Below are 812,005 nucleotides of genomic sequence, written 5' to 3'. Positions count from 1 at the left end.
CTATCTATCGCCCTCACTCTCTCCATCGCCCTCACTCTGTCTATCTATCGCCCTCACTCTGTCTATCGCCCTCACTCTATCTATCGGCCTCACTCTATCAATCTATCGCCCTCACTCTATCTATCGCCCTCACTCTGTCTATCGCCCTCACTCTATCTATCTATCGCCTTCACTCTATCTATCTATCGCCTTCACTCTATCTATCGCCCTCACTCTATCTATCTATCGCCCTCTATCTATCGCCCTCACTCTCTCCATCGCCCTCACTCTGTCTATCTATCGCCCTCACTCTGTCTATCTATCGCCCTCACTCTATCTATCGCCCTCACTCTATCTATCTATCGCCCTCTATCTATCGCCCTCACTCTCTCCATCGCCCTCACTCTGTCTATCTATCGCCCTCACTCTGTCTATCGCCCTCACTCTATCTATCGGCCTCACTCTATCAATCTATCGCCCTCACTCTATCTATCGCCCTCACTCTGTCTATCTTTCGCCCTGTATCTATCGCCCTCACTCTATCTATTGCCCCTCACTCTATCAAGCTATCGCCCTCACTTCCTCTTTCTATCGCCCTCACTCTATCGCCCTCACTCTTATCTTTCTATTGCTCTCACTCTATCAATCTATCGGCCTCACTCTATCGCCCTCACTCTATCTATCGCCCTCACTCTATCTATCGCCCTCTATCTATCTATCGCCCTCACTTCCTCTTTCTATCGCCCTCACTCTATCTATCTATCGCCCTCACTCTATCTATCTATCGCCCTCACTCTATCTATCGCCCTCACTCTATCTATCGCCCTCACTCTATCTATCGCCCTCACTCTATCTATCGCCCTCACTCTATCTATCGCCCGCCCTCACTCTATCTATCTATCGCCCTCACTCTCTCTATCGCCCTCACTCTCTCTATCGCCCTCACTCTATCTATCTATTGCCCCTCACTCTATCAATCTATCGCCCTCACTCTATCAATCTATCGCCCTCACTTCCTCTTCTTATCGCCCTCACTCTATCTATCGCCCTCACTCTATCGCCCTCTATCTATTGCCCCTCACTCTATCTATCTATTGCCCCTCACTCTATCAAGCTATCGCCCTCACTCTATCTATAGCCCTCACTGTATCTATCGCCCTCTATCTATCTATCGCCCTCACGTCCTCTTTCTATCGCCCTCACTTCCTCTTTCTATCGCCCTCACTCTATCTATCTATCGGCCTCACTCTATCTATCTATCGCCCTCACTCTATCAAGCTATCGCCCTCACTTCCTCTTTCTATCGCCCTCACTCTATCTATCACCCTCTATCTATCTATTGCCCTCACTTCCTCTTTCTATCGCCCTCACTCTATCTATCTATCGGCCTCACTCTATCTATCTATCGCCCTCACTCTATCTATCTATTGCCCCTCACTCTATCAATCTATCGCCCTCACTCTATCAATCTATCGCCCTCACTCTATCAATCTATCGCCCTCACTCTATCAATCTATCGCCCTCACTTTATCAATCTATCGCCCTCACTTTATCAATCTATCGCCCTCACTCTATCAATCTATCGCCCTCACTCTATCAATCTATCGCCCTCACTCTATCGCCCTCACTTCCTCTTTCTATCGCCCTCACTCTATCTATCTATCGGCCTCACTCTATCTATCTATCGGCCTCACTCTATCCATCTATCGGCCTCACTCTATCTATCTATTGCCCCTCACTCTATCAATCTATTGCCCCTCACTCTATCAATCTATTGCCCCTCACTCTATCAATCTATCGCCCTCACTTCCTCTTTCTATCGCCCTCACTCTTATCGCCCTCACTCTATCTATCGCCCTCACTCTATCTATCGCCCTCACTCTATCTATCGCCCTCACTCTATCTATCGCCCTCACTCTATCTATCTATCGCCCTCACTCTATCTATCTATCGGCCTCACTCTATCGGCCTCACTCTATCTATCTATCGGCCTCACTCTATCTATCTATCGGCCTCACTCTATCTATCTATCGGCCTCACTCTATCTATCTATCGGCCTCACTCTATCTATCGCCCTCACTCTATCTATCTATTGCCCCTCACTCTATCAAGCTATCGCCCTCACTCTATCGCCCTCACTTCCTCTTTCTATCGCCCTCACTCTTATCGCCCTCACTCTATCTATCGCCCTCACTCTATCTATCGCCCTCACTCTATCTATCGCCCTCTATCTATCGCCCTCACTCTGTCTATCTTTCGCCCTGTATCTATCGCCCTCACTCTATCAATCTATCGCCCTCACTCTATCTATCTATCGCCCTCACTCTATCTATCGCCCTCACTCTATCTATCGCCCTCACTCTATCTATCTATCGGCCTCACTCTATCCATCTATCGGCCTCACTCTATCCATCTATCGGCCTCACTCTATCTATCTATTGCCCCTCACTCTATCAATCTATTGCCCCTCACTCTATAAATCTATCGCCCTCACTTCCTCACTCTTATCGCCCTCACTCTTATCGCCCTCACTCTATCGCCCTCACTCTATCTATCGCCCTCACTCTGTCTATCTTTCGCCCTGTATCTATCGCCCTCACTCTATCTATCTATCGCCCTCACTCTATCTATCTATCGCCCTCACTCTATCTATCGCCCTCACTCTATCTATCGCCCTCACTCTATCTATCGCCCTCACTCTATCTATCGCCCTCACTCTATCTATCGCCCTCACTCTATCTATCGCCCTCACTCTATCTATCGCCCTCACTCTATCTATCGCCCTCACTCTATCTATCGCCCTCACTCTATCTATCGCTCGCCCTCACTCTATCTATCTATCGCCCTCACTCTGTCTATCTATCGCCCTCACTCTGTCTATCGCCCTCACTCTGTCTATCTATCGCCCTCACTCTGTCTATCTTTCGCCCTGTATCTTTCGCCCTCACTCTATCTATCGCCCTCACTCTGTCTATCTTTCGCCCTGTATCTTTCGCCCTCACTCTCTCTATCGCCCTCACTCTGTCTATCTTTCGCCCTGTATCTTTCGCCCTCACTCTATCTATCGCCCTCACTCTGTCTATCTTTCGCCCTGTATCTTTCGCCCTCACTCTATCTATCGCCCTCACTCTATCTATCGCCCTCACTCTATCTATCTATCGCCCTCACTCTATCTATCTATCGCCCTCACTCTATCTATCTATCGCCCTCACTCTATCTATCTATCGGCCTCACTCTATCTATCTATCGGCCTCACTCTGTCTATCTTTCGCCCTGTATCTATCGCCCTCACTCTATCTATTGCCCCTCACTCTATCAAGCTATCGCCCTCACTTCCTCTTTCTATTGCCCTCACTCTATCAATCTATCGCCCTCACTCTATCAATCTATCGCCCTCACTCTATCAATCTATCGCCCTCACTTCCTCTTTCTATTGCCCTCACTTCCTCTTTCTATTGCCCTCACTCTATCAATCTATCGCCCTCACTCTATCAATCTATCGCCCTCACTTCCTCTTTCTATCGCCCTCACTTCCTCTTTCTATCGCCCTCACTGTATCTATCGCCCTCACTGTATCTATCGGCCTCACTCTATCTATCAATCGGCCGCACTCTATCTATTGGCCTCACTCTATTATTTTATTTATTTTATAGCATTTGTAGGGCGCACAGCTACCCACAAAGGGTTTCCCGGCGCTGAAAAAGCGAGTCACGAGCACAGCTAGAGAGAGAGAAAATCCAAGGGTACTTATTTGTCAAACAACCAGGTCTTTACACTTTTTCGTTTTCCTCTTTGCGTTTTTGGATGGGCAATGTGTTCCACAGGGTTGGACCCAGATATGAAAAGGATCTCCCGCCCATTCTAGCCCGTTTGTACCTGGGAACCGCAAAGGTCGCTGATGTAGCTGAACGAAGATTGCTATTGGGAAAGTGGGGCTTGGCAAGATCTTGGAGATACTTGGGAGCGGTCCCAGCTTTAATTTTAAACAGATAGCTCAGGGTTTTGAAACGAATCCGGTTTTCAACCCTGAGCCAGTGTAGATCCCTAAGATGTTTAGTGATCCTGGCGTGTCTAAGTATTCTACAAAGCAGTCTGGCCGCGGCGTTTTGTACCAGTTGTATCTATCTATAGTCTATCTATCTATCGGTCTCACTCTATCTATCTGTCGGTCTTACTCTATCTATCTATCGGCCTCACTCTATCTATCGGCCTCACTCTATCTATCGGCCTCACTCTATCGCCCTCACTCTATCTATCGGCCTCACTCTATCGCCCTCATTCTATCTATATATCTATCTATCACACTCACTCTGTCGCCCTCACTCTATCTATCGCCCTCACTCTATCTATCGCCCTCTATCTATCTATTGCCCTCACTCTGTCTATCTTTCGCCCTGTATCTATCGCCCTCACTCTATCAAGCTATCGCCCTCACTCTATCAATCTATCGCCCTCACTTCCTCTTTCTATCGCCCTCACTCTATCAATCTATCGCCCTCACTTCCTCTTTCTATCGCCCTCACTTCCTCTTTCTATCGCCCTCACTCTATCTATTGCCCTCTATCTATCTATCGCCCTCACTTCCTCTTTCTATCGCCCTCACTTCCTCTTTCTATCGCCCTCACTCTATCTATCGGCCGCACTCTATTATTTTATTTATTTTATAGCATTTGTAGGGCGCACAGCTACCCACAAAGGGTTTCCCGGCGCCGAAAAAGCGGGTCACGAGCACAGCTAGAGAGAGAGAAAATCCGAGGGTACTTATTTGTCAAACAACCAGGTCTTTACACTTTTTCGTTTCCCTCTTTGCGTTTTTGGATGGGCAATGTGTTCCACAGGGTTGGACCCAGATATGAAAACAATCTCCCGCCCATTCTAGCCCGTTTGTACCTGGGAACCGCAAAGGTCGCTGATGTAGCTGAACGAAGATTGCTATTGGGAAAGTGGGGCTTGGCAAGATCTTGGAGATACTTGGGAGCGGTCCCAGCTTTAATTTTAAACAGATAGCTCAGGGTTTTGAAACGAATCCGGTTTTCAACCGTGAGCCAGTGTAGATCCCTAAGATGTTTAGTGATCCTGGCGTGTCTGGGTATTCTACAAAGCAGTCTGGCCGCGGGGTTTTGTACCAGTTGTATCTATCTATAGTCTATCTATCGGTCTCACTCTATCTATCGGTCTCACTCTATCTATCTATCGGCCTCACTCTATCTATCGGCCTCACTCTATCTATCGGCCTCACTCTATCTATCGGCCTCACTTCCTCTTTCTATCGCCCTCACTTCCTCTTTCTATCGCCCTCACTCTATCTATCGCCCTCACTCTATCTATCTATTGCCCCTCACTCTATCAAGCTATCGCCCTCACTCTATCTATCTATCGGCCTCACTCTATCTATCTATCGGCCTCACTCTATCTATCGGCCTCACTCTGTCTATCTTTCGCCCTGTATCTATCGCCCTCACTCTATCTATCGCCCTCACTCTATCTATCGCCCTTACTCTATCAAGCTATCGCCCTCACTCTATCAAGCTATCGCCCTCACTCTATCAAGCTATCGCCCTCACTCTATCAAGCTATCGCCCTCACTCTATCAATCTATCGCCCTCACTCTATCAATCTATCGCCCTCACTCTATCAATCTATCGCCCTCACTCTATCAATCTATCGCCCTCACTCTATTTATCTATCGCCCTCACTCTATCTATCTATCGCCCTCACTCTATCTATCTATCGCCCTCACTCTATCTATCGGCCTCACTCTATCTATCTATCGCCCTCACTCTGTCTATCTTTCGCCCTGTATGTATCGCCCTCACTCTATCTATTGCCCCTTACTCTATCAATCTATCGCCCTCACTTCCTCTTTCTATCGCTCTCACTCTATCTATCGCCCTCACTCTATCTATCGCCCTCACTCTATCTATCGCCCTCACTCTATCTATCTATTGCCCCTCACTCTATCAAGCTATCGCCCTCACTCTATAGCTCAGGGTTTTGAAACGAATCCGGTTTTCAACCCTGAGCCAGTGTAGATCCCTAAGATGTTTAGTGATCCTGGCGTGTCTGGGTATTCTACAAAGCAGTCTGGCCGCGGCGTTTTGTACCAGTTGTATCTATCTATAGTCTATCTATCTATCGGTCTCACTCTATCTGTCTATCGGTCTCACTCTATCTATCGGTCTCACTCTATCTATCTGTCGGTCTTACTCTATCTATCTATCGGCCTCACTCTATCTATCGGCCTCACTCTATCTATCGGCCTCACTCTATCTATCGGCCTCACTCTATCGCCCTCACTCTATCTATCGGCCTCACTCTATCGCCCTCATTCTATCTATATATCTATCTATCACACTCACTCTGTCGCCCTCACTCTATCTATCGCTCTCTCTATTGCCCTAACTCTATCGCCCTCTATCTATATCCCTCACTCTATCTATCGCCTTCACTGTCTATCTATCGCCCTCTATCTATCGCCCCTCACTCTCTCGCCCTCACTCTCTCGCCCTCACTCTATCGCCCTCACTCTATCGCCCTCATCACCACAACATCACTCAAGAGCACCACAACATCACTCAAGAGCACCACAACATCACTCAGGAGCACCACAACATCACTCAGGAGCACCACAACATCACTCAGGAGCACCACAACATCACTCAGGAGCGCCACAACATCACTCAGGAGCGCCACAACATCACTCAGGAGCGCCACAACATCACTCAGGAGCGCCACAACATCACTCAGGAGCGCCACAACATCACTCAGGAGCGCCACAACATCACTCAGGAGCGCCACAACATCACTCAGGAGCGCCACAACATCACTCAGGAGCGCCACAACATCACTCAGGAGCGCCACAACATCACTCAGGAGCGCCACAACATCACTCAGGAGCGCCACAACATCACTCAGGAGCGCCACAACATCACTCAGGAGCGCCACAACATCACTCAGGAGCGCCACAACATCACTCAGGAGCGCCACAACATCACTCAGGAGCGCCACAACATCACTCAGGAGCGCCACAACATCACTCAGGAGCGCCACAACATCACTCAGGAGCGCCACAACATCACTCTTTGCCGCCACAACATCACTCTTTGCCGCCACAACATCACTCTTTGCCGCCACAACATCACTCTTTGCCGCCACAACATCACTCTTTGCCGCCACCACATCACTCTTTGCCGCCACCACATCACTCTTAGCCACCACATCACTCTTAGCCACCACATCACTCTTAGCCACCACATCACTCTTAGCCACCACATCACTCTTAGCCACCACATCACTCTTAGCCACCACATCACTCTTAGCCACCACATCACTCTTAGCCACCACATCACTCTTAGCCACCACATCACTCTTAGCCACCACATCACTCAGCGCCGCCACATCACTCAGCGCCGCCACAGTAGATCTGTGCAACCATTCAACAACAACTGGTTCAAATATGTTCTCTCAATGTTTCAAGCTTTATTACAAATGTCACAAAAATATGTTAATATTTCACTTCTGTTCTTGGATTTTTCTCACAATTAAATACACTGAACATAATCTTCACAAAAGTTATTTACAAAAGTTTAAGCTATTGCCATTATAAATTACAATAACTTTTATTTAGGTATTAATTATTAAAAGAAATTAAAAGCCATTGTTATTTGTAATATCAATACCTCTAAGCCACGTAAGTACTGGGGTGGTTACACCAACACATATTGCATTACAAATGCTATGGGTGTCACATTTGCGAAAGTTATAACTATTGGCATTGTTAATGACAAAACTATTAATTAAGCTATGTTCAAAACCAACACATAAATAAAAAATTTGTCATTTACAATACCAATGGCTCAAACTTTCCTAATGCAAGACCTCTTGCATTGCAAATGCTTGTTTAAGGAGAATTGGTGGCCCATTGGGGAACTTTCGCTTTTGGCATTGGGAGTGGGCCATGTGACAAATAGCTTCCATCAGCACTTCCTTCCTGTTCCTTCCTTATGCAAAGCAATGATGGATCCCTTTATAACGGGTTTCTTTGAAGAGATATGAGGCAGCCTGCATATGCTGCACTCTGTTTCTCAGATTCTCAATTTTCTGTTGATTGCAACGTTTCCCATAATCGTCTGTACCTTGGGAGTATCCGCCCTCTAAAAAAACTTGCTATGAATTTAATAACCTGCAAGGATTTCAGAACTCCCATTTTAAGGTTCACTATCTACTTCCATAACATGATTGCAAGTATATATGTTCTCAGTTTCTACTAAATGGATGGCAGTTTCACTTTGCAGTGTGTTTGTACTGTACTGAAGGTTAATCACTTGTGTACTTTCCAGAATTCTCACCCGCCCCCTGCCATGGAAGTCATTCCGGTCCATCAAAAATGATCATCTGTGAAGAGGGCTTCCACAGACATTACTTTTGTTAGATTGCTGGTATGAAGGAAACTCTGATCATAGTGAATTGTTCAATATATTGTTTTAATATGCAAGACTTTAGCACACTGAGTGTCCTTCAAACATGATTTATTCAATCATGGGGTGTCTGATACGCACATTAGAATATTTGTCAACAGCCGTGCAGTCCTTTGTAAAATAGCAAAAGGTCATCCCCACATACACATGGTACCTTCAATTGCATTTTGCTTTAGTTTGGAAATTTGGCTAAAATATCCCAGGAGGCATCAGAGGAAACAATTGTTGTCCCCTCCCTGGTGTTAAGTGTTATCAAAGGCATTATAGGTATAACAAGCTCTCTCCATCAAGGCCACAACCAGGTCACCTGGACATGGAAGCAAGGCTGCAAAGAAAAAATAGAGAAAGCTGAACACCCATGTGTTATACTCCGTTACAATCCTAGTTTTTACTGATGGCAAGGCTTTTTTTTGTATTTAAAATAAAACCAAAGTTATTTGTTGGATTTAACAGTGCTCATTTTGGCCCCTGGTAGAACTGGAGACATTGTAGAAGTTTGGTCTAACACAGTCTCCCTGTTTCATATGTGGGGCTAGAATGCTGTTTACCCTTCTGGTTCTCTTTGCTGGGCCTTGCTGTAGTAAACATGGTGACGTGACCACAGATCACACTTAGCTTAGTACTTGGGCACAGAATTCTATTTTCAGAAATCGTGGCGATGTCTGCATGGTGAGTCTTCTTACTGTGCTTAATGTTTGTGGACAGCAGGGCACATTAGTCTATGTATATTAAATTACAACAGGGCGTCTTGTTGATACTATGCAGGCGCTTTTATTGTGGCGATTGGTGCCCAGCTGGATAGACATGGACCGCTGACCACTGGTCTCACCAGATGTGTAATACCTTGTCTCTTTCTCCAAGAGAATTATACCTTAATGGGTGGATGGAGGCACAACTTCGGCTCCATCAAGATGTACTCTTATTTCTCTTCACTGCACAACTTTTATTCACAGGTAGATTACTGGCTGATAAGTACTTACTTGCTCCACTGGGTGATGGACATCAAATGTAGGCCGTGCAGCTTGTCAGATCACTCTCCCGTGGTTTTGGAATGCACCATCCTAGTGATAATTCCCTACTCTGCTGGCTGTGGCTTTTCATCACTGGCATTGCAGGACAGAGTAGTTTTTCTATATATATTTTGGTTCTGTCAAGCTATATGCTACAGTATGGTACACTTTCAAGGTCTGTATGTGCATTAGAGCAATGTCAAAGCTGGATGGGATCCTGAGAGATTTGTGGCCAATTAACAAAATAAGAAAGGGATGTTGCTAATCTAGAAAGATAGCAATCAGATAAGTCTGATGATAAGCTAATGGGCAAGGTTGTTGCTGCCTGACTACAGGGAATGGGTGGCACATGAAGTCAAATACCTGAGGAAGTACACAGTAGCACATAGATACTGGGAGGGTGAATGTCTTGATAGGACATTGGCTGTGGTTCTGAGGGGTTCAAATCACAGGCCCCCCTCAGCACCTTTGATTCTAACTCTGAAGGGATCCCAGCTCTCGGTTATGGAGGACAGACCTCAGGAATTTGTATCCTACTCTGCCTAATTATATACCTTCAAACTGGACAGGATTCAGATGGATATCGCTGAATACTTGGCGGACATTTCTCTGGGTTGGGTGGGGGATAACAGTGCCCTTTGGTTGCTCTTTTAACTTACCCAAACCATCAAAATGATTGAAAGTTTCCCAGGGGGAAAGAACCAGGGTCTGACTAGCTAACTGCAAATTTTACTGGAATTTTAAAGATATCTTGGCCCAACACTTGCTTTATATATATATATATATATATATATATATATATATATATATATATATATAGTTGTTCTCCGCTTGTGAACAAGGGCTTCTGAGCCCGAAACGCGTCATTGCTGCCCATTTTGTAAAATAAAATTCCACTTTACCTAATCTAATCCTGAATGAATGAATGAATGAAATATTATTTATAACGCGCAACTATGCCCAGTGGGCGCCCTGTGGTCCGTCTCCTACTTCGCCGATCTGCGCGATTGGAAGTAGCCTCAAAGTTGTTCTGTGTGTGTATATATATATATATATATATATATATATATATATATATATATTACCTACTGGCGGTCACCAGTAGGTATATATAGTTAGGATTTTTTCTCTATGGGACTTTTGAAAATTCTATGTCTAATAACTTTGGCGTTTGTGGGCGGAATCGGCTGAAATTTTCAGGAAAATGGCACATTTTGTTTCTGAGCAGCCCCTGAAAATTTGGGGGGGTTTCGTCAAGGGGGGGGTCCAAGAAAAAAGGGGGGTCCCAAAACGCGTTTTTAACATTGAGTTTTCCATAGGGCGTTTGGCCTCACTTTTAGCTCGAACGGCTGAATGGATTTGCGCGAAACTTGGCAAAATTGTAGGGACTGTTAGCCCGATGTGCCTTTGCTGGGTCTCAATATATGTGCTCCAGTGGAGTATGAGAAATTAACGTTTTAAAAAACAGATATATCTGTGACAGCGTCCCGGGTAGCGCTCCGGTTCGCGAACTTTTCGCGTAACGGAGCTTTGCGAAGCGAAGCTGATTGGCTCTCCGGTGTCTGTCAACACTCTAAACAGTCCGCCATCTTGTCTCTCGGTAGGATTGAGAGACAAGAAGAGGAGAAAAACGAAGGGGGAATTTAATGAAAGGGGGCAAGGTAGACCCTTCTTGACCCCCTAGGAATGATTTTGGGGTTTTTAAAGGGTCCCGTGGGGCAAATAAAAAAATGTGATTTTTAGCGGTCGAAGCGCTTTCCGGTTCGCGAACCGGGTAGCGAATCGGGACGCGAAACGGGAATTCGCCATTTTGTGTTTCGTTTTAATTAAATTACAAGATGGAGGAAAAACAATGTGAGAAATGGGTATAAGGGGGTACGGGAGACGTATCCTGACCCCCTATGTTTTCTGAGGGTGGCTGAGGATGCTCATATATGTTGATACTTGTCTTCCAGCGGCTGACTTCTGTTAACGTTCGATTCGAAGGAAATCAGGAAGTGTTGACCGCCATTTTGACACTGCGAGTAAGTATATTGTTAAAAATAATTGTTATAAATTAATCTGTATTGATAAACATTGTCTGCGCCATCTTGCTTTTTTTTCCAATGCCACACTTTTGTCGTGCACCGGCAGCCATTTTAGATGCCTTGACCAGACCCACTCTCTGCACGCCGCCGATCCTCAGCATGGCTCCCCACCCTCGCAAGCATCTCCCTCACGCACTGGTCACCCCCGCTCTCTGTCTTATGCATGGGCTATAAACCTCCCCCCATCTGCGCTGCTCTTCCCTGAGAATCACACCCTGTGCCCGCCCGCCACCTCCCTTTCACCCTATTTACTACCGCACCCTCTGACACTCCTCTTCCTTTGTGTCTGATTGTCCAGGCCGGTCCCAGGCTATCACCTAGCCCTGCGGATGTAGTTTATTGCTCAACTGTAAAGAATCACCCGTCTTCAAAGGAGTTACAGTAGATCAAGGCCCCCACCTCATGAGATCCGTCACAACACACGCGTTCCTACTATCTGATAACGATCCTGTATTGTGATTGGGGAGGGGATTCTCACTGTGAGGGTGTGTGGGACCGAGCCTGAAGCGGAAGATTCCAGGGATGCCTTTTTGTACATCAAAGTCTTCACAATTATGTGTCACATTAAAAATATATAGCACTCCAACAAAGTAGTAGGATTATAACACTTTAATAACTTATAAATATATACAAAGCACCAAAAACAGTAAACACGCAAAAAAAAAAAAAAATGTAAACAAAAGCAACAATGGTCAGTAGCGGTCTGTTGTGCGAATAGTCCGAAGGCAGCACAACGCGCCGAGATCTGGACGGCACCCAGGTGATGTCCTTTACTTGCAGCACTAGTCTTGGCATCCTACAATGCTGCACCGAAAAACGGCGTGGGGTGCCCGGGGGGGGGGGGGGCCCTGGGAGGGGGGGGCCCTGGGGGGGGGGGCGGCGGGGCGGAAGGCGGCGTGAACGGGCCTCCCCAGGTGGAGGCTCGTCTGCTGTAGTGGGGTGCCCTTTTACCGTTTCAGTCACCAATCAGCAGTTTTCCGCCCGCTTTTGCTGCACTGTGCCTCATCCGCCATTCAGCTGTTTACCGCCCGCTCTTGCGGCTACAGCGTCTCGTCACCATCCAGTAGAATTGCGCCCACTCTTGCGGTGCAGCGATAGGTGGCTGCCACAGGACTCTTAAAATGGCGGTCGGCTCTTCGGATTTGGGCCTGGTCCACTAAAATGGCCCTGGGACACATTTGAACTCGGACATTTGCCTGCTAGGGCTTGGGCCCCATTCTCGAAAGCGTCCCCTCAGCCTTGAAGATTCTACAAAAGTCATTGGGGCCCCCGACTCCCGCAGGCTTCCGGTGGGGAGCGGCTGCCATGATTGCTTGCGGAATGGCCACGACGGAGCTACAAAATGGTGGTGCTCTCATGCTGACGCCAGCTTCAGTCTGAAACATCCAGAAACACTGTAGACTATCAATTCGATGAGTTCCGGTGGAGCCCTAACGCAACCCGGTAGGGAAGAGCTTGCCCTCCCCTTTTTTGAGTGATGGTTCTTGTTGCCTGTCCCCTCTGTTGTCATCTAACGGAACCTTTTTGGATTGCCGAGTGAGAAAAAAAAAGGTGGGGCTTTCATCGTTTGGGAAAAAAAAATGTTTCAATCCAATGAAAAGTGTTATTTGTAGGTCATATGATCAAGCATTTCATCATTAGGAAACCAAAAGTAAAATGAACCAATGAAAAGTTTTATAAACAAGTCACATGACCTGTTATGCGGCTTTGGGCTATAAAAAGCCTACAAAATCCGTTGGCCTGTGAGGCGGCGTCAGTAGCGGACCGATGTGCGAATAGGCCGAAGGCAGCACAACGCGTCGAGATCCGGATGGCACCGAGGTGGTGTCCAGCAAGTTGCCGCACTGGTGTGGCTATCCTACAATGCTGCGCCGAAAGACTGCGTGGGGTGCCCGGGGGGGTTGGGGGGGGCGTGAACTGGCCTCTCCCCCTTCCCTAGGTGGAGGCACCTCATGTGCAGTGCGGCGCCCTTTGCCGTTTCACTCGCCGCTCAGCAGAGTTGCGCACGCTCTTGCGCTACAGCGACTCACCCGCCATCCAGCTGAATTTCTCCCACTCTTGCGGTACAGCGACTCACCCGCCATCCAGCTGAGTTTCGGCCACTCTTGCGGTACAGTGACTCGAACGCGCCGAGATCCGGGTGGCACCGAGGTGGTGTCCAGCAAGTTGCCGCACTGGTGTGGCTATCCTACAATGCCGTGCCGAAAGACGGCGCGAGGGGCCCGGGGGGGGGGGGCGGCTTAAACGGACCTCTCCCGCCTCCCCAGGTGGAGGCACCTCATCTGCAGTGGGGCGCCTCTTAGCGTTTCACCTGCCATCCAGCTGAGTTCTGCCCGCTCTTGCGGCACAGTGCCTCACCCCCCATCCAGCTGAGTTCCGCCCGCTCTTGCGGTACAGTGACTCACCCGCCATCTAGCTGAATTGCGGTTACTCTTGTGGTGTAGCGATAGCTGGCTGCAACAGGACTCTCAAAATGGTGGCCAGCTCTTTGGATTTGGGCCTGGTCCACTAAAATGGCCCTGGGACACCTTGGAACTCGGACGCTTGCCTGCTAGGACATGGGCCCCATTCACGAAAGCGTCCCCTCTTTTGACTGATTGTTCTTGTTGCCTATTTCTTCTGTTGTCATTTAACAGAACCTTTTTGGACTGCCGAAAGGTGTTCGGTCCGACCGCTGGTTGGTGGAGACATTTTGACTATATCCTGGACCTGCCCGGCCTCGCACAAAATGGCGCCGGTATAAATGGGGCTCGTAACTCCTTGTTGTGTACTGGTTGCCCAACCTTGATATCACGAGATACGTATGCAGTTTTGAAGCACATGGCGGGCGGGGATGAGAATTGATTGAACATTTGGACATCCCTATTGATATTAAGTTCTGATGTGTTATTGATTACTGTACTATTGAAAGTTCTAATTAACGTCACCTATGATACTTGCCCGCAAATGTATATCTAGATAATTTTATTGTAACTGACCCTGTCGTATTTTAATTATAAAATGTACGTCCACCGAATCCGCAACTGTTAGACACCTTAGTTCTTGCAACCTAATGGCCCGCTCATTACGTTCTTCTACAGTGTAAATGTCCCCTCATCATATACGATTCCAGTTTGCTCCGTGGCCGGCCCACGTGGTTATAGGCCCGTATTTGTATACTGACATTTTCACAATAAAGGTTTTTCAAACAAAACATGGTAGTAGTACCTTTTTTGGTATAGTTTTGAATAATAGCCACTGTTTTCGAATGAGTAAAAGGCAAGTGAAATAAAGAAGCCCGATTACATGACGATTAAAAGGTATAATACGCACGAACGCAGTAAAGATAAATGGTCAAGGGCTGTTGTGTTTTCCACTCCTGCAACATAAAGTGATCGATAAGAATCCGATATTCATGCCTATCAGCGACTAAGACAGCAAGCCGAGCCTCTTTTGCTCAATGGCTCCCTCATGGGACGAAGAAACGCCCTTTTTCTCGAAAAAGGAATATTTTACTTGCAGGACAGTTGTAAATTTCCCGGGAAAATACATTAGCCTGGAACATTGTTAGTGATAAACTGTAAATGCATCTGGGTCCTTTGCTTTACAAGTCAGAGTGAGAAAAAAAAGGTGGGGCTTTCATCATTTGGGAAAAAAATGTTCGAAAGCAATGAAAAGTGTTATTTTTAGGTCATATTACCAAGCCTTTCATCATTAGAATAACAAAAGTAAAATGAACCAATGAAAAGTTTTATTAACAAGTCACATGACCTGTTATGCTTACGTTACGCGCTGCGCGCCGCGCTCTGGATCGTTTCCGGGAAGCTGCACCTCGCGCACCGGAGCACTTCCGGGTGCGCTAACGCGGCGCGTCATATGACGCATTACGCGACAACGCAGGTACAGAATATAGTCAAAATGTCTCCACCAACCAGCGGTCGGAACACAACCCCTTTCAGCAGACCAAAAAGTTCTGTTAAATGACAAGAGAAGGGACAGGCAACAAGAACTATCAATCAAAGAGGGGAGGGCAAGTTCTTCTCTACCGGGTCACGTTGAGGCTCCACCGGAACTGATCGAATTGGTAGTCTACAGTGTTTCTGGATGTTTCAGACTGAAGCTGGCGTTAGCATGAGAGCACCACCATCTCGTGGCTACGTTGTGGCCATTCCGCGAGCAATCATGGCAGCTGCTCCCCACCGGAAGCCTGCGGGAGTCGGGGGCCCCAATGATTTTTGTAGAATCTTCAAGGCTGAGGGGACGCTTTCGAGAATGGGGCCCATGCCCTAGCAGTCAAGCGTCTGAGTTCCACGGTTGCCCAGAGCCATCTTTGCAGGCCAGGCCCAAGTCTGTGGAACCTACCGCCATTTTGTGAGCTCCGTAGCAGCCGCCTGTCGCTGTACCGCAAGATTGGGTGCAATTCCGTTGGATGGCGGGTGAGTCGTTGTAATAGCAAGAGCAGGCGCAATTCAGCTGGCCGAACGAGGCACTGTGTCGCAAGAGCAGGCGCAAGTCAGCTGGTCGAGTGAAGCGCTGGGGTGTAGCTGAGAAACCTCCACCTGGGGTGGTGGGGGAGGCTCGTTCGCGCCGCCTCTCCCTTCTACTGCACCCCACGCCGTCTCCTGGCGCAGGTATATGTGATGGTCGGACCAGGGCACCGCAGGACGTGTCTTCAGGTCAAACGGATTGTGGGACAAGGTGTGGAGCAGGCTCAATTATCTCGGGGGCCTCCGTCAAGCGGTTCAGGGAGGCACTGCATCACATTGTTTTCCAATGCAGTCAGGTCCACAAACAGCCCCCACTTACTTTGAGAATAGTGAAGCTGCAGCAGGTGCAAATAAGCTTCAGACAGTGTTACAAGTGCTGCTCCGAACCCTCAACTATGGCACCCAACATCCAGGACTTATGCCATTTGTGCAAGGCAGTGACATCGAAGCATCTCAGGGACCAAGCAACATACCATATCCAGAGTCCTTCCCACAACCTCTGCCTTCCTTCTTACCTAGTTATTGTTCTTTCACTCCCACTCCAGGCTTTTAGTCTGTGGATGGAAAACCATGAACCTACACTCACGTATGAAAATCTTACTATTGATGCTTGACTGAGGCCAAGGAGATCAGAGTGCATGAGTCTCATGCTCGATCGATTGAGCTAGCCGGATCAGGCAACAAAAAGGTGGTGGTGGGGGTGGCGGCACCAGCAAGGCATCCTCACACACAACTTGTCAGACATCAGCTCTGGATGTACTGGGGACGAGTCTTGGCGCATGGTGTCGTCCCCGGGCAATTTGCACAACGGTCCTCCACCCCTAGGCCGCCAGCTATGCTACCTCGACAGGAACAGTGATGGATGTTGCAGCAGGCTGCCATGTAAATAGTTATTTAATAAAACGTTTTACCCTGTTACTTTGCTGGTGTGTTGTATATATTTATAATATTTGCATAGGGTTTGTCGTTATTTTGGGTTGGGTGGGCGGCGGAGCCGAGCTGTCTTGCAGCCATCAGGGTGTCGAGCTCAGTTCCTCTCACTAGTTTCGTATTTGTCATGAGGGGTTGTTCATAATGTTTCTATTTTAGCAAGGTCAAAAAGAGATCCCATTAGTGGCCTACTGATTTTGCTTGATTCCTTTTGTTTTTTAACGATTTTTCACTATCTGCAAAGACTAAACAGAGTATTGCGACTCTGTGCTTGTTTGTAAATAGAGAATGAACCAAAGAGAACCAATTCCAAAACAATAAATGCTAGGATAACAATCAATCAAAAGGAGAGGGAAGCAGGCACGACGGATTACAACGGGGGCAACGGCCTGTGTTACCTACCCTTCACTATCTGCAAAGAGAGAATATTCCTAAAAGAAAAGAGGAGGGGGGGGGCAGCGTTCAAAGCACATCAGCGTGCATAAATACGAAAATGTTTTAACCTACCACGTACTTGACATTTTACAGCTTTTGATATTTGCTATTAAAAAACCATTGAAATTCACTGAAAAAACCATAGGTTATAGACCATATATAGTTAGGAATTAGCATTTACAAAACCTTGAAAATTCACTGAAAAAACCATAGGTTATAGACCATATATAGTTAGGGATTAGCATTTACAAAACCTTAATTTACCCACACAAAACCATTGAAATTCGCATATATAGTTAGTTGCACTAACTATATATCGCGCACCCGCAATCCACTGCTGATGATGTCACATATTACATCATTCATGACATGGTCAGTGACATCACTGATGACATCACTGATGACATCTCAAATGACATCACTGATGACATCTCAAATGATATCACTGATGACATCACTGATGACATCTCATTTGACATTACTGATCACATCACTGATGATATCATTTATGTGATAATACAATGAACATCTTCAGACTCTAATATAACCTTAGATACATTCAGTATAAACAGACACTCACAGACTGTCACTTATCCATGGAGTTACTCATACGCCTAGTCAGTCATGAAAAGAATCAATCACACCTCCATTTTCTAAACTATACAATTATACACACCTTACTTATTCAAACATATACTAACACATATTTACTCTCTTATACAATCCCTGATACATGTTCACAATGATCCTTACAGACACTCACACATTCATTGGCTCTTATGCACAGTTATTTAAATATGTCAACTTTCACATGTACTGTGTTTACAAATCCATTCACTCACCAATACACTCATGCAGACAGTCAACCGCCCATACAGCTGTTTCCACATGCACTTTTGAACCCATACATATAGTGAATCAACTACTCACACATCTATGCACAGAGTCACACACCTCCCAGCCACCCACACACACACTCAGTCTCCCATACAAATACTTGGGCAACCAATCAAAAACCCATATAGTTACTCATATAGCTACTGATCAACACATGCAGCAGTTTACAGAAGAACAGACATAATGATGCACAAATTAAGACAGTTTAGTCACTAACCCATGCACTCAGTGAGACACATCTAATCACTCACTCATACAGTCAGTCATGGACCTACTAAATCCTTCATCCAGACACTTATACATCCACTCATTCTTCAATATGTAAGACATATTTTAACTTTACAGAAACATACAGTCACTGGATGTTGTGATCAGTGATGTCATCAGTGATGTCACTGACCATGTCATGAATGATGTAATATGTGACATCATCAGCAGTGGATTGCAGGTGCGCGATATATAGTTAGTGCAACTAACTATATATGCGAATTTCAATGGTTTTGTGCGAGTAAATTAAGGTTTTGTAAATGCTAATCCCTAACTATATATGGTCTATAACCTATGGTTTTTTCAGTGAATTTTCAAGGTTTTGTAAATGCTAATTCCTAACTATATATGGTCTATAACCTATGTTTTTTTCAGTGAATATATATATATATATATATATGGAACCAACAGTCCTGTTCCGCCAATGGAGGGCAAAATTACTCCAGGTGCAGACCTTAATCCAATCTCACTTTTTGCAGCGTAAATCGTTTTCAAAGAAGATCAAACTCCTCAAATAGGTAGCAGAGTAGAGTGCTTTATTCAGAAAAATAAAGGACAAATGTCCAACCGACGACACGTTTCACTCCCCAAGGGAGCTTGCTCACATCATATATATATATTGAATACCAGTCCAAACTTCTTAATCAAGAAAGGCGCTGACTCCGTGAATTCTTATCCAAAGAAGATTTTTATTCTCAGTTGCTGATTAGACGCGTTGCGGCGGTTAGCTCCCGCCTTGTTCACTACATCTGCACAAACACCTATGTCAGTATATATACACATACATACAAGCTAGTTGCTTGGCAGGTTTCAACTAGAATTTGTTGCCATTGTGATTCTGTCATGACACTCCTGACAGACATAGAAGAGTTATTTACATTTTTCACGAGTCATGGCTAACTTTGTTTCTTTCATTGTTGCTTACAATGCTACTGTATTTGGCACATCTGTTGCTAGGACATTTATACATACAAAATGATAATTTTAAGGCAAATTAAATACAATTATATACATAACTGGAATTAAAGACTTTGAAATAATAACAGAACAATTCAATGTCATTGTGTGTAACTAAACGTTATGTTTAAACCGGGTATTTGCGCAGAAACAGCTGATACTCGGGAGTTCAGTGTCAATATTGGGCTATTAATTGACTATCCCACTATATTCCTTATTTGTACAATATCCCACACACACAATCCACCTTTATTATGTGGGTCACCTGTCACTGCCCGTCGGTGGTGTCTGCGCAGTCGTTGGTTAGGTAAAGTTTAGGCTTAGTGTCCCTCGTGATTTGTTACCTCGACTGTATCAAGCCTCATCTCCCAGTGGACAGAAGGCTGCGCTATTGGTGTGTGGTTTTTGTAACATATGTGTTACCGTCTGTGTCATGCGTCTCGTGGTGCTCTGACTCTGCGTCCTTTCTTAAAAAGAATAAACAAGGTTTTAAATGTGAGTTGTATGTAACAAGCTAAAGCTTAGCCATGCTATATTAGGAAAGTGCTCATATGTACAAGTGATTTTGGTTCATTTAGCTAGTGAATTACAGATGTTTCTAGGAGTGGTACATGGGTTCGGGACAGTGCAGGCTGGACTACAGGTGTACATTGAGCGCCTTATCAGCGTTCAACCCATTAGGTATCTTGGAGTTGAGCAAAATTATGCATCTTGACTCTAACCGTCGCAATGCCAATTGACGGTTGCCTCCCCTGATGTTCTTGGGTACGTTATCAATCACGAAATATGACATATCTTGAGTGTTTCCTGCGTGGTGTTGGTTTATGTTGTCTGGCTACCGGGTAAGCCTAATCATCATTGGTTACCGCCCGGAGGTGCTGAAGGATTCTTACGTGTACTTGGTGGATTGTGCTTCCCATGTACCGTTTACCGCAGCTACATACCAACACGTATACAGCGTGCTCTGTCTTGCAAGTGTACATGTTCCTGATTAGGTATGGTTTCTGTCTGAAAGGTAATGTTACACTGCTAGTGTTGCTTCCATGTTTACATGCTTTGCACTTTGTGCATTTCTTAAACCCCTTTTGAGTCTGTAGCCAATTGTTCGGTTTACTAATGGCAGGGGCATTGCACACAAGCTGACTCCGCATCGATTTTGTCTTCCTAAAGGTTATCAAGGGTGTTCTACCACACAGTGGCCCTATTGTTGGATCATTACTTACCAAAGGCCAATGCCTAGTTAAGATTTTTCGAAGGTTAGCATGGTACGTATTAAAACCTGTGATAAGTCTTGGGGGTTGGCGTACGACATTTTCTTTTTCGGAGACTGATTTTTTAGGAAAAAGAAGATCTTTCCGGTCTTTGTTTTTGCATTTACTTTCCGCTATCTCAAAGGTTTTTTGACTATATCCTCTCTTTCTTAATCTAGAGAATAAATTCTCCTTTGCTTCTGTCAAGCCCTTTTCGGTGCTGCCGTTGCGGGTCATTCTGAGACATTCCACGTATGGAATAGACTCCTTGAGTGCCTTAGGGTGGAAACTCTGGGCATGAAGCAATGCATTTCCTGCCGTCGGTTTGCGGTATGTGCGTGTTTATATTTTGTTTTTATCTATATACAGTTCAAGATCTAGAAATTGTATTGTGGTCATGCTTGTGTTGCAGGTGAACTTCAGATTCAATGCGTTCTCATTAATTTCAGAAGCAATCTTTTTCGCACTCTCACAGGACCCTTGCCACAGGATGAAAATATCATCTATGACCGTTTATAGAGGATCACATTGTTGGTCATAGCTTCTGACTGTGTGACCCTAACACTTGCTCCTCCCACCAGCCCATATGCAAATTCGCATATCTAGGGCCGAACCCTGCGTTTGCTTACAGTGGAGTCTGTCAAACATGAATGTGTTGTTTGTTAAGCACCATTCAGTCATTTCTAGTAACATGCCCGTGTGTTTGTATAGTGATATTGGTCTTTTCCCCAGGTAGTGTTGTAATGCCCTGAGCCCATCTTTGTGACGTATGCTCGTATACAGTGATTGTACATCTGTCATAAACACATAGTCCTGTTTCCATTCCAAATCATATATTTTACACAGAAAGTCTCCACTGTCTTTTATAAATGCTGGCAAGTCCTGTAAAAAATGATCAACAAAAATGCTCGTGTTTTCAAATAAACTCCCAATCGCCGATATGATGGGTCTTCCTGGGGGTTCTTTGTCATTCTTATGGACTTTTGGTATTAAATACAGTTGTGGGGTCACCGGGTAGTCCTTTTTTAGGAACTGAAATTCTTGTTTGTTCAGTAGTCCCATTCCTTTCCATCGGTATAACTCATTGTGGTATTTTTGTTGTATTCCCACGATGTGAGTGGGGCTGATTCTAGTGTAGCATTCAAGATCTTGGAGTTGCGAATTTGCTTCTTTGTTATACATTGATAGTGGTCATAGGACGATGTTGCCCCCCCTTATCTGACCATCTCGCCACAATGTCAGATCTTGCCTTGATTTTTTCCATGAGATTGTTGTATTCCAATCTACGATTATGATCTTGTGCCATGAAATCCTTGGTGCTTAAAAGTGACAGTTCTTTAAGGTCTTTAATAACATTATCAGAGAAGAAATCAAGGCCATCTTTCAGTAGGACCGGCATAAAGACCGATTTCGGTTTGAAATTCGTTCTCACTGTCTGGTATATATCCAGGTCTGAAAATACTGCTGCTGCGCTTGGTGATATAAGGTCTGTTTCATCCTCCTGTTCCAAAGCAATCAAATCCCGAAGTGTATCCATGTTAGCTATGCTTAATGTTTCACCTTGATCTGGTGTCGTTGTTTTATCAAGGGCCTTTCTGCTGGAATTCATGAAATATTTTTGAAGTTTTAGTTTGCGTACATATTGAAACAAATCAATTCTAGTCTGTGCGTAGTCAAAATTTGTATTTAATCAATTCTAGTCTGTGCGTAGTCAAAATTTGTGTGTGTGTGTATATATATATATATATATGTCAAGGAAAGCTTTATTCGGCTGCTATATAAAACAGTCATAAAAGCACAGAACTTAAAAACGCACCATATTATTTACAAGAAAGAACACAATACAAATAATTTATACAATACTATACCATAATATCAATACTTTTCCTGATGTAAAATGCAGCTTTTAAGAACTGGGCTATCCTCCATGCTATATGCTCATTCTCTAACATTTGAAGCTGGAGCATTGCTTCAGGGCACTGCCTACGCCCATGTTTTCTTAAAAAGGGTATGATCCAAACTTTCCTATGATCGTGTTAACATTTACAGAATAGGACTAAATGCATAGTAGGTTGGGCAGAGATGGTATCACAAGGGCACGGGGAAAGGGTACAACACCAATTGTTCATTTTTGGGAATGTCATCAACCTGTGGATAACACCCAATCTTAACCTAGTAAAAAAGAATCTATCAAAATTCCAGGTACTAAAGATAAATAGGGCTCCATTCCTAAGGTGGTACGTAACAGCTGATGACTTCTTACGGTTGATTTAGAGGCAGATTCTCCATGTAGTCTTTTGGCTTCTAAGAACTGGATACCCTTGTTCTTTAACGTCTTTCTTGAGATAACCATCATTGAGGATGGGGTGGTAAAATATTCGGGGTCACCCAGTTCACTCATAAAGTCAAGTACACATTTAATCATAGGGATTCTATGGGGCCTATCCAACTGTAAAATATATTTTAAGGTCGCCCTGTTCAGCTCTGTCTAATCCTTACAACAGGCTCTATGCCACAGGAGGGTTGGCTCTAATTTTACCAGATCTGCTATATGGCGGAGGGCCAGCTCCTCGTGGCAAATGAAGGTGGAAGTGCTTGGAGGGACATCGAAAGAATGTACCTTATTAAGGCATTTTATATCTTTTGCAGAGAATTAATGTTGGCAAAGCCCCACACCCTGGCTCTATAGATTGCCATGGATACCACTTGACTTTATATTTATATGTAACAGCTCTGTGGGCCGTTTTCTACCTAACTTCTTTGCAAAGTTTTGAAAGTGCTGTAGTTGATCTAGCAAAGGTTTTTTTTTATCCGATATGGCAGGGGCCCAAGTATCTTGATAGTTAAAAAATACACCTAGGTAAGAAAAGTGTTTGGTGGTCGCTAACTTTTTCCCATCAATGAACATTTTGTGTGTCTTCTGCGTCCATTGCTAACACCTCATGACATACGTCTTACTTATATTGGTTTGAAGACCAAGATCGCCCATAAATATACACAAAATGTCCAGGGCTCTCTGGAGGCTGTTTTGAGTACGAGCCATCAAAACAGCATCGTCCGCATAGAGGAGTGCGGGAATTGATCGTCCGCCCACTTGAGGAAAATCTATGCCCTGGGAAAGCAGTGCATCTTCTAGTCCATTTATGTAAAGATTAAAAAGGAAGAGGCCCAGCACATAACCTTGTCTGACCCCTCTCCTAATTGGGAAGTCTTCTGTGCATTCTCCCTTCTGGCCGAAACGAACGCTTGCTGACGCGTCACTATACAATTGGCGTAGGAGCATGATAATTTGTAAGTCAACCCCCATGCTTGCAAGGGCCTCCCATAGCTTATTATGCTTTACTGAGTCAAAGGCTGCGGTGAGGTCGACAAAGGCCAAATAGAGGCAGCTTTTTTTCACTCTAGTGTACTTGCCTATCAGTAATGTAAGGTTTAAGGACTGCTCAATAGCGCCAGACCCTCATGGAACCCATACTGTAGATCTGATAAAATCTTCTTTTCCTCGGCCCAATCTGCTAAGCCTACCAATATGACCCTTCCTAGTACCTTGATCATTGAATCTAGGAGGGAGATTGGTCTATAGCATCCTGGGTCTTCGCGATTACCCTTTTTCAATGTAATTTCCATTGAAATCAATGGAAACTCTATGACGAGTTACCCTTGTCATTAGCGCTGAAGGGGTTAAAGATTGGTATAATTATTGATTTTGGCCATGTGGGGTAGGAGTAGACCATATGCTGGTGTTAAAGACCTGAGTTAATATGGGCCCCCACAGGGTAATATTATGTTTATTCCTGTCAACGGGTGCCCCAAAGCCCTGGTCACCTCCTCCAAGGTAATTTCTAGGTCAATATGTTCCCAGTTATTTGAGGTCCGAACTTCTGGGTAGCTACCCAAGTTCCCCTGATCGTTGTATAGGTTGGAGAAATGGGTAATCCATTCTTTTTCCATGATGGGTATCTCCACTAAGCACTAAGGGACCTGCGCTAGAGGCTAAGAAAGGGGTTCTCAGAACCTTCCAAAAAGCAGTACTATATTTCTGCTCTGCTGCATTATGTAGGGAGTCCCATGCCTCATTAGGGAGGGTTTGTTTTCTTTCTCTTATAGCCCTCCTGTATTCTAATCTGACTTGTGTAATGTTGGGCATCGATCTTGGCTTACAGTGCAGTACCTTCTTTAGGTTAGAATATGCTCTAGTACACCTAGTGTTAAACCATCTATAGAGTTTTGGTTTATTATTGAACTGTACTGTCATTAGATTCCTTGCTGCCCTAGTAATTTCTACAGAGCAGTTCACTATGGATGTGTCCGGGGCGTCCTCACTTAAGCAAGTATCTATCTCTACCCTGCATTTCTCTAGGACATTTCTAGTTAACAGATCTGGATCGACCTTAGACCACTTTACTGAGTTAATTTATACCGTTCCCTGCAAGCGGGAGTTTACATCATGCTTATTCTGAATATACGCGTGTGTATTGAGTTTTCGAAGAAGGGGAAAGTGATCGCTTGAAGTGATATCACCCACCACACTAGAAAGTATCATGTGAGCATGTGTAGATGAGATCAGTATAAAATCAATTGTGGCTGCATGGCCTCTCCCATTGAATGAAGGCAAAAAAACAACTGGGAGGTTTGAGATCTCATTAGCAAACGCCAGATCTAATTGAGAAATGAGGTCATTAATTATATCCCCCGTCTTGGAAAGAATGAAGTTTGTGCAGCTATCCACGTCATTATAAATGCCACACAATCTACTGTCTGCATTATTGCATAACCCACAGTTAAAATCACCCAGCAGCAGAGTCAATCTGTCTCTGCTTTTCCCATCCGAGATTTTAGTTACTGTGGCCAGAAAACCTTTTACTACTCTTTCCAGATAATTTTGCTTGGTGTTATTATACAAATTGATCAAGAGTATACAGTGAGTTGCAGTAGGGACTAGCTCAACCACGTGAAAATAGTTTCCCAACCTAATGAAGCGTGAGCTTAGTTAGCGGCAGCTTATTTGAAATATTTGTCGAGATCCCTCCTTTAGACCTACCTCCCAGACCTTTCACTGCCGGGGTATTTAGGGCCATATGTGTCAATCGAATATTGGTTCGCAAACGCTGCGAATTGCAAAAAAGCAGCATTTGCGACTCAAAATTCGGAAAACGGTATGAATGGGGGAACTGGACTGCTTAAAATTCCCCGCATCAAGAAAGCCAGAATGGGTGGCTGCTCCTTCCGTGTAATGGCCGCCAAAGAATGGAACTCTCTCCCCATGAGCATCAGACTAGCGGATTCAGAGACCACCTTCAGAAAACTTCTGAAAACCCATCTGTTTTCCCGTTAACTTCCTCTCCTGGCCCTGACTTTTCTCCACAGCGCGGGGACACGCCGGGATGGCGTCACCATGCGCTTTACAAGCCCCTTTTATTATATTATTATTATGAGGATAATCGCAACACAAATTTAAGGAATCGCAAAATTTGCGATTCCTTAACTTTGCGTAAGCATTTAAGAAATTGCAAATTGCGATTCCTTAAATGCTATGCAGCAACCACTGAAGTTTTGCGATTTCTCCTTAAGAAATCGCAAATTACCACCATCTTCAAGTTGGTGGTAATTCGTGATTTCTTTCACAAATACACTTTTTGCCATTTGTGAATGTGCCATGTGGCGCACATACATGCCCCTAGGGCATGTATGTGCGCCATATGCGCACACTTGTAAATTTCAGGGGTGCATCAGGGTGTCCTTATGACACCCTTGAAATTATTCTCAATTTGCGATTCTTAAATTGTGAATCGCAAATTGAGAATAACTTCCAATTCATTCCTATGGGTCTCCTGGCCCATAGAAATGAATGGCAAACTATTCCTTAATTGCAAATTCGCTAATCACAATTAAGGAATATTAAGAAATCGCAAAAAAAATGTGATTTGTTTTTAAATTTTTATTTTTTAACATACACCCCTTTTTGCAATTCTCAAATAGCAATTTCAAAAAAATCGCTATTTGAGAATCGCAAATGAGGTGTATTGGTTCTATAGCCCAGGTCTCCTGCAGGCATAGGATTTCTATATTCCCCACGAAGGCCTCCGAAACTGGGTTCTGAACCTTAGAGCAGAACCCAGTGATGTTCCAAGACACCACTGTGCAGATTGTAGGGTCTGATATTGCCAGGGATATATTGCTGGACGGCCCTGCTACATTAGGGGGGGGTCCAAGGTAGATGATTTGGGTTTCCCCGGTAGATCCAGCTCCTGCACACAGAGCCCCACACACACACAGAGCCCAACACACACACAGAGCCCAACACACACACAGAGCCCAACACACACACAGAGCCCAACACACAAACAGAGAGCAAAAGAAATGGTAACGGCTTAAAGGAGCGCACAGCACAAATCAAGGTATATGTAATACAAACAAAACAATATCCAAATATCAATGATGGTGCTCAGGAAGAGGTGGGGGACTGGTTACCACAGTCACCAAGACAAACCAAGGTTCCAAACATTAACTGTGTTCTTCCGAGCACTCAATTATTATCCACAAAAGTCCTTATATAGTTTTCACTATTTCTTTTTATTTTTTCCAATCTTCATTCAGATCAAGTCCAATTTCCAACCAATAGTTGCTCGCAGCCAACGCGCGTTTCGTCAAATCCGTATAGGAAAATTTGACTTCTTCAGGGCTGTAACCCAAATATTAACAATCAGTCTTAATTCGCGCAGCTTAAGTTACAGAACATAAACATTTCATAAATTCTCAACACATTAAATTAGAACTATCACATTGGTTTTTCCATCTCAAAACATGGTCTAATATACAATTAAATATTAACACATTGATTTCTCCAAGAAGGAACATATCTGCCAAAGACATGAATCTCAATGTAAAACAAAGCAAACCAATGTATTGCAAACATTACCTACTCCATGAAATACGAGTCATGTATATACAATTTGTAGGTCTAAGGTTTGTGGCTCCCGATAACACCCATAGCTGACAGATCACAAGTATATAGCTCACCTAGTTGGTGGTAGATGTCTACATTCAACTCATCTTCACGTAGCAATCTATGATTTCATCTTATTCAGTATACTCTTTCTTATGTCCTCACCTATAATTTAGATTAATATTTCAAGTTTTGTAACCAATATCTTGTGTACTAAGTGCACAGTTTGGTCATGAATTGTAAATTCAATTAAAAGAGGACCGATGATTCCACTCACCAAATAGTATTCGGATAGACATTGTGATTGACGGCTTCACATTATCAACTGAAGATTACCATTTGATCTGATGAACAAGAATCCTTATAGATACTTATTCAAAGATGGCGGGACTGTAACTCGTTTAGAAGTTTTTGCCAGTCTGTAATGCTATGAGGACATTACAAGATGGCGCCCGCACTAAGCGACTATATATTGACACTACAAGATGGCGCCCGTGCTGAACGCCAAAGTCGGAATACACTTGACATACTAACGGTGAGCACGAAGCTTCCTATTTGTACAATTAGGTTAGAAAGTAGGGTAGACTCGATACTTATGAATGTACCCACTCTTCTTTTAATAGACACGGACTCGTGTGGGATACATATGGAGATGCAAAGTTACAAAGAATACTTATAACGTGATATATACTACGCGCCTGACATTGATTTTTAAGGTGAGATTTACACAAGTTGACTCATGACTAAAGTTGGATAATTGTTGAAACCGTCTTATGCCCCTATAAACAATAAGATTGAAACAGTTGTTAATTTACTTTAGGTATTGACGAGAACGATTTACGGAGATTTGGATTGGAATGTACAAGTTTGGATAGATCCATATACTTTTTGAGCACCAATACTATAAATCCGAATACTATTTGGTGAGTGGAATCATCGGTCGTCTTTTAATTGAATTTACAATTCATGACCAAACTGTGCACTTAGTACACAAGATATTGGTTACAAAACTTGAAATATTAATCTAAATTATAGGTGAGGACATAAGAAAGAGTATACTGAATAAGATGAAATCATAGATTGCTACGTGAAGATGAGTTGAATGTAGACATCTACCACCAACTAGGTGAGCTATATACTTGTGATCTGTCAGCTATGGGTGTTATCGGGAGCCACAAACCTTAGACCTACAAATTGTATATACATGACTCGTATTTCATGGAGTAGGTAATGTTTGCAATACATTGGTTTGCTTTGTTTTACATTGAGATTCATGTCTTTGGCAGATATGTTCCTTCTTGGAGAAATCAATGTGTTAATATTTAATTGTATATTAGACCATGTTTTGAGATGGAAAAACCAATGTGATAGTTCTAATTTAATGTGTTGAGAATTTATGAAATGTTTATGTTCTGTAACTTAAGCTGCGCGAATTAAGACTGATTGTTAATATTTGGGTTGCAGCCCTGAAGAAGTCAAATTTTCCTATACGGATTTGACGAAACGCGCGTTGGCTGCGAGCAACTATTGGTTGGAAATTGGACTTGATCTGAATGAAGATTGGAAAAAATAAAAAGAAATAGTGAAAACTATATAAGGACTTTTGTGGATAATAATTTAGTGCTCGGAAGAACACAGTTAACACAAACAGAGAGAGACACACACACACACACAGAGCCACACACACACGCACTCAGAGCCACACATACACACACACAGAGCCACACAGAGACAGAGCCACACACACACACAGAGCAGCACACACACAGACAAAGCCACACACACAGACCGAGCCCCCCACACACACACAGACAGACACACACACACACAGACAGAGCCACACACAGACAGAGCCACACACACACACACACATACACACACCCACACACACACACACACGCACACACTCTCACACACACACACACTCTCATACACAGAGCCTCACACACAGAGCCACACACACACACACACACACACAGACAGAGCCACACACACACAGCCACACTCACAGATAAGGGAAAATGATATGTCTGCATGATCTCTGGTCAATATATTGTGGGCTACAAGGTGACTCACTTGTTAGCACTAAAATGTTGGTGGGGGGTACCAAGAAAAAGTTTTGCTTGGTATTTTTAATTTGAGTCGATGGGTTGAAATAAATCCCTTTCAATTCTCAGCAAAAGTTTGCAGCTTTCATCTCCCTCTCTGCACCTCTCTAACAAGAGCAACAGTATTGCCTATAATTCCTGTACACTTGCCACTGACTATAGAATAAGAACAACATGTTTCCATCCTGAGAACATCAACCTTCGCGAATTTGATTCGTATAAACAAACAATCTTGTTTACAGTGTCCAGAGTATTATCGCCCTGGAAAATAGTTTCACAGAAATGAGAGACCACCAAATGTTTTCCAAAGCACTGTGCAACTTAGTAAGCATCTTCACTAATGAAGAAGGCGCCGAAGGCGGGCCTAAGGCAAGCCCGTCTGCGCCCGTCCGCGACCATACGCGGCCCAGGGCCCGTCCCCCTGGCCATACCACCTCAGACCAGCGTGGGATGGCAACCTATACGAGGCAGGCGTTACTACATCTGCGCAAGGTGCTACCTCCGGAATGCGAACACACGCTGCACGTGGAGCAATGGCCCCTGAAGTGTGAGGGTTGCGGCTATACTATCCTCATAGACCAAGAGACGAGTAAGGAAGGTAATGAACTTTCTGCCTTACTACTGAACTGTCGATCATTGAAACGTCATAGCTTGAACATTTATGACATGCTGATAGATGACAACCCTGACTTGGTCTTCTTGACAGAAACCTGGTTGGATGAGCAATCCCTCCCTGATATTATAGAGGCCCTTCCCTCCGGCTATAACATTCTCCAAATCAATAGAGGGATTCAAAGGGGGGGGATAGCTATTGTCCATAAAAGCGAGCTGTCATGTTCTCTTGAACCGACGGCCATCAATAACTGTGAAGCTGGACTTTTTTCTATTTCGGTTGGCCCTAATTGCACCATTAAGGGCTACCTTATCTATCGCCCTCCTGGTGTGGCGACTGCATTCATTGAGAGCCTCTTGGAGGCTCTAACGCAATCTGCTTTACTCCATAATAAGTTCATGATTGTAGGAGACCTCAACGTGCATTTGGATGATGTCAACTGCAGAGAGGCTGTATCCCTGATTAATGCACTTAGAGCTCTTATGTTTGTTTTAGCAGATAACAGAGCCACCCATCAAGCGGGACATCTACTGGATCCAATTTTTGCAAATTGGGAAGATATAAGCGTATCTGTCCCGATTAAGATCCTGTGGTCGGATCATTATTTGATCCCTTTTAAACTTAGAAGATTGCCCAACAGGGGGCCTATACAGAAACCCCCCGCTATTAGGCGCAGGGACTGGAGGAAATTCAGTCATGATGCCTTCAGTCAAGCCCTAGGACAGGAACCCCCAAAGCTCAGCGACAACTTGGTTGAGGCGTGCAGGATGTATGATGAATGGGTTGAGGGTGCACTGGATAAAGTTGCCCCCTGGACTCAAAAAGCCATGGCACGGAGCACGAAATCCGCTCCGTGGTTTACCGCTGAGCTGCGCGCCGCCAAAACCAAATGTAAGACCCTGGAGCGTAGATGGAGAGTGGAATATGTCCCCTCACTACGTGAAGTCTATAGGAGCGAACTAAGGTCCTATCACAGTCAGATTAGGAAATCTAAAAGAGATTACTATAATAAAAGGATTGACTGTGCAGAGAACACATCTAAAGAGCTCTTTATGATTCTGAAGGAACTCTCCGCTCCTCTAGCGAGTTCAGGGGAAGTCCCCCCCTCGACAGAGTCATGCAATGAGATTGCAGACTTCTTTATAGGGAAGGTAGAAAAAATCTATGCATCTTTTCAGACTAATTCTGAACCCACAAATTTGCCAGACCCTAACTGCGAAAATCAGGTTACGGAAAAACTTAGGAAATTTGTGGTCCCCCAAGCAGAGGAGTTTATCAACATCTTATCGGACATTCACTCTGGCTCCCCCTTAGATGCGGTCCCAGCGGGGATTCTTCGCAGTCATCTTCCCCAGGTAGCGGAGCACATAGGTAACATGGCTTCTCTTTCCTTCCATGAATGTCTAGTTCCGGACATCTGGAAACTGGCCCAAGTTGTCCCGATAAAAAAGAAAGCCCATATTAGCACAACGCAATTAGACAACCTTAGACCAATCTCCCTCCTTCCCTACTGTGCGAAGGTAGTAGAGAAATTGGTTAACCGACAGCTGGTGAGCTTTGTGGAGGAAAATAAGCTCCTCCACTCGTTTCAGTCGGGATTCAGAGCCAAACACTCGACTGAGACCGCCCTCCTCCTATCGACAGAACTGCTGCGGTGTAGGGCAGATGAGGGTCACACGGCCGCACTGGTCCTACTGGACTTAAGTGCGGCGTTTGACACCGTATCGCACTCCGTATTACTGGACCGTCTGAGTGAAAAGGGAATAACCGGACCTGCCCATGAGTGGTTGGTTTCCTTCCTTAAGAACAGGAGATTTCAAGTGCATTGTCCACCATGTAAATCCAGTATAAGATGTCTTAGACAAGGGGTTCCACAGGGCTCGATTTTGAGCCCCACGTTATTCAATCTGTACATGGAACCCCTTGCCAAACTGGTGGAGTCATATGGTGTTGCCATAGTCTCCTATGCAGACGATACACAACTGGTGATCAACCTGTCCCGTGATCCAGTTGTGGATGCTGAGAATTTCTCGGCCTGCTTGGTGGCACTTGACGGGTGGATGAAGCAGAACTATCTCCGCCTCAATGGTAATAAGACGGAAGTTCTTATCGTTGGTCCCTGTCCTTCCATCTGGACATCTGCCTGGTGGCCCATAGAACTGGGCTCTGTCCCTGCCCCGGTGGACACAGTCAAAAACCTTGGCATTCTTCTTGATTCTAATCTAGCCTACACTAATCATGTTGGTAATGTTGCCGGTAAATGCTATGGCATCTTGAAGGTACTGAGGAAAATCCTGGACCTACTGCCCCCCAGCTCCAGAAAAACAATGGTACATGCCTTGGTTACCTCCCACTTAGACTATGGGAACTCCCTCCTATGTGGACTCAGTAAAAAAGGCCTTACACAGTTACAACGCGTCCAGAACGCAGCTGCCAGGCTGGTCCTGAACCTCCCTAGGAGAGCCTCTGGGAAACATGCATTGCGTTCCCTGCACTGGCTCCCAATAAAGGAACAAATTAAATTTAAAACTATGTGCATTACCCACCGCATAGCTCACAAAAAAGCACCTCCATATCTCCAGGACTTGCTTCCAATCTATCGTCCTTCACGCCCTCTTAGGTCGATGGGCAGCATGCTATTAGTGGTTCCACGGATCCACAGAGCAAGGATGGGAGGACGGTCCTTTAGACACCTCGCCAGTAAAGACTGGAATGATCTACCCATCGAATTGAGGATGGAACCGTCTGAAACTAGGTTCAGACAGAGGCTGAAAACCCATCTCTTCCCCAAGACGTAATCAGTATAGTTTCCCCTGTCCCTAGTGCTCATCCTCTGTGAGCTAAGCTGAAGAGATGTTTAGTGGGATTGTCAGCGCGGGGACGCACTGTTCTTTGTGCAACCAGGCGCTTAAGAAATGTCATTAAGTTAAGTTAAATGTATGTACATCATAAAGCTCACTACACAACTGTACGGCAAAGAAGACGTTCGGCATTTGGACACCTGCTGTCTGTTCACTAGGACACTACATACAGCTTCTCTGTCCCAGAGTGCACCATCAATCACTGCTCTCCACCCCAGAGCCTGCGATGACATCTGACAGTGACAGCTCGCTGGAGAGGCCGCATATACACCACACAATCCCGCAAATATTAAACCAGGCACAGTTTTGAGACTTAACGAGATCACTGCCCTAAGTTCAGGCAGGATCGGACCGAACCTGGGACACAGAGGGCAGTACGCCCTCTTCTCACCAACACTTCTGAGAAGCGAGCTGATACCGTAATAAGATGTTTAAGCTGTCCACAAAAAGCCCATATGGTCCTGCAACTCTGCCGTGCATGTTCCCGATCACAGGCCGGGCCGCATAAGGGTCAAATGCACCGGGAGATCGGCCATACCCCTTAATCGGTACTTACTGGTTAGGCGCCGGAGCAGTCAGCGGAATCTCCACCTCTTCCTCCTCGTACTCCGGCCCGTCTAGAGAGTCAGGCTCCTCCGCAGCTCCGGAGGCTCTAGGCACGCACTAACATTTGGAACAACCGGCGGCCATGTTAGGTAAGGGAAACTAATCGGAGTACGGGGTTTTGACATCTCGCTAAAACAGGCTACAGCTGCATCAGTCGAAAAGATCTTGCATGGTTCCGGTGCTTTGAGGACAATGAGTTTTCAAATAGAAATAAAAAGACTGTCCACGAAGTATCTTAAACGTCACAGATAAAAGCGATCTCATGCCACGCCACGTCTATCACTGAATGCTCCTTAACGAGTGAAGACATACTTACCAGGGTGGCTTCATGTCCTGATTTCGGCCGGTCCGTTACGTAAAGTGTTCGATAACACCTATTATTGTATGAACCAAAAACTCCCAGTTGTTATTTTGAAAAAAACTAGGAAGGGTGGGTGCGAGTAGTCACCAGCCCCGCCCGTTAGGTCCAGCACCTCTTTGTCCCCGAAGTCATCCTCCTCCCAGGGCCTTCTCTCGGCCGGGTCCTGGTCCTCCTCATCCTGTGGCTCCCGATGCACAGGCGGCGGCGGTTGGGCCTGCTCTCGGTGTCAAGGAAGCCGCCGCTAGAGGAAATTGAACGGGGACTCAGTGGGGGGCCGCTCTTCCATGGCCGAGGCGGTGGTTGGAGGGACTCTGAGGCCGGTCCGGTGACTGGAGCTTGTTTCTGCTGCCGAGGCCGGTGGGGGAGTGGTGCCGTGCACGACCGGCTCACAGTGCGAAAAGGGAGGGGGAGCAATCACGCCCCAGTGACTAAAACAAAACCACGGCAGAGACCAGCAGGGGGCACCGGGACACCACCATGTTTCTCCGAGGCGAGGCAGAAATGCCTCGGAGAAACCAGCGTCATTTTTGGATTTGGGGGCGTGGTTTTCTTTCTCTCCTCTTCCCATTGGCTGGAAGGTAAAATTCCAGCCAATGGGAAGAGGAGAGAAAGAAAACAGAAAGAAAGTAAACCCCATCTCCCCCGAATCCCGTCTTCAACGGAGTGACACCCCTCTCCTCCAATGGCAGGCCTCCGTTTAGGAAGCCAGCCAATGGAGAAGAGGGGCGGGTTCAAGCCCCCATACTGTAGACATAAAGTCTCGGAGCGAGACTGCGCAAGCGCAGCCTTCGAATCCGAGACCTAAAAACCTCTTTGTACACACACATCATACTGTGAAAGCACTTTGAAACCATTTAAATGGCGAGACTGTAATAAGCAAAAGTTATCAACATAATATTAACAAAATAGAAAGATGTCCCTCTGTCATTTTGACAATTCCAGCTGTGTTTTCAAATCTGCCACATGGTGCCAGTGTAGGGTGTATTCTGCTTTCACGTTATGGAGCTGTTCCTAATTTCTTTTGATTAAAGATTATCCCCAGTACAATGTGGCAGTCAAAAAATTATGCAAGTGTTTCGCTAGTAGACACTTTAACATTACTCGGGAATAAGAAGACATAAGACCTCAATGCGACTAATTACATACAGAACACTAATGGAAATGTTTGTTTTTTATTTTTGAATGCATGTATTAAAGTTTACTTAGCTAATTTACAGCATTGTGTGTTTTTCACTGGCTGTTTATTTGATTTGTGTTACATTAGCCACACTGAAGTGGTAGGTTTGAACCTCTGACTGAGGAGACAACAAATATCTGTTAAAACATACTAATTATTAAATATTGTTCTTATACTTCAGATATCCTAATAAAACTAGTACCCTTGAATCGCAGACCCAATTATTGGACAGCTATCAAGGCGTGAAGAGTCTGAGGGTGGTGGCTAAAGGGAATGGAGGTAGATGTTGCATTGACATAGTTCCATTATATTATGGTATGAAAAGGAGTTTATAGTAGTTTGCTAAGTAAGTTCAAAGGGTATACTCATCATTCTTTTCAGTTAGGTACAGGAGTATTGTGTTCCAACTGGTCTTTGTTTCTTAGCAATCACAAGGCTTTTGACTTCCACCGACATATTCAATTCTCACCTTCATTGTGTTAGGGTTGGTGGGGTATCTGATGTTGACATCTGGGTCAGCTGTCTCTTTACCAAGATGAGGGCTAGATCCCCAAAGGTGCATTCATATTTGTTTTTCTCATATTACGGTCTTAAGCCAAGAAGTAGGCGTTCAGCCTTTTTGTTTTTTTAACATTTGCCGCTTTAAAAAAAAAATTTTATGACTTATTCCCAGAGTTGGCTTATTTTGATGTATGTCCAAAAGGTTGGCATTGTTCATGTAACATCTTGGACATTCATGAGGGATCATGTGATAAATTTTGCGTGGATGGCTAGGAGTCAAGTTTGTACAATGTAGTATATTATGTTGTATTCTGGGTCAGATATGTTCAAGTTTAAATCCGACAACCAGGTATCTCTTAGACTTTGTAAGCTTTGTCATCTGTAGTAGTGCAGAATATAGCCTGGTCACTGCTTTTCTGGCATTTCCCAATAAAAACATTGTTTCCAGTGCAACCTGGTCTAGAGGAGCGTCCGTGCTGGAGTCAAGTTTTCTTCCTCGTAAGGTTCAAAGTTATGAATTCACGGATGGAGTGCTCATGTAGTGACTTGAATGTGTGTAGGTCTGTCCCAAAATATAAGTTGCCTAATGTATAGGTGCCCAAGCAGGCACATCTGCGTTTTTCACTGTTTTCATCTGTGTTTTCACACTAAAAAGGTTATACAGGGGCATTGGAGATCTTTGTTATTTGTCTTGTGCAGAATACAATGCCAGAAACAGTTTACAACCATTGAAAGCATGATATCTTTTTGCTCTCTGGATTATTCGAGGAAACTCTAGTCCATAGTGGCTTCTCTGCTAACCTCTCCTACATGTGAAGGCCCTCAGGGGAGGGCTCGGTAGACCGCTGTACAATCCATTACAGTTGTGCAGCTAGATAGTAACTTTCTAAGTTAGTTGCGCCTAAGCCTCCTTCTGTGAGGGGCAGTTGTAGCATGGCAAGAACTAATTTATGTCTTCCCATACCAAGTCCTTCAGTACAGTATCTGCATCTGTGAACAATTACCTAGGAAGATTCAACAGTATGGTTTCAAACCGATACAGAAAGCAGGGTATTAGAGTCATCTTGGCAGTGGCTAATCTCTCCATCACTGAAAGGGGTAATTTCATCCAGAACGCCATGAATGTGTTAGAATCGGAAAGAAAGTTTGGCTGATTCCTGCTGGTAAACTATGACCCCCAGATATTTAAAGGTTTCTTATTTCAATGTTAGTGGAAGGTGAGGAATTGGTGTAGGCTAATTCATTTAGTGATTTGAGTGGGGATAAACAAGATTTCTTTCTGTTTATGCGTAATCCAGATATGCTGTCAAATGTCTTGTGGGCCTTCAATGCATTACCTAAATCATTCCTCACATCTCTGAAGTAGACCAAAATATCATTAGCATGTAGGGAGATAGTGGGGATTGAATTCCCTATGCAAATACCTGGTTTGACCCCATATTACCAAATGCCAGTGGAGGTGGGGGTGATGTGAGAGGGAGATTCAGGAAGAATCTGGCTGCAGCGTTCTGTATGGTCTGTAGTCTTTTAAGGAGCTTGGTGGAGATGCCGGCATGAAGAGCGTTGCCATAGTTAAGGTGGCTAGTGACGAGGGCCTGAGTGATGGCCTTTCTGCCGTTGACAGGAATCCTTCTGAAGATTCTGCGGATCATGCGGAGTGTGTGGAAACAGGAGGAGGCGACTGTGTTAACTTGTCGTTTCATGGATAGTTGGCTGTCGAGGATGATCCCTAGGATGTGCACCTTTCAGTTGGTGTGAAAGTGGGTCCAAGTTCAGCTGGCCACCAGCTGTGGTCCCAGGCAGAGGAGGTGTTTTTGAAGATGAGTACTTCTGTCTTGTCGGAGATGAGTCTAAGGTAGTTGTCTCCCATCCAGTTGGCTATGTTGGTCATGGCGTTGGAAAAGTTGGTTCTGGTGTTGGGGGGTCCCCTGTGAGCGAGAAGATGAGTTCAGCATCGTCTGTGTAGGAGATTATGTTGAGGCTGTGGGATCTGACGATGTCTGTGAGGAGGTCATGTAGATGTTAAACAGGGTGCGGCTGAGAGAGGATCCTTGGAGTACACTGCATATGATGTTCTTGGGTGCTGAGGTTAAGGGTGGCAATCTGATGCTCTGTGTGCATACTGTAAGGAAGGAGGCAATCCATTTGAGGCTGGCTTGCTGTATGCCGATGTTGTGCAGTCTGTTGATGAGGGTGCTGTGTGAGACCGTGTCAAAGGGTACAGAGAGGTCGAGGAGGATCAGAGCCACAGTAATCAGTGGTTGAGGAGAGTTCTGATGTCATCTGTGGCAGCAATAAGCACAGTCACCGTGCTGTGTTTGTCCCGGAATCCTTGTGTGGCATCCAGTAGGTGGTTTTGTTCCAGAAATTCGCTTGCTGTTGGTTGATGACTTTCTCCAGTACTTTGCGGGTACGGGAGCAGGGAGATCTGTTGATTTTTGTTTTAGGAGGTATCTGACATCCGCATGTTTCCATTTGTCCGCAAAGGTTGCTGTGGAGATGGAGGTGTTGAGGATGCTGGTGAGTGATTTTTGTGGAAATAGTCTGAGAGGGTGTCGCGGAGCTCTTGTGAGGGACGGATGGTGTTCTCTGTGGTGGTTGGGTGGGAGAATTCTTTGATTATTTTGAATAGTTCCTTAGAGTGGTTGGCCGCGGTGTCGATGCAGGTGGTGATGGCTGCTTTCTTGGCTTCTTTGATGTGAAGGTGATAGTTGCCGAGGACTTCTTGTAGGTGGCTCTGTCGGCGGAGTTCTTCATGATGCGTCATCATTTCTCCAGTTGGTAGAAGTTGCGCTTGGTGGTCCCGAGCTCTGTGGTGTACCAGCTGGCTTGTCTGATGGTTTTGTTGTCTTTAGTAGGTTTCAAAGGGGCAACACTATCAGCAAGGATAGTGATCGAGGTGGAGAAGTTCTGGACGGACTGGTCGAGGTCTGTTGAGGCTTCTGGTTGAGTGGTGGTAAGGGCCCGAGTCCACTGAGGTCCGGTTACCTTGCTCCAGCTGCAACCGGAGGAGGTGTGGCGCTTAATGATGGTGTGCTGGGCGTTGGAGATTGTGAAGTGTTCGATGGTGCCGTCCGTTCAGGTGAGTTCTGTGATGTGGCTGAATTCAATTCTGTCGCTGGAGGTGAAAATGGGGTTGATTGCGTGTCTGGCCTTGTCCGTGGGTTCCGTGACCAGTTGAATGGGACCAATGTTGTTCAGGTTCTCTAGGAGGGCGGAGTTGGCGTTGTTGGGGCCGTCACCTTGGAAACTGAGGTCATTGAGTATCAAGTAGTGGTGGGAGTTGATGGCTAGGGGGGGCGATGAGGTTGGAGATGGCATTGCAGAAAGTTGGTCCCGGGGTCTGTGCGCAAGGGTGCCCCTTATCGTGGTCTTTTCCACTGTCTGTAGTTGGAATTTGAGGTGTTCCATGGAAGACGTGGGGTCATTGTTGACTAAGGTGCATCTGATTGTTTCCTTGAAGATGAGAGCTATTCCTCCACCTTGTTTTTGGTGCGTTCTACGTGTATCATTTTGTTGCCTACCGGAGTGGCAGTGGTGATATCGGGATATGAAGAGGGGTTGAGCCACGTTTCGATAATGAGTCAAAGTCCATGGAGAGGGTGGTGATGGTGTCCCGGATTTCCATGGCATGTTTGCAGAGGGAGCGGGCATTGAGCAGGATACATTGGAGTGGTTCTGGGTCCTTTGTGGTCTTCTTGGCGGGGTGGCGTGGGAGCCATTGTTGGGTGTGGTGCAGGAGAAATAGCAATGTCAGCAGATGAAGGGTCCTTTGGTTGAACAAGGTGTAGCGGAGAAGCATCTGATGTTTCGTTATACCGGGTCTACGTCCAGGAGTTCCTTGGTGGTGTATCGGAGGGTGGCGGGAGGACCAGGGGTTCTAGCGCTGGGTGTGGTCCAGGCGTAGACGGACACAGATGGGCTTGCATTTGGTGTGCCAAGGGCGCGCCCGCTGCGTGACCACGCAAAGGCCTGCATTTGTAGTCCTGGGAGGTTTGAGGAGCTTAACAGGGAGGCAGGAGGGGGGGAACGAGTGCAGCGGGAACGGGAATAAAGGCAGAAGAGGGCAATGACTGCAGGGAGTCACCCAGCGCATATAGGGCAAAATGGAGGCGTAAGAAAAATAATGGAAATAAAGCTAAGCTAAAATACTAAATCAGAGAGATGAAGTTAAACGCTTGCAAAATACAATATGGGCACAAAAGGAAGAGTTGAGGTCAGCGGACGTCGGAAGACGTCCAGTAGGTGGCCGTCACCTGAGAACGAACCAGTGTCTTCTGGTGGTGAAGTGCAGAGTGAAGATGTTGTTAAGGCTGGCTGGAGAGTGGCGCACTGGACTAGGAGGTCTAGGGCTGCTCCCTGATTGGTCTGGGTGCATAAAGTCTATTAGCAAGGGCGTGATTCTTTTAGCTAATACCTTGCTTAGCTGGTTACAGTCTGTATTCATCCAATTCTGGCAAGAAAAATCACCCATTTTGGCGATGAGGGTAGCTGCGAAATTTGGGCCCGCGCTCGTCCGGCACCCTTGGAAACCTACCAAACGCAGACATTTCTGAAAACTAGACACCCAGATGGTCTCAGTGTGGTCTGTTTTGTTTATACCCTCCTACCTTTTCTTACCTACAGTAACCCTTAGACCTCAGACCTTTGCCTAAAACATGAACTTTTCCTCACATCTCTGTCATAGAAAGTTCCAGGATACATTTCTTTGACAGAAAGTTCTGTTAACTGCAGTGATTCACAAATGTACTACCACACAGTGATCCAACCATTGTCACAATAAAATCTGTACCTTACTTGTGGGGGTGGGCCCAGCGCCAGTGACATAATAGGTCCCAAAATGCAACACAGATGGATCAAATTATTCCTCTCTAAACCGAATCTTTGAAAAATGTATTTTTATTTAAAGAATTTTATATAGCGCTGGCAAGTCGCGAGGATATTCGAGCGCTTTACAAACATTTGATTGTCAAACATTGTCACAGGCAGTATTGGATAAAAATAGGTTACAGAGTAGAGTCTTTTTTGAAGTCCCATCAGTTACAGGTTACAAGTTACAGAATAGAGGGGCATATTATCAACAAAAGGCGATACATTATCGCCGCTTTTATCGGCAGAAAACTGCTGATAAAACGGCGATAATGGGCTTGATAATATGCCCTTGAGAATTCCCATAGAAGCCCATGTTCTGGTGTGAACATGGGCTTCTATGGGAATGGGATAAAAGCGGCGATAATGTATCGCCTTTTGTTGATAATATGCCCCAGAGTCTTTATAAAGTCAGATCACAAGAATTCCTGGAGAGGGACAAACAATAATGTGAAACCCGAAGAGGAGCTTTCAGTTGGGATTCAGGTTGCAGTCTGTCAAGCTCGCCATCATTTAGTGACGCCCACTCCCTGTAAAAGTGATAAGAAAAATCCTGTAATTGTGGCTGTTGAGAAATGAAGTATGTAAGATGAGGTGAAGGGGTAAGATGAACAGAAAGGAGTGCTTGAGGCAGAAGTTCTGATGTTCTGTCCCAAGGCCCTTCCTCGTCCTAAGTGAAGGTGCCACAGCAGAACACCCTTAACATCTCTTCTGTTAAAATGGACAGGCCCGGCCCGTGCAGGGCGTTATACCGGGGCGGTGACGTCAGGCGGGGGAGGTGCAGGGTGGGGGTTTTTAAAATGCGGGATGTGGCCGATTACAGGTAAGTAACGAAAAAATGAATAAAACGAATTTCGTTGCCCGCGCTGCATCGCCAAATGTGATGCAGCGTAGGCAACGGTTTTTTTTCCCGTTACTTACCTGTAATGGTCCATATTCCGCATTTTAAACCCCCCACCCTGCCCCTCCCCCGCCTGACGTCACCACCCCGGTATAACGCCCAGCATGGGCCGGGCATGAAAATGGACACCCTAGGCGACGTGCTTAAGTAGATACAGGACTCGACCAGCTGGGAGTTTTGAGTGGCTCATAGGACCACTGCTCTTAACTTGTAGCAGCATGGGTGTCACCAGTGATAAGGGAGGGACGAAATGTTTAATTGAGGTTCAGCTATGTCGAAATGCAAAGGCTGGAGTTAGAAGAAGGCCCTGCTTATTGAACAACCCCAACATGGATGCCAGTACCTCCATAGCTTACTTACACAAAGGACTCTGTTCTCCACAATCTGTGAAACTGAAACGTAAAAATTGAACATAAGAAATGCAATAGACAAAAAGAGGTCACACTACATGCATTTTTCACCGCATTTATTACAGAGGGGCTGTGCAGGACCGCTGCATTACTGGGGCACTTATGCAATCCTAACACTAGGCACGTTAGTCCAGTTGAAGTGAACTAAGACTATAACTTCCAGAATGTATCAAATAATGCCCAGGAATAAAAATATGTGTGCTGCCAAAATCTTCTACCCGGCATCTCTTCTACGTTTAAGTTTTGTGGCTGACATTGCTGTATGTTCTGAAATAACCAAGTCTCAAACGTCTAAACTATTTGTATGCTATTTTTATGTGTATCTGTTTGGTTGCTGAAACTTCACTTGGGACACACTGCATTCGCCTGCCAAAAAGACAAGTCTCAATTAAATGCTTTGTGATGTAATTTGACCACAACCTTCGTTGTAAGCTTGCAGGAGCATTTAATGCCTGGCCAGCCCAGCTCTTACACAAGTGAGGGGCTGACACACTAGAAGCATTATCCAGGTCGTTAATATCTTGAAAAGGGACAAAGACATCATTTTTGTGCTCCATCCTGGCTGTCCATCATTGAAGAATTGTGTCAATCTTTACCTTTACGATGTCACTATTTTAAATATACTGCACATGGAAGGTAGCTATATCTTTGCAGTCCACTTGCTTGTGCTTTACTTTGTTGCCTAAGTGAACATTCCAGATGTAAATCGCACTTCCATTAGGTTCTTTTTTGTTGTTGTATTTTGATACCATATTCAATTGCTCACACCTAGGAATGAAAACTGCATAAGGCTGCTACGGTTTTTGTGCCCTCTTTAAAATATTGCATTGCAAAAAGAAACATGACACATTTGAAAGAACTGCTTTTGCAAGTAAAGTAGTAGCTTCTGAGCATGTTTTCTTTCAATGGCTAACAGTTGAGACGGGGAATCCATGCAAGGCACACCACCCTTTACTCCTCCTTGTGTCTAGTTTTAAAACATTTCTAATTGTAGTAGACTTCCTCAGGTGGTGGCTGAGTGTTGGCCCAAATACCGCAGCTACCACCATCACCAAATCAGGTAATTACAAAAAAAAAGGAAATGTTTCAGTCTCTTCGCTGGGCTTTTGGGCATGTTGTGTCACAGACAATAGACCAAGCCGCACAAGTGTGGTAGTATCTTTATCAGGAATGTGGGAATGCTGGGTGGTGGTAAATGTTTGAATCCCCATAGATTCTAGAACATTCTTTGACAGAAATGTGAGGAAAATGTGTGATTTTAGGCAAAGTTGGCATTTTTCAGGGAATTGTAAGTACCAAATCAACATGGCATTTACACAAGGCACAGCATCCTGGTCTTTATTGGGTGTCTAGCTTTCAAAAATGTCCAATGTCTGGGTATGGTAAGTTTTCCTGGTTGACTAATAAACCCATGCCTGAATACTGCAGACGCTCAGTATGGCAAGTGAGAGGAAATTGGGATTTATCCCCACTCTGCTGCCTCACTTGAAAAAACTAGGCCCAAAAGAAACGTAATTTCCTCGGCTTGCCATGGAGATAGGGATGTTTTATTCCACAGGAGGTCAAAAAGATGGTTGCACCTGTTTTGGCATGGGGCACAACCTGATATGTGGGTGTGCCAACTTCACCTCTTCTTTTTATTGGCCTTTTTAGGTTTCGCCTGGCGTCCGCTGCGCAGCAGCGTTCGCACAGGCGAAATCTTATGTTGGAACAGTATGTGGCTTTGTCCCTCCTCTCTCTTCCATTGGCTAGCTCCATAAATGGAGGCTAGCCATTGGAAGAGAGATCTGTCCGTCATTGTCCCAGGCGATTCGTGGGCGATCCGGCGATTTTTTTCCCTCTCCGCCCCTTGTAGAACGTCATTGCGGCGGTGGGCGGTGGTTTATTTATTAATTTTTTTTGGTTTGTCTTGGTCATTTTTCCGAAGATGGCGGCCGGCGGGGGTCCTGTTCTGATGAACGCCCGCGCTCAGCTCGGGATGTCCTCGATTCCGGTGAGTGGGGAACACTAGCACGTGTTCTTGTTGACTTCGTCTCATGGCTGTGCTTTTGCATGTTTGTAACGCGAAAAGATATTTTCTTCCTCTTGTGCATTTCCCAGTGACTCTTTGCTTTGTTTGCCTTTTTGATGTGTGCATAAGGCTCTCCATCTCTTTTCTGCGTTCCCCGCCTCTCTCCACCCTCTTGTTGTTATTATTTTTGGCTGTGTCGATGCTCTTTGTGTCGCATCATTACCGTGGACCAGGCTCAAAGGTGCAGCCCATTGTTTTCATATACTGGTTGCGGCGCCCATTTCACGAGCGCTGCACTCTTTCTTTTCAGCCCACCCATCCTCTCTGGTTCGTTTTCGCTTGCCAGTTTGCCGTAGCGTGCCCCACCCTCCCTGTGCTGCTAGTTGCTTCTCGCACGTGCTGTCCCCATTGCTTCATCCACTCCCGCCGTCAGTGTCGTCCTTCCCTCCATACCGTCTCCCTCAGCGGGTCCAAGCAGTTTGAAGTACAAAAGACCTGAAAGAGTCTGAGAAAGACAATTTGGAAGAAAGTGGCACAGCAAAGATTCAGTGGGAGGAAATGAGAAAGAGAATGAGACATAGGAGGAGAAACTGAATTGCCGAAGTGCTCAGAGACAGAAAAGATTATAAGAAGAGTGGTGAGGTAGGAAAAGTGACTTCGCAGCAGAATAGGAGAAGAAGGCAGCGAAACAGGAATGAGCACAGGCAAATGGAAATCTCTGCAATGGGGTGAACATTTCATGAAACGGCCTACCAGAAGGGGGGGTAATTGGGCTTGTGTGAATCAGCCCAGACATGGATAATCACATCATGGACCCCACGGATGCTGGAGTTCATGGACGGTTTTTCTGCGGCTATGTTTCTGCACAACGCAACTCCGCAAGGGGACTCTGCAGGACCTGTGCCCACTCATCTGAACGTGAGAGGCAGGCAGCACACACTGTATAAGTGAAACTCTGTCTCAAGGCATCCATCTGGAAACCCGTCATCCCAGGCCACTCCAACCCTCAGATCCTGCCGTTCCTCCACTCTTGTGCCAGGTCTTCCCAGCTCCTTCGCCCACACCCAGAAGTTCTGTCACAATTACGACTCCTCTCCTCCCTCGTACACACAAACCCAGCAGTTTCACCACAGTTCAGCCTCCTCTCTCAAGGCCACCGAGTACAATCAACTATAGACAAACAGGCGGTTTTTCGTTTTAATGTATGTCCAGATTTGTGTCGCAATGTATGGTGGTGCAGTGTATGACTGGGCGTTCGAGACCAAGTGAGTTGGGAAGGAAGCATGTATTGTATTGCACAGTCTTGAATACACTACCTCCTACAGGGACGCCTGCTGACTCTCCTCTTGACACTCTTCTGCAGGAGTAAATGCACAAGCCAGTTTTCATCGTAGTGCAAAATGGTAACTGAAATAGTTTCAAGGTGCCTATACCATTACTTTATGGTGTGGAAGTAATGCAAGTGAACAGAATCCGAAAGAAGCACAGCCTTTCCTCCAAACAGCACGTGCCCATGCTTCCGACCAGCTCACAAAACATTTCCTTCTATGGGACTTGCAGACCGTAGATCACAGATCGGCCTCCGTCAGTCCTTGGCTTCTCGGCTGAGACTGGCCAACAACAAAGTTTAGATGAAAGTTAGTCGGGATACAGGTTTTATTCTGCAATCTGTACTGAAACAAACAGCTCATTTAATTTGTGACATAATGGACCAACAAATGATGCAAACTTTTGCATATGTGGGACTAATTCAAGTTAACAATCAGTGAAGGTCACTTTAACACTTCTCCAATCTTGTCAGCCATGTTACCCTATCTGTACAGCTTTCCCTTGGGTGCCCTTTACTCCTGCAGAGCTTCTTTCTTGCTTTTACTGCTGAATAATAAATGGAAATATTAAGCAACATTAAAATGTAAAGATACAGCCATTTTATTTGTGTCGCAGTAAGCTTACCTCTTAGTGAGGAGGCTCTTCTTGCCACCTTTGAGCTATGTTTGGGCTGAATAGAGCAGAGGATCCGCTGAACTGCACGTCATTGAGACAGTCTTTCACTTGGACTTCTTTTCCATTTTTAATGATGCGGGTGAACTCTATTTTGGTGGTGTTTCCTTTCTGTGAGACACATGACATTCATGGTTGATGGATGATATGCCAGATCTCCTAGGAGCTATCCCTTTGTCTGTTGTGACTTTTAGATACAGGTTCATACTAGTTAACCATGTGCCGATAGTGGGCAAGGAGAACTTGGAGAAGTCCTGGCACAGGCTGAAGAAGAGAAGGAAGGAGATGGTTGGAAAAAGGTAGGAGCTTGGTGTGTGCATCTAAAAGGACATTTGTTGATCGGGTAGATAGGATGCAAACCATTGGAGTACGGTTCCAGTGAATTTTCTGAGCTTCAAAAGGATGTTGATCATGTTTTGAGGGTTTCGGATGTTGGAAAAAATTGTGAAATTCCTGACTTTTACATTTCGGAAAATATGCAACGCTCTTAGCATTTTGCATTACCCATTTTTACGTACCTTTTTTTTAAGTGAGCCCATGCGTTTTGTAAAAAAAGAAAAGTCTTACAAGATACAATTGGAGACTGGTCCAAGCAGAAAGTGTTCCACCAAGAGATACTTTTTGATCGAACCAGTCCTCTCCAGGTGCGTTATGAGTCTTCTTTAAGACACATGCATACACAATGAAAAATAAATCACAAGAGATACTGGTAAACCACATTGTACCCAGAAAATAATTGCATGACAGTTTTAATACATTTTGTAACATTTTGTGAAAATAAATTACATAACTCTGTGCATGCCCTCTCCCCGTAGGTGTCTGACCCCTCACCACTTGGTGCATGCACTCTCCCTGTGGGTTTCTGACCCCTCACCTCTCTGTGCGTGCCCTCTCCCTGTGGGTGTCTGTCCCCTCACCATGGTCTTCCTCACGTGGACGTCTCACATGCTACCTATTTATATTTCCTTCTTCCCGTCAATGCCTGACCCTTCACCACGGCCTGCGTGCCCTATCGTCGTGAAGTCTGACCTCTCACTATGCTCTGCATGCCCCCCATCTGTGGATGTCTGACGCAGGTCTCTACCCCCGCCTCTCTGGATAAGTTATCCTCGAGGTTCTCCGACTCCCCGCACCCTTCACTTCCCGGCCACTGCTCGTGCTCTCGTCAGTCACTCTCTGCCGGCCTGTGCATACCATTCTTGTGGTATGCCTCTGCTCTTTGGTAGCCTCACTGGACCCCTCTATGCCCGAGCTTCTATTCCTATAAATGTCAGGATCTCTCTATCTCACTACCTCACAACCTCACTCTCCCTCACTACCTCACTACCTCACTCTCTCTCACTACCTCACTCTTTCTCTCTCACTACCTCTATCTACCTCACTACCTCACTCTCTCTCACTACCTCACAACCTCACTCTCCCTCACTACCTCACTCTCTCTCTCTCACTACCTCATTCTCTCTCTATCTCGTTCGGCCTACCTCACTCTCTCTATCTCACTAACTCACTCTCTCTCTCTATCTCTCACTTCCTCACTCTCTCTCTCTCACTACCTCACTCTCTCTATCACTACCCCACTCTCTCTATCTCACTACCTCACTTTCTCTATCTCACTACCTCTCTCTCACTATCTCACTACCTCTCTATCTCAATACCTCACTACCTCACTATCTCTCTCTATCGCTCACTACCTCACTCTCTCACTACATCACTCTCTTTCTCTCTCTCTCTCACTACCTCACTCTCTCTCTCTATCTCACTACCTCACTCTCTCTCTCACTACCTCACAACCTCACTCTCCCTCACTACCTCACTATCTCTGTCTCTCACTACCTCACTCTCTATCTACCTCACTCTCTCTCTCTCCCTACCTCACAACCTCACTCTCCCTCACTACCTCACTCTCTCACACTACCTCACTCTCTCTGTCTCTCACTACCTCACTACCTCACTCTCTATCTACCTCACTCTGCATCTCTCACTACCTCACAACCTCACTCTCCCTCACTACCTCACTCTCTCTCTATCTCACTACCTCACTACCTCACTCTCTCTCACTACCTTACTACCTCACTCTCTTTATCTCACTACCTCACTCTCTCTCGATCAGCCTACCTCACTCTCTCTATCTCACTACCTCACTACCTCCCTCTCTCTCACCCTCACTACCTCAATCTCTATCTCACTACCTCAATGCCTCACTCTCTCTCTATCTATCACTCTCTCTCACACACTCTCTCTCACACACTCTCTCTCACATACTCACTCTCACACACTCTCTCACACTCTCTCACACACTCTCTCCCACTCTCTCTCACACACTCTCTCTCACACACTCTCTCTCACACTCTCTCACACACTCTCACACACTCTCTCACACACACTCTCTCACACACACTCTCTCACACACTCTCTCACACACTCTCTCTCACACACACTCTCGCACACACTCTCTCTCACACACTCTCTCACACACTCTCTTACACTCTCTCACTTACACACTCTCTTTCACTCTCTCACACTCTCTCACACTCTCTCTCTCACACTCTCTCTCTCACTCTCTCTCTCACACTCTCTCACTCACTCTCTCACTACCTTTCTCTCTCTCTCTCTCTCTCCCTCACTACCTCATTCTCTCTCTCTACCTCACTACCTCATTCTCTCTCTCTACCTCATTACCTCACTCTCTCTCTCTACCTCACTCACACACTCTCTCTTACACACACTCTTACACACACTCTCTTACACACTCTCTCTCACACTCTCTTACACACTCTCTCTTACACACTCTCACACTCTCTCACACTCTCTCTCACACTCTCTCCCACTCTCTCTCACACACACTCTCTCTCTCACACTCACTCTCTCACACACACTCACTTTTTCTCACACGCACTCTCTCTCACACTCTCTCTCTTACACACTCTTTCACACTCTCTCTCTCTCACACACTCTCTCTCTCACACTCTCTCTCTCACACTCTCTCTCTCACACACTCTCTCACTCTCTCTCTCCCTCCCTCCGAGCAGGGAGAGAGAAAAGAAAGATGGGGGCTGCGGGAGGAGGAAGTGCTGCATGGCAGCCACAGAAAGAGCCCCCGCTCCCCGAAAACAGCACCACATACCCCCCTGTCCCTCCCGAAAATCACCCATCTGCAACACCAAAAGCGACCCAAAGGACATTGTCACCAAAAACCCCGGTCATAGCGTGGAAAAATACAACTCCGCCACACTGATTCCATCAAGCTCAGAGAGGGGAAAAGCATGTTTTGGAGATTTTCTTGCTCAACTAGTTTTCTTCGCAAACTTGCTGCGAAGTAAACAACACACGGGGGAACAATACAGAGAGCAGATTTGCTTTCAGCGTGAGGCGATGTTTTAGTCTAGCTTCCCTGCATTTGTTAGCCCGCATTATTTTTCACGCCTCACACTGCTGCATGCCACCCACTGCTGCATGCCACACACTGATGCACGCCTCACACTGCTGCACGCCTCACACTGCTGCACGCCTCACACTGCTGCACGCCACACACTGCTGCACGCCACACACTGCTGCACGCCACACACTGCTGCACGCCACACACTGCTGCACGCTTCACACTGCTGAACGCCACACAATACCACCACATCACTCAGGGACACCACCATATCACTCTAGGACACCACCACATCACTCTAGGACACCAGTCAAGATGATTGGATTCGAGTAGTTGAGATACCTGCAGAATACGTGAGAACCAGAAGTCAAACTTATCTAGACAGTCAGAGTGATAGTGAGGATGAGTTGAGGCAGGCTAAAGTAATGAAGATTATAAAACGCATTGTGAAATATTAATTGTCACGGAGCATTTCATGATCACTCTCAGCACCATTGTTTCCCCTGTTGTGATTGTCACTTTTTTTTTGTGGTGCCCTCCTTACCCAGCTCTCCTTATAGGCCTGCTGACAGGCATTTCCACACCTGCAACGGCGTCACCATCTAATTAGGTGCTGTAGTGCAGGCGGCGAAATCCCATCTCAAGCACCAACGCAGGCCAAGGTCCGCCTACTCACTTTATTCACCTGTAATTGGCCAAAACTCTCACGTCTCCATGTCAAGCAAGCAGTTCCACTGCTGCCTGCTTGTATTTGCAGTCCTGCATTCATAGTGGGGAAACAAAAGTACAGGTAGCAGGATGCAAAGTTCAAATCTGCAAACGTGACCCTGGGGAGCCAGAGAGCTCCGTTCTGGCTGCATGTGTCCACCCCAGGTGCGGTGATGTATATGATGTGTATTCTTCCGGGACACCTCTGTGTTGTGCAGAATTCATGGTAAGGCGGATAGCAGATACTCGAGCCTCAGCCAAGCGTAAATACAGCCCTCATCTGGCTCCCCCCCTCCCCCACACCCCGTCATCCCGTGGGCACTATTATTAAGACCAGGCATGGCAATGCACAGGTTAAAAAAAACATGAACTACATCCCAGAGCTCCCAGAACTCCTGTTTCACAGGTCTATTCCTGAGTAGTTTATCAGCCCGTTTTTTAGGTCGAGCAGACGTACTCTCAATGCGTGAGCATTGAGAGTGTCTGCTACAGTTAGGTCGAGCAGACGTACTCTCAATGCGTGAGCATTGAGAGTGTCTGCTACAGACCTAATGTGGCCCGTATTTAGGAGAGTGGACACGACTCAGACGCTCGCTTTTGCAGTCTCAGTTTTGACCGCGGGAGCGCGCGTCTGAGCCGCGCTTACGCAGAGTAACTCACAGCCCCTGCTCACACACAGACACAGCCAGCCCCCACCCCTCTGCATGCACGCACACACACACAGGCGCGCGCGCACACACACACACACACGCTGCCGCCCCCCACCCCCACCCCCTGCATACACACAGACACGCAAGCACGGAGCCCCACTCACCGGGACACAGCCAGCCCCCACCCCTCTGCATGCACGCACACACAGGCGCGCACACACACACACACACACACACATACACACGCTGCAGCCCCACTCACCGGGACTTCTACTCCGCAGGACTCTTCCGACGTCAACGGGCACAGGGACACCGGCACTCCGCTCCATGGCTTCCCAGGCGGACGCCGGCTGCACGCAGGGCTCTCCTCTCTCTGCACCGGAGCCATGCACCAGCCACTGCAGCCTGCCTCCTGGGAAGCTCCGGTCGCGTGTACGGCCCCGCCCCCGTCCCAACAAAGGTTGCCTGGCTTCCTGTTGAAGCCGGGCTGTGGCGGTGAGTTTGCTTGTTTTGTTTTGCTGTTGAACATTTTATGAAGCTGGGGACGTAATCTACAATTATGTAAAGTAACTGTCAGTTTTATATTTGATTTTATGGTTCTTGTGAAATTCTAACCCGTTCATTTTCTAACTCTGCATGCTGAATTACAATTAGATTTTAGCATGCCCAGAATTTTGGACTGCAGCCATGTATCGCCTTTAACGTACAATTATGTATTTTAATGCATTTCGAGGCGCCCCTGTGAGTGTTTGTGATGTTAAAGGACTGCACCAAATGCTGCATTTTTTTATTCGTACAGTGTTTGACACCCCATTATTCCTGCCGTAAGGTTTTGGGCTAACCGGACTGTGATGTTGAGGTTCAGTTTCACGTGTGTGGACTGCAAACGTGTTTATATTATAGTCGCCAGGCTTCAGAATGGGTTACAAATGTTTCTCTTGGCCATCATACAAGGTCGACACAGTGCGTTAGTCACTTTCATTTACATGATAAAGCGTTGTCTGAAGTTCTTGAATGAAACATTAATACCTCTTTGGTAGGGTACTCATTTTGAAAAAAGGAATTATTTCTATTTATGTGATCTTCGACATTTATTATTGGGAACTTTTTACGGGTAAACTGGATATGTACAAATGCCATTAATTACAAATAAATGTAAATATGTTCTCTCAATGTTTCAAGCTTTATTACAAATGTCACAAAAAGATGTTAATATTTCACTTCTGTTCTTGGATTTTCGTCACAATAAAATACACTGAACATAATCTTCACAAAAGTTATTTACAAAAGTTTAAGCTATTGCCATTATAAATTACAATAACTTTTATTTAGGTATTAATCATTTTAAAAAAATAAAAGCTATTGTTATTTGTAATATCAATACATCTAAGTCATGTAAATACAACACATACTGCATTACAAATGCTATAGGTGTCACATTTGCGAAAGTTATAACTATTGGCATTGTAAATGATAAAGCTATTAATTTAGCTATTTTCAAAACCAGCACATGAATAAAAAAATTGTCATTTACAATACCAATAGCTCAAACTTTCCCAATGCGAGACCTATTGCATTGCAAATGCTTGTTTTTATTTAGATTCCGGAATTTGTGGTCCTGTTTGTAGCGCATCTTGAGAGCTCTGAGCTCTTACGGCAACGAGCTTACTCATGCATGCAATAACTCATTCACAAAACCTTGACCATCCAATGCAAAGCTGGCAGAAATGACATCGGATTTCAAAGACGATTCATGAATGAAGGAGCCGCCGCAGCTTCTTGCCCTTAAAACACACCTGTTACTTATCATGACGCTGGGTTCGAACTCCAGCAGGCTGCTCTCATGGGCCCGTGAACTGTGACAGGGTCTCAGCGTCGTTCCCCTGGTCACCTGCCCGTCCTCCCAGTTCAGTTTTGTTTCTCCGGCTCCTTTTAGCATGGGAGGCGCAGATAGAAGAAACTACTCCCCCGCCCGTGACGGCAGAGGCGCGAGAGAGTGAGTGAGAGAGACTGCACGCATAAAGAGACGGAGAGCAAAACCCACCCGAGAGCAGTAACTAGGACCCACTGACGCGAAGCAGACTCACTGCACTAACACCCGAGAAGACTGGCACCCAGCGCCCGGGTAAAGAGCCCAACCTGCGACCCCCGGTGTGAACATACATCATCGACCCGGGGAACGAGTGCCACAGACAGTGTCTAAACCAGCTATCACATTGAGCCCTGCTGTCACTGGCACACCTGGCAGGACTGCCAATGAGGCCCTCCTGGACACCAAACACCTCATTGCGTTGTTTACCCCTTTCTGTTCCGGCGCTCTGAAATAGCGATTGTAGAGACTTGTAGCGCTTTAAAATAAATCCTAAATAAACATGACGCAGCAAACCCCCCTTATTTGATGTGAGTCTCACCCTTGGTAGCAAAATCTCGCCATTGCCCTATTCACTGTATGTAGAAGAGTCACGCACAAGGGAATAACTGATTTTATTTTAACACTTTTCGAACAAAATCCCCAAACTCTCGCCCAGTGCCCCCGATATCTGTGAATAGTAGTTTTAACAAGGAAAATAAACTTAATTTAAGGGCCCACCCAGCCGAGGGGCGGACACCCACTCTTACTTTTAACTCTCGAACGATGATCAGATCAATGAGTGTGATCCGAAGTACCATGGACTATGTACATCAGGCTGCCTCAGTCTCCACACACACCACGAGCGGAGCAAGCAGTAGGCACTAGGCACTGGGCTGGGCAGTAGGAGGACACAAGCACGCCACGAGGTCTCGTCTGCGCAGTGACTGCTGCACTGCAACGACACGAGCGAGGCACGTTACAAACGAAATGGCCAATCACTGTCTGCATGGCTTCACATAAGCCACAGTGATTGGCCATACGTTTTTAACCAACTGCGGCAGTGACACCACCTAAGCGTGGCACCCGCCACCCAATACTTGTTATGCCTGCCCTCAGGCTCAGGCTGCGCGGTGTTTCAGCCAATCCAGGCACTGCATTAGCAGCGCAAGGATTGGCTAGAGCAGCGGTACTCTCTGCCTCTCCCCGGGGGCTGCTGCTCTGGTTCCATGGCTATCCTAAGGGGAGTAGTAGTGGCTGACTGTGCGCATGTTCGAGCTAGTAATAAAAATGACTAGCCCTACCTCGAGCATGCGCACTACTGCTGCTGCCTGCTCTTAGTGCCGTGCTGGGCTGTCAGTGACACAGTCTGTCACTCAAACCCTTTGCTGGCGTGGCCCCACCCCCTTCAGCTCTGATTGCCTTTAGCGTGAGCTAATGAACGTTTTCAAGTTGCAGGAATTGGCGGGTCGCAGAGTGAATGGGGGCATTTGGCATTAGTGGGGCAACGCCCTAACGCCCCCAATGGACGCACGAACACTGCTGTCTCAGCTCCAGAGTCTGAGGAAGGACAGATAGGTAAAAGGGCGGAAGCTCGAGCAGAAGAAAATCAAGGGTTCGAAGAGCTTGAGCAGGACCAGATAGGAGTAGAAAAATGTGTTCAGGAAGAAGAAGGTGAATCAAATCAAAGTCAAATTCAGCAAATACCTGAACAAGGCCAGATTAGTAACCAGGCAGAAGAAACGGAATAAGACCTGGACCTAGTCAGATAGAGAGGGATACAGAAGACAGCATTGAAATAGATATGCCACAACTGATTGAAAATAAAAGAGCATGGGAAGAAGGCCAGAGTACAGTGCCAGCTAAAAGACTCAGAAAAGGAGACAGGTGGCCTAGGTTTGTCAAAAGACTGAGACTTTGTCTTAAGACAATAAATGAAGAACCAAAACAAGTAAATGAAATAACTAGTCAAGCTGAACAGTCTGTAATACAACCAAGAAGGAGAAGTCCACGACTGAAAACGCTGAATAATAAATTCAGAGGCCCTGAATGGACTTACATCGTTCTTGAAGATTTTGAAAACGTAGAAATAAGTGACAAAAGTGAGGATAAATTGATTACTGATCAGACTGACGGAGAAGTGAGACCCACTTGAAAATTTCACAGGGTAAAAGACTGTGTAAAAGCTACAAAGAGGGGTTAAATCTCCTTAGGAAAAAATGGCTGATCGTACTGTTAATGGAAGACTGAAAAGAAACTGTTTGAAAACATGCTGTAGAATATGCACATGTAGTATAGCGATAGTACTCATAGTATGGTTAGGACTGACAATAGCTATTCCTTACATAATGAGTAGAGACATGAAGAATGATACTAATGAGCTACAAACGATAGATACACCTAGAAGAATGGATACAAAAGAGAAGGCACTTAACATTAAACAATCGAAAGTAGATTTAGAAGCATCAGATGAGGAAGGACTACATTATACTGGAATTAAAAATAGAACTCACTTAAATGTATTTGCAAACCTATTAGTACACTATGTAGAAGGTATGGAAATAGAAGATTGCTATGTCTGTATGAAGTTACCTACTTCGGTAGCTGAAGGTGTAACTTACCGCCATGTACCACTAAAATATGGAATTTCATGTAGTATTTTAGCTAGCTTATTCTATAAGAAAGGACCTTTGCAGTATTACTATTCTAATTGAGATGTGATATTTTCTGAACTTCCTATACGTAGTAACCTAAATCCTGTACATACTAAGAGTGATGTAACATGTTATATGGGTGAATATTTTCTAACAATAGGTACAATAGATATAGCTGAAGCACATAAGAATAATTTCACATGCTTATTACATGAAAAAGAGAAAATATTTTTGAATATGGTTGAGAAAAGGAGAGAGAATTTCCAAAGAAAAGCAAATGATAAGAATAATAAAATTTGTAAATGTGCTGAAAATGTAGGGTTCACCTCAAATGGCAAGACTCATGCTGCTATGTTGCTGGATTTTTAAAAGAAAGTGAAACTCTGTCTCCATAGAGAAAGAACAAGTTATTATAACAATATATTCATTGGTTCCAGTGAATGTGAACACAATTATAACGTAATTGGGGGTTGGGGTTTCAAAGATGGAAATGAACCTGTGTTTCCTGGAATCTATTTTATATGCCGAAACAAGGCTTATTACAAATTGCCAGATCATTGGTATGGGAGCTGTTATTTTGGAATAGTCTTGCCAAAGATATATCATGTAAATGAAATCACTGGAAACAATGAAGAGACTAATGGATTAATACGTAATAAAAGAGCTAGTTTTGGTGAAATAGTAGGTGATATATTTAGTGCATTGCTACCTACAGTGGGTGTGGATCTGAATACACACAGAATTTGCAAATTGTCAACAGTAGTGGATCGGTTATCAACTGACACTGCTGGAGGGTTCTTGATGGTCAATACCAAATTGGTTGCGATCAGATCAATGGTTTTAAAAAATCGACTTGCTCTTGATACATTATTAGCAAAAGAGGGCGGAATCTGTAGAATGTTGAAAGCGCAACATTGTTGCACTTACATACCTGACAAAAGTGTTGAAATCAAAGGGTATGTAAGAAATATTACGCATTTAGAAAAAGAGCTAAAACCACTGGAGGTTGATAGTGCATGGAAGATACTTACTGATGGTCTCTCCTCTATAGGTAGTTGGCTTTCTAATGTAGGAAAAAGTTTTGTAGGTAGAATACTGATGCCAATGGCAGGAATAGGTTTACTGATTTTAGGGATAATAATTTGTTGCAAATGTCGGAAGCACAAAAAGGCATAAACAGTAAATAAGAAAGGAAAAAAGAGAAATATTCATAAACTTGAATTAGAAGAGTTGAATGGAAATATATACAAGAAAGTGAAAAACTTTCACACAAACAATGAAAAGAGACAAAATAGAACGTTTGAAGAGATTGAATTGGGTGAATTGTGAAAAGTTGGCATCTGTTTCATTAATTAGCGATGATATAAAATATCATCAAAGAGGGGATTGATGGAGCAAGGATTCGCACGAAATGCGACTTGCTTGTAATCAGTCCTCTCGACATAACGTTAATACATTAATCAACATGTTTGTCATATTAATATTGCCTTTCACAAAACATTGGGTATCTAGAAGAAGCTTGCATATGTGTTTCTACTAATGTTAATCCGCTTGCAAATAATATGGCTGCTGCTACGCGGGATTTCTTACTGCGCATGCGTCTGTCACACTCATGTGACATGACGTATCTTTCGCTTGGAGGGAAACTTTCGTTTCTGCGCACTAGAACTAAAATGGCTGCTCTGTGTAACCGCATGGATGAAGCTTGCTCAGCTGCCTTTGCTAAGCTGTTCGTTCTGCTTAACATTAACGCAATAGTTAAAAATAAAGTAATGGGAATAGAGTAGAGATAAGTGGTATACAGTGACTTCATTTATTCTGTGTTCTCAAACAGTTTCTTTTCTATTCTTATATGTAAATCGTTTTGGGCTTGACGCCTATCGCTGAACTCCATATTGAAAGAAACTGCGTCTGCGCAAAAAAACACAAACTCTGACGCACTGGCATTGAAACCCGGCCAATTCATGACTTGCTAGAAGATGTTCCTGGGAAAGTCAACTTCTGACCCCTGTGAAGGAAGCTAAAACTTAAATATGGACTACATTGTAATCATTATTGATACATTCACTGCCGGGTGGAATAAAAGTGCATGAGAAAATAAATTGATGGGCGGGTACGCAAACATTAATATTCATCTTGAAAAGTTTCATTTTTGTATGGTGTGATGACCTCTCCTCATTCCTTGTCCAATCAAAACTTGGGATCCTTACACTTGCAACATTGGGGGGTGGTGCACTGACCTGAAAAATAGTATAACTAGGGTAGGCTTAGTTAGTTAATTTGTCCGACTTGTCTGAATAGCTCACCTGTCACTGACCCAACGCACTCAATAGGTGATCAAGAGCAGAGGGCTGCGGAGCACTCTGTCAGAAGATTCGATAACCCAATCGGGGTTCTGGGAGATGAAGTGCTGGCGAAGCACTTTGTCGGGAAAATCGATAACCCAATCGGGGTTCTGGCTGTTAGCTGCAGAGAGGGAGTAGCGCAGGCGTTGCAAATGAACTGCGGGTGCCGGTCTTAACCTTTGGTGGTCCTGTCCAGATCCAAATTGGCTTTACCTGTCCTGATTTCTGATCTGCACCTGCAAGCCTACTGGCAACTGCAACTTTCGAGGTTGTGTCCTTTAAACTGACCTGTGGCCAGGGTTGGTCTTCACACCATTCTAGGTAAATATAAATTCATGTGGGTTCGTCTTTGTATTGATTCTTTCTCTCTCCCCTTCCTACTGTTAAAAGTTTGATATATGTTCCCTTCTCTTACCCTCCCTTTGTTAAATGCTCAAAATCATTTTGATTGCATATCATGTTCCTTTTCTCACCCTCCCTATTGCTAAATGTTTGAAAACTGTTTAATACATCTTTTGCATAGTTACATTCTGATACTGATTTTCATTATTTAGAGTCTTTTGGTGTTTAATCTTTGGATCATGACCATTTAAGAAATGTAGATAAAGAGTTTAAAACTTTCCCGTGTCTGTGGTTATTAAATGAGTGCAAATGTTATTTTTTATCTATCTATCTTCAATCTGACACCCTGATCCGATAGGTTTACAGGTACCAGCGACAAAGATTGGTAAGTTAATGGTATAGAATCTAGTAAGTGAAGATAACTGGTAGTAGAGCGAAGGTTACCTGATTAAGTTATGTGTTATTGATTATGGGCCCAGGTGAGTATGGTAAAATTATAGTCGGGTGACCTGCACGCTCTATCAACCTATCTGTCCCTCCTCAGACTCAAGAGTTCTTGGTGGAGTGTCATTTGTCTGAGTATTCTGATCTTTCCTTATCTGTTCCTCCTCAGTATTACTACTGGCTTGGATTTCTGTAATCTGAGTACGTTCTTCTAAACCTATCTCGTCCTCACTATCACTCTGACTGTCTAGATAAGTCTGACTTCTGGTTCTCACGTATTCTGCAGGTATCTCAACTACTGGAATCCAATCATCTTGACTGGTGCTTGGTTGTTCCTCTTCAGCTACTTCAGGATCGATATCTTGAGACCCCTCAGCTGCACAACCTTCATCTTCAGTTTCATCAGGTTCAGTCACTCTTTTTGTGTGACTGGCATGGATCCAGTGTGGAACTCCTTCGCCCTTCACAGCTGTGGTGGTAACCAGAATTACTTGTCGTGGTTTTCCCCACCTTGGTGGAAGGCAAGATTTTCGAGTATGTTTCTTTAGCACTACCCAGTCACCTGGCTTCAGGTCATGTGCTGGAGTTGCTTCTCTGGCGACAGCGTCTTCCCCAACCTGGTGAGAGATAGAACGCACTCGGTCAGCCAGTTCTTTGCAGTACTCCAGTACTAAATCATCAGATATATTTATCAGCTTGTGTCCTGGCACCCATGCTTGCCTCATTGCTCTTCCCATTAGTATTTCATGAGGACTCAAGCCTGTGTTCCGGTCTGGAATCCTTCTAAGTCCGATCAGAACAAGAGGTAAAGCATCTGGCCACTCCAATCGAGTAGATTCATACATCTTTCCCAATCTCGACTTGATTGTGCCATTCAATTGTTCTACCGCTCCAGAAGCCTCTGGGCGGTATGCACAGTGCAGCTTTTGCTTAATGTTGAATGCTTCACAGATTAGGCCAATTATTTCATTATTAAAATGGCAGCCTCGGTCTGATTCAATTGTTACTTGAAAACCGAATCTAGATATTAGTTTTCTGAGTAGGAGTTTGGCTACAGTGATGCTATCATTTTTACGTGTGGGGTAAGCTTCCACCCATCTTGAAAATAGGCAGACAATGACAAGAATGTATTTTAGTCCTCGACAGGGAGGTAACTGAATGAAATCAATCTGCAATTGTATAAAGGGACCCTCTGCCTTCCCAATCTTTCCTGGTAACACTACAGTTTTCTTTCCAGGATTCATTTGTTGACAAATTAAACATCTATGGCAAAGTGCTTCTGCTACGTTCCTGAATTTCGCATTGAACCACGACTGTCTGAACAGACGTATCATGGCATCTCGCCCCAATGGGAATCTCTGTGGAACATCCTAGCCATAGGAGCAAGCAAACAGTCTGGTAACACAGGCCTACCATCAAGGTAAACAATGACACCATCTTCAACCCTTCTCTGACAAGCTATCTTTCTCCACTCTTCCTTTTCTTTTGGTTCTGCTTCATTTTGCAAGTCTCTCACTTCTTCCCACGTTCTCACACCTTCAAGCAACATAAGTTGGCAGCTGTTTCCACCCACTTCAATTTTCTTGTTTACAGCCATTTTAAATATGGCACAATGTTGGGCTAACTGGTCAGCATATCGATTACCAGCTGTCACTTTGTCCTTTCCAGATTGGTGAGCAGCACACTTGACCACTGCCACTTCTTTTGGCAATTAGATTGCTTCAAGCAAATCTTTTACATAATGACCATTTTTAATAGGAGTACCTAAAGAAGTCAGAAACTCCCTTTGCATCCATAATTGGCCAAAGTCGTGCACAACCCCATAACCATACTGGCTATCAGTGTAAATGGTTACTTTCCAATTTTTCCAAAATTTGCAAGCCTTTGTTAATGCAACCAATTTGGCTACTTGTGCAGACTTGACTCCAGGTAAATAGGATGCTTCAATTGGACCCCCCAGCGTGCACACTGCATAGGCAGCACTCAAACCTCCTTCCTCATGTCTCATACATGAGCCATCTACAAATAGCTCATATTCAGAATCAATTTACGACTCTTCTCTTATGTCAGAACGTGGTTTTGTACTGTATTCAGTCAAGTCGATACAATCATGTTCGACTTATCCCTTTACTTCTGCAAAGTGTGAATTAGGTAGCAGTGTTGCTGGGTTCAGAATATTACACCTAGCAATGGTTACATTTCCTGCACCTACAAGGATTCGCTCATACTTAGTCAGCTGACTAGGAGTGAGGTACTGAGTCTTGGTCCTTGTTAACAAAATCACAACTGCATGTGGAACATATACTGTCACTGGATGTCCCATAATAATGGACTCACTTTTCTCAAGGCTCATGCAGGTTGCAGCTACTGCTTTCAGGCATCCGTGCAATGCAGATGCCACTGGGTCTAGTGTGGAAGAAAAATATGCAACAGGACGTCTCATCAGACCGTGAGTTTGGGTCAAGACTGAAAGTGCACAATTATCTTGTGTGTCACAGAATAGTGCAAAATCCTTTGAATAGTCAGGCATCCCTAATGCTGGAGCTGTACACAGACATTCTCGTAATTTCAAAAAAGCAGTCATGCTTTTGACATCCCATTCTACTGGGTCTTTTGCTCTTTTCTTTGTTATTTGTATCAATGGCTTTGCTAGAACTGCAAATCCCACAATCCACTGCCTGCAGTAACCTACAACTCCAAGAAACATTCTGATCTGTTTTTGAGTTTGAGGTAGATTCATGTTTTTGATTATTCTGATCCTTTCTGAGGTGACTCTTCTGACCCCTCTTTCTATCAGGTGCCCCAGATATTTCACTGATGTGGTACAAAATTGTAATTTCTCAGGTGACACTTTATGCCCTCCTTCACCCAAATGATTCAGTAAAGCAATGGTATCAACAACACAGTCATTTTGAGTTTTAGACGCCACCAATAGGTCGTCTATATACTAGACCAGGACTGACTGTCCGGGCAGCACCAAAGACTCAAGGCTCTTTTTCAAAATCTGATTAAAAATCGATGGACTCTCTGTATACCCCTGAGGAACGCGGTTCTAGACGTACACATGACTGTCGAATTCAAAAGAAAAAATAAATTTGCTATCTGGATGCAATGGAATCGAGAAAAATGCGTGACACAAATCGATTACGGTGAACCATCCAGCTTCCCATGGTATCTGATACAGAATCACTGCAGGATTTGGCACAACTGGACAGCACGGGACAACAATCTTATTAATCTTGCGGAGGTCTTGTACAACCCTATACTTACCACTTGGCTTCTTTATGCCAATTATGGGCAAATTACATGGACTGCTCATTATTTCTTGTAAAATGCCTGCTTCAACCAAACTCTTTATTTCTGCTGCAACACCTGCTTTTATTTCTGGGCTCATTTTGTACTGTCGAGTATTTGGGTAAACTGCACCTTCTTTTACTGCCACTGCCACACTCCGTGTGCTTTACCCATTGCGGTCACACGTAGCTGACTTGTAACGCCGGTAAGCTGCCACCTGTATTTTTCAACTTATTACATTAAATTTAATACGTGTTGGCACTTAATGGTGTTCGCTGTTTTTTCAGCGAAACACCACGTTGAAGGCCCGGTTTTATCAGACGGTTGTCCGCGAACAAGTGCTACTTTGTTGCACTGTAGAAGAACACATATTGGTAAGGAGCCAGATTAATTGCGTCTTTCGTCCGCATACACGTTTTGAAAGGTCTTACTGAATGTTCCCTTCTTCAATTTCTTTCAAAGATTCGTCCCACGACGGAAACTTGACAGCATTTACAGACACGGCCTCCCATATACACACACATAATTTTTACCAGGTGAGACCTCCTTCCAATACCATCAGCTGTTTTAATTCAATGCACTCAGTTTCTAACCTGGAAATATTCTTTTCCCTGTGCAGGTCAACCATTAATCCACTGTGTCAACTAATCCCCACTTGAGATTACACATTTTCTAAAACACAGAAGGTGAGTAAAGCTTTGTCGTTTTTGACAGAGACCCCCACCTTTGGTATGCTTAAATTTTCGAAGGAGTAGTCAGTATTTACCTCACTAACTAGTGGTAGTATGAGGAAGCCCAGGTGAATACTGAGTAGAGGTGACTGATGTTGGTCTTGTGATTAAATGAATCTTGTGTCCTGAGTTCCTCCTAACCCCTTTTCTTTTGTCTTTTCATTTTCTTATAGAAGGCCCTGAAGAGAATCCCTACAAACCATTGGGATTCGAAACGCGTAGGCCCCAGCCATCTCACTGTCTGCTCCAGTGATAAGTGCGAATGCTATAACAACTGTCGCTTATCACTGATCCTTGTACATTATCCTTTTTCAGAAAATCATATAATTATTTTCAAACGCTTAGTTATAGGAATGTACGCCAAAAGTGATTGATTATTGAAAGAATTTATTTAAGTGTTTTTGCAGACACTTGGCTTCTTATGTCTCATGTATAGTATTGTATTATATTGTAAATAGTGTATGTTTTGATAAATTTTGCAGTTCCTCTATTCAATGTCCCCCTTCTCCCCTTGAATGATTGTTTCTCGTTTGGTTGTGATATGAGTGATATGATGAATGATTACCTTTAGTTTTGAGTTTGGTCATTGAATTGTTTTTTATATGTTTGTCTTCAAAAAACAAAAAAGTACTTTTTGATAAAATCACAAATAAGAATAAAAAGCTATTAACTAGCATCCAGTCTTGAATCTTTTCTCAAGTACTGTGTTTTGAATTTATGTTACTGTGATGTTATCAGTGTTGGCAATTTCTCTTTTGTTATGTTCTATGCAGGCTCAGCCACACTGATTAGAGCCAACCCTTGGTAGTTTATTGACTTTTATTGGATCGACATTTGTCATTAATCCTACATCTTTTCCGGTAAAATCCCATACATTAGGATTTAAAGTCTGTTGTAATTCTTCTGGTAAGTCTTCTATAGTTAACTTTTTGTTCTCTGTTTCTTGTTTTGCTAGCATTAGTTTGTAAACTCCGTCTTCATCTGGGGTTTTAATTTCAACACCACTCGGGGTGCAAAAGATGGTGCAATTCATTTTGCACAACAAGTCTCTACCTAACAGGTTCACTGGACTTGAATCACGCACAACAAATCTATGCATTTCTTTAAAATTGCCTATTCTAACTTCCATTGGTTCTGTGACTGGGGTACTAATTTGTTTATTAGAAACGCCCACTACTTGGATCGCTTCTCCTGAGAGGGGTAGGTTTGGAACGTCTGCTGTTCTCACAGTAGAACAGGTAGCACCAGTATCCAATAGAAAGGTGATATCATTTCCTTCAACCTTTCCTTCAATGTATGGACCTGACTGATCTACCGGCAAGGAGGCGCCAGGTACGCACTCCTCGTCCTCCCCTCTCAGGCACCGTCAGTATGTGTCCTCACTGAAAAACGTATCACTCAAAAGAAATTGTGATGTTGCTGTGTCTCTCCTCTCACTTCCCTCCCAATTTGTGGTATCCACACTCTGGTGGGCTTTGGTCCTAAAATTTGGCATAGGTGCAAGGGGTAACTGGTTTTGTATTACCTGCTGCTGTTGTTTCCGTGGCACCTCATTCTGCTTCTGTGGATTTAAATCATTAGTTTGCATGTTACCGTTTTGCACAGCCTTACACTCGTTCTTCCAGTGCCCCACCTTGCCACACCCGTGACAGGGAAACTTCTTTTTGGCTTCTTCTTCATTGAATTTTCCCCTTGGCTTACCCCCATTACCATCACTTTGAGTCTTGTTATTGTTTATTTGGCTCAATTGAAGCTCCTGTTGCTCTGCTAATTTCACTTGTGCCCACATTACTTTTTCCTTTAATTCTTTTCGTTTATTGTCGAGTTCATCTTCACAATATTTTGCATATTTAAGGATTTCATCAATCAGCTTGGCCTGCAGCAAATTTTATGGTCCTTGATCCATTGTGAAATTTCTGGCCTTAATCCTGACACAAACCGATAGATGAAATGCGTCATGTCTTTCATATTGATATTATCCAATCCACTATACTGTTTGAATACTTGTAACAGACGTTCATAATATGCATGCACAGATTCATCTTTATTCTGAGTGGTTCTATCTATCCTAGTCCAATCTGTCTCTTTTGCAGGCACCTTCCCTTTGAGGTACAGTATTACTTGATTGTACTTCTTCATCGCCTCATCAGAAGGTGCCCCTGTGTTCGGATCTCTAGAATACTCATCACTAGGCCAATCAATAGCAATTTTACATTCTGTCCACAAATCTACAGGAACAACAATGTCAAATAGTCCATCTAAATCTTTCAAAAGACATTTTGAAACCTTCACAAATCTCTCAACTTGTCTGTACCACTCTACAGGTTTCTCGCGAAGTTTGGGGAAGTCATTTGTAAATGACAAAATATCCTGTCGGGACCATGGGACATGTACATAACCTCCACCTGGTACCTTTCTCATGGGACATCACCTTTCCACCTTGTCTGCTTCTTTTAGCACATATTCGGATGCAGTTTGTTTTGATCAGGCCTCTTCTTTTTTCTTTGCCCACCTAGTTTTCCATTTTTCTATGTCACTCCATTTTTGTAATAATGTCATAAGCTCCCTGATCTGTACCTTTCTACCTGACATATTCACATTTTCCAAATCTTGGTCAGAAAATTCAGCTCGATATGGTTTCTGTAATACTTTAGATTTGTCAATGTCAATTCCCATGTTAGCTGCCATATCCATTAACTTTTTATGTAACACTCTTGTATTTCTAGTAATACTTTTGCATATGAACAACAATTCATCTTCATTGAATGTATTTAATCTGTTCAATCCCACATTTCCAGCCATCATTTCTTCCAATTCGACTCTTAATTTAAATATATCCAATACTTTTGGCTGTGATTTTGGTTTCTCTATTTCTCATGTTAATCTCTCTATTTCTTCTGGGGTTACTACTGTGGCATTTCTTGTACCTGAGAATGTCTCCATTTGTACTTCTCTAGAATTTATAGGAGTGGTTTTCCTGACCGAGTCACTCACTGGTTCTCTAATTGGCAAATCCATCAAGGAAATCACTGACTCACATTCACTTGCTTGATCATCAACTATTAAGGGTTCTTTCCTTGGCTGAACTACAGCTGTAGTCAGAACGGGAGTTTTAGTACTAGCCTGCTTATCTCCGTACAAAGGAACAACTGGGCCAATAGTTACCGGAATTGTTAGGGCTTCAGGACTTGTATTTAATTGGGAAATGTTCTGAATCAACTCACTTCTTTGTTTATTTAATGCTTCTCTTTCCCTGTCTTGTAGTACTTTTTCTAACGAAGTCTCATGTACCACTTGTGGTATCAGAGGTGGTTTTGGAAATCGAGCATTTGGATAAACTGTGCTTGGTTCCTCATTATAAGGTGGTGGATTTTTCATTAATAAATCCTCCAAATAATCATCATCCGATTCAACTCTAGTCATTAAATTTCTTGTTTTCTCAGTCCTTTTACTGCCTGTAGGTTCTTCTAAAGTTATTACAGGATATAGTCATTCCAATAACATGGACTGTCTCCATTGTTTCATTTGTTGGTCTCTTGTCTCTTTTGGAAATCTAGGATCAAACGTACTCCAATTCCTGTTACTTCTGCGTCTATCTCGCTCAAAAGCCTCAGTTTCCCATTCTTCCAATGCCTCAGACTGCGTTAATCTAGGTCTGGGATGTAATTCATTCATGCGAGTTCTCAAATTGTACAAAACTCTGCCATTAAACGTACCATTTTCTGGAAATGCTAAAACACCATCATGTTTTGTGTACTCCATCCAATTCTCTAACCACACACAAGTGTGAAAGCCCCTTTCGACCATCATGTATGATGCGGGCGTATTTGGTGGTGGAATAATAATCCATTTTCTTGTTTTAATTGCTTTATCTTTTTTGAAATAATTCTTAATTCTTTTAATAAATGACATTTTTCTTTTCTCTCCGTACATGACATAAGGTCTTCCTCCTATAAACTGTTCTTGTGCAAACCCTAGATATTTCCTATAGGATCTACCTCCTACAAGCGGACCTATGTGTCACATATAATTTTAAACGCAAATCTGTTTAGGATAACTCTCAATTTGTTTACAAAATTACTTCCAATACCAGCACGTCTCTTTATTTTTCAGTGACCAATCAAAATTTAGAATTCAAATAAATTCAACCAATGGTTGCGCTGCTTTTCTCGGCAGACTAGCTCTCACGCTCCTGTACTCACCCCTCCTTTACAATTACTATCTCAGTTACACACCCGCTGTCTCAACCAATACCAGCGCGGCACTGAGTGACGTCAGCGCAGCTCTGCGACTGACTCCCTCCTTTGCAAGGTAATACGAAAACTTAATTTCTTTCACTTTTAATGCAGATTTTATTATTCAACAACGTAAAAACATTTGCCACTGTACCTGAGTGACTAAATCAAAGGAAAGATACACTTCACTCACTACGAGTAAATCCCTTCCGCTTACTCTTCATATACTACGGGTAGAGCCCTTCCGTCTACCCTTCACGCAAGCATTAGAGAACCTGCTACTCCTTTAGACTTATCCCTTCTGGGATATACTAAGGCCAAAGTTTCACCAGCGAACCCCTTTGCTATCAATCAAGCTCAGACGAACCTGCTACTCCTTCCGTGTGACCCTTTCTAGGTGATATCACACAAAAAGTTTTGCTAGCGAACTCTTTGCCATCATTTATTCACATATTCATACAGAAAATCCCTAAATAGTGCTTCCGGTTTTACCTAACCATGCACTTATTTCCTACAGGTAAGTGACCTCACTGCAGTGTGGCTTCCATTTTCCACCTGCTATTCTGCCCCCGGGGATTCCAGACAAAACATATAACAGGGTCGAACAATTTTTGGTTAATACATAAATCAATACAATCAATAATACGATTTCAAATATGCAAAAATATTTTTCATTAACCAACTAACTACAACTAAATACCTATCTTAACTAAACCCTAACCATACTACTGCTTCCAAAAGAAATACTGATAGAGCGCGCAGGTCACCCAACTCAGATTACCATACTCACCTGGGCCCATAAACAAAATATGATGAGATTTTAATCAGGTAACCTGTGCACTTACTCTAATCAGTTAATCATTTCACTAAAGGTTGGAAAGGCTCAAGGGCACCAAATGGTGCATGCCCTTGTTGTCCCTGCAAAACAGAATCCCTTGCAAATTTTCTGTTTGGCTGTAAAGCCTATAAGAGGGCAAGACAGAGATGGCTTAGACCAGTTTGCAGGGAGCTTGGGATTAGAGACTTTCGGGTTGCCCTCCGCATTATCACAACTAATACGTCCCCACTTTTTATTGTTTGTGGTGTGGCTAAGTATTTATCAAGTGCTTGGCTCATTCGCACAAGGATATGTAATGCTATCAACCCTTAGGCTGTATGAATACAGTTACCAATTAATAACATTTTTTTTAACATTGTGATACTTTTTATTGTCATGTAATTTTGATATGTATTATGTTTTAAATGTATATAGTATTTTTAACAAATGTTAAATGAAATGTACTTTTTAGCCACAATGTTTTTATGTTCAATGTACTTTTATGATATGACAATATCCAATAAAGTATCAATTAAAGAAATTTTCATTTAGCACCTATACCATTGACTTACCAATCTTCGTCATCGGTACCTGAGTCCTAAGGGATCAAAGGTGTTAGAATAATAGGTAAAATAAGAACATTTGCACTCATAAAATAACCACAACTCGGGAAAGGTTTAAAACTCTTTATCTAAAATCTTTAAAATGTCATAATCCAAGCATTGAATAATAGAAAAATCTCAATTAGGAAAATAACGATTAGAATGAAAAGATGCAGAGTTTTTATAAAGCAGCCTTTACGCATTTGACAAGAGGGTGGGGGGAGAGAGAAGAAAACAATACAATAACATACCCACATTGAATATTTACCTAGAATGGTGTGAAGAGCTAACCCTGACCATGGGTCAGTTAAAAGGACAGAACCTCAAAAGTGCAGGCACATAAAGGCAAGCAGGTGCAGATCGGAATCAGGACAGGTAAAGCCAAATTGGATCAGGACAGGACCACCAAGGGCGAAGACCAGCACCCGCAGTTAAAGTTGCAACGCCTGCGTTACTCCCTCTCTGCAGCTAACAGCCAGAACCCGGTAAAAGTTATCGATTTCTCCGACAAAGTGCTTCGCCAGCACTCAAACCCCGATCTGGGTTTCGAACCTTCTGACAGAGGGCTCTGCCAGCACCTCTGCTCCCGATCACCTATTGAGTGCGTTGGGTCAGTGACAGGTCAGCTATTCGGACAAGTCGGACAAATTAACTAGCTAAGCCTACCCTAGTTATACCATTTTCCAGGTTAGTGTACCACCCCCCCAATGTTGCAAGTTTAAGGATCTCCAATTTTGAGAGGAGAGGTCATCATACCGTACCAAAATGAAACTTTTCTTGATGATATTGAAATTAACGTTCCCGCCCATAACTTTATTTTCCCATGCACTTTTATTCCACCCGGCAATGAATGTATCAATCAGTAACAATAGCGTTCAGTATTGTACAGTCCAGCTTCCTCTCCTGGGGTTGAAAGTTCACGCTCCCAGGCACATCTTCTGGTGTACTGTAAGCTTGGCTGTGGTTCAATGACTAATGACTTAATCTCCTTCTGGAGTTTGAAATGCGCAGTATGGGTTTTCAAGATGGAGTAATAGCACCTCCCAGGCCCAAAGATTACAATACATGAAAAGTAGAAAAGAAAACGTTTTAGAACACAGAATAAATTAATGTACTGTATACCACTTATCTCTACTCTATTCACATTATTTTTAATTTAACTATTGCGTTAATGATTAGGCAAAACGAACAGCTTAGCAAAAGCAGCAGTGCAAGCTTCATGCATGCTGTAAAACAGAGCAGCCATCTTAGTTCTAGTGCGCAGAAGCGAAAGTTCCCCTCCAAGCCGAGAAAGACGTCATGTCACATTAGTATGACAGACGCATGCGCAGTAGGAAATCCCGCGTAGCAGCAGCCATTTTAGTGCAAGCGGATTATGGTTAGTAGAGACACATAAGCAAGCTTCTTCTAAATACCTAACATGTTGTGAAATGCAATATTAATAAGACAAACATGTTGGTTAGCGCATTAGCGTTATGTCGAGAGGACTGAATTCAAGCAAGTTGTGTTACGTGCTAATCCTTGCTCCATCAGGTGTTTCCCAAGCCAACATGGCGGTGAATTACTTCCTTTGGGAGGTTTCCTGGTCCCCTTTGCCTTGCCTTTGCCTAGAGTGCACTGCAAACGTTTCAGTCCAGTGTGTTTGCTCCTAGTTAGTTCTGACTAGTCTTTTCTTGTGCCTTTGCTCCAGGTTGTTCTTCTCAGTGTTTCCAGCCCTTCTGGATTTTTCTGGAGGTTTTTGCGCCTTTGGCTTTTCCTCCTTCAGAAGTGGTTCCTTTTCTTGGGCCTCTGCTAGCGTGGGATTCTCCCTGTGGGCAGGGTGGCTTCAGGAAATAATTGCCCTTTCTTCAATGCCAAGGTCTCCAGGATCCGAAACCTACCACCACGCCCGGCCCTTGACACCATCATGTGTTCACACAACCATTACACCCCAAACCATTCACCATCATAGACACAACGAGCACCAACAACGAGCACCATGAGTACACACAGCCAAAATCATGCAACAACACCCCCATCATAAGCCAAAAACCCGCCTTTATATGTCCATACAGCCTACATCTGACATATCATGCCAACGCACCCAGAATCATATAGCAACATGCACACTATTATATACACCAACATATCATGTTTGCAGTACCAATGTCATGTATCAAAACACAAAAGCAACCAAATACCCCCAACAACTATGAATGTGGATTAAAAACTCAAATTAAAAGCAACTTAATCACCTTGTCTAGTAACCCCCTCCTCCAGTATGACTTATAAAAGTTTAAAATGGCATGTGCTTGACAAACGCTTTGACAATGTTTGTAAACGTATACAGTACACTTGGTATACTACACACTCCGCACACACAACCATAAATTAAATTCTGTGCATCCATATTTGAAAAAATGTTTAAAACAATATTACTCTCTCTGACACATCAATATAGTAAGATAACATTAATTTGGGAATTTGCGCTGTTTTTTTGCTTTTGCCCTTTTCCTACAACCGCAGTTTTCAGAATTGACCACTAGATGGCAACACAATCAAAGTATCTGTACTCTTCATGTCCCAATTAATTAAATTCACCACTTAATAATAAACATTTCCAGTTATATTCAGTTGTATATACGATCTTGTTTATTCAAAACATAATAAAATTAGATACCACAAGATTTCTCTAATTAGGCAATGCTTCTACAAACTGTCCACTGGATTTCTGAAGGGCAGGGAGCACAAGGTGTAATTGAAGCCGTACGGGAAATCTCGGAAATACAAAAGAGAAATTAAACACTATACAAATGCCGAATAACAATAACAAGAAGATAACACCAAGCCACAGATAAAAGACAATAAAGATGCATCTTATCTCGACGGAACACATTTTACCTAGAGGGCTGGTGAATCTATATTTGGGGGGGGGGGGGGGGGGGGGGGAGGGGTGAGCCTGACCGTGTCGTTTATGGTGAGTCTCTCTTTTCGAGGAACATGCAACGGCATGGGTGGTCGTATGATGAAAACAATATACGTTTTTAAAAATATCTGCCTTTTTGTATCAGTACAAATAAGGACTTCCTAATGAATGTTGTGCCTACTATAATTATACTACAGAGATGTGTAATGCACAGTTTGAGCACAGAACACAATGTGAAACGGTTTCAGTAGCAACTTCAGGCCTTGACTGCTACAGTGAGTCTGACGCAGCCTTCGAAAGAAAGAGGACACTTCATCACATCAAATTTTTGCGCAAGAACCACACTCCACGCTGTTACTTGAAGCGTAAAAGGCCATTTTATTAGGACAAGGTTGCACTCCATTAGACTTTATTACATAGTACATAAATGCAATAAATTTACTTTCCCCACCCCATGCCGACCCATTCTCCATTCCTCCTTCTCAAAACCATCTCACCTGTTTGACTCTTCCCCATTCACTCGGTGACCTCCTTCCTCTCCCCATTCTCACCTTCACTTGCCCTCCGAGCATCCTCTGTTGAATTGCCCTCATTGCCTCCCGCGCCCCGCTATCAGTCACCCGTGTACCGTTCTCCCCCTCAAGGAGTGGATCGCCCGTATGTGACTCACCACCCCTCCAAAGTACCGCCAACCAGGGAACCCCCGTAGGGCGGTTCACTGCCCCACCCCCAGGCACCTTTCGCCTTCGGTGCGCCAACCTCCGCGCCACCCGGTGGACGACCAATCCACCACCCAAATGCATGTCCCATATAACTCACTGTTGACGGGACAACCGTCCGTCGCGAAAGGTGCCACGTTCCCAGCATCACGGGAACCCCAAGTTCCTGTGCAGAGAATGCATCCGCAACCTTGTGGCGTCCAGTGGCCGGCCAGCCACCACTTCCCCATGTATTTTGTGCAAACAGATAACGTATCCAAGGCAATCCCATGTCTGGGAAAAATTGCCCCCTTCTCAGTGAAAGACCATGCCACTTTGCATGTATCCTGTATAACCAAACCTTCGTCGGGCCAAACCACGTCAGTGACAGCAGGCCCCCCCCACTTCTGGTGAACGACCATCCACCACCTGTGTCTGTACTCAAATTTACCAGGTACATTGCGCAGTGCCAGACCACGGCCGGGACAGTGCCCCCCAATGCGTTGAACAACCTGCCCCCGCGTGACCACATCACATATCGCCAGCCACTCCTTGTCTGTGAAAGGTGCCCCCCCCCCATGGTGAACGACAAATCCACCAACCCCTGCCAGCATCCAGAGCACCAACAAGCCATTATTGTGCCAAACGTTTCCCGCAACAAGTGCCTCCGTGGCTGGTGAACGACCATCCACCCTTTACAGGCGTCCAGCATAGACATAGAGTTTCCGGGCCAACCGTGTTAGTGCCAAGTATCCCCCTGGCGGTGAACGACCATCCACCAGTCTTGCCCGCCTCCACTGTGAACATAGAGAATTCAATGTGACCGAAACTGTTTGTGACAAATGCCCCCCTCGCGGTGAACGACCATCCACCCTTTGCACGTATTCAGCGGAAGAGCAGATTTTCACGGTACCAACTCTGCTTGCCACAAGCACCCCCACCTTGGTGAACGACCATCCACCATCTTGATTGCATCCTGCGTAGACAGACAGGATTCCTGGGCCAAAATCCATCCCGTGCCAAGTGCACCCTTTACAGCGGACGACCATCCACCATTTTGCATGCAACCAGTGTAACAGTAGATTCTGGGCCCAAACATTACTTTTGACGAGAGCCTCTCCATTGGTGAACGACCATACACCCATTTGCTTGCCTTCAATGTAGATATAGAGGATGCTGGGCCCAAACCCCATTAGTGCCAAGTGCCCCCCTCATGATGGACGACCATCCACCCTCTTGCTCGCCACCATTTGAGACAGATAAGATTTGATGAGACCGAAAAAAAAATTGTTTGTGGCACTTGCCACCCTCTCTTTGCACGTCCAGTCCCCCTTCCGCCTTCCTCCCGCGGAAACCGCTCAGCATAATATTTAGGCCAAAACTTTGCTCAAGACAAGAGCCCCCCCCCACAGTGGACGACCATCCACCACCAGGGCCTGCCCCAAAGCACCAGTAACTGCCATGGAAGGTGCCGACCCGGTCCATGCCCTCACTTGGACCCTTGCCAGTCAATAGCTCCCCCCCTGTGACTCATTCTGCTGCGAGGCCCCAATTCATCACAGCTACCCCATTGCCTCCAGTATCTGTTTCCTTGCACCCTGTCTCCCTCCATGTATCATCGTGCAAACCATACCCACTAATCCCAGCATACGTCTGACTCCCACCTGAAACCTTGGATTGGGGCGACTCCCTACCACATAACTCAATATCACACGTCCAGACCAAAGAAAAAAACCCCATACATCCCCCAGTCGATCATCATGTTTCAGCCCTTGTGCAACTGGCTAGTTCGCCTCTTCCGGACAGACCAAGCCCCATTAGCAAGGGGGCCACTCCCACCAGGTGACCGCCTGGGGTCCTGCTCCACTCCCAACTCCTGTAGTAGAAAAGAATAATTAGTCCTGCATGAAGTGTATCCTTCTTCCCTGAGCCCCGGTCGACAAGTGTCCAGTCACCCCGTCCTCACAGAAACACCTTGACGGACACCCGCCACCCCGAATGCTGCAGCCGCTCCCCCTCTATCCCCCCAAGGCCCTCCGTCCGTCAATGCTGCAACAGTCCCATAACACCCAAACCATGCGCCACTGTATGCAGCCCTGCGTGGAAAAACCTACAACGACCTGCATAACTGAAAACCCCCTTTCCTCCTGTGGAAAAACAAGCCCCCAGTCCTATGTCTTCAATTTTAAGACAATAATCTTGCTACCCGTGAAAACTACCCTCCAACCGTAACCACCAAACCCACTCCCAATCCAGACACCCAGCCAAACCATCCTCACAAAGCGCCTCAAAGCACCAAAGTCGCCCTGCTTGAGAATCATGTGCCCCAATATGTACCCCCAGGGCACACCAACAATGCCGACCCCCCATTCATCCGCTGCTCCACATCGACCACTGTAAACCCGCATCCAAGGGAAAACTAAGGCCCTCCCAGGACCCCTGTAACTCCTGGGAATAGCACAGCGCCAGAGTCATTCCGCCACTGCCCCGCGTGCAGGTTCCCCGCACCACACATCCCCAAAACCATCCCTACCTACCAGGTCGTGTACATGCAAAGATTCCCTGGCCAGACACCCAGCCTACAACCCCCCCCCCTCCTGTGTGCACCGCTACCAAACCAGACATGCTATAAAGCCACGCGCACCCCCGGCCCCCCAAAACACCCACTCGCTGCACACCCCCAGCCACACCAGTGCGCCACAGCCTGTATGCAGATCACCCTGATACCCACGAGTTCAGCCACCGCTATATAAAGCCGTACTTAAATAAATAATTGGGGACAGTATATCAATCACAACCTGCCTCACCAATCGCGCAAACCTCAAGCCCCACCACTCCTATGCCAGTCTGCCGTATCCGCAGCTGTTGCGTCAGCCAACCATGTCCATGGCCACCCAGCGCAGCCCTAGACACCCACTCCAGCGTCCCTGGACTCATGCAAAAAAACCCTCTTCCAGAAGAAACCTGCCTCTGTGCCGGACTCCCGGCTCCTCTCCCTACGACACTGAGCGCCATGGACCCATAGCCTCGAACCACAGAGATGGGCTTCCCAGCCCCTTCGATCCCCCGCCTGTCAAATGGATTGTCCAATTTCCTCCTGTGCAAGTCAACCCCAGCCTGATGGCACCCGCTCAGAAACCTAGAACAGATGCCTCTTATACCACCCATTAATGATTGTGGGGACAGTCGGCCCTTCAGGCCCCCAAGCGCTCCTCTCAGCCTGCGAATGCCCCACACTCCTGGCAGAGAATGCCAACCACGCTCAACACCGTCACCCTACGTTCCAATCCAGCAACCTGTGTGCTCCGTCAGTCCCCAGTCCGGTCCCAAGGCCACCCGTCACATGCCCCAAACAGTACCCCAGCCGCAGCAGCACCTGCATCCCTTTGCGTCCACCACCTTCCAATGCCCCCCAGCCGAGACCCCCGCAGCTCCCTATGTCCCTCAACCATAGACCCGTACCTGAGTCCATTCAAGACCTCCTGTTCCTGTCCAGTCGCTGAGGATCCCGCCGTCATCGTCACCCTTACTCGCCTGTAACCGTATCTGTCTCCTGGAGCAACACAAAATAACCTAATTACTGGAACCCCCCCCCACCCCCAGCAACCCCACTCATCCACCTTGTATGCACCGCATGTTACACTCCACCAACCCACTCACCATTCTCACGGCATACCCCCACATCCATGTCCGCAAACCCACTCATCGGCAGACTTCCATGCCGGATGTCAACTGTCACACACTGATCATAACATTGCAAAAAATTCAATAAAAGCTGCAATCATAACAGTGAAAAAATTCCATAAAGGCTGCAATGCTCGAGCTGCGCGATCCCACGATGGAGGGCAGGCCGCCGCGGACCCCCCTACTGCTTCTGGCCAGCGTCTCGAGGCCGTAGTGCGCCCCACTGGCATCCCCATCTGCCGGACCAATACCGGTCCTGGTTCCCCCCCCCCGCACCAGGTAGCTCCAACCAGGTGAGGCCCAAGCACCGCCGGGCCTCGCGCCGTGCTTGGCGGTCCCTCACCCTCGCTCACAGAGACCCCAAAAACTCCTGTGTCCCCCAACCGCCTTCCACGCAGCTCCCCTCACCAAAACCCCTGCCATCAGTCGCCTAGTCACCCTTTGAAGGTGACCTGCACTCTAGACGGAATGAAACAACCCCTGCTGCCCCGTGTCCACTGTACGCGGGGAAGAGACTGCACTGACAAACCCCCTGGCCCTCCACTACACCGGCTCCCGACACATGCTACTCCGCTCCTCCCCCCAAAAAGGAGGGGGTGCAGGCCCGCGATAGGAGGCCCTTACTCCTCAAGTATGTGCAGGAGCAGCAGCCCCCCCCCCCCCTTCCCCCGCGCCGGGCCCACGGGAAACCAGCCAACCTCATGTCCCCATTAAAATAGGAGATGGCAGGACCCTGCTCCGTGTTCATCCTAACCAGGCAGCCAGACGCCACCACCCGCCCGCTGCCCCCTTCCCCCCCCCACGGCCATCCTAATAACCCTCTTCGCGTCGCGATCCCCGCCTGACAAAGGGGGCCACCTCCCGGTCAGCGCCAGATACTCTGGACACAAACCGCCCCCTCCGCACACACGAAAGGAAGCGGGAAATGCGAAACAGCACAAAGGATACAGGAGCCGCCGCCCCCCTCCCCACACTACCCGCCGAACGCCACAACAGAGTGCCCCCCCTCTCCATGCCACAGCCACCGCACCGCGTGCGCCGGCCAAAGCAGCCTCTACGCCAGCCCCAGCATACGCCTAAGCCGGCCCTGCAACCACCCGATAAGCACTCTGCCTACAGACAGTCCCCCCCCCCCCCCCCGCCCGCACCACAGGGAGCTGACCCTTGAAGGGTACCATAGCCCCCAACCCCGTAACGTTCCTGTGCAACACCAAAGCCGCAATACTAAAACTAAAGCCTCACCCCGCCGATCGACAAATCGGCCCCTGCCCCCCACCTACCATCCACAGAATCTTCTAAAGTCCACAAAATTCCTCTAAAGTCCCCCCGGTGGTGCTTGGTGTTCGGAAGAGGCTGAACCTCCTCTCCCAACACCTTTTAAACCCTCCCAAATCCCCACCCCATGCCCTCCTAATCCCACCCCCACACCTTGTCCTTCCGGTCTGCGCGAAATCCCCAGGGGAAGACTGGTCTGCGACCTTACTTCCCCTGGGGCCCGTAACGTCACACACCTGTGACATCAAATCAACCGCAGGCCTCCCCCAGGTGCAGTGGTAGCTATAATATAGGCATGTTCCATGAGAATAACTTCAAACATAAATAAATCCGCGCGAAGAGGGGATGACTGCATCCGAATCTGACTGACAGAGCGTGAACTGCAGAGGGCGGCTTCCGCTCATCCGCTGCCAATATATTACAATGTTTGTGCAACCAGAATTAACCGCAGTAGAGAGAAAGTTGACTAATAAAATTACTTGTGAATTTATTTATGTAAGATTTCAAAGCAAGGGAAAATGTTGATTTTACTTTGAGTGTCATGGCAATTTAGATGTTATTAAATGCACAGCGATTCACATAACAGGCAGGCATATTTTAAATCTTTTTTTTTAAACTTTAATTATTGGTGCCTGTCTACGGTACTGTACACCACATCTTAATTAGCAGAGTAACGAACGATGTGTCAAGCAATTGCGCAGCTGAAACATGTGTCTCGGTGCCAGTAGTCTGAAAGTCACAGTAGGTCAAGTAGAAATAAACACAGGCGTGCGAACAAGGCGCACACGTCTTCCTCAACCATAATCTGGCTTGTCTACAACCATTTCATCATAAAAACTAAACAAAAACCTTTGTAGTAACTGTAGGCCTTTGGTCCGGCATCACCTGACGTGACGTCCTATTTGTGCCCATTGTTTGCCTCCCATCCAGCTTTCGCGCAATAAAACAGACCACGCAGTGTCAGCGTAAAAGGCCATTTTATTAGACCAGAATTGCGAATCTGTACATAACAATAAATCAACAATAACAGTAACAGCAAACCCCCACTCACACTTCCCCCCCCCCATTCGTTTCATTCACTCCGCGTCATCACCAAGCCCTAGAGGCTCCAAACACCTTTCTCTTGCCCGTCAATCACCGTCTTCCAGCCCCCAGTCATTGCAACCTTCCATTCACGCTTCTATCCGTCCTATGCAAACTCCCCCCCCCAAGGGATGGGTGTGCCCACTCTTGACCCCCTGTCCCTTCGAATCCTGCCTACAGCAGCTCTGGCCTAAACTGGCAACGCTATGGACCGACCCAACAAACCACCTCCAGCTGCCGGGTGGGTGGGTGGCCTTTCGAGCTCCCTCCCGATGGTGCCAGGCGCAGAAAAGAGGAAGTTCCCTGCCTCCCCCGCGCTTAAATACCCACCCCCTAACTCCTCCCCTTCCCCTACCTGGCCTATCCCCTGCGCGAAAGACCCCGGGGGAAGACTAGTCTGCGACTCTGCTTCCCCCGGGGCCCGGCATCGCGCAATAAAACAGACCACGCAGTGTCAGCGTAAAAGGCCATTTTATTAGACCAGAACTGCGAATCTGTACATAACAATAAATCAACAATAACAGTAACAGCAAACCCCCACTCACACTCCTCCCCCCATTCGTTTCATTCACTCCGTGTCATCACCAAGCCCTAGAGGCTCCAAACACCTTTCTCTTGCCCGTCAATCACCGTCTTCCAGCCCCCAGTCATTGCAACCTTCCATTCACGCTTCTATCTGTCCTATGCAAACTCCCCCCCCAAGGGATGGGTGTGCCCGCTCTTGACCCCCTGTCCCTTCGAATCCTGCCAACCAGTGAACCCCCTGTAGGGCGGTTCACTGCCCCACCCCCTCCCACACAGGGCTGCCCGTCCGACCCCGTACCAATCACTCCCGTCGACACCAGATAGACTTGTTCCACAACTTGCTCACTACATCCCGCAACTCCATCATGTACCACGCATTGCCCAGCCGAGACAGGTGCACTCCGTCCTCCCTAAAGGCTAAAGGCTCCTCCAGTCGAATCCCAGGATGTGCAATGACCTTAACGTCCCTGTCCGCACAGTAGAGTCTCATCGCCCTATTAAGCTTCCTCCGCGCCTTCTCGATGGCCCCATGTTTCAAAGCCCCTCTCCACACTTTCCTGGGGACCAGCTCCGTCCAGGCAATGCAGGCCCCCGCCATCCTTGATTTCAAAACTTCCAAATCCCTGTGCATGAGTTGCAGCAATGCCAAACCAGACAGTTGCACAAGGTCATTTCCCCCCAAATGAATGATCAGCAAATCCGGGCATCCCCTCTGTGGGACCATCTTCGCGAGCCAGGGCAGTAGTGCCCCCCATCGCATTCCGCTCTTTCCCCACCATTTCACCTCGTGCAATTGTCCCTTCAGTCCCAGGTTACGGCTGTAAACCTGCTGGTCCGCATATTTGGAGGCCCAGTGCACGAAGGAGTGCCCAACGATCCAAGTCACCGTCTTACCGCCCGGGCCACCCACGCAACCTACGAAGAAAAAGATGTTAGAACAGGCAGCAGAACAGTGCAACAACCAACAACCTGCCTGGGACCAATCTACTTCCTCACATACCTCTCACAACAGCGCGACTTCCAACGCCCAATCCTCCTAATCCTGTCCCAGGACCAACCCAGGCGGGCCGCCGCAGTCGCAGCCCCAATGCGAAAAGAATGAGTGCCAAAACCAGCTCCATCCATCCCCAAGCGTCCCAAAGCCATACGCAACACCGCCAACAGCTGGCCAGCCGTCACCCTCGCACCAGACGCATGGCAGAAAATCTCACCACCTCGGTCCCCAGCCGTCCCCAAGAAAGACCTCCACTCCAGAACCGGGCAAACCACCCCGCCAGACTCATTCAACCACACCCATTTGCCCCTGCCTACTGGATCCGTCTTCGAGCGACCCAGCCAAATCCCCAAACGCCCCGCATCCACACGCACCTCCTCAAACAACCTACCCGCCCCCCGTCTCGTGCCCAACAGCTCAGACACCCGGAAAGCCCCAAAAAACATCCACACCATGCATAAACGAAACAGGCCCACCTCAATCGGGTCATAACAGCATTCCGGCAACACCCCAACCAGCCGAACTAACAAGTCAAACGTCACTGCCTCCCGCAGCCGGCTCCCCCCAACCCCCTTCTCCCGGCCCCACCCCCGCAACATGCGAGCCAACACCACATCCTTGGTTGGGTCAAAACCCAAGAACAAAACACAGTAAAAAGAAATTCCAGCCAACTTCCCAGAGATCGTAGCCGCAGTCAACCCCCGGTCCATGCAAGCCAACACATAACCCTTAAGACCTTCCACCACAGCCGATTCCCCGCTCACGACACCATCCACCGTCCAGCCCATGAAAGTACTAAATTCAGACCATGCAAGACGGTAAGTTCTCCTCGTGGTCGGAGCCAACGAACCCTCCACCAGACCAATCATCCTCATTCCCCCAAGGCCCAGATGCCGGCCGGCAGCTCGGTCTTGCAGGCGTCCGCTCCCGGCGCCAGGTGTCGAAACCGCTGCCACTGCGAACAAGACAAAGCATCCGCATTGTCATTATTCGCCCCAGGGACATGCTTAGCCCGAAACACCACATTCAGCTGCAGGCACGCCAACATGAACCTGCGCAACAGCCGCAGCACTCGCAGGTCCCTCGCCCTCTGATGATTGACCAGCTCCACCACCGTCATGTTGTCAACGTGAAAGAGCACAGACCTGTTCCGAAAGTCCTCCCCCCACACCACCAGTGCCACCAGCAAAGGGAAGAACTCCAAAAAGGCAATGCTCCTGCCCTGCTTGATCCAGGAGGCCGGCCAGCTCTCCGCACACCACCTTCCATCCCAGAAAACACCAAACCCCGCTGACCCAGCCGCGTCAGAGTAAATTTGGCATTGCCAGATCGCCCTTTCTTCGTCAAAATCCAAGGACATCCCATTGAAATCCTGCAAGAAAGTAATCCATGTCCTCAAGTCCGTCCTCACCCCCAAAGAAATCCTCACTCTGTGATGTGGAAGCACCGCCATCGACATGGCCATGCCAAGCCGCCTGCAGAACATCCGCCCTGCCCGCACCACCCTGCACGCAAAGTTAAGGAATCCCAGAAGCTTCTGCACCGCCCGCAAAGGGATCCTCCGTTCCCCCACAGCCCACTCCAGGCACGCAAGAATCTCCCTCACCTTGGTCGCAGGCAGGTGCGCCAACCACTGCACCGAGTCCAGTTCAATCCCCAGGAAAGTGAGGCAACAGCTGGGACCAGCCGTCTTCTCGGGCGCCAAAGGCACCCCAAACTGCAAGGCCAAAGCCTGGAACCGCGACAGGGCCCTGCCGCAATCCCCGGACCCCGACCTCCCCAGGAAGAGGAAATCGTCCAAGTAGTGAGTGACTTCACGGCACCCACTGACCCGCACCATGACCCACTGCAAGAAAGTGCTGAAAAGCTCAAACAGAGCACAGGAGATGGCACACCCCATAGGCAAAACCTTGTCCACATAGATGGCACCCCCAAACTGCATGCCCAAAAGCTCAAAATCCGCCGGGTGAATAGGCAAGAGACGGAAAGCCGACTTAATGTCACACTTCGCCAACTCCGTACCCGGCCCACAAGTCCTCACCAGGCGGACCGCATCGTCCACCGACGCATACAGCACTCTCGAGTCCTCTTCTGCAATGAAGTCATTCACCGATCGACCCTCCGGCCACGACAAATGGTGAATCATTCTGAACTCCCCTTCCTCCTTCTTCGGCACCATCCCCAACGGAGAAATGATCAGGTCCGGCAACGGCCAGTCAGTAAACGGGCCAGCCACTCTCCCTTCCGCCACCTCCTTCTTCAACTTTGCAGCAACCACCCCCGGCAACTCTTTTGCAGACCTCAAGTTCTCAGCCCAACGACGTTCTCTGGGACCCTGGTAGCCCACCAGAAAACCCTCGGTGAACCCCCAGGAGAGCCGCGCCGCGGCCTCGCGATCAGGATAGCACGCGAGCCACGGGGCCATCGCCTCCACCCTAACCGGTGTAGGCGCCCTTCGGACCAGGCTGGCCCCGCCCTCTCGCGTTCCTCCACTGCTCAGAGGGGGTGGTGAGCGTGAGGCACTGCGTAAGGGTGTGCTTGCCGCCGCACTTCGAGCACTCGTGTTTGAACTTACATGGGTACCTGGAGCAGTACCCCCGATTGTAGCTCCAACATGCCCCCGTGAAGTAACCCCCTGGCTTGGACTGCTGACCTGAAACAATGGTGCTGGGCACTGTTCCACCCCCCGCCCGCCTTGGGCGGGACGCGGCGGAAAAGACCGATACAACACCGGCAAACCACTGGCAGTGTGGGTAGACGCCGTCGAGTGTGAAGACGCCATCCACTGCATCCAAAGCTCCTGGTCTACCTCACCCCAACTCTTCTCTGGATCCGCGCTATCCCTGGCCCGAAACTCCTCGTCATAGCTTAACCAAGCAAACCCCCCAAACTGCATCTGGGCCTTGCGAATGATGTCCATGTACTTAAACAGCGCAATCGCCCGGTCCAGATACTTCTGGCAATAAACACTGGCATAGATCAGGAAAGCCGACGTCCAATTCTCCATGGTCACCGGCACTCTAGGCCGCCTCGTCAGCTCCCACTCCTCCTCCTTAGAGCCCTCCTTGGCCTGAACCTCCCGGTGAAGCAACTTAAAAACGTCCACAAACTCATGTTTCCATATTTTCTCTTTCAGTTTCTCCGACAAGTGCGACCCAAGAGGCATCGCCAGCCCCATATAAGGCATCTTCTTAGGCACCTTCACCCCCTTCTCCTCTTTGCCATCTCCCTTGTCCGTCTGCTCCCCTAAAGTAACCGACTTACCATCCACCTTCTTACCATCCGCAGGTGGACCGCCGGATGGCTTCTCCCCCTCCCGCACAGAACGGTCCCCCACACCCACCGACCGGCAGGTGCGTTTCCGGCCTTTCCCCCCCGAGGAGTGTCATCCCAAGCTGCCCACCAGGCTCCCTCACCTGTGAGTGCCGGTGTCCGCTCCCGGGGCCTTCCTCTGGACTCCGTCCCCCGGACCGCCACCGATCCGGCCTTCTTCTTCGTTCCAGTCTCGACCTGCAACACACCAAGGTCGTTGTCTCCCGCTGCGCCGCCTATGCCTTCCAGGTCATCCCGCACCTCCCCTTCTTCCAACTCCTCACTCTCAGCACTGTAATCCAGCTCAAGCACCGGTTCCAGATCCACACCTTCATTGACCACCTCCTTCACTGCACGCTTCACACCTTTCTGCACACTCCCTCGTCCACGCATTCCAGAAACGCCATGTGCCGAAGTCGCTGATCCCGCGGTGGAGGGACAGCCGCCGCAGACTGCCCTACTGCTTCCGGCCTGCGTCTCGGAGCCGTGTTGCGCCCCGCAAGGCCCCCCGGGCTCTGCCGACAACCGCCGACTTGGATCCCCTCCCGCCCCTCAGGTCGCTCGAACCTGAGCGGGCCCCGGCACCATCGGGCCTCAAAGCCGTCCCGGCCGTCCCTACTCCGGCCGCACCCCCTGGAGGGGGGGCGGCCTGCCCTGCCTTCTTCACCTTCGCCCTCCTGGCCTCTTCCTCCTGCCTCTCCGCCTCCCGCTCCTCCTCAGAGGTGGGGGTGGGAGGACCCTCAATCTCATGGCCCCAAACCGCACCCACCCGGGCACGCGTCGCCTCTGCCCACCTGACCTCCTGAATCTGCTCCAAAATCCGCTCCCCACGGGACCTCTCCTCCCAGGAAAGGGAACCCCAAATCTGAGGGGGAGGGGGCGGGCAGTAGCCAAAGAAATCACCCCCTTGAGGGAAGAAACCCACCTGCTGGAAACCTTGCACCCAACCAGGCCCGCCAATGGGGACCAGCGCGGGCGACCCGCTCCGGCCCGCCAAAACCTTGGGCGCCACCGGCCTCGGTACGGCCGGGGTGCCCGCCCTGGAACCCCTAGACAAGTCAATGGGGGCCTCCTCCACTAGCACCCCCCCTCCTGCAACACAACCCCAGGCCCGTCCCCCTGGGAAGCATCACTGGCAAGGTGGCCGGCAGGCCCATGGGCCCCACTGCCACCCGGGGACCCCACCAGGACCAAGGCAGGCCCAGCCGGGGCACCCGCCTGCCCCTCCCCCCGCACGGCGCCGGCCGGCGCCGACAGGGGCCCCTGGAGCGAAAGCGCGTACGGCGCGGCCCTCACGGCTGAACCCGGGGCCCCAGGCAAAAACTCAAGTGGAGGGAAAGCCCTCGTGGAGGATCCCTTACGCTTCCCGCCCCTCGCCGGATCTTTGGGAACACCGCCCCCCCTCCTGACTTCAGACCCCCCCTCCTGGTCCCGCTCGTCCTCCTGGCAAGCGAACACCGCCGCCTTAACCCCGGCCGAGGCAGCACGCGTGCCCCTGGTGGCCCCCACCCAAGCCTGTTCCATGACCCCCGGCCTAATGAGGTCATCCCGGCCGGCCCTCGCAAGCAACAGCAAGGCCTCACGGACCTGCTCCGCAGACACACCAGACATCCTGCCCAATCAAAACTGCCTACCAAGCGAAAAGATGAAACCCAGCTGCCGTGAAACAGCTCCGAACGAAATCCACCCAAAGTAGCACTAGGCCTCACAGAAACTAGTCCTAACTATCTCCTTTCGAGCTCCCTCCCGATGGTGCCAGGCGCAGAAAAGAGGAAGTTCCCTTCCTCCCCCGCGCTTAAATACCCACCCCCTAACTCCTCCCCTTCCCCTACCTGGCCTATCCCCTGCGCGAAAGACCCCGGGGGAAGACTAGTCTGCGACTCTGCTTCCCCCGGGGCCCGGCAATGTGTGTCTGTCACATGTTTTTTTCCGGTTGACACCGGAACCAGTTTTCATTTCAGCTCTGCTATTCTTTCTGAGAGATCTCTTTATTTTTGGGCTCCATTTCGGCCTAGAACGTCATTCTCCGTTCCACTTGGTGGCTCATTTCGAAACCAATACATGAACAGGTGCAGAAAAACACCCAGGCAAGAAGTCCTCACTGTCCTGATTACTTTCAGGTAATCTGCATTAGTCCTAGACCTACTTGTCTCCATTTTAGTCATTACTTAGAAATGAAGAGTACGTATAACTAATCAAACATTACCTCTGCTTCCCAAGCACTGCCCATGAGGAACACTAAAGGTACGCGGCCTTCAAATCAAATGAAAAAGTGCTTTACAAGGAGGTACCACATGCAACACCTCAGTGACTTTATGAAAAACCAAAGCAAAAACGAAACATTCAGGATAGGATGAAGCTGGGAATCCCTTCCACTAAAGAACCACCCCTCAGTCACCAAATCCTGATCCACTAATGTTGAGTGAAGGTGTTAAAGGAAGTCTAGGCAATATCTCAACTAAGGGGACCCCTAACACCTCAGCCCATGATGCCACAAGGCTTCTGGCGGATCTACCATGAATATTCTTCCGGGACTAGATTCCAGCTAAAGATCAAGCCATGGCGATAATAGACATAATGCATTTACTAATGCACCTGCTGCCAATGAGGTCTCAAACAAATGACATATGCTTTGTGCAAACATGTCAAAGAGGTTCACTTCCCCTCCAATAAATGCAACATTTTTTCTTAAAGAGCTGCAGGACAATGAGGGAAAACTGACAGCACAACTTACTGATCCCTGCGGAATGCTGACACAACCTTAGGAATAAAACACGCGTCTGGTATCAAAAACACACATTCTCATAAATAGACTAAGCTGGAGCTGAACCAAATTAGCCTGTCAGCGCCACAGTTCTCGGTACGGAAGCACCAGCAACATCACCTTCATAGTGAAAAATACGGTGTCTCTTTCTGCACAAAAGCAATCCTGCCTACAATGCAATACATGTAATGTTAAATACGGTGCATTCCTGCCCTTTCACGCAGCCCAGCAAGGTGGCTTGCTGCATTGCGCTGTGTGAAAAAATGATAAATACGGGCCAAGGTTTGTAACCCCCCCTCTCAACATCCAGATTGATGTCAATCAATCCTTTGGCAGGAGGCATTTCAGATGGTAAGAGGAGATGGAGCCAATGGATGTTTCCAATGAGTTTGAGAGGAAACACGTTCTCTAGGGTTCTCTTTGGCCAAAATGGAACCACCGCTATCATCTCCCATTCTTCTCCTCAACTTCAAAATAGCAATTTGGTAATTCATAGAAAAGGAGTAAAGAAATACAAGAGTGTCTTTGGCCATCTCACTGCCAATTCAAAAACCTCTAAGGTGCCTGTCATTAAGACGCAAGGGAAGAAAAGAGGCAGTTGCGTATTGCTTGGAGATGCAGAGAGGTCAAGAAATGGCAGTGCACACGTTTTGCATATCTCCAGAGAGATGGCTGAGGGCAGAGGAGTACAGCAGGGCTCTTTCCTTCCTTTTAAATTTTGAGAGGGAGGAAATATCCCTTCAGTGCTTCCGTAACTCACTCTTTGTCTTCATCAGAGGCAGAAGATATTGACCTTATCTTAGGAGTGGTTTCATCAAACTGGGATACAAAGTGTTGGTTTTTCCCTTTCAAGGCTGCAATGGTATCAGTCCCAATTCGTCTGAGTCTCTCATCCTCTGGCTTCCTTGACATGAGCTTGGTGCACCTTTCTAAAATGTTTCCCCATTACGAACTGGAAAGTTGTACACAGAAGTCAAACTAACATGAATCTGATCACGCACCTAAAATCCCTTGCCTGATTCTAAGGAGACTCTCGTGTATGCGCACGGAAGAGTCCACTGCACATTCAGTCTCCAGGAACAGAAAAAGTGCCAGTGGCTGTTAATGGCACACACCCAGGCTTTCCTCAGTATCTCCTGTGGATGCAAACCATAAGCTGCATTTGCCAGACCAGCCAGCTTCCTCTACTAATTCCAGCTGATCTGTCCATCTAATGTTCATGCTTATAGGGATCAAATCCACTGCTTCCTAACCCCTTTTCTGCAGGGGTTAATCCCCCCGCTGTGCTGGGGGGGAGGGGGCACGCACAGCGCCCCCATGTTAATGACGAGCAGAGCTCATCATGAGCTACGGCGCTCCAGTGCTCATGACGAGCTCAGCTCGTCACAGGTGTATTGCCTCCCGTGGAACACTCAGCACAGCGGGGGAATTCTCCCCACACCTGAGCGTTCCACGGGCCATGACGAGCTGAGCTCGTCATGAGCATCGGAGCGCCGTGGCTCATGACAAGCTCAGCTCGTCATGAGCGTCCAAAGAGTTAAACAAAGAATGCCTTGTTGTGTCACCTGCTCTTCCTAACCCAGGAAGGCCAAGTACTAAGAGGGCAAAATAGACAGGAGCGTAGCTTAGACAGTGTGATTCGGGTTATGAATCTCAAATGTTACAACTAAAAAAAGCAGTGTACCATAGGGTGACTGTGTGAGGTGACCAGGGTTTGGGTTGCACTGTTCCCATGAGAAGGAGAGTCAGTACTGATCTGCATTAGGTAAGCCTCTGAGGCTGATTTAGATTTTGGCAGACAAGGGTACTCTGCAATGGAGTATCCTGTCTGCCAAACTCAAGATCCACCGGCCCAATTTTGAGTCAGGCAGACATCAAGTTTTACACCACCTGAGAAAAAATGGCTCTGTCAAAGTAAAACTTCCTTTGACGGCCCAAAAGAGTAGTTATTATTGCAAGTAAGTTATCCGACTGTCCGCCCTATTTTGAGTGGCTTTTTTTCTGTCTGGCAGTACAAAAAAAAGAAAAATGACCCCTGCACCATGGGAGAAATCTGGTGTGGGAGTAATTCGCTTTTTCTTTGCTTTTCATAAACAAACTCCCGCTTTGGGGTTTTGTTTTTGAAAAAAAATAAGCTTTGGAAAAGTTTCGCAGCCAGCCATTATTTTTGATGGAGCCATCCGTTAACCTTTCTCTACATTGACAGGAACCGCCATGACAGATGTCCCTGCCAGTTTATAGAGATGTCCGTTGGGCTTGCAGACATTTAGAAGTTTGGCAGGCGCAGTCAAGGCTAGATGTGGCCGCTACTTAACGGGGGTGGCGGTGGATGAAAGATGGGGTAAATGAAAACAAAAACATTTACCTGAAGTCGGCTGCTGCCTCTTGTTGCTCTTCGGCTCCCCGGTCGACTCCAGGAGCAGGAAGCAGGAACCAGGAAGCACACAGGCCCCAGACTCACCCAGCCAACCACAATGCTGTCTTACAGCAGCATTGTGATTGATCTGAGTGCTGTGGTTCTGCGCTTAGAGAGGGATTGGGAGCAGGGGCGGCTCTAGGCTCATGGTGGCCCTGGGCAGGGAGAGTTGGTAGGGGGCCTCAGAAGAGGGGGTCTGGGTGGGGCGGAGCGCGGAGGCCAGTGAAGAGGGGGGGGGGGGGGGGGGTCAGGGTGTTCGGAAGGGGAACTGAGCCGGAGGCTGCCAAATCCCTGCCAGGGGCCACCATGCAAATATGTATCCATCCTCAGAGGATTATTATACTAAGGATATACACTGGTGTGGTGGCCCCTGGGGTTTGGTGGCCCTGTGCAGGTACACAGCTTGCACATGCCTAGGGCCGCCCCTGTTGGGAGGCTATGAATGTTCTCCACCCAGGAGGTCCAATAGAGCCGGTGAAGAACATTGAAAGTACACGTGACTGTTTGGCCGGCCCAAGACAGCCAGCCAAATCGTCATGTGCACTTAGAGTGTGCTTCTCACTCCTCCCCCGGGACCCTGCCCTCGCCAGCCCAGTTCCACCCTACCTAAGCAGGAATGGAAAAATAACATGATAATAACAATACGTTGTTATCATTTTATTTTTCCTTTTTAAACTGCTCTGGTCAAGGCAGTAAAGTGCTCCTCCACCCTCTCTGCCTTTACATTATCTGATACATCTTAAGTCAGGTCCTCTGTCTAGAGTGGCAAAGTGTTTGAAATACGATAGTTTGGTATGGTACCCCCAGGGAGTGCCAGAGGCTAAACTATATGCAAGCATTTGTCCAATCACTTTTTGGGTGTTTAATTGCCAGTAGTGTGCCTGGATCCCTGAGACTGGCCTAGCTTTTCAACCCTACTAGCGCCAATGTTTGTGAATTCTAAAAACGAGTACATTTGCATCCATTCAAGGTTGGGCGCAGATTTCTATAAATGTCACTAAGGGACATATTTAGAAAGAACAGTAAAGATATTTCTCCTCTTTATGCCAGATTCTGGTAGGCACACAATTTGGCGCAAACCCATGTCTACAACTCCTCCTTGTAAATGTGGGTTTAAGTCATACTATATGGATACTACATGGATAGATGCACAGCAACGCCCATGCACCACCCATAGACTGTTTACCTGATGAAAAGTAACACAAGGCAGTGGTACTTTTTCTTAAAAACCCAAGCAAATTGACATTCGGGTGGCTTTTCAAATACCAAAAAGAATTTTGCATAGGATTGCGACCAGACGCAAAATCTATGTAAATCTGGGTCTAAATAAATGTACGTTCCTGAGCCAAAAAATTGGAAAGTTAAATCCTCAGGGTAAAATCAAGATGACCAGCAAAACCAATACAGACATTGCAGACCCAATTACCAAGCCAATAATGTATTTATTTGTAGGGTTACACACCCCAAACACCTACCTGATACTAGGCGCCTGAAAATAGATGCAGGCACCAGCCAGAGAATGGCTGTGAAACACAAATCTTTATCACACCAATTGCAAACTTCTTGTGTCAGAGACCCCCAAAACCAGGAGGATGCTGAGAATGATAGTCTGTTTATAGTGATTAGTCGGAGGTTGGGGGAGATTGCTTTCACACCTGTTGACTTAAGTTTTCCTATCTCGAGGTGGGATTCTTTTCATCAAGAATGAATGGGACGAAGGACATAGAGGTAATGAACATTTGTGGATCGGGAGAGAGGAGGAGTTGTCTCCTGTTGGTTAGGCCAGACTATTGAATATGTCTCCTGGTCTCATACTATTTCTACATTTGTTTAAAGGTTTTTAGTTCCCTCTTCCCCAGTATGTCTCTGATTCTAGAGATACGGATAGTCTCCTATCGGTGACAGTCCATCAGTCTGGGCATGGCTTCTTGTTTAGTAGCCACTGAAAGTATACTTTCATTTGTGACCCCTAGCATGCCAGCCAATGAATGTCATCGCTGTCTCACCTGTGGGAATGTGGATATCTGTTTTGATCCATATAAATATAGTATAGGTAAGTGTCATCCTGAATAGTCAGGTGTCTAAGAATCTGAGAGGTCCAGCAGCAGTGCCATATAGTAGGAAATGTAATGCCTCCGGCGTAAAGAGTTCCACATTGTGTAGCTAGCGCTATCAGTGGGGTACCACCATCCGACAGGAGGGAACGTATCTCTGCTTCTACTTTTTGAAAAGATTTCCTCCACCGTATAGGGAGTGCTATGTAAAATGTATAGCAATTTAGACAGCATAATCATTTTAACGCTGACAGCCATTTCCATGAGGGCAATTGGTAGTTGAGCCATCGCTTCACTTCTCAAGTTAGATAGTACAACTTGCAAATTGTAGACCAGAAGAGTGACTTTGTTGCTGGTCACCTATGTACAGAGGTATTCAAACCCATCTGGGATCTTTCTAAAACACTGTGGTGGAGATTTATCATGCTTTGCAAGGGCGACACAACTACTAAGTCAGATTTATCAAGTCACACAAGGCCACTTTGCATGACCCTGCGTGGGTTGATAAATCCACAGTAATGAAATGCAGTGCAAATTGCTGCGTTGCGTTACTCTGCCCCAGGAAGGCGCTCCATGGGTGGAGCGTGGGTGGTCCATGCATCCACCCATGGATTATGGCATTCCCATATTTATTATTACTGGTAGACCTGGTAATGCGTCAAAATGCCACGCCTCCCCAGGTGATATGTAACAAAGTGAAATATCTTTATTTCTCCTTGTTTTTCCTTTTTCTATAAGTGCCTCATTCTTCAGCACACAAAGAAAGAGGAAAAGGCCTCAAAGGATTGTTTTTGTGCTTGGAGAGCTGATGAAATAATGATACATTTGCCCCTGTGTGTTTAGATGTCCTGTGTCCCATTCATTTATTTCTAGGACAATAGACATGGTCCAATTAATGTCGCATCCAGAGTACTTCCCAAACATCAAGAACATTTAAGCAGCATGGGATTTGTCTGGACAGGCTCTGATGCATATACAGGGATAACGTTAGCATACAGCAAACTTTTGTCCTTCGTCCAATCCCATCTTTCATTGTAAACCTGCCAATTTGGCATTGAGTGCTGCCTAGCTCCTACGCAGGCACCCTTGCACCATAGTGCAAGGGGGCCTGCGTTACAGGCAGACTAGTATTTGTGCAGGAAGGAAACCTTCCTACACAAAACCAGTGCTTAAAGGTATTTTCCTCTCTCTTTGTGTGCTGCAGACTGCAGAACACGTGGAAAGAGGAAATAATGAGGAGAAATAAAGATATTTCTACTCATCACGCCTCACTGGGTAAGGCGTAGCATTTTGCTGCAGTTCCAGGTTTACTATCTTTAGAAAACCTTGAATGCGCAAAAATCTTTGGGTGGATGCATGGGAACGCTCATGCTCCACCCATGGAACGCCATCCCAAAGCAAGGTAATGTGAGGCAACGCTTAGCGCTGCCTTGAGTTACCGGCATTTATTAAGCCACGCAAAGTGGCTTTGCGTGGCTTAGTAAATGCCTCAAAATTAATCTTTGTCGGGATGCTCTACAAAAGTGTCGCAACACCTACACAAAACCTTTGTAAAGCTGACCTTTAGTCTGTGGCTGTGCTGCTCCAAATTATAAAGACCTATTTGGTAACTGCTACTTCTCAATACATGCAGGAATCAACACAAATAGCAGGTCCCTGAGTGACAACGGCAGAACTTTCATGATGCTGAAAGCCTTATTTGTTCTTCAAGATGGCCAACGGGTGAGGAGCTCCTGCCAGAAGCTCCCGGATGGGGATTGCCTTTTTGGCTTTAATCCCCAGAAATCTACCCCGTCCATGGACCCTTTTTACATTCCTGGGGTCATGTTGGTCTGCGGTCCTCGCCTCTCTAATCTCCTCCATTTGGGTTTGAGTCATTTCGAGGAATCATGATCGCTGTTCTAGCCGCGGAGCCCGAGCAACATGGCCGATGCCCGGTGGAGCTGCCTCGACAGCTATAGAGGAGATTGGCTCCAGTTTGCCTCAGCCGTCACCTACCCAGCCGGACATCAGGCATAGTTCTCCACGTCACTCCGGCGGTTCTCCTTTCTTCCCTTGCCGTCCAGACTCCGAGGGTCTGCCAGTTGCTGATCTTCTACATCACTGATGATGCCCGACTTAGCTGTCCTGGTGGCCCCTTCGATCGATGCCTGCCTTTCCGGACCGGTGCTGCGGTTGCCTGACATCTGTGCCGCCTCTTCGGGGCTGCAGCTGAGACATGTTGGCCTTGCCTCCATTACAAAATAACCTCCAGAGTGCTGTGACACAGATGCCCTTCCCACAGAGCTTGTCCTTCCCTTTCTGTGTTTTCGCGCCCTCCTGACCCCGCTGCTGCCTTCCCTTCCAGGGCTACTGCCTGGGTGCCCGTGATGACTTTGTCCCGGACTATTGACGACCTGCGAGGGATCGACGACATCCAGCCCTTCCTCCTTACAGATCTTGTGATTGCCCTTCCCATTCAGTCCTGCTCTTGGATGTACGGTGAAGAATGCAGCGTGAATTCAATGACACTGCTGCCCTGTTCAATCAAGCTCATTTTCTTCCTTTGCGTTTCTCTTTGTGAGTACATCCTCTTGACCCCTCAGCTAGAACCGGGTTTTTCATGTCCTAGAACATCTGGTGCAGCAAGTGAGCCCGACTCCAGACGTTTCGATTACTGGCCCTCAGCCGGTTTGTTGACTCCCACTCTGACTTTTTGGTTGAAGTACTTTCACCCTCGCCGGTCCGCCTGATCTCAATCACATTCCAACCCTTTTAACCTTACCCCTCTTCCTCCTATTCCCCATTCGTCTTGTGTCATGTACCTATGTAACATTATTATTTTTTTCATATGTAATGCTACACTCCAGTAACTGTTTGTAACCATGTAACTCGCAAATCCTTATGTAATGCACTCTGATACCTCGGGGTCTAGCCGGTGCCCTATAAAACTCTTCAAATAAATAAATAAATAAATTGTATGTGTCCTGTGATGGGGAAAGATTATGCTTCTGCTGCTACTCTGCGATACAAAAGGGGATGATGGACGGAGCGTTTGAGCAAATCAAACACTCATCCCCAGTCAACTGATCTGGGTTTAATGCATCACCAATCTTTAGCTCACTCAGCCACCCCAGTTCAGACATGGCCATATGCAAATTAGTCTGACCCGGTGCCTTATGGGAACAGTCCAGCCCGAACTGCCAAGCCATGTCTTCCCTGGACCGGAAACAAGCATCCTGGGACCGGTTTCGGATTCATAATCCTCATCAGCCAGGATATCTTGAATCCAGTGGCCAAGTTAGCAAGGGACTCACATCTGAGCATACCCTGCCAACTTAGGGCGAACAAAGCGATATAAAAGGGGATGATGGACGGAGCGTTTGAGAAAATCAAACACTTACTCCGAGTCAACTGATCTGGGTTTAATCCATCACCATTCTTTAGCTCACTCAGCCACCCCAGTTCAGACATGGCCATATGCAAATCAGTCTGACCCTGTGCCTCATGGGAACAGTCCAGCCTGAACTGCCAAGCCATGTCTTCCCTGGACCGGAAACAAGCATCCTGGGACCAGTTTCGGATTCATAATCCTCATCAGCCAGGCTATCTTGAATCCAGTGGCCAAGTGAGCAAGGGACTCACGTCTGAGCATACCCTGCCAAATTAGGGCGAACAAAGCGATACAAAAGGGGATGAAGGACGGAGCGTTTGAGCAAATCAAACACTCACCCCCAGTCAACTGATCTGGGTTTAATCCATCACCATTCTTTAGCTCACTCAGCCAAGCCAGTTCAGACATGGCCATATGCAAATTAGTCTGACCCTGTGCCTCATGGGAACAGTCCAGCCCGAACTGCCAAGCCATGTCTTCCCTGGACCGGAAACAAGCATCCTGGGACCGGTTTCGGATTCTTAATCCTCATCAGCCAGGCTATCTTGAATCCAGTGGCCAAGTGAGCAAGGGACTCACGTCTGAGCATACCCTGCCAACTTAGGGCGAACAAAGCGATACAAAAGGGGATGATGGACGGAGCGTTTGAGCAAATCAAACACTCACCCCCAGTCAACTGATCTGGGTTTAATCCATCACCATTCTTTAGCTCACTCAGCCAAGCCAGTTCAGATATGGCCATATGCAAATCAGTCTGACCCTGTGCCTCATGGGAACAGTCCAGCCTGAACTGCCAAGCCATGTCTTCCCTGGACCGGAAACAAGCATCCTGGGACCGGTTTCGGATTCATAATCCTCATCAGCCAGGCTATCTTGAATCCAGTGGCCAAGTGAGCAAGGGACTCACGTCTGAGCATACCCTGCCAACTTAGGGCGAACAAAGCGATACAAAAGGGGATGATGGACAGAGCGTTTGAGCAAATCAAACACTCACCCCCAGTCAACTGATCTGGGTTTAATCCATCACCATTCTTTAGCTCACTCAGCCACCCCAGTTCAGACATGGCCATATGCAAATCAGTCTGACCCTGTGCCTCATGGGAACAGTCCAGCCCGAACTGCCAAGCCATGTCTTCCCTGGACCAGAAACAAGCATCCTGGGACCGGTTTCGGATTCATAATCCTCATCAGCCAGGCTATCTTGAATCCAGTGGCCAAGTGAGCAAGGGACTCACGTCTGAGCATACCCTGCCAAGTTAGGGCGAACAAAGCGATACAAAACGGGATGATGGACAGAGCGTTTGAGCAAATCAAACTGCTACTCTAGCTGCATATGTCCTCTGAAGGAGGAAAGCTTGTACTGTTTCACCCCAAGATGTATGTGTCCTGTGATGGGAAATACCTTGCTTCCGCTGCTACCCTAGCTGCATATGTCCTCTGAAGGAGCGAATCTTGCACTTGTTCTGCCCAAGGTGTATCTGTTCTATGACAAATGCTGTTTCCACCTCTGTTACCTCATCGTATGAAAAAAAAACAATATAATGACTGCACTTGCATAACTTTTCCTACGAACCAAGCACTTTTTACAATATTTGACGAGAGATTCTGAGTCATGTAGAATGTGCCTGTACTTATGGGGCAATATTCAAGTAGAAAACATTTTGGCAGAGAAGAGAAACAAGGTTTATTTCTCAGTCCTTTTCATTTTTTAATCTTGTGGTAGGGAGATACCAGCAAAATCATTGTAGATACAATTTTAATTTAGGGTTGACATTTTAACTAGTTGAGAACATAATTGTTGACATAAGGGATATAACCTCGTCCAAAGTAGTAACTAGGAGATTGCAGAACCAGTGAACAGTAGTAGTCCTGGAAGCTTTCCATTGCTAGAAGTAATACCCACTGCCAAAACATACCATACTATGGACCTCATTCCCAAGCCCATTTTGCTGCCGGGGCATCACTTTTATTGATGTACAGGCAGCTCAATGGGCTTGCCCATATTTACAAGGGCATAAAAACTCACCCTGCATGACTTTTCATCACCTTGTAAATATGGGCCCCTTTCACGCATTACTCTGCATGGAAGGGCGTTCCATGGGTGTTGCTGTGGGTGTTCCCAGGCAACATCCATTGAACCTGACCCATTCCCAGATTTACAATGTTTTGTTAAGCAAGGAATGCGTCAAAATCCTATGCTTCCCCAGGGGAGGCAAAGAGTGGTGCAACAGGGAGAAATACTTTCATGTTTCCTTGTTTTTTCCTCTTCCTTTGTATGCTGCATTCTGCAGCACGCATAGGGAGAGGAAAAAAATACATTTATGATTATTTTTGTGCAGGAATGTGTCTTTTCCTGCGCAAAAAATTAATCCCTGCAATGCAGGCACCCTTGCACCAAGGCGCAAGGGTGTCTGCTTTGGTGCAAGGGTGTCTGCTTTGGTGCATGGCTGCTGTTTGTGCACGGGCACAGGGAAGAAGGATAGGAATGTGCCACACCTTGTAGATTGAGCACATTCCTTCCCTTTTATTTTGATGCATGGCAGTGCAGCAGGAAGGCTTCCTGCACTGCTGTGCATAAAAATCTAGTAAATGAGGCCCTATGTAAGTGAGATATGCCAGTGACCATGCCGAGTTCGGAACTCTTCGCTCTGTGTAGACCTAACACCATGAACCATTTCTTTAACTCAGAGGCAGATTAGCCTCTCCCAATGAAGTTGCAATTGTGGTCTCAGGCTGAGCTCCTCTTTCCTGATTTTGCAGCAAAGTCCACACCCTACTGACAACCCCGGACACCCCAACTACCTAGCGGTCTCACTCCCCAAGGGTTACCTGTCCTTACAACTAATGCACCACCACGCCTGCCGTCCTCAAGCTATCTAGGCAGGTCGGTCCCCCGGCTGTAAAGAGTCGACCTGTTTAGACTCCAAGTGTCCGTCCAAGGAACTAGAAGCCCGTCGCGTACCCCCTCGAACTCTTGATCGCCAACTCCCGCACCTTCAATTCGACCCCACCCCACCCCACGCGACCAGTGAGGTCAGGAGCAGGTCACTCAGCCCTAGCTCCCACCCTCTCAAAGGGGCTACCCGATCTTTGTGCTGACCATCTAGCTTACCATTTAAGCCGAAGGCTTCTTCCTGCCGGAGCTCAGGGCTTGCCGGCAGAGAGGCCCCCAAACCGCTCCTCCTATTTCCCCGCCCCCCTCCGCTTATATATTCGGCCGCCCTCCTCGCCTCCCTCCTCCAGACCACCCCATCTGAGGTCCCCGTCCCCCGAGCTTTACTAGGATGCCTCCGGCCGTGCAAATGGACACGCATCCCTGCCCGTCACTCAACCACTTGTCCCCACTTGGACAGAACACCTTCGCTATAACATTCCCAGACAATCTCTCCTTCAAAGCAAAAAAACGCTTTAAACAGAACTTAATTAGACAACACCCTGAAACACTAATTGTGAACACCTACCACTGCTCATCTAGAGGGCAGAGTAAAATGGACTTCATTTTCCATACCATCAGGCCTGACCTGTGGGTCACCATCTTTAACTCACTCCTCCCTCTCTCCAAAACCACCTTCACAGAACACAACCGTAAACTAACTATTTACCCCTTGAACCAACAGTCCCTGTCCGGAGACATCTCCATCACCATTTTCGTGAATGGCACCATTCCAATTCAGGCAAAAGACGAGAACCTAGAGTTCTTCGACTCCCTCTTCCCCACACTGAAGACGGCTACTGCTCACTACCCTCACCAGCCATTCACCTCCCCCCCCAGGGGCTCATTACAAACTCCAAATCCTTGCTTCCATCAGCTCAACGATCCCATCCCCCGTGCGTAGTCACTACACCAGGCATACGTCTCTCCCAGCCCTAGCCCCCACTACCTTCCAGCCCCCGGCATCCTCTCTTTTCACCCAACCTTCCAGAACTCTGCCCCCCCTCCTACCCATCCGACTCGCAACCCTCCACCCCACGTCTCCCAAAGCACTCCCAGTTCTCATTCTCCCGCCCGTAGTGATCCCAGACCACCTAGCAACACGGAGTCACAGCCCCCTGCACCAACCCCCACTCCACTAGTTCACATCGTCCCCCTCAGTGAAGATAACTATCACCTCCAAAGGGACCGCAACCCTCTTCCATCTCTAGCCCTCTCACAACCGAACTCGAAACCCGAATCAGATCCTCTCACTCCTGTTATCCCCCTAACAGTAACTCGCCCCAAAGCCCCTCTCTAGTCCTCTCACAATCAAACTCTAAACCTGAACCTGATCCCCCAACCCCTACTACCCCCCCAATAGCGACTTGCCCCAATGCCCCTCCCACTCAAGGTTCAGTTCCAGCCTCCCTCCCCAGCACTCAAGCTGACGCAACGCCTTGACCTTCTAGAAGCGCAGATCGCTACCCTGATTTATGGCCTGAAGGAAACCTTATCCTGCCTAGGGAAACTCCAGCTGCCCTCCCCTCACGTCGCACCACCCCACATCCATCCGCCTCCCATTAGGAATGCTTCTCTGCCCCCTATCGGGTCCCTGCCCCCCCCCCCCCCCAGGTTCCCAGCCTCCACTCACTAAACCCCGGACTGAGTCATGAGTTGACAGTCCTAGAAGGACTTTTCCCCTCCCTTCCCCCCAGGAAGTGTGCACCCTCGTCTCATCTTACGAACCCCCTCCTAACCAGCCTGCCCAAGCACAACCCCTATACACTTCTCCCTTCTCCTCGATTCAAGTCATCACTGGAGTGGGTAGGGACCCGCCCCACCAAAAAGCCGCTAGACCCCCAGCCTATCTCTCCTCCATACCCAGAGCTAATCCTGACATCCTGAATTCGAACGAAGACCCTTCCATCAATTGTATGCTTATTAATAGCCGATCCGCCGTCAAACATGCAACGGAAATAGCCAAAGCCATCCTCTCCCATGACCTGGATGTAGCCTTCATCACAGAAACTTGGCTAAACACTCTATCCCTTTCCATCATGGACACGCTGTTGCCGCACGGTTTCTCAATTATCCACAAAAACAGGCCCGTACACAAAGGTGGCGGAATAGCAATTATCCTCAAAAGTGACCTCTCCATCACTGGATCCCCCTCCTACCTGTATAACTCCTTTGAATGCCTTTCGGTTAACTTCAATTCGCCTTACCACAGTCCACTTCAATGCCTTCTTCTGTACCATCCTCCAGGCAACTCTATCGAATGTGGCGCTCAGTTGACGGATCTGATCACTCAAGCCGCTCTCAATAGCGACTTCAGAAAAATTCTGGGCGACCTCAACCTAAGATGGAATGAAACCAAAAACCCGCTCATCCAATCTCTCACCACCCTTCTGCAAGACTACGATATGATCCAGCACTGCTCAGAGGAAACACACCATAGAGGAGCGATCCTGGATGCAACATTGCAGACAAAAATGCAATTTCGATTGATCACATCATCCCGGTGGACTGGTCAGACCATCACATCATTCTCTTTCATAGCAACCATTCGGCTCTATCCCTCCCACCTACTCAATCCTCCCCCAAGTGGGTCAGAAACATATTGAGAGTCCCCCCGGACAAGCTTGAAGATGGACTTAGCTCTCTCCTCCCGAACTCGATGGAGCTCCTCTTAACCACGGAACTCACCTCGCTCTACCATTCCAACCTGGAGCTCGTCCTAGAACAGCTGGCACCTCTGAAACAAACAAAAAAAACAGAAGCATCCCCTCCAGGTCTTGGTTCACCACTGACATTGATGAAGAAAAAAGACATCTTAGATCCATGGAAAGTACCTGGAGGAACAACCCCACCTTCATCAACCGGGACCAACTCAAGACAGCACGCAAAACCTACTATAATCATATCAAGAGCAAAAAGTCATCCTTCTTCTGTTCTGCTCTAGACAATGTCAAAAACCGCCCCAAAGAACTCTTCAAAATCATCAGGACCCAAACCTTGCCAAAATTGATCGATCATTCAGTGCTCTGCCCGCATCTCGCACAGAGTCCCACCCCCCGGCAACTATCCACATCAGGCCAGCAACCGCAGCTATTCGCTGGTGATCCTTCCGGCCTATCCAGGTTGAAGTGAAAAGCAATCTCATAGCCACCGCTAAACCCTCGTCACACTCCCTTGATCAGCTACCCCCGAGACTGACCAAAGACCTGAAGCTCACTCTAGCCCCAATTTGGGCCAAGATCATCAACAGCTCTTTGAGCGAGGGCTCTATTCCTGACTGCCTCAAACTAGGTCAAGTCAGGCCACTCCTAAAAAAACCTGGCCTTGACCCCAAGGACATGAACAACTTCAGACCAGTTTCGAACCTTCCGCTCTTATCAAAAATTCTTGAAAGATGTGTGCTGTCACAGCGAACCCAACACCTAGAGAACACAAATCTACTCGAACCACACCAATCAGGGTTCAGAAAGAGCTGCAGCACTGAAACCGCAATCCTAAATGTCCTGGATGATCTACACATGTTGCTCGACTTCAACCAATGTAGCCTTCTCATCCTCTTAGACCTCTCGGCTGCGTTCGACACAGTTGATCATACCCTGCTACTCAATGTCCTCCAGGAGAGATCGGGATTGGAAAAGACGGTTCTAAAATGGTTCTCCTCCTTTCTCAACAACCGCACACAAAGAATAAAAATCAATAGCTTTGAATCGGACCCCCTCCCCATTAGTAGAGGAGTTCCACAGGGGTCAGTACTCTCACTGCAACTTTTCAATATCTACATGGAGCCCATCACATCAATTCTAAGGAATTCCAACATCCCCTTCCACCTCTACGCGGCCGACCACACAACTCTATCTGGAAACCACTTCGATCGCAGACATTCACAGACTGAATGGCACACTCACAGAGTTTCAACATTGGCTCTCATTCAACCACCTCAAATTCAATGAAGAAAAAACTGAAGTGCTCCTCATCTCGAATAAAGATGAAAACCTCCAAATAGTAGAATGGCTCAAAGCCTTAAACACCCTTAATGTTCCTCTTGTACCTTCAGACTCTGTAAAATCCCTAGGGATCGCTCTTGACCCCAAACTAGACATGAAAGAACACATGTCAAAAATTGCCAGAAGGGCTTTCCTTAACCTGAAACTTCTCTACAAACTAAAACCCTTCCTCCCCACGAAAGATCTGAAACAGGCCACTCAGGCACTGGTGCTCTCCAGAATTGACTATGGCATTACAGCTCTGATTGGAACAGCCAAATCTCACCTGGGACCTCTGACCACTACCCTCAACGCCGCAGCAAGAATGGTCACGGGAACAAAGAAATACGAGCACATCTCCCCGGCTCTCAAGCATCTGAAGTGGCTCCCTATTGACCAACGAGCCAGCTTCCGTACAGCTTGCCTCACACACAAAGCCCTGCATACAGGCAAACCAGAATATCTGGACACCAAACTCAAAAGGGGCGGTTAGTCTAGGAACCTTTAAAGATCCAAAACGCTCCTACTCATTCCTTTGAAATCACAGAAACACAAAACAGCTATGAAATCCTTTGCGGGTAATGCTCCCAAGATATGGAACTCCATCCCCCCCATATCAGAATGAAAGCCTCCTTCAAGAAATTCAGGATTCTGCTCAAAGCCCTTTTCCTTGAGCGCTCTGGATCGTAACGAGAACTCCAAGTTTGACTTTGAAAGTCCACTATCTCTATGATCCCAGAGCCGGATGATTCGCTCTCGATCTGCGCCCTGTAGTGCGCTCATGTTGTTATTGTGCAGACATTTACTTCCCGCCTGTGCTCCCTGCTCTTGTTTACCGTCCTCACTGTCTTGTGGGTGCTTATTTGTATTTGATGTGAAGCGCTCTGATACCCTCGGGTCCAGCTAGCGCTATACAAAACTTCAATAAATAAAAAAATAAAAAATTATAAAGCTCTTGGAAGAAGGAGTCACTCATGGACTCGTGTGGTTTTTACATATACTTGCGATAAAGAACCGTGTGCTTCCTTCTTTTTGAGATTAAACAAAATGTGCCTACTTCCGCTTTGATGCTTACCGCTATTTGGAACGATATACTTAACGTTATTACCTACATACTGACTCCGAAGCCAGATGTTTCAGAGCCCTGACGAAGCTCCCTCTGACAACCGGGAACAAAATGCGCGTTTGCCAGTTTTTATGATTAATTAATAAAAGAAGCAATTTTGGATAAACTTGGCCCGATTGATTGACTTCGCATTGTGTGCACCTTCCTTATTCCTGAATATTTTGACATTTTCTGCATCCTTGGACTGCGGATGCTGGAAGCGATTGCACCACCTCTAAATAGACTGTATATATGGATTTGATGTGCTTAACCTGGGTCAGCCGTTTTTCTTTTGCTGTCCCTTCTTGCTTCCATACCTGCTTTCTTCACTTCTTTCTTTCTTGCTTTCCTTCCTTCTCGCCTTCTTTCTTACCCTTGTCTTTCTCTCTTTCCTTCTTTCTTTCACCCTTCCCCTTTCCTTCTTCCTTTTTTCCTTCCTTTTATTTATTCTTTTAAATTACTTCTTTAATTGCTTCTTTCTTACCTTCTTGATGTCTTTCTTTCCTTCTTTTAATTCCTTCCTTCTTATCTAACTCCTTGCTTCCTTCCTTCTTTCTTTCTTTCTCTTTTTCTTTCTTTTGCTTCTTTCTTTCGTGCTGTCTTTTGTGCTGTCTTTCTAACAGGGCAAGAGGCTAGCAGCCAATTCCAGACCAACTGTCTTTTTTAGGTGATTGTTAGCCAAGACCTTTTTATTTTATTAAAAATGTGTGTAATTTAGTTACTTAAGAGTTTTTAAGACAGACGTCATCCATGGTGGTGTTGATCGCATTTTTTTCCTCCCACTACTGCATGCATCATGGGGAATGCGTCGGCCCACAAGAGCCATTGGCTGACTTAACTATAAATTACATCATGCAACCCTTTCACAGGGAGCATATCCACGCACAAAGTAGTTCCCTCGGTGCCAGGAAGCACTGTGGCAATATGTGCTTATTTGAGACCCAAAAACATTTTTGTCCTCAGCCAGCCAAAGTGTTTCTTTAGATTGCTGAAGGCCCAGCACCTTTCCAAACAATAAAGTAGTGCAAAAATCATGACAAAACAAAAACTACCAAAAGGCTGCTAGCTAATGCCAGGCCTATTGGCTTTGGTAATGCTGGTTTATCAATTTAATATGTCCATTTGCAGACCAGTTGTGCATCCTGCCACACTCGGTTTACTAGTGTGTACTTCATAGAGCTGAAATATGCTGTCCGTTTAGAGGAGCACTGACGAAAATACTATCCATATTCATCCCACTGGAGGCCAGAAAAAGAGTTGAAGACCAAGCAAAATATGTGTAGCTTCTTTAGAAGGGATCTATAGGAACACACAAGGAGCAGAAACATTCTTGAGGTAATATTGTGAAGGACAGAATCCACATGAACTTTGAGATTGCATTGCAAATGGAGATAAGCATATTCATGAACAGTAATGGTGAATTTATCAAGATTCTGATAAAGAAGCTATAAAATAAGTGTATTTAAGTACTTAAGTACCAAAACGTTTCCTAAACAACTATTGGACCGTACTGCAAGCACAGATTAACGAGGGCTGGAAACAGGCCATGAGCTCAATATACTTACCTGAGATCCATTTCCTTGGAGGTAGTCTAAATGACAATTACTTATATAGCCAGTGGTTATCCAAAAAATATGTCATGACTCCTGAACTTAAGGTCTAACATTTCACATGGCTTTTAAATTCATACAATAATTAGTTAAAACATTAGAGGTTAGCTTTTTTTAGGTTATAATTTGGTAGCAAGGTTCAGAGATCTTCATAGCCGCATACCTTTTGTGAACAATGGAACCAATGTTCAATAAGAAACAGCCGCTGCTGTTCCTGTAACAGTGGCTATTCCAGCTAGTCGGTAAATGAGCCTTCCCAGTAGCCTTCAGCAATGAAAGGTGTTTACGGCTTCTGTAGGACCCTTAACATTCAGTCCCTGGAACAAAGGGGTATATTATTAAGGGGGGGCGAAAGGAAATTATTGCCGCTTTAGCGGCCGTTCGGCCGCTAAGCGGCGATAATTTTATCGCCCTATTAGCAAACTGTCGCTAACAGCAGTTAGCGACAGCTTGTAGGCGATAGCGAGCGGTTTGGGGCCCGCTTTGCATGTCAGCTGTATTTATCGCTAATGACATGCAAAGTTAGCGTACCCAACCTGTTAGCGACTGAAAGCAGTCGCTAACATCGCTATCGCCTATTACCAACACAGGCGTAGCGATGGAAATATTCGCGCTAAGTGCGAATATCTCCAAAAACTAACACCATTATATCCAATGGGATGTGGATATAATGGCTAAGACCCTGTTACCGATAACGCGTGAACATCGCTGTATTCTTAGCGATATTCACGGATTTTTCCGCTATCGCCAGGAATTTTATCGCTTTTGAGATAAACATTGCTAATAGCACGTTACCTCAGCGATAAAATCCGGTGATGCGCGGCGATAAAAAAATTGCCGCTAAGCCTACTTAGCGATAAATATCGCTATTTGTTGATAATATGCCCCAAAATTCCTCTATGTCTAATAGCACTTTGTTCCAGTTTATATATTCTCTCTCAATATAAATAAACAGTAGTAAAGACCCTCTAATCTTTCATTTACTGATAGTCTGTAAAATGAGGCTTAATGTTTAAAAGCAATAACTGAAAAAACAAGATATCTATTTTTATCAAGTCTTGCTCATTATTTTAAAACTCACTAGAAAAAACAATTCAGATTGTGCCAAAATAAACTTGAATTTATTCAAGCAAAGTGACTCATCACGTTGCAATGAATGATGACATTAATAATATTAATAATTGTGTATTTATATTTGAAACATACACCTAAATAAACAAACATATGTCATTTTAAAAGAGACTCTTTAATGTAGAAAAGATATCAAGATCATAACACTCCACATAATGAAGTCAATTGTACCGACGCCACTCAGGGTGTGAGAGGAATTTCTTTAATTTGGCAATAATCACATTCTAATATTAACATTCTAATATTACAACAACTATAAATACATGTACATTATTTACGGTGCTGCAAAAAGAGCTATCACCAAAATGTAAATCAATGTGCAAAAAATTGTTTATTACAATAAATACATACACACGTAATGTGCTCAAAACGTCAAATTAACAAGAAAGAATGAAAAGCTAGAAAAGAGTAGAAAGGGATGTGATTCTTGAGCCACAGGAAGAAAGAGGTGACACGCGTAGTGAAGAGCACTAAACTACAACATCCCAGAGTTCTGAGGCAGATCGTGGACACAATACAAAATGAATGATGAATTAACCACTATGATCACAGAACCCAGATAACATTATTAATAACAATGATAAACATAATTTTAAAACGTTTGGTCACATGCGTCATCAAAAGTTAGTGCATCATAGTTTTAAAAAATACTTCAGTTTTGTGAAGTCCAGAAAAATGCAACGTTTTGAGAGCGAGTTATTGTACAACAGCAGCATTGTACATTTTCAGTGCATTTTACTCTTGATAGCAAACCTTTTTCATTGACACATGAAACGTAAACATAACCAAAAGAAATGCAAGTAAGTTTCTAGATTTGATACATTGGTTGAGAATGTACTCTGTGCTCATCCCATTTCATATATCAAAGTGTTTAAGTATTTTTGAATGCTTTGTAGGCTTAATTGATTAATCATGCTTCGGTGTTGCCTGAAAAAGTACTGTGCACAAGTTCAAAGCTAACAAATTCATGTCTGGCACCTTCATTTAGGAGAGGGCCTGAGATGGGGGTTTCAAACATTAAGTACATAGACCTACTGCTTCTTTATGGTTTAAATAAGTTTTAAATAGATGCTGCTTTCTCAACTTTGCAGTGGTGCACCGTGGTCTGAAAACAAAAGGACTGTTCCTTCTTACAGGGTAACACTAGAAGTGTAAAGCCTCCAATAAGGCAAAATAGATCACCAAAACATAGAACTGTAGAACTGATGATAGGACATAAGTTGTTTCCAGATTGCCCAGGTTCTGCCCTACCCACCCATGCAAGCACTGTCTGATCTTTGCCACAGACCTTTCTTTTTCTTCATCATTAACTTTTCTTACTAAGCGCCATGCTTCTCTAGCTTCTGTCTCAGGCCTTCATTACATCCTTAAGCAATGTAGTGTCTGTGTCACACCATAACTAGTGAAAGGCACATGATTCCATTAACTGCTTGTATGTTACCTCTTAGCCCACCACTGAGTGTCATACTAGGGTACACGTGTAATCTTTCACCTATGAATATTTGTCGCTTGTACTGCAGATATTACCTGTAGGGTGTTTAATTCAGCTATATGCTCCATTGTTTTTATTCAATGTGCAGATATTTGAATCAATTAGCCTTTCTTTTTCTGTGTGCGGCTCAAAGGTGGGATAGGAAACATCAGACGTTCAAAGAGCTAGCATGGGACCTTTATCAGAAAAAATAATGTTTTAAATGAAACACTGAGAGACTGAGGAGGAACACAGGAATTAAGTGTAGGGTTGTTCCACTATCTTCAATAGAGATCCCAAGATATCAGAGTTCAAAGGTAATAGTCTAGTCCACTGCAGAGCTCGCTTAAATACAGTCTTCCTGGGTTAAAGCCACAAAGGGCAAATTTAAGGAGAGAGGAGACTTAACAAAAGATACAACATTCAACATAAGGCTAATTAAGCAATGACAACATTCCCTCTTTTAAGTACAGAATGTTCTAATAAATACAGAGCTAGCCAGAGTTGTAATGCTGGAACAGAGGGCATGCACCAGAACCTAAAATCCCTCTGCTACTCAATTGTCTTATACTAGAATTCCAACATTTCAAAGTTGTAATAAAATTGATTATTCATTGGCCAAGAAACAATCTGTTCTGTGTGTGGTGTGTCTCTTAATTAATGTTCAGTGACATTAGTTTAAAATATGCATTGCTTAGGCACTGTAATGATATCATTGCACTCTCAGTTTGTGAAAGTATGTCCTGTGTTAGAGATTTTCAAGATGAACAAATTCTTTTACAATCATGCTAGCAGAAAACTTAAACATCATTTATAAACAAACTATGTTTTGATTTTGGAGAGAGGGGTTGCATCCTACAAAATATTCGTGGGAAAAGTACTTCCCCAATATAGTGTGAGAGGCAACCTCTCTGGCATTTATCCAAAACCACATTGGCAATTAAAGTGCATAAATAAGACAAAGTAAGATCCCCGATATTACCAGTCAATTTCACTAAGCACCTTGAGACCCTCCGGGTGAGTACCGCGCTATACAAATGTTTTGATTGACTGCTTCATTCTATCATTGAAGTAATTGGCTGAATTATACTGCACTGGATTGAAGCTTTGGTCGAAGGCACGAAAGTCATTTTGACAGTCCAGTATGGTTTTATTGAAGTGTTGAGCATCGAGGAACAGTGTTTTAACTTGCACATGATCATCAGCAACTATAGTATAGCTAAGGGGGGGGGGGCACTCTACCTCTCCCCTTATGGATCATAGTAGTGCCTTCGATCGGGTTAACCAATCAAAGCTTTGAGTCATCCTGTATAACATAGGTCTGGATCTGGATTTGGTAAATTTCCTTTGTGCTTAATTTCTGGGGTTTCTGCATCAGTAAGGTTTGGGCCAGAGGGTGAATGCATTGAGCGCTTTGAGCATTCAATGGGTGCCCACCAAGACTGCGTACTGGCCCCATCTTGTTTCTCTTGTATATTAATGGTCTTAACGACATTCTACTTTTGTCAAGGAAGGCTATGCCTATGGTTAATTCAGCACTCATCCCAGTTTATACGTCGATAATGCTGTACTAATATCTCAAACTCCCAGTGGCCTGAAGGGTCTAATTGTCAATTTTGCCAAGTTTATGGATGTTAGATCTTGAGGCCAACTCATCATATGGCCTGTGGCATTAAATGCTGTAAGCATATCCCAATTTTAATAAAGGGTAAAATAGTAGTGAATGTACACCATTTTCTAAATTTAGGGGTCACCTTTGGCATCTCTTAGTACTTGGTACCCATATCTTCTAAGTAGGCATCTTAGGTTTAACCAATCTGCTGGAGCATTGTACAGTTTTGCAAAAACAGTGGGAAGTAAACCTATTCTGCCAAATTTAGAAATGCACAAATGTAAGTGTCTGCTATTATTGATGTATGGGGCTATCGAAACACGAATGAACTACAATTAGAAGACAATTGTTTCTGTGGGTGTTTTTTAGGCCTTCCTTCATGCTGCCCTCACTATTTTCTTTATGAAAAAATAGGCTTCTCTTATGTGAAATATCTTAGCAAAATTGATGCCAATGCTTTTATGGGTATCTACATGGGGAAACACTCATGCCTCTCTCAATTGAAAGAAAATAGCAAATTGTCTTGGGTGTGAACTAGTTCACAAGATTCTATGGCTAAGTCACATTAAGGAGATGGCCTAAACCCTTGGCAAATTTGATATGATTACCACCCGCCATCTAATTGCTAAAGGGGAAGCCCACAGGGTGAAAACATTTATTTAACCCTAACCTCCATGAACAGAGAAGCCAAAGGGAGGATTAAAGTAACCATCCTGAACTATGCAATTATACAAGCCACAATCAGCATAGACCCTTATATGACTCTTTTTCGGTTGGGACAATAAGATGAATCAACTAAATATTATTATATCCTTGCGATGAATCTTCTACACAAACACTTATGCACTTTGTCCTTTTGTGTAAATTTTGTAAACCTAAAACACAACATTATTTATTACTCATTCTTGCAAACTGTGGATTATTCTGTAGGCCTTTTATGACCACTGAATCTTAATGTTTTGTTTAGGTTATTTGCAATGCACTTTTATGATTATCTTTGAATAATCGAATAAAGTTCATCGCTCATCTGAACTGTTTCTTATCAGAAACACAATTTAATTTTTTATGATTGGCTCAAAGTTTTGTTAAAGCAAAATTAATTTCTACATGACCTATTTTAGTGAAAGTATGTGGTTCTCTCCAAGGAGTTCTGCTAACAGTAGCCGCGTGTGCCCTTTTTAAAGCACTTATTACATATTATTCTAAGTTAAGCAATATATAATAAACAATAGGAGGTTTATAAATTATCCAACTGAATATTCTTTATCACGTGTGAATTAAACGCTGTTTTAAAGCACATTTGGACGATTGAGAGTAAAAATATCTTAAAGTGCACTAGTACGGATAAATAAAGGTTTCATATTCCCATATACTCTTGAATTTTTCTCCAAAATCATTATGAAATGTGCATCATAACCAACATAAAATGTTTCTTGCCTTCAACCTGATATCACCGTACAGTAAGAATGCATTTTAATGTTGAGATAAGAATTAATTTTCATCACAACAAAATTTGCAGATATTCAGAAAGCAAGTCCCCCCCCAACAATTGGGATGTATTTGCACCATAATTAATATCATGATCAACATGTAATAGACCTCACAATCAGGAAGAGTATGCCCACTCAGCCTAATATAATGGCCATAATGCTCAGCGAAACCTCCTCACAACTCTGCATTAAAATGCTGAGATGAACATAGTAAACTTTACTCAATTATTTGGGCTTTCTCTCTGCACTAGCTCTTAACTGGGTCTGCGTAGTTCTAGAGATCGAAGGTATCTGCACTACAAACGGTGTGGATTAGGTCCTGCCTAGGTAGTTCTGTAGACAGTCTCCTTTCATACGGCCTCACCTGGCACTCAGTATTGGGAAGAGGAAGGGAAAGAAGTCCCCCACTATTGCATGATTTCTGTCCATATGCACAGCAATGCACAACCATTGCCTGTTTCCTGATAGCCAGTGACCTATGCTAATGGTGACAGTGAAGGAATAGGATGAGTGCTGAAGCACAGTGTATTCAGGCTAATAAGCCAGTTTGCAGCCAACGAGGGGGCATATTACCAACCAATAGCGATAATTATCGCTATTGCTTGGTTAGAGACAAAAATTTACCGCTGAGCTGCGGCGATTTTTATCGCAGATAAACCTTGGTATTACCAAGGTTTATCGCAAATACAATAAAAATCAGCCGCAATGCATGAATATTGCTGAAAAGTCAGCGATATTCATGCATTACCGAGCTCAATCTCTTAGCCATGTTATCCACCTCCCATTGGATAACATGGCTAAGAACTGCTCGGGCAGGTATTAGCTTTTGGAGAGATTAGCGCGAATAACTCCAAAAGTTGGTAATAGGAGATAGCGATGTTAGCGACTGTTTCCAGTCGCTAACATCTTAGCACACCCACTTTGCATGTCATTAGTGATAAATATCACTGACATGCAAAGTGGGGCCCAAGATGGCCGCTATCTCCTACTAGCTGTCGCTAACTGGTGTTAGCGACAGCTAGGTAATAGGGAGATAATATTATCTCCGCTTTCTTGGCTTTTAAAGCCAAAAAAGCGGAGATAAACCCCCTTGATAATATGCCCCAAGATTTCCACATGATTAGACTGGCCTTTATGCTAATTGGCTCAGCCTTATAGTCCTTCACTCAGGGGCTGTAATGGAGAGATTGGCAGCCACATGAAATTCTCATCCATGGCGAAACCTTTCACTGGATGCAGAAAAGTGCACTATGCTCCTTTAAAATACGCAAAGTTAAATCACGTGTGACAAGGGAAAAAAGCCTCTTTATGGTATTTTTCTTTTTAAATTAATGTATACAGTATTAGGAACATACAGTGTGTAATGGACTTGATCAGATACTCCAATGCTTTATACCATGGAAGATTTGACAATTCTTCTTTGTGAACAATAAATATTCTGTGAATTAAGGATTGCTGGCATTGTCTTATTTATTTGTAAATTATATTGAGTGACAAAGCTTTTATGTTTTTTTTACTCAAGCCACGTGGAGTGGTTTGCTGTATTAGTGATGTTTTACTTGTTTGTCCGCATCGAGGGGTACTCTCTTGAAAGGTTAAACAAGCATTTGCAATGCAATAGTTCTCGCATTTTTGATAGTTTGAGCTATTGGCTTTGTAAATGACAATGCCTTTAATTTATGTGTTGTTTTAAAAACAGATAAATAAAAGGCATTGTCATTTACAATGCCAATAACTTAAACTCTGGCAGTGGACAATGACACAAGCCAATGGAACATGTGGGCGGAGCTTCGAGTCCCTACCTCAATACAGCATGCCTCGCAGAGCAGCGCATGCTTTGCCCAGGCTCGACCTAGAAAGCATTTTTTTGGGTAAATGGATAAGACATAAGTAGGTAGCACTGGTTCATTTAAATGGCTCCATTCAGCCGCATTGGTCACTGTTTGTTATTAACTATTTGTATTTTTAACTATTTCTTAAATATGCAATGTTCTTAGTTGTTCTATTCTGTTATTTTGAATTTTGCCTGGCTTATGTGTGGGTTCATGTTGTCTTTAAAATGTTTTTTGTTTGAGTATTTTTCAATAAACAGTTTTCCATGATGATTGCTGCAGGAAATTAGCTAGCAGCAGGTACACATGGGGATCATCAGGGTTTTCCCAAAGGTAATGATTGTGAAAATGTCAGCAATTTTGTGCACATTATGGCATAGAATGAACTTTAAAAACATATATTAGACAATGTTTCTCTTTCGTTCACTGTTTCTCTCAGATACCTACTGCCAATATGAAAACCAGTTTCTACCTTCTTTTAATTTATGAAGGATGGGCCCGCCAAACCGCAATAGTGAGAGATTCACTCTGCCTGGTGAGGATCTCTGTTTTGAAACGTGCACGTTTGGCAGAGCTAAATGCAGAGCCGCTGTCATATTTTTTTCCTGGTCAACATTTATTAGTTTTTTTAACAAAATTTCAAAAGCAAGATTTTGTGGGAAAAAAAACATTGACTACATCATGCAAGGAGATGTTTTCCTCCACTTGGTGGTCTTTGTTTCTTTTCACTGCCTGTGACTAATATGTCTCACCAAGGAGGACCCACAAAGGAAAAATATTAATTAGAAACACAGAGCTAAATAGGACGGTCCTCCAAATACCTGAAATGTCGAGACCATGTGGCTGCTTTTAATTGACTGGCAGCAAATATGACCCCACAAGTCTTTCATAAGACAAATAAATTATATTTTAAGATGGATACCGTTTATCAATTTACGAAGACCTTGACAGCTTTGCTAAAAAGAAAATTGGGATTGTTTCTTAGCCGAGAGGAATATTTCGATATTGAGCCTATAGGGTATGTCCATGACATAAAAGAGGAAAAAACATGTCTGACAAAGTATACTAAGGATGGCTAGGTGTACAAGGCACATTTCTTTACAGTAAAATCATGTGGTTTCACGTAAATGCTTCCTTTTTTTTTTTTTTACCAAGTAATGATTTCACAAATGGGAATCCTGATGAGAAGCAGACATATTTTCTGAATAATTGCAATAACATATTATGTCAGGATAAATAAAGGACTTGTCCTGTAGTACAGTTTCCTAAAAATGAGAATAAGTGTATAGAACTGTCATATAAAAATATTTTTTCTAAATTCAAACATGCCCATCACATCTAAGTGGCTGGCAATTTGTTGAGTCTTCTGGTAAGGCACCGGAACTTGACTGTTCTTTAAAAACTTGAACTGCAGATTTGAATGCAAAGAAGAGTGTCTGGGCTGCACTGCACAGCCGTCGAAAGCACCAGAAATGTATTTGAGGAATTTCACAGATTATAAGTCATTTCTTTTAGTTAGATATATATATGTCTGTTTCCATTGATCCCGAATTGCCACTGCTTTTCCCATTTTCATTTTTTTGCAGCAGCACGAGGAATCAAAAACTGCTCGGAGTTTGCTGTCCTATAAAAGAAAACAAAAATGTACATAATTATTAATCTGTGGCAAATCAGGCACTGAACATATTGAATAAGGGACATTTTCATCACCCCGTTTTTTATTTTTTACTTAAATGTGATGTACAAACGCCTGTAACACATTAGCTAAATGAACTCACACACTCAAATCCTACTGTGCAGAACACTGAGCATAATCTTGACATGGGGCTGCTAAATCAATATGGGAAAGCTAAATATTGTATATTAAGGTAACATTTATACTCTAAATATTACTTTCTGGAACACGAGAAGATGCTCCTTGCTCTGGCTTGAGTCTGGCACTGAGTTTCACAGTTGGCTATGATCAAGTGAAGAATTTGTCACCAGCACACAACCTGCAAGGACCATTAGGTTTTCCCCAGTAGAATACAATCCTCTGGTCTGGTTACAGCATGAGTTTATCAGGTGGATTCCTCATTGATGTAGATAGGAAAGGATCCCCAGCAAAGACAGTCACATTAATCGATTTTATGATTGAGCATATTGTTTTATAGATATGCCAGTCAACAATGACATTAGCTGCTGGTGAATGAGCAGGCAGGGTGTAATAGCCACAGAAAGCCAATGGGCTACTGCTACTGTATTAATTTCCTTTCAAATATTAATTTGTGCTGTACTAGGTAGAAACGAAGAACTTTGTGAATTAGTCCTTTGAAGCCATTTCTACTCCAGTGGCGGCTGGTGACATTTGAAAGTGGTGGGGCGGAAAGTGATAATCATACTGCACCGTAGCGAGCGAGCGTAGCGAGCGAGCCCGAACCCCTTAAGGAGGGTTCGGGGGGATTTCCCCCCGAGAAAATTTTGAAAAAATAGTGGAAAAATTGAGCATTTTCAAGCAAATTTGAGAAAGCAGGAAGGTTAATAAAGCAATTGTGAAAGTGCAGGTATTTATTAAAGAGCTGTCATATAACATAGGTAGCTGCTTATTCAGTATAACCACAGAGCTTCATAACAGACTCCTGCAGCGCTTAGGAGAAAAACATCCCGGGGCGCTGGTCTGTGACCGAATCAGGGAGGGTGCGGGCCCGGGGCTTGAGACACACTCGTGAGAAGGGGGGTGCGCACTCGCAGTCCTTCAGGAAGAAGGACCATCAGGCAAGAAGAGGGTGCGAATGCATGGGTGAAATATGTGAGAGCATGTCTCCTGCCCCGGGACTATATATATGAGACAGCATGAACCCATACAGTATATGAGACAGCATGAACCCGCCCTACACCCCAAGACCAGGGCTGTTCTGAAGGGATCAGGGCAATGCAACTAAGGGCCAATAGATGTTGAGAACTATTCCTAGTTCGTGGCAGAATGTTAATTTGCACCAACTGCCTGAACAGTTAGTGGGAAACTGAGAATACAATGCAGGTCTCTTAATGAGGCTGATTGCTTTTCTACAGGTTTAACGGTAACCTTCCTTCCTGTCGATGCCCTGCAGTTAAAAGGCTGTGCAGTAAAAAGTAACAAAATATTTTAACTATTAATTATTCATCCAAGGTTCAGGAGAATCCCCAGTTGGCAGCACTGGCATAGGCACAAATAAATATCTAGCCAACACTCAATGCACTGCAGACTTGTAGCCTAGCGAAAAGCAACAGACATGCAGGTTGTTACATAGTAGGGCTCCCGGTTTTATGGTATTTATTTTTTTGCCATTTCCGTCTGTATTTATCCATATTTATTTTTCGGCGATTTTTTCTGTATTTATCCACATTTATTTTTGCCACAAGCAAAAGATGACGCTACAGCTAGTATTTTTCCACATTTATTTAAATTGACAATGCAACGCGAGGAGCTTGTAAATAAACCCCAATCTGTGATCTCTGTCGAAGGCCTGGAGGCAGGCACAACACAGGTCATGTTGGGTCATTAGATTCCTGCTTGGGGAGAAAGGAAGATTGCTTTTGGGTAGAACTTAACCCCCACTCTTTGTTTCTGTTTAAAAGATTTAAGCCTATTGGCTTGAATTCCCATGATACAAACGTGCAGAGCTGAGTTCAGTGAATAACCACAGCGTCCGTTGAGATTGATGCAGACCCAGCGCGCGTTCATTAGCCCTGGGTCTGTGTGTCACTGGACGGCCGTGCTGCGCCTGGGACTACTCACTGGACTGACGCAAGCCTAGAGGGATCCTATCACTGATACGCCTTGACAAACCCCCGAATTATGGTAGCCTACGGTGGCTCGCAGCTGAATTCATGAGCTTGCAGCCACTGCCTTGCAGAGAGATGCTGCTTTAGTAATTAATGGAGCCGTCCTCGCCACACTACAAGTTGGGACTCTGCTTCCGGCCCCGGCCCAAGTAAGTACCAGCTTCTGTAAGCTTCCCTTCCTCCCATTCACTCACTCCCCTCCCTCACTCCCCTTCTCTCCCTCCCCTCCCCTCACTCCCCTTCCCTCACTCCCTCCGTCACTCCCCTTCTCTCACTCCCTCCCTCACCTTGCCTCACTCCTTCCCTCACTCCCCTTCCCTCACTCCCCTCCCCTCACTCCCTTTCCCTCTGTCTCCCTCCCTCTACCTCCCTCTGTTATCTCACCCTGCCTGTGTGTCAGCCCAGGCTGCTTCCCAGCATGCACACACAGCCGCCCGAGCACTTCACAGGTCTTTAAAAGACCATTTGCATGTTAATGGGGCTTTTGTATTACACCTCTTCTTTGGCCCCCACAGAGCAGCAGAGTCTCCCAGAGTCGCGCTCCGCTCTGGTTGCAGACAGTCTTTAAAAAAAAATGTTCAGCTCCATCCTGACATTGTTAGAATCCATTAATAACCTTTGACAGGGCAAAATGTTCTGTGTGACACCCGATCTTATTTGTAAGGTGTAAGGTAGACATAAAGTTGCCTTATGCACAAGATGATGGTGAATTATTTTAGCTGACAGTGTATGGTTGACTAAACGTTGCAATTCATAAACTGTTTTCACAGTTAGACAGTTCTTGTGGGCTCGTTATGAAACTGCGATGTCGATGTTGATCAATGGCTATGGGGACAGGTTAGAGGTCTCTGCAAAGCAATGTGGAAAATGTATTTGAAAACTTCTGTTCGAGAAATCAACGCATGGCTGTATATAGAACAATCCCTTTTAACCAATCCCAAATGCAGTTAACTCCATATTCATATGTCAGTCTTTAATTTATTTTTTTTTAAACACTGGTGCGATGACTGGAAGGTCCCCGGGCCGCCAGGGAAGGCTTGCCAGGCCGTACTATGAGTACCCGTGTTCTAGAGGAACCGGGCCGTCCCGCCGACCTTAACAGTACGGTAAGGTTACAAGGGAAGTGCCCTTCAATTTCTGGTGCTCTGCTGCAATTTTAAAATCTTCTTTTTCTAGTTGCTTAAATGGATGTAAATTCTGATACTTATATCCTGTCTCCCTATTATGCGTTGCTTTATTTTGCTTGTGAAAGTATCAGTCATGGTAGTTGAAATGTCACTCTTATTTACATAGCAATCTGAAACCTTGGCAGCTATGAAGTCCGTCCTAATCTGACTCTGGCAGGGGCTCTAAAAGGGGTGAAATAACCAAGCAGCCTCATTAACAAATAAATGGTCTTTCAAAGACCTGTGAAGTACTTGGGTGCGGCTGGCAGCTCTGTGTGCACACGGGAAGCTGGGGAAGCTGTCACCTCTTAAGCCTCTAAGGAAGGTGAGACACCAGACGGCAGCACAGCAAAATATACTAGTATTTTCCCGTTTTTTTACATATAAATACAGATAAAGGAAAACTTGTTTTCCGTCTGTATTTATATGTAAAAATCCGTAAAAACGGAAAACCGGGAGCCCTATTACATAGGTAGTGTTTTCAAGTAGGCACACTACTCAGAAAATTCCCAACCTAAAGCGCAGGAACGAAACTGTTTGCAAGATTTCCTGTCCCGTCTAGTATAGATGGACAAGATACAGAGATTAAAGGCGAGCTCTTGTAAACCGTTCAAAAAACATTTCTAAAGACTCGGATAAGCAAAGAAACAAATCTTAATACCAACTCTGCATATTAACACGTTAACAGTCCCTTCCAGACTTAAATCTAGCCAGGATGGGCAAGGGGAAAAGGAGGAGCTGGGCAGATAAATCTGCAACCTTCTAAGTGTAAAAATCAGTCTTCCTGAAGTGAAACCAGTTTTAGTGCAGACCTCAACATTGCCCAGTGCTACCTACAAGTGCTACAAGTTGCCTTTTTAAGATTGGAAAAATCCTTTGAACTCAATGATAACCAGCACCCTCACCCCCACAAACAACCAGAGAAATCTAGTCTCCCTAACCCTATTTCAAAACCAAGACAAACACATCCACTTCCACTTCCACGTTCGCATGTTGAGTTGAAGATGAAAGAGCTGTAGATACTGGAAGCCGCACGTATCACCAGTGAGTGAAATGTCCTTTGAGAAAGCGAAGAAACAGGCATGTGAGAGTCTTCGTGAACGAAGAGACCCTCAAAAAGACCAATAAGGAGAGCACCACCATCTCACCACAGAATTCATCACGGCAAACTTTAATAGAGCCCTTGTATGGTAGGTAGACTGTACAATGGGGGTAGGGGTGTATATAATTTTCTTTCTGTTTTAATTCAACTGCAATGCCCTTTATTTTCTCCTGTGTATTTAGGAAAACTGTCAACGTCACAATGATGTATGTTTGTTGATGCTGCGGGTCACCGAGCTCCGCCCTTTACGTGTGTTTAAAAATAACTTTAATAGAGCCGGGTTGCACATAAATGGAGGCCATTATCAAACAGAGCTTCATAGGAACCTGCCGTACATTATAACCTGTTCTCATCCATGTACGTGGGACTGGTGGAATACGAAAGGAGAACATTCGGGCCACTACCTGCAGGCGAGGTCTTCCAAAACACCGTGTGGGAGAGATGCTCCCAGAATCTGCAATGCATGTCTGTGATGTTCTCAAATATGCCCTGCCCCTGCCCTGATCTGAGAGGATCTGAACTCTGACCTCCAGTCCATCCATGGTAACCACAGCCTCAAATCCATTCTCGGACTGCCGACCGACCTGCCAGACACACCCAGGACCTAATCTATCCATTCTAGTGCTCCCCGACCCCGTGCCACCCTCGGACTCACTTCTGTCCCCAGACCTCAGTCTCAGACCGCATAGGAAACCAAAGTAGGGAGTCATGCCTGACATATATGCTTGACTCGGACTCGGGCCAGCCCCAAAACGCCTATAGCCCAGTCGATGTACGTGACGCACGATGCATTTGGAAATAGATCAGCCCACCTCTGTCCCTAAGTGCGTAGACTGTAGACACGGCGGCCCCCTCGGCCATGCCATTCCTTACTGCCTTCAAGAGCTCATTACGATTTTTAGAACCATTTAATGCAGAACAGTTAACCAACCGGTCCCAGGCCCAACGCTAAACCTAAATATCCACCTCTGTACGCACTCACAGTCAGGAAGTTCACTTACAAATTCCAAAGCCGCTTTTAGGTGAAGCTGCTTGGAACCAGAAGCAAGCAACTTAAGTGCGAAAAACTTACGTGGACGCAAAAGCAGCACACAAGGAGGGGGCATGTCTGAGGACCCTACTCCGTCAAGCATAGGCAAATGGCCAATCACCGCAACATGGCTGGATATAGCCATATGGTGATTGGCCATCCCTCAGCAGCCAGCCAACACCCACGCACAGCACCATCCTGCTGCAGCAGCCAATCCTGGCGCAGCGTTAACAGCAACACTGCGCCAGGATTGGCTCCAGGCCGGATACTATTCTGCCCATTATGAGGCCGGGGCCCCGGGTCTCTGCCTGTTCTCTGAGTGCTATGGAGGGAGGGGGGGGATGTCTACCCCACTGTGCGCATGCGCGGGCCCGTCAAATTGTTGACTACTCCTGGATTCCACCTGCGCATTGTGCAGTACTCCGCTATTCTGCTCTGCCTGCTGCCACTCTTTGCCGAAGCCCCGCCCCCCATGACCCACTTCCTATGTGATGCCCGGTACCGTCGGGCTTCTCCCGGAGCCGGTAGCGCGCAGTGCGCTCCGATTTTTAATCATCAGATTTGTTTTTTTTTTAATGCATGTGACAGTGTTGGCAGGCAATGCGGTCGTCCATGGCGAGTGGGGCAACGCCCCAACGCCCCCAATGGACGCACCGCCACTGTTCTACTCTCTCCTTGGTGTGATTACAGATATATGCTTTGGCTGACAGACTGGCCAGTTTGTAACATTTATTATTAGCTTCCATCACACTCTGTGCTTCAGATGCATGCTGACAGCAGTTCTCTCTCACAAGTGTTTTAAGATTTTTTTTAACTCTGGAGTGTTGCATTTGCTTGAGGTACAGTGGGTTTTGACTCTATGCATATGTAATGTGGTAACCTGGTTCATGAATTTGGTGAATTGTACTGCATCACAATCAGATTTAGGCCTCTGGAAATAGAATAGAAAGCTCCTGCGTCCATGGCTATCGCTAATCCCACCTACTGCTATTGTGGTTTCCTATTATTATTATTATTATTATATTTCTTATATAGCGCCAGAATCGACCCCCGAAGGGGTATCTCCGCGCTTGCCTTGGGAATCCGTCCTGGTTTTTCCCTGTGAGATAGCCCCTACAGGGCATCCCCAAGGTGAAAGCCAGGCATCCCGCCGCGGGGGGGGGCCGTTGTGGAGATTAAGCAAGCTTAATGCCCAGAGTTGCAGAGTGTGAACCCATGATTAGGTCAGGCACCGAAGCGAGAATTATCAAGTCCATGGACATTTGAGCTCAAGACCCTGCCGCGTCGGGAATTGAACCCTGGTCCCGGGTCTGACCTCTGCTTCAGGGTCTGCCTGCTCTAACCAGTGAGCCACACTTCTCCATGAAATGGAACCCCAATGGGCAGCTCAGTGGTGAGTTATGAGTTATAAATTATTCGTCCAATCTAACGTTTTTGTAATAACAGTTGTGTGTTTAACTTTGTGCACCAATACCCAGAAAAGCGTGTCGCCTTATATGTTTGCAGGGGTTAAGATGAGATGGTTACAACTCAGCCATAAATTGTTGCCCATAGAATAATGGCTTTATTGCCCTTCACATCATTGAACCAAATAATAAGATAACATAAACAGTACATCATTGCAATTAAGAATATAGGGCCAGATGTAGGAAGGCTATTACCGGTCGGTAACGGCTGAAATCGGCCGTTACCGACCGGTAATAGGCTTTTCCTATGTAGGTAGCAAATTTACCGATTCGGTAAATTCCAAATCGGTATTTACCGATTCGGTATTTACCGAATCATCATTTACCGATTCAGTATTTACCGAATCATCATTTACCGATTCGGTATTTACCGAATCATCATTTACCGATTCGGTATTTACCGAATCGGTAAATGACATGTAGGAAGCACTTTGAAGAGTGCTTCTGTGCTTTAAGGATTCGTTATTTACCACCAACTATTAGTTGGTGGTAAATAACGAAACCTCTGTAAATGAAAATCTGTGCATTTAGACCTGTGCCATGTGACAGACATACATGCCCTTAGGGCATGTATGTGTGCCACATGTGCACACAAGCACTATTCAGGGGTGCAACAGGGTGTCAAAGTGACACCCTGCCACCCTTGACTCTTTCCCTATTTTACCGAATCGGTAATACGATTCGGTAATTGACATTCATTCCTATGGGCCTCCAGGCCCATAGGAATGAATGGCAATTACCGAATCGGTAATTACCGATTCGGTAAATACTGAATCTTAACGATTCCGTAATTTTTACCGAATTATTACCTACATAGCATTTACCGATTCTAAAAAAACGAATCGGTAAAATTCGGTATTTTAGAATCGGTAAATCCTATTTACCTACATCTAGCCCATAATCTCCTTCTAGAAGGCATTGTAAGCCTTGATGCATTAGTTCGACTCAAAAGAAATGGGACCATTTGGGAGATGATATATTAACTTATTTAGAGATCACTCTTGAGAGTAAGGACCAGAAAGATGCCTTTATGTGCTCGAAAATGGGAAACAAATATGTCTAGGGCAAATTACTTTACATTTTACATGATGCATTTGAAATTAACAGTGTTCACTCGCCTTAAAAGCTTTACTGTCTTACACTGCAAGGACTTCGAAGGGTATGTGATAGTCATGCTACCCAGAGTTCTCTGAAGCGCTAATGCAAGTCTTAGATAAGGGCTGGAGTTTGGGGACACTGGCCTAACAGGGCACATGCATCTTGAGTTTAAGCCTCTACCAAAGAAGCATGAAATCCTAAACTAGTAGTTGAGGTGTGGATAACCACAAATCTGATCTATCCCTGATGAAGCAACACCTGGAGGGGTTGGAGGGGGGGGAGGGGCTGTGAGCTCTCAAGAGGAGGCTGATCAACTGCAAGTACTGAACCGGAAGTCAAGTGCAACAATGTCCTCAGAACAACTAAGTTTACTGCAGGTGATGCACAGAGATATACCTTAAAAGTAACGGGCATTCAACACAGAGTTTAATTTACAAACTGATACATAGACTGTATCGCAGGGATTATTAAGGATTGAGAGTACAGTGTCTTAAAATTCAAGCTCTGTTTAGCACGACTAACAAATGTGCATGTTAAAAGTTTAAAATAGTAAGTATTTTCATGCACAGATCTGATGCAAAAAATGTTTTGGGTGTCCTAAATCACACAAAAAAACTTGGATTGAGCTATACAAGGTTATGTTGGCCAGATGTTACAAATGGCATGCCTTTTGTCATGAGGCTTTTAATATAACCTTAGAGCCAGACCTAGCGGGGTCTACCAGCCATTAAAGGCCCGCTCCAGCATTAAAGGGACTGGGCCTGTAATGGCCAGTAGAGCCCGCTAGGAGGGCTGTAAGGCTATTAGAACATTCCACTCCTAGAGGGCAGAATGTTCTAATTACTAAAAAACAAAGGTCTCCTGGGCTCCGAGAGGCGTTTGTTCACAGCAAAAGCTGTGAACAAAAACAACATCGGAATGTTGCTCTGCGGGCTTTTACCGGCCTGTAGAAACACGGAGCACTCCATTGTATTCAACAGGGTGCTCCATATTCCAATGTTCTAATATACATTAGTGATTCCGACATATCTTATGCAGCACAAATGTCGGAGTACTTCACACATTTACCTCACTGACGCTTTTACAAACATTCTCTGAATTCTATACATTTATGTTGATAGTGTGTTTGAAGCAGTTGTTACTTATGTTTAGTTATACAGTGTTACGTAAAGGCTTTCTGCAAGACACTGTAAGTTGTTTTCCTTTTTTCACAAATCCACTGTTCATTAGGTACAGTGTTTAGAAAAAGAACATCTCTGACTGACCCCTATTGCTTAAATTGACACAGTGAAGACACTAGTAGTGACCACTGTTGTCTTTATAGGTGATTCACCGTACGATCTTTACTGTCAATTATTTTGTGGGTCTAAGGTATTGCTCCGTGTAAAACAAATTCTTTCCCCGACTATGATGGAGAAAAATAATTTGACTTTTGAACCAACATTATTTTTAGAAAGAGAACCATTTGGCTTTGTCAATTGTATGGTTGTGAAGCCCCTTGCTTGTGTCTCACCTGAGTGGATGCCTGCAGTGCATCAAGCTGGAGCGGAGATGGATTAAGTAGGTATTTTTTCTGGTTAAGTTTATGGATATCTTTGAGATCAAAATCTATTTTCCACTCCTTTCTATGTACACTTAGACTTAATAAAAAATCGGATTTTGTTGTTTCTTACCTGAATTACTATCTTTACCACTTAGATACTTCCAAAAATGTATAGCCCAAGAACAGTGGTTTGCAGCTGAATAATTCAAGTTTTAAACCATGGAGGCTGGAATGGTGGGAATTTGTATGGCTCAGATTGATGAACATTTTAGAACTGACATTTAAATAGACAATATTACTATTTATTTCTCCTATAGGTGAATCAATCTATTTGTTTGGGAACACTCATAATAAGTGGAGGTCCAAATAGGGTCTCTGATGACTCTAATCTAGATGTAACCTGTGACAGGGATCACGGAGGAAACAAACGCACGAGGCTGTGAAAGAAAGCTCTCTAGTTTTAATGGGCTAGAGCACTGCTCAAACTTTTTGGGTAAAGTAATAAACTCACTGAACTCAGATCTGCAGGATGTCAAAGCTCTGGGTCCTTGAGGACCATCAGATTAGACTAAGGCGAGGTAGACCGTGTGAGTTGCTGATGCCTAAACAAAGCACCTTTAGGTCCACAATGGGCAAAACACAATCACAACAGACAATGTCAGATCCTTTGCCTGGAGATAATCTAAACCCTGTTTGAAGTCAAGTAGTTGAGTGGGCACAGATCATGATGTGAATTGCAGAAAATACTTACATTTCTAAGCCATCGTTCCTGGTGAAAAAAAAAGGGTAAACATTATTACATTGTGCATTTGAATAAACTTCACAATTAGTTGTAATAATACCAGCTTTATTACTTCTGATCCCATGAAAAGACCACTGAATATAATTGATACATATGTTTTTTACTGCAGTGAGCAATAGTAACAGGCAAAACAATGAAAAGCGTGAAGCTGTGAGTGAGGGAGTGAAGGGAGTCTAAGTGCAACATACGCAAGATGGTTCTTGGTGCTATAATGTTAGAATGTTAGAAAAAAAGTAGCCAACTGTAAAATTTATGAAAAGAATAGATCTGATTTCAAAGCATTACAAAATATTTATTGACTTGTCAATTAATAAAAGGTCTAAGGGCAGCTAATTACAGAGCTGGGGGCCAAAGCCAGAGGAATCCCCAACCCTAAGGTAGCAGGATCTCAAACAGTGGACTGAAACCAAAAAGAGAGACAGAACGAAGTGCCATCAGACTAGTGAAGAACAAAAGTTGAGTCTGACCGCCATATTCTGAGCTATATGTAGCTGCTGATAGGACTGAATGGAAACCCAGAGTGACAAACATTAGCACAATCTAGCTTGGTAAGGAGTCCTACTCTGACAAGGAGTAGGTTTTTCAGTTGATCCTCTTATGAAAAGTTGACCAGACCACATTTGCTTGTTCTCTGTCAACACCCCTTTCAGAGGGCCCCAGGGACGCAGGGGTTATTGTTCACTACCATATGGGTTGAGGCCTTTTACTCCTGATGTCCCGGGTCCTAACCAACTATGGATTCTGAGTAGCTGAACCAAGTACTCCTTCTGTACTTGGCTCTCAGGTTAGCATGGTCTGAGCAGTCCAAGGCTCCCTCGGGGGGAGGTGGATACAGGGAAGTAGATGCAGGCTCACAACTCAAAATGCATGCAGCAGAAATAAATCACTATCCTGCCAAATACTCACTTTTATAGAAAAATAGAAGTATTTTATTTTTACCACAATCAACACAAAGGAAAACAAATATATGCACACACAACTACACAATCCCCTGCCTGAGGTTGTGGCTCTAGTGATTCTGTAGGTGATGCCACCAGGTCCTACTCCCTCCTCGCTCTTAGTGATAGTGGTTATTCCCCATTTACTATAGGCAACATCCAGGGTAAGCCTCACTAGTAGTCCACTTTGAGTCTAATCTAAAGTCTACAGTCCCATTGCTCCAGCGCCGCAGCACTAACTAGCAGCCAGTTTACTCGGAGCCAGTTGGCCCAAGATCATGATTTTTATGTGGGTCCCTCATTTTGGTGATGGTGTGCAGGTGCTCCCAGGGTGGCCTTACTCCTCTGGCAAGGGATTGCAGATCAGGCTGCGCTTCTTGATGCTCCCAGTAATCCCCTCTGGCTTTACTTATTCTACATAGTACAGGTTCACCAGCCTAATTGGGACAGTAAAGTCCTTAGTCCTCCTGATATACAGGGCAGCAGGGCACTACCGCACAAGGCTACATCTCTTACTGTACAGCAGTCTTCTCACTGCATCCCCTCCTGTCATAAAGGGTATCAGGCTCTGCACTACGCAAGGCTCTGCCCAATCAGCACAGCCCTGCAAATTGCTTAGTATACTGCGGCTTTCCTCTAGCATACCACAAACACCAACATTGTCCTGCACATACACAACTACTCAATCGATGCAGCAGTTGATTCACAGTGCCCCTCCTCTGGTATATGGGGGCTGCCGGCTTTATCCTGCACATGGGCAACGACCCCACTGTTGCAGTCATCTCCACACACCTTGAAATGGAGTCCACTCCACAGGGCTCCCCACTGGACCTTGCTCCCTCTTCCTCACAAGGCACACTGGTCTTGGCAAGCAGGTCGGCGCTGGTGCTCCAGGCTACAGGGAAGGTGGTTTAGGATTCCGTGGACGATGTATTATCTCCCAGGGAGACTAGCAGGCCTTTTCCCCAAGTTCTGGTCATAGGCAGAACTTGTGCAGAGCTTCTCCTTCTCACACAGCCAGTCTGGCTGCTTGGCAAATGACAATTTTTGCGGTCTCAAGCTTCCCTTCTTGTAGTCCATTTCCAGACACCAAAGGTAATTTAGGGTTTGAGTCACTGAAGTTTATGTTAGGGGTCTGCTTTTATTGAAGTGCCCACTCCTCCTCTTGAAAGAGGTCTGTCACCGCAGGAGCAACTCCAAAGCTGATAGCGCCACAACACAGGCCGTGGGAGTGACTGGAGTACACACCTGGATGTCAGTCACAGTGACAAGCATATCAAAAGGTTAGTCCAGGGTATCAGCCCTACTCTCCCTTGTGAGCTCTCTCTGAATCAAAGAGCACCCTTTGAAGTGTGCAGGAGAAGCCTAGCTTCACCTCTCCAATGTGTCTCACACAGCTCAGAGGAATAGAGAAATAATCAAATCTGCCAGGCAGATTCCTCTACCTCCTCATATTTCACCAGGCAGCCTGGGTCTCCCAAAATGGAATCCAGAGTCCACCATGTGCTATAACATTTGCGAGCACACATACACCAAGCACATGCATTTAACACACACACACACTGCACAGTACTGTATCCTCCATGTACTATACCACTCACAGGCACACATATACCCAGTTTGTGCATTTAACCCACATGCACTGCACATCAATAGATGCTTGTGCCTGTGAGTATGGTACCTCTCACAGGCACAAGTACACCCAGCATCTGCATTTAACATGCATACAATGCACAGTACTGTGTCCTTCAACTACGGTACCACTCACAGGCGCTTATACATTCAGCAAATGAATTTAACATGCATGCACTTCATAGCACTACATCCTTCCATGCACTGTACTTCTCCCAGGCAGCCATACACCTAGCACATGTATTCCACATGCAAACACTGACCAGCACTACATCCTACCAGTATTGTACCCCTCCCAGGTGCACATACATCCATCCCCATCATGCTTTCCCCATGTAGGCACTGTGCGGTACTGCATTATCCCTACATTTTAGCTTTCCCAGGCACACAAAAACCCAGCGTGGGAACTCCATTCATGCGCTGCACAGTACTACACCAAACTAATGTAGACCAAGGGTGAGTTAAGCACACAGCAGCGGAACTTTAAATGTATAAGCCTGTAGGCCTCACTCCAGTGACACAGGTTAAAATGGAACTGATCACTACACGGTATGCTGCTACCACCACACGCGTAGTGCTTAATACTTGGTGAAGGTGGTAGCCTCTAACCACTATGAGACTAGTGCTTTGGGAGCACATCCCAAACCAACTAAACCACAATCTGTGAGACAGGCTTATGTCATGGCGCACACATATGATCTATGGTTGCCTATAAAAACAAAATAAGCATTAGAGATCCAGACATTAATGCAGTTGGGACACTTATGGCAGGGCTGCACGTCCAGTACCATGTGAAGGACCTTTCCATTCCAACACTCTCTCAAAAACAAGTTCAATGTAGAATCTAAAGGTTTTACTGTAGCAATGAAGGATTGAAATAGCCCACCTCATTGGGTCCTGGGGTGTGGTGCCACAAGATGTCATGGTCAAAAAAGGTGAACTTCAGTCTTGTTGTTATCGAGTCAGCAAATTCTTCTTCATCCAAGTTTGTGTGGCGGATAAATGAGACTGGAGGTTTTTGTGAAACTCTGATTGTGGGTGGTTGCCTAAGGATCTTATGGATAAAGCCACAGAGAGTATATATAGATTGACAAAGGCTGCTTGGGCAGCCGAAACGTGTCTCTCCTGGTTTCTGGGTCGAAGGAGGCCTGAATCAATAAAGAAGCCTTAAACCACCTGCAGCCTTCGTGTGCGTGCTCTCTTCCGTTGGGAGTAGGGGTTGTTCTGATATTATAATATGATGGGTGGATGATTACTGCTGAAGGTTTTGGCATGAAACTGGCCTCTGATTGGATCAAAAAAAGATTGAAGAGCCAAGGACTACCTACTTCCAGAGAGGATGGAGAAGAACTAGGAAAAGTTAATCCTTTGCTGTCTCACCTCTTGTAAGCAGGGAATATGAATAGTCCAACATATCAAAGTCAGTGGAGAGTTCTAACAGGATGAAACTAGTGAGGGTGCTGGGAGGGCAGCATAAGGGCCAAGTTTTACGTTCTCCAAAATGAACACCAACACACATTCCATTTCCATCCCTAGATGAAACTCTATTTGCAAGTGTTCCAAGATCTGCATGGTCTCTGGATGATTTAAGAGCCAAACTGCTGAATATTTTTTGGCCAACTTGGCAACATATGGTAGCGAGAAAGGGTGTGGAATTAGGGTTCAACATGTGGATTCGGGGCTGGTAAAGGTTTAATCATATTCTCCATCACATTTAGAGGTACCACCCTTCAGAAAAGGCAGCAGCACTTGTGAGACACTGGGTTGGGATGTTGGGTCTCTGAGATTAAGAGATTGCTGTGTAAGTGATGCAACAAGCTGTATTAGTGAGGGAAGAAGAAACAGGGTCAGTGTGTAATGATCCCTATGGCCTCTGTGTGGAGCATTTAAAGATAGTGTGTAATAAGTTCAATATTGACCATTGGTATTATTAGATATGTAGAGACTCTTTTACATGCTTCTTATTTGTACCTGAAAAAAGCTTTGAATAATCAATGGACTGCGACCAGCGCCAGAACCCCTGGCCCCCGCTATTCCCAACACCCTCCACGCTCTCAACACCGGACAAGATCACGCATGCTGCCTGGCCACCCCGAATCGCCTCCAAGGACCCTTCTCCTGCCGGAACTGCAGCTTCACCAGCACACGACCCGCCATCCCACCGACCAGGAAAAAACCCTACTACCTCAGCTGCATCCTTCTCAACACCCGTTCCACCCGCAAACACGCCATCGAACTCTAGGACCTTCTCGACTCAACCTCCCCAGACGTCGCCTTCCTGACGGAGACCTGGCTGAACCCCTCCTCGGCACCCAACATCGACATAGCCATCCTGGAAGGCTACAAGATCTCCCGCAGGGTCCGCACCAACGGAGCAGGAGGGGGAATCGCCAACGTCCATAGGAACACCCTCAGAGTCACGACCAGCACTGACAACACCCTCAGCACTGCCGAACACCTGCAATTCCAGATCTACACCGACCCCAACACCACCCTCAGAGGAACCCTCGCCTACAGACCCCCTGGACCCCGACCACAGTTCAGCGACTCCATCGCCGACTTCGTCAGCTCACACGCCCGTGCCTCCACGGACTACATCCTCCTCGGGGACCTGACCTTCCACCTCGTGAAAAACAACGACACCAACTCCACCACCCGGATCGACAACCTAGCCAACCTCGGACTCAGACAACTCGTCACAACCCCCACTCACTCCGCCGGTCACATGCTTGACCCCATCTTCTCCGCAAGCCCCCACGTCTCCTTTAACCTCACCACCAAACTCCACTGGACCGACCATCGCTGCATCCACTTCACCTCCTGGAAACCCACCATGCATCATCACACCCAACAGATGCCTCACCGCTACTGGAGCAAAGTCACTGAAGACCAGCTAACCACCACCCTCGCCCAAAGCCCACCTGCCGCCCCCGCCGCCCACAACCTCAGACAGTGGATCAACGACTACGCCAACAACCTCGCCTGCTCAAGAAATTGTCCAACAGCCACACCAGCAGGAAAGCCAGCTGGTTCACTGAAGACCTTCAGGCCTCCAAGCAAACCTGCCGAAAACTGGAGAAGAAGTGGCTCTGAGAACGGACACTGGACAGCTACGCTGCCCACAAGAACGCCACCCGCAGACACCATCACTTCATCAGATCAGCCAAAAGGGCCTCCTTCAAAGACCGCCTAGACAACAACGCAAACAACAGCAAAGAGCTCTTCAACATTGTGAAGGAAGTCTCCAACCCCAACACCAACGACATCCCACCCTCGCAAGACCTGTGCGACTCGCTCTCCACCTTCTTCCATTGCAGGATCGCAGACATCCACAAGAGCTTCAACACCACAACCGCCCCTTCAACCACGGAGACCGCCGCCCCCACGGCCACAATCCGCACCAACTGCCTACTCTCCTGGACCAACATCAACGATGACGACACCATCAAAAGCATTAACACCATCCACTCCAGATCTCCGTCAGACCCATGCCCGCACCACATCTTCAACAAAGCCAGCACTGCCATCACACCCCACTTCCGGAAAACCATCAACATCTCCTTTGAGACAACAACATTGCCGGAGAGCTGGAAGCACGCCGAGATCAACACCCTACTCAAGAAATTCAAGGCAGACCCCACGGACCTCAAGAACTTCTGGCCCATCTCCCAGCTCCTGTTCCCGACCCGCTACCTTGAGGAGAACAGCATCCTAGACCCGTCCCAGTCCGGTTTCCGCAGCAACCACAGCACTGAGACTGCCCTCATCGCCGCCACCGATGACATCAGGACCTTGCTAGACAACGGACAAACCGCGGCCCTCTTTCTCCTCGACCTATCAGCCATCTTCGATGCGGTCTGCCATCGCACGCTACGAAAACGCCTCCACGACGCCAGGATCAGAGAGAAGGCCTGGACTGGACCACCTTCCTCTCCGGCAGAACTCAGAGCGTCCACCTCCCCCACTTCTGCTCCGAAGCCACCAAGATCATCTGCGGCGTACCCAGGGCTCATCCCTCAGCCCAACGTTGTTCAACATCTACATGGCACTGCTCGCCCACGTCGCCCGACTGCACGACCTCAACATCATCTTCTACGCTGATGACACCCAGTTGATCCTATGCCTCACCAAGGACCCCCACACCTCCAAAACCAACCTCCACGAAGGAATGAAGGTCGTCGCCGAATGGATGAGGAACAGCCAACTGAAACTGAACTCGGACAAGACTGCGGTCCTCATCCTCGGATCCACCCCCTTGGCCTGGAACGACTCCTGGTGGCCGACCGCACTGGGAACAGCTCCAACACCCACCAACCACGCATGCAACCTGGGGGTCATCCTCGACTCCACCCTCTCCATGACTAAGCAGGTCAACGCCGTCTCCTGCTCCTGCTTCAAAACCCTCCATATGCTCCGCAAGATCTACAAGTGGATCCTCACCGAAACAAGAAAAACAGCCACTCAGACCCTCGTCAGCAGCAGGTTGGACTAAGGAAACGCTCTCTACACAGGAGCCTCGGCCAAACTCCTGAAACAGCTTCAACGAATCCAGAACGCCTCGGCACGCCTGGTCCTCGACATCCCTCACCGCAGCCACAGTCCCTCTCATCCGTAAAGCGACCTCCGGTGGCAGATCATTCGCCCACCTCGCCGCCAAGACCTGGAACTCCATCCCCAGCCACCTATGGCAGACCCAAGACCTGCTGACCTTCAGAAGACTCCTCAAGACCTGGCTCCTTGAGCAGTGGCAGCAGCATTCCCCACCCACCAGCGCCTTGAGACCCTCACGGGTATGTAGTGCGCTTTACAAATGCTATGATTGATTTATTGAGTTTTGAATAATCAATGGAGTTCAGGTAAAAGGCAACTGGCCCTCTATTCACACTCAAGGAGGTGTCCAAAGCTTGGGTGAGCACTTCTTGATGATCTGACCTAAGTGAAAGTGTTCAGAGCCACACAATATTCAATTATATTTTAGCTGGCTCAAAACAATCATTATAAGTAACAAAGATAGAAGGAGAACCTAGGCATAATTGATATAACCCCTCAATTTGCTCTTTTCTTTACGAACAAAATACTTACTCATAAACATCGGAACTCTTCATTCTTCTGTAGTATTTGGCTAACTTTACAGTTAATATGACGCTAGGAAGCAGGAAAATGGTGCACCAGCCCAGGCTGAACCAAAAGGCATTCTGAAGACAAAAGAAAAACAGAGGAGCATTGCATGAAAAGTAGCAAATAATAGTATTGCTTTAGGCATCTGAAGACCACAGTTAACACATGTTACATTGGCACTCACTAAAACTGACCACTTATTTAGAACTTTCCTCCAGTCTGCTGTTTAAAGTAAGGAGTATGGGGATAGAACTGGAATATTTGGTGACGAAGAAGGAAATCATTATTTTACCAATATATTTGGATGTAAACCAATTTTTTAGCTGTCCATGGAAGAAGGCAACATGGGGTTTGACCACTTAGAGAATTTGAGAACTAAATTACAAGAAAGTTAAGAGTCAGTATTGCCAGGTTGTTGTACTATTCCCAGAAAAAGGCTTTGTGCTGTTATGAAATGGGCTTACTTCCTCGCCACTAGCTCTAACACACCAGTCAGAGTGTTTCATCAAAACCTTTAAGAAAGGTCATTTATAACGCAATTCACAACGCCAATAGCTCTAACTTAAGCTAATGCGAGACCTATTGAATTTCCAATGCTTTTTTTTATTGCTAAAGGATGTCCTTTTCTGCTTTTTAGGGTGTGAACGAGGCAACTCGTGTCACACGGAAATTACGTCTCTCCCTCCCTTTATGTTTCGCAATTCCCCTGATTCAACTGTTAGTTTATTCTCATATTCACCCCGCTGTGGTTAAAAAAAGAAAAAAAAAACCCCACTAACACATTACAGTGAAGAATATGAAGAAATGTGTTAAAGGGTTGCTGCTTGCATAACAATTTTAAGAAGCGCTTAAGACCTGGCGGGGCTGCAAAGCACTATATAAATGTCATGTCACTATATTGCAACTTGGACTACTTTACTCTTTAGGAACAGTGCCATCCTAGGTGGTGCTGTGGCGTAGTTGGCTACAGCGCCCGTCTAGTCAACTTGAGATCTTGAGTTCGATTTTCATCAGTGCTTTGGGTTTTTAATATCTATGGAAGAAAAATCTAATTTTCATGAACTAGGTAGGGTGACCCGCAGTGTTGGTAGTTACGTAAAACATGAAGGGGTACTTGTGAGATGATCCTTGTACTGAGACAAGTGACAGCCCTCTTACTTTTTCCCAAACTCTGGAAATGTGCGTAGGCACGAGCTCCAGAGCAGTGACGCAGTGAGACAGGAGGCCAGTCTAAGGTCGTTGCTTATAGGGTTAGCTGGTGTGGGACCACTGGTTTAATGGGGAAACACAGGCCTGGAGTTTCGCAGTGAGGAAGAGAAGCTGAAATACACGAATTATATATTCTCCCTTCAAGTGTATGAATAAATAGACCCGACTTTGGAAAGGATGACTCCTTTTTTTGAAGCCTTCTTCAGAACTAGTAACCCCAACTGAGAGTGAGCCACTGTATCAGGGGGAGTATTGTGTGCAGCTGTGAAGGTTTCATCTGCAGTATTTGAAAGGGGTCTGGATGTCTCAAGTATACTCTTAGCTCTGGTATGCTTTGCTATGGGGGTTTATACTGCATGTTGAAGGCAACTCTGACTACAAGGGTTCGGGTGAATATGAAATAACATGTACTCCAAAAATAAGAGTCTGTAAGGAGCAGAGAAAATAACATGGGGAATCCCCCTCACACCTGCAATTGAGACAAAGCAGGGTGCACATATACACTTTATCCCAAAGATTTCTAGAATCAATCCCAAGTCTACATTTTCACTGAGAAACATGCCAAGGCTTGGGTGGCATTTTGAAAGGAAGGCACAGGCAAATCCTTGGCAGTGACTGCATTCATTGTTCACAGTTTTGGCTGACCAAGATGAAGTTAAAAAAACCTCTCCTCGAGTGACAAGGCTCTCCATGTCTAGCTTGAAAGATGGGTTCATCCTGGTGTTGATGGTGAAGGAGAAACTGCGTGCACTACAGCCATAGAGCTGGAAAAAACTGATTGGTGAAAAAGTTATACTGGAAATTATTCCATCACATTCAGGCGCACATTTCGTTAGCTAGTCTATAACATTGCAGACAAGGACCAACCATGTGCAATTCAGCCCATGCCACAGCAGGGATCAACTATATTTGACTCAGCATACTACCTAACCAAAAGGCAAAGTGCAGCCCAAACTGCCTGGACACTTTCCTACTGAATGTGTCTACATATGAAAGCTATTTTGTGACACTTGTAACTGCTTGTGCTCTTGTGCGTGCATGTATATAGTGTACCGTCTGCCATTAGTATGTACCTATAGCTCGCCGTCTGTTAGATGGCACCTTGGCACTCCATTCCGGGGCTTCCTTTGCAGTATGTCTTATTTACTCTATTAGCACTATTTTCATTGATGTGTTTCTCCTACTGCAGGCACAACATGCTTTCATGCAACATTCAGCGTGCCATGCACTCTTTCACTATCTAAGCTACACGGGATAATAGCGTCCGGTTCTTTGAATAGGTCTCGCATTTACAAGAGTTTGAGCTGTTGGCATTGTACATGACAATGAATTTTATTCACGTGTTAATTATCAAAACATAGAAATAAAAGGCATTGTCATTTACAAAGCCAACAGCTTAAACTCTCGTAAATGCGAGACCTATTGCATTGCAAATGCTTGTTATGTAATGTAGTGTAATCCTATCTGCATTTTTGCAATTGGTCCGATGCCCACAGTCAACCAAACTTTTTATTGCCAATAGTTTATTGTAATTTTTAGTTATGTTCCTCCCTAGAACATGGGTTTGATTAGTTTATTTACGATAATGGCATTCCATTTTTCCCTTGCCCCGTGTTGCCATGAATATCATTAGCAGTATGGGCGCTTACACTGCAGGGAAACAACATGTTTATAACTCTGGGATCAATAATCTGCCTTCTTAAGGTCACTGGCAGAGCTACGATCCGTCACTTGCTGTGGGAAATACATGCGATGCAACTCCAGCAATGCGCCGCCTTTACATCACGCATCTGTGCCGTTTTTGCCTCATGGTGCGCCGCATTGTAAATGCGATACCAAAGGGGATGATGGACGGAGCATTTGAGCAAAGCAAACACTCACCCCCAGTCAACTGATCTGGGTTTAATCCATCACCATTCTTTAGCTCACTCCACCACCCCAGTTCAGACATGGCCATATGCAAATCAGTCTGACCCTGTCCAGCCTGAACTGCCAAGCCATCTCTTCCCTGGACCGGAAAGAAGCATCCTGGGACCGGTTTTGGATTCCCCTTTTGTATCGCTTTGTTTGCCATAAGTTGCCAGGGTATGCTCAGACGTGAGTCCCTTGCTCACTTTCCCACTGGATTCAAGCTAGCCTGGCTGATGACGGGTGAAATGCTAAAAACCGGTCCCAGGATGCTTGTTTCCGGTCCTGGGAAGACATGGCTTTGGCAGTTCGGGCTGGACTGTTCCCATGACTGGGCTATCCTTATCATCAAGACGGCAATGCGCCTTTCTGAGGCCCTATTAATAGAGATCCAGGCCACAGAAACTCATATTAAGGCAACCGTCACAGGTTACAAAAAGAAGCTCGATGAGTTCAATAAAGAGCTTAATGAATACAAAGAAAATCTTGCACAGTCAAAAGTAGCCAAATTTCAAAAAGATTTGAAAAGATGGTCCTATGATAAAACCTATCCCTACGCTAGCCAAGATTATGCTCCCCCAACCCGCACCAATGAAGACCCAGATACCTCAGCAGACTCAGATTCTAGTAATTCGAGCACTGAGAGCAGAGGGAATAAACAACGAGGCAGAGGTAGGGGAAAACAAATTATAGCCAATACAATCATCAATGGTTCCCTTACCCACATCAAGGACCTGGAGGTTTCCACCCGAACCCCTTTAACCAGCCACCGCTTCCACCACAATTTGGTTGGAACCCACACTTTGCTCCCCCGCCACAACAATTCCAACAAAATATGTACCCGCAGCCTTTTTTAGGTTTTGGCCGGGGAGGCAGGGGGAAGAGAAGAACAGGCAATCAGGTACACTGGGGCCCTACAGAAACAGTGGGGGACAACACATGGAGCAAGGCTCAGGAGCAGAGAGCAGGACCGAGCAACCAATAAGTCTGATAACTAACTTATCCAAAGTTGTCTTAACTGCAGATGAAACTGCAGTGTTAGAAAAGGGACTTGGTTTCATACCCAGTCCTCGCCTGGATCGTTTCAAATTGAAATGTGAACTGGGTGAGTTTTTCATGAAACTCAGACTAAAATCTTTTTTTGAACAACAAAATACACAACTCCCTGCTACATTGAGTGACACCAATTTTAAAAGGAGATCCAATTTCACTCCTCCAACTCACTTGATACCGGCTGATATCATAACTTTTGAACAGGCAGTGTCTCGGGAAGTGGAGGCTTTGATTGAGCCCACCTCCTTTAAAAATTTGACAACAGGAGAATACAAGGCTATAAAATCTTTGCAAGAGAATCAAGAAATTGTAATCAAAAGTGCTGACAAGGGGGGAGGCATAGTGATTCAGGATGCCACGGCCTATGATGCCGAATGCAAACGGCTTCTAGGGGATACTATCAGCTATACCGTGCTCCAACAAGACCCTTCTCCTTTCTTGAAAGATGAAATCCTGGAGCTGGTCTCCACCGCGGAAAGAGACGGTTATATCAGCAAACAAGAAGCTGATTTCCTTACCAACTCAGAAGATAAAATCCCTTACTTTTACACCCTTCCCAAAACCCATAAAAATCGCACACCACCGCCGGGAAGACCTATAGTGTCAGGGATTGGGTCCCAGTTGGAACTACTCTCTAAGTATTGTGATTTTTTCTTCAAACCCTTAATCCAATCCACAAGTACTTACATTAAGGATACGAAAAGCCTTCTTTCAATGTTACTTAATGTACAACTTCCAGAGGAACCATGTTATCTAGTGTCCTTAGACATTGAAAGTCTGTATACTTGTATCCCTCAGGATGCAACTCTCAAAGTTTTGGCAGACATCCTGGACCAAACCACATGGTCGTACAACACCTCCAAGACCTTTGTGATTGATTGCGCTACCCTGGCATTGAAACGGAATTTCTTCCAATATCAAGACACTTTTTATTTACAGAAGACTGGCACCTCGATGGGCAGTACCTTTGCCCCCAGTATAGCGGGGTTGTATGTTTACAACTTCGAAAAAACGCACATCCTAGCAAATTCCAACCCTTATGCTCTCAATGTTATCCTGTGGCAGAGGTACATTGATGATGTGCTTTTAATCTGGAAAGGGTCTGAGGAAAGTTTACTATCTTTTTTTGATTGGGTCAATACTTGCGACCCTCATTTAAGATTCACACACCAATATGACTCCAAGTCCATTGTCTTCCTAGACGTCACACTTACAAAAACTGGGAATCGACTAACGAGCAAAACTTATTACAAACCAACAAGTAGGAACAATCTCCTTCACTTCTCTAGTTTTCACCCGCGTTCATTACGCGAAAATCTCCCTTTCGGCCAATATCTACGAGTACGTAGAAATTGTAGCAATCTTGTGGATTTTAACAAACAAGCGGATGACCTAACAACAAAACTAGAACAGAGAGGTTACCCTAGAAAAATCCTACAAAAGAGTCGAAAAAGAGCAAGAAACAATAATAGAGAAGCTCTGTTGGAAGACAATGTGAAAGAAAGTGAATCCGAGGTCCCTCTGACCTGTGTGACTACCTACAGTAACATTTCTAACTCTGTAAGTCGTTGCATTGGTAAACACTGGCAAATCCTGACGAGTAATGGTAGAAATTGGCAGAAACCATTATTCTCATATAAAAAAGAAAGGAGTTTGCAAGATGCTCTGGTACACACCCGCCCAAGAATTAACCAACCCAAGCATGATGCCACTGTTTTGAATGCCTGGGGTTTGCCTTCTATAACTGGCCATTTCCCCTGCGGGGGATGTAGTGTGTGTCACTTAACATCGTCTACAAAAACACTACAACTAGAAGAGGGTAAGACATGGCACTTACGATGTCACACAAATTGTAATTCAAGTAACGTCATCTACTTGATTACCTGCCCCTGTGGACTCAGATACGTAGGGATGACCACCAGAAAAATTAAAACACGAATAGGAGAACATCGTAGTAACATTCGGTGTGGCAGAAACACCACAAAGCTGACTACCCATTTTCTTGAGCAAGGCCATTGCCCGAACGATGTTAATTGGGTAATAATTGAACAGTTGAGTTCTATTGATGAAGGTACACTGTATGAAAAGGAGCAGCGATGGATATACCGTCTATCTACTCACAAACATGGCCTTAACGACGATATCCCATGGGGATCAGTCATGCGTAGATAGACGTTCTATCCACCCTGATAATCAATTCTCTCTGTCTCCATTGTCTGTGGTCTTTCCAGCTCATGAATACAGAAATAAGAACTTATGTATCCCCTGTGATATATGTAAAAGGTTGGATTAAGCACGAACTGACCCAAAGAATATATGAAATACATCTTCCTCTATGGGCTTAACACAAAACCCTTTTTGTTTTGTACCTTTTTGCACAATCGGAGTAACCGACCACAACCGGCCTCCACTTGCTGTGTTTCTTGAGGTATTTCTCTCATAGGTTTATCTATCTGCAAATATTGCTCTGAATCGCGTCTGTAAATAAACGGGCGCCTTTAAGAGTGTGACGCGATCACGTCAGACACGTGACCGGCAGCACCGCCTCATACGCATTCCGCGTTCTCTGTGTTTATATCACCCGCGGCTTCATTACCGCGTTTGTCGATACGGGCGGCGGATGTGGCCGCTTGTAGGTGTTTCAGCGGGGAGCCGTTTGGAGATAAGTAAGTCTCGCTCTAGACCTAACGAGAGTTCAAGATTTTGCAACCAGCGGTATTGAGAACGTTTATTAATTCTTTTCCATTGTTTTTCACGTCAGAGCCCAAACGTGAAGATTTCCTCCTGCCGCTATGCCCATGGGGCTCACTATCTTAAGACATCATGTAAGTGTCTGGCTGACTTTTCCCTTTTGGAGTCCACTGCGCTCTGTATGCTTTTTGCAAAGGTGTTTTTTGGAGTAATTATTTCTAGTTTTCAAACCATTTATCTGGTTTATTGAGCACTGTTTTTAGGCAATCACTTACTCAATGTAGGTATTTAATGCTCAACGGACAATGACAAGACGTTGTTTGAAATACTGAATGAATAACAGATTTATCACCAGCATGTTCTTTTTCTAATTATAAAAAGGATAATCTCCTTCATTTTACATATAATTTGATCCCAGTATTTGTGTGCACATGATTAGAGTGTACTAGGGTGGATGCATCTTTTTAAGGGTTCGTAATTTGGACGCTTTTGTGTTTTCTATTTACCCTTACAGATTCTTATCGTTTCTCCTATAACAAGGAGTTAATTGAAATTGGGGAAGACTTTCCTAAAAGGAGCCTCGACAACTGCAGGTCGTATTGTTCAGTGTAACTACTCCCTGGGTCTGAGCACTTTAGCGTGCTCCGATCAGTGAGTGGTACTGGATTGTATCCTTGGTCCTGACGAATGCTGAGCTAATTTTGCTCAATAAGCAGAAACATGTTGACCGTATTTTATTAATTTTTCTTCTCTCACTTCATTAATGGGACTAATTGGTTCAAACTTGCACAACCTTTCAGTAGTCCTGAAAAATAATCACGTTTTTCAAACACTGGTTTTAACAGAGTTAGAGCTACCCTCTTATTAAAATAATTTTGAGGAGTAGTCCATACTCTTTTCAACTCACTTTCACTTTCCTAGCAACTAAGGAGGACCCAATGAAGACAACTGGCTACCAGTGTTTCACTGGGGCCTGAGGGTCCTTTTAGCTAGATCTCTGAACATGTGCACTCTATTTTTCCTACTGAAAATAACAGTCTCTTCTAAAGTTCAGTAGCACTTTGAACAGAATTTTGCTTGCCTACTGTGTCTGATGTGTGTACTAACACTCTCCTGTTGTTTCATATACTGTTCCCATGAGGCACAGGGTCAGACTGATTTGCATATGGCCATGTCTGAACTGGGGTGGCGGAGTGAGCTAAAGAATGGTGATGGATTAAACCCAGATCAGTTGACTGGGGGTGAGTGTTTGATTTGCTCAAACGCTCAGACCATCATCCCCTTTTGTATCGCTTTGTTCGCCCTAAGTTGCCAGGGTATGCTCAGACGTGAGTCCCTTGCTCACTTTGCCACTGGATTCAAGCTAGCCTGGCTGATGACGGCTGAAATGCCAGAAACCGGTCCCAGGATGCTTGTTTCCGGTCCAGGGAAGACATGGGTTTGGCAGTTCGGGCTGGACTGTTCCCATGAGGTACAGGGTCAGACTGATTTGCATATGGCCATGTCGCATGTGGCGGAGTGAGCTAAAGAATGGCGATGGATTAAACCCAGATCAGTTGACTGGGGGTGAGTGTTTGATTTGCTCAAACGCTCCGTCCATCATCCACTTTTGTATCGCATTGTAAATGCGGCGCATCAATGGTGGCAGAGGCATGGCGCACAATAACTGGCGCATCCCTGCTGATATGCAGGGATGCGCCAGGTATTGTAAATCTGCTCCTCAGTATTTAAAGCGGACACGTGACACCATTATCGGTGTTAGCTGTCAGAAGTCTCGACGCTGCCTCGAGGTATGTGCACCGCTCCCATTCTCCCATTTAGCCTCGACGAGTGCCTCATACACACTTTGGACGTGCATAGAATAGTGTCCTTTCCATAGTTAATTAAGCAACCCTTTTTATACTTAACACATGCTTTGTGGTGTCTCCGGCCCCTGCGGAGGTCTACTTTCAGAGCTAATTAAACCTTCCCAGCTCAGAGAGATTGACTATGCATTATTTCCGAACAATGACAAATGTGATGGGCATCTTGGTACCCCTTCACCGTTTGGGTCATTGCTTTATAAGAATCCACTAGGTTTGAGCCATGTTTCCCTTTTATGTATTTAGTCGTACACAGGCCTCGCTAAGTCTTAGTCCTCGCTTTAATATATTCACCTGGCATGATGTTTTGCATAGCTGTTTAAGCATTAGACGTCCCATGTCTGAGCTCCCCTCCCATTAGGGCTACAATTTAAGTCATAGCGTTTTGAACCTTGACGCACACTGTTCTTTTTCTAGCGGGCTGTGGATCACGCGCATATTACTCACTTGGCGTGCCCCATAGTTCCTTAGAACTCCAGCTAGACTTTCTGTCACGCTACCTCACAAGTGACCTTAAGCCCTGGTTTGCAGGTTTGCTGCCATTAACATTAAGAGACTGTCATATTGTCTATACTACCCACGTGCTTGGATTTCCCTGACCGGAAACTTCTTCCTTTGCAGCTACAGGTTACTAATGAACCTTTGCTCCTTTATTACGGATACACCCGCTACCTCTGACTATAGGTTACTGTGAAACCTTGGCTTACTCAACACAAACTATTTTGTCAACCGTGAGTGAGTGTCAGGCCATTTTTTGCCCTTTGTTGTACTCCTCTAATCCACTAGTTTGAACACTGACCCTAGCGGATTCTGTATGACTCCTTTTCTCTCTCCCACCTGTAGGAGCCTCTCAGTCCCACATCACCACGGGCCGGCACCTAGTCATCTGGGGTGCTCCTCTCTGTCACCTAAATGGCCTCCTTGAAAGGGTAAAAAGATCACACCCTGCTCACCTGTTCGAACAACAACTCTTCGAGCAAACAGCCCTCTCTGTCTCAACATTCCTTCCCATCAGATGACCAAGGAGGGGACGCAGCCCCATCCAACTGGGCTTTCCTGGAGTCCCTCTTTGACACGCTCAGGACGGATCTACAGTCTGTCAAGCAGGACCTGTTTCTGGACCTATGAAATGCGACCTAGGCTCACTCGGGGAAAGAGTATTCTTCCTGGAAGACAACGAGATTGCATGGGGGGAAAAACACTGAGATGCTTCGCCAAGAAGTTCTGAAGGTCCTAGAGCAACAGGTGGACTTACAAGCACACATGGGAAATCTTAAGAACAGATCTTGTTGGACCAACATACGACTTACAGGGGTACCAGTCGGAGCAGAGAGAAAAGACATAAGCAGTTTTGTACAGGCCCTATTCCTGCATGTCCCAGGCCGGATGTAGGGTGGCCACCATCTCTTGGACCGGGTGGGTCAAAGGGAAGGTGGTGTTGTACAAACTCCGGTTATCCGTGTGTGCATGACTTCAAGCTAAAGGAAGAATTCATTAAGATACAGACTTGGAACACCCACAATTCCAATAGCATAAGTGCTCTCTCTACCAGTATCTCTCGACTATTACCCTCAGACGACGCAGGGACTTTAAACCAATCACAGAGTTTCTGCAGTTCAAGTCAATCAAATAAGGGTGAGAACACCCATTCTGCCTCATCTTTCGTTGGGAGGGCTAACTACACCAGCTTCGACCATGACAGGAGGCTTACCGCATTCTGGGCCCGTCCCAGCAGGAGGCCCGCCACCCTTCGGGGGGATCACCGGGATCATGACCTGAATAAGCCCCCTCTTGGTAAAAGCCCACTAAAACATTTAAGAAGTTGTGCCACGACCCTGGGGTGATAGCGCAAGAACTAAAGTTGGTATTTTATTGGACAAGCTTTCACCAGACATGATGGGCAGATCGGACACACCCTGTATGGTCGTGCTGGGCCTCCTTCCTCGCCTCCTGCTGGTTTCACCCTGGGGCGGAGAGTGCAGACCAACGTTCTCCACCTGTAGATGAACGTCTGCTGCACCTATCCTCTGGCACGACACGCTAGACTCACTCAATGGACATCCATGCTTAATGGGCTTCAGATTGGTAATTATTTTCCGGATCATGTTGGGGACTGTTTGGTTCTATCACTCCGCACCCTATGGACATACACCTCGCTACACTCACCTTATCAATGGCCCACTGTCTGCACCACTGAAAGCCACAATCTGCCCCTTGGGCAACTAATACGCCCACAGACCAAAGCATCAACCACCCTCTGTGACCACCCATTAAGGGACTCAAAATCATCAGCTCAATGTCAGGGGCTTAAACCATCAGGTCTAAAGGGCCCCAATCTCATCCCTCCTAGAGCACAGTGAGAGTGACATATGCTTGCTACAGGAGACACCCCTGTTGCCAAAAGGTGTACCAAGGACACGATCCCATTGGTTCCCCAGACGTTTTTGTCTTTAAAAAAAGGGGGCAGTGGCCATACTCCTTTCCCAGACTTTCAAAGGAGAGGTAATAGGCAAGTGTGCTGAAAACAGGGGGAGGCTCCTACTAGACCACTTTCTGGCTCTTTTCCAGTTACACTGGCTTCCACGTATGCCATGAATGAACGTCAGGAACAATTCATCCAAGAATCCCTGCCAGAAACCGTGCGGTCCCCAACTGCAGCAGTCCTGGTGGGTGGGGACCAGAACCTAGTGGATACCGACCTAGACCGCTTTGGACAAAGATTCAGACAGAAAGGGGCATTCACTACAAATGGTCTGACCAGGCTGTGCTAGTTCAACCTAGCCGCCTATGATGGGGCGCTGACCTTAATGAACAGGACTTCACTTTCTATTTGGCAGCCCACAAGACTTATGGCTACATAGATTACTTCCTGGGGCCCCCCACGGTCATGGCCTGAGTTGAAGAGGTGAGCATAGATCTCATGTACTGTCCGACCAGGCCCCAATCACACTGACTTTGCAGATCAACAATACACAAACACCATCTAATAGCTAGAGGCTGCGTGACAACCTTATCCAAAACCATAGTATTATTGCCTCCATAAATAAGGTCCCCTGGGCATACTTACAGGACAATGATTAGGACGGGGTCTCCATACTTTGAAATCCCCTAAATAGGTGCTCATAGCACTGGCAGCCCTAAACAATTGATTATTTAGGGAGAAGTAGGCATGGCTTCAGGGGGCAGTGAAAGTAGTGGAAAGCATTAATTAGCGTACCAGCACCTCTAGAGTATGGCGAGAACTAGCTAAGGGGCTTGTGCAGCTTAAACACCTAGACCTTGACAGGGCAGGATATGCTGTGTTCCATCTTAAAAACACATTCTACATGGGGGGGCAGCAAATAAATACGTCAGACTGCTTGCACTTTGCATATGCGCCAAGGTACAACGATACACCGTAAAAGTCATTACAACAGCAAAGGGTAAGTCAAGTCTCTGGAGACAAACAAATCATAGCCACATTTCGGGATTTCTTCCAAACCCTGTACACTGACCAACACCTATACGATGTCGCTATCCCCCCATATTTAGGGCAGGCCCATGTTACGAAACTTGCTGAAGGAGACACGACTAAGATGGAAGAGCCAATTACTCTTGCTGAGGTAATTGCCACCATAAATAACTAGGCGGAAACCCAGGCCCGACTCCTTTACCCCCCTTTTTTACAAAACGTTCTGTCCACACATTGGCCCCATACTCAGTAGACTGTTTAACACCTTCACGGACTCCGGCGTGTCACCAAAGACCATGCTCGAGGCCACTATCATGGTCATGCCCAAGCTTGGGAAAGACAAGATGTTCTGCTGCTCATATAGAACGATCTCCCTGCGTAATGTTGACATGAAGCTATTCACAGGCACACTACCAGCTGGACTCAATGCATACAGCCCACTCAGGCTGGCTTTATCCCAAATGCACAATGTGGGGAGAACACTAAATGCATTCTCCACCACGTCAACAAGGTTCAGTGCTCCAAACGGGAGGCATTTGTACTCACAATCGAAGCACACAAATTATTCAACAGGGCCCACTGGCCATACCTAATAGCCACCCTTCAGCATTTTGGCTTCGGGACATGTTTTGTCTCTGGATTTGTACCTTATATAGAGCTTCCCAGGCCAGGGTGAGAATGAATAGTGTCTCTTATGATCCCTTCCTCATCTGTAGAGGGACGCAACAGAGAAGCTCCCTTTCACCACTTTTGTTTGCCCTGCATATGGCGCCAATTGCTTAGAGAGTCCGGGCAGACCCTTATATCACCAGGGTCTCCTTCGGGAATGCAGATCACCATTAGCCTTGATGCAGACAATGTGTTAGTGGCACTTATTGACCCTATATCTTCTCTGCCGGCCATAGCGACGGAACTACACCTTTTCAGTGCAGTCTCAGGATCTCAATTCAACCTTCAAAAGTCCTGGATTCTTAACCTGAAGGTCCCTTCGCCCACAAAACACAACTCTGCAACCAATTCCCAAACTCATGGTTGACTATGCATGTCTCCTACCTGAAAGTCTAGGTCATTCCCACTACACACTAGACAACCGAGATAAACTGCTCTAAGCGTTTTGCATCCATCCAATCTGAGCTTGAGGCCTGGCACCGACATCCCCTTTCCCTTTTATGCCACGCAGCAGCACTCAAAATGGAAATGTTCCCCAAGATTCTGTTCATCTTCCAGTCTATACCTCTGACACCTCCTCGCAATATGTTACGGTTCCTACAGCTTGAAATCAACAGGTATGCTTGGGACGGCATGCAACCCGGCATTCAGAAGCAACTCACCTACAAACCTGCGGGCATAGGTCGCCTGAGCATTCCTCCTATCCACTGATACTTCCAAGCAGTGTAACTTTGCTTCATGGTAGAATGGGACAGAGACACTACAGAAAAGCATTATGGAACAGGCAATAGTAGGGACACTCATTTGGAGGACTCAAGGGTTTCCCCGGACACATAGAGCATGGGGACTCTAGTCCTCCTTCATCAAAAAACCACCCTGCTGGTGTGACCAAATTCCCCTCCCCCATTAATCCTCTCTTTGCCAAAGCAGAGTTCACCCCAGATACACACCCTGAACAGTATCACAGGTGGCAGGAGGGAGAATGAAAATTAATAGGCTGTTTCTCTGGCACTGCCGGGATTATCCCCTTCAAATGCATGAAGACTGACTTTAACATCTCAGAAGCAGACCGTATATACTATTTGCAAATTCAGCATTTGGTAACCCATCCCTCCATTAAACCCCATGCACAAAGACACTATTACCTTTTGAAAAACGGGTCTGCCTCAAACGCAATGACAAACACCTTATCACCGACCCATATGCCTCCCTAGCCCAACACTAGGTACACAAAAAGACTGCTGGGCAGAAGAGGTCGGAAAATGAATTAAGCTGCACGCTCACGCACAAAGAATTGGAGGAGGCGCACAACTCATAAAGCACCAAGACCACCTTTAGGATTGCCTCATATTGGTACCAGACACCCGTTCGCATCCAGAAATGGAACCCGAAACTGAATTGCGAGTGCTGGAGAAGTTGTAGGAATACTGGGACCTCTCTGCACCTTCTGTGGGTCTGCCCAAAGCTGGTCCAGTGCTGGGGAGACATTCTGGGTGCCATTGACAGGGACTTTGATTTGCAAATCCCACGGTTCCCTGCCTACATGCTGCTGGTCCTATCTAATTCCTTGACCTACCCGTAAAAATCTTTATGGGGCCAGCAATACCTCTTGCCCTTGGTGCGGCCCACCAGGCTATTCTGAAACCACATGGCATGGCTGCTTAAGTTGTGGTATATACTAGGCATGGAGAAGCTATCACTAGGTACTGATCTCAAACTAGATACAACCCCGCTTTATAAGTATTCAGTCTGCGCGGCTCAACTAACTGACTTGCCCCAAGTACCTTAAACTACTGCACCTGATCCCGATTCCATGGCAAGCCGCCAATGCAACCGGCCACTCACAGGCAAGTGGGAAACCACTGGTCTCAGAGATCCACAGAGGGTGCTAAGGAGGACCTGCATAATGACCAATGCCTAAACTTCACGGCGAACGATTGAACCAAGAGTGGAAGGGATGGGGACTGTTGGGGTTTGGTTTTGATTTATTCTTATGTCACATCTTAAAGTTTGGCTGCCAGCCTCCGGGTTGTTGGCTGAAAGCTGTGAACTTACTCTGTGGCAATAAAAAGAATTGATCCATTAAATATGGTTATAAAATGTTTTCTTCTTTGGGTGTAGATTTTCTATTAGTAACTCCAATGGGACGATATTTTTTTTATTTAATGTTTAGTACACAGTCATTCAGTCAGACAATAATTTTGTCATGATATTCTGCTACAATAGGCCTTGAAGCTGCAAAGAGACGTAAAACACCACCACTACCAGCAATTCCAGTCCGTGGCATCCCTGAGAGCTCAGGACTCATTTAGGCAGATGCTGGCTCAGGTCCTCCCAGATTAACCGAAGCTCTCCTGTCCCTCAAACCTCTGCCACAAATGAATCCTTGCTCACTGTTTAAGGTATCGCATGCTGTTCCCTTGGCATGCATTACAGTAGAAAGACACTTATTTATTTATACTTTACATATATATCTGCAGATATGAAGAACATGCATGTGAGGGTGTGGAGGAATGGGTTAGTGATTCAGAGAATTCATGAAGGAGCAGAGAAAAGTGACTTCCAGGATATGATCCAGTAATTCTTTTTTAAAATCGGCAGTCTCGAAGAGACCTGATCCAGAATATATAAATGAATTTACCTTTATAAGTGGCTTTACAAGATGACTCCAGAAAACACATTATGTCTTTTGGTTCTTCAGGCCCAAAGATATAAGACAGTAGCTGCTAAGCTCCAATAGACGTCTGCGTCCATGCTGTGCCAGACCTTCCCATAACTGTTGGTGGGAAGGTACCTGCCACTACAGCAGTGCAGCCGATACTGCTGTCCCATCCCTTTGAGGCTATGGTAGCACAGAGGAGCATCATCCTCTGCCAGGTGGGGCTCAAATGGCTTTAACCATAGCAAAGGTGAGAGGAAGACAGGGGTGTCAGGCAGCATCATCTGATAGAACTGGAAGTACCACAAATAGACATGATTCAGACTACATCATTGCCAGTTAGAAGGATGGTTTAAGGACCCAACTCTTTTCTACAGGAGAGTTCTATTGGCACGACTCAACGCATGCAGGCAGCGCTGATCACTAACACATGCCTTAGGTGGAAGGTTGCAAGATCCATTACCCTGATGGAACACCACCACAGGGAAAACTACACAAATTCCAGAAATTCTCTCATCATGAGCCCTTAAGGAGTTCGCTTCAATGGGAAACCCCACATGCTGTAGACTGTCGTCTACTCTACAAGACCCCGAAAAGTGCCAAAGTGCTAAATGCTGCATTATAAACATATCACATTACAACGTAACACACCATAACTCAACATAACACAATGTTTAGTTACAGTGTAGAACCTTAAAGTAAGGACAATACAAAAACATATTTTTGGTGCTTAGTTATAAGATTTTCTGCTCTTCCTCCAACAATTTGCACATTTTGCACAGTTGCACTCACACATCTACTCACCAATGTATCCACGATGTAATCGCAGGCCATAACATATGTCGAATTTGCAGCTTGCCCAATAGGTCCACAGCGCGCAGCATTATATCTTAGCTGAGGGGAGATAAGAGCAAAATGTCATACCTATTAATGAAGCTGTCTTACATCTACAAGGTAGGAAAGAGGCTAGGATTACCAATACCTCTGACAAAGAATCTACAGGGTATCAAGGTGCATCACACAGATAAGTACAAGCTAATTCAAGAATGTAGACATACTACTGTGTGTTTAAGAACAAAGTAACATGATGTGTACTATTTCATTTTCTGTATCTCACTACACTAGATGCAACCTATCCAAGTCTATCTTTACCAGCGATTTGACTGGTGCACAGCTGGAAGGAGTTTACATAACTTTGTGGCTTAGTGGGAACTGTTCTTTCTTAGAACCCTTCTGTTTGCCTCATGATGTTGTCTCCTATTGGCTTGCAAGGATTTGCTTCTCTATTTGAAAAATACATCTCAACACTGGTGAGCTGAAATAAGTTAAGTCTAAATCCAAACAGTGCTGTCAAATATTGACACTGAGATCATAAAAGGTCTGGAAGAGGTGTTAATTGTAAGCTTCTCGCTCAACATGCAGGTCGCTCCCACAAATACATTTATCGATCAGGCACCCAGTATTCCATGTTATTCTCCAGGCTTTGGGAGCCACTGAAATAACTCATGCACCCAAGACACAGCCAATTTCCTGTAATCCTGCTATGAGCCGTTGCACAACCTTAAAACTTAAAAGAAGACTCCTTTTTGGTAGGGCTTCAAACAAACTACTGCTGTAATTCAACATAGAATTACAGCCATCCACAATCCACATTTTCCAACTATGAGACGGAATACATGGGAGAATTTTCCTTGGATGATGGATACAAAATCGTAATTATATGCAGTGCTTTAAATGGGTTGGTACAGTCCGGTACGGAGTACCAGCACTTTTTTATTTTGCTAGGGAGAGTACCGGCACTTCTCAAGAGAGACATAATACTTTTAATTGTAGAGTACTGACATTTCTCAGAAACAGTACCTGCACTTCTATTTTTTCATTTCAAGCACTGATTATATGGGGCACCGACACTTGACGCATCGTGGACAGGCCAGCATCCATTCAAACCTCAAGGTTGTTTCCAGGTCTCTTAAGATGGCAATTTTTCCTCAAGAATGATGATGAGATAGAAAAGTGCAATGGGTGTATTGCTGGCCCAAGAAGAGAACCCTCCATTATGGAGGGGTCCAGTTGAAACAGCATTTTTATCGTTCAGGTTTCCACTGCTCCCTGATAGTCCATTGGCAGTTTATTTTGTGCCAAGATCCCCTCACTCTTTAGCAGACCTTGAGTATCATCTGCATAGGATGATCACCACAAAGTAAATGAGTGAAATCAGATGGAGCAAAGAGTGGCATGAGATGCAAAAAATACCGGGAAATGGGCAGCCCTGTAGGGCTTCACAACTCAGATTCACAGGAGTGGATGAAAGAATCTGCAACTGAACAATGTGAGAAAGATTATCAAAAAAAGAACTCAACCATTTCACCTCTGAGACACTGGAGATATGACAAACTAGTGACCCATCTGTCGCCGATAATGTCAAAGGGTGCCAACAAGATAATGCTTTGACAAAACATTGTATCTTCTATTAAAATGCTCTTCTTAGTAAAATTATTTGGGAGTGGGGAGTAATGCCAACTCATTACAACTGTTATCATAACATGAACTAGTTTGGTGAAAAGTACTTTAAAATGTTATTGACACACATACCATTGTTCAAATGTTAAGACTCCATTAGAGAAGAACTGCTGTTAATTGACTTTATTTGAACGATGGAACACAAATATGCAAATTTTTCTGCACATTATTTTACAATGTTTAAGATATGATTCTGATTATAACAGGGTTTCTAATATCCCTTCAAATTTCCAAAGTGACCAAGTCCTAGAGTTCTCCGTTACCTGCATGGGCGTCACTGAATAAGACTAAGTACCTCAATTTTAGTAGCCCAAAAATAAACCATGGCTATGAAACTTACTGGAAACCATTATGAAGGAAGGCAGAAAACAACCTCTCCTAATTGGTGCAGTTGGGAACAGTACAAAATGGCTAAAACAATGCCTTTTGAACCTGAAAATAAATTTCAGCCACTGCTTTTTCTTTCTTTACCCTTTGTGTAGAACCTCCAATTAATCTACGAATTTGCTAATGAACCCACTGTGCAGTAAAGCGAAATGTTTTCCAAAGAGACGTTATGGCAGATATATTACTTAAAAAGTATAAGAATAAGGAGTACATGGTATGACCAATTGAAGGTCTGCAATTCCTTTCTAAATCACATGATTATGGATGATGTTATTACTTACCGTAGTATTGGCCCAACGAATATAAGAATGAAAGTAGCCCATGATGGTATCCATGAATATACGACTCTCCTAAGGGAGAAACGAAGAAATAGTGTTAGTGGTCAAGCACAGCTGATTTTAACAACCATGTTGGCCTATGGTGTGCTTAAATGGTGGGATCATGGAGGAGAACTCTGTATGCAAATTCCCTTGAGGTGCTGCAGGGAAGAGTTCTCTCCTTATCACTCTTCAATGTCCGATTTTAGCTAACTTTAATTTTACTGATAAGAAAATCGCCATTAATTAATTAATTTTATTTGGGCCTCTTTTTATTCTAAATGTTTATTTCAGTTAGAAGATTTAGCATTAGAAGTTAGAAGATTTAAAATTAGTTTTTATGATAGACCTTTCCTAAAGGCACATACTATTCCCATTAAGTGGCCTCAGTAACCTAGGAAAGGACTTACATTACCAATTTTGATTTCACATTCATGCTGTTAAGATATAAAAAACACTTTATCTGATCTCTTTTTTGGCTTCAGGTTCCCATGAATTGGGTCAATAGTATTGATGTTCCAAAAAGTCTTGAAACGTGAACCCCTGATAAATAACTGACTGGTAGTAGAAAGAAGAACAATTAACCTGCTAATTACATAATATCTAAGAAGCACTTGTAGTTAGCCTCTGGATTAAAAGAGTTTCCAAAAATGTTTTTTAAAAACTAACTGAAATAAAAACTACATTAGTCAGCTACGTTATATTGCAGACACTGTGTCTATTAACTTATATATGTGCTTATTTAAGAATGCACAAGGAATAATCGACAAATCGCCAAACTCAACAGGCAACCTTTCTACCCAAAGGGACCAACAAGCCACTACTACGTCATGGAAGAACAAAGGTCCTGAAATCTAGCATTGTGGCCGGCCTTTGTGGCAACACAGACTTTGACCATGACAACCAAGGCATAGATCAGTGTTTGCAATATGAGGATAGTGCATGTGAAGTAAAATGAGTTGTAGTCCTTGAAAGACTGCATGAATGAAGAAACAAATAGGCGAGTACAGAGGAGGAATGCGCATTGAATCACACAACGCTCTTCCTTGCTTCCTCAACAGATGATCTATGAAATGGATCGTTCACATTAATCAGAGGATAAGGCTAAGACATGAATACAGTAGTTGTCTGGGCTACAAACCTCACATTTTGAGTAGTGGAAAATGTAATTACAAAAGTGTGAACTGGATAATCCGTTTCAATTAAAAATTGACCTCCTGTGTCCAAATACCATGGCTTGCATGTGAAGCAAAGGGGAGGAAGGGGTGTGTTATTGTGAAATAATGTGCAATTAAACCGTAATAGCAGTTTCATATATCTGGTAGTAATGCATCTTCCTGTTACTCGTTGGTTTAACTGGAATTGTTACATTGTAAATGGAGCATACCATGGTGAGTTGTCACAAAAACTTACATAATGAAAATGTAGCAACTAAAATTATCACAGAACAAAATACGCCAAAAAAACATGAACAGGAAGTCGTAGTCTTGCAGGCTCTCTACTTACACGCGAGATGACCTGGGCAGCCTGGGTGTCGATGAAGATCTGTGTACTATTAACTGTACTGAGGGTACTGGACACAGATCCCTTTGGACAAAGAAGGAAATATAAAGAGATGATCAATACAGTTGTAACTTTCACCTTAAAGAGCTTATAAATACTTTAAAGGAAACAACACAAATTTGATGAAATTTGCCAAAATCGATTCAAAATTGTGCTTCTCATCAAAGTGCTACACCTCATCCTTCCCTATTTTTTACACAGACAATTGTATTGTGTTTAGTTCTATATTTGATGTTATCAGCATGATATCTTGGATACCAAAGTCCAAATGGAAGCTTTTGTGTATGCATTTCTTTCTATAAATTATATAGTTTGGGGTATCACAAACTGTAAAAGTCATGTTATTTCAGTTCCTGTGTCTATATTGCAGCCTCCTTGGTACCCTAGGGTCCCATGTCTCATATCCTCCTCTTTACCTTAAAAGTAGTAAGCAGCATGCCTGTCTGCCAGAAATACATAAAAAACTGTCACATATGGCTGTCTTTTCAGATGAAAAATAACAGTTATTGTTACAAACTGGGTTTCTGATTGGCAAAGGTATGCACCCTGACCAAGCAGAAGCCACACTCCTCTTTGAGGTAAGTTAGATACACACTGAAAAATACCTGTCCCCACCCTCTGGTAGCTTGGCACAGAGCAGCCAGGCTTATCTAAAGAGGCAATGTGTAAAGTATTTGTGCAACACACACACTCAAGGAATACACCACAGAAAGACTTGACACAGGTTTATAAAGATACGTTATTATATTAGAAACAAAACAAGATAAAAAAGACAAAACTACAATACATAGAAGTTGAGTTTTAGAATTTTAAAAGAATAATTGAAGTAAAGGGCATGGAAGCAAGTAGTGCTAAAAGGTTACTTTGAGTCATGCCTGACCTCGTGAAAGTGCAGGCTGGCTACAGGACCCAAGCAGGCCCAGTGAACAAAGTACCTTTCCTGGTAGCAAGCAACAAAATGCATCTATCTTCTCCACGCAGTCAAGGCAATGTGTCCGTTCCAAGGATGGATGCCAGAGTCGAGAGGCGTCAAGCGGTGTTCCTGATTCTGCCACACAGTCTAGGGGATTTTTCATTCTCACCAAGCTCTTGCTGCAGCAATACGCTGTTTGATGTGTCGATATCTGGAGGCAAAGCACTGGTTCTGATGCAATGCTTCAATTTTACTCCTGCAACCAGGTGGATGTGCTGTTTCTGTTACACACAGACAGGAGATGCGTCGAAATCCATGTTGCAAGTATCTGGGTTACTTCCATTGAGCCAGGCATAGTAGCAGGGATAGAGATTTGATTTCCCGGAGTCTCAAGCAACAAGAGACAAGCGAACAAGCACTTGGTGATCACTTGGAGTGAAGGCAGCGTCCAGCTGCCCTTCAGCTGAGTCAGAAAGCAGCAGGGTAACACAAGAGAAAAGCAGGCCTCCCATGTCTACAGTCCAAAGAGGAGTCCTTCAAGCAGCACAGCAGTCCTTCTGACAGAGGTTCTGTTCAGGATCCAGAAGTGTCTGATTGTAGGGGGTCAGAGACCCAGTACTTTTTACCAAAAGTGCCTTTGATGTGGGGGTGACTTCAAAGAATCTCTCTGAAGTGCACATGCTCAAGTTTCAGTCCAGTCCTGGTTGCCAGGCGATCCATGGGGGGTGGGGGGTAAATCAGCCCTTTGGGTCAGAACAGCACACTACGTATTCAAGTGAAGTGTTAGCCCCTCCCTTCAATCATGCCCAGGCAAGCCCACTAGAATGCAGATATATGTAGCTGGGTACTGAGACACACATATCGTTCCTGTGTTGTGGCTGTCTTGAGGGAATGCACAAAGTGTAGCTGTCACCCATCTCAGACATGTATTGGAGACAGGCTGTCAGACACACAGAGCAGTAAGTGCAGAGAAATGTCCACTTCCTAAAAGTGACATTTCTAAAACAGTAATGTTAAATCCAACCTCACCAGTAAGTAGGGTTTATCAGTACCATTCCAAGCATATGAAACATGAAAAAGCTACTCATCTCTGATCAAGAATTACAGCTTAAATATGTATTAAGGAATTCCCAATGCTAACCTATGTGATAAGTAGGCCTCACAGTAGTGAAAAATGAAATAGGCTTTTTGTCACTACAAGGACATGCAACACCTAAAAGTACATGTCCTACATTTTACTTATATGGCACCCTGCCCTTAGGGCTACCTAAGGCCTACCTTAGGGGTGACATAATTGTAATGAAAGGGGGGGGGGGGGTTAAGGCTTGGCAAGTAGTTTTAAAACCCAAGTCGAAGTGGCAGTACACTGCACACACAGGCATTGGGAGGCCTGAGTTGAGAGGCTATTTCTGTGGGTGGCAGAATCAGTGCTCCAACACCCTAGTATCATTTAACTCACAGGCATTGGGTATATGGTATACTGCCTTACAAGGGACTTACAAGTATATTAAATAGGTCAATCAGTTATACACCCATTACACACATGTTTAGGGAAGAAGCACATGCACTTTAGCACTGATTTGCAGAGGTAAAGTGCTCAGAGTCCTAAGGCCAACAAAAAGATTTAGCAAAACGCGAAGGCAAAAAGACTGGGAGAAGACCACCCTAAGGCTGACATGTCTAACAGTTATCAACAAGGAAATCTGTCTAAAACATTTCAGTTGAATGAATGTCAGAGTTATATTCTGCAATTATGAGGGTATTCCCCCTCTATTCTCAGCCAGAATACACTTTTATTACTGATACAAGTGATGGGAGTAAATATGTGAGTGTAGTGGGGCTGAGCCTTGCATTCACACAGTGTTAAGTTAGCATGAGCTTGTTAGAAGTTTAAATGCCATTTTACCTTTCTGCTGTCTTTTGCACACAACACACACTTTATTAATTGTTTAGATATACACTGAGTGTTTTCCTTCACATGAGAATAACTTGTTTTTCTACATCGCTAGACTTGCTTTGTAAGCTTAGTCTGAACAGTGAGTGCCGAGGCCTTCAAGGTTATTTCAACACAGTGGCTGTTGTTCGAACTGATCAGTGCACGTTCTAGACATAACACATATGCAGCTGCGGCCACCTCAGATACTGGCGCCTTTAATAATGCACTGTGTAGGCATGAATGAACACACTTGAAGAACATTCGTGTGCTGAGAGCTTGTGCAGAACTTGATGTGATTCGCTACTGCTAATTCTTGAGGTATGGAGTCGCCTATGCAAGCCTAAGTGCCCAATTCCAATCTGCTCTCTTACATAAATCATTTGGGTGGCGCGAAATCCAAAAGTCTCTCGGTTATCGCAAAGAAAATATGGTATTTCTGTTGGAAACACAAAATCACCCTCAGAGCAGACTACATTCCCGGTTCTTTGAATCTGAGAGCAGATTGGAATTCACGTTTTCTTCACGATTCCAGCGATTGGATGCTGAATCCCAGAATTTTTCATCTAATTCAAGATATTTGGGGCCCAATCCTGTTAGATTTATTTGCCAGCCGATTGACGAACCAAGTTCAGAAATACTTCAGTTGGAGACCAGACCCAAACGCGTTGGGAGTAGATGCCTTTCTCCAACCTTGGGAAGGGACGAAGGGCTGCTACACCTTCCCTCCCTTCTCAATGATTCAGAGATTGTTGTGGAAAGTGAGACTCGAATCATGCAACATAATTCTGGTGACTCCTTTTGGAAATCCCAAGTATGGTTCCCCGGTGTAATGGAACTGGCGGTAGACTTCCCATGGTTAATCCCTTGTTGTCCGGGTCTTCTACAAGGCCCAGACGGAGAAGAACATCCTTTAGTCTTGGAGGGGAAAATGAACTTTCTTGTTTGGAGGATATCAGGGATTCAGGGAGATATTATGAACTTTCGGGAGAAGCTAAAAGCTTACTGGAAGAATCATGGGCCCCTGGGACCAGAAAGAGATACAGAGGAATATGGAACAAATGGTCTGGTTGGTGCCTTGAAAGGGATTTGGATCCCGTTCAATGTCCTTTACAATATGTAGCTAATTACCTCGCTCATCTTTTTGAATCAGGTCTTTCTTTTAGGACCATCAACTGTTACAGGTCAGCCATCTCTTCAGGTCATTGTTTGATTAATAACCTTGCTATTGGAAGTAATCCACTAATCAAAAGGGTCATGAAGGGTATTATACTTAGGAGACCTCCTAGAGCTCGCTATGAATCTCTTTGGGATGTTAATCTTATTTTTAACCTTTTCATGTCCTGGCCTGTTAATCAGTTACTTTCCCTTAAGAGATTTCAATGAAATTAGCAACCCTATTATGTTTAATATCCTTTAGGAGGGTGTCTGATATTAAAGTTCTTGATCTTTCCTACAGGTTTTATTCTTTCGAAGGTGTTCATTTCGATATTTGGAAAAGAACGAAAACGATGTCGGAATCTATCTTCTATCCCTTCTTTCATGAATGTGAAAAACTATGTGTTGTTAATTGCATGAAGTGTTTTGAAAATAAGATTTCAGTTTATAGACCTCCTGGATGTGATCAACTTCTTTTATCTTTTGTTAGACCTTTTAGACCAGTGTCATCAGCTACTTTAGCGAGATGGATACGCTTGATTATGCATGAAGCAGGTGTAGATCTGTCTAGGTTTGTTGCTCACTCTTCTAGAGGTGCAATGGCTAGCAAAGTCTTTTGGGCTGGAGGTTCTCTGCCCGAAATTCTTAAAGCTGCAGATTGGTCTAATGCAAGTACCTTCTCGAAGTTCTACTTGAGACAGATAGAGCATGTTAGCAGTGCAGCTTTGCATGGCTTTAAACATGCATAATGGTAGCCTCCGGTCTTGTAATGAAATGTCGATTCTCCAATTAACATGAAGAGAGAATCTTGATTTCATTAAAGACATACGGAGGCTAACATTATCCCACCCTCCTCTCCCTGAGAGGTTTGGGTTGATTGATGTCAAATGTTTTTCTTATTATAGCTGAAAACATGATTTTTGTCTCTTACCTTTTTCACTATATGATATTTTTTTGTTCCTTCTCAGCTAACAATCTTAAGGAATAATTGTTTCGATGAAATTTCTTCACTGTACTCCTGTGTCATCGCAGCCCACGAGGAAGATAGGAGCCTGCTCATCCTAGTTGTTATGTGTTAAAGTTCTATTTATTGTGATGTAATAGTATTCTTTAAAGGGCTGCATGTTTGGGCAGCAAATAAAAGTATTTGCATAATGTTAGCCTCCGTATGTCTTTAATGAAATCAAGATTCTCTCTTCATGTTAGTTGGAGAATCGACATTCTTGAGGTATGGAGTCGCCTATGCAAGCCTAAGTGCCCTTCTGTAGTTATAAAATAAGCTACTAGCAAGGGAGGGTGAAATATAGGTATATATTTAACCTGTTTCCATTTAGCATTTTAACATGCTTTCTCCATTTGTATTTTATGGAATAGTAACTATGCTGACAATCTTATTTCCTATTATATGTCTGCTCATATTAGCTAAAATGCTGCACTTGAGATCACGGCGTTAAAATAAATATTTTAAACTTGCACGTGTCTTCCTTTACTCCCTGTTCTGGACTGGTATGAGAGTATAACGAAAGAGTGTTCATGTTTCCTACCTTACCTGAAGTAACCTAAGTCGCATGTTCTTTGCTATAGGACTAAGAGCTAATGTGACACTGATTGCTAGTCTGGTAGGGGATTTTGGGTACTAAGGTGAGTTTTTGGCACACCCTAATTCACTGAGGTCCTGAGTCTCTGTGCACAGTTCTGTGTCTGAGCAGAATCCCTGCAACATGAGTTTATAGAGGGTAGGCAGCAGGGTTCTGCAAAGTGATGAGTTATGCCTATAACGTCTGGTGAATTTGAGGAACTCCACACTTTGCAAAGAAGTGTGAACGTCCCTCAATTTGCATGAGGGTAAAATAGCTTGACTTTGACTGCCCCATTCCTTTCAGCTGGATATTCAGCCTACAATGGACAGGACATCTGGCTGCAGAGAATTGTGTTAACTGGATGCCGTCTCAGTGGCAGTCTGAATACACAATAATCACCACTTGGCTGCATCACCTGGGTCTTTCATTGCTACCCACGTTCCTTCCCTTGGACTGCTGGCAGTAGGAAAAAAAGATAGATTGTGCCATCTCCTAAGCAAAATACAGGCAGAAACTTCCACTGCAGCACACTCCTCTTTTTTCACCAAATTTGGTTTTGATTTGTAAAACTTTCCAACTTTGTGAATTTGTGAAGTTGCAAAGCCAAAGTTTTCGTAACTTTGTACCAACTGTTGGGAAATCCAGTGCAAAAATGTGATAGTTACTATTCATCTTTTGATATTCACCAACTTGCACAGGCTAATACACCCTAGAACACCCACAACCCTAACAGTATCTTTGTTCACAAGGAAATTCCACTATAGTAGTAGGATTTCTTTGTGAGTACATATGAGAGAGAAAATTACTCCATTTGTGCAATAATGAACCTGGAATGGGTTTTGTTCATGTAAATACTTATGCTTTAAGTAGGTGCTCAAATACCTTTGAAAATGAGGCACTGGGAGAGTGTATAACTCAAGTATATTTGAATCGGCTATAAAAAGTATATTATGAAGAAAAAGCAAAAATACCAGCAGTCAAGTAAAAATTCACATAAGTAACATCATGCTACCTCCCTGAGTCCACGAGTAGTTCAACTGTCTCCCCACTCACTATCTCCAAATTCTTATCAATTATGGACCCACTTTGTTAAGCCAACAAGTTGAACACTCAATTACATTAACTGCTATGCTACCCTTAAAAACACACACACACACACAGATTCCGGGGTCTAATTTGAGCCGGTGGTTGCAGTAGGGTCCGCTGGCACTTATTTTTGAGGACCGGCACTTATTTTTCCTCATCATACATTGACCTAGAGCAACAGAGAGAAAAAACACAAACAAGGGAAAGAACGAGGAAGAGAAAGACAGAAAAAAGTGACAAAGGTAGAAAGATCCAATCCATAACTGTCCACACCAAGTAAGTCCTTTCATGTGGTAGGGAATGAGTCTCTGTTTGCTTTGGTTGAGCAATGGAAGGTATTTAGGATCCATACGTACAAGAGGGAACTAGAAAAAGTTGAACAGTTAGAATCTGTTCTGTTATCTGGATTTTGTTCAAGAAAGGAACAATACTTTGAGAAAGGGGGGATGTGTATGCTGTTGATTGGGTGTATCATTGGTGGGTAGGCAAGGCTATTTAATGACACTGTTTGATTTTGTCATTTCAAATCACTATGCAACATTATCAGTAAGAGGGGTGACAGACTCCACACTGCTGAGCAAAAGGTAATTGAGCTCCAAGGCAGCTCATTATCCAATGATTCTACTGGTGCATTCTGCATATATCAAGCAATTCTCCCTGTGGCATCCATTAAATGGCGTGTGTGATGTCAATGGGTTAGGAGAGTATAAGCATTGCATAACAACTGAGCAAAAGAAAGCTCCTAGCAACATACTCTAGCATGTACAGATGACAGACATTGAATCACAACCAAGGACTCTTAAGCTGACCGTATGTCAAGTGACTCCATGTCATTGGGATCACACCTTTGCAGGTTGGGAGAAAAAGTCCCTCACATGGTGATGGATATGTAACCCACCCCTGAGTGTCCCAACTGCAATGATGTCTGTATTGCTGGTGCTTTTTTTGGGTGTTATGGGCAAACATGGATCATGTTTGTGCACCAGAATAGAGGCCTGTCTCATGGAGTGTTGTCTTTTTGGATCAGGAGGGGGTCCAAAGCACTACTTTTTTAGTTGTGAAAGGATACCACGAGTGCGATGGTGGCAGCATACCATGTAGCGATCAGTAGAAGTTAACAGGCATTTTACCTGTGGCCACGTGGTGAGGTTTACAGGCTCACTTATGTAAAGTTCTGCTGCTGTGTGTTTAACTGACCAATAGCATACATTGACTTAGTATGTAGTGTGTGTAAGTTGTATGTAGGTGCTGGGAGTATGTGAGCCTGTAAATGGTACAATACATGGAAGATTCTAAGTTCCATTTTGGGAAACACTGGGCTGACTGGAGGAGTTTGAGAGGTAGAGGAATCCCATCAGACTGATCTGGGGATTGCTGCATTCCTGTAACCTGGGTGGGACACACATTGTACGAAGAAGAGCATTTCTAAAGGTGCTCCTTCACTCAGACAGAGGTCGCCGGAAAGGATCCTGGCCAAATCTTAGGAAGGAGATGTGATGGATAGTAAAATCATAAAGAATAGGACTGAGGCCCCAGGGTAACCTTTTGATACACACATGACTGTGGCTGACATCCAGGTGTGAACCTATAGTCAGTACCATGGTCTGTGTTTGGATTCTCTCCTGCTGTGACAAACTGCTTTCTGCAGGAAGGGCAGGGCATAGAAGAGAATAGGGCACTACAAAAGGAAGCAGACCCCCAACATAAACTTCACATTACATTTGGTGTCTGGAAATGTAATATAAGAAGGGTAGCTTGAGGCTCAGAAAATTATTAGCTGTCAAGCAGCCAGACGGAATGTGTGAGGAGGGGCAGCTCTGCAAGACTTCTGCATGGGACCAGGGCTGTAGGCAAAGGTCTGCCAGTCTCCCAGCTGGGCGAGGAACATTACTCAGGGACATCCAAGACTACGAATCCCCAGAGCACCAGTGATTTCCTGTTTGCCAAGACCAGTGAGCCCTTTGAAGAAGAGGAGAGCTGGAGGGAGCAAGGGGTAGGGTATAAGGTCATTACCCGTGCGCATGTTTAAGTCAGCAACTCCCATCTGCCAGAGGAGGGGCACAATGAAGTGAGCCATGAACTTTGCTGCAGCTGTCACACCAGCTTTCAGAGACTTCGGTCGGACAATCCACGTTGGTGCTGCTAAGAATGAGTTATGGGACGAAAGGCTGCGAAGGAACTTGTCCGCCAGATGGCGCTTTGGCGCTTGAACACTTTTGCTTTTTTAACAAGAATCATCGTAGGATTCCTGTGACTCAGACTGCTAATTTTCGTTTTTGGCACCAAAGTACTGGAACCAACTTCCCCTGGAACTACAGAAAATTACAAGCTACAATGTTTTTAGGAAACAGTTGAAAGCGTATCTGTTTTAACTACTGGCTAGCCTACTTTTTACCTTTCTTCTCTCAGGTTGCACATCTATCTGGACAGTGCCGCGATGCCCTAGGGTGATGTGAGCGCTCTATAAACTATTAAACTAAACTAAACTAAACTAAACTAATGGTGCCTAACCTTAATGATGCCTACAGTGAATGGGGAATAATCACTATCGCTAGTGGGAGGGTAAAGGGACTCAGGGGGTTGCCATTAAACACTAGAGACCTCACCTCAGAGGGCCATGTGTATTGTTGTGTATGCCGCATTTCACTTTGGTTTGTATATAAATACTACTTTTCTCATAAAAGAAAGTATTTTACTGGACGATCATTTATTTTTGCTATTGAATGTATTTTGAGTTGTGAGCCTATGTTCATCCCCTGTATCTACCTTGACCTCAAGAAGCCTTGGACAGCTCGACCCGCGCCACCACTGAGAGTCAAGAGCTGAAGGAGTTACTTTCCCCAGTTGCTCAGGATCCCTAGTATGTCCGGTCCCGGGATATCAGGAGTAAATGGCATGAAACCCTTAATTGAGCCCAGTAGCTCCCGCTTGCCCCGTGGCCTTCTTAACGAGGTTCTGACAAGGCTTTTCTTCAACAAATCATTATTAACACTTGAGGATCTCCATTTATTTCAAGAAACCTCATTTATATGCAAAAGTTCTGTGATTTTCTAGTTTGTTAAATGAAACCCCAGGACCGGAAATGTGGTGCTGTAGTAACACAGAGCTACCACAGCCTTATAGGAACCTCACATTGCAAATATTGATGTCAGTTTTTCAAATAAAACAAAGACGTATGTGCTTACTGGTATTTTCCTTGTTGTTGCTTGAAGGTCTGTGATAGCTTTCTTCATGACTGGCTGCAAAATAAGAATGTAAAATAAGGATGAATGTCACATTGAAGAGCCCCCATAGGTGAATTTATCTGAAATCAGTCAAAGACCTGCCCACTCTGCAGCACCATCATTTTCCTTCCAGTCCTCTACTCTTCTGCTGCTTCAGCCTGCTTCTCACTTTCTACTGCCCTCTCCAACACATAGTTCCTGCTTCACACTCTCAACATCTCTTTCTTCAAATGTTGCTTGCATCTACTGGGGGGAGGGTGGCTGAGAATATAAAAAACTGTACTGACCCCCTTCTTCATGGTTCATCCCAAAGTCCAGAGAAGCTGGGCCAGGTTAAATCAGACAAACATCAATGATAGGAGAAGGACAGAATGACATTATATGCTTGGTGTGCAGATTTACACTATTCCTTTTCTAAAATATATGCTAGTATTAATGAGGTGGTAAAAAAGGGGGTGGTGATGAACGGAGCATCTGAACCAATCAAACTCTCACACCCAGTCAACAGATCTGGGTTTAATCCATCACCGTTCTTTAGCCCACTCTGCCACCCCAGTTCAGACATGGCCATATGCAAATCAGTCTGACCCTGTGCCTCATGGGAAAAGTCCAGCCCGAACTGCCAACCATGCCTTCCCTGGACCGGAAACAAGCTTCCGAGGACCGGTTTCCTGCATTTCAGCCGTCTTTAGCCCGGCTTGCTTGAATCCAGTGGCAAAGTGAGCAAGGGACTCACGTCTGAGCATACCCTGCCAACTTATGGTGAACAAAGTGGTACAAAGGGGGGGGGGGGATGATGGACAGAGCATCTGAACCAATCAAACACTCACACCCCGTCAACAGATCTGGGTTTAATCCATCACCGTTCTTTAGCCCACTCTGCCACCCCAGTTCAGACATGGCCATACGCAAATGAGTCTGACCCTGTGCCTCATGGGAACAGTCCAGCCCGAACTGCCAAGCCATGCCTTCCCTGGACCGGAAACAAGCTTCCGAGGACCGGTTTCTGGCATTTCAGCCGTCTTCAGCCCGGCTTGCTAGAATCCAGTGGCAAAGTGAGCAAGGGACTCACGTCTGAGCATACCCTGCCAAATTATGGCGAACAAAGTGGTACAAAAGGGGGTGGTGATGGACGGAGCATCTGAACCAATCAAACACTCACACCCAGTCACCAGATCTGGGTTTAATCCATCACCGTTCTTTAGCCCACTCTGCCACCCCAGTTCAGACATGGCCATATGCAAATCAGTCTGACCCTGTGCCTCATGGGAACAGTCCAGCCCGAACTGCCAAGCCGTGCCTTCCCTGGACGGGAAACAAGCTTCCGAGGACCGGTTTCTGGCATTTCAGACGTCTTCAGCCCGGCTTGCTTGAATCCAGTGGCAAAGTGAGCAAGGGACTCACGTCTGAGCATACCCTGCCAACTTATGGCGAACAAAGTGGAACAAAAGGGGATGGTGATGAACGGAGCATCTGAACCAATCAAACACTCACACCCAGTCAACGGATCTGGGTTTAATCCATCACCGTTCTTTAGCCCACTCTGCCACCCCAGTTCAGACATGGCCATACGCAAATGAGTCTGACCCTGTGCCTCATGGGAACAGTCCAGCCCGAACTGCCAAGCCATGCCTTCCCTGGACCGGAAACAAGCTTCCGAGGACCGGTTTCTGGCATTTCAGCCGTCTTCAGCCCGGCTTGCTAGAATCCAGTGGCAAAGTGAGCAAGGGACTCACGTCTGAGCATACCCTGCCAAATTATGGCGAACAAAGTGGTACAAAAGGGGGTGGTGATGGACGGAGCATCTGAACCAATCAAACACTCACACCCAGTCACCAGATCTGGGTTTAATCCATCACCGTTCTTTAGCCCACTCTGCCACCCCAGTTCAGACATGGCCATATGCAAATCAGTCTGACCCTGTGCCTCATGGGAACAGTCCAGCCCGAACTGCCAAGCCATGCCTTCCCTGGACGGGAAACAAGCTTCCGAGGACCGGTTTCTGGCATTTCAGACGTCTTCAGCCCGGCTTGCTTGAATCCAGTGGCAAAGTGAGCAAGGGACTCACGTCTGAGCATACCCTGCCAACTTATGGCGAACAAAATGGAACAAAAGGGGATGGTGATGAACGGAGCATCTGAACCAATCAAACACTCACACCCAGTCAACGGATCTGGGTTTAATCCATCACGGTTCTTTAGCCCACTCTGCCACCCCAGTTCAGACATGGTCATATGCAAATCAGTCTGACCCTGTGGCTCATGAGAACAGTCCAGCCCGAACTGCCAAGCCATGCCTTCCCTGGACGGGAAACAAGCTTCCGAGGACCGGTTTCTGGCATTTCAGACGTCTTCAGCCCGGCTTGCTTGAATCCAGTGGCAAAGTGAGCAAGGGACTCACGTCTGAGCAAACCCTGCCAACTTATGGCGAACAAAGTGGTACAAAAGGGGGAAGTGCTGAATGGAGCATCTGAACCAATCAAACACTCACACCCAGTCAACAGATCTGGGTTTAATCCATCACCGTTCTTTAGCCTACTCTGCCACCCCAGTTCAGACATGGCCATATGCAAATCAGTCTGACCCTGTGCCTCATGGGAACAGTCCAGCCCGAACTGCCAAGCCATGCCTTCCATGGACCAGAAACAAGCTTCCGAGGACCGGTTTCTGGCATTTCAGCCGTCTTCAGCCCGGCTTGCTTGAATCCAATCCAGAGTCCCTTGCTCACTTTGCCACTGGATTCAAGCAAGCCGGGCTGAAGACGGCTGAAATGCCAGAAACCGGTCCTCGGAAGCTTGTTTCCGGTCCAGGGAAGGCATGGCTTGGCAGTTCGGGCTGGACTGTTTCCATGAGGCACATGGTCAGACTGATTTGCATATGGCCATGTCTGAACTGGGTTGGCAGAGTGGGCTAAAGAACGGTGATGGATTAAACCTAGATCTGTTGACTGGGTGTGAGTGTTTGATTGGTTTAGATGCTCCGTCCATCACCACCCCCTTTTGTACCAGTATTAATGAGGGACCTCAAACATATCATGACTGGATGCGTTCTTTGACCCTTTTTTCTGCTTTTGTTCCACACCTTCTTTGTTTTAGTTTTTTATTGGTCTGACTAAAACGTAACAAGTCCAAAACGAGTTCCATTACGTGTAGTTAAGTCTTAGAGTTAACATCTTCTGAGCTGCAATCCTAATAGTACATCCTCTAAGTCTTCAAAATATGGAAGAAATCAGTGTTGGCCATACCCTCCCCAGCGCATGCTTCTATGTGACACCATCAGGCCCAGCCTCCCTTCTCTATTAAACAAGTCCACCCACAGGGATCAGGTGATCAGGTTTACCTCCGTGAGGAAGAATGTTGATGGTGAGTAATCCATTGAGAGAGTCACTGAATAAGGGAATTAGTTTTCATATTTTGAATGCAAGTCAGGTGGAGCTTGTTGAAAGGTGTTGGTCTAAAAGGATATGTGGGACAGCCATATTCAATTGTCTATGGCACTATTGGTAAAGTCATATAACCCATGAACACACATGCTTTGTACTTGTCAAAATGTGTGGTTATGTCTTCACCTGCCAATTTCTGACCAACATCAGGCTGAGATGTGCCCTCATTCTGGTGAAACACACTGATTAGGTGGCCCATGTGTTGTCAGCTTCATGGAATGTGCAAACCACAAGCAGCATGGGAGACCTTTTTTTTAGACCCAGGTGCAGGTGGTTTTCATTCAGTTCATATTGTACAGCTGTAAGGGGATTTAGGAGGCTATGGCTTGGACCGTCATATCACAAAGTCCTCAGGAGTCTGTGACTAAAATGCCCGCTGTTGCATCATATGCTCAGCCGCTAAGCTAAAGCACAAGGGGACATACAGCAGTGCAAGCAGAGTTCAACTGCATCTGGCACTGCAAATCAAACGGCAAAACTCCAGGGGACAGCCTTCTCCAGTAGAGTGGTCATTTCCAGAAAGGGGTTACGCTGCTACGAGTCGAACAGACCAGTGCAGTAGCACTCTTTCTGCATACCATGTCATTTTAGTTAGGCATAGCATTAATTCAAGGCCATGTTAATGACTTCGACACAAGTTTTGTTTCAAAGCAATTTGGACAAGGTAGTGCCTTTGAAGTCAAGATCTTAAAGATGAGTTACATGGAATTATGTTACGACAGTGTCAGAAAACACATGGCACTGTTTGTAAATGTACCTTTAACACATTGTGTAAAATGGTACAAAGAAAAAGGCTCGGACTAAGGCACAGAACCTATCTTTTAACAAATGGGACATTTTTAGAGTTATACAGGAACTCGGTGTTTCTAAAGCTACCAGGGGGCATTAATCATCACAGTAGTTGTTATTTTGACATCAGACGGCCAGTATGATCTGCAACCCGATCAAGGTAGTAACATTTCCTCAGCTTTGCAGGAGGCAACGGTTTCTTCCCAAGTACAGTGACTAGTCTGTTTATGAAGAAGCCCCCTGGAGCTAGCTTGCCATCCCCTTCGGAAGTCGTCAATCATTCTCTGTCCACAAGATGTGTATGAGGACAGCTGCAAACTGCTCTTGTTGCACCTCAAATTAAGAATCTTTATGGACCCTGAAAGTTCCTACTATTAGGGTTAGTATTATTCCAATAATCGGGAAAGCATATACATGGCTGATGTCTTCTAACTGCCAAGACTGCCACTAGGCAGGATTGAACCACATTGACATACCCAGTGGGTACTGGTAGCTCCTGTCATGACCCTAGATCCCCTGTTCAGAAGGGGTTTCTGGTGTTATAAGATCAAATGTTTAGGATCGTGGCACAGGAAGTCATAATAAATCGATCCCATTGTGGAAGCCACGCTGTCTAGGTAGATAGATTTCTAGGGTTTAGGCATTCATGATCAAGGTTCTATTGTGCATACAGGACAAAGGTAAAGCCCACTGGGATGGACTGACTCTTCCAGCCCTGAAAGCAAGTTGATAAAACAGCACACCATTTACTTATAGGGACGTAAACAGATTGCTGCTTTGAAGGAATAAATCCATTGCGGCTCTGAAGGAGGGGAATGTTGCATGAGTTCCTCTTCAGAACGGTATGTTAAACCTATGGTTAATAGCAAATAAAATCAGAAAACGATTGTTGGAACTGGGGTCACCAGTCCCCTAGGGTAGCATGGCACGAGCGGGTAGGCATCAGAAAGCATATGTGTTAAGCAACCATGCAGCACACGCAACCACTGAGTCAGAAACCTGGGCACGCAATTAGTGACACTACTCCAGTGAGTTTGTGTAAAAACTCAAGTTAACTTTATTAAGATAGAGCTGGGTCAGGGTATTAGGAATTCATCATAAAATTAGCTTAGTAACTTTCCACTAAAATACATGTGTGAGAACACTTGGCAATAAATACTGGATGAATAAATATTAAATATTAAATATTAAATAACCACAGGCCTGACCTTGGCCTGGTTCCTCATCATCACCTGTAAGAAATACATTATAAGGTCATGAATACAACACTGCGTTAAGTAATGAGGAAACATTTCACTAAAGGTGTAACATCCTATTAGCCTCAGCCTTAGGCTCCTCCTCCCCTATTAGGGGTAAAACTTAGGAAGGCATAAATGACGTATCATAAATAACTGTAGATCAGAGTTATCATTCTTCTTAAGCCTATGAAGAACTTCCTGTGAAGTCAACGTAAAACATTTCATTAGGTCAGTATTACCTATCTTATCAAGTAAGAATTTCCTTCAATCAGGGTAGCCTTTCTCTTAGCAGAAGTAAACATTTAATAATAAATCAACCATTTCATGCCTCAGACCTGCACATTCCATTGGGCCTATGCAGAGCATTCCCCTAAATAAGGCAGTAATAACTAGGCCTATTGTAATATGTGCATTTCATTAGTAGCACAAACACTGCATTTCTCAGCAATAACATTTCCTAAAACGCAGGAATAAACAGTGCCTCAAATGAGGGTAAAGCATTCAATTGGCAGGAGCGACCCCTTCCTTAACCAGGAATGACATTTCAGCGGATAAGGGTAACATTTCCTTATTCAGTGCCCAACAGTTCAATAATCCCAAAATAAGTCAGGCTTCAAGCATTAGTGAACATTTACTAATAGGTAAACCTTTCATAAGGCCTAGGCTGAACAGGACTCTAGGCGGAATATGGAAAATCCCTGGGTTTGGGTCTATCACTCGCTATTTCTCTTCATCAGGGAATGGTAGGCTTTCCATTACAGCCCCTAAACAGGGGGGGGGGGTTACCCTATTAGGAATTGAGGCCTATAAACTATGGGCCTTGGGACCTCTCAACCAGTCCAATACCAGGGTAAACATTTCCTGCAGTAAAGATAAGCAGTTCAACAACACAGTTCCTTGGGTTAGAGTAAAGGAAGCAATTCACCAATGCATCAACATTCAATAAATGCATCACCTTTCATTATTTCCCAATAAACATTTCAGTATAACAACCCCAGCATTTCATTAACCCAGCATGGAACATCTCCTCATTTACTGGTGGGTAATTAATCACCATCTTCCTATGGAAGAATAACCATTTCCTTAGACATAGAGAACAAGGCCCCAGTTAGGGAAGAACTTTCCATTAGACAAGTTAAGCATTTCGTTTAGCAAGAATGAGCTTAAAGAACTTGGCTTGCACATATAAAACCTTCCCTTATGCATATAGAAACATCTCCTTAAGCCCGGATAATCTATGCATCAGGCTAAGATGAACAATACATTAGCCCAGGCTTAGCCATACCTAAGGCCTAAGTAAGCATTCCATAATGGCTAAGCTGTCCCAGGCCTCAGACAACAAGAAGTCAGGTTCCCCTAGCCAGGGGTTAACTTTTAAGGGCCCACCAGACAATCCGGGCCTCCGCCCAGTTCAGGGAGTGCTGGAGGCACAATGGTGGCCAATGGGGCCCAGTAACAGCTTTTCCCAGGACGTGGCAGGTGAGCGCTTGAGGGGGGTTTCACGGCGCTTCTCTCCCTCATCACATTTCACAGATGGGCAGCCTCGTGGGGACAAGCGGTGCTTCAGCCCCAGCCATCTCCCGGCATACAGCGCTTCCACGGGCACCCCAGTTCTGGGAGCTTGCGCTCAAACAGCAGTTCCCGGGCAGTATAGCGCTTCAGCAGGCAGTCCTAGCACTTGGGGCACTTCACAGCGCTTTACAGGGGGGGCAACTTCCACAGCCCTGCAGGCAATTCACAGCGCTCCCACAGGACACAGCAATTCTTCACCAGTCAAGCGCTTGGAGGGCAATGTAGCGCTTAGGCAGTTTCTAGGTTGGCGCTTCATCAGCAGTTGCTTTAAAATAGAGGCAGCTCACAGGACACGCCAAACAGCAGCGGTAGGTTAGCGCAGGGACCCCAGGTGGCGTCAGGGGGCACAGGGAGCAACACAGCGCCAATACCTCGGTGGCTCTTCAAATGTCCTGTGGAGATTCAGTCTCTTCTTGGCGCTTTATGTTCCTTGCGCCTTTGTAAGTTTCTTGGTTACTGGTTCCTTGATTTCTTCTTGGCGCAGCTGTTTCTTGCGCCCTTGTAAGTAGCAGTTGGGTTCTTGTTTCCTTTGGTTTCTTATTCCTTGAAGGGGGTTAAGTTGGTGGCTGGTGTTGGATCTCCTCAGCCAATCCCCTCAAGTGGTCCCTGGGGGTTCCCTGCCGCGGGGCTAGGTCAGTGGGGGGGGGACAGGATACCTCAACACTTGTAAAGCAGCACACTAGGCCCTGTCATTCCAGCATCATAAGACCCTGCCCTGACCCCCACTGCCTATCCTCCTGCGTAGGTACTTCCCCAGGTCTTCCCCTCAGCTTCTCTCCTCAGGAAAGTTCCCTCCCTTTCCTTTTATAGTGTCAGTTGACAGTTGGTAGTGTCAGTTGGTGTCACCTCACCTCTCCCAGAAGGTTCCAGAGGCTTCCAGGAGGTTCCACCATTCTACCTGTGGACAGGCTGGCAGGCTAAGATGGATACATTGCCTGAGGGTTCCAGCCAGCCCCTGGCTACTAGAATGCGCCCTCTAAACCACGCTGCTGCAGCAGTGGTCTGTGGCGGCCATGTTAGGGGTAGGAAGTACCTGTACTTTAACACTAGTTTTACACTACACAGGCCCTTCTCCACCACACAAGGCCTACACACTGTTGTTTCAATAGGGGCATTCTAAATTAACAGGGGATAAAAAGCGATAAATTTCTGGGGAAAGGGCCAAGTCTCACACATCTCCCCCCCAGCCAAAAGCCAGGGTAGACTGATCATTCCTTTGACGGGCTTCCCTGCTTGGGGCGGAAAAAGGTGGACGCAGGCCCAATACCACCATGACATCCTCGCTAATCCAACCACCCCACTGGTGTTCCTAGTGGGATGCGGCCAGGACAGACCTCCACTCCAGATGTCTCTGGCCCTTACTCTCTCTCAGAGTGGGGGGCAATCGCCCCAGGCCCGTGGTACCTTTTTCCACTCTCCTCCTCAACCTAGGGTCTAAACCCTTAAGTTGAATTGGTGACAGGGGCGAGACCTACCTCTCCCTGCACCCCCTCCCAGGGTTCCGCACCCTCCCTCCTGGATGACACATCGGGACAGCCTAGTCTCCCAACCTGGGGTTCTCTTAAAGAACACTCCAGGCCCAGTGACCACAGCTGGGGCACCTCGGGACACCCCTGGGAGTCACAACCGGGGGAACTCTGAATACAGAGATTCCTCCCGCCAGGTCAGGCAACCCCTGAACCTGGCCACCCAACCCAGGATCTTAACCCCGTGGCTGGACCGGTGCCAGAGGAGAGTCCTTCCTCCCTCTGCACCCCCTCCCAGGGTTCCGCACCCTCCCACCTGGAGTAGTACCCCTGAGAGTCACAACCGGAGGAACTCTGAATACAGAGATTCCTCCCGCCAGGTCAGGCAACCCCTGAACCTGGCAACCCAACCCAGGATCTTAACCCCATGGCTGGACCGGTGCCAGAGGAGAGTCCTTCCTCCCTCTGCACCCCCTCCCAGGGTTCCGCACCCTCCCACCTGGAGTAGTACCCCTGAGAGTCACAACCGGAGGAACTCTGAATACAGAGATTCCTCCCGCCAGGTCAGGCAACCCCTGAACCTGGCCACCCAACCCAGGATCTGCGCCCTGTGGCTGGACCGGTGCCAGAGGAGAGTCCTTCCTCCCTCTGCACCCCCTCCCAGGGTTCCGCACCCTCCCACCTGGAGTAGTACCCCTGAGAGTCACTCTGGTAGGGTCCTTAGTTACCGGTACCCCACCCTCCAGGTCAGGCAATTCCTGATCCTGAAACCCCAGTCCAGGTCCTACACTCTGTGACTGGTCTAAACTCCGAACCTCGGGTACGCTGCCACCATTGGAAGCACCTGGTACACATAATTCCAAGGCCTTCAGCTCTAACTCTTCTAGCTGAAGCCTGTGCACCAGCTTCCTCTCATCCATTGCAAGGCTCTCACTCTCCCTCTCATGCTCTATCATCTTAGACGACGCACACCCCCAGTTACTCTACTCCCTGCCCCAGAACATCCTCCCGGTAGCACCTTGTCAGACACAACAATTTTGAGTAGGCCTGGGTCTTCTGGTGTGCCCGCCTCCCTGGGTGTGACCTGCCCCTCCTGTTCCCCATCCCCTCTCCCCTCTGGGTGGGCTCCTACCCATGCCCCCAAAGTGGTACGGAGTTCCTTCTTCCCTCCGCCCAACAGGCACCCCCATCCCCTGACAACACTCCATTATGCCAGGTGGGGACTCAGATAAATCTGGGAAAAGATACCAGGACGTGGGTGACAGGTTTAGGTCAAACAGATCTTGATACACTCACAGGCTAGACAATGGAGGGGTCAATTACTTTGGCTTACATACAATAATTGTGCAGCCCAATTGCTGTGCACCCTGTCCCAATGGAGGGTGCTGCATGGTCACAAGTCCTGGATCCCACCGCTCGACACCAATATGTTGGAACTGGGGTCACCAGTCCCCTAGGGTAGCATGGCACGAGCGGGTAGGCATCAGAAAGCATATGTGTTAAGCAACCATGCAGCACACGCAACCACTGAGTCAGAAACCTGGGCACGCAATTAGTGACACTACTCCAGTGAGTTTGTGTAAAAACTCAAGTTAACTTTATTAAGATAGAGCTGGGTCAGGGTATTAGGAATTCATCATAAAATTAGCTTAGTAACTTTCCACTAAAATACATGTGTGAGAACACTTGGCAATAAATACTGGATGAATAAATATTAAATATTAAATATTAAATAACCACAGGCCTGACCTTGGCCTGGTTCCTCATCATCACCTGTAAGAAATACATTATAAGGTCATGAATACAACACTGCGTTAAGTAATGAGGAAACATTTCACTAAAGGTGTAACATCCTATTAGCCTCAGCCTTAGGCTCCTCCTCCCCTATTAGGGGTAAAACTTAGGAAGGCATAAATGACGTATCATAAATAACTGTAGATCAGAGTTATCATTCTTCTTAAGCCTATGAAGAACTTCCTGTGAAGTCAACGTAAAACATTTCATTAGGTCAGTATTACCTATCTTATCAAGTAAGAATTTCCTTCAATCAGGGTAGCCTTTCTCTTAGCAGAAGTAAACATTTAATAATAAATCAACCATTTCATGCCTCAGACCTGCACATTCCATTGGGCCTATGCAGAGCATTCCCCTAAATAAGGCAGTAATAACTAGGCCTATTGTAATATGTGCATTTCATTAGTAGCACAAACACTGCATTTCTCAGCAATAACATTTCCTAAAACGCAGGAATAAACAGTGCCTCAAATGAGGGTAAAGCATTCAATTGGCAGGAGCGACCCCTTCCTTAACCAGGAATGACATTTCAGCGGATAAGGGTAACATTTCCTTATTCAGTGCCCAACAGTTCAATAATCCCAAAATAAGTCAGGCTTCAAGCATTAGTGAACATTTACTAATAGGTAAACCTTTCATAAGGCCTAGGCTGAACAGGACTCTAGGCGGAATATGGAAAATCCCTGGGTTTGGGTCTATCACTCGCTATTTCTCTTCATCAGGGAATGGTAGGCTTTCCATTACAGCCCCTAAACAGGGGGGGGGGGGTTACCCTATTAGGAATTGAGGCCTATAAACTATGGGCCTTGGGACCTCTCAACCAGTCCAATACCAGGGTAAACATTTCCTGCAGTAAAGATAAGCAGTTCAACAACACAGTTCCTTGGGTTAGAGTAAAGGAAGCAATTCACCAATGCATCAACATTCAATAAATGCATCACCTTTCATTATTTCCCAATAAACATTTCAGTATAACAACCCCAGCATTTCATTAACCCAGCATGGAACATCTCCTCATTTACTGGTGGGTAATTAATCACCATCTTCCTATGGAAGAATAACCATTTCCTTAGACATAGAGAACAAGGCCCCAGTTAGGGAAGAACTTTCCATTAGACAAGTTAAGCATTTCGTTTAGCAAGAATGAGCTTAAAGAACTTGGCTTGCACATATAAAACCTTCCCTTATGCATATAGAAACATCTCCTTAAGCCCGGATAATCTATGCATCAGGCTAAGATGAACAATACATTAGCCCAGGCTTAGCCATACCTAAGGCCTAAGTAAGCATTCCATAATGGCTAAGCTGTCCCAGGCCTCAGACAACAAGAAGTCAGGTTCCCCTAGCCAGGGGTTAACTTTTAAGGGCCCACCAGACAATCCGGGCCTCCGCCCAGTTCAGGGAGTGCTGGAGGCACAATGGTGGCCAATGGGGCCCAGTAACAGCTTTTCCCAGGACGTGGCAGGTGAGCGCTTGAGGGGGGTTTCACGGCGCTTCTCTCCCTCATCACATTTCACAGATGGGCAGCCTCGTGGGGACAAGCGGTGCTTCAGCCCCAGCCATCTCCCGGCATACAGCGCTTCCACGGGCACCCCAGTTCTGGGAGCTTGCGCTCAAACAGCAGTTCCCGGGCAGTATAGCGCTTCAGCAGGCAGTCCTAGCACTTGGGGCACTTCACAGCGCTTTACAGGGGGGGCAACTTCCACAGCCCTGCAGGCAATTCACAGCGCTCCCACAGGACACAGCAATTCTTCACCAGTCAAGCGCTTGGAGGGCAATGTAGCGCTTAGGCAGTTTCTAGGTTGGCGCTTCATCAGCAGTTGCTTTAAAATAGAGGCAGCTCACAGGACACGCCAAACAGCAGCGGTAGGTTAGCGCAGGGACCCCAGGTGGCGTCAGGGGGCACAGGGAGCAACACAGCGCCAATACCTGGGTGGCTCTTCAAATGTCCTGTGGAGATTCAGTCTCTTCTTGGCGCTTTATGTTCCTTGCGCCTTTGTAAGTTTCTTGGTTACTGGTTCCTTGATTTCTTCTTGGCGCAGCTGTTTCTTGCGCCCTTGTAAGTAGCAGTTGGGTTCTTGTTTCCTTTGGTTTCTTATTCCTTGAAGGGGGTTAAGTTGGTGGCTGGTGTTGGATCTCCTCAGCCAATCCCCTCAAGTGGTCCCTGGGGGTTCCCTGCCGCGGGGCTAGGTCAGTGGGGGGGGGACAGGATACCTCAACACTTGTAAAGCAGCACACTAGGCCCTGTCATTCCAGCATCATAAGACCCTGCCCTGACCCCCACTGCCTATCCTCCTGCGTAGGTACTTCCCCAGGTCTTCCCCTCAGCTTCTCTCCTCAGGAAAGTTCCCTCCCTTTCCTTTTATAGTGCCAGTTGACAGTTGGTAGTGTCAGTTGGTGTCACCTCACCTCTCCCAGAAGGTTCCAGAGGCTTCCAGGAGGTTCCACCATTCTACCTGTGGACAGGCTGGCAGGCTAAGATGGATACATTGCCTGAGGGTTCCAGCCAGCCCCTGGCTACTAGAATGCGCCCTCTAAACCACGCTGCTGCAGCAGTGGTCTGTGGCGGCCATGTTAGGGGTAGGAAGTACCTGTACTTTAACACTAGTTTTACACTACACAGGCCCTTCTCCACCACACAAGGCCTACACACTGTTGTTTCAATAGGGGCATTCTAAATTAACAGGGGATAAAAAGCGATACATTTCTGGGGAAAGGGCCAAGTCTCACAACGATGTTATAAAATTCAGTCTTTGGCTCCTCGAAAAGGCTGCTTCTGTCTCAATGTCCAGCCCTGTCTTGACCCCGGTGACATATGTCTGTAGCAGGACCGGATTTAGACTAATGGCAGTCTGGAGTGCATCAGAAGCAGAAAAAAGTTACTGAGCAAAAGGTTAAATGATTCCAGGTGATGTGTTGGCCATTCTGACCAGGTTGCCGAGGCCCCACTGCTGCAAGGACCACCTGCTAATTAGAATTCATCGCCAGCTTGGCAAGATCATTTTGCCAAAAGTGCTCCTGCTGCTGTGGTGGGATCACATTTGGCAAACTAATATTGCATGCTGTATGCATCGGCTATGGCATGGTGGCTGATCAACTTTTTTTTTTTATCCAGCACAAAGCCTAAAGTTTGGATTTCTTTCGGAAAGACAAATAAAAACCAATAAATTACCCAGTTTTGCAGTGAGTTTTCTCCATTCGTGTGAATGCGACTGAAGATTGTTTCTGCCTGAGCATAACATGCCTCTCATGGTGGGCTGAAGCAGGACAAATCTGTGTTAGAAGGCCCACTCTTCACAGGGCAGGCCTTATGACATATTGTAGATGTTGGCCATGGCCACATGGAAGATAGGTTGCAAGTCAAAAGATATCCAATGGCAGAGCCTACGGCGGCTCTGCTGTCAGAAACCTGCCAATCCCTAACCCCTAAATGAGGTGAATGAACGGCAAATATTTGGGGTAGGTAAAACACATACTTACAGTAGCACTTTTAGTCCACCAACTCTGAATCGTTCCCTACGACTTCTAAGGTTAAGTAGCATAAAGCGTTGAGTCCAAGTATTTTACCAAGCCCTTAAGCATTATAGGAATACCAAATACACAGTGGTGGAATACGTCTACAGAGACAATGTGTGGTTGATACTGCAAGGCTATATTGCGGAATCTCACTTTGCATAAAGTTCCAAGAAGACCTAAAGCTTGCATATCTCAGTTTCTTTCAGAAATTCTGTAATGCTACCATGTGTGTCATGAGAGTATGAATGAGATAAAAAAAAAGTCCCACAGATAAGAGCATTGACATTCCAGGGGTCTGTCATCATTGGAGAGGCTACTTTTACATGGATGACCTGGTAAAGTGAAGATCTTTGCATCACATATTTGTGAAGAAAACAGGGAAATGCAAGGGTGTTTACATGTTTCTCAAAAAAGCTTGGCGAACCATCCTGTCATTCACTACTATTGCCCTGACAGAAACAGATGTAACTGGTAGGATTGTTTTAAGACTTTACTCAAACTTTCAAAACTAAATTATGGTTCTACCAATACTACAGGTTACTCCAATTGAATTTCCCCTATATGCAAATTTTGACAGAAACGATTCGTGACCAGAGTTCCATGGGAAAGGAATATTGTACCATGGGGAATCCATGGTTTCCCTTACTGTGCTTTAATCAAACTACTGGTTTTATGTATGTGGGTTTGACTATATGAACTTTTATTCTTTGATTATCATTAAAGGACCAGGTTCAATGTTTGAAAGCAACAGCCTCACTTCTGACTCTCAGAGCGAAGCTTGATCAATAGGATCATTAATGTCAGTGAAGCAGGTATTAGAGAACCGTGATCTCAAGCGGCTGCTTGGAGTTGGTCATTGAACTGGATCCGACCCGCTGTACAACGACAAGAGCCAAGCAGTGCAACGGTTATTCACTGTGTTTGATGGATGGTGGGAACAGTTTGTTCGCTGAAGATAAACATCACCCAGTGTAATCTGCTGCGCTCTGAGCAGACACTACCATGGTCCCAGGGCCGTAAAGTAGTTGGCCATGTGTGCACAACCTTCCCTTCCTCTCCTTCATGGTACACAGACAAGAGACAAGAGCTGTCAGCTTGATATCTGGTTCAAGGGAACATATATGATGTTTGACCTGTAGGAGCATTTGTCCATTTGCCTAGGTCTCATTCCTTGATGTAATGTGAATCGCAAAGCCCATTGTAGCCTGATGAATTCCAGTTAGCAGAAACACTGAGGTGTAAAAGGGCTTCACTTGTTATAGTGAGGCACGCTCAAAAGTTAAAGGATGAAAAGGGCTAAATGAGAATGTCTTCCAAATTCAATGCACAAACAATAGTAAGAATAAAGAAACTTACAATTTGTGGCTGAAGATTTGTTTTGGTTCTGTTATCAATACTGAGAAGCTTGTCGGCCTCATTGTTGAGATTTAGTTTCACAGTAGGATCAGAGTTCATCTGTAAAAGAATAGTACGGTAACAAGTTCAATGTTAGTCAAAAATTACATGTCTGATCATGATATAACAAAAGTTCACAAAGTTTTGACATATTACTGAATCACTCAATTAGAGATTCAAGTGGGTTGGATTTTCAGGTATGGAATACAGGAATCCATCGGCGAGGGGGACACTGCATTCCAGGGTATAAAACTGTTCTTGAAACAGATACCCTCGCATTATGTTCTTATAGTATGATCTAATAGTTCTGATTACACAATGATAAACCACGAGAATGTGTTCCTAAAGATAAACAAACAGAACCCCAATTGCACCATAGGTGTTAACACATGAATGAGTTGCATGCATTTTTCATCCATTTCGTAGTAATAAGCCAGAACCGATCATTTTTCTGGTCACTTCATGAGACACGCGCTGCTATTGCTACTCACTGACCCACAAAAGCACGTCATCAGTCTGTCAAATTGTCCTACACTTTTTATATGGCTCGAATGTGACAGAAACAGTACTTTAAAGTATTTTAATACATTTTCTTTACGAAAAAAGTACCAAAAAGTGTAAGCAACGAATTGTGTGCAAACATGACTAGGATTTGTGTGGATTGGAGGTTGATTCCAAGTAGCTTTGAAAAATGTTATGGTACCTCCGAACCATAACTTTATAAAAGTGACAAACATTGCAACTTCACGAAGTTTAGAAGTTGGTCACCCTCGCAAAACTCTGTCTGCAGGCAACATTTCCTGCAAAAAAAAGTTTTTGAAGGAGATATCTTGTGTAAATACTCACATGCGTGAAGTTTTTGTCAGAAGTAGCCTTTGTGGGGCGTACACCTACCAACTTTAGTAAACTGGTGGAGCTATAAAATTACATTCCAAGAAGTTATTGAAGTAAAATTTCAAAACGTTCACATATCCCACAGTTCCTACCAAAACCCATTAGTTTGACTGCATTGTTCATATGTTTTTATTTTGTTTAATTAGTCGTTATTGAATTTTTTAAGCATTTTTTGAGTGCCAGTTCCGAATTATGTATGCTGACTCTGATATATGAGAGCATTTTAGTTTTTTCATGTGTAGTTCTAGAATATAAATGGGGATTAAGATGCCTAGATGAACAGCGTTCCCTGTTGAATCCTAGTGAAAGTTATGTTTTTCTTCTCTTCTTGTATTTTCTGTGCATGACAGTAGGAACCAATCTGATATTAGAAACTTATCTTCATAAACAGTGGGAAATATTTTTTCAAAATGATGGATTATTTGTGTTTTTTTCTGTTTAAATTTGTGATAAAAAACGATTTGAGATTATATTATAAACATGTGCACTAGAAAATGTGGCAGTTTGGACCAAATTATGTATATTAGATTAGGTATCGACAAAATAAAAATTATACTGCATGTAAAGGCAAGATAGGTGGTAAGTTATACAACACGTTCTGTGCTATTGTCTTCCAACTAATAACCTGCATTTACAGAAATTAGATCTATTGTAATTCTTTTTAATCTCTAGGTTTTTGTGCTATATTTCATTTCTTTGAAATGTTACACAGTTGTAAAATATTCGGTTAATGATCAGTGGGGCTCTGGGCTCATTACTAGAGGAGCCGGTCTCCAGTGTGTACAGACAAGAACATGTGTGCGTCCTGCACCATCTATGCTGGAACAGCTGATATGTGCTGTAGCCTGCTCTCTGGATGTCAGGATTCAGGTACAGCAAAGGAAGCTGAAAGTGATGGCAGATCTTAGGCAACATTATGCAACCAATTCCCACTTTTTCATCCTAACAAATATGATCTAACGGTCCATGGAATAGCTTCAGGCCTTTTATGAGAAGGGGAAGGGCTTCTAGGGCAGAATTCCTTTACCCTGCTTTTGAAAAAATTAAGGGACAGATTTACAAGCCCCTTGCGCTGCCAGTCCATGACTTTTTGTAAAACTCAATTTCTGATTGTTTATGTGCAGGAAGCAGGGCTTTAAGATGGCCGGGTCTGTTCGGGTCTGAGCACCGGCAGGTATTTTCAGGTGGCCTCGAAACGGGTCTCTATCGGGCTCTATTTCGTGCCTCACAAAGGTAGTCTGTTTTATTTTATTTTTTCTTGCCGTTGTAATTTTTTTTCTTGGACTGCAGTGAGAGCACGCACATCGGTGCGCGCATGCTAATTTTGCTCATTACTGAGTAGTGGAGGTCAAGGCATGACGTCATTACATCATGCCAGCTGAGCCACGTTGTAGGAGGGAGGGCAATACTTTAAAGAGAGCCATTTTCTCTCAGGATTTCCCTTTCCTTTTTGCAGCGCAGAAGCAACATCGTGGTGCCAACCATGACATCGTGGGATGATTAGGAGAGAGACGACCACAAGTGAAGCAGAGAGAGGAACTAGTCTGCGTGATCCTGCCCCAGCCCTAACAGCACCAGGTAGTTAGAAGTTGAAATCGACCAACACTTTGATTTGGACGCCATGTTTTCCGAAGGTCCGATAATCGGAGGGGTTGCCGGGGTCAGCAGTTTCTGCTCTCCCTGCACCATCAGCTCATCTCTTCAATTATTTTCAACATGATTACCTTTGCCAATGCTTGTTCTTCATTGTGGAGAGGTGCATTTTATGTGAGGAGGCATCAATGCAAGTTTCAAAAGTAGATCAATAATAACGAGTTGGAGGGATCAGCCTGTTTTTAAGACTTCAGAGACTGTTCAGAGGCTAGATGTTGGCCGTTTTAGGTAGACGTGTGTGCTTATGACATCACTAATATGATCCTTGTTGTTACAGTCCCTTGTAAGGTGTCCACTCCACCATGCCACTGCTAAATGTATTTATTAATCATAAAAGTAGAAAAGGAATACTTCTGTAATAAGCTTATGAAGAGCCATATAACGTCAGTTCCCTCTAGGCCACGCCATATTTTTGAGCGTCCTCTCTGTGTCTCAGGATAATGTTTACATTTTGAACGAGGTGCCAGTCGTGGGGTCGTGGTGCCAGGACCCCAGAGACGGGATGTGTGTGATGTTCGACACCCAGGCCCCTCAAGTGCTTTTGGCATTCCTGGTGACTGATATCAGTGCAGGACAGATCAGCAGAAGTATAATTATGTTAATCTGGAGCCACATTTCCTCCATCAACCACACATTTCGAAACCTATATATTTATTTATAAAGATGTCAATTGAAAAGATGTTGTGGCTATGACCAAACCTGAAAGCCCACAGAAATGTCATAGTATCAGTATCGTAAAAGCTTTATTCGATTTTTGCAAATCATAAAAGCACAAAATAAAATATAGGTTCCTTTCATTAAATTCATCAAACAATACGTCAACAAGTTCCAACGTCACCTCATAGAATACAAGTTGAACATGTCTTCTCCTGGCCGACAATGCCTATCATCTTAGCCCTCTCAGAGACTTAGCAAGTCAACATGACTCAGGTGGATACAAAAGCCATGAAGCTGTTTTCCTATGAGCATCTAATTAATCAAGATGTACAGGGGCAAGAGCAAAGGTAGAAAAAAGTGTGGTGTGCAAGATGTTATCACAAAGGTTTTATATGTATTGAAAAAGTTACATCAAGATAACAACAATTTTCTTCCTGTTTAGCAAGTGGTAATTTACCCATGAATCCTTCTTATTGAAAGTGCATTGTGCATCAGTGCAAGGTGTTATCATGGAAATGTCATATATCATGTAAAACGTTACGTCAGTAAAGCTGCAATTACCTTCATGTTCAGAAAACAACACTTAACCATAACACTTTCTTACTAGAAGTGTGGCACTTATATAAAGTAAGAGTGGCATAGCAGATTTCAGGGAGTCGAGAGAATGTAGTAATCTAAAACCTACTCCATAAGAACTAGGGCAACATACTCTCAAGAGTGGAAGCAAAAAAGTTGTTCTTGGGGTTTTGTAAAGTCCACAGAAGTGAACAAAGTGCAATGTGGATTGCTTTGAGGTATTGTCGCAACAGCAATAGTGAAAGGTTTTCTGTCCATACACCTTGGGTCAGAAAAGCTACAGTGTGTAGTGTCCAGGCAAAACCTAGTCAAATAAAACTTATACTGTGGATTTAGAATAACAAACAAATAAAACGGCATCTCGTGGCTGAAGGAAGTTTAATTAAAAAAGCTCAAGGAGTATTGCTGAGCGGATGATCTCTGATGGTTAGACAATGCCCTTACTGAATATCCTTTCCTGGATGCGACTTTGATTTCCTTAAGCACACAGTGCTAGTTATCTTGATTTAGACCACCCCCCTGTAGGAGAGTAGGGTCTGCTTCCTATGGTTACCCCCAATTTTTCTGTGATTCTCTGTTTTTTCGACTTTAGAATGGCTGTGGTCCTGCTAATCAGGCCCACAGCCAAGCTGTTCTCTCTCTAAATTGATACCATGTACTTTAGGTACATACCAGATTGGTTACAGGGTCACCCTTGTGAGCCCCTGTAAAGTGTACAATAGGTACCCAGGCCATAGGTGCACCCTAGGCCTACCAGGGGCTGCAGCATGTATTGTGCCACTCCTGGTTTGCCTTCCTAACTGACACCACAGGTCTGTTCACACAGCCTGGGTAAGGTGGTGTAATCACCCCTTACTTAGATATAGTATACCTATATCTATATACATATATAGACACATATACACCTATAAGCCACTCCTAAGGCGGACCTCGACAATCCTAGAGGTAGAGTGCTTGGTTTTATGTGAGAGGGTGCCCTAGCATGAGCTGAGCCCCTCTGCAGCTTTCGGAACCATCTCCTTATAGCTGCTCTATGATATAGCCATACCATATTCTCTTAAGTGCATTATAATCCTCGTGGTTAATGCTAATGGTTTGGCTTTATCAAAACATGTAGTGTAAGGTGTCAAACACTTTGGAATACTACCCCCCCCCCCCCACCAGTCCTGGTGGCGGGGGTAGCATTCAACCCTTCTAGAGGGAAAAGACATGTAGTTACTGTTAAACCCGGTTAAAGTTAAACAGAGCCCAGCATCATAAAATGGATGCTGCTGCCACAGACATGAGGCTGTCCTCCTGCAGCTGGACTAAACTCCGGCAGGGGAGGCCTGGACAATAGGTTTCCTGTCCATGGAGGTGCTGGCACCTCCACAGACAGGCTTTAGTGTATTGGGGCAGGGAGGGCTGCATTCAGTGAATTCTTTCCAGACACTGCCTAGTGCACACAAGGTGCTCCATGCATTTCCCAGTTCAAACCGGTTGCTGGTGCACTCTGCCCCAGCTCTGGCGCGAAACTGGACAAAGGGAAAGGGGTGTAACCACCCCCACCCCAGGTCCACCCAAAGGAGGGACCTTAAAGTTAGTCCAACCCTTAAACCTAGTATAAGTATAGGATCCCAGTCCCTAGTACTTTAGATTACCCTGAACGAAACTCTGAAACATATATCCTGGACCTTCGACATTCCATTTCGACTGGAAAATGGAAGACATCTCTTTTGTGGTCAAGGAGTGACCACCCTGTTCAAAAAGGCAGCAACAGCAACTTTGCCAGTTTGCATTTTCGAGGCTCCCGCCGGATCCCGAAGAATCTGCAGCACAGGACACAGACTTCCAGACATCTCTGACCCGACCTTTGCTCACAGCAAAGCTGAGACCCTTGGCGGACACGAGAGATGTGGGACTGGAACTCCTGGACATTCTGCATTTTGCAAGCTGCACTCACTTCCCGAGGTATTCCGAAGTTGTGCATTAGGGTGCTTGAAGCCCAACCCCCAAGCACCATTTGCACCGAAGCACAGAGGCCCACACTCCACGAGTGTCCCATGGGCCCGCTTTGTGCATATCTGCTTGACGCGTCTTTGCCGTTCCTAGTCGGTTGGCTAGTGAGCCCCCAAGAAGACCACACTTGAAACTACTTTGCTTTCCTGGTTGCTCCAGGCTTGTTCCAGCTTCAATGTCAAGGAGAAGCGCCACAGACCTTGCTGGTATGCAACAAAGTCAATCTCGACACCCTGTGTGGGTTGCGTTTGCCACGGCTTGTTGGGTCCAATCCGGATACCGATACTTCAGTCAACTAGATCCTTTGTGGGACAGCACGAATCCAGCTCCTGGTTGTTGTCGACGCCTCCTGGACCTCGTGGCTGAAGAAACAAACTTCACCTTTTCACCTGAAATCACCCAACATTGGCTGGCAGCTTTCTATCGCCATCCTGGTCACTGGCAAGTGCCCCAGACTCTGTCCCTTCTGCTTTCATGTTCTTCAGATCTTCGATCCACCCTTGGATCCACCTCGACACTTTTCCTCTGGTCACCTGCAGCACTTCTTTGCAGCTCTCCATTGAAATCAACAACGAAACCCGACAACCAAAGACACCTATGCACCCGGCTTTCGTGGGTGAGGTAACACGAGTACTCTGGTAGTCTCGAGGGTATTGGCCCTCCTAGTGTCTAAGTCTAAAAGGGTTCCATCGTAGTTCATTCAGAAGTGTCCTTAAATTGTAAATTTGTAACCTGCTCATTTCCCTTAGAAAGTCAATGGTAACCCATGGCTGTGTTTAGACACTGCACGCGTCTCCCGTGGGCCTCCTACTTCCTAACCCTTGGTTGTTCCTAGAAGCCCCAGCGATTCCACAGGCCCTAGGCCTGCTTTCTATCTCAGACGTGGTTCTTAAACCACTATTTTAGTATATGGTTTGCTAGGCCCCTAGGGCATAACGTATACTGTGCAACTTATCGTATGTTAATTATGTTCCTTGTATTGTACTTTCACCGCTGACCTCATAAAGAGTGCAGAGGGGTTGTATTTAGAATAAATACATATATATTTGATATATACTTTGTGTGGTGTGCTTTCATTTGGTACTCAAGGGATTATAATTGGTAAAACAACTAGCTTAATTTGCTCTCTGAAGTCCTAGCCTGTAGACTGCTCGCCACTGCTACCCCTAGGATAGCTTTCTATAAGGTTGACTTTACAACCACCATCAATAAGGGTCGATTAGACTGGTGCAAGGTGCCCACTAGAACTAGTGGACATCATAAGCCAGGCTAACTTCTCACACCCCCTACTTGGATAGGCCACACCCTTTTAAGAGGCTTGTCCCGCCTCTTTTAGAGCACCCCCAGTTTTTTCCCCCACTTAAAGCCCTGGCAGGAAGGGAACCCTTACTGCACATAAACAATCATCCCCGTGGAAGCAGGCATCCTTGCATCATGGTGCAAGGGTGCCTACGTCAGCGCATGGCAGCAGTTTGTGCGCCAGCACAGGGGGAAGCACAGAGATGTGAAATGTTGTTGTCAATATGTTGCATCCCTGTCTTCCAAACTAACGCAGCGCGGTGCAGCAAAATGACTTGCTGCACCGCGCTGTGTTCGCTTATTGTAAATCTACCCCTTAGAGTCCTTAAATATGTTCAAGAGATTACAGACAGGGCTTGCTCATAGATTTAAGAGAGTTTGTTGTGCAAATACCTGTCCACGTGCAACTGGTCTCCTTCTGCTGGGCATTTTCAGCTTAAAAGTGCAAATAAGCCCATTTCATCTCAGGTTTGGTTTAAACTTTAAGCCTTCACTGAGTTTTATATCTTATTAAAGAATTACATTAATAGTATATATACAATGCAAATGGCCTTTTTTACCTAACTTGTAGTAGTTAAACCTTCACCATTTCAAACTTTTCCCATTATGTGTAGAATTTGGAGGAGGCACATGAAGAAATAACTGTGATACATTAACATTCTGCATACCACTTTTATGCAAAGCACTTAACACAGAATACTTAAAAATATATTTAATACAATCATCATTTAATTTCACAGATAACGATTGGCAAACTGAGTGAACCCTTTCCAACAGCCCCTTACAAACACAGCGATCTCCAATGAGAGTTCCTTCCTCACTGAGCCCCCACCAGGGCCATATCTAATGATTGTGCAGGATCACACAACTGAGTGAAGTGGAGAAGCTACTATTAGAAATCAGAGGTCCTTCGGAATTACTATTATGTTAGCTTATGACATAGTGAGTGGCATGGTCCCTTTACATGCTGTGTGATTAAAAACTTGTTTCATGGTTGGTTTTAGCTGGTTTAAAAAGGTCTTGTAGAAGGAGGCCGTATACCCGTCTGGGCCAGGGGCTTTGTTGTCTTTTAGAGATTTGACTGACCTTTCAATCTCTGTGCAGTTAATTTCCCGTCCCAACTTGGTTTTCTCTTCCCTATTTAGTTGCGGCAAGTTGAGTTTTTCGAGGTATTTGGTACAGTCTTCTAAATTTAGGGTCTGATTTTTGTTATAGCGTTCCTGATAGAATTCTTTAACGGTCCTAAAGATGTCTTTATGTTTGGTATGGGTTTTATTGTTAGGGTCCTTAATGGATGAGATGATAGACTGGTTATGTTTGTGCTTGAGATAGGACGCAAGAATTTTCCCTGCCTTGTTAGCTTCGAATAGGTTAAGAGTTTTATACATATTAATCCATAACCCTGCCCTCTCACTTAGGATTTTGTTGTATTCATATTTTTTTGTGTTAGTGATGCGAGGAGCTTGCTATTTTGTAAGGAAGTAGTGTGGGACTGTTCTACATTTTTGATCTCCTGTTTGAGCTTGGTAGGTCTCATATTGGCACCCTTGTTGATTCTTGTCTTGATTTCAATTATTGTTCCCCTGGGGGTAGCTTTCAGTGCTTCCCAGAGAGTATTAGTGATAGTCTCCGGAGTGTCGTTATGTTTGAGGTAGTCTACTATAGCCTTCTCTATCTTTTTTTTATCAGCAGGATCCGAAAGTACATAGCTGTTAAAGCGCCATCTCTTTGGCACAGACTCATTGTGACACCCAGCTAGTTTTAGGCTAACACTCGAGTGGTCTGGCACTAGTCTTGGAGCTATGTCTGTGTGTTTGATTAGGCGTGTGTGGGAGCCAGAGATGAGGATATAATCTATCCTGGTGTATGAGTTATGGGGATTAGAGTAGAAGGTGTAGTCTCTGGTGTCTGAATGTTGGAGTCGCCATGCGTCCTTAAGGTTAAATTTGTAGCATATATCTTGTAGTACAGCTTGTGAGCTCACAGGGTGGTATTGGCAGGTGGATTGTCTATCCGTTATGTGGTCTAATGGGATGTTGAAGTCCCCTGCTACCACCGTGAGGTCATTTTGGGGAAACCCTTCCAGCGTGCTGGACACTTCAGACCAGAAGGCTCAGTCGTCCGTGTTGGGGGCATATATATTTGCTACATGTATTAGCCCCTCCCTCCTTCTCAGGTGTGTGACCAGAGTCTACCTTCGTTATTGTGAGACTGGGATTCTATATCTCTGATTAACGTAGACTGCAAAATATACGCTAAGATCTTAGCGACCAGACTCAACTCAACCCTACAAAATTAATAAGTAACTCCCTAGTAGGCTTCATCCTTACTTGCATGTCTAACGACAATACCAGACTACTGTGCCACAATATAGAGCATGCTGCCTTTAAGGCTGAGCCGATAGTAGTTATCACCTTATACGCAGAGAAGGCCTTTGATAAGGTTTCCTGGGCCTTTTGGGAACGTTGCATGCAATCCTCCAATCTAGGCAAGGACTATATACGTATGGTTATGGTCCTTTATAGTAACCCATCAGCCCGTATTGTCATTAATGGCTCGCTCTCTGAGCCCTTCACATTACAACAGGGTGCTAGACAGGGGTGCCCACTTTCCCCATCCTTATTCTTATTGGCACTGGAGACCCTTATCCGAGACATCAAAGCAAACTCTAACATCAAAGAGGTGGATATCAATGGCATCCAAATAAAATTAGCCGCCTATGCAGTCGACATATTAATTGTAACAGAACAACCGAGGGCATCAATTGCGGCCCTGATGGATACAATAACAAGATATTCCGGCTTTTCAGGGTACAAACTAAATAGGGAGAAATCAGAACTCAAACCACTAAACATCCACTGTACAAGGGACATCCTAGGAGAGTCGGTGCTGACATGGCAAACAGGCTATATCAAATATTTAGGTATCGAATTTGGTAGCAACTTAATAGATGCCCTACAGCAGAATGAGAAAACACTACTAGAGAAGATAAAGAAGCTCTTGGACTCTTGGTCACCAAAATTCATTACGTGGCGGGACAGAATCGAGACTATTAAAATGATGATCACCACAATGGTTAACCACCTCATCAGTATGCTCCCGCTCCTTCTTACAGACGACTTCCACCGCAAACTAGATATCCTCATCTCTATAATCTTCTCGGAAACGGGAAGAAAGCAAGGATCAGGATCAAAAAATTAAGAGTGGACAAAACGCAAGGAGGGGTGAACCTAGGGGATTTCAGACTTTATCAGTTGGCCTCCTGGCAAAACAAGGCTCATACTGGATAGCACCACGTACCGGCTGCACCCCGGCATGGCTAGAGAAGGCCATCCTCAATAACCTAAGCCCCCTTGCACTCCTAACAACAAATAAACTATAACCACATACCTCCAAGTCCATTTTTAAAACACAATAATTGCTCTACTTAGGGTTGATAAAAATCTGGAGAACAGTATTAAAGGGTCTAAAAGATATTGTACAAAGGCAAAAGCCTAAACCTTGACACATGGATTAGGGAAGGAATGCTCTTCCCCTACCAATTAGAAAATACCACATACCCAATTACATTTTCAGACCTCCAATCGAGATTTAGCCTAGCTGACATTGAATTCTACAACTTCCTGAAAATCAGATCGGCTCTTATAAAAGCCAAACTATCCTCCGCCCAACCATCAATAGCTTTGTTTGTGACAAATATTAACAAAGTGGGCCACCAGGTCTCACATATATACAAACTTCTCCGTCCCAAAACTTCTAAACTTATTGAGAAGACTATAGCCTTTTTGGGGATAACTGGCCCCAGCCCCACCGAAGGAACAGGAATGGTCCTTACTATGGTGATCCGTTTCACAAAATAAGATCTCCCCTGTTCTTGCCCAAACCAAATACTGGCTACTACACAAGGCATTCTGGACCCCTTCCCGATTATTTGCTTTAGGGCTACGTAATGACACAACATGTTGGAACTGTAAAAGGGAGAAAGGAGATTTAGCCCACCTTATCTTTCAGTGCACTCTACTTAAGTCATTCTGGGACAGAATCTTTGCCTTCATAACTGACTTGTTTACATGAACTATGGATCTACCCACAGCCTGTATAAGCATAAACTTGAGATCTGAGTCTGACGTAGACCTACTGGATCTGTTACTAACCTCTGCAGTGAAAATGGTCCTTACCAACTGGAAGGACACGAGTAAGACATCATAGAAAAGCCGGATAAACTGGATCATCCACCTCTGAGGGGCAGACAACACAGCATTGCAAATGTCTCTTTGGAAACCATCCTCCAGGACGATGTGGAACTCTCTGGACGCATTTCTAGACTCTTACGAACCTCCATGAACAAAGGGTTTACCACGGATCATATCTTGAGACCTATATATTCCATCTAAAATAACTGTATTTAAGTGTTATGCTCATTATTACCTGTACTCGGCTAAAGCTGCCAATATCATGTGTCCTTGTGCCAACATACACACAGAAATGTAAAAGCGTTGATACAAGTAGCCCAGCCGTTGCTCTTCCTTCCCTTCCCTTCTTTTCTCTCTCATTTTTCCTTTCTTTTTCTTTTTTTCTGTCACTGTTTGATGTGATTAGCCTCACAGTAACCATAAAGGAGCATTACCCTCAATCGTTGTATTCACATGTAAAACTTTACCTAGGATACATTATGGTTACCCTGATATATGCTTTCTGTAAACCCTGGTGAAATTCAATAAAGTATTTTGAAATTAAAAAAAAAAGAAAAAAAGAAAAAGAAATCGGAGGTCCTGCCAGCACAGCTCTTGTTCTCGCCAGCAGGTGGCATCGTGTAAGCTCAGACAGGATCCTATCAGTCCACAGGTGGCTTTTATTACTCACGTCTGCCAGGGCCTTTAGTAACGATGCAAATGCAGCGAAGTTCGTCTTGGTCACATTTTTCTGCATCTGTAAAAGTTACAAGATTTTGTTCAAATACTAGGTAACACAAGCCACAAACAAAGCATCTGTGTTAACTCTGCGCATTCTCTTACAGCAGGCTCACATCTCGAAACCAATGATAAAGTAAAATATTGCGATAAATCAGATTTTGGTCCTGTCGTTTGCATCGTGGTTAAAAAATGTGGACTCCTATCACAACTACTGTCACTCCTCCTCCTTAACAGAGCTAATACTTCCCTCCGATATTACGTGTCGCGAAATGTCATCTGTCCTGCTATCGGGCATAGCATGCCAGTAAGTGCCTACCTACCCCCGACCCCTGTCTCGTTTTCTACCTGGGTGACTACAATTTGTTATTCCTGGTGTCCAGAAACCCAAGCAGTGAATCAAGTGAATTGTAGAGCTCACTTCTAGGGTTATTCTAGCCAGTGTACTGTTGGTCTTTTGAAAAAGAAAGCACAACTCTGTTTAAGAATAACGTGGCCAGTGCTGTTTTTGGTAAAGAGCAGTTCCTTCTCTTTTTTGGTGGCGATTCTAAACAAGAATATTCTGCACTGCATCTCGCGTCATCCCATCTAACTGCCCAGTACAAAGGGCGTGCCTATTTGAAATTGTGTTTCCCCTGTGAGACTAAAGAGCAGAACATTTATGAGAGGAGGAGCAGGAAGAGGTGGGGGAAGATGGTGCGAAGAACAGAGAGCGTCAAATGTGTGGATCTAACTCCTCTTAGAAATCGACACATCACTTAATCAGTTGGGCGTCGCTTGTTTGCCCCTTTCCATATTTTCGATCCATCTCATGGAACCCCACAAAATATTCTCACTGTATAAAGCAAACCCAAGAACCTCAAAACCAGGCAACATCATCCTAAGCTCACCACACAACCAACCCCGCCAACTGACTGCTGCCTACTGAGGCAAAGTGCATGGCTACCTACCCTAATGAAGCCACACTTAGGAACACACAGACACGGGCAAAGTCATTGTCTCAAAGCCATGTTCCAGTCCTAGAATAGCTTTCCTTTCTGCCCACTCGCAAATCCTCTGAATACCCACATTATTCCTCTATCAAGAAAATCCAGACACTTCAAAAATAGTATTGTCACCAAACATCCTCAAAGTCGCCTCAATGCCACAATGACCACCCTCCACATCTATGAAGCTAGTAGTTCTTCTGCACCTCATAGACCAGGCTCATAAAATCTGCACTCCATCAGCCACCCCACACCACAAGCAATGCAATCCTAGCAGCCATGCATCTAAGTACTAGAAAATCCCATTGGAGGGTTCTTCAACACCACACTCACCACCATACTTGTTAGGACAAAGGTCCTCTGCAGCGAGCTGGAAACTGTGCCAGCTGTTCGTGTACATTTCTGGACAGCACTGCGGGTTTAAAGCCAAAAGAGCTTGATGATATCCCAATATATCACAGCTGAATTCTGAGGTCAAGCAGGAACTCAAAGTGCACCCCTTGTTGTGAGAGTGGTTACTGCCCTCTCTAACCAGGCTCTGTGGAGAATGCATTCTCTAGTAGGGGACATAGGTACTTTGTATCTGTGCTCTTGCTGGGAGACTACCTACCACTCCGCCCCATGTATAGTTCTGTTAAGTTCCACATAGGTGGGGTCCTTTACATTCACCATGTGTGGAGCTTTATAAAGGGGGACTGTATTGAATGCGTATATGTGTGGATTGACTGTGTACAAACAGATTGGCTGGTTCAATAGCATATTGGACTCTACCTGTGTCTGCTGCACAAGATATTGCCATTGCTTAAATGTATACAGATGGTTGCCGGTGGTGAGCACCAACACACACTTTTGGGGATTAATTTTCACATCAGATTTTGAGTCACAGTAAGAGAGAGGAAGGCAGTAAAGAGAGAAAGGAGGAAAAGAAACACAGGAACCTGAACAAAGTCATAAAATTAATGAAAAATAGCATGGAAGATGAGATCAAGAGACAGGAATTGTAGGGTGGGAGAAACAAGACAGGAGGAGGAACATAAGCTAGGCAGCATTGGTACCTAACAACCTGATATTTGGCATTGCCAGTATCAGGGCCCTAAGAAAAGGTTAATGCCTGGCATTTATGTACTATTATTACCATCATTATTAATTATTATCATTAATAATAATAACGATAATAAAGATTATTATTATTGATTAAGCACTGGAACTTGCTCTCCTATTGGCGCATCCTCCACTGACCGGCCAGGTGTGACCATCACGGAGGAATATATATTGATCTTGTCTGCCAGTTCTTACTTCAGTATTTATCTCACGTAAGCATGGGCGAATTTTGCGAATCTGGCGTTCGCGAATTTGCGAACTCGCAATCCGCAAAATCCGCGAATTCTCGCGGATTTTTTTTTTGTGTTTGCAAGGATTTCTGCCAGTTCGCAAGGATTTCTGCCAGTTCGCGAGGGTTTTGTGTAAGTTCGCAATTGCGAACTTACATGTCGGCTCGCAACGGTCACGATTATGTTGTTTCTACGTCTGGTTCATCATCACAGGTTCCCAGAACCCTCTGTTTCACCCCTGCCACCCTCTGTTTTACCCATGACATCCTCTGGTGCATCAATGCCACCCTCTGGTTCATCATCACTGTAGATTATGGGGGGGAAAGCAAGCACACCTGCCTGCTTCAACTGACATGAATTAATTTGGGGTTGATTTATTAATGTGTCACTGTTTTAAAATTCCAGTCTGGCACCTGCTTCCTTATCTGTAATTTGCTTTCTGTTTCAGTGCAATTTTTTTTTCCAGGACGTTTGTGGCCTACTTGTAGCTATTCTATGAGCCTGCTGTGAGGGTCAGAGCAGGGTCATATAATTGTTGCAACTAGCAACTGAACTCTGGAGGGGCCCTTGTCAGGAAGCACTACAGGGAATGGTTACTAATGATGAGTTTGAACTTTTGAACCTGCTGAATGCTTTTTTTGTGTTCGCAAGGATTTCTGCCAGTTTGCAAGGATTTCTGCCAGTTCGCGAGGGTTTTGTGTAAGTTCGCAATTGCGAACTTACATGTCGGCTCGCAACGGTCACGATTATGTTGTTTCTACGTCTGGTTCATCATCACAGGTTCCCAGAACCCTCTGTTTCACCCCTGCCACCCTCTGTTTTACCCATGCCATCCTCTGGTGCATCAATGCCACCCTCTGGTTCATCATCACTATAGATTATGGGGGGAAAAGCAAGCACACCTGCCTGCTTCAACTGACATGAATTAATTTGGGGTTGATTTATTAATGTGTCACTGTTTTAAAATTCCAGTCTGGCACCTGCTTCCTTATCTGTAATTTGCTTTCTGTTGGAGTGCAAGTTTTTTTTTCCAGGACGTTTGTGGCCTACTTGTAGCTATTCTATGAGCCTGCTGTGAGGGTCAGAGCAGGGTCATATAATTGTTGCAACTAGCAACTGAACTCTGGAGGGGCCCTTGTCAGGAAGCACTACAGGGAATGGTTACTAATCATGAGTTTGAACTTTTAAGATGCTGAATGCTTTTTTTGTGTTCGCAAGGATTTCTGCCAGTTCGCAAGGATTTCTGCCAGTTTGCGAGGGTTTTGTGTAAGTTCGCAATTGCGAGCTTACACCGCACGCAGCAAAAAATCCGCTGCGTGCGAATTTGCGGATTTTGCGGGAAATTCGCGGATCTCGCGGATTGCGAATTTACCGAAAATCCGCAAAATCCGCGAGCGTAACGGATTTTCCGCCCATGCTCTCTGAAGAGGTCCTTTACACCAGCAGCAGGTGAAACTATACTAAAAAGTAATTAGTGTTTGTTGTTCTCCGCTCAAGATCGGCTTAATCTGGGAAGTCCGTGGAACCCCCTTATTGCAGGACCTGTAGCAAGAGGAAACCCAGTCTGTCAGTGATAAGCTGGATTGGACCTGCCAAGAGAAGATGGAGTGAATCCATAGAAGAGAGCCAAGGTACATCTGACTGGCAGGACCTGTGTGCAAAACTTCTTGATGGACATCGATTCCCCTAAAGCCATCGGGTAGCTTCAGCCAGCTCGCCAGAAACCAGCAGCATGACATCTAGGTTGAGGAGCTACTCTATCACCTCCATGACTGAAAAGGATAAATCTGCATCAGTGTTGGAGGGCACCTCTACCTATCTCCTATTTCACCTTCTGGAGGTCCTGGCAAACCTGGACTTTTTCCCTGGTCAGAGTCCCTACCTTGGTGACAGGAGGAGGTCACCATGATTCTGGTACCATTGGACCCGCCCGGCTTCTCATTGACTATAGCTCTGGAAATATCACCAGTTATATATCTGATAAAAATCCTCTGCCAGTGTCTAGTAGACAGCTTGGACCAGTCTCTGTGGTGTTCCCTGTATGTGTCTCTATTCGCAGTTGTGCTTCTGCCACCAGAAAATCTTGACTGCAAGTGGTGGTTTCTGAGACAAAGGCACCTACCTTTAAAGCATCACCTAAGGGCCACTATGGAGTACAGGCACGTTAGCCAAATACTGCCCCCTACTGATAGCCCAGTGGCTCCTGGGTTTTGAACTCTGGCATCTTGACTGTTTCCCACAAGTGCACACCAGTGGCAGGACATCGGGTCACAGATGCCCTGGAAGCACATTGAAGAAAAAACATTTCCACAAGGGTGGGATTCTGTTTGATGGGGTGGTGGGTTCACTTGGCATTATTCTCATTCCTATAAAGAACAGTAATTTGCAAATAACTGCCTTGGACTCAGGTACTCAAACATATCGGATACAAAAGACTGTAAAATTATAAAATATTCTTCTGCCTGGTATATCTGGTCCATCGACCATCATTGTAGGCCTGATTGCTTCCAGTTGCACTTGGGCCTTTCTAAAGATTCCCCCAATGGTTAAAATTATCCACAGAGATCAATGTTACACAGATACCCAATACCTAGGCAGTAGGAGCTATTATCACCAGTGGATTTGTTTCTGGAGCCCAAAAGGATCAATATTTTCTTTCATCCACATCAACTGTGTCATTGACCCAATGGCTCAAATAGTTCCCTTATCATCTGTCACTATTGACACTAACTGCTTGGCAATGTGCACCCTTGAACTCGCTACATCCTGTGACACTATTTCTGAACATATCTTTATCAAAACCTCTCCAGGTGCCACTGGTGCTTCCAGCTCTTTAGAATTCATATCAGGCATTCCTCAATTAATGAGGACAAAGTGAAACTGGGAGTGCTCATCTCTTACTCTCCCCGGTCATGGGGGACTGGCATCCCTTTACCTTTCAACGTAATGTGGTCCACTTCATGCACTATATCAGAAACCTAAAAGTAACTTTTCTCTCTCATTTGTTGATCACCACCCAAATTAACCTGAAAGTCACTAGCACAAGACAATTTCACCCTCTCTGCTATCAGCCTAAATCTCTCTGAAGACATGAATGGGAGAAGCAAGATCAAACTGAATGGTGCTGATATGTAGATCCTTGTAGGGTTGTACCACATGCATCACTACAACTATCTTTTCAATGTAATGAGTTAGTTGCCTGCTCCATTTTAGTCAAAAATCTAGATGGGTTCCTACACATGACTTTTAGCATAAACACACACAGAAGCACAATGACTATGTGAGTTTCTTCCAAATGTGATAAGTGATAAAATGCCCTCCAACCATCTGAGCATCATACAGTTGAGCTGGACTCACTATGCAACTACAAGCGTGAGTATGTGAAAATCTTCTTTGCTGGCCTCCGTGACCAGCCAGACTCCAAAAGAAACAATGTGCAGGAACCTGCTGTGTTGCTACCTAAGTAAAATATATTCCACCACCACATACTGTATGGGCTCCAAGTCAGAAACAGAATCAAAACAAAATACTGTGCTTAAACTACACATGTGTGAATGTGACTGCCTTACTTGGATAAAACTAAAGACTCTGGGGCAGATTTACAAGAAACTGACACATCTGTAGAGATGCGTCAGTTTCCCTGCACCAGCCTGCGATACCCTTGCATCTCCATGGATGAGCCGTATTTACAATACAGTGCACCATGGTGTAAGGATTAACAGATGAGTCCGAAATTCTGACGCATCTGTTGGAGCAAAAGTCACGCATTGCTGGAGTCATGCCGCAAGCACGACGCAACTCCAGCAATGCATGGTGAGGCCTATACTCATTATACTGCGTCACTCCTTCCGCCTGCTTCAAGCAAGTGTAATGTTTTGACGCAGTGGCATCCTAAAAGTGGCGCAGTGAAATCTTGTAGATTTCACTGCCACACTTCCACAAGGCTTTCCTGCAAAGGAACGCCTACCCTGCATACATTATGCATGTCCCAGGGCTTTACAACGTGATGCAGTTCCCTCAAACTGTCACATTGTAAATTGGCTGCAATGTTTGGGCCATCGCTGCATAACAAATGTGACACAATGGCGCCGCAAAAGTGACACAAGGGGTTTGTAAATCTGCCCCTTCGACCCTGGAGCTGTAAGAAACAACTAGGGAACATACCATTCATTCACTCACCATCGAGAGAACTTTCAACTTTCACACCAGCAACTCACAATTCAAGGGTTTCATAATTCCCTTCCCCACCACTGTACAACGATTGCCCGAGCTCCCCCAACACAAGACTTTCCGGCAACGCTTTGTGCTTGGCGACTATTACCTTTGTGGTGCTTACTATAAAGAAATCACAAATAAATCAAAAGCGCTTGGTGGAAAAGTGTAGGGTGGCAAATCATCCCATCAGCAGTCTTGGCATACATACTTGTGCACCAGCAAGTTGTCATGGCTAGCTTTCTCAAAGACTCATTAAATGATTCTTCCTCAGATTGTTAGGCTGTATTTTTCAACCAAGGTACCATTTATGCCCACCTGAATTTGGATGTCTGTGAAGTTGAGGGTATCGATGCCAGAGTTGGAAATGTCCATCAGGAGTACTTTCTGCTGGTCTGTGAGGAATGTTATTGGATCCAGGGTGATGTTCATTTTATTGAAGCTGGAGTTTATGCTGTTTTCATACTGTGGTTAAGGGAAATGAATGTTGAAAATGTAATAAAGAAGATGATTGCAGGTCAAGTCATGTTCTTTCCATTTGCTTCTATTGCTCTTTCACAATAGATACTTCCAGGACACAGTGCATGAGAATACCAGTGGGGTACAAGTATCACACAGCAATGTTACCTTATGAACCATTGAACATAGACAAAAAGAGGTGAAGAAAGTAATGGGTAGAAGATGGAGCTTGAGTAGAACAAATGCCAGCCAAGATAGGGGTTGACCTCTAGGTATTAGACGAGGAAGTGGCCTGAGAGTCAGGGTGAGGATGCAACGATTAATCAGTATCGTTCCAGTGGCTGATAAAAGAGACTGGAAAGAAGCTACACGAACAGATCAGATTAGAATGGTAAGGGCCTACAATGGAATACATGCTGTAGATGAATAGAGATTTGGGCAGTGGTAGAAAGCCTAAGGAAAATAATTATGATGACATTAATAACAATAACATTATCAGCAGTAATCTTGTACTGGTAGCACGGTGTTGGGTAAAGGCACAAAAGAGGCTACGTAATGTGACGCAAAGAGTGGTGATGAGAAATGTCCATGGGGAGTTTTAGCATAGATAGCAAGCCTACATGGGTTTGGGGTGTGTGTGCCTCACCTCGAGGCTCAGATCTTCCTTGCGGGCAATAAGGTAGTCTTTTGACTTGCTAGGGCACCTCAAACAAGCTTAGCTGGATGCAATTTTTGAAACATGATGTAAAATGTTGAAACAACAAACTGTCTACTATGAACAAGCAATTTCTTTATTCACCACCACCCCCTCCCAGTGAAAGAGCAAGCGTGTGTTCATACTAGTTTGCCCAACTAGGAACGTATTCACTGTGGGGTCCAATGTATTCTTGGGGTGCACACATAGATCATACCTGTTGACATGCACATGGGACTATTTGTGAATGAGATAGCATTCTGAGAGCTGAGCAGTGTAGGGCGTGAGGCCTCTGCAACCGAATGTCAGAGAGGAATTATACTCACCGGTTGCTAGTGTTTGTGAGGCAGCCTGACCCTCGCTCGGTGACCGGTGGCAGCCTGGGAACTATGAGGAGGACAAGCTGGCAACCACTTATGCAGCAAGTGACTATGCGCGGGAGAAGGAAATGAGCACCCCAGTATGGAGATATAGCGACCATCAGGATAATGTTTTCATTGAAAGCAGCACTTCAGCTGCCTCTGGGGTCTGTGGATCCCTTCCTGGGAGGATTGCATTTTGCCTCGGGAGGGAGGTGGGCTTGTGAATCCCTGTGGTCTCTCCCTGGCCAGCAGATGGAAGCTGGATGGTTCTCACCATCTTTGAGGATCTCCACCGGATGCAAGCTTGGTTGCAGGGCGCATACACTGCAGCACATATTAGACAGGGAGACTGTTGAATGAGGTGCAGCAGCGACCATCTCACTGCGATCCTAGTGAGGTCGCGTCTCCCTCAGACATTCTAATTCTTCTGGACTGGAAACATGAACCAGACCTCCAGGCTGACAGGGGTGGCTGACCACCACCCCATGGAAGATGGGCCTCCTTGGCCAATGCACACTGCTGTCATGTTAGCTGTTAAGATGCTGTTATCATTCCCTTTAGAGAGCACTTCAGGTTGCAAAGAGGTGCTCTAAGCTTCAAAAGCATCTGCTTGTATAAAAATAGCATGCAGCAGTTGGCTCTTTACAAATATTGATCTGATTAGATGTAGTCTTTAATGTATGCTCCGGAGCATGGATCTTTTACCTACTGCACAACTTTACATCACTATATAAAACAGATAATATAGAAATATGTATGTCGGTTTTAAGTGACTATGAATTCCACTTACTGTCCGGGTCATGAGAATTTGCAACCAACTCTACCCATTGCTACTTTTTCGTCATTCTGAGCCTCGTGCAGTGCTCCACAAAAAGGTAAGATTGAATTTTGTAACAAACAGCATCTTAAACTGGAGTGACAAAAAAAAGGAGTATGCTATCCTGTCAGGAAATATGCAAATTAGGCAGCGAGGCTGGATTGAAAGTGATGATAGAAAATTTTGGGGATTTGTTACATACGTGAATATTTCTTCCAGGTTTAATTTTCGAGTGCTCTAAATATATGTTTGGTCCTCTGATGCTTGATTCCGTTCTGGGAAGGACATGGTTTTGTAGTTCGGACTGGACTGTTCCCATGGGGCACAGGGTCAGAGCTGATTTGCATATCGCCATTGTCTAACCCAGGGTGGTGTGGAGTGCAAAAAAACGATGGATTTGGGCCCAGATCTTTGGACTGGGGTGAATGTGTGACATTGATCCACATTCGATCCATCACCTGTTTTGTTTGCTAAATATATGTATGGCACCTAACCTTTGTAGTTAGGTAAAAAAAATTCGAACCTATGTATAAGAAGCAAGAATTTGGGATTCAAAACAATTATATGGAAGTACTAAGGGACTGGGTTAGAAAAAGGTAATGATATAGACTCTTCCAAGGGTAATGGTTCAACAAATAATCTTAGAAACATAATTTCAGTACATTTTATTAATACGAAGAGGAAGGCTTGGGGTGGGAGTTCTTGTGGCAGGGGGCGATGAAGTGGTGGAAACAGACAGAAGATATGCAAATGTTACATGAAACAACCATACACATTGCCCAGGCCTAGTAGAAAACGGGATGTAAAGAAGGCAGAAATTCTACCACTGTCTAGGACCAGAATATTACATACAAATAGCAAAATGTGTAAAACGTAACCTATGACATAACCTATCCATTGTGGTATTGCCATTATTATTATGATCAATTTTTATTGGTATTTGCGTTAGTCATTATTATTACTATCATCAGCATTTCTAGCTCTAGGACTGTTCCTAGTGGATAGAAGAGATGTAGAACATTTGGGTCCTCATAGTCCCGTCACCTTCCCCTCCTCTTCCCATGAAGAGTTTCTCACCCTCCCCTTCTCTTTCCCTCATTGTCTGTCTACTTCCCCAGCTACTACCCCCTCCCCTGAATTTCTCCCCTTGCCTGCTTTTCCCCTTACGTATTTGTGCTTATTGTTTATCACGACCTTACAAGCAACTATGTTGCCATGCTCTAATCACTGTGTAACCTTTGTAACGATGTAATCTGTAACTATGATCTGATACTCACGTAAAGCGCTCTGATACCTCCGGGTCTAGCCAGCGCTATATAAAACTTTAAAAAATAAATAAAAATAAAATACAATTCTCCCCTTCATGCTTTAGCCCATTAAGTCTTCAGAGGCACGGAAGAAGCCACATGACCACATTGTGAGTCTTATGTTGGCACCCTCAAAATGGCAGAATTAAAGGTAAATTAGCTAGCATTACCCATAGTGCCCTTCGGGCCTCCCTTCTTACCCATAAAGAGAAACCACACATCACTGCAGGCATAAGGTCAATGAGCATTAATCCCAGTTTTCTGCTCGTAAAAACCTCAGCCAAGAAGTAAAAAAACATGAATGACACCAGCTCATGTTTGGCTCGCAAAGAGTAGAAGCTGACACCAGAACAGAGGCTGAACCCAGACATTCCAACGTGTTGAAGAGATCAAAAACCCATTTTCAGATTCTATGTTAGAATAAATATTCATGTCTTCTCCCCTTGTCCCCCCTTGAAATGTGTATTGCTTCTCAGATGATACTAGCTGTTAACTCAGCCTATGGTTATCGTCTTATTGTAAAGCGCTCCGCTGTCTAGTGTCCCCATGGTCCCCGCTTTATAAGCTCCGCAAATAAATAAAATAAACACATCATTGTTATTCCTGTTGTTACTAAATATGGGAATGGTAAACAGATCAGAGGAATGAGGCATTCATTGAAGAGGCAGAAGACCTCTATGATAGCTCTCACCTGGCTTATGTTTAGATACTTCTCCAGTGGCACTGTTTGATCCAGTTGCAGAACACTCCACAAAGGTTGGTTTTTCTGGCACTCACTGAAAGGAAAAAAGAGAATGGCATGCATAAATAGGGCAATTGGAAGTTCGATGATTGGTAATTTAGTCTCACATATAGAATGCATGAGAGGGTCATTGTTTGGTCTAAAATGTAGTAAAGTACAACAATATCTGGACTCATCAGGAAGACCAGTGTCTGCTGGTGATGGGATGAACTACGAAAATGAAATCATTAGACAGTAATCTGATATGTCTGGTTCTAGTTACATAATGTAACAGCCATTTTAGGAACCTCTTCATTTCATTGGAAACCTATTGGAATGCATCTTTACTTAACTTGGTTTGTTTTGTGGAACAGCTAGCCCCTCTATTGACATGATTGTCAGAAACAGTACTTTCTGCTCTATTCATAAAGTGACAATGAAGCTGCTGTAGGAGAGAACAAGTGTGTTGGTTTAATTAAGGTACACATGCAATATGAGCACCTGTATTGAAATATTGGAAGCGGGGCACACAATTGAATTTCCCAGAATGCAGTTATACCAGGCTGCCTTCGAATTTCACAAAACACGACTAATTGAAAACACTAGCAAAGAGCAGAGGAGCCCCTGAGGGATGGATAGTGATGAGGGAGGCCTTACCGACAGTTGGTGCTACTTCCTCTCTCATTTATGATGAATTAACCTCTAGTCAATCAATGACGCCAGCCATTGTCCCTTTCTCTTATTAGTCACAGTCACCTGTGGCTCAGGCCCAAAATGCAGACCAGGGCTTGTAAGTAAGCGTTGTAGTGGACCTAGTAATGCAGCAGGAGGTCCTTACACACTGAGGTATCTTACAAGATACAGCCTCTAGGTCATTCCTTCCTCCATGCCACCTTAATTGTTTTTACTAGTTTTCTTGTTTATGTAGGTTTCTCTCAGGTCATAGTAAAAATCACTGTGTCCAGGTGTTTTACACATCAGACAATATCATTCTGCTCTTCTCAGACCTAATGTATCCAATCTTTACTCCTCATTTTCATCGAGTTGTCCAACAGGGCTAAATACTCCTAGATGGTCATCTTGACAATTGTTTGGCCCCTTGGTGGAGGATGGTGGTAGGGCCCGCCTGCCAAAGGCATGCCACCTGCCCACAGGCTGGGAGGAGGTGGGGATTCCACAAGCCGGATGGTTGATTTCCCTGCCAAGCATACACCTCATTGGATTAGGCAAGGTGATTTTTTCACTTATTTCAAAAATGGCAGATAGCGGATAAGAATAAGGTGGTTAAGCTCACCAGCTCTGAGCTGAGCTGGTTATTTCCTCCTCCTCCCTATCTACAGGGGTTCCCCCTTGCCCTTACATGCAGCAGACTGGGAGGAAGGTCAGGGGACTCCTTTCATCACACGGAGGTAGAATACCCCCTTGTGCACTAGTCTTAGCTTAATATGTTGGATTCTAACTTTAAGCGAGGGAGCGAGATCCATGCCTTTAGTACTGGAGATGTGTGTCATGCTGCATGAAGTCCCACTTTGTACTGCTTAAAGACACGCGTGGGAGAATGGACGTCAATTAAGGTTAGCTATATATCCTGCACTTTCATACCCCTGGCACTGACAGTTCTTTCCCAGGGCACAGGGGTCCTCAAATCAGCAGCAGGAAAGGTTCATGTGAAAACACTGTAAAACAATGTGCTGCCAAAACAGACAACAATTTCCTGCCAAAATTAGAACCTCACATCAATATATCCCTAAGGAAACCTTGACCTGTATTTAATTACTAAATCCGATCAGTCTAATTTCCCACTTATTTTAGGACTAGGCTAATTTACTATACAGGGGCTGTGCATGTGCTTGTTTCCATCACAACAGAGAAAAGGCCCAAAGAGGGTCAGCAGAAAAACCTGTTTTTAACAAAATGTCAGCTCAATAGCTAGAAGCGTATGATGCATGCACTGCCATCACAAAGATGGTGCACAAAACAATGATTTACATTGCAATGACCGAATCTACACCATCTCTTCCTTTGCATTTGTACACTCAAGATGTATAGGTATATAAGGCGCTGGATATTGATGCAGACCAAAACAGAATTAAAGGCCAGGTTCTCGCCTTCAAATGTTGATGAAACAAAAGAGTCTCAAGTTCTGCTCTGCCCCTCTGCAGAGCCTTCCCTTCTTCCCTTGACAGTCTTCTGGTTCTCCTGCCCCATGCGGAGCATTTCATTGATACTGCCATTAACTGGTGACGTATAGACTGAATGCTCAGCACAACATGCACTCCACTTTACTTCGAAGCATTTATCACTATATCGCAATGCCTCTTGCACTCTGCTTGCTAATCCTAGTTCTGAGCCCATGTTGAATGGTAAGTAAAACTTGTTTTTACTAACAAGCTGTAAATAAATAAACATAAATATATTAGACTATCTCTCTCTCTCTCTCTCTCTCTCTCTCTCTCTCTCTATATATATATATATATATATATATATATATATATATATATATATATATATATATATATATATATATATATATATATATATATATATATATATATATCAAAAAACGAAGTCAAAATTTGTGAGCAGTTGCTCACAGTGCCTTCCCCAGCCACTTCATGGCGGAGGTCCGTGATGAGGCAGGCAGCCTCAAACAAATGCACCAAAGCCGTCTCACACTCGAAGCAGGACAGCAATCACGGACACAGAATCTGCTGCAGTCAACCTCCGTTTATTTTCAGGTCAGAATGGCAAATAGCACTCAACGCGTTTCAGGAACACTCCCTTGTTCACGAGTGCAAATTCATAAATACTCTTTCGAGTAGGACCCAGGAAATGCTTAGACTTTGCAAAAAAGGAATTGAATTTGTATGGAGTCCTGAATGTCAAAAAGAATTTGAATGTGTGAAACATAATTTGAAGCAAGCGCTGAATCTTAAAGCGTTTGTGGCTGATGGACAGACTAAGGTAGTTATGGATGTGAGTAGCAAGGGGATGGGTGCTGTACTGTTACAAATAGTGGGTGGAACAGTGAACACAGTTGCTTGTACGACCAGGGCTTTAAGGGGTACAGAATTGAATTATTCTCTTATCAAAAGGGAAGCCTCAAAAGTATGTTGGGCCATTACAAAATTCAAGCATTTCCTTTGGGACGGACATTTCATGTTGGAATCAGACCATAGGGCCTTAATTTGTATTAAGAAAAGGTTGGACAATGTGTCAGCAAGGATACATAAATGGGTGGTTGAGTTACAAGAATGTACTTTTGTGGAAGAATACATTCCTGGGGTACATAACTGTACTACTGACTGTCTTTCTCGGTTGTTTCCAGTAAGTGAAGATCTGGAGGAAATTTCAGATGATGCTGAATAGTCAGGTGAAGGAGTTTGTGTGGGTACTGAAGGGGCAATATCAGAAGAGGAGTGGAAATTGGAGGTCAAACAAGATGAAGTTCCTAGAACTATAATTTAATTTATTCAGAATGGTTGGCCGATAAAGTTTGACGTGGATGAGAAAGTTCAGCCATTTTGGATGACTAAATAAGAGTTAGCATATCATGACGATCTCATTTTTAGAGGGGACAGTTTGGTGGTTCCTAGTAAAATATGTGGCAGGATAGCTGATATGGTCCATGAAGGACAGTTGGGTATAGTGAAAACCAAGGAGAGAATAAAGACAGATTTTGATGGGCAGATTTTGATTTTGATTTCGAAAGGAAGATACAGGAACGCTATGTGTGTAGGGAGAGCGATAAGATTCATAGGTGAGATTTGTGCCCATGGTTTGCATAGAACTACCCAATGGACCTTGACAAGAGATTGCAATGGATTTAGTTGGCCCATTAAAGGGAGAAACAGACACTCCTTACCTCTTAGTGGTGATAGATTTGTTTTCTCTGTACCCTGAGGTTGTGTGTGTTGGTGAAATAACAACAGGAGCTATCATTAGATTTCTTGACAACTTGTTCAGATGAAAAGGGGTCCCCGGAAGTATTTTAACAGACAATGGGGAAGAGTATAGTTCTAAAGAGTTTGAGGACTTTCTTAAAAATATGGGAATAAAACATAAGAATTCTGCTTTGTACCACCTTGAATAGAATGGGATGGTGGTGAGTTTTGATAGGACTCTCAAAGAAGGACTACAATTGGCATTGTGGATTGGGAGAAAGAGCTGCAAAAGTGATTGGTATTGTATCTCTCCACGTGGGATTATTGGAAATAGGGGTGTAGCTTCGGGGTGTTACACCCCCTAATAAATGTATTTTCTGATGAATAGCTGAGTGCAGGTGCTTTCAGTTGGGTATTGTGAGATGTCTGTCGGATTTCACCTGGAATATTTGCATGCAAATACTGACAAAAATACACACACACACACACACGCTCCCATCCCTGTTTTGAATGTCCTAATAAATGTTGATTATTTTTCAAAATATTGTCTTTCTCTCATGTAGCACTCAAACTAATCTGCATTCCTCTCCCTTTCTGCTGCCCCTTACACCCCTCTCATGTGCCCTGCTTGTCGTATAATGTATTTTAACATTATATGCTAGCGTAATTGTCTGGAAATCTGAAGCTCTCCCCTCGCACCCAATCTTACTGACCAAGCCACAACCCTAAGTGAAAAGTCACCTTTTGAGTTATTCAGAGGTAGAAACTCCAATTTGGCATTGGTTCCAGGGTGAATGGATTAGAACCAGGGTTGGGTAATGTGTCTGTGCAGGGAGAATCGAGGAAAAGAGAACAAAATAAAATGATGGCGAGGAAGAGATTTTCTTGCCAGGCATGGGGTGAGAGATATGCAGGTTGAGACTGGATAAAAATTCGAGCTCCATTTGGTGCACAGTCTGATTATAAGTTCACAGAATCTAGGACAATTATCAAATCATTTAGAAATGCAGTTACAATGGAAGATTGCAGGATTTGGAATTCAAGGAGAGTGGTTTTGGTAAACAAAACTACTGATAAATCTATGAGTGATGATAAATGTAAGACTCCAGAGGATTTGAAAGACTATGGAAAATTGTAAGCAAGTTAAGCATTATTTTAGATGTATTGTTTGTTATAGTTTGAATATATATGTTTATCTATTGTTTTAAGAGCGAAACATGTGTGATGTTCTCACTTTAGTATATACCTGTTAATGCTGCTGTGTATACTATGTGTGTGATGTACATTCTTCTATTCTCATGACCTCACAGAATTCTGGTGATGGAGTGTTCTGTGTAGTCAGGAAACTGGCAGTTGGAGCTGGGAGGCGGCTGAGGCAGAAATAAATACCTGTCCTTCCTTCATTCTGGTCTGTGACCCGGTCATTAAACCACACAAAATGTTGTCCTACATGAACCCATGGAAAATTGTGGGCCATAGGTAGAGGTTGTGGCTAGTATGATGAAAGTCAGTGTTAAGTATCAGTCAGCAACACATTCACCTCGTTTATAGCTATTACACATTGTGCTCTTGGGGGATCAATTAGAGTTGGGCAATGACAGGGCCATCAAAGAATATACAATTTGAGTCACCTTTAACCAATCAATCAATCAATCAGTACATTTGTAGAGCGCGCTACTCACCCGTGAGGGTCTCAAGGCGCTGAAGGGAGGGGGGGTGCCGCTACTGCTCGAATAACCAGGTCTTGAGGTGTTTCCTGAAGGTGAGATGGTCCTGGGTCAGTCGTAGGTGTGCGAGGAGGGAGTTCCATGTCTTGGCTGCCAGGTAGGAGAACGATCTTCCTCCGGTGGTGGTTCTGCGAATCCGTGGGACGGTGGCGAGGGCGAGGTTGGTTGAGCGGAGCTGGCGGGTGGGGGTGTAGAACGAGAGGCGGTTGTTGAGGTATTCAGGGCCCATGTTGTGGAGCGCTTTGTGTGCGTGGGTGAGCAGCCTGAACGTGATCCTCTTGCAGACGGAGAGCCAGTGCAGGTTTCTCAGGTGGGTGAATATGTGGCTGTGGCGGGGGATGTCGAGGATGAGTCGTGCAGGGGCGTTCTGTATGCGTTGAAGGTGTTTCTGAAGTTTGGCTGTGGTTCCTGCGTATAGGGTGTTCCCGTAGTCCAGACGGTTGGTGACGAGAGCCTGGGTGACCGTCTTTCTGGTTTCGGTGGGGATCCACCTGAAGATCTTTCGGAGCATGCGCATGGTGTTCAAACATGCGGAAAAGACTGCGTTGACTTGCTTGGTCATCGTGAGGGAGGAGTCCAGGATGAATCCCAGGTTGCGTGCGTGGTCCGTGGGTGTCGGTGCGGTGCCCAGCGTCGTGGGCCACCAGGAGTCGACTCAGGCGGATGGGGATTGTTCGAGGACTATACCTTTGGGTAAACAGAGCAAGAGGTAGCAGAGCGGGTGTTAGTTAAGCTGATTCAATAAAGGAGTTATTTGCCCAACCTACAAAACGTCCAGTTTTATAATTATATATGCCATATTAATAGAGATAGTTAACAGGCAACCCCATTTAGGTGGTTTGTATAGCTGAAAATAGGAATCTAAGCAACAACAAAAAATAGGAAAAATACAGGTATTGCCAGCAAATATGGAAGATCCTGAATAAGGCCCTCTGAGAATGGAGCCACAAACCTGCGACTTTGGGCTAAAGAGTAACAAGATGTGCAATTATCCGATAAGACCATGTAATGAAGATTGGTTTCACTTTGTGACCAGGATGAACCCAGGATGGTGTGGAAGACGAGATCAAGATGATTTACTTTAAGATCTCAGGTGACAACTGATAATGCTGGTTGTTCAATGGTTCAAGTTTGATTTGGCTAGTAGTGAAAATTATCTCAATTTGTCAATCTTCTGATGACCTATGCAAAGGGAGTACACCTATATTCAGAATAACAAATCAACTATCAAAGTTGGCACTAAGTTTAACAATGACAGCCTCACTGAAGAGGCCAAGAACACGATAGGTAAGGGCATGAACTTTATTTTTCTGTTCTTGTGGCTTTATTCCAGGACATGGTTAAGTCATGTTGGTAGGGTGCAATGGAAAGCTTATGCTGCAGGTGTTTTAGCGCGTTACCTAATCTATATTGGTACAAATATCTATTCCCTCACCAGTGCGCTTATTAACATACTATTTACCATACTATTAATAAGCAATTATATCATATGCAAAAATATTATCGTAGAAAATCATATCTGGCATGTTTGCATAGGTTTGATTCTTATGCAGCAATCCCATGAACATGCATTGTAATGCAGATAAATGTAAAAGGTGTACATACTTGTAAAGAGTAGTTACATTGAGAGACGCGTTTTTTAAGCCCAGCATTCCTGATAGGTTGAATCCTGGAATCAAACCTGGAGTATCAATAACCTAAAAGACAGAAAGCAAGAAAAATTATAGATGGCCATTTATAAAATATTTAATGTAAGGTGTACAGGTGTCCTGGTGACAAAGTGTTCCATAGTGATTCCACAGTATGCAAGCTAATGTTACCATACACCTTTCCTAGGATATGTATTGAGCCAACAGCCATTTCATCACAACACCTGGGAGATGTAAGAGTTATATATGTGTGTGAGGTGAAGAGGATTATGGTAAACGTAATACCTGACTTACTTGGTTTGATTTTGCTTGTTTTCTATCTAATTTATGCTGTCTCACTCTTCTCCCCTTTATACTTGTTTCAGAAACTGGGCTGCATCCATTACCAAGAAAGTAGAGTTGGCTACAGCTCGACACCCATGCATTCTCCTGTGATAAGTGGTGACTAATACTGGACCAATAACTATAAGCAGCTCCACTTGAATTATGCAATTGTGCGACCACACCTTTTTTCGTATAATTCTAGATTGACTGCAATGGCCACATAAACCATCATCTGCTTTGTTTCTAGCTAAAACGGTTCAAAAGTTACTAAAAACTCAGCAACACATGTTGGAGCGCATTGGAAGGCCCTTCACAAAGGTTGACTGGTCAACTTTGTATTGCTTTTTGCTGAAGTGCAACCAATGTCCAAACACTGCCAACGAGTTAAAAATGAAAAACAGTGAAGTAATACGATCACAAAATCTGTTGCATTACGCAGCATAATTTGTGTTTTCTTGCCACATGGTTTACAAACACTGCTCCATAATTTGGCACACCCCGGCCGCATAATTCCAGTAACCAAGAGGAAAGTTATTCTATGACTGCCGCTGAGAACCAAAACAGAGTACAGCAAGCACTGCATTACTTTTTTTCAAGCTACATACTGCAATTTTCTAGTGAACGAAATGTAAATTACCAAGGAAAGCGTCGAAAGACAGGGACATTCGTCTGCAGCGCTATCACATAAAATTGCTGACTATATGACTCTGAGCGAAGTGCTCACTGCTGACATCTGTGTGATCTGCAGGTCATCATTTGGAATGCTTGCAGATCAATTTAGGATTTCATACTTCTCAAGAACATACATTGAGCCCCAATTAAATAAGTAGTAATAATGTAAGTAGTAACATATCTGCCTTAAACAGCAACAATTGTTAAATGAAATGACAGTACTAATAATGTAAATATTGAGCCTGTGATGATGATGAAGATTAATAATATTATAATCAAAGTTGCTGCCAGTTATTCATTATTAAATGGTGATTATTGTCGTTATTATCTTTATTATTATCATTATTATTGTTATGAAAGAGAGGAACCTTCCTTCAGTTAACACTTACCCACTATATATAATATAACAATTTAAGAGTCTTGCTTTTTTTGTAAATAAAGTCAGACAAGCACATCCTAATGCACAGTAATAACATAAAGATTCCTGAATAATCTTGCTTTACTGTATATTCTATGCTACCTCTACCAAATAGGTCACTTGCACTGCAAGCTGGTAGAATGATGAGCGGCTCAAGTGAAAGGACACAGGGCTTCCATGCAGCATTATAAACAAAGCACTGAAGAGGAGAGTGAAGGAATGGGAAAGTCATCAGTGCATGCCTGTCTGTCATCTGTCAACATCCTTTACTGATGTACGATGCCATTATCAGCAGTGCCAGTCACACTCTTGTATTAATTACTTTCCCCTTTCCTCGGTTATTGTCCAGTTATTACTAACGTGCTCTTCCACATGTTTCAAATGATAAATTACATTGGTGCATGGGCCATTTTATACGCATGGATCATTTCACTGAATTGAAAAGGTAACTATCACTACCTTTAGTACACCTACCAATTCGCTTCTTTTTAAATCCGGTTTAGAAACTATAGATTTTATAGCCACTTTCAAACAAGTTATTAATTTAATTTGTACATACGTTGGGGCGTGGCCAGGGCGAAGTCCCTCAAGAAAGAGTCTGGGCCCTCGCCGAGCCCGCAATCAATCGATTTTAGCCTAAAAAATGGGCCATTAGATGGGAAAAAAACTGAAGACAGAGGGGTAAAGCAGTCTAGCAACTTGAGTTGAAGCTGTGGACAAACAACACTAGGCGGTCAATGCAGCAGACCCTGGAAGAGTTGAATCTTATGACCTGGGGCTGGGGGAGCCCCAGGAGCAGGGAGATTTGAGAAGACCGCTGGAGTCCCACACAGAACAGATCAAGATAGGACTGCTCCATTGGCGACATTAAGACCTATTAAGAGGTAAGGCCATGCACCATCCCTCGGTATGAGTGAAGGCCTGCTCTTCCCCTCATGCCCATAGCTTCAGCAATATTGCACCCCACAGTGCATGAAGGGCAGCTCCAAGCATTAGAGGAAGTCTTCTCAGACTTCAGCCTTTTAGCGAGTCAGTCCATAGTAAAGAGCCAAGTCCCCAAAAGAGACTCTTAACTCCTACACTGATTTCTCACCGCTCAAGATGGCAGGAAACAATGGGAAGAATGTGACTCCAAAAAAACACCTCCTATAAAGCAGTGCTACAAATCCAAAAGGTTGACAATAACCAGGCTCAAAGAAGCTCTGATTGCCTAAAGAAATTCTAGTGGCAGAGTCGACAGATCCCCAGGCCCCTGTCATAAAAGAAGATATCTGAATACTTCTTCAAGAATTGAGGAAGGACTTGAAATCCCTGAGACAAGATCCCTGCAACAATTTCTGAAACAGACCATTCTTTCCAAAGGGTTGAACTCTGACGTGATCATGTAGAAGGTGGCCTGGCTGAACAACCAGTTTGGCCGGATGAACAGGCCCTTCAAATTAGAGCCGTAGCGCAAAAGCACCAAGCAATGACCCAAAAAATCGTTGAATTCAAAAACCATACACGGCGCAACAATGTGCGTGTTTGAGGCATCAACAAAGATATACCCAAGCAGGAACTAGCATCTCATATCCAGGCATTGTTCGCTCAGATGCTCCAATGTCCAGAAGGGCAAGTCATCCATTGGAGATCACACCCAAAAGTGATTTTAGCCTTTCTAAAATGCAAAAAACGGATGTGCGTACACAGGTTCACTACTTCCAAGACAAAGGGAAGATCCTCAACTAAGCTCTCAAACACAATCACATTCTTCAAAGATGTTTCTCCGCACACCCTGGCCAGATTAAGAGAGTTCAAGGAGAAATCAACTTACTTTCAATGCAAAAACAAATCTTCAGATAGAGGTAACCTTTGTGCCTACACTTTGGTCAAAGTTATAAACTTTGTTGTAAAAGATATACAAGAGCCACGCGAGATACTGGACATAACTGTACCATGGACACTGGATACTGAGGCTGACCGACCCCATTCAGTTAAAGAGGGGGGTGAATGGAACCAACTAAAAATCCTCAGCAGCATAGAAAAATAACTCTGTCTCCTCCATCATCAACGAGATAAAGATGGCACTCATCTGAACCTTGACATTTGCAAGGGAAGTTGGTGGGGGAGCACAGAGAAATGTTAATCAACTTACACAGAGAATGCCTACAAGAGGCTCCTTTTGAGATGATGGCATGGCAGTGGATGCGGCAACTCTTCTGACCAGGATATCCCTGGTTGTTCATGGACTCAACTCCCCAGTAAAACAACAAACTATCTTTCAGTGGGTCAGACAAAAAGAAGTTAATATAGCCCTCTTGGAGCAAACTCATTGTGTTACTGAGGACATAAAAAGATTACTTGTCCATTTCCATTCCAAATACAAAAACAAACCACGGGGTGGTCACCCCTTTGTCTCTGCAGGTTCCACAAGAGAGATATCAGAAGCTGAAAAAACTCACCTGGCAACCCGCAAGTTAATGGAGCAGATGCTGAAGGAAATCAGGGATCCTGAACAGAGGCCGTCGAAAGAAGCAGGAATGTGTCCATCAAGGGTTAAAAGGTAGATATATAGATTTTTAAGCAATTACAGGCATCACGGGTCATGGGGCATCTTTTATTCAACCGCACTTGAGAAAAAATGACTGAAAGTAGCATGGGCTTCTGGTGGAGGGGTGGGGGCAGACTAACACAGATAACTTTGAATACGAGACCGCTTAGGTTGAGTCAACTTAATATCCTTAACTCAAAATAGGAGTACAAATATTATCATATATAAACAACCTCCCACCATAAAAAGCATATCCATTCCCATGGATACTCAACAAGATATCTTTTCACGACCTGGCAGAAAGCAAAAATGTTAAATAAGTAATTGAGCAGTACTTCTCAATAAATAACAATGGGGCAATCTGATCCCACCATAAGGGATGCTGGCAAGGTGGTCATCCGAGGTGACTTGATATCTCATTCAGCCACTTTACAGCACTAGGCCAAATGCAAAAAAGATTAGCATTGCAACTCCTACATGCTGAACAGCACAACAAACAGGGTAGCTTGTTAAGAATAATAAGGGAGATGTGGTAACTGTGGGGAGAGTTGTTGCAGCTAGCCATGAGCGAGACATCACGGAAATGACTGTCTATTCAACAAAACTATTATCAGAGAGGCTGCTAGCATACAAATTAAAGCAACTCAAAGAGTTTGTGGATGAAAAGGTTAATAAACACACCACTAGAGAGGTACCATTTGATATTTTACGAGGTTTTATTCAGTGCTCCTTAAGTGTCAGCATCTACTCTCCCAAAAACCAAGGATCCTATCTCCCTGAATACATGACTTCACTGGAAGAAGAAATATCATTAGAAGAGGTGCAAGAGGCAATAAAAGACATTTCCAGCTGTAAAGCCCCCGGCCAGACGGCTTTCCCCTCTCTTTTTACAAAACATACACAAACATATTTGGCAAAACCCTTGAGGAGGGTATTTAATTATTTTTTAACATCACAGGTAGTCACAGCTTTTATGCAGCCATCCCATTTAATATTGTTGCTTATATCAGGCAGGAACCCTGCAGAATGTGGGTCTTACAGACCAATTGCACTCCTCAAATGCGACATAAAGCTGTTCACCTCCATCCTGGTAGGAGGAGTCCACGCACTCTGGCTCAAAATAATATCCACCCAAAAAGTAGGCTTTCTCAGAGGAAGGTAAGCTGGAGATAATATGAGACTAGCTTCTAATATCATTGAGGATGCTAATAAAAAAAAGATGCCAACTGTCCTCTCTCTTCATACAGAGAAGGCTTTTGACAGGGCCCACTACTGTCCTCTCACTTCATGCAGAGAAGGCTTTTGACAGGGTCGATTGGACATTCTTGTTTAAGGTCTTAGACAAAACATCTATGGGTGAGAAAATGAAAACATTCACCCATACATTTTTTGTCAGCTCTTCCATAAAATTAAAATAAATGATTTCGTTGCGTTTATCCTATTTGTGGTCAATTTCATGAAACATTTAGGGGTGGATGGAACTCGCAGAGTTACTTAAAATTTCAGCTCGATTCCACGGAGGTCCGCAGGTAAGTGGAATTCGGCACATCTCAGTGATTGCCAGAGAGTCCTGCTTCTTTCTGCTGCTCAAATAGATTTTCTGATTGAGTGGCAGCTTTCTCAACGTGAACGGTTGCACCCTGCCTCAACAACATGTGTTGTGGAATCTCACCAGGAGGCGTTCTAGCACCTGAAAATCGCGATAGAGGATGAAAATTCTTTCTCATGCTCGTCAACTTAACATTGGCAAGTCGCGTGCAAGAAAAATCTCTGCTACCCAGTGGTTGGCAGAGTTTTGAAGAAACTCCAGGCAAAACTCCGCCAGCCGATTAGAGTTTATCGCCCACTCCTAAAAACATTTTTCCCATTCCGAAAAAGGCAATTGAATTATTTCTAGTAGTGATGTGTATCCAAAGCTTACTTGTTAAAGGAACTCAGAGTCCAAACCTCTCTGTGTCATACAGCTGCTGTTAGGTAAGCTTTTATGTATTAAATTAAGCCTAAATATTTTACGTCTTGCTACTTTTACCCCTCAGGTGGAATACTGAGTTTGCTTTGGCAAAATATTGCACTAGATGTTTAACTTTTGAGAAATCCACTGCCCATTACTATCTTCAAGAACAATCGAAGGATATAGTTACTGAACCTGAACCGCTTGGTAAGATAACATTGCTCAGTTTCAATTTCATTGGACAGTGGAGGCATTTTATAGAGGGGGAAAGGGATTTGATTTGTAATGATGATGGGCTGCTTTTATGTATGGTATACATTTGTGTGATGAGGGGGCTTATGTGCATGATACTTTGCTTGCAATTTTGGATGTGCTTTTATGATTTTATCCCTGAGTTAAACGCAAAACAGGTCCAGCAATATTTATTGAATTACATTATACTATTGGTATAGAGGAATTGTGTTATATGCAATACATTAATAATTCTTTTAGTTAGTGAGGAGTTTAATGGATCTTATAACCTGAAATACAATATTTTTAATTGATTGATTGAACAGGTTTATTTTGATCAATCATACCCTTAAACAAGTTCATAAATATACACATCGAAATAACTCAGGGTACACACGTACAGCTAAAGACAGATTTAGACAAGACAAGTACTACTGTAAAAAAAGGCATGCAGCAGCATTGTGTTTAGATATAGGATTTACCTTAAATAGCTGTTGATTGTTCCATGGTTTGCATATTATTGTGTACGAGTTCCCACCGATTAAGAACAGTGCAAGAACCACGATCATGAGCAGCCAAGAGAAAATAAAGCTGAATCCGGCACCCCTGCGAGATAGAAAAGCACAGTCAAGGTTCAAACCTACATGTTAATAGTTGTTTGTTAGCCTGATGTATTCTATGCAACTATTATATGCAATTTGATTAACACAAATGGGAATGGAGCATTGGATGTATGCAGTACATGTGTCTTCAAACAATTTAAAAACAAAAGTGATGCTCCTTGGCAAGATAAGTAAGTATGTATTGACAGATTCTGGTAGGCACTTGTTGTAAACTGTAGAAAACTGGCAGTTACAGAAACCAAATTATTAGATTTAATAAGAAATTGGGAGGGAAAGTCGTACCTTCCATCGAGACAGTATGATGTCAGTGCCTGTTTTTTTGTTTAGGGAACATATCTCTGTCAGAACCCCATTCAGAGAGCCACGGAGCAAGCAAGAACTACTGGGGTCAACATAGGGGTAGAGGACTTTTACTGCTGATGTCCTAGGCCCCTAGCTACTATGGATCCTGAGCAACTTAGCCATGTACCCCTTCAGAACTTGAATCTCCGTGGTAGTACTGGTCGAGCAGTCCAAGGCATCTTGTAAAAGAGGCTAGCTCACAACTCAAAATATGTTCATCAGTATCAAGGTATGATTGTCCAATCAAATATTTGCATTTTTTGAAAAAAGGAGTTTTTAAATACTATTACAAAGTAGAATACGGCATTCATAAACAAGTTCCCTAAGGTCAGGTCTCTAGTGTTTTAACAGATGGGTTCCTGAGTCCCATTCCCCTCTCGCTAGTGACAGTGTTTATTCCTCATACAGTAAAGGCAACATTCAGGTAAAGCCTCACTAGTAGGCTGAGTCTCAGGAGTCCCACTCCGACCCTTATTGAGTTAAAAGTGTTCCAGTGCCAGAGCTTTTTATGGAAGTTCCTCCGGGTCGTCTGGCCCATAAATAGGCCTTGCCCACACAAGCAGGACTGCATAATCGAAGTCTCCAAGTGCGCCCCCTTACCGGGCACTGAAGCAGCAGCAGCTGTCTCCAGTGAGTTCCTCACAGGCTGCCCTGCAGGGGCAGTGATCGGGTGTCCTTGAGTTCCTCACACCCGGCCCTGTAGAGGGAGCAGCCGGGGGGGGAAGGAGGTGGTTCTTGCCGGTCATCTAAAACTATTTTCCGTGGAGGGTAATTTGACTCTCCTGGTGCTGGTCCTCAGTCATGACTTGGGCCTCCGCAGGTCACGTGGCAACCTCTTCCTCTCCATGATGGTCTCGACCAGGCCCCCTCCATGGTTTTTCCCAGTGGCCTCATCTGGCATACGGGTGGGGTCATCATCCTCACTCTACACAGGGGCTATGGGCCGATTGGCACACGAGCAATCATGATGGTAGCAACAACTGTCATATGGGGCCATTAAATTCATTCCACATGAGGGCTATTGCCCAATTGGCATGTCAGTAGTCTTCACGGAAACCCCACCTGGCATACGACACTGACTTCTTTCAGCACACAGGCTGTGACTCAATTGGTGCAAAAGCCAGTCTCCTTACACCCCGCACAGCCAGATTGTTTGCTTGACAGTTCACCATTATGGGGGTTTCGAGCTCCCCTTTTTATAGTCCATATCCAGACACCAAATGTGATTTAGAGTCTATATCTGAAGTCTATGTTGGGGTCTGCTTCCTTTTGAAGTGCTTCCTCCTCTGCCCTGCCCTTCCTCCAGAAATCAGTCTGTCACAGCAGAAGCAACTCCAAATCTGATAGCCCCACAACACAGGCCATGGGAGTGACTAGAGGTTCACTCCTGGATGTCAGCCACAGTGATGTGTGTATCAAACTGTTACCCCACGGCCTCAGCCCTTCTCCTTATGATTCTGTTATCATCCCCATCTCCTTCCTGAGATGTGCCCAGGCCCCTCTCTCTGAATTAAAGAGCACCCTTTGAGGTGTACAGGGGAAGCCTGGTTATCCCCTCTTCAGTGTGTCCTACCCCACTCACAAGAATGCAGCAATATGGAAATCTTCCTGGTGGATTCCTCTAAGTCCTCTTGTTTCACTGGGCAGCTGTGGATCTCCCAAAATGGAATCCAGAGTCAAGCATGTACTGTACTATTCACTGGCACACATACACCCAGCACATGCCTATAACATACATGCACTGCACAGCACTACATCTTCTATGTCTTGTACCATTCACAAGCACACATACACCCAGCATATGTATATTGCACATGCACACACTGCACATCACTACACACCAAACCGATGTAGGCCAAGGGTGAGTTAAGCACAGAGCAGAGGAACTTTAATTTGTTGGCTTCACTCTAGTGACACAGGTAAAATGGCTGTTCACACCTACTGATCACTACACGGTATCCTGCCACCCTGCACTCGTGCTGCTTAACCTTTGTAATGTAATGTGTCTTGTAAAGCGCAGTGCTGCCCTGAGGCGTCGTGGCGCTGTAGACCGCTGGGGAACCCGTCCTGGCTATCCCTGTGAGATGGTCCCTACTGGGTATCTCCAAGGTGAAACCAGGCATCCCCGGCGAATGTGGGGGGCCGTTGTAGAGATGAGGCAAGCTAATGCCCAGAGTTGCCGAGTGTGATCCCTGGTTAGAGTAGGCACCGAGGCGAGAATTATCGAGTCCGCTGACCCTGGTCCACGACCCTGCCGCGTCGGGAATTGAACCCTGGTCCCGGGCCGTTCTCTGCTTCCGGGTCTGCCGCCTCTAACCAGTGAGGCACACCACTCCACTTTGTCAAAGGCAGAAACCTTTCACTACTATCAGGATTGTGCTTTGGGAGCCCCTCCCGATCCAAAAAGACCGAATTTGATGAGCCTGTGTTAAGGGGCACACCCATGATCCGTGTTCGCCCATAACAACAAAAAATTAGCATTAGCGAACCAGACATAATTACAATTGGGGCACTCAGGGCAGGGGTGCACGTCCATCACCATGCAAGGTCTTTGGTGTTTGGATGCTGGAACGAAATCAGGTCCTTGGAAATAGAACAACTGTTGGTATACACATGTTAAGTCTTATCCAGTTTATCTGACATAAAATTGCTTTATCTCCTGCCTCTGCAGAGTGCTACAGAAAATTATTTTAGGTATTTCACGTTCATCAGTGGAGACTATTAAAGGTACTTAGTTTGAAGTTGATGATATTGCATTTATAAAAAGAGTTGTGGATTGTGCAGATAGATTTGGTCTCATTATGTCATTAACTGACGTGAAGATAAATAATAACAGAAGGTCAATCCCAAAGCATGGGTATAGTTTTGTGAAAGAGATCATGTTGCTACTTGGAACAAAGCCTTTTTTTACAGTGTACAAGGAGGACTTTGTCCATGGGCTTTTTTTATGTCCACTGACTCCTGTGGTTCATTGAAGATTCAAGCTTTATTTTACCAGGTAGTAATTTTAAACGTAGTTGGAACATGGAATGGTGTAGAATTTGTAGACCAGTGGGCCTAAAGGGAATCTATTATAATATAATGGGGTAACCCATAAATGTCCACGGACCTGGGTATCGATCGATATAGTAAACAGTTGGTCCTAGACTTATTTATACTACAGTTCCGTTGTAAAGGCATTCATAATTTGAAAAACACATTAGAGATGCATATCATTAGCATAGGGTCATGAATGCACACCAAGTTCACAAATATATAAATACTCACATCTTCAAAAGACAACAACGGCACTCACTATAACCTTGATAGTAACTGTTTTAATCTTCTATCACTGTTTGGTACATAGATCACCATACACTGGTACTGCAACACCCTCCAACAGAAAATAATGGTGGTAGAGACTTAAAATTAAACCCAATAGGAAATAATGTTAAATTAAAATAGTTACAAATATGAATGCATTTATTTTAATGTCAACATAATTATCTTTTTTATTTGGACATACGTTGATAACCTTTTTTTACTTTAAAAAACAATGTGCGAGTCACTTTTATTAAACTATAATTACATTTCTTTTAATTAATTCTATACCTCACTTATTATTAATACATAATATAATATATTCCGTAGGGTGATAGGCCTGTTGTACAATAATCCATCTGCGTGCCTCCTTGTTAATGGTGGCCTTTCGAACCCTTTTTCCATCTCTAGGGGAACACGGCAGGGATGCCCGCTTTCTCTCTTGCTTTTTGATTTTTACATTGAGCCCTTTGCGCAACATCTAAGGGAGGAGGTGACCATCAAACCTTTCTCCTATCAAGGTTGGATGAGGAAGGTAGCATTATAGGCCGATGACGTGCTTATTTTAACATCAGAGGTCACCACTGCACTCCCGGCTATCTTGAAATTGGCTCATGCCTTCGGACAAGTGTCGGGATATGAGATCAATGCAGCCAAGACTGAAATGCTGGTATGGAATGATGAGGACTCTGTAACAGAACTTCAAGCAGGCATTTCAATGCGATACATAGGCATGACGATAGTGACATTAATAAACTTGTCCAAGTCAACTTATCAGCCGTTGTCAAAGATTGCCGTAAGCTTCTTCAATCATGGTCGCATCTGCCCCTTTCATTATTAGGTAGAGCCAACCTCATTAAAATGTCGATCCTGCCTAAAATTTCTTTTCTATTTAATCCAATTCCTTTATACTTTGATCAAACTATTTTAGCCAAGTTCCAGTCCAACATCTCATCCTTTATCTGGAATAACCATCTTCCACGAATCGCCTGGAAAAAACTAAGACGGCGACGGGATAAAGGTGGCCTGGCGGCTCCAGACCTAAAGATCTATGCCTGGGCCTTTCAATTATCCCACTCTCGAATGCTGTTGAAAGGACCCTCAGCTTCTGGGGTGGGTCCAATGTTTGCAGCTATGTTGGATGGGGAAAGAATTAATCGTTCGGGTTTTCTTTTTAAATTTGGCAATCCTAAGTTTAAAAAAAAAAATCAAACTGAAGACTCTACAAGGTCTTGATAGAACTTGGACTGAAGTTATGAAATCTATAAAACAAAATTACTTTTGTGAAAAAACATTGCTGTGGGGGTTGCCTGAAAATCCTGCTTGGCTTGAAGACAGTCGAGCTATCCCTTTGAGAGGGGCAGGCCTGGAAGTTTGGGGATACCACTTTTATGAGGGGGATTTAGTCTCGTGGGAACATCTGCAAGTTAAGGTTGGCCCCAATCTTTCACGATTTAAATACTTATAGATTCTTAGCTGGACTTTACCCTATAAAACCTCTTCCGCTAACAGGAGTAAGTTCAAACTTGGAGGGCACAGCCCATTGGTATGTGATTTAGTAAACTTGGGTCCAGTTAAAAAAGAAGTGTTCAAGTGGTATAATCTCATTCTGGATGAGTCGGATGGAGACTTTGTTCTGCCGGAGTCGTTATGGGGTTCTGTCTTGATGGACCAGAATCTACAAGATCTTTGGATGACTTCTTTTGAACTTCTATGGAACATTGTCAAGCCTTCCTGGTTACGCAGGAATCATATTTTTACCCTTCATAGGGCATACTACTCCCCTCTCAGGTTGTCTAAATTTTCGGGAGGAGAGTCAGTGTCTTGTGCTAAATGCGGGTTGATTGCTTCATCAGATATACATGTTTTTTGAATGCCCTCAGTTAGCCACATTTTGGGAGGAGATCAGCAACTCCCTCACATGGTCATTGGGAAGACTTGTCACTATAGATCTGCCCATGGTGTTATTTGCTGTTCTAGAAGGTGTACAAAGTCCAGCTAGGTGCCTAGTATGTTATGCAATTCTGCTTTTAAGAAGGGAGATCTGTAGGAAATGGAAAGACTCTTCACCTCCTACCTTCAGAGATTGGCAAACTTCAGTCCAGCAGACCTCATGTACCGATCAGGCTAGATCTGGTAATCAGAGTAAAAGGGCGTTCTGCTATTTATTATTTTGGCTTCATTGATTTATCCGGGGTTTTTTTTTCCCCCGGTCCAATGATTGATCTCCTATGGTGCCTCTAAAGCTTGCCCCAGTGGAACAGCCGTTATCCGGTTCATGCCCGGCCCCAACTGGCTGCCAACTACCCCAAGGTTTGCCGCAGATTGGTAAATCATGGACTTTGTGCCTTCTTGGAATACAGTTGACAGCTGAGGGATAGATGGCCCCCACTATATTTGTGTCCCTTCCAGTTTTTCAGATAAACTGAGACAGCTGCTCTCTGTAAATTCCTTTTGGCACTTTGTCTACATGGTGGTTATGAGGACACAAAAAAAACACAAAAAAAGAAATATATATATATATATTCTACTTTAGGTGGAATTTCTTTCAAATTGAACTTCAGAATTTTTTTCAAAAAATTCAAAATGATTACTTTTTACATTTAAATTAAGTTACTAATGCTGTAGATTTGTTTTTATTTTGTTCTACATTCAAAATAAATATACAAACATTTATTTACAATGATATTTACATAAAAAATGTTTCAGGTTTTCTTTTGTTAAATAAACTTTTTAAAACTTTTTTCTATATTTTACCAAAGGGAGATCTCCGACACCACCATTTGGGCAGCTGCTGGGGCATGCACTTCTGAAACCCTGCAGTAACTTTGTCCATCTCTAGTTTCTATACAGCAATCCATTTCGAGAATAGAGATCAGCATACTTTGTTAAAGCTGAGTTTACTGAAGTACAAGCAGGCTACTTATTTTTGACCCCATTTGGAATGTTTGTCATGTGCTTTCTGAATGCAGAACCCTATATTTATGTGTTACCATGGCCTAACGCCCTCCAGTATAGAAAGCCTTTTAATAAGCCTGCAAAGATGTTTCTGTACTGCTTGGGTACGGAATGGAAATTCAAAGATTGCATAACCTTCGATTGTGCTCAGACTTTCAGCCTTTGGGCCATTTTGCCTTACGTACTCCACCTCAAGAGCAGGTTCATTGTACTTATTTGACCTCTACAAGAAGTGTTGCATCATCTGGGAGAACAATGTCTTAAAAAGATGGCACCATGTTGCCCCTTTATTCAAAGCCTAGGGTTTACTCTGAAATCCCTTTGTTCCTTTGTAGCTTTTTCCATTTTATATGAACCAACATACATAGCCACATAATCATTAAAATAAAGTTGGAGGTTATGTTGTATTTAAGGCCTAGAAGGTGCTAAGATATTTTTTAAGTACCTTACTTTAACTAACCTATCTTTCTGCTGTAGTGTAAATATAGAGCTAATATTTTCAAAGGCTACACCTTTGACTGGACACTGATTTTACAGAGTGTGATTACTTTGCCATACTGCGTGTGAACACCAGACCTACCTACAATCAATTCCTGGAGTTTGTCTAGATTACAGATCCAGTTTACTGTGAGAAATTAAGGCTTAATAAAGGAAATCCAATTGAAAGACAGTAACAGGTAAGGTATTGGGACACCACAAATAAACAGAAATACCCATCAAGGATATTGCCCAATAACTTCTGACCGCTGATGAACTTCTGAAAAAGTCTCTCAATCAAAAAAATTAAGATCTTGGTCATTGACAGTATTTGGCAAGATCATGGTGGTTTTCCTGGGTCTTGCTCAATAACGTGTACCGTAGACTACATGGAGGGAGCAAGACCGTCTGATAAATCAGGATCGCCTCTGATTGACTCCTCTGATTTAGTTTTAGATGTGAGATGTCTATCAAGCAACTTAAGACAGCCTTCTAAGCTAAAATAGGCACTGCATTGGTGCAATGAGCCTGTATTTCGGTGTTAAACAGAATGTATCAATCTCGATGTTGCTGAAAGCTCTTGTTTTTGAAGAAATCCCTAGGCTTTGCTAAATGTTCTTGAATAAGGCTTTTTTGATTGAACTGATAATACAAAGTCCTGTTAGCAGGAGTGGTCCTTCCTAAATATGCGATTACACTTGAGCACAGAAAAAGTGAAATCTATTTCAAACAGGAGGAGGAATTATTCGGAGTCAAAGTAAACCCGAAATCACTTGATTCATTAATTATATGGCTAAATATTGTGCTTTTTTTGGTGACTCTCACACTTTTTGCTTTTTTTAAATAGCTGTGAAGAATGTCACTGACTTAAGTGTTAACACTCATGCTAAAAATAGGAGCTAATGTACTGTTAAAGGATTAGGTTATGACCCAAATGAATTCAGTGTCCTGCAAAGTTTGTTTATGTGTTTCAAGCTTTGTTGTGATGTTCACTTCTTGCTTATCATTGTGTATAATATAGGCAGATTTTAAGATGTTCATGGACAAAAATTCAATACATGGCCAGATAAAAATTTCCTTTGTCGAATCTTTTGAGTCTATCATTTAAATAACACAAAAACGAGGTTTTTTTCCAGGGAGAAGAACTGCATTGCAATTACATTGTGGTGGGGAATACACGAAGGATGTACACAAATATCGAAGGGTACTGGGCACACATACTGTAGAGCACATGTCTTGCATGGATGACAGGCACGGCGTCCCTCCTTGTAATCTTTCTTTAGATATTGTTTTTTATTTGTACAGCTGGTAATGTACTATAATTTACTTTGGGCTGTTTTAAAAAATGATGTTTGTTACCTTTTTCAAAATGTTGAAACACATAAGCCAAAAGCAAGAATGACTAAAATGGACTGAAGTCAACATAGAGAGCTAGATGTAGGAACATGCGTCCTTCTACTTCAAACATGTTTTAAACATGTGTGCTTCTACTTTAAACAAGTTCTAAACATGTCCTTCTATTGAGTGACAAAATCCCCACGTTAAATGTATTCGCTGTTGATTGCTGGGGATAGAATTCAGTAAACTTCATATATGGAGAGTGAAAGTAAAAGCACGTTATGTTGTCCATTGCACCGACCAAGTTTTAAGGGAAAGTACTTGTTTTTGTTTGTCGAACGCATTAAAGAGCTGTCCAGGAGAGCAGAGCTCTATATACTTACTTCCCAGATTACTATGATGGGGCCTGGCACATGCCAGGAGCTCCTTCTTATTCACCCACAACTGGGCAGACACCGATACACCCTACCAACAATAATCATCCATCTCATGCTGCCCCAAGGAGCAGTTCATACATGAGGAAGTACCCTATAGGGTTGTATGGCACTATATCAAGTTTGTTAATTTCAATCTGCAATAATATCACACCCACTACATTGACCAAACACTATTGCACAGTAAATAGATATTTACTATTCTTAATGCCACACATACTTACAATAGGAGCTATGTATAAGAGAACTGAAGAACAGGGAAGATATACTTAACTTTCGATATGGTAGTAGTAGGCCAATGTAGCAGATACTATAATATTGCATGTCATATATAACATGCGATATAGTGACCACCCTAGCCCATAAAGAGTTAATCCTGTTGTTCCAGATGCCTAAAATATGGAAAATTGACCCCTGTGTGACTGCTGAAATCACGCCTGCTTAACTTTGGACTGCAGAGTGGGTGCGATTGAAATGTACAGTAAACGTCAATCATCACTTTGCCTAGCAACAACCATGCCATAATCCAAAATGCAGTCAGTGGAGTGACCCAGAGCAATGTTTGCATGGGTGAACTCATTTGAAAATGTATACAATATATTTAGATGTGTGCAATCGTTTAGTGAGTAGGCCTATATAATTAGATCCAAGTTCATAAATGGTTTTCCATAACTGTCTCCTAGGTGTGCAAATAGTTCTATTTATGATTGACTCCCAGAATGAACATTTGCAGATTTTTCCAACGAACAGTGTGTGAGAGGGGAGAGAGCAGCTAAGAAAGGAGACTTATTGCCTTGCATGTGCATCCCTACACATTTGGGAGTAGTTTGTGTTGAGGTTTTCAATAGTGGGTCCTCCCCCAAGAAATAACAATCAACACTTGTTGTTCAAAAGGCAGTGATGTCTTCTCCCAGGGTGAGAAATGCAAGACAACACCCACATTTTTACTTATGGCAAGGGGAAGTTTTCTCCACTAGGAAATATATTTTCCACGCTATGAAATGTAGGAAAAATAATTACATTTGCAAGTGCACATTTACGTTACACTTACTAATGCGCATTGTCCATAACACCTGATAGCATGAACTTCGCAACAGGAGCAATCAAGAAAATCTTTGACTTCCAGACATTTCCGTGCATGTTTCATGAGCTTTTTGCAGATCCCAGGAAAGTTAAAATATACTTCAAACGTGTGTGGCTATGAGGAATAGATTTAAAACTAATAAGTAGACTGTTGGACAAAAAGACATCTCAACTTTTCTGAGAGTTGCATTATCGTTTAAGTGTAGGTGGTCAAAGGTAGCCTGAGGTCCTGGGGTAATAAATGTGTAAATTCTGCTTACGGAAGTAGATTAAATCAATTTGGTTAGAGTACTTGCACAGCCTGGTTGTATATTGAAATTCACTTGTTACCTTCTGAGTTCAAATTATATGTGTCGTGCTCCCGGGGTATCGCTCTCTGCCCAAAGGGGGACACACCCTAATTTTTAGGAGGTGCTACTAAATTGTAAGTTATGCTTACGCCATGAAGAAGTTTCCTCCTGAATTGGATGCACAGCTTCGTTCTGTAGGATCCACTTTTGATTTAAGTCCAATTGGTCCAAGGAGAAGACCAAAAACATTGCAAAGGACAATCAACAGCACAATACAGGACAATGCAACGCCCACACTCCACCTGTAGAGGAGAGAAAAGACAATAGCAGGTTCATTCATTATCTCATGAACCCTCTCCTGTCAGCAGAATCCTTAAAAGATCAAACTGTCTCTAACATACTTGACAAAATATAAATGCCTGAGCGGCAGCTTAAATATCTTTTGAAATATAACTCGTTTTATGTCGTGCCAAAGATAGTTAACTAATAAAATTAATACGATTAATGCATTTGAATACATATTTTTACATATATGTTGTCTAAGATGGCAGCAATGTATATAGACATCTATGTAAATTGGCTTCGAGCTGTTTTTAGATACACATTTGTAGAAATTCTTGTCCTTGTGAAGTAAAACCTTTGAATGAAAATAGCCATAGAGGAATTGCAACGCGTCACATGATAACATAACATCATGCTATGCTATGTTATTACTACAAATCCCTCCAAAACATGAAGGTGTGCAGCTGGCCATACATAGACATCAAGTATTCTGGATATCTTAAGGCATTTTGGACATTCCAGGATGAAGCTCTGGCATAGGTTGGGTAGAACTGATTGAAACCTATGATCTCTAAGCAACAGCCGTGGATGGATGTACATAGGCAGGACGGGTATGGTTAATTGTCAAAATATAGCACTGGTTCAGCAGTACGGAATATAATGAATAGCGCAGTAGACTAAGCTGTTAAATACAACAATAAAAACAATTTGGCTCATCGTGGTTCTTTCACTGGTTTTGTTTATTGTTGAATTGCTAATTGTTTCAACTGTGTTTTTTCTTCAGGTTTAGATTTCCTCTTAAACATCTGCCAATTCTAAGTCAAGGAAGTTCACTCGTTTCCTGTGTGTACATTTTATCTTCACGTTGAATGGAATATTTCTGTTTGTGCTAGAATTCCTCACCCTAAAGGTTTGGGAGCCCATGTAAATATGTTTATCCATCTACAGGAGGTTATGCTTTTTGTATGAAAGTAGAAAACGTAGTCAGCATTGCTGTAGTCCAAATTGTGATGGAACAAAGGTGCCACATGTAGATATGAATCAGTGTAGGGGAGCACGTTCTTCAGGATCTTTAGTTGTAAAAAAACAAGTATTGGAACCTTTGGGAACCTGGTTCTTTAAGTATGGATCAACTACCCAGATATTAAAGTGCCTTAAACTAGTGAGGAAGGGGTTTTGGGCTGTGGCCAAATCAGGCTCTCTCAGAAGGTTCCATTCACAGTAGTAAGGACAAGTTGTTTTTTTGTAGGATTGAGCTACAAAAAGAGACATCTATCACCATGTCATGTAAAAGCACTTATATACAGAATTAGGGCCTGGATTTCTTCTGACCCAACTGAATGTTTTGACAGCTGAGGATCAGCTGAGTGTTATCGGCATGCATGTAAAATGCGCTCAATCATGGGACCTCATGCACAGGTTAGAAGGGGGATAATATTGATTGCTGGAGGACAAAAACACCATGGTTGATTTCTTTAGACTGAGATGGAAATTACAACATGACAACACTCTGAAATTTACTGCATTTCCATGATTTCAAATAGACTAGGACAAAACCATAAACATTGGTCTGGGCCAATCTGTCTAATAGGATGTTGTAGTCAATAATATCAAAGGTCTCTAATAAATCTAACAAAACCAGGGCCACATCACCACCATTACCCAGCCAGAGTTGGTCCTCCAGATACTACCATCAGCTTGGTGCTTTAGTGGGGCCTACATCCCATCTGGAATAAATCCAATAAATTTATATTTGCAAATAACTGTAACAGGCTAAGAACCATCTTCTCCATCAATATGCCTCGATATTGCATCAATGATATTAGGTTGCAATTATTCCGATGATCAGATCTTTAGCAGAATGTACCATGGCAAAATTCATGCATTGAGAACAATCCTTGTAATACAAGAACAATTCAAAAGCATGGGCAGCTCCAGGAAGATAAAGGGGTGGAAGAATGAATACTTAAAATTGCTAATTTGGATCTCAGTTAGTGGTTTAAAGCAGGGCAGTGTGCTCCCAAGTAATATTGAGCTTCATAGAAATCTTTTCACAAAGGAGGGTCAATAATTTCCTGCATGATGCCAGACAGATTTCTTTTCAACAAAATAGCAAGAAATATTCTGTTGTGACTGTGTAACCTGCAAGCTGCCGAAGCAGGTGAGGGTCACAGTGGGCTACATGCTGGAATGTACTGGAGGATAGAGACAGTAGGCATAGAATAATAAGAATAAATACTTTTTCTTTATGTTCTGCTTGGCATTGCAGATTTATTCCCATTTTCAATCACTGCATAAATGGGGTTTTACTATTATCCAGATTAAAGATGCTCATTTTATCTGCCTTTGAAGGATAAAAGGATTAGTCTGCCCTTCTGAAATTAAATCCCTGAACTGAAAGCTATACACATCTCACAGAAGAGACCGCTTAACTCACTGAGCCGTCCTACTGATCTATTGATATTTGTAAGATAAGTTGAGTTCTGGATAGAAGATGTGGTGAAGGTCAGTGGTGAAGTTACTTGTATAGTAGAGGATAAACTAACCCCATAAAGGGTATAATCTCCTTCTGCATAGCTATTAGTTGCAATACTGGCATACTTTTATGGTCTCTTACATGAAATGATTAAATCAGGATAGACCAATACTGTACATTCTCGTTTTTTGCACCTTTAATACATGGTACAGAGTGATACAGAGGTTGTTAGAGTCGTCCAAGTCCAACTCCAAGTTTGTACTTGTATGTCCCATCTGATTGATCAACATAGATTTGTTACAAATTTCTTTTAACCCCTACGCATTTTGGACCTTACACAGGTTCTTTATCAGTGGGAGATACTCATCCTATTTCACTGTCTGCCTCTAGTAACATATTCATGTGTAAAGATAGGTCATACAATTTACATACTGTACATACTTTACATTGAGCATTTCATGGCAGGGGGGACCTTAAAATAAGAGGGGGGATTTTATGACATTTTAGAAAGGTGATAAGATTTAGTAGTGAAGTATTAGCACAATTCTGCAGGAACATCAGTTACGAGGGAAGGGGCTGCTACCTTTTACTACCCAAGCACTGGAAGAGTCTTCTTCTGCCACAGGACTGTTCACACTATCAATGAGATTCTAGGCCTGAAGCATGTGCCTTATATACATCAAGTGTCCTCTGCCTAACTGGGGGACAGGTCTAAGGTTGCGCTATCTGACTACATGGACATGTGTGCACCAGGAACTCTGCGTGGTAACTCTCGCACCAGCTTTAATGCATCGTAGAGACTCCTCAACATTATTTAGTTGAACCCTCCGCGAGAACATTTTGGCATCTGCAAGGAATTCTAAACCCTTTGCCCCAAGGACATGAACCCTGCATCGCAACCCTTGTAAACCAGTGAAGTGTGTGTGGCAAACCATGTACCCCTCATGGAGTGCCTGTAAGTGACCCCTCTGGCTTATGGGTGCTAGCCTTGCATTAAAAGTTGTGTGCCTACAGAAAGGTTCTAAAAGAATCCATAATACCATAGATCTGAACCAGGCACAGGTAAGCTTTGTACCCATGGCAAAGACCTTGACGGACGTTCTGGCTGATTGCAATGGATCCTGATTAGAAAGGATGCCTCGCCATTCATGCTGATAAAAGAACAACAGTCATTATTAGGGTATGTAGGGAATTTTTTTCAGAAGATGCCAATTGTTTGAATATATGAAAAAGCTCACTGCATACTTATGGTATGTCCCACTCTATATATATATACATAGATGCATGCATGCCAGAGACCTTTCTGGAACACTGCACAAGGGTTTCCTCTTACCTTATGTTGTCGTATTCTTCTACTTTTGATTTACTCTCAAAGAGGGTTGTGGTCACCTTAGTCAACGTGGTGGTGAAGTTGTTCAGAGAGTCAGTGAAGGACAAGTCTTTGTTGATGTTATCTAGCTCTGTCTTTATATCATCCAGCTGCTTTCGCACGTCTAAGAAGGAGAAAACATACAGTCTTCTAAGCTTGGGTGCAGAAAATTTACAATTTTATCTCTATCATTATTTACAATTGTGAAGTGCAAGTCTGCTTGTAATAGAATCTTCCTAGACTGTGCGGTCTGGTTTCGGTGAGAAATCGCAGGCCACAATAGTAGGAAACTGTCAACTATTATCAAGGCCAGTTATCAAATTAACAGTGAACATAAACTTTAGTGAAGAAAATAGCTGATTAGAAGTTAACAATTCAAGCCTGTCTGGGAGTTCTCAAATGTGGATTGCTGCAATGGCTTTACAAAAAAGTGCCACTGCTTGACACTTCTTAGAGACTACTGGAAATCTGTTGTTTTTTTTTTAATGAGCCAGGCAGCATGCACGGAGGTGCTATTGCCATTGACAGTATATAGTAGAAAGATGGCTTCAGTACTGCTTAGACCTAGGGAAAGTAAAGTGGTTACTTCCTTTCAAATAAATATTTTCAGTCTGGGTTGTATCCACATATTTTTCGGTTCGCTTGAAAATACAATAAGTACATATCCTGATAAAAGTACTTCAAGGCAACAGGCAACTGACCCACTTCCTAGAGGAGAACAACATCCTGGACTCGTCCCAATACGGTTTCCGCAGTAACCACAGCACCAAAACTGCCCTCATCGCTGCCACCGACGACATCAGGGCCCTGCTGGGCAATGGCGAAACCGCGGCCCTCATACTCCTGGACCTCTTGGCCGCCTTCGACACCACCTGCCACCACACCCTACGCTCACGCCTCCATGACGCAGGGATCCACAATAAAACCCTGGAGTAGATCACCTCCTTCCTCACCGGCAGAACCCAGAGAGTCCTCATTCCCCATTCCAATCCGAAGCCGCCAAGATCACCTGCGTACCCCAAAGATCTTCCCTCAGCCCGACCCTTTTTAACGTCTACATTACACCGCTTGCCAACATCATCCGATCGCACGACCTCAACATCATCTCGTATGCCAACAACACCCAGCTGATCCTCTCCCACACCAAGGACCCTGCCACCGCCAAAACCACACTCCACAAAGGAATGAAGGCCGTCCCAGAATGGATGAAGAACAGTAGCCTGAAACTAAACTCTGACAATATGGTGGTCTTAATTCTCCAATCCACCCCCTACGCCTCGGACGACTCCTGGTGGCCGACCACACTGGGAGCTGCACCAACACCCACCAACCACGCTCGCAACCTGGGGTTCATCCTGGACTCAACACTATCAATGACCCAGCAAGTCAACGCCGTCTCCTCCTCCTGCTTCAACGCCCTCCGCATGCTTCGCAAGATCTAAAGATTGATCCCCACTGAAACCAGAAGGACGGTCACGCAAGCCTTCGTCAGCAGCAGGCTGGACTATGGCAATGCCCTCTACGCGGGAACCACGGGCAAACTCCAGAGAAGACTTCAACACATACAGAACGCCTCCGCTTGCCTCATCCTCAACATCCCCCATCACAGCCATATCACTGCCCACACTGAGACCTACACTGGCTCCCCGTCAACAAGAGGATCACCTTCAAGCTCCTCACTCACGCTCACAAAGCACTCTACAACGCCGGACCAACATACCTCAACAAAAGACTGACATTCTACACCCCGAACTGCCAGCTTCGCTCCGCTGACTTCGCCACCGTTCCAAGCATCCACCGAACAACCAGCGGCGGCAGATCTTTCTCTCACCTCACCGCCAAGACATGGAACATCCTCCCCATCCACCTGCGACAGACCCGGACCTGCTGACCTTCAGGAGACTTTTCAAGACCTGGTTGTTCGAGCAGTAGCAGCATCCTCCCTTCCCCCTCAGCGCTCTGAGACCCTCACGGGTAAGTAGTGCGCTCTACAAGTGATTGATTGATTGATGGAAGGAGGAGCCTGAATGTTACAGTGACATGTACCACACAGTTGGAAGTCGATCACAATTGTGACTCAACGGTGCTAGTAATGGGGACAATTTTGTGGCATCAAACCCCAATAATCATCTGAACCCAATATTTAGAACACACCAATATTTATCTCAGAATTTCAGCACCAGCATCTCCAGTTGATCTAACGGCTAGAGACTACACACCTTACCAGTGTAATATAATTTTAGCAGAGTTAAACTGAACAAAACAAAGTAAAACATTGAAATGGTAAAAGACTGAGTTCTACGCCAAAATGAAGCAAAAGTCGAATTTAATACAGAATAGGTAAAATTGCGGTACAGAGATAAATGCACACATTTGCCAAAAAGGCTGAAATACAGAAGTGCAAAATAATTCAGAATCATAAAATGTATTAATCCCTAGTTAAAGTGGAATCTAAGCAGAATTCCAAGTGTGAAACTCATAAAGAGTACCAACACATCCCATAAAGAATCTAAGTCAAAGGAACATAGAAAAATAAAAGTATCCAGCAACAGCAGTCCTAATGACAGCTGCAAAATCTAACAGAACCCGACAGGAATAACCCCAAAGGAACCGTAATAGCGAAACCCCCAAACTTTTTATACACAAATCACACTTTCGATTAATAGATTATACAAATTCAGCATAGAATGATTATAGTCAGGGTTGCACTGGCAAATCAGAAACAATTACATAGTTTTCGGCTATATTAGCACTACCCCTTAAGATAAGAGAAACCCTCCTTCCGTCTCCTCAAATGCCCTCCAGGATCTGATCAAAGCAAAGTGAAACAGCCCTCTAAGAATGCCTCATACAATTTGAACGAGCTTCCGGCGGAAGTCCTTGAAAATGATGCTTTCCACAGAGATGAGGGGAGAGGTGACTTGCAGTGGGACACTGATTGGGATGGGGAATGAACAGGAGGAGCAAGTTGAACAGAAACAATTGCGATCACTTTCATCCTAAAGGAATCATTATTCCTTGCCCTAGTGACCGCCCACACATCTACAATCCAGGACCAGCCACCAACAAGAGTAGTTCTATGTTGAAATCATACACAATATTATGAAAAATAGTTGTTATGCACAGTTAGACACATGGTAAAATGCAAAGTGTACCTGTAACTGTGCCGTTGGTCTTGGTTTTGACCTGCGCTGGGATACTTGCGAGTGAGTTTCTTGCCTTAACACCAAGAAAAAAAGGAGAAAAAACTGTATAAGATTGCATAGCCTTTGCATAAGACACAATACCAACATGAATTCAGAATTTAAAGCAAACAGGCCCTTCTTTATCAACGGATTCCCCACTCAGACACAGAATGGGTCAGGGCCAGTTTTAAAACAGAAGGCACCAGTTGGAAAAGCCTATATTTTCTAATCCACTAAGGTGGAGTGCATCACCTTTTTGATGGTGTGCTTTTGGTGACATTTCCTTTCAATTAGCTTTGGCCTGGTATGGATTAAGTATGAATTTCTTCTACCTTCCAATAACCATTTGTCTGGCAATATTTCTTTTTTTAATCAATGTCTATGTGTCATATAAGTGTATTTAGCTTACCTTGGATGCCATTTCGTTTACATTACAGGTTTAGTCTCGGTACAGTTTCCCTTACCTTGACAATTTGACTTTGTACCGTGTCCCTGCCTTTACATTTTGTGTTGAAATGCCTTTTTCTTACAAACCCACCATTGTGCACAATGGTGGGTTTGTAAGAAAAAGGCATTTCCACCAAAATTAAGTACATACAGGTGCCCAAACAGCAGAGTATTACTCCAATGTGACTTCTGGTGGGTCTGCATATTCTATATGTTTCGTGGATGTCCTTTGTTTATAGGGCTGGTGTAGTTGTCCTTTAGTGACAATAAAAAAAATGAGTAAAATCTTCTTCATAGATTTTACTGGAGCATGCAGAGGGCAGGAAGTCACAGGGTGTTTCAAATGATCTGTTTCTGCAATGAGTGCACCCAGTGCTGCGGATCATGATGCAGCTCACTTCCTGCATGCATGGCTCTCTGATCTTTTTTTATGTAAAACGAATGCTATTCATTTTTAACTCTACGAATTTTTCGGAAAAGTGACAAATGGCATTTTCAAATCTTTTTCCTCAACTACATACCAAACTAATTTCCACTTCACTCTAAACATTATAAATTGCAACTGTGCATTGCCATTGAATACTGGTCAGTGAGGATTGAAAATGGTATGGCAATGTCAACTTCACCTACTATGGGGTCCTATGGATAACAGAAATCGGATTACTCGGCAGACTCTGAACTGAGGACACTGAGCCATTCATAAACATATGAAAAGAATTATGTAAGGCGCTTATTGGTCTGTTTGTAATTCCACACATTCATACAAACATGCACACCCAGCACTCCACAACCCCAGCACCTGGTCATACTAGCTCACACCAAAATGACCAAGAGCCAGACAGAGGACAGCTCCTCAATCTGCAATCAGCATCACACCCTCTGGATGCCGCACACACATTAGATTGAACATCTCTTGCACACAATAAAAGCCCCGGTAGAAGTGCACTGAAACTACTGACAAGAGAACAAAACATCCAAAAACTGGTGTTGTCCAGTACTTCCATTTGTAACATAAATTCACATCAGCACACCAGAACAATGTTCCAAGGAACCACGGTATGGATGCACCTACATTCTATATCTCTGCCCTCAGAAGGCAAAACAACCCAACCATTGTATCTTTTCATCTGTATACAACAGTACATGGCTGCAGTACATGAATAGAGACACACACACAATACAAGACAAATAACAACGTACTTTGCCTCCAGTACCATGCACCTGTCAATTTCTCCTGTTTGTACACGATGACAGGCCCCAGAGCACATATATGGTAAACAAAACACACCACAGACCAGCAACAAACATGTTAACTTAAAACTAAAATACCACACTTATTTAATTACCGCACACAACCATGACCCAGCTAACAGAAACAAGGATACTACCCTTCCCCAAACTTCCTATTGTGACACAGTACTGCTCTTCCCCACATTTACAACACTGGATACACAATAAGAAACTGTATTGCTTTTCCCCACATTTATGTCACCATGAGCACTAACACTGAACGAGTGACCACAGCCACTTAACAGACCCTCCAGGATATCGCGATTTCGCGATTTCGCGATTTGCCGCGAAATCGGCACTTTTTAAAAAATGCCGCGATTTTTACAAAAATGCCCGCGAAATCGGCATTTTTGTAGAAATCGGGGCATTTTTCGCTATATCCTGGGGGGTCTGCTTTATCAGCAGCATTGGAGAGGCACAGCGGGATTGCAACCCTCACACCTCCAGCCCTTGATGAGCTGTTAAGAGGTGCTTCGAAGGTGACTGAGAGGGAGGGGCTGCAGGTTCAGGAGCAGCAACATCTATTCACATGCAAACAGCCCTGCCTGATGGTGGAATCCGCGACTGCCATTTCCCTCTTGTTACCCCTAGCCAACAATCAACTTGTCTCCAAGTTGATGCTAATTATCAGACAGGTTCAGCTATCCAGCCACGGAGAGCCCGAGAGGGGCCAGCCGCAGAGGTCACAGGGTCCCAGGAGGGCAGCACGCGCCAGCAGGTGGAAGAGGGGCTGGGGAGAGGTGAGGTTGGAGGGTTGTCTCTCGAGCTCTGGGGCGGCAAGCGCCCTGCGTCTGTGAATTCCTGTACGAGGCAATGTGTCATGTCTCTGCTATTTAGAGGGGGGCTCACACATTCAATTTCTACCCAGGGCCCCAAACATCCGAGACTCGGCCAGATTACACCCCTGATTACACCGAGGCAGCACGTGGTTCTCTTCACAGAGCGTAATTACTGTCACTAAATTGTAAGCAAACCTCGGTTTTTCAAACATGCAGTCTATAATTTAAGAAAATAAAGACCCTTTGTCCTGAATTGGCTGAATGGATGAGTGAATGGATGGATGGATGGGATGAAGAGTGGATGGATAAGTGTACAGATGGATAGGGTGGAAGGGTGGATGGATAATGGAGATGAGTGAAAGGATGGATGAGGGGATGGATGAAGGGATGGATGAGTGAAATGATAGATGGAAGGATACATGATGGATAGGTTTGCAAACGGTTGAATATGTTTGGAAATGGCTGGGCTTACTTATGTACTATTGCGCGACCTCTGATGGTAAAACGTACCTATTGTCCTGAAGTTTTGTCCTGAATTTTGAGCTCCTGTCCTGAATTTGTGTGCTGAATTTTGACCCTTTGTCCTGAATTTTTACACTCACCGTCCTGAATTTGCACCAATGCCAGTTGCTCACCCTATTCGCTGGCTTGGAGACGGAGCGCCGTGCAGAGATGTCTGTCCCTCAAGATAAACAGACAGAACCACTCAGCCGAGAGAGCTGAGGCGCACACGGGACGGGGTATCTGCAGAGGCGCGCTGGACAAGGGATGAAGTCAGAGGGTTGAGCTCACCTATTGCAGACCATTTCCCCCTGGGAGTGAGCCATGGGAAAAATCCTAGAGGCGAGACATTTAACACGGGCGTCAAGTGGCCCCATGTCATGGGTGTCAACTTCAATCAGTCCTCGCTTTTAAATCTGAGACGATTTGCAGGCTGACATTTTGCAACAAAACTACAAGTACCAACATGCAGTTCGCTACTGTTTAACAAGTGACCACTTGGCGGTTTTGACTGCTCTTTCTCTAGTGTTTAGGTCTGTCGAACGGGCATCCGGTGGGATATCAGGTCGTGTTCAAAATACACTGTACTATTTAACGTGCTTACTAATAAAAGGGGCGATGGGTATAGCCATCATTAGTGCAGCAGGTACAGTGGCACCAAGCTCTAAGGCTATTGCAAGACACAAACTGACCTGCAATGGTACGCCTCTTCTGGCGCAAGGCTTTGCAACGTGACGCATCTGGGAGATGCGTCACGTAGTAAATACCCTGCACCATGGTGCATCTTTTGCGCCGCCGCTGCGTCACAAAAGTGGCGCAACGGTGGCGTAAAAGCAGCGCAAGGGGCTTGTAAATCTGCCCCAAAGTGTCTACATTGTAAAGAAACCAAATATACATAGCTTCATGTTGTTAAGTAACTAAAAAAACTAAGATATCTGTGTTTGTTGTAGGAAAAATGGCCACATAAAATGCCGCAAAATTGCCGCTAAATTTCCATATTTGTGCCGCTAAATTTCCATTTTTGTGCCGCTAAATTTGCTAATCCATGCCGCTATATCCTGGGGGGTCTGACTTAAAAAGAAAATACTACACTTCCTTAATCATCACACACAGCCATTAGCCAGTGACCTCCCAGCCAACAGAAACCAAGGTACTACACCTTCCCAGACTTCCTATGGTAGAAAGGTACTGCTCTTCCCCTTATTCACAACACCAGATAAACATAATGTGGCAAGGTACTCCTCTTCGCCACTTTCACATCATCACAAGCACTCGTTACAACAGGGGACTCAACACATTTTCCATAGATTTTAAAAAACAGAACATTCAACCAAAACATATCCCCAAATACAACACAAAAGGTTCACGCAGATGAGTCCAAATAAATACATACATCCTATAGACTAACACCACAGTTTGCAGGAGGATATTCAAGTCTTCCCTAACATGCACAACAGAAAACAGGACAAAGCAACATACTATACAGAAACCCACATTTTCCCGAATATTCTTGGACTGATAATTTCCATAAAAATCAGATACTGAAACTACTACCTCACACAGGCACACACCACCACATCCAAAAGGGTGCTGTTCTTTCTTCTTCAACCTGACACTCAGAAATTAACCATGTGTACCTAAATGCATCACACAAGTACCAAAGTATGTACATTCACATGCATTAACACAAAAACCTTACTTCAGCATGAGAATTCTTTCCACATTTAGTGCTGGAATTCTTGGCTTGCAGAAGCATTAAACCTGTGTACAGTCCCCAAGGCAAACAACAACAACTACTATGCATTTTTTAAAATTAACACTATCCATTTTTACCATTCCTAGAACTGAGAGAGTGTCAAGTCATTCAGATAAAAAGTAGATATAGCACCTGAAGCAGCACCCAGTCTGGGACAAGATTTCACTTATCATAATGTGAAGGCCATCAAAAGAACATCCATTGATAATTCATCAAAAGTGTGTAGTCTGAATTGCCATCTCTTCATCTCACATTTTCTTTAGGATGTGTCTAAAACACTTCTTCTGGTGCTGGTAATCTGTATCAACATTTCTGAAACTATGTCAGAGGTTTTAATCCCTGATAATAATTTAGTATTTAAGCACCACCACTCGTCCCCTTAAGCGGAAAGAAACTCCACCCAGGTCACAGATGCAAGTGGCAGATTCAGATGAGCACAGCCTCAGATTCCATGTCGAAGAAGAAGCCTCCAGCAAGACTCCTTGAGGCTCTGTGAAGCATTCCATTTTGCCGCCGTCAAAAACTGGCGGTAAGATTGATTCCTTGCACCGCTGCAATCTCCTAGCTCTTGGCCTTGTGCTCGAAATAGCTCATGAGATATTCCAAACAGACATCAGACCCTGTTGTCTGGGGTATGCGCACCACCTTCGAAACTCAGGTTTGTTATTTATTTATCTGCTCAAAACTAACATAGTGCTAAGGGATAGCACAGTGAGGGTGTAAGGGCTATAAAATGTGATGTTACAATTTTTACCTGTTTTAACTGTTATTAAAAAGCTTAGCTGCTTTTTATTATCTTCTTTGATATTACCAATATTATGTGCACTAGAGCATGTCATTTTAAATAAGTATTTTTAAATAAATATGTTGAAATACATAATTAACATCCGTTTCGATTACCACTGCTCCGTCAGTAACTCGTAAGCATTGATACCACCTCATTTATATATTGGGTAGGGTTCTGTGGGGCTACAAAACCTGTTTTTCACATTCAGCGCTGGTGCATTGAACTAAGTTCACTTGTGTCACCCGGGGGTGTGAAAACAAGCCTTGTTGATCTGAGCCAAAGACTCAGTTTACACAATACCCCCTTCACTGATGCTGCACTTAATGTACACTCAGCAGTGTTGACTAAGCCTTGCAGGTGCTACGGTACACAGTCAAAATATCGAGTAGTAAATATCGACCTACCAAAATATCGTGTTAGAAATTTCGAAGGTGCAGAATATCGATGTCAAGAATATCGTTGGACAGAATATCGATTCTAAGGTAAGTAATATCGAAATACTTTATATCGATGTAAGTAATATCGAAGTTAGTAATATCGATAGCATATATATCGATGTTACTAATTTCGATGACACTAATATCGATATTTGTAATATTTTTTCGTTTTTTATTATGTATGTGTTATGTTTTACTTAAGTATTTAAATTAATTAATATTATAAGTGTATTAATTTTATATATTAATATTTTTATTTTTAAGCAAATTATATGTTTTAGTACCGGAGCGGGTTGTGGGTTTATAGGGGAATAGGGTGGGAAGTAATTTAATTATGTTAAATTGATTATTAATTAGTAGGATTTATTAATAAATTGTAATTAATTGGTAATTATTTTTAATTAATTGGAAAATTATTTTAATTAATTGATTAATTGATAAATATGTTCTGTAGTGGGTTTTGGGTTTATAGGGAAATAGGGTGGGAAGTAATATATTTAGGATAAATTAATTAATAATTAGTAGTTAATATTAATTAATTTAAAATAATTGGTAATTACATTTAAATAATTGGTAATTCATTTTAATTAATTGATTAATTGATAAATATGTTCTGTAGCGGGTTGTGGGTTTATAGGGGAATAGGGTGGGATGTAATTTAATTATGTTAAATGAAAAATTAATTAGTAGTTATTATAAAATAATTTTAAATAATTGGTAAATAAATTTAATTAATTTGTATATAATTTTAATAAATTGATTAATAGATATATATGTTCTGTAGTGGGTTGTGAGTTTATAGGGGAATAGGGTGGGAAGTTATTTAATTATGTTTAATTAATTATTAATTAGTAGGAAGTATAAAATCATTTTAATTAATTGGTAATACATTTTATTTAATTGGTAATTAATTTGAATTGATTGGTAAATAATTTTAATTAATTCATAAATAGATAAATGTGTTCTGTTGTGGGTAGTAGGTTTATAGGGAATACGGTGGGAAGTAATTTAAATTTAATTAAGTAATAATGTGTATACATTAATATTTTTTTTAATAATATAATTGTATATTAATTATGAATTGGTAATTAAATATTATAAAAGGGTATTTTTTTATATTTATTTATGGTTAAATATATTTTGCTAATCATATCTTTTATAATTATATATAGCTATTGTATATGGTTTATATTTATTTCATAGTTTATATTTGTATAATTTAAAAAAACTTTTATTTATAAGTATGTTATTTTAACCCCTACGCTATCCAACACTTTCCCTAATGTTGCACTCTCTGGAGTTGGAATCGTAATTGTTACCCCTACGCTATCCAACACTTTCCCTACTTTTGCACTCTCTGGAGTTGGAATAGTAATTGTTACCTCTACGCTGTCCAACGCTTTCCCTACTGTTGTACTCTCTGGAGTGGGAATAATAATTTTTACTCCTACGCTATCCAACGCTTTCCCTACTGTTGCACTCTCTGGAGTGGGAATAGTAATTTTTACCACTACGCTATCCAACGCTTTCCCTACTGTTGCACTCTCTGGAGTGGGAATAGTAATTTTTACTCCTACGCTATCCAACGCTTTCCCTACTGTTGCACTCTCTGGAGTAGGAATAGTAATTGTTACCCCTACGCTATCCAACACTTTCCCTACTGTTGCACTCTCTGGAGTTGGAATAGTAATTGTTACCCCTACGCTATCCAACGCTTTCCCTACTGTTGCACTCTCTGGAGTGGGAATAGTAATTTTTACTCCTATGCTATCCAACGCTTTCCCTACTGTTGCACTCTCTGGAGTGGGAATAGTAATTTTTACTCCTACCCTATCCAACGCTTTCCCTACTGTTGCACTCTCTGGAGTGGGAATAGTAATTTTTACCACTACGCTATCCAACACTTTCCTTACTGTTGCACTCTCTGGAGTGGGAATAGTAATTTTTACTCCTACCCTATCCAACGCTTTCCCTACTGTTGCACTCTCTGGAGTGGGAATAGTAATTTTTACCCCTACGCTATCCAAAGCTTTCCCTACTGTTGCACTCTCTGGAGTGGGAATAGTAATTTTTACCCCTACGCTATCCAACGCTTTCCCTACTGTTGCACTCTCTGGTGTGGGAATAGTAATTTTTACTCCTACTCTATCCAACGCTTTCCCTACTGTTGCACTCTCTGGAGTGGGAATAGTAATTTATACTCCTACGCTATCCAACGCTTTCCCTACTGTTGCACTCTCTGGAGTGGGAATAGTAATTTTTACTCCTAAGCTATCCAACGCTTTCCCTACTGTTGCACTCTCTGGAGTGGGAATAGTAATTTTTACCCCTACGCTATCCAACGCTTTCCCTACTGTTGCACTCTCTGGAGTGGGAATAGTAAATTTTACTCCTACGCTATCCAACGCTTTCCCTACTGTTGCACTCTCTGGAGTGGGAATAGTAAATTTTACTTCTACGCTATCCAACGCTTTCCCTACTGTTGCACTCTCTGGAGTGGGAATAGTAATTTTTACCCCTACGCTATCCAACGCTTTCCCTACTGTTGCACTCTCTGGAGTGGGAATAGTAATTTTTACACCTACGCTATCCAACGCTTTCCCTACTGTTGCACTCTCTGGAGTGGGAATAGTAATTTTTACTCCTACGCTATCCAACGCTTTCCCTACTGTTGCACTCTCTGGAGTGGGAATAGTAATTTATACTCCTACGCTATCCAACGCTTTCCCTACTGTTGCACTCTCTGGAGTGGGAATAGTAATTTTTACCCTTATGCTATCCAACGTTTTATATAATTAATTGTAAAAATATTAAAAGTATATTTCATTTTTTATATTTTTTACATTTTATTTGTGTTATTGTTCTATGTTTGTAAATGTATTTGTAATTTTGAATATACTTTATTAATTTATAAATTAGTAAAATAATTATTACACCTTATTGTTCAGTACATATATATTATATATACACTGTATATATTTAGTTAATGTATTATTAATATATATGTATTATTTATTAATTTTAAACATTATTAGATACTTTTAACTATGTAGATTTTATTTATTAGTGTTATATACTTTATTTCACATTTATATTTTAAAAGAAAAAAAACGATATTTTTAACATCGATATTTTTAACATCTATATTATTTTTTCGATATTTTTGTACTTACCATGTTGTAGATAGGATGTCGATATTCTTGCTTTCGATATTTTTGACTCGATATTTCTGTAGGTCGATATTTTTGAGGTCGAAATTCTGTCAGTGATCCCATAGTAGTCCATGCACCTTTCTATCAGTTTATCATTCTTGCACGTTCTACTGTGCACTTTGAAAATATTACTTGTACTGCTGATCAACAGCTGCAGTCAACACAATAGCATTCAGTTAACCGTCAAAGTTAATACACCTTTATACCTTCACTCTGCTCCTAAAATAAGGCTGTCACCGTCAGGGAGGGCGATTATTCCAGAGAGATGGCCCACTGAACAGCAACCTCTCATGCTTCTCCTGGCCAGATCGGAGTACTAGGGTCCTCATTTATGGGGATTTGGCACAGGGAGCAAATCACCTTCCTTCGCTGCCCTACGCCTCAGGGTAGGGCAGGAATGCACTGTATTTATCCAATACGGTCTATTCCTGCCCTTTACTCCTGCACAGGCACAGTTTCGGCAGCCTAGCACCAATGCAGGCCCTGTTAGGATGGTGCATGATGGTGCAAAACTCACCATGAATGCTGCTCCTGCCCTGTGCAGCACTTCTCTCCTGGTGATCTTGGTGTCTACAAGCAGGAAAGGGAAGGACTGCCTTCCTGCCCAGTGGAATGTGAATCCAACCAATCCTGAAGCTGCTCTCAAGCTGTCTCATGCAGCTCCAGGATAGGTTGGAGCAGGCTAACCCAGAGCTCATTTTGAGGCTGGAGGCCTTTGCAACAAATCCCTTTACTGTTTCACAACCCTGGGATTGCTCGGTCTACAGTGCGCATGTCGGTCTGGCTAGCGCAAGACAACCAGTCAAACGGACAAGTGCACTGGCAGGGCCAGTTGTCATCGTGCAATCGCAGGATTCAGCCCCACCCCCTGCCCTCATGCTTGTACTGTACACAGTGCAAACCGGTGGCAAAATAAAATGGCATTACCATACCATTTATTTATTTGTGTTTGCCTGCTGCGCATTCTGCAGGTGGGGCAATGCTCCTCCCCCCTTCAGGAGGAATCGCCCCTGCCGAGAGGCGTTTTCCTGTTTCTATGTGTGCTGCAGAATGCAGTACACATGGAAGGAGGAATAAACGTGGAGAAATAAAGTTATTTCCACTTGTTACGTCTCACCTCGGGTGGCATAAGATTTTGGTGCATCCCCAGTTTTACATGGTTTTGTACATCTGGGAAAGCTTCAAAATGCATGGGTGTTGCCTGGGAACACCCACCGCAACGCCCATAGAATGCTTCCTGAGTGCAGAGTAATCCAAAACAGAGATCAGCACTGCCTTGCCTTTCTCCATATGTATGTGGCCATTCAAAGGCATTTGCTTGGCATCATAGATATGATTTCAAGGTTTGCGCTGCCGGAGCATCACAGAAAGAAATGCTCCAAGCGGTGCAAGGGGCTCATAATATGCCCATAGATTTCTTCCAAGAGCTTGCCATCATTGTTCACTGCCTAACATCCTGCAGCCTTCTGCCTTACACCCACCTACATCCCCAAGGTACGCCAGTCCAGCAACCAGTGCTGATGTCATCAGCTGCTATATTGGGGCTGCCAGTACCAGACTACTCCTGCTTTGTGTAGGACTTCTCTCCAACTCCAGAGATTCCTACTCTGTCACAAACAGTTCCTCATTGCCACCTGGGTCCTGTAGCTTCTCCATTCAGGTCAAAATACTGTTGATGGAGAGTATGGTCTTCACACTAGAGATGGAGCCATGAGAGCAACAAAGAGTAAGCTCTTTATTTCACGTGAGTCCATAATCAACACTACTGCCTCATTTGCTCGTATCCTTCAACTGCAATTAATTTCACAGCTAGCAATGATGCACACACATACACACACACCAGCATACCATACATCAGCATATTCTCACAGTATCCACACTCAACATTCCACAGCATGCTCACTCAGTCTATGTATGCATAGACATGCCAATACTCGACAACGATCAATAGCACAATGAGCAGCCCTATTTAGACATCAGTTCTGAAAGTCTGACACATTCAGTACAACTCGGGATATTTGAACCACCCCTTTGGCAGTCGTAGTAAGCATCTTAGTATCAATAGCACCCTTGAATATAATATTGTTAACGCCAAAGGATAAGCTGAGCAAATTGTGCACCCTCCGTGATTCCTTTTTATGTCCTCTCGAGTCTTCTTCCAGAGCATGCTTCCTAGGCCCCATGTCTTCTTATCCAATGCCTTTCACTTCTCCACTAACCCAGCACGGCCACCATGCCATTTTTGCCCAAGGCACATTCCAGTGTTCTTTCATGCTGCCATTGCCTTTTTGGCTCCCTCATTCATCTTGTATCCTGCACCAGGTGCTTTCCTACCTGTGAATTTTACATGCACGTCAAGCATCTGCCTATCCCTTTGACTGGCTATACCTCCACGACCCCCTTACCTTTGCACCCTGTATCTCCTTGCCTGGGTCCCAACCTCCTCCTTTCAAATGTGCTACAACCTGTCTGTGCATGTGTGTGCCCTACGCTTCCTTCTCCATGTTGTTGTATTTTGTATTTTGAATGACTTCGTTTATGTAGTGGCTTATATAATCAAGATAGCAATCATCCAACAAATGTCCAAGAGAACAGAATAAGACAAGTTTATTTTACAGGCCTTGAAACCTGAACTGAACACAGATGCCAAGTCACCATGTTCACACCTGCAGCGTCTTCCGCAGCCCTGGAGCATACGAATGAAATACGCCATGCTGGAGTTGCAGTCAAATGCTACTTTATTCGTCAGCATACACCCACACATCGCGCATTATCTCCTGCACAACATTAACCACACCCTAACACCTCTCAGCAAATCACATGTTTCATCTCCAGAGTCCACCCAGGACCAAGAGGGTCCTAGAGCACATCACATTAATATGCTGTAAAGTCTAGATTTATATATAGTACAAATACACATGATTTACATATATCACATGTATGGAAAGTAGCAATTGTGTTTGAATTATGAAAATAATTATAGCAATAAACTGTGAATAACAGCATTGTATTATTTGTATAAAACAGATTTTGTAGTTGGGATCTGGAAAATCACAGTGTTTTTCAAATCTTTCTGAAGCAAGTAGACTCTTGACCATTGCAAAAATGCTGAATTCCAAAGTGAAACTTTTAACACAGTAATGAAGGATGTCTGTGAATCTATAAATATATAAAATCGAAAGTATGTCTGTTTGTCCTTTATGCATTACTACACCATTCATCCAATCGCCATGAAACTTTGGGAAGTTGTTGAGTACACTCCCGCGAAGGTTTCTGGCAAAAAAAAAAAAAAAATTGTTAAAAGTTGTTGAGTACACTCCCGCGAAGGTTTCTGGCAAAAAAAATTAAACGAATTGTTAAATATCGGCCCTCGGCCCCCCAGGGCCCTCATAATCTTTCCAATATTGAAGGTTTACAGTTTACGGTGCAACTCGCTTTTGCAATGACTATCATCAAAGCACAAAGACAATCGCTGCAAGTGTGTGGACTTCATTTAGAGAAACCGTGCTTCTCACATGGACAACTGTATGTGACCAGCTCACGCGTCGGAAAACCTTCTGTTTCATTCGTGTACGCACCAGACGGAAAAACAAAAATACCGTGTATCCACAAGCACTCGAATGAATAAACAGAATTAAAACAACACTTTAAAATGTTTTCCATATTAAAATGAATAAGTTTCAATAAAAATGACACAATGTAAATTTAATGTTATCATAACAAGTTTCCTTAAATTTCCTTTCTTCTGAGAACGCAGCAACGGGTAAGCTAGTGTTTCTCATAACATATGATGTACAGATTTTGTTTGTTGCACATCGGAGTCTATGATGTAAATGTAAGTTTATTTATTTATTTATTTATAGGCTTGTATAGCGCTAGACTCGACTCCCGAAGGAGTATCTCTGCGCTTAGTTCACCCAGCTAAAGATAAATAACGGTGATGGATCAAGCCCTGATCTTTGGACTGGGTAAGAGTGGTCTGCTTAATTCAGACACTCTGTTCATCACCACCCCCTTTTTTGAATAGTTCACCCAGCAGGCAGAAAGGATAGTGCTCTCAGGATCTAACAAAGAGGGAGACGCTATATTTAAAACAGAAAGGTCTTCAACAATTTCCCGAAGGCTAGATGATTAGTGTATAGCCTGAGAGTGACAGGCAGTTTGTTCCAGAGACTGGGGCCTAAAAATGAGAGAGCTCTTCCACCCAGTCTCGCCCTTCTAATAGATGGAACCTGTAGAAGATATTGATTGCTGGAGCGGAGGGTACATACAGGATTGTAAGGAACAAACTTCTCAGCCAGGTACAAAGGGCCTGATCCATAAATGCTCTTATGGATAATACAGCAGGTTTTGAATTTAACCCGTTGTCGGATTTGTAGCCAATGAAGCTTTTCCAGAAGAGGACGGGAGGGGGTTCTGGGCGGGGCATTAAGAACTAACCTTGCAGCGGTGTTCTGAGCCACCTGGAGCCTACTTAGCAAGTTGTCATTTGCTGATATTAGTAGCCCATTACAGTAGTCCAGGTGGCTAAGCACTAAAGCCTGGACAAGGGTCTTTCTAGAAGCGTCTGGCAGTAGAGGGAACACTCATCTAAGGAGTCCAATTACATGGAAACAGGACCCAGCTGTTTGATTGACATGCTCCTTTAAAGACAGCCCTTGATCCAACCGAACACCCAGGTTCTTTACTGTCTGCTTGGGACTGGGGACGGGGCCAAGATCTAATGGCCACCAGTCCGGCGAACACAATAGTGGAGCCTCCCCAAACAGCATAACCTCGGTTTCCCTACATTACATTGCAGGAAATTCGAGGCCATCCATCGAGACACAGCCCTCATACCTTCAGAAAAGGAGTGCTTAACTGCAGCAGTCAGAGTCTGAAAAGGAAAGAGCAGCTGAGTGTCGTCAGCGTACGACACAGGAATAAATCCATACGATCTCATAAGATCAGCCAGGGGGGCCACATACACATTAAAAAGTGTGGGACTCAAACACGAGCCCTGTAGCCCCCCTTGGTGAGCTCCACAGGTGCCGAACGGAAGTGGCCCAAACTGACACTCTGCGATAGAAAACTCATCAGCCAGGACAGAGCCACACCCCTGACCCCTACCTCCTGCAGATGACTGAGCAAGATTTCATGCAATATCGTGTCGAAAGCTGCCGACAGGTCCAACAGCACCAAAATCACAGAGCTCTCCTTATCCTGTAAGTTGAAACATTAACTCTAGCACAGAGCTCAGTTGTTTGCAAAATTATTCATTGTAATTGTAAATGTGTATATATAGCACCCACGACCCCTAACGAGGCATTGAAGTGCTTCTCGGCAGAGTAGCACAAATGCCATAAAATTGTGTTTAAATCCTGATTAGACATCATGTTGCGGTCTGGTATTTGGCCCAAAAATGTTGCCAAGGCATTTTCCTGAAGTCAGATGTCTGAGATTCAAGGTCCCTGTTCCAGTGATTCCTTACACATTTGTGGAAAGTTGTTTTAAATGTTTCCTCTTAGGCGAATGTCTGCCACAGATTAATAGTGTATAGAACCATTCATGGAGCAATACTTCTCTTACTGATCAACAAGGTTCACAGTTCAATATTTAAACTGGCCACAAAAGGGTTTTGTTAGAGCTCTTTATTTAGACAGAGGAGACCACTTTCTGGAGCCTTTAATCTTTGTCTTTTGTCCTGGGAATTTTTTCTCTGTTGCGACTGCTCTTTGGCCCTTTGAACCTTGGACCTGTGGCTTCTGATCCGTGCCTGGGAACTCAATCTAGGGGCTAGTGGATCCGACTCCTTACCCAGGCTGGAAACCTGGGGTGTTTTCTTCCATTAGGTAAATGTGACCAACAAAAAGAAAAGCAAAATGAAATTTCTGTTGCAATTGCTGTTACATTTTGGAAATTATTTTCCTTTATGCTATACTGCAACGGTGTCTTGTCCTAAGGTGTTAGATTCAACTTGCCAAGTTCAACAAATAAGCAGAAACTCATAGTTGTCTTCAATTGTTTTCTATAATGTAAATAAATTACTCGAATAAATGCAGCCGAGGTGCGTCCATTGGGGCGTAGGGGCGTAGCCCCACTAAGCCACATGGACGCACCGTGGTATTTTTGGCATTAATTACCTCTGTGTTATTATCAGCTCTACCGGCCGGGAATCCGCCGGGAGTGGGACACACCGACTCAATCGGGATTGCGCAGGGGGTGGGGCTGGCTGGGCTGCTGCAGCTTGAGTGACAGTCGACACACAGCTGCAGCAGTACTGCGCATGACAAGGTGAGGTGCCACCTTACCCGAGCATGCGCGCTAGACTTTCCCCATAGAGAGGGGTGCTGCTTCTTACAGGCGCCGCCGCTGAAAACACGTTTAAAAAGGGCGAGTAGTAAATTAGCCCCCCTAGCCAATCCTGGCGCTGTATGCCGCGCCAGGATTGGCTAGTCCACCGCTCGGAAGGTGTCAGGAGTAAAGGCGGGCATTTACTTGCTTCCCCCGACAGCCTGACAGCTTCCCTCTTACTCCCCTGCAGGGTCGGTTGGCGCGCGGACAATGGGGTCGAGGAGACGCTTGCTCACCCGCGGGCCGTGGCTCGCACCTAGGCGACCAGAGCTGGAACCAATGACTAGGTAGTCGATAGCCACGGGCTAGGACAGGTGCTGGCAGAGAGGTGTCGCCTGGGTCGGGGTTTATAGTGAACTGCAGCCAGAGCGCTCGGGATGAGACCCAGGAAATGAGACAGACTGGCGGGGTCTGAGGGGTGAGAAGGAAGGGCGGGGATAGGACTCTCTGCAGGTCCTGGGTCTGCGGGACGAGAGTTTGGCCATGGCGAGGCAGGAGGAATCACTGCCGCTCCAGGAGTACGTCAGCGCCCTGAGCCCAGACTCCCTGCCTGCCCAGGATTGTGCGGATCTGCTGCGGGGCCTACTTCCAGGGTAAGTGATGTCAGCGCGCTGTCTTTGGAAGGAGTCTCACAGTATTGGGGGGTTGACCCTCAGAATGACTTTGATTTTTATGAAGGTTTCCACCTGCAGCGTGTGCTCGCCTCTGTCCACTGATAATGTGCTCGCCTCTGTCCACTGATAAGAACCCCCAAATTTAGCTGGTGCAAAAAAAATTTTGCCTTTAAAGAAAACAAACAAAGTACGCCGATATCTTTTCACAAACTCCTTGGAGGGACTTATGACAAAAATCAGGTCTGTGGCACCTTGACACTAAAGGGCTTTCTCTCAGAGCTAGTAGTCGTTTAGCAATGATTCCTCTCATTATCATCCATGCAAGTGTGAGAAATATTAGAGACACGACCTTACTACTCGGAGTACTAAACTAAAATATTATTTAAACTATTTCAGCCAGTACAGTTTCACATGCCTGGCCAGAGCAGGCGTCATTTACTACCAGGGAAATATTTCAGCATGTCGAGTCAGCCACTAATATGTACTTCTTTCTTTTTGTCTCAGTTGAGCTACACGTCACACTTCACTGGTACCTTGGGAGGCCATGTAGGTATCAACGTCAAAGCTTCTTATGTTCACTTATTTCTATAAACGGATGATCAAGAGTTGCTGAAAAATAACCTGGGTAGAATTTGCCAGGCTTTCTTTTTAATTCACATATGGAACATATCTCATATAAATCACGGACTGATGAGTCCCACTGCGAAATTCCACAGTGGTTGTTTCTGTCACAGAAGTAAATAGACATTTCCTTCCACTGCTACAGATATAAAAAAAATCACGAAATCTAGGGAGAGCTTGGCACTCGCGTGGCACAGTATAGTGAGAGAATTGGCACTGATAAGACAGAGCTAGATAAGTGATTACTGTTCTGTGCCGGCTTTATGGTGGTGCAACCGGTGATGTCGCACCAGGCGCCAAGGGGGTGCCCTCTGCATTGCAGGTAGAACCGAGAGAAGAGCAGCCTGCAGAGATCTTTTTGTATGTGGCATTTTTCAGGGGAGATAATTATAATGTCATAACTTGTGGTTAATGCGCATGAGGGAGAGATCTGCCATTTGTTTAGTCACAAGTTTGACTCATGATATAATACCATAGAGGGTTAATGTTCCCCCCTGCAAAGCACAATGTGTGACATGCAGATCACATAATGGTATTTTATGTAGATAGCTCAGTGGGTTATTGCTTTTGTCACAGAGATCCTTTTGTTGCTTGGAGTTCATAAGTAACAATCCTTCAAATATAGCACATTGAGCTATGAGCAGGCGTCGAAGAGCTGCATGAAAATTGAAAGGCATAGGAATAGAATCTTATTTTTCCCCCTTAAGTCTTTCATTATTCTGTGATTTCTAAAAGGGTTCCTTTGGGTAGCAATCCAATTTTATTAGTATGACTCCCTAGTCGTTGTGTTATGGTTATGGGGCAGATGTATTAATTTGATCCTGGTTTGCATCACAAAGTGATGCAGACCTAGTGGAAAGTGCACTCTGCATTGTCTCCCGTCTAAACCAAGATATAAATGCGCTGATAGCTGGCGGGCAAGCCGACACTGATGTCCTTCAGAGAATTCAAAGTACAGTAACAAATAAATAGTTAGTAAGCAAAGCCCAAATATATAGCCACCTCTGGACTATTCATGCAGAGGGTTGTGATGTCATCGTTTTCACTGTAATGTCATCGAGAATGGAGGCCTGGACTGCAGATGCTGCCTTGTTATCTGATATCCGTGTTGAAGAAATATATTTGGTATAGTTTATCTTTGCTGCCAAAGTAGTTCAGTAAGGAGCTAAAACGGTAATTAGGCCTCTGGTCGTGTAATAGAATCTGATCACTGCAGGGCGGGAAAGAAGGTTAACATCCCTTATGTTGCCTAGCAACTGGGTAGGGATTGCATTACTCATGGTTGATGATAATAAGCCGAGCAAAAGCCAGAGAAAATTTTTTGGGGTCGTTCACTTCTGGATAGGACTTGGAGCTGCTGCAGGTCAAATTCACTTAGCTTCACTTTTCCCCTCATCTAGCACCTTTCCATTGACAGGGGTGTAAGTCGCCTGGAGAAGCTACTTGTATCTACAACTTCTCCGGCCCCCCGCCTCCCATTACACTCATGCCCACATAACATAGAGGTACCACCTAGGTATCAGAAGAAACGTAACACACTGTATAGTATGTTTTCGTAGTGTGACAGTACTGGGGCCCCTGACTGTAGAATTAATAGAGTTATAACTATACAAATTAAATTAAAAGACCCACACAGTTCACTTTACATCTTTTCACCTTTTATTTGTGTGTCTACGCCTTCTTTAGTTCTTTACCTGGATGCAGCTGCTCATTCATGGTGCTTCGTTGTAAGGGTGACCCAAAATGTCCCTCTCTGAACTTGGTGCCTGGGGGTCTGTTGTTCTGTGTGCCTGGGGGTCTGTTTTTCTGTGTGCCTGGGGGTCTGTTGTTCTGTGTGCCTGGGGCGGTCTGTTGTTCTGTGTGCCTGGGGTGGTCTGTTGTTCTGTGTGCCAGGGGTGGTCTGTTGTTCTGTGTGCCAGGGGGCCGGTTATTCTGTGTGCCAGGGGCCAGTTGTTTTGTGTCCCTGGGGTGGTCTGTTCTTCTGTGTGCATGGGGGTCTGTTGTTCTGTGTGCATGGGGGTCTGTTGTTCTGTGTGCCTGGGGTCCTGTTGTTCTGTGTGCCTGGGGGCCGGTTGTTCTGTGTGCCTGGGGGCGGTTTTTCTGTGTGCCTGGGGGCCGGTTGTTCTGTGTGCCAGGGGGCCGGTTGTTCTGTGTGCCAGGGGGCCGGTTGTTCTGTGTCCCTGGGGTGGTCTGTTGTTCTGTGTCCCTGGGGTGGGGCTGTTGTTCTGTGTGCCTGGGGGTCTGTTGTTCTATGTGCCTGGGGGGTCTGTTGTTCTGTGTGTCTGGGGATCTGTTGTTCTGTGTGCCTGGGGGGGTCTGTTGTTCTGTGTGCCTGGGGGTCTGTTGTTCTGTGTGTGGGGGGGGTCTCTTGTTCTATTTGCCTGGGGTCTGTTCTGTCGGCATGGGGGTCTGCCCGATGGTATATATGCATGTGGTACTGTAGGTGTGTTAGTCTGAGAGTGCATGGATGTTTACATGCATGTATCATCTATGTTGAGTCAATATGTGCTTGGATGGTGTGTATCTGTATTTACTATAAAAGTCAAACACAGAGAGGAGGAGCCAAGATGGCCGACAGGACGGACGTGTAGGCTCCCAGCTCCGCGAACTTTTACTCCCGCACCGGCATCCTGTGCTTAATCCTGACTAACTCTTGCGGTGACACGACGTATTGAATGCGCTGCTTGTAACCGCGCTTTCCGAAGTCTCTGCTGGCTGGATTGAAGGTGAACTCGCTGTGCGAGCCGTCTGCCGTTCTCATCCCTGGAACCTGCCCCGATCTCCGCTGCTGAACGTACTACACCGGGGTCCGGGGGACGGACCGTGGAGGTGCCGGTGCTCGAAGTGCGCTTCCGCCTGTGGAGGGAGACGGTGTGGTCTCCTCCCGACCTGGCGAAACTCCTGCCCTGATGGCGATACGTGCTGGCGAGACAGGATCCCTTCCCCTGCCGCCTCCTTTGTTGTGCTGCGGGCGGGCTGAATCGACGCCATCTTGCGGTGCCTTCTCTGCCGTGGATCGGCCTGAGGGTCCGGCGGTAGAGGGACAATCACGGAGAGCCTGCTTTGTACATTAAGCCGTACTTACACCGAAGCCCCTGCCTGATGCTGTGTGTCACGGACGTTACCGCTCTCTCTCCTGTGGGGTCCTCTTGAGGAGATGAAGATGGCGCCGGACCCTGAGGACGGGGACGGGAGTGCTTCCCTGTCCCATGTCTGCCCTGTCCTGCCTGCTCTTACCCGTTCGTTAACATCGACCCGAGGCTGGCATTGTGCGGGACCGCGGCGGACCCTGGACTACAGTGATATCCTGGGAGCCATTGTGGACTTACAGACTGCATGGCAACGGAATACTCGCCAGCTGGGTCGCAAGATTGACGAGGTGGCACTCGCACTGGGGCGCCTGAGACGGCCGGACCCTCTGCTGCCCACAAATGCTCCCCAAGTGGATACTGTGTCTCGGCAGGCTTATCAAGTACAGCGGGCGCTCCCTGGATACAATGAATCGGCTCTGCCCGTCACTGGAGACTCGGATACATTGTCTCCCCTTCTTCCGAAGCCTGAGACTCTGCCTCTGCAATTGCTGCCTCAACATCGCTCGGTGACTCCTCGGTTGCTGGTCCTCCCTGCTACATCTGCCCCCGGAGCCTCTTATCTTCCTAGACGATGTGCCTTCTCCTGTATGCGTCGATGAGCTGATCCTTTTTGGCATTGGAACCACTGATGATTGGGGGCATCCATTTCGTTCTCCTATATTTCTTCTATATCGAGGACGGCCATCTTGGTCCTTTGTTCTTCTCTCGGCTTGTTTTCAGCGGTGGCCATTTCTGGAAGACTTTCGACGCTCGGGCCAGGGTTGACGGCATTCCTGGCGCTGACTCTGTCTGTTTGGCTAGCGGAGACCCGGACTGAACTGATGCCTTGGTATTGTTAATATGCTCTGTGTAATGTTTTCCCACATGAGGTTGTGCTTGCTGGGCACATTTGCTGGTTTATATCTATGGGGTGGGAATTCTGTGGTCAGGTAGCCCGATGATAAGTGCTGATGGCGACGTCTTCCCTGGATTTTTAAATGTTCTGCTGACTCGTACCTGAACTGTCTTACCCCTTAGATGCATTGTGCGACTACACTGTTGCTATTAGTCTTCTTTAATGGATGCAAATGCTTTGTACTTCTTCATGCGCTTCTTTTTTTGGGTCTGTCCGAGGTCGGGTCAGGGCTAGGTTCTCCTTGCACTGTCGGTTGCTGGGCGGGTGGGACCGGGATTGGAAGTTGTACATTCTTGCTTAAGTCGCACAAGTTATAATGTCTTTCCCTAACTGCTTTTGTATTAATATCTGGCTTTCAATGACTGCAAATTGTGTGGGGACTGGGTTTCTGACTGGGGTACTGGGAATGGCTTGATTGGCTCCTCCTCCCGCTTCACTTGTAGGTTTTTTGAGGGTCGCAGATTAGGATGGCCTTTTCTCACTCTCTATATTTCATGGTAACATTTTCATTATTTTTCTTCCTTTTTCTTTCTTCTTCCTTTGCTTGAACTATATTTCGGGTTCTTTATGGGGCGACAGGCACATTGTCGGGGGGGGGTAGGCCGTAGCCTCCGCGTTGGTGCAGGGTGGGGGGGTAGATTTTAATTTTCGTATTTAGTTTCTATGGGCCTTTTCTCTTCTTTTCCTGCTCTTTCTTATACTGTTTTCCTTTCTGGGTCTGTGATAGAGGATGGTTGGGAGTGGGTGGCACTGGGAGCGGCACGAGTTTGGCTTCTGCTGTCCGCTTTGTTTTTCTATTGTTCTGCCGCTTTGACGAAGAGCTCTACGTAATTGATGTTATTTCTACTGTTGCCTACTCATGTGGACTCAATGTACGGACTCGGATCTCCTTTATACCTATCCTTTATTGACTTTTATTTCATCAAAAACTTTAAAATTTGACCTCACTGATCCTTCTCCCTGGCGGCATGTCCTTTCCAGTGTAACTGTTATTAATAGTTGTTGTATCACTTGATGCCGTCGGAAGACCGTAATGTTGACACCTGTGCTCATAAGTATTGTGGCCGGCCGGAAGGTTGTAGGCCCGTATTTGTTTTTCTGCAACATGCACAATAAAGGTCTTCAAAAATTAAAAAAAAAAAAAAAAAGTCAAACACATTCGCTTTGCCAATATTTGGATTTCATCTCACTTCAAAAGTAAATATAAAGTCTAATTTTACGCCCAATTTACCTCTCAGCCTTGGTCATGGTTCCTCTAGAGAGATAACGGATGCAGAAATCTGACATTAATAGAAACAGAGTGACTGGCTTTTATCTGGTATAAATGCTATCCCCAAGGCCTGTAAGTATGAGTTTTTATGAAATTGCATTTCTGCATGTTGCCTAGCTGCAGGGAGGAGGTTAATATTGTTGTGTAGATATCTCAGTGCACAGGAGGCTGTGGCAAATTACTCAGGACATAAATGCAGTGGGGAGTTCATTGCATTGATTGTAATTCTTTTCCCAAACACATATAAACTCAAACATACTCACACATGCAAACAGCCAAAAATACCAGCACATGTAAACGCAAACCTGCTCACACATGCAAACAGCCACAAACACCAGCACATGTAAACTCAACCATACTCACACATGCACACAGCCACAAACACCAGAGACCAACAAGCAGACAACCACATCCACTCACTTATTCTGATAATGGGAAGTTCCAGGCTCAAGCATGCGTACCGGAGGGCCCTAGAACAGGTGAGGTGCCAAAGATATAAAGACAACACTCCTAGCATTACAGAGTAAAGCTCATTCTCTTTCCGGTTTTTTAAAGCTGTTCCACTTAGAAAAGGGTCAGTTCCTCTTGAGCATTCCACAAGAGTGACTCGCAGAGTAGCTACAGCAAGTCACGTGCTGCTTCCTGGGTGTATAGGCCTATGGGGAAGGCATATGAGTCATCAGTCATTGCTTCATAGGTTCCTCGCAGTGACCGTGTGTAGGACCTGTATAATTTGATCATTGAATAGTCATATTGTATGGCTAAGCAGACCTTGAAGTTCAGATTTTTTCTTTTTTGAGTTTTATATAGCGCGAACTAGACCTGTGACATCGGGTTTCAGAGCGCTTTACATGAGCACCAGTTTCGTTATAGATGAACACCTTCATTTTTTTCTTGGTAGGCACGGGGAGATTAAGTGATTTGCCCTGAATCACAGGATGTAGAGTGTTGTTGCTGAGACTCTAACCAGGTTACCCAGCTTCGAAGCCGACCGCTCTAGCGGTAAGGCTACATCCTCTCCCCTTGATTGTTGATTGTAGTCAATTGGTCACAATTATGCAGCTCTCCTGTATGGATCGCTCATAGTGTTCTATTTACTTAATAAAAAATGTTTGGGGAAAACAACAAAAATGTTTGCCCATATAACGTTATTTCGTATTGCACGTTCTTTAAATGCCATTGTCGACATCCGCCATGCCGCTGTGCTTTTTCCTTTGAAGCACATGTCTTTTCAATGCCATCTGAAATTCCTGCAGAGATTGGATGGGCCACATATTGGGTGATGTGGAGTTTCAGTGTAGAAGGACAGAGATGTAAAGTCCCAGAACTAGGAGGCAAACATGGTGGCTTTGGTGTTGTTTGAAGGTTGTGATTGGTGAATCTAAGGTTCTGACCTGGTGTGTAGTATGGTAGAGTGTCAGAGAGGGTGTTGGGAGCCGAGTCATTTGCTGATTTGAAAGTTGTGATTGGTGAATCTAAAGTTCCGAGTTGGTGTGTATTATGGTAGGGTGTCAGAGAGTAGGTTGAATGCCATGTCATTTGCTGATTTGTATGTCCATGTAAGTGGTTTGAATATGGTCCTGTTCTTGAAAGTGAGACAGTTGGCCTGGTGACAGGATTCAGTCTGAGCATAATAGGACGGAATGTATGAAGCTATGTGGTTATACTGAATAAGCAGCTACCTATGTTATGCCATCTATTAATGTAATAACTGCACTTTCACAATTGCTTTATTAACCTTCCTGCTTTCTCAAATTTGCTTGAAAATGCACGATTTTTCTTCTTTTTTTCCAAAATTTTCTTGGGGGGGTCATCCCCCCAAACCCCCCTTTTGGGGTTCGGGATCGCTCGCTCCGCTCGCTCGCTACGGTGCTGTATGCAAATCACTTTGCGCCCCACCACTTTCAAATGTCACCCACCGCCCCTGAATAAATGTAAGTAACTCCATGAGATGTCCATTGTGGTCCCAGTCGCCAAATACACTCAGTGAATGGATCATCAGTTTAAGTAAACATCATGCATTTCATTCATGCACGCTTTCCACATACATTAAAACTAGTTTTACGACGCCAGCTGATCTTGTCTGGGAAGAGTGTATCAACAACGGTAGGCTTCATGTGATAGATATGCAAATGTTAAAGGAATTTATGTGCTACAAGTAGTCTGAATTTGGTCTTAGCTTTTTAAATGCAGATTCACTCTAGTCAAGCCCATTTACGACCTAGAGATTAGAAAAAATAGGGTATGGAACGCCTTTTTGAATTCGTTTTTTCTAAATTGTTCATAAATCAAGTGACTGTATACATCAAAGATTTTTAAGTCTATTTTGGTTTGCGGATTATTAAAAGATTTACACATGCAAAGCTCAAAGCGGAAATAAGCGAATTATTTTGCAATAGTTTTATTTTGTCTTGAATTAAATTAAGGGTAGAATTAGTGGAGTTGTGCCATGTCAGCTTCTTGGTTCATGTCAAAATAAATGCATTTTTTTTCTCTGTGTTCTTTTCTCCACCAAGGAAGACATGTTTGACATTGTCACAGAAATCGAAAGAAATGTTTGGTATTTTATTGTTTCAAGTTGAAAACCATAATCAGCTAAAGGGTGTGTTTTATGTGCTGTGTGTTAGAGAAGTAGATTCTATTGTGATTTTAGTGCGTGAATCAAATAGGCGATTGTTAATTAGTAAATGCATCGCAGGATTGTTCAGCAAGATTTCTGCTGGTTGATTGTTTTTGTTTTTTGATTCTGTATCTTTATTATTGTTGCTGTTCCTCGAATAAATGCCACGTATTTAATGCATACGTGTGGATGGTTGGCAAATTCAGCCATGACTGGATGTTGAGCATTTAAAAATGCCAGGATAGACAGATCTCTCCATTCCCTGGGACGCAGTGATGGAGGTCCAGAAAGGAAGAGGGGCATCTGCTATCCAGCAAAGTCCTAAATAATGCAGAAAATATAAAAGACAAGAAATAGAATAGCTTTCCAAACGCATATTTTATGTATCAATAGAGTTTTGAACCAAAAGCACCATCCTGGTAGGGTTATCCCGCCAAATTCAAAGACGGGCAGTGTACTTGAATGGAGAAGCCTTTAGGAATGTGGAGAAAGCCAACAGAGGTTACCTTAAACCACATCACAATGTGCCGCATGCAGATATCTTAACACGTGTCTCCTGCTGCTCCTTGACTGCTTGACTAGTGGACCTCCTTGGCCAAATGCCCACTGTGCAAATTAATGCGTCAGCCATTTTGAACATGGATCACACTTTCTGTACAACAAACGCAGAAAACTGTGCTCCTTTTAGTCCTTTTGGTGCTTCAAGGTCTCGTTGCCACTTCCCATGCTGGCCAGTACCATTTGCGGGTAAGTGAAGCTTGTGCTGCTGCTGTCGGTGTGTTATCTCTTTTCGGCGTCTTGAGAAACCCTTTTCACTACTCCAATACTAACGTGATTGACTTTGTCAATGCTCATATACTCTTGCAGATGTTCGCAGTGTACCTATACTTTCATGCATGTATAGAGATTGTGAATAATACACAGGAGACAGCTATGTAAAATTGGCAAAGGTGAGTTTCTGGCACGAGTTATAGTTATTTTAGAGCACAAGTTATAATTTCTTGAGATAACTCTAGCTATAGGGCCAATTCACAGAACTAATCTGAGAAAAAATCCTAAACGTACTATTTTTGGTATTCACAGAAGGCACTTACGATTTTTGTAATTCACAGAATGCACATACGACTCCTAACTTTATGTCCGCACTCTGAACGGAATTTCCACACCCGGAAAGTACTCTCTGCGCCCGGACCGTACTCTAAGGCTAGAGCCGTACTCTCCGGCTCGAGACGTAATCTCCGATTAGGACTGGAAGGGCGAGATTTTGATCGATATCTTATCACTATTGATCTAAAACCCCGATCTGGTCGACTGAACCTTTATTGCCTGTCATTGAGGGAAGAAAGTGCATCTCTTACCAAGTTAGTTCACCCAATAAAGGACTCCGCTTCAAAGGATCACAAACAACTTCTAGCTTTCAAAGATTTATTATAAAGTCAAGATAAGTTGCAGGTACAAGCATCTCAAAATGAGATTCACAAGATACACGGGCCCAACTACATACATGTGCTCTCTGAAAGCCCTCAGACGAGCAACGGAAACTACAAGCACCAGTTCTAAAAATAATAGGGCTATTAGCATAGACACATATTGAGATCTCTCAGTCATTTACAGCCGGAGGGAAAATACAGGTTAGGCTGTCCCTACCCTGATCTAGATGGTATCCCTACTTAACCAGGTCCCTACCTAACAAAAGGTGTCAGTAGTGAATGACCCCCAAGGGAAGTCACCCACTCTCAGTCTCTTGGTGAAAACCTATAGTTCTCCAATCATGACCCCTCTCTGCCTACCCATCCACTCTCTTAAGGGTCCTCAGGCTTCTGCTCTCACTCCACCCAGGGGTGCTGTCCCTAATACAAAAATACAACAACATTTAGGACGCCCCTCGTGAGACGCCCCTCACGTGGTGTAGCTTCTGGCTTTTTCCATGATGAGGCCTTGTGGTTAGAGTCGACCTTGCTTCTCAGACTCTTCTCCGGCCCGCTGATACCCCTTAAACATTCCGGAACCCTCCTCCATGTCTGGTCCGTCTCTTGAACAAACTTCTATTCATCTTTATTTATAATTGAATACCCCCTTTTCTCTTACAGACAGACATTTGCAGCCAAATCCCAATTCTCATAGTCTTCCAACCGCGTTGCAACATTCCCCGGCCCAGACTAATATGTGTAAATCAACGTTAAAGCCTTCCAGCCCTACAACATTTTTATAGTATTCAACTTCTTCTTTAATTATTAGCATGTTAATACTCTTATTCTATTTATTCGGTAAACACATCTATAAATCATGGCCTACTCATTATTACTAAACATTAGTGCAATCCATGTTGTGAAATTGAACCACCTTCCCCCTCCCTTCTAGCTCTGGCCCTGAGGCCTACCACGTTCAGCGTTTCCGTATGCCATCTTACATTTTAGCAGCTACACAACATGGATTCAGGAATAATCACGTCTTAATTAAATCATTTTGTTTCACACATTTCTGTATTAGTTCCACTTCTACTTAAATCTCTATATTAACTACACATTTCAGAATATAACTGTAGGTACTATCAGCACTCATGGCATTTCTCTTCATGACTTGTGCTTACTACGTGTAAGTGTGACGCACTTCTACATTTAGGTCAGTTTGCGCTCTCCCAGTTCCCCCCTTTGATGACCTCTCGGGGTCATCATTAACATTTAAACTGCAGTGATTGCTAGCATAACTCGTTTCTGTGTTTCCAGAGCCCTCAGGCTCCGGTACTGACTATCTTGTATGGCAGCCAATCTCTGCAGCTGTTTTCTCCGAGCCCTCTCTGACCTTCTTGCTCTGTACCATTTGAATACCCTCACCAATCCCCACAACACGATCCCACAGATCAATATTATGATGATAGGTTTTAGTATTTTCCACACAAAGCTTTTGCCTAAGGTGGTGAGCCAACCTCCAGCTTCACTTATTCCATGGCCCACCTTTTCCCAGACATTTTCTCTGCTCAGGTCTTCGATCTCTTTGTGAATATCAGTTATGTTCCTAATAACTTTCTCAAGGGGCTTCGAATTGTCTGGAATGTAAGTACAACATTCCTGGACCTTCAAAGCCTTACAGACTCCGCCCTCTTTCGCTAATAGGACGTCTAATGCAAGACGGTTCTGGAGAACCATAGCCCTTATCGATTGCATCTCTCCTTCTACCAGCATTAAGGACTGAGCAGTGCTGGCAGACAACCTGTCTACGACTGTTGCCAGTCGTCTAATTTTAACATCATTAAGGATTAATCCCAAAAGAGGAAACACAGCTCCAAAGACATCTCCAACCATTTCTACACCTCCTACATCTCTCCTTCCCCTCGATGATGTCTTGCCCTCGATGATCTCTAAGTCTTGGGCATGATATATTTTAGGGAAGATAATTGCCAAGTAACATGATCCATACCAGTTGTCAGGTAGTCTTACGTAGGCATTTCTCCCACATACAAAATATACATTTGGAATCGCTTGCATTCCCTTCAGGAAGTCCTTAGTATAGTACTCTAAATTGAAAGCATGTTCACAGCTAACTTCTCCCACGTATACATTTTCATAATACGTTTTGGCTCTATGAAGACATAACTTTCCTCTCTGCGTTCTATCTAAAGCTATTGGACCACTACTACCCTTTCTCTTGTGTGCCTTTTCTTCCTCGGTCCAATCTGTTTTCCATTGTCCTGATTTTTTCAAAATCTTTTGTCTCCTATTTCGATCATCCACCTGCCCTATGAACTTTTTCTCGACTTCTGACACCTTGCATGTCAGGTTATTTCTACGGGCATGTGAAGTATCTAAGGTAATCCAAGGAATGAAAAACTTTGCCAACCTGTCTTCACTCTTCCAGTAGTCCCATTTATTCATTTGTTTATAATTTGGGACTTCTGGTAACACTGCATCGTAATTGGAGAAATAGTATTCAAAACTATCTCTCCCATAAAATATACTAAGCAATAAGCTACATGTAATGCCATATGTCAGCGGGAGGTGATGATATCGAATGCCTTCATCTACAGACGCCGGCAACTGCATGCAGACGTAACAGTCCTTGACCTCCATGGCATCCACGTATTCATATAATAGTTTAGCATAAGCATTTGACCTAAAGTCACCTTGGGACTCATCTACGTGTAACCTGCGGGCTTCTGCAGCTAATAACGCTTTTTCTTGTGTGTTTTCCCCTTTCTCACCAGCAACGGTGGGTGTAAGCGCCTCTACAGATTTCACATCAGTTACCTTTGCCTCTTCCTCACGTCCCTTTACATAAGAGACTGTTACTACTAAAGCTATTAATATTATCACTCCTACTATTAGTGTACCTATTATACATTTCGCTCTGCGGTTCTGGGTGCCGTCCTCCATTTCGTCAGACTGTATGGCTCTCTTGTATCTTGGCACAAAGTTCTTTTCCTTTCGTTCCTTTACAGTCTCTCTTACTCCTTTTGTCCTTAGAACCACACAACTGGAAGCTGACAACCTTCTTCGCAAAAGTTCTTTATAGTTCAATACAGACAACCCTAGCCCTTCTCCAGTAACTCAAGGGAAGGTCCCTAAGATTCTCTGCTTCCTGGGCGCTAGGTAATCTTCTTTTCTTCTCGCTTATTTACAAAGTCTTTTAAGCATCTACTATCAGGCGGTCGCCTGCAGCTTCGACAGCAAAATTCAATATTTCCATACGAAGATTGTGCTCTTCTTGGGCTGATATCTTTGTACCAAAATCGGGGAATTGCAATTCTGTGAGAAACATGTGCTTTAACTTGCTGAGGCGGGGAGGTCGGGGAACCATGAATGTCAGTGACCCTTCTTGTTCGACTCCGGGTACTAACAGTCGTATTTCCACTGTTACGATGGGCTCAGAACTGGACACCACCACCGCTCGGATCCTCCCTGTCACTGGTTTCGAAGCCATCTGTCGCCAGATATGTCCACTCAGGGGTGGAGTATCTTCTGCTAGGTACACGCACTCTTCTTGACCTCCTCAAGACCGGTGCTTCAGCGCCCTGAGCACCTTCTTCCGGGTCTGAATCTTCTGATATCGGAGGAAGGGTTCTCTCTGGAGTTGACCTCAGACTAGAGCTTCTTCTCTGCGGCCAATCCGCTTCTCCACGTACCCTTCTACTCCTTCTCCTTCTCGTCTGTTCACGCTCTCTGTCAGACCTGTCAGTGTCTGACTCGTACTCCCAGCTACTTTCTCCTTCAGTAGCGTCGTCTGTTTCGCTGCTGTACTGACCATCCTCAGCTTGGTCAGACTCGTTCCTCGCTTCCGCTGGCACCTCTACAGCTTGGCTAGCCCCCTCTATGGCTTCTCGGTCCGCAGCTGGACGTCTATCCGAGAGAGGAGCTGTGTCTTCCAGAGGTGCTGGTACTCTCCGCGTGTGCGACGCGTGGATCCAGTTGGGCAGGCCTCCCACCTTCACAGCCGTGTTCGTGATCAGGATGATCTGGAAGGGCCCACGCCAACGAACATCCAAGCAGCTTCTTCTCACGTGTTTTTTCACCAGGACCCAGTCCCCAGGAAGCAAGTCATGACACGGGTCTTGGCACGATGGTACCTCGGCAGCCTGCACTCTCGACCGATACTGCTGCTTTTCTGTCTCACGTCATCCGGTCCTTCTTCGGCGGGCGGTTCTTCCGATCATCGATCTCTAGGGGCCTTGGGGTAATCTAACCTGGCCTAGATCACCTTCCTCAAGAAGGCAACCATCCTCTATAGCTACCAACTGGAAGGGCGAGATTTTGATCGATATCTTATCACTATTGATCTAAAACCCCGATCTGGTCGACTGAACCTTTATTGCCTGTCATTGAGGGAAGAAAGTGCATCTCTTACCAAGTTAGTTCACCCAATAAAGGACTCCGCTTCAAAGGATCACAAACAACTTCTAGCTTTCAAAGATTTATTATAAAGTCAAGATAAGTTGCAGGTACAAGCATCTCAAAATGAGATTCACAAGATACACGGGCCCAACTACATACATGTGCTCTCTGAAAGCCCTCAGACGAGCAACGGAAACTACAAGCACCAGTTCTAAAAATAATAGGGCTATTAGCATAGACACATATTGAGATCTCTCAGTCATTTACAGCCGGAGGGAAAATACAGGTTAGGCTGTCCCTACCCTGATCTAGATGGTATCCCTACTTAACCAGGTCCCTACCTAACAAAAGGTGTCAGTAGTGAATGACCCCCAAGGGAAGTCACCCACTCTCAGTCTCTTGGTGAAAACCTATAGTTCTCCAATCATGACCCCTCTCTGCCTACCCATCCGCTCTCTTAAGGGTCCTCAGGCTTCTGCTCTCACTCCACCCAGGGGTGCTGTCCCTAATACAAAAATACAACAACATTTAGGACGCCCCTCGTGAGACGCCCCTCACGTGGTGTAGCTTCTGGCTTTTTCCATGATGAGGCCTTGTGGTTAGAGTCGACCTTGCTTCTCAGACTCTTCTCCGGCCCGCTGATACCCCTTAAACATTCCGGAACCCTCCTCCATGTCTGGTCCGTCTCTTGAACAAACTTCTATTCATCTTTATTTATAATTGAATACCCCCTTTTCTCTTACAGACAGACATTTGCAGCCAAATCCCAATTCTCATAGTCTTCCAACCGCGTTGCAACATTCCCCGGCCCAGACTAATATGTGTAAATCAACGTTAAAGCCTTCCAGCCCTACAACATTTTTATAGTATTCAACTTCTTCTTTAATTATTAGCATGTTAATACTCTTATTCTATTTATTCGGTAAACACATCTAAAAATCATGGCCTACTCATTATTACTAAACATTAGTGCAATCCATGTTGTGAAATTGAACCACCTTCCCCCTCCCTTCTAGCTCTGGCCCTGAGGCCTACCACGTTCAGCGTTTCCGTATGCCATCTTACATTTTAGCAGCTACACAACATGGATTCAGGAATAATCACGTCTTAATTAAATCATTTTGTTTCACACATTTCTGTATTAGTTCCACTTCTACTTAAATCTCTATATTAACTACACATTTCAGAATATAACTGTAGGTACTATCAGCACTCATGGCATTTCTCTTCATGACTTGTGCTTACTACGTGTAAGTGTGACGCACTTCTACATTTAGGTCAGTTTGCGCTCTCCCAGGACCAGATAAAGTGTAATCACTGGGCTGGAATGCAATTTTTACAAAAAGGAACATTAGGAATGTGTGATAAATGGTAGAGGAGGTCATGAAAAACAGTTTGGGCAGGGAAAAGGGTACGGCCAGACACTACATCATAACCCAGAAAAGTGTTATCCTTTGTATCATGGTACATGCAGTGCACAATTTGCGCTCCCCTCAGTGTTGACTGTAGTGTCACACCCCGAAGGCAGCTAACCTGGGAAGGGGGCACTCAGCCCCTCTCCCGGGCCATTTTCTGGCCCAAGTTACCCCATTTCACTGGGCTCAGCCATATTTATAAGTGGGAGGGGGGCATGCAGCCCACCTCCGAGGCCAATATCGGCCCCAAGGATGTTATTTTTCTGATGGTGGAGCATGTCACTAGATCTTGACAATGGCTATGTTGATAGCTGAAATGCGTCATCCTTGGTGTCAATGAAGAACCAGTGCCCCCGCCATGCACAGTTTTCTCATCAATTATTTTACAGCAAATGTTGCAGTGATAGTATCAATGATGTCATAGAAGATGTTATGAGTGATGTAATATGTGGGGCATGGTGACGGCGTGAGTTATAGTTACTTTAGGGCACGAGTTATAGTTTCTTGAGATAACTCTAACAATAAGTGCTAAATTTGTATGGTTTGGTGTGTGTAAATTCTGAACCTAACTGTAACATCACTGTAACCATTTGTTTTTGTGAATTTGTAATGTTTTTTAAATTCTATTCCCTAACTATAACAAATTTCTACAGTTGTTTTAATGCAGCGGGAGGTAGGCCAGGCACTGCAGCCAACCCACACCATGCAAGGTCGAAGGGTTAGCAGCGGGGCCTGCCGCCATGCATGCAGCCAACCGAATACCGCGCACGGCCTTTGGCCTTGAACAGCAGAGGATTGGCCACAGGGCCTGGCCCTATGCCCAACAGACTGCATACAACCAACCCTCCAAAGGCAGCCATCTAGGGAGGAGGGGGGGCACGCAGCCTCACACTGAGGGCTGATTTGGGCCCTAGAGACCCCATCCACCGGCGCCCACCACATTGATTTTAGGGGAAGAGCGTACGTGGGCCAGTCCCCGAGCTTTATTTCGGCCCCAGGGACCCCATCTCCTGGGGCCAGGCCTTATTGTAAATGAGGAGAGGGGACAAAGACACCTCCATGGGCCAGGGACCCCATCCACCGGGGCCTCATCTTTTATTAATTGGGGATCGGGGGTGCCCCCCAGGCCAATTTCAGCCCCAGGGATCCCATCTCTCGGGCCTGGCCATTTTATGATGGGTGAAGGTGTACGCGGCCCCCTCCCCAGGCTGATTTTGGGGCTCAGCCTTATTACGAATGGGAAGGAGGGGCCAGACCAATAAAAGTGTAGGTGCCCTGGACACCACCTAGGGCATCCATTTCCTCTTTGTTGGGGACTGCAGGGGAGCCCCAATTCCCACCCAGCCAACTCCTCACCTCCAGAGAGAGCCAGCATTGCTCCTGCCCAGAGGGAGCGGTTAAACATGCTGCTCCCTGCGGGCGGGAAACATTTTTTCATCTACTTCCCTGCCTGATTCATAGTGGGCAGGGAAACAGATGAAAAGTGTGCTCCCAGAAGTTTTCCTACTCATGCCTGCTGGGAGTGGACTTACTGTTTGCTCTCACTTGGTGGGAGTTTAAAAATTGCTCCCTCCAAACAAGAGCAAACACGCTATGTCCCAGGGGTGGGCATCCTGAGACATAGCAAGAGTCTGGCCGTGAGGATCAGGATTGGGTTTCCAGGGCCATTAATGTCTCTGGGAGGGGGGATGCGCCGCCCCCTCCCTTTATTATCCACGGCCAGGGTCCCCGAACCGAATGCAGCCTGGGAAGGGGGCTGAGCTGCCCCCCTTCCAGTAATAAAAATCAACCAAGCCCTGGGGGATGAGGTCCCCAGGGCCAAATTCGTCCAGGGAATGTGGCGGGTCGCTCAGCCCCCCCTGTTGGTATTTTTATTTGGCCAGGCCCCGGGGGATGGGGTTCCAGGGCCGTAATAGACCCAGGCAGGGGGTCAAGTGTGTCCCCTCCCCCTTAATATCAAATTTATCCCCCCCAGAACTGGCTCACCTGGGGGGCAAAGAAAACGAAGCGCAGACAATGGCGCTTGCTGGTTTTTTTTTTCACTTTTACCATGGATTTGCAGATCCTCCACGAATGCGTGGCAAAATTGAAAAAATTAAAATGTTTTGCCCCCCCCCCCCCCCCCCCGCAGGGTCTCTGTGGGACACCACCACCAGGCCTTGGTAGTCAGGTAATTTCTACCTGTCCCTTTATGTTTTTTCACCTTTTTTCTTGGGACCCAGACTCCGGGTCCCAAGATAGCTGTCAGCACTTCCTGGTTGAAGTGTTGGCAGCTAATCAGATCTCCAAAAGGTTGAGCACTCTTATCCGAGCGCAGATGTTACAATCCTCTGGTTACCCCTCTCCAGCCACAGATGTTTTTGCAAAATGTTTTTTTGTACATAATTGCAGGAACTTCGCTCAATAGCTGTATTTCCTCGGATTCAATAATCCCCAGCAACTTAGCCTGTGGGTGGCGAGGGGTAACCAGAGGATTGTAACATCTGCGCTCGGATAAGAGTGCTCAATCTTTTGGACAACAATTGACAAAAAAATGCTGGATGGAAGAAGGGACAGCATTTTCCCAACTGGCATATAATAACAACGAGTATTACACATCTGAATAATTGATTATGAGTAGCAAGATGGTTTATTTTGATTCTTGCCTGGCAAAGAGCTCTGCGGCACCAAAACCCCCCTGGGGAGGGGGAGGGGGCAGCCGAGCACTTTGCCAGTTTTGGTTCCAAGTCCGGCCCTGGCTTCCACTGCATGCTGGGGGATGTAGTGCCTGTGTTGGTTATCGATTCAAAATCCCTGGTGGAATCCGTGCTGCCGACAATTTGCATTCATTATTTTATTTTATTTTATTTTATTTCATTTAATTTCAAAAGCCCTCCAGTGGGCCTCAGAAGGGAAAGGCCGGTTTGCAATAGCAATTCTTCCGTGCTGCTAATCGGACTTAGAACAGTTCATATGTATATATATATATATATATATATATATATATATATATATATATATATATATATATATATATATATATATACAAACACAATCAATCCTGGTCCACCGCTCCTCCAGATGGGGTCTTCCAGGTACAGACGACCAGACGTAAGTTGTTATTAAATGAAGTGCTTTATTTCAAAATCACGGCTCACAGTCTAATTCAGGTCAGTGCCTAACATGACACATTTCGACCACAGAAGCGTGGTCTTGATCACATGATATATATATATATACAGAGAGAGATAGAGAGAGAAATATATATATATACACACACACACACACACATGCACACACACACATATATATATATATATATATATATATATATATATATATATATATATATATATATATATATATATATATGTAATGATTCTCTGGGGAGTGCCCCATGCAAAGTGCTTACCTCTTCGAGGACTGAGGGGATGTTTGTATCATTCAAATCAGCAAGAAGTTGGTATTGACTACTGAAGTCGGGTATCTATCAAAAGAATAATAACCATAAGTGAGCAAAATTGTAATAATTATTCATCATAATAATGTTTATTTCAGAAAACAAATTCCATAACACGAGTAATAATAAAAGCAGATACCCAATTAATAGAAAAAGTAGGCAATAAAAACTCCAGATATGTAAAATCCCATACCATAGGTCAACAATCCATAAAACAATTACCTACCCATACATAGCATTTTACTCTAAGGTTCCTTTATGATTTCTTTAAACCCCCCACAATGTACAAACAGATGCATCCAATGGATAACATCTCGAAATAGGTATGGACTGGCCTTAACCAAATAAAATCCATTCCTTTGAGAAGGAGTATAATACATTTCTGGCGCAAATCTGAATAAAAATCACAGAACATATTAACATAATAACATAAAGGGTATTTTGATCAGAAAACATGTCACTTCTGCAAGATTCAAGATCTTTAACCTGAGACCACCTTTCTGAAACTGATAGGAAGTTATGTACTAAACTAAGCCTAGATCTGGTCAAAAGATAACAATGATAAATATTACTAGCATAAGTCAAATACGGCTCATTATACAAAGTTGTTTTAAGTATGGCATGAGTACGGACAGTCACCTTTTGTAATTCATTGGACTCCCTGATAGATCTTTGCAAGGCGTTGAAAGGTGCACAGTATTGCCTGGCGCAATGTAGTCTGATCTGTGCGCCCCAGTCTGTGTTTGGGAATCTAATTTGATGGACATTGATTTCAAATTAGGAAAGTGATGAAGGGTACGTGCTTGTCAGCTACTAAGAAATGTCCATGGCACTTCATGCAAAGCTGTCATGTTGGCCGAGTTATTTTTTTTAAATAAAGAGAGAAAGATGTGCTTGGTAGGAGTGACAGTTTCTCTTACCATAATTTCAATTAGTAAGGAATGGAATGAGGAATGGTTGAGGAGGTAATGGATAATTCTGCAAGGAGAAAAAGTGCTCATTGACAATATACTGTAATTAGTGGAAAGAGCAGATAGCCGGGGCCCAGATACCAGGAAGAAAAAGAGGAACCTGTGCTTACCAGGGAAATTGTGACTATAAAAAACTTTCTTTTATAATTGCAGGAAAGTCCCTGACTCAGGTTATCCAGCAGGGTAACTGGTTGAGCATGGAAGCGGTCGGCCAGGAGGTCTATGTGACTTGTGCTCCCAGCCTGACCACTGCTCCCTCATCAGCCCATTAGCAGGTCCTCCAAGTCATTCCTCCCTCTCCCTCTCACTGAGCTCAGGGAGAGGAGCCCTGAACTTATCAGCAGCTCTTGTGGCCTTAAATGTCTCCACCGTATCCTAAACTACACTCACATACAGCCATTTGCAGCAGTGCAGAACAGGGCTCCTGCCTTTTGGCACCCTCCACTTGGCATCTAACTAAACACCGGACTCATCGCCAGTGGAGCCTTCTGCTGAATGGAGCGTCGAGGGTGTCTTTAGTGAGGTGGGGAGGCCACACTTATTACACTGCAGCAGATAAGAATTAACAGTAGGGGTGGGCAGAACTCTGCGGAATCTCGATGAGTTTTTTCGTAACTCCGCGGAATTCTGCAGAGTAAAATTGTGCGAGTTCCGCCCAACTCTAGTTATGTGGGGGCATATTATCAAGGGGGTTTATCTCCGCTTTTTTGGCTTTAAAAGCCAAGAAAGCGGAGATAAAATTATCTCCCTATTACCTAGCTGTCACTAACACCAGTTAGCGACAGCTAGTAGGAGATAGCGACCATCTTGGGCCCCACTTTGCATGTCAGTGATATTTATCACTAATGATATGCAAAGTGGGCGTGCCAAGATGTTAGCGACTGAAAACAGTCGCTAACATCGCTATCTCCTATTACCAACTTTTGGAGATATTCGCGCTAAGCGCAAATTTCTCCAAAAGCTAACACCTGCCCTGAGCAGTTCTTAGCCATGTTATCCAATGGGAGGTGGATAACATGGCTAAGAGCGTTAGCTCGGTAATGCATGAATATCACTGACTTTTCAGCGATATTCATGCATTGCGGCGACTTTTATCGCATTTGCGATAAACCTTGGTAATACCAAGGTTTATTTGCGGTAAAAATCGCCGCAGCTCAGCGGTAAATTTTTGTCTCTAACCAAGCAATAGCGATAATTATCGCTATTGCTTGGTAATATGCCCCGTGGTTCGGCAGGCCATGTCTGCACTGCTGTGCACATTTCAGTGAGGTCTTAACATATGTCCTGCATTGACACACTTAAATTACACACCATCACCCTTTGTTCAACCTCAGACATGAAGTCAAATAGTAATTTCTGGCACTTACTGTATTAAAGTTGGCATCGAATGCTAGATCGTTCACATTTAGAGAGCTACAGTTCACACAGGATGGTGAGGAGAGGGTGTTCTGAACTTCCGTTCGTAAGTTACTCAGATCTGTGCTCAGACTCTGCTGCGTACCATGCAGATCATTGAAAGAAGAATTCACTGCCTGTAGTAACACGGCGGAGGTATACATCACTGCAACGAGAAACAAAACAGGGAGAGGCATCAATTTACTGCTGTGGGATTACTGTTCACTTAATTCACCCTCACAAACCTCCAAAGTCCAGTTCCCATTCACTTAGTTTGCTTTTCTCCAATCTACTATCTTAAGCAAACTAAAAAGGATACAAGCAAATTGAAATCATCTTTAGGCACCCCAGTCACTAAATACTTTGCTAATTTCAGGGGAAAAAAGAAAAACAGTGCTAATTAGGCACTCTCGCATTTATTAATTTTGCCTCTTGTCTTTATGCCAATGCCTAGATAAACAGTTAAATGGCTGCACACCTGTGCTCCGCCACTTTGTTGTAGCGGACTAAAAGTCCAACGGTCTAGGCAGATCAGCCCAGCAAAAAGCTACACCTACTTGGGGGCTCTGACTTGTCAACTCCCTAAAACACGCCCTGAAGCCATTTGCGGTCTCCCCTTCTAGTCCCCCACTGGACACTAACTGGGAATTGCAGAGACCCCCTAAGAGTCTGCACTCTCTCCTCTAGAAACCTGCCTCAAATTTCTTATGTGTAACCTGAGAGCTACGTTTTACAATATATACATATCTTAGGATCCCGAGTTTTTTTATTTATGTGAAACACTGACAATGAGATTTAAACCTCCTACTGTGCCCCAGAGCAAGCATTGACTGCTAGACCTAGCTTCTCTTGGAGATTCAAGATTACAAAAGGAGTAACTTCGCTGTCCAACTAGAATGCAATCTTACTGACACTGAGATGCAAGAGTTTTGGGATAGGTTAAGCCCTCTCCATTGCTTTGCGAGTGATGACCCCTGCCCTGAGGTACTGAATCTCAAGTAGCCTTGATATTTTAGATTTCTAATACTCAGTGTGCATGAAAATCATGCAAGTGTGCAGGGGCCTTGAATGTTTAAAAAAAAAAATTGTTAACAATTTTTATTTGTCATGTTTCACATAAGCTGCATAGCTCTGCACTCCAGAGGCTTATGCACACATCAATTACATCATAATAATGACTTTGACTTTTATAAAGATGGACAAACTGCATTTCAACGAATCCCCCCAACTCCCCCCCTCTCCCCCCGATTGCACCCATGTCCCTTGAATGTTTAAAGGTAAACAGTGCAGGGCTTCTGTGGCCGAGAGGAGGTGTATCAAGTGTGCTTTGCTTTTATCATGGGACTACCATCTATATACTGGTTCATAGATGCGTAGCAGTGGTGGCAGCACATACCGTATATGACTCTGTAATACAATACAGGACTTTTTCCGGTCCCTTGGTGCAAATAAGAAGCTTACAGGCCTCACTCACTCTCCAAAGTTCTGCTGAATTGCCATTATCGGGTGCTTTGTTGACATCCTGAGAGTATGGGGGTGTGAAAGGAGTATTATGTGACTGTTATGAATCTGTATGATAGGCAAGTGTGTATTTTTGACAATAATTGGATACATTTGGAATACCTTTGGTGAAGCATAGCACAAGATAGAGGCTGGGAAACCACTTCCTACATGAGTATGGTGCATTGCTTCCAATCCTCAAACTTTTGTGTAGCTCCAGACATTAAGATGTGAAAGGTTGGAGACGGGGATGCCCACAGAACTGTAGCGGGGCCTTTCATAAGTGGCCTGTCTGATTATTTCACTCCTGAGCACTACCATTAGGGTTGATGAGGGTTAGAGGATAGGAGTTACCATTCACTCAGGACCTGCCTTCTGTCTCACTCAGAGGTGTTACACCAAAAGGCTAACAGCAGTCATGCATGAGCACTTCTTGCCTCACATTGCTATTATTTCGAGAGATCTCCATGGCGGCAGTGCTCACCACCCCTTTTTACCGGCCATCTCCTGAAGACAAAGTCTATGTCTGCTGTGAAGTGGAGGGATGCACAAACCGAGGTAACCACCTCAGACCAGTCCCAGGAGAGTGACAGTGGATTCAACATTACTTCATTTGAAAAGGACAATAAGAAAGAGCATGAAACTTCCTTAGATGGTTCCAAGATTTCTCACTAACCACAGAGGTGAGACTCCTCAAAGTGTCAGGGACACTCTTGAGATCCCGGGCAAGCCTCCAACAGTGAGAGGACATCTCCTGAAAGTCTGTAACTACTTGCTGAAGGAGAGCTGTGAGTTTCCCCTTGGAAAGAAGTCTACCCGTTCTGCTGAGAGACTAGAGTGCAGGGCACCTTGACACAATGAAGAGTGCCAAGCGGAGAAGCCGAGCTGGGATGACCTGGAAGTTTCAACTGCACTGAAGTGATCACTGCTTTGCACCGTTTCAGCCTGACCTTCTGGACTGAAGATTCCAAGCATGTCTACTGCTCATGGTCATACCTGATCTTTGAGATCGGAGGAACTGACTCAGGTTCTCCCTGCCTCCACCCTGTGAACATGCCACTCTGCACCGACGAAGAGAAGCATGACCATCCCCACTGTCATCAACATACTGTCAACTCAAGAACTGTGACACATGCTGGCACCGCCCATGACTTTTGACCCATCCAGGCTCCGATGGACTCATCAGCTGCCTATGGATGAGCTTTCACCACACTTTGACTAGGGGTTTGAATTTGGGTGTAAATTGTTACACTGGAGAGGGCAGCCATCCCTGCCGAATGCCTGTGGTATCTGCAGCTCCATCTGCAGTACCGAGAAAGGAGGTGGTACCACATGGACTTAGTGCAGCCAGAAAGTTTCTCCCACTGGGGTCTCACATCATCGCAGAACGTAAACACTAACAGATTACTGCCCCAGAGAGTGAGTGACTTTGACTTAAGACTGCGGGCCTACCTTCCAACTGCTAAAAAACGGGTTACCATTAAGAGACGTAGCTGAAAGTCATAGACACAAACTTTTTCACACTCCTCACAGTGAGCCTGGACATGTCATCTGCCTTAATAGATAACTATTTCCTTACTTGTCACACCTTGTTAGAATATTTTGTTCCCTTACACATTCTATTTGTGTTTTATCACCTAATTGGTACAATAATAAAGTACTTTACCTTGTTCATTAAGATAAAGCCCTGGGCTGTACAGTCACATTGTTTTCTAATGTGTGATTGTTGAGTTTTGAATCTCTATCCCTAAAACACCCCCTGAGAAGCACTGGACTGCTCACCTTGCTAACCTCAGATTCAGCTTCTAAAAGACTGTAGTTGGTGCTGAGCTTTCAGCAACTGAAGTAGGTCAGACTCTGGGACATCAGTGAAAGGCCTTAACTATCTAGGTCATGGCCCAGTCACCCTTGTGTGCTTTGGGACACTTAAAACAGTTGTGACCTAATGGGAAACAATAAAACGCACTGTAGATAATGTACAGCACCCACTCCATGCTGGTTAGCAGTGGTACAGTGTCCTAAAGCCAACAAAAACGATTTTCAGCACACAGGAGGAGAGAAGGCAAAACGTTTGAGGGTGACCCTGAACAGAGGGCTAAGTCCAACAACTTGCATTATGTCCTAAACAAGGTTATGACATGAATCACTATGCTCGCTGGAACCATGGTTCAAGAAGTGATGGTCTGTGCCTTTTGAGGTCTGTTGAGATGGTGTTTAGTGCTGTCCACACAAAGATCTTGTATTCAGTGTTTTACTTTATTCAAGCTTGGTCAATAACAGGTCAGGTTATAGATACACCCTCTGAACAGTGAATACAATTTGATTTGATGTACTTTAGCTAAAAACTCCCTTAGGGTTGCCACGATATGTGAGGAAATGCTGTCACTATCGAGGACATGATCATTCTGCTCCCAGTTAAATATAAAAGAAGATTCGGAAAGGCAAGTATTCTCTTAACTTCATTGCATAATTGCACTATTTGTAAACATTCTTACTAAATATTGCCTGTTTTCCCAGTATTCTTGTTTCAACCCACCAATGCTTTTCTGGGGAGTTACTCAATATTTACTGATATTGAGAATGTTCACAACACCCAAAGAGATACAACCAATCCTCAGTGCTCTCTTGTCTTGTTAGACCCACTGTGAGGTGAAAAGGATCCCCAGTGATCCAAACGCTGATGGAGGACCCGAATCTTCACAAATGTTTTACAATCAATATTACAGAATTCCTTTCAGCATTGTTCTTTAACTCCACAACTTGGGAACCCTTCCTTACCATTGGCCATTGAGTTAACGCTGTCTATTGCTGGATCCGCCTTCTTTCTAATTTCAGCAAGTATCTTCCCTCCCAGTAATGGTCCAATGTCTGTGGGGAACATTTCAATACCGTCAGAACATAGACTGAAATGTAAAGAACATTATAGTCATGGAAGATTGGAATTATCATATAAAGCTTTTTAGAGAAATGCTGGTATTTCCAGACAGAAAAGCAGAAGATGGGTAAGTTCAAAGACAAAAAATATACTTACTTGAAAATGAAGTATCAAGACTTTCAACAAAACAAGTATGAGAAGACACAGTGAGGCTCGGTGGATCCCTCCCCACTCACACAGAAGTTTTAAAAAAACTTAAAAAAACACAGAACAACATGGAGGAGGGTTGTGTCTTCCCAAAACACAGCTTAATTTCCAGGTCACAGCTTGAGCCCATTCAACACTTTCTTCTTGAACCCCTAAAAAGAGTACCAATGTAGTGTACCTCAACAAAAGACAGTATGTGATGTTGGGGGTAGGAAACATTTTCTCTTGGCAGAAGTTTCACTGCCGGACAGTCGTTGGTGTGGCTGCATCAAAATGGGTGATGAGGAGAAAGATAGGGAATGATTGCTGAGGAATGAGGAGTTAGGAATGAGTGGTAAAGACGGAGGGATAAAAAGTGAAGCATGAGAGATGAGGTGCAACAAACTACGAGTGAGTAATGAGGAGAAAGATAAGTAATGAGGAATGAGGCATAAGGATTAGGTAGTGGAAAATGAGAGCTTAGGACTGAGGGAAAAGGAGTGAGGGATGGTTAGTGGAGGAAGAGGAGTGTGGTATGAGTAGTCAAGGATGATGTGAGAGGACTGATGACTTAGGGATGTGAAGTGAAGGATAAGGAGTTTGAAATGAAATGGGGATCTAGGGTTGAGGTAAGGAGTGAGGGGTGAATGAAGAAAGAGGGATGAGAAAGGAGGAGGAGTGTGGAATAAGGGGGAGAATTGAGGAATGAGGCATGCCAGATGAGGAGTGAGGACTAAGGGATGAGGACTGATGGATGAGGAGTAAAAGTTTAAAAGTGAGGGGAGAGGAATGAGTAAAGGGATCTGTCTCTGATATTTATTGATTTTTACAAAAATGAATATAAAATCTATATACAAATATCTATTTCATTGTGCAGTATGACATCAAATTTATTTGTGGCAGTACTTCCCCAAATTCTGTTTGACGGGGTTTCTATGGATGGCTAGACTAATTCAGGACCCGAATAAAAAAGCTTTTGCGGTGAGTCATATCTTATTTGAAAACTAGGCGTGACTTACTCATGAATTTCCGGGTGTAAGCCATGCGCATCAAGGACCTCATACATAAAGCTTTTTGGGAAAATCAAAAACAAATCACACATATGTCTGGAGTAAGACACAAATACTCCCATACAATGCTTTGTAAATCAGACTTAGAAATTCAGGTGTTTATTCACATTCAAGACAGAAAAATTCCACTACTCACAAAAAAAGCTTATGTGAATTAGACTGTGAAAAACCATAGTACTTTATGCCACCACTTATATTTTGAAATAATTACACCACTTTCCTCACCGTCTGTCTTTTGTTTTCCAGATCGTTGTAGCACTTCACTTTCCAATTTTTCCAGTTAATATTTTCCACTAAGCCATTCAATAAGCAAGGATTACTGCTTGTCATTGAAGAAATTAACTTATATTCACAGGAGACTTTTTCATAGCTAGGCGTTTAATTAAGCAGGGCTGAACAAAACAATTAAGTTCACTATTCTTGTCTACTTACTATTGACGCTGTCCTTGGCTTTTGCCACTGGGAGGCTGCTGGAATTGACGATGTAGTTTATTTCCTGTAAATAAAGACAGAGTGGATGTTGTCATCAAAATGGTCTACACCATTGCTGTGTTTTGGGTGTTTAAATGGGATTTCACTGTTGCAGTGAAAGAATGGGTTTTCTAGGACTAACATCTTGAGGACTAAGCACACATTCTACCCTAAGCCCACATTACTATAAATTCATTGGGTGAGAATAACCTTTTCAAGCAGTGTGCACTCCAACTTACCGCTCCTCCTAGGCCAAGAAAACCGAAGGAACTTCCAGCGGCTGGCTTGATCAACACTGTTTTCTAAGATCTGGCTATCAAGTTAATTAAACATTTCGAAGTAATTTGCATTACATTCCTCAACTAAGTTGAATGCACTGGACCTCTGGTTAAGACCAGATAAATCTTAAACCAACTTTTCTCCTTGTCGTGTGCAAATGTTAGCCATATAGCCGAAAGCAACCAAGCGCGAATGATGGAAAAACTAGTTTGACCATCTGATATTTTGTGGTTTCTCTACCACCACTACAGCGGGTCAAAAACCTTGCCATTTTGAGAAACTCAGTTTTAACAAAAGGGCCACTGATTTCAGCCAGATTCATCTGAATCACTTGTCCATATTTGTCTGAGTTAACTAATCGAATAGGATCTATTTGGGTCGTCCAATTGTTCTGTGTGTTGTATTCAGCGTTTGCGGCCCTGAGACACAAGAAGCAAACTTACCTTCTTTGGCATCTCAGAACTGGCTTCAAGAGAATACAAACAGCCCTTAACAGAATTTTACCAAAGTTTCTGATCAACAAACTCCTGAGTTACCAATCTACAGTAGTGCTGCTCAAATTTGCACTTCATAGAAAACTAAAGGGGACCACGCCATTTACTTTGAAGTGGCCTATCTGTGGAATGATCTTCTTCCACTCATCAGGGCAGTTGCAGACAATCATATTTTCCATCTAGGTACAGCCGCGGCCGGTAGTGGGAGTTCCTGCCGGGCGGTGACGTGGGGAGGGGAGGGGCGGCTGGGGGGTAGTAATCTTTGGATTAAGGACCTTAACAGGTAAGTAAACAGCGAATCCTGCAAGCACCTTGCTGAATTTTTCAGTTTTAGGTGACCTAAATCTGCACTTGGAAGAGAGAACTGCACCTAATGTGGAAGAATTAGTTGACTCACGGGGTGCACTACTGCTTACTCAGAAAGTGAAGGGATCGACCCATATTAAGGGACACCTTCTGGACCCTATTTTTACTAACGCTGACATAGCAGTTGATAATCCCTCTCCGTTACTTTGGAGCGACCACTATTTGATTCCCTTCTCTTGGTCTCCACCTATAAAGGAGGTGTCAGAAACCAAAAACTTGTACCTGTGACTTTGCTGTGGGTCGTGACTCCTCGGGACCTGTGCCTTCAGGCGCTCGCGCTTCCTGGTGGCTACTGGTGTTCGCTGGTCCCCCCCGCTGCCGCACCCGAAGATCTTGCGGCCGCCGTGCGGGGGGACTACAGCCCCAAGAGGACTTTGCTACTTGATCCCGCCCACCTCCACCCATTTCCGCGCCCGGGAGGTGCATAAATCAACGGCGCTCCCCTGGGGGAGCGGGAAACCAAAAAGTTGTACCTGTGACTTTGCTGTGGGTAGTGACTCCTCGGGACCTGTGCCTTAAGACACTCGCGCTTCCTGGTGGCTACTGGTGTTCGCTGGTCCCCCCCGCTGCCGCACCAGAAGATCTCGCGGCTACCGTGCGGGGGGACTACAGCCCCCAGAGAACTTTGCTACTTGATCCCGCCACCTCCACACATTTCTGCGCACGGGAGGCGCATAAATCAACTGCACTCCCTTCGCGTCACGGGACGCGCATGGGCGCGCGCCGGGCGAAGCCCGGGCCAAGGGTGGTCCCATCTAGGCCCGTCCAAGATCGGACAAGGCAGGGCTGGGCCACCCCCCTTGTTTCATCTCCATAAGGACAAAATAACTGTAAGCATTCTTTTAGTATTTTATTTGCACTGTCTACTTACTACAAGACTCGCTTAGTGGAAATACCCTTCCTGTGCTATTACTTGTGTACAACATCTGCATGTTATGCTTAACCTCGCAGAGGGTACTTGTTAACATTATAATTGTGGGTTAGGCTCTGTGCAGCCCGAGGTCACAAGATAGATAATGCCTACTACAACAAGCAAAACTTTAAGAGATCAGGCGGGAGGGGGCCTCAGAGGGACCCTAGACGCCTACCTAACAAAATCTGTCTCGACACTGGATCGCAAAATTTCAGTTGTTGAGAGTCGCTTGTCCCTTGAATTTCAGAAAAACAAAAGATCTTTATTGGGCTCAATAATATCATCAAAGTTCCCATCTACACACAGTACGCAAAATAACGACAATGTTTCCAACTTAGACATTGGCATCCTCCTTTTACTCCAAGACCACCCGACTTCACAGATATTACCTAGTGGGGCTCTGGCTGAAGTGGTTAACTTGGACCCCTCCCTAGATTTTTCCTTGGAAGAACCCTCCTTGCTACAGCTCCCCAAACCCACCCCTAAGAGTATTAAGAGTAAAACATCACTCATAAAGTCATCTGTGGGAACTTCACAGAAAAGGAAGAGAGGGGGAACTGTTCAGCATGGGAGGAGACCCAAAGCACCTAGAATCTCCTCAGATTCAAACGTGGGGGGGCACATAGCAGTAAAAAAGAATCAACCAAGGAAAAAACGAAACCCACAGGACAATATACACTTGCTTAAACCTTACTCTCCAGAGAAAGCTCAACAGGATGACAGCTTGGATAAGATGGAGCACCTAGTTAGGTCCCTACTTCTTCCACTAATAGAGAGGGTAAAAAGAGTGGGTAGCGATCTAAGCAGCCTAGTGGAAACCACTGCCTCAAACACCAAAGCTTTAAAAGATCTATCAACACTCATAACGGCCCATATGAATAGTGGTCACACCCCGAGCCACACTTCCAATGGGGACACGTCCACACTTCCACGCCCCATTTCATTTAGTAAGGCAGTTGAGAAAGCACCAACTGAAGGAGCGAGAGCCCCCAAAGTCCCCAAGAATGTAAGAGTAGAGGGCGCAAAAAAAACAATTAGAGCAAAGAAAGTTATAATTGAGGAGTCAGGGAACATGTCGATAAAGAGCAGAGGGCTAGACAACACTATTGGCAATTCACATCCAGCCCCCAAAGATATTGAGAAAGTTGCAAACATTGAAAAGGCTTACCCCATAGAGAGAGACTTAAAAAGAACGAACCGCCATATAGATCTGCCTCCGGAGGCGGCCCCGTACGTTATCATCCTCACAGGGGTGCCCGAACTCAGGGAAGGGAAGAGGGAAGGCTATCTTGAATTAAAGAACAAAGCTGTTCATTGGCTTAGTAACAACTGGGCAGTGCCTCCCAACTTAGACGTGGTGATAGCACAGATGAGAAGACTGGCCTGGGTGGGACAGAGACCCAAGGACTTACCAGGAGATGTCATAACCATCAATTTTAGAGATGCCAGAGTTGCCACTTATATAACTGATTGGTACTTAGAACGGGGAGTTACCGGCATATTGACAAGGGATTTGAGCTACTTTTACCCACAGCCTCTAGTGACATTCTGGGGAAGACGAGATACTTATAAAAGATTTAAAACCGCTTGTGCCCCTTTCCCAAGGGATACATATACGAATCAATGGGAAACGATACATAATGGCCGTAGATGTACAGATAGAACAGACAGTCTACGGAGCGGAAGGTTACAGCTCGCACCACTCACCCCACATACTTTACACTGGTCCATCCCCTTAAGCAATAGATTTAATGTATTCTCAGGATTGGATGACCTAGATTGACAGGCAATGAAACTCCCGGGGGAATACTCAACGGGTCCAGCAACCTCCACAATCATAGCGCCACCCCAGCTTATAAGGTACGACACTTATGGTAGCATAGAGGATCTATAGGAACTAAATGAAACTGCCATAAGCAGTGAAACAGTGGTGGAAGCAGTAGAAAAAGCAGAGGACTTTTACCAATTGAGTACATCAAATAGGGAGATTAGTAACTTCTTAACTGTCTCCCAGACTCCAACGGACCATCACCCATCAAAGGGAAGTAGGACAAGAGTAAGTCCCTTAACAAAAACTACAGGGCCCAAGTTGAGCAATTCCTTTTTAGGTCTCGCCTGTTGCCGATGCGCATGCGCATCGAGCAAAGCGAGACTATTGCGAGTTATCCACACTTTATCTGCACTGCAAGGAATCGTGGCGATTCCTTGCAGTGCCCGTGAGTTTTAAGGTCAATGCGCATGCGCATTAAGCTTATGCGCATGCGCATTGACCTTAAAAGTCACGGGCGCGTGCACGTCCGTCTTTGTTTACCCCTCCGCCCCCTCCCGCCGTGTCGCATTTCTCCTCCCCCTCCCCTCTCTTCCTTCCGTCGTGTCGCACCTCTCCCCTCTCCGCCCCCTCCCCTGCCCGCCCCCTCCCGCCGTGTCGCATTTCTCCTCCCCCTCCCCTCTCTTCCTTCCGTCCTGCCGTGTCGCACCTCGCCTGCACGTTTTCGGCAAGGAACTTTGCCAGCGCTTGTTGTCTGTGCAGTGCCTCAAGATGCAAATGTGTGACGCTGTCTCACCATATGAAGGGTGCTGCTGATGGGCACCTAGTCTGAAGCGTTAGGATTTTAACAATTCACCCTTGCCGCATTAAACTACCTGCTGCCACCCGCTTTTCAGCGCCGCCTGACGGAATCGGCTGCCTCAGGGCGCGCATACACGAGAGATGCCAGTACAGCTGCTGCCTAGCTTGACCTATGTAAATGACCCCACCTGTTATAGGCCAATCTCTCTCCTAGACGCTTTGATGAAGGTGGCCGGCAGAATAATCCTAAATAGGATTCAAAGCTGGGAGGATGAAAATCAGGCCATTTCCAATTTACAATATGGCTTTAGATCAGGGAAAGGGACGGTGGAACAGTGTTTGAATCTGGCCTTAATTACCGCCAAATACACACAGGCGAGGAGCGAAAAACTATATATCACCTTTGTAGATTTAAGCTCCGCCTTCGATTGTGTGGATCACGAGCTCTTATGGAAAACACTGTTCAATATGGGCATTGATGGTCAAATCCTTACCTTCATTAAAGAATTATATAAGGATGCAGGAGCCAGGGTGAGATTTGGACGTCAGGGGGAATGCTCGGATAAATTCCCCATCCTGAGGGGGGTTAGACAGGGTTGCATACTAGCACCCCTGCTGTTCACTATTTATGTCAATTCTATTGGACAACACCTAAGTGATTTCCAACATGACTACCCCTCTATTAACGGTTCAACAGTGCCACTACTTCTGTATGCCGACGACGCGGCAATAATGTCGCGGACTAGGATCGGACTACAGCGGGCCGTGGTCCAATTTACTAGTTTCATGAGGGACAAGGGCTTAAAAGTAAACATCCCTAAAACCTACACAATGTCCTGTGGTTGTGGGTTAAGATGGGCATCTTGTCCTATATACTTAGAAGCTCAAAGAATCAAAACAACTGACAGGTTTTGTTACCTAGGTGTAACCTTCGATAGGAGGGGGAGCTGGCATCCAGCAGTAGCTGCCAGGAAATTAGCCTTCACACGGTTCATTGGCGCCTTGAATAATTTCTCTGCTAAAATAGGGGGGAAACCCGCGAAGGAATTAATACATATTTATAAGGCCAAATCTGTATCTACAGCCACATATGGGGCCGGGCTATGGGGGGTAGAAAACGCAAAGATGTTACAAAGTTGTGAGAATCAGTTCATCTGCCATTTACTTGGTGTTCCTAAATTTACATCAACTTATATAACTCACATAGAAGTAGGACTTCCTTACATTTGTGACATAATTAAGATTTCTCCCTTATTGTTGTGGCATAAGGTCTGGGTGACTGAGAAGACCACTTTAAACAGAGAGGTAATAATTGATTGTAACGCATTGGACGGGGCAGCTAACATTAGATGGCTATCGTATGTGAAAAATTTCCTCACGAAGATAGGTGATCCAGAATTCTTTGACAAACCGTCCAGTATGGAGGGGATATCAAGAGGGGTGCTGAAAAAGATGACCCTCAACCATACAGTAACTGACAGATGGAACCTCGAGAATAAGAAACACACAGTCCTCAGATATCAGGACATTACCCAACACGAAGGCCTCCAACATTATCTCACTTTGGACCTAAGTCCCTATGCCCGCACGCTGATGACTCGCCTGACATTAGGTACCTTCTTCCGTCTGGTCACCTTTCCTACCTGTAATGACTGGTCCTCGGAAATTCAATCGTGCCTGTGCGATGATATCTCAACACAATCTAACATACATTGTGTGCTGTTCTGTACATTTTACAAGAGACCACGTAGGGCCTTTCTGATACCTGCCCTTAAAGCATGGGGGATTCGTACTTGTAGATTAGCATATATGAAACTACAGCAATTAGAAGATGATAATGCAGTCTCAAGCTTTTTAAAACTTGTTTTAAATTTAGGAATACCATGCAAAGCCCTCGCATTTAACTTGTGTCGCTTAAAGTACCATGTAATGAATTAACTTTTAAATTACCTCTTTTTAACTATAAAGTTTTAGATGTCAATTCATGACGACTTTTTAACATTCGATTGATCAAGTTTATTCTGATTATTATGGTTTATACTTTGCTTAAATGTATTTATTGTAATATTGTGCTTTTAGGATTTTACTCTGAAAATCGAATAAAGCTTGTTTTGAATTTGAATTTGAGGTGTCAGAAAACCATATGAAGAAGCTCAGCCGGAACTGGTCAAAAATCCCCCTGGAAACCTGTGAAAACCATCCTCACAGATACCTGCCCGGCACTTGATGGTGACCCAGAAGTAGCAAATGGACAATTTATTAGTTGGATCGAAGCCTTCTTGGACCAGCTAGCCCCAAAACACTGCAGAGATATTAAACAAGGTCCCAAAAGAACAGAATGGCACACCCCTTAGTTAAAAGATCTAAAACGCAAATGCAAACAGTTAGAGAGGCAGTGGAGGAAAGACTTCTCACTAGAAGAAAAGCAAGTTTACTGTGAAGCTGTAAAACTTTATAAATTAGAAATTTGCACTGCGCAATCTAAATTCTACGAGGCAAAAATTGTATGAGCTTCAAACACCCCGCGAGACATCTTTACAATATTCAGATCTCTTACCACTCCTCCACCCAATATAGTTAATTCAAGGGATTCACAGAGAAGATGTAATGACCTCGATGAGTTTTTCCATGCCAAAATCGAGGCGATCTATTCATCTTTTTCAACATCTGATAATCTGGAAAATGAACAACAACCGGAAGTAAAACGAGACCTTTTACAACCCAGTCTCGAATCCTTCCCGCCTCTGACGCTTGAGGGCGCTATATCCCCTACTGAACAAGCTAAAATCAGGCTCCCCAAGAGATATGGCTCCCCCGACTATTCTGAACAAAGTAGCCATAAAAGTAGCCCCCACCATTGCTGCACTTATCAACTCATCATTGGAAGTTGGGAAGGTACCTGCTCAGTGGAAAAAAGCCATGGTAAAAGCCCTGCTAAAAAAGGCAGGATCTGATCCTGAGGTATGGGCAAATTATCGCCCTATCTCATTACTACCTGGAATAGCAACAAGCATTTACAATGCAATGGTTTTGCCTTTGTTAAAGTTAGAGCTATTGGCATTGCTCTTGACATTATTTTTATTTATGTTTTTTTAACATAAATAAATGGCATTGTCATTTACAATGCCACTAGCTTTATCTCTCGCAAATGACACACACAAACACACACAGAGCCCCCCCACACACACACAGAGCCCCCCCACACACACCCACACAGAGCTCCCCACACACACAGCCACACAGAGCCCCCCACACACACAGCCACACAGAGCCCCCCACACACACAGCCACACAGAGCCCCCACACACACAGCCACACAGAGCCCCCACACACACACAGCCTCACAAAGCCCCCCACACACACAGCCAGCAAGCGCCCTCCACACACCCACACAGAGCCTTCCACACACCCACACAGCACAAGCAGGCAACAGGGGCACACGGAGGCACAAGCAGGCAACAGGGGCACGAAAACGGAGGCACAAGCAGGCAACAGGGGCACACGGAGGCACAAGCAGGCAACAGGGGCACACGGAGGCACAAGCAGGCAACAGGGGCACACGGAGGCACAAGCAGGCGACAGGGGCACACGGAGGCACAAGCAGGCGACAGGGGCACACGGAGGCACAAGCAGGCGACAGGGGCACGAAAACTGAGGCACAAGCAGGCAAAAGGGTCACAAGCAGGAATTGTAATTTAGACGGGGCTGAAGTGGAGAACGGTCAGTAGGGAAGTAGTGCGGCTGGTGCAGTGGTACCAGGCCGAAAGGTGAGAGGGGCTGTCTGCACCCCAGTTTGGACAGTTTCCACTACCTAACAGGGATTGGTGGGAGGGGGGCGTACTTCTTGCTTGCTTTAGGGCTGTTACTTCGGGGACGCAGTGCACGCTCTTGCCTGCTGCCGCCGGGACACGACAACAGGCAGGGAGAGGACAGGCTGGGAGAGGGAAGGGAGGGGACAGGCTGGGAGAGGGCAGGCTGGGAGAGGGCAGGGAGGGGACAGACTGGGAGAGGGCAGGTTGGGAGAGGGCAGGCTGGAAGTGGACAAGCTGGGAGAGGACAGGCTGGGAAAGGTCATGGAGGGGACAGGCTGGGAGAGGACAGGCTGGGAAAGGGCAGGGAGGGGACAGGCTGGGAGTGGGCAAGCCGGGAGAAGGCAGGCCGGGAGAGGACAGGCTGGGAAAGGGCAGGGAGGTGACAGGCTGGGAGAGGGCAGGCTGGGAGTGGGCAGGCTGGGAGTGGGCAGGCTGGGAGTGGGCAGGCTGGGAGTGGGCAGGCTGGGAGTGGGCAGGCTGGGAGAGGGCAGGCTGGGAGAGGGCAGGCTGGGAGAGGGCAGGCTGGGAGAGGGCAGGCTGGGAGTGGGCAGGCTGCGAGAGGACAGGCTGCGAGAGGACAGGCTGCGAGAGGACAGGCTGGGAGAGGACAGGCTGCGAGAGGACAGGCTGCGAGAGGACAGGCTGCGAGAGGACAGGCTGCGAGAGGGCAGGCTGCGAGAGGGCAGGCTGCGAGAGGGCAGGCTGCGAGAGGGCAGGCTGGGAAGCAGAGAGGGTCTTAACTGAGAAGTCTGCCAGCGCGGAGCTCTCCGGGGCGCAGAGCAGCAGCAGGGCCCAGCAGAGCAGGGCGGGGGGCGGCAGGGGCTCGCAGAGGTGTCTCCTGGGGCAGCCGCCAGGTCCACCATGGTGCGGCTCCGAGCCCCAAGCTCACATGGTGCCAGCGCTGCCCGCTGCCGAGCAGCGCAGTCTACAGGGCGCAGAGTAGCAGCAGGGCCCAGCAGGGCGGGGGCGGCAGGGGCTCGCAGAGGTGTCTCCTGGGGCAGCCGCCCAGGTCCACCATGATCATATGTAGGCTGTGTGTGGTGAGCCTGCTATATTCAATTCTAGGCGCACTGTTTGGCTAACTTAGAGCATGTTAAGAGAAGCTGGTGAGAGGGTCTTGATAATCGAAAACAAAATAATAGTAATAAAAAATAGTAAATAGAAGGCACTCACTGCAAGATTAAGCTCTTAAGGTTTGAGGAGATAATGCTGACATTTTGGACTTACTTGCTAAGCACTGGTGTCATTGACCCATAGCCCCAGATAGGTCATTGTAATGTAATTCTTTGTCACCATCTCAGCCTGAAATCGCATGATGTCCTTTTTCACTCTCTCCTGCCATTTCCCTGCAATTCCTCCATATTTACTGAGTGGCATGAGGTAGTCCATGCCGCAACTGAATACGCACAACTTGTCAGGTCCCAAAGCGTATCTTTACCCGTCAGGCAAAGACCCCAATGAGCAGAGAGGTGGTTCAACAGAAAGCAGACAACAAAAGCAGAGATAAAGGACCTTGAAAGTGGGCACTGCTAAGGGTGCTGCTGGTCAAGTGGAAAATTAACTTTTGGGGCCCGTAAAAGACTACCCCTAATTTTGACCACTTAAAGACAGTTCCTGCTTGTAGTGCACTCGCATACAAAGAGGGCTGAGGATTTGATTGACAATTCAAGCAACTTGCAGATGTGCTCTTATGATGAAACAAAAAATGTGTAGGTCTACCACCGGAATCGACAGCGTTATCAGGAATGTATTATTGTTTCAGTCCCGCTCTGTGCAGATTGTAAAGCACAGTGCCTGCCAGATGGTAATTTAGCTGATTTAGAATGGGAAATCAGAAAGTTGTTTCTAATAGAAATTGAGATTACTCTGGTAAATGTACCGTTCTTGCTTTCAGTTCCACAGCTCGTCAACAGATCGGTGCCAAACATGTCTTTGCGTTTCCTACACACCAGCGCTGCACTGCTGCCACAGACATGAAATCAGGCCTGGATGCTACAAGCACACCAACCGCGTATTTAAGAGTGTGTGTGGGGGGTGGTCTTTGGCTCAACTAAAAAATCCTGCTGGGACGTTTTTAGTTGATGTGCACCCCTAACCAATATAAACAATAAGACTGGCGCAGTGCCTCCCTTGTTAGTTGATGTGCACCCCTAACCAATACATTAAAAAAAAGACCGGCCCAGTGCCCCCCTTGCAAAGTAAATGGAGGGCCCCACTACGGACTTACCCAGGAGCCCTCGGCCAGCTTACAGTGCTGTGAGGGGCCCTGTTGCCTCCCCCCACCCACCTGCTCCCTCCCACACGCACTGCGGGGGGCCTTTGTTACGCCACTGGGCAGGCCTTACTCCACAGAACACCTCCAGAGGTAGGGTCGCATTTAGACATCAGCTGAAGACGGGAGCTCGCGCCGTCCCACCTGCCACCGCAGTCCGCCGAAGATGCGCCCTGCTTACCATATCCCTGACAGGATGACAAGAGAGCGCCTGTCAGGCGCTGGCCAGCCGGGTGTCGAGACAAAATGTACGGCCGCAGCTGACTAGTTAGAGGCAGGCTGGCGAGGTACAATTATACAGGCAGATGACAAGCCTTCACGCGCGGCCGGCTTGAGAACCGATGACACGGCGCGAACAGCAATCCTCCCAAGCCCTGGTCACAGAACAGCAATAAGTCAACTGATGCGCCGTTGTTTCTTTTGCTTTGAATACATGAGAGCATGGCATGATGTTCTGGTAGACTACCGCCGCGGGTTCACTGGGGGCCTGAACATCTCGGAGTCTGCCTGCAGCATGCATAACACCGGGGCAACAAACACACGCTGGCGAAGCAGCAGACCCCAGGCGCGCGTCCTCGGCGTTTGTTTGGGTTCGACATTCCAGGGGCTATCAGCCATTTGCTTTCTCTTTCTGCCTATCAGCAGCAGGAGCTCCGAGCCGCACACACAGGAGAAACGGCACTGCGGGAACAGGGCGGCCCAGGCAGCGGTAGGGGGGCGGGAACGGGAGCCGAGGCAGCGGTAGGGGGCGGGAACAGGGCCGGGGAGACACGGAGAGCGGGAGAGGGGGTGGGAACCGGCAAGCCTGCAGCATGTATAACACCGGGGCAACAAACACACGCTGGCGAAGCAGCAGACCCCAGGCGCGCGTCCTCGGCGTTTGTTTGGGTTCGACATTCCAGGGGCTATCAGCCATTTGCTTTCTCTTTCTGCCTATCAGCAGCAGGAGCTCCGAGCCGCACACACAGGAGAAACGGCACTGCGGGAACAGGGCGGCCCAGGCAGCGGTAGGGGGGGCGGGAACGGGAGCCGAGGCAGCGGTAGGGGGCGGGAACAGGGCCGGGGAGACACGGAGAGCGGGAGAGGGGGTGGGAACCGGCAAACAAGCATTTAAAAAAAGCAAGCACTCACCTGGACTTCTTTCCGGGTGCCTTCAATGGCGGACCAGACTCGGGGGCGTTCCCGGCGTCGCGTGACGTCGGCAAAAGCCAAAGAATCTCGGGAACGCCCCCGTGTCTGGTCCGGCATTGACGGACAGGCCCCTCGTCCAATGGCAAGGCTCCGTTTACGGAGCCAGCCAATCAATGACGAGGGCCGACCCAAAGCCACACACACAACTCAAGAGGTTTTTTGGCACATGCGCAAAGCGCATGGCCAGTCAAAACCTAAAAATGGCTGAGAAATATGTAAACTCCATTCTGTCCTCATATCTTGAGGACAACGATCGCCTTCATCCAACACAGACGGGTTTCAGATCCCACCAAGGCACTGAAACCGCTCTGGTGGTCTTAGTTGTGGAAGCTAGAAAAATTATGGATGTAGGAGGATCAGCAGCAATAATCCTCCTAGACCTCAGTGCGGCCTTTGATACCGTCAACCACCAACTTCTTATTTCCAGGTGCCAAGAAGTGGGGGTGACGGGAACCGCACTGAGGTGGTTAACATACTTCCTAGAAGGTCGGTCATTTCAGGGGTTCGAAGATGGTACGACTTCCAAGATCATGCCATTGAAATGCGGAGTGCCACAGGGTTCCTCACTAAGTCCTACTCATTTTAACATTTATATGCACCCCTTGGCAACAATTGTGGAATCATTTGGCATACAAATAGTGACGTATGCCGATGACACACAAATAATTGTATCCCTTAATCATTCATTCATTTCAATCTTTATTTCGGCATCAATGCCATAAAAGAACAATTGCATAGGTACAATAAAACATTTCTTTTAAAAACAACTTGCTACATAAGTTCATTCAATTTTGAAACAATCATATGATATAAAAAAGCAAGGAATATAAAACCATTCATAATAAACTATTCTTTCTTAATTGAGACAGTTATGGACAACAGGAAATGGAATTTCATCAATTATCCCCCTATTATGGGTTGAGCAGCAATTTTGACATATCAACTTACTTACAATCTATAACCCAGTTTTCTTCTTTGGAAAAAGATACAATACAAAAATCTGCTAACACTAAATACAATAGGTTGGCTTGTATTGGTCGAAAGGATCCTCAAAGCCTGAGAACAAGATCTTACACCTAATGCTAGGCATATTGGTTTAATCCATCTTTTCCTGGCTTGAGCATATGCTGGACAGAAAAAGAGGATATGTAACTCGTTTTCCTTTTGGTTACATCCACACATGGGACATGGTTCATCTTCCACATCGTTTGACGTATTTGCACCGCCAGTCCAGCGTGCCAATGTGGAGCCTGTTTGGAGATTACCATATCTAAATTTCAGAAATAGGGTCTTTGCTAGAGGTGGTTCTATTTCGTCCAAAAAGGTCTCAAAGAATGGATCATCTTTGAAGGTAAGGAACCTTGTTACTAGTGTCCCACTGGATGGAGCGCTTTTAGTCATGTCCGTGATATACGACCAAAAGGACTTTTTTACCATGGTTTTTGAATTAGGTGGTAGTAGATCTGGATGTTCCCAATAGTGTGTCAGACCTAGTATGGTAAGCCAGAATTTAACATGTTTAAACCAAGATATTACTTTGAAGCTATCAAGCTCCATGATTTCTATGAGCCCATCTCTATAAACTTGCAACTCGAGTACCCGTCACAGCCTGATCCATAGTAGTAAGGGACGTAGAATAATATGGTGGTCCGTTCTACGAAAATTTAAATCCAGCTGTAGTGGGACCAGAGGAGTACTTCTGGGGACTCTGACCAAACTTCTCAAGAAGTTATTGTCCAAGACACTAAAAGTGTCTTTAGAACCTGGGCCCCAGATTTCTGAGCCGTATAGCACTGCAGGTTGAACCTTAAATTTAAAAAGTTCGACTGCAGGAGACACGGCCTTACTGGTGCTCTGACCTTGCTCCCTGAGAATGGGTTTTGTATTCTGGCTAAAAGTCATCTTACTTTTTTCCAATTGGGCTTTCCATGTGAAATTGGAGTCCAGTGTCACCCCTAGATATGCAAAATAGGGAACCGATTCCAATTTTAATCCGTTTAAAGTTAAGCAGCCTTTATCAGATTTGATTGGATTTAGGGCCATACACTTTGTCTTTTTCCCATTTATCTCCAATCCTTTCTTATTGCAGTAATCATTAAAAGAATTTAAGAGAGCTTGGAGACCTTTTTTTGTCTGGGAAATCAGAATGGTGTCGTCCGCGAATAATAGGGAAGTAACTTTTTCCCCGTTCAGCTTGGGAGAATCATTTTTACATCCCTCTAGATGTAAAGGGATGTCATTCACAAAGAGTGAAAAAAGTGTAGGGGCCAGTACACACCCCTGGCGCACACCACGTTCGATAGGGATTTTGGGGGTTAGTTCACCTTTTGGGCCCCATCGAACTCTCGCAAAGTTGCCTCTGTGGAGCTCTTTTATTTGCACTATCAAGGTGGGTGGCATCCCTGCTAAACTCAGTGCTTCCCACAATAAGTTGCGTGGGACTAGGTCGAATGCCGCCCTTAAATCAACGAACGCAACATATAGTTGGCCCTTTTTAATCTTAATGTATTTCCAATAGAGGCAGCAAAAACGGAAGATTTGGTCAATTGTACTAACTTTGGGTCTAAATCCCGCTTGGTATCTAGACAAAATTGCCTTTTCGTCCAGCCAATCGTTAACACGAAATAGGATATGTTGCGTGTAAATTTTTTGTAGTATATCCATTAGGCTTATTGGACGGTAATTTGAGGGGTCCATCCTATCACCTTTCTTGTAAATTAAGACAATTTCAGCCCCCTTCCAACTCTCTGGGAAGTCTAGATTTCGGGATAGCTCATTACACAGATGGTTAATGTAAGGAGCCCATATTTTTAACTCGTGTTTATAAAAGTCACCCGGAATCTTGTCTAACCCAGGGGCTTTGCCAGACTTAATCTGGGTTATTGCCAATTCTGTCTCTCCTAAGGTAAAGTCCAAGGTATCCGTTGGAGTGGCATAACTTTGAATCCTGTCTGTGAGGGGTTCCTCATATTCCTTATAGAGGCTAGTGAAATGGTTTACCCAAGTCTGTTCGTCTAAATAGACGTCCTTGACCACTCTCCCTTGGTGGTTCCCATTCGCTATTAACCTCCAAAAGGCTATGTTATCTCGTGTTTTTGCTGCATGCAGCAGTTCCGCCCATTTTGCTTCCTCCCATGCTATTTTGGATGCCTTTTGGACCAATTTATAATTATTCCTGGCTAACTTATTGTCCGAATGTGCCTTAAATTTAATTGCGGTTAAGAGTGCCCTCTTGGACTCCCTGCAGTCTTTATTATACCAGGGTTTGCTATGGGGCACATTATGTGTCTTCTGCTGCCCTTTCCTTGGCATCTTAGTGACTAGCAGCTTTAAAGCATCAAAAATTTTTTGGTGTAACATCTTGAAGTGGCTATTATTTCCCTCCTTTGAAGTATCATTTAGATATGGGCCAAAGGTACTTGCGAAAAGCTTGTAAATTTCTGCTACAATTTCACCGTTACCCAGTATTAGTGGCCATTTGAAAGAACGTCTATTGTTGCTAATATGGATCTCATTATGGTCACCATTGGTTGCTTCTCCGGTCAAAAAGGAGACTGTATCTCCGAATAGGGAAGCCTCAATTTTAAGGTCTAGAGGGAAATGGTCACTTTCTAATCTTTCTATTACCTCCATGTCAAGAAGATATTCCCATGATGACACTGAGGCAATAATAAAATCTATATTGCTTTTGTAATTCCCCCTATAGAAAGTAGGCTTCTTCAAGCTATCTGATGGTAGCCGTCCATTGCACGCCCTAATGCAGTATTCTGCACATAGTTCCGTCATTTGGAGAGCCAAGGGTGAACATTTAACTGGTTTGATATTATCTAAGGCAGGGATCCTATTTGCCTCATCTTCTTCTAGGAAGATGTCACTGAGTCCCACAATAGGCTCAAAGTTACAATTAAAATCACCTGCCATGATAACAAAGTTCTCCCTAGTGTCTAGGTTACCCAATAGGAGATCTAGGTGAGTTAATAAAGAAGATTCTCTTGTGATGGGTGTTGGCCTGTTATAAACATTTACTAAATAAAGTTTTTTCCCTTCACAAACACTGATTTTCAAAATCAGTATATCAGGGGAGTTGGTATCCACCACTTCGATATCCACTCTTAAGTTGACTTTTACCCAGATTAACAACCCTCCCTTAATCAATCGGGAGAAGGCGTGCATAATCTCCCTATGTGCCTTGAGGAAGTTTCAGCCTGGATGAAATGCTCCTTCCTATAACTGAACGGAGAAAACACTGACCTCATGATATTGGGCAAAACTTTACAATCAAGCCCAATAATCAGATGGCCCAACTGTATGGGGAATCTGCCCACACCTAAAGACCATATAAAGAGTCTAGGTGTTTGGCTTGATAACAAACTTAACATGAGGATCTAGGCAAAGAACGTTGTAGGGTGTTGCTTTGGAAAGCTGAGAATGGTGAGAAAAATTCTTCCTCTTTTACCCTTCCATGCGAAGAAGCTGCTTCTCCAGGCCCTGATAATGTCACGCCTGGAATATGCAAATGTGCTTTATCTTGGAGCATCTCAGTCCACGATAAACCTTCTCCAGAAGGTACAGAATTGTGCCGCAAGAATGCTTCTGCATATTCCTCTGAGAGAATCAGCGAGAATTGCGTTAAACTATCTTCATTGGCTACCAATTGCTGAGACAATTCAGTTTAAATATCTCTGCATCACTCACAAAATCCTGACTTCCTATGGTCCACCAATACTTCAGTTGATGGTTTCCCCATACCGTCCTAAAAGAGCTCTCCGCTCTGAAAGTAAACGCATGGCCATAGTACCAAAAATTCAGAGGGCCAGAAGTCGAGGTCGACTTTTTTCTTATGTTGCCTCCAAAAAATGGAATGAGCTTCTGGAACATATTCATTTGGAAGAAGATCATCTCTCCTTTCGAAAAATGTTGAAGACTCATTTATTCCCAGCCAGATAATCAGCTCATATCTGTCCACTCTTTTCTTAACGCTGGGAGGCCTACGAGTAGCCATGCGCTTTACAAATGTCTTTTTTATTTCATTCATTTCAGTTCAGATTTGGTGCATGCTGCTAGTGTTCTTGCTTTGGCGGCACTAATGCCTGGTCTTCAGGGTGGGGGAAGGGCAGGTGTGTTGTGTCATGCAAGTATAAACTGCACGAACGATGAACTGGGAGCATAATTTCAGCTGTGCTACCCAGCAGTCTGTGCTTTCCAGTGTAGCCAAAGCTGCAAGGTTAGGTGAGTTGTGTGTGCGTTATTTTAAGCACAACTTTTATCCTACAAGTGACAGAATAGTGCTTGGCTGTCGGACACCATCGATAAATTCCTGCACAGTGGCACCCGCAAGAAACTGCCCAGTAGCGGCCTGCCTCAGGAGCCCAGACAAGGCCTTGCAGCGTAATAACAAAATACGAGAAGTAGCTGAGGGTGGTCTGAAGGTGAAAACATTTCTTCCTGCCAGTCACTGTATTAGTACCACACTCCTACCTGTCCCAGAACCATCTCGTCTCTATCACACCCATCCTCTCCCTTCTGCACTGGGCACCATTGCAGCCACAAGCACCATGGAGAACACCTCCCATCCCTGCCACTGTGAATGGGCCCCACCCCTACCTCAGACAGTGCCCCTCTCTCCACAGTGGCCTTCTCCCACTATCCCAGTGCCCCTCTCTCGTGCCTTTCTCACCTGTATCTCAGTGTCCCTCTGCTTACAGTCACCTTCCGCTCTGTATCACAATGCCCCTCCCTGCAACAACACCTGCTCATTCCTGTTACAGTACCCCTCGGCTCCCTGCCTCACTCTCAGAGAACCCCCCTCCACCATTGCTTTGTATTAAAGCATGCACTGGGCCCTGAGAATCCATACTTTGAGTTCGCACATGAGACCGCGAAGCCCTTCCCAGTCTTGGCCATTCGAACCAGGAGGCTTTCCCAAATACCCCCTAACCAGAGAGAGGATACACAGGGAATTTCTCAGCTTTGACCTGGAGAAAAATAGCATTGATTAAAAACGTGCTATCAGAGGAACTAGGTTGTGTTGGGCACTCTGTACCCCCCCCCCTCAAAAGCCTGCTGAGATCTATCGCCCCACACCTTCTCTTCACCTCCAAAGACCCATGTCCCGTAAATACCTGCTGCATACTTACAGCCTTATGTCCCTGTTGGAGAGAGATCAGAGTTTTGTCTAGTTGAAGTTTTGACTGTAGCACAGGTGGGTAATGTAGAACATGTACCATGCAGATGACAGAACTATAGTTATGTGGATAGTTCAGTGGGTTTCTGTTTTTTGTCACAGACGTCCTTTTGATACTTGCTGATCATAAATTACAATCCTAATATAGTACAGGCGGCAGACTCAGTTGAATTTGGTGCTTTATTAGTTAAAAAATATGTGTGGAAGCCTGTCTGAATGGAGTTGAATGTCTGACTTCATTTGAAAATAGGTGGCAGTGGGATTTTGTGACTTATAGTCTGATCATGTAATAGAACTATTTGTTTAAAGCAAGAGGGTGTGGTTCTCCATGAAGGCGTAATCCCAATGGTATAACTGACACTTTATTATGTTTTATCAGGAATACCTATTGTGACATAACAAAACATCTTTTTATGGCAAAAAAGTTAACACAGTTAAAGAATCGCTATTGTGTGTCTTGGACGACACTGCTGTGCATTGATGAGACAGGACAAGAATGATACACTCCTGTCAACTCTCAACTTTACATAATTAATAACTGTATATTTAATAAAGCAGAGGTGTACACTTTGCTTGCTCTATCTCAGTATCTGCTTTTCTTCATCCCCTTCACACCTCACTCCTTCACTTCTCTCCAATCTTACTTCACTTTCTGCCCTACGTCTGAGTTTTCTCTTAATCGCCACCTCCCCTTATTAAATGCTTTACATTGTTCACCTTTCCATCTTTCCCTTCCACTCTACTCTCACACGCTCCCCACTGTCTGCTTTTCTTCCCTTGCCTTTCTCTTCTTTTCACTTTTCCTTCTCATCACGTTCCACTCCAATCTTGCAATCCCAATCTCTGCTTTCCACATTTCTCTTCACATTGTCTACTGCATCTATCTTTGCTTTTAGACCTCTCCTCCTCCCTCACTCTCCCTTTTAATGTTTTCCTTCTTGCACATGTGTTTATATCTACTCCAGCAATCTGTGTTCTATCTCGGGTCATAAATTGAAATCTTGGTGTGGCCACTCAGTCTTTTATCTTTAGATAAAATTAGTGCAATTGAGCTGGATAACAACATTTTTAATTTGGTGTCAAGGCCCCCTCTAGTGAATATGTGCTTTACAAACATACATGGTGTGTTTCTCCCTCTATCCCTTCATTTCTTCCTTTCACTTTCTTTTCTTATTTCCTCCTTCTTTCATCCATTACTTATTTCCTTACTCCAGTGCTCCTCTTCCTGCCTGCATTTGTTACTACCTTCTTTAATGTATTCCTTCCTTCATTCTTTTCTTTCTTTTAAATAGCGCAGTGCAAGCACATTTTCTTTTGTTTGCAAAGCTGCCTCAAGTCCTCAAATGACCTTTCTCTAATTTGAGTTCACTTTTAAGTTTTTGTCATAGGCTTCCAATATGTCATATTATGTTATATTGATTTGTATAGCGCACTAATCACCCAGGAGCGTATCCAGGGATTTGGGCAGGTGTGTAGGTATGAGGTGCCTGAGTTGCTTTTGTGAAGAGCAAGCCCTTCATCTTCTTGCGGAACTCATAAGGGAGGAGGTGACTCCGATGTGTTGAGGCTTGTGGATGTGGGTGGGGCCAATTAAAGGAAGTGGGTGGGGCCACTAGAGGGAGGGGCGGGCTGGGGAAGTGGGTGTGGCCTCATTAAAGACTATGAGCACCTGCACTTCATATTTGACATATTAAGCAGTGAGAGCTATATTCTATCATATTGGTGTCAGTGGTTAGACATTATGATCATATCATCTCAAGTGACATTTATTGGTAAGAGCTGCTCTTGTCAGGGAAAAGAGGCTGGGCAAGGGGCAGGGGATGAATGGGGAATGACAGAGACAAATAAAAAAATAAAAAAGAACTTACCTGCCAACCCTAGGATAGCGCTCTTCTGCTCCTCTCCACTGCAGGCAGGCACAGGCTCCCAGACTGCATTGCGGCCAATCCTGAAGCTGCTCTCAAACATGAGAGCTGCTTTAGGATTGGCCTGTGCGACGTGAATTTGTATTCCCAGACAGACTAGGAGCCTGTGTCTGCTGTCTCCAACCCGGATCGCAGCTCGGGTTGGAGGGGGCTTTAGTGCGCATGACGGTTTGACCGGCATGAGACGGGCGGCCAACCCGTCATGTGCACTGATAACAGTGGCCACCGCCCCCTCACTTACTATCACCCCCCTGGCCCCATCCCCAAGACTCGGCACAAGAAAAATAAAACGATAATTGAACTGGTTTTAAGCCCCTTTTATTATTGTTTATTTTTCACGTTTTTGAGGGTGCTGGCAGGAGGTGCGACATCCTCCACGATAGTGGAGAAGCCTCCGCTGTTTATTGTAGCGTATACATGTCCATTTGTCAAAATCTCACTGTCCGTGTCAGTCTACCCATGACAGTGTCTTGCTCATGCCACAGTTAAGTATCCCTGTTCCCATGCCATTGTCAGTGCCATCCAAAGTTTGTTTTTTCCTCACAGGGTCTACATTCCAATGCCTATATTGCATTGTCAATACTCGACTGTCAAAGTCCTAGTGTCCATGATCTTGTGTCTTGGATCCTGTGTCAAGGTCAGTGTCTCTGCTACGGTGCCTGTGCCACAAGGTCATAAACGCGTTCCTGTATTTTTTCCTATATTGGAATCCTGGTATGTGTGTTCCAGTGCTCATGTCTCAGTGTGTTAGGGTTCGGGGGAGAAGAAGGAGACCTTGAGCTGTGTCCAGGGTCAGACCACGGACCTGTGAGGCGCCCTTTTTTACACTCCCTTAACCCTCTAAAAGAACGCCTCACACGTTGCCTGACGCTTGGCTTACTGACACGTTCCGTGACCACGCCCCCTTCGTACTTCCGCATTGTTCCCGGCTAGGCGCTGCTTTCTTGGCGTCTTCGTGGTTTGGTATTCCGCTGCCCTGGTTCTCGACTCAGCTTCCCTCAGAGTCAGATTCCTCCTGGAGGTGTAGAGGTATTTCCTTTTAGCAGCACCCCCACCTTAGCTGCATTTCCTTCCCAGCCTATTTGTTATGTGCCTCATTTGCTTTATTCGTGAGCCGTCTATCCGGTTCTGTGAGAACAGGAATTGTTCACTGTCTCTGTTCAGCACACTGCTTGTCTAACTTATCCTCACCCTTCTTTGAGGGAGTAGTCGCTCCGCTCCATTTTTCCCCAGGTAGCCGGACGACACACCTCGCTGAGTGTGTGTCTGCTCCGTCCTGCTTTGGCAAGTAGGGCCGGTCGGAACACCTCGGACCCCTTCCTTTCCACGTGGGAGTAGTTGTTCCGCTCCATATTTTCCCAGTGGAGCTGGACGGCACACCTCGTTGAGTGTGTGTCTGCTCCGTCCTGCTTTGGCAAGCAGGGCCGGTCGGAACACCTCAACCCTAGTCCATTGATCCAATTAGTTTTACTACTTTCCTTATCCTAGGCCTTATCTTCCCGATATACTTTGTTTACCCGCTATCCCCTTTATGTTGTCCATCCATCTCAGTTCTCCTTGGATGAATGGTGAATGAATGTGGGTTATGGTTACCTCAGCCGGAGACCTCCTGTTAGGGTACAGATAACATATCCTCGTTCCAGCCATACTCAAAGAGGTTCCCGGGATATTTGATGATCCTCCTCTTCAAGGAGTCTTCTAGACGAACTCTGGTGAGTGCAAGATGATACTGAACACAGCTCAATGTATAATATGTTCTAGAATGATATAGCATTATTTGGGGGTTACTGTTCTTCCTTCCAGCATCTGCGTTCCCTGGCTGCCCTTCTACATGACCTCAATCCTCATCTTATGGGGAGAGTGGTGGACACTCCTTGGTTATATTCCCCCATACTTTTTGAGAGCAGTGTCTCAGAGTGAGTTTCACTATTTCCCTTTGAGGGCTGCCTTTTGGAAGTTGGGGGTATTTATCTTCGCTCCTGTGGAGTCTGGTGACTGTTCCTGACACAGTGTCTGTGTCCCAGTGTCTCTTTTGCTATCTATGTCACTCTGGTGAGTGCTGGCTTAAGGTTACAATTGTCCCGGTAAAACTTTTGCCATATTTACTGTGTAACTGTTTTTCACTAAGTCTGTTTAAATTACCGAATCTATAAATTACTTGTTGAATGAAATCACGTTATCATTTCACACTTGTTTTTAGACTGCGCCATATCCAGTTTAGTATTTTAACTCATTTACCCCGATTTGCTGCCAGCTGTCCTTGGTCCGCTACAGCTTGTGCCAGTTGTGCAGAGGGGTGTGCCTCTTCTGGCCACATTTCCGGCGCCTGATCGAAACTGAGGTCAGAGCTCTAGTCTTTTTTTTTTTTTTTTTAAATTTGTTTTTATTGTTGCAAAAGCCTGGATGGTATGCATCGTCGTTTTGTCACTGTGCGGCATCAACATTCTGCCGTTGACAGCCATTTATGCAACTTTTCAAATAAGCAGTTTTCTTTTACAACTTAACCATAAACTGGGTCTCGACACGTAACAGTTTGCATAATAATATGTAACATTCACGCTTGAGTATAGGTTTTCTTAGGCATTCAAAATAGTACATCAATCGACTGAAATCATCCTTATACCTGTCCATCAGGCTCAAACATCCCGCCTCCCCCTACGTCCCTTATCCCACCCCTACTCCTCCCTCTCACGTTAACTCCTCCTCGTCCCCTTCACTATCTGTCTCTTCCTCCTCGGGAAGTGGCTCACATATCTCCCCCCTATATACATTCCACGGTGACCATATTTTATTCCATTTCCGTGGGTTGAGCCTCTGTTGGTATACTGCCCTTTCAGTAATCATTAGCATGTCCATGTTCCTACTCCATTGAGTCAGGGTCGGGGTCGTGCCTGCTCCCCAGTTCAGTGCTATGTCACGCTTCGCCAACATCATCCCAATGATTACCCATCCCTTCCCATGTAGTGTGAGGTCTGTCGGGTTCCATACATTCAGTAGGCATACTCTGGGATCAAGGATCACTGAGGTGTTCAAGGTCTGGCCCATCGTGCGCGTTATTCTCCGCCAGTAACCCTGGATATTTGGGCAGTCCCACAACGTATGGAACAGCGTACCCTCCTCCCCACAATTTCTCAGACAGTAGGGGTGCTCAGCCCTCCCGATCTTGTGTAATGTCGTGCGGGTGTAGTAGACCCTATGTAGGACCTTAAATTGTACTAGCCGAAAGCGCGTGGATACACCCGCCTCCTTGGGCGATGCCAGTGCAGCATTCCAGTCCGCCTCATCCAGATCCCCTACCTCTTCCTCCCAACGTTCTTTCAGTTTCACCAGTGGGTCTGGCAAGTTATTGATCAGCTTGCGGTATGTGAGTGAGGTAGCACTTGCTTCCATGTAGTCCGTCAGAAGCCGGTCTTCTAACGGAGCCGATTCTGGGACCGCGGTGCCCGGCTCCACCACAGACAGGAGTGCATGTCTGATCTGTATATATCTGTAAGTTTCAGTTATCCCCATCTCGTATTGGTCCCTCAGGGCCGCGAAGGAGATCACCCCCTCCCCTGTCCACATGTCCCCCATAGTGGAGATCCCAATGTCGTCCCATTGGTCAAACCCCTTACTACGTCGCAAGTTACCCAGACTCTTGGCATCCCATAGTGGCGTTAGCTTGGTAATCACTCCCTCCCATCCCAGTCGCCTCTGAGCTTTATGCCACAGAGTCACCGTGTGTTTGGTCGGGCCTATCAGTTTCGTTAACAAGCTTTTATTATATAACGGGGCTAGCAGAGTGTTTAGGCCTAGTTGCCTCCTGTCTGCCATGTACGCAGGATCGTTCTGTGCCGCATGTAGCCACTGATTAATCACCTTAAGGTGCGCTGCCCAGTAGTACATTTCAAGGTGTGGGAGCGCTATCCCCCCGCTGTACCAGTCCCTTACCAGTTTCGCATGCGCGACCCTGGCCGGTTTATCTCCCCACAGTAGGCCTGATACTTGCGCCGATACCTGTTTGAAAAAGGAAGGTGGAACGGTTGCCGGCGTGTTTTCTAGGGCATACAGAAAGCGTGGCAGTGCCATCATTTTGAAAAGCGCCGCCCTGCCTAGCAATGTCAATGGGAGGGACTTCCAGTGTCGCACATCCGCCTTAAACCTATCTAGCAATGGCTTTAGGTTCATGTCTAGGAAGGTCGCATGTTCCCGGGTGATGTGGATCCCCAGGTACTTGAAGGAGAGGGGTTCGATCAGCAACGGGCAGTCTGCCGTCAGGGGCGGTGGGGCGCCATTCAGCATGTAGAGTACTGATTTCGACCAGTTAATTTTATATCCCGATGCCGTGCCATGTCTTTCGCATAAGGCCAGCAGGACCGGTACCCCTTGCTCGAGGTCTGTAAGATAGACCAACTTGTCGTCGGCGTACAGGGAGACCCTGTCTTCCCAGTCGCCTCCCCACTGAATGCCCTTCAGCAGCTGCGTGGTCCTGATGACTGTCGCCAAGGGTTCCAAAACTAGGGCGAATAACAACGGCGAGAGTGGGCATCCCTGCCTCGTGCCTCTCGCTAACGGGAACTCTCTCGATATGTGGCCATTGGCCGTCACTCGTGCCACGGGTTCAGTATATAGTAGCCTGACCCACGATATGAATTTCGTGCCGAACCCCATGTGTGCCAGGACCGCCAGTAGATAGTTCCACTCCACCATGTCAAACGCCATCCTGGCATACAAGGAGAGCACCGCCGCTTGTTCCTCCAGCAGTGGAGCGCGTGCCATTACGCCGTGAAGCCGGCGAAGGTTCATTGCCGTACTCCTGTGCGGCATAAACCCCGATTGGTCCGGGTGTATGAGGTGCGCCAGCTGCGGCAGCAACCTAGTGGCTAACAGTTTCGCCAGGATTTTACTCTCTGCGTTAAGGAGAGAGATCGGGCGATATGATCCGCAGTCTTCCGGTGGTTTACCTGGTTTTGGTATCGCTATTATGGTGGCCGTACGCTGATCGGGTGGTAGCCGCCCCTCCCCCAGACACTCTTTGTACATGCGGAGTAGGGGCGTAGATAGCGTCTCCGCCATGGTTTTGTACCACTCAATCGGCACCCCATTGGGGCCGAGCGCCTTCCCCGGGTGTAGTGCCGTTATCGCCGCCTGTATCTCCTCTGTTGTCAGGTCCGAGTCTAGCTCGTCCCTTTTATCCTGCGGTAAGGTGTTAGTAGGTATGCCCTCTAGTGACCCCACTGCTATGTCTTGGGTAACTACGAAGTCAGGGGAGTACACCGATTGGAAATACTCCGCCAGTACCTCCACTATCCTTGATGGGCTGGTCTGCATCACTCCGTCAAGGTCCCTCAGCTGCAGAATTGCCTTTTGCCCCCCCCTTTTCTTCTCTAGCCAGGCCAACAGTTTTCCGGCCTTATCGCCCACGTCGTACACCCTGTTCGTTGTTGCTGCCATTGCGTCCGCTGCCCTGCGGCGCTCATGGTCCGCGTGACTCTGTTGACACTGCCGGAGCACGTGCCGCGTGTGTTCGGTCGGGTCTCTCTCATGATTTTGTGTGGCCTTTTCCAGTCGGTCCTCCAATTCTAGCAGAGTCCGACGCTTCATGTGTTTATGGTGCGTTATAGCGGAAACGGCCTGCCCGCGCAGGACTGTCTTGTACGCTTCCCACAAGGTGGTGTGTGAGCGCACTGACCCTGTATTCTCCGCAAAGTAGGACTTAGTGCCCCTTTTTAGTGTGTTGGCTACTGATGGCTCGTGAAGGTAGCATGGGTAGATAGGGTAGATGCGTTTGCGTGCATGTTCATGACTGGAAAGTTCCATTGTCAGTGGGGAGTGAGCTGAGATCCCTCGTGGACGGATTCGAACTTCGGCTACAGTGAGGAGGCCCCCCCCCAGTGTGAGGAGATAATCAATTCTTGATAAGCTGTCATGAACCGCCGAGTAGTATGTGTACTGACGGTCCCCCGGGTGAGACTGCCTCCATACATCCACCAACCCCTGTGCCTCCATGAATTCATACAGTCGGGATGGCCCCGGTGTTTGTGTGCGCACCGGGAAGCGGTCCATCGTGTTATGTGCCACTGCGTTGAAGTCGCCCCCTATGATGAGGTCCCCTCCCGGCAGTTCCAGTAGGAAGTTCCCCAGCTCTGGGAGAGCCGTGGTGTGCAGTGCCGGTGGTACATAGACTGATACCACATTAAACGGTCTCCCCTCCCACCTCCCGTGTATCGCAGCAAAGCGACCCTGTGCATCGATTTTAGTGGATTGGACTATGAACTTTGACGTACGGTGCATTAAGATCCCCGTACCACGGGACCCTTTGGTGAATTCAGAATGCACAACCATGCTGTACCCCTTTCTATCCAGGGCCCGTGTCGCTGTGCCCGTTAAATGTGTTTCCTGCAATAACACCAGCGCAGGATTCAGTCTCTTTATGCCCTGTATCACCAACCCTCTCTTTATTTTATCTCCTAGGCCTTTCACATTCCAGGACATAATGTTCAGCGGGATTGCCTGCCCCATAGTTTCACTTCCTCCCACCATGATTGGACTGGTAGTGAGTTTGCATGTCGTGCCATGGTACCTGTACCCTACGCGCTTGCGCCCTGCTCATTGTGTCCTGACCCTTTGAACTAACCAAAACCCCAACTATTCCCCTCACCCTAACTCCCCCCCTCCCTGCCCTCTTGCTCAACGGACTACAAACTGCCCGCCCCCCCAACTTAGCAGAGTGCCTGATCCCCCCCCATAACATAGTACTTGCTCGCTGGGGCGAAGGACTCTCCGCAGTCGGCGGCCTCCTTCTTGTTCGCGGAGGCCCCCTGCCCAGTGTCCACAGCGGCATTCTCGGTCAGCGGTGTTCACTGTCCAATTGTTCAGGTTCCGGGGCTTACTGCTCTCCCTCATTGTCCCCCTCTGGAATACCGCTCATAGGTGACAACGACTCTTCTTCTCCCCCTGTCGACTGCGGGCCCCGCTGCGGCCCACCATCGCGGTGTTTAGACTGTCTGTTGGATCGACGAGGGGCACCTGCCGTCCGCCAGCCCTCCAGCCAGTCCTGTGCAGCCTCCGGGGTGTCGAAAAACCAGGTCTTATTACCGTCCACCACCCGAAGTTTGGCTGGGAAGAGCATCGAATAAGGGATTTCCTTGGCGCGAAGTTCTTTTTTGACCTCGAAGAATGTTCTCCTCCTCCTCGCTACCTCCGCCGTGTAGTCCGGGAAAAAGGCAATCGTTGCGTTTTGAATCTTGATGGGGGGTGAGGTCCTTGCCGCCTGTAAAATGACATCGCGATCCCTGAAATTAAAGAGCCGTGCTACAATCGGCCTGGGGTTGGCTCCCGTTTGACGGCGGCCACCAGGGACCCTATGGGCTCTCTCCACAGTGAAGAAGTTCGAGAGTCCCTTAGGTTGTAGGTGCTGCTTGATTAAGTTCTCAACATATAAATCCATTGTCCTTGTGTCTTCCGATTCTGGCACACCTATTATACGGACGTTGTTCCGCCTCGAGCGCCCTTCTTGGTCATCGAGCTTATCTCTCAGTTCCTTATTCTCCTTTGCGATACGTTCCATCGTAATCTGCAGCTCTGAAACATCCTCCACCAGGGCTTTCGTCACGACTTCCATGTTGTTTACCTTCTCCGTCATCTTGTGGAAATCCGCCCGGATCAGCGTGATTTCGGTTGATATGGTCCCCACCGTCGCTTGTACCTGAGTGAGGGCTCGCATGACGTCATCCAAGGTAGCCTTTTTGCCTCCTGTCGCCTCTACTGACTTGCCCCCCTGTGATCTGGCGTCCGGCGGGGGGGTGCCTGATTTCTCATACGCGAAGCGGTCCAGGCGAGACTGCGACGCGTTGTTTTTCTGCCCCTTGCCGGCCATCTTGGTCGTGGATCTTCTTACGTCGAGTTCTGTCTGTTAATTCCCGGTTCGGTATACTGTTCTGGGGTAACCAGCCTTCCGGGATTAACCGGTCCTCAGCCCACTCTCCGCCTTGGCTCCGGGTGCCCCGGCCTGGTATCCCCCGGCTCGTCGCAGGCTCCACGACGTCCCTGCGTGTGAACCCCCTGGTCCGCTGTGTGTGTGGCCGATGCACTGTGAGCTGTCCCCTCGGTTGGTACGGGACTATTATCTGGCTATGGGTGCTCACCCGCAGCGCCCCCCCATCGCCCTTCGCTGTATGTCTCTGCCTCACCCCCCCCCGCCGCCTCCTTGTGACGATCGACAGGTCTTGGTATCTCTGTCCGTGTTTGGGGAGTAGAGTTTATGTGGGCTATTCGGTATGCCCCTTTGGCCTCAGTGCCCGTCTGTGCCCGCCTCACTCACTGTGCGCCTTCCCTCGTCGATCTCCAGCACCGGACCGGCCACTGGGTCCCCGCCGGGTCCCCAAGATGGCGGGCCCCGGATCTGAGTCTTCCGCTCCGGGCGATTCCGCCCGTCTCCTCCAGTCGCCTGCACCGCCCCCCGCCACTCAGCGCAGGGGCGCCTGGTGTCGCGCTCGGATCTCCCGGAGCCTGTGAAGCTCCGCTGGACGTCTGCGGGCCGTTCCACCGATGTCGTCGCGGGCGGTCGTTTCCGGCGGCTCTCTGCCCAGGTCGACTCACTTCCTGTCGGCTTGTCAGTTCATGCCGGTCCCCGGCTCAGGATCTCCACAGGGGCCCACTCCGGGTCCGCTCGAACTCGCCTCTCCGGTCCCGGATTTTGTTCCCGCTTCGCCGTACCTCTGCCGCCCGGTCCTGGGCATCAGTACCTTCCCGCATGGGCAATTAAGTGTGCGGATCACTGGTCGGATATCCTTGGAGGCCGCTTCAGCCGCGGAGCTCTCCCTCTAAGCTGCCGCCATCGTTGGCTGCTGGCCACGCCCCCCGCTCTAGTCTTTTTAAAAAATATTTCCCCATACCTACTTAAAGCGGGTAAGGGCATGGTGTGCAGCGGGCGCGCCGGCGGCGCACCAAAAGCAAGCCCGTCTGCTCCCGTCCACGACCGACCGTCGCCAAAGCTAGGATCCCTGCCCTTTTATTAAATTTGACCTGCCCATCTGATGTTACACCGGTGAGTGATTAGGGATGGAAAGATTACAATACTCTAGTGAGGAGCTTAAGAGTCTGAATAAATACCAGGGGAAACAAACACTCAATCCGGGGGACATAGCCATTACCAATATATCTGGTTACTTGAGCCCTAGAAAACAAGCCTCTTCATGTAATTTTATACCAAAAGGTAAACCAGTAAGCTCTAAAAACCCCAAACAGCTCAAGGGGATTTATTTTAATGCTCGCTCAGTTTCAAAGCATGCAACAGAATTATGGAGTCACCCAATATCTGTCTTATAACAGAAACCTGGCTACATGAACATGAATCTTTGATGTGGTAACTGCCTCCCCTTCTCGACATAACATAACTAGAGTAGATAGGAAGGAGAAAAGAGGTGGAGGTCTACTCAAAGCCACAATTGCTGGCCTGGAAATCACCTCTTTGGAATGTTTGAGCTCAGATCACCTAGAATTATGCATTTTTAGAACAGACAGACCTTGCAAAGGCACTTGGAGAGGAGCTCTAGTTTATAGACCCCCCTGGCCCAAGAAATGATTTTGTTCATAATTTGCTTGAGGCCATCGCCCCTCATGTTCTTGCCCCAGAAAACTTCATCATAATAGGGGATGTTGACTACCATGCAGAAATATTATCAGAGCTAGACACCAATAAATTAATGACCAGCATGAGCACTTTGGGGCTAGTGCAAATGGTAACTGGCTACACACACACAGCATGCCATACATTAGACGTTCTATTTACTAATTCCATAGGTGTCTCAGTAGGACCTCCGTCCCAGCTACTATGGTCAGATCATGGACTACTGACTTTTACCATCCCGGTACATACTATTAAAAATGATACTAGTATAGAATCCACATGGAGAAGGCCATGGCGTAAAGTCATCCCTACCTCCTTTTCAACCCATTTCAGCCTTCCCCCCTGCGTGTCATAAGGCTAGAATAAATGATGTAGCCACCTCCTTTGAGGATGCAATTACAGCAACACTAAACAAGATTGCCCCTTTTACTAGGGTTAATTTTAAACCCAGAACAGCCCCTTGGTTCACTGAGCAATTGAAAACAGAAAAACTCTCATATAGAATTGCGGAAGGGAAATGGCGGAAAAGTAAACACTCAGTGGATTACGAACAATACAAATGTATCCACTGTACCTACATGGCAAACATTAGACAAACAAAAACAAAACTGTTTCTTCTAAACCGGATTGAAATCGCGTCAAACTCCAACAAGGAGCTTTATAAAATTCGAAAAGATTTATTGACGCCTCCTGCTCAGATATGTGCCCCCGCCTCAACAGATTGGATCGATTCCCTCTCTAATTTCTTTGAGGAAAAGATCACTGCAATTCATAGCTCCTTCCCACCTCCCGAAGCTATCAATTCCCAGGAAATTAATCTCCCTGATCCTTCTGACTCTCTTCGTCTTTTAGAAGAGTTTGTTCAGTGTAACTCCGAGGACGTGGATAAAGCCCTGCTAAAAATTAAATGTGGCTCATCAGTGGAACCGATGCTACCTCAATTCCTTTCCACCATTGCCCCTCTTGACAATCTCACCAACCTGTTCAATAGGTCATTGTCACTGTCAGCGGTTCCAGTAATATGGAAGGCCGCCAGAGTCAGGCCAATTTAGAAAAAACCCAGAGATGACCCTAAACTCTTGACCAACTATCATCCAATCTCGTTGCTCCCTTATTTTGGGAAGGTACTTGAGTCTTTCATTAATTAACAACTTGTGACTCACCTTGAAACTCACAGATTACTGGACCCTTCTCAATCAGGCTTTAGGGCCGCCCACAGCACTGAAACAGCGCTGTTGGAAATCACTGACAACATCAAATTGACATTGGATAAAGGGCAATCATCTATCCTTGTCCTGTTGGATTTATCGGCAGCCTTCGACACCATCTTCCACAGCATTTTAGAACGTTGGCTCTAGGAGATTGGTGTCATAGGGAAGGCTTTGACGTGGTTCAAGAGCTACTTAACTGACTGAACCACCGCAATACAGATCGGTGACAAGGTTTCATGCAGTCGGCCAGTACAGATGGGTGTGGCGCATGGCTCCATTTTGAGCCCTACGCTCTTTAATCTTTATGTAACCCCCTTTGGCCAGGATGATCAGATCATATGGCTTTGACATTGTGTCATACGCCGATGATACTCAGATACTGATCACCCTTGGCCCAGATCCCATGGACACCAAAAAACGTTTCATAAACTGCATTTCCCATGTCAACAGATGGATGAGTATGAATCATTTGCAACTTAATTGTGAAAAGACCGAGTAAACACTCTTTGGTAAGGCACGTGAGTACTGGTCAAATGAGGTGTGGCCTCCTAGCCTTGGTTCTTGCCCAGTTCCCAGACATGCATTACGGAACTTAGGAATCCTAATTGATGACAAATTATCAATGAAGAACCCGGTTAACCATATAATAGGTACACGATTTGGCATTTTGCGCAGTCTGCGTAAAACTTTCAAGTGGATCCCGATAGAAGCCAGGAAACCACTTGTCCAGGGACTGATAATCAGCCGTATGGATTACGGAAATGCCCTGTTGACATCAATCAATGAAGAACTTCTTTCTAGGCTGCAGATTCTGCAGAATACAGCAGCGAGGCTGGTGCTGAATCTCCCGTCCAGATATCCATCAGCACCAAGTCTAAAACATCTTCATTGGCTCCCTGTGATGAAGCGGACCAGCTTCAAGACCCTCTGCTTAGCACACAAGAGTGTGTATGGCAGAGGCCCTAGGTATTTAGTAACTCGATTTAGCTGGTACCTACCTTGCAGGTCATTGAGGTCCAGTAATAAATCTCTTCTTACACTTCTCAGAGTTCGTACTGTAAAAAATAGGGGGAGATCGTTCTCCTTCCTGGCGCCTTCCCTTTGGAATAAACTACCCTATCATTTACGCACTGTCATTAATCATCATTGCTTCGTAGGGAGTTAAAAACGTGGCTGTTCGATCACTAAGCCAGTAACATCTGACTGGTTGGCTGGCTGGCAAATCAGAGTTGTCTATGAGCCCCGTGGTGACTCCGGGGATACGTGCACTTAATAAATATCCTTGATTTGATTTGATGTCTCAATCCCTGAGTCCTTTTATTGTTCCAGTGTCAGAGTGTAAGGAGCTCATTAAGATCTCGGGCCATTCGGGGACTTCCCACCATGTATGCTGTGATCATGTTTATTATAAAAGAGATCTGGCCAAGGTGGGAAAAGCAATTTAATCAAAACTTGAATATAAGCTGGCAGCCATCAGATGTCGGTCAGTCAGCAGTATTTAATGTTTTTCAAAAATATTCCTTCAAAGTGATAGGTAGGAATTTCTACAAAAGTAAAAAAATAACAAGTTGTTTTCTCCCTATGTGTGGGGACCAATGATTATTTTTCTTTCCCTTGAAATGCATGAATCGCTTAGCATTCTCCGCAGGAACAATGTGAATGTAAATGGCAATTATTAAAAGGGAGGGCCTTCCAGCACATAAACCTGGCAGCTTTGTGGCAGATGGGTCTTCCAGCGGTAAATAGAGCAGGGGTTCCCCAAACAGAAATCTTGTGGTTACCCCATTTTCAAATAAGGTGGTAGAACTGTGAGTTTGGCAGACAAGGACCCCTGACATTTTTGTGTTGCCCCACCCCTCTGTTAAACTGCAAATAACCCACTACATTTCTTTGTTCTGGTACTGGTCTTTCAATGCCCATGTTCCAGTGTCTTCAACCCTATGCCCCAGACTTAATTCCTGTGCCAAGTGTCAGTGTCTTAAGACCTATGCCCCAGCATCTGTTTGCAAATATTAGTATCAATCTTAGTTTTCTAGAGTTAAGACCTAATTTAGAGTATCATAGACAATCCTAGCCTCCACTCCCCTGGTGAGGGATTGCCCACTATATTTAAAGATCACAACAAGGTAAGCATTGATCTCTAGCCAACACTCACACTCAACATCTCAGTGCCAATCTCCTTTTGTTGAACTTGACTCGGCAGACCCAGCCACTCCACTCCAAAGTGATCTCAAATGTCATGTACTCAGGAAAACTTTCTAAAAGAGAGCAAATTAGTTTCAGACCTCAATACAGGGTCTACCACATGAGAGGGCTAAATAAGCTCTGATTGTCATATATGGATGATCCGAAGACAACAGTGGACGAAAATTTAGTTTTTGCAATACTCCTACTGGACCTTTCCACTGCTTTTGACACAGATGACTGACACTCCTTTCTAAAGAGGGAAGAGAAACTTGTCATCCAAGATGCCAGCCAATGTTTATTTACTTACTTATCCAACAGATCTAGCATCATCTCAGTCCCTCCTTTAAATTATCTGCTTTCAGCAACATCACCAACACACCACATGGTTCAATCATCTCATCACCCCTCTTTAACGGTCACCTAAGCATAATGCTGGACATCAAGTAGTTCAACCTGCCATAATTATGCCCTAAGACTGTAAAATCGGTAGCCCATAATGCTCTTGGGAAAACATCCAACAGAATGTAGAGATAACCATCACACTTGTCATGTTATGTTATGTTATATGAATGCTTGTAAAGCGCTCGAATGCCGAGGCGTCTTGGCGCTGGGGTGTGTGAAGGAGGCAGGGCGTGGGGAAGGACTAGTCACTAACCGGCGTTAAACAATCGAGATTTTAAAGTTTTCCTGAACGATAAAAGGTTTGGCTGCAGTCTCAGGGCAACTGGTAGTTTGTTCCATAGTTGGGCCGCACAACAGGAAAATAGGCGGCCCCCCCATCTGACTCGCCTGTACCTAGGTACACAAATCAGGCCGCGATTAGCCGAGCGTAAGTCACGCGAAGGGATATAAAGCCTGAGCCTGTTCTGACTGTCGTCCGCACCTCCCCCGTACCGTGCTTTATGCACCAAACAGAGTGCTTTGAACTCACTTCTCTGATGGATAGGGAGCCAATGTAGTGCTCTCCTGCCCTGAGTGGTGGGATGGTGGTTCGGAAGCTTTAGAATCAATCGAACTGCAGCATTCTGCAGTCATTGAAGTTTACTAATATGGTACTTATCGATGCCCAGGAACATAGCGCTGCAATAGTCCACTCTGGACTTAAAAAGGGCGGCCATAACTGTTTTTTGAAGTGACAAGGGGATGAAAGGGAAGATTTTCCTCAGGGTCTTAAATAAGAAAAAGCAGGCAGATGTTAGACTGTTCACCTGAGATGACATATTGAGTTTGTCATCGAAGATGACTCCCAAATTCCTCACTTTCTTTACGGGTAAGGGACACTCCCCGGCTTCCGGTGGCCAACAACGATTGCCCCACATCGGCGGTCCATTTCCAAATTCAACCACTTCTGTTTTGTCTGTATTGATTTTTAAGAAGCTCCAACTCATCCACTCCATGACATCCGTCAAACAAGCATAAAATGCTTTCGCTGTTAACTCTGGCTTATCTGAGACGGAAATCACCAGCTGTGAGTCGTCAGCATACGATACAAGTGTAAAGCCATGCTTCCTTATTAGCCTGGCCACCGGCCTCACGTAGACGTTAAACAGTGTTGGCGACAGAGCTGAGCCCTGCGGCACACCATAGGGTAGATTTATACAGTCAGATTGTAGACCGTCCCAGTTCAGACTTTGTTTCTGGATGTTCAAAAAGGAGGAAAGGAGAGCAAGGGCCACCCCATTTATTCTAATCTCCTGTAGTCGCCGCACCAACACCTCGTGATTCACGGTGTCGAATGCGGGCGACAAATCAAGGAGCACAAGAATGGCCTTCCCTCCCCCATCCACTACTGTCCGAATTCCCTCCGATGCAGTAATCAGAGCAGATTCAGTGAGGTGTCTGGGGTGAAAGCCATGCTGGGATGGGTCCAGTAACCTGTTGATATCCAGGTATTCAGTTAAGGTTTTATTAATCGACCTCTCCAGAGTTTTGGCCACCAATGGCAGCCCTGAGATGGGTCGGTAGTTTCTACAGTCCGTAGGATCCAGGGTGGACTTCTTCAGAATTGGCCTAATATTAGCTGTCTTCCAAGCCACAGGGTAGCTGCCAGATATCAGCACTTGGTTGATCAGAGAGGTGAGAGTCTCGCTAATCCTCTCCGCTGCCAGGTGCATAATAGTTGGTGGACATGGGTCATGGGCCGAGCCCGATTTAATGGATTTTGAAATATTTATTACGGTCTCTTCTGATAAGGGGTTAAAACATAGCAATTGGTTTGGCATTATTTCTTCCTCCAAAGGTGGTAAACTTATGTTTGACTGAGAGATTAATGCACTGGCCAGGTCGTCAAATATGGTTTGCACCTTATTATGGAAAAAAACTGCCAGCTGTTTACAAAACGCCTGATCAGGCTTGAACCCACTACCCAGCTGAGGTTTAGTCAGAGAAGACATGGATTTAAACAACTCTTTGGTGAGTTTTCGGCTTCCTGAATTTTCAAAGTGAAATACACTCTTTTGGCTGCTAAAATAGCCTCTTTGTATCTGTTCATGGCTTGGTTATAGGCGATTTTGCTGTACTCTACTCTCCAGAGGCGCTCAAACCTTCTGCATACAACTTTTAGTTGTTTAAGTTCAGGGCCATACCATTGCTTCCTCGAAGGGCCCCTGTTTGCTATAGCGGTCTGCTCCGGAGCAACACAATTTACCGCTCCTTGAATTCACTCGTTAAATTGAGTGGCAGCCCGTTCATTATCCTTGTCTAAGGTTGGAGGGAGGTGGTCAAGGGCAGCCCCAAGACCACTCCTTGTGACCTTACTCCAGCGACGAAACGTCACCTTGGTGGCTTTATGAGAGGGCCACTTTTACACTTCCCTGGCCCTAACCTCAAAGAATACTGCTTTGTGGTCCGTCCACGGGAGTGCCTCTACGTCCCCTAGTGAAATGTCCGGGTGGTTCGGAAAAAGCCCATCTAAGGTATGTCCTCCTAAATGCATAGGTTCAAACACAAGTTGGTGCATGCCATGCACCTCCATTAAATCTAGGAGTTTACCCATGTCTGGGTTGGCAGCCACCTCAAAATGATAGTTGAAGTCCCCTAGGATTGTAAAGCACTGATAATTAATACAGGATTACAAGTAGGACATAAGGGCTGTTAAAAAGGTGGCTGTAGTGCCAGGTGGCCGGTAGACCAGTAGGCCATGTAGTGCGGTCTCGTCCTTAAGTCTAATACAGAATTGCATAGCTTCCGCCTGAAGACTGACCACAGCTTCCGTCTGCACCTTCAGGCCTTCCTTGTATATAATGGCGATCCCGCCTCCTCTACTGCCTGGTCTGTCGTAGTTAAAAAGGGCATAGCCCGGGGGTAGAGCGACATTCCAGTCAGGAATTAAGGTTGTGTCAGTCCATGTCTCCGTTAAAAAAACCAAGTCAGGGCTATGTATGTTCAGTAGTAATTCGAGCTCATACTTATGCTTAACTACGGAGCGAGTGTTCAAGAGGATACAGAGAAGCCTATTTGCTGAGGCAGCCACCTGTTCTGTAGCCCGTCCTTGGTCATTGAGAGCGGGAGGTATATGATTGGGTAGCCAAACACCCTCAGCGTTATCTCTGCGCATACAGCAGGCTTCCCCTCCCCTTGATACGGTATATTGAGCTACGTTACCGTCCAAACAATATCCGCATTGCGAGCAGATAAACATTTCCCTCTCACCGTCCAGGTTCATCATGGCTCCCGCTGTACAATAGTCCCCCTGTAACTTAATCAGCGCTTCTCTAGAGTAAATATGGGGTAACAAAAGACCAGGGGTCCTGGACCTGGGCACTATACGAGCACTGACGGACGCAGACGGGCCTGCCTTTGGCGCGCCTTCGGCACGTTCGCGCCAACATGAATTTTAAAGGGTTTGAAGCTAAAAGGCTAGTGCGCTAACCCAATGAAAGAGGGCCCGCTCTTACAGACGGACACTGCAGGGTTCTTGCGTCTATGCCAGGAGAGTATGTGACTCTGATGTAGCACGATGAAATGGTGATGTTAAAAACAATACATTTCTTTTTTTTAAATGACTCCCTAGTTCCTATCTGCAACAATGAGCACAGCTCGCAGCCTGAGTGTTAGTCAAACAGCAGAACTCCGCCCCAGAATTACACACACTGCGCGTTCGCGCCAGCGGGCGTTTTAAAGGGTTTAAAGCTAAAAGGCTAGTGCGCTAACCAAATAAAAGCGGGCCCACTCTTACAGACGGACACTGCAGGGTTCTTGCGTCTATGCCAGGAGAGTATGTGACTCGGATGTAGCACGTCAAAATGGTGATGTTAAAAACAATACTTTATTTTTTAAAATGATTCCCTAGTTCCAGTTAGCAACAATGAGCACAGCTCGCAGCCTGAGTGTTAGTCAAACAGCAGCACTCCGCCCCAGAATTACACACGCTGCGCGTTCGCGCCAGCGTGCGTTTTAAAGGGGTTGAAGCTAAAAGGCTGGTGCGCTAACCTAATGAAAGCGGGCCCGCTCTTACAGACGGACACCGCAGGGTTTTTGCGTCTATGCCAGGAGAGTATGTGACTCGGATGTAGCAAGACGAAATGGTGATGTTAAAAACAATACTTTATTTTTTAAAATGATTCCCTAGTTCCAGTTAGCAACAATGAGCACAGCTCGCAGCCTGAGTGTTAGTCAAACAGCAGCACTCCGCCCCAGAATTACACACGCTGCGCGTTCGCGCCAGCGTGCGTTTTAAAGGGGTTGAAGCTAAAAGGCTGGTGCGCTAACCTAATGAAAGCGGGCCCGCTCTTACAGACGGACACCGCAGGGTTTTTGCGTCTATGCCAGGAGAGTATGTGACTCGGATGTAGCAAGACGAAATGGTGATGTTAAAAACAATACATTTATTTTTATTCACAACTCAGCAATAATTAATCCATAACAGAGAAGGCGACTAAGATTAAATATTATATAATGCATTCAACAGACATGATTATGATGCTGCAAAGAAAAATGACATTAAACAAATATCCACTCTATATTTGTCATTTATATGTAACTCATTTGTTATTTTGGCAGACTGTCCCTCCCTTCAGGCAGAAAGACCTGGTAAATTCCCAAATGATAATTTAGATCACAACAACCAAGAGACAGAATCACTCAGCATCACATTGAGGGTATAAACAATACAGCACTCAAGAGCATACCCAACGTAGAATTGGAGCCAAATCTCTCTTATGGATGTTGTTTATAACCACAAGCACATTTATAATTATGCCTTTCTCATCTTCCATTCATAAGTGCTGTTACATGTTTCCATCCACATGATAATATCAACTAGTGACATTCATGAACAACACACATCCTATCCTTACAAAGGCCACCCAATCACCAAGACACATCCCCTTGTAAGGGTAAGCATTTTATCTCCCAATTCTTTTAGCTCGACTGCACGCACGCACACCCAGAACAACATGTAACACAAGACAAGCACACTCTTGGTCATCATGCAGAACATCAAAACACTTCCTATGTAGGCCATACTACCAGATCACAACCTTCTAACGTACTACAACCGACTGGTCTCCAGAGCACTTCAGAACCTCATCAGGGGTGTGACTTGTCATATAAATGAAACTAACATACAATATAATTAATGTCCAGTGTCTGTGTTCAGAGCCAATGTCCATGTCTCAATGCCCTATCAGTATTTCAATGCCAGTATCCCAGTATGTGTGTCCCAGTGTCCGTGTCCCATTGCTGGCATCCTAATGTCAGTAACCTAGTGTCTGAGCCTTGCTGTCAGATTCCCAAAGTCTGGTGTCAGTTGGATATGCAGAAGAAGACCAAGAGAATCCATTACCAGTGAATTCCATAAGAGACTGCATTGTATCGATGCAAGTAGAATAATGATAATCAATGGCGCTGAAGACAGCTGAACGGTTCAGCAAAACCAGAAAACTGGGGTAATTTTTATGTGCGGTCAGGATGGCATAGTCTATATTTTGTAATGTAGTTGTCTGAGCTGTAGCATGATCTGATACTGGATTGGTAGTCATGCAGGAGATTACTTCGAGACAAGAGTAGACTGTTTTTTCATTTACCATGCCACTATATGGTAGGTGACTGGCAAGGTCGTCAGGGTCTAATGTGAGTTTCTTCATGAGGAGGACCTGGTCTGTCTCAAAAGCTTCTGGGAAGATGCCTCGACTGAGAGAGGTATTGATGGTTCTCCATATATTCTGGGGGAACCCAAATCTGGGATACTCTATTGCCTCAGGGATACTTCATACATATTACACACATGCATCTCACACTGGAATAAAGGGAGGGTTAACAGTCATAGCAGACTACTCAGCTATATCAAGTAGGGCCAGTAGACATCCACCTTTACCAGAGTGCTGATTAATTAAAGCTCCCATATTCCATAACTATATCATGAGCTGCCACCGACCATTCCTTGAGTCCTGGCCTTAGCATGGGGCCATGGTCACCAATGCAGAAAGCAGTACCACTTTTGGTGGATCCCATCCCCAGCAGTGCTGAGTGCTCTAGTGTTAGTCACATCCCTTAGCAAAGTCATGCACAACACCTGCCATCGAACCCAAGGCATGAGCCGCCTTGGCTAGAAACATGGCAGGTAAAATGATGAAAGAAGGAACAGGTTGGGATAGTCTGACTGTGCCAGGAACTTTCCTCCCTACAGCCTCTTGATGTAGTGCATCACTGAACGGTGCCAGTACCCACAATTGTACTGGTAGATGGAATCCGCTGATGTGAAGCATTCGAGTTTTCAATTCCTTTGAGGTTGTGATCTGATATAGGAGCTTTTATTATTTTCAATCCAGTAATAGTTTGAAGGTATGTGTTGCTCAATAATTGGGAGGACTATGACTAAGAAGAACGTTTTGGCATATTATGAACTTTGTCAGTGTGCACTAGCAGAGGTTTAATGATTATTTGCCAGAGAAACAAGGTTTACCAGATACAAACATTATTTGATAGGTACTTTCAGGGATCTTATGCCTGCTCTTATCAGCACTGCCTGTTCACATCAGTGCTACTCCTGCTAGGTGTCCATCTGCTTCTGTTCATGTGATTGCCAATTAAATTCATCCCTTTGGGCAGGCTTTCCTGCGGCAAGTGACCAGTGTTGTGTGATTCATATTGGAAAAACACTGCCAACAGAGGTAACATCATCTTTGTTATGGACATATCTGTCCATAACAACCCTGTCTGGGTCAATTGTATCAACAGTGCAATACCACTCCAGAACACTTGTCTTTATATCGCACTTGAACCATTTTTATTTCTCTTTCTGAATATTTCATTACTCAGTGGTAATGAAACAAGACGGTACTACTGGGTAGGAGTTGAGTGGGAAACCTTAACTGCATTATAACTAAGAGCAGGCATGTTCAATCAATATTCAACAATGCATCGAATGGTGCATCGCAAGGTGTCTGTCACGTAGTACAGGGATATGTAAAGTGTCCCTTTTTTGCATTGCGGCGTATTATGCAGCCAGCAGCACCTGCTGCAATGCAAAATACAGGTTATTAAGCTGCCAATCTGGTCCAAAGTAGACACGAAAATTGCATTTGAAATAGATCAATATGCCTCAATTAAAGTGGACATATATCGTAATTAAAGACAAAGGGAGCAGCAAGGAAGTATGGGGCATATTACCAGCAATAGCGATAATTATCGCTATTGCTTGGTTAGAGACATACATTTACCGCTGAGCTGCGGCGATTTTTACCGCAAATAAACCTTGGTATTACCTAGGTTGATCTCAAATGCGATAAAAATCGCCGCAAATGAATGAACATCGCTGAAAAGTCAGCGATATTCATGCATTACCGAGCTAATGCTCTTAGCCATGTTATCCACCTCCCATTGGATAACATGGCTAAGCAGGGCAGGTGTTAGCTTTTGGAGATATTCGCGCTTAGCGCGAATATCTCCAAAAGTTGGTAATAGGAGATAGCGATGTTAGCGACTGTTTTCAGTCGCTAACATCTTGGCACGCCCACTTTGCATGTCATTAGTGATAAATATCACTGACATGCAAAGTGGGGCCCAAGATGGTCGCTATCTCCTACTAGCTGTCGCTAACTGGTGTTAGCGACAGCTAGGTAATAGGGAGATAATTTTATCTCCGCTTTCTTGGCTTTTAAAGCAAAAAAAGCGGAGATAAACCCCCTTGATAATATGCCCCTATGTTACCAGGGACACACTCAAATTAAGTAACACATGTTATTTATTTTCAACAATATGCAAAAATAGTTCAGGTCCTCACATAAAAGTGACAGCAAGCGTGATGTGGTGAGTGAGGGTGACTTTAAAATATATACATCGCATTGACAACATAAGGTGGAAACTCCTAATTGACAACTTATAAAAAATGCAAGGAGTTCCTTGTTCTAGGGGGTCCATGGCGTTTTGATTTCAGTGACTTGAGATCATCTTCAGGACAGAGCGTATGTGAGCAAGAAGAATTGGGACAACCGGTCGAAACCGGTATTATGGAAAATTAATTAAATCAAGGTGGACGCAGTGAGTAGAGTTTGGCAGTATATAGGATAATTAGCCGATGACAGGTGGACGCCATGGTGGGCGTCTGAAATAGGGCGCAGCAATGATCCAGGTGAATGGTAATTAAACTTGGAAGGGTGGTCGAATTAGGTGCTTAAACGCTGCGGCAGATAAACCTACAGGGGAGAACCCTCAAGTCTAGTCCGTTCAGTCGTTGTTCTTCAGCACCCCAGAAATCTAAGATTGAGCAATGGCCGGTCCAACCAGCGTAGACCGACTCATGTGGTCTTGCCTCAAATTCGGGTACTACGACTGAACAGAGTCGACTTGAGAGCTTTCTCCTACAGGTTTATCTGCTGTAGCGATTAAGCACCTAATTCTTCCACCCTGCTCTTCTGGGCCAGTGCTGCACCCTATTTCAGACGCCCACCAAGGTGCCCACCTGTCATCGGCTAATTATCCTATATACCGCCAGAGACTACTCACTGCGTCCACCTTGAATTAATTAATTTTGCCTAATACCAGCTTCGACTGGTTGTCCCAATTCTTCTTGCTCACATACGCTCTGTCCTGAAGATGATCTCAAGTCATTGAGATCAAAACGCCTTCGACCCCCTACAACAAGGAACTCCTTGCATTTTTTATAAGTTGTGAATTAGGGGTTTCCACCTTATGTTGTCAAGGCGATATATATTTTAAAGTCACCCTCACTCACCGCATCACGCATGCTGTCACTTTAAATGTGAGCACCTGAACTATTTTTGCATATTGTTGAAAATAAATAACATGTGTTACTAAATTTGAGTGTGTCCCTGGTAACATACTTCCTTGCTGCTCCCTTTGACATTAATTACCATATATGTCCACTTTAATTGAGGCATATTGATCTATTTCTAATGCAATTTTCGTGTCTACTTTGGACCACATTGGCCTCTTAGTAACCAGTGTTTCCTAATACATTATTTTAACCCAGGTACAAGGATTGGGGTTCCCTTGTTTATCTTACTATGCAATGCAAAATGCAGGCATTGCGACCACCATGGTGACAGTTGCATCAAAATACCTACTGTGGAACCGCCAACAGTGGTCCCAATCCCTGATAGGGTGGCAGGCGGATGCAAGTCCGCCTGCCATCGTAATCGGGCACTTAGAGTTGTTGATTCTGAAATTAACCTGGGTTTTAATTAAATTGATAAGCAAAGAGTTGAGCTTTACATGTGCCAGTGCTATGTCAATGGCAAGCTGAAGGCCCATGGGGGGTTTATCTTTAAGGAGGCTCTGATCAGTGTAGGAGATGCACTGCAGGAGTGAATGTCAAATTCAGCAGAAACATACAGCAGAGGAGGCTAGAGCTCAACTCACAAACATTTAGGTTAAATTTCAGCTGTGCAACAACACAACCTTGTTTCATGCCCCTATCATGCCTCACTTTGGTAATCAGGGCATTATTGGGTAGCCACAATTGGCCCAAAGTGTCTGAATGTAACTCGTTGAGTATTACCACCAATTTCCTGCGGACTGATAACCTCAACAGGTTTTTCTCACAGCCGGCATTGAGTCACAGTATTGAAAGCCATGGAATAGCCAAAGAATGCACAATATATCGACATGAGGAGAATCCCGGCAAGCATCTTGAACGGGAGGTTCAGCACAGATAATATCCAGCAAATATTCTGAAGCAGCCTATGGCTTCTTTCACAAACAGGCAATAATAAAGCCCCCATTCCCTATCACTGGGTATTTGCTGATCTCCAATATACACTGAGGTAGAGATGACAAGATTTGTGCCCAGTGGCGTAGCAAGGGAGCCGGGGAGGAGGAGGCCCGCCCCGGGCGGCACAAGTTTTGGGGGCAGTAGCCACCCGCTGCTCTTACCTGCTGCTGCGTTGGGTGGCAATAGCAGAGGAATCAATCGCCAGCAGCCCCCTGCTCTTACGGCCACCGATGGGCAGCAAAGGCTGGGATTGCCAATGGCAAAAGCCTAGATTTCAGGACATTGTTGGTCCAACCATCAGGGCGAATTGAAAAGATTCCTTTCCTGGAGTGATATCTCAGTGATCTGAACCTTTGCTACTCAAACAACGCAGGGATCTGCTTGAACACTGGCAAGACCAACTCGCCCTTCCATCTTCTTAAACTATAAATTGAATACTATAAATTGAGAAATAGTAACATCTATCGTTTACAGCTCTTAGGAATGGCACAAGTGCGGTATGAAGTGCTATATAAAAATGAATTCTTCTTATTATAATACTGCTATTGATTCCATCAACTAACTAAGCAATAATTTGTTTGAAAGTAATGATACCTGAGCATAGATCAATAGGGGAAACCAATAAAGGAATGGAACACAACAAATCAACAAGAGTTGCCTACTCAGGTTCACCAATAGGTGGAGGGCCAGCACCTACCATTACCTGTTGCAGCACATTTTGGGTCTTGTCTACAAATATCTTTTATCTGTCTCTAGGCAAAAGTCTCTTGTGGACTATATCCAAAACAAACAGGGGCAGATTTACAAGCCCCTCGAGACACTTTTGCGCCACTGTTGCGTCACTTTTTGTGACACAGCGGCAGAGTAAACAATGCACCACATTATGGCCCATTTACAATATGACGCATCTAGGAAGATGCGTCACGTTGTAAAGCCCTGCGACACATTATAACTGGGTCAGGTATAATGTATGCAGGGTGGGCGTTCCCACGCAAAAAGCCATGTAGAACTGACACAGTGAAATTTACAACATTATACTGCGTCACTCTACGCCTTCACTGCATCAAAATCCCTATGCTTGCTCAGACCAGGTGTAAGGAATGACGCAAGGCTTTTTAAATGGGACTCACCCATCTGTTGTGACACATTGCTGGACTTGCATCACTTTCATGAGCAACTCTAGCAATGCGTCACTTTTGATCAACAGATTTGTCAAAATTTCTGACGCATCTGTTAATCCTTGCACCATGGTGCGCAGTATTGTAAATATGGCACATCTATGGTGGCGCATGGGTTTCGTTGGGAGGCGCAGGGAAACTGACATATCTGTACAGATGCATCAGTTTCTTGTAAATCCGCCCCACAGTGTACTTAGAACCCGCCCATTGCTTATCATTGGTTAGCTTTATTATCACTCTAATTTGCTTGCTTCTTATTCGATGATTTTCCTTCCTCCTATTGTGTTTGCCCCTGCCCTGGACCATAGTTTCTTAACCATGCTTTTGCTTGGCTGACTTGTATCTTTGCACTGCTCACATGCAGTGAAATACTTTTTTCTTTTTTATTAAGCACTAGATGAGAGTGCAAATGTGTTTTTTTGCTTTCTCCCTTGTGCTGCTCCCCCCGCCCCCAAATACCCATTCTACAATTGATTCCATTCACCCCTCCCAACCTGCACTTCTGTTACTCTCGTATCCACCGCGGTCCTTAAAAAATATTTACAGTTTCAGTTTCAGAGGGCCCAGCAGCTGTCATTTGCTGCTGTGCCACTCGGCAGTACAAAAAAAACTTTTTTAATGCACCTCCATTGCTCTCTCACCCACCACCCGCTCCCCATTGTTATGACCCATCTGTTCTTCCTCCATCCTCACTGTCCATTGAAAATGTATTTATGTATTTATTGGAGGGCTTGGCAGCCGCCATTTGCAGTTGGACTGCTCTGAATTGCTCAAAGTGCTTTTGGTATAAGAAAATTTCATTTCTAATTTATTTTCAGATCAAATAGCGTCTGCCATTTTAAATCGTGAATAATAATAATTTTAAAAAAACAAATAATAAATACTTGTGAATAAATAAATATTTTTTTAAGTTCAAATTGCGTCATTCGGTAGACAGGCGCATGCATGTGTCATCAGGGATACCTTCACATGCGTTATCATGCAAGCGCACTCATACATTATCACAGATGTGTATGCATACAGAATGATGAATTACCAGCATCGATTGCGTCATTGCTGCTTTTTATTTTTTTCATTCTTTTTTTGCAGATGCTGCATAAAATCGGCAAAAAGGCTTGGCAAAAGCCAATAAATCAACAAAACTAGTCCTGTTGGCTTTGCCAATGCCTGTTCTAACCAAATGCTAGAAAGATTTCTCTTTCCTGTTCTCGATAAAGGCAAATATCTTATTCCTGCAATCTTCTAAACATTTACATTTCTTTTTCTTGATTATAATTTCTAAGTTTCTTGTTCTCAAACCTGTGTCGCTTGTTGTTTCTTGTTCTTTAGTAGCCCAGTTTCAGGTTGCTAATAGCTTGAAATACTTCCAGAAAATTGACGACAATTTTGCATCAAAACATAAGTCCATTCATATTTGTAGATGTTACATTTGTGTTCAGGACCTTAGATATGTATCATAGAACCAGTGAAAAGACTCTATATAAAATCAAACGTTCGCCTAACAAAGAGAATTCCCGCCACAATCGATTGTGATTCAAATTGGCGCCATTCATTCCTATTCCAAGACAGTGACCGGCGTGCAATCTAGCGAACACACGCATGTTGTAAATCTATTCATTGCCATAGATACCAGGAACGTACCTTCTGGACTGACGTGAGAAAAATGTTCACGTTGTTCACGGTGTCGTTGAAAGAGTAATAGGTTTTATTCACCGCGTTCCCCATGTTGCCGTTGCTGATAAACATGCAAATATTTCCAGCCCTACAATACAAGAAAAAACACTCTAATATGGGCACTCGTAACAATTCTGATCATTAAAAAAATGGGAAAAATACATTACGTAATACATTGGTGACCTAATTTACAGTGTAGTGTTTTTTGACCATTAAATAGACTGATTAACAATAACTAGAATACGTGTGGTGATTAATTACTCAGCATTACGTTTTTTCACCCAGCTGCAAATCTACAGCAACCAGACAGTTCTTAACGTGTAGTAAAATTATCCGCAAAATCACTTGATAATTTTGCCTACAATCAAACGTCATTATGCATATACAAACCATGACGAGAAGTTTGCAAAAATATGCTGAACTGTCAAACAAGTGCAGAAAGGACCCTTCACATCAGCATACACACCACAACCACCACAACAGAACTAGATGCCTCTGAGGCGCCAGGACAGCCAGGTGCTGCAGTCAAGATGGGTGCACGTGTCAGCAGATATTGGGAGGCTTACTCGTCACACTCTTGTACGTGTGGAAAAGACTGTTCGTTAGAAGCAGGCAGAGTGCTCAACATACACCCTTGGGCTAAGCTTCTCACTCCAATAAGCCAAATCTTTGATATAACAAAACCCTCTAAAGCCAATCTGTACTATTCTCATGTTATGCTGTAATGTTCCCTTTCACCTTGGTCCTAGCTGCTCAGCCAGTGTGAGTGTTCTGTGTAGAATGTTTTTGTGATTGACATGAGTGGAATGCTTGGGTGTCTGGTGTGAGTGTTGTCAGTTGGAAGATGGGCTGAACAGCTAGCAGGCTGCTCCTGGTGGGGCTCTGTATCTATTCTTCTTATGGACTTAATAAACTACTTGAAACTCAGCTCGGCTACGTCTACTATGTCTTCTGAACACTTGGACATGCTTCATTCTTCTCACTGAAAAAAGTACTTTATGTTTGAGTGTAAGGGTTGTTGAACACACAAATGCGACATGTGCGTTTTCCTGCCACGTCGCGGAGCCAGTTTTACAAAGAGTGGATGTCTGGAAAGCACAGCTCATAGCTCAAAAGGCAGTCTTTATGCTTTCTATCGAGGTGGACATTCAGTGTTTTGGGCACGTGCTCTGCATCACAATTTGAGGAGGACTATCTGTTCAGAAGGAAAAAATAGAATTTGTGTTTAACTTTACATTGTGGCAGTGAGACTCTATTCTGGAAGCCCTCTATTGTCAAGTCCTCGAGTGACCACATAACGTTTGCAAGGATCTACTAAGTGCAACACAGGATCAACATGGCACAGCGCAAGTTTTCGTTCTGGCAACCATTTCAACATGTCACTTTTCCTGTTGTACTGTTCCAGCTCTGTAACTGTAGCAGTGCTGACAATTTGTTTTGGTAGCATTTGTAAGCCATGAACTGTATCTCAGCTGTTGTGTTTTGTGAGCCAAGAGAGGTTCAACACCTTTTTGTCTGTCATTGGTGGTGTCCGCTGAGACATCCAGACTGTGGGCGTTAGTTAACCGCCGTGCTGCGGTTCAAAAGACTGAGGCGGGAATCACAAACAGCACGCGCAACCTTACCTGAAGTTTCTTCATGGGAATTGTTGGCCTCTCGTCTCGGTCAGTTTATTCCTACATTAATACACACTGATCAATGTGGGTTTGTACCGAGTAGAAATACGGCACTTAATATCAGACGACTCCACCGGGTCATATTGGGCACACTTGACACAGGTACCAAAGAGGGATGCATATCACTTGATTTGAGACAGGCATTCGATTCTTTGCACTGGGACTATATGTTCTATGCCCTTACACAGTTTGGTATACCAGATGAATATATAGCATGGGTGCGATTACTATACACAAACCCCACCGCATGGGCGCGTACAGGCCAGCACATCTCAAGACAATATATGGTGGCCCGGGGAACCAGGCAGGGCTGCCCCACGCAGTTATAGAGGTGTTTGGCTCTGGTTCACCCCTTAGCTGTCACCTACCCAGCCGGATGTCGGACACTGTTTTTCCTCATCTCCCCGTTGTGCCTTTTACACCCTCCCCCTCCTCTTTCCTCCATTATTCTCCTTCTACCTCCCATATTACTTCCCACTCTCTCCTAATCTTCTCTCCCCTTGCCTTTTTTCCCCTCATGTGTATGCAATGCTTTTGTACTCCTGTAATTCCTGTAACTACGCTCCAGTAACTGATGTAACTTTGTAACCATGTTCTGAAACAAAGTTTCTTCCTCATGTAAAGCGCTCTGATACCTCCGGGTCTAGCCAGCGGTATATAAAACTCAATAAATAAATAAATAAAATCTTCTATAACAACATGGCTTCTTCCAAGTCTTTGGCTGCATCTGGACGCCTGCACGCATGGACGCGCTGTGAGCCATCCAGCTTATCGTCACGAATGTGCGGCCATCTTGGGGTTGGCTGCCTCATTCTAAAGTACTGTTATTTTGGTTCCTGGTTTTTTTTTTTTGCCAACACAAGTTCGACTCCTTTATGGAGGTGTCCTGTAACGTTGCTGCTTCTGCAACACGATTTAGTGCACAGTCTTCTATGTATTGGACTGCATCGGAGTGGTCCCATCTTTCGGCTTGCAGAACTTTAACACACCAAATCTGCTAGGGGGAGGGTATCTTTGTACATTTTTTTCTCATGGTTGTGAAGAGACTCGAAGACTCGCCCTCGGCTCGCCTGGTAATCTTTGTTTAAATCTTAGTTCCATTTCCAAATTCAGTCAGTGCTTCCGTGAGTTAAGAGTACCCAACGTTCTCTAGTTATTTGAAAAACAGTCTGCCTCAATATCGTCTCTTAAATCTTAAGACTCCACTTAAGTCAGTTTCACGCAGAGTATTTAAGTCTTTGCAGCTAGTCATTTCTTAGTTGTAGTGCTTGTATGGTTTACATCTTGTTGATAATTCTTCCTGGGAAGGGCCATGAAAATGTTCTTCACCTTCAACCTTTTGAGTTAAGTTTTTATGTCTAGCACAACTCGGGTGGGAGATCGCCCACCAGCCTGGTTTTACAGGTTTTGTTGTCATTAGGGCCCAGATGTAGGTAATAGCAAATTAACGAATGGTAAATACCGAATTTTACCGATTCGGTATTTACTATTTGGTAATTGCTATGTAGGTAAAATATTCGGTAAAAATACTGAATCTGTAAGATTCGGTAATTACCGATTTGGTAATTACCGAATCTGTATTTGCCATTGATTCCTATGGGCCTTGAAGCCCATAGGATTCCATAGCAAATACCGATTCGGAAATTACCGAATCAGTAAATTTACAGATTTTACAAGGGGGACAGGGTGTCACTTTGACACCCTGTTTCACCCCTGTTTCTGGCTTGTGTGCCATGTGACACACAGATATGCCCTTAGGGCATGTCTGTGTGCCACATGGCACAGGTGTACATGCACAGATGTGCATGTACACTGGAATTCGTTATTTACCATGGAATAGTATTCCATGGTAAATAACGATTCAGTAAGGGCCTGTGGCACTGATTACAGTGCCACCTACATATGGATTTACAGAATCAGTATATTTACCGATTCGGTATTTTACGGATTCTGTAAATTTACCGAATCGGTAAATATACCGATTCTGTAAATATGAGGCCCCCTACATGTCAAATCCCAAATACCGGTCGGTAACGGCCAAAATCGGACGTTACCGACCGGTATTTGGCGACCTACATCTGGCCCTAGATCTCTTACGTCCTTCTTTCTGACATTATATCCCTGCCTAGGGGATAGGGGTGAGTCTCTGACCCATGTTACTTCTTTACATTCTTGTTACAGTTTTGCTAAGCCTTTGTACCTTGACTCTAGGTGTTGGTTTAAGGGTTTATTCCCTTGCTACGTTTGGTATGGGTTTTAGTCCCATTTCCTTGTCATTTGTCTATCTACATTTTTGTTGTTAACCCTTACGCTGTTTGGGTTATGGGTGTTTTTCCCCATTTGCATATGTTTGATACTTCTTTACTTTTCAGGTGTGTTTTTGGGTGTTAGTCCCACCACCTCATTTTGCGTCATGTTGTGTGTAAGCCGACACGCACCTCACCTTGCCATTTTTTGTAGGTCGCCCTGCGCCTCATGCTGTCAAGTTGTGTGTAAGGCGCCTCGCGCTTCACGTTGTCATGTTGTGTGTAAGTAGCCCTACAGTTCAAAATGTTGTGTTGTGTGTAAGTCGCCATGTGCCTCATCCTGCTTTTATGTCGTCATGTTGTGTGTGTAAGTCACCCTGCACTTCACGTTGACATATTGTGTGCGTTTGCCACACTGTGCTGCACCTGTGTTGTTTTCTTGTGCTGCATTTGTTCTTGGGTGTTAGTCCCATACTACACTAGTTGTTACACTGCTTTTAGCATGTGTTCCTCACATGAGGGGTGGCGTATTGGGTAATGGTTGCCTTCCCCACAGTCGCCTTACTTGACGAGTACTTCCTTGGGTGTCGTCCACCCACAGTGTTTTAGTCTTGGGGGATTTCCTTCAACAAGGACAGTGTAATGAAATGTTCTACTGTCTTTTGTCAGTCCCCTCTTCCTACACCTGCCTTCCGGTATCTGTGACACAAATTCCTCCTTTTGATTCGTATGCCCAAACATTTTTTTCATAAATATCTACAACTGCTAACTTCCCTTCTATGCTATTGAGAACAGTCCTTTCTCCACCATCGTCACTACAAATTGCACCACATTCTCCTGTTGCTATTCCAAGCCAACGCTGTCACTCTTTTTCCTTTTGGTTAAACTTCACACAAACTCCATCCATACCTGCTGAATGCTGTCCTCATGGATGCTGCAGTCTCGCGCTCGTCCACCTACTTCCCGCAGCATGGTCAGTACTCGTTCTTCACAATAATTCTGCAAAATATTCAGCTTCAGGCATCTCACATTCAGTAGCCATAACACTCCTTGGTTAGCTGCTGTCCTCTTACTGATCACACTCACCACTGCATGGTTATCACACATGAACATCACTCTCCTATTGGCCAACTCTCCCCTCCAAAGATAAAAAAAAAGTAGTAGTGGAAAAATTTCCAAGAACGCAATGGAGTAGTTTTCAATCAGCCGCCCCGCTCTGCACAATATTTTCTGCTCCAGTTCACTCCAAATCCTCCTGCCTCCAATGCATCTGAGAACATCCTGACATCCCACTTATACAGGCCAGGGGATAGCCACACCATCACTTTATTGTACTCATAAAAAATATGTACCATGTATGTAATTCCCTCCTCACTCAATGATCAGTACTCTGTGGTGGGGTTTAGAAGTCCCTGTGAACAACGCTAATCATCTACAGAACAACCTGGCCGGTAGAACCACTCCAAAGGCAAAATGTAGGTGTCGCAAAACGCTTTACCTTCCTCAACTCGCATTTGTCCCTTGTCAACATCTTCTGCATCAGTCCATGCAACTTTGCTGGCTCCTAGGTAATATGGAGACCATAGCTACAGAGTCCAGTTACATCCCCAGGAATGCCTGGATCAAGGCAGGCCCATCGGTCTTTCCTTCTTCAAGTTGGTGGCCACATTCTGCATCACTGCCATCAGCCGTGTATATTTTCCATTGCTCTCTGCCCTCCCCACAGTCAGTAAGCCTTCTAAATAATGGATCACTTGCTCTTAACCTGCTACAGATTTTACCACCGATTCCAGGAAGGTACTGAAGCACACAAATGCTGCACAAGACAGTGAACACCCAAACAGCATTTCCTGTTGACAAAATATTGTCCCCCAAACTGAATTCCTAGTAAGAAAAAGCCTGATGTGGAAAAAGCAGGCACCCCCTCTGGCACTGCCCATTTGTGTCTACCACTCTATCTCTGCATACAGGGCCACTTTAGCGCAGGGGCGCCAGGAGCAACAATGATTGTTGCTGCACTCCCCATCCATGGTGGAAATGGTGACCACCTTCACCATGGATTCCCTCACACCACCTTTCAACAGCGCCCCTCAATTCTCCATAACCACTCTCTTTCAAAATAATTTAATGATGTATATAGCATCACCCATACCAGTGTAGGGTGTCAGAGCACTGCCTCACACACACCTTACACAGAGACAATGAAGCATACATGTGTACATCAGTGCATAGGAAATGTTACATAAGGCCGAGGACTACAAGGTGTAGGAGTCACACGTCATTCATACTGGTAGTTTAAGAGTGCGTGGTCTGAGAAGCACAAACTTACAACTGAAAATGGAACACCATAGTTGGGGTTCCTCTTCACTAATACGAATCGAATTCTACCCAAATGAACCCTTTTTGCAACATTAATCTATGCTCTAATCTACACTTTGCAGTGTGCTTGCAGTTCTTTGATGACAGTTGATAATTTACTGTTCTATATTCTGATTCTAACTTATAAACTGCAAGTAACAAAATGATTTATCTTAGAAAAGCAGTAACCCGCTGACCTATTTACATTATATGCACTTTGTGATCTGCATGGTACACGTTCATTGCAGCAGGTGTCTTAAACCTCTGTGCTACTTTATGATCAGTCAAAACCTCACCTAGACACAATTCTGATCTTCTTCCAGGAAGAACATCAAACACCGGAGTTATCTTGACATTTTTATCGTTGCCTGGAAACGTCTGGAGGCCAGGTATGTGGCAGCAGGTACTTTTAGAACCAAAATAAACTTCCAGACTCGACACCCCCTGCGTAGCAAGAGCTTTGGTGCCCATCTCTGTCACGTGCCAACAACTCCCTATGGTCAATTGGGACGTCACCGCACCCACGCGGGAGATACCATGTGGGCAGACCGTCCATCATTCTTGCGTGCGAAGATTGCACCGACACTTCTGCAAATGGTGTCTTCACCACATCTGCCTCCATGACCTTCATCTCCAGTCTAGTTACATTGGGGTTTGCACCAAGATGTAAGGTGTGATCATTTTATGGGCAGTTTGTATAGTGGACAACTGATCATTATCTTTAAAACAAGCCTTGTCAGAACCATTAGATCTAGCTTGCATTTGAGTACTGGCTAAAACATTAAAAACAGAGTGCTGCAGTGAAAAAGAGAAATCAAAAAAAGTTATTTTCTTTATATGATGCATTTAGGTCCCTCATGCTTTGTAGTTGAAGCACTCCATAGGAGGTGGAAAGAAACGCCAAATAGATAATAGTATGACGTGAGAGGGTAATACTGCTATGGGTGGAGCCAAAGCCCATGGTATGAATGTTTAATTTAAAGAATTCATAATCGAAAAATTGCTCAGTTATTTTCAAATCTCACTGGGCTCTCGCTTACTACATGCTCTAAAATTGGTTGAAATCCAAATGGCGGTTGCTTTGTAGTTGGACAAATATGCCTATGGGAATTGGAATGGGAAACGCTAACTGCTTCCCCTCGACCAATCTGCATGAAAATGTCCAGTACTAAACCTATTGTGTAAGTGCTATCTTTTGTCAACGTTTCATGCACATTCAATTAAATGTTCAAAGTTATCACAGATGAAAAAGAACACATCGAGTATGAATAAACCAAATTAACCATAAATACAGATTGGTAATACCTAACTCTGTGATATACAGATTATTCCATTAAAAAGTCTGATAAAGGGAAGTTATGGCTATGATCTGAATTTTTAAAACATCCTAACTTTTGCCAGGTAAGTTGAGACATGACATCAACAATGAAATCCCTGGTGACTCGACTTGCTCAATTCCTAGCTAGTACTGATGCAAGGGGGTATTGTTAACATAGTATGGACAAACGTTGCACCCTCTATCTAGCACCTGCAAGGCATGGCTGTAGATTCTAGGGGTACTGAGGTCAAATGCTGATAACATGGCATCCTGGAATACTACAGACTGTGCCAAACTATTACTGGGCACAACGGCAGGTCATGCCTAATTTGTACTGGGCCAAGGTGCCAGGGTGAAGGGCATGGCTGAAGCTATTTACTGTGCTTTGTTACTGTTGGTTATGGCTGTATTATTTGCCCCAAATGCATTGGGAACTAGAGCCCTGGAGGGGGAAACTGAACACAATGGCAGCAGTTGTATTCTTACTTCCCAGGAATCCCATGTCGGAATTTCAATGGAAAATGCAATTTTTCTCTCTTCTTTACCAAAGTAAACAGCACTTTCGAACATGAAACTTTGTGTCAATAACATACTTTTTTGGGAGACTTTTATTCAGGTTTGTTGTACAAAGCCAAAGTTATAAATATTTCCCTAAGGCTGCGCTCAGTGCTAGGATGCAACAGTACTAATCGAACTAAGTAGACTAAATGCGCTTCTGCTTTGTACCTACTAGAGCTAGTGCAGATTCTTAGTTAGGACCAGGGGTAGGGAAAGGAGTACTGCTCGCATTAGGGGTAAGATCAGGGCTACAAGCTAGAGTTACATGAATTCCTTCACATATGTTTGCTTTGAAAAAAGAAGCTGCACATTGCCAAGGAACGATTTAGGATCATATAATTAAATACAGCCTCTTTTCCTTAGAAAGTGTATTTTAACCTCTGTGATAATAGGTCCAACCCTCTATGGTGATAAGGTGGCACCTACTGTACTCAAGCCTCTCAACATTCCAGGATTTATTTACTGGTTTGCTAACTGAGTGAGGCAAACCAACCACCTCTGAACCAAGCAGCCGGGTTCATACATTACAAGAAGGTACATGGGAGAATAAGTGTCTTAACTGCGAGATTAGGTTAGAGTTTAAATTGGGATTCCATATTTTTTGATCATCCTATAACTTTTTCCCTTCTAGACCAATTAGCACAAAATTGTACAGGATGGACAACAATTCCTTTATTGGCACAAATAATAATTGCCACCCCCCTAGTGGTACCCGATTGCTTGGAACAAAAGATTTCCTGAACCCACTTGCATTTTATAAAAACATCTCTGCATTTATTGGCTTCCAAATGAGTCTCCTGCAGGAGAATTAATGATGCTCCGGCATTCTCTAAGAAATGGGAAATGTTAAATTGTTTCTTATAACTCCCTAATCCATTCACATTCCAGGAGAGGATTATAGTTTGGCTAGCTTGCATACTCTAGTTTTAAATTTTGAATGTGGCTGATAACACACCTTAATACCTTATCCGAGTGATAAGTGATCACAAAAAATAACTTTTTTATGGTGTCTGAGGACATTTTTTGTTTTTTTCCCCCCCTTCCCCTGGAGCACCCACCCCCCCACCCTGCGGGGAACCCTTCCCTCCTGATTGGCGAAAATGCCCTAGGAGGCCCTGTTCCCTGATTGCCCCACTCAAAAGTAAAGCAAAACATATGTCTGGGTCTCATCCCCCTAACTTTACTGTTCACTTTCTGCAAAACTCTCTAAAAGAAACTCTTAACTTAACTAAATATGTAAGCTGTTTATTTATTTATTTTTTTTTCTCTTTTTTTTTTTGTTTTTTTTGAGTTCCCTTTTATTTATATACATATATGTTTTTTTTTTTTTTTTCTCCCCCCTCCCCCTTCCCTTCTTCCCTTCTTACCTCCCCCTTTTTTTTTTTTTTTCCCCCCACCTCCCGCTCGCAGACTTACTCTACCCTACACTAGATACATAGGAAATAAATTTGATACGTGGAACATCTAAACCACCTCTACCTATGCTATTCCTCCTGAGCCTCATTCTCCTGAGCCTTCATTCTATCAAGAACAGCATCAACTTCTTCTGGAAATTGGCACGTGTACATTTTATTGTTCCACATAATTTTAAGAAGTGCCGGAAATTTCATCTGTACATTTGCCCCCATTGAACGTAATTCTGGCATTCTGGACCCTAACTCCCACTGCCTTTTAGCAGTTCTACCACCTATATCAGATCTGATGTGATATGGATTAGCTCGAAAGTGTAGGGAAGTGCGTGATAAGCATCTATTCAAGATCAGTTCTTTCACACTGTATGTTTGGAAGTACAACAAAATCTTTCTCGGGGCCTTCCTGTCCGGATGCAGCCTATACGGGTCTCTATGTACCCTCTGAATTTCTGATTCTAGGTCTATATCTGGACGGTCTTTAAGAATATCTTCACGCAATAATCTGCAGACAAAACCTTTTATGTCCTCCACCTCGGCCCCTTCGGGAATTTTCAAAATCCTCAGATTATTCCGGCGAGATTGGGTTTCCAATCTCTCCAGGTCCATAGCCAGGGATCGATTCTGAACTTTCAGGGCTGTTATTTCTTTAGAATTAATGTTTGAGGTCTCTGAGAGTGTTGAGATCTTACCTTCCAATGCACTAGTTCTAATATTGATACCATCAATTTTTGCCTCTAGTAGGTCAAATCTATCATGTAGACGCTGTTGGTTTTTTTCAGAAGTCTCAAATTTACTTAGTAGATCTCCTCTTAAGGACTGCAGTAGAGATCCCAGGCTTTTATCTGAAAAATCGCTACCTCCGCAAGCTCCTTCTTCCTCTGTGCGGAGAAGTTGGAGTTCAACATCCTGCGTAGTGTTTTTTGACAACTCACTTCCATGACTTTTTTCCTGATTAGTGGCCCTTGGAAGAGTCACTGAAGATTGTACAATTTCATCGATTACCTCGGTTGCGGAGACCCCTTCAACCGTTATCACTGGAGTGTTAGCTGATTCCAAAGCTGATTCCAAAGCCCCATATTTATTACTCAAGGGAAAGGAAGCTAAAAGTGGGGAAACTGTTACCTGAGTTGGATTATTTAAACTTGGTTCCCCTCCACCCCCTCTATCCATACCAGTGCTATCCGTCGTAGAAGACAGTGCATGCTCCATTATCTTAAAATAGCTCTTAAGTGAGGGAGTACCTTTAAGCAAGTTAGACTTAGATTGCTTTGAGCTTTTAGCCTTACCCCCCTTTGCTCCTACTTTTCTGCTCTGTTTGCCTGGTGAAATTGGCTCTGGACCCTTACTACCAGCTTCAGCCAAATCTGCAGTATTCAGAACTCCCTTTATCTTAAGTTCCTTTCGTGAGCGAAGTTGATATCTATTTTTAATAGCACTTTTCTGCTCGCCAATGGCTACTCCCACCTTGGTAGGTGGTTCAAGTACCTTAACTGAAAAGAGCCCTTTCACTGTGTCTTCCTTCCTGGGGGGGCTTGTGTTTCCCAGGTTAAATTGCTGAATTGCAGGAATTCCCCTATCTGCATCCATACAAACTGTAGACTCCCAACCAGATGCAAAGGCAGGGAGATAAGAGCGGTTTGTGACTCCTGTTAACCGATACCAAAGGGCAGCTTTCACACGAAGCCCAATATTATAGCCGCCTACCCATGGTTTTATGAGGACTGCAGTCCGCTCTGCCTGGGGTCGTGCATCACAGCCGCAGCGCCCGTTCTCAAGACGCTGATATCTCACACCAGACACTTCACCTGAAACCCGGTACAGCTGGCCGGTGGATGACTCCCTGGCATACCGCCGTTCGCGAATCCAGTCGCGTTGCTCTTTCATCCGACCTGCCAAGTGCCAAGTCGTCCGCGTAGGTCCTAGTGCCTTCTCCCTCCTTCCGTCTCCCTACTCTTGATCGCGGCGTCTGTCTCAGCTGTCACTCTCCGTGAGCGCGGGGAAGCCCGGGGGGAAAGGCGAGAGAGAGAGAACTGAGTTGCCGTGCAACCGAAGCGGGGATAAAGTACGGCTTCTTACTCACCTATACACTCAGCACAATCCATTTTGATTTCTACTCGCAAAGTAGAAGAAGGAGACCCATATTAACTCGAACTAGGGCTCCAGGGTCAGAGCCTCGCAGCAGCCGCTAGCCTGCCGCCGCCATGTTCCCCAAGCCCCGCCTCCTAAGGAACTAATAAAGGAATTGTTGTCCATGATTGGGCTACAGATCAGTCAGGGCGGTGGTTGGCGGTAGTGATATCAGTGGGCCCTGTTAGACTCTTGTGTGGGGTCTATTACGGCCCAAATGAGGATAATCCATGCTTCCTTCATAAATTAGCAAGTTATTTATTACAATTTCCAATTCCTATAGTACTAGGGGGAGACTTTAACTTGCTACTGGATGTAGAACTTGACCGCACTTCAAAGGCTAAATATAACTGTCCAAAAAAATTGATTTGTACGCTGCAAAATATTATTAAGGAGTATGCGCTGTGCGATGCCTGGAGAGTCAAACATGGCTCCCAGAGAGAGTATTCGTTCTACAGCAAAAAAAACCATCAGTTCTCCAGGATAGATTATTTTCTGCTGGATCGAACGATGTTATCAAATATTCATTCTATTGTATATATCCCGAATGGATTATCAGATCACTCCGTGGTTAAGTTGTGCATTAGTATTCAAAAAAGGAACCCACTAGATTATAGGTGGACTTTGGATAGGACTATTTTATTAAAAGCCGATTTCAATACTAGCACCAAGAAAAGTATAAGAGAGTTTTTCCTATTTAATAATGATTCAGCCCCAAATCGAACTATATGGGATGCTCTTAAATCTTTCTTGAGAGGAATATACGGCTCCCAAATGGCTCTAAATAGAAAGCTAACTAAAGAAAAAGATGTAAACAATCTCAATCTAATTAAAATAAAAGAGCAGCAACTTCTCCATGCCATCTCTAATGATCGAACAGAAGTATCGAGGCTAGAAAAAGAATTAAATGACCTACAAACTAATCACAGACTATGTTCTGAAAAGATACTAAGAGATAAATGGGAGGTAAGCAAGTTGCGTAATTTTGAATATGGGGAGAAATGTGGATCACTACTTGCCTGGAAAGCCAGAGCTGACAGGTCCAGAAACAATATTAAAACTTTAATACAACGAGGAACTGGTGCAGTTTTATCTGAGGATTAAGACATTAAAGAGGAGGCCAGATCTTTTTATGAAGATCTTTATCGTGAAAGAGTGAATACTTCATCGGAAGAAATAGATAATTTAGACATTCTGAGAAATCTAACTCGTTTAAGTAATGAAGAAGTAGCCTTCTTAGGAAAAGAAATCACCGAGGGGGAAATTAGATCTCAAGTCGAGAGAATGGCAAGAAAGAAAGCTGCGGGTCCAGATGGGCTCCCAACAGAAATTTATAAGGATAATTTGGATGAATTTATTGTTCCAATGCTTAAACTATTCAATGAAATTTTCATCCAAGGTCAGCAAATTCCATCTTCTTGGCTGGACGCAACCATCTCATTAATTATGAAGCCAAACAAAGATCCACAAAGGATAGAATCATACCGACCTATATCTTTACTGAACTCAGACTTAAAAGTTTATTCAGGTATCTTAGCAAATAGGCTCGCTAAGGTGATCAAATCCATTATACATCCGGATCGACGCGGATTTATCCCGGGCAGACAACTGAATGAACTCACATTTCAGGCAATCGGAGCTATTGACTATGCAGTTCAAAACAAAAAACCTTTGGCCATAGTCGCAATAGACGCTGCGAAAGCGTTTGACCAAGTAAACTGGAAATATCTATGGTCAACAATGAAGAAATTTGGTTTTCCTGAAATCTACATTAAAAGTGTGGTGGCTCTATACAGAAGTCCCAGGGCTAAGATTCTGGTCAACGGAGGACTGTCAGAATGGTTTAGTGTTGGTAGAGGAACAAGGCAAGGATGTCCCTTGTCTCCGTTGTTGTTTGATGTCTACATTGAGCCTTTTGTTTGTTCTTTAAGGCAGGATTCTATTATTTCTTCATTTAAAATTGGGGACTTATCAATTAGGACAGCGCTATACGCAGATGACCTCTTGTTGTATACCTCAAACCCCCTCGAAGCAATTCCCAGGTTATTTTGGCTCGCGGAGAGCTTTGGCTTGGTTTCAGGTTACACTATTAATAAGGAGAAAACCGAGGTAATGTGTTGGAATAACCCACTCCCTATTCCAGAAGCCAAATGCAAGATGAGATATCTAGGTATTTATTTAACCCAGAATATAGATGACACTCCGAAGGCTAGTTGGGAAACTGTGATAAAGGAGATTAAAAAACTTCTCTCCAGGTGGAACACTTTACCGTTAAATATCTACGGTAGAGTGAATCTTGTTAAAATGATCATTCTACCTAAGGTTACGTTTTTGTTTAATTCTATTCCCTTAGTTTTCAGTAGAAAAGATATTCTTAATTTACAAGGTAGAATAGGGTCGTTTATTTGGGCAACCAAATCTCCAAGGATAGCTTGGAAGAAGCTAAGGAGAGGACTAAAATTAGGTGGTTTAGCTCTCCCTGATTTATTATTTTACTGTTATGCTTTCCAGCTTAAAAACTTTAGGATACTAGCTAATAGACTGGATTTTACTTCAAATAGTTTACTATTCCAGGCTATGCTACAGGATCTCCCTTTTGGTACTGATTACTTTCTGTTTAAATTTGGTGACAAAAATTTTTTCAAAAAAGTTAGGTTGAAAGTTTTAAAGGCTGCTTTATACTATTGGTCGCAGACGTGTAGGCTGCTGTGTATTCAATATTACCATCAATACTCCCCAATTTGGGACTCACCAGGCACCCCAGAGTGTTTATTGGATCAACTGGCTCTCCCCTTAAAAAGAGCAGGTCTCCTGAAGTGGGGGGACTTATGTGATGAATCGAAAGTTTTAAAGTGGGAATTTCTTGAGGGGGTAACCGGAGGGACATTAACGAGGTTCAAGTTTTATCAACTATCGGCCTGGTGGGGAAGCCAAAATTGGGTCTCAAATGATGAGGAATCATTCTTAGAGTTATATAGTAATTCTAGAGAAATAAAAAGAGAAACGGCACAATGGTATAACATATTACTGAACAATAAAGACAATTTGGAAACAGAAATTAAGAATATATGGGGCCCCTCTTCAGTCCAGATAGCGGAGGAAGTAGAGAAATTATGGATTGATTCCTTTTCTTTATCCCAAAAGATAATTAAACCTTCTAATTTAAGAAGGAATCATTTATATACATTGCACAGAGTGTATTGGACCCCAGCGAAACTCTCTAGAATCTCTGGGGCGCAATATTTTTGTCCTAGGTGCAATCTAAGGAGCGCAAATGATATTCACATGTTCTTTGAATGTCCAAAAATAGCTAATTTTTGGGAACAATTGTGTAAATTCTTAGAAGAGGTTTTGTCGGTTCCAATTCAGTGTTCACCCAGATTGGTTTTCTTTGGTTTATTGCCTAATTATGTGTTTAACAGTAACTTGTCACAGTTTATTTTTTATGTTATGACCATTGCTAGAAGAGAGATCTGCAAAGCATGGAAGTCTGCATCCCCCCCGAAATTCGCAGACTGTCTTAAATATATCGTGGCTGTGAGTAAATTTGATATTTTATGTGGGGGTGAAAAAGCTGTTAGGTTGTGGTCAGCATTGAATGCCTGGATCGAAAACTAATAATAGTCCAATGATTATGCCAGAGGTAAGTGGTCCTGTCCTTCCTTAGTTGCAAGAACCAATCCGAAAGGAAGTTGGACGGGTAACGACCTTTCCTCTGGGCAATCTTCTACAGCTATCCACAAACACGAGGGCTGGAAAGGATAGTTTGTGACAGTGGCTTGAAGAGCGCCTATCTTAGAGCAGTCATTAACTGGTGGCATATATGAGGACCAAAAAAAAAAAAAAAAAAAAAAAATTGTACAGGATGAGTTCAAGATGTTTGCGCTAAGTGACTGCATATTCATGCACATTTGTCACGAAAGCCACACTATTTATTGTACGGTCAATAAAAAATCTTGTAATGTGGACTGATCACCAGTATGTTGTTACAGCGCATAATCTAAACATCATATTTCATAATAAACTTTATTAGGCTTAACAGAGCTATTAAGGTTCGCAATGCAGATGCAATCAACTGGTGCTGAAACAAACAGTGAGCAATAAGAACACAAGGCACCCTAAAAGACAAGGTCAACTCTTGGTTAAAAGCAAATAACGCAATACAACAGGAAAAGGCCTATAAAAGCCCTAAAAGAGATTGGCAGAAAAAGGGTTCGTATCATATATGTTTATTGGGCAAGATGCACCACTATTTGTACATAATTCCTATTTTAGATGCTGATGCCAAATAAACTACTTTGTTTAAGTGAAACACTTCTCGGAAACTAACTAAACTTCATCACAGGGAGAAATTTGCTTTTATAGTCATAATAACCAGCATAAATGCACAAACCTTTTAAATACCATTGTTTGTAATAGAATACACCATTCACAAAACTTTTGTTAAGCTGGAAGCTTCAAAGCAATACTTGACTTAATGTACTTATCTCTCTAGGGCTCCTCAGTGACCATACTCTCAATAGTGTTGCTGTTTTTGATGTTTTCTTTTAAGGCTTCCTAACCGTATAGAGCAGGCACCTCACCATCGAAAGCCCAGATCTTGAATAATCAAGGAGGTTTGTACACCCAAGATGGCCGCAGCATAGTTTCACAGTGGGCTTACTGATTCTCAGTCGTATTATATATCAATAATTTGGCAATGGCGTGGGCACAACGCAGGATGTAATCAGTAGGAGACACAATGATGTTGCTCGATCAGGAGATAAGGCAAATAAATCCAAAAGGCAGCCTCAGACTCATTAATTTGGAGTTCTGATCCATAAACAATGTAATAATAAGGATATTTTCTTCTCCGCCCATTTTACGTCTTCGATTAAACTAAACAAGGGGAATCCCTAGTTTCACCCAGTAAAGTACCTACACAATGATTTGGTGATAGAAACACTCGTGAGAGTTGTGTGGAGTTAAATATATGACCGCCACTAAGACTCTGCAGTCTCCATCATGTCGTAGCCATTAGTAATGATTTGTTTTACATAACAAATAAAGTATGCAAAGTGGCTAAGTTGATGATCCCATTCGCAACCATATAAAGCAATTATTAGAAAGTAAATGTTTTTTTTTGCTTTTAAGATTATTATTCTGACTACATAGAAGATATCTACCCATCATAAAGTTTAATTTGCTTTATTTACAACCTGGGAAGCAGTGTCTCCGATAATCAAAGAAGTATGATTAGAAAACGACATTGGTTATAGGTATTGCGTACAAACGATGGTGCACATTGTCCAATAAACATATGGAGTTGTAGGAACTACTACACTGGTCGTCATCACTTAGACCCAGGGTTCAGCTCAAGAGACTTAGAAATGAGATTCCTGTTCTCTTTAACCTTGATAAGAGGACATTTATTCGATATACCTAAATGAAGTAGCATTTTGGATGTCTATGTATTTATATATTTATATATATGTAGATGGCATGAGTTTATATCAAATGTCATAGAATACATAACCGATGAATGATGAGACTTCAATGGATGTTGACTGCATGTAAGTAAATGGCATCACACTTCTCTGACAAGTTACAAGCGTCAACTTGCGTGCATTGTGCCATGCCATTTTTAATCTCTTAGGTCCTTATGTTTCTGTCCCGAGGAGGCCCACTAAATACATGAAAGAGGCAAAACACATCAACACACTATGGAGGCATTATCCAAAGAAAATAAATGAACGGCAGGGTCCAGTCATACTGGGTTTGGAATTATAGTTTGTGGAAGCAAGACACCAGGAATGAGCTGCTATGGGTGGCATGCAATGGCGCTGTAACTAGTCATAGTACACACCAAACGGTGCCAAAGAAATTAGTGTGAATTAATTGAAGTACATCAAGCACGTTGCGAAAAGTCCAACTATGTTCCAGCAAAGTTCCTTTTACGGGTGCTGAAATTGCGTTTTTATCCCATCGGATCTGTTGAAGTATGCACTACATTTACTGAGTTCCACTTCCTTTCAATTAGCAGAACGAAATTTGGGCAAATATGTAGTGCTGAATCCGAGGGATTCAAAACACTTAATCCTCGCAACATCTCACACATTAATTTCGCAAAGATGGATTAAGGTTTGTTCAGTCAAAATGTTATGGGAGCAATTCAAAACAGGTGTATTTATATTTACAAATCACATTCATCAAAAACATGTCCATATGCAAATCATGTTTTTGACCTGGAGATCGTGTTTCAGACTCTGGTGAGCGCTGCTCTGCAGCACCTCAAATAACCCATAACAACTGAATGCTCAAGTCCAGGAATGAAGTACAGATTGTTATCATTCTTGGAATGAGTGAACACTTCCTTGTTCCCTGCTCCACCTGGGCCTTGGTATATAACCCGGATGAACAAAGAGGTTTTAGGTTTGCTAACAGCATTTGTATTCCCTGATGCTGCATTGTAGGTTCTGTCCCATAATGCACCAAGGGAGTAGGAGCGGCTTTTGTGTTAGTTGCCAGTTGCAATGCCTCCAGTTCCATGCAGATTCTGCTACTGATACTTTACTGTAGGTGGACAAGCCAAGGCAGGCTTCATTCTGCCTCTGACCTGACCATGTGTGGCCCTGGCTCGGCTCTGGACTCAAATTAAGGACGAGCCACAGACGAGCCATCATGTCACTATAATCTCCCCCTCCATTATGGAGCTTGGTAAAAGAAAATACAAGCAGCTCCCTGCAGAAATGAGAGCTACAGCAACATTTAAGCGAGAATAAGTAGGAAATGTGTTTTTAGGTACACAGAATGTGCAGTTTAAATTAAATGCAGAACGGGAAAGTGAAAATACACTGGGTCTTTCAATGGCTCAGCTTGCGCTGTGGCTCTTGGGCCAAGGGAGACCCATGGCTGAGCTCTCCCTTGGACTTTGGAGGCCTGCCTGCCTCTATCCCTGCCTCTGTAATCCCTTCTTCACTAGCAGCAGGATTCATGGTGCACAGATCAGATGCGTCATTTCACTGAAACCAGTGGGGCTGCAGGTCCCCGATGAAATGGACAGGAAGTGACATCACGTGATGTTTGTCCTTGCCCCTGAAGTTATGTCAACTTAGTAAAATCGTCCTGAACACTGAGGATTCAGCATGTTCATGAATTGTGAATGAAAAGTGACACAAACACCCAGCTGCTAACACCAGCAATGGCTAAAGGCATGAACATGGCTGACAACAGAGACTAACCAACCACCCCGGATTTGGGAGTCCCTTTTGCAATTAACTTTTGCGATATCTTAGACGGTCCATCTCATTTGTGAATTCTCGTGAGTACTCTTGACTGAGTGTGACTGAGAGGGCAGAAGTGCGGTCTTCACGCACATGGAACAGACAGAAAGAAGGCCAGAAGTACAGTCTTCGCGCACACAGAACAGACAGACAGCAGGCCAGAAGTACAGTCTTCGCACACACAGAACAGACAGACAGAAGGCCAGAAGTACAGTCTTTGCGCACGCAGAACAGACAGACAGCAGGCCAGAAGAACAGTCTTCCCGCACACAGAACAGACAGACAGCAGGCCAGAAGTGCAGTCTTCCCGGCCCGCACATGAAACAGACAGACAGCAGGCCAGAAGAGCAGTCTTCCCGCACTCCTGCCTCCCAGCTGCTCCTCCCTCCCACAGCCACTCATATGGAGGCCACGCAGCGACCGTGCCTTTGGTGCCGAAAGTGCGCCAAAAGCAAGCCCGTCTGCGCCCGTCCGCGCATGGAACGTGCCCGTCGCCACAACCCCTGGCCCCCGCTGGAGCCAGGGAACTCGACTGAGGTACGACTCCTCCACCCTCAACACACTCAACACCGGACAACAACCCGCCTGCTACATAGCGACCTCGAAGCGAACACAGGGACCCTTCACCTGTCAAACCTGCAAATTCACCTGCCTCCGAAACTGCAGACCAAACACCGGACCTAACATCAACAACAACCACCTCAAGTGCATCCTCCTCAACACACGCTCCATCCACAAGCACGCCGTCGAACTCTGGGACCTCCTCGACACAACATCACCAGACATTGCCTTCCTTACAGAGACATGGATGAACACTTCCTCGGCCCCCGACATCACCATAGCCAGCCGGGACAGCTACAAGATCACCCGGAAAGACCGCATCAACCAAACCGGAGGAGGAATCGCCATCATCTACAGGGACACCATCAACATCACGACCAACGCCGAAGACACACTCTCCACCGCCGAACACCTACACTTCCAGATTCACACCAACCCCAAGACCACCCTCAGAGGAACGCTCATCTACAGACCCCCGGGCCCGCGCACACAATTCAGCGAAACCATCGGCGACTTCATCAGCCGACACGCCCTGGCCTCACCAGAATACATCCTCCTAGGGGACCTGAACTTCCACCTGGAGAAAAACAACGACAACAACACCACCTCCCTGCTCGACAACCTCGGACTCAAACAACTGGTGAACACCCCCACCCACCTCGCTGGCCACACGCTCGACCCCATCTTCTCCGCCAGCAACCACGTGTATTTTATTAAAAAAGCATTACAATTAAAAATATCATTAAAATAGCAATATTGAAACATTAAAATACGTGATTTGTAGAAAAGTGATTTGTAGAAAGTCCCTTGTCAAGATCAGTTGTTTTAAACCTATAAGTCTGTCCTGAAGAAGGTGCTTAAAGATCTTAACGCACCGAAACGCGTTGACAAGGAACTTTCTACAAATCACGTATTTTGAAGTTTCAATATTGCTATTTTAATGTATGACAAAAAATTTTTTATTTGTTTTTTGAGCAGTAAATTAGAATAGGATTCGTTTTTTGTATTGGATTAGGATAGATCTTGAGTATATGCTTGAAAGTAAATGTTTTGTTATGAATTTTATATAAATGATTTTAACTGTATGAGAATAAAATGTTGAGAGAAAGAAGAAACTTCAGTATTGTGCAGTAATAATTACCTAAAGCCACTTTTGAACACAAGTAACATAAGACTAGTGTGTAGACCAGTTGGTCACAAAGCAAAAGTTAATGACACAGAAAGGAATCTCTTTTTGATACCGTTCGACACCCAGTCCTTTCTGGTTTTCTGGGACACTCTCTTCTTTTGAAGATTGTAAATAACAATGCCATTTTATTTATCGGTTTTTAAAACCAACACATACATTTTAAAAAAATCATTTACAATGCCAATAGCTCTAACTTTGGCAAAGGCGAGACCGTTGCATTGTAAATGCTTGTTCTTTGTTGGTATCTTCATGAAATGCCAATAAATACTGTTAAAAAAACGCTAGGCTACTTTATGATTCAAACCTTGACCAGCAGTTCTGCAAATTGAGAAAGGTTTACTGTAGCCTTCCTCATACTTCTAGTCCTCTTCTGGGTTCTGTTACTGGTCCTTCGGGTCCTAGCCACTGACTTCTTATCCTGTTCTTTTAGGTCCTGGTCCCCTCGGCTCTGCCCCACCTCTCTTCTTCTGATCCTCCTTCACCTTCTCTAGGTCCTCCTCTTTATTCTCCTAATCCACCTCCTTGCCCTCCTTTCTCCGTACTGGACTCTCTGGTCTTGGTCCTTCTGGTTTTGTTACCCTCCCCCACTTCCTGATTGTGTTACTGGTTCTTCTGCTGCTGCTCCTTCTCATCCTGATCTTCTGGACATGGTCCAAGTCCTTCTGGCCCTCAACTTGCTGATTCTCTTTTCTCCTGGTCCCCTGGTCCCTTATGGGGTTAGTGTTGGCATTCCTGAATTATGACAGGACTCAGAAGATAGATCAAGATGCGTTTATTGACCATCCACTCTCCTCACTGGAGAGCACACCAACATTCCACAAGGAGCTTCAGGGTGGGAGATACCAACCGGGGCGGGAAGGTAGGGGTGGACAGAATATACCAACAGGACTGATTGCAACACATCTCCCTTCCTTATAATGAGGACCAAGGAAAACAGGAAAAAGGGACACCTACTCGGCTGGAGAAAACCTGCCAGAAGAACAACAACATCAGTTAACACAGCAAGAGGCATTACATATGTACATTTACAATGTTATCAAAACTCCACCATTGGCCATTTTCCAGCTGGACCACATTCTTAAGCACTTTAACAATCTTGCTAGGAGAATGAAATCTGCTGAGAGTGGTCCCCATCTTGGTGCTCCTTCTAGCTTGCACCATGTCGCCGACCTCCCACTTATGAGCTTTAACACCATGTTTTTAGTCGTACCACTGTTTGTATTTGGTTTGGTGTTGTCTGACCTTCTCTCCTTCCTCCTCCTGATCTACTCCCCTGACACTGCCGCCACTTAACCAACTGGGATTAAACTTGGTACAAGGTTCCCTACCCTGTAAGGACACAAAAGGTGAGATCCCAGTTATCTTATTAGGTGACGTATGATATGCCCACAGACATTCCCTCAGGGAGTTCTCTATGTCATGTCCATTGATGTCAGCTAACTGGATATTTTCTTTAATGATCCTGTTTGCCTGCTCCACCAGACCATTGGCCCTTGGGCAATATAAAGCTGTGGTTTCATGCCTTATGTCCAAACCCCTCAGAAATTCCTGCATTTCTTCTGAGGTGAACTGTACCCCATTGTCGGTGATTATAGTGGAAGGTATTCCTTCCTCATAGAACACCTCTTTTAAGAACTGAATCACCGATTTAGAGGTGATACTATGCACAAACTTTTGCTTGAGCCAGTGTGAAGTATAATCAATCAGAACCAGCATAAATCTCCTTTGCACACCAAGTTCCTGCATTGGCCCAATGATGTCCATAGCCAACTTGTTCCATGGCTTGGTCGGAACACTAACTGGAGATAACGGAGACTTGTGTGTCACCTTAGACTTGTCGCTTCTTGCACATGCACCACACTCCTTTACGATTTGTTCAGCCATGGCATCCGTTTTTGGGAACCAGAAATTTGTTCTTACTCTGGCCTTGGTGGCACTGCCCCTTACACAGCAGATAGAGCAATAAGAACGCATTGCGTCATAGAAAATATATTACTAGCACTGGTTATGGTTGCTTAAATGGTCAAAGTCTATTCTAACTTGGTTGCCGAGATAGTCTAAATAATTTAATCGTGGTTTTTGTAATAAACGCGGGCACTGATAACTTATGTGATATTTCCCTTTGGCAGAAATCAACTGTGAAACTTCATAGGGAAGCCGCCAAACAAGCGATGTTGAAACTTAAAGACCTAAAGTCGGTTAATGGATAACGTATGAAAAGTCATCTATTCATAAGGTTAGTTTTATATACTACAAAGAGGTTACATAAGAATAAGATAAAGATGAAAAGGGACTTAGTATGACTTACATCTATTTCAGAAACTGTCCCACATTGAAATCTCCTATAAAAAATACTGTGACAAAGAAGTGGCCTCAAGCGTACTACCAGATAATATAAGAAATGATGCTACGTTATACCAGGTCAGTTTCTCACTTAATAATTTGGCTGACAGACGATTTTACAGAGATAACAAGGGGCTAAGCTTACTTTATATTATCTTTTTGAAAATGATAACTCACATCAAACTTACTGAATGAAGCATTGAAGCAAGGAATTGATATTTGCTGTATTTAAAAGAAATTGTGTCGATTGCTCATGAAGGGTAAGTTCACCTAGCAGAGAACTAAGGGTAGACACATCCCTAGAATATACCAATAGGATCTCTAATCTGTCATCAATTTGATAAATGTGTAATCAGGAACCTTTAAACATACTACTCTGAGGTTCAAATACAATAGACTATGCCCCGTAATTTCTCTAGTTAACTTAGAACAGAATAAAATGACTTTTCAAGGCAGCCACCCGCAAACACCACCAGCTGATTCGATCCACCAAGAAATCAGCATTCAAGAATCGACTCGACAACAATGCCCATAACAGCAAGGAACTTTCCAACATCGTCAAAGAATTCACCAACCCCACCGCAGCCTCAAACGACATCACTCCCTCCCAAGACCTCTGCGATTCGTTATCCTCCTTCTTCTACAACAAAATTGTCGACATACATAACAGCTTCGAAAACAGTTCCAACGAACAATCCTCCCCACCCCCCTCAGAACCTAAACCGCCCTCTAACAATCTCAGCGCCTGGAACCCAATCACCACCGAAGACACCATCCGCCTAATGAATTCCATCCACTCTGGCTCGCCAACCGACCCATGTCCCCACCACATCTTCAACAAAGCAGACTCCATCATCGCACCCCATCTCCGTGATGTTATCAACTGCTCCTTCAACTCTGCTACCTTCCCAGAAAGCTGGAAACATGCCGAAGTCAGCGCCCTCCTGAAGAAACCCACAGCAGACCCCTCTGAACTCAAAAACTACCGCCCAATATCCCTCCTCCCTTTCCTGTCAAAAGTCATCGAGAAAGCCGTCAATAGCCAACTGGCCGCCTTCCTCGAATCCAACAACTCCCTCGATCCCTCACAGAACGGCTTTCGAGCCAAACACAGCACCGAAACCGCCCTCATCGCAGCCACAGACAACATCCGAACACTACTGGACAACGGAGAAACAGTGGCCCTCATTCTTCTTGACCTCTCCGCCGCTTTCGACACAGTCTGTCATAGCACCCTCATACAACGCCTCAACAACATCGGAATACAAGGAAAGCTTTGGACTGGATCATCTCGTTCTTTGCCGGAAGAACCCAGAGAGTACGACTTCCCCCATTCAAATCAGAGGCTACCGAAGTCATCTGTGGTGTACCACAAGGATCATCACTCAGTCCCACCCTCTTCAACGTCTACATGAGTCCACTCGCATCCATCACGCGTCAACACAACCTTAACATCATCTCCTACACTGACGACACCCAGCTGATCCTTTCCCTCACCAAAGACCCTATCTCCGCCAAAACCAACCTTCACAAAGGCATGAAAGAAGTAGCCGAATGGATGAAAAACAGCCGCCTAAAACTTAACTCAGACAAAACGGAGGTGCTCATCCTAGGATCATCCCCCTCTGCCTGGGACGACTCATGGTGGCCTTCGGCTCTGGGCACAGCACCCATACCCACAGATCACGCACGCAACCTGGGCTTCATCCTAGATTCCTCACTCTCGATGACCAGACAAGTCAACGCCGTATCATCCTCCTGCTTCAACGTACTTCGTATGCTCAAAAAAATCTTCTGTTGGATCCCCTCCGAGACAAGAAAGACTGTCACCCACGCACTAGTCACGAGTCGACTGGACTACGGAAACACCCTCTACGCCGGAATTACAGCCAAATTACAGAAAAAACTCCAACGCATCCAAAACGCATCAGCGAGACTCATTTTGGACATGCCTCGCCAAAATCACATTACCGGCCACCTGAAAGACCTCCACTGGCTCCCCGTCAACAAGAGAATAACATTCCGTCTCCTCACCCACGCACACAAGGCCCTCTACAAACTAGGGCCCGAATGCCTCAACACTCGACTATCCTTTTACACACCCACCCGCCAACTAAGATCCTCCAATCAAGGCCTCGCCGCAGTTCTGCGTATCCAAAGATCCACCATGGGAGGCAGATCCTTCTCCTACGTGGCGGCAAAGACCTGGAACTCACTCCCCACCCACCTCCGACTTACTCAGAACCAAATCTCCTTCAGAAAAGAACTTAAAACCTGACTATTCGATAAATAATGAACCCCATTCCCAAGCGCCTTGAGACCCTCTGGGTGAGTAGTGCGCTATATAAATTCTTGAACTTGAACTTGAACCTGGCTCTACTATGTTCTGGATGCTAAGCTAGAGAGCTGGGTAATCTATAAATCTCATCAGCGAGAACCTTTTTTAAAACCTTTTTTTCTCTTTCTTTTCCAAACTAGTCTATTATTGATTCTCATTTTCTTTTTCTGACATTGTGAGGGGATTTCACTTGGGAGTACCAAGAATCAATGTGCTGATTAATAGTATAAAATGGAGTAATCACAAAGGACATAAAATGTTAAAGAAAATTGAAATGCAATGTGTTTTGTAAGTCCTACACAAGGAAGTCAAGGATTATCATGAAATGTAATGAATGGTGTATTAATTGATAATGTATATTTAAATATAAACTCAGATATATGATATGTTATTTATTACAGATACCCATACAGAATTTATTATCTATTGGAAAGGATATTTGTTATGCTAAAGGTCCTGAGGAAGGTAGTCCCATCCCACCGAAACGCGTCGACCTTGCGTAACAAGATCACATAACATCTTGTGACCCCTCAAGCCACAGAATAAAAGAATGAATGCATAGTGTATGAGAGTGTATGCATGAGTGAATCGTGAGAGTGTATTTAATCCTGTGTTGTTGTTTCTCTGTATGGGAATTGTATATTTTTTATTCACCAATGATGTTAAGGTGTTCTTTGATGAAATAATTTTTGTGAAATTAAATAATACTGTAAAAAATATAATCTTTATATAAAAAAAGAAATAAAATTTAAAAATATGATAAAATAGAATGGTGTTACCTTGTGTTTAAGGATTGTTGATAAAAATATGAGAATTGTCAATTGTTAAAGTATTTAGGTCATGAGAGAAATTTTTCTTCTATGTTATTATTGTGTTCCTCTCTTTCCCTGACCTTAAAGGATAATTAGAGGGGGTCCCCTATTTCTATGCAAATACATTCACGGTTCTTTAACTGTGGGATTCAGTTGAAGGATTAATCGACATTGATTCAACGGTTGTCCTTTTTTTGGTTACTCTATTTAAGCGATTCAGCACAATCTAGGACTTCACTAAGGGTCAGTGGTAGACAATTTTGCCTCTGCTCTTTTCTTTTCTTTTCAAAACATTTTTTTCTTCACTTGCTATTCTATTTTCCAACTTTTGAACTATAAAATACAGTGAGTTTGATCCCCTAAATAAATATTAAAATCTCAATCATGGACAGTTTGGAGACATTCGGTTTTACGGATGCAGAATACAGCTCCCTATTGGGACATGTAGTTGACAAGAATAGCACTACTAATACAAATCTAGGAGACAACAGTGAATGGCAAAACTTACTCAATTTGAGAAAAAGAGCCAAACGTATTGAATCACATGCCCACTTTATGCGGGAATACCTGATAGCAGGAGTGATACCTTCTGGTTTAAGAGTAAGAAATGCACCATCACTCTTTATCGAAATTCGCAAGTTCCTGGAGCGATGGTCATTAATATCTAATCATTGCTCTAGGGACTGGATGTTACTAATTATTGAGACAGCTAGGGACATCTTGACATCCTTAAACGAAGAAATCCTGAAATTAGAAGAAAAGCTCAACTCTTCTAATTCGGTAGAAAAAGCAAAGAATAAACTAGACAAAATTCAAACAGATATGAAGGATTTTGAGATTTATCTAATAAACAAAAAAACAGAAAAATTGAAAAATGATGTGCGCTGGTTCACTAAAGAGAAGATATACCCATACTTGAATCCGAATTACTATCAGGGAGGAACCCCAGGTGAATATGCACCAAATCCAAACTATAGAAGAAATTATACCAATTTTTTTGACACCGGATCATCAGATTCAGATAATGATTACTATGCATATTCAGGAACAGGAACAGGTCGTTTCAACTCCGGACCATTTAGGGGTAGACAGAACCAACGAAACTACCAAAATAGAGGTTTTTTATCAAGAGGCCCCTACAGGGGGAAAACGGGTGCACTGGCAACAGAACAGGGGAGGTCCGCAAGTATCGAGCCCACAACCTCAACAACAATACGTGAAAACGAGGAACCTGCAATATTGGTGGTAGAAGACAAATATACCGATAATAGATGTAGAGATATTCTCCCTATTTACAACCTATCATCTAAGAGGCTCAAGGAAGAAGAATCAGCTATACTTATTAAAGGCTTATCATTTGTCCCTTTTTTGCCTCCATTGACAAATTTAAACTCCACACTGACCTCCATGCTTTTTTCAGAAAAGTAAGACTTAAAAAATACTTTGAGGGGAGAGATATGGGGGAAGAAACTGACAATCTCTCTAATTGTAAACCCCCATCGACTTTTACTCCAACTTTGGACATGGTGGGTCCGGAAGTACAAATCTTTGAACTTCAGGTGCTATCTGATATAAATAGGTTATTATCCAAACAACAAAGACCTAATTTTAACCTAACTAAGCAAGAGAACATGGCATTAAAAGATCTTGAGAATAACTCCCAACTAGTAATTAAACCATGTGACAAAGGGGGGGGGGGGGCATTCTGATCTTTGATAAATCTGATTGTGACAACAAAATGAAAACCATGTTATCCAACACAGATCACTATAGACCAGCAAACATTAGAGAAATGCAAAGACTTAATATGACCATCAAAGAAATGACACATGCTGCACTAGAGGATGGATATATATGTGAGAAATAATTCCAATTTTTGAATACAACATGTCCAGTAACTCCGGCCATGTATGGTCTCCCTAAAACTCATAAGAATTAAAGTAATCCACCCATGCGCCCTATAATATCAACTATAGGCTCTAACACAGAGGCTTTATCCAAATATGTGGACACCTTTTTATGCCCTCTTACACAGAAATATGAATCTTTCGTAAGAGATACAGGAGACATGATTAGAAAGATTAAAGGCATGGCATTCGATCCCATGACCGATATTCTGGTAACGCTTGACATTGAGGCGTTGTACACCAACATACCTCAATGTCAAGCGTTACAGGCAGTGAACGCCCTACTACAGAGATATCCGAATAACAGACCAGATGTGTTTATTATTCAATGTTTGGAAGTAGTCCTCCTTAACAACTTTTTTGAATTTGAAGGGGCCCTCTACAAACAAATCAAAGGTACAAGTATGGGGGCTTCTTGTGCCCCCAGTGTGGCTAATACATATATGGGGGAATGGGAGAGAAAAAATATCTACAATACTGATGCCCCCTTTTTTTAAAACGTCGCTGTATGGCGACGTTTTATTGATGACATTTTCTTTATATGGCAAGGCGATGAGACACAACTTGAAGAATACATCCTATGGCTCAATGGGAGCGATAAAAACCTAAAGTTTACATCTTATCATAGCCGTAATAAAGTTGAATACTTAGACATCACAATTGAAGGCAAAGAAGAAAAATTGCAAGTAAGCCTCTTTCGAAAACCGACTGCTAAAAATACCATCCTTCAGTTTGGAAGCTTCCATCCTCACTGTCAGAAAGACTCAATTCCATTCGGGGAATTTCTTCGAATTCGCCGCAATTGCACTACTCTCATTGATTATGCGACTCACAGTGCATCCTTGAGAGACCGGTTAATTGAAAGGGGATATCCACACCGTCTGGTTCGACAGGCGTTCAAAAGAGCTAAATTTTATGATAGAGACGCCTTGCTCAATCGTAATAGACAGAAGCCCCAAGAGAAATTAACTTGTGTGATAAATCATTCCACATTAAACTATAAGATAAAAAATGTGATAAATAGGAATTGGCAAATTCTTGAAGTGGAAAATGAGATCACTATGGCAAAACCGTTGGTGGCATACAGACGCAATAGAAATCTCAGAGATCGTCTGGTACATACACGCAACAAACGGCGGCCATATGAGACTCAAACAACTCTGACAGGACTTGATACTATACGAGGTAATCATAGATGTAGAAACTGTCACGCCTGTGATTCTGCTATAGTGAGTGATAATATAATGCATAACAACAGAAATATAACCCTGAAATCATTCACGAATTGCAGAAGTAAAAATATAATCTACTATATTGTCTGCCCATGCGGCCTCGCCTATATTGGGGAAACAGGACGAGAATTCAGACTCAGGTTTAGCAAACATAAATCAGCGATAAGGACAAATAAGATGACAGCCCCACTAACCCAACATTGCACTGAACGGAATCATAAAGAATCTGAACTCAAGTGGTGCATCTTAGAAAAAGTACAACACAAAAATGGTGAACTGATGGAAAGAACTAGGAAGAAGCGAGAATGCTACTGGATTTTTCAATTAGACAGTGTAAGATCAGGTCTGAATGAAAATATTTCCTGGTATGTAACTGAAAAACTGACAGATTTGAGTCAGGGGATACTCGTCATATTCTTATCTCTGTAACTCCATGTTGATCTACTTAAACGTTGTAAGTACTCCCTTGCTGGACACTGAGTATTGATGTGTTCAGCAATGGTTAGCGTAGGTTGGTAGTGTATTTGTAATAAATACATATGCCTTGGTTGATAGCCAAACAATGAAGATCCCTTCTCCAAAAATAACCGACCCCATCCTCGGAATAATAAGATAAGCAGAATAAACATCCAAGTGAGAAGTATTCACTCATCCATTTGAAATGGACGATCCTGTTAATTATACCTTAACCATGCAAATATTCCCTTACTTAACATCGAGGACGTGTTCAGCAATGGATAGCGAAGGTTGGTAGCTTACTCGTAAGCATCACACATGTATTGTGTTATTCCATCATATTCTTATCTCTGTAACTCCATGATGATCTACTTAAACGTTGTAAGTACTCCCTTGCTGGACACTGAGTATTGATGTGTTCAGCAATGGACAGCGTAGGTTGGTAGCTTATTTGTAATAAATACATATGCCTTGGTTTTGATAGCCAAACAATGTAGATTCCCTCTCTAAAAATAACTGACCCTATCCTCGGATTAATAAAATAAGCAGAATAAACATCCAAGTGAGAAGTATTCAATCACCATTTGAAATGGACGATCCTGTAAATTACACCTTAACCATGCAAATATTCCCTTACTTAACATCGAGTTTTGACGTGTTCAGCAATGGATAGCGTAGGTTGGTAGCTTACCAGTAATCATCACGCATGCATTGTGTTCTGACAGTCAAGCAATTAAGATCCCTCTCTAAAAAATAGCTGACCCGATTGTCACACCAACTACAAGTCATGACGATCCCGCTAACTACACCATAACTATGTAACAGGAAAAGATACTTGAAATATAAATGTCTGTTTTCAGATGTGGGTTTACATTATCAACTAAGTGTAATGAGACCCGATACTGTATATTATTAATACTACGTAATTGAGTGAGAAACATCGATAGTGGTTTTATTTATCAGAAACAATTTCAATACCATGCGAATAACCTTCGCCACCCTGACACATGACGCGTGTTTTCTGGAAAGTTGGCTCAAGTTACGTATCCGACTTTTGAGCTAACCAGGGCAACAATTTTAATAATGAGTTAGATTTACTTACGTTAGATTTAATATCAAAGACATAAAAGTGATGCTCACAAAAATCGTTCCTTTGAAAATAATATATATCAAAATATAGGAATCGTACCGAGAATAGACTATCCATGTCTCGATTTAATACTGTTCAAAGATGGCGCCTGCAGGTGCTATATATTTTATACTATTTCTTCTCCACTTACAAATGGCGCCCATTCAGCACGCCATCCTCGGATGGTGGAAACAATCTTTAGGCGCGAATTTCTCCACTTAAAAGGAGACCCCTCATTGCACTCCTAGAGCGTATGGGCCGGTGGAAAGAGATCTTTGTCGGGAACGTTGGTCAAAAGAGAAAGGTAAGCAAATACTCGTAGCGCTATGCTGGAGATTAACGATGAAGTAAGCATCTTTGGGAAGGCATATGTATATGCAAAGCAGGTAGACTGTTTTAAATATACCAAATGGTGGTGGCTGGTAACTCGAGTAAATCGGGAAAACCGGGATTGAACCGTGTACGTTTAAATGGTGAAAGTTCACTCTGACTTTGTTGTTGAGAAAAGTTAGATATCGTAATTCAAACGCTCGGGTGTTTTAGCTTGGGATATTGTCGGCACGCATGACATTGAGGTGCTGACACCTTACACAGCAGATACAGCAATAAGAACGCATTGCGTCATAGAAAATATATTACTAGCACTGGTTATGGTCGCTTAAATGGTCAAAGTCTATTCTAACTTGGTTGCCGAGATAGTCTAAATAGTTTAATCGTGGTTTTTGTAATAAACGCGGACACTGATAACTTATGTGATATTCCCCTTTGGCAGAAATCAACTGTGAAACTTCATAGGGAAGCCGCCAAACAAGCGTTGTTGGAACTTAAAGACCTAAAGTCGGTTAATGGATAACGTATGAAAAGTCATTTATTCATTAAGTTAGTTTTATATACTACAAAGAGGTTACATAAGAATAAGATAAAGATGAAAAGGGACTTAGTATGACTTACATCTATTTCAGAAACTGTCCCACATTGAAATCTCCTATAAAAAATACTGTGACAAAGAAGTGGCCTCAAGCGTACTACCAGATAATATAAGAAATGATGCTACGTTATACAAGGTCAGTTTCTCACTTATTAATTTGGCTGACAGACGATTTTACAGAGATAACAAGGGGCTAAGCTTACTTTATATTATCTTTTAGAAAATGATAACTCACATCAAACTTACTGAATGAAGCATTGAAGCAAGGAATTGATGTTTGCTGTATTTAAAAGAAATTGTGTCGATTGCTCATGAAGGGTAAGTTCACCTAGCAGAGAACTAAGGGTAGACACATCCCTAGAATATACCAATAGGATCTCCAATCTGTCATCAATTTGATAAATGTGTAATCAGGAACCTTTAAACATACTACTCTGAGGTTCAAATACAATAGACTATGCCCCGAAATTTCTCTAGTTAACTTAGAACAGAATAAAATGACTTTACAAAGCAGGTCTATATAATTCCTTCACTGGCTCTACTATGCTCTGGATGCTAAGCTAGAGAGCTGTGCAATCTAATAAATCTCATCAGCGAGAACTTTTTTTTAAACCTTTTTTTCTCCTTCTTTTCCAAAGTAGTCTATTATTGATTCTCATTTTCTTTTTCTGACATTGTGAGGGGATTTCACTTGGGAAGTACTAAGAATCAATGTTCTGATTAATAGTATAAAATGGAGTAATCACAAAGGACATAAAATGTTAAAGAAAATTGAAATGCAATGTGTTTTGTAAGTCCTACACAAGGAAGTCAAGGATTATAATGAAATGTAATGAATGGTGTATTAATTGATAATGTATATTTAAATATAAACTCAGATATATGATATGTTATTTATTACAGATACCCATACAGAATTTATTATCTATTGGAAAGAATATTTGTTCTGCTAAAGGTCCTGAGGAAGGTGGTCCCATCCCACCGAAACGCGTCGACCTTGCGTAACAAGATCACATAACATCTTGTGACCCCTCAAGCCACAGATTAAAAGAATGAATGCATAGTGTATGAGAGTGTATGCGTGAGTGAATCGTTAGAGTGTATTTAATCCTGTGTTGTTGTTTCTCTGTATGGGAATTGTATATTTTTATATTCACCAATGATGTTAAGGTGTTCTTTGATGAAATAATTTTTGTGAAATTAAATAATACTGTAAAAAATATAATCTTTATATAAAAAAAGAAATAAAATTTAAAAATATGATAAAAAAGAATGGTGTTACCTTGTGTTTAAGGATTGTTGATAAAAGTATGAGAATTGTCAATTGTTAAAGTATTTAGGTCATGAGGGAAATTTTTCTTCTATGTTATTATTGTGTTCCTCTCTTTCCCTGACCTTAAAGGATAATTAGAGGGGGTCCCCTATTTCTATGCAAACTGCCCCCAAAGTGGCCTTCGTGTGCCAAGTCAATAACTCTCTTCCTGAGTTCCCTAGGGGGTATCACCCTACTATTGCAATATACTTTTCCTCCAATTACACTCAGTTCATTCCTGATTTCCCAGAACTCTTCGATCCCTGCTTCAACTTCATCCTTCTTGCTAGGCCATCCTTGCCTAATGTGCTCTTTTAGGGTACACCATTCCCGCTCCCTCCAGCTCCCACTGACCCTCCACACTAGCCACCCCCACTAGCCACCCCGCTCCCGCCTCCCAGCTGCTCCTCCCTCCCACAAACATACCTCTGGCTGATAACGCGAGACAAGGAGCTGTGACCATCCTGACCCAGTCAGAACTGGTCGCTCCTCTCGCAGCTCGTCCCTCCTGTGCCAGCTATCTGTGCATGCGACCTGCATTCGGTGCCTGATATTGCGCTCTCCGTGCCAGCGACCTGCTATCTGTGCCAGCGACCTGCTATCTGTGCCAGCGACCTGCATTCGGCCCGGTATCGTTGCCTGCATTGCTCAATTTTGTGCCAGCCATTTGTGCCAGCGACCTGCATTGTGTGCCATTGATTGTGCCAGTGATTGTTATTTTTGTGCCCGCGACCTCGTTCTGTGCCAGTGATCTCGTCCAGCATTGTTGTTGTGCCCTTAGCCCGTCCCTGCCGCTGCTCCCCCGCGGCCCCACCCCCGCTCCCTCCAGCTCCCACTGACCCTCCACACTAGCCACCCCCACTAGCCACCCCGCTCCCGCCTCCCAGCTGCTCCTCCCTCCCACAAACATACCTCTGGCTGATAACGCGAGACAAGGAGCTGTGACCATCCTGACCCAGGCAGAACTGGTCGCTCCTCTCACAGCTCGTCCCTCCTGTGCCAGCTATCTGTGCATGCGACCTGCATTCTGTGCCTGATATCGCGCTCTCCATGCCAGCGACCTGCTATCTGTGCCAGCGACCTGCTATTTGTGCCAGCGACCTGCATTCGGCCCGGTATCGTTGCCTGCATTGCTCAATTTTGTGCCAGCCATTTGTGCCAGCGACCTGCTTTGTGTGCCATTGATTGTGCCAGTGATTGTTTTTTTTTGTGCCCGCGACCTCGTTCTGTGCCAGTGATCTCGCCCAGCATTGTTGTTGTGCCCTTAGCCCGTCCCTGCCGCTGCTCCCCCGCGGCCCCACCCCCGCTCCCTCCAGCTCCCACTGACCCTCCACACTAGCCATCCCCACTAGCCACCCCGCTCCCGCCTCCCAGCTGCTCCTTCCTCCCATCAACATACCTCTGGCTGATAGCGCGAGACAAGGAGCTGTGACCATCCTGACCCAGTCAGAACTGGTCGCTCCTCTCGCAGCTCGTCCCTCCTGTGCCAGCTATCTGTGCATGCGACCTGCATTCTGTGCCTGATATCGCGCTCTCCGTGCCAGCGACCTGCTATCTGTGCCAGCGACCTGCTATCTGTGCCAGCGACCTACATTCGGCCAGGTATCGTTGCCTGCATTGCTCAATTTTGTGCCAGCTATTTGTGCCAGCGACCTGCATTGTGTGCCATTGATTGTGCCAGTGATTGTTTTTTTTTGTGCCCGCGACCTCGTTCTGTGCCAGTGATCTCGTCCAGCATTGTTGTTGTGCCCTTAGCCCGTCCCTGCTGCTGCTCCCCCGCGGCCCCACGCCGCTCCCTCCGGCTCCCACTGACCCTCCACACTAGCCACCCCCACTAGCCACCCCGCTCCCGCCTCCCAGCTACTCCTCCCTCCCACAAACATACCTCTGGCTGATAACGCGAGACAACAAGCTGTGACCATCCTGACCCAGTCAGAACTGGTCGCTCCTCTCGCAGCTCGTCCCTCCTGTGCCAGCTATCTGTGCATGCGACCTGCATTCTGTGCCTGATATTGCGCTCTCCGTGCCAGCGACCTGCTATCTGTGCCAGCGACCTGCATTCGGCCCGGTATCATTGCCTGCATTGCTCAATTTTGTGCCAGCCATTTGTGCCAGCCATTTGTGCCAGCGACCTGCATTGTGTGCCATTGATTGTGCCAGTGATTGTTTTTTTTGTGCCCGCGACCTCGTTCTGTGCCAGTGATCTCGCCCAGCATTGTTGTTGTGCCCTTAGCCCATCCCTGCCGCTGCTCCCCCGCGGCCCCACACCCGCTCCCTCCAGCTCCCACTGACCCTCCACACTAGCCACCCCTACTAGCCACCCCGCTCCCGCCTCCCAGCTGCTCCTTCCTCCCACAAACATACCTCTGGCTGATAACGCGAGACAAGGAGCTGTGACCATCCTGACCCAGTCAGAACTGGTCGCTCCTCTCGCAGCTCGTCCCTCCTGTGCCAGCTATCTGTGCATGCGAACGGCATTCTGTGCCTGATATCTCGCTCTCCGTGCCAGCGACCTGCTATCTGTGCCAGCGACCTGCTATCTGTGCCAGCGACCTGCATTCGGCCCTGTATCGTTGCCTGCATTGCTCAATTTTGTGCCAGCTATTTGTGCCAGCGACCTGCATTGTGTGCCATTGATTGTGCCAGTGATTGGTTTTTTTTGTGCCTGCAAACTCGTTCTGTGCCAGTGATCTCGCCCAGCATTGTTGTTGTGCCCTTAGCCCATCCCTGCCGCTGCTCCCCCGCGGCCCCACCCCACTCCCTCCGGCTCCCACTGACCCTCCACACTAGCCACCCCCACTAGCCACTCCGCTCCCGCCTCCCAGCTACTCCTCCCTCCCACAAACATACCTCTGGCTGATAACGCAAGACAAGGAGCTGTGACCATCCTGACCCAGTCAGAACTGGTCGCTCCTCTCGCAGCTCGTCCCTCCTGTGCCAGCTAACTGTGCATGGGACCTGCATTCTGTGCATGATATCGTGCTCTCCGTGCCAGCGATCTGCTATCTGTGCCAGCAACCTGCTATCTGTGCCAGCGACCTGCATTCGGCCCGGTATCGTTGCCTGCATTGCTCAATTTTGTGCCAGCCATTTGTGCCAGCGACCTGCATTGTGTACCATTGATTGTGCCAGTGATTGTTTTTTTTGTGCCCGCGACCTCGTTCTGTGCCAGTGATCTCGCCCAGCATTGTTGTTGTGCCCTTAGCCCGTCCCTGCCGCTGCTCCCCCGCGGCCCCACCCCCGCTCCCTCCAGCTCCCACTGACCCTCCACACTAGCCACCCCCACTAGCCACCCCGCTCCCGCCTCCCAGCTGCTCCTCCCTCCCACAAACATACCTCTGGCTGATAACGCGAGACAAGGAGCTGTGACCATCCTGACCCAGGCAGAACTGGTCGCTCCTCTCACAGCTCGTCCCTCCTGTGCCAGCTATCTGTGCATGCGACCTGCATTCTGTGCCTGATATCGCGCTCTCCATGCCAGCGACCTGCTATCTGTGCCAGCGACCTGCTATTTGTGCCAGCGACCGGCATTCGGCCCGGTATCGTTGCCTGCATTGCTCAATTTTGTGCCAGCCATTTGTGCCAGCGACCTGCTTTGTGTGCCAGTGATTGTTTTTTTTTGTGCCCGCGACCTCGCTCTGTGCCAGTGATCTCGCCCAGCATTGTTGTTGTGCCCTTAGCCCGTCCCTGCCGCTGCTCCCCCGCGGCCCCACCCCCGCTCCCTCCAGCTCCCACTGACCCTCCACACTAGCCACCCCCACTATCCACCCCGCTCCCGTTACCCAGCTGCTCCTCCCTCGCCCCGCCCCCTCCACTCTCCACTTATGACAGATGACCTTGAGCGCAGCGTTCACGTGCAGCGGACGTGCCCTATGCGCGCCGAAGGCGCACCAAAGGTAAGTCCGTCTACGCCCGTCCGCGCCTGGACCGCGCCTAGCGCAAGACCCCCTGGCCCTCGCATTATCCACTCCACCCCCCTAACGAACGACGCCGCAACCCTCACTGCGCTCAACACCGGCCGCCTCCCCGACTGCCACCAAGCCGCCCCTGGACGCACCCATGGACCCTTCACCTGTCAATCCTGCAAGTTCTGCTGCATCAGGACCCACTCTACATCCACAAACGCCAAACAGAGCTCAGACAGTAACCACCTGAAATGCATCCTACTCAACACTCGATCGGTCCACAGACACTCCATCGAACTATGGAACCTGCTGGACAACACTACGCCGGACGTCGCCTTTCTTATAGAAACCTGGATGAACGCCTCATCAGCACCCGACATCGCAATAGCCATCCCGGACAGCTACAAGATCATCCGAAAGGACCGCATCAACCAGACAGGAGGAGGCATCGCCATCGTCCACAAGAACACCATCCGCATCACGACCAGCTCCGCGATACCCTCACAGCCGCCGAACACCTCCACTTCCAGATTCACACCGACCCCAAGACCACACTTAGAGGCACCCTCATCTACAGACCACCAGGACCCCACGCACAATTCAGCGAAGACATCACTGACTTCATCAGCCCACACGCCCTCCCCTCCGAAGACTACAGTGTACTAGGGGACCTCAACCTCCATCTTGAAAAGAACAACGACAGCAACACCACCACCCTTCTGGACAACCTCGCCAATCTCGGACTCAAACAACTAGTAAACACCCCCACCCACTATGCCGGACACACGCTCGACCCAATCTTCTCCTCCAGCAAGCACGTCTCCTTCAATCACGTCACAGGACTTCACTGGACGGACCACAGCTGCGTTCACTTCAACTTCAGAAAGACCACAACCCACCACCACCCACAACAAGTCCCCCGCAGAAACTGGAACAAACTTACCACCGACCAGCTCACCACTTCGCTAAGCCAAAACCTTCCCGCCAAATCATTGGACCCTAATCAAGCAGCCATCAATCTCACACAACGGATCACCTACTGCGCTGACGAATTAGCGCCCTTGAAAAAGCAACACAACAAGCCAGGTAGCAAAAAAGCCTCCTGGTTCAACGACAACCTCAAGAACTCCAAAAAGAACTGCCGCACCCGCGAGAAAGCCTGGCGAAAAAACCCAACCACAGACAACATGACCGCCCTCAAGGACGCCACCCGCAAGCACCACCAGCTGATCCGATCCACCAAGAAATCTGCATTCAAGGATCGACTCGACAACAACGCCCACAACAGCAAGGAACTCTTCAGCATGGTCAAAGAGCTTACCAATCCCAGCGCCGACACCAACGACATCACTCCCTCTCAAGACCTCTGCGACTCTCTAGCCTCGTTCTTCCACAGTAAAATCGCTGACATACATAACAGCTTCGGCGACCAGTCCACTCCCCTCACCACCGAACTGAAGCACCCCACCACCACCCTTTGCGCCTGGAACCCGATCAGCACCGAAGACACCATCCGCTTGATGAACTCCATTCACTCCGGATCTCCAACCGACCCATGCCCCCATCACATCTTCAACAAGGCCGACTCCATCATCGCACCCCAACTCCGGGATATCATCAACTGCTCCCTCAACACCGCTACCTTCCTGGAAAGCTGGAAACATGCCGAACTCAGTGCCCTCCTGAAGAAACCTACAGCAGACCCCACTGAACTTAAGAACTACCGCCCCATCTCGCTCCTCCCTTTCCCTGCCAAAGTCATAGAGAAGGCCGTCAACAGTCAGCTCGCCGCTTTCCTCGACTCCAACGACTCCCTCGACCCACCACAGTCCGGCTTCCGAGCCAAACACAGCACCGAGACCGCCCTCATCGCAGCCACAGATGACATCCGAACACTACTCGACAACGGGGAAACAGCTGCCCTTATCCTCCTGGACCTCTCTACAGCATTCGACACGGTCTGTCATAGCACCCTTGTACAACGCCTCAGCAACGTCAGGATACAAGGAAAAGCATTGAATTTGATCATATCATTGCTCGCCGGAAGAACTCAGAGAGTCCGCCTCCCCCCCTTCAGATCAGAGGCCACCGAAGTTATCTGCGGCGTACCACAAGGATCATCGCTCAGCCCCACCCTCTTCAACGTCTACATGAGCCCCCTTGCATCCATCGCACGCCAACACAACCTCAACATCATCTCCTACGCTGACAACACACAGCTGATCCTCTCCCTCACCAAAGACCCAAACACTGCCAAAACCAACTTACATGAAGGGATGAAAGACGTAGCCGAATAGATGAAGAATAGTTGTTTAAAACTGAACTCAGACAAGACGGAAGTCCTCATCCTAGGATCATCCCCCTCTGCATGGGACGACTCATGGAGGCCACCAGCCCTAGGCAACGCGCCCAAACCAACGGACCATGCTCGCAACCTAGGATTCATCCTAGACTCCTCCCTCTCGATGACCAGACAAGTCAACGCCATCTCATCATCATGCTTTAACATCTTGCGTATGCTCAAAAAGATCTTCCGATGGATCCCCACCGAAACAAGAAAGACGGTCACCCAAGCACTTGTCACTAGCCGACTGGACTACGGAAACACCCTCTATGCCCGAACCACAGCCAAATTACAGAAAAAACTCCAATGCATTCAGAACGCCTCAGCCAGACTCATCCTAGACTTACCCCGCCACAATCACATTTCCGGTCACCTGAGAGACCTTCATTGGCTCCCCGTCAACAAGAGAATAATGTTCCGTCTCCTCACCCACGCGCACAAAGCCCTCTACGACCTAGGACCCAAATTCCTCAACACGCACCTAACCTTTTACACTCCCACCCGCCAACTACGATCGTCCAATCAAGCCCTCGCCGCGATTCCACGCATCCGAAAAACCACCATGGGAGGAAGATCTTTCTCCTACCTAGCGGCCAAAACCTGGAACTCTCTCCCCATCCACCTCCGCCTTACACAGAACCACCTCTCCTTCAGAAAACAACTAAAAACTTGGCTATTTGATAAATAACGACCCCCCCCCCCCTCAAGCGCCTTGAGACCCTCCGGGTGAGTAGTGCGCTATACAAATTCTTTACTTTACTTTACTTTAAATCTGCAGTTCTGTTTTCCTTGCCTGGCACATGCTCTATCTTGAAATTGTAGTGTTCGAGTCCTAGAATCCATCTGCTGATGCGCGGGGTGCAATTTTAAAGACCTTTCACAGTGAATATAAATGTGAGAGGCTTGTGATCAGTCCTTATCGTGAATCTCAAACCCCATAGGAAAAACTTGAAATGCCTCACAGCCCAAAAGCAAGCCAAGGCTTCCCGTTCAATTACGGAGTAGTTCTTCTCTGGTTTAGAGAGACTCCTGGACGCGAAGGCAATAATCTTCTCATCATTTCCATCTTTTTGGAAGAGGGTGGCACCCAACCCATTGTTTGAGGCGTCAGTTGCAAGTATGGTTTTCTTGGACGGGTCAAATGTTCCTAAGGCTGGAGAGTTGATCAGATACTCCTTTAAGGCATTCGCCACCGCTTCTTGCTCTTCATCCCACACAAACTCTTTGTTTTTCTTCAAGATTTCTCTCACGGGTTTGCATTTAGCAGCAAAGTTGTCCACATACTTGGACATATACTCCATAAGTCCCAAGAAAGACTTAAGTTCCTCTTTGTTCCTTGGATGGGGAGCTTCTTTTACAGCTCGGATCAAGCTGCTCTTAGGTCTAAATCCATCTTCTGAGATTGAATGTCCCAAGTATTCGACCTGTTGTACTTTTATTTTGCACTTTTCTTTCTTCACTGTTAGGCCAGCATCCATGAGTCTTTTGGAAACTTGTCTTAATACACCATCATGTTCTTCGGAATTGTGGCCATAGACCAAGATATCGTCTTGGAAACACATGGTCCGTTCTACACCTTCCAAGATCTTCTGCATTGCTGACGCAAGGCCAAAAGGCATCCTTTTAAACATAAATGCCTCGAAAGGTGTAATGAACGCCGTGAGTGGTCTTGAATCCGGATGAAGCTCAATCTGGTGGTATGCCATAGATACATCTATCACACTGAAATACTTTGCCGGGCCCATTGTGCTAAGCATTTCATTGATTATGGGCAGGGGATATCTTTCCACCCAAATACTGGCATTAAGACTGCGCAAGTCAACACAGAGGCGGATTCCTTCTCCATTGGACTTGGCCGCGATAACTATCGGAGCCAACCACTCTGAACAGTCTATAGGTTGAATTATGTCCAAGTCACATAGTTCGCTCAGCTCCTTCTCAGGGGGATCTTTTAATTTGAGAGGCACAGTACGCAAACTGTGCACCACAGCTTTTGCATTGTATTTTTAGCTTGATTTTAAGTTGAAATATTGTACAAACAACCTAGTTCCTCTCTGAATAGTTGTTTGAATTCTTCACAAATGTTATCCCCCTTGTGGAACTTCTCTGTGAGCAGGACTTGTTCAGCACTATTGGGGTCTAAGATGATACCCATCCTAAAAGATTAGAACCCGATTTTACTACATATACCGTTCCATTAGTTTTTCTGTCCTTGAACTGCAGCTGCACATTTTTCATACCCAAAAGGGGAATGGTTCCCTTCTTGTACCCTGTAGGAGAAATATCTGGAGTTTTTAACTCACTAATTTTGTTGTTGCCCAGGGAAACGTAATCATCCTTGTTGTTTAGTGTGAAAGGAGAACACGAATCGGCAAACATTTCTACACATTCATCATTTTTTTTTTTTTTTAAATATATTTTTATTGCAGGAATTAGTACAACAATACAGTAACGACCAGCATCACATTATAGCCAACTCTTACAAGGTACAGCCCACCGACCCCCTTCCATAGTATTGCTATACAGCCAAGCGGCTCATGTTCTTGGGGTTAGGCGGTGAATGTAGCTGGGGTCAGTAGGGTGCTGGAGCTGGTCCGGATAACACACTGTCCGTCATCTGCTTTTCTAAACAAACCCCAACCCCCAAAAAAAAAGGAAACCCCCCCCCCAACTACCAGACATTATGAAACTCCCCCCCCCGCCCCCCCACCATCAGCGCCAGGGAGTTTATCACTGTAGGATCCACTGTTTGACCCCCGGGGAAGGTAATAGTGCTGTTAATGCTAGTGTTTAACGGGACTCGGGTCTAGTTGCTTCTTCGTTTTCGGAATCGCTGGGGGTACAATAATCCCTGAGGGCCTGCACCAGCGTTTCCCATTCTAACGCGGCCTCCTGCGCCTTCTCATTGCTTTGCCTCCAAGCCAACTGATATCGCAGCGCGCTCTCACCCGCCGCCCATTTCAAAAGTTCACCGTGCCATCTGTTGCCCGCAGGACCAGCACGTGCCTTCCAATTCCTGGTCACCTCTCGTTTAGCCAGTAGGAGCCCCAGGTCTATAAATTTACTGGTGATTTTATTCCGGGGGGTATGGGGGAACCAGTGCAGTAGCCCTACCGCCGCATCGAACGATAAGTGCCTCCCCGTCACCTCTTCTAAAGTCGCCGTCACCTCCTGCCAGTAGGCCGTCAATCCGGGACAGGCCCATAGCATGTGTAGGAGGTCCGCCTCCTGAGCCGGGCACCTAGGGCATTCCGCCGAGGCTGTGGCAAAATAACGCCTGATCTTAACCGGGGTCAGGTACGCCCTATGGAGAACATAGTAGTGGACCAGTTGGAAACGGGCACAACGCGTACCCTTCCATGCTCGCCTCACCAGCTGGGACCAGGTCGCCTCCGGGATCTCCCTACCGATGTCCTCTTCCCAGCGGGACTTCAGTGTGGTGAGAGGGACCAACCCCTCGGTAATCAGCCTGCCGTAAAGGCAGGTGACCGCCTTCACTGTTCCTGCCGACATCATTACATACTGGCACACCTGAGACAACTGAGGTTCCTCTAGTCCGTTTTGCCAATACGCCTGGATCACTCGCACAATGGCCGAGTGCAGCAGAAAGTCGCCCTGGGGGATCCCAAAGCGGTCAATGAGATCCTGAAAGGACAGGAGCACTCCGTCCTCATACAGGTCTCCGACGAGCTGTAAACCCGACTCCTCCCAGTCCGCCAGTCGCGACCAGTCTCCTCCGTGGGGAAGGGCCGTCAGCATCCCCAATGGTATTTCAGGTGCATATGGGGTCCGCAGGTGACCTCTGTTATGAGCCCGATTCCAACAGAGGCGGATAGTCCGCTCCTCCATCGACAGGTCCCGAAGGACTAAACGCTGTCGCAGCGCGATAAAGGAGAGGACGTGCCTGGCTATACCCGTCCCCCTACCGTCTTCCGGCCCTCTGAACTCCCTGGCTATCTCCTGGGTGTATGTCTGGGGCTGCGCCGCCAGATAGTACTTCTCAAAGTCCGGCACAGCGAGCCCCCCTTCGTCCTTCGGCCTCATCAGGGTATTGAGGGCCACCCGCCGCCGGCCCGTGCCCCAAAGGAACCCGATCACCATAGAACGCAAGCGGCGAAACGTAGCCGGTGGTACCCAGATCGGCAAAGTCCGAAAGTAATACAATAGTCGGGGGAGCGCCACCATTTTGAGCAGGGCAATGCGTCCTGCCACGGAGAGCGGCAGCGAGGCCCAAAAATCCATGCTGCCTCGGAGTGCTCGCATGCAACGGGCAATGTTTCCGTCTAGGAGGTCGGGCTGGTCGTGGTACACAAATACCCCAAGGTATTTAAAGCAGTCGGGTTCCCATCTGATCTCTCTACTTAGCGCCGGATTGGGGACACCCCTACGCATCGGGAAGAGGCAGGTCTTAGACCAGTTCACTCGTAGGCCTGAGACTTCCCCGAACTCCGTCAGCGCTAATTCCGCTCCCCGTAATGCGTCGATCGGATCTTCCAGGAAGAGCAACAGGTCGTCCGCATAGAGCGAAACGTAATGCGGGCCTGCCGCTGTCCATAAGCCCGTATAGTGGGCTCCCGAGCGAAGATGCATCGCTAGTGGCTCCACCGCTAGTGCAAAAAGAAGCGGGGATAAGGAGCACCCTTGCCGCGTGCCACGCTCCACCGGATAACGCGATGAGATCAAAGGGCCCGATCTAACCCTGGCTGAAGCAGAAGCGTAAAGAACTGCTGTCCATTTAACAAATCCCTCCCCAAGGCCGAATTTCCGCAATACCACGTCCAAATAGTCCCATTCTAGGCTATCGAACGCCTTCTCCAGGTCCACCGACAAAACTACCGGGGACGGGGCATCCACAAACGGTTCCCCAAGCAAGCGAAACAACCGTCGGATGTTCATGGTCGTATTTCGCCGTGGGATGAAACCGGCTTGGTCCTCGTGTACTAGGGAACGCATGTGTCCCAACAGCCTCGAGGCCAAGATGCTGCTCAATATCTTGTAGTCCACCGTCAACATTGAGAGGGGACGGTAGGACCCCGGGTCAGACGAGTCTCGGCCCGGCTTGAGGAGAGGAACCACCAACGCCTCACACATCGAGCCGGGGAGGCGACCCAGCCTCTTCGCCTCTCTGTAGACCACCAGTAAACGAGGGGCCAGAAGGTCAGCATAAGCTGCATAGAACTCCACCGGCAGGCCATCCAGGCCCGGGGTCTTGTTCCTCGCCATCCGTTTGATGGCTCCGCGGATCTCCCCCAAGCCTATGTCAGATCCCAGGGCGTCTGCCACTTCTTGTTCCACTGTGCGGAGTTCCAGCGGGCGAAGATAGTCAACAAGCCTGTCCGGGTCGCGCGCGGAGCGACTGCGATATAAACATTCGTAATAATGCCGGAAGCAAGTAAGAATCTCCGGTTGGGTGCACACCTCGGTCCCATCCGCCCCACGCATCCTAGTCGTCGTTTGGGACTGGCGCGTAGGGTTGGCCAACCACGCCAGTAATGCGCTCGATCTGTCGCCCTCCGCTATAGATCGGACCGTGTAGGCCTTGTAATCGAAACAGCGGAGCCGCTCGACTTCCACCGCCACCTTCTCCCTCGCCTCTACCGTTCGTGTTTGCAATTCCGGGTGTCCGGGTCGACTAATTTCGAGCTCGCGAAGCGTTCGGTCCGCTGCGTCTAAATCAGCCAGGATAACACGCCGCATGCCCACCCTCTTAGAGATACAGTACCCCCTCACCACCACCTTGAAAGCGTCCCATTCGAACGCCCTAGTACTCGCGGAACCGCCGTTGGATGCAAAATAATCCGTGATTTTCTCCCCCAGGTCTGCCTTGAAGACACTGTCCTCGAGGATCTCGGGGCGCATCTTCCAGGTGGGTACCGCTGGCGTCCCAGGGAACCAGCGAATGTCCAGTAGGAGGGGGTTATGGTCCGAAATGGTCCGCGATAAATACTCCGATCGGACCGCTGCCGAGACTAATTCGGACGAACCAAGAAAGCCATCCAGTCTGACATGCAGCTCATGAAGGCTCGAAAAGTACGAATAATCTCTAGACGCGGGGTGATGCGCCCTCCAGATGTCCGTCAAACCCCAGCGGGTCTGCCAATCTTGACGGCCTTTAGCCACCCGCCGGACCGGGGAGTCGGGGAGCGGGGGATGCGAGCGGTCCATGTCTACATCTACCACGGAGTTAAAGTCTCCCCCCAGCAGGAGGGGGCCGGTGAAAAGGTGGGCCAACGAGCCCGATAACCCGGAAAGGAAGGCAGTCTGATCCATATTAGGGGCATACACACAACAAACATTCAAGTCCCTCCCTCCTAGCGTGCCTGATATGGCCACGAAGCGCCCCTCCGGGTCCAACACTGTCCTCGTGACTTGAAAGGGGACTCCTGCCCTGATCCATATTAGCGCCCCCCTGGCATAAGCAGAGTACGCCGTGGAGAAGACCTGCCCTCGCCACCTACGCTGAAGCGCCGCCCCTTCCACCTTGTTCAGATGCGTTTCCTGCAGCAGCGCCATTTGCACTCCCCTACGCACTAAATAAGCGTGGACCTTGTGACGCCTGGACATAGTGTGAAGCCCCCTCACGTTCCAAGTAATACATTTCAAGTTAGCAACATCAGCCATTGTCCCAAAGTGTTCTTGCACAGTCCCCCCGTCCGGGTCCCCACAAAGAAAAAACATCATTCCTCCCAGCGCTGTCGGCGGCCATTTTCCCCAACCAGAACCAAACCCCCCAAAACCCAACAGAACCCCCACCCAACCACCCCAGAACAGGACCCAAACTGCACCATCTAGATCCCATCCAAACTTCTACGGAGAACAACCCCAAAAACCCCACTAGCCCTACGGCCGCCACCGTAGGAAGGCCTTATGGGCCAGGTGCGGGCTGAGTGGAGGCAGTGGGCCCTCGTCGCCCAGGCTACTAGGACTATCATAAGCCCCCCCGTATCAAAATCTATCGGGGCAAGAGTAGAAGCCTCCCGATCCTCCCTCTCCCATTGTCAGCAATAAAGAACGGCAGCCGCCTCCCCCCTGCCGGGCCCCCACCCAAAACAAGGCAATCGATCCCATTACCCCTGTCCGTCCAGAAGGTCCTCCACCGATTTCGGTGTGATCACCGGTGTGTGGGTACTGTCTGCCACTGAGTCTTCCGAGTCCGATGGAGCCCCCCGAGCACCCGGGTTTTCTTCCTCCTCTTCGATGACTTCGCCCCTTGCTCCCGACAGTTCCGACAGAACTTCCAACACTCCCCTCCGCTCAGATGATGTCTCCGCTGTCGAGGGTCCTCCTGTGCGGCCGCGGCGGTTCCTGTCCCTTTTAGATCGCCTCCTTTGTTCCGGCTCCTCCGCCTGATGGGTCGAGGCGCTATAACCATCCTTCCCTGTTCGGTACAGTTCGAGCCAGTCACAGGCCTCCTCCGGGGTGTCGAAGAACTGGGTTTTGTCGTCGACAATGACTCGGAGCCTCGCGGGAAATAGGAGTGAATATTGGATGCCTTCACTCCTGAGTTCACGCTTAACCGCCAGGAAGAAGAACCGCTTGCGCTGCGTCTCGTAGGTATAGTCAGGGAAGATATTCACCTGGCTGTTTGCAACCTGGAACGGGCCATTGTGTCTGGCGGCATTTAGGATCAGGTCTCTGTCCCGGAAATGTAGCAACCGCGCCACCACCGGCCTCGGGGCTCGTCCCTGTTGCGGGGGTCGCGCTGGAACTCTGTGGGCCCGTTCTAGAGTGTAAAAGGAGGACAGGCCCTCCGGGACCACCGTGTCTCGGAGCCAGGTCTCCAGGTAGCGCACCATGTCGCCTTCCTCGACCTTTTCCGGCAGGCCCACTACTCGAATGTTATTCCTCCTGTTTCGGCCTTCCGCATCCTCCGCCCTCCGTTCGAGGGTCTCGATTCGGGACATAGCATCCTTTATCGTCGCAGCCAGGGTTCTCTGCGCCGGTTCTATAGTCCTCACCGTGCTCTCCACCTCCTTGACCCGGTCCGAGAGCTTGCCATGGTCTGCCCTAAGGAGGCCCAGGCCAGTCGCCACCTGGGCAATGTCCTGTTGTAGGGCCGACCGAGTTGCCTCTATAGCTTCCAGTACACGGTCGAATTGTTGCTGGAGTGGTGCGCCACCAGGTCTTTTAGGATCTCCATGTTCTTCCTTGTCCTGGGCCTCAGAGTCCGAGGTGGCCTGGCTGGATCCCTTGGCTCCTCTAGGTTTCCCCATGCTGCCAGGGGCTCTCCGCAAAGGTCCCGGAGTGGTCGCCTCCGTGTGCAAGTGTCCAGCACGTTTTTCCCGGGATTCCGCTCTCCAGTCCGGAATGGGCGATCTCCTTCTCCAGAGCCTGTGGAGACTTCGCCGCTTCGGCTCACGCCACCGCCACGGCGTCCGAGGGCACCGATAAGGGGGCGGAGATACCCGTCTCCGAGTCGGGCAGGCCCGTTCACCTACTATAGCTCTGGGGCACGGGCCACCAGCTCCCCCGGTCGTCCTGTGGCGCCCGAGCGTCGCGCCATCCATGTAGTTGGGGCGGCCAGGAACCCGCAGCCCGTTGCGGAGTCGCGGTGTCGACCACTGCCTAGAGCTGAGTGCACCCGTGCCCGGCGCCCTCTAGTGCGTGGGCACCCGCCCGGACGTCCAATCGAGTATGGTCCCGCTGTAGAGGGTCCGAACCAGCCAATGTCTAATGTCTAAAACAACTGAGGCTGGTGAAGCCGGGTGCCGGGCGACACCCGCGAGACCTCCTCAACTCCGTAGGTCCGATCAAGGGGACAAAGGGGTCCGGGCGCCATATTGGGTCGCACTCCGCCACTCCGCAAACTTCGGCATTTCTTCAAAGCCACCTCCGTCCAAACTCCACCAGGGCCCTCGGGAGGGTGTCGTCGCCTCGCTCAACCGAATGCGGGGTCTGGGGTGCCCCTCAGCCTCCGATATTCAGGATAAATCCAGGCTCAGTCCCGGAGCCGAGCTCTCAGGCGACCATCGCCATCGGCGCCCAAGCCACGCCCTCCTCTACACATTCATCATCAATGAATACTTCACATTTAGGATAAATAGAATTTACTGTGTCACTGACATCTTTTACTTGCAAAATAAATTTATCCATTTTCTGCTCTATACATTTCACTTCTTTACTTGTGGCCTTCTCTGTGTTCCTATCCTGATCTCTTATGTGTAGTTCACCATCACGACACACCCTCGCAAAATGCCCTCTCCTATTGCATTTTTTACACATGACATATCTGGCAGGGCATTGGTTATTACTGCCACACCGGTAACACTTAGGACCCCTCTCTCTGTAATCTACTCTGATGTTTGCATTCTCCTTAAACTTCATCTTATATACATCTCCCTTGTCCTCTACATCATTGATGGTTGCCACAACCTCTCCATCAGGTTTCATTTCCTTTACGCACCTTGCAGTGTGTTCCACTGACTTCGCTATTTCAATAGCTTCCTTTAGTCCTGGATTCTTAGCCAACAACTTCTCTTGAATGTGTGGATTATTAGTGCATCGCACAAGTTGGTCTCTTATTAATGAATCTGTGAGGTTACCAAACTCACATAGTTGAGTAAGGCCCCACAAAGCTGCAATATAATTCTGCACTGACTCTTGTTTGCCCTGACTCCTTTTAAAAAACTTGTGGCATTCTAGAACTACATTAACTCTATCTGGAGCCCAGCTGACAGTCAATTCACTCACCGCCTTTCCAACATGCCATCAAACATTAATATCCATATTGCCTCTTCAACTCCAATTTGAAAGTTCTATGTTGCCGGTTTACTTATCTCACGTTCTACAATGCCGTCTGACGGGAAATGGCGGCCCTTAGCACCTGTTGCGCCGGCCGATTTGACAATTGCCGGATACTCTCAATTTCTCCGATGCCATCTGACTGGAACTGGCGGCCCTTAGCAACTGATGCGCCGGCAGAATTCCTCAGTTACAGGAAAGAGCTCGCTTCGTAGGCAGGTCCGGCCCCCCACAGCTGACTGACGAAATAAATAACTACGCAGGCGCCACAGCACAGGAACACTTAGGCAGGAGCTGACTGGATTCCCGAACCCAGACGCCGAGCGTTCGCTCTTGGTGTCCTGTCACAGACGCGGGTCCCGCTTTCAGGCTGCCGTCGACTTCCACAAGCCTCACTGTGCTCCGCAACTCAGCCGAACAAGAACTCCCCTCCACAGAGACAGGTACACAACAACTGCAAGACTCATCTGTTCATTATCACATTACAAGTCATTCCGGTCAGCTCTTTCAAATTGTACGAATCGACTCTTCGCTCACCTCTGCGTTAGTCTGACTTAACACGCACCTTTTGAAACCAAATCCACAGAATGGAGTGTCCTTCAGCGGACACGCTGCAGTTCAGGCTGGGACTCAGACACTTTTACTACTTCTTACAAACTGCTTCTCCGTTTTCGGCATACATGACCTTACCCCACGCTGCTTTACATGATGTGATTATAGCTTCACATAGATCTGATAATACGCTGGCACTTCCTCTTAGTTCCGTTTATTTCTCTTCATACGCCTTAAAATTCCTGTAGTTTCTCCTACATTTCCTTTCTTGTCGTGTAGAGAGAGAACACAAAGGGGAAATGGTCAATACTGCCCCCTGTGCAGTTCTGTCGCCAGTGTTGGAATTCCTGAAGGATGACAGGACTCAGAAGATAGATCAAGATGCGTTTATTGACCACCCACTCTCCTCACTGGAGAGCACACCAACATTCCACAAGGAGCTTCAGGGTGGGAGATACCAACTTGGGCGGGAAGGTAGGGGTGGACAGAATATACCAACAGGACTCATTGCAACAGTTAGTCTTCCTGACCCTCCTCGTCTCGATTTTTCAGTCTGTGTATTTCTCAAGTTCAGGGCACTATTCTTAACCCACCTGACTCTAGTCCTGTTCTGAGCTCCCCTAGGTCTGGTCCTGCCCATGCTCCTCTTGGACCTCCTGGTCATCTTAGTCAACACCCTCCTGTTGCTGGTCCGCCAGGTCTGACCTCCATAGTCCTGTTTCTCCTTGTCAGTTTCTTCTGCTCCACCTGGTCCTGGTTCCCATGGTCCTTGTCATTTTGTCATCCCAGTTGTGTCCCTCCTGGCCTTAGCCTCCTGGCCCTAGCCTCCTGGCTCTGATCTTCCTGGTCCTCTTGGTCCTGGATCCTTCACACTTCACCGGCCCTGTCCCTTCTGGATCCTCTTAGCCCATTCGTCTGATGCCAGTCCTCCTAGTACTCTTAGGTGCAAGTGTCACCTTCTACCAGCCACGACCCACCTTGGACAAAATAAATTGATTATCCAATATGAGAGCTCAGCAGCCATGGTGACATACCCTCTCTACCGAAACACACGAGGGGCAATTCACTTGGAGCGGCCCAGTCTCCTCGTCCAGCTCAAGACCGACAGCTGAATCCTACTCTTTTCCAGCACTGGTGACTACACACTCTACACATCTGGCTCCAGCAAGTGCACCACCCACCAGACTAATCTTAACGATATTATACTTTCAGCCCGATTCATGAAACAAAATTGGGCTTGCAAAGGGCCAGATTCTGAGAATCTGGCCCTTTGCGAGTGCGATTTTTGCATTTGGGATTCATCATCCCAAATGCAAAAATCGCTATTTGCGAAATCGCATATTTGCGAGGAATTGGATTTAAGGAATCTCTATTAGAGATTCCTTAAATGCAATTCATGAACCAATTTTAAATTGCGAATTCGCAATATTTGGTCGCTATTTACCACGAAGTCTGACTTCGTGGTAAATAGTGAAAAAGTAGAAAAAAGCACTTTAGTGTATTTTTCTCTGTTGCATGTTACACACACACATGTCCTTTGGACATGTGTGTGTGCAACACCTGTGTAAATTTGCATTTCAGGGGTGCTACAGGGTGTCCTTTGGACACCCCTGGCACCCTTGAAATCACTATCTTATTTGCGATTAGCAAATTGCTAATCGCAAATAAGGAATACTCCCCATTCATTTCTATGGGCCTTTGGGCCCATAGGAATGAATGGGGAGTTATTCCTTACTTGCGATTAGCAATTTGCTAATCGCAAATAAGGAATGTGTAGGAATCACATTTTATTTTGCGATTCCTACATGAATCCCGTTTTGCGAGTCTGTAATAGCGATTCCTTATGAATCGCTATTACAGACTCGCAAAACGGGTCTTTGATGAATCTACCTGTTAATATGCTAGATATACCTTGATATCCACAGTAGATTCGTTATACACCTAAATTATATGTAAATGCTGCATGTTTGTGACCAATCAAATAAGTTAGAACAGTTTTATTATCACCTTCTTCCTTGCTGCCAATTTTAACAGGTGAATGATTGTAAAAAATGCCCGTGCTATCACTGACGCTTCTCCTCATGACTCCGCCCCCTTGCTGCAGCTGACCCTTTGAGTTCATTCAGTTTCGAGCTCCTGGTGAAAAGTTTTTTCCATTTCCCGAGGTACCTTCACTGACGAGGCCCAACTCAGATAGTTCTAAGCCTCGGGGCCACCCTGCCTCCTTTTGACATCCTTTCAGTTGCCTTAAAGCCTTTTGTTACCTACAACAATGTGTAAGATGTGACATGGTTGTGTTGTGAAGGATCAGACAACTTCTGATGAAAGGTGCCGATTAACCCGGATCACAAAAGCCAGAGTTACGTCATACAGGAAGTCCCCATCACCCGATCGCCTCATTCTTGGGGTTGAACTGAAGGACTGTCATCTGACCGCGCCCCTCTCATTCATCGCACCTGCTCATTTCACCTGTTCTGTGACGTCATCCGTTGTTTGGACGCTAAGAGATTATCGCTAAACGCTGTAACTCCTGTAGCACAGACAACGGACGCTACACAGAGGACTCAGTGACAGGCCCATTGCCAGTTTCATAAGGAAACGTGGTACTTGTAACCGAAAGACGTGGGATGTTTATAGCACCTCGTACATGGAGGGCACAAGATACTGGCTAGGAAAAGGTAGCACTGTACAGATTGTGCCATTCCAGACATCTCATGGTCCAGCATTTAAAAGAAGTCGTAGAATGAATCATTGTAAATACTGAGCAAGCGTTAATTTTAAGGTACTCCTAGGTAAAGTGGCCAGGTGTCACAGATTTGCCGGGACAGTCCATGTTTTTCGCTAGGTATCCCCGCACATTTCTGCAAATGTGTCTTATGTCCCGATTTTTTGAGAGGTTCGACTGAAAACAGTGAGAGGCACTTTTTTAGGTGTTCCAAAGCAGGACTAGTCAGCAGCTGTTAAAAATAAGCAAGTTAATTAACAGGTATGATGCTGGTTTTTAGAATTACATTGTATTTCAAATTCAAAAGAACTTTATTCGGTTTTCATGATGAAAGCCATAAAAGTACAAATATGCACAATAAAAAAAAGAAAAAAAAGTTGTTAATAACATTAAGTTCATGATATATTAAAAATTAATCTCTCACAGAGAGCACTGTACTGTACTGTCTCTAAAGTCCGTGTTTAATGCAGCTATATGATTTTCATAAGTTTGTGCGATGCCTGAGGCACAGTTTTAAATAGTGTGCGACAGATTTCGTCGCTAGGCTGTTTTCCAGGAACTGCAGCGCCAGGTACGCTGGGCGGCATCTACGAATCTTCATAACTTTTAAAATTGGTATGATCCACCTTTTGCGAAGTGGCATATAAAATCTACAAAAGAAGAGAACGTGTATTGTGGACTGAGATGAAACAGAGTCACAGGGGCACGGTGTTGTGTTGTGTGTCCATATATTCTGTGACGGGAATGAAACCATAATGTGAAAAAGATTAAACCTGAAGCGAGTGAGAAGAAACTTTTCAAATTGCGTCAGGTCGTACTGCAGATACGGTTGAATGGATGGAGTCAGTTGTATCATAAGGCAGTGTTGGACTGATGGCTTTCCTATTTCGGACATCAATCGCAGTTGAGTTAAGTGGGACAGGCATAGCTTTTTTAAATCTTTCTTTGCTATGTCTGTTACTGACTGTGGTTCTTCGAAGAACCTCGAGAGACCAATATCCGAAAGGAAGGATTTTACATAACTTAGCCACTTTATCTTGTTCATACAGTCTAGTTTCATACAGTCCTCAATGATTGCTCTTGTGAGGTGACATTCATCTGTTGCCCATATTCTGCGCCACAGCATGATGGGTTGAATCTTGATGAGATCTGAGACGTGATCCAGTCCGAGTTCTAAGTGGCAGCCAAAAGTAGTTGTGGTTTTAGGGACTGCTAGTAGAAATTTTAGAAAGAGATTTTCAACTTTCTGTATTTGTTCGGCGTTGGCTATTCCCCAGACTCCCGCACCAAAAATGGCCGTGCTGATGCATTTTGCGTTATAAATTTTTAACATCTCTGTTATAGGTCTTTTTCCTAGACGGAGGGAGAACGCTTTTAAAGCACCAATTGTTCTTGTGAGAGACAGCTTGCGCAAAGTGATTGCTTGTTTCCAGTTAAACTCTTCGTCAATAGTGATGCCGAGGTATGAGTAAGTTTTAGTTCTTTCAAGGGGGATTTTATCCACAAGTATTGATTTTACTTTTTATCTTTTAGTACCAGCGTGCATCATGAAGGTTTTTTTTATATTGACTTTCAGGTTGAGACTTGCCATGAAAGTGCAATAGTTATTTAGTGCTTTTTGTAGCTGGATCGGGGTTCGTGCGAGGATCACCGCATCGTCAGCGTATAACAATGCTGGGATCGGTCGCCGACCCACTTCTGGCAGGTCTTTTACGCCCTGTAACATAGCAATTTCAAGTCCATTTGTATAGAGCGTAAATAGGAAGGGGGCCAGTACGCACCCTTGCCTGACCCCCTTCTGTATTGGGAAGCTGTCTGTGAGTTGGCCCTCCAATCCATATCGAACCTTTCCCGTGGCTCCAGAGTATAACTCACGCAGGAAATCTATGATTGCAGGCTCGATCCCCATTTGCAGCATTATTACCCAAAGTTTTGAATGTTTTACACAGTCAAACGCTGCCGTAAGGTCAACGTAGACCATGTGTAGAGTTGATTTTTTTGCTGAGGTGTATTTTCCAGCCAGTAGTGTTAAGTTCAAAACTTGGTCCACAGTGCTCAGTCCAGACCTGAACCCGTATTGGAGATCTGATAGTGCCCCGTGTTCTGTTGACCACTCCTGGAGACGGTCTAGAAGTATCCTCCCTGCCATCTTTCCGACCGAATCCAGGAGGGAAATGGGACGGTAGCAAATGGGAGAGTCTCTGTTGCCTTTCTTAAATATGGGGACCAGGATCGATGTTGACCAGGAGTTCGGGAGGCTGATTTCCTTGGCTGCGTTCAGAACCTTGGTTAAAAGAGGGGACCAGAGATCAGGAAGTGATTTGTAAAGGTCCATTGGGACTGAATCTGGTCCTGGGGCTTTGCCATTTTTTGCAGACTTTATCGCTTTCGTTACTTCGTTCATAGTGAAGTGAATTTCTATCGGGTAGTTCACCGGAGGGAGGAACAGGGGTGTAGGGGCCAAGTCTCCGGGTTTATCCTCACCGAAGACCCCTGAAAAATGTTGCACCCAGTCCTTGGCATTTATTGCAACATCCAATGAAGGACCGTCGTTATTTCCAGTTAAGAATGGAGATTTTACGATTTTCCAGAAGGCTACATTGTCCTTTTGTGCGCTGCTGTTTAAGAGTTGGGTCCAGAGATTGCATTGTATCTCTTTTTTCCTCTGCCTGAGTGAGAGCTTATATGTTTTCCTTAATTGCACAATCTCTTCTCTGTTTCAATCTTTCTTTGCTAGGGCTTTCGTTAGTGCTGAGTAGGTTTTTGTGCACTGGGTGTTAAACCAACCTTTTCTTAGAATGTTATTTTGTTTCCTAGGTTTGGTTAGTTCAGAACCGATGGTTTTCACTATTTCATTGTAGTTGGTCAGAATTTCCAATGGAGTTGCCAGAGGGTTTAGACAGTTGTCAATGTGAGTCCTGCATTTTTTGATTATGCTTGTGCTGGTTGAGTCTTGGTCTAGGTTACCCCATTTGAGGGTAAAACCATTCAGTCTGTTTAATGTAAGGTTTTCTTGATGTAGGAGGCCCGTGTAATCCTTAGCTTGCATTTTTTGGTGGTCAGGCTCTAAATATATTAGTCTGAGTGGATGGTGGTCGCTAAGTGCATTATTTTCCACTTCAAAGTGCTTTATACGTGTGGCGTTGTTAATGGAAACTAGGATGTAAACAATTAATGTTTGGGCGCCTCTTCCATGGAACGTTGGTGTAAATTGGATAGTCGGCATCGTTAGCAAGTTTGCAAACCCTATATCTAGCTCAGACATGAGGGCCTGTATGATGTTTCCTTCCTCTGTGTGGGAAAAATGGATAATAGGGTTATCTTGTTCGTCTGTGATCCCACATGTTGGGGCGTTATTTTTACTGCAAATATGTAGGTTGAAATCTCCGCCCCAAATTATAGAGTGGGTGACTTTAGCGTATTTGATTTTTAATTCATTTGTTACATCGCTAATTTCGCTTAGAGCTTTGGTAAGTTCCGGCAGGCTCATATTGTTATAAAAATTTATTATGGTGTAGGTGACTTGGTGTGATGCTTTTATATCGATGATCTGATAATTCTGGTGGAGTGCTATTGGCGTTGTTTCCTGACAGGGCCAAAGGTTGGAAATGTATGTAATTAGGCCCCCTTTGCTTCTCCCAAAGGGTGATTTTGTTGCTTGGGAGAAGTAAGTTCTGAATCCCATCAGATGGATTGGATCGTTCAGCCATGTCTCCTGGAGGCAAACTAAGTCATTTGTGTGAACCAGATCTGAAAAGGTTTTTTCGAGATACTTGGTTGCTAGACCCGCTACATTCCAGAATAACATTTTCCTCTCAGCTTTTGTGATGGAGTTGCCAGGTTGGGACGGCGGTTCAGGTAGTTCTGCTTCTACAATCGGATTTGGAGGGTCTATGTTCAAAGTTACCCCGTCTGATTTGTCCGCGGAGGGGTGTAGCGTAGACTGAGGTCTGAGGACAGATTTGCAGTGATGAAGACGATCGTTGGTCTGATTGCTTTCATTTTGAGTTGTAATTTCTAGGGTAAGATCATCTTTTCTGTCTTTTTGTGAGCTGTGGACCTTGTCAGACGGCTTACTCTTCAGTTTGGTTGGTGAGGGGGGAAATTGTAGTCTGGGACTGTGCGGAAGAGTCGATGTGAAATGCTGTGATAGTGGTCAGTCGACCATGTCTAAGCAGCTATAATGATTGAAGGTTGGGATTCCGGTCCAGGGTTCTCTGTACTGGTGTTGGTACGTCCTCCTGCCGTAGTTGTTCCAATCACCTCGTTCTCTGTGGTCATATCCCCATTCTCCCTGCGGCTGGAACCTTTGGTGATTACCCTGCCCTCTGTCGCCCTGATTCCAATTTCTTGGACCTTGGTCGGGTTGACTCCATGACCAGTTTGATGGCCAACTGGGGTCCTCGAAACGGTTGGTATGTCGAGGATAGAAGAACGATAATCGTTTGACATTTATGCCATCGTTATTTTCTGGGCTGTCCCAAGAACAGATGTAGTCCACTGCCCGTGGATTTTCGAAGTTAACTATTATACAGTCACCGTGAATTGATTTAGGCTGGTGACCTATCCAGGACACCCTTCTCACTGTGGTGATTCTAGTGATGTTGTTTGGGTGATTGGGCCTGTTGATATTTAGCCAATAGTGTGCTTTGTTTAGTAGAGACCAGGTAGGTTCATCTGTGTCTTTACTTAGTTCTGGGACTCCGGTTAATATAGCAACAAAGGGTGCTGCTTCCGGCGGGAGATTTACTACTTTTGGCCATCTTTTATTTGTTCGCTCTGGTTTGGTATTTGTTCTCTGTGGTGGATCTTTTCGGGGAGTATTTGATTCAGGTGGATTAGTAAGGGTAGTTGCTGGTAGTATTTTTTCCGGAATTGGGTTTGAAGGTGGTTGATTTTGTGGATCAGTAATGATTTTTGCTTTGTCCTGGTTGGGCTTGGGTTTCGAGGGGAGAGTTGGTTTAGTTATTGTTCCTTTTCGTTCACTTGTATTTGTATTTATGTTGCTTGTGGGTTTTGTGATAGCAAGATTGTTCGCTCCCTGTTTCTGAATGTTGGTGGCATTAGTTTTACCGGGGTTGGTGGTAAGGTCTAATGAAGCTGAAAGGTCTTTTTTCTTTGAGTTGGTAGTTGTTTTTGCTGTGGCGATTAATATGGCCATTTGCTTTTCTATTATTTCAAGACTTTTTTGTATGGGGTGAAGCTGATGTTTTACTATTTCCGATATTTCTTTTAGTAGAGAGGATTCTACCTTTAGATTACTTGTGGTCTTTGTTGAATGTTGAACCGACTTTTCTTGTCGAGATTGTTTTGAATTAGGTCTGTTCGGGTGATCTTCAATTATAAGTACGTCAGACGTGATATTGTTAGAGTGGTCTGTGTTGGGAATATTCTGTAGGTTTTGAGCCTTTGAAGATGGTTCAGAATCAAGTTTTATGGCAGTTGTGCGTGTTGGACTCATAGAGCGTGGTCCAGTTTGGGTCTGAGTTTTGGGGATAGCTCCTTCCCTGATACCTCTAGAGTCGGATTGTGTTAGCTCATTTTGTGTTGGTTGTATTGTAGCAAAAATATCAGGAGTCTGTTCGAGGTCCTGGGAAGATTGTGAATTGGACAATTGCGAAGCTACTGAAAGGTCAACTGTATTTGGTAGTGCGTGTATTTCAACATTTATCTCGGAAATTGACTTGTTTTGTAATGCAACATTTGGTGTTTGAGCTTGTGCCAGGACACCCATGGATGAGCGTCGTGCTTGATCAAGTTCATATGAAACACGACGATCAATCATCGATACTGTTTGGTCTATGGTTTCATTTACTTTGTGAAGGAACTGTTCGATGGGACCAACTGTGGTCGCCATATTTTTCTTTATGGTTTTGCTTCTGGAACCTCTTGTTGACATAGTGTGTATCTTGACTAAGTAGGACGGGATATCTGGGTTTCCAATGCGTTATGTTTCGTAAGTTAGTGTTATGTACTCAGTGGATAGGTTTAGGACTGTTGCGCGAGTAGTTACCTTGGCTGGGATGTTAGGGGGGTGCGCCCGGTCCGGTCTCCTCCGGTCTGTGACGGGCTAGGACGGGCCCACCCTTGGCCCAGGCTTCGCCCAGGCGTCCCGCTCGCGTCCCGCGAGATGGAGCGGCGACGCCCTTTATGCGCCTCCTAGCGCGTCGTGAAGGGGGTGTGGCTGGAGACCTCGAGGGCTGCCGGGAGTTGTAGGCAGCCCCTCGCCTCGCTCCACTCGGCGGCCCCGCTGTCAGATGGAGGCAGACAGCAGGACGGCGGAAGGGAGGCGGTGGGGGGTCTCTACAGCGAAAGAGTCCGTTGTTTTGGCAGAGCCTTCCTCGCTCAACGACATGCAGATCTGATCAGAGTAACTGCGGGGCTAGTGTGGCGAAACAGCGTGTCTCAACTCCTTGTAGCGGCCACGCCCTTTATGCGCCTCCTAGCGCGTTGTGAAGGGGGTGTGGCTGGAGACCTCAAGGACTGCCGGGAGTTGTAGGCAGCCCCTGGCCTCACTCCACTCGGCGGCCCCGCTGTCAGATGGAGGCAGACAGCAGGACGGCGGAAGGGAGGCGGTGGGGGGTCTCTACAGCGCAAGAGTCCGTTGTTTTGGCAGAGCCTTCCTCGCTCAACGAAATGCAGATCAGGTCAGAGTAACTGCGGGGCAAGTGTGGCGAAACAGCGTGTCTCAACTCCTTGTAGCGGCCACGCCCTTTATGCGCCTCCTAGCGCGTCGTGAAGGGGGTGTGGCTGGAGACCTCGAGGGCTGCCGGGAGTTGTAGGCAGCCCCTCGCCTCGCTCCACTCGGCGGCCCCGCTGTCAGATGGAGGCAGACAGCAGGACGGCGGAAGGGAGGCGGTGGGGGGTCTCTACAGCGCAAGAGTCCGTTGTTTTGGCAGAGCCTTCCTCGCTCAACGACATGCAGATCTGGTAAGAGTAACTGCGGGGCTAGTGTGGCGAAACAGCGTGTCTCAACTCCTTGTAGCGGCCACGCCCTTTATGCGCCTCCTAGCGCGTCGTGAAGGGGGTGTGGCTGGAGACCTCGAGGGCTGCCGGGAGTTGTAGGCAGCCCTTCGCCTCGCTCCACTCGGCGGCCCCGCTGTCAGATGGAGGCAGACAGCAGGATGGCGGAAGGGAGGCGTTGGGGGGTCTCTACAGCGCAAGAGTCCGTTGTTTTGGCAGAGCCTTCCTCGCTCAACGAAATGCAGATCAGGTCAGAGTAACTGCGGGGCAAGTGTGGCGAAACAGCGTGTACATTGTATTTATTTTCTTAGTGCCTCTTCTGTGTTTCTATCTTGATAAGGACTGTCACTCTTTGCTGCTCCATCCATGTAAAATTGTAGTCCTACTTCTATTTTTGCGAAATGGCTCGGTTTTGGTTCTCAAGATAAGGCCACTCTTCTCTTGGCTTCTTAGACACCAAAGCAGGTTCTGACCGGCATATTGGGCAATCAGGCAGGGCTCGATGGGCTATGTGGGGTGTTTTTTGTTTGTTTATGGGGTTGTTTTGTGGTCGCTGGCTGGTTTTTATTGTTGATTCTCCTAAAATTAAGACAAACATTGCCTACAGCAAGCTCAAATCCACCCAGTCTTCCATACCTCGCAAAACACTTATACACCATGTTTTTACAAGTTCAAAACTGCCCCAATTTGCAAACATGAGCCACTTTTTGCTCTAATTCACTGTTGGAAGGCACTTTTATTTTGGTGCCCGGATCTATTTTCTGTCCCAGTCCCACCATGCAGTTAACTGCAATGAGTGATAGTAAATGGCTAGCTTTACTTTTCTGCTGGAAACCTCTAGTGTCATTTAGTCATTCTGATCTTTTAATGGGTGAGAATTAATCGAGCCAGTGTATGAGCAGGCCTCTGTATTCTGAGGGGATTGTGTGGCTGCAATTGCAAGTGAAATGTTGCTGGACTTACAGCTCTTGCTGCATTGGGAAGAGAATACCTGGGGCATTTCCCAAGAGCCAGGGGTCCCGAGGCACACTAGTGGCACGAGGATTACCTTCTATGGGGTGTACATGCATCTCCCAAAAAGGTGAATCTCATTTAGTATAAAGCATGTACTCAGTGCTTAATCGCAGAGTGGGGGTCACCACACTCTTTTTTGGGGACCGGGACTTTTTTTTTAAAAAAAATCTTCGTACTTTGACCAAGAACAACAAAGAGAAAAACGAAAAAACGTGGAAGAGAGAGAAAGTGGGAATGAAAAGAACCCATAAGAGTGAGATAAGGGGTAAGGAGTATCTTGGTGGATGAAATCGGCATGAGGTGGAATAAAGACTAAACCGTCTTGGCATTCGGCAACCCTAACATTTGGCAGAGAATCCGGTAGGCTTCTTAGAAAAGGTGTGCCCTGGCTCTTATACTTTTATAAATGGAAGGAAAATTGCGAGAATATAAGGAAAGGCAAGAAAAGAAAAGGGAAAGGGGTGAAGGAAATGAGAGAGGGGAGGTGGCAGAGGAGGAGGGAAGGGATGAAAAGCTAGGGAGAAGGGCAAGTGATTAGAGAGTAGGTAGGGCAGGGGGCGCTGTGGTGGGATGGGGAAAAGGGAGAAGTAGATGAGAGAAGAGTTGGTGGGAAGTGGAAAGAGTGGAGAAGAGAGATAGGAGAGAATGGGAAAGAAAGGAGCAAAACAGGGTAGGAGGAAAGTGAAGAGGGAATGCAGTTACAGTTCTGGAAAGAAGGAGATGAAAGAAGGCACCAGACGAGAGGGGCCTGGACTTGAAAAGGATGGAAAGGAAGTGAAGGATTTGGAATTAGAGGAAGCCAAGGAATATCGGGGAGGAAGGAATTAGTGGGCGATGGGAGGTTAGAGAGGATGGAAAGGAAGAGGAACATAAGAAGAGGATAGGGACGTGTGATCAAGGAAGCAGGGGGAAATACAAATTGGAGTGATGGATGAGAAGGTAAGTAAGTGAAAATGAGGAGTGAGTTTGTGAAAAGTAGAAGAGGACTAAAGGGGATGAGGTGAAGGTGAGAGATGATGATGGTAGGTTTGGGTGGGGTGGAGGAGAGAGTGGTAATTGGGAGGTGGGTGGTTACTGGGGGAAGGCAGTGAGGCAGTGAATCATCATGGAATGAAGGGGTAATTGACTAATATGGTTGCATTTCGGTTAAGGATTCCGAGAGATGGGCCTGACTGAGTGAAGGGTAAAATGCAGGAGGGAGCTGGTCAAGTCAGTTTCAAATCCATTTTCGGTTTAGTTTTCAGTTCGGTTTTTAGTTGGTTTAATCACTCACCTTTTGCCCTTGTGTCCCCCGCCTCCTGCTCGTTCTTACAGGGGCAAAGTCTGCCCCTGCATTCTGCGCCCCTGGGTGCCCCCCTGCGCTGTCCCCATCAGCAGTCCTCGTCGGCTGGCAGCCTCCTCTGCAATGCTGCAGGCCCTGGTAACCAGGCTTTTTATGCGAGGGACACGTCACAATAAAGTCCAGAACACAAGTCATAGTGACATCACAGGAGCGTGGGAGGTACCATTGATTATCTGTTTAAAGGGGGGCGCAGGGCTAGGCTTGGAAGATGACCACTGTCTTGAAAGGATCCATCTTTGAAATCCCTTAACTTGACCCAGCCGTGACACTGACATGACGACTCTTTTCGCCATGAATGCTGCCCGGAACAGAGGCCTACACTTTTCCGTGCTACAGTGGGCCGTTCCTGGAGCAGGATGGCTTACCCAGGAGCTCGTGACATCACAGCGCAGTGTCCGTGTGCACCACAGATTTCCCTTTCTCGTGGTCTTTGTTGTGTGAAGAGTTGGTTACTTTCAGTTGAATCGTATAGTTATTCAAGTTTTTGACTGGCTTTAAAATGAATTCATTACTTCACAATCCATCGTCATTTATCTCCCCCCAATTAAAAAAAATTGAAAGGATACTCACTGCCCGTAACCCCCAAAGCTCTCTAAAAAATAATGCACAGAAAACCCTCGCATTGTATTTGCCACTTTTCTCCTGCTAAACACCCGTTTTCTAGAATTTGATGTGTAGGAAGCTGTGACGACTGAGCTAGTTAAAGCAAGGACTTCGACCAGTCAAGGAAGAATCCAGAAAATGAAAATATCCCCGACTTTGAAACAAAGCTCTGATTACACCAAGCAGGCAAAGCAAGTGAGCCCGGCCCTCCCCACAGGAGCTCCCTTGTCTCTTCTATCCAAGCATCTACCCTTTCATCCATTCACCTTTCCATCCACCTGCTCATATCCACCATTTCATCCTTATATTCTATCATCTGGTTATTCGGTCATCCATCATTCAGTCTTTCACCATTCCATCCCTCCATCTATTTATCCAGCTCTCTGTCAAGCAATCACCCCTTTCAACCATGCTTTCACACTTCCTCCCATTCACACTTTCACCCATCCCTTTAACCCTTCCACCCATACATCCTTTCACCCTTTCACCCTAGGCTCTCACTCATACACATCTTTTCACACATCCTCCCTTTCACCCATCCATGCACCCTTTCATCCGTCCACCTGTTCGCTCATCTTTTCTCCTCTTCTTTCACCCATCCATCCACCCTTTCTCTCTTCCATGCATCCTTTCAGCCACCCAGCCTTTCATTCACCCTTGCATCCTTTCATTCACCCACACATTCTTTCACCCATCCAATCTTTCACCCATCCATCCTTTTAACTATCAAAACTTCTTTCCCTTTTCTATCAAGCCAATTTTCTTTGACGTTAATTCTAAGCTTTTGTCAGCTGAGTTGCAGACATTTATATACCAGCTTTTCTTTCACATTTATATGAGTTAATACATATCTGTAAATATAGGATTTAGCTCCCATCAGTTATTGCTTACACATATATGTGGTATAGCGTACCTGTGGTTTTGTTTCAGCTTTACAGGGCACAGTTTCTTTGTCCCCAAAATCCAACGGCAGAAGTGGGGATAGCAAAAATGAGATGGCACTCTCCTGGACTCTGCCACCACCAGCGACCACCAATCCTCCGACACGTAAGGATTGGGCTATGTCCTTCACTACCCAATTCTGTTATGGTTGCAGGGTGGCTGGTGGTGGAATGGGCCATATCATATTTATGCCATATCATAGATGCATTCCAACCTCTCCCACTACTGGTGCTAATGAATCCATAGGAATTCGTCCAGCAGTCTGCAACAAATGCACGGTAAGCCAACCGAAACTGCGTCGTCCACCCTAGGGACTGGAGGATGACTCCTGTCGCCTGCACACTTCATGGGCAACTGATAATCTCAAGAATCATGTACAATGTACATTACATGGTCAACACTTTGAACACCAGTTTAGAAAAGATAAAACCCTTGGATTCCCTTGTCCACCTCATGCACATGCAGTGCTTAATTGTATTGCAGTGCAACATTTTTATGGCGATTACAACCTCTGTGGGAGGCAATGAAGTGGTTGTCTATGTGGTTTGCATGCTACATCATGACGGGTGTGTGGTTGTGAGCCTGCTGTCTGTTTTAGTCCTGTGTGGGTGGTATATCCATGTTGTGCTTGATGGCCACCGAGGTGCAGTTACTGTGCTATGGGATGCACCTTGATGTTTTTTCTTATGCCCATTGTCTACTTAGCTAGTTCTTGCATTGGGATGTCCATTCTGAGATATTTCGTTTAAAGTTAATGGTCCTGAGATGGCAGGCATAGGTTGGAGGGAACCATGGTGCAGAAATATGCTTGAATGGACTTTGTTACTATTATCCCATATTTGAACTTTACTGCACCTCGCATTACCTCGCATTATTTTCCAGCGCAAATATAGCACCCCCCCATTTTTAGATGTGGGGAGCGGAAACATGAACATAGTACAGAATCAGGGTTACCGCACCCGATTTGTGCACATTTGACCTCTTTCTGACCTCTGTTCTACGTGCAGGTATTATCTAGCGAAATGCGAATATTCTAATACCACGGTCCGGTGCAGCACTCTGTGCATTCACCCCTGAAGAAAAACTCTACAGTGTGCACATGCACACGCTCCTCAGATAAAAAAAGAGTTGATTACGTTAGACATTAGAAAATACATTATACACGTATTAAGAGCTAGCCGTGCACAATCTTAGCGATGCAGAAACATGACTTTGGATAGGCTGTTATAGCAGCATAGACGTAGGACAAATATCATTCATGTGTGCCTCCATTTTTTTTCAAAACAATACATCACAGCAGGAGTCCCTCAAGGCTTAATAATCTCACCAATGCTCCCCTCGGCTGCTACAGAGGAATCACATTGTCTCCAAATAGCTATGGACTTTTTATTCTTTAAATCTTTTCTCTAATCTTTCACCCGCACCAGCATGACTTTTTATCCGCTTCCTGACTACCCTGACATCATTTTTGTACTTCCGAGGCTATCAGCCCCTTTACTTAGAAAAAAGTTTGGTTTTCCTCTCTCTCCCGGTTCCCTCCCGCAACTTCCAGTATGACAACCCCCCCCCCCCCCCCCCCCACCCCATCCCGTTCGTGCCTTCATTCGTGCCCGCTCTTCCTTTTAAAATGCAATAGGGCTCAGGTAAATCAGAGTCCTGTTGCATTTTCAGTGCTTGTTTGCGTGGTGATTGGTGGCATTATTCGCACGCTTTGTGTTGCATACGCATCGTACGCATGTGCAACAAAAGAGTGGCGTTCCTAATTGATGACGGGAGACAGAGACAGGACAAGCTGCACCCACCTGACTACACAATGCTTGTATGGTCTCTCTATATACCTCTCTATATACTGGGAACCTATGCCACCGAGGGCCAGCCCGTAGGACATTTGGGTGCTGATACTGACCTACCTCCGACAGGGATAACCCGCCCGCCAAATACAGAAGGGGACTTGCTAAATGCAAAATTTCGACTTCATCAGATGGTGAGTCCAGCGTCCGAGGCAGTCCTGCCCCAGACTACCCGCTCACCTGATCCCCTGCTGCATGGAGTGGGTTGTAGAGCTGTGCCCCTCTTCCCTGGCCATCCCTCGGGTGGAGTGACGATTCATTCTGTACTGTAATGAATTTCCTGCAGTTTTTAGACATATCTATGAAAGGGCGACACCACATTGATGTATTATGCATTGGAATAAGCTTACTGCTGTTCCTTACCTTTCCCTTTCCCCCTTGCCACTTGCCACTTTCATCCTTTTTGTTGTTGTTATCTTTATGAAATGCCAATAAACACTGTTAAAAAAAAACCCTCTAGGCTACTTTATGAATTATGATTCAAACCTTGACCAGCAGTTCTGCAAATGGAAAAAGGTTTACTGTAGCCTTCCTCATACTGCTAGTCCTCTTCTGGGTTCTGGTACTGGTCCTTCGGGTCCTAGCCACTGCCTTCTGATCCTGTTCTTTTAGGTCCTGGTCCCCTCGGCTCTGCCCCACCTCTCTTCTTCTGGTCCTCTTTCACCTTCTCTAGGTCCTCCTCTTTATTCTCCTAATCCACCTCCTTGCCCTCCTTTCTCCATCCTGGACTCCCTGGTCTTGGTCCTTCTGGTTTTGTTACGCCTCTCCACTTCCTGGTTCTGTTACTGGTTCTTCTGCTGCTGCTCCTTCTCATCCTGATCTTCTGGACATGGTCCATGTCCTTCTGGCCCTCAACTTGCTGATTCTCTTGATCTTCCTTTTCATGGTTCCACTGGCTCTCCTAGTCCCCTGGACCCTTATGGTGTTAGTCTTCCTGACCCTCCTCGTCCCGATTTTTCAGTCTGTGTATTTCTCAAGTTCAGGGCACTATTCTTAACCCACCTGACTCTAGTCCTGTTCTGAGCTCCCCTAGGTCTGGTCCTGCCCTTGCTCCTCTTGGACCTGCTGGTCATCTTAGCCAACACCCTCCTGTTGCTGGTCCACCAGGTCTGACCTCCATAGTCCTGTTTCTCCTTGTCAGTTTCTTCTGCTCCCCCTGGTCCTGGTTCTCATGCTCCTTGTCATTTTGTCACCCCAGTTGTGTCCCTCCTGGCCCTAGCCTCCTGGCCCTAGCCTCCTGGCTCTGATCTTCCTGGTCCTCTTGGTCCTGGATCCTTCACAGTGCCTGCCCCTGTCCCTTCTGGATCCTCTTAGCCCATTCGTCTGATGCCAGTCCTCCTAGTACTCTTAGGTGCAAGTTTCACCTTCTACTCAGCACCCATGGTGACATACCCTCTCTACCGAAACACACGAGGGGCAATTCATTGGGGCGGCCCAGCCTCCTCGTCCAGCTGAAGACCAACAGCTGAATCCTACTCTTTTCCAGCACTGGTGACTACACACTGTACACATCTGGCTCCAGCAAGTGCACCACCCAACAGACTAATCTTAACAATATTATACTTAATATGCTAGATATACCTTGATTTCCATGGTATGATCGTTATACACCTAAATTATATGTAAATGCTGCCTGTTTGTGTCCAATTAAATAAGTTAGAACAGTGTTGCTATCACCTTCTTCCTTGTTGCCAATTTCAACAGGTGAAGTGATTGTAAAAAATGCCCGTGCAATCACTGCCCCTACTCCTCATGACTCCACCCCCTTGCTGCAGATGACCCTTTGACTTCATTCAGTTTCGAGCTCCTGGTGAAAAGTCTTGTCCATTTCCCGAAGTACCTTCACTGACCAGGCCCAACTCAGATAGCTCTAACTCTTCCGGCCACCCTGCCTCCTCCTGACATCCTTTCAGTTGCCTTAAAGCCTTTTGTTACCTACAACAATGTGTAAGATGTGACATGGTTGTGTTGTGAAGCATCAGCCAACTTCTGATGAAAGGTGCCGATTAACCCGGATCACAAAAGCAAGAGTTACGTCATACAGGAAGTCCCCATCACCCGATCGCTTCATCCTTGGGGTTGCACTGAAGGACTGTCATCCGACCGCGCCCCTCTCATTCATCCACCTGCTCATTTCACCTGTTCTGTGACGTCATCCGTTGTTTGGACGCTAAGAGATTATCGCTAAGCGCTGTGACTCCTGTAGCACAGACAACGGACGCTACACAGAGGACTCAGTGACAGGCCCATTGTCAGTTTCATAAGGAAACGTATTCTGGTACTTGTTAACTTGGCCCGCCTTAGCACTGACAGGACACCTCTTTTCGCCATGAATGCTGCTCGAACAGAGGTCTACATTTTTCCGTGCCACAGTGGGCCGTTCCTGGAGCAGGCTGGCTTTCCCAGGAGCTCGTGACACCACAGCGCAGTGTCTGTGCGCCACACATTTCCCCCTCTCATGGTCCTTGCTGTGGGAAGGGTTGGCTACTTTTAGTTGAATGATCATATCGTTATTCAATTTTTTGACTGACTTTAAAATGAATTCTTTCTTAAATATATATTCAGCTTAGTTCACATTTCTCAATCCATCGTCATGTAGCTCGCCCAATAAACATTTTTTTAAAAAGATACTCACTGCTTGTAACCCCCATAGCTCTTTAAAAGTAATGCACAGAAAACGCTCCTATTGTATTTGCACTGTTCTCTTGCTAAACACCAGTTTTCTGGAATTTGCTCCATAGGAAGCTGTCTTACAGGGGCGGCTACTCCATGTGGACAGAGGAGCGTCGCCCCACTGCTTTCTCGCAGTCCGAGAAACAGAAACATAAAATGGTATTATATAAATACCATTTTATGTGTCTGCTTCTCGCACTGTGAGAAAGCAGAATGGTTTGGTTGTGGGCATTGTGCTCGAGGGCAGGGGAGGAGTGGCTTGGCCAATGTTACAGGCCCGGACTCTTTGGTCGGCCCTCTCGGGCAGGCCAAACTAGTCATACGTACTCTCCCTTTTCTCCATGCAAGCTGCATGCAGCCTAAATGAGAAAATTGCCTCCCTATAGATGCCTGTGTGGTCGGCGTCCCAACCAATCACAATGCTGTGATTGGCGCCGGCAGGAAAGCAAGAGCCGGAGCTGTAGCTTAGAAAACACGGGACCCGGGAAAGGTACGTTTTCCATTTTTTAAAATTATTTAAACCACCCCCCTCCCCTCACGACCCCCACTTCCCTCGCGACCACTGGCCCCTCCCCTCACCCCGCACAACCCCATGCACGCCCCCCCACCTATGAGCCATGTCAACCGCAACGGGCTGAAACGACTGAGCTAGTTAAAGCAAGGACTTTGTTCAGGCAAGGAACTAGCCAGAAAATGAAAATACCCCCAACTTTGAACCAAAGATCTGATAGCACCCAGCAGGCAAAGAATGTGAGTTCGACCCTTCCCACCAGAGCACCCTAGTCTCTTCCATCGAAGCATCTACCCATTCATCCTTTCACTTTTCCATCCACCTGCTGATATCCATCATTTCATCCATACATTCTGTTATCCATTTATTCGTTCATCCATTATTCAGTCTTTCACCATTCCATTCATTCATCCTTCTAATTATTCAGCTGCCTGTCCATTCATCCATCCATCACCCCTTTCACCCATGCTTTCACACATCCACACTTTCACCCATTCCTTTAACCCTTCCACCCACACATCCTTTTATCCATCCACCCTTTCACCCATCTTCTCACTCACCCATGCATCTTTTCATCCATCATGACTTTCATCCACCCATGCATCCTTTCATCCACCCACATATTCACCCATCTTTTCACCTCTCCTTTTACTCATCCACCCTTTTACCCATCCCTTTACACGTGTCCTTTGAACCACCCATCCACCATTTCATCCATCCACCCACCCATTCTCTCACCTAAGCATCCTTTGAGCCACCTATGCTTTCGTTCACCCACACATCCTTAAATTCACCCATGCATCCTTTCACCTATTCATCCATCCATCCTTTTAACTTTCCATCCTTCTTTCATTTTTCTATCATATTGGTATTAATTCTAAACTTTTGTATGCTGAGTTGGAGACAGAGAGGCCAATAAGGAACTCCACTCGTGCTGTGGCTACTAAAACAGGGAGGGGTGTTTAAGATATGTTTGCGTCAGGTATATGTGAACGTGCATGGGAAGTACAAAGGTACCATTTCTTGGCTAGTGTATTTAGTTTATTTCATGCATTTTTATATAGCGCGAACATTACCCAAAGGTGTCAGAGTGCTTTACAAAAGAGCCAGTTGCGTTACATAAAGACTTTGGATTGCATGAGTTCCATAAGAGATACAAACAGAAAAAATTGCAAATGTACAAGTTGTAAAGTCACTCAAGGAAGATATACAAACGGAAGAACTCAAAATCACATAGGAATGGTAGTACGTACAAAGGTCTACTACATATACTAGTGGTTAGAGTTCTATGTATACAAATAGTAAATTCACTCAGGATTACATTTTAACAGCGATTGGGCTTGGACAATTATATATTATATATATATATATATATATATATATATATATATATATATATATATATATATATATATATATATATATATATATATATATATATATATATATATATATATATATATTTATGAGTTACAGAAGCATGGCTCAGGCATAGGGAAAAATCAGCCAAGGGGAGAGAAATTCAGGGGCGAGAGGAAAGGAATAGGGGAGGGAGAAAGAGAGTGAGGGAGGTAAGAGGTATGGGAGAGGGTGTTGAGTGATGGGATCAGGGGCATCAGCATTATTCACAAACGATGAATATGACACCTGGAACCATAATGACACCCTAGCCTCTGGATATATGCAGGTGTAAATGATATAAAAACATTTGAAGCTCCTTATGCTCGGACAAGTCATATTGTTCCGTGGGAGGGGTTTCCATGCACATGAGCAGCACAGAGGGGACTCCAAGCAGCCTTATGGGGCTCAGGGTGGTGGGTGCATCCCAGACCAGGACCTGCTCGAATGTGCAAGTGCTTATGCCGTTTGTTGGTATACATCTGAACCTGAACCTCTGTCCTCCAAGATAGTACAAATGTTTATTTTGACATGAGCATGGGCTACTATTTTATTTTCTGAAGTCTCACTCACAGGGAAAAGATGTTGTGCTAGGTACTGTCGGGAGCTTTTTGTTCTACCTGTGTGTTCGGATCGACATGCACTGATAGGTTTTTGGTTTCACAATTTCTGTTTCTGGGATGTTCGTGTTATTGTTCTGGGTTTAATAGAAACTTGTGATGTTTTATGTTATGGAGTTAATTATACAATGTTTGACTACAAACAGACACATTTGCAGACTCATTTGAAATAAATAATGGAGGAAAGAGGGGAGCCATTGCCACAAGTTAGCTGGGGTCAGGCGCCTCAAAGTTTTGCAGATGTCAAAACGTGATGCCCTAAATGACATCAAAGAGAGGGAATCTTCTGCCTCATGCTGCAAAACCTGTTTAAAAAAAATACAATACCTCAGCACACCCTTCTCATTATTTCAGTGAATAGTAGTCGCAATATTACTTGACACAATTTAGGCAAATTCAGTGCCCTATATGATATAGTCCAGAAAAACAACCAAAGTCTTCAGAAAATATTGATATGATAGTCCAGACAGGTCTCCTTGGATTGAAGTTTGTTTATTGTCATATATCACTGGAAGCAAGCAGCCGACGCGCGTTTCGCCCGCAGGGCTTTTTCAAGGCTCGTAGTTTCCTTCCTTCTAATGTGATAGATCCGCGAAATTTATTTCCAGAAATCAGTATTTAACAATCCAATCAGTCACACCTTAGGAAATGGTTCTGCTTTGTGTCATTTGTTCTATGTTGTATTGAAACTATGTCCAATAAGAGGGAATATTTTTATTTCCTTTCCGAGTATAGGAGCCAAAATCCCAATATATGTGACATCCAATCCCAAGGTATGGGTGTGATTTCTTGAATCTTGATAAATCCAAGACAAAATCTTTCAGATACCAGCGGGAGCAGTGTAACGCGCCCAAATGAATCCAGTCCAAACACCGATGTTTGGACTGGATTCATTTGGCCTCTTATTGGACATAGTTTCAATACAACATAGAACAAATGACACAAAGCAGAACCATTTCCTAAGGTGTGACTGATTGGATTGTTAAATACTGATTTCTGGAAATAAATTTCGCGGATCTATCACATTAGAAGGAAGGAAACTACGAGCCTTGAAAAAGCCCTGCGGGCGAAACGCGCGTCGGCTGCTTGCTTCCAGTGATATATGACAATAAACAAACTTCAATCCAAGGAGACCTGTCTGGACTATCATATCAATATTATCTGAAGACTTTGGTTGTTTTTCTGGACTATATCATATAGGGCACTGAATTTGCCTAAATTGTGTCAAGTAATATTGCGACTACTATTCACTGAAATAATGAGAAGGGTGTGCTGAGGTATTGTATTTTTTTTGCATATGTGACCCAAGTTTCGCCTTTGGATCTTGGGAGGAAACGACACCTTGGTGGGTAGGTGTTATTTACCTTAAGCACCCTCGCCGCAGTAGCAATTGCCTAACGACTGTTTTTTACGATTATATCTGGCATAACAAATTCAAGATGTGCGGCTCAATCTAAGCAAACCCATTCAATTGCTATAGAATTGCAAAACCTGTTTAGTTTGGTTCTTTTCGGGTGTCCTTCTCAGGCTCGCTGCCTTTATGCAGAGAGATGCTTCTCACAGGAGGTAGCAGTGGGGCTGGCTTTAGGCCGAAAACCCTTAATATGGGCACAATGAAATATGATATCTCTGCACTGGCTGTCATTAACATTTCTGAAGCAGCAATTAGGGAGAGACCACAGGCAGATGGTTGTATGTTAATACAACGCGGGCTTTTACCCCGCGTGCCATTACAGCGCAGGCTTTACAACGCAAGTCGTTACCACGACTTGCGCTGTAGGGTGCTGGACTTAGGAATAGTAAGATTTACTATTCCAACACCAGCCTACGTACAGCAGGGAAGGTGTTGGAATAGTAAATCTACTATTCCTTAGCCTAGAGTGCCCTCCAGCGCAAGTCGTGGTAACGACTTGCGTTGTAAAGCCTGCATTGTAATGGCAGTGCGGTGTAAAAACCACGTGGTGATGGATGTTCCCCCGGGCAGATCAGTCCTGGAAACAAACTCACCATGAACAACAGAAGCTACATCCCTACCGTCCACCAAATAGCAGTGCTCATAAAGAACTAATCGGCGCCCTTTTGCTAACAAGGTTCATGGAACTGCTAAAAGTAGCCCTGTCTACATCTTCCTCACTCCATTGTGTGGACCTTCACCCACAGGATGGCAGGCAATACACTTCCGCTGTATGGGGAAGCTATATTAACCCCATTTTGTGCCATGCGATAGCCCGGGGCTCCCAAAATGGATCCCACTTCGCTTTTGTAACTAAAACTGTGAGCCAAACTTTAAGGGTGCACTTCAGAAGACATCAGCTTCAGTATTTGCAGAATCTCCTTATTTATGTTTGCATTATTTGCTTTGTTTACTCCCTCGTGTTGCGATAATCATAAGGTCACTGTTGCCTTTGAGCACTGATTAAAACTCTATACTTTTTACTACATATACGCCCACCCATTACTTTATGCTGTCTGCCCTTGAGTTGATCACCTGTTTTCCCTAAGGCAGTGGTTTAGCGGTAGCCTTTCAGGGAATAGACGATTACATTTATTCTAGTGATTATCAAAAGTACCTAATACACCATTATCTCAAATTAACATAATGTTGTTTCTTTCTACAGTTTTGCATCCTTAAATTGCATGCAGTCTGAAAAATGTCTCATCTGTATTTCCATGAAAATGGACTAAAAATATCCGATTATTCCTCTCCTTTTTACTGCAAGTGCCGTCTCATTTTTTCTATTCCCACCCCTGCCATTGAGTTGACAAACAAAGTGTGCCCTGTAAAGCTGAAACAAATCCACAGGTATGCAATGCCAAAAGCAATATGTGATGGGAGCTAAGTACTATATTTACAAATATTGTAATTGTAATTGCATTTATATAGCGCTTACTATCCCTGACGAGGTGTTGAAGCGCTTTTTCAGCAAGTAGCACGTTACTCCTGAACTCATAAAGGATTAGTGGTGAATTAGTGTAGTAAAGTATGAAAGTAATTGGAGTGGTGGATATTAGTCAGTTATTTGGATTGAGAAGGATAGTGGAGGGATAATAGAGGGAAAAAGGTTTGCATTTATATACCGCTTTAATCTCCTTTAATGCCTAGATTTCTGTATGGGGATGGAGAAACCCACATTCCTGGCTCGAGGCTGCCCTAGCAAGCATTTCAAGATTTGGAAAAGATGGGCGGACTATAGTGGTATCTGGTTGGAGCCACCAGCAGAACCAGACCCTGATCTTGAGGCTTGAGTCTGCTCTGGTCTGGACTATGTGTGTGTATAAGACAGGACAGGTTGACTAACGTGCAGGGGGGGGGGGGGATCCGGGTGGGTTGAAGTCTGGGATGGTGGGGGGGGGGATGGGAGTTGGGAAGGGGAAAGTTGAGTTGTGCACATTGATCCCGATGCCTTGATTATAAACAAAATGATGGATTACGCTATGGTTTCCTGCAGATACCTCTGGGGTACAGGGGTCTGCGACCTCTTTTTGTTTTTTATCTATGTGATCTATCAATAAAAATGTGTTTTAAAAAAAAAAAAATTACAGCAACATTGCAACCAAGATGAACCAAAGCATAGTGGCTAAGATTTCAGTTTGTGTGACAATTTTATATTTCCTCTGCCCTTATGTGTGACATTTCAGTGCCTTACTTGTGAGATTTTATCATGAGCGGATGAAGGGAGATTAATGCTGAGGCTCTTTTTACTACATACACATCCTGACCCAATCAGAGTGAATGCTGACATGATGGCCTGGCGGAAAGGCACCCACAGACCCAAAAGGACTGTTATGCGCCTCAATTGCAACCTACACCACACACACTGCTTCTCTTGTAGCAGATCCCTGTTCTGCCGAATCAACCCTGCATCTATTCCAGTAATACAACGCCATCCACTTTGACCCGAAACCAGCAATGCATTTGGAATGGGAACTAATACTGGTTTAAAGATGTGTAAAATCTTAGACAGTGGGCAGTCTAGGCAGAGACACGCATGGGCGGCCGGGGTGACAGCAGCAATACGGACGGCAGAGATGGGGCAAATGCGCCAGCACTGCGGCCAACACATCAGCAGTGGAAGCTGGGGATGATAGATACTTCCCGTGGTTCACCTCTGCATGCTTATTCAAAGCAAAACTTCTCTTTAGCAAGACTACACTTCTGCTGTTTGAACGCTAGGCGGCCTGGCTCCCCTTGAAAATGCTCAAATCAGACACGAGCGATCTGACTGGAAAAGATGCAAAAATGATATTGCATCTTACTGTAACATAAACCGCATTTTAAGTTTGTGTGTCCTTTAAGTGGCTCACACACATTTTGGTGCGATTGTGAACTGTTATTTTTTTAATTAAATTTTTTTAATATATGCAACCATTGACCAAATTAATGCACATTTTTAGAGGTTTCCATCCTCATAAGCTGCGACAGTGGTGGCACAATTTATACATGAGATAGCGTTCGAGTGAGGGAGAATGTGTGAGCGACAGTGTCTGTGTGTGTGAACGAAAGTGTGCGTGCGTGAGTTAGTGTGTGTGAGAGAGAGCGTGAGCCAGAACAGCGCGTGCCAGAAGATAACAAGCACGTCACGCTGCTCGCTCCCGCAAGGTCGATGCCAGCCCCACGCAAGAGTCTCAGAAAGCGCAGACCGATTCAAAGAGGTAATTTCCTAGAACAGCGCATGAGTTGCTCTAGGCTCGACCTAAAAATGAGTATGGAAAAGTGCTCCAATGCACACTAGTCAGCATTATCCCCCCAGAAAAACAAACACTCAAAGCAGGGGGCAGGGTTGGTTTTCGAAAATAAAAGTACATGTGCCTGATGCACCAGGACTTTTCTCCCAACCTGTGGGAACATTTTATGTCTGAGAGAGGCATACAAATCAGGCATTAAATAAGGGGTGGGGGGGGGGGGGGTGGGGAGGGGGGGTTGGTGGTGCTCCGACCAATCAAAATGCTACATTGCAGCGTTGTGTTTGGTTGACTGGGAGCCAGGGTGTGCTACCTGTTCCGGCTGGAGCGAGGGACTATGGAGGAGAGACACGACGAGGAAGAGGCGAGAAGGTAAGTTATTTATTTATTTATTTTTAGACCCGCTTCCCCTGCGCCCCTTCCGCTACTGAATGTAACGGAGTGCCCTTTTAGCTTAAACAGCACACCACACCTGTAAGCCTACATTACGAAAAGATAGACAGGAATAAAATAAATAATTCCACAAAAATCACCGGTCAAGTGAACATGTTTTGTTCAGAAAGCGTGTGTGAGGCAATGTCACAAAACTTTTTACCTTTAAGTTTATTAGCACTACAGCAATCCTTGATACTTGGTACGCCTAGGCAGCATCGAGCAATCACTGCCACAGAGCTCTGTAAATGGGAAGAAGCAGATAGTAAGACCCTAGGGGATTTGTACCACAATAAACAAGTGTTGCCATTCGGCATGCTCACCGAAGAATGCATCCTACCACAAGGCCAGTTCTTACTGCACGCTTCACTAACACGGGCACTGTGGGGAGACATAACGCAGGAGCCCACAATGCACCTCACAATTCAGTATCAGCATGTAATGGGCATGGGCAACACCTCATCAGATGGTTAGCAGAATAACTACAAACACACGCGGCACATCCACTGACATTACTTAGACACCACTGGGACCAGACCTGCAGCAACAAAGCACTGAGCGTGAATGGGTGGCCATCTTGGAAGGACCCACACATATTCCTCTAAGTGCCAGGTTCCACCTTATACAGTATTTCATAACCCAGAGGGCTTACATGACACCAGCCAAGATTAATCAATATTTTGGTTGAGACGATGCCCAATGCCCCAGATGCAGGCTAGTAGGAGGAGACCTCTTAAATATGTTATGGGTCTGCACTGCAATAGTCTCCTATTGGGAAACAGCCACAATACACTTAGCACAATGCACAATGCACTGGCCGCACAGTGGAATGGACCTGGGAGGTATGCCTTCTAAGTCTTTATCAGAGATCCCAAAAGTATAAAGTGACAACCCAATTCATTGACCATGGACTCATCGTAGCCAAGTGTCACCAGAGGCTGGAAGTCCCCTGAACCTACAGCGACAAAAGCCTGGATTCAATCCCTAGTATGTCAAGCGGAGAGTGTAGCGCTCCCCGTGAAGACCCCATTAAGGATACAAACACTGCCGTTGGCAACAGTATGGGATGCAATACTAACGGATCTCTGCAGCTCCTGGCAGGAGAAATTAGATAGCCAGAGGGCCCCCCAAGAGGCAAATGAGCCACAAGAGCAAACAAATAGCACAGAGTATGTGAATATGGTTCAGGGATCCTGAAAAGCCCAGAACGTGGTGCGCCTCACGCACACATCCAGGTCACATCATGGTCACTCGAACAGCAAGGACTGACGCTACATAACCCTAGCATGGAGATAACACACAGATGTGGGAGCAACACGTATTACTGAAGTGCGGCGGTACACCGAAGCGGGCGAATGTTGTTACCACACCAAGTTTTATTCCTTATTGCTAACTCTCTACTAAACTTGGCCTTCCACATGGTCCATGTAAGTAAACTACTCAGAATGAAAATATTTGCACTGTAATATTTGATTTATGATTCTCTACAGAAATGTAAGCATACATATGATTGCCATTGAAGCCTGTTTAATTACATGAAAACCTAATAAACAAAAGTAAACAAAAAAATGGCAATCCTTGATGAACTCCTGTGGGGTGAACTAATTTCAAAAAAGCAAATAATAAGAACAAACAGGCAGAACAGCTGACATTCCAAATAAACAGGCAAAATCAAATAAATAAAATTGTGCGCTTAAACAAGCAAAATGCACAAAAGGGCAAGACTACAATTAATAGCTCCATGCTTCATGGGAGTGGTCAACACACAAAAAAGGAGAGACATATAACAAACATTGACCACAGAGAAGCAAACCTTTGTGAAGGACCCACAAAGCAACACATAAAAAGCAATGAGCAAGCTGTAAGCCCACAGAGTAGATTCAACATGCCTGAAAGAGACAGCGCATGCGCTGCCTAAAAACTGAACGACATTGGAGGGACTGCTCCGAATATGATGCCATTCCCATTGGCTGACCAGATGGAGGGCTTGGAGACTTCTTAATGGCATAGCTGGTTGAGTTGAGTCTGCTACCAGAAACACAGCAGTTTGCCCACTTCTAAACGAGGCAGGGAAACCAATAGTAGGGAGTAATGGGAAATATTTAGCACATGACCCATTTATGTCAAAATCTATATGAGGCCCTAAGTGTCCCCAAAAAATGTTTATATATATATATATTCTGCTTCTTTTTCGGAGGGAGTCTGCTGCTGATATATTTATATATATATATATTCACTGAAAAAAACATAGGTTTCAGACAGATTATAGTTAGGAATTAGCATTTAAAAAACCTTAGAAATTCACTGAAAAAAGCATAGGGGCGTTATAATTACCTGGACATTTTACTCATACAAAACCCTAGAAATTCCCCCGTTATAGTTAGTTCAGCTAACTATAACTCGCGCGCCCCCAATGCACTGCTGATGACGTCACATCTTACATCACTCATGACATAGTTAGTGACATCTCTCATGACATCACTGATGACATCTCAAATGACATCACTGAGGGCACAAGGGGCACGGCCTAGACTACCTCTCTGCAACGCAGCGCAGTGGCGCTCACTGGAAGCACCTGGTGGGCTAGTTGGCCCCTAGGGCCCTCAGGATTGAAGGGGAATTATTTCCCCAACTGAAAACGCGCCACAGGGTGTGTTTGCACATGTCACCTCAGGTCCCGGCGCCTCCCTTCACCACTGTGTAAGCAAGCTCTGTGGCCGTTTTAAGTTGGGAGATTAAATCCCCTTGAATCCTGAGGATCCCTAGGGTTCAACTAGCCCACTGGGTACCTCCAGTAAGCACCACAGAGCTGCATTGCAGAGAGGTGTAAAAAGGGGCACGGCCTGGATCACATCTCTACAACGCAGCGCAGTGGCGCTTACTGGAAGCACCTGGTGGGATAATTATCTCCCAAGGGCCCTTAGGATTGAAGGGGAATTATTTCCCCAACTTAAAACGCACCACAAGGCATGTTTGCACCCGTCACCTCAGGCCTGGTCCCTTCCCTTCACCACTGTGTAAAAACGCCCTGTGGCCGTTTTAAGTTGGGGGATTAAGTACCCTTGAATGCTGAGTGTCCCTAGGGTCCACAATGGGACACAATTGGAGCAATTTGCCGGGGTTGTGTCAGACCCAGTTCCACCTCTGTGTCTGCTCTGGACCTTCAATCTGACCTACTTATCCACTATTCTTGCACTGTGTGAGGGCTTACAGGAGGTTTATTGTTCAAGGCTTGTCACCCGTGGCATTCTGAGGCCCCTCTTAAGGGAGGAGGTGATTGACAGGCCAAAGATTAGAGATTTTATACACTAAAATGTCAGCTTAAATTCAACTAAAAACAGAATAGATGAGGAGGAGCCAAGCAGGCATTCGAAATGGCCGCATAGTCGCTCGGCTCCGTGAGCCCTTTTGCCCCTCACGTATATCCTGGCGTATATCCTGAGCTACGGCGGCGTACTTTGATAGGAGAAGGAGAACGGGCACTTACTATCTGCTCCTGAGGCTCCTGTGTGCGGCAGGCCCTGAGAACTGTCCCCGACTGATCTGCGGCCCACGTGGTGATGAGACCGGGGCGTTGACCTGGATGTGCATCCGGCCGCGACTGCAACAACAGCGGCCGTTGGTGGTGGTGAGGAGCCGGCCGGAGGGTGCCGTTGACTTGAAGGACCGCTGATAGCGGCGAAGGCCCGGTTCACTCGGCAGTGACCCTTGAGGGGCAGTGTGGCAAAACAGGATCAGAGGGGGCGCATGACTCCTGCCCCCTCCCCAATCTCTTTGCCCGGGCATAACCAAGGATTGCCCCCGATATAGGCGGGCGACTCCCGGGGTGCGGCAGGGATTTTAGCCTTTTGGTGACTCTCCTTCGGGGAGCCCGCCTCACAGTTTTGAGCCCCGGTGGCCCATCCCGTGTCGCCCCGAATTGGTGCCTGTTCCCTGAGTGAGATGAGGAGGGACGGGGCCGAACTGACTAAGATGGCGGCTGGTGCCCTTCTTTACGATCCATGTCCATGTCGGATGGCTGTCACACGGATGGGGCCGGGATGCTTGCAATGTACGCAGGAGCCCACATCTAAGGACGTATTGGCTGCCCTAACGGTTTTGCACGAGACCCTGATTTGTCATGCTCAAGTCCTGGGCAGAAAAATGGCCGCCATTGCTGTCTCACCGTTTCTAGCGGCCACGATCCGATCCAAGGGACTGCCGACGAACCCGCAGCTATGTCCATGGAGGAAGTCCCGGCTCCGCCTAGGTACCGGGAGCCGCTGAAAGATCCGATTACCGTGACCGCTCGGGCCGACGTGGTTCTACACGTGGGTGTCTCTTCGGGACACATGTTTAATTGGAGGCTGGGGATACAACGTTTCTTTCCTTATCGGACTGCCCCAGCTTTGTCGTGGCGCTTGCTGGACTGTGTGACTCTCCTTTCCTGGATGGTATTACTGTGTGTGAACTCTGGAAAGTTCCCAGGGTCAGCGTCGCTATTACTGGATCTCCACTGTCGATACCTGGATGGGTTTGGATTGTTGTACTTTACCATGGCTATGCTCCGGCCTGACCCGCCCAGATCGTTTGGACCTTCCGGGCTGTTCTGTACACCGATTGACGAGTGGACTTCTGGCGGTACTATTGCCAGACAGGGTCAGGGATGATGTGGCTCACAGTCTATTGGCTTTATTGTTGACAAACGGTGCAGTGGGTATGTTTGACCGAGATTTCATCGCTGTTGGGGCCGGGACTTGATGTTCTTCATTATTGTACCACTTCGTTTCTGTGATTTTCCTGGGTGTAGGGGTGAAGGGCGGGGTCGGGCGGCAAGACTGAGGGCCCTCCTCTGCTTATCTTTTTCCTTTCTTTTTTCTCTCCTTCTATATTTCGGGTCTCTATTAGGGCGACAGGCACGCTGCTGGGGGGGTAGGCCATGGCCTTCTGCGGGTGTGCAGGGTGGGGGGTTGGGGGTGGGCGTTTGTTCGGTATTTGTTCCTATGGGCCTTTAGTCTTTCTTCACTTTTTAGTGTCGTCGTCGTTCATGGTCTCTGCAATATGTTTAGTTTTGAGGGGTGGGGTTTAGACTCGCTACGTGCCGGGGTTGTGCCTGCATTTCTCCTGCCTTGTGTATCTTACCCCCGATATTTCCTTCATATCTGTACTGTTTGTAGATATCCTGATTCGCGCGCAGTATTGTAGGACTGTGTGCGGTTGTGCGACACCCCTCTTTTTTAGTTCCTTATTTGAAAATGAACCTCTCAAATCCTGATTTCAATTTTGTGCATCTGATTGTTGGATCTGTACTGGTATTTTATGACCCCGGATTTCGAACTGCTATAACTTCACATATTGCTTGCTGTACTCTTGCTCAGCTTAGCGGCCGGCCGGGATGGTTGTAGGCCCATACTTGTAAATGCTTGTACTATTAATAAAGGTTCACAAAAAAAAAACCAGAATAGATAGGAAGTAATAAATATCAAATGACTTAATGGGTGCATATCAGGGCCTAGTAACCAGTTCAGTGCTTAATTTGTGCCTGTGCTTTCCGGTGCTTAGCACTAGCACTTACTTTATCAACGCTGGGTCTGCACCATGTGTCTGCACGTCATATGGCATTGTAGTATATAATATTACCTCACTGACTCAGCACAGACAGTGTTGTTCATTTGCAGAGTACCAAAGAAGAGTGTTGCAGCTGTGAGAGCCACAATAAAAAGATTCATGTGATTCATTACTGGTCCAGACCATCCAACCATAATTTATCCAATGTCCATATTCTGACCTTGATGCACATTGCGAATTTGCCTTAGATGGCAGCTCTTAATGCAGTTTTGCGGGTGGGCAGGATTTGGTTCTGCAGGGGTAGGGGCTGTGTGCAGGCAGCGTGCGTAGAATTTTTTCAAAATGCCACGCTCGGCACACTTGCACCCCACCAGTCATCAGCGATTCAGGTCAACCCGACAACGTCGAGGGCAGGCAGCAGCAGGCCTATCAGTTAATAAAGGCAGTGTCCCCCGCCCACCACCAGTAACCGTAAGTAGCAGCCATTTCCAAACCAAAGCTGCTTTTTTTTCTTGAGCGTAGTGGCGTGACGGTCACCGTGGTAGCTCCGGCTCTACAATCTGAAGAATCAATCCCCCGAAAGAGCCGTACAACATAGATAGGGCCAGGGTTAAGTTAAAAGCCCTGCCCGGCCCCTGCCCTTCCAGCCTCCTAGTCCTGGACAAGGGGCATTGTACTTGCACATGGTGCCCAGCGCCGGAGGTTTGATTGCTCTGGGCAGGCCTTGGACTCGTTACTCAGTGGTTCACTTCTCAGTTCACTTCATACGTATGAAGTGAACTGTGAAGTGAACCACCGAGAGACAAGTCCGAGGCCTGCCCTGAACAATCATACCTCTGGCGCCGGGCACCATACCACATTCAAGTCCGTACCGGTGCAAGTACAATGCCCTTAATGGCATGGATTTGTTTTTTTGTTTTATTGATGATTTATTTATGATGTATCACTGCACTGCATGGTCGATTCAATATAAAAATGCTGGATGCAGTTAGTATGGGTCCGGGACCTTGGTTATTCACATGTCTTCAGCTGTTAAGTGGAATGTGTGGATGAGAAAATAAACACTGTTTGAAGGAAAGAGACTGTAGGATTGTCAGACATTTCAGGTGCATGCAGTATTGTTTGCTTTGGGTTTGGAGCCACCTCAGCAGTTTAGTCACCTTTATTGCACAGGTACTATCCGGCCCGCCTCTAGAGAGGTCCGTTAGGTGGAGAGACATCAAGAAATATAGCGAAGAAACTTTAGGGAGTGGTAGGGTACAAAAGAGGTGAGTTAGACAGAGAGTGAAAGTAGAAAGAGGTTAGTAAGAGAGCACCTGAGGCAGAGAGAAGTAGTGAACGCAATGGCAGATAGAATGTGGGCACTGGGCAGGACAACTATATAGGGGTATAAGCTAGAGAAATCGGGTTGAGGAAAAGAAAGAGGTAAATGAGAAGTGAGGCGTAGAATGATAAGTCAGGTGTAGAGAGGTAGAAAGAAAGGTGGAGTAAAAGTGCTGAAGGGCAGAAAGTGGGGATGCTGAGAGAAAAGAGGTGAAGCAAAAAGACAGAGGTGAGGGAGTAAAATAGAGCTGAAGGTGAAATAAAGCTAGAAAGTGGTTGAGGTAGAGAGAAAGAGGTGATATACAAAAGTTCATAAAGAGAGGGAGAAGTAGAGGGATGGGTGTTGGGGAGGAAAGGAGAGTGGGTGGATACTGGGAAAAGGGCACAGAAAGATGAGAGAGGGACAGAAAAAAGAGGTGAAGAAGGAGAGGTGTAGTAAGAAAGAAGTAAGACTGTGAGAGTGGTAGACAGGGTCGGTGGAGAGATGAGGTATGCAATGAATGGTGATTTAAATTGAGAGGATAGGAGAGAGAGAGTAGACTGTATGAATAAATGAGGAAGTGAGTGAAATGTGGCATGGAGAAATGAGGTAGGGGGACAATGGTGAGAAAGAGTGGGTAGATAGAGATGTAAGAAAAATTAAGAGGTGAGGTATAGACAGGTAAAGATAGATGGGGTAAAGAGAGGTATACGATTCAGAGAAAGGGGTGAGGTTGATGGAAAGTGGACGCTAGATAGTGAAATAATGGTGACAGTAGGGTGTGGTGCACAGCGAAGGATGGAGAACAGAGAGGGAGGTCAGGTAGAGAGAGGAGGGTAGAGATGGGCACAGAGACTGGCCGAGAAATGAGATTGTGAGAGAGGGTCACTTGAAAGATGTGCCTAAGAGAGCGGAGTGAGGCTGAGAGAGTTGAGCCAAGGAGAAGAGGGAGGTACATAAAAATCTAGAGATAGAGAGGAAAGGAGAAAGGTGAAGTGAAGCGGGTCCAGAATGCTGCAGCGAGAGCAGTTGTAGGACTACCCAGATTCTGTCCAACTTCGAACACCTTGCGTACGCTGCACTGGCTACCGATTGCACAAAGGATCCAGTTCAAGGTCCTTTGCGTAGCCTACAAAATTCTCAAGGGATCCCCTGCTATGATCCTTTCCAACCTCCTGTCCTGTTATGTCCCGGTTCGAGCCTTAAGATCTTCAGATTTAGAACTTGCGGTGGTCCCCCGCTTCAAGCTCTGCAGGGCAGGCGGCCGCTCGTTTCAAGTTCGCGCCGCAGTGTTGTGGAACTCCCTTCCCCCTGCGATTCGCGCTTTAGGGGACCTGTTTTCGTTACGCTGTGCTGTAAAAACCTTCCGGTTTCCTTAATTCTCCTTGCTCTGTTCTGTCCAGTTGTGTTGTGTTACCTTGTTGTGTTGCTACCTTGTCGGGCGCCAGGACGCTCCTTCGCTGGAGCATCTGTGCGCATAATAAATATGCTTAAAAAAAAAAAGAAAGGATACATTCATGATACATGAAGCGGCAGCGGTTCACAAAAAGGCGGAGGGTCGTACTGAAAAGTGTCATGCAACTGGAAGTAGTCAGACAGCGGTAGAGAAATATGCCGAGAGAAGAGTGAGGATTTAGTGCTTTGATATGTGAGGTAGAACAAGACAGAGTTAAAGATTGGGGTTACGTAGGGAAAGGTGGGGTAGAAGGAAAGGTGAAGTGAAGAATAACTTAGAAGAGGGGTAGGTAGGTGGAAGGGTAGGATGCAGAGAGAGACAGGAGGTAAAGAGGTGTGAGGTCAGATATCGAGAAAGAGATTACAGAGCCAGAGATGGGCGAGGAGAGAGGGAAAGACATGTAGAAAGACAGGTGGTTCAGGGAGGTGTAGGTAGAGAAAGACAATCAGAGTTAGAGGTAGACAGGGGGAATTTAGAGAGAAAAACAGAAGCGAGTAAAAGAGAGAAAGAATACCGGGGAGGGCCTTGGGAGGTGGTGGGCCAGATTAATTGCCCACTTGCATTAAAGAATCTCTGGGTGACAAACCACCCCAATTACGTATACCAACTTGTGATCCTCTCTGCAAAGGATACCAATGCCCTCTGCCACGTTGATGAGTTGATGTAATTAAACCTGGGTGGCATCAGTCATGCATGAGTGCATTTGTAGTCTGTAAAGAGAAGACTGCAGTGTTGTTTAGTGCAGCAGTATTTATGGACAAAGTTGTATGAAATGTGCATTATTCATTTAACAATAAGGTGATGGCAGCACATAGCAGCTGTGGCCACAGCTTGTGATTCACACTTGGGATCTTGCACCGCTGTCACTGCTTCCTCTTGTCATGTAACTGTTCATTGCATTAGGGTAGCTTGCACTTTTATTGTCAAAGCTATACTTGTGTTATATGCTGCTGAAGCCAAAGCGATTGACTCTATAAGGGAGAGTGGTGCAGGGTGCAAAGAGGTGGAGCACATGTACAAAGAAGGGCAGGTTTCCCTCCCACACACAGCGGTGTGTACAGGTGGCTGTGCGTGTTGTCTGTGTGTGCTGCCTGTGTGTTGGTTTGTGTCTGGCTTGTTTTTTTGAAGCTGAAAGCTGAAAGAGGGCATAAGGTGGTAAAGCTAGTTAAGCCTATATCTAATCCCCAGAAGCCCAGGGGTTCTGCAGCCTCAAATTTCCATAGAACCCTCTTTTTACACTGTGGTATTGAAAATGTTCTTTATATGTGATACAATGTTTTTCTTCCTGACTCATCGTACATTTAATACAATACAATTCCACGTATTAGAATGCAGGGAGCTCCTTTTAGGACAATTGAATGCTGATGACCAGTAATCTACAACATTACAATGTTTTCAACATTTCGGTGTTTGCCTATTGTTTCTCCTTATTTACTTTAGAACATCATATTACCATTGAGCGGAATGCTCTAACAGCTTTATTAACCTTCAGTATATGTGAATCCCACTTATTAAAGGGCCACCCTCTCCCTTATAGGCCTGTGAGGTTTGCCTTCAACTCGGGTAGGGGGACTTTAACAGCAAGTAGAGACATTGGCAGCAAGATACACTTTCTGGTGCAGGAAGCAGCTTAGTTACCTCGCAGCAGAGGCTGGGGTTGAGTAAATAGGGAGCAGCCAGGCCTGGAAGGAAGGGCTCGTCTCTTGGCAGCAGGGTTCACAGTGGAGTGTTTCATTTGGTAGTGAAGTCCTCTGCTCTCGTTGATTTGCACCCTTCGCCCAGTGACACTGAAACCTGCCTCAGCCAAGGTTTCAGATTCCTATGAGTGCCATTTTCATAATTTGAGTCAATTCAGTGTAATTATAAGTGACATTCCAGTGACTGTGAATAACACTTTCTGGCGAGCAAATTCAAGAAATGAAGATGAGAGAAACATATATTTCAGACATTGCACCCATTTGTGCATCAAGATTGTCTGATTAATACGTTTTTGAGCCGAATCATCACCCTTTATTAAAGCATCCGCCACATTATGCTCCTAAACAAGGCATTACATGGCCATGATTGTTCAACACCTTTGAGCAATGTTTGTAATTTGTAATTTGTAGGACAATACTCCAAAATTGTTCCAGCACCACTGGCCTAGGTGCCTTTGTTTGACATTTACATGCTTTCTGGAATGGATGGCTTTGTGTAATGTTTCCATGCTTCCTGGTCTGAGGGCTTATGTGTGACATATCCATGCTTTCTGGCTTGAGGGCTTATGTGTGACATTTCCACGGTTAATGGCCTGTGTGCTAATATGTGACATTTCTATGGTTTATGACATGCTTGTGTGTGACATTTCCACGGTTTATGACAAAGGTGTTTATGTGTGACATTTCAATGCTTTCTGGCCTGGGTGCCTTTGTGTGACATTTCCATGCTTCCTGGTATGAGTACTTAAGGGTGACATTTCCATGCTTTCTGGCCTGGGTGCTTAAGTGTGACATTTCCATGCTTTCTGGCCTGAAGGGCTTATGTATGACATTTCCATGGTTAAGGGAATGGGTGCTTATATGTGACAATTCAATGGTTTATGGCCTGGATGTTTATGTGTGACATTTCCACGGTTTATGGCATGGATGCTTATGTGTGACATTTCTGACCTGGGTGCTTATGTCAGGTCATCATTTATTATTTACTATGCTTAGAAACGTAATACAGCTAAATATGTAATGTAAAATGCATTGTGCACCGTTTGGCCTTTCTTTTTACAAAATGATCTTGAGGGGAGAATCCCCCCCTCCCCCTCATCCCCCAAATACCTCTAGCAATCGTTAAGCTTGCTGCACTCACTTGCTACACACTATATGGGGCTGGTCTAACAAAACTTGCCATGGCTGTTTGGGTTCCCAGTCTGGCTCAGAGTGTCGATTAATTAATCATTTTTGGGAATAATAGTGTGTAGCTAACTCTGCACACTGCCACCTCACCCTGCTTTTGTAGTAATACCAGAGACCAAAGCTTAAAAGTGAGGCTTGTGTGTCTTTCGAGTGAGCACTGCAAGGCAGGCAGGGGTATTAATTGGAAAAGGCCTGAATTTGGGTAAGCAAAGTAGGATCTATTTGGTTGTACTTTGTAATCAGTCATGGTAATAGATGTGCAGATGCAAAAATGTCTTTGGTGCAAACTGCAAATAAATATTAAATGTGCCTGTTAGATGAATTGACATTACACTTCGCACATGTCTAACATGTTTTCTTTCACTTTGTTTCCCTAGAATGCCACACACTGGACAAAAGAAGGTTTCAAGCTACTTCACAGCATTTTAGCCCAAAGATGATGTGGAGCCTGCTAACAAACTTGCTAGAAAAGACCATGTACTTCCAATGGATGAAGGGAACAAGGAAGATGATGAAGTGTGAGAAAAGGCACTAGATGAGAGCGACCCCACTACTAGCAGCAGCGTTATCACCCCTATAGAAGGAAAGACACAAGATAGTCCTCTTAGAGATAAGCATCATCATGCTGTGGAGATTGCTACAGAGACAGCGGAAACACCAAGCACTAGCAAACAGTTTGACACATTATCACCTAAATCACATTCAGCCAGAGTTTTTAGTAGAGGCATTCTTCCTAAAGGGTGGAAACATGACCAGAAAATGTATTTCTAACACAAGCATCCATGATTAATTGTTAAAGGCCCTAACCTTTGCGGTTCTGTGTGTTGCTAAGTCCATGATCGTGGTGCTGAGAAATCCAGGGGAATTAAATTGAACTAAGTCTACTTGAAGGCATATGACACCAATGTAGAACAACAGCAGAAATCTTTGAGGAAAAAGATTGGAGAACGTGCACAAAGCAAGGCTCATGTTGCAACTTTTAAAATCTTAGAAAACGCTAAAAAGATCCTTTATTGCAAGTAACATCAAAAGCTCAATCTTTACAAATGTCAGCAACAACCAGAATATTCCAAGTAGCTTATAAGGAAGCAAAGTGGAATAGGCTAGCATATGGTTTTGAAACAGAGATAGATTTCCACCCATCAAATGCACTGGATATGGGGCAAATTGTGCACGTCAATGTAGCTTGATTAAACATACAACGCCACAAATACTCAGGAATGAAAATGAAGATATTTGCCAAAATTATTGAACTTTCCCCAAAAGTAAGTCTTTTACTAAATAAATAGGAAAAGTTCTTTAATTGTGTACATGCGAATGCAGCCACCTTGCATTGACTCCCCAGCAAATATTTTTGTTGACCTCATTGAGCTGAGTGACTTGTCAGCTGACGGCATAGTAAAAAGTTTACTATCTGCACTAAAAAAAATCACAGTTAACATAAGTGAGGACTTTTTCTCCAATGCCTGGTTTCAGTTTCTGTGGCGGAGCTTCAGATGTTTGGCCACCACAGTGGTGTTGTAAAGAAGTTGCAAGAAAAAATCTCTCCCAATATTGTAGCCTGGCACTGCTCAGCACATAGCCTGGAACTTGCCATTCATGATGTCATGAAAGATATTGGCGCTACAAATCATTAAAAAAAAGTACTTGATAAGCTGTATTCTCTATTTGCCACATCTATTAAAAACTGTTTGGAGCTAAAAGAATATGTGGAAGCTCTTGACATTCAGCTTTGCAGAATAGGTAGAGTGTTAGATACTTGTTGGGTTCCATCAAGCTTCAGAACAGTGGAGGCTATTTGCAATGCTTATCCTCCTCTCTACAAACCCTTTACTAGTGAAGCTGATGATGGTTCCTGTGACAGTTCGACAGTCCAGGGGAGGCATGGCTTGGCAGTTCAGGCTGGACTGTTCCCATGAGGCACAGGGTCAAGGTAGATTTGCATATGGCCATGTCTGAACTGGGGTGCTGTGGAGTGCAAAGAAACGATGGATTTAGGCCCAGATCTCTGTACTGGGGTGAATGTATGACATTGTTCTGCATTCTCCATCAACTGTTGTTTTTGCATTTGTCACCCCGAGTGGGACGGGTATGCTCAGACGTGAGTCCTGTGCTCTCCATGCCACTGGAGTCAAGCTATCCTGGCTGAAGACGGCTGATAGCCAGAAACCGGTCCTAGGATGCTTGATTCCGGTCCAGGGAAGGCATGGCTTGGCAGTTCGGGCTGGACTGTTCCCATGAGGCACAGGGTCAAGGCTGATTTGCATATGGCCATGTCTGAACTGGGGTGGTGTGGAGTGCAAAAAAACGATGGATTTAGGCCCAGATCTCTGTACTGGGGTGAATGTATGACACTGTTCTGCATTCTGTCCATCAACTGTTGTTTTTGCATTTGTCATCCCCTGACAGTTCAACACAAAATATGTGCATACGCCTAGGAAGGGGGTTATCATCTATCCAGTTTGTTGCTAATCTTGGCCTCATGCTGGATGCTCTTCAGGAGATATTAGAGTTATCACTTGGGTTACAGAAACGTGACTCTACAATCATTAATGCTCATCGAGCTATTTGTCGGTAAATAGCAGTGTTTTAGGCAATGGTAGACAGGCAAGGGAACCATTTCTCACAGTGTAAAAAGGCCATAGAATAAAATATAGTCCAAGGTGTGATGCTGCACAAGGTAAAGACCACTGACAAAATAATTGAACAGGGACAAGTTTTTCTTAGCCTTGCAGAAAATCTAGGACATTGGTTGTTGTCCAGAGGATATACTAATTCTACTGACAAAAAGGCTGAGCATGATGTACTGATTAGTGAAGTGAAAGTTTTATACAAACAGTACTGGCCTGCTGAACTACCTGTTCTTTATGGTGAAAGTGATATTGAGTCTCTGTGTAAAAGATTCAACATTGCCAGTCGAGAAACCATACGTGCTTACAGAGAGTCTAAGGAATCTGGAGAGAAAGAAATTAAAAGGCAGTTCAAGGAGCTTTTGATGGCCTTACACAGTATTGCTATCAGTAAAGCAGAATGTGAGCGGGGCTATTCTCAAATGAATCTTACTTACACATCTACCAGAGCATCACTGCTAAATGTTTTTAAATCTTGTTGGTCCACTATTGAAGAGATTCAACCCCATCCACTATGTTCAGTCATGGCTTGCAAAAGGATGAAGAGCAGCTGATGACACTAGGAGTAAAGCAAGGAAAGAGGGAGACATGGAATACACAAGCAATTTAGACAGTCTGTGGGCTTTTGTGGAAAAATAGATGCTAGCCAAGTCCAACTGACAAAACACGTGTCATTGCAAAAAGTTAGGCTTTACTGTGTTTGGATATTTAATTATTGCTCTAGTTTATATAGGTTATTTATTTGCATATATACCACTTTATTGACAATGACAGTGCCAATTTATTTAATATTGTGTTATATTTATGTGTCTTGCTTGTTTGGATGCACGAGGGTGAGGACACTGTCCCTAGGGAGATGTGCAAAATATTGCTCACTCCTGAAGGGAAAGATAGACAAAAGGGAGGGGGAAAGGAGTACTAGGTGTACTAGGCCTTGGACTCAATAGTGAAGGGGGAAGAACAAGTCTTGTCCCTTGTTGCCCTCACACACCCTGAAGGATGTCATGCTTCCTCATCGGGCAGTTGCTCCTCATCAGGCCGGCGCTGAAAAACCCCATGGGTCCCCCGAAGGGTCACTTTGTTGGAGATTTTCTGCGTACTGCCATTTGATGCATGCGGGTGTGCGGGGTGAGTCCTAAGTGAGGAGTGTGCAGAGTGCAGTGGTTAAAATTGACTAAAGGTTGCCAATGGTATATGTTTTAATATGGCGGTACCCCTGTCAAAATAAAAAACCCATAGGTCAGGTGCTACCTCAAAAGTTCCTTGGGTAACTCAAAAGGTCAACATGTTTCGTCCCTTTGGGGTCCCGTAGGATCCATGGCGCTTCTTCAGGACCAGTTGTGCGTTAAGTGTGGTGTAGTGCACATGGTAAAAAATTGATGCACAAAGCAGAAAAAATATATCAAGAATTATATATATGTACACAGAGGGTATAGTCGTCCTCTAAGGTAATCAGGGCAGGCCCAAGCCTGTGACTACTACCGGTGGGCTACAACAAAATAGTTGAAACTGCTTCCGGATTGACAGCCTGTGCATTCACGTTTAACGTCTGGAGCACAGGCACTGGACCTTTAACTAGCTCCTGGTCCCCCCCCTCTCTTTATATATTTTATTTATTTTGTTTTTAAAAGACTTGAATTTTGTTTTTAATTTTAGAACATGTATTTATTTATTTGTATTTATCTACATTTTATTTTTGTTATTTTGTCATTATATATATTTTGTATGGCACTAAGGTGATTTTGCACTAATAGGTATGACTTGAGATATGGTCAAATTCAAACTTCCCGCCACTACCTATTCTTTTGGCCTAGGTACTTCTAGGAATTGTTTGGGGAGATGACATTTTCTGTGCTTTATATTAAGATCAAATCTTTAATTAAAAAGTCATATTTTGAATATATGTCTCTTTTGTAATCTCTGTCTTGTCTGTGTGAACTACATTTGGAAACGCTTGTTACGGTCCATGCTTTTTACTATTTTGAATGTCTAATAAATGCACATATATTGCTCCAATCGGTAATCATCTTTTTTAATTGTTTCTCTAAAAGTAATCGCTTTAACGAATACGCTACTATTTATGAACCCCCCCCCAAACCCCTTCGGCCATTGGAAATGACAAAGTGATTCATTCAAGTGTATTGCATAGTTTTATTTAGTTTATGAGTGTTTTCAGAACATTCTGTTTTTTCGTTGTCACATAAGCTATGTAAAAGTTGTATCTTTGAACTCAGACTCTGTTAAAAATGGCCTTCCCCAGTATTGTCCTTTCCCTAAATTGGCAAATAGAGCACTGGAATATTTCAAGAGTCTCTTTTCAATGCATTAGTCATTTTAGCTAACTTATTCCAAAATTGTGCTTTAAATGCACTTTAGAGTTAGTCATTTTCAATATGTTCACAGGGCAGGGTAACCTCCTATCAATACCTTACTATGAGGAAGGCTCCCTTGCTGAAATTCAGATCGGGTATTACAACTGACTTTTAGCAGTGCTAGTTGCGGATGTGGGTGGAGCCAATAGAGTAAGTGGGAGGAACCAGTGGAGGAAGTAAGTGGAGACAGGGTATAGGTGTGGCCCCGACAAACATTTGAGCACCTGGACTTTATATTTTACAAATGAAGCGCTTGACCAGTTATGCTCTATTACCCTATAAAAGTGTCTCAATAAATAAGATCTTAATAGGTGAAATACGTTTTGGCTAAGTTGTGGTAATCTAACTCAGTGTTGAGAAATCTAACTCAGTGGTGACAACTCTACACTTCAAACTCCATAAAACAAATATAGGACTTGGTACTAACAGAGGAGAAACAAACAGTAAAGTTAAGAGCTTACTTTCACCCTTTGTAACTGTATCAGTGCCCAAATGGAGGGGCAGTATAACAACTTGGCATTGATGTAGAGTGTAGTGCTCTGAGTTAGGCACCTGTCTTGGAAACAGTATATAAAACAAATACTTGGAAGCAATTCAGCGTGAATAGTTTACAAAGAAATAACCTCTAAATGAATAGGTATATGATTAGGATCAATGTGAACTTTAATATATAGAATTATAGATGGGTAACATTGAATTTTGAGGATGTTTTTCGCCAAAAGGTTTTGAGTGACATCAAATAGACGACAGCGAAGCAGAATCCTAAAGTGAAAAACATCACTATAGTTCATTTTTGATAAAGATATACATTTATGTTATGTATGGCCCATAAAATCATCTCCCATGCTTTCAACTACTATGCAGGCTCAGAGGAGTAATGGGTGAGCCAATCATAACATGGCCTCTCGTCTGTGCCCCTAAAATGTAAAACAATCAAAAAACAAAAAATACTGGCTTTCTATCCCTCCATCCACATTTTTTACCCTCTGTTCTAGAAGTTGTGCTCTGTGGTTTCTATCACTGCTCTGAAATTCTCTTAGAGACCCCAGCCAGAGCAGCCTGTAATTCCTTTATCAGAGGAGAATACGGAGCACCCTGTATTCCGATGGAACTAGTGGAATCAAGGCCATATATACATAACAATGTTCCAAAAGGAATCGTTCAGAAAAAGTATTCGTTCCTCTGCAGAGCCTATCTTACTCAGTGACCCTGCAATCACAATCAATGTACTGCAAATCTTTAAGATTATTAAATTAATTGTTTTATACATGGTAACATTAGCAAAGATGTTAGGTCTCGCCTTTTGGTTTTTCAAATGCATACATAGTGACCTTGCCACAAATGTTGGTTGATGCCTTTCAGCATCTCAAAACCAATTTTTTTTTTACTGCAGATGCTGAATAAAATCAATAAAAAAGTGTGATGCATACCTGCATGTCATCATGCATGCAAACGTATGTGTCAGCAGATGCTGACAGCAGAGTCATTATCACTCCACATTCGTCATGGTGTGGTCGCCATTTTGTTTTGGGGTTTTCATCATTTCAGATCTTGGAACAATAAATAAAACAAATATAAAAAATGCACCGAAGCACATTTTTTAGAGAAATGAGCTGGCTGGCAGAATTCAGCTGTTGGGTCCTCAAAAAGACTATTTAAAAACACAATGACATAGGGAGGGACAAGCATTGTAATACGCCATTGAATAAGAAGTGAGCAAATGAGACTGACAAGAAAGCCAAACAATAGTAAGTAATTTGCTATAACCCAAAGCCCACTCTAAGTATTTCCATCGTCCACAACAGGTCTTCAACAAAGCTAAAAGCTGTCTGTAGGCTAGACGTGAAAATATTATTCTGTACACAATCCTTAATGTAAGCACCTTGGAAAGCAGTTGAACATTCCTGTAGTTGATAGCCACCCAGCATTGTGTTTTGTAACTTTGTCCTTTTTATGCTGGATTGGAATGACTCACGTGCATTCAGTATAAACTGCCATGCTACTCTCTTGAATGCTCTGATGCACTCTAGGAAAAGTGCAGAGACTTCACATCATTATGGCTGCATAAGGGCTATAACCAGTGCATTCCTGCATGTGCAATTTATGGGCACCAAATCACAAGCGCCCTTATCTAAAGCAAAGAAAGGGATATCCAATATATAATTGGGCCACGTATTCCAGGGCTATTCCAGCCTTTAAGAGGTCAAGTTTCACAAAACATGCGGCAGACCGAAACCTGGTTGTGCCCATCAGTCAGGAATCGCCGCCACCCTCCCTTAGCACTCTGAGGTCGACTCACTGAATTGTACGACTCATGCTACACATTACGACTCATGCTACACTTTACGCGGAAGGCCATTACTATTGTCATTGGAAACACAATTGTTCTCGGTTATTAGCAAATTAACACCAGAGTGATTCCCTTTGTTATGACTACACAATCGGCAGCTTGTCCTAAATACCAGGTCTGCAGGCTGTTGCAAAAGCCCTCCAACCAGTTCTGCAACACAAAATCTTGCACCTTTCGGAAAAGTGATGCTTCCACTGGAGCTTCTTAAATACATGACTTGAAAATAGCTTCTTTGTCTCATATCACATTCATGCTGATGTTCTTGTCCACTCCTTTTACAATGGACTTGAGGCACGCTGGCCCATCCAAATGAGCTCATAGACACGACCCAACGCAATTCTCTGTTCTGATGCAGGAGGGTATGCAGGTAGAGTATGGCCAATGTGATTTTCTGTGTTGCTTTGGTAGTTTGAGATGTCTGCTGCAATGCCTTAAACCTGTTTACCGAAGAAGCGCTGGGAAAACATTCAGAACCACAAGTCACATTGCGGACACACCAGGAGCCCCAATGTGATGAATTATTAAATTGCTAATTATTTTCCCTCTATGAGTTGCTATTGGTTAGTCTCATCAGCATTCATAGCCAGGGAAATGCATTTAAGGGAGAAGGAGTGAATAAACAATACGACCTAAAGAAAGACATGCTGAGTCAGCAGTCTCAGGGGTGGTGCTGACTCAGCCTGCTGCTATTCAAAACTGTGATACTCCGATTGCTGGAGCAGGCACGTTAACCCACGGTACTGTACGTCTACCTTTCCATGCTGTGAAGAATGCACAGATTTAAATGTTGTTCCTGCTTTTGTTAATTAGGAGAACTCATTTCCTTTCTGATCAAACAACCCAACTTAGGTGATGACAATAGAGGCTATCAGTGAAGCTCTGCATGCCTTACAAATCAGTAGTACATATTATCTGGAGTCAAGTCAAGTCAAATGATCTTCATTCGGATAAGATTATCCATAAAAGCACAGTTCATCACCACCAAACAGATAATAGAATAAAAATATTTTAAGACAAGTAGATACACAGTATCATCATCCGATATACATAAAATTACACTGTATAAAATCAAAGGAGAAAGACAGGGTGGATGGGCCTATCAAAGCTAACAGCCTATTAACATAGTGCAAATTATAAAGTTTGAACTAATGTGCAAAAACAGCAATATAGTGCAAATAATGTGTGGTAACAGATAATGAGACATATAATATGCCTAGTCAAGCAGCATTATTACCGTAGTGCAGGATATAAGGTTCGGGGCGGTGTGCAAATCAGCAATAAATAAGGTGCAATACTGTGCAAAGGGTCAAGCAATAATTGCAGCAAATATAGATGCACTTCAGCTTAGCACCATATGCAATATACAATTTTTCAAGTAATGACGACTTCCAACAAACTAATTTAGCTTGAAAGTAATGCTAAACGGTTATAAAGACAAATAGAATACGTTCCACTAGGAGGTTTTACAGAATTATTTCGACACATTAAGATTCATTCATGGAGGCACGTGAGCGTACCGCAGCCTGTAAAAACGTGCTTACCCGGAAGATCATGTCATCACTTGCTAGCTGTAAAATTTCATGATATGTTAGTTTATTGCATACATATTATCTGGAGTCTTATTGAAGGATGCCGCTTTTACTGTAAGCTATACATTTGAAGTAGAGACTATCCCCATCTTTTGTGGAACTCGATTGAGCATGACACCCCTGTAGGCCCCTCACCTACGTCACCCATGTGTTAGGGCCCAGAATTGCAGAGAATCATAAATGATGTGCATAACCGTGAGGGGTATCTATCACTATATATGCTATAGTGCAGGGTCACTGGAATTACGCATCAGGGGAGGAGTAAATTACATGCCAGGGTTGACTATATTATGTGGCAAGAAAAGGCAAATTATGTGGCTTAATGGGCCATATTTCGCCTCAGTATTACTTCATTATTTCGTCATTTGTACACCTGCTGACACTGTCTGCGCAAATATTCCACCCTATCAGAACCAGTTTAAGTCCCAAATACAGCAATAAGCAGTTGAAAGATGACCAGTCAACCTTTGGCGAAGGCCGTACTACTACACAGAAGCACATGCCACCACACCTTTACTAACTTTTGATGCCTTTGAGCTAGAAACAATTTTTCTTAAAATCTGCAGATTATGCACCAGATGATGGATTATGCGGCAAATCCCTAATTATTTGAAAAACTCAGCAGCTGCAGAAGTGCATAACTTTAGTGGCTCTGGCTACAGTGTAATACACTACAATGCCTGTGCAAGTCAGTGAATTTAGAGCTGCCTTCGGGGGTGTAAACTGCACTTCATCTGTTTAGCAGTCCTAGCAGTGTGCTGCAGATGGCGAGCTTCCTCCTGGAGCAGCGTAACTTTGATTCCATCCTAAAATACTGTAGGGAGTGCATTATAATCATGCGTTGTCAGCACTCGAATATATTCTGTGTGATTAATGTTACTAAGAAAAGAAGGGGTGTTGCATATTTAAAGTACTCCACGTAAACTAATGAGATTTATATATTGTGTGGTTAGAAATGTGACTTACAGAGTATTCTGCAATACTTATATATTAACTATATGGGAGAAAACTAAGGGGCCGATTATGATGGCGGACGGACCTGAGTCCGTCCGCCACCATAGAGTAGGAGGGAACCTCCGCATGGCCTGCGGAGTTCCCTCCTGTGCAATTAGGATGTGACCACCACCCTGGCGGTCACATCCTCTATTTCTACCATTGCGGCGGGTGCGGCTTCAAGCTGCATCCGCCGCAATGGTAAAAATGAATACATTGCATTTGTATGCAGAAAGCGGCAGGCACCGTGCGGTGCCTGCCGATTTCTGCACTCAAATGCAGGGGGGTACCATAGGTACCACCCATGTGCACCCACCACCCCCCCTTCACCCAGGGGGCCCGCAACGGGCCCCCGCAGTGAAGTTACACATGCTTTTCCACGGCGGAAAAGCCGCCGCGGAAAAGCATGTTTCACAGCCCATCCTAATCTGGCTGACTGTGTCTGAGACACACCGTCACCATATTAGAGCTTTCCCGCCGCGGTTGTAAGCCAACCGCGGAGAAAAATCTGCAGACGGAAACCAGGACCCACCAGCCATCCTAATGTGGCGGTGGGTCTTTGGTGGGTCCGCAGAGACTAATGTTTAGATGTTTACGTATATAACATGAAATGAGGGTCACGTTGGTGTCGTTTGAAATGACATTTTATGTAATCATTTGCAACTTATTCATGTGTTAAGAAACTGCGTTTGCTATGTGCTTAGAAATGTGCATGTATTTGTAGCCCTGCGCACCATTAAATTGACTGTGATTTTGCGGCCTCAAGCATATCTTCAGCACAAGTTCCTGTTTAAAGTCTAACATGTAATTCGTATTTAACCTTCCATGTAAAATGTGTCTACTTGTATTTTTGTTTCCACTGCAGGTGCGGAGAAAGCCTCATTAGTTTGGAAAGAAGGGTTTTTGTTTTTGTTAGATAGCAAGGTATGAAAAGATGGATCCTGGCAAGAAGAAACACGGTAATGAGCAACAAGGCGAGTTTCCATGGAGGAGGGGAAGAATAACCAAGGACGAATGGAGTAGCAACATATCAATGTGGGCAATATGGTGGTGCCAAAAACCAATTTGTTCCTGGATTGTGGAAAGTTGCTGGAGATGAACACGTGATGTACCTTGAATGCAACTAATATCTTATACTGTAATGTAGTGAGGGTCAGAGAGACATCTTAGTTCTTCATGAAGTGCAGACCTCTGTTTCTGCTTAGTGTGGCTTTATGCTACATGGCCCTTGGTTTGAGTTTCTTCTACTAAAGACAGGTGACACATTTCTATAATTCATTCTTATTCAATGCTTCTTAGTTTAGGGTTGTTCCTTGTAAGGCAGTGTAGGGAGAGACAGACACCAGACATAGACATACCTTTGAAAATCAATAGATACAATTTAGTGTCTTTTGCCTTATTACTTACATCATCATCACTGAACTACTTGTATGCTTTTTGTTATATAGCGTTACTCTCTTTAGGAGATTTGGACTCCTTCTGTTTATTCTGTATTTGTATACGATAATGTTAAGACTGACATCAATTTGTTTCTGAACTTATAATTGAAACCTTACTAATTCCAATCTTAGTTGTAAAGTAGTTATTGTGTAACCAATTTGGTTATACTGTAATGAGATTTAATTATGATTGTTTTCTCCCTCTTACCTCTCAACCAGCTAAACAGATCATCTAGTTGAATGGGAATGTTTAAGTAGACCCGAGCTATCTCACTCCTTTCATTCTAATACTTAAAATTTCCCGCACATCTACAAAACATCTATGGAGAATAAAGCGTTCTTATTACATGATTCACAGCATCAAATGTTCTGATACTGAAAGGCAATGAGTCTACACCATACCACTGAAATGTTAATGAGTTGATAGAAGGAGGGATACAATGGTTTTGAAGAGTTTTGTACTGTCTATAGCAGTACTACTGCATACTGAGGGGATTGCGAGGTAGCTCAGGTACTGCCTGTGTTCCCCATTGGCCTGGTGTCTGAAGAGGAGAGGATACTGGTAGAGTGATAACTAAAGAGAAACCCTCCATGATGACCCAGCTGCTGCAGGCAGCTCCGGCTGTCAGGGCTGGTGGTGCCTCCCATTCTCTCCCACCCAGCCGTAAACAGAAGCCCACTGAGCTAGCCACACACAAAACAGTTCTGTGTTTCCAATGGTAAACGTTCTTTGCAGCAGGCATAATAACCCGCTGAGCTACTTTATCATGAATGGAAACTGCCTCTAGACAAAACTCCGATCTTGTGTCAGCAGGATCATTAATCACCCTTGTTATCTTGACCTTTTTATTCTTGCCTGAAACCTGGTGGACACACAAGGAACTGTGCAGCAGGTGCTTTTAAACCGATAAGTTATCCCCTAGCACGACAGCGCCCCCGAGCTCAGCACCAGATGCTGCTGCACCAGTCGCACCACCCTAAAGCAAGCCCTGGGGACCAGACTACCAGAGCTCCTCTTATAATAAGGCTGGGTAGGGCATGGGTGAGGATTTCTAACAGAGCAAGAGCCTTCCTGGCAGTGCACGTTCGACGAGTCGCCATCTACCCATGCTCCGACCACAACACCTGGCTGTGCAGTGCCGCTTGTGGTCCCTCTGCAGCACCTGCACATGGGCTGCACGCAGCGTATTAGTTTCTCACATTATTGCTCTGAAGGAGCAGCAGGATGGACTCTCTTGAAGGGAGGTGTCATCATTGAACCGCTGTGTGGACGGACGGGGTGTGAAGGGGTGAATATTTCAAAACTGCTCTCTGCCCTGTGCTTCCTGGCCTAGATGTTTGGAAAGATAGAGGACATAGTAGGTCAGCGATCCTAAGTGCTGTGACTAAAAGGAGTTACTACTACCTAATATACTCCTACACAATCCATCTAACTGACAAGGAGGAAAGTTTACTCGGCCTCGCCACAATTTGAATTTGTGACCTGTAACCTATATCAGAACAACTTCATTCCTTGCTCTTAATTTCTGAGAGGATGACAGCTTTTTGGCCTGAAGCATACGCTTCTTAGCGGATATTCATGCACCGGAACCCTATCTTCAGTGAACTATAGCGAACATGCATGATGTATTAAACTTGATTATAGGGAATGCACCTGTAAGGGTAAAACAATATCTTTTTAGATATTAAAAAAGAACCAATCTATAATTCTTCACAACACACATGTATATGTTTGACCATATAAATATTATTACATTATGTACATATGGGCGAAAATACATAGAAATCAGTTCATTGTACAGAAATATTACTAAGTTACAGCCTGCATGGAGAACATGCCCAGCCTCCCATTCTCTGGCTGAGTGCCGATCCACAGTGCTCACACCAATCACAATCCTGCAATGCGATTGGCTATTGGGAGGCGGGGAGCCGGGTGCTTACTGCTTCCTGAGTACTGAGAGGAGGAGGTGGCGGCAGAGTAGTAGGGTATTTTATTTTATTTTCACTTCATACCCCCTCTCCCCCTCCTTCCCCGCGACCCCCCTCCACCGCCAGTAAATACCAGCCACCACTGAGTGAGGGGGTGAGATATAGAAAGAGAGAGAGCAACTTGGAACTGGGGTGTGGGGACACTGGGCAAGAAAGAAATGTTTGCAGGAAAAGCACGTGAGGGTGAATGCATCACAGAGTGGGGTAAGGGAAAAGAACATGGGTGAGAGAGAGCAGCATGGAGTATGGTAAGATGTTAAACACAGGTGATTAAACATAATCAACCTGATAAAAGTCGTGCATCCCAGAACCACAGAAACCCTGAATGTTTGATACTACTGCTCAAAAATAGTTTCTACTTACAAAATGATTGTGGTAACCACAAAAACTGCAGTATAGTGATAGTTCCTTTTGCACTTCATGTTTTTGGTTTGCTTTTGGTACATTTGGCCTCCACATTTTCCACAGCAGCGGCAGCAGCAGAAAAAGAAGCCCACAAGGGGCAGAAGGATGATGAAGAGGATTCCAATGATGACACATGCCAAGTAGCCCGCCTCGTACCAGAGGATCTGAAACATAACCCAAAACAAAGTGAGAATTCATAGCTCTTTACAAGGAGCAAAAGCATCTTCTCCCAGACACACATGCAGTGTCAAGAAAGAATATTTGCCAGACTTGACAAACCTGCTAAGCATCCAGGCTGTTACATTTTTACCATAATTATGGTTTTGCCTCATGTGCCACACATTCAATAATCTGCATAATTTATAGATTTCACAAAAAAGTAATTGTTTATAGGTCAAAGTAAGTGCAAGCAACAGCAGACCTCTGGTCATCAGTTGTTGATTGCGGGTTTCAGGTTACAAATAACTTAAATGAAGCGCAACTTTGCCTGGACAGTATAAATGTTATTAAATTGCTGAAATAACAGCCGCAGATTCTGTCCCATTATGCTGCATAACTTGCCATTCCTTGATGCCCTGCATATACCTGCCCACGGCAAGACAGTAGGTCCAGATAAACCTTCACCTTGGCCTTTCCGCGCACCTTGAGTTATGCTAAATCACATAATGTGTGCTGATAAAATTCATATAATGATACATTAATAGTGAAATGTGGGAGTTCATTTTCTTGGATGAGATTTTATTTTAGTGCTCATATTGCATAATATAATCTTGCAAGATACCAACCAGTAGGAGTATCAGATGTTTTGCAGGCGGCATTATCTCACTGATATAGTGTAAGACTTGAACTTGAGGTCTGTGCTCATTTAAAAAATAAAACATTGTCTATGCAAATCAGTCGTGCTTACCTTCAAATAAAAGTCAAATCCATTTTGCATTGCCAATGCTTGTTTTTAGTTGTCTTCAATAGCTGTAAGATTGAGGTTGTGTCTTCCATATTTCTGCTGCAGTTTTTCTAGTGACACCTAGGTGGCACTAAAATGCAGTAAATTAATGCTGTTTGAACATGGCTTTAATTTCTGAGATGAAATCAGGATACATGAGGAATCTACCATCTACAAATGGCAAAATTAACAATCATTGGCAAAGACAATATGTCCAGCCATTGGGGTCTCTGGTTTTGCCACTGGGTTTTAGTGATGTTGTACACCATGGGTAATCGCAAACACTTTCCCAGGGGTCAAAAAGTATAGTCTCTGGTGCAGCCTAGGGCTGCATTGATGCCAGCAGGGTGGGGTCAGGGGAATAAAAAGATTATGTATGTGGGATGAAGGATGTACATAAGGTGGACTGTGATTCATGGAGGTATTTTAAGGGTTTCATTTAATACTGCCCACTAAATGATGCCACTAGTCTCTAGAAGAGATTCAGATTTGACAATACTGTGCTATGCTGTACCAGAGTGTACTTCTGAACTTCAGCATGTTTGCTTCAGCACCCTCACTCCCCTACTTCAGTGCCTATGGTTTGGGCATGAAAGTGAGGAAGAGGATTGTTTGAGGTATGCTATTGGTATAGAGCAGTGATCAAAATAAACTAGTTAAGAGCCAGAACATTGTTCCTCACTTGCATGCAAGATTGGTGAACTGGTAATGGCAGAGCTAAGTAGAATAAGTCAAGCAGAATAACAATAAGTAAGAAATGTTTTCAAAGAAATATGGCATGTTTACTGCTCTGAACAAGCATACAAGGAAAACATCTGAAACTACATACTCTTGTGGAGTACCACATGAAAAAAGCTCAGAAAATCGAGCATTTGTGGAAGAATACAAGGTACCAGTTAGAGAGATGATAAGCAGGCTATGCATCGCATAATAGACAAAGCCATGTTGGACAGCTTAAATTAACTAAAACTAGCAAATACAAAAAACGGAAGTGTGAGTTATAAAGCATAAATCCAGTGGTAAAGAATGGGTGGAATGCATTCCTGGGGAAGGTTTCATCATGTCCCCAATATGTCTTTGCAGCCAGACAAAGGAGCTGTCTGGTAGGCTTCGACCTGAAGAGCTACTGTGGGTGGGTCAAACACAGAAAGGGAGGAGAGTCACAAATAAGAGCAAGGCAACTTAAATTAATACGAAAGCCATACAATAAGTGGAGCATTGTATACAATGCTGTCTTTAACAAACAGCTGGAGCTGTAATTTGAAATTTGCGAAATGTACGCTAATAAGTGTAATGCAAAGTGTAATGTAACCCATTATTCAGGAGTTTCATACATGTTGCCACACAAATAACATGTTCATATGGGCCAATATTCACCCTGTGATTATTCCACTGCTTATCCAGTCTCATCGCAAAGTGTTTATTTTTAAAGATTACGTAGCGTAAACAATGATCACTACATTATGCGGACATCCTAATACACTAAATAGGAAACCCACATCTTGGAGAAAAAACTCTAACCCACATAGCCCAGAAAATATCCCCACACTCACTTGCATGACTTTCCCCAATCTCCTGAAATGAAAGCGCTCTCTAGAACAAACCAGGTTTCCTTTTCAAGAAGTATGTGAAAAATCATGCAATTCCTGTTTTCGCTTATCTTCTCTCAAATTTCCTACGTGACAAGGAGTAGAGCCCTCTGCTCCGGGTCACACATGCACGAGGCCTTCTGAAGTCCTGCTCGCTGAAGCAAGGGCTCAGGGGCTGTGCAGTACTTCAGTTGTAGTTTTTGGCGCCCTGTACACTTCCTGCTTCAGAGTTGTCCTTGTGACTTTAATTATGGAAATTCGTCTAGCTTATTTCCTTGTTTTCAGTAACAGAATTATGAATGCCCAGTTTACGTCTGCAGTGGTGTATAAAGGTAAGGCGAAAACCAATATTTGTCTTTGTGTGTGAGCTAAATGATTCTGGAAAATCAAGCCCTGCAGTGAAGACGCCCATATCTTGGCGCGTGGCCTAGCGCTTCGTGTACCTAAGCTTACTTGCCTCTGATGGAAGTGACTGACTATGCCAGGAGGAAGGCTGCACCCTGCTTCGTGCCCACATAATCCTGCATGCTTCGTTTAGAAATGTAGCTTTTATCCCAGGAATACAAAAGAACAATATTTGCCTTTATTGTTTGAACTGTAAGCATTATGATGTGTACTTTCACGTAGACAGTGCATAGCTAATGAGGGTTTGGAAAATCATAAGAAATGAAATGTGAAAAGTAACAGCAAAGACTTAGCTTCACAACTTCCAATATTTTACCAGATACAGGGAACTCCTTAAAAATGAAAGAAAGGTTGCAGGGACTTCCATGCCATTATTCTGATGTGAGCAGAAATGCCTGGAACGAGTTCACTAAGCCAGGGCCGGCCCAAGGCATGTGCAAACTGTGCACCTGCACAGGGCCGCCAAACCCGAGGGGCCGCCACGACGACCGACCGAGCCGAGGATCGGATTCGGATCTATCACTGGCGGCCCCCTGGCAGGATTTCCAAACTCCAAAATAACTTCCTGGTGTATTCTGCTGGGCTTTATTCAGGGGCGTAACAGTCACAGGCCCCCGCAGCCCACGCATTGGGGGGGGGGGGGGGGCGTGCTCCGGGGGCGGCGGGGGGGGGGGGGGGGGGGGCCTCAGTCAGCTTGGCAGGTGGCTGCTTGATTTAATTCAAGAGGAGGCCGTGCACCATTTGATTTAGAAAGAGGCTTGCTTGCTCCAACCAAGCCTCTTTCATAAATTAAAGGATGCACGGCCTCCTCTTGAATTAAATGGTGTGCCCCAGTGCCAGAGTATTTTGTCAGAAAAGTTGATTGATTACTGACGCCCGTGCCGCTGACGTCACATCCTGCTTCCGTTTGAGGCTGGCTAGAGCTATTTGCGCAAAAGTATGGCGCTCGCAGCAGAGCTGCCTGCTTGCACCGTCCCGCCGCATCCTGTTCAGCTATCAGAAGAGCTGCAATTAAAATCAAACAGCCACCCTCCCCCTTGCCCCTCTCGTGCCACGGAAAACTAATTTGCAGAGAGACCATCCTCGCCACAGAGAGGCCAGTAATCTTCATTCCTCAATCGCCTGAACAAGTTGGTTCTACTACCCGATTCATGCCATGTCTGTTCCAGTGTGAAAGACCATGATCTGTCTCCTAGGCTTAAAGACAATGAGGTAACGTGTGTTAATTTTTTTCAGTGTAATAGGGTTGATTTACACTTATTGGGGCATCTGCAATGTCCTTAAAACGTTAATAGTAGAGAAACACTTTAGAAAAGAGTGATCAGTGGTCCATTGCAGGTCTCAGGTTTGTTCCCCTCGCTCACTGCTGAAAATATAGTCTTAAGAGGCGTGCTTTTCTGAATTGACTTGGAATGAAATGCGATCCAGACCGTGGACATTTAAAAATATTTTATTTCAGCAATACTGAAAGCGGGAACGTGATTACCTGTATTTACTGGCAGCCAGGTGCTTTTCGAACAGATTAAAAGTACTAAGGCTGCTGGCGTCAGATATATGTAAATACAGCTGCATAATAATTTCAAATAAATGTGTGCCTAGGGGTAATTATAAAGCGCTCTGATACCCCATAGGGTCTTGTTCGCGCTATACAAAATGGCAAAGTAAAATAAAAGTATACTTGGAGACTGAACCTCACAATGCTAAACTTAAGCACCACGAGGCCTGTTTCGCTAGATAGCCAGACGCCTGCTGAGCAGCAAAAGCCTTAAACTGGAGCGAACAGTCAGAGACAGGGGTCGTGTGCACACAGAGTCAGAGCCATGGGTCTGGATGATAAATTTGAGGGGTGCTGCACAGAGTTTGGGGCCTGGGAGCACTGTATGCAGTCTGAAGATTGCTGTACACAGACATCCTGTCGCATGCAAGCAGAGTCTGAGAGATGCGGCCTGAGCTGTGATCTCTAAGGTCTGCTGCACCCAGTTATACAGTACACACAGACGCAAGCCTCCTGCACCCATACATCACAGCACACAGTTCACTGTGCACACAGACGCAAGCCTCCTGCACCCATACATCACAGCACACAGTTCACTGTGCACACAGACTCAAGCCTCCTGCATGCACAGAGCAACATGCACAGCTACACGGTGCACACAAACGCAAGCCTCTTGCACCCATACAGCATAGCGCACAGTTCACTGTGCACACAGACGCAAGCCTCCTGCATGCACATAGCACCGTGCACAGCTAGAGTGTGTACACAGACGCAAGCCTCCTGCACCCATAAACCATAGCGCACAGCTACACTGTGCACACAGACGCTAGCCTACTGCATCTATACAGTATAGTGCAGAGCTACACTGGGCACACAGTTGCAAGCCTCCTGCATGCACATAGCATTGTGCACAGCTACACTGTGCACACGGATGCAAGCCACCTTCACGCAAACAGCCTCACACAGCTGTACACTCTATGGTTCCCACTGCTACACACAGAATTAACCTGCAGTCTATTATACATAGAAAGTAAAGCCTGCAGCCAAAAGGGGTAGTGCAATAAATGCTGGACGGTTTGAGGCCTTCTGCTCATGGGGCCAAGACATGATGCGTGCAGTGCTCCGAGTCATACAGAGATCCGAGGGCACACCAAACTCGGCAGTCATTAGTCTGTCTGCAAAGTTGTGCCACTCATTTAATTTACTTTATTAGGCGCGCGTGGATTCTGATATTTGTTTCCCTTGCCTTCATTGCGGGATTTTGCTTGCGAGAAAGTGTCACTCATAGTTGTTGAATGTCACTCATAATTACACTGAAATTATGAAAATGTCACACACGGCAATCTGAAATCTTGGCAGCTCAACAGATGTTTCCTTGTCTGTGCATCTTCTGGGTGGGGCATAGGGTGGGACAGGCAACCAATGCCATACAGTCATGCGCATTGCGCAGCAGCACAATTAAAAGTGCGCGTGAGGAGTGAGGTGAGGCATCCCAGAACCCAGCCAGACTACTGAGAAAGGTCGTCACCGTGCCGGAGCCATAATTTAATTATTACTAGCCCCTGCCTTTGTCCTCTTCTGCTGCCCGCTTGCGCCTGCCACTGAAGCTGTAGGCCAGGCCTCAGGTGAGTCTGTCCGAGCCCGATCAGGAGTGGTCCGTGGTGCCGAGAAGCCTCAGTGGGTGTGTGGGTAGGGTGGGAATTAAACCATCCGCAGCTTCTTCCTCTTGAGCCCCTGCACGCCTATTCTTTCTACCCCTTTAAATCCCTATCTCCTTAAACCCTTTATCCCTGTAGCCCCTCTCGCTTTAAACATTTTTTTACCCCCTTAATTCCTCCATTCCCTGGGTAGTCTCTGCAGCCCCACCTTCACCTCTTACAATGATGGCCTTAGATCAGGGTGTAACACACTGTTGCCACATACCTAGGAAGTAGATACTTTGGTGGTGAATGAGGAGGAGGTGGGGTGTGTGCAGTGCAAGTCCTCCCTTGTACAGTACCTCCGAACAACTAAACTAGAACTTGAAGTTTTAGTCCTCCAGGAACTGAAGAACGCTCCCACTGCACCCGTGCCTCTCCCCTTCCCCCCCACCATGGATGCCAAAGCAAAGTGCTAAACACTCATGTATTGAGGGAGGTACAGGGCGCTCCCACAGGGACAAACACATTGGGGCGATCACCCAGAGCTTCGGATATGGTCAGGGGTCACATAGAGAAACATAAGATGCTACAAGGGACTTGTTTGAAAGACGTTGACTCTTAGTTAACGAGTGGTTTAACAATTTCCACCCTTGTGTATCCACAGGATATCTGGTTTAATTCAAAGCAACATGAATGCAAGGAAGGTAGAAATACAAAAGAGAGCTGGAGAAGGTGGGTTTATACTGAAATAAATCTTTACTTGAGATAAATGATACGGGATGGAAACATAAGTAAATTCAAGCAGTGAGAGTCATGAACTAAGAAAGACAATCAATTTCTCAATAATTCATAACCCTAAGTATCAGCTCCAAATGATTCAAACAAACAACCCAGATTAAATAATAAAACGTGGTTGTAAGATGGCGTCGAACGACAGCATTTAAAGGAGATGATAACTAGATGTCGACGTTTCGGTCTTGGTTGTGTTCATCAATAAGACCTTCATCAGGACGATGTTATGTTTCAATGCTGTGAACAACTCCCTATATAAAAATAAATCAATTATTATTATAAACCTATTAAAAAATAAATCAATTCACAATTATTATAGACCCTACCAAAGCTCTGTATACAAATGACAAAAAGTTTTTTATGAAGAGAAGTATCGACCCCTTCCCGGTGTCGATACTTCTCTTGTCATTTGTATACAGAGCTTTGGTAGGGTCTATAATAATTGTGAATTGATTTATTTTTTAATAGGTTTATAATAATAATTGATTTATTTTTATATAGGGAGTTGTTCACAGCATTGAAACATAACATCGTCCTGATGAAGGTCTTATTGATGAACACAACCAAGACCGAAACGTCGACATCTAGTTATCATCTCCTTTAAATGCTGTCGTTCGACGCCATCTTACAACCACGTTTTATTATTTAATCTGGGTTGTTTGTTTGAATCATTTGGAGCTGATACTTAGGGTTATGAATTATTGAGAAATTGATTGTCTTTCTTAGTTCATGACTCTCACTGCTTGAATTTACTTATGTTTCCATCCCGTATCATTTATCTCAAGTAAAGATTTATTTCAGTATAAACCCACCTTCTCCAGCTCTCTTTTGTATTTCTACCTTCCTTGCATTCATGTTGCTTTGAATTAAACCAGATATCCTGTGGATACACAAGGGTGGAAATTGTTAAACCACTCGTTAACTAAGAGTCAACGTCTTTCAAACAAGTCCCTTGTAGCATCTTATGTTTTGAACTAGAAACTGCCCAAGCCTACAAGGGTTTATTGGGTTTCCCCTGTGAGAGAACACATAGAGAAACAAGCGCTCCCACAAAACCCTAAAAGGTCTTCCAAACCCCCTGCCTTCAGATTAGTTGGATCAGCCCATAACCTGAACTTCCCTGGTGGTTTCTCTCACCAGGGATCTAGGCCACTCCGTATGCGAATCCCTGTGGGGTCCTTACCACTAGGGGGACTACCCGCGAGGAGAACGGGGAATCCTCACATTGGCAGCCAGTGCAGGCATGTGTATCATGATGAAGGAAGCTGCCTTCTGTGCCTTCTTAAGATGGCGGATCTAGGGAATGGGCTACCTGTTATGCCTACTTCTAGGATACCAGTGCCGGTGTTGCCGGGAGTTATTGCAACCACCCCAGAGAAGGGCACTGTGTTGACCTAGTGCTTTACCCACCACCAGCTTTGGAGCAGTGCTTAATTTGCATATAAAATAAATGCCAGGGCTGTCATCAGGTGGACACTGCACATTGCCCCTGCCAACTGCAGCCAGTGATAGTGACAGCACAAGTACTAACATTCACACTCTTACAAGAGTGACAGTTCGGACTGTTTCAGGCCCCAAAACAATAAGAATTTCTTGAGTGGCAGGAAATATTCGATTTTAATGTATATTGAGTTAATAATTAACTGTTGCTAGGGTCATATCTAAATTAGCCAGACTGTATGGTATTTCTGAGCCACGGGCTATATAAGCTCAACCCAGTGAGCGCTATTACATGTCTGCATGTGGTGTACATTATTGTAAAGTGTTTTTGGGTGCTACAGTGCACCACAAACAGTCAGCTGTATGCTCTGTGAGGTGCACATTCAACATACATTTGTAAACTGCTTTCAGAGGCTTAGTTTTTTTCTTCTTCCAGTACCCCCTGGGCCCCCACTCTGCCTATTCCTTGCATTTGAAATTTACATTTAATACTGTAGTGTGAGAATACTTTTCATGAAAAGGAATATAAAGTAGGCTTGCTAAAAGAAAAATGCCAGCTATGTGTTTAAAGAGCCTGGAATGACCTCGTCTTGGCACTAAATAGGGTTATACATAAAAAAGTATGTATTCATTTGTAATGTGACTTTTGTTTTGTTCCCTTTAATTATCAGTCATGGATCTAATCATTCAGACAGCCCTAGAACACAATTAAAGTGCATTCTATTTATATTTGCTGTTCGGAGTACGCATGGATAAGTGCTCAAAATACGGCTTTAGGTGACGGCTTATTTTTGTAGGTGGGGCAAAGTAGTAGGTGGTGCGTCGGGCACTGGGGGCCCCCCTCATTGTGCTTTGCAGGGGGGCCCCCTCACGTTTCGTAACGCCACTGGCTTTATTAATGTCTATTCCGACCTCGCTCCAGCCTGTCTCTGGCTGGCTCGCTTTGTACCTCTCAGCCCCTCCCTTTGCCTTCACACGTCTTCGTGTTCCGCTGCTCCCCGCATGGCTGAGCCTTTCACCTTCTAAACCCCGCCTCTTCCGGGGGTCCCCACCTACGCTCCCTGCACAGGGCCACCATGAGCCTAGAGCCGGCCCTGACTAAGCCTTCGGAATCCTGCCCTAGACTCCGAGCTTCACTGCTCCATTAACCTGATGCAGCTCTTCCCACGACCAGTGGAATCAACGCCCATAAAGATTACTTATTAATATTTAATATTGTATCTCAATATGCAACGAGCTTTAGATAACAGGTGTTTGATTTATCGGTGCTGCGTTGGTTTTAGTGTGGAACACATATTCTGGCCTGGTCGCCTGTGTGCCATAGGGCAGGTGATAGGGTTAATCACGGGTCTGTGAATTTTCCTTTTCAAGTTTCCGTCAGTTTACCTAAGGGAAGGACAGACTGTCAAACAACAAAGACTTAACTTGTCCGAAAGGATGCTGCTATAAAAAAAAAATCGTAGCCTTACCGCCCTACAAACAAATTATTTTAACAAGTTAAATTACTGCACAAATCCTCAACCACGCCCTTGATATTTACAGCTCCTACTAGTAGGCGACTCTCTTTATAGAAGGTCATGCGAGACGCGAGGTAGGTGAGCCGCCATTTAATCAGCACAGTGAAGTTAATGGTGGTGTGTAGCACGAGGAATACCAGATGTGCAAACATAGGCACCGGCCAACCAAAGAAAGAGTAAACAGACTACAGTCCATAAGGTTTGGAAGTCCAACAAACAACCTACTTACAACACTACCGCCCCCCCCCCATCCCCCTTAGAGTAAACAAGGAAAATCTCACGGGAACAGGGAAAGGAAATCTAAAACAAAACAATCCTATATATGGTGAAGTGCCATATAATAACAATTTAACTTAAGTTGGTGCATATTAGCACCTGAAAGTCACACCCTGTCTAAAAGCGACACAGGAGTTCTACTGAGGGCCATCCATGTTACCTGATAAGCTATCCACTTATCCAGGCATGAGAGAGCAGCTCCACTCTTTCATTAGAATACAGAGCATCAATGCCAGACACACCAACAGTTGCATCAATAAATGGCGCCTAGTCACCGGCTTAAGCATGGGCATCAGCTCCTCCTATTCACTGTTTAAGCAGGAACCCTTCAGAGGATTCATGGCACTCTTCACATCTGGGCACACATTTCACCACTGTGTGGGCGCTCCACGGTCTTCCATCATGAGTCACAATATTAACTTTATCGATTTACCATATTTGGAACTTCGTTTCACACTTACGTCTGACTGGAGTTTTACAACCATTCTCCTGCCAACAACACGAGATTGCATACCTCATGTTTGTTCTAAAGCTGGACTTTAGGTTGAAATTCTTAACCCGTTACCCTTACTGCAACCATCTCACTCTAATCTGGACTCATGTTGAGATCTTTTTGAACCATCATGGACACAGATTAGATGCAGGCGGTCTTCCCTTGAACAGCTTGAAAGGGCTCACCTCTGTGGTACTATGGGGTGTGATGCAATAGAGCTGTAGCTTAACCTTGACAAACCCCGCCAATCACAACTACTAGTTCGCCCCAGGTGACACTTTACTTGAGAACCCTTGTAAACCTTTACACATGGTCAGTGGAGTGGTAATAATACAAAGCCATGTTAATTTGTTTACACAGGAGCCCGTGAGGTAAGGTGCTAACCCCCCCCGCCCCCGGGCCGCCCCCGGTGAGTGGAAGCTGTACAGAAGGGTGGGTGCGGAGAATCAGGTAGTCCGAGGAGGTAAGAGGAACTCAGGCCACAGATGCAACTGGTTGCGCTTGTGCCTTTTCGGGAAGCCTGCAGCTGCCTGCCAGAGGAGGCTCCTTTAATTAGCTGGAGGTTGGACTTGGAGTCATCCCTGGATGTCCCATTGATGTTTCCTCTGTCTGTGGCTAATAAGGAAAAAAAAGTCCAATAACTCTAGCAAGCACACAGCGTGGCGGAGCAGGTATTGTACTGGCTTGTTTATTTTTTAAACAAAGACTGAAAATGGTGACCCCTAGACAAATGAGGTGATAGATTTTTCTCCTTCTGTACTGCTGGGGTAGAGGGCAGGGCTATTGTACGCATTACGAATTGCGAGCTTTCGTAGGGCTAGAAATGGCTGACATGCCTCTCCCCGTGAAGCCGTAAGAGTGACCCTATTGGCATTTAAGTCATCAGGTCAGGGGAAAATCGGTGTTGGTGCGTATAGGTAACCCAACAGCAAAGGAGCGTATTAACAAGCAGGTCTTGTGCACTGGCTATTTTTGAACTCAGGATATTTCCATGGGCTCAACAATCACTGATATCTCTGCCAGAAGTCACATCCAGGCAGTACACAATTTGCAAACAAATTAAGCAGATAAATTCCATCATCTCAAAATTTCTTTCTGGATCTGGAGATATTCAATAAGTTAGTCCATCAACGGGCCATTAATAGACTAATTTGCCTCAAATACAAATGCCAAGGTGCCAGCATGCTGTTCAAGGGAAAGAGACAAACAGCCATGGACCATAGATGCTATGACATTCGAATGGCCTCATGGCCTTCTATAGGCTTTTCTTCCCTTTTCCGTCATTGAAGCCTCTTTTAGCGAGGATGAGAACAGAGCAGACCATGGTGGTGATCATTCCTCTTTCTTGGCCACGAGACAATTGGTTCCCTCATTTAAAAGCCATGACAGCTTTGAGGGCATCGCTACCTCTTTTTTAGTCCTTTTCCTCTCTATTTTCTGATAGTAAGACAGGAGTCTGTAGCCAAAGTCAAGCACACGGCTTGGAGGTTAAGAGGACGGGGCAAAGGGGCCAGGTTCTTCCAGACGAGTTAGCAGTAACTCTGCAGGCTTTCAGAAGGCCCTCCATTCTTAGACTGTATGGGAGATATTGCAAATCCTTTTCTCTGTGTGGTGAGGGGAATTTGGATCCTACTACTGTGGTTTGAATTCACATTATGACATTCCTACAAGATGGCAGTAAATTGGGTCTGAGCACGGCTACTTTGAAAGTTCAGTGGGCCGCAGGGAAGCCCTTTATAGATTCATGGAAACACTTAGCAGATGAAGATGGCTTGAATGCTAGGTTGTTTAGGGGTCAAAAGAACATCTCTCCTACACCTCCAAAGGTAGTCTGTGCTTGGGATTTGGAGAGGGTATTGCATACCTTAATGATAGATCTCTTTGAGTCTTTAGAGGAGGTGGTTTTAAAAATCCTTACCCTAAAAACTTTTTTTCTGGTAGCTATAGCATCAGCAAGAAGGTTGGTATAGTCTGGGGCCTTGTCATATAACTTCCATTTTGCAGAATTGTTCAAGATAGGGTGATGCTAAATCCTATACCTTCTTTTGTTCCTAAAGTGAACCCTTTGTTTCACAAGGATCAAGAGATAGTCCTATCTGAGTTCTACTCCTTCCTCGTCTGAGGAAACAAGGCAATAACCACTAGATGTTAGAAGGGCTCTCCTAGTCTATGTACACGCAGGTTTGTTTTTTAGACAAGCAAAATCTCTTTTGTGTTACCTCTGGACCCACATAAAAGGGGGAAAACATCTACTGCCCAACTAAACAGATTGGTCAGATTTCTAATTTCCATAGCATATGGGGTGGTGAGTCACATCCCCCTCTGGAGAGTCAAGGGAGATCTACACTTAGTAGGTCTTCTCCCATGGCAGAATTACATGAAACGTAGATCTGTAGGGCATCAACGTAGTCCTCTTCATTGACATTCATCGGGCATTATAGAGTTTCAGAGGAAACAAACCTGGACGAAGTACTACAATGAAGCGCACTCTCCTATATGAAGGAATAGAGGGATGGGTGATTCTGTTTCAATACAAGCCATTTCTGATTTGAGCATTTAACGTCAGTTGTACGCGGTTTTATTGCCTGCTAGTTATAACTTACAATGAATGTAAGCGGGGGAGGGACGTTTGGGTAATACCCTAACTACGCACCAATTATTACATTACTCCAAGTCTTACTCCCTCACTTTATTCATAGACCCTTCCACCCTCCCGGTTTGAAGCAACTGAGTTGTTTTTCAGCCTGAGCTTTTGACTAAAGGGATGAGTGGGGGATAGGAGGGTCTTTAATTGGGTGTGTTTTTTTATTGGTGTCTGCACGAGGCAACGGAGACTCGTTTGTAATGAATTATTGCGAGGGAGTAGGACTTGGATTAATTCAATTACCAGTTAGTAATTAGGGCATTTCTAACAAAGTCAGCTGAAATCCATCCATTGTCTGTTACCAGGGTGTAAACATGGTCTTCCCTGGAAAGAATCTCTTTAACGAATTCGATAATAGCATCAGCTGTGGGCCTGCCAACAACTTTGATCGCTGGCTAGTTCAGAGTGATAGTCTGCCAAGAATCACAAGGCACACAAACAAAAGGGCCAGAAATATCAAAGGCCTCATTTCCCTGTGATAATTCAGGCCAAACCACAGGTGTGAGCATGGCCAATTTAATCATCAACATCCTTTTAGTCCTGCCGCACTCGTCACGCACTCTAACCCACAGTTGGCCAATTTATCAAGATTGAATCACCAAAAATGCTGCCATAACAACATCTTCATGGAAGACATCATGAGCACACTTTATATCGGGAACACATTTACCTGGTATGAACGAAATATCCCCATCTGTCGCGTTTAGAATTCTTACCTACACCATGCCAAGTAAATGGTTGCTCACCTTCCTCTCACCTCTAGTAACTTTTATAAATTTGGTTGACGAAGATGGGGTCTGAATCCATTGTGCTTTGCAAGTGCGGGTTCACATCCCAGCCCAATTCCAGGCTAATATTCACATCTCACAAACACAAGCATAGTTTTATACAGGCGCGGCCAGTGCAGGTAAGAGAAGAGGGGCAGGGGTGGGTGGGGCAGGGGCGGGTGGGGCAGGAGCGGGTGGGGCAGGTGGAAGTCGACATATGACGGGATAGGGAATATAAAATAAAAAAATAAAACCATTCATTTTGTGCTCGCTGCATTGCCCAGTCAAGGTAAAGTGTTTTTTTATTTATTTTTAATGTTATTTTCCCTACCCCATCGTATGTCGACTTCCCGCGCCTTCTTCGCCCCACCGCTCTTACCTGTACCTGCTGCGCCTAGTTTTATAAAAGAAAGCGTAAGCCGACTATAAGGTTTCCAAGCCTGTTAAACCAACTTTTTACCCCTCTGTCACACCACAACAGTCCTCTTGAAAGACCCCTTTCCGGCCTAATAGCCAATATCCCTGACCTTAAAGTCTTTTAATTGCTAATCGATGAAACTGGCATCACTGAAACAAAATCTTTAAATGTTACTATAAAATCCTTGACCACTTCCCTTGATTGACAACTTCTGTAATCCATTCATAAAGACACACCATCATCAAAGAGTTTGATAACCCCTACCCCCCATTTAGGTTTTCAAAAAGGACTTGGTGCACACCTTCTGGCCCAACAAACAATACATGCAAGCAGAAATGAGCCACACCGTATGGGTTTCTGATTCTCCTCTCTAGGTGTCTGAGCAAGAAAGTATGTGCGAAAATCTGCGATCTGAGGCAGGCTGCATCATACTACTCACATTCAACCCACTGTAGCAGAAGGATGCCCCTGCATACACCGTTGGCACTTTTAATTTTAATAGAAGGCTTTTCATTTAAAGGTTTATCTGTAATCAGTGACACATTTTCACTGAGGACCCACAAACATGAACAAAAGCCACCTAAGGCCACACGCCACTTAAGGAAGGACCATTGGCATGAGCAATCATTCCTAAGACATATACTATAAATCTGGCTTCTGGTGTTGCCTGTTTGTCCACCACCGGCCCTCCATCCACTTTATCTCTAAAAAGGCTCAAAGAAGGTGGAACCCTTGAAAGTTCCAACAGTTTGCAGTATGGCCTGCTCACCAGTTAGCTTTTGATTACTGTACTGAACCTAAAGAAATGAGAAGCATCACCATATCAGAACCGGATAAAGGGGGCACCTCTTTTATCTTTTGTAATCTGTTGAGTGCAACACTGTATGTTGTACAGGTAAAGGAAGATAGCTGTGATTGAGAAATCGCATATCCAGAACATTAAATGTGGGTGGTGAGCAATAACAGGTCATCAGTTGAAGTAACTTGGTGCTCACACAGTATGTACAACCAGCTCCCATGAGGTGTATGAAGACCCAAAAGCAACCACTCTGGATCCTATATTTAATTAATAATACCGAAGCACTGTCTCACATGTAATCCAAGATATAACACATCCAACTGATCGTAGAGTGCCAAAAAATTCCAAGTGTCTTTTATTCCTTCATTGCATTTGTCAAGTTCCATAAAACTTGATTGAGAATTGATTACAAATCATAGGCGGCAGACAAGTGTTTTGTTAGACAATGACTTTTTCAAGGCTTTGACTATCATATTCACCTACGGCTTGGGACTGTAACTCGGGTTCAGGGCCTTTAACACCTGGTATAGTCGTGGGCTATAAAATGAACGCCTGTGCTATCTTTGTATGGGGCACCATATACTAGGTAACCCATAGGCTGCCAGCAGAAAGTTCCTGCAAGCTGAGTTTACTGTGAGAGAAGGGCACTGGTGGTGCCCTGTTGTTAGTGATAATGTAGTGTAGTTCCTATATTTCCAATAGGCTCTGCGCATTGGAATAATATATCCTATAGCTATGACGTAGGACTTAGGTCAGTAGGTCTCTATCGAATATACTAAACTTAATTGTGAGTGCCAGCTAGCTTAGAGGTAACTAGAAATTTTCACGAATACACAAGAAGGGATTCGTTTCTGACAACCGCATAAACATGACAACTTTGTTTCCCTAGGACTGGAATAACTATCTTCAGAGTCGTGGAAACAGTAGATAGCTATTTTACTCAGTCAATCGTGCATGCTTCGTTTCTAAAGAGTTGCAGAGAAAAATATAGAGAGGGGCGTTTCCATAAAAAGATTTATTGAACAGTCTTCTTACTCATGCAAGAGAGGTGAACTGCTACAATTGTTAGACAGGAATGCAAAGTATAATGCTTACAGCATGAACAGTAATATAAAATAATACTGTAATAGCATTGTATGGTTTCTAAGCCATATAAAAATACATACATAAATAACACAGGCTAAAATACTCTACTGGTGATTCTAAAATACGCCTACCCCAATGTACCTAACCTAGGTCTAGTACGAGGGAAGAAGTTAGTATGGTCTTTAGCATAGGTTTAGTTCTGCCAAGAATTTGGCAAAGGTTTCTCTAGGTTCTAATCAGCTCCATACCTTAGAATGAAGGCGGTCTGTTATCTCTGTCTCGGGACTCGATTTCCCAACACCCTGCAAGGGAGTCAGAAACACTGGAGCTGGAATCTCGGCAGAGGAGGACAGCTTCCTGATCAGTGCGTCAGCTGGAGAGTCGGCTTTCTTCGGCACTTGCTGTAGCGAGCTGCGTCTGGCAAGTAGGTCGTCGAACTGCACCGAACCACACTGTGCTTTGCCATAGCAAGTGAGGGTATATTTATTCTTTGAAGGTGTTTAGAAATGCCATCTTTGACGTAAAGTCGGGCATATGAACGTCATGAATGAACCCCTAAGGAATAGATGTTCGTGTATAATAAATGAGTTCTTGGAGAAATAAATATCCAGGCTGGGGGAAGTCCTTTCTGCTTAAGAGTCTGGTTTTCCAAGAAATCGTTGTGATGTTTGGTGAACGGATGGAAGTAGCCATGCCTGTATTTGGGCAGCATGGGCTATGCCTAAACAAGGGCTTGATTTCTATGCCTATATAAGGGCAAAGTGAATTGTACCTATATATGGGCATGAATCGGGAAAATTCATTCGGAATCTAAAACGCCATACAACAGTAACTGCTGTATTTTGTCAAATACAAGGGGTAGGGAACACAGAGTGGTACTCTAGAACCACTGAATAGTTAGTGAAGGACATTCATTGTAACCCTGAGAAGATGGTCCCAGAAGGGGCCTTGAATGGGTATGAATGCAAAAGAGAAGCTCTTTCACATATGAGCTGATCCTTGAACATATAGAAGATAAGCCTAACATATCCGATCTGTATATAACACTGATCCTTAATAACCCTATTGAATATTCAATGCAAGTACAGAGATATTTTTTATGGTATGACATGGCATCTAACCATTTTACAGAAATGTTCTTGTGTTCTATAAACTATAATACAACACTGAGAGTTAATTTACTAATATTAGCTTGGCGGTCAAAATGTGTAATTACAGATTTTCCATGTTCGCAAACCAATTCTGCTAAACTTGTCAATAAATAATCTTCCATTCTTGAAATGTTTTGTAGACTTCTCAAGCTTACCTCTTTAATTTCATACGTTTTAAAGTTGCTCTTAATAAAAGGTATCAGGAAATCTAAAAAAAGAAGAAAATCGTTATTGTGATTACAAAATAAAATTTTGTATAATCAAAATCTTTGTTGACATTAATAGGCAAGAATGAGATAGCCAGAGCCATGTGGTCAAGGAAAAGAAACCAACGAGGGAGGAAACATTTGAGTATCATATTGATTGGGTGCAGTCTTGTGGGCATTTTGTACTTAAATCGGAATTAGTACTTACATTCCAATCACAAACTGCAAAAGCATACTTCTTTATCGAAGATATTAGTTGAAGCCTCCCATTATGAGTCATTTTGTTGAATAAAATGGGAATTATGGTGAATACCACGGTCATAGAGAGACAAGTTGTATGAATGCAAGACCATCAAGAATGGCACTATGCCATGGTATTTGTTGTTCTATTGATACTTCTTGAATTAATCTAAGCAGCTGGTAATTACTTAGGAACTCTTTCCAGACCCCAGATATCATGAACAGGAGCCAAAACTTTGAAAATGAGTCTTGACTCTCTTCCAGATAGGTAACCCATCCAGAACTGTGAGGCCGCCTCCCCTTATGGTGACCAAAGGAAACCCAGATATGCTCCATCAATTAGATACAGATAAACCCATGGGACAGTGAAAAATGGCATACACTTTTTCTTTACTCCATCAGACTTGGTTCTCGCATCCTCCCTGATTGTAATTTCACATAATGTAATTAAGAGCATCAACCAAACTTGTAACGCTAGTTAAGCAAACCGGTAACCACCTGAATTTCAGGCAAGTTACCGGTTAGCAAATCAATGAGAATTCAAGACGGTTAAAAAAATGAATTGTTTTCCTCTGTCAGATAGGCCACCTAAGATCCCTGTTTCCAGATTTCAAATTGCTGTTTCATACTTTTAATACGTGTTACACACTTTGTTTCTGATTTATAATTCCCTTTTCAAATATGCAACTTATAGTCGATTTCTGAGATCCTAAAGTAGCTTGCATCGTTTACAAAAAGTAAAATCTCTTTAAGTCACAAGACTTCCAAAAATATTGAGTATTATGTCGTATTATGGAAATGTTTTAAATAATTACATTTTCTTTTTTTTAGCCCGGTAATTTTTCTTTTCAGAACATTTAACTGTGTTGAGTTATCCACCATTGTGCATTAAACTTGTACTTCATGCATACAGTAGCATAATAGGAAACCTAAGAAGCCCATGTCATTTCATGTTTCTGGACCTTTCTCCTGGGAGTCCTCAGAGTCTGTGGTCATCACCTTTGATCCAGCTCTTGGCACCAGTTCTGGAATGTCCCCCGAGCTCATCTGCCGGTCTCGTTCCATAAATGTCTAGAAGGGGACCAAATGCTCTCGAATGTCTCCACTCGGTTGTGGACTATTGCCATCCTTTTTTCTAATGCACTAGGAGCCTGGCCTCTCAGAATGGTCATAGGACATGCACTATTGTCGCTGAGCTTGCCTAGCAGGATGATTTATAGCTGGGAGCAAGAGAGATACACCCAACATCACTCTGATTTGAGTCACAATTTCCGACTAGTATGCCTGGACTTTGGAGCGGGTCCACCACATGTGAAGTAAAGTGCAATGCCTGCCACAGTTTTATGTCTCACCTAGGCAGCACTTGCGCTGTCTCTTCGAGACATGCTGTATTCAGGATATGTGGAAAATGCTTCACTTACTTCCCACCCATCTTTTTAAATGGCTCCTGTCCCTGTCCTTTGTAAATGGGGGCTTTTCATTGGTCATTAGGCTTTGTAGTCCCTCCTCAGTACCGCCTTGTCTCATTTTGTAACCTCCCATGAGGACACTCCCTGTTACATCTGTTGTTACGCCCTAGGTTTTAATACTACTTTCTTAAAGGCCTTCAGAGAGGACACTCACTTAGTCCTAAACTAGATTGGCAGAGATTACTTTACTTGCTAGCGCATCTCACATTTATATTAGACCTTCTATAAATTTCCCTTCATCAGCTCCACATAGAGTACAACTTAAACTGGAATTAATATAAGAATTATTTTGTCACATTTCAAAGCTACTAATTGTATACATGAACATAGTTGTTTGAATGTACTTGTGTTACTGTCTTGCATGCAGTGCAATATGGGTATGGTAGATTTACCATATCTTCAAAGTTTATGACGCTCACTAGGGTCTTCTAGGCACAGTTGTGCTACTGCACCTAGACAAGCAGTGCTGGTGCCTTGCTCACTAGGAACATCTAGGCGCAGCTTGTGCTACTGCAGCTAGACAAGCAGTACTGGTGTCTTGATCACTAGGGACCTCTAGGCGCAGCTTGTGCTACTGCACCTAGATAAGCAGTGCTGGTGCCTTGCTCACTAGGGACATCTAGGCACAGCTTGCTGTACTGCACCTACAACATTTCATTTATATTAGACCTTCTATAAATTTCCCTCCAGCAGCTCCACATAAAGTACAACCTAATCTAGAATTAATATAATAATTATTTTGTCACATTTCAAAGCTACTAATTGTATACATGAACATAGTTGTTTGAATGTACTTGTGTTACTGTCTTGCATGCAGTGCAATATGGGTATGGTAGATTTACCATATCTTCAAAGTTTATGACGCTCACTAGGGTCTTCTAGGCACAGTTGTGCTACTGCACCTAGACAAGCAGTGCTGGTGCCTTGCTCACTAGGAACATCTAGGCGCAGCTTGTGCTACTGCAGCTAGACAAGCAGTACTGGTGTCTTGATCACTAGGGACCTCTAGGCGCAGCTTGTGCTACTGCACCTAGATAAGCAGTGCTGGTGCCTTGCTCACTAGGGACATCTAGGCACAGCTTGCTGTACTGCACCTACAACATTTCATTTATATTAGACCTTCTATAAATTTCCCTCCAGCAGCTCCACATAAAGTACAACCTAATCTAGAATTAATATAATAATTATTTTGTCACATTTCAAAGCGGCTAATTGTATTTGTACTTTGTACTTATAGTCGTTGCTTATGAGAAGCAAGGCTGGCAGTAACTGCGCCTCTTTTACTGCCAGCCTTGCTGTTCATAAACAAGGACTATAAGCAAAAAGTGCCTGTTTAGGCACCGCTTGCAGGTTTTCAAAACACATAAATAAAAGACCATTTACAATGGCAATAGCTCAAATTCTGGAAATGCGAGACCTATTGCATTGCAAACGCTTCTTCAAAAATATGTTCGGGATCCTGAGCAGAGCATAACGATGTGTCAGGGATACATACCATCTAGTGAGTAGTTTATATGTATTCTATGTGTGTGATGTGCAGATGGAGGACTTTGCAGTCACCTGCTGTATTCGTCCACAGACCTTCTCTCCAATCTCCCGCTCCAGGTCCCTTTCCCTTAGGGTCATGTAAGTGTGTTTGACTTTGGGATTTAGGTTTATGAGAGCCCTTTGCAATCACATGATCTCTTTTTGTGGCACAATTTGCTATGAAAAATAGTCTCCAGTGTTGTCCTTTCATGACCCGCTTTTTCCCTGACTTCACTAGTGCCAGCCCAAAGCAAGAGTTGAGTAAGACTGCAGGCGTCCTATATATGTAGCCGCTGACTGGCCTATATGTCCTACAATGAATTTAGGGCAGTATCTGAAAAGAGCTTGCCTACTGTCCTTCCAGCGGTTGAAAACAGGGTCATGAATACCTTTGGGAGTCTGGGTTTTTAAGGATAGGGGCATTGGCGAAGGAAACATGGTGGACTCTGTTTTGCGTGATATTTGTTGCCAGGTGTCTAAAAGAATTTGTGTAGCAGGCGGGGCTGGCGTGTTCCCTATGTGGACCAGAGGAGATGATGCAGGGGAATGCACAAGAAATGTTGTTCTACTTGAACTCACCCTTGCTTGTCAGAATTATAATTTCAGTCTACGGCTGGTCTGAGCTGTGCCGCATGAAGGTAAGGGAGCCTCTTGGGAATCAAAGCCCATTTTGCGACAATGAATGTGAATGGGAAACGCATGCCTGAGGATTTGGAGCAATTGACCTGACAGCCGGAGGCTGCCGCAAAGAGGATTAGCTCTGGTTTCAGTGCAGGAAGGAAGGTCTCAAAGACAGTCAGAAAGTAGAGGACATTGTCAGCATATACTGCATATATGTGCTCCTGTTCGTCCAACATGATACCCCATATGTTCGGATCTTGCTAAACTCGTTGGAGGAAAGGCTCCATTGTGAGTGAAAAAATTAAAAAAGGACAGCGGGCATCCCTGTTGGGTGCCTCTCATGAAGGGCAGTGAGGGAGAATGTTCGCCATTGACCTTGAGTTGTGTTGTGGGTTTTTGGTAGTTGGCTAAGATCGTTCATTTCATCTAGGCCTAGGAGAGTCTTGTCCAATACTTTGCAAATGTAGGCCAACTAATTATTTTGTAGGCATTCTCTGCATCCAGCGAGAGTGTGATTCCTTTCCACAGATACAATGAGGGTGAATGCTAGCCTAGTATTGTCCCTGGTGTGGCCATCTTTAACGACTCCCGCCTGCTGAGGTGCAATGAGAGTGGGTCATTTAATATATAGGTGTGCAACCTGGATCAAGGTGAATATCTTAAGATCAGAGTTGAGCATGGTAACTTGATTTTGATTCTAGCATTGTGTCCGTGACTACGCCGCAAGTCAATATGTCATTAAAGACCTGGGTGAGTCGCAATGCTAACAAGTTAAGAAAGGCTTTATAGAATAAGGCCGGGAGTCTATCTAGTCCTAGAGTCTTTCTAGCAAGTAAGTGACTTGTGGCTGCTCTGACCTCTCCTTCAGTAATGTTGTCCTCTATGAGGAGGAGCCCGTCTCTGTCATCGGTCAGGTGGTAGTTGCAGATCTCCTTCATGAAAAAGTCAAGGGGGTTCCAAAAGGGTCCCAACATGACCATTTAACCCTTACCTAAAATCTGAGACACCCAACAGATTCAACATGGACAGCATTCCCTACATCTGCTGCATTGCACAAGCTATAAATAATACCCCATACCATGTGGAGTTGGGGGCGAGCCTCCAACCAGTTTGCATCTACGCTGCTGCTTCCAATCAGATGATCCTGCAGTTGACGCGTAACCACTCTTTACAGGACTTTACTAATGACAGAGATCCACAATGGGACGGCGGCTGCTATGATGCCTCGGGGTAGGTGAAGCAAGTCTAGACCTTTTTAGTGAGGGAGTTGCAATGACTGACTTTAACCCCTTCGCATCGACACCACCATTAGGGACGCACTAATGGTAATGACATATTCAGTCACCAGCGAACCTGAAGTAAAATCATACAAAAAAGATGTAGGATTTGTTGGTTTGGCTTTGTTCCTGTGACCTCCACCAAGATATGGAGAAGGCAAACACAAGTTGGTTAATTTGTGACAGTGGATTCCGGATATCATAAACAATATCTCATCTGGCTTCTCAGATACGTTTATGCATTTTTTATCTGAACTACCTAGAAGATGAAGAAATCAAAAATGTCGTTCCAGAGGGCTCGAGTCAGCAGGACCGTAGGCCAGAGCCCTGCTTGCGGCAGCCCAGCAGGGATACCATGGAGCCTAATGCCAGCACAGACAATATGCCCCACCACAACGGTTGCGAAGCAAAATCTATCCATAATTGAGGCGTTTTGGGTTCATGACAACTGGTCCCTAGTGACATTGCCCCATCTGAACAATGACAGCTATGACGTTGTTTGATTGGAACAGACACTGTTATATAGTATATGAAAAAAGCTCTGAAGTGTGTTATTACTTCCTGTTGCTATGAACAAAGTTATGTTGCTTTCTAGCTAGATTTACACAATACATATTGCAATGCATACAATATATAGTAGAAACCTAAAAATCAGAAGTGTAGGATAGGAAATATAGATTAACAAGAATTGCAAAGCCAATAGGTCGGGGTTTAATGTGCTAATGGACGTAGAGTTAGCCCAGTAAAGCAATACACACCGAAGACAGCCAGGCCAGAAACAGTGGCGAGAGAAGACAATAGCTGTAAAGTAGTCCCTAATACAGTTCATTGCTAGCCCTCGATAGTAGGTGGAAGAATACATCCTACAGCATTAGTTGAGAAATGAGTGCTACACTGGACTAAGGCCAAGAAATGACTAAAAGCCTCCAGCTCTTCGCTGAAAGAGGCTAGTCGAAGAAAACCAATGGCCAAAAGATGGCGGGAAAAAGCCAGACCTAAAAACCAAAATAGGAAATAATGCATCAATATTTATATGTCGTATTATATTTATTCTTACAGTATTTATTTATTTATTTACAGTTGTTATTAACAGTTTCCTTCACTAAAGGAGTTTGGGCTGGAGAAAAACAGGGTGAAATGGCATGCGTGCAGTGGATGAAGCATGGCTATGGAGCACACATGTGAAATTTTGCAAATTCCCAGCCTATTTCCAGTGATTTTGTGGGGAAATATTTAAACCTAGCTAAACTTCCTTGTAGCACTCCCTACTCAATGTAAACGACACAGCTGTTCCCAGCCCGCTCCTTATCTGCACTGGGCTCTTTCATAATCGTTTATAAATGTGTTTCAGCCCAAACACAGGTGTGCACATCGAGCTCTGCTTTTCTTTCCTTCGATTAGCAAGCGGCGAATCTGGTGGCCCGTAATGACTTCCGAGAAACGACCTTATCGTGAAGCAAAGAGAATGCAATCAAAGGGCTATCAATAAACTAACACTGCCGGTGTGGCGCGGACCGGTGAGGCAAGCTGGAAAAACCCCAGACGTCACTGCTGACACAGAAGTGATCTTTAAGTGGAGATTGACGGACACGTTTTCCATAATGTTGCTTCTTTGCCCCTCCACACCATTACCTTTCCTGGGTGTGGTTCTACATTCACCCAAAGTGCGGGCCGTCAATGTGCCACACAGCAATTGGGCGACATTCAACCAGTCCTGGGCCCATATTACAGAATTGCCCCGGAGGCGCAACAAGCTTTTGCACCTTCTTTGTGCGCCCCCGGGCACTGTGGTATTACAGAAGGTGCTGAAGACGCTCGGGCGGCCTCTTCTGTAATACTCATTCATTAATACTTTATTTCGGCCTCTTGGGCCATAAAAGTGCATTAATAAAACAATAGTATATACATCTGGTTAAAAAAATACTGACAAGGATCTTCATGTACAATCGTCAACCCTCAAAAGAGAAGGCACAGAACGCACACTACATAAGTGCAACAGGGATGTGAAAATATGTTATATGACATAGACGATTAAAATACAACCGGTCGTATAAAAATGTATAAAAAAACAACAATCCAATATAAAAATATACAAGTAATTAAATGTCATGCTAAAATAGAACTGTGGGACAGCGATGCAAGGCATAAGGCGTAGATATGGGCATGCTCGCCCTTCACCAGTTCGTACAAATCTTCAACCCCCTGAGATCTACTTTAGGTAGGCCCGACGAGTATGCCATATACAATTTAGGAAGCGCAATACAGCGTAGACAATTGGTGGGTGAGTGTCATACTTTAGGACTCGGTAAGCCTCTATGCAGCGCACAAACCCTAGATTCTTACATAGTTGGATTAACCAACACTTGCGCGACAGCCGATAGGCAGGGCAGAGGAGCAAAACATGTAATTCGGACTCCGCCTTGTATTTACATGCAGAACATTCATCCGTTTGGTCTCTCACCCATTTGCTGGTATGTGCTGCCAATGGGAGGGTCCCCAGTCTCAGACAGTTCTGTAATACAGATAGCACTGGAGCACATGTTGTGCCAGCGATATCTCAAGCTCATTTGCATAGGGGCGTTGCCCCATATAAATGAATAGATCTCTTTACCTCTGGGTGCCGTAATATCAACGCGGGCGCAGAAGTAAAGAAGCTGTAAGAAGGTGCACTTACAGAGCAGTACAAAAAGGTGGCGCACTGTCAGTGCGCCCCCAGCTGGCAGCCCTCTGGAGGGTGTCAAGGGAGTCCCATGGACTCACTAGACATCCCCTTGCAGTCGGGCACAGTCACTCACTGCACCCGCCTGTAAGGGGCTTTTTCTCCCCCTTTAAAGTGCAGGCGGGTTGCTCCACTTGAATGCGCTCCCCCAAGGGCAGCACATGGTCGCAACTGTAATTTAGAAAGATGGGTTTCCTGCTTGGCATTGGGCGAAACAGGTAAAAGGTCCCCTAGACCTGAACATAACCCTAAAATGGAATTGTGTGAATTGGACAAAGATGGGTCGTGACTGTTGACTAATACAAACCTCTGTCATAAACTCAATATGAAAAGCAATTAAGGACAGTAGGACCAAACATTTAATTTGTTGATGGAACTGGGTACCTCGTCATCTGATAATGCACAAAAAATAAACAATACAATAATAGAAAAAAATAGAAAATCAGGACACACCCGACACGTTTTTGTGATGTTATGTAACTAATCAACTTGATATTAGTTAAGAGACAGGTGAGAGAAGAGGGCAGCGGAAAATATTTCGATTTGTTAAAACGGAAGTGACCAAATTAGCTGTCTCAAAATCACAAATTGGGATTTGCCAAAAAGCCAGCATCATCATCTTTAATAAATCTTATATTCATATACATTTTTTTTCGAAAAAGTGAAAAACTTCATACAATTCCAACATGTAAATTAATTAAATGCTTGCAGACGAAGGAAATGTAAATACAGAGTTTAGAGTTAGATTAGTCTTTTCTCCATGTCTGCTGCAACCCTTAAGAGAAAGCAGGAACAGAGAGGAGCATCGTAGACAGACAGAAGCACAGCCATAAAATGGCTGGAGGAAAGGGTAGAGGTACTGGCAAAAGCCAAAGGAGAAGTATAGAGTAAAAAAAAAAAAAAAGAACATTAGAACAAATGTATAGTGTTCAGGGAGACTAAAGAAGCCAGATTTGTTTAATCCAGGATGGGTCATTGATGTTTTTTCTTATAGAAGACTGAAATTAAAGTCAGTGGATCTGAAGAGATCACCCCCGTTCCTCATTAAAGAAACATGTCTTCAACCTCCCTTTAAAGGGAAGTACAGGTGATAGGAATCCTTTCTTCTGAATAAAGGGTGGTGGTGTGAGGGGCAGGGGCTAAGGGAATTACATAGTAGGATCTTTCTCCTTGACCTACAAAACCAGTGCATCTATTTTAATGTAGATCACTTCCGCTAAAAGGTTGCCCCCGTCGATGCCCACATGAAATGAGTGGATTCTGTTCTTTGCCGCTCTCTCCTGAAATCTATACTTGCTATTAGTTGTTGAGTGATGCTAATTTCATAGTACCAGGCCCACAGGAATTATGTGAGAAAGGAGGAAATTATGGTTTGACTAAATCATGCAGCAAGAAAAGGAAAATAATGTGGCATTTTACAGCACATTCTGAGGCAGTATTGGTCTGCTATTTTGTAATTTTAATACACAGTAAAACTGTCTCTAGACCAAGGTTCCACCCCATAAATACCAGTGCAAAGACTGAAAAAGCAATCATTACCTTAGGGTGTCAGCTCACTTGAAAAGAGTCTGCCACTGTCTGGTACCACAATTCTCACTTTTTTTGGTAACTTCTGATCTGTTTGAGCTACAATCAATAGATGTTGTTGGACTCTGCAAATTATGCAGCAGCTGCTGATTTATGTGGTAAGTGCAGCAAATCCGTAACTAAGTGAAATAGGCTGTGACCAAAGCATCACATAGTTCCAGTGGTCCAGCCCATTACAGTGATAGCTATCCAGCAATGTGTTATTGTGCTATGGATAAGGACATGCTATTTTACATGCAAGCTTTCTGCGATTTTCAATCACATTTTTAGAGTATTATGGTTCATTATGTGCAACACTTGCTCTTCTAGTATCATCTCACCCATTTTCTTTTGCAACCCTCTTTCCTGGAATGTCTTGTTTCACCATCTTTTTAGTGGAAAATATTTTCTAATATTGCTCCTGAAGCTCTCCGACCAATTTCATAATCATATCCCTAGTTCCAGGTTTGGATACTACAACGAAGACCCATTTTTGACAGGCAGCACATGTGCACACCTCTACTGCAAGGCTTCCCACGGAAACTACTGTCTACCACCACCCTTGGCATGCCTTGACAAGGCTACACAAACAGACTCAACCTAGGAGCTCTTCTCTTCCTACTACAAAGAGTGCATAGAATTCAAAATACTGTAAGCCAGTGTCGCAGCGGGATGGGATTTGCACCATGCAGATCGTTAGTGGAAACTCAAGTACAAGCTGCACTTGAGCCGCTGGCGTTTAGTCTCGGGCTGAGGCTTAACATCAACAAATCAATTACAATGGATTACAGTGAAGCATATTATGTATCTGGTATTTGTAAACCAAACTAATCACCCCTAGGGGTCTCAAGGCGTTGGGGGCCTTTGGGGGGATTACGTTTATTGCCCAGATTCACAGGGTGCTGAGCTGAGCGGCTGCCGGTGTTCGAACCATGAGCCCCGAGCTCCGGAGTCAGCTGCTCTGGCCGCTGCACCACACCTCTCCTTAGGTTCCACAATAATGACATGGAAGAGTAGATGTGCAAACCATGAGGGTTTATTAGCGGATTAGCAAGGTTGCAAATTCAACTCATTCAAATTAGTCATAAATCATTGATCATCACAAATTCAAACCGAATCAAAGTAGAAAATGCAAAGAAAAACTTTTAACGTTGGTTTAAGTAAATTAAGCAAATTTAGTTTCCCCTAAACGGATGTTCCCTAACAGGCTAAGCTAAGAAATTGAGTGAAGTTGGGAGCAATCGAGCAGAATGTACCAGTGAGTATTTCTAAAATACAGAATCAAATATTCAGTCAGTTAAACGAGAATGGATTTGCTAATAAGTCCAACTCTTTGAGCAGGAGCAAAGGACAATTTCTAATCTCGAGAGAGTGGAAAAGGGCATCTGAATCTGACTAGTTTAGCAATGCACAATTAAAACACATTTCTCGACATCACACAACACTCCCCATTGTTCTCAGGTAGAGGGGACCAATCAGGATCGAACATTTTCACAATAAGACATTTTTAGATATATTCTCTAACATCGCACTTTGTTGTGCAGCATTCAAGGGATAGGTGAAACACACAGAGCTAAACAATTCCAGCTAAACAATTCTCACAGAAACCAAAACATTTTGTAACATTCTACTTAATGTAAACTACTGCAGCTTAGCTTCTGCAATGAGAGAAAGGAAAAATTCACAGCAACCACAGAACATTTCGTTTTAACGTGAGGCCTACATCAACTATGGCAGCTTGATCATGAGAATCAGACTTTACATGTACACATATGTTGTTCAGATTAGTGTAAATGTTATGTTAAGCATACAAGAGTGATACAGCGTCACCAATTCTCCCCTCTGATGACCCGGAAAACCATCACACAATACATCCTTGTGACTGATGTCTAAAATGCCAGTGGTTGACTCCTGCTGTTTATGTCTAGACTCCTCCAGAACCCTTAACTCATACAGGTGACTCTGCCGCTCCTCAGGCTTCACTTCTCTCTTTCGTCTTATCCCTTTCTCATTTGTCAACTGTTCTCCTCCCTGACACTTTGATCCATACCTTCCAGCCATTAATCGAATCCCTGTATGAAAAAACCCAGCATATAGCTAATACAGCAATGATCAAAATAAGGGTCAAAGTAGTCCCCAATAGACCACTGCTAATTTCACTATGCCATCTGCCAACTGCAGAAAATTCCTTCCCAATTGCCTCCCAGACACCTGTTGCTTCCAACTCCTTCATATCTTCATAAACATCAGAAATATTGGTAATAAACTTGTTAATCTCACAACTCTTGTTAGGCGCATAGGTGCAGCATTGCTGAACAAGTAGCAGCCTCTGCCCTTTTTTGCTAGTAAGGGGTCTAATGAAAGCCTGTTCTGTAGAAGCAGTGCTGTAATTGCCACAAGCTCAGTATAGATAGCTGTCAACGCACCGGCTATGTTAGTTGCGAGGCGGTCAACCAAGGTAGATAGCTTTCTAATCTTTAGGTCATTCAAAACTGCTCCTACAGAAGGAATCACAGTGCTACAAATGCCACCAACTATTTATGAAGCACTATGCTTAGCTCTCCCATGAAGCACTACTCCCTTATCTTCTAGCTAATTTATATGATACACCTTAGGGAACACTGAAGCTAAGTAGCAGCTGCCTACCCTATTTGCGGGAAGCTGAAAATAAGCATTCTTCTTGCACACTTAGTAACCTCTCCGAATCACAGGATTCTTCGGACCAATACTTGATCTCCCAAAACCTTAAACTGCTTCAATCCATCAAGTGAGTGTCTGTAATCGTTTCCCTTTTCCGCATAAAATAAAGCTTTACTTGCTATTGCCAAACAAAACTCAACTTAGGGTGCATCCCAGCAATCTTTAGTTTCTCTTCTTACTATACCTACTCACAGTTAGTTTCTCTCTTTACCTTTAACTCAATTCCTTCAATTCTATCTTTCAATTCTTCAATAAAATTCTCTGTTTGAGACCTAAAGAAATGCTTTACCATAGCCATATGTCTAGAATTACGAGAATTCAAATTTTTGTACAGAGGCACCTAATGAAAGACTGAATCAAACCTTGAAATTAATATTCAGAAATACCCTGATCATAAAGAAGACCATGAAATATACTAGGAGACTAGAAATAAGTGAGAGGTAAGTGATGGTATGTCACTCCTTCCATGGTAGATGCCGGTAAATAAGTGCAAATTTATTAGTCAGGAGTATGCATGACTTAAGCATATTCCTGCAACAGCTTAAAGAAGACATTAGTAGAATGATTCCCTTCAGAAACAACTTTATGTAAAATCTTCATATTAAGTCAACACTGTTGATCTAGGTGAGTTGAATTAGACTTAGCTATATGGAGACAGAAGAATGTAAGCCCAGTAATAGAGCAACCATAAGGATAACCAGTTTGTGCATATCAGCCAAACATTGATTAGTTCAGGAATTAGTGCATATATGTTCAATTATCTTCAGAAGTTATCTGTAACTCTATAATAGTATCTAAAAAATGATAACCATACTCTTTTGATGGAGCCTGGGCACTAAGAAGTTTCCTAAGTTTCAGTAAAGTTTGCAGTTCATCTGAACAGCTCACTTGGATTGAGTCAGTGAAAATCAAAACTCAGTCAATCTTCACTGTAGTAGCCCCATCCATGGTGGTTTTTCAAGCGCTTTTCGTTCATCTTTAATTTCATGTGTTCTTGAGTCAGGCTCACTCTAAGCAAAGTACGTCCATTAAGGAGCCGAGTACCTTCGCCAAGGCACCTGGGTTCTCTTTGATCTCCTGATTACTGGCTGTTCATTATCACTTTCACTTTGATCACTTGTCTTTTTTCTCATTGACTGTTTCCTGGATGTGTCCCTCTGGCACAACAGCTCTAAGTCTTTCACCCTTCCTTGGCCACCTTTCTCTTCTTAGCCCCCTCTAAGTGTACTTCTTGGCCCTTCTTCAGACTTAAAGTTATCGTTCACAGTCCTTTCAACTTGGTTTACTCTGGCTACTCTTGGCTCATTCGCCACAGGCTCAGCACTTGTCTCTGATTTATTCTGAGACACTTCGCTCCCTCTTCTCTAGTCTGGAAATTAGTGGTTAAGTCACCACTTCTTCACTAGCATGTTTCCCTCCGTGGGTGTGGGGAGTATGTACCCAGTTCGGTATGCCACCACACTTCGCAGCAATGTTCATCACAAGGATGACATGAAAGGGGCAACTCACGCGGGGTTCCAAGCAGCTTGTCCTGAGGTGTTTCTTCTCCAGGAGCCTATTTCCTGGATTTAATTTGTGGCACTGTACTTAGCTCAAAAGGGGAGTCACTGCTTTGACCTGATGAGAGATAGAACACACAACATCAGCCAGTACGTTACAGTAGTCGAGAACCATATCATCTGCAAAATTGCAAAATTCAAAAGCATAATTAGAGGCTTGTCTGTGAGTCTCATAGCTCTCCCCATGAGGATCTTGAGGGGGAGCAGTCCTGTCCTCATATCCTGGGTGCTTTGGAGACTCATTAACACCAAGGGAAGCGCATCAGGCCACTTGAGGGACGTGAAGCACACAACTTGGCAAGTTGGGACTTTCGCATCCCATTGATCTGTTTGACAATTCCAGATGCCTCAGGCCTGCAACTACAATGGAACCTCAGGTTCACTTGCAGGGCTACACACAGCATTCCCATGACCTCATCATTGAAGTGAGTCCCACAATCTGACTCTAGAGAAACGAGTAAGCTGAAAGGAGGGATGAATTCCCTCATTAACAGCTTTGCCTCACTGAAACTGTCATTCCTCGGGTACACATCTACCCTGGGAGAAAAGCTGCACACTACTACTAAGATGTAGCAGAGCCCATTCCATACCTGCATCTCGACAAAATTAAGTTGCATGCAATGGAAAGGACCACCTGATCTTCCTTTATGACTCATTGTCACCATGGTCCTCCTGACTGCCTTTAACTGCTGACAGGTGGCATATCGGAGATACAAGTTTGTCATTAATGACACAGAAACAGGGATTAAACCAGTGTGTCATATACAAGCCTACCCATGTGTCTCTCCCTGTATCGGTTGGACCATGAAAATGTCTTGCCATTGCAGACAACATAGCATCTAGTAAAACAGGTCTCCCATCTGTTGAAACCAAAATCTCATCCTGGTTCTTCATTCACCATGCTCTGACACCCTGTTCCTTTTCACTTTCTATGACTTCCTCCTGCAAACTCTTGATCCTTTCCCATGTATCAGCAACAGTCTACAAAAGGCTTTTAGCAACATCTCTTTCAGAATCATTCAAGAGTGTTCTCTGTTCAGTATAAAAGACTCAAGAGAGCAGTATCTGGCCATCTCGTCCACATTGAGGTTGCCAGCAGTCACAAAATCACATCCACTCCGGTGTACTGCACGTTTCACAACTGCCATTTTAATGGGTAAGTGTAAAGCCTCTAACAGGTCCATAACATAATTCCTCTTTCAGATATGGGGCCAGAGGAGGTGATGGAAGACCTCTGAGAACACAACTGTCAAAAATCATGGACCATGCAAGACCTCTATTGGCTATCTGTGAAGTAAGAATGATCAGTTCAGCCACCTGCGCGGAGGTTACATTGCAAAAATGAGAGGCTTCCATTACACCTAAGGTGCAGACAGTATGGGCTGCTTTCAGATTTCATTGTGCATCTCTTACACAAACAACATACAATCGGGCTCTTCCAGAGGGAAGTCTTGAATGTCAGGTCTTGCCTTGGTACACAACTCTACAATGTCCAGATAGTCATGGTCAACCTCGTCATAATTGTTGTCAGTAACAGGCAAAGTCACCAATGTGCCAGGGTTTAAGCAGTTACACCTTCCATAAAGTAATATGGTCTGAAGAAAGAATGAACTGCTTGTATCTGGTCAGCCGCCTATGTGTCATGTGTTGTGCTCGCCAGTGGGGTAGTAATATCGCAACAGAATGAGGAACCATAGATGTAAGGAGGTACCCAAAGACTTTGCCCTCACACTGTTGAATGTGGACACCAACTGCGGCTGGCTTTAGGCAACCCAGCAATGCTGCAGATACCAGATCAAGACTGATGAAAAACTAAGTAACACAACATTTAGGATTTATGTGGGTCCGTGTTAAAACAGACAGTGGGCACCCATTGCATTTACAGCAATATAAAATTAACTCTTTGTCATAATCTGGCATTCCAAGAGCAGGGCCTCGATAGACTTTCTTTCAGTTTGAGGGAAGCGGTCATGCATATGTTGTCCCAAGGTTGTGGATCAGACATATCTTTGTGTGTAAGCCACAATAGAGTCACTGCCACTAGGGAAAAGTTGGCAATCTACTGACGACAGTAGCCCACCATTCCCAGAAATATAATGACTTCTCTTTGCATTGTGGGAGAGTTCATTCCCAGAATGGTAGAGATTCTCTCTTGAGACACCTTCTTGGTTCCTTTCTCCATATGGTATCCCAGATACAGAACTTCCTTCTGGCAGTTCTGCACTTTATGTCCATTCTCACCCAAATGGTTCAAAAGGGCAATGGTGTTTTGTCTGCATGCATCTTATGTTGGTGACACCACCAGTATGTCATCGATATATGGAATTGCGTCTGAATTGCATGGCAACAGCAAGGTCTCCAGATTCTTTTTCAGTATCTAATTAAAAACCAAGGGGCTTTCTGTATACCCCTGTCAGATCTTTATTTTTGATTCAGAATACAAAGAAGAAGTGGCTGTTCTCATGCAAAGGAATGGAAAAGAATGCTTGGCACAGGTTGAACACCGGGAGCCATTCAGCATCGCAGCGTATTTGGAAAAGTATCAAAACAGGATTTGGTACCAGAGGACAACATAGGCTACAATATTATTAACTTTTGAAGGTCCTGTACTATTATCCACTTTTTATTCGGCTTCTACAAACACATTGTAGGTGAATTGCAGGGACTCTGTAGGAGCTCCTTTAAGATGCCATGCTCTAACATGGATTCAAATAACGGCGTACCTTCAGCTACCACCTCTGGATGAGGTTTTATTCTGGCCATTGAGGATACTCTGCCTTTTGCCTGATGGTTATTCTTACAGGTTCTGCAGCGTGAGGCGTGCAGCAGTGTGTGGCGTGCAGCAGTGTGTGGCGTGCAGCAGTGTGTGGCGTGCAGCAGTGTGCAGCATACAGCAGTGTGAGGCGTGCAGCACTGTGAGGCGTGCAGCAGTATTAGGCGTGCTTGAGTGTGAGGCGTGCGGCAGTGTGAGGCGTGCAGAAGTGTGTGGCGTGCAGCAGTGTGTGGCGTGCAGCAGTGTGTGGCGTGCAGCAGTTGTGAGACGTGCAGCAGTGTGAGGCGTGCAGCAGTGTGTGGCGTGCAGCAGTGTGTGGCATGCAGCAGTGTGCGGCATACAGCAGTGTGCGGCATACAGTAGTGTGAGGCGTGCAGCAGTATTAGGCGTGCTTGAGTGTGAGGCGTGCGGCAGTGTGAGGCGTGCGGCAGTGTGCGGCGTGCAGCAGTGCGAGTGATGTGGTGGTGTCCCCGAGTGATGTGGTGGTGTTCCTGAGTGATGTGGTGGTGTCCCTGAGTGATGTGGTGGTACCCCTGAGTGATGTGGATGTGCCCCTGAGTGACGTAGTTGTGTTCCTGAGTGATGTGGTGGTGTTCCTGAGTGATGTGGTGGTGTCCCAGAGTGATGTGATGGTATCCCTGAGTGATAAGGTGGTGCCCCTGAGTGATGCGGCGGTGTCCCCGAGTGATGTGGTGATGTCCCTGAATGATGTGGTGGTGTCCCCGAGTGATGTGCTGGTGTCCCTGAGTGATGTGGTGGTGGTGTCCCCGAGTGATGTGGTGGTGTTCCTGAGTGATGTGGTGGTGCCCCTGAGTGATGTGGTGGTGTTCCTGAGTGATGTGGTGGGGTTCCTGAGTGATGTGGTGGTCTTCCCGAGTGATGTGGTGGTGTCCCAGAGTGACGTGGTGGTGTCCCTGAGTGATGTGGTGGTGCCACTGAGTCATGTGGTGGTGCCCCTGTGTGATGTGGTGGTGTCCCCGAGTGATGTGGTGATGTCCCCGAGTGATGTGATGTGGTGTCCCTGAGTGATATGGTGGTGTTCCTGAGTGATGTGGTGGTGTCCCTGAGTGATGTGGTAGTGTCCCTGAGTGATGTGGTGATGTCCCCGAGTGATGTGGTGGTGTTCCCGAGTGAGGTGGTGGTGTCCCTGAGTGATGTGGTGATGTCCCCGAGTGATGTGGTGGTGCCCCTGAGTGATGTGGTGGTGCCCCTGAGTGATGTGGTGGTGCCCCTGAGTGATGTGGTTGTGTCCCTGAGTGATGTGGTGGTGTTCCTGAGTGATGTGGTAGTGTCCCCGAGTGATGTGGTGGTGTCCCTGAGTGATGTCCCCGAGTGATGTGGTGGTGCCCCTGAGTGATGTGGTGGTGTCCCTGAGCGATGTGGTGATGTTCCTGAGTGATGTGGTGGTGTTCCTGAGTGATGTGGTGGTGTCCCTGAGTGATGTGGTGGTGTCCTTGAGTGATGTGGTGGTGTCCCCGAGTGATGTGGTGGTGTTCCTGAGTGATGTGGCGGTGCCCCTGAGTGGGGGAACACCCTTTACAACGCAACTTTTACCACGCAGTGCCTTTACGATGCAACTTTTACAACGCAAACCATTACAACGCAGTGCGCTGGGGGGCGCTCTAGGATAGGGAATATGTTTAATGTACTATCCAACACCTTCCCTACTATCCACAGGGACTGGAGTTGGAATCGTTAATTAAACTATTCACTATCCAGCGCCCCAAAGCACTATGGGGCCGATTAGGATGGAGGATTTTCCGCCTCCTCCGGGCCGGCGGAAGCCACCTCCGGCCCGGAGGAGGCGGAAAATCCTCTGCGGACTCACCAAAGACCCACCGCCGCATTACGATGGCTGGTGGGTCTTGGTTTCTGTCCGCTGCTTTTCCGCCGCGGTCGGATTACAACCGCGGCGGAAAAGCTCTCATTTGGCTGGCAGTGTCTATCAGACACCGCCAGCCAAATTAGGAAGCATTAGTAAACATGCTTTTCCGCGGCGGTTTTTCCGCCGTGGAAAAGCATGTGTACTTTTGATTTTGGGGGCCCGTTGCGGGCCCCCAGGGTGTTGGCGGGTGGGGGGTGCACATGGGGGGGTACCTATGGTACCCCCCAGCATTTACATGCACAATGCGGCAGGCACCGCGCGGTGCCTGCCGCTTTGTGCATGTAAATGTAAAACATGCACTTTTAACATTGCGGCGGGTGCTGCTTGAAGCAGCACCCGCCGCAATGTTCAATATCCAGGATGTGACCGCCAGGGTGGCGGTCACATCCTAATCGCACATGAGGGAACGCCGCAGCCCCTGCGGACGTTCCCTCATACTCTGGGGTCGCGGACAGACTCAAGTCCGTCCGCGATCCTAATCGACCCCTATGTGTTGTAAAGGCATGCGTTGTAAAAACCGCGTTGTAAAGGCATGCGTGGTAAAAGCATGCGTTGTAACGTCATACATCCCCGAGTGAAGTATCCTCTTAATAGACCTGTAAACAAAACCCTCGTTAAGTATATAACATTGATTAACAAAGTATGGAATGTGTTATGAAGAGAGATGAGTAGGCACAGATCAACACTGCAATGATTTTCTTAGCCAAGAATGGAAGTATGTCTGCGAGATGAAGAGAGGGTGGTAAATTGGATGAGGAAGATGAATGAATAGGAGACAGGAAAAGTAAGCGAGGGAGATAGGAAAGAGAAGGAGGGGCCGAGATCCAAGATCAGCGAGGGAGGAGGTTGGAGATAGGCCAAAATTCACAGGAGCAAAAGCAGCGAGCAACAGAAGTGAGCCTGTATGGAAGAGAAGAGCCAGGGCAAACAATATGAAACAACAATGTTGAAAGCGAAAGAGAGGTGAAGAAACAGAGGTAAGGAGAGAGAGATAACTGGATGAAGAACAGACCATGAAAACAAGTAAATAAAGGCTCATGAGAGCGAGGCCAGCAAGTTCGGGAGCACATTCCTTTGAAGTCTGATGGGGGGTGGGAGGAGTGGGGGAGAGGCAGCCTTTGAAGTCTGATGCCGAGGCACAGACAAATGGTGGTGTGGTATGTGGCTGGCGATGGTGTGCACGCGCATAGATCACATGAACTGTATGCAATCCGCAGCCGTTTTGGTAGATTTTTCTTTTCCCCTTACTATAATCTCGCCAGCAATGCGCAAGGGCATTGGCTCAGGTGAGACCTAAAACGGATTAAAGATAGGAATCTAAGACGGAGACATCAGTATTCCTATAGTACCTATATTTAGGGTAATTGGTGTCAGTGCGCTTAAATGAAGGTCCACTAGGAGTTCCTAGATCCAACTTAGAGAGAAAGAGAAGGCATGAAGGGCAAAACTGTAACAGGGAGATAATAATCATATACATATGATCAAGTAGTGCATATGACTAAAATATTCCTTGTTTGTCAAGATTAGGGCAAGGGGGCATGCTGTAACATTCACACCCCTGTCGCCAGAAAGTGTCAGTGCAGTGCTCATTCACACCACTATTTCAATGTCAATGGTGGTCGCTTGTCACAAAACGTAATGGCACCTCAAAACACAGAAGCTGTGTGGAAGAGTCAGCATGCTGGTGTGCACAACATTCCATACGTGTATCTGTGTACAATCTGTCATCATAGTCTTGTGTCAGATTGTACACAGATACATGTATGAAATGTTGTGCACTCCAGCATGCTGACTCTTCCACACATCTTCTGTGTGTTGAGGTGCCATTACATTTTGCAACAAGCGACCACCATGGACATTGAAATAGTTGTGTGAATGAGCACTGCACTGACACTTTCTGGCGATAGGGGTGTGAATGTTAAACGCATACTCCTATGCCCTAATTGTGACAAACAAGAAATGTTTTGGTAATATGCACTACTTGATCATAAGTATATGATTATTATCTCCCTATTACAGTTTTGCCCTTCATGTCTTCTCTCTCTCTCTCTAGGTTGGACTTAGGAAAGCCTAGTTAACCTTCATTTAGGCGCACTGATGCCAATTAACCTGAATATTAGGTACTATAGTCTCAGATTCCTATTTGTAAACCTTTTTTCACTTTGAGCACGGTCCTGATAAAGCGCCACAGGATCCACTAGGGACCCATGTAAGGCGTGAAATAGGTCAACCTAACATTTTCACTATCACTTTCACTCACTGACAAGAGAACAGAGGGAAATACTCACCCCTCGGATATAATTTCTCTAGAGACCTTCCTTGTCATCCATTTTCACATTACCACTTGGCCCCTTGAATAAAGGTTCTTAGGGTACCGGCGTGGTAAATTTAATTCTCTAACCAACCCCCCCACACACCCACACTCACATCTGGTTACGCCAAAAAGTGCTCCGACAAAGAGCTCTCTCGCTGGGCCCGTGGGGGAATGCAGCACCACCCCCACGAGGAGCAATACACGCATAGGTGAGTGAGGGCACTTTTACCAAAAGGAGAAATTCTACCACTTCCACTGTTTTTAGTTTCCAACTTTTTGTGTGAGTTAAGTGTCACTCACTACTTCTTCTTGTGACCGCATTTGCCGGCTTCTTCTTTTCTTTAGGAACAGTTACCCTTGAGTGATTATTACCTCTACAGTTCTAACTCTACAGCAGGTAGCTCCAGTGTCGAGAAGGACATGGAGTGGCCATTAACCTCTCCGTCCATGTTTAATCCAGTCTGGTCTACCTAAAAGGCCGTGTCAAGAATGCATTCTTCCTCCCTTCTCAGGCACCGTCATTGTGATTGATTAGAACCTGGACCTCCAAAACTTTGGAAGACCGGTACTGTAGGAAAACGTAAGGGCTGGTAAAGGTGTTTTGCTTAACTCTGAGGTGTGGTTCCATTAAACCTCGGATCACTCATATTTTGCTGCATTAACGGGAGTTGTGCCATAGTAGCATTTGGACGTCTACGCATTTGCATATTTTGAATCTGCTTTGCATTCATGTTCAACATCTGCCCATCAATTTGCATTCGATTAGGATTCAACCTACATTCCTGCTTCCAGTGGCCCACAGAAGCAAAACTATTTGTAACATTCAAATTACCATGAACTATTGCAACTTGGCTTCTGAAACAAGAGCAAGGAAAAATATCCGTCAAGCACAGAACATTTCAGTTTAGCATGAGTTAATCGAGCTGAGGCCTATATTAACTATTGCTTACTTAACCAGAAAATTACACTTTATATGTATGCGCATATAGTGCAGATTCATGTAAATGTCATGTAAAAGCACAAAACAGTGATAGAGCATCACCACAAGACAGTTTCTATACCTTCGCCTATGTGACCACATCAAACCAGCAATCCAAGTGCTTCTCTGTCTATGAGCGGTACAAAAGGGGGTGGTGACGGACGGAGCATCTGAATCAATCAAACACTCACCCCCAGTCAAAATATCTGGGTTTAATCCATCACCGTTCTTTAGCCCAATCTGCCACCCCAGTTCAGACATGGCTATATGCAAATCAGTCTGACCCTGTGCCTCATGGGAACAGTCCAGCCCGAACTGCCAAGCCATGTCTTCCCTGGACTGGAAACAAGCGTCCTGGGACCGGTTTTGGATTCATAATCCTCATCAGCCAGGCTATCTTGAATCCAGTGGCCAAGTGGTATTTTCATTAGGCAGCATAAGGCACTAGCTCTAGAGCAACACCTGCTGATAGCCCCAAATTGCTGAGAAAGTCCAAAACTGTATATTTTATAAATTATGCATAGGGAGCTCTCCAGCAGGCAAAATTATACTTTGTCCGGCGTTGTGAACAGGAAGATGCCTTATATCATGTTTGTTACTGGCAGAGCATTCCCAATGCAGATCATCATTAGAACAGAGTATAACCGTGGTGTCTTTGTACAATATATTTCCATCTACCATATTGTACTCTTGTTAGTATTTCTATATGTTATCATTTAATTGTCACACCAGCCTGCCTGCGTGGGTGGAATGTAGAGTGCCTTGGAGGGACAGCTGAGATAGTTGCTGGAGCGCTGCGTGGATGCAGTTTCTTATCCTGGAGAATAACCTTGGAGTTTATCTACTTCTTGCCTCCTGGGAAACTTTTCTTTGACCTCTGAGTTTCACAATAACCTTGAGGATTCTTGTCTGCCATTGGCCGAGAAGCAGTAGTGTAGTCTCTCTCTCATATCCCAGGGTTCAGGGTTTAACATGGCTTTGTGGTGCATGATCAAGCTCTGTGACTGACTCTGACTTTTAAGGGTAAGTACACATTTAGGTTGTAAGCACAGAAAGGAAGATACATGGGAGCTTGGGACCTTCGTCAGAAACCGGTCCTCGGAAGCTTGTTTCCGGTCCAGGGAAGGCATGGCTTGGCAGTTCGGGCTGGACTGTTCCCATGAGGCACAGGGTCAGACTGATTTGCATATAGCCATGTCTGAACTGGGGTGGCAGAGTGGGCTAAAGAACGGTGATATATTAAACCCAGATCTTTTGACTGGGTGTGAGTGTTTGATTGATTCAGATGCTCTGTCCATCACCCCCCCCCCCCGCTTTTGTACCTCTCTGTCTATGAGGGCATGGACGCTCCACTATCAAGGCGCTCTACACTGCACAAGGGCCCTCTATGGCATGGGCTCATCCTTCACTGAGGTAAATCGGCAAAGATAATTTCAGACCAGAACCCTTCCTTATAGACTGGCACCTCAGGTAATCACCCCTTCCTAAAAGAAGGCACAGATGTCTAAAACCCACTTCTCTGGACAAGCAGCAAAAATATGGAACTCCCAAGATAAGAAACATCCATGACCACCAGGAAGTCAGCAAGACACTCAAGACCCAACCAGACACATTCCCCAACTGATGATGAATCATTTGGTAGATCACAATTGTCAAGTAAAGGAGCCATTCACTATAACAACAAGGATATGGACAACACAGGATGCTGGATGATACCGATCATGCAACCAGGACCAAATCTCCCTCAAGGATGGTGAGCACAATTGCTTCCCCTGCTCATTCTCCTTTGCTCCATTCCACACATATGCACAGCTATAGTACATGAGCAGCTACAGCCAATCACTCACAGCACCATAACATGTATTTTAGGTCTCTCAATCCTTTTAGCTCCTCTGCACCTTCATGTGTACCACCATAAAACACAATAAGATACAGGTCTGCTCATCACTCACAAACATTTTCACATACACAGCGCTCAATCCCACCACACCCATCCAACCAAACACAACCTACAAAGTATCAAGGTACTCATCCGCGAAAGTGCTTCTGCACCCCACCTGAGGTATGAAGCGTCATGTAAATGCAACTACAATACAATACAATACTGCTAAGATCTAACATATGACCTGGCCTTTGTATTGTGACCTGACTTTCCAGGGTTCCCAGAGCCTGGGCCAGAGAACTAGGACTTGCTCTACTCTCACTTGGTAGTTCACTTTACTGGGTGTAAATGAGCACCTTCCAGGGTCCTGGGCTCAGCCCCATGGAGTCTAAAGTGTCAATAAAGACAAGGCTGCAGGACCTCTTAATAGCACTACTAGTAAACGTTTTGGTTTCTCCCTTCTACTCTCAGTTTAGGCAGATGTCGCAGGAAACGCATTTCAAGTTCAGACAGTGACGTTACCAGAGTAGGGCAGGCATCACACAGCACCCCTGTTCGTGTGCAACCTATAAAATGTGTATCTTGAGACTGCATTAATCCATGGCCAGTGACTTTGAAATATAAGTGTGCTTTGCTACCCTTTTCCTTTCCCCGAAACACAGTGAAGAGGCCAGAGGACCTGGCTCTAACGGCCACGCCTCCACCACCCTCACTGCATGAAAGGCAGGGCAGTAAGCAATAGTAGAGGCGCCAACGTCACTTCTCTCTGAGCAGTGCAAAGAAAAAAGTAACGTTATCATTATTTTATTTTTAGTTTGGAGCCAGGTTAGGGCGGGCAGGGCTGGGCTCTTGTCAGAGGGAGGAGTGGTGGGCACTTTCTAAGTGCGCATGGCAGTTTGGCCAGCCGTCTTGGGCCAGCCAAACCGTCATGGCAACTTAGCATTTCTTCACCTGGCTGTGTTGCACAGCCAGGTGGAAAACAGTCCCAGGCACTGTCTGAGCGGCCAAATAGCTGCTCAGACCAATCACGATGCTGCTGTCATACTGGTGACAACAGCGTAATGTTTGGCTTAGGTGAGTCTGGGAGCCAGGAACAGAGAAAGTATCGATGAAAGAGAGGTGGCAGCCGGCGACCAACTAGTAAGTCGTCTTTTCTTTTTGTGTCTTCTTTTTTCTACCATCCCTCCCCCCCCCCCCCCCCCCCCACCCTCCTCGGCCGCCACTCCCTAGCAGCCGCCACTGCACAAGAGCAGAGGGAAAGATGAGAGAGGATTGTTTTCACAAACATGCACAAAAGGTTTGGTGGGTCCCACAGCCTTTGTGGTGCTATCACGCACATGGATTAGCACCGAGGTCCTGCCTGTGGCTGCTGTGGTAGCCGGGATGTTGGCCCTCCCTGCTCAGTTGCCCCTGAGAAGTTCACGCTGCAGGTTCAGGGTGGCAGCCTCTCTCTGAGTCTGTTTAAGCCTAGTCATAGAATCAGACAGAACTGCAGGCTGTAAGCATGTTTCTACTTCAGAAAGTATGTTTATGATCATTAATTAGCTTGTCTCCCTGGTTGCATGAACCTAGCTGTGTATTTTTTCTTTTTGAAATCTAAATCCGTCTCCCTGCCATGGGGACACATACTTTCAGCTCAAGCCTCTACTTGTCTCCATCTCCCTGGGCAGCCACTCTCCCCAGGGCCACTGGTGCTCACATTAAAATAGCTGACATGGGATCATCACAAATATAGTGATAGAGCAGTATGGAGCTTTTCCTAACACTGTAATAGTATGATCACAATGAACCCTTGTTTTAGTTCACCCCCTTCAATCACAAGACTCTGGAAGCCCAGTGGGTGTGCGAGGGTGCAAGGCCATGATACACCCGGATGGCACATACTGCAGTAGCCCTAATGGGGCCACATTACCAGGCGAGTCAAAAGTGGCCAGTATTTCTCTTCCCACTGAGATACCAATACAGGGGAGATCTGCAGCTACAAGGGAGAGGGGGTAGTCAGAGATTACAGAAATTAGGCGAAAATATGTGTCAAGAAGTGTTTTTGACCCATTCCCACATGATTTTTTTTGCCTAGTATTTCACCTGAAAATTTCAATTGCTTTCAGCAAAGTAGCAAGGTGAAATTTTTCTGCTCTGCAGAATTACAAAATGTCTCGGAACCCCAAAGGGGATGGTAATTCCTATTTCTGGTCTCATCGGGGTTATGGTGCCTTTCATAGTGTCACTCAAACATAGGATGACCACCTTGCTCCATAATTCACATTTTGAAACATAGGGCTGATGGCAAGCCGAGGAAACAGGTCACATCGGGGCACGCAAGGTGGTCTCTTAATCCCACTCCAATGGACAGATAACTATGACCCAGAATCATCTCTTAAGGATCCTGGACATGAGGCTCCCTTACGATTCAGAATTATAATTTTCATCGCCATGATCTATTTACTTATTGCTAGCATAGTTATAACATTATACACAGCAGGCCTCTCAGTAAACCAATATATATTTTAGGGATCATACATAGGACCTATTTAAATAAAAGGTGGAACCGGCACCACATGGGGAAAAGCAGAAAGGTTAGTCTTACACAAATAATTCCAGTAACAGGCAACCCTGACTTGTAAGGGTAGCCCAGTTCTTACAATGACTAAATCATCCTGAATCAGGCGTGCAGGCATGTACTGTGAACAGACTTCATGTCGAGGTGTAGCACTTAGGTGATCATAAGACCAAAGTGCCTTCTTGTCTGAATCTGTCTCTAGTCCCAGTTGTTTGTGGATTACTACAGAATATCATGCATTCTGGATAATTCACAAAGCACCTTCCACTTGTATTACTTAAGTAGGGATTATTGTTTACTTGTTCAGTCAAGTGACAACATGCACCCCGCTTGGTTAATTTAATAAGCATTATACATATGCTTCTGTTTATTTCTAAATATTTCTTTAGCTATACTCTAAAAAAAATCAGACAAAATTTAAGCCTGAATGAAGTTCCAAAGTGTAGGCATTTACTGGCACTAGTCAAAGTCAGACTCAAAAGGGCGGATGCGATGAGGTGCTGTTGTGTCAGCCCGTGGACCGAAGCCAAAATCAGCGCCACACTACGTCAAATAAAATCAGTGGCGCAACAAAACGTTAGGGCCACCCTTGCAACGTAGTGCGAGGGCCCCCCTTTATTCAGGCTACCTTCCGCCATTTTAAAGAGCCTCACTCTTGCAGCCTTGCCCAAATCTAGCAGCAAGGTTTTCAGTGATACAAATAGCTTCAAGGGCATCAACAAGTTCTGCACTCAGGCAGTCATTAGGGCATATCAAAGGATGTTTTTGGATGTTATTGACTTACAAAATGGGGCTATTGGGCCTTCAAAAGGGGAAATGGTTGGTGACAATAAGGCATCGGGGGCACAGTCATAGGGCTGCGAGCATATCATAGACCGTTGTGAGCAAAAGTGGTGTATTTGTGTTACTGAAAATTCCAATTTTAGTGTCCCCATAGACCTTGTTACTAGTTATTTGTTTCTCTCACGTCTCGATCAATCTTTCCCAGTCAGCTTCCATCTTAAGGCTTACTCTTTCATTAAGTTTTCTGATTTGACAAACTCACCCAGTCTCTCATTCTTCCAGCACTGCTACCCTCTTCCACCATATTTAAGCTACACCCCTCACTAGCACTGCTGTCCTTTACCTTTGTCATTTTAATTTCTCTCACCACTTTCTTCGCTTCTCCATCCTTTTTTCCTTTCTCTTCCAGGTCTCTTAACTGCCGTCCTGTCTTCCGGTTTTATCTATTTCTTTGTGTTTTCTCTCCAAGCACAAATGTATGTCCCTCGTTCTCCTACCAGTGTTCTGTTGCTCTCACAACTCCCCTTCTTGTTCTGACAACGTTTTTCTCTCCTCTATTAATCCTGGGTGTCTTGGCACCCCAGGTTTCTCAATACTGCATTATTAGCTGCTCACCTCCAACTCTGAAACTCTCTTTCTCTATTTCATGTTCACTTCTAACGCTCCCAGTTGGACTGCCACCCTAACGCTCATTCTCCCTTCTCTCCTCATATTTATCTTCAACCTTCACAACTCACATTCTCGAATATCGATTCCACCCACTCTCCCTATCATATTTGATCTTACCTTTGACCAGTAAATATCTCTCTTCAGTTCATTTCTCACTTCACACTTTATTCCTGTCAGTCTCTCACTATCATCACTCAGTGCCAACGTCACAATCCCTGCCTCTAATCTTCTTTTTTCTGCATCCCCAATTTTCCAATTACCTCCACTTTTGCACCTCTCTCTCATTTTCAAACTCCTATCAGACTTTTCTTCACTGCTACCTCTCTCATTCCCAGGCACCTACTTACTTCTTGTTTCTGTCTTACTTTTATCATTCCAAATTTTCCTTTTAGCTCCTTCAACTTTCTGCTGCCTCCCTTACTTCTCCCCCTTTTTAATTCCATATTCTGCTCTTGTGTCACCTCTCCTTCCAATTCCATAATTCTACTCCTCCAGTAACATCCATGCCCATCCAGTCTATACTCCTTACCACTTTGCAGTGTATATCTCAGTTCCTTTCTATAGCTGTATATTCCTCTACCTCTCCCTTTCATTGTCCTTTCCCTTCTTCCTCATCTTGCATTTCTTTGTTATTTTCTTCTTGCTTAGATTCCTTTTGATTCTCCTTTATCTATCATCTGCTTTCTTTCTTATGTATTATCCCCATTCTTTCCGTTTTCTCCCTTAGAGGTGTTTTCCAGTCTTTTTCTATCCTCTAACTGGGGAAGAGGAGTTGGCCTAACGGCTAGGGAGGTCGACCTCGAAATCTGGGGAACTGGGTTTGAGTCTCGGCAATGACACATCCTATGATTCTGGGCACATCACTTAGGGCCAGATGTAGGTAATTATATTTTACCGACTCATGAATACCGAATTTTACCGATTCAGTATTTATGAATTGGTAAAATAGAAGTAGTGAGATTTAGGTAAATTCGGTAATTGAATTACCGAATCTGTAAAAATCGGTATTTACCGAATCGGTAAATACCGAATCCAGCAAGGGTGCAGGGGGTGTCACTTTGACACCCTCTAGCACCCCAAATACAGGCATGTGTGCCATGTGGCACACAGACATGCCCTAAGGGCATGTCTGTCTGTCACATGGCAAAGGTGTGCATGCACACATGTGCATGCACACCGGGATTCGGTATTTTACCACCCAATTGGATTGGGTGGTAAAATACCGAATCTGTAAGGCCTTTGGGACTCAGAAGAGTCCTACCTACATCTGGCAGTTACAGAATCGGTAAAAATACCGATTCTGTATTTTACCGATTCGGTAAATTTACCGATTCGGTAAATTTACCGAATCAGTAAAATTGCCCCCCCTCATCACAAATACCCATTTACCGGTCGGTAACGGCCGAAATCGGCCGTTACCGGTCGGTAAATGGCCTCCTACATCTAGCCCTTATTCTCTTTGCGCCTAATAAAAATGAACGTGTCCTCAGGTAACGCAACTGGTGCTATGTAAATCGCTCTGATATCCGATACCTTTTGGTCGAATTCACGCTATATAAAGCTCTCCATAAAATAAAAAATATCCTTAACACACTAAACATGAAAAATATGATCAGCAGCTGTAGATGTTTCGCTCATGCAACTGATACAGCACCGTCAACACGACTACTGCAAACATCTCTGAGAAGAGCGATGCACCATGGGAAACAAGCAGCAATAACAGCCACCTTCACAAGAGAGGTACAGTATCAGCAGCAGCAGCAGCAGCAGCGGCAGCAGCATCTGCGCAAGCACCTCTCACCCAAACAGGAAGAATATCACAGCAACATAGTATGGCTATGTGACGAAACAGGTGATGCAGTATTAACGGATAGGTGTGCACACCTGCCACTGGCAACATGTCACGTGTGACACCTTCGTCATTCTTGGCGTTTTATCCAAAAGCACTGTACAAACAAGGATTTAAGATCCCATGTTTAAAAGCTAAACACAAAACTACAAGTTCCAGAATGCACAGTGATGTTGGCTAAAAAGCTAGAATCAGCTGGAGGTTTCTCATAGATGGTGGGAGGGTGTGGGTCTGTTTAAAAATGTACACACCACTCTGCCAAACTCGCTAGGCACGAATTGTAAAATGTGATGAAATATACAACCTCAGTGTGCCATTAGGTGCATTTGAGTTATGCATTTAGGAAGCCTTTTTTTATATTGTAGTAGCTTTGAAAGTTATAATATATAGGTTTTTGAGATACCTGCAGGATTATATATGCTTTTCAAAAAGAATTTCTTTTTATTTTACTGATGGTTCTAATTCACATTATGGTGAGTGGCTGGGTTCCATTTCATTACTATTTCACTTTTTCACCCGTTCAGGCCATTTAAACAAACAATAAAAAACGTAGGAGATGATTTCTATGTTGGCAGTAAGGTGGTGGTGCTGGAGTATCCTTACCACCAACATAATGGTACACCCACATGATTTAGATTCTGGAAGACCTTAGATTTTGGTTATCGCGGTGACTATTCCATCACCACCCTAGCCAAACCTGTGTGATTGCCCAATGGAGTGGAGAGCCGTCGGAGAAATGGTTATATTTGCGCTCACCCAATCAGGAAGGGTGGACATATAGCCATCTTTTACTGTCTGTAACCACCAGGCAAACTCTGGTGGTGAAGGACAGTAAAATGCTAATAATGCCCACTAGCCATGGGAGATGACTCCCATGGTGAAGAGAGCATTACATTTTTTATTTTCAAAAAGAAAATCTTGTTTCGGATTTTTTTTTCTTTTTGAAAATAAAAAAAGAAAACTTTGGTGCAGGACTGTGTCATGCTGATGCAGTGCTGCACCAAACAGCAAAATGCATTGGTAGGAACTGACAATGCATTATAAATAGCCGCCTCCTTGGTGGTCATTTATAAAGGTGGCAGCCGATCCATCCATCACAGGGACACTGTAATTTACTCCGTCCCCCTGGTGGAATGACGGGCCATCCACCAACTTATAAATGAGGCCCTAAGTTTGGAGACTTCATTGTGATCTGGCTAAAGAGGTAAGTCAGGGGACTCTGCAAAATGGAAATTGAGCTGTGAACGGGTCATTGGTGCTGTGTCTTACTTTCTGAGTCTGGGGCAGACCACACGGACACCCAGGGCTAGCTTCCGCATTCGTGCCACCCGGTGCGACAATCTTTGTTGGCACCCTGCCTACGAGGTGTCCCAAGTACACCACAGAACCCTGCCCTACCTGGTACTTGCTGGCCTTGATAGACAGGCCTGCCTGTTGCAGAGCTTCAAGTGCATCCTGGAGGTGGAACCAGTGGTCCTCCCAGCTGCTACTGTAAACAGTTATGTCATTCAAGTAAATCGCACTGAATGACTCCAGGTCTTAAAGACAGCACTGAGGCCTGTACCTGCGAATTGGAAAAACAGCAGGAAGAAAGTGAAATTTTTTTAATGAAGCTCAATGCACGCTCCTGTGCAGTTAAGATAGTTGTCCTATGTCCACCTCCTTCAAAGAGGTCCTCACTTCAAATAATAGTCACTCTCTGCGATTTTGTTGTTGTTCATTTATCTCTTTTAAGTTGGGTGTTTTTAAATTATTTACATTCTCGGCAGCTGGGGAGCTGCAGCTGTGGGGACCCCAGTCTGAGAGCATTAGGCCCCTGAATAGAACACTTTTTTTTTTCAAAATCTTTTATTAAAAGATAATTTTATATACAGTACAGTACTGATACATGAGGGCAATACAGGTAAGTTACAGACGCCGTTGTGGTTACAGTGGGTGTATCAACAAGCTTGGCTGTGCGGGAGACATTTTGATCTGCAGTCGGCGGTTGGCGTGTCTTGGTTCGGCTACCTGCTGTATTACCCTCGAGAAGTGGGAAGAGAAAGCGTGAAGGTAGAGGAAGGAAAGAAGGGCAAAGACTGGGGGGGACAGTGCAGGTCTGGTGACAGTTTATGCGCCGAGCCTCCAGTGCCCGAGGTATGGTCTAGTGGGCTATCTATGGGGGCTTGTATGGCCCCAGGTGCTCATCTAGGGAGGCCCACATCTCGCATCTTTCTGTGTGGTTGGCTGCGCTCCTTGCTGTGATGTTGTCCGCCCCTCTGAGAAAGGTGACCCAATTGACCCAGCTTTTGAATGTCACTTTCCCTGTGTCCTTCCAGTTCGCTAGTATTGTTTTGACAGCTGCTGTGAGTAGAAGGTCGATCAGGTCACTGTCACCCTTGGAGTCTAGGTCCGGGGCCATGAATGCGGTGGCTAAACCCACGAAGTCTGGCTGGATGTTGTGACCCACTATCTTATTGATGAGGTCTCTCACTTTGTTCCAGAATGTTGTGACTTTGGTGCAGTGAAAAATTAGGTGTGCGAGGTTGCCTTTTTCTTTGTGGCAGTTCCAACATATATCATTCTCTCTGATTCCGACCTCAGCTAGGCGGGCCGGCGTCCAGAACGCTTTGTGGAGTAGCCATTATTTTGTTTGTGCTAATTGGGGGGATACCTTGTTCTTAGAGGCTGAGAGCCACAGGCGGAGCTTTTCTTTCTCGCTAAAGTTTCTGTTTTGTAGTGTTTCCCAGAACCCTAGCGTTTTGGTGTTTAGTTTCGAAGGGACTGGGTTCAGAAGTTTGTATAGGTGGGCAGTCTGGTGGCCGGTCTTGTTCAGGTTCACCATATATTGTATATTGGAGGGGACCTCTTTGCCAAGGTTTGCTCTGGTGAGGGCTGCCCTGATTTTGAGAAACCCATAGAACTCAATGTCTGATAGGTTGTGTACGTGTTTTAAGGTGTCGATGTTAGTGGTGTGTCTCTCTTTTCTAATTGTTCTGGGGTAGAGATCCCCCTCCCATACCAGGTCTTGTTGTCTAATGTCCTCTCCTTGTATTTTATTTTGGAGTTAAACCAGATGGATTCCCATCTTGTATTTTTGATGCTTTGTGTCATCCTTTTGTCGACCTTGAGGAGGGCGGCCGTAGTGTTTTTGAGGATAGCATTGCTGGCCTCTGGGTGTCTGTTTGCCGTGAGTATGGCTATGGGCTCTAGTCCATCTAATGTGGCCTTCTCCAGAGCCAGCCACACCGGAGTGTAGTCCTGGTCAGGAATGAGCCAGAAAATCCCGTTTGGCTAGGCATGCTGTTTGGAATGTTTTGAAGTTTGTAATGTTCAGCCCCCCTAAGCTCTTGTGCAGCCTCAGCTTCTGTAGGCTTATCCTGGGCCTCTTGTCATTCCAGATGAATTTGTTCATCATTTTGTCTAGCTGTTTGTGGAAGTCATCTGTTAGTGTTAGTGGTAGCATGCCTAGCATGTAGTTAACCATGGGTGTTTCCATCATTTTGATTGTTTCCACCCTGCCCCACCAGCTAATGTACCTCGGGGACCAGGAGTTCAGTTTCTCCTTCAGTTTCTTTAGGATAACCCCTTCGTTATGGTCTAGCGTTGATTTGAGGTCCCCGCCAAAGTAGAGGCCGAGGTATTTCAGGTATGTCTTTTGAGAAGCCAGCCCTGAGTTACCCAGGGCTGCGCTGGATGTGTGTACATTCATGGGTTTGCATTCCGATTTGTCTTTGTTTAGCCTGTAGTCCGAGACTAATGCATATTCCTCTTTGGTGCTCATTAATGCCGTTATAGAGGAGGACGGGTTCTTCGTTATAATCAGTATATCGTTGGCGTACGCTGCTAGTTTCACCGTGTTGTCTTTAATGCGAACGCCTTTTATTTCGGGGTTATTCCTGATCATGGCGAGCAGAGGTTCTAATACCAGTAGGAATAGGGCTGGGGAGAGAGGGCATCCCTGTCTTGTCCCTCTCTCTAGGGTTAGTGGTTCAGATGTCCCCCCGTTCACCACCACCCGGGCTCTGGGTTCTTTATAGAGAGCCATTACCATAGTTCTGTATTTCTCCCCCAGCCCGAACTTCTTCATACATAGGTCCAAAAACGGCCATGAGACCCTGTCGAAGGCCTTTTCGGCGTCCAGGGCGATCATGACCGCTGGGTCTGTGCTGTTAGATGTGTGGTTGATGAGGTGGTATAGGAGTCTAGTATTGTCTTGGGCCATCCTGTTTTTAAGAAATCCTACTTGTGAGTTGCGTATTAGGTAGGAATGTTGAGTGTTGAGTCTTGCCGCCAGGACTTTGGAGTAGATCTTGCAGTCCACGTTGATTAGAGAGATTGGGCGATAGTTCTGGGGGTACTGCGGGTCTTTGCCTTCTTTTGGTATCACTATTATATTGGCCTCAGCCATTGAGTCTATCATACGTCTCTTCCAGACACAGTGCGTGAAGACCTCGACCATGGTGGGTTTTAGCAGATGTTGGAAGCGTTTGTAGAAGGCTGCCGTGTATCCGTCTGGCCCTGGAGCTTTGTTCTCCTTGAGAGTTGCTATTGCTTTTTCTACTTCCGCCCCTGTTATGTCGTCATCTAGTGTCGCTCTCTGGTGTTCTGTCAACTTGGGTAGGGCAAGTTTATCCAGTAGGCTTGCTCCCCCATCCGCTATGAGGTCCTTATCTGCAGTGTATAGCCTCTCATAAAAGTCTTTGAAGACCTTCAGGATTTCTTTATTTGCCGTATGTGTCATTTTTATTTTGTGTTGGTTATTGCAGCTATTGAGTGTTGTCTCGGTTTGCCTTTTAGGTATGACGCTAGCGCTCTCCCTGCCTTGTTGGCTGTACATAGATTGATAGCTTTGTATTTGTTTATCCATGTATCGCTCTCTCGGTCAGTATTTTATTGAGTTCATATTTCCTCTTTGTCAGTTCAGTCAGTGTGTTGCTGTCAGTTAGACGGACCGGGAGGGTCGGCCGAGGACAAGGGGAGAGGTCTCCGGGGAGAGCCGTCTCCAGCGATCGTACAGACAAGTAACTTCCCCTCCACAGATGTACACCACACAAGGATAAGGTTCAACGTGACTTTATAAGCAATTCTTCAGGTACGGTAAAATGGTACAAGGAGGTCTGGACTCAGGGGGCCCCTCTATACTAGTCTCTTGGTTGGGAAAGGGGTAGCGGGACAGTCTCGTTACCAATCTGGTAGATGAAATAGCTCACAATCCTCGAGCTCGGCGTTCTAGATGATCGGGCCGCGGCGGAGCCAGCAGGTCCCGGGATGGTTGAAGGTAGCGACGGTCCGCGGCGGAGCCAGCAGGTCCCGATGAAGGTGGTGGTTACAAACGGTCCGCGGCCACGCCAGCAGGTCCCGACGACGATGAAGGTTTCAGAAGGTTGCGGCAGCGCCAGCAGGCAGGTTAATAGTTCGCAAGGCACGGCTACGGCAGCGCCAGTAGTCCGTCAAGGATGAGTTCTTCACTGCGTCTCTCGACTCCAGGATACAACTGCCTTCCTGCTCTGGGGCTGCCCCAGTTATAGGTCTGGCGCCCTTTGATGTCCGGACCCTCGCACTTGGAGGTCGGGAGGTCCAGGATGAGGGAGTCCAGACACCCAGTAGGGGGGTGGAGCCAGCGCCTCGGGAAGCTGGGGTGATCGGCACCTGGCGGGGGAGAGCCATCGACACCTCTTTCTCCCATTGACCTGCCAAGTAGTCCGCTCACCTCCTGGGTGGATGGTGGTGCCGGGATGTCGGGGCCTGGCCAGGCCCAGGGTTAGGGTCGTTCGGAGGCCACGCGGCCTCGTGGTGCTGTGTCCAAGATGGCACCCAGGCCGGGCGAGAGAGGGCCGGTAGGGAATCGGGCCCATGATGGGGAGATGTCTAGGGGCAGGGGTCTCATAGGAGACGGGAAACGGATGGTTGTTGCGTGTAACACCTGAAGAGCCAGGTTCGGGCCTGGTCGTGCGGGGAGGGAGCAAGCCTTTCATGTGGCCTGTCCAACATGCGTCCCCCCCAGCTGAAGGCGGGGAGAGTCACCCATCCTCTTGGGGACTCTCTTCGTCGAGGCGGAAAAAGCGGGACAGGCCATCCGCGTTGGCGTGGTCTTGCCCGGGACGATGTTCCACAGTGAAGTCCATCCCCTGCAGGGAGATGGACCAACGCAAGAGTTTCGGGTTTTCCCCCCGCATCTGCATTAGCCACTGCAGGGGCCGATGATCGGTTTGTACCCGGAAGTGGGTGCCGAAGAGATAAGGCCGGAGCTTTTTGAGGGCCCACACCACGGCGAAGGCCTCCATTTCGATGGTGCTCCAGCGTTGTTCTCGGGCCAGGAGCCGTCTCCTGATGAAAGCCACCGGCTGGTCAAGTCCTTCGGGGTTCAGCTGGGAAAGGACCGCCCGAATGCCATGGTCGGAGGCGTCCGTTTGGACGATAAATTCTTGGCTGTAGTCGGGGGCCTGGAGCACCGGGGCGGAGCACATGGCGGCCTTCAGCTTCTCGAAGGCCGCTTGACAGTCGGGGGTCCAGTTGACCTCCTTGGGTTGGTTTTTGGATGTGAGTTCCGTGAGGGGCCCCACAATGCTGCCATAGTCCCTCACGAACCGCCGGTAGTAGCCTGTGAGCCCCAAGAAGGCGCGGACCTCGGTCTGGGTGATGGGGGGCCGCCAAGCCTGGATGGCAGCGATCTTGAGTTGCAGAGGGGCCACCAGACCGCTTCCCACCTGGTGCCCGAGATAGGTCACGGACCCCTGACCAATTTGACATTTGCTGGCCTTGATCGTGAGGCCAGCTCGTTGGAGGGCCTGTAGCACCTCTCGGAGGTGGTGGAGGTGGTCGGACCAGTGGCGGCTGTACACAGCGATATCGTCCAGGTAGGCGGCGCTGAACTCTTCGAGTCCCGCCAGGACCTGGTTTACTAGCCGCTGAAATGTTGCTGGGGCATTCTTCATGCCGAATGGCATGACCTTGAAGTGGTAGTGGCCATCAGGGGTGGAGAAGGCAGATCGTTCTTGGGCCCGGGGTGTGAGACCGATCTGCCAGTAGCCCGCTGTCAGGTCGAAGATGCTGAGGTAGCGGGCAGCTCCCAGGCGGTCGATTAGTTCATCTGCTCGGGGAATGGGGTGTGCGTCTGTTCTGGTGACTGCATTCAAGCCCCGGTAGTCGACGCAGAACCAGAGCTCAGGCGTGGTGCCGGGGGCGGCTGCTTTGGGGACCAGTACCACTGGGCTGGCCCAGGGGCTGTCTGAGGGTTCGATGACCCCGAGCGTGAGCATCTTGGCCACCTCCTCTTGGATGCAGGCCCGTACCCGATCTGGTACGCGGTAGGCCCGATGGCGGACAGGGGGACTCTCTCCAGTGTCCACGTCGTGTAAGCACCAGGGGGTGACCCCTGGGGTGAGGGAGAACAGGGTGGCGAACTGCAGCAGGAGGTCTCGGCAGCCTTGGCGCTGTTCCGGGGTGAGGGCCTCCGAGAGTCGGACCCCGTCCACGGAGCCGTCCTTCTCCCGAGTCCGTAGGAGGTCAGGAAGTGGTTCGGAGTCCTCCTCGGCTCCGCTGTCTGTTGCCATCAGGAGGCTGAGCTCTGAGCGCACAAAGTGGGGTTTCAGTCTATTGGCGTGGAGGACCCGGAGAGGGTTCCGCGAAGATTCCATATCGATGAGATAGGTGACAGGGCTCTTGCGCTCGACTACTTTGAAGGGCCCCGTCCATTTGTCTTGCAGGGCGCATGGTTCGGTGGGAGACATTACCCACACTTGTTGGCCGGGTTCAAATTCGATGGAGGAGGCATTTTGATCGTACCACCATTTCATGTCTTCTTGACTGGCCTCCAAGTTTGCTTTCGCCATCTCTCGGAATCGTCTGGTCTGGTTGCGGAGGGTTAGGAGGTACTTGAAAACATCTGGAGGGTTCTTTAGAGGGGGCATTTCCCAGCCTTCTTTGACTAGGCTGAGCGGCCCGCGCACAGGGTGTCCATACAAGAGTTCGAACGGGCTGAAGCCGAGGGACTTCTGGGGGACTTCTCGGTAGGCAAAGAGGAGGCACGGCAGTAGCACATCCCACTGGCGACGGAGGGGCTCTTCCAACCCCCCAATCATCCCTTTGAGCGTGCGGTTGAACCGCTCAACCAGTCCGTTCCCTTGAGGGTGGTAGGGGGTCGTGAATCTGTAGGTGACCCCACACTGTTGCCAGAGGGACTTCATGTACTTTGAAATAAAGTTTGTGCCCCGGTCGCTGACGACTTCTCGGGGGAAGCCCACCCGGGAGAAAATCCCCATCAAGGCCCGGCCGACTACCGGGGCTGTCACAGTTCGTAGGGGAACAGCCTCGGGGTAGCGGGTGGCGTGGTCCACCAGTACCAGGATGAACCGATGCCCTTGTGCTGTACGGGGGTCCAGGGGCCCCACAATGTCTATCCCCACCCTCTCGAACGGGGTGGTGACCACCGGGAAAGGTTGCAGAGGTGCTTTAAGCTTGCGGCCGCTCTTCCCGCTGGCCTGGCATGTGGGGCAGGACCGGCAGTACTGGAGTACGTCGTTCCTCATCTTGGGCCAGAAAAAGTGGGTCACCAGGCGACTGTAGGTTTTGTCCTGACCCAGGTGGCCAGCCAGGGGGACATCGTGGGCCAGGTTTAGCAAGAAGTCTCTAAAGCGTAGGGGCACCACTAGCACTCGACTGGCCCCTAACTCTGCGATTCTCTGTTCGCTGTACAACAGGTCATTGTCCCAATAGACCCAATGGGTTCCGGAGGTATCCCCTGCACTCTGGGCGAGGGCTTGTTGGCGGAGTCCCTCGAGGGAGGGACAGGTCTTCTGCTCGTGGCAAAACTGTTCCTGGGTGGGTCCCCCCTCCTGACGCCACTGAGCCAGGCCGGGAAGGTCCTGAGGCTGAACGAGCCCCTCGGGAGTTTGCTCTGGGGGGACGGCACTGTCGGTGTCTTCTACTGGCGCGACCGGGGGAGGAGGTGCCGGCCATTCATGTTCTTCGGGTCGGGGGGTGGCACGGGCAGCCATGGACCGGGTGGTTACGCACGCCCAGTCCGGGATGCCCAACATCCCCAGGTGCTCCCTCCTCTCTACGGCGGCCCACGCTGAACTCTCCAGATCATTTCCCAGGAGACAGTCTACGGGGGCATCATCTCGGACCGTCACTTTCAACATGCCGGAGACTCCTCCCCACTCGAAGGGGACGCAGGCCATCCGACATAGACTTTCCGAATTGTCGGCTGAACGGACAGGGCAGAGAACGTTCGGCAGGATCTGTTCTGGGGTCACCAGATGACAGCGGACGGCTGTCACACTGGCCCCTGTGTCACGTAGGGCTTCGGCCCTGCGTCCATTAATGTTCACCCACTGACTGTACTTCCGGGTGTTGGCGGGTAGGGGGACCCGCGGGACCATGTCTTTTCCCCCTAGGCATGCTAGAACCATGGCGGCGGGTTCCCATTCTTGGTGTTCTTGCTCACATTCCTCATGTTCTTCGGAGATTTGCTCTTCCCCCAGGGCGGCGGCAGCCATCTGGCGGGGTCTCGGAGTCTGGCTCTGTGGACAATTCGGGTCGTTTGCGTAGTGGCCGACTCGCTGGCATCGGTGACATGTGACATTGGCTCTGTATCCCGGCCGCGCCGGGGTGTTGCCCCGGTTGGCCGGGGGTGGGGTGCTGGTAGCGGGAGCGGCCGGGGCGTTGTCTCTTCCCCGTCCCTGGCCCCCTCCTCCTCCTCGGGGACGGTGCTGACCGTGGTTGTTCCGGACCTGTTCATGCGACCCATTTCGGCCCACTCGGGTAATTTCCCACCGGTCAGCCTCGGCGGCGAGCTGCCGCGGATCAGTCAATTTACTGTCGAGGAGGTGCTGCCTGAGCTCGACGAAGCAATTGTTTGATAGATGCTCCCATACCATGAGATTGAATAGTTGCTCGTAGCTTGTTACGTTGCTTCCCTTGATCCACCCCTCGAAGGCTCGGCTGAAATAGTTCACGTATTCCACCCAAGTTGTACCCGGGATCAGGGTGCAGTCTCGGAACCTCTGGCGGTACATTTCGGGTGTGAGCCCGTAGCGGGTGAGGAGGGTAGCTTTCATGTGGTCATAGGAGGTCATCAGATGGTCGGGAAGCTGCAGCAGGGCATCGCGGCCCTCATTGACGAACCTCCCCCATAGACCGGCTCCCCAGTCGCTGCGATCGATCCGGTGGGAGGTCATAGCGATCTCATAGGCCTTGAACCACTGCTGTATGTCGTCATCTCGGAAATATTCTCAAACAACATCCTTGGGGATGTGTACCTTCTTTTCTGTTGCCCCCAGGGTGCGCGGTTGCTCGGGCACCCCTAATTCTTTGTTCTGCTTGCGTAAGTCTATTTCAGCTAGTTTGCGCTCGTGTTCATACGCCAGTCTCTTCTCTTCGAGCTCTCTTTGTCTCTGTTTCTCTTCCCGTTCTTCTCGGAGCCGCAGGTGTTCCAGGTTCAGTTTTTGTTCTGCTAATTTGAGTTCGCCATCCATTTTGAGCCGGGCCATTTCTAGCTCGTGTAGTCGGTTTCTTTCTCGTTCTTGGCTCTCATCTTGCGAGAGACCCGTTCTTTGCTCCTCGGGAGCCGTGGTGTTTTTCTCTGCTGCTGCGACATTTTGGTCCGGGGGTCCGACGGCCCCGGTTTCTGCCCATGACTCAATGGCGTGCTTGAAATCGTCTTTAGTACTCAGACCGGTGGTAGCGATACCTAGTTCAATGCAGAATTGTTTCAACTCACGATGGCTGTATTCTTCCAATTTCTCCATCTGGAATTTCTCGGTGGATCCGCTTTCTTTGGTTGGCATTGTGGTTTTGTCGTGGGGTGAGCTACTCTCTGTACGATTATGCGTCGATTCGGATCGCGCCGCTGGCCACCAATGTTAGACGGACCGGGAGGGTCGGCCGAGGACAAGGGGAGAGGTCTCCGGGGAGAGCCGTCTCCAGCGATCGTACAGACAAGTAACTTCCCCCCCACAGATGTACACCACACAAGGATAAGGTTCAACGTGACTTTATAAGCAATTCTTCAGGTACGGTGAAATGGTACAAGGAGGTCTGGACTCAGGGGTCCCCTCTATACTAGTCTCTTGGTTGGGAAAGGGGTAGCGGGACAGTCTTGTTACCAATCTGGTAGATGAAATAGCTCACAATCCTCGAGCTCGGCGTTCTAGATGATCGGGCCGCGGCGGAGCCAGCAGGTCCCGGGATGGTTGAAGGTAGCGACGGTCCGCGGCGGAGCCAGCAGGTCCCGATGAAGGTGGTGGTTACAAACGGTCCGCGGCCACGCCAGCAGGTCCCGACGACGATGAAGGTTTCAGAAGGTTGCGGCAGCGCCAGCAGGCAGGTTAATAGTTCGCAAGGCAGGGCTACGGCAGCGCCAGTAGTCCGTCAAGGATGAGTTCTTCACTGCGTCTCTCGACTCCAGGATACAACTGCCTTCCTGCTCTGGGGCTGCCCCAGTTATAGGTCTGGCGCCCTTTGATGTCCGGACCCTCGCACTTGGAGGTCGGGAGGTCCAGGATGAGGGAGTCCAGACACCCAGCAGGGGGGTGGAGCCAGCGCCTCGGGAAGCTGGGGTGATCGGCACCTGGTGGGGGAGAGCCATCGACACCTCTTTCTCCCATTGACCTGCCAAGTAGTCCGCTCACCTCCTGGGTGGATGGTGGTGCCGGGATGTCGGGGCCTGGCCAGGCCCAGGGTTAGGGTCGTTCGGAGGCCACGCGGCCTCGTGGTGCTGTGTCCAAGATGGCGCCCAGGCCGGGCGAGAGAGGGCCGGTAGGGAATCGGGCCCATGACGGGGAGATGTCCAGGGGCAGGGGTCTCATAGGAGACGGGAAACGGATGGTTGTTGCGTGTAACACCTGAAGAGCCAGGTTCGGGCCTGGTCGTGCGGGGAGGGAGCAAGCCTTTCATGTGGCCTGTCCAACACTGTCTTCTAGGTTTGCACAGTGGCCCCTTTCAAGGTCCCTTATCTGGTTCTCTAATTCCGTTATCTTTTTGTTCCTTTCTCTGTTCATCCTCGCCTTGATGCTTAGGAGTTTACCTCTTATAGTGGCCTTCAGGGCGTCCCATAGGATGCCTTTGTCTATCTCTGTGCTATCGTTGAAGGTGAGATACTCTTAAATGGCCTCCTCAATTTCTGCTATATTAGAGGGTTGTTTCAGGATGTCGCTGTTTAGTCTCCATCTGCGGCTAGGGTGCTCGTTATGTCTTCCGCTAAGCGAGAGGCTGATGTGTGCGTGGTCTGATATAGTTATCGGGGCTATTTCAGTTTGGTCTATGAGATGCGTGTGCGAGGCCGACATTAAGATGTGATCTATCCTGCTGTATGAGTTGTGTGGGTGTGAGTAGAATGTGTATTCTCTTGCATCTGGGTGTTGCAGTCTCCAGGGGTCTCTAAGGTGGGGCTTGGAACAAAGGTTTCTCAGAGTGTTCTGCTCCAGGGACCTATGGCTGGCTCTGACGGGAGCACAAGCCTGTAGCCCACTAGGGAAAAGCCAGATCGACTGAAAGGCCAGGCTGGCCCTCAACTCTGCCTCAGAATGGCGATCTATTCCTGGTCGCATTAAAACTGTTTGCAGCTATAACGCAGTGGATGGGCCGTGGAAGGCCGTCCACAGAGGATACTGGGAGCCACCGCCCCAGAGGGCTTCGGTCAGACAGGGTGGGCTGAGTGATCCTCTACATAGCCATAGCTTCTAGCAGCCTTGACAGAACGAAAGACTAAGGGGCATATTATCAAGGACGGCGTTAAAAATTATTGCTGGTTTAGCAGCAGAAAGCTGCAGCTAAAGCGACGATAATGGGCTTGATAATATGCCCTTAAGAATTCCAATAGAAGTCCATGTTCTGGTGTGAACGTGGGCTTCTATTGGAATTCTCCAGGGCATATATATATACAACCCATTATCGCCGCTTTTGCTGCAGTTTTCTGCTGCTAAACCGGCGATAATTTTAACGCTGTCCTTGATAATATGCCACTATGATCTTCAAATCAGAACCTGAAGGAATGAAATATTTAGAGAGAGCCTCGCTTTAAAACTGCCCATTAAAACGATGTGTTTGCAGCTATGTTAGAAGAAAGTTCTCTAAACTGAATGGTTTGACCCAACTTTTTGAACAATATTTTTGAGTTGGGGAGGGGGTTCTTGCAAAACGCGCTTTCCATGTTTGTTTGTTTGTTTAGTGCATAAGGGGCTCGTATGTTAAACATTTCCAGGGCTGCGAATAGCTCACTCTCCACTACAGGGCTATGAATTTTACAACAACAAAAAAAACTCAGCAGACGGAAATGTTTTTCTTTGAAAGACCAACCTTGACATTCTCAGAGCTCATAAAGATATTGTAGCAGTTTCATTCCTATTTTGCAGACTGTTTCACTACATGGGTTTTGTGATGCCTACCACTAGCTGGGCACCTGGCAGACACACCTTCGCTCAAGCAGTAAATTACATTTACAATCAACAATGAGCTATTTACAGATGCATTAAGTCACTCTTTAAGGATGCTCTCCCACGCAACTTCCTTGTATGTATATCTTGCCTGTCAAGAGTTGGCTGGGTCTAATGCAGCTACCCATCAGATGACTATGTGTTTTTTAGTTTTTATTTGTTTTTATAGCACTTTGTCTACATTTTTACAGAGGCTAATAAAAGTTACAAGAGCGAAGTATTTAAAACAAGCATTGGCAAAGTAAATGTATTTATTTTTGCAATTTTATTTAGCACAGACATGACCCGAAGGCATCAGAGCGCTTTACAACAAGCAGGATATAAGGGCTACAACGGGTTACATTACTAATATTTAAACTCAAACGATTACTTCAGTGGATGTGTGTGGGAGTAAGCACAAGAAACAGCTGCAGCAATTGGCCAGAGGAAATACACAGTTACAGCATCAATTTAGCTGGTGGGGTCAACTACCGAAGGCAGGTCAGAACGCCGTGGAGCAAGAAAATAAGTCTGATCGAGGGTGAATTAACCAAGATGTCTGTCAAAAAGGAGGAGCTTGAGGTTCTTTATGAAGGTTACTATGCAGGTGGTTAGATGGAGGGAGGGTCGCAGAGAGTTACAGATTCTAGTGGCACTTCCAGAGAAGGATTGGCTCAATGATCATTCTTGACTAAGTTGGGGGGGGGGGGGGTTCCAGTAGCCGGGATTGGGCTTTTCTGGAACCCATATTTGGTCTGGAGATTTTCAGTTTCTCGTTTAGATAGGAGGGGGAGTAGAAGTGCAGCGTTCTGTGGGTAATGCAAGCAATTTTGAATTGGGCCCGGCCTTAAATGGGGAGCCAGTGGAGGGTTAGCAGGGCTGGGGAAATGTGGTAAAATCTCTTTAGACCTAAGTGTGCTGCAGCATGCGGAGTTGCTCTCAGTGGACCTAGGTGAACTTTGAGGATGCTCGAGAGAAGGGCAATTCCCTAGTGTAGACTAGAAAAAATGAGTGACTGCACCACTATTTTGAGGTCTTTTTCTGGAATCAATTGTCTGATGCCCCAAAGCTGCCTAAGTTGGAGTTGTGCACTGTTGGCCATGGTTGTGATGTGGCTGCAAAGATTGATATGATTATTAAGGGCGATGCCGAGTGATCTGGTGCTCTGGACAATGGCAGTGCAACCATCCGGGGCAGGAAGGTAAGCCATCCATTTTTGTACTAGCGTTTTTTACTTTAGGGGGTGAGATCAAAATAAATTCTGTTTTAATTGGGTTGAGTTTTAAATTGTGGTTGGACATCCAGTTTTGAATCTTTAAGAGAGTTTTTGAAAGCAGGGCAACGTCTTACAAGGAGGAGACTTTCAAGTATATTTGGGTGTCATCGGCACAGAGGTGGAAGAGAATTTCAAAGTTTCTGAGAATCGCACAAAGATGTTCTAAGTAGAGGTTAACGAGGGTTGGGGAGGGGGTCGAACATTGGGGATGTTTGGTGAACGCTGACTGGTCTCGAGAGTGAGTTGCCCATTTTCACAATTTGGGAATGGTTGGATAGGTATGAGGAGAACACGTTGAGGATAGTGCCTCCACATCCCATGTGAAGTTCAAGAGTACGAAGGAGGTGTGTCTGTTTTTGGCTGCCAGCCTTTTGGCTGTGATAGTGCTTGGTGTTTGGCAAGCTGTATTGTTGGAACCTGCCAAGCCCTTGTCAATCTGAAAGACAACACTGGCTAAAAGCTAAAATATTATTTGAGTCTCAAAAAGCACACATTGTCATAGGGAACTACATTGTGTGTGGATGTGCTTCTTGTGAAAGGGCTGAATGCAGTTGCTCATACTGAAGTTAGCGAATGGCTGAAGTGGGCTGACCAGCTTTTCTCTGCTGTATGTTGTAGTCGGTGTAGGAAAAATGTGAATGACAGTAAGAGATCTATGGTTGAACACAGTAGAGAAATCCCAAACAATGAAGTGCTTAATATATATATATATAGTTGGTACAATCGTAGAATATTAGGGAATATTCCAATAATAATTGAAATCCTTGATTGTTCAATCATGAAATGTGTACATATATGTATATAAATTTTTCTTTTTTAATTGGATTAACCACTTGTAAATAGTTGTATATACTGATGTATAGCTTTTTGAGTACTGATGAATTTACGTGAACTTACATTAACTTTGGAACAAGTAGTAGTAGTAATGCAGTGACTTTACGAGGCCTTCCTTGATTTTGATGTTTCTTTTTCATTCACGTAATTGCGTTTAGCACTATAAATATGTGTCATACACTTGGGGTCACTGACATCGAAAAAGGCAGATTGCTGAAACGCGTCTGTCAGTGCGGGGGGAGGGGGTTTGTGCATCAATAACTAACTTTTAATAAGGACCTTCAGTGTTGCAGTGTTTGGACAGGAAAACATTGAGATTTTTTTAATAGAGAAAAGAAGGTGGTTGAGCCTCTCGGAACTCAACAGAGGAGTGGGAAGAGGAGAAAGCATGGTAAGTCCAGGCTTCAAAAAAGTAGTAATTTTAACGCTAGGAGGGTAGTGAAGAAAGTATGGAACAATTAAATTGATGTGACAGTTTCAATTAGAATAGGATGATCCACCATGTTGAGTATAGAGCAGTCCGTGATGCTCCGGGTCATGAAGTACTCAAAAAGAATAAGCAATGACTAAAGTAAGAGCCATATTGGTGATGATGGCCTGGTGCTTTGAATGCTTTTCCATTGGGACTAAATTAAATCAAGGCTTCTAACCCTTGAGAAAACCTACTAATTCCAAAAGACATCTGGGACTCAGGCTCGTTCTAATGTTGGTCACTTCAAGTACCTAATGATTTCCAGAGTGCATTCTTTTCTGCGTTGTTTGGAGCTTTCAAGCTTTTGCTGAGCAGGCATCACACCAAACTCTAAGAATAAATACATAAAAAATAGTTTAATGCTTATATGTCCAGGATATATTTGGAAATTCTGGTTTAGTTTAGTGAGACGTGTTTTTTATTAGCCATTTTCTGGGAAGATGGCTTCTTGCAGTATGTATACGTTGATTCGTAATGGACTGCCACTTAGCTTTGTTCCCCCATCTGAAGGTTTGCTCTGTATGGAAGCCCGCCCCTTAAATATGTGCAAAGGAGAAATCCCTGACCCATTGCTAGACAGTGCCTACTCCATTTTGATTTTTTAACTCTCAATCACTAACATGTGGGATTGAACTGATTCTATGATTCGGGTAAGTCGAGCTGGAAGGGGTGCATGCAGGGGATAGAAAGGATTTGTTCAGGGAAGTTTTTGTTTTGTTCTTGTGCATGTTCACGGTGCATAGGTAGGTTCAGAAAGCTGCATTGTCTGTGTGACACAATGTAAATGTAGCCTGCTGTGCATTAGTGGCTAGGCATCTGCTTCCTGCTAAACTTCCTTGAAATCTGAGACGTTTAGATTTCACACTGAAGCAAATGTAGCCTTTTCCGGGAACTGCACAACATGAAAGGATCCTTTGTGTGCTAACACAGCCAGGATTTGCTTAACACTTCTCACAGTCTGTCAAGGTCGCAAGGCAAACAGAATGAGGCCCTTGTCTCTCCATTACAAACTGAGAGATGTGGGTGTGACCTTGTTAATCAGGAAATCTAACAACTCTCACTCTATTTACCCCATAGCAAGTTCAGAAAGATAAGCAGGGTGGTGATTCCTGGAACACTGGCTGCAATAGTTTCTCTAAGAAGCATGTTACTAATTCAAAGCTCTCCTGGGAGCTCTTCTAATCAAACTAGTGAATGCTATTGCTCCTCTTCTGGGGTTAAAAGACACCGTAAGAATATCCTGCTGCTAGTACCTGTCCTTTGGGTAATCTGCCATTGCTGTGTGGGCTGGAGCAATCTATAAGGGCCATTCATCTGCGTCCTTCTTCTAACTCCGGAGATAATATCTAGTGCAGCAGTCACTTTTTATAGATAGAATGAATAATTTCAAACTTTACTCCAAGAAAACAAAGAGTTTTACCAGTACAGATCTTGAGTGCAGACAGCATGTGAGAACACACTTTCCATGCTTATAAAACAAATACCAAAGAGATGATGGCAAAAAATGTAGATCCACTACTGACTTTTTAGTTCAAAAAGTCTGGGACACTCAACTCCAGAAGGCTCAATGACTCTAAGTATGGGGTCTATGTAAATACTGCATTTCACCAGAAACAATACTCAATTGGTTATCTGTAGCACTCATGTAATTAATTAATGCGTAAAACATACCACAATGTTCAACACATTGGGTGAATTTCCCATGGTCACGGGGTCCTTTTCCCACTGTTAAGTACTGCATGCCTTTGGCATGCTGTTTCACAAAGACCTGCCCATCTCTATAACACTTATTTTGACCATAATGCCCAATAGAGTTCAGATTTGGTACCCCGAATCAAATCGTCCTCACCAATGTAAAGAGCAGATTGGCATGGATAAATAAATGCTACTTTCAGATGGATGGGCAGAACAAGTGCAAACCACGACAGGCCATGCGAACAGCTTCACAGAAGAAACAGGCTAATGTTTAGAGTCTTTCTCTATGGTTCGTATTGTCTTCTCAGGAATGTTAGTATTTTTAATTGAAAGAGTGCATGCACTATCAACCGAAAAGTATCAGAGCACATCTTTTACAGTGTGCTCTGAGTTATCCAGTATGTGCTGCCTTTAGAAGTCATTGGAAGGAGCAAGGGTTTTAGAACTTATGTGAAGGTAACGAAAGGTTATTTCAGAACATGGGAATTGTCTTTTTGACTGACAAGCCTAAATTGAGAACGTTTAGAACATTTGAGTATTTGGACAATAAGATAGGCCAATGCAGATATTTTTGCCCAAGTAATGGGCGGAGCAAAGAGTGAAGAGAGGCAACATGTGCCCTGGAGCTGTGATGAAACAGGTACTGCCCTATCCTGGTGCATCAGGGTGCATGTGCATGCCTTCACTACAGCCTCTCTATTTTCAGTGACTCCCAGGGTAAATGGAAAATATACACAAGACAGAACTTTTCTAACGACAAGTAGATAAGAGACGTTGTGTCGCCCACATAGTGCATGTGCTTCCTTTTTTGTTGATTCCCCTGATAGGATGAAGGGCTATCCATCACCAGGATGTGAATCCTAAAAAATGTGTTTGACCCGATAAGGGCACAACGAGGTGCAGAAACAGGCTAGCTCGTGTTTGGGGTTCAAAAAGTATTTTTAAGATACCTACACTCTTTGAGTGTCAAGGATGAACTGTAAAGATAACACTTATTGTGAATTGTACAACTGCATGCACTTTTTGGCACAACATAGCAATAATACATGAAGAAGTGATACAGGTTGTATTTTCAATTGACTGTCGGAAGAGGTATTCTGGCATCTGTAAATGTTCCCATCATTCTCCCAGGTGTCCTTGGCATTAGTAGAACTTACAGAGAAGCAGCAGAGTTTCAAGGTGTCTTAGCAGAGCAAGGCCTGCATAGTCTTTAATACCCTCCCAGCACAAGGATGTGTGGATGGGTACACGGATGGAGAGAAGCCCTACCAGCCAGAAAAAGACTGCAATGTCAGGAAGAACCGCTGATGAAGGAGGCAAGTACCCAGTGCAGCCTATAACATCCTCCTATTGGGCACATCTTCAGATTGTCTTTGAGAGGGCTAGATGGCTGGACCATTGGCAAAAGATGGAAGCCTATATCGGCACCACAAGTGATACAGCAGAGCATCATAGATCTGATTGGAGCAAGTCCAAAGGATTTTTCACCACCTTTGCGGGGCACATCTGAGCATCCGGAGTCACTCCAGAAAAAATGTGTAATAACTGGAGCATTACAATTAAGTCAAGTATTGATTATTATAATACAGAAATCTAATCAAAAGGTATCCATAACTTCAAATGTTGATGTATGTAGTGTTGCTGCTAGGGAGATCTTTCAAAATGTATCTACTGTTTAATTCAAAGGATACAAGACACAAACTCAGTAATCATCATCAGGCTACATGATTGGCAGGACCCAGCACAACGACAGGGGCACTACAGCGAAGGGAATTATATCTTCAGTTCATGCAACTTAAAAGTAGAATATTGATTGGCAGGGCATCTGTCCTGGCATACACAGAACAGTCTTCTGTACACTTTTCAGAGAAATAGTGCCCCAAGGTACAGACAAGCAGATCTGGGCCCGTATTATAAATAGGGTGCACTGTCCCTGTTTGCACCACAGCACACTCTTCAAAAGGTTCTGGTGCAGACAGAGGTATGGCAGCCTATTATGATGTGTGTGCTGCCGCTAGGGCAGATGCAAACTTGCTCTGCTCGAGTGAAACATGGTACAACTACTTCCGAGCCGCACTGGGTTTCTCTGTGCAAGTAACAACCCGCCTGCACTTTAAAGAGGTCACAGAGATTCACCTGCAGGTAGGTGTAGTCATTGACTTTACCCGTCGATGTCTGAGGGTCCAGTTGACCTCTTACCACTCCCAAGGGGGCTGTCCTCAGGGGATGCACTAGCATTGTGCCAATGTTTTGTGTAGCACAATCAGTGCACCTCTTTACTTCAAGTTTTCCTCTGCACCTGGGTCCATAAGATGGTGTAAATGCAGAGGCAAAGTTATTCCCTCATTTACTTGGGGCCACTCACCCCATGCAAATGAAGGAAAACCCTCTCACAATATTGCTGGTGCAACATAGCCAGTCTTATCAATATTGCAGACGGGACCAGCCAAGCGCCTGCACCCCTTCTGTAATACCAAAGTGTGCTCAGGGCGCATAAAGCAGGCACGCTTGCCCATTGCACCCCGGGCCAGTTTGCATAGTACGCCCCTGGCTGGCTCGTAATCTACTCATAAAGCGAGTGTAGTTTCTACATAGTTGAGCGGCGAGACCATATATAGGTGAAGGCTGAAGTTTAAAAAAAAATGTCTCTACCCTCATTAATGGTCGAGGTGTAGATAAAATAGACACATTGAAGGTTCACATTAGGTTAGACAACAATTGTGCACATTATCAAAAGGCTTATGGGGGATTATTACGTCCTTGATTAACTCAAAAGTTGTCCTTTTGGACATTTTGCTGATTATTGTGTTGGTATCTTTTGGGACCCACACAGTGCCATTCTAGAATGGCTGAAATTGACAAACAGGTGTATCCTGTCCCTTTCACATTTACCACAACCAATACATTAGTATCTAGCAGGTTAGAGCAGGGTACTAGCTTGTACGTAGATAATTACTTTCATGATATTGCTAGCAACCTCATCCAAGATGCATATACGGAAAACACTGAGCACAAGTCACCAAACTTCTGCCCAGTGTTTAAGTCAGTCACTACTGTGCCTCTGTCCTTTCAGCAACGTTATGTTGTCAACACAACAAAAGAAAGTTGATTGCTGTGTAAACAGGAAGGCTTTCACAAGGTATCTATAAGAAAAGTGCTCCTCCGGAAGGGAATTCAAGAGTTTGTTGACACAGTTTAAGAAGAACCACGTGCTGAGCAAACTGTTTGAATTTGGAGACGGAAAGCCGCTCATATGTGGCGAGACTCAGAGCTTTTACAAGAGTACAGAGCCAAAACATGTTGCTATAAAGACTAGGGTGATGCCATGAATGGCCAGATGTACAATAGAAAGTGTATACGTTCCAAACTAAGCATCCAATGAGGGATGTGAAGAGCAGGAGACCAATGGTGCCACCGTACAAGCTAGCCCAGAACACTTGCTGTGACTCTCAGTTAGCACTGAAGGTTATGAAGGAATGATATTTGCATTATCTATTCAATTGAAAACCAGACACATACCTTGCACAGAATTTGTATATGGAAAAAGTCTGCTTTAACCATGCTCAGAATCAGTGGGCCGTCGTAAGTTATGCATCCATGGTAACTCACAGACCTTTTTCATTGGAGGCTGAACTCAGACGAACACCCAAGCTTGGGCCTGCTATAAGTGTCCATGTGAGTACAAGGAGCTGCATTCTTGAGGGAGTTTGCACCAACCAATTTCGGGTTATACCTATGCAAGTAGTCACTTCAGAAAAGTCTATCTAAGGAAGCAGAATACTTTAAGGGATGTTGCGTCATCGTAAAAGGAATTCATCAATTTAGTGAGAGGGAGCATATAGATAGTGGAGAGTGAGGAGAATGCCGATTTCCCTAGAACATTACGATCAAGTTGGTAAAAATAAGAATGGTAGGGAGCATGGATACTTCTTGGTAGTTTGACATGAAGGTCATACCGATCAGGGGCAGTACCTCTGATCCTGATGTCTTACTAGTTAGAAGCATAGCTTGTTTCACAACGTTGAGTGTAGGGAAAGTGTCGTATAAGATCAGCGTGATAACCTCCATTCTACGGTTGCCCAAAACTTGCAGTTATCACTGCCCTCTTCAAGTGGGATGGTACAATACCCAACGTTTGGGTGAAGCTAGTGCAACTCTATAAACTGGCCCTACTAAACGGCGCAATTTCTATAAGGAGACAGATTGAAAATTGAACACCTGACGAACCAATTGCTTTGCTAGGAAATCGAATCAATGCATTGATCGTGTGCTATGGCCTGAAAAGATCTCTTCCACTATATTTTGGTTGAAATATTGACGCACGATAATATTACATCCACAGCATTGACTTTACCACTGCATAACAGGGTAAGTGAATGATAGGTAAGAAATGTAAATATCTAGTTACCTTGTAATTGTGGAGGATGCAATATTTTTGAAGGTCGATAATTCAATTGCAATACAGTGCCACATAACCTTACTAAAAGTGCATCATTGGGCGTTTGCAAGAGTTGTGGTGTGAGGTTGCTATAATTACTTGTTTTGCAAGGGGGTTAATTGTGTTTTGGGCTATTTTAATGAACACATATGATAATGATTGACAGAGTTCTTGGAAGGATATGTGCTTTGCTCTTGTGGTAAAAACTAACTCTTGGAGTTCATTGATTATTTGTCATAACCCCTTTTTTTTTAGAAAGCATGTTTGCAATGCAGTTTTGTTTTAACTTTAATAATAATGCACATGGCATCTTCCTCTCGCCTTTGGATCATATTGGTAATGTCTGGGCAACTCGACAGTGCTTAATTTGTGAAAGAATAAGTGCCAGGGCCCAAAATTTTGTTCAGAAACCTACTGCTAGTGCTATCGAAGGCCGAGGTGCTGAATACTAAGGCTGCATAGTCTAGATTCTACCTCATGCCTCCTTCATCCACCACCAGACACCCACTCCCCTTTATCTCACTCTTGTGGGTTATTTTTCATCCCATTCTTCCTTGGTCGCTGTACTTCCGTCTTTCTCTTATTCCTTCTTCCCACGTTCTTAGGTCTCGCCTGAACCAGCGCGCATGCGCTATTCTGCGAGGCTTCTAGTACGGACTTTCAACTCTGACCACACGCTCGTGCGTGTGCTTTTTTGTTGCTCACACGCTGTTGGCCTTTGCGTGCGTCTTTCTAAGAAAGACGGCACGCAATTGGCCAAAGGCAGCTGCATGTCCTGCCTTTTCTCTCCCCTGGCCTAGGGAGCTCAGGAGCAAGCAGCGGCCCGCACTGAGCCTGCTGCATTCCTTAAATTCTATGCAGTGCGTGTGTTAGCACCACTCACAGCTTTTTTTTCTTTTCTTCTAGCGTCTTTGATGCTGAGCCGACACCCAGATTCGAACCCTGTTCTCCGGTTCCAAAGGTGGCAACTCTTGCCACAATGCCTTGTTTGCTCCGTGACTCACGTTCTACTTTAAAAGTAAGAGGTCTACACGATCATTATATTCATTTTTTAAAACTCTGGCCGAGATTAACAAGTAAATGGCCTGTTCTGTCTACAGCCCCCCCAATCCCATGTCTCCGTTCACAGTATTGACGTGTCCAAAGTGCGCAGACTTATACTTTCCGCATTGCACTGTAGCTGAATTAATAAAGCGCATCATGTCCCTGGCAAGCTACGAAGTGATTTAGGTGAAGGGTAGTAAGAAAACAGTGTTGGTTCATTTTATGGCTTATGAGGGACATGTTTCAGTATTGACTAAAGTCTATTAGGGGTTAACACACAAAACCGTACTCACATAAACAGCCTTAACAGAACCAGGAAGTTGCTGAGAGAAAGTACTTTTCACATTCCAACACGTTCCTGGTGCGCTCCTCTTCTCAACGATGCTCCCTGTGACGTATTCCGGATCTCTATACTTACTGAGCCGAATCTGTGACCTGCATGTTTAAGGGGCTGCGAGCCATTGCCGAGGGAGGTTATTTAGTAATGTGGCTGGAATGTGTTTATGCTCTGAGGAAGCGGAACTCTGAAGCAGCCGGTGGTTTTTAAACTATTCCGCCAGGAACGCTGACACAGAAAAATATACTTTATGGCAAAATAGGACCACCTGTGCCAGTGTTCGTCTACCCTACTGCCTCCGGTAGGCCCAGTTACAGCATGCCCAGCATTGTCCCAAGGGTTAGCTACACAGACGCAGGGGTTGAAATATTGTCTTGTGCGTGTCCTATGCTTTATAGTCTTGCTCGAGGTATTACTTATACAGCAGAGAAGTAATATGGCCATAGGGCCAAGGTACCGCTCTCTGCAGAGCTTACCTTGAACAGGCATCAGGCACAGAGGGCGGAAGAGGGTCACACAGACCTGGTAATAATACAACTCAAACAAGCTAAGAGCAAGAGAGGGGGCAGTGTGCCCAGCTTACAGGCACACCACTTATACAAGGAGGTAAGAGGGCGACACCTACAGACCATACAGGCACACAACTTAGACAAAAGGAGGTGAGAGGGCGACCCCTGCAGACCTTACAGGAGCACAACTTACACAGACAAGCATTTGCAATTCAATAGGTCTCGCATTTACGCAAGTTTGAGCTATTCCCATTATAAATGACAATGCCATTTACTTTTGTTTTCATTTTTAAAACATAAATAAAAGGCATTGTCATTTACAATGCCAATAGCTTAAACTCGTGTAAATGCGAGACCTATTACATTGAAAATGCTTGTTCTTTCTCTTGCTATGAATCCATATGTTGACGAAAAATATGCACCACTCCTGAATAATGATTGCTGTGAGCCCAACTTGCCACCAATGTTTAAAATTAAGCACTGCATATTGAAACATCACTTGTGTTTCTTTATAAGGTGAAATCTCTTGAGGAAAAACAAAACTTTTTTTTACAGCACTCTTGGTTTGTATTTCGCAATCCAGGATTGTCGATAATTGTAGTCTCTCCTTTAGCCAGCTGAAAAAGATGCACATTCTATCCTCGGTACACCCAATCTATGTCCAGTAGAGTCACACTAAAGTATTTCAGTGACATTTGCTGGTCATGTCCGGAGTGGTAATTTTATGCTCTTACCAAACTCCACAGAGAAAATGCATTAAGTAAAGTGAGCATTGAATTGTAAATATGGTAAGTGGAAAGTTTCATTTCCTCTGTGTGACACATTCACAGTGGAAAACCAAAGTAATAAATGAAAAATTGTAACGCACTTGAAACAAAAGTGATTCAAGTTGATATTTACAGTTTCAATACATTCTCAGCAGGGGGTTCAATAAAATATTACTTAACTTAAAAAAACTAGAAATTCAGAAAGTAACTTTATAGTTAGGGGGGAAAAAATCTTTTTTTTTTTCAATGACCTTCAAAATTCACTGGAAAAAACCAAAGGTTAAAGTAATGTTATAGTTAGGTGAATATGTCAGTAACAACACTAATGTTTTGAACTAAACAAAATACAGAAATTCACCACTTAAAGTTAGCAGTGCTAACTATAACTTACGTCCCCAACATGGAATGCTTATGACCTCACATATTACTTCACTCATGACATGTTCTATGATATCATTAATGAAATCACTGATGACATCTCAAATGACATCATTGATGACATCACTGACACTGATGATATACTACTTAGTAATATATAATGAATAAGAGTATCAATCGATGGAACATTATTTTGACGGTGCGAGGAATCCATTACGGGTGTTGGGAAACACTGGGCAAAAAGTTGTTTGAAAATTCTGTGGCGGTGAAGTCTGGATTCTTTTGTCCATCACTATAGGAATGGAGTACGATTGGATAATTAGATTCGTTTGTTTGACACATTGTATTAGGTAAGGTATTGCTGCTTAACCGTCGCAGTGATGTGAAATGGAGGCATTTGTGATATAGACTTAGAATATATGTAGTTGTGTATCAAACTTGCAGATTGTGGAATCATTTAATACATATTGATTCATATGTAAGTTTGGAGGGTCTAAGTGTTGTGAGAGATCTATGCTAAGGGGGGAACCATGCGAGTTCACAAACATTGGAATGGTTAATTGAGAGGGTACGGGAAGAGTGAGGGCTAAAATCGATAGGGGTTCGAGACTTGATTGGAGTTGTTGTAGTAATAAACATCTTTTCCTGAGGCCTCAGGTCTCATAACCGCATGGAAAAAGTTTAGGAATTTCTTTGCAGGTCTCCATCCTACATTTTTCTTTTTTTTTTAAATATGCATAATAGAATAACCAGCAGTTGGCTTATTCAGTGTGGCAGTCAGGGAACTATTCCACTTAGTAATATATAGTGAATAGGAATATCTGTAGGTGGGACATTATTTTGATGGTGCAAGGAATTCATATTGGGTTTTAGAGATACACTGAGCAGTTATTCGTTTGAATATTTGATAGCATCCAGAATGTTTTCCAATTATTGTAATAGGAATTCAATGAATTGTGAGTGTTAGATTTAAAATGCGATATCGGAGGCTGTTTGTATGCTGTTTAGTCACAACAATTGTGATTTGGTCACTTAAAAAGGTTAGAAGGCTTCATTAGTGTTTGATACAGTGAGAAACTTTCCTAGCACTTTCCTAGATAGATGGGGCTTGGAAATGAGGGCTCAACGATGTTTAAGTGTTATGAATAAGAAAAGGAGTGTGTGTTATCTGAGAGCTGTTTTATCGAAAGAACATGCACAGTAATGCTGGTTTGCTTTGGGTTTTGTATAACAGAGGTTTTAGCTACTGACCTGGACACTCTTCTCTGTAATAAATACAGATAAATAAAGAGAACATAGTATGATTGGAGAATTAGACTGGTTCGTGTGACACGTTGTATCAGGTAAGATGTTATGGATTAACAGGCGTAGCATGAAAAGGGGATATTTGTGAGACAGATTTAGAAAGTATGTGGTTTTGTATTAAAACTGCAAACTATAATGTTGATCAGATATGAGTAACTCATGCTCGATGGGAATCCATGAGACATACTGGCAATATAGGAAGATAAAAAATGGATTCTAACGTAGCTGTTCCTATAGTTAACATGTGAATGGGGAAAGATTAAAACCAAATGACAACGTGAGAGTAATCTTAAATCTTGAGTAGAAAGGATTGGTATGTGAGATGGGTAAAATTCAATATGCACATCTGGTCTACCTCAATCTATGCAACATTTAGGGGAACCACCTATATATTGTGATTAGGTTGTAAGTACATATTTTTTCCCCATAATATGGTAATATATTTGTAAACACAAATTGTATTCCAACACATGTGTTCATAGATATTTGAATATATTTGTGTAAGTTTATTTCTAGGTTTGGACTGACTAAAATGTATGCATTTGCTTTGTGCTTTTCCCCATAGTGTGGGAATATATTTAAAAACATAATTTTAACCCAATGCACACATCTATAAATATGTGAATATGTTGAATTTCTATGTTTGGACTGAAACTGACAGGCATACAGGAATTTGTTGTGAATATGTAGGGATTGTAATTTATCGATTAAGATTAAATGATGAAACAATGTTGCAAATATAAAAGATACTCAAAATATGTTGTATTTAGGGGAACAATTTAAATCACTATAATGGTGTTGTAAACTATTATGAGTATGAATTGACTCATATTGTGCATAAAAATGAGATTTAAATGTTATGATTTATTTAATATTTAATGGGAATTAGATGTAATAATGATATGTAATTTTGTATTGTTGAATGCTAAAGGTTGATTATTATTTGTCATACTGAAACATGATACATTTTTTCTACCCTGAAGAAGCAGCTGTTCATTCCATGAAACATGTGTTGGCTGAGGTTGTATTCGACATGTGGGCTGAGGCTATTCTCCATATGTGATTTTTTTTAACTATAAACATTAGACATCAGAATAGCTCTTTGACATCAGATAATAACTCATTTGAGAAATTATTCTTTAATGTTTATATATTTTTAGAATAAATGTTTAAATGCAAAATATGATATATCATTACTGCTTGTTAATTGTAATGGAAGGAAACTGCTTAATTTATGGATTAATTTAATCCACTAATACAGTTCATATTTAATATGTAACCCATGTAAATTAATACGGGTGGACAGAACTATTCTTTTTTTTATTCTTTATATGTACCTCTCCCCGGGCTTTATCAATATATTCTCCCTTTGGTATACAATGAAGACAGTTTAAATCATCTCAGTTTTGTGGTGTACATACTTTCAGTGTCTAGTGCTGTTTGTGGTACTAGATTGGCTACTTCAAACAATCACATAATTTTCCATGCAATAAAACAATAAATGGTTGATTTTTCTTGGCATGTCATGTTAGTATCTTAATTAAATTATAGGTAGTATCTAAAATAGACATTTATTTGAGTTAGTATATGCTGAACTATTATGGTAATTATGCACTTGGTATTGGGTTCTAACTTCACCAGAGCCAATTTATGTGACGTTATAGAGGCAAGATCATGTGACATAATGTTCTGAGAAGATTCAGGTTCAAAAGTCAAAGAGTTCAAAGAATTTATGCTATCACTTCTACTGCCTCTGACATTTTGTGGAATTAATGTCCATGTTCACTTGCCTCCCATCAAAGCATTGTTAGTTGCAATGTCTAAAGAATAAGGCAACGATTTTAGCCTTACATTTTTGCTACCATCTTCTAGTAGTGTTCGAGGGACCAAATTGAGGCCATAGGAAGCATCCCCAGTGTGGAAAGGGTAGTGGTGATATGAGTGGAGACATTATCACATACATTTGATTTCAATGAGTCCTTCTGGCTGAAGGGCTACAAAAAGAATCAGAGGGAGGGTGATTCAGAAAGTTTTTTCTAAGCACTGAGTACAATAATACAGAGAAGTGTTATAATTTAGGCATGTGTGATGTTTTAATAAATCACAATACAAACTAAACCTGAAGGGGACACTTTGTGTTCTTCTTGTGCACCATGTGTGCTACATATACATGGAAACTGTCTGGGTGTAAATAAGTGGGCAGACCAAGCACAGTGCGAGAGCATTGGGCAAAGGCGTGAACATTCAGTTTACTTCTACAAAAAAGAAACTAGTGGGGCATTCGCAATGTATCGAAAGTGACATGAAATGGAGCTATCATTCCATAATTCTTAAGAAATGTGAAGGAAGAGATGGCATGTATAAGGATTAATTTTAGAGACAAGAAGTGGTAGAGGTTTAAATAATTGTAAATTGCTAATTTCTCCAAATGGATGTTGGCCTCCATACAAATCCATATCGTACAAATTTGCATGTAAATTACTCAGTAATTACTATCTAAATGGGTGTGAATATGCAAAACTGCAAGCTATACAGTCATAAACTAAAATCAAATTGTACATAAGTTGTTTTCTTTTCAATTATATTTTTGTAAATCTGCCAATAAAATTGTACACTTTTATAAGATAACAGTTTCACAACGTTATAGTGCAAAAAAAGTAAATTGACAAATGCAAGGCACACACAGTGATATTGGGGAGCTGTGCAGAAGGGTAATAGAGAGGAACACAAGCTACACAAGTCCTCTTAAAGCTTTGAGTGTTAGACCTGATATTCTTGCCTTCACCCCTAAGTTTTGCTGAACTCGCTTTTGTTGGCATTAGGCTTCTGTGGCCTTTACCCTGCTAACTAATGTTAAAATGCCTGTGCTCTCTCCCTAAACCATGGTGAAATTGGGCTACACCTAATTGGCAAATTTAGTTTACATATAAGTCCCTAGTAAATATTACTAGATGTACACAAGGCCTGTAAATGAAAAGCTACTAGTGGAAAGCATCACCCTGTGTGCCACCCACTAAAGTAGCATGCAAAACGTGACCCAGGCCATCCACTGCAGCTTGAGTGCCCTCTTTGAAGTGCTATTTCGACCTGCCAAATGACCACTACCTTTTATAATACTTATAAGTCACCACCAAAGAAGGCACTGAAGGCACATAGGCCAAGGTGCATGGTATTTGAAAAGTAGGACATGTATACCTAGTTTTTCACTGTTGAAGGCTATCTCTTCTTCAGTTTTAGAGTAGATAAGTGTTTTCCACTCAACTGAGCTGTAATTAAAAATCCTCTTTAAAGTCTAATTTAAAGCTACTATTCTACAAATGTTACTTTGAGAAAGATGCTATTTTGCTGCCTAACCCAAATGTGCCTTACTACTAGTGTCCAGGGTGATGTGACTGTGACTGGCTCTCCTGTTGTGGACTGTGCATTCTTTCCAGACATGGAAATAAAGGAGGCCCAAGTGTGAGGGGAGTGGGTCTTCCTGACAGGGTGGCTGGGAAGGAGCTACACCCTGCCCTGAATCCACTTCAAAGGGCCCAGCCTGCAGCACACACAAAGGAACCTGACACAGACCTGCCCTTGTCATTGTCTGTCTAGTAAGTTTGGACCCAGGTCCAGCTGACCAGAACCAGTTTTGAGACTAGGCAAGGGGGTTCACCGACACAAAGGATGGCACTGTTACAAAAGTTGCACTTTCAGAATCTCTCGTCGGATCACTCCTATATCTATGGAAGATTCAAAGGTAAGATTGCCATGCTGGCTGAAGAAGAAAGATTGGGCCTATGTTCCTTGAAGCCAGGCTCCCCAGATGTGACTCTAAGGGTCAGTTGGCTGCCCCCTTGTTTGAGCTACAGAGACACAACAGGCTTCCAGAGGCCTCCTTGCAACTGCCCAGCTGACCACCACCAGGTGGACCTGCCTGAGACCTGCTGCTGGCGTCTGCTGGAGTGACTCCTGATACCCAAGAGGTGTCCATAGGTCCTAGGCACTTGGCTGGCATCAGAGAGAAATCCCTTGAACTCAAGGTGAAGATACAGAAGTTTTAGACTCCTCGCAAACGCGAAGTGACCTCTTTGCTGAGAAACAACGGCCTGCAATGACATGAAAATGCAAAGCTCCAGTGGGGCATGCTCGTCGCGGAGTACAAATTACAGATGAATCCTTTGTGCAGGAAAATTGTTCCAGGAGTAAGCTTTATTGGAGGCAAATAAATGCAAGAGACTTTGGAAAACATGCATGTTTTTCTGTAGCTAGGAAAAAGGCAGTATGGGCAGCACCACAAGTCCGGCATTCTATGAAAACATGTTTTTCGGTAAGATCTCCTGTCAGCAAAGACTGAGCTATAACTGCCAAGACAGCAGGAACATAATTCAAAGCAGCTTACACAAACACATGACAGGTACAATTAGGAACCTATCATAACAAGTGGCCTATGATCCAATGATTTCACTATGACAGAGAAAAACTCTCACAGCTTGGGAGCATCTGCTATGATGAACTGTAGGCAGTAAAAGAGGCAGTTGTATGTTGGTACCAGGACTGTGGCTGACACAGTAGGTAGTAAGGTAGTCACATTCAGGAGATCTGGACACATTCTTTAAAAAAACACAATGTATGCAGCCAGAACAATATATTTGGACCTTACAGAGCGCACAGAATCACCCATGCTTCACAAACAATGTATCACTCCACAACAGCATAACACAATAAACCAATAGCCATCCAACACCCCACTGTTAGTCTTGCTAATGAGAGATTGTGTACCCTTACACAATGCAATAATCTAAATTAACTGAGACTCATACTTAAAGCTTTACAATGCACTTGACAATTTTCATAGCTAGCATGGACATCATATGTAAAGACCTCTGGTCAAACGCATGAAAAACTACTAACTACTGTAATGCATATACAGAGAGACATACACAGAATACCAGCAATCAAAACATATTACACACCGCCTTACAACAGTACACATTAAGACAGAACTCTGAACATACATGGAGCTCAGACCAGATATATAATTAACTGGCTTCTAAATCTCCCAACAGCAGTTTCTACCTTCAGCAATTTACTACACAAATACATTTGCTGGGCAGTAAGCACCCATACTAACCATGGAACAACGCTTAAACAACTAGCTACAGCCCTATGACCACGTCCACCCAAAACATCATAACTCATGAATATTGACATACAGACCTACTGATCACACCTGTCCACAAAGCCTAGTCACAATCAATGGACTACATGGTATAAATTAAAAAGACCACAATTCCACTAGCCATTTGCTGGACGTAATGAGTAATTAAGTAATCAACCTACAAATACAATACTGAAACTGACAAAACACTAAAATGTCTATGTCGGACTCACAAAATTATGTGAAGTACACAAAACGGGTAACCCTATAACCTATTATTATTATCGAAAGCCAATGCAAGGGTACCTGAGCACAGTAGCTGCTCCAAACAACTCCTTTCATAAGGACATCCTAAGCTTCTATGTTTCCAACCAGGATATACAAAATAATTTAAGATCCTTCGGTGAAAACATCACCATAGTGAATGAAAATATCATATAAAACAAAAATAATTCCTATCCAGCTCAAACAAACAAAAAAAACTTAAAGATTACATCAAAAGCTATCACAAATATTGCAACACACTATACCTAGTGCTTAATTTGAGCCGGTGGTTGCAGCTGGAGCCCACCAGCACTCTTTTTTGGGGACCAACACTTGTTTTTCGTAATCAGACTTTGACGCAGAACAAGACAGAGATGAACACAAAAGTGGGAAACACGGAGAAAGGGAAAGACAGAAAAACAGTGTCCAATAACGAGAGGCGAGAGGAAAAATAAGGAGAAAGAGTGAGATAAAGTGGCAGGAAGTGTATGTTGGGGGGTGGAAGAGGCATTTAGTGGAATCACGATTATGCAGTCGTGGTAGTCTGCCTTCCAACATTCGATAGCACGGGCCTCTGGCTTTTGGGCAAACTTTGGGTGCTGGCACTTATTATTTTACAAGTTACGGACTGACTCATCAGAAATCCATATGGCGTCGCTTCGCCACAACAGACGCTTTAGTGGCATGCTCTTCGTGCACTGTGTGATGCCAACTGACCCATCTTAGAGGGGCGAGGATATAGAGTGCCAACAAAAGCAGCATCACTTCTCAGTCACAGGCCTCTCACTCTGAAACACAATACCCTCGCCAAACCTCCTCCAGTCCAGAACTATGCTTAAAACGCAATTGTTGTTCTAAGCTCCTCTATGACTTCCTTAGAAACTTATCACAAGCAGACCTCTTCCTGGAACTACATGCAACTATCAATAATACATGCATACAAGGAAAGCAGGCATCACAAACCAGTGAAATAAAATGAAAAACAAAATGTAAATGTTTTATTTGAGATGTATTCTTTTTAAGTGTGTAATAAAAATCCAATAAAAAAATGCTAACTGCCTAACAACACATAAAACCACTTAAACTCAGACAGCCAGACTCATCAAACCGAAATCGACCCGCAAACGGACAGATTCTGAGAATATGGCCCTTTGCGAGCGCTATTTTTGCATTTGGGATTCATCATCCCAAATGCAAAAATCGCATTTTCAGAAATCGCATATTTGCGAATAATTGCATTTAAGGGATCTCAATTAGAGATTCCTTAAATGTAATTCAAGAAGCATTTCAAAATTGCGAAATCGCTATTTTTGTCCGCTATTTACCACGAAGTCTGACTTCGTGGTAAATAGCGAAAACTGAGAAAATTGCACTTTTGTGCATTTTTCTCAGTTGTATGTTACACACACACATGTCCTTTGTACATGTGTGTGCGCAACATCAGTCTACATTTTCATTTCAGGGGTGCTACAGGGTGTCCTTTGGACACCCCTGACCCCCTGGAAATCGCATCCTTATTTGCGATTAGCAAATTGCTAATCGCAAATAAGGAATAACTCCCCATTCATTCCTATGGGCCTTTAGGCCCATAGGAATGACCAAAGGAATGAATGGGGAGTTATTCCTTATTTGTGATTAGCAATTTGCTAATCGCAAATAAGGAATGTGTAGGAATCGCAATTTATTTAGCGATTCCTACATGAATCCCGTTTTGCAAGTCCTTAATAGCGATTCCTTAATAATCGCTATTAAGGAATCGCAAAACGGGACAATGATGAATCTAGCTGAAAGTCCTTTATATGGGGTCCCCCAGTCTTTGAGAATAATTATTTTCTTAAGCTGATTATCCTTTCAAGTTAAATAGACCATACACTTTAGTACTCAAACTCTGTACTTGTTGAAGGTCTCACCCCTGTAACTATTGCTGTGATCAGGTCTGTCTGCACTTCCACCACCGTACTTGGTCCAGGCCAACTGAATGCAACCTGTAACCCACGTACAATATCTAAATGCATTTCAAATATATAGAAGAAAAACAATGGAATTGAAAATTATTCTGAGAAAGTTGATATTCATCAGCAGGAAGGGGAAAAAAGGTTTCTGTTAAACTAGTTTCCTTTGTTACACATTTGCGTCATCCAATACAAAAGGGTTTTGTCCTTATACTTGTATTTTCCAGGCATTGCGTGTTCACATTCCTCGTGAGTCGTCGTTTGTTTGCAGGTAAAAGAAACCACCATAGGATATAAAGGTGTTTAAATGATAGGGTGATGGGGTAGGCTTTCTTTAAATTACAGGCCATAGTGATCCACTGAGACGCGCCTTAAACTCTGCAGGACAACTGAGCAGGGCTCAAAGTACTTTATAAATATAGGGTAGGGGTTGGCCAGGTAACAGAGCGCTGACGAGCAGTGCTAAAGCTGCACAAACCATGAGACTCTGTTTACTGCAGAGGCCTAGTGATGTGATGTGTTTGTCCTTATCCCTTTGCTTGGGTTCTAATCCCAGTTTGGTCACTTGACCAAAATTCATGTGATTTTCTGCAAATCTTTTTATCTGCCTATGCCATCATCTGTAAACAAAAATGCAATTTAAGAAAGTAAATATATGTGATGTAAACAGTTGCTGTGCTCTTCCTGATTCTATTACAGGACCGGAGGCTTCAGATTATGCTTCTCTTATCTTTACTGCAAAAACACAGCAGCCAATGAAAACATACAATTAGTTTAAAACAACTACATTGCCCATGATGCACACTTATAAGCCACGCATCCATAGTCCATAAGAGCCTCCTGCGTGGTACCATCTTCCTCTTTCTTTGCTGCTCACAGCAGGAGTTAAGTGCACCAATCCATGTTTCCTCACTCTGCTATTTGCATGTGGGATTTGATGTATGTTTGTGATTTATCATTAGTATTGCTATTAATACTATTGTGGTCTATTGTTGGCTAATTAGGAGCTTACGCTCCGACATTCACGCTTTGCCCGGTCTCAGATGGGCCATTAGCGCTGTTTAATTTATGCCCGCTCTGTAGCACTTAATACTTGTGCCTGTTCTAACAGTGAAGCGACGCTCTGGTCAAGTGTATAATTCGGTCCTTGACTGGGCAGTGTGGCAGCTGCTTCCACGGAGCCTTATCCCGGCTTGAGTTTCTCCCGTTCTTGTGCTTCAGGGCGCTGGCATCTGGGCTTCCCTGATCGCCCTCCTATGCCGTATGCACCGGGTGGCTCTCGCCTGACGCGCGCGCCCCAACACGCGCATTTGGGTTGTTTTTGGGCTACAATTTGGGCGCGATTTGGGCGGCGTGCCTCAGCGCGAATCCATGGCATTACTGACACATTTCAAAGTTCGTTTTTGCCGCTCTGTCATGGATCGCCTTGCTGGTTGTAAAATTGGGGCCTTAGGAGTGAGCACACGCTCCATGTATTCAATTTACCTGGCCTAGGTCACTGACCTGCAATTACAGCTTTGCTGAGGGGGGTTTTGAAACTCTAATGAGTTTGTTTGAACTAGTGTGCAGGTGGGCTGACCCCCCCCATTACTCCTCCTGGTGGCTTGTGGCTATAGTTACTGGCAGTGCAAAAAAAGCCATGTAAGATAGATCATGGGAACCTAGCCAAAATGAAAAACATCCCAGACTTTGGGTATGCCTATGTTGAAAAGAAACATTTCTTTTCTTGAGTCCCCTCACTCACCCAGGGTTGCCCCTAAGGTGACATGCTGCATCGTTGGGGCCATCCCAAGCATCTACTGCTTGGGGCGTGCTCAGGGCCGGACTGGGAACCACAACCGGCCCCGGAAAAGTGCTCAACCGCCCCCCCCCCCCCCACTCGGGAGGGGATTGGGGGTGCCGCCGAGCTCTTTCCCGGGGCCGGTTTTCGGCCGATTTTGTTACAGGGCCGATTTTGCAGCTATGCTGCAAAAACGGCCCTGGAACAAACACGGCCCCCAGGGGCCCAAAACCGGCCCCCACCCATGCGGCGCACCGGGGGATTGCCCGGTTCCCGCTATGGCCAGTTCGGCCCTGGGCGTGCTGCGACTTGCGAGAGACGTAGGAGCACTGATTTTGTGAAACTATGTGTAGTGCAGTGTATGGTGGAGTGGTGATATGTGCAAAATTAAAAATACCTAGCTAATGAGCATACGAGTTTATTACTGCTTTATTAATTTAATTTAAGGAGGTTGAACCTAGCTGTATTCTCCTTCTCCCTTCCTTCTGATATATAGTTACTGGCATACAGCAAAGACATATTTTCACACCACCTTTAGTCATGGATGACTGGGTTAAATTCCCCAATGAGGATGGGGAGGAGAATTACGAAGGACAACAGGAGACTGTCATAGAGGATAACCTGGTGGAAGCCTTGAACGCCTTGGTCTAGTCTTCTGTAAATAAAGCAATTGAGAGCATGGTTCCACAGACCGTCCACCAGGCTTTGGCTGAGGCCCTGCGACCTCTTAAAAAGCAGCTGGAAACTTTTGCCAAGCGTCAGGGCTATGGCAAGGAATCGCAGAAGAAGAGGAAGTCTGAGGCTTCGGCTTCTGGTGAGGGCACTGATTCAGGACGGTACTGGCCACACGCACAAGCCCTCTCGGCACTGCCCAGTAGTGGGGCAGGCGACTACTCCTATTCTGGGGGAAGGCAAAGTCCAAACAGAGGGTGTACACGGATACTGATAGCACCACGACAGGCACGGATACGGATACGGATACCGATACCTCCGAGGAGCCTTCTCCTCCCAAGAAAGCGAAACCCTCACAACCATCGACTTCGGAACTTCCGAACACTCCTTTTACATTTGACCCTTCAGATATAATGCATCCCCGGTCCTTGGACTGGACCCCTCCTCCGGAGGTCTCTGATTACTTACATGAGAATCTCAGAAAGAGCTTTCCTAGAGAATTGCGCAACCGACTTCGGTCGGACTGCCGACACCCGGAAGTCCCTGACAAGGTGGCGGAGACGCCAGAGATAGATGCGAGTCTGCTTACATTCCTAAAGAAATTCTCCAAGGATCCCAAACGGGCCATTGACTGCGCTTGGCGCGGTTGCCAAGATAAGTTACTGGACGTTGTGGGCCCCTTGGCTAAAATTCTGGAGATGGTCCTCGTGGCCAAGGAGGGCTCGGCTCCAGTGGATCCTGACATTCTCGCTGGCTGGACCCAGCGAACCATATGCCTGCTAGGCAACGCTAATTGTGCGATCTCAGCCGAAAGACGCAGATCGCTGCTCATCAGGACGGACAGCAACCTCACCGAACTGGCAGAGGCTGAACCCGGTCCCTTGGCTAGTGGGCATCTCTTCGGAGAGCGCTTTGTCAAGGACGTGTCAAAATATGTCGGCACTTTTACATCCCTAGATAAGGCACAAACTGGGATTAAAAGAGTTTTTCAACAAGGTGTTTTTAATCGGGCCGGACAAGGCAGGGGCCGCTCGTCAGGCCGCGGTTTCCAGCAAGGCTCCCAAAGAGGCGACTTCGATCGTGGCAGAGGGGAGTGGGACTCCACACGTGGAGGTACTTTCTACCCGTCACGCCACAGATTCAACAGGGGGTGATTCCAGAACGGCAGCAGCAGGGCAAACTTTAAAGCCCAGCTATCTTCAGGTGAGTGTCTCGGAGCATTCCCATTTTCCATTGGGGGGTCGCACCAGGCACTGTCTTCTGCATTGGTAGAGGCTGACCCAGGACGCATGGGTTTTGCAGACCGTCATGGGTTTTCATTTGCAGTTTTATTCCCCTCCGTTTCAGAGCGCTCTCCCCGCGAATCTCCATTTTTCCCAACAAGAGCGCAGTTTTATAGACAAGGAAATTGTGGAGTTGCTGCAGAAACACCCGATAGCACCGTGCAACTAGGGGCCTCCCGGTTTTTGCAGCAACATCTTCTTAGTACAGAAGAAGGGAGGTGGAAACAGACTCATCCTAAATCTGAAAGATTTCAATCAGTTTCTCACCTACAATCATTTCAAGATGAAAGGGATCCATCTTTTAACAGACTTGTTACAGGAAGGAGATTGGCTGGTCAGATTAGATCTCAAGGATGCCTATCTCTCCATTCCCATCTTTCCGCCACATCGCCGCTTCCTTCAGTTCCAGTGGCACGGTCTATGGTACGAATATTTGGCCCTTCCTTTCGGGCTTTCATCAGCTCCGTGGTGTTTCACCAAAGTGATGAAACCAGTTGTCGCACATCTGCGAGGGGTGAGATGAATAATCTATCTGGACGACATCTTGATCATGGCCCAGAGTCAGGTCACTCTTCTTCAGCACCTGCATCTCACGACTGCTCTTCTACAGAACTTGGGGTTTGTGATCAACCTCGCAAAGTCAGTGATGGTCCCAACGCAGTTAATAGACTTTCTCGGTTTCACGATAGACTCATAGGCGGCCCAGTTGTCCCTTCCCAAGGCGAAGTTGAGGGATCTCAAGATGGAGATTCTAGCGTTGTTGAGCAGACAGATGGACTCGCTCAGAGCCATTGCCAGAGTAATTCTGGCCTCCTCGATTAAGGCCATTTTTCCAGGTCCTCTTCACTATCGGGCCTTGCAACACCTCAAGATCCAACATATTCAGAAAGGGTTGTCCAACGCGGACACCACTCCATTGTCCCAAGAGGTCAGAACCGAACTTCAGTGGTGGCTGGGTCATGTATATGCCTGGAATGGCAGAGCAATCTTCGGTTCCCAGCCAGAGGTGGTTATCGAATCCGATGCCAGCCACTGGGGCTGCGGGGCACCCTGCGGACACATCTCCACAGGCAGAAAGTGGTCCCCACAAGCATTGTCTTTGCATATAAATTGTCTAGAACTTCTTGCAGGGTCCTTTGCAATCCGGACATTATCCCCGAAGCAGACCTCTTGCTGGATCCTCCTCCGCATGGACAATGTGTCCGCGGTGAGGTATATCAACAAGTTGGGAGGCACGAGGTCGTCTCTTCTTGTAGAGATAGCCAAGAATTTTTGGCACTATTGTCTCAAGCATCAAATTTCGGTGATTGCGGAGTACATCCCGGGCCAATCCAATCAGGTAGCGGATTGGAACTCCAGACACCTCAAGGATTACAGCGACTGGAAGTTGCTTCCCAGAGTCTTTCACTGGCTACAGACCATTTGGGGTCCATTTCAGACGGATCTATTCGCCTCCAGATGCCTCAGTTCTTCAGCTGGAGACCGGACCCGATGGTACGGGCGACCGATGCCTTTCTGCAGGATTGGTCGGGCGCGATTCAGTATGCGTTTCCCCCATTCCTATTGATCCCCATGGTGATGACACAGGTGATCAGACAACGGGCGGATATGGTCCTTGTAACTCCGTGGTGGACATCTCAGCCGTGGTTTCCAAAGTTGCTACAATGGAGCTGCGACCTCCCCAGGTTGCTCCCCGAGTTGACATCGTTGCTCCTGGGCCTTCTGCAGGAACGTCATCCCATGATTCTGGAGGGCCGCCTCACGCTGATGGCATGGAGGCTTTCCGGCAACAATGGCACATGCCAGGAGTTTCGGACACAGCTTCTGAATTTATCAAACAAGCATGGGCACCTTCCACAAGGAAACGTTATTCCTCAGCCTGGAAAAACTGGGTGGATTGGGGCTTGGAATGACATTTGGATCCTGTGGGGGCGGAGTTACCCCAAGTGTTAAACTTTCTTTCAGATAAAGCTTCGGAGGGCCTAGCTTATCTCTCGATCAACAATTTTAGATCGGCCATTTCAGCAGGACATGAGCTGGTGGATGGCAAGCCTGTGGGCATGCATCCGGTTGTATGCAAACTTCTTAAAGGAATCAGAGTCGCTAACCCTCCTAAACCCAAATATGCAGCTCTGTGGGATGTTTCCCTAGTTATCTCCTTGTTCAATCGTTGGCCTAATAATACTCTGCTTTCTAGAAAACAGCTATCCGCCAAGTTGGCGATGTTGCTGTGCCTGTCAGCGTGTAGACAATCATCGGATGTGAGAGCTCTCGACGTTACAGGTAGAGTATTTACCCCAGAAGGGGTTTCTTTCACTATTTCTGGACGTACTGAGACACTGTATCGTCACATTGACTACAATGCTTTTCCAGAAAATGCTAAATTATGTGTAGTACAATGTTTAAAGGTATATGAAGAATGTACAAGTTCATTGAGGCCGCAAGGTTGTTCTCAGCTGCTGATTGCTTTGCAGAAACCATATAAGCCAGTGGCAGCTGCCACTATTGCTAGATGGCTCAGATTTATCATGCAGGAAGCTGGTATTGACCTCCAAAGGTTTGGGGCGCATTCTGTAAGAGGCGCTATGGCCTCCAAATTATATTTGTTGGGTTCCAGCGTTCAAGACATTATGCGTTGTGCTGATTGGTCTTCGGAATCTACTTTCAAAACGTTTTATTATAAGCTGGTGGGTGATATTACTTCTGTGGTATTTGGAAAGCGTTAAACTAGCATAATCTGAAGCCTCCGGTCCTGTTAAAGAATCAAAAATATGCTAGCATTCGCGCCAAGAATTTTCAATTCTATTAAGGACACGGAGGCGAGGATTATCCCACCCGGCTTTATTAATGATATTAAAGCTTACCCGCCCATGTTAATGTTATGCATTACTTGGTTACACAGTGGTTACGGTTGTTCATATCCTTTGTTTTAGGATCAGACAAGAAATCTGACTAGACGACGGAAGATGGCAAGGACTTTTGCTTGAAGACTTCATGGCTATTCTTCCACGTTGGAGGAGGTTATGGACGTATTCATGGTTGATATTTGGACTTCCGTTCTCTGCGAAGAAAGTGGAAGATGGTACCACGCAGGAGGCTCTTATGGACTATGGAGGCATGGCTTATAAGTGTGCATCATGGGCAATGTAGTTGTTTTAAACTAATTGAATGTTTTCATTGGCTGCTGTGTTTTTGCAGTAAAGATAAGAGAAGCATAATCCTCGCCTCCGTGTCCTTAATAGAATTGAAAATTCTTGGCGCGAATGCTAGCAAATTTTTGATTCCAGACGATCTTCTCGGCACCTGTAATCTCCTTTCACCTGGATCCCGCTTACAAACTTTTTTTTGTTTTATATCTAGCACCACGTATTCGAGATACTCCTGCTGCAATAACCATGGTCCTCGGAGGATCCTCCTGGCATGGCGTCACTCCTCATCCCATTCACACTAGAAAAAGCATTCTTTTTCACGCTGACCTAGTGTTAGATGTGGCAGGACGATACCTGAAACCATCTATTTCAGGGGTCTCCCACCTTTTGTGTAATAAGAGCTACTTATTTTCAATGATAATCACGCGGGCCACTAATATTATTGGAATTGGAATTATGACCACATCAGACAAGATTACATTATTGGCCACTATATGCAGGATTACTGGCAGTGATCACCTCACTGCATCAGGCAAGGTTGCCAGCAGTAATTTAAAAAAGCCCCGCCCATTTGTAATGCGTCTACATGGGTATTATGTACTAGCCACAGCTGCTATTACCCCTGACATCAAAGTAACTCGATGTTAGTAATTGGTCTCCCTGCATGATTTATGTTATTAAAAAAATCCGCTTTAAATGTATTTTGGAAATTCAGCCATGTTTCTCCAAAAATCAGCTGGTGGCGTCTGAAAATACACACGTTTGTCTTGAATACATAATTTTGTCATACATGCATTAATTCAACCAAGCAATTCGTTCTAATTTAGTAGGCTGGGATGCAGACAGGGTAGCTGCTTACAGGTAACTGGAGAGTTACTACGAGCTCATAAGCTACTAGTTGGAGAAGCCTGCTCCTTTTTCTCATGGGAAACGAAGCAAGAGTTTCCAGGAACTCCGTGTATTTACACAACATAAATCACACCACTTTCAGCTCACCTCCAGAAGCTGCTCTTAGCGAGCAAGGAAATAACCCAGGGCAGTTTCTGTACCACGCTAAAACTGAAGCATCCGTTCATTCAAACAACTGTTCTTTACCAAACCACCAGGCCTTCAACTTTCCTCATGTTGGTGTTTCTGTGGCTTACTACTGACCCGAAAACAACACCCCGTTTCGCGCTCAGGACGATCTAGAGCGGATCCAGGATCAGTGCATTGTTACCAATTACATTACAAGGCCTATTATATTGTAAGTTATTAATTTCCCTATTTTGTGCAAGATTTTTGTGAGCGTTGGAGAGGAGCCGGTTACCTGAAAGCAGGGGTTGTGGCACTTCCATAATGGGGTTCCCCATCAGGAGCACTGATTTGATAGCTGTGGTCTGCGAGTGTGGACATTGTTAAGGCCTATGGGCCGAACTGGGTACCGAAACCGGCCCTGGCGAACTGCTCGGCCGGCCCCCCTGGAGGGAAGGAGGGGGGTGCGGCCAAACAGTTTGCTAGGACCGGTTTCGGACGATTTTGTTACAGGGGGCCAAAATTGCCGGCCCCCTGTAACAAAAATGGCCCCCACCCTGGCGGCCCACCAGGAAACACCCGGTGCCCGCCACGGCCAGTCCGGCCCATACAGGCCTGGCACGTGCATCTTAGGCAACCTCAGGGCTTAATCACACTGAGGGGCAGATTTACAAGGCCCTTGCGCCACATTTGCGTTATTTTTTATATGGGAACAATGGTGCAAAAGTGGCGCAAGGGGCTTGTAAATCTGCCCCTTAATTCTTTTGCAAAGGAGAGTGGTTATGGGGGCACCCGGCGCAGCAAAAGTTAAGGTGGCATTTCCGGGTAGAATAATTTTATTAATGTAAATGTAAATGTATGTATACTTGTAAAGCGCACTGCCACCCCATCGGGGCATCCTGGCGCTGTATACCGCTGTGGAACCCTTCCTGGCTTTCCCTGTGAGATGCCCCCTCCTGGGCACCCCCAAGGTGAAGCCAGGCATCCCAGCGCTGTTGGGGCCATTGTGGAGATTAGGCAAGTTATTGCCCAGAGTTGCAGAGTGGGACCCATAATTAGAGTAGGCACCGAGGCGAGAATTATCGAGTCCGCAGACATTGAGCCCAAGACCCTGCCGCGTCGGGAATTGAACCCTGGTCCCGGGCCTGGCCTCTGCTTCAGGGTCTGCCGCTTCTAACCAGTGAGCCACACTGCTCCATTAATAACAGACGTTAGCCAAGTGAGCACCCTTCAGTCCTGCAGTCTGGTTAAGCAGCACCGGTCATGGAGTGCACCCAAACCCTATAGTAGGGCACATGACCTACTTTGTCCAGTAAGCTCAATCAGAACACTCAAGACTGACACAATACCACATGGGGAAGATGCGTATAAACATTTCCAAAGCAGTCAGTGGTTCTACTACAACTTGTCGCTAATAACGATGATACAATTGCAAGACAAGTTAGTACCATCAGCAGTAATCTAAAGGCGTGTTCTTACCTGGAGGGAAGGCGTTGGGCTGCACCATTCCGAGATACACCTGCACCATTTGGGAGAACACCAGCGTGCTCCCGGATGGGGGCTCTGCATACGGTCCATAGGTCGGGGAGGTATAGTTCTGGAATTCCATAGCTTGTCACTGGAAAGCCCTATAATATTCTATTTACAAAGAACGTTGATTGACACAGCTGGGCTTATGTGTCCGCTGTGGAGTGAGATGTTGTCGCTGCTTTTATCTTGCACATCCAGTTTTCTCTTTCCAGAGCTGGGTTGTTGCTGCAGGAACACTCCTCGTGCGCAGTGTTGTGGTACAAGAGTCCCCCACGCTCTCTTCTCACCGTCAGGCTTCTGCGGCAAACCTGCAGCGCTGAAAAACAGGAAGGGAGGGAAACAGTTCAGATGAGGAAATCAAACAGGAAGGCCCCAAGCTGCCATGGAAAGGCAGCGAGGGTTCGTTGCTGATGGCCACAGCGCGTTGACATCTCTGAACGCCATATTCTCAAGTCTGTAATGAGCGATGCTTCCGGCAGGCTCTATTGCACGAACATGCATTGTATTTTGTATCGTGGTAGTATTTATACAACGCGTTCTGAAATGCCTATGGACTTATGCTGTGCTGTTTCACACGTGATGTGGCGTGTCTTGCCTTACAAGCATACATGCCAATAGACCCGATTCAGGAGGGAGACTACTGATTTTTCAAGCCAAAGATGGCTTTATTTTTGCATTTTCTACAATAGGAGTCAATGGGGAATTTTCATTCTCCCGATTTTTTATTTTAAATCTCCCACCTCCCTGTCCTAAAATGTTGGCATGTATGCTTATAAGCCGTCTCGCAATCTGCTCTACAAAGTTTGCAGCAAGCTGCCTTGCAATTTGTCATGCAATGCGCACTGAAGTGGACATGCTGTTCGTCATGCAGGTGTCCCTGCAGCGGTCATGCACACCTCATTTCCAAGAGATCGTGCCTGCATGCATTTAAATAAATATGGGCATGCACATACGTGTAACTGGAACCTTATGGGTTAGAAGCTTCCTGGCAAGGACAGTAGGAGAAGCACCGATTCATAACTTAGTCTGCAGCTAGTTCATGTAAACAATATATATTGCTTTTCAGCATTATTACATGTGTCAACCATGAAAGGCGAACTATTTCACACATTTTTCTCAATGGGATTTTATAGTGCACTAGCTAAGAGAAACTTAATTTTAAAATGTAAACTACCACTGGATGAAACCTAAGTACATGCAATATAAAATACTTAAGGACCATTGAGGCAAACTGAGAAAATATGCAGTAACCAGATTATATGCATTTTTTCTGTTTGAGTTTATACTGAGATTGAAGTAAATACATTCATGTGCAACAAGTGGATTACTACAGCAATGGTGTGATAAAGCCACACTACATCAATCCTATTCTGTGTACTTAACCTCTAGCAAATGGCTGCATGAAAAAATCCACAAAAAGTTAAAACAATAGTGTTGCCACTCGTTATCTTATATTTTTTTATGGCATAAGTCTAAATCAAGAGAAATAGCTACAGGTAACAGATGGTTATTTCATCATTATGTTGATGCAAAATCTAAATGACTCTGAACCAGTTTGCAGTATCGAGGAACTATAGGCTCAACATGCACAGCAGGTAACACAAACCTGTTTCCTCTGTGGAACGTTGTGATAAATGTCCTGCGAAAGCCACAATTCAGTAGCTGCATCCAGGGTTGAACTAGCCTGGGCAAATTGCCAATGGCAGAAGGCCTGGTTTGACAAGTCAGTGTGCAGGCCTTTTATCTGCTGCTTATGGGCCTGTTTTATGGGCTAGGTTTTTACGTTGATTTCCATAATATTACCACAAACATTGCTGTACAATGCACAAATGCACACAGTCTGTCATACCATGCAAAATACCTAGACAATTTGTCTATACAAGTTCAAAATTGCCCTAATTTGCAAATGTGGGCCACTTTTTTATCAGTCTTATTTAATAATGGAGTTCGTTTGTTTTGTTTCACCTGAGATAGCGCATGTGGTGATGCCTGCAAGTCATTTTGTTTACTTGCAAGTGCCTTAGAGCCCATGTGTTGCTTTCCATCGGTTGAGTTCATCACTCATTTTCTTACTTCTCAATGGTCAGTATCTGCTGGCTTCATATCCTCTTTGTGAATGTGTCCCTCCACTGAAACTTGACCCAAGTAGTCCTTCCTTGCGCCCCCCAGTGTCCTTAAATTACTTGTGCGCTTTTGAAGGTACTTTTATTTTATTTTAGTTGTAGCACTCCATAAGAATGCATGTGTTTGCAGGTTCTCTCCCCTCCTCCAGTCCCATGTTGATGCTTGCCCGTTCCACCCTCCTTTCCCTCCCTCACAGTTTCATATGAAAAGGGGTGAGGGAAAGAGTCATAGAGTTTACTCTAATGTCATTTTCAATATAACAAGTACACCATGTAAGGATTGTGGCAACCTAGCTTGCACGCAATGCAATTTTGTCATAGTCCGGGTCAGACAGAAGAAGAACACTTATGGTGCCTGTGTGCCCTGGAGGCACCAGTGTCAGCCCTAAAACAGCCCAATGGCTCACAACTTACTAACTCATCCACACCTCCACCACCCTACCACCTCCCATCACCTTAACAAAGGTGTCTCCAATGGTCCTTTGTGAGCTAAAAGTAGCTCACAAACACCTTTAGAATAGCCTGCAGCCTTAAGTTCATTTTTAAATAAGTACCAGGTAAATAAATACATATGTTTTCCCCTTTTAAAGTTAAGGGGCAGCTGTGTTTATTTTAGATTATTATCATCAGGCTGCAGATAGCAGGGACTGATAACAAGCAGTGCTGATGTCAGATATAGTAAAGAGACTGGATCACAGAGATGGAAAACTGAAGCACTGATGTATTTAGCTCTTAAATAAAAGTCCTTGTCAACTCAATATTAGAGTCAGAGAACAAAATGAGGTTTCGGAATGCTTTGAAATGGGAGGAAATGAAAATGAAGAGTTACCTTAATGATTAAGTTAACTCTTCATTTTCATTTTCTTCCGTTTCAAAAAGTCAACATCCACAAACAGCAGGATCTTGCTCCCCATGGCCAGTAGTCACTGGGCCATATTTATAACTGAAAAATACAGTCCTATTTAAATGGGAGAAATTTAAAGTGAGAAAAAGGTTTCAAGCAAAAATGGTCTTAATGTTTTTCTCCACTTTCAATGACACCAATTACGTTTTAATGTTTTAACACCGTCGGTGCGGTGCAGATTTATCCTGTGCGCTGACAATGATTGATTCCCATTGTTCATAACGAGCTCAGCTCGTCATGAGCATAAGAAACACGCTTCTTTACTTCAGATTCCTCCCATATAAGCAAATGCCTGTTTTTTTCTGTTATAAGTATGGCACTCTGTCTACAGGCCATGGGGAGCAAGACGCCTGGGCTGTTTGTAAATGTGACATCTGGGAATGGGAGACGATGTAAATGATGAGTTTTATGGAATCTATGTAAACCAAAAGTTACCTCTACAGTTTAATTTTCTCTAATTTCAAAGTGTCGCGTTTACACACAGCAGGCATCTTGCTCCCAGTGGCTGGTAGATAGGGTGTCATATTTATAACTGAAAACTACTCACTATTCTGAACATTTTTGCAGAAGATTTTCTGTTCTTGAAATTCCACAATGGTTGTATGTTTATGTTATACATGTAACATTGTCAGATATGGCAAAAGGTTTTTCTTGTGCCACACGTCCATATGTCACAGGCTGTCAGTCACACATTTACATATATACAATCAAGCACACACATGTTCATACATCACAGACCATGCTCTCACTGACCCACATGACAGTCCTGTAATAGTGCCCCTAGTCAAAGTATTTTGTTCAAACCATAGTATCTGCCTCTATTGTCATTAGGCTTGAAGTCAATAAAGCTAGGCGTTAGGGTGTCTGGTAACAATGAGCGAGTTACTTGGCCTTCAAAAGCTCTTGATGATTTTTAATGACCAGAAAAGAGGTAGCTCTCACTACAGAAAAGGCTGGAGACCTCAGCCTTAATCAGCCTACCACCATGCTACCACCACTACCACCCTACCACCACCACCTGCCACCACCACCCTGCTTACAGGTACCGTTCCTCCCCCCAGACATTCATGTACCCCTGACTGTAGCTATCAAGTGTGGATACAACATGTGTGGACCCTTGAGGCAGAACAACCTTTTTAATGAGCAGCACTTTGTCTCTGCGAATGTGGAGTTGATCATTGAAATGATACAAGCAAGACTACAAATCCCACTATAAACATACTGCTGATGCACATTGCAAGCAGGCTAATGCATACTGGAGGTTGGGCTGGCGAGGCAATTGTGGTGTGAGATAAACACTCCCTGGCATCACTGAGTTAAAGAAAGAGCAGGGCCCTGTTTCAGGTGTCACATGTTTAGGAGGAGCAGCAGTTATACATTTCTATCCCACTATTACTAGCTTTTATATGATTATTTTTCTATAGGGCATACTGGTCATTAAAAAAGCCTAGTGGTGCTTCATGTCTCATCGTTCAAATTTTACATGGGAATTACACTGTCTGCAATTTATTTCATCTCTTGGGCTGTCTTTTTTCAATATTTATTTGTCTGTTTAAAATAATGGGTCATGTAGGCTTTTGAAAAAGTATTGTTGCGGAAATAGATCATAAACTTCTAAACAAACTCTCTCTCTCACACACATCCTCAGACACACGCACAACAAACGTAAACACCAGATACACCCACTACAACCACCAACACCACTCTACCACCACCCTACCTCCACCATTCTACTGTCTCGATCCTACCACCACCACCACCCTACTACAACCACCCTACTACCACCACCACCCCTGTACCACTACCATACCAACATCACCCTACCACCACCCCAACCTACCACAACCACATCACCCTACCACCACACCACCCTATCAACAACCTACCAACACCCTTCTAATTCCACCACCACCCTCCTAATACCACCACACCCCTACCATCACACCACCCTACCACCATTACCCTAAAACCATCACCCCCACCCTACCCCCACCAGACCATCATACCACCACATCACCACCCTCCCAACACCCTAACCACGCCACCACCATAAGCACCACCACCCTACCACCACACCAATCTACTACCACCATAACCACCACCACAATCACTCTCCTAACCACTGCACCCTAGTCACCACTACCCAAATAACTACTGCCACCATAACCACTGCCACCATAACAACCAGCATCATTACCCTACCACTACCACCCTAACCACCACCAACCCCTATCCACCACTACTCTAAACATCACCCTGACCACACTACCACTACCTAATCCACCAACACCAAAGCCTCCACCACATTGCCAACATCACCCTACCATCACCACCATCCTACCAACCACAACTCTAACCACTAGCACACTACCCTAACTACCACCCTACCATACCCACCACTCTACCCCAACCACCCTACCCACCACCTCAACTCTACCTTAGCCACTACCTTACCCACCAACACCCTTCCCTAAGCACCACCACCCTAAGCACCACCACCGTCACCACCACACTCATCACCACCACTGCTACCACCATCACCACCCTAACCACCATCCTTTCACACTACATGGTTATCAATTAATGTAGAAGGGTTTCATTTTTAGCAACCATTTTCAATTCATAACTTGATTGTTGTTTTCATGGAAAGTTGTGGCCTATATTTGTTGACTCTTGAGCAACTTGTTCTCTCTGGAAACTATGCATATGGGTATCTAATAAAGCAAAGACATATCAAAGATTAAGACGCATTGACACATTGTCTATTGCTATCTATCAACTTGTTGCCTATTCTATGCATGTGATCTTTGAAAAGGAACTCTATGGTAGGATGTTGCTGTGAACCCTAGGGTGAGTACTCACTGGGAAGATTCACATTTCAATAAACTTTATATGAGATTGCATTGTACATTTTTATTGCTGTACAGAGGAATAAAGAATAAGTCTTGGCGGAGTTTGCGGAGTTCTGTTACGTGCAAAAAAACCTCTGCCTCGCTACGCGGAGGTACGCAAGCGGCGGAGTGTGCTAGATAAAAGCCTTTTGCTGTGATTTTCGGTGTCAAGTGCTTGTCCACACTGTGCAATCATCGCAAACTGCACTATGCACAGCGCAAACGGGCACTGCTTACTTGCTGCCGCTTGAGTAGATTTTTACTCGAGTGGCAGCTTTCTCAATGTGAACGGACAGTTTCTCAACATGAGCTGTCACTCGCAATGAGAAATCTGCCCACCCGCGTTGAGAAATCTCGCCAGGAGGTTGATTTTCCAAGCTCGCGCTCACCAACTTTTTGTTACGATCGCAAATGAGGAAACATCTCACCAGGAGGTGGAATTTCCTGAATGCAAGTGCTGAAAAACACTCTGCTCCACTATGCGGAGTGGAGTTTTTGGGGACTCCGCAAGCTCCCTGTAATGCGGAGTGAAAAAAACTCTACAAACTCCATGAGAGGAGCGGAGTTCACCGCCCAGACTTAATAAAGAAAATGTAGTGTTCACCGAATGAGGTGGTTTGCTTATAATGAAGCAGCCTACGAGCTAGGTCAATCCTGCTTTGATGACTGGTTGTGTGGTCTTTCATTCCCCTTCTTGTGTTTGTCGCTCCCCTGGAGCATGGCCTGTTATTACCTGTGTCCTTCCATTGCTTACTTTTCAGACAATCCTTTTTAGGTGGAGCCTGGGCAGCGAATGCGCTGCTGCGAGGCATGCAGTATTGGAGCATGGCATTAAAGCACCCCCCACTCACCACCCACACTTTTAATTGGCTTGTGTCATTGTCCTTTGTAAAAGCTGGCTTCTGAGTCGTTATCAGGCTTATTAGTTCCTCCTTAGTACCGCCCTGTCTGCATTTGTAACCGCCCATGGCGACTGGCCCTTTTACTTCGGTTGTGACAATGTATGTCTTATTTAGTCTGCAAGCACTATTTTCTTTAATGAGTTTCTCCTACTGCAGGCACAATGTGTTTTCCTCGTCATGCCCACCTTCACTTTCGAGCAGCCCTGGTCAATGCTTCTTTGACGTGAAATAGGTCTCGCATTTACAAGAGTTTGAGCTATTGCCATTGTAAATGACAATAGCTTAAACTATCGTAAATGTGACACCTATTTCATTGCAAATGCTTGTTTTCTCTTTCGTGCTCGCTGTTTTCTACTTATTAATCTCCATTTTCTCCTGTTTAGATGATTTCTCTTTCTCTATGTGTTGCCCATGGCTGCCATCCGTCATGGTTAACATCCGTCTAATACTCGTGTTATACACTAACTGTTATTTATGACCATTGTGTCTTCTGACCTGGGGACAGAAGAGGCCATAATTAACTCATTTATGTTTTAGTGGGGCCCAGTTCACCACCCCAGTGGCAGCCCCTACTTAAGCTGCTGAAGTGTGTGGGGGAGGGGGTGACCACACTATTGCACTGGAATGATGCGGCATGTGAAAGGACCGAACGAAGTATGTGGCAGGGTTGACTAAATGACTCTACAAGTGAAGTCAAATTATGTAGCATTGTGCGCCACATTTTGTGGCAGTTATTTTATATTGTTCTTTTCAGGCGCGTTGATTCCAAAGGGATCGAAAGGCTTGATTTAAAAAAAAAAAAGGTTTTTTATTAAAGAAAAATATGTTCGTTTTCCAGATCCATCTGAACATTTTAATCACCTATAAATAATATTTTTTATTTGGAGAGAAGCACAGTATCGCCACTTCATTCACCCTAGCTCTTCTGCCGTGCATAGAAATAAACATTCCTGTCTGTAAGTGCACATTTCGTGTAATAATAAAAACGTGCGTCTCTTTTGTTCTGCGTACTTCAGTTATGTTTTAGGCTTGGTTTTGAGTTTCGATTTACTCTTCGTTCTCTCTCAGGAGCTGGGGAAGCCCTATTTTTACATTAAGTGTTGCGTGCTTATCTAGGATCCTGATCGATACTGTGACCTTATGCCCCAATTCGGCTATAAATCCATTTATTCCCTATATTGGCATAAACGTTCAAGTGCGATATTCAGAAAGTCATCTCTGGCCTCACACGAACAGAGCCACATTCCAGAATAGTTCTCTGCCACTTCCTTTGCAACCTATTAGTGCAATGACAGAGCAGAAGTCACTATCTGAGATTCCTAGATTAACACTCCGAGTTCTTCAACAAGATAAAAACTCAGCAAACCTGGAAATCCCCGCTTGCTGTGTTTTGATTAGTAATGGAACTCTAATGAGTAACTGATAGCTATCACTTCCTAGTGACATCTTTAATTGACGTTCTATGTCCAGCAAACTTACGTCAAACCAGGCACCTGTCAGGTATAAATATTACCAACGTTGCCTTAAGCAAGGGCCCCCATTGTTAGCTGAAGCTAGCACCCTGTTGCTGCAGCCTGCTGCCCGTCGCCTGAAGCTGCTGATACCATTATCGCTGCTAAAGCGTGAACGATGGTGTGGTGAAACTAGGAGCTGAACAGCCGTCCCTCTGCGAAGAAGCCCAGCAGATGCCAGCTGCCCGCGGACGCTGTCCCCCCTCCTTCTCCTCCTCGACGCGCTGAAGAGAGACGCTGTCTTTCTCCTGCTGAGAAATCCAGCTCCAGCGTTTCTAGTCTGCCCTCGCGGGTGACTGGGATACCGAGTTCCCCCTGAAGGAGATACCAGACCTCCATCATTCTATTCAGAGGTATGGTGTTGACTAAACCCTTAGTGAGAATTCTTGAAGCAAACCTTGGCAAAACCAACTTAAACTGAAGCTACTTACTTACTCCCCTCCCAAGTATTAGGCTTAGGTCAGGTACACTGGGGTAGGCGTAGTTAGAAGCACCAGTTGAGTATTTTAGCCTAATGTATATATGAATGTATATATGTTTTATTACTTTTAAACCATTGTATGGCTAAGAAACCATATCAATGCTTTTACAGTATTATCTTGCAATACTTATATTACTGTACGTACTTTTTATCATAACAAGTCTTGCAATTGTGGCAATTCATTTCTCTTGTACGAGAAGAAAGACTGTTCAATAAATGTTAACGCCCGTCTCTCTATTCTCTACATCTCGTGAAAGTAAACTGCACTAACCTGACTGAGTAAAATAACTGTCTATTGTTTCACACGACCCTAGAGATTGACTCTTGATCTGAGGAGCAAAGTTGTCATGTTGCACGGTTGTTGGAAAACTGAATCCCTTCTTGTCTGTGCCAGGGAAGCTGATAACTTCCTATTCAGTCAAGAAAGTTTCCAGTGACCTCTGAGCTAGTTGGTAACAAACCCAATTAAGTTTAGCATAGTCAGTAGAGGCCTGGAAGATCCGCACTTCTACGTCGATACTACTGTTTATGTTATTCCAATGCGCAGGGCCTAGTGGGAAACTAGGAACTACACTACATAAGAAACAGATCTCCAGAGCAGTATTGTACACTACATTTGAAGTACAATATTTAGGATTTTGTATACTCTTTTGAAATAAATGCTGCATTCAAAACAGTGTTTCTGCTGTGGCATAAATTGGCACGAATAATGAAGCCACAACAATAATGACGTCCTAGTGCTCAAGGCAGAAACAATATTGCCAAAAGATCTGCGGCATCCCAAGTTGCACCAAAATTACAACATACCTCCCCTCTTGCAATGAATTTGGGGTTGGGGGTGCCTCAGTCTGCTGTCACTACTAAAATAGCCCAACTCTGATAGACTTAACAAACATTTACAAAGCTCACATTCACCTAGTGTAACATAGAAAAAAGGTGAGAAAGCGAGATGGCACCTCACGGGCGCAACACCAATGGGAATGCGCTTAACACCTACTTTATTCAGAAAATTGCTGATATTAAGAATGCTATCTCTCCTTCCATTCCCATCAGTCCATTAGACTCCTCCCCTCTCAACCCCTGCTCCCTCTGTCAGGGTCTCAGGACCTTGCGCCTGCATTGTCTGTGCACTTACAAAGAGTACGCATAGGGAATTGTACAAATGACGCTATATTTGTAAGGAAACTACAACTCCCATGATCCCCGGCAGGGGAAGTACTTAGGCGGCAATCACACGCTTCCTTGTTGCGTGTAATTCGGATTGTTGTCAGCTGATGCCGGAAGCCGCTGCATGCCGCGGCTGTGTAGAGCAGAGCCTGGAGGAAGAAGCCGGTGTTCGTACTAGCGTTTTGAATCAGATCCAGGTAGGATCTGTCCTTTGGGGCTCCGCGTTCGCGGGCGGTAGCGTCTTGCTCCGCCGCGCGTCTTTTGTTGTCAAAATACAGAGCGGAACGCGGTGGTATTCCCGCCACGCGTTACCGTTCTAAAAAGCCTCCCCCGAGTGAAGATAACTACGGAGGAGAACTTGTTCAGAGGGAAACTCGTTTGCGCACAGTCTTTTCAGCTGTGTGGAAGTCTTGTGGGGTATTGTTATGAGCGGGGCGCTGTGGTGGTCGAAACTACGCGTCACCGTCTTGAGCTCAAAGGGTGCATGCACAGCGGAGCTATTGAGGAGGAACGTTAATATAAGAAACCATTGACTGAGTTGGTTATGCACTATACAAACCCTGATGGAAAGGGTCATATGAATATAAGTTCTTTTGAGTTCTAGCGCAGAGCGGAGTGTTGTGGTTCTTGCTTCCCACACACCGCCGTTTCTGACAGAAGAGGATTCATTCTTTGCTTTGTCCTTGAAAATCACTTTTGCCTTGTCTTCTACAGTAGAGTGCTGCTTATCATTCTGTATCCAGTTATAACGTCTCTCGCCTGTTGTCCTGGTATGCCACTTACATGGATGAAGTTGTTGAGTGTTTAGGTATTTTGGGAGGTGTGTTGTGCCTGATGTATTTTTTGTGTTCAATAGGCCAGACAGGTGCCAGAAGGCGATAGAGGAGACGTATGATCACAAAAGCAGTGGACTTTTTATCTCAAGGTATACTGAGTTCATTTAGCGAGATTTAATGAGTGTAGCCATGTGTTAATGAAAGTATATCTAAGTGGTTTGTTTTTGTCGTTACAGGTAATCCCTTCCCAGCTGACCCTTCCCTTTCCCTTCCTGGTTCTATTTATCCCTCACCTAATGGCTCAACCCCTCTGTGCATTACTACCAGAGGCGTTGTGACGTTTGGAGGTGGAACATTGTACGCATCGATCGTATTCTGTGGAGCAATTCTGGACAGAATTACACGCCCACGAAATACTGCTTCACCTGATCCGATCGTGTTTGCAATGGCTTCGCTTGATGATGTTTTACAGGCCTTGTTGCTGGTCCAACAGGAATTGGCTGCCTCTAAAACTGAAGCCGCTACTTTAAGAGATAAGGTGGATAGGTTAAGTAGGAATCCCTTCGATGCGTCCACTTCACAGGTTCAGGTTACCGTCCCACCACCCATTCCTTTGGCTAGTCCTGAGAGGTACTCAGGAGATCCAAATAAAACTCAGGTCTTTTTGACCCAGATCATGTTGCATTTCTCTTGCAAACCGGCCTCGTTTCCAAACCATCACTCCAGGGTTGCTTTTGCCATATCTTATTTGATCGGGGATGCAGCAAATTGGGAGGTGCCCCTGGTACGGAACACGGAGTTCGAACGGGTGTTCGACAGACGCGCTACTACGTTTAGTGCAGACAGAGAGTTGCTCACCCTTAGACAGGGTAGGAGGGATCTGGTGTCGTATTTGACAGACTTTAACAGGTTAGTGGCAGAGACGTCTTGGCCAGAGGAAAAGAGGATGTCGCTTTTTACCAAGGATTAAGAGATGGCTTAAAGGATGTCATAGCCCAGATAGACCCTCAACCTGTTACATGCACAGATATGATTAACCTTACCCTGCGGTTAGATGGTAGGTTAAGCGAGAGAGGTGGAGAAAGAAGAAGGTGGGACAGGGTGTCTTTCGGGTCTGAGGCTAATCCTCGGAAGGCATTGTCTTCTTCTGAAGCTAGCGCAGAACCCATGGAGATAGGAGCAGTACGAGCCCCTTTGTCTAAAGAAGAAAAGGAGAACCGTAGAGCCTTGGGGTTGTGCTTATACTGCGGGAAAAAGGGGCATTTTGTAAAAGAGTGCCCTACCAAACCAAAAACCTCGGGAACTTGGAACAGGAGTAAAAGAATAGCCGTTTCGGTTGTGAGTGCATCCGAAACAGAGTCTGAGAAACCCTTGGAACCATTCAAGGCATCCCAGCCGTTAAAGATACCTTCTCTGACTGTTCTGGCACTACAGAACTCGGAGACACACATCGTTCTCCCCATGATTCTAGAGAACCAGTTATAGATACATCAAGTCAAAGTCATGATTGATTCAGGAGCCACAGGAAACTTCATCGATAGTGGTTTAGTATCCACACTGGCCTTAGACAGAGTAACTAGAGAAACCCCGGAGGAGGTCCTTGCAGTAGATGGGAAACCTTTGATATCCGGTCTCATAACAGAACGGACAGACGTGGTAGTGTTGTCCTTCAAGGGAAAAGAGGGATTGCATAGTGAGGAACTAACACTCAATATAATAGAGGCACCGCAGTACGAGGTCATTTTGGGTATGCCTTGGCTAAGTTACCACAACCCGATGATAAATTGGAAAACCAAAGAGGTCCGGTTTTTGTCAGAGGAATGCAAAGGGCATCTGAGCGCTGATAAGACATCACAGGCCACCGCCTTACTTCTCCCAGTAGTGGTGGCTACTGCAGCGGAAAAAAATGTGACACTCCCCTCTGAATATAGGCGTTTCCTGGATGTTTTTAGTGAAACGCAAGCCAAACAACTACCCCCACATCGTATCTATGATTGGATCTGGTGGAGGGGGCCTCATTGCCTTCCTGTCGTGTGTATGCACTCTCTGTATCTGAGACAGCGCATTTAAAAGAATACCTGGATCATTATGCTGATATCGGGTTTATCAGACCCTCCAGATCCCCCGCTGCCTCTCCTCTGTTTTTCATTAAAAAAGCCAACGGAGACTTGAGAGCCTGTGTAGACTACAGAGTTTAAAACAAAAACACGGTAAGGAATAAATACCCGTTACCCCTCATTTCGGTTTTACTAGATCAAGTAAGGGATGCCCAAATCTACACACGTCTGGACTTGAGAGGGGCGTACCATTTGGTGCGTGTTAGAGAGGGGGACGAGTGGAAGACTGCCTTCAAGACTCGTTATGGATTGTATGAATATACGGTTATGCCGTTCGGGTTGTGTAACGCCCCAGCGGCATTCCAGTATTTCCTTAACGATGTCTTGAAGGAGTTTGTGGATGTATGTGCGGTCGTCTACATAGACGACATACTCATTTACTCAGACAGGACAGAGATACACAGGCACCATGTGTCTCAGGTACTACAGAGGCTGGGTGAGAACAAGCTGTTTTGTAAGTTGAGCAAATGCGAATTCAGCGTGACTGAAGTGGAATTCCTGGGAGTGATATTGAGCCCCTCTGGACTGCAGATGTCAGAGAGAAAGATTCAGGCAGTCCAGGATTGGCCGGTTCCATCCAGCGTAAAAGAGGTCCAGAGCTTCCTGGGATTCGCGAACTATTATCGCAGGTTTATAGCTCAGTTCTCACAGGTAGCGTCTCCCCTGTCTAAACTACTCAGAAAAGGTGTGTCTTTCCTATGGTCTAACGAAGCCGAAAGAGCCTTTGTGTACCTGAAGCAGGCTTTTACCACTGCCCCGATCCTGGCCCATTCCAAACCTGAACATCCATTCATAGTGGAGGCAGATGCGTCAGACGTAGCGATAGGGGCCATCCTATCACAGAGGAATCAAACCACAGGGCAGCTGCACCCGGTGGCCTACATGTCCAAGAAATTGAGTATGGCTGAAACGAATTATACTCTAGCCGAGAAAGAGCTGCTAGCAATCAAGAAAGCATTTCAGGAATGGCGTCAACATCTCTGGGGGGCTGCATTCCCAGTCACTGTGTTCTCAGATCATAGGAACCTTCAATATATGAAAACCGCCCGGAACCTCACACAAAGACAGATGAGGGGGATGCTATTCTTTTCGGAATACGATTTCTTCATCACCTACAGACCAGGGGTAGAGAACAGAAAAGCCGATACCCTATCCAGGCTGGACCAAGCTGACATTCTCCCGGGTGTTAAGGACCTGGAGTCGATTATAGATCTAGGGAAGGTGATTTGTGTTGTTCATGCCAACTCTTTTTTGGATTTGGTTCGCCAAGCAAAGTCTCCGGATGCATGGGTGAGGTGGGCTACGCTAGGAAGCGGTCGCAGTTTAAAACAAGGACTGCCTATGCAGAATGGCAAATTGTACCTACCCAACACTGACCTGAGGAAAAAGGCGTTCGAGTGGTGTCATAACACTTTGCTGGCAGGTCACTCGGGGGTGAACAAAACAACACAGTTGCTACAACGTCATTTCTGGTGGGAGACCGTCAAGGGTGATGTAGGCACATGGGTTGGAGCATGCGAAGAGTGCGCCCGTGCCAAGAATGAGACAGGAAAAAAGAAAGGGCTGTTGATGCCTCTGCCCATGCCTAAAAGGCCTTGGCAAACCATCAGTCTTGATTTCATCACAGGCCTTCCTCCGGATCAAGGTAAAACAGCAATCCTGGTGGTGATAGACTATCTCACTAAAATGGGACACTTCATTCCGTGCACGAACCTCCCCACTGCTAGTCAGACAGCACAGCTGCTGTTGAGCAACATCATCCGTTTGCACGTGGTACCCGAAGTCATAATCTCAGATAGGGGTCCGCAATTCATCGCCAGGTTCTGGAAGGCTTGGTGCCAGGCCATGCAGATCCAGTCTTCACTTTCCACTAGTTTCCACCCCCAGACAGACGGGCAGACGGAAAGGCTCAACCAAACCCTGAAGAAATACCTGAGATGCTATACGGCCGAAGCTCAAGACTCGTGGGTATCCCTGTTGTGGATGGCCGATGTGGCGTACAACAATGCCTGGCACAGTTCGCTGGGGGTGTCTCCTTTTTGCGCCACGTATGGTTTTGACGCCCGAATACTGCCTATCAGCATTCCAGAGTGGCTAGCTGATCAACTTGCAGTGTTGGGACAGATACGAAACATACAGGCAGTACACAAAAAGATCAGGGCTCATTTACAGAAGGCTAAGATCGAGTATAAAAAGAACGAGGACAAACACCGGAGGCAGGACCTTCCTATGAGATTGGGGATAAGGTGTGGCTGTCCACTAAGAACATTCGGTTCAAATTGCGCAGCATCTTTCACTCCAGATACATTGGTCCCTACGTTATCTTGAAACAATTCAATCCTGTGGCCTACAAGCTGAAGTTGCCAGGAACCTTGAGGATACATCCTGTGTTCCATTGTAATCTGTTGAAACCTGCCCTTGGTGCCAGAAGGCGTGCCCCTCCACCTGTGTTATGTGATGGTGGTTATGAATACGTGGTACAGAGTATCAAAGATTCCAAGTACAGGAGGGGGGTTCTGTGGTATCTGGTTCCCTGGAAAGGATATTCGGCGGAGGATGACTCTTGGGAGCCTGTGCAGAATCTCCGTGCCCCTGATGCCATCCGTTCCTTCCATCGCAGGTTCCCACAGAAACCTGGCCCTAGGAGGCGCTAGGAGGGAGGACATACTGTCAGGGTCTCAGGACCTTGCGCCTGCATTGTCTGTGCACTTACAAAGAGTACGCATAGGGAATAGTACAAATGACACTATATTTGTAAGGGGACTACAACTCCCATGATCCCCGGCAGGGGAAGTACTTAGGCGGCAATCACACGCTTCCTTGTTGCGTGTAATTCGGATTGTTGTCAGCTGATGCCGGAAGCCGCTGCATGCCGCGGCTGTGTAGAGCAGAGCCTGGAGGAAGAAGCCGGTGTTCGTACTAGCGTTTTGAATCAGATCCAGGTAGGATCTGTCCTTTGGGGCTCCGCGTTCGCGGGCGGTAGCGTCTTGCTCCGCACCGCGTCTTTTGTTGTCAAAATACAGAGCGGAACGCGGTGCTTTTCCCGCCACGCGTTACAGTTCTAAAAAGCCTCCCCCGAGTGAAGCTAACTACGGAGGAGAACTTGTTCAGAGGGAAACTCGTTTGCGCACAGTCTTTTAAGCTGAGTGGAAGTCTTGTAGGGTATTGTTATGAGAGGGGCGCTGTGGTGGTCGAAACTACGCGTCACCGTCTTGAGCTCAAAGGGTGCATGCACAGCGGAGCTATTGAGGAGGAACGTTAATATAAGAAACCATTGACTCAGTTGGTTATGCACTATACAAACCCTGATGGAAAGGGTCATATGAATATAAGTTCTTTTGAGTTCTAGCGCAGAGCGGAGTGTTGTGGTTCTTGCTTCCCACACACCGCCGTTTCTGACAGAAGAGGATTCATTCTTTGCTTTGTCCTTGAGAATCACTTTTGCCTTGTCTTCTACAGTAGAGTGCTGCTTATCATTCTGTATCCAGTTATAACGTCTCTCGCCTGTTGTCCTGGTATGCCACTTACATGGATGAAGTTCTTGAGTGTTTAGGTATTTTGGGAGGTGTGTTGTGCCTGATGTATTTTTTGTGTTCAATAGGCCAGACAGGTGCCAGAAGGCGATAGAGGAGACGTATGATCACAAAAGCAGTGGACTTTTTATCTCAAGGTATACTGAGTTCATTTAGCGAGATTTAATGAGTGTAGCCATGTGTTAATGAAAGTATATCTAAGTGGTTTGTTTTTGTCCTTACAGGTAATCCCTTCCCAGCTGACCCTTCCCTTTCCCTTACTGGTTGTATTTATCCCTCACCTAATGGCTCAACCCCTCTGTGCATTACTACCAGAGGCGTTGTGACGTTTGGAGGTGGAACATTGTAAGCATCGATCGTATTCTGTGGAGCAATTCTGGACACCCTCACCCAGTTCCCAGCTATCACTTCCAGTACTTTTTCTGAGCTCACTACCCGTATTAAATCAGGATCTCCCAAGGACTACTGTCCTCCTCCAGTCCTCAGGGCAGTCTTTTCAGCTTTACCGGATAGTATTCTCCCCCTTCTGAACACCTCCCTGAGCACTGGCACGGTCCCCACCGCGTTCAAGGAGGCCATACTAGTTTCCCTCCTAAAAAAAGCTGGAGCTGACCCCCCCAATCCTGCTAATTATAGGCCTATCTCCCTTTTGCCTTACACCTCCAAACTCCTGGAGGCCTATGTGACCACTTGCCTGTCGGCATTTATAGAGAGTTCTGGCTTCTTGGACCCTAAGCAAGCTGGCTTCAGACCAGCACACTCTACTGAAGCAGTCATCCTAAAAGTCATCGACACTCTCCGGGAGAATGCCGACAGAGGGTCCCCACAGGCACTGGTTCTCCTGGATCTCTCGGCCGCGTTCGACACGGTGGACCACAACATCCTTCTCCACCGTGTCGGACAGGCAGGCATCCAGGGCCCTGCCCGGGAATGGATTAAGTCCTTCCTTTCGGGCAGAGTGCAAACAGTCCATCTAGACGCCTTTACAGCAACCCAGGTACCCACTACCTGTGGAGTCCCTCAGGGATCCTCCCTCTCACCATTACTTTTTAATTTATACCTTCGGCCGTTAATCCATTCACTGCGAAACTGGAAATGCACTGTACTATGCAGATGACATGCAGATTATCTTCCCCTTAGACATCCCTGATGCCACATCTAATTTTCAGGCAGTAATGCTCCACATCCAACAATGGATGATATCCAACCAGCTCAAATTAAATCCGGAGAAAACGGAACTCATCTTGCCTGGCACTAGCCCGGCACACTGGGGCCCACAATTCTGGCCAAATGAGCTAGGCACACCTCCTAGCCCGTCGAGCTCGGTAAAAAGCCTGGGCGTTACCATCAATACCGACCTCTCTCTTAAAACCCATGTCGGAGCCATCATCTCAGCCAGCATGTTCCAGCTACGAAAAATTCGCAAAATCTCCCACCTGCTCTCCCACGAAGCATTGGTGCAAATTGTCATTTCCCTTGTTCTTTCCCGCCTCGACTTCTCCAACTCTCTTCACTGGGGCCTACCCACGTCCCTGCTCCATCGCCTCCAGATGGTGCAGAACCAGGCAGCAAGGCTCATCTGCAAGGCCCCTAAATGGCAATCTGCTAGACCCCTTCTGTTCAAGCTGCACTGGTTGCCCATTGAACAAAGGGCTGCTTTTAAAATCGGCTGCCTAATTTACAAGGCCCGGCAGACTAAGTGCCCGGCCTTTCTGAAATACCTCATTAACTCGCACTGCCCGGCCCGTAACCTCCGTTCTGCCCATCTCCTCCTTCTTACCACTCCGGTGGTTAAACTAAAGAGACTGGGTGGCCGCAGATTCAGCTATCTGGCACCCAAACTGTGGAACTCCCTCCCCTTACAAATCAAAACCTCTGACACCCTTCTGAGCTTCAGAAAGAGCTTAAAGACCTGGCTCTTCTCGAACTCCCACTAGCCCTCTGCCTTCACCCTCAATCTCAATTTCAGCGCCAGGAAACCTCCGATGTCAGTGCGCTTTATAAATGCAGCTTAACATTACCTTATCCAAACATTTAAAAAACATGCTTTTACCATTCATGCATTTACAACGAATTTCGTTGTAAATGTATGCGTGGTAAAAGCATATAAAATGTCATGCCATGCGTCATAATGGCATTTCGGAGTCATGGTACTTTCGTAATGAAAGTATGCGGAGTGATGGTATGCGGAAAGAAAGTTGCAGAATAATGGGTGTTATCCCTCCCCGGTAAGTACATTGGTGGCACGGCGGCCCACATCTCCAGCAACATACTCATATTTTTTCGCCACCCATTTGAAAAATGCACAGGTCTCTCTCATTGATGGCCAGCACCGACATACACTTTTAGACACACTCCTGCCACAAGTTCTAGAATTGCAAACTTTAGAGCTGGGGGAGCTACGTTCAAATCTCGGCATCAGCTCAACATCCTGTGATTCCAGGCAAATCGCTTTGTCTCCCCGTGCCTACCACAAATGAATATGTTCTTCTGTAATGTAAATTGTGCTAATGCCATGTTGTGGAGTTCGCGCTATATAATATTGCAAGGAAAAATAAAGTAGGGAAACTTGAGTTCACACACTACTGAACGCGCACTCTTAAGTGCATCAGCAGTGCACTGTGAAACGGAGCGTTTCACAGGCCTGTCACAGATAAAAAATGCTATCTAAACGAAATCCTACAAAACAATATACTACTGGCCGGCAGCAATTCATACCAGACAACGTCGGGACGGGCTGCTAGTGTCATATATAGGTATTGACAGACTCGGGTAGCACTTTGCTAAATTGTTATGTTTCAAATGCCAATGATTGTGCAGCATTTCCGTTTAAGTGATTGGACAAACAGAATTCTCATACTTTCTGCTGCGAGTGTTTCCGTAAGTTGGCATTGATGGTGGCGCTGGTGAGTGGGACTGATTGCTTAATTTATAAAAGAATAAGTGCCAGGGCCCAGAGTTTTGATATGAAGCCCGTGACCGCCGTTATTAAATGTTGGCCTGCTGAATACCAAGGCTGCTTCACCTCGTGTCTCTTTTAAACAACTACCAGACACTCCCTGCCCCTTTACATCAGTTTTTTAGGTCGAGCCTGGGCAGCGCATGCGCTGCTCTGTGAGGCATGCTGCATTGAGGAATGGAACAAAAGTTCCGCCCATCTTTTCAATTGGCTCCTGTTACAGTCCTTTTCAAAATCGTTGCTTTCCATTCATGAATACACTTACTAGTCCCTCCTTGGCACCGCCTTTTCTGCATTTGTAGCTTCCCATAACGACTGGACTTTTTACTTGTGGTGTTACACGGTCTGCTTTATCTAGACATGAGCACTATTTTCTTTAATGGTCTTTCCCTATTCCACCCACAACCTCGCTGCCTGCTTTTACATTGCTATTATTAATATATTTGTTTTTTAATTGCAGTGCGGTCCACTTTCACGTTAGCAGCCGTGCTTCTTTATTTATTACATTTGCTGCGTGGTCCGCTTTCACTTTGGCAGCTGCGCATCTTTATTGAAATAATGTGCAGCGTAGTCTACTTTCACTTTAGTGGCCACACAACAGAAACATGCTTTCTTTTTTTAAGTGAAACGCCCCATACCACGCTTTTACTTTAATGTTGGCCATGCCCCTTTCTTTAGACGCTGCTCACTGTAACCTGAATATGGGAGCAGCATCTAAAGAAAGAGGTGTGGCCACCATTAAAGTGGTCTCACAATTGTAAGAGTTTGAGCTATCAGCATTTGAAATTACTATGCCTTTTATATATGTGTTGCTTTTGAAAACAAATAAATAAATTGCATTGTCCTTTACAGTGCCAATAGCTTAAACTCTTGCAAATGCGAGACCTATTGCATTGAAATTGCCTGTTCTCTTTTTGGCTAAGCTCTCCAGGAGAGTACATGTGTTTTCTTGCATATCCCTCATGTACTTCTCTTTGTTGTACGCCATGTTGCTCTCACTAATGAGGAGCCAACTCAGAGGTAGGGTAAAGTGTTCAACAAATGGTGTTGGAGCACTTAGTGTTTTGTAAAACACCCCTCACACACCAAAAGGCCCCTTGGTGTCATGCTTCATCATCGGGGTCTTCGCACCCCTCTAACGGGATGCAGCGTGCTACGACCTACGACTACGTGGGAGCACTTATAGTTAATGACTATATGTGGTGCATGTGTTTTGGGTGTATTTACAAGTGAGTGGTGGGACGTGGTGAAGGTTAAAAAGTACCTGGCATGTGAGTATACCCGAAAACAATTTTATTCCTAGCTCCGGCTGGTACTATTAAAAAAAGTGCAGTGTGAGGTTAAATCTGTCGTATTTATTGACAGGACCTCAGGTGTGCGTCTACATGTTTCGGAGGCAAAGCTCCTTCTTCAGGACGGGGGCACAACTTCTCCACCTTACTCACGTTTCATTAAATATATCAAAATGTATTAAAATTGATAACATAAAAAGTGAAAATAATAGGTGGCTGTAATGTGCCTACAGCGGTCTGCTACAAGTTCAATGACCTGTAGGAAAAGAACAAAAAGGAACAGAGAATGGTTACCCATGTACCGGGTAGTTCAAGCAGGTGCAGTCACCTGGAACCATACCATGTGCTTGAATAAGCCCTGTGAAGAAAAGACACTGACAAAACATACAACAAAGATACATAAATTACTAGAAAATACTGGAAGTCGTGGTCATACTTGTGAAGCTTGCTTGCTTGCTTGCTTCATGAGCAATAGGAACGTCTGGGGTGTTGCTATTATGCAATCTGAAGTGAGAGGTAGTGCAGGTATAAGAATACATTCTCAATTACTTAGTTGGTTTTGGATATGGTTGTTTTTTGTTTCTTGTTTCATACTCACGGGTTAGGGACGTATTATCCACCGTCTTACCCCACACGCTGCTTCGCTGAAGTGAGGAGAGCTAACGGTGATCTTTATTTATACCCTGCTCTTAATTGTTCGATGCGAGCGAGCGGAAATGGTAAAATGGGGAAATGACCTAACATGGGTGTTCCGATGTGGACGGGTTAATTGCATGCCCTTGTACGGCATGTCCGCTCATTATCCATACATCCTGTGTCTCTGTATGTTCATAGGAGCCGTCGGTAGCTAAGCGCCTGTACACACGCGTGTATCCATCATCGCGCATGCGTGAAGGCTGCCGGTGGTCCTTCGCGCATGCGTACTGGCAGGAAAGGTTTTAAGCCGGCGCGAGTCAGACACATGGGCATTTATTATAGCTGAGATCCGCTACGAAAAGTACACAGAGTGATTACTGTGATCATTACGGATTACCACAAATCGGGCTATTCTGTAGTATATCCTAAACCCAGCGATTTCAAGTTTTGTGATAACAGTGAACTTAATGAACTCCCATATATAGGGCTATTCTGTAGGTACAAATCAGGGGGATAAATACTGGAATATATTCCTGTTGCCAAAGGGATAGTATTAATGTCTTTTATAGGATTCTGAAAACAGATGTTAATGGGAAAGTTGTCCCCATGGAACGTCATCATTCAAACCTGTAATGTGTGGGCCAAGACGGAACACCCATCTTTGTTCCTTCTGAAAAAGGCCCGCCTCTGAAGGTAACTGTTCAGGACTGTCCACTTTAGGTCATTTACACAATGTTGTACAGTGAGGTAATGCGTAGCCATTTCAGTTGTACTTTTCTTGCAGCGCACGTTGCCTTTGTGCTCGTTCATTCATGTTTTCATAGCCCTAGTGGTCATGCCCACATATTCCAGGCCACAGGGGCAGGTGATAAGGTAAACCACATTTTTGGAGTTGCAGTTAGTCATCCTCCTTTGTTCCCAGGTGGATCCGTTGCGGAAAGTAAGTCTGGTACTTCTTTGTGTGAGATGGCAGCTGCTACAGTTTCCGCATGGAAAATGGCCTTGTACACCTATGGATGGTTGTGTAGCTCCAGGTGATGGTTTTGATCTGGTATGTACTAATATATCCCTGAGATTACGTCCTCTGCGGTGAGCGAACATGGGTTTATCTAAGTCCAGTTTGCCACATGTCAATATACCCCAATGCTTGTTGACGATTTTAGACACTTCATTTGACATAGTGTTGTAAGACGTTACGCAGATTGGTCGTTTGACTTCCGAGGATTCCTTCTGTCGTTCATCCAAAATAGCTTCTCTGTTGTTGTTTTTTTGCTCTTTTCATTGCTTTGTCAAGGATTTTGATAGGGTATTATCGTAATCTCAATTTCTCTCTTGGATCACAAGCCTGTGATCTGAAATCAGACACATCAGTACAGTTGCGCCTTAGGCGTAAAAATTGGCCGTAAGGTAAATTTTCTCTTAGATTGCGGGGGTGAAAACTATCAAACCGTAACAAACAGTTCCTTGATGTCGGTTTGAAATGGGTGGTTGTTTTCAACCTCCTTCCCTCTGCGTATATGTTTAGATCCAAAAAGACCAATGTGTGGTTGGAGACTGCGCTTGTGAATTTTAAGAAGGCATTCTGATTGTTGAGCCATACTACAAAGTCATTCACAGATTGTTGGTCACCTTCCCATATGACCAGGATGTCATCTATGTACCTTTTCCAAGACTTAATGTTATGTCTGTAAGGGTTCTGGGTATGGAGGATCTTAGTAGTTTCAAGATGGTGTACATAAAGCCCAGCCAGACTTGGAGCAAATGTACTTCCCATGCTGGTACCATGGCTTTGTTGGTAGATTGTGGTTTTGTGTTGGAAAAAGTTTTTTGCAGTGCCAAGGATATGCATTCTAATACCAGGTCTCTTGGTGTTTGGTATTGCCACGGCATTGTAAAGAGGACTTCCTCGATGATCAGGAGTGTCTGATCATGTGGCAAGCTGGTATAGAGGCTTTCCACATCCAAAGTGATAAGGAGTTGGGTCGTAGGATCAAAGGTCATGTCCTGTAGGAGTTGTAGAACAGACTTGGTGTCCTTCTAATAGGTGTTTGTTGATTGTACCAGGGGCGTAGAAATGCATCTGCGAACTTAGACAGAGGTTCCAGTATAGATCCGATGCCTGAAACTATCGGTCTCCCTGGTGGGTTTGTGACATTCTTATGGATTTTAGGGATACAGTAAAAATAGAGAATGGGTATGTGGGTTGTGCCAGAAATTCACCTTCCTTTTTACTTAGCCAATCCTGTGCCAATCCCTCTTCAATCATGCCTCCAATTTTTATTCGTAGACTCTCGGTGGGATCTTGTTGCAGGATCGTGTAGTTACGTCTATCTGCTAACAATCTCACTCATTGTCCTATGCCTCTGCAGTCTGTATAACAAATGGCGCCGCCCTTATCTGCAGGTTTTATTATGATGTCCTTATCATCAGCTAGGTCTCTGATGGTTTGTTGTTCCTCTTTACTTGTGTTGTGGAACGTTTTTGCAGCGGATGAATTCAGTTTGTTGACTTCTGTCATAATAGCTTTTTCAAATGTTAATAGCTCGATTGGGAGCATAGAGTCTGGAGGGATGAAGGTGGACTTAAGTCGGAGGCCTGTATCTGTGGGCGTTGCAGTTGATGGTTTATCAAGGAAAAAGGCCTGTAATTTCAGTTTTCTGATGAAGTCCTGCATTTCCATATTCAATTTGAAAATGTCTGGTTTGTGCGTTGGCACAAAACCCAGGCCTTTGTTCAGCACAGTTTTTTGTATCTCGGTTAAGGGTCTCTCTCTTTCTGCTGGTTGACGGTTGGTTGGGGAGGGAGCCTGTCATACTCCTTGTCATTCGGGGGTTGCCCAGATCCTGGTCTTCCCAAGCAACATGTTGCCCTTCCTGTTCCTTCCACGCGGTCCCGGGCGGGTGCCTAAAAAAGGCTGTGGACCATAGAATCCGCCATCAAAATCTGGGTTCCATTGTGGGTAGCCATGTCCAGTGGTTGGAGGGCCAAATTGGAATGGGGTGAATGGTGCAGGCCCCATATATTGGGGGAATTGCGGAGGGTATCCTCTCCACCCCCGCTGTCTTGGAAATTGTTGCCTTTTCTGTCTCCATCCGCCTCTGTTTGGTCTGTACCGCCCTCATCGCAGCAACAGACGACATTCGAACTCTACTGGACAATGGAGACACAGTCGCCCTCATCCTCCTCGACCTCTCCGCAGCCTTCGACACGGTCTGTCATAGCACCCTTTTACAACGCCTCAGAAACGTCGGAATCCAAGGAAAAGCACTGGAATGGATCACCTCGTTCCTCTCCGGAAGAACCCAGAGAGTCCGCCTTCCACCATTCAAGTCAGAGGCCACTGAAGTCATCTGCGGCGTACCACAAGGATCTTCACTCAGCCCCACCCTCTTCAACGTATACATGAGCCCCCTCGCGGCCATCGCACGCCAACATAACCTCAACATCATCTCCTACGCTGATGACACTCAACTGATCCTCTCACTCACCAAAGACCCTAACACCGCCAAAACCAACCTGCATGAAGGAATGAAAGAAGTAGCCGAATGGATGAAGCACAGCCGTCTGAAACTGAACTCAGACAAAACAGAAGTCCTCATCCTAGGCACCTCCCCCTCCGCCTGGGATGACTCTTGGTGGCCAGAGGCCCTTGGAAAAGCACCCATCCCGACGGACCACGCACGGAACCTGGGCATCATCCTGGATTCCTCACTCTCGATGAACAGACAAGTCAACGCCGTTTCTTCATCTTGCTTCAACATTCTTCGCATGCTCAAAAAAACATTTCGCTGGATCCCCACAGAAACTAGAAAAACAGTCACCCACGCTCTGGTCACGAGCCGTCTGGACTACGGAAACACCCTCTACGCCGGTACCACCGCAAAACTCCAGAAAAAACTCCAACGCATCCAGAACGCTTCAGCCAGGCTCATACTAGACATCCCGCGTAAAGATCACATCTCTGGACACCTGAAAAACCTCCACTGGCTCCCCGTCAATAAGAGGATTACTTTCCGGCTCCTAACCCACGCACACAAAGCGCTCTACAAAATCGGACCCGAATGCCTCAACACAAGACTGTCCTTCTACACCCCTCCCGCCAGCTACGATCCGCCAACCAAGCCCTTGCCACTGTACCTCGCATCAACAAAACCACCATGGGAGGTAGATCCTTCTCCTACCTGGCAGCTAAAACCTGGAACTCACTTCCCACTCACCTTCGCCTTACTCAGAACCACCTAGCATTCAGAAAGCAACTTAAAACGTGGATATTTGACAAGTAACTCCCCACCCTTCTCCAAGCGCCCTCTGGGTATGTAGCTCGCTATATAAATTTATTGACTTGACTTGACTTGACTCTGTGAATGACTTTGGTGTATGGCTCAACAATCAGAATGCCTTCTTAAAATTCACAAGCGCAGTCTCCAACCACACGTTGGTCTTTTTGGATCTGAACATATACGCAGAGGGAGGGAGGTTGAAAACAACCACCCATTTCAAACCGACATCAAGGAACTGTTTGTCACGGTTTGATAGTTTTCACCCCCGCCATCTAAGAGAAAATTTACCTTACGGACAATTTTTACGCCTAAGGCGCAACTGTACTGATGTGTCTAATTTCAGATCATAGGCTTGTGATCTAAGAGAGAAATTGAGATTACGACAATACCCTATCAAAATCATTGACTAAGCAATGAAAAGAGCAAAAAACAACAACAGAGAAGCTCTTTTGGAAGAACGACAGAAGGAATCCTCGGAAGTCAAACGACCAATCTGCGTAACGACTTACAACACCATGTCAAATGAAGTGTCTAAGATCATCAACAAGCATTGGGGTATATTGACATGTGGCAAACTGGACTTAGAAAAACCCATGTTCGCTCACCGCAGAAGACGGAATCTCAGGGATATGTTAGTACATACCAGATCAAAACCATCACCTGGAGCCACACAACCATCCATAGGTGTACAAGGCCATTTTCCATGCGGAAACTGAAGCAGCGGCTATCTCACACAAAAAAGTACCAGACTTACTTTCCGCAACGGATCCACCTGGGAACAAAGGAGGATGACTAACTGCAACTCCAAAAATGTGGTTTACCTTATCACCTGCCCCTGTGGCCTGGAATATGTGGGCATGACCACTAGGGCTATGAAAACACGAATGAACGAGCACAAAAGCAACGTGCGCTGCAAGAAAAGTACAACTAAAATGGCTACGCATTACCTCACTGTACAACATTGTGTAAAAGACCTAAAGTGGACAGTCATAGAACAGTTACCTTCAGAGGCGGGCCTTTTTCAGAAGGAACAAAGATGGGTGTTCCGTCTTGGCACACACATTACAGGTTTGAATGATGACGTTCCATGGGGAAAACTTTCCCATTAACATCTGTTTTCAGAATCCTATAAAAGACAATAATACTATCCCTTTGGCAACAGGAATATATTCCAGTATTTATCCCCCTGATTTGTACCTACAGAATAGCCCTATATATGGGAGTTCATTAAGTTCATTGTTATCACAAAACTTGAAATCGCTGGGTTTAGGATAAACTACAGAATAGCCCGATTTGTGGTAATCTGTAATGATCACAGTAATCACTCGGTGTACTTTTCGTAGCGGATCTCCGCTATAATAAATGCCCATGTGTCTGACTCGCCGGGTTAAAACCTTTCCTGCCAGTACGCATGCGCGAAGGACCACCAGCAGCCTTCACGCATGCGCGATGATGGATACACGTGTGTGTACAGGCCCTTAGCTACCGACGGCTCCTATGAACATACAGAGATGCAGGATGTATGGATAATGAGCGGACATGCCGTACAACGGCATGCAATTAACCTGTCCACATCGGAACACCCAATTTAGGTAATTTCCCCATTTTACCATTTCCGCTCGCTCGCATCGAACAATTAAGAGCAGGGTATAAATAAAGATCACCGTTAGCTCTCGCCACAGCAGCGTGTGGGGTAAGACGGTGGATAATACGTCCCTAACCCGTGAGTATGAAACAAGAAACAAAAAACAACCATATCCAAAACCAACTAAGTAAATGAGAATGTATTCTTATACCTGCACTACCTCTCACTTCAGATTGCATAATAGCAACACCCCAGACGTTCCTATTGCTCATGAAGCAAGCAAGCTTCACAAGTATGACCATGACTTCCAGTATATTCTAGTAATTTATGTATCTTTGTTGTATGTTTTGTCAGTGTCTTTTCTTTACAGGGCTTATTCAAGCACATGGTATGGTTCCAGGTGACTGCACCTTCTTGAACTACCCGGTACATGGGTAACCATTCTCTGTTCCTTTTTGTTCTTTTCCTACAGGTCATTGAACTTGTAGCAGACCGTTGTAGGCACATTATAGCCACCTATTATTTTCACTTTTTATATTAGCAATTTTAATACATTTTGATATATATTTAATGAAACGTGAGTAAGGTGGCGAAGTTGTGCCCCCGTCCCGAAGAAGGAGCTTTGCCTCTGAAACATGTCGACGCACACCTGAGGTACTGTCCATAAATACGACAGATTTAACCTCACACTGCACTTTTTTTAATAGTACCAGCCGGAGCTAGGAATAAAATTGTTTTCGTGTATACTCACGTGCCAGGTACTTTTTAACCTTCACCACGTCCCACCACTCATTTGTAAATACACCCAAAACACTTGCACCACATATAGTCATTAACTATAAGTGGTCCCACGTAGTCGTAGGTCGTAACACGCCGCATCCCGTTAGAGGGGTGCGAAGACACCGATGATGAAGCAGGACACCAAGGGGCCTTTTGGTGTGTGAGGGGTGTTTTACAAAACACTAAGTGCTCCAACACCATTTGTTGAACACTTTACCCTACCTCTGAGTTGGATTCTCTTTGTTTACTAAAGTATTCTGTGGAGCAAGAATCCTTCTCCATTTGGCTCTACCTCCCCTTCCTGTTGTTTGTACGCTCTCACTAGTGAGTCTTTCCCCACCTCCCTCCATGTTGTGCTTGCCCACCTGTGCTTCTCCTGCACATTGCTTTCTCGCCCATATGCCCCTCCATGTTCCACCTTGTGCTCTCTCTCGTCCATGTGCTTCTGTTCCCCCGTGCTCTACACTGCTCTCTTTTGCCTGTGTTATGAACTTCTCCCACCACCCTCCAGGTTGCTTCCGACTCCACCCTCTGTGATGCTTTCCCTCACCCGCATCCTCTGTTTGGCTTCCACCATTGCTCTCCTTGTTACTTATCCTACCCATTTTTTAAAGAAAAAAATGCTTTTACACTACCTTTTTTTATTTATTTACAAATTCAACTTGACCCTAAATAAAAAGGACAACAAGCAAAAAGGGTGGTGTGCATTAAAAAGTTTGAAGACCACTGCCTCAGAGAGTGTTGGATCCCCAGTCAGTGGAGGATGAGCATAGAGAACCACGAGATAAAGCCAAATTCCCCACACTTAATTTCTTGTAGGATGATTTTTATAAACAGTCAAAATATATATCAAACAATTGTGCTTTCTGCTGGCAGAACGTTTCACTACACAACATAACATCAGAAAATATTGTTTTTTTTTTACAATAAGCAGACATGCAAAAAGAAGTGTCCTTCTAAAATCCCTAGATGACGATTATTATGGCGTGATCAATAGGAGGGCAGCTTTTGCTGCCTTCACATCAATACTAGGCTGAGCTGTGTTACAGATAATAACCATGGCGACAGTGACTGGCATACAGTGTTTTTTGGCGCACAGGCATTTTTAGAAACATTCTTATAGGAACGATGACAGCCATGTGAGTGGCTGGCATTTATCAATCACTGTCAAAAGCAGTTTTGCTTCAAATATTGCATGTAAAACACTAGCTCTATAAATTTCAGAAGTCATTGTTCCCGTCATCTATGTCTGCTCATTTAGTTAAAGACACATCCTCGTCCACTTCTGCTCAGATGTGTGGAGAATCCGAGCCATGTCACTAAAGAAGCATTAGCAAAGCCAATTGGTCTGATATTGGCTGTCAGCCTTTTGGCTTTTTCAATTCTTTCTTTGTTTTGTCATGGATTTTACAAAAGTTATTGTTGAAGAAGATGTAAGACAAAAACATTGTCTAAAACTAATATTTTTTTGGGGTATAAAAAACCAAATATTTGGATGAGAACTACTTGAGATGGATGCCGTAATTCACAGAAGGTAGCCATTGATGAAGGGGCCTGACCTATTGCCCCAAGCTGTACAGTATAGCTGGCAGAATTAAAATGTGAATTCCACAACCACACCTCAATGAATGAAGAGGGCCTGCTGAAAGCTCCTGATAATTAAAAATATCATAACTATAATTTCAGAAAAATTAAAAGATCTTGGCTAAAGCCAGACTTACAAAGACTAGCGTAGACTAATTTGCTATCAAATGTCATGTAATGGCTATGTGGCTGACATTGGCAAGAAAAAAAAACTGCTGCCACTTTATCTAAAATATTCCTCTGTTTTAAATATAAAATAATGGTAAAGCAGAGAAACAAAATTGGTACATATAAGTTTCGGAACATAGGAACATAGGCTCCTATTGAAGTCAATGGGAGTCCAATCGAATGGTAAACAACGTTTAGGCGAAACTTTTTCCCCGCATGGAGTCACAACGCAGTTGTTACAACGACTGCGTTGTGATTCCGCATACCATTACTCCGCAAGTCGTAACAACGACTTGAGGAAGGGGAGAGGTGTTGGGTTTAAAATCCAACACCTTCCCTAGTGTACGCACAGACTGGAGTTGGAATAGTAAACTATACTATTCCAACATCCAGCGCCCCTCCTCCACAAGTCGTTGTTCCGACTTGCAGAGTAATGATATGCGGAATCACAAGGCGTTGTTGTAACGACCGCGTTGTGATAATATGCGGGGAAAAAGTCTGCGGGAAAAAGACCTATATTCAACCGAATCATATCTGGAAGCATCTGGATGTATCCAGATTGCTGTGTAAACTCCCCTGATCTGAGTTGTTTGAAAGTATTCCGGAACCGATTTGGTCGGAACGCTTTCCGGACGAGATCGTAATCAGCCCCTAAGTCTGCAGAATATTCACATTGTAAACTCTTGCTGAGCTTTTGGGTTGGACAGGAGCAAAAAATAAGACTCATCCCCAAAATAAAAATGACCCAATTTACGAACCAGATAGCTGAAACGTAGCCCACATTTGCAAATCGGACAGTTTTAAAGTCTTAAAAAACAAGCTGTGGAAGGGCCTGATTACCAGTATAGGTGGTATGTACCACACAATATAAATAACAATACACGGGGTATGCTATTTATTGAGTGGAATAAATACCACCTATTACGAGTTGTTGGGGAATAACATCCGAATTTTGGAAGGATGCATGGATTTGAGCTTGCTGCAGGCAATGTCTGCGGGAATATTAGGGAAATTACCAGTAAAAACAGCTCCAACTGGCCATAAAACAGATCCACAAATTTCTGAAAGCCAGCCAACACACTGATCAGGCCATCAGGTGCTCCAAGATTACCTTATAGGCCCCTTGGCCCTGCTGAGCTCAATGCAATGCGAGACCCACAGGAATCCTTTCTATTTATCTCGGATATTAGACCAATTCCCTGACAGTCCAGAGGGACCTGAAAACTTCCTCATTCTGACACATTATTTAGATCCACCCACGAACGATGACAGCAAGACTCAGCATAGCGTAAAATGATGGGGTTCCCCTGTAGAATCTGAAGAGGTGCCCCTGAGTCTCCCATACCTCACATATTCATTGGACTGTGGCGGACGGGTGCCCTAAGGGGTTGGGGAGTCCATGAAAGGCTGTGGTCCACCTGTGCCACAGGGACTGAAGGGTCCTGCTTTACGCCCCTCTCCCAGTGGAAGGACCGACACTACAAGTCTTCAGTTGCATTAGAGAGGGATTTTGAGGATGAGAATTATGCAGATACAATGGCTACTGGCGGAGCGACAAAGCCTCTCTGAAAGTGTGAACAGTAGTGTCTTCCAAGAGCTACTAAGGAGGAAATACCAGTAAGGTATGGTAGACTGCATAGAGTTGAGCTTGCTGCTGGCACTGTTTTAATATTAAGGAAATTAACAGTAAAATAAAGGACAGGAGGCTATATAACAGGTCCACAGCCAGGGCCATCGAGGGCACCGGCCATTTCCCTGGTGGGCCAGAAGAGTGGGGGCTGGTTTTGTGGCCGTGGGGGCTGGTTGTGCAATATGGGCCCCCTGCAACAAAAGAGGGATTGGTGCTTCTTACCAGCACTAACTCTCACCCCCGCTCCCCGGGCCGGTCAAGCAGCGATCTGCCTGGGCTGGTTGCTGCTCCCAGTCCGGCCCTGCCCACAGCCCAAAAACGGGCCCACGCACTGACCTATCACACCAGCTCGTTGGGCAGTGCCTGATTGCCCTAGTAGCACACATAAATATAAAGAGAACCATAATTACCACATCAAGCCTACATTTTAGGCATAAACTATATTAATAGAGGAACCTTATTACGACACAGCAGGAAATGCGTTTGGTGGCAGTGGTGAAAAAATGTTTGCTCTGGCCAAAAATTGCAAGGAATCTCACCAGGTGCAGATGTAGAAAGTGCATTTGCAAAGGCAGAGAATCCCACAAAAGGCAATTTGGGAGCACCAATATGAAAGAAGTACATCAAATGAAAAATTGAGCATTTGTGAACGGCTCGGTGATGGGAGAAGTACTTGGCTGAAACTCCAAGACTGAAGTGACAAGATGGAACACGTGGGGAGGAAGTGAACACCGATAATTCCTGAGCAAACAAATCTGTGCATTGTGTGCATTAATCACAATAGAAACCGTTGATGTCTGTTCACTAGTGAATGACAGTAGGTCAAACAGAAGCAGGAAACTAACGTGCATTTGTTGAAAGACAGACCCACGGCAGAAGTAACAAATATAAAGGGAGGCGGGGTGAGACAGCAAGAAGAGATGCTTCCCAGGATGAGACCCTGAGATCTGAGGGAGGTATTGACAGCACCACAGACAACCACCTCTGACTGCTCCCTCTGGAGATGAATGTATGCCAAGGACCAGAGAAGAAGCCAGCAGTGAAGGCCTATGCCAAACTCACTCAAGGGGGAGAAAGTTGGGTCATGTGGCAAGACTGGCTCAACCAATGGAAAGGCATGCGAATTAAATTAGCATTTTTGGAGTCAGTAGTGCACACACCCCAGAATAACATAATGCCAAGAAGAAGCCATGCACAACAAATTCAACATTTTGACTGCTGGAGTAAGCTAAAGACAAAACCTTACTGCATATCCTTGGATTGTCTCAATGCTCCACAGGGAGGAATTGTAATGAATTATTGTGCACATGACGGGGTGTCAAGGGTAGAGACTGAATAAGAAACTGATAAAGTCACTTGAGGGCAAGGGCCTGAGGAATAAAATGGGAGTTCGCTCTGGGACGCGTGGACATCCAGTTGAGGGACACATGGAATAAGGCTCATCATGTTCATTCACTTTATCTGCAAGACTGCGTCCGGGCTAGAAGGGAAGAAATGACTCTTTACAGAGAATACTAAGGCTCTGAGATCCCGCGCAAAAGTTGAGAAAGGTAAAAAAAGAATGATAAATCACGCAGAGATATTAAGGCCATTTGAGCCAATGGCATTGCACTTTGAATACATAATGAAAAGATGGTTTGTGGAACCAGGGCAGTCCTAGCCAGTAGGGAAAGTTTTTAATCGTCAGGAAAAACAAGTTAAGTGACTACTATATACATTATTGTTAAACCCATCCTTGGAATACGGTATGACTATAATGGACATAGCTTTCTTTCACAGAGCACTCCATACCACACTTCTGCTCTTTTTTGTCAACACTGCAATTAACTACTGTTATTATTAACACATATAATCCCACTTAATTTAGGCATCATGGAACGATGAAATCTCTAATTGGCCTTGCCAGAAATCCAACTAGTGACCTCTAGATCAGTGTGGCAGTCAGCAGCAAGCGTTAACACACAAATCCACAGTGCTAGTCCATAAATTCATTCTTGAAGCTATAAAGTGAAACAAAAATGTAGAAAGGGTAGGGATAGATCGGAGATAATTCATAGGAAGCAAACCACGACTCTCAGGTCAGCAACAGAAGCCTGATGAAGAGAGATGGAAGCACTTAAAACGTTATGGATGAGATAGGACATGACTGTGGGGAGATGTGAGGCATTAATGACCATTGTCACGTGACTACAAGAGTGGAAGCATCAGTATTCCATTGAAGGTGTGGTTTTAGAAAACGGGGCTCCGAGTTAGGAGGAATAATGTGAGATGCCAGAGTGGTGTATGGTCGCGTACTGATGCAGAGGAACAGCCTATGCTGACTGGCTGCAACGCCGCAGAGGTCTTGCTTAAAAATATGGTCTTGCCCTGTTGGGGTTCAACTCCGTTCCTCCTTTGTAAGTGCTTGTTACAGAGATTGAGCAAATAAGTTCTGGATGCAAGAAACTAAATACAGAATATCCTGCCCCGTATATACAGAGGAAAGTAAACTAACCATGGCTGTTTGAGCCACAGTTTTTTAGAATTGGGCCTCCCAGCAATGTTTGGGTTTGTTTATGTTTATTTGAGAGTACTCCAATTAACTCCATAAATCCTTGGGAATGTGGAGGCAATCAGATCAATAGGTTAGTAAGCTAGTTCAAACTCGTCTTCATAGAAGAAAGGTTAATACAAGACAGTTAAAGTGTAAATGCAGCACAAAGAAAGGCGCTCGTTGAAGCCATGTTAGCTCAACCTATCTCTGCAGATGTAAGAAAACTGCTTGCTTATTTAAAGCCAATAGAAAAATACATGAGCATCCATTACTAGTAGTGGAGACTGCACTTGGTATGTGGTGGCAAACAAAGGGTATCTCTGCTCCAAAGCAAGCACATTCTCAGGCAATTTGTGAAGATAAAGGACTTGAATATATGTGAGACTATCTTCCACCCCCCCTCCATTGATTGCACAGTGATGCCCTGCTTCCCTGCTAGGTTTGCACTCTAGAAACATCAATATATGCATAGACGTATATATACCCATTTATATTTCTAAACTAGAACATGTGTTCCCACCTAAACTAGTTTGAAAACTGTGGATTTATTGGTAAAAGACAATAGCAAAGTTTTGCCAACTATGTTTTTGTTTGCTGATTATTAAATCAGGCCATTAGCGCAAACCTACCTTCAAAACATCTGCTGTAAAATGAGCAGGTGTGTATTCTACAACATGTTCATATGAAGTATTGAGGTGTAAATTGCGGTAGCCTTTTTGTTGCATTCAACTTCGCTGATGGTTGTAGCAGGATAGCTAGATCACATCCCAAGTGAAATGTATTATATCCAAATACCCTGGGTGGTTTATGAGTGGAAAACCAGTTGTCAAGAAAATATGTTTGAGGGTTTTCCTGAACAATGCTTCTCAGTCCAACTGTAGAGAGGCGCACGAGGCTGTGTCCTGGCACCCATATTATTCAGTAAATGTAGTGCCATGCATCGAATTTCAGTACATTTGATAACTTTGCACGCAAATGAAGAAATGTCTATATTACCACTTAGCTACTCAGATGATGATGCTGCATTACTGTCTCAGGCATAAAGGGGTTCGCAAACTCAGGCAGCATTGATGCGTCGGCACCAAGAGGTGTGTAGACTCGGTGCTGTAGTCTTGTTTCTTTTACAAAAGAGAATGGATTTACTCCGGATATTTCCTGAACCAAAATAATGACTATGGGGACTTCAGATGTATAATAATGGAAATATTTAAGTAGACCAAACACTTCCTAGCCGTCCTTCTCTCTTTGCAGCAGTTTAATTGGTGTCTTGAATGTCAAAGTTATCCTCACTAGGTCTGGTTTCTATATTTTTATACAGAAGTTTGACTTTGAATGTTAGGTTTGTTCAATGAACCACTCATACCAGAGTTTTTTATGAAAATTCAGGCTTTTGCTCACCGTGGCTGGAAGGTGGTCACAGGAGACACGTTGTGATGGCCTGGGAGCTCAGCCTTGAGCCTTCCTCTGAGCTCGCCTCTTTGAGCAATTCGAGTGGAGTTGGGTAAGGGTTTATGTGCAAGTGACCTTGCGGCACATAAGAGTTTTATTGCATGTGCCAGATCACTTTATGGGAAAGGAAGCTTTACCCTGACTTTACAATCCTACATCAAACAGTAAAGGATATGGATTTCGTCATAATGGGTCATGTAAATGTACTGTCTTGTTGCACTTTAGTGCACTGAATTCCATTCATTTTTCTGTAGCCCAATAAAACAGTATTTATATTGGCACTGCTTCACAGGCTGCTCAGAAAGTCAAACGTCGTTGCCATGGAAAATGATGCATGAAGGTGAATACTCAACTATGACCTCTTAAGTTTTTTCTTTGATTCAGGCGAATAGGGTTGTTTTTCCATAAGCCCTGCACCACTGTCAGTTCACTTCTGTGTTTTGACCCCTACTGTTGCTCATTTCTAGTACACAGATCATTGGAAAATATTCGTCTACTCGTGTGTATGTTTTCCAACCCTGATTTGTCACATTTCTGAGTTAGGAAATTTGCTTCGCTTTGTTTATGAAAATCAACCAAAACAAACTGTAACCAGCTGTAGGGCAATCACAGCAACAATCTGCCCTCCACACTTGTGTAGGTAAAGACACATAGTTCATATCAAGACGATGGCAACAGAAAAGCCAGAAAGGATCCTTCAAGAAGTGTCTACTGGCAGTACCTTGCCTGATGGTGCCTGGCACTCAGAGAAACCAAGCTACTTCATTAATGTCTGAAAATTAAAAATCCCCGAGAGGCAGCTTGGTTTTGCCCAATAAGGTGGTGACAATGCATTTGTGAGAGCAGCAAGCCTCCCAAAATATGATTTAGTTCATCTCATCAATACAGCCTTTCATGGGTGCGGTTATCGTCAATGCAGCAAGCGCAGTGCCACCGGGCTGAGGGATCAGGTACCATTTTCCTTGCCTGCATTAAATCCTATGCCCCCTTACTACGCCGCTACAGCACTTGAAAGTTCTCCCTGAATGTATATGTTAGATAATTTATTCAGTGCACCATATTTTGCATATCGGAGGGCTCCTGCATGCCACAATGCTGTACTTCCGGTGCCGAAATCCTCATGCTGCCGCACCGCATTCTACCTTGCAGAAAAAAAGTATGTCGTAGTCACGGACTCTGGACATATGAAACTACAGGTTTTATGGACATATAAAACTGCAAGTTTTAAAGGTTAACAGTTTATTTGCATTTACACTTTTCGGCAATGAAGTGGCAGGATATCCTAGCGTGACTCTGCACTTAAAACAAAAATATGAAGAAAATCCCTATAACCGTGTTACAGCCTGACATCACAGGAGCAAGTAAACCCTAGGCTTTAAAAACTGGAAGTGCGAAAATGGGGTTAACCGGAATGACATAAACAAACATACTGGCGAAGGTCCCAAGCTCCCATGTATCTTCCTTTCTGTGCTTACAACCTAAATGTGTACTTACCCTTAAAAGTCAGAGTTAGTCACAGAGCTTGATCATGCACCCCGACGCCATGTTAAGCCCTGAATCCTGGGATATGAGAGAGAGACTACACTAATGCTTCTCCGCCAATGGCAGACAAGAATCCTCAAGGTTATTGTGAAACTCAGAGGTCAAAGAAAGGTTTTCCAGGAGGCAAGAGGGAGATAAACTCCAAGGTTATTCTCCAGGATAAGAAACTGCATCCACTCAGCACTCCAGCAACTATCTCAGCTGTCCCTCCAAGGCACTGTACATTCCACCCACGCAGGCAGGCTGGTGTGACAATTAAATGATAACATATAGAAATACTAACAAGAGTACAATATGGTAGATGGAAATATATTGTACAACGGCATCACGGTTATACTCTGTTCTAATGATGATCTGCATTGGGAATGCTCTGCCAGAAACAAACATGATATAAGGCATCTTCCTTTTCACAACGCCGGACAAAGTATAATTGTGCCTGCTGGAGAGCTCCCTATGCATAATTTATAGAATAAACAGTTTTGGACTTTCTCAGCGATTTGGGGGTATCAGCAGGTATTGCTAGAGCTAGTGCCTTATGTTTCTTAATGAAAATTCCAGCCTGAAGATGAAAACAAAAAACGTCACATTCACAGTTTTGTGCATTGATTTGAAAGTGTCCATATCTTCTGCACACCATTAAATATGGTCAGACAAATGGGGTGACCAGATTTTGAGAAGCAAAAAACCGGGACAGGTTAGACATAAAAGAAGGACAAAAGCCTTTAGTTTTACTTCGATATCTGGCCTGTCCCGTTTTTTGCGTAGCATTGTAAAAGTGTGTGTGGGTGTGTATGTGTGTCTTGGTATATGCAGACACACCCACACACATTTACAAGGCTACTTACATAACATTAGCTATGCGGGAGCAGGACCTCCACTCTGCACCCTCTGTCCTCCGCCTCACTCTGTCTCTCTGCCGGGAGCAGGCAGCGGACTTTCTCCTGTGCTGCCTGGTACAAACATATAACTTACTTCCATTGTTTCGCCCTTCAGAAGCGCCTGTGGAAGGAGAGCATACCTTTCAGTTCCGCTTTCCGGGATGACCTCACCTTTGTCCCAAAAACCAAGACATGCATTTAAAATTAACAAAAGCGTTGGGATGCCGGGACAGTCCTCTGAAAGCTGGGACTGTCTAGGCAAATCCGAGACATCTGGTCACCCTACTGCGACTAAATTGTTCTCCATCCTCTCCCAATCCAAATACCAATCTTAAATGCTCATATCTTAATACCAGGTCCATGGTTAAGCACCAAATGGACATCTTTCTTTATCTTCAAACTGAGCAGCCTGATATTTTATTTCTTACGGAGACTTGGCTGAATGCAGACTCCCTACCTGACATACTGGCAGCGGTTCCTTCCGACTACTACATCTTACATGTGGATAGACCCGCTGACAAAAGGGGTGGGGGGGTCGCTATGATTATTCGCAAGTCCCATAAAGTCTCCCTTTTACCGTCCTTGGACCTCACATGCTCAGATAATCTGATTATCAAAATGGATAACAATAGTGGCACTCTACTTATGATTCTCATATATCGCCCCCCTCAAAATATGCCCAGTTTTGCGGCATCCTTAGCAGAACAGCTTGCTCCCTTAATAATTTCATATAAAAAAATTGTGCTGCTAGGCGATCTTAATCTTTGGTTGGATTCGGCTGAGTTAGGTACTCAGGCAGCTGCACTGAAAGATGTCCTCCTAGACATGAACCTCATTCAACAGATTCACCTCCCTACTCATGTAAAAGGGCATAGCCTTGACCAAATTTGGTCTCAGAACATTCCTCTGACTATTAACTCCATCATGCCTTGTATCTGGTCTGATCATTTCATGATCAAATTCACCTTGACCTTCGAAAACAGTAGGAAGCCCCCGATTCAGATAGGAGGCAAAACTAGAATCTGGAAGAATGTTGATATTTCTGCTTTTATTGGTACACTAGCATCCTCCTGTCCTCTTTTAGATCAGGATACTGAAGAAATGGAAGCAGCATTTTCTAGGTGGCTACTTCAGGCAGCGGATACTTATGCTCCTTGCACCAACTTTTCCCGCTCTCGCCCCAATGACGCTCATAGGTGGTTTACACCTTTTTTGAAAAATCTCAAACTTGAAGTCCGTCAAATGGAGCGCAAGTGGCGAACAGCCTACCTAGAAGTAGATAGAGTTAACTATTGTAAGGCACGCAAGGACTACCAAAAACTCATTCAGGAACATAAAACTGATTACTTCTCTAAAAAGATCCTTAATGCCCACAACAAATCCAAAGAGTTGTTTAACATCGTTGAGAAGTTGAGTGCTAGCGATAGAACGTCTCTCCCGGTAGCTCCTACTCAGGAGCTTTGCAATTCCCTAAATTCATTCTTTTCGGATAAAATTAGCATTATCAAACAAAGCATCCCCATCACTCAGTCTCCGCTCTTACTGAAAAACACTTTTCACAATACTGCGACCCTAAGTTTGCTCCCCCCTGTTGACAGCACTATGCTACTCAAACTCTTTGCCAAAGTTAAATCAGGCTCCCCTGATGACATCTGCCCCCCTTTTATCTTGAAAGAAGTGGGAACCAGTATTCCTGAGGGTATACTTTCTTTATTGAATGGTACGCTCTCTCAGGGTAAAGTCCCCGAAAACTTTAAAAAAGCCCTTCTCATTCCCTTGATAAAAAAGTAGGAGCTAACCCGCAGGACCTGCAAAATTATAGGCCCATATCCCTGCTGCCCTACTGTGCCAAACTTTTGGAGGCTCATGTCTGCAACAGCATCTCCAAATTTTTGGAAGAATCAGAGTATTTTGCACCGAATCAGGCTGGTTTCCGCCCATGTCATTCTACCAAGGTGGTTATTCTCTTGGTGCAGAACACTCTGAGACGGAATGCGGATGAGGGAATACACCAGGCTCTGGTGCTACTGGACCTCTCGGCTGCATTTGACACGGTCGACTATAACATCTTGGTCGACCGTGTCGAGCAGGCAGGTCTCAGGGGCCCGGCACTGAATTGGATTCGCGCATTTATCACTGGGCGTACTCAGGCTGTCAGACTGGGACCTTTCACTGCCCCCACCATACCCTCTACCTGTGGAGTCCCGCAGGGCTCTTCGTTATCTCCCCTGCTTTTTAATTTATATCTACGTCCCCTTCTGCACTCCCTTAGGAAGGCCAAGGTGACAATTTTCAACTATGCAAATGATTTGCAGCTCATCTTTCCTTTAAACACCAAGGACGCTGTGGTTGAATTCCAAAATACTATGTCCCACATTTTAAACTGGATGAACTGCAGTCATCTGAAACTTAACCCTGGCAAGACCGAATTGGTCTTGCCGGGGCAGAGTGCTCTTAGTTGGAACCTCAGCTTTTGGCCTTCCAGTATGGGAGCCCCTCCATCCAAGTCTTCCTCGGTCAAGAGTCTGGGAATATACATCAGCGAGGACCTTTCTCTCAAAAAACAAGTAGGAGCAGTTGTTTCAGCTAGTTTTTTCCAGCTGAAGAAAATTAAGAAAATCGCCAGCTTCTTTTCCCCAGCTGCCCTCACCCAGATTGTCATTTCCCTGGTTCTGTCCAGACTAGATTTTTCCAACAGTCTTTATCTTGGCATTCAAGCTGGAGAGCTAAAACGCCTTCAGCTGGTTCAGACTCAGGCTGCTAGACTCCTCCTGAACCTCTCTAAGAGGCAGTCTGTTAGATCTGGCCTGAAACAGCTACACTGGCTGCCCGTGGAGCAGCGTGTGGCTTTTAAAACAGGGTGTATTCTATTCAAATCTCTGCACGACTCTGGCCCCCTCTTCATTAGAGACATGTTTAAGAGATACATTCCTTCCCGCAACCTCCGGTCTATCCACAAATCCTTTCTGACTGTCCCACCTTATAAGAGGAAACGTCTTGGAGGCAGCTGTTTTGACCATCTTGCCGCTGGTTTTTGGAACTCCCTTCCCCTTCATCTGAAACTGAATGATAACATCCTCAGTTTTAGACACTCCCTGAAAACCTGGCTTTTCACTCAGGCGCACTGCTGAGCTGCTCCCCCTCTTCTGTGACCTTTGTGTTTGCTCCCTTTCTATAGCGCCATGAAGCCCCCGGGCGTACGAGCGCTTACAAATACCTACTAACATTAACATTAACATTAACAAAGCACCTGTCTTGAAGACCAATTCATGGAGCGGTTCCCTTTTACTGATGGCAGCCTCAGCTCCACCCCTTCAAGCTTACCCCATGGGTAAACAAGTGGTAGAAGTTAGAGGTAAAGGACAGAAGTAAAACCGTGCCTGCATTCCTGTCCCACTTCCACACTTGGGCTACAAAACACAGCTCATTCCAATAGAAGGCCCAACAGATATGATGAATGAATACTGTAGTCCTCTTTTATTCCACTAAATTGTAGCTCACTGACTAGTGTTTATCAAGCGTTGATTGTATTTATTTCAACCAGTTATATAGCGATGCTGGACCTCTCGGGTGTGAGTGAGCTTTACAATGAAACATTTCAAACACAGCAAGAGTTACAGCTTTGACTACCCAATGGAGGGCCAACTTTGTTTGTCATCGCACAGTTGCTTATTTTGAGGGCATAAGTCAGATTGGCCATGGAGCTGAAGGAGCCAGAGAGAGGTCATGGGGATTGGAGAGAATGCGTACTCAATCCAAACTGCGCTCTCTGCAGGTTAGTCCAATGCTCATAGGTTAGGCTTCATCCCCTCCCTAAACCCTATCAAAATTAAAGCCTTTGGAGCAAGAGGCCAGATACAAAACCCTCCATGAGAGTAGACTTGGCCCAGGCACCAAGTAGTGTCTGCTTCTGACACACATGCAGCATGTGCAGTCTCTATGTTGAAGTAGGTTTTTGTCTTCAGGGTCAGCAATGAAAAGCTTGGAGTTTTATTCCTTTTGTGCAGGTGGTGGGTGAAGGCACCCATTTTTGGGGACTGCGACTTACATTTTTTAGGTCTCGCCCTGACCCTACATATGCGCTGGACTGGCGAGACATTTAGGGGCCTATTAGCATGGCGGGCGGACATTGTCTGCCCGCCATCCCAATGTAAAACGGGACCGCCCGCCATAAGGGTGGCGGTCCAGTGGGGGCCATTAGGATGCACCCGCCACACTGGCGGCCGCATCCCACATTTTTTACATTTTGCAATGCTAAAAATGCACGTCGCTCACTTCATTGCACACTGTGACAGGCGCTGTGCGGTGCCTGCCACTTTGTGCATTGAAGTGCAGGGGGGTACCATAGGTACCCCCCATGTGCGCCCCCCCATCTCCCAGAATCCCATAACGGGCCCCCGCAGGAGATTACTGCATGCCTTTCCGTGGCGACAACGCCACCATATAGAATCCTTTTCCGCCCGGTCAACATGTCGACCGGACGGAAAAGCGGCAGACGGTCTTTCCGTCCTCCGCAGTCTCCCCGCCATAGTAATATGGCGGGGGGAAATGGGTGGTGGGCGGGAAAGGATGTCGGGCAGATCGCCACCGCCCGCATGGCGGTTGCGATCCGCCAGACATCCTAATGGGGCCCTTAGTGAGGGCTCAAAAAATGCTACCATGGCCGGCCTGGCCAGCCTAGAGCTACAGTTCATGTGCACGGGCGCGCGCTTAGGAGCCGAGGCACCAAATGGCAAACCTCGTCATACTCATTAAGCGCCCGAGATCACTTTCGCCCGCAATCACTTTAGCAGCGTCTCTTTTAAGTTCTCATTCAAAGATTGTATTTATTTCAACCAGTTATATAGCGATGCTGGACCTCTCGGGTGTGAGTGAGCTTTACAATGAAACATTTCAAACACAGCAAGAGTTACAGCTTTGACTACCCAATGGAGGGCCAACTTTGTTTGTCATCGCACAGTTGCTTATTTTGAGGGCATAAGTCAGATTGGCCATGGAGCTGAAGGAGCCAGAGAGAGGTCATGGGGATTGGAGAGAATGCGTACTCAATCCAAACTGCGCTCTCTGCAGGTTAGTCCAATGCTCATAGGTTAGGCTTCATCCCCTCCCTAAACCCTATCAAAATTAAAGCCTTTGGAGCAAGAGGCCAGATACAAAACCCTCCATGAGAGTAGACTTGGCCCAGGCACCAAGTAGTGTCTGCTTCTGACACACATGCAGCATGTGCAGTCTCTATGTTGAAGTAGGTTTTTGTCTTCAGGGTCAGCAATGAAAAGCTTGGAGTTTTATTCCTTTTGTGCAGGTGGTGGGTGAAGGCACCCATTTTTGGGGACTGCGACTTACATTTTTTAGGTCTCGCCCTGACCCTACATATGCGCTGGACTGGCGAGACATTTAGGGGCCTATTAGCATGGCGGGCGGACATTGTCTGCCCGCCATCCCAATGTAAAACGGGACCGCCCGCCATAAGGGTGGCGGTCCAGTGGGGGCCATTAGGATGCACCCGCCACACTGGCGGCCGCATCCCACATTTTTTACATTTTGCAATGCTAAAAATGCACGTCGCTCACTTCATTGCACACTGTGACAGGCGCTGTGCGGTGCCTGCCACTTTGTGCATTGAAGTGCAGGGGGGTACCATAGGTACCCCCCATGTGCGCCCCCCCATCTCCCAGAATCCCATAACGGGCCCCCGCAGGAGATTACTGCATGCCTTTCCGTGGCGACAACGCCACCATATAGAATCCTTTTCCGCCCGGTCAACATGTCGACCGGACGGAAAAGCGGCAGACGGTCTTTCCGTCCTCCGCAGTCTCCCCGCCATAGTAATATGGCGGGGGGAAATGGGTGGTGGGCGGGAAAGGATGTCGGGCAGATCGCCACCGCCCGCATGGCGGTTGCGATCCGCCAGACATCCTAATGGGGCCCTTAGTGAGGGCTCAAAAAATGCTACCATGGCCGGCCTGGCCAGCCTAGAGCTACAGTTCATGTGCACGGGCGCGCGCTTAGGAGCCGAGGCACCAAATGGCAAACCTCGTCATACTCATTAAGCGCCCGAGATCACTTTCGCCCGCAATCACTTTAGCAGCGTCTCTTTTAAGTTCTCATTCAAAGAGCATCAAAGAACATGTTGTTGTGTTAATGCTTTGCTGCGCCCGTTTGACACAAACTCGATATTTGTGTTCCTTTATTTTTAGATGCTTTTAGTATTACTGTCACACACACAACCACAACCACACACACAACCACACACTCAACTACATGCACAACCACATACAACCACACACACACAACAACACACACACACAACCACACGCACACAACCACAACCACACACACATACAACCACACACACAACCACACACATACACACAACCACACACACAGCCACACACATCAACCACACAACCTCACACACACAACCACACACACAACCCCACACACAACCACACACAACCACACACACAACCACAACCACACATACAACCACACACACAACCACACACACACAACCACACACACACAACCACATATACAACCACACACAACCACACAAACAGTAGTGTCTCACCGGTTAGAGGCGGCAGACCCGAGAGCAGAGGACGGCCCGGGACCAGGGTTCGATTCCCGGCGCGCCAGGTTTCTGGACCAGGGTCAGCGGACTCGATAATTCTCTCGCCTCGGTGCCCACTCTGATCAGCGATCACACTCGGCAACTCTGGGCATTAGCTTGCCTCATCTTCACTAACGGCCCCACCAGACCGCCGGGGATGCCTGGTCTCACCCTGGAGATACCCATTAAGGGACCATCTCTCAGGGAAGCCAGGAAGGGTTTCGCAGCGGTCGAAGCGCCTTGGGACCCTCCGGGTAAGTAGTGCGCTATATAAATGCCTATACATACACACAACCACACACACACAAACCACACACATACAAATCCACACACACACAACCACACATCCACACATACTCCCACAACCGCACCCACACACACAACCACACACACAAACCACACACACACAACTACACATACAACCACACACAACCACACCCAGCCACACCCAACCACACACCAACAACCTCACCCACGACTGCACCCACAACCGCACACAACCACAACCACACACACAACCACACACACAAAACCAAACACACAACCGCACACACAACCACACTCACAACCACACAACCACACACACACAACCACACACAATCTCACACGCCACCACACACACAACCACACACACACAACCACACACACACACACAACCACACACACAACCACACACACTTACACACAACCACACACACACACAATCCCAACCACACATACAACCACACACACACAACCACACACACACCACACACACACAACCACACACACACAACCATACACACACCACACACACACAACCACACATACAACCACACATACAGCCACATACTTAGAAGGTCCCAAAAGCAAAACCTATTGGCTATGCCAATGCTTGTTCTATCAGACTTTGTCACAGAGCAAGTGATAGAAAGGCTAACAAGGGGAAAGGGAAGATAGGAAAGTTGACAAATGGAGAAAGCAGGGTTGAAAATAAATCTGCAAGATATGAGACAGGAAGTGTAGGGTTTTAGAACCAAGAGGCATTAGGTTGATCCAAATCTAAGAAGTCTAAATCAGCAACCTTAGGATATGATAGGTGTAGAAAACGGGCTTATTCACCCCACTTCCCTCAGATGTTTCGCTTTTGACTATCGTTTTTTGGGCTTTTACTATGAGTCTCACTACCTGGGTGTTACTCACATTAAATTAATGGCAATTGGACTGAGCATTCTAATCACCAGTGTCCGGCTTTTAAGATAAGGCCACTACTGCATAGCTAGTGTAATAGGCACTGGGCTGGTTACACATGAAAGCGTGCACAGATGTGTGCATTCTGGGCATGAGGCTACTGTCTTGCGCAGCCTGCATTCTGTGCACAGGTAGCCTATCGTAGAGGGGAATCTTGAGGGATTGGTAGCGACCTGCGGTAGTCTTTATATTGTGAGACGGCATTCATAGTGCAGGTCTGTAGTGCTTACCGAAAGTCTGTGGTGTTTACACTGTGTACACATTAGAAGTGAAATCTGACCTAACGTACATTTATGTGCTAGATAGGCTTACAGGGCCCAGTGAGGTTCCCATCTGGGGATAAACATGCATAGAGTGTTAATTTACAGTCCCTAACATCCCAATACAGACCCCTTAGAGCACTTAAAGATTTTAATAGTGATTGAACCAGTTTCTGGGAAAGTAAAGGGTAAGAAGGAAATCGGTGTCAATTAGCTTGTCACTGCACCAGGGCTCTGCTTCGCTACCCTAAATTCTCACGTAAGATATATACGATAACAGGTTTGAGGCAGAAGTGTGTTTCCAACAGTTATATCTCAGACTTGTCACATGTTTTAAATTCCTCAAATGCTCACCCGCCAAAACGTGTTTGTTTTCCTATGACACACATTTTGTGTGCTGACATTAGCTTCTACTGAGCCTTGACACCTGTAGGTCTGCAGCGCCTTTTAAACAGTCCCTACACGCACCAGAACAAATTAGAACTAAGATTCACAAAAACCAAAGTAGTTAAATTTACCGAGAAACATAGATCTCCTGGCACTTGGACCATTGGCAGTTTCCGGCTTGTGTATAGTACTTCGGATCAGTGACTAAATATCGAGGAACACAATATCGAGTATCCAGAATAAAGAAGCAAAAATATTCAGGGACATAATATCGAATCCTTATCTACAAACAGGTAAGTACCAAAATATCGAGTACAAAATATTTTCGTAAAAAATATAGGTAACAAAAATATCGATTTTCAAAAATATATTAAAACTAATATAAAAGTAATTAAAAATTAAACACAATAAAATAAACATAGTTAAAATAATGTAAAAAAGCCTAAAATGTAAAAATAATAAATGTAATGTAAAAAAATATCTATTATTTTAACATATATATTAACTTAATATTATTAAAAAATAATTAATAGTCTTAATGATAAAATATTTAAAACATTAAAAATATAAATACATATATAAATAAACAAACAATTTAAATTTAAAAATAAATAATATACAATCATTTAACTAATAATATTAATATTTTTATGCAAATTAATACTTTACACTACATTAAATGGAACAATAATAAAAATGTTGCATAGCGTAGTGAATAAAAATAGTATTTACACTACAAGAAGTGCAAAAGTATGGAATATGTGGTATAGCGGGTGGGTAAAAATTACTATTCCCACTCCAATGAGTGGAATAGTAGGGAAAATGTTGGATAGCAGGTGGGTAAAAATTACTATTCCCACTCCAATGAGTGGAACAGTAGGAGGAATGTTGGATAGCATAGGAATAATTTAGTAGACCAGTCCTACAATTTAATCAAAATTAACATATAACTAATTATTTACATTTAATTTACCTCCCACTATTTACCCCTATAAATGTCACCTCCAATAGTATAAAATATCAATAAATTAACATACTTAATTAACATTTAACTAATTAGCTAATCACAAGTAACAATAAACTAAATAGCAATGATATCTAAATTAATGAACACAATTAACAGTATGAAATAACTTTGATTAAATATTATATAAATATTAGTAAAACATGTATTTTCAATTAGTTTAATACACACCATACTCCCCTATATACACTCAACACACTCTTAAATAATGAACATAATAAACATATTAATGCATTAATTATTAATAATTAATATGTAATGAATTACTAATTAATATCAATTTACATAATTATACATGAATTAAAAACGTTTAATAATAACTTTTTAAATAATAAAAAGTAATTAATTAACAATATTAATTATTAGTCATACAATTATTAATGAATTAATTATCATTTTTTAAAATTTAAATTAAATTACCTCCCACCCTATTCCCCTATAAGCCCAGAACCTGCTACGGAAATAATATACGCATCAATTAATTAACATAAAATTAATTATCTTAAAAAAAATGTACCATACATTAAAACAATATTATATACTTTTAAACCATATACTAACATATAATACAATTTAAAAAATGTATATAATAACATTCTATATAATGACATTCAATATAATGACATTCAATATAATGACATTCTATATATTAACATTCCACATAATGACATTCAATATTACTTACCTATATGTCAATATTATTTCCAACTATATTTTGTCTATTCTATATTCTGTCCTCTCGATATTTTTTATTCGATATTGTGTCCTTTCGATATTTTGAATTCTATATTTTGGGTGTTTACCGTGTACCTCAAAGTACAAGTATGTTGGAGTGGTGTTTGATTCTATAAGCTCCTTTATTCTGCACACAGAGTCCATGAACCTGAAGGCCGCTGCCCTAACTTCAGGATTTTGGCAGCTTGCAAAAACTCTGCACGGTTCAATTTTCAGACTCATACAGAAGGTAATGGCAGCAAAGCTTTTACCCACCATAGCATATGGCCATAAAATTGTGTGAGAGAAGATGGCAAAACCCTTACAGTTATTAACAGCCATGACCCATTGGTTAACATTTTAACTTCCAATCCACATTATGCAGGCCCAGCCGAGTAATGAATCTGGTCTTATGAAATACACCTGGGCTATTCAAAATGCTTTCCTCAAGATGTGTCATGCCTGGCTGAAAGCCACACTGTATCAGACCGGGTCTGGCAGGAAATCAATACTTTCAACTCAAAGGTGGGGCTAAAGGACTGTCTAATAGACTCACTTCACCCTCTTCATGTTGGAAATCTATGGAACCTACGAGTCTAATCTTAAAGAATTAAAAAAGCTACATTAATTGAATCAGCAGCTCACTTTTTTCACAAGAGGCTAAAGTAGCCTTGGTGAAGAAAGCTTATGTCTGGCAACTCATCCATCCGTATACATTTTTAAAACTTCTGCTTTATTTTGACCAAGGATATCCATTTCATTTGAAGCTAGTGTTCATGTCCCTGCGTCTTGGGGCCCAGCCCACTCAGGACCAGAGTCCTCCGTGGTCCAGAAGAAGTGAAGGTGACCAGTGCTGGCTTTGTGGGAAGGTAAAGGAGAAGGTGATTCATATCCTTTGTGTCTGCCAGGCGTTACTGTGGAGAAGTGTGGCTCACCGGTTAGAGGAGGCAGTCCCTGATGCAGAGGTCAGACCCGGGACCAGGGTTCAATCCCTGACGCGGCAGGGCCTTGAGCTCAAAATGTCCACGGACTTGATAATTCTCGCCTCGGTGCCTAATCGAATCGTGGGTTCAACTCTGCAACTCTGGGCAATAGCTTGCTTAATCTCCACTACGGCCCCACCGCGATGGGATGCCTGGTCTTCACCTTGGGGATGCCCAGTAGGGGTAATCTCACAGGGAAAGGCCAGGACGGGTTCCCAAAGCAAGCGCCTTGAGACCTTACAGTGAAAGGCGCTATATAAGAACGTATGATTTACGATTGATTTACTCCCTGAATGAAGAAAATTACCGACAGGCTCCTTTATTCAAGCCGGGATAAGAACCTGTAGACAAGCACTCACCCCAGCACACACACACCTGAATATAAGGGCTGTCAAATTTGTACAGCTATTTGTGGCAAAAGTAAAGGCTTGTACTGGGAGAGCAAGACTGAAAATTATATATGAAATGAATTAACTAGCCAATTGGAACCTGGCGACATTCTTAGCATCTGCAGGAATGAGACATCGTAATATTCTGTCGATCTGATGTCAAACATGTTTTACCTTATTGTACCATTTGTTTTATCGTGCTGTTTTTATTGCAATGGTTTTTAATGTGTTTTAATGTGTAATGGTTTTAATTAACTATGTACCTTATTAATACACCGAACCCAACCAAACCTAATAGAGTGCTACTAGGGGTACTTGGGTCTCAGTAAAAATTGTGGACTCATAACTTGTGAAGGACCCACATCTAATAACCTAATTTCTTACAATAATGACTGCAATGGGTCTACCAAGAAAATCTTGGGGCCCTGCAGTCATTTTTTCTTTACTTTTTTATAAATGAAGCACTGGGCACAAACAGTAAAGAACAAAGGAGTTTGTGGAAGGCAAGGGCTGTGAACACATAATGGGGACCTGGAACAAAGACACCACATTTTGCAGTTTGATAAAGCAAACCATTTCTTCATCTGGTCTGTGGACATTGGCAGCACAGACCTTGAACAGAAGTTACCTTGTATTTAAGAAGGGTCGAACTGGGACGAAAAAATTAGCCTGTGCCCTAAAATATAAGGGTTTCACGTACTGCAATTTGTTGCAGTTTTGAACTTGTACATATATTTTGTATGGAGTGTTTTGCAAGGTGTAGGAGACTGCATGCATGTGTACTTGCGGCAGACAATGGTTCTGCTCATGTCAAAGCAATCAACAGTAGCACAGTAGCAAGCCATCATACCATAAAACAGGTCCTCATACATTCAAATAACCTGCTCACTGACCTGTCAGCCCAGCCCTTTTGGCCAGTGGCGGCCGCTCACAATGCAACTAGTGAGGGCGGCAAGGGGGGGGGGGGGGGGGGGGGTTAACATAAATACATTTTTAAAAGAAATATATATATAGGGGAGGTGGGGAAGATGCAGTGTCAGGCAAGTTGTAATTTTTTGTATATATATATATATATATATATATATATATATATATATATATATATATATATATATATATATATATATATATATATATATATATATATATATACACAAAATTACAACTTGCCTGACACTGCATCTTCCCCGCCTCCCTCCTCTCCCGGTCTTTGACTGGCGCACACAGCGCAGGCTCCCAAATGCCAATCCCAGCGCTTCTCTCATGCTGGGAATGCTATTCTGATCATGAGAGCAGCACTTGGATTGGTCTGAGTGGCCTGCTTTGCTGCTCAGACAGTGCCTAGGAGCCTGTGACTTTTCTCCACCCGGCTGTACAGCACAGCTGGGTGGAGAAATGCTTAGTGCGCATGTTGGTCTGGCTGGCCTAAAACATCCGGTCAAACTGTCATGCGCACTTAGTAGTGCCCACAACTTCTACTCCTGAAGCTCAGCAGGATGGCCTGGCCCAGCTCTGTGACTCGGCTACCTAACAGAGGCAATGGTGGAAAAAAATTATATTAACATTATTTTATTATCATTTTGTTTTTCATTGTTTGCTCTGCTGGGTAGCAGCAGTGGGTCTACGCTCCTCCGCCATAGCAGAGGAGCCGCCCCTGAGTTTTGGCACTGCCAGACTGCCCTACAGGCCAGTCCGACTCAGTAAACCTGCGAGATGAGGATATTTTCTTTTGTTCTAGGAGGGGGGGGGTGATAAGGCACACATCGCCCATTGGGGCTGACAGGGCTTCAGCCCTCCCTGTCGTGTGTGGCAGCTCAAGCTGAGACAGCTTCCCGGGCACACTCATAGCCGCACCTGAGCACTTCACAGGTCTTTAAAAGACCATTTACTTGCTAACGAGGCTTTGATGTTTTTTCACCCCTTCCTAGAGCCCCTGCATCTCCACTCTGAATATCGATGGGAGAATTACCCCCCCCCCCCCCCCCACTCCTAAATTTATAGTAGCCCCCCCAGAAATGTGGCTCTAGCTGCGCCTCTGACTGTGATCATGTTAAGGGACGATGTAAACCCTCGAGGCGTTTCCTCTTCCTGAGCCAGTGGGGCCCACAATGGAAGTCAAGCATGTGGTTCTCTGAGGTTTATGCACATTCACTATAACTCGACTAAAAATAGTTTTCTACGTCTGCGAACTCAGGGGGAGTTTTAAGTGAAAGATAAAGTAAAATGCTTGCCCACTTAATGCTGTTTGAGATTCTTCAATGATTTCTTTAACCTCGTAAACTTTACTCAATAAGCACGAGATGTAAAGAACGAATAACATCATTCCGAAATGAAAAGGAAGAGAGTCAAGAAATTGAAAAGGAAAGGTCTAAAATGTCTTGGGACTGGTATAGAAAAACGTAAGCCCAGCACAGTTTTCTACAAGGACTAATGTTTCTAGTGCTTTCAAATGTGGCATTTTGAAGGTTTCCAATATTAACGAGTTATTTCTAGGTGAGCTTTGACCTGAAGAATGGCACAGAATTGACAAAACACAGCAGAACAAGTTATTGTTTTTTATTTCGGCTAATGGATGTAAGGAACAAATCGTGGCTCACCACAAAATCCACTGACAACAAGCGGGGTCAACCTTGGTGTTCACGAAAACACAAGACCCCCAACCCCCCTCCCACAGTTAGCAGGGGGGTAGGAGATTAAGTAAAAATAGAGAAAATGTGGGTGCAAAAATAATCACAGGTTAGGAACAGGAAAAGCACAATTTATTTGAGTGCATAAAGAAATATATTAATAGCTGCACCCGTGAAAAGAAATTCCACGTTAGACTGCATGAAGGTAGCGCCCAACAGGTGTCCTGAATGACCTGCCTTCGGGGGGAGTTCACTCGTGTCCTGTATCCTACTTTGGTTTCACTGATTGAAAGTCCTGGCTCATGGCTAGCTATCATTTACATCCATTCAAAGTACAGAGTGGATGAACTGATGCTGCTGTCTCCAAGACCTCACCTTTGCATGTTGAGATTTGAATGTGATCAGTGTGAGCCACATGTCAGTTTATCCTGTTCTAATCGTTATTTTGCAAGGCGGGCCTATTCTTACATAGCCTACCTTCAGGCCAGCTCATCGATAGCTTTACTCTTAAGTGTCCGTGGAGGCCTTCCACATGAGAAGACAAACTGCTCATTTGCAAATACCACAGTGATAAATTCATTTTGTGTTAGAAGAATAATGCTGAACATGTTTCTGTAAGTGCAGTAACATTTTATTTTAGTTTCCATGGCTAAAGCAATGTGCTTTCGAATCATTACAAGGTCATGCGCTAAATCTCCATTACTGTGTTGTAACGCAGAGCAGTCCATTGTAATAAGTTGCTTTTCTCATGTTAATGAAAGTCCTTTGCAAGTGTCTTTGAAACTGGCAGCCTTGTTGGTTTCATGGACAAGTAACATTTTAGTGCTGCCTTTCTACGTAAAAACATGGCATGAAATTGTCTGCCGTTTTTGTCTTAAACATTACTCAAGATGTGCCACTTGGGAAGGGGATAGATTCATTCAAGTCATTCACTAAGAGGTCCAGATGCTGTGTGGTCCTTTTGTATTATGGCTTGTTTATTAATTTGATTGTTTCTCAAAGTGTTGTGGCTACTTAATTTCTTAAACGCAAATTGCATTATTGCATGCATTAATTAATAGGCTTCTGATTAACATTAACCATTTGTTTTCTGTTATGCATAATTTGATATTTAAATAAATCCACAAACTGAAAACTGGAAGAAATGGTTTTTATTGATTAGTTTGACCCAGGACTCTCTCCCTTTCCCTCAAATTGACTCTCCTTAATGTTCAGCAAGTTGGAGCGTGAACATAACGATACCCTTGGAAAAAGGGCCTTCACAAATGGCATCTGTAACATAACATAACATAACATCTGTATTTGTAAAGCGCACGTTCACCCCAGCAACAGGGCATCTTGGCGCTGAAGTAACAGATGTATATTGTAACCCAAATCAATGGTACTCATTTTATCGACCTCAAATGGATGTAAGGCTGAGTGGACCCGCTAGGATTTGAACCTGTGACCATGAGGTCGAACACAAGACCCTGGAGTGGATGCATTAGTCTTCCTAGCCACCAGACCCGGCTACTGAGCCACCAGACCCGGCTAAGATGACTCTAGGAATCTATCTACCTGAGACCATCTGCAAATTCCTCTAAGTGGAGGCACTTGGCAAATGGATATGTTCCCTATACATTTTGTGTGCCTTGTGTAACTAATATGAAACGGTCACACATACCAGTTTCATCTAATTTTTGAATAATGGAAAAGACTTAAAAATAATTTTTGCGTGAGGAGGAGCTACGCGTCCACACAAGATGGCCGCGTAGGCCAGTAGCTCCGTGCGACCCGCGCCTCGCTCTTAACATCCTGCCTTTATCCTGTGACGCCTTTGATTGATATATCTGGTGGAGGGGTAGCAGTGCAGGCCGGTGCAACTCCGGCCTCGCAATGTGGAGGAGAGACGGAGTTGTTGACCCGAGAACTTTGGTCCTCTGCCTGCGGTGGAGCCGGGGACTCGCGTGGTCGCGGCGGCCGGCTTGGAGTGCGACAACACCGGGCGGGCAGACCGGAAGTCGCCGGCCGCGCCCTGGAGTCGATCGAGGGAGCTGGCTGGTGAGGCTGTGACGCCTGAGGGGACGCTCCTGGGAGGTATCCTGCCGGCAGAGCGCAGGAGGACGATTCGGCTGCTCCTTCCCGCCCAGGTCGGACGTCGGTGCCCGGGCGGGTGGGCCCCCTAGAGTGCGTGTTGAGGCGCGAGCATCGGAGATAGTTGCTGGCGTTGCGGCCCATCCGGGCGCCCGTGCTGTGCTGCTGGCGCCCCCCCCGGTCAGACTCTGCAAATCACTGACCGGGCGGCGGTGTGGGCGGCTGGGGTGTGCCGCGGGGTGCCCGATCGCCTGGGCAGAGGAATGCCTACAATTGAGGACTTGGCCTCCAGAAAGCACGGGCTGACCTTGCACAGTCATACACTGGGTCCATGAATCCAGCACCGGTGTCGGACCCGTGACGCTGGACTCAGCCCCCCCCCCCCGTTTTCTGCCAAACTCTTGAGCCGTATGGCGCGTTTAACCCTTCTTGGGCAAAGGGTATGGTCCAATGATATTCATCGACCCTGTGGTGGTCCACACCTTTCAATCTGTCGTCTCAGTGCAACACTTGCCAGTTAATGACCTACGAGCAGTGAAGTGGCTGTTGGCTTACATGTGGCTGCCGGGGATTGGTCTCTGTCTTACCAGAACCAAATATTCTAATCTTTGGGATAGCATCTGGTGTTAAATTTCTTTTGTCCTGGCAGCTGAATGAGCACCCCTTTTGAAAAGAATTCCCAGCCTAACTGATAATGCTCTGTGGTCTCTAGACGTGAACACAGAGACCGGGCAGGGAACAGATTACCCACGCCGTGGAACTCCGTGCGGCATCCTGGGGAGTTGGCCGTTGGTGTTCGGTGGTCAGTCGGAGTATGCGATTTCTATGGAGATGGCCCCTACAGTAACAGTCCGAAACAGGTGTGATTGACTGCTGGATGCTGGTTCCCTCGGCGGGTGCCTCCTGGTGCCGCTGGATTACTGATAAACTGCGCCCCCATAGTCGTTTGCTCGCATACCTCCTTACCTGAAAACAGTGCCCGTGGGAGACGGAGGGTTGCGCCGAAGCCTGGAGATTTGCCTGGTGGGTCTGCGACGCTTACCTGTCCGATCTGGTGAGCGCTACGGGATGCAGGAGCGGGTTCACGTATTACAGATCTAGTGGACTTCGATCTGGTATGGTGCCATACCCACATTTCGCTATACTACTGTCGCGGCTGCAGTGACTGTGAGCTCGCGCCTAACGAGTACAGACCCAGAATGGTGGCACGGCCTGAGGGCGAGAGAAAGCCTCCTAGATCGACTAAGGGATCCCGGGTCGTACAATCTAATAAGCTGGACCGCTACACGCTGCCCAAGGGCTCGCCCTCTGGATCAGGACGGATATTAGAGGGAGGCAGGGAGTCCGTGGACTCTGCGTCAGGGCCTACACTACACGATGTAATGGCTGCCATTGATGGCCTCAAGACTTCCTTGGGGCAGCAGATGGAGTCGCAGGACCACAAGCTGGATACTGTGACCATTGAGGTCAACCTGATTCGCGCCGATCTCACCAAAACCAGTGAGAAGGTTAAGTCGTTGGATATCAAAAACGCGAGCTTGACGGACGATGTCTCGCAGCTGCAGTAGGATGTTCGGGATCTCAAGGCTTCTGGTGACCTGGCACGTCGCAAGTTGGATGAATATGAAGGACGGGTCCGAAGGAATAACATACGCATAATTGGAGTTCCGGAAAAGGCTGAAGGTCTGACCCCCGACCTCTTTGTGGAGGTTATTATCCTTAACCATCTGAAACCGAAAGGGTTGGGAAATTTCTTCACTATAGAACGTGCACATAGAATTCCGTGAGAAAGACCGAAGCCGGGGGCCCCACCGCGTCCGATGATCGCAAGGGTGCTCAACTTTAGAGATAGAGACACTATCCTGCAGGCCTCCAGATCTGGTGACCCCTTGAGATATGAGAATTCCACCCTTAACTTTTTCCCGGACTTTACTCAAGCGGTTCAGAGGCAACAGCAGAGTTTTCTCAGAGTCAAGAGGCAGCTCAGGGATAGGGGTTTGAAATACGCTATGCTGTTTCCTGCCAAACTGCGGGTTCAGACCGAGGAGAAAGTTTGGTTCTTCGATGACCCAGCAAGTGCTTCTGACTGGCTGGAGAGTCTTTACCCTCGGGGGGAGGCGGCGAGGATGGTCATGGTGTACAGGAACAAGAGTGATAAGTATCGAATTGTATGGTCAATGAGGCCTGGTGGGTGAAGAGCCACTTGCGAGACATTTCTATGAGACTACCCCTTTCAATAGTTTGTGGCATTAGGCGCAGAATATGACCATGATGGGCGGGGTCGGGGATGCAGGGTTCTGACGTCCTCCTCTAATCTATATTTAGATAGTTGGTTAGTTAGACTATGGGGCGACAGGCACACTGCTAATTGGGGATTGGCGGACGCCGAGAGCAGGGGTGCAGGGTGGGGGGCGGCGGGATGGGACTGTTTTTGTGAGGCTGTGATTTAAAAAAAAATATCCTTTTTTCTTTTTGCGTCAGGTGATAACGATGTTGTGAGATGCTTGCTATTCGGGTCGAATGGCGCAGGGTAGTCGAGGATCGGGGATGAGAGTGCTGAGCTGAAATGTGAATGGTTTGGGTGACAAGATCAAGAGAGGGATGGTCATCCAACTTATCAGGAGGCATTCCCCAGATGTAGTATTGCTACAGGAGACACACCTGGTCGGTAACAAGAGTATGGCCCTCCATAAAAGGGGGGTTTAAGTTGGTGGCGCAGGCTGGGTTCACCTCCGGGTCAAGGGGGGTTGGGATTTTGGTCAAAAACTCCTTTCCCCTGTCAGTGCAGGCTACATGGTTGGATCAGAGGGGCAGATATGCGGGAGTCTCAGGGCTTGTGGAGGATAAGATTGTCACCTTATTGTCGATATATGTACCTCCGGGCCTCCAGGCAGACATCTTTCTAGATCTGGGATCGGTTTTTTTTGCGTTACCCCTAGGTAGCCTAGTTTTGGGGGGGGGCGACTTTAATGCTATGCTTGACGGGGAGATTGATCGTAACCCACCACGTGTGCTTAGGCAACCACAGAGATGGCTTCTCGGAATTTTTAGAAACGTTAGGGTTGGTCGATAGCTGGCGAGTACGTAATCCAACGCTGACGCATTTCACACCGTGTCACACTGTGTCAGCTGCACACGGTAGCTTGTCGCGATTGGACTACATCCTACTGCCGGCGGCGATGGCGCCTATGATCAAAGAGATGAAATACCTCGGCAGAGGGATCACTGACCATTCCCCACTGTGGATTCAGCTAATATCCGACAGACCTGCGGCGGGTAGAGTAGCTCCACTTAGTGCCTGGCAGTTAAAAGACCCAGCTATTAAAAAAGAGGTGCTTCAAGTGTCTGACCGCTACTTCCTAGAAAATGTGGGGTCAGTTGACTCGGCACAGTCCCTCTGGGAAGCGTACAAAATGGTAGCGAGAGGTGAGTTTCTGTCCTTAGTTGCAGGGAAGAAGAAGAAAAGTCAGGCCGAGGTAGCTCGGAAGGAAGCGGCGGTTATACTCTTGGAAGAGTGAGTGACTGAGTCGCACACAGCTGCGGAGCTCCACAGTCTGAGACTTCGGCAAGAGGAATATAAAGGCCTTGTGCATGATAGAGCGATTGCTCATAATAGTGCCATGCAGAGTCACATATACGAGCATGGCGGTAAAGCAGGTAAATTGATCGCATGGCTTGAGCACGGTGAAAGGGCCTCTAGGCTGGTACCGGAATTAGAGGGATTGGAGTCACGTAGAATTAAAGATCCACAGGCGGTGGCAGACGAGTTTTCAGTGTACTATAAGAAGGTCTATACTGCTGGTAGTGGGTATTCCGAGACTGAGAATAGCGATATAATTAGAGACATTGTTCTGCCGAGTCTGTCGGAGGAGGATAGAAGTTATCTTGACTCTCCTATCTCTGATGATGAAGTGGCACAGGCCATAAGGCAAATAAAATCAGGTAAAGCGACGGGCCCTAACGGGATACCGATTGAGTTGTATAAATTAAACGCCAGCCGACTCGCCCCGCTCATTTGTGCGATGTTCTTGGAGAGTAGGAAGAAGGGCCGGCTTCCCTATGACCAACGAGTGGCTAATATAGTGGTCATACACAAGGTGGGTAAACCCAAGACACAATGTTCTTCTTATAGGCCTATTTCGCTCCTCAACGCGGAGCCCAAAATATTAGCGAAACTGCTTGCCACTCGGCTGGTCATGATGATTACGTCTTTGATTCACCCGGATCAATCTGACTTTATGCCGCGTCGTAATACGGCGCTGAATCTGCGGCGGCTGCACAGTATCCTTGGGGGTTCCTCGCAGATACATGAACCGACAGTGTTGGTGTCTCTGGACGCCACTGTGGCGTTTGACAGGGTAGAATGGCAATATCTGTTTGCGGTGTTGGCAAAGCTGGGCTCTGGGCATGAGTTTATTGGTTGGGTACGACTGTTGTATGCAGAACCCCTGGCTGGGGTGGTAGTTAATAATTGTAAGTCCAATGCTTTATCTCTGGAGAGGGGCACGAGGCAGAGATGCCCGTAGTCACCATTACTTTTTGCGCTTGCGATGGAACCTTTAGTGGCCTGGGTCCGATGGGATAGATCGAAACGGGGCCTACGGTGGTCGCCTGACTGGGAAGATAAGATTTCACTATATGCGGATGATGTTTTGCTTTATCTTACTAATCCCAAGGACTCCTTGAGCAACTTCTTGGATGTACTGGATATTTTTGGTAGGTACCCGGGACTGGCTATTAATTGGACAAAGTCAGTGCTCTTTGTCCTTGTGGGTGATCCGCCGGTAATCCCACGATCGTGTCCAATCCAGATTGAGACGATAGGATTTAAGTACTTAGTTATATTTATTACGCTGGATTTGCAGCTGCGGTACACCAATAATCTTGCTCTCCCATTGGACAGATGCAGGAAAGATGTGGAGCACTAGAAGGCTCTTCTGCTGTCCATGCTCGGAAGAGCCGCTCTTTTCAAAATGATGGCCTTACCCCGGTTCTTGTATGCCTTGCAGAGTTCGATGGACCCTGTACCGACCTCTTGTTTTAGGGGATAGAGGCTCTCCAGAGGCAGCTCCTGTGGGACGGTAAGCCCCAAATTGCATTCGTCAAATTAACTCTTCCATGGTACGATGGTGGGTACAGTCTCCCAGACTTACGGAAGTATTATTGGGCTTCACAATTGGCTGCTGTGAACCACATTGTTTACGGACCCCCCTGGTGACCCGGGATATACCATGGACCGAGGTCAGGCACCGAAAGGGATGATAGATAGAGCTCTATATGACAAGCCGGGGAAGTTCACGTTAACAGGCCCGACCGCGCATGTGGTGCAGGTGTGGCATGTGGCTAATAGATATCTAGGGTGGGAAGGTAGGCTCACATTGGCCACTCACCTGTTGAACTCTGAGAAACTGGGTAGCCTGTGGAAAACTAAGGGGTTTGACAAATGGGACACTATTGGGATCACTCAAATAAAGGATGCTTGGGGGAAAGACGCAGTGCATACATTCGAGTCTCTTCAAAAATATATATATTCTGCATAATAATGAGCATTTCCGATATTTGCAGGTGAGACACGCTCTTGCCGCGCATGTGTCTAAAGACATGATACTCCCAGAGCCGTCGCTTCTTGAAGATCGGGTGCTAGACAGCATATTCCGGAGAAAAATATCTCTTTGATATATAGGAAGCTGGTCAACAACATGGAGAGCCCACTGGGGTGAATCAGAGCCCAGTGGAGTATGGATGGGTTGGAATTGGATGATGAAGACTGGGTGGAGGCAGTTTCCTCTCCAAAGGTTGTGGTGATTCAGATGAGGCTCCGGCTAGTACAACTGAAGATACTGCAGAGGTCATATATCACTGGGCCTCGACTGGTACGAATGGGACGAGGAGGGAGTGGTGAGTGTAGGAGAGAGTGTGGAGAATCCGGCACCCTAATCCATATTTTATGGCATTGTGTGGCGGTATAGACTTTCTGGACAAAGATTCACGATGTACTCAGAGATGTTTTGGGGGTGGAGTTATTACCGGAAGCCCAAAGGTGTCTGTTGAATGTGTGGGAGCCTACGGATCTGAATATGTACTAGAAGCAGTGGGTCACTCTGGCATACATGGTGGCCAAGCGGAATATCGCTCAGCTCTAGGGTGCCAGTCAATCGCCCGAGTCACTAAGTGGGCGGAAGACCTTGACTGGTGCATGTCCAGGAAGAAGTCAGTGTTTGTAGCCAGAGGATGCCCGAAGAAGTGGGGGAAGGTGTGGGGAGCATGGAATACTCACCGGGGAGAGATTTGTGGACCACCGCTGCCAAGTTTGGGAACGGAAACGCAGGAACCCCCATGATCCTAGTATTGTATATTATTGCTTGTGATTCTGTACCTGGCACCCAATGACCTATGTGTTGAAGACTGTATTAGATCACCTGATGTATTTATTATTTGTTCCTTTTTTCTTTTTTGTATTGTCCTGGCTTTATTCAATAAAAAGAGAGGATTTTTGCTTTTTCTGCTGAATGTATTCCTGCCTCTCCCACAGCCTATGTAATTCATAAGAACCGTGTATGAGCATTGCATGAATGTTGTTTCTGGGTGGGGTCCTGTCTCTTAGAACTGCTAAAAAAGCAAATATCGTTCATGTTTGCGACGGAGTATCCAATCAGCCAAACTCTTAATTAGGCCCATAAGAGTGTCCGACTCTCAGAAGTCCTCGAGAACTGATTGCTGCTTGCAGGCCAATGGTACTGTCCACGTGGCCTTATCCCGGAGCCTGCCGGGATAAGGCCACATGGACACATGGCCACATGGACAATAAGTGTGTTCTACAAACACACTTATTGGCACTTTTCTTGATAGTGTACATTTTTCCATTTATCCTGCTTTATTCTAAACTCCTCTGATAACCTCTGCATCATGCCTTTTCATTTGTATTGGCTGGTATCTGCCTTAAGGCTGAGTTTGCACGTTTAATGCATGTCTGGATTTTTTCAGTATTTGGTAGTTGATGTATTCAATTATTGAAGGTTTTTTGCCCAAACACTATATTTTTTTCATTTCTTAACTAGCCTCAAAAATCATGAGTCAAAAGAGTTTCAGAAAGAATGGTACATGTTTGTGAGCGACTAACAGAGCAAAGTTATTTTGCATTTGAAAAGTTTTCAAAGGCAAAAGAACGTTTGTGTCTCCTTTGCACTACTGTTATATTTCCATATGTGAAAATACTTTAGCAGGCATGTACTCTCATGAATCTGCAGCACGTGCAGATTGCCAGGAGCATTTCAGGATTTTTTCGAGAGTTCTTAAAAAATTGCTTTAAACGTAGGAAAACACTTATGGGAAGAACAACTTTGTGGATCAAACCCTATATATCGCACTGTACACTTTCATAACTATAATTTTTGTCATTTGTACTATTTTTAGGGAACAATTGTGTTATTCATATCATTAAAAAATATTTTCTGGATGAGCCGTGAATCGCCAGATGAAGGTCACAAGCAACCAGTGTGGTGCATTTTGTTTGAGTTTGTTGGTCAGTGGACAATGGACATTCACTGACAGGTGCTGTTTAGGACGATATGCTTTCTAATTTCTTTTGCGTTGGTCAGTAGGTACTGTTTTGCAGAAGAAATAAATTATTCTTGTAAACAAAATACAAACACTTATTGTTGTTGCCAGGAAACACTACTCGCCGGAGCAAAATGTAAAAAAAACCACCATTATGTCTCTCCCGTAATTTTGAGAAAAATTAAAATTGAGAGCACTAACCTGATGACCGCAGACTGCTTTGATATAATTAAAAAATGATCAACAGAAGAAAAATGAGGAAAGAAGAGTAGTAAGATGGTATGAGTAAGCAAGCAGTGAGGAAAGGAACAGGAGTAACGGAGGAGGGAAAGAGGTAGTAGGGTTTAGTTAAGGGTAGAGGAGCTGGGGTATATTCAGGAGAGAGGTAGCAGGTATTGGTCCCAGAGGTAGTACACTGTATGCAGACAGGTACTGGGGTATAGTCAGAGGGTAGATGTAGTAGAATGTAGGTATTGGGCTAAAGTATAATGAAATATATCTAAAAATGTGTAACCATAGGCTTACATGCAATAAGTCATTCGATATTGCATAGAGTCATGACTCTGGAAGTCATTCACGTGCACCAGCCAATCATACATACAGAAGCAGCTCAGGCTATTCTAAATTTCAACTCCTTACACTGACTGCCAATCCTTCACTCAGGTCAAGGGCCCCACACTTTTACACGACATACACTCGACCCTATCTTCACCTCCAGCAAACATATCTCCTTCAGTCACACCACAGTTCTCCATTAGACAGACCACAGCTGCGTTCACTTTGTCTACAAAAAGACCACAACCATCCTCAACCCACTCTGCGAAGAAACTGGAACAAAATCACCATCGACCAGATCTCCTCATCACTTCTTCAAAACCCCCGGCCCACTCATCGAACCCCAACCAAGCAGCCATTAACCCCACTCAATGAATGGCTAACCAACAGCGCCGACAACCTAGCACCGTTGAAAAAACGTCAAATCAAATTAGGCAACAAAAACGCCCCCTGGTTCAACGATGATCTTAAGAAATCCAAGAAACTCTGCCGCTCCCTTGAGAAGGCCTGGAAAAAAGACCCAAACACCAGCACCAGGGACGCCTTCAAAAACACCACCCGCATACACCAACAACTGATCCGGACTGCCAAGAAAGCCGCATTCAAAGACCGGCTAGACAGCAACGCCCACAACAGCAAGGAATTATTCAACATCGTCAAAGAGTTTACCAACCCCACTGCCAACTCCAACGACATCACTCCCTCTCAAACCCTTTGCGACTCCCTAGCTTCGTTCTTCCACGACAAAATCGCAGACATCCACAACAGCTTCGACAACCAACCCGGTGACCAACCCACACAACCCTCTGCTGTACCTTCACCCCCCTCGAACATCCTTAATGACTGGAACCCTATCTCCACTGAGGACACCATCCGCCTGATGAACTCCATTCACTCAGGATCCCCCACAGACCCATGCCCTCACCATATCTTCAACAAAGCAGACTCCATCATAGCACCACACCTCCGAGACATCATCAACTGCTCCCTCAACTCCGCCACCTTCCCGGAAAGCTGGAAACACGCCGAACTCAGCGCCCTTCTGAAAAAACCCACAGCTGACCCCACCGAACTCAAAAACTACCGCCCCATCTCGCTCCTTCCATTCCCGGCCAAAGTCATTGAGAAAGCTGTCAACAACCAGCTCGCCGCTTTCCTCGAAACCAACAAATCCCTCGACTCCTCACAGTCCGGCTTCCGAGCCAAACACAGCACTGAGACCGCACTCATCGCAGCAACAGACGACATTCGAACTCTACTGGACAATGGAGACACAGTCGCCCTCATCCTCCTCGACCTCTCTGCAGCCTTCAACACAGTCTGTCATAGCACCCTGCTACAACGCCTCAGAAACATCGGAATCCAAGGAAAAGCACTGGAATGGATCACCTCGTTCCTTGCCGGAAGAACTCAGAGAGTCCGCCTCCCACCGTTCAAGTCAGAAGCCACCGAAGTCATTTGCGGCGTGCCACAAGGATCCTCTCTTAGCCCCACCCTCTTCAACGTTTACATGAGCCCCCTCGCGACCATCGCACGCCAACACAACCTCAACATCATCTCCTACGCTGATGACACTCAACTGATCCTCTCACTCACCAATGACCCTAACACCACCAAAATCAACCTACATGAAGGAATGAAAGAAATAGCCGAGTGGATGAAGCACAGCCGTCTGAAACTGAATTCAGACAAAACATAAGTCCTTATCTTAGGTACCTCCCCCTTCGCCTGGGACGACTCTTGGTGGCCAGAGGCCCTTGGAAAATCACCCATCCCGACGGACCACGCACGGAACCTGGGCGTCATCCTGGACTCCTCACTCTCGATGACCAGACAAGTCAACGCCGTTTCATCATCTTGCTTCAACATTCTTTGCATGCTCAAAAAAATATTTCGCTGGATCCCCACCGAAACTAGAAAAACGGTAACCCACACACTGGTTACAAGCCGCCTGGACTACGGAAACACCCTATACGCCGGTACCACCGCAAAACTTCAGAAAAAACTCCAACGCATCCAAAACGCATCAGCCAGACTCATACTAGACATCCCGCGTAAAGACCACATTTCTGGTCACTTGAAAAACCTCCACTGGCTCCCCGTCAATAAGAGGATAACTTTCCGCCTCCTCACCCACGCACACAAAGCACTTTACGAACTTGGACCCGAATGCCTCAACACGTGACTTTCCTTCTACACCCCCTCCCGCCAGCTACGCTCTTCCAACCAAGCCCTTGCTGCTGTTCCTCGCATCAACAAAACCACCATGGGAGGAAGATCCTTCTCCTACCTGGTGGCTAAAACCTGGAACTCACTTCCCATTCACCTTCGCCTCACTCAAAACCACCTAGCATTCAGAAAGCAACTTAAAACCTGGATATTCGACAAGTAAGTCCCCACCCTTCCTCAAGCGCCTTGAGACCCTCTGGGTATGTAGCGCGCTATATAAATTATCTGACTTTGAATAATTATCTGACTATGATCTCTTCCTGGAGTGTCTAGAGGGGACAACCCTTTTGTAATAAGAGTGTCTCCCAAAGAGGGCTCAAAGCGGTACACCACCAGAGCTCATTCCAGGGGGATGAGGCAATGCAATATGACACTTGTTGGTTTCTTCTTGTACCATCTAACAATGTCTTGCTAAGAGTCTGCTTGCATGTGTAACTCGAATCTGAGATTCTCAACTTTCCTTGTTAAACGTGATCAGCATCAAATGCCTCCCACAATGTTTCAACCGAAACTCTTTTCTCACTATCTGATCAGCTGCAGGGCATTTTTCATTGTGTTATTAAAGCAGGAAGATGGACTAAAAATGTAATTTCCAGGTGAATGTCTCTCTCAGAGTGAGGCGCGGATTGTGTTTTGTCGCCTTGTCTGGATTCCGTAGACAGACATGCAGATAATAACGCACACATGTGTTTGCAGAATTTACATCAATATTTATTATTAATCTGGTAACTTCTATCCTTTGGGGGAGTGAGGATCATCAGCATCCTCTTAACTCGTGCTCTAAATCTTTTTATAGACCTCATTAAACAGGCCACTTTTTGATTTTCAATATTTGTAACAAGCCTAATGTTGCCTTGGGACTGGTGCTAAGAGCTGGTCAGACAATCCTGATTTTTCACAGCACTTCCAACACAACATAAAATGCTTAAATAAATAGCATGCACAGAACAGAATGCATTCGGAATTCTTAAATCCATTCTCAGCTGCCACCATAAAAATATTATAGGACAGTGTATGTAAATGCCGTCCACATATCAACCTTTTTAGCACCAAGGAAATATCATTCCCTTAATCAGCCTAATTGAATCCTTGGATAACTGTAGCTATAGCCAGGGCAAATGATATTATGCTGCAGGTGAGGGCTGAATTATGCAGCAGATTGACTTAATTGTGCAGCACGAAAAGGCAAATTATGTGGCATAATACAGCACATTGTGTGACTTCATTACTTTGTAATTTGTAAATGTTTAACCCCTTCGATGTTGAGGACGAGCTCAGCTCGTCATCAGCCACGGTGGTCGTGTGCGGATGACGAGCTGAGCTCGTCATCTAACGCGGCTTTTAGAAAAAAGCCGCGTAGCGGAAAAATAACCGCCGCAGTGATGCGGTTAACGCTGTCTGGCCATATGTTGCACCTCATTAGTACCAGTACCAGTACCAGTTTAACACCCAAATATAGCAATATGAAACCAGAAAGGTGTCTAGTCAGCCTTTGCCAAGAGTCTTCTACTGCAGGACAACAAGTGTCGCTGCATTTTTAGTAACTTTTGAACAGTTTGAGCTAGAAGCAAAATAGTTTTTTTTTTAATCTGCAGATTATGTAACAGATGATGGATTATGTGGCAAATGAGACTATGAGAAAGTCACCTTCTTACCCTGATCATCCCCTTTTTTTGACTGATACTGGTGGCAACTGACTCTGACTGTGCTCTGAGCCCTGCTAACCAGGCCCAGGGCCAGTGCTCTGATTAAAAAGATATATGATATTTGGTGTAATTACAATCAACACTGACAACCTACCTGTAAGTCCCTAGTATATCGCAGGGGATGTGGATTTAGAAGCCTAGCAGATTAAATCACTTTAGTGTGAACTGCTGTGTTGCCTGCTTTCATTTTAAAAGTGAACCCTGCTTTGCAAGTGGCTTTTAAATTTAAATCATGTAAATTCGACTTTGGATTTAAATGTACTTCCAAAGTCTTAAAGTACCTTATTTATACGTATGTCACCCCTAAGGTCTACCTTAGGTGCCCCCACAGTAGGGCGCCATGTAAAAGAAAGCAGGGACATTTTAAAAGATGTTTCATGTGCTTTGGTGAGGGAAACACTTTTTGCCATTGTAACATTTTAGCTCCATAGGCTAACATGGGAAGACTGTAATAAAGTATAACTTTTAACAGGGGTCAGCTAAAATAATATTTCAAGGATTTAAAAGATTGGTAATGACAAATCCAATAATTATGCCACTATTAAATTTACCATATAATACGGAAAAGAAGTTCTAGAACTCTCTTTTCTGTAAGCCAAAATCCAGCCTTCCAGCAGCCTCTCCTGATTGGCCAGTCTTGACCAGCTGATGCCAAACTGCTTTGATGAGGTAATAAGAGGCCTCCATGGACAAAAGGGTTATCTGATGGTGGTGGGAGGGGGGGATGGTCTGCAGAGAACAGGCTAATAAGGAGGATAGGTAAATAAAAGGGTCTTCAAAGTGAGCAGGACAGTAAGGTTGCAAGTCAGGCCTATCCCCCTCTTCCTGTTCCCCCAGCCAGATGGGGGCCCCCAGGATTGAAATTTGCAGGAGGTCTGGAAGGGGAGTGTTAAGGAATATGAGGCAAGTCAGTAGGTTTTCTTAGCCAGATACTACCCCTAAGAGGAGAATTTCTCAATCTTGTATTTTAAAGTGCTGTGCTTTGCGGGACAAAAATATGGCACACTTTGGATGAACCTGTCTTGCTATTAGGTTATACCCTGTAGCCCATTAGTCAGGGGGGCCCTCTGCTTGTCACCCCAGAACACTTGATAAATATGTGAGAGCTGCATAGCAACACAGATCTGCTGCCTGAAACTACAAGGAGAAGATGGACTGCCCAAAGGATTCCATTCTAAAGGACTGCACCTGCTGCACACTTGGAACTACAGCCCTGAGGACTTTGTCTTGCTTCAGAAAGATTAAGGAATGGAATCCCTAAAAGCAACAGATTTACAGAGCTCACCTGCACCATCTCCCCAAAAAGTCCCAAGCATCGAGTTCGCCCAGTGGATTTTTTAGTATTCGGCCAGGTGCATTGTAAACATTGTAGTACCAGCCTCCAAGGAGCATCTCAAAGGTTCTAAAATCTTGGATTTGTGTTTTGGACACTTTGAACCCTCAAGTGAAACTTCAGGAAGAAGTTCCAGAAGATTGGAGACGTTTGGAGCAACTTTTGAAAAAAGCTCCATAAGCTGACCGACTGACCGATGAGAGTCAAGCCGCCGGTCTGGATTTCATGCTCGTCCAGCCAAAAGCTACAAAGCTCAGGACTTCCAGGATTTCACTGAGGCCCCTCTCGGAGCCAAGCCGCCATCAAATCCTCAAATCCCGGCCTGACGACGATGAGAGAAAATTCTCCACAAAAGTTTCTAAGTGCTGAGATGTCCCAAGTTGGCAATATATGTTTAAAGCACTAGAAAGTGTTTATTCTTTAGAAAATCAGATCTCCGGTTCCCTAAATTGGATTTGGTTGGTTTTGGTGTCAATTTAATCATAATTTTTTACCCTATTTTTATAAATAGGTTGTGGATTTTTATTGTGTTTTGTGTCTTACTTATTTAGTGCATTGGTGTTGTTAAATGCTTTGCACACCTGTCTCCTAAGTTAAGCCTGCCTGCTTGCAGCCAGCTACCAAGGGTTGAGCATGGGAACAAGTGATTGAGACCTTGACTGGCCCTTATATTATTTTTTGGTGGCCTTAGCGCTAGTGGTGGGTGCATACTTACCCCTACTAATAATCCACCTTCCAACACCAACAAATCCATAATCATGCGAAAACGCTGCAGATGCACAATCACATAATTCGAGTGGCCCTGGATATTGCCCATAAAACTCAATGGTGTGCTATTCATGTCTATATACAAGCCATTCCTGCTTGCCGTTGTACAAAGAATCTTAAAATTGGCTTGTTTTGCAGTTGAGAACCAATGCAGTAAATGAAGGCATTCCAAAGTCGCCTGGATATACTCAAACTTTCAAGCATCCAGTCCCCTTCAGTTCAGTGTCTGAGAAATCAGGTAAAGTTACAACACAGCATGCAATCCACACTAAACTAGCACGCCCAAAATCAACATCCAGAATATTCTGCGTGAAAACGAATCCTTGAAACACATTTACATATAGAAAAACATGCATTTTCAAAGCCAATAGTTCGTGCCTTTGGGACTATTGGCTCAAAGGAGGCAGCTGGAAAACACACGCACTCTCATGGAGTGCTTACCAAAAAGAAAAAAAACGAATGTCTCAAAAATAAGCAGGAGAAGGACACAAGTAATGAGGTCAGGCACGAGGGAAGGGACCACCCCAGGAGGAAGGAAGGAAAGCTCCTACAACCAGTCTTCAAAGCAGGATTGACTGCTGTTGTAGGTTGGTTTATCAGAAGCATGCCGTGTAATGCGATGGACACTATGTTTTCTTATTCCCACTGCACAGCAATTAAAATGTACACAGTAATCAATCAATGAAGTTTATACAAATGTGAATCTGCCCACCCAGCACTCTCCCTAGGGATCACAGCAATAGCCAACCATAGAGTTCCTTCTCAAAGCTCACATATGGATGTCCATAAATAACGCAGACAGATCTAGCTATAGACATGTACAGCTATAGACATGTAAATGTTTCTTAATCTTTAATATTACTCAGCTTTACTGCATACCTAAATGCATAGCTTCAGGGGAGAACAAGCTCCTCAAGAGTAAAGAAACGCAAACACAACCCCAACTTACCATGAAAATAACAATCAAGTAATCAGTTGAAAATGGTTGTTAAAAATGAAGAACTTCCACAGGTATTTAAAGCCATGTTTAGTGAAACGGAGGCGGTGGTTACAGTAGTGGTGTTGAGATTGGTGGTAGTAGGGTGGTGGTGGTTAGAATGCGGGTGGTTGTGAATGTATTGGTGGTGAGGGTGGTGGTAGTGAGGATGGAGGCAGTACTTAGGGCGGTGGTGGTGGTTATGGTAGGGTGGTGGTTAGGATTAAGGTGGTGGTGCTTATGGTAAGGTCGTAGTGATGGGTAGGGTGGTGGTAGTTAGGGTAGGATACCGATGGTTAGGGTTGAGTGTTGGTGGTGATGGTTAGGATGGTTGTGGTTAGGGAGGTGGAGCTTAGATTAGGGTGGTAAGGTGGTGAGAGTTACAGTGGTGGTAAGGGTGTGGGGTGACAGAGTGGTGGTCTTAGGGGCAGTGTGGTGGGAGGGGTATTGTGGTGGTACGCATATGGTGTTGGTTATGGTGGTGGTAGGATGGTAGTGGCTGCTTGGGTTGTGGTTAGGTTGTAGGTGGTGGTTAGGGTGTGGTGGTTAGGGTAGTGGTGGTGACAATAAGGGTGGTGTTAGTGTGGGGTGGCAGTGGTGGTGGATTGGATTGGGTGGAGATGGTTAGGGCAGGGTAGTGATGGTGGTTAGGGTCATGGTGTTTAGGGTGGTGGTTAGGGTTGTGGTGGAAGGGGGTGGTTGTTGTATGGTGATGGCATGGTGGTAGGGTTGTGATTAAAGTCATGGTTAGGGTGGTGTGGCAGTGAGGGTGGTGATTAATGTGCTGATGGTGGTTAGGGTATTGGTGGTGGCTGGGATAGAGAGGTGTTTGTTAGGGTGGTTGTTGTTATGGTAGGGAGAGGGTAGCGTTAAGGAAGAGAAGTGGTGGTGGTTGTGGTTAGGGAGGCAGTGGTATGGTGAGGGATGGCGGTCGTACAGTGAAGGGGTAGTGGTAGGGTGGTGTGGTGTTGGTAAGATGGTGGTACACATACTGACATGGAGGCTGCCCTGAGGAACAAGCAACAACAAGAATGGTAGGGAAGAAGAGAGGAGAAAATAGCACTCCAATCCCAGCACGAGCAGCTAAAGGACACTAGTCAAAAAAGAAGGAATCCGTACTTGGTCCATGCTCTACAGCAGGGGGAAACGAACAAAGAGAAAGTGAAACCAGACGTGCAGACCAAATCAGGAGCTTGGAAATAATAATAACAATTACGTGAACAAATGGTAAACCCTAGGTGAGCCCTTTTCAGTTTAAAAAAATGTCTAGCAAGCACGCTGTTTCCGCCAAGACCTAATGACACTTGCAATGCAATTAAAACTACTTTGTAAAACTGCAGCAGACCACTTCGAGACAAACTAGAGACTTGAGGCAATACACACTTAGGACAACCAACAGGACTTAGAGGTCACAGAACAGTGGCAAGTGGGTGCTGTGCAACAATGTAAAGTTATCTACACCCGGTGTGCAGCTTTCATTAGTGGAATTCACCTGAATACATTGGGATTGCTTTTTGCACCTGTCTGGGCTTGTACAGTTCGAGTTTGGAGCCATGGCCAAACGGTGTCAATTCTGTACACATGTTTGAGTAAACAACAACGTACTTAAAAAGCAACCAAAGTCTTATATGTGAGGCTATTTTAAGATTCACCCTTGGAGATCTATTAATAATCAATCATAGAGGTACCTTGTTGTCAACTTTTTTTTATGTCAAGGCTGCAGTGTTTGGAAATGTTATTTGAGTCTCTGGCACCCTCTTTTTGAGCTTTCGTTCCGCTGAAATCAACGCCTGCTTTTTTTGCTCCCTGAGTTCAGTAGGAATAATTATTACTCTTTCCTCAGTAAGGTAGCTATGACCAAAAACACCTTCCGAATGTTGCTTGCCTAAGGCGTCCTCAGGGATTCGTCCAAGTGCTGAATCCATCGTAGCAACGAGCAGTGCCTGGAAAGCAATTGCTGTCCTCTCGGGAGGCTCTGTGCTCCAAGACAGTTCTCGTCTCAGGAGTCTCGCGGTATCCCTACGTCACTGCTTCTGGGGAACACCCTGACTTTCGAGCACTCGACATGTTTGCAGATAAGATGGGGATGTAGACTGGTCTAGAGCTTTGGTGACTTAAATCACTTCATATGTAATGCTGAGGTCTCAAGTTCCCAGTCCATTTTTAAGTAGTGCATCCGTTTGAAATAGGATAACAGGCCTACTGATTCCAGAATGCAAAGGAAAAAAACCGACAAACAACTCAATCATGGAAGTGAAAAACTTAAATGCTCTGGAATGCCGCTGGAGGAGAAATAGTTTAATGATAATGGACAATGAAGCCAAGACCTGTCTTCATTGTAAAATATCTAAACTGTATATCTGAAGAGCAGTGATAATACTACAATGGGCGTCAGGTTCAATGAATTATTGGCGGGGCTTGGGCACAACTTTGGATTTAAATTGAAATGAAGGACGTACGTGTGACTGGCTTATCCGCTTGTGAAGTATAAGTAACATTATCTAGTTTAAGGTTGAGTAATGCATTTAATTTAAAATGGCAGATCTCTGCTCCTGCCCCCTCTGCACACACTGCTACCACACACACACACACACACACACTGCTGCTCTTCTCTTTACCAGTTCTACCACCATAAATGACTGATGATCTTTGAAAATATGTACAAAATGTATCCAGAGTTCCAGCGAATGAGCAAACTAAGTGAGATAAACTTCTTCTCTTTTAGGAGTCTATCGGCGGTCTCGCACAAGAAAACGTGCCCAAGGAATTAATTTTTGTAAAAAAACAAAATTGGGTATACTGGTACATTTTAATGCACCATTTTCATGCAATATTTCAGTACTTCCATGTTTTTGTCAAGGAAGGCGGCAGGCCATCCCCATTAGCTGACGCATTTACTGTTTTCAAAATTTCCCAATGGTTCACCACGTGTCAGGAATTACCTCCAGTATGCTAATGTGAACACTTGATGGGCAGGTGTAACACACACTTGTTCTCTCTCACATGCATACTCTCCCATATATATGTATATGTATATACAATCACCACTCAAACGTGCATTCATGCACTCAAAGAGATATGGACGACTTTGTTTTGCTTAGTGCCTGGTGAAGCGCTTTCTTTTTCAGTTTAGTGCGATTCGATCATGACGCAGTTCGGCCAACGCAGTATGTATGTATATATGCAACAAGAGCGTTGTTACCTCTCCTTCGCATGAACCACACACCGTGGCCCAATGCTTTCAAACGAGTGTTACTTTCTGGCAATGCAACTCTACACGTTTCGGAGCAGGAAGCTCCTTGCTAACGAGTGAGCAAGGAGCTTGGCGCTCCGAAACGCGTAGAGTATATAGCACGCTTCTCCTATTCAAAGAATCTAACCAGATAGTGGATTCTACAAAAGTATCACTGAGCAATTCCCTGCCAGAATCCCTGTGAGAATCACAAATCGATATTTATTTTTGGCTGTCCAGTTCCGTTTGATTGTCCTGAAGAAGACCCGCTGTGCCTCCGGTTTAAATAACACAAAACTTGGGTCAAAACATTGATGCTTTGTATCTAGTTCATGTCCTACAGCTCCCTCACGCCAAAATCCAGAAATAGGAACGGCACTAGGTCACTTGGGATAGCTTGAGAAACAAATTGTTAAAGGACAGACGCTCTCTGAATAATACATTATATGTTTGTAACTCATCCTTATTGTATATATTGCACTCACGACATCAGTTTGTCACTCGTTTTCACTGACTCATGATAGTCACTTGTTTGTTGATGAAAATATTCTCTTGACCGCCATTTATGTAAAAAATCAATACATTACATCGAAATCACGGAATATTGTCCTTTGTGTGTTCCTCTGCATTTCCAGCAGGGAGAGGAGGTGATCCACCCTGGGTCCCCAGGCCCTGTACTTGTCGGTATCAATATATGGCCCCCAGCTCGGAAGGGTCACGGATGGCCGTAGCGTAGCACCAGCGCCACGTGGCCCATAGGTCAGGGCAGGCCATGCACTTTAATTTCCATGGCACCCATGTTAATGGGAGCTGTCCTCTCTTTTGTTCACCGCTCTGAGGGAGGGGTGGGGCAAAATGGTCTGTACATGCCCAACGCCCCACCAGGACAGCCGTGGCCAGCTACAGCATGACACCGGTACCACGCGGCCCGCAGGTCAGGGCAGGCCGCCAGCCCTAATTTTCATGATGCCTGTACCTGGGGGACTGCTCTTCTCCCTGTGCGCTGCTCCGTGAGGCGGGTGGGGACAAATGTTATTGCCAAGGCGTGTTTTCATGTATTATGTGAATGACAGAGTGCACATTTTACCTTTTCATTCTGAACCAACTACATTTCTCATTAATTCAGTGGTACATTAAGGATTTTGGCAGTACCGAGAAAGACATATGTTAGCGGCCCGCGTTTGGCACAACATTAAAATGTATTATACATTTCCTACTAATTCCACTGCACTTTTTCTCCAGCGAAGTTTGCACCCATACTCCTCAAATACCAGACGATGGAAAAAACAGAACCCCTTCCCTCAGATTACCTCTTCTAAGCTAAAAACATCCATCATGAACATCATCCCATCAAAGACCACTGCAACCTCCCAATAAGGTAATCAAGATGGTTCGATTGCACCACATTAAAAATCACTCAAATCAAATGAAAGAACTTTGGAAAAGCAAAGAAAAAGAATAAGCAACCTTATTGACAAAATGTTTTTGCAAAACCACTCCAGAATATATAACACCATGGTCAAAAATTTGAAAATAAAAACCTTCACTATTTGCAATGTATTTCTGAAGGTACTCGCCCAGCTAATTCATTTCACAAGATAATTGCTGAAATCTTAAAACTGTAATGTTCAACTTTCAAAAATCATCCACTCACAAAAACTATGTCATTCCATAACTGACCACTTTATCACTAAATTAAAGATCTAGAATGATACATATGCGATAAACCTAGGGGTCCTTGCAACACAGTTCAAACATCTCCTTGTCCTGGCGACTGATTCATTGACACAGTCTCTTCTCCTTCGCCCCTCCGCGTGAGTTCAACAACCTCATAAATGTCTGTGGCACTTCAGGTTCAATTGTGGACACATGTCCAACACAAGCAATAAAGGCAATTCCTATTACTAGCAAAGCTGCCAACCGGGGCAGAGCTCTCACGAACCGCTCGCTGTCATCTGATCTTTTCCAGGATGATCTTAAAGATGCATACAAACCAATTATACAAAAATTGCCATCAATCAGATGCCACAATTTACATCATCCATCTCCCTACTTTACTCCACAGATTGGTCTGTAGGTATATAAGGCACTTTCCTCTCTAAAGATCCCTCATACTATCACTATCCCAGTTGAGATCTTCTGTTTTCCGGGAACAGCCGGGGTCCCTCAAGGATCCACCATCATCCACTACCCTTCAACATCTACCTTAGTCCACTACTGCTGCTCATCTGTTTCTTCAACCTTAACTGCGACCTTTACGCAAATGGTCTGCAAATTATTGTATAATTTGAGAACCCATCTGATCCTGATTCCTGAGCCAGTATCAAGGCCACCTAGTTATTAGCCATGGGATGCTAATGAACTCGTGAAGCTAAACACACAAAAGAAGAAAACTAGAATCAGCCTGCTGTTCATGGATCACATTCCACTTGTTCACTATCTGGCCATTCTCTTTTTGTGAAGGATTTAATGGGCAGGAGTAGAAACAACTTATTTAAAAACTCGCTAGTTTGGTGGTAGGTAGAGATTTTGTGTTGGAGATAATGAGGTCTAGTGTAATGTGAATGTTCTGAAACACTCGTCACAACATTCACATTACACTAGACCTCATTATCTCCAACACAAAATCTCTACTTACCACCAAACTAGCGAGTTTTTATATAAGTTGTTTCTACTCCTGACCATTAAATCCTTTAAAAAAAAAGAATCATTCGGGCTGGAAACTTCTCAGTTCAAAGGGCTAAGATATGAGGTCACTTCATGATTGAATAAGAATAATTTACAGTTTAAATTCCGGAAGCCTGGCTCTTCCCCCTTTATACAGTTAACTGGTAATAAAAAGATAGGTATCTATATGTCCGACTGAATCTATTCTCATATTTTCTCTCAAATACCTCATGCTTATGCACAGCAGCACTGCTGCACTATGTTTAGAACGTCTCCAAAACACACACCGCACCAAATGTCTTCCATATAGGCCCAACCACAAACTATCCCCTTTTCAAACATGCACTCTAAAATGGAGCCCAGAAACCTGCTTCAAAATAAATGTATTCATTTAAAGAGTTTTATATAGCGCTGGCTAGACCCGTAGGTATCAGAGCGCTTTACATGAGAATCAACAATGTAACAGAAAAAGATCAACAATTACAAAATACATCAAAAAATAGGCAATACATTAGGAGAGGAGAGAAAGGAGAGAGAAGTAGTGGAGGGGGCAGGGGAGGTGGGAAAGGGAGGATAAGGGAAGAGACAACAAAGAGAGATGAAAGGAAGTCTGTCTAAAGACCGACTGGGTAGGTGACGACCAAGGAGGGAATCCACTGCCCATCTCCCCTATAGCTAAACCAGGTAGCTCCATCGGGCATCAGACAAAATAGTTCAGTCTCAGTACATTGAGAGAGGAGAGAAGGAGAGACATAAATAGAGGGAGGATGCGGGAAGAGACGACAGGAGAGACGAAAGGAAGTCTCTCTAAAGACCGACTGGGTAGGTGACATCCAAGGAGGGAATCCCAGGCATGTCTCCCCTATAGCTAAACCAGGTAGCTCCATCGGGCATCAGACAAAATAGCTAGATCTCAATTGACGAGGGAAAATTGATAGATAAGCAGGGTGGGGACTAAGGGCCAGGACAGGTGAGGGCAAAGGTGGGTAGCAGGAAAGTGGAGAAGAGTAGAGCGGAGAGGGGTAGGGGGCTTGAAACAGACGAGTAAACATATTCAGATAAACCAGGTAGCTGCTTTATCTCTGCTGACTCAGCATCCACAATCTTCATGCACACCTTAGACTCGCAGTACCAAGGTTTAGCAAAGTTTTCCCAGTACGCAATATTCCTGAATGGAAAGAATTACTTTGTGACTGCCATAAAACAATCATGCAAGGCTCAACTTGTCTGGGAGTCTTAAAATAGACCGAGAAAGGGGATAACTAGTGATATCATTGATACGGGTTCACTATATTTACTGATTGGTTTGCTTTCCTTATCTGTGTTGATGGACATGAGACAGCTCTGTTTTTACTCACAATGTACGGTCATAAAAGAATCCCAGAGTTTTTGGAAGCAATCTGATCAGCGTTACTACTGGATTACCAAATTAGCCACTGGAGAAGAATTCTGGCGTGGGTGCTGCGAGGGAGGGGTAGATGCAAAGAATGCAGCTCACTACCCCTTATCCAGATTCCTTTCTCCCAAATTCTGGTGCTGGCCAGCAGCATGCAGGGTGCAGTTCTGCATTTCGAGTCTGCACCCCCTGATCCTCTGTCCCTGGATACAATCCTGGTGTGCCATATTATTTGGGCCCAAACCCCATATTCTTCTCAAAATAGAAAGCATTAAACTCAACCAATCAGAGCTCGGCACACCGACACGTACAAATTGCAATCACGTGTTCGTACTTCCTGTAGCACTTAGATGACCTTGGAGGATGCACACTAGACCGGAACGTGACATAATCAGACGCACCTTTTCCATTACTTGGAACAGTGTTTCACCCTTGTTTGATCATGCTTGTCATCTGATGCTTTTTTGTGCTTTCGCAAATCAGCTTTCCGCGTCCCCTGAATGCTTGGGAAGGACTGGAACGGCCTGTGTAACTGTGTAAGGTTGAACACAAGTGATAGTAAAAAGGATATTGATAGCTGAAAATTTGCAAAACATGAACTGGACACCTAGTTGAATTAGATGCTGCTGGTCCTGGAGACAGATGCCTGCGATCGTGCATCAGTACTCTTCATCATTTGCCCCTCCCCACCTGGCCATTACTGTCGCAAGTCCAGCCAAGACCCTGCCCACTCACTTCCATTTGCATGCAACAATTGGCCACCATGCTGGCATGGCTGTGAAATTCCAACTCTTTAATCACTGATCTCTTCTGAACGTTGCCAGGGCCAAGAAACATCTGGTGTGACGAACCTAAAGAGCAACCATACCATACCTGTTCCTACAGTGGCTTGGTGGTTGGATCGGTAATGAGTGCACATTATCTTTTGTATAATCTATTAACATCATTCCAATGGGACAGAATGTTTCCAACTTCTATTCCGAAGTACCAGAGCTTTGGAATAGTGTGGAGTATCACGAGGAATAGTGGTTCGCAGCCAGCCTTTGAATTGCAAACTCATCGTCCCAAGTCACAATTTTCTTAAAGTTGAAAATTTGCTGTTTGTACATTTCCCCCTTATGATTGCAGGTGATTTCTGACTTTTATAGAACAAAGAAAGATGCCACTAAGTTTTCATGGAAATCCACGTCACTTGTCAGATTTCGCAAGCACTTCACCTGCAACTTGCACTAGGAGAACCAGCCACATTGTAGTGTGGGATTTGCATAGAACTTCGCTACACCGTATGAGTAGTGTAACTATAGTGTAAATGAAAATGTGTGCTTGTAATCTTCCAGGAAGAGCCCAGCGGTTCAACCAATACGCCAGTGTGAAAAGGCAGGTCACCACAGCAAATTTAACACCTGTTGGACTCCCAAGGGAGAAAGAGAGATAGAGATAAATTGAGAAAGAGGGAAGGAGAGCTAGATACATGCACAGAGAGCAAGAAAGAGAGAGAGAGAACACCTTAGGTGCGGCATTGAACTTCTGACGGGACCCTGAAGAGGTCAAGGGTTAATATAGATGCAGCTGTGCCCTTGAATTGAAGGTTGAGGGAGTGCCCACAAAGGCAGCAAGAATTCTGCCTGTATGTAGAAAGTTCTCTACTTTTCTACATGGGTAGGTGAGTTTTAGGCCCTATAAAATCCTACACGCTTCTCCACCAAGGGGACCCCACCTAGAAGCCCTATCAGGACTGAAGGCAATGGCGTATAGTTGGATGGAGTGTTTTTGTTTGGAATATGCCCTTCCATGAGCAAGTCATTACTTTGAAAGAAATTGGTTTGAAATGCATTGTTGTCCTACAGGTGTCAGCCTTGTTGCTTCTAGCCACTCTCACTCAGCACGCTCTCTGACCGCTCACTCTCTCCCTATTACTTCCTACATATATATATGTCTAATATCCCCTTACCTCTAATCCGTACCCTTTCCCCACTATCCACACTAGTTTATTCCTCCTGCATGTTCTCCTCACTCTCCTCTTCTTCATGTTCCTCCACCTCTCTTATGTTGCATTCAGGTTGATGTAAGTGTCGGTAAACAAAGAAAGACTCAGACACAGGCACTTTGTGATACATCTCCCTGTTAACAAGCCGCCTGCAGTGGGTTGAATCCATGAATCCAAAACAGTGGGGGAGGTCACAGGTAGACCACACCAACTCAAAGGGGGAACCCCTTCATAAGAACATAATATCTTCCCATTATCTCGCTCCTCTTCTACCCTCTCACATCTCCCTCATACACTTTGCCATCTACCTCTCTCAGTTCTCTCAGCTGGATAGTAAAAGGCAATCATAATTGGGGTCAGCTGGAAGCTATGGCTGGAGTAGCTGGTAAAGTATGCCCCTCGCACACCTGTGTCCCAGTGCTACTTTATTTATTTGCACCAATTATAACTACACCCCACAAATCCCTCTTCCTTCGCCTATTTCCTCTCTCACTCTTCTTTCTCCTTTTCCTCCCCAATTCATCGCTCTTCTTTTAAGCGTCTCTCATGTCTCCTTCTTGCACATCTCCCTTACTTTCCACTTTCACGTCCGCACTAGTTCTTGTCCTAAAATTCTTTACCTCTCCAACCAATTCCTTTTTTTAATTCCTTTTTAGGTTTCGTAACCTGGCGAGGGGCGAAGCCCCTCCCAGATCGAAATCTGTTGTTATTAATAGTGAGGTTAGGACAGCCTCTGTTTCCAATTGGTTAGCTCCATAAATGGAGACTAGCCATTGGGAGACAGAGGCTGTCAATCGCGCTTTCTCTCGAAAACGCGATTCGGGGGCGTTCCTGGTGCTTTTTTTAAGCCCCGCCCATTTGTCCCGGGCCGCGCTGCGATTGGCTGCCGGCCCGGGACACCCCCGTGACGTCATTCCCGGGCCGCGCTGTGATTGGCTGCCGGCCCGGGACACCCCCGTGACGTCAGCCAATGACAGCACGGCCCGGGACCTGACTTGTTTTTGTGCTCTTTGAAGTTTGCAAAGTTCCAGGTTTTTGTGTTTAATAATTTTGCTGAGCTTGAGTCTCACCCCAGCCCACGCCCTTCTTCTGTAGGGACTGTGCCTGGCTAAAACGACCCCCCTCATTGGTTACGCCAGATACACTTTTCTTGGCTTTCATTAGGGAAGTACGGCAACACGGTCTGCCTCTCTCTCCCATAAACGCTAGGAGCAGGGAACACTGATGCTAGTGTGAGGGATTCGGAACTTTACCTGATACTTCATTTTCCTTTGGCCTCCCCGCCCACTGAACTCCGTGTTGTTTTGGCAAAACCGAACCAATAAATGCAGTTTACTTTAGTAACTTATTTTCCTTCCCTTTAATGCATTTTGCTGACAATACTTTTGACTTCTAATTTCTCAGATAGGCGCTCAGAGTCATGTGTCGGTCGGTAGTAGCTCATATTCGGCTAGTTTCAGTCTTGAGTTGCTAATTATTTCAATAGAGGACTACAGGTACCAGGATGCAATTTAAAGGGAACGGAGGCACATGAGGGTTTTGATATCTATGCAGCCTGCTGTCCTCTTACTTCGGTGCTTTTCTTTGAAGTGTTGATTAAGCAGTAAACATCTCTATCCCCGTGCAGTGGGTCATCAGTTCTTTCTAGGAAGCTAAAATAACCTGCCTCTGTAGCAAGTGACCCGACCGCTGAGAGCGGTAACCCCGCCTCCACGCACCTGAACAAGTGGGTTTAATCAGTGTTTGAAACGGGCTGCAGAGCAGTGCAGTCCTGTCTTTTAGAAGGGAGCCGGTGTTGTTTGTTCTGGTCGTGCACATGAAAGTCGAATTTGCACGCCTGGATAGGTAATTTATCCACATTACTTTGATTCCAGGTTATATTTGTGTGCAGATTGTATCGATAGATCTGCTCGAGCGGTCAGTTGACCCTTTCGTTAATATTTTTGCAATCATTGCTTTGCAACCATACAAAGGACTTACGAATTGAAGTTCGCTTTAATGTGTTTCACCTGTGCTCTTATGCAATGAAAGTTGTTTTTTTTAAGTGTTATTGTAGTCAATGAAAGTAAAAGAAAAGCGGTAGGATAATCAGCGCTGGTGTCATAAATGTTTTTTTTTTTTACTTCAGACATGCTGCAGTGCAAAATGACTAAAACAATGAATACATAGGGATTAGCTCTCGCATAAGCGAGACCTATTGCCTTTGCTTGTTTTAACTTATCAGTGTAGCCTTGGCTCATTTTAATTGGGGAAATTGACGAATATACCTGATATCAATGATATAAAAAAAGCAAAGCCCAGGAATAGGAAAGTGATGTTCTGATGACATTGTCATTTATTCACCCCAATCATCTGGTTAAATTACTTTTAGGGTGGGCAAGTTCAGCAACGGTGGCTTGTTTGTGAATGGAGAGGCTACTTGCTCCTAGCCTCACCAGTCTTCCGCAGCTCTTGAGCAGAGCTATCTGTTTTCCCATGTCTGTGAATGAAAGCTCTCCCATGCAAAGGTTTTACTTTGCATTCCGGGAATTGCAGTACAGTTTGCCCCTTTCTAAAATCAGGACTACTTGCCTGTATGCCAAGCACTGAATGAGCTACTCCTGCATGGGCTGGAAAACTTTAGAACTCGGTTGAAGGGCAGACCCTCTATCTTTATTCTTTCGCAAGCGTTCTGGTGCTCTGGAGTCCAGTTCCCGAAATCTGGACGTTTTGACATAGGGTTTTATTGCTGGGGGTGTCCTAGGGCTCTCTCAGACCCTGCACGAGGACAAGCAGGGACAAAAGGAGGAGCAAAAAGAACAAGCACTGGCGTTGCCAATAGGTTTCACATTTGGAAAGTTGGAGCTATTGGTTTTGTAAATGACATTTTATATTTATATATCGTTATTGGCATTGTCAATAACAATATATAAATATAAAATGTCATTTACAAAACCAATAGCTCCAACTTTCCAAATGCGAAACCTATTGGCAACGCCAGTGCTTGTTCACATTTCTCTCCTCAACCTTTTTTCCGTGCCTCCAACCCACGTACTTGTCCCCAACCCCCTCACCTCTCTTCAACCTAATTCTCTCACTCGCATCTCCCCATCCCCACAATATGCTTTTGTTTCCCTTTCCTGCCTTCTGTCCCCATTTATAGCCCCTCATACCACTCTCTCATATGCCTCCAAGCAGTGCTCTTCTGTCCAATAGATTGAACATCTCACCACTCAACAAAAATCAGTGCCCTCACCACGCAATATCAAAACACGCTTGACTAAGTCAACTCACATCTGACACCACTATGGCGATCAGAGAGGCTTTAGCAGCTGATCTACAACAAGCTATAGCTATGTATCTCTTCCAGCACCGGGCCATAGAAAAGATCACTCATTGCTGAAAACTATGTCCACGCTAATAAAGAGAACAGAGGGAAACCAGAAAGAGCCAGATACCAAGTGTGGACAACAGATGTATGGATAGAGCATACATCTACATCAAGGTGAGTACTCAGATGGCGAGGTGACGCTCCCACCACCAGTCTCGCTGTGATCCTAGCGTGTTAGAGATTCACTGCTAGGTCATTGGAGGAAGGCCCTGCAGCATCCGTATCCATGGTGAGTGGTCGGATCCAATGGGACTTCTACCCATCTAGGTTTGAGAACAGTACTCCTGAGGGCCAATGTGAGGAGAACAGAACAGCATCACTTTGATCATCCCAGTAGCATATGCGGAATGCAGATTTTGGAAAGGAAGAAGAAGATCGATGGGTGAAAGCAACAAGTTAACTTTTTGAGAACATTTCTTTGGGCTTTTGAGAATAAACATTGTTGGTCGATGATGAACGTTTGTACTTTCAGCGCTGGGGCATGGCATCGTTCCTCCAGAATGCTGGATTTGCAGATAGGGGATTTAGCCTAGTACTTAGTTTGTAAAAGCATAAGTGCCAGGCCTCAAAGTTTTGCTCAGAAGCCCGCATCAGGTGCTGTGGAATGCCTGAGCGGGGAAACTAAGGCTGCATAGTCTTGTTTTCAACTCATGCCTCTTCCAACCCCCACACAGACACTTTCTGCCCCTTTATATTCTTCATCTTTCCCAATTTTTTCTTTTTCTTACTTGTTCTGAGTCAAAGTCTAATTAAGAAAAATATTGTGCCGGTCCTCATAAAAAGAGTTCCAGTGGGACCCACCGGGCTCAAATTAAGCACTGCCTTAGCCAGGAATTACCTTTACCTAGTTTGAACAGTAAATCTGGTAGCGTTGGTCCACCATTCAATCAAATGGAAGAGGGTCTGGTTTACTTCTGGGTGGTGATGGCAAAATCTGATTTTTGGAGGGAGAGGTACATTTGGACGAGAATCGCAAGGTGGAATTTCCTCCACCTCAGTTAGTGTGACGGAGGAAAGTTTACCTTTAACTCTGAAAGTGGATCTTTCCCATTGCCACTCACTTTTAAATATGGCCCTTGTCATTTTATAGGTTTATACAATGACTACCATCATGGTTGGCGAATAGCAACACTTTTTATCTACAGACCCCTGAAGCCATAAATGTGTGCTAGCAAGAGATATATTATCAAATCTCTAAATGGACTCCCCCTTCGGCTGCCAGTGACCTTGTAAAAGTGCCACTTGCTGTCACATAAACATTAGAATGCGTATGCATAACGATAATATGCAGGTGTCTCTTTTACTCGAATATTTACACTGCGCTTTGTTATGTATGGAAACACAGGCGGCAACATTCTAATATATTTCCCTAAACTAAAGGTAGGTATGTGCAGCGCACACTGTGACTTTCTCAGTTATGAGAGTGGGAAAACAGGTATTTTTGCACTACTTCTTTCATAGCCATTATATATTACACAAAACATCTGTAACTAGACATATTTACAATTTCGGCATGCGTGTTACAAAACATCTGCTTAATTGTTTAAATCCTTGTTTGAAAGTTTGAACTTTCCATTAAACATTTAATTTATGATCATTATGGATTTTAAGGAGAACGTGCTAATAATAACAGCTGTAACGATGTAGCACAGATCCCCTAATGATGTGTGTGCGTAATTTGCAAAGTTTGTAGCTGACACTATTAGACAACACGTTATATAATCCTTTAATCAACATAGCAGGATGAAATTCGGAGTCAATATGACAAATCCATGACCTGGAGAATGTGCTTCGGTCGCGGCCAGAGGAGCATTAACCCACAGAGCAATCTGACTGTAGGGGCACGTGAAACAGGCTTCCTACAAGCAGAACATAACTCAACAGGAATTACTCTACCTCGGACAAAAGACCAAATGACAAATGAACAGCACCGGTGGGGGAGAGGGGGGGGGGGGGCGGAGTTAAGCAAACTTAGTAACTAAATTCCTAGAGACTGTTTCCTGCATCCAAAGGGGAAACCCACAGCTCAAAACATGAAAAACCTGTAACCGAACAAAGCTTTTGTGGAAAGAGGTGGATACAAATGCGAGTTTTATAGATGTATGCTCAGGGTGCATCCATATTGAAGGTAGGGCATTTGAGGTGCTAAATCCACTAATAAATGTTTTTATTAGCTGGTCGGGTCGGAGGTTCCTGGTCAGCTGTGTCGAGATTCCTTGGATCCAGCAGCGTTGGAGACACAGACACGTACCTCCAAATCTTTCAGGTGTTACTGTATACCAAGCCAAGCCCTGCTCACTTCTTACCTCCCTCCCAGAACCCCCCCCCCCCCCCCCCCCCCCCCCCACCACACACACACCAGGGCATGGAAAATAAATGGAATAAAATCATGCAAATTTAGACCTGGTGGCTTGATACCCTCCCAAAATGAGGCTATCCCCTACCCCCGGCCACATTGTTTTTTAAAACCTCATTTCAACAGAGTCCCACACACACATTACAGATGTGCGGGTTCTCCTGCTAACAGAAATATGTTCTCTTTAAAGAGCTAAACACACACACACTTGCACGTATTAACCCGGAAAGCCATCTTAGTGACACAGGAATCGGTGACCAGCAGGTACCCACAGAGCACTGGCAGGCACCCAGCTCTTGAGCTATCTGACTGGGACTGGAGCTTGTACATTGCAAGTGACAAAGGCCAACATTTACTCCTGGGTGGGACGGTTCTGAAGTTCTTCTTGTGCCACACACAGATACCTCAATGCTGGGATCGATTTAAGGGTTTTAAAAATGTTATTACATTCCAAAATAGGAACTTTCTGCCTCAAAAGACACCCACCTACCTTCTTAACCTTCTCTACCCTTCCAATACACCTCATACTAGCCACCATTGCATTTTAGTTGGGTAAGCTACTGTGCTCGTCGATATCTCGTGCTCATATGCCCACGGTCTAACTGACATGAAAATTAACTCTTTATACCGGAGTGTTCAATGGGGGCTTCATGGCCTGTCCTCCAGACTCTGGAGCAGGCAGCAGTTATTATAACTATAATGTTTTCCCCATTCTTGATAGCCCCTTTTCTGTGCTGCATGTGTTGATTATTTAGATATGAGTGTCAAATACAGAATGGACATGTATTAGTGTCATTTTTCATTGCAATGTGATAAACAAGCCTGCTTGAATATTACAGTGTTTAGTCTGAACCACATTCTCTGTTAGAAATGTTTAAAGAATTGTTATGGACAAGGCATCATGAAAGCTCATAATCCCATTTCTTTATTGTTTTTCTAATAATAAAGGACACCCTTTCACAGAATGGGAACAAGTAAAGGTTACCAGGCATTCTTCTGCTCATTGTTTACTCTAAAGGGTTAATCAATGAACTATTCATATGCTGTGCATTAGGAAATGATTTCAATTTTTAAATACATATTTAAAATATCCATTGTTTGCTAGTGTTCTTGAGTATGCCTTTCAATTATAAACGATGGCCTGGGTTCCACTAATCGTCCTTGTGATTTCTCACAGAATTGATTGTTACCAGAAAGGCATCTCATTCAGGTATTGCTCAGTGGGTTTGGGGTGGTTGGGGGTGTCAGTCCAAATGGCTCTCTTTCTAGGATTAGCACATTGACAAAGTTGTTAGTGCCAAGGGATCTAGAAAGTCAATCTCGGGCCATGTTCTGATTTTTGGGGGGGTGAACGGCCGAGCACTTTGCCAGGGCCGGTTTTGGTTCCCAGTCCGGCACTGCATGCAATAAACAAAAAACAAATCTTATCTAAGATGCCAGTGAAGGTTAAGATATTGTTCCTTCATTTTCTATTACATTAATAGTGAATAATAAACTATTATTCACTATTAATATAATAAAAATGAGCAGAAAATGAGGTTTGAAACTGACTCTGATACTGCGAGACACAGACACCCCTGTGTTCTTGGCACTGATTTTGCTACCTCTGTGGCCAGGGTCACAAAGGCAGTGTCAGGGGTAACAAGGGGCAAGCTATGGGCGACCCCTAAATGACATCCACGGTTCTTGGAAATAAAATGTGAGACCTGTAATTGTTTGAAAGTGAAAGACCTCGTGGGGGATAAATCCAGCTATTCCCAACGAATTTGTGATACATCGGCAAATGTTCGCCTTTCAATTGGCAATAAACCCGTTTCCAAGCGCTCCCATTTGTTGTCGATAATGACTCTGAAACAGAAGATTAAGCAATTTGAGCAGAATCACGTTTTTAGGGGCGGAGGTATTAGAGGTAAAGTCTCCTGATACAACGAATATCCGTGTAGCCATTGGCTACATCTGCTGCCTATCAATTAACCTACTAATAGCCCCAGAGGGAGGCGCACGCGTAGAAATATATATTTATAGCGTGCGTGCGCCGTCACTAATGTACACTTTGCCCAATGCACGATTCAGCCTTGGGCTAGGCAAGATTTCGAATTCAGTTTACCACGAATTTCTCAAATATTACCAATCCCTTTAACCCACCCAACGCTCTCCCAGCACACGCACCGCTCGCAGGCAGCTGGAGAGAGGCAGCAGCCACAGAAGCAGCAGGTAGCATTCGTCAGTGCCCTGCATGGCGCCCCGCTGATGTCACTCAACTTTCCACTGAAGCGCCTTGGGCTGGAAGCATATGTACGGACATAGTAATTTTTTTGACAAGTTCTGTCTCGGCGTCGGCTCAATACTCTGTGATTCTGGGGTCACCTGTGCCTTAAATAACAAACACGAACGTGACCTTGTGTCGTGTAACTGGTGCGCATAAACGTTATAAATAAAAATAAATAAATAAATAAATAAAGCGCTCCAATACCTTCGGGTCGAGTTCGCGCTAGATTAAAACTGCCAAAAACAAACCCCATCGCCTTCTAAAGAAGGAGCAAAAAAATCACAGACATGCGCGAGTAAGTACCACTTAAGCGTCACGTTATTGCTACTACCGACCAAATATAAGGTTAAAACGAAAGACACTCTCCGAGCGAGAGCTTCCGGGACTGTTTTTTTTGTGGTAGATAATTAATTTTGCACCAAAGTGCTTTACGTTTTACGTGACTCCACTAATCCGACCTGCCCCCGCAGGTTACCCTCATCCCTGGGGGCTGCCTTTGCCGAGAATGCGATATAATCAGTGGTTCTTGCCCTGTACAGTTGGGTGAAGAGGTTGTCTACTAGCAAGTCTGCAATATTAATCCACACAGCTATACGCAAATACTCTGTTGATGTTTACAATGGTGCTGGAAGGAACCTCTCCAATAGGAAGTATAAATCATGCGTGGTCAGGACATTTATTTGACCTTCTTAAAATAAATGCATATGGAGAATCACTCAAATCCCTGAACTCGGTCACGTCTCATTAAGAACCAAAAATAGAATAAGGTGTACGTTTCTTACCTGCCACCGTGCATACACGCGCTGGGAAGAGTTTCTAAGTTGAGCAGATTCAGGAAGAGGGGCCGTGTGCGTTCCTCCTTCACGTGAGGCTGCCTGCGCAGATGTAAACAAGGCGCGCGCTCTGCAGTCTGTCAGAGACGTGAGCTCTCACCCGCCTCGAGTGACAGCTATCCCGCAGCTCTCCTCAACATCGTCACCTCGGCTGAGGCCAGATAACAGTAATTACTGTGCGAGGCGGGCTGGCGCTACACAAACACGCTCGTTGCCACCGCATGGTCACATCCTTTCGGTTTCAATGCCTCGCTTCCTTGCCCACGCCCTTCCCTCTGTGGCTCGCCGTCAGTGCCTCTCAAAGCCAGTTCCAAGTCGGTGACAAAAGCAACCGTTTCCTGCTCTGTCCCAGTGCGGGGAACCAAGGCAGCACTAGGAAACGCGGTAACATCCGTACCTACTCCTGTGCTTTACTTTTGCAAAGCATCGTGTGTGTCAATCTACCTGGTTCCACAGAAGCACAGGACTGTAAGTCCCAGAATGCACTGATTTGGAAAATTAAATCACAAACCTGGCTGTATGATGTGATCCTCTAATTGAGCGATATGTCAGTCATCTGTGAGAGATTGCATCAAGCATGTATAAGAAGCTTTTCTGACTTTCTATTTGAGCATTTACGAATCTGGGAGCTTCATTTGGGAGGCGGGGCGCACATTTTGGAAAAACATGCATTAACATCACATTCTTCAGGGAATGCCTTGAACCCAGGAGTCTCATTACTCTGGAGCAGTAACAGTAACACTGCCCCACCTTTGTCTGCACTTTTTACCATTAAATGGGCCGATTAGATAGATGGATCAAGGCCATGAGTCCCAGGGGATGAGAGCCCCAAGCACAAATAGAAAATTGCATTAAAACCCCCAGAACCCACACAGGATAATCCACGTGAGACAAGATTCAAAGTACAAACCATGAAGGTTTATTTAAAATGTAAGAATCATTACAGAAGGTAAAAAGTAAATGGTTAGTAAGTCAGTTCAATTCAAAATACAAAAAATGCCAATAAATGTGACTATAGATAGACAGTGGAAGCTGAGCCCAAATCTAGTGAATAGCCAGAATCAAATATGATCTAGCACAAGTTATATAACGAGCCAAAGAGCCTTTTGCCATAAGGACTGCTTTGGTAAAAGTAGGGGAGAAGATCATGAAAAAATATTTTAAGTACAGATCAATAAACAGACTAACATGAAGTCATCTTTCTAAGTGACCAGTGGAACCTTTGGCTTGCTTCCCAAATAGTGCATTTTATATGTTTTCAGACAGAGAAATCGTACGGTCAGTATGGCTCGAGATAATAGATACATCAAGCTATCCAATAGCATGACAGAAAACATCACACAGTAAAATTACTGTTGCTCTACATCTAATGAATACTTTAGGGCCGATCACGATGTCGGTCGGAAGGGCTCCGAATGGCATTCGGTTAGTTTGAATCCGATTCGGAACCCGTCTTTCCAACCGAATCAGAAAGCCTTCTGACAACCGATAGTCGGAAACTGTTCGGATTTTCCGACTCGGTTCTGAATGGCATTCGAAGTAACTGAGTAATTCGGAGCCGACTCGTACAGGTCTACAGGCTGCACTTCTGACTGACATATTACAATGTCGGATTCAGACAGCATTTCTGAATCAGTTTTTCCAACACGGATTGTCTGTCAGAATTTGACTTTGGGGGCCCGTAGAGGGCCCTCCTTCAACCAGAGCCTACCAAATGGGGCACATGAGGGTACCCATGGGGCCCCTCTTCAACACCATGCACAGTGTGGCATGCACCATGGGGTGCCGGTTACAGGGTGCACAATGTTTCCCACCCATCGCTTTCTTCAATGGGAGCCTGTGTAGTTGGTCGGAACAAAGGGTCTCATTGAAGTCAATGTGAGTCCGGCCGAACATTGTTCGGAAACATCGTAATCGGTGAGTCGGACTCCCTAAATCTAATTCGGTCGAAATCATTCCAAGACCGAATCGGTCGAAATGCTTTCTGACTGACATCGTAATCGGCCCCTATGTTGTACCCTACAACAGAAACCAAAAGCACATTAAAAATATAAATAACACCTCTGGTCGGATGGAGGAAATAGCCTTTACTTGAATACATTTAAGTTCTCATCTTCCTTCAGGAACATCATGAATGCATGTGGAGAAACACTCAAACTTATACAATGCAAGCAGGACCATACAACAAATTGACTTTAGTAATTTTTATGAAAATACCTAAAGTCACATTTGCAACTCTCTGTGCACAGACAAAGCGAAAACATCCAGATTTTGCCTTGGCATGTCACACATTTGAAAGTACATTTGAAGCTTGACTAAGCCTATTCGTGTTAATTTAGGAACGTCGTTATATTTAATACAGTAGAAATATTTCATTTGCATCTCATTCATGTTAATTAATCACACAGAATTATACAATTTAAAATCTGTATCATCAGTTAGTGCTTGAACAAAGTGATTGAACAGCTGCGTACAGCACCATACATAACTACCATATGAACACACTTCATAGTGGAGAGACTGGCCAGAATATCTCTTTATTAAAATACAAGAGTTTACAAATTAAAATTCCCAGTGTTATTTAACAAGTGTGTATAGTAAACAAGCAAGCAACAACATTTTAGCGGTGGAGTGGGGAACGAAGAGCTTCTCCTATGGCATTTTATATCTGGTTCCTCATGTTTACCAATATAATCAGTAATTAAACACCTATATACATGGCATATGTGTAGTGTGAACCTAATCTAAAAGCAGCAGAGCACTGTACATGGTCAAAAACAGGGGCACAGTCCACAAGTGATTTGAGAGGTAGCTGGTTTGTGGACTGCTATTGCATAATGAGGTAGAGTTCTTTAATGAGATGCGCCTTCAGCTCCTTCCTGAATTGGATCAGGTTTGTGGTGATCCTGATGCTGTTCCATACTCTGGGTGTGTAGATTGAAATGTTCTGTGCTTTGGTTTTATTTACGTTTCTTTTTCTGAAGCCTGTTGGTGTACTCTTTGCAGTTGTGCAGAGGGCCATCAGAGAGTGAGATTGTCAGCCAAAAACATGGGCGTGTAGTTTGGTTGTTGATGCAGCTGGCTTTGAAGATGATGCATACTGGCAAGGGCAGCCAGCTAGTTCCACAAGGATGATGGGGATGTGATCGAATGCAGTCAAGTCCTTGACAAGACATGATGTGGAGTTTAGGATGCCTTTAAGGGGGGGCGGGGGGCACGTGCTGCGTCTTGGTAGCTACGGAGCAGGGGATTTTCCCGATCCAGGGGTGAGATTATAAAGGCTTGAACAGCAGTTCTGAAGTCATTTTCTGGTAGAATGGTGTAATCTACTTCAGCATTGAAAGCTGATACTAGGCCATATTTGTTTTTTGTCAATGCGTTCCTTGAGGTTGAAGCTGGGGTCCAAAGTGAATCCGAAGCAACATAGGATGAAAGATTATTTTTCCGTTTCTGAAATACATTTTATTGTAGTTTTCATCACTATAAAACATAGTATAAACCAACAATACCATTGGAAGAAATTGTCATATTTTAGGTTAATGGGTTTACAAACCGTGAGAGGTTGACAGGGCAGGTTAATCTCATGTAGTACATCAAAAACGTGGACCTACAGAGCTACACCTGTTGGTGCCAGTGTGAAACCCATTGCTAGCCTTTGTTAGTTCCTACAAAGGTTTATCATCTCCGCTTTTATCCAGGCAGTGGCATTTGCTGAAAGTTGAGGTCTGTTGTCATAGTTCATGTAACTGAGACAGGTTTGTACTACTTCTTGTTCGTTGTTTGTTGCAAATATTAGGAAATATGTTTTGGTGGGGCTGAGCTTTAAGTGGGAGTCGGACATCCAAGTCTGGATGAAGTACTGGCCATGTTTGAGGCGTGGAATGTCTGGAGAGAAGATTTTCTGGAAGAGTTGTGCATATATATGTATGCATGAATATATATACATATATTATACGTTTTTTAGAGCGCACAGCTGCCCCAGTAAAGGGGCGTCGCAACGCTGACTATTGCAGATATTGAGAGGGTACTGAAAGAAGAAAATGAGGCCTATGCCATAGGGAAGAATGAGTTTTAATGACTTCACAAAATGCAGTATGGTTGTTGATGCTACGGATGTAAACCGGGAGAGAGTTCCAAAGTATCGCAGAGCGGATGAGAAAAGAGCGTCCTCCTGCCCGCATTTTTTCTCACCTTGGGGACAACCGCCAGATGCTGGCCCATGGATGGTAGTTGACGGGTGGGGATATAGGGTGAGGGCAGATTCGCCAGGATATATGGAGAGCAGATTCATGATTTTGTGAGCGATGCAAAGAGACTTAAACTCAATGCGTTTCGCCACTGGCAGCCAATGTAGTCTGCGGATGGTGTTGGCGTGGGACAGGTTCTTGGAAGGTCAAGTAAGGTTCTAGCGGCCACATTTTGAGCCATTTGTAGATGTAATATTTCAGCCTTATTAGCCCCTGTGTAAAGTGCACTGGCGTAGTCCAGCCTTGATAGGATGGATAGCGGGGAGATGCCGCGAAATCATGCCTGGGTGCGCTCCCAGCAACAGACCGGGGAGAGTTGGACTGCACGCTCCCGGTGGCAAGATGGCGCCCGCCGGGGCTCTGGGAGTCCGGACCGGTGCCTCGCGCTATACGCCAGGAGCAGCACGGGGGCACTTGTATGCGGCTGCAGCGGAGGAGTGGCGGCACTCCGACAGTGCCATTCCCTGATGCAAGTTCTGGAGGGCACACGAGGAGGCAGGTAGCGGCGATCGATGACGGCCCGCCATTTTGGCTGTCCTGGTCTCTGTCTCGCCTCTCCACAGACCCGCGGTCACTCCGAGCATGGTTGTGACGCCACCCATCCATCGGCGGCGATCTGGGAGCTGGAGAGTCGATTGCTGCCCCCAACACCGCACTGAAGCACGAAATAGCCCCCGATCGGCAACAATCGCCTGACTCCAAAATGGCGTCCAGTGTTGAAAACGGCCGACGGAGCCGATCCTGAATATCTGGGGGTGTACAGCACCATCGGGACAGAGGTGAGCAGTGGACCACGCGCTTCCAGGGACAAACCTAAAGGGATTTTCTCTCTCTGCAGCAAGGACATAATTAACACACGAGGGTAATCACCCAACCGTTGCTTTGGACTGCCTTTCTCCCCCCGGACTTGCAGCACTCTTCCTGGACTTTCAGACCTGGACCTCTGTGTTCCCCGCCATTTTCTCTCTATGACTCACTTCTTCTTCTACCTTTCTCCTCCGCCTTTTTAGCAATCTCTCACCTCCCCCTCTCTGTCCTAGTGACCTCTCTATTGTCTCTCCTGATGCCTACTTGTGACTATCTGCTTCCCTCTCTGGTTTGTCTCACTTTCCTGCCCTTCTCTGTCCCTCCCTTGGTGATGTGACTTTAAAACCAGTCTTATCCCCTCCCTATGTATATAGAGATAACTCTAATCACTAGTATATACAGTAGATGTGACCTTTAGAGTATATCCATGTGTATCCCCTCCCTATGTATATAGAGATAACTCTAATCACTAGTATATGCAGTAGACCGTTGTGCTCTCTTCCATTGCTATGTGACTCTTAGAGTATATCCAGGTGTGTCCCCTCCCTATGTATATAGAGATAACTCTAATCACTAGTATATGCAGTAGACCGTTGTGCTCTCTTCCATTCCTATGTGACTCTTAGAGTATATCCAGTCTTACCCCTTCCCTATGTATATAGAGATAACTCTAATCACTAGTTTATGCAGGAGTCCGCTTTGCTCTCTACCATTCCTATGTGACTCTTAGAGTATATCCATGTGTATCCCCTCCCTAAGTAGATAGAGATTTCACTAGTATTTGCCTAGAATATATCCATTTGTATCTCCTCCTTGTGTGACTTTATCTCTTGTACATTTGCAAGTTTTTTCTGTTTGTACCTTTTTATAACGCATGTAATCCTAAGTCCGTATGTTTTCAACTGGTTCTTATGTAAGTCAAAAATTTGCAAATTCGTTTTGTACCGTCAGTCCTTATGTTTGAAACTGGGTCCTATGTAAAGCGCTCTGACACCTTCGGGTAAAGTTCGCGCTATATAAAATTGCATAAATAAATAAATAAATAGGATGGAGGCCTGGATGATGACTTGGCGAACTTTGAGATCAAAGAAACCCAACAGCGGTTTGAGCCCACGCAGGAGTCCGAAAAAGGTTCCAGCGACTTTTTTAGTTTGGATCTGAAAGTTAAGGGCAGAGTCAACCCAAGTTTTTTACCAACTGTTGAGGGGCGGGTGCACAACCCAGAGTCAAAGGCCACCAGCGCTCACTCCACAATTCAGTGTCTCTGCCCACATACCAAAACCTCTGATTTGCTCGCATTTAACTGGAGGCAGTTGGTAGCCATCCACTCAGCAATGGCTTTTAGATAGCTCCTGAACTTGAATGCATCCTGCGTGGAGTCGTCAGATAGTGCCACCACCAGCTGGGTATCGTCAGCATATGATACCACAGTTAGTCCTCTGCTCCTGGCTACCGCCGCTAGTGGTTTTATGTATAGGTTGAATAAAGTTGGGCTTAGCGCTGAGCCCTGTGGAACCCCTTGTTTAATAGCATATGCCCGGGAGCTGAAAGGAGGGCTGACACCTTGAAGGTTCTCTTGGATAGAAAAGAGGTGAACCAGCCCAGGGCCGGACCCTCAATGCCAGCCTCCTCCAGACGCTGCAACAGAATCTGATGGGATATTGTGTCAAACACGGCGCTAAGATCTAATAACATCAGTGCCGATGCTCGCCCGGCGTCTAATGCATCTCTCAGATGTTCAGTTACAGCTAGGAGGGCAGTCTCCATGCTATGACCAGGCCGGACACCGTTCTGAGAAGGGTCAAGCATGTTGTTATTTTCTAGAAATCTTGTCCGAATGGAGTTGATGTAGGCCTCGGCAATCTTGAAAACCCACGGTAGGAGAGAGATAGGACGAAAGCTCTCAAGTTTAGAAGTATCCAATGTGGGTGTCTTTAAAAGTGGGATCACCATGGCCGGTTTCCATGCCCTGGGGACTACCGCCATAGACAGGGACATATTAATCAACTCACGAAAAGGCGAGAGGAGCGGAGGCAAAGATTTAAGGAATTGCTCTGGTTTAAGAGGATCTGCAGGGGAGCCTGATTTAACTCTTCTGCAGAACACATGCATCTCATCTTGAGAGATCGATGGAAAGACAGAGAGTGTGGGGGATGGCATAGGACCTCTGAGCAGTCACCAGTAGGTAATTATAGTGAGGACCTAGTTTCCATAGGAAATGCGCTTTTTGACATGCTTATAACTTTGACGCTGTTTGACGAATCTTCAAAAATGTTAATGTTCCCAAAAAAGTGTCCTGCTGATTCTACTTGTGCATAGAAAGTTTCGGGGTGATCTGTCAAGCGGGGGCCGAGAAAAAGGGGGTGGTAAAAAAAAAGTGCATTTCCCATGTTAATTCCATAGAGATATTAGACACAACTACAGCCTGAACCACTGGATGGAATTACACCAAATTTGGCAGAAAGGTAGCTAGCTCTTGGTCCAGAAAGTTCTTGTTTGTTATTTGGTGGAAATCCGTTCAGTAGTTTTGGAGATATTAAAGAAAATCCAAATTTGTATATCTAGGGATGAGGATGCTCCGCAAATCCTCCCGATCTCGTGAAGAGATCTGATGGACTGCCAACACTTCAACCAGGAAGTGTTGGCAACCATTTTGGCACTCAGTCATAGCTAAGCCACACAAAAAATTGAAAAAACAAACAGAAGGGACCACCGAGTAGGAATACCCTGATCCCTTAGCCTTAGTGCTGGGTCCCCCAGACACCACACCACGTAAAAACAGCCTTTAAAAAAGAGAAATTTGCAGTGAGATTGCAAATCTTCATGTATTTGCAGTAAAACAAAATCCCAAAAAACAAACACGGTCTCCCAGCTTGTTTTTATTTAAGCCCCTGAGTGAGCCAAGTCCCCGGGTCATGCTTTAAAATAAGGAGGGGGAGTGCAGCCCCCCTCCTGCGACTTTAAAGAGCCCTGGGGACAACCACCTCCCTGGAGCTTTATTAACATATTGGAGGAGGGCAGCGGGGACCTCCTTCCTTGGCCCAGTAGGGCCACGGGGACCACCATCTCCCTGAGGCCAAATAATATCAGCTAAACGGGGAGAGGGCTCATGTGGTTCTCAGACCCGGGAACTACCATCTCCCCAGGGCTGGCCCTTTGTAAAGAAAGGAGGGGGCTGCATGGCCCCCCTCTAGAAGTTATTAATGGCCCTGGGGTCCCGCCCTCGAGGGCCGGTCCCCAATGTCCCGGAGTGCCCACCCTAGAACATAGCTGTTTGCTCTCGCTTGGCGGTAGCTTTGACAGTTACCACCAAGCAAGAGCAACAGTAAGTCTTCTCCCAGTGGGCGGGAGCGGTAAAACTGCTCCAGCGCACCCAGCATGAAGAGGCCAGGCCCCAGGAGATGGGGTCCCTGGGGCCAAATTGGCCTGGGGAGGGGGACCATGGGGACCACCTTAAGTTTTGGCTGGTCCCGGGACCTAAACCTGCCCCCATCCCGTTTAAATGACTATAAGAACTAAAGTATGCAAAATTACCTGAAGTGCCGCCCCTCCACCATAGTAGTATGCAGTGATCTTCCCTCTTTTTGCCAGGATGATGGACAGCATACCAACAGGCCCCTCAGCACGTTTCCAGCCAATTTTGGTGACAAATTGTTAATGCCAAAGAAAATGAGGATATCGCCACCAAACAAAGAAGCATTTGCTTCATACAGTTGAGAGGAAGTGCCTTTGTTTGGTGGAGATTCAACTCTTTGTAGTCTTGGTGTCTTCTCTATAGGAGGATTCATGTTATCATAGATTTTTGGATGAATACAGCTCCTTCTTGCTGCAGCACCTTCTAGCACTAGATGAATCATTACAATTGAATTAACCCCTTCCTGGCGCGCGTCGGCCAACGCCCGTCGTGAGCACTACCTTGGTAGTGCTGCACAAGTCCGTTGGCCGATGCAGCCCGCCCACTCTTTTAAACCGCTGCGGCGGAAGTCACACCACGGTTAAGCTCAACAGCAATATTTACCCACCGCGCTGTGTTGACTTAATTTCCCATGCTGACCTTTACAAAACTTCTTTATTATGGATTTGCAAAACAAGCTACATTTACAGGTCGTTCTTTTTGTTTAAAAAAAAAAAGAAAGAAAAGAATGGTGACTCTGCTTGTCCCCTGGATTACAAGCTTTTTTGCCTCCTACGTTTGGAGTCAGGCATGTGCTTTTGAAACTACTGGCAGTGCACACTTCCCCAAGAGGGATATGATGACAGCCTAACTGAGAGCTCATCAGAGGCCATACCCCTTTTTTCTACCACTCTACAAATGCGCCTCCTGGCACATTTCTTGTTGAGGGATGACGTCCCCTTGGATGCTGAGGGTCCTTGGGCCCAAAAACCCCTCCTATTGTCACCAGTAAGTCCCACAATGCAGGATTGCTGAAAACTTGTCAGAGGCCCCACCCACTTTGTCCACCACTCTGTAAATGCGCTTCCTGATGCACTACTGATTGGAGGATGAAACACCCTTGGATGCTGAGGTGCCTTGGGATCCAAAAAACTCACCTGTTACCACCAGTAAGTGGTACACAGGAGGATTGCTGTGAGCTCATCCAATGTCTCCCCTTCCTCAACCACTCTACAAATGCGCCTCTTGGAGCACTACTCGTTGGGGAAAAAGCCCCCTTGGATACTGAGGGTCACTGGGGGCCAAAATACCTCCTGTTACCACCAGTAAATCCCACACAGAAAGATTGCTGGGTGCTTGTTGGAGCCCCCCTTTCTCCACCACTCTGCTGTGAATCAGTAGTTGTATGGGTCTGTGAATGGGGATGTGAATGATTGTGTGGGTATGTGAGTGTGTGCATGAGAGATTGTATGTGGTGTGAGTGATTCTGTGGATGGTGTCATCACTGATGCCATCAGTAATGTCATTTGCGATGTCATCAGTGATGTCATCAGTGATGTCACTGACCATTTCACGAGTGATGTAATATGTGAGGTCATAAGCAGCGCATTGCGGGGTGTAAGTTATAGTTAATTCAGGTAACTATAATTTCTGAATTGAAATGGTTTTGTACAAGTGAAATCTGATCCTAACTATAACGTTCCAGTAAACGTAGGTTTTTTCAGTGAAGATATATATATTATACATACACATACATACATGGGCTTTCAGTCAGTCCTCTTCATCGATTGGTCAGTTCAAGTGACATTCACGTTTTGTTTCTGTGCAGCGCAGACAGGACCAGCAACAGGGGGAGGTCAGGTGGTTCTTTAAGCCGGTGTGATGGCGAAGGGACGTTTGGAAAATGGGAGTGCCTAGAGGAAGCGGGAAGCTGACAAGCAGTAACAAATTCTTGTGGGGTCTGGTGGGGCCATCTGTGGTGGGGTGGTGAAAGGGGGCTATCAGCAATGGGGCTGTGGAAGTTGACCATTAGCTGCCCAAAAGATTTGCTTCAAGACGCCAGTAAGTTGTAGCTTTGAGGTGAAACCTAAAAATGCTTAGTGTATTTTGAACTATAATTTCCAGCATATATGGCTAATTGCTTTGTGGTAAGGTACGGCCTTTTATAAAGACAACATTCTCCACCACAATTGCCTTTTCCTGGAACTAAATTGCCAAAAACACCCAGTAGGCAGGATCTGTCTTACTGAGAAGAATTTGGTCTTGCTCATCTTCTTAAGATGGTGCTTTAAAGAGACGTCTGAGAGACACTTAACACTGCCAAAAGCAGACAAAGCAGTAACGAGACTGAGCCCTCTAGTAGCAGATCCCCCAATAAGCTGCATCGACATCAGAATGTCCACCCTCCATATAAACCAGGTTTCTTAAGTTGCATTATCTTCCTGCACAATGACTTTTGACACACATTTGTGTTCGTGACAGTGCAGGATTAGTTTCTCTGAAAACACATTGCTTACAATTCCACTTCATAAGTACACTATCACGACACCTTGAACATTTAGTACAAGACCTAAACACACTTTGTGCAAATATTGTTGTTTGTTATTTGCCCGTAAGGTGACATAGCTATCACAAGAGGATAAACAATGACAGCCTGGCTGAGGCCTTGACACAGATGCATGGATATTACTATAAATTTACATGTATTTCTGTGTTCAGATCAGAGGAGCACTTTGCCGTCACTACGAGGTCGGAGTCTCAGCCCAACTGATTTATCTTTTCCCTCTGCGAGGAGGGATGTCCAACTTGTGACCAAGACGGTTATCTACATACCTTGCCTTCAGGAAACAGGGAGTTAGATCATCCAGTAGGAAACATCCGCCCTAGGAAACTAAGTTAGGGAGCGCACTATACCTAGAACTTATATGGCAACATATATACACACTTTCTTAGCACAATGGTGGAATCGTTCATTCTGTTGAACCGTTATTATATTGCTAATCATCACTTTTATCTGATTCTGTTTATTGATCATTGCAGCTATTATATTTCATACAAGAATCACAATAGTTAAATAAATATTGAAAACGCCCCTTGGTGTATTTCTTGTGTATATCCGAGTGAGCATGAGTGACTGAGAGAAAAGGTTCTAGATCTGTTACCACAATTTGTGGGGGAGTCAAGGTTGTCATATTCTGCGTTTGCCCAAGAAATGTGTTACCTACCAAGGGTTAGGGGTATTATGGTGGCATGGTGAGCTAGCAGGTCTATAGGCCAACATATCCCAGTGGGGTGCATTGAATCAGTCTGGCACCATCCCTACGTTTATGTTGCCCAACAAACAAACAGTTCCTACTGAGAAAGTGGAAACCATACCACAGAGGAACACTGAGGTTCCCATAGGAAATGAGGAGAATCTGTAATTCCGTCCGATTCTCCAGGTAAAGACCCATTTTTCTGTGATGCTTTACTAGGGGATGTTGGTTGCTTCGGCAGTCCAATCTCGGGTTGAAACACCACAGATCACTTGAGTTCCTACAGCTCTCATAATTCGATTGTGGCCAGTTCCTGTTGTTCGTGGCCCTATGGAATTTAACGGGCACGTCTAATGAGGGCCTAAGAGTTCCAAAAGGACTTCGGAAGTAAGAGTGGCTTTGCTAGTTGCTCCTTCCACAAAACTCTCAAACTTTCATGCACCTATTTTCTAGTCTGTAAAGATTTGTTATGAAAAATTAATCAGACCACCAACCTTTGCTTTCAGAGCCGACAGGATGGCTCAGTGACTTGAATGCTCGTTGCTGAAACATGCAGTGATCTGCAGGTTATGAGTTTGCATTCTGGCTCTGATGACTCAGCCTTTTATTCTGGCAAAGGTCTGTACATTGACTATGATTTAAATTGATTAACAGTAACACCTGTTAGAGTGCATAGAAATGGTAGAAGTGTGCCATATGAAAAAATATGTTATTATATAAAAAAAGGTTAATATAAAAACTAACTTGGTATAAAATAATTTGATTCATGTGTTAACATCAGGATTTAAAGGGCACAGTCCACGTGTGATTGTATATGGGTGTGTGTATAGAATATCAGGATCACAGTAGTAAAATATTGACTGAACACGTAGCCTGTACTCAATATATAATTCAATATAATAGTCCACAAATGGAAATGGAGGTGCTGATGGTCAATGCGTTTCACCTTTTGGTGGCTTGGTACTGGAGTCTTTCTCAGGACATCACATTTGTACAGTGCTTTAAATGGATAGACATTTCGTCTATTAGGTACTTAAAGTTAAAATAAAAGGGAAAGTTTACTTATTTACCAATAGTACTTAATTTGTGTAAAAAGGAAAAAGCGGAGCAAAGGAATAAGAAGTGTTAACAGTTTGTGATGATGCTACAAATGTCCTTCAGAGCTGAAGGCAAAAGACACTTTGCAAACAGAATTAACTTTTCAAGGGGAGATAAATAATCTTAGTGCAGCCTGGGTATGGCGAGGCACTGCGTATAATACAATGCCTATTTAGATTGTATAAAAGGCAGGTACATTGGAATTATGTGGCAGGAAGGATAAAATTATGCAGCAGGTTGACTAAATTATGCGTCAAGAAAAGGCAAATGATGTGGAGTAATGCAGCACACTTTGTGATAGTATTACTTCATTATTTTGTTATTTTTTACACAGGTAAAAACTGTCTGAGCAAAGGTTTCACCTCATTAGTACCAGTTTAACACCCAAGGACACTGGCGTAATAAAACTTGAGCGGGGCCCTCCAGCGGTCCACCACCTACCACTTTTACTGAGGGGGCCCCCTGGAGCTCTGCGCCACCCCATCTCCCCCCCCTCCCCAGAGGGCTGGGGGACTAATGTTGCACTACTGCAAATACAGCAATAAGCACAACCCACGTTTGCAGAAGGCCCTTTCAATGCCCAACAACGTGTTGCTGCATCTTTAGTAACTTTTGAATCGTTTGTGTAGAAACAAAACTTTCTTCATTCAAATCTGAATATTGTGAGGAAAATCCACAATTATGCAGAAATTGCTGCAGCCTAAACAGGGGCGGCTCCTGCACTAGGGCGGAGGAGCATCGCCCCACTACTTTCTCCCAAGCCAAAACATAAAATGGGACTAACTTTTGGTTATTACCAATTTATGTTTCTTTGCACTTTGCGGGCAGAGCAAGACATTGTAGCTTACATGGAGAACGTGCTATCTCCTACAGCTCCTGGCTGGCGGCGTCCCGATCAATCACAACACTCCACTGGAGCGTTGTGATTGGCTTAGGGGAGGGGAGGGAGGCTGCATGCTTCTTGTTCCTGTCGGAGGCAGGAGAGCGGGAGCAGAGAAGACGCGGGACCCGGTGTGGTGGAAAGGTAAGTGTAATATATTTTTTTTAATTATTGCCCCCTCTATGTGCGACGCCCTCCTCCCCATGCAACCCCGCACCGGCCTCCCCACCCGGGAGTCATGCCGGCTGCTACTGAAGAAATGTCTGAGAAATGGTGTGATGGGGCTATGAGGGCCAAGGTAAAAATCTGGAAATTGCCCATTAAGCAATTCTCTGTCATGTGTCAGAAGGCCTCTGCCTAATGTTACCCAGAGAAGGAGGCATGCACAAATCTTAATACAGATGACAACTAGAGGGTACCAGAGATGCAAAAAGCCAAGAATGTTTTTTTTTAATGATTATTACATCTTAGCCCTGTGATCCCAATGGCAGCAGTAAGGGCAGAGTTGGATGTACCTAAAGTCGAAGCTATCACTACCCAAAAACCTGTATTGCAGCTGCAATTGGATGCAGGGAGATGCAGTGGGACAGTGGAGCTTTGGGGAGTCGACAGAGGATGGAATAGGTTTTATTTATTTATTTAATTGCACCTAGTCCGTCGTCTGTCGACTTCCCCTGCCCGCCCTGCCCCCGCCCACCGCGCTTACCTGCGCCGGCCACCACTGAGCCTAAAAGTGCATAATTACATGAATGGCTGTCTGTTCCTGCAGTATGAGACTGGTAAAAAAAACACAATGAAGTACCAGCCAAACTTACATTGATACAGCTTACATTGATACAGGCCAAATGTAAAACTGGCCAAATCCGTCAGTTGGCAAAAGTGGGGACGGAGCAGCGGCTCCAGCCTGGCCTCTGCAATAGGGTGACCAAACGTCTAGGATTTGCTCGGTCAGTCGCAGTTTTCAGATGACTGCCCCGGTGTCCCGACGCTTTTGTTAGTTTGAAATGTATGTCTCGGTTTTTGGGACAAAGGTCAGGCGAGGTAATCCTGAAAAAGGCGAATTGAAAGGTATGCTCTCCTTCCACAGGCGCCTCTGAAGTGTGAAACAATAAAAGTAATGTATGGGTTTCTACCAGGCAGCACAGGAGAAGTCCGCTGCCTGCTCCCAGCAGAGAGACAGAGTGGGGAGGAGGGCACGGGGGTGCAGGGGGAGGTCCTGGAGGTATAATCTAGAACCTCAAAAAGGCAGAAGTAGACCAACTGTACAATTCTCAAAACACACTTGTTTGTTAAATGAAAATCCGTGGCTGAGCCATGGTGTATCTACTACCAGAGTCCTCCGCTACCGGCTCTCCTCCCACTCTCACATACAGTGCACTTTCATGTTTGACATGTGGATTTCTCCTACTGCCCCTTACTATCAAGGTCAGACAGGGGTTAAGCAAAAGGTTCTGCACTTTGAATCTGTACACTAACTTTCTGAACATCCCAAACATGGACCACTACTAACCCACCCTGGGTCCTGCCCTGTAGCCCAGCCTGTATGCAAGCACGAGTTGTTCTTTCAATTCACAGGTGCATAGCTTCGAAAGGTGCATAGGGTGCAGTGGCACTGGGAGCCAGGGGTACGAGAGGCCAAGAGCATCCTAATGAAAGCTGTGTTTTTTTAATACCAAAGAAAGGGTTGGGGCCCCATTTTGCTTTGTTATACTAGGGCCACTAGCAACCTTTCTACAGCACCGGTGTCACTGAGACTTGTCCGCTGTTACCCTAGGTAAAGTTTTTGCAGATTCCCAGGAAAGTATTAGACCTTTTGGGTTATGGATAATCTAAAGATGTCAATATTGTGGAGAGGTACCAGTGAAACATTAACCAGACCCTCATCTTTCAATGAGGTCGCGCTGTACTATAGGGCAATCAGGCAGTGCCCGGAGGGCTGACCTTACAGATCAGGTTATGTCCTGATTTTTGTCTGTTTGTGGGCCTGCTTTATGGTCTACCAGGCCGGTGATTTTTACTGTTGACTTTCTGATATTACCACAAACGTTGCCTGCAGCAAGCACACATTCATGCAATCTCCTATACTTTGCAAGTCACATATACAGATTCTTTACAAGTTCAAGACTGCAGTGAATTGAAACTGAGGGTCACATTTTGAGGGCCACATTTTTCACTATCTAATTCGCTAGTGGGGGCGCCTTTAATTTGGAGCAGGGGCCTATTTTCTGTGACGGTCTGACCCATCAACAAGATACCGCTAATAAAATGAAAAACTCTTCTCAAAACGAACTACTTAGTGTTCACTGGCCAGTTTGTCTGCAGTGTGCTAAGGAACAGCAAGTAGCTGATGGTTAAGACTTATTTAACCCCTACTTAACTTCTGCTCAGGATGTTTATCGAAGCAGCTCCTCCTTGGAGACCATTGTATGAGAGAGAGTCTTGGGTGCCGGGTGTCGGTACGCGTCTGTTGTGTCACCCAGACTCAGTATCGTTTTGTTTAGCTACCTTTGTTTCAACACAACTCTTAGCTACGTCCTTGTTCTTTGTTGCAAGAATGCGAAGGGTTGAAAGGTAGTTATTACTAACAAAGGACATGACCTGTGGGCTCCCCACTACAGGCACCCTGATCATGAACCTGGCGATTGAAGGATTATAAACCTTAGAAATACAATGGACCCCCACCTCTCCCCCCTCAAAAAAATATGCCGTCTGTACACAAGGCGTGAAAAGCAAGGGCGAGACCTTAGGAACTGACATGGTGCCGCGTTTCTTCTATGTGGGTCTGTAACTATGGTACAACCGGCCTATCAGGATGTGTCCTGAACTCCAGTCCATGGTGTGTTCGTGAGTTTATAGGGGTACAACAAAGGTATCCACAAACAATAAGTATCCTGCCCGAAAGGAAATAAGGCTTAGATGTATAAGCACAGTTCTCAATCAGAGGGGTGGTAATATGCTTCTACCACTGTTGGGAGCACTACCTTTTTGTATAGTAACCCTCACACACTCTAGTAGTGTCATGCTTCATCATCAGGTTCACCCTGGCTCCTAACGGCAAGGGTGGGCTCAACCGTATTTCAGGGAGCACTTATGAGAAAAGGCCAGGGGGTTAAAGATTAAAAATCCACCACACTCTCCAGGTATCCCTTTAATATTGGGATATGGTGGATATTGAAATAACAAGAGTAGGGTGTTCCCAGAATACAAAGGTCCTATGACCCTAGATAGATGCCAACATGTTTCTGCCTGTGAGCGGCCCTGTCGGTCCACAGCTTTCTTCAGGGCACAACTCAGTGATAGATCCCTCCCTGGAATTATCAACAGATTACGTACGTTAAAATTTATTTAAACAACAACTGACGTTGTATAGATATACTTATCTTTGAAGAAGCATTCACTCACAGGTATGTCCACCCAAATTAGGTGGACTGCGCACTTCTCACGAGTGCCACTCGTTGCGTGAGTCACTCACGCCAGGAGGTGCAGAACCGATTAGGGATCCTTGACGAATGTTTGACTTTAGGACCACCCCATGTAACTCTGCACTCGTGAGAAGTTTAAATAATTGATCCTCACTCTTACTCACAGCTGAACTCTAGTCAGCGCTCAGGCTGAAACCTACCTGGCAAAACTACCTGGCAATCTCTAGGGACCACAACCATACCAGCCAGTGTAGGGGAAACCCGTACAGTGCCTTTCTCTTGGTGCTACAGCATGCAAAGGCATATATTACGGAACTCACTTCATAAACACTTGTGAAAGCTGGAGGGCAGTGAGAGAGATCAAGGCACAGGCAGGTTGTTTGAGAGAGCACCCAATAGCAGAAAGCAAAGCTGAAGGATGGAGTATTGGGACACAAACCTTGCTCTTCAGGACAGCTACTATCCAGCACAGAGAACACCCCCATCATTGTACAATTGAGCTCTGTACCCCACAAGGACCCATGCATGTTAACATTATCTACACTCTGAAAGGAGCAGAAATGAAAGCCATTCCACCAAACTCCTATAGGCACAACTACCAGTGTGCTTTTGTTTAAAGCCCTTTCCGCCTAACACTGCCTGGGCCCCTGCACCACCAAGAGTCTGTTTACATTAAGTGACCCTAACATTATCACTCACTACACACCCAGTGTTGCCAAATTGGACTAACTCTTGCACAAATGGGCAACGTTTTCCCAGTTGTTTGAGAAAATAATGATTTGAGCGTGTACCCATATATTGGGCTATTTTAAAAAGACTATGATCGTTTTAGGGCACTGGGCTAAGTCTTTAAATTAATGTAGGGACTAAGAATTTAATGGAAGGTTGTATTGCCTGCACTAACCATGACATGAAATGCAGACACATTTGTTGTGCAACAATGTGGTATTCTGATCAAGTAATGTACACAGTGTGGGACTGTGGTGATGTTTTGATCACTATATTTTTTCTATGTTTCCTTTGTATTGTGAACAGTGCATTGCACCTTTACAAAGGTTGAAAATTGCACCTCCTCACTAGTGTTTTTACTAGGTCCTGGAAAACCAAAACTTCAATTAGTTTGTTAGAAAATCATTTTTTGAAATACATTATAATTGACTGTCACTGAACACAATTATGAACCATTTCACAGCACTATGAGGAGCTGAGGGAGGAGCAAGATCTTTTCTCAGGTTTCACATAGCCTGCATACTCTGTTTCCTCGAGACGTTTTGCTTACTGTTAGTGGGCTTGGAGCCCTCCCATTACTTACCATTCGTGGGCTTCAAAGCCACTCTCAATTGCTTGCTTTCTGCTGGTCAGTTCTGTGGTTGGCACTTCCTTCTTCTTGCATTTAACCCTCCCCTGGAGCATGGTGCAAGTACGTGTGTGATTAATTTGCTCGCATATTTGGGGCCTATTTTTTCCTTTGTGTTGAGGCACTCTACAGAGTGCACCTTTCCTAGCTGGCTCTGTCATTTGCTTGTTGTTTAAGCCTGTCCAGCTTGACTTTGTCTCTCCCATGAGTACTCACTACCTGTAAACAGGTCTTTAAATGTCAGGTTTTGTATTCTGAGGGAACTTAGTGATTAATTTTCTTTCACTGACTTCAAAGTGAAATACTTTTTGTGACAATCCATCCTGCTGAGTACCCATGTGACAGGACAGGGTGTAGAATGCTATCTTTCCTAGCACACAACAAAAATGAACTGTGCTGAAATTTCAGAATACACCAGAATGTGAATAGTAGAAATGAAGCACATTTTATTTTGTAATTCTGAAGGGTGGTGGAAACATATATTTTAATACGAACAAAAGAAATCAATATACTTGGTGATGACAATTTCACACTGTATGTCGGTTCAAATGTAAAGGTCAATTTCAATTGCTATCACACCATGCATACTCCACACTACGCAACACCACTCAACACTACTCCTCTCTACAACACTCTAAACCACTTTACTCTAAAACACACTGCTCCACTCTATGTCATACCACTCCACACCATGCCACTCCCCTCCACGACACTCTACAACATGGCTCGCCACTCCACTCCACACCACTCCATGCCCCTCCACTCCATTCTACCCCACTCCATTTTAACCCACTCCACTTTAATCTACCTCACCACAACTTCACTACAATTCACCTCACTTCACTCCAATCCACCATACTCTAATCCCCAATCTACTCCACTTCAATGTACCCCACGAGACCCTAATGTACCCCCACTGTACTGCACTTCAATCTACCCCACTCCAATCTACCCCACACTACTCCACTCCAATCTACCATACTTCACTATACCCCAATCACCCCTTCCACTCCACCCTAATCCAATCCACCCAATCTACCCCACTCCACTCAACCCTACTCCAATCTACCCATTCTACCCCACTCTATTCCTCTCCAATCTAGCCCACCCCACCCTACCCCAATATACAACGCTCCACTCTACCCCAATCTACCCCAATCCAATCCTACCACACTCCACTACAGTCTAACCCACTCCACACCAATCTACCCCACCCCATTCTAGCCTAATCTGCTCCAATACAATCTACTTAACTTCAATCGACTCCACTCTACCCCACTCCAACCTACCATATTCCACTCTAAATATACCTCAGTGTACCACACTCCACCCCAATCTACCCCACTCCATTCTAATCTACCTTACTCTAATCCACCCAATCTAACCCAATCACTCCAAGTACCCAGCTCTACTCCAATTTAATCCACTCCACTCCGACCTATCCCACTCCATTCCAATCTACCCTACTCTAATCCACCCAGTCTATTCCACTCGCAGTCCCCCTTTCCACTTCAATCTGCACCACTCCACCCCACCCCACTCCAATATACCCCAATCCACTGTCTCCAATCCAACCTCATTCCAATCTGCCCCAATACACCTTACTCCACTCTACCTCAATATACACCAATCTACTGCACTTTTATCTACCGCAATCTACTCCTATCTATCCCAATCCTCACAAATCTACCCCACTCCACTCAAATCTACCCCACTTGAATCTAACCCACTTTTCTGCAGTCAGTTCACCCCACTCTACACCACTAGTCTACCCCAATGTTCCCCACTCCAGTCTACCTCACTCTACTCCAATATACCCCACTACAATCTACCCCACTTCATTCTAAACCAATCTACTCCACTCCACACTACCCCAATCTACCCCAACCCATGCTACACCATTCTACTACACTCCACGCTTCTCCAATCTACCCCATTCCACTGTACCGCAAATCTACCCCACTCTACCCCAGCCCAGACCACACCACTAACATTTAGCCATGCTAAATGCAGCCACGCTGGTGTTAAACATGGCTAAAGCACATTGTCAAAGCAGTAGCTCTTGCATAGGTGAGACCTATTGGCTTTGCTAGTGCTTGTTTTAACATCTAAACAAACCATCGAAAGAAGGGCAAGGAGAGACTTTAAATGAGCCACTCTAAAGGATGGAGCTAGTCGGGCACCTGGGAGTGAGTGAGTTGAGGCAGAGACCCTGGTGTCAGCGGAAGGGCCAGAGCATGGATGGCTCAGTCACCAGCCCTCTTTATGCAGCACCTGACTTTGAAACAGTCGGATGTGGCTCTCTCTGTCTCTGACTGGAATATGAAGATGGTATTATAGCACAAAGAGAGGAATGCCTGCTGTAGCATGCTTGCCTGGAGCACGTGTTGGCGGAAGTATCCACCAAAGAGAGCAGTGAGGGATCCGGTGGTCCAGCAATGAGGGCGCAAGGTCCCAGGGCACCCACTTGGTGTGGCAGCATAGCGGGAGAGCAGGAGGAGCCGACCCCAGGGTCAGTGAGGAGTGTACGGACTACAAGAACTTCCCACTATGGATGACAGCAGCCTAAATAGAGTGACTACTAGATGCTTTCTCAAATCAGCTGAGCAAATGAGACTGACGCAACGTAAGATGAAGATTTGGCATTGCAATATTCCCATTGCCATGCTAACTAAAGATGTAAAAACACAACTCTCTAGACGGAAAATTATTTTTTTGCCATGGGACGTACGGTTCTGAGCCAGGAAGACAGAATGGATGGTAAGATGGCGGGCATTCATGCATCTGGCCTGCATCCTCTGGAGCTAGTAAACCATGACCTGTTGAGTGACGGCAATGGCAGCTGTGGGAAGCATTGACCAAAAGGTCTCAGCAATAGAAGTAAGTATCAAATATCTCAAAAGGATAACAGGCTGTCACAAAGCAAATGGAACACATGGTGAGAGTGTAGAAAGCAGTCAATAAACATGTGGAGTAGTTAGAGAGTGCCAGGGAGTGTGCCAACCCAGCTCAGGTCCATCTAGGGTAAAGAAGTAGGAGTACTGGGCAACACAATGCGGACGTCGCGCCTGAGTATACTGGGAAGCCATAATCAGGAAGAATGTAGACAGAGAAGTCATCCAGCAATCTCTGCAATGAGCAATGGAGGGTGAAGACAACACAACCTCTCTTGAATTCTGCAAGGCAACGCGTCTGCCAACAAGATGACCTGAGAACAAAGTGTCGGAAACTGGGACATTGATGGCTGCACTGAGTGCTCCATGACAGAGGGAGCAGGCCACCTATTTGGCCTATAGGGAACAGATGGTTTTCCTGCAAGGGAAGCCAAGTGCTAATCGTCCACGCTTTAGACAGGACAAGCAATACATGACATCAGATCTTCAAATTGTTAAGAGAGAGCTGGTGTCGTCAGGATGCAGCACTTATATGTGGTATCCAGCGAGATTGTGTATACAATGTGATGGGAAACAGTGCTCTTTCACAGACCTTCTAGGTATCTAAAGACTCTTGCGACCAAAAGGCAGGTACGCATCATGATTCATGAGCAGTGGCAGAGGGGAATGGAGGAGACCGACAGAGAGCTGGGAGCAGCAGCTGGAGGACTCTGCTGACAATCCGGGGACTACAATGGACACAAATATTCCATACATTTTGAAACCAATAATATTGTTTGCCCCCATTAAGCAATATTGTCAGTGAGAATACAGTAGAATGTAAGCAGAGATGGCTTGTAGTTCAATGAAGGAAAGCTTGACAATGTTGGCTACATACAGTGGTCTAAAGTTTATAGGCAAGAGCACAGAGGAGATGTTGATTCACCTTGAAAATTGCATGTTGTTCTTGAAACGGTTTGGCTGTATATCTAATAAAAGTATTTAAACGATAAATGAGCCAGACAAACGTTTACAAGGACATGCTATTCATTTTATTCCATATGTAAGTGTTGTGTTCGATCACTGTACTTTTGTGGGCATGGCTCAAAGGAATGTTGAGTTTGCCACAGGCTTTTACAGACACTGCATGTCATTTTATGACAAAATGTGAAGAAAATAGGTTTTCAGTTCTTGAATAAATGCATTTTTTTGTTCAAGCATATATTTGGATTATGGGTGATCCCAGTCAGGCAGAGTTTTTTGTGTTTGGCATAAAGTAGACAATGTGATGTAGTGTGTCAAAAAAGTAGGTGGGCGGTAGTGTAAGGAGAAGTTTTGTTACCAGTACAATGGTGGTGGAGATCAGTAGTGTAAACAGTAGGAAATACATCTTTCTGAGCAGAAAGTAAGGACCAAAGCAGGGGTAAGTTGTGCTTTATATGATGTGGCGGTTTCAACCATCTCACTAACACTTAGGGGATGATGAAGATGTCGGTCGGAAAGCCTCCGACCGACAGTCAGAAGCTTTCCAACTGATTCGGTCAGGTTCCGTCCCGACCACCCAATTATGATGTCGGCAGTCGGAGCATAAACCGACCGGTCATTGCGACTCGGTTCTGACCAGCTCTCAGAGTATTCCAGTCAGTCAGAATCGCACCGTACCCCAGTAGACGGCGTTTCCGCCATCGGGATTACAATGTCAGATTCCGACAGCCTTTCCGTGCCAGCCTTTCCAACATGGAAAAGCTGTTTGAAAGCAACTTTGGGGGCCCCTGGCACAGCCCCCTTTCCCCCGCGGCCTATGGTTGGTGGCCAAGGGGGTACCTAAGGAACTCCTCTGCAACACCCTGCATTGTGTGGCAGGCACCATAGGGTGCTTACAACAAGGTGCAGGGTTTTACACAACCCCCATTTCCCCTTGTAGTACGGTCAGTCTACAGCCATAACACAAGCTCCCATAGGGAACAATGGGAATCTGACCGAACAGAGTTCGGTCGCATCGTAATCCGGCGGCCGGACCCTCCAACTTCCTGTCGGTCGGTCCAGAGTCCGAGATGGTGTCAGTCAGAGGCTTACTGACCGACATCGTAATGAGCCCTTAGGAGTTGTGTAATTACGATATTAGCTTAGAATTGTAAAATTGTTCTAAAACTCCATAGCAAAACAAATTTCAATAAAGGGCATTGACAGAAATTTCTGAGAGACATCATGAGTGTGGCCTGGTCTGATTTAAATGATTTTGATTTAGTCATCTGGTTAATTAAAATAATTTTGTAATTAAGGAGCCTGGTGTCAGCAGGCTAGTTAATTCTTGTGAATAAGGAATATCTGGACATAGTATTTGGATGTTCCATTCGTGACTTTTTTTAATTCGATATTAATACTCTCATGTATGGAGGGATCTGACTGGGAAGGAAAGGGTTTTTAAAAGGGAAATTGAACATAAGACAGAAGAGGTTTATACCACAAACGAGGCTGTCTCAGAGGTAGGATTGCCACGCATGGGAGGGATCTGGGTATTGCTCGAATTAATAGAAGTGGGGAGCCTTGCAGAGGGAAGGTTGCTTTATTTTTAGTCAGACCAAAATGAACGAATTGAAGGACTTCGAATGGGATAAGGAGAAATCTATTACCCTCTGCACATAAACTTGGAAGTCTTCAAATTGATGTGAAATAAGTTGTGTCTGAAAAACTGCGTGGGTAAAATGAGTATTTAATTTTCATAAAAGTCTTCTATAAAAAGAAGTCTGTTTTGTAGATGTAACAGAGGTGAATAAACGCATTGTTGTGCATACACATAGACTGGCCGGTACAGTTTAAACTGCTACATTAAATGTTGATGCTGAGTTGATTTCCAACATTGATGTCTCCTGGGCCTACTCTTAGAATACATGAGATATAAATGAAGATATTTCTGCTTCTTTTATCATGCCTCTTGGACGTTTCCAGTACCCTGGATGCCATTTGGTTTATCATTAGTCACAGCTATGTTTAAAAGGTTCATGACATTTATGCTTGATTGTGTGCAGGATGTATCGTTGTTTCACGATCATATCTTGCTATTTGGGAAAAAGTAAGTAATATGGATTCCATGGTGTGTTTAAGATGCCAAAGCAAAAATGAGGTAATCATATATATTACAATATAAGTTTAGACTATAAAATGTTTTCCACTGAGAAGGGTTAGAGCAATGAAAGAAATTGGAACATCTGCACACCGGTTTTTTCACTTGTTGTTCTGTTTATTCTCCTTTTTCGGTCGAGGACCGGAAATGCTGGCTTGCCAGCATTTCCGGTAGGAGATCCGTATGATACTTAGTAGGGAACTGGAACCCGCCTCCCTCGGCCGTCTCACCTCAATTGGCTGGCTTCCTAAAAGGAGGCCAGCCATTGGAGGAGAGAGCCGTCCCTCCAAATAAGCTCCGTCTTTTTCGGATTCGGGGGCGTGATTTTTTGCATTCTTTAGCCCTGTGACGTCGTCTGTCACTCAGGGCGCAAAAAACACGCCCCCGAATCGGAAAATGGCCGTGCGTTTCTCCGAGGCATTGTCTCCTTGCCTCGGAGAGACGTGGTCGTGTTTTCGTAGCTGCTCGCCTCCCTTCCCTGCTGCTTTTAGGAGCTGCTTGGCTCCGCTCGCCTCCCCCCGCCCTCCTCCGTCGTGCTCTCGCCTCCCCCCCCCTCCCTCTGCTGCAGCTCTCCTCCGTCGTGCTCTGCCGCTCCCCGGCCCCCACCCCTCCCTCCCGCATTCGTAATCGTGATTAGGCCACTCGCCTCCCTTCCCTGCTGCTTTTAGGAGCTGCTTGTTCTCATTGTGTCTGTATCCCTTTCACTCGCCGACACCCCTCTGCTACGCTCTTCTTCCCCCATTCACTCCTCCACCCCTGTCTCTGCCTTTCTAACTTTCTCCTTTCTCTCTATTTTACTTTCCTCATCTCCTCTGTATAAACTCTGTGCCTCTTCCAGTTTTTCTCTTAACCCTCTCTTTCTCTAGCCCCTCTCTTCGTTTAGTCTCTCTCTCTCGCCCGCCCACTTTCTTTCTTCCTGTTTCTCTCTCTGAATCAGCACTTGGCTTTCTTTCTTTCCCTTCTATCTTGCCCCTTCCCTATAGCTCCTCCTTTCTCTGCCGCGCTCTCTCTCTCTCTCTCTCCCCCTCTTCCCTTTCCCTTCTCCCTTTCATTCTTCTTCGCCCCCTCTTTCTTCTTCTCTCCCTCTTTCTTCTTCTCTCCTTTATCTCCGTCATCCTTACCCAGTCCTTGGTCTAAGTCTAAGTAAGGAGCTGTCGGGAGACAAACCACCCCGCTGTTGGAGCCGTCGAGACGCAGGGCCCACGCCAGGGAGCGGTGGGGGCTGGGTGGGGGTAGTGGAGAGAAAGATGTCATGTAAACACCGCCTGCCCCTCTGCTGTACTTCAGGGCGCGTCCCCCTCACAGTGGGCAGCAAGCTGTCGAGGGCCCAGTCTGCCAGGCTGTCGCAGTGGTTTAACGCAAGATGACGGCTCCCCCATGCAGAATGAAATGTTTGCTCCAGAGTCTCTCACACTGAACAGATATTCATTTGTCTTGGGCTCAATAGCCCCCACCCCCTCCGAAGGAGTGAGGTCCCCTCTAAAGGGTTGGAGGTCTCCATGCGCCCTGCCCGTGTTAACCCCCCCCCCCCCTTCCAGGCACTTTCGCCGGGCCTCTGTCTGCCCGCAATATTTACTTACCGGATTTGTAATTCTGTTTGTTATTGCTCGGGAAAGCAGAGTGGCTTTCCTGACCCCTAAACTGTTTCATATTGCTTGCCATTGTACGCGTTCTGCTGGCATGCAATGGCAAGGAAGGGCTGCCCTCTCCAAAACAAGGTACACTAGGCCCCCTCCCCTCGCACCTCGGGGGCTACAGAGGGGTCTCCATTATGCCCCTGTGCTGTCGGATCCGAAGCCCTGTCAGCGCTTGTGAAAACAATGTAGGCCACTTTCGTTTGACCACAGGCCTTTAATCCTGGTATTTTCCTCTTAGGGTGCACCTCGAAATGATCGCCCAAACTTACTAGCTGGTAGCACGTTTTTTCAAAGTCTGGCTTTGAAACTGAGACAGATACAGACTTTTGATCACCCCCAACCCTCCAAAAAACATATAGAGGAGTTTTTGATCAGCAGGCCTGTTGAACTGTCATTCACATTTTGCTTTCCCCCACCACTGCATTGGGCTTTACCTGCTGGCCCCATTCTGTAAAAGTGACTGCACAAAACCAGTGCACATTGTTCACATCTGCCTACAACTATTTTTTCCAGTGGCATAGGTGGTTCAAAGTGTGCTTTTATAGTTTATATTAACGTTAAATACCAGCTATTTATTTTGCCTGCAATTCGTGTGTTCAGTTAGATGGTGATTTTTTTTTTTTTTTTTATTGTTGTTGTAATGTCATTAAGTGACATTAAAAACATTGTAGACGCCCGTGATTTGAATCCTTGTCTTGGTGGGGGCGGTTTATTCTTGACTTCTTCTCAAATAATGATAATAATACAATTCATGGCGCAACTGAAAGGCTTTGTATTAAAAACATCATCACCAGTTAAACAGCCACGCTACTTGTTTTTAAAAACAGTACTATTTTATTGCAATCCTATAGCTGCCACACTTACCAGCAGTATGTTTTTTTTAATTTTTGAAGCCATTGCTTGTAATGAAAAATAAAAATATGTAAGCATTGCCTCAGTATGACTAGGCCACACCTATAGGCTTTGCCAGTGATTGTTTTCCTAAGTAGCTAGTGGGTTTTGGATTACACAAAGGGCTTGGGTTACACCAGTGTTGTATCTATTCCGGAGAAGCCTGAGAAAATATTGACTGAAAAAGAAAAAAAAAGATTGGCAAAATATAGACTCCAAAAGGCTGACTACCAAAGTCCTGAATTTACATAAATATGCTACAAAATGTTTGACTTGCTCTCAAGCTCTTGTCCGCAACATGCTGTGCTCGTGCCCCCCCCCCCCTTCCGACCCTACAGGCTACCCAGGAAGGTAGCGTGGGGACACAAGATCACAACTCAACTGTTGACCAACATTAACTTTAAATCCCAGCCTACCTTTTTTGTTTTTGGAAAAAGTACTTTTAAGGACACAGGTGTACTTAACACTACACAAATCAATGACAAATACAGAGTGATGACCCTGATCTCAACTCACTGTGGGGGCTAAAACCTGTCCCTCCTCTTCATGTTTCTGTCACCCTCTCTAACATTGTCCCCAGCCAGCTTTGGTAGAGCACGAATAAGGCTCAGGTGCAAATTACGTTTCCCACAAATAAAATGTGCAGTCAGTTCGTTTTCTTCTCTAGTTCTTACCCGTCGCTTGATTGGACAGAAAAACAGTCTTTGGTCCTCGCACTCACCTCAGTGTTTTCGGAGAGGCTTCTGACCGCAGATGGTGGCCAGTGGTATTCATGTGCGGCCTTAGCAATGGACACCATGGACGTCATGCAAAGCTTGTGTCTTCACTGAGCGTAGCTGCCTTGGACTGTCAGCATGGTACTCAGTGGCTTCTGCTGCTACGAGGCTGGCTTCCTCAGGAGTCGCAGCCCACTTCCGAGCCAACAAATACACAAGCTAATGCAGCTGCAGCCTGACCCAGGCCGATGCACATAGCGAGGAAGTTGGAGCCCCAGCCTGGGCCGACACAAACAGCAGGTAGCGCTGCCCCTCCCCGGGCCAATACACAGGGCAAGGCAGATGCAACCCACCTTAAGCCAATGCACACGGCAGGCAGTGAAAGCCAGATATAGACCAATAACAAGGCAAGGTACATGCTGGCTGCGTTGTGCCAATGTACAGATATATGTACTCTTTCATGGTTCTCACGGGGAGCCGAGCTGTGCTTGCTTCCCTGCCCCCTGGCTGTGCTTGCTTCCCTTCCCCCTGGCTGTGCTTGCTTCCCTGCCCCCTGGCTGTGCTTGCTTCCCTGCCCCCTGGCTGTGCTTGCTTCCCTGCCCCTGGCTGTGCTTGCTTCCCTGCCCCCTGGCTGTGCTTGCTTCCCTGCCCCCTGGCTGTGATTGCTTCCCTGCCCCCTGGCTGTGCTTGCTTCCCTGCCCCCTGGCTGTGCTTGCTTCCCTGGCTGTACTTGCTCTCCTGCCCCCTGGCTGTGCTTGCTCCCCTGCCCCCTCGCTGTGTGTGGCTCTATGTGGGTGTGTGTGGCTCTATGTGTGTGTGTGTGGGCTCTATGTGTGTGTGGGGGGGGGCTCTAGTTGTGTGTGTGTGTGGGGGGGGGGCTCTATGTGTGTGTGTCTGGGCTCTGTGTGTGGGCTCTATGTGTGTGTGTGTGTGTGGGCTCTGTGTGTGTGTGTGGGCTCTGTGTGTGTGCAGGGGGGCTCTGTGTGTTGGGGGGCTCTGTGTGTGTGGGGGCTCAGTGTGTGTGTGTGTGTGAGGGGGCTCTGTGTGTGTGGGGCTCTGTGTGTGTGTGGGGGTCTGCGTGTGTGGGGGGGGCTCTGTGTGGGTGTAGAGGGGGGCTCTGTGTGTGTGTGGGGGCTGTGTGTGGGGGGGGCTTTGTATGTTGGGCTCTGTCTGTGTGTGTGTGTGGCTCTGTGTCCGCAAATACGGTCTACTACTCTCTAATGCTCACCTATTGCCATTGTAAATGACAATACCATTGTGTGTGTGTGTGGCTCTGTGTGTGTGTGGCTCTGTGTGTGTGTGTTTGTGTGTGTGTGTGTGTGTGTGTGGGTGTGTGTGTGTGTGTGTGTGTGGGGGCTCTATGTGTGTGTGTGGGCTCTAGGTGTGTGTGTGTGTGGGCTCTATGTGTGTGTGTGTGTGGGCTCTATGTGTGTGTGTGTGTGTGGGCTCTATGTGTGTGTGTGTGTGGGGGCTCTATGTATGTGTGTGTGTGGGGGGGGCTCTGTGTGTGTGTGGGGGGCTCTGTGTGTGTGGGGGGCTCTGTGTGTGTGGGGGGGGGCTCTGTGTGTGTGTGGGGGGGCTCTGTGTGTGTGTGGGGGGCTCTGTGTGTGTGGGGGCTCTGTGTGTGGGGGGGGCTCTGTGTGTGTGGGGAGGGGGGGGCTCTGTGTGTGTGGGGGCTCTGTGTGTGTGTGTGGGGGGGCTTTGTATGTTGGGCTCTGTCTGTGTGTGTGTGCACGGCTCTGTCTGTGTGTGTGGCTCTGTGTCCGAAAATACTCTCTACTACTCTCTAATGCTCACCTATTGCCATTGTAAATGACAATACCATTTAGTTATGTTTTTTTTAAAAAATGAAAAAAAATGTAATGAGCAATGCCAATAGCTCTACCTTTAATAATGCCGAGACCATTGCATTGTAAATGCTTGTTTTCCATTACTTTGCGTGCAAGCCCATGCACGTGGTCTTCCCAAAGCCACGTATTGTTTAAGATACCACTTTCCAAACTGGAGCCTGGTAGGCCCAAGTGACGGACGCACAGCTCCCTCGTTGCATATTCAAAATGCCACAAACTCATTCGATTTCACAAATTATTTTTATTCTAGTTTTTCATTTCATCCAAAGCTTTTCATTAGTCTTGTCCTTTAGCCACATGAAAGACGCTAACATTTTCATTATAACCTTAATGCTGCAAACATGCCGATCCAGGCCTTATTTTGTAGCATAGATTGTATGTAAGTTGTTCTCAAGTGACTGATCTTTATTAACCCAATACATTTCGGGCCTTTTTTTTTCGGCCCTTCGTCAGGGGTTCTCTATAAATTAAAAGCATTATGTTAGACGGTGTGTACGAAACCTCTAAAACGTGCAATACAGCTCTCGATATTAAAAAGTTTATAGACCTCTCCCCATGTTCGCCATCTTCCTGCAAATATCATAGCTAGGGTGACCAACCGTCCGTAAATTTCACGGACAGTCCATCATTTTAGTATGATGTCCACACGGCGTCCGTAATTTGGGGATCTCAAATTACGGACGCCTTACAGACATCATACTAAAATCGAAATGGGAAATCTCAGAAAAGAATGCTGTTTCGCATGCGAGAGGCCCCTGAGTTAAAAAGATTTCACTCAGGCCTCTCGCTCTTATCTTTTAAACTGAAGAGGCTCCCTGCAGCCACCCCTCCCGGACCTCCCTCGTGCAGACTGTGGAGCGGCCCATTGTCATTCTGAGACTGCAGCTGATTGTCATTCTATAAGTGCTAATGAGCCCAATTGTAGTGACAGCATGTGGGGTGCCTTCTCCTGCATGGGACTAGGGCAAAGCATTCTGCTTTTGTCTTGGCGCCATGCTGGAGAAAATCCAAATAAAATAACTAACACCGTTTTCACTGTACATTTAAAATACAGATTTCAACATACAAATAAAAATACTATTTATTAATGTTTATTGTTACTAGCACAAATCTTGATTGCAGAACGGGCCCGATGTCGCTTTGCAAAGTTGCGCGCATACTGAAAAACTGTGAAGTGCACGATTGGATCAACCTTATATTAACTTATTTTGACTTGTATTTATTTTGGTTCTCTATGTACTTACTTATATATTATTGTGCCACCCCCTCTGATATGTCTGTAAAACTTTTGTTTCATCCCAAATTTTTGTCCTGAATTTTGACCTTCTGTCCTGAATTTTTGTCCTGACTTTTGACCCTTTGTCCTGAATTTTTACACTGACCGTCCTGAATTTGCACCCTGCCAGTTGGTAACCCTAATCATAGCCAAACGCTATTACTAAGTAGATACCCAGGTCAGCCTCTGCCTTCCCCTGCTTGCTCAACTGCATTCATTTTTTCCTTTAACCTCTTAAACCTACACTCTCCGATCTATTAAATTGTAAAAAAAAACGAACCGTCTTCCTACTAATTGTTAACCTATAGCAAGTGATAATCTGCACTAAATCATACCTTCAACATCAATCCTGATCATCACCTCTCCGACATTTTCACTGCCTCCATAATGCTGAACTCTATTTTCACGTTGCTACTTAAAAACGCGCCCCTTAGTTCCACCATCTGTGCAAATCCTATTGCACCTCATTCAATCAATCACGATCCCTGTCTTCATCTATCGGCCTACAAGTCCCATGATTCACTACTTCTAGCTACCTTCATGTTCCGTTGTGATTGATAAAACTCATCCTTATGTCTTTATCTCTAACTAAAACTCATCCTTATGCCTCTATCCCAAACTTTATACCTGCAAACTACTTCAGTATCTAACTAGATTGCCCGCCCTCCCATAAATATCATGAATGATGTCCATTATGCAATGACCCGCATTTCATGTGTATACGAATTTCATTAATAAACGTGAGCTGATAATAACAATATAATATGCATATTAAACATGCATGTTCACACTCTCAATCTTAAAACATGTAAATAAACACAATTCCAACACCGTAGTCCATCAAATGCTTAAAAAGTTGTTCATAAAATCCACTTTTAGAGGAAGATGTTTTTAATGTCTCTCATGTGGCCATTGATGTTTGTTAAATTATTTCTTGTAGTCCATGGGTGCAACTCGTCTAATAGACAGTCCGTGAAATATTTCAAGTCAAGGGGGCGACAGAGTGCACACCGTTTTTTTCACTTCTTGTTCTGTTTATTCTCCCTTTTTCCATTAATTTACGTGCAAGCCTGTGCACGTGGTCTGCCCAAAGCCACGTATTGTATAAGATAATACTTTCCAACCTGGAGCCTGGAGCATTTGATGTACTATGGTGTTGGAGAGGACAAGACTAATGAAAAGCTTTGTATGTAATGAAAAATTAGAATAAAAATAATTTGTGAAATCGAATGAGTTTGTGGCATTTTGAATATGCAACGAGGGAGCTAGCTGTGCATGCGTCACTGGGGCATACCAGGCTCCAGTTTGGAAAGTGGTATCAGAGAAGGGCACATATATTTGTGTCTTTTTAATGCAGAAATGGAGATCAAAAGGGAATGTGTTTTTGCTCCTTTATGTGCTCTGGAATGAAGAGGAAGTTATTACTCAATAATTGAAAAAACACTCTAGCAGGCATTTGGTAAATTGACAAAAATAGAACATTTTTGCTAGGGCAAGTTGTTTTGTAGTTAGAATAGATCATACCATTTAATATCAATGTTCTTGCTAAAAGATTAGATCACATCTAGCGTCGCATATTTAGATGGATTACAAACTTGCAGGATATGTGGTTTGGGTGTGTTCCAGGAATTCAAATCTATCGGGTTAATTGTTTACAAAGATTCCCTGTTAGTGACATCTGACAACAGAAGTGTGGTCTAGCTGGAAACTAAAATCAGCCCTAAAATGTGCATGCAAGTTCCACACTGCACCCTGCCAGGCAGCACAGCAAGTGAGCCCCAGCTTATTCACAGAGATCTGAGCATTGGGAGGGGTTCCTTCAAATAAAAGATGTGGTAGAGCTAGAAGCTTTCGCATAAATTGGTTAAAAAGCCGTAGGGTTTACTGGCAGCCATGAAGGGAACTCATTCTGTCTTCCAGTACTTCAGGATCTGCCAGAGTAGCCAAGATAAATATTATTCCAAAGCATAAAATAATGTGTGTACCTATAAATAGGGTGCCACTGGATCCACAGCAGGCCACAATAAGTACAGTGCTCAGCTTATGCAGTGGGCCTGCTGATCAAATGCCCATACAAAACCCCAAGCCAAGAAACATGGCACCTAGTTTTAAGTTCTCTGCCAAAACATTATGCTGGTTATTGTGCCAGTTACTAGTATCTGAGGTCTTTTTAGGTTTATAATAGTATGATTCTAAACATGCTGTAAGAAAACAACTCATTGCCATGGAATTTTCTACTTTCCCTCAGTATGGAAAACAGGCATGCCGTGTCAGAAACTACATTAACACAAGATTTTAAAAACCTCATGGTAGAATCCACATTGACCAAGTATGTATTGCACCACTGACATGCAAGAACCCCATCCTCCCATTCGCAAAGCACCACTGGATTTCAAAAGTACACATTGTCCTGGTGTGTCCAGCATCAGGGACTGTCAAGTGAGACTCCACATTGCCAACGTATGTACAGCGCCGCCATCTTGTAAGCATTACAATGGTTAGTATATGTAGCAATATTCCAAAAACTAAAGTGCCCTTGTTTATGAGGGCCCATTTCAATACGAGCTCAATTACCAAGGTAATTCCCAACTCATTGCCATACTCTACTCACCCTAGAACTCACAGGGGTTCTGACTGTCAGTAGTTGTTAGACTGTGGAGGGGCACAGTTGTGGTTGCTTGACTCAACTGAGCGATAGTGTCTGCAGAGACAAATGGAATCCCACACTTCCTACTTCTGTTTGTATTCCTGTGGGTGGCAGAGCCAGTCTCCTTCTCCAGCCTCTTGTTCACCTGCTCCATCATCTGCATGTGCTTCCATGAAGAATAATGTCTTCTTTGGGGCCCTTATATAAGAGGGATCCTCAACTTGCCAATAAACCCATTTCATTTACAAACAATGGGGTCAAGCTTGAACCATATGGGAGCTCATTTGTAATAGGGAAGGTAGAATAGTTTAGTGAAGTAAAAATGCCTCCACAAATACCCCAAAGTATTTATTATGGTTTCTCATGGCAAGATTAAAAACAAAACAGATGCTGCTTGTGGACTCATCAATAGAACACCAGCATCAAGAAAGTTCTACATGTTTCATCCATATTCTAGTGCCCAAAAAGGGGCAAGTGGCTTTCATCAGGATGAATGATACGAGTAGCACAAAAGTAATTGTGTATTAATAATATTTCTGCCCACTTTGTGCTAAGCAGGTGTCTTGCATGCATTTATCCCCTAAAAAGGTATGGAGTTCATACAAACCCAAATGAGGCACTTCCTCATATAAAAATTAAACATTCTATGGTGTGTTCAATAGCGCTGCTCACAAACATAGTTGACATCTCATGCTTTGTAACATACTGTGAACAATGCACACAGATGTGTTACAAAAAAAGTGAAGACATGCACAGGCACGTTAAAGTGAGAGTTCAAAAGATGTGTCTAGACCTTTGTGGTCGAAAACAAGTTATCCATTTTACTGTGTGAACCTGTTTACACTGCAAAACATTCATGTGTTCCAACCAACTTGTGTGGGTGCTTAATCCGGCCACATGGCGTTTTACAGATGGGTAGATCCTATAGTCACATACTGTCAATAGAAATCAAATGTTGGTTTCTGTCGATTTAACCGATTATATTGGTCTGCTCACGCAGTCCCTCAAACAAAAAAAATACTTTATCAAGGGATTTTGTCGGCAAACTACCTAAATCGATGACTCTAATGCTCGGATATTGTCCGTGCTTGCCATCTGTTCACATTTGAAGTCTCAGTCTCAGCGTGTCACGTCACCACACCTTTGCCACTGGATCAGGTCAACAGTGTGCCCGCATCAGACCCAAAGCCACCTCACAGTAGAATCAAGATGCCAAGTGTAATGTTTAAAGACTGCAGATGTGCAGTTTAGTTGTTGCGCACGTAGCCGTGCGCTAGCGCTGCCGTGAGACATCACACCCGCGTGAAGTATAAATAAAGGAGGCGTGGTCACGGAGTTAGTCCGGACCACGCGGAGACCACAAAGCGTGTCCTGGGTCCCGTCATTCATGCGCAGCGATAGTGGCGCTGCGCAACAACGAACAGGGCCCGACAATGGCGACGAGGGCCTGACGAGCCCATGCGGTGCCTCGGAGCACTCTTTGCCCCTCTCCGCCGCCAACCCCTCGGCAATCCTGGCCCGGACGGGCCCCACAGGCGGAACCACGAGGAGCAACGAACCTCACGACGTGAGAGCGGCGGCGCACGCCGGGGAGCCTGGCAGTCGGACGCACAGTGGCGAGTTCTGCCCGGTCAAAGGCCCCGAGGAGCCCAGACTAAGGTACGGGCGCTGCCCCTCGCATAGCGGAACCATTCATCCCCTGCAACCTCGTCGACACAGAGAGAGGGGGAGGGTACATTCCCAAGAGGCCACGCACATTGGCCCTGCTGAGGGCGGCTGGCTGAGGCGCACCCCGCCTACACGATTAGGCAGCCCAAGCAGCGAGGAGCACCAAGCCTGCATTTGATCACCCCTGTGTGCCCAAGGCGTTAGGTGGCAACCTCTCCCTCCACCATGGCGACCATTCCACCCATAGAACCCTTCACCGTCGACGGTGCACCGGCGTCCCTGGCCCCAAGATGGAAGGACTGGGTTGAAAGGCTGCAATTCTACTTTGAAGGGGCAGGTACGGCGAGAGAAAGGCGCAGGGCGCTTCTCCTGCATCTTGGTGGGAAGGACATTTATCGGATCTACAAGACCCTGGTGGAAGCCACCCCTCACACCTATGTCACGCTTCTCAACGCGCTCAATGCCCATTTTGAGCCAATGCAAAGTAAAGACTATGAGCGTTTCATTTTCAGGCAGGCGCGACAGGAATCGGAAGAATCCCTCGACGCATTCCATGGCCGTCTGAAGGAGCTAGCGAGCACGTGCGGGTTCCGCGACGAGCAAGAAGAAATTCACGGCCAGATCATTCAAGGTTGCTACTCCTCTGACCTAAGGGTGAAGATCCTCCAAGAGGATGGCAAACCATTAGCGGACATTCTAAAGCTAGGCCGTTCTAAAGAGTTATCCCAGGCGAGAGCGTCTCATATGGAAGCAGCGTTCCACAGACCGATCAAGACGGAGCAGGTCCACGTATGAGCACGTCAATGTGGTGCGGACAAAGCAACGCCCCGCCGGGAGAGGAAGGCCGCCAGAACGTCGAAAAGAATGTGGGTACTGTGGGGGTGCGCCGCATAGGGCACAAGACTGCCCAGCGCGCGGGAGAAAATGCTGGTCATGCGGGCGCATGAACCATTTCGCAACAGTGTGCAGGTCATCAAAGCCCAAGCCTGAAGCCGCTCATGCCATAAGGGAGGACACAGAGGGTGAAGACATGGACGACGACGCTCACAGCTATCCAGTGCACTACGTGTTTGCCATAGACCAGCCGCTGAGGAAAAAACGTCGACTCCCGAAGTGCAGGATAAGGATACAGCACCAAGAGGTGAGAGCAACCATCGACACAGGGGCCTCGATCGAACTCATGGCGGCAAACGTCTACAACCAACTGCGAGACAAGCCGACACTGAAAGCAGCCAAGATCAGGGTCTTTGCCTATGGACAAAAAACACCAATACCGTTAATTGGGTGCTTCCAAACGGAAATTTAGCACCAAGAAAAGAAGACGCCATCAACCATCTACGTCACCAAAGAAGGTAGTGGAATGCTACTCAGCGCCAAACAGCTGAAGAACTCCACCTGATATCCTTCGCTATGGCAGTATTGGAAGAGGAACTGGACACGATCCTTGAAGAATTTGAAGACGCCTTCAAGGGTATTGGATGTCTCCGTGGAAAGGAAGTATCTCTACATATCGACCGGTCCATTCAGCCTGTAGCCCTTCGGCATCGACGAATAGCATTTCACCTAAGGAAAAAAGTGGAACAAGAACTGGAGACCCTCGAAAAACAGGGTATAATCGAGAAGGTCAGCGGGCCCACCCCATGGGTGTCGCTGATTGTGGTGGCGCGAAAACCCAAACAGCCAGGGCAGGTCCGCTTCTTCGTCGACATGCGCCTGCCCAATGCAGCCGTGAAGAGGGAAAGACACCTGACACCCACAATAGACGATATCCTGGGAGAGTTAAATGGAGCGAAATGGTTCTCCAAGATGGACCTAAGGTCAGGATATCATCAACTGCCCCTGCACCCAGACTCCAGATATATCACCACGTTCTCCACCCACGTAGGACTCCGGCGCTATCGAAGGCTCAACTTTGGGATCTGAAGTGCCGCCGAAGTCTTCCAAAATACGATTCGAGAGGTACTGAGCGGGATCACAGGAGTCCTAAATGTCAGCGATGATCTGCTGATATACGCTGACACCGTGGAAGAACATCACCGGAGGCTCAGAAGCGTGTTACAAAGGATTAAAGAATCAGGCCTTACGCTGCATCGGGAAAAGTGTCAATTCCTACAGAACACAATCAGCTTCTTTGGATACACCTTCTCCGACAAGGGAGTGGCCCCTGACCCTGAAAAAGTGAGAGACGTGCAAGCAGCCCCAGCGCCGACTAACACGTCAGAAGTTCGGAGTTTCCTCGGGATGGTGAATTTCTGCGGGCGGTTCATCCCAGACCTCTCCAATCTTACCAGACCACTAAGGGAGCTCACAAAATCTACCACCCCCTGGCAGTGGGGAAAAGAGCAGGAGCTGGCATTTCAGAAAACCAAGGCGGCTCTGTCAGCTAACACGACCCTATCATACTTCGACCCTACCAAAGCAACCAACATAGCTGTAGACGCCAGCCCGTATGGACTAGGAGCGGTACTGACACAGAGCCAAGGTGGTGAGGACTGGGCGCCCATAGCCTACGCAAGCCGGTCACTAACGGAAACAGAACAACGCTACTCGCAAATTGAGAGGGAGGCCATCGCAATCCACTGGGCCTGCAGGCACTTTCATGTATACGTCTATGGACATCCGTTCACTGTCTCCACCGATCATAAGCCTCTGCTTCCCTTGTTCCGAGGATCAGTCTCCAAACCTCCCCCCAGAATCGAGAAGTGGATCCTACAACTCCAAGAGTATGACTACAAACTGGAGTTTAAGCCCGGTGCAACTAACCCAGCCGCCTACCTATCCAGGCATCCCCGAGCGGCAACCACCCAGGAAAAGGAAGATGCCGAAGAAACTGAGGAGTACGTGAAGATCATCCTGGAGCGATCACGAGCACTACCCATGGGCATCGACTTGATTGTGGAAGCGACCCGTGGTAACAACGTCCTCCAGCTAGTAATAAACGCTATGCGACAAAACGACTGGAAAACACGCCAGACTTCACTAAGCCAGAGAACTCCCGAGGCAAAGAGCGCCCTGGAAGCCATCCTCAGGGTGAAGGATGAACTGTCCGTGGACAGTCAAGGATGCCTCCTCAGAGGACCAAGAATTGTAATGCCCGCGAGTTTAACCCAACAGGCGGTTGAACTAGCTCACCGTGGCCACCAGGGAATGGTGAAAACAAAAAGCAGTCTCAGAGCAAAAGTATGGTTCCCGGAGATGGACACCAAGGTTGAACAGCTGGTTAGAGGGTGCCGCTGGTGCCAAGCGGCAGGTCCACCGAACCTCCACCCCCAGTGATCACTGAAGATGATCCGGCGAAGCCCTGGGAACGAGTAAGTGCCGATTTCGGACATCTTCCGGATGGCCGCTATGTGCTCGTTGTCATCGACGATCTGACAAAATATCCAGAAGTGGAAATAGTAACATCTCTGACCGCAAAAGAAGTGACTGCAAAATTTGAGAAAATAATTGCCACCCACGGCATTTTTGAACAGGTCAAGACTGACAACGGACCGCCATTTCAAAGCCAAGAGTTTGCCGATTACCTCCAGGAGTGGGGGATCCAACACAGGAAGATCACCCCCAGATGGCCACAAGCCAACGGAGAGGTCGAGAGGTTTATGCGGACCCTCAACAAGGTCATCCGGATTGCTCACGCTGAAGGGACACCACTAGAGAGAGCCATATACACGTTCCTGAGGGAATACAGGCTAACGCCCCATCGCACAACTACAGCCGCCCCGGGACCATCAGCAATGGGCAGAATAGTCCGAGACACCAACCCTCATCATCACACCTGGACCCCAACTGATGCGGACCCCCAGCAAACCCTGCGCAACAGGAAACGATCAAACGACTTCGCCAGTTTCAGACGCAGAGCCAGAGAATCATCCATCTGGGAAAGAGATCGGGTCTATGTGAGAGACCGATACCCCGGGAGCAAGTTCAGGCTCCCGTTTGAGCCCAGACCTTGGACAGTCACCCGCCGGTCGGGTACAATGGTAACCACCCAACGCGACGGCGGGACCGTTACACGCAACGTGTCGTTCTTCAAGCGAGCCTCCACCCCATCCGAGGATCAGCACGATCAGGACCCGGATAGAGCAACGCCAAGCCCTACGACATCCAACACCAATTCCCCGGCGAGTGTGCAAGGAAGCACTGAGGAGCGGGCTGCGGCAAGCATGCCGGCTTCTGTGAGGCCGAACACTGAGAGCCCCCACCCCTCAGGTAACGGGATGTCGCCGACCCCAGCCCGGCAAGACGTTCCTCGAAGAGTTCTGTTCCGAGGTGAGGCTGCAGGCTATGGGTTGAGGAGAAACCCAGCCCCCTCTTCGCAGCTGGCGGACTTTGCTGTAGGCTGAGACTGTGGAACCTGATCATCAGACTGGTAACAGGCCTGCCGGCCATTTTGATTTCTCACATGTCCAGGTGAAGCGAGTGACTTTGTGACAGACTAGTCTGTTATGGTTTTCTTTTGATTTAATAAAGGTTGAAAGGAGTGTAATGTTTAAAGACTGCAGATGTGCAGTCTAGTTGTTGCGCACGTAGCCGTGCGCTAGCGCGGCCGTGAGACGTCACGCACGCATGAAGTATAAATAAAGGAGGCGTGGTCACGGAGTTAGTCCGGACCACGCGGAGACCACAAAGCGTATCCTGGGTCCCGTCATTCATGCGCAGCGATAGTGGCGCTGCGCAACAACGAACAGGGCCCGACACCAACTATCACACTTCTGTTAGTCTCCTAACCCGGTGCAGTGTGCATACACAGGACTGGTGTTTCTGGTGTCACGTGCAATCCAGGATAATAACTTGAGCCTGACTGCCTCTATAGCTTGAAGTGATCAGAGCATTTGCATAGGTACCAGTGCCGGCTCACAGAGGTAACGCTGTGGGGCGGTAGGGTGGGGCAGTGAGGCGGGGCAGCGGCGGGGCTGAGTGGAGGAGTAGTGGAGTCCGACATATGACGGCAAAGGTGAATGTAAATAAATAAATAAATATCTGCAGTCGTATGTCGGTTTTCACTACCCCCCCACACAGCCCCGCCCCCGCCCGCCTCACAGCCCTACAGCGTAACCTCTGCGATCCGCCACTGATAGGTAATTATTTCCATTGAATGTACAATCATGCCCTTTCCGTCATTGCATCACAAGTTTCTCTTCCAGCACATCATCTGTATTATTTATCATACATGTTCGTCTGCTAGCCTGACCAGACTCCTAGCTTCTTACCTCAACTCTTCAAGCTGCTTGATGTTCTAGTTTTGCCCTTCTCCCTTCATTTGCTTATTAGTGATCCTGCAAGGTTCAACCAGGGCTGCATTTCATACCCCAGACCTCTTCAGAGTCCTGCTTACTCTTTTCAGGTATCCCATATGCTCAGTTCAATAATGACCACCAGAATCCAGGGTCCGTTCTATTTTCAATCAAGTTATGGCAAGCCATCAAACTACTTGAAATGTACAGTTGCTTCTACATCATCTGCAGTGGCAAGCTAATGAGAAACTACTTTTATAGGAACCCACAATGTTAAGATATGGGGTAGACAGGACACAGTTTTCATGTGAGTTGTAGCTGATTTCTCACAAAGCCATACATATCAGATTATGTAAATTGTCTTCTTTGATTAATACTTAGTTCATCTTTAGTGGCTTGCGTCAAGCAGCAAGATCTTCTTCAGAGAAAAAATGCATGAAGTACATGTGCACCAATCAAATCAACACCACAGTCAAGAAATAAATTACTTTAAATTTCCAAACCATTCTAGATAAAATGAACAAAATAACTTAAATGTCACAAAAATAAAGAAAATCAGGGGTAAAAATCAGCAGCTACTAAAATAAACGACTGCCCATATGCAACAATGTAAACTCATAAATCAATGTAAGCCAATGGGGTGTTGTAGACTAGGACCTAAACACAATCTAAGGCTGGCCAGGATGGAGCGAGGCCAAACAAAACTTGTTGATTCTCCCCAGTCGGAAGATATAAAGGACTGGAATTTAGGCACTCTTGATGGCTGATAAGCAATAACGTAAGATGAGGAAAATAATTTGTTGCTCATCCCAGTTATGTTATGTTATAAAATGTATAAAGCGCATGGCTGCCCCAGCCAAGGGGCGTCCCAGCGCTAAGCTCAGACAGAAGATATGTGACAGGGCTAAGGAAATGCTGCAACCAATTATTTAGAAAACAGATGAGTTTATGGCCTTACGGAAAGCAGCATGATTATGAATACTTCCGATGTTCAACGGAAGGGAGTTCCAGAGTTTGGGAGCTAAAGCTTGAAAGGAACGTCCTCCGCCTCTGGCTCTTCCAACCGGCAGAATAGCCGCCAGGTGCTGGTTGAAAGAGCGCAGGAGACGAGTGGGCATATATGGTGTGAGAAGCTCTGCAAGGATTTCAGGGGATTGGGCGTTTAGTATACAGTGGGCAATGCACAGTGCTTTAAAACGAACACCCTTCACCACTGGAAGACAGTGAAGTCTATTAAAGAACTCCAAAGTGTGACAGGTCCTGGGAAACCCAAATGGTCGTCGGACTGCCGCATTCTGTATTCTTTGAAGGCGCTGTATCTCTGCTTTGTTAACTCATAAGTACAGAGCACTGGCATAATCCAACCTAGATAGTATTGTGGCCTGGATGATAACCTGCTGTGTATTAGCCTCAAAGAAGCAAACAAAGGTTTGAGACCAAGAAGGAGCTGAAATGGACTTTAGTCATAGCCTTGGTTTGGTAGCCTTGGTTTGGGGCTGGAAGGAGAGAGCAGAGTCCAGCAAGACGCCCAGAATTTTACCCGTCTGCTTGGGTAAAGCTGGGGAACCAAGGGTGGAAGGCCACCATTGCTCACTCCACAAATGAGTGTTTTTCCCCACCAGAAGGATTTCTGATCTGGTGGCGTTAAGTTAGAGGCAATTCGATGTCAACCAATCCACGACCGCAGTTAAATCCTCTTTGAACTTCGAGGTATCTCGTGCTGGGTTTTCGCATAGTGGATTCACTAGCTGTGTGTCGTCCACGTAGGAGATCACAGTCAAACCCCAAACTTTTGCCACAGCTGTCAAAGGTCGAATGTAGATATTGAAAATGGTTGGACTAAGGGCAGAGCCCTGCGGAACCCCTTGGTGCACACTGTGCGTCTGAGAGCAGAAAGGGTCTTTTCGAAAGAAACGAAGAGAGCCACCTCAAGGCCGGGACAAAGATGCCAATGTCCTCCAGGCGCTGCAAAAGAATCTGGTGGGACACAGTGTCAAATGTGGCACTTAAGTCCAAAAGAATCAGAGCAGAAGTGCCTCCAAAATCCAGCGAATGACGCAGATGTTTCGTGACTGCCAGAAGGGCAGATTCCATACTATGACGTGGGCGGAAGCCGTATTGAGAGGTGTCCAGCAAGTTGTTAGTGTCAATGTAGCTAAAAAGGATGGAATTAATATCGGCTTTGGTGATTTTTGCTGTCAAATGGAGTAGAGAAATAGGACAGATGTTTGCTGGCTTGGATTAATCCTGTGTGGGTTTCTTAAGGAGAGGGATCACTTTAGCATGTTTTCAGGCAGTGGGGAACTCAGCAGAGGATAGGGACAAATTTATGAGATCACAGAACACAGGCGATAACTACGGTAAAAAAATCTTAAATTGGTCAGGGTTGAAGGGGATCAGCCGGAGATCCAGATTGAAGCTTGTTACAGATGAGCCACATGGCTTCCTGGGAGAGCACAGGAAAGGCGGAAAGAGATGGGCTGGTAGCGGCCTTGGGATAAGTCGACCTAGTGGGGCAGTGTGTGGGAAAAAGTTTTGTAAATATCATCAACCTTTTTGATAAAAAAGGCAGCAAGGATCTCACATTGCTCGCTGGAAGTTAGAGGGGATTAAATAGGTTGCCCCGAGGTTTTAAGACCCTTAAGTAAGGAGAATATACATTAGGTCAGAATATTGCCGTTTTAAATTTTTCTGAAAAAAAATCTGCTCTCACCTTCAAGATAGACTTGTGGTATTGTTTAATGGCTGCTCGATATTGTAATTTCAAGATAGGGTCATACTGTCTTCTACAGGCCCTTTCCAGGGCTTTGCACGCCCTCCTAGCCTGAGCTAGTTTGTCATTAAACCAAGGGCCAGATTGTGTTCTAAGGCTGTGGGACATCTTAGCAAGGATCAGAGTGTCGAGTATATGCAAGTGCCAGTCTGACAGAATATTGTTGGCCCTATCCGGGTTGTTAAGGAGGTTAGGCCTTTGAGTAAGGACGAGGTCGCGGAAGCGAACAGCATCCAACTTGTGCCAGGGGCGTTTTAGAATGGATTTCTGATGATTTCTGAGGAGCCTCTAGACACGGACCTATTCCCTGTAGTGTCTATGACACCAAATAGTGGTCGGACCAGCTCATGAGGAAAGGATGGCTAGCTACAAGACCCAATAAATTTGAAAAAAAGGGTCTAACAGATGACTGGCAGAGTGAGTACTGTTAGGGACATATTGTGTAAGTTGAAAGGCTGCAAGGTCCGCTAAGAAATTACTAATCTCCCTGTCTTGATTAGCTTCCAAGTGCAAATTAAGGTCCCCAACAATATTAAAGTTGGCCGACCTAGTTGCCAACAACCTCGAAGTAGTGGCAAGGGCTTCCATAAAACCTTTTGAAGGCCCTGTGGGGCAATATGTCAGGAGGCCTGAAAGGGTAAAATTGCCATTGACACAAATTTTGAACAGTGCACATTCAGGGTCTACAATACTTTCTTTGGTCAGGGTACAAGTGAATCCAGTTTTGAAGACAACCGCAATGCCCCCACCCCTACTTTCTCTGTTAAGAGTTTTAATGGCCGTGGACCTAAACTTTTTCTAGCGGTTGACATCTGATACGGGTCACAGGTGGAAGCTGTAGTCTGATAGGGCTCAAATCAAGTAAATGCAGACTTATTTTGACTGCCCAGCCTTAATTTAATCCCTAGATGGTGAGATGTTCAAGCTTTGGCAAGGAAACCAAGATATATTTTCAAATGTATTACATTCAACTGTTTGTTACAGAACACTAATGTGGAAGAGGCTAAATGGACAGCAGTGTTCTATCATGAGCTTAGGGAGGGGTTAAAAGAAAGGTTAGTTTACATTGGCACTATCTAATAATTGTTCTCAAGTGTTTGATCAGATGCACCAATTCATCTACATATTTTAAGTAAAGATATTGTCAAAGCTCCCCTTGTGATATGGATCCAACCGAAGTGTTGCACTCTTCTGTCTCTCACCGTCTCCGACAAATGCCTCATACACAAGAATTTATGCACCAGTGGTAGAAAAGGCAAATCATAAAGGTTTTAGAAGAATTATGCCAAACCCTGAAGCAAAGCGAAGAAAAACAAACTGGGGATATGTGTGTCATATGGTTTGGCGACTGCAACTGTTTTCTATGCCCATATAGTCATCTGGGCATTTGTCGTTTGGGCACAGATAAAGATAATTTACGATCACACTTTTCCCATACTGCTCTGGGCAACTGGCTAAACGAACTGACCTTCCATTTTGACTTGGGGTTTGCAAATGAATTATGTACTCCATCAGTCCCTTTTGAGCCAACTTTTAATGGGAGGGGGTGTAAATCAGTAATTGATTTCATTCTTATATCAAATCGGTATTCTTGTCATGTTACTAATTCTAAGATATGTGATATAGCGACAAGCGACCACCTCCCAAATATGCTACTTTTTTCTCTTGCAGGGAGCAAAAAAACAACAAAAACAATAGAAAATCTATATAATTATAAATTAAGCCTTGCAAAGATAAATGGATATGCCATAAAGTGGAATAAAGTAGAGCCCATGGCCTTTTATGTAACCCTCATAAAAAACAAACATAAGGAATTCGACACGTGTCTAACTCTGACCGGTGAAAATGCCCCAGTCACTGAGGCTTTCATCAGAATTACTGAGGAAATACGTAAACTCCTCACAGGGACACTGAAACAGGGTAAGATTAAGGCACAGGGATGGTTTGATAGGGACTGTAGCAAAGCCCATATGCATCTTTTGAAGGTCCTAAAAAGTGAGCTGAGAAGTAAGGATGAAGTGAGGCTGGTTAGAACTGACTATCAACGAGTAGTTAAAAAGCGCAAGAGCCAGTTGAAACAGGAAGCCTGACAGGCGCTATATCAAGCCTGCTTAACAAAGGATAATGTGGGCTTCTGGAAGGCTGTTAATGCCCCTTTTTTTGTAGACAGGGCAACTAACACTATTGAAATGGCAATTACGGAAGATAGATGAGTCAACCACTTTAAGGACCTCTATCAGGCAGATGACCAAACCGAGAGTGAGAGACCTGGCATAAATGAAAGAGATGCAAATGTGATTCAGCCATCTTTTCCCATAAACATCGAATTCTCATTGGCGGACGTTTTAACTGCCATCAATGAGAGTGCTGCAAGGAAAGCCCCAGGACCCGACGGTGTGCCAGTGGACATATATAAATCTAACACTGAGCTATGGGCCCCACTTTTAACCAATGTCCTGAAAAGTTGTAACAAACATAGGTTCTTTTCCACCTGGCTAGAGGCCATAGTGATCCCCATCTTTAAAAAGGGTGACCGTAATGACCCAAAGTACTACCGTCCAATATCTCTACTGGACTCGCTTATGAAAGTTGCCGGGAGGGTCATATTAAATAAACTTCAACTCTGGGTGGAAAAAAAGGGCTTACTTTCAAAATTTCAATATGGGTTCAGGGCAGGAATCTGTACGACAGAACAAGGATTGAAACTGGCGTTGATTATAGCCAAGTATGTAACAGCCAAAAAGGAAAAGTTGTTCTTAACTTTTGTCGACCTGAGTTCAGCTTTCGACTGTTTAAATCACGACAAACTCTGGGCCACACTGTCACAAATGGGTGTGGACTCTAACCTACTTATATTTATTAAGGAGCTATACCGGGGGGACTGGGGCGAGGGTGCAGTTTGGTAAGCAGGGCGAATGTACATCCAAATTTAGTATAAACAAAGGAGTGAGACAAGGATGTATACTCGCCCCGTTTTTGTTTAATTTATATATAAACAGTGTAGGCTCCCACCTGGTCCAGGATAAGCAGGACTACTCTCAAATTAGGAATGCCCCAGTCCCTTTATTATTATATGCAGATGATGCAGTAATTATGGCACGGACTCAAGTAGGCCTCCAAAGAGCGATCACTAATTTCTCAAACTATATGAATGACAGAGGTCTTAAAATAAACATAAGCAAAACGTTCACTATGCGCTGTACTACAAATAAAACTACTACATGTAAAACTTTTATCTTAAAAACGAAAATAGATACGATTGATAAATTCTCGTATCTAGGTATTAACTTTGAGAAAACAGGCACCTGGTCATCGGCGGCACACGCGTGAAAACTGGCTTTCTCGAGAGCAATAGGTGCCGTTCGTAATTTTGCTAATAAGCTGGGTGGACAACCAGTTCCAGAGCTTGTGGATATATACAAAACGAAATGTGTTTCCACAGCAATATACGGGGCAGGGATCTGGGGAATAGCAGAAACTCACAATATACAACTTTGTGAAAATGCGTTTTTGCGCTATCTCCTAGCTGTCCCGGGGTCCACCTCTACCTATGTATGTCACAAAGAACTAGGTTTGTCATATATATCGGATCTCATTAAAGTTAGCCCCCTTCTCCTATGGCATAAGGTATGGTCTACTGTTGAGACCGGTTTTAATGGAGATATAATTAAGGATTGCCTTAATCTCCAGGGGTTAAAAGGTTCACCTGGATTATGTATGTAAAGAAATTAATTTATGACATTGGTTACCCTACCCAAAATATTACGATTCCCCAAGCTACCTAGAAACTGTATCAAGGAAGAAGTTGAAAGAAACTTGTTTACTTTTTCTAGAAAATAAACGCTGGCTGTTAGAGAAATGTAAGACCTCAGTCATGGAGAATAATTTGATGCTACTAGGACAGGGGATTCAGCCATATTCGATACAGATGCAAAGTTGTTATTCACGCATGCTACTTACCCGCTTTCATGGGGGGACTTTTTTAGACTGGCTACATTCCCAGAGGTGAACTCGTGGTAAAGAAATTTGTCATCATGTCCATGTGACGATATTTCTGCACAATCAATGTTACACTGCATTCTTTTTTGTAAATTTTATGAATTGCCAAGGAGAAGATTTTTAATCCCTATCTTGAGAAACTGGGGACTCAGACAATGTAGAACAGCACTTTTGAGGCTACAAATGTTGGAGGATGAATTGATTATGTTTCATATGTCGTCTTCTTTAATAGCCATATTCAGATATAGGATTACAATGAATTGATTTATAATAAACCTCCTGAGTTACTGCAAACATTTTTTATGTTTCTAATGTGAGCTGCTTCGTTTTTAATGTATTATCATGATTTATGGTAATGTCGATGTACCTTTTATTGGTAATTTTTTTATAATATGACATGTTCCTTTTTTATTGTGCTTTTATGTTTTTTTTAATCAAAATCGAATAAAGCAGTTTTTGAATTTGAATTTGAACCTTTTGAAGGCCTGGGGGCCAATATGTCAGGAGGCCTGAAAGGGTAAAATTGCCATTGACACAAATTTCGAACAGTACACATTCAGAGTCTACAATACTTTCTTTGGTCAGGGTACAAGTGAATCCAGTTTTGAAGACAACAGCAATGCCCCCACCCCTACCTTCTCTGTTAAGAGTTTTAATGGCAGTGGACCTAAACTTTTTCTAGAGGTTGACATCTGATACGGGTCACAGGTGGAAGCTGTAGTCTGATAGGGCTCAAATCAAGTAAATACTGACATATTTTGACTGCCCAGCCGTAATTTAACCCCTAGATGGTGAGATGTTCAACCTTTGGCAAGGAAACCAAGATATATTTTCAAATTTATCACATTCAACTGTTTGTTACAGAACACTAATGTGGAAGAGGCTAAATGGACAGCAGCGTCCTATCATGAGCTTAGGGAGGGCTTGAAAGAAAGGTTAGTTTATATTGGCACTAGTTGATAAGTGTTCTGAAGTGTTTGATCAGATGCACCAATTCGTCTGCATACTTTAAGTAAAGATATTGTCAAAGCTCCAACTGTAGTGTTGCACTCTTCTGTCTCTCACCGCCTCCGACAATGGCCTCATACACAGGAATTTGAGGACCAATGGTATAAAAGGCAAAATGGTAATGAGATAAGAGAAAATAGAGACATTGGACTCCACCACCTTGACTCCTCACTTCTGCTGAGCACTGATGCCTGAAGGATGTAGTGGGCGTCTAAAGGCAGGGAGTTATCTTCAGTAACTTGCAGTTTAAACCCGCATGTGACTGTAACAGCTAAGGGTGCACCTAAGCGAAGTCTCTGTTTAGCCTACTCCCTGTACTTTGATGAAGAACTTGGAATTTCTGAAACTAAACGTACTCAAGATTATTATATTAAATATATGTTCACCAACACTTCTCTCCATGCATAGGATAACTAACTCAAACTTTGGAACTAGGGACTCTCTGTGAAAGATGAGGTATAGGTTCTACTTGACTGTTCTGTCACTGCAAAGTATATAACATTAATTAATATTCTGTAATTCCTACTTTAGCAATTCCTACCAATATTACTTGAACTCTAATACCTTGTACTTTGACATATACGTACAGCATGAGTAACATAGTCATGATTTAAGAATTCTTCATGTTGCATTACAGCGTAACCTCAAGTGTAATGCAATAATCCGACAGTTTTAGCAAAGACGCAATTTGATTTTCAGAATACAGCTGCCTTCCTCATGTCCTGCAAAGAACTCCAAAGTAAGCAACTGTTCTTTGCAAAAGAAATCCAAGAACTGCGTAGCAAAGTCCTGGTTGCTGCAGCATATTAATATGTTATTTTTTTTATTTTTTTTTAGCATCCCGACTGCCCAGCAGCGCTACCATGGCATACGATGGAAGCTACACACAGATATCCAAAATGTCTGTCATGTCGCCAAACCACAAGGACATGCCATTTGGGGTATTTAATTTGTTGCTTTAGTGCATTCTTCACACATTTGAAACCGCAATCCAGACAGTGCTTAAACCCTGCAAGCACAAGATGCATTTCCTCCACGGAGATGGACTCTGCATAAGTGGCTTGCCTAATTTTAAGTCTCCAGTCCTGCTTCCGAACAGAAATCTGCAAATCAAAAAAGACCCGAGACAAAATAACCTTATATTTAAGTGTTACTATTGAGACCAAATCACGTAATCTATGTTGGAACTGTGGTAAGGAAGGGTTGTTCATTAAAAAATGCTAGAAGTTAAACCCACAATGTTTGGTAGTAAGTGGAGTTATTTTGTCAAGACTGGAAAAGGGAATAACTTCAAGTGACAACTGGTAAAGCACTAGTGTTTTGGGCAGTCCTATACTAACACAAGTGTGATGAGCTTTTGCTTCATACATCGGAGGATGAGGTTGCCCAGGGGAAAAACAACCCTAAATGACCCCTAAGTATGTAAAGTTGTTAAGAAGAGTTCAAAAGAAATAGAATGGTCATGAATGTGAAACAAGCGCACCACTGAAATTTAATCTTAGTAAGTTGCTTTTCAAAATTTAAAAGTAGTGTTCATACGACTGCATGACTTCCAAACTCTCAGATTTTATGTATTGTATTTGTATTAAAACAGTACCACTGGAATTGTGTGATTGGTTTGGCTGTGTCGAGTTCCGCATAATTGTGGATTTGCCACATACGTCCCATGATCCATCATCTGCTACATAATCCGCAGAGTTTAACAAAAATAGTTTCTACTTCAAACAGATCAATAGTTACTAAAAATGTAGCAAAGAGTTTTGCCATGCAGTGAAAGGTCCTTTGAAAAATGTGAACGGCCACCTAGATAATTAGGTCCTCCTTGCTGCATAATTTCAGTGGCCCTTTATTATAAATATGCCCTACAGTCACTCCAGAACACTTAGCTACAGGTAAAATGAGTTTGTAGATGCTAGAGGTAGTCGAAGTAGGAGGTACAGGTGGAACAATATTTAATTATTTGAAAGAGTTGGGGTGGCAGGTGGTATGAAGCATAAAGACGAACATATATGGACAGAGGATTGAAAGTTTGCGGCAAGCCCCGTCTATTGTCTCTCCTTGATAGCGAAACGCTTGTTTGCACAAAGCACTTTCAATTTACCAACCCGACAGCATGGTTGTGCTTTGAAGGATAACTGGGTACAATCCAGAGATCGAAGAGTTACAGTGTCAAAACCTACCTTTAGACATGACTGACTTTAGGATGGTATTCCTATAGATGTTTGCCTTTACTACCCTATTTTTGCAGAATCTGTTTCATTTGGCATCAGTACTCTATGCACTTTACTCGTGCTAATCAGTGGTAAAGTGTTTATGCTCGCTCTTCCAAACATAATGAAATTGGTATTCACCTAAATGGTTCTCTCAATTTACTTACAAATCATTAGTAATAGTACCACATGTACACAGGGCCTGTAATTAAATGCTACAAATGTGATGCAGCACTTATTGTGCCACCCGCTAAAGCAGCACTGTAAAATATGTCTCAGGCCTGTCGCTGAAACCTGTCATGCAGCCATAAACTGCTATTTCGACCTGGCAACATAAACCTTTTGCCAGGCCTAAGCCTTCCTTTTTAATATTTATAAGTCACCACTAAAGTAGGCCCTAACAGCTCACAGGTCAGGGTGCATGGTATTTGAAAAGTGGGACATGTGTACTTAGGTTTTATGTGACTTGGCATTGAAAACCCCCCCAAAGTTGTTTTTCACTGCAGCAAGGCTAGCTCTCCGATAGACTTACAGTGAGCTACCTCATTACATTTGATAATTGGGGACTCCGGACTGGGAACAGCTAGAGAAAAACGTGTTCTATTTATTTGAATTGTAATTACAAACACTCTTTAATGGTAAATTCAGATTTTAAATTTGTATTCTGAAAATGCACTTTTAGAAAGTTGAACTGTACCATCTTTTGCACTCCAAATGGCGTTGAAATTCAGACCCCAGATGAAGACGGAATCTACAAATTAATATTGATAAGACCTGACTCAGAAATTAAAAGACTGACAATACAAGACTTACCTGAAGAGCTCCAACAGACAGTGAAACCAGAAGTATGGGATTTTACTGGAAAAGATGTAGGATTAATGGCAAATGTTGACTCAATTAAAATTACCATAAAAGAAGATGCAATTTACCCAAATACTCGACAGTATAAAATGAGTGCAGAAGTAAAAGCAGGGGTTGGTATTGAAATAAAAAGGTTGTTGGAAGCAGATATCATACAAGAGGTGTTGAGCAGTCCTTGTAATTCGCCCATAATTGGAATAAAGACACCAAGTGGTAAGTACAGGGTAGTACAGGACCTGCGCAAGGTTAATAAAATTGTTGTTCCTTGCTGCCCCATTGTGCCAAACCCTGCAGTGATCTTGTATCAAATACCATGGAATGCTGGATGGTTTACTGTTATCGATCTATGCCATGCATTCTTTTCGATACCATTGCATCCAGACAGCAAATTTCTTTTCTCATTTGAATTCGACAGTCATGTTTACGTTTGGAATCGTGTCCCTCAGGGGTACACAGAGAGTCCTTCGATTTTTAATCAAATTCTGAAAAAATGCCTTGAAACCCTGGTATTGCCTAGAGAATCAGTCCTGGTGCAATATATAGACGACCTCTTGGTGGCGTCTAAAAGCAGAAAAGACTGTGTCGTTGATACCATTGCCTTACTGAACTATTTAGGTGAAGGAGGATATAAAGTGTCACCAAACTAACTACAGTTCTGTACCTCCTCAGTGAAATATCTGGGGCACCAGATAGAGAGAGGTATCAGGAAGGTCACCAGAGAAAGGATTAGAATAATTCGAAACATGGAGCTGCCCAATACCCCAAAAGAAATCAGAATATTTCTTGGCGTTGTAGGATACTGTAGGCAGTGGATTGTGGGATTTGCAGTCCTAGCAAGACCATTGATAAAAATGACAAAGAAAGGAGCAAAAGACCCAGTGGAGTGGGATGATGAAAGCATGTCAGCTTTTACGAAATTACGGGAATGTCTGTGTACAGCTCCCGCATTAGGAATGCCTGACTACTCAAAGGAGTTTGCACTGTTTTGTGACACACAAGACAATTGTGCACTTTCAGTCCTGACCCAAATTCATGGCTTAACCAGATGTCCTGGAGCATATTTTTCCTCTACTTTGGATCCAGTGGCTGCTGGATTACCTGGCTGTCTGAAAGCAGTAGCTTCAACTTGCATGAGTCTTGAACAAAGTGAATCCATTATTATGAGATATCCTGTAACTGTGTATGTTCCACATGCAGTTGTAATTTTGTTGACTATAACCAAAACTCAGTATCTCACACCTAGTCGGCTGACTAAGTATGAGAGAATTCTTGTAGGTGCAGGAAAAGTAACCATTGCCCGGTGTAATATTTTGAATCCAGCTACCCTGTTACCAAATTCACTCACAGCAGAAGTGAAAGGAGAAGTTGAGCATGACTGCCTTGTTCTGACTGAGTATAGCACAAAACCACGCCCAGACATACAAGAAGTGCCCCTAACTGATGAAGATTACGAGTTGTTTGTAGACGGCTCATGCATGAGACATGAGGATGGAGGCTTAAGTGCTTCCTATGCAGTATGTTATGTTATGTTATTTATACTTATACCGCGCACAGCTGCCCCAGCGAAGGGGCGTCCTGGCGCTTTGACAAGGTACACACAACACAACACCGATAAAAGACCAGAAAGGCCACAGAACACAGTTTGAGAGCTAAACAAATCAAATGGTCTTGATGGCGCGTCTAAACTGAAGAAGGTCATCAAGAGCCCGGATATGAAGAGGAAGAGAATTCCACCACTTCGCCGCTAACACTCAAAAAGAGCGGCCACCAGCTCTACTCAGCCTGAAGCGCGGAACCACTGCCAGATTCTGACCCAGAGATCTGGGGGTTCGTGGGGGTACATACTGTATCAGCAGGTTCTCCAGAATTTGGGGAGACGTGCCCTTGAGGATTTTAAACACAAGGCATAGTACCTTGAATTTAATCCTCTGGTTTACGGGGAGCCAATGGAGAGAATGCAACGATTTGGAGACCGAGCACCGCCTTGGCAGACCTATCACCACTCTGGCTGCAGCATTTTGAACTCGCTGCAGCCGGTTGAGTTCTGACTGATTAATCCCCGCCAAAAGCGAGCTGGCATAATCCAGCCGGGACAGCACTGATGCTTGAACCACCAGTTGCCTGGTGGGTGCATCAAAGAATTTAAGGATAGGTCTTAGACCTCTGATGATGCCATAACAAGTAGCCGCCACCTTCTTGGTGTGACACATGAAGCTGAGGGTCGGATCAAGCCAAACCCCTAGATTTTTTATCTCCGATGCTGGCGAGGGGGTCACACCCAGTTCAGAGGGCCACCACTTGTCGCCCCACAATTCCGCCTGCTTGCCGACCACCATAACCTCGGTCTTCTTGGTATTTAACTGGAGACAGTTGGAATTCATCCAGTTGGCCACTGCCCGTAATCCGTCAAGGAACCTGGGAGCCTCCATGTCTGAGTTCCCACTCAACGTGACCGCCAGCTGCGTATCATCTGCGTATGATACCATCATCAAGCCCCATTGCTTGACGACCGAAGCCAGCTGCCTCACGTAAAGATTGAATAGAGTGGGACTTAACGATGAACCCTGTGGGACCCCCAGGTCCAACGGATAGGATTTAGACTTGCCAGGCGGGATCGCAACCTGAAAGGACCTTTCAGCAAGAAAAGAGCGAAACCAACATAGAGCGGAACCCGTGACACCTACTTCTTATAGTCGCTGGAGAAAGATCCTGTGCGAGACCGTGTTGAACGCGACACTGAGATCTAATAACAGTAGTGCCGCCGTCCGACCCGCATCAAGCACAGAACGCAGATGATCAACCATAGAAAGTAGGGCCGTCTCCGTGCTGTGGCCCGCGCGGAACCCATTCTGGGTAGGGTCAAGAGTGTTGGCCCTGGTGAGATGGTCTGCAAGAATTCCATTCACATGGGCCTCAGCAACTTTCGTAGCCCAAGGAAGCAAGGAGATAGGGCAGTAGTTCTCGGGTTTGAGGGGGTCAAGGGTAGCCTTCTTCAAAATAGGTGTAACTACAGCCTGCTTCCACCTAATGGGAACTACACCTGAGGAAAGTGACAGATTAATCAAAGAAAGCACCGGAGTGCGACATAACGGCTACATATTCTTAAGCTGAGTCGGTTTCAACGGATCTGCAGGAGATCCTGACTTAATTTTAAGGCTCAGGGAATCAAAGGCCTCCATTGATAAGGAGGGCAGGGTAGTAAGAAACTCACTTCCTCCCAAGATGCAGCTGACCCGCTCCGAGATTGGAGAGCCCATCGAGAAGGTTCGATAGATGGCTTGTACTTTCTCGAGGAAGAAGGAGGCCAGACCCTCACAATGGGAGTCCGTACATATTTCCGCCGCCGTTGTCCTCTTAGCCATCAGATCCTTTAGCACCTTAAAAATAAGTTTCGAAGGATTCGAGCTGTTCTGAAACTCTTGGGCATAAAAGGCTGCTCATGTTCTACACACCGCCCTATGGTAAATTTTGATTTTAGCAAGGTAGCAGGCCTTCAGTTCAGGATCAAACGATTTCCTCCATAGCCTCTCAGCCTGTCTGCAGGCTTTTTTAAGAGACGCTAAGGCACTGTCATACCATGGGCTAGGCTCTTTCGAACAACACTTAGACCATACCAAGGGGATCAAAGAGTCAAGGGCATGGGTGATCCACTCGCAGAAAAGATCATATCCGCGGTCAACATCAGTGAAAGGGCCCAGTGGTGCCTCCTCCAACAGATGGTAAAAGTCCTCCAGTCTTAGTTTGTTCCAGTGTTGTCTAAGAACTAATCTATCCTGAGGTATAAAAGGAGGTTCAAATATGGGGCATATCATTTTCCCCAGCATATGGTCTGTCCACACAATCTGGGTGGGACAAAGAGCCCTGACTCCCTCTAAGTTAGTAAAGAAAGGATCAAGGATGTGCCCACCCCTATGAGTGGGAGATATGACCAGCTGGAAAAGTTGCAAGGCCTCTAAATCAGCCAAAAAGCTCCTAATAGAAGGTGAGGTCAGGCAATCAAAATGAAGATTAAGGTCTCCGAGAACATTAAAATTAGCACATCCTAGTGCCTCAGTGCTAATTAGATCCGGGGGAGAAGCCCTGAAAGCGGAATCGCATCCCGGAGGGCGATATATTAGCAGGCCAGAAAAGGTGAAGTAATGGCTGATCGAGATTTTAAAGAGAGCACTTTCACATCCTGGGAGTTTTAAGGCCTTCCACTCACACGGATAGCACGACTTAATGGCCATTGCAATTCCTCCCCCCCTAGTAGCACGGTTAAGTGTGAAGATGGAATATTCTGGGGGGAAGGCCAAGTTAAGTATGGAAGAATCCGTATCCTGCAGCCAAGTTTCGGTCAAGAAAAACAAGTCAGGAGATTCATCTTTAAGGAGATCATATATCTCCTGATGGTGCTTTACCAGTGATCTAACATTTAAATTCCAGATGCTAAGATCACGCAGTCCTACCGTTCTTTTATGTAGAGATGGCAACTCCAACGATCGAATAAGGGAAGGAGTATCTAATGTCCATCCTCCACAGATGCATCGGTAAGGTCCACATAACGGGTCCATAGGCGAGTGATCGCAATTTATAATCCGGCCCGAATGGCTAGCAGATCCTCCCTTTGATAAATAATAATAGGCGGAGTCATGGTGATAAGGCTACTTCTAAGAGTCCTGCCGCGACCCTCGACTCCTTAGCGCTGACGGGCGCAGACGGGCAGGACTCTGGCACGACTCAGGCGCAGCGAAGGCGCGCCCGCTGCGCGATACCGCTGCGCGTTGAGTGGAGCTTTAAATAAGTGTCCCTCTGAGCATCCGGAGCGCTAGACCACTTGCAAATGGCGCCCGCTGAATGTCCAAACCACCCTAAGATGGCGCCTAAAGTTCCCCACCCCAGGAACCGGACCCGCTAAACAGCGGTGCACAACCGATTAGAGTGCGAGTGAGGGGGAGAAAATGAATCCAGATTAAAAGCAGGAGAGAAACAACTAATACAAACTCAAATAACAAATAGGTAAGTTTAAAAGCCAGCAGCGCGGCAATTAAAGCGCAGAGCGCAATGCAGCGTGAAGGTACCTCGTCAAGGCTATCCACAAGACTGGTCGCCTTAAATAAGCGTCCCTCTGAGCATCCGGAGTGCTAGACCGCTCGCAAATAGCGCCCGCTGAATGTCCAAACCACCCTAAGATGGCGCCTAAAGTTCCCCACCTCAGGAACCGGACCCGCTAAACAGCGGTGCACAATCGATTAGAGTGCGAGTGAGGGGGAGAAAATGAATCCAGATTAAAAGCAGGGGAGAAACAACTAATACAAACTCAAATAACAAATAGGTAAGTTTAAAAGCCAGCAGCGCGGCAATTAACGTGCAGTGCGCAATGCAGCGTGAAGGTACCTCATCAAGGCTATCCACAAGACTGGTCGCCTTAAATAAGCGTCTCTCTGAGCATCCGGAGCGCTAGACCGCTCGCAAATGGCGCCCGCTGAATGTCCAAACCACCCTAAGATGGCGCCTAATGTTCCCCACCCCAGGAACCGGACCCGCTAAACAGCGGTGCACAACCGATTAGAGTGCGAGTGAGGGGGAGAAAATGAATCCAGATTAAAAGCAGGGGAGAAACAACTAATACAAACTCAAATAGCAAATAGGTAAGTTTAAAAGCCAGCAGCGCGGCAAATAAAGCGCAGAGCTCAATGCAGCGTGAAGGTACCTCGTCAAGGCTATCCACAAGACTGGTCGCCTTAAATAAGCGTCCCTCTGAGCATCCGGAGCGCTAGACCGCTCGCAAATGGCGCCCGCTGAATGTCCAAACCACCCTAAGATGGCACCTAAAGTTCCCCACCCCAGGAACCGGACCCGCTAAACAGCGGTGCACAACCGATTAGAGGGCGAGTGAGGGGGAGAAAATGAATCCAGATTAAAAGCAGGGGAGAAACAACTAATACAAACTCAAATAACAAATAGGTAAGTTTAAAAGCCAGCAGCACGGCAATTAAAGCGCAGAGCGCTATGCAGCGTGAAGGTACCTCGTCCTTTAGGAGGTCCAGTGGAAGTATCCTATTTACATGGAGTCAAGTCTGCACAAATAGCCGAATTGGTTGCATTGGCAAAAGCCTGTAAATTTGGGAGGAACATGAAAATAACCATATACACTGATAGCCAGTATGGTTATGGGGTTGTGCATGACTTTGGCCAATTGTGGCTACAAAGGGAGTTTCTGACTTCTTCAGGTACTCCTATCAGAAATGGAAATTTTGTGCAAGAATTACTGGAAGCAATCCAGTTACCAAAAGAATTGGCTGTGGTCAAGTGTGCTGCTCACAAATTTGGCGATGACAAAGTGACAGCAGGTAATCGATATGCTGACCAACTGGCCCAACAATGTGCAATATACAAAACGGCGATTAATAAAAAGATGGGGGTAAACGGAAGCAGCTGCCAACTTATGGTGCTTGAGGGAATAAAAACATGGGAAGAAGTGAGAGATTTGCAGAATGCAGCCGAACCAAAAGGTGCTTGAGGGAATAAAAACATGGGAAGAAGTGAGAGATATGCAGAATGCAGCAGAACCAAAAGAAAAGGAAAGATGGAGAAAATTTGGTTCTCAGAGAAGGAATGAGGATGGTGTCATTGTTTACCTTGATGATATGCCTGTGTTGCCAGACTGCCTTCTTGCTCCTATGGCTAGACTGATACATGGAGACACACATTTAGGAAGAGACGCCATGATTTGTGTCTTTAGACAGACATGGTTCAACTCGAAATTCAGGAACATAGCAGAGGCACTCTGCCAAAGGTGTCTAGTTTGTCAGCAATTCAATCCCGGAAAGAAAACTGTAGTTTTGCCTGGAAAAATTGGAAAGGCAGAAGGCCCTTTCATACGAATACAACTTGACTTTATTCAGTTACCCCCTTGTCGAGAAATGAAGTACGTCCTCGTCATTGTCTGCCTATTTTCCAAGTGGGTAGAAGCTTACCCTGCTTGCAGAAATGACAGCATTACTGTAGCCAAACTGTTACTTAGGGAACTGATACCACGGTACGGTTTTCCAGTCGCAATTGAATCAGACAGAGGTGGGCATTTCCATAGCGAAGTAATAAGACAAATCTGTGAAGTATTCAAAATTACGCAGAAACTGCACTGTGCATATCGCCCAGAGGCTTCTGGAGTGGTAGAACAACTGAATGGCACAATCAAATCAAGATTGGGAAAAATGTGTGAATCTACTCAAATGGAATGGCCAGATGCTTTGCCACTTGTTTTGATGGGACTCAGAAGTATTCCAGACCGGAACACAGGCTTGAGTCCACATGAGATACTGATGGGAAGAGCAATGCGGCAAGCATGGGTGCCAGGATACAAACTGATCAGCATATCTGATGATTTCATACTGGAATACTGCAAGCAACTGGGTGACCAAGTGCATTCTATCTCTCACCAGATTGGGGAAGACGCTGTCACCAGACCAACAACTCCAGCACATGACTTGAACCCAGGTGATTGGGTTGTAATAAAGAAACATACTCAGAAAAGTTGCCTTGCACCGAAGTGGGGAAGACCAAGACAAGTAATCCTGGTTACCACAACAGCTGTGAAGTGTGCAGGTGTGCCACGGTGGATCCATGCCAGCCATACGAAGAAAGTGACGGAACCTGAAGAAACTGAGGCTGAAGGTTGTGCAGCTGAGGGGTCTCCTGAAATTGGTCCTGAAGTAGCTGAAGAAGAACAACCAAGCTCCAGTCAAGATGATTGGGTCCCAGTAATCGACCTGACTCTCGATCCAATAAGAACAAGAAGACAAACCTACTTAGATAGAGAGTGGGATAGTGAGGACGAGACAGGAATAGAAGAAGACGATCAGATTATCGAAATCCAAATCAAATCTGATGATCAGGAAGACCAGATAGGAAAAGAACAGATTATTGACACTCCTCCAAGAACTCCAGAGCCTGAAAAGGGACAGATAGAAATTAGAGCAGAAGTTCAAGCGGAAGAAAATCAAATGTTCGAAGTGCTTGAACAGGATCAGATAGAATTAGATAAATGTGTTCAGGAAGAAGAAATTGGAACAAAACAAAGCCCAATCCAGCACATACCTGAACAAGGCCAGGTTAGTGACCAGGCAGAAGAAGCTGAAATAAGACCTGGAACTAGTCAGACAGGAAGGGAGAAAGAAGAAAATGAAATAGATGTGCTACAACTGAACGAGAATAAAAGAGCACTTGAAGAAAGCCAGATTACAGTGCCAGTTAAAAGATTCAGAAAAGGTGATAAAGTACCTAGATTTGTCAAAAGACTGAGACTGAGGCTAAAGATTATCGACGAAGAACTTGAACAGGAAAATCAAGACTCCAGTAAAACTGACCAGTCTGTGATAAAACCTAAGAGAAGAAGTGCCAGAATAAAAAGACTGAATAACAAGTGTCAAAGCCCTGAATGGACTTATCTGGTGTTGGAAGACTTTGAAAACCTTGAAATAAGTGACAAAAGTGAAGAAGAATTAATTGCTGATCAGACTAACGAAGAAGTGAAACCAACCTGAAAGTTGCCGTGAGTAAGCAACCTGTGCAAAGTTACAAAGAGGGGTTGAAGCTTCTTTTTAGTAAAAATGTCTGATTCCACTGTGAATGGAAGACCAAGACGAAATTGTTGTAAAACATGCTGCAAAGTATGTTTATGTAGTGTAGCATTAGTACTTATATTATGGATAGGGCTAACAATTACTATTACTTACATGATGAGTAAAGATACTAATTTGTACCCTACTAAATCAGTGTCAAAGGACACAGAAGAGCTACAAACGAAAGATACACCACAAAGAGTAGAGATACAAGAGAAAGCACTTAGCCTTAGACAAACTAGAATGGACGTAGATGCACCAGATGAGGAAGGACTGCATTATCATAGAATCAAGAATAGAAATCATTTAAATGTATTTGCAAACCTTTTAGTACATTACGTAGAAGCAATGGAGATAGAAGACTGTTACGTCTGTATGAAACTACCTACTTCAGTAGCTGAGGGTGTGACCTACCATCACTTGCCACTAACATATGGAATTTCCTGTAGTATTTTAGCTAGTTTATTCTATAAGAGAGGACCTTTACAGTATTATTACTCTAATTCAGATGTGATATTTTCTGAACTTCCTATACGTGGAAATCTAAATCCTGTACATACTAAAAGTGATGTAACACGCTATATGGGAGAATATTTTCTAACTATAGGTACAATAGATTTAGGTGAAGCACATAGAGATAACTTAACATGTTCATTACACGAACAAGAGAAAATGTTTCTAAATATGGCAGAGAAAAGAAGAGAAAGTTTTCAAAGAAAGGCAAATGACAAAAGGCAGAAAACTCCTAAATGGGCTGAAAATATAGGGAGCACCTCAAATGGTGGAGCTAATGCTGCTTTGTTGCTGGATTTCGACAAGAAGGGGAAACTTTGTCTTCACAGAGAAAAGACTAGTTACTATAATAACACATTCATTGATTCCAGTGAATGCAAACACAATTACAAGGTAATTGGAGGTTGGGGTTTCAAAAATGGGTCAGAACCTGTGTTTCCCTGAATTTATTACATATGTGGAAACAAGGCTTATTTCAAATTGCCAGATCATTGGTATGGAAGCTGGTATTTTGGTATTATCTTCCCAAAGATATACCATGTAAATGAAGTCGCTGGAAGCAATGAAAACACTAATGGATTAATACGTAGTAAAAGAGAAAGTGTAGGAGAAATAATAGGTGATATATAGAGTGCATTAATACCTACAGTGGGAGTGGCTCTGAATACACAAAGAATCTGCAAATTGTCAACAGTAGTAGATCGGTTATCAACTGACACTGCTGGAGGTTTCCTGATGGTCAATACCGAATTGGTTATGATCAGATCTATGGTTTTACAAAATCGACTTTGCTCTTGACACTCTATTGGCAAAAGAGGGCAGAGTCTGTAGAATGTTGAAAGCGCAACATTTCTGCACGTTTATTCCGGACAAAAGTGTTGAAATAAAGAAGTATGTGAAAAACCTAACTAATTTGGAAAGAGAGCTCAAACCACTGGAGGTTGATAGTGCCTGGAAGAGACTTACTGATGGTCTCTCCTCTGTAGGTAGTTGGTTTTCTAACCTAGGTAAAAGTCTTGTGAGTAAAATACTGATGCGAATAGCGGAAATAGGTTTATTAGTGTTCACTATAATAATTTGCTGTAAATGTCGAAAACACAAAAAGAAATATACTGTCGGGGGGGGGGCGGAGCCGGGCCAGCGGCCAAGATGGCCGGGCCAGCGGCCAAGATGGCCGCACCGAGTCCCGGCTCCGCCGACCTTCTCCCCTCATCGCCTGCTCCGCTTGCCTGCCCCGTGAGAGTGCGGAGCTTCCGTGCATCGGAAGGGACGCCGAGGTGAGGCGTCCGACTCTGGCGAAATTCCTGGCTCCGGGGACGAAGATATGCTCCTCAGCGCAGGGCGGCCTGCCCGATGCCAGCGACCGGGACCTCGCGTTTCGCTGCACCCGACCGCCAGTGCAATAACAACGGACACATGGACCTGTGGGCGCCGGTCTCCCGTCATGGAGCCTGAAAATACCCTCGACACCGCCGAAGCCCTCTACAGGTGCAATGCACAATCCTCCTGTGCTGCTTGCTTCTCCCCCCCCTTACTTCCCCCCCGCGCTCTTTTGTTGGCTGTCGGACTCTGGGAACTGCTCCTTGTCTATCTGGAGTATGTTGCATGCCTGCATATTGAACTGACATTTCATCTCCAGCTCATTGGCGCCGGCGAGGGCACGATGTTAATGTGTCTTTTTGGGCTGGGGGGGCCCGCAAACAATACCCAGTGGTGGGGAGAAGGGCACCCTGTGTTATTTCATTGCTGATGCACAGGCGATTCGCCATCTTGATCTGGAGGGGACTGAAGGCTCCTAAGCCTGCCTGTACTGCGCCGTGGCGCTGCTTGTTGGGACAGTGGCGACCTGATGGATTATACCTTGTGGCGGCGGCCGGGTGTACTGGAAGCTGGGGGATGGCGACTGTATATCCCCAAGGGGCCGCAGAATTAAGTTCTGGTGATGGAGGTAAGTAGTCCTGATTACTATTGAACCGATGTTTCACTGTGGTCGTCACCAGCTTCGCTCGTCACTTTCTCTGTGATAAATGTTACTGTTATCAGCGGTGGGGCTGCGGCTCGACATGGAGGTGGCTTAATGATGGCGGCACTGCGGACTTGCTCCCTTGGGAGACTTTCTGGTGTCTCACAGCGGATCGACTACAGGACAGCGGACCTCGTGGACGACGATCGGTGGTGGCTGATTGATCGTTTCATGTGACTTTGGAGAGGTTTTGGTTTTTCCTTGACTGCCATGAATGCTCCATTTTGTGCTTTCTGACCCGGTCCGGCATCTTGGGGCGGGTGGGACCTGTACCATTGATCCTGTTGGCCCGTGGGAGTCGAGTGCGCTCAGGGCGCCATTTCTGCTGCTGGGGGTGCACTATGCCCTCCCGTGGGACTTGGATTGCGTAGCGATCGATAAATCCTGCTTCAGTGGGTGCTCCCAATATTGTGTTTTTGCTCTCTGATTAATTTCAACGGTGGGTGAAAGAGTGGGGGAGGTTGGGGTTCCCGTACTGGGAGTCTCCCTCATGTTTCCTTCCCTATCGTGGGCTGTTGGTTACTTCCTTTCCTTCTTTATTCTTTTTGCTCTTGGCTGAATCTATTTTCTCCCTTTCTTTTTATTCGGGATCTTTGTGGTGGTAGTCCTCTGCACACTCGCCTTAATTCGATTAATAAGGGGGATTTTGATTGCTTTGCTACCGCGATCGGGAACTGGTTGGTGGGCGGACTGCTTGCATTTTGACTATCCTGGTACTGAGTTGAATCATTACGTCCCACTGACAGTACTCCTGGACTATGATCATCCTGCCTCTTGAGCTTCCCCTGATTTGCTTTGTTCTACATGTAATGCCACAGATCCTGCCCTTTCCACTTTATTTTAAAATCAAACCTTCTTTAATCCTGTTGTTCTCCGACAAAATTGCTCTCCTGGGTTGCAACCGAGCACTTGCGGAACGGAGCCCTGCACTGCCATGGTCTATTTGCTTTGCTCTGTTTGAACCTGTTCCGATGGCTGATTATGATGTTCTGCTTTGTATCGATTGTAACTGATCTCACTTCTAATAAAGGTTTTCCAAAAAATGTTTCAAAAAAAGAAATATACTGTCAATAGGAGAGGGATGAAACGAAATGTTGAAGAACTCGAACTAGAAGAAATGAATAACCAAATTTATAAAAGAGTGAAAAATTCTCATCCTAATAAAGATGCAGAGAAAAAGCTGAATAGAAAGTTTGAAGAGATTGAAATGGGTGAAATGTGAACAAATTGGCATCTGGTTCCATTAATAGTAATGATAGTAAATATCATCAAAGAGGGGATCGATGGAGCAAGGATTTGCACGTTAAGCGATTTGCTTGTATCATGAACCTCAAATAACGTTAATAAAATAACCAACATGTTCGTTTTACTAATCTTGCACATTTTTCATTATAAGGGGCTACTGAGTGAAGCTTGCTTATGTGTTTATTAATCTTAATACGCTTGTACTATAAAATGGCCGCTGCTACGCGGGAATTTAGACTGCGCTTGCGTCGGTCATAACCATGTGACGTGACGTATTCAATGTCTTGGAGGGAAAATAATTGCGCATGTGCAATGAAGCTAATATGGCTGCTCTGTATTCTCACATGCTTTAAGCTTGCATTGCCGCTTTCGCAAAGCTGGCTGTTATGCATAAACAATAATGCTATAGTTTATATTACAGTAATGGGTGTAGTATAGTGATTCATGGTATACAATGTAATCATTTATTACTGTGTTCTAAATTGGTTTCTCTTGCTTTTCATGTATCGTATCCTTTGGGCCTGGGAGGTGCTTACTACTCCATTTTGGAAGTCCCTACTGCGCAGGTCTCGTTGCGGAGGGAAAAGAACTCTGTAGCAGTGGAACCAAGCCAGCTGGCAGCCACAGCCAAGATGCTCCTGGGAACCTGCCCTGCGACCTAGCTGAACGAAGTTGAACTGTACTGAAGTCGCTACAAATGTACATGAATATTGTATTCACCATTGTTAGCCGAAAAGCATATGTCATGAGAACATGGAATTTAAGGGGTGGGTACAGAAATTGAATATTAAGCCTGAGAAAGTCTAAAATGTAGGTGGTGTGATGACTTAACCTCCTCCTTTGTCCAATCAAAATTGGGGATCCTTAACCTTGCAACATTGGGGGGTGGTACACTGACCTGAAAAACAGTATAACTAGCGTAGATTTAGCTAGAGAATTTGTCCGACTTGTCCGAATAGCTGACCTGTCACTGACCCAATGCACTCTATAGGTGACTGATACAGAGAGCTGCGGAGCACTCTGTTGGGAGGTTCGAGAAACCCATTCCGGGATTTTGGTAATTGAAAGTGCTGGCGAAGCACTTTGCTGGGAGGTTCGAGAACCCAATCGGGGTTATTGGCAGATTCCTTGCAGAGAGGGAGTAGCACAGGCGTTGCAACCAAAGCTGCAGGTGTTGGTCGTACCCTTTGGTGAACCCGGTCCTGATCCAAATTCTGGGGTTATCCTGTCCTGACTGTCCATGAGCTGTACCTGCTCGCCTACTGGCACATAAGTCCTTGAGGGTTCGTTCCCGTCTTTTCCAACTGACCAGTGGCCAGGGTTGGTCTTCACTCTATCTTGGGTAAATATAAAGTCTGTGAGGGTGATTGCTTATCTATATTTGCATTTCAAATTCTCGAATATTGCAAAGCATAATTGCACATGTTCCTTTTTCTCCCCTATCCCTTGGTAACAAGATATTATTGCTGAATGATAGTATGTTCCACTTTTCAACCTACCTTTAGTAAATGCTAAATCGTTTCTATTTTTAGTATATGTTCCTTATTTCCCCCTCCCTTTAGGAGATAAGCTGAATTAATAGCATGTTCCAAATCTTACCTTCCCTGTAGTAATAAGTTTCTTGTGTAACGGTCATTCAGATTGTGAAAGTCTTTTGATTTAGCATGCTCCCTTTCTTTACCCTCCTTTAAAAATTGTTGCGAAAGATTGTTATCTAAAAATAGCATGTTCTCTGTTCCTTTTATTAAAAAGTTATTGAATGCTCAGCATAATCTATCTCCTGCACAGTTATACGTTACTTATGCTTTTTTATTATAGATGGTTCGTTTTGCTTTAATTTGATTCTCATGACATATGATAATGACGATTAGATAAAGTTTTGAACCTACCCAGAGCCTGTGGTTATTTCATTATTCAAAATGTTATAAGTGTTCTTGAATACCTAGCTTAATACTCAACTCCCTGATCCTAGGTGTTTAGGTTTCTAGTATCTACATTGCTTGGTTATAGATATAGGAATCGGAAGTGTTGAAATCTCAAGTTATACTGATAGTAGAGCGTGAGTTACCCAAGTGATGTTAAAGTACATAAGGTATTGTTAAAAATTATGGGCCCAGGTGAGTATTAGTAAAAATATCCTAGCCGGGTGACCTGCGCGCTCTATCAGCAATTTGCTGCCTAACCCAAGTGTGCCTTTCTGCCAGTGTCCATGGTTGCATGACTGTTAATCGGAAGCAAAGGGTGCTTGGGTGTGGGGAAGGGGGCACCTCTCTTGAGCTGGATGATCAGGGAGGGTTGTACTTAGCCCTTCCTAAACTTCAAAGGGTAGCGTGAGGGCTGTACCCACCCTCTTCCTGAGTTCAGAAGATGCGTACTCTGCCATTGGCAAATACAGTCCACACCTGGGCCTGCCTGCCTTTGTAACCATACACAGATTGGAGCCAGACACAGAGAAAAGAAAAAGAGGAGAACTGACTAAGACTAGTAAGGGTTGTACAAAGGGGCTGTTCCGCACACACAGGTTAGCACTGAGTATAAAGTTCGCACCCTCAGAGCGTCTCATTGGAACTCTCCAGGATCTGTGGATGCTCAGAACTGCCCTTCTAGAACTGTCCGAGGTTTCCTTGTGAACCAGGCCATTGTGGCAACTATTCAAGAACATGCAATAATTGCCATTCCTGGTTTTGTGTTTGGTCAAATCAGTGTTGTTCTTTTGTGAATTTATCTGCCTCTGCCATTTTTACTGTTTACACTTGTAATTGTGTTCCCTGATTTTGTTTTTTGTGTAGATTTGTAAGCACCACCAATTCATGATTGTATTGTATTTTGTATTATGGTCTTAGTAAAAAGCGTGTATATATTTTGTATGGGTATAAATGTTTTTTTTTGTGGTATGTGATTTTTTTCTGTAATGTGAATTTTGTTTTGATTTATTTTTTCACTGTACCTTATTGCTTTGTATAATTATGTACCTGAATCTTTGTTAGTATTACAATTGTCATTGGCCCCTGGTTCGGGTAATAGGGTTGCCTCTGTTTGTTGTAACCCTATTATTTAGGTTTGACTCTCCCCCCTGTAAACTATTAACCCAATTTCTTACACTACATGGCTATTTGATCCCCTCAATTGTCAAGTGACAGACTGTGACCAGATATGAGGTTTGAGTTTCTGTAGGCAGCCTTGGCACTAAAGGTAGGGGGTTTCATGCAGTGGGCATAGTGTTTAGATTTTTCCCTCCCTTCAACCAGGAGCCAATTAAGCTTTTAAGGCAGATATTGTATGTTTTGGCTTCTGCATGTTACTGCCCTCTCACCCCCGTTAGTTCTTTGCATTCTTTGAATCCTGCTCGCGATAATGTAATGTATAATGCAGTAGTACTGACAGACCATGCTTAGGGATCTGGCTAGCTCCCATAGGTAGTAGGCTCGTAAGGGGAACAAAGACCTTTTGGAGCATTGGCGTTGGGTATTGGGTCTCTTGATCACTGTATGAGAGAGAAGAATATATCTGAATTGATTAGTACTCATAGGTTATTCATAATGTAGGCTTAAAAAGAAACACTGGTCTGATGGTTTATTGGATTAAAGCATCCATTGAAGGCATGTATTTGACCTCATGGTCACAGGTTCCGATCCCAAGTGGCTTCACTCAGCCTTTCGTCCTTCCAAGGTCAAGAAAATGAATACCTTTCAGTTGGCTAACAACAGACTTTCAGCAGAAGGGGTGCACTCTATACTCTCACATGTTCATATGCTTTAACATTTCTCCCTGCTGAGATGGCTTGGGGCCCATGGACAGACAGCCTAGGAGAGCCTGCTTTTTAAGGTACATGGTATAGCCCTAGCTCATATGGTAGTGATGTTTCTTTCTACAGTTTTGCATTCTCGAATTGTTGCATGCCGTCTCAAAAGGGCCTCCTCTGCATTTTCATGAAAATGTAACTTGCCTTGCCTTAAAAACCCAAATTATTGCCTCTCCTTTTCTTTCAAATGAATCTCTCCTTACTTTCCATTCTCTGTATGCCTCCTCTCTTTGAGTTCACACTATGCTAAAGCACATGCATGTCTGCCTTAACCTATATAATTATATTTCTGTAAATTGCCCACACCTCAATTCAAAGATCTCAACCCTCGTTTAAAAGTCACATCTGTGCAAATTTACAACACAATCTATTTTAGCTCATTTACTAAAAAGCCAACCATTTGTATGAATTCACATGACCTGTCCCACCAAATATATCATGTAACTCCTATTGATTTAATCTACCACACAGAAACTGGAGTTATTGTATGGAACAGTTTCATTAAAAGCACAAGACTAATCTCAACAATTAACAATAACCACTGGAAAAACATTAACCTTAGGTTCTAGTGCTGCGTGCTGCTCACCATAAAGTGCTTCCATCATGGGTATTAACCCCTTAAGTGCTGCCTCGGTGCATTGGCCGACGGCAACACTACCTCCCCAGTGCTGCGCACGACCATTGAACGTCCATTCAGCACTAGTTCTAATGGACAGCGCAGCACTGGGGAGGAATGTTTAATAGCAGCTATGGGGTTAAGCACTATATACATGCAGCTACAATATAATGCAATAAATAAACCTCTTAGCTAAGACTAATTGTAATACCATAACACTCAGCAGTCAGACAGTCAATGGTAGCTCATATAGGCTGCATAACAATTCCCTTATCCACATGGACATCGATACATCAAAGTGCCAGGGGCAGTGGAAGTGACATCACATGTCATGTCACCTCAGTCTGTCGTCACAGGAAGTGATATCACATGAACTATGACCTAATGACATCACAGGAAGTAACATCACCTGCTGTTCGACCCACCGATGATGTCACCGGAAGTGACATCATACAAGCTTTGAGCTGGTGATGTCACAGGAAGTGACATCACTTGCCCTTTGGACCCCCATGAAATCAAAGGAAGTGACATTGCATGACCTTTGACTTGGTGCTATAACAGGAAGTGATGCATCTAACTTGCGGTTACTTACATCACACACAGAGGCTGGAAAACCTCTACAGACACAAAAGAAGTACCCTATAATCAGAAATACTTCAAATCCTATACATAGCAGCATGTATTGTTTCAGGTAGTATCTTCAGATATACAATTAAGATAATTAAGCATTGATTAAGAACTTATCAAATAATGTACAACAATGGAGAATACACTTGTCAAGTTGAAATCAGCCATTATCAATATCAAATACCTTATAAAATGGGAAGGCTGATGGGCCTACAATGTACCAAACAAGTTAACTTCATAATTTGCTTTAGAAACTAAGAGTGCCTTGTAATTAAAGCTAAGTCTTGGAACATAGTGAACAGTGTTATTTGATGCAGGTTACAATACAAAGTAGTATAAGCTAAAAAAAAATGCACGCAGAGAACTCCCTAATAAAAACATTAAACTGCACAAGTTAAGCCTCTTCCAACCAACATGCAAGAGAAATTCCCTAGGAGTGGTAGTGTGAGTTGTACGTTCCGCCACAAATTGCAATTGCTGCCCGTTTGTTGTTTTGAAGTGGTTTTTAGTACACATGGGCACTAATAACAGCTACTTTAGCACCTCCTGCATTTACAGGGTGAGCACAGGAGAGAGGATGGAGAAATGTTTGCATGGCATTTAAAACACCCCTGCAGCATGCTATTAATATAATTGTGGCTGGAGACAGACTCTTGAAGCTGGCTGCATGCACACCTGCACATTGACCTCATGGGGTCCACAATATGTGTAGGTACTTTTCTAGATAAAAGCAGTTTGTATTTGCCCTGATTCCCCGAGAATTTATGAGCTCCCCCAGTTATGTTGGGGGAGCTCTTGGATTCAGGAAGATCCGCAGTGGGGATCCTCCTGGATCTAAGCGCAGCCTTTGATACGGTTGACCACCGCATCTTAATTCAGCGCCTTATTAATATGGGGGTGGCGGGATCAGCCCTGTCATGGCTAACATCGTTCTTAAACAACCGCACGGTCCAACCGAATCCCCCTCCAGTGTGGTGTACCGCAGGGCTCCTCGTTGAGCCCTACTTTGTTCAACGTATACATGTCCCCACTGGAAGATGTGGTCTCTCCTTTTGGGATTAAAGTAGTCACCTACGCGGATGACACACAACTAGTCGTCTTGCTCACTCAAGTGGACCAATGCCCTGAAAACCTTCACTCCTGTCTGTCCGAAATACATGCCTGGATGAGTAAATCCCTTCTTAAATTAAATGGAGCTAAAACAGAGCTCATGCTCCTAGGACATAAGTTGGCATCTTTAGCCGATTCCATCTGGCCCGCCCGTCTGGGGGCTCTTCCCCCCCCAAAAAACGAAATTAAAAGTTTAGTGGTGTTGCTCGAACAGGACCTCTCATTCAAAACTCAAGCCAAAAAAACGGCAGGCACATGCTTTGGCCCACTTCGCTCAGCCCGAAAAGTGCTCCCTCTACTACCTCCCCCCTCGAGAAAACTTCTCATCCAAGGGTTAATCCTCTCAAGGCTGGAATACAGTAACGCCCTCTATTTGGGCGCTCCTGAAGCCACCATTAACAAGCTCCAATTGATTCAAAATTCTGCAGCCAGGCTGCTTACAGGCTCATCAGCAAGGTCCTCAGCTAGATCTGCCCTAAGATCTCTTCACTGGCTGCCAATATGCGAGAGGATAAAGTTCAAATCCCTGTGCATTTTCCACAAATCCCTACAGGGTAAGGGACCCCCTATCTTGAGGAGCTTAGGGTGCACTTACAAGGCTAACAGGGCCCTTCGCTCCGACCATGGGCATCTTGCCTCTGTCCCCAGAGTGAAGAGAGCTCGAACAGGAGGACGTTGATTTTCTGTCAATGCAGCGACTCTGTGGAAAGCACTCCCTCTTAGGATTCGAACTGAACCCAGCCACTTGAGGTTTCGTAAGCTTCTCAAAACCTTTCTCTTTTCCCAGGACTCCTAATTTAGCACTCCCCTCACAGTATTCTCTGCTCTATAGCGCTGGGATGCTCCCGGGTAACCACGTGCTTTACAAATCTGTTTCTATTCTATTCTATTTTATGTATTACCGGGACTAGCTACTAAGAAAAAAAGTTAAAATCCAGTGACAAAATGGAAAATACTGTGCATGGAATTGTAGGGAACAATGCTTGGGATGGGAGGTGTAGGAGGCCATTCAGGAGCTAAGAAAGTAGTTGGAAATATATTGGGTTGGAGGGCACTTCCAGTATATAACTCGAAGCGCACATGATTTACAGCTATCTACTTTATTAAGATTTGCTCTTCTCTACAGCTTTTAATTTGTACCTCATTGCAAGGCAGATGGGAAAAGGCATTGGCAGCTTTGTTTACTTTATCAGCATGCATGACTGTCTGAAGAGAGCAACAGTAGATAAACCTTTTGCTTGGTTGGGAAGGGCGTTCCTCTGCAGAATCACCTGAATGTGTTGTACAGTTAATCTGTGGCGGGTGCTCATTTTGCTGAGCCGAGGTTTGATACTGCATCAGTCTCTTTGTATTCTTATACTTGTAGCCATGTTAATCTGTTGTAAAACCCATACTACAAGTCCCAGAATTCAAAGTAAAAACTGGACTTAAGCAGCTTGTCATGCAGGGCGGAGGGCCCTGGAAAATGCGGCAGCTATGTGCAACTTGAGTAGCTGATAATGCTTTGGTTATTCTGAAGGAAGCAATTGTAGGCAATAAACATGCTTAGACTTAAAGTAGCAGGATTTAGAGAATGTTAGGGGGTGTGGGGGATTCATTTTGTTCCCTTTCCGGTCGTGAGTGCGGCCCTTTTATTTTGCCGTCTGGGTCAGGGTACAGCAGTGGCAAAGTTACCCCATGGCATTTAAGGAGTAGAAAAAACGAAAATATGGTACATTTTGTTCTTTGATTCAAAGTCTTACGGGCATACAGTGGAAAGAGCAGGCGGAAGATGCTTTTTGAGTCTAGGATAGCAATAGCACTTGCCATACTAAAAACTGGTGCACAATCCCTTCATGCAAAGAGGTACGCTCCACACATGTGCGTGCACATGTGCGTGCATACGTGCGATTTCCAAAGAAGGCAGTTTACTGTTATGTGGCTTTGCAGTTTACAAATAGCACGCACACTGTGGCAATGGAATAATGGAATTTATATATTTTGTTGGCGGAGATTCATCTAGTGATGTACTGCCATTAGTAAGGCCTTGAAGCGCTGTGGGCGTTTGAGTACATTCTGGCAGACAATTACAAATGGGCGTCCGCAGAGATTTCTCCTGGGCGGGGCAAAAAGTTAAGGTCATCACCATCCTCTGACATGATGTGTGCCAGGTGGGGCACAAGAAACACTGGGGCGCAGGAGGAGCCACAGGGGGCAGGAAGCAGGCTGCATATGATCTCATACACCATAGGGTTGTTGTGCCACAGCCATCTTTCTTTTGTGGCACCCCAAAATCCATACCCCGCCCTGGTCCCTAAAATTACCCCCTAGCACCCCAAAACCCATACCCACCCTGAACCCTAAAATTACCCCTTCCCCCCAAAACTCATACCCACCCTGAACCCTAAAATTACGCCCCTGGCACCCCAAAACCCATACCCACCCTGAACCCTAAAATTACCCCCAAGCACCCATAGCCCATACCCGCTCTGACCCCATAAATTGTCCCCCTGGCACCCCAAAACCAATACCCACCCTGAACGCTAAAATTATCCCCCAGGCACCACAATCCCCAACCCACCCTGAACCTTAAAATGACACCCCGGCACCCTAAAACCCACACCCACCCTGAACCCTAAAGTTACCTCCTGGCACCCCAAAAGCTGAACACTACATTCTGATTGTGTATCGCTCCGTCTCCCTGCTCAGGAGGATCTGTTGGTCTGGATCGGCTCGCCCTGGTCTGGTTCTTCTCGCCCTTCTCTGGAGCTGTTCTCCCTGCCCTGTCCCTCTTCCGGACCCACCAAGCCTGCCTCCGTGCACACTGCCTGGACCTAATCTGTCTGTCCTGGTTCTTTCCCCTTTGGACCCGCTGTCTTCACTGGCGGAGTTAGGACACAGGTCTCACATCTCTGAAGCTGCTCTCCCTCACCCAGACCCCCCCACCCCTCCTCCACTTGCTCTCTCATCTTCCTTCCTTCCTACTTCTTGGTCTCTCTTTCCCCACTGCCTCTCTCTCTCTTTCTCTCCCCCCTCTTCGTTCACTCTCAGCCCCCACCGTATCTATCTCCCCGACCCCACCAAGTCTTCCTCTGTCCCCCCTCTCTCTTCCTCCTCCTCATGTCAATGATAGGGAGCCTGGGGCCCTCTCTGAAAATGCGAGCTGGAGGTGATGTTAAGTGTGAAAGCACCAAGGTGTGAACCGGGAGAAGAGGCGGGGAGGGGGTGGGCGTCAGGTAGGGGGTTAAAGGGGGCACAGGCTCTCAGAGAGGTGAGAAGGTGCAGGGAGCAGCCTGAGGACAAAAACAACACCAGAGCAAGAGGCAGACGCTCAGCGGGGAACCTGGTGTAAAATGAAGAAATGCACACTTCTTTGCACAACAAAGCAGCCGAAGGGCGTTTTTCACTAGATTCAAGAACCAGACCCATCGTAAACAAACATCAGAGACCGGAGAAATCATCGGTGTCAAGAAAACAACAAAGGACAGAGACAGACGACTGCCGCCGAAACCTGGAAGTACAACTTACACCTTTAACAAAAGGCAATTCCTGATGCAAGCCCCACACGCCAGAACACTATAAATATATAAATCTCCCATTGATGCACACCTGAGAGAGAGTGAATAAAAAGATGAGCAGCAAACTAAGGCAGTGACTGACAGACACTAAGCATGGGTGTCTGCAGGGGGGCAAGGAGGGGCACTCCGGGGGGCACGCGCCCCTCCTTGCCCCCCCCTGCGAACGCCCATTCAATTACAGTCACAGACTGTCGTCTCTTCTGATTGTTGGGGCTGGATCTTCACTAGTGTGGGTGTAGTTAATGTGCTGCTAAAATTGCATTGTAATAGTAGCACCATTTTGGGGCCAATGTGTGCGAGTGGAGGCGCAAAGTGTGTATGGTCTGTCCATCACTGGCGTAATGAAACTTGAGGGGGCCCCCCTGCAAGATATGTGGAGGGGCGCCTCTGAACTCATTAAGCAGCTACCCGGACAGAGTACTGTGCTGAGGGCCCCCCCTAGAACTTGGGTCCCCCAGCATCGCGGGGGCTGCGGGGGCCTGGGTTACGCCACTGATGTCCATATGCGCTGAAGCAAATCAGGGAGCACTTATGTGGGAGTTAGTCCAGTGGTTGCAGTGTTCACCTGTGCCCTCAGGTATTAGCATGGTGACCTGTTGCAGGAATTGGTGCTATGATAAGTAGTGTGCTTTAGAATTGATAAAGAAACTCTTGGTTGAGAGTTAGTACCATGGTGAACAGTGTACAGCGGCCCCGTAATCGGATCAGATAGGCAGCTCCCTGCCTCCCCGGCCTGGCGTGCGGTTTAGGGAGGAATTAAAGTGTACGGCTACAGCTGTTGACTTTGAGAACTCTGCACATTCTTGGGACACTTTCTCAGACCCCTTCACCGCCCTCCTTTCCTGTTCCTTCGATCCCCCAGCCAGGGCTCAGTGCGTTCCTACATGATTCTTCCACCTTCTTCTCCACACAAAACAGCCTTCAGGGTCTCCTCCACATTACTCCTGATTCTCCCTGCCCCCTCCAGGCACACAGCCCTAGATGAGCAGCTGCACGTGACAGTAGCTCGCCCAATAAGGTGTCAGGGGTACTGTTTCTTACCTTCACTTGACACTGTTCATCCGACTTGTTGGCCAAAGTGAGGGAAACTACTGCAGGAGGAGAGGGATGAAGGAGAGGGGCCAGGCAGAACAAATAATTATGTCAGGGCCATCAGGTACAACCACTGGACGTTAGTTACCTTCTTATTCTGTCTGGGCCTGGGCTTGGCTGCTGGCCTGGGCCGCCTGCACATGCACAGCCTCAGAGAGACAGCACCACCACGATATCTTCTGACAACTCAGAAAGTAGGAGAGGCTGTGGTGTGTGACGAGGTGAGGGAGGGTGGGTGTAGAGCCCAGGGGCAGGACAAAGTTAAATGAATGGTGTGATATTATGCAAGGTTCATCATTGATAGTGCTTTCACGCGCCCCTACAGATTAGCAGCCCTGTGAGCAAACACAACACTGGGGTGATCTTGTGGTGCACAAACACACCACTAGGGAGTGGTCATGTGGTGTTAATTTATTTTATTTAAAAAACCGTTCAGTCCACTTAAGCAATGGTTGGCGGGCCTGGGTGGCAGACTGGCCTAAGGAAGCTGGAAAAGAGTGAGAAGTGAGTGATTATGCTGACCAAGGACACTTTTTCTTGTTACTGGCTGCCGATATTACAGCACTGCTGCAAAACTGGCCCCCAGTAACAAAACCGGCCCGACCCTTCCAGCCTCCCGGGGAAACGCCTGATGCCCGATCAGGCCTTGATGATGATAATGTTTTGTGATGCTGACACTTCTTAGACGCCACCCCAGGGGTCGCAAGCAAGGTGGTAGGGGTTACAACTGGTGGCTTAGGAGTCGCAGTTGCGGCACCCGGCGACACCTAATTGACATTCATGCTTATACAGTTCAACACTCTTCCACTCACATAAGATAAAACTGCTTTGGGACATGTCCATCACCCAGTATTGTACCAGTCCACAGCAATTACACAGCCTATCACCTGCAAAACAGGCATGGAATAATTGGAGATGTCTCCTACATGATGCAGGCCAATAGAGGACTTGAAGGTCAAATGAAGGTTCCAACAACCTACATGCTATGACATCTCATAATGACAATCAGATATAGGATGATAATAGCAAAACATGACAGCAGAGTTATCCACTATTTCTCCCTCCAACCTATGCCTACGCAGGATCATAAACTTTCAATAGAACATCTCTGAATGGACCCCCCATACTGCTAAATGGACTTTGGTCATAAGACATACCATAGAAGGACCTGCAGAGCTGCTTAAAGCTATCAACTTAGTGAAAACCATAATCATCACGCGTGTCTCTCACACTTCTTCATCCATCACACTACTGCATCTCAAACAACATGATAAACGCACATCTGTGGTCATCACACACAACATGGAAACACTTCCCATATAGGATAAAAACAGACTACATTCTTCTATCCATACACCCTAGATGGTGTAGAGTGCATGTAGGCTTCTATGCTCTACATAGGGGTAGTAAACTATATATAAATGTTACAATACAATACAAAAAACATCTTCTATTCAATAACTAGAGGCGCAAAGGGGGGGGGGGTGTGCTTTAGAAATGCTGCTTTGCATCGAAGGGGCGTTCCATGGATGGCGCATAGGTGTTCCCTTGCAACCACCTATGGTATTTGACACAAAGCCCTCTCTACTAATAATAGTAGACAGGCTTTGCACAAAAAACATAATGCCTCTTTGAGAAAACTTTTATTTCTCCAAATGTTTCCGACATTACGTGTTTGCAGCACTGTACACCACACATCCAAAGCACAGTATTTTGTCCTGGCAGAGAACTCTTCTAGGTTAAAACTTATTCTAGACACGCAGACACAGTTGCACTGTAGTGCAGAGGTGCACGAGTGGAGCTAGGCAGCCTGGTTGTGGGAGTAGGGAAAAAGCAAGACAGTGCCATGTCTTAGTAGGTATGGTGCTTTCCTGCTATCTCCCTTTCATGCAACACAGCACAGCAGCTTTGGTCACTGCATTGCATGGCATATTTGTCACTTGCCCCATAGTTGTCTGATTAAAATGTTTCGGTTGACAAACAGATGGCAAGTTACATACATATCTGTGTCTCAGGAGTGTAGATACAAACTAGTTCTCTCCTTTGTGCTTTCATGTACGTAGAAGAGGAACACATTGGACACACAGACAGGAAGGAAATGAAGAAAGCAGGGTCACACGGGACCACAAAAGATATTTTCAATTGCCAAATAAACTCCATTCTTATTTCAAATGGCAAATACCATTTTCATGTGTTACAGCCTCCAAATTGTAGGTACTCAACAACCTGCCGATCAATCCTATATATCAATTTTCTAGGTGAGGCGCCCCGTTTTATTTAAGATTCACCCATCTTCATTTGTCTGATATCAAAGGTTGTCTACAAAGACACATTTTCTCATAGATCTAACTGAGACTCAGGTGACAGGTGTTGCAGCTACAACAGCTCACTAGCTACAGGGAGAGCTGCAGCCACCATCTCCATGGTGAATTCTAATGTTGGCTTTAATTATGACACCCGCAGGCATAAGAGCAGAGTTAATGATTATTCCTCGAAAGGAGAACAAATTCTTGACTAATACTTGGAACATAATGACAGGTTCACGTCTCTGAAGAGCTAATGAAATTAGCCACACGCATACATCGGTTCTTGTGTGATCAAGTTTAAGTGGTCAGTGAAATGACTGAACTCAAGAGAAAGCATACAGTGTGCAACACGTCAGAGGGAGACGCCTTACACACAAGGCACCGAGGAGGTGATCCTGTTTGGCAGCTCCGCTCCTTCTTCCAGGAAGGTGATTGGAGCACAACCAGAACTTTGGTGAAATCTATCCTATCTGGCCCATGCTCCTATGTGAATGGGATGGTCATAACCTCTTCGACTCGCCAAAACTGGGAAGCAATGGATTCTTCACTTATTGACGCGTGCAGTGGCTGGTGAGGCTCCGCAGTGGTGGAGCATCAGCCCCTTACTCAACAGGTGTTAAAGTGGTGGCTGTCTTGAGCAAGATTTGCACAGTTGCTCGCCTGATGCAAACAATCGCCTCAATGTATTATTTTAAAAACCTACATACGCAGCACTACATTGTGTTGCGTCACGCGAGCACTCAATCAAACTTAAATGGGAGCCTTCGTCTGGCGAGAATCCCAGGAGCAGGGGATGAACTTTCAGCTTCTTTACTCTCACTAGACTGGGAAGGTCAAGTTAGGACCCTAGATTTGGGCACAACTAAGCCCTTGGAACAGCATGGCGGGCACCAGTTGTTCCAGTGCATCCATCCTACCAGGGGTTTTTCTGTGCATAGAAGGGAAAGGAAGGCGGACAATGGACCAAAGCGTCTTTATGTTGCTCAAAGTTACAATGCATTGGAAAATTGAATGGTGCGGGGAAGGTCAGAAACTGATCGAAAGAGCAGGGGAGCATGACCTACCTTCAATTGATACGCAAGTCCCCTGTAATGACCTATTGAGCTTTCTGAAAAGAGGCACGGCTTATACAAATGGTACTAGGTAATTGCCTTTGGAAAGCTTCACTGGGTACAAGGGCAAAGTATTCACGACAAAGAACAGTAGCTGCCATTTTGAAATGAATGTGGTTAATGGAAATGTAGTACAACGGGTTCAGCAGATACAGATCAGATGCTTGTTTTGACTTAAATGATGTTCACTGATACAGAGGTGGTCATCAAAGTTCCATTAGGGGCAATGGCATTGGGATTTGAGAAACTATTCTTGCACCTTCACTGTCCTAGGCATGAACACCATTTTCATCACTACATTTAGTACCTTAAGTTGTGTCCTTTCCATGTTTACTATTGACCTTTTCATTCTGCACAACAGTTATGCCTTCCATCCTCATTGGTAATATGGGGAAATGAACAACAGGACTATTCTAATGTTTGATCTGCTTGTGAGTGAGCAGACAGAAATTTGTGAAAAATCATGCAAAAAACAGTTGGGGGGCTAAGAACCCAAAAACCTACCTTTAGTGGAATGATTCTCTTCCAGAAAGCATAGAACGATATATGTTATATTATTGGATTTGTAAAGTGTATGGCTGTCCCTGCTCATGCTTTCATTTCAGTGGGAAACAACAAAATTAAAAGAAATGTTAGCAGTGCTGCAAAACTGTGAATTTCCTTCAAGTTCACCAGTAGAAAACAAGTTACATCCGGGCTGTTGAGAACATGACTTGTCTTTGGCATCACTCAGCATTCCAGCTGTTCTCCCTCAATGCTTCAAAATAGTATGAGTCAACGTAGTGCTTTGAAGAACCTGGAATACATATTTTTAGGACATCTCTTAAAAAGTTTTAAAGTTAGGAACGATCTGGTTTTGTTATCAGATACCTCAGAGTTGAGTGAATACTCTGAAATATATATGATATCAGATCGAGAAGCGAAATAAACCAGGATAGAGAAATATATCCAGATTTCATGAAAATCTGCTTCAAGTTCCATGGTAGGATAACTGGAGGCAAATCACCACAATTTCAGTACCTATATATACAGTCAAAAGAGTTACTTAAATTGGAAATAATTCAGATGCCCAGACCGAGCAAGGCACACAACATACCTGGCATAAAAGTCGTTTTCTTTACTATGTCACAGTAGTTGAAGGAAGTAAGTAATGCACATCCCCCCAGGAGCGGGTCTGTTACCAGCTGAGCTACCACTGCCCACTAGCCAATGTAGATAGATGTTTTGAATTGGCTCCATCATGTTTGCATCACGTTATAGTTGCAATAGAAACACAGGCCGACATTTCCTTCCATGTAAATCACTTTTTCTATTTTCTTCTGCAGTTATGAGCTGGTACAGCAAATAGACACGAAGTACCACCAGCTCACAGAAATATAATCTTGGTTTTCTACATACTGTAGAGGTTAGAGCCTTAGGTGTCAGCTGCACCAGAACTGAATTCAAGCCCATGAAGGTACTACACCACACCCATAATCTGGACCAATAAATCAGACACGAAGACAGAATCTGCTGGAAAACATGGGGGCATATTATCAAGAACGGCGATAAAATTATCGCCGCTTTAGCGGCAGGAAACTGCCAATAAAGCGGCGATAATGGGCTTGATAATATGTCTTTGTGAAGTCCCATAGAAGCCCAGGTCAACACCAGAACCTGGGCTTCTATGGGAATTCACAAGGTCATATTATCAAGCCCATTATCGCCGCTTTAGCTGCAGTTTCTGCCGCTAAAGCGGCGATAATTTTACTGCTGTTCTTGATAATATACCTCATAGTCCTTTGCTGGGATGACAGTAAAGCAGGACTACCCCTTCGCACTGAAGGATAACACGGATACTATTATGGACTCTTGCAATAGATTGCAGACTTTGTAGAAGTAAGTTATTTCCTAATTGGGTTGAAGTTCCTGCTCTACATAGCCTGGAAATAGAGATGGACCTTTAAAGCATATGTGGTCGACACAGGAGGGAGTCTGAGTGTTCTAACAAACCTTTAAAAGTGGGGTGTTTGTGCACACTAGGAGAGCTTTGACAGTGGCCCCATAGCTCTGTATGTTCACATGCAGCTGATCTGTGTACTTTTAATCTCTGAGAATATTTGTGTTACTGGGAAGCTGTGTGCTGCTTAGAATCATGAGACCCTGGAGAAATCACATGGGGAGACCTCTGGGACAAAATAATCCACCCACCATCAGCCAGCTTGATCCAGTGGGGTGACAGACACATTTAGAGCTCTGCCCACAAGAGGAATCCACAAGCGGTCTCAGAGGAGACCAGGATTGATGGCCTGCTAGCCAGCATGTCCACCCTGGCTGAGTGAGAGGAAAAGGAGGGAGGGAACACAAGCACAATAAAGACAACACTGTGTTGTTATAAAGGAACCACTTTAATGGAGTAGCCATAAAATACTTTAACGGAGTCGCTGTATAACCAATATGAGTTTGTTATACTTATCCTGTTTCTCTGTTTTTTTTAAAATCTTTATCCTTACCTTACTTACCCAAGACTTTTAACATTTAGACATATGCATGCATAAAGAAAGCAGTACAGGCAAACTGACACTCATATAAAACATAATTATCTAAAAAAACAACCCGCTCTGCTCACGTTCTGTGGCCATGTGAATACACTGCTGGGGTGTGTCACAATTGCTGGTGAAATGCACTGTTTGTGATTGTTTTTTTGAATAACGAACTTAAAAGGCACTAGTGTTTTTATAACGCTCGATGCAGACAATTAAGGCTTGATTTATTGATCCCTGAAAAAGACTCAATGCAAACATGGCTGCTCTTTAAAGTGAACTTCAAAGGAATGTTACAGTAAGGCAACAATTGTCAGAACTACAATAGAGGGAGTATCTCTTTCATTAAAAGTGGTTGTAATAAAAATACAAGCATTTGCAATGCAATAGGACATGCATTTACGTGAGTTTCGTAAATGCCAAACCTATTACATTACAAATGCTAGTTTGTAAAAACGCCCATGAGTCGCTTTAACTTAAATATCTGCCACGCCCATTACAAAAAAAAGCATTTGTTTGTTAAGTTGACAAATGCTTTTTTTGGAAAAGTGCCCCATGCTGCGTTTTCACTTTAAAGGGGGCCACACCCCTTTCCTTAGACTCGGCTCGTTTAAGGAAAGGGGCGCGGCCGACATTAAAGTGTAAGTACAGTATGGAGCATTAAAAAAAATGTTTTTAAAAAAAACTTGCGGCCGCATTTGGCGCAGCAGGCAAAGCAATGGCACAGCCACCACTATCAGCGTGCCGTGCTATGTAAAAAAAAGAATAATGCTGTTGCGAGCGAGCATGTCCTGCCTGCAATAGCAGGCATGTGAAAACCATTAAGCGAAATAGTGCTCGGAAACTGTAATTAAAGCCTGCTAAGCAACAACACATGTAAAAGGGGGTGTCCTCATGGGAGGTTACAAATGAGACAATGCAGTACTAAGGAGGGACTAACAAGCCTATTTACAAATAAGATGTCAGCATTTACGAAGGACAATGACACATCCCAATGACAAATATGGGCGGAGAGTGGGCCGGGCTTTAAGTACATACTTCAATACAGCATGCCTCGCAGAGCAGTGCATGCGCTGCCCAGAGTGGACCTAAAAAATAGTGAACTGCTTTAAGGCCAGCAGCAGTATGTATTTAAAATTGTAGGTGGGGCAAAAACCCTGCCCTTGGGGTCAATTATGATTGCGTGATTCCGCATACTCTGGGCCGGTGGAAGCCACCGCTGGCCTGGAGGATGCGGAATCACCTCTGCGGACCTTCAAAACACCCACCGCCAGATTATGATGGCAGTGGGATCAGCGGCGGACGGCAGGTCCGTCCGCCGCTGATAGGCGGGGTGTTGGCCGCAATTTGGTGGCGGTGTCTGCAAGACACCGCCAGCCAAATTACAATGAGTTTGAAAACATGCTTTTCCGCAGCGGATTTACCGCCGTGGAAAAGCATGTGGACAATAGCTTCTGGGGGGCCCTTGCGGGCCCCCAGTGTGTCGGGGGGTGGGGGGTGCACATGGGGGTACCCTCCAGCATTTGCATGTACAAAGCGGCAGGCACCGCGCGGTGCCTGCCGTTTTGTGCATGCAAATGGAAAGCATGCATATTTAACATTGCGGCGGGTGCTGCTTAAAGCAGCCCCCGCCGTAATGTTAAATATACAGGATGTGATCCCCAGGGTGGCGGTCACATCCTAATTCCACCGGAGGGACCGCCGCTGCCCCTGCGGACGGTCCCTCCACCTCGGGGGTGGCGGACGGACGCAGGTCCGTCCACCATCCTAATAGGCGCCCTTTTCGGTTAACTGCCAGTACATAAAAAGAAATCTGGCCCCATCAGCACATCAGATCAAGTACAATTATTCTGTTTCTTTCAGGATGATCATTTCCTCCCATATAAGAGGCCACAACAAGGTTAATTTCTGTGTGCATGAGAACAACCCTGTTCCTTTTAGTATATCTGCAGCATGATGTGAGAAACTGTACACATGTCAAAGGGCTCCCTGTCTTGTCACAATAGAGATGCAAGGGGCTCAAGCTCGCATCCTCACAGTCCTGCAGCTCACACACTGGGGAAAAGACAAAGAGAATTCTTACTTTGCGCTGGGGTCACACTGCATGGCTGCAGATCAGCTCTGGCCGGAGATTAGCTCCAGGCACCAGTAGTCACTTACCGCCTGAAGTAAAAAGAGACAGGTTGAAAAAAGTGGACAACAAACTGCACCAATTTTTGTCCACTCACACCCATTGCAGAACGACCTGCCTAATAAATACTAATTAAGCCGGCCGTTATTTGCAACCCCCTATGGTTGGCTACAAACACAGTGATGGTGGTTATTAGTAAACATTAGCCCACCATTCCTGTTTTTGCATACCCAAATGGGAAACAATTTTTTTAAGGGAGTAGTGCTGCTAAAATAAATGTTTCCTCTTTGGGAAACATCAGGAGGAGAAGGCAGCGCTGCGTGCTCTCTCTTTCCCAAGGTCACCACTGACACAATACCTAAAGGGAAGATGTCCATCAAGGGACAACTTCCCAATTGCAAATCCTTTACAAACTCATTTGACGAGTCAGTGACTTATTAATAGTCTGTGACCCCTGTTGCAGTTGCATACCATTGCTAAATACCATTTAAAATCACAATTGGACCTCTGCACCCTTTTCACCCCCTCTCTGAGTTGCGATTTTAAATGGGTCACAGAATCCATTTCCTAAGGCAGTAATGGTTTTCTGACTTGCAAAATACGTTCGTTTAGTACACAGTAAATAATGATTTTGCATGAACTGTCAATCAGATGTACATTTGACCCTTGATTTCTGCTCTCAGACTGTACTTGGGTAGTGATTTTAGTGCCAAACGTTTAGTGAATAAACACCCCTATGTTCCCCCTGAGTACCTATGATGAAGCCCTATTCCTTGCCAGAGCCCCGCGCATGGCCTGGGTAGCACAGGGAGGTCATATGGGAGCAGTGGTGGCTGATGCATAATGGCGCGGCGGGGGAGATAAAATAAAATCCCTTACCTTTCCACAGCCACACTCTTCCTCCGTTGTCTGTACTAGCTTCTTTTCCCAGAAGCACACAGTTTCCCCTAAGCCAATCAGGACACTGCTGTCACCAGGACAGCATCATCATGATTGGTCTGTGTGCCAGGGTTTGTCACTCAGATGGGGACTGCAAGCTTAAGCATGTTCTCCATCCAGGCTGTGCATTACAGCCCGGTAGAGAACACGCTAAGTGTGGATGACTGTTAGGCTGGCCACTCCTCACCCCGCTGGCTGTGACGACAGCCAAGCCCCGCCCACCTCAAAACTGACTTCTGCAAGGAAAAATAAAATGATAACAGCAAATTATTATCATTTTATTTTTATTTTTTTACACTGGTGAAAAGCAGAGAGGCAACGCTCCTCCACCATAGTGGAGGAGCCGCTATTGTATGGGAGACGTGCTATACTGCTGCAGTGCTGCATGAGGTGTGGCCATCTTGGATAAAGGACCTCCAACAATGAGCAAAGCCTTTTGTGACCTTCAGCGAAGCAACCAGGAGGCTAACTTGGAATTAAGAATTGTGTATCAAGTCAGGAGGGCTGTATTATCTACTAACTCTCTAATGTCAGTCTCAGAGAGCACCAAAAAGTGAACTAAGAATGCACATGGAACACTGTTATACTTAAGCCAGGAAAAAAGGAGGAACCCTATGTTTATAGTAATCGGGACGGGGTAACAACAGGAAACAGACGAGTCCCTGGTAAGGTTATCGAGATCATGTGTTGAGCCAAACCCTATAACAGTGTAACAGTTCGTATCTATATACACAGTGGTAAATTAACACAAAATAAACATAAAATCAATGCCATTCAAATTTCAAATGTATTCAAGATACTTGTTTAAAACGTTTTATCTAAAAAACTAGACATAAGTTGAACACACAAAATAAAAACAATACATAAGTTCCAACACACAGTGTTGAAGAACAGAATCATGAAGAAAACTACACAAAGGTCGATACAGCATTTCGGTGTAACTTGATGAAGACACCTTCTTGTCCTGAAGAAGGTGTTTTCATCAAGTTACACCTAAACGCCACATCAACCTTTTCTGAAGGAGTATTCCCTTGAAAAATACCCTTTCTCTCTCATTGGTTTTTCCACATACCCTAGCCTACCAAAAATCCAATTTCTAACAAACAGTCTTTCCAAGCAAAATAATTCCAAAAAGCATTTTTTAGCATTCTCTTTTATTGCTGATCCTTCAACTGATAATATTTATATAGGTTTCTTTTCTTGCAGTTCACACACAGCAGTACTAAATTGCTTCTGCACACCGAGGAAAAAGACCTTGGAGATGGAACACTGGACTGGGAGATTATGTATACAGAGGTATAAACGAATTAAAAACAAGGGATGGCAACTGTAACTGATAACTTGCAACTGGAATGCTATATAAATCTATACAACCATTGATAAACATGCATGAGGAACTACAAGGCAGAGCGTTATTTAATGGATACAACGATGGAGGGTGGAAGAACAGAAAGCAACTGGTGAGTCTTGAACCGAACTGTAGCAAGGACCGTGTATGGCTTAGAAGATGGCTGGGCAGGTTGTTTCAAAGGAAGGTCTGCCACAAAGAATAACCGAAGGCGTCTGTTTTTACATCTGGTTTTGGCTGCAATCCGGAGATGTTCATCAGGAGAGTGCAAGTGTGAGGTCGGGTATTTTGCACAATTTTGTCCTGCAGGTGCCCTTTTCTTCATATGAGACTGGTATACCACAAGAATAGAGTCAGCACAATATCGATAAACAAAAATATCAGAGACCAGTGTTTCTTAACATTTGACTTCTGTGGACCCCCACTTAATCATTATTGGAATCCGATGAACCCACACTGAATAACTACTGGAAGCTAGGGACCCCGGTCTAGGCATTTAATATTGAACCTCAAAGAAATACACAAAAAAATACAGAAACAAGCACTCATTTTTTCAATTTTATTTTGTAACATATATTTTAAAAGTTTCTTTATATGTGCTATGTTGTAAGATTTTAAATAATCATCACAATAAATAACCTTACCACTCATTTTAATTGACAAACAAATACAAAAACTTGAATTTAATGGGAAGATATAAGGTTTCCTAAATTCACTTTAGACCACTCATTGTCCATACTATAATTTGTTTGATGCACTAGCACTAATCCCACAAATCAATCAGAAGATACTAACTTTTTTTAATCCTCCAATTTCAAATTCCTTCACATTTACGGGACATTCTTGATTTATATACAGTTTAATAATCTGTTAAAATTACTCAATTTTCTAAGCAGTCGTGGTCCCCCTGAGTAGGTTACACAGATCCCTAGGTGTACCCGTACCAAAGGTTAAGAACTACTGTCATGCAGTAATTATTGAGGACCAAAATATCTTGAAGCTAAGTATAGGTTCAGCATACTTGACTCGCAAATACGTACCTAAACAATACATGTTTCGTCAAAAGTACATGTATGTGGAGCTAAGAATTAAAGATCATTACTTACTTGTATGTTTTTACCTTGATAATATTTTGGTATTTAATATTTCACAGAGGCGATAAGCGTTCACCTTCACAGCTGCTGATCAATTTGACCTCCATAGATTCCCCACCTGTGTATTGGCATGTCCTGGAGAAATGAACTTACTATTTTTGACAATATGGCAAATTTCTAACATGTCAAATAAAAGGACAATGATACGGAGGAACTACTAAAGAAGGGGAGTTTAGAATTTTAGGTCAACATATACAGCATCAAAGCATGATTCTCCTGTATGTAACCCGCGCTCATTGAGAGATGTTTGAAGTTTTTATTAACTGTACAATTAATTAAAATCTTTACAGTAAAAAGAGAAAGTACATAGAACATTGAGAGATGTAGTTCACCCTTCCTCTATGCTAATGACCTTCCTACCTTTGTGTGATGTATTCTTCCCTTTTCTCACATTGCCAAAGATGGAAACATTTTAACTAAACCATACAAGACATTTACCCCCTCTCTATTTAAACGAGAAAGGGAGGAAACACAGAGGTTTCAAAATGAGTCCTGATGCCTCTGATCTTGTCTTTTGTAGAAAACATTCAGTAAAGCATTTATATGCTGAAGCAGATTTTTCAACAGTAGTGTTAATAGTACCCTCAACATGTGGTCAGTAAGCAGTGTGTACCTGCACCCGTGACCATGCTGCGAATTAAACAGCATGCTCTTGTTGTCCTACACCTCCCCACATATTGTGTCACCAAGATTGAAAAAAGACCCAGAAAGTTTATGTTCGACCGCAAGCACCGGTCCTTTAACTCCTTCCTTCAGAGCATCCAGATCACCTCATGCTGTGAACAGCATCAGAGCAAGAACTTCCTGTAGGTCTGTGGATGAGTCTTAAAGACAACAAGCATTGGAAATGCAATAGGTCTCGCAGCATTAGAGTTAGTGCTTTTAGAATTGTTTATGGGTTTTTTTGTAAATCTTTAGCATTTTTGTTTCCTGTAGCCAATGCTAAAGAATAAAAAAAAAAAAGCCATAAACATTTCTAAAAGCTCTAACTCAAATGCTCCGAGACCTATTGCACTGTGTGAGGGTGAGGGGTTGAGGGTGAGTGAGGGTGAGGGTGAGTGAGGGTGAGTGTGAGTTAGGGTGAGGGGTTGAGGGTGGGTGAGGGTGAGGGGTTGAGGGTGAGTGAGAGTGAGGGTGAGTGAGGGTGGGTGAGGGGTTGAGGTTGAGGTGTTGAGGGTGAGTGAGGGTGAGGGCGAGTGAGGTGTTGAGGGTGAGTGAGGGTGAGGGCGAGTGAGGTGTTGAGGGTGAGTGAGGGTGAGGGTGAGGGGTTGAGGGTGAGGGTAGGTGAGGGGTTGAGGGTGAGTGAGGGTGAGGGTGAGTGAGGGTGGGTGAGGGGTTGAGGTTGAGGTGTTGAGGGTGAGTGAGGGTGAGGGCGAGTGAGGTGTTGAGGGTGAGTGAGGGTGAGGGCGAGTGAGGTGTTGAGGGTGAGTGAGGGTGAGGGGTTGAGGGTGAGGGTAGGTGAGGGGTTGAGGGTGAGTGAGGGTGAGGGTGAGTGAGGGTGATGCTGAGGGGTTGAGGGTGAGTGAGGGTGAGAGAGTGAGGGTGAGTGAGGGGTTGAGGGTGAAGGGTTGAGGGTAAGTGAGGGTGAGGGTGAGTGAGGGTGAGGGGTTGAGGGTGAGTGAGGGTGAGGGGTTGAGGGTGAGTGAGGGTGAGGCGTTGAGGGTGAGTGAGGGTGAGTGAGGGTGAGGGTGAGTGAGGGTGAGGGGTTGAGGGTGAGTGAGGGTGAGTGAGGGTGAGTGTGGGTGAGGGTGAGTGAGGGTGAGGGTGAGTGAGAGTGAGGGTGAGTGAGAGTGAGGGTGAGTGAGGGTGAGGGTGAGTGAGGGTGAGGGGTTGAGGGTGAGTGAGGGTGTGTGAGGATGAGGGGGTGATGATGTGAAGGCGCGCATCCGTAGACGGTCAGAAACCGAATGGGGAAGAACGAATTCCATAACATATTTTAAAACTCGAGGGAGCGATTCATGGTCAAAGACTCAGAAAATGAGTGAAAACGCAAAACAAAAAGAACGGTTATTAGTGGGGCGTGGTGTTGAGAGAAGAAGAGAAATGACAAGTCTTCGATCAGCCTTAGAAGTGCTTGACCAACGAGTGAGACTACAATAATACAAAGATCGGAAACGCGAATACAAACGGCGAATAAAAAGTGGACCGAAGAACAGTGAAATGTTAATATGGGAGAAAAACACACGAACCACGTACATAGCAAAGAAAGAAAAAATATGATTACAAATGCGGAAATAGGGTGAGATCAGGGAAGGAACTAAGGCCAAATGATCTAAAGAAATGGGAGACATAGAGAGTGAGTGACTGAAGGGAGAATTGTAAAGGAAATGAGAAAACGAAATGAAGGAAAGACGGGCATCGAGAAAAGTTGTGAAGTAAACAGAACTAATGGAAATGCCGAGACTAGACTGACATGTTGACTGGAAGACAGACTTCTAGGTGCTAGAGGAGGGAAGAAGGCGCTAACGGGAAAAAGAATTAGTCAGGCAGGCTCCGGGGTGGTTCAGTCCCGGACAGTTCGTCTCGCCTCAGCTGTGGCGTCGGTCTGTCCTCGGGGCCCGGCCTGTCACGGGAGCTCGTTCGGCCTACTTTCATATTTTTTGAGCCGGTGGCTTCGAATAATTTATAGTGCATTTCCAAACGAATGCTCTTGACAGCGTTCACTAAAATGTACCCCCTCGGCCCATTTCTTCCCCCTCTGATTTGATTCTGCTGGAATAGGGAGCGTTGTCGTAGGCTTGCTGTGTCTCTGGGGTAAAAATAAAGGTACACAAATAGATGTTGACAAATAAACAGTTGTCTGTTCCGCCCATCGTATTTTACTTTCGCTTTCTTCGTGGGGAAACTATTTCTAATTCGGGAACGTATTATGTTAAAAAAAAGCACAGCCGCGTCAGACCGGGAAGGCGGAGATGGATTAAAACAAACACAGTACGGCGATGAGTAAGAGCTTTAAAAAACAAATGTGCAGGAGAATACAAAAAATGCAATGTGCAAAGCAAGCAAGCAGTGAAGTTAAAGCATTTGAGACAGGACTGAGAGGCGAAGTCTGTAGCAAGCGGCAAAAGCAAAGAGGACAGGAGTGACACAAAATAAGACTGCAATACAGCGAGGCAGTTCACAGCACTTACAGTCCCATCATAACACACTTTACTAAACTTAATCTATGGGGAGATTAGTATAATGCACTTTGTCAAACGTCTAGAGCAGCCCATGTATTGAAAAATTTGCAATTGAGATTAGGCAATGTGCAATGATTGTATGGTGGGAAGTGATATCTAGGGTCTAACAAAGGCTCGGGCACTATACACTTAAGTGGGATATTTCAGAATGCACATTATTACCAAAACACTCCAGTCACTTTCTGTTTACAGCGGAAACAGGGTGCTTACCCCAAAGTAAGTTGAGAGAAATGCGCTACAACTTAGGTGAATGAGTGACAACAGTAAAGCGCCTCAGTCGGTGGTAAAAGCGCCGACGGCCGCTGCCTGCACCCGGGCCCTCCAGGGCGGTGTCTGGAGACAACTGTCAACAAGAGGCAGGAGAGAAAGAAAACAAGACAGACGGACGGAAGAGAGGGGAGGGGAGGGGGGAGGAGAAATGCGACACGGCGGGAAGGGGAGGGGGCGGAGCGGGTACAATAAACAAGACGGAGGGAAGAGAGGGGAGGGGGGAGAAGTGCGACAGGAGAAATGCGACACGGCGGGAAGGGGAGGGGGCGGAGCGGGTAAACAAAGACGGACGTGCACGCGCTCGCGCTTTTAAGGTCAATGCGCATGCGCATAAGCTCAATGCGCATGCGCATTGACCTTAAAAGTCACGGGCACTGCAAGGAATCGCCACGATTCCTTGCAGTGTGGATAAAGAGTGGATAACTCGCAATACTCTCGCCTTGCTCGATGCGCATGCGCATCGACAGGCGAGACCTAAAAATAACTGGTCTATCAAGAACGGTAGAAGTCACAATATCATTTTAGCCAACAAACACAAATTGTGTTGTAATTTAATGCTGGCATTGGCAAATGTTTTACTAAGTGACAGAATTCCATGTGTTTGTCATGGGAATCTATGTTTGTTTATCTTGAGCTGCCTTTGCCAGCTGGCGCTGTGGTGCCTGGCCTTGAAGGCGTCACATAATTGTTTCCTAATAAATCCCTTCTACCTACTGGAAGACACTATGCATGAATTCTTTACCACCGTTTTTGGCAACAAGCTGGCTTGGCTCAAACCTGGACAAAATACCTGGATCACAGCGCTCTCGAGCAACAGGTGCAAGAGTGGGCATTGCGAAGGAATCTTGTTATAGGTGTGATAGTGTTGACACTTAAGGAGGATTGATAGGCAGGAGAGAGAGAATCCTGAAATGTAATGCTCAGTCAAGATCATTAAGAAAATTTGCACAAGGCTTTTTCAGTTCTCAGTATTTGTAGACATACTAAAATAACAGGAACATTACAACAAATTAAAAGTAATTGGGCTAAGGGAATTAGCACAAAGCCAAAATCTTTTTTTTTGGATAAACATGTGTTATTACATTTTTCAGAAGATAAAGAATGAAAGCATCAGTCACACAGAAAGCACGTATGAGATAATTACATTCTAGTCGCAAAGGCAAATGTCATTCATTTTATACATTGGGATAATACAAAACACTAACAACATCAGCACCTTAGTTTTGGTCAAGACCATTATCTTCTTGGCCCAACCATTTCCCCCACACTCGACCATCTTATAAGGGGACATCATCTGGCCTCATAGACCGGTCTCTATTGCTGGGTGCACCAGTCCACTCCCCCTGCACCAAAGTGACAGGTGGGGAGGAGAAGGGGATTTCCAGGGCACAGCAATGTCATGCTTGGCGACCATTAGGGCCGCTCTCAGGAAGTAGCGATCAGCTCTTGTGTCTCCAGAGCCCTCCAGGACACTCAGCAAAATCACCAGAGGGATTTAGGGAACGGCCCACCTAAGCGCCTCAGTGATTTCCCCTGCCACCACAGGCCAGCACTTTTGAATCATGGGACACAGCCAAAATGTGTTAGAAATCGGCAGCTTTGTCGCCACAACGGAAACAGGCTCAGAGAGTAGTCTCGCTCGGTGGAGCAGAGACTGGGAGAGATAGGCAGTGTAGAGATAATATGTTTGGATCTGCTGCAGTTTGGAGAAGATTATAATAATCCTTGGTGCCATCAGTGCATCGCACCAGTCATCATCCTTGAGGGGTCCCGCCCAGCCCTCTCATCGGGTCCTGAGGTGATCTAAAGTGCTGGGGGTATTGACCGTTAGGGTGCGGTAGTTTTGTGAAATTCCTCTCTTGCCCACATTGCCCATTAGGATTTTAGCCTTGAGTGGGCTGAACTCAGGAAGAGAATCAGTTTGCGAGATGTGAGTTTGGCGGGCATTTCGCAATTGAAGATATTTATAGAACTGTGTATGAGCCAGCACGTAGGCGACTTGGAGTTCTTGAAAGTATTACATGTGTGTCCCTAACCTGATGTTCCAGAGTTGTGAAATCCCAATAAGGCCCAATTGCCCAAAGGCTTGTAGTGACGCCACCTCCCTCAACCAGGTCCCCTGCCAAAGAGATGTCTGTTGCGTGAGTTTGGTATCCCTGCAAGTGTGTCACAAAGCTGCTCATTAAGCCTGAAGAGCTGGTTTTGTCACGAATGAGGTTGAGTCAGGAATGGGGGAGCCATGACAAAACCAAAATAATAATAATGCAAAATACTATGTGTCTTTAAGACAATAAACAATCCATGGCACATCTGGTAAATAATCAAATTAACAATAGAAAAAAGCTTCTTGGTTAGGGTTTTTCGGGGTAAGGGGAAATACTGGGCGCTTGGCTAACGTAAGTGTGGTGTTCAAATCGTGATGGAATGGTGCATGCAGGCGAGGGGAAAGCCCTATAACCCCTCCACAATAGTGTGCTGAGGTCAACACACAGAAGCACAAGAAACAAATTGCCTACTGCACTCAAAATAATAGTGTAGCACAACGTGTGTCCTTGTGGACACCAAAACAGTTGCAATAACAGCTGCTAGAGAAAATAGTCTTTAGAGTGAATCTTCGTTTTAATGTTCTTAATGGCCAGCCGACACTTGTTTCGTCGCAAAGGAAAGTGATTTCCGTTACTCCTCAGGGCTTACGTAAACTCTGGGCCCTCTGTAAGGTCGCTAAGCCGGTGATAATTCCAACCCGGCTCGGCTCTTGACCGGGTAGTATTTCTGGCCGCAAGTGCGTGGCGCACATTTAAAATCCACTATCAAGAAGAACACTTGAATGCGAGTATATGGTTGATCCTGTCTTGGTTGAGCGATCAAAGGACGTGTTAATGCCCAGTACAGATGTCCATGAGGGCCGTTGGTTGTTAAAGGATAGTGACCCACGGTCCCGCAGGTTAGAAGATCAGTGCAGAGGTTCAGTGGAGCGGAAATCACTTTCCATTGCGACGAAACACGTGTTGGCTGGCCATTAAGAACATTAAAACGAAGATTCACTCTAAAGACTTTGTTATTTTCTCTAGCAGCTGTTATTGCAACTGTTTTGGTGTCCACAATGACACACGTTGTGCTACACTATTATCAGCTGTTAGCCCTCCTTAAGCTAAACAAATGGTCTCTGTTTCCAGATTCCTAAGAGCCTTGCTAGTTTTTATAAATCACAGCCAACACACAATGGGGTCGATTGTGGAAACATGATATTGTGTACAAAAAAGGAGAAATTGCTCCTTTTTTAGGTGTCCCCTCACTCACCAGGGTTGCCCCACGGTGACTCTACGGGCTGGGGCGTGCTACGACTTGCGACAGTTACGTAGGAGCACTTTTTTAGACTATGTGTGGTGCATGTGTATTTGAGGAGTGGACTATGTGATGTGTGTTAATCCTCATCGGAGGATCGGAGGGACACAAGTAGGTGCCTATAAGCGGGAGGTATCCGGTGCACAAATCTGCTGGGATACCGAACCCCTCCGAATCCATGGGGCCCAGTTAGGTCTCATGACATGAACCACGTGTTTTGGAACAAATACGTAGGTATTATTGCATGCACTTAATACAGTTTGCTGCAAGTCATTTTTAATTCTAATCCTATTTACCAATAACTCATTGAAGAGCTAAGGAGTGGCGAACACAGGGCTGGCCCCTGTGTAGTCCCGAAGAAGTGCTTGGGGTATGCACGAAACATGTCGACGATAGGAGTTGATAGGTACACCTTGACACATTACGTTTAGGGCGCCCTATCTATCCACCCCGTTTTTAATATTACCACCTAGAGGCAAGAATAAAGTTTATTGTAAACCTACTGGGCAGGTATTTTTAACACACATCACATAGTCCACTCCTCAAATACACATGCACCACACATAGTCTAAACAAGTGCTCCTACGTAACGGTCGCAAGTCGTAGCACGCCCCAGCCCGTAGAGGACTGGGATGGCCCCAATGATGAAGCATGTACCGTGGGGCAACCCTGGTGAGTGAGGGGACACCTAAAAAAAGGAGCAATTTCTCCTTTTTTGTACACAATATCATGTTTCCACAATCGACCCCATTGTGTGTTGGCTGTGATTTATAAAAACTAGCAAGGCTCTTAGGAATCTGGAAACAGAGACCATTTGTTTAACTATAGTTTTTGGAGGGCGAGCCTAGCTATTATTCCTCTAACTCCCTTCCTTTTGTGTTGAGCCCTCCTTAAGCAACATTGTACGTACAAAGACTGGTTCAACTGAACAGTGAAAATCTCAAAAAAGGATACACAATAGAACAACACCCCTCAATGATGGAAATGGTCACTGAACAGATCAACTTGATCATCTAAGCGATTTATATACTGCAATAATTACACATTCACAATTTCAATGGTTGCTCCAGAGTGAAAGATGAATAAAGTGCTTAAGGTAATGCTCGTGGGATGGTGGGGATGGGATAGAAGGAATAAAATTGCCAATATTTTCAATATGTACATTGATAAAAGAGACCTGTCTAACAAGGTGTCAAGAGACTAGCTCTGCATCCCAAGTAAAGCGGTGCCATGAATGCATAATGAATGATTTGCTTTTGGGATCAATAGAGAAGTACAGGTCCTTGTTAATATAAAGTTGATATTTCGACCCCAGATAGTGGAACAGGGTGATTCAGCCCTTACAAGGGGGTTTTTCATCAGGACCATTGGAGGAGCAACCCACAAAGTAGGTAGAAATACCATCAATAATAATAATACAGCATAATGAAGGGGTGTGTAACTACAAAACTGTGGCAATGAAGCTCACCTCAACAATAGAGCACCATTCAGTTGACAGTGGATTTTAAGTAGTGAGGCTGGTTCGCTCCCGATGTATAAAAGTGCAAAACACTGTAAATACAGAATGAGAATAGAAGGGGGCACATCAGTGCTCTGTAGGTTGCCAAGGAGTAATATTAAAGGAAGCTGATTGGATACTCACGGATCCCACATATTGTAAATTGTCAGTTTTATTCCTACTATCACATCCATACCCTCTCACAGGGAAACATCCTTTACAACGCAACTTTTACCACGCAGTGCCTTTACCACGCAACTTTTACAACGCAAACCATTACAACGCATTGCGCGGGGGGGCGCTCTAGGATAGGGAATAAGTTTAATTTACTATCCAACACCTTCCCTAGTGTCCACGGGGACTGGAGTTGGAATAGTAATTAAACTATTCAATTTCAATTTCAATTTAAATCTTTATTCAGCACTTACAAAGACACCATAAAAGTACATACACAATACATACATTTTTTTATATATATTTAAAAACGAGTTTAAAATGAGTTTTAAAAAATAAGCTAAAATTCATTTCATTTACAAAGAAGAAGAGGAAATTTCCATACTTGGGTCTCTGTTTAAGGAGCATTACAGTCAGTTATTTCTCTGGTGTTCCTTAACCGCATTGCCACCCTGATAAAACTTACTATACAAAACAACGTATGAGCATCTGAGGCTTCCTGGAGAAACCTCTGGGCCATTTTTGCTTGTCTAAGTTTAGTTTCTTTCAGGATCCCTACTAAGAACTTGCGTCTGGGAACAGAATAAAAGGGACATAGCAGAACAAAGTGAAGGGTATCCTGCGGAGACCTAGCGTCGCAGCCGCAAGTACCCTTCGCCTCCAGTGTTAGAGTGAATCCAGAGGGAATGGCAAGTAAATGATGTAGCATATTTAGTCTAAACCGGGTCATATAGAATCGGTCCTGGGCATTATGCATCACAGTGAGGTATGGTTCCATTCCTTGTTTCTTTGTCAATAAGCAGTAGGATAAAACAGTAGGCTTACACCTTTCCACCTCGGCCCTAGTCGTAAGTGTCCATTCTGTAAAACGTTTTTTAACCATTGTTTTATTCTGGCCGATTAGAGATTCTGGTGCAGTGAAAAAGTTTTTGCAGCCGATTGCCTCAAGAGAGTCCTTTACATACTTCAGCCATGGAATATAGCCTCCTCTGTCACGTTTCAAACAGTCTTTTAGGATTTGTCTTGTGAGGTCTGCTTCTGGATTAATCCAGATTTTAATCCAGGCGGGAAGGGGTCTAATTTTGATACGATCTTCGATGTAGGGCTCCCCTACTTCCTCATGGATGATATAGGCCGGGGTACTCTGCGGCAATTTCAAGATTATTTTAAAGAACTTGTTTTCTTCCACCTGAATCTGCTGCAATTGTTTATCTATGAAACCCCATACTTCTGCTCCGTAGGTGACCTTGGCACAACATACCGATCTATACAGGTTTAGCATTTGCTCTGGAGACCATCTGCCAAGTCTTCTCCCGTAACCCATGATGGCCCCTGATGACGTCACCAGTTTCGCTGCGTGTTTGTCCGTCAAGGGTTTAAAGTTTAACTGTTCGTCGAACAGTACACCAAGGTACGAGAAAGTCTTAACCTGTCCAATCTTGTGTGACCCAATTTTATAGGTAAACTTCCCTTTTTCTTTGACTCCTGCTGACATGACATAAGATTTTTCCAGATTTGTCGATAGATCAAGTTTAGCCATGAAATCGACAAAGCCATCGATCAGCTTCTGCAGCCCCAAGGGTGTTCTGGCTAACAACACCGCGTCATCTGCATAGAGTAATACGGGCACCGCTCTGTGTCCTATTTGGGGTAGGTCCACACGCAATTTGAGTAGTTCTTTGTCCAGGAGATTAATGTATATAGAGAACAGAAAAGGCGCCAAGATGCAACCCTGCCTCACTCCACTCGTACATAAAAAGGGCTCAGTCCTGCTTCCCTCTTGGTTGTATCGAACTGTTGCGGAAGTGTTCCAGTGTAGAGCTTTTAGGAGGTCTACAAGTGTTTGTTCCACTCCTAAGTTTAGCAATAGGGTCCAAAGTTTTTCTCTATTTACACGGTCAAAGGCCGCGAAGTGGTCCATGAACCCCATGTGTATAGCCCCCTTGCCAGCGATGGTATATTTGGCTGTCAGGAGGTAGAGATTCAAGCATTGATCGGTGGTAGATCTGCCCTCCCTGAACCCATATTGTATGTCTGTCAGGAGTGGACCTGGTTCTCCTCCGCCCATTCCTGCAAACGATTTAGATTAACACTGCCCAGTACCTTGGCCGTCACGTCTATGAGGGATATAGGACGGTAACATTGTGGGTCATCACGATTCCCTTTTTTGTAAATCGGGACTATGGTTGCCGTTGACCAGGATCAAGGTAGCCCTGCCACCACTGCCTCGTTCAGAACCCTCGTGAGCAGTGGAGCCCACAGATCTATATTGCTCAGGTAGAGGTCGGGGGGTATACCATCAGGGCCGGGTGCTTTGTTCTTGCTCAGTACTGCTATTGCCAGTTCCACTTCTGCCAGGGAAAAGTCCAATTGTGTAGTTGGATTTAACCTTGGTCCTTCACCCTGGGTTAGTTGTCCTGTATGGTTATAGAGGCTCTGGAAATGGGTCTGCCATTGTTCCGGTAAAATGGTATTTATTATTTTGGGTACTCCTGGGTCCTGGAAACATGGTGTATTAATGACTTTCCAGAATCACAAAATATATCCCCTTTCTGCCGCCTCCCTTAAATCCTCCTACGCTTGTATTTGTAAGCTCTTTTTACGGGATTTCAGGGCTTTTTTGTATTCTACTCTCAGGAAGTAGCGATCAGCTCTTGTGTCTCCAGAGCCCTCCAGGACACTCAGCAAAATCACCAGAGGGATTTAGGGAACGGCCCACCTAAGCGCCTCAGTGATTTCCCCTGCCACCACAGGCCAGCACTTTTGAATCATGGGACACAGCCAAAATGTGTTAGAAATCGGCAGCTTTGTCGCCACAACGGAAACAGGCTCAGAGAGTAGTCTCGCTCGGTGGAGCAGAGACTGGGAGAGATAGGCAGTGTAGAGATAATATGTTTGGATCTGCTGCAGTTTAGAGAAGATTATAATAATCCTTGGTGCCATCAGTGCATCGCACCAGTCATCATCCTTGAGGGGTCCCGCCCAGCCCTCTCATCGGGTCCTGAGGTGATCTAAAGTGCTGGGGGTATTGACCGTTAGGGTGCGGTAGTTTTGTGAAATTCCTCTCTTGCCCACATTGCCCATTAGGATTTTAGCCTTGAGTGGGCTGAACTCAGGAAGAGAATCAGTTTGCGAGATGTGAGTTTGGCGGGCATTTCGCAATTGAAGATATTTATAGAACTGTGTATGAGCCAGCACGTAGGCGACTTGGAGTTCTTGAAAGTATTACATGTGTGTCCCTAACCTGATGTTCCAGAGTTGTGAAATCCCAATAAGGCCCAATTGCCCAAAGGCTTGTAGTGACGCCACCTCCCTCAACCAGGTCCCCTGCCAAAGAGATGTCTGTTGCGTGAGTTTGGTATCCCTGCAAGTGTGTCACAAAGCTGCTCATTAAGCCTGAAGAGCTGGTTTTGTCACGAATGAGGTTGAGTCAGGAATGGGGGAGCCATGACAAAACCAAAATAATAATAATGCAAAATACTATGTGTCTTTAAGACAATAAACAATCCATGGCACATCTGGTAAATAATCAAATTAACAATAGAAAAAAGCTTCTTGGTTAGGGTTTTTCGGGGTAAGGGGAAATACTGGGCGCTTGGCTAACGTAAGTGTGGTGTTCAAATCGTGATGGAATGGTGCATGCAGGCGAGGGGAAAGCCCTATAACCCCTCCACAATAGTGTGCTGAGGTCAACACACAGAAGCACAAGAAACAAATTGCCTACTGCACTCAAAATAATAGTGTAGCACAACGTGTGTCCTTGTGGACACCAAAACAGTTGCAATAACAGCTGCTAGAGAAAATAGTCTTTAGAGTGAATCTTCGTTTTAATGTTCTTAATGGCCAGCCGACACTTGTTTCGTCGCAAAGGAAAGTGATTTCCGTTACTCCTCAGGGCTTACGTAAACTCTGGGCCCTCTGTAAGGTCGCTAAGCCGGTGATAATTCCAACCCGGCTCGGCTCTTGACCGGGTAGTATTTCTGGCCGCAAGTGCGTGGCGCACATTTAAAATCCACTATCAAGAAGAACACTTGAATGCGAGTATATGGTTGATCCTGTCTTGGTTGAGCGATCAAAGGACGTGTTAATGCCCAGTACAGATGTCCATGAGGGCCGTTGGTTGTTAAAGGATAGTGACCCACGGTCCCGCAGGTTAGAAGATCAGTGCAGAGGTTCAGTGGAGCGGAAATCACTTTCCATTGCGATGAAACACGTGTTGGCTGGCCATTAAGAACATTAAAACGAAGATTCACTCTAAAGACTTTGTTATTTTCTCTAGCAGCTGTTATTGCAACTGTTTTGGTGTCCACAATGACACACGTTGTGCTACACTATTATCAGCTGTTAGCCCTCCTTAAGCTAAACAAATGGTCTCTGTTTCCAGATTCCTAAGAGCCTTGCTAGTTTTTATAAATCACAGCCAACACACAATGGGGTCGATTGTGGAAACATGATATTGTGTACAAAAAAGGAGAAATTGCTCCTTTTTTAGGTGTCCCCTCACTCACCAGGGTTGCCCCACGGTGACTCTACGGGCTGGGGCGTGCTACGACTTGCGACAGTTACGTAGGAGCACTTTTTTAGACTATGTGTGGTGCATGTGTATTTGAGGAGTGGACTATGTGATGTGTGTTAATCCTCATCGGAGGATCGGAGGGAGACAAGTAGGTGCCTATAAGCGGGAGGTATCCGGTGCACAAATCTGCTGGGATACCGAACCCCTCCGAATCCATGGGGCCCAGTTAGGTCTCATGACATGAACCACGTGTTTTGGAACAAATACGTAGGTATTATTGCATGCACTTAATACAGTTTGCTGCAAGTCATTTTTAATTCTAATCCTATTTACCAATAACTCATTGAAGAGCTAAGGAGTGGCGAACACAGGGCTGGCCCCTGTGTAGTCCCGAAGAAGTGCTTGGGGTATGCACGAAACATGTCGACGATAGGAGTTGATAGGTACACCTTGACACATTACGTTTAGGGCGCCCTATCTATCCACCCCGTTTTTAATATTACCACCTAGAGGCAAGAATAAAGTTTATTGTAAACCTACTGGGCAGGTATTTTTAACACACATCACATAGTCCACTCCTCAAATACACATGCACCACACATAGTCTAAACAAGTGCTCCTACGTAACGGTCGCAAGTCGTAGCACGCCCCAGCCCGTAGAGGACTGGGATGGCCCCAATGATGAAGCATGTCACCGTGGGGCAACCCTGGTGAGTGAGGGGACACCTAAAAAAAGGAGCAATTTCTCCTTTTTTGTACACAATATCATGTTTCCACAATCGACCCCATTGTGTGTTGGCTGTGATTTATAAAAACTAGCAAGGCTCTTAGGAATCTGGAAACAGAGACCATTTGTTTAACTATAGTTTTTGGAGGGCGAGCCTAGCTATTATTCCTCTAACTCCCTTCCTTTTGTGTTGAGCCCTCCTTAAGCAACATTGTACGTACAAAGACTGGTTCAACTGAACAGTGAAAATCTCAAAAAAGGATACACAATAGAACAACACCCCTCAATGATGGAAATGGTCACTGAACAGATCAACTTGATCATCTAAGCGATTTATATACTGCAATAATTACACATTCACAATTTCAATGGTTGCTCCAGAGTGAAAGATGAATAAAGTGCTTAGGGTAATGCTCGTGGGATGGTGGGGATGGGATAGAAGGAATAAAATTGCCAATATTTTCAATATGTACATTGATAAAAGAGACCTGTCTAACAAGGTGTCAAGAGACTAGCTCTGCATCCCAAGTAAAGCGGTGCCATGAATGCATAATGAATGATTTGCTTTTGGGATCAATAGAGAAGTACAGGTCCTTGTTAATATAAAGTTGATATTTCGACCCCAGATAGTGGAACAGGGTGATTCAGCCCTTACAAGGGGGTTTTTCATCAGGACCATTGGAGGAGCAACCCACAAAGTAGGTAGAAATACCATCAATAATAATAATACAGCATAATGAAGGGGTGTGTAACTACAAAACTGTGGCAATGAAGCTCACCTCAACAGTAGAGCACCATTCAGTTGACAGTGGATTTTAAGTAGTGAGGCTGGTTCGCTCCCGATGTATAAAAGTGCAAAACACTGTAAATACAGAATGAGAATAGAAGGGGGCACATCAGTGCTCTGTAGGTTGCCAAGGAGTAATATTAAAGGAAGCTGATTGGATACTCACGGATCCCACATATTGTAAATTGTCATTTTTATTCCTACTATCACATCCATACCCTCTCACAGGGAAACATCCTTTACAACGCAACTTTTACAACGCAGTGCCTTTACCACGCAACTTTTACAACGCAAACCATTACAACGCATTGCGCGGGGGGCGCATCTGGGATAGGGAATAAGTTTAATTTACTATCCAACACCTTCCCTAGTGTCCACGGGGACTGGAGTTGGAATAGTAATTAAACTATTCAATTTCAATTTCAATTTCAATTTAAATCTTTATTCAGCACTTACAAAGACACCATAAAAGTACATACACAATACATACATTTTTTTATATATATTTAAAAACGAGTTTAAAATGAGTTTTAAAAAATAAGCTAAAATTCATTTCATTTACAAAGAAGAAGGGGAAATTTCCATACTTGGGTCTCTGTTTAAGGAGCATTACAGTCAGTTATTTCTCTGGTGTTCCTTAACCGCATTGCCACCCTGATAAAACTTACTATACAAAACAACGTATGAGCATCTGAGGCTTCCTGGAGAAACCTCTGGGCCATTTTTGCTTGTCTAAGTTTAGTTTCTTTCAGGATCCCTACTAAGAACTTGCGTCTGGGAACAGAATAAAAGGGACATAGCAGAACAAAGTGAAGGGTATCCTGCGGAGACCTAGCGTCGCAGCCGCAGGTACCCTTCGCCTCCAGTGTTAGAGTGAATCCAGAGGGAATGGCAAGTAAATGATGTAGCATATTTAGTCTAAACCGGGTCATATAGAATCGGTCCTGGGCATTATGCATCACAGTGAGGTATGGTTCCATTCCTTGTTTCTTTGTCAATAAGCAGTAGGATAAAACAGTAGGCTTACACCTTTCCACCTCGGCCCTAGTCGTAAGTGTCCATTCTGTAAAACGTTTTTTAACCATTGTTTTATTCTGGCCGATTAGAGATTCTGGTGCAGTGAAAAAGTTTTTGCAGCCGATTGCCTCAAGAGAGTCCTTTACATACTTCAGCCATGGAATATAGCCTCCTCTGTCACGTTTCAAACAGTCTTTTAGGATTTGTCTTGTGAGGTCTGCTTCTGGATTAATCCAGATTTTAATCCAGGCGGGAAGGGGTCTAATTTTGATACGATCTTCGATGTAGGGCTCCCCTACTTCCTCATGGATGATATAGGCCGGGGTACTCTGCGGCAATTTCAAGATTATTTTAAAGAACTTGTTTTCTTCCACCTGAATCTGCTGCAATTGTTTATCTATGAAACCCCATACTTCTGCTCCGTAGGTGACCTTGGCACAACATACCGATCTATACAGGTTTAGCATTTGCTCTGGAGACCATCTGCCAAGTCTTCTCCCGTAACCCATGATGGCCCCTGATGACGTCACCAGTTTCGCTGCGTGTTTGTCCGTCAAGGGTTTAAAGTTTAACTGTTCGTCGAACAGTACACCAAGGTACGAGAAAGTCTTAACCTGTCCAATCTTGTGTGACCCAATTTTATAGGTAAACTTCCCTTTTTCTTTGACTCCTGCTGACATGACATAAGATTTTTCCAGATTTGTCGATAGATCAAGTTTAGCCATGAAATCGACAAAGCCATCGATCAGCTTCTGCAGCCCCAAGGGTGTTCTGGCTAACAACACCGCGTCATCTGCATAGAGTAATACGGGCACCGCTCTGTGTCCTATTTGGGGTAGGTCCACACGCAATTTGAGTAGTTCTTTGTCCAGGAGATTAATGTATATAGAGAACAGAAAAGGCGCCAAGATGCAACCCTGCCTCACTCCACTCGTACATAAAAAGGGCTCAGTCCTGCTTCCCTCTTGGTTGTATCGAACTGTTGCGGAAGTGTTCCAGTGTAGAGCTTTTAGGAGGTCTACAAGTGTTTGTTCCACTCCTAGGTTTAGCAATAGGGTCCAAAGTTTTTCTCTATTTACACGGTCAAAGGCCGCAAAGTGGTCCATGAACCCCATGTGTATAGCCCCCTTGCCAGCGATGGTATATTTGGCTGTCAGGAGGTAGAGATTCAAGCATTGATCGGTGGTAGATCTGCCCTCCCTGAACCCATATTGTATGTCTGTCAGGAGTGGACCTGGTTCTCCTCCGCCCATTCCTGCAAACGATTTAGATTAACACTGCCCAGTACCTTGGCCGTCACGTCTATGAGGGATATAGGACGGTAACATTGTGGGTCATCACGATTCCCTTTTTTGTAAATCGGGACTATGGTTGCCGTTGACCAGGATCAAGGTAGCCCTGCCACCACTGCCTCGTTCAGAACCCTCGTGAGCAGTGGAGCCCACAGATCTATATTGCTCAGGTAGAGGTCGGGGGGTATACCATCAGGGCCGGGTGCTTTGTTCTTGCTCAGTACTGCTATTGCCAGTTCCACTTCTGCCAGGGAAAAGTCCAATTGTGTAGTTGGATTTAACCTTGGTCCTTCACCCTGGGTTAGTTGTCCTGTATGGTTATAGAGGCTCTGGAAATGGGTCTGCCATTGTTCCGGTAAAATGGTATTTATTATTTTGGGTACTCCTGGGTCCTGGAAACATGGTGTATTAATGACTTTCCAGAATCACAAAATATATCCCCTTTCTGCCGCCTCCCTTAAATCCTCCTACGCTTGTATTTGTAAGCTCTTTTTACGGGATTTCAGGGCTTTTTTGTATTCTACTCTCAGGAAGTAGCGATCAGCTCTTGTGTCTCCAGAGCCCTCCAGGACACTCAGCAAAATCACCAGAGGGATTTAGGGAACGGCCCACCTAAGCGCCTCAGTGATTTCCCCTGCCACCACAGGCCAGCACTTTTGAATCATGGGACACAGCCAAAATGTGTTAGAAATCGGCAGCTTTGTCGCCACAACGGAAACAGGCTCAGAGAGTAGTCTCGCTCGGTGGAGCAGAGACTGGGAGAGATAGGCAGTGTAGAGATAATATGTTTGGATCTGCTGCAGTTTGGAGAAGATTATAATAATCCTTGGTGCCATCAGTGCATCGCACCAGTCATCATCCTTGAGGGGTCCCGCCCAGCCCTCTCATCGGGTCCTGAGGTGATCTAAAGTGCTGGGGGTATTGACCGTTAGGGTGCGGTAGTTTTGTGAAATTCCTCTCTTGCCCACATTGCCCATTAGGATTTTAGCCTTGAGTGGGCTGAACTCAGGAAGAGAATCAGTTTGCGAGATGTGAGTTTGGCGGGCATTTCGCAATTGAAGATATTTATAGAACTGTGTATGAGCCAGCACGTAGGCGACTTGGAGTTCTTGAAAGTATTACATGTGTGTCCCTAACCTGATGTTCCAGAGTTGTGAAATCCCAATAAGGCCCAATTGCCCAAAGGCTTGTAGTGACGCCACCTCCCTCAACCAGGTCCCCTGCCAAAGAGATGTCTGTTGCGTGAGTTTGGTATCCCTGCAATTGTGTCACAAAGCTGCTCATTAAGCCTGAAGAGCTGGTTTTGTCACGAATGAGGTTGAGTCAGGAATGGGGGAGCCATGACAAAACCAAAATAATAATAATGCAAAATACTATGTGTCTTTAAGACAATAAACAATCCATGGCACATCTGGTAAATAATCAAATTAACAATAGAAAAAAGCTTCTTGGTTAGGGTTTTTCGGGGTAAGGGGAAATACTGGGCGCTTGGCTAACGTAAGTGTGGTGTTCAAATCGTGATGGAATGGTGCATGCAGGCGAGGGGAAAGCCCTATAACCCCTCCACAATAGTGTGCTGAGGTCAACACACAGAAGCACAAGAAACAAATTGCCTACTGCACTCAAAATAATAGTGTAGCACAACGTGTGTCATTGTGGACACCAAAACAGTTGCAATAACAGCTGCTAGAGAAAATAGTCTTTAGAGTGAATCTTCGTTTTAATGTTCTTAATGGCCAGCCGACACTTGTTTCGTCGCAAAGGAAAGTGATTTCCGTTACTCCTCAGGGCTTACGTAAACTCTGGGCCCTCTGTAAGGTCGCTAAGCCGGTGATAATTCCAACCCGGCTCGGCTCTTGGCCGGGTAGTATTTCTGGCCGCAAGTGAGTGGCGCACATTTAAAATCCACTATCAAGAAGAACACTTGAATGCGAGTATATGGTTGATCCTGTCTTGGTTGAGCGATCAAAGGACGTGTTAATGCCCAGTACAGATGTCCATGAGGGCCGTTGGTTGTTAAAGGATAGTGACCCACGGTCCCGCAGGTTAGAAGATCAGTGCAGAGGTTCAGTGGAGCGGAAATCACTTTCCATTGCGACGAAACACGTGTTGGCTGGCCATTAAGAACATTAAAACGAAGATTCACTCTAAAGACTTTGTTATTTTCTCTAGCAGCTGTTATTGCAACTGTTTTGGTGTCCACAATGACACACGTTGTGCTACACTATTATCAGCTGTTAGCCCTCCTTAAGCTAAACAAATGGTCTCTGTTTCCAGATTCCTAAGAGCCTTGCTAGTTTTTATAAATCACAGCCAACACACAATGGGGTCGATTGTGGAAACATGATATTGTGTACAAAAAAGGAGAAATTGCTCCTTTTTTAGGTGTCCCCTCACTCACCAGGGTTGCCCCACGGTGACTCTACGGGCTGGGGCGTGCTACGACTTGCGACAGTTACGTAGGAGCACTTTTTTAGACTATGTGTGGTGCATGTGTATTTGAGGAGTGGACTATGTGATGTGTGTTAATCCTCATCGGAGGATCGGAGGGACACAAGTAGGTGCCTATAAGCGGGAGGTATCCGGTGCACAAATCTGCTGGGATACCGAACCCCTCCGAATCCATGGGGCCCAGTTAGGTCTCATGACATGAACCACGTGTTTTGGAACAAATACGTAGGTATTATTGCATGCACTTAATACAGTTTGCTGCAAGTCATTTTTAATTCTAATCCTATTTACCAATAACTCATTGAAGAGCTAAGGAGTGGCGAACACAGGGCTGGCCCCTGTGTAGTCCCGAAGAAGTGCTTGGGGTATGCACGAAACATGTCGACGATAGGAGTTGATAGGTACACCTTGACACATTACGTTTAGGGCGCCCTATCTATCCACCCCGTTTTTAATATTACCACCTAGAGGCAAGAATAAAGTTTATTGTAAACCTACTGGGCAGGTATTTTTAACACACATCACATAGTCCACTCCTCAAATACACATGCACCACACATAGTCTAAACAAGTGCTCCTACGTAACGGTCGCAAGTCGTAGCACGCCCCAGCCCGTAGAGGACTGGGATGGCCCCAATGATGAAGCATGTCACCGTGGGGCAACCCTGGTGAGTGAGGGGACACCTAAAAAAAGGAGCAATTTCTCCTTTTTTGTACACAATATCATGTTTCCACAATCGACCCCATTGTGTGTTGGCTGTGATTTATAAAAACTAGCAAGGCTCTTAGGAATCTGGAAACAGAGACCATTTGTTTAACTATAGTTTTTGGAGGGCGAGCCTAGCTATTATTCCTCTAACTCCCTTCCTTTTGTGTTGAGCCCTCCTTAAGCAACATTGTACGTACAAAGACTGGTTCAACTGAACAGTGAAAATCTCAAAAAAGGATACACAATAGAACAACACCCCTCAATGATGGAAATGGTCACTGAACAGATCAACTTGATCATCTAAGCGATTTATATACTGCAATAATTACACATTCACAATTTCAATGGTTGCTCCAGAGTGAAAGATGAATAAAGTGCTTAAGGTAATGCTCGTGGGATGGTGGGGATGGGATAGAAGGAATAAAATTGCCAATATTTTCAATATGTACATTGATAAAAGAGACCTGTCTAACAAGGTGTCAAGAGACTAGCTCTGCATCCCAAGTAAAGCGGTGCCATGAATGCATAATGAATGATTTGCTTTTGGGATCAATAGAGAAGTACAGGTCCTTGTTAATATAAAGTTGATATTTCGACCCCAGATAGTGGAACAGGGTGATTCAGCCCTTACAAGGGGGTTTTTCATCAGGACCATTGGAGGAGCAACCCACAAAGTAGGTAGAAATACCATCAATAATAATAATACAGCATAATGAAGGGGTGTGTAACTACAAAACTGTGGCAATGAAGCTCACCTCAACAGTAGAGCACCATTCAGTTGACAGTGGATTTTAAGTAGTGAGGCTGGTTCGCTCCCGATGTATAAAAGTGCAAAACACTGTAAATACAGAATGAGAATAGAAGGGGGCACATCAGTGCTCTGTAGGTTGCCAAGGAGTAATATTAAAGGAAGCTGATTGGATACTCACGGATCCCACATATTGTAAATTGTCAGTTTTATTCCTACTATCACATCCATACCCTCTCACAGGGAAACATCCTTTACAACGCAACTTTTACCACGCAGTGCCTTTACCACGCAACTTTTACAACGCAAACCATTACAACGCATTGCGCGGGGGGCGCTCTAGGATAGGGAATAAGTTTAATTTACTATCCAACACCTTCCCTAGTGTCCACGGGGACTGGAGTTGGAATAGTAATTAAACTATTCAATTTCAATTTCAATTTCAATTTAAATCTTTATTCAGCACTTACAAAGACACCATAAAAGTACATACACAATACATACATTTTTTTATATATATTTAAAAACGAGTTTAAAATGAGTTTTAAAAAATAAGCTAAAATTCATTTCATTTACAAAGAAGAAGGGGAAATTTCCATACTTGGGTCTCTGTTTAAGGAGCATTACAGTCAGTTATTTCTCTGGTGTTCCTTAACCGCATTGCCACCCTGATAAAACTTACTATACAAAACAACGTATGAGCATCTGAGGCTTCCTGGAGAAACCTCTGGGCCATTTTTGCTTGTCTAAGTTTAGTTTCTTTCAGGATCCCTACTAAGAACTTGCGTCTGGGAACAGAATAAAAGGGACATAGCAGATCAAAGTGAAGGGTATCCTGCGGAGACCTAGCGTCGCAGCCGCAGGTACCCTTCGCCTCCAGTGTTAGAGTGAATCCAGAGGGAATGGCAAGTAAATGATGTAGCATATTTAGTCTAAACCGGGTCATATAGAATCGGTCCTGGGCATTATGCATCACAGTGAGGTATGGTTCCATTCCTTGTTTCTTTGTCAATAAGCAGTAGGATAAAACAGTAGGCTTACACCTTTCCACCTCGGCCCTAGTCGTAAGTGTCCATTCTGTAAAACGTTTTTTAACCATTGTTTTATTCTGGCCGATTAGAGATTCTGGTGCAGTGAAAAAGTTTTTGCAGCCGATTGCCTCAAGAGAGTCCTTTACATACTTCAGCCATGGAATATAGCCTCCTCTGTCACGTTTCAAACAGTCTTTTAGGATTTGTCTTGTGAGGTCTGCTTCTGGATTAATCCAGATTTTAATCCAGGCGGGAAGGGGTCTAATTTTGATACGATCTTCGATGTAGGGCTCCCCTACTTCCTCATGGATGATATAGGCCGGGGTACTCTGCGGCAATTTCAAGATTATTTTAAAGAACTTGTTTTCTTCCACCTGAATCTGCTGCAATTGTTTATCTATGAAACCCCATACTTCTGCTCCGTAGGTGACCTTGGCACAACATACCGATCTATACAGGTTTAGCATTTGCTCTGGAGACCATCTGCCAAGTCTTCTCCCGTAACCCATGATGGCCCCTGATGACGTCACCAGTTTCGCTGCGTGTTTGTCCGTCAAGGGTTTAAAGTTTAACTGTTCGTCGAACAGTACACCAAGGTACGAGAAAGTCTTAACCTGTCCAATCTTGTGTGACCCAATTTTATAGGTAAACTTCCCTTTTTCTTTGACTCCTGCTGACATGACATAAGATTTTTCCAGATTTGTCGATAGATCAAGTTTAGCCATGAAATCGACAAAGCCATCGATCAGCTTCTGCAGCCCCAAGGGTGTTCTGGCTAACAACACCGCGTCATCTGCATAGAGTAATACGGGCACCGCTCTGTGTCCTATTTGGGGTAGGTCCACACGCAATTTGAGTAGTTCTTTGTCCAGGAGATTAATGTATATAGAGAACAGAAAAGGCGCCAAGATGCAACCCTGCCTCACTCCACTCGTACATAAAAAGGGCTCAGTCCTGCTTCCCTCTTGGTTGTATCGAACTGTTGCGGAAGTGTTCCAGTGTAGAGCTTTTAGGAGGTCTACAAGTGTTTGTTCCACTCCTAAGTTTAGCAATAGGGTCCAAAGTTTTTCTCTATTTACACGGTCAAAGGCCGCAAAGTGGTCCATGAACCCCATGTGTATAGCCCCCTTGCCAGCGATGGTATATTTGGCTGTCAGGAGGTAGAGATTCAAGCATTGATCGGTGGTAGATCTGCCCTCCCTGAACCCATATTGTATGTCTGTCAGGAGTGGACCTGGTTCTCCTCCGCCCATTCCTGCAAACGATTTAGATTAACACTGCCCAGTACCTTGGCCGTCACGTCTATGAGGGATATAGGACGGTAACATTGTGGGTCATCACGATTCCCTTTTTTGTAAATCGGGACTATGGTTGCCGTTGACCAGGATCAAGGTAGCCCTGCCACCACTGCCTCGTTCAGAACCCTCGTGAGCAGTGGAGCCCACAGATCTATATTGCTCAGGTAGAGGTCGGGGGGTATACCATCAGGGCCGGGTGCTTTGTTCTTGCTCAGTACTGCTATTGCCAGTTCCACTTCTGCCAGGGAAAAGTCCAATTGTGTAGTTGGATTTAACCTTGGTCCTTCACCCTGGGTTAGTTGTCCTGTATGGTTATAGAGGCTCTGGAAATGGGTCTGCCATTGTTCCGGTAAAATGGTATTTATTATTTTGGGTACTCCTGGGTCCTGGAAACATGGTGTATTAATGACTTTCCAGAATCACAAAATATATCCCCTTTCTGCCGCCTCCCTTAAATCCTCCTACGCTTGTATTTGTAAGCTCTTTTTACGGGATTTCAGGGCTTTTTTGTATTCTACTCTGTACTGTGCAATTTTAAGGTTATCCCTAGGGTGAGACTTGAGGCTGAGTTTAAGGTTTTTGTGCGCCTTAGTACAGTCTAGGTCGAACCAACGTGGGGTAAGAGCTACTTTACTGTCTTTGGAGGTCTTTAGCAGATTATCTACATGACGTGCAATTTCTTCAAATGCACTGACCACCGTTGCTCCCCCCACGCTGGTTTCAAGGCATGTATTTATAGCGTTTTGCCCTTCTGTTATTAATCTTCTGTAGAATTTATCTCCATCTATCTTGGCCCACTTGATCCTCCTCCCCTGGTCCACTGCCTTTTCTATAATATCTGTTCTGTGTGGAGGTTTTTTAAAGTTAAAGCCTTTTAATGCTAAGATCAGAGGGTTGTAATCGCTAAAAATGCTTGTGCCAATAGCCATGCTGCTGATACTTCTCTTTATGGGAGGTGAAACCAAAATGAAGTCAATATACAAATGGCAGCCTCTGCCTTTGAATGTTGGGTTATCATAAGCTGGGATGCCTTGGCAAGGCATTTGCCATTGGGGAAATCTATGCTGTGGTTCTAGCTGCTGAACCCTACTCATGAGTGTTCTATTTGCCTGCATTGGTCTTTGGGGTATATTCGGGTAAAAATATGATAAATGTAAATGGTGGATTTGTGTGTGAGATCTACTGGGGGGTGCATTGCATATAAAATATATATATATGCAAAGGTGCAAAGGTGAAGATGAAAAACAGCGCCCCAGGTAGGGTCTCCTCAACGAATTCAAAGTTCCCTATTAAACTATTCACTATCCAGCACCCCAAAGCGCTATGCGTTGTAAAGGTTTTCGTTGTAAAAACCACGTTGTGAAGGCATGCGTGGTAAAAGCATGCGTTGTAATGTCATACATCCCTCTCACGAGCACCACCTTGAGCACGTTATTCACCTTTCACTCTGGAGCAACCATAGAAATTAAGAATTTATGATTAGTGCATTGTATAAAAAGCTTTGATTATCAAGTTGACCTGTTCAGTGTCCATTTCAATCATTGTGGGGTGTTTTTTATTGTGTTTTTAAGAATTTCACTGTTCAGTTGGACCAGTCTTTGTACATACAATTATCAGCCCAGGTCCAACTGGGTACTGGGTATACATAACCCATTGTTATGTAACAATCTCCTTAAGCAACAAGCAGAGAAATCTAGAATGAAAAAAAAAAATCGGAATAGTCTAGATTTTCCCAGAAAGCACATATTTTAAGATGTTCTAGAGAATGAAAACACACAAATCAATGTGCGATTTTTGGGAACTGGGTTGCACTAAAAATGTTACTTTATCAGAACCAATCACTTTATTAATTACAAATCAACACATACTTGCACATTATTTTCATTGGCTGTAAATTACATTATTTGCCACACAAAAGAAATTGTACATTTTAATAATGCAAAAATCCAATAAAACAAACTGCTTCTGCTCATTCATAACAATGGAGGCTCTTCTTAATGCAGCCTAGTTATGCTAACTAATCCAAACCAATATTAGCCATTATTTTCGAATAAAATATTTTACTTCTACAGTAGCAACATGCACTAAGATAATACCAGGAATTGTTATGCCAGTGGCAAGGAGATTCAAATTTTTGGCAAAAAAGGATCCTTTTCAAGAATTTTCAGAGCAAGAAGTAGAGGGTGCATATCTCTTCTCAATGAGGCCACAGAGGATATGGATCTCAAAGCACTAAGTGTGAATGATGTATGTTAACACTGGTGAGGAGGACGCTCAGTTCAAAGGACTCAGAAATGTGCACACTAAGAAAAAATAACCTACAGACATTTTTTATGTGAAACGTAAAGATGTGTCTTTAATTTTCAAGGAATGGGAAACTGGTGGCAAGGTGTATTTGGTGGAGTCTGGTCTACCGATAGTAGGCTGGACATTACTGTCAATACCAGGGCAAGGCATCAAGTCATTGTTGTGGATGACACAGAAATGGACAATGTCCTATACATGTACAAGGCAGTATTTGAGAACAGGTTGGGCAAAGCAAAAGGTTACCAACGTTAGCTCATTGAGTGGAGATATGCAGTACCTGCCAGACATGCTGCCAGAAGAGTTCCCATGGCCATGAGAGGAAAAGTTAGGATGATCTTGAAAACGGTTAGAAATAGAGATATTGAGGTGGTGGAGACTGAACAGCAGATATCTACTCTGATTATCACAAATAAATCTGATGACCTGCTGTAATGGCTGGATTTTCTGTTTAGATGGGATCAGCCCCCAGGGGCCCCTGTGACCCAGCCAAAACGTACTCACCTTCCCTTCTTAGATCGTATTCACAATAAGTAAATATACAGATAAATATACAAGTTGCACCTAAGAATGGGGAATGACAATATACATATACAGATTTTCTACAATATCTTATTCACATCAGTTGGCCTCGCGGTCACCCCGACCCAGACCGTTCTACCCTAGGGCAGATCTGACACACAATCTGGTGCGTCTACACACGGGCCTGCAGAACCCAATGCTCCCTTTTCCAAACCGTTCGCGATCCTGCGAAACCTACACACTAGTTCGACCACCTAGTGCTCTCATTACCTCAAGCCACAATCCTGTGGGTATAAACACTGGTTCGACCCCCCAGTGCTCTCATTAACGCCGCATATCAACGACGACCACATTCCTATGAACACCTATACATATATATATTGGGATATTATCTCAGCTGTCTACTCGGAATGAAACTACAATAATGACTTTGGATATGGGTCCAGATTGTATAGTGTACTCGCTGCTTTTGGCATCAAAGGTTCACTCACTCCCTATTTGTGTGATCACCACTTACCTGATTGGGATTACTCATCCATTCACGTGCCTAGTTTTCACCTAGGAGTATCGTTTACCAAGATTGAACATAAGCACCAGGCACACGGTAATTCTATATGAATTAGGATATTTATTAACAATAAACATGAATCATATTACTATGCAATAATACATTTGCAAAGGGAATAAAAGATAAAGGTTAGGGTGCACATACTATAAGAATCGGTCGGACTTCACCTGGTTAATGGGAAATCGGGAATCGGCAGTCATCTAGGCTCCTGTCTCGTCTCTGGGTCCTGGCTCGCCTTGCAGTCACCCTCAGCCGTCACAAGTACACGTCTGCACTGCTAGGCTCAAACTCGTCTGCTCTCCCTCAGGACCTCGGAACCTTGCTGTTAATTAGCTACCGTCTCTCTCTCTCTCTGCATTAGTGCGCTCCGCGCCACTTCTCGTTCAGTCTATCTTCAGAGAGTCTCGGTCTTAAATCTTTCTCCGACTTCAAAGATGGCGACTTGTCCACCATGAAAGTGAATAATGGCAGAGATGCTAACGGCTAGATGCCGCCTACGGACTAACTGACAAAAAGACTAACACCTTCGCTAATATCAAAGCCCGTTCCTTCATGGAAATTCACGGCCAGTAACCTGCCGCCCACCAAATTCTTGTACCTCCCCGTACCAAGGACACTTTCCCAGCCGGCCGGCCTGAAGTTGTGTCTTCGGAGTGGAGAAAAATACATTCCTTCGATAAGGGTCAGCCTGAACCGGTTCTCTCCAAGCGAACAACAGCTTAAAACTAAAACATCACACTTGACCTAGAAAGCCTTCTCGAGCTACCAGGCAGAAAGCAAAATGGAGTCTGTCTCGTTTAAGGCCTACGGAGCCCATAATATGCATAGCTCCATGAAAAACAGATCGGCATGTTAGCAAATGAGTGAATCATGACTAATACTTATATATCTAACCCCTCACTTAAATTCATAAGCCTTACTCTAAGGGAAGTAACACGCAAATGCCTTTATATATGTATGACAGAGTCCCTGTCTATCGGCCTAATCCCTATGCTATGGGGGTGATAGGCTGGAGTCACTCTCCATCATTCTCCTTCTCCAGAGAGCTAGCAAAAAGACAGCCATAACATTACACCCCTTGACTCCAGTCTATTATCCACCAACTAAATGGAACTAACGTCAGTAGACGAATAATATGAAACAAAACTAACTGATCTACGAGTCTTAGTAAGTCTAAAAAATTGGAATAGGGAAGGGATACACTGAATAAAGCAGCAAATTGCTATAAGGATACAAACAGCAACAATAACCCCTCCCAAAATTTGTCGTAAAAAATGCATGTCAGGGAGCCAGTTAAAAAGCCAGTCAAAGAAACCCTGATCTATGTGTTCTCTAATTTCTGCAGTCAAGTCGTGGAGTTTATTAATATGGGATTGGATATCTTTAGAATGGTCAGATAAATTAAAACAGCATAGACCTTCAAATTCAGAGCACTCGTGCCCATGTTTCAACAACAAATAATCGATTGCAGCACGGTTTTGCAAAATAGCTCTACGTTCACCTTGGGAATCTAATAATAAATCAGATAAAACAGTAGACGTTTGATTGATTGACTTCACCATCCAGCAGGCCATTTTGCCGATTGTTTTGGCTTTATAAACGGCCAATGCCGGAACACCAATAATAGAAAAAGCTAAACCAAGATATTCAGATCTAGAAAAAAGATGAACAGAGGAATCACAATTTTCATGTAATGACATAGAGTCTCGAACAATACGAGAATGGGAAGAAGGACGTGAAGAAAACATTAGCAAACTTAACCTAGTGATAGCACATGGGCCACCAGAAATATTTGCAGGAATATAGGGCCAAGATGAATTCCCGCAGGAAAAGAGCCATCCAGCTGGTAATAACATTGAACGATAATGGCTAGTGGCTACAACCAAACTTTTACAGGTCATATTGTTATTCACTGAAAGACATGAATTAGGAAGTCTTTTTGAACACAGCAAACGTTGATGAAATGAAAAAGTAGTAGCGGCTTGGAGTTTCAACCGCAGACACTCAGAAATGGCCTTAGGATTGCAGGTCATAATAAAACAAAGATCACCAGGGGTAATATTAAAAGTAGTAATCCTGGAATTAATAGGGACATCCAGGTCTGGAAGAAGAGTACATGAGGGACAAAATTCATGGGCCGCGAAATCGCCCAGAATAACATTAGGTCGGGCATTAGATACATTAAACACATAATGAAGAGTTTCAGTAGATGCAGGGACAGCAACCAAACAGGTCGCTAAAATGTTAGTGACGGACTTCATGGGGGTAAGGCAAAAATGCGGAGAGTTCGTCACTCGCTTCGCGAGTGTGATCCAAAAATTTGAAGAGGCGCGCCACGCGGACCGCGCGGCTCTTATTGTCCCATCACTCGGCGTCGGTGGATCCTCTCCTCTCCCGGCGTAGCAAGCCAAAAGGAGTCCAACGCCGACACATCCTGCAGCAGCAGTCCAAAGAATGATCTGAAAGAATAGAAACACAGGCCTTAATCATTCTCGTAAGTAACATTTATCAGCTGGGACAGCTTCCCAGCCATCTCTCCCTGGCTTCATCACCAAAACGGTGTTGTCATGACCGGTCGCAATAATATCAGCATGTTCAGGAGGATTTTTAGGCGATTGCACCCATATTTTAGCTCCAGGAAGATCAGACGATCCGAAGCCTTTTTGTCCTCGCACAGTTAGCAACGTTGGGGCAGAGCCTTTCTTGATCTCACCACTGAATACAGGCATAATCAGTAACTGAGCAACACGGTCAGACTTTTTGATCAACAAATCAGTCTCACTGCTATTAAGCAAGAGAACCTTAATCTCTCCCTGATAATCACTGTCAATCACTCCTCCGAGTACTTGTACACCTTTCAGGGCCAGGCCAGATCTAGGGGCAATTAATCCAAAAGTACCGGCAGGTATAGAGACACCAATGCCAGTTTCAACAATGATTCGATCTTTTCCTGGGAAGTGTGCATCATTTAATGCATGCAGGTCGAGGCCTGCGGAGCCTGGGGTTGCTCTACACGGAGCCAAAGCACCGGGGGTAATTTCCCAATATGTGACCGTAGTTGCAATAGAATTAGGTTTCGCATCAACATGTGGAGGAAACAAACGCATCAAAGGAGATTCAGCATGTAACAAAGGACGGTTATTTAAAATTAATAAAGCTTGAAGTAGGACATCTCTCCACTGGCTGTAACGGTCATTAGTCAACTTGCGCAACTGTTCTTTCAACAAGCCATTCATTCTCTCAATCAGTCCTGAAGCTTGTGGATAATATGGAATATGAAACACCCAATCTATATTATTCTCCATACAGAATTCCTGCACCAATCTTCCACGAAAGTGGGATGCATTGTCTGATTGAATTTGGAATGGGACACCATAGTACAGAATAATTAGCTCCAAGGTTTTAATAGTATTCACTTGGGTAGCATTCTTGCAAGGGAAAGCGACCAAAAGGCCACTATAAGTATCAACCACTGTACAAATGTATTGACAATTTCTGCTCATGGGAAGCGGACCAATATAATCAATCTGCCAAATTTGGGCGGGCAATTTACCGCGATGTAAGTGACCTCGAACAATTTGAGGCACCTCCTTCTTTCTAGAATGTTGGCAAATGGGACAATGTAGAATGGCATCTTTAATTAAAGAAAAGGGAATATGAATTCCTCTATCAGCAGCCCACCTGTTAGTGGCTTTCTCTCCAAAATGTCCTGCTTTCTGATGGGCCCATTTCGCCAATCCCGCCAAATCAGAATCTTGCATGTCAACCACTGCCTCAGAAATTTTAGACTGTTCATCTGCAATGTTATGGAAAAATTTGTCAAGGGAGTCAATCGGAGTATGAGCATCCACGTGAAAGATTGTTACAGTACTCTGCGGAAGCAGTTCCCAAATATCTTGCCACAACTCTTTACCCCACAACTCTTTTGAATGCAATTCCCAATTATGCGAGTGCCATGTCGGCAGCCACACCGCTAGTCCATTTGCAGTGGACCAAGAATCAGTGAAAATATGACATGTACCTGGTAACTCCTGTTTCAAAACTTGGTAAACTGCATAGAGTTCAGCATACTGACTACTCTTACCGTCTCCAGTTGTGCTCAATAATTTCTGTGTAATCGGATTATAGGAGACAGCTTTCCAATGTCTTTTGTCACCAATGAACTTCGCAGAACCATCCGTAAACCACACATGTTTTCTATCCTCCGCGGACAGATCATCAAATGATTTACCCCACTTCACGGGAGACTCCTGCACTACGGGAACCGAACACTCACTTTCAACCTCATTGGAGGGCGCCTGCGCCACTCGCTCATGTAAAACCGCCACACCATTCGGACCCACACGTGCCCTGTCCTGAATGTACCATTTCCATTTAATCACACTAGCCTCCTGAGCATGTCCAATTCGATGGGACTTCGGTGAACTCAAAACCCACTGCATGATGGGAATTTCAGGCCTCAAAATCACAGCATGGCCTAAAGTCAATTGCTCGGTATCCACCAGAGCCCAATAACAAGCAAGCAACTGTTTTTCAAAAGGTGAGTAACGCTCACCAGCCTCTGGCAACTTTTTGGTCCAAAAACCTAATGGCACTTTTTGTCTGCCCTGCTTTTGCCACAAACTCCAATTGGCATACAGACCTTCCACGGACACATTCAAATCCACATCACCATCACTCACGGGCCACAAATCCAAAGCATACTGAATAGCTTCTTTAGCCAAATTAAAAGCAGTCTGTTGAGGTTCGCCCCATTCAAACGCATTCTTTTTACGAGTGACTCGATACAAAGGAGCCAAAATCTGACTCAAATGGGGAATATGCTGACGCCAAAATCCAAACAATCCGATAAAGGATTGCGCCTCTTTCCTATTTCTGGGAACAGCAAAATCAAGTATTTTTCGTTTAACCTGTGGAATCACCTCTCTGTGACCCTCATGCCAATTAATTCCTAGAAATCTTACAGCTTGGGATGGAGTTTGTAATTTGTCAGGATTAATTTCCCAACCTTTCGCTCGCAAACAATCAATAATTTGATCTAAATGGGACTGTACCTGGTCTTGCGTTTCACCTTGAATCAAGATGTCATCAATATAATGACAAATCTGAACTTGTGGAATCGTGGGCACTTCAGACAAATGTTCCGCCACCAGCCGGTGACAGATCGTAGGACTATGTACATAGCCTTGAGGAAGACTCCGGAACGTCATTTGACGTCCATTCCATGTAAAACTAAATTGCTCCTGGCATTCGGGGGCAATCGGAATTGAAAAGAATGCATTAGCAATATCAATCGAAGCATACCACGTACCTGGATGCTTTTGAATTCTCTCAATCAGTGTAACAATGTCAGGCACTGCAACAGTTAATTTAGGTGTATGTTTATTCAATTCTCGATAATCAACAGTCATGCGCCAAGAGTTGTCACTTTTGCGCACGGGCCAAACAGGATTATTCCAAGCAGATGTGACCGGAGTAATGACTCCCGCGTCAACCAAATCCTGAATCGTAGCTATAATTTCTTCATGACCACCCGGGATGCGATATTGTTTCTGAGAAATCACTTTCGTCGCTAAAGGGATCTTAATAGGTGGCATGCGTAAACGGCCAACCCGTACGGGTCTGGTCGAAATGTACTGTCTAGTACCAAATTGATAGTAACCATCATCCAAATGCAAAGCCATACCTTTCAAAATGTCAATTCCAATAATGTATTCCAAAAGTGGCACGACCAACACAGAGTATTCTCTACGAGGAATCCTACCAATTTTAATTTCAAGCGCAGTTTGAACTGCGGGTGTTTCTTTACCACCCAGACCGGTAATTGTGAAAGATTGTCCATGAAATTTTCTCGACTTACCATGAATTAAAGTGGCCTCCGCTCCAGTATCAACTAACGCTCGGGCCCTTTGGATATTACGATGTTTCCAAAAAATCTCAATATCTACATAGGGTCTATAATCTCTGTGGGCCCACCTGCGTACCGGAGCTTGACCTATTTCCTAGTCATTTTTCCCGCGTTCCGTCAACCAAGACAGATCAGGGTAAATGTTTTCAGTTTTCTTGGGTATCAGAATTTCTTGTTCATATCCGTCTCCAGTACGAAACGGATTAGTATCGGGTTCAAAAAGTTGTGAGTTACGGTCAGAGAGTCTGTTACGATCCTCCCTCCTTCGTACGTCAGGGGAATAACTCCTTGCATCTCTACGTTTGCTAGAGCCACGATCATCTCCTCCCCTCTCACGATCATCCTCTCTCCCCCTCCCCTCATTACGACGGGGGGAACCACCACGTTCATGGCGCCGATCATCACGGCGATCAGAATTCACACGTCGCCTCTCATCACCACTGTCATCCGAACCACGATCATACTCATTCTTTCGCACACGACGGGCACCTTCCTTTCGATCCAAACCACGCTTACGAAACATATCCCATAGGACATTATTAGGTTCACCATCAATCTCTTCCCTTTTGATACCATCCGCAAGGAGAGCAAAAAACATGTCACGTCTAGAGAATTTATAGTCCCCACCAGTACGACCCTCAGGTCGGGATTGTCTTTCAGGTTTAAACCATTCACCCAGCTCACCAAGCTGACGAACAGACTCAAGCACAGCAGACAAAGGATTGCCAGTTTGGTTAATCAATAAAGTCATCATGACCTGCTTGTAAGCAACAGGAGAAGTACGTATAATGCGGTTACGCACAGAAGATGTTAAAAGACCATCCAATAATCTGTCAGCAGTACTAAGGAAGATACAGGTTTTCATGACTTCTTCCTTTAAACGTTGCGACGCATCGCGCAGAGTATACCACGGCTTTTCATCAGAGGGCCAATCAGACTCAGTTGGATATTTATGATTACAGCCATCAGACGCAAGCTGGAGCAAAGAAGTTTGGACATTACCATTAAAATTCCGAAAATGGTCCTGAATAGTAGAATCAGAACTCAAAGAGCAAAATCGTAAGCAATCAACAGCATCGAGCATAATACCGGAAGCGCCAAGCTCATAAAGGCGCACCATCCAGGTAAGCAAGGTCTCACCAGGCCGTTGTTTAAATCGTTGCAGGATGTCGCTGATCTCCTGCTGAGTAAAATCTTCAATACAGTCAAGAGCAATACCACCCGGATTACCAGGGGCTTGTTGTAATTTCCGTCGAAAGATCGGGTGAGCAGAAACTGCGGGAAGAGCTTCCGAGGAAGCCCGCATCTTAGATTTAACAGCACAATCAGGGCAAGCTACGTCATCCGCACGGGAAGAACGAGCACGGTCACAATCGGGAGTTGAATCAATGCACGAAGCAGATTTACAATCACGTCCGGAGCGAGAAGACTCGCGCTTGTCACCCTCCTCTGCCGAGGAGTCAGAAGTATGAGAATCCCAGATATTACCGTCCCACTCATCGGGGTTCCAATCCATTCCAGCTTTTGCTACAACCATACGCACTTTGCGTGAAGACACACGTCCACGACGATGTTTATACTTATATCGTGCAATACGGACCGCAGCCCTTTCGGCAATGGTCTGATATGTTTCAAGTTTATCGGCAAGCAATTTATTTTGACAACGCAACAAAGTGTGCGCATTTTGCAACTCGACACACTGTCCTTCCGAATCTTTAAACTGTTTCTGTAGTTGCACAAACCTCTCATGCATTATTCTGTATGCATTAAGAATAATCCACCCTCTGCGTCCTAAAATAGGAAGCTCATCACCCTTCATTACTGGCGCTTTCTGTAGGCACGAAATCACATCAGCAGGCTCCGCCTGCTCCAAGAATGAAGACCAATTTTCACTCAAACCAGTAGAATCAGCCCACTCACGGGCCAAAGCCTCGTAAGGCGTAGACTCCCAGCCGGGAATCTGGATCGGTAATTTAAAAACCGACGGTGATTTTTTCACAAACATAATGACACACAAAAAATTATATACACAATTATAAACAAAATTTTATACGTACAAGCCGAGCGCAAACCAACGAGATGAAAACAACACAATGCACACAGGCTTCGTAAACAGTTCGTGACGCCAGATGTAATGGCTGGATTTTCTGTTTAGATGGGATCAGCCCCCAGGGGCCCCTGTGACCCAGCCAAAACGTACTCACCTTCCCTTCTTAGATCGTATTCACAATAAGTAAATATACAGATAAATATACAAGTTGCACCTAAGAATGGGGAATGACAATATACATATACAGATTTTCTACAATATCTTATTCACATCAGTTGGCCTCGCGGTCACCCCGACCCAGACCGTTCTACCCTAGGGCAGATCTGACACACAATCTGGTGCGTCTACACACGGGCCTGCAGAACCCAATGCTCCCTTTTCCAAACCGTTCGCGATCCTGCGAAACCTACACACTAGTTCGACCACCTAGTGCTCTCATTACCTCAAGCCACAATCCTGTGGGTATAAACACTGGTTCGACCCCCCAGTGCTCTCATTAACGCCGCATATCAACGACGACCACATTCCTATGAACACCTATACATATATATATTGGGATATTATCTCAGCTGTCTACTCGGAATGAAACTACAATAATGACTTTGGATATGGGTCCAGATTGTATAGTGTACTCGCTGCTTTTGGCATCAAAGGTTCACTCACTCCCTATTTGTGTGATCACCACTTACCTGATTGGGATTACTCATCCATTCACGTGCCTAGTTTTCACCTAGGAGTATCGTTTACCAAGATTGAACATAAGCACCAGGCACACGGTAATTCTATATGAATTAGGATATTTATTAACAATAAACATGAATCATATTACTATGCAATAATACATTTGCAAAGGGAATAAAAGATAAAGGTTAGGGTGCACATACTATAAGAATCGGTCGGACTTCACCTGGTTAATGGGAAATCGGGAATCAGCAGTCATCTAGGCTCCTGTCTCGTCTCTGGGTCCTGGCTCGCCTTGCAGTCACCCTCAGCCGTCACAAGTACACGTCTGCACTGCTAGGCTCAAACTCGTCTGCTCTCCCTCAGGACCTCGGAACCTTGCTGTTAATTAGCTACCGTCTCTCTCTCTCTCTGCATTAGTGCGCTCCGCGCCACTTCTCGTTCAGTCTATCTTCAGAGAGTCTCGGTCTTAAATCTTTCTCCGACTTCAAAGATGGCGACTTGTCCACCATGAAAGTGAATAATGGCAGAGATGCTAACGGCTAGATGCCGCCTACGGACTAACTGACAAAAAGACTAACACCTTCGCTAATATCAAAGCCCGTTCCTTCATGGAAATTCACGGCCAGTAACCTGCCGCCCACCAAATTCTTGTACCTCCCCGTACCAAGGACACTTTCCCAGCCGGCCGGCCTGAAGTTGTGTCTTCGGAGTGGAGAAAAATACATTCCTTCGATAAGGGTCAGCCTGAACCGGTTCTCTCCAAGCGAACAACAGCTTAAAACTAAAACATCACACTTGACCTAGAAAGCCTTCTCGAGCTACCAGGCAGAAAGCAAAATGGAGTCTGTCTCGTTTAAGGCCTACGGAGCCCATAATATGCATAGCTCCATGAAAAACAGATCGGCATGTTAGCAAATGAGTGAATCATGACTAATACTTATATATCTAACCCCTCACTTAAATTCATAAGCCTTACTCTAAGGGAAGTAACACGCAAATGCCTTTATATATGTATGACAGAGTCCCTGTCTATCGGCCTAATCCCTATGCTATGGGGGTGATAGGCTGGAGTCACTCTCCATCATTCTCCTTCTCCAGAGAGCTAGCAAAAAGACAGCCATAACACCTGCTCAGATTCTATGTGGACCTGCATAGTGTTAACGGGAACATTGTCTCAGACGGTTTCCTACTCCTGAACATTAATGAGTTAATTCTGATACGGTCTGGTGGCAAGTACTTATCCGAATTAGGGGCCTGACTTAGAGTTCGGAATGTGTGTTACTTACACCGTCAGGGAGACAGCATAAAATACACCTTCACCCTGATGATGTAACTGTACTGCACATTTAGAGGTGCCGATTGTCCCAGCGGACATCTCTTAACATTTGCAGGAACCACAATCTCGGTAGTTCCGGTCAATGTATTAAAAGTCTGATGGATGGTACTGTCAAAGTGACGGTGCGATCCGCCAAACATTAAAACAAGTTTTTGGTTTAAAAAAACTAAAATTACAAAGCTGGATTTTGTTTAACCCCTTCCACGCTGATGACGAGCTGGGCTCGTCATGGCGTAGCCTCCTCGCACGCTGATGATGAGCCCAGCTCGTCACGTAACATGCGATTTAAAAAATCTCAGCGTGCGAGCGGAATTCCGCTAGCGCGCATGAGGTTAAGAAAAAGCAAAAGCCAACAAAAAGATTCTACTGTTCCTTACTGCCACGTTTTTACAGATATAAGTGAGAGTAAAAACTGGCCCTTATGCCATTCGGCCACCCTCTCTAAAACAGGCGGGCAGTTGAATGGTCAAACCCAGACGGTCCTTACTCTGTCAGGCCAATGGAGGAGCTTGTCATTGATGGAGATGGAGTACACAATGTAGCAGATATATTGCATGCCCGCCTGTCTGTAGAGCAGGCGTGCATACCTTCATTTTGCTGGAGAGGGTTCTCCGTCAGGGGAAACATCCTTTGTCAGACACTCTTTACCACACATGCATTTACCACACATTATATTAAGTATTTGTAAATATACCTATTAGTAAGCATTGAGTCATTTTTTTAAATGATGTTTATTTTTAAAAAGTGAAATAAATTTTTATATTTTTTCACTTAAAAAAACAAAGGTTACAGGGATGTTATACTTTACACACACAAAACATAGCAATTCAGCAGTTAGAGTTATCTCAAGAAACTATAGCTCATGCTAATTACCCCACAGATTACATCACCGATTGCATTTTCTATGAAATAATTAATAATGTCACTGCAGAATTTGCAGTAAAAATATTGATGAGAAAACTGTGCAAGGTGGGGCACGAGTTATAGTTACCTTACGGCACAAGTTATAGTTTCAAGTGAAAACTCTATCTATAACTGCAGATTTTCAATGGTTTTGTGTGTTCTGAACCTAACTATAACGTCCCTGTGACCATTGTTTTTTTGAGTGAATCTCTAAGGTTTTTTAAATTCTATTTTCTAAATATTACATTCCCATAATCTTTGTTTTTTTCAGTGAATTTCTATAATTTGTTTAACGCAGCATGGTGTTGGCCACAGAAAAAAATAATGAAAATGCAAAAAGTATATTTTAGTCATTTTCATATACCATGCATTTTGTACACGTATAACTGTGTAAATTATACTTATATGACAGATAGATGGCAAAGTTTCAAACTGTCTTTCAAATACTCCTCCTATCTCTAATTCACGTGGTCACTTCAGAAGGAATTGTATCACTGATTAAAAAATAGTGGATGCTTGTATTTATATGTTTTTTAAGGTTGAACAATAATTTTCCATAAAATAACTGCTGTAATCTATGTTTTATGTGAACAAAAATGTGACTAAACCTATAATTATATTACTAGTGATTTATAATATGTTTTTTTTACCAACGTCAGAGTGTTTGTCCTCCATCTTGGTAGGGTACAGAGTCATAGGTATAGTACTGTAATATATTGCAGTGTGTTGTGTTCTGCTGTGTACAGGGAAATGGGCGTCAAGCCCTAGGTGCCCTGGAATGGATCTCGAAACCCTCAAGGATTACATATATCACTTTCTTATAATCATTTATCAATTTTCTCAATTCATTACAATGGGTAAGGGACAGGTTTTTCATAATCAAGTGCCATTCTCTTGCAAGCACATTACTTCATCGTTCTTTTCTGCTATTGCAGTGATAACAATATTAGCTTCTCTGCCCATAGTGTGTCTATGTTTGGGATCCTGAGCATTCTGGTTTGGAGATGTTCCCTCAGCATTTACTGAATTGGTGCAGGCACCTTCACGATTCACCTAAGAAGCATTACTCCATGTCAGAATGCCAGCACAGGCCTTCCTTGTATGGTAAGCACTGACTGCATTAACTATTATTATCCTTAGGCTCCACCTTCAGTGGGCCTACCGCACCAAACTCCTTCATCCATCTAGTAATTCATAGGAGGTTTTCCACAGCATAATTAAGGATGCTTTTTATTACACCTCCTAAATGGCCCATCATGATTGCTACCATACATCATGTCCCCTGTACCTAATAATAAGCTCGCACACTTCCTTGCTAGATTTCTGTACACGTTTGACTGGGCACCCCCTTTTGAACACCATCTGCAGTTTTGACCTCACAGTCTTTTTTGCATCAAAACATATGCCCCATAGGGGGCGTGGCTTGCGCGCCGCTTCAGTATGGCGGGTCGCGCTTGAGCTCCGAGGCGAGTTTAGCCCGGTGAGCTATTTTCTCCGTTTCCTAGCTGCCCCGAGTGGCGGAAAAGGCAGACCACAGCGGCGGAACATGCAGGGAGCTGCTTGACGGAGGTTTCCTGCTATTTTGGGCACCGGCTGCTTCATTTATATTTCGACCTCCTGAGACGACCTTCTCTCCTCACGGACGGCCGCCATTTTACCGCTCTTGACGCTGTCACAATTTCTCCTCAGAAGCGCAGCTGTGGCTACATTCTTACAGTTTGAAGTGGATTTCCAGGTCGTTTCGTCTATGATGCCTGCAAGTGGTAACAGTTATTACTTTTTTTTGTTATTTTCTTGCTGCTTGGCTGGAATTAAGCTGTCCACGCGCTGTTTCTTTCAGTGCTGTTCCCTCATGTAGGTGTAGGTCTTTTTTTCTACGATCTCATTACAGTGCTCCCCTGCTCTATTGTAGCTATTTAATATTTTGCTACATGCCTGCCCTGCATATTAGTCCGCCGATATTAATAAAGTAGCGCCCATTGAGCTCAGTCTACTATATCTTTTTTGATACAGGCTGCGCAGCTTTCCCTCCTCTTAAGTGGTTGTATACTTTCTTTTGGAGATTGTTCCTTCATGGCTGCAAATATGGGTCGCACCTTGACCAACAAAGACTCCAAAGATACTGGAACGTCGCTAAAAAGACTTAAGTCAGTGTCTCCTACACCTGAGTCTTCTCAGTCAGACACCACTTCCACATTGGACACAATTCTGGCGCGCCTCAATGAAGTGCATGATATTGCGCAGTCAACGAAAACTAACACGGATTTATTACAAGTGGAGATGTCTGCTATCAGGAGTGACTTTAAAGCCCTCTCTCTGCGTGTTTCTGCTACTGAATCACGAATCAGTGGTGCTGAAGATGGTATACAAAAACAATCCAGATCCCTCAACCACTTAGAGCGTTCAGTGGCGGCTTTGCGCAGAGACCTCACTGAGCAGGAGGACCGTAATCGTAGATCTAACCTACGTATTTTTGGCCTGCCGGAAGATTCAGAGAAATCATCTTCCTCTGTGATAGAGTTCCTTTCCCATTGGATTCCAGACACCTTACAAATCTCATTCACCAGAGACTTTGAGATAGAAAGAGCACACTGTGTTCCAACGTTTCGATCCAAGACGGCTACCCAGCCAAGAGCAATCATTTTTAAGCCATTGCGGCATCAACATACTGAACTGATTCTCTCTCATATGCGGAAAATTAAACAAGTCATCTGGGACGGACACCGGATCTCAATTTCTCAGGACTTTGCCAGAGACACGGTTATAAGGAGGAAAGGCTTCTTAAATCTTCGGAAACGTCTTTCTGAGATGGGTATTCCTTTTTCATTTTCTGGTCCATCGAAGTTCCGCATTACTTATAAAGGACGTTCCAGAATTTTCGATGAACCGGCTGACCTATCTACGTTCCTGGACAACCAGCTGGAGATAGAGATGGAGATTCAGAATGCGACCTCGCAGCCCCCCGGTGCTTCGGGCACTTGAACTGTCTCCTTTCCTTTATTGATATATTTTTCCGCATGCCTGGTGCTTTGTTCTCTCTTGTTCTGCTTATCGGTTGTTCTTCTCTTTCAAGTCTGTTAATGGTATTTTTCTATTCTTCATATCTTCATATTCATCTCTGTTCTAGTCGTCTTTCTTGCATTTCTATTTTTACTTGTTCGTTCTTTCTATAGTTCTCCTCCTACAGGTATTTCCAAACACATTTGTTTTTCTTTTCTCTTTTCATAGTTTCTTCTCACTCTCCTTTTTTATTCCGGTCCCTGTTTTTTTCCTTGTTTTGCTCTCTTCTTTTATTTATCATGCCTTTTTGTTTGGGTCCCTGTCTCTCATCTTCTCTGAAGTTTCTTTCCCGCATTCTCGTTAATCTATTTTCTTATCTGTTGTCCTTCTTTGTTCTCTCTATGTATTTCTTCAACATTTGTACTCCTCACCATTTGTACTCCTCTTTATATTACTAGTCATTTTCTCTCTTTCTTTATATTCCTACTCTCCTGTTTTACTATAATTCTTCTCCCTTCCATCTCTACTTTCTTTCTTTTGTGTCTCAGCTTCATTCTCTAGCCATATACAGTTATAGCTTGTTCCTTAAGTATGTTATTCTTTTTTAGATATGCATTTCTACCTTACATTTATCTCCTGTTTCGGATTTACCTCATATAATTAGTGTATTAGTAATATTTTCTTAATAGTGTTTATTATACATATATCTCTCGCTAAGGTTTTGATATGTTCATTTGGGTGCACTAATCTCGTCATTATTGCTTTTCATATTTGATATATATGATATCTTTTCTACTTTTCTTTTTCTCTATCTATATAACTTGCTATTTTCTATCAGTTCATTTCTCATACATCACTTTTTTTTTTTCTCTCTTGCTTCTGTCATTCATCCTCAGAGTATAGTCATTTACAGTTATTGCTTGTTCCTTATTATGTTGTTAGCTTTTTAAATATGTATTGTTTTCGCTTCACAGTTATCTACTGTTTAGACTTTATCTCTCATACTCACGCTGTTTCTTATTTTTTCTACTAATGTTGCTTATTTTAGATATTTCTCTCGCTAGATTGTTTTATTCTATGCTACAGTGTAGTATTCTTTTCATTATCAGTTTTTATTATTTCCAGTATAATGATGTTCTGCGATATTATCTGTTCCTTGTTAACAGTTCTGATATTCCTGCTATCGGCCAAGGTATTTTAGTGTTGGGCTACTGTTTTTACCCACTTATGCTCCTAGTACGGGTCCTTTGCTCGCCTCTTCCACGTTCTCCCTTGCATGATGTTGGTCTTTTTTAGGCCTCCCCTCCTGCTCTCTTTCTCTCCTCTTTCTCCTCTCTTTTCATCTCTTCTTTCTCTTCCTTTCTCTTGGTCCTCCCACATGGATGCTCCCCCAGTGTTTCTTTTCCTTAATGGTTGTTCCCTTGTATTTCTGACGTTGGTTCTTTTTCTACTATCAGTCTCGTCTTCTCTTTACCCCTCTTCTTATACATGTCGGGTTTAAATGTGCTATCCCTTAATGTTAAGGGCTTGAATCACCCGGTGAAGAGGTCGAAGATTTTGGATTACTGTAAGTCTCTCTCTGCAGATTTGGTTCTTTTTCAAGAGTCCAGACTCCAAGGTCGCTAATAGAGAAGCGTTGTTTTTGAAGAAAGATTGGGTTTCGGATGTTTCCTGTTCTGATGCCTCTGGCAAACGGAATGGGGTTGTCACTTTAGTTTCGAGAAAATCTGGCTTATCAATACTCTCTTCCGATCATGATTCTGATGGTCGGTGGTTGTTATCTAAATTATCGGATGGACAGCACGATTTATATGTTATGAATATCTATGCCCCGAATGTAGATGATCCGGCTTTTTGGAAATCCGTTACCAAAAAATTACATGACACTCCACACGCTGGTAATCTTATTGTTGGTGGCGATTTTAATTTACCAATGGACCCTCTCTTAGACAGAAATTCCTCGTTTCAGTTTCGCCCTCCTAAATCCCACAAACAAATGCTTAACATGTGTTCCATCTCTCATCTTCACGATATCTGGCGTCTCCATAATCCCACTGGCAGAGATTTTTCTTTCTTCTCTTCGCCTCACTCCTCCTTTTCTCGTATTGATTATCTCCTTGTTCATTCTTCTCTTGTTTCATCTTCTACCTCTCCGCTTATTCACCCTATTTTGGTCTCTGATCATGCTGCGGTCACTTTTACGCTTTCATCCTTTGCCCCTAAATCACGCGCGCGTTCATGGAGGTTGAACACTGAAGTCTTGTATGACCCTCCTCAGGTTGATGAATTTTCTAAGGCTATAGATACTTTTTTTCCGTGAAAACGAGGGATCTGTCTCTTCCCCAATCGTCTTGTGGGACTCCTTTAAATGTACTTTCCGGGGTCAGGTCATTAAATGTATGTCTAGACGTAATTCAGCTATTAAGAAGGAGCTCACAGATCTGTCAACTGAAATCAAAACTCTGGAAGCTTCCTTCAGGCATTCTAAGGATCCGACCTGCTTACAACAAATTAAACTACTAAAATACAAATACAATACCATTGTCACCAAGAGAGCTCAAATTGGTGTCCAAGCACAAAAGTCCAAGAAGTTGCTATTAAAGAATCGGGCTGGCAAACTTCTAGCGGCTACATTAAAATTTCAAGATTTCTCGTTTAAGTCTTCGCAGATCTCTTCTATTACGGACCACACCGGCTCTAAACGATTCCAAACAGGGGAAATACTTGAAGTGTTTCGTGACTTTTATAATAAATTATATACCCCTTCTAACCAATCCTCTTTTGACCACTGTCGTGATTTTTTAAAATCGGTTCCGATTCAATCGGTCTCTGAGGAGGATCGTTCCTTTCTAAATAAACCTATTTTCCCCGAAGAATTAGTGTCTGCGATTAAGGCTACTCGTTCTGGGAAGGCTCCGGGCCCTGATGGCTATCCAATATTATTTTATAAAACTTTTCTCCCTTCGCTAGTCCCTAAGTTACAATCGGTCTTTGATTCTTTTGTTAAGGATGGATCTGTCTCTGGCACGGCTGCTGAAGCCACCATAGTTGTACTCCCCAAATGGGGAAAAGATCATTCGGACCCTAAAAACTTCCGACCTATTTCTCTCCTTAACATGGAAGCAAAGATTTTTGCTAAAATCCTGGCTAAAAGATTAGAATCCTTTATTCCCCATCTTGTACATCCCTCCCAAACAGGTTTTGTAAAAGGACGTCTTGCAAGGGACAATATACGCACATTCTGCCATATTATTGGTGCTGCCAAAAGGTCTCAGCTTCCTGCAGCGGCCTTGGCCCTTGATGCGGAAAAGGCCTTCGACAAGGTCTCTTGGCCTTTCCTTCGAGCTGTCTTATACGCGCATAACCTCGGAGACTCTTTCATTAATATGGTTATGTCTTTATATTCCCAACCTAAAGCTAACATTAGAGTCAATGGTGCTACGTCTTCGCTTTTTGATCTTCGCCAAGGCACGAGACAGGGCTGTCCCTTATCCCCACTCTTATTTCTATTATCTATTGATCCTCTTCTTCGTTTGATTGACCTACACCCTAATATTAAAGGTTTTTCTTTTGGTTCTCACTGTCTCAAAACTGCCGCATACGCGGACGATGTTCTTATTTTCTCGGATGATATCGCCTTGGCCATCCCTGCTATTTCCGACACCATTTCCTTGTTTTCAACGGTCTCGGGCTATACCCTAAATAAAGATAAGACGGAGATGTTTCCTCTGAATGCCTATTGTTTTCCTGCTCATATGGGCTCGGCTGGCTTTAAGTGGCAGTCTAATCATCTGAAGTACCTTGGAATTTATTTCTGTTCTACTCTTCATGCCACCGTCGCTTATAATGAATCTCAGACTCTCCTCAAAGTGCGTCGTCTTTTGGATTCGTGGTCTCCAAAACATATTTCTTGGTGGGGTCGCTTACAAACTCTAAAAATGATGATCACGCCGATTATTAACTTTGTTTCCTCCATGCTTCCGCTTAAATTATCTGATTCCTTTTTTCGAGAAATTGATGGTCTGACTTCTAAATTCCTGTGGAATAACAAACGAGCTCGATTAGCGTATAAATTCTTGCATCGACCTCCTGATATGGGAGGGTGTAACTTTCCTGATTGGGAGAAATACCAAATTGCCTTCTTGGCCTCTCAGGGTGCTTTTTGGTTTTCTCCTCCAACTCGCCATGTTCCCTCTTGGCTACTCATTGAACAGGAATTGGCTTCTCCTCTACCTATTGCCTCTTTCTGTACTACATCTACGTTACATATTCTGTTTTCCCGTTCTATCATTATTGATACCATTACTGCGGTCAAGAAATTAGATAGGAAGGTGGCTATTCCCCTACATAAAACTAGGTGGTCATCTATTTGGAGAAACTCCAAAATTAAGCTTAATATTTCTCCCACTCTCATGTCATACTGGGCGGAAAAGGGAATCTCTCTTGTTCAGCATCTGTACAGTGACTCCGGTGATCCATTACCTTTCTCTTCCTTGGCTCTCAAACACTCTTTAACAAATCTAGACTTTTATACCTTTCTTAAAATCAAAGTAGCTGTTTCTAAAGTCCGTCTTCACCCCTCCTCCTCCACCATCTCTCTTTTCCACATTTGGCTCAAATCTGGTCATGTTGCCTCCAAAATATATAAATTTCTGTCATCTGCCTCGCTTCCCGCACAGACGGTTGCGCAACAAAAATGGTCACGCCATTTTGATCACAACATCACGGACCAAATTTCGTCCGAAGCTTGGCAATCTATTGGTAAATTAGCTCTCCGTAATAAAATAGCTCCTTCCTTAATGCAATCTAAGTTTTTCTCGATCAATCTCCTCCATTGGACGCCTGTGCGTCTTCATTCGCTCAACCTTAAAGACGATGATCTCTGTTGGAGCTGCGGTTTGGTGGCGGGTGATTTTCCTCATATGTTTTATCATTGCTCCTTACTTAAATCTTTTTGGGACCTCATTCAGAAACACTTATCTCTTATTTTTAACATTGACCTCCAACTTTCCTTTCCTTTAATTTTACTTGGCCCCTTGGCTGCTCCTATTCCTCTCCCTTTAGACCCGTTGGAATTACAGTTACTAGATCTTCTCTTGACTGTAGCGGTAAAAATCATTCTTATGGAATGGAAATCCTTTGCGTCTGTCTCTTATCATACGTGGTGGGCGTGGGTTTCCTTTTTACGCAGTGCTCACACCTCGGTTGATCAAGCACACCTTTCGCCTTCCATTTCTAAAGGGGTCTGGACAGCCTTGGACGATTATATGGAGTTGTCCTCGAAAGGGTTGGTCCCTCAGTTCCCCTTTGATTTGTCTGTCTAATTGTTGTCTATTTTTTCTTGTTCTACACTGGGCCAGTCCTGTGGGAATCCTTCTTCTTCTTATTATTTCCTCTTTCCTGTCCTCTCTTCCCTTTCGTCTTTTCTTTTGCTTCTTTCTCTTCTTTCCTCCTTTCTTTCTTTTCTTCTGCTACCTCCCTTGTCCCCATCCTTAAATCAGAAGGTGATACATTTGTTTAGCGACTGCTAATGGTCGAGTACATATTTGTATTTTTCTCTTGTGTCAAATGTATCACTTATATTGTATTTGGTTTTATTATTGATATCATTATCTCTCTTAATAAAATCTTCTTGAAATAAAAAAAAAACATATGCCCCATATTGCGCAATCATTCTCCTCTCCTTTATGAGGAACTAGGAACTAGTTGAGCATTAGGAAGTATTTTGATTTCGCCACTCTGCCCTTTAATTTCGTACAAATGTGTGTAACAGTATCAGATTGATCTATGTTGCAATCCAGCTATCTTATGTTCCACTTCTGCCCACTACCTCACTCCTTGAACTTTCTAAGCAAGTGCTTTGCCTCTACATTTCTCCCATCACTTCCTGCCTCTGGGCATCCTCTCCTTTCCCTGCCTCCCTCTGCAGCAGTCTGTTTCACTGCACTTTGTGTTGAACTCTTCTCCGTCATTCATTCTTGCTTCTGCTGTGATGATTTGTCCTTGAAACAAAGCACCTCTTCATTCCGTTATCTTTCCCCTGCTCACAAACTCTCACCTATCCTTTCACTCCTTTTTACTCTTTCCCCTTATTTTATCTTTTATAATTGTTTCTGCACCTCATGATTTTGTTGATGGTTGGAGACCAACCTGCAAGTATTCTGGTCTCACTCCTCATTGGATTTGCCCTTTACTATCTTAGTTAGCCATTTTGGAGGCTTCTCTCTATTCCATCTTTCACATGTACCTTCTTTCCTCTGTTACCCAACTCACTAACTCACAGTGGGGGCTGCCCCTTCACTTTCTCCTGCCCCCTTGTATAATTACCTTCTCGGAATTAACACTTACTCCACATTTGTGGTCCATAACTTGGTTGGTTACTTCCAGTGACGCTTATAGCTCCCTTTGCAATGTTGGGAGCGGTAAACTCCATCTCCCCACATGGAATATGGGCGTGCCTCTGCTTCCCCCTTTGTTTTTGGCCTAAGCGTGGCCCCCGTTCTATGAAAGAAGTGTAGAGTTTCAAACAAACTGTGTCAAAGCCTCACCCACGTCACATGCCTACAAAGTCCTCCACGATGCTGGACCAGCACACCTGAACCACTGTCTCTCATTGCACATACACACAAGACACTTCCGCTCTGCCCAACTCGCCCTTGCCACCATCACTCGGATCCGCAAGACCAGGACTGGAGGAAGATCCTTTTCCTACCTTGCCGCCAAACCCTGGAACACTCTGCCTCTCCACCTCAGGCTATCTCCGTCGCTGACCCAATTCAGAAAGGATCTCAAGACCTGGCTGTTCAACTGAACCTCAGCACCCAGTTGGATCTACATTCCCAATGCCTTGAGAACCTCACGGGTGATAATCTCGCTTAATAAATACTGATTGATTGACGCCACAGGTCTGCTCTGTACATTCCATCTCAAATGGCATTGGTGGTGGCATGTGTCCCTCTGATTCCCTGAGAATGGCCTATACTGCCACAGTGCTGGCTGCCGAGACATGCTGCTGTAAGTCCTGAGGGAAACTAGAAGTTGTGTTTCTGGATTATATTCCAAATATCTCATGATGTTCATCATTCTCATTGTATCTTTCACAAACGTGGTCTGGTGTAGATCTGCCTTAAGGAGATAACAACTGCCAACCATGACAAATTCACTGACTGCTCGTACACCTAATACAAACAGTATTCCTGGAGGGTGAAGCTTTTTGTATGTTTTTTACGTAAGGGCTAACAAGGGATGCATACTACTTACATTAATGAATACAATAGTTGCCATTTATCGATAGCTGTGAGAGTTCAAACATTAGTGTTAGATTTATACTCATTATGCATTTTATTTAAGCAAGTTCCTGTTAAGTCTTGGTTACACTGTTTTGTCAAGAAACCCGAAATTGCAAACCAGAGAATTGGTAAAGCCATTGGAAGTAGCCTTGACTGCCTGTAACATTTCCTGTGCAATGCATACTTTCTTCTAATTCCAAGGTCATTCATGTTACAAGAAATCTATGAACGTGGCCTTTTTTAATTACATGATGAGGTAATAGGAACATATCCAACAGAAAGGGAAACATGCCACAGCCTATAGCATCTGTTATTTGCAGTGCTTAAAAGTGATAACAGTGTGGTAGTTAGTCGTATATCAAACAGTGACTCGTATATTTCTTATGCCGTGTGCACGTTAAGTTCACATTACAACATCACTGATGATAAAAGCCAGCCCAGTCGTCCATTTTTCATTGGGGAAGCAACTAGATGACGCTATGCTCTGCTACTGGATACAGACAATGGGCAGTGCACAATAGGTTTTGAAAAGAATGTGTAGCAGAGATGCAATAACCACAAACCTCAAAAGTAAACAAAGGCTGCGACAGAACAACACACCTTTCTACAATCCTTGAGCAGGAATGCTTCTCTCCCTCTGTTCTCAGAAAAAGCTTTCAGTGAACTGTAAAACTTTAATATGCACCAGGTTGGTCCACCATAGGTTCTTTTTGTGCTGCACCCAACTTCAAGTGGCAGTTACACAGCTGATAAACGAATACCTGTGTAAGAAGTGGATGGATCGAGAATCAATGCCGGATCTTGAGCAGTATGTGCATTTACCTTGGTGCCATGTTGTGGTTCTTTTAACTAAAGCACAGGTACATATTGTAATTGTGCTTATCTAACCACGGCAGAGGTAGGGCACACGCCACATCCATTGTTCTAGCTTCAGGAAGTTATTTCAAGTAATTCTAACAAAGGAACAGGGAAGTTGTAACACAAGTGTAGGGGCACCGCCAAGCAGTGTCGTAACTTCACTGAAGCCATAGTGGTAGTGTAATCTTTCAATGCCAAAGACATCACAGGAAACAGCACCTCATGCTATTTGCCTCGAATGGCAGGCCATTCTATATTGTTTTGTTTTTGTAAAAATCCAAAGTTGCAGCAAGATAATGTTCAGCCATTGCTAAAAACCAACAATAGCCAGATACTTAAGTTGATAAAAACGTAGCGATTACTTACTTCCAAAAGATCAATAATTCGGAATTTACAGTGGTTAAAACACTCCACAGGATTTACCAACCACATTACTTCACTAATGACACTTTAAAGATTGTCCATGATTCTCAAGTGGAAAACAGTTTCCAGAATCACAGATAAAAAGTCATCAATCTCTACCTTCCCAAAGTTTAAAAATAAATATTACTCATTCATGGGATCCAAAAACTACTCCCAAAGTTCATGAACCCCCGATTGTCCCTTCTCCCCCTGTATTTGTGATCCATAAACGCAGTGCTAGCACTGTGAAACTCCTAGACCCTTGGCGGGTCCTCTTCCATAGTCCATGATCTCAGCACCAATCCATGGCGATGAATTTAATTTTAGGAATTTTGAGTTTGTGATCACGATACAGAGATGGGTAGATTATAGATGCCATTTTGGGTGCGTTGGGTCCATGGCCTCGCTAGTGATACTTGAGGACTCTTGTTGAGTTCCCTTCAATATTCCTACAGTATAGCTACCACGGCCACAGAGAGAAGGCACATATTTGGGTGTGCTTAGTCCTTGGTCTCTAAAAATGATCTGCAGACTATCATTACAGTTAGGCACCATTTAAAAATTAAATTATGTCACAATAAAATTGGGTTGGAAACAGAGTGAATGCTGGGTCCACCTTTTGAGCATGAGACTGGGGGCTCGGCAAGCCTGCCAATGATGGCAAAACGTCCTCTACAGTCCATAAACGTCCTCGTCATCGAGATTGCTCAAGTGTCTCCGTATTCTATGTCAGGAGCGGAGGCTTCTGATTAGGCTGTTCTTTCTCGTTTATTTCTACTCCAGCAGCCATAAAAAGGTATCAACATTAGTAACAAAACCACATTTCCCATGAGCATCAGGGAAAATTGGAAACAGAAAAAGTCCCGCACATTGACCAATCCCTGGTCATGGCTCCTCATAACTTCCCCTTCTGGTACTCTATCTTCCTCTTTCTTCGCTGCTCCAGCAGCAGACAGATGAGTGCATTTTGTTTCTTGTGTTTTCCTGATTGTTAGATGATTTGTACGAATTTTGTGCTTAAGATTCGCAGTCTGCCGCGTTGGGTTACGTGGGGCGACTGCGTGTGAGACCGCGGGAGCGATCGCCGCTCCTTTCGCGGTGGTATTCTGTTTCGCTCTGTGCATGGGCGGCCTCCGGCCGCTAGGGGACCGCGCGGCTGTGCTGCCGCTCTGAGGAGCTTGACCCCCCGCGTCGTGCGAGTCGTTGAGTTTGCTTCATGCCTTCCGTCGACGAAGCGGCCTAACGGTCCGCGCCTAAGGTGGCGGCCTACATGGCGGCCAGGCTGCGCAAGCCACTAGATCAAGAAGTGCGTAGCTGCCTTCGGGCCGAATGCCCGCGCCCATCCTTGGAGGGCAAAGTCGCGGTAACGCCGGACATCGACCCTAAGATGTCTACGTTTCTCACAAAATTCGTCAAGGACCCGAAGAAGGGTATCGATCGATCTTGGAGGGCCTGCCAAGATAAACTCTTGGATGCGGCAGGACCCCTGGCGAAAATCCTCGACATGGCGGAGGACGCCAAAACCTCTGGTTCGCTGATTTCCCCGGACATTCTGTCTGGTTGGGCGCAAAGGGCAATAATTTTCCTGGGGAACGCAAACGTGGCCATATCTACAGAGCGGAGGAGGTCAATCCTGATCAAAATCGACCCAAAACTGGGGGAACTAGCAACCTCCGAAGCAGGCCCAATGGCGGAGGGAAACCTCTTCGGCGACCCATTCGTCAAAGAATTGGGAAAATTCGTTAACACCTTTAACTCCCTCGACAAGGCCCAGTCGTCAGTGAAGAGAATCTTCTCCCCCCGTGTTTTTGGAGCAGCCCAGGGAAGTTCGGCGGGTACTATTGGCAGCGCTATTGGCGATAGATATAACAGAGCCCTGCCCGGAGCCTGAACACCCGCGCCGCGGGTAAGGTGTTGCTTCAATTTGGGACCGGCCCGGGCAGTTCTTGTGTGCCTCATAACGGAGGCTGGTGGGTCCCGACTCCACTTGTTTTGACCCCGCAACAGCGGGAAGACCTTTCTATCCGGGCTTTGCCCCACCTCAACCCCTGTGCCCCCAGCATGGAGTACGACGAATACTATGCTGAGGAGGAGGAGGAGCAGATTATCTACTTACCGGTGGACGACCACTTTTGTAAGGTTATGGATTCCTCCTTGTGGAAGGCGGTGACGCGGGTTGTCGAACCCTTGGAAAAGAAGATTGAGCAGCTTCAAGCCCAATGCCAACCCTCTGGACAGGGGGCGAACGCCCTAGGGCGGCAGGACCCCACCCCCCCGGCCCAAGTTTCTCCCTCTATACCGGACCCCAAGAGAAGACGCCCTGCGGACACAGGGGTGGATTCGGACGCGTTTTCGCGCCTCAAAAAGGCTTTCCTGGAGGCTAAGACCTCCGACGCCCCTTCGACTTCTACGGCGATTCCGACTGCTGCCGCAGGGGATGGCCATGGTGACGGTCATGGTGACGGGGATATGGCTGACCCCGACGAGTCTCCGCAAACCTCAGACGGGGATGGAGAGCCCGATAATTCGTGGTCCTCTACACCGGCCACTCAGCCCTCCCATCCGGACCTTAGTTCTGACATGCTCAACCCAGATGAGCTTCTCCACCCACGCTCGTCTCAATGGGTCCCCGCGCCTAAGGTGGCGGCCTACATGGCGGCCAGGCTGCGCAAGCCACTAGATCAAGAAGTGCGTAGCTGCCTTCGGGCCGAATGCCCGCGCCCATCCTTGGAGGGCAAAGTCGCGGTAACGCCGGACATCGACCCTAAGATGTCTACGTTTCTCACAAAATTCGTCAAGGACCCGAAGAAGGGTATCGATCGATCTTGGAGGGCCTGCCAAGATAAACTCTTGGATGCGGCAGGACCCCTGGCGAAAATCCTCGACATGGCGGAGGACGCCAAAACCTCTGGTTCGCTGATTTCCCCGGACATTCTGTCTGGTTGGGCGCAAAGGGCAATAATTTTCCTGGGGAACGCAAACGTGGCCATATCTACAGAGCGGAGGAGGTCAATCCTGATCAAAATCGACCCAAAACTGGGGGAACTAGCAACCTCCGAAGCAGGCCCAATGGCGGAGGGAAACCTCTTCGGCGACCCATTCGTCAAAGAATTGGGAAAATTCGTTAACACCTTTAACTCCCTCGACAAGGCCCAGTCGTCAGTGAAGAGAATCTTCTCCCCCCGTGTTTTTGGAGCAGCCAGCCGAGGCAGGGGCCGCTCGTCTGGCAGACCCTACACCAGAGGCTCCAATAAACAGAGCGATTCCCATCGAGGCCAATATCAGGATCCCGACAAGTTCGGCAACTTTTACCAGACCAGAGGTTACCCCCGCCGCCGTGGTGGAAGAGGACGTGGTGACGGCGGCTACAATAACTCAAGAGGTGAGACTTCAGAGTGTGTCGGGTCTGAGAGTGGGGGGCAGACTCCAGTACTTTTTACAGGCATGGTCTTCCATTACCTCAGACGCTTGGGTCTTACAGACCGTCAGGGGTTTTCACATCGAGTATGCAGGGCTCCCCAAACAGCAGGCTCTTCCCAGGCCCATCAGCTTTACGCCAGACCAGATTTCACTCATAGACGGGGAGGTGGCGGACCTTCTTCGCAAGGGGGCGATCGTGCAGACACACTGGCACCCTGGGGGCTTTCTCAGCAACATTTTCCTTGTGGAGAAGCAGGACGGCGGATATCGCCCAGTGATAAACCTCAAGGAGTTCAATGGCTGGCTAGTATACCGCCATTTCAAGATGGAGGGCATCCATCTTCTGAGAGACCTGCTCCAGGAGGGGGACTGGATGGTCGGTTTGGACCTGAAGGATGCCTACCTCACGATTCCCATCTTTGCCCCTCACCGGCGCTTTCTGCAATTTTGGTGGGGTCGCCAGATTTTCGAGTTTGTCTCCCTTCCTTTCGGACTATCGTCCGCACCGTGGTGCTTCACCAAGGTGCTGAAGCCTGTGGTGGAACGCCTGCGCATGGAGGGTATCCGTCTAATAATTTACCTAGACGATATGCTCCTTCTGCACCAATGCCCACGGACGCTGTTGACCCATCTCCAGAGAGCGGTGACTCTATTGGAGTCCTTGGGGTTCATTATCAATCAGGCCAAGTCGGACCTTACCCCGGCGCGGAACATGCAGTTTCTGGGCTTTATGATCAACTCGGTGGAAGCTACCTTGTCCCTTCCCCCTCGGAAACTGTCCAAGATCAGGCACGAACTGAGACGTACCCTGGCGCGCCCTACGATCCAGTTACGCCACCTGGCCAGGGTGGTCGGCCTCCTATCATCGTCCATTCAAGCGATTTTTCCGGGGCCCCTCCACTACCGGGCCCTTCAGCGCCTCAAGGCCCTTCACCTTCGCAAGGGTTTGACTTATTCACAAGTCGTCCCACTCACGGAAGAAGCGAAGACGGAGCTTCGGTGGTGGATCGATCATATGGACGCCTGGAACGGGCGAGCCATCTTCGGGTCGCAGCCGGATTTGATAATCGAATCCGATGCAAGTGGCCTTGGATGGGGAGCGCGTTGTGGCGCTGTCTCTACAGGTGGCGCATGGTCGTCAGCAGAACTAGGCCTGCACATCAACTGCCTGGAACTGATGGCAGGCTCCTTCGCGGTGCGGTGCTGGACGAAAGAAAGGCTTCGGTGTTGTGTCCTCTTGAAGATGGACAATGTGGCGGCCGTGCGCTACATCAATCACCTAGGAGGAACCAGGTCCAAGGTGTTGTCCGATCTGGCCCGCTCCCTTTGGGAGTACTGCCTGTCCCACGAAATTTCATTGTCGGCGGAACATCTCCCCGGCTTAGCCAATCTGGTGGCGGATTGGTGGTCCCGTCACTGGAGGGACACTAGCCTTTGGCAACTTCGCCCGGACGTGTTCGAGGTGATCAGGGACAGATGGGGTCCGTTCTCGGTGGACCTTTTTGCCTCGAGACTGGACGCTCAACTGGACCGCTACTTCAGTTGGCGCCCGGACCCGGAGGCGGCGGCGACCGATGCCTTCTTGCAGGACTGGAGCAAGGAGAAGGGCTATGCGTTTCCCCCCTTCGCGATGATCATGAGGTTGTCTACCCAAGTGCGGAGACAACGAGCGGACCTGGTGGTGATCACCCCGATCTGGAGGTCGCAAGTCTGGTTTCCAGCTCTGATGGAACTTTCTTGGGATTCTCCAATCCCTCTACCCCGCGTTCCGGATCTCCTCAGGAATCCTCAGGGGAACCCTCACCACCTCCTGTCCACAGGCAGCTTGTGCCTGATGGCCTGGCGGGTTACAGGAGACGTTGGCAAGTCCCGGGACTTTCGGAGGATGCTGCGGCGCTGTTGGCCAAATCCTGGGCAGACAGCACCAACAAGAGATACCGGTCCGCATGGGCTTGGTGGAGTGGTTGGTGTCTGCGATTCCAAATTGATCCTATGGGGGCAGACGTTGTCCACATCCTTAACTTCTTAGCTTCCCTGTCGAGGGAGGGCTTGGCTTACAGGTCTATTAATACCTTTCGTTCGGCCATCTCGGCGGGTCACATCCGGTTGATGGGAAGCCCGTGGGCGAGCACCCCCTGGTTTGTAAGTTGCTGCGAGGGGTGAGACTTGCGGTTCCACCACAACCTCGCTACTCGATTCTGTGGGATGTCAATAAGGTTCTTAACCTGTTTCAGGACTGGCCGTCTAATAGATACTTGTCCAGGAAACAAATTTCAGCTAAATTGGCAATGTTGCTTTGTCTGATTTCCTGTCGTAGGGTCTCGGATGTGAGAGCCTTGGACCTTACGGGGCGCATTCTGTCCCCGGATGGGGTGACCTTCCTTCTTTCGAGGCGTACTAAGTGTGACTCTCGATCGATTTCGTATCCTGCATTCCCAGATGCCCCAAAACTGTGTGTGGTTCGGGCTTTAAAGGCCTACGAAGTGACTACTGTTGATATACGCCCACAGGGTGTCAAACAATTGTTCATTGCTCTTACTAAGCCACACAGGGCGGTCTCATCACCTACTATTGCGCGCTGGGTGCGCTGGGTTATGCAGGAGGCCGGCATAGATACTTCTCGGTTTGGAGCCCATTCGGTTAGAGGGGCAATGGTGTCTAAGGCGTTTTCCCTAGGGGCTCGGCTGGAAGACATTATGAAGGCGGCCGACTGGTCGTCCGACTCTACCTTCAAGAGATTTTACTTTAAGCCGGTCCCTTCGCTGGCTTCTCTGGTGGTCGACAAGCTTTGAACTAGCCTAATCAGAAGCCTCCGCTCCTGACATAGAATGAAAAATTTCCTAGCTAACGTACAGGAAAGTTTCAATTCTATTAAGGAGGCGGAGGCGAGGATTAGCCCACCCTGTCTTCTTCGAACCCTCCCAGAATTCTACGTTGGGTCAGTAAGTAAAATCTTTAATGCAGTTTCCTACACGAATGTGTTGCATGCTGATTCTCATGTCGCATTTCAATTATTGATGATTCGGAACGCACTTATGTTGTTCGATGTTTCTCAGTGATATTGTCTATGAGGTGCATGGTTCATTTCTTGGTGCCTTACCCAGTCTTCTTGTACCGTAGGTGCGGAAGCAGGCAAGCAGGACTAATGGATATACTCTTGTGGTGGTGTCGCAGGAAGAAAGAGGAAGATAGAGTACCAGAAGGGGAAGTTATGAGGAGCCATGACCAGGGATTGGTCAATGTGCGGGACTTTTTCTGTTTCCAATTTTCCCTGATGCTCATGGGAAATGTGGTTTTGTTACTAATGTTGATACCTTTTTATGGCTGCTGGAGTAGAAATAAACGAGAAAGAACAGCCTAATCCTCGCCTCCGCCTCCTTAATAGAATTGAAACTTTCCTGTACGTTAGCTAGGAAATTTTTCATTCATGGTCACCGGAGTAAATCCACGAGCCAAATGGAGGACCATGCATGAAGTGTGGCAGCAGGATTACATAATTTAGGGTAGAGCAAGCAAAGTAAAATTTGGGCTTCTTCTTCATTGCCAAAGAAACAACTTGAATTCTAGGAAAAACGGCTTGGACACGTCTAATACACTGCCCTTTCCAGAATAGTAGTCTGTCCATATGATGATAACCGAGGTTTCCAATAAAAGGTGAAGTAGAGTATTTCCTGTGATGTCAGTTCCTGTTTGAATCATATATTAGGAGACATTTCCAAGTACAGGGTGCATCACAACACATTTGTTCCATTCGTTTTGGACTTGTTCTGTTTGTGCCCCTTTGCTACTATTGTTCTTCCTGGTTTTTGCTTCTGGAAGCTGGAATGTCTGCAGTATTCTGCTACTGGATATTATGCCTCACTCTTTTGTCTTCCCTGGTGTCAGGGAGAGGTTGACCCGGTTGCTAATCACTTCAGTATTAATCTTTATCTCCAATCAAGAGCTATAAGATTGCTAGGGAGGTTTTTTACCCTTTGTGTTTTTTTCGTCCTAACTTGGAAAATACTAAGCAGGCTTCTGACACCTTTCATGTGTACTGTTATGCTGAGGGTAGGACCCTGACTGCAGGGAGAAGTTGACTATTCCTTGGGCAATCAAGAAGGGGACTTTACAGACCTTCTCAGCATCCAATCAACAACAGTGGTTTGGCTGCACAACCTGGCCTGAGGCCAGACCTTTCGGTGAATCTCCGATGTGCACGGCCAAAGACTGAGCAGCGACAGCTGGACCCTTGTAGTAGACAGAACACTCACAAAACAGCTATAAAAACCATAAATTGCATACCAAATGCAATGCTTATGGCCTTACATTGCTTCTATCAATAAGTAAACAACACCTACAAGCACAACATCATTAAATAATAACACATTATCCAATGAATTATAAAAAAAACTTTATTCATAGTCGATACTGTAGATATCCCAGACATAACCCTAGAAGGGGTTGCTAACAACCTAAGTAATGCAGCAAGTAGAAAGGCCGCTGGCCCGGACGGTGTCCTAATAGATACCTTTAAAGCACATGTCACTTTATGGGTCCAATGCCAACCCAAGTATGCAACTTTACAGTTAAGGGCTTCCTCCTTGTTTCCTGGAGAGAAAGCATAATAGTCCCAATTTTTACAAAAAGGTAACAGAGGGGATCTGAAATGCTATCACCCAATATTCCTCCTGGACTCCAGTGCTAAACTAATGTGTAGAATCCTCCTGTGCAGGTGAGAACAATGAGTGGAGGAAAAACATATACTTACTGACGCACAATATGGGTTCAGGAGTGATATTGGAACAATAGAACAATGTGTTAATTTACACCTGTTAATCAATAAATATATGGTAGCAAGGGCGGGACATGTGCATCTATGCTTTGCAGATTTGAGCAATGCTTTTGATCTGGTAAACCATAATAAATTATGGGAAACACTTGCGGAGATGGTAGCACCTCGGGGTATCATTAACTACCTGTCCCAGTGGTACACCTATCTCACTGAACAGGTGCATTATGGTACAAAGGGGGAACGCACAAAAAGTTTCAAGGTTGCCCGAGGGATCAGACAGGGTAGGGCCTTTCCCCCTCTACTTCTCACTCTACATAAATGGGGTGGATGAATGTTTTCAAAAGCTGATGCCCCCATGGTTGGATCTTGTCCCGTCCCCATTTTATTATATGCGGACGATGCAGTCCTTTAATCTAGATCAGCCAACGGGCTGCAGCTCTTGATAGATAACTTTGTTAGCTTTATTGAAAACAAAGACATGAAAGTAAATTTAAAGAAAACTGTTACTATGGTAACTGGAAAAGGAAGAGCAAAAAAGAGGATACATCATACAAAGGGGGAGAGATTAGCTGAGGCACAAATGTTCTCATACCTGGGAATTCAGATTACTGCATCAGGGTCCTGGGACAGCAAATTAAACCACTCTAAAATGAAAATCCTGAGTGCTATAGAATCCATCTTCAGGTTTGCTTGTAAAATAGGTCAGAAACCAATCAGGGAGATACTGCTGTTATATAAAAGTAAATGCCTCCCAATCTCGAGTTATGGCGCTGCCCTATATGGGGGTGCATAAACTACGCCAAATTGCAAACTCTAGAGAACTTGTTTCTGGCTCAATTGTTGGACGTCCCAAAAACGAGCTCAACATACATAACACATAAGGAAGTGGTAGTTCCTTTTTTAGAGGACGACCTATATGTTGGACCTATCCTTTTGTGGCATAACATATGGAGTAAAGTAGGGACAGAGTTCACAAAGACGATAATATTAGACTGCCTTATGTTAGATGCCTGTAGGAAAATAAAAAGGGTTGTCTTATATAGACAGCCATTTAAGAAAAGTGGACCCTGCTGGTGCTGAGGACATAGTTAAAGTCCTAACATACTCCAAAACAGATGTTAAGACTATAGTCATGGGACAGAGAGAAAAAGGAGAAAGACAGCCATGAGAGTAAAAGACCCACAGTGTGTGGGTACCTGTCGGGCCCTGTACATGCGAGCTTGCCAAATTATCTGACAATCATCAAGAACAGACAATATAGGTTTTACCTTACCAGACGACGATTAGGAATACTGCACCTAAGGTTTGCCTTTCCGAAAATTGGCACTTTTTTGATAAAAGTAAGCAACGCTATGCACCTGGATTGAGGCGTCTGTTCGCTTCATTTCTTTGATATTTCTACAAACACGTGTTTGGGCAGATCACGGATAACCGGGCTTGCACGCAAATGGATGAAATGGAAAAATATATAGAGGATTGAATTTGGATGAATAGGTGTGCACTCTCACCCCCCACTTTTGATGTAGTACTTTCTGCCTATCGAAGAGTTGCACCCACGGATGAAGATGATGAACAATAAAAAAATGAGAGAATCACATGAGAGACTAATTAAATAACTGTTCCCCAGAGGGATTGATATGAACTACTTTTTGAGAAACAAGATGGAGGACTGTTTGAAACATTCATTGACTAACGGATGATGTTTGAGAATGCTCACGTTAAAAACACTTTAATGTACCAGTTAATAACTGTCACAAATAGCAACTATGGGTGGGCGGTGAATTCATGAGAATGCATCGGAATAATGTAAACTAAGGACAGGCACTAGAGTGAATTACGAGAGACATGGGTATATGATGCATTATGGGATTGGTAGGATTGAGCACGAAGGAGGTTTGATTTTTTCCTGAAGAGACACGCTTTTACAAATGCTGCAGTGACGATAGTGGAGATTGGGTAGACACACGAGTATGGTAAAATAAGGTACAGACAGGGTTAGTGCGTTAGTATGAGGGAGAAAAAAGTGATTAATAAACAGTTAGCACGCAAGGTTAAAATAGTTAAAAAAAGGGGGCTAGTGAGAGTCAGGGACTGGGTGTTTACCTCTAAAAGGGATTAATTCCACAGGTAGCTTAAAGTACAACATTGTGGATTGGTTGGATAGCCGAGGGGTGGAGACTAGAGGAAGGTACTTAAGTGGAGTGAAGAGTGTTTCACTAGAAGGATTATTAACACGAGGGAAAACTATCGGCAGGTCCGTTTGTTAAGGTATGTGCTCGTTCAGAGATAAACTTAGACGGGAGGGTTAACACACAGTAGAAAGGGTTTTGTGGAGGGACTAATGCGCATATAATGAGACCTTTAGAATATGGATAAAAGCACATGTGGCACTGTGTCAGTTGGGGAGAGAGGGTTCCGAGACAGTGGATAATAATGAATTCAGAGGGCAGACGTTATATACTGGGCGAGTCACTTTTGATGGGATGTATTTTTTAGAAACATTTGTAACTATATTCTAGGTTTTGGTCGATCATAGTCTAACAGGCATGTTTTAATTTGTAGATAACCCCTGATGAAGAGCCTGGAACGGCTCGAAATGCATTGGGTAAACATAGACTGACCTTTGAGGATGACTTACGCACACTCCGTGCTTCGGAATAAAGCCTGGATTGGCATTTCGTAAACATTAAGGATAATGTGTATAAGTGTCTCTCATGTGATTGGAGTAACTACAAAGATGTTCTGAGAAGAAAAGGATCAAATGTGAATAAAACTGTGAAAAAATGGAAAAATGTATGGCACTTTTTTGATAAAAGAAAGCAACGCTGTGCACCTGGATTGAGGCGTCTGTTCGCTTCATTTCTTTGATATTTCCGAAAATTGGGGCATGGACTGATATCTTCCCAAAATGTCCATGCGATGGCAGAACCAGACAAAGCACAATGCACTTTATCCTATTCTGTAGCTTTTAGAAGGGCCTTAGGGAACGTTTTTTAGCTCCAATTTTTAAAACTGGCAAATAAACCTGTTACCAAGATGCTTTTAATTATATATGTGCTTTGGAAACTGGGGATATTTGCTTATCTGTCATAGCTCTTATTACATCGGCTCTGGGAAGAAGGAAACACCTAGCACACCTAGAATCCCTAACTTATGAGGCTACAGAATAAACCTACTGCCTATGCTGCTCGAATATTATGAACTTTTATAGATTGATCAAACTGTATTATATGAGCATTAGGAGGACCTGAAGTTGTGTGATCCTTAACAATTTTTTGAACTGTTATATAGGCCCTGGCCAGTCTCTAAGAGATGGATCCCATGAGGTTACATCACAGTTGTTACGGGGTGTTGATTTGGGGAACAGGCATCCACACATGAGCTCTGTGTTATTTTTAACCTATTTATTGATTGCAATGTTTTTATTGTGTACTTTTAAGGTTTTATGCCTATACACCGAAAAAAGTCTTTGAATTTTATTTGAATTTATTCAGTCATCTCATTAAGAGAGTTAATAGCAAAGTGATATGTGATCTCAACTCTAAGCTTGCAAATTATATTAGTAATGGCACTGTTGTGTCAAAGGTGAGCACATAAACATTGAATTTTGTGTGTGAGCTATGGTTATTTAAGTAAGTTATGGATTGCAGAGCTAACTACAACTGATGAATTTCAGTAGTTTTTTCGTTTTATTTTGTATCCACAGCTGTACCTTGACAGTGTTTTTTTTAACTAAATTTTAGAGGTTGTTTTGCACGTGTGGCAAGGTGTTACAAGCTATCATAACTTCACTTTTTACTGTAGTGTTTCATTGTTTCAATAACTATGTATATGTGTGTATTTTTATTTGCATTTTTTAACAATATGATGTATATAAAGCCGCCTCTAAGCCACACCTAAAAACGATACTGGATAAATGTTAGATCTCAGTACAGTGCCAGTGAGAAAATCCATGCATAAGCCTCATATTGGTTTTAGTATGTGGAGCCTGTAATATGAGAACAACCACCTATACAACACCTAACAAGGTAGCTACAAAGGTCACCAAAAATAATGTCAGCACCAGGTCAAGTACACCGGCTCCACTACTGAATTAAAATTCGTGTATTGCTTTAATTAATTTCCAGCCCTTATAAATACAGGTGGGGAATGAAAAAATGTCATGGAACCAAATAGGAGCCGATCCGTAAATCTGTCTTGGATCAAGCAGGCAAGCCATAAAAAGATCTGGCATATAAATCATTCAAATACTAAACATAATATTAAAATATGATTTCAACTCTTTAAAGTTAGAAGAGGTTATTGTCTCAGTTTATCCTGTAAGCTTATATATGGCCAACAATGTTATTAAATGTGAATGAACATAGGGGAGTGCGGCTTGCAGCCATTGGAGCTGGATGGATATGTTTGAGCTCCAGGCCTGCTGTCCCACCATATAAATAATCCTAAAGGATTCCCACCTTTCCCCTGAGGATCACAACACTGGGCCACTTCCTGGACCCTGGGAGGAGCATTGTACACAGGCAATGCCACATAAGAGTGGAAGCCAAAGATTCAGCACCAAATGTTAATAGAGGACTGGATCCAACTGGCACATATGCAGCGGCAGTATGCAAGATTGTTCTCCATTGCCAGGAGATAGCGCTGTGAAGACCAGGCAGCAAGAGGAGCAAGATGCTCATCATGGTTGCAGTGTGGCACAGCAGAGACACTGAGTGCCTAGAGGCGCTCGGTGCTGACCCAACGGTGGTGTCAGGAAGCCAGTTGGGCTCATAGCCTCCCATTCCTGTACTTCCTGAAACTCCTGCCATGGACACTGCTGGAGCTGGACACGAGGGTCCTGGTGGCATGACCGCACTCGAAGATCATGGGTAAGTGACCCAGGCAGGCTCCCTAGGTCTGCAGGGTGGAGCACGAAGGAAATGGAGCCCAGGAGACACATGAGGAAGTGATTGAGGAGGTAATGAAGCAACATGATGTGCATAGCCGATGGTTTGCCTCGAAAGTCACAGGCCCCTGATTATAAACAGCTATTGATGGATATCAATGGAATGCACTTGCTATTGAACAAGCAAAATGTTAAGAGCGCCATGCACACTCACATAAAACAAGGAAAATCTCCACCATGCTCAGTGAAGGCATGAATCAAGGACCATGGCGCTGTAGGCACTCAAATGCACCGCACAACTTTGCTGACAAATGAAAGCACCCTAAATACAAAGCCCCACGAGTAGGCCAGAGACATATATGAGGAGCAACATCTAACTTCAAGCGCAGTACCAAGACGTTTTGGAGTGGGTGGACCTTGGGCCTTTCTCGAATCCAACGTCAAGACACCAGAACTGGAGCGACGCAAACACCAAGCCCTGCAAAGTTCAAAAGAACTAAAAGTCAGGAGGAGAAATTGGACGATCCTCGTCAGGGGCAGATCCCTCTCTCCTTACTCGTCTGTTTCCAGCACGGAGCATAAAAGGAGCAGCAGGAAGTAACAAATCAGAGAGTGGAGTGGGATCCATCATCCCAACTACAGATCCAGGTGCCCAGAAGACTGACGCGGACGATAATAATCATGGCGTACCTGATGACAAGGTTGAAAATATGCCGCTCACCATCAGAGAAACAAACATGAGTCATTTGAACATGAGAAGGTCACAGTTTTCCACTACCTGTGCCTCTTGTGAACAGATCAATAGAAGGTTTCACAAACTGTCCACGAACTTCGCGAGCGTGTCTGTGGCCTTTATCAAATACAAAGTAGAAGACTCAGGAGAGCAATCAAGAAGGAAGAAAATAAAAAAATAGGCCTACCTGAGAAAGTAAAAGGACCAAATATGGAGCTACCCCTAGAAGACTGACTCAACAAACTAGTAGTGCCATCAGGCCTATCCATGTTCTTCATGCTCAAAAGAGGGCTGAACATAGCACTCACAGTGGAAAACTACGAAGTTTTCTTACTCCCAGATTACACTGCAGCAGTACAGTTTAAAAGACATTTCTTCTTAGGTTTTAAGCAGGCGCTCCAACATCTGGGCGGCAAATATATTCTCGCATTTCCAGACCGTTCACAAATCCTGGATTGAGAAAAATCACAATTTTTCACTGAACCAAATGCAGCCTGGGACAGGATAGAAGATGGGCAGCAAAGCATGGTGCACTAAATACAGAAGATCAACAATTACAACCATTAGGAGAAGGTGAAAAACATCACCCAAAGAACAACGTAACTGCCTACCAGCAAACACTCAATGAAAGAGAAGCAGTTATATCAAGTGTTGGCATGTGGCAATTCGAGACCGGTCCAGACGTGACAATAGAAGACGACAATATGGAAGCAGATGAACAATGTACGCTACAGATCACACCCATGACCACACTTGAGGTAAAATACACAAACTAATGCCAACACCATGAACTCAGAACCTCTTGAGGATTAGTAATTGACACAACACTTTTACAGCAATCTCACACAGGTCCAGATCCCCTCACAGACCCCTGAAACCACAAGTTTGAAAGGTAATATGAAAACAAGTTAATCTTTCAATCGAGCAAGGACATTTCCACACCTTGCCCTGGGAAGGTTAGCTGGAAAAGTTTCCCATAATGTCACGTTTGCAACATTACCATAAAAAAAGGAGAAGGACAGCAAGACACAACACTAGGTTCAGTTTGCTGCTTATCAATCCAAAAAAGGGGAATCTCAACGAGACATAATTTGCATAGTGAGGAATACTGTATTGTTCAGGTGAGGCACTAATCTCCTTGCCCACAGACCAATCACATGACCAAACTCAAGGTACAATATGATGACCTGTAATGTCAGGAGAGTGGGCGACCCATCTAAAATAAACAAAATCTACATACACCCATGCAGATGCGAGGAGATATAGCCTTCTATTAGGAGACACACTTGACGTAGGGGTACAAACTTAACAAATGCTGGCGATGCCTCCTGTAGTACACTACTTACACCACGCGTCCACTGTCGTGGGTCAGAGTGAGGTCCTGCAAAACAGTGGACTCACATGGTAGAATCATGAGGGAAGGCTAGAAGATGAGCCGGTAGGACCTAAAAGGGTACATGTCCCAAACAACTCACAGAGACGGCTATATTAGTAACACATTCACTGCATACAGCAACAATTTGAGAGGTACCTTTAAATGCGTCTTCAACATTGTTCCCATTCATGCTAAGGACGGCAGTGAGAAGAATACAGAAGCAATTCATTGCTAAATAGTGGTCACCGGACAAGTGCATAGAGGAACACTCACCACTTGAAAGGGATTACGCTTTTGACTTCCTCAGTGTACTCACTGCACTCACGAATAGCTATGTTCCTTCACTTCACACACCTACAATGACTAACCGAAGCAGTAGAATAACTTGGCATAACAATATAAGACCGCAGTCCTGTGCTTTTATCTTTCAACTGGGTTAAACAACCAACATGAATACCATCTTGGAGATTATAAACTGGGTTCCTTCTGGGCACTGCATTTAGAGGCTTTACAAGAGATTCAAAACATTAATATGCCGCGAATGAACTGCCTACTGCAAAGTACATCCATTAATGGGAGGCCTTCAAGGCCTGCATTAGAGCCACAGGCATCAAAACATCATATGCAGTAAAAGTCACCCTTGAAAATGGAGCTAGGCAGATCAGAAACCACAATAAAGTGGCTTGAGCAAGCAGAAGCAGGAGACCCAGCAGCATGAAAACAATCAACTACAGGAGAAAGGAATACACGTCATTAGATGACAGATTAGAAAATATTCAACCACAGAGAATATCTAGCCACACAGCACATATAAGGTAATAACGCCAAATGCCTCCTTGCATGATTAGTGAAATCAGAAGAGACGCGAATGACTCTAGTTGAGCTATGGATATCAGATGGAAATATAGTAAATATGAAAATAAACATTAAAAAAACAGATTAATGACACGTTGACGGATTACTGCACGTGATTATTTGACTTTGGTCCCACTAGCATGCTAATTGACATACAGGATTGTACAGAACTGTTTCACCTGAATTATCACCAACACATCTGATATACCATTAACTAAAAACGTAATGAAATTAGCGATTGTATGTCTAGCCAGAAGGAAGTCATCCAGTTGTGATGTATTCCGACCTGAGCTCTGTGCAACAATCCATGACATATTAGCACCATAGCTCCTAAAAAATACACATGGCAGCAAAAGAGATTGCTAAACTGGCCCCTACCATGACGGAAGTTACCATAGATGCATTGCCCAAAGCTCATATAGACCCATGAGAAGCTGCTTCTTATCGTTGTATGTCCATGTTGACCTTGGACTGCAAAATATTGGATAAAGTAGTAGCTAATAGGGTAACTCATTCCTTATTGAACCTAGTACACACCAACCAGTCAGGGTTTGTGCCAGTAAGAACAGCTCGCTGAACAGAAAGGCGACTATTTCACATACTAACTACCACTTTGATGAAAGCTAGAATGACTGCAGTGGCCTCTATAAACATGGAAAGTCACTCAACACACGAAATTGACACTATCTATTTACAGTGTTAAGAAGATGCTGGAAAGAGATAATGATGTCTCTATTCAACCGCTATGACCCGAGTACGCAAAAGACAGCGAATATTAAAATCTTGGCCTTTGCAGAGGGGAACAAGGTGAGGATGCCCATTGTCCCCACTCCTGTTTGCACTAGTGATGGTACCATAGATTGAAATGACTCGAAGTGGAAGCCACAATTGTGGTAGATTAATAGGCCATTCACACATAATCACACTATACGCAGATGACGCATTACTACATGTCGGAAGAGCAGCAACATACCCAATACGCTTCCGTAAGCACTAGAAAAGTTCAGAATGATCTCAGTCCTGCAAGTCAACATACATAAATTGTGCCTCACCCCACTCCACGCCTAGACCCTCAGGGCAAACACACTCTGCTCAATCTCACACTCAAATAGGAAACAGCAGCCTTTCGATATATATGTATTTGAACATATCACAGTGACTATGAGTTATTAGAATGTTATAGAGAACAGTGGTCCCTATTCAGAGGGAATACAGTGTGATAGATAACCATACACTAGAATAGAATGTATGTCTTTTGTCCAGCCGGACAAGAATTTATTTTCATAGTATTTTTCAAAAGTAGTATCAAATAAAACATTCAAATGACAAGTGAGCACAGCCGTGACCCACAGAACACAAGACAGAACAATGAACACAGAATTGACCAAAAGGCAAGCCAAAATGGGTCTGTACACTTGTACTCAGTATAGACAGACACAAATTAATCATTTAACACCGTTGCACAATGTGTTATAGCTTGAGTCTGGTGCATAGGGTGTTTGGGTGTCGACGACGTTTCAATGCCAACATTAAATTTAGGGCATCATCTTCAGGACAAACAAATAATGCATTGCTGTCTTGATAATAATGTATCACACCTTTTTAACAATTCTAAGGTGGCAGAGAATCAACGGTTCACTATAGGCGCATGGGCGCTCAGCATCTGGACTTTGGGGGTTGGTGGCACCAGCGGGATCAATTCTGTTTGCTTAATGGCAGAAAGTCCTGTTGGGTGCTGTGTGCCAGCTGTTGGAGAATGCACGATCGCATTACTTCAGTGAGTGTGGGCAGTATCGCCGCATCTGCTTGAAACTCCGAAGCAGATGCGGCGATACTGCCCACACTCACTGAAGTAATGCGATTGTGCATTCTCCAACAGCTGGCACACAGCCCCCAACAGGACTTTCTGCCATTAAGCAAACAGAATTGATCCCGCTGGTGCCACCAACCCCCAAAGTCCAGATGCTGAGCGCCCTTGCGCCTATAGTGAACCGTTGATTCTCTGCCACCTTAGAATTGTTAAAAAGGTGTGATACATTATTATCAAGACAGCAATGCATTATATGTTTGTCCTGAAGATGATGCCCTAAATTTAATGTTGGCATCGAAACGTCGTCGACACCCAAACACCCTATGCACCAGACTCAAGCTATAACACATTGTGCAACGGTGTTAAATGATTAATTTGTGTCTGTCTATACTGAGTACAAGTGTACAGACCCATTTTGGCTTGCCTTTTGGTCAATTCTGTGTTCATTGTTCTGTCTTGTGTTCTGTGGGTCACGGCTGTGCCCACTTGTCATTTGAATGTTTTATTTGATACTACTTTTGAAAAATACTATGAAAATAAATTCTTGTCCGGCTGGACAAAAGACATACATTCTATTCTAGTGTATGGTTATCTATCACACTGTATTCCCCCTGAATAGGGACCACTGTTCTCTATAACATGAAATTGCCCAAGGTCCCTGTCTAAAATTCCTTTGGGTTCCCTTGTTCTGTATAATATGAGTTATTAGAAGGCAACATGACGAGAGTGAAAACTACTATACTGAACTCTATCAATTCTTAGAAAAATTAGCTGTCGAGGATAGGAAAGCTAGCACTTCTGAAAATTGTGATACTATCACATACATCTCCGGTACTATTTCCTGAGCATAGCAATGTCCTCTGTTGAAACCAGCTTCATCTCCTCACTTTGTTTAAGGGAGAGCCACAAGATTGTATCTTCAGCACCTTATGATGGCAGGGGTCTAGTTTTAAGAGAGTTTGTGGGGCTATTAAAAAATGCTTGAGGAGTGTGGGAAGAGGGCTTGCTTTCAACCAGTTTGTCATTGTCATGGTGATGGATCAGTTGTAACAGGATAAGGAGTGAGAGGATAGGATGAGTGCAGATTTCAAAGCTATCATATGCCCCAACATCTGCATTAACTTTCTTTGTCATACCCTAATTGCTGCTACTTTGACCAATTTTCTTCAAAAAGCTCAAATGTCTGATTTACCGGAGAGTAACATATGTCAGCTGTATATAGATTAATCACTAACAAAATAATCATATATTGTATCAAAATGAATTATGGTGTTTTATCACAAACGAGACCAGAGGTAGTGTGTCACTTCTCTAAACGGTAATATATGTCATTGGACTGTGCTATATGGTCGCACCCGGTGGAAATCACCGAACAACTTTAGACTCTACGAACCCTATTCCAGAGTAGTACCAGCCTCATTAACCAGCCTTACACACCAAGAATGTTGGTATTTAAACCTGTGACCAGATCTCTGCATTGAAAGCGATAGTCCACTGAGCCACCAGAAATGGAATCTGTACTATCGATGACATTGTTGCATCCTTGCTGATAAGTACAGAATTGTCCGATAACAATATGAAACTCTTATGCTGGGAGGTATTGGCACTGACACAGAGACAGTCAGCCCTACTAAGATATGTTGAGACTGTACATGAAAGCATAGTAGCCCTACAGATAAGTGTTAACCGCGGTGGCAATTCCGCCGTGGTGGGGCCATTTAGCGGAGTGGGCGGGGCCGCATCGGCCAACGGACGTGCGCAGCACCACGGAGGTAGTGCTCGCGATGGCCGTTGGCCGACAAACGCATGGAAGGGGAAAAGCTCTGTCCCGGAAAGTGTATAACAGGTCAGATGAGAAGCACTGGGATTGCCCAATAATGTGTGACATCCCCACTAATAAGTTTTCATTCTAACCATATAAATAAAAGTAGCCATGCAGAGTAGTGTTCGTAATATTGAATAGTTGTAGGGCATACTATCACTGGAATGACTCATAGCCATAACAGACCTCCTTAGAAGTGCTGGTATTGTACTTTAAATCTTCGCATGCCTCCGTGGTAGCTTCATACTCTCCAATGCAGATATGGCAGCCTGACAGAGAAGGGATGTTCAGAACAAGTATAAATAGCTGTACAAGCAGGTGTTGTTCCGATCCTATTCAAGATTTGGCAGCACCATTGGTTAGCTGTTACTAATATGGTGGGATCCAGGGCTACATTTTCACATGCGCTGTCTCGCAGTGGCCTAATACATGTACACACTTTGGGGCCGACCAAACCAGTCATGCACACTCTGCCCTTCTTCATGCAGGCTGCAATGCAGCTACATGGAGAACATGGCCGGGCGGCGTCCCGGCCAATCACAACACTGATTGCAGCGTTGTGATTGGCTTAAGGGTGGGAGCCAAGCTGCCAGCTTCCTGTTTCTGGAGCATAGGAACAGGAGCATAAGAAGACAACGTACGATCCGGCCAGTGGGAAGGTAATTTTAATTTTCTTTTTTATTATGAAATTACACCCCCACGCGCAACTCACCACCCGCTAGGCATGCCGGCCGCGACTCTATATATGTTATATAATAGACAATACTAACAATATAACATTACTGTGGCTAGAACCCCCAAATCCACCAAAACGTTGTATAAGTCCTATCCTGGTTTGACCTATAACCCTGCTGCAAAATGCACGTCCTTTTCCTCTACTCACACCAAATGTACTTGAGGGAGAGCCCTATGTTCTCCGTTTTAAACCCCTATTTTACTTCTTTCCATCTATCACCAATCTTTATTGCCCAAAGTGCGTCAAGACGTATGATTAGCACATTTCCTTTAAATTCATAAACCGGGGGGGCGTGGCCAAGATGGCGGGCTGAGCGGTCGCACTTGCCGAGGGCTCCCGGACCCCTGAATTTCTGCACCGCCTGGAGTCGCTGATTCCCCCCCGGATCACGCGGCCACCGAGCCTGGTGCCTGCGGTGGAGGTGTGGAGAGCCTGCTGAGCCTGGTTGGCGCCGTCGGGGACGAGATTTTGGCCGGTGTAGCCCGGGTCGAACCCCGCTGCGCGGCTCTAAGGGGAGCTGGAAGCCGCGAGTCTCCCGACCCTCGGAGCGCGACGGGGCGATCGGCCCCTGAGGTGTGAAGCCCGTAGTGGTGCGTGGGCTGTAGGAGTGGGATTCGACGGCGGCTCCGCACGAGGCTTGGAGCTGTCCAGCAGCAGCTGTACGGAGCGGAGCGGAGCGGAGGCGCAAAGCGGAGGCGGAGTCGGTGCCACCTTGCTACGCCAGCCCGGGGCTCGACGGGGCCTGCCGGAGGAGGTCGCCTCAGCTGGTTATCTGTGCGGATCTGGGGACCGAGTCTTCCGAGATTGCTTTCTCCCTGATGCGGCGGACACCGGTGGCTGTGGCATTGTGACTTAACCCCCTGCCCGATTTCTGGTTCGAGGGTCGGAGGCAGACAAAGGGTCTCCATCTTGGGCGTTGTCCCCACGACACTACTGAGCGGCCATTTTGTGGGACCCGGCCGGGCAGCTCATCCCCTCTGGCGCTCACTGCGACCGCTCCCGGCTGGCACATAGCCACTTTCTCTGCCGTTCAGCGAGCCTGTTTGTTCTAGCTCTACGATGTCGCAAGCCAGGGGACAGCGAAGAGGCGACCGGACCTTGCCGGAGATGCTGGGTCGGAGCGCCCTGCGCAGCGGGGGTGCCCAACCGGCCGCAACCTCACCGGCTCCAGCCAGGGGAGCAGAAGGAGGAGAACCCCCGGTGACGAGATCCTTTCTCGAGTCCCTGTTTAGCTCCCTGAGGGAAGACTTCCAAGCACTCAAGAACGAAGTGGCCGGGGAGGTTCGCGAAGTGAGGAGAGAGATGGACTCCCTGGGGGACCGGGTGAACACGGTGGAGGAAGCGGGCCACTCCAGGGATGAGGAGATCACCCATCTGCAGCAGGAGGTCCTACGGCTCCGGGAGCAACAGATCGAGCTACAGGCCCACGCCGAGGACCTTGAAAACCGGTCCAGGCGGAACAACATTCGGGTCCGCGGAGTGCCGTCTGGTGAAGAGGGGGAAGACGTGACGGCGTATCTGGTGGCCCTCTTCCGAGCGATCCTGGGAGAGCCGGAGGACTTTCGGATTCGCATTGACCGGGCGCACCGGGTGGGTCGCCCCCGCAGGGCAACGGCGCCCGCACCGGACATTTTGGCATTCCTCCCGAACTTTCCTTTGAAGGAGCGGATCCTCCGTGAGGCGCGGGGGCAGCAGCCTTTTCGATTCCGGGACCACCCTGTGACACTGTTTCAGGACTTATCCACAGTCACGTTACAGAAACGGAAATCTTTCAAGATCGCCACGGACTTCCTCCGGGAGCATGAAACGCAGTACTCCTGGGGGCACCCCTTCCGACTGATCTTCAGGTGGAATGGGGTCTTACATCAACTTCGGTCCCTTCACGATGTTTGCGAGGTGCTGGGCCTCACTGCAACGGACACGGATACCCCGGCCCCGCGACGGAGGCGTAGCAATCGCAACGGCTGGCAACGAGCAGAGGGGGGGACCTCTCCCCCGGCGGAGCGCCCGGGCTCGCCTGCAATCCGGGCTGAAATGGCGGCTGCCATCCAGGAGGCCTCCAGAGTCGCGGCGAATGGCGAAGTGGCCTTGACGGCCTGAACTTACTCCGGGGGGAGTCTACTTTAGCACATTCTTATTGCAGGTGCGGGGTTTCGGGGGGTGGCATGGGAGGAAGGGCGAGTGCAGAAGGTGGTGGCTGGACGTCCACTAGGTTGACTTTCCACGGCCTTGCCCGTTTGGGCCGGACTGGGACAATGGTTTTTGTGAAAAGTTCGAGAAGCGAGGGAAGGGGATGGGGCAGGCGGGTAGTTGTTTCGATTTGGGGACCTAGTCGGGGGGTCAGAGGCGGGGGGTGGTGTGGTTTTGTTGGGGTTGGGGCGGGGGGGGGGTTTTGGGTTGTGGGATGTTGGGGTTTGGGGACTGTACTGTGCCAATGGTTGATTCAACGTTGCTCTGTTTTGGGGTCTCGAAGGGTGCCTTCTGTGTTTGCTGACCGGGCTTCGCCTACTGATATGTGCTTCCGGACCTCTTACTTAGATGGCTCTTAAGGTGCTTACTCTCAATGTGAAGGGACTGAATAACCCGGTTAAGCGGCGGGCAGTGTTATCCCTGTTGGAAAATTCGCAGGCGGATATCTGCCTGTTGCAGGAGACCCACTTGCTGGCTAAAGACTGCACGCGGATGCGAACCCCCAAGTTCCCCACTCAGCTTTTTTCCTCAAGCACTTCCAAGACGGCAGGGGTGGCCATTTTGTTCTCTAGGAGGTTCAGGGGCGAGGTTGTGGGCAAGGTAGCGGAACAGAAGGGAAGACTCCTGGTGTATAGAATCAAGGTGGGGGGCTTAGCACTGACGGTAGGCTCCATTTATTGCCCCAATGATCATCAGGACCAATTCTTGCACAGGGCCTTGGACGATGTCGCATTCACCTCTGATAGGCACATAGTGTTGGGGGGTGACTTGAATCTGGTTTTTGATGCGGCCCTGGATAGGTCTGTGCAGCGGCGCCTGCAGTTGGGTGAGCTCTCGGGCTCGATTCGTACTCGACTTGCGGAGCTCGATCTGCATGACATGTGGCGAGGCCTCCACCCCACCGCCCGCGCATACTCTTATTTCTCACACGCCCACAGGTCTTATGCGCGCTTAGACCACCTCCTAGTGTCGGGCCCGCTGCTTCTCTTGGCTTCGAATGCAGACATGGGGGTCCTTTCTCTTTCTGATCACGCCCCAGTTGAGGGCACTTTCACTCTTCCGCCGGTGGTTCGACCGAGGGGGGTCTGGAGGCTCCGAGATACGCTTTTGCATAGGCGGTCGGTGGTGGATCAGATCAGGGCGGCCATTTTGGCTTATCAGACTGTGAACGACAATGGGGACACCTCCCGTGCAACGCAGTGGGCGGCCCTGAAGGCCGTGCTCCGGGGCGAATTCATCGCGATTTCCGCTGCCGAGAATAGGGACCGGCAGCTAAAGAGAGATGAGCTCACCCAGCAGGTGAGGGAGTTGGAACAGGTTCACCACAGGACAGGGGCCCCCAGGGTGTGGAGGCAGCTGAAGGCGGCGCGGAAGCTCCTGGCGGCCCTAGACACGGATCGGGCGGAGTACGCAGTGCTCCGCCTGAAGCACAAATATTACACAGGGGGCGATCGATGTGGGCGGCTCCTGGCTAACAAGCTCAGGGTGCAGCACCAACAGCACCGAGTGAAGGAATTGCTGGACCCGGCTGGCGGTAGTGTCACGACCGATGACCAAATAGCGGATGTCTTCCGCGGCTTTTATGCGGACCTCTACTCCGGGGAGCCCCCTTCGGCCCAGGCTGAGGGGGACTACCTGGACTCGGTCCCGCTTCCGTCGCTGACTCTGGAGCAGGCTCAGTATTTGGAGCGCGACATACGCGTTGAAGAGGTGGTCACGGCGATATCCCGGCTCAAACTGGGCAAGGCCCCGGGTCCGGATGGCTTCATCCCGCTGTTTTACAAAACCTTCTGTCAGGAGCTGGCGCCTCTGTTGACTCGCCTTTTTAACTCCTTCGCAGAACCGGGAGCCATCCCCTCCGAATTTCTCCAGGCCACGGTCTCAGTGATCCCTAAGCCGGGCAAGGACAGGACCGCCTGTGGGTCTTACCGTCCCATTTCGCTGCTGAACACCGATTTGAAGGTGTTCACCAGTATCTTAGCGGCACGCTTGGCGTTGCATCTCCCCGGCATGGTTGACTCGGACCAGGCGGGCTTCGTGCCCGGTAGGCAAACGGTAGATAATACAAAGAGGGTGACGCACATTCTCGAGAAGGCTTCTAGGGTCCCTGGAGAGAGGATGCTCCTGTCCATTGACGCGGAGAAAGCTTTTGACAGGGTGCACTGGCCCTATCTTGAGAAAGTCCTGAGCAAATTTGGGATAGGGGAGAAGTTTCGTCACCTGATCTTTAACTGCTACCGGTTTCCGTCTGCGGTGGTCCGGGTGAACGGCGGCAGTTCTCGCCCCTTCCCCATCGAACGGGGCACGAGACAGGGGTGCCCGCTCTCCCCTTTGCTCTTTGCCTTGTACATGGAACCATTTGCCCAGAGGGTTAGGCAGAACCCGGACATTATTGGTGTCCAGATGGGAGGGTTTCGCCACGCGATTAGCCTGTACGCGGATGATGTCATACTGACACTGGATGACCCGCGGAGATCGCTACCGGCCTGTGTGGAGGAATTGAACTTATTCGCTGATGTGGCGGGCTTTAAGGTGAACCTGGGTAAGTCGGCCGCCCTAGACATCTCGCTTTCTGCTGCCACTAGAGTGGAACTGCAGAGGCTCTACCCTCTGAGCTGGTCCAAGGACCAGATCCCGTATTTGGGGATCCTGTTGGCGCCCTCCCTCCCGGAGATGGTTAAGGCCAATTACGCAGCTCTGAGCACTAAAATCAAGGAGGAACTGGGCCGGTGGGATAAAGGCACGCTGTCGCTACTGGGTAGGGTATCCGCGGTGAAGATGACCCTACTGCCTCAGGTGCTTTACCTCTTCAGAGCATTACCGCTCCACCCTCCTGCGGGGTGGCTCGCGGAAACCCAGACTGCCATTGCACGTTTCGTGTGGCAGGGCCGTAGGCCAAGGATCAAGAGGAGCATCGCCATGCTCTCACCGGAATCCGGAGGGCTGGGAATACCGGACCTGCGGAAGTACTTTCAGGCCGCACAGCTCCGGTACCTCGTGGAGTGGAGCCGGTGGGAATCAGATAAACATTGGTTGTTCCAAGATCAGGCGGTGGCGGGTCGGACTCTGCAGGAAGTCCCATTCTTGAGGAGAGTCCATCGGCCTCCCAATCTTTACGCGTCCTTGGTGACGCGGGTCCCGCTCCAGATATGGGACTCGGTGGCGGCTAGATGCGAGTTGACTACCTTCCCCTCTCCCTTTACGCCGCTCATTGGCAATCCGGATTTCGGCCCGGGGCTGGAACAGGGAGCCTATGCACGCTGGCGGGTGGCCCGCTGCTGCACTCTGTACCACTTGTACTCCCCCGAGGGAGTTGTCTCCTTCCAGGATTTGCAGAGGGAGTATGGCCTCCCGGAGACGGAACGCATGCGATACATGCAGGCGCGCCATTGGGCATTACAGCCTCAAGTGCGCGACACGGCGCACAGGGAAATCACGGAGTATGAGCGTTGGTTGATAACTCGCACGTCGGACGCCAAACTGATCTCGGACCTGTATAGAATGCTGCAGCCCCCCTCATTTCTCATTCATAGCCCGGGTCGGGAACGTTGGGAGCGAGAGCTTGGGCGCGAGCTGAGTCATAAAGAATGGGACCACATCTCTTACCGCGCGCGCCACTCGGCCTACCACACGGGTCTTACGGAGACCTTTACTAAAATCTCGACCTATTGGTACCGCACTCCGGAGAAACTGCACGAGATGGATAGGGCGATACCAGGGACGTGCTGGCGCAACTGTGGCGACACTGGTACACTGACGCACATACTGTGGGATTGCCCCCTGCTGGCCCCGTACTGGGAAGAGGTCCTGAACGAAGTTGACAAATGCTTTGGGATAGAACTGCCTAGGTTCCCGGCCTATGTCCTGTTGGGGTTGCCGAATGGGTTGATGTATCCCCTTAGGTCCAAGAGGGGTAGACAGATTGCAATTGCGCTGGGGTCAGCGGTGCAGAATATTCTCATACATTGGCGCACTACGACGCTCCCCTCGGTAGTTGGTTGGCTGCACAGACTATGGCACGTTCTTGGAATGGAAAAGATGTCCTTGGTGGCCCTGGGGGATACTGATACCTTTGAGGAATTGTGGGAGCCCTTTCACAGCCTGTTATGTTCTGAGTTCCGAGAGATTACCTGCCCTAGATATCTGCGGTTGTTGAGGCTGACGCCGCCGCCGGACCCGCCTGCCTGAGTGGGTGGGGTCGGTGTTGCATAGTAGGGATTCATTGGGAGTTCACAATGGCGGAGACTATAGATGCTGGCACAGTACAGGGGGAGGGTCGGGGTAGGGTTGTTTGGGGTTAAGTTTGGTTGGGTAGGTTTTTTGGAGCGGGGTTGTTTCTCCTCCCTTTCCTCTCCTCATTCCTCCCCTCTCTTCCCCCCCCCCCCCCTCTTTCCCCCCCTCCCCCCCCCCCCCCCCCTCCCCCCGTAGTTTGTCCGTACCCACAGGTGCTGAAGCTATGATCCCGAGTTGGACGGAACCTCTCACATATTGTGACTGCGTTGTTGTATTGGCTGTATGATGCGCACTGTAGCGCGGATCTTGTGGGTCACCTGTTTTTTACCCCTCTGTGTCCTATCCCACCCTGCTTCAATAAAATACTTTAAACCTAAATTCATAAACCGAACTGAACCCATTGTAAAAATGTATCTTCTTTTGACTCGTGTTCCTAGTACGTTCTTTAAATTAAACAATTTTATCGTAATTTTTATAATAATTTTTGGTGTATAAAAAGTTACAAAATACCATTAAAGGCAGAGTGTAATTTGAAATCTGACATGGGTATTCGATTTTGAACTACATGTCTCTAACGAATGGAGTGCGCATTTCCCTGACATCTCTTATGAGTCAGTGTTACTAGCAGAGACCATGCCTCCAAACTCGCACCTCTTCCCGAGAACGTTGGGACCAGCACCCCAATATAGTCCCTCACTCCGTGTTGGGCTTGGATGGCAAGTTTTCCCGGGCCGCAATCAAGTCACGCTTATAAACAATCCCGCACATGTCGTCAGCCTTGTGAACATAACAACAGTTAGTTCCCCAACAATTACTGTAAAGGATGAGCTTGTTAAGAAAATAAAGTGGGTTAAGGGCTCTCTCTAGCGTGCAAAGAAAGTAACTAATTTTACCATTACAAGGAATTCGAGAATAAGTTCTCAATGAAGATAATGAAACATTCAGAATTCCAGCTATAGCTAAGCTTCCCAACTGTTGCTAATGTTTCTTCACTACCATGTATTTACGACAAGCTCCTGCGCAGGCAAACATTTGAAATTAGCTTTCAAATATGACCCGGCACTTGGGCGCGTTGAAAACAAGCATTGGTAAATCCAATAGGTGCAACCTTTATAATGCGAATGATCTTTGTTTGTATAGCACTGTTTAAAAAAATAAAAAAAAACATTTTAATCTACTAAATAAAAAACAAACACATATGTTAGCTATTTCAAACGTCATTTAATTAATGGTTTTCAATATGTTTTAATACTTTTAACACGGGAAACTCTACAAAACGTAAAAAGCACATTCACGTGATCCAGTTTAAAAAACAACACAGGGTCCTGTTTGTTGGTGCTTAAAAGAACATACAAACTGTTTGAGGATGTGAATAAGGAAGGTAGGTTCGGAATTTCAAGTCCTGTTAACAACTAATTTATTTTCGACAAGACATTCAATGTCAGGGCCGTTTAGTGCTGCTCAGCAGCCCAGGAAGAATGTTATTGGTCTTCAGGAGAAGTGACATCACTATTCGAGTCACAGCAGGTTTGCCTTCTGTCTCAAGCCCGGATGAGTGAGTACAGCAGCACCCTCCTCCCCCAATGCCATACATGAGCCCATTGTGTGCTCACGTCTAGGCTTTCATGCAACATTTGGAAATCAAGATATAACACAAAATTAACTCGATAAAGTCTGCTCTTTAGTCAAACCTCAGCAACAATGCAGTTATTGCTGTGCTTCAAGAGATGGTCTTAGTGAAGTGTGGAGCAACATAGAAGCCATCGGAAGGGGTGCGAGGGGGTAGCAACACACGGGGACAGAGCAAGGGAACACGTGCACTCCCTTGAGTGCCCAAATAAAAAGAAAATAAATAGCTCCCTGACGTGAGCTGTGGAAGCATACAAATCATACAATCAAAAGAATAAAAAGGAGTCTATGCTGCAATGCTGCAGAGAAGGGAAAACACAAGAAATTGAGGGAATGACAACTAATGATCAGCTATAGGTTGACGCATGAATAATCTACGGATTGGTATTGTCCACAATAGATGTTTGACTACAGGCAGCTAAATTATGTCTGTAGGTGAGATGAAAATCTAAAAGTTTTTGTTTAATTTAAAAAACAATCAGCGAAAAGAGAGCTTAAAAGATTCCAATGTATTATTTTATTTTGGTTAACAAACACACAGACTGGACCTCCGTCACAAACCCTGTAACAAATTCATTCTAAAATTATAGACGATATTTCAGTTTCTGGATAAATATTTAATTTTGAAAGAGTGCAGTCCATAGTGTAAGAAAAGCAGAAAAGAGACAACAAATACACAAAGGCCCTCAGGTCTGTCAAAAGAAGAAGTAGAAAAAGATATGAAAGACTGGCCAAGAAGAAAGAGTCCCTTTAAAGGACGGTTTCTCTCACCCACCAAAGGTGGCATGCTTCATCTTAGGGAATCCTCCTCGCACCATGAAGCCTCTTGTATTTGTCCTGATGATGACCTTAAAATAATACAGGTCGAAACGCCGTTGACGCCTACCCTTGGTTATAAGGTAGCATTGACTGCCATTTTCTGTTCTTATTATTTGTTGGTCTGATTCTTGTTTCAATTTTGTTTTCCTTTTTTGCCATTATTTTTTTGTCTTACACTGTATATTATGTTATGAATGGTGTCTTTTGTGTTATGTGAGCAACATGTTTTTGTAATTGTCTTTTTCTATCTTGTTATTGTAGTAAAGAACATATTTTTTGTCTATGATTTCTTTGTTTCAATTTTTTGTCCTGACGCATTCATGTGATTAATTTGCATGAATTGTTGATTGTAAACGTATTATTCTTTTCAATATATAATTTTCTTGAACCATTGTAGCTCTAATATTACTACTATCACATCAGGCAACAGAGGCATAACATGAAACTAAAATAAACTACCTTGTTTGTGGATGTGCTCATTGTAAAAAAGCTAAATGCATTCACTCAAACTGATGTTAACCAGAGGCTGACCCATTGCCCCATGCAGTATGCTGTAGTAGGCAGAAGCAAAATGGGAATGAAAACAACAGAGTAATTGGTGAAGAGAGGTGGGCGAAAAACACTATAAGTAGGTATATTATACATATTAATTAGTTCTGCTGGCGGAATCAGAGCAATTTGGTAATTCTGCGTTAATCATGTAATGCGGAATTACTTATAAATCCTGCTGCTCCATTGACAAGCTAATGTGCAGTAATCTATTTGCTTCTAAGAGGGCTGGAAGAGGGAGCCGTGTTTAAAAAGCACTGCATATTAAAGTTTTTAATCCGCAATGTTTTCTAAACGTAGAGGGACTTTTCCCTCTTGGCAGCCCTGTTTAGAAACAACCACTGCAGTGCACACCTCTTGGCACCTTAACCGCATCGCTGCGGCGGCTTTTCCCGCTGTGTACGGCAATTTGCGAAAAGCCGCGTTACGTGACGAGCTCAGCTCGTCATCCACACACGACTACCGTGGCTGATGACGAGCTGAGCTCGTCATCAGCAGCGAAGCGGTTAAGCAGTGCATACCCTTCTGTGCCCTTACATACTCGGCAGTTATTACTGCAGTGTTTTTTTTTTACAAAGAGGGACTGCAGTGGTTGTTAAACATAGAGAGACTGCTCCCTCTTCCCCCAGTTTAAAAATCTCGCAGTGCATACCCCTCATCGCCCTTAGATGCTCTGCAGTAATTACTGCAGTGGGTGTAAGGGTGCTGAGGGGTATGCACTGCAAAGTGACATGCAGTGGTTTTAAAAGTTTAGTAACCACTGCATACCACTTGGAGGCACCGCCCTTACATGCCATCTTACATACTCTGCAGTAATCACTACAGAGTATGTAAGGGCACCGAGTGGAGTTTGGATGCGCTATTTTCTTAGTGCAAATTCCATCTTTGCATCCATTTTTGGATGTGAGGGAGCATTTTGCGCTAGTAAGCGCCGAATGCCCACTCTACCCTGCTGTGGAATTCCGGCTAATTTTTAATGTGATTCTGCAGAATTCTACAGAATCAAATTCTGCTAATTTCTCCCACAACTAAAGTTTTAAAACCACACCAGTGCGTAAACGTAGAAGCACAAATGCAGTTCAGTTTTATCTCTAAAAGATTGACCAGTACTCTGGCAGTAGTGGCTGGGTTCTGCCCAGAAATTGGGGTTGAGGGTGTTTCAGAGCTCTTGGACTTGCACTTTTAGAGCTCTTCCTTCATGTGTCAGTCTCTTGAAAATCTTTAAAGTAAAACGCAATATGTAACTGATTAGCAATACCCATCTTTGAACATGTGCGGGGGCAATGCATTGCATGGACTTGAAGCTTTTTCTTCAATAGGTTTGTGGATGGGGCAGAGAACTGTAAACAGCTGTTGCTTCCACTGACAGCTAATGGTGAGCTCTCAAGCCTGGCTGTACATGGTCACACTTTCAGAGATTCAACGAGTCTAGGTTCCTCATTCTGCAACCATAGCATTCTTTTAATGTGTTCTTTTGGAAGCCCGGGGTAGGTCACATTCAGGAGCAGACAGGTGAACCAAAAGTAGCCCTGTCAAAAATGCTCAAACCAGTCCCTCTTCCTTCACCTCCCCTAGCTATTTCTCTCTTTCTATCCATTGTCTCTCCTTGACTCCTCTCGCTCTCCTCCCTCACTGAGCGCCTTTGCTCTATCTTCCCTGTCCCTCACTTTCCTTCTCTTGAAGCCTCTCTGTGCCTGCTGCAATTAACTTCAGGGAGCTGGGGACAGTGACAGGGGCACCAGGAGTGGCCCTGGGCTTTCAGAACCTCCCCCAAGGGAAGCAACCCAATGGGGAAATGCCCAGTGGAATAAAAGACTTGTCTGACACCATTCACATTACAGTGGCCCTGTGGTGCTGTCAAAAGTTGGGATCTTGTCAGCTTCTCACAATGGGCTTTACAGAATAACAGGAGAACCCTTGAGAGCAGTGAGCACAACATACTGACGTCCTTGCCTACGTGGTTGATTTGGTATGACACGTTGACATTAAGCATAACTTCTATGTTTATTGTCTGCGTAGCTGTCAATAGTAGAGTTCCTCGAACCTTTAGCTGTTCAATTGAGAATTCCTCCTGTGCTGTAATTTTTGGATGCATTGAAAGGAAGCATTTATTTTGCATTACATGGTTATTGTAATGTATTTATTGACTACTTTCCCCCCATCTTTGTGGGTCTGCTCCAATCTTATTAGGATTTGGGCGTCAATAACATCCCTTTGGAAAGCATCCCATGATATTCTAGCATGTGGACATGGGACACACGTATATGTTGAGTAGTAGAAAGAAGTCTGAACCTTATGACAGTCCACAGGGCACTTTCAGGACCTCAGAGTTTTCAGAACCAGTCGCTCCTTTTGGCCACAGACAAGAAGGAACCATGAGGAACAAAGACATCCAATCCAGTGCCCATCTTGTGATCCCGCCCATTCTCAAAGCCTATTGGCTTGTGTTGTGTGGTCAGTTGTATCACATCCTGCTGAGAGGGCGGGCAGTATCAGAAGAAACTGCTGAAGAGAGCATGCGTGGCACAGATCAAGATGGCGCCTAACCCCCGGAGCTCCGTACTGCAGCGGGGAATGCCACGTTAATTATCGCAGCTCCAGTAATCTTTTCTTGGTGAAACGGGGAGATAATCAAGTCAGAAGAGCTCCTGCAGATTTCTCTTCCTTTTTCACGCACCTCCAGCATTCCTGTCTCTGAAATGGCATAATTTTCTGGAAAATCGTCTCCGGCCACCATTTATTTTTTTCTCTACGGCAGAGATTTCAACCCTCTCAGATATTTTGCGCGAGCAATGACGTCTTCCATTATAATACCTGCTACTTTGGAATAACTACTCCTTTGTGTGACCGGGAGTATACTTTCATGCTTATGCTGCATTCAGCGCCAATTCCTGAATTTTACCTTAACCTATGACTATACCTCAGCTATAATGCTCTCCTTCATGTGCCTTATATTCAAGCCCTTGGCTTTAATTTTTGATATATTTACGAGGTACCTGACCTCCTAAGTGCAATTGTATTTTTTCCTATTTTAAACAGTGCCTCAGTGCTTCACTACTTTCAATATTCTGTACTGCTCAGTTATCTCAGTTGCTGCGTTTGTGGCTGGCAATTTCTCCTGTGTATTTCTGAAGTGTGTTGCTCTTCCATTTTATGGGTAGGAGTGAGAGGTCACTCACTACCAGCAGGAGATTCCCGGCCCGCACCCCTGTTTTGAATCCCTCTCATTTGCACTCTGCGCTTAGTGGTGTTTCTGAAATGGCACACTCTGGTTATTCAAAATCTTCAGGTTCATCTGTACCTTCTACCAAAATGCAGTCCCTGGCTTGTACTGTCAAACGTCTCAAGCAAGACCCTCCCTCTCCACCAAAATTGGCTTCTCATGTTTCCTTAGTTATGGTTCTTGACGAAATTTGCGCCTTGCGCCCTTTTATTAAAGAGACTAACTCACGTCTCCAGCTGTTGGACACCAAATGGGCATCTATAGAATCCCGTATCACCAATGTGAAGCATCAAGTTGGTGACTTACAGATTTTTTTAACTAAAATATCTACTTTAGAGAGGGAGGTCTCTTTGCTCAAGAAGTTGGCAGAGAACCTTGAAATCAGAAACAGACACAATAATTTATGCCTGCATGGCCTTCCTGAAGGTCTGGAGGGGACTGACCCTGTCCAGTTCTTCAATACCTTTCTTATAAATCTTCTGGACCTTCCTCCTTCTACAACACTCAGCATTCAACGTGCTCATAGGTTAGGTCCTCATTTATCTTCATCTGCTGCACCCTCGAAGCCAAGGGGAGTGAGCTTTTTATTTAAGAAGTTTACAGATCTATTACTAGTCTTAAATGCAGCCAAGCACAAAAAGCAGCTAGTTTGGCTAGGCTCTAAACTTTAGATTTCGCAGGATGTCTCACAGGCAACAGCTAAACGACGGAAAGAGTTCCTTGATCTTCGTCAAGCCTTGAGTTCTCTTGGGGCACATCACAGACTTTTCCACCCCTGCATGTTCAAGGTTACTTTCAAGAACAATACTTCCTCTTTGATGATCCAGCTGACTTGAAGAAATATATCCACTCACATTCCTCCTCTTCTATGGAAACATCCGGTCCTCATTCCTCCTCAATGCCCCCAATAACATGATTTTCTCATTTATTACCATGTATAGTTACTCGCTGTTCTTATATTTTTTCTTACAGGTTGTTGACTGCGACTATTTAATAATATATTATCTTTAACTCTTCATGTGATTGTATTCTTCTTGCTCTTTTGCCGATGTTTTCCTTGATGTTTCTCTCTATTCGTTTCCCGATCATTCCATTTGGTTCCCCATTGTGGTACTTACTCCCTGGTTGGTTGTGTCGTCTTCTTCTCTGTGTCGCTACTTCCCGCCTGCTTTCTTTATTTATTCCCCTTTAAAGGTATGTATTACAGTTGTCAATCTTTCCCTTTGTTTATCAATTTAATTTGTTTCAGTTATTGACATGTACTGTCTTCTTCTATTGCTCTCTTTTTTCCTCTTCTCTTTCCTTCCCTTCTCTTTCCTCAATCAATTTCTGTTCTTTCTCTCATTTATTCATTATTGGATATTTTGCTTTATATATAATTTTAATGGAATTACATTCAGATTCATATCCTGGAATGTGAAGGGTTTCATTAATCCGATTAAAAGGCAGAGACTCCTTTCCCATCTTGCCTCCTATAACACTGATTTGGTTCTCTTACAAGAAACCCACCTTACAGAAATTGAAGCGTTAAAATTAAAATGAGGCTGGGTGGGTTCAGTTTTATTCTCCCCATCTGTCAATAAGAAAAATGGTGTTCTAATCTTATGCCACAAAAAATTGAATAGTAAAGTTATTTCGCAAGAAATTGACAAAGACTGTCGATGGTTATTAGCGAAGTTGTTAATTAATAATGTTTCTTTAACTGTTTTTATTGTTTATTGGCCTACACACCCTGATTGTTCTTTTTGGCCATTGATTATGCAGAAATGTATTCAATTTAGAGAAGATCTCTTCATTTTAGGAGGCGACTGCAACCAAGTCGTAGATCCATTCCTTGACTGCCAGTCACAAGTTTTGTTCCTCATAAGACTCACAAACATTTTCTTAACACTCTTTCTCAAGCACACCTTGTAGATTCCTGGAGACTTTCCCATCCAGATACTCTTGACTTTCTTTTTTTTCTCCTCCTCACTGCTCCCTCTCTTGCATTGATGATATCTTTTGCTCTCAATCTTTGTCTCAAAACCTATTATCTTCCTCTATTGAGCCTATAGTTATCTCAGACCATGCTCCAATAGTAATTTATATTGATTTGCTCCCACCACATCCCATGTCTTCCAGATGGTGATTTAACTCTCTTCTTCTAGATCCTCTTTTCTCCTCCTCCTTTCACTCTTTTGCATCTGAATTTTTTTACCTTAATAATGACCCCGATTCTATGCCCCATATCCTATGGGACTTTTTTAAAGCAACTGCGAGAGGATCCATCATAGATTTTGTTTCCAAGAAGAAGAAACGTTTCCTTCAATAACGAAAGACTGCCTCGGCAAATATTAAATTATTAGAACATTAATTTTATACCTCTTCGATGGATTTGATCTCTCCAGAGTTGATACGCGCTAAATTGTCTTTTAATAAAACTACTACTGATAATGCGTCCTCAATATTCCTCTGTAGTAGCGCTCACTACTACGGTGGCCGAAATAAAGTGGGTAAGCTCATGGCAAAGTATCTAAAAACACACAAAGACCATACTTTAATTGACTCTATCTACTCTTCTAATGGTTACCTCTTGCATAAAGATCAAGACCTTCTCAATGAATTCAAACTCTTTTATAAAGATCTTTACACTCCTGAATCCACCCTTCTTCTACTCTTATCCAGGACTATTTAAATAAACTTCTGACTCCTTCCAACTCTCATCTTAATCTTTCTGATCTCGAAATAGATCTATCCCTTACTGATGCATCTACTGCCTTAAATACCTTGACCAAAGGGAAGACTCCCGGCGCAGATGGTTTCTCGTCTAATTCTTTCTACACTTCTCCAGATTACTACTCCCTAAACTCTTAAATCTCTTCCAGTTATTTTTTCTTACTGGTAAGACAGAAGGTACCTTTCAGGAAGCTACAATTTGCCTCATACAAAAAGAATGTCATTACCCCATGTTTTGCAAGAATTATCGTCCAATCTCCCTGGTCAATGTTGATTATAAACTATTTGCCAAATCACTTGCTTTGCGCCTAGACCCTCTAATGCCCCATTTAATTGGTAAGGAGCAGTGTGGTTTAGTCCAAGGTAGACTTTCTTCCGATAATTCTTGTCTCTTACTAAATGTTTTAAATAAAATCCCTTCCCTTTCCACATCCTTATCGGCCATTTCTGTTGATGCAGAAAAAGCTTTTGATAGAGTGGATTGGTCCTTCTTATTTGCTTCATTAAAATGGCACGGTTTTGGTCCCAAATTGATTTCTCTTATCTCCTTACTGTACTCTGCCCTTAGAGCCTCAGTATTAGTCAATGGGTGTGCTTCATCTTATTTTCCTCTTCAACATGGTGTTCGTCAAGGCTGCCTTCTTTCCCCTCTCCTTTTTATTTTAGCTCTTGAACCCTTTCTTTCTTCCATTCATAATAATGATTCCATTTCTGGGTTTGCTTATGGGGATCATCAATTAAAACTTTCTGCCTACGCAGATGATATTTTACTTTTTATTTCTGCACCCGAAACTTCTATTCCTCCTTTATTACATGAATGTGCTTCTTTCTCCCTGGTTGCCGGTTACAAAATCAATTCAGACAAAACAGAAATTCTACCCCTCACAAAATGTTGTTTCCCCTATGATTTTTCTGCCACTGGTTTTGCTTGGAATAATTCAAAAATTAAATATTTAGGTCTGTGGTTTTCCAACTCCATTGCCTCCTCTATTAAGTTAAACATGTCTGCAGTCTTATCCAGAATTGATAAATTTTTTCCTCTTGGAATCCCCTTTTTCTATCATTGTGGGGTCCGCTAGACTCAATCAAAATGATGATTACCCCTATTTTGATTTATACACTATCCATGCTTCCTGTTCATATTCCTGCTTTTTGTTTCAGCGGATCGACTCGTATCTTTCTAAATTTCTTTTGAAGGATAAAAGGGCCAGGATCTCTTTATCTTCTCTTCGTAGGCCAAAATCTAATGGAGGTGTGAACTTTCCTGACTTTCATCTCTACTATAGGTCGTTTTCTCTTCAAGTCAAGTCAAGTCAAGTCATAGAATTTGTATAGCGCACTACATACCCAGAGGGTTTCAAGGCGCTTAGGAAGGGGAGGAGGATTATTTGTCAAATATCCACGTTTTAAGCTGCTTTCTGAACGCTAGGTGATTCTGGGTGAGGCGAAGGTAAGCGGGGAGTGAGTTCCATGTTTTGGCAGCCAGGTAAGAAAAGGATCTGCCTCCCATGGTGGTCTTGTTGATGCGAGGTACAGTGGCGAAGGCTTGGCTGGAAGAGCGAAGTTGGCGGGAGGGGGTGTAGAAGGACATTCGAGAATTGAGGCAATCTGGTCCGATGTCGTAGAGTGATTTGTGTGCGTGGGTAAGCAGTCGGAAAGTGATCCTCTTATTGACGGGTAGCCAGTGGAGGTCTTTAAGGTGACCAGAGATGTGTTCATTGCGTGGGATGTCTAATATGAGCCTGGCTGAGGCGTTTTGGATTCGTTGTAGTTTCTTCTGGAGTTTAGCGGTGGTACCTGCGTAGAGGGTGTTTCCGTAGTCCAGTCGGCTCGTGACTAGAGCGTGGGTGACTGTTTTCCTTGTTTCGGAGGGGATCCAGCGAAATGTTTTTCTGAGCATGCGAAGAATGTTGAAGCAGGAAGAGGATACGGCGCTTACTTGTCTGTTCATTGAGAGTGAAGAATCCAGGATGACGCCAAGGTTCCGTGCGTGGTCTGTCGGGATGGGTGCTTTTCCGAGGGCTTCCGGCCACCAGGAGTCGTCCCATGCAGAGGGGGATGTACCTAAGATGAGGACTTCTGTTTTGTCTGAGTTCAGTTTCAGACGGCTTTGTTTCATCCATTCGGCGACTTCTTTCATTCCTTCGTGTAGGTTAGTTTTGGCGGTGCTGGGGTCCTTGGTGAGAGAAAGGATCAGTTGAGTGTCATCCGCGTAAGAGATGATGTTGAGGTTGTGTTGGCGGGCGATGGCCGCGAGGGGGCTCATGTATACGTTGAAGAGGGTGGGACTGAGTGAGGATCCTTGAGGTACGCCGCAGATGATTTCAGAGGCCTCGGACTTGAATGGTGGGAGGCGGACTCTCTGGGTTCTTCCGGTGAGGAACGAGGTGATCCATTCCAGTGCTTTTCCTTGGATTCCGATGTTTCTGAGGCGTTGTAAAAGGGTGCTGTGGCAGACTGTGTCGAAGGCTGCAGAGAGGTCGAGGAGGATGAGGGCGACTGTGTCTCCATTGTCCAGTAGAGTTCGAATGTCGTCTGTTGCTGCGATGAGGGCGGTCTCAGTGCTGTGTTTGGCTCGGAAGCCAGATTGTGAGGGGTCGAGTGATTTGTTGGCTTCGAGGAAGGCGGCGAGCTGGTTGTTGACGGCTTTCTCGATGACTTTGGCCGGGAATGGAAGAAGCGAGATGGGGCGGTAGTTTTTGAGTTCGGTGGGGTCTGCTGTGGGTTTTTTCAGAAGGGCGGTGAGTTCAGCGTGTTTCCAGTCTTCTGGGAAGGTAGCGGAGTTGAAGGAGCAGTTGATGACGTCTCGGAGGTGCGGAGCTATGACGGAGTCTGCTTTGTTGAAGATGTGGTGAGGGCATGGGTCTGTGGGGGATCCAGAGTGGATGGAGTTCATCAGGCGGATGGTGTCCTCAGTGGAGATTGGGTTCCAGGCGTTAAGGGTATTTACGGGGGGTAGATGGTCAGCAGATGGTAGGGTGGGTTGGCTTCCGGGTTGGTTGTCAAAGCTGTTGTGGATGTCAGCAATCTTGTTGTGGAAAAAAGAGGCTAGGGAGTCGCAGAGGGTTTGAGAGGGGGTGATGTCGTTGGAGTTGGCCGAGGGGTTGGAAAATTCCTTGACGATGTTGAAAAGTTCCTTGCTGTTGTGGGCGTTGTTGTCAAGTCGATCCTTGAATGCTGTTTTCTTGGCTTTTCGGATCAGTTGGTGGTGAGTACGGGTGGCGCTTTTGAAGGCGTCCTTGTTGCTGGTGGATGGGTCTTTTTTCCAGGCCTTTTCAAGGGAGCGGCACAGCTTCTTGGACTTCTTGAGATCATCGTTGAACCATGAGGCCTTCTTGTTGCCAAGTTTGTGTTGACGTTTTTTCAGTGGTGCTAAGGTGTCGGCGGTGTTGGATAACCAAAGGGTGAGGTTGGAGGCGGCTTCGTTGGCGTTAGAAGAGAGGGCTGGGGAGGTTCGAAGGAGCGATGTGGAGATCTGATCCGTGGTGATTTTGTTCCAGTTTCTTTGTAGAGTTGGTTGGAGGTGGATGATGGGTTTCGGCTTGTTGTAGGTGAAGTGAACGCAGCTGTGGTCAGTCCAGAGGAGATCCGTAGTGTGGCTGAAGGAGACATGGTTGCTGGAGGTGAAGATGGGGTCGAGTGTGTGACCTGCGATGTGGGTGGGGGAAGTGACCAGTTGTTTAAGTCCGAGGTTGGCGAGGTTGTCTAAGAGGGTGGCGGAGTTGCGGTCGTTGATCTTTTCAAGGTGGAAGTTGAGGTCTCCCAGAAGGATGTAATCTTTGGAGGGGAGCGCGTGTGGGGTGATGAAGTCCGTGATGTCTTCACTGAATTTTGCGCGGGGTCCTGGAGGTCTGTAGAGGAGGGTGCCTCTAAGAGTTGTCTTGGGGTCGATGTGGATCTGGAAGTGAAGGTGTTCGGAGTTAGCGAGGTTGGCGTCGGAGCTGGTGGAGATGCGGATGGATTTCTTATGGACGATAGCGATTCCTCCTCCTGTATGGTCGGTGCGGTCCTTGCGTGTGATCTTATAGTCGTCAGGGATAGCGATGGCGATGTCAGGGGCGGAGGAAGCGTTCATCCATGTTTCCGTTAGGAAGGCGACGTCAGGAGAGATGGTGTCTAGTAGGTTCCAAAGGTCAATGGCGTGCCTGTGGACCGAGCGGGTGTTGAGAAGGATGCATTGTAGGTGGTTGGGGTCGGGAGTCAGTGGTGTGGTCGTAGCGGAGATGTTGTCGGTGCCGCTAAATTTGCAGGAGAAGCAGGAGAACGGTCCATGGGTGCGTCCAGGAGCGGCTTGGACGCAGTTGGGGGCGCGACCGGGATTAAGGGCTAGGAGGGTAGCGGCATCGTAGGTAATGCGAGGGGGCTGGGAGGGACGGGGGCCAGGGGGTATGGCGCTGGGCGCGGTCCAGGCGCGGACGGGCGTAGACGGGCTTACCTTTGGCGCACCTTCGGCGCGGATTGGGCGCGGTCGCTGCGCGTTAGAGGAACTATCATAAGTAGTTAGAGGAGGGGGAGGGGCATCAAAATGGCTACTCCCTGACCCCTCTCCCTTTACTCCTCTTTGGCTATATATTGAACAAATATTATCACTACCCTCTCTTTAAAGGACGTTATTGACTTCTCTGCTAAAACTCCCATACCACTCTTCCTTTATTTAAGCATACTTGTTCCCTTTTGAAACATTTAATACATCCTGATCCCATCTCTAGAGAATCCTTTTTGGAAACTCCAATTTGGCACAACTCTCTTATTCTTATTAATAACAGACCCATTATTTGGAAAACTTGGAGGTCCAAGGGTATCATTTGGGTCAAACTTCTTTTTAACGGATTGTCTCCATGCTCATTTTCCCATTTTCAGTCTTTATTTCACTGCCCTCGATCTTCTTTTACAGAAATGCACTAATCTAATGACAGTTATTCTTGATGCGTATTATTCCCTTCCCTCTTTGTCTCCTCCTATTACTCAAAATTCTCGTATTCAAATACTCCTCTTTCTGCCTAAAGCTTCCCTTATTTATAACTACTTCTCAGTCCCTAATCCAGACCGTGTAAAATCCAAATTGGAATTCTCTTGGGAATCTGATCTGGGATGTGAATGGAATGTAGTCTTTTGGGACAAACTGTGGTCCCGGTCTTTAAAAATATCCCGTTCTGCCTCACTTACTCAATCTCTTTTTTTACTTTATCATAGACTTTATCTCACACCTGTATCTATTGCACGCTTTTCTCTTTCTTCTGTTTCTAGTTGTTGGACCTGTGGTTCTTCTAACGCTAGCTTCATGCACCTTCTCTTTCTTTGCCCTTCAGTTTCTACCTTTTGGGGGGAAGTCTGGTCCTATGTCTCTCATCTGTTTCATATTTCCATCCCCTACTCTATTCCTCTTCAATTTTCTGGAAGTCTCTCTGACTCTATAGATATCCCTTCCTCTTGTCATGGCCTTTACGATCTTATGCTTGCTTTAGCTTTCCAACATATTTCTCTCACCTTGAAAACACTCACAAAATTATCTATACTACATTAGTGGAATAGCCTTTGCCAATTTCATCGACTTGACACTGCTTTTGCCTCCTTCTGCAAGCCAAGAATTAAGAGATCTTTTTTGGTTGCCTCGCTCCAATTATTTAGATCAACTAGTCTTAACAGATAAGTCTCATTTACATTCTGAAAATTTTAAACCTTCTTGAATGTATGTTTTCTCTGTTCTTCTATTTTATAATCCTTGTTGGCGTATTGTATAGAATTAATTAATTAGATATTCTTTCACATTCCTTTGTAATATTCACTACCCTACGTCACCAATGTATAAAATGTTTTCCTCTCATTTTACCCTTCTCTCTATCCCCCCTTTTCTCCCCTTCATTTCCTATAAAATAGCTTTGATTTTTAATTTTTGTTAACCAATTCTTCTGTTATATCTCTAGTGGTTATATTTATTCTGTATTGTTGGTTTCTTATATATTTTGTTAATTTTCAATAAAGCTTTTTCAATCTTAAAAGAACAAACTGCTGAGGAGCATTTCCTCTCTGATGTTAGCCAATTTGGTTTTATTTTCTCTCGATGGTCGGTACTCAAATTTTTAAAAAGGGTTGTTAAAAGGCATAAGGAAGTCACAGGGTGGTTTGACACCGATGGTTTTTCAGGGCCAAGCGCTCCTGCAGTAAAACCGATTTATAAGTGTTTAATTGAAAACATGCCTGCTGTCTTTATTAATTGTGAGTTAGCTTAAATATCCATAGCGCTAGACTGTGCCCAATGCCTTACCAGCCGTGATTGTTCTCAGCGTGAAGGACATGTTTTACTAATATTTGTAATAACGAAGCGTATAGTGGACCCAGGGTGACGTTTCTGACCCAGGCACAGCAAAAACGTCTGACAGGCCTATGGAGAAGTTTCTTTTATTTCACATAATTGTAAAATTGCTTGTCCTCGCAGCTTCTAGGATTTTGATAGGTTGCTGCGGGTTTTAGATGCAACGTTAAATTGGCCAGTATATTTAGGTCTCTCAATGGTGTCTTTGGTAAAAATGTAATTGTTGCCTTTTTGAATGGGTTGTGGACACCACCCTCTGGGGGGGGGGGGGGGGGGGGGGGGGTCATTCTTGTGAGGTTCGGGAGAAACATTGTGATGACTTGTACTATACAGGTGCCCATCCAAAGTTTTATATGCTTTGAGTTTCAAAACGAGTCTTTTTTCCTCTTCCTCTTTCAATAAATTGAAAAAATGTAAATGACACGTACAGAAATGAGAGAGAAGTAGAAACAACAAGAGGCGTACTGGTAGATTTTTGATTCAATTAATTAAAAGAGAATGTTTCAGAGATGCACATGGGTTACTTTTCAAGACTTCGAGATTCATGGGTTCTTGGAATACGCAGAGCTCTAATTTTAATTGGATATTCATTGATGTGTCACATTGAAGCATTTTCATCATTCTTTATGAACTTGTGGTAGCCCCTACCATGTATCTCGCAATGAATGTAGGTGCAAAGCGGTAGCTACCTTACAGAACCACTAGCAGGGGGCAGCACAGAACACCATGTTCCGGCTCAGAGATGAAAATACAGTCAGTTGTCTTTTGGGGAAGATGTCCACGAGAATAGTGCTAGTTTCAGGAGGTATTCCTTCTGGAAAGAGCGGTGCATCCCAATGTTTGATGATGTTTGGTAGATCCTCATCATGGCGACTAGAAAGCTGTTTGGGCTTGTATACATCAGGCTACCACAAACTCGAAGGTAAAGTCTTTGTGGACCCACACTGCCTGTTAGTTCTGTACCACGAACAAGGTGTTTCCTTGCTCATTTGTAACTCTGGGGATGCACCGCATCAAAGACAGGGACAGAGCTATCTACAAACCATGATTTACGTGGCCTACCTACCAGGAGGCCATGTGCACGATTTAAATATTTTTGGTGAAGAAGAGATGCGGATGAAAGCCACTTTTATGATGCAGTTAGGAAGTGTGCGGAAGTAGATTCATTTTAGCCTAGAGATGGGTATTGGTTCACACAGAGACAGAGATCAGGGCAGGCGGGCTCTATTATAAGCATGTCTTGGTCAGAGGAGGGTGCATAATAAGGGACTGTGGGAGCTGGCCAAGAAAATGGGACAGACAGCTGGGTGCCCACCAAAGTACCTGTTGTAGACGGGCCTATATGTGGGGGTTGATGGCCCATCTTGTAGGGTACACTTTTCAGTGGATTGGTCGCTGTGGCAGGAGTGGTCGCGCTGCTGCCAGGTACGTATACCTGCTGAAGGGGATGAGTGAAATTGGTGGTGATCTTTCTTCCAGTACAGAGCTTTCCTTGGACATTTTTAGGGTATGACAGTCTCTTTAAAGTCACTCAGATTTAAGTCATTAGCTTTATTAACTGTAGAGCCATTAGCATATGTGTGGGATACAGTATTCGGTCAGGACCACTTTATTTGCTATACCCAGGACAAGTACAGTCGTCCTCTGCTCACTTATGAGGCCACACTTGGTGAGCCCCTCCAGGTCACAGGATAGATCATGGACCTTGAGAGTGAGGGACAGGCGTAGGCCTTTGCGCACACGCTAGATTAGCATGATACTAGAGCCAAAGTGAAAGTCAGGATACCAGATATACATGCAGTTTTGCACTCTGGACAGGGGGAAACACCTGAGTATCATGCAGGTGACTTTACCATCCCAACAGGGTTCATGCCGTGCTTTCTCTAATACTTGGAATGGAATGCTCAGATGGTTCTCTCCCACCTCAGCTGGTGGTTTGCACGCATCACAGAAAACAGAAATAGCCAGTGGTAGCACTGTGAAATCTGATAAATTCGATGTACATAGACAGCATTCATTTCACCTCTTCTCCCACTCCTCTCCTTGTGAGCACCATGGATACTGTAAATTATTGACCGTATCACCCTGTCAGTAAGAACCCGTACCCCTGTGCATATGTACGGCCATTCTAGGCACCATGGCCCTTTTTACCCATTAGACTCCCCAACTTCCCTCCTGCGCGTATCTTGCACCCCCTCTCTCATGTATAGGCCATGAAACCCGCTCCCTTTGCGCGACCCTGATGTGAAAGGTAACCCTCCTGCTTGACCCAGGCCTTCCCCATTTCCCTCTCGAAGAAGCATCCTTCGCCTCGGCTGACATAGCCCCCCCAATTGTATCTGACTGCCCCTGTTCTCCCATGTACAGGTCATAAGATCTCTCTCTCTCTCTCTCCCTCTCACTGCGCGACTCTGGCCCTGCACGCACCCTGACCCCCTCCTTCTCCTCACATGAACAAGTCATAGACCCTCTTCTTTCGCAAAGCCCTGTCCTTGCGAGTCACGGCCGCGCCTGACCAGCACCTCCTTCCCTTCCATGAATGCCCCTCTATTGACGAGCCCTCCCTACGCGCTCGATTGTCCACGCAGGCATGAATACCACTCCTTTGATGACCCCTTCCCCCGAGTCCGGCTGACCACACATGTCCGAGGCCATCGCCTAAGCCAGGAGATACCATTTACTGCCCTTATTGTATGCCTAGCCACCCCACCCCCTGGGCCATGATCAGGCGCACACATCCTACGACACACTCAGCTGCATGATTGCCCTCCCCTCTTATCAGCAGGTCAAGGGTCCCCATTGTGAATGTATGTGGAATAGGATCATCACGAGGATTATAGGAATGTTTCCTTTTTGCGACACATTGACCTGATTGTGTCATCAAACGTTCTGCAAATGTATAAAAGCCGGAGTCTCACGCTCACTTGTTAGAGCACCTCCCGAAAGACACTGTGTTTCGTGTCCGAAATGACATGCTCTCCTCATGAGTAATAAACTCTGTTCTTGATTCCTGCTCCCAGCGCCCGTCTCTTTATTTTGATAATTATTCAGAATGGGAACTGAGAGGCGGTTTGCGCCAGCAGCCTGGGCATCGTTAGAATTATGGGCTCACTTTCCACAATTGGCGTCCCAACGCGGGGTCCATCAGTGACATGGGGTTCGGTAAGAGAGATCCAGACGAAAAAGTGAACGTCTAAAATGATCGGGGTATGCCTGCCTTGAGAGGGCCCTAGCCCGGCTGCCGATCGACAGAACTTCACCAATTCTGAACGGACCTCTCTTGAGTGACCTATTGTCCTGACTGGAAACCCACAGGAATGCTACATGGAGTAAGAGAACGATCGGGCGCTGGAGGAAGGAGTCGAAGAACTGTCCGTATGGTCCGGTCCGGGTAAGATTAAGTAGGGTGTTTTTACACCTGATTGGTAGGGTGGCCCTGTCCACCTGATTGATTGATTGTTTGTATTGAAATCGGTATTTGTATACTGATATTGTATTGGTTGGTATTGGTTCATTTAGCTTTGAGGGCTACTTGACATATTGGTTCTCTTGTGAGAACGAGACATTCTCTGTTTGCAAACAGCGGCGAATAGGAACGTCGTCCCTCTTTGCAGATAGAGAAGGGTAGGTAATGCAGACTTTTGTCCCCGTTGTAATCCGTCATGCCTACTTTTCTCCCCACTGAATTGTTTGAAGTCGATTAATAATCGATTGTTGCTCTTTGAGATCTTCCCTGTCCACAAACAGAGATGAATAGGAATATTCTGTTCCCTTTATGGATAGCGAAGGGCAGGTAATGCAGACATTTGTCCCCGTTGTAATCCGTCATGCCTGTTTTTCTCCCCACTGATTGGTTGGTTGCCTGGACATTGTTGTTCCAGGAATTGTTTCGTTTGAGGTATTTTCTATTTGCAAACAACGTAAAATAGAAACACTCTGTCTAGTCTTTGCAAGTAGAAAAGGGTAGGTTATGCCCCTTTGTGAATTCGTCAGTCCTACCCACTCCCCACTGGTTGGTTATTGTGGGGTAGCTCGCATGGTCCGCCCAGGAGACTACTCTTATGGAGGACATATGCTCTCTACTCATGGGCCATTTAGTAGAAATAGACCGACTGGTCCGTCCAGGAGGCTACCCTAGTAAGTGGAAGTACATCGCTCGGTCTGTCCAGGATGATACCCTAATGAAGGAATATATGTTCCCCTTTTGATCGATAATCTCGTTCCACCCCGGACCATTTATTGGAGGGGACTCGTCTAGGTCCGTCCAGATGTACCCCCCTAGTGAAAAGGACACATAAAAAATATGAAGTGATCACCGTTCCCTACTAACAGAAAGCTTTTAGCTCGAAACACGCTAAGGAAGAGAAAGAAAAATAAAAAGAAATCAGGCTAAGTCAGTAACCCCCTGATGAGCTTTTGACTTCACCAAAAATAAGAAACATTAGAAGTAGTTCGTAATAAGAAATGCAAAATGGCGAAAAGATTCGATATCAGAACATAGCCACGAGGTAGCTAGGCTTCACTGCCTGTTCCTGTTCCCAACATGTCTGCCTCATTGCCCGCCCCGCCCAAATAACGGTCACATGAAATAGAAACAACTCAATAGGTACCTACCCCCATTCCGGAAGCTCCCGAAGTGCAACAGGTCCACGGTTACGCCCATCCGGGAGGCGAGGCCTGGAGGCACAAGGGACTCGCCTGCCCACGGTCAGAAGGAGACGATGTTGGGCAGGCGGTCCAAAAAGGATGACAAGGATCTCTCCGTCTTCTCCCTTCTGCCGCCCTGCAGGCCGCGGGGAGAGAGGGGGCTGTCTTGCCTCAGCCGCCGACCACCCCCCCCCCCCCCATCATCAATGGCTGGCATGGCCGGTGTCGAAAACTATGGAGCCGGGGAACGGCGCAGGGTCGCTGGAAGGGGGAGGTGTCGCGAACGACCCTCCCCCACCTCCCTCCAGGTGGAGGCTTCCAGCGGCACCCCAACACTCTTCGCTTAAGGGTCAACATCAAAAAGAGGTCCTCCGCCCAGGACGGGCACACGCTCCATATCGCCTCTCCTCGACCTTGAAGATTCTATAAGAGCCGGGGGGCCCCCGACCCCCTGCATGGGTGCCCCCGTCCCCTTTGCTGGGAACCACGACAGCGGTGCTGCTCCTGCCGGCACCAGACTCGGATCGGAAATGGCTAAGATACCGCCACGGCACAAGCTTGTTCAGTTCCGGAGGAACACCAGAATGACCCGGTAGGAAAACTGTTGCCGCCCTTCCCACTCTTTGACTCATGGTCCATATTGTTAGACTGTTAACCACATTGCACGAGACTTTCTGAACTGCCAATGGAAAGTTCTGGGCCAACCTTGCGAGACTAGAGACACTCTGACTATGCTAGAACTCGCCTGACCCCACCCAAAATGGCGCCGACGCAAAATGTGACGTTTTTAATGAACTTTGTTGCACCCTGATCGCGCAAGCTTTTTGCACCGAGATATATATAACGTTTGGATAATGAAAGTAAATATGAAGGATATTGAGTATGTGCTTGAACAATGAATTGACTTAAGGGTGGGTACTGTTTATGAGTTGGGAAATGAATTGGTATAAATGAATGATCATTGGACGATGTATTTATGAACGTATTTAAGATGAATTACTGACATGCATCATGCTTGCTCTGTAGGAGAGTTTAATATGATTTTATTGCACTACCGCACTTTATACAATGAACTGCCACTAGCTTCGTTCTTCCCATGCACAGTTCCAATCTGCTCCGTGGCTAGCCCACCGGGTTGTAGGCCTGTATTTATGTGTCAACACTCTTTATTAAAGGTATTTTGGAAACGAAAGCATCATTGTAGCGGATTGCATTAATGAGTTTTGAATGAATTACTACTATGAGCAACGAGAAAGTATGATGAAGGCTAAAGGTTAAAAAGGACCCGATATTTAGCAGCCACACTATGTGTGACAAGCAGCCGGAAAGGTGCTTTAGAAGCCCTGAAACGACACCACAGAAATGCCACCTGACCGCCACCCTTGTACCCGATCAAAGGAGGTTACGACCAAATAGCTCATGTCGCACAGATCGTCAACGATTATCTGTCTGACCTCTCTGGTCAAATCTGGGCTTAAACGCCGAGATGGTAAAGAAAGGCGGTACGTGAAAATGGGTCGAGTATGTGGTAAGTAAAAACATTTTCGGGCTACTACATGCTGATGTACTTTGAATGCTGCCACCCCCACCCCTTCTTTCCCCTCCCTTCTGCAGGTCACGTCGGAACGTCGGCTGAAGTGTGGAAGAGCGACGATCAGACCACCGACGAAAAAGGAAAAGAGGGAATATGTGTGAAGTCGTTATAACGATAGGTTCTTAAAAGAAAAGACGTAGACTTAACATGACGGTTCTTCCTTAGGACATAGCGACTGAGAGGATGGACTGACATAGAGACTGGACAGGTACTGAGTGACAAAAATAAAATTGACTAGAAAAGACGCGTTAGATGAAATGACTGGACGTTTTTGACTAGGTAGGGAAGGGACAAAGAGAAAAATTGTACGTATAAGGGTTGCCACGGCGCCACCCGTCTAGGAAGTTAGAAATGTCGCCGATGTTCAAAATGCACTACTCCCTTTCTCACACTCTTGCAGATATAGCCAAGCTGTCCGACTGTTTTCCCGATCAATACTTGCCGTTGCCTCAGCCTGGAGAACTTCCCACCACAGGAGGGAACAGAAAAATGGTTTAAGATCCAACCATGGGTAACTAGCATGACCAGGTTAATTTCCGATCAGCCAACGGAGGTGTGAGTATTGGTAATTGGGAACGCTCACAGGCGTGACAAACGAGAAGAAAAAGGGGGGAAAGGCAGAAAGAGCTAAGCACGTAGATAAATAGGATAGTAAAGATATGTAGGATATATATATAAAAAGAAGATGTTGTGGACTAACAATTATTTCCCGTCTTGTTGTAAATGTCTTGTCTATGTGTAATACATGTGCCGTCTTCCCTGTCTGAGTTTGTGTGTGTGTAACGTACGAATATATGTCTCCCCTCTGTCTATATCTGCATGCTACCCGACCTTTGCTGTTCCGTGTTGTGAACGCACTAAATGACCTATTTTCGTACACGTCTCTCTCTCCACCCTTCTTTCTCTCTCTCTCCTTACATGTCATACGTGTACTGAATGGCTCGTTTAGACTGCGGACGACTCTCACTCTCTTTGAGAGCCTCCCTATTTTCTGTCCATCTTTTTGGTAAAATTGTGCCCCACCGGCACCACTCCGATTTGATACATATTTGAACGCGAAGGTGTTCAGCGAAATTGACCGAAACTAAAATGACTGTATCTTGCCATGTTACTGCCTCTCCTTTCTGCAAAATGAATGAACTTGAATTGGCTAAAAAGGAAAGGACAGGTAAGACGACTAACGTCCCCCAAATCAGGCCATTCCTAGGGGAACTGTATGTCAATGGCATCCTATGTCTGTTCTTCAGGGACGAACGCCAACATCTAGATTGACACCCAATACCCAGATTGCCCCACCCCTTTGCACCCAAGCGCAAGCGCCTGAAGCATCCCCGCCCCACTTTTTGATAGAACCGCTTCCGTTGTCCCCGGTATAAACATAATGACCATGGGTAGCTGCTGACCCTTGAGGATATCTTGTTTTGCCCGACACTCGACGATAGCATCCCCGCCCTGTCTGAAAATGTTAGCCAAGTCCTGAAGGGAAATGCTCTGTAATATTGAATGCAATGTAACGCACAGTTGATGGAAAAGTCATTTATCCTCGCATATGTTATAAATAGGACAATGAATATACCTGCCATAAACTCAGTAGGAATGCTGACACATGCGCTGCTTGGTAATAGACCTCTGACTGTGACCAATGACCATAAGAACTCAAATGCGAAAAATTGAGGGAGGAATTCACATGCGTAGATATCTTCTTCTGCCATTTCTCTAAAACACTGTCTTGTACTCATTCAAAGATGCACGATCACCGAAGGAGATGGGTCGGAAGTGACGTACAGCCTGGCTACAGATCTTGGGACACGTGTGACCTCGACCGAAGGTGGAGCTGCAGAGCAACAAGATACGGACGAGACAGCACTTTCAACGTGGAAAATGAAAAATGACGGGCTGCCCTGAAGCCCTCCGTCTGCTAACCCACGTGTGCCTGGAGTCTCCGTCCCCCTTCTTTGGGCCCGATTGATGGGCCTGCCTGCTTGTTATCCTTTGCTCCCTTGGTCCCTTTTGTGTGTCCCAGGAACTCTGACCCAACTCCGCTCACTCTTTCTCCCGTTGACTGTTTGAACAACATTCACCCACCTTCCCACGTGACTTTTTGCCAAAGGAAAGAACTGCATTCATATGGGAATCGGGTGTTGCCATAGAACTATAGGTGCCGAGCATAAGGCGCCACCAAACGGACTGTTTAGGGAACAGGACTGTGGTCTAACAGCAGAGGACTGACCGCACCCTGCAACGCGTGAGGATGGAACCGAGCTGGACCCGTAGCTCCATCGCCGGTGCTCAACAGCGCCACCGAAAGTACCCGGATTAGAGCCTACCAGTGATGGCTCGCTGATAAAAAGACACTGTGACGAAGAAATACTGTGTATCGAACTGAATTCCGCTCTCAACTGCCTGGTCAAAACTGTCCATTGGTCACGTTTTTTTTTAAGTCAGAAAGCCTTGTGCTATGTAATGCGTTTAACTGTTAGGAACACACCGAAAATGTAATTTCGTATGTACTGCATTCTTCCCTTCACCTTAACTGTCTATGATTGTACGCCACATGTTAGTATCGACAAAGTGCTAATTCGTCATCGATGCTTGCCTGCCCGTAATGTCATCAGCTGTAAAAAATGACTGCTGCTATGTAAAAAGGGGCGACTGTGAAATCTGATAAATTCGATGTACATAGACAGCATTCATTTCACCTCTTCTCCCACTCCTCTCCTTGTGAGCACCATGGATACTGTAAATTATTGACCGTATCACCCTGTCAGTAAGAACCCGTACCCCTGTGCATATGTACGGCCATTCTAGGCACCATGGCCCTTTTTACCCATTAGACTCCCCAACTTCCCTCCTGCGCGTATCTTGCACCCCCTCTCTCATGTATAGGCCATGAAACCCGCTCCCTTTGCGCGACCCTGATGTGAAAGGTAACCCTCCTGCTTGACCCAGGCCTTCCCCATTTCCCTCTCGAAGAAGCATCCTTCGCCTCGGCTGACATAGCCCCCCCAATTGTATCTGACTGCCCCTGTTCTCCCATGTACAGGTCATAAGATCTCTCTCTCTCTCTCTCCCTCTCACTGCGCGACTCTGGCCCTGCACGCACCCTGACCCCCTCCTTCTCCTCACATGAACAAGTCATAGACCCTCTTCTTTCGCAAAGCCCTGTCCTTGCGAGTCACGGCCGCGCCTGACCAGCACCTCCTTCCCTTCCATGAATGCCCCTCTATTGACGAGCCCTCCCTACGCGCTCGATTGTCCACGCAGGCATGAATACCACTCCTTTGATGACCCCTTCCCCCGAGTCCGGCTGACCACACATGTCCGAGGCCATCGCCTAAGCCAGGAGATACCATTTACTGCCCTTATTGTATGCCTAGCCACCCCACCCCCTGGGCCATGATCAGGCGCACACATCCTACGACACACTCAGCTGCATGATTGCCCTCCCCTCTTATCAGCAGGTCAAGGGTCCCCATTGTGAATGTATGTGGAATAGGATCATCACGAGGATTATAGGAATGTTTCCTTTTTGCGACACATTGACCTGATTGTGTCATCAAACGTTCTGCAAATGTATAAAAGCCGGAGTCTCACGCTCACTTGTTAGAGCACCTCCCGAAAGACACTGTGTTTCGTGTCCGAAATGACATGCTCTCCTCATGAGTAATAAACTCTGTTCTTGATTCCTGCTCCCAGCGCCCGTCTCTTTATTTTGATAATTATTCAGAATGGGAACTGAGAGGCGGTTTGCGCCAGCAGCCTGGGCATCGTTAGAATTATGGGCTCACTTTCCACAGCACCTTGCTGCAATCTCAGCAAATTGTGACTAACTGTGATTCTATGATGCCACTGTTTCAACTTATATTTATGTATTTTTGTTATACTCCCACTTCTATAGTGCTATGATACCCTTTCCTCTTTAAGGCAACTTGATTAATTGTGACATTCTATGTTGTATTGAACAAATATCTTGTTGTCGTTTTCTAGCTCTACACACTCCATTCTGCTGCTTCTCCTATATATTTTTTTTCCAAAACTTTATTTGTGAATGTATATTCAGGGCATAAGCATACATTGTTAAGTATTGAGCATTTACTACATCACGTTTTTCCAATTTACTCCCAGTCTGTAAAAAAAACAGGCCCAATCGCATTAACCAGGTCGTCCACATGCAGTTACATACACAATATCCGGGTCCTCTGTTACTGCCAGGACATATCCCGTACCTACCCATTCCCTCCCCAACTGTTCCACCCCCACCCACCAAACCCGGGTGTCAATAATCTCTCAACTGTTCCGTCTCCGCTCCGCGGTGATGACCACTCTCATTCCAGAATAATCGATATAACCTACCTAAATATGTCTGTTCCATCTCAGTGTCCATTATACTCAACCTTCCACCCTCAGGGCTGCTTTTCCTATATAATAGAATATTTAAATAAAAGTATGGGAAACTATGTTTAACCAAATATTTGCCTATAAATAGTAGATGTCTACTTCTTTTGCCTGATTATTGAAACATTTTTATATGAAAGGGGTGCTACATCCTGGATAACAATTAGCGATGAATTTTTGAACCAATATTTCATCACAAATAATAAATCCCATTACTCACCATTGATTTAATGTACAGTGTATTCTGGAGGAAAAAAACACAATAACCAGTCTTTCGGAAGCAGGTACTGATAGCAGATCAGCTCACCAACCATTACGTATAGGGGTGAGGTGGTCTTTGAATCAGATTACATTTTATCAGAACTTTAAACAGCTGCAGTGAACTAATCGAAAGCAATTACAAACATGTTATCAACTGCACCATCGCGCCTTCGTTGCACCATGAGTAGATTCGATCTCTGCACAGAAAATGAACTCACCTTTCAATATTTTACTGATTTATAAAATGCACTGAGACCTAACGATTGACCCTTTAAAGATTCAAGGCAAAAAAAGAGTTCAGGGTTCTTCTGCTAAAAATTATAGATTAATTCCAGATACAGGGTGCATTGTTGGCGCTGAAGCCTCAACCTTAATTGGTCCAGTGGGTAGTCCCTTCAGGCAGACGGGTCATGCTGGATCATACTTACTTGGCAATCATGGCAGGACATTGAGGAGCTAGAAATTAATTTGAATTATTTAGAGTGGCATATTCACAAAATGAAGGGCATTGGAATATGTGACTTAGAATGTGCCCTATTTCATCCTAGTTCTCCCATTCATAGAGTGCCATGGAAGAACAGGGCCTACTCAAGAAAAGGGGCTAACATATACAAAGTCCAGAATGCATATATGCTCGCCCTCAGTAATCTTTTTATGAACTATGATATTTAGGGCCAATAATGTAATGTTGAAACCATGGTCACCTTGATGATAAATCATATTTTCTTGAGATTTGGTTTGCCCGAAAGTATAAAAACCCACGTAGGACATCCATTCACTAGCAGAGTCATTTCAAAACATTGGATGATCTAAACACTGAAAATGAAGCTTTTGTAGTTTGTAGGTCGGGGCAAGATGGCGGACGCGTCAGCGTCCGAGTGAACAGCACTGAGACGGGGCTCGCGTCCGGCTCTATTCTTCTTTACGATTTCATCATCTAGGCGTTGAACCGTGCTAATTCATGCAAAAAGGGGCTGAAGAGGAAAACTTTTGCTTTGTTTAAAAAACTTATGGGGGTTGGAGAGTGACTGGCATGCGGCTTGATCTTAGGAAGAGTTATCAGCGGTCGCTTCGTTCGGCGTGGCTACAGCCGATTCTGCCTTCACCTCCGCTGAACACACCTGACGCAAATCAACTGGCTTCACAGTCGGATTGCCGAGAGCAACAGAAGCACACGGAGCAGTCAGAGCAGTATACTCGGTATACTCGAATGCAGGTAGAACAACAGGACTTGCTTCAGTTTGGACATCAAGTACAAAAAGGGAATTGCTTAACTGCGGCTGTAGCTGTAATGGCTCCAAAAAACCTGACTACTGGGAAAGCACCTAGACCACAAAAAACGAAGACAAGTGCAGTCACCGCCGCAGTACAAGACTCAGGTCATACTAAGGGAATTTCAGCTGAAAATGTGAGTACTCTTAAAACAGTGAATTCGGTAAATACTCATGCTGATGTGGTTGAAAATATCCCTCCAGTCCCCCCTATATCTCCTGCTACAGCTCCTGCTATACCTAATGTTCCAGCTTCAGAGACTACAAATACGCTGAATTCTGGGGGATGTAGGTTTGGTGCTATTCCCAAGATTCCGGGGATGTTTACTAAAAAGACTCCTGTAGCTCCAGTAGTCTCAAAAAATGTAAATAATCAAAGTAGTATGCAGGATAAACACCTACAGACAGTTACATGCTCTGATAACGGCTTAACTACTGTCTTAACAGACCCAATTGCTGAAATAAATTCAATCTCTGATAAAATACATGGGATGCCAGAACTCTCAGCGTCATTGATTCCAGTGGAAGATACAGAGTCTATCGACTCTGCTGGTAATGTCTATTCAATGCCTTAGATTCTGATGGTGCAGAGCGAGACAGAGACAGAGACCTGAATGATTCTGAAAAATCTTTTTCTGACCCCGGGCAAGACTATGTTAGTAATGCGGAGGATTCGGACGCCGAAGAATCTCTAAATAGGCCGGAGTGGGGGATGAGGAAAATTCAAATATCACTATGCAAGGTGGTAATGGGTACCCCTCTCCCTCTACATCAACTCTACCCGGAACGTCTAAAGCTGTTTCAGAGGGGTCGGAGACTCCTGTGATTACATTAGATGTTCTATATCAGGTTATGCTCCATCATAGAGAAGAAACAAGAGGAGAAAATCTACATACACAGGGAGCAGTACGAAAACTACAAAACAATTTAAGAAAAGTGGTGAAGGCATCTAATGAAACTATTGCGAGAGTAACAGAGACAGAAAGCAGGATCTCAGTAATTGAAGACTATATGGCTCAGCAAAAGACTCAAATATTGGCAATGGAAGGATTAAAGGAAGAGATTAACTGGAAGCTCGTGGATTTGGAAAACAGGTCAAGCCGGAATAATCTCCGAATTTTAGGTGTACCAGAAGAAAATGAGGGGACAAATCCTCGACAATTTGTAACGGAATTATTCACAGAGGCCTTCCCAGAACTAAGCCACTGGAGATGGGAGATTGAAATACAGAGGGCCCCTGGATTCCCATTCCAAAAAAATGCTCGACAAGACTTAACTCTTAAACCGCAAGCGATTTTGATTTCTTTAAATCATTTTTGGGATAGGGAGGCCCTCTATGATCTAGCTAGGCCTAATAGGAAGCGCAAGGGAAAAGGCTTGGAATTTTTTGTGCGCCCAGACTACTGCCATGTCACTGTTCAGCTGCGCTGGCAGTTACGCCAGCTTATACCTTTATTCCAAGCTAAGGGTGCCCAAGCTTTTCTTTTGAATCCTGCTAAACTCAAAATAATTCACAAAGAGCGCTCTTATTTTCTAACTTCGGAGGAGACAGCCAAAGAGTTATTAGCTTCGTTTTGATATGCCTACTCTCTATGTGACTATTGTAGCGGTTCTTGTGTCTAAAATGTTCCATGGTTCTTAACCTTAGAGCATGGAGCTCCTAGTATTATTAGAAAAAGCTTTTGTTTTTCTATCGTGCTCTCTTTTCACTAGTTCACCAGTATCTTTACTTGATTGATGAGGTACTATCATTTTATTTAATTGTGTACTGGATCTAGATAAGGAACAAATAACTGTAGAAGAGAGCCATGCGACGTGAGCCACTCAGCGCTTATCATGTCATCAACGTTAGGGACTGGAAAGTCCCTTTGCCCCATTTGGGTGGGGCTGTTGGGGGGGGTGGGTTGGCTCGGGTTGAGCTCGGGGAGGGCTGGGCTTGGAAGGGGGGGTGCAAACAAATTCTGAAAATGTACTACTTTGACTACTTTGTTTATCTTTTTTCTTTTCTTTTGTTCTCTCAGCAAACAGTATAATTTGATGCATAGTAACCATTGTTTGAGTGAAGAGATTTATATGATTCTCAACTGGATCTCTTGTATACTGATAATTATTTTGAAAGATATGCATGCTATGAAGATAATAACTGATTAGATGGAGAAATTACGAATATGCTCTTGGAATATTTGTGGGTTAAATAATAAAAAAAAGGGGGATTGCCGCACAAATTATCTGGACTATGAAGATTGATATCATGTGTATACAAGAATCACACATTACTTGGAATGATAGACAGATGTATAAGGATTTGGGCTTGAATTTAGTGGTATGTACACGTCAAGGGACAACTAGAAAAGGAGTGGCAATTTTAATTAGGAGAGGCTTAGGAAATTCTATTCGAAGTAAGGCGGATCAATATGGTAGATGGGCAATTACTGAGATTAGAATTAATAATACATTATGGACTATTTGTTCAGTATATGCTCCAAACGTAGATGATCCAGGTATCCGGAACTTTTTAAATTTAGAATTAGCCGATTGGTCACCCTCTCTAATACTATGCGGAGATTTAAATCTTTATATAGAACCCAATTTGAATATACGTGATAATGTATCCTACCAAGGTGGTAAAAAAAAATCGTATGAAGCACTCCGCTCCATGATAATGGATTATGGCCTATCTGATGTAGCTTATGAAAAAAATCCTTTAGCACCCGGGTTTACATTCTTTTCCACACCACACAGAAAGTTTGTGCGCTTAGATTACTTTTTTATTAAAATGGCATTACTTGATGATACTAGATTTGAGACATATCCACGTATAATCTTGGATCATAACCCAATATTGATTGAAGTTAAAACTAATATGGTCTCTACATCCCAAGTCAGAACCTGGACATTCGATCGTAAACTGTTAGTTGATTCTGATTACTTAGAGATAATGGCAAAATGGATAAAAGAATTTTTTGATATTAATAGGGGAACGGCTTCTGTTCAGAATGTCTGGGACGCATTCAAAGCAGGGATACGTGGAGAATCACTATCGTACGTTATTAAGAAACAAAAAATTAGCCGACAAAAAGTAGATCTTAGCTACAAAAATGTTCTGGACTGGGAGAAGAAATTAGCAACAGCAATTGCCCCAACACAGCCAACAACCGACATCGAAACTAATCTAGCTATTTATAAAGCACGGTTATATGAAACCTTCGCGTCTAAACTGGCGGAACAGATGGCAGCTTTTTGATCTCAGATTTATGAAATGGGTGAAAATTCAGGAAAAATCCTTGCTAAGAGAACTAGACAGAAAGAAGTTTTTAACACCATAAACTCAATACAGGATGGAACAGGGCAGATACATAATAAACCTGAATCAATTTTGGAAGTTTTTCGTCAGTTTTATCTTAAACTATATCAATATAACAATGTATCTTATTCATCAGACCTCTTTATGAATTTCGGTAGGTCAAATCTTTTACCATCTCTTTCCAGTGATCAAAAGCTAGTTTTAGAATCAGAAATTACATGGGAGGTTATTGAAAAAGCATATTGTCACTAGCAATAGTGAAGGCTATGGGACCCAATGGCATCCCGCTGAATTTTATAAGATATTTAGGAATAATATAAAACAAGATATGCTCACTACCTTTTGCGAGGTACAGAGAGGTGTACCACCAGCCTCTTGGGCCTAATCTGTAATTATGACATTTCTTAAAAAGGATAAGGATCCTCTAAACCCTGCATCATATAGACCAATATCATTAATAAACACTGATAGTAAGGTATATTATAAAATACTTGCCTCTCGACTATCAAAAAGAATATCTACAATTGTGTCCCGATGGGAGCAAGGGTTCATTCCAAATAGAGACACAGCAGGTCATATTCGTAGAATCATTGCCTTGATGGACTGGGCAGAAGGCACTAATACATCAATCGGGATCACCCTGTTGGATGCCGAAAAGGCATTCGATAGGGTGGCCTGGCCTTATCTTTCGGATTTACTTTATATGAAGGGATTTGGTCCAGGTATAATAACAGCTTTGAAGGGTCTGTATCAAAATCCAATATAATGTGTTAAAATGGGGGCTAATAAATCTGCTTCATTTCCTATTCAACGAGGAACGTGTCAAGGATGCCCATCCTCTCCACTTCTCTTCGCCATATATATCGATATTTTCCTTAATCAATTAAACCAGGAAGAGGATATAATCCCGGTGGGGTTGGCTTTTGCTAGATACAGAGCTCTCGCATATGCAGACGACGTGGTGGTAGTAACCAAAAATATTGAAAAAGCTTTTTTCAAAATTGAAGAATTGGCAGCAACTTTTGGTTCCTTTTCAGGATATAAACTAAATCTATCCAAAACACAAACACTTTTTGTTGGTCAAAATCCCCTGCCCCGAATTAACATAGTTTCCGAAGCAACCTTTCTGGGAATCAAACTAACCACCCCAATTTCTAATATTCCCAAACTTAATTATATTCCAATCTTGAAAAAAGCTAACTCCACTCTGGAACGAATTGATCATCTACATTTATCATTACACGGTAGGAATAACTTCTTAAAAATGCTAATCCTACCAAAATTCTTATATTTATTTAGAACATTGCCACTCGAATTTCCGTTAGACTTTTTCAAACAATTAGAAAAAATGTCAGGGAGATTCTTATGGGGATACAAGGGCATTCGCAGAGCTTATAAAAAAATGATTCTACCAAAGTCTAGAGGAGGATGGGCTATCCCACACTTTCTATTCTATGTTCTAGCAGCAGTATTACAATATATATCCCCTTTAATTGTAGGTTATAAATCCCCGCTCTCACCAGCACATACTCCATCGATATCCGAATTTACATTAGGCACTGAAGCTCGAGGCTATTTAAAAAAAATAATAGAACCAAGCTATTACAAAAAAACTAAATTTAAGATCATAACTGCTGCATATAAAACATGGACAATTATAAGGAGACTGGTTGGGACTCCAAAACTGTTGCAATATACTCCTCTAAACTCACCACACTGTTTCCCCCCTATATTCAGAGACCCTGTGATGAATAGATGGAAAAATAATGGTATTTCCCACTTGGGTGATTTATGGTTAGAGAATCGTATAACTACTTTTTCTGAACTTCAACTTAAATTTAAACTCACAACCCATGATTATTTTAAATATTTACAGCTTTATAGTTTTTTAAACTTGCTATCTTCTAATGATCGACGAGGCCTTCAAAAGATTTTATTGATAGGCAGTCTCTATTCTAAAAGAAAAATTGGCTACTTTTATAATTTACTTATGACTTATCTGCCAGATGATTTATCTGTGATTCAACAGAAATGGGTTGTGAAATTAGGAGTAAATGATGTTTTGCTTAAAGAATCAATTGAGCTAGCCAATTCCATTTTATTCTCCGGGCGTTCACGAACTCAACATTACATGGTTATGTTCGATCTTTATTATACACCCACTAAAGTTATGAAATGGGGGGTTACTGTTGGTATATGTTGTAATCGCTGTACTCTGATAGGAGCAGACGCAACACATATGTCTTTTTCCTGTACTAAGTTATCTGATATACTATCAGAAATTCAGAAATTTATTCAGATCATATTAGAGAGAACAATAATTCTCACCCCTGAGTTGATCTTATTTGGATTATCATCAGACTCCATAGAAAGAGAACAACTGTCTTTGATTTTCATTATGATGTCTGAATTTCGTGCATGTATCACCCAGGAGTGGATTAGTCCTGAACCACCTTCTTTTTCTATGTGGAGGGCTCGCTTACTAACCAAATTTAATTATGAACTTGCTATCTATGCAACAAAAGGACGAAAAAGGAAACAACTAGGGATGAAAATGTGGGCTCCGATACAACAATGGATTCAAGGGGAAACGAATTGATAAAGTTTGTGATGTAATATTGTCAAAGTTTATATTCCCCTTTTTACTCTTTTCTTTACATTCTTGATCTTTCTATTGGAGAACCTGATTTTGTTTTCATGTTTTGAATTCTATGCTGTACAATGAGATAATCTGATTTGTTTGCAAAAAACCCAATAAAATACCCAAAAAAAAAGAAAAAAAAAAAAGAAAGGTGCAATAAGTGCTACCCTCATAATGGTGGAGGGCTATCACTCTCTACAGAAGTCGAGTAGCCCGAGTGCAGTGGTGGCAGCATACCATTTTCATAGAGCGAGAGAGAGAGAGAGAGAGATCAGGTAATAAGGTCAGTCCTACTCATCTGCACAATGTCGTTGGAGTCTGCGGAGCCACTCGTAGGAAATTTCCCAGTTGTGTGCTCAGCGAAGCCTTGGTCTGCATTAGGATCGATGTGGTGAGACAGCAAGTACCCGTCTGAGTGTACTACAACAGTATGTAAATGAGCCAGTGTATGCTACGTTCCATGGAGCCAGTGAGTGCCCGTTTGAGGGCACCTCGCCGGTATGTACAGGAGCTAGTGTGCTGCAGTTCATGGAGACTGCCAAACAAAACACCTGCCAGTACTGTGATTACTATTTAATTTCAATAACCTGCGCGCAAAGAATTAATTTCAATAACCTGCGCGCAAAGAATTAAACTGAGTGCGGGGTGAAAAATGAATTTCATAGATTTAATCACTTTTATTTTAACGAAGGATTTTTAGAACAGTTCTAACCAACGAACGTTATTGAAATTAAATAGTAATCACAGTACTGGCAGGTGTTTTGTTTGGTAGTGATAAAGAGGCTTGGCCTTGCTGTGGGAAGCCCACACCCAGTGTTGCTTTTTCGCAGTTCATGGAGACAGCATGTGCCCAGTTGAGTGCACCATGTCGTTTTGCACAGGGGCGGCTGGCATGTATGTGCACTGGGTGGGTGGGCAACTAAGTGGTGGGTGCGTGCATGCATGCAGGCAAGGGGCAAATAATTAAAAATAATAAAGTCACTTGCTGTCGTGTAGTTATAGAATCTGCACGTTCGGATAACAAACTGTGGGTTTGGTGGCAGACTAATTCCGAGCACCTCCACCAAGAATGTTAGCCAGTTTGCATTAGCTAGCTCACAGGGCCACTAGAATCTCCTCTTTTCGGGGAGAGAATAGTTGCTGGCAACCTTAGAACATGACAACCCTGATCCCCAGGATCGTGGAAATAATGTACTACCTTTCGCTCAGTCACTCGTCCTCACTGATTCGGTCTCAGAGAGTTACAGTGAAGAAACAGTTGGGCGTGTTACAATAAGAGTTTATTGCACAGTTGTTCTTCTAGTATAAAATAGATGTGCTGCAACAACCGTTAGACAGTGGCAAATATATGATCAGCAGTAGAGTGAATATAAAAGCATAGTACAGTTCTACCATTTTGCAATAGTCATGAACACATACATGGATATAAAATACATGATAAAAAGAAAGCGCGTACTCCTACGATGCCTATCTAGATGTACCTAAGTGTACCTAGCATGTGAGTAGGTGTAAAGCCAAGAATCCCTCTACATTTTAGTCTAACCCCATTACCTGAAGTGAGAGAGTGTGGGACCCCATCCTGGTCTCGAGGTGGACATCCCGCAAGTGATGTGTTGGACCACTGTCAGCTGGAGCGTCTGCATGCTGGAGCCTTGGCGTCTCTGGTCAGTGTGTCGGCCTGGAGTTCTCGGTTCCCTCTAGCCAACACCAGCAAGATGTGCTGTATTCATACAGAAAGTATCTAGGGCTCCTTTGCCCTGGTTTCTTGTATTAGCCATTGTTGGAATTGAGGATGGTGTATGGGATGAACCTTGTACGTAGATATTATGCAGGCGGTGGAGCCCCTGCCTGGTTTCCAAGAACCCTTATGAATATTCATTCAAACTATGCGAGTCTATTGATGAAGTTATAGAATACTATTGTTCAGGGAAAACCCTCCTTCTGAGCCCAAGACTAGAACTAGGTAAAGGTTTAATCCTAAAAGGCTTGTTATTGTGTAGTGTAGGGAGGTAATGTAGGTGAAGGTGTATGATATTACCCAGGCCTATATTAGGGTACCTATATGGAACATAACATTACCTTGCCTGCAGCATGTCCGAAATCCTCCTCGGTCCTTTCTCTGTCGGCTCCGTGGGCTCCTGCCTCCAGGAATTTCCAATAACTAGTCCTGGTGCTACTCTCCAGCATGAGAGCCAGACCAGGATTGAATGGAGCGCCCTGGCTTGACGCTCCTTCAGGCCTTTAAGGCCTGTGCTTGGTTTACACCCAGCAGTCTAAGATCGCTGAGTGGAGAGCTGCAAAGTGTGCATGTCACTTTGGCCAGCTCAAGAGAGCCAGCCAAACTGACATGCATACTTTGGAGGGTCCATCTTGTTCCTCCAGTCCTCCATCCTGTAAATCAACAGCAGCGAAGGACATGCCCCTTGTATCCCGGCTGGTGGCTGCTGCGCGCTAAACGTGAAAAATAAAATGGAATAATTTCAGTTTTCACATTTAGCGCCACTGCAGCAGGCAAGGGGGGAGGGGGACACCCATTCGCCCTCATGAAGAAACTGCCGCTGGTTATGTATGTGGTCCAGTGCACTACAGTACATGGAAACAGCGAGTGATTGCTACAGCATGCCACAATGGTATGTATGTACACCTGAGAGAGGTGCAGTATGTGAAAGGGGACATGCATGTTTGCATGCAGCGTCAAGGATGCATGCATGCCTGCAAGGGGTACAGTGCATGCAGTCCTGCATGGCTCTTACTGGGAACCCAGGACTTTCTCGAGGAACATGTGTAGGTGCCCCAGACATATTTGTGGATTGCTGTATTCCTGAGAGCTGGGCGGAACTCTTAGTGAAGGAAGAGCCAGACACCTCAAAAGGGACTCTTTAATTCTAAAGAAAGGTCACTGGCCAAAGGGTTATGGGCACATCCCAGGAAGGAGGTGGGGTTGATGAGGGACTCATAAAGAGAAGGGCTAGGGCCTTTTCTAAACCTTTGATAAACATGGCACTAAGGATGACATCCAGGTGTGATCCTCTTGTCACTCCTATGGCCTGTGTTGGGGCTATCAAAATTGGAGACACTCCTGCTGCGATAGACTGCTCTCTGGAGTAAGTCAAAATGGGCAATACCCACAACACAAACTTCAGAGACACTAACTCACATTTGTGTATGGAAAGGATTTTATAAAGGGATGTTTGAGATGCCCAATTTGTCAAACTAAAGCTGTATATCAGCTTGGGAAAACTCAGCACAACTTCTGCTACTTGTGACCAGGAGTAGGCACTAAGGGTCTGCCATTCCCCCATGCTGGGTGAGGGGACACAACCCAGGAAAATCAAGAACGTTCGGCTGGAGCACCAGCTTCTTCATGACCCAAGACCAGAGGACTATGTGAGGAGCAGGAGGGCACCTAGAGGGAGTGGGATCCTGTGGGCAAGCTGCCAAGTGGATATCGGGAGCACAGCGTGTGATTTGGGTGCATCAGAACATTGCATCGAATGTGCTGCCTGGTCGTGTGCAGGAGATGCTCTGGTGCAGCTCCATGTTGAGAAATGTGCTTGGTGCTCGAGAGCGCTGTAGCAGGAAATGGGCTGTCACCCCAGGTATGCTGTTATGGGGGGGGCAGTGGTGCACTGAAATGGTCCTCACCCTGAACCAATGTACTGCAGAGAAGTTGCAGGGGAGTTAAATCATTGCTCTTTTCTCTGCAGGTCCTGAAGCAGCTGGTCATGACCTGCAGAGTAAAGTGCAATGATTTAACTCCTTGAGTTTGGAGCACCCAAGACCTTGCCCTGGACCGTGAGAGTGTGCTGCCACAGTACCGGAGGAGCGCTGTGAACATCTGCCATTTCATCCACCGAGTCCAGACTTCTGATCACTGCCGCGGCACAGGAGCATGTCCAGGGACTCAGAATTGTCTCTCCAACTGAAGCGGATACTACTCATTACTGGGCCATCTGGCCCTGGGGGAACTTGCTCTAAGCGAAACGCTTTGGTGTAGGAACACAGTGACTTTCACAAAGCAATCACAGAACTTCTAAGACATGCACTCAATAATGGGGCCTAGATTGGATGTTGTTACCTGTGAATGGTGAATAACAACTATCCTTAGAAGGGGAGATTAGAATCTAGATCTGACCCATGTAACACTATTGTCCCCATTTTAAAAAGACTGTACCCGTGCCCACCTTTAGAAGACTGTGTATATAGTTTGTGATGTACTGTTGGTACTTTGTGTCAAACGAGTAATACTTCTTTTGAAAAAAGAAAGTTTTGGAAAGGACAATCATCTATTGGGGTTGCTGGATGTATTTTGAGTTGTGAGCCTGTTTTCACCGTACACCTACCTCATGCCCTGAGAAGCCTTGCACTGCCCGATTCCCGCTACTGCTGAGAATCAAGTGCTCAAGGGGTATTTGACCCAGTTGCTAGAGTTCTTAATAGGCCCGGCTCATAGACATTAGGAGTGAAAGGCCCATGGACCTCTCAAAGAGGGGCTGACAGACACAATTCGTCCATTGCACACATCCTCAGAAAATGCATACAATGTGCTGGAGTGAATAGGACAGAGTTTCTTCCTTTGGTATTAAACACTTATTTGAACTCCTGTAGCAGCTACAAACGGGTCTCCCCTTTGAATAAATTGCCATGAGAAATATACTTCAAAAATATCTTTTACATTGCATGTACATACAGACACAGATTCATGGGTTGATCACTCAAAAGACTTACTATGCAGACTAGAGCAGTCCTTTGTGCTCATCCCTTGAGTGTATCTTCATTCTTTTGAACTGGCCTACCTCCACTTCATAAGTATTGTATTACAATTCAGGAGCACAGCCCCTTTTCGCCTCTTCCTTCCTGTATAGTGCTGCAGCTATAGCCAGTCATAGACTAGGAGGGTCACAGAATAGGTGCCCCACTCTAAAGGGGTGTGCCTGTACTCCCTACTGCATCTGTGTCTCCAAGACCCACTACCACCAATGTCGGTCATCGGTGCTCAGCTTGATACATATTTCACAGTCAATCAATCAATCAACTTGTAAAGGGCAACTACTCACCCTTAGGGGTCTCCAGTTGCTGTGGAAGGGGTAAAGGGGGACAGCTGATCTATCGAAGGCACTGTGGTTCAGTCGAAGAAGCAAGTCTTGAGGTCCTTCCTGAATTGGCGCAGTGACGGTGATTGCCTGAGGTGGAGAGGCAGGGTGTTCCCGGTCTTTCCTGTGAGGTGGAATAAGGATCTTCCCCCGGTTGTGGTCTTGCAAATACTTCGGACGGCAGCCAAGGCCAGTTGGACAGTCGGAGGTCTCTGGTGGGTGCGTGGAATGCGAGGTGGTGGTTGAGGTATGCAGGCCCTGCGTCATGTAGGGCTCTGTAAGTGTGGCTGTGGCACGAGATATTGAGGATGAGTCTGGCAGAGGTGTTCTGAAGTTTCTTCAGGAGTTTCTAGGTGATGCCGGCGTAGAATATGTTTCCATAGTCAAGCCTGCTGCTGATGAGTGCGTGGGTGACTCTTTCTGGAATCAGTGAGGATCCACTTGAAGATCTTTCGGAACAGGCACAGCATGTGGAAGCAGTATGATGAGACAGCGTTGATCTGACAGTTCATGGTGAGCGAGGAGTCCAAGATGATGCTGAGATTTCGTGCATGGTCTGTGGGTGTGGGGGGATCCCAGATCCGCGGGCCACCAGGGGTCATCCCAGGTGGAGGGGGTGAAGCCCAGGATGAGGACTTCAGTCTTCTTTGAGTTTATCTGAGGCAGCTCTCCTTCATCCACGTGGCAACGACCTTCATCCTGTTGTGGAAGTTCTTGGCAACTGTAGGTTCGTTGGTGAGGGAGAAGATCACCTGGGTGTCTGTGGTTCCGAATGATGGCTGAGAGCGGGGCCATGTAGATGTTGAAGAGGGTGCCACTCAGGGAGGGTATCTGTGGCACTCCACAGCTGATATCTGTGGGTCCAGAGTGGAACAGGGTAGTCCGACTCTGTGTTCAGCCGGTAAGTGTTGTGGAGTCTTGTGCATAGGGTGCGGTAGGAGACGTGTCAAAGGCGGCCAAGAGGTCCAGAAGGATGAGGGCAGCAGTTTTGCTTCGGTTGATTAGGGTCCGGATGTCGTCTTTGGCGGAGAGAAGTGCGGTCTCTGTACTGTGGTTGCTTCAGAAGACAGATAGGGAGAGGTCCAGGATGTGGTACGCTTCGATGAACTTGGAGAGTTGGGAGTTGATGGCCTTCTTGATGACCTTGGCTGGGAAGGGGAGCAGAGAGATGGGTCTGAAGTTCTTGAGGTCCTTCGGGTCAGCAGAGGGTTCCTTCAGCAAGGGGTTGATCTCTGAGTGTTTCCAGTCCTCCGGGAATGAGGTGGAGTTGATGGAGTAGTTGATGGTGCAGCAGAGTTCAGGGGTGATGGAGGTGCCGGCTGTGTTGAAAATGTGGTGCGGCCAGGAGTCCGAGGGTGCTTTGGAGTGGATGCTCTTCAGGATCTTGAGGGTGTCGTCAGCCGTGAGGGAAGTCCAGCTTAGCAGGGTCTGCTGGGATCCGGTGTTGTTGGGTGCGGTGGTTGTGAGTGGGGTGAGAGGGTCTTGGGCTGTTAAAGCTGTCATAGATCTTCTGGTGGTGGAAGAAGGTGCTGAGGTTGTTGCAGAGGTCTTGGGTGGGCAGGAGGTCTGCTGTTTCTGTGCTGGGTTTGAAAAATTCCTTGACCACAATGAACAGTGTTTTGCTTTTGAGTGTGTTGGCATTGATCCTTTCTTGTAGGGCTGCTTTCTTTGTTGTTCTAATGAGGTGGTGACAGCAGTTTTTAAGGCTGAGTATTCTTCCGGGGTCTTGCTGTTCCTCCATCGCTTTTCGAGCCATCTACAGGTGCGTCTGTTCTCATGAAGGGTGGGAGAGAACCAGCAGGCTATTTTGGAGTGTGGCTTGCCTGGTGGTTTCATGAGGGGAGTAAGTGTGTTGGTGTAGTTGGAGATCCATCGGTGAAGATTGCGTGCTGTGGTATTAGCGTCCGCAGAAGTCAGACGGGGTTTTGCTGAGGGATGTGATGAGCTTTTCTTTGGTGACCTTGTTCCAAGTCTCCTAGTGCTTCTATAAACATGCCCAACCCTCTAACCATCGTAATAGCTACAGGGAAGCAGCATTAGACTGGTCATGGCGGACTGCCCTAAGAGGAGTGGTGGACTCAAACTTGTTCCATGAGTTCCTTTAAACACCACTTCCTCTACTGAAATCCACTTCTGCAACTTGTGACCATGCATCTCTTGTTGCATTGCGATGCCTGCTGGGTTATAAGTGCAAGTTACTGGGAAAATGCAGCCTGTTTTGACAGACAAAATTACAACTATGTTCTATATTGAAAAGGATGGTGATACCTGCTAGTTTACCTTAGGCTGAGAAGCTCAGAAACAATGGATATTGGTTTTCACAGTGAAGAGTGGCTTGACAGCAAGACACCTCACTTGCATCAAAAACGGCAGAGCAAATATCTTCAGCATGTCAAGATTTGAGTCACAGGAGTCTAAGCTGGACCAGATGGTGATGGATGACCTGATTGTCATTTGCTGTGAAACAAGGATAAACCTCTTTGTGACATGGGGAAATGGCAAGTTATCTGCCTTCACCTCAGGTTTCTGGCACCATGGTAATGAGGTGTGATGGAGAGTAGAATTATTTTATCCATTGCAGAAGGTCCCACTGACGCATGGGCTGAAGCAGAGACTGGCGGAGTCTTCCTGATAGCCATCACATCGGCCAGCAGATGGGGATTCATTTGTCCACTACCAAACACCCGTTCAAGAAGTGGTTGCATTGGAAGCACATAAACCTCATTCAAAAGTCAGTGCCCGAGTTTCACCTCAACCAGACTGTATCCTTACCCATGTTACTCAGATCAGCTAAGTGTAAGGCATTATGAGCACTGGATATCAAAAGCACGTTGTGCTACGACATATCAAAGACATTTACATGGATGTCTTTATGGCTTTCAGGCAATTTTGTCAAGGGCAGTCAGTAGTCAAGGCCACTATTTCCAGATGGCTAGTAGGTTGCATCACGCTTGCCTATCAGAGGTAGACAGATACATGCTTGGAAGGGCAAATTCTCACTAGAGTAAAAGAACTGTTGCAGCACCACTGTACATTATATTGCAATTGCAGCATTGAAGCCCTTTGCACCAGTCAACAGGACATGGCCGAATCCACTGTTATTGGTTATTCCAGTGGTTATTGGGATTAGTCTGGTGCTCTCAAGAAGACTATTCTGCATATTTACTCCATCATTATGGTGCATTAAATTAGGGAGGGTTAGGTGTGCTCATTAGTCTGGGGGGATACGGGAGGGCATGCAGAAGGTTGGCGGGATCAGTCGATGCCTTTAGAAGAGATTAGGTAGTGCTAGGTTGCAGGGTATGACTTCCAAAGGAGGACAACTATGATCGCTGACATGAGGTGTGGGTAGGTTGCAGGAGTATAATAATAGTGTTGGACTTGGCCCTCTCTGCAGGGTCATCCCCAAACTTTTTTCATTAACCCTCCTGTTTGGTTTTTAGCACTATGTGCACTTAAACACTGCTAACTAGTGCCAAAGTGCTTGTGCTCGCTCCTTTAAACATGGTGAAATTGGCTTACACCCAATTGGCACATTTAATTCACTTTTTAGTCCCTAATAAAGTGGCACTACACAAACCCAGAGCCTCTAAATTAGATACTACTAGTGGACCTGCAGCACTCATTCTGTCAACCTCTTAAGTAGCCCTTTAAACATATATCTGGCCTGCCATTGCAGTAGGTGAATGTAGTTTTAAACTGCCATTTTGACATGGCAAAATAAACATTCTTCCTGGCCTAATCCTTCCTTTTTATTAATACATATGTCACCTATAGGCCTAGTGTGGACCAACACAGCCTATAGGGCAGGGTGTAGTGTATTTGCAACATTGGTCATGTACTTTTAACTTTTACATATCCTGGTAGTGAAAAACTCTTAAATTTGATTTTCACTTCTGCAAGGTCTACTGCTCCAATAGGATAACATCGGATTACCTTATTACATTTAATACAAGATAACTTTCAATTGGGAGCAGGGGTGGAAAGTAGAGTTTGGTCTCTGAAGAACTGCAATTTAAAACCCTCTTTACTGGCATAGTTGGATTTTAAGTCACCATTGTAAAAATGCCACATTTAGGAAGTTGGCAATTTCTTGTCCTAATCATTTGGTGCTTGCAGTATGTACCCTGTGTTACATGAGGGGGAAGTTCATATTTGTGCATCCCCCCCAAACCCACCCCCCCCCACCACCAGTGAGACAAAGGGGGAATAGTTCTTGGTAGGATGGGCCATCGCTGAATTGATAGGAGGCATCAGCACATTCACAAAGAGTTATCACTAGTCTCTTGTGCCCTCAGAAAAGCTGGGGCCAGGACAGGGAAGCAGGAAATTCCAGACAGCTGTGTAGGGGGAGGACTCTAGTAGCTTCTCCCATTTCAAAGTGGGCATCAGGTATAAGTAGTGGACTCTCAGACCCAACTGTTCATATCACTCCTTGACCTGTGGACTCTGACAGAAAAAAATAACTGCCCAGCTATGAAGTCTGCCCTGCTGAAATCCAGCCTACCTATGTAGACCCAGGATTCCAAGTAATCTCCAAGGTCCAGTTGGCTGGACCCCTGCTCAAGCCACAGGGACATAACAGACTTCATCCAACTCGACGCACCTGGACACGTGCCACCATTGACTCCAATCCAGCGAGACGCAGCTCGCTTTTACCACCGATGCTTTCCAGCGCAAGTCCTCACATGTCCCGGTGGCTTCCTCAACACAAACACCAGCCAAGCTCCACGCATCTAGTCCCCTGCGCTGATGCATTGCAGTGCAAGTCTCTGCAAGCTCCACCGTCTTTCTCAATGATGTTGCAGGACCTTGCAGCACTGCTGCACTACACAACGTAACGCTGGAACTTGCATTGAATGTTCCAGTTGACTGTTCCTTGATGCCACCTCGCACAGCTTGACCGAAGGCCTTCGCATCTCAATGCCGAGGCCAAGAGATGCTTTTCATCTGGCCCACGCTCCATCGCGGTCGGCCTGAATGTGTAACTTGGACCCGGTCTACAACAACCAGATAACCATGGTTGGTGTTTTTTGGTTCTTAGCGCTTTAATTCAACAAAAACTTTTATAATTTACATCCCTCTCCTACTAATTGGATGGTTGTCATTTTGGTGCGAAATAATGTATTCAGTTTTACTCTATTTTTGTAAATTGGCATGGGATTTTTCTGGTATTGTTTTGTCATTTAATTACTGTTCAAGTGCTGCATAAATACTTTACACATTGCCTCCAAGTTAAGCCCAACTGCTTGTTTGTCAAGCTTCCAGAGGGTTAAGCACAGTTTAATTTGGGCTTTGCTTGTGTTACACCCTGATGAGAATTGTGGTTGCTGTCTGAGGAGGGTTTCACCTACCTCAACCAGTATCCCAATTTCCTACATGGAGGATAAGACAAACATACATGACTCAGAGTAGGCTGTGCTCAAAGAGAGGAGGCATGGGAGAGTGTAAAGAATGGAAAACTATAGGAAAAGGTCATTTAAATAAAAAAGCAAAGGCAACTGTCAGATGTTTTAAGTCAAGGTCAACATTTTCAAGCAGACTTTTAGGAACAAAGAATACATTTGAGTTAGTATGCACTCTTAAGATGCAAAACTGTAGAAAGAAACAACATTATTTGCATGCAATATAGTGCTACATTTGGTACTTATGATAGGACCTACGATCTGGTGAAACGTCTTTCAGGTGCTAGGCTACTGCTGGACCACAGCTTAAGGTAGGACAGCTGGTTAACTCAAGGGCTGGAAGCGCAAGTAATGGCTGGACACTTAAAGAGGGGAATTTCAAGAGCTTTAGGCGGGGCTCCAATGAATCACTACCCTCAGTATCAAAGCAAGGTGAGGGAACAAACAGGGTGAGTAAAGCAAAAGGAGATTCTGCAAATGCTAGAATGGACGTCTTCCAATGCTTACCCTTAAAGTTTGCATCACATTAATTACCAAAGCAAAGTGGAATCTGGATGGTCCTGGTTTAGCTTGGTTTAGCTTGGCACAGTATTGGCAGGGAAGCGGATACAGCTTCACAGACAATGGAAGGGGATTGCCTGCATTCATGTAGCACGATGGAGACCCAGTCACTAAAGTGAGGTGGGAGAGACTGTTCTACCTTTAGAAAATACATAAGGCCCTTTGTTTAACAAGGAGATGCAGATTAGATTTGGTGGATGGCAGCGGGTGATGAAGTAGGACTGCAGTTTCTGTTTTTCAAGGGGAGGGTCTTTCAAGAGAACACCTGTTCTTTGTTTGTCCCCGTTAACTGCATCAGGAAGGATGGCAGAGCCGGGTGCTGGGATCTCAGCCTTCATTGTGCCAGCATTATGGGTCCTCCAGGGTGGAGATAGCCCCAGAACTGCCTGCTTAGAAAAACGTCATCTTACAAAAAAGCTGTGTTGTGAGGTTGGTATGGGAAGGCTTTGCAAGAGAAAACACCACACCCCAATGTGTGCTTTACAAAGAAAAAACAGGCATAATCGCACAGAAAACGTGAAAATATTTGTGTTGTTGTCATTCAGTGTACACTGCATATCAATATGTAATGTAATAATATAACAACTAAACTGTTCAAAGCCAGCAGGGCAATAATAGAATATTAATAGAAGCCTGGTGTTATTTGTGCGCGCCTTCCATACAGATTTCCTACTCTTTTAGATTTTGAACCCTGGATATAAACCGATAAACTCAGTCAAAGGGCTATGATTGGTCTCTTAGGGCCTTCAGATCTCAGCTCAGAGTTTACCTGAATAATTGAAAATATCTGAAAGGGAGGATGCGCGGAACAGCATCTTGAGTACTGAACCTCTGACAATCTCTGCCGCATCTCATATGAGAGAGATAGGGAGATTGTGTGTGTGTGTGTGTATATATATATATATATATATATATATATATATTTTTTTTTTTTTTTTTAATAAGAAACCGTACCCTCCTCCTTGAAGGGTTGATCCCTGAAACTGTCTCACATTACCTTATTGTGTGGGTGGATTCGCCACACAGTCCGGGGCTCCTGTGGTACCTGGTAATGAAAAGTTGAGCACCTGTATTTAGATGTATGAACTAAAATTTCAGCCGGCTGGTGCCTTCAAAGTCTGTCCCTAGAGTTTCGCTGATTCTTCATCCTGGAAGCAGCATCTTGGAATTGATTCTCTTCAGCAAAGGTGCATGGAATTGGGCTCTACACAGCGGCTCATCCCTCAAAAAAAGGATTATTTTCACACTAAATATGCCTCATACTGTTTTCTGACAAGATACATAAAATTCAGTTGGGTACATTTAATCTTTGTTTCTTTTAAGCTGCTGAGCGGACGCCTGGGGTGGAACAAAGCTCTACGAATTGATCTTGAGATCAGGAACAGAGAATCTAAACAGGATTATCTATCCATTCTGCACTTGGGTGCATCTTTATTAGGTGTGCCTGGCCCAGACATACATGTATTCACATTAATACACATATATACACATATACCTGGAAGATGTTCCTTGCCCTGCAACCATCAATTTGCGGAGTGCATTGCTGTAGAGTCACATTCTCTGCACACTACTGCCATCTAGTGTTGGGCCCGAATGTTTGTAACTTTTTTTCTTCAAAGAAGTTTGAGTAACAAGACTTGCTGTGACTTCTCCCTTGCTCAGGAATGCATCAGCACAATGGCTCCACCTGAGATTGTTTTCCACTCAGTGGGAGAATAGAGAATAGTTTAGGTGGAGTAGTGTGTTGAAGGCAGTGTGCTTTGCATCACAAAGTGAGCCCAGTAAAGACATAAAAAAAATGTGTGATCATCACTTGCTTCCAGGGAGGAGGGCGGTGCATGTGAATCTACAGCACTACACACTCTAAACAAATGGCTTCTGGGTAACACTTTCGATTCATAGCATTTGGGGCAGTAAATACACGTGTTCTGCATAGATTATAATACAGTCTCAAAAGCAGTGGCTAGTTCGCAAACAATGCAGATGTTTGAAAAATATATATATTGCTTGGCCAACTAGAGCTTGTTGACATGATAATATATCTGCACAGTAGTGATTCCTAAATGTGTGTGATGTTGACAAAGTCATACAGATCTTATCCCCAAAGGCTAATGTAGCTCCTTTTTTACACATACAATAGGATTTTGGTGGCACATGTAGAGTGTGCTTAGTTTTAAGGGTAGCAGGTTTGAAAACATTTAACTATCCACCTAGCAATGCAGTTTTAGAAAAAGCCCTCCCGTTGTGAGATTTGGCAAAGACTACAAAAAGTTGATTGGGCATGCTAAGTGGTTTTGCTTTGTCAACATAATACATATGGGCTCTTTCAACATCTAGCTTGTGAAGCTCCCTTTCAGCTACGGAGTCTGGTTGTTGGCCGAAAACACGTAGCTCAATAGTTTGATATGAAAAGAGGGGACAACTTCAGCAACAAATTGTGGGTTATAGGAGATCTAGTCTATCTTTATGTACCTGAATTAATAGCTATTTTGTTAAAAGAACTTGGAGCTCACCAACAGATCAGAGTGAGGCGATTACTATGACAAACGCCGTATTTCAAGAATTGTATGTCACATGAGTGCATAGGCTCAAAAGACTTGGGACGACAATATTCAGGTTCTATTTTAGTACAAGAGGCATCTTTGGAGGATTTACTTTCTTCAAACCCTCCATGAAAGATTTAATTTCAGGCACTCTGAAGAGAGAGGAGTGCTGTCTGTTTTAGAGATATGCTGCAAATTCAGATATATGTTGTATAATGGAAGTGTAGCTAAATTGGACTAGTAAAGATATAACATGTCGGAAACTAGCACCCGAAAAAGGACTGTAGATGCATACAAAGGTTTAAAAATACAATAGTGGATGAACCTTTCGCACTTAGCTGTGTAACAGGCATGCATGGTGGGTTTCTTGAGCTCCTGTAGAATATCTATGCACCCCTGTGAGAGGTTAAAGTAGCTAAATTCAGATAACTCCGGTGCCAAATTGAGAGATTAAGCTGTTTTGGATCTGGATGTTCGAGTTTACCCTGCTGCTGAGAGAGAAGGTCTGGCCTGGAGGGAGCCTATCGTGGAGACTAACATCTTGAGGAGCGTTGAGTGCCAAGTCTCTCTTGCCCAGGTTGTCTATTAGAAAAATGGTCATGGACACCTATCTTATCTTTCTTACCACATATAGGATGCAGGGAAGAGGTGGTAAAGCATAGGCTAATATCCCTGACCAGTTCATACATACTGCATTGATATTGCATTGCGGGTGTCTGGCAGCAAACCTTTGGCATTTTCCATTTTTTTACAGTGGCGAACAGGTCCATCACTGGAGTCCTCCAGAGTTGTAAGTACTTCGACGACTTGTGGCTAGATTTCCCATTCATGGACCTGTTGATACATCCTGCTGAGCAAGTCCGCAAAATCATTCTCCACTCACGGTAGATGCTCTGCCAACAGGTGTATATTATTGTGGGCTGTCCAATGCAGATTTCCCCTGCTGTTGAGAGAGCGGTCAGGAATAGGACCCCCCACCTGTGGATGTAGAACATGGCAGTCAAGTTGTCTGTGATCATTACTGTTTTCCTCCTCTAGAGTAGGAGAAATGTTTTGAGGGCTAACCCGATGGCTGCAATTCCAAGTAATTGATGCAATTACTCTGGTGCCAGGAAGCCAAAGTGTTTGATCTAGTGGAGATGCCCCCCCGAACCCAATGAAAGGCACGTCTGTTATGTGTGAAAAGTGGTCTAGAAAGGACCTGCCAAGCAACTCTTTGTTGCTGTTCCACCAATGGAATGCTGGACCCTGGTACTTACTAACTACAGATCCTCCCCCATGACCTTCCACTTGCACCCACTGTCATGAGGCACTCTTGTAACTTGCGCGTATGCAACATGGTGTGTGGGACAACTGCTGCGCGAGAAGCCATCATTCTTAAGTTTCATTACCTTGCAGTCCCTGATAGGACAGTGTGTCTGGGGAGAAAAAGGAGCAGGTCCTGGTAGGCCCCTCTCTGTTGGTTGGGGTATGCATGCCCATCTCTCGATTGAGGACACATCCTAGGAAGGACTGAATTATATGGACCAGGAGATGCAATTTTTTAACAGTTAATGCAGTTGAGACACTTCTGAATGTGTGCTAGACGTTGTTTGCTCCTGCTTTTAATCAGCCAGTCATTTACGTACTGAAATACATGAATGGCATTTCCGCATGGATGGGCTGTTATAACCACCAGACACTCTGAACACCCTTGAGACTGATGTAACCCCAAAGTAAAAAAAACATTGAACTGGTACTGTCCTGGTTATATCTGGATCCGAAAATATACATCTTCCAGATACAGGGCTGCCATGAACTCACCTTGGCGTAGCAAGGGATGGCATCTTGTACCAAGACCAAGCGAAAGTGTTTTGCAGAGATTAACCCGTTTAGTGGTCAGAGGTTGAGGGATGGCAAGAGTGGGCAGTCTCTTTTGGGGATAAGATTATTAGCAATTAGGATAGTACAGCAGGGCACTTTGACCCTCCACACCACGCATACGTGCCAGAGACTAACCACATGCAGCCACCACATCTTTGAATGGAGAGTACCCTAGGCACTTCACATTGGGGAGATAGGGGAATGAGCATCCTGACGTGGAATGTCAACGGATTAGGCTCTAAAGTCAAGAGAGGTCTAGTGAACGCTTACATCAAAAGGGTGGATCCGGATGTTACCTTCCTACAGGAAACACACCTCAAGGGTACACAGTGTACCTTCATCGCTAGGGGTCGACAGAGTTCTGGCTCATGCGGGTTACACATCGGACTCCAGAGGGGTAGCGGTCATCATTAAAAAGTCCTCACCATTCTGCGCCACACGCACCTGGATAGATCCACAAGGGACATACACTGGGGTACAGGGTGCCTGGAATAGACGCACATACACGCTCATTTCGATTTATGCACCACCCAAATTACAGACCCGTACGCTTACAGCACTTGCGAACATCCTTTTAGACACAGCGGACACGATACAAGTGGTGGGAGGCGATTTCAATGATGTTATGAATATAGAACAAGACCGATCCGGGGAATCAGGGAGAGGAGGGCACCAGACCACACTGTTCAATCAGATGTCCAATATAGGACTCACGGATGTTTGGAGATGGCTACACCCAACACAGCAAGCCTGCTCATATTATTCTGGGGCCCACAGGGTGTTCTCACAATTGGACTATGTTTTCATGTCCCGACAGTACCTGAGGGTGGATGATACTGCGAAGTATAAGGCCAGAGGCGTATCGGATCACTCGCCACTGTTTGTAAGGGTGGGAAACAACCAGGGCAGGGGCACAGGCTCCTGGCGCTTAGCGGCCTGGGACCTTCAAAACGCAGACATATTGAGAGGTATTCGAGCAGACATTAAGGTTTACATCGCAGAAAATGAGGGTACGGTGGAGTCGAGTGTCACCTTATGGAAATCCCTAAAGCCAGCGTTACGAGATAAGATACAAGGCAGACTGGGTGAGGAAAGACGTAAACTCCAGGCGGAGGTTGCTGCCTTGGAACAGGCTATCTTGAGATGGGAGAGGGAGTACCAGACCCATAAAAACAGCGAGGCTCTTCGGAGGCTACTCGATGCCCAGCGACAATACAGAGAATTGGCGACTAATGAGGCGAAGACCCAATCCCTCGCCACCCTTCACCGCCAATACGATGTGGGTGACAAGTCAGGCAAACTTTTAGCGTGGCTCAGTAAAAAGGAGCGGGCAACTAGATGGGTAGGTAGTATCTATATCTCAGACGAGACTAGTGTCAACACTGACGCCGGGATAGCTGAAGCCTTCGCTACGCACTATGAACATTTCTACGCAGCTCGTGATCTTGTCACTTGCGAGGAAGCATTACAATACATGGAACAGACGGACCTGCCGGTGCTGCCTCCCGAGGCCCTGGTAGACAGAGGCGGACATAACGACTGATAACATTACGGAAGCCATTGCCAAGCTGAGACCGGGCAAAACCCCGGGCCCTAATGGTTTCCCGGCCGAGTTCTTCAAGCGTTCAGTGGACCTTTTGACACGCCATCTTAAAGGCCTCTTTATGGGCGCCTACCAGGAGGGGGAGCTCCCACCAGATCTCGCTATGGCAACGATTGTACCAATTTACAAGGAGGGCAAGCCATGAGACAATTGTGCTTCCTACCGCCCCATCTCCTTACTGAATACGGAAGTGAAGCTGCTGGCAACCGTCCTGGCGGCTCGCTTAAGAGCGGTTATTCCAGGCCTCATACATCCAGACCAATCAGGTTTTTTACCAGATAGGGCGACTAAATTGAACCTTAGAAGAACCCATAATTGGCTGCAGGAAGTGCGTAGGCGGAGTGAACCTCACTGGTTCCTTTCCTTAGACGCGGAGAAAGCGTTCGACGCGGTACACTGGCCATTCCTCTATGCAGTGCTCCACAAGTTTGGTTTCGGACCGAACTTCGTGAAGTGGGTCCAGCTTCTCTAACCTCCCCAAGAGCTAGGGTGAGGGTGAATGTGACAATGTTGCGTGAGTTCCGGATCCAGAGAGGTACCCGACAGGGTTGCCCCCTGTCTCCCCTCCTCTTTACACTCACTATTGAGGTACTCGCAGCCAGGATCCAACAAAACAAAGACATCTCGGGTTTTACAAGTAATGACACGGATCCGACGCAAGAAAAGATCTCGCTCTATGCAGACGATGTCTTGCTATATATAACTAAACCAGAGACTACCATCCCGGAGTTATTCGGGGAATTGGAGCAATATGGAGGGCAGGCGGGACACAAAATAAATTGGCACAAGTCTATTCTCTATGACCCTGGGGGATGTGACAGATGGGGAAGGCTACCGGAGAGACTACTGACAACTACCGAAGGCTTCCAATACCTTGGGATCTGTATCACCCTGAGTGAGACCCTCTCGTTCCAAATAAACCTGGAACGGATCATATTGAATGCGGGGGCGGACATGGACCGCTGGAGACAGCTCCCACTCACGCTCCTAGGCCGAGCGGCCATGTACAAAATGGTCACTTTACCCAAATTCCTCTATGCCTTACAAAACGAATATTACCCACTACCGACTGCGGTCTTCGCTAAGATCCATGCTGACCTGCGATCCTTTCTTTGGCTAGGCAAACATGCTAGGGTGGCCTTGTCTACGCTCCAGAGACACCAATATAGTGGGGGGATCTCGCTCCCTAACCTGGAGGCCTACTACTGACACCAATTAATGACTGGCTCCATGCCCCGGCGGACCACCCGACTTATGCCTTGGAGAGAGCTAAAATGTTATCCAAAAACCTACTGCTTTATCTCTATGGGGGCGCTAGTGGGGCACTGCTCCTCCCAGCAATGTCTCTCACACTTAATGCGTGGACTAAGGCCACGCGACGCATGGGTTGGGAAAAGAAGCCTACACGATAGACACCGCTGTGGCACTGCAAGTGGTTGACGGAACTCAACAAGCTACGAGGATTCCAAAGGTGGGACGATATCGGCATCTCCACTATAGGAGATGTGATAGCCAAAGAGGAGCTGAAATCTTTTCAAGTACTTTTCAAGTACTTAAAACAGAGTTCGGCCTACATAATACACAGCAGTTCAAATACATCCAATTACGGCACGCTTGGCGAGCCCAAAACGTCACACTCACTGATATCCCAGAATATGCACCATTGGAGGGGCGGCTGCTCCAAGAGCAGATAACGGGGAAGGCGGTCTCCTTAACTTATAAAACCTTAACTAATAACACGCTGGGGGACCTGGCAAAACTCAGAGGCACGTTGGAGGCAGAGGTGGGAGTGATGGAAGACCTGGATTGGGAGATAGTGTTGATGCATCCCCGGGAGGTGGCCATCAAATCAAGACTGCGACTCATTCAATTTAAAGTGCTCCATAGAACCTACTACGATAGAGTACGACTTAGTAAAATGGGGAGAGTAGAAGACGCACGGTGCCTTAGATGTAACCAGGGTGACGGAGACTTCTATCATACTATCTGGGCATGCGACACAATACAGAAGTACTGGACACAGGTATTCAAGGAACTAGAGGAGGTCTTGGGGTGCCGATCCAACAGGAGCCCAAGCTGGCATTGCTAGGCATGACCAATGAGGTAGACCTGACTCGCCCACTTCTTACATTCCAAGTTCTTGCACTAGTGGTAGCAAAAAGGGACATCGAAAAGTACTGGGGGGCGCCGGAACCTCCGGGACTGGAAGAATGGAGGAGGGGGCTGGATCTCT

At 45.1% G+C, this 812,005-nt stretch overlaps 2 protein-coding genes and 2 long non-coding RNA genes across 5 annotated transcripts; 2 read left to right on the top strand and 2 right to left on the bottom strand.

Moving 5' to 3' along the window:
- Positions 1–104,109: 104,109 nt before the first annotated feature.
- Positions 104,110–109,142, bottom strand: LOC147711925 (uncharacterized). The gene is made up of 2 exons (XR_015295968.1): positions 106,534–109,142; positions 104,110–106,476 (listed from the first exon to the last, which is right to left on the bottom strand). It is a non-coding gene; the product is annotated as an uncharacterized LOC147711925 (long non-coding RNA).
- A 1,455-nt stretch (positions 109,143–110,597) lies between these two features.
- LOC147711924 (prominin-1-A-like) lies at positions 110,598–598,128 on the bottom strand. Of its 2 annotated transcripts, XM_086922649.1 has the most exons (25): positions 597,662–598,128; positions 510,407–510,773; positions 437,799–437,851; positions 420,147–420,352; positions 319,736–319,856; positions 273,691–273,754; positions 271,906–271,995; positions 267,600–267,793; positions 265,214–265,288; positions 229,899–229,962; positions 226,708–226,867; positions 222,766–222,918; positions 212,254–212,377; positions 205,602–205,693; positions 198,356–198,440; positions 194,344–194,490; positions 187,450–187,515; positions 175,471–175,569; positions 160,260–160,313; positions 150,348–150,428; positions 148,806–148,874; positions 146,422–146,511; positions 130,080–130,192; positions 122,377–122,394; positions 110,598–112,040 (listed from the first exon to the last, which is right to left on the bottom strand). In XM_086922649.1, exons 2-25 carry the CDS (start codon positions 510,534–510,536, stop codon positions 111,989–111,991), a joined length of 2,400 nt encoding a protein of 799 aa, XP_086778775.1. In that variant the 5' UTR covers positions 510,537–510,773; positions 597,662–598,128; the 3' UTR covers positions 110,598–111,988. The 2 variants fall into 2 exon arrangements, with proteins under 2 accessions (XP_086778775.1, XP_086778776.1); XM_086922650.1 differs by lacking the exon at positions 122,377–122,394 and having other exon boundaries at positions 130,065–130,192; positions 597,662–598,044.
- A 136,440-nt stretch (positions 598,129–734,568) lies between these two features.
- On the top strand, positions 734,569–738,258 carry LOC147711923 (uncharacterized). Its single transcript, XM_086919566.1, has 2 exons — positions 734,569–735,889; positions 738,245–738,258. The coding sequence occupies exons 1-2, from the start codon at positions 734,569–734,571 to the stop codon at positions 738,256–738,258; spliced, it is 1,335 nt and encodes a 444-aa protein (XP_086775692.1).
- Positions 738,259–742,028: 3,770 nt separating this feature from the next.
- LOC147711922 (uncharacterized) lies at positions 742,029–743,391 on the top strand. Its single transcript, XR_015295726.1, has 2 exons — positions 742,029–742,969; positions 743,264–743,391. It is a non-coding gene; the product is annotated as an uncharacterized LOC147711922 (long non-coding RNA).
- Positions 743,392–812,005: the final 68,614 nt, after the last annotated feature.

This window comes from Lissotriton vulgaris, chromosome 5 (genome assembly GCF_964263255.1).
Source record: "Lissotriton vulgaris chromosome 5, aLisVul1.2, whole genome shotgun sequence".
Taxonomy (NCBI): Eukaryota; Metazoa; Chordata; class Amphibia; order Caudata; family Salamandridae; genus Lissotriton; species Lissotriton vulgaris.
This window is presented reverse-complemented; position numbering and strand designations above follow the sequence as displayed.

Coding starts and splice junctions, on each gene's coding strand:
- LOC147711924 (XM_086922649.1), bottom strand. CDS start 510,536: ATGGAATTCCAGAACTATACCTCCCCGACCTATGGACCGTATGCAGAG. Junction 265,289..267,599: donor TCGATGCCAACTTTAATACA/GTAAGTGCCAGA, acceptor TTCTTTTGATAG/ATACCCGACTTCAGTAGTCA. Junction 146,512..148,805: donor TTCGTTGGGCCAATACTACG/GTAAGTAATAAC, acceptor ATCTCCCCTCAG/CTAAGATATAATGCTGCGCG.
- LOC147711923 (XM_086919566.1), top strand. CDS start 734,569: ATGGAGTACGACGAATACTATGCTGAGGAGGAGGAGGAGCAGATTATC.